We start from the raw sequence: 1,081,745 nt of genomic DNA, 5'->3' as shown, positions 1-1,081,745 counted from the left end.
ATTTGAACCCGAAATAAAGGGCGGAAGGGAACAGTTTTCGTATTTTCAACACAATGGTTGGTCAAAGGAGTGATTGCGCCCAGATACGAACCATAGGAATATAGATACAACGCCATCTATGAGCGGAAATAGGAACCGCTTAGTCTCGCCTTGATTGAAGCCTCGTATCCCGCTGCAACGAAATTGCACTTTTGGCTTTTGATTATTTTTATTTTGCTGTTGCAGAGTATTTATGTGTTCATAGCCAGTTGGAAGTATCGGTAAACGATAGGATTATACTGCGGTTACTCTCAATGGGCGGTGCTTAGGTAATTGAATTGAGTCCGTGCATACACGGGTTAACTTACTTTGGGCTTGACTTTACTTAGTTGAGGAATAGTTGAACATTTGAAAACATTTGCTATGTTTTTTTAGTAACGCGTAATGTAATACTACTCATAAACTATACAGAATAACTTTTTCACTATTAAAAAATCTAACCTGTTATAGTGTTGAGATAAAAATAGTATCCTTTAATATTTTGTGTTACAATTGTTACAGTTATTATTTTTTTAAATTAAAAAAAACAATTAAAAACTGTAGGTTATTTCTAAAACGACCACACTGATTCTCACAGTTAGAAAGCCAGATAAATACACAACAATACCAGATCACGTAAAACATCCTACGTCACGAAAATCCCAGTAAAATCCTGTATTTTATAGACAAACAAACAGGTGAGGAGTTACAGGAGCACACCTGCGACAACTTGGTCCACTATTTAATTAGTTATGGAAATGCAGCGGCCGCCGCCATGTAAATTGTTTTCGGACTTGTTAGTCCGCCAAGTGGATCCCGGGGCTCAAGATATAGATAGCGGTTTTGGTTTTAATACTTGCTTGTATTATGAATATGCTGTGGTTTTAAATATGCTTTTTTATTTAGCAATTTTGAATTACGATTAAAAAGTCCATTAGAAATCATTATCAGAGGCAAGATGATATAATATTTATTATATTATTTAGAAATTGAAGTTTTGTAGCAAGATTCTCTACAGTCGATATTAGCGGATATCGAGAATTTTGACATTTAAAACGCATAGAACTATTAGTTCATGTTGCACTCGCTAGAGGCGCTTATCAGGTCTTCATACAAAATTTTATCTTTTGCTAGTCGCATGTGGATGGTCGATAGTTGTAGAGAGTCGCCCCTCTGATCGGACGCTATTTTTAATGTAAAGACAAAATAACTAATTCTATGTCTTTTTAAATTTCGTTGTATTAATATATTTTTTCTTTTGCACTAAACGACCCTTATTTACTCAACTTATAAACGACTGGTAACAATTCCACTAATCAAAATACTAACAAACTCCACATTAATACACAAAAATTGCCCAACATTACGAGTACCATCTTAATTTCACACATAAAACCATTGTCACTAAACATTTAACATTAAAAATGTTTAATTTGTATGAACTCTTTATAAACCAGTTAAACATTTTATCTCTGTGAGCACAAATCTCTAGTTTATAAGTTGTAGTTACTTGTAGCATGTAACGTGGAGCTTGGAGCTTGTTATACTGCGCGTCTGGGGAGATGTTAGCCGACCCCGTGTTGTCCTACATGACTCACGATTCATGCTCACATGGCTATGTTTTTAAACGATTGCATGAGTTATAAAAATAAAGATACTATATTCTACAAGGAGGAACAGTGAACAAGCATTTTAAGATACGATAATGAATGCAATATGTCGATCTAAGTATATAGTAGTGGCTTGATTTTAAAAAGTAATCCACACTAACTGTACGCAACAATCGACTGAGGGGACTGGAAATTTGAGAGACAGAGGACTACAGGCTAGATAAAAACCAAATCTCTTGTCAGTGCTTTACGGTACTTCTTAAGCCTGTCCTTTAATGACTGCTAGCTATCGACCAATATTCGATAAAAACCTGCTCAGCGCCCCTAGGGACTGTCACTGGAACTAATTTTACTTTCGATAGTTCTTAGTACCAATAAAAAATCGTGATTCTAAAAGGTGATATATTATGTGTTTGCATAACTGCATACTTGATAATTCTGTGTTTACAATATTTCACGTTAACAATTGAAGCAAACACAAACCACGTTATATTAATTTTACATTGCCTCATATCTCAGCAGTGACATACATCCTAAAGTTAAAACGTCCTCAACTGTCCTGTTTATTTTCAAGTAAACAAGTTAAGTACATAGGCGAGTGTTTGTAACAGTAAAAATCGCTGGGGACCTCTCGGACAATCTGTTATGTAAATGTGACTCACAATTGTCTTCCTCTTTGTAATGTTTATGATATGATAGAAAATATTTTATAACAATATATTCAACTTTTTATCGCCTTTTGAAACGATATTTGAGTATTTATATTTATTATAACATCACTGATGCCCGGTTTCTGAGTACAAATGACGGTAGTTTATTTACTCAATAGAGTTTTTTGATAGAAGTTTTGTCGCTATTGAATAGATAAACTACAGCTAAATGTACCTTAGAAACCGGGGGTTAGACATTTAAGGTAATTTATGCGACTGCTTATCACCGCTTAGTACATCTGTTTGTAAGTGCGGTTTCGTTTTTTTTTTCACTTTCTGTTATAATATTAATTGCCTATATAAATATTCTTATTTATTGCCCTTAGTACAGTAACGTGACCCATCTATGAAAAATAACCCACCCTCTATTACACGGGACTAAAATAGAATAGGTGAAATTTGTCTTCCGATTACACGTTTGTCGATAACTAAAGAATTAGTCAGACATGAAGAACACCCTTTTGCATTTTATTTTATTTGAATGGTAATTGAAAACACAATAACTAGTACATTAATTTGAAAAGCAACACGTTGACCGCTACACATAGAGTCAGTCGGTAAGCCTTTCATCCCAACAATGATCACTGAACTAAATATTTTGAGTGGCTCTTACTTGCGGTAGTTTCGTTTTATTTGCGCTATCGTATCGAACCTGCACTCGATACAGCCTCATTACTGAAACGATTCAATTTCGCCCGATCACCGGCGGCGTTAGCGTAATGATAATGCCTTCATTGGTGCATTTTAAATGAAAATCAATTTGATTACTATCTAGTTTGTGTTTATTTATATGGGGACATAAAACTGGGTTGATTGTATTTTGTTGTTATATCAACACATCACGAATTTTCACTATATAATTATAATTGTTAAATGAAATTACCCAATACCCAATATATACTTCATGTACTTACAACCTGTCAGTTTGCCATTTACAATGTGGCCTGTGTAAAATAATACTATTGACATATTTGGGGCTCGTTGATATGCTTATCTACTTCTAACCCAGCAACATATCACTTCGTCAGTTTTGAGAATGGAGCCCTGCCTTGTGATCAGCTTGTACCCTTTCGCTGGCATCTAAAGACAGACACTAACCCCCGGTTTCAGAGCACATTTAACGGTAGTTTATCTAGTCAATAATGTTTTTTATTTGAGTTTAAACGCTATTGAATAGATAAACTACCGCTAAATGTACCTCAGAAACCAGGGGTTAATCTTTCAATTACAATAAAGTAGCAGGTAATATCGTAAAAAAATCCTAGACATTTTCATTAACCAAACCATTGACCACCAAATCTTTTACGAAACAATTTAAAAGTGAAACTAAGTTTCTTCCATTTAAAGTTGTATAGAAAGTAAATAAACTAAGTACTTTGTGCACAAAAGCTAGGATTCAGGTGAATCTGAATGGTACAAAGTAGTTGATAGAACTAGTCCATGTGAAACGATCCCTTGATACTAAAATTTTACGAGTCGCGAGTTCAGTGCTTGTTTGTTTACAAATTCTATAGGACAACTAGATGTTTTAGAGATTTGTGTTTAGTATTTAGTAGCCTAATGTTACATGACTATGAATTATTAAGTTAAAATCTGTATACGTTAAAAGAATAAACCATTTTCATGATATAAAATGCTGAAGGTGGCCTGAAAAGCGATGAAGGAATGGTTTGGATAACTTCTCAATACCTATTATTCTTAACCTTTAAAACGTGTAACTATGTATGAGCTGCATTGTTGCTACAACAAACAACTGAGATTGGTGTGAGGTTCCGGGTAGAGTCCATCAGTGGGATAGTGAATAATGCTTTCAAAACAATTCTATTTTTCAGCTAAGAAATCTATCACGGTAAACGATATATTCTGTTGCACAGTGACTTAAGAAATTCAACATGAAATTATTGACCACTAACTTTCTAACTATTCCAAAACTACATGAAAATTCCCCTTTTCACCATCAATAAAAGCACCACAGAGTATCTAATAACTCTTTATAAAACCTACAAATGTACTAGAACATTCTTACGTTGGAAACACAGACACTATCACTAAAGAGGGTGCCTTATTAATGGCGTTTCAGTTACATTAAAATACAAATAAAATAGGGGAGCACCAACTAGAAGCTATATTTTTTAATATATTATCAAACCATGTGTAAAAATAAATGTGATTCATGATTTTATTATTTTGCTAAGTTTGTTTTTTAATGTTTTTGTAATAGTGATAGATAGTGGTTTTAAGTGTAAATTTGTTATTTATGATACAAGAATATGTATGACCGATTTGTTGACAGGAACGACAAGATTTCAAGTTCGATTCTTGGGTCGGGTAAACTGTTATTCCGCTTTTGTAATTTCGAAATTTTTTTTTTAAAAAGGAGCTTATTCGTTCCGAATGTTATAATAATTATTTTCGCCGCTAATTACATACGTTTACCTTTTAAATTGATGAGACCTGAATGTATTTTATGCACTTCTGCCTGCATCTTCAGACAAACAGACAGGCGTCAAGTTATAGATAATAAAAAAAACATGTACTTAACTTAATTTTTTTTATAATAATCCGCCTGTAATACCAATAAGTGTAAGTAAAATAACCGACAAAGGTATTACACAAAATATAGTATTGTAATGAGAAACATAAAAACCTATAGTGCGTAGACAAAAGCCATTGAGCTAATGAAACACCATGAAACACCGTGGCTCTATGGAGCTCCGTTAATGAGGCATACAGGATACATTCGTATAACCAACTATAACAAGGGGGATGACAATAAGTCGCCGGTTAGTGGCCGTTTCAATACTAATGTTAGATTTGTTGAGTGGATATCAAATGAATAATAGATCCATAAATATGTTGTTATAGACAGATTTGTTATTTTTTAAATAAAATATTTAATGTCTTCTAGGAAAATTAAAAAATCCGGAAGTTCTTTATATAGTTTTTGTTGAACTTTAACATTTTTTAAGTTCTTAAACTGAATTTTACCAGCATGGTAGATTTAAGATCCTCTATCGTTTTAGAAGATTCTTTCTCAGCAGAAGAACACTAAAGGGGTTACAACCTTCCGGCTTATCACCGTATATGGCGCACGTGGTGGATTTTTGCAGTTATTCGGTCTTTTACGCACATCTTCAATTCCTGTAGGGTATGAATTAAATAAATAGTAAATTATCACCAAAAATAATATTATATTGTAATACATGTAACTTGTAACTCTCGTAGCACATGTATCGTAGCACCGTAGCACCGTAGCACTCGTAGCCCTTCAATTTGTTATGTAAATGCATCTTTTGTCCGTCTGTCCGTCGAGCGCTTCACTCTATTTTGTTCGAATACCGTCGGGTGTGGGCATTTGCAGCAATTTTGTGCAATTGCCGTCTACTCTGTAGCTGTAATGGTCCTTGGCCAGTTAGTTGTCAAGGTTACGACGTAGGGACGATCGTATTGAACAGACAAAGGGAACTTAGAACTTGCATTCTGATTATGTGATAGTAACAGGCTACTTAGAATAGTAACTAGTGTAAAAGAAAAGGGTAAATAATTTATATAATACTAAAAAAACTCTCTATTTTAAGAGTTTTCGAGTTTTGTATAATTTCCATGCGATCTCAAGACAAACATAATTTAGAATCACTCTGAAAAAATTACACGTAGCATGTATTTATTGCATTGTATATTTATAACTGCTCTTGTGAGACAAGAATTATTCGTAGTCCAATAATTTATTTGTAGAAATTATTCAATTCAATTCAATTCAAATCAGTTCAATTCAATTTAATAGCATATATATATCTGTATATTAATGATTTCATCAAAATAACCATACATATGTCGTTATATTACTCACAAATATTTATAACACAGCCTACTTCAATAGCGAGTCGGTTTCCATTCAGTTACATTACCATCCAGTTTCCTCATCCCACGAGATGAACTGAATCATACCCAGCATCCACTAACGAAGAGCTGATAACAGCCACGCAGCGGCTCAAGGGAACAATATCCTTATCTGTTTGAAAATCAACCGTATTATCTAATAACTGGTAAATTATGGAGCTTAGTTGATGACGTACTGCTTTGGGAATTAAGGTGTTAGGCCGTGCATTACATGATACTATTCAAAAATAAAATAGCATGTAAAGTGCGTAAGCATTTTGTATTTGTATAACCAGTTTAGGATAAAAGTTATTAAACATTTATTCAGAAAGAGACGTAAAATCATTGTTCACCTTGAATACCATTGAGGTTCTGAAAGTTGCCTTGCTTCCATTGCCAAAATATACATAAAAAATGAAATCGCGTTCTATGAGAAACGCAAGCTAAAGCCTAAAAAATTAAAAACAATCTATCCACTACCACACTATTATTATAATTGCAATTTTTATATTGACAAAAGTTCAATAAATCGTTTAATATAGTACAATCTAATGTTCTCTAAGAAAGGGATGTAATTGGACAGCGAGAACCTTTTAAAATCATTTGAAATAACGTTAAAATTAGTGAGATACAAACATAAAACCACGCTTTCTTCCCATACGCGTAGGCAGAGACCATTACATGAAATTATTCAAAGTTTAATTTCTAAAAATATATTTGAATAGTACTTTATTTAACCCCAAAATTTCCCCAGTAATAAGTCTATCATAAGTCACATTCAATCACAACATTCACTTATAACACACCTTAATGGAGGAGCAATCATCAAATCATTGAGTCTGTCATCGAATCATCGCACATTGTGCCGCATGCGAAGCCTTCAATATGCAAATTGTTCCGCTGCCGAAGCCTAACTGGCCATTGTTAGAATGGCCTGTATCGCTTTAAACGGCTTAGGCTAGTGCTATGCTATGTATGGCGGGCCTTTAATTACTTACAGATATACATATGTTATATTATGTGGTGCGAAATGGTTTGGAGATAGAGGTTTTGAAAGGAGACAGGATGCCTTTACTTTGCAGTGGAACGTATTATAAAGGCTTTATTGAAATAAAGACATGTTTGCAATTTGCAAGATTTTTGATTAACTGCCTATGTAACTTTTACAAAACGAAAATGTTGTAAAAATATATTATGATTAGGTGTGTACTTTAACATGTCCTATATATACTCTTAGTAAATAAAGCTCAAAAACCTGAAATACGATGGATAGATAAAAAAACCTGAGTAATTTTTAAAGATACAGACAATTTCTTTCAAGTTAAACCACTACTGAACCATTAATAGGTAAAGCACAATATTAAAAAAAACCCTTAACACATAACACATTTATCATTAAAAATAATATCAGCAATGCAGAAATACTTCCTCAGCTCTACATAGAGAAACGTAGAGTCATATTGAAAGCCGAAATCGCGGCGTAGCACCGGATATTGACATTGCCGCTATTTCCGGCCGACAGCACATGTATGGGAATAAATACTGCACGTGAATTAGGGTGGCGACACCAATTTACACATGTTACTTTTGGAATTCATATTTTTTTATACATTTTTGTGTTGAAATAATAGTTCAGTCAGATTTTGTATTGTTGAATGAAACTGAAGGCAAAAAAATGTTGCAAACTAAAGAAAGCTCTCGGAACTGACTAACTCTTATCTACAGCTTTATTACAAAAACATGATAAGAAATTTGTATTTAAATTACCTAAGTGTGAAGATATTGCATTTCTTATTTTGCTTTCGATACATTTAAATGTACCCAGTGCACTAATGTTGAAAATATCTTTATTTATTTTAAAAAGTATCGTAGTATGCAGTCACAACACAAAAGCTTAAGCCTTTTAATTTTTTATTTAATTCGTATCGAATAAAAAATATAATTTAAGGTCTTGTAACTTTTAAACCTATATGCCGATAACAAGTCTTTCCACCCTACTACATGGACCTGACGTGGAAGGAAAGTGTTTTGCTTACAGTTTTCATTTCCAACTACTGCTTTTAAAATAATTGCGAACTAGTTTTATATAAAATGGATTTTGAATAAACACAAAAAGTAAATGCAGACGTAGATCAAAATAAATTTTACAATTTGAATTACGCAAAGGGTATAGATTGTTTTTTTATACTTTATACAAAATCTTGATTTGAATGAGGCAAAGGATGTTCGTAAGGATTGCACCAAGTGGCGTTCTTTGGTCTCTGCCTAACCCTATGCGAAAAGGGCTTGTCATTATGTATGTATGTAAAATCTTAATTTCAACCTTAAATTTCTGTTAGAAAAAAAGTTAACGGTAGGTAAATAAATCTTAAGCTACTGCGGACTATGTCATTATGACCAAAATAACCATTGTCCAGTTACTTAATAACTTTTAACCATCTGCATAATGGCAACGGATTTTTGATGGTACAATTATAAAATCTTCTTTAAATTATATATCGCAATATAAAAATAAATTCAAAACCTAAAGAAACTGAACACAAAATAAAAGCCATCAGCAAACACAATCACTGATATCGCGATAAATCTCAATTCCCAAGACATTTGAAATTAAAACGCAGAAACCGAAAGAAAAAATCTTTACAACTTTTAAAAGCATTCTTCGGTTTATTTGCGCAATGATTATTCATCATGTAAATTGTTACTAACTTGTTAAATCGAAACGTAAGTCTTATTCCACAAAAGTATGAAAAAAAGCCTTATTTCTTGAATATTTCCGTTTAATACTTCATAAACTTCACGATTAAGACGACTTTGGTTTCAAAATTTACTTTTCCATTTATCTTTTCGTTTCTTTTTACATATTAAACAGGTTCGCTTTAATAAGTATTAATATTTATAAGTCCAAGCATTTGAGTTTTGTGTAGTGTATAATTAATTAGGAGAATTGAAACAAGGCGTATTTGCATTGGGTATCTTTTTGAAATTACTTTTTTTCGTTTGGAAATTGTAGTTGATAGCAATACAATTTTATAGCGATCGTTTTAGCACGTTTAAAACACGAATGAAATAAAACTCAGGTTAGGGAATATTGTAACCAAAATCTAAAGGTAAAAATAATTTGTTTATTCTTATCACCTTTGAGAATGTTAAATTCACCAATTCTAAACAGAACAGAAAATGTTACCAAAAAAATCTGTTCTATTGCAATTCTTACTGAGTCAGCTATTGTTATAAAACTTTAGTAATTCTCTTCATCATTCAGACGATCTTAATCCAAAAACATTTACCTCCCTTATAAATTCACAACTGTATAAAAATCTCATATATTACTATCCCCTAGGTTCAAAGCAATATAATGATGGACATAATACGTGTGCAATGAATGGCTATGGTCATCAATGGGGAGTGAAACGCCGACTAATGGTAATAGCTGATACAAAATGCCACTTGCAGTTAAACGAGAGAGCTCAATGAAAAGATGCGTGGGTTAGTGCAGGGAAATTTATGTTGCTAAATGTACTTTTGTTAGAAAAAATACTGACTAAGTATTATCTTTTCTACTATAGCGTTTATATACTTTTTTATATCATTTATTTAATTTCAACAATAAAAATTGCATATTCACAAGAATCGCCAAACTGCATAACAGTTTATTGGTGTCTATTTCAAAGTGACTAAGTGTGACCGCATAGTGGAATTTAAACAGGGCGTTTCCGTGCTTCGGGAGGCTCGTAAAAAAGCCGGTTCTAGTTGTTGTCTATTAAGATAGCAATCGATAAGCCACGTTAAAGGCCTACGGACTGAAACAACTTTCACACTAGGTTGACCACTAACTATACGACAAGAAGAAAAAGACAATAAGTGTATGATACTATATATTTATTTACGATGGGATTGAACACATGGCTGTTGTGCGTAACGGCACGGTAGCTGTGTTTCGACTATTGACCTCGATACTCACGTCCTCGAAGTCTTAAAAATAAATTTCAAAGAATTCTGGCAACGCAAATCAAGGGTTAAAAATCCCTGTATCCTAATTTGAAAGTGAAATAACGATTTTAAAATGAATTTCAGAAAACTAGTCAGTAAAATTGTTTAGCAAGGCATGCAATTCATCATACAATAAATACATGTACCTATAAATAAAACATTCAAAAATAACAAAATAAAGTACCCATCCCACGCACGTTCACAAATTTAATATATTTCATAATTTTTCATGATCCCTACAAATGAATACGTAATCTGCCTTGATATAAGATGAAATCTTTTTCTCATTCGGGATTGAGGAGATTACTCAGTGCAATTGAGTGATATTTCAACTTAAGAGGTCACCAATCTCCGTAATAATATCGTTTCGAATGAGAATTGAATTATTTTAGTCTGAATATTATGATGCTGGTTGATTTAATTGTATTTATCATTTTTGATTCAGTGAGTTTTATGCACAAGTGGTTTTGAAATAGATTCATATGTTACTTTTAATATATTTTACTTGTGACTTTTATTTACATAAATTTCGAATGGCATATTAAAATTTAGGGATTAGGAAAAAATTAGAATTACCAAGTTAACTTCTAGAGTACCTATCTACGAAATATTTTTCAAAAACGATTGCACTGAAAGCAATTTCCAGCATTGATGACTAATAAAACAGTACTATTTTCGCCAAGAAATATTAATTGTGAAAATCACGAGATAGGTTTTAAACTTTCATTTTTCATTTTGTATAAAGTTTTAACAAAAAGATATAACCTACTTATTAATTATCAAAATTGTGGTCATTTTTTAGGCGAGATTATATGGTTTTTTAAGAGTGAGTAAATGAGTACAAATTTTAATAACAGTTAAACTTTTATTGTATACGTTATAATAAAAGTCAGGTCCAAAAACCTCGAACCCTACAAGATTTGTAAAAAGCTACATTTTCCTTCCAAAGCCCTTCCTCGATAACGCCAATCTTGCCCATACATCCACGTATGTGTTTATTCAAATAACAACACTCAAAAGCCGAGGATGCTCAGAAATCCGCTTATCTTTAGTCTCATTGATATACTGTAGCAATAGCAGCCAATAGCAGCCAATAGCAGCCAGGTCCAGGCAGGTCCAGTAGCCTGTGGACTTTGCATTATCAAGCTGTGTTCAGTATCATTTGAATTTCAATACTGGCCGAACTGGGGGACTGTGGGGTAAAGGTGCGGGTATTATAATGGATAGGCAGTTGAAGATTTCACTCGTAATTTTAGGTAAATGATAAATACCTATATTATGTGTAAATAAATAGGCAGATATGATAAGAGCCAAAAAAATATTAGAATCCCCTTATCAGAATTTTTTTTTACTTGAAAAATAAATAATACAAAAAGTACCTTTTTGTATTATTTATCGTTTTTTTAATAAACGTTGAGAAAACAGGGATCGTTAAAGCTAGGTTTTGTCACTTAAATTTAAATTATCTATAAGTCAGGACAACGCAGCACTGATAAACTAATCACAGATGAAGCGATATTTATAACAAACGCAGCTATATTTGACAACTAATTCCAACTTAAATTATATGGTGTCATATCAATGTGATTCGTCAAAATGATGGTATCTAAAGATACAAAAAAAAAATAGCTTTTATGTACAGCAACGCTGCTACATACAGTAACTTCTACAAAACCACAATATCCTTTCCACTACTACATTCATCTCATACTAAACCCAGCCATCAAACCTCGATACTCAACATGACAATCGACTGCCTATACCAGTATATAATACACAGTTGTCCGCTCAACGTACTTAAACAATAAATCTAGTATGTCCGAAAGGGGCTTAGCCGTCCCCTCGGCGGCTCTTTGTAAATTCCCCGTCCGTATCTTTTCGCTTGGGCAGTGACTTTATCTTAGACTGTATTGGCTTCGATGCGAAATGTTGTGTTGTAGTTTTGGAGGTTGTGGTATATGATTGAGAATTTAAATGGTCTATTGTGGAGTTTAATGTCACTACTATTTAATCGCTATGGCTAATCAAGTGTAACTTTATGATAAACATAAATAATATGTTATAAGGTACATAAGGGATTTGGATTTATTTATTTGGATATGGGCTTAAAAAAATTAATGGTTGATAAAAAAAGTGGACAAGAGTTTCTTGCCAGGGACTTTTATTGGATTAACCTTGTGAACAGGGATCTTGAAAGTATCTTTGAAAACCATAATGTTTAGTTCCTGAAAATTGTATAAAAGAATAAATCGAATATATAAAATTCTCGCGTCACAGTCTTCGTTGCCATACTCTCTAGACCGATTCTCATGAAATTTTGTGAGCATATTGACTAGATCTGAGAATCGGCCAACATCTTTTTTTTCATACACCTAAGTGACACATTTTTGTTTTATATGGCAAAGCAACGTTTGCCGGGTCAGCTAGTATAAAATTAAATTATTTATATATTTACAACATATTATTGCAACAGATACTAATACTAACCACACCGATGAAAAACGTATAGACAAAACATCAAATAATTACATTATCCTTTGAATGCATAATGATTTTAATACTACTAGCAAAGTCAACGAAATTAGATTTTAGAACGTCGCTCTTTCCACGAACTCGCACTAACATATTCGAAGGTGAATATTACAATAGAATCTATATTTACATAGAAAATTAATAGCAAAGCAAACACGTCTGCCACTCTGACATCTCAACACTTTAAACTAACAAGAACGGACTTGAATTGAACAAATATTTTCATAATGAATAAGTGAAGGCAAAGACCGAACGATTGAAGGGTAAGCTCTGCAAGTAAGGGCAATATTATGGATAGGTAACCGTCAGGATCATTTGCTACAGCCTGTTTTGTGTAGTAGGAAACTATTGGTCCAGGTCTTGAATTTTATGTTTGGCAGTAATTTCCGTAAAGAGCGTTTTTAAAAACACATATATGTTTTTGAAAATCACTTCACAGTTAGGGGAAAAAAATGATCATATTAAAAAAAATGTTTTTAATGGAATCCAAAATATCATTCTAATTTTTATGTTTGTTTAAAGTTTGGAAAGCAGGCCTTAGTTTAGAATAATGCAGGCAAGCACACGTTCTTTTTTTATTTTCTATTAGAATTTACCCTAAACCATAAGTTTCTTAATATTCTAATAATTACAGACAATTTCTAACATCCAATCTGGATCTCGGTCACCCACCCAAAGATTAACGCATATTTAGTTGCTTATCTCACCAATCTAAATCTGCAACATACTTATAAACATCTCATACAATATAACAAAGTACTATTTAAAGCATAACCCACAGGAGTTTCATCAGGAAACCAAGCTACCATATAATTGAATGAATATTCACGTTTCTTAATCAATAGACGCATTACTACCGAGCTCCTATAGAAGCATCCACCAGCCTGTGAAATTGGACTAGTATAGACAAGGACAGAGATACACAAAAGATGTAAGTGCGAAAGAGAGGTGCATAAAGCAGCGAGCTTTTATAAATCATTTTTCCTGGCACGGAAGAGATTTAGGCCGGTTGCATGCTGTAGATTTTTGCTTTATGCTTATTTGATATAAAGTTTTTGGTAGTAAAGGCTTGTTAATTTGCTGCGAATTTTATCGTGTTGAAAACTTTGAGGAGATTTGGTTTGCTTTTTTTTATTTGTTTTTACTTTACGTGTCTTTTGTGATGGATTGGGGGCTTTGAAATGGGTTGTTTTATGAAATAAAGAATACATAATGGTATCCTGTAACGCAATCGAGTGAGAGAATCAACGACCGGCTAGCTATAGAAAAATGTTGTATGCTGTAATTTTCGCATTTATTAGACAACGTACCTTTCCTCTTATAGCGAAGTTGCGCAATCGATTTAGATAAAATTTAGCAGAATGACAGATCATAATGTTTTCAAAAAGACACAGCTTTTTCTTGAACTATCATGAAGACCGGATAAACGCCAACACTCATATTGCCTACATCTATTTTTGCCCAATCTTTCTCAACTCACTCTTCTTCCTCTTTTAAACACCTTCACAATAAACTCTTCATCACTCCAAGGTAGACTGTCAGAAAATGCCCCTGGCATTAAGTCCGCCTTTTTACAGCCCTCAATAAATGTATTAACAAATTTTAGGCACGCAAGATTTCCTCACGATGTCTTCCTTCACCGTTAGAGCAAATTATAATTATTTCTAATACACACATAACTGCGAAAAGTCATTGGTGTGATGCCTCGGGTTCGAACCTGCAACCACTTGCGTGGGAGGTACTAACTTATACCACTCGGCTATCACAGGCCTTAAGAATAAGTTTAAAAAAAATAAAGCATATTAACTTTTTTTTTTCAATTTACAAACCGGAACGCGACATTACATGACAAAGTCGCGCCTGTATCAGCCGCCTTAGTTGATAAAACGCTGAATCGCGATTATTTCTCTTTGCGTTTAGTTAATCAATTATTCTAATGTTGTTGGTGGAGACGTGTTCACGTTTGCGGCTCACATTTTTACGTAACAAGCACAAATCCTATTATCATTTGCACAGATATTCTAAGGGAATTAACATGTTGACTGTACTTTTTGAGGGAATTAAAAATAACGATTAATTGTAAGATTGTAATCAGTGGGAGAGACTGTGCTTTCATGTTTTTTTTTTTACCTTTTGCTGTGGAGTAGATGCTAAACAATTATTTATGTTGAAAGAATGATGTGTTGTAGATACTTAACAACAAAATGTTAACAACAAATGTTTAACATTCGGATAAAGATTTTTTACCAGGATGTTATTGCCCGAGAAAAAGCATGCGTCTTCCACTATACAATTGTTGTTGCGTACCCGACCCGCACTTGGCCAGCGTGGTGGAATCAAGGCCTGACCCCTTCCTAGTACGGAAGGAGACCCTTGCCCTGCAGTGGGATAGTAAAGGGTTAACAAAAAATAATAAAAAATCCTGAATTTTTCATAATTTCACGAAAATTCAAGTAAACGGGTCTATGTCAGTAAATGGCAGTAATGCTTTGCGGAACCCGGAAATCAAATCCAAGATGTAGTGTTTGGCAGTTGTTTACACTTATACTCAGACTCAAAAGTAAAGCTAGCATGTTCCATTGAAGTAGCTGCTGGTTGTGACGATTTACGTGACAAAATAGCATAACCAAATTAAATCTAAATCAAAAAACAAAACAAATAATTCAATTAAGAAACAAACATCATCAAAACAAACCGAAAAGGTCCTTCATTAAAAATTCGCAATCGTTTAAGCAAAAAAACCGCGGGTTGACGTATAAAATGAGTCACGGGGCCAACGGCCAATCGTGATCGTCCAATCAATCTCGTCGGAACGATCACTTGAAAAAAGAACAAGATGGACGATAACCTAACGGCCAGTGCTAATAAGTTTGCGCGCTCTTCCATAGCAGAACGGAATCGGAGCAATTCCCTTTTAAATTTCGCAATTGGAACGAAGGCACGATTTTTAGCTGTATCACCGTTATCTGTATGTTAGATCTTCTGTTGTTGTACACTTTAAGGTTAAGAAAACCTTTGTGGAAGAATGTTCCACTTTAGAGAACCAACATAGAGAATAGGAATAGTATTGATGAGTGAGAGCATGAGATGATAAGAACGGGTTACCAAAGTCCTTTGATTAAAGTCTGCTTGGATCATACAGGCTATGGTCGAAACCATGGCCTGTATGATTCAAACAGATGGCTAGGTAAAAATAATAAGGATACGTTAACGGCAGTACTCACATTTCCTTTAAAAAAATTGATAACTTAGTAACAGATGCCCATGGAGTTTGAATTTCCTAGTAGGAGTTTGGTTAAGAGTTCAGATGAACTTTTTAAAAAAAAGTAAATGTGTAATAATAAATTAACTTCAATTAGCCTATATAAAACTGGGTTGAGGAGGTCAGACAGGCGGTCGCTCGATGTAAAATTCTGGTATTTAGCGGCATCCGGTGAAATTGGAAGCCAACTCCAACATAGTTGAAAGAAGAGTAGATTGATTCACTTTAAATAGCTCCTAAAGCACTAGACCAAAAACCAAACATTAAAAATTGCGACTGCCAGTATTTTCATGAACAAACATCAAAAACAATAGCAGTGATTACATTCAACTTTCATTACGTCTGTTCCCAATATACAAACAAAAAATATTCATGGCAGTTGCGAATAAAGATTTCCTTGAGCAATATGTAAGGAAGGAGCGGAGGTTTCTCCACAATCTATCGTGGGTATAATGGAGCTGTTAAAGACAATATGCTAGGAAACATATTGGATGCAGCTCGACGAATGTGTAAGCGAGCGAGCGGAGACGCGGCGGCGTGAGCCTGGAGTGCACTGGGTACACAAATATTATTGCGGAAGATTTTCTTTTTTTTTGATGGTACATCTTTTGTTAGTGTTTTGTGCTTTTGCAAAGGTTGTTAAGGTTTTAATATAAAGATGAATTCACAAGTAGATAAGGCTTGATTTAGTATATACTTCTTTGGTTTTTGCCAGCAATGGCAAAAAAGTGTGATTTCAAATATGAAACAATGAATTTATAGGATATCTTCATTGCAGCCTACAAAATTGCTATATGAGAATAAAAAAAAGCTATAACTTCTACTGCTGGGCTAGGTTTCTCTCGGAATAAGGATAGCCCTAGTGTAATTTTTTTTAGTATCTTTAAATTTAATAGCAGTTTATTTATAACGTTGCAAATCGATGGATGAAATATAGCAGATAAAATTTGAATAATTCAGCATTAAAATTAATTCTTATTAAAAAATCGTTAAAAAGAATTCACATATTTTAAGATACACAAAAACAATATTAATTTTTGCTACACCTTCCACTCACTGTACCACAGAGTTTAGCAAGCGATAAATCCGTAGCTACATCTGGGCAGGCGCTCCGTTCAATTTTATTACTATTCTCTCCGCCGACGACTTATTTGATTCAGCCGTCAAAGCGGTCCGTCCTTCAGTAGCGCCGCGTCGGTTACATTATCCACCCTTTAGACGCTTCTTACCAGCTTACAGTCCCGCTTTGAATAGCACGGTAGCGGGTTCAATATGATTTGCTTTGTTATGCAATTAGGGTCTTACTTAGGTCTCTAGCTTTACCGGGCTTAGTAATGTAGGCCATCTCTGAATCTACTATCATCGTCATTATATCAGGTTTTGTCTTTAAAGCAATAGAATAGACAATAACAGTTTATATAATAGACTTGTTCCTAGGAAAAGGCTGGATCATTTTGACATAACACAAACAGTAACAGGAAATCTGCATAAGCTACCTAATGACCTTCATTAAACTTGTTATTTCACTGTAGAATTCGACTACACAATATTTCCTCTACTCACGTTTATTCATTGAATCTCACTTCAATCAGTACAATCATTGTACAAAGTCATAAAAACCAACAGCATTAATAATTTTAATAGCATTTACAGTTAACGATTACATACCAAGAGTTATGTTACGTGGATTTTGTAATTTTCAAAATGTATTTATTTTTATTTCACTGTTAGTGTCAAGGACAAGTGCTGATTTGAGGTTCAATAATTTACGAGATAAAATGGATCTGGTATTTAAAATCCTTTTTTTTCTGTTTTGGTTCCAAACAGTGTGACCTTGAGTTTGACTTTGTTGTGTGATTTCCTATCTCTTAAGAAATTAGACTTTGGTGATTAAATTAACTAATTGTCTGAGTTGCCATAATTTACCTTTCCCCAATTATTTAGGAAGCAACTCACAAATTAAAATACACCTAAAAATAAAAACGAAGATAATTCAATGCCTAAGGCTTTATGTTCAAATTTGTTACGGTGATTTCATTTAAAAACACGTGTTATGGTAACCAGAACTATATTCATTTCAACATGAATCCCTTTGCAGCAAAGCACTAAAGACAATTATTATCAAATCCCTGTTCATAACGACTTATTTGCTCAATATATGGATTCAAAACTGTTTCTTCTTCTAGGAGCTGCTAAAACTAATGTCCAACCAGAACACGGTGTCATCAGCGCTGATGATGCGCTTCCCTCTCTGTAAAATAGCGTCAGTGGCCGATGGAGAAGCGCTGGAAGAACTAAGGATTGTGTTAGGTGTAAACAATATTGATGATGTAAGCCGTTTTATATTTATAATTTTCTTAGGTGATCATAGGAAATTCATTTCGATCGTGATCTGAGGTAAAGGAGGTTTTTACCAGCTACAACTAATTTGTTATAAATGTAAGCAGTGCCTACTATCTAATAGCTTCACACAATAAAATTGCGGTGACTTCAACAAAATGCAAGAATAAAAGTATTTATAATACCACTACTAACTAAGGCTCCAAAAGCTTTAAAATTGATTGTTGAAAAAAATCCTATGCTTGATCCCAAATCTTTTATATTCATGATTTAAAAATCGGTACAGCGCTTTAATCGTAAAAGAATAACAGACCGACTTTTGCATTTATAACATTAGTAACATGACAGTTTTTCTTTTTATTTTTTAGTTTAACACCTGCTACTCAAGTATAAGCAAGAGCATACAAGAATGGGCGGTAGCAGACCTCACATATGTGAACGCAATCTATGTGAACTACACAGATGACATCGATCCTGCCTTCATTGTTGATTCCGAAAGTAAATTTGGAGTAAGAGTGGCTAAAGTTGGATTTCATTATCCTAAAGCTGCTGTACAGTTTATAAATCGAATTGTAAGGAATATTAAAAATGTTCTTATTTTCTTCAACCTCCAAAATTAGTATGATAACTGACGTTTTGATGCAGTGGTACTGAGTGATACCAATGTCTAAAATTCGAATCTCCGATAAGACTTAGAGTTAATTGCATGTCAATCGTAGAGAAATTCCAGAAATCGTCATCATTACTCTCGCATAAATCACACCTGTATATTTAATTTCCTTAACTAATCAGCAGCTGTTGCCTTGTATATTAGCAGCTCGCTCAGTCCATGTTATACTGTTTTTGCATACGTTAAATGAAAGGATACTTTCAGATTGGAACAGCCACATTTCGAAGAATAGTGGACGTAATGGATGTTGACGATATAGACAAAAACACCACTATGGTTATAGTGAATGCTATTTACTTTAAAGTAAGTATTGGTAAGATAAGATAAGATGGATGGCCTTGGCTAATATATTTAAATACGATGGTGATAGACATAACCAGAGTGATTATTCACGGAAGTGAAATACACGGACGTTCTTGATCTAACGTAACAAGGGGCAAGCCTATTGCTATAATAATATATCTGGCACTTTTTATTACGGTTATTATTAAGAGGTATTATTATTCCACAAAAATAGATAGAAGCAGGCCTTTTGTCTGACACGGTAATTATTATACTATCGCCCAACCTACATATAAAAACTCATATTAAAGTGAACGTATTTGCAGGCAAACTGGGAGTTTCCGTTTAACATCAAGAAAACCAAAGGTTACAATTTCCACCACAGTAATGGTAAAGTCTCCAGGGTTATGATGATGAAGAAATTTAGCACTTACTACTATATTGATGCTGGAGAATTTCAGGTAATGGAATAGGAATTTGAAATATAGGTAATCAATTTTAAGATAATAATATCTTCTTAAAGATGAGTTTTATAATTGAGCCTTACATCTGTAAAAAATATTAGTATTTTAATAATTTTTTTATTTTTTATTTTTTAATTTAATACATCCCAGTATTTTTTGTGGGAGACAACAGTTACTAATCAGGGATTATATTCCGAACCAATTTTCAAAATATATTAAGATAGAAAATATTAACGTTTTTAAAATAATTTTAATTTGAGAAATATAATAATATATATTTAATGTGAGATGATAAATACCAGATGACACTTTTTTTAAACTATATTTTAATAGTCCTCATTTATTTTTTCATATTCTGTTCTATTGAAGGCGATTCAAATAAAACTCAGCGGTGAGTCAACGTCCATGACATTCATCCTACCGGCTCAGACCAGCAGTCTACCGAGCCTCATCAGCAAGGCTCACAGCGACCCGGACTACTTCAGGCCTTTCTTGAGCCGAATGGCGCCTGAGACCAGACTGGTCATGATTCCTAGGTTCGATATCAAGACCTATGTGGATTGGACAGGGTTTTTAAAACAGGTAATCTTTTTTGATGGAACTTTTTCGATACTGAGATTTTTTTTTGTCAATACTTTTCCAACAAAACTGTCACCGTCCCACCGTTTAGTATAAAATACAAAATTTGTAATGTATTTTTGTACTGTGCACGAATGGGCAGAAAGTTAACTTTGTGTTTAGTAATTGAGCATCTTTTCAAGAACAGAAAACTTCACTTAATGACCTCCATGAGATTGTGACCGTAGAAAATTCCGTGTAGTTAAGATATCAAATCCAATGGCGCCAAAATAATTTGCAATGAAGAACTGGGTGTTCGTGCACTCCTTAAAGCCTAAATCCCACCTCTATGATTATTGACAAAAAGACTCGGTCCCAATCTAAAGTATCTTCAAACCACGTCCTGAACCCACAACAGTCACTGCTGTTCCTAAAAATTGCTTGACTATGTGAAGCCTATTTTCAACAATTATGAATGTACTTATACATTTTCAGATGGGATTGTATGGGATATTCGACTGTACAGTGCCAAACTTATCTGCCATACTGAGAGAAGAATTGTATGATAAACCTTATTGTTTAAACAAAGCTAAATCAAAGTTGTTCTTTCAATTGGATGAAATGGGCGTCCACCGGACTATTTATTCACTTCGTGAGAATCTTTTAAACTCTTTTAAGTAATAAATAAAAATAACGCTGCCTTTGTGCTGTAGTCGGCAGTGTATACGACTGCGATGTACGTCCTTGATTCGAAGTCCGGGTTGGACCAAAAAATTTACCCTGAGCTTCAGACAAGAGATTTTGAGTGTTTGCACTGAGTTAAGAAGTTGTGGTCCTAGACCTCTGCCATAAAGAGCACGTAAAGCCGTAAGTCCTGCGCCTAACCTCTCGCTGATCATGGCGGTTAGCCGTTTCACCGAACTATGAGATAACTATAAACAAACTCTTGCACAGTTTTTCAGTAAAACTGGCCGCCGTGTTATAGACTTGAAGGACATTAATATTTTTATAGTCTTCCTATAGTGACCATTTTCTTGTTTTAGGTGAAGAACGTGGCACGTTTATGGATCAAGGGCCAGATGTAGAAAAAGGAGAGTACAAAGATTTCGTCCTAGACAGACCGTTCCTGTTTACAGTCAATATTGACTTTCACAGTGAAAACCGTCAAGTGCTCATGATGGGAGCTTTTTATGGACCTGAGAAATAGTATACAATATGGAATTAAAAGGACATTTTTATAGTATTATTGTAAAAGTTTGTTGCAGAAGCCATTTTATGAGATTAATCTTAAATTAATCTTAATCTGAAACTAAGCTGATCTAATATTGTTTGTGAATGAAAAACGTTTCAATGGGTTGCATTGATCAGTGCTCAGTCAAAATATAGTTGTGATTTGCTATTTATAAAAGAATTAAGTAAATTATAAATTACGTGATGTTACTAAATTTTAATGTGGCATTTTCTTGTAAAAACCATAAAAATAGTTTCTAAAATTCTAATACTGTTGAACATACATATTGTTAATTATTTTTATGGGTCACAAAATTCACCCTCATCTGAAATTTGTTTTTATATGAAATTCAAAATAGTCGAGATAAATAACAATATTTTTTTTGTTAAGACATTAAAATCGATTTACTTTTACACACATTCGTAACAATAGTTGAAAAGACAATAAAAAGCTAATCCTAACTTAACTTCCACCCTTTTCATTTTCAACAAAACAATACCAACTGTCCAATGACCTTTTCATCGCGTCAATCATTCAATTTGCCGTCATTATCAATAATATTGTCAATTACTGTTCGTTTAATGTAACCCCTTCGCAATTAAACGACTTGTTCGTGATTAGGGGGTGGACACACGTGGCGACACGTGCTTGTAGAGTTATATGAAATTGTTTATTAGATGAATGTTAAAAAAAAATACATATATATATTTTGTTTTTTGAGTGAGCTGGTTAAAAATCTTGATATATTTGAACTCTTTACGTAAAAGAAAAAAATATATAACCAAAACCAAAGGTTAATAATGTGTTTTTTTTTTCATAATTTCATATTTTTGTTTTAAAAATACTTGTGACTTTTTTATTTTTTTGGTCAAGTATGAGTCGTTTTTTTGTATTATTGCTCTCTGACTCAGATTTTATCATTTTTAATTTTGTAACAAATAAAAACACCGGGATTTAAAGCATCAAAATAAATCCAAAATAACGCCATCCTACTAAAGAATACATATTTTAGTACAGTATTAAGAAAATTTAATAAAAAAAACATTCTATAGTTATTTAGCCACTAAAATAACATTTTTTAACGTCTCCTCTGAACCGAGGCGAGGGAGGGGTTACCATTAATATCAAAAAATATCAAACGCATGAACATAAAAACAAATAACATAATAACAAACTAGACCGTCTTCTTAACAACTGCATTCGATTCATCTTCAACCTCCGCAAGTATGATCATATATCTACTTATCGCTCCCAACTTAGGTGGCTGCCTATTCGTGAGCGTCGTCACTTACGTGCACTCACGACTCTCTTCTCTTTTCTCTCTTCTTCTACTCCCCCAGCCTACCTAACTCCCTACTTTCAATATCTGTGCGACAATCACAACCGTAACCTCCGTTCCTCAAACAATCTTCTTCTTCTATGTCCATCTCACACTTCTGGGTTTGTCAACTCTTCCTTTCCTGTCCAATCGGTTTTATTATGGAATGCGCTCCCTCTTGAAATCAGGATGTCCACTAACCGTCATACGTTTAAGAGCAAAGTGCGGAATCTCTTGTTAAAACAAGTAGCAGAATCGTCACACTCGTCTTAGTTTTTATTTATGTATATTTATTATTCATAATATATATATCGTATAATTCAGTATATAGTTTATTTTATTATTTATTTATGTATATGGGTATATATATGTATTTAATATTTCTTATTTGTTAATCATTATGTATGTATAAACCTATCTATATTTAAGTACACGTACATACATGACCTTATTTTTATTTATTGGTAAACCTGGTTCTTAACGTCCTTTATTTTTTATTTTTTTAAACACCTACTTCTTTCAATCTCTGCATCACCCTAAGGTAGACTGGTAGATAATGCCTTTGGCATTAAGTCCGCCTATATACACATGTATATGAAGTTTAAAATAAATAAATAAATAAATAACATATTATTTACATAAGAAACACTTTCCAAAATGTATAATTATGCACCCACATCAAACTACACTTGCACGGAAAGCCTAACGAATGCTAATGTCGTCCATTTTGTATGCATGACAGAACACGTGGCTGTATTCACATCTATCTCAAGCAATTTATTGTGCAAGAATGTAATGTTGTTGATTGAAGATTAAATGGTGGTTTAAGTCTTAGAAACATACAGAAGATAAAATGTTTATAGTATTTTCTTCATAAAGATAAGCAGAGACTAAAGCACGCCACTCACTGAAAACCACCAACTTACCTTCTTTTTTAAATACATAATTATAGAACTAAATGACTAGGAAATGATTGAGTTTTTTTTTTGATAATTTAACTAAATTCTGGAGTCCAAAAAAGAGAATTCCGCTTGGGATAGTGACATTAAAAAATCTTGTTATTTTTATTAATATTTAAAAATGTATTTATATAATTACAGCTATGATTGTTTAGCAATTGAAACAGGTTTACAATGTGTATAAAGTCTAATTATTTTGATTTTATTGTACCACTTTTTTATATTTAACATATAATTTGGACAGAAATTAATATTTTTCTCTTTCTTGCATATCTTGTCCCACGATCAATCTTTTACCAATACTAGAAAGCCTAGCCGAAACACTCTCCCTACCAACGACTAATTCGACTACTATTTACTCTAGCATTGTTATAACCTCACTCCGACCCAATTAACCAATGAAAAACAAACTACGAACTGTCAGAATCCTTTTAATCCTTATGAAGTCTTTGTCAATAAATCAGTGATTGGTTTAGCGAAAGCCTTGGGTCCTAATCTGACAGCGCAACGGGAAGTAGCCGGTATAAACCGGATTCCGGACCGGGAAATCGGATTTGTCCGGATCGAAACACTGTATAAACTTCAGGTGCCAACTGCTAAATAATATTAGATGAACAATGTTTCTGCTTTGTTTTAAATGGCTGTTGAATTGAACTTAGGATTTGATAGTTTTAAATTAAAATATGACATTTTTATGCCGTTGAAGTATTTTTTGGAAACTAACTTTTAGTAGACGCTGTAATAAAGTTAGGTAGCCGCTAAAATAGCGTAAATAAACTGTTTACTGAATACCTACTACCTTACTAAGACTTTTATCAAAGGCTAAGGCTATCATTTTTCTTCTTGTTAAGAAAATGCCAAAATTTTGATATAAAATTTGCTGTATTTTTTACACAAAAGATACAATAATCTTTCAAAATACACTAACAACTTATATAGAAACCAGACTTAGATTTTTAAGCAACTTCTAATCGAAAGCGACACTATCACCATCTAGCGGCCAACCGCAAAACTAAACTGCAAAAAAATTGATAAACAATTTTCGTAACAGCAACACAACAGCTCAATCATACCAACATAAACACTATAAACCGAACATTAATTCAGTAGTACCAACATTGCAGACGGTACAGTGCTACCAACCGCACCTACATCAAGCCGTTAGGTACGGTGCGCAGAAAAATTGTGCGCCGCGCGAACAATGACAGCGGGTCATTTGTTAATTCGTTGAAATATGGTGGCAGGCGACGGCTATTCATTATAAGGCCGGCTCGTTTACGCCACACGTGGGGGCTGGGAGCGTCAGCAGAATAGTGCAGTCAATTTAAATGAGAGTTTATATTGCAACACTTGATGTAAAAAATATGTAGAGTAGTAAGAGTTGGTAGCATTATTATGGAATAAAACCGAGATCAAAATGATTTTTGATCTGTTAAGAGGAAACAGACTTAAGATTGACCTAAATACTCGCTGTTTGAGACAATCATCAGTCTATTTTATAATATAACACACAAAAGTAAGTAGGTAGGTAATTTTATTTGCCTAATACCTATTTAACAAACTAGCAAATTGTATGGTACCACCTGCAGTAAGTAGCGATAATCTACTATCATCATTAAGAAAGCACAAAGAACAAAACAATTAAAAAATGCATAAACAAGCATAAAACATTAAAAATGAAAGAAAAAACAATAATTTTAAGTAAGTACACAAAGTTTTACGATAAATTAGTACAACACAAACTTTTGCCATTCATTAACTGTTTTCTTTGTTGACTGTACGCAGCCGGTGCATTCGCTCGTGCAATGGAACGGGATTGCGTTCAATATGTGCATCTCGCTCTAACGTTACAAAGTCATATATGTTTCTCTCTGTCTCTCACACGTTAGCTCCGTAGTATTTCAGGCCTATGGCGGAACTGTAAAAATTGAAAAGTTCAGGTATGTAACATAATTATGTTGAAAAGTGACTTAGTTTTCTTTACATTACATATATTTTAAGTGTTGCTTGTTGGTTGTGTGGGACCGGGTTCTATTCCCGGGTATAATATTAACTTTTTCTTCTGTGATAGATTATGCGATTACTGCTAATCTCAGTGTACGGTCAATCTAAGGTCACAGATTCGATTCCTGAGTCGAACAAAATACTTTATTTTCATTTATGTTCAAGTGTTCTCAATAGTATATTTGTCATGTGCCTGATTTAATAGCCTTCTACTACAATAAACTAACATGACGACACGATATGAAGTTGTGTTTTGTACACCTCTACCTGTACCTTAAGGTACCCAAGAGCCATGCTTGGCTGCAATGAATCACGGAATTATAAGAACCTATCACTTTTTATATCCATAAAACATAATAATTTTATTCCCGTTTTTTCCTATCTTCAAATATCATAATATTATCCAACATAATATAAAGTTCCACTACGATCTGAATACGCGATGACCCCCGGGTATCAACACGTACAAGAGTACATTTATAACACGTCGCATTAATTAATTATCTTAAGTAATCACGTTAACCTGCCTCCGATCATTTATTAAGTTTACACCTCAACCTGATACGGGATAATATTGTTATGTGTAGTAGAAATATACTGTAGTTATCTTTAGTTAAATGTACAAAAAAGCTATTTATTAGTATTTATCGTAGAAATTAAACTAGTTTCAAAGTGCACCCAAAGGATTTTTACCCAAAAACAAAGAGAATATAGTAATTGGTAATATTGATATGACTAAAACATATATTTTAAATACAAGGGAAGGCCAATAACCAATTTTTTACTTTGTATCGTATAAGTTAAACTAGTGTCAAAGAGGTTCCAGCAGCGAAATAGCTTTTGACAATATTGGCATGGGCAAAATGACTGTTATTTCGATGACAGTTACGACAGAATAACTAGGATTGACTTTTAAAATGCCCTCTAAGAAACGGGCACATTATCAGTACCCCTTAGTGGTCACCTATCCTTGGATAGTCCTTGGCATAGGTTACTTAACCTACTGATTATTTACCCACTCTTACTTGCTATCAGCGTCAATACAACTTTTTTTAACCCATAAGTCATAACTGTCCCACTGCTGGGCAAAAACCTCCTCCCGCATGAAAAAGAGGAGTCAGGTGATACAGCAAAAAATATATAAAACTAAAATTCAGAACTCTCTAGCGAGAACTAACCTGCCATGATCTCTAATTTCTCAAATAAAAACCAACAAATCCACGTATTAATACAAACCAATAACCACAAACTAAACTTTGAAAAGTGGAGTTTGTACGAAATTCCGAACGTTAATCGAATCTTGTCGGCCGGCCGCGGATTAGTAACTTTTATCGCGTAGCATGGCTCTCATACTCTCATATTTGTTGAGTATACTTTCATTGAGCGTTTCAACTAATCTACTAAAGTGGATTTAGAATGTATTAGTACGAGTTTTGAGTGCACTACCGTCATCGCTTTATGATCAAAATATGCTCCAGTTTTGGAAGTTTTCAGCGGTGTGGAATTTTGCCAATCATATTTGTTTTTTTATATTTATAGCGGCTTGTTTTGTGTTCGCTAGCTTGGGTAATCTGCACAGAAATACGTATGTGGCCTACGACCATATCTTATTGTGTACTTTAAAGAATTATTAAAGAGTACATAGGTACAGTGGTTTAAATATTCATTAATTCACGACGATTTTCTTTATTACTTTAAGATGTCAACTCTCCACACCATTTACTATTTTTCTATAAACCCGAGAAGTAAGAGTCATCTTCACAATCAGATTAATAAAAAGCAATATTTAATGCATTACTACAAAGAATTAAAACGAAAAAAATTAAAGAGCTTTAAAAAAACAAGTAGAAAGTATTTTAAATCAGAGAACATGACACATATAAATCTACCATATTATCAATGCGTATTTCCTTTAATCAGTACCCAAATCTATTAGTTTAAAAATACCCAAAACGCTCGTGAAACTTTCAACCGCATTCGCACTACGTACTGAAACACTGACTAACTAGTAAATCGGCATTAATTAAATCGAGTGCATGAAGCCAGCCGTCTGCATAGTTGGTGTTTGCTAACACTGTGGCCATCTTTTGTGGAATACCTTGTAGAACAGGTGACGGGAATGTTATGGGAGTTTATTTGAAACGAAAACAAATTAAGATGAAATTTTTCATTCTTTAAAAAATATCGTAGTATTTTAGTCCATAAGAATAGTTAGTCCTAATTTCCGAGACATTGTACTTCTTTTTCTGTAACTTTAGAAATGTATATATATTTTGATGTATTTCTTCAAGCTACACAGTTAATTTAAAGGCAATTTCAATTGACAATAACTAGGGTTAAACAACAGTTATTTTTTTTCTAGACTAATGGTGTAGCACGAACATAAATGAATACAAAAGCATTGAAATTACTATTTTGATAGGGCAACTGTAAAAAGTTCATAATGTTTTACCATCATAAATAAAACTGATGTGATATCGAAAAAAATATCAATTAAAAATTGCTGGAAAAACAAAGTGAGGTTAATATGCTCCAGTACTACGTAAATGCTATCGAACTTAATCAATAAAAGTAAAAAATATAACATTTTAAAAGTTAACAATACGCTATAACAATAACAGCAGTTCATTGGATTTCGTTCATTTATTCGTTCCTACGAACTGGCCTGAATAACTGAGTAACGACTTAACAAAGTTAACTTTTGCGCAGTACTGGACAATTGGGCACAGAGGGAAATATCTTTAAAAGTTTTTAATAACAATACAAAAAAAACATGAAAAACGATATTTTCAATGTTTACCGGAATAATAAAAACCTTAAATTGCGAGTGAATACTAATGCTATGAAAACCTGTGCAAGCATTTTGAGAACGACTACCGTCAGAAATATGTATTTACAAAGATAATAGAACACAATCAATAGATAGGTAAAATTATCATTAGACTAGACTAACCCCTGTAAACAGAAGAAATTAGGTAGCCAAGTTTGAATTTGTAACAACCGTTACGACCTCACAGGATCGGTAAGTACAGAATTTTCTCACTAAAAACACACACAGCATATAAAAAACTACTGATCTGTTCCTCCTCCTACTATAAAGCCATCCCACTGACTCATAACATTCACCCTTCTATCTAAATTAAATTAAAAACAATAGCCCCAACTAAAAAAGTGCTTACGTTAAAAAATCAACCGTCATGGGTGTGCCCTTTAATTTTTTCACATGGGTCTTCCGCTGACCCGTGTAGGGTCCCCTAAGTCCCCGCTCACTACGTCACCGGACCATTATACGCGTCACTACACTTATTACAAGGGTTTTCTGATTGCCCACACGCTTCTCTACAGACAGGATATTTTATTTAGTTATTAGGCTTCCATTTGACTGGTGAAGGGGTGAAATTTAATGAATTGAGAATAAAAATGGTAATTGGTGATGATTTTAGCTTTAAATTTGAAAAATACTGAAGTAACGGTCTTCCCAAAAATAAATTGCTGTAACTGCAAATTGTGCCCTAGGAAAGAAAACATACTGATGAACCTACTGGTAATTGGTGACTGTCCTAAAAATAAAAGCTAGAAAAAGAGTTTTTTAATCTGACTGTATTAAAAAAACTCTTACTAAGCAGTACGAGTCGCTAGCTTGACGATATCTTTCTATGATAATGCATTAACCTACAAATTAATCCTAGTTAAACTATCAATATGTCCACAATAACGATCATCCCTTTGCCTCTATCGGATTTACATGAAACAGTTCAATTTTCGCGAAATATTCTCGAATCATGACCAACATACTGTTAGCTCAAAGCTAGTTCTAGGAACCAAAGATGACCTGCAAATGAATTTCGTAGATATACCAATATTTGCACAGGTCTATTGACAACAAAATCGCTTTACGTAGCTAACATATTGCGATAGATGCAGAATATCAGATTTCATTAATTACTACTGTTTGCAACTGACCTTATAGCAATTTAGAACGACTAATTTAATTTTGTCGATTTGAAAATGATATTTCAATTGAGAATTAAATCGTGTCTATAATGAACATTGTAACGGCTAAAGAGCATTCATATTTTGTTTTTGGAGACAAGATCCAGCCAGATTTACCAATGTTTAAATGGATTTTTTATTGTAAGAAAAAGATAGAATACACTCTTTTTATACCTCCTCATAATAAGCACTTGGTCTAACAAATCAGATATCTTGTAGAATCATGTCTAACAATAGTCATATTTCTTTTAAACCTATACAAAAAGCACTTTATACAATTTATTCTGCTACCTAAATGTATCAAACAGTCCATTTTCCTACAACAAGCGAACCATAAACCCACAACTTTCCTCACGAATAGTTTTTAAAGGAACAAAAGAGTTTCTTTTTAAATTGTCCTATAACTAGGTTCGCTTCTGTCGACCGTAACGATTCAGTTATCAATTCCCTATATCGAGAGATGAGTTTCCATAATGATGGCAATAGGGAGCTCCCCATGTATCTACTCGGAGATAGTATGGTGGAAGGTAGAAGCTGATGACTAAAAGTTGAACAGGAAGTTTAGTTTACTAAAGACTACTCCGCGAACACAAATATTGTTGTTGAGCTTTAATTTGTAAATTTCGATTTGATGTATTTTTTAAACGTTGTATGTATCTATGTGTTGTGCGGCCACAATAGGACCTATAGGATTTAGAACAAAAACCGAACCTGCGATGTCTATCAAAGCGACGAATGTTATTGAGTTTCGAAAAGTCAAAGTTGTATTATTGTCTAAAGTAGATTCTTGTATTCATAGTTCTTCTTTGACTCAAATATGATACCCAGCCACTAATTTCAACGGTAATAATCAATAATGCAAAAAATAAAACCGGTCACGCTGGGATTAATATAATAAACAACACAACCTACCAAAATAATAACGTCAAAAATCTATTGAAAATGATAAGTATAGAACTTTAGTCGCCCGCTTTGACTTATAACTTGTACCTATCAGAGTCTTAAGACGGTCATTTGGCCGTAATAATCGTCCGGCGTGCACGTGAAAGAAACGGACAGGGTGTCCACCCTTTATTATCTGTGTTCGAGTAATTGGACACGACGCGACGAGACGCCTCTCTGTAGAGCTAAAACAAGGGACACGGCTTCAAAAGATTTTCAAAAATATGTCTTTGCACATCGCTATTATAGTTTAAGGGAAAAAATATGTAAGATAATCGAATAAACAAATTATATTTCCAAGTGTGTTTTTAATGTTATATGTTACTTATAGATATGCAAAAGAAAGTATTTAAAGCAATGCATTGCGCTGTCGAGTATAATATACAATATGTACAATATAAGTAAAAATCCTGTTATATCCGAAACAGGTTTATCAACTTGGCAAATACCTGGTAATTAAGAGCTTATTCTGATTTTTAAATAAAGTATCTACAAGCGAAGCCGTGGGACAGCAAGGCTTTATATAAATTAAGTTATTACTAACAAATAGCACCTAACTTAATCAAAACTATTTCTGGGATACACAAACACTTGGATACACAAACTCTTTACAGGCGTTCCTTAATTCACTTACACTATATGTATATTATTTAGATCACTCTTGTTTGTATATTTCATTATTTGAGGGATCAATAAACATACAATATACTAAGACAAACTATAAATAAACGCGAAATATCTCCTTGTTTAACACCAAAGAGATTTTTCAAGATTTATAAACTTACTGATACTGTTAACAATTTCACGAAAAATTCTTCATAGCTATGGTTACCTCATACAAAAATATTATGTCTAACCAAACAAGTTCAATCAAATAAAAAACCTCTTTAACTCATACATTGGTATAAAAACGATAAGCCAGAATTGGCAATATTCTCTCAAATCACCTTATATTTTAATACTCGAAAGACAACTATTTTACAATTGAATTAAACTTATAACATATGCAAAGAAACCCCTTCACACGTTGAACTCCAAAACTCTATGTTCAAACATTGGAGCCGAGGCCTAGACTGTTTGCGTCACTTCGTCTCGTACTTACCGCGGCTTAGATTGAATTAAACATGACTACTGATTGATATAGATGTAATACTAAGAGACTGGTTTCTGGGAGGTACTTATTGATGGTGGGGTAGTTGTGAAGGTTTTGCGGCAAATAATTGTATATTTTGAGTCTATATTCCCATAAGGTAACTGTAGAAAATAAGTTTTAATGTACGTCTGATTCGAATACACAAATATCTATAAAGCAGGAAACACTGCGTCGCTACTTTTGTTTAGGAAAAAAATGAAAATCACTAACTCGATCGTTAGTGTTATCACTTACTCGAGTAAACGATCGAGTTAGTGATTTTCAATTTTTATTATCAAAATCCGTACTAAAATTATAAATTCAAAAGTCTGTGTAAATTTTTAGCATGCAGATAGTTGATAAATCGACGTTAAACTAAGGTACTTTTTCTAAAATACAAGCGCGGGAGGAGCCAAGGGCGTAAGCGTATGTTTTTAAGTACTGTACTTAATAACATTTTATCATTTTTTCCTCTACTTTGTTTAAATACTAATTTCGGAGTATTCGAATGGTAAATTTGATAACACACGAAAAAATAAAAATAGTACAGTTTTTATCCAACTATTCCGCAAACTGAAATAAAAAATATTTAATTGAAACTTCAGATTACATGTTATTCTTTTATCTGACTATTTAATATTGTTTGCTGTGTAAAAAAGCTGTTATTGATACTGTAGCTATCATGATGCAAGTATATTTAATCCGTTACGAGGGGGGCAGAGCCGCGTGAGAAATAGAGGGCTGGGCCAAGCTTTATTTAAATAGCATTTGTTAATATTTAATTTTGTTTTTTTATGAATGTTTACATATTTTTTTACATTAAAAAGACGAAAAATGTTACACACTGAAAGAAGGCGAGAAGCGGTGGACTCAAAAAAAAAATATCGAATAAAGTTTGATAATCGAAAAATATGCATTTCGTATAGAAAGCTAAGAAATTGTTTTATCCAAAACAATAAACATTTTAAAGGTTCACATTAAGCAGCTTAAGTTTAAAAATATATTTAAACATCCAACTTTCATCGACCCAATTATCGAATAAAGTTTTATAATCGAAAAACATAATATAAAAACAAAAAAAAATAAGGGAGTAGTATTATTTTACGTAACTGAATGTTGAACAAAGGGATAAAGTTACCTCCATCGGTCTATATCATATGTTTCTGGGCAGAAAATAATATTGTTTTACACTAATATTATGCCCAATAGTGGGAAATCAGTAAAAGTAGTGGTTAATGTTGTATTTCTAATAATTCATTTAGTTAATTTAAAATAGTAGTCAACAAAATGTCTGCAATTAATACTTCATAATATTCAATAACAGTAGATAAATATTAAGGTAGGTGAATTTAAATAGGTCAATATTTAAAATGAAAGTACAGTAACGAACAATAATATGTAATTATACCTCTCATATAAAAATTACACACGGTAAAGTGACGCTTTCATTATTTATTTTTAATCGTGATCAAAAATTATAGCGAAGCATAGTGTTGAAAAGCCACATTACGTCACAGTATTGCTTATAATTAGTTATAATAATATTATTGCTCCCTATACTGGTCACATCACTGGTAAAATCACTGGTCCCTATAATTCCCTATCACATCTATTTTTTGTCACGTTCATCGATTAAAAAAAAAATCTGTCGCTCAATGTAAAACACTGGTATTCAGCTGTATCCGGTGAGACTGGAAGCCGACTCCAACACAGTTTGGAAGAAAGGTTAGCCTTTCTTCCAAACTGTGTTGGAATCGGCTGCAATGATGATTTATTGAAAAAAAAATGAACGTGTCCAATAATCATTTTCCATTATCCAACTGAACAACTAATTTGGCTGATGTTTCATAAACACTATTTTACTGCTATTTTCGAAACATGCGTAAGTTTGAACAGCGGCAAAGCCTACATATTTACTCCAGCGACTATACAACAGTTATTTCGTGGAAATATTGTCAGTGGTGTTAACGAGATGTATTGCAAATCAAACAAAATGGAGCTGATTGCACGCGTACACTCTGAATATTATGTTTGCGGTCGTTAACTACGGACGTCCCACTGATTATCACCGTCTGTGTTAACAATGATTGCTGGCTGCAAATCAAGGGTATTCTTGAATTGTATTATGGATTACTGTTTAAGTTGGAAAATTGTCACTAAAGGTATTTGAATATGAAGCAATCTAGGTCCGACCTGCCAAATCAAATCACTCTAACTCTTGAGCCAATTTTGAGATAATTGACAAAATGTGTTCCTTCTTTACCATATTTTAAGCCTAATACTGTACTCCTTTATTTGCCCTATTACATTAAATAGTATTAAACTGACTTAAAGAAATGATTGGGCTCTGTTCAGCAAAAACGTTTATATGTCGACTTTGCAGTATTTTGGATTGGCAGCACTTATGACGTAATATTAAAACGTCCCAAAATTTTGGAATATGTATATTTTAATGCAGTTCATAGCATGATGTACGTAAAAATGACAAACAAAATTATTCGTTAACTGAAATTAAGTTAATTTTTAAATATGAAAGTCTCTTTCTGCCATAAACGGTACAAAACCTAATACATTTCTGTGACCTGTATTTACAGTAGGCGTGATGGTTAACACTATAAATAGCCAGCGGTATCAATTGAAACCAGTAATACCTTATTCAAAGGGCACTATTATTTTAATATTCAACATAAAATAACGGCCCTACCCTCCTGTTTATACACAGATCAATGTCTCTAAGATCTCAGCTGCAAATAATGCACTGAGAGACTTTAAGATACAAAATACGGGATTATGTTAATTTTAAGCTACTTGAACATTCAAATCCGATCTCGGGGTGTCTCTGGATTGGGTGGAGAATTCGTGAGTTTCAGTACCTGGCCCCGTTACTGTACTTAAGTATTGTATCGACTGTTTATTCTACTTAAGATGGTGCTGTAACTTACTTTGAATTGTGATTTTGCTGAAATTAAAGAGACATTTCTTGCTTATTTTAAACAGTTACAAAAACCATCATATATATATATATATATATATATATATATGTATATTCTTGGCATTATACATTGTTTATGAAGCAAGAGAGAAATATCATGTAGTATTTTGCAAAATGATTTGACGAATATAAAATAACTGGCCAAAAACAATATGGGCTGAAAACCATCCAGTGCTTAACGAATATTATATACGCGTATTTTCTTACAACAATTTGAGTAAAAACGCTTGTGCCTTTATGCATTTATGTGTCTTTGATATTGACTTATAACAGCTAAAACTGTGATGAAAAAAAAGCCTATAATGTTGATCTACGTAAAATCGACCTCTAAATTGTCATTTTGCGTACACCAACTTACTTAAAATAACTTAAAATATACTCAAAAACATACAAAACAATTCTAAAATCTAAAGAACCCCTCACATGCAAATAAGTAGTTAAAGACAAACTATCTAGCCGACGCCGCCCTAGGCTGTATGCAAATACCAGTGCCTACTTGCCTACCATTGTGACGACAACTTGTATCATTACACCGGTTTGCTTTGTCTCTGCTCGAATCAAAATCAAAATTATGCATGTCGTGTGATTGTTGGAAAATTATACGAGTAATGTTGTGCTTGATTTTACGTGGTTTTGTTGTGTGTAGAGTTGGGAATTATGTTGTAATTGAAACTAGTACAGAGATATGCCTAAAGGTTAATACTTATGCTTGGTGTCTGAGGTACGTTTAGCGGTAGTTTATCTATTTAATAGCGTTTAAGATCATATAAAAATAACAGTTTGAATAGATGGACTACCGCTAAATGTGCCTCAGAAACCGGGCATTGTATAGGTTTTTTTTATTAAGAAATGGTAGCGAAGACTTCAAATCAGGATCATGATTCTCTACACTAGCTGGCTATGGTAAAGTTCTCGAGAAATTTTATATTAAAAATTGATAAGCAAATTGATTGGCACCCCAAAGGTATTTTATAGGTTTTCACATCAATTAATTTCAAACGCAAATTCTCGATATAGTACCGAGTGTAGGATATACCACTAATATGTGAAGTTCAAGAATTCAAGATAAAAAAGTCTTACCACGACCAGATAAGTAAGTCCTACCACAACAAGAATTTCCAAATAAAAACCGAGAATATCATATATCGTTTCATCATAACAAACAAAAAATTTAAAGGTTCACATTAAGTAGCTTAAGTTTAAATATATTTAAACATGCAACTCCAACATAATTCACCAGTGAATAAGCTCAACAATAAAAGCATTTACGTGGAAAATAATAAAAGCATGGTTACACTGAATCACCGTACATTATTTACTCATGTTTATAAATTCAAGTCGCGAGCGTCGGCGGCCGTCCAGCGAATTAATAACGATTTAATTTGTCAATAACTCAATACTGCGTGCCAATGAAAATGTCCAAGTATTGTGGCAGGGGAAATACACTGTTATTCAATTATTTTTGTTCTCTTTATTCTGTTAAAGGATGGTTTTTCGCTGGTTAATTTTACGTGAACGTAAACGTTACGGTGTAAGTTATTGATACATTTATGTTGTCTACGAAAATGTCACGATTACCGCCTGATATTTAAAGATAAAACTATACTGTTAAAGAGAAAATGAGACGAAATTATGAGAGTTATTCAAGCTACTGAAGCCGCAGAAATCTAAAACTTGAACTCCAAACTCTGGCAACTAATAAATTTGAAAAAAATCTTACACATAATCGGCATAGCAAAGATAAGTTTATCTATGCTCTAATACAAAAATAAAGCCGCGACTGCTACGCAATAATCACGTAGGCACAGAAAGTCAGAAATAAGATTAATTTATCTACTTCAACAAGAAAATAACAAAAACATTCGCACCATTTCTTAATCAGGCAATTCTAACAGCAAAACAAACGGGTGACCTCAATAAGAGCGAAAAGTATCAAATCCGCGTTACAGATTACAGTACGTACGAAACGGCAATAAATTACGTCGCGAAACGCAGCGATACGCCGCGAAACGAATTAGTACGCTACTTCGCTTATAGATAATGACCTTTAAGGAAAGCGCTGCGTAAATGCTGGCACGTTAACAGTTTTGGCTTATTTGAAATTACTTGCTGAAAGTGGTGTAAACGCCATTTAGAGTTTAAAAAACGACATTTTACATACAAATTAATGAAATTTACCTGCTTTATTTTATTTGTAGTTACTAAATAATGTTTATGGTACATGTTTAAGAAACTAATATAGTAAGGACGAGGTAGTGCGTAGGACGCAGCTCATATCGCACTAATGTCAAACTGTGTCGAGCATGTTTGACAGATGTGCGATATAAACTCGATACTGTCTCAATTATGCTTGAATGGCAAAATCGTGATAGCAGAGCATATTCACTATAAGATACTCGTAAAAGGCTATGATATTTTTTCTAAATAATGTTAAAATTATAATTATAAGACTAAAACATTTTATTACGCAGTAATTTGATGCCAACGAAAATACCAAACTGTGACGTCACTTCTCTGTATTTCTGTACTTACTGTTTTTGTCATTTCACAAAGAGTAGCTGACTTGCCTAGTTGTCAAGTACAATCATGAAACACGAAATTTGAGTTGGGAAGTAATTTTTCACCAAACATTTGTCTATAAACACACGAGTATGTAAATAAGATATAGGTGGTAGAAGCTGACTGCGCACCGGTTCGTTGGACGACATTGTTTGACAACCCGTCGGACACCGGCCAGGACAATCTGATTTGTAACGTTTGATTGAATATAAAATTTCAAAGTAAACGCTCCGATTCTGTCAATGTTTGCATTATTACAGTTGATTTGGTTAAATTTATTGTTACTGATATTAAAATACTGGTGTATTCCGCTTCAGTATTTTTTTTATCAAATTCATAAAATATTTCGGTTAAGTTAGATCTTCAAACATTTTTAGTAACATGTTCGCCTCGGAGTACATTATATTATACACTTCTCTTTAAAAAACGATCCACGCGTATAAATAAAGTGTTTTTATCGAAAAAAAAAAATTTTTGCTCTGCAACAGAAGCAAAAGTTGGAAGAAGGGTTGAGAGTTTGTTATCCTGCACTCAAAGACAATATGATGAACGATGCTGACTATATTGAATATCAGATCTTTCACTAAAACCGAATCCTAAAATTAAAAATAACACTAACGTACAGTCAAAACGCACTTTGTCAGCACAAAACATTTGCAAGCTCCGAAAATTCCTGCCTCATATTTTTACCCATTTCTTCCAGAAATTTGAAACCAAAACAAATTTTGATTTATGTCAAATGGCTAGAGAATCCCAAGTATAGGCATTAACGTCCAGTGCGCGACAAACAAAGGGTGGCGTACAAAAAGTTTGACGGCTCGTTACGGCCGAGGGCCACTAATTGGCTGGCAAGGGGACGCTGGACTATCGCTGATACGCTGTTTGTTTATAAAGCTAGTGACTGTGACTTGGATGTGGAGAATACGAAAAAATATTTGCTGCCATGAGATGGTTACGTGACATTGATAAAAGAATGAGTGAAATCTTTCCTGAAAAAGGTTGGTAAAAAACAACTTCGTTTGTTGATTCACCAACTGTCGGATACATAGTATTTCTGGTCTGTTATCAAAAACTTTACCTAGATTTTCAATATATCTTGAACACATGACAACAACAGTGAAATAAAAACGTTGAAATTAAATATAGCAAAAAAAACAGATCCGAGCAAGACAATCCGCATTGCAACATATTAAAAGTTTTTAAAAGGTTTGCCTACCTTATTAGAATGCAACTGAAATACTCAAAAATACATACACAGACTACCTTATACTACACTTAATCTAGATTGAAAAGCCAAGTACGAGAATTACCGTAAAATACCGAACAACCCCTTTCCCATTCATCTAAACATCCAACCACACCATCCAATATTCTTTATGGAAACCACGAATACATAAAAAGCCCTCTCAAAAGCGCTCGTATAACCACATTTCATCATTAAAATGGCTCTCGTATTAAGAATATACCTATTTAATCTTCGTAATTGACCCGAAAGCTCATCAAAATTAAGTTTTAGAGGCTCTGGTAGCGACTTTTGATGACATAATCTATCAGTAAGGTAGACAAACCATCTTTCGCCCAGACACTTGATAGATGGGTAGCCGCTGGTTTTAATGGACTACGCTTTAAGTTTTTAGTAAATTATTGAAACTATATTTGGGTAGATAAACTAAATGATAAAAATACGTGGAGATTATATAAATTCAAAAATTGGCTTTACGACTGTTATATTAATTGACAACAGCCGGGACCGTCTTTTTACATGCCCTCCGAAGCACGGAGACGGTCAGTTCAAATACCACTTATGCTCTTACCCATCTATAACCGCGCCAACGATTGCTTAACTCACATAGTAAGTGGGTAGAACTGGCTATGAGCACCTCATTGTTTTATTGAATAAAAATAATTATCCTTACAAAATTATTTTCACAAAAGTACAAACCACTCATAAAACCTACCTTCCACATTTCATGACTAAACCAGGCTACATTAAGATACGCCGTCACCGGTAGCTATTTAATCTCAGTAATTGCCCGAAAGCTTATCAAACTTGCTTCAAAGTTTGCTTATTACGATTCAACGTGCGAGTTCGGTAGGCCACTCATGAAATTAAATTACATTGAACGTTCGCTGCTGGGTATAAAACTCGGCACTTTTTAAAAGTGCTTCGAGAGTATTGGGTTCGTTTCTGCCTATTTGCTTTTTGACTCAGTAAGAGTGTAATTGTTACGTAAACTTTTATTGATAATTGTGGAATAGAATAAGTATTTTTTATGTTTGAGCGGTATGATAGACGTCAACACTTTCATTTTATAGATTTTAGCAAAATTTATGACACCTTTATTAGTACAGGTATTTGCTTATAAGTACGTTTATTAATAATTTAAGTACACATAATTTTTCTAGTATTTACGATAAAAAAAAGTAAAAAACGAAGTCAATATATTTTTCTTCTTTTTAAAATCCCATCATTTGATTAAATACATTGGATCCTAGAAGTAAGAATTACCTAACATTGACGATAATACTCGTAAAAAGTAAAATCGAGCATATATTACACCAATGCAAATTACTAAATGATGAAATATAAATATCATAATTATTTACAAGATACCTATGCATCTTACATTACATTAAGAAATAAAAAAAAATAAATAAACCGTATCTTTACTCCATAATCTTTGACAATATAGGTAATACATACCGCGATATTGCCAAGAAAGGCAAAGTTTTGCATGCACCGCGACTGCGTCTACGTCGGACTTACGTCGTTTTACAAATAAACACGCGATTCTGAAGGGCATATCAACATTTAATGGCTACAAGTTTTTAAACGAAAAAATGTTTTAAAACTTACTTGAATACTGAATTAAATTATGCAACATTGAAACGTAAAGCTCTGATGTTTATGCATGACGACTTATTTTTGTAGAAATATTGAGCTAATATGCACGCGTTTGCAGTTGTTTTTTTCTTAAAATGAGTAACTGATTAACACTCTTCATTTTTTGACAACAGACTTTTGTGACACTAATTTTGTTATTCGCCAAATGTTTGCAGCTTTTTATCGATTCTTTGAAGAACGTGGATATCTATCATCCGAGTGGTCTCATTCACAATTATCATATATGCTCCATTCGGCACTTTCATTCGATGTATTCAGATAACGAGGAAACATTTGAACTAACCACCATAAAAATATTCAAGACCAAACACGAAGTCCATTTGTACACAAGAGCAATACAAATAAATATTTACACCAAATCACGAAATACAATAATACTTGACCAAAAAGGTCCATGTAAACTTTTCGCTGGCTGAACGCGCCCGTTTCCAGACGAAAGCGCGCGTTCAATAACAGTCGCCAATCATGCGGTGTTCGAAATTCAAAAAAAGCAAAATGGCCGATCACAACCGTCACTAATTTGACACGTGACATCACATTTGTTCTGTGGTTGTGGAGTCAGTCGGACGTGCCGCTGAAAAATTAATTGGCCGTTTTAATATAATGGGCTTGATTGGATTTAGCTCAGGTAAATGAAAATTAACCGTTTTAGTATCGGTTTCAGATTTGGATACGAATTGACCTACCTAATTAAATAACTTTAATTTTTTAATGAAACCAAAATAGTATAATCATACGTTTTTAAAAAGTCTTTAACAAAAATCTAGAATCCCTTTAAACCAATGCCTATTTCGAACTACAATAGAAATGAAATCCCAGTAAGAGAAAAAGCATCGATTAGGCCATTAAAACTCGTGTAATAGTCACTAACCCAACTGGACCAATATGAAAAGTCAATAGGGTTACCAATTATTACCAGTTCAATCGAAAGTGCTTAATGGAATTTTAAATGCTAGCTTCCGTAGCACAATGGCACGGTGGGAACCCTAATTGGGGATTTTTTTTAAGTTTTTTTATTGTCACTTAAAGTGTCAAATTGGCTATTGTGAACCATTCATGTGGATAGCGAGTGATTCTATTTTTTCGTAGTGAGTGAACGGAATTTTTGCTTTGTACGATTCTTTGATTAACTATTTGACAAAATTGGGCGGCAACTGTGTGTCGTTTAGCAATTTCCCTGTGAAATTGAACTGGGCTTTATTTAGAGGCGTACAGCGGAAGATTTTGAAATAGTTTGTTAATTTTATTGAAAAGCGAGCGTTGGGTTACAACTATTTTGTTGATACAAAAGGGTATAGAAAATAGAATATTTAGAGCAGACAGACAAGCCATACTAGTTTAGAACTATACCATGTAAAATACCAAATTATAATTACTGTTGGGTAATAATATTGTATTTCGTTTCGTTTATTTCGATTACATAGCCTTATGAGGCAAATTACATTGGAGTAAAGTATTGCTAGCTCCTTACATAATGAAGTGTAGTAGAACATTGAAAAAATAAAGACGTGCCCAAGAGTTTCTTGCCAGCTCTTCTCTTTGGCCCTGCCTTCCGAATAGTAAATTCGCCCACTGTATTTTTGACAATCATAAATATCTGTATTTGACCAAAATTAATGCATAATAAATATTTTTTTAAATATTTCGTAACTACTTGTAAATTTTGCAATTGTAAATTACATTTTGAAAAACGTTTATTTATTGTAGCTACATTATTTAATATTAAGATTACGATACATGAACAATTATTATCGTAAAGCGATAACTTTCTGATTGACAGTTTCATTAAAACTAACACTGGATTATCCGAATATCTATAATATAATCTTATAGGAAACAACTGGGGATGAAGGCAGATTAAAATTATCAACAGATTTATATTAGAGGGGTGACTTTTTCTATCAACAATTTTTTTTTTCTATAGAAAATTCACGCTAAAGTTGATTTCAAATATATTTTGTATCGATATATTGATGGCGCGGTATTATAGAGTATGTATTGATTTATGCCGATCTAAAAAGAGTAGCCAACTTTATGAAAAGTGGTTATTTAAAATATTGTTGCTTATAATAAAAAAATAATAGCCGCTAAACATATTTTCTTATTTTTAAAAAAGAAGTCCGTTTTTAACAAGTTTATTTTTATTTTGTGCAAGAATAAATAGGCCCTGTATGCGTATTACGTATCTTAGTTGACAACCACTGTACGTCAAATTGATGGTCAGTCTTCAGTACATTGCTGCTTTGACGTAACGTCTTAAACAGTATAATCCATGGGAAAAAACAATGAACATCATATTTACTTTCAAATAGTTGTTAACTTACGTGTTAGCCTCCCTGGTCTACGAGACTAATTAAATGCAAGTTAAGGATTTGATTTTATTAGCGAATATTGTAAAAGAAACAGACCTATTAAATAGTATTCAACCGCCAATGATCAAAGAGCAGTTATAAAGTCAATTCAAATCCTAGAACACAATTTCCTGCTAAAATTTAAATCGTTTTAATCACCACCAAATTCACACTCGATTCTCAAAACAGTAGAACCACATTCATAACACATATAAAGGCGTTCCCGTCTCGTATAAACGAAGGAGTACAAACACTCGTCTGAGCTTTGAGGTTGGTAATACAATTTGCGGCAGACGCCTCCGTTACAATTAACGCGACGTACAAAAACTACCGGTTAAATTATACGTGTTTAACTTACTAGTTAAATTAGCTGATTGGCTTTAATGTTGAGAGATTTAAGCGTTGATTTGTTTAAAGGTGTAGTGATGTTTTCCTTTGATTAACCATCAAATGATTCGATTTTTCTTTCTTTTTTCGTCTAAAGATCTAAGCTATGTGCACCTGTTTGTAATATGCTGCGATAAAGTTGGTTCAAAAACTCCGAATATACTGTATAGCCATTTAAAAATGATGACCACTCGCTCAATAGTTAATCACAAATGATGTGATAATTTTTTTTAACAAGAATTTTGAAACCGACGAAACAACACTATTGATATTACTTAGCAATCATCGTGCTTGTTCCACAATACATAAACAATGTAGTTTAGGACAAACATTGTTAAAAGCGAAACGCAACGACGAAAAAAGCCTTCGAGTATAACAGGCATGATATTATGTATATATGTATGAAGGTATGTTTACTTATAGAGTTTAAAGAATAAATAAGAATCTTCTTTCTAAATTGTATATAAAATTAAGGGAAGTAAAAAGTTGTTCATTATTCGTTACAAAATCACCATAACTCAAAAATAACGTCCCAACACAATTATAAGTCATTATTATTCACATAACGCAAACGATTTGCCGGCGTCACGTATGCGCCAATTATCGGCGATGCTCCCGTTCATTATAATTAGCTCACATTATGTGTAAATGCACATTTCATATTGCAGGCTTACTGAATACGTAACGAGAGGTGGGACATTACTGCCTATACGAAGCTATTGGTATTTGATTGTTGATAACTTACTGGTTATTACGCAGTATATTTTTTCCTAATTCACGATTTGTGAAGTCTTTTAATTATGATTATATTGATCTCTGATACTACAAAATTATATATCGGTGTTTAAAAATCAATAAAAAAAGTGTTGGGTGACCAGCAAGATGGGTTGACTTAGTACAGGTCATCGTAAAGGTGCGTGAGAGGTAAAGGGCATGTATGATTGGCGTAAACGCGAGTTTTCAACAGTAAGTTAATACAAACAGTGCATGACGATAATAATTGATGCAACACATTAAAGTAATTATAAATGACTTTGTGATCTAGTCTACAATTTGAGTTCTGAATTTTATTGCTTTATTTCATCTCAATCGTTTATTTCACTCGATTCTATGGTTTCTCTCATAGCTAGTTAATTATAATCAGTTATAGTTAGTTAACTGTGAAAAAACAAAGGAAATGTTAATGAATAAGCAAAGCAATGAAATGAGTATCCAAATGAATAACCGCTTAATACATAAGTCAAGAGACTCCAAAAAAAAGTAACCTAAACAAAAAAGTCCTTACTTCAACAAAAATCGTTTGAACGTTTCGTTTAGATAAACCGGCAAGACGCAGCTATCTGTAAGGTCACGGATTTCATTAACAGTATCAATAGATGCCCGAGGGACGACCTTCCCTGCCCTCCCTTTATGTGCACATACCAGCGTAACATGGCCTCTTTAACCTATGCCTCTTGTATTTTTATTACTAGGTAGATTTTTAAAACTAATTTACTAATGCGATAGTATGTTTTGTAGTTCTTTCATGTCAAAATATAATTTTGTCTCATTATTATGAACATATAGTAGCGGAACTACAAAAAATATTAGAATCTAGAGCAGTAGAGTAATCTTTGTATTGTTGAAAATTCTGAACTTTTGAGAGGTTTAAACAAAGTACTTTTCTCTGTTTGAATTCATATGGCAATTGATTCATTTTTAATGGCAAATATTACAGCAGTCCTGTACTATTATGTTGGCTAATAAAACAAACGTACATTAAAAGATTTGCTCCTGATTTTGAACAATGTGTGGTAAGTCTCATACTTGGTAATTATTTTGGTATTAAACGAAAGTTTAAAAGCCATATTTGAACATAACAATTTCACCACCACTTAATAAAACAAACAAAGCACCCTCAAACATTTAAACTCAATAAATAAATAAGTAAACAAAACCGTCCGTTACATTTGATTTCAAAATAAACGGGTCCAGTAACAGTGGCTTGAGTCGGCTTTTGTCGGAGGTCCAAGGGCTTATCAATACGTAAATAAATGGACCCTACCGGAGGTCCATGTTGACGGACATTTGCTCTTTTCCACCCTTCATTTTACCCCGTTTAAATAAAATTGGATCCAGTCAAGACTCGTGATAAGTTAATCGAAGAAATATCTGGTTTATTTGCTTACAAGAATGCGAGAGGAAGTTGTTTTAGGGTCGGGTAAATGTTATTATGTTGTACTGAATAGATATTTAGAATTGAACATTACATTGAATGGTATAATTGAAAGGTCTGATTCTTAAATATGGAAAATTAAATGATTGTAACTCAAATTCTAGTTCTTAGTTCTAGTAGATAATTTTAAAACAGTAAACCACAATATGACGTCATTTGACTGCTTGTGTTTTCTATGAGTTATTAGGTTGGAGAAAAAGTCTTTTCGTCATTATAACATGTATGAACTTGTAATAAAATCTCTTTGACTTCCCCCAAATGAGTACACGGTTCATTAGATTTCTTTCAGTAAGCTCGTGAGGTACCCAAATATCGAGCTTAATTGTGTAAATAAATTTTATTACAAGTTCATACAAAGTATGATGCGAAAAGACTTTTCCCCGACCTAATACATAACAAAGCATTGATAACCTTAGCTTAACTAAGTACCCATCGCCCATCTTTGAACTGGTCACTACAATTTGCTTTTGCACTCATATAACTAAGTTTTAAAAGAGTACACCTCATTGTTGTAAAGCAAAAACAGGTAAACACAATCCGCGTCTTTCATTTTGTCTACGAAAACAAACATTTCTCTCTCCCTTTAAAAAATCCCTGTCAGCCATCAGTGTAGTGTCTGAAATTCGACACAGATCAGCTTATCCCTTATTGCATATAATTGGCAGGGGGTCCCGGCGATGTGACCAATCAGCGCTCGGCGACACGTGTCATTTCGCACCCCTTTTACACATATTCCTTTGATTTGTATGGTACAGACCGACGGGTTGATGACGAGTTTTTGTTCAAATTTAGTAGCATAAAATTGGAATCAACTTTCTAAAATGTCAAGTTGTGTTTGTAATTATTTAAAATTATTTTTATTACCTTTTCCCAGCAATGATTTTTCTAAAAGATCTACTAACGTGCTGATAAAGATTATGGCCAGGTCGGTCGTCTCGTTGCATTATAGGATAAACAATTTTTTTTTGCTTTCTTTTCTTTTACATTATCTGTCATAGAAAAAGAACAGATTTTGAATTAAAAGTAGTACTAGTTCTAGAAATAAACTGTATGATTCTATATCAAAAAAAGGTTTCTTGCTACAATATCTCATGCAGTGGTATGTCGGTCTTCCTAAATTTGCTCCAATTTGCACTCAGTATAAACTTTTACTTCTTTATCATAATCACATAAAAAAAACCTACATTGCAAGACAGCCTAATAAACAATAACCTTAATAAATAATATTAAATACCTAACAACATTACTGCAATCTCTTCAAAAACATAGCAAAAAAAAAACGCCGCGTTTGAATCACTCGTCTACCAGCCCCGATAAATCCCGTGGGACGCGACACCGACACATTGCATGTGACGGATTAACATTATCATTTGACACTGCATTTATTTAACAGTAGCAGCTAGCAGCTAGCAGTAGCAGTAGGTACATCACTAGCGCTCGTTATTGTTTATGTGTTTGTAAGCTGGATTATATAGTATGGGAATATTTGATGGCAGTTTGATTGAGTAGGAGGGAAACTGGTGAAAAAATCTTTGTGAATATTCTTTTCGATACAAGCATTGAAAAACATTATGTACCTAAACATCAAAAAAGGTGTACTTACTGTTTTTTTTTTGGAAAAGTTATATGTTTTCAATATTATATAATGTGCTGAACTGGCTAAATTCGCAAGAATAGTCAATGTACAGAAACAAAAACTAACGAAATTAATATAAAATACAGCCATTAATTACAAAGATTTCAGAAAACGAGACAGAGTACACGCTCATTTTTTATTACCAATAATACCCATATCTTTTACCTAAGCTCATTGGTGTAATTTTGCAGAGAACCGTAGAAACCGTAGTAAGTAACACTAAGTTTGACAATCAGAAACTTCGCAATCCATAGTCATCACGCACCGCACATACTCTACATAGTGCAGTCAATTAAGCTTAAATTAGGTAAGAATCTCGGAATTCGAGATACCCAGCTGTAAGTCTGTAAATACTTGTATATTGACACCCTAAAAGTTGTCTCAAAACCTACATATGGTAGGGTGTACGCAACTATAAAATTTTAAGGTCCAAAGTCCCAAAAACCGGTTTTTTGAGCTTTTTTTGTAAATATCTCATTTCCTATGGAATTTTTGCATTCGTATTCATTACCAATATTGTACAGTATAAAATTCTCTACAAATTTTGTTTGAATTTTTTTTTTACGGTGAACCGTTTTCGAGATAGAGGGGGGAGAGCGCGCGGTCACAGGATCATTTCAAGTCAACCGGTGCCTCCGGTCGAAGATGCGCCATATATATTATAGTTGATGAACTATCGATAAATCAATGATTAATAAATATTTGTCAATTTCTATTAACTATTACATTATTTTTTATCATTTTTTTCATAACCTATCCACTTTTTATTCAGTATTAATTAACTTATCAACACTTACCTGCCCATGTAATTGCAGAATTTTTCATGAAAATATAGGCACTATATTTTACTTACATGATGAAAAAAAAACAAATAAATCAGTATTATTGAAAAGATATAGATTTAATATAATTATGAAGAAAATGATGACACCAATGACTTTTCGAAGTTATGTGTGTATTAGAAATAATTGTCACATGCTCCAACGGTGAAGGAAAACATCGTGAGGAAACCTTGCATGAATAAAATTTGTTAAATACATTTATTGAGGGCATGCAAAGTCCCCAACCCGCACTTGGCCAGCGTGGTGGACTCAAGGCCTAACCCCTCCCTCATTACGGGAGAAGACCCTTGCTTTAATGGGTTAAATTTATTTATTATTATAATCATTGATTTATCGATAGTTCCTCAACTATATATGGCGCATCTTCGACCGGAGGCACCGGTTGACTTGAAATGATCCTGTGACCGCGCGCTCTCCGCCCTCTATCTCGAAAACGGTTCACCGTAAAAAAAAAAATTCAAACAAAATTTGTAGAGAATTTTATACTGTACAATATTGGTAATGAATACGAATGCAAAAATTCCATAGGAAATGAGATATTTACAAAAAAAGCTCAAAGAACCGGTTTTTGGGTCTTTGGACCTTGAAATTTTATAGTTGCGTACACCCTACCATATGTAGGTTTTGAGACAACTTTTAGGGTGTCAATATACAAGTATTTACAGACTTACAGCTGGGTATCTCGAATTCCGAGGTGAACTTACTATAATGACTGGACTAACAGCTCTTTCACTATCTTAAGTAGTTATCAATATTCAATGACTAACTTCCAAAAACGATAAAAAATGTACTCTAATGTAGAACTTTATCATACTCTTCACAATAAAGAATATAATCACGTCCATTTAACAACGAACAACTCCATACGAGACAACGGAACGAACACAAAATTAAAACGAATACTGTAAAATGCACGAAAATTTCAAATTAACGAACTAAAATATAACATTAACTGCGGCTACTGTCCCGTGGCGGAAGCGGTGAGAAACCTTAAAACCTGGAGTTATTACCAGTTGGTAATTGTACCGAGAGTTGAGGCAAACTCTACATTATTTCGGCTTAGTGGACATTTTGTTTGGTAGTTTAATTAAAAGGGTGGAAGGATTATTGAAGAATAAAATACTTTGATAAGTCATCAGAAAAAAATGTGTACTGCAGTTAAATTATGCCCTTAGTATGCAGTAAATAATTAATTAGGTTACTACATTACTCTAAAGATTAATTTAATAAAATTAACAAAAATCAGAGAAAGGATGGCGATCTTATTTTAATTCGTATTTTGTATATTTGCAGGTAATGACAAACCTTAACTATTTCGTGAAAAAGCTGCAAGAAATCGAGGCTTGACGTAACTATCCCCGTATTAGCCATAATTTCAACTTTAGTGCTGAAAATCTCTACCTGTTAAATACTAAAATCTCCGAACTTCAACTCAAAAATCACTAGCTAAAGTTATGCATATCATATTCTACAATACACTTTAAACAGTACCAAACGGATTACCATAAGAAATAACGCATACAAACGCAGACAAATATATGATTGTTGCGACTGAAGCGCCCTCTCTCAATAAATCATGGCAGTAGGGGTGATACGGTTCCGCTAAAGTTTCCCAGACACAATGTTCCGATCGCGGATCACGCGCGGAGAAATTTCACACGCCGATGCGCATGAGTTGTATAACACAAATCATTCGTTGTGAAATATTGAAGTTCAAATATCATAGCACTTTGAATTTTCGAGGGTTTACTTTTTTTGAAAGATTGTGTCATTTTTTCTAAGGAAAAGTAATGTGAAACGGTTTGAGGGTATGACTATTTGTTACGTATGTAGTTTTTTGTACTGTAAAAGAAAAGTAAATTATGTAAAATGTAACAAGTATGTTTGTTTTGTTAATGCCCTCATGAAACAGCGAGTCAAACTTAATTCCTCAACAATAAAATAAACGAACCAAGAAGCTAGAAAAAAATACAGTTTATCGTTTATTTTCAGCAAGATGGTTTTTTTCTCTTTTTGCAGGAACATCAGCAATTTCAAACTAACATATTTACAAATGTACATCTACGGCTTTACTAAAAAAAAAACTAAAGTCGATTTATTTTACGATAAAAGAGTCATACGCTATATATACACAATACCTAAAGAGGCACAGCGACAGCTTAAATCACGGGCACTCACGGCTTACACCAACTAGCCAGAAATTTAATTTAATTGTCTAAATCAGAACACCCGAGTCACAAGCCCAACGAAGAGTGAAAACGTAGACACCCGTACCCGGGTACACCCGGGTAAACCGGTTATACCCGGCTGTACCGGCCTGTCCGGGTGTCTCAATTCCCATGATGAAACCACCCGGCCGGGTAATTGGACCTGCGAAGCGGATAAAAATTAACGAGCATTATCATATTCAAACTGAAAGGCTTTATTTAATTGAATGTGTAGGAGATGAATTATTTATTTTTGGTGCCGCGTCTTAATTTTAGGTGAAAATGTTGTAGCGGGAACTTAATTTAATACGATGGTAACGTTTAAGGTAAAATGTAATTGAAAACTGGAGGTTGTGGGGAGCAAATTGAGGCATCCAAATATTGTTTTCAGCAGTGGCCGATTATTATTATTTTGCTAGATGTCTTGATACTTGTTTGACATTTTAACCACATGCCGACAAAAAGAAAAGCGATAAAAATTTGTACACTATCTAGTCTAGACTTCTTATTTTTACATTAAATACGTTTTGTGTTATATTTAATCACAAATTATAACCAAAAACTTTTGTATATACTATCCGATGGTTGTGTTTATACACGACAATACGTTTTTACTTTGACTTTCGTGACATTCTGGCTATAGCGTAACTTGGTAAACACACTATCACATAGATTCCCGTAGGTGTAACATCAATTTTAATTTCAGTAAGTAGGTTGTGTTTATTTTAACTAAATGTCAGGTGAAAACATTTTATAGTGTATTTTGTACAAATTACAAGATTGAACATGGTGCAATTATCGTGTTGGTGTGACGTGGGAGCTCTCGCGCGGTTGCGTGTGCGCTGACGCTGCAAATTTGATCGCGCGGTTTCAGCTTAACGGATACGTTTAGTTATTGTTCTACAGGGTGGGCTGTGTTGTTACGGATGTGTGAAAATCGTTTTAATGCTTTATTTTGTGTGTTGTTAGGAGGGCAGGGTATTTGAATAACATTTAGTGTTGTTTTTAATCTATAGTAGTGGTATATAGGGAACTTTGTTTACAAAAAATGGACATTTGCGAAATGGTCGATACTTACGTATACTTAAAGTAACATATATTTTTTTTATTACTCTTACAATTTTCAAAATAAAACTTTAATGCGTAATCATTTCTCGTACAATATCAAAATAATCATGTTGAAATGCTAGTCTTGAAAGATGGAAAAAATAGAGGTGTAGTAAAAATATAAGTTATTCCATCTAGAGATGTCTCTTTTGAAAAGAAATAAAATCACGAATATAACAACGATTGTTGCACTATACACTTCTTCCTCTTAAAGACTATTCACTTGCTATATTGAAACTATTATATCACACCAACATGTCTAAATACAAAAACAACGCCAGTCCGAGCTACCACCCGCTGTATAAGCGCGGTGGATCGCTGCGATTCGCGGCCAAAGAACCGTGAAATTGGTTTATTCGCCGAAGCCAATGAATAATTAATATTGTAACGTGCTTCTAGCCTACCACGCCGTCCCTAGATTGAACGAGAACGCATCTGCATATATAAACCCTGTGGGAAACTCCACACCTATTGTCGATATTAAAATCTGTTGTTTCTTTTTGAAAATGAAAGAGATTTTCCGACAATTTTCGCTGAACAGCAAATGCTGATGCGTGCAAATGTTGATGTGTTTTATTTTCATTGTTAGTTAATAGAATGTTTGTAAACTTGTTCTAAATCTGTAAAATATCTTGGCTTGTTTTAAATCTGTAAAATACGTGTAGGATAGTTAAAATTTAACCTGTATTTCGAAATGTTTTCATAAGTACCTACATTATTAGAAGAAGCTTAAGCAAAAGTGACATAGCCGAGTAGTAAATGCCTGTATGATAGCAAAATTCAATCCCACGTTTAGTGTTGAGTTTAAAATACCATATAAGTCATGGTTTTAAAAAAATATGTCAAGTTGTTAAAGTCTAAGTACCATGTCGGTGTCAATAAGTATAGCTTATCAGATGATATTTTGACTACTGTTTAATATACAGGGTGTAAATGACAGCTTACCGAAAACTTTACTGGTAAGTTTGTGACACTGTATGCGCGAAATTTACTCCAACGATATTTCTCGGAAATGATTGGTTCCCGAGTTAGTCATTTTTGAGCGTTCAATGTATAGTGAACAACGCGATGTATCTCCGCGCATGCCTACGTGACTTCTGGCGGCGGCGGCGCGCTGAGCGACGACATGTCGCGACGCGTCGTAGGTACATACGCGTACCACCACGTCTATGCGCTCACTAGTATGCAACGCTATCATTAGATAACAATCTTATGTATCGTTTATGGTATCGTAAGTAGGCCCGTATGTTACAATAGCTCATAGTAAAATTGTAAGTAGGTAGGTACCTACTTGGCTTACGTGAAATCAAACAATAATAGCAAAACGTAACCAATAATAAGGAAGTGCTAAAACAAATTGTTATCAATGTCTATCAACACGCAAATACCTGGTGTATGGCGAGAGTTTGAGTACCTTTGGATCCGGACGTACAGGTGCAGAGCACGCCGTGCACTTCCACGTGCTTCACCATACATAACACATCAACATTTCTTCCTATTTACGAACACAACTGCACTTTGAAAACAATAACAACAAAAATAATAACAATAAAAACACTAACAACTCAAAACCGGAACAGTAACATGTAATAATAAACAGCAGTTCACACACGACACGACGAATAGGACATAACGAACGACACCGGTGAAGAGCTTCCGTCTTCCGCGAGCGAATTGCTCGAACTATCGATCGATCAAAGAGAGCCGCCGGCGCGGGCGCCTCTCCGCTCACTCGCGCCGCCCCTCGCCCGCGCCACCCGCTCCCTCCGCGCCGTCCGTGCGCGCGCCGCCGATTTGGTGACGAGCGACGAGTTAGGATCCCAGCGAGAGATTAGATTCAATAAAATATTGATGTGGCATTACTATTTTTACTTGTCACAGTTGTTACTGGTTGCATTGTAGTTTTATTCAAATACCAAATAACATTACAAACATTATTGATGTAAGTTTAAAAAACTTTGATATTTATAACATAAAATCAGCTTAAAGTAAATAAAATAAACACGAAACGTTTATTTAATTAAACCATAAAAAATGTAGGTACATAACAATGATAACAATCAATATCCATTAATATTCTTATCAGAGAAACTAACTTATCATAATTCATAATCCCCGGAGAATTACTTAGCATCCATTTTGCCGCATCCCATCTATGTAACATCCACGCGCGGTCGCGGCGTCACGCGTCACTACGGCCATCCACTTTTCGAGTCGCACCGCGCTTGTATGAAGTATGAATGAGCGTGTAAATATCGAATAGAATTTTGCAAGAACAAATGGAACAAAGCGACAATACATGTTAAATTGTTTATTAGAGATTTTTATAGCGCTAAAGAATATCAATAGGATTTTTTGTTGTTCTGTATGTATTTGTACGTGTAATAATAAGATATCACACATTTTAAATCTTATGAATTTACCTTTTATCGGAGAGCGGGATAATTATGTAATTTTCATTTTTAACATAGAACAAATACTAAGTAACGCTGCATACTAGTGAGTGTGAGTTTGACAGCTGTGTGCGTAATCGTGTCTGTGTGGCGCGCGTAGGTACGCGGCGTGACGTCGACCGTCGCGGCCGGCCGCCGCCGCCGCCGGCGCGGTGTCGTTGGCCGAACAGCTGATAGCGAATTTATACGTTGTTTTAATCCATTGCTGTTTTTTGTGAAAAACAGTAATATGACGGTTTTTTTTTCATATTCATGTTGCATTGTGTAGTATTAACGAAATAATACCAGAAAAAATAAAAAAAAACGCATAAAAAATCGGAAAAATCAAGAAAAAACCGATGAAAATTTTCAACGCCATAAGCACCAGAATCGTGTCTAAAGTCATTTTTTTTCGTTTTCGGTAGGCTGTCGTTTACACCCTGTATTTGCTATCTAATCGTACACAATCCATAAGTGTTGAAACTGGCTATAAAGGCTCATATTTTGGGTAAAGAAACTTTTTTAAATATTGGTCTATAAGATCTAAACACAATATCAATATAAATTAAGATGTAAATTAAACATTTCGACAGCACATAAGGTAATATATAGTTAATTCAGCGGTGGCCAGCTCCCGGCATAGATTAACGACGCGATATGTCACCTGGGTCGCGTATTATACAGTTAATCTACCTTCGGCACCGACTAATGTGGCCTCGTACTGAATTAACGCGACCCATTCACAGTGTTCGTGGAAAAAATTGGATCCATTTATGAGATTATGATGCTGATTATTGTTTTGTATTGATTTTGGTGATGAAAGAGATGTTTAGTTTATGATACGTTTATTGAATGTGTGGCCTGTTTAAGCATAAGTTAGGCCTAGTTTCACGACTTTTAAATATATATTAGATACTATGTTAAATGCAATTTTGCAAGTTGTTTTCATGTTTTGGTGTCATGTGATTTAGCAGGTAGGTTATCTGAAACGTGTTAGTCCCGGTTTCCTCTCTTAAATATCTATTAGATAGAATTTCGACAATTGTTGTCATAAACTTGCTAAATTAAGCAGATAGGTTATCTGACACTTAACTACAAACTGTGAGACTGGCCTTAAGTCTATTATCTTCTAATTATTAATTCAAAAGGAAAAGGTAAGTCTTTGAACTTTAAAATAAACCTTAACATTTTAAAAAATCTAAGTAATAAATACTTACATAGAATCATCATGTATACTCATGGTTGCAGAGAGTACTAAGACTTATCCAAAAAACACCACTTGTATCACCAATATTTCACAATAATCCACATTTACATCGGGTACCGCATTATTCGACAAACTTAAATATCAAAACGTATTTAAATATTAATCACATACTATTTTTTACACAGAATACATACAAACAGTTACATATTTTTATAAAACATAAAATAATATTTGACAAGTTTATAACCTCAAAACTGTCATTGAAAAAAAAAACACATTCGAACATAGAATTCCTGTTTAAAGTCGGTAAAAACATAAACCGTTTTACGAAAACACAAATAACTTGTAACATTAACTCCCAATTAACCTATCGAATGGTAAAGCAAACAATACAATTAAAAGCAATACAACCGAGAATAATCAACAAAGAGCTGTAAAGAAATATCTAAATACCCTCAAAATGAATTAATAACTCGTCAAGATACACTTCAGATTAGGGTTGCCAGTTTACCTTGGGTTGAGAATAGTTTTATCTAAAAATATTTTTTTATTTATTTAATTTAATATAAAAATATTAGTAGTTTTGTAAACTAAATTAAAAGTACAAAAAATATTGAATACCGATAGAAAATAAACTTTTAAATATAGATTTTTATAACATGGATGCAATTTTTTTTACACTCATTCTGATTCATTCGAACTTTTTCGATTTTTTTATTACCTGTCTTTACTATCTTTATTTTCCGTGTAGATATTTTATCACAGATATTTAGGTAGTCAGGTATTTTTTTTATTGTTAATTCACAAAGACAAAAATAAAGAATCAACTGATATTACTACTGGTATTCAAAAATTAAATAGTTGTGTATTCTTCAGTTACATGTTTGAATTATGAGGAGGTATATGTAATATATACGGCTGGCAACCCTGCTAGAGATAGAGGCAAGTTCCCGTTCTCGCCTCTGATTGGCTCGCTAAATTTTAATTAACTTGTAAGAAAACTCAACGTAGCAACTTGAATATCGTCGGCAATACTGAATTGATTAAATGAAATTAGGCGATTTGCGTTTTCATATTGTAATTTGAGTTCTGATGAGGTGATATTTTAATGAAGTTTGGTTTATTGGATGGCGATATTGTTATCAAAGAGATGTTATTATACCTATGAATGTCTTTCACATTACAAAACTGAATGGATATTTGAAAAGTGGCAAAGGTTATAGAGAGTTAGTACAAGTAAAATATTCCTTTTAATTTAGTATCAATAAATTTACAGTATATTTTATCTTCAAATACTCACCAAAATATAATTATTTTTTCGTTCTTTTTAACGTGACAAGTTATATTCCTATACGAAATTAATAGAAAATTAGAGCATTATTTGGACATACAATTGTGAATAATGGAAATTTAGAATAACACAAAACTGAGATTGAAAGACTATTAAATTAAATAACTGTCATTTATACTTAGCACTGTAATAGTAAATCAAATCAAATCATTTATTCATTTAGGTCAAATATTGACACTTATGATAGTCGTTACAATTACTGAATATACCACTAGCTCGGAAAGGGGGTAGAGCCTTATGAGAAGAGCTAGCAAGAAACTCACGGCAAATATCTAAATATTAAAGCATATAGACCTATAAACATTCTCTCCAATACTTTTAAAACAGATATCGGAAAGGGAATTACAATAGCAAAGCCGGGACCCGCGATAAGTAAGAGGGTATCTTTCGTCTATTCAAATCGCATTTTTCGATTCAAAAGATCTACAAAGGACGTATGAAAGTCAACTAGCTACAAACTAATACAGTCTGGTGACAATATTATTGGACCTAAAATTGGGACCTTCCCGCATTTATTAAAGAGAAAACCAGCAACAAAGGGATGATATTGAATTGTAAGGAACGGGGGCTGTGATTTGAGATTTTTTGGATGAGGTATAAATGTTTCCGCCTGGCATCGAACCGGAGACTCTATGCGTGTGAATCACATGTGAAAAGTAAGCTTCCGTAGCTTTGGTAACTTCAGTTAAAATAAGTGATTAGGATAATATTGTATATCAGAAGAAACATGAATGCATGTAAGCACCTACAACTCTTGTACTCTTTTTGCCCTATTACGAACAGGATCTTTTTTCTGTATCATCATTTTAAAACACATAAGAAAGCTAGTTAGATATTCAAATATTCAAGTCAATATTCAAGTTCAAGTCATTAGATTTCAAATAGCATTATTGCTGATAGACAACAATTTAAGTTCGAGTACTTGTTTAAAAATATTTCAATTTTACATAGTTACCTTGTGTGTGTTACAGTCCGATTGTCACACAAAAAATACCCATTAAAATATTTGCCAATCCAAAATATAACTAAAAAAACAATAATGTCCACAATAAATGGTTTTATTTCTGAATAATCTTAAAAACCTTTAATAATGGTTGTCATGGAACATCCTCAGCTCCCGATTGCGTATATCTTCCCAACTCCACGTTCGATATCACCGCAGTCCGGGTCGGGCGGGTGACACGCACAAAGAACCTCCAACTTCTTTCATTGTAGATTAAATTCTTTGATTCCCGCTCATCTAGCCGTGCTCCAGTGACAGCTAAGCTACTCCAAGCTACAGAGCTTGCAAGGGCGATTTTTGGGTTGCATTCCATATTTTTACCAACTATTCACCTTGAGCAGTACATTGCTATGCATTGCTGTTTCGACGTAAGGTAATTTAAGGAAAAAATATGGGTACAGTATAGTGGCTTTGGAATAGTTGACAAATGATAATTATACTGCCTCTGGTAGTGGTTAGATAGTCGTAGAACTGACAAAAAAATAAATTGCTTTATACTTTATTTAGGTATCTAGTTACTTCGCTAAATCTACAGTACTAAGAATTAATCGTGAGTAACTGGGGTTTCAATGCAACTGCTTTGAAGACCAAGGATATGCGTTTGATTAGAATCTGCAAAAGGCTTTTTTACATTTGTAACGAATTTAACAAAGGTCCTTAATACCTTTTAACCAATTTAAAGTGGGAGAGTTTGCTATCGTTTAAAAAAACCAGTAGATTTACTATGTGTTTCCGGTAGGAAACAACCCAATGCAATGAGTATTAGTGCAATATATTTCTCAACATCAAATATCTCTTTATAGCTTTAACTGGTCGGTACTCTTCGTTAATATCAGATCTTGCCGTCAGAAGCTTAATCTCAGCGGTCGTGGTTTAATACATATTTCATTTGAGTACTCCGCAGACTCTCAATTCACACCGGTTGTTTGTCAAATACCTGTTTATTATGCCTTTGTGTGATACGTATTGTTTTATTTGCGATGTAAACATGGGAAATGTGGATTAATTTTAGAACTGAATTACAAAAAAGATGGAATATAGGTACGGAGTTTTTACGTATCATGTCCCTAATTTTGTGTAAGTACTAAAAAAATTAAAAAAAACAATAGAAGGCATGGGCAGAGACCAATGTACTTGGTACGATCCTTACTTCATTAATTTTGAATGAAACAAAAAAATATTTTTACATTCTTTGGTCTCTACCTACCCCTATGGGAAACCAGCATAATGTATGTATGAATGTATAAAAAACAAGCTGACTTCAAACAGAAGGCAGTTTTCTTAATCATGTCAACATCAACTATATATACCTACAGTAAATATTTTTTACTAAGTATCGCAAATAAAGATAAAACTATAATAACAAAATCGCAATTTTAAAAACAAATACATATTTTAATCTTATTCACAAACTATATTTATCTGTGCTACATATTTGTCAAATACAATTTAATATAAACATACTATAAACAGCAAATGTATTAATAACCTAACTATAGTAATACGTTCTTATCGACCTTTACAAAATGTCACAGACACACAATAGATATAAATACTCAACACACAAGGTTCTCAAACAGCTATTATCTAGATTATTCCCAATCGCAGATCATGTAAGATCTAACATTCATGATACATGACAACTCCAGACAATGTGAATAATTAATATTTAACCCACAGTCCCTCCTACAAGGTGACCTCGTTTCACAAGTGCAGGATTTTGCATCCCTAAAACTGTTAGAATTGAAATTATTCCACCATTCTATATTCATCTTTAAAAAATAGTAAGTAGCTAGAATTTAGTCCTCTACACTTAGCCCATACTATTTGGAAGTCATTGGTACCCTTCCAGATTTGGTAAAGGGTGAACTGGGTAGCTTTAGCTACCACCAACAACTCTGGCTAATAATAATAGTGGACTTGAGTTCAGGTTTTTCCAATAACCTAAAAAGATATTCAGTCTTATTCTATGCTAGCGTGTCCTTAGGTCATGTGTAGAGGACTTGTATGTATGTATCCTGAGTCTATTTTTCCTATATTTTATTGGTTTCTTCTCCATGTTTTCCTTCATTAAAGCATGTGATAACCAGACATAATGAATAAACAATTACACGAAAACAATTCACCAAAATTGTCGTACAAAGCCTTAAATAAGGAAACTTGGTTGGTTTATCGTAGTTGTGTTAATTCACAGGGTGTGGAGGCGGTGAGGGGGGTAAGGGGAGGGGGTCATAAACACAATTGTTGCGACTTTAAATCAAACAGTTCGCGAGAGACATTAGGTACACGTGGTGCGTCGGCGCGCTACGGGAGGTAGCGGGTCCAATGTAGCACGACAAGAGATTTCATTACAGTTATTGTAATAAAACAATAATCTAATTTTCTAAGATACACTTGTAGGTCACTATCAGCTTAGCTTACGAGAAAAAAAATAACAAATCAATATATTTTTAGCGCAGTAACCACCTTTCAGGCCTGTTACATAGGTACACGAAATTAGTAAAAAAACATGAAATAGCTGAAACATTCGACATCCCTTCTTGTAGGTTCAATATGCCTGTAATTCTATCAATAAATTACAAAAGTCCCTTGTATTAGTGTTGATTGAGTTGCTAAAGTGAGCTTGTCAGCCTGTCAGGCCATAGAAGCAGAACTGTTCCCCCTGATTTTAAAGAGAAAAAGCTTGCGTCAAGTAAATTATTACGCATTGTTATGACCAAATAACTTGTCCAATGGAAACGCACACCAAGAATAATGAAAGTACAAGTGAATGGACACGCCAGTGTTGTAATTATCCGACAAAGTTTGTTGTGCTCTTAATTTATCGCCCTGTATCATACCCCTGTACTGGGAACTTTCGCCGATGCTAAACAGATACACACTGTATTCAACTTTTGCTTTGTTTTGTCGCAAATTATATGAACAAACGTATTGTTCAAGTTTACAGTGTGTGTTCAAGTTGGACTTGATAAAGTGAAGATGAGAACTGAGGTGAAACGACTGCGGTATATAATATAAGTACGTGTTGTTTAAAATATAGGCGTATCTTTAATGGCAATAAGAATTCGAACGTAAAATTTAAGGCTTCAAGCTCAGAGGCCCTAATATGTTATTGTGCTACTCCGCCTTACACCGTATAAGATCACGTTATCAACCTCTAGATTAAGGTTACCTATTGTTTTGACTGTATATAAATCGAAGAGATTCAATTAACAAATTTTTTTTTAATCAGCAACTCCCGCACTTTTGTCTCGTGTGGGCATCGAACCCACGGCCTTCCGACGCAGTGGTCGCGGCGTGGCGACCTAAACCACGGCGCCACGGAGGCAGTCGATGCCAATATTATGCTATTAATATTCTGCTATCTTCATTACGGTTGGCGTTCTTCTCTTCTGAATTTTGTTTTTGTAGTGCTGACAGGACTATTGTGAGCATAGTACAATATGCTATTACCTTATCAAGTCCTGTGTGTGTTTCACATACAAAATTCTGTATTTTAATGAGATAGTTAAAGAAGTAGATAATTCTGTAAAATCGTTTATTTTTATTGACCTTCACACCAAAACTTCACACAAAATAAACTCTATTGTTACCACAGCCACCCAGAACGAACCCTACAATGAGAGTACCATAATCATAAAACGTTCACAAAAAGCGTAAACTAACCCTAAGTCTGTCGGTGGTACGGTGGTCCGTCGCAAATCGTGTTCAATGCAGCGTGTCGCCTCGTCACGGCTCCTAACCTATCTGATGTCCTCCACAACGCCCTATGGTCATTACGAGAGGGGTACTAAATCATTTGATTTTCGTAAATTGTGAAAGAAAGGGTTAATTTTGTATGTAATTGTGTATTGATACATTTTGTGAAGTACGTATAGGTGTATCAATCAATACACCTTTGATTTGATATGCATATACATACGGGTAGAAAGCATACTTGTGTCAAGTGAAAGTAAAGGTATTTCATACTTGGGGCTTCTACTGCAGTTTTCCCTACCTGGAAAATTAACCCAGGACCTAGTGCCCGGAAGTTTATACTTGTGTGCTATTACCAAAACAGTCACTTGGTCAAGTCAAAAGCTTTGAGTCGGCATATTAAGACAGTTTTAGCGTTAAATATGTAAGTGGAAATCAGCAAGTTTTCATTTACAGAGTAGTTTATATTTCCCGCTATTCTTCCTCTGCTAAGAGTATTTCTTAAGCCTGTGGACTTTACAATTTGTTACTGACATTGATACTTATTTGTTCTAATACGTCAAAAAGGCTTCAGATTCCAGACCAATAACATAATACTTTAAAATAAAAATATTTTTACTATTTGCGTTAAAGTCGACACGGCTAAGACAAACAAGCCCTCACTATGATCGGAAACATGACACAATCGCCTATTGTTTATTCTACCAAACACATCCTTAAAACCATACACACAAAGTCTAAATTCCTTTAAACGAACAGCAGACACAAATTGCCTTTGCCATGACTTACAAAGATTAATTCTGCAGTTGGGTTAGACCTTAGTACGTTGTGTTAAGGGTGGTTTTCGTTTGTATTTTTGGGATGTTTTATTGGTTTCGCAAGCAGCGGGGTTTCGTATAAGCTGCACTGGACACCAATGGATTTATCGTTGGAGGTTTAGACAAGAAAAGCAGCTTTGTCTTTGAGACACAAACGGACGCCAACCGCGATGTCACGGAGGGGGCGATAAGAAATAAATAAAGATATTGATTCTAACAAATACTAGGGACTGTCATAAATTGGACAGTTCTTTTCTATTTTTACCCGTGAAAATGTTTGTGCGATTCTTTTTTTAGAACGACTGTCATTATAAGGTCTGTTAACTGTTTTAGTCTGTTTTTAGTTTTACTTTTCTTAGGTTTAAGATATCTTTAGATTTGTATTGTAACAAGTGTTATGTAAACAACTTGTTTTATATGAAATCGCTCTAGATCTGTGGATATAATTACTAGCTAAGCAATGAATTATTAAGTTTTCGGTGGTTACAAACATACAGGACTATAATTACCATCATATGCTCACTATAAGTGTGTTTTATGTATAGATACCCTACCATTAAGTTTTTGGAAAATACAGCATTACAAAAGTACGAAGAAGTCTCTATGAGAGAACCTATAGAGGGTTACAGCACTGTCCATTGCTCACGATCCAAATAGAGCATTTACTACCATTTCTAACTCCATATGGTACTATTTAATTAACCCCACCAAACCTGTTCATCTAAACAATTATCAACACCATTGAAAGGGCCAATATGACAAAAAGGGAAGGTCAACAGTCAACAAACGGAGTTATTTAATAACAAAAATCAATAATATAGTTGGAACAAACGAGATTACAAGGGGCGACAATCAAAGGGAACTGGACAATGTCGAGTTGGCAATAATAACATTATTATAAATTACCAATGCAAATAAATCTAGTGATGGTTCGGTTGCAAAGATTATTTGAGTAGATGGGGCAGATAAAGTAATTTTTTGTAGAGGAATTGTGATTTGTTTTCTAATTACCTGTTCAAATATTTTAGGCAACACACCCATGACTTTTCGAAATTATGCGTGGTGGACCCAAGACCTAACCCCTCCCTCGTTTGGGAGGAGACTTCAGGAGACCTTTGCCCCGCAGTGGCACAGTAATGGGTTAAAAATGTTTAGATTCATTTTCATTTTTAAAATAACAACTCCTGCACTAAGAATTCCAGTTATGCCGCGGAGACATACAAACAATGGACATAAAGTACAACTAGACCCGAAACAACTACTTGTGAATCGCACAAATAATTAATAATTTAACTTAATTGATTCCGTTTGTCACTTCTATTGCAATTACTGTAAAATGTTTATATTTCTGCTCAAAACTTAATGCCTGTGATTTGGAGATATTTAGATTAAGATCTCATTTACCGTAACTTGGTAAAACTAAGTGTTAGTATATGAGCTACTTTTATTCATAAATTATTTGTAAACTATTCGTTTCAACAAAAAAATCGTAGTTTTACAATTTTCGTTGCCTCTCTTCTCATTCATTTGCTTCTAAATAGCCATCTCTATCCTGCAGTAAAGGTAAACTACACCGTTCTTACCTACGTCTTAATCTATGCATCGTATACGTCACAGTAGCGAAACGAGGCATTTGGCCAGTCTTGTCCGGCCGTGATTGCTTGTGTGTTCATTCAATAAAGCGTCCCTTCACGGCTTATCACTCAAGCCCGTAGCAGACACTCTCCCGTCAATATTTGACTTGCTCTCCGAAGATTAAACTAAGTAATGAATGACTTAACTTAGATTTTATTGTGATATATTTTGGTTGTAAATTTTCATTAGTTTTAGAGAAAGTTTGTTTGTTGTCGTATTTTTGAAGTGTTGTTACATTAACAGTGGTTAATTAATATATGATACTGGAGTTAATTGTTGTAAATACGATAGCCACAGTGTCTTTCTACTGCTTGGGTTAAGTGTAACTTACAATTTAGTACGGTAATGCTCATTTTATTTGCTGAACACATTGTCATCAGTTGATAAAAACCAGTTTGAAGTAGATTTAAAAAGTCAGTAATATAAAAATAAATCAATTTAAAGATGAATTAATTGCAGTGCTTATCTATACTAAAATTTTAAGTCTCTTTTTGTTTGAACACGCACGTTTTTGGTTGTTGAAACTGTAAAATAGAATAGTTACAGCCATGAAAATGGAAAACAACCAAACCGCGGGTAAGATTACAGGGCAGCCAATTTTACTAATGTCTTTTTCAGTACGTCAAAAAATAATAAAACCTATACAGTTGACGTTTAATTTTATCGTTAGTATTCTATAATTAACTAATACAACTAGGTATAAAACTAGACTCAACGAAGTATTAGTAAGTATGAGAGGCGTCGTTTGTCAAAGCTCTTGTGACTGAAAGTTTAGCGATCATCTGACGTATCGGCTTTACTTAACTTTAACTTAACTCTTAGTTAGCGAGACGGGCCGTAATTGATGCGCTTAACTTGCGTTTCGCGTTATTCCTTAATTAAATATTGATGATCGCTTTAACGGGAATTATCGGGAATTCTGTGTCGATGAGAAACTTTAGTATCATTTTTTTGTTTGAGAGAAAATTTCTTATTTCTTGGTAATAATATTTAAATATTGCATAGAGGACTCTTATTACGAGAGTAGTAGGTTGGAGTTGGTTTTATACTTTCTCTTTTTGTACGGTTTATATAACTAAATATACAGTAAAGTCACTAAATAAGTGTCTTTAAGAAAACTAGTTTGATTCTATGTTAGTGACATAACTAAATTAGTCGACTTATTACGTCTAGAGTTAACTTACCAGTCGTCTGCTTTACTAATGAAAGGTGTGCCATTTAATACACCCTACGATTGGTAAGCAGCTACAACAAAAAACAAAATATTATATAGAGACATTACACCTGAATATCTCCACAAGAAAATTCCAATAATTGCACAACGACATACCTGAATAATTCTCACACTTATCGGTTCACCCCTAACATTAAAAAAGAAAGATACCGATATAAAATTAAGTCAACAAGATCCTTCGAAAAATTATTCATAGAAAAGATCGTAAGGTGCAAAGTGGGAGGGGGTAAGGGATAAAGTAAAGGGAAAAACTTGGATAACAGTCTTCATGAATTGGAAATGTAATTTGGTCGGGTACTTGTGTGTGTGTGTGTGGCAATTGTTTTCATCTATAGTCGGATTACGACGTTTCTGATTGACGATGTGTGAAGTCTCTGTGGAAGGTTTTTTAGGGTATGCGTTGTTTATTCGGTAGTGTTATAGTATGGATAGTGGTGTGCGTTTAGATTTTCAGGCGGGGAATTGGTTTTGGAATTTTGTTACTAAAGTTTTAGGTTGTTGATGTTTAAACAAAGTGTATTGAAACTTTTCCTATGCGAAAAAGATAAAAACATGTTTAAAGTGTTATAAAAAATGCCAAATATTAGTTATTAAATAGAACTTAAGAACGAAAGTGTTAATGTTATAGTAAGAAGTGAAATAGCCACAAGCAATAATATCTACCATACGTCTCAGGAGTAAAGAACATTCGACCAGTTAAAAAAACTCTTTACATTTCAAACCTACCAGACAAATACAATTACAATTCACATAAAAGATACCTACCATTTCAAAAATCTACCATAAACACAATTCCGTAAATAGCAGCCATCATCCAAATAGAACCTTCTCCAGACGAAGAAACAAGGGCCACTGCCTTACACATAAAGCACAAGTTTTACTCTCATATTATACGACATTCTGTAAAGACCTTCTAAAGGGAATCTAAATTGACGTAAATTTTACGACGACTATTTCAAGTGAGATGTAATTTTGTTGAAGCTGATGGTAGATTTTTTGGCGTACGTGAGACGGTGATAAAATGTTTTTTGTAGGAGTTTAGCTGTTGCTAGAGTGATAAACAGGTTTGAAGTTTTGTTCAGGTGTTCAGACAGTTTTAATTAGGGTGAAAAAAGTTTTAGGTTTACTTTAAAGGTAAAAGTTTAAGACCTAAGTCTGACGGCAACTTAAAGAAACTTAGGCTAATTATATTGAGATAATATAGTTACCAGTAGATGAATGTCTATTGTGTAAAATATTGACTGACAATGTAGACGTCTGTTATCACGTTATTGGTTGTTGAAATAGGCTATGAACTTTTGTTTCGACATGGTTGTATCCATAAAGTATTATTAATTAATTGACAAAACTTGGCTTAAAAAAAGGATTGACATCAATCTAAACCAAAAATGGGCTATTTGAGTTTTGAAATGGAGACTAGCATTGCACATGCAGGAATAAAAAATAACCGATATCATTATTACTAAATTATCTAATACACAGCCAATCCATCTGAAATCTGGCAATCGGAAATAAAAGAAAATACTAAGCCAATAATTCTATATGGTAACAACCAACCATCCCAATTCTTAATAAAAAACAAACGACAGACTATTTTAAACTATACCTAGGTCTAAAAATATGCCTAGCTGTACACTACGTGGTACACAGAGCTTGCTTCCAATCGTGTCATCTATCTTAGGTAGCGCCTAACTAAGACAGATGGATAGTGGCCTGCTAGCCGACATGAAAGGTTACCTACCTCGTAATGATACAAGTTATATGAATGTCAGCTATTTTTAGACCATTTGTGGCTTTGAAGTTTAAGTTAGAGAAGGTTTATTACTAACTAGTTGTGCTATTTAGTCACTCTTTTACAGTGATGACTATTTTTTAAGTCGTATGGATTTAATTTGTATACCACTGACACTGTTAGCTGAATTTATTATTTCAATTAGCAATGGGTACCTATTATTTGATGATTATAGATGATAAGGAAGTTAACTAATAAAATCACATACTTTTCAATAACTGTGACGACTACAAGTGTTCAATTCTCGTTAATAAAATGATTAAAATTTCGATACAATCTACTTTGAATTCCACAAAACGCCAAATATACATGTGAAAGTGTACGTTTTCAGTAGTGAAAAATACAATAATAGACTCTCAGGTCACTCCGTCCGGATTTTTAATGGCTCATTTTTATTTATATCGACTGTACTTCGGTCAAAAATACTGCAATTTTGGTTTACACCCTCCCAACCAATTCCCAGCACAAAAATACCCTTTAAACCGTACAATTACAGTGAAATAATGAGCAACCTATAAATGAAGCCACATAAATGATCAGTTCGGTCCCAGGAGAGGCAGCCGGCTGGTTGTGGCTGATAAAATGTGCCTCCCAGGACCCACACACAGTCGCATTTATTAGAGAAACGTTACATTTGTGGCCGGTAAAAGTATCAAGCTCTTTTTAAAATTATATTTTTAATCTACAACGGCATTCTACCGGCTTTATTACGTGTTGTGAAAACAGATCAAATTGTTTTTTCGTCTAGTGTTTTAAAGAGCTAACTATATTCCTATTCACATTACGCTGGGCACGTAATATGAGAAAAATCAGAGGATAAGTACTCTACACCACTCATCAAATGTGTAGATCGGGGGACTTTTAGATACGACTAGCTGACCCGCGCATCTTCGCTTGCGTCATAAGAGTGATTTTTTTCCCCGTTTTCGTAACATTTTTTATTGGTACTCTGCTCCTATTAGTCGAAGCGTGATGGTATATAGCCTATAACCTTCCTCGATAAATGGGCTATCTAACACTGAAAGAATTTTTCAAATCGGTCCAGTAGTTCCTGAGATTAGCGCGTTCAAACAATCAAACAAACAAACTCTTCAGCTTTATAATATTAGTATAGATTCTATACCAGCGTTAGATGTATGAGTTTGAATCCAAAACCTTTCTTCATTAAACTTTATGAAACTAAAACTCTCTAAAATTAAAGAATCTATTTTTATAAGCTTCATTTCTTCTTAGTTTTTGGAGGCATGGTGTATTTTTGTTTCGTTTAAATTCTAATGATCAAACAATGTACCAATAAATTGATCCTCAACTACAAATATCTGGATCCTATATTCTTAATTCTGTTTTTAATTAAAGTTCAAGTTGCCGTGAAAAAGTTTCCCGATGCAAATGAAGGAATTTACCTTACACGCCCTGTTTTATTCAGCTTCCTACAAACTTTACTTATTACTTACAAACAACTTATTAAGTACATCCTTGTTTGTTTATTCCTACTTTGTATTGCTTATCTTGGTTTTTTATTAGCTTCTGCTTGTGACTTTACGAACAAAAAAAGCTCGAATTCCAAATAAAACACAAACAGGTTTCTTTACCCCTAATTGTTAATAGCATTGTATACGCCACAATGGACCAGTGAAATTCAGTTTAAATTTTGTTAGACATAGTTCTATGAAAACCATTTTATTGGCTTTCGACCACATACACAAAGTAACTTATAATTTTCACTGAAAAAGTTAAGTTTAATATTATTATTACACAGCCTACTATGCACATAATGTTAAGTACAAAAAGACAAAAGAAGAGCTGCTACTAATTAGGTTTACTGATTGAAATCACAAACAGTCAATTTAATGTTACACACATAAGTAGATTACATTTACGACATTCATAATTTGGTTCAACGAACTCATCACCAAACACACAACTATCCTCGAAACTTACAAACCCAATACCCAACTGCAACAATCTTATTTACCAAAACAAACCGTGGTCCAAAGTAAACAGATAATTTCGTATATAAAGCAGGACATTCAAAGTTTAAAATCTAGTTGTCTGGAAACCATTGGGCTGTACCTGGCTTGGTCCTGGCTACCGCCTATGGTATGAGTCTGTAATCAGCCATTCCTATGCAAATTCGCTCGCTGAACCAACTATGGCTTTATATAAAGGGTTGGACTCGAGGTACGTAAGAAGAGTTCAATACTGAATGTATGCAGTTATTATGTAAGTCATAAATTATTTATTTTCTTTACTATTTATCAAAGATTTGTAGTATTTGATGTACCTGTGTTTATGGATATGTACAAAAACGAAAAGAAAGATATAGGAAAATATGACTAACTTTCAAAATTCTTCTTCTCGTTTTTCCACAACGTGTTTTAAAATATAATTTTAAATTTTTCATGACCTTTATGATTATATTATTTTAACAACCAACCTTCAAAAGACAAATTTTATTAAACACTAGAGGCCGCCCGCGACTTTGTCAACCCTTTCCATGTAAATCCTGATTCATCGGGAACACCGGGATAATAAGTTGCCTGTATGTTATTCAGGTCTTCAGCTACCTATATACCAAATTTCATCGTAATCGATTGAGTAATATTTGCATGAAAGAGTAACAAACATCTATTGTAAGTACATTACGACTAAAGTTTGATCCTACTTAAAATCTAAATTAGGAAGCATTTTTTCTAATATAGAGTCTGTTTACCATGTGTGTGATGTTGCCAAAAAAATACGATTACTGTTATTGTAGTTGAAAATCAAAGGTATCAAACCAATACTCCGCAATGAAACTCCATCCCCATCCCAATGTTTGGAGCCGCGTCCGCTATAGGGAGTAAGTGAATTTTCTCCTTTATGTAGCCACTTGACTCTGGCTACAGAAGGTTTTATCCTTTGATTACACTTGAAGAAAGTTGCAAAGGATCAGCTACTGGCCTAGATGGATGAGAATCGTTTGAAAACTTTTCTGTTTACATGTCAACTGTGAACTCAATATTGGATTCCTTTAAGATTTTGTGCAGTAATTAGTTTACTTTTGTGGTTTCAGATGAGTTTTAGTGTAAGTTGACACAAACGTCTAGGGAATGTGTGTGCTTAAGGATTTAATCTCATGCAGTTGTAGCACACAACTTAGGGAACTTAGACTTATACTCAGGTATAGTCCAATAAGGTTGCAGTTACTATCTATCTATCTATCTATCTATCTATCTATATATCTATCTATCTACATATCTATCGTATGGTATAGTGTTCAACCTAGTGTCAAAGTTGTTCAAGCCACCCGAAAGGCCTTTGACATGGATTAACGACTGTTATCTCAATTGACGACAACTGGGACCGACTTTTTACGTGCCCTCCGAAGCACGGAGACGCTCAGTTCAAATATCACTATGCGGTCACCCATTTATAGAATGACGGCGCCTAGGTTAGCTTAACCCATTGATCGTTTACCGACCGGTGAGCGCAACTGGCAATGGGCGCTTCCCCAAATCAAAAAAATAAATATTATTTTGACCAAATCAAAAATAATTTACAACATAACTTAAGAAACAACCAAGTTTCCCACTAAAACAAAGCTAGATCCATCTCGAATCCGCTCACGTCTTGCAAGCAAAAATTGCGCGCAGTCGAGACTGGTACAGCGGTGCCAAGCGACTTCGTTAACAAAAACTTGCATCGGCTTCCACTAGGCTTTACTTGCCAAAATAAACACTTCGGCTGTCTTACCGTTGGTTTTGAGACTAATTTTGAGACTAAATAGTGGTAGTGTTGATACTTTTGAGTCCTGGGTGTTTAATTTAATCACTAAGAAGTCTTAAGTTCGCTAATTTTAAAATTAGTCTACCTTAATCAGCTAAAACATAGGTAAACAGTGATAAGTTAATTATAACGTTGTGTTATATAATTTGAATCACACGTTAACAATAGTATGGTTAATTACAACATTAAATTATGTATTTTTTTTGTTGTATTATGATCTAGTATCAAAATTATATAAAAAGTGGTTGTGCATATATTTACAATTTTTCTCCTATTTAAAGACTAACTTGACAGATTTTTATGTGCCTTTTGAAGCATGGAAACACTCAGTTGAAATAGATACTACGCGGTCACCCATCCATAGATTGCGAATATATACGAAATATTGCTTGACCCACTAATGGTTTATTGACTCGTAAGAACTACAAATTCCAAAAAATCCTTAACAGCATTCATCAAAATGTTGTTTTACACAAGTTCATTAACCTCTCTCTTTATTTCCTCGCAAAATAATAAAAATCGTTTTTAATTTATTGTTTCATGTTAACACAAATTAATATCATTAGCGTTATTTTTGTTCTCACAAACTTTTATCTTGAAAAGAAAATTACGAGGAAAATTGCTGGGAAATATTTTTTATGTCTTCAAACAGGAAGAACATTTACAACCATAATTTAATTAATGATCTTCTAAAAAACGTAAAAACTACATTATTTTGTTTTAGGGAGCGTTTTTGTTGGTGTAAGACAAAATACTGAGAAATGGGTGAATAGGAATTATTACCATTTAAGAGTGATCAAAGTACTTGCTGTTAAGATTTGGGTATGACTAATATGTAACAAATTACCTGTTTGTATTAATAGTCAAAAAAGTATGCGATCTATGTATTTTACGTTTCAGCATGTAACATATTATACAAATGAGAAGCGACACTTAAAAAGTTACAGACTTTACAGTATTTTCAAAATAAAACTATCTGACGTTTTTTAAGTTAACAGATAATTTTATAGTTAGACATAGGGTACATCATTATATAAAATATTATTTACACGTTGACTATATCAACAAATACTTCTGTAGTATGAGTGATTTTCAATAAAAAATAAAATGCCTACCGCATATACACCGCAATACATTCTCCCACCTTACCTTAACTCCAAAATCTTCAACATTTCCCTACAAAAATATTACCATATCATGAAATATAAACATGTCGATACTAGTGAATTTTCCAGGCAATTACGCGTGGTCCCGGGTTCGTAACCCGTGCACTTGAGATTTTCTCCCTAACTGCCTGCCAGCATGTATTTCTTTAGTAAATATGGCGAGTTTCTGCAACCTGCCTGTTTGCAGTTTGTTTATTCTTTCATGTTGGTGTTATAGGATAAAACTACTAGTGGAACTTGAGCTTTAATAAAAATGGGTGTACAATATTGACATATTTATTGCCTCCATAACTTTTAAACTCTCGCGTTGCATGTTCATGTTTAATGTATAATAGAATACGGGAATTAACGCGAACACGCATTTTACCTTAAAATGCCTAACGTTTCAGTCAGCCTGCGACCACGGCGAGTGCAACCTGCGCCGAAACGTTAGGCATTTTAAGGTAAAATGCGTGTTCGCGTTAATTCCCGTATTCTATTATATATTTATTGCCTTTCTGAAATTATGGTTAAACATAATTTATTTTTCTAAAATTCTGATTTTTACTTTCTTGTAGAGAGGTTTTAAATAGACATAAGGAATAACGGCGTATAATCACCTCAGGATACTTAAGTACCTACATAATTGACATTGCCTTACAGAAGGAAGTAGATTTTTTTTCAAGCTTAATAGTAAAAGCAACACTTTACATGTTCCTTGTATGATTTTCAGGATTCGACATTATATATTTATTAAAAAAAGCTTTAAATAGACTCAATAATTGATACCTATTTTCTCTATTGTTTTCGTTTACCATATAAATATCCTTATGTATCTCAAGACAAAATTATAGCCACTAATTAATTCAAAGACACCATATTCATGAAGGTTCTAACCGTCGTAAACACAAACCTAAATACAGCTGTAACTGGAAGCGCCAACAGAAGTCAGGCCAGCAGTTCAGAGACATGTTGACTGAACAAGCGTGGTGCAGGTAAACCCGATTATTTAAATTTATTTATGTCACCTACGCTCTGCCGTTTCACTGAATAATAACAGCCGTGTGATTTTGTTAGGCTAAACTGCTAAGCTATGTTAGTAAGACTTTGGAAATGATAAACTACAGTGCATCGAAAAGTTAGAAAAAAGTATTTTGTAACAATATGAAGCAGTTATAAAAAATCTATTCTATCGATGTAAATCCGAGAATAATATTACATACATAGTTTGGCTTTGCTTGTATTAATATGATATATATTTTCTATCTTCACTAACTAGATATTAATAACAATAATTTCTTAGATAATGTTCTTTTACTTACTTTGAGGTATACTTTTATCTTTCATGCGACACAACCCAAAAAAAAACTCTAGAAACTTTTAAGTGTTTTAACAAAATAACCGCAATTTACCTTTCATTTATTGTTAAAACCAGGGCCAAATATCTTTTAAAATAGGCTTATGTATAAATCGTTATGTAATATTAGTAGTGAATCATGCAACATTCAAGTGTACAAGTAATTAAATGACTACCTACTAAGTTGATAAACCTTAAAAATACTTTTTCAAAAGTAAAATATACCTCCCAAAAAGAGCAATAAAAAACTACATTATAATGAATTGAGCAATTCACGGCTTTCGATACACGAAACAATTGGACATTAATTAACCGAATTAAAATAAGCTTAAACGGTATTACTGAGGCACATGGCAAATGAGGTGTGGAGTTTAATCCTCCAATCGTATTTACCGGTTGATGCTTAATCGCTACGCTGGATTACATATTAAAATGGCTGGACACTATTGTAGTAATGGATTGACTGTTTTTTCTGTAGATTTTTTAATGTTATAGTTATTCTTTACTGTAGTTAATTTTTTTAACTATATGTATCCCACTGTTAGGCAAGGGTCTCCTCCTGAAATAGGAAGGGGTTGCTATAGTTAAAGAACCTGTTTGTTGTGTATATTATTATGTGGTAGTGGTACAGAAAATTAATCTATTATTTATAATCTTCGTTTGAAAGAAAGTTTGGTTTAATGCTCAGTAGTAAGAAATTACAATCTTATAGTGCTATACAAACATTATAATTATTTGGTCAGTTTATTAAATTAGGCATAAAATGTTTTTGATTTAGGTACTATTTGCCCAATGATAACTTAACTTTAGAGGACCCGAAATTATATTTTAAAATGGCTTTCATTCCGTAGTATCGCATTCCTTAAAGATAGTAATCAGTATTTAAAGGCTTATATCCACTTATACGCCTAGAAAACTTAGTTATTAGCGGCTGAATGTTATTAAACTTGCTCTATAAACTCGTAAACGTACTGCATTACCGTTTCGTCCTGTGGGAATCGTAAAATTGACTGCATTACGCAACCACATACGAATGCGTATACCTCACATATTTACCTAGTTAAAGTTACTTACTAACATAAGACAAAGTGGCAGTTTTAACTAGGTATCTGACAAGTTTTCTGGATTTACTGAGGCTATGATTAGACCTGCAATAATTATGCGCAATAAGGTTGTAAAATTAAGTGCGCAATTAAATTGAATTTCGAAAAATACGAACTCTTCTCTCGCACTATATCCAGTTTTGTTCACAGGCAGGTAAAGCCCTAGCGAGGTTATTTCATAGATTGGTGACCGCCTGTCCGTATCCGTGCTTCGGATGGTACGTTAAAAGTCGGTCCCGGTTGTTAGCAATTAAAATTGCCGATTGCCGTTAAGCTATTAAGTCAAAGGCGTTTCGGGTGTCTTGAACCACTTTAGCTATAGATTGACAACTAACCATACGGTAAAAATTAAACTTATATCGGTCAATAATATTGTGCAATACCGCATATTATGCAAGCCGAATTAGGGGCGGCTTACCACAACTACTCCTTGTCTAAATACCAAAAGTATTTGAAAAACATCTGTTAAACTTTAATAAAACTCCCTTATTAAACAATGAACAATCTTAAATCAAAATACTCCCTTTTCAGTGCTTAGCACTAAATCACCGAGATCTTATAATTCTGAAATCCTGTCAACAATTAGCGGCTTAGAAGTAAGCCGGGTTATATCAGGTGTGAGGAACAAGACGTAGGGACTTTACGTGGGACTTTACTTGGGACTTTATATAGGATTGTATGTATGTGTGTCAACGCTATTACACGCGACGCTGGGCACGGTACTCTGAAACGCTTTGTTGCGTCTACAAGAGGTATTGAAGGGTTAATAATTGGTAGTATTGTTGGTGTATTCATGTAATTAGTAGAAAATAATTGAAAAATGTACAAATTAAGTGATATTTTCATTCATTTATATTGACTTGTACATATATTTCAACCAATGTTACCGTGAAAGAGTAGGAAATTACTGGAGTTCCGTGTAATAGTTATTTCAGGAAAAACCATCAAAAGTAATAAAATAATAAAATGTAAACTCCACATTTCGGCTTATAAAAAATTCAGAGAAATTTGCTTTATAGCACCACGAATTTCTTATTTTTCATTTGAATTCAATTTGACTTAAAACAGATAAACAAATTACACTGTCGAATCAAAATAGTATATAGAAATACATACATAGTATCACACCTTTTTCCTATAGGGGTAGGCAAGACCACACTGGTGAAGTTTTTTAGGGCCCAGGGCTTTTCCATCTCCGCACCAGAAGTTCGGCTACCGGGGTGGTTTTTTAGTGGTATCACCACATGACCCGAGATTCCCTCCCCAGGAAAATTGGGTATTCGAAGGGATTTTTCCCCCCGCAAAAAAAAATGGGTAGGCAGAGACCAAAGAACGAAATAGTTATGAAAAAGTTTTCGAAAAAAATACATTGTTAAACCTTAAAAGTAGGTATATAACATAATAAATTGTAAAACTTAAAACATATTCAAATGAACTGCCGAAACACATAAAACGTGTCGAAATCTTTAGGGTCACATCCGCGCCGGCCCTAAGGGATCGAAAATATCATCGTTGACATTACCATATGAATTCTGAGAGAGTAATAAAGGAATAATATGCAAATAAAGCTCTGAGTTAGTGGAATGCCGCGGAGCAGTAAAACTCGTGTTGTGGACGCGTTATTATGAAGCCGTGTTCATATAAATCTAAAACCGTTTATTGGCGCGAAGGGTGCACTGGTACTTCATTATAATTTCATAACTGATTTGTTATTCTAGTTTTGTGGACTGTTTTGTTAACTGAGCTCTGAAGGGCAATTATATGTTACTAGTTGCTTCTATTTATCAGTTGGTGATAGCAATAAATAATAACTGAATATAATGTATGGTGAACTATAGACCTAACCTCTACCTCAATACGGTAGGAGACCCTTGTCCAGCAGTAGAACAGGAATACGTTAAGAAAAACTCTTCTATTCCACTGCTGGGCGACAGTCTCTGCCCAGAATGAAGAATTGGTTAGGCCATAAGACCTAGAGGTAGTCTTATGGCCTAACCAATTCTTCATTCTCCTACTGCTAAGTGTGGGTTGAAAACTTTACGTCACTTACAATCTACAAAAGTCGAGAATTTCAAGGCAAGGTTTCATCTCGATGTTTTCTTTCAACGTTTAAACAAGTGATAGTTATTTCAATCTAGTTATATCGATCTAGTAAAAAAAGGTCCTATCGTATTCTGAAGTAACCCTTTAATAAGTTAATGGAATATTTTTACGCCAATCGCGTCTTGGTTCAGTCGTGAAGTTTGTTCGTTTGCATATTTATTACTTTTTAATTTATTGAAGACATGAAACTTGGTATCTATTAATTAAAGCATGATTTCATTATTTCATAGACAGGTTGCGTAAAAAAACAAAAAAATGTGGTTTAAATTAAAAACACGAAAATTCTGAAACTTATATTCTGAAAACATATAATCTCAAACAAAGTTTTGAGTTATTGATCCCATGTAACTTATTTTTTCTTTCACCGTTTACGATCCGAGAATCGAACCCATAACGTTATAATCAGCTTGGTCCACCCAAGATCATTATTACCACAGTATATTAGGCTATGTGTCCAAGCTGAAAACTGAATTCTAAAACTGTGTGTACCTGTAATAGGCATTCTTTCTTTTTTCTTTAAAAAGACAACTCCCGCACTAAGAATTGCTCTTGTGTCGCGGGGACTTTTACAAACATACAAACAACGGACACAAAGCACAACCAGACCCGAAACAATTATTTGTGGATCGCACAAATAATTGCTCCGTGTGGGAATCGAACCCACGACCTCCCGATGCAGTGGTATCGGCGTGGTGACCTAAACCACTGCGCCACGGAGGCAGTCATTCATAGCAGAATTGTATATTATTGCATGTTATCTAGTAATGTTGTATATGTTTGCTGTTAGTATACCAATAAATAAATAAATTCTCCAAAAAGGCCTTTCCCAAACAAATTCCTAGTGAACCACAGCTCACCTATAGTCATAAATAGTCCACATAATCAATCAAAACATTTTTAATATAAACTTTAAACTACAAATCACCAACCAAATCCCTAGTTACTAAGAACTAATTTGTCGGTAAATACGAAATGTTCATCAATGTCTTGAAGAGCTCTTCACCCTTTAAACTGCAGGCGTGAGGATATTAGTCTTGATTACGTATCGCGAAGGTGTAAGGCTCTCCATTTGTCTTTACTCCTTAACTTGTATTTACAGTTTACGATCTACTGATACACGGTTTAGAGCAGGGGCTCTCAACCTTTTCTTAGTCCGGGACCACTTTTATATCATTCTTGTTAGCAGGGGCCACCATGTAAGTAAATTACAAATAAAGTGTAATAATCAACCTGAAAATTTTAAATTTTTAAATCATTCGCGGACCATAATTTGACTTCCGCGGCCCACTGGTTTGGAACCACTGGTTTAGAGTAAACCTTTAAGGTCTTTAAATGTAAGGAAAAGTTTCTAAGTTTACAAGCAGCTTGATTTTTTCCGTTATTTACGGTGTAAAGTAGTTATGATAAGATGTATGGATGTGAATAAAGCAAGGGTCGTTAGTAAGGATCGTTTCAAGTTTATTTAGCAAGCATATTACTCCTAGTACAATTAGTTACCTACAGTCTGATCATCTATATATATAAAAAAGTGGTGTTATTTACACCATTTATAACTCAAGAAGTGCTGAACAGATTGGGTTGAAAATTGGTGGATTGATAGCTTAGATCCGGGAGTCGGACATAGGATACCCCGCTCGACCGTGTTTGTACCTTGTGGAAGAACGACACCAAGTAGTCATGATCTCCTGGTAGCTGTGAAAAGGTTTTTATAGGGAGAAAAAAACCTGAGCGGAGCTGCGCGGGTCAGCCAGTATAAAAATAAAAAATATAAAACTTCTCTCCTCCCATTCAGAAAACAGAGAAACCATTCATTAACCCACTTCACAACAAACTCTATGTGGAACCCCTTAAACAAACGAACTGCCCTCAGTATAAAGTTCAGATCAAAATTGGCATATGACTCGACAATAGCTGTGCAATCACAAATGCATTAGCCCACTAGACTCCAAGTCACTCGGGCACGCCAGTATGCAAACCTACTCTACTCGGTAATCGAACCGGCGGCCGTCTCAAGTGATTCTATGTACTCGTATTTACTAACTGCGCCATGTCTCATGTTCAAATGGAGTTTGGTTTCTAGGTATGTATATGGGATAGTAAACAAAAAAATATTTTAATGCCACTTTTACAGCTTATTTATAAGTGTCGGATACCCTATCTGTTACATAAAGTGCTAGCGAATGTATAAACTCAACTTAAATTTTACCTGATAAACTGCTATAATTAAACTAAAACTAAACTTTAACTTATTATATTAGAATTGTCGTCGACTTATAGGCTGCTAGATGTATATACATACATTATGTCACGCCTTGATTAAATAGAGGTAGGATAAGTAGAGACCAAATAACGCCACTAGATACGATCATTACAAACTTTCCTTGCCATGCCCATATATCTTGGCATAAAGACATGAAATCATAAACATATTTTTTCAGCAATGTCACACAATAAATAACCAAACAATCTAAACACCAAATCAAAAACAAAACAAAACTCGAAAAACAAATATCAACGAACATAAATCGTCAATTCATTTGCACAGCTAATACAAGGAGACAATTCTTTAAAAACTCGCGCTTAACAAGATAATTCCAAGTTTTGACTTGTAACGTTAACTTGTTAATCGATAGACAACGTCCTTCTTATTGAAGTCGGTTAAAATAGAAGACAAGAGAATTTCAACACTCTATCCTTTTTATAAGAGAACTAATTTATCCTATGGCACTCCACATAAGGAGATACAAACAAACATACATACATACATAAAATCACGCTTTATACCCAAAGGCATAGACAGAGACCAAAAAACGCCACTTGGTACAATCATTACAAAATTCCTTTGCTATACATCTTGTCATAATAGAAGTGACATCAAAAACATAATTTTCCAGCAATACTACACAATATAAACACGAAATCAAAAACAAAACAAATATCAACGAACATAAATCGTCAATTCATTCCTACATCTAATACAAGGAGACAATTCTTTAAAAACTCGCGCTTAACAAGATAATTCCAAGTTTCGACATGTAACATTACCTTGTTAATCGATTGACAACGTCCTTCTTATCGAAATCGGTTAAAATAAAAGACACTAGAATTTCAACACTCTATCCTTTTTATAAGAGAACTAATTTATTCTATGGCACTCCACATAAGGAGATACAAACAAACATACATACATAAAATCACGCGTTATTCCCAAAGGGGTAGACATGGACCAAAGACCACCACTTGGTACGATCATTACAAACTTCCCTTGTCATACATTTTGTCATAAAGAGGTGACATCAAAAACATAATTCTAGAGCAATACCATACAATAAATAACCAAACAATCTAAACACAAAATCAAGAACAAAACAAATATCAACGAACATAAATCGTCAATTCATTTCTAAAGCTAATACAAGGAGACAATTCTTTAAAAACTCGCTCTTAACAAGATAATTCCAAGTTTTGGCTTGTAACGTTCCTTGTTATTGCGTTGTGGTGGCTCTAATCAAGTTCTAACGAGGTGGCCTACCGAAGGGAGACTGTAGACTGCCTTGTATTTGCGACCCGATTGTCTCATTTGAATTGGTAGGCTGTTATGTCATTTTGGTGTTGAAATTTATATAAGATATAACGAACTTGTTTAGCTATTGTTCAATTGATGTCTTAACACAAATATTATGACAAATTGCAATAAAAAAACTCAAAGTAAAGAATACAAAAATAAATTACTATGATTAATTTTAGAGCCAGTGATTGAGAGTTCCTTAAATTCATTGGAGAGGCCCTTGCCCAGCAGTGGAAAATTAAAAAACCATTAAAAACTATCATACATTAAAAAAATATAATTTTACCTTGTTTGGTTCTAAATAACCGTAATAGGAAATAAATGAAAGTGCAGAGTAGTTTTTTTTTTGGACAAAACCCTTCATCTGAACACTGATTAAATAAAAAACAGTATAGCAAGCAAACAACTTAGCGGGCTTTTCAATCTACAAAAACATGAATCTCAATTCAAAGCCCTGCTTTATAAAAATACAATAGTTTTATCAACAAATTACCTTGCGATTATTCATGTATGTAACCCCCTTAACAATAAACCCCCGTAATCAAGTCTTGATGGAGAATACGAATGATCCATGGCTGAAGGTTTGATACCAACGGTTCGCGAAATGTGCCACAATTCAAATTGTCTCGTATTACAAGTTACGACTTGTTCACAAAGTTATTTATGTGTCTGGCTTTATTTCACAATTATTGTATGATTTGTTTTTGGATTTTATTGTGATAAGAAAAATGGGAGGGAAGTTTTGAGTTTAAGTGGTCTGGCTAAATGAAGGAAAGGCTGACGTCACTTGAAATACAGACAAAATTTTTGAAAACAACAAATTATAACATGTTTGTTTAATTTTCCGGTATTAATTGCTTTTATACCACCATTTGAGTACCAATTGAATCGAAGTTTTGACTTCAGAAAATAAATATGACCTAATTTTGAAAGACCACGAAATCTGTTGTTACCTAAGAAAACAATGCTAAGCTCTTTTTCTTGGTATTTTTTATTCTATCACACTATCATCTGTGTATCTATGTATGTATGTATTTCACCCATAAAAATCAACTTTATCTTCTCCATTAAACGCAGACCTAACATCAAACTTAAAGCAAACTGCAATGCATCTCTACCCAATAAATGACATAAAGAGTGAACTCGCCTTCACAATAAACTAGACAGCAAATCATCAAATAAAATTCCCAGTATTGTGATCACAAAATACCTTAAGCACCTCAAGTGCCTTTAATAGTAGACAGAATAGATTCGCCGATAAAAATGGCGGATCTCTCTAGCAATGAAATTGCGTATCGGGGCTCAGACAGGGTGTAATCTGCCTACAGAACCCGACCGCTCCCCAGAGTTCTGTGCCGGGCTGCACTTGGTGCAAAGAACAGGTGACTTGAGTACTATGGTGCCTATGGTACTAAAAGGTAAGGCTACAGTTAGGCCTTAAGGTCTGTAGCATGTTATAGGGCCCTGACTTGAAGAAAATTTGAAAAATTGCATGATTCGAGGTTCGAATCATGCAATTTTTCAAATTTTCAAATAGGAATTTATCGGTAAGTACAATTTCAGCCCGAAGACTGAAATAGATAAATAACGGACAAATTATTGATTGTTCGAAGAGATTTCGAGAAACACCTACATTATTGGTAGTTACCCAAGAAGGAATCGAATCAAGTTTATTTGTTTTGTTGCAGGGAAACAAAGAAACGGAAACGGGACTATGTTTATTGAAAAACATACTTATAATCGTAAAATGTATAGTTTTATCTCTAGTAACATCGTATCGTTAAAAGGTATAACTATTAAAAAAAAACAAGAAAACTTCAGTTCTCACTCGATCTTAATTTTGAACTTCAAAATATTCGGCAAAGCATCTGCGTGAAAATATTTAGATAGTTCAAGTTCTTTGCCCTAACCTTGAACACTTCATAGAAATTAATTACGTAAATAAACCTTAGGTAGACAGTTATCCGTAAATTAACATTTAATTCCCTAAAATATCTTCAAAGAGGCAATTTTCTTTAGTTCTAATTTTCTTTGAAAATATTAGATGCTTTAAATAACAGTGAAATGTGGTCACAGTATTCGCAAAACTGATGAAAATCACTAAGAAATGCTGTGTTCTAAGAAAACTTAATAAATGTTCTTTTATGAGGCATTTAGTGTTACTACAATCTCTTATTTGCTTATTAATTTTATTATTTCTTCAATTTGACAGTACGGGCAATTATTAAGCCATAGAGAATATAAGAAGACTGTCTTTACTTCATCAATTATTTGTCGCTAAGTGAAAATGTCCTCACTCATGACAGTTTATTCTACCGTCTTGGTAACTATTGGGACAATAAATAAAAATATTATCCTACTAATATTATGAATACGATAGTTTGTGAGAATGTATGGATGCCTGTTACTCTTTCACGCAAATACTACTGAACCAATTACTATGAAATTTGGTATATAGGTAGCTGAAGACCCAGTATAACACATAGGCAAATTTTTATCCCGGAGTTCTCGACGGATAGGGATTTCGGACGGGAAGGTTTTCCACGCGGACTAAGTCTATTCTAAATTAATACTCAAATGAAATAAAGCGGACACAAATAATAACACAAACGCCAAAACGTCAGGCACTTCAATGTAAAATACTTGTTCGCGTCAATTCTTGTATTGCATTATACAAACTAAACCGACACAGTTTTCGCAAATCAAAACAGTAGCTCCAAGTTGGAATCGAACCCACACCCGTATTAACAACACCACGAAGATGATCATTATCGACATAGTAACGAAATAAAAAAGGACACAAGACTTAAAAATAAACTGCTAAAACACGTAAGTCAAACGACACTAAAAAAAACTCTTTGACAGTTTCATAGGCACATAACCTCAAAATCCCACACGTCGCGTCTCTCCCAGCTGCTCTATCTACTCTATGTCCAGCACATGGAATCGCGCCAGAACTAAATGAAATTGAAATTAGCTTTCTCTCCCTAGAGCCACTCGCGGAATTCACCAAAATAAAAGCGTATTATATTTTAAAATACGATTCTAGTCGCTCTCGTAAATGGAAAAGTCAAGGGAACTTAGTGCCCCTCGCGATGAACTAAAAACGTTGCAATTTTGTAGTGTAGCTTTATTTAGACCTTAGAAATTGGGTTGAATTGTTAAAAATAGTTACTGTCATTCAATTTTGAATACTTTAGAGCTCTCAATCTTGAGTAGTGCTTTACGAGTAAAGTTTAAAAGATACTTAATAATATTCTATCGTTGCAATACACGCGAAGGCAAATAGCAAAATATATTTTTCGCTGTCTATACTCGTACAATCGGTTTTATATAATTAGGAGCGATTCTACAACCAAATGATTAAACCAAACTCAAAATAAGTTCAATTTCAAAACTCTGATATAACTACTTACGAGAATACAAAAAAATGCACAGTTGCTCGAGTCCAGAATCGAAGCCGCAACGTGATCTGATCGGATTGACTGACACGCAGCACTATAACTCATAATAATATTTTAATTAAACCTTTTGAAAATTCAACAAAGAGGAAATGCGAATAATTAAATATGCAGGTATTTATTTTCATTATTATTCACAATAATAAGCTTTGAGCAGTATTTTGGAAATTCTTTTGAACAATAGGTTTTATAAAACGCGAAAAGGCTTTACGTTCATTCGGAGGTGCATTCTTAATGAACTGTGTGGGAAACTGACAGGCGTTCAGTTTACAGCGATTGTCGCTGAAATACAGCGATATTCGTGCGTTAAAATGTTATTTTCAGTTTTGGGATTTAAATGTGTGAAAGTTTAATTGTATTAGGTACGTTTTGTTCAGGTAAATTAAACATAAAATGATACTGGAGTAAAAAGGGTAGTAATGGTTCCGATATTTCTGAAGTTATCTAGCTAGGTGTTATTTTCAGCAAATGAAAGTTATATGTATAAGTATGTAAACTATGTACAATGAGGTACACTTACCCACTCAAAAGATTATAAGGGATAAAGCAGCACTGTAACAAAATTAAATATTGGTACGAATAAAAGACGCTGGAGTAGCTGTCGATATGGTTTAATAAATTTGACTTAGGAGTCTACTCACATGCTAAGAATCTCACACATGAGTGAGTTAACTACGGACCTTTATTTTCAATGGAAGTTTCACTCGGTGAATGTTTATCTGTTTTTAAAATTATTATTAATTTCAATAACTTTGTTAAAGGAGATAGAGAAAAGTACGCAACAAAAGATATTTAAATTTTAATTGTATTGAATAATGTCATTGGCTCTTAAAAAAAATCTTAGATACTTCTTCACACATTTACTGCACTAATCTAACGTTTAAACAAAACATCAAAAATCTTTAACATTCGGATTCTTCGCAGCGTTTATCATCCAAACCAGTCCTCATTATCTATTAACAAATATTCATACAGCCACAGTTGGCAAGTTGCATGACAAAAGCTACTGTAACGCGACAATTTTACTGTTGGCCGACTTCTGACGCGAGATGTGTTGATGCCCGACCGTTGTACAGTCACCTCCAAAAGTAGCTGATCATACTCAATCTTTTGAAACCCTATATACTGAAGGGAAAAACATTAAAATTTGCCATTGATTGAAATGTTTAATTCTTACTCATTCTACCTGATTTTGATCAGTTATTTATTAAAGTTACGAAACACAGAGGTTTTGAAAATATGAAGTTGTTGAGCTACTTTTGGAGCTGACTGTACGATGAAATATTACTGGTTGGTATAGTTTTAAATGTTGTTGTGTAGTTGCGATTATGTTTATATAGTGGTGATGGATGTAATCGTGTAAAAATGGAATAGCTTCTTGTATTTGTTAAAACATCATTCGCAAATAATTGTTTCGGGTCGGGGGTACCTACTTTGTGTCCATTATTTGTATGTTTGTAAAATTCCCGCGACACAAGAGCACTTCTAAGTGTGGGAGATATCTTTTATATAAAAAAAAATCGTTCCAAAATTCAAGATCTGTGTTCGTACATTTCCCAAACGATTGATGTTAGATAGATAACATTGCAATGATTTCAAATAAATGAAACAGTTTATGTACTAAAGAATGAAACTTATTTGTAGGCTTCAACCCCATTGCATTACATAATAATATTATTATGCAATATGAAGGTCTACGAGTGCTACGTACGAAGGTCTACGAGTTCGTAGCCGCGTAGAATAGCAAGCTATGTGAGCCGTAAGTATCTGATGCTTTAGTAACATGATATCATAATATATACATAACTCAAAGGTGACTGACTGACATAGTGATCTAGTAGTGAGTATCTTGGCATGCAGGCAGATGTTATGACGTAGGCATCCGCTAAGAAAGGATCCTCAAGGTGATGAAAGTTTGTATTCTGTCCTAAGTTACAAAACACGTGGACGAAGTCGTTAGTTAGTGATAAACGTAATAAACTAAGTAAGGAAAAATATTAAGAGTAAAATAATTAAAACTAAACATTAAATTAATACATTAAATAATAATTTTATATGTATGTTACCCGAGGACGGCGATGCGGAGATATTTTATGATGCCTTATTTTAATTTTATTTATGTTTAATTCCTTTATTATATTTTTTTTCGTTTGTACATATAAAATTATTATTTAATGTATTAATTTAGTGTTTAGTTTTAATTATTATTGTTAAAATAGATTATATATAGTTACCTAATAAATAAAAAAAAAGAGTAAAATTATATTCATAAAACTTCCCAACTCTCAAAATAAAAATGCAGTTTTTATATACTATGTCTTAGGTACGTATACTCCTCATATAATCATAGTTCTACTCTACTATTCTACTCGAGACAGTAGAATGTTTGCTCCCCTAAGACTGTACGGTGTGGATGTTCTTTATCCTAAACAGCGGCATAACGCACGGACGAACAAAAAGCCCGCCCCGGAGCAAACATACGCCGGTTACTGACCATACGTGCATCAATTACATCGAGGAGAGAAGAACTGGGGAGGAGATGGGGAGCCGCTCAGTTGCTTTCAAAAAAAAATGTTAGCAAAGTACGGATGCAATGTTAATGTATAATAGAATACGGGTATTAACGCGAACACGCATTTAACTCAAAATGCCAAACGTTTCGGCACAGGTGCACTCGCCGTGGTCGCAGGCTGACTGCAACTGTGCTGCAGGTAAAATGCGTGTTCGCGTTAATTCCCGTATTCTATTATACATTAAACATGCAACGCGAGTGTTTAAAAGTTATGGATGCAAAGTTATTAGTTACTTGTGAAAAAAAATGTTGCTGCGCGCTGATAGAGTAGTTTTTTTTATATATTAAGTTTAATTTTCTAACGTGTCTGCGTCCAGGTAAAATCGAAAGATTGCAAAATAAAAAAATTGAGAAGAAAACTTTCATCACATGTAGTCCGTTTACAAAAAGTTCTCTATGAATGTGAGAATAAACAAATATAAATTTTTGAAGCAAACCGAATTTACGCATCTTTAATTGAGTTTAATTACAATTACAATTATGTAGTTCTCTCGGATATATAACAATAATGTTGTAGCTATATACTAATACCTACTTCTAAATGCCGCATCCATCTCACCGCACATCGGCACAGCCTCACATCCCACCTCGATACAAGTCACGAGTTAAATTAGTTACATTTTCTGTATTCAGTGCGCGCCGTGTTGGTTTTTTCGCTCCCGATGTGCGCGCTCGTGCGTGCGCGCTGCTGTATTCAATGTACTGCAGTATATATAACGAAATAGACAAAATTCTACGAAAAATGCTCCGACATGAAACGTATCCAGCAAGTTACAGCATAGATCTTCCCATATAATATATATTTTAATGTACAGATAGTGACGTAGCTAAAGAACCAACAATATAATTACTCGTACTCAACGCACGCTGTCTAGAAAAAAAATACTTGTATTGATTATTTTGTATCTGGACTAGGTATTGTACGTGTTGGATACTTTATATTATATTGCGGTCTTCAACAGGACAGAAACAGTAATTCTTAGGGTAGTGTTGCGTTAGAATGGCTAAACAATTAAGCCACCCTCATGCATTTATCGTTACGGATGCAAATATGTTAAACAAAAATCTGCTACGTAAGACAAAGCCTAGGCAAGTGCTACGAATTCGTAGTAGACAACCGTTATAAAGAAAATTTTGTTTTTATTTGTTTATTGAGGTCGTAGTTCATTTTCCTCATATTCGTTCTTCTTATCACAATATCTGCTATCATTATTCGATAATTGTTAGTAGTAGTATCCAGTGAGGCTGCCTGTCCACCGAAGCCTCGCTCCGCTTCGGTGGACAGGCAGCCTTATTCTCAAGTCACGCTAAGGTGCAGCGCAGACGACAGACTATCCGTGACGCACTTTTTAGTCTGTGAAAATAGAACTTATGTCATTATTATGCAGTAACGCACACAACGCGCAAAAAGTCCGGCGCGTTACTAAGTACATATAATTGCGTGAGTTCTATTTTCACAGACTAAAAAGTGTGTCAAGGATAGTCTGTCGTCTGCGTTGCACCTATGTTTCATGAAATCATTTCCACAGACTAATTCCCTCGTATCGAAATTCGGAACGGAATTAATTATTAAAATTTGTAATTCCTAAATGGGTTCAAAACGCAGAAATAAACAAAGTAGTAAGGCAAATAAAAACTTTTTTAGTTTTTTAACAATTTTATTAACAGTAACAAAATTCAAATTATGTACAGTCACATTTTAAGTAATAAATATACAGATCTACTCATATACACAATAACATCAAATAAAACAATCATTATTTATTTATCTATTGTTCAAATAAGCCATATAGCTTGAAAGTCTGACAACCAGTCTAACCGAAGGGTATCGTGTTATATCCCAGGTAACTGGATTGTGGAGGTCAGATAGGCTGTCGCTCCATGTTAAACACTGGTATTCAGCTGCGTTTGGTCAGACTGGAAGAGGACTCCAACATAGCTTGGAAGAAAGGCCAAGCTGATATATTATTCAAATAATGTTACAAATGGGGCATTTACACACGGAACGTAATTTCAGTGCGTATCTTTTTCCTTTTCAAAAACAAACGTACACGTAACGTGAACCGAAAATACGTCCAGTGTGGAACTTATCTAAGTGTATGTGTTCTAAATGCTCAAACGTGCCTTATGTCATCATCAACTAGGTGTCCAAGGACAAAATTGTGAAATAAATAAGTTAAAATTATTAGACAGCCAAAGTTGTGTACATCAAATTGTTTAATCTCTAGTTTGTGTTATTATTTTTTTTAATACGTACCACTCCCAATAGCAACGACAGTAAAAGATAAGCCCACAACTTAGGTACTACATATTTTGAATAAATTACTATACTAACTCTTGCCTAGTTAGTAAACTACAGTCAACTTACTCTATACTGACGATAGACTATCGAAACCGGGACGAATATACAAATTACAAAGCGCTCTTTTATTAAGGATTCAATATTAAACATTACATTTTTAATCAATTCTACATTATCAACATACAAAAATAGCCATTTATTATCACATCGAATCGACTAACAAAAAATCGACTAACGAAAATCGAATAAATAAAAATCGACTACTCGGGTCATTGACTCTTTGCCTTCCTGTCTTTCAATAGACTAGTGATAAAGAACTCCCCAGCTCTGTATGAGGACCTAACTAGGGGTCCACTAGCGGTGTAAAGGAAACCTAGTTCGTTGCCCCGGTCCTCCCATTGCTTGAATTTGGTCGGTGTGACGTATTCAAATACTTTGAGATGTCGTTTCGTTGGCTGCATGTATTGGCCCAGGGTTACACAGTCGACGCCGGCTTCACGTAAATCTGTGAAATTAGAGAAATGTTAGTTTTTGTACTAGTTCTTTATTATATAAATGCGAATGTCTGTCTACCTTTGAACAGTCTCGCGTATAGAGATATTTGAAATCTCGGGATCAAACAGACCACTATTTTAAATCAGCCTCTAAAAGGCTTAATTACAGGATTATACATTTAAATGCAAGCAAAGGTGATCCCCTATAATTCTTTATAAAAGAAGTAATAAGGTATACATTTTTTTTATAAAGAGTTAGTATGTAAAAGTTAACTACGAACTTCACTTCTGTAGTTTTTCTTTTTTTAGGCGAAATCATTTTGTTTTGGTTTTTCTAGTCATGTTAAAATACCATAAGTTGAGTTACTAGAATTAGTTATGCTAGCAGTAATAACTGAGACTTTTATATGGCTTGTCCATAAGCTTACCTTTCATAGTCTGTTCTACTTGTTCATCAGTTTCACCAAGTCCCAACATGATTGATGACTTTGTGATCAAGTCCGGATTGATTTCCTTTGCAGTTTGCAGCACTTTCAGTGTTTGACGGTATCTGAAACACAATAAAAAAAATATTAACTGCATACGAGGTGTGTTTGTGTGTCAACAATGACGATCCACTGTAACATAGGTCCAGACACTCGCTCCCCGATCCCACCGCGTATTTTCGCATTCGTACACGGTCTGTGGGTGCGCCATAAGCGCTACAAAATTGACTTATTTATTTTTGTTCTAAGTATACTTTTAATTATTTAATTTTTATGTCGATTTTTTGTTAATAATGCGGTTATATATTCCATTTTCGCCATCTGTGTAAGTGTTGTTTTGTGATTTTTTTGCTCAAAATATATTATGACACAAGATATTTATTTTTTGGATTCATTCGCCTGTAATCATCTATTGCAAATGATTTATGCGTATTCAATTCATGTGTATTAAGTGGTTAAATAATACTACAATTTGTGGTCTAATATGCTCTAAAACTTAGTAACTATATACAATATATATATATTAATAAATCTTACTGTGCTCTAGGGTCCCTGACGAACGGCGTGAGTCGCTCCACAGTCTCGATGTTGTGCGCGAACACGTCGAGGCCGCTCAGCGCGATGTCCGAGATGCTCGCGCGGTTGCCGCGGAAGTCGGGCACTAGGCATTCTACTAGGATCTCTTTGTTCCTAGAAAATACAAAATATATTTAAAGTGATTGGGTGATTTCGAAGAAAAGGGCTTTGCTCAGGAGTGGTCACTGAACTATGCTGAAAAAAAATATTGAAGTGGAAGGTGGAAGGGGAAATGGGGAAGGAGATCTCTAGTTTTAATATTTATCAATGTGTAGCCCAGTTAACAAGCGTGTTTTTTAAATTGCAAAGGAAATTCTTTTGTAAATATCATGCAAAATTTTATTAATAACATTTTTATCTAAAAATGCTGTAAAAAATTTAATGCTGGATTGTTTTGTTACATAATTAGAAATCTGTTAAAAAGTTGTACTTACTGTCTTTTAATTTCCCTAACAGTTTCCGCAATATGTGATGAGCCACCATCAGGTAAATCTGTAAGAAAACCGAATAAACGATCAGAAACATAAACCCTCAATATTTTTAGAAAAATACATCTATAAGTTAATCTTACGGTCTGCCAAGTGGTTTAAAAATTCACATAATAATCACAAATAAAACATTTGTACTAAGTATACTTGATTCAATACAAATATTTTATCCATGCGGAAATAAAATAAAATGTTATTGACAAAATTGATTGACGTGATTTTCTAGCAATGCCATTAACTTATTATATTATACTAGCTGACCCGGCAAACGCTGCTTTGCCATATAAAAAAAAATGTTAGGTGTATGAAAAATAGATGTTGGCCGATTCTCAGACCTAGTCAATATACTCACAAAATTTAATGAGGATCGGTCAAGCCATTTCGGAGGAGTATGACAACGAAAACTGTGACTCGAGAATTTTATATATTAGATAACTTCATTAAAATCATCTTAAAACAATACAAACCATCTCTATCGACAGAAGTGAGCACGATATATCCCAAGCCCCACTGGTTGATGGCGTGCGCGGTGTTCCTCGGTTCATCGGGGTCTAGCGGTGGCGGGTTGCGGGACGTCTTCACTGAACAGAACATACAGCCGCGAGTGCATGTGTCACCCATTAACTGAAAAAGAACACCAATTACTGAATAACTATTTACTTTAAGTAAGTGTTAGATTGTGTTGTGGCCGAAATGATCATGGTGCATGCTGAGGCTGTCGTGAGTCGTGACCTTATAAACCACAGCAACAAAGCTGGTTAAGGTGGTCACAATATTGCATACTACCGTTTAAGTAAAATTTTCATTAGGAAGCTATTAGAACGGGGGCCACAAATAGTTACTTTAGAATGTTTCAGTCTTGACTGTTCCTTCATAGTGACAAGGTTTCTAAGCTCTATTCAGTTATGTAAATTATCAACAATGGCACAATCAAATTCAAGTAATGGTTTGAAGTTCTTATAAAACAGCAGTTAAATCAGTTTAAGGTACAACAAAGTTGGTGAATGCGTACCATAATAGTAGCAGTAGAAGTGCCATGTTTTCCTCCACTCCAGCACTCTCCGATATTTGGACATCTTGCCTCCTCACACACTGTGCTTAACTTCAAACCTCTGAGCTGCTGCTTGAGTTCACTGAACTTTGACCCTGCAATACATTAACAAGAATTAATTAGAATCAACTAGTTCAAATCAGACTGATACAACTTGGTAAATGACAAAAAATAGATATAAAATGTTTAAATAAATAATAATAAATAAATTTAACCCATTAATGTCCCACTGCTGGGCAAGGGTCTCCTCCCGTAATGAGGGAGGGGTTAGGCCTTGAGTCCAGTATTCTAGAATTGAAGTGTTTTATCTAGTTGTGGAACCATAGGATGGTTATGTAGAAATGCATCTGAACTATTTTTCTTTACTAGTATTAAAAATGAGCCCTCAAAATGTATGTAAGTTAAGTGAGGTTTCTGATAAAGTCTATATTCTTTACATATATAATGGCTCCAATCTTAGTGTAAATATTTATACTTAAATAATAATGACAAGGCCACACATTAAGTAATTGATAACTTCACTGATAAAAACATTTAACATTTGTTGATTTCTTATTTCAATATGTTGCATCACTGACCCTTATACAATAAATAGCTTTTAGCTTAAAACAACATAGTTTAGTTCGTCATTCCATTCACTTTTACATAAATCACATGATCAAATTTGCTATATACAGCTTTTTAAAAATACTATCTTGTTATTATTCAAAAGTAGCAACATTATCACAAAATCTAAGATTTGAAATTATACATTTCCTGATAATATTTTGCATATACATACAGTATGTCACACAAATTTGTAAAAATGACAGAATGTTTTTTGTTTAAAATAATAAACACACATAGTTTCATGTGTATACATTAAATAGGTTTTGAGTTGTGAAGAGGTCAAAAGTGGCACCAAATGGTTCATGTAATATTACACTTAGCGCTTGTCAACCAGTTCCTTTGCTATAGAACTTGGCTTGACAGGCCGCCTTGTGTCTGGATTCATAATCAATTCAAATATGCTAATTGCAATATGCACTCATAATTTTCATACATGTAAAATTAAAAACCACAAAACGAATGTTATAGTTAAGAGAACTTAAATACCTGTTGGTATAGAGGTCTTCAACCAAGGAGGTAGCCTTAACCTCTCCGCTTCACCTTTCTCTCTCTTCAGCTTGCCTTCATACTCATCCCAGTCCTTAGGACGATCCTCAGAGACAAAATCTGCTAGACTAGGACCTTCACGCAGTTTCTCTCTGATCGCATCGAGCTTACTTGTGTGTTTACATCTTTGGAATTGCAGCTAAAAATTGAAGAATAATTTTGTTCAGAGTAAAATTAATACAAGCAATGTTTTGAGCGTATTTTAGTGAAATAATAAAGGAATTTGACTTCTTCGGATTGCTTCGGCTTGTGTAGTAATACTACTAGTCATTGAAGGAAGCTTTGACCTTCATATTAGTAGAAAAACACTGAAAATAAACTAATAAAATTTTTATCACATAGGTTATTTCATAACTTACGTCATGAGCTCTGCATATAACAACACTTTTTATCTTATTGCGAAACATTTTCGGTAATTAATGAATGTTTAATTGCACATTAATTATAATTACGCACCACCCACAATGTATACATTGGAATTTATTTTACTTTTCAATTTCTTTCGACTTTTTCGAATCAAAATGTCAAGTGTCAACGCTTAGTGTTGTCACGTGTGATTTATTGTCAAGCTCTTAATCAATCCTAGTCGATTATAATAGAAAATTACCTACATTATGTACTTGTTACAAAAAAGTACGTTTTGCTTAAATGTTTGCTCACATAATGAATGCTTATCAAATATGGTTATCATAATGTAATTTAAGTACCTACTCAATAGACGGAATTTGGTTTTTAAAACAGATTCTTACCTGACCTGTAATATAACCAAGAAGTTACAGGTAACTTAGTTTAATAGTATTTATGAATAAGTACATAAAATTGGAAGCTTAAATTAGCATGTGTCTCAATTTGTGGTTAGTCGAATACAATACATTATTAGTTTAGTCGTTATGGTAAGCATTACGCAATTTTTTGTCCAATTGTCGACTTTACGTTCTATGGCTAATAGGGTAGGGCTTTTGTTTGTAAAGTGTATTTTATGATAAAGTCAAATGTCTTTTCTTTAACCTGGTAAAATGGATTTGATTAAAATAGGGTTTTGAGTTATAACTTTAAAAATAACTAGATTAAGTGATGTATAAATGTAAATATAGGAAGAATAAATAAATAACTTGTGACCTTGAGCGTAAGCAATACAGCTGTCAAATAACCTAACCAAGATTTTTACAGAGGATGAAATAAACAAGTTTCTTTTGTGATATCAATTTTATTTGTTTGTAACGTAGATAAAAATATTACGAATGTGAAAATGGACGAAGCAGTGACGCATTATATAAATTCACACCAAACAGACGAGGTAAGCAAGTGTAAAATAATAAATTACGTCGATTTGTCGTCATCGTTTATCTAGCATTGTGTTCTTTTTTTTCTGCGATCGCTTTTTTATTTGATAAAGTAAGAATGCTATTTACCTTAGTTATAAATAAATATTTTATTAATTGCTTTAGAAAATATAACATACCAAAAATAATGTGCTAGTATAAAAGTATAACAAAGCCAAATTTATTTTTTTGGGCTAATTAGCATTATCATTAATTGGGTGCTACATCATGAGGCCGCCTCTAACTCGGCTATTTCTATATTTCTTATCATCATGACCTAAACAGCTGATTTCAGCTCTAGAAACATCAGGCACAATGGCAATTTAAAACTTTCTTACATAGAATCAGTTCCACAAGACTGCTTATTTATTTTTATACCAGATTACACATTGGTTTTCACACAAATATAATTTATTTACATACCTATTAAATGGTACAAGTTATGAGCATTTAAGTAAAATGTACCAATAAGACTATTAAGTAATGATATCAAATAATCTTGGAGCTATAAAAGTACTCCTAAATAATCTAGAAATTTGTTTTGTCAGCCAAAGTAGTTTTGTAAGACAAACTTCACTGATAATTTAAAGTTTCAATAAACCAAAATATTTTTACAGTTAAACCTTACAGTGTTTTTAGGGCAGCAATGCCTACTCATTCATTTATGTCTGAGCTCTGTCTACTCATTCATTTCTGTCTGAGGGCTCAGCTAATCTATAATTAGCTGAGCCCTTTTACTTACAAAAAGGTTGTATAATTTTTTCTCTACTTTTATCACAGGGTGTGCATGTAGATGCCAATACCTTGGCACTGAATGTCCAAGATGATGGAGGTGGCAGAGTGGCCATCATGCATTCTCAGACTTATTCCACATCATTATGCAGGTAAGACTGTAGTTTAAGCTATTTAAAATTGAAACTATTTAACTGTATTCAAGAGTAATTCTGGCAGCATACAGGTGTAAAATGCTTATTGATAAATACTCATAAGGAAATTAATGTCATGGTGTAATTAAAAAGAATTGGAAACCTTAAATTGATTATTATAATAGTATATAATTTGATTATATCCTTGTTTTCAAAGCTATTGTCAATATCTTGTATGGTAAGCGAAAACCTATGATAAATCCTAAATTAAATTTCCTTCATATTCACCAGGCAAGTATCAGTGGGAGAAGTGAGTGAAGGACAATGGGGTGAGGAGCTGATGGACCCTGACTGCCGGCTGGCGGCACTCATGGCACACATCACCCAGCAGAGCAGAGGACAGCTGCAGCAACCACATCATAAGGTAATTAAATCATTACACCACTTCATGAAGGAACAAGTCTAATTTATTATTTGGTAGTCCCGATATATTTGCTTTAAACACCTCATCAGATAGTCTGTGAGAGGAGGAGGGTTAATTTGTGTGTTTGGTGGTAATAACTAAAAAGAGTAATAGACCTAGAGCCTTTTCTGTTGTCTCAAAGATTGTTTAGTCACACAGTAAATTTGACAACTTTGACAATTATGAAATCACAACAATCTTAGTTTTATTCTGATTCCCATGCATGCCAAGAACTATATAAAGTGTTTAGCTATCAATTACTAGGAGGCATCTCTTATATTAATCTAATATTATGATTTTGCTTTCAGATACAGACAGTAAGAGGTGATGTGGATACCTCTGTTATTCTGGACAACTCTATGAGACTCTTTAGTAACCAGGCTTTAGTAAGTTTTCATTTTAACATTGATAGTCTGCATTTTTTTATACATGCCAGACATTAAAGAAAAAAAAAGCAAAATAACTTTTGGCTATAGGAAATAAACATCAAAAGGAACCTGACTTTTGATTTTTTTTCCTTCAAAGTTTGACTTGTTATAGTAGCTTGTAACCCTATGTTTAGGAATAAAAGGCTATTATTTATATAAGTTGTAAGTAAATAAGAAGTTCAAACGAAATAATACCACTAAAAATATTATGTTTGTTATTTCTTGTAGGATCAATCTCAAGAGCCTATAGTAGTGCAAGTGCCCGCATTACCGCCGATGCCGCCGCTACAACAGATGAAGAGATGTCAAGAAGATTGGTTCAATAACAAACCTAAGACTAATTTAAAAGTAAGTTTACAATTTATATGCTTGGTTTTCGATCAACTTTGATGACTATCGCGGCTCATTTCGCGTCCTAAGTTTAATTTCCTATTTTTGTCGCTTAAGGATATTTTTTTCAGAAAATATCTAGTCCAGGTTTAGTAGGTCTTCAACTATAACTGTACGACATTTAATTAAAATCGGTTCAACTTTTTATCCGTGAGGTCGTAACATATAAATCTACGAATTTTCGCATTTACACATTTAGTATGGATTACCAACCCTTACATTACCATTTCACGGGTAGAGTCGTGGGCATAAGTAAGTAATTAAAATCTTTTTTTTTATCCCAGGATGAATCGACAATGGTGACAGAATCCAACAGTCCGGTGTTAGAACTGAACCCTGGCTCGTCTCCAGCACAGAAGCAGCAGAGCAAGAAGAGTCTGCCCCACAAGAAGAGAATATCTAGAAAGTTAAAGAAGAATAACGGAAGTAGTACTCCGCAACAGGTAACTTCGTATAATGTAAGGCAACACTTTTTATTACTTATTTACTATTAATCTTTTACTAACGGGCCCTTAAAATTAGTTTCTTTCTAAAATAAAGTTTAAAATAGGTGTTACATTCAATGAAAACGTTTACTTGAGCTTCGATTTTTTCTCGATGTTTCGGTCAAATTCCCCGATGTCTGTTTGCAAAGATTTTCAGTAAATACTATATCTGACATTTCTAATATTAAACTTAATATATCACAGATAATGTTTACCTAGGCTTTTAATTTATTGAGTATTACTTAGTTTACATACCCTTACTATTACTGTCACATAGACATCTTATTTACGTATACGCACTTAACGTACACGTATATGTACGTATACGCTCTTTTTAATTAAATACAACAATCACTATATAGCTTGTTATTATAGGTATCATACGACATTTCGAAAAAGCACAGACAATACAATATCAGTCAAAGACACTTGAAATAGCGTTTAATAAAAGCTTTTTATTTCAGGATATAGTAGTAATCAACTGTGCTGAAGATGTTCAACAAGAGGAGATCTTGCCAGATAACTTCGTGACTGCTGTACAGCATCAGGACTTGAGACCTGAAGACACGCACGACATCGCTCATGAAGTTGTGAGTAGTATGGTACTATAGTCCAACAACTTAGTAGAGAGCCTGGCTTGCAAGGTTCTTAGCTAGCGTAGGTATACAAAAGGCTTATTCAGCTGACGGAAGCTGGTTAGATACAGCTGCTTTGGAAACAGATGGGATTGTTAATTATAGTTTACATAAATCGTGCCTGCCAAGGCTTTCTCCTTAGTTGTCGGACTATAGAAGCACATATTAATATTATTGTAACATCTAATTACATACCAGACCACATACAGGTGTAAAAGGGGTGTTAGCATACATTCTTTTGTACTCGTTTGCCCCGGAATTAATTATCTATTTACCGAAAACTCCAAGGTTGGGTTAAAGTTTGTCATATTATTCCTAATCGCATTTGGTATTTTACAATAATTGAACTTATTCACAAACAGCATTGTTATGTTTATATTTTGCAATTGAAAATTTAATAAGATTATTTATTTACTCTGTTCCTATTATTGCGCAGGTTCGTCCAATCTTCATTTGTCAAATATGTGGAGAATTCTACGGCGAAGAGCAGTTGAAGTTCTTCCAACATTTGAAACATCACTATGAGCCGCACAACACTATTATTATTGAAAATCCTGTGACTGATCTAGGAATTGACAAGGTATGCTACATCATTATTTAATTTTATTATTTCCGTACGTCATAATTACGTTAATGGTGGCCGACTATGTCAAAATGTTTGACTGACTTATTTTTTAAATGATTGCCTTCGTGGCGCAGTGATTTAGGTCGCCACGCCGCTACCATTGCGTCGGAAGGTTGTGGGTTCGATTCCCACAATTTCTAAATTACTATTACCGTAAGTGAACATTTAAAATATTATGAATCAATTTTCTGTATTTCAAAGCATAACTATCACTAACATATTTATTTATTTTCAGATGACCAGTTCCTGCATAGTAGACAACGTAGCGATCCTCCCAGATTCAATAGTCGAACTATCTCTCGAAAACTCCGTACCTAAGACCATCAACCAAACGATAGATAAACACGTACTATACACTACAAGCGACAAAACACTTAACTACACTACAAATAAGGTGCAATATTCCATGGCTAGTATGGATAAAGAACCGACAGTCGCTACGGAGGTCGAGAAAGCAGATTTGTACGATACGTTAGATAAATTAGAACTGTATAGTTGTGTGAAATGTAGCAAGACTTTTAGGAAACAGAAGCAGTGTGAAGCGCATATGAAGGAGGCTCATTCGAAGGTAATCATTTTTATATTTGTACTAATTGATGGATTTGGTGATGAAAATTGTTGTTTGTTTTTCTGAAAGTTCGTCTCGTTAGCTTGCCTTTTACGCAATCTAATTTTGTTTCGTAACCCTGGTTTCAAGACCGTACGAAGTAAACGTATACGGGCTTATAGAATTACTTAAATACATTAAAACTTGCTAGAATTTCAAGTCTAATTAAATCGGTAGATGCGTAGATCATTAGCTAGCTCTGAATATGTTTTTATACTTAACTAGATTCTGCCCACTTCGTCGTCTGCGAAATCCCGCAGAAAGATTTCCTAGGATTAAAAGTATAAACATCTAAGCTATAAACTACCAAGGTACCTACTAAATTTCTCCAGAATCCGTTCAGTAGTTATTGCGTGGTTGAGCGACAAGCATCCATCCGAACAATCAACTTTTCGCATCTAATATATTAGTATGATAATCCGAAGAACCTAGTTTTTGTATTTTGGCTTTTTTAATCATGTTTAAACAACTCTCCTAACAAAACAACGGTGCGTGACTTATAAATCGCGCAGTACAATTTGCAGTTAGAAGACATGGGCGAGTTCAGTGAGCCTGAGGACCTGATGGAGGGCATCCACGTGGCGGTGGACGAGGGGGGGGAGCACTACGAACAGTCGCTACTGCCACACCTTACTGTGGAGAATGGACATGCTCATCAGGAGAATACTAGGCATTGGTGAGTTGAAGAAGGGAATATGTGGTGTTAGTGGTAGAGCGGTTAGGTCGTTTTGGAATTGAACATCCTTAGTGAAGATTTTGGTAAAAGAATGGTTCTTAACTAGTGGAGATTGCAGTTGTTTTATGTTTTTAGGCTCAAGCGCCTGTATTTTTTTTATCTAGGACTAGCTCTAGGTGGCATGAAGCGATATTCTTTTACAGCATGGTGAAAGAATTTCTTGAGTTTTTATTTTGTTATACAAATAACATTTTTATGAAGAAACAATTGAAGTTTAATTCGTCGACACTGAATGTTTACACAAGAATAGCGTTTAGGCCGTCCGCACATTGTCACTAGGCGCGTCGACAAGTTTTGGACGAGGTATTTCGAACATTTTGTATAGCATCGGCGCAAACCAAAAGTTCGAGTGTCCGCGCTTTAGCTACAAGCTGCGGCAGTCGCTCGATCTTGCTATTTACGACTAGGTAGCCGGCTATATAGCCTGCTTCTTCCCGGCCCCCTGTTGGGCTAAATAGCGGTGACTGGTGGCCGCCACTAAACCACTAATAGCTGCAATTGGTGGCCAAGTCAAGTGTTTTGATTGGCCGATGTTTAGTAACTGTTTTTTCTCTGTGTTAGATAAACTAACATGTTAATGTGTTACACAGGTACGGTCGCAGCAGCAGCCAGTGCTCGAGCGCGGCGTACTGCGGCGTGTGCGCCGACCACGCACACACACACGCACACACGCACGCACACTCACACTCACACACACAAACGCACACGCACACGCACCCCACGCACACACACGCGCCCGCACACACACACGCACAGACGCAAGCGAGAGAACGACCGCATTCGCCGCAGCAGCTTAAGGTTCTTAAAGGTTAGTAACATACTCATTACTTTTATCTCTCTACTTTAAATTGTTTTTCCTATATTCTTGAATCTCGCTAAAATGGTTTTGTCTTTGAATTTAGTCTCAGATGACTATTAGGATATAACTAATTTCTCACGGATATTCTCAAGAATGTTTTCAGTTTGCAGTTTTGCCATTAATTCGGCTCTTTTATCAAACTTCACTGTACTTTGAAATATTAAAACTACATCGATAAATATAGTAAAAAATACTAGTCTACAATGATTACCAAGTCTTAATGTATCAGTAATCCACCTTACTGGTGATAAATGAAATAATGTAATTGCAACTTTTCATAATCCTTACTCTTAATATTTTACTAGAGTAATCATTATTTTGTAAATTTCTGAATCTATTACCATATCATATAATAAGGTACGGAAACTTAAAGTTATCATATAACCATTTCTTAAACCACCACCACATATCAAAAACACACCTTAACTTTCAGAGGAAGTCCTTCAAAGAATCTTAGAAACGGACGTGGCGAACGACAACGCCAATTTCTCCGAGAACATTATAAACGACCTCCGAGAACCCATACCTATTCGTGCTGCCTCCCCCAGAGACGAAGACTCCAACTCAAAGGATGCTACTGAAACTAAGAAGAAGGGCCAGAAAAGATTCGAATGTCCCCAATGTGGACGTGTGTTTCATCATAGAAATAGTCTGTTGTACCATATATTGTCTCATGGAGGGAAACAGCAAGTTTGCAGGGATTGTGGCAAAGCATTTTATACTGTTACTGCGCTTAAGGTAAAATAAAATATATTTCACTTTTTTATTAGTTTACAGCTTTAAAGTCCCTGGCCAGTGTGGTGGACTCAAGGCCTAATCCCCCCTCCCTCATTTGGGAGGAGAACGTTGCCCAGCAGTAATGGTTGTTACAAACTTACAATGTTGGGCAAGGGAATGAGGGAGGGGTTAGACTTTGTGTCTATATGCTGGCCAAGTTCGGGTTTGAGGATTTTGCTCTCCGTCAAGAACTATGTTAAAGAAATCTTGGACTTGTAAGGTTTCATCAGTTTTGTTGTTTTGTTTGTTTTGTTGTTTTGTTTTCCTTTACCGTTAGAACAAGTGATTTTCTAATACACACGTCTTGACTGTTTTGAGTCTTGGTCACTGTCCGTCACTTAATTGCTTTCTGCATAGCTTCAAAACTTTAACTAAAGTATCCCAGGCTTCCTAACTTGCAAAACATTGTTTTTTTTTTCACGTTACGGACGTTACAATATCGAGAAACATTATGTTGTGTTCAGCTCGAACCTTCGACCGCTTTTGTGCGAGAGGAATGTTTTGACAACTCTGCTATAGCCGGGCCTGAGCGAGCAGCCTCGCGAGACAATATCTAGGTCTCTTTTCTTTCAGACCGAAATAAGCGGGACTGAGATATTGCCGGGACCCGGCTAATCACAAACAAATAAAAAAATTAGGTTTAAACTAGAAGCCTATCTCATAATAGTTCGTTACAATCGTTATTTATTGTAGTGTTTTGTGTTTAGATTCACAGGCGAGTGCATAATGGTGACCGGCCATATAAGTGTGAAGTGTGCGGCCGAGACTTTAGACAATGGAGTGATCTCAAATATCACAAAGCATCTATACATTCCAATCAGGTAAGTTAACTAAACTGCGTTATTATAAACTAGCTTTTACCCGCGACTTCGTCCGCCACCTGAATTTTCCCATGGGAATGCGTCATTTTTCCGGGGTAAAAAGTAGCCTATGTCCTTTCTCGGGTATCAAACTATATCCATACCAATTTTCATGCAAATTGGTTCTATAGTTTAGGCGTGATTGAGTAACAGACAGACAGACAGACAGACAGTTACTTTCGCATTTATAATATTATTATGGATTATGGATTAAATGCATTATTACGGATGTTCTACCACATAGATCAAATTCAATAACATTTATTTTGTTTTGTTTGACCATTGATATATACGGATATATCTTATAATAGCTGGTGATATTCTGGGAGGCTATACTGCCCATGCATAGAAATCACAAATCAACGAAAAATACATTTTTTGACAACTTTTTTTATACCTAATTAGATTAAAAATGAATTTCTATAATTCTCTCTTCGCACACATTGAAGCGACTCATCGTAATACGCGAGCGATGCCTGCCGCGGGCCCTTTTGGCTTAGTAATAATAGTAAATACAAGTTGATATAGATTCCCCATGATAGTTTCAGTTTTAGACTAGCTAGCAAAAACCTGATTAATGTTACTTAATTTACGTAACTGTTAAATTACTTGACTAGTGTAAGGTGAAGACGGCGACACTTACTTTCCGAGGTACGGAGGTCTACAACCTAAATTTCCTAACTCCGGGCAATCTATCGAAATTATTTGCATACTGTTTTCGTTTGAGTAAAACAAGAATGTGTTATGGTTATTGCAGAAGATGTTCAAGTGCGAGTTCTGCGACAAGGAGTTCGCGCGCAAGTACTCGCTGAGCGTGCACCGGCGCATCCACACGGGCGAGCGCAACTACAAGTGCGAGTACTGCAGCAAGACCTTCCGCGCCTCCTCCTACCGCCTCAGTCACATGCGGACGCACACTAGTATGTACCTGTAGCTGTTAGTTAACTCATACTACGGTGTATTTAGCTTACAGCTTGATTATTTTTACGTTGTTTTACATGCATTGGATTATTTTTAGGAAATGTTCTTCTTCCAATAATCTACTTATTTTTTTCACTTTTTAATGGTTATGGCCAATGTCGGTGTAACCGCAATTGGTCGGTAAATAATCGACAAGTGGACTGTATAAAATATATTTTAACAAAAGTAAATATGTGGTCAATGACCGCGCGCCCTGAAGTGTGGAAAAGATCCTATCCTAGTTATATTGAGTGTGCGTTTCGCATGAAAAATTTGCACATACTATCGCGCAACTACTATTTCACCATTGTTGCCAATGGTGCAAAAGTGATAAGTCAGTCGTTAGCGTACGAACGTACCTATATACACCAAAGTACCTAATTCACCTACAACATTGATTGAAACAGTCATTTTAATCATATTTTTTTCTCCTCAGGTGTAAAACCCCACAAATGTTCTCAATGCGAGAAATGTTTCCGAGTAGCGGCCGACCTCCGCCGGCACATGTTGATACACGACAAAGTGCGCAACAGACTCAACGAACAAAAAACCAAAGGGAAAGAGCCGAGAGACAGAAAACAAGATAAAATTGAAGATAAACCAATTAAAGTGGAAGTCACTAACAAAACTAAGAAGGTAGCTGTTGCTTCTACAACAAAAATGCCTAACAACGTCCCTTTGAATACTAAAAACTGTGTCAAAAAGCCTTCGAAACCAGTTAAGAAGAACCATAAGAAAGGAGCTCCTAACGTGACTATAGACCAATTAGACACAAACTACACGAACAACGTGGAAGTCTTCGACACAAGGCAAGAACCTCCGTACACTAAATTCAAGGAAGTGTACAACGAAACTGGTTATATCAAAGATGATTTAGACAACGCGTTTGATAAACAAGTTATATGTTACAAAGCGTTAACCGAAGACCGTGATTTTGCAATCTTACGACCTATGTACAGAAATAACGTGTTAATAGACAATGTGGAAGCAGAAAAAGGTGTTTTCAGAGAGAACACTGATGGCAAAATGCAAGTGTATACGCAGGTGGAGAAAAAGGACTTTAATAATCAATTACCTAGTTCCCAAGTGGCGTTGAGTGATATGAGACATTTGGAACGAGAAGTACGTAACGATATTCATGGGGAAACTATTGAGAATGGTTTTATAGAGAGGTTGACAGCGTTGTACAATATACCTGCTGTGTAAGACTGTGATAGTGTAAGGGGCACTTATTCGGGTATGCATTAGGGTGGGTTTTCTCTTAACCGGCGCGTGGAATGGACCGCGAATCGACCAATCACGGTGCTCGAAACTATGATAAATTTTCGGTTCCCATCTCTCTGCTTAAGTGGAAATATGCCCTTAACAAGTATATTCCTCATAAAACAATGCGGATATTTTATAAGATATGCAATTTAAATTAAATTGATTTGGATTTAATTCTGAATATTAGCGACCCGATAGTGTTATCTTACATTCAAAGGTTCTTAGATTAAATTTTGTCCAAATATTATTGATGATTTCTTGGTTACATGAAAGTCACTTTTGCCAATTTTAAAGTGATTTACGGCTATGTTCAATAAACTATCTTTAGTAAGAGATAGGCTTACTAGAGTTATGTTACGGTGTGTCGTTTATAATTCTAAAATAATTTATTCAAACCATATCTGCAGTAAGCCTATCTGAGACTGAAGTTAGCTTATTGAACTCGGCCGTGATTCTTGTAGCCAAGTAAATAAAGTTTCAAATACCAATTATATGCGAAGACTGTATCAAAATGTAATATATAATATTATAGTCGAAATATCACTCGTTTATTTGTTATTCACGTAATATTTATATGATCACAGTAGATGGTTTTAATTATATTTAATAAAAAAACGCTTAAAATGGTTTGTATGAAGTCTTTACAGCGCCATCTAGTAGCGCTGGGGTTAAGTTTTATAGGACCAAAATCGTGTGGAGTCTTTAAATTCCAGTGTCTTATATACATCACAAAAATAAACGGAAAAAGAAAATGTATGTTAATTTAAACATAACTAAATTATAACTTCATGACATGATGATGAGGGGGGGTTTCATGTCAGGAATGCTTTACTGCATGTCCCGCTCCAGGGAGGAAGCCGGGGTCTATCGGGCTCTCCCGCTGGCTAGGCGTTACATCTTTAAATTTGGGCATACCGACTATAAATCTGGCGGTGTTCATTCATCAGCCACCATAAAGTAGCCATGCGACCGTAACTTGTGTAACGTGCACTAAAATGTCAGACAATCCAAGGAAAAATTTCATTAGTTCCCGTAGAATATTAGATAAATACTAAACTAAAGCCGACTACTGATAAAGTTAAGAGACTTTTCTTCCGACCGCGTGCTTGGGTATATAAGACACTGGCGTTTTAAAGTGTTAAAATAATACGAGCTAGGAATGTTCTCGATTGCTTTCTTAGTGTATTAGGATTTTATATTCGGCACGGACTGTACAAATAACTAGCTTAAATTAATGAAATAATCTTCCTTCTTAATGAAATAAAAGAAAATATTCCAAAATATAACTTACTAGCTGACCCGCGCAACTTCGCTTGCGTCACCTAATAGAATGGGTCAAAATTTTCCCCGTTTTTGTAACGTTTTTCGTTGCTGCTCCGCTCTTAATGACCGTAGCGTGATGTTATATAGCCTATAGCCTTCCTCGATAAATGGGCTATCTAACACTGAAAGAATTTTTCAAATCGGACCAGTAGCTCTTGAGATTAGCGCGTTCAAACAAACAAACAAACAATCAAACAAACAAACTCTTCAGCTTTATAATATTAGTATAGATTTAACATTCAATTAAATCTGTAAAGCACTGTCCGCACAAATCAGTGTAGTATCAGGGAATGTATGAATTAACATTATATTTTGATTTATTATTTATTTATTCAAAACAATTTTTACATTGTGTTGAATGTTATGTACATTTACTTAATCAAGATAAAGAGAATATGTACAATAAATAGATTGAATTATAAGATGCAATAAATCATTAAATATTATATGCAAATAAAGCAACGAGCCACTGGTCCGAAGCATCGCAGTTTTTGACAAACGACCGGGAAAACTGTGATTATTCCGGGGATTTGATGCCTTACCCCGCACACCCAAACGACCAAGATTCTTTTTCTTATGTCTTCTTCTAAGGAGATTGACCAGCTGACATCCTTTCTTTCCTCTAGGATGAATTGCAAAACTTCAAATCCTAGTATCCAATATCGTAAGCTTCCTCTAGGATGGATTGAAGGGTTTAAAATCCTAGTATCAAGTAGTTTTGTTCCGTCTGATTCACTGATGTGTGCGGATGGACCTTAAGCAATAGTAGGAACAAATTCTTAAATATCTTTGTTCAATTTCATAATAAGTATTAACATGTAACATCTATAATGTAAATATTTCTTATCGATACTAGGCGGAAAACTTGACTTTATAGAAGAGTCCTACAAACTGCATTTCAACTGCAAGCTTAACTGCAAAATTTGCAGTTCCGATGCAGTCGAGGCAATAGCTAAAAACTCTAGTCTATCAGAAATTAATCTAAAATACATTAATATATTTCGATAAAGACAGCCGCATCGAAACTTCAATGGTGCAGTTAGTTAGCAGTTCAAATGCAGTTTGTTAAAAATAACCTAATGGGTAGTAAAAAATCATGCATAAAAAGTTTTTTTATGGTTGGCGTATGGCCCTCGGGGAAATACCCGAAATGAAGCGTACGGGTAAAGTTTACTCGAAGTCCAAATTCTGCCTAGTATTGAATACTTAGTCCCGGTTACGCCACTCCTGATTAAGTCTTGGTTAGCTTATCCAGTGGAATGTGGCCATTGTTTTCATATTAATATATGGAACTGTCACTATCCATCGGATAAGTTATACAACACTTACCCATGAGCTGCGAAACTGGCCCTTGTGCTGAAATAAAGACTGAATTAATCTTCTTTGCGATTTGTAAGTATACAATAATAACTTAAGCGTAATATTTTTACTTAATTACTTGTAGTTAATAGCTAAATTTTAATAATGAAATAAAATATTTAGTAAATTATGAATTACGTGTTGTATTTTTTTACCCATTCTATTAGCCATTTCGTAAAAACATTCGTACTTTGTCTGAAGGTTTATTCGCCTTCAACCAAATATTGTGTATGAAAGAGCCCTAAAACCATTTTCCCTTAAAAATCACCCTCTTATTCATAAATATATGTGAAGTTATGAAAGGCTTATAACGTGTTTTGTTTCTTTCACTCCATAGCGAAATGAATAAGAGAAAACATATTGTAGTAGCGTTTTAACTAAAATAGGTTTATACTGTGTTTATGAATAAGAGAGTTAGTATGTAAATCGTATATTGTCAGCTGATCCCCGTATAACCGCGGACAGAAACGTTTTGCTCGCTTTATAGAATATCAAAAAGAGTTGTAGTGCGATTCCTTCATACTTCGACGAGTTGTATTTAGCCATCAGTGGCATGAAGGGAGTACCTCTGAAAAGTTTTCGTTTAATACCTACTTAGTTTAGTCAAACGCTAGATATTTATTTACGTTGATAACACAAGCACTACGCTTTATATTTTTATACACATTAGGTACAATTTTACCCATAAATATATGGGTCGCCATCTACGAGTACTGGGTCGCCATCTACGAGTACCTACATAATATATTATTATAAGTAACTTCTTTTGATAAATAAGCACTCGCCTACATAAGCACATACCCACAATTTAAAAACGCTCACAAAAAAAATTTGCTAGTTTAAATTAACTAGGCGTTGATACATTTTCAAAAGATCTACCACAAACGCTATACTAAAAATACAAATAAACAAACAAAGACAATCAAAACATTTCTCCGTAATTAGATAGTTATTTATCACGGAAACCCGTAAAACTTTCAATTGAAGCCGCGATGATGTGTTCTGCAAGATCTCGAGCAATCCGAGCCGGCTTCCGTTTGAATGGCTGCCAACTATGCCGATTATTTCCCTTGTTTAGAATTTACACGGATTATTTAGTGCTTCAGTCACTGTCATGCCTTTTCAGTAAGATGTTTCAGCGCTTTGATCTAGATATTTTAGTTTAAGTGCCTTTGTTTATTCTAAAAAGATAAGGTTTGTAGAGTTTCATCTCTGAAAGTACTGATACTTTTCTACAGTATTTTAGATACTAAGAATACTTGAAATCACAGACTAATCCCTTCCTTGCCCAGCAGTGGGACAGTAATGGTAAAACAACACAATATTTAATTAAAGAAAGCTAGGTTTACCTAGGTGTAACGGTCATAAAATATCATATTGATCTCTATCGCGAATGAAAATAGTCGAAAGATCCCGAAAACTGACCAATTTATGAGAGCTGAATAAATGACCTAGGCAGCTAGGTACCAAAGTTTTTTCAGCATAGTTTCGTAACGACAATAAATTAATCAAACATCAAATAAAAGTGAGCGAACTAGATTCCAGTTTATTATCCACATCAAAGAATCACAGTATCTTGCAACAACAACGGACTTCCGTAGAACGACAATGATACACATTACTTGTTTTCCCAATCTTTACGGTTTCATTAGCCCATTTCTCATTTAAAAATACCCTGTTATTTTCTACCAACAAAGAAATATTCTTGTTTTGATCGACCCCGCGGCCCAACAGCTATGCGAGGTGGGCGTCAAGTAAAATTAATATGTATTTACATGTACCTGAAGGAATTTGTTTCTGGTATACTGAGTAATAACATAGGTATGTATCGTGCGGCCAAATTCGCACCTTCGTGTGCAACTTTGCGGTGATTTTCCATGGTGGCCGGGAATTAGAACACCATTGATCACATTCGAAATAGCCCCGTTTAAACATCCTCCCAAAAGTCTGTCAAGGTTTCGTCTGTTCTATATAGATTTTCCCGTTCTAAATATACGCAAACCGGACTAAAATAAGCTCAAATACATAATTATATCATGGACCTGACAATAATGAGGCCAATCGACTCGGATTCAATGAAAAAATTCCGCACAAAGTCGTTAATTCGTCAGCAAAAATATACGGATAAACGCTTTCTATGTTTATTATTGGATTCTAAAAGAGTTAAGATATTCGCCAAACATCAATGCTCGGGCCGATTATCCCCATTTTGCCAATACCGCGGGCTATTTCAGCGTACGAATAAAAATATCGCGCAAATTAAATGAAGCCAAGTGCAAATGGGTATAACTCTGTAAACATAATGGCACGTGAATACAAACTAATAGGTTAAAAATGTACAAAATAACGAGTGTGTCTATCAGCGGTTGTAGTGAATTTTCGATAAATTGAATGTTTCAAAATAAACATGTTGAGATTCGGTGCGCAATACAAAAACAAACTTTGCGCGCATCAATCTGCCAGTTGCCCACGCGCGTGCGTAACCGTTCAACTGTACCTAATTAAAGCCTAATGTTTACACTTTTAGGTGCTATAACGGTAGTTTGAACTAAATCTGAAGCTGCAATATAAAAATAGAATCACGTACGCCGCGTTAACGCAATGACCCGGACAACGATTTACCATTTTTGGTCATTCCTGAGCTTAGCGATGTTTATTATTATCACAATGTTTTTGCCTCGAGCCTGCCTCAACTTGTTTACACTTAATCATCATATTGATTTAGTTTCAATGCATAAGTTTGTAACATTTTCACACCATAGCCACTAAACCAGACTTCATCAATTTTGCCATACTTAATTAAAGAGGGGTCAAACAAATAGTTAATTTATCAAGTTCATGCGAAGTCTCCGGCATAAATAGTTCATAAATAAAACGTCATATTTACAGTGCTTTGTTACTAGCACCCAAATAAGATCTTCCGAGTGGAATGCACTGGTTGTTTCCTCGGTCTTGGCTCGGGGTGGACTGACCTTACCCATGAGGTCGCGATGTACGTAGTTACACCACGGTAGAACGCGTGATGTACGGAATCGGAGCACATGATTCATGGCGCGGGGTGCCTCAACTCTGATACTCTTTGATCTTGTGAGATGAGCCGGAATACTATGGGTGTTTTTGTTCGTAATTAAGGTTCTATTTCCTTCGATCTAAAAACTACCATGAAGAGTTAACTTTTCGTCAATTTGGCAAACAATAGCTTTCTATGGTTAATTAAAAATGATTTGCAAATTGCAAGTTTGTTTTAATAAGGGGTTCAAACGGATTCGTTAAAAATTGGGAAATAATAAGATTTTACGATGGCTGGTAGTGGGTTATATTCTCGTATGTCCTTATAAGTAGTACCATAATAATCCTAAGGTGATTGGAGAAAGTCGATATACCGCAATAAATGACCTAAACTTTGGAGGAATTATCATAGTCGTGATAAAGACAAATTTGACATCTCTACCTACATCTTCTACGTATTGTGGAACAATTCCTTAAAATAGTGGGTGTGTAACAATCAAACAAGTAACGGATATTACTACAAACTTCTAGGAACATTCCGTCTGTGTCGTCATAGCGTGTCACACGTCAAAATTTTGGCAAACAGTGTTATGACGTCACGGCTACGTCACAATGCAGTAACATGTGTTGAATGTACTGTTTTAACAAACATTGACTCATTACTGCGATTATTGTATCATATGACGTGGTACGGCCGTTACCCTTTTACGGGCATAATCTGGAGTAATCTGATTGTGTTATCTGTGGTATTAGTTTATAATCTGTGTATGTTATCTATTTGAAGCGCTCGTTGACTTTTACCGGTAGGTCAACTATTGAAGTGAAGTGTAATTTAAAGGTGATCAGTCTCTATATTGTTATTAAATTTCAAATAGGTATATGTTTTTTCAAGCGAGAAAAAAAAGTTTGCATTAATTTGTTCAAGCGTCTAGTGCTGTAAAAGTTCTGCTTTATCTTGCTTTTGGTATCACGTAAAATGGTTTTGATTCCTGTCATAATCGAATGATTATTAGGATTGAATGAGACAGATCTCTAATATAAAAAAATGAATCCTATTATTGTCCAACTTTTGGGCAGGGGTGTCTTTTTCTAATGAAAGACCTCTAAAAGTTCTGTACCATTATCAAATGTATGAAATTAAAAAAGTAGTTTAGTTCTCATTAACAATTAGATTCACTACTTCTGGGTAACTAGATAGCTTACGAGGTGTTATTTGGAAAATTGATTTCCATACATTTATCATTTTACCCAGCAGAAACGCTATCTAAAACTTATAAAACTATTAACTACTTATATTGTAAACCGTGAAACTAACTCTTAACGCCATTATAAAGACAGTTTTTCCAAACCAAGTTAACGACCTTCGTACACAATTTAAACACAGTTAATCTCTCGCTACACAAATAACTACTGCAAGACATAAGATCTAATTATAACGAAACGCTTGTTATTTATTTAATCTATGTCTCATTGATAAATGCTCAGCCGTGTGTGTCATCATCTCGTGATGAATTTGGCATGTGATCGGTGTTCCCCATCATGTAGCGTGATAGTGGAGTGACTGTTACGCAAGGGTTAATAGTCACTTTTATTTAGTTTTTATACTTGCGAAATCAGTAGCGCGATACTACACAGTCGGTACTTTCGAGTATCGAGCGTTTGACATTTAAAATGACGTATTAAGTTGGTCAAAACACATATTTGTTTAGTACACATTAATGAAAACATCTGTTTAATTATGTATTACACTATTGTAAGATATAAAAGAGCGGCACCTATACCATATTATGCCGACGCCACCGACTATAAATATAACATTGTATAATCGTTTAATAACGAAATAAAAAAATGTTGTCATATTTTTTAAACTAACTTCAAAAATAGTTTCTGCTACGCCCACTAGAGGCGCTGAACCGATTTTCTTGAAATTTATCTCGACTGCCGATTACGGATTAGAGAAAATTGTGCAGTGAACATTATTTTAGTCCAGAAAATTCGTATTGTTCAGCCCTTGTCATAATTAATTCTTCTTGCAGAGTGTCAGATAAAAATATGGTAAATAATTAGTGTAATGCCTCTATTGGGGTGTTTCCCCACAGGGATTCAGTCAAAACGTTACTTTTTGTTACTCGCAAGCGTCAGTAATTGACCTAAACTAATTGATTTTCATTGTAATTTATCTCTTTGATCCGTAACTTTAGGCGATTCACTCTTGCTCAACCTATTTTTCACATAAAAGTATGTTATTTAAAAAGTGAATCGTGAGTTTTCCATAAATAGATTGCCCGTTAAAAGAAATTGAATCGGAATCAAATTAATTTAGTAAATATGCTTTGTCATGCAAAAACGAAACAATTAGCGTATGTAATGATGTAAAAAGTATCGTATTTGTAACTTTTTTGTTGAATGAACAACGGAAGTGCAGCCGGTAAACCCGTTGAATGGCCTTGTCAAGTTTTTGTTAGTAACTGCTTAACCAGTAAGTAAGCAGTTCCTGTCGAACTAATGACGCAAAAACTATATCAGTAGGTTTAGTAGTAAGCGCCCATAGCCAGTTGCGCTCACCGATCGGTAAACGATCTGTGGGTTAAGCAAACCTTGAGGCGATCATTCAATAGATGGGTGACCGCATAGTGGTATTTGAACTGGGCGTCTCCGTGCTTCGGAGTCGGTAAGCCACATCAAAAGCCTTCGTGCGGCTTGAACAACTTTGACACTAGGTTAACCACTAACCATACGATAAGAAGAAGAAGAAATAGGTTTAGAAAAATGTATTGGAGGTAAGTGGAGTAACTAGGTCTCTACATCTAAACTTAAAAATGCAATCAAAAATTGGGTTGTTAATCAGGGTCCAGCGACCCGGGTTTGAGGGAAAAATAATGTCTTTTTTGAGAAATATTGCGAAAATTCTGGAAGGGGTAGATGGTGACAATAAAATATGTAAATAAAAATGGCCAAATTATTATCGTTATGATAAAACGATTCGTTGTCACGATTCGACTTAATTACGATACCGGTAGGACTTTTAAAATTATTGACTAAAAATGACATTTAAAATGTACTGCCAAAATAGTTTCTACGACGTCCGCTAGAGGCGATGATCAGATTGTTTGATGTTTGTTTGACAGAAATTTTCGATGGCTAGCCGGTTGTCGGTGGTCGATAATGGTAGGGAATCGCGGTACTGTAAATAGCGCGCATATTCTTCTAGATATACCAAGATAGAAAAATAACAACATTGTTCAGTTTTATATTTGTGAAGAAAATCACCCACTCCCATACAAACTAGTTTTAAGTAAAACACAGTAATTAAGACATCAAAAGAGTAATTATCGGTGGGAATTACTCAGTTCTTGTATGTAATTATAACGGCACGCGATTGATTAGGGGTCAAGACAGACATTTGCGGTTGCACCATATTACATAGGTTTGATTCCTAGAAATGTAATTACTAAGCGCATTAGATAATTAGTTAAGATTTATGGATTAGTTAGACACTTAATTAGTGGTGAAATGTATTGTCATTTATAAATTTATGCAAATTATATAATGCGCATTTGGGTTTTTTTAGTCCAATTAGTGTAGTCTGCTACTGTGTAGAAATAATTAGAAATTACTAATACATAATGGACGTCTAATCTACTGGAAGTTATAATAGATAGTAATTTAATATATATTATTGTTTTCTAATACTTTGATTATAATGAAGTAGTACTTGTCGTCAACTAGATTTCTTGCAAGAAAATAAGGTAAAACTCAGATGATAATTTTACCGTTTTAAAAATTTGCATTTTTCCAATACTATTTCAAACGAAACAAACATAATATGAACATGTCGCACTAATAATACAATATTGCTGCAACTCAAATTACAACTTTTATCAGAATCGACGAATAACATGTTTATCATCACTCTCTATTATGGGTACAAAAAACGATGTCCTCTTTGTTACCAATAAATGTAAAAAATATGTTATTGTTATAGTGTAATTAATGTCTAGTTGAAGTTGTGGCGATGTATTCTGTATTATAGTGCTATTCTGTGCTATGTACATAAATATTCTGTTTGCAGAAGCAACATTTATAAATGCTTTTAGGCAGTCGTTTTCCAAATATTGCAACTTATTTATAAAGCTATCTTGATTATAACAAAATGTAAGCTTGCAAAAGTCTCAAAGTATTTTTGTAATTCGATTGAAGTGTAAAATGAGACGTCTACAAGCTACGCTTCGTAGCGACGCGTAGCTGTTCGTAGCGGTCTGAATGTAATTTTGTATTAACGAATACTGTAGAAACATTCAATTTATAACAAAAGTTGTAGAGAATTAAATAAAGGTTGTATAAAACTTATATCGACTTACTTTTATCGTGTTAATAGTTAAGAAATTAATGTTACCTAAAGGGATTAAAAAAATAACAGTAGCTCGATTTTCTACCACTATCGACTACTGACAACCGGCTAGTCATCGAGAAATGTTGCATGAAAATTTGATCATCGCGTGAAAATTTCGATATCCGACGGTACCGACTGTAGAGAATCGCGTTACAGTACTTTAAAATATCTCAGAAATAGTTTTTGAATAATATTATACAGGGTGTCCCAAAACTCAACGATAATCCGAGACAGGATGAAAGGCCAGGTCATACCGGCTATAGGAAAAATAAAAAAAAATTCCATATCTCTTAGTTCAGCAATAATAGACACTTTTCAAAAAAGTTGAAAATCCACACCCTTGGTCGCATTTTCAAGTCCTGTGATCACCAATGTCACAATTTCGCTGTGTTTTTTTGATTTTCGTGATCTTAATTAAATATGCTATTAATCGTATAGCAAATTAATGCACAAAACATTGTTAATTTAATAAAAAAAGTTAAGTTTTAGTGAGTCATCTTTCTCAAAAATATCGTTAGTCAACTTTGACGCTTCATACTGAAAAAAAAATGTACTACACTACCCCTGGCAAGTTATTTCAAAAGTTGGCGCATTTAATCAAGATTTCAAAATAGTATAACACTTGCCACTTTTCTTGCCATTAAAAATGTTATTTTTAATTGAACGAAGAGTATCCTCGCAAATGGATCGGACGCAGTGGTACAATTTTATGGCATCCTCGTTCCCCCGATCTAAATCCAGTAGATATTTTTTACTGGGAATGCATAAAGTAAAAGTTTATTCGAAATCAATACAAAATCTATCATAGCTTAGCCAGAAAATTGACACAGCGTCAGAAGAAATAAATGCAAGGAATTTTGGTTGACCGGTGCAAAGGTCTTTTGTAAGGCGTTGCAGAGCCTGAATTCATGCTAGAGGAAAACAATTCGGAATTATTTTGTTTAAGGAGAATAATTAAATAAGATCGATGGTTCGTTCATTGTTTTTTTTTTAATTTCATTATAACCTATTATGTTTATTACATTAAATATTTGTTATGGACTGACTCAATTACATCTTTACTAAAAATAATTGCTTTCCTCTGGCACGAATACAGGCTCTGCAACGACGTACAAAAGATTTTTTCACCAGTCAAGCAAAATTCCTTGCATTTATTTCTTCTGACGCTGTGTCAATTTTCTGGCGAAGTTCTGATAGATTTTGTATTGATTTAGAATAAACTTTTTCTTTTATGCATTCCCAGTAAAAAATATCTACTAGATTTAGATCGGGGGAACGAGGATGCCATAAAATTGTACCACTGCGTCCGATCCATTTGCGAGGATACTCTTCGTTCAATTAAAAATAACATTTTTAATGGCAAGAAAAGTGGCAAGTGTTATACTATTTTGAAATCTTGATTAAATGCGCCAACTTTTGAAATAACTTGCCAGGGGTAATGTAGTACATTTTTTTTTCAGTATGAAGCGTCAAAGTTGACTAACGATATTTTTGAGAAAGATGACTCACTAAAACTTAACTTTTTTTATTAAATTAACAATGTTTTGTGCATTAATTTGCTATACGATTAATAGCATATTTAATTAAGATCACGAAATTAAAAAAAACACAGCGAGATTGTGACATTGGTGATCACAGGACTTGAAAATGCGACCAAGGGTGTGGATTTTCAACTTTTTTGAAAAGTGTCTATTATTGCTGAACTAAGTGATATGGAATTTTTTTTTTGTTTTTCCTATAGCCAGTATGACCTGGCCTTTCATCCTGTCTCGGATTATCGTTGAGTTTTGGGACACCCTGTATATTAGGTCGGGGAAAAAGTCTTTTCGCATTATATTATAGTATGTTTGAACTTGTAATAAAATCTCTTAGGCTTCAAGATTCACAAATGAGTACACGGTTCATTAGGTTTCTTTCAGTGAGCTCGTGAGGCACCCAAATATCGAGCTTTTTTGTGTAGAGAAAAGATTTTATTACAAGTTCATACATACTTTAATGCGAAAAGACTTTTTCACCGACCTAATATATTATACAGCCAACTACACCATTTTCGACGCCATTTGCTTTTAGTTATCAATTCTACTGAGCAATAAAATAATCAAATCCTGAATAGGGTCACAGGTAAATGACTTGTATACAGACTAAACTATACTCGTATGAACAATAACTATGTAATTCCCCAATTTATCAATGTTTACATGAATAAGAATATCCGTCATATCGATATTAAGAGTCGTTGATCTCATTTGTCATAGGTCTGCAATCCAGTGCGGATTAAACTTATAATATAAATGTGTTAATATGTAGAGTAAACATCTACTTTACTATGCAAAACTTGATGGTGATGATATTCAAAATATAATTTTTACCACAGAATAACTTTAGACGTAGTATTTCTCGGACGCATTTAATATTTATTGTAAGTCTGAGAAAGACTTTCACGCCAATTACAAACACGAAATATTTGTAGATCCTATTTCAGGAAGACTCAAGACTGATGTCTATTTACCTGAGCTTGTCTTGAAGACAGGCTAAGGAGGTACGGTCTAGTACGGGGGCAGTCCTAAAGCCATATGAAAACCTTTCAGGCACCTTAAATCACTAGTATTCGGTCTACTACTAACCTTTGTTCAAAAAGAAAGTACATATCTTATTTCATCTTGTAATTATTACACACCTTTTTACTCTCAGTGAGAGTATTCTTATCTAATCAGTGACAATCAGAGATAACAACATGAAAGTCACCGAGCGGAAAGCACATACGTCTGCCTAATACAATAATTCCTACAACTCACTTACGCAAATGTTATCAGAGAAATTCATAGAAACTGATAACTGAAACTAGTTATGTTTATGAGAACCGGTTATAACCGGGTATTTGTTTTTGTCCTAGATTATATTGATAAAAATGCTATGTATTGTCAAAAAGGTTTAGGAGTAAAAATGAGATACTGTTTATTACGTTTGTGTAGGCATACAGCCAGGCGACCTTATTTAACGAATATGAAACTACGCAAATAAAAATCAGTTGATTCTTACAATGATTTCATTAATCCCTGTTTAAATTAAATTTCAACCTTCTAAACTTACTATATATAATTTGCGAAAGTGCGAAACCCAAACTCTATTTCAACACATGGTAGCTACCGAGCATTGAAATTGTAACGAAACTTTGGATGCACGAAATTACCGTATTTCTAGCATCAGTTTTCGCTACAGGTACTGCAGAATAGGATCATGAAAGGCTGTGTCTATATTGTTAAGATTTCCCTTAAAAAGTAATAACAGACTTCGCTTTGCTAGTATATTATAGAATTAAGATTCTAGCATTTTACTGAATGAATACATCTGTCACAATAGTGTTATTGCATGATTTATATTGTAATCAGCCTATAATAGACGTTTAATAATGTAATAGGTATAATGATAATGGTTATCTTAACGTAGGTTATATTATTTATAATATAGGCAACTTATGCTATTAATTTCTGATTATTATTGAAATGCATTTGCAAATTAGGTAAAATAACACATTTTACTAATTAAGCAATTAATATCCAACCGCAAACCAACTGAAAGTATAATTTATGTCTTAAATAAAAAAGTGTGTCAACTAGACAACTAATAATTGCTCGACTTGCGGGGGCACTTCCGTGCCCCCAGATTATATTTTATGATCGTTATTTCCTCGTATAATCATCATTTCGCTTCACATAGCAATATCATTGGATAAGGGGCATCCCGCTGTTGACGCCAAACCTGCTCCATTAATCTCTAATAGCTCATCAATACCAGTTTTTAATTACTAAGTTATAGCTAAGAAATATAATTTATAACTAAATTATTAAAAGAATAAGAGATCTCCCTATTTACGAATAAAAAAGAAAACTGCGGCGGTGGTTTACTAAATACTGGTCCAATTTTGATAAGAATGCTGCGAATTATCGCCTGTGTTAAAAACAGATTTACATAAAAAGGTTTAAAGATCTATTTACTTAATTGTTTTCACATATTAAAAATGTATGTCTGCTTGCTAACACAGTTAACTGCAGAACAGATAGTGATGATATTTAGATACCTAAAGATCCGGGACTAAATCAAAAAAATAATCTCTAGTTTGCAGTAATTTTAAACGCTCGCAAAGAAAGTTACGTGAATCAGTAAGACCTTATTTGATTAGGAACAAAACATACCAATTCTGTCCCAAATATAATCAAATTGTTTGGGAGAAATCTGGCCAGTCATTTTGATTAACCAATAAATTATTGTCGGTATTATCATGTTACTGAAACGAGGAAACTGGTATAGCACTAGTAGATAAACTTATGATCTATAAATATCCATGAATGAACTAATTACTTCCACCTCTTTGCAAAATCTTATCAATTATGTGTACATTTTCCTCTTCATTCAGTGATATAGTCTTATGTATTATTACATAGCAGTTTTGTAAACTTATGTAGAGATCTGTTCAAATACTTTTGGTGTTCATCTATACTAATATTATAAAGCTGAAGAGTTTGTTTGTTTGTTTGTTTGTTTGAACGCGCTAATCGCAGGAACCACTGGTCCGATTTGAGTTTTAGAATTCTTTCAGTGTTAGATAGCCCATTAATCGAGGAAGGCTTTAGGCTATATATCATCACGCTACGACCAATAGGAGCAGAGTTACAGTATAAAATGTTACAAAAACGGGGAAAATTATGAACTATTCTCTCTTATATATTGCAAGCGAAATTGCGCGGGTCAGCTAGTTATAAATAATGACAAATATCTACTTTAAAATTATCAAAGTTAAAGATTAGTAAATAAATAGTTTCATAAATGTTTCTAGTGACAAATAGTTTAATATCAATACGATTAAATTGTCAGCCTCACATGACAAAGTTAGTATTGTATCCGAAACAATAATAATAATATAATCTACTAAGTATAGTATTCGAAATTCTGCAGACTGTCTGCATTTAGCATAGTAGGTGGGTGATTCAGTCGATTTTCGAAAGCTACATGATGCAACCACGCATCGCTTCATGTATTTGGTCGGGGAAAAAGTCTTTTCGCATTATAGTATGTATAACTTGTAATAAAATCTTTTCTCCACACAAAACAGCTCGATATTTCGGTACCTCACGAACTCTCTGAAAGAAACATAATGAACCGTGTACTCATTTGCGATTCTTGAAGCCAAAGAGATTGTATTACTAGTTCATACATACTATAACGCGAAAAGACTTTTTCCCCGACCTAATATACTAGCTAGGCCAAAAGAACCGATGTAAAATCGTCCGTAAAATATTAAAAATATTCTTTGTTATTAAACTTTTAAGTCTATACAAGACAATTATTTTCTAATCGTTTACATTTTATCCAAACACGTCACAAATTCTTTAGCCAGGTGTTCGATAAATATCAGACAATTGAAAAAATTGTCATCACTTATTTACTATTAGTAGATTTATATATATAGATACTACATAAATAAAAGCCAATGAAATATTATCTATAACCGACTTTGTATTCGCTTATTTCGTGTGCAATATGGAATAATTGAACTTTGTTATTACTCACCATATCTAACTACATTTTCATACCTAAATGCATTGTAACTTGAAAAGAGTCTACTCTTTTATTGTCAGAGCGCTCTTAAGTACGTCTATAACAATGCTGTGCTTGTAAGGCTGCTGACTGCTGCAAGGCTGCTTGATCAGAGTAATATTAAAGACTAGCTGACCCGCGCAACTTCGCTTGCGTCATATAAGAGAGAATTGGTTGAAATTTTCCCCGTTTTTGTAACATATTTTATTGCTACTCTGCTCCTTTTGGTCGTAGCGTGATGATATATAGCTTATAGCCTTCCTCGATAAATGGGCTATCTATCACTGAAAGAATTTTCCAAATCGGATCAGTAGTTCCTGAGGTAAGCGCGTTCAAACAAACAAACAAACAAGCTCTTCAGCTTTATAATATTAGTATAGATTAGTATAGTTATACTAATATTAGTATAGATTAGTATAGTTATACTAAACACACAACTGCTCAAAATGCGGTTTGGTCGGAGTTCTAGAGCCTGCTTGAAACTACGACCAAAGCAACCAATGTCAAGCTTTCAAATAATACATGGTCGTAACTTCTAGAGCTTTCGCGTTGCATATTTATTACACGCCTAATAGAATACGGGAATTAACGCGAACATCCAAAAACCTTGCGTAAAATGCGTGTTCGCGTTGATTACCGTCTTCTTTTTTGTAATAATACATGGTTGCTATAATTCTAATGAAATATTTCACTATATTAATTGTAAAGACTATTATTAATACAATTCCTAAAAAAAGAAATTTGCAATCCAAAACTCAACCTTGGAAAAGAGAATTATCTGGAATTATTCAGCGATACTATGTACATATATAGGTACACGTAATATCAGATGGTGGCACACGCCAATCACGGCAGCTAACAGATTATTAATGAATCACTCGCCCAATAATAAGATAATGTTACAGTTATTATATTTGTTTTATGTGTCATAGATTTATGCAACATTATGACATATTGCTATGTAATAAAATGTGAGATTCATCTTGATGTCGTCACTAACGTATCAAAGCGGTAGATACTGGAGTAAGTATCTCCTATGTTTTCTGTTTGGAATATAATAAGTTGTTAAATGTTTTGATACAAAAACTTCAGTTACTATGAATGGGTTACAGTAGCTCAATTTTCTATTACTATCGACTACCAACAACCGACCTGTCATCGAGAAATTTTGTATGAAAATCTGTTCAGCGCCTCTGACGGATGTCGTGGGAAATATTTTGGCAGTACATTCTAAACGACAAAATATCGATAGCTAGCCGGTTGTCGGTAGTTGATAGTGGTACAGAATCGAGGTACTGTTCTGTAGCTTGAATCTACCACTATCGACTATCAGCTACCTATCCATCAAGAAATTTTGTATGAAAATCGAATAAGCGGAGGTGGGGTCTGCAATACATTTTAAATGTCAAACTCTCGATAGTATCAACTGTAGAGAGAGGCGCTACTGTTATCAAGGTTTCCCATGAAACAAAGCCGGAGCTCACGAATACAGTGGCCATATGAGAACTTACATTATCATTTAAGAACTCATGCCTCTTTACGATGTTTTATATTAACAGAAGACACACTAAACTATATACAAATGAATTAAGAGAGGTACTATACCTTAAGTTTGAAGTTAAACTTCTTAACTACCTACATTTAAGGGCAACGACCTCACAATGTTACTTTTGCTGAACTATCATGCTGAAAACCGAGAATACTAATTTACTGATTTTTTACAACAGCAAATAAGTTTCAAGATGTACTAATGTGAACATATTGCGTTGCTTGTGAAAATTTCTTGAATATTTCGCAAAGTAGATAGGTGTGTGTGTATGATTCACTTTTATATTGGGCCTCAATTCTGGTTGGACGATGTTGGCTCAATGGGATGAGATCTACAGAGGGGCGTGGCTAAGAGAGTAAACATCATGTTAGTTATAACATGTTTAATGGAAAATTAGGCATTTTCAGGAGATTTTTCAATCATTGTGTTAAGAATTTTAGACATTTTCTCGAGTTTTCTTCTGTAACTTGTAATATAACTTGCTTGAGGTTGTTTATGCCCGTTCATCTTAAAGTTTAGGTACCTAACTTTGCTGATACATCTATCTATGTTGAGTTATAAGCCCAGCATTAATAATTTAAAGAATTCTATAAATGAAAAGTAGTTATGAGGATAGGTTTCACTGTAGTCAAACTAAATGTTTTGAGTTTGATACCCATATAGAGCAAATATTTGTGTGATCCACAGATATAGTGGGTATCAGATCTGATATTACTAAGTGTCCATGATTTGCACATTTTAAAATAAAGAGGAAGGAAAAATAATATAGTTAGAAAGCTTAGACTTTTAACATAGAAATCAATTTTAGGCATTTTTAAAAAAAATATGTATTCCAATAAAAAGTTCCATTATATTATGGAAACTAATTTTTTCATGTGTATGGGGGTCAATTGAAGCTTAAGATCAAGTTTGTGTGTTGCCACACTTATTTCCCGGTTCCGACCCATTTTTCCAAGATGGCGGCCTTGGGACAAGATTAGCAACTTAATGCCTAAACTTTTTTCATATCAATAGACTACAAACTACAAAGAATAAAAGACACTAGACAGTAGGTATTAGGTATTTACAAAGACAGTCTATTCATTATTACAGTCCATTAATTGAGGTTAAAGAGATTATTCCTACGAACGTGCGTATTTGTATTTATGTTTAGTATTTTGTATCGTCACCTTGACAATGCGAAAAAAAGATCGGCTGCACACGCTAAACTTAATTACTGACAATATTTTAATTAAAATTGTGTAATTAATTTATTATAATTACTTTTATTTATAAGTAATAGTCGTGCAACGGATTTTTTTCGAAGTAATTTGACTAGCGTAGTGTTATTTGTAGAGTCAGCTTTAAAAACCCACTCTAAAATTAAAGTACTTAACCAGAGTACAGAAAACAGCGTAGGTATGTACTTAATACATGCTTTAGTTAATCCTCAAATTATATCGAGTACTAGGATTAACGGAAATATCAAATCAATCGATCATTATAATTTGCGAAAATTCAAAGTTATGATGGCTAGCTATTATTCTGATTACGAACTAAAATAATAGGTAAGTATAGCCAAAATCCTACTAGGTACGTATTATAAACGTATGACTCTTTAAGAAGGTATGAGAATTTGTTTCCAACTCTTTTAATCAAAAACAACTGAACAGATTTTGACACAAATTGGCTTTCAGATAGTTTGGCAGCATGGATTTATAAATAGGATACTTTTTAAACCAAAGACGAGAGGCTTGTGTAATATTCATAACATATTTAGTGTATGCGTAATATTCAATGTAATGATTGCTTGTGAAAATATTGTAGACATTTCAGTAGAAACAAATGGTTTATCGCTTTGATTGATCGATACAAATCATGTAAAATGCATACACTACACCACACCTATTATCCACTTTTGTACGATGAACTTATGTCCTCGTAATTTCAAATTACTCGGCTCTAAGTAATGCTTCTATTTTCTACGTAAAAAGCCATAATAATGTGAATAAGATATAATGTTGCATTCATTTTTTACCTCTATATGTAACAGGTTCTGACGCTTATATTAAAAAACGGAAAATACATTTAAAAAATGTTTATTTGTCAGCTTATAAACTAAAAAAATACAAAAAAAAATCTTAATACTAATCATGTCCGTCGCTTAGCTTTTAAAGCTCGAGTACCTCCGTTCAGATAATTAAAATAAATAATACAATTAAATAAGCAAACCTATGAGATTCTATGCCTTTGGCACAATCGAAGACTAGGTCCCTACGTCCCTACAGGAGGCCCTTGAAAATCGTTAAAAAAACCTATCATATAAATAAAAAAGAGAGCAGATTCTAAAAATACGATTTCAAAGAAATTAACTTGACTAGAAAGCGAATACTTTAAAATCTAATTACAATTAAGTACAAAACACTTAACAATAAAATTAATCTATCAGAAATGGAATAACTATTATCACAATTTAGGAATTGCGCAAAACATTTGCGCTTTTAACACTAAAACATATAAAAATACTGAACTGTGATGTCGCGTTGTTGCGAAAGAAATGCATATTTACAAACTAAATAATACGTATTTGAGTTACAATTAAGTACAAGTTAAACCAAAAAGTCATGGAATAAATTAACGAAGTCTACTCACAGCACCTTTTGGCCCCATTTTCTTACGAGCTAAGAAATAAATTACTTATTAATATAATACTGTTAAATCATTAAGATTAAAGGACACTTAAGTCAGTCGTGTACGTAACGTATACTGATTATAAATGATTACGAGAAACTTCAGTTTTTTCACGCGTGACTTGTGACGTCGTCATCCGAATTTACTTTGAGTCACTCGAATTGTCGTCACGACGCGTGTCACCGCACTGTATACACTAATCACAACGAGTTTGTTCTATTGTCTCTATAGTTCATACATTTATCACTTCATTTTAGTCTGTACGATATGTCACTATTCACAAGTTTCTTCTCCTCCTTTCGCAAGTGCATTTAGACCGATTCCACCTCATATTCTGGTTCCTCTGTAACAAAAAGAAAATAAATTGTAAATATTGTTCTGGAAACTAGAGTTAGTGTTATAGAGAGTGCAAAAGTCATGGTGACGGTAAATCCGTATTTACTGTAATTCAACAATACTTGTTTAATTTTAAATGACGTTGCAAAGAAAACTGGTAAATATTTGCAGTCAGTACAACTTGGTTCTAAAGTCTTAATGTTGCAATAATACTTTTACTACTGAATGAATTGGGAAGTATATAAATCAATGATAAAGCAAATGGAATAAAAACAATGTGCGCACATAAAAAAGCAGAAGATTGAAAGACAATGGATGTCAGTACAAACGGTTCGACACAAATCAGGCGTCAGACGTAAACCAAATATGTTTGCGGTTACTTAAAACATAGGCCGATGTTGATTTGACCTCATTCTAAATACAAACACATCAAACAAAGCTTCAACTACGAAGATAACAACATCGAGGGAAGAAATAAAATAAGAAGCGTGTTAACAGAGCAGTAGAGGAGAGTGCTGACGCTTGCTCGGCTAGGCATGCTCGTGCGCCGTTTGCGTTAGTGTTCACAGACATCCATTATCTTACGAACCTTTCTGATGCAATCGCGGCGTTCCTCCATGTTTGGACATTGGCAGGAGCACTTACGAGGATTGAACACTCTGGGAGCGGCGCACTCCTCGGGAGACAGAGCGCAACACCCACAGCTCACGTGCTCCACGATGGGGTACGTCGCGCACGTCTCCTTGTTCGTCTTCACGTTGTATATTCGTATCTGTTGACAACCAAACAACCATTAACACTCATTCTTATAATAGTATCGATTTCAAACACCTACTGAGTCATCAACCTGTGAATGTTATGTCATTATAATCATTAAGGACAATGATCGTTGCACAACTGATGGTACTCTCAGATAAATATAGTAAGCGGGTCAAGGATGGACCAGAATAGAATGTAGATAAAGAGATAATGTTTTACGAGAGGTGTATTTATGTACTTACAGGTATGTGTCTGGTGACGGTCTCTGTGGCGACGCAGGTGCCTTCGCCGTCGTACTCGCAGAGGCCAACACACCTCTTGACCCAGACGGCTCGAGGACTCACCTGGGGAAATACAGAACGTCAGTCGCGTACAATATACAACGTTGCGGATTTTCTCACGCGACGCTAATCATTCTATGTTTTGTGACCACCGACCGTCGCGGATGTGAATCGCCAACAAATAATTATCAAATATTTGACTCTATGTAATACGACACTTCATTCAAAATATTAATTGATCCACAGATTAGTCTGGAAATATGAGACGAAGTCTACAGGTAAATATTTGATAAGTGAGGATTTCAATTTTACCGATATATTGTGAAATATGTTGAATGTCGTTAGCTTTTAATTATCAAGTTGCGCGATACACGAACTATGCGAGCTAATAAGGTCATAAGATAATGAGTTGTAATGACAAGTCAAACTGACGGAGGATCATTTAATAGTTCTATGATCTCCTAATAAGAGCACTGTTAATAAATTATAATTTCTATAAAATTGTGTTAAATGGTATTTACCTGTTCATGTGGTGCGTTCATTTTCAAATATTCGAAGACCTCTTTAGGTTCTCCGCATTTTGACTTTTCAATAATATTATCGCGTTCACGAGCATTTTCACCGGAACATGCAACTGAGAACAAAAAATTCAAACATTAAAATTTTAATTTTTAAACAGTTGCTATTTAAAAATTTGACCTGAATTGTTCAACTGTAGAACAAGTTGCATCACTGTCACCAAAACAAATAGAGTATTCACCTTTCCTAGGCACCGGTATGATATAATCCTCAGCATTTTTGGGGAACTTGGGGTGGTGTTTATGTCCAGCGACCACCACAATAAGCACAAAACACAACAAAAATCTGGCCATTGTAACTTTCACTATTATCACTTGAAATCACGATCACTGTTATCTTTCGATCACGTGGTAGTGTTGAGTGTGTGTGTGTTGATACGTGTTGCTGCTTCCACTGCTTGTTGAAGTATGAAGGTTGGCGGCGCGGTTTTGTGTTATAAAGGCATAAACCTGAGTCAACGTGTGGGACCGACCGGCCGGTAGGTGGGTCCGTGCCGCGTCACGCGAACCACGACGCTGCATATTTGCACAGCTGATTGTATACGTCATGACTGACACCCGAAATGCTTTCAGGAATTTTTACCGGATCTTATGAGCTTCCGCCTTTTCCTTTTGATTGGTTTTATTAATGGTTATAGGTCACGTTTGTAGAAAGTGTTATAGTAGAGTAACTATTATTTATTTTTAATGGCTTTTCACACACGAATAAGAGATTTTTTAAAAAATATTTTAAACTTAACGACAGTTTTTTTTAACTTTTCGCACAAACGTAACACACACAAAATTTATTTTTTTACACTGAATTTGAACACTATTAATTAACTTTATAATAATAGACACATTGATCCGTATTGCGTGTTCCGGGACAACTGAATTGTCTGAACGACGGAGCGTAAAACAACAACTTAAATAAATTGCTGATAAAATTATCTTAACTGTCTTAAGTGTAAGGTTTAATTACGAATTTATTGTTTTAAGTTATCAGTCTATTATATTTAAATAAATTTTAGTTTTTAATATATTCTGAATAATTTTTCCAAGCTCAAAAATTACCAGTCATTCTCAAGGTGAAAAAAAATGAAAACTCGATTTTTTTTTTCTTTTTTCGGGTTATGCAACGCCCTAAGTCTTTCATTTAACTGTCACTAAAGAAAGTTTTTAATATTATAAATAATATTTAATATGTAGCCTGTCTTGGCTTTCAACCCATTCATAAATGTTGCCTACCTCAATAATAGTTGACGTTACTACAAAAACCAGTTTTCCATTTCCTAGACTTCATTTTATAGTAAATTAAACACAACAATATAAATATTAATACATAATCAATAACATGTAATAACTAACGGATATAATTTACGTCATTATTCTTCTTGCAATAGTTACGGAACAAACTTGGTGATGACGTCACGGCCGGCCATTTTCCTGCACTCGTGCGCCGGGGGTAAGGTACTGTACTAGTAAAAACCTTCTTTATGATGCAAGTGCACGGAATTCCCTTGCAGTTAAGCCTTCGGGGTTTTACGTAAAGAAAGCTTACTTTTTACAGCCTTCAGTCAACCTTGACTTCTGAGAAAAGCCTTAATGAGTCTTTAATTGCCTTGTCTCTTTAATATACTTTGCATTGATCAATTAATTTGTTACTATAAACTTTAAATTTATGTTGAAAATGTATCATTGTACAATTTTCTTTGGAAAGTACCTTTTTGTAATTGTCGTCGCCACGTGCTTTTAGTAAAAAGGGTTATAGATTTGAATACTCGTTAATAAGATTTAATTGCTACTATTAAAATGCAATGTAGATAAAATTTGGTAATTAGGATTAATTTCTGTATGTATTAAATAGTCTATTAGTAGGTACGGATCATCTTGTAGAACTAATGACGGATTCTAATGGGACAAGACGTGCTATACGGTACAATTAGCACCAAATTAAAACATCTAATATTTTTACTACACTTTAAATTAGGTAATAAATGCACCAGAAAAGGGGTAATTACTGAACTGTTAATTAAACCATTGTTAGGAAACGAGTTACCTCCCGGAATGAGAGAGGGAATAGCCCTACATTACGAACGAAACGTGCTTGACAATACTCATTAGTTTTTCTATATTATACTTACACTATTTTCTAGGGTCATTAAACACCTAAATCTGTAGTAGCTAAATCAAAATATTATTCATTTAGCTACTGAAATAGTTACCCAAAATATCGTCATACATTTTCCAAGAAACAAATCATCGAAATGTAGGTGTGTAACCTTTACAAACAGTTTGCGACATTCTGTCAGCGGGAGAAAGTACTACTCTCTGCTCTGGTATCCGTCTAGTGTAATAGTAGTAAAATGTTGCATGTATGTACACGCCTACGTATCGTAACCTAGATTATTGTTGACTTTATCTATTTACATATTATCTACAGCCAAGTCACGGTTTTATATACTTGTTACTACATGTCTGTCATATGTATTAGACGAATAACTATTAAAATTCAAAAAAAAACATCGTCTCTTTTCATTTATATTTCTTTAATTTTTGGTCTTCTTCATTAACTCTCTTAACGAACGAAATACTTACTTGAAGTATGACATTTTCTACCCTTTCGCGGGATTAAAAAAAATGCAATAATTTCTTTCGCGGCATTAATTCATATTCCTTTAATAAGCCTTAATATTAGAATATTTTATATATTCCGAGCCATTCTTGATAATATTTTACAAAAGTTACATTATTGTAACTAAATGTTATTAAGGTCAAATATTAAGCCTCAACTAAAAGAGAATTTATAATCAGTTATTAAACAGGTAGAGCCATTCTTTAAATTACTTTAGTAAAATATAAGTCGTTCTTTTAGTTCCGATCCAAATTTTTAGGAATTCCATCTTGTATATTCTAACATAACGGATTGATCGTCAAAAGAAATATCTGTTCAAATCAAACACACTATTGCTTTTTAAAATATTTTAAAATGATTACAAACCAATTTGCCACAACTAGATTACACTAGATACTATTTAATATTAATCATTTTGATAAAAATCTGATGTTCTTTTACTGAAGGAATGTGGTTTTTTGGGTTTTCCAATATTATTGATAATCATTTATCAAATTGATTATTTTATTGGCGGAAAGTTCCTCAACTGATTGCTATATACCAAATATTATGAAATAAAATCAATGATAATCTATACTAATATTATAAAGCTGAAGAGTTTGTTTGTTTGATTGTTTGTTTGAACGCGCTAATCTCGGAAACTACTGGTCCGATTTGAAAAATTCTTTCAGTGTTAGATAGCCCATTTATTGAGGAAGGCTATAGGCTATATATCATGGGCTTACTGGCGACGCTACAACCAAAAGGAGCGAAGTAGCAACGAGAAATGTTACAAAAACGGGGAAAATTATGACGCATTCTCTGTTATGTGACGCAAGCGAAGTTGCGCGTAAACCTGTGTTGTAGTAAATTGCAAACGATTTACGCTTCAATTTTATCGGAGCTATGAATAAATTAAAAACATCTACTATAGCGACGGCTACCAAAAATCATTTAAGGAAATTATTATGAGATCAAGAACCAGAATCTGATCATAATTTTAAATATTTTTTACAGGAATCGAACCCATGACTACTTACTATCATTCATCACTCAAGCTGGTATTAAGCCTTAATCTTGAACGATTTTTGGAATAACCGTCAGCTAGTATTACAACATTTTCCTAACATCACAATATGAATCATTAATTAACATACCAAAATTGGACAATTATCATAATAACTATATGACATCATCTTATTTCCTAAACATTACAAAAATTGAGTCTTTTTATCGAGTGTCAAATTTCGCTGTTTCACTGTGACATAGATATGAGTCTCAATAATCTTACTAGAGATAGGGCCGGTGATCTAACGCGGTATGTGCACGCGCAGGGAAGTTAGGCGCCGCGGTATTGTGCGGACGCCGCGCCGGTTACGATAGCGTTATCTGCGATTAAGCCTTATTACTAGACTGTTACTGTTATTTAATTGAGCTAAGATTTGTTGTTTTAGAATGAAGTATATAGCATGTTTTTGTCCTGTACCCATGAGATTATAGGTTTTTGTTGCCTTTGAAAAAAAATATTAGAAGTTCAGGAATTAGGATCTATTCTGACGTTTAGGAATCATAAGAAGGCGTGTTATGCCTCGCGACTTAAACTTGCTCCGCTATCTTTTCAAGAAATAGAAAATTACAGTTTCCCTCCTAAGATTATGAAACTAAATGTGTTATTTTTCCGATTTAGACAATGCATCAAATAGTAACCGAAAGTCTTTATTCAGAACTTACAATGTAAAACTGTCATACTACGTAAAATAAAAATAAAGCAAACTGGCTTAACATTTTCATTATAAACGACAAGTTTTCTTTCCTACGCAACATTTTACATAAAGCTTCACAATATCAATATGTTAATAAGCCTGCTTCACTCGCACAAAACTAATTACAGAGCACGCCTTCGTTAACCCATATTCATTTCATTGTAACAGTTTAATCAAGTTTTCCTAGTTTTAGGACAATAATACGTTTCTTGTTAACTTAGGCATATTTCAATGAAAAGGCTCAATTATAATTCATCTATAATTATTAGTCGGAATCTGTGTGTTTGTTACGCTTTCAGAGCGAACCCACTGAAACGATTTTGCTGAGACTTGATTTGGAGATAGTTAAATTGCTGAAATCAAAACAGCTGCTGATGTATTGTAAAAAGCTTTCTGCAAGAGCAGAACTCAGCAGAAGCGTACGGCCAGTCTTATACTTATTATTCTGTGCTAATATTATGAATGTGAATTTTGTGGACATGTAAGTACTAATACTTTATTTTCTTTTAAACAAAGTCTTCTGGATTCATTTTGATAAAATTTAGTCACACGTCGTTATTTTTTTTAGTTTATAAGCTTTTGAAGCTTCCAGCCCCTGAAAATTTTCCACGCAGACAAAGTCGCGAATAAAAGCAAGTAAAATTATAATTGTGAAAATATAAGTCTAATTTTTCAAAGAACACGCGTTAACACGTCATAGTTTTACTGTTAAATGACGTCACGGTGACTGGTCAAATGTCGGAACACCCCTGACAGTGGTTGGTTCAAGCTCGGGCGCTGGTCGTGGTGCAATTCAGAAGTGGTCGAGTTTTAGGGTTGGGGTCATTCACCTTTGTGTGTAGAAAAGTGAGAACTAGATCAATGTAATTTAACCCAATTTTAAAAAAGAAGATTTTGTATTTGTTCCTTACTCAGGCACGGTCTTCTTTTTTTGTCCTTATCCCATGTTACGTGGGGTCGCCACAACATATTTTTAAAAAACGTGCTGTAAAATAAATTTGGCTAATGTTTTTATAACCGGCCGCGTGTCTGAGGTATTTATGTTTATTTGTCTGAGGTGGCTCCTAATTAGTTTTTTTTTAATAGCAGGAAAGACACTTTGATATTTCGTAACGCATGCTTTCAATTTCATAGAGTATTTCAAGTCAATAACTTCCAGAAAATTATATTTACACGGCCAAAACTCAAAACAACGGCTTGAGATTCACACACATTAATCAACATTATCAAAGCCAAATCCGAATCATACAAGTTGATTAGACTAACTTCCTACAAACGTAAACGTTAATCCAGTTTTAATCCCCAGCTCCGCTATGAGTAAGTTTACTAACAATAAGTCTTTCCAGCAATATTTCAGAATAATCTCTGACTAGACCATTACAATGAGACAAATCGTATGTACAATGCTATTACGAATATGATTCACACTGAAAATGTTACTTTTCGTATGATTCATTGTTTTTGAAAAGAAAATCATTGCTGTCATAGGTGTGAAAACATCCTTTCCAAATCTTATTTGACTAATGTGCATTCACCTCCCAAGTCATTGAGTGATTGAACTTAAATCGAAACAAGTAGGTACATTTTTTGAAGTTAAGTCTCTAACCCCCCTTTTCAGGTCAGTTTTCGTCAGTTTCTGACGAATCCATTTTTATGGAAATTCAAGCATTCAGTTGGCGCTTCCAAGTCTTATGTACGGTTTCTGAGTACATTAAGAGGGAATTTATCTATTCAATAACGTTTTTTTATACGAGTTTAAACGCTATTGAAAAGATAAACTACTGCTAAATGTACTCAGAAACCGCACATGAGACTCGCCATCTTCAAAATGGAATCCCAAATTATGCAGTTTGCGTTTGCAAGTTTAACGAAGTCATTAATCGGTCCGTTCTGCTCGTGGTGTAAACCGGGTTTTGTAAATAAATAAATAAATATGTATACTGTTCAGCATGTGATTAAAGGTTATTCATGGCGACCTTTGCCCATCAGTGGGACAGTCATTAAATATTTAATTATTTACTTTAATCACTGGTTAAATAATCATAAGTTTAATGTAAATGGCATTCAACTTTATGCATACATGGCGTCATATTGCGCAATGTCACATATAGTCCGTTTATGGTCAAACAACGGTCTAGGTAAATAATGCTAAATAGTCTCATGAAACTAGTTTGGTTTCAAATATGTCGTCACAGTTGTGAAATTGCCAACAGTGTGGTAATTTCTATAAATAAAGGTGAACTTGAACTTTTTGACACTTTTTCTTCGCCTTTTTTTGGAGGAAAGACTTTCCAACTGCGTCATTAGAATATTTGTACCGAGATGGCAGGAGCCAAAAAAACTAGACAGCGTTGTTTTCCCTATAGAATAAAAGCCCGTTAACGATTGACTTTCCTCAGTACGATTAGTCCTCTTATCGCGTCTGTCTGTCTGTTTTTCTGCGATAAACTCGAAATCTAATAAACCGATTTTAAAATTTTCACAAGTAGATGGAGCCATTTTAAGCTACGTTATGTTCCCAACACAGGCAAAAATGAGGCTACTTAGGTCATCGTGTTTTGGGCAGCTATAGTCTTTGTTCAAGGAATTTCAGGGGCTTGATTATTAGAACAACAGTTTTAGTACTTCCTTTAGAAACCTCTGCAACATTTATGGGTATTTGACGCTACTAGACAAGTAGCATTAACACTCCCAATGATATATTTTAACAATAAAATTCATTTTTCTTGTATCAGTAGACGTCACAGCTACAAAATCATTTACCAAAAAAGCTATCACTCATACAAAAAAAACTCCAGACTTTGCCCCATACTGACGTTCATTACTTTTTTCTATTTTTCCCGTTGCCCTACATAACGGTACTTTACAAAGTCACTTGACATATTGCCAGATGTCAATCATAAGCTGTCAGCATCGTCTGGAGCATAATTTGTTTTCTTGCCAATGTTTCAGCCTTGACTTTTTGTATGCATGTTTGTTTAGGGGATCCCCGAAGATAACTGTTATCAAAACGGCTGGAGATTAAGGCTGATGATTGTATTATCGGTTACGAAGAAATACGGCGAATTGGTGTTATACAATACAATATACTTAATCCTTTTGTATACCTGCAGAAGTAATTTCCTACGTTGTGTAATTTTACGAATAGTCTGCGTTAGAAATTTCCCATTATTTTCCTAATATTTATGGGAATATCTTTGCTAACTGCCCGTAAAGGACGACTACCTCCAGCTTTCAACTAAATTCCGATACATACTCGTATTTAGTATTTTTTAAGGTCATCTGGAGTGAAAATATAGGACGTCCGACACATCAAGAAATCGGCAGATGGGTAGCCAGGAAGACAGACTTCTTTTTCGATTGAAAGAATCTGTTCGATAGTAACAAGACAACTAAAAAACACTTGTATGCTTCCAAATACATCCATTTTTATAAGCATAAAGACCAAGAACTCATGTCATATTTGTTGGTTTTGTGTGAAACGTAAAATTTCAATTTCTGAATGCACTATTTGTAAAAAAGTAGGTGCAAAATGTTCCTAGTCCCGCTATCGCTTATATTTCAGGCACACTTCTGAAACCTTGACACGTGAAAACAGCCGACTCACGAACTATGACGTAGCTGGCCGTAGTGCCATGTGCCAGCCACGTACGGACACTACATACCATCAATGAAATACAATGAACACAACATTGACTACAAAAAAATATTGTGTCCCCTTTTTCACCAAGAAATAGTTTACAATCGAATGATGATGATCATGATCAACATGATTGATGAAATGAGAAAAAGTGGGTTTTTTTTTATGTTCCTGTAAAACTAACTAAAATTGACAAAATGTATATTTATTAAGTTTTTTGTCTGTTATGGTGGGCTGAAGTGTGTGGGCGGTACGTCAGAGTCTCAAAGGGTTAATAAATACACCCACGTTTTAATTAAACAAGTTCATTTCCACGGAATACTAACTAAACTTTTCGGTAATACATAAAAAAATATAAGATATTGTTTATTAATATTACTGATGACGACAGACAAATTTGGATTAAAGGAACACTTTTTCATTAGGAAATCGAATTTCAGACTCAAAAAATTTGAAAATTACATTAAGTATTTCTGTAAATAACACTGTAATTACGTATACAACGTAAATTAAATACCATTTTCAAATTACCGAAAATATATGGACTGTAATTCGAATTCAAATCTTTCGGAAAGTGTATGGTTTATGCTATAATACCATAATCTATCACAACAAAGTACTCGTTGTTTATAAATGACATAAATATAGGCTAATTGTTACAAGTCACGAATATTTTAACTGGACTAATTGACTCAATGATTGTATCGTTGTGAACTAAATTTAATGCTTTAACTACTGATTGATGGCATAGTTAGAATTTCACTAGCTACGAACCACGAGATCGCCTGCATTGAAAAAAAATCGGGCATTTCAATTTCTTTCTCTTTTTTCCGACTAACTTAGACTAACGATTTTATTTGTTTATATTAATTTAAATCTTATATACACTAGTGGAATTAATGCAACAAGGGATTGTATACCGGTCAACCAGTTTTGTCTGGTAACTTAAATACGTTTTAGGACAGTAAAGTTATTTTGTTGCTTATCTTAGTGTTAAAGGAGAATGGGCAAAATAGTATGGAACCTGGGCGATCCGCGGCCAAACTTGATTTTGTTTTTTTTTAATGTAGTTTGGTCCTATAATTACTGTGTAGAAGTTTTATTGCCGCGACGCACTTATATGATGAATAAAATACATTTTTGTTTTTGAGCACATTTAGTAGTAATAAAAACATATTTTGGCTTATATTCAGAGATTAAATAAAAATAAATATTTCTTATATTGCATACAAATATAGACATTATTAATATTCGAACAATCATAACAAGTAAATATATAAATATCGAAAGAAGTAAACATCTTGCTCTTCTATAACATATTCACTGAGATGACTTATCTGTTGTTCATGACCTTCTTCTTATTAGAAGAAGCCTGTCATGAATGCTCAGCTCAATAACGAGGCGTTCATAGCCAGTTGCGCTTACTGGTCGGTATACGATCTGTGGGTTAAGCAGCCGTTGGCGCGGTCATTCTATAGATAGGTGACCGCATAGTGGTATTTGAACTGAGCGTCTACGTGCTTCGGAGGGCAGGTAAAAAGTCGGTCCCGGTTGTTGTCAAGTAAGATAACAGTCGTTAAGCCATGTCAAAGGCCTTTCGGGTGGCTTGAACAACTTTGACACTAGGTTAACCATATAATAGATAGATAGATAGCATACTAACTACGAGCTTACTTCACTTCATACATCATCATCATCTTCTGACAGATTAGGAAAATCGTCGAAAAAAGGCTGATCGCCGGTGATACGTTGGAATGCTGCTCTTTGTCTATTAATATTGTTACGGTTGTTGTTTATGTTGATGGCATTGCAATCGTTATAAGAAGATGTAACGTAATTACACAACGTTAAATGCATTACAGACACGAAATAAACGTTATTATGTTCTATGATATTCTATTATATTTACATGTAAATATATTGTTCCCTAAAAGGATTGCAGCGAAACGTTCTTAGTAAAACTTGTTCCTAGTTATCATTACTTTAATTTGACACTACTTTCATTAATGGCCGCCGACCGCCCAGAAGTGCCCATTCTCCTTTAACGAAAGTGTCATGCAAAGTATCCTTCCTATAAGAACTGAAAGTTTTTACTCTAACGTCTTTGGCGTCTCGCACATACAATACGGTGAAGGTTTTCTGATAAACGAAGAGAGTTATTTGTCAGATTGTTATGAGCCTATATTGTACTGCTGGGCAAAAGGCCCCCACTCCCCCATGGCTTTCCACTGCAAACGATATCCGGCGGTCTGCATCCATCATTTGTCAGATACATACAAATATTATTTTCTATAATGTAATAATATTTGTATGTATCTGACAAGACGCAACAATCGACCGAGGGGACTGGAAACTCAGGGGAGAGGCCTTTGCTCAGCAGTGGGACATAGAAACAGGCTAAATAAATAAATAAATAATAAATGTAATAATATCATTGTAATCGACAAATCGTAATAATTCGTAAAGTCGGTATAGGCATCTGAAAACCGGCAAATCTGCATTCAAAAACAAATGCAGTCACGTTGTCTCCAAAACGATTTGCTTATCTAAATTTGACATATTATTATTATTATAATTACCTCTATATAATTTACGCAGTGTCTCAAAAGTAGCCGATAAAGGGCCAGTACCTTAGTACTTGATTACCTACATAATATTGATAGTAATATCTTCTAGATAAATTTGATCTTTACGACATGTTATTTACAAACAAATGTTTATCAAAAACAATGTCAACAAGTTCGTGTATTATATTGTCAGTTATTTTTTGACATTACTTCGTAGTAACTTGTTATAGTTTATTTTTTAATTAGACCTTATTTTGACATTGTATTGCGTATAAATTGTACACTGCGGCTCCTTCAGAATTACTATTTATTCAAAATTTAAGCCAGGATAGGGCTCAATCTTATTGAATCTTTACTTTGAAGTTTCGCGTTGTCTGTTTAATATACATGAATTATTAGTAGTATTAAACAATAATTTTACCTTAAAAATCCAGACATTTCAATTATTAGCCGGCAAGCTGTCAGCGCAAACTCCGCCGAAACGTCAGGCATTTTAAGGTATTATGCGTGATTCCATTGCTTCGGTTGAGTAGTTAACGGGTTGACAAAAAATCGTACAGTTTCTTCTGAGATTTAATCATAATAATATAAAAAAGTGTTTTCATCACTTGCTCTTCATAAATGTCGATAAAAAACACCAAAATTGCATAAGCCGACAATCATACCACACTGACTATCTAAATACAAATGTTTTCAAACGAATTATAAATACACAATTCTATAAATAGCTTAACTTTATGTCCAAAGTCCATAATAATATAAAAGTATAAAATCTTAACAAATATTGACTCTGATAAGAGCTTGGACTGAAACAGGTTCTTTCATGAAAATTTCAGCGTCTAATTTCATACTGTGATGAAATATTTTCACCACGGTGTAGAAAAGTCATGCATATGCAAGCAAATTTATCTGATTTATTCATAATGATATAGCACTTTTTATACAAAACAAGCACAAGTGAAAGTTAGTATATAAATGAATGATAAGTGTAATGGAATCCGAACCAAATAGGTAACAAGGTAGATCTACTAAGTTGTTGGACTATAACAAAAGTGGTATTAAATAAATTCTGACTATTGTCATCATGGCTTAGCCTTTCTTCCAAACTATATTGGAGTCGGCTTCCAGCCTCACCGGTTGCAGCTGAATACCAGTGTTTTACATGGAGCGACTGCCTATCTGATCTCCACAACCCAGTTACCTGGGTTATAACACGATACCCTTCGGTAAGACTGGTTGTCAGACTTTCAAGCTTCTGACTACTGTTAACGACTGCCAAAGATCTTCGAAATTGACAGCCGGGACCCACAATTTAACGTGCCTTTCGAAACACGGAGGAACCCGATATGTATAAGATGGTCACCCATCCACAGAACAACCTCGGCAAGCGTAGCTTAACCTCAGATCGATCCACGCGGCTGTTGTTAACTAAGCCACGAGCTCCTCCTCCAGAAATTCAGACTATTGTAAAATTAATAAGCTCAATTTTTCTCCTGCAAGCCTATACGCTCAAAAAAATCTTTCGCCAATTAGCCCATATTTGAAGTAGGCTTTACCTCGCTACCTGTAAAGCCTATAAAAGGTAGCCGCTAGTCATGGGGAATCTAGATATCTCAATCGGCTTACAACTGGAAAAACCGTCGGAAAAATAAAACGGGTACTTTCAACTTGCCCATGCGTTTACATACTGGTTTTTCTACAATAACTTTTTATGATATCCTTATATTATCACCTAGTTATCAATATTTAACCTAAGATTACGTCACGGTGAAAATTACGTCACACATTTTGGTAGTATATTATGAATGGATATTTGGAGAAGTACTACTTTACTATTATTTTTATGTCTTTTCTAGTCTATTTTTTGGGTTCATTCTTGAAAGTTACTTATTCAAATATTTATTTAAGATATACAAGCAAATATTGCTTATTCATATTTTTTAACTACAGTGAATATATTTTGTCATTCCCACATAATAATATGTACTTTATCGTCATGAAACGTGTTCATAAAGATTATAATTATTTGAGACACTAATTAATTAATAAAGATATTTCTCCGGTCTCTGCCTACCACTATGGGAAAACACCGATTGATTATAAATATGTACGTATCAACGATTATCTCAGGCTCAATATTTTTGAAGGAAAAAACTGCAATTCGTTGAACTCATTCAATTTGCCATTCAACTTAACGGAAAGCCACGTAAAAACTGTAAGTGCTTAAACTATAAGTACTTAAACTAACACAACCTTCAATTTCATTCAGTAAAATCCATTTACGATAGCCATTTCAAACTAAAACGTAGTGACGTCACAATTTCAAGAGTTATTCAAACTTTTGTCATTTCAATGACGTCATTTATTTTAGACCGTTGTATGAGCTTGTATGTAAAAATTCAAGTCACGATTTGACGTTTCTTATTTACTTTTTAATTTGTATCATTTGAATTACAGCCTTGGGTTTCGTTTTCTAGGTGTGACGTAGTAGTGGTTGTCCATTGACAAAAGCTGTTGCGGTTATATAATGTACAAATAACTTTACAAATAAAAGAAAACGCATCCCACGCCAGTGGTCGAGGATTCGTACCCGAGGCAACACACCAATGACTTTTCCAAGTTATGTGTGTATTAGAAATAACTATCACTTGCTCCAACGGTGAAAGAAAACATCGTGATGCAAGCCTGCCTGCTTCATAAAACCTTAGAACAGTTCTTGAAAGTATGCTAAGTCCCACACTTGGCCAGTGTGGTGGACTCGAGGCTTGTTCCCTCCTTCATTCCGGCAGGAGACCCAGCAGTGGGACGTTAATAGGCTAAAATTTGTTTATTCTTTTTGAATAGTTTATTTTTCATGAAAGGGCTCTTCATCATAAGTTTTAAACTTTCGCGCAGCATATTTACTATCTAATATTTTATGGGAACTAACGCGAACATACTATTTACCTCATATTGCTGGACGTTTCGGCGCAGGTTACACATACTCAGATCTAAAGTAAAATGATAGTAGAAAGTAAAAGGCATGTTTGGGTCTCATTATCAGTAAACATAGACCGTAGCGTCACTTTACTCTAATATTTTATTACTATCAACTTATTTCTACCTTGATTTTAAGTAGAGCATTTGAATTCTGAGCATTAGACTTATAGACGAGCTCTATTTGCAATTCATTCTACTCACAAACTTACAGGATACTCTAAACCAAAGCCGCTTTTTATAGCCATATTTTGTATATAGTATTTGTTACACTAAATTATGTTAAACATCAACTTTAATTATAGTTTTGGTTTCGTGGGATCAGAGAAGCTTGCAAGGAGTACATTATTTATTTTTATTATTTGTTACAGTATTTATTAATGAACAAACTGATTGCAAGAATTAATCAAATTTTTCTATTTGACGTCACACGTTTACGCAGACGGTACAATCTTTTTGATATCTCTATATACTAGCGACCGCTCGCGACTTCGACCGCATGGATTTAAATGAGTAATTTTCCAGTTTTTGCAACATTTTTAATTGCTGTTCCTGTCTTGTTGGTCCTACTAATTGGCACATTTTTTTTTAATTGGGACCTTCACTCCATGTACTTTAGTTTAGAAATTTTCTCATTTGCCTATTTTTATTGCAGATCTGCTCCTTTTAGCCAAATGGTATATAGCCTAAAGCGTTCCTCAATGAATGGACCTTTTAACACAAAAATAATTTCTAAACAGAACGTTCAAATAAAATTCGTTCGTTTGAACGCACTAATCTCAAAAACTACTGGTTTGAGCCAGTAGTTTCTGAGATTAGTGCGTTCAAACAAACGAATTTTTTGGCTTTATATTATAGCATAGCTAATCTAGTCGTATATTTCGATTGGAATTTTTCACTATCGCGTAAGTGCCGCGTATCCTCTCACCTGTTCATGACTTATTGAAATTCAAGACAATTGCCATACGATAATTGGTTGAATTTCGTATGATTGATTGTCAAATTAGTTGGAAAGATTTTATCTCTGTCACCTGCAGGGCCACCTGCGGTAATAAGTAAATAGATATATGTGAAAGTAGTGCCTATACTGATCGATTTTTATCAGTTTTGATTGAGCATTAGTAGTAATACCCTTCGGTAAAACTAGCTGTCAGACTTTCAAGCTTCTGACTACTGTTAACGACTGTCAAACATCTCTGAAACGACCCACAATGAACGTGCCTTCCGAAACACGGAAAAACTCGATATGTATAAGATGGTCACCCATCTACTGCAGAGATCGATCCACGCGGTCGTTGTAACTCAATATACCTTTTTAAATAACCTAAATCTAAACACACAGCTGGGTAAAGACCCCTTTAAGTTACAGTCTGGCTATCAACCTAGGAAGCAATAACCTAGGCACGCGTCTAGGTCATCCCGCATTCTTCGTTTAGGCCTTTCCCACCGCCGACCATATTATGTTCCTGACAAAAAAAAAATGTGGTCCATAAATAGCTGGGTCTAAATACACTACGGGTCGGTTTTACCAAGACTAGAAACCTGCATAGATTACACTTATTAAGTTATACGATAGTTAGCGACATGGTGGAACTGGTCGTAAATAAACTATAAAACTTAGTTCGTAAAAACCCTTAGAGTACTAACTAAGTTTTATCTATGGTAGAGTGAATGCACTAGAATGAATGGCATTCTATAATAAATATTCTAAATATTGATAATTGTTTCCGATATTCATCGTAGAAATAAAACTCATTGTATTCTGTATGGTAAGGTGAAAGTGTCTTCGTTTTCTGACACAGTAACAACTAAATGGAGTTGTTTACTACAATAGTGAACTAAAGTAGTGCACTTTAACTATAACTAGTTTATACTTAATATAATAATCTAAGTATTACTACAAAAATACACATATTATTATTAAATTACGGAGAAAAATCTTGTTACGTTAATGAACTCGTATGCCGATTTCATGAATTGTAGCGCGAAGCTTCAGCACAAGATATTAAGTAGACGAGAAAAATGTTAGTTAGTCTGTTTTTAGTTTAATGTTAGATTTTATGTAAAAAGGCAGTCATTGAAAATCATTAAATTTATCAATAAAATTGCTGACTAAAACAAATGTCATGTCAATATTTGACCCAAATTAAATCATATATTCTGCAGTGTCACTACATCTGCGATCATCATATTTGTTCTATGTCATCATTATTTAAAGTTCATACGTCTTATAAATTAAAAGTATTTACAAACGGGTCTTAAAAATAGGATTAAAATCTAATTCTGTCAACTATATTTTTATTTTGTATTGCGTCGCACAAAACGGTGGTCGTGGGCGCTCATCGTAAAAATATAACTCTTAAATATTAATTCGGCATGAAGAAAGTCACACGATTAGTGTAAACATGTTTTTTTAGTTATTTTTAGATGTTATACAATTCAATTCTAACTCCCTCCCTAACTCTTGCTAAGGAATTGAATGTCACAGACTTTACTAGGATATAGACGGATTTGCATTGCAAGTACAACATTAAACAATTCAAAAAGTATGGATTGCCCAAACTGAAAATTGCATTAAAACAGTGTACATTTGTTATAATGGCAGCAACCTCTTCTTGTTGGTTAGATTTCCCTATAATATATCCAAACAGCAGATTCATATTTTAAGACGTAGGTTCAATCGATTGCCTTTATCTATTGCAGCAGCGACTACAACTGCTGAGCAAAGATTTGGATTCGAAACAGAGGTCGATAACTCATGGTTTTTTCATCAGCTGCTACAACGCGGAATAAGTTTATGGATTGTGGATTATGCGTAAGCTATAATCAATTAAAAACAAAATACTAATAATTTCGTAGGTACCAAAAAACCCCGTGTCATTTCCGACCTGATTATCAAAACATACGATCACTCGATCAGCAATCACTGGAATGACCGGTGTAATTATACAAATCTGTTAAGATTAGGTGTTAAAAATAAATTACGATATACAAGTTTTAATTAACATTGCATGTTTTGGAATTCCCTAAAATTAAAATGACACTAAAAGATAAAAACACGGTAATATTTTATCTAAAAAATGTAAATTCCTAAGGCTGCTTTATTTTTGTTTGTGAATTTATAAATATTTTAATCAGGTAGCTAAAAATATCGGTGGCCTAATTAATTTGTATTTTCTGTTGTATGCAGTTTGAGGTCCAATTTTATAAACGGTCTTTAAATTTTTGTTGATCATCAGTAAGTTTTCTGGTCAGTTCGCAGTATAAAGCTTTCTTCCTTTAAAACTGCAATGTTTGGTAGGGAGCAGTGGTTCCATGTATCTAAGCTTAGTATCTTTTAGGATTGCAAATTTTCAGGTTCAGGCTGTTATCGATGAAAGTATCTGTCTTTATGCTATGCTAACAGGTGGACGGGCCGCGTCAAAACACTGGATTTTTCTGTAGAAGACTAAAAAGATCTTTAATCCAAAAGACAGAAATAGAATCAGAACTTATACTTACGTGACGAAGTGTGCAACCTGCGCCCAATTTTTAGACATTTCAAGGTAAGATGCATGTTCGAGTTAATTCATATACCTATTATCCTATTTTATATAAGTCATGCAACGCGAAAGTTTCAAAGTTGTCACAAAAATCATGACAAGTTTTTTATATATATTTGCACACGATGTCGCCGACCTCTTCAAACGTACAAACTACACATCACTCAGGTTCAAAGTACATACGGATTTATTTTCATAGTTAATATTACTGAATTTATTCGTGAATTGTGACAAATGAACTGTAAGATTGTAACATATTCGCTGGGGGCGGTAATCTCGTGTCAGAGGTCAAAAGAGATAAAACTTGACCAACTTATTCTCAATGTATTTGTGGAACGACATCAAATTTGGAAGAAAAGTTATGATTATCAACTAATATAACACGTGATGTACGCGATCAAGCATACTCATTTGATTTTTGCTTCACGTCTGGGTGCAAAGTTTATTAGTAGCAATTTATTCAATTTATATACTTAATTAACAAGCCAAAAAAGAGAAAGGCTATAATTTCACTTCAAGAGTGGGATTTAAGCAAGTCGATGTTGTTTCTATGTGACTATAAGCATTACTCTGATGCACATAGGCACTACACTACCGTTAAGTTCAATCAGAGTTAGTTTTCACAAATTTGTAAGTAAAGAGGGTACTCTTTACTTACATAGGCTTACGCGAATGGATGTATATTTGGCAAAACATACATCCATTCGCGTAAACCTTTGCATTTATTACAGTAACGGTTCTCTACAGGCAGAACTAAGGACTAATATAAGGACTAGCGATATTTGTCAATTTGCTGGTAGTAGACAGTACCCACTGTATACAATCGCGCTACTGTAGACTAAGACACCGCTATCAATCTGTCGTCACATTGCATTATAACATATTTAATTGTATATTAATTAGCACATCTAATTCTATCAAACAGATGTCCAGCTACGCACTAGTCTGTTCGTTTGAACTACTTATAATGTCTACTAGATAACCCGGGTCATTTCCGCATGCGTGTAATTGTCAATGATCTTATAATCTACGCGTTATATTGTTAATATATCATTCATTAATTGCAAATACGATGGATACAATGATTTGCATGTTCTATTCCTTTTGTATTTTACCGTCACTCGGTAGTGTAACACAGACGTAAAACTGACAGTAGACTCATTAGGTATGAAATTGAAATGAAATTTGTTTATTTGCTTAAAATATGGTAATATACCCCAACTAGCACACAAGCGCTATAACAAGCTGCACAATGGCCGGTTAAAAGATTTTTATAACCGCTTTGGCTCCTTTAGTAAGAAGTATAGTGGTTCTATAAGCGACTACAGATCTCTTGTAGCGTCAAATAAGCCCATACTGTCCAGCTTGTAGCTCTACATTGGATCTACAATACTACTGTATCACTACAGAGTAAAAGTTCCAGAATAGGGGTTTGGGGCGTGGGTTCACCATGCTAGTCTAGCGGGTTGGGGGTTTTTACATGCCTTCAAAAACCTCTGACAGATACAGACTTTTTTTAACCAACTCGGAAATCAAAGAGATATAGATATCATTGGAATTACGAGTTTGCAACTCCTGGTTTCTGGATCATTTAGCGGTAGTTTATTTATTCAATAGTGTTATTGTGCTATTGAATAGATAAACTGTCGCTAAATGTACCTCAGAAACCGGGGTAAGAAATGTTTTATTTGTGATTTTTTCAGGTGCTGTTTTAGGTATTTAATTATACCTACTAGTTAATGATATACCTAATAATTTTCACGCATATTTTCCGAGCCGTGAGGTAAGCTTAACTTAATAAAATACTCGTAAAGAAAATAAAATAATCATCAAGAATTCTTGTGTACAAAATAGTAAATTTTTACTTTGATGCAAAGAGTGTAAGTGACGATTATTCAAAGTTATTCGAGCATTTTATTTCGCCGTGGGTTTGCAAAAACGTAGGTAGTGGATAAATAGAAATAGGTATGCCGTTTTTAACGAGAGTAAGTACCTAATACACGTGGTCGCTTGAAGAAAAACCGCACATACGTGCATTAAAACTCTCGCTTTTTTCTATGGGTGTAACCGAAACCAAAGAACGCCACTTGCTACAATCTCTACGAAATTCCATACACTTTAAACGGGGATGTAACGTAAAATTTGGCTTTGGCTTGAAATAGACTTTTCTTATTAACTGGTTTCCTTTTGAACCCACTAACAATAATGTTGTGTAATCAGAACTCACCCTTTAATTTAGTGCTAGAAATTGTCCTTCATCTGGGTGATAATTATAAAATTGGGTATTTGTATCGCTCAAAGCCATAATTACCCAAAGCCCATATTTTGACTATGATATTGTATATAAATCACTAACAAAACTGTCAAAAATATTTATTTTCATGAAATCATTTTTGAATAAAGTATGAACACTTTCAGCACCTACAGTTTCAGCACTTTAAGCTATATGAAGATATAGTTTACATGCGTTACCTTAAGTGCCTGCAAAATAGGTACTGAACGAAGAAAAAACGGTCGTAAACTGTCAATAAAATTCTGGAGTACATCAAATTTCCCCAAACCATCAGGAATATTGTGGAATACGCCACATTGTGCAATACTATTAAATAATTACTGTAACCATTTTCTTTGACGATGAACTCACTCTCTTAATCAATGCTTTACGCGTTTCTCGCCCACAATTTATTAACCAATTTACCACGTGTTCTAATGAGGAGCTCGTGGCTTAGTTAACAACAGCCGCAAGGATCGATCTCTAAGACAAAGCTACGCTTGCCGAGGCTGTTCTGTAGATGGGTGACCATCTTATACATTCCGAGCTCCTCCATGCTTCAGAAGTCACGTTAAATTGTAGGTCCCAGCTGTCATTTTCAAAGATCTTTGACAGTTGTTAACAGGAGTCAGAAGCTTGATAGTCTGACAACTAGTCTTGCCAAAGGGTATTATGTTATAACCTAGGTTACTGGCCTGTAAAGGTCCGATAGACTGTTGCTCCATGTAAAATATTTATAATTCAGCTGCATCCGGTGAGACGGGAAGCCGTCTCCAACATAGTTGGAAGAAAGGTTAAGCTGATGACTTACTTCAATTATTTCTTTGGCGATGAAGTCACTTTCTTTATCGGCTGATCGAAGTTTCACGCATGAACCACCCACAATTCATTAACCTACCACGTGCCCTAATGAATAATATAATATTCGATCGGCGTGACTAACGCGTATTTGAAATACTTGAACAGTTACGGGCGTTTTAATATAGTTCTATAATATAAACATACTGTACAGAGAATTCCCCAAGCGAAGGAATGTTATGAGATAATTGAAAAAGTGTTTAATGAATCAGTTGTATGTGTTTGATAGAAATGCAGTGTTTTTGCACTTCTTGGTATTGTTTTTCAAAGTAAGATGTTTTAGTTTAGAATAATGTATGCACGTGCTTGTGTATGCGGTGAAAGAATTCGTATGATCATCCGATTGATTTTTGGTATTAAAGTAGTAAAATATGAGTTCTTTGATAAGTATCTTTTTAGATATATTAGCTTTGCCCACGACTACGTCCATGTGAGAAGATTTTCCGGGGTACAAAGTATCTTAAGTTTTAATCCAAGTTATAAACTATCAGTGTATATGTTACTGCAAAAGCCCGGACTGTGGTAAATCCTAAGATTTTCCGGTAAAACCTAACATTTACCAACTCTCAATGGTAAAAGTCCGAACAATTCTTTTATTTCGAACTTTTACCTCTATTCACTTGGTAAATCTTAGGATATACCTCAAGGGCAGGTAAATGTAGCTAATATAAAATAATTTAATAGTTACAAAGAAGGAGTTTTGGGCAAACCGACATGGGTAGGTTAGGTAAGCGTTTGTGGTAATTTTTTTTTAAACCACCCAGAACGAAGAACGTTCGGACTTTTACCATTGAGAGTTTTTAAATCTTAGGTTTTACCGGAAAATCTTAGGATTTACCACAGTTCGGGCTTTTACAGTAACATATACAATTTTAACTAAATCCGTCCGATAGTTTTTTCTTGAAAGAGTAACAAACATACATCGATCCTCACAAACTTTAGCATTTATAAAATAAGAAGGATTCATTAAATACTTCAGCGTGTAAAATTATTTTTTATTAATCGGGTTAAAATGTATCTGTGTGACAAACATAAAAATCCATTCAGTAGGTTTTGCTCGAAAGAGTAACAAAACTTAAAATCTTTCGCATCTACATTATGAACAGGATATGAATGGAAGGCAATGCTTATTCCTTCCCCAATATTTTTTTCTGAGTCAGGTTCCTAATATAAAAATACAAATCAGGTAAATAAAACAAAACATCGCATTTCCACTTAAATTCATCGCTGGCGCCACAAAACAAACGTTAGCGATTTCAATCATCAAAGCATTCTTTAACTCTTTATCATATTACAAGTAAATGCTATCGCCTTTTAATCAAATCAATGGAAGCAATACATAGCTGTGGTACTAAATAATGCCGACCAAAATAGCCTTTAGTCCACACTCGTGCGTTTTTCATATTTAATTTGAATTTTTACGTGTTGAGCCGTCTTGTGCACATTTGACGATCCCGCAAAGGCAAGGTAACTTTAGCCTAAATAGATTTGGTACTAGTCGAATAATATAGATTACACAATAGTGCATGCAGTTTACCGTTAACACCAACAGATTTTGGGCAAATATCATGTGCTAGATGCAATATAAGACAAGCACTTTTGTAAAACTACTCTCACACGTGCGCTATAGCGGGTTCGGTCATGTTTAAAAAGAAGATGTAGGATGAATATCAAAACGCACTGATGTGAGCAATGACACAATGTTGAGACAATGTTTGAGGAAAAACTACCAATTTTTTCAACATCTATTATAGGAATTATGATAATATATGACAGATATTATCAGTTATTCAAATTCGCACCTGTCAACGATTGTACCGGCAAGTCGCCGCCGGCGATGAGTAAGCCGTTTTTGTAATAGGTCTATTCATTTTGCAAAGTTGCATGTAAGTTGCTCAAGCTTGCCTGTGCAAAAAATGCAAAAATTACAAAGGGCACTGGTGTGGACATTCTACAATCTTTATTTACAATTTAATTGGTAGTACATGACATCCTTTATATTAAAATTGCAATAGTCGCTATATTTATTTCGCCTTCATCGTCTAAAGAACTGAACTATATTTCGTGAAATTTCCCTGATTGCAAAGATAGTTGAAAATCCTGCAAAAAGCGATTTTCTATTTAAATGATCGCTACTTAGTATAAAGCAAAGTTGCTTCCCGCGTCTGTCCCGATGTCTGTATGTGTGCTTAGATCTTTGAGACTACGCAACGGATTTTAATGCGTTTTTTAATAGATAGCGCTATTCAAGAAGAACGTTTATCTGTAAAAGTTATAAAGGTTTTTTTTGTAAAATAACTGTTTAAACCGGGCGAGATTTTGTACTCTAGTAAAGATAATTTCTTCAAATTCGCTTCTGTTGTAGCTCGTACCGGCGCGGCATGCGGCATCGCGACGCCGGCGACGATGAGTAAGCAGTATTTGACAAGAGGGTCATTCATTTGACGAAGTTATGTGTTGATGACGAAATGTTTCGTAACACTGTTGCGTGTTATCAGTGTCGTATCTCTTTCCTGTGTCGCGGATGTTAAGGTGTGTCTGTTTTATGAGAGGAAGTAGAGTATATGATGCGCAACAATTTTAGAGAACTATTTGGGGAGCTGTGTAGTAATGAAGTTTCTTCTTCTTATTGGTTGCTATAAATCTAGTAAACTGCATTTAAGCTGTTAGTTAGTTTGGTATTTTGAATAGTGCTACGAAGAAGATGAATGACATTGCAAGACTTACGCATTCCTAAGTAAAATTAATGTAAATTGGTAGTAATTTCAACTCTGTTTTGATAACGTTTATTTCTTATTTCACCCTTTTCTTAAATCTTTATTTCAACAGTTATTGTGCGCCATACGGAGTACGCATGCACTATGTAACGCATGCCGCAAGCATGCAGGTATAGTTGAAATATAATTTGTTCAGATTATGAAATCAGATGATTCAATACAAGTATTTTTATCGTCAAATTAACCTAAATATCCTCAAACACAATTATATCGGAATGCGTACTACGAATCGTGATAATAATCGCCACGTAAAGAAAACCCCAATCAATCAATGAACATAACCTAACTCATACAAATATGTTATCAAATATGTTATGTTATTTCTTATCACACGTACATTTTTCGCCAGCTCATTAAACTCTCAGATCAGATAAGTAATATTTGAAACGATGACGACAAATGAAGCAATAGTATGGAAATTACGAAAATTTCGGATTTTCCTTTTTTTCACACGGTTAGTGGTTAGGATTAGCTGAAAAGAATCAATATCGTCTAAAGAAATCGTTAAAATATCAATCGAGGCTATCTCTCGATAGCCATCCTACAACTACCTCAAGCAACCTTTTACCGGACAGCCCATAGATGGGTGATCACTGGAAGAAAGTATGTATATGCGCTCAGTCTACTATATCTACAGTACATATATTAAGATTACAGTCGTTAAGCCACGTCAAAGGCCTTAGAGCGGCTGACTAGCAAAGCATGTTGCACAATATTCAAAACTTAGGTTTATGCTTTGCAAATTAATTATTGAGCAACTCATGCGTTGCAAAGTGTGGAGTCACCTTAAATCAAAATTCTCTAAGTGAGTCGAAAACCTAAATTTTATGGCAATAGGACCACTACACTTTACGTTATCCATACTCCATACTAATATTATAAATACGAAAGTAACTCTGTCTGTCTGTCTGCTACTCAATCACGCCTAAACTGCTGAACCAATTTGCAGGAAATTTGGTATGGAGATATTTTGATACCCGAGAAAGGACATAGGCTATTTTATCATCACGCTAAGACCAAAAGGAGCAGAGTACCAGTAAAAAATGTTACAAAACCGGGGAAAAAATTCACCCATTCTCTTTGGACGCAAGCGAAGTTGCGCGGGTCAGCTAGTGAAGAATAAATAATTACCCCATAGCTAGCGAATATCAGTTTAAACAACCGCCAAATCGCCCGATATGACGTATTCTCAAAAATAAATTGCATCAGATATTTACATAACGATAAAGATAGCAAGTTTGTCAGCAATGTACCGCAATAACAATCTTAAAATAGACTGCCGTGCCTCCAATACGTCATGTGATTCTTCTGACTAACACCCTTAAGTACACATCCTTAGTAACAGTGCACTGCACTGCAGTAGTGCCGAAAATTGGTATCATTTTATTTCAATGTATCACACATTGAATGAATGTTGAAAAAAATTGCGAAACAATACTAATAGCTACTTTTTAGCCGTAACTTCGATTGCATGGACAGTTTTTAAGACGACAAGCTATATGCTATCCGTATGCTAAATTTTATAAAAAATCACTGAGTCGTTTTGACGTAAGAAACATACGCTCATCTTCACAAACTTTCGCATTCAGAACATCACACATGCAGTGAAAAAATTACTCTATTTAACCAACATCAAGTTGCTTACGCCTTTATTCAGCTAAATATGCTATATTAGTTGTATTTTCACAGCAAAATACTACCAGCACTCACGTGTCCGTCTAGGCTTTGAATCTGTCTCGTATAAAGGTGCATTGCGTTTACACGCTGTACGCATGCGTGAGGCATAATGTGCATGCGCCCTTGTGATGCTACTACTCGTGCGGTCGTTGCGTGGAGACATAATAATATGAGTCTTCTTATGTGTTGCCGTCTGCGTGGCCTATACGTGACACTGAAACCAGAGATTTGCCAGCAGAAGGATGAAAGTTGGCTTGTTATCTTTTGATTACTAGTCGCTGTAAAACGGTGGCTAGTATGCAGTCAGACCAATTTAGACCATGTTATTCTGCTATCCAATAATGAAAAATGAAGTTGAGTCAAAATTATATGTTCAGTCTTTAATTTTATTGTCCTGCATAGTACTTATTTCAGAAGCGTGATTCTCTATGACTATTGACTATCGACGACCGGCTAGTTATCCAGAAATTTCGAATGAAAATCTGATCAGCGCCTCTAGCTGTCTAGCGAGCGGCGTAGAAACCATTTTTGCATTTTTGGATTCGATAATACCGACTGCACTGAATACTTACTTTACTTCTTTTACTTTTCCAAATGTTCAATATACGACACAGTATCTGTCTGTACAATATTATATTTAATAAATACTAACACTAAGAAATTCCAACACATTCTTCCGACCTTCTATTGTCGGTGAGTCACAAGGTTTCTATCGATCAGGAATTATTGAGAAATGATCAGCTAATATCCTGGTCACACCTCAGTTGGGAATCCCTTGCACGTAACTCACGATGATATTTTGATAGCAGATAAAGATAACACTTGAATTGGTCATAGATCAATGCTATTGTTTAAAAAGTCGCTCTTTGAATAGTTTTATTGATGAAATGCCTACAAGCAACACAAAAGCGCTGGCTTTATTAAGAATTACTTTTGCTGTTGTTATTATCATGGTATGATGAAAGACCCCTAATTTTATTAAGTTGGCACTGAACGGTTTATGGGAAAGATTGATATCTTGTCGACTTTTTCAGTATTTAAAATTACATTAACAATAAACACTACACTAATTCTTATTATCTTTTACATTTACATATAAATTACAAAGTTATAGTTTTTTCAGATGTGATACGTTGTTAATTATAAAATGAATCTTCTTAAAGGGCATTCCTTATTCTATATTTCAACAGGACGATTCTGCACCTGTCATTGCTTATTAAAAAGCTAAAGAAAAGGAGTTCATAATTTTCCTCTAAAAGACTATCGTACAAGTGTATTAGGCAACATTTCACCTATGTATTTCATAACGAATCTACACCAAATAATCTAAGTTTGATGAGTCAGTTTCTCCGAAAGCTAACGTAGTGAGTTACATCAACACTCAAGTTCACTCATTGAGTCACGGCTGAAAGACCGTTTACCTTTCATGATAGACTAATGTACTGTACGCACGCAGAAACAGTTAGTTCGAAGAAAAGTTCCTGAACCCGATTAGTAATAGGATTAGTAAGTTTTGTGCTATGTGGGCCTTTGTAGTTCAAAGAAAGCTAGTTCTTTAAAAAAAATGAGACTACATTTTACAGTCCTCGAACTTTCTCATTAATAATTCATGATATATGGTACTGGAATGGAAATACATGGATATTCTCAAAGTGACTAAGTATTTCAGGATGTCAATTTTAAAGTATAATTTTCTAAATCGAACTAACAAAGCCGGAAAAGCTATTAGTGACATAACAGCCATCTTAATTAATGCGCTTCGTATGCCTTCATCGTTTAAAATATCCAACTTGCTTTGTCTAAAGCTTCAATAGTCGGCTCTCTTGCTTTTCTCACTAAAGAATATCCTCCTAATACCTGGCATATCTTAGAGTTTAAACAGTTACTAAAAAATGCATAGTTCTCATTACAATATGACCATCGTAGTGGACTTTAGACCTAACTCTTTTCTCATTCTGGAAGGAGACAAATGCTAAACCGCATTAGGTTCCATTTAACGATCATAAATTCATAAACCTCCATTTAAGGTTTTAGCGCAGGTTGCCTGCGACCACGGCGAGTGCAACCTGCGCCGAAACGTTAGGCATTTTAGGGTAAAATGCGCGTTTGCCTTAATTCCCGTATTGTATAATATATTAAACATGCAACGCGAGAGTTTAAAAGTATGTATAGGTTCCATTGAGCTTTTGTATGAAGACCTTAAATCACATCTTACTAATCTATACAATCAAAACTACAAAACGTATTAATTTGTTTTTGTTTCTAAACCAATCATTGGTCATTATCGACCTAAATATTATCTCAAATAACAAGAGATTTAGATCTCATACTTATCCGATTCTAAAGCATTCCTAACACTATCTTATCAGGTATCTAAGGCAGGTTTTCCCTAAACAATTGAGTGTGACCAATTGGCGTAAAATTAGTCAATTTGTACACTTTATTTGTGTAACGTAATTTACGTCCGTACGTTTCTTGGTTTTTTATTTTAGTCATGAAGGTAAAGATTGTGTTTGTTGTACAGTCAGGTGTAGATTATGAGATATGTTTGTTGATCAGCTGACTAAATTAAATAAGGTGAATTAATTTTGACAATCGTAACGACAATATTAATCTCAATTTGCCACCATTGTATTTTAGAAGTACATAAATAAGTGCGTTATACATTTGTTCGGCTACTATAGTACAAGCTCTGCTTAGTTCGGGATCAGATGACTGAGTGTGAGTTGTAGAAAAATATTTATTTATATGAATACTATAAGTACAAGTAGAATTGACCTAATCGTTACCTCTTATTCATTGAAGTAATCACGTGCGAGAGTCTTAAGAAAACTAAATTAGTTATAATTTTTTGGTACTGAAATGTAGGATTTTCTATTGTATTAACTTCTCTAACTGCGATTTATCTCTCGTTTCAGAAGCTAATTTACAGGCAAAATATACGTCATAATTGTAAGTGCCTGAAACATGAATCAGAGCTCTAAAGCTGTAAGTACACAACACATGTTAGTAATAAACCTTTATGGTTTGTTATTATATTTATATTACACGTCTTGTCGCACAATACTGAGCCATATTTGGGCATACTCGTGAAAGACTGACGTATTTTTAAGACAATAAATGCCGGATGTTGTTTAGGATGCTTTGTATATTTTTCGTTGGATATGACGATGATGTTTGAGGTTTTATACGTAATTGCAGTAGTAAGCAATAGGACTATACTTTTCTGTCGCTACACAAAGATTCTAAGGCTTATTCGAATAATGGCCGATTCTTAACGGCATGCTTTTAATGCTTTCTTATATTATAAGCCGTCTATTCTTTCGTTAGTTAATCTGTGGACTGAAATCATTGACACTAACTCTAGCACTGTGAACACATCGCGAGGAAACTTGACATGATTGAGAGTTCTTAAATGCAGAATGTAGAGCATTATACCAATTATAGTCACTGATCTAGGGATGGGTCGTCTTATAATAAATATTTTTTATTTTCGTTAATCTACAGATTTTTAGTTATTTTATTTTAGTTTAACACCTGTGTGTCTCATTGTCATATAAAAACAGTTCTTCCACGAAGAAACAAGGCTGTTTTCGAAGAAAATTAAAGGTTGGACATTTCCACGAAAATCATTAACGAAATATTGGTAATTATCTGAAAGAGTTACCTGATGGCTAACTCCCGAGACTCGAATTTGAATTCAATCGAGCTGGATTCGACCTAATTTCAAATACATACTCTTAAATTAATAACAAACGCATAATAGGACGTTGGATTAAAATGGATACTTTCTTTTACATTATTTTTATTGTAAACAGCGTTACTTTCAATTAATTTGTAATTTAAGAAAAATCTAAAATCAAATCATATCATTCATGGTCAAATGTTGACACTGATCATAATAGATAAGTGTACAATTTTACAACATCTTGAATCTGACTCGATCGAAAATGAGTATGCCACCTGTCTTTTTACAAATCACGGCCACAATAACTCAACGCATGTATTATTAGTCGTTACCTTGGCAATGTAAGTGTCTGATGCAAACTATCTAACCATTGCGATGGATAACCGGTCGGTATAGTTTAGTAAAAGTCGTACGTGCAGGAATGTAGAGAATGTAACATGTGATTGTATTGTGTTTCTGTATTTTGTATTGTTATCGAGTTCTGTTGAATTCCTTCGCTTTTTTGTGATATCGCGCGTTTTATGCCCAATGGTGTTGATAAAGGAGAAATTTTGTAAGTTTTACTTTGACAGTCGTGAGTGTCAATATTTGACCTAAATAAATAGATGTTTGATTTTAACATATATGAAGTACGCCCCGCGTCACTGTTTATAATGTAATAAGATGCGAAGTAATTTGTCCAATATCATGAGAAAATGTCAACAGATATTAGAAAACCCAAGATCACTTTTGGGTAACTCGAGCATCGAACCCAAGACCACGTGGACTACTCCGCATACTACCCGACCTAGATACCGGACCTAGTTATAGGTATTATCATATTTGCATGAAATTCGAAAAAAACAGGCTCAAAAAATGTCAAAAAAATTCTTCAAGATTTTCTCTCAAAATTTTGTCAATTAAACAACAATATAAGATTACACAAAATAACTCATTACACTATCAGTAACGTAACTATTACTCGAACTATCGCCTTATCATTAGTTTATCATTACGCTACGCATACTACGACCTTGCTGGCACGTTTATGAATGAAACGACACCACCCTATATCAAAACATCTTAAATCCAAAATATGCCAACGAAAAACGAACGATGCTTCACTGGCATAAAGTCGAAATTCAAATGCCAATGTGACTGTAGAACTTTATACAAGTTTCAATTAAATTTGAGCTCTATTTTTGTGCGCAAAAGGTTGGGTTTTGTTTGTAGGTGTATGTAGTCAACTCGGCCTCATTTAGTCACGTGGTGGCAGCGTGGTTCGCCAGACAGACGTGTCGCGTGCGCATCAATTGTTGGGTTTTTTATTAGAAAAAATAGTAAAAGGGTTTTTAGCAGTATTATTAGATGGTGACCAGGTGGTAACAATTATGGTATGATAATGAAATCGATACGTTATAAAAACTTTTTTGTAGTTATACTAGATAGACATTTGAACTGAAAACTTTTAGTAAGGATTTTGTTTTTCAGTAATTTTTAAGTTCTTGATAGAATGAAATAAGTGGGGATTATACATATTTTGTAAGATCTAAATATAAAGGTTCTTGTACCGAGGGCTCCATACCCAATTTAATTTTCATCAAAATCAGTTCAGCAGTTGAGACACAAAAGTAAAAAAAATAAAGTAAAATAGCACTTTCACATTTATATTAAGAATCGCAAAAAGTTTGATAAACGCAAAATAATAAAAACCTCAACAGATGAATAAACAATTTTACGGTACCGCGGCCTTTGGGTTTACTAATAAAATGAACAAAAGAAAATAACCCATTTTTTATACAAATCTTATACATTATGGTGTAATTCATAGCTATTAAATTTGTACTCTGAACCCAACACTGGACATTGAACTGTCAACTTATTAGATTAAGTACTAGTTTACACTAATTGTATATTTCTTGTAGCAATTTAATTAAATTATAGGTTTCAATGCAATCTGGTCGGACAAAGTCCTAAAGCTAATGGGAATACCGTTTCAATTAGAAAACCCGTAGAAACATCATTTGTAAGTCACGTGCCATATAAAAGACATAATGAGTAAATTAATGCCTATTACATTGTTTTTAAAGCTTTGCAAATCTTAAGCTTAGTAACGAAACTTAAATGCTATAACCACCGATGTAACTTTTCAATGCCATTTATGAACAGGTTACATAATAACCAATCTACATATATGCCTTATAGGTATGAGAAAGGGGCTCTTTTAAAGCAACAAAAGGTATAAGATTAGTCTCCACTGAAGCAGAAATGAAATTTGATTTCATGTAATGAAGGCAAAAATTCTTCCCCAAACTCCATATTTTTTTTGGGTATAAAATATTATAACACACCAGAATATGGATAAATTGTACTAATTTTCAAACATATTATACCTGCTTCAAACCTCGGACTTTGGTCTAACTGAACACATTGTTACTTGTACATTTGGGGAATCCCGTTAATATAATTTTATAGCATTTTTTATCATTCGTACAGATATAATATCCACTTGAGTTTTATGAATAATTGACTATTATTACTGCTGTTGAGATTATTTTGTGTAAACACTTGTATGAAGACCGCGTTTTATTCTCTTACTCATATATATTAAAACTTTAATATTTCACTTTAATTTAAAAAAAAAATGAATTTTGATTCTTGTCACTGCGATTACATTTTTTTTATTATTATGATGATACTCTGTAGCGGTGATCCAACGATATTTATGGGTCTATCCTGGTGGAATGTGGATGATTTAAAAGGATAAGCCTTGCCCAGTAGTGGGACACATAAAGGGGCTACTATAAACTCAATTTTGTTTAAGATTAAAGAAAAGAGAGGATGTATGTCCAGCAGTGGGACATATAAAGGGCAACTAAAGTAAATATAAAGATTAAATATAGTGATTGATGGCCAAATGGTTCGTCAAAAGGTTAGTTTTTATTTCCTCTTCAAATAAACCTTTACAGCATCCGACTTTTATTCTTAATCAGACCAATTACAACAGTATTACATAAACTGCACATTGCAACGTGCACGTGACATATTAAACTCAGCATCCAATGATTAAACAACGGTAACAGTTACGTCACTCGGTGAAAGCGTTTCTAAGAAGAATTCAGTCGCTACCTACAGCCTTGAGTGATATAAGGAAACGACGAGGAAAATATCGCTTTAAAATAAGCACGTGCCTTTGTGATTTATAGCGGGCGCCCTGCGCCTTTAGCCGGACATTTCCAGGAAAAGAAGTATGCTATGGCTTGGTCCAGGTGGTTTATGTATCAAATTTGATATAAATCCACTCAGTAGTTTTTGTTTTCTTAAAGCCATAGGCAGTTGCGCTCACGGGTCGGTAAACAATCTGTGGGTTAAGCAAACCTTGGCGCGGCCATTTCATAGATGGGTGACCGCATAGTGGTATTTGAGCTGGGCGTCTCCGTGCTTCGGAGAGTCCGTAAAAAGTCGGTCCCGGTTGTTGGTAATTAAGATAACAGTCGTTAAGCCACGTCAAAGGCCTTTAGGCGGCTTGAACAACTTTGACACTAGTATGACCACTAACCATACGATAAGAAAGAAAGAAGAAGAAAAAAGAAGGACTGGTAAAAAATGATATTTTTCCTGATTCGCGTTCAAACAAGTAAAGTCTTTTTTCTTTATTATATTGGTATAGATTAATATAGATGTTGGAATTTGACACGGTTTATTGAACTTTAATGACGTATTTAAAAAAACTAAGCACGCGTCAATCGACTGGTAATATTATATTTTTGTGTGTTTTCCCGGAGATGAAGTTTTGCGGTTTTACTTATTAGAATCTTGATTAAAAAATTTTGATGTGTAATATATCCAGTGAAGTTTTTCCCCCAATTGCCAAAATCCATTTTCCAATAATTTATCAATACTGTACGTGTTTTTTATCGAATTTGGAAACTTACCTATTATAAGTGTAACTTCTGTTCTAATCTGTTCTAAACGCCTATACAATTTAATCTCAGATTAATATAACATTCCTTTTACGATACCAATTTCAGTCCATCTGTCATGACTTTCAATATTTTGTTGCTAACCGAAACACAATATTATATTATTTAATTACCACATATTTTACACATCTCTGTGGCGCGGTCGGTAATGTATCGAACTGCTAACGATAAAGCCATTCCGATTCCCAGTTATTAATTGGTCTTTTCTAATTTAGGTTTCACTCAATAGTAGCCTGGAGTATACAACGTGCCTGGAAAATGGCAATAGGTTCTCGATATTACACAATATTAGTCCCATTTAACAGGTACATGGAACTCATATTGTTAATGGCGAAACCCGGGTGTATTTCATTTAGCACCTCTGACAGCACCTTCGGGTAGAGCAGGTGTAATATTATATACGTGTTCGTACGTAAGTACTTCAGTACCTAAATATTAAATGCCTGAATCACTACTCAAGTATGTTATAAACCAATAATCCTATTAGCCGATAAATAAAGTGTGTCCAGTTTAACCTATCATGTTCCGATTAATCGTGATAGGTATGAAATACCGCTTCTATGAAATTTGATAATATTTGGACTTTATTCCTGGTGTATTGTGAATCAAATTGTAGTAACAGATAATTTTGAGAAAACATGCAACTTTTAAAAGTTGTATTTTTTTATCGGTCGTACTACTAATCTGCCGGAACTTGAGACTCGGTGGTGTGCAAAGTAGTCATTAATAAATTGATTGAAATACATGCGATGACTTACGAAAAGTGCCCAGTCCCAGTGGCTACAAGCCAGCGGTTTCCAACGGAAAAAAAGCAAAATAAGTTAATTTTGGTCTCTGTTTGCCCCTGTAGGAAACAGTCGTAACGTACGGATGTAAACTAAAACCATTATATTATAAACTAATAGAAAAATAATAAATAATAAAAACACAAACCACCCGAATTCAGAAGTTTCCTCCTGTTAAAGTCGCTAAAAAAACTTAAATATAAATAGGTAGATATCTCAAATGACTATTATCGTATGTAACCCCGATGCCTTTTAGCCATAAAGCTGCCAATCACCTACTGTTATTAGGGTTTTACGTTAAACGGGAAGGAAAATACCATTTATTTTATGTTCAAAAGTGACAGGTACCTACGTTTCTTAGCGTTTATCCCCATTAGGCAATGATTAATGGTATACACCCATAGGGGCGATTACGAAATACTATCTGCTCTGTAAGCAGTGGATATTTGTACGGAAAACTTAGGTATCTCGTATTAGTCATCCATAAGTTTACTGGAATTGCCTCTTTGATGCGTACGATTGTGTATACGACTGCTAATCATTAGGTCTTAAGTTTGATTCTCGGGTAATTTTTTTCAAAAAATTACTGACTGCTGGCATTTTCTACTTATATTAGATTATTCTCAAGCAGTCCAAAGTTAGGTAATGTGCCTGGTAGTATGCTCCTTAGGATAGCTCTTTTAACATAGCATTTATAAATTGCAAAATCACTTTTCCATACATATGTATAACAAGCGTGATGGTATGTACCTATGTAGGTTTGTATGTAAGTTTACTTAAACTTTACGACATAAATCTAATCCGATTTCCACTGTGTACCTGGTTTTTCCGATACACTTTATTGAGTCATTGACCCATCATACCCTGGTCTACAAAGACTACAAACGGAATATGTTGGAACAAGTTGGAAACTTGTGCAATGTTGTGCATATTGCATCTTTATACAAAAAAGAAAAGTTAAATACTTACTACTAAACCTTTTTAGAGCAAGAGACATTGTAGGTCTTAGTACATTTTCTATCCTTAATTTACAGAGAGTCTTCTTCTTTTTCTTAGTTACTTACCTGCTGACTTCAATTCAAAATAAACATATTCTCAACACAAGTTACAAATTAATTTACCGAAAATTTTTCGATTACATACAAATCTAAAATTTCAGTTCGTGTATTATTCTATTGTCTAACAACCATTGCTATATATACTCCCAGTTGCTATTTCGTATTTTTAATAGTGTAATGTATTAATTTGTAGCATGATGTAACAATCATGTGAGATTGTCGTCTGTAAATATCACTGCGCCCACGGCGTCTCGGTCCACGCCCTTGCATCGACATTCCTAACACTAATTAGATCGAGATATTTCAAGAATTTCAACAGAAAGACCGTTTTATTTTGATAAACACGTGGTGACATTTTCTACCCGGTTATTAGTAGTTTATTTGTAAAACAATCATAACTGTTTTCTATTGTCAGACGGAAACGGGAACTGTGAGAAACCGATTTTCTTTGGTTATCTTTTCTATGGATACGAACTACCGTAGATCGTTTACAGTGGAAAGACATGGTCAAGCTTTTGCCCAATAGCTGGACAATTTATGGTCATAATTGCTTTTTTGAGCTCGTGGTTCATTGAGGAGTTGGCTTAGTTAACAACAGCTGCGTGGATCGATCACTGACGTAAAGCCATGCAAACATGAGAACTTTGAAAGTCTGACCACCAGTCTTACTGAGGGGTATCGTGCTATATCCTTGGTAATAGAGTAGTAGATATCGAAGCTCCATGTAAAATACTGATATTCAGCTGCATCAGGTGAGACTGGAAGCCTAATCCAACATAAACGAAAAAGGCTAAGCGAAGAGAGAGGTAAACGGCGGCGTGTAGTTGATTTTCTTTTCTCCCATTTTCATTTGATCACTCATTCATTTGACAACATGAGTTCGCTCTTTTTCAAGACGCGACGTGTCTTTTAAACTAAGTTCTTACAGTTCAAAGTACACTACATTCACGGTTAGATAACGTATGAGCTCAGAGTTCCTCGCAAGTGACACTCGGTGACAAATCACCGGAAACTCAACGGTATTGCCAAAATCGTCGCGAATTATTAAATAAATATACTTTAGTTACGTTTCACTACGTAATTTGTACGTGTGAAATGACGATCAAGAATTTAGGTAAATTTTTGGGTAATTCATAAAATCTAATCATTTCACATCACGATGATATACTAATTACTACTACTGATTGTGGATACAAACTAAAATTTTAAACAATTCTTTAATTAATCAGATCTTATATACAATTTTTTAACCATCACTGTCCCAACTGCTGGGCAAGACTCTCCTCTCTAATTGGGGAGGAGTTAGACCTATATTTGATCATGCAAAGTTTAATCACGATATTTTCTCTCACATTTGGAGCAAGTAATCTTTATACAAATGACATTACTTTAATTTTTTTTTTTTTTTTTTTTCTTTTAAAGACAACTCCCGCACTAAGAATTGCTCTTGTGTCGCGAGGACTTTTACAAACATACAAACAACGGACACAAAGCACAACCAGACCCGAAACAATTATTTGTGAATCGCACAAATAATTGCTCCGTGTGGGAATCGAACCCACGACCTCCCGATGCAGTGGTATCGGCGTGGTGACCTAAACCACTGCGCCACGGAGGTAGTCAAAATATGGGTTGGTTTAAACTAAATAAACTGTTAGTATATAGTATACTATTAGTATACAATAACTAAAAAATAGTCAATTGGGAAGAGAGCGTGAAGGTACCGAATTGTACCAACGCTGGAACTAGAATTCACATTACGTAAAAAGTTTCTTCTATAGTTTGTTCAGTATGTAACAGTAAAAGCATAAAAATGCACAATCTTGGAGCCAGCCGATACTACCGATTACTAAGCTGTCCAAAATATGCTACTACAGGTCGTAACAGTAGCAGGATATTGCATGGTGTCTGGAGATATGAAGACACGTGTATTATAAGTAAATATTATATTGATATTGATACATACTTTGACGTGTCAGTACATGATCCCATATAACTGGAAGGCTATCCGTTTATGTAGGGATTACGAAACATTATCATGATATTGACTGTCTACCGATTAGCGCGTTACTATCGTATTGAACTGTAAATCTTTTGTAACACGTCCGCTTTATGTACCTTCTAGGGTGTATGAAACATACCTATATATTTAGATGTATTTCGTTCCATGCTATAATGGGCTTATTCCGGGCACTAGAACTTACATTCCTTGGGTAATCAGCAATTAAAAATAAACACAATTAAACTAACCAAAAAAAAAACAGATCTCTTAATATTTATTATAATCAAGTAAACATCAAACTCGGAATCTAGCGATCAGAAGCCGCAAAGACTACAACTCAAGCCACAGACACGGCCATAGAATTGGAAGCAAAGTGTAATGGACCACAAAAAAGAGCGAAATTCTGCCAAGTTTCCGAGATAACGTTTTAAAAGACGTAAGTTCTTACGATTCTTTACAAAAAATTGAGGAAAATGTCGCTCTTTTTAAAAATTAAACGTCTCTTTCACTGACGAATATCCGGTCGGACGTTCTTTGCGATGTTTCCAAGTAGGACACAGAAACGACATAGCTTTACCATGAACAGTCCCACGTAAAACACCGCTATATACTATTTCGATCCCTATAATAATGTACCTGCCGATCCGGCTACGGCGGTCAGTTTCATTGAAACTGGCCAACGATGCAGGAGTTTGTTTGTGAACGAAGGTCTTCGACCTCAACTTCCTTGCTCAGGGCAATTCCTTAATCATTCTTAACAGAAAATCTCAGAAAATACTTTTTTGGCCCGACCCAAGATTCGAACCCGAGACCTATTGCACGACAGTCGCATACACTTCCGACCGCACTACAGAGGACTTTGAATTTTCAAAACCGAAAGATACAAAAATTAGAGCATTGACTTTTTGTGACCTTGAGATATTGACCTCAACCTGACCCTGACCTTCGTGACCTTAGCTTCTACAACATCTAGGTCAGTATGAATAACCTATTACAAAATCAGACTAAGAATACGTAGAACGATTTCCTAATAACTGTCGCGTTAGATTTTCGAAAGACCCTGAACGCAATGAGAGTATGGACCCGTGTGTCTGCTCACGTATTGCGGATATATTAAACGTCATACATTTTCCGTTAAAGATACTACGTAAGTTTCAAGACCTTGTTGGGTTCTGTGGAAAGACCCAGGAAGTGGAAACCTATTTCCGACTAAGTAAAGAGTTTATAAATAGTAATAGTGTAAGAATAGGCTAGGAAGTAATGCACATGATCTAATTGGAAATAATAAAGTGTTAAGTCTACGTCAAACCATAAGAATGTATTGAATTTTTTGTTACTATTGCAAAAGATGCTGTTGTCTGCAATCCATAAGAATAACATCGCATTTGGATCCTTTATCGACAAAGAATAAGAAAGAGCAAGTTTCGTTTAAGCATACAATCTATATCGATATAAAACACACCATCGCACAAAACTATTTAATGTTCAAGATTCCTTCTCATCGCAACAATCGGAATTATATATTTCCAATCTCTATTTCCAATTCTGTACATATGGTATAGAACCTGCTATCAACAAAAAGATACAATCTAGGATCCAAAGTACACCGCAGAATAAAAATTATCGTCTCATCTCACGAGGAATCAAATCACGGTTTTCACAAGTTAATTATCCGTTTATACCATTCGCTATAGTCCAACAACTTAGTAGAGAGAGTTATAGGCGAGGCGAAGTTTTACAAAACTCAGAATTTTGAACATGAGTGACACGTGGACAGAGGAACATTTGAGGAAGTGGAGGTAGAGTGTAAGAAAGGCTGACCCCACCACCAAGTAGGAAGAATAGCCAGAAAGAGAAAGAGTGACGCTCAGACTTATGCAGCTGACAGTGACTAGTTTGATACAGCTACCTTATACTGGAAATACGCAGATTTATTAATTATATTTTAAATAAATCATGCATACTATTTGCTAACATTACTTTTAAACTTTCGCGTTTCGTGTTCAATATACAATAGGATGCGGGAATCAACGGAAACACGCATTTTACCTTGGAATGCCTTACGTTTTGGCGCAAATTACACTTGCCGTGGACGCCAAATTTGTCTTTGATTTGTTAAGCCAGTCGCTAAGTGGTCAGACTATAATAAACTAACGTTAAACGGAACTATAAAACAATGTACATCGTGACTTTCATAACGTGCTTGGTGGTATTTCCATGGGTGGATATACCCACTGATCGAAGGTTAAGACCTTGAACGGCTGAGAAACGGCAGGTGGGTATGTGGGTCAAATCTAGTTGTCTAGTGTAATTTTGTCTAAGAGTTGTTTAAATCGATTTAATTTTGTGTGACTATGCAAATACATAATGTCCCAGCTGTTATTTGCAAAGACCTTTGGCAGTCGTTAACAGAAGTCAAAAGCTTGAAAGTCTGACAAGCAGTCTTACAAAAGGATACCGTGTTATAACCCAGGTTTCTGGGTTGTGGCGGTCCGATGGGCACCACGTAAAATACTGGTATTCCTGTCTCCGGTGAGACTAGAAGCCGACTCCAACATACATACATATATTATGTATATAGTTGGAAGAAAGGCTACACTGATGATAGAGACTATTACTTTATCTGTTGGATAGTTTATCCAACGTCACAAATTGTGATACTGGCTCTTAGAGAGATTATCTGTGTATTTCATTGTCATCTGTAAGTGAAAAAGACAAAACACTGCATAACTAATTCGAGCAACAAACAACTTCAATCAATAAGTCATTTAATTCCAATGTCTACAAATTAATATCCTATTTGATTACTAAACAATTAATTCAACATCATCACTAAACAGTCTATTTATTCAATTTAACTACCGTTTCAAATCCTGTTAGCTTAAAAAACGGCGCCACTAATACATAATGTAAATACATAAACAAGTACATTACGAATAAGTACTTTGAAAGCAAAAAATCATAATTCGGCCTGTTTTTTGTTCACCGCAAACAGTTCGTGTATTAAATTATTTCATCGTGAAATCATCGCATTGGACAATGAGGTATCATTGATGTGTAATTGTAGAAAAAAACGTGTTGGTTTAATTTAATAGAGGCAATAGAATATTTTTGTAATAAAAGTATTTTTTCACTTTCTATTGAGAAAGAAAGTAAGTATATTTTTTTGTTGGAAAGTGAACATTAAAGTGTAAGTTTCATATTGAAAAGCGGATTGAGTTGCAGTATAACCAGACGACTGCTACCTGGATGAAAAAAAGGTCATCCTTTTAATTTTTAATGTAAGATGGCTAATTATTAAGCAAGAACCTGGTTTCGGTTTTTGTCTGACTTTTTGGTGCATATTGTACTGACCGTAAGTTAAGTAGTTTAAAACTAATTACATGTTAAACTAGCCAAAGGTGTGAAAAACTTCTTTAACGGAGAGAAAATAAAGAATTTAGAGCCAATCTATTCATACATACTATATCAGCTTACCCTTTCTTCCAAGCTATGTTGGAGTCGGTTTCCAGTCTTACCGGATGCAGCTGAATACCAGTGTTTTAGATGGAGCGACTGCCTATCTGACCTCCACAACACAGTTCTCAGACTTTCAAGCTTCTGACTACTATTTAACGTGCCTTGCGAAACATGTATTCATACATACTATGAGTATAAACTAACTAGAATTATTAATCTATGGAAAAATAGCGAAGGCAATAAAATTTCCCTTTCATTAGTTTTATAAAGTTCAGTCACCTTTACGGACACTGCAATGATTTGAACAAGTCATTCAACAAAAATGTGATCTGGTTTGAGCCTCGTGTAATCTTTGTACGTGTCTGTACGCGTATAAAATACTACAAACGATAGTGGAAAAGTAGACATTATCTATTTGATTATTATAATATCTGCTTATCTTTATATTATGATATAACGTTTCGCTTGCAGACAAAGTGACTGTAAAAAATCCTTTTTGTAATAGAAAGTACTTAAGAAGTTATTGGTATTGTATAATGCTGGGAATCCCCTTATTTTTTATTGATAGGTTTGAGTTGGTAAAGGTATTCAATGTAAATGAATCATTGACCAATTGATATCGAGCCCTTCAATCCCTGGCCGATTAGGGAAATCTTTTTAATACTGGTTAATTTAAGTGTGAAAGATTCGGAACAGGTTCCACACAATCCACACTAAACATTGCGAGAGTTAGTGCTGTTTACCCTAAATTCTCGTTTCTCTCATAAAAGTATACCTAAATAAAAACCTCTCTTAACCCATAGGCTTCTTAAAGTACTTTAATAGTAACACACGACCTTAAAACTTTCCGAAGTACCGAATTACTATGAAAGATCGTTTATAACCATTTGTAACATTGTCATGCAAAATACCCACTTTGCTATGTTTAGTGAATGGAATTCAAAGTGATAATGAACCCTCTTGACATATGAGTAACCTAAACTTTATGAATCATCTAATTTCCATTAATTTTTTGCTCATAATCAGCAATTATTATGCAATTTGGCCTTTCTTTTCCCGTTTTTTTGTGCCTCCGTCATTAATGTGGCGTAACGAATGATCTCAGGCCAACGATGACGAGATTGGCTATCCGTTTGAACATCCGTGATCATGACGTCATCAAATTAAATTACCAAAATTAAGGAGGAAAACCAAGGCACGTGGTGACCGTCACAATTGCGATTTGACCGCGAAAATGGGGCGGCACGTGACTATTGTAACTTAGAGACAAGTAATGAAGAAATTCCACTTTAGCTGGGCAATTCCCATCACTACTGACTATGTGGACCACTATCGTGTTGTCGGAAACTTTCCATAAATCCTATTGGTGATAATGGCAGGTTGTGGGATTGTTTCAGTGGTCTAAATAAACGACTAGTTACAAAGTTCAGATTCCCGATATGAGTGAAGAGTTACTGGACATTTTGAGAGACGGTGTCCAGTTTGTAATGTCATTAATTTAATTAAGAACTCTAGATCTTGTAAACAGTGTTTTGTGCTGGAGAGTAACTATATACACAGTAGGTATTGGTAAGAGCGTACGATACTTCTTCCGTCCCATCTTTAAATTATGAATAGCAAAGACATCGCGTCGTCGAGAATGACAGCACACATAACTAATGCGGATGCAACACTCAACAAAAAAAGTAATAAACGCAAATTATTACAATTAATCTCAATAAATAATCCATTAGCTATTCTTGCGACAATTCAAAGAACAAGCGATAGTTTATCTATCTACCGGTTACGTTTCAAAGTAATCTCAGTTACATTCCAACGTGACCTTAGCTGACCTCACGTGACCTCGCCAATAAGAAGAGAGAAGTACCCTGTTATCTTGTGCCTATACAATCACGTAGTTGATAAGGAAAATTTTCAATTACTCATGTGACCTCTGTAATTACGAGAAGATTCGTCAATTGAATTAAATATATTTTTATTGAATAATAGTTTTGATAAAAATAAGTCTATTTTTGTATCGAATTGGATACTACTTTTCTTGTATATCTGGTATATTTCTTCATACTTCCTTGCTTGTTTAATTTATGCTTTGATACTTACTTTAATTAATCACTTTTACCTATTACAAAAATCCTTCATTTTAGCAACAGAATTTCTGATATAGACTGCCTACAGTTTGAATGAAAGATTAGTTAGAACACGATTTTGTTTCGTGGAAAAAGTCCTTAATTGTGAAACTTTCTTCCTGATATACCCACGAGATACTGTTAGTTTATTTGAACTTATTTAGTTCAAATTTCCAAAAAAACTGCTACGAAAGACGTCATAGGAAAGAATAGATGACCGTTAAACGAATCACGGTAGAAGTCACCAACCACGCTTTGAACATGTGGAAACCTCGTGTTTGAAAAATCCGAAAATTGCCTACCAAGAAGTAGATCAAGTTACTTAGCAACATATTTATTATTTCCTACCATAAGGGTCAATGACCATTAGTGGACCGTAATGAACTGATTAAAAATGACCATGAATTTGAACTTATGTAATAAAGTCATACGGAATTTGAAAATATTCCCAAAGATAACGGTCAGATTATTGAAATATGCCTTGCCTTTTGTTATTACAATTTCTGATATCAAATCAAAATATGATGAAACGATTGACGCACGACAATATGTATTTGTACCCAAATAAAAAGATAGTACCGTACAAGAGCACCCATTTCTTGTTGACACTAGTTTAAAGAGTGTGCTGCAAACCGGTCACAATTTTATCAAATTACGTCAAGAGCATATAAAGTTGGACATTCTTAATCAATGATACTATTTTTCCACATTGCACAATATTAAAACACACACAAGAATGTAGGCACCTAGATTTTTTGCCTACAACATTCTCCCACGGAGATACGATCACTGAATCACCAATCTGGGGGCACGGAAGTGCCCCCGCAAGTCGAGCAAAAAAAAAGCGGCACGGCCGTAACATCCTTTTCTCGAAGCAATTCGGGCTACTTTTGACACCCCTATAATTTCGTTGTGGATAAAACAAGAAGCCTGGATTTTCAGCAACTAATCAGTCATTGTATAAACACGGTATATTTAAAATTTCAGCTAATTTGAACCAGTAGTTTAAGAATGACAACTTGTTAAAATTTTGAATTTTGTCACTCACTGATTCACTGACTCACTGACTCACCGATCATCAAAAGTCTAAGGTACTTCTAGCAGACTTAGAAGCTTAAAATTTAGAATACAAATAGGGTTTAGTGTTTTAGTCATGGGAAAATTTTAATATTTTCTAATTTCGGTCCAGTTTTCTAAATACACCAACTGCAACAATAACTTTGTAATCCCATATAAATGTATAAGATTACAAGGTTACATTTGCAGTTAATGAATTATTATTACTGTAGAAAATAAAATAAATAGGTGTAAATAGGTACCTACTATATGAGGCATAACCGGAGGGGGTATAGGGTGGGTAAGGGTGTTTGCCCCATGAAACCGAACAACATTCCCATAGGAAATATGTTGAATTATGAAAAAAAAAAACGTCTTTCCATACAAATTGGACTTAGTTCGCTCTACAAAAAGAAGTGAGATGCCATCAAAAACATTCTGTAAAAACCTCAAGTCTCGCCGTAAAAAGTTGTGAGATCTTTATAATACCAAGTCGATTAATCTATTTAGTCTCTACTTAAAGGACCTTCTGTCTTAAGTTATTACGTATGTTATTATCATGCCAATTTAAAAAAAAAACCTTTAAAACAAATAGATCGACTTGGTCATCGCAAGAAAACACAAATTCGCCATTAACATTTCAAGAGCATTAACTAATCAAATCATGCGATGGCCAGGTCGGTCTATTTGTTTTAAAGGTTTTTTTTTTAAATTGGCATGATAATAACATACGTAATAACTTAAGACAGAAGGTCCTTTAAGTAGAGACTAAATAGATTAATCGACTTGGTATTATAAAGATCTCACAACTTTTTACGGCGAGACTTGAGGTTTTTACAGAATGTTTTTGATGGCATAAATATTGCTTAACAATAATTTGGCTGCTCCGTATAAGTCTATAAGACGAATTCGACAACTCATCACTAAAATAACTCCTGAAATATTTTCATAATGCGTGGGACAAAGTGACATTGTATCTGTTTTTACACCCTGACATTCCAGCCTGAAATAAAGCCAGGAAGAAAACAAACTTAGACACATTTTGGGTCAAAAATTATGAGCTATGTAAACGGAAGTGGCGTGGAAAAATTAGTTTACCCACACAAATATGTGTTAATACCAGCATCAGTAAATCAATGGTGGAATGTACATAAAACATTTAACAAACGAGATAACAGTTTACAAATATTTGTGGAATACCGTCATAGTTTTAAATACTCTCAAATTTCTATTTTACGGTAGACCACGTGTTGTGATTCACGGCGACCATGACCCAGATTTGATGAGGAAATCTAGATAACGCCTTAGGAACAGTGTGTACACTTGTTAAGTAAGAATATGTCTACGGAATATTAATGCCTTTTAAGGATATAGGGTAATCCCTAGTTCCAAGACGTGGCGATGGTTTTTGTTGAATGTGCTTGATCTTGGCCGACGAGGAATGCATTTGAATGAACTACATTTTTTACGTCAAACATTTCAATTATCAATTTCCATACCGTAAGAATGAATAAGTTAATTGTAAGTTTTGGCTGCTTTACCACGCTCATATCTTACATCTTTATAGTAAGGGTTTCTTTCCGTTTCTATACAATCATTAATGTTTGGAATACCAACTTTAGGAGTTCTAGCTCATCTTGCTTATTTCGTCAACCATTCGCTTAGCTTTATAAGTAGCCACCGGCGACCTAAAAGGGCGAGTTAAGTGTTTCGTCCCACAACTGTTTCGTCCCACTGGGATTTGACACAAAAATTTTATAATATTTTTTATTTCGTTCAGTGTTTCGTCTCATTGATTTAATATCATCAATCACTGTAGCCCCTAAAAGTACCTGACGTACCTAGCGTACCTTATCTCAATTTTTCCCCATCAGCACAAAATTCTATAAATTCATAGAATTGAATCAAATCAAAAGATCAAAATCTTCGGTGACGTATTGCCCAGTTAACAGTTACATCACATGAGACATGTTCCAACAAGTCTGTGATATCTCGCACGTGCGTATGTACACGTTAGCAACAACGGCACGAGCTACTGTACTGCGAGTGACGAACACGATAGTGGCGTTCAAGGGTAGGTCAATCGCTTTGGGAAGGAGGAAGATACATTTTGAATGTTTGAAGGTGTTTGATAAGTTGGTTGTGAGTAAAATGTCTGGTGGGATTTTTATAGTTAGATACGTACAAACCCCAAATATTATTTGTTTGTGTAATTCAACAGACATACCGAAAATCACACCTGTTTCCCAAAGGGGTAGGAAAAGACCAAAGTACACCATTTAATAGGATCCTTACAAACTTCTCTTGTCTCATTCACTTCCATACATCTTATTGGTGAGAAAGTTTTAAAATCAGACCCAAGCTTTCCGAGGCAAAATTAGGATCAACTTTCGAGTTTTCAGGACCATATTTAATTATCCATTACCTTGTTTGCAAACTATTTTTTTTAATTTGCTTTTACTACAAAAGAAAATTTTTACTACCTAGTTAATTTAAGTCATATTATTTGGGGAATTATTTAATCTACATTTCAGACACCTCGTGTATTTTCTTAGGTACTACCTATTGCCTTAATTTAAGCAAATATACCAAAGGTGAACGTGCAATCTAATATAGGAAAAAAGTTTGATAACAGCACGCACAATAAACTATACAACGGAGTTTTCCACAACTTTTACAGATTGCACAGATTTTATCTTTTACAGATAATCGTAGTTAATAGTTCATAACATTCAGTTCTTTATAAACATTAGCAACACACGTGGGGTCTGCTTTTCAAAGGCACGTGGTCACTAAAAGTTATTCTTTTTAAGATAAGACAAACGTGTCAAGATTGAGCTATCCACACGTTTCTATGAGATAATATAATAAAGAAATATTATTTATAAATTATTAGAAGCAATCTATCCTAGGGGTATCGTGTTATTACCCAGGTAACCGGGTTGTGAAAGTTCGATAGGTAGTCGCTTCATGTAAAATGCTGGTATTCAGCTGCATCCAGTGAGACTTGAAGCCGAATCTAACATAATTGGAAGAAAGGCTAGGCTGATATTAGATAGTAATGCTAAAATGATTAGCTAGTGATGATAAAAGATATTAGAATAGTAGGAGTTAGCGGTATGAATCAAGATCACGAAAACGCGGATGTGAGATTTTAGCACAACCCGTAGGAAATTTACAGGTCCTGGAAATTCGGGTTGAGTTTCATGAAATATTTTTTTCAGTACGGTGAGCAACGTTCAATACAAGAAAGGTTTTATATATTGTAAGTCAATATTCAGCTGGGGACTCGCTATAGTGAGATAATACAAGGCAATAAGAATCCAAACGTGATGATACAGAAAGGTGAAAGATTATCATCGATTCACACAAAATTTGCCTTCTATAATTAAGTTGACACGGAAATTATGTGTATCGAAATTAAATTCTACAGATAATTCCCTTAGCAACAGTCAATAATCTTGTTACTATGTAATTATTAAAGTTTAATTAATTATTTTAATGTGATGACGTAACAGTTGCTTGAGAGTAAAGAACTGATAACGGTATATTATTATACCTTTGAACCGATTTCACAATTTTATTGTAATACATTTAGTTTTTTCATTGGTACTTTTCCAATAATCATTGTTATTGGTGCAAAGTATAATTGGAAACTTTTATGTATTACGCAAATAGGTAATAATTTGATTCTTAAAGAAATTGACACTGTTTAAAAAATTGACGTGAAAATAAGGTATTTTCAACCTTAAAAATATTAAAACGCTAAGCTCACCTAATAATTACACCTAATGGTTTAAAAACGTTCTCTTAAGTTATGGCTCACGTAGGAAGCTCCTTTGTCTGAAGGCTAAATTATATTTAGTGCTAGGTTATAGGCTTTATGTCACCTTAATAATAATAAATAATAAAAAAATCTTAACCTAAAAAACCTTAATAATGTGCTCTTCAACTAAACAAACATTACTTTGATGTAGTCGATTGAGATACTTTTCACCTAAAGTACCTATCACATGACTAATGAGAGAGACGACTTTCTAAAATTGGGCATCAGACACACAATTACGTAGTAAAAATATTTTTTGTTCACTATCGGCCAGACAGGGCGGTGCCAATAGAATCCTATTTATAACTTCATTACTAACAATGTAGTCTTCATACAAAATAGTTTACGACCCATAAAATATTGCAATGATTGACATTCCTCAACGAAAATAATTCGATGTGTCAAGACACTGGACAAAATACCACTTCCTAATTCTTGAGGCGAAACCGTGTGCAAAAGTAGTCTGTATGCTATTATTAAAATAATCGAACTGAGAGTTAAGTATGTATTTTTAACTCAATGCTATTTTTGTTAGTTGGAGCCTTTTTATCACGAAACAAGGTTTATTTTTTGAGCTGTGTTAAATGTCGAAAAGTTTTTGTACTATATCCACTGATTATGGTTAAGTGGTGGGTAGCTTATCGCATGGAGAAAGTAACAAATAAATGTATGAACAATTGTCAAAACTCAATTTTACTAATTACCTGAATAAAGACAAATCTAGAAGTAGAGAGACCGGCCTTTATCTAAAATAAGGCATTCAGTTTATATTATTTCTGTAATGGAAATGATAAAGACACCTTTTTCAAACATTATGCGCGAAGAGTTTTTCCATATTGTCCATTTCCGCAACTGTCGAATTTTAGTGGGATTCATAATAGAGCAACGCAACTTGAAACGTCTACCAAAAAAAGTTGTAATGTCAAGTAATGTGTTAGCGTTGCAGTTTGTAACACACTTAGATAAACACACTAAGGATGCTGAAACTGGCACTTTTTTTCGACCTTTTATGACGAAAAATTCATAATTTATATACTACTAATTTTGTAACAGCTAATTTAGGCGCAATTACTATTTTGATTAGTCTGTCTACTTACTTTTGTACCAGAAACAAACAGTTTATTAGATTTTCGAATAGTGTTAGAATCGTAGATATTTCAAGAACATTACAAACCAATATCTAAGGATTGTGTTATAATTGTATACAATTGTTATACTATACAATTATAACATAATATCTCGTGACTCATCGTTATCTCAATTGCGTAATGAAACGCCTTAAAATAGCACTTATCGTTTAAAAACCGATCTTATTTGTTTATTGAGACCATGATGTAATTTATTTTGTAATCTTTATATATATTAAATAACTTGGAAATACAGTAACTATTACATTTAAGCTATCCCACTACATTCTCAGACAGACCATGTATTGTCTTCATTTGTCTTCTAGAACGTAGGCAAGAGAAAGGGTAAAACGCTACATAATATTATTTAAGGAACCTTGTCTTTTTTTACTTATAACTATGTATAATTTGGTTCAAAAGGACATTCATGAGAAACTTGTTAACAAATCTCAGAGAGGTCTTGAATACTTAGAAAACCCTTTGACTATGCACTGGTTTTCAATGTAGAGACATAATAGTATTTCTCGAATTTAACTATAAAGTAGATAATGATGGATAAACTCTACTTTTTTTGTAAATTCCTGCCCAGATGCGCGCTTAAAACAAGATCTTTACATTGGAAAAAAATTGCTAGAGTAGCTAGTAGCTAAAATAGGTTATTTAGAGTACCTGTCGTAATTTCCAACATTCTGTAACGACATACATATTACAGTCATTTATAAAATCACCATATAACAGTAAGTATATCAATTAAAAGTTAATTGACATGGATTTTCTTTTATTATATACAATATCCATCCATAATATCTTATATCATAGATAATGCACTTATTACATTTGTACTTCCCCCAACAATAATTTACGTCTGAAATAATAATCAATTTAAGAAACCACTCCTTAAACACGTATGTTTAGGACACAGACTACACTACTATAGTCTTAAAAAATAGTAAGGAACTTAGGAGTGAATAATTATATATTAAGATATACATAAATCTATGTATTTCCTTCCGGACAGGGAAAGGTTAGACCTTGAGTCTATCACGCTGACCGTGAGTGGGTTAGACCCTAGCCCAGCAGTGGGACAGTGTTGGTTAAAAAAAGGTTTTCTGACATAAAGAAACTTTATTAAACAGGTCATCATCAACTGTATAAGCTTGCGGGTCACTGATGTTCTAACTTCAGAATTATCGTACTCCTGCGCTAGCTGCAAACCTTGTATGCAAGGTTCTCTACTAAATTGTGGGACTATAAAGTACATAAGCGTTGATATTGATAGTGCAATAACTTGGATATGAACCCATTACTTTCCGACGCAAGTCTAATGCTTCTGCTGAGATAGTCTTGCATCAAAACAAATAGTGAATCAATGTCATTGACCTAAAGAATTAATTAACTGTTTAGTCTAGAACTTAAAAACACCTGATTAAGTACTAGGTCAAGTTAAAGCATTTTGTTTTGGTAGGAAACTTTCACAAACTTCTCAAATAAACTTGAACTTTGATAACCTATAAACTCGTTCTCCTTAATTGAATTATTCTCTGTTACCGTGTTGTTTTAGGAGATGAAAGTTTGGCTGAATATTGTCATTTAGTTGCAGGATTATCAAGATAAAACAAAAGACGTACGTATTGACTATTGTAAAATTTGGATTTTGATCGAGAAATTCCGATAACCAATTTCTTTGTAGTGGAAAACACAATGTTCTTAGTTAATGTAAAGTACATCGATGGTTCAAAGTAATTAACTGCGAATGACTGGATCTCTCCATAGATAGAAAATAGAAGATTCTGTAGCTCGATTCTCTACTACTATCGACTACCGACAACGAACTTTGTATGATAATCTGATCAGAGCCTCTGACGGGCGTTGTAGGAATTATTTTGGCAGTACATTCTAAATGCCAAACTTTCGATACTCGACAGTACTGACTGAACACAATCGCGTTACTGATCTATGGATGGAAGTAGATAATTTACTTTTATTTCTTAATTTTCTAATACTGTTCAAAGACAAACAAAAATGAACCCACATACTTAAGCACACTATATTTTTTCAAATACACGTAATTATATAGCTATATAACAGCCTGACATGGTCCGTCGCACGCCTGGGTATTCCCCATATACGTACCACACATATCAACAGAACATCTTAATATCTTACTAAGAATTGCACGCTGCAATACGTCAATCATTCGACTGAGAAATGGATAATTTAGTTGTCACTATAGCAACAAGGTTTAAGGAAAATGTAGTGGGTTTTTTATTTACTGATTTGGTATAGACGTAAGTGGTCGGTGGGTGATTGAACTAGAGATCTTAAAAGGTTTGTTGGTAAATCACTGGAGGTGCATAAATTCACAACGAATCTATGTGATTCACAATTTATTGTATTTGGTTCCTTATACTTAGTATGAACAAGAATATTAGGCTACCTTAAGAAAGATGCTCAATAGATATAACTTAAACTTCCGCGTTGCATGTTTGTTATTTAAAATACGGATTTAACGCAAACAAAACATTCTAAGGTAAAGTGTGTATTAATTTCCGCACTCTAATATAATAATGAATTATGCATAACAATTGTTATCATAAAAAAAATGAAAAGGTGAGTGACACATTAATCTTGTACCAGACCATCTCTCTAAATTCTATCTTGTCTGAAACAAAGAGTAACATATTTTAATATCATTAGCTATAAAAGTTAAGAATAGCGAGCTATAAATAGCTGCAAGAGATAATAATGACGAAATGTGGACGAATATAACTTATCTTGTGATCCAACATTAAATAGTAATAATATTTTGTTTGTGAGTAACGGAAAATTTTCTCTTATATTAGTCAAGACAAGGCTAAAAAATTGCGAATATGAAAAATAAGGAAAGTATGTTTTAGTTTTATGACAACTAATGTTATGGGATCATTTACGACCACCATCACGATTCTTCACAACTGTTGAATTCCGTCAATTGGCAAGCGATCGAAAAATGTTGTATGACAATTCAGAGCCTCTAGCGGGCGTCGTAGGAACTGTTTTTGCAGTTTATTTTAAATGTCAAACTATTGGTACTTGAAAGTAATTACCGACTGTACAGAATCGCGCTACAGTAGCTCTATTCTCTACTACTATCGACTACCGACAACCGGCTTGTCATCGAGAAATGTACGAAAATCTGATCAGCGCCTCTGACGGGCGTCGTAAGAACTATTTTGGCAGTACATTCTAAATGTCAAACTATCGATACTTGACAGTACCTACCGACTGTACAGAATCACGTTATAGGTGACATCGCCCATCCTATATCCCGTAGCGACAAGCGAAGCATGGCATGTCTCACTACTTTACCCGCCAAGTGCCGTACTACATTTTGTTCCCTAATACGATATCTTTTGCCTACATTTGCTCAGTCTTTCTGCATCATCAATTTTCCACATAGTTAAGTCGTATCACGACCTAACTAACCTTCTTAAAAAATAAAACTACGCATTTCGCAGTATTACTCATAATTAAATTGCACAATCTCTAGCTTTAAAAGTTGATTTACAAGCAGGTAATCTAAACAGCCACCTTCAGTTTCAGGTATTACGCCACGAATGACGTCATTTAGGGGTGTGTGGGCTAACATAAACATGAAATCACATGAGTAACAAACTTATAGGAAATTATTAACAATTCCTTTACAATTACGAACTGACGTGTTTCTGGAAATAAGCGTATTTTCATTGTAGTTATAATGGTTGAACGATTAAACAGCGGTTTTCTTTTACATGTGAAAAAAGTGATTAGGTTTGTATGTTTCCTGAGTTTTCTTGAGAAAGCTTACATCATGTTTTATACCTCGAAGGGTTATGGCTCATTTTTGATTAATACAATCAACAATGTAATGTTAATTGCTTGCAATATTGTATGGTACTATTTATTCTGCAACCCGTAAAACTGCAGTCTTTTTACCCGAACAAATGGATAGACTCGTTTAATGAGACGTTGATCTTAATAAAATGATATAAGATCGAATGTGAGTAACGACTTAAAATTTTACATTTTTTGGTAACTCGCTCTCCTCCTTCTTTTATACACCTACAGCGTCGAATCTCTGCATCACCCCAAGGTAGACTGGGAGAAAATGCTTTTAGCATTAATTCCGCTAATAATATAAAGTATTAATAAATAAATAAAATGCTTTAAATAGAAAAACAATATATGTTTCTATTTAAATGTGTTTTAAGGCCGTACCCGACCCGACTAGTCTTACCTTCTTCCAGAGTTAAGCAGTGCATAGACAGGTTATCTTCGTTATTTGTTTATTTACAAATATAAAGATTACAAACGTTCTGTTCGCATTAAAAGCAGAAGTCATTTAAATACTAAATCCTTTAATTGTTGTTATAAAGTAGGAGAGATCAGATTAGCATAACAGTTAAGATAATTAAGTAAAAAAAGACAATATCTTTGCGGAAAGCCCCAACTGTTTGGTGTAGGGTAACCATCAATTAGCAATCATAAAGTTTCAATTTATAATCGATTAAAAGTGTGACTTTCTGACCATAGATATAAAACTTAGAGTTCTTCTGGTGATAAGATTAATTAAGGTTTTTCTTTGTTTTTGCCGTGAAAGAATCGACGAGTAAAAGTAGTTTGTACGTTCCTTCCAATGCTGGAGTTACTAAAGACCTCATATTTGTGGGCCGACAGTGTTTGTGTTCGTGACATCCAATATATTTTCAACAACAACATTGACAACGATAGAAGAAAATTCTCTCAATTGAAAACATTGAAAATACACATTCGCGACAAGAGTCAATCGCGCGCGTCATATCCTTTGAAATAGACTATCATTTTCATTACCAAAATAAGTTGATTCTGCCTTCCAGTCTGATCATAATGGTCACCCCACTCGGAGATTTCGATGATAGCATTAAAACCGTCGATGAATGTTGCCTCTCGTTCTAATTGTAAATTAGACTATGTCCGTCTGTGCATCCGTCTTGCTATAACAACTATAAAAACTGTAGCTTTACGCTCCACCGCTATGGACTTACGATCTGGTTTCATTGAGCCTTTTAATTGGATAATGAAAGTAGTTTAGTATATTTAATTAAATAGAAGGATATTTTTGGGCTAGTGTGTCGTAAATGGTAAAAGTAAAGTTTGTTTTTGGTCTTAATATGTATCACAATGGCATAGTGTCGAACTTATTGTTGTCTGAAGCGCCTTTGTTTTGGTTTGAATTGTATAAGGTACACTTTTGTGTTACTAATGTGCGGTTAGTCTTACTTAGTCCCCAATTTAAACTACATTAGACGGCTGTCTCTTTTTTTTTACTTTGGTACCCTTAGAAGATTTGAGCCTAGGATCTAATTTGCTTAAGACTGGTTCAGACCACAGTACCTTACGAAGTAGGAAGACATTCATCGAATCATTTTCTATTTAATAGACCAGTCAATGGTGAAATCAAAGCTTGCTTGCATTGTTGATCATTTGCGGAATATTGATCGCCACATAAATTTACGAGATAAAGAGATCTTTTCTAGAAGAATAAGCAAAAACATTTTGTCACAAAACCTATAAGGATAATCTTCTGCAGAATTAAAAAAAAATAACTGCAACCTTTCCAGGGATCGTAAACGTTTCTTAAAATTGTAATTAAGTGACAGGCAAATATTTAAGGATAGCATAAAGCGTGAATGATGAATGGCGTATGAGACATATTTCGCGCTAACCCCGAAATTAATGATCGAATATTATGACTACCGAACGTTTAGTAAAAAGTAAAGTACCAATGCCTATTATAATCTGATTCTTAAAAAGACAAACACCCAAACTGAAAATAAGGAACGTCGAGGCGAAGGGTTTTTATTAATATACGTAAAGTGTATGCAACCAAAGTAAAAAACAACTGCACAGGTATCGGTGAACACACATACATAAACTCACGCTTTTTTCCGAACGGACAGGCAGTGACTAGATATCATTGAAATCACACGAATATTTATTATTTAATTTTGTTTCAATTATTATGTCAGCAAACCTTTAACTTAATAGCGATATGATCAACAACTCCCGGGTCAGTAACGTAGCATTTTTTAGAAGATCCTCTTACATAGTAAGTAGCCGTGGTTGACGAGCATTGGCTGTTAATGCTGCCACAAAAGCCTATAACTATGCTAATTACCTACTTAAAATTTCCCAAATTACCTCTCGAAAACTCATAAAATCGTGTGAAAATGTTCACAAAAATATATTTAGAAAACAAATACATTGGTTTTCCCCTTCATAAAGACTTAATCTCTCACAAACTTCATGAAGCTATTATGCATTAAAATATTTAAAATATAAACAATAACAGCCGAATAATTGGTGTCTATAAATCAAGTAGGTATTTAGTTATCATTAGTCTAGCCTTTATCCCACTATGTTGGAGTCGGCTTTCAGTCTCCCCGGATGCAGCTAAATAGTAGTAATTTACAAGGAGCGACTGCCCGGACGGATCGGACCTCCACAACCCAGTTATCTAGGTTTTAACACGATGTCCCTCGGTAAGACTGGTTGTCAAACATTCAAGCTTCTGACTACTGTACCTCGATTCTCTACCACTATCGACTACCGACAACCGGCTAGCTATCGAAATTTTGACATTTAGAATGTACTGCCAAAATGTTTCCTATGACACCCGTCAGAGGCGCTGATCAGATTTTCATACAAAACTTCTCGATGACAGTAGCACTACCATGAGTTGGTAACTATAGTCTCCCGGAGACACTGTAGTTCTCGTAAAACTCGAACAGCGCCTCTAGCGGATAGTTAAGGTACCAAAATTGCTACCATGGGTTGCCATATTTAATAACGTGTAGTTAAATTAAACAACAGTGAATGTAGATTGGCTTTGTCGTTCATTCTTTCCCTATTTGAGCCCACTGTTGCAGTTGCGTTCTCACGTTAACTACTCTAGTTTTTAACTACGCCAACTCATGGTAGGGCTACTGTTCGGTTGTCGGTAGTCGATAGTAGTAGAGAATCGAGGCACTGTATAACTTCTTAGATCTATGGAAACGAGTATTTAGTACGCGCGCCAATTTTAGTCATACTCCAGAGAGTACGTTCCCGCGTTTCTAAAAGCTACGTTCATTATGATCATGATTCATAATCTACATCACAAATACCACAGAATGATGTACGATCTAAATATTACACGGTACACGTTAAAAATAAGCCATCATTCAAAATATGAAAGCTATAAATAAAGAGATTTTCATGAAATTAGCTATGTGAATCATGTTTTGCGATACAAAACAATGTTAGAGTTTGATCTGTGCCCGCTTTCCAGATGTTTTGCGGTTTTAGTGCTCGTAAAATTAGTTTAGAGCTTATAAATAGTTTATGAGATGAACTCTCTTGTGTATTTACTCTGAATAATGAATTTTAAGCTTTATTTGGCCAAACGTCATAATGAAAATAACTAGTTTAATTTTTGCAAGGTCGTTTAACTGTTGTTTTGTATGCTTCGAGAATTTTCTAATGGAGTTCAAAGTTCAATGTTAAAAGTAAACAAATAGAAAAGTGCACTATCATAATGACAGTTTTTTTATTGCTTCTTATTTTCGTAAGTTCTCATGAGTTGTATTATTTTATCAAAAGTTGAAGTAAGTGTAAATATTTTCAACCATAAAGTGAAATCTACGCACAATGTCTGCGCATCATAATTTTAGGCAATGGCTTATCTAAAAATAACTAAGTAAAACGTATAATCGTATAAAAGAGGAATTAAATTAAATAATTTCTTGTCTGCCTCTTGTCTATGTCAGAGTGTCGTAACCAAAGATTAGGGTGTTATCTCACAGATCGTTACATATTTGCACGCAATAGATGAATCAGCAAGAGACTCAAGGTTTTTTTTACTAAATATTTCCATAAATTGTATAATATTACGTGTCTCGGGGATTTTTAAACGGCTCTTGAAGGAGTTCAGTGTTTTAACCCCCATTCGACATCGTCAAAGGTTTTCTCATTTCGGGAAATGACTGTACGGTCCATTCCATATTTTTACGCCTTTTGAGGATATTATAAAAACATAACTCGATGGTAAATAAGATTTTTTGGTTATTATAGTTATTCATAAAAATGCCTATTACGTGCGTTCTATATTTTGTCCAAAATTTCCAAATTCCCAGAAAATGTGAGCCACACTTATTTTTCTCAAACTTCTTTGAAAACCTCATTTGTCTTGTCTGTTAAGAATGCTTAACATAAATATAGGCTAATAACAAGATTGATTAAAGAATCTAGCCTACGTCTATGTAAACCTATCCTATACTAATTTTAGCGGAATTTCCACAACCGGTTAATTTTCACTGAAACTGATTTGAGATCAGGAATTTCGAAGATCTTTGAAAGTCGTTATCAGTAGTCAGAAACTTGAAAGTCTGACAACCAGTCTTACCGAAGGGTACCTATATAACCCAGGTAATTCACCCAAACAATTCTATCCTCTATTTTTATTTCTCTCATTAGTCATAATGCTAAAACCAACGTCATGGGTTTGTAAATCTGTGATTTATCTCGCGCAAATCACGACTTCTTATCAAATGTACGAGATCGCTCGATCACATTTTGTCGCGCACGCAGAGGTTTATAAGGCGGAGGTGGGGCCGTGACGCGCGACTACGTCATGTGACGTCGGCTCAAATACGTCGACGCGAGATTTTAGCACTGTGGTAAATTATGGGGAAATTTTCTTTGAGTTTGGGTTTATGATTTTGTCTTTTTAAGGAAAGTGGTGAAGCAGCAATATTGGCATTCAAAGTCAGGCCAAAATTTCCCTAAAATGTTACTTATTTATCTTAACTATTTTAATAAGAACATTGTCTAGCTCTATTGCTGTAAATTTATCATTTCATTTTAATATTTATGATCATATTTCATTCATTTCAAAATTGATAAAACACTTCGATCAAAACACTTTAATGTTGCCGGTCACATTGAAGTCATCAGTGTAACTTGTAGCGCCATCTATTGACAACGGCGGTGAATATAAGCTTATGTTACATTCTTACGGCTTTCTGTTTTTGCTAGAGCTTGCATCCTGGAAATAATAAGAGATGTGGCAGATCTAAGTAGTAAGTAGCTTTGGTCCTGCACGTCTTAAAATACAGAAAGGCTATATAGAAGCGCTGTTATCAAAGTAGGTAACGAATTTGATCGAAGTTTAATGAGAAACCACCAATTTTATTGAGCAGCCAGCATAATAATAAGAAATCACATAAAAAGAGCAGGAAAGCTGATCCCACTACCATATGGAATTCATAGCATGGAAGAGAGAAAGAGATAGAGAAATCACATAAAAAGTCTACAACTTTAAGCTAATAACGAAACGGCTGGAAGTCCATTACATACGGATCGTATCGACACCTCCATATAGGTACCTATATTCAGAACTAGCGGACTTTTAGCCTTCTTGGCAATAAAAACATCTTTTAGGTAGGTACCTACAGGTAAAATCTACAAGGGGTTTTAGTGATTCCCTCACACAGTCCTTCGATCTTTCATACGACAGGAAAAGTGATTATCCTGTACCAATTTCTTGAAAAACCAAACATTATACAAGACAAAACATTGCATTACGACTGGCGGAAACAATTACATAGTTAAGTACCTACTTTTGTACATTATAACACAGACGCAAGCATTTGGAAAACCCCTAGCAAGTAAATTTAAACATGCGTCAGATAATATCTGTTTGAGTTCGTCATAAAGCATTCTACTTTTTTTAGAAATAAATCTTAAAAATATCTAATTATGGCGGCGTCTAATGTGGTTAAAATTATTCCGTTTTTTTGCTTCAAATCCTGGTTGTAAGGTTATGATATTGTGATTATGAATAATGTTAGTGTTTTGATTTAAATAGCGGATAGAATTAAATAAGCTACTATTACACGTATTTAAGGTAAGGTACACTACACACTGAGGACATGTTTTGGATCGGTTTCTTCTGGTGTAACTAAGACCTATGTACCTATCTACTACCTACTTGGTTCTCTATCATGAGTATTCTGCGCTTCTTAATAGAAGGGAAATTAAGTCCCAAGTTGCTTTCACTAAGGTCATGGATAGATTTTTGGACTAGAATCATCGCAAAAAAGACTCGTTTGACTCAAACGAGATATTGTGCCTCGTCAGTCAAAAACGTATTAGCAAATAAGTACCAGGTTCGATTTAGAAAAAGATACACTAAAAGTAACTGGTTTTCGGTTGAAAGAATGATCGGTTCAGTTAATATTTAGAAAACTATGGTAAAGACTGGCTATCATTTAGTTTCTCTAGACGACATAATACATAAGCCGTTGATTTGGAAATTGATTTTTAATTATGTTTACATAGCAAGCTTGTGTATTACAAGTTGCTCAAATATTTCATGTAGGCGCTATAGCTAATTAATCTGTAATCTCGCGTATAAATATTGCCAATCGATTACAACTATTGATTTAATTCCAAGTATACTTTTATTATTTGGAGTCTTTATGTAAATGAGTAAAAAATAATAACAACGTTAATATTTTTCACTTAATAATTTCTGTTTTCAGAATAGTATTATTGCCAGGTGCATAAATAAAACGAAAATGGCAAGTAACCAAAATGTAAATTTTGTTCCCTTTTTCTATTTATTTTTATTTACATATTCTTTCTACTAATAAAATATAAATTATGGATACCTACAACATCTTACGTATTTTTTCAATCATGATGTGGTTTATAGTTTTTTCTAATCTGGCAATAACATATGAGTGCTTGCTTACACGTCAAATGATTTGCTGGGTTTTACGATAAAATGTCTTTATTTATCGCTAAAAGTGATTGAATAAGTAATTTGAAAGTGTAGATAGTAAAAATAAAAACATTGGAAACATTTGATGCGCAGACACAATACATAATCATTCCTTAGACGTAACAACTAATGCATTAAAATAGGCTAAGCTTATCAGAAAATGGGTAAGTGATTGAATTGTCATAAAAATGTGTAATATCGGTACTTTATGGTGGTTTATTGGTGTTATCGTGATGGTTAATTTCAGGTGGTCTATTTAGTTACTTCAGAGGGTTGTTAGGGGCTCGAGAAATGAGGATTTTGATCCTCGGATTGGACGGTGCCGGGAAGACTACGATATTGTACAAATTGCAAGTTGGTGAAGTGGTTACGACTATACCAACGATTGGTTTTAACGTAGAACAAGTAACGTACAAAAACCTTAAATTTCAAGTATGGGATCTTGGTGGACAGACCAGTATTAGGTGAGTAACAGTCATGTTTTTTCTGATATAGGTTATGTTCATCCTCAGTTTATGCCTCTATTGTTTTTTTTTTCAAAGTGATTATTGCTATTGTTATGCCTAGTTACATGATATTTGTTTTATTGTAACACTGTGTTGTTAACAATGTGTATAATTGTGTTTTGTGTGTAATTGTATTATTTGATATATTACAGGCCTTACTGGCGATGTTACTATGGAAACACAGATGCAATAATATATGTAGTAGATTCAGCAGATCGAGATCGAATAGGAATATCTAAAGATGAATTGGTTCATATGTTGAGGGTAAGTGTACACACTACACACTATGGAATTTGGTATTTAGTCTTTTTGTAAAAAATGATAACAATACAAGCTATATTTTGATTACTATACATTCTCAGACATCTGTCAAAAATGTCTATTCTCTCCTCCTAAAGCATTGTTCTCTATCAACTCCACTCGATTCTGAATATCTCTATCTATGTCTAAATTAGCCAAATATTATTAGTCTAGTCCATCGTGCATTAGAAATACTTTCTTGATCTATCAATTCTGCAGTATCATATAACCTACCTAGATGTTCAAGCAAGCTTGTAAATAGTCATTGATGCATGTTAAAAAACAGTTAAGAGTTATGTACTTACTATAAACTGCCATTCAGGTCTAATTTCACTATAAGACAGTAAGACAGTGGTATGAGTTAAGTGTTGAGTCTAAATACTGCTTATAAGTTAGGATATTAAATTACATAAATATGAGAATTTACACTTTGAGTGTTAATGAAACTAATGTCTTATGTTTTGAATGAGTTGTGCAGCGTGGATGTGGGCCTGTACTATGAGAAATTAATATAGATATTGCTTATTGCAACAATAAACAAAATTGCTAAACAGATGAAACAAGGTTGCTGAACACATAAAATGATTCACTCATGTGTCAAACTAATTAATATTTGTGCCTGCCTTTCCAGACTAAATTAATATTCTACCACTTAAAATTAAATTAAATTTCATGTAGGGTTTCCCTTTTAGTTTTATGAAGTAAATCTGAATGAAAACCTTTATTTAGCACCATAATTTGTTACAAAGATATTTTTTCTTCTATTTCTGTAAGTGTTATGTTAATCTAATAAAATAAAACTGGTTCCGAACAACAATTAAAATGTAGATTTAGAAGTATAATAGTTACTTTGATAAAGACTAATTTTAACTTCAGTAACCAGTATGTTTGTACTTAGTAATTACTTAATATTAATTCCACACTTATAATAGAGGTAAAGCTCATAATAATTGGGTACTTAACACTTCCTGTTGATTTTAAAGCAACCATTAATACTATGACAAACATCTTTAAATGTATTTAGTAACTGAATGTTGGGAAATGTTTTCATTGTAAATGTTTGGTAAAATCTTATCTTTTTATTATTTTTAACTGAGTTCTAATGTTCCTTTTTATTTTCTAAAGGCTTACTTCCATCTGTAAAATCAATCACTGTTTTCGATTTATTGATTTTCTATATTTAATTCACGGTTGTTCAATATGGTTTTCTAAGCCCATTATTAGTAGTGAATCTTTAACTTCTAGGAAAACCATCAACGCCATAACTACCAATAATGTACAGCTTAAAAGTCTAAGGGAATCTATACCTAGTTGTACACTAACATAGTAAAGAAACTATCCAAAACTTAAAGAAGTCATCTCCACTAATTGCAGTATGAAACCATTAGCGGAACCATGTAGATTGTAAGATAAACCGGTGTGTTTGATACTCAATAAAGATAAACAAAGAGATCCTAATCAGATATACATGGTTTAATAGTTATTTGTAGTCATGTGAGCATTTCCTCATTGACGATGATTTTTTGTTTTGTTTTATCATTGTTTAACGGCTTTTTTGTATGACCTAGTTTGTTTATGAATGAGTTATGTATGTTGTCACAATGTAATGGCTAGATATAAAAATATCCTTAGAATTCCGTGTTATTTGATACATCAGAAACTTACTGAATTACACAGTCAGTAGGTCTACCAGACCTAAAACAAGTGTCTGAATGTGTATTTGTTTTACATAGGAATTAAACCACATGACCTACCATAATTTGCACTGGGCTCTTTTCATATCATCTCTTTACTCTAGCAAAACCTGTAATTATTTTTAGAAAAGGCAAGAAATAGAATAACTTTCCTCTATTGATTGTCTAAAACTGAGTAGCTCTATAGAAATTTTGTGTGAAACACTGACAGGCGCCACTCTGTGTTCCCTGTTCCGGCATATTGTACTATGACATTATCAAACTGTCGCTCGTACACATGGTTTCTACTAAACGATCAAAAATCTCTAAGTATCAAAAAACTATTGTAAAGTTAAACAAAATTGTCCAAATTTTCAGGAAGAAGAGTTAGCCAACGCGATTCTAGTAGTGTTAGCGAACAAGCAAGACATGGCGGGGTGTCTGACGGTGGCCGAGGTGCACCAGGCGCTGGGGCTGGACGCGCTGCGCGACCGCACCTTCCAGATCTTCAAGACTTCGGCCGTGCGCGGGGAGGGGCTCGACCAGGCGATGGACTGGCTCTCTAACGCGCTGCAGGCTAGGAAATAACATCTGACGGGTGAGACACTTATTTACACACTAGCTGACCCGCGCAACTTCGCTTCCGTCACATTGGAGAGAAAGAGTGATTTTTTCCCCCGTTTTTGAATTTTCCCATGGAAATGCGTCATTTTCCCGGGTAAAAAGTAGCCTATGTCCTTTGATCACGTATATCAAAAAATCTCCATACCAAATTTCATGCAAATTGGTTCAGTAGTTTAGGCGTGCGTAGTAAATTGCTACGATTGAAATTATATTTCTTGATATGCCTTTAAATTGGATCGATGTTTCAATAATTTGAGGAAGTAACGAAAAAGTAGACATTATTAATTACAGAAAATAGATTTCGTTCATAGATTCAAAGCATGTGTTTCATCAAAGTTACCATGATATTATGACCAAAACGTACAAATAATATTCAGTTGGGCTCATTTAAATTTTATTGTCGTATTTTTAAATTACCACACTTGATTAAAAAGAGAAGTATTGTATAAGACTGTAAAACTATTTATTAAGTATCTGCCTACCCCTTTGGGAGAAAGGTGCAATATTATGTACTTATTTATGTATATCGTATAGAACGATTTACTTACGTTTCGTCCTGTCTGCTACCACATAATAGTTTATAGATTCAAGTCAAAAGCCAAAAGTAAACATTAATGTAATTTCAATTACTAATGACTCAAGGAAAGACTCCCTAACAGATATCTTTACATTTCAGATTGCGAGTGAAGAGGACAAGTGATAAGGAAAGCTTGATTGTGCGTGTGCGATGGACAAACATACGATAGTCACATGTAACGCCATTAGTTCTAGCATTTTACGTCGTCGCCCAAATAATAAGCCGTATTAATATTCTGGTACACACTGGTTTTATATTTGCATCTCTTTCTTAAAGAGAAGAGTCTCTTTCTAATGGATGTGGAAAAATTACAGGACTTTTTTGTATTGTTGAAAGTACATACTTAGTAAGGTTAGTTTTGCCGTTGGATAGATCTAAACGGTTTGTTTGTTTGTCGTATGGTTAGTGGTCAACCTAGTGTCAAAGTTGTTCAAGCCGCCCGAGAGGCCTTTGACGTGGCTTAACGACTGTTATCTTAGTAAACAACAATCGGGGCCGACTTTTAACGTGCCCTCCGAAGCACGGAGACGCCCAGTTCAAATACCACTATGCGGTCACCCATCTATGGTATGACCGCGCCAATCGTTGCTTAACCCACAGATCGTTTACCGACCGGTGAGCGCAACTGGCTATGGGCGATCTAAATGGAAGAGTTAAAGGAAATGTATGGGAATTAATATTGTCTGTAACTGGGAAATATTGTATAATGTAGTAGTGTACTGAGAACTATTCATATATGGCATTAAGGTCAAATATTGACACTTATGATAGTCGTTACAATGACTGAATCTACCACTAGCTCGGAAAGGGTGCAGAGCCTTATGAGAAGAGCTAGCAAGAAACTCACGGCCACTCTTTTCAATTGCCAAAAGTTGATACATTGATCATGCATTTACTGGCTTCCGGAGAAACGTCGGATTGTCTATCTGTTAAATAAAGTGATGGTTAAAGTATGAGAAAGGGTATAAAGTTATGGCTGCACATTTAGGTGGCCTGAAATACTTAGACCAATTATCTATAAGGGAAGTAAAACCTATGAATAAATAGCACAAATTCTCTACCTTTCTAACTATTACAAAAATTTCCTGTCCTTTTCCAATGCCTTGTAAGTGAAAGAGATGCAATTAATTAGTGTAATATAAACAGAATAGACATTAGAATCTTAATTTTTAAAAGTAAATGATCTTTAACAATGCAATTTGTAACTAATGCTTGCAGCTAGTGATAGCAAATTGATAATAATTATGAATTTTTATATGAAAAATTATGTGTGGCCTAAGATAATGCTCTCTTAATTCAGGAGTATAGAAAACGCTACCGAAGTTGGTAAATATGAATAAAAAATATTATTTTATGCAAATATGAAACGAAATTAAGCAGTCACAATTATTTAGATTTTGATTTATATAAAATTAAATGCATGTGAACAAAAATTTATCAATGTAACTTTGGCGAAGGCACTACCGTGCGTCTTATTCAATAAATATTTTGGAATTATCTATAAATCGATTGGTAAATATCTATAAAGATTGCTTTTTGTCCAAAAAGTGAAAAAAAATGCCAAGTATTTTCGAAACGCTTTAAAATTTGCGGCGACGATGAATTTTATGTAATAAAACAAATTGTTTGGTAGTAGGTGCGCAAGTGGCGACGGATGTACCTATACATAAGTTATTATTAATTAATATTATTATATATTTTGTATCAGTGACGTTCACCAAGCTATTATTTATAATTATTACGCGGTAAGAGAGAATTGTTCCAAATACAATATCATGTATTATTATGAATATGTTTTTATTTTTGTGTAATAAACTTATAACTAAAACTTTTATTCAGCGTATACGCTCGTATACGTTATGGGTGTACGCTAAAATTCGTTTGAGTGCACGTTTGTATGACTATATTCAAAGATACTACAAGCAACCCTGGCAGACGTGTTACAACATAAATCCTTACTTTTAAACTCACTTTTCATGTTCAATATATAATAGGATACCGGAATTAACGCGAACACTCTTTTGAAACGCATTTCAAGGTGCGTGTTCGCATTATTTAGCGTATGGGAGCTACCTATTTGCCACTCCGATCGGTGGAAAACTGCACCTGAGGTGTTACGATTTAATATACCTAATTATGTAATCAAAGAGAAATAAAACAAACAGATTAATTTAAAATAGTTTTGTATTATGTATTCTTTATTTTAGCGCGAGGAACTAAAGGTATTGTCACAACTACTTCCGCCATTCACCGAAACTTATACTTTTAAGTTAATCTCAAAACAAAATTTATGTACGAAAATGTTTGTATTATTTTTATACTGATACCGTTTTTTGAGATAACAAAACAAAACTTTTAGCCGAAAGTAGTTGTTACTTAATACTACTTTTGAAAAGAAATGTACACATGTACTGAATTCTTCAGTCAAATGGGGTTGCACAAATGTGCTGGATTCTTCAGAGTCCGCCTACGACATGGTTCTAAAAGACTATGGCCTACGGCTAATGGATAAGTGTTATGTTTAAGTGTAATAGTGTAAAAGACCACCGAAGAATTTCGGCCTGTGGAAAGTGACGGTAAGTATCTATTTATTTACATATTGCACATAACAGATGTTAGTCTGCGACGAAGACCGATGAGACTTGGGTGGAAACGTCCAATAGTAATTTTGCATTGGAGTATTATACTGTTCACGGCGCAGTCTTATAAAAGCTTAAAGCCCAATTTTCCACCTTACGAGCAAGTGTCGGATAACCTATCCGACAGATAAAGTGACAGCAAATGTATGAAAACAACTGTCGACATTCTACCTTTCTCCGTCTACTTATTCAGAAGTGGTGATACTGGGGCGGTGTTACACGAATGTTTGACAAAAAGAATAGTATTCGGGCTTTAAGACTCTCAACTGTGCTGTCTTCATTTTGGAGTTCTTACATTTCTTCTCTGGAGGTTCTACTGATATACCAAAGGTAGGTTCCTTTTTCTTCTTATTCTTATCTTTGGGTGCCTTATCTTCTTTGCGATCTTCTTTATGGCGTATCTTTCCTGGCATTATCTTGAGACATCGGCCGTCGTCTGGTTCTTTTTTGTTGTAGAAGAATTTCAGGTATATGCCAACGAGTCCTGTGACGACTGCGAGCCCACCGACGACCAACAGCCATGGGGGGACACGATCGTTATCTGAAAATAGCGTATTAGAAATATTTTATCAATTTTGTAATACTTGTTCCACAAAAAACTGGAGTTTTGTATTCAAGTTAGGAATCAAACCTAGCAGGTATATCTGATCATTTCAGGAAGGGACCCTCGCCCGGCGGCCGGACGTTAATAGATTAGGTTGAATTAAACAATTTATTTATGTCTGTTGAGCTGCTAAACGCAGAATATAGATGACTGACATGACCGTATGACTCATAATACCTAAGTCAATCGCCTACTTATCTTCATTCTTCTTGCATTTCAGAAGAACAGTGTAAAGCAATAAATTACCCAAATGTTAAAGGTTTTAGTCTTACCTCTACGACTCATAGTCTTGTACTATGTTTTTGTAATAAGGGTTTTATCCCATGTTTGTAACGCCATGATTATGTACAATGCGTTTATACTAGTTATTTAGAATTTGTAAAAGCCATCGTGGTTATGTTTGGCTGTGAATAGAGTACTTGTTTGACAGCTGTCTGAATGACAACTGTCACTCAAGAACTTCTTTTATTTTCTTCTCCATTCTGTCACAACTAAAAAGTTCTGAGGTCTTACTTTTGGTTAATCAAGTTCTCATCAATCAACTGATAGCCGAGTGGAATAAGTTGGCACCTCCCACGAAAGGGGTCGACGGTTCGAACCCTTTCGTGTGTGTATTGGTAATAATTTTATTATCACTTGCTCTAACGGTGAAGGAAAACATCGTGACGAAACCTTGCGGCCTAAAATTTTGTTTAATACATTTATTATGTGTGCAAAGTCCCCAACCCGCCCTCTGTCAACATGGTGGATTCAAGACCCAACCCATATCTCGTTTGGGGAGAGACCTTGCCTATCCCAGCAGTGGGAACGTAATGGGATAAAAAAAAACGATTTGCCAGCAGCGGCTAAGTGGTGAAGTACCTACCTAATACACTAAATTGAGACAGTGAAATCGTTCAAAGTAGGGAAATGCGGCTTGCCCGATTCTTCTGCTTCAAACGTTACAGAACCTACAATGGTGATATATCTACTCTATAGACTATACTTATGTTCTACCATAAACATAATTTGACATTGACACAAGAATATCTGCTGTCATCCTAATCTAAAGGATTAAATATTATTTTTTGTATGAAACAATAAAATGTACTCATGAAGGAACAGGATGGGCGATCGTAGAGATGATGGGATAGTTGCGTGGATACCATACATAGGTTCGTTTAGCTATAAATCTATTTTTATAAACCACCCTTTATCAGGTCTTAGGTTCCATTTGAAACTCCACTTTGTTCTCTCTTGGAAGACCCTGGATTCTCACTGTTACAGTATCTTTTACTTCTATTTATGAGGGGATTTTATACTAACAATTTTGCATTAATCAAGCCTGCGTCATGCTCTCAGGTACGACTCCTCATAATGGCTTTACCACACCTTTAGGCAACTTTACTAAAGCATTGAATTTCGTCCACGAACTATCTATCCAAGGTATGAATGAAAAATCTCATTGTCTTAAATATTAAGTTCTCACCTTTTTTACAGGAGGTTTAGCAGTAGGGGCTGGCATCTTGGCTCTGCTGTACAAAATGTTCGGGTCAAAGCCTTGCCTGTCGAGCCCCAAACAGACCTGGTCATGCAAGAGAATTAAACCCACGCCGCCGTTGCCAGTGAAGAAGTAGCATCTTCCAAATATATTTATGTAGTGCTGAATAAAAACCTGTTTTATTTTTAAATTAGTTTAAGAACCACATGATTGGCTTCAGATGGTGGGGTATCTGGTATTTACAGAGCTGCCGTGTCATATCGCACCTCCGCTCAAATAGCGTCATAAGTCCAAAAAACAAATTGTCGAGTAAAATGGGTTTAAAGTTGCTCCTGCCTATTTTTTTTGCTTTTCGGGCCATAACTTAAAAAATAAATTTTTTTGAGTTGCAACACTATTTGAGCGGAGGTGCGATATTAGGAAGTAGGCTTATACTTTGTTAGCGATGGGTAGAACTGGACTAAATAGATTGATAGTTATAACGTAGGACTTCTAGTCCTGACAAAATAGTGGACCTTTAATAACTGTTTACAACTCAAAATCAAAGATTTAGGGTTTCTTATTCTTGTTCTACGACTTAAGAAATTTATTTGCGATAAATATTCATACTGAAAGTCTTTGCAACGGTCAGATCTTTTTAATCTGATTATTAAATAGAGAAAGAATTGGTATTGCATTCTCGACACGCAGAAGGTAGCTAATTAAGGTAGAATTTAATATTTTCTTTTCCATTTACGTACTGGAAACTAGGAATATATGTACCTAGATAACTCCTTTACCCCGACGACCTTTACGGTATTAAAAAATACAATTTTACTTACGTACTTATTGCCTTTCCGATGAGGATATACGCCGTGCTCAACAAAGTGGCTATGAATATCAAGTACACTGATATTGCTTGGACGAACAGAATTAACATGCTTGAACTATTTGGCGACGAGTCAACTGGACCTTAAAAAAGGGAGATTTAGATCGCTTCATTATTGTGTACGTTCTACAGTTGAATCAAATATTAAGTTGGTAGGTACGGTAGGTGTGCTTTGGCCGCCACGGTCGGCTATACTCGACAAATCTATAATATCTATACTAATATTATAAAGCTGAAGAGTTTGTTTGTTTGATTGTTTGTTTGTTTGTTTGTTTGAACGCGCTAATCTCGGGAACTACTGGTCCGATTTGAAAAATTATTTCAGTGTTAGATAACATCACGCTACGGTCATTAGGAGCGGAGTAGCAACGAAAAATGTTACAAAAACGGGGAAAATTTTGAGCCATTCTCTCTTATGTGACGCAAACGAAGTTGCGTGGGTCAGCTAGTTCGGCGATAAAGGGTTAATAAGATTGATAGCAATAACCACATTAATCTCCTTTGCGTAGCGCAGTCGGGAAAAAAGGTCTGTTAGATACCTGTCTATTAGAGAGAAGTGGAGTAAAGCTGTGTCAATAGTACGTAGTTTGGTTCCTATCCCTACCTAGTCAAATGGTGCAGAAAATTTAGATCATAAGCAGTTCTGTGAACTTCTAAGGCACAGTATCTTTTCTATCAGCTTCTGTGGAGAGTTAGCTTCTAACCAGACCAGTATTTACGCTTGCTAAAGGGAGACTTTACCTTTACTTACGATTTATAGCGGAGTCTGCTTTCTTACCAATATGAGAGAATATCTATTATATGAATATTCTTCTAGGTCTGGTTTTGTTTGGGGTCAGTTGATTTGGAGGCAACCAAAGTTAAAATTGAGGAATTGTTACTACGGTGTGTGTTTACAAACGTATATGTGTTATCTTACTATTGTTATTGTTACATAAGTCAGATTTTTAGTCACATTTTGTACAGAAATGTAATTAAATCATTTTGTTTTATTTATCATATCGTTTACGTTTACGTGCAAGTTTATGGTAGTTTGACAGAAGTTCAATGACTATATCTAGAAGTAAACAATGAAAAAAGAGTACCTATCTATTAGACAAAACTAAAGTCGTGAGAGGAGATAGATTTGCTATAAAACCAGGCGAAGATCTCTTTGGAGACAAAAAAATTACTAAACCTAAGTACTTATTACTGCCATTACCGTTGTAAGGCAAAGACTTAGCTTTTAAGAACTTCGTTTCTTGATATCTCTCAATTTCTTTTCCATATATTTTCTATAGACTTCCTTTTAAAACCTTGGCCTCGAAAACGCACGCTGTCGTAACTATCGAACCAGCTAGATGCCTCCAGAACAGGTATCAAACAATTTTCTGTAAAATAAACACGGAATTTTACCACTTTGGGTTCTTGCTGAGTAAAAACTTTGCAGTAAAAACCATAAAGCTTTTATACTCCCATCAAAATGACAGACAAAGACCACAAACATCCATAAAAAATGGGAAAGTGAGCAGCCGGTAAAATTAACCCAGGATTTTCAGCAGTACAATAGAATGAGCCAGCTCCCCCCTCCCCCCGCCGCGCCTGCACCTGCAGCACCCTCGGCCCCTCCACCAGCTGCAGCCAAGCCTCCGCCAGCCCCGCCCCCGCCACCCCCGCCAGCTTCAGGAGGTGGAGGTGCTGCCACTAATCCTGAAGGTGGATCTAATAAGAGAAATAAGATCCTTCAAATCGTTGGTAAGATTTTCATAAGTTAATGTTAAAATGGAAAACGGGTCTCACACGCAGTGAGAGTCGTGAAGGCTACGATAGGTATAGCTTATTCCTTAACCCGACGTTTCGACCAACTTACATCGGCCTTGGTCGCGGGCGGACTGATAAGCCACTAATAGTTCAGGTAGTTTTGAATAAGTGTTAAACTAGTCCGCTGTTTTCTACTGTTTTCTATTTGTAAGAGTACCTAATTGGGTAAAATACAGACCCCATACCATTTAAGATGAGTAGGTAATAGGGATCATTGCTCTGGAAACACTCATCTCGGTTGAAGATCCTCAAGATCTGAAATGGGGTCAGCAAATAAGCAAACGTTCAAAATAAACCAGGTTATTGGTAAACCTCTGCAAAAAGATTCTTCTAACTAAGCATTTTTTCGCAGGAGGCCTGTTACTGGGCTACGGTCTACTCTCACTGCTGTACAACTTTCTCTTCGGAGATAAAGTGCAAGTAATAGAAGTGGTAAAAGATGAAGCACTCTGGCCCTGTCCACGCGAAGAACCTGAGCCGTGTGATGGTAGAGAAATAAAGGAAGACTCCGAGTTGACAACTATGATGCGAAATGACATCAAACAACAATTTAATATGATTTGGGAAAGCGTCAGGTGTTTACACAGGGCCTAATAATAACATTTTTCCACGGTACTTGGGGGAAGCCTAACGTATAAAAACTACCACAAGCTCCCTTCAGACACCTCAAGCCGAAAAAAATCCAATATGGACGCAAAATTTTAATAGAAACGAGCCCTGAAAATGCGAATGTAATTTTACATGAAAACATGAAATACAAAGGATGTAGGTGCCATGCCTTAAAATATACAAATGTAACATGTAATATTACATCAAATAAGTTGGGATAGGAAGAAAAAAATACGCTTTAATTTTCATTCATACCAAAATAAACTTATGTGGCAACCGAGCTTAGTTTTTATTGAAAACTGAAAACTGCCTCTGGCTAAGTGCATTTAAAACATCATCATCATCATCACACATAAGTATTCCACCTATTTCGTGCCAATGCCTTCCTATCCATAAGTTCATAGGGCGTCGAGGGCTTACACAACTGGCTTTAGTAACTTTGACATTAGTTTGACCTATTGACCAAAACAATACGAAAGATGTTAAGGTTTAAAAAAAGCGTATAATTGCGATTTTGATTCTCACACGAAGGGTGCCGTATTACAACTAAACATTAGCTAGATACCAATTTTTTTTCTATATGCAAAGAAAAAATAAAGGTTTTGGTCGGAGTGGAGGTCTGGAATATTATATTCCTAAAGCTACGTTGTATATTCTTGTGATAATCAATGGTCTACCTTATAACAAGCTTCGGCAGCAAAACCTTTGTACTATAATTTGGCACTATCCCGGACCCCTTTTGGGCGCTTAGAAAGAAATGTACCATGTTTCCTGTTTAACTCAGTCTTCAGTGCTTTTAATGTTTTTAAGAAAGCTTTGGCTTTCCCAATATTCCCTCTCCATATCGCTCTATCTAGGTCATCATAAAAGTCCAGTCACTTTACAAAAAAGTGAAAATTTTCACACGATAGATACTCTATCTATACTTAATATTATAAAGCTGAAGAGTTTGTTTGTTTGTTTGTTTGTTTGTTTGTTTGAACGCGCTAATCTCAGGAACTACTGGTCCGATTTGAAAAATTCTTTCAGTGTATGATAGTCCATTTATCGAGGAAGGCTATATAACATCACGCTACAGTCATTAGGAGCGGAGTAGCAATGAAAAATGTTACAAAACGGGGAAAATTTTGACCCATTATCTTAGGTTACGCAAGCGAAGTTGCGCGGGTCAGCTAGTCAAATAATAAATATAATATATTCTATAATGTTCGATCAGCGGTTACCTGCACTATGGTTTATCGACACTAATGCCGTCAATATATTTTATAGACTTAAGTCCCTACCAGTTCCTAACGGTAGCATAAGTGACGACGTTTTAAATATCAAGCTTTGGTGTTAAGTTTATTTGAAATATTGTAATGATCGAACATGGAGTGAGGTGTCGTGATTCATTAATATTGTAATTCACACCTACATTTTGAGTATGTTTTATTTGGTTTTAGCTGCTTCCTTTGTCGTATTATTGTCGCCATATTGTCGGTAGAACACTTGTTATGTAATTCAGAAGCCTTTTGGGATTGATCTTATATCCCAGTATTATTTCTGCATACTGTGTTGTTATTTCGATCCTGCAAAAGCAAAACTTTATCTGTTATATGACTTAAATGTCTAAAGCACTAACTTTAACTTACTTTTTTGCGGAACTTTCCATGATTTTTGGGATACTGCTACTAAACTTTGAAAGTTGTAAAACGAATTAGGTTCAAACTTATATTATTTTAGTTGTGCTTCAGGTATGTTAATGATTTTTGCCTGAGTTGGAATTGTCAGTAACTATACAAAAAGAACTGCGGTAGACTTCTTCAAGAGTTCAAACAAATTACTAAATTAACTGCTGTCGATCCAGCGGTCAAAGGCTCATTGCGAGCGGAATGTAGATGCGAGTTACATTCTTTGCATTTTTAGTAAGAACACTAACTAAATGCCTTCAAGATATCTTGCAAAATAAGTGTAATATTCTTCAATTATTATAACGCAATATAATAAGAGTACAAATCGATTTTTAATACACATAATTTATTTTAAAAGCAAGTATTATTTAGCTGCAATGATACACATACCGCGGCACATATTTGGCCTAGATGTAGCACAGACGTTCACGTGCTATCAAAACAGTGGTTAAAACAAACCCGTCAATATTGTTGTAAGTGCAATTATTGTGACCGGTGTCTCGGCAGGTGCAGTGTACAACCTGTGCGCCCGAGTTCGGTCTTATAGCCCCCTAAATACGGTCCACTGCCGGCCAAGTTTGGACAAATATGTAGAGAACCCTGTATGGCATGTCTTGTACAAAATAGCAGAGGTATTTCAATCCAATAATAAAAAGTGTTAAGTGAGCTGGTAACGCGAGTAAATTTGAGCCTTATTGTGTTAAGTTTGGTTGTATTTTCGTGTGTATGATTAAAAGTTTGGGACAAGTGTGCGGGAGGGGGTGAGCATGCGGTCCGACTGGTTGCTCGAACGACGACCGGAGGCTGCGCGCGCGCCGCAAGTACAATCCTGTGCTTAATTTTATAATTAAAGCCCACGTGGTCGCTTTAGATTATATCTTGACGCGAAAATATGCAGTTTAAAATCTGTGTTATCTCACACCACGGGTGTTTCCTTGCTTTAACTTTGATATAAGAATTTGGAGGTTTTGATCTAAACGATTTATTGTTGGTTATTTACTTTATTTTTCCCTTATAATCTCACTATTTGACGTTACAATACTTATTTGATTCTCACACGTACTACATTGGTGAGATATTCTTTCAACATTAAAAAACATTTTCTTGCTTTCAATAGCAAACTACTTAAGCATTTTTCAAAAACGTTATACCTATTCTAAAAAGCTCTACAACTAACACAAAATCGAACACACATCATCAAAACCGGGTACAGAACTTGTAAAGCTGTTGTAAGTAAGGGCGAGCACACATGAGTGCCTGACTGTACAGGGCCAAGCTCTGGCACGAGTCGTGTAAAGAATTTATAGGAGAGACGGGCGCGGGTGGCGGCAGTGTGTTGCGCGGCTCCCAAGCGCCCGCGCATCGTGCACTGCGCATGCGCGAACAAACTAAACCGGGAAAAAGTAAAAGTTTTCAGTGCAGTGTTGGACGTGACTTCTTATAGTGTAGTGAACAAGACTTTACAGTTCAATGGATGGCTAGGTAACAGTGCATTTTACAGGAAAAAATACACTCTCACGCTTGTGGGAAATTGTCTATTGTTCAAGCGAAAGTGCTGTTTATATAGCCTTGAGTTGAGCTCCAGCTTTAAGTAGTGGAAATAATTTTTGTTGGCGGCTCTTGATTTGTATGAAGCGCGAAGTATGGACGTTTTTTGTGGGAATGTCGATATTTGAATACTGAATAGACTAGTTAACGGATAATATTGAGTCGTTTATGAACTTTGCATACGTATTTTATTAAAGGTTATGAATTACAAATAAGAGTGATGGGCATTTAAAATTTGGGAAAGATTTTTGCGAGTTTCTTTTTAACAGTTGAGTGCTTAATACTGCTTTTAGACTTCTTACTAATGAGTACCTATAAAATATTTTACTACTAAATTATCTATTTCTTATTTTATTTAACGAACTTTTATTCACTTCGGGAGATTTTTTCACATATTTTAAGTCGTTATCTTATCTTATCTTTACACTGACGAAGACATTATATTATTACTTAGGTACTTATTTGGTTTTAGCAAAAACTTATGACTTGGGAAACACCGTGACCTTTGATCAGTAACTGCCTATTACAAAACATACACACGCATACACTAATATAATAGTCGTTAATCTATTACAAATAGGTTTGACAAGAACGAAGCACATTGACCTCAAACCTCTTTAAAGAACTGTTGAAATAACGTACCTACTAAAAAATATAAATTTAAGCCACTAATGTCCCACTGCTGGGCAATGGTATTCCTCCGTAATGAGTGATGGGTTAGGCCTAGAGTCCACCACGCTGGCTAACTGCGGGCTGGGGACTTTGTAAAAAGACAAGTAATTCGATCTGTATGTTACGCTTTCACGGGTTAACTGCTGAACCGAATTTATGAAATGCGATATGATGATAGATTTTAGCCATGGCTTAGTTGTAAGTTTTTTCAAGTAGTTACAGCCGAGATACGTGTATAAGGGTTTTATTTATAACTATAGTCCTTTTTGTGGAAAAGGGAATCATCATGATGAAAACATTGAATGCCTCAGAGTTGTTAAAACAGTTCCAAAAAGATGCAATGTTAAACCAACCCGCATTGGCCTATGAGGCCGACTCGAAACCTAGCTAGCTTCTCTCTCCGGGAGGGGTAAGGCTTTTCTTAAAGGTACCCATTCCCAGTAGTGGCACAGTGATGGGTTAAAATTGTGTTAAAGATGAACATTGTAAAACTTGTAAACAAATTACTGCAAGGAAACGGTCCTTTACAACTAAAAATATATCTTTTCTATCATAAGATTCTTCAAACTAAAACAAAACTGGGGATATATTATAATATAAATAAAAAAAACATTTGTTTAAAGACCGAAAAATAAACAATTTTTGATAATAGGATTGATTTTTATCAATAAAATATTCAACAATAAGTAGGTAGTTGTTTCGAATGAAATCACAGAAATTAGGCGTAGTACCTACTCATAGTTAAACAGTACAGTGCGCGTCGGAAACATATTTTTTCTTTGCTATTTTTGATAAATTGAATATGAAAAAAAGGGAATCGATTTCCAATTCATGGTTTCGTCCTAAATTATGGCTCTACAATTTTCGGGAGACGACCAAGAACTTAATAGACAAGTCCACCAGGTAAATGCTTTTAGCTACATTAATGTTTTATTTTAAATGCATTGCATACATTATATAAAGGCCCCCTTTACGTTTGTTGGTCATTTCAGTGAGCCAGAAACCATTTCTAGGTACCTATATCTTCTCTTATTTATACATAGTATTACATAGGAGTGTATTAACGGTACATTTCATACCTAGGTAATTAACCATTGTTAGTTTGGAACGGGTGTGAGGGTAGTTTGAATTTTGTATCGATTTAGGCTGTAGGAATAATAGGGTAAAAATATAGTATAGTATAAACTAATGCAGGGCAGCGGGATCCCTTTTTCCATAAACTGTCACGGTGGGAGTCAGGCTCTCAACGTGATCCTAAAGCGATAAGAAAGTAGCTTTTTTTATAAAACTCAATAAGAAAAAATATTGTATCGCACATATTCTACAAATCCCGCATACTATATATTTACTTCTATCTACCGAGCACATTACCAAAAACAACTTACTGTTGAGAAATTCTAATATAAATTAGGAAAGACCAATATCACGTTCATCAGAATCCAAGAATAAATTTGTCTCAGTACACAAATTCTAATGACATCACAGTTTAATATTCAAGTAGTAACGGTGTTATAATAACAGATTACGGTACAGTTATGTTAATAACAAGTTATGTTATAAAACAAATTGTAACATTAATCTGTTCACCCACATCACACATCACTGTATGTCATTTATACTTACTGTACATAATCTAAGTTTTTAGCTTATTATTTTTATTTTATTTGAGCTACTAATTATCTAGTTTTTAGCTTCGGAGCTTCGCTTTACAGGTTTCGTTACCTTCTGCCCGTGACTTCGCCCGCATGGAAACATGTCTCTAGTAAAAATCTTATAAATACATTAATCTATGTGCCAACTTGCATCAAAATCCGTTTCGCAGTTCTTGCGTACTTTTTTTTATAACCCATTGCTGTCCCACTGCAGGGCAAGCGTATAAGTGTGAAAAATATTACATCTGTCCTCGCAATCTATCACATTTATGTAGGTACAAAAGTGTAATACTTTAGAGTTTATGATAAAAAATAATCTATGTTTGACTATTGACAAACTATCATCATGGAACGATTTATACGAATTAAATCATGATGCATTTTACCTTCTTTTGCTTGACGTTCCGGCGCAGTTTACACTAAAGCTACGGCACTGTCGGTTACGAGCCTAGGAAGTCATAATTCTTACGTCACGTTATGCTTACTCCTTGTATTACTGAACAGTTATCTATTAGCTATTTATAGGTTTATAGTTTAACTAGAGATTACGGCTTTATAACTCCTCGTTGAGCAAGCGATCATGTGCATGAATAACATCTATTGCATCACTACCTATTATAAATATCTACTTAGTTACTTGATTATTTTTTCATTACATGAAAAATATCCTTTTAAAAAAAAGAGTCTACGTTTAATACTAGGTTTGGAACTGCCTCCGTGCTCCGTTTCATCCAAATCGGTAAAGTATTTTAACTGTAAATGCGATACAGATAAACTCGCGTTTCTAATATAAGTATGGAGACCTCATCTACCTTATCTATGAAACTAACTAGAGTTCGATTCCCTTAAGGTCAAGTTAACAAGCAAACATTCATTTTTTTTAAATTACACCTTAATGTTTTTGAAAGTATTTGTATTAGACTTTAGTCAAGGTATTAGAGTACCTCAAAGTACCTTACAGGACTAGCCTTCGTTAAATCAATGAAAAACAGCGTAAATTCTCATTTTTTTGTCCTAAAACGAATCTAACAATATCTATCTACATATACATAGTTGTTTATACAATGTTGATGTCATCCAAACTAATGACAACACCGGTTTCTTGAGTTTTAGTTCAACGTAATTAGCGACCGACACGGCTGGTTTTGATACTTTTCATCTAACACCTAACGCTGTGGGTGTTCTTTTTGTTTATTAATTGAATTATAAAGAAATATTCGTCGAAATATGACATTCCTTGATCATAATTTTGTTCTCTTAAGAGTTATTTTAGTTTTCTATAACTTACTCCATATAAACCTATGTTTTTTGGAATGTAAATTAAGCATCTAACTCCCAATTTCAGAACAAAATTTTACGTTACCTTAGAACAGGTCGAGATATATTCTGCTTTGTTTAATCGTTTTCGCATTTATGTAGTTATTTAGCAACGAAAGTACCTACATAAACCTGCTCTGTGATAAACCAATGATTATTCACTCTGCTTATAATATAACTGCGTAAGGAAAAATATACTCCGTTTTACTTATAAAGTCTTCTTTAACTGTTACAATTGTAAAGTATCAGAACACTTTTCTTTCCCATACAATTATGCTCAAACGTGTAAAATTTCCCAATTTGAAGGGAAACTAACGAAGTGTCGGAAGCTAACCACGCCCTACCGTTTACTTAAATACCAAGATCATTCGAGATTGTGAAGGAATTCCGCTCTCAATTAACAACAGACCGCTCAGATTTATTCAAAATAGCCTAGAATGGGCTATTTTGAATAAATCTTCGGAATTCCTTCACAATCTCGAATGATCTTGGTATTTAAGTAAACGGTAGGGCGTGGTTAGCTTCCGACACTTCGTTAGTTTCCCTTCAAATTGGGAAATTTTACACGTTTGAGCATAATTGTATGGGAAAGAAAAGTGTTCTGATACTTTACAATTGTAACAGTTAAAGAAGATTGTTTTTAGTGAAATAATTATTGAATGCTATGTAGGTCGATGTTTATGGTCGTAAAATTGTATTTTGAAAGAAAATGTTCGGTCTTTTTCGTGTTAATCCCGTTTTAGGTGATTAGAATCACAACAGCTAATGAATTAATTGCTTCAACACGTTGTTTTCGGTTTTAAAATATAGCTTTTGATCTAGAAATGATATTTTTATAGAACATATCATGCGTTTAAGTCTGAATAACTATAGTGTTCTTATCTACAGTTATCTAAGTATCGTGTGAGGCATTTCAGACATATGTTTTGACTAAGAAATAGCTGAGTTGACTCTTAATAAAGCGAAATAAAGTACCTTATTACAGTTTCATAGTCATTACAGTCACGATACAAATATAAAATAACTTGCACCTGTTCTAATTGAATTTCAGAATAACTTAATTAACCCATTATTATACCGCTGCCTAGCAAAGGTTTAATCCCGTAATGAGGGATGGCCTTTTTGATTAAACTCTTTAATTACGATATTATTGGAACTATTTTAAAAATATACAAGAAAAATAATAATATGAATTGCATAAATACTTTACTGTTTTAAAGAGTCGGCAAAGTTGAAAAAGGTACGCGTTCGATAATACTTTTTACATGGTATCTAAATATACGAGTCTATATCTCATAGGTGACTGACTAAGGAATCTATCAACGCACAACCCAAACAACTGGACTTTGATTAATCTACCCCCAAGGGGATATAATAGGGGATGAAAGTTTGTATAAAATATTTTTGTCTTAAGTCACAAACCACGCCCACGAAGTCGTGGGAAAGAGCTAGTCTATACTTACTTATAATAAACTAGCGGACCCGACAGACGTCGTCCTGTCTAATAAATTAAAAAATAATTAAAAAAACATTGTCCAGCGGACAAAATTGTGAATCTAAACCATTCTCAGATCTCATTGAACACACACAAAAAATTTCATCAAAATCGGTCCAGTCGTTTAAGAGAAGTTCAGTGACATACACATTTACAGAAGAATTATATATATAAAGATATTGTATAAAATATTAAACCGATACTTACTAGAAAGCTAATTTAAGCAAAAACACATAAACCCAATTGCTTTGGCAATCAGAAGTCATAATGCAACATCCTGGTGCAGTGAAATGATAGCGGTTTATCGTAAAATTAGCATAAGTGCTCAAAACACTACTTATGAGAATGATACGCTTGATGTTTGATGCACACTGAGAGCGTTTAGAGTGACGTATAAAATTTTAAAATAAATTTAAATAAAAGAGAAGAAAATATAAATATATAATGCTTCATTTTACTTGGTACTTTACTTTTTAAAAACCTGTAATTTAAAATGGGCTTTGAACCGGAAATCGTGAATTATAAATCAAAAATCTAAGTCAAAAAATTTATTTAGGTTAAATACTGATAATTTTTATAGAGCAAATACTTAGGATTTTTGGCTTGACCTCTATGAATTCTATTGTAAGTAGTCTAACTTGATTGCTTTAATTTGAGCGGTAGTGTAAGTGATGAGGAAGACGACCTCGATTCTGGATCAGTCAAAGAGCTATTGGGTTTTCAAAATTTCTGTTAAAACACTCTTTTTATAGGGACGTTCTTTATTGCATAGAAAATATGTACAATATTAAGGCGGGCGCATCTCTACCTACACCTCCAGATACTATACAACAGTCTTGATATTATTATCGAATCATGTGCTGTAATTTCCTTGCATGTTTGCAAGGTTTAAAATCTGCACTCGATGTGTGGCTACCTTTAATACAAATAAGTTTCAAGTGCTTTTTGATGCGTGCCTTAATCGTTTTAACTTTGACATGACGTTATCCGTAAGCTCTTGAAATGCAATAACTAATTGTAGGTACTGCTTTCCAATTTGGATGAAGTGAACCACTTTGGTGGCTTTCAGTTATTACCGTCTTTATGTCTTGAAAATTGGCAATTGACCTATGTTTTTACTAAAGTCCGTTTTACTAGACTGGGGTAAACACGGTTTTTAAAACCTATATTTGTATGTCAAACGGGTAGCTATATGTATACCCAACTAGCACACAAGCTGCTTATACAGTCGTTATACAGCCTGATAGTTGCATAAGAGTCGTACAAATGCTGTACAATTCTCTATAAGTTGTATACTAGCTATTTAAAAAACCCTTTAACAGCTAGGCGGGACAGTAGCCGTTTAGTAGGAAACTAATGACTTATAGTGATATATAAGCATGTAATTGCATCGCTAGACAGCCTAGGGAAGTATAACTGAGTTAATGGAATCTTCTATAACACCGTTAACTGTATAAGGGGACTTTAGGAGATAAAGGAGTTTAAACGGAGTTATGCGTTGCGCTTATAGCGCTCAAGAGCGTAAATAAGCTTTTTGTAATGCCTTAGGTTCTATAACAGATTTTTTTAGGGCTAGTGTATTACTCATCTATAAAAGAGTTGCGTAGGTCTTTAATAGCGCCTTGAGCGTTATATCAGATATTTATATGGCTTCTGTACGGCAAATATATCAGTATCATTCGAAACATTTTTACAGCCATGGGGATTACAGAATTATGTTAAGCACCTAAAGCGCTATAACCTCTCGAGCGCCCCAACGTCAAAATTCAAATATACCGTTAAGCGTCCGGGCCAAAAATGGCGCGCGTAATTGAATTGGCGGTTGGCGTTTAAGCGCCGATTCCGTCATATTTTAATACTAACACCCTAGTCATACCTTATATATTTGGAATCTACATAAAATTTGCTATAGATTAAAAAAATAAACCACAAATAATATTTGATAGTGGTAGTACAATAGACCGTTAAATCTGTATATTTTGTGCTTTAGGCATGTGTTTGAAGAAAGTCTAATAAATATTTTTAGGCAAAAAAAATAATATGACGAAAGGTCTTATCGTGTAGTTAATGAAAAATGACATTAAAATCCAACTGTAAAATATACTCAAATCTTTAAAATTAGTTAAAAAAAGGATTTACAATATTGGTCATAAAGGAACATGTCGTTGGGTCAGATGTTGTTTAAGGTGCTCTCTGGCCTATATTAACCACTTATTCAAGTGTGTGCATTAGATCGTCGTCTCGTTTTATCAGCTTCAATGTCAAATATGTTTGAAACAGATAAACATAGTTTTAGCATTTCGTTTCTACGTTTTTTCAATGTAAGATCGTTTTGCCGTACCACGGTGGCGGGACGCTTGACGGGGGTAGAACATTCAATTCAAAATAAATAAAATAAATAAAATAAACAAAATAAACAAAATAAACAAAATAAACAAAATAAACAAAATAAACAAAATAAACAAAATAAACAAAATAAACAAAATAAACAAAATAAACAAAATAAACAAAATAAACAAAATAAACAAAATAAACAAAATAAACAAAATAAACAAAATAAACAAAATAAACAAAATAAACAAAATAAACAAAATAAACAAAATAAACAAAATAAACAAAATAAACAAAATAAATAAAATAAATAAAATAAATAAAATAAATAAAATAAATAAAATAAATAAAATAAATAAAATAAATAAAATAAATAAAATAGATAAAATAAATAAAATAAATAAAATAAATAAAATAAATAAAATAAATAAAATAAATAAAATAAATAAAATAAATAAAATAAATAAAATAAATAAAATAAATAAAATAAATATAAATAAAAAAAAAATGATTTTCAAACTATTTTAATATTGAACGACTGACCCCTAAAAGTACGAGTAAAATGCTGGTGTGCGACCAAAACAATTATATTGAAGCACTCCTATGCCACAACTGCAGAACCTTGAGGTCTACAACAGCAAACACTAGAGCCTTTGTACAGCTTAAGCCGCTAGAGCAGATGTAACCAACTCTGAGAGGTGCTTGATCGAGACGCCATTACAGCATTTGGTAAACATATTTTTTGAGGTTATTACGATCTTTTGAAGATCATATAAATCTATAGCCTGGTAACGTTAACATAATTAAAATCATTTTTTATTACCTATAACCCTAATTAAACTATCTGTAACCCTCAAAGTCTTATTTATGTTCAAAATACAATTTCCAAATCCACATATCTATATAATTTTTGCATTTAAAACTGAATATTTTGAGGGCGCATGAAAATATTGACGATAATATACATATATATTGACAGCAAACTGGCACTCGCACTTTCATATCACGTACACAAAGAAATAAAAGCGATAGACTACTTGTTATTTTCATAATCCAATCCGTAAAAATAAAATGTCTCCTCATTTGTCACTGATGATTCATTTTAATACAATATATTTAGTTTACACCATAATAAACCGACCATATTACTAATTTAGAGCGTTAGCATTTATAACCGTTACACAGTAGCGCTAAAATAAGGTAAAGGTGGTATAATCGCGCTGCAAGAGCTTTTTCGAACGCTCGTGGCGCTAACCACCTCTGTACAACAGCTGGTAAGCGCCACGAAGCTGCGAAAAAGCTCTTGTAGCGCGATTATACCACCTTCATCTTATTTTAGCGCTCCTGTATTACTACTATACTACGTACTATTATAATTACTATTTACGACCACTGTAGATCCAATGTCGAGCTATAAGCTGGACAGTATGGGCCTATTTGACGCTACAAGAGATCTGTAGCCGCTTATAGAACCACTATACTTCTTACTAAGGAGCCTAAGGCGTTATAAAAATCCTTTAACCGGCCATTGTGCAGCTTGTTATAGCGCTTGTGTGCTAGTTGGGTAGTGATCCCCTCAGCGTTCCCCGCCTTGACAACACGGAATTTTTTCCCGGTTTGCCCGGTTGACAAATTTTGCCAACTAAACTTGGCACAAATTAAACTTTTCCAGTTCAGTTAAACTTTTCCCAATTTATTGTCACCTGTGACAACGGAAGAAATTACAATGTCTATGAAAACCTTCTAATTGTTCACTCTGGACATTTTAGAGTACCTCAAATACTATCAAACAGTCAGCCATCTATGGACCTAGCTATATGTTGTTGAACTTGTAGATCGTTTAAATACCATTGCGTGCAACTTATGAGCACTTCTTAATAAAAACAAAGTGATCTAGTGTCCAAGCTTCTCATGTCACTCGGCTTTTGTCTATAACTATAATGACGGATGTATTTATATAAAAACATAGTTTAAAATACCTTCTGAAGGATAAAGATACTCTCCAAATCATTATCTACATGCAACCCATATTATTTAGATTTGGGTAAAGAAAAATAAATAAAAACGTACTTAGCTATATTTTTCTACTAGCATGGAAATGAGGATTATTATAATTATGGAATACCTTTGTATCCACATAGTTTTTGATCGTATAATTCTTTTTAAAGAAGGAAATTTCCGGTTCCAACCTACTAGAACATAATTTGTATTACAGCGAACTTGTGAAGAACTTGTTAAATGTATGACTGTTTGTTTTTTCTAAATAAATAAATAATCTTTACATTCATAAAACTAATGAGTGTAATGACTTTTAAATAAATAATATCATTGGACAACTCACACACGGTTATTTGATTCCAAACTAAGCAGAGCTTGTACTATGGAAATCAAATAACTGATAAACATACTTATATTCTTATAAATACATACTTATATAGATAAATTAACAACCAGGCTCACACAAAGATTTGTCCCGGGTGGGATTCGAACCCGTCACACGCGGCGCTGCAGCTATTGCGGCGAGGTGACCACTTTAACCACTGCGCCAAACGTGCAGTTATGACTGGACGAAATCGTTACAAACACCGAAATCAATTTATATCCGTGTTAAAATCGAACCTACCGCTACCTCCTAGTGCAATAGTAACAATCATTGTAATTCGATACCTCGTCATACCTTTATTAAAGCCTGTTTCTAGCACTCAACAGTTCAAGACAACAAGACATAATTTGCAATCATTTACTATTCAAGTAAAATTTAACATAAACACGTAAACAGCATATTTGTTATTTTATAAGGCAAATGGTTCCGTGAGGGTTCCTGCGACCGAATTCCGAGCAAACCAGCCGGACAAACTAGTTTACATACTTACCATCACGCCTGTTGTACACGAAGGTATAGCATAAGTGCCAGAAATTATATTTATAACGGACTTCTGCCCGCGTCTTTGACCGCGTGAAAAAATTGCCCGGGGTAAAAAATCCTATGTGTGAATCCAGTAGTGTAAATACTAAATTACATTAAAATCTGTAGTATGTATTTTCATGATAGAGTAACGAACATTCCTCAACCGTGACAAAATTTCGCATTAAAATATTAGTAGGACTTGGGCAAGGCTCTATTATATTCAGCCCGACCCGAGATTCGAACGCGGGACCGAGACAGGATCGAGATCTTTTACAAGACGCAAACACTACCAATCGCGCAATAGAGGTAGTCCTTTAAATTAAATACACTGTCTTTATGAGACAGAAACAGGGAGAGAGTAGCTTCACCTACATTTAACACTAGCTGACCCGCGCAACTTCGCTTGCGTCACATAGGAGAGAATGGGTCAAAATGTTCCCCGTTTTTTAACCTTTTTTACTGGTACTCTGCTCCTATTGGTCGTAGCGTGATGATATATAGCCTATAACCTTCCTCAATGGGCTATCTAACACTGAAAGATTTTTTTAAATCGGACCAGAACTACCTGAGATTAGCGCGTTCAAACAAACAAACAAACAAACTCTTCAGCTTTAGAATATTAGTATAGATTACGTTCATAAATAGACGGTCATAAAACCAGAACCAAAATAAAAAGCAATATCTATTAAATAACCCGGAAACAATATACCACATCACAAAGAGGAATACAGGATGACCAACACGCCCAACACGATAGATCCGGAACTACACAATTTTATCAACAGTCACGGTAGTCTCACTACAAAAGGTTTAGTAATCGCTTATCTGTGCAACGCATATGGATGATATATTGTAAACAATAATGACAGATAGTCCTATAATATATGTATAGCTATCGGACTAAGGAACTACAAGTATAGTTTCTTAGTCCGATAGCTAGTTTGTTGGTAGCAAAGGTCCCTTTGCCGCAAAAGGTCCTGATGTGAGATGTTATACAATAAAATTAATCAAATAATATACATGGGTTAAAAACTTATGTACGAACTAAAGCTTAACATTTTTGGAAATCGTTAATTTGGAGAAGATTGTTGAATAAACTTACTTACGCAATTTAGTGTTATATTCGCTGTAGGACATTAATAAGTAATAATGTTGTTTTAACTATTTATTAGTTTATATTTCAACTAGCTGACCCGCGCAACTTTGCTTGCGTCCAATAAGAGAGAATGGGTGAAATTTTTCCCCGTTTTTGTAACATTCATTACTGTTACTCTGCTCCTTTTGCTCATAGCGTGATGATATATAGCCTATGTCCTTTCTCGGGTATCAAAATATCTCCATACCAAATTTCATGAAAATTGGTTCAGTAGTTTAGGTGTGATTGAGTAGCAGACAGACCGACAGACAGACAGACAGAGTTACTTTCGCATTTATAATATTAGTATGGATTAGTATTGATAGGCCTCCTATTACACGGGACTTACATAGTTTGTTAATCCTCGTACACCCGTGCAGACATTTTCAGGTTTATATACATGTATGTTACTCACAAATTAGGAATTCTTGTATTTCATACAAAGTTTCTATCGGTATCTATTTACTTGGCTTAAGCTGAAGACCCTAAGTATTAATGTAGGTGAGTAGGTACCTACAAAAGGTTTTACTCTTCAGAGTATAATATCTTCAGTATAAAATCTGTTCAAAACCTATGTACCTACCTAAGGCAGTGAAAAACACGAGAAAAGCCCTATTATTGTTGTAATAACGCGTGCAAATAGTCACAATGCGCGATTATGCAGCGGCAAATCTCGCGTCACGTGAAGTTTTTTAGAAAATATAGCCAATTATATTTTCACATGAGAATCCCATGTAATGCAAAAAGCATGGGAACTGTGGAGAGTGAACACTGAGTGAAAGTCTGTGCATGTTTGAACCATCTGTGATTATTACTTTGTTCGATGGAGGTGTAACTATGAACACAGCTAGCGCGCACTTTCGATATCTTTGCATCCAGCATTTTACATTATAACGAAATAGAGGCCGCCCGCGACTTCGTCCACTTGGAAACCCTTCCCGTGTAATTCCCGATCCCTCGGGAACTCCGGGATAAAAAGCCTATGTGTTATTCTGGATCTTCAGCTACCTTCATATACCAAATTTCATCGTAATCGGTTCAGTAGTATTTGCTTAAAAGAGTAACAAACTTCCATACATACGTACATTCTCACCAACTTTCGCATTTATAATATTAGTAGGATAGCTTATCGATATTGTTTAAAAAAAGTTTTATTGAAATCTTTGACCAGTTACTATCGCAGGATAAGTATTAGTTAACTTACAAATTTTATAAGATCTTACTTTATCCATCGGTTAGTCTACCTATTCATAATTTATGAAATCGCATTTAAAACTACCTAAAATAGTTGTTTTGAAATATGTTAAAGGTGCTGAACAATTGTCTATGTTATTCAATAGGGAATTGGCGATAGCTAGTTTGATAGTACTCGTATTTCTCAATGACCCCTCTGCACAATGGTGTTGAGTCAATATTTATGAAGTTTGATGCACGTGTTCATGCTTGTACATCAGTAATTATGTACCTGATCGTAATTAGTGAGGCATGGAGAGTGTCTTACTAGTATAGTACTTATCATCTAATACATAAAATTCTCACGTCACAGTTTTCGTTGCCATACTCCTCCGAAACGGCTTGACCGATTCTCATGAAATTTTGTGAGCATATTGATTAGGTCTGAGAATCGGCCAACATCTATTTTTTATACGCCTAAGTGACACTTTTTTTTTATGGCAAACAACGTTTGCCGGGTTAGCTAGATAACATATAAAAATCGCTAATTAGGCAAGCGAAAAGTTATAAACGGTAAAAACGACGCCAGACATAACCGTTTGACACAACAAGCCCTTTTACCAACAGTTAACGCTATGCTAACAATCGCTCTAAGTAAGGAAGTTACTTAACGCACCGCGACCAAATACGTGTGCAAACATTTCTCTTAGAAGATCAAGTTAAGGCAGTATACCTGTTGTTCTACCGAGTCATTCATCTTAGCAACAGTAAAATATCTCACTTCATTCACACATCTCGTTACAAACTTACATAACCAGTAATTAAATAAGTACACTAGCGCCCTCTACAGCTAATTCATTGGGGTCAACGACCAACTATTCGGTAGCTCGGAAACTTGACATTTAAGAGAGGATTTGATGACATCAAAATATACAGTATGCGGAATACCGGCCGCGGGGCATAAGCCCAGGCATGCCAGGTATTTCAAAGGGAACATAAATCCTCCATCGGACAGTTTTTGTCCGTTTTTGGATGCCATTGTGTCAGGTATACGGTAGGATCGCCAACCTCCCTCGCTTTCTCGGAGACACGATCAAAATGCTGTCTGTATCCAAAATAATTTGCAGTATTCCGAGGTGAGATAAAACTCCCGCTGCGTGTAAAATGTACCGTGTAAAAAATATTTACGTTTCAAACTTTCGGTCGCGACAGCTATATTTTTTTTTTGTCGCGGAATAAAAAATAATTTATGCATACTTTATTTGATTGCACGGAGAAATTTTATTTGATTGAAATAAGTTTAAAAAGCAATAAAAATTAAGTTATTCATCGACATTTTTATGTGTTTCTCACTGGCGCGGATTAGATAAGGAATGCAGTTGTGGCTTATTATTAAAAATGGTTTTGAGAATCTCCTTGTTGGTCGGAACAGGGACACCCTTGTGTTGAACATCTGCTGTGTTATCGGGTTATAGTTAATTGATTCCCGATGTTACTGATCGCATTTAGATTGCCTGCTCATTCGATTTAATGAGCACATAAAGGGATTTTAGAAGTAATTTTTTTTAGTATAATCTAAGAATCACATACTTATTTGGGATATCGTTAAAGAAATTCTTGTTCCGTAGTTTTATTGATGTTGAATTTTATTGTTGTCAAATTAACGAGAAGATTATAAACAGATAAAATTCTAAACAAATGTAATAAATATGTACCGTATCTTTGAGAATAAATTGTTAAATACTGCAGTTAGGTATTTGAATGGCCGAAAAATTAGCAGCGTATGATGTATGGAATAAATTAATTAATGTATATTTTCATCAAACAATCCGATGGGACATTCCACTAGTTTTTATGGTACAATATTATATTTCTTTAATGATAGGCTAATTAAAATTTATTCAGCGTTGATTGGCGAAGTCGTGGGTGTAGCCAACACGATGACATGATTTTATGGGTTTTTAATACCAGTAGTTTTCAATAGAGTCCTTTTATGATAATTATCTTGTTTATAAAATATTGTGGGGTAATCCGGCAATAAAACTTCTCGCCTAAAATGAGGTTTAAGATTTCAAGCCTTAGGCAACATATTAATGGCTAAACATATTTATATGTCTTAAATAATGATTACTTCCTAAACGTCGAAAAAATCGTGTTTGAATCGCTTTAAATTTTTTTATATATTTGAGGATTATTATTTAATCATCAGCTACAGTCTTAACGCTCTCCCATTCTGAAAGGAGACTCAGCCTATAAACGAGAAAGTAATAGATTTTCCGGGACTATAAAACTAAAATTCCCAAATCCCAGATACATTTTTTATACTTAGTTTTTTTAACCAATTTCTGTCGTACTCCGGACAAGGGCCAGAGTTCACTAAGCTGTTTTTAACTAAGATATGGAAAAGCATTTAATCCCGCATTGGTCCAACCCTCGTTTCTTAGGTGTTCAATCTTCCAATCTCATAAAAACCGAGTTACCATATAAGTCGGTTTATTCAAACTAACGAAACAAATTCCACACAATGGATAAAACAAAATGTGTTAGAAGTTGTGACATTCTCTCATCGTTAGTCTTATTTTATTTTATTCCTCTATTTTATTGCTATTACGGCAGTTATTGCTTCTTTATTCTTACTTAATTGTGTATTATGCAAAGATGTATCTAGTTGAATCCGTGTGTAGATACTGTTCAGGGGACAGGCAGATGCTAAGTTATGTAAGGCTTTAAATAAAAATATTTTTTTAAATAAAATATAAAGGAAATAATATTGACAAATATAATAAATTGTACAAATTCACATAATATTGACAAATAGGCAATAATTCACCCAAAAATTTAATCAATGAAAAGTTTTATGAAATCTTAATAAATGCAAAGTTTGTAATACACAAATGTTTTCAATGAGGTTTTATTGCAATACCACTCAAAATCAGCATTTATACTATACGTTATATCAAAGATATATTAACATATTACATAAAAACAAAAAGACATAAATAGAATAAATCTAAGTAACAATATAAACAGTAGCGTGAGATGAACACACTCAACTACCGTGACTACATTAAACAGCTACCGGACACTCTGTACAAATACTCTCGGTATGTTAATGTTTCGATTTAATGTGAATGCAGATGCGTGTGCGTTGCGTGTGCGTTGCGTGTGCGTAATATGTGCGTGTATGCAATGATTTTTGTGTAAGAGATTTTAGAAATAATATACATTAGATTAACCCATTACTATTTCGTTGCTGGGCAAAGGGTCTCTTCTCGGGGAAGATGTCATTGTTAGGCCTTTAGTCCATCACGATACATAGATATTCGTATTTATTGTTTTTATTTCTTTAACAACAGCCGCGCGGATCGATCTCTGAGGTTAAGCCATGCTTGCCGAGGTTGATTTGTGGATGGGTGACCATCTTATACATATCGAGTTCCTCCGTGTTTCGGAAGGCACGTTAAATTGTGGGTCCCGGCTGTTATTTTCGAAGATCTTTGACAGTCGTTAACAGTAGTCAGAAGCTTGAAAGTCTGACAACCAGTCTTACCGAAGGATATCGTGTTATCCCAGGTAACTGGGTTGCGGAGGTCAGATAGGCAGTCGCTCCATGTAAAACACTGGTATTCAGCTGCATCCGGTGAGACTGGAAGCCGACTCCAACATAGCTTGGAAGAATGGCTAAGCTGATATATTTCTATCAATGTTTTGGTACGACAAGCTGTTGGACTAAGAATAATGTTTAGAAAATACTACTCCATGAAATGTCTTTCTCACAATCACAGGACTTCTCTTATAATGGAGAGTAAGTGAATTGGATTGCTAGTTGCTAAATGCTATTGCGTTCCAAAACAAAGAAAAGAATGTTCAAGACCATCTTACAATCTTTGCAATCACCAACAAAAAATAATAAACAAGCCTATTTTGCAGTATACAGAATACAGATTTTTGCTAATTTAAGGCAACCTACGACGTTAGGTAAAGATCACTTGCATCAAGTAAGTTTCATCACATCATTATCAAAATGGCGTCTGTGTCGTTTATAGTGATATCAATCATTTATACGTCTAATAAATTAAACTACAAATAGCCCGCATCTATTATTATACTAGAGATAATGTAAGTTTGTATGTCTGTCTCCTCCAGAACTGATAGTCCGAGTGTGAGAATCTTTGTTCAATAATTTGGTCTTTCTGGAATGTTGTTTTGTTGCCTCGTGGCTCCGGCAGATTTTTTTTTAATATCTCCCTTTGAGAGATAATTTAAAAATTTTCTTAGTCGACATTTTAACTTGATTTGATGACAGAATTGTTATGATAAGTTTTCTACAAATTTTCTGCCAAGCGTTTGTTTTCTCTTCGAATAAAGTTATGCCTGTTAAATAAATCTATAATAATACTAGGGCCTCAATAATATTATACTTTACACTACAAAGGAACTCCTAAGTGTGGGCGAAGTCGCGTGCAAAAGTTAGTATATTAAACATGATATCAAATAATTAATTTTAACTGGACATTGACTCCGTCTTGACATAATATTGGCATTCTCTCATTTATACTCCTTATTATCTTTTCTAAGAACAACGATTTAATGTGACTTGTTATTATTTATAGTCAAATAAATCAATATTTTGACAATTATTACTATATAAATGTGATTAATTTTGTTATAAATTATTATAATATAAAATCGACGATGTAGGTAAAGATTGTAGAATACTCGCTTATGCTCGCTACTGAAAAGAGCAGTCAATGTCCCCCGTGATTATAATCTATCACCTTGCCAAAATTCATCTAAATAGTTTCAGTCATTTCGTGTAAAAGTAAGACAGACTACCTATTATACATTTAAAATAAAACATATCTGGGCCTGTAATTATCACCAATGTTTATTTCATTTGTAATATAATATTTGAACTCCGGTCTACAACTGTCTGCAAAAGATTATAAAAAACCGTTTAGTAGATAGTTTTCGTGTGGAAGAATAATAAACACACACATGTACGTATTTGTGTGTATCATCCTCAAACGTTTCCTTATTTATAACTAGCTGACCCGCGCAACTTCGCTTGCGTCCAATAAGAGAGAATAGGTGAAATTTTTCCCCGTTTTTGTAACATTTTTTACTGGTACTCTGCTCCTTTTGGTTGTAGCGTGATGATATATAGCCTATATCCTTTCTCGGGTATCAAAATATCTCCATACCAAATTTCATGCAAATTGGTTCAGTAGTTTAGGCGTGATTGAGTAGCAGACAGACAGACAGAGTTACTTTCACATTTATAATATTAGTATGGATATCAGTAGAATATATGTATAAGCTTATCAAAAGAACTGTCCTCAACCACTACAAACGCTTATCTTTACAATAATTTACTCTTTCCTTTCCCACTGTATGCCCCACTGTCCACATGTCCAGTAGCCGAGAAGGTTCAGTAATTCAAACATCCTGCCATTCGGCCGAGGGTCCGACGTTTGATTGATGACCGCGAGTCGAGAACCGAATTAACTCGCACCCGGCCCGAATTATTAAGAAACAAAATTACTGTAGGTAGTCTGATTTGAAGGTTTAAATCTGAGGTAGTGTTTTGAGTTTTAGCTTAAAGTAGTAGTAGTTTATAAAATGTGCGTCTGTAAAACTTTCGTTTTGTAAACATAATCAGATACCTGTTTCAGTGTAATTACAAATTTGTTGTGGAATTATGGGCACATTTTCATTATCGACATTTTAGAGTAGATACAGTGTCGTCACAATGTCGTTGTAATAAAATAAGTGCCAAAAGTAACGGTTTAGTCTGAAAACATTTTAGTTACTAAGTAATATATTTACGAAAAAAAATAACATAAGTTTAAAATTTTCGCTGATTTAGTCAAATACCCTATTATTTTACGGTTAGTAAAGTAACAGAATTACTATTATTTTAGATGGTCTTGTTGTATAGTAACGTGTCTTTGCAATACCATAACTACAGTTACAAGATTTATGCGACAAGAAAATAATAATGATAGAGTTCCTCTAAGAATAGTTAAGGCCAAAAATTTACAAACAACCAAAATCGATATTAAAATATCGTAACCAAAACACCTTTCCAAATAATAGCATATACACTATATACAGTAGCCCGCAGTTTGAACCGAATGTGTAATACATTCTTACTCATACTGTAATCATCTCAACATTTTTTACTCTCAAATTCGTAATATCTTCCGTTGAGATTCAGGTTTTTACAAATAAATCGACAGTACATATTTGTGAAATAATGAACGCGATCCTTCGCACTGATTGTGGGGCAATTTGACTGAAATTAGTGCGTGCCAAAGTTTTGAGAATTACATTAAAGGTAGTGGTAAGATGAGTGTGTGATTAAGAACAAAATATAATCTTACTAATATTATAAATGCGAGTTTGTGAGGATGTATGTGTTTGGTACTCTATCACGAAAAAACTACTGATCAGATTCTAATGAAAGAAGATACACAGATAGCTTATAAACTAGTTCTTTTTTAATTTTAAATGTGTTATATATATATATGTTTTCAATTTTTTTAACCCTTTATTTCACAGACGAGACCCTTGCCCAGCAGTGGGACAGCCCAGCAAGGGTCTCGTCTGGAACGAGGGAGGCATTAGGCTTGGAGTCGAGTCGAGTTTGATAACGTGCCTGGTAAATGGCAATTAGCTCGCTCGTATTAAGTACATGAGACTAACATTGACAACGCGAAACGTGAGTGCATTTTATGCACTAAACCTTTAGGTATAGATTCGGTTAGACAGGCTCGGTTTATATATTTATTATATATAATGTATGGTTTATGTACATAATAATTATAAAATGCTCTGATGAATCAATACCTGTCGCCGCCAACATGTTATCGCCAGAAGCAAGATCAGTCGATGAATTACAATAAATAAATGCACAAATTACAGACCTGCGATACACAAATATGGAGTCGATATAAAATGGCTCTACGCCCCCTTTTCCAAATAACTTTATGGTTGTTCAATCGATACGAGAAGAAAAAAATTATAAAAATAATATCGCTGGAATATTCCCTACTAATTTAAGTCTCTGCCTACCCCTATGGGAGGAAGGCGTTATTTTATGTCTGTATGTCATATATGAAAAAGTCTTACTATTCTTATAGAAATACCATTTCAGAAAAAATAATTTGGATGTGTGATTAAGCTTGTTGAGTTTTAATCACAGAAATAAGGATATTCCTAAAGCTATGGTTAAGTTAAAATACTTAACCTATCAACTAATACACGAACCAATCATACACACATACAATAGGGCAGGTTTCGAAGCATACATAATAATATAAATAAGTGTCGTATAACCTTTCTGTTATATAAAATGACTGAAGCGGTATGAAAAAACTGTCAAAATTTCTCCTGATGGGATATCTAACAGTTAACTAGAAGTGGCGAAAATAGCAGTTACTCTTTTAAATACTTTGATTCAAACATCCTTTAGCATAAAGACACTCGTCAAGTTTTTATCCTCTCAAGCATAGAGCGAATGCAACTTATTTCAACGATGTAGTTAATTAAGTATTTAACTAGGTACTAACATTAATTCAGACATGTAGATACCTAGGTTAGCTATCTGCAATGCTAATCGGATGATGACACAGAAACAATTTGCCTTGAGCCGTAAATAGTGACACGCCTTACGACTTGATCAGTTGGATCTTAGAAGTATCTAGAATGATTATCTTAGAGTTGAAGAGAAACATTACGTAGAAACCTTGTATACCTCAGAGTTCTTTACACAGTTTTTAAAGGAATGCTTGGTGATCTGCTTGCACTTGGCAAGAGTAATGTGGTGAATTCAGACCAGCAGTATGCAATTTTTGTAAAGCTAACTTTTGCACTAAATACTGCTCTTATGTCTCGGGGTCTTTTATAAACATACGAAAACTTGTTGTCTGTAGTCCTATTTCAAAAATATTTGTAGTTGTATTAGACATATAATCTAGATTAACACAATATGTAACTCATACCATTTTCATCTTTGGAATAGCCGAAAAAGCGTAGGAAAATAAATACTATAGAAAGGGTCAGTTTAACCGTCTATATTATGTGTCGGTTAACCTATCTGCTGAATAAAGTAACAGAAAAAACATGAAATTTAATCTGATAAACTATCCAAAATATGTTTAGAAAAATCTTGGTGAAACCAGGCCCTAACGTACTAAAGTAGTAGACTTTAAATCGCTACATTATAGACTCTCTCGTACATCAACAGTTCATACACAACCGTGACTATAATTTCCAATCGTCGATCAATGACTCACTTTCCTTCACCAAGAGTTTATGGCCGTCGACCGTGGTGCCATGATGGAAGGTTACCAGGAAAGGAAGCCGCGCCTACTTGCGTAGCGGCCCGTGGACACAATGGGCAGGGTTCGTGCCATTTCACTGGGCCCTTGCTCGCTGGACCAGTTCATATGTTATAGAAATCATTGTATTGTAAATATAAGTTTAAAGTTTGATTTAAAGTAGGGATCTTCTCTTTGTCTTCACAAAATAATGGGCTTTGGTCTTCCATGAAAATAAAAACGACATAAACTGAGTTTGTCTGTATATAGACGATCAATTATTAATTGTGATTCACAATGTAATTCAATTCATTCTTGAAAATATGAGCGTATGACATAAGTTAGAACAGATTTAATAGATTTGGAAAGTGCTCTATATCTGCGATGCTTCAAGTTTTGTAAAATACGTTGAATCTGAGAATATCTACTAATGGGCGATGTAAAAAACTCTAACTTAAACTTAATATTAGTAAATAATACTGGTATTTAAAATGGCAGCTAATGTAAAAAGGACATGAACAATCTTTGGGAACCGAATACATTATACAAAAGTAGCTTTATTTGAAGAATGTTGTAGATAATACCCATCGTAAATATTCTTTAAATAAAAATGTATTACTTGTTAAACATAACAATTTTAAACCTTATTTTTTCTTGGAATTCACTGAAAAACGTTACAACAAAACGTTCTAGAAACTAGCTATAAGAATTCTTCATACAAGCTCTCCAGCTGTAACCAACAAGACATTCGACTCGACATTCCAGCTACTATTTAGTGCAAATACCAACCGGTAAAAGTGAATCCCCGGAGGTGAGCACACGCCGGCACAGTTTACTGCCACAGGGGACTCTTTGTATCAGAACAGTCGACCCTTGTACGCTGTAAGTCGGCTCTGGACGTGATTATACGCACATTGGTAGGGTGTGGTACACTTGTGGGCAAAACGACTTGTTTATTTTTGTAGTCATGTGGTAATATTTTGTTGATAAGTTTGTTTGACTTTACATTTTTCTATTGGCAGTGGTTAAATGTAGTTCAGAAACTTTATGACCTATCACATAGAAGCATTACACACGCAAATATTATGTGTCTATTGAGTTGATGACAAGATGCTTTGGTGTGCGGTTGCAGTTTGCGATTTACATATTACATAAGTAGTATTGCTTACGACGTACTTAGTTATATCTTGATATCAAATTAAACCAACTAACTTGCTATCTTAAGCACGGCGGCGCATTGCTGGATTATCACTAAGCTGCAATTAGACTATTCAATTTCCGAGTCTCAGTTGCGCTACTGGCTATGATTGTCTCGCTTATAGCCTGTTAAATGTCGATAAAACAAATAATAAGTTTACGTACCTACATGATATTTATGGTATAACTAGCTGACCCGCGCAACTTCGCTTGCGTTACATGAGCGTTAAAAATTTTCCCCGTTTTTGTAACATTTTTCACTGGTGCTCTGCTCTTATTGGTAGTAGCGTGATGATATATAGCCTATAACCTTCCTCTGTAGATGGACTATCTAACACTGAAAGAATTTTTCAAATCGGACCAGTAGACTTAAGATTAGCGCGTTCAAACAAACAAACAATCAAACAAACAAACTCTTCAGCTTTATAATATTAGTATAGATTAGTATAGATGTCTAAACGTTTACACACCTATAATAAATTACTTAAAGAGGAATGTATGAGAAGCTATGGAAGTATCGGAGTGGTTTTAAACAAAGGGTTATGATACGCTTCATCGCATGAGAATAGACAAAGCAAATGAACGAAAAGTACCTACTTATACTTTTTTAAATATCTAAGTAGGTTTGGAATTATTAAAAAGGGTGCGGAAGATTTTAAATTTATTTATTGTATTTGCCTTTTTTTATTATAATATATTATTCGATTGAAATGATCATTGACAACCTTATCTAGTTCTTTTTACATATAATATGTATTGCGAATGGAGGTATTAACGAATTAACAACTTGCTCTTGAGTGTTTAATGCAGAGTGTAGACTGTATAGTGCCTGTAGGGTATAATATTTATTTACGGAACTCTACGTAAAATATTCGAAAAATTGTTCCTTTAATGCATTGCTCGCTAATGCACATTTTGGAACTTAACTTCCAAATTCCTTACTTGAAAGCTAAGTAGTTTAGCCTGTTGGTTGTCTGTCATTAGTCAGGTAACAGTTTACCAAACGTATATTTTTGTTTTCAGTGAGGATGCGTGCACGCCGCGAGCGGAGGCGGCGCCGCTGAGCGGTGGCGGGAGCGGGAGCGAGCCGCGTGGCGAGCGCCCGTGCGCATGCGCCGCCTGGACGCCGCGCCGCCAGCCACAGCCACACGAAATCCTGCGACCTAAGCCTAGAAGGTACAATTTACTAACCACTACAAAAAATCATACCTTTAAAAAAAGCTATGACCCTGATATAAGATTCTGTCGGACACCTCTATTTTCGTATAATGTAAAATCGGTATTTAAGGTCTACTTGGCTGAGAAGTATTAAAAAGAAAACTCGAAAATAGTAGCGGCCCTAATATTGGACCCTGTAGGATACCACATATCTTTTACTTTGTATACAGTATATGTAAATATAACAGTTTTTCTTTCCTCAATTAGACTTAAGAAACAAATTACTCAAAACAAATATTACATTTGCTTAGGGACGAGTATTTATTGTTACATGCAATCAAAGGTTCCTGTAAAAAAATACCTTGTCAAAGGCCTACCACTCTTGCGTATTGCGATAAGACCAATTTTCAATTACAATAAATAAATCATTTGAAATAATACCTATTGCAACATATTATAACCGAAACGAATAGTTTTAAGAAACACCCAGGGGCAGGAAGTTGCATATAAAACTGTGTGACAGAGTTGCGTTGTGCTAACTTGAACAGTTGATCGTTTGAACATTTCCTGCCCTTTGTTTAAGTTCTATATTATTATTAAATTGCTTAAGTATTTTAAAAGTGATTTGAATTGTGCTGATAAATCGATGACGAGATTGGGTCATAAAATTTTGGATTTGTTCCGCATTCGACCCGCGATGTTTTGCCCCACATGAAAAAATCCGTATTTGCCCTACATTTTATTCCTGTTTTGCCCCGAATGCCATATTTATTCTTAATTCAAAATCAAAATCAAAATCAAATCATTTATTCATTTAGGTCAAGTGCTGACACTTATGATAGTCAATGATACAGAGAGTGAATTTACCGCCAGTTCGGAAGGTAGGGCCAATGAGAAGAGCTGGCAAGAAACTCCTGGCCACTCTTTTTAATCGCCAAATGATTTTAACAATATTTATGCTGGTATAAAACATTGATGATGTAAGTAGCTGCTACCTACCAACACTACCGAACACACTTTGGTCATAAATTAAATCAAATCAATATATTAAGGTGCTAAAAAACAAGATATAAATAGTATTGGAAGCATGATGGGAGCATCTACCCACATAGTAATATAAGTAATGAAATCATAAGAGGCATTTCAAGAGCATACTGTGGTAAAGGAAGTACAGTTATTGAAACGTAGTTACTTTAAAATTATGGCAGTCACCACACCCAGGACGACCAGTCACCCCAAGCAGCACCCGTTCACGAGTATGACGCGTGGACCAGCCATCACCCCCTTCGCACATATTAGAGGGAAGGGGGTGACCCGGCACACGACGCCGCCGCAAGCAATGACATTTTAGTGAGCATGACGAACCTTAGCATGGGAGCCCACCATTTCAATGAAAAAAAAAGATAATGATTACCACTGAGACTCGTGCAATACCTCTCTAATTTAAGCTTTTATTCCTGTTTTGCCTCATTTTTCGTTCTTGATTCGCCTCGAATATTTATGAGTTCAGATTTGTACTGTTTTAGTACAGACAGCCTAAAAAATCATAAATATTCATTGATATTTTATTACAGCTCTTTGCACACAAACTTATGAGCAGGTACAAAATAAGACAATAGATCGGATCGCAACCCTTTTTTTCAAGACCAGTCAAATGTGGTCAGCCAATCAGGGACATTATCAGTAAGGGTCGGGCGACACATAGCAAAATGTAGGTAATTAGAATTAGTACTCATTCGTTGTTTGTGTGTTTGAGATAAAGTGCAAAGAGGTGTTTAATTCAAATTGAATTTAGTTAACGTTCATTATTTTATTTTAAGTATTAATTGAAAATGGAAGAACCTTTTCAATCTACATCCCTTACAAACCTATCGTTTATTAAATCAATACGGGGCGACCCTATGCTTCTGTTCGACGGATATGAACACGTAAAAAGGAGATATAATAAAAATGGTACTATTTCGTCGAGATGTATAAATAGAAAATGTAAAGGTGGAGTAGTTACCATTTACAATCATGTTAATAGAATATTGCAACACAATTTTTGCAAACCTAATGTGGCAAAAAATTTGATCAAAGAAGAATTGTTTCGTTATAAACAATAAGCTGCATTTGCGGATGGTAAACCCATCACATCAATTTATAATGAATGCTTAATAAGGATGAAAAACAGAGGTACAGATCTAGTTGAAGTTTTACCAGAATTATCGAAAATTAAAATTGGTCTCTACAATGCGAGAAACAAATCTCAAAATTTTAAAAAGTCAACGTTTAACGCCTCTGAGGTTCAAATACCTAAGGCTTATGAAGACTTTTTACTTTTTGACTACGGGTATAATAAAACAAGAATATTGGCATTTACGGATCAAGAAATCAGAAAATATATACAAAATATAGAACATTATCGGAGATGGCACTTTTAAATGTACTGTTAAACCATTCAAGCAGTTATATATCATTTATGGAGACCTCGGCAGCACTCGGGAGAACATACATGTTGTATCATTAATTTACATCCTATTAATGGATAAAAAAGAAACAACATACCTACACAATGGAGAATGTTAACAAATTTGGATTATTAGCTCTCCATATTCTCTGTTAAAATTAAAAAATACTAGTGAAAGAATTACTTTGATACGTCATTTAGTTTCCGATTTATAAGTAAAACAAGTAGTAACCGCGCGAATCGGTGTGACGTCATTGTACATTACGCTAAGTCTAGCTCACATAGTCTTTTTTAATAATATTTACTATTATTACACTTTAAATGTAATAAGCAGACGAAAACACAACAAAATACTGCATAAGCTATTACATCTACGGTTGTAGACTTGATATTAAGCGGGACGCGGCCCGCGCGGCTTGGTGTACTATGACGTCACGCTGTTAGCGGGACTCGATATTTTTTGAAACTTTGAATGCTTGTAAAATCAAAACTACTTGGTATTTTTGACTAAAACAAAAACTAGTTTTCATGTACATGTACAGGCTTTACTGAGTCAAAATTTCAAGCGATTTGGCATACCTAGTAACATTCTCCATTCCTTGATATTATTGATAAATTAAACCCAGACATAACAAACTGTCGCATTAGCCATAAGACAATTAGGTAGAATCAATTTGTGTGCCTACCATACTCTTTTCAAGTGGGGCAAAACAAGAATCAAATTTAACATGGGACGAAACAGGATTTTTTTGGAATGTGAGGCGAACGAGTGAGGCGAATGCGGAACAAATCAAATTTTGCTTAGAATAGATTTATGCAAATAGTAGAAATTCTGATACTAGAATATTTTAGCTTACGATTGTTTGTGATAGTCAGAAATAGGTCACAGTTGACTAAAACGGTTATTTTTAAACTAAAATTAGTATGTTTGAAATGCTTTCCAATTCTATTGGGGTACAACTTGGTATATAAGCAACTTATATACATACAATTACAAAAAAAGGATATAAGTAACATGACTAATTAACTCTGGCGATTAAAGTTAAATTAATAGTAAAATACTCGATATTTTGACTTCAGTCTATAACCCGGCTTAGTGTCATTCGGTCTTGACTTAAACTTTAACTAAGGAACTATATCGCCAAAACTAAAGCTCGAACTAATATATATAAAGCAATTAGTATTACATAAGGCGATATAATTTATAACACTCATTTATTTATCTACATACTATACATGTCGTAAATGAATTATAATTTCCCTTGTCATGTACATAGTTCAGCAGAATGACATTACGCAACGATACGGGTGTTCATCAAGTAAATTTTCCTGCATCCCAACTTCCTACATGACATATTAAACAAAGCATTTCTTTTAAACGGAAACTACTTTCTTTCTTACATTTATTCTGCTCATTTAATGCGGTGCGGATTAAGAGATTGAAGATTTGAAACAAGAACCTAATTTTATTGAATGTTTCGTTTGATTGTTAGTTGTAAAGAAGTTGCTGTACAATTACTATTAGTGTCATTATCAATTACACTGCTTGTTACTTTTTATGTTATTTCAATATTACAAATGCATCTGGTAAATTGATTTTAGGCTCAAATTGAGGGATTATGGGACTTCGTACGGTGCTTTTTTTTTTAAATCTTATCAATTTGAAATACTTTAGTAAAGTTTTATTTTATTTTAAAAACCTGAATTCTTGATCCCGACTCTAATTGGTTACTGCAAATAATTATAATATTGTCTTACTAAAAATTAAACATTTCGGTAGCACAGTCGGACACGGATCTCGTTTTCAAATGACTGGCCCTAGTTTCTAGGTACATTTAGCTGTAGTTTATCTATTCAATAGCGTTTAAGCTCATACAAATATGACAGTTTGAATAGATAAACTACCGCTAAATGTGCCTCAGAATCTGGGCATAGATGGTGTGACCTTTCGTCATATTTACTTGACTAGGAAATAAAAATATTGATACCTCTTAATGTGCCTCAGAAACTGGGCATAGTTGGTCTGTCCTTGCGTCAAATTTACTTGACTATGAAATAAAATCATAATTTAACAATATCCAATGAAAATGCATCACATTGAAAGATAATTCAAATGAAAAGTGTCTAATAGTAAATCATGTCACCATGATCGGTTATGGCCGCAAGTGGTCGGAGTTGCGTGAGCCCTCTAACTGGGGCAGGCGGTATCGTAAGTTATCCACGGGCCGCGGCTCGTGCCGTTAGCCTGCACGTGTTTCAAGCGACGACAGAAGGCGCGCCAATATCGTAAAGCTGTAGGTTCACCAGGGTTTAACGAAGATCACGGATAGATCATCGCCAGATCGCTATGTTATAACTGAGGAATAACTCTGCCATTTAGACGAATGGTTCAATAACTAGAAATGAGAGATGACATGATTTTTGTATATTATTCCGCAGTGGAAAACCAATATTTTTTTTAAGAAATTATATTATTAGATGCTGATAGTATTTATTATTATTAAAAAAAAGAAAAAGTTATCTACAATGTCACCCATGTAATAGATATTTTTAGGTAAAAATGACAAGTGGCAGGTAAACAGGAAGGAAAACTGGTAAAAATGTTGCTGTAAACTGTTAAAATAGAGGAAATTACAGCACACAATAATTTTAAAGGAGAATGACATAAAGCGCTGAAAATTAATCAAAATAAACCTAGTGTACCTGGACTCCCTATTTCCCACACCGCGTCCGCATTTACCCAGAATAATTCCAAGCATCTGATGTATTAGACTGTTTGATATCAGATATGCTAACGGACTTGGACATTTGTTTGTTTGTTTATGGGTTGCTATCTGCGAAACGCGAACGGTATCATATTGTTTCGAAGCTGGAATCTTTGCTCCGTGTTGTGGAGCTATGGTTCAAGTTTCCCGTTCGACGCGTGATGGTATTCCTTTTGTTTGTATTTCTAGATAATTCTATCATTCTGATTGGTAATCGTTATTTTTCTTGACACTATTTTTTCTTAAGTTAATTACTATTTACTTTGCGCATTACCAAACTTTGCTTAGATGACAAGAAAATACGTTGACATTTCTTATGTATTTCCGAATAATGTAATAAAATTATAATTCATATGTTGCATGTAACTTTGAAGAAGCTTTCCAGTTTAGGCACAAGTGTCAAATAACTTATCTGCTAGATAAAGCGACAATATATGAAAAACAAACGTCAAAATGTCATTTAAAAAGGTACCTGAAAGTTATCCAAAAGTTTTGGAACCGAGCCTATATAGTTTCTGTCGACAGTCGACGTAAACGTTAACTTAAGTACATGATTATTCGATACCAAAGACTTTAGTGTGGTCGGTTTTTCTTTTTACTACTCTTTTTCGTAATCTTAAAATTATCAGATTCCCTACCAAAGATACGCCTAAAAATAACCCTGGCGCGCCTATAAAAACAATTATTCCACGACGTCTCCTCCCATTAATTTACATATTAACAAGCTCCATTTCCTCAGTAATCTAGTATCCGTATCATCTTTACTTATAAGAGCAATTAGCGCTCATTTGTCTGTGCCTCACGATGCTTGGGCGATAGTCGGCAATACATGGGCAATACACTGGCGATACGCTGCCGGACCGGACGTTGGTCACATTCCGAGGTTGAGATAAAGCCTGTTTCTCAATCTGTGTATTTTTTAAGCCCTCCCCAGCACTCCCGACTCAGGAATGATCAATTGAATTTTTATGATTAAGTAATTTTTATTTGAATGGGCGGACGTTTTTGCTGCTACAGTTAAGTTCTTTGCGAATTTTTTTTGTAAATATAAAGTAATATTATGCACTGCTTCGTATGATATTTTTTTGTAAAAATTATTTTATTGGGGAAAAGAATTTGATAATTTAAAAAACCAACGAATTATAACGAAAATCTTAACAAAGAAGGTCGTAATTCAATTAATTGTGTCAATTTTCTAGACAATAATGAGTAAGCCGTTGCCTGTTATGTTCAGATGGTACTGCTTTCTTGTAAGCGTAAAAGATTCCCAGGGAGTAATCCCAGGATCGTGTTTTCTCAAGGAAGTGTATAGTATCTTTTTACGGGAAAAACCTCTAGTTGACAGCAAAAGATAGAAGAATCCAACATTGTCTGTAAATGGATTCCAAGGTTTTATGTATATTAAAATCCATACTAATCTCAGATATGCGGAAGTCTGTCTATCTGCCATTTTGTCTATTAGACTTTCGCGGCTATGGCACTTAACAGACTTATTTATGTAATACATGGAGGCAGTTATTAGACCCGAAACTCCAAATAAGACAATTTTATCCCACTACTGTTCCACAAGTGGGTAAAGGTCTCCTCCCGTAATGAGGGAGAGGTTAGGCCCTGCATACACCTTTTGGCTTAGTGCTATTAAAAAAAATAACCCATAAAAGGTTTGCGTAAACGTACAATATAAGTAATCCTCTTCAAAATATCCATAACGGCTTAGCCAAATATTTTTGTATTTCATCGGTCAAATAAACTAATATTTCTGAATCAAATGTTCTTTGAACAGAAACCCTCACATAAAGATTGACAGCACAATAGTTGAGTGTTCTTCGAGACTGTAATGTAATGTAGACGGTTAATGACTCAGCATTAGGAGATATCCTTTCATAGACTTTATAATACTTTAATACGAGAGCATTAGAACAAGAATCTACATATCATGGTGGTAAAAAAAAGCATTTGAATATTGCTTCTGGGGAATATTTCCATCGCCATATTCAAGGAATTAATTTATATTAAAAAATATGTAGACTAGGTATTAAAAAAAAACGTATAAAAGTACATATTGATGTAACCCTGAAATACCCATTCAGTGTAAAGTTTGTCTTTATTCCTTGTGTACAACAGAGTAGTTAGATAAAATATTCTTACTTAACACTGAGCGCCTAGATATTTCGTATTTAAAGTGGCAGTGATCGCAAGATGTAACTTTGCTCTTAGGTAAGTTCATGACATTCTTATGCTGCTCTTCAATTGTTAGCTTGCTTATTAAGTGGAAAACTGACGAAAAAGAGACCCTTGCCCAGCAGTGGACAGCCATTGGTTAAGGAAAAATTATACACACTTTAATTGTTATATATATTGGTTATCTGGGAGTTGTAAAACTGACCCCTAATATCGTCTCACTATCAAGTGTCTATTACTAAATACAATCCAAAGACCTTATGATCTGCAAAATGACTTTTCCTTCACTAAACCTCTAGACAAAACTAGAGAAAAACGATTAAATGTTCCGACTGTAAAATCTAATAACATGTATCACTTACATAAACCCGCCACTAGATGGCAGCACCTATGAATAACTAACACACGCTTCGAGCGCAAACCTGTAATTAACAGTAGCCCATAGTTCATGTAAATAATTCCATACAGTTATATAAATTGTAACGAACTAGTCTGTTGCTTGGAAAAAAGATTCTACTGATAGTTGATGGAATCGTACCACGGTTTCCTAAACTAATGTTGAGTACCCAATGTCAAATAGCAAGCGTTTGATCAAAATAACTTGACAATAATAGTTCTTGCGGAAAGCGCTTGGGCGATAATATTTTTTTTCTCATTAAATATTTATCGATATAACTTCGGTTTATTAATATGATACGAAGTCCGATGTCCTAATTTAGATTTTTGAGCCTTTTCCAGAATCACAATTAATAACGTATCTAGAGAAAATATACCAAACGAGCACGTTTTTTACAACTTAATAAAATTCAACACAATTGGTTACTGATAAACTTTAGAATATATTTTGTTATACGAAAATGTATCGCCAAAGTAATGTTTCACCAATTCAACTCATTGTTTTTGTACAATTGTCTTCTGTCAAGACACGGAAAAGGTTTTAAAAAAATACAAATATATTCGTCAGCTAGTTCTTAGTTCCATATAAAGACGCTATTATTAATATTTTTACACTCAAAATAAATAAGACCGGAGCATATTTAAACAAACATTGTTGATAATACATACTCCGCTACACTCTATGTAAAACATCAATGAACCAACTTTCGTTCTCTACAGTCTAATATATTATTATATGATTTATGAGAAGCCATTGTCTATGTACCTTATGTAGTGGCGTTATGAATGAATTATGTATTGTTACTGTGAGATCTACTTAATGGTTAAATCGAGTTTTCCTTTTATTATACTTGTTTAGAGAAATCTCTCGTTTTAATTAGTGTTTTTAATTACAGTAATTGTTGTAGAATTGGAAGACTTTTCTGCCATGGGTAGCTTTAGTTTGATGGTCAAGGAAAATCAGATGATGTGGTATATTTGACGACAGCAATGAAGCGGCTCCAGTCTTACTAAGACTAACGAATTGTGGTAGTTTGCTTTTAGTAGCCTACATGAGGCGCCCATAGCCAGTAGCGCTCACCGGTCGGTAAACGATCTGTGGGTTAAGCACACCTTGGCGCGGTCATTTCATAGATGGGTGACCGCATAGTGGTATTTGAACTGGGCGTCTCCATGCTTCGGAGATAGGTAAAAAGTCGGTCCCGGTTGTTGTCAGTTAAGATAACAGTCGTTAAGCCACGTCAAAGGCCCTACGGGCGGCTTGAACGACTTTGACACTAGGTTGACCATTAACCATACGATAAGAAGAAGAAGAAGAAGCAGCCTACATTACCATTACCTCACCGGAACTAGCAAGTACTATTTACTGCAAAAATAGTACCCACGGTGCCCGCTAGAGATGCCATAACTAGCCAGTTGTCATAAGTGGGAGAGAATCGCGCTACGAGTGTATTCTCAACAAACGGCCGAACTGACAACAACCTAAGGCTTTTGGAGTGTTCGCTGAGGTATGGAAACCTTGCTGAAATGGTACCATAGCTCGAAATCCAAGTTGGCTATCACTGCGTTGAGTTCTAGACACTAAAGATATACAGAAATATAATATACACAAATAGCCAAGACAAAACTTAGGTATTTCCTTATTTAACTAAATAACTATGAGCACTTAAAGTGTCATAAAGTTTAATGCAAACGTTCTAAGTGCGCTTGCAGTCGCGCAACAATATCATGCAAGCACATGCGCGCAATAAAAATTAAAATAGAACTAAAGGTCTATAAATAAAGTATTTTACTGTTGTCTATATTGTAACTGAAAGTGTGTTTGTTTGTCTGTCCTTCTCTCACTTGAAAACGGATAAACCGTATTTAATGAAATTCGGCAAGGTGACAGATTAGATCCGAGGTAGGTAATGGATGGGTTGGGTACCATTTTCCGCAAAAAAGTTTTGCAATCAGAACTGTAGGCATAAAATAGTTCGTATATTACTGTTTGTCTCTTTTCACGGCAAAATTGCTAAAGAATATAGTTGCAGGCTTGTGATTAAACAAAAGCTACCATAAGCTTAAGCACTAAAGCGGAATGAACAGCCGGCATGTGCTAGTATTTCGATACATTTTATAGAATGTCGTAAAAATACTGTTGATTTTAATTTTATAATGTTTTGACGACTTCCGTTCATTTGTATTTGGTTTATAGATCATAGACATTTGCCTTATTGTTTATGGTAGAGTAATTTCCGGATAAGAGTAGAACTAGTCTACTTTTTACAACATTGTAATAACTTAATAAACTTGCTATTTTATTACATAACTGTATCTCGCGTAATTAACTATTGATTGTCTGGTTTTGGGTTGCGTCGTTTTCAAATGGATATCTGCTGCGTGGATACATTGGCATGATGGCTTAACGACTGGTACTTTAATCGGCAACAACCGATTTTTTTTTGTCCTTTGAAGCTTAGAAACGCCCAGTTCAGCTCAGTTCAGATACCACTATGTAGCCACCTATCTATTGAAAAACCGCGACAAGCGATGCTACCCACAGATCATTTACCAACCGGTAAGCACAACTGATACCTCGCTATAATAGTAGGAGACGAAATCTCCAAAAAGTGCATATATTGCAGTGGCTCTATACGATTCGGGTTAAGGTTTATTATGTTTATTATGCAGGGTTAGATTTGTTTTGACATATAGCATCATCGCTAGATTATAACGCAAATATTTATGTTACTGTAAGCATGAAGTCGTTGTTGTTTGTTTATTTTGTGCGTTTATACTTACAGTTCACTGACCTATCCCGATCGACTGACCTGTAACAAGTTACGTTATGTAGCATTTTTTTGCATTGGGATAGGCCATTTAAAAGGCCAAAAATATTTTAATTGCATTTAAGTCATTTAAAAAGAGACCCATATTGGTTTCAACCATATGTATTCTAGCGTTATATAAAACCACTTTGTTATTACATTGAAGAAAAACATCTTGATAAAACCTTGCAAGCCTAAAAGTTAATTAGCACATTTCTTGAGGACGTACAAAGCCCCAAACTTGCATTTGTTTAATGCGGTTTACTAAGGCTTAACCGCTGCCTCTATAGACAGGAGACCCTTGCCCAGCAGTGGCAGCATCACTGTCGCACAATTGGGCAAGGATCTCTTCCCAAACGAGCGAGGGGTTAGGCCTTGAGTACGTGACAGCCACGGGGAAAAATATCGCTATTATCACTATCGACTATTCTGCCTAATTAATATAACACGAGCCTTAACACGGTCACGCATCACTAACACTCTTTTGCTTGACGTTTCGGCCGAACAATACTGCACTGTTCATAGACATTTTTTTCGTTAATATATCATGATTATGAAAACGAAACTTAGCAATGAAACCGTAGTTTTTACAACACCGTCTACAACAAACAAACAAAGATTTTCCATGTGAAAACCGTCCGAGAACAATGAAAAATAAACTTTATATAAAGCAAAGGACTTTCTCCAATGAGCTGGGAATTATCGTGTTATTATGAATACGAACAATACTTCTCTTTATGTAATGAAAGTAATTGTTGAATATTTTCACTTAACGTAACTTTTATTTTGTGAATTAAGTAACCTTTTTTGAACGGATTTTGTATTGAGAACAGTGGTTGAAAATGTTGGTCTGACTTTCAAATTGTAAGGTCATTTTGGATAGTATGAGGTGAAGACTGAAGATGGGTATACTAAAAAGAAGATTTCGTAGTAAACAGCCAGTAATAAAAAGTTTCAGATTGGTTCATAGTTGATAGATAAACAAAAATTTCCGCCGTCCGCAAAATTCAGTGCATTCTCTCTTACTTAATAGGTCAAATAAAACAAAAAAGCTAGAAATTCGCCTAAAGGGTACTTAATAATAATTTAAGAGGTGAACGACCTCATACAGTTAGCCATAGCCAATTACATGGTCCAAAATAAACCACATACTTTTGGGTATTACCTACTTAAGAAAACATCATACTTTTGGGTAGGTAATACCCAAGAGTATTTTACTTATGTCAAGACGAAAGTAAGCAATATACAATAGTCTGAACCTACCCCATAACTTTATAAAAGGAAACCAAATACGCGTATACTAATATTTTGACAGCCAACGCAAAATAAATCACCCCACGCAAATATATTTCATATAATTTTATCTTTCATTGGTACCACAAAATACCGCCCACGTGTCGCCCGTACAACTTACGAGGCATATTATAATAATATCACATAACTTGTCCGTCCGTCCGTTATTTATAATTGCTCTAATTGTGTTGATACCGTGGCGGAAACGTTTTATATGCGTATGAATTGGTATCTTATTGTGGGAGGCTATTCGAGTGTTGGTCGATATATTTGCGAGTACTTTGAATGTGGTGATGTTTTGATTTTGTTGACTTGTGCGTTTGATACTTAAAATAACTTAGATATACTATGGTTGGTTTAGTAAACTGATTTTTTTTTTCAAATGATGAACATTTTTGTTTCTTTACGTTAATCATACGAATTATCTACTACTCTAATTTATAAATTGATTGATTAAAGGAAACTTTTTCATCTCCTAATTAGGTTTTTATTTTATAACTACAGATTGATAATATTAGATGTACAAATGTAATTTCAATACAATTGAGACACTTTAAACTAATTAAAATTCAGCTCTTCTGGGTTATTGCTCCAAATGTTTCTTACTTCATTTCAATGTAATAAGACTACAAATGCTCTTACACGATCATTACACGATAAAAACGCATTCCAAAATCTTCAGAAACAATATGGCTGTTACAAATAAACCTGTTATTACATCGCAAAATTCTCAAACGTAAGAAAGTTTGTAATTTTATTGTATTTAGATAAAGCCTTTGTTGCGTCTCAATTAATAATGCCACTGATCACTACGTTTTTGTTCCGCACGTTAATGAATTTACCGCGGTTTTCACTTTCTTTAATATCATTTGTTTAACAATCGACTTTATTAGATCTACTGAAGCAAGTATTTTTATTACACACCTACATTACATAACTATACTTTAATTCACATAACATTAAAGAATTTCGAATTCAATACCTTCTTTATCGATCCGGAAAAAATGGTGAATCAATTGCGCAATATAGTCCCATATTAAATATCGCAGGAAACAAACTACAGTGGACGATTCATGCGGCCCCGGTGTATCATTACACCGGCGAGTGATTCAGTAATAACCCCTCTGTTTCAAGTGTGCTCTATATTTAGCTTACACAACTTATGGTTTCGTTCACCTCGCATTGAATATAGACGAGTTTCATATGCAAGTGTAACCACCTCGAAGCAACACCCGCACGGTACCTGCCCACCGCCTGCGCCTGCGCCGCTGATCAACTGCACCACTCGTAACAACATCACATGCAAATCGATTATATTAAGAGATCTTATTCGAGCGATCATCGCTGGAGCTATTAAAAATTCCCAAGCTCGGGCACGACTCGAGCTTTCATCAAAACGGTAACATTAATCCATGAATAACACGTGTGTCGGCAATTACTGCAGCGCGAGACTTTGTAGCGGGGCGACGGCAACAATGCTTCTTGGAGGGCTAACGGGCCGCGGCGGCGACGGCGCGCGCGCTCAGTGCGGCCGGCACGTCCGCGCAGACATGCTGTGCCCCGCGCGTTGCTCGTGCTTCCTCTGCCGCGAGCTGCAGTCCTGCCGCGCCGCCGACGCCAGGAAACCTAACGCGAAACATAACATGTGCGACAACTTCATACTCAAGAAGGCCGAAGCATGGGAACCTATGAAGTTCATCCGCGGAGCCGCCAGGCTATCAGTCAGACACTGGCAAAGCCGGGAGCCATTGACGTCTGCCAAGACTAGAGTCACTACTCACAAGTCTACCAGCTATGAGCAGCTATACCCGCATCCGTCCGAGGACGAGGCTGGACCCTTTGGGATGCGTCGTGCTCCGAGCACCGACAGAGTGAAGCCGCAGTCAGAACACAAGCCACTGTTCAAGCTGCTCGGCAACTCTAGATCAAAGAAACTCAACAGCAGTGATGCGTCCGAGTCTAAAGTACGTCGAAGTGTGCTGAATTTCAGAAAGAATGATGCCGCTAATTCCAAGAACGTTCATGAAAAGTACATTCCTTTGCCGCAGGTGTCGTCTCCAGTGGAACACATATACAGTGAACCTAGACAGTCCATAAGGAGCCCGCAGCCGTCTCAGTACGACGAATGTTGTCGACCACCTGTGTACCAGAGCGTGGAGAAGAGGAAGGAAGAACTAAACAAATGTTCTGCTGATAAAAAGATATACAGCAACCGTCTTCCGTGCTACGAGGAATTAGCGCAGAGACTTTCCCAGGAGAAAACCAAGAAAGCGAACTTGCCACTAACAGAAGGTGGTCTTGCGAACAAGATCACACAGAATAATAACAAAGTGGTGATTTATTTTGGTGACTCGATAATACGTAAACACAATGAACAGAAGAAAGATGAATGTAGACAGAAAGAGGATCCTAAGGAAGAAGTTATTTATGCTAATCGATTGTTGGATGAAACTGGCAACTTGGGACTTAGTCGAGACGGTGATAAGGGTGGAGGTACACAGATGGTATCTGAAGTTCAAGTTCCAGAGGCTATCTACTCTGAGATCAAGACTGAAGGGAGTAAAGACAACTCTGACGTCGTGACGATAAACGATGCGACGTATAAGAAAGAAGTATTTGAGACGATGAGTTCTGACGGGTTCCTTGTGGTGGAGTTTGAGGGTAACTTTGAGAGGGCTCTGCAGTTAGTGGAGCTAGTGCATGGAGGTGCGGGATTGGATCATCACGAGGCCACGGTACTCGACGAGGATGATCACTGCGACTGGAGTTTCGTCCAAGACTGGAGGAAGCGGTAAGATTCAAAGATGCTGTTATGATTGCTCTAGCCGAGATGACCTGGATCCCATCTGCTTTGTTTTATAATCGCAATATTCATAATTTAACGGTTACTGTGCGACCTGAGAGCGGAGGTAATTGTTAATTGTGTAGGAAGCAGGCCAGGCTCACTGGTGTGGTGTTATCACACTTTTTTGGATCATAATCTGTGTCATTTGTTATGATCTCGATTCTTAGAGATAATGCGTAATTGACATAATTATATTAAGTACGTTGAACGTAGAGAACGGATAGGCTTCATGTCTCTACGTAATTAAATGTGCAAATGCGTATTTCTCACGAGTAGTTAATTAGTGACTCGTAAAATCCCGTCAGATCCGTCGGCGTTGTGTCAAACGGTAGCAATTGCCTATAAGTTGTCGTTCATTTCTCCTCGTACATAGAGAAAGCGTATCTTAAATCAAGTGATTTCCGACGTCGTCATGTAATTATTTATATTATTCTCACATTTCCTTACATAACGGATATACGCTATATTTCTTGCTGCGTGTTCGGGAAGACGTTCGCGCTAATTGCGTAGCGATTCCTCCGATAACAATCGTGTGTTGTTGAACCCGTGCGAGCTTCTGCTTCTTTGTCACGATACTGATCATCAGGCTCACTCGTCACTCCAATCTCGACCTTATTGACTTACGCAATATCAGGATTATATTCACCATGTCTCCTTTCAATAAACAAGAGCTTATTTCGCTTAACACTTGTGACGATCTTTTGTTGAGCCTCCGTATGCCTGAGCTGTCAGTTTTTGTCTATCGTCGCTTACTTCCCTGAGAATTGAACGCAATTAGCATTAAACCGGTGTTTACAATTCAATTAAGAACAGTGATATTCTTAAAACTGTATGCAGGTGTTTCGTAATATTTTGTTGAGATCATTTATCTTGGTGCTAATTATTATTACGCTCTTATTCGAGCCGAGTTTGTTATATTTTTTCCACGAATCTGTTTATTTCAAGAGAAAGTTTGTGAGCATAAACATTTGAATGGGTTCGAGGAATTAAGACTTCAGTTTCATATATTAGGATATTAATGTTAATAATTACGTTTTATAATTGGAAATTCTTAATAGGCTTATCTTGATTGTAATCGGTGTAATACTTGTTGCATGGTCAATGTAATGAGTAGGTAATAGACGTAAGTAAGCCAGGCACTTGTATGTCTAAACTTCTGAAACAATTTTGATGACTGTCTATATTTCAATAAAGTTTGAATTACGTCTGAAATTATGGAAGAACTCAGAGAAAATATCAACTTTTCCTCATATTAAAGATATATTAACGCCAAATAATTGCTTCTGTGGCGCAGTCATGGTACTGTATCCGACTGCAGATGATAAGGTCACGGGTTCGATTCCCGGGTTGGGCAAAGTACTATTGGTATTTTCTATTAGAATATTCTCAATAGTAGCCCGGAGTTTGGAAAATAGCAATTGGCTCGTCCCTTGTTACATAGAATTAACATTTTCAACGGCGAAACGTGGGTAATATGGGTATGTTTCATACAACTCCTGCCTACACTTTGGGGTATAACTGGTATGACAGTATGTATGTATCTTGATAAATATATCTACAAATGTCTAAAATTGCATAATTTCAGTAAACGATTAACGTAAAATAAGCACTTTATTTACATTTACCATTGTTTACCTGACATTTCGACCAGATTTCCCAACAGTTCTCGTTGCGTGAACCGAAGTCATAATTACAACGGCTTGTCGCGACTTTATTAACTGTTTAGTACTTAGTTCATGTTGCTCAATGTGTTCTAGCCCTAACTTGTTTTTAAATAGGGCGTGGACACAAGATTTAGTTTACTCGGAACGAGTAACTTTGCACCTGCGTTAGAGCTGTATATTATCACTTTATTGGTTACTGTTTACCGACAATGGATAACTTACGATCTATACCTCGTTGAAGGAATATTCATATATACGTAGCATTAGCCTGTTATACTTTAGGTAGGTTTTTTTCATGCCTCTACCAATGGTACCAATGGTAGAGGTATTAAAAAAACCTATGTTTCATCTTTACCAATGTAAGTCCCATGTAACAGGGGGCGAGACTACTGCCATTTACCGAGTACGTTACGAAACTCCGGGCTGATTTAGAGAAAAAAAAAATTTTATGTACCTAAACTAGAAAAAACAAATGACACTTTTCCTAACCGGGGAATCGAAACAAGCTTGATCAGCAGTCTAATACACTACCGACCGTGCCACAAAAGCATTATCTATCCGATTTAATATAAAAAATGATAATAACCTAATTTGAACTCACTTGCCAAGTAATTTAAACTGTCAAACAAAAGCCTTTAAACCGTTCTACATCGTGTCCAACTCATATACAGTTACAAGACTTACTTAACACTACAAAAAGCATCATAACATCATCACGAAGTTTACAAAACAGCAATAACCCGTTCAGCACGAAGATTGTCACCTGTTTCCCTCAATCGATCGTGGTGAATGACGAGTTGATGCACTCCGTGCCCTACTTACTGACAACCATGAAGACTTTGAATACAGCTATGTATTGTTAAGTGGTTTGCAAGTCTTGTAGAGTAGGTTTGAAAGCTATTCTTGAGGTAGACGCTAAACTTGGTTAGATTTATAGATAGATTAGCAGCCCGGCAAACACCCGGTTACAACTTTTACACTTAAACCTTACTCTTGAATCACTCTGTTTATTATTATTATTAAAATTCGTACTTTTAAAGACCTCAGCATACATACAGGCATAGGAACAGCGACATTGCTCCATGCTATGTAGTGATTAACCCATTATGAGGAAATGAGGGAAGGGCCTTGAGTTGGTCAGATCAGGTCGATAGATGTTAAAACTTGAGTTCTCTTTCACGTCATGCTCATGACATAAGAGTAAATACCTAAATACGGTAGATTTACGAATACGCAACCAATAATTTATGAAGTAAGTAATTTTTTTTGCAATTCTTGCAAATATTTAAGTCCCGTTCAGTATTAAGTGGAAATTTTTTAAGCCAAATTTTTTTTTTCCCATTTATAAAGAATTATTTTGTTTACAAGATATTTTGAACTAACAGACAGAAAAACTTAAGTAAACTTCAAGTGCCGGTACTTTTATCTCTTCGGTCACAATTTTCTTATAAAAACATAATCAGAATAGATCTAGATCCTGATATTCTGCTGTTACATAACGAATGCAATCAAGCCATTAGCTACAATCATCCAGTTGCCTTGCACACCCTCAGGATGCGTCCAATTGCTCCACACCAGTCCAAGGTCATCAGAAAACTGCTGCTCATACGCAATACAAAATCACACTGACATTTGAAGCATCAAAACACACTTAATGTCCATGAAGGGTGACCAAGGACACCATAAAAATTGTGAAGCAATTTTCCAGTTGCTGCGTACATTTAGTAAGGACATAAGGTCGAAAATCGCGTGTTTGCCGCTGTTGTGTTGGGAACATTGTGTTCATGCATGGGCGACAATTACTGCTTGTGACGTAAACATCAATTCTGAATGGATCGTGGATACAGTCAGCTGATGAAAACATGCAAGTAATTCACCATTCAGTTGAGAGCTCCTACTGTTACACTTACTCGATTTTTTTGCTGATCATTCAACTAAGCCGTTAGAAGTTTTCTTCGTTTAGAGAACTGATAAAAGTAAATAATATTTTTCGCTTCTTTAATAAACATTATCCATACATAGCTATGATTAGATGATTGCTAATAACAGAGAGGTCTTAATTTTACATGAGAATAAATTTACTGCTGTTGAATTTAAACAGGGAAGTTGAAAATTCGCGATGTTATAGTATTAGGAGTCCTCAAAATTTTAGACCACAATTATGACATATTACAATAAAATCAATTGATGCAAAATCAAATGACTCGTAATAACGGCAGCACTGCAAGGTCCGCTAGAACTCTATCTGTGTCTGTCCAAGTGTTTGTTCCAAGTTTCTGTTTCTAGGCTTATATATTACATTTACTGTACACGTACCTCCTATGGGGTTCAAACTGCCATAAATAACTTGTCCATGTTCATAACGGGGAACTTCCTGGCGGCTGAACTCCTTGGAGATCTCCTCCATAAAGCACGGACCGTTATTTGTTATTCATATTTAATTAACGTGGAAAACTAAGTAGTTACACTTCGTTTTACGACATTGATTAAAGTGGGATCTAAAGATGAAACTATAATCCGTCTGTGTATCTCACCTCTGTTAAAATTAGTAAGAAAGGTTGTCTACCTTTTGTTCTGGGTTTGGTTTTTTATCCATACAGGCAAGACTTCGTTAAGTACATGCAAATATGAAGCTTTTTCACAGATTTTTTTTTAATGAATACCCAATAATGCCCCTTTAGAGAGGTCCGCAAATTTTCCATAATTATTTGAAATAGGCACGTCAATACCATATAATTCACCCTTTTTAAAACAGGTATTTTTTCTTTCTAATTTTTATCCGCTCTTGGCTAGTGTGGGGACAGCAAAGAGATGAGATACACTGTCTTCGTACTTCATTGACATTTATAACAATTAAACAAATGATTTATTCTGACCTCTTAAAAACACAGCTTCCATGAATATGTGTGAATGTATCAAAATATATAAAATTCTCGCGTCCCAGTTTTCGTTGCCATACTCCTCCGAAACGGCTTGACCGATTCTCACGAAATTTTGTGAGCATATTAAGTATGTCTGAGAATCGGCCAACATCAATTTTTATACCCCTCAGTGAAACTTTTTTTTATTTATAATGGCAAAACAACGTTTGCCGGATCAGCTAGTAATATTATAACAATATTTTAGTCAGATAAGTAACCACAGAAACCCATATTTTCCACCACCAACGCACTCGTTAGTATTTATCGTTGGTGCGTGATACACAAAACTTTCGCACTTAACTTCCGCGTGCCGTTTATTATCTCTCTTATCGACATTTTCATCTGTGAGGTTTTCTTCACCGGCTACAGTTAATGTTCTTGTGAAATGTCCTAGTTTTGTTTGTACAACTATTTGTGGTTTTAAGATTATATTCAGACATATGAATACATATATAAACTAGTTACTATATTAAGGTAAATTGTATAAGTACAATAAATAAATAAAAATAAAATATATTATGAATACTATGTTGACTCGTAGAGCGCTTCGAAATAATCTTGTGAGGAAATGATTTGCGTATCACAATGTTCATCTTCTTTTTCTTACACCTACTGGTTTTTGAACTTTTGGAATATATTGATTTTATGTTTGGTCGATCATCGAGCACAAAGGAGAATGCTCAAAAAAAAACCCAGGCTGTACACAAAAGTTATGTAACTCAAAAAAATTAGTTATACTGTGTAATTGAATTCCCAATGTTTACCTCTATCAAATTCGATGGCTGAACATACTATTTTGCTATAACTTTTCAGTTGGGGTTTTCAATATATTTTTATATTTTTGAAATAAGTTACCTATATAAATGTTTAATCTTTTTTGAGTCACACATTTTTAATATAGGTATGTAACTGAGTTACAAATTAAAAATTATAAAAAATATATTTTTGAAAAATGAGTCATCATCACCGGGTCATATATGTCCCCACCGAGAGGCACAAGCCTCCCCTCTTAACAAAGAGGGGGATCGGGCCTTAGTCCACCACACTGGTCTAATGCGGGTTGGCAGACAATGGAGAATGTTAACAAATTTGGATTATTAGCTCTCCATATTCTCTGTAAAAAATAAAAAATACTAGTGAAAGAATTACTTTGATACGTCAATTAGTTTCCGATTTATAAGTAAAGCAAGTTGTAACCGCGCGAGTCGGTGTGACGTCATTGTACATTACTCTAAGTCTGGCTCACATAGTCTTTTTTAATAATATTTACTATTATTACAATTTAAATGTAATAAGCAGACGAAAACATAACAAAATACTGCATAAGCTATTACATCTACGGCTGGAGACTTGATATTAAGCGGGACGCGGCCCGCGCGGCATGGTGTACTATGACGTCACGCTGTTAGCGGGACTCGATATTTTTTGAAAGTTTGAAATCTTGTAAAATCAAAACTACTTGGTATTTTTGACTAAAACAAAAACTAGTTTTCATGTACATGTACAGGCTTTACTGAGTCAAAATTTCAAGCGATTTGACATACCTAGTAACATTCTCCATTGGAGGGCTATTATAAGGTAGAAAAGTGTTGTCATGGTGGTAGATTGCTAGCCTATAGCCTATGAAGCACCAAACCCTTCCATCCCTCTACTGACTTTTGCATTATGCACGGGAAGAAATGCAGCTGGCACCTTCTATGTACTATGTAGTGATAGAATATAATTATTTTATTGTTAATTATTTTTTAAAAATCACAGTTCCATTAAAATTAATTATTTATTAGTATTAGATATTTACTTATACAATTATATTATTCAAAAAATAATCATTGTGATGAATGTTTGAAAAATATTTATTTTTTAAATTCACCTTTTAAATAGTAGATAATAGCAAAAAATAGTATTTAGCCATCGAATTTGATAGAGGCGAATATCTGGAATTGAATCACTCAGTATCACTAAAATTCTGAGCTACACACCGTTTGTGTATGGCCTGGGTTTTTATCCCATACATTTTGAGCATTCTCCTTTATTTTATTTACCCGTAAACAAGCATTGAGAGTTACATTATCTTATTGCTATTGCAACGCATCTGAAACGTAGAAACAGCTACAGAATTTTTAACATCTTGAGATGACCTAGGAATCTTCAAAACTGTAATTTTCATACCGCAATAAGAGTATTTCCCTAAGCTCCGCACCATCACTTGCCAATCTCTAATTCATATTTTCAAACCCTTTTTTATATTGAGAAACCATAACACCACTTCATTCTCAACTATAACAGTACAAAGATTGGTAACAGCAGAGTACAGCAGACACGGTCACGCACACCTTACCGTCATCCCTTCGTGACCGTTACTGATAGACACGAAGCCCTTCAACTGATCATTGTTTTGGTTTAAGAAGTGGGTTGAGGAAGTGTTACAGGTGTGATATTGCACCAGTGACTGTAGTTGTTTGTTTTTATGAAAGTTTTGCTAAGTATTTCTGATTGTTTTAAACACATATATGATATGATTAATATCGTGCATAACATTTACACTGATATTTTAATGCGAAATCTACTTTTTTTAAAACAAAATCAAAGTTTAACTATTTTAATGCTTGCCAGGTAAATGAAATATGTCGTATAAAAATCATTGTATACTGTTATTAAATCGAGAAACAACTACCTAGATGAAGGAATAGAACACTCGAGAAAAAATCAAGTATAAAATACTTTACTAGCATGAAAAAGATGGAATACAGACTGACAAAGAGAATTTTTATTATGTATTAGGTACATTATTTTTCTGAATATTAGATCATTAAAAGGCGCCTATCAGAGGCTCTTCTTCAGTCTTCCAACTTTTACATAAAGGAACAGTTTCAGTCATTTTTATATCGCAGTCTAACTTCAAAGCCAAGTACTCAATAAGATTTTCATGCAATAGTTAAAATCATACAATAAACAAGCTGCCAACTGAAGCATGAACAGCACCAGCTAAAGACTAGTTCCACTGACACCACACTCCGTTACACGAAGGTCACAGGTTGCAAGACTGAGTGCATCTAATCAAGCACTTTTTACTGGCCACAGTTACTTCCACGAGGGCAATGAACTCACCTCACAATGGATTTACTCGGAAAGTGAATTTTGTTTTAGAATTTTTGGCGGAAATCGCCGTCGCCGTCGCATTTACTTACAGTCTGGTATACCTGTTGCAAAATTAACAAGATGTTGTTGTCGCCAGGCCATCAAGCGGCTGCCGTCCGTCAGAGGAGGGCGCGTGGTGCGGCGGCGTGTCGGGCGCGCGTGCTCTGCGCGTGCGCGTGGGGGGCGGCGCCGCGCCCGCGCACGCGCGCCGCCTGTCGCCGCCGCCGCACGCGCACCGCGCCACCACGCCGCCCAGGCCTACCTCGCCGGGGAACAAGCGTAAGTACTCCAATACAACTCTATAAGGTCAAAGGTACTATAGCCATTGAATAGTAAGTACTATAGCTATTTGCAGCTAGGTAGAAATAATACCAAAATATTTGTCTTTCTTACTAATAGAATTAAACAGAGGGATCGCGGACAGCAAACACTTCCGTACTATATTTTTTGTAGAGTTTACCTACACATTCTATACAACCTAGACAATAATTCAAATTAATATTACAAGGAGTCCTGTGACAGTTTGTCTGTAGCCAAGTTGCCTCTGTTCGAATGTAAAGCTTTGACCAGATTGAACCAGATGCTGGTAGAAAACCACCATATCTACCATAACTAAGTAGGTTACAAGAAAATAGCCATGTTTTCTTTCCAAAAGCAAACATTTCAGAAAGACAAACAATCAATTAGGCGCCATTAATTACCCCAGTAGTCTTCCATTCACGACTTAAAACCATCTTAACCTCACTTCCTTTCTACCGTAATATAAACACAAATTTTGTGTTTAATTACCCGTATAATTCGTCGAATATTTGCTGTATTTTTACGAATAGTAAACATTTTACGACGTAATAATTTCAGTGATTCTTTATCGTTATGCGTTTCCATAAAATTTTGAACATAATATTAGGTGTTGTAAAATTAGCATAAGCATAACATTGACTGCTTGCTATCTAATACATAAAAAATATTTAGGCCAAGTCTCTCTTAAAGTTTAGTTTTTAGTTAAACTTGTTTTGTAAATTTAGGTCTCACAACTGTTTAATGAGCCTTTAAGTACAGTAGACATTAAAATAGCCAAGGTTAGAACTCCCAAATGGTTAAGATTTTCAAGAAATCTGCGAAATGTGAATGTAATTTGGGCATCATCTTCTCACTTTACTAACCTAAATCACACCTTTTTCCCATAGCGGTAGGCAGAGACCAGAGATCGCCGCTTGGTACCATCCTTACAGATTGACTTTCACATACATCTTGTCATACAGGGCCGCCGGTTACGATTACTATGATACAAGTACATCTTCTAGGAAGAATAAAATAATACAACATTTTTTAACGTTGTGAAACATACAAAAACATTATGGACTTAGACTAAAGAAGAAGATAATCAGCAATCTTTCTCATCACAATCCTATCAAAACCCGTGAAGAAAAAGAAAACCTTTACCTAATTAATTATTCCTTTACAGCAAACCTCGAAGAAGCCCCCCAGCCCCCCACCGAAGGTCCAAGCTGTGCGCAGCTGAAGGCAGTCAGCGCGGTATCACAGCTGACTGTCGCCAGTGCCCCCGTGAGGAGTGCGCCGGCACAGAACAGCTACGCGCTTGAACGCAGACCGCCTAAACATGACCATCATCATCGGCCTGTGGAGACCGCGCCGCCTGTACAGGTACAAATCTTTATAATTTTAGCAGGGAACCCTTCTCTTATAATACACGACCAAATTAAATAAGGTGACCAATAAAATTAACCTTAAGGAGTTTTCAATCCCTTAACTATTTTAAAAACTCTAAGGAATTCTTCTTCATTATGTTGCTTTCCACTGATAAAGCAAACCATTTCTGATGCTCTTACATAAAAATAGTTTCTCCGATTTCCAACTAGCAGTTAGCGAGCAGCAATTTTTTTATTTTCATTCTATATCTATAATATTATAATGCAACGGGTCTTAAACTTTGAAAATTAAAGGATTTTATACCTTATTTGTTAACCCGACGTTTCGACCAACTTGTGTCGGCCGTGGTCAGGAGCTAACTGGTGATGTTTAAGACCCGTTGCATGTGTACAAGTCGCAAGAATTTAATGTTTAATTTTCATACCATTTAAAATTATGTTCACCATGTTAATATAATTAGTTAACCTGGCTAAACAGTTATCCGATTAAAATATAAGAAGCTTTGAGTACCAAGTAACTGTGCTACTATAATTATATAGACCACAAATAGGCCATAGTGTTTACATACACGGTTCAAACTGTCTATTGGATGTAACCACAGGTTGAGGTCTAGTCTATAATCTGTAATAGTGTGGTTTGAAGAGATTGTGTTGTGGTACAACTTATTAGTTTAGCGGTAAGACTACCAGGTAAATGGTCGTTTTAAAAATACCTTAGTTTAATAGTTTTTTTTTATTATTAGCTTAGGTAAACAGTAATTCGTTTGATCGCTGAAGCGACTTTGATAGTCGTTGATATTATCTGTGGAACTAGGCTAGGGTTTTGTAAAGTTTTCAGATATTATTATGATACCTAATTATCATTTAAATGCATTAACGTGACAGTTTATAAAAAAAAGGCGGTTTGAAAGTGACTTACTTATACTCTTTTCTTTTTTATACACCTATTTCAATCTCTGCATCACCCTTCACTCAAAGCGATCTGTTTCGTTGACACCCTATTATAATTATCCTACATATTACTTTCTACTTAATGTAAAGAAAAAAATACTTATATTTTTCTAGAAGAACATAAATGCTTTTTTTAAAACTTAGGTACCTACATTATTATCAGCTTAAGTAATTTTACTTAATATCTATTTGTAGATAAAGCCACTGTCTAGACATAATGATAACCTCACACCTACCTCATAATAATATAAGCTTTATTAATATCAATAAATGTTTTATTGGTTTTTAAATGCTTTGCGGAAAGTCGAATCATTAAAATTTTATTATACTTATGTTTTATTTGTCTTCGAACCAATAAAAATAGTTGTTGCTATTATAATTTACTAGCTGACACGCGCAACGTCGCTTGCGTCACATAAGATAGAATGGGTAAACATTTTCCCCGTTTTTGTAACATTTTTTATTGCTACTCTGCTCCTATTGGTCGTAGCGTGATGATATATAGCCTATACCCTTCCTCGATAAATGGACTATGTAACACTGAAAGATGATTGATTTTTCAAGTCGGACCAGTAGTTCCTGAGATTAGCGCGTTCAAACAAACAAACAAACAAACGAACTCTTCAGCTTTATAATATTAGTATAGATTACGAACACCGACACTTTTAATCTAGTATATTAATAGTTAATACCTGTCTAAGGCGTGAATTTTATTATTTACCTACTGGTAATAAATATATAATAACCCGTAGACTCCACTAACCACGTTTCATCTTCTGTGTGTAGCCGCTCAAGGACTAATATTTGTTTTTTTATTTATTTTTTTAAGACAACTCCCGCACTAGGAATTGCTTTTGTATCGCGGGGACTTTTACAAACATATAAACAACCAGACTCAAAACAATTATTTGTGGATCGCACAAATATAAGTAATTTGAAATACGCCACAAATAGGTTTATTATAAAAAAACAAATTATTAAAATTTCATTATTCTACAATCGTCGACTAATAATCAAATTATAATTCCAATTAATTGTTGCATAATTAATGTCTGTTTTATTACGGAATCGTCTGCAATGAACGTAACAATGTCCGTAATAGTTCTGACACCATTAGGCATTGTATTAACGTGGGTTATTAACACCAATCATGAAAGTAATGACGCCACAGCTGGCTTGGAGCAAAAGTCTTAAGTATTGGGAGATGTTTCGTCTCAGTGGCGCAGTCGTTGTGCGTCGAGCAGTCGTGGGTTCCATTCCCACACGGAATAATTATTTGTGCGATCCACAAATAGTTGTTTCGAGTCTGGTTGTACTTTGTGTCCGTTGTTTGTATGTTCGTAAAAGTCCTCGCGACACAAGAGCAATTCTTAGAGTGGGAGTTGTTTTTTCAAGATCAAGAAGATCAATTTTATTTTGTCAGCTCCAACAATTAAACATTTTGATGGAGCCATATTAAAAAACGGCATTTTAATTAAAGTTACTCTTAATTCTGCTGATAGTTTGTGATCTTTGCCTTCAACTAAGAAGTGGACGAACCTTAAAATCTATGCTTTTCTGTCAAGACATTATCAGTATTGCCTTAGTTGCAGACTTCCATACGTTGCAAACACATACTTACCTCGTTCTCCTGTGCTTGATCTCTTAGCTCTCGTGACCGTAATAAGAGTAATATAAATTGTTGTGATGGTAATACAAATTGTAACTTATTGAATACATACCTAACTACAATTAGCAAACTCCTCCAGTTGCAATGAAATCGCCGGCCAAACTTAATATCGGTCACGAGGACATTAACATTCCGATTAAAATTTCCAAAATCATGAAGATTGCATCGATTGCATCGAAATACACTGTCCCAATTATGTGAGGAATGTCCGGGTCTCCCTGATTATACCGTTAGAATATATGGCGACTGGTGACTCATATTATAAACATTCCAGAAAGTGTAACGTCCTATTGAATACGGATTACAACTTTTCATGAATTTAATAAGTCTGATTACCTCGATTCTCTACCACTATCGACTAGCGACAACCGGCTAGCTATCGAAATTTTAACATTCAGAATGTGCTGCCAAAAAAGTTTCTACGACGCCCGTCAGAGGCGCTGATCAGATTTTCATACAAAATTTCTCGATGACAGGTCGGTTGTCGATAGTAATTGAGAATTGTGCTACAGTGGGGCTCTGCTTGTTTACAAAGTTTCATCCCTTATTTCATCTGGGTGAAGATGACTTTTGAAAAATACGGATCTTTGGCTAATTGCTTCAGTCGTGAAAGCACTACATGTGGCATTACAGACTCATGTTCCCTCGGTGTTAAAACACTTAACATTTCTTACAGTAATGTCATCAGGTCGTCATGAGCAATGACCAGTTAACTGCTCACCACACGCTAAACCTACATTAAAGTTACGGTATCCAGATATTAGACCAATTGAAAATCTATGTTACGTGCGTGGAAATCGATTCGTACCAAAACAATAATAAAATGAATTGAGAGGTGCTCAAATCACGCAACTACAAACTAAGGCTTTTTAATCCTGTTTTATGTACGAAAGTTTGGGAGAATGAACGTATGTTTATCATTCTTTCTACAATTTTTGATGGAATGCAAACTCTACAAGCCGCTGTTGGTCAGTGTGTTGTTGCGGCTTTTGTCTCGTTTTATAAACTCGTAATCATTGTAATCGTCTGACTTACTTAACACTATGGTACTGAATTATTTTGGTGGTTTTATAAATTAGAACAAAAAAATATTCGGGAACTGTGCTATGTATAGTTTCGTTAGTTTATTTATATTCATAAGACGTCCAGTGTCAATACAGTAGAGTATATTTTGGAATATAAAATGAATAGTTTTTCATTACATTTTTAGTAATTAGTCGCGATCACATCGCGGTAACCATTACCCACAATAATTACCCTCGCAGGCGTTACGCGGCGAAAGTGTTGCCGCCAGAAAAAAATAAATTACCATTGTTTTTAAAATTATCCCACGATCTCTTGATAGGGAAAAGCGTAATCGGTGGGAAGCTTTAAATATTGTTGAAAGCGAAAGCACCTGCGACAATGGCAGCCATCTTGGATGCGTTTCATAAGAGTGATGAGATCTCGTTATCTTAATGGTGACGTATGATTACATTTTTGTTGGCTTTTAACAGTTTCAACTGGTTCCGGTGTGAACGTAAAGCACCTTAATCTCTGATAATGTCTACCGGTATTTTTGTCGGAAACATTCGTCATTTTGATGGGTTTCCTGAGAAATTTACCGCTCGACAATTTAGATAGTAGGTACATTCCAATTCGGTAAATTAGAAGTTTAGGCCACTGGATAAAAAGCAAGAGACAAACATAATAAACAAGTAACTGAGCTCTAAATAATCTCATGCTAAATTAGCGATATGGCGTCAGCTCTAAGCATCATAATCATTACAATTTCTATACCTACGCGTTCCCTCTAAACATGTTGCAGTAAAATTGATGGTAAAACATAATTTTCAATCGACTTCAGAACGTTCAACATTTTTCATGCTACGAGTTCATACAAACCACTTCAATGCATGTGCCCAGTTATTGTGACCATTAATTACACAGTACACAGTGTACCCGCTGCTGCAATAAAGCCTTATGCAGACAAACACAATGGCAGGATGTTACAGCTACTTTCAAAAACGTTGACTTTAATTTTGTTTGATATTGTCTTTGAGTTCCTTCCTCTTTCCACATCTACGTATAAATTACATTATAATGAAGACATTTACAGATAATTAGGTATCATTAGTCTATTTTCATCGTATTAAACAAAAGCAATCAACGTAAGCGCAACTCCAGGTCAATATTTTGGAATCAAAAAGCTGTAAGTGCACAAGCCAATACTCGACGATTTTAGACTTCAAGTGACGTCGTATTAAGCCAGTCTTGGTGTTATGTACGAACCTCAATGGATTTCGCTTGTGATGTTGAGTACGAAGGGCCTTGCAGTTATTCGCTTTTTCGATATTCTTTGAGGCAGCCCCGAGTTACTCTCCTAGAAATTAGTTATTAATTTAGTAATCTAAACTTGGGGCTAGGTGGTCGAATTTGGGGAATAGAAGTGGTAGAGTCATCTTTGATGAGCCTCTGGTTTCAATAAGTAACGTGAACTGAAGAGCGCGTGAATGAAGTAGCCTTCTTCAGCCTAAAATCGTAGGGGAAACTATATTTTAACCTATAATACATATAGCGCTAGTCTTTACCACACAGTTAAACGAAATTCCCCTTCAACAGAATGGCGTCCGCGACTGCAACAGCAGTTCAGATGAGAACAGGTCTTCGGGTCACGCGTCCATGTCGGACAGCGGGGGCGGCGGGGAGGCGGGGAGAGAGGAACCCCGGAGGACACGGCAGCCGCCACATGCCAGGACTAAACATCGTCCTCATAATAAGGTGAGCTGAACTGAACTACTTTTTCCTTTCTTTCTAGAAAATTGGATCGTTGTCAATTATTTTAGTGGTTTTCCTCTAGTATAGGTAAAGAACCTGGCTGCTTAAGTCTTCGCTTGCCAGGCTTAAAGTTCTTCAAATTAAGGGTCTACGACATATGACAAAGTATCCTTTTTTATCATCTTCTTTGCTAGCGGGTCCGACTTAAGTCGATGTTTTACTGTATAGTCACAATTGGCCCCGGTAATTTGCATTGCATTTGTTTAAATACATTATTGACTCAAAAAATACTTAGTAGTTCAAGCCCTTAAAGCGAATCCTAGTACTTCAAGAAAAATAACCTCAAATGCTCTTAAACTAAACCCTGGATCCGCCAATGATGAATAGTCACTGACAGCACTAGAAACCGTGTCCTAGTGCTAGTTTCTAAACATAGGCTTGTCGACACAGTACTAACTCCTTTTACACACTCTTCGATTAAGATGTATGATGAGAAATAGCTTTTTTCTTCATCTGTGTATCCTGGTGTAAATCATTTCATTATAAAACCTTGTGATTTGTATGCAAGCCTTGTAAATAGTTGCTATAAAAGGATATACATGTTGATCTTAGATGTCCCTTCATGTTGGTAGGGACTGCATTCTCTGGGCTTGTTCAGTTATTATTCCATGGGTAGCGGATATGTTTGTAGGTTAATTAAAGAACTAAGAAACTAGTTCTTTGTATGCTTGTTTTAATTAATTAAACGTATACCTAACCAAGTCTTTCATTATGAGTAATCTTCTCAATTGATTTTTTATACTGATAAAGAGGGGGCTAACATACATATATGTTTGTTAAGCAATAATCAAGAAACTTTTGGTCGTCTAACTTCCTTCAAACCTTAAAATTCTTCTTCAAATAGTTGGACTTAGTTGTCTCTTGTCTAATAGTAGACAAGAGACAACTGAGTCCCTGTATAATACACAAATGTCATTGTTTAAAGAAACCCGACCTTCAATGTGGAGAAATAATTTTATTATTCATCCGTTTCAGCTGACACCGTTGTTTTTATTATTATTGGTCTTATTGATGGGCCTGAGTGTTTAGTGGCTCTCTTATATTTCCATACTATAATAATATCTACTCCGTGATAAGAAGTAGGTAATATATTATACGGTGTACAGTTGCAGTCACCATGGCCGGGAGGTGGTGGACTGGAAGACATCAGATCAGCCATCAAGCAGCTGACGCTAAGATCCCGAGACAGCAGCAGTACAGCCACCAGTGGGGCTTCCAGCGCTGGAGGTGGAAGTAATAATGGAGCACCAGGTAATTTGACAAAATTTACTGTTTTGGCAGTATTTTTAGTAAATTACTTTCACTTAATTTAAGTTAGATCTATTACGTGACTCCTATCAAGGTTTAATGCCTAAAATCAACATGTCATATTGCAGCCTCGTAACACATTTGTTGACACAGGAGATACATAGTGGACCAAGATCCCAGAGCTGCCAGACCTACGTCATTTTAGCAAAGCTGAAATTTTGAGGATTGTTAGTATAAAGGGTCTGTTAAGAGGTATGCACATCCACTACCTTGAAAGCGGGGCCGTTTCTGAGGTAGCGCGGAGTGAAGGTGCGTAAAAAACGACCCAACCTACGTTATAGTAGCAAAGTTGGTTTTCAGATATGTTATTAATGATATTATGTAGAATTAAAATTGACTATTGCCAGACCGTTTCCCGGGGCCATTACTTCTGCCAGACGCCTTAAATGTTGTTAAAAAATGAGGTCAACTACGTCATAGTAGCAAGCCTAAATTTTATATATGTTATTAAAGGTACAATTTTAAGACCCCCTGTATGCGGACAGACCATTCCGCAGGGCCCTTCGTCCCCTAGACGCCATTAAACTTTCCCTATGAGTGCGAGAGTAAGAGCATTATTCATACGCATAAATGAAAAACAATTGAATTAAAAAAATAAAAATTGAAAAATTATTGAATACTAACTGACCCGCGCATCTTTGCTTGCGTCACTTAAGAGAGATAGGTCAAAATGTTACATAAACGGGTTATGTAACATTTTTCACTGGTTGTCTGCTCCTATTGGTCGTAGCGTGATGATATATAGCTTATAGCTTTTCTCAATAAATAGGCTATCCAACAGTTAAATATTTTTTTATTCGCACCAGTAGTTCCTGAGATTAGCGCGTTCACACAAACAAACAAACTTCTCAGCTTTATAAAATTAGTATAGATTAAAAGTACTTGGAATGCTTAGGAAGATAAGTAACATTATTTTGGGAATTATTTTAAAAATAGATATGGTTTACACTATTCACAAAAATTATGAAAAAAAAATTGTAGTCATTCATCATCATCATCATTATCTGAGCTCTTACTTCCCTCATCAAATTGAATATTTAATTTAAATCATCTCCACCATCGTCTTCATTGTTACTTGAATTCTCTGTAAAAAAAAATGTAGGAAATGATGTTGAAAACAGTTACGAGTAGATATATTGAAATAATTTATAGTTAAAATAAAATACCTAATTCGTTTTCAAGTGATTCGCTTACGAAACTTGGCAATTGGTCACCATCAAACCACTTAAAATGATAATGGTTATCATTTAGCACCCACCCTTTATTTGCTGGGCTTAAAATGCTAGGACGCTTTATATGAGCATTACTCCAGACACCCGCAATATAATTTGCTCGTCGAAATTGTTGAAGCAATTCAGATTTACAAGGAGGTAAATTACTTGCGTCGAATTTTTTTACATTTTGCCGGTGGAATTTCTCATTCACATCGCCGACTGTATACGTGTTAATGAAAAGTTGTAGCCGTGCAGCATCTACATCAATTCAGCTCAGACCATTTAAAATTTTAAAGAAATCGCCAGAATATCAAGAAGCTTTTGTTCAATTCGGAGAAGTTGAATTATCTATTGATAAAGCGAAGGAACAAAATATATTTGATGTAATTCAAAAATTTATCTGCGAGTTATATAATGTTCCCGGATTAATTGATGTAGATGCTGCACGACTACAACTTTTCATTCTTCAACAATGAAGACGATGGTGGAGATGATTTAAATATTCAATTTGATGAGGGAAGTAAGAGCTCAGATAATGATGATGACGATGAATGACTACAATGTTTTTTTCATAATTTTTGTGAATAGTGTAAACCATATCTATTTTTAAAATAATTCCCAAAATAATGTTACTTATCTTCCTAAGCATTCCAAGTACTTTTAATCTGGGGGCACGGAAGTGCCCCCGCAAGTCGAGCAAAAAAGCAGCACGGCCGTAACATCCTTTTCTCGAAGCAATTCGGGCTATTTTTGACACCCCTATAATTTCGTTGTGGATAAAACAAGAAGCCTGGATTTTCAGCAACTAATCAGTCATTGTATAAACTAGAGATGAAACGGATATCCGGTAACTATCCGGTATCCGGCCTATCCGGCGGTCTTAATACTATCCGGCCGAATACCGGATAACTACTATTCGGCCGGATAGACATCCGGCCGAATAGTAGATCGATAGTTTTAATGTTATGGAGCTTCAAACTTTATGTGCAATGACCTTCACTATACAAAGATTCTGCAGCGTAGTATGGATATATGTAGGTCATTCATACAACTTTTGAAGGCTTATAAAAATAAAACTGCCGATTCGAAAACAAAAATTTTCAAAATAGTTTCTTAAAATTTCCTAAAGATTGGATTACACAAATAACGGACATTCGAAAAAAAACGTTACATACCGAATTACCTGTATTAATTAAAACAAAATTTAGTAGGTAGGTAGTAATTGTTTTATTATACTCAAAAAATAAATTAAGGACTTTTAGAAAAAAATCGAAATCGTAATCAGGCGTTGTGATTGAACTTAATTCAGTAACAATTGAAGATTGGGAATCATCTTGCTGCATCAGTTCTTGAGGCTTAACTTGATTTTCATAGGGCATTTTTTAAAAGAACGCAGGTAGACGGCACACAATTTACAGAAAACAGGCAATACGTCCGGCAGCGTCAACACGCACCAACTGGCGTGGATGACCGCTCTTTCTTACACCGGACCGGTGTCCGTCGCGCCGAGGGGAGGCGGTGGTGTATCCGGCGTAAATTGTTCGCCGGACCGATGTCCGGTGCGTGTACACATACTCATTATAAACCCTACGCCACCGCTTATCCGGCAAAAAACACGGTCCGTTCTCCGGTGAAAAAAACGGATGTCTACAAGCGCTATAAGTTCTGCCGAATATTCGGCGGCCGGATATCCGGCTATCCGGCCAGGTGGTAGGCCGAATATCCGGTATCCGGTATCCGGCCAAACTGCTATCCGTTTCATCTCTAGTATAAACACGGTATATTTAAAATTTCAGTCAATTTGAACCAGTCGTTTAAGAATGACAACTTGTTGAAATTTTCAATTTTGTCACTCACTGATTCACTGACTCACTGACTCACCGATCATCAAAAGTCTAAGGTACTTCTAGCAGACTTAGAAGCTTAAAATTTAGAATACAAATAGGGTTTAGTGTCTTAATCATGGGAAAAATTTAATATTTTCTAATTTCGGTCCAGTTTTCTAAATACACCAACTGCAACAATAACTTTGTAATCCCATATAAATGTATAAGATTACAAGGTTACATTTGCAGTTATTGAATTATTATTACTGTAGAAAATAAAATAAATAGGTGTAAATAGGTACCTACTATATGAGGCATAACGGGAGGGGGTAAAGGGTGGGTAAGGGTGTTTAGCCCATGAAACTTAACAACATTCCCATAGGAAAATATGTTGATGAATTATGAAAAAAAAAAAGTCTTTCCATACAAATTGGACTTATGTTCGCTCTACAAAAAGAAGTGAGATGCCATCAAAAACATTCTGTAAAAACCTCAAGTCTCGCCGTAAAAAGTTGTGAGATCTATATAATACCAAGTCGATTAATCTATTTAGTCTCTACTTAAAGGACCTTCTGTCTTATGTTATTACGTATGTTATTATCATGCCAATTTAAAAAAAAATACCTTTAAAACAAATAGATCGACTTGGTCATCGCAAGAAAACACAAATTCGCCATTAACGTTTCAGGAGCATTAACTTCTCGTCGTGCTGTGTAGTGTGATACATACTAATAATCAAATGACGCGATGGCCAGGTCGGTCTATTTCTTTTAGAGGTATTTTCTTTAAATTGGCATGATAATAACATACGTAATAACTTAAGACAGAAGGTCCTTTAAGTAGAGACTAAATAGATTAATCGACTTGGTATTATATAGATCTCACAACTTTTTACGGCGAGACTTGAGGTTTTTACAGAATGTTTTTGATGGCATCTATACTAATTTTATAAAGCTGAGAAGTTTGTTTGTTTGTGTGAACGCGCTAATCTCAGGAACTACTGGTGCGAATAAAAAAATATTTTACTGTTGGATAGCCTATTTATTGAGAAAAGCTATAAGCTATATATCATCACGCTACGACCAATAGGAGCAGACAACCAGTGAAAAATGTTACATAACCCGTTTATGTAACATTTTGACCTATCTCTCTTAAGTGACGCAAGCAAAGATGCGCGGGTCAGTTAGTATTCAATAATTTTTCAATTTTTATTTTTTTAATTCAATTGTTTTTCATTTATGCGTATGAATAATGCTCTTACTCTCGCACTCATAGGGAAAGTTTAATGGCGTCTAGGGGACGAAGGGCCCTGCGGAATGGTCTGTCCGCATACAGGGGGTCTTAAAATTGTACCTTTAATAACATATATAAAATTTAAGCTTGCTACTATGACGTAGTTGACCTCATTTTTTAACAACATTTAAGGCGTCTGGCAGAAGTAATGGCCCCGGGAAACGGTCTGGCAATAGTCAATTTTAATTCTACATAATATCATTAATAACATATCTGAAAACCAACTTTGCTACTATAACGTGGGTTGGGTCGTTTTTTACGCACCTTCACTCCGCGCTACCTCAGAAACGGCCCCGCTTTCAAGGTAGTGGATGTGCATACCTCTTAACAGACCCTTTATACTAACAATCCTCAAAGTTTCAGCTTTGCTAAAATGACGTAGGTCTGGCAGCTCTGGGATCTTACGATGATGACTTACCTACATATATCGATGAAGCTTAGCTCATTCCATTTAACAAGTAACAAACCAAACAAGCATTAATTAATTAATGCTTGTTGAACAAAAACAAAGAATTAATTATCGACTCTAGAACGACTACACTTATTGCTAATTGACTTGAAAACTTGCAATTTAAATGTTTCAGAGAGCGGCAGTGCAGCAGAGGCTCGCAGAAGACGAGCGCCATTAGTCCGTCAACCATCTTTAGATACCGTCTGCACGAACGTTACCAGTGCTGATGAATTCGTGTGGGTTGATTCACATAACAGGTAGGAATTTTGTTACCAGCTTTCACCGCAACATACTATTCTACTCGTCTTATTGTACTCGTCAGTCACTTTAGTCCCATGGTGTTGTTCCATGATGGGAAAACTGACACCTTTTCGTCTCAGGAGTCCCATATTATGACCCTTGAGGAAAGACCCTTCATAGAGTTTTTAAAAAGAAGTATACCTATAGGACCAATTCTTGGGCATAAATTCAATGTTAGATACGGCTAGTCACCGTTCATCTTGACGGATTTCAGCTGCCATAGCCAGATACGCTCACCGGTCGGTAAACGATCTTTGGGTAAGCAACCCTTGGCGCGGTCATTCCAAACGTGGGTGACCGCATAGTGGTATTTGAGCTGGGGGTCTCCGTGCTTTGGAGGGCACGTAAAGGTTGGTTTGGTTGTTGTTTACTAAGATAACAGTCGTTAAGCCATGCCGTTCAGGCGGCTTGAACAACTTTGGACAACAACCCTAACCATACGACAAACAAGAAACAATAATAGCTGCTTTTCTGGTACATTGTATCGTTATCTAATATTCACTCTTGAATGATACAAAATTTCTCCTCTCATTCCAGGCTAGTGGAACTTCGTTGCGTGCCGTGGACAGCAAGTGAAGTCAGTCGGGCACTGCAAGCAGGACGATGCAGGGATATCGCGCCGAGGATGGCTCCAGATACACCTTCCAGACTTGCTTACTTACTGCAAAGGTATAACATTCATTCTTGATTTAAAATTTTCCATTACGGTTGTAGAATTTCTAACAACTGTTCGTCTGCATATACATATATATTTTTCAGTCACGGAAAGCGCGAAAAGAGAAACTTTCAATTTAAGGTCAATGACGACCAGATACGAGCAAATACGACAAGATATTTAATACTTCTGGTTTCTAGTACCCAAGAAAGTTATTTCGATTTGCAGAGCACTAGTGAGAATATCACGCGAGGCACAACGGCTCTCCCAAAACTTCGGTTTCTGCTCGAAGCATGAAGTAGCTGGTGCATTCAGGATTGTGCTAAGCACGCCGCTAGCTGACGCGTGTATCAAGGTAACAGTATATTGACCTCACTTGAACGGATGTCGGTTCACTATTCTGAGGGATAACTTGAAGATCTCATCAAATCTCGATTCCATAGGCTTAAGTTTTTTTGCTAAAGTAATTTTGTCTGACCCATGCGTTGTTTAAATCTTTAAAGTCGCGTAATCTATACCTATTTCTTTAGAATGTATCTACAAATCCACTTAGTTACAATAGACTAGGGGTGCCATAAATATCTTTAAGACGATTGACACTGAAGTAACGCTTTGAATTCATTTTCCAGGGTTGTCAGCGTGCAGCAACTATGTACGCAACATCAGGCAGTGCCGCACGGAGGCTAGGATCTGCGGCACGAGCTCGCACCAGCCTCGCGCCGGGACGGTTCCAGAGGTGGATGCTGGATGTCCGCGTTGCATCTTTTGTACACGAGTAAGAATTATTCTTAGTTTGTAAACGAGTGGCACGTCACTCAGACACCACTAAAGAATACTTTGAATGGATTAGTCCAGTGTACCTCGTGCATTTTGTTGCGAATTCAGCACTGAAAATAGTTTATTTTATGGTAAACATTTTGAGATAACTTTTTTGGAGTACGCTAGTTACTAGTGACGATTTAAACGGAGTAACATTCTTAAGAAAACCAAGACCTCAAATTAAACACATCAAACTCTTGAAAATGGTAAGTACAATGAAAACGGGCCTTATCTATCCAGATCAAACTCCGTCTGCTTGAATTTTACGACGCTTATTTTAAATTTCTTTCACATAGATATGCTGCGATATACCTCTGCGCTGGCATGGAGACACTTCTTGAAGAAATAGCGCTGATAGCCGGCAGCAGCGCGTCTAACGCTTCCATCACTCCGGCTATCGTAGACCACGCTGTTGCTAACTGCGCCGACCTCTGGGGACTGTTGCAGCCTTATAGCCATTTGAATGCTGGGAGAGTGGCTTCAGGTATTCATTTTATTCTCTAATCATTAAACCGGAAAAAGCACACAAGAAAAAAGAAAGGGAAATGTGTCACATAAGAGTTGGCAGTCTTCCTTGCAGTTTGTTGGGTTACAAACAGAACAGTTTTGGACTAATCTTGATTTAAACTAAGTACCTAACTAACTACTAATTTCATGACCAAATTTTCTCTACAGGGGCACTCTCGCTATCACGATGGGAATCCATGAGCTCTTTGGGATCCGGCTCATCGTCAGGAGTATCTCGGCCAGAACACAGGCAGTTGGGTCTCAGTCACGATTCCGGCATCACTACAAATGGTTCTGGTAAGGCACTGCTGGTTGCACTCTTACTAATAAAACGACGAGAACTGAAGTGAACCACAATCACTTGTATCATCTGCAGCATAGTTATAAAGTAAATGGTATGAGAACCTTCGAGTTCGTCTCGTCCAACTGTAAATGATTTGATTGAACTTAACAAAAAGAGTTCTCGGAAAAAGGTAATTCGACATCTTGTCAGTGCTACTATTCAATGAAAATATTTGTACTATATTTTATTTACCCATAAGAAAAATAAAAGTACTCAAGCTCATTAAATTCCTCTTAACACTCTCAGGTGGTTCAGGCACATCAGCAGGCTCTAACAACAGTTCAGGAGGTTCCACGGCTTCAGTTCTGTTGACGACCTGTGCTGGCTCTGCGACAGAACTAAGAGCTGTTCTTCGAAGAGTTCACCCTCGGCTACCACCACTGTCTCCAGCGGCTGAACGGGCGCTTTATTACTTTATGAGGTGTTCACAGGTAAGAATTCATCTACGTATTAAAACTAGTTAAAAAACTGCTTTTTAGATATTTGTCATTACCTGTCTTCGATGAACATAATATAATATATGATACAATATGATATTTGGCATAGTATGTAACAATCACGCTGAAAGACCCAGCGGAAACTTATGAAAAACACTGGAAACAGTGTCTAGAGGAAAATATTCAAAAACGAAATTATTACTCCCTGAACTTGTACACATTGCTACGTTTTAAAATGGCAGGTATGGATAATTTTTTAATCGTTACACTTGGCTTTATTCTTTGCCGAAAAACAAAATATGAAGGTTAAATGTTCCTAAATTGCTACATGATAAATAAATTTTTATTTCTAGTTGGAGCATTCAAGCACAAGTGGCGGTAGTTGTGGTGGCGCTGGTCTCTGGGGCGAGCGTGGGGCCGGAGCCTTACCTCCTCTCGGCGAGTGGGTGAGGGTCATACGAGCTCATGCAGCCCTCAGACCACCGCCAGGAGTGCCTGATGCTGATGACGTCATGCAAGCTGCTAGATTGTTGCTGCCACATGCCGACTGCCCACCTAGACCTATCACGTAAGATTTGAATGATATTACTGATACTTTTAATCTAAATAGTACTTTAATCGATATAGTAAAGGTACACTTCAGAAAATTTTGATTAATTGGTACGAATGTGAATTGAAAAGTCTGGCAAAAATGCAACGAAAGATGACATCCACGGTATAGTTGTCAAGGTGTTCTACACGTTGTTACGTAAGCCCGTGAGTTATAGGTTCGATTACCACTGGTAGCAATTATTTCTTTAATTTTCTCTCTCAAGTAGTTGTTTTTTTTTCTCCATCGTGTATAAAATCCCGCGACACAAGACCAATTCATAGGGTCTGAATGTTAAAAAACATATGATCGACTTCATTCTATAAGATGTCGTTTTTCCAACAGTTTAGAAGAAGCCATAGAGCCAGTATGGTCTCGCTGTGCCAGGACTCCGGACGAGCTGACCCGAGCAGCAGTGGGGGTCGCTCAACGTGCCTTACTTAGTGGTAGGGCAGAACTGGTGGGGGGCGTGAGGGCACTCCTGCCTCCTGCTGGCATTGATGCTCCGGACGCTTCAGGACTTACTGCCCTGATGAAGGCGGCGCTGGCTGGTGATGAACAGATTGTTGCGGTAGGTAACGTAATATGTAGAACTATATACATGTATGTGACGTTTAAGAAATATAACTCTTATATTAAATGTAGATTATAAAATGTGGCTTCTATGATCTAAGGTTAAACTTCCTTTTATATGTTTCAAAAATAAAACTGTTCCAAAGATAGTTTATTTTTATTATAAGGTTTTGATTTCCTCCTATTCGCTTGTGTGAAAATTAGGAGTAAAGGTTGAATAAATTACTCCCATATACAAGGTAGATTAAGCTATATTGCCAACGTAGATTTGATATATTATGTAACTCTCCAATTGTCATTCCAGATGTTATTAGAAGCAGGAGCCGATCCAAACATAGAGACAGGCGGCGCATGCGCTGCTCACTGTGCATTACCGTTATCTCCGAGATCACCTTCTACACAACAGAACACGCCTACATACACGCCACCTACTGCAGGTTTGTTACGACCACTATATTTAGTAGGTACCGGCCATGTCACCATCCACGTCGAAACAATAAGTGGCAAATAAAAACTTTTGAACAACTAAACTAAATTGCATTTTTTAATAGATATGCTTTTAACTGTCAGGACTAGGTTTGTATGGGATTAAATTCCCACGGGAGTGAATGCAACGGGATAAAAGTGTACTATACCTGACTGAAGTCGGGTCAGTCCGCTAGTTCAGATAAGTATAAAAGTGCACATATCAATCAGTAATTTGCGCAAACATCATTTAATGATCAATTCTCAGCACCCACAGAAGACTCTACAAAACAAATTCAATCATAAAAGAGCATAATGCGGAGACATTTTTTTTAACAAAAATGAACCATTTTATTAGCCTTCTACATTCTTGGGCCTTAATACTTTTCTTCGTAATGGTATGCTTGTATATTCTGAAGTTATACTAAAGCATATTATTCTGTGCAGGATGGACAGCACTAGTCTACGCTTGTAGCGGGGCTGGTGGTGGAGTAGGAGCAACCGGTGCCGTCGAGTGTGCTCGACGACTACTGGCAGCTGGAGCCAGGGTCGATGGTGCACCGGCGAGAGGAGATGATGTCTGCACCTTGACTCCTTTGCAGGTAAGTCATTATGACAATTATGTATATTAATGCAAACGCGAATGTGCAGCGAGAATATGAAAGTTAATTAAGAATTAAAGTGACCTTTGTGGAGTGGTAATTTCTTTCGTTTAAATAGTTTTAGTAAGCAAAGTTTCGAAGTTATTCTTAGTTGCGGTTTGAATAATCAAACAACTTTATAGACGGTATTGCAATCTACGATACTTTTTTATATTATCTCAGTCTTTATAATGTTCTTTCATTTCCAGGTGGCTTGTGGAGTTGGCAATCTGGAGCTGGTGCAGCTGCTATTGTCGAATGGTGCTGATCCTTTCCTTTCTACACAACTCAACGATGCGCTCTGTTATTCTGCTGCCGCGCAATATGGATGTTACAGGTATTTGTCTCACCTCTATCTAAGTATTTCAAAGACTAGAACTGAAACTGACAGTTTAGTTATTAGACTTTCGTCTACTTAAAAGATTATACTCTACTGTGTGTTGTACCAAGCTAAGAGAGCCTTGGTGAAATTCCCGTCAAAATTGTATTTCGAACAAAAAAAGCATGCAAACAGAAAATTTATTTAAAAAGTAATATCGACGCTATGTTTTAACTAATTTTCGTTTATTCCGCGATGTACTAATCAATCAATCAATCTGATTTATTTCCTAGTGCTGTAGCAGTCTGCTGCACACACGGCCGGCGAGCCTGCCTCCGAGCCGCGGTGCGAGGCGGCGCGAGAGGCGGCGGCGCCGGGGCTGTGCTATCTCTAGAAGAAGTGCTTGCGGAAGGAGCTGCGGCGCCGCCCGCACGCGCTCCCACCTTCACCAAACAACAGCAGAGGGCGCTGCACGATGCCATGTATTGTGCCGCCGAGACTGACCACTTAGGTAACAAATGAAATAATTATGTAGATATCAAAGATCAGACATTCCTTTATTTTTTTAACAATTCGCATTCGTTTAATGCTGCATGTTAAGCTCCATTTGACCATCGACTTATCAACCCCAGGCAATTTTGTTTACCTATAGGTAATGTGATGTTGATGTTGCCAGCCCGAACTATCTAAAGGCTAACAGCTAAGATAACAGTCACATCTGTTATTGATTTTTTGAGAATGCCATAGAATCTTAAAATCTTAAATACTGAAAAATAATAATGGCTTTGAAAGTAACAGTAATAAATAGTACAGCTTTGCCTTATTTTTTCTAGACATAACACTAGAACTACACGCGCTAGGCGTACCTTGGTCATTACACGCGTGGACTCTGTCCCTCGCCGCCGCCGCAGACGCAGCCCTTGACAACGTCATCGACCAGCTCTTGCAAGACTTTTTACAGGTAACGCCATACATGAGCTATTTTACCCTCCTATGATACGATGAAAACGGCCGAATACTTATGACGTAGATGTTTTTTTTTAACATGTTTTTTGTTTCTAGGTGTGCCCATCGGACGACAGTCACTACAGTAAACAGTTTATTTACGAGTGCCTCCCCCTGCTGTTCAATATCTTACGATACAGCAAGGTAAAGTATCCTAGCTATAAACATATTACACACTAGCTGACCCGCGCAACTTCGCTTGCGTCACATAAGAGAGAATGGGTCATAATTTTCCCTGTTTTTGTAACATTTTTCACTGGCACTCTGCTCCTATTGGTAGTAGCGTGATGATATATAGCCTATAACCTTGCTCGATAAATGGACTATCTAACACTGAAAGAATTTTTCAAATCGGACCAGTAGTTCCTGAGATTAGCGCGTTCAAACAAACAAACAAACAAACAAACAAACAATCAAACAAACAAACAAACTCTTCAGCTTTATAATATTAGTATAGATAATATCTAAAATTTATTGTGAAACCTCATCGCTAATAGAAATAAAAATATCTTGTCAGAAAAAGTCAGGAAGAAAGCTTTTACAAAGAGCATTTAGTGACTCTTTAGGATAAATTTACACTGGCAACACCAACTATTAGTGTTGCCCTACCAAAATATTATAACAAGTTCTTAGCTTCTTGCTCTTCCCTATGTTACTCTTCTGTTTCCATAACTAAACGATCCCCGTATGTTCAGAAGGAGGGCACAGTACTGTTGCTAGCCGACATATTGTGCGCGTGTTATGGACGTGAGCCCGTGCCCGGAGTAGCGCAGCCGCCGCCGCCGCAAGCGCCCCCACCGGCCAGAGTCGACCCTTCTTATGTCAATAATCCTTCGCTTGCTGATGTCACGTTTAGGTAAGTCTATAAGGACGTCTAATGAGATCATAAACCCTCCAACTAGATAACTGGAATCATACATTTTATTCGGGACATATCAAGAAAATGCACTATACCTCGAATTGCTTGACGTTTCGGCTCAGGTTACTATGAACCTGGACACACACTGCGAAATTTTTGTGTCTAAAAAGTCCTGGGTAGATAATTTGGACTCCAAAAAGTACTTCGGTAGGATGGCTAACTAAAGACTACGACTGTTTCAATACCCACAAAAGTTGTTGACAGTTCATGTACAGTAAATGATGTAGGTACCTAAATTGCCAATAAATCATATATTTATTATTTCTCTTTTCAGGGTTGAAGGTCGATTATTTTACGGACACAAAATAGTGCTGGTATCAGAATCCGCTCGTCTACGAGCGATGCTAGCGCCACCTAGGTCTTCCAGTGAAGCACTACCGCCGGCGAACGCCACGCCACCGCTTGTCCAAATCAATGATATACGATATCATATATTTGAGGTACGTATTTAATATAATTAAGCAAAAATATGTATTCAATGGAACCCATGGGTTCGTGTGATGAATGTGTACGAGTTCAATGGCGATGGCCATCTTTTGAAAAATCATAGAACTAAACGAGTATTTTTTATTGTTTGTGTCCCTTTTGATATATAATTATAAAACAAAATAAAATAAGCCGACCCGATTAAAGGCATAGCTTACTCTTTTCAGATATTCAACAAGGCTATGATAAGTGTTGCCATCACACATGCGTATAAATTCCTTAATTAGGTACAACCGATTTCATAAGAAATTAATCTATTAGTAATAATAAACTGAACCATTTTTATTACAGCAAGTGATGAAATATCTATACTCTGGTGGTTGTACCGGTTTAGACATTCCCGAGACGGATGTTCTGGAAGTGCTGGCTGCTGCATCATTCTTCCAGCTGTTGCCGCTGCAGAGGCATTGCGAGGCGAGGGCGGCGAAGTCCGTCGACTTACACAATCTTGTCTCAGTTTATATTCATGCTAAGGTTCGTTAAAACAGTAAAAAATACCTTCTTTATTGTTATTATCTACTTTATAACATTAAAATGCCACTGCTTTTCAGATAATATACCTGCAGCAAACTTTACTTTTTATAGAACTTTTGCTTTATTTGTTCTTTTAATCGCAAATCTCAAATGAGATCAAAATTCTTCGAAAACTGATACAACAAACTTGTTTCTTTTTAGGTTTACGGTGCTACTCAACTTTTGGAATACTGCCAAGGATTTCTACTTCAAAATATGGTAGCTCTTCTCACGTACGACGACTCGGTAAAGCGTTTGCTCTTCGGAAAACGACTGCCTGGTCATAATGTTTTAGGTGCTCTCTTAGTTACTCTACAAAAAAGGATCGAAGCAAGAAAAAGTCAAGCGAAAAATAGATAACACAGTTACAAATAAATATTATTTACTTTTTGCAATATTTATCAATAAGAATTACTTGTAATTTAACCCGACAAACGTTGTTAAATCTCTAAACTATATTATTCTACTCTGTATAATAATGTCGTTACATTATTGGCTAATAAAATAAAATATTTTCCCCAAATATTTTTATAAGGCTTTAATTTAGAAATGCTGAAAATACCTTTATGTAACGAATATAATATTATTTTATCTAATGTAAGTACTAAATTAACTTTATGTAGATAAGTATAAATAACAAGTACAACTGAGGTATAAATGTTTTTTAATAAAATGTATTTTATCTTCATTTTGTAATTTCTTCAGTAATTCTCATTTATAATTTGTGACTGGAAAGTATTATAACTTTGTAATGATAAAAGTGTAATGTAATTATTGTTGAAATAAAGCTTTGTGTTGTACAATGTTTCATTCCTTTTGATTTTATACCCTTACGAACATTAAAGTACCTATCCAACTGTGCTGCCAGCGGCCGATTTAGAAAAATATTTAGGTAAGCTTAATAGTTTAAGACGGTTTGTTTTGCTCCTAGAACCGAAAGGTACCTAATTTTCTAATCATATATATCAACGTGTACAAATAAATAAAACAGGATGTTATATGCGCCGGTGATAGGCTTACCTGATTCCTAATAATTATCTATCTATATACAGCTATTTTTTATCAATAAATATAAACAGTACACGATGAGAACTTTAAAACAAGCATATCAGGTTTCTTTGGTCTTTTGAAGTACACATGACTAAGTAGGTAGCTTTATTTCTGATATAGTTATTTTTAAATGGTTGCTAACTATAGTTATTTTAGTTTTACTGTTTTGTTTAGCCTTACTTTATTTAATCTTGTTTTAATCTAATTAATTTTGTAATATTTGATAATATTTGTCTTCCCATTATGTGAGGAAAATCTTCTTCTTCAAAATAAGATCACCTGTTTATTCAACACGCGTCAAGTACCAACTAATTATTACATGGCAACATTTATTTTGTACGTCAAAAACTTGTCTATGATGTACGCGTGGCTGGATGACAGATCATCGTACGAGTGTCAAATCCAAAGTGACAGATTGTTTATGGTATCACGAACGGTGTGATGTGAGTGTGATTCGCACTGCGAATTTGCGAATTTAATCTCGTGAAAATAGTTTTATAGTGGAATTTTATCGTGTAGTGTAATGTCGTGACAGTGAAATAAAAATGCAGTTCTACAAGGAGAGAATACTGAACGCTGCACAGTTAAAAAGACTAAGTGAACATAAATATTCTTGTACGAGTGCTAGTATATTGGATGCATGGCTTCAACCTTGGTGGTGCTGGCTTGTGTCTAAGACGCCGTTATGGCTCGCGCCGAATCTCATCACAATATTAGGTTTAATAGTAAATATAGTGACAACACTTATTCTAGTTTGGTGAGTACATGAAGGTTATATGAGTGGTGTTAGAGAAGTGTGTCACAGATCTCGATGAACCGTAACGGCTTTCGTTTTCTCTGCTAAAGTGACTTTCTAACGGCGTGTAGCTGAAGTCCTACGTGTAGTTTATGTAATCATTCATTAATAAGTTCATATTTAATTGAGTATTTATTCGTTGCTGTCTGTTTACATGTATAATCGCGAAATGAAACCGTTGTGCTATTGGTCCGTGCGTTGTCGCGCCACTGCCTCGATAAGATACAAGGCATTCCGTTATAAACTGTCTGTCAGTCTGTTATCAGAGAAAACATGCTATAAACTATCATTAATTGCTGAGATTGATATGTTCTGATTTTGATAGATCCAAGTTCAAAGCCAGGTTATTCATCATACTACTGTTAGAAAATATTAATAACCAGCTGTGTCAAGTAGTTTAGTTTACATTTACTCTGATTATTCCACTATTACAAGCCATAGTGTAAGGTTAGATTGCCACTAGCCTTCCTTTCCAATGTAGCTCTCATGTACTAAAATATTTCTCAATTCAGACTAATAATTCCATTGATTCATACATTCAAACCATAACAAAAAGAAGCTTTAAGAAGAATTAGTTTATTAGGTGTATTAGTGAATTACTCACACTTTCACCTCTACAGGAGCCCTATTGTAGTTTAAATTAATTGCTTAGTGAAATATGTTAGTATTTGAGGTAGGGTCTGCTTCGTCAGCTACCGTTGCAATAACTTCCTATATTAGATAAGATATTAAAGATAAAGTACTCCAATTATTGCAATATCATGCTTGTCATACAATATTTAACTACAAAGTCAAGTGCATGATCATAAGTACTGATAAAAAGTTCCAATTAGATATGTATTAGATTCTAAAATAAAATACATATATATACATATTCAGTTTGCTCACTGGTTGGTAAATGATCTGTGGATTAAACTACCCTTGGAGCATTCATTCAATAGATGGGTGACTGCATAGTGGTAATTTAACTGAGCATCGGTTTTTGTTAACCAGGCCGTTGGCCCTTCCGGCAGCTGGAACAATTTGAGAGATAAATGACCACTACCTGTACAATAAAAGAAAAACCCTGTGATACCTCAAGGTGCAAACATTGGTGTATAAAATACACCCACGTTTTGCCATTAACAATGTTAGTCCCATATAATAAGGGAGTGAGTCTAATACCATTCTAATTAAACTGTAGGTATAAATACCTATGTGAGTAGGTACTGACCATTTAAAAGGTCATCTATAAACAGAAATAAAATGCTGTGAAACCCTTTTATGAATAAGCTAGCATTTGTCCATGTCCATGCTTGGATGTATTTCTTTTTTAAAAAAATGGCTAGAATTTTTTTTTTTAATGGAAATTCCAATTGGACTAGTAGATAAATAAATAAGCCTAGCAGATAAGAGTTATTTTTCCTCTTGTTATAAGTCAGTAGCATGTATGTATACATAAAGAACCTAAGTACTTTTTTTTTCTAACAAATACTGAAAAATCTACACCAAAAAATAATATAATAACTGAAAAAACAAACTGTTGAGTGCACACATATTTTTATGTGGAACATGTGGGAATATGAACACCCTTGGCAATAGTAATGACAATTCAAAGTATTGATTATTTTTACCATTCATAAAAACAGAAGAAAATCAACTAATATACTTACCTAGTTTATTTTATACCATGCTACTTAATACCTACTTGCAAAACATCAAAAAGAAAGCTTACCTGAGAGTTCTCTAAACAAATAACTAACAATTTCTGAGGTAAATTAAGTGGTAGTTTATCTATTCAATACCATTCTTTTTATATTATTATGATTTTTGACTGCCTCCGTGGCGCAGTGGTTTAGTTCGCCACGCCGATACCACTGCATCGGGAGGTCGTGGGCTCGATCCCCACACGGAGCAATTATTTGTGCGATCTACAAATAATTGTTTCAGGTCTGGTTGTGCTTTGTGTCCGTTGTTTGCATGTTTGTAAAAGTTCCCACAACACAAGAGCAATTCCTAGTGCAGGAGTTGTAAAATAAAAAAAGAAAACCATATAAAAAATACTGTCTGGATACTTTACTAAATTAAAGTGGTAGACTCAATTCCCTATACCCAGTAGATACTATCATACAGTAATATGTTCAATTTTCTTAGCTTTTAACTACACAGTCTAGTCAATATTGATTTTTTATTTCAAACTATCACAATGTGCAAAAGGAATGTAAAACCATAGATTTCACTGAATTAAAAACCTGTTTCATAGTTATGTTAATTAGGCTTCACCTGTTTTAAAAAACCATTAGAGAAATTCATCAGTAAATGTATTTGAATAATTTATGGATAGGTTTTTATTTGTAGAGTAATTTAGAGTGATGTGAATGTTTGCAAAAACATATATTTAGGCAGTATAAGTAGGTAAAGGGTTTAAGACTTTTATAATTTAATTTATTGTGGTAACTATACTTCATTTATGTGCTCTCACTGCTGTACTGACGAAAAAATAGCAAAATTGTTTTTTTAAAGTCATACCCATCTAGGTAAGAAATTTAAATGGGCATAGGAACATTAGGAATCTAGGTAGAGCTTTGTAAATAAAAAAACAATGTCATTAAATTACACAAGCACAGGACTGTATAAAGTGGAGTGCTTAGGGGAACCTATACTCAACAATGTCTGGAAAAAGGCTGATTAGATAGATAGTTATTGAATTATAATCCATGCATAAAATTAGATACAAATGACATGATTTCATTTTCTATGGCATAAAATAAATATTGAAATATAGCTCTATTCTTTCCTTTGGACATGTTAATTAACATAATTATTACCTTCTGAGGAGTTTTATAAATATAGAACTCATTTACAATAGATAAATTATTTTATGCCTAGCTAATTAATTAATAACACTTCAATGATTGTCTGTTATCATACAGGTGGACTATTGTATTGTTTTTATACAGTCTTATAGGCACTATTCTAACCTCTTATAAATTATCAGTCACTTGTAAGAATTATTTATTAATCAAACCCTTCTGATTTTATCTTTACTTACTCAAGATTTTTGCATTTTTTCATACCCATATTCTCTATACATACATACATAAAAGCTCGCCTTCTTTTTATGCAGATAGGAAGAGACCAGAAAACCCCACTTGGTATGATCCTTTAAAACGTCATTTGCTTCATTCACAACCATACATCTTGTCATACAGAGTATTCTAGTTCTTCATTATTCTAGCTCTTCATTTACAACCATACATCTTGTCACACAAGACAGCCGGTTTCGACTTCTGCGTATATCACAATACAGTTGAAATTACAGTACAATTCGCATTAGTATAATCTAGGTAATTGATTGAAAGGAGACTAGTGACCACTTCTTCCAAGCACTAGTAAAGCCGCCATATTTAAAACTAGCAGTACAAAATGCTAATGACAATTTTACTTACAGGTATAGCCCAGACGCGCGGCAAGACCCGCCGCGATGGTCGTGCGCATTATGCGCCCTTGGCGTGTTCATCTACCAGAGCCTGGACGCGATAGACGGCAAGCAGGCTCGGCGGACGGGCAGCCAGTCGCCGCTCGGAGAACTCTTCGACCACGGCTGTGACAGCATATCAACTGTGTTCATTGCGTTGGGCGCGTGTATTGCTGTCAAGTTGGGGGAGTACCCTACGTGGATGTTCTTCCAGGTAACTGGTTTATTTTCGTATTTGTATATAAGGTCCTATTAGGTTACATACTGTAATTGTCATATCAGCCTTAAAAGACGTTAATTAGCTAGTGAACTAAAGCCTCTCTCAAAGAATTTCACAATTCTGGGCCACCCTAATATAGGTCCTCAACTACTATTTCAAGGTACGCCGGAATAGTAGGTCTGTTTAATGATTTTCTAAAGGTCTCCATCATGGATTGGTATGATCTTTGGATAGAGATTCTAAGCTCTGGTCATTCTTAATACAAGTACGTTTAACTATAAGCTCTTAGATAAATTTTATATAATAAATCGTATCTTCATTGGACAAGTAGGTACACGATGATATCATAACTTATACACCTCTTACTGAAGGTGCGAAACGCAAAAATTGGTCAGCCAGGGTCATTGACCTGGACAAAAAAATGAATCAACACGCGTACTATTATGAACCTACTGTCTGGCTACTTAAAGTAGGGTACTCAACTAGCTGTTACCGTAACTGTTGCGAGGAACTGTTACCAAAAATGTTTGTACCTAATAGAATGTTGAGAACCGGCAGTGCAATTTAGATTTTGCCCTGATTCATAGTCTGCTGATGGCTAATTAGCTGGCTTTTATAATAGTCCATAGTGAAAAGTTACATGTAGGGTTGCGTTTTTTCAGTGCAACGTATTTTTTAATGACGAATGAAGCGGTTGTCAACTGTGTGTCAAGTTTTTGGGATCGCCACCCTTGTCCCCTGCTGCCATCTCGATAAAAAGGGGTAAAGTTAAGGCCTAAGAAATTTCACAGGGTGGATAGTTGGTGGATAGTCTGGGGATGGGAACTTCTAGTCCATATTTACAATATTTAGTCAGTTCACTACTACTAACTTAGTAGTGAATTGATGCTTACTGCAAAGTGCAAACATTCTTTATATGAGCATACATTCATATATGATCTAGAATATCCGATTAAAACGAATTAGGTAACATCCTAGTCGCCGGCCTTCAATTGCACGTTAGAAATATGATTTCACTGCCCCACTGAGCGCACGGTAGGTCAGACATATATAGAAAATAGGTTATAAAATGTTAGTCAATCGATTAAAAGGTTTCTTTATTCACCAGGTGACTTTATTTTAGAAATAATGATAGCGAATTTGATTGATTCTTATTACATTGTCAAATGCTACGTTTTCACAACTTTCAGGGCTTAACCGCTAGACTGTTTTTTGTAATATTTAGCATAGAGATAGGTAGTTAAAGATTCTGAATCAAGTATAGTCAACCCCCTTGTATCTAAATAGGGGATAAAAAAGGTACTCGAGCGGAACCGCGCGGTTCACCTAGTTGTTTATAGGTCAAGAAAATATTTTAATAGATACTTTTGCTGCTTTAAATGGTATGACTGTCTGAAATAGGGGATAAAATGTACGCCAGTGGAACTGCGCGGTTCACCTAGTTTTATAGGTCAAAAATATTCCTAAAACAGTACCTAGGTATCTCCTGAAGATAAAAATGTCTTTTAAATAATTCCGTTGCTACCTACTCAAGTTTTAACCTTAAATGTATTTTTCTCTCCATATTAACAGCTCCATACAAATACAATTATCACGCTATTTACGGAAGCCAGTTTCACAGTGACAATATAATACACGGGTCGTTGATTCAATTACGATACGAATACGAAATACATTGTTTGTTTCGATAAAACATTACGTAAGAAAGCTTTTGCGTGACGCGCAATGGAAATGTATTTACACGATTTGACGTAAAACGTGTTGGATAAATTTGGATTTACTGGAATATGGATATTTTTTGAACTTGTGACAATCAAATAGGATTGTCGTGTTTGTGCGATTTCAGGCTGAATTTTCTGAATACGGAAGTCGTTGCTATGCTGAAAGACTGAAATAATGATAATTTATTTAAGAGCGAGAAATATTAATGATATGGGCTATTTTAAATACGAAGTAGTGGTACTTCCTTTCTAATTAAATCGTAAGTAATTATACTTAAGCAAATACGGTACTATGAGTCGGCTCCTCACGGTACCTATTTGCTTAAGTAAGACCCAGTTACTTTCATAAATAATTACTTTGAAATAAAAACTGTTCTCTGCACATATCTAGTACATATTGAATGATCTTTAGATATTTTGTTTAGGAAAATTTAACATCTTGAAGCAAACAGCGCTTCGTAATTACACTGTAGGTCGGTCCTATTTACTTAGTTTATATCAAAATAAGGGCCCTATTTTATTATAGCACCATGGTGGTGCCATCATATTCAATAATATTTATACCAAGATAGTTGGTTTGATACCTTTCATAAAACAGTACAATTTTTTTGGTTTCTTAGTAAAAATGGGGCCCTAAATTGTAACCGATATATTATTTTTCTTGGATCATTTATTCCTTTAACTGCCAGTGTCAATAACTGCCTACCTTAACATGTAAATCACAAATCAAAGTAAGCAGAATTGATACTAATAAAATTACCTTATCATCTTAACGCGTTATCGCAAGTACTTATTAGTCACGCAGTCATAATAATAGCGCGTCATTATACGGAAATAATAACAAATTATTATGACCATCACATATCATATACTGTTACATAATATTATTATTATCTCGGAAATAAAAAGTCTATTAATATAACAACCGATACTATACACTGAAGATGTAACTAATAAAACCAAGTACCTAATTACTTTTTTTGAAAGCATCCTAGTGCTTATGCTTTAACTGAAAGCCGAACTCTAAAATTCAGATTTTCTAAAATGACAAGGGCATGAAAAATGCCATTTCGTCGTTTAAGTTCTATAACCACGTAAGTAATTTTTAGCAACTTTTCAGGAGAGGCAATTTCGCCTTTCAATTCTCTAGTCAAATGACATCAAATTGTCCAAACTGACAAAAAATTACACGAGGTGATAGAACTTAAACGTTGATTTTTCATTTCTGTACATAGATTTCTGAAGTTCATGCAAAATGGATGAAATCGTGGATTAGCTTCATTAATATCTAGTTTATTAATTAGTTGTATGGATTATGATAAGATAACGTACCTAATGTTTATTTACCACCTCAACCTTGCATGGTTATATAGTAGAAACATGATGTTTTGAGCAAATCTATATGTAATTTCTATCAATCGTTTATCTATAGTGGAAATGCAATTCATTCATTGGTTAGTAGTCAACCTAGTGTCGAAGATATTCACTCCGCCCGAGGGCATGTAACATGGCTTCACGATTACAACCGGGATTTACATTTTACGTGTCCTTCGAACCACGGAGACGCTCAGTTCAAATACCACTATGCGGTCACCCATCCATGGAAAAGCCGCGCCCAGATGGCTTATAAAAGCAATGTAATGTAGGTACGTATTTCGTAGAGAAGTATAATCATTGACGCACTTTGTCTTATCGAGAGCATCAAAACCAGCACAGAATTCCAATTAAGGGCAATCAATTTAATTTGGCGTTTAGTCATCAATTCGCTAGTGCCTTAACGAGCCTAAACGTAGTGTTTCGCAGTCATTCACGGATACGTAAACTAGGACTAAATTGTATTCAACATAGGTATCATGATCATGGAGTAGAGAGTTTTGCATGAGGGCCTTTCAAATCTACCGAGTTGCTCCTCGCTCCATTATAGAAGAATATGACTTGAGACTGAGATCTCAGTATCAACTGTCTTACGATTTGGGATATTCCAAAAAAACTGTTTCTGTTTTATTTAAAAATCTAGTTTTTTACCAACTATTTTATCCTCTTCGTGTTAAAGGATTACTAATTTGGCAAGAATTGTGTCATCTCAAAAGCATTTTGTGGTATAGTGGTCATCCCTTTTGGTAACGGCACAAAGGTTCCAACTAACATGTCTTTGGTTGGTCTAAAGGATTGAGGGTCAAGTTAAAGGTCACTTTGGAACTACAAAATTGTCCTCTAACCACATATATGAAGAACATAGTTCATATGTATTTGAAGGTCAGGCTCAAAGCCAAGGCGAATACTATTATCAATAAAAAAGTTAGTTAAGTCCCATTATCTCTTGTCTCCCAAGGGAAAAAGACAGACTTGTAGAAAAAAACTATCAATTAAATTGACATGAGTCCAGTTTTACTTCGAGGTACCACTACTTTATAGCTTATCGAATGGAAATTTGACAGCTGTTTTATACGTTTGCTGTTATCTGACACTTATTAATGCGTTAGAAACTCGCCCTTGAACTTGGTTTAGCAAAAATCCCGTAATACACTATACAGGAGTTTCAAAATTTACTAAAAATTTGCGAAGTCACGTCCGTCCATATTCTTTAAAATCATATTTTCTAACAAATCTAAAATTACAAAAATACCACACGCGAATATTATTTTCTTACTCAACAAAAACACATGGTAACAAAATGTACTTACTACGGTGTATCATAAAATTATGACATTGAGTACTCATATCAGATGACATACATTTTTCACGCGTTTGATAAAGAAATGCGCAGTCTTGTGACTCAAGGTCATTGCTAAAATATTTTCTACTACGTTTACATTTTACTTGTATTGAAATGAACATTTCTGTAATGAATTATTCATGATTTTATTCATTGCTAATAAGGTTGAAGTGGTTGTTTGTGCGGTGTACTGATTTTCTACTAAGGGTCTGCGCAAACGGGCCACCGACCACAGCCACTGGTGGCCAGCGACACCCACTTAACACGTATTTTCATATATTTTGTATAGACACACCGCACACGTGTAGCCGGTGGCGGCCACTCGCTACAGGATACAAAATATATGGAAAAACGTGTTAAGTGGGTGTCGCTGGCCACCAGTGGCTGTGGTCGGTGGCCCGTTTACGCCGATCCTATAGTGTACTCTAGTGGTTGATAGACACTAGCATGCTTAAAGCTACTCATGATGGACTGTGCTGCCTGCATTTATGACTTAAGTTAAACTAGATTTTTTTATTATGTCGTTGCAATTCGAAAATTATTTTTGTAAATCTGCTTTGAGTGTCATTCAGGGCAGATCCCTCATGAACAAGTAACTTCCTGATAACTTAAATCTATCTTGCATTATCCCTCAAAATATTACCAATCAAGAATAATGGTCACAGAGTAAACTGATAATAATTCAGCGTATGGCTTATAACATAAAATTCTCTTACAGATTTTCAGGAATTTACGACTAAATTTTAAATTGTCTGTGTCGTATACTAGTGGTACTAAGCTCACACACTGTGTATGCTGTGATAACAATACCGATATTGAGGTTCGTATAGTTAAAGTCGCGAGTTCGCTCACCGCAAACCTCCAATATTTGTGTGACCTAGAAGTTGATTGGTACGTTGACTTTTACCAAATCACCTGACAACTAACAGTTATTGATTCGCGAATAGAAATACTATTCACGTTATAAAAGCCGAATTTTGATAGAATTCTTATATACTAACATTTTTAAGCGGTAATTGCGATGCCCTTATCTTTTGCGAGGTAGATGCTTTCAATATGCATTACGTTTTGCTAAAATAACTAATTACTAAAGAAGCCTTTAGTTTTCCAGAATTGTAAGAGTTTGAAAAATAATAATAATTATTGCCAAAGCCTGGAGAATTATTAGATTATAGATTTCATTAAATTTCATTCCATATTCTCTATACTCCAACACTTTGATTTAGTAGCTAGAAAGATCAGCTTAGTAACTAGGTAGACTACCGTAAATCTCTTTAATGACGCGTATTGACTAACTAAACTGGTACAGGTTAGATTAGGTTATATCTAGCCATCACACAAATTCAAAATGCCCGGCATCCCAAGAGTCAGCAGACACGTAGGCACCACAAAACAATGCCATTCTCACTCATGATCCATAACGCGAGTGCACTAGTATCGGGATTACGTCGCCCGCAACAGCTCGTTATCTCAGCATGTTCCCGCTTGGGGTGCTGCCAAACCCCTCACACCGCCTCACTACACTCGCTACTGGACCCGAGCCAATCAATGTGAATCACTATTTAAAGTTTTACCTAAATTTGGCGGACTGTATCTAACAGATAGCCGCTTGATTGGCTCTCTGATACGTTTGGTAGGAGGTAAATATTTACCTTCGTTTCGTCACAATTTGGCTGTGGGTTGCAGTCAATATTTTTGTTTAAAGATTGCGTTTAGATTTTATGGCGTAAATACTCTGTTGAATATGGTTTAAGGAAGTGTAAAATAAGAATTTCTTAAGTATATAGCTCGTTATTAGCCCTCCAAGGAGATTTTCCCTTTCACTCCAAGACACTTTTGTCACAACGACGTTGTAATTTTCAGCGGAAAAGTTTCCGGTTTGTTCTTAAGCATAATTAAGCTGTAAAAAGAATAAAATACTATGATAACGATGTAAATATCCTCACTACAGTACAGACTTTCAGTAGTAACATACACTAGATAAAAATAGTTGTATACAAATGACAAAATTATACCAAAAACTAACTGGAACTGACGACGTGCTTTGAGTAGTCTCGATAAAATACTGGAAAACCCAATGAGTAACAAATAAATGACAATAGTAAAATATGAATTGTCACGGTACCTAACAAGGTGTGATCTAAAACGTCAGTTGGACGTGATAGATCTAAGATGGAGACTCACCGTAGTCGGCTTTTTATACGAAGAAAAGTCGGCGCAGACGAAAACAACGAACAAACACAAAAATGCCCCGTCTGGACCTTACTCCTAGGATCCAAATTGTTGATTTTGTAACAGAATTTCACTTCATTATAGCATTATTGATGGTTGGCAAAATTCTTAATCTTCTAAATTCTGTTACCTATTTAAAGTATAATTTTGGTCAGAAAAATTTCATAAACCAAGCGATTGGAAGATTAACGTTCTTTAGACGGATTGCCATGGGCTTATTCAAGCTTGTGTAAAGTAATTATGCAATCATAATTAATTACTCGTTGTCAATAAGATACAATTTGCATTTACACACGAACGGTTCTAATGACTGATCAGTGATCATCTATAATAGTTCGTGTAAATGTTTAGTTTGGTCGTACCATTAGGTATAATCACCAAATGATTATTTTTCAACATTTCTAACTGATTTTTGTGTTTCTTTACAGTGCTTTAGCGCAATGACACTATTCTACTGCGCACATTGGCAGGCCTACGTCACAGGGACACTCAAAATGGGTCGGATAGACGTCACGGAGGCCCAATACTCTATCATGGGTATACACCTCGTGTCTGCTATCCTAGGACCTAGCTTCTGGGCCACTCAGGTAATGTGCTCTAATAGATTCTGCACCAAGTACCTACAAGGCAAAGAAAATAACGACCTAGCAACAATATTTACTAACAAATTGTATTTTAAAATAGTACCTTTTGGATATGGACTTTGTATTTAAAGATGCTAATGTTTACTTTTTATATCACTCCATCATTTTTCGCTGATAAAAAATGTTGACAAAAAACTGCCAAGTCGTTACCTTCTGAAGCCTATTGAAACTCACAGTATTATAGTTATCTTAGTAAAGTGACGTCCATTTTGTTTTTATATAAAAGTAACTATTTTAATACAAGTCTGGTTTTTTATACGCCATAATGATTTAGTAGTACAAATATTTATGTCTGTGTGCGCACATACAAGAAATACAACGCAAAGTCTTCGTGAAATTTAGATTTTTCTTTTATGTGTTTCACTGAGAGTAAAATACCAGTCAGGCACCAGATTTTGAAGGGAAAAGAAGCAGTGATGAATGATATATGATGATGTTTAAAAACCCACATGAGCGCTACTCACGAGTCGATATATAGTCATGTATATCAGGTGTAATGTGACCCACCTGAGCCGATTCTCACCACAGCCTTTGTGCAGTCCGAACATGCACTTATCTATGCCAAGTTCTGTACGATAGAATTTATATAATAAAGTCAATATTAATATTTTCAATTGTATTGATACTTATGTAGTCTGGAAACTTAGCAAAGAGCCTTGTAAAACACAATTTATCTACATTATAATTAATAATTTTGTGGCTTTCAAAAATATACTTTGAATGTGACAGAGTTGAGGACGTACACCATATATTGGTGGAATGTGTGCGGAACGAGGTCTTCAGAAGACATGTTGTGGCTTCTGAAAACATAGAACACCTTAACGTTGGCTGGTGTAATAGTATTTTAGCTTTTCCCCTCTCCAAGGGGGCCAAATTACTTTGTAAATTGACCCAAATTGGGGTCAAAAATAGGGCAATTTAATTGTTATTTTTTTGTTGTTAATGTTTTTGTTACTTTTGTTGGAACTATGGGGGTTACATGTTCAAATTTGAACCATCTCCCTTTAAATAAAGATTTAATAAAAAAAAAATATATATATATATATATGTTACTGTAAAAGCCCGAACTGTGGCAAATCCTAAGATTTTCCGGTAAAACCTAAGATTTACCAACTCTCAATGGTAAAAGTCCGAACAAGCCGGAGTTTAAAAACTATGTTACGGTATATAAAAAAATCCTCCTTCATAACTATGTTTATAACTATTTCACGGTATAATTATATACTGTGACATAGTTATAAAGAAGGAGTTTTGGGCACAGCGACATGGGTAGGTTAGGTTAGAAGGCTAGGTTACCTTAGCCTTCGTGGTTATTTTTTTTTAACCACCCAGAAGGAGGAGCCCCGCGAAGCGGGGCTCCGGCGACATCTCGACATCATCAAGTGAATATAGGTAGAAGTTAGAAATAAAAGTATTGTTCGGACTTTTACCATCGCGAGTTGGTAAATCTTAGGTTATACCGGAAAATCTTAGGATTTACCACCGTTCGGGCTTTTACAGTAACATATATACTTTATCAAACAGGCTGTTGTTCTGAATTCTGTATTTTATATACCTTTGCCAGCGGTGAACTTTGCATAATAGGCTCTCTACTAAGTTGTCGGACTTTAGTAAAAGTTTCAAAATGTAAAACTGTTTGAACGTCGTGCAAAGTTTTTCAACTGCATCCAAACTTTCTCCTCAATAAAATAATAGTGAATGTACTTTGTCATTGAGGTTTATTTTTATTGTTTCAAACACTTTCTAACGTGCAGAACGTAACTAAATTGTTAGTTAGATGGTGCAATTTTTTAAGTAAAAGCACAAATCGCATTAGGTGGGTGGTGGGTTCGAGCTCCGATACTCGCTGGCGTTGGTCGCAGTAGCTGGCGTGTTTATAACTGGAGGCGCCTTGTCTGCCGCCATCGTCACCGGCGGAGTGGGCAAGAACGGCTCCACAGTCGCTGTGAGACATTTTTACAGTCCCCTAAACACTCGCTTAGTGTGGGAGAATATTTAACTTGGCCGGGTGCACTACCATGCAACCGTATTTGGTCTTGAGTAATGGTAACAGTAGTTTGTTCTGTATATTTAGAAACGTTCAGTATATAATTAACTTGCCCGAATAAGATTTTTTTGTTTATATTTATTCTTTAATAAGGATGATGACTACTCTTTTGTCCGCCTGGTAGATTGTAGATAAATTATCATACATGTATTTTTTCACTTTGTTCAAAACAAATAATTTTGGCGGTACATTGAAAATGCGCATAACGTCACGTTATAGTAGAAAATGAACTAAAACGTGACGTCATTAGCCTCCACTCCGTAACTTGAATTCTTAACTAAGCCTCTTAATATTGTTCTCAGAAGAAAAAAATGTATATGATATTATTTTACGATCTACCAGCCGGACAAAATATAGTCGTTATCCCTTTTATACGAATAGCACCACAATTTCTAGTAACTGAATATTTTCTTTACTTTCTCGGCACCGGGTTTGGTGTTTCTTTCTTTGAGTCTTGTTTCTGAGTAGTGTTGTCCCTCTCCCACACGGGCGACGTTGATTGGACTAATGAATTGGGTACTCGATTGTAACGTTTTGCGAAACCATTGTCGATTGACGTTTGTATGTAATATATCGCGATAGTTTCGCCTTCAGATTGGCAATTAGTTACGTATGGTACTTACACGGTATAAATATTTCTTAGTTACCACGCACTATGAAAAGTAGTTGTATGCGAAATGAATTAGTTCGGTGCAAATATTGAATGATATTCTGATCATTTGCACAGTATATTAATTTGTTTTTAAGCGTTGCTGCTGTATATTTACGCGGTAGTATATTTTTATTTGTCATTATGTTTCTATCCAATTAGGATAAAAAAACGAGTAATTTCCATTGAGTAATCTTCGCCTTAACGATTACAAAACGGGTTATATTTTTGAAGTATATTTTAGACAACTTGGCGTATATTTTCGTGTGCGATTTTTCAGTTTCGTCTCAATATTTATTATATTTATGTGTATTCGTGTAAGTACCTCGTGAGCTAAGCTTGAATCTTTGTACTGATTATTTTGGTTCCATCGCTTATTATCATGTGGGTTTTTTTAATAGCATGTACTGATTTATTAATGTTACCCCTACTGATTGTGTTCCGAACTGACACTTGAAATAACACTGTTTGTAAAATATTCAATAGTTTAGCACCAAGTGCACTCTTACTAAACGCACTTAGAATACTATAGAAATAAAAAAAAATATCCAAAAAATATATTGACACAAAAACATGTACCGGGGACAAGCTTATATCAACGCGTAATCGAGACAAATAAAAATATGAAACTACTTTGAATACCTTTTACTTAAAATAAGAACGTCAAAATGTAAGAGAGACTTGATTTTTAATCTACTTTTTTTGTTTTTAAATTCTCAGTTTTCAGCGCGGAACACTTTCATAAAAAAAGTATAATTTAAGAATGTTGTTATCCGTGTAGGTTGTATACTTGTATCTTGTGTTTAATTGTTATTTACTACTGTGGCTGGTGCGTCCCTTTTATTTAGTTCCATGTGGGTCTTCACTCATTGCTGAATATATGAAGACCGGCTGTGTTGGTATTTTGTGAGAATTAACTATGTAGGGATAAATAAATGAAAGATTAAGGTGTCGGAATTTTCAAAGTTTATTTCAAACAAGAATTAACTAATGGCAAAGAGATTTTTTCCTGAAATCTCTTCGTATGTAGTAGTAACTATTCGTCGTGCGGAATCAAGTTTAGAAATTTAATACGCAGAGTTTTTGACGAACATACAATGCTTGTTTCGTATGAATACTGGGTGAGTGTTTATTCGAATCGAGCAATGTATTAGGCTCTGAGATACTATTATTGTTCGCAGCATAATCAAATAGGAAATATGAAAGTTTAGAACAATGAACATATGAAAAAAATACGTGATGAATGGTTAAAAACCGTCTTAAAAATATGATGTTTTTCCTTACGATTTTTAGCACTGACGTCTTTACAAACGGCTTATATTTTTGTTTATTTTATATACAAGTATATGATGTCCAATGCAGATGCCAGTCGTGGGCCTGCCCTGGTGGGTGATAGTCCTGCTCGGCTGCAACACTGCCTTTGTACTATTTTGCATCGACTTTTTCCCAACGTTCCGCAATAGGGGATGCGGCAAAAACGGATCTACCGTCGCTGTAAGGTTACATTTTATTGTACGGGTTGGTGGATGTGGCTATTCAGTCAAATTGTGAAGGACTCGAGCACACCGCCTTTGATGTTGTTTTTTATCCCATTCGATGTGAATTGTCCGTTTTGATAGTCCAAGCTTCATTCAAAGATACACAGAGTCGATTTATACTAGGGAAGCTGTGAACAAACGATCTTAATTGAGACGAAAGATTTCATAAACCTGTCGACATAAAAAGCACTGATACTGGTAGTAATCTGAATAATATGCTCGCGAATGTTACAGCCTATTATTCTAAATCGAAACGGCGAAGTTTGAGGCTTGGACTTTGTACAATAATTTTGAATTTTTAACAAAAATATTTACATTCCACCTTGTAAAACAATAAACGTAGACCTTTTGACTAAAAAAAATCTCCCTTAAGTTAGTTTTTTTACTTCGTTTTGAGTATGATATATGTTTCATAATATATTTATCTGTTTTTTTATTAAGATGTCCTGAAAATATATAGTTTTAATGACTGAATCGTCACATATTAAACGTTTTAACCGAATGCATGGGACGTCATGTAAATAACGCACTACAAGCGAACCATAGTCGAACTAAATGTTATTACTCATAATACGGTTTACAAGTGGTGTCCAAACTAATATCGGTTTACTCTTTTTAATAACGGTGGTAGGACAAGGATAGATATGTTTTTAGAACTGTCAAATTATTGAGTACTTTTTCTAATATATACATTTTTGTGCGAATGACACTAGGATTACTAATTACATTGACACCGAGTGTCGTGAGCTAGATCCTCATATATGGATAAAAAAAAATGTTACGTGATACTGGTTTCGAGTCTACAAACAATCTTATACAAGTATTTTCATAACATAATCTTAACAATTGTTAAACGCAATGTTTTTTTAAACTAGAATTTTTATTAGATAAAGTCAGCTCAAAAGTCACCCTTATTTTGACAAACAAATTATTGATATTTTCCGAATTATTTGAAAACAAAGCGCTTCACATATTTGATTTATTGATTTATGTACTTGACAGTTCTAAAATATTTTTATAAAAAAAAATCGAATTCATAATTAATAATCGACTCCGGGCGTACTAATTTAAGTAAAATAGTTTTATGGTGGTTTAGCTTTACACCGGTTGTGGTTTTATAACTGGTTTTAGCACAGCTTTATATCTCATTCGGGTTAAATTAACATAACAAACACGCGAATTAGTTAACGGTACAAAATAATTATTTTATTATCATCTATAACCGACGGTTAAGTTTTTTTTTGTGCCTCCGTGGCGATCATTGTGCCGGGAGGTCATGGGTTCGATTCCCACGAGGAACTAATATTTGCGCGGTCTACAGACAGTTGTTTCTGGTCTGATTTTATACTCAATGCTTGTGTTCTAGCGACACAGGAGCAATTTTATTCTTAGTGCGAAAGTTAACTTCTTAAGAAAAAATAATATTACAACAATAGTACCTATATCCAAGTCACCAAAAGTACCATTTTTAAATACAGTTAATACTATATCCACTCGTTCGAGCCGATTTTCTTTTTAAATTATTTTTCAAACTTATAATACGGGAAGCTTTATATTCTCTGAATGTACTTAGTAAAGCGATTCTTATTAAAACATCTATGAATACACTAGCTACTTTTATCCGGGAAATAATCTTACGATCATAGGAAGTGATTCAAGGCGCTTGAAGTCGAGAACATTCCCTTTATAGGTATAGTTTCCGTAGAAGTCATTTCCGCGTTAATAGAAATTGCGAATCGATTGACAATTACTGGTTCTACGCTTAGCCATTTCATGATATTTATTTATAATGTTTATAAAGAAATTCTCATTCAGTCACACTCATCATCAGGTTGTCTCGTTTTCACCCAATAGTTTAGTATAGCGAGTGAGTGAGAGGCAACGACAGCGACTCGTTTTTGACAGCTGGTAACTTTGGCCCAGAAGGAAAGGTTAGTAGATGCTTAACTAAAGTCTCTTAATTTACTAATCGTAGGTAGTATTGTTTGTAAAAAATACATCATTTGTGAAAATTTCAGTTGTCTAACCATAACGGTTCATGAGATAAACTCAGACAGACAAACAGCTAAGTCTCAGTAATAGGGGTACTGTCTTTACCCTTTGGGTATGGAACCCTAAAGACAAGACAATTTGTATTTCACTTTTGGGTTCGAATTCCAGTGGGCTAAACCTGCAAATCCGAATTTTCTATTGGGTGAAAATGAAGTGATATCTCCTAGTGATGTGTGTGATTGTTTAGAATTCAGCTCTAATCCTGGCGCTTCCGCCTACATTACATCGTCTCATTTACTTAAAATATACGTCGAAAATATGTTATTAACCCTATGTACGTCTATGTAATTTTATTGCCGACATCTACATACTCTACATCTTCGAAAGACAGACATTTTAGTTCCAAAATACCTGATTGTAACCCACCGACCTAAACCAGTTGGTTGACAACGCGTTGCAGACTAGCCGCAATTGCGTCGCAGTCGATAAGTTGCGTCACAGTTGAGTACTGGTTTCGGTTATTTCATAAACACATACCTACCTTATTCTTTAGAATCTTTTATTCTGGATATGGTCCTTTCATGGGAGCACTATCACCTATACAAATGAGTGAAGACAGCACATACAGTAAACACTGAAACCTCCGCTTCCTCCCGACAGTTTTAGTTCCAAGTTCATTGATATTAATGGCATGTATGTGTTTTTTTTTCTGTTATGGCCGCCGTCGCGCGTCGTCCGTTTGTCCGGCGCCACTCCGCGGGACCTAACCGCATGACGATCATCCTGTGATCATCACTCGCCATCATCGCATATCACGGTCTAACACTACAGTTACCGACTATAAACGTCAGTTTGAATCTGATATCCAACTACGTGGTTGTATTGCTGACCATGTACCTTGTGGCCGGTTACGTAACCGTCATTATGAAAGGCGGAGTGGGAAAAAACGGCTCCACAGTTGCAGTAAGAGTTTTTCAATTAGCATTGTGCCGTATGAATAACACTTAACAAGATAAGCGCTGCACAGAGTGTACTAACGTCCACCGCGCCCCGCGCTCACGCCACCTGGCGGCCGGCCGAACGATGCTCGATGACTGACTACATTTGTGCTGTCCTACCCTGTAGTGTTGTGCTGTGTCTATCACGCATGTTCGCATTTCACTCATAATGCATCACGACGCTTATATTGCAACACTAAACTTTAACCAACTGTCATATCTAAACGACCAATCATAATACTCTATTCAAATTCTCTAACGGTTGTTTCTGTTTTGAAATATAAGCGCCGTTATGATCAGCTTGGATTTTAGCATGGTTTTTGTTGCTTGGTATAATAGCATGTTAGTTGTAAGTAGTATAGTCTGCCTACCCCCCTACTTCAGTAAGCACGATATAGTTGATTGTGCTTTGCTTGTTGTAATCACTACAAGTGTTGACTTGCTTGTATGCAAGGATGGATTCAGAAAACATTAGTTACGACAGACTAACGAGTTCTTAAAGAAGATGAAGGTGCATACTTTTACTGGATCAACTTAGATTTTCAACAAAGTAAGGCTAACGAGGTATGACTCAAAATTAAAAACAGCAGATATGTTCTTCTATAAGACCAAAATACATAACTGTGGCAGAAATTGCTGGCTCACTTTTATCTAGTTTTATATACCAGAATGAGAAATATCTGCAAATATACTGTCAGCATTTCGCGAAAAGTCAGATTTACTTACCTCGAGGTTATTTCCTATTCATACTGAAGACAGACAGCATCAAATCAGAAAGCAAAATATCAAAAATAATTTTCTGGATTCATCCTCGCAGTACCTCTCTCCAAAGACCAAGGTACACCGTGAACTTTCCCCAGGGCACGAGCATCCTGTCCCCGGTGATTCCGTTCTCGCTGGTCGTGGTACCGGCGTTCATCATCTTCCAGAAGAGCGAGTCTAACGTGTACCAACATCACCCGTCGTTGTACATCATGGCGTTCGGTATGGTCGCTGCTAAAGTCACCAATAGACTTGTGGTAAGTTGTTTATTTATTTTATGATTATTTTTTTAAAAAGAAATATTTTGTGCCAATTTTTAATAGAGAGTATGGTAGGTAAACTACCTCTGTAGGTTATTGAGGTAACCTACAGAGATAAAATGTTGTTCTTTACCAAGATACAAAAGAGATGAGTAGTAAGATGTACGTCATACATCACCTTCACAAGAACGGACTAAGAGACTTCTTTTTTTGAATTTGGACGAGAGACAAATCAATACCCGATAGGCAGATGCAATAGAAACAATTAAAAAAAAAACAATATTATTCCCACTTACTTATCCGTATGATAGCTCTTAAAAAAGTTCTTAATAAGCTGCTCCGGTAACACTTCGATGAGCCTGCTGCATCCGCGTGGTTTTCAGTTTTTCAGCATGGGTCTTGAAACTCGAAGATAATAGGACTTGTATTGAAAATCCTAAATCCTTCATTTAAAATATTACACTTATTATAGAGATTTTATGGGGATATTACAGGTGGCTCATATGACAAAGAGCGAGATGGACTACTACGACTGGTCGCTACTGGGCCCAGCGATGCTGTTCCTCAACCAATACTTCAATAACGCGTTGCCGGAGTACTATGTGCTGTGGCTTTGTACGGTAAGTAGAAGACAAACGGTGGGAGCCTTTACTGGCGCTATAAAGTAGAGATGGGTTATGAGATAAAATGATGTTGTAGCACAATCTATAATGGAATTCTCGGCAACCCGTGCACCAAAAGTGCAATTTTCCTTTAGGAAAACATCCTCAAATCTTGTACTACACTTTTGTTCAGATCTTACACATGGAACAAGAACTGCAATTTTACTTTTTCTTTACTTTAATAAATGTATTTTTTGTTTCCTAAATAAACATCGTTAACAAGTATTTAACCCTTCTGAATAGAAGCATAAGTCTCTGCATAGGATTTGAGATAATGACCTAGTTCTCAATACACTTTCTATAACCGTTGTTTGTAACTTTAAACCATACCTTTTCCAGCTATGGGTGTGCTCCGACCTAATAAGATACTGCGGCCAGATCTGCCTAGAGATCTGCGACCACCTGAAGATCCAGTTGTTCCGCATCAGTCCTCTGGCCAGCGAGCGGCCGGAGCGGGCCGAGCGGCCGGAGCGGCCCGACCGCAACGGTACGCGCCGCGGGAGCACCCGACACGCGAAGCGACAACACTCTTCGCACTCTTGAACATAGCCCTTACACCACACGCACTCTACGTATACCGTTCAGTATTGAACGTGCACGCACACGTATACGTATTCACAGGGTTAATACATTCTAAATTCGTCAGGCAGATACTTAGACAAATAGCCACGTTATTTTTATTTTACGGGACAAAATTTTAATAATGAATTGGGGAAGAATTATATGATGTTGTAATAAAATGTGCCAATCGGTGACGTCATGTAAATTCGACTTCAATCAATGAAATCGACTCAATTTACGACTGTAACTACTTATTTGGTTATAAAATGCGTGCCCAATATTATATAATCTACTTGACGAACAAAAAACTTGCCAATACCCCTATAAAGTTAAAAAAAAAACTTTCTAATTGTTGCTCTATGCACGTATACGCTTATATACGTATTTACAATTCCTATCCTCGTGTATGTGTGCGTGTTTACAAACATACAAGCAAACATATTTATTTATACTTAAAATATAGGATTGACATTATATATTGATTGTAAATGAGTATGTCTGTCTGTATGTTTGGTCTAATACTGAACGTTGTACGTAGAGTTTTATAGTCTGTGGTCTATCGGTATGAGCGCTACTCTTGCTCAGCTAGTTTCATTGAGTTTGTAGTTAATTTAAAAATGTATTTGATACTCTTTATCGTTCAGTAGTCAGAAATAAGGAAATATCGAATAAATAATTCAAAGGTCGTCCAATCAAAGAAGTAGAAATACAACACTTAGGAATATTTTTTGTTTCGAATCTGAAATTACTAAAATTCTTATTACTAAAAAGTAAATATCAATTCAACGCATGCTTTATCGTGTTCTCAATAAATAAATATAAAAAGATGCATTGAATTGATGACCAACTTTTCTTAACAACGCTTCCATACTTTAAAACGTAAAAAAATGTACATAAAAATACTTTATTTATTTTTCACGTAAAATAGCAATTTAAAGCGTTTAGTCCGAAATAAAATAACGATCAATAAGTAGCGCTCAAACCTAATAAATTAGTTAATATTAAATAAAGGCTCGGTGTATAGAAGTTATGGGAGTTAGGGACGCAGTTTCTCACGTTTAAACTATTCTAGCGCGATTATCTACTGCTCGATACTGTCGAGTATCGACCGCCAATAGTTCGATACTATCGAGTAACTGTCGTTTGAAAAAATCGTTCTTGTGGAATACGCTAGGGGCGCTGATGTTTAAACATTTCTCGATAGTTATTCGGTTGTCGATATTCGATAGTGGTAGGTAATTGCTACTCTGTTTATTAGCTATATTTGGCGTTCTTGCGCTGACACAGACGTGACAAGACAATATCGACCTTACGTTAATTGAAATAAGGTTGAAAATTAATTATACATGAAACATGTTGAAATTGCTTGATAATGTTTGCTATTTTTGGACTTTATTCGAATGAGTGTAAGGTTGAATATGTCTTGACAAATGTCTGTGTCGGTTTTAAAGACTTTGGCTACGCGGCTAAGATTTTAACTGACTGATGATTACAATGCTTTTTTTTTCACCTCGCGTTGATATTTCTACAGCTGTATATAAACTTGATAAAGAAACCATTTTTGAACTCATACGATTCATTTAAATTACATTAAATTATTTGCTACAGTATCGCATTGTAGAGCCAATTTGATAGAGATCTGACTCTTGACCACTCTAATTACAAAAGTTTATATTGTTGATCTTAAAATCTTCATAATACAATCGAATTTGGGAATTAACGCTATTACGCATTTAACCTTAGAATGCCTGACATTTCGGCGCAGGTTACACTGGCCGTGGCCGCAGGCTGAAAACACATAAATACATACTATATATAATATCACGCCTTTTCTCCATATGGGTAGGCAGAGACCAAAGCAAGCTAAAAATCTGTTCTTAAAATTATAAAGCAATATATTTTTATGTTTTAGTTAATTCTTAGTCGCGTAGCTAAGTCTATATCTTCCACTTATCTCTTATATACTAACTGTGCGATCGCACTTAGAACGTCCATACACAAGAAATTACGTAGCTATATTAAGTATAAGGCGGTGACACATCATTGATATTAGACGTAGTTGACAAGCGTTGTGTTGTTTGTGATAGTGTGTACTGGCTTTATGTTATAGTTCCACTTCTGTTATTAAACTTATGAAATATATAAGCTAGTTTTTAATGAGTATTCGTTTGTGCCAACTACCCACAATTTTTTATAAAAAATGAAACAACGTCATGAAGTATTGCATTCTGTGCCGTGGTTTGCAGTAAAACTGATTTTAAAAAATAATAATCTTTTGTAAGATACTTCACAATTTTGGATACCGAGCTGATTAAATTGTTATTGAATATTGATACATTTTGATGTAGAGTATATTTAAAAGTAAATTCTATGATAACCAAAACGCTATGTGCTTCAAAACATATCAGCCTAGCCTTTCTTCCAACTATGTTGGAGTCAGCTTCCAGTCTTACCGGATGCAGCTGATGCAAAAAACTCACTTTATTTGTAAAATCTCTAAATATGTGTATTTCAAAGTTTTGTAATAAAAGTAACTATAGCATAAAGACTTTTAGTCGATGTTGTATTATTGGATAGACACATGAATAATTTGTACAGAGTCCAAGCTTATATTTGTGTTACAATCGAAACACTACTTTACCAAAACATGCTTGCTTTATTGACTTAAGTGTACAAATAAAAATAAAACACCTTTTTGTATCTACCAAATCTACACAGTCATAAAATTAAATTAAATTAAGATACTTAAAGATTATAAAATAAAATATTTTCAATAAAATACGGTGTTTGGCTGCTTCAACAAAATTAAAATACATTTATTACTTAAATATTTTTTTTAATAAATACATTTTCATTCTAGGTTCCGATGTAGCACAAATATAATCAAGCAAATCTGTACAATTATTCATGTAAAAACGAGCGCACATAATTTATTTATTAATGATATTAACTGCGGTCGGTCGCAGTTTTGTTATGACACATGCAATAACCTTCTCTATTACACTCGAATAGATAACAATATCGTTTAACTAAAACCATTTGTTACTATACCATTCGGTCGATAATTATGGCATCGACAGTACTATTCGTCAATCGCTCGATGACTATCGGATATCTCTCAATGCAATTTGACTATCAACCGATGACTTTCGACTAATTGCTCGATGTCAATTGACTATCGATGGATTACTTCGACTATCGCCCGATGACATTTGACTATCGCTCGATGTCATTCGACTATCGACCGATTGGTTTAGTTATACTTTTGGTAATTAACCTTTTGAGTGACGCATTATAAGTAGCTATACGTATTTGTCTCGCGTTCCTTATCATAAGAAAAAAGCGGGTTAAAATTATTCTAGGGAATGAAACAGCTTTGACACAAAATTTACTTTCATCGGAAAGTCTAAATTAAGTTTCATGATGTTAAAAGATAAAATTAACATCTATTGGTTGTCTTTCGCGCCTCTTCACAATTTGTCCGTCTTGTTTTGTATTTTTAACACATTAACTATCCGCATAAAGCTCGGTACATATTTACAGACAAAAAGCGTGACTAGTTCGGAAAAAAGCTATTCAAACCGTATTGAATGACTTCAAAAGCTATATGGTCCTAAGTACCTTATTTTGAGCCAAGAGTAACATACTTCAGAAATGAATGAAACTAACAGTTAACTTTACGCTCAATGTCTGTGGATATGAGGCCATTTTCAATGTTCTATCTAAGATTACGGATAGATTGCTATCTTGGACAACATTTTCTATCATTACACTTATCCACGAATGAGTTGAAAGAGAGAATACGATAAAATGATAAATACTACTTGTCTTAGATAAGTAATTAGTGGAAAAATAAGACATTGAAAACGGCCAATAAACAGAGCATAACTATTGTAAAATAAGCTACTGTGAATGTGTTAAATTAGGTTGTTTCTTCGCTTGGGTGACCGGTGGTTGGGTACTAATAACAGTCAGTAACATCAGTCAATTGTTGTAGATGAGGCGCGCTCGGACAAAAGTTATCACGTATTCATAGGGAGCTGCGACCAGTAAGTCAAGGCAATACAAGTGTGTTCGTACAACTATCTGTATCTTTCTATCATTCTGGTAATTCGCGATGTTGGCTAAGACAGTATTCACGTTTGACTTGAGGTTTGATGTGAAAATGTAGTTTTCAAGGTGAAGATTCTAAAATGTGAAGAAAAGAAAGCTTTCCGCTTTTAGCGCTCCTACTGCCATCTTTTGACGAAATTTTTCAACTTTGAACCAAAGGTCATTTAATGTCAGAGTTGTACTTAATAACAACTGGGCATTTTATTCAGTTTGTGAAAAAATAAGTAGAAATTTAAGTTTCTTCTTTATACAGGGCGCATAAGAGCGAACATCTTTTATAAAAAAGACGTTATAATTTTAGACCACAAATATAACGTATTTAGAAAGTTTAACGTCCAGTATGGCCCTTCAAAAATATATTTAAATCTTTGTGTTGCCAACATCGCGAATTACAAATCAAGGTAAAACCACGCGAGGTTGCTAGTTCGCTTGCGCTGTCTATCATTAAATAAGGTGAAAGGTTATAATAGAATATACGCAGTATTTTTACACAGCCCGTACATGACTTGTAATACATAGGATGCGTTCTGTTACAGACAAAGTTTAGATGACAATAAATATTCTATTATTTTCTAAATTTATTATATTTTGGATACCAAATTGACCAGTTTTTAAGCGGGTTAAGAATTTGTCGTGGTTATGACACATATCATCTTAGTTTCGCCCGTAATTGTTATTAAGGGAAGAATTTCGTTCGTTCTGATGTCAAAATTATTCTACTACGATAACAATATTATGTAGAGTATGGAGATCTTTTCTAAAGAGATAAAAGTTTATTTTTTTTATCACTAAAACATGAACAGAATGCATCCTAATTCATAATTATATTACCAATAATGTAACTACAGTTATATTTTTATCACGGCTAGATTTATATCAAATAGATGACAGCTAGTACGAATAAAATAGATAGTTATTATATAAAGGGTTTTAAAAAATACCTGGAATTTTAAGACGTAGATGTGATTGGGAAGAGTTCAAAAGTGTGCTCAAACGTTACTCAAAGTTACTCAAATGTACCACTCAAAAGTATTTTTGTTGATACAATACATATTAAAGTGACAAATACAAAATGAGGCTTAAGTGCTATTTAAATTTGAGTAAGGTTTCAATATTTGAGTTCATCATTTGTCCCACTTACTAACTATTTTTAAATTGTGGGTATTTTGAAAAACCCTCATACCTAGATTTATGTAAATAGCTATTATTCATAATTATACAAGTGCAAAGTATTGTTAAACGAATAAATATAGATATTTTATTACAAATTCTGTTATCTGAAATAGAACGAATATAGATAAATGAATAAAAAAAAATGTTTTAGTAAATGTTAGAAATGAGCGCTTGTATTTGTTTAATATTTGTGTCGTAGTACTGTTTTGAAAACTAGGTATAACTATAAACAAAATGTGTTATTAGTTTAATGAAAAGAGACAAAAAATATGTGACTTCTCAATTCTACCGAGCCTCTTCGGACATTGAACTTATACGCAAATTCGAAAAGGGCATAACTGACAGTAAAAAAGGTTTGTTTTTACCTTTTTCGAAATTGTATATTCTACAGTCTAAATTCCCTATTGATAAGTTTTGAATCTATGCGTCTATCCATTTTCTTCTAACTTATTAACTATTTTAAGTGAACGGAGTCGGTGATGGCTGCCATTAATTCCCTTTTTATGACTCGTAGCACTATTTAATATATCTTCCTATATGTATGTGCTATACTATGAGACGATGCTAGGACCGCTTGCAACTTGCTAATATTGTGAGAATTATGTTCTATTTACTCTTCTAGTCTAGATCTGAGTTATTACGTAGTTTAGTACCGATAGAAATTAATGTCAAAATTCGTTATTACATTTGACGTAAGTCAAACTTCAACTTGATAATATCAACTGCCAATATTTACTGATTTTTCGATTTCGCTTAATTTTGCATGTTAATCAATATGAAATAGTTTTGACATGACTTAAATCAAATATCAAAAGTCTTAACCCTTTTTGACACTACACAAGTCTAATATCTAAATTACTGATATTAGACTTCGCCTATCGTTACCAATCTACGTAATAAACTTAGATAATTTAATTGGTTAGTTCGGAACAAAAGCAACACTGCTCAAAAAACGTTGAATATGAATAAAACAGTAGCATAACAGACGGCTTACTCTTGACAGAATAGAATTTGAAATCGATTGAAACAAATTCGAAGTAATGTCAACTCGAACCTTTTGATTGCAAACTAGCAAATGATTGAACGCTGGTTTAAAGTGACACTTCTGCTTCTTCTAATCGTATGGTTTGTGGTCAACCTAGTGTCAAAGTTGTTCTAGCCGCCCGAAGGCCTCAGACGTGGGTAACCCCCGGTTTCTAAGATACATTTAGCGGTAAACTTACTAAATAGATAACCTACCGCTAATAGTACTCAGAAACCGGGTATTAACGACTTATCTTAGTTGACAACAACTGGAACCGACTTTTGACGGGCCTGCCGAAGTGAAACTAATTAGATTGTTTCATTTGAAACTAGTGTTTTATCACGTGCTAGTCTGAAATTTAAAAGTACGATTTGACATAAGCTTGAATTTGATTAAATGGTATTAGAGTTCGATTCTGTTTGGAGTAGGCCCACAGAACGTAGTGCTAAGTGTATATATTATTATAATGTTAATATTGTTACACATCGCAAGCCCGCTGTACCATACTGTTACATGTATTTTTTATGTGAAATATAACAAATGTACATTTTGATATAATTTGTTTTATTAGGGCGGTTTTGTTAAGAAGCGGAATTTTGCGCTGTACTATGTATTTTCATTTCGGAGATGTGTTACGATTTCAATGAAATTTGGACACAAAGAAGTATTCAATTGAGTAGTAAATTTCAATCTGCCTAAGTAAAAATGTTGATACATTACATTATTGACTAAACGGTCAATCTAGTGTCAAAGTTTGTAATTACAGAGTGTTAGTAAATAATTAAGTAAGGATTTATCGTTAGGAAATAGATCATATATTATGCTTATTATGACTGAAAGTTTGGATATATAGAGATCAGCTAATTTTATAAACATTAGTAATAGTCTAGGTGTAATAGAACCTTCTGACAAATGTTTTAGTTGCGCAAAATTCCGCGTCACGATAAAATCGCCTTTTAAACCTCTAATTTTAATTAAACAAGAATGTACATTTCAAAAGAATATAACAAAGTATTCTTTGTCATACAGTGTTGCATGATTTTAGGTAAAATTGAATCAAAATCAAGAATTTTAGTTTTTGAAAGAAAGAAAGACTTCTAGGAAACTAAGGTCAGTGGAGCTTGTGTATTCATTTGTGTAAAATTTAGTATTTTTTTGGAAAATTAGTTGCAAGTTTTTTTTATTGCTTAGTAGATTATTTTCTTATTAATTACTACTAATAATGATAGAAATAACTGCATGTTTTATTTTGTTTCACAGTGTTATATAACATGTTAGAAATTGTTATAAAACATTATGTAACTTAGTGCTTTTACTGACATACCGACCCATTAGGGATAATTTTTTCTTAATTTTGTGACGTCATTTTTCGAAAATTACGAAAAAACATAGTTTTTCCTATGCGTGGTTTATTACAAAAAAATATAGGGTGTTTCTTGTGTGTTGTTGGGCTGTTTTTTGTTTTTCTTTGCTTTTTTAAATATATTTTTATTTTGTGTGTATTTTAAAGTGTTGTCCTTTTTTACAGTGACGAGTGAGAGCGAGAGGTCCGACGCAGAGGACACACAACCATTAATTAACGAGAACAGTATTAGTTGAATTAGTATTATATTTGTAAACAGCTAGAACTAATGTATTAACGAACAACTGTGGTAAAAGGTATTTCAGACACATTGTGAATTTGTTATTAAAAACTTGCATTTAAAATGTTTATTTTTTTCCTACATCTCACAAAATATATTTCTTGAAAAACTACATTAAAATAACTAAAATATGAATAAACACCAAATGTTTGTATTGAAACTAAAAAATATTTTTGGACACTTGAATGAACTTGAAAATTATAGTAAATTAATATTGCAGACAAATAATTGTCATCAGTCACTTCCGTAAAAAAAGAACAAGCCTGGTAATGAACTGTCTAAAACAAACTTTCAAATTAGAACGCATATTACACAAAAAGAAACAAATATTTAAAAAAGAGTCGTGTAGTAGTCAGTATTCATTCTGCCTTTCATCTCAACTCCCGAAATTTCCTAGAAACTTCAATTTCAAAGCAAAACAAAATATAGAACATCGAAATATTCCGACTACCCTCACTCGAGCTCAAATTTAAATTGCCTCTACTCAACTACCATCATTGAAACGCGACAAATTTAAATAAAGAATTCGTAGAACGCGTCATTTTATTCAAAGTTAAATTTTCATCGAACATACCGACATTTGCAAAAATATTAAAAGTTAAAACAGCAACTTGTAACTGTATTCAGACACATCAAATTGCGCCGAAACATCAAGCCAAGTGAACCATAAAACATAATTCCCGTATAATATTTAAATAGCAATAATTTCAAGAGTGTTTTAAAGATAAACATATTCTACGCTTCATTTGACAGTTGTAGTCTCGTAGTGAATTCGAACGCATCGTAATTGATAATAATATGACATCAGTGTACGCCCCGTTCGTCCGGTGTTATCATTAGTTTGTTTGTTTATAATGTGTTATTGTGCAATAGTGTTTAATTCGTGACCATGACAGTGAACGGAGAAAGGAGGCAGAGGGATTATGAAAGTTTTGAAACAGGTAAGAAGTGCTCCACAGCTATAACAAAACAATACTTAGTTTTAAATTTCGAGGAGTTGTATTGACGGTACCGAAATAAAACCATAAGCACTATAAATTGATGTCTACAGTCCTACTATGTACCCATAAGTACCTTCTACATACTGATTTCATACTATTGTGTAGATTTCAATGAAATTGCAAACACTGATAGATTATATCCTGAATGAAATCTGGAATTTTACCGTTTGAACGAGGTCACCGTTTGTTGCTGGTATCATTGTACGTATAGAGAGTTAGTTCATTATTTCAATACCTATATAACTACAATTGCAATAGGTATATAGATTGTCCTTATCTACATAATGAGTAGAATACTCAATTAGCATAATTAGTAGGTAAATCTTAACGTTATCGTAAAGAGTCATTTGTTGACATCGATGTAAGTCAAGTTCTACTATTTATAGAAACCGCAGTTTCTGTAGCTAGTTATCCTGTTACACGAAGGTATTTGGTTTTAACTAGCAGGTATGCACAGAATTATCTGCTAAGTAATTAACACCTACGTGAAAATGTAGGATTTCTATACGTAATGGTAGCCACTTAGGTAATTGTTTGTTTATGCAAGTAAGTAGGTATTTGGAACTAGGTAGGTACTTGATTTTTATTACTACGTATAGAAGGGTTTCAAATCATTTTACATTCTTACTCAATTTCGGCAAATTAATGACGGAATTTGATGATAGGTATCCGAATCCCGTAAATCCCAACTTCGCTACCTACCGAATTGAAACCTAAACTCCATTCTTAAGTAGGTAACTAGTAGTAACTTATCAGCCGTATTGAAATCAGTTCAGTACTTTTAAATTTATTATCTTTACAGTATTCTTTTCTACAACATAATAATATTACAAAACTAAATGATAACTAACTACTTTCGAGATCCATTTCCCGCGCTTCAACTTGAAATTATCTGTCATAATCAAATAGATAGCAGATAAACGTTTCGAATAGGACAGGCAGCCGTGTTAAAGTAATAAATTGATAGTTTATCACACGATTAGCTGTCCGGTAGTGCTGGATGATATCAGCTTAGTGTGTATCACTGACTTTTATCTGTGTGTCATATCAGTGACAGTAGGTAGATAGGTACATCCAAATAGGGTGCGTTTATACACACATCGACAAAGTTTAAGTTAGACCCATATTTTTGATGGCTGTTTAAAATACTGACAAAGTAAGACTCATATTTTTGATGGTTGTTTAAAATACTGAAGACTATTTTAATAGCCTATGTTTGTCATTAGTAACCGTGCAGTTTGGCTGGTTTCTGAATTAAAATAAAACTAGTGTTGCCAAAAAGATAAAGCACTTAAGAAAGACGAACATTGTGAAAGTCATTATACGGAGGAAGGATTTGTCTGTTCGTTAATTAATTTTCTAAACAAGGTCTCTAAATTCGAAATTACGTAGGCCATAACTTACTAATAAAGTATGTAGGGAGCGGAAGATAGGCCTAAATTAAAATAAAAGGTAGGACCTTCTATCTACCTTTACACTTGACTACCTTTATATTAAGCTATATTTAAATAAACCTTAATACCTACTTTTATCAAATTAACCAACAAATAAGTGGCACTAAAACTAAATAGACGGCACCATGCGTGTACGTGAATAGTTAAAGAGCCATTACAGTGTAATTACTGCAATAACATTTACCGTCCAAGCACTTGTAGTTACCGGCGAATAGACTCGTTTGAACGGGAAATAGTCAAAGATGGCTAATGATTGGAATGCGAACGTTTTGGTGTGGTGTTTTGCTTAGTTTTTGGATATTTTAAACTGATTTAGTGTCCCAGTTAGGCGTATAGATCTCTTCTTTATTACTAAGTGAGTAACAACAAGAGGTACGTGAACTAACTAGGTACCTATCTGAAAAACGGCTGACTGGGTCATCACAAGAACAGTGGCTCCTTATTGAACCTCGGACCTGGCGCAGCAATTCAGTGTGGTTTATACACTGAATCGGTGCGGCAAGGTTTCCGTCACATAGTAGGTATCTGGTTCTTACAATACAGGACGATGTAATAATTTCAAAAAGAGTCTTGGTATCTATTGATAGTCGTTTGATCACTCGCCTCTTGTCGAGGGTCCGCACTTCAGGCAACGTATAATAATGTCCTCCTAGCCGGTATACGGCTACGGCGGTCAGTTTCATTGAAACTGGCCATCTGTGCAGGACTTTGTTTATAGTGTCCAAGTGTGTGCACAATACACAGGTACACTCTCTATTCCATCACTCTCATAGTCCGGTGGGACGGATAACCGACACGACCAGAGAGAGGTCAGGCGCAGGACCGACGGCTTTACGTGCTCTCCGAGGCACGGAGGTCTTCGACCTCAACTTCCCAACTCCGGGCAATCTCTAAGAAATTCTTAACAGAAAATCTCAGAAAAGACTTTTTGGCCCGACCCAGGATTCGAACCCGAGACCTCTCGCACGGCAGTAACATACACTACCGACCGCGCCACGTGCTAACGTGCTAATATATGATACGAGACGAGTACTAATGACTTTTCGAAGTTACGTTTTCATGAAGTACTTATCACTAGTTCTAACGGTAAAGAAGTTATCGTGATAAAATCTTGCGGGTACCTAAGAGTTGATAAAAACATTTCTTGCCCGAATGCATATTATTATAGACCCTTACCCGTACTTGGCCAGCGTGTTAATAAAGTCATAGCCTAACCTCTACCTCATTTCGAAAGACAGTAATGGGTTAAAAGTATAATAATTATCACAAAAAATGTACCTAATTCAATGAAATATATTACTATTTTTCAGAAACTTGCACCCAATCATGGCAGCGCTGGACAGAAACCAACATCAGATCATTATACAGAACGGCGCAAGGCTGGCTTCGCTACGTACAACGTTTTACACACCCCTGGGATTTCCTACGTAAGTTGTTAAATTTTATCGACACTTTACACTAGAATATAAGCCTCTATTGTAACAATGACGGTCTATTTTATAGCTAAGATGTAGCGGTTTTAATATTCTTATGCCTGTTTTTATATTTTAAGTGCTTCTACCAGTTCTATGGCACCAAATATGAAGAGTATCGCGATTAGTGACTTTGAGCATTCCTTGAAATGTATTTACCGTATTATATAATAGTCGGATTGACAGGATTATGGTTTTTATTTAACGGCATAAAATGTAAGTTGTTTGTTGTGGGTTCATAGTTTTACAAAAATATAAATTATTCTTATCTTGCGATTCTGTAATATCTGCCCAAATATTACGTTCTTTTACAAGGTAAACGACCGATGCCTTACGACGAACTTTTAATTTCGTAAACCAAAAATGGAACATGACATACGACTATTGTCTTTCGAAAATTGGACTTTTAGTCTACCTACACTTTAACGATAGTTATATAGGCCAGCCAAAACTTCATAAAAATAGTCCCGAGGTTAACCGGCCGCTGACCAACCATTAATCAGAGGCGCTCCCTTTACTTTACAAAGCTTCATCAAATTTCGTTCCGCCATCTATTTTCACATGCTTTTTTGCCGCAAACAATACGCTCGTGGGGTTATATTGTGATTTATTGAGTTTGCTGTCTGTTTGTTTATTTTTTACGATAGAACGACTATTTTTTGGGCATGAGAGAGGGTTATTGGTATGCTTTTTTGTCATACAACATTTAGTCGCTGTGTGGCTATTGGTACGGCATTTTACGGAACAAAATATATGTGAGAGTTGTGAGACTTACATTTTCATCCCTCGGAATTAATCTTAAGAATCCGCACTTATTTCCGCTAAAAATCAATGAATTCAACATGATGTATTCGCGTCGTTCACAATACATTGCGCGCTGAACTTCTCAAGCGTGATTATTAAAAATCACGCTTGAGATCAATTTGTCTATAGTGGTAGATAATCACTGATTATTAAGTACGATATATTAATTGATTTTCACGAAAATCTGATCAGCGCCTCTAACGGGCGCCGTAGAAACAATTTTTTAAATACATTTTATGATAAATGACAAACTCTCGATACTCAATAGAATTCGTCTGAAGGGAATCGCGCCTCTGATGTATGGACCAAAATTTTTATTCTTGCAATTTATTTAGAGATCTAAAGTGCAGCATTTCTATTACTGAAGCAAATATGCTGTATTTTGCACCTGTTTTCCTGAAAATTAATCTCTCATACAATGTACGAATAATATTGCAAGAGTGTCATCCTTGACTACCATTACCCACTTCAGTTTACATTTTAATTTTAATCTGTCTCCCGAGGGAGCTGGTGTCAGATAGTGGTGTTCACGGTGGACCTGTGTCATGTAGTAGGGGGCGCAATAGGGGGTGGGTAGGGGGTGAAGGCGGGGCTGCCACTGACCGCTGTTGACAGTAGCGCAGGAAGCTTTTAGTTTTTGACAGTGTAGGGTTGGACGTAAATTACCATTTGTTTGATAAACACAATATTTTTTCGTAAAAAAAACCTCTTTATTTTTTAACTATCAGACCTTGGAATGAGGTTCTAATTAGAGCGTTCAACAAAGTCTGGCATTTGAGACCCGAAACCCGTTCCATATGAGTAATTAAACCCAAGCAGTCTCCATCCCATCCCTTTTTCTAGTACCAACGAAAAGTTCTCTTGTGCTCTAACCTCCTCTTTAGGCAACGTATATTAAAATATTAAATAAATAAATTTAATGGCTTAAATACGTAATTATCCCGAACAAAGTGGAATCCATACTAATATTATAAATGCGAAAGTAACTCTGTCTGTCTGTCTGTCTGTCTGTCTGTCTGTCTGTCTGTCTGTCTGTCTGCTACTCAATCACGTCTAAACTACTGAACCAATTTGCATGAAATTTGGTATGGAGATATTTTGATACCCGAGAAAGGACATAGGCTACTTTTTACCCCGGGAAAATTACACATTTCCCGGGAAAATTCTGAAAATTCAACGAAGTCGCGAAAAATCAATATTATAATGACATTGAATTAACAAAATTCCGTTGCCATGGCAACTGTTTTAATCTGTCTCCCGGGGGAGCTGGTGTCAGATAGTGGTGTTCACGGTGGACCTGTGTCATGTAGTAGGGGGCGCAATAGGGGGTGGGTAGGGGGTGAAGGCGGGGCTGCCACTGACCGCTGTTGACAGTAGCGCAGGAAGCTTTTAGTTTTTGATAGTGTAGGGTTGGACGTAAATTACCATTTGTTTGATAAACACAATATTTTTTCGTAAAAAAAACCTCTTTATTTTTTAACTGTCAGACCTTGGAATCAGGTTCTAATTAGAGCGTTCAACAAAGTCTTGCATTTGAGATCCGAAACCCGTCCCAATTAAACCCAAGCAGTGTCGCAATCCCACCCCTTTTTCTAGTACCAACGAAAAGTTCCCTTTGCTCTAACCTCCTCTTTAGGCAAAGTATATTATGTAAACTATATTTCATACTTGTATAATTTTGGCAGAACAAGAGACGCAATAAATTACTTCACTTTCGCAATCATTTCCTGATAAACTATTAATATGTTTAATTACTACTGGCAACCCTACACCGTCATTGTTATTAGTTTGGATTTAAAAGCTGTCCACATTATGGTATTGTATTAAACACAATTATCGTTAATGGTTTAAATACGTAATTACGCGTTACACAGTGAAATAAAATATACGCTTGTATTACATTGTTAATTGTGACGGAACAAAGTGGTGAATTTTCTGTACGAGGTATATCGTGGATTCGATTCCTGAATGGTTTGATTGCCTCTTGGGCGCAGTGATTAAGGTCGCCACGCCGCTACCATTGCGCTGGAGGGACGTTGGTTGGTTGGACGATTCATACACGAAATAATTCCTTTGTTGTTTGTTTGTTTGTAAAAGTTCCCGTAACACAAGAGCAATTATTAGTGTGGGAAAATGTTCTAAAAACATACTTTTGGAAACCTTTTTGGTCCTGCGTTTTGTGTTTCAGTAGAATGCTCGAATATATAAGAGGTAGTTTTAATATCAAAACTCGTTTAATGGTTTAGCCGCGAAAATTAAATAGATAATGGATCGCCGTGCCTAGTAGTTTAATTTGCATTTTAAACAATCGGAACGCGATGTTAGATAACCTTTAGTTTTCCTCACGAATGTTGCTATCATTCAATTAAAGATTTTTCCAAATAAGACTAGATTTGTAGAGATTAACGTGTTCAAACTAACATTCTAAATAAAGACAAATCACACGTCATGTTCATCTGATTTTAAATTATGCGCTGTGTTTACTATAAACTATTCTTAACTTTACTTATATAAGTACCTATAAAAATAAAGATAAATATAGTAATTTAAATATTTAATCTATACAAATAAGTATGTATAGATTTACATCCAGATGCCATACTAAAAAAAGACACATGTATGCTTATGACACAAATATTTGTCGGAATCGAACCCACAACACGCGGCGTTATACTTATTGTCGCAAGCTGCCATGTTAACCACTGCGCCAACCGTGCAGTTGAATTATGCGTCAGTATATTGCTAAAAATGCCAACAACACGAAACTTTTTGATTCAAAGCTTGCAATTCAGTGGTTCTGTGAATTTCCAATCAAACTTTTATTGCTAGGACGAGCCTATAGAGTATAGACTGAATATTGAACTGACCGGGACCGCGTCAACTGACTTAATTAATGTATTTCACTGTACTGGTAAAAGCAAAAATATGTGTAGGTATAGTGTCACGTTTGCAACAGCATTGTGAAACAATGAAAATAGTCAGTCACATCACTACTGGTTATTATCGTCGTACTAATATTACAATCGCTGTGTATTTTTTTTGAAGTAAATATTGATAAAGGCATTGTCTCGCATCCCACCTAATGGTAAGTGACGATGAAGGCCAGAATGTTACATGCCGATATTTATTGTATACTTACAGTGTAACAACTTAATTGATATTTTCAAACAGAGGATGACGATTGTAAAAGTAACAGTGAATGCATATTTTGGCTGGTTACTGGATATATACTGCAGATAGTTTAATTAAAACTACAGTTGCATTCGTTGGTGGTTAAACTGTATAAAGTATGTAGTTATTGGGACAACCGATGACCTAATTTATTATAGGGTTGCCTAGAATATACTTAAATTACATGGGTCTTGGTCGCGAGAGGGTCTCCAGGTCTATATCTTGGTTTCATGTCATGTCGTTCAAGACCCAACGGAAACTTGTAGAGAAAGTAAGAGGCTTCATTATCTCTGTACTTTGTACCTACCCATAAACAAAATTTTTCATAACCGATTTCACAATAGAAGGAAATTCTCAATTCGTCCTGGTTTTCATTTGGTATTCATTGATTCGTTCGTAGTTAGTTAATAAAACGGGTCTTAGCTGTGTCAATATTAAAAATAACTAACTTTATCCACCAATTACATTAAAAAGGCATTGTAATTGGCAAAAATATCTTAATTTCCTCACAAAAGTAACCTTCTTTAGCTAAACATCATAAATCCTACTTCCTGGTACACGCAAATGCGTGTGATGCGTGTTATCGTGTGATGGGTGTGCATACTGCTCCTGTGTGATTAGGACATAGCGTGATGAACACGCCACTCCTAGCATTATGCTAATGTACCAGTTATTACTTTAAATATTATTTATGTTTATGTTTCTGCTGTGATTGTTTTTGTTCGTTTGTTTGTATGTTTGTGATTACTGAGTAAGATTTTATTTAGTTCTTTCATGAATTCTAACATCTTTCATAGTTATAATTCCAATATATAACAACTTACTTTTCGATTGATGGGTAAGGAGCTCTATCCAGAAAAAGGGAGGTGTTAGGCGTTTAGACCACTATGTTCCAATATTGTGGTATACAAGGATTTTTTTTCCAGTTTTATTAAGCTCAGAGGTTTGTGTCTTATTATTTCGTGAGTGAGGTATTAATTTGGGACATTTCGACTGAAAAATTAACTTTGAGCTTCTTCGGAAAATTTCGACGATGCATCGTTTACCTCAACGTTGTATTACGCAAGGGATATCCCTTTTTGGACTAGATCTAACCTCCCGGTATGAAGAGCTTATTGAGTCCACCACAGCCTTGAGTACCGCCACGCTCGCGCTGGCAAGTAGTCCAAAAGATACTAAAATACGTGGCCACGTGGTTACTAACAGTATAGCTAAACGTGTTAGGGATGTTGGCCTTTAGCAACATAATAAAAATGTCGCCCCGCCCTTGATGTTCACTGACATTTCAAAAAATACCCGCGTTACCATTTACCAAACATCTTTGTTGCGATATTGTTTATTATTTGTGCAAAATTATGTTTGTTCGAAGGTTTGCGAAAGTGTATTTGTACACTTTGTTGTTAAGAGATCCATTTATTTTATTAAAGCTTTATTTGAGCGACCGCCCGCGACTTGGTTTGCATAAAAAGTTTTCCGTGCACTTTCCAATTGCTTTCTGTATGTTTTTTTAAACTTCTCTGATCAAAATGCAGTCTCCTAAATACATGTGTATTCTGTAGTTTATACTCAAGGATAAGGTAAACTTTAGGCTTTACTTTGCAGGTAAATTATCTCTAATAACTTATTTTTTTCTAATATTGGTAAATCTACTAAATATTATGACCATCCCGAAATTTTACCATTCTTAATTCTCATAGAATTGGCAGAAACATGTCTGTGTTGTGGACACGTATGCGGAGAATCTAAGTATCTTGTTGAAGTTACGATTATAAAGCTATTCACTATTTCGAAGTGCATTAAATAAAACAAAGAATTGTCTTGATACCTCCGGAACCCTAAACTTTACAGTAGTTAAACATAGCATGTCAGAAAAGACAGTAACATATGCAAATATAAACCAGTGACCTCCAAATGGACGATACTTCATTTAAATTTGTCTAAAACTGATTAATTTAATGGTTTCGTCTGTCTGTCACGCGAGTTTCTACGAAAAAGCTCGGACATTTATGTTTATGACTGAGTCACGCTGTGTTTAGACACGCTGTTGTCCCTAGAGAGATATTAGTGATACCTGCTGGTTTTATTTATAGTCAAGGACTTGGCTGTTTTGTTTTATGGCTATTAAGTTACACTTTAATGGCATAGGTTACAGCTTTATTTATTACCTTGAGAGTGTCAAAAGTGTAAATTTTTTACTTAATTTCAATGAATAATTTAATTTTTCAATTGGAGAGGCCTATTTGATATGGCCAAAAGAGTGATGATAACGATGACTTAAATCTATTAACTTCTGAGCAAAACATATATTATTAGATTCAGATTCCAGATAGGTTGCAAAATTGCGACTCAAGACGATTGGCAGTAGTTTTTGCAATTGTTGAAGTGTTTGAAAGAACAGAAGTAATAATTATATTAAGTTAAATTAAATACCGTTATTAAATAAGGCTTGGTCTTAAAATAACTTTGTTAAGCAGTTGGCTACAGACAGAAATAGAAAGAACGATAGAGGAAATAGGTGAATTTAGTAATCAATTCCAACCACAGATTGCCAGAATACAGACGACTAGGCTACGCCCGTGACTTCAACGTAAACATATGTATAAGAGCTAGCTACCGATAAGTCTGTGATCTTTCAAGAAAGTTTTTATATCAAGGAAGGCAAGGATCTCCACCCGAAGCAAGGAATGGATGAGTGCGGGATGGGGATTTATATAGAAATTCTACACATTTCCATCCTGAAACTTCTTTATTCACAAGCAAAATTTCATTAAAATGTCCAGAAGATCAAGTTAAACAAACAATCTTTATATATTTATATCTGTTGTATGCTTTAGATTGTTTTCTAACAAACAGAAGAAAACAAAAATCTCAAACTTTCAGAGAACGCCACTTGACACTATCCTTACAAGGTTCTCTTGGTTCATTCACATTCATACATCTGGTCATACAGGACCGCTGGTTACGAATGCGCATTTGATCTTTTAGCAAGACATTTTAGCAAGACCGTTTAATATTAGGCAAAAATTAAGTTACAAAATAGACAGACAGACACTATTCTTTCAGCTATATCCAAAAACAATCTAGGGTGAAGTTTAGCGAACATTTTAGTGTGGGCAAACAAAGTATCTAGGTTTATGTGTAGTTAAACTAAGGTCATGGGAGTGGCCGGTCGCGTGCGGTCGCCTCACGCTCGAAGACCACCGTTGCTACCGACCGTATATTATGTGTTATCTTACTGCGACGATTTCTGGGATAGCCGGGTTATGAGGTTATTTTGGGAATTCGATATTGGTATAGGATTTTGCTGGTGTTAGCTAGAAAGTAGAGTAGTACGGTTGTTAAGAAATAGGCTGGTATGTGCATGATGATTTAAAAGTATCAATAGACTTTCAAGGTAGTTTTCTTATAAAGTTTAAATTTAACCTGATTTATGGAGAGCTTAGGCAAATCTGATCTGTCGCGATGGGATGAGATCTCAGTGATATTTTTGTTGACTGTCCAACTGTTGGTCAAGGTCTCCTCCCATTTGGAACGAACAGGGCAGTGGTTAGGTCTTCGATCCACCACCCTAGTACGGGTTGTGGACTAGGTTAATTAATAACATGATTTTTTTATGCGCATTCTACTCTAATAATAAAACAAAGCCTAATTGTCAAAATATAATAGGATTAAACTCAGGTGTACTTTTAGCAAAATGTAGCTCCGGATGTACAGTATAATAAATCTTTTGTACAACTACACGATATTTCGATTGTTCTCGAAAATCTATTGTTGGTCAAATTTATTAGTACTTTGTTTTAATATGATCTGACTTTTGGCTACCGGATAGGTGCTAATTACAGTGATTAATATTTCATTATATTGAAGCACATTCATAACACATATTTATATAACTAATTCTATAGGTATTCTTATTAACTTAACGATACTTATGATCAAGTTACGTATTTAAATGTTGTAGAGCCTGCGTAGAGCTTTCGTAGACGTTCGTAGCTCGTTGCTACGATAATGACGGCTGGTGCCAAAACGTAAAGATTCTGAGACGTTTGTTTTGATAAAACACCTATCTATTGTCTATCATACATGTTTGGATGTTTAATTATCTATTAGATAGTCTATCTAACGATTAATAACGGAAAAGTCTTAATGTTGCTGAAGTGAAATGGATGTTTATTGAACTGTAGATTTGCCAATTAGTGCCTTAGAGGAAACCTTTACGACGTCTATGGTAATAATGCCTCTTTGGGAATCGTAGTTGAGACCTCATGATCGGCAGTCACATACATTTACCGACCGCGCCACAGAATAACAAATGCAACATAATCAAAGCTAACATTATCCACAAGGAAACTTAGACTTAATTCTAACATTACATATACTGATCTTATATTGCGTAAATTCCGTGAGAAGTAACACCTGACGTTCAGTGTTGCCACTAACAATAATTATGTTATTTTTGCTTCAGGTAACACAAAATAAATCATGTGTTATTTTGTTTGATATTAATCATTACACGTATTTTTCAATGGGCAACGCAATTTGAGGATATTTGCCAGATAATTATACTTTTTTGGAATCAAACCAGCACAATATTTTGAACAGTTATAACACACTGTTTAGACTGAGGTGTGTGTGAGCCGAGTGTGAAATACAACAATTTTTGCAATTAACAATGTTAGTTCCATGTAATAGGGGCGAGCCTATTGCCATTTACTAGGCACGTCACCAAACTCCGGGTTACTATTGAGAAACATTCTAATATAAATTAGAAAAGACCAATAGCACTTTGCCCGAACCAGGTATCAAACTTAGGTCCTCGTGTTTAGCAGTCGGTTACCGACTGCGCCACTTTTTTTTATTGTAACGATGAACGTTTTATCGTTAACGTTATCTCTAGGAATTACTTAATTAGTGATCGATTTTAAGTAAAATTGAAATGTATTCAATATTAATAATTGGGCATACTTACCAGTTTTAGTTTAAAAACCATTCAATTCTTCATTAAAAACCGTAACAAATTACAAAAAAAGCTGTTAATTGTAAACCATTAGCGTATACACAAAGGCAACAAAGTGTGTCGTCCGTCGGAAGCGGGCACCGGGGGCGCGGCGCTTCCGCCCTAACACCCGGACAGCCGCCCGCCCAGCACCACGTCATCGCTGAACGAATTATTAAATTTTTTACTGTTTCCCGGATATTGGTTAGACTATAACTGTAAATACTAGATACTTTTTGTTACGATAAATTAGGATTAGTAAAGTGAAAGAAGAATAGTGTAATTATACAGCCCGAATGCGATCGTTTATCAGGTTTCGAGTTCGATTCCTGAGTCAATAAAGATTATTTTTGGGTGTTGTTATGTGATTCCTTTTAACAGATCTGTGTTTAAATCCGTGATTTCAACGTGTAGGAAAAGACGACAAAAGGATTGTCAATAAAAATATTATGTGGTTAAAGTTTGTGTGTAATTATTGGCTCCGTTTGGTAATCGAACTTATGACACTCTCTAGCGGACTCGGCATTCAAATATCGAGCGTCTTAAATACTACGTCATCCTTGCATTTTTCCTTTAGGTTGAATAATCTGATTTCCCTTTTGAGTTTTCTTGATTTCGAGTAAAAAGCCAGTGAAAGGAAGGTAGGGTTTAAAATAATATTAAACTCAATCTGCAACCAGTTATTTTTAGAAACGAAGGAATCTTCATGATTTTATCAAACACTTTGCTGAAAGTCGTTATCTTAGCCGACTGGCATCAATCTGGGTTTATTCTTAATAGAACTGCGCAAAGAAAGCTTTCTGTGCAAATATTATACTGTAATTGTGTAGTCCCACTGCTGGACATAGGTGACCTTTCAGAAAAATCATTTAGTACACGCCAGACTAGTAGGCTAGGAACTTAGTATCCCTTCAATCAATATAGTACAAATTTTCAGGCATGCAATATTTTTCAAAACAGTGCTTGAGCTTTTAGGTTTCACTTAGTATGTTTCTTCATAAAAAACATATTTGGTTTGGTATTGCTGTAGTGAGAAACCACCAAAGTCGCTGACATATCGGCTCATTATTTCAAAAGTATCTTTATATATTAAATAAAGACACTTGGTTGATTGAATTAAAGGAGACTTCGTTCGTTTAGAACCTTCAACCACTTGCATCGAAAGCAAACGCTTAGTCCACGAGTCCACTAGGAAGTACGGAAACTAAATAAACAATTAAAACAGAAATGGAAACTTTAAACATGTATAGAGGTTGTAGTTCACGGCCATTTATTTTAGCCGTTATTAATGCGTACAAGTTTGATTCTATCGATTGGTTTAAACAAAGGACAGGGCCTTGAACACGTGTTTATTGTTTTGTTCGCTATCGGCCATTGTGTGGCTGCCCCGGCTGCGTTGAAGCCTATATGGTTCGTAATGTGGCTTATTATTGTATATTAAAGTTAAATATATATGTAATCACGCTTTGTACTAGGTTTAGATACAGATCAAATGCCCGTTGCTAAATTTTCTGCAATGCGCTTTTGGTTCATCCACAGTCCATATGCACAGAGCTTTTGATGATAAAACATAATTATCGTAGTGTTGCTGTTAGCTAAAATAATTTATTGGATGAAGTCCTATAGACGTAACGAAATATGTTAACGTTAACAGTCTTAAAAATGCGATCGGATCCAAAAAATCGTTGCAGGTTGCATTTCTTATAGCATCAAACTACAACAAAATCAGTAGCATGATTCTATACTATTGGAACCATCGGTTATCGAGAGTTTGTCATTTAAAATGTACTGCCAAAATAGGTTCTACGCTTCTCGCTAGAGGCGATGAACTGCAACATTTTTTGATAGCTGGCCGGTTGTCGGTAGGCGATAATGGTAAAGAATCACAGTACTGAAGAGAGTTTTGTGCAATAATTACTGAAAATATGCCAAATATATGGCTCTTATGTGGCATATTGATATTAATCATTTCACAAAATTAGCGTATAACATAACCATAACCCACATCCTTTCTTACTCAAAAATACTTACCTTTTAAATACGCGAGTGTTTCTTAAACTAAAATAATATATATACATTATTATACATATTATATTCTTTTCTATTTATACATCAATTCAAAAAGGCTAAAAGTAAGTAGAAACAAAAAGCATCGAATGCGTAGATCCTTTGAATAAGTAATGTCGTCAAGAGGCCGTATTGTGCCCGTTTTACATTGATTCATTAAACTTTTATGCTCGGGAGACAAATATAGGATGTTCTAACGTATGTATATTGATGGCTATGTCAATGACCGATCTTGTCAACTTTTAATAGAAATTATGTGTAACTTTTCTGTTATTGTTGGTAGGATATTTAAGTTTAATAGGTAAATAAGGTTACTTATTTATTTAGTGGCATCGTAATAATTTTGTAGCTTTTGTCGAACAAATCTAATAAAAATGTTTAGGCTATTCTTTTTATACCTGTACAAATATTTAATTAAGTAATTAACTTCAATTCCTGATAACGTTTTCTTACGTCATTTTGACACGGAAAACGCTTTGGCCAAAAAATGTCCGGGAACGTTTTTATTAATTATTGTTTATGGTCTTTCTAGGTAGATTAATTTAAAAAAGACTAAAAGGTATTGTAATGTCAAACTCACACTTGAATGAATATAACTTAACACTATTAACTTTATTACCGAAAATCGCGATAGTCTTATTTTAATATTAATACAAACACTGTCTACCATTCTTAACTACATTTACATTTATTAAATACATTGAGGCGCCCATAGCCAGTTGCGCTCACTGGTCAGTAAATGATCTGTGGGTTAAGTAATCTTTGGCGCGGTCATTCGATAGATGGGTGACCGCCTAGTGGTATTTGAACTAAGCGTCTCCGTGCTTCGGAGGGCACGTAAAAAGTCGGTCCCGGTTGTTGTCAATTACGATAACAGTCGTTAAGCCACGTCGAAGGCCTTTGGGCGGCTTGAACAACTTTGACACTAGGTTGACCACTAACCATACGATAAGAAAGAAAGAAAGAACTACACTTGTCAGTACCATAATGTTAAATAATAATTGCCAGTTAACAATGCCATCGAGAATTAATTCTGAACATTCGAAGAAATGTAGCCTGTTTCATTCACGTTCAAAGCGGAAACTTATTTGAAGGTTGTTTCATACAAATTCTCTTTCATAAAAACGGTTTGTTTACTTTTGTGTTGACGTAAATACATATTTACAAATGAAAGTGCTTTGCGCTTTTTTATGTAAACAATTGACTTGTGAAAACCGCATAGCAAAATTGTCTATTGAATTTTTCAAAATTATTATGCTTAGTAGTTTGTTTGTCTGTCTGGCGCGGTCGGTATTGTAACTGACTGCTGAATCAAGGTCCCGGGTTCGATTCCCAGGTCAGAGTACTATTGGTAATTTCAAAATTACATCAGAATATTTCTCAATAGTAGCTTGGAGTTCCGTAACGTGCCCGATATATGGCAATATAATTGCATGGGATTTATATTGTTAATGACGAAACGTGGGTGTACTTCATACACTTTTGCCTACACCAACGGGTACAAGAGGCTTCATATTATAAATATATGTATGCCCAACGTATATTTCCATGAAACAATACATTAATACAGTCCTACATTGACACAATCATTTAAAACTGTAAGTACTTTGTATTTGTATGTTTGTAAAGTTTTCCCTCGTTATCTATAAGTGCCAATAAAATCTGTTACCAATGGCCTGTGGTACCGTCCCGGGGGACTGACCCGGTCCAAGTATGAAGCAATAATGTTTATCGAGTTAACTTTAAAACTCTCGATGGACACTTTATATACTTTTACTAAGTATTATAATATCGCACTACATACATTTTTATAAGTTTGCTAAATAATAAAATGAGAAAACTCAAGCGAAGATTTTTCAGGAAACCATTTAACATTATTTACCAAAAACAAATTTTCTGTGACTTTATACGATTGCTGACCACGATGATAATTTTATCAATTTCTGGTAGTAGGATTTTATAGGTAGACCGGAGTTCAGTTACGTGAACAGTAACTGCATAATTTTTTACACTTTTGCAGCCCTGCCTACATCTTTGGCTATGGCTTGAAATTATTACGTCGGAGGAAAAGTCTTTCGCATTATAGTATCTCTATAACTTGTAATAAAATCTCTTCTCTACACAAAAACGCTCGATATTTGGGTACCTCACGAGCTCACTGAAAGAAACCTAATGAACCGTGTACTCATTTGTGATTCTTGAAGCCAAAGAGATTTTATTACAAGTTCATACATACTACATATAATGCGAGAAGACTTATTCCCCGACCTAATATAAATTAAAATATTGTTATAACAATAAATCTCGTTTTGTTACGGTCCTTCATTTCATTACCTTCACACAGAAGAGTAAATATTTTCCCTACTACAATACATTTCCTTTGTAAATCAGTCAGTAGTGAGTTTCAGCTGAGCTCTCAATTATCGCACAGACGCTAGACGCTCCGGGCTTACGCAATCAGAACTAAGACTTTATTAATGTGGTCGCAGCTCGACTTGCATTACTTTACATTCTTGTATTCTTTATTATAGAACTAGGTAGGTATATAAGTATAAGTGCTAACTACATACATAATGTAATGCTTTTTAAGTAAGTATTAGTAAAAATTATTAAAGGGAAAATTTCAGCCACGTTTTGCTGTTGATATCGCACAAGGGGGTCTTTTCGCCGTTTCTAAATGCGTTTCTATGAAAACTTACCGTCGTGTTATTATGTAGAAATATAAAAATAACCAATTTAATTTTGAAAATAACGCTACTGGACCGGGAAATCCAACTGAAACTTCTTGACCAATTGCCGCTAGGATCATAGAACTCGTCATTCAGCAAGAATATGTAAGTGTTTATACTTAAACTAGCTGACCCGCGCAACTTCGCTTGCGTCACCGAAGAGAGAATGGGTCATAATTTTCCCCGTTTTTGTAACATTTTTCATTGCTACTCCTCTCCGTTATGTTATATAGCCTATAGCCTTCCTGGCCTATCTAACACCGAAAGAATTTTTCAAATCGGACCAGTAGTTCCTGAGATTAGCGCGTTCAAACAAACTCTTCAGCTTTATAATATTAGTATAGATGAAGGAAAAAAAATCTGTTACAATGTTTATCTTTTTATCTGTTTATTGCATAAAAACAGAAGGTTTTCTATGGTTTGTCGAATAGGTCCATAAAATGGTAATTTTGATGTTATGCGTAGGCGCATAAAGACGTCGTTAAACATGCGAAAACACGGTTTTTCATATTTATTAGTAATGCTATAAAACACGATCGATATTTTAACGCGAGAGGTAAAGGAGTCGATCACTATATAGTCGCTTTCCGGAAATTCGTGTAATGTAGACTGGCTGACGAGACGTGAACGAGTGCGCCTTTACAGAATATTTGTACTCGGCCCGTGCTCCGCTCGTGCTCGGCTCGTCTGGCCTGGACACACCTTTAAACTATCATAAGAAAACAATAGGTCTACTGTCTTAATTCAATAGGTGTCTCACACACGCTCTTTCGCGCGTAAACCCCAAAGGAAAGAGCGCGCGCCGCGCTCATCTGTCAAGCCCGCGAACGTTTTCTTCAAGAGCATGTGTGTAAAGGCACCTAATGTCTATCTATTTATTAATTTGACATAAAATAAATTAACAAAACATTCATTTGACATAAATAAATGTACCAGTGGAAGCTCATAGTGCAAGTGTGGTTTGACTGCCAGGGGGCCACAACTTGCATCAAAGCTAGTGCCGAATTAAACCGCACAATACGTGTTCGAGTTAAACCACAGTTGACCACATACCATTGGGAATATAATAGCGTGATGTTTAATTTAATTTTGGAAATTGCGTGTTTATTATAACGCTTATATAGCTGGCCTGTTCGCATACTAATTTCATCTCTTAGTTTTTTTTTTTAACTCTCGCGTTGCATGTTTATTGTATAGAATACGGGAATTAACGCGAATACACATTTTACCCTAAAATGGCCGTGGTCGCAGGCTGACTGGATATACAATCTCTTAGTAAAGCTGTGTAAGTTTTTTGTAAGATTAAATAATATGTAACATATTTAAATCTCCTTTGGCACCAGGGCTTAATATCTTAATGCAAAATTTCGTCAATAACCTTGTAGTGGTCGAGATACTGAAAAACTAAACCATTACTCGATTTTAATAAAATTTCGGACGATGTGGAACATATACGATAACAACATGACTAATTTACTTTACTAATATTAAATAACTAATACACTTAATTATACTACCTATTTATTATAATCCAAATAAATTAACTGTTAAATAATTAATGATGATTTGATACAAATTGATTTGAATATTTAATGAGTTATGAAACGTGAGTGTGTGTTAATTGATTCCGCACGTGTTTTTCATTTGAAAACGAATTATGAAAATATCCTTTTTACCTATATTTGCGTGGATCGATCTGGTATCGATCCACTAGGATCGATATTATACATTGCGTGGATCGATGGGTGACTATCTTATACATATGGAGTTCCTCCGTGTCTCGGAAGGCACGTTAAAATGTGGATCTAGGCTGTCATTTTCAAAGATCTTCGACATTTGTTAACAGTAGTCAGAAGCTTGAAAGTCTGACATCCAGTCTTACCGAAAGGTATCGTGTTACAACCCAAGTAACTGGGTTGTGGAGATCAGATAGGCAGTCGCTCCATCTAAAATACTGGTATCTAGCTGCATCCGGTGAGACTGGAAGCCGAGTGCCGACTTATATATTGGGTTAAACCTGTATTTGAATCCTAATTCTATGTCTGCAACAATAGTATAAAGTCAGAGCATGTATTTTAGAAACGTATATAGCCTTCTAGAAAAAGAGGTATGAGTATATTAGACAAACTTTTATTCCCAATGGAGACTGAAATCCGTTGGAAATTAAATTCTCAGCGACGCGACATCAAAAAATATTCCTAGAACCGGAATTGCTTTTTGAAAACCAAAACTCGTAACTTTACATTCAATATTATTTAAAAACGAAGCTGAATTTCAGTTTTATGGAAGTGGACAGACATACGTGAGTATTTTACGAATATATGCCTTGAATATGTAAACGTTGGAGCACGACGCACGAGTTTTATTCAAAGTTCAGATTAAATATTTTGTTTACGCGAAGCGAAATGAAAAACATTATTTTATACCGAATTTCTAGTTAAATTGTGTGAAGAGACTGTTGATTTAAAATTAAAAATTTCTCATATTTTGTGTGCAAGCGTAACTATCAAGGATGTATTACGCTACGGTGTAAGCAGAAATGTGCACATGTCTTAACAATATTCTCCAGTTATTGAAATTAATATTTTTAAATCACAATGCTTTTGATATTAGTAGGGTCTTAAGGTGTCTTGAACAACTATGCCACCAGGTTTACCAATCCATTTTTTTACCCATTACTGTCCCACTCAAGGCAAGGGTCTCCTCCCAAACGAAAGGTTAGACCTTGAGTCCACCACGGCGGCCAAGTGCGGGTTGGAGACTACCAAAGTGAATCTGTCTTGGTTACGGCTAAACTATTCAACTGATTATTATGAAATATACCATGAAAATAGTTGAAGAACCAATAACAAATATTTTATCTACAATCTACCCCTAAACTCCTGAAATAATGTATGAAATTGAACGTGAACGAAGTGAGTTGGATCGGTAAATAACTAACGAATATAAAAGCGATCCCTTGACCCTTTCAAGCATAAAATTGTTAATATCACATGCGTATAAATATCCACAACTTAAACATTAAGAAATATGACATGGTAGCTTTTTTAAAGTATTTATGTAAGCCTAACTCAAGCGAAGCAAAACTAATATTTGAAATGGTAAAGGTATCGTTTTCTTTATAATATACCATTAAATATTGGTGTTTTAAAAAAATAAGGCTAGGGATATACATGTTACTCAGAGTTTAGTTATAAGTTTAGGTTACGATGACGCTGACATACCTTTGTAAGGTAAAAGCCTCTAATTAAAAAGAGAATAAAAAAAAAAAAAAAAATGTGTATAAATAAGGATAATATCGTATGTTTGTGTAAGATACGATCGATGCGGGGCAAGTTGAAGGTCACTGACGGTCACTACCGATGGTGCAATTCGCACAGTACTACACGATTAGTAGGCAGTGGCTCTTACATAAATTATTATGTGTCGTCACGTAAAATGATACACGTAGAAAATATAGGAAAGGTAGCTGAATTATTGGGTTGAATGATGTTTGTTTTTGTTGTAGGGTATGTTAAGGCTATAATTTTTGTTGCATGGATGGTTGTGTGAAATATTATGTAAACTTTTCGGTGATGGTCTGCCGCAGAGAGCAAATTCTACTGATACATAATTATACAGATATCTCTTGTCCGAAATAATATAATACCATGTCGAAATTTAGCACTATCGGACAATACAGTAAAAAATGTTTAATCATTTCTTCTTAAAAAATACGTTTGTAGAGTTAATATAATATTCTTGTGGTTAAAGCAATATATCCATTCCCTTGGTACAACCCGTTAAAAAACTTTAGACTTTATATCATTTTCCCTGACCCGAAAGTCAAATCTGTGACCTTATGATCAGTAATCACAAACTCTACGACCATTAGATTACAGAGCTAGCAATAAGGACATAAGAAGGTAGATTATCGAAACTATTATTGGTATTTGGTATGGTTAGTGGTAAATCCAGGATCATAATTCTATAACAGGCATTGTAATGTACGTTTAATCCGTATAAACCAAGCCATTCTAGATAATGCAGCATTTTGCTCTTGCCACGATAAAAGAAACAAAGCTCATAATCCTACATTTTAGTCAAGCATACTTAGTACACTATCTAGAACATTTCGGCGAAACTCCGTAACGTTTAAACTTAGTGTTGCAATGTAGTTGCAACTACGTTAAAGTCAAATGTAGCTTGCATGCTGTGATAAGGAAAACTGTTTCATATTGTATGCTAAAACCAGGTACATCAGGGACTCTTAACTTTAAATAAGACCTTAGTATATTATTTTGGCATCACTTACCCCCTGTTTCTGAGGTGCAATTAGCGGTAGTTTATCTATTCAATAGCGTTACGACTTATACAATAAAACGCCTTTTACACTCAAAACACGACCCAGAAAGAGCCCAGAGAGAACCCACTTTTGAGCGGCTCATCTCCCAATACTTCTACTTATTGTCAATCATACTAATCTTTCTCGTAGATTCTTAACCAAAGTTATTTTTAAAACTGACATTGCCCGGTGTATTAAAGCAACATCTCATTATACTCTTTAAAAATTAGTTTCAGTGTGGTTTGAAAATACATTAATAAAAATATGTATTTTTTTTACAATTCAATTTGTAGACACATATATTTCTATTCGGTACCCTAGACGTAGTTTATCGTCGACGCGTACTCCTCTGAGAGGTAGTGAGATGGCTCACAATTTCCCAATAATGTATAGCACTCCCGGGAACTATTGGGAACTATTTAGTCTAGGCAACGTTCATTTGTTTTTAGACTGACAGACAGATAGAAAATCGATATATGTGTCTTTAGAAACCATTTTTTAATTTGCTTTCAGTGCACAAATAACGATTTTTATTTCGCTACATGTAGATTAAAACACGAAATTTTGTATCGTACCACAATTCCATCATTTTCAAAATGTAGATCAAAGGTGTGTACCTACTGTGGTTCAATTACTACTACTCAGTGTGAATATAAAATATGGTATAGTAATAAATTATTATTTTACTCAATTTCTTTTCATAGAATAATGATAGACCTATGGATATACAACGCAGAAATAATGGTGATGATTGAATTAAAAGTGTCGATTTCCAGCAGTAAACCTCTTTCTCTCAAGGACCTACTGAAGACCAGCGAGTAGTATCCATAATACACAAACTCAAGATACCCTTCTTTTGTTTAAAAGTAGGTCACAAGATCTACAAGTAAAACTTAATATCTGACGACAAAGTTAAAATGAAAAAAGAAAGTTCAAGTTTAGAATCAAAGTTAGTAAGATCTTTAAAGCAAGTGACAAATTTTTAGTACGGATTTTATCTTTTAACGTTAACTATTTGGGACCGTAATAAGTTATGGTTATGATATTTTTAACCCTGGCATTTATTGTCTATCAACGTTGAGTTATGGTCTATTCATAGACCATTATCGGATATAACATACTTCTGTATCGTACTTCTGTATTAGCATATGAGGCAAGTTTTTTACCGATAATCCTACGAATAGTATAAATACGAAAGTTTGTGAGTATGTATGTATGTATGGATGCTTGTTACTCTTTCACGCAAATACTACTGAACCGGTACCTATAAAATTTGGTATGTAGGTAGCTGATCACCCAGAATAACATATAGGCTACTTTATACCCCAGAGTTTCCGAGGGATCGGGATTAACACGGGAACAACGTAAGGGTTTCCACGCGAACGAAGTCACGGGCAGCCTCTAGTTTCAAATAGTATTTACCGACAGAATATTAACTGTAACTGTCAATTCGCTATCAGACACTTATCCGAGAGCTGTAGAACTAGCCCTAAAAAACGCTATCATAATACTTCCGCATCATAAATTGCATTTCTTTTTATACTTGTTCGAAGCTTTTTGGCTACTGCCCGCTTTCACCGGTCATAATTTACCTTTCCCTACAAATGTAACCCGACCTTTCTAAAGAGTTTTACCACAGAAATTCAGGTAAAAAGATACGGTTTCTATAGTGTTTTTACTTTATAGTGTCGTTTGTGATCAACCTACAGTCAAAATTGTTCAAGTCACTCGAAAGGCCTTTGACATATCTTAACGACTGCTTAAATAAAATCTTAATTGACAACAACAGTACCAGCTTTTAGCGTGCCCTCCAAAGCACGGAGACGCTCAGCTCACATACCACTATACCGTCACCCATCTATGAAATGATTTGCTTAACCGTCATATCGTTTACCGACCGGTGTCGGCAACTGGCTATGAGCGCCTACTTCTATTGTATTCTGTTAAAACAGCAATCAGTGCCTCTATTCTCTACTACTATCGACTACCGACAACCGAACTGTCATCGAGAAATTTCGTATGAAAATCTGATCAGCGCCTCTGACGGGTGTCGTAGGAAACATTTAGGCAGTACATTCTAAATGTCAAAATGTCGATAGCTAGCCGGTTGTCGGTAGTCGATAGTGGTAGAGAATCGAGGTACAGATGTAATATGTCTATTGTTCTTTCATAAAAGCTAAAACGTTTTATACAATAGTTATTTTTACACAAACACGCACGTTTATTCTCTAGGGTAGTAGTTATTTCAGTAGTATTTTGAAATAGGTTCATCAGTACTTTCATAAATTTCTACGTAACTTTAATACGCAATGCTATTCATGTAATAGTCGTGTAGTTACTCACACTGACTTTGCCATATGGCTAGCCCACGCATTTAGATAAAGCAACCTCTATCAATCCATATTGTCGTTATATTTTTAAGATAATATATACATTTACATTTGACTGTGTCCAACATAATACGCTCCTTAGGAAACTAAACCACTACGGAATTAGGGATACAGCGCTCGATTTACTTGCGTCATATTTGAGTAATAGGATTCAACGAGTAGATATCAATGGTGTAAGGTCTTCAGGTTCAGCTGTTTCTCTCGGCGTGCCTCAGGGTTCGATACTCGGTCCGTTTCTTTTTCTCGTATATATAAACGATCTCCCCTTTCAGGTGCAGGACTTATGTGATATTATATTATTTGCAGATGACACTTCACTCATTTTTAAAGTAGATCGTTCGAAGTCTTGTTTTATTGATATCAATAGTATTCTTGAACAGGTCCACAACTGGTTCACTTGTAATAATCTGTTATTAAATTCTGACAAAACTAAGTGCATTAGGTTCACTATGCCCAACGCGAGGAATTTAGGTACTAACATAGTCGTAAATGGGCAAACTATCGATTTGGTAGATTCGGCAACTTTTTTAGGTATCAGTCTGGATAGCAAGCTCCAATGGGGCACTCAAATAGCGCATCTCTCGGGGAGACTCAGCTCCGCCGCGTACGCAATCAGAAAAGTAAGACAGTTTGCTGGTGTTGATGCGGCAAAACTTTAGTTATTTTCACAGCGTCATGTCTTACGGTATATTACTGTGGGGTAAGGCTGCTGATATAGATGTTATTTTTGTCCTTCAAAAAAGAGCTATCCGTGCAATTTATAGTTTAGGAGCGCGAGACTCCTTGAGAGAGCTTTTTGGGCAGATAGGGATACTGACGGTGTCATCACAGTATGTGCTTGCAAACTTGTTGTATATAAAACAAAATTTAGGGACTTTCGCAACAAATAGCGATAGACACAATTACAACACTAGAAACAGACACAAATTAGTAGGTCCCCATCATCGTTTACACAAGGTGCACAATTCGTTTGTAGGTCTCGGCATTCGTTTCTTCAACAAGCTTCCAAAGCACATCATGGATTTACCCCTGCCAAAATTCAAAGTTGCTGTTAAGGAACATCTCGTTAGGAAAGCTTATTACAGAATTGATGAGTATCTAAACGACAATAGCTCTTGGGATTAGTCGCTCGCTTGATTAGGATTCTTTGAAATTAGGGAACTTTGCTATAAATTGTATAAACTCAGTAGCAGTAGGTCTAAATATTGTAAAATATGGGCAATTAATGATGCAAATAGGTGATGTTACGTACAATTTGATGTTATTCATAAAACTGTCACTTTTTTCTTTTATAATGTTCACAACCAGTGTGCTCACTTGCTGCCCATATTCTTATTATCACATGCTAGTAGGTGCTCCCAACATACGGTATGATCAGAGACTAATAAATAACCTAGCTATGTTCATTTAACTTAATTGACGTTTAGTCTATATCGCTGATTGTTGGCAGCTCCTCGCATGATCAATTATTGTATCAACCACATTGTAAAACTTTTTGGCGATTGAAAAGAGTGGCCGTGAGTTTCTCGCTAGCTCTTCTCATAAGGCTCTACCCCCTTTCCGAGCTAGTGGTAGATTCAGTAATTGTAACGACTATCATAAGTGTCAATATTTGACCTAAATGAATAAATGATTTGATTTTGAGGTGTTTGTAATTTGCCTATTTACAAATGCCTTATCAATAAACCACAGGGCGTAAAGCTTAATTCACACCTATGCTGTGTTCATTACACCTAGCGTCAGAAATATGACATCATATAGATAAATACCCTCTTTTAAGCGCTCCTGTAAATGAGTCCTAAGCTCCATGTTCAGTGTTTTTCACTAACAGGTAATTTAAAACTTGTTAAAGGAGATCGGCAGATTTCGTACAGCTTAAAGTTTGTGTTGTTTCGTAATAGAATTGGTACCACTTATTAAGGGGACTAAGTCACTTATTTTTATTTGGGAGTATTATTTTTAGAAGTCCGGATTAATAAGAAAGTATTTGTTTATTTAAATAATAATTTTTGGCCTATGGCTTATATTTGTTGACAACTAAAGAAAAAGAAAATCTCATGAGACGTCACTGTTAGTCTGACGTCTACGCATCCGCTAATTTGCTGTTGTTTTGGATTGTGGTTTTGACAGCATCTGAGCAATTTAGCGAACTATCGGGGCTTCTTAAAATGGACATAACTTTTACCTCCCAACTTTTAAAAATATAATAATTTTAAAATAAGCTTGTCTATTATATTAGCTACTAATTTAAACAAAAAGTAAACCTAAACATGACAATTTATAAGCTGTACGAATTCTTCATACAAACCTGCCGTTCGCCTTTGAAAATCACGTATCAAGAACGTAGTTTCTTCATAAAATTATAAAATTTTATTCAAATTTTCAAATCTAGAGTGACGAAGTTAAAAGTAGTTTAATTTTACAGTAATATTCCAAACAAATCGATACGAAACCCATTTCCAATCTCACAGTTAAATGTAGCGACTTCTAACTTCGCAGATCACGCGTTAACAAGCTTAAAGTTGTAGCGAACTTTACCGGAGCTAGGGCGGGCGGGCTTTCCCGTTGGGCGGGCAGTGTTCGCGGAGTTCCCGCGGCGGTCGCACGCCCCGCCCGCCCTACAAATATCACTCATACATATCGCTAGTGGATACAAACTTTGTTAAAGCGAAAAGTTATTGTTTTAGTTGTTTAGTGTATTTAAAAGTTAAGTGCGGTAAGTTGAGAAACGAGACATTGAAATACGTCTTTTGTTTATTGTATTTTTTGTTTTATATGGATATCGTCGCAGTGGGTCAAACGGTAGCAATATAAATGGACCTTATGATGTTCCGGGCTCCATTTCATTATCAAAATATAATTTCTATTTGTTTTTCTTATTGCTCGTGTTGAAATAAACTAGGAAATAGGAACGATCTATGTATACGGAAAATATTGTGATTATTTGTATATTTATTGTTTTGAACATAACAATTAAACAGAAATCATAATTAATAGTACGGTAATATCGTCAAAACTTTAAAATCAAACATTTTAAATGTGTTGGCATTTTAGAATATATCGGAGAGTAGATCAGTACCTAGAATTTAGCTGTGCATTAAGCACTGCACAGTTACTTATAATCCAACTTGTATGCCTACTGATATTTAAAAATAATGTTAAAGTGAGTTTCTTTGCTTTTTTGTCGAATAGAAGAAGGACTTACGCTACTTTCCCTTTCAAAATTCTACCGCTGAAGGTCTGAAATAAGAAAAACAACATAAAATAAAAGATTACGGCGAATGGAGAACCTGCTCCTCTTATAAAAGTCAGTTAAAAAACTGATTTCGTTGCAGACATTTGGATATGATTCGGAAAAACTAGTTCGTATGTATATAAACTGTTATATTCTCCAATACAATTTCGCGTAATGTCGTCGGTTAAAAGTTTCCTCAGCTTCCAAGTTTCGTGTACCTTCCCTCTGGGACACGTTGAGTTGTCGTTGATTTATTACTTCGCAAATGTGAATGGAGTATTAAGTTTATTTTATTGTGTAGTTACGTTTTATTTAAGTGTTTTATTGATACTACGAGACCGTTCGTAATTTTCTAAGATCTTTGACAGTCGTTGACAGTAGTCAGGAGCTTAAAAGTCTGACAACCAGTCTTACCGAGGGTATCGTGTTATAACCCAGGTAACTGGGTTGTGTAGGTCCGATAGGCAGTCGCTCTGCATAAAATACTAGTATTCAATTTCTTAACAGTTTAACAAATTCAGTTCAACACATGGTTTATCCCGACACTATATACCTAATTGGAACGCTGTCTCATCTCAATTACACAATATTCAGAATCAGATTATATATTTAGAAAAATCGCATCGTCGGAAATAAATGGCCGCGTAACGCATGTTACGTTAACACGCGCTCCCGCCAACAATAACGTGGAGAAAACCTATTTATGTTTATTTTATTAATGCAGAACAGTGTTTGTTTAATACCAGCTTTTGCCCGCGACTTCTTTCGCTTGGTTTGTGACTTAGGACAGAATTTTCATACAAAATTTTATTTCTATTTCATTTTATTCCTTTGGGGGTAGAATTGATCAAAATCCTTTTCTAGTGGATGCCTACGTCATAGCATCTACCTGCATGAAAATTTTTAGCCCGATCCGTCCAGTGGTTTGGGCAGTGCGTTGATAGATCACTATGTCAGTCAGTCACCATTGAGTTTTATATATGTACATAGATAGATAGTTAGTTGCTACAGTAATATCAACTTTAAGTATTGCTAGAAAAATATCACGTCTTATTGATTATTGAGGTGCTGATTACTGTTTGCACACAACTGTGTCCGCATCAAGAGATTTGCTGAGAAAAAAAAAATATTGTACATTTAGGTAAGGTAAGTCGGTGTGCCAAATTAAAGTAATATTTTGAAGGAGGAAACTCAATTCACAAAATTTGGTATTTAGCATTCGCAAGAAGAAGAGGAAAAAGGATTAGATAAATAACAGGATAATTTATTTAATGGCGAGCTTAATATGTTTCGACACAAATGTTTTCCTATATTTTTGCATTTACTATATTCCAGACAAGCTATTAAGTAGGTATTCGTTAGACGTGAAAGCTAGGTTTTTATTAAAAGCATAGTCCCATTTTAAAAGCATTAACACAGTTCTATAAAAATATTCAGTTAAAATTAGACAACGACAATAGCTGCCGTAAAATTTTTTGCGACATTCCGTATGATTTTAACACGTGTAATAAACCTATTTCTGCATCGGGACGCCTATAACAGTTACCGCATGCGTAAAGCCTATTGTGAAATCTATACTAAATATAATACAATTATAGAGTTTGTTTGTTCGAACAAGCGAATCTCAGGAACTGCTGGTGCGTTATTTTCTGTTGGATAGCCTGTTTAATCAGGAAGGCTATAGGCTATATAACATTAAGCTACAAACATTAGGAGTGGAGTAGCAACGAAAAATGTTTAAAGAACGGGGAAAATGAGGACCCCTTCTTGCTTATGTGACGTAAGCGAAATTGCGCTGGTCAACTAGTTTAATAATCACCGTTTCGTGTACATCGTAGTCGGTCTAATCACAGGCATGTCTAGTGAGAAGATCAACAGAAATTGAGTAGTTGACTGGGTTAACGAAAAATTATTAAACTTTACACTCGTAGAAGGCTCATCTAAATACTCAGGCTATTTTTTTCGTAAATAATGTTGAAATTGTAATTAATACAGACGAAAACATTTTATTAGAAAGTCTTTTGGTACCAACGAAAATACGAGACTACGACGTCACTGCATCGTATTTCGTAAATGGGTTTTTGACATTTCATAAAGAATAACTGATTTGTTTGTTGTCAAGTACCCTATTGTACTTGCCGTAATTAATGAACCAGCATTAGATATAGTATCAATATTATGTGTTTATTTAAGAAACTTTTATATGACTAATTGCTGCAATAAATATTTATAGCGAATTTTATCGTCTGCGTCGAAGCTACGTCGCAATCACCACGTTCCATTGCAGAATTTAAATCGCGCGTTTCAGCATTTTCATGATTGTAATAACTTTGAATTCGATTCGCCGTACGATGTGCGCATAAAGTGTTTAAGATTCAGCATTTTAATGAAAGTATGTGAGATAGCTGTGCATTTTACAAGCCGATTGCAAAAGCTTTTAAACCAATGAAAATAGTTATTGCATATCCGGTATTGGAACTATGCGTCTCCGTTCTTCGGAGGGCACGTAAAAAATCGGTCCCGGTTGTTGCTAATGAAACAACGCCATTTCAGGTGCCTTTCAGACAGCTCGAAGAACTTTGACACTAGGTTGACCAGTAACAACTAACCATACTATAAAAAAAAGTAGTAAACTATAGTGTTATGACCAATTTACTACCCCTAACTATACTTTGAACCAGCGGATAACAAACACGCCTTTTTTCGCCAGCGACTATACAACAAAAGAAAAGAATAGCAAATACACCCCGTGACTCGATTAGCTGAAGACCGCTTCGAGCCGAGGTTTGCGACGCACTGATTCGATTTGTACGGAGTTCGTTTACGTTGGGAAATTGGTACAGCACTTATAATACAACTCGTTTTCATCTCTTTATCTCGGTCAAGGTCAGCGCGATCTTTTCTAAACTCGGGTAAACGGAGACGGAGGAACGATGTGATTTGTTTGTACGATAATCGTATTTTTTGTTTACCAAATTGCTTTGCAGTATCATTAAGAGGAAGAGCTACTTTTAAGCTTTGAAATTGTAGGATTATATATACAAAACGTCAAGCTAGTAAGCAGCAAAGTAAATGCATGATTTTGTATTATACAAATATCTGCATCGTTGGCTGATTTTAATTAAACTGCCTGACGTGGCCGAATATTGGTTAGGAGGTCAATTTAATAAATTATGAGCATGAGTTTATTTGAAAAATTTAAAAAGAAATGTTTATGACAATGCAAAATACAAAAAAAATACAAACAATAATATAAAGACATCATAAATAATTATAAATTGTAAATTTTGAGTATAAGATTGCAGTTACCGGATGTGCTCTAAAACGGCTGAACATTTGGATAAAATTTAACAATGACAGTGCCAAATACTTTTTTATACGAGCGGAGCAGATTGTACAATCTAATATTGAAATTTAAAAAATCCTTTTGCAATTTGCGAGTGTACCAAACTTTAGAGTGTTGCTGCAAGAAATTTTAACAATCGTTTCTAAACTGTATAGTAGAGTGACGCTATTCCAGAGTGAGATTTTGTTTTTTTTAGATCATGAATTTAATGAAGCATGGTGTGTAAAAATCGACCGGAACGGACTTTTATATTTTGTTTTTGTATACAAGTGTGAATCCTTTTGAATATTTTGATACAGAACTATAAAGGTTAGGTGCGTACATTGTGTATATCATAATTATAAAACTGCAACAGCATCTAACAGCTATAAAATTTAAAAGCTCAAATAAAATATAATGACATATATTAGCTGCCTATGAGTTCTAAGCTAAGAATTCTAAACGCAAAGTCCCAGGTTTGAATAATTCGACTTGTGTCCCTAATATTCATATGAACACAATTTCAAAACCAAGCATATTATAGGTTCCTATATGTCTTGTGAGACAATCTCACCTGTAGTGTAATAAGCTTACACACAAGCACGTTTTCTCACGTGTACACAAACACTCGCTATAACTACACTCAAAAACCTTGACCTAATTCTGAGTGAGTACTCTAAAGTATAAAACTGTGAGGCGCCCATAGCCAGTTGTGCTCAACACTCGGTAAACGATCTGTGGGTTAAGCAAACCTTGGCGCGGTCATTCCATAGATGGGTGACCACATAGTGGTATTTGAATTGGGCGTCTCCGTGCTTCGGATGGCACGTAAAAAGTCGGTCCGACTAAGATAACAGTCGTTAAGCCATGTGAAAGGCCTTCGGGCGGCTTGACCAACTTTGACAATAGGTTGACCACTAACCATACGATAGTAAGAAGAAGAAGAAGTATAAGACTCTAAAAACAATATGTTTCTTTACAAAATATTGCACTGCGGGCAAGAATCACAAAGCTCGCATAACATGGAGCTTATAAATAATGGATGTGTTGTGCATCGTAACAATAACAGAGCAGAGCTGAAACAGGTGGGAATAACATCCACGTGGTTTGTAGTGCCATGGTGCATATGCCGCGTCTTAGAAAATAAAGTTTGGAAGATAAGGAAGTAGTTTTAGTTGAAACAGGCGATATTTTACGTTTTCTAAATGCGAGTATATTACTATATGCGAAAAGACTTTTTCCCCGACCTAATATATAACTCAAAGGTGATTGACCGGCATAGTGATCTATCAACGCACAGCCACAAGACGGATCTGGCTGAAATTTGGCATGCAGGTAGATGATGCGTAAATGTTTTAATTGTTATTATTACAGACTAAAACATTTTATTAGACACTCATTTAATATCAACGAAAATACAAACTGTGACGTCACTACACCGTATTTCTACAATTAAATCTGTTTTTGTCATAATGGCATAAAAAGTAGCTGATTTGATGGGTAGTCAAGTATCGAATTAGCTACAGTTATTGAAGTTAGTAACAAACAATTAAATAAAGGTTAAACATTTAATAACTAAAGTTATTTCATATATGTACCTAACTAAATATACTTACCTATATAATAGGTAGGTAGTTAGTTGTATTTCTAACTGGAGCCACGTGTAACAGAAACAATACACAAAACTTTACTGTTCTTCAAGAGACAAAGTTTTTCTTTTGTCCTCCTTTATTACAAGTACTTTGTCTCAAAGACCTAATACTTTATTTATTAAATACCTTTTAAGTACTAAATATAAACTTGATATTATAAAAAGTGTATGAAATTGAGATTTGAACTACGTTTTTTAAAAAGTATGTCCTTACCGTAACGTGATTGTAGCAAGTGGCAGTATTTTATTTATTTAATGTATTATGCTAAAGTTTTACCTTGCAGTTATTTTCAATAGGTTTCTAAGTAATTTTAGTAGTGATTTAGTCCAGCATGCGCTTGATGGTTTTAAAGAGTTTTTGTTTGTTATAATTGTACGAAAAGAGACCATATTTCATATATTTTTTTGATATCATCTTTAATCTTAGAGTAGTTATACAAAGGGAGTAATTTAAACGCAAATATCTCTTTGCGTCGAATTGCTGTCTGCTTCTATGAATTTTTGAAGATAAAGCTTAACTCAAGGTATACATCAGTAATACATTTCTACCTCTATAATAAGAAACATATTAGGTCGGGGGAAAAGTCTTTTCGCATTATAGTATCTATGAACTTGTAATAAAATCTTTTCTCCACACAAAAAGCTCGATATTTGGGTACCTCACGAGTTCACTGAAAGAAACCTAATGTATCGTGTGCTCATTTGTGATTTTTGAAGCCAAAGAGATTTTATTACAAGTTCATACATTTTCATAGAAAAGACTTTTTCCCCGACCTAATATAACAGAAAATTGCAGACTACATTGCTAAAATAAGCAAACTATTACTGAAAGTTAGCCATACGCATACAAAACTAGCATATACATACCTACGTTGTCCTATATAATCGGCAGCTACACAGTACACAGTAAGCAATATGATACAGACACAGATGCAATCACACTCGATTGAGATGCATTCAGCGAAGCGCGCACACTTCTCATTATCTATCATGCATACTGAACATCTACAGCCCATATCCAGGTAAGATATTGATACAAACTACTGTTATATAATCTTCAATTGTAGTTTATAATTCGGTTAGTATATTTTGATGTAGGTTCAATCCAAGATTGCTCAACACAATTCTCTACCACTATCGACAATCGGCAACCGACTAGCTATCGAGAATTTTCGTATAAAATTCTGATCAGCGCCTCTAGCGGGCGCCATATGAACTAATTTTGCTGTACATTTTCAATGTCAAACTCTCAGTCAGATTCTCGATAGTAAAGACTGTTGCGCTACGTATTAACTGGGGAGGCTTAAAAACCCTATTTTAGACTTTGAAATTGAAAAAAACTGCTTTTAGGTTGCTATCAGCCTTTTTGTACAGTACATAAGTAAATTATACAATATGAAAAATCGAACATAAGGCTCTTCCGTGGAGTGGTAGTATTGTGTGCTTGTATTGTACTTCATATTATAAATGAGTGTCCGTCTTATAGAGGTATATACTTTCAAGACTGCATCGCTAATTCGATTTTAATAGAATCAAGCATAAAGACAGTGGGCATATAAAATCAAATATGAAAATCAGGTGAACCTCAGTGTTGGAATATCGAGAGCATTGAAAAAACCAGGAACAGAGCTAGATTTCTAAAGATTATAATATGAAACTAATAAAATATCCGGGTTCAGAACAGCCGGTAATATCCGACCACTCCACGCGCTTTGCAGATATTTTATGGGTTTTATACTGAACCTGCTATTGTTTCTAGATTTGCCGTGAACTTTCGATATTCTAAAGGGATAAAATACTCGTTTACGACCTATAAAGATAAGAAAATCGATTTCTAATGCCATCGTAAAACCGTAATGATCACTCTTAACCATTTAATAATTCTTAAAAGATTAAGTACATGTAAGCTGCAGAGATGCGTAAATACAATATTTTTTATAAAAAAATTGGTAGCATGGACTTTTTACAATTCAAAACTAAGAAAGAAGTCTCAAAATAGGTAATTGTGAACGGGGCACACGATTTTCGTTGTATAATAGAATATTAACGGGAGCACGCAATTGCCTTGGGATGTCTGAAGACACAGGTTACACTGGTCGTGGCCACAGGTTGACTGAATCATGTATTTGAGCCGGCCGAATGTGGTGCATTCACCCTCATATGAACTGAACCCCAACCAAACAATAGTATAGTCCCATACCTTCTTTCGTAAACACATCAAAACACGAATCCTTAAAGGACATAAATCCAAAGTCCCCATCAACAAAATCATCCCAACTTAATTGTACGTATAATCCGGCAATATCCGGGAGGCCACCTGCCAGTTGGCGAGCCTCCAGCGTGAGGACGTCCGTAGTTAACCGGCTATGAGTTAGTGGCGGATATTACCCCCACTCTTCACAATGTAAGCTTGCAGAACAACTTGTTTGGGAATTTATTCAATTAATTTGAACTTCTATTTGGCTGTAGTTTGTTTGTTTGGAGTACGTGTTTCAGTTGTAAGGTATGCTTTTGAGCGGTGCTATCGTATTGTAGAGATATTCAAATTCCTTATGAGATTTAAGATTTTTTAAACACAATCTTTACCGGCTGCCTCTGTGATTAGGACGGTAGTGGATAAGACTCAATCTCAGGTCCGATTCAGATCTGGATTGTCGGTTATTTAGCAATAGGCTCGTCTACTATTACATGAGACATTGTAAACGCCCATTGATTCTTGCCCGCTCTTCCGACTGGTTCTACCTCCCGAACTGGTGGTTGACAGTTCAGATATTAATGTATAAAATATTGTTATTAAATTTATTTGTCTTTATTGTAGAAGTGTAATCACCTAATGTTTAAGGAGCTCGTGGCTTAGTTGACAACAGCCGCGCAGATCGATCTCTGAGGTTAAGCTATGCTTGCCGAGGTTGTTCTGTGGATGGGTGACAATCTTATACATATCGAGTTTCTCCGTGTTTCGGAAGGCACGTTAAATTGTGGGTCCCGGCTGTCATTTTCGAAGATCTTTGACAGTCGTTAACAGTAGTCAGAAGCTTGAAAGTCTGACAACCAGTCTTACCGAAGGTATCGTGTTATAACCCAGATATTGGGTTGTGGAGGTCAGATAGGCAGTCGCTCCATGTAAAACAATGGTATCCAGCTGCATCCGGTGAGACTGGAAGCCGACTCCAACATAGTTTGGAACAAAGGCTAAGCAAATATAATCACCTAATGTTTTCATGTCTCGGACTTCAATCCTCGACCGGTAATTATTTATAAGCTGTGTAAATAAATAAAGCATTACTGTTCTATTTCTGGACATGGATCATTTCCCTTAATGAAAGAGGAATTAGGCTTAAGCTGGCTTTACTCTTAAGTTCGCCAATCTGGCCAAATGCCAATCTGTTTAAAAATATTTTAAATTAAAATGTAGTCTATTACTAAAAGTCTCATACTTTTACACTCTATGGCACAGTGGTTTAGATTAGGTTAAGTTAGCTGCTACCATTGCCTCGAAAGGCTCGTGGGTTCGATCCCGCGCGGAACAATTATTTGTGCGATCCAGAAATAATTGTTTCGGGTCTGGTTGTATTTTGTGTCTGTTGTTTGTATGTTTGTAAAATTTCGTACAAGAGTAATTCTGAGTGCGAGAGATATCTTTAAAAAAATGTTTCTAGCATACAAAGCTTTAGAATCGATACACTTTCTTTAATGAAAAAATACTCAATAAAAAAACATATTTGGACAATCGTATTTGTTTAGGACTGTTCGTTTAGGGGATTATATCGAATGTTTAACTTTTAAAACGGTTCAATATTTGGATCGAATATTGTGTAACCGTGGCACAAATAAACAATATCATTTTACTGCGTACAGATTTGAATATTTGTAATCTGATAGCGTATATAGGATTATCTGTAGAATATTGTGAAATGTTTATGTTTTAGTTTTGTTTTGTAAACAAAGCTGTACTGTGTACCTATCTAAATTTGAGAGCTTTTATAAAAATTGATAGTTAAAAACGAGTCAAATCTTTTGGAGTGCATAATAGAATATTATACCTAATCACAATTAGACCCGATTTATTTATGAACACATAACATACAAAATTTTCCTGAAAACCTTATTCCTTATTAGAAAGGGTAAGATAAGGGTTTCTAATTCATACCAATTTCATGGAAATATCTTATATCCATAAATTAGAAACCCTCATTCTTTGGCACCAATATAAATCATAATATTGGCATAATATGTAATACAGGCAAAATTTGTCGATAGAAATTTATATCTAATTTACTCGTTTCCTACCTCTTTCAGGTAAATGATGATAAGTTTATCCAAAAGATTGCAAATCCCTTTAGAGTTTCATATTTATCAGTTTACTATGTCAGAATTCTTATCCCAATCTCAAAAAAATAGTGCCGCAGACTTCTTTATTAATCTGTTTATCAAAGCCTTACCTGTAGTCCTCATAACTGTCGCCATAAGGGTTGCGGGTCACCTAATTTAATCACGGGCAAGTCAAGGCAGCACTCGTAAAAGTTGGGAGTGACCAGCTCGTGAGCCTTCGTGTTACACCCCTTTGTGTAAGGTGACCATGGGTTTGGGACAGTTTTGTTGAATTTTTTTATAAGAGTGTTTTGTGTGAACTAAATGTGACATGAGCTGTAGCGCGATTCTGTACAGTCGGTACTGTCGAGTATCGAAAGTTTGACAGATTTAATGTACTGCCAAAATAGTTCCTACGACACCCGTCAGAGGCGCTGATCAGGTTTTCATACAATATTTCTCGATGACAGGCCAGATGTCGGTAGTCGATAGTAGTAGAGTAGCTACTGAAATCGAATAAAGTGCAGGCTGTTTTATGAGTTAGATTGGAATTCTAAAAGTCGCGGGTTCGTAACCCATTCATTGCTTTAAGGGTGTGAACTTTAGCTGAAAGGCTAACTGAATTGATCTAGTGCACAGTCATTATCTATACTAATATTATAAAGCTGAAGAGTATGTTTGTTTGTGTGTTTGTTTGTTTGTTTATACTGGTCCGATTTGAAAAATTATTTCAGTGTTAGATAGTCCATTTATCGAGGAAGGTTATAGGCTATATCATCACGCTAGGAGCAGAGTACCAGTAAAAAAATGTTGAATCATTCTCTCTTATGTGACGCAAGCAAAGTTGCGCGGGTCAGCTAGTCAAGAAATAAAATTGTTGAGCATTTTTTATTTTGCAAACATGAGGATGATATACCTTGATTTTGGAAAGTATAGAGTTGATCGAGTATCAAATACAATTTCTTCTACATTTTTCATAAAAAATTGCTCAAAATATTTTACTGTTAGTTCACTGAGAATGTAATCACAAAGTGCTAAACACATAATCGGATCTCAAGCTTCAGTCTTCTCAGTAAAAGTAATTATTCTGAACAATTTCAGTAAATACTAGAGTTTAATGAATATTTTAGCGATTCTCTTTCAGTAATGATACAAAAATAGACAAGTAATTTAGATGCTTTGTGAGAACAATCTTAATTTATTATTGATTATGTCTGAAATGTAATAGTTGTTCTATTTGAGTGATTGTATTTGGAGGCTTAATAGATTATTACTTATGAATAAACTATAGGTTTATTTTATACCTAAAATAATTATGAAACGGAACTTTAACGTAAAAAATTTTAAGTTTACAATACTATATTTCTCGTCGTTTCGACCAAATTTCGTTGGCATTGGTCACGGATGTCAATAATGTTGGAAATTCTACGTTCAGTATAGATACTGATTCATTGTCTAACTTCTGTATTCTCAACGCTATAGGCGCCTACCTATCGCGCCTAACTTGTCTATATTTTTCCACATATATTGTCTGGAAAGCTCGTCGCGGTACTGAGTTATTGCAGTCAGTATACATATTTAAAGCCGAAAGGAGTTTTATTTCAATTACCAAGACCCAGTATAGCGAACAAAACTTTCAACCTAGAGGTTGAAAGTTTCATCAAAATTAACTTAGAATTTTAACAGTAATATAGTAGCACCACCGTCCGACACCGACCACCGAATTATAGAGTCATCTACACGTATTTTGGTAGAATATACTCGTCTTCTTCTTCTTATCGTATGGTTAGTGGTCGACCTAGTGTCAAAGTTGTTCAAGCCGCCCAAAGGCCTTTGACGTGGCTTAACGACTGTTATCTTAACTGACAACAACCGGGACCGACTTTTTTACGTGCCCTCCGAAGCACGGAGACGCCCTGTTCAAATACCACTATGCGGTCACCCATCTATGGAATGACCGCGCCAAGGTTTGCTTAACCCACAGATCGTTTACCGACCGGTGAGCGCAACTGGCTACGGGCGCCTCCGTAGCCAGTTGCGCTCAGCTCATATACTCGTAGGTATGGATAACTAAACTACATACTTACTAAAAAAAACCTAACCCTTCGGCAAAACACATCAATCTCAATAAAATATCCGCATCGCACAGCCGCGTGGTGACTCGCTTTAAAGATTTACGTTTTAATTCCGGCCACACATGACATCATGGGAGATTACCACATAGATTTCTTCTTTTTTTCCTAATATTCCCTAGGGATCGGGATTTACCTGGAAAGGGTTTCCACACGGAGAAGTCGCGAGCGGCCTCTAGTGTATAATAGTACGGATACCTAAACTACTTTCGAAAAAAACTAACCCTTCGGCTAAACACATCAATCCCAATAAAAATCCGCATCGCACAACCGCGTGGTGACTCGCTATAATCGTTTACGTTTTAATTCCGTCCACACATGACATCATGGGAGATTAGGACGCGCCCCGCCGCGCCTACGACTGTATTGATCAACTGATTGACGGATATGATGCGATGTGATTTATGTGTGTAGGGTTATGTGATGATTTTGGTAATGGTTTGGTAGGTAAATTAGTGGAGAAAGGTGTATTGGTAAAGGAAAGTAAAGGTGTGATTTGATGTGTAGTAAAACGCGGTAGAAGCTGTTTTTTTTTTAAATTTCAATTTAGCAGTATTCGCGCTAACATGACAAGATTTCCTCCCACGCAAGTGGTCGACGGTTCGAACCCGAGGCAACACACTAATGACTTTTCGTAGTTATTTGTGTATTATAAATTATTATCGCTTGCCCTAACAGTGAAGGAAAACATCATGATAAAACCTTCCATGCCTAAGATTTGTTTAATTAAAAACTTTTTATGGCATGCAAAGTCCCCAACCCGCACCAGGCCAGCGTGGTGGACTCAAGGCCAATATTTGATTATACATTGTATATTTCAAATGTTATAAAGAAATAACAATATTTGAAAACAAAATAAACGCCTCATAATAACATTGTAGGAAATGGAAAACGTCAAGCGCACAAAGTCTCTTGACTTGCAAAGTGCGGTCACTTGCAAAATGCAATGTGATTACTCATGTTAAAGAGATTTCAGAGACTCTGAATCTAAACCTGTGCCGTTGTTACAACTATTCCAATATTCCAAGCGGTCTTGAAATATAAAATAGAGATTTGGGTCTCCAGTCCACCGTTGTGGTCAAGTACAGGTTGGGGACTTTCTTTCACTTTAGGAACTGTTTCAAAGATCTCTCAAAGCATGCAAGGTTTCATCACGATGTTTGCCTTAATCGATGGAATAGTTATTATCACTTTTAATTTAAAAGTTATGGGTTCAAACCTTCAAACACTTGCGTGGGAGGTATTTGCGTATACTACTCGGCTATGACTGCTTTCAAAGTATTACATAAATTATATTATAGCGTACTTAGGTAAGCACCCTTTAGGTAATAGATACATACCTACATTATACCACGCCTGTAACACCTAAAGGTGTAGGCAGAGGTGAATGAAATTGTAGATGTATTTCATGCACTCGCGTTTCGTTATTAACAATGTTAGTCTCATGTGATAAATAGGGTGCGAGCCTATCGCCATTATACTGGGAAACTATGGATAGTTATCTAAAATAATTTAAAATCAATTAGAAAAAAGATCAATAGCTCTTTGCCCGACCGGGGAAACAACCCTGGGAGAGTCGTGGTCAGTCGGATACTCTACCAACTGCGCCACAGAACTTGCGTGAAAGAAATGCGTTTACTACTTCCATACAATATAATGATATTTATATATTACTTATCTAATATCTGCACATAAGCGCTTCGAGTGGCGCATGCTTTACCTAATCAAGCGTGACTGTTTAATCAACGTTGCAATCGATTAATATGATGTAATGTGCATAATATGTAGGTTGTTAGATAGATTGCGATGTATTTTCATTATGATCTAGTAACTAATATTCGAATATGCCTATAATATCCGCACTTCCGCACGGATCGATCTCTGTGGTTAAACTCCGCTTGTTGACGTTTCTCTGTGGATGGGTGATCATATTATGCATACCGAATTCCTTCATGTTTCGGAAAGCACGTTAACTTGTTAATCCCGGCCGTAATTTTCAAAGCACTTGAAGAAGCTTGAAAGTCTGACAACCAGTCTTACCGGGGGGTATTTTGTTGTAGTAACTGGTTTGTGCAGGTCCGATAGGCAGTCGTTTCATGTAAAACACTGATATTCAGCTCCATCCGGTGAGACTGGAAGCCGACTCCAACATAGCTGGAAGAAAGGCCTAACTGGTTAGCCTATGGTCCGAGTGGTCGTGTACGAAATTTCGGGTTTCTTGCCCAAATTAGGCAAGTAATAACGATCTCACATCATGTATGAGAGAATTGTTCTAATACGCATTTGTATAATAAACTGCAATGTTGTTGAATATAGGCAGATTGTATTTCTTTCAAATACTTCTAGAAAATTCCATTAAATTCTTTAGTATGACTACTTTATAACGTGTAACGCTTAGTCATATAACAAACAGTGTTTACGTCTGTTTGTAAGATAAATACGTTAAAGTGAAACTTGTTGAAAGCGTTCTAATATTCATCATGTTTAGAATAACCTTGTTACGTAAATGAACGTTACTGTAGAGGCTACGGTGTAGAAAGTAGCGGAAAGCGAGTGAAAATAGCACTTTTTAGATACACCTGGGCTTGCTAATAAATGTGCCATAGAACGACGGCCTCTGTCGCGTAGTTGTTAAGTTGGTTGACACTACCACTGCGTCGAGAGGGGTTAAAAATATTGAATATGAAATATTCTACACGCAAAACTCTTAAGACTTGTCCAAAAGTAAAGTAATTGTTGCGCGGATCGCAGAAAAAAATCAAAAGCATTTTAACATTTAATTTTGCAGAGATAGATCATGGAAAATAAAACACTTTTGAAGATTCTTTAAAAACAACATTTTGAGAAAGCCTTTTTTTTTAAGCACAAGTTAATTTACATTTATGCCCCCTTTAAACTCTGCCATAGTAATTTGACATAATTTATCTAGTCGTTTAATGAAGCAAAACAATGAAGTTCTACGCGCCGTCTTGTAAATAGAAACAAAGCGAAACTTAACTATATTTCAAACAGAATAATTTGTTTTCTAACAAAGGATGTTATTATTGATTACGATCTTCTCTCTCATTCACTCTTGGAAATATTTCTAATTTTACTGCCGCTTTTGAGTCAGGTCATATCTCTCTACACTTTTCGTAGAAGAATAAATGATATTCCAACGTATTGACCGCTGTTAGGATATTCAAAGATATTTTCTAAACTACTTATTACTGTCCTACTACTGGGCCCTTGCTCAGAAATAGGACAGTGATGTTAATAATTAAGGATGTATAAGTAAAAAAATCTCCAGCTGTATTGAGGAAGGAGTTAGGTCTTGAGACCAAGTTGAACATATTGCTCATTTTTTACTCAACTGGATGACGTAAAGAAGGGTTATGTGTTTGTGATAAATCTGATTCCTAATTTTTTTTACTGAATTCTTATTAATGTGATCTCCGAGATACAGTAAGGAACGAAACTATTCAAAGTGCGTTTAGGTACAGCGTTAAATTACTGAATTTTGGTAAGAAGATGTGATATCCCGTGAAACGTATTATCAAAGAGCACTATTATTCATTTACAAAAAAATATAACGACAATACCTTTTAAAACTGAAACGACTTTATTAAAAGGTGAAAATGTAATAAAAAACATTAATATTCTTTAAAGTATTATCTCCGAAGTATTCTCGCTTTTGCTGAAAATTCGTGAAAGCAAATTACAATGTTCGGCTCGTTTGGCTTCATGTCCGTTCCGATATTCTGACAAACGTATCTGCGAGTTTTGAAAGGCTTTTGCTGCCTTTTGAAGGCTGTTGTTTGTATTTTATCATTGCAGTTTGAATGGGGATATAAATGTTAATACGTATTTACTGTAAAATATTTGATAAATTGTAGATTTTTGCTACATTTTTGTCTTATTTCTTTATTACTCGGGTCAGATTATTTTTGTCGTAGAAGACTGTGATGGACACAAATTACGTTCCAATTAGTCCATATAATAAAAAAAAATCATGATTGATTAATTATCATTATGACTTAAATTGGGACCAAGCGCACAAATTACAATATTATGATAATACAAGTGACAATGACTTTTCGAATTTATGTGTGTATTTGAAATATTATTATCACCCGGTTTAACAGCGTCGGGAAATCCTGGTGGCCTAAAAATTATTTAACACATTTCTTGTAGGCATGCAACAAAACTTCCCAACCTACACATCGAAAGCACGGTGAACTCAGTCTTATCCGTCCTTCTATCGGGAGTAGACCCTTGCCTAGAAGTGGGACAGTCACGGGTTAAAATAAAATTGGAGACAACGAATTATATTTTAATTGTAATATCTAAACCACTATAAGAATGATGGCATATTTTTCAAAACCGCAGATAATAGCGCAAGTTTTCTTCTATCAAAAATAAAACGTGCAAACTTCTGTAAGTTATTTAAGTTGGTAGACAAAGTTTTGCTACTCGTATAATCCTGATTGTGTAAGGACTCTTTCTGAATCTAAGGTATTTTATGTTAAAGGCTACCTCGGTTATTCTTTTCCAAAAGATTAGCACTAATATTATTGTAATAGAACTTCATGTCTTCATATAAAAAAACTAGCTGACTCGCGCAACTTCGCTTGCGTAACATAAGAGTATAAAAAAAAAATCCCCGTTTTTGTAACATTTTTTACTGGTACTCTGCTCCTATTGGTCGTAGCGTGATGATATATAGCCTATAGCCTTCCTCGACAAATGGTCTATCTAACACTGAATAATAATAATTTTTCAAATCGGCCTAATAGTTCCTGAGATTAGCGCGTTCAAACAAACAAACTATTCAGCTTTATAATATTAGTATAGATAGTATAGATAATCCATTACGGTGGCATTACTGGCCGAATTTATAATGGCTATTTCAAATACTTGTAAAATGTTTATAAAATAGAGCATATTAAACTTTAACTTTAAGGCTATTAATGCTGTACTATATAGCTAACAACCTTTATTACTATAACAGATACCAACCTACATACATGTCTACTATAGCTAACAAAACAATAGTTGTTCAACCACGTACAAATCGGTTCGCAGTTATAACATAATGACGAATCTCATTAAAATTATTACGCATTCGCTTTATTGGTTTCGACCACAAATTGCATCCACTCAATTGCATACATAATTATGTATAGTTAGTATTAATTACCTTAACTACGAATGACTATAGAACTACAAAAGGCTTAGTGTAACGACACACCTGCCAAAACTTCGGTGTCGAACGTTCGGCAACGGAAGGATCGGCACTACGCTGACCGTAGTTTTAGATGTTCCTGTGACTTAAATAACTCAGCGAGCTGTCCAAGCGAAAGTACAGCGCCGAACGTTGCGCAGGTGTGTCGTTATATTTACGCAAGAATGTTTATGAATCAGTTCCGATATATTAATATCGATTTCCTAATGTCTAAACGTTTCGTATTTGTAACTATATGTCGTTTTCGCCGTCAAAGAGGCGCTAAAGGCTCAAGCGTCAAAAATCAACAAGATTTCATCACTTTAGCACGATATCTGGGTCAAGTCCTAAACACTTGAAGCCACTCTAACGGTGGTATCATTGCTTTGCCTTTCCTTATAATGAAAGCCTAAATTCCAGACATTAAAATATAGCAACAACCATACTAATAATATAAATTCCAGTGCAATTTTTTCTAACTGTCTGGTTCGTTTTCATGACTAAATCGCTATACCAATTTCGATGAAATTGTACGAGGATAAACTCAGACTGGGATTTAATATATGTTAGATTAAACATCTTTTTTTATTGAAATAAAAAAATGAAAATTTCTACAACAAGCTGTTTACGAGTGATACTAAAAAAGTCGTTTTCTATTGGCACTTAATGTGGGGCAATTAATGTCCCACCTGTTTAATTACTTGATAGGTAATACTTGATAGCGAATAGTTTCGGTATCATCACTGTACAGAGAGACAATTCCGATACTATCAACTATCGACAGCCGGCTAACTATCAATAAATTGTATATTAAAACCCGATTCCTTACAATTGGAACTATCAAGCATCGAGAGTTTGACATTTAAAATGTACTGCCAAACTAGTATCTACGACGTCCGCTAGAGGCGCTGAATCGATTATCATACATTTTTTTTTAGATAGCTAGCCGGTTGTCGGTATTCGTAGAGAATCGCGGTTGGAAATAATTAGACTGTACATTATAAATGTCAGTTTCTCGATACTCGTTAGTACTGTAAAGAGTTGCGTTATTGGTCAATGGTTTCGGTATCTACACTATACTGTCAACTGTATCTTATCAGATATCGGTATTGGTTATCAATTGAGACGTCTTCGGAATAACTCAGTTCAGTTGTTAGTTTCTGACGAGTAGTGTGGTGATACAGGTTTTTGTGCCGTTAAAAGTTTTGAATTATTGATGTTATTGTTTTGTGATTGATTTGAATTGTAGTGAAGTGATAAAAAAATTGGTGTAAATTTGAATTTTTCATCTCCAATTTTAAGGTAAATGATGTGAAAAGTTTATCTTTTGTGAGAAATAACAAACAACGTTTATTTGATTTGTTCTTAATAACTTAAGAAATATTTTCTGGTTATTAGACGCATCACGATCTTTCATATTCATGGACGCAGATTTTTGAGCAATCAAATAAATAACTTATCGTATCACTGGGACAAATTTTGATCGTATTTGTTAAATCTAAGATGGTTGCTTGGTTAAACAGTTTTAGCCGTTTAGTAATTAATTCTGCGAGTGACTGAACAATTCATTGGTAAATTCCGGCTACTCTACAAGTATTACCAATTCAGGAATACTTAAAAAAATCAACTATATAAATACACTTGTTCAATAAACTTGCAAAAGCGTTAAAGTAGTTCAATTTCAAGGTTAGTCTGAACTTTATAGGTACAGTTTTTAGTTTTAAATTTTTAATTGAACGTTCGTGTTAGTCGCTGTAATGAATTGGTAAAGGTCTAGGAGGAATCAAACTGACAAATTGAATTGTTACCTCTTTTGTTTAGTTTTGGTCCCACTTTTAGTAACACCAATGACTTTTAAAAGTTATGTGTGTATAAGAAATAATTATCACATGCTCCAACGGTGAAGGAAAACATCTTGAGGAAACCTTGCATGCCTAAAATTTGTTTCATACATTTATTGAGGGCCTGCAAAGTCCCCAACCCGCACTTGGCCAGCGTGGTGGACTCAAGGCCTAACCACTCCCACATTACGGGAGGAGACCCTTGCCCAGCAGTGGGACATTAACGGGTTAAATTATTTTTTTTAATTAGTATGATTCTCAATAGTAAAGTTTGGTAACGTGCCTGCATTTAACAATAGGCTCATCCCACATTACATGGGACTAATATTGTAAATGACGAAATGCGGGTGTATTTCAAACACCTATATACACCTTTAGGTATAAAATGCATGATATTATACATATATGCATGGCAGTACATAACAAACTTCTAGTCAAGGCTTACTACTAATAAGTAGTGCAAGATGTAGAACAAACTAGAGCTTTTAACTTCAAGCACTAACTTAAAGCTAAGCTCCGTATAAGCTTCGAACAACTTCATTTAGTTCGATGCAATTTTCACAACTTACTGAGTATGTTATGAGATCTTTTAGCCGCGAGTTTGTTTATGTGGAAATATTCGTAAATGAAGCCAAATATTAATATGTAATTATACAATGTTTAAGGAAGTAAAAGTGGGAATACTATTGCATAGGTATTTCTTACAAATAATAAGTTTTTGGATACAAAAAGCACAATTTAGAATTTGCAGAGGAAATTATGACATGAATAATTTCAATATAAGTATGTATTTAGAAGTATTTAAGTATGTTTATCAGTTATTTGGTTAGCATAGTACACTGTATTCTGCTTAGCTTGGAATCGTGATGACCGTGTGTGAGTTGTCCAATGATATTTATTTAGTAGACTATATTATTTTATTTTAAAAATAAAAATAAAAATAAACTTTTATTTATAGAAAGTTTATTCAAACAGCCCTATTAGATTAGATCAAGATATTTGTATTTATTTCTTTAATGGTTTGGTCCGAATTTTTGGGGCTCTGTAAACGAAACCGAACGAAAAGAGACATTCAACACATATTTTTGATTAAGTAATATTTTATTATTAACACTCGTATAGATAACGTCACACTTTGCGTTACATCTGAAGCGGCATACAAACATACTTAACACACTTACACTTCATGAAAGTAGAGATAACAACGTTAGTGATTAAACTAGGGCAGTATTTTACTATACTATTAACCAACTTCAAGAAAAGGAAGAAGTTCCTAAACCGACTGCACTTTTAATATCCTCATAACTTTTACTTGGTCGATAGATTTTGATCGTCCTTTTTTGTTTGATAGCTGCTGGTGCGTTCTATGTGATTCCAAGCTTACACATTATTAACTACTAGAGGCCGCCCGCGACTTCGTCCGCCTGGAAATCCTTCCTGTGTAAATTCCAATTCCTCCTTAACTCCAAAATAAAAAGTAGCCTATGTGTTATTCTTGGTCTTCAGCTACCTACATACCAAATTTCATCGTAGTCAATTCAATAGTATTTGCGTGAAAGAGTAACAAACATCCATACATAGGTACATACATTCTCACAAACTTTCGCATTTATTATATTAGAAGGATTAGGTATTAATTGACCACAAAAATATATTTTCTACTAGAATCAAACCCCGAGACTTATGCGATTACATTGATTCATGACTGTTCTATTTGCCACGGCCATTGTCAAGTTGAGAGCTTAGATTGAAAAACGAATGAATAAATAAGTGCATGACATAGGTAGTTGTATAAGTGTGGAACCTGCGTCACGTGTGTTCATATGGTTATTTAATACTAGCTGACCCGCGCAACTTCGCTTGCGTCACTTAAGATAATCATAATTTTCCCCGTTTTTGTAACATTTTTCACTGTTTCTCTGCTCCTATTGGTCGGACCAGTAGTTCCTGAGATTAGCGCGTTCAAACAAACAAACAAACAATCAAACAAACAAACAAACTCTTCAGCTTTATAATATTAGTATAGATGCGAAAGTCTGTGAGTATGTATGGATGCTAGTTACTCTTTCACGCAAATACTACTAAACCTATTATGATGAAATTTAGTATGCAGGTAGCTGAAGACGCAGAATAACACATAGGCTACTTTTGATCCCGGAATTTCTGAGGGATCAGGATTTATACGAGAAACCTCTAGTTTACTATAAACGTGAAGTTGATAGAACTATTTGTACTTTACAGTTGTAGTTTGCAGTTACAGAATGCTGTTTGTGCACTGAATCCATTTTTAGATAAGACTGCAAACGCGAGATCTCTTGCAGTATCAGTTAAAAATATTGTACAAGCACGTTTCGTCCAAACAAGAACAGTTACTTTTTATTGCTTCGTATAAGCCGTACAGTAATTTTTCAACCAAAATTCTTATATATTTTTCGGATAAACACTTAAATATTATTTATTTTCTAGAACATCATATCAACAGATTTTATTTCTACACATATTTATTTACAATTATTTACCAAATATACAATAAACTAAAAATATCAAAAAGTGAAACCCCGTAACGTGAAGGCTGGACATTGGTGCAAAGTGATTGTGTTCAAACTTCGGTATACACTGGTGGTTATACAAGTGCGTGTGTTTACGATGTCGGTGTTGAGCCAGTGATGTATTGTGTGCGTTACGATGGCGTGGCCTGGCGGGTCGGACGCCGTGGAACTGCCGGTTCATCACGAGAGTAACGATGTGGATAGACTTGCAGTGCCTAAAACTACAGTTGTTGATGGACAACAGAGAACAAGTAAGTTGTAGACATGTTATTTTATTTTTGGACAAAACATGTTCACTGATTTTTCGTAAGTTACCACAGCATCAGACGTACCATTGAGAAGTCGCGAGTTCGTATCTTTACATGATTTTTTACACAAACTTTCAAATTTAGTCGAAGGAGTATAGGGTCGTTACTTTTCCTAAACTTAAATATATATATTTTTTTGTAAACTACTAGCGGCTCGTCCCAGCTTCGCTTGATTGTAAAAGTTTTAAGAACTATATATTCAAAAAACGCATTGAGAGCCGTTGGGTAGCATAGTTTTAGAGATCGAGGTGTAGGTCTGTACATAGAGACAGACAGCGTAAGCGGCTTTGTTTTACGAAATTTGTTTACAAAAAATATTAATTTGATAAATTAATATTCTCTTTAATTCACCCAAAGTTATGACCCAGTTACCTAAAACAATGGAATTTAATGGGATTATTTATATCATTTTTATAGCTCATAAATAACTTTATATTACTTCGATAAAAAGACAAAAAACAAATAAGTACATAATCATCATGAATGAATGTATTTATCAATAACTACGCAAAAACTGATTAAATTGTGAAATTTACACACCTTTTTATTATCTCTGCTTCTATCTGTTGTATAAAATTATCAGATTTACAAATAAATGTTATCTTTGTGGCATCTTAAAACAATAACATATCTAGTTATTATTTCCTGTCCTTGATGATTAACATTAATTTGTAACTTGTAACTTCACTGTCATCATCATTATATTATATTATATTATATTCGTTATCTAAATATTAGGTCGAGGAAAAAGTCTTTTCGCATTATAGTATGAACTTGGAATAAAATCTCTTTGGCTTCAAGAATCACAAATGAGTACACGGTTCATTAGGTTTCTTTCAGTGAGCTCGTGAAGTACCCAAATATCGAGCTTTTTGTGTAAAGAAAAGATTTTATTACAAGTTCATATACATACTATAATGCGAAAAGACTTTTTCCCCGGCCTAATAAATAGACATACATGCCTGATATACCCGAAAGTGCAGGCAGAGGTGTATGAAAATACACCCGCGTATCGTCACAATGTAAGTCCCATGTAATAGGAGATGAGTCTAATATCATTTATTAATTATAGGGCACGTTACCAAACTCTGACTTCTATTTAGAATTATCTATCTGCTTCCTCCCCTCTTTTTTTTTACTTGTGTCTTTGTTCTGTTTCTCTCTTTTCTATGTATTTCCCAAAAATATTACAAAGTCATCAACACATCGACTTTACACGAGTTTTCATTTCATAGATAATTCGTTTGCGTAATTGTGTTTACAATCTGCCGCTAACGCTCACATGTAAACTCAAACATTAATTCCGCAATCTTTTTAGAAATCAATTCCTAGTGTAACACTTCTTTTCTTTTCCCCTATCATCCAATATGCGTGAGATTCGGAGTTATTGCGACGAGGTGACCACGTTAATCACTGCGCCAAACGTGCAGTTATTCGAGGAGCTACGTATTTTGTACAATAACGGGGAGGAATTTACTTAGTTAAATCATCTCGAGGTAAATGTGCATTGTTTGAATATTTCCTCACAATATTACACGATATTTTAGCATCGGCATTTTGTGATTTTGAAACTGCATCGTTGGCGCTTTAATGAAAGACTGCGTTTAACTGAAGAATGAAGATCGGATTCCTCAAAAGACTACTCCTATAGTTTAACAACTTAGTAGAGAGGATATATTATATGCAGGATTCGCGGCTAGTGGGGGAATACTAAATTCAGAATTTTTAACCTCAATGATCCGTAGACGTATGTAGCTGAATGTGCTCTTTTTGATACAGCTTCTTTATTTTTAAATGCATGCCAAGGCTCTACAAAGTTGTCGGGCTATAGCAGATTTGCAGAACGCATTTAGTGATTGGAGATTGGATTAAATTAAATAGAATCTTAGCGGTCGCTGATTACATAGAAGCTTCGCCAGATGGATTTCCGTTACCAGGAACTACTTAGCTACATTAATTCTAAAGGTCTATTCCTAAGTCCGGTCGACAATTCTAGGAAAATTTCACCAGCAAAACTTCCTTTCTGAGATATTATAATATAATTCTCTATAATTATAATCTCACCTGAACTCACGAACTAACTTGTTCAGTGTTAAACTTCTTCCTAACTATCTGAACATCCGAGAAATACATGACCGTAATCTTAGAGTAACTTCTATAGGCAAAATAGGCAGGAATATAAAGATAAGTGGTGCAGTGGTGACGGTCGCCACGCCACTGACATTACATCGGTAGTTCGGGTTCGATTCTCACACGAAACAATTATTGTGCGATCCACAAATAGTTGTTTTGAGTCTGCTTGTACTTTGTGTCCGTCTGTAATCCAGTCGTACATAATGGTCCGGATTCATGCCATGCAAGATAATAGATAATTTAATGTAAAAGCCCCTTCCTAACAATAAGTCAATTCGTATATACAAACTGTATGAGCAGTTTACAGGGCTTGATTTAACTATAGATACGTTTTTATACTCTCTCTCTCTATTCCATACTATAAATGGTGTAGTTGTGGGGTCAGCCTTCCTGATCTTTCTCTTCCACTTCACTCTGTCATAGACAGACTTTATACAAGTTACAAAGTTAAGAAGACACATTATTTGTTTATTGTTCTTTGCCAAAAGTCCTCCAACACAAATGATGCAATTAATCTTCTATTTTCCTAAAAAACTTGCCCTTCAATTCCCGTCTAGCCTCACCAACACACACACACAAGAAGATTACTAGTGACGTGTCAAACACGTATCGGATTACATCGCACATGATTTTGTAATTGGTATTTGTTATTCACCTTGCGGTCATATGGCTTCGTTCTTTCGTGAGACAGTCGGTCCTCGGCGGTGGAACACCATGCTTGTCCAGATACTCGTGTTCATGTACATAGCAACTTGCCTTCTGTTCTATGTGGCTCATGTTATTGACTATTATCTGTCAGTGCTGTGATGATGGGGGTTTTAATTTTTTTGAAGTAGGATGTGGAGGAGTGCGAAAGCTTTTTTCGTTTTTAAGAGGCTTGGTGAGTGATGTCTAATTATTTTGGTGTTATTTGTTAAATTAATGCAAGTTGTATGTCCGGAATTTTGTTAGAACGTTTTTTTTGGCATAGGGTGCTTCGAAGTCCTGAATATAATTTTTAGTCTTTTTAGATTTTTTGTTTAACTGTGTACTCAATGTCGTTACGAAAAATCAGGTAAATATTGTTGTCACGTATTTTGGTTTACTACTTGGAATATAATATTCGCTACGGGTGACAAAGACAATGAAATGACAAAGTTAAGGACGACAAAATAAATACGCAGTTAGGAATCGTTGCTCGCTTTCTTTAGTTTCTGCCTTAGACCGTAAATAAAGGATGTAATATTATTATTCTTTGTACGAAGGTTTACTTACTAGCTTTAAAATATATGAAAAATACAATTTAGTATACCAAGCCTTGTATAAGAGAAAGCAGATCAAACGATGTTGCGGTAACACGCCGTCTGGTTGCGTCTCGAGTGTGACCGCTAAGCGGAGTGTTTTCACTGAGTTTGTACCATTGCATTAGGGAACTGCGCAGATTTATGTAAGTTTTTACTTGAGTTAATAACTATATGAATCAATGAATTAAATGAAAACTCTGAACATAAAATCAACAAGAACAAAATAAAATATTTTTTTTTATGAACGTCCAATTGGCTATATGGTTGAAAAAAAGTTAAAATGTAAAAATAAAAGTAGATATGATTCAAAAGAAAGTAACTCTTGTTTAAAGTTTAGAGAATTTATCAAAAACTAAATTACAAACTCGTATAAATGTTTGATTATCTTTTCTTTCAATTTTCTTTAACATCAGCCGTTGCAACCCAAGCACAATGAAATAGGGAATTGGATATTCGTGTTACGGTATAAATCTGATCTATTATTATGTACAAAAAAAGCCAGATTGCTATCTACTATTAACTATCTACAACGCAGTAGCTACCTAAAAATTTGTTTAAAAAACTGATCTGTGCTTAAAGCATATTCCGCAACCATTCTTTTTTTTAAGTAATTTTAAATAACAAATTGCTACTTGTCACTACCGAACATATAAAATTCGCTACATCGGTCAAGTCACAACAAAAGCCTTCTGGCAAAATAACAAACTTTAAAACAAGTAAACCACACGCCAGAAAAGAAAGCTAAACAAGCAACTAGATTTATAGTGAGCAAACCTTTATAAACTAACTAGTTAAGTTGTGGTCGCAATTGCATTGTGGCGTCCATGCCGTCGGGGCTCGGGCGTAACTCTGATTGTTTGACCAACTTTCGTTGAGCGAGCTCTCGTTACACGAACTAACTTTTAACTATGTATAATTATAAGTATCTTTATACTTTTGTACCAATTAAAATTGATTTCCGTGAAGTGATTCAAAAATATTTTGATAAGTGTTATTTTATCTTTATAGTGGTTGTGAAATTTGTGAACAACATTTTCAAGGAACACTTACAAGTACTTTAAGTTCATTATTAATATTAAGGAGATACTGATAATACTGTGCTGTTAAAACTCCAGAGGAAAATCGTGAATTCAAAAAACATTATGACTATGAGAAAACCAATATCCAATCTTTTTTTTTTATATTCAAACCCTCACAAGGTTAAATAATATTGCCAGAAAAAGCTACCAAACTTTTATATATTTCGATTCCCGAAAAACTAAAGCTTTAAATACAGTTTGTAGTATCAGTTTGCACTTTATTCCATATTCGCATATCAAACGTACAATACAAACAGGCATAACGCATGATCATTATAACGTTTGCTTGGGAGTACTGAAATAACGTCGGCAATTCAAATGGAGCACACAGTCCGGTATCAATGCTCATATTTCAAAAGCCTATAAATGAGGTGCTATGTTAATATAGGTCTATACGGAACTATATAAAACGGAGTTGATCAGAGAGTTTAGCGATAGATAGTGGTCGGTTTCTATGTTATGTCTTTTAACTGTGCAGTTATAAAGAAACGGGAGTGTTTTTGTATTCCATACGATTTTTTGCAAACATTAATGAGATATTAATATAACTTTGAGAGTCAGGTATCGGACGGTTGAAGAATTCAAAATGCTATTATGCGACATTAAATTGATTCCTCCGAATAAATGCTATTTCTTATTATATTAGTTTCAGTTTCTTTAAACGAATTCTTTTTTTATAAGTATTATTATTATGTATGTCTGTTTAACATCTCGGGACTATAGAGTCCCGGACTTTTAGGAGGCGTGCGTGGGGCCGAAGCCAACACGTAGAAGCCCATTTAGACAGCTTTAATATGCAAAAAATATGTAAGGTGTCACAATCCGGTGATTATCCCTGTGAACACTATGAAATGGTCCCATGGACAATCGCCGGGCTGCGGGGAACTATGATATAACTACGGGAATAAACTACTAGGGCTATTGGATGGGGTGCTGATGGATTGAAAATATGGGAACTACGGGTGCTATGGCGCCTGCCGACGACAATGTTGAAAACACGTGAAAATGGCAGGCGGAGACTTGCCAACTCACAAACTGGGCCACCCTAAACAAGTCGCATCAATAGCAACAAGGGGGCAACAGGGACGTGAGCGGCTGAAGGACGGAGAGGCCTCGCTGGACGTTAAACTCAGATCACGCGCCTTTGCTAGGCTCAGGCATCACTGGCCCACTAGCCATCTTACGCTCAGCATCCGTCCTCCGAACAGAGTGGGAGCTCTGCTCTTGCGACTCCACTCTGGACGGCCAATGAAGGCAAGCCAGAGGCGGGGGACCGCTTCCTCGTCAGTTTTCACTCCGACCAGCCAACTAAGGCAAGCCGGAGATGAGGAAGGGTGACTTCCCCCTGGAGCACTCAGGTACCGCGGGGTCGCTACTCCCCGTCACCTCGCCTCAAGGTGCCCTGCGGGCGTATTATTATTATTATTATAAGCCCGTATCGTCCCACTGCTGGGCAAAGGCCTCCCCCAAAGATTTCCATTGTAGCCTATCTCCGGCGGTCTGATACCATTCTGGTGTGAAGGTGTCCAGCTCGTCTCTCCATCTTTTATGGGGTCTACCGCGTCGCCGTCTCCCAGTTGGCGGGGTCCACTTTGTCGCTTTTTATAAGTATGTAAGTATATATTTAGAGGTTGCGTGAAGACATTTGATTTTAGTTTTTGTATGTTGATGGCGACTATTGGCGTGTACTCAAGATATATTAACTGTTTCGATAAGTAATTCAAAAACATTATTGCTAAAACATATTATTCACGAATGCTTTATTAAATGATTAAGTTACATAAGATTGTTTACCCCGCAACAGAACAGAATAACGTGAAATCTAAAATACCAGCAAGTCCTTGGGGACGTCGGGAACAGAACCTGAGTACTTGTGCTTGTCAACTAACTTAACGAAGGTGAACTCACGATTAATAACGAAATGCGAGATCATTTACATCTATACTACGTTCTACCTGCGACTTCGCCTGCATAAAACAATTTCTTTAATACTCTTGATTTGTACTTTTTCAGATAAAAAATAAGCTATAATTAGAAAAATGTGAAATATTATGGGTGACAAAAATGTAGTATTATTTTTATTAGTAAAATATATTTCTTTCTTCTTAAATCGGTCGATTTCTTGGTTCGGTTTATGCGGTTATGCATGATAGTGAACAAAGAAAATAAAGTTTTTAAGAATCATAGCATGTAGCCTCATGTTGCAGCATAAAGTGATTTCATGTTGTAGCGTGTAGATATCTTTTTTAGTTTTATAGATGCCATTGAGAAGAAAATTAATGACTTTTAGGTAGGTTTAATATTTTGCAAAATTTCTCTACATTATCCCATCAGAAATTTGTAAAATTATAATCTACTTTAATGGGATAAGAAAATACTTTTTCAATTTAAATTTTGAGATTGAAAATACGTAATTAAGTTATGGTGAAGATTGATTGAATTACTCGTAGAACTTGACGTAGCTGTCTACGTCGTAGCTGCTACGAAATAATTAGTTGTTGATAAAAATTTTGTAAGTTAGACACTTGATTGATTCAGAACTTTTGTAGTGTGATGTTAGCATTGATAAGTTTTTTTCTAATTAAAGAATAGTACTAGAAGATATTCTAGTATAATATCAATTTCTCACATTCTGAAAAGCGATTCTCAGTGCAAATATTAAAAATAAAGACAAAAAAACTAATACGTCAATGGCTGTTATAGACAAACAAATTAGGTAAAAATTTCTATCCAAAATGTAGGATTAGCAGAAGTACAGGTCTAGACCTGTACTTCTGCTACTACTGTACTACTTCTAATTATAATTTCTTTACATGTACCTAAGCTAGCTTAGGTACATGTAAAGAAATTATAATTTATACGTAACTACAATACAACTATGGTTTTCAGCGTTTCTCTATTAATACAAATAAACCAAAACATACATAAAATGCTACAGTTTCAGTTATAGAACTTAAAACAGGCATAATAATATACCTCTACGTTTCAAAACCTCTGTTTATACAGCAACATCATTTCTGTACAAGATAACCAAAATACACAATACCCTAATAATATACCTTATGCAGTAATCACACGGAACGCTGAAATCATACTTTCTTAGCCGAGTAAGTGTACTCTGCTTATCCTATTAGCATAATCCTTTAGTCGCCTTAGCCGGAGCAAGTGTAAGCGGTCTATTCTCTCCGAAGGTCCCTCTGACGTCATGAGATTGCACTGATAGACTATAGTGCATTGAGGCATACTTATAATGTACTTTCGGGTAAATTATATACTTAAGTGTATATAACTATCTTGATTGTTTTGTATGAGTTAACTTACGCTATGCCAAAACCGTGCTTCCAAATTTATACCTGTATATTTATACTAAGAAAATTATTAACTATTACTTATTATGCTGCGTTCATTTAAAAACGGAGATCGTGAATTTTACATATTCTGTAAATAATTGATGCCATTTTTCTATCGCCTTACATTATTATTTCCATACATTATTCTCAGACTTCAGTCTCTAAATTTGATGACTCTAGGTGCGCCTAATGTTTATGTTTTTCTATTGTCATGGTACCCTTTTATAAGACTTGTTAACATGAACTCAAAAGTCTTTATGACGACACACATAAACATGGGCAAAGATTGAAAAAGCTTTCTTGTAAAAAAATGACCAGAGCATAAATATAAATATACAATAATATACAAATATAAAAAAATCTACCCATGTAACAGTGGTATCACCTTCCCAAACCCTTCCCTACACAAACCTTATTAAAATAAAACACAATCGATTATTCCGTTCGCCGGTATTTTTACCAGCGGCGCGTAGGATATTGAATTAATTTCAATATTCAATCAGTAAACTCAGGTTACTCTGTCAAAGGTTCCGCTTTGATCCACGATAACGCAATCACGTACTACCAGTTGCACTCAACGGACTGTAAGCTTGTGTCTGAGGTAAGTAATCTTTGATAGGGTCAGTTTATAGATGTATGTAATAGTTAAGCCTTCGGTAAATGTACTGAGCGTCTTTGTGATTCGAAAAACAATATGTAGGATAATTCCCGGTTGTTGCGAATTACTTACTATTGATTATTCTATTGGTAGTTTAGTAATAACGAATGGTATAGTCAAGAGATCAGTCTATAGGCGTTCGTGTAACTTTAGGTTTAAGCCTTCAGTAAATGTGCTAAGCGTCTCCGTGATAACGAAGACATGTGAAATAATTCCCGGTTGCTGTGACTTTTTTCTATTGATTGTTCTAGCAGCAGCTAATATGATGACGGATGATGATGTCACGACTTTGATTTCTATGTTAGACAACATTTGACAACGTTACAGTTACATGGAACAAAAATAACAAACAAATTATGAAACGCAGATTGTTCAATTCACTTATGTTTACACCTGGTTGAACGTTTATTTTTTTATTCACGTGTACGTACTACTAAGTAACGAGTCCATATTTCAAATCCTTGGTGTTAAAAATACTTTTTTTCAACCATAAATAAAATAGTCTACTACTAAAAGTATTTTTTTTTTATAAATGATAAACAAAACATCGTCTAATAAATAAGCTAAAGCCATTTAATAACGGTTTAAAGTTGTCAAAGGCACTGAACTGCGCGATAGTTATTACTTAATGCTCTAATAAGCTGGATGGTACCGGGAGCGCGGGATAAAAATGAGTAAAAAGATGAGTCTATCCCGATAATGCATACTGAGAATAATGTGGCTTAGTAAGTGACTTTTTTTATTTGCTCGCACTAGTTGCTTTAAAGAATAGATATTTACTACATATGATATGAATGACATGGTGGTTAATGAAACCTGTAGCGCTATTTCCTGTAATGCTAATAACTTAAGGAGAAAACATTTGAAAAAATCTTGAGAAAAGTGTGCTAGGTGTGGTGACAGGGCTGTCGGACATCGAGTTAAAAAAAAAATGTAATGGTAATGGTAGGTAAAGTGGTAAGTAAGGAAATTGCCATAAAGGATTTCTGGATTTTCAAACGCGAATAAGCATTTTACTTTAGAATGTTTCGGCGTTTTGGCGCAGGTTACACACGCTATGGTCGCAGGCTGACTGCCTGCTACGGCATTGTCACAGGAGACTTTAGACATTTAGATATCAAAAATTGCATTTGGGACCTCAAAATTTGTCATTCTAAAGTCAAATGCGTGTTTGCGTTCAATCCCGTATCCTATTATAAATTAAACATGCAACGCGAAAACTTAAAAGTTATCATTTTGGCTACATAGTGAGTATATTTTTTGAAACAGGTCTGAAATTTGTAATTAAATAATTAAACAAAACTGTCGTCATTAGTTTCTGTCTGCGCTCCTATTGATTCTATAAGCCTTTCCTTACTTATCTTTCTATAATTATTATTCCCTTTTTTTACGTCAACATTTCCCATCCATAAATATTGTCAACTTACCTTACCCTGTCTTTACAAAATCATTCACAAAATCACTATCCATAATCTCAAGATCATAATATTCTTTTTTACCACTACATAATATACATCTCGTAAAAGAATCCATCTTAAACTTGCATGTCATTAGTATGATATCTCAAAGGACATCAAAGAGGGAACCCTTTTAAGATCGTTCCCGAGTCTGAGGCACAATATTCTTGGAACCGAGTTACTTAGACGATATCTTTTGTGAAAGTACGTGCCTTTAACCGGGGTTAGTGGAGGAGATAATACGTGTAATTGAAAAAAGATAATATTATATCCCATGTACAGTATTGTCAATAAGATTGGTTTACTGGTTATGATTAGTTGATTATGATATAAGGTTTTTGAATAATTACCTGTAGGAAAAATATATATATCTTTAGAAAAAATCCCTCAGACGCAAATTTAAAAGTACGCTTGTCTATAATAATGGCTCTGCCGTTCGCTATAAATACCGCAAATAATAAAAGATACGAGATTCAAATGTCCTCCAAGTAGTACTGTAATTTGCAATAAATAATTTGTTATAAGAAACCAATTATTTTCTGACTTTTTTGCTTTATAAACCACTCCGGATTGTATGTATATCTTCGAGAACAAAAAAACAATTGATCTATTTTGACTGTTCAATATCGTAGAAATCCTTAAACACCACTACTTCCACAAACCTAAATAACATCTTAAAGTTGCTACAATTAAACTCATACAATAGTAATAAGGCCGTACACTTCACATAGAGGTCGCAGAGTCGTAGAGTCCCACATAAAACAAGATAACAGCCTCCGGCCCTGGACCAGCGGCTGTAAAGACCAAGTGCACTTAATTCTCCTTCGTTTTATACAAACGTTCCTACTTTTCGCTCTCTCGTTTGAGATAAAAGCTTTGTGCTACGTTTTAATAGATAAGTCATATCGGAATATGGTAAGAGAATTGGAGTAAAAATGATTTCTGTTTTCTATTTGTATGAATAATTATTTGTTGGTATCGTCAATTGAAGTGTCGTAACCGGGATTTGAACCTGGTGTATGCACTTTACATATGTATTTTCTGTAGTAAGATTCCTATGCCTGCCCTCTTTGCGTTATTTTGTTATAATATTTTCATTGCTAAAGCAGATTTTGATTGATATTAAGACCGTTAAACTAAATTAAATTCTCTCATATGCATGACGTCTCAACATTGTTCAAAGACAATCGCATACCACACTTCTCCTTAAATTGAAAAAAGCACTCTTTTATGAAATTTTCTTCGATGTTAAAACAAATATCGATTATATTATCTAATACATGTCTCTAGTCTCAAGTCTAAGCCTAGTAAATCTGATACCTTGTTTCTTATATTACTTAGCTAAATCCGCTTTTTAAACTAAGAGAATGTATGAAAAAGCCTAAAAATAAAAGCACTTTCTTTTTATCGCACGATTTGAAACCTACTAAGATAGGTAAAGAGATAGCGGTATTTCAGATACTCAGATAACACAGTTCTCATGGGAAATAACTTTATCTGAGCGATTTACTCTCCATGAGTGCTGCCTTATCTATAACATACTTGCCGATATGTTTACTTATATATTTAGGAGATGACATATTTATTTACGACTTTCGGACGTAAAAACAGTATTTTGTAATATTACTTTTCCCGCATAGAAAGTAGAGTTCTCAGTTCATCGGAAAAGTTTTAAGCTAATTTTTCTTTTTCTTTTATGTGTTTAAAAGATCAGTCCTATATCACTATTACTGGAGTTGAAGCTGCAAGAATCGAACCTTGGACCTCAAATTTATTAACTTTTAAACTCTCGTTCTTGTTTATTATGTAATAGGATACGGGAATTAACTCGAACACGTTTGTTTGTTTTGCGTCAATTCGTTAATTAACGTTATTTAACCCATTATTTTGAAAGTATTATTGCAACGTATTCCTTAAGAAATCATCTAACTTTATAGTCAACAGTCACTATTATAGTAAGTATATCCATGAAGCATTAAAAACTCACATAACCTTTTTAAGTATTACTACTACTCGAAAGCCGTCTATTTCATTTCTATTCGGAATACACAATACCGTCTTAACCTTATTCAGAGCCATATTTCTTTCAAACCATTACGATTCAAACGTTGGCTTAAAGAGTCCAATTTTGAAGCTTTTGTATGTTTACCTTGCATTTCCGTACCATGTGAAAAGTAAGCTAAGGAAATTGAAAAACAGGAAGTTTTAATTCCCTTACTCCTTTTATTCTGGTTTTAATCGCTTTTGAGGAAAATGTAAAGGTTCTTGAGTTCTAAATGTTTAATGAATAAAGTTGAATGAAAATCTTGGAGTATATTATTATATTATGTATATTTCTAAATACAGAGCAGTCGTTATAAATGTTAAGGCAAAATATTTTGCCAAGACACTCATAATATTCTATTTTATTAAAGTAATAGAAAGCCCTTTCCTACTAGAAAAAAAATCTATTTACAGGCTTATTTTCTTGGCTTGTTGTTAATATTCTTTTCATGGCAAAGATTTGTGATAATTATTTTAAGTCCCTCAAGAAATAAGATTAAATTTAGAATCATTAAGAACTAGCTTTTTCCCGCGACTTCGTCCGCATGGTTTAGGACTAGACTGAACTACGAATACTACGAACGACTAGACTAGGACAGAACTGCCATACAAACATTCATCCCCTCTTTTAACTCCTTCTCCCCCTTTCAGCACCGTAAGTGATTTAACTGCGAAAGCGTAACAGACAGACAGATAGAGTTACTTTCGCATTCAAATATGATATATGGAGAATATATAGGGATTAGAGGGTAGTAGGGATATTTCTTAATTGTAAAGGTGCCTGGTAAGCTCACCCCATATCATCATGCACGCATCCAAGCGTCTTGAAGCAAATAGTTCAATATTTTTAGTTTGCGAAAGACCCCGGGCTACTACCACCTACACTATTTTAAGAGTATCAATGTCCAATAAGTTAACCTTTAAAAAGAACAAATCTATCTTACGAAAATACCCCAGACATTTGTTCACAATCGTTTAATGTTTACGAAAATACCAACGTTTCCTTATAGACTGTCACAAGTACAGTCAGCTCCAAAAGTAGCTGATCATACTCAATCTTTTTTTACTGAAAAGTGCACATTATTCCATGGAAAAAACCATTTGCCATTGATTGAAATGTTTAATTCTAACTCATTCTAGATTTTGATCAGTTATTTATTAAAGTTACGTAACACAGAGGTTTTGAAAATATGAAGTTGTTCAGCTACTTTTGGAGCTGACTGTACAAGAGACGTGGGGGCGAGGAACTAAAAATATACCTACCGCTCTCTTCATTTCCGATGTTGGGAAATACTTCTAAATATCAATTAAACAAGTAACTGTCCTTTTTGAGGTTATTTTTAGGAAAGGTTCCATTTGCGATTAAAGTTAGACGAGAATAGAAGTGAAAATAGTGTTGGTTACTATTTTAAGGCTGTTTGTAATTAGTAGTTGTAAGTGGGAAGTAAGCTTTTGGGCAGTTGAAATTGCTTAGTTATTCCTATGTTTAGGAATATTTTATTGCTTGGTAAATACAAGTAAATCTCTGACTCGCTGAAAGAGTTTGTTCATTTATTTGTTTGTTTGGCGAAGACTGGGCGCAGATAATAACATTTTAATAAGTTTGATTATAGACTAGCCGATAAATTAGTAACATATTTTCAACCGTGAAAAATTGTTTGTTGGCTAACCCAATAGTAGTTCTCAAACTGGAGTCATCGAGGTAGCATTCCTGTCTTATTGTTTTATCATTTGATACATTGTCATAATAAACCAAAGTAATAAAAACCAGCAATCAACTTAAAGCACATTTAAAAAGAATAAGAGGAAAGTACTGAATGTCTAAAACGGGACAACAGACGAGTGCATAGCTCATCTAAAATGTATGGCTGAACGAAGCGAAGAAAACTTGTTAATTATTCAACACTAGTTTTTGTGTTTAAGCCATTTTAGATTAAAGTGGACTTCATTTTTGTTTGAGGAAATGGAAATTGTTTTAATCAAGACTATGAGCATTTTGAAGTTGTATTTTACATCAGATGACGTGTTTCCGTGGTGCAGTGGTTAAAGTATTCGCCGCGACACTATCAGTGGTCGGTAGTGGATTCAATTCATAAATAGTTGTTTCGGGTATGGTTATACTTTGTGTCCGTTATTTGTATGTTTGTAAAAGTCCCCGCGACACAAGAGCTTTTCAAAGTGAGGGATAGTCTTTATCAAAGCAACAAAAAAATAATAGGAAGAACGTCTCCATCTGCGTCCGCTAAAAAAGAAAAGCTTTCCGAGATTGTTATTCATGTATTTATAGAAACACAAAACAAAAAGAATACAAAACTGAATTCTGAATTGCTAGATAATATTGTTATTTTGACGTTCTTTGAAATGCAAAGTCACTTTTAATACTACTTCAGCTACTTATTGACAAAATATGAGCATACTATGTGCATCTTTAAGTTAGCTGAAGAGATAAACAACAGTATGGATCTACTTGCGTTTCTTTTTCAAATACCAATCGCTCGAATAAAATTGCCTTTTGCGCCATTTGGTAGGTTTCTCACGCGTCTATTTGATTCCGCTATGCATCAAACATCTGCAAAAGCGAGAAGCCAAAATGCGGACACATCTCTACCATAGTAACTAACTTTAAATAACTTTTACAAATATGACGCTCGGCTCTCCAAATTTGACAGTGTTTTGTTATTTTTCATTTTCTCTTTTTGCATTCTCTCTGTTTGAAGTTTATTATGTCAAACCCCACACGGTTCCATGCGTGCTAAGTAAATGCTGTAGAGATTTTTTGTTTCAAATTTTGTACTTATTTAAGCGATGATCATAGTCAAGTGTCTAATGTGAAACGTTGTATGACATACTCATCATGAATACGGAAATGTGTATGTTAGGCTGACTAGGCTTAACGTTAAGACAATTTTATTCTATTCCCAAATTTTTGACGGAAAATATTACGAAAGTTTATTGAATAAATATATAAAAATATATGAAATGTAATAGTCGAAGACCCGTCAACCAACATCAGCATTTTTTTAAACCATTAATGGAAAGGAGGGATAAAGAAGAACGATCAGTTTCTTTCAATACCTACATAAAAAGATAGGTACTTATTATATAAGTGAAGTATTCACATAGAATCGTCGCAGTTCACAAGCGGATTGTGTGTAATGAGATAAAGTGAGCGGCTCGTGGCCCTCTCGTCTTAACCTTGTGAAGCCTGACAATCGATCGCTCGAGCACGTGGACTGCGCACTTTTGGCGGTTTTCGGCGGACCAACACGCTTGCTGCGTTTTTTTAGGTTAGGTTTGCTTTAGAGCCGACAATGTGTAACTAAATAAACAGTGCAACACATTCAATTTGTGATGTATTAATTATTTACTTGTCGTTGTTTTGTGAAAAGAAAAATTTGTACGTCAAATGCAGAGTAACCTAGAAATAATATCTTCAACCTGTTACAAAATATAAGAATATTATATTACAATGCAACGGGTCTTAAACGGATTAAAAAGTTAAAGGTTTGGTATGCTAATTTATTTGTTTACCCGACGTTTCGATTGTATTGCATTGACCATGGTCACGGGTTGTCTGATAATACTGCAAAGCATAAACGTAAGAATAATATCCGTAATGCGTTTAACCGCAAAAGCATTCATTTCTGCGTATAGTAGTGGTCACAACTCTTGGAATTTTATAGGTTTTTGACAATACTAAATAAATGCGAAATTTAATCTTAAATTATATTGAATATGAGCCGAAAAATAATTTTATCAGAACTGCTCATGATTTAATTGGTAGCGCAGCGGCCGCCATTTTCCGAACGCATATTTTCGCGAATGAAAAATTGCATCATTGAAAATTCCGTTACGTGAAATATTTAATTAAAACTTCGTAATTAAAAGCACGTCAAAGTTCAACAAAACATTTATATAGCCTCATAGAAATCTCAATGAATACAGTAGACTTGCTATACCCGGAAATTTCACTAACGGTTTTGGTGTAGGGAAGTTTTTATCAAACAAAAGAATTTTCTATAGATCAATTTTAACATCTTACTTGACCTATAAATTTAATAATACGTAACTTTTACTTCCACGTTACAAATACGCCAAACAAGTGAACCATTTTTTACATAATTATGCACCATGATAGTTAAAGACAATTATAGGCTATTTTTTTTTAAACTTACGCCTTATTTTATAGTAAATAGGGCATGAAAATGTCTATGTAAGCGGTGTCGCACGGGTCAACTACTGCTCCACGACTACAGGAACCTTATAACTTAATTTGAAACTCTATTACCTGCATCATAACCACTAACCTAACCGCGTCAAAGACAGCTCAACTAACTTAAACGTTTATTCATTCATAAGTGCAACTAGTTTGAAGTACTTTCGTTTACTGGAACGATTTACACGACGCAAACAGATTCTCCAACCCACTGAGATATACCCAGTGGTCTACCAAAATTAGATTGCAATATCATTTATCAAAAATTCATGACCAATTTTATACCCATTTTGATAAAGTTTTAGCAGGAAACGTATTAAAAATTAACAATATGAAAGGTTTAATGGATGACTGAATTATTAATGATATATAAATATCATGAAAACGGTCGCGAGTCGCGGGAATATGTCATTTGTTGCCAGGTCGAAAAATTCATACAATTCTTTTTTTAGATAGCAACATTTTTGGATACAAAACAAAAGTTTTCTATATCAATCCTTGTATTTATTGCATCTATTATTTATAGAAAAGAAAATGAAAAAAGTAAATTATAGACGATTATTGACTACATGAGTGAAAACAACACGAAATTATACCACTAGGTCGTGTGTTCATTGAATTTGAATATTTTATTCAGAATGGGTTGGGTTTGAACCCGTCACGCTATTATTCAACAAGTTACACTCATTCTATTGTAGGGTTAAATAAATTATATTAAACATCATCCATCATGCTCGTATTTTCGTAGAGAACGCTCAAAATTATTGGTTTTGTTGAGTCATATTGTGGTACGTATGTTTGTAATCTTTAATTGTGTATTCATAATAGATATTGGGATAACCTTCGTAGTCTTCGTACATCCTTGGCTATTGGTTTACGTAAGATATAAATTAATAATTTCTTATTGAAACATAAAAGTAAGATTTGAACAATTGTTATTCTTTGGTCTCTGCCTAACTTACGGAAAGAGGGCGTGATTTTGTGTTTGTAATACTCGTAATGTTTTACCTGGATTGAAAAATAATTAATTACCTTGATTCATTTTATTACCTTATATTTCTTTGTCATACAGACCATACCTAATAATGCAGTAATGCAGCTCATAATAACGAGCAAGCTCAATCTTTAAAGAAACTAAAATCGTTTCTCGATTAAAATTTGTCCCTAAGATTTTTGGGCCTATTATCATAGTCTGAAGTAATAAGTAAAAGATTTATTCTAAGGATAAAAGGAAAGGACAATAAAAAAGCGTTACAATAAAGCGAATAAATAAATTAAACAACTAATTATAATCTGTCCAAAGTGCAATACTTGAAACCGCACACAATCAGTGAATGCTTTCCCGCCGTTACAATAGGTTCTTGTTCAAGTTAATTACATGTCCGACCAGTCGATATGCGACCGCACTGCTATTAATACTAAGTTTTAATTTCATCCTTCATTAGTTTGTTGGTTTATTTCCATTTAAAGTTAAATGTATTTTAAATAAGAACTCTCTCTTCTGTGACTTCTGAGTAAACGAAAATACATAATGCAGGCGAATTGAGAACCCACTCCTTTTTTTTTTGAAGTCGGTTAATATAATAGAACTTGAATGACACTTTAAAGTAAAACCACGTGAGAAACTTAATTATATGAATATTCTGCTATTGGCTATTGGTGAACTAGTCTAAAATTCGGCCAAATGCATATGTAGAGATCCGAATGTTCGACTAAAATGTACTGAGGCAAATATTTGGCCAAAGTGTATTCCAACACAAATGACTTGACGAAACATACCGATGCTCAAAGATACCAATATTTCATACTCAACACACATATTTTTAACATTAGTAATGTATTATCTATCTAGAAAAATCTGTTACTAAATAGAAAATTCAACCTATTAACAGGACGTTATTGAGTTCACGGAGTTCGATTGCTGGTCAATCCCAAGCAATAAATTAGCCAAAAATGAGGGCAAAGACCTGGGCTTCTTCAATACTAGCTAGCCTAGCCTCCTACAAAATTTCATTTAACAACACATATTTGGTAGCCTTCGGAATACTGACACTATCGACTATTGACAACGTAACTATGGACAAAATTTTGTATGAAAACCTGATCCAATTTTCATACAAAATTCCTCGATAGCTAGTCAGTTTTTGAGTTCATTCACGATCAGCTGTTTTCCTAGAGGTTAGTAACAATACAGGTATAATCACAATGTCAGACGATACTCGTAAAACCAATTAAGCCGTCGGTGTCAGCTCGGGGTCACACAGACTGATTTATTTAATTAGACCATTATTATTTATAACGGTTTTCATCGTCTTTATTTTTGCACTTTTGATATATGTAGTGGTTCATTTTGAACTGATATTTAAATTGATTTTAGTGTGAGGCTTAGCGAACTGATTACTTGCGATTAATTAAATTACTTTGTCTAAGTTTTGTTAAAGATTGGTACGCTTTGTATTTTAGTGTATTCTTAAAATCGGATCAAAGCAATCGAAAAATATTTGTGCCTAGTTTTTCTAAACACTTGTCAACCACTCTTCAGTATAATTAAAGAAGTAAGTACACACTTAAAATCGACAGCTACGGTTAATAGACGATAACTTTTGGACTAAGTTTTATATCGAAATTTTAGTTGTAGAAACTAGTTTCAATCTCGCTCTATTTGTGTACATTGCCATACTTGCAAACGGACGAATACTACACTATACAGGATTGCATTCGCTTTGATCACAAACGCAGAAGTTATTCGTAAATTAGAGTTCGGAATCACACCTGACAATATTGATAGGATTTTGACGACTGAAATTGTTATTTCGTTGAAATCTCTAGGTACCTATTATATACACAAATTTTAATTTAACCGGCAATCGGTTCTGCTTCAGATTCGTAGGTTACCTATTTATATACCTACCTAGCTTTTATATTTTCAATGCACTTTCTACCTTTTCGTTAAATTACAATTGTCGCTAGTGGAACTACTAATTCAAATTGTTGTCAGTCGTAAACGTTCTTTATTACACAATTAATAAATAAGCAACATGATTGAAGATAATCGTCATGAATTTCGACTAGGTTTTGTTACGTTTTAGATAGTTGAGTTTGTGTTCGTTGCAGGATCTAGGATATTTCTATCTATCTAACTATTTGTATCTTTGTGCATCTAAAAACGCGTTGGAATTTATGACTCCTGTGTTGTGTTATAATAAACCACCAACACTCAGAACGACGTCACAGGATTATAATGTCACAATGTCCAAACTTATGATTGAGACGGTTATCCTGCAAATGGTATTAAAATACTGAGAAACTGCTCCTCTAGATATAATAAAGTCATGTCTATGAATTGCTTTCTTCCTTTTTCTCTTCTTACAGTACGAATGTACGAAAGTAATTTATTTCAAGATAATAGCAACAAAACTAAACCGCGACTACTGGAGCGAAGCCCTTCTGAGAGCACATTGTTTGTTTGCAAACATAGGGCTGATAGATTCCAGATAGAGGCTTCTTTTATCTCAAAAAGTAGATAGTTATTCCTTGTATTATTCATTCCTCGTCCTAACATTTATTTATTGAATGTAAATAGAGATTTGTTGGTGGATATATTAGTATAAGTTAGTAGAAAAAGCACAAAAATGTGAAATGAGATTAACAATAAATTAATTAATTGTTAAAGGAATTGGAATTATTCAACTAGAGCTGAGTGATTTAATTAGATATGACTATAGGAAAAGGCATAATTTTATGTATTAATTTACGACTATGCGCCATCAACTTCTTTATATCCTACTGGCATCTGTAACGCAGCTTCGGCTAGCATAGACGTCAGGACAATGTATAAAAATGGTTACAATAAAATATTTTTGTTTTTTTTTATTTTGATATATTTCATGTTCCATTGAAGTTCGCGTACATTTTTGAGTTAATGACTTAATAAGTTTTATGTGAAACGAACAGCCCTTTTCTGTCATAGTACATTAGTAAATATAGTTATCTCGAGTTAAGACTTCGTATATGTCCTGATACAAACATGTATTTACATACGCCAACATATTCTGTTTGTCTGTCTCGAGGACATTCGCAGTAGAGCGCAGTTGCAGCTCTCCAGAAACAATAAAACAAAGTAGAAAGTTAGAAGTTGTATTCATTTCATATTTTGTTTCACAATTCACTGTTTTAATCAAAGCGGAATGTTTGTTCTGGAAGTCTTGTAGTTTGTACTTATTTTACCAACTTTGTACTTGTTTTACTTATATCAATCATTGAGTTATGAACTAAAATGCTTCCGTTGCTGCACCGCACGTTGGATATCTTTCAATGTTTGATACCGAACCTAGCCAACAGTAAGCCCACATTTATCGATATAGTACTTTATTATCTACTCTTATAATATTATCTCCATTTTAGTCGTTTCCATAAACAATAGGTACCACGATCCCCGATGGAACGTTCTTCAATGAACTTCTGAATCTTAATTAAGCTTAAGTAAATTATTCTAACCGAGGGATGCGTGGAAATCTAGATAGTAACGTATAGAGATATTTATCTTCATTAGAATGAGTGTTGAGACTAGACTAACGCTTTAATTAATGGCTGAGTGCTTTAGACTTCCACGAACTGAATACCAAAACTCAAAAGGATTTAACTAGAATTGTCAGAGAAGACTGTCGATTGTATTCGCGGTAAAACGGGATCAAAAGCGAAATGGTTCAAATAAGTATATTTTAGGGTTTGTTTTGGTAGCTAACATCGGTTGCAGCCTTAAAACTAACAGCTGTTTTAATTCGAATTGAACGAACCCGAAACTCCAGTATCCTATTTCTAACCTAAAAATACGCAGAAATTAAAATAGAACCGCAAAATTCGTAGGCTATAAGCTTGTGCTTTGACAGAAACTTTAGTAAAATTTCGAACGTATTAAATATTATGATTAACATATTGAAGATTTTATTATTTAAGTAAGCCTAGCTTTTAATTTAGCTCTTAAAGTCAAATAGATATCTAAGTTGTTGTCTACATTGTTTTATAAGACAACGAATAGCTAAACGCTTTTTCAATAATTAACAGTTGCAAAAAATGTTTCCGTTGAGTTCTAAAATTACCGAAATAAAGTACTTCTCCCATCCATTACCTTATCTACCGAAAGTTTTTATGCCCAAGCATTTTATAAACTTCATTTAGCCTATCCACTTAACCCTGAAACAAAATGACTAACATTAGCCAGTAACTAATGACTTGTGTCATTGTGAGAACATACATCTAGGCCTGTGCCTTTTCGTAAATCGTTTTGGCACCCACCGCGGGGCTGTAAAAGCCCCGAGCGCTCTACATTTTGTGTCCATGTAATTGCTATTGACGGCACATATGGCTCAATGGATAGCGTATACCTTTACGATGGTAAACGTGTGTTTACCTTTGTAAAGGTGAACGCAGAACTGTAACTCAAAATACAGTTCAAATTCCCTCTGTTTTTAATCAATGTATGAACGTAGATTATTAAGTTATGATTATTCTGAAGATTGTACCTACTGTTTCAGTAAGCGCAGAACAGCATCATTAAACCACCAAAATAAAAGTCATCAGAGACATTTAATGACGATTTGTGAGTAAGTTAATACAAAAGTGTAATGGCTCTACTTTCTTTTTCTTGTTTTGTAAAGTTAACTATAATTAAAAAGCCAATGAGTTTCGCTATTGAACTAACAGCAGCAGGTAACACAAAGCGCAAGAAAACCAAAAAAAAGCTTAAAGTGTCTCAGTATCGCTATCTACCAGATAAGATCTCGGTTAAATCTTGCAAATAACGTCTCTAAATATATCTACAAACATAGCAATAATATTTTTAACAATCTAAGCTATTGAAACTACAGCTACTGTCTGTTTCCGACTATAAAAGTTTTTAAATATCTAATCTCTCATGATTTATTAACTGTGAAAGTAAAACTACTGAAATCAGTTTATTTTAGGATGTTTCTCATTTGATTTCAAGGTTACAAAAACAGTAATATAAGTTTATATTAGGTATGCTAAATCAAAACATACACAATGTAAACAATGATATCATTTTCCCTGGCGATTTTAATGTTGTTATAACGCCTAGGGAGCTAGGTATTTTCCGTGATTATTAATATAAGCATAAACAGTAACCACGATTTATTATGGATTATTTTATAATATTTTATACTTCTAACGCGGTTCTTTCTTAAGGACGATGATCGATCTAACCTCCTTTTTCCGGGAAAATAGCCTCTGATTAGTGGCAGCACAGAAAGTTATTTTTATTCATGGCAATGTTTGGGCGTGCTGTCAAAACTGCAATGAACCAATGAACGCTCGCAAAACAGCGCAGCACTAGCGGGTCGATCTAAAGTTTTCCTAGATGGCAGTGTTCCTGTCATAATTGTAGTGATGTCGATATTCGATAATAATATTACACATTGTTGTTTAAATCTATTACTGTCGTTTATAACACTTAGGTAATGTCTCAATACATAACGTTACGGAAGTTTATTTAAATCGAATTATTGGAAAGAAAAACATAAGAGTCTATAGAATAAAAAATGAAAAATATTTGAGTATACATTTTAGTTAAATGTGTGCTTTTTTTTTAATAAATAGTTAATTGCACGACACAATTTTATAATTGCCCCATTATAATAGGTATTATACCAATTATACCTTTAAAAATTGAAATGAACCATCTTGTACAAAAATACTCTTGACTTATAATAAAACGTTTGTAGCTCTTTCTAATTCCCTTTAGCAGAGACTATTAACATAAATCTGAATAATAATTATTCAACTATGCTTTACTTGTTATCATAAATTTGTAACGGTCAAATAACAAATGAAAAAGTTTCTGCGAACTAATAAAAAAACGTAGAATCTCACGTAGAATCACTCTGCAAAAAAATTAGCAAATCGGCATATGCACTGTACACATTATCCTCAATAATCAATACGGATGCATTGCTCGCTGCCTACTATGGCATTGTCGAATCACATCTGCGATACGGAGTCATATTCTGGGCAAACTCGTCCGAAAAAGAAACTGCGTTCAAAGCACAGAAGAGATGTATAAGGAGCATGTTTCGTCTCAAGAGTAATGAAAGTTGTAAATCTCTGTTTCGGGAACATAAAATACTAACATTACCATGCTTATATATTTTAGAAGTGGCAATATTTGTAAAGACGTATCCTGATCGCTTTAAACGTCTAGCTGATGCAGTTCCTCGCAACAGGCGCGATAACAGTAGGTTGTGTCTGCATACAGCTAGTACAACACTTATGCGCAATAGTGTATACTGCATGGCCCCCAATATATATAATAAAATTCCAAAAGGTTGGAAGGATCTCAACATGTCCTTATTTAAAAAAAAATTACGAAACTTTTTAGCAGACAAAGCTTATTATAACATATCTGAGTTCTTAGCAGAAACGAAATTTGTTTAACGTCCTTAATTATTAAGCCTAACAACATTTTTATTACTGTTTTTGTTTTTGTTTCTAGATTTTTACTTATTGTTTTGAATTTCTGTAAATGTTTTATGTTTGTATAATTTTTGCATACCTCTAGGTTAAATATGGCTGAACAATGTTAAATTTAAGTACCTAACACCTGTAACATATTTTGTACCCATATTTGCAAAATAAAATATTATCTTATCTTATCTTAAAATAAAAACATGAAGTGTCCTGACATATACATCGATAAACTGTCGTAAAAAAACTTCGCATGGCACAACACTATTCGTGGGCGGCGGACTTGGACAGATCGATGGTAGACTTCGATTCACGAAGCGGCTGTTTATGATGTCAACATGTATTTCAAACATTTTAAATAATTTAAGTATAAAACCAGTGAATCAAGAAATGTGATTAATCTTAATTCAAGCTTATAAAATAATACGCTTAAAACTTGTACAAGAAACGAAAATGTCGATATTTAAACGTCGTTGAACGAAGTTGTTTTCATTCGTGTTTAGTTTTTATTTTCTTCGCGATACTGCGCGGTGATAATGAGTGTCAAATTTAGCGTTTTATTAGTGTATAAATAGTGTTGATCTGGTGTTTTACATAGGAAGTTGTTTGGAGACTCGCACAAATGGATTTCAGGGAGAATATTTTGCGTTTTGTCCACGCACGAAACGTGATGGCGCCCTTATCCCGGTTCTACAGGGCTATGGTCCTCAAAATGAACCAGCGTAAGTACTCCTAGGCTGTACTAAAACCTATCTCAACTTAACAACCTATAAACATTGAAAAATAATCATAATTTACACTGTGGCCCTCGTTTCTGTTCATGTGTGCTACTTTGTTTACACAGTTATAAAAGCTTAGTCATTGTTATATATTTTTTTTAAATGTTTTATTAAAAAAACAGAACATTTTATTTCTCAGATAACTAGTATTAAAACAGGTGGTAAAATGATGTAAAAGATGATAAAACAGTAGTAAAATGATGTCATCTGATTTTCTCATTTATATCTTGTTTCTCACAGTCCTCTGCCAATTTTTTTATTGTAAACAATGACTGTAGGTGTATGTGTTGAAAGAAAAAAATCAGCAGAGATACACAAAATTTGACAGTTTTATAGTGTGAGTTGGATTTTTCTGTGTTATTATCAATTTTAATTTGTGATTAGGTTAATGGGTTATAGATACTGCAGAAACCTTTTATCATAATGGTTTAAGAATTAACTGCTCATTCAAAGTTGTAAATTAATCTTAAATCCTAGGTAGGTTAGTAAATCATGTAATTTTACTCTTCCCTCCAATAATATTCTTTACAACTGATGAGGTAGGTATACGAGTATTGCTAAGTACTGTTACATAGTTCCCTGTTATCTTTTACAGTGCAGGGATTCACACAACCATACACCTAATTATTTCCAATTCAACAATACAGAAATCTTATTTTGCCTCAAGTGAATGCATTGGAAAAAGTAAGAGGATAAGTTTGATTAATTTTAAAACATCCTGTTATTTGACAATAACAATAAGGAGGTTGGAAAATGACATGATTCAGTGCAGTAATGCCCACTAGGGAGTATATTATTATGACCTAGTGCTATTTGAATAGATAACTAGCAGATTCTGGTGTGTAATGTCACCTATTAGATGATACAGTGTGTGCTGGGTTTCCCAGGTTTTATATTGATATAGTATGTGAGTGCTCTGCCATATGGGAATTACCTACGTATCATCTGGAGTCATATATCTTTCAAATAGATACTTATATGCTCCATTAGAAGAGATTCTTGTCCAGCTGATATTACAAGTGGCAAAGTTTTAAGTAAAGTGTTAAGTAGTTTGTTTGTTTGTCTGTCTTTCATGTGAATATGGCTTAATGGTTAAACCTTGGTTGATTAAATCTCAGGGTATCAGATAACATCTAGTTATCAGGGTTGTATGATAGTGGTGCAATATTTTCCAAAAAATGGTCTGTAATTCTAGAGAACACACACTAAATAATAATGAAGATACCATAAATTCTCATCGTAATAGTAACTAATTTAGGTAGATAATACATAATTAATTGAGTATTATAAATACAATTCTTAGATATCACCTATGCTGAGATTTATTATCAGATATTATTGTTATCAAATTGTTACTTGAATGCTTCTAAAAGTAAATCTACTGATAATAAACTTATCTTGACTAGATAGAGCTTCTTTATTAGATTGCCATCTGCACTTAACACTTTATCAAGAATATGTTTTGTTTTTGGTACATAATGTACTAGGTAAACACCAAGATATCATAAAACATACAGTTTACTACTTACACAGGCTCTGAAACTATCGAATGAATAATTCTTAATTTATGGAAAGATTTATAAATACTGACCAACTTGTTCGACAATTGTAACAATGGCTTTTTCAAGAGACTTCATTGCTTATATTGCACTGAATAATAAAAATTCATAGATATAATACCTACTTACCTAAAATAAGACAAAACGTAATAATAATATTTTTACCTACCTCATTAATATTGCTCAATGTTGGACAATTGTTACATTGCCTATTCCAGCAGAGTAATAAAGCACCAAAAAATAAAAATTCAAGAATACCTGGGATATACAGTGCCTAAAGTAGAACAAAACTTATTTTCCCTACTTGAACAAGGATAATATACCTGTACATACTTACCTACATGCTGAAACAATTCATTGGTATTTCCTATTTCCATCTACGTAGCTACCTGCCTACCTACTAAGCACAAATTAATAAATATAATTGGACAACTCACACACGGTCATTTGATTCCAAACTAAGCAGAGCTTCTACTATGGTAACCAAATAACTTAAACATACTTATATACTTCTAAATACATACTTATATAGATTATACATTAACATCAAGGCTCGGAACAAATATTCGTACTCATCACACAAACATTTGTCCTGGGTGGGATTCGAACCCATCACACGCGGCGCTATGGTTGTTGCGGCGAGATGACCGCTTAAACCACTGCGCCAAACGTGCAGCATTAAGCATATGTAGGTCTAATTAACAATGTTTTTAATTTTTCTATTGTTCATGAAATCATCTATGAAAATTACTCATGGTCATATTCTATTTGCTTTGTTGGTTTATCATTATCTAGTAGATAGCGTTTCTGTTTATTTAACTGAATAGTGTAGCAGGAAGTTAAATGGTTTTAAAATACATACATATACTATAAAATATTTTATTTTAATAACCATAAAAATTGTGTAATGTTGTTTCAGTATAATAAGAAATCTCAGTATTCAATCAGTCAGTTGGCTGGAAATTTCAATTTAATAAAAATTTGATCTACCAAGTACCTAAAAGTTCATCATTGAAGAATATTAGGTGCCAACCTAGGTACTTGAAAACAAATGCTGAGTTCCTTTATGTACATAAGGGAACTCAGCATTTGTTAAACTACTTAATATTTGCAATATTCTGAAGATACACACATAATATATTATGTTTAAAGTGGTATATGGTCAGATTGTTTACAATACTGGCCTATGGCCTAGTATTACAATGAAATGGTCCAAATTACACTACTGCGTATTCAAAAGCAGCACATCATATAAAAAACTAATCTTCTATTTAAATAATGGTATGGGCTCTATGGTAATGGAGCCTTATCCATATTTGCCTTGAGTCGTCTCAACCTCCACCTAGCCTTGGCCTTCATACACAACTTAGGCTCTGATTAACATCTAGCCACTTTATAAGTACTCTAGTACTAATAAATTAAGTGCTAGCTTTTCTAACACTACAGAGCTAGGAGTAATGGTGGTAGGAAAATTGACGATGTTTGATTGAAGCATCATAATGTTCTCCTGGCCTATATACAGCTATGGTGCCAGTTTCATTGAGGTTAGCCATCTGTGCAGAAACTTGTTTATAGTGTACAAGTGTGTGCACATTCACAGGTACACTCCATTCCCTTACACTCATAGCCCGGTAGATCATAGCCGATCAGTGAGAGATCACGTGCAAAACCGCCAGCTTTACGTACTCTCCGAGGCACGTAGGTCTATAACCTTAACTTCCTTACTAAATAACTCTATGCTAAATTCTTAGCTGAAAAACTCCGAAAACACTTTTTGGCCTGACCCAGGATTCGACCTGAGACGTCTATCGAATGTGCCATATAAGTAGTTTATTGAAGTATTACTAGAGCTCATACACGTGTCCACTCGTAAACGTACGGTGGCCGTATCGCCTTATGCGACGCCATCAATCAGGTGTCAATGAAACGTATGATTGACATCTTTGAAATGGTAAGCATTGTTTGTTAGGCAAGGCCACTCGTGCTCGTCAACTGCTGGCTGATGCCTTTAGCTGTAAACAAAAGGAAAGTACAGTAAAGTTGTGTATATGCTTTGGTAATCAGATTGTGACAATCTGATTACCAAAGCATATATCGAAGGATTTTAAAAAGTATACAGGCTGTCTGGGCGTGATTGTGGCGCGTCACGTTTTAAACAGTAGAAAAACCGTTGGGATAGAGAGCAGCTGAGAAATTAAGGGTCCGTTGGTGCATACGTCTTGCATACGATTCTGTTGCCTTCCATCAGTTCTGACTGCCGAAATTCTGCCCAGGTTTTATTTCTTTGGTTCATATTCTTATCCAAAGCAGCTACTACGCATTACTTTAACTCCATAACCTACATTGCGTGACCATTGTAATACTGACATAGGTATAGTACTTAGCTTGACATTGCACATCATGCAATGTCACGCGCAGGTCCTCGGTTCGTGCCGTATCGGGTCCAGTCGTCTGCGTGCCTTGCACCTGTCAATATGACACATCCATACCTACGACGTCTATGTTTCCATTCTATGTGAAGCATGCGATTTAGAATTGTGTTTTCTGCTTCATGTCGAGAACCTGCTCTTAACTGTCAATGATATAACCAGCATTGTTCAACAGTAGCAACATAATATTTCTAAGAAGACAGAAATATCTGATACCTTCAAGGAGGTTTTTTCCGCATTTGTAAGCTGCTTAAAATCTGCTTCGGCTGTAAGAATAAGGAATAGTTTAGGAATAGGCGCTGAAAACGGAATACTCCAAAAAACAAACAGCTAATACCAATTAACAAAGAAAAAAGCTTCTAAAACTTAACCAGCAAACATAGTGAAAAAGAGATTACTGAGTTTACAATCAGTTAGTGCGTAGGACCCACGCCATTAAACACACCATGAAACATAATTTACTTACAAACAAATTACTATCGGTCACGTGTGGTGTTAACTTTTTAACGGTCAGCCATCATTAGTGGCGACGTTTGAGGAAAACTATGGATCGTTAATCGGCTAATGGCCACTCTTTTTAAACGTACACTAGCGTTTTTACGCAGGAAATTGATTATAGTACTTCTTTTTTGGGAATAAATTGGATTCTTTAGTACGTTTTCAGTCTTAAAGTGTCTATAAATCGCAAGGTCTCAATCAGATCCGAATTGGGTAAAGTGTTATTGGATTCTCTCAATGTCTATTGGAATGTTCCCAATAGTAATCCCGAGTTTGGTTCTGTGCCCAGTATTTAACAATGGTTTGCTCGTCTATTGAATGTTACAAAATATTTGCGTGTTACATTATAAGTCTGAAAGTTTGTGAGTATGTATGGATGTTTGTTACTCATTCACGCAAATACTACAGAACCGATTACGATGAAATTTGGTATGTGGGTAGCTGTAGCTAAGACCGAGAATAATGCATAGGCTACTTTTTATCCCGGAGTTCCCGAGATATCGGGATTTACACGGGGAGGTTTCCACATGGACAAAGTCGCAAGCGGCCTGTGGGAAATTATAAACGACGGAAAAGTAGGTGTATTTCAATACAGCTTTGGCTGGAAAATAAAAAAAAATCTTAAGATAAAGTAGGCATACATTTGTGGTAATATTTCGATCACCATCTCCATCTGTTTGCTCTAAAAGCTACCCCTTTGTTTCCGACGGCGTTTTAAAAGCGACACAGCCCCAGATCTATGTGATAGCTACATCTATCGGTATAGATATTGACCTGTACGCACTAGGTCGTCCTGACGCTGCGTTCGATACTGCAGGCGGCAGTCGTTGCGGAATTGTTGCAAAGCACGTGCACTTTCTGTTCAAAACTCCAGAATTCCTGATCCTGTGAGGCTGATTCGGTAAAATTGCTTCCTAAATGTTGTTTAGTAGTTGTTTCTTAGTTCGTGATTGTAGTATGCATGTTATTAGACTGATTTCGGGTGTAGAACCTGTTTTAAAGAGTCGTGTCTGAATTGGGGCGTTAAAATGGCGACGTATCTCCTTTGGGGTGGTTTTAGATTATAATAAAGCCAATCTTGATGGTTAATGTTCAGTTTATGATTAACTTAATATCGTGCAAAGTCTCTGTCTATATTTTAGATCGCGTTTCTTAAGTTATTTCGTCAATTTGCGAGACAAAGAGTAGTCTTTGTTAATATAATATTTAGAGATATTGCTATACAAGCTGATACAGAAACTCATCTTATTCTTTTGCATGATTGTTCTACGGTATAACGTACCATGAGGTACCTGGGCATGTTTTAAAACAAACATATAGGTACCTATTACCTAAGTAGATGCATATATTACAGTGCGTGGCGTTTGCTCTAATTGCCGTAGCTGAAGCGGCAATACGTGCTATCGTTTAGTCCCCTGAATGAGGAACATCCTTATCTAATGCAGCAGTGACTAACTCAGTTCATTGTATTTGTCCCCGTTATCTAACGCTAGATTATAGTCATTTTACTGTAGTATTTCCGGCACTTATAATTAAGGCAATATCGTAAAATAATTTTGTTATAATCTTTTGAATTTGCGGGATATGGTTTGTGACAAAAACAGGGTGTCCATATGCCACGGAAATCGGTTACCATAAGGCGGACCGTGTGTTTGATAGCCACCAGAGTGGTATAAAACGTCCGTTTATTGTATGGGAACCCCCTTAATATTTTTATTTTTAACTAGCTGACCCGCGCAACTTCGCTTGCGTCACATAAGAGAGAATGGGTCAAAATTTTCCCTGTTTTTGTAACATTTTTCACTGGTACTCTGCTCCTATTGGTAGTAGCGTGATGATATATAGCCTATAACCTTCCTCGATAAATGGACATCAAACAAACAAACAAACAAACAAACAAAAAACTCTTCAGCTTTATAATATTAGTATAGATATTTGTTGTCGACAACGGAAATACATAATTTATGACAATTTCAGCTTTCAAGCTATCACGGTTTATGAGATATAGCCTGGAGATAGACAGACAGACAGCGGAGGCTTAGTAATGGGGTTCTGTTTTTACCTTATAGGTACGGAACCCTAAAAAGCAATGGTTCATTGAGTTCGTTATAAGTAAACCATCAAGTCCAAAAGAACTGTTAAAAAAATGTTTGCATATTTTTTCTACCATTTTTCTTTCAGTCGTAAAATTATCTGTACACGTGCTGCATTCTGCATGTGAAGTTATTAACATTGCATGAAACGTGTACTGAAGCAATTAGTTACATTCAAGCTTTATTTTATTTCTATTCTTGTATCGCGTCGTAATGTCTCAATTTCACACTTTTTTCTGTAGCAAAGTGAAAGTGAGAAATATTAATGATTTTGTTTCAACACTCAACACTATTATTCAACACAGACACTACTATTGTCTGTGTTAAATAAGACAAATAAGAATCAGGACTTTAAAAATATATATTTTGGGGCAATTTTTTTTGCTAGCGTAATCTGCCTGCTAAACTAAAATACCTCTTTTACCTAAGTTTACTGTCTAATAATCGTACCTAGTCTCTTTTTCGACGACATAATAGTTCAGGAATCGGTATTCCAACTGCTTTATTGTTCCCACTTCGACGATATTACTAAGAAGAGTAAGTGGGACCGTACTTCGTTTTTATTGTACACGAATGTGATGCTCGTCACGAGCGTTTTACTGTGCGGTTTCTCACAGAAATAAACTTTAATCCTCAACAGGCTTGCTACACACATGTTCGATGACTGAATGGAGACGGAATAACTTGGCATAGCCGTTCGGTACAATCGAATATGTGTAGATGAATGTTTGAGAAAAATGCCGCTTGAAATCGCCGCGCCTAAGTTAAAACTACCACCAGATCAGCACAAATCAAAATCAAATGTAAGAAGTAGTGGTTACGGGTCAAAATCAAATCAAATTATTTGCCGAGTCGAATGAATAGCCCGATCGGCACAAGCCGAGCAAATGTAAATATTGCCGAACCGAACGTGCCGACCGGAATATGCTTGTAGCAAACCTAACTTTACATTCTCCTAATCTCTATAGAGACATTTTGTCGTCATAAACAGACAGTAACTTAGTAATAAAGATTGTTTTCTTAGGTTTTTGGCAGGATATCTCTGAAGGTCAATGTCGTGACTTATGAGCAATTATGATAATGGCTTACTGGCGTGTAATAAAACATCAGCACAGACGACTCTATGCAGTTCTCAGAATTAATTAAAGTACCTTGAACTAGAATTGAAGATTTCTGAGATATGCAACTGTGAAGAGAATTTAATTATTTATTTTGAGTAGTTGCTAACTGTTATTTAAAGTGGTTAAAATGACTCAGAGGTCTATATATGAGGTCTTGTTTAAATCACGACACGCTAACCAATTTTGGGTGTGCCCTTCAAAAGGAGTACTCATTCTACCGATCTTTAGATTACTGCGTCATAAGTTGACATCACTGATCGTTTACCGACTTGTGAGTGCAGCTGGCTGTTAGCGCTCAGGTTTTCATTAGAAAGTTTAATGCAAAAAAAAACTAGCCGTCGCTTGTTGCTTATAATGATACTGACCTGGTTTACGTTCAAATGACAATGCTTAGGTGATTTTGTATGAACGTATTTGTGTACGCTTCGAGCATGACGGTGACTTATACCTTTATTTATACAACAAAGATTTAAATGTAGATGATCTCATCAGAGTTTATCGACGGCTAAATTATTTACGAGAAATCGCGAGAAACAGTCATGCATGATTAATGAGTCACACCAGCACATCAAAATATGACTATTAAACATACTGCATTTAATTTGTGTACTTATGCTGATAATAATAGTTTTTGTTTTATCAAAATCGGGTCAAAATTACCAAAGTTACAGCGTTATAAAGTTTCACTGCTTTTTTAAATTTGCGTTGCTTCGCGCGCTATGCGCTGACGTCACGACGCGACAGACACGCTTGTTCGACTGCTGGCGATGCGGAGTTTTGATTTTAAAAGTGATTTGCAATTAATATTTAAAGAGTCTGTGTATGTGTATGTGCTATAAATTTAATCATCGTGTTTTTGTAAAATAAGCCTCTACTAAGATATCCTCGATCTCGATCGCCACGCACATAATCATCAACTAGACCCAGGTAAAGAAAGTTGAACTCGTATACTACCGTAAAACGGGGTGAATAGAAACAATTTTCAACTTTGTCCTAAAAATTTGTAGCGAATAACTTGTTATTTTTATTGTCAGGTTGTTTTATATCATGTCCGGCGCCATGAAGAAAGAGTTAAAACCATATTTGTCCAAAAATATGCATAGTTTTACGATATTTCATTAAAAAAATGGTCAATTTCTATTCACCCAGCGATAGGGGTGAATCGAAACGACCAAAGGGGTGAATGGAAAAATTGTGTTTTAAAACGTTTTTTCAGTTAACAATATTGTATCTTTATAGATAAATATACACCTAAAGAGATAAACACTCCAAACAACTCATTAGAAAAGAAATTCCACTTTTAATCCAAAGTTTTGAAAAAAATGTATGGACCATTAAGGCATTCGAGGACGGTTGACTTTGAAGCAATTTTTTGGGTATAAATATCAATTTAAACATTTAAACAATTATGACACCGCAGAGAAGTAATATCGACGTGTAATCATTTCAAATTTGAACAAAATTCTTAAACGAGGAGTACTCAAACATTGGGCTTGAAAACTTTCCTGTTTTTTTTTCTATTCACCCCGCGAATTCTATTCACCCCGTTTTACGGTACTAATAATATTTTTGTGTGTAGTTAACAATAAAATTGAAAGTTTGTTACAACTGGCATTACAAATAACGAGTGTTACGTACCTACCAAGTGTAAATTTGGAAAACATAGTTTTAAAATAAAATTATAAAAAAAAATTGTCACCCCTGCCTCTGACTTTAGTCAAGTTGATGGCTATCATATGAATATGAACGCATGAATCTACTCTGTAGGTAGTCTTATATGATTGGGCGTGTAATGAGAACTTTTAATTATACTAACATTTTAATTTTGATATTATTAGATATAATAAACATGGGTTCTTTTTTCAAAACAAAAAACCAACGGCAACTCAACCGCCGCGCTCGGCTCGCCGCCGCCTGTGAGGTCATTGAACTGCTCATTAAATAGTATCAACTGTTTAGTAGAAGTTCATTGTTAGGTAGGTATGATGTATATGATATGGCATCTTGATCTTGAGGAAGTGTTCAAAAGGCAATAAACTTCTATTTAACATTTGCGTTTGACAGTATCTGAACCGGGCTTTAAGTTTTAGATTAGGTGTCTTTAGCAAAAATATAAAACAGTTTACATGGTACAGAAAAAAACAATTTTTGGGGTGTTTTTTCACTGGAGTTAGTACACATAGGAACTATACAATATTTTCTAACCATTTTGTTTGTCCAGTATAAGCAAAACAAATTATTTAAAGCGAAACCGCGAGAGCGCAATGAGCCTATGTAGGTATCGGCAAGTACTGACGAAATAGCAGTGTTGTGAGATGACGTCACACGTCCGTGCGGCCGCTTCGCCGGAGTTTGGCGCGAAGGCCATACTTTGACGTTTAATATCTCGGTCATTTTTGAAGATACGAAAAAAATAAAAACAGATTTTTTGTCCTTGAAGTACCTAGTTTTTAAATATGCTCATAACAAAAATCATTGGTGTGACTCATTGGTTACGGTAAAAAATACATGCGACGTTAATTCTATACAATGACAGATCGACAGTATTTATAAAATGCGATGACCTTTACCCCGTTCTGTCGGCCGTGTCCTGGGCTATTTTGAGACAAATTCTTCATTTTATTAGGACGGATGCCTGTGGCTCCACCCCCGCAGTTGTACATACTTTTCGTTGGCTTTACGCATGCCCAGGGTTGTTTGCGTTCCCTGGGAAATTGTTTTGTGCCACGGTGTAACTAGAATGTCATGTTTGAGAGCGCCTGCATGCTTTCGGAGAACTCGTAACGGTAGGAACACAATAATATATTGATGCAATTGCATTTAAATTGAGTGCTCTATTTCTAGGAAGTAGTTTTGCGAATGGTCTCGAGTTGGTGCACAATATTTTATTCACTTAGCAGTCGCGAGGAATAGAAATTGTTTTTAGTAGTGGTCTCGATGCCAAGTATTTAAATGCACTTAGTCATATTATAGTTGTTAAATCTCCTCTTTCTATTTGAGTATAGAAACATTTTTCTGTGTAAAATATCTTGGTAGTTTTAAAAAATGCACCAAAAATACACTCATTGCATTTCTTATTGCTACATTTTACACCCATAAGATTTTAGTATTTTCAAGGTTTTCAGTAAACGTATTCTTAGAAACACTTAATTATATGTATGGTGCCCGAAGGCTTACATTTCCAGCCTAAACGTAATCGAGAACACACAAATTAGACACCTGTTTGTATATTTATTATGTGTACTTATGAAAACTTTTTCTTGATAATGATAATGATTTTCCACAAGAAATGAATTTAGCTACGTAGAAAACTTTCTTTTTTAGCTAGCCACAATTTCGAGAAAAAAGACATTTATGGATAATCTGATTCGGGCAATTTCGTGAATAAGGCTTAAGTTTATTTGCTCACCCTCCAGGCGGAGAACAATGGATTTTTTTCATGGAATTTTAACTAGGGTAGTATTTACTTTATTTTATATTGGATCGTTCTTCTTACTTCAATAGTAGTAGGTACGCTACCAAGAACTTTTTATTCATTGTTAGTCTACCCTCAATATTTTTACAAGAATCTAAGTTGGTACCTACTTCTGCTTTAGGCATTCCATTTAAGGTTTTTGCCCTCTTAATCCTTCTGGGAAACGCTTCGAGCTTTATTCTCCGTTATTTCTTTCGCTTGAAAGTTGATTATTTTTCGCAGAATGGTTAACTGAGTTAGACGTAACATTTTTGAGAGCACTGACTTAGTTTCGTAGGGTATTTTAGAGACCTATTACTAAGTAAAGACTACATTTTTTTTGGACTATTAACTTGCCTCCTTACATAATTTTCTTTAAAAGATCCCGCATCCAAAACATAGCCTCTTTTGGTTAAAAATTACTCAATTTTCGATTGATTTCTAATTGGACCAACCGTTAAATATTACAACACACAAATTGGATCAATTGTAATCGATTTGCATATTTAATCGGTTCTTTGCCTGATGTAGGTGGATGTCGGTTCAACTCTGTATCGATTTTGTTACTCCTTCCACTTGAGTGGTGGGTGTGCACCCTATACAGTTAATTGTGTAGTATCTATTTCCTTTTACGATAAAGGCAAGCTTTTGATTGGGTGGAAGGAAAGTGCTTTTTCGGTTTCGATTACCTAGCCCGTAGTTTATTACAAAAAGTACTACCTACGTGTTTTCTAAAAATGTAAGATGAGATTTTTACGATGTTCTTTTGATCTAAGTTTACGTTAAACTCATTGCTGATATCCGTTGGAGAATTTCATCTATTTACTTTCGAAACTTGCTAGACTGATTAATCATTTGGTGTTTAAATAAATGAATGAAGCGCGTTCCTCAGTGTCTTGTCTAAAGATAACTTTCGCTCTTATTATGTGACGTGTATTTCGAACACATATCGCTTAGCTAAAAATGTAAAAATACAACTATATGTTGATGACGTGGAACAGAAAAACTCTCGGAATAATAATATTAGTTTGGACTGTCTTTTTTATTGTGTCTTTATACGCGTGGTCTGAACTTTCTGTAGATATATCAATCTCCGGACAAAACAATTGTTTTACTAACATGGAAATAAAAAAAATATTACGCGTTTTGTCTTTTGCTCTTCACAAAACTACAAATTACCACATCTATTTTTGAAACTTATCAATTGCCTATTATTTATGCCAGCATACACTTCTATACCAGTTGCACCATTTGTTTAAAACAACATATCTAAAGATATATTTCCTCTTGTCCACAGACGAGGATGAGGCGACGACATCGGGCCTGACGGACGGCGCGCCGGGCGAGCAGAACCGCATCATATTCGTGAACAGACCGCAACCTATCAAGTACCTCAACAATCGAATATCTACGGCGAAATACAGGTAACTAACAGTGTTATATTAAAGCTGGCGAGAGAAATGTATTTTTGTAGATATTCTTTTTTTTTGCGGAGATAAAGTTCTGCAGGAAAGGTTTTTCAAATTTTTCAGGATTAAAAAAAAAGAGATATTTAGCTTAAAACGTAGTTTTGATGTTTGCGGCAGATGCTTTACTTATGGGGTTGTTCGAAATATCGTTTTGTTTTTTTGTGGAATTGAAAGACAGATTCGAGCTTCGAGAATAATCCCAGGCCTAACCTAATATTATCTCTAAAGAAAATAGAAAGTCAGTTAAATGTCATAAAAATACCAAGTATAATTTAAAAATAAAATGAAAATTAAAGCTATCTATTTCCAATTGAACCCGAAACTCCCTGTTATTACTTGCCAATATCTATCCCGACTTGAATTCTATTAAAGCGATTGAATACCTGAAACGACTTTGGTCCAACTGGTACATTTAGTCCAAGTTAATTAGGGTATATTACAGCGAGAAGCTTAAAGAAAATTACCCGTTTGATTGACAGATTACAGTTTAATTACCTACGTCAGTAATTACTGGAGTTTGAGATTATTATGACGTCATTGCACCACTTACCAATTACCATAGGCCCATTAGGTTTTTGTAGGGTCTAGCCAAATTCCACAGATCGAATCTTATTAAAGTAGCAATGCTAGAATTGCTATTAAATTATAACAGCACAATATAAACAGTCTCGAAAAATCTATCTAAGAATAATGTTCTACAATAAAATTCATTTACGACGAATTTAAAAGTACATTATATTTTATTTACTCGGGAATGCGGATTTTTATTACCGTGAACGAGTAATTACTAAAATTGTATTAATAAAAGTATTATTTTGTATTCATAAGCACTTAATTTCATGAAGGAAAATAATTATAAATTGGCATTATGCAAGATGCGCATAACCAAACGGGAAGTTAAGCAACCTTCGTCACACGCGGGTTACGGATGGGTGACCGTGTAAGGTATAATGAACCGATAGTAAATGGTATATTATCTCAATGTCTCTACGCTTGAAGGGCATGTATTTGTTGGACAGACAATAGTCGTTAAGCTAAGTCATTGTACCCAAGGTGAAAATGGCGATTCATGGCAATTTCAGTTGTCCAAAACTGTGTTGAACACAATACAGAGTTTAAGGACGCTTAAAATATCAGTTTCATTGTCATTTCCAAAATAATTGTTAGTTTCATTATACTCTAGGTAAAGTCTAAGTTATTGTTTGTCCAGAATAGTACATTGTTCTTTTGCGGGCTATAATCTATCTTTAGCCTATTTGATTGTCCCACTACTGAGGGGCCTATTTACCCTCCTTTCCTTCCTTACCTCTGAAACGCGTCCAGGTCATCCTATCAACTCCGCTTGACCCTATCACCTATCAATGCAAATTGTTTCAACCTTTTTAACGTGGAGGTAGGATAAACAAACCACATACAGAAGTGTCTATAACTGACAACCTATACATATGGATGTATATGGCGGCTAGTTTTGAAACCAGATAAACGGATAGGACTTTCTTTATAGTGTCCAAGTGTGTGCACAATACAGGTACACTAATCCCTTACTATAATAGCCCGGTAGGACGTAACGTAAGATTCTATAGAATAAAAATAAAATAGCAAACTCAACGCACATTGTTCCATCAAATCAGAAACACGACAACGCCCTGATTTTTATTACTCGTATGTTTTCATAGCACATTCTCGTTATTTATTTTGGCTTTCGTCAAAGGAATATCCCATAAAGTGTATGTCACAATATATGCGTGTGTAAACATCTCAACGGCTCTGTATACAAGTATTGTTTACGCTGTCCGTTCAGTCACTTGGCAAGGTGCCCGTCCTCGTACTGATGTCATATGTGAATATACTCTATCACCCTGGTAACTGGAATATGGTTTATAGACTATAGCTCCATTGCCGCCTGTATGGAGATTGCAGGTACGACTGAGCTCTTGTTTGTTTCTGAATGCCGGCTTCCCTTTTGTAATCTGAGGTTTCTATGTTCATTGTGATTATTATGATGTGTGTTTATTTGTCTTTTTAATTGCTTTGTTATTCCAATTGGCTTCACATGCGACTATATATTTCATGTTTTCTGGTGGTCTTCTGATAGTAATTTGGAACAAAATGGGGCCCGTTATAATCTGGTGCAGATTTTTTTTATTATTAATAATCGTCTGCTCCGTAGTTTCGAAGATTCCCTGGTCCCCACAAAGTAAGGAAGTCTGTATCATTTGTATATCTATAAATAAATTGAGTATTTTGCAAGATCATAGTAGTCTTCAAGTCATAGTCATATTAATTCACAACTGTATGTCGAGTTCAATTAGCTTCGTCTGGTGATACGCAAAAAACTTTGCTTTTGCTAAAAAGATGTTGTTGTAAAAAAATTTCGTCTTCCCACGGGTAAATGAAACCGGTTCACAAAACAAGTGATCTGAACTCTCAGGCCTCCAAAACTAGTTACACCTTATAAATATATAATTAGGCTTACATTTTGTATAGTAGGTATCAAAGTAAATAAGTAGAAAGACACCTTAATTCCAATCTCCGTGTGGATTCCATTAGGCATGAGAAACAAATCATAGGGCTATTGTTAAACTACTTACTATAGAGCATTTTACACAAGGTTCGCGATTACAGGAAGTATACAAAATTATGTAACGTCAGCGACCCGTAAGCGTATACTGCTAATGATGGCCTGTTCGATACAGCTTCTAATTTGATTAATACACAAAACTATTCATACAATTTAGATAAATAGTGTAAGTCAAGGCTCTCAAAAAATTGTCGGATAGCTCTACCGCAAGATGACACCTATTTTCTTGGCTGTTCGTCTATCAGCAAGTTACGTCACAAACAATACCTAGCACATAATATACCTTAAGAACTTTCATGTACAACCAACTTCCAAGCAGAAGTCAGATCAGAATTTCCCTCCAACTTAGTAACATGTTCCCGTGAGCAGCTCCATGAAACTATTCTCCATTAACAAGTGACTTTAGTTCGAAGAAGGAACTGACTAACCGGCAAGGCTGCCAATGAATATTATATGGGTGCTAATTGAATGGTTTCCTTACTCGGATTACGGCGTAGTAATGTTATGCAAGGATGTTTCGTGACGGAAATGATTGTAGAACATGTTCTAGAACGGCTGGAGATTGTAAAATGCAAAGATGGAATGTGATGAAATGGTCTAGGCTTACGAAGATTAACTTGCAATATTGGTCAGGATAATTTATTAAACTGGTAGAGCTCTAGAGGGAAAATAAACTTTTCACGTATTATTATTAACGATTTCTCTAACAACTATGACTCTGGTTTGTCTCACTATCATTTCTTTAGGGACCATGGACTTCCTCTGGTTAATTCAAATTTTCAATTTTGTCCAAGTCCTGTAGCTCGAACTTGTCGGCAAGGGTTCGTAACACAAAATTGTTAGGGATACATCAAGGGAATGGCGTTCCGCAGTCGGCTTATTATTACAAAAACATTGAACTTGATATTATGAATGTATGACTTAATATTAGTATAGCCTATGGTGGCCATGAGTTTACGCGAATGACGTTCAGCGATCGATGGGGCTGATGACGTCACAGAATCGTAACACGTGGTTGAAACTGGACAGTGAGTGGGTGAATTAATCGTTTTGTCGTAAAACGATTTTTACTGCCGATTTCATTATTTTGATTAACCTGGTCAGCTATTATATTGACGAATCTTTCATACACTTTATCTAACTGGCACGTATTCGTAAGTCGTGAAACTGACTCTTATATATTTATATAAAATCACGCCTTTCTTCCCAGAAGGCTGAGCACCGCTAGCCTAGCTACACGATATCACGTTTGAAGGTGATAACATAATCAAAACATTGGTGAAAGTGGTGACAGGGCGTCAGCTGCAAAACACATCCCTTTCCTGACTTTTACAGGATGTATGTCGGAAAGAGAAGCAGTCGGAATTTTCTATGTTTTAAATAGTATCTAAAAATATGTTTCTTTTTAAACCTGCTAACGGTATAGGTGTTCAATAAACTTAGAGAAATCATGAATTGCATTTTATACAAAAACTGTGTGCAAAGATCTCAAGGTTAGGTATATTACAGCTTGCGATAATAGAGTACGGTATTGGGAGTCGATCGAGCATGCTAAGATGACGTGTACCATTACCAGTTTTCATAGACAGCTGTGCCCATTTGTAGGCCAACAATTTTTAAGGTAACCTTTCCCGCGACTAGTTCTACCGGCAGATAAGTAATGTTAGAGCTGAGTGCTTCTCTTTTTCAAAAGTGGCAAAAATAGTCTGTTACTCCAGGTTGCCGACAAAAGACGGCTTAAGGTTTCTGAGGAACATTAAGCGGTATTTTATCTATCCAATAGCGTTTAATAATAAACATGACAGTTTGAATAAATAAACTACTGTTAGATTTGCCTCAGAATCCGAGCACAAAACAACTTTTCCGCTAAGATCCAAAGTGGTGGAAGTGGTCTGCGGCACGTACTTGGTTATTGACATATTAGTCACTGAACCGGGTCTAATTTCAGTGTTCCACTCATTTCAGCGTAAAGAGAATGCGTCTCGCCTTTACATGTTGTTTCCTGTAATAATAATATGTTTTGGCATTGTTAATAATCATACGAAAATATTTCTTGAGTTTGTCATAACCGAAACGCTATGTTCACACTCTGTTGTTCTAAAAGAACTTGATTTTTGGTCCACTTAGGTAGATATATATTATATACTCTTAAACAGACTATACTCAATGAGATAGTATTGTGAGATACCTATGTTTCTGTCTATTCAGCCCAGTTTTACCCAATGTCGAGTGAAAAACCTCTCCCTTAGAACGCCATTTTTTACGATCGTGCGCTTGTTCAACAATCTATGTTTAAATGCATTTAAAATTGAGCTAGAAGTAAACGTAATGTGTCAAATAACAGAATTAAAACCAAACATTAATTAAACATCATCAAGTTCTCGTTAAAATCGAGTCATTAATTTCCTTTCATAACGGAATCATTAATTGTAACGTTCCAACATTTGTTCTGAACATGATATGATGTAATTAATATGGAGAGGTTAACAAGCAACCAGATAATACTGGTTTAATGGATTATTTTGACAGCTATTCAGCGTTAGAAATGCTAATAATAACTTGGTTATTTTGGGTGGTTTGTATATGTTTCATGGAAACAGCTGACATACAGGCAAAATGGTTGCATGCAAATGAAGCAAGATAAGTTTGTAATAGTCGTAGTCGTGGATTTATGAACGTTTTCTTTGTACATTCAGTTATTCTTGAAAGTCTTTTCGTTTATTTATTTTATAGGCTAACCGGGTAACTGGGTTGTGGAGGTTCGATAGGTATTGGTCCATGTAGAATACCGGTATAAAGCTGTTTCCGGTAAGACTGAAAGCCGACATAGTTGAAAGAAAGGCGAGGCTGATGATGACTGAACTGTCCCTATTGCGACAGACTTTTGTTACCCTCCTAATTTCGATCTTTTCAATTAAGATCCCGAAGAGTAAGTAAATAGATTTCTAACCATCCAGAAAAGTAACTGAACGTAACCATGCATATCGTAACGTATATTTTAATTATAATTAACTCCCTATTTTCTGAACCCGAGGGACCTAGCATTACTCGCGTAGCCAAGGAAGTAATTTTAACTTCAGAGTATAATGAGATGAATCTCTATGCTAATATAATGGAGGAAGCTTAAGACATGTAGGTCACAGCCTTGATCTTAATCCTGCCGTCGGAAGCTGTGAAATATTTCTGTAGTATTATAAAAAGAAAACTTAAGTAAGAATGATGAAGTATACTCAATTATCCGTACTTTATATTACAGATGGGTAAGTGTTTTTGTCTGTGACGCATTCTCTGTTAAAACGCTTACCCGATGTTGGTATAGCTTTTAGAGATATATTAATTTTGTACATATTATGACTAATCAAACATCAATCTAATTTATCAAAAATATATAGGGTCTTCTTATAAATAGCTGGGGATATTTTGGGAGGCGGTAATGCCTAGGTATCTAATTGCGATTACGCGAAAAGAATATATCTTTGTTGTAGGTAGTTATATTACCTTTCCTTCATTCGCATCCATAATCTTGTCATGCAAGACCGTTATCAAAAAAATATATAAGTTTGTAATAGAAAATGCAAGATTGTACGCAAGCCGAGCATATCAAATTGTTGCTTTTAAACAGCTTAATAAAGATGGATAGCTCTTACACTGCAACGATTCATCATGTCACTTCTTAATAACTTGTTCTACTTTGAGTAATGAAGTTTTATTCGTTGTCTATTATATCTTAAATGACACTCATCATTGAGAAACTTGGACAGCATGATTGTAGAATAATATGTATGAAGTAGAAGAAGAATTTGTATAGAAATCGAAAACTGATTTGTTCTGTTAAATACGTAGTGTCCCCGATGTTTAATATATTTGAGTAGTCTGAATTGAATACCTTTGACAAAATTCATGAGTTTAAAAATGAAATCTTTTATTCATGCAGGTTTATCAAATTCAGAGTCTCAATGATTGAATGAATGGATTCAGATCTTGATTGACTTTTATCTGGATCTTACTTTTAGTTCCGTTTACTTTCCAATAATCTTTTGCCCATTCTTCGGTTGAGACACCGCAGCAACGTTGTTTACCTTACTTATTTACCAACAACCCAACTGCATCAGAATAGTTCTTTACGACCAGGTCACCCATCGTAAGACTGACCGCTTGAACATTGCTTAGCATACCCGTTTATCAACTATCGAACTGTCTGTTTTGGTACTGAGTAATAACATTATACAACAATTTCAAATACATAAACGATCATGACGTAACAACAGTAATAATGTAACGTTGTGGGCATCGACCCTGTCATTATTTAGCTGATTGTGATCTTGGAGCCCTTACAAATTAGTATGTGACACGACAGTGTGTCGAATAAACACTATTACATACACAGTCAATAGTTATGACCGTGATTTTCTGGCTCTCCCTGACACTCACATGTAACAGCCGTAATAAAAAAATTGAAAGAAGAAGTGTTTTGAAGGACAAAAGAGCAAAACAGTGATTCCTTTCTTCTTTCGATTATAATTATCAACAACCAGTTAGCTATCGAGAAGATTTGTATGAAAATCTGATCTGCGCCCCTAGCGGGTGTCGTGGGAACTAATTGTTTAGTACATTTTAAATGTCAAATTCTCGTTACTCGTTAGTACCGACTGCAAATAATCATGCTTCTGATAACCAGATGCAGAAGTTCCAGATCACTTCATTGTTAAATTCAAGCTATGCTTCTTAGAATAGGAATCCCTTTTAATTTTTATGGTTCTTTGCTCATTCATACGATGACGCTTTGTGTGTATAGCGCCACCCATTAATGATGATGAACCAGTGGCTTATGCGAATGCAAACATTTCATATGCTTTGGGAGTATGAAAATCCTGCTCTGTGAAAGTAAAACTGACCAATAACTTAAATATTCAGCAGCTGTACAACCAAAACAATTCTTCTGTGAAATTCTTTCATTAAAAGCAATAAGCTCTGGTATTCACAAAAGAAAATTCTTTTGAATACTAATACCAATGCTAATACCTATCTCTGCAGTCAAAACATTTGTGTGTGTATCTGACATACCAACGAATTTGCTCTGGATTTTGCCGAAATGGTTTTCAGCCGGTCGCGCGTTGAATACTAACGAGCTCGCATTATTTTCTCTCATAATAAGTACGGATAGCCTTCTGAATTTGTGTTTTCGGTAACAAGCAGTTAGAAATTATGCAATCTTCAATATGCTTCAATCATATTTCGCTGAAAGCAGTGTTTTGACTAGAATTTAATTGCTAATTGAATTGTGAATGAACAAGGACTTATTCATTTGCATATGAGATTTGTGGAACTGCTTTGTGAAATAACAGTTTAACTGGGATCTTTCGGATTTACCACAAAGATAAGCATAGTTTTGTACCGTCTTAAATTAAAAGCATGTAAATTTTACGGCATTGTGATGATTACAATATCCAATTTATCGTGGTCATGACTACTAAAGGATCCCAAGAGAGTTTTATCAGTTATAAATCTTTGGTAAAAGTGATAAAGGAATTAAAAACAGTTACGACAAAATTAAAATGACTTGGAGTGTAATAAATAGTGAAACTGGTAGAGTAAAGGGCCCCGATCGTGAATTTAGTTTGAGTGTTGTTAACAAAAGCATTAGGGCAGATACCAACGTAGCTCGCTTATGAAAATTTTTTCACGGATATTCCAGTCTAGACTACAAAATCTTTGAACTCGTCACCTACTTTTTACTCTGTCCAGTATTGAAAGTTACGTTTGTCCCCAGCGTCCACTCGTTCATCCCGTTGTTCCTGTTCGAGCAGTTCCGCCGGTACTCGAACTGCTTCTTCCTGCTGATCGCGCTGCTGCAGCAGATCCCCGACGTGTCGCCCACCGGCCGCTGGACCACCCTCACGCCGCTCATACTCATACTCAGCGTCAGCGCCATCAAAGAGATTGTTGAAGACTTTGTGAGTATTACTTTTATTGGTTATTTCTTTCGTTAAAACAGACATAGGACCTTCTTAGTATACAATTTGGTTTATAATATGATGTCTTATTTTTGTATAAAAAAACAATTTTGTCATGGAGTTTATAAGATGAGTACGTGCCCGAGATTAAATAAGTGATTTGAAATTGTATTTATTTGGCGGCAGTCAAAAAAGGTATATTTTTTATGGTTTGGTTTTAAAAAGACAACTCCTGCTCTAAAAATTGCTCTTGAGTCGCGGGGACTTTTATAAACATACAGTTTAAGTTCTTTGGCACAGGTCGAAGATGGTATCAGTAAGTTTAAAATTTACCATATTTTGCCTCCAAGATATTTTGAATTGAACACGATATTGACCACTAACATACATATTTATACATCAACACCGAATAACACGTACACAAAAAATCATACATAGTGACAAACGATTTCCGTCACCGCGGTCCTAATAAAGTAGTTGTAAGGAAAAAATGCCGTACTGTCGTAATCCGCCCAATACGTGTAGAATATGCCAACATGAATCACGGCATCACGGCCGGCGTAATCTGCGCAGTGGAATTCCTTAACGCGTTGGGGAATGCCTACAGCCTGGGGACAAATGTCGGTATGCTTGGATGTTTGTCATCTCAGTATTTGGGCAGGATTTCTCGTATTTGAGCTTCTATAAATGAGTTTCTGTTTGCATGTTTATTTCTTTGTAGGAATAGATAGGGTGGTTTCTTTTGTTTGAATATTCTGTAGATATCTGGCTGTAGATTTATTTATTATAGGTACTTTCTACCAAAGGTGACGATGTTCGTAGCTTTATGTTTAAGGTGGTTTTGCTGTGCGCTAAGGTGTGATCTGAAAACATCTAGTTATTTAAAATTTATGTATGTTTTTATATTTATAAAAGTCCCGCAACACACGTTAAACACACGTTACACTGCCTCCGTGGCGCAGTGGTTTAGGTCACCACGCCGATACCACTGCATCGGGAGGTCGTGGGTTCGATTCCCACACGGAGCAATTATTTGTGCGATCCACAAATAATTGTTTCGGGTCTGGTTGTGCTTTGTGTCCGTTGTTTGTATGTTTGTAAAAGTCCCCGCGACACAAGAGCAATTCTTAGTGCGGGAGTTGTCTTTCTTAAACTATAAACTATCTTAAAAACTATATCACTAGATAGCAGTATATCACTAGATAGCAGTATAATTCTTAGTAGGGGACAAAGTAATCACTTTCGTTACGGTTAGTCACTTATGATAGGTTTTCCTTCCCATATTATTGTACCTCTAGTTTACATACAGCGAGCAGTAATGTCATTGCTATCTAAGTATTCTTGTTTATTTAACATTCACGTGAGCAATAAAATCTTGTTTTAACCACCGCAAGATTTCAGAGATGATAAATAATCGTGTTTACAGCGTAACACGTCATATTAAGATTTACAACATGGCCTGATAGTTTCACTCCATGATGATTCAGTGTCCATTGTTTTATGTCTAGTATTATCTAGTACATTGTTTTTATGTTCAGTGGTGTGTCGGTTCACCAATTGATTCGTTGACTACATGTGTGATACGAAGTTACCTAGCTGATACTTACATTTTTGGAATTATGTTAACAAGACGTATATGTTTTACCGCTTTAGTGTGATAGCCGAGTAGTAGTTATACGAACTCGTCTATCATGCAAGTGGTCGAGGGTTCGAAGGAAGAACCAATAACTTTCCGAAGTTACGTGCCTGGATAACATTGTAATCAATGTAGGTATGGCTGGGAGTTTATTAAACATTTCTTGAAAGTATGCAGTCTTCAACTCTCAATTAACCAGCATCGTAGACTCAACTCTCTATCACATTCTAGGATCCATGCACAGCAAAGAAACAATGATAGACTATATTAAATTAGTACAAGTAAACATGCCGTGATCCTGGCCTATTCTACTGCTTGTCATAGTAATATAAGTTGACACCATTATCTCGGTCTTTTCAAACCCGTCTTGTTACAGAAACGCCACAGAGCAGACGATGAGACGAACAGGCGTAAGGTGGACGTGCTACGAGACGGCCGATGGCAGACGGTCCGCTGGGAGGCGCTGCAGGTGGGCGACCTGTGCAAGGTCGTCAACAACCAGTTCTTCCCGGCGGATATCGTGCTGCTGGCTTCCAGGTAAGGATACGTTGAAATCTTGCTACTTGCTTAAGTTGGTAAGAGTGGTGGAGTGACTCTGGGAATCAATTGATACTTACTTAGGTCCGGCAAAATGCTGATCTCCATATACAAAAACATCAAAAAAATCAAGCAATCAAAAGCTGATCTCAATATAGAAGGTAGCAATGAATGCTAGGACAAAAAAATGCAGTGGATTATATCATCTCGTGATTATGTATTGTATAGATTGATGATTTCACGTCCTAGAGTCATAGATTCGTTATTTTGCAGTCATTATCTATTTACGGAATAAGGATTGAGTACACAAAAGTTACTCAACTCAACAACGTGGTCTCAACTGATTTGTCTGTATCTAGGTTTTGTAACTAACGAAATTGAAAGTGAAGAGGAAATATACACATATATTAGTCACTTTTAGTTATAATAGAGTGTAGATGTTTGCTAATTACGCAGAAAGTCCTACATAATTTTACCTTACCTAAAAATCAAACCCAAGAACTCGTTATCAGTCTCATTACCACCCTCGAATCAAAACGACAGTTTAACAAAACATAACAAGCTATCAAATGCCCAAAACATTAATATTCATAGTTACAGTAGCGTTAAATGTTCAAGTCACGTTCGGAAACAGTTAGTAAAATACTTCCTGTTTGAGGAAATTGCGTCACATTGTACGATACAGTTATTTTATTTATACTGACCTTTTATATACAAATAGTTTGTATCAGATAATGAAATATTTCAATATTTTTTTTTATTTGTTTCCTGTTTGCGAATTGTAAACTGAATGTGAACTGAAATTGTATCGAGGATATTAAAATTAAAAATACTGCGTTCGTAAATTTGACTTGTTATATCGCGATTACTTTATTTCTGTTGATGCCACTATATACTATGAATTTTGATTGACATTTTGAACTTATTTTATGACCACCAATTTTAAGATACTTATATTGAATATATAAAGTAATTAGGTAAATTTACTAAGAATCATAAGCCCTAAATTCGATAATTGTTGGTCGAGTTTATCAACCACTATAATTTGAAGCGGTTACTTGAAAGTAGCTGCATTAATTTTATAAAAACTGTAAGCTAAAGCTGCCATTCACACGGTATTAAAACTTTAAAATTTAAAAAAAAAAAGAAGAAAACTTAGGCAATTTTTATTCATAATTTTTGTTATCTCCAGCGAGCCTCAAGGCATATCATTCATCGAGACATCGAACCTGGACGGGGAGACGAACCTGAAGATCCGGCAAGCGAGCAGCGAGACGGCACGACTTGACAACACGGCTGAACTAGCCGGGTTCACCGCTACGATACAGTGCGAGCAGCCCAACAGACATCTTTATGAGTTCAATGGCATGCTTAAGGAGTCTAATGCCAAGTAAGTTAAACATATAACGGCGTTAAGATACATTTTCTTTACCATTACTCTCTCATTTGTGGTGAAGGCTCTCGCCCGAATTGAGGCAGGAGTTAGGCATTGGGTCCTGACAGTTGAATACTGGTGGAATATCTAGTAGTTATTAAGGCAGATGAGGCGCCCATAGCCAGTTGCGCTCACCGGTCGGTAAACGATCAGTGGGGTAAGCAACCATTGGCGCGGTCATTCTATAGATGGGTGACCGCATAGTGGTATTTGAACTGGGCGTCTCCGTGCTTCGGAGGGCACGTAAAATGTCAGTCCCGGTTGTTGTCTACTAAGATACCAGTCGTTAAGCCATGTCAAAGGCCTTTCGGGCGGCTTGAACAACTTTGACACTAGGTTGACCACTAACCATACGATAAGAAGAAGAATTAAGGCAAAAGTTGTCAAACCGGTCGTTAGAGATATAGCGGTGACGAGCGCTTGCAAAACATATAGTTAGCGTTAGACATACAGTTAAATGTAGGAATTATCTAGCAATTACTACTTAGAACTGTCTTTCACATTGGATAGTTAGTATTTATGTGGAAATGCTGCATTCCGTACATGGAAAAAGCATGCAAATTCAAGTGTGTTTATTCAAAATAATGGCGTGTGGCTAAATACATATATATTGCCCATGGAAGTTGTAGAAATGAAATACGGCAATTGGATTATTGCGTCTATGTAGTAAAACAGCTGTAAACACTGAATTCGTTGCCATCATAGTTGGTACTTAAAAGCCATCAAAAAGTATTTCGTCAATATAGCTTTGCTTATCTATACTAATATTATAAAGCTGAAGAGTTTGTTTGTTTATTTGTTTGTTTGTTTGTTTGTTTGTTTGAACGCGCTAATCTCGGGAACTACTGGTCCGATTTGAAAAATTATTTCAGTGTTAGATAGCCCATTTATCGAGGAAGGCTATAGGCTATATATCATCACGCTACGACCAATAGGAGCAGAGTACCAGTGAAAAATGTTACAAAAACGGGGAAAATTATGATTCTCTTATGTGACGCAAGCGAAGTTGCGCGGGTCAGCTAGTCTATACTAATATTATAAAGCTAAAGAGTTTGTTTGTTTGTTTGTTTTAACGCGCTAATCTCAGGCACTACTGGTCCGATTTGAAAAATTCTTTCAGTGTTGGATAGTCCATTTATCGAGGAAGGCTTTAGGCTATATATCATCACGCTACGACCACTAGGAGCAGAGTACCATTGAAAAATGTTACAAAACGGGGAAAATTTTGACCCATTCTCTCTTATATGACGCAAGCGAAGTTGCGTGGGTCAGCTAGTATACAATAATAATGTGTGATTTATGTTCTGCAGTCCGTTAAACATGACATTTGTTTTCAGAACGATAGCCTTGGGTCTGGACCAGATGTTGCTCCGCGGCGCGATGCTGCGCAACACCGCGTGGATCAACGGCGTCGTCGTCTACACCGGACACGAAACAAAACTCATGAAAAACTCCACTAAAGGTAAACTAATCTAACTTTTAAAGACATAAAAGAAAAAATACAAAATATAAAGTAATAAGGAGTGCACGTTCACGTGTACCTGCTTACGAGCACGTGTCATGTGCGTGTACGTGTACGTATTAATTACTATCAGAGATATGTGGTTTTGCGGAGGAGACTGATTTATTTTTGAAACGCCTTAGTTTTGTATAATTATCTTTCTACATTCTTTAATGCAAGTAATGACTCACGAGCTATTTTTAAAGTGTGTTTACTATCGTGTACGTAAATTACCCTACCTCACCTTAATTAAAACTAAATAAATACCTTTAGCCATTTTAAAAGCCACTACATTAAACAAATATAGACTATAAAATATGTAAAACATACATATTGTTAAACACATTCATTCTCCCACAGCCCCACTAAAACGTTCGTCGATCGACCGTCAGACGAACACTCACATACTGATGTTGTTCCTCATCCTGCTGACGCTGTCACTCCTCAGCGCTGGCTTCAACGAGCTATGGATGCGCACGCACTCCGACTGGTACATCGGGATTGATGGTAAGCATACACTGGCGATATAGTCTGCCGGGATTTAGAAAATAGTCAGCCATAGTTGACATCTGAGGGGCAAATCTACTATTTTTAGTATAACGTAATGTAACGCTGACTGGAATTATATATTGAACGATTTAATTATGAAAATGGTACTTCGAACTCTGTCATTTGACCTGAATCAAAAAGTTCTTTAATTCACTAGTAGTGTATTACACCTCCGTGCCTCGAAAAGCACGTAAAGCTGTCGGTCCTGCGCCTGACCTCTCTCTGGTCGTGTCGGTTTAGCCGTCCCACTAGACTATGAGAGTGAAGGAACAGAGAGTGTACCTGTGTATTGTGCACACACTTGGCCACTATAATCAAAGTCCTGCACAGTTGGCTGGTTTCAATGAAACTGGCTGCCGTAGCTGAAATCGGCCAGGACGACATCAGTGTAATAAAATTTCGTATTATTTATCTGCGTAATATAGACATGATTCATATGAAAATTCACATGTAGGGTACATAAACTATTTTTTTAATAACACTTAATTATTTTCTTTTTGTTTCAGAGGCGCAGAATTCAAATTTCGGATTTAACTTTTTGACATTTTTGATATTGTACAACAATCTTATACCTATATCGTTACAAGTTACTGCTGAGATAGTTAGGTTTTTTCAAGTAAGTACTCCTTTTATTTTGATCCAAGTTAAATAAAAACAAAAAATCTTTTATTATCTGCAATGATTCCTTAAAATGTCTAACCTAAAGTAAGTAGGTTGGTAATTTACATACCGCCTAAACAAGTATCTATGAATAGTTACTTGTATAAATAACTAGCCTATGTTTTTCTGTATACATTCTTTCACTCTCCTAATAGTAACAAAAAATCGGCTTAAGCACAATAATATACTAGCTGACCCGCGCAACTTTACTTGTTTCACATAAGAGAGAATTCCCGAGATGAACGTGTTCAAACAAACAAACTCTTTAGCTTTATAATATTAGTTTATATTAGTATAGATTTGATCAAAGGTGACCCTTAGAAAATTACTCCCTAAGTGAGCTGAGCTTATTAACCGTGTTTCTTCTTATTTTTAGGCAAAGTTCATAGCAATGGACAGTCAGATGTACCACGAAGAGACGAACACGCCCGCGATGGCCCGGACATCGAACCTCAACGAAGAGCTCGGCATGGTCAAGTACATCTTCAGCGATAAGACCGGCACGCTCACCTGTAATATTATGGAGTTTAAGAAGTGCTCTATTGCGGAGGTGAGATATCTTTCTATATAAATATAAATGTATAAATGTATCACCGAAATGTACGGATAACGCTTGAGCAACTAAACTGAATTGGATAATTCTTTTTTATATGTTTGTAACTGTCGGGTTTGTGTGGAAATAGACTGAAAAATAATAAAAGAGAACCAAATGAAATCTTTGCAAAGATCTTTTAACACTCGGCAATTGATCGCTAAAATAGCTCGTTACAATGACAAAATACAGTATACTTCTAATTTATAAATCACTAGCTGACCCGCGCAACTTCGCTTGCGTCACATAAGACAGAATGGGTCAGAATTTTCCACGTTTTTGTAACACTTTTTACTCTTACTCTGCTCCTATTGGTCGTAGCGTAATGATATAAAATATCTTTTTTTTTTCACGAAAAATATTCTCAAAATTATTTATATCTCTTAATATAACAAAATCGCGCTAAGGCATATCCGCCATTAAAACAGTTGCCATGACAACGGAATTTTGTTATTTCAATGTCATTATAATATTGACTATTCGCGACTTAGTTCGCCACTTGAATTTTCCCGGGAAATGCGTCATTTTCCCGGGGTAAAAAGTAGCCTATGTCCTTTCTCGGGTATCAAAATATCTCCATACCAAATTTCATGCAAATTGATTCAGTAGTTTAGGCGTGATTGAGTAGCAGACAGACAGACAGACAGACAGACAGACAGACAGACAGACAGACAGACAGACAGACAGACAGACAGAGTTACTTTCGCATTTATAATATTAGTATGGATGACATAATTATTATATTATTATTATAATTTTTATTATTCATAATTTTTGGCAAATATAAATTAATTTAAAGCGCAGGGCAATACGGGAACTTACGTGCGTATACGTGTACGTGACAAAACGATGTAACGTATCATCGATTCAAGCGCATGAAAACAATTTAAAATACAGCAATTATGAAAGTTTAAACTTCTTTATTAGTTGCCATATTCACAAATGTTTCCTTCGTAGATAATTTACAACCGTCCCGGTCCCAACGAGAAGCTGGAAGACACACTCCTGCATCAGAATCTACAGCGGAACCACCCCACGGCGCCGGTCATCCGCGAGTTCCTCACTATGCTGGCCATCTGTCACACTGTCATACCTGAACGAGTTAATGGGAAGGTCAACTACCATGCTGCTTCACCAGGTAATGAAATATTATGGATATTTTTTTGATTTTCAGACAGAAAAAAGTAATTAGATGATTCGTCCTTAACAAGTATGCAGCGTACTTGTTAAAACATTCATAAATATTCGCTGTGGGTTCTATAATAACAAAATTGGGTTCAAAGGCAACACAAAGTAAATTTTGCTCAAACTCTAGGATTTTTTAACGTGTTACAAAAATTTATTTGTCTATGGCCGTTTGTATGCTGTCATACGTTAACAAAATGTGACATTTCTATTCTATGCATTAAGTTACACATAATACGATTGATATTACTGTTTTCGTAAACACGAATATGTAATTTATTGTGCTTTCACTTAAAAAAAATAAACTTGCGCACAAAGTATCACGTCTGTTATACCCGAAAATTGTAGCGGTGGATGGATTTTTTAAATATACTTTCATTAAAGAATGTACTGAAAACACGAAAATATTGTAACTAGTGTAGCGGCTCGCTACATACAGCGACATCTACTGGGACCAGCGCGCAACCAACCACCACGCGCAGTGTGACTGACGTCACAAGTCCTAGATCGCGCTATCGAAGTTTGCACTGCAACTGACGATATATACAAGTTCCCGATTACAACAGTCGGGCAGCCTAGGCCCACCAGGCATGATCACCTCGCCTGGTCGGAGGATCCTCCCTTTGGTTGGAGGAACACGATCACCTCGTTCCTCTACACTAGCTTTTAGTAAAATATGTATTAACCTAGTATTTTGTTCCCCAGACGAGCGCGCGCTAGTACTAGGCGGCGCGATGTTCGGGTATGTGTTCGACACGCGCACTCCGCACACCGTGTCGTTACGAGCTGGTACTGAGCTGCAGGAGTATGTCGTGCTTAACGTCATAGACTTCACGTCGGCCAGGAAACGGATGTCTGTCATTGTGAAGACACCTTCAGGTAATTATATAAAGTTTTCTTCCTGAAATCTTATAACATCTCCCTGAAATGATATTATGACTCCCTGAAATTACATAATAATTTCCTGAAATCTTATAACATGTCCCTGAAATTACATAGAAACTTCCTGAAATCTGATAACATGTCCTTGAAATCATTTTATGACTCCTTTCTTTTCAGCTGATGTTCTGTCGCATACGTTGATTGAGTGTACGAATATACTCGATGTTCTATAGGACACTGCACAGTAATGTTGACGTGTGCGGCAGTTCTATTTGTGTAGTTTGTGATATACTGTGTCTGTTGGCCAACATTTTAGAAACGGAAAGGGGATCTTTAAACTTATTGTTAACGTTGTCAATTAAATTGGGTGGAAAAATAATCATTGATAAATTAGAGGGTAGTTTTCAGGGTTCAAAAAGGAAATTTTATGTATACTTCTATGTATGAGTCAGTAATTCAGTATCAATAATTTGTACTGCGTGCATGTGAGACAAAAAGCCTGACCTCCACTGAAAGCACTTTTTTCACATGTACGTTCAGGACAAGCTTATACGCTCGTATAAAACTAGACTGAAAGCACATGGCTTAGCCTTTCTTCCAAACTGCGTTGGAGTCGGCTTCCAGTCTCCCCGGATGCAGCTGAATACCAGTGTTTTACATGAAGCGACTGCCTATCTATCTGACCTCCACTGAAAGCACTTTTTGCAATACTGTAGCTAAACATGTAATTGTTCCCCCAGGTCAGATCAAGCTGTACTGCAAGGGCGCGGACTCGGTGATCTACCCGCGCCTGGCGGGCGGCCCGGAGCGCGCGCGCTACGCCGACGCCACGCTCACGCACCTGGAGCACTTCGCGGCCGACGGGCTGCGCACGCTCGTGTTCGCCGTGGCCGACATACCCGACCACGTCTACAAGGTACACGCATATAAACACTACTCTATACTAACGCACCTGGAGCACTTCGCGGCCGACGGGCTGCGCACGCTCGTGTTCGCCGTGGCCGACATACCCGACCACGTCTACAAGGTACACGCATATAAACACTACTCTATACTAACGCACCTGGAGCACTTCGCGGCCGACGGGCTGCGCACGCTCGTGTTCGCCGTGGCCGACATACCCGACCACGTCTACAAGGTACACGCATATAAACACTACTCTATACTAACGCACCTGGAGCACTTCGCGGCCGACGGGCTGCGCACGCTCGTGTTCGCCGTGGCCGACATACCCGACCACGTCTACAAGGTACACGCATATAAACACTACTCTATACTAACGCACCTGGAGCACTTCGCGGCCGACGGGCTGCGCACGCTCGTGTTCGCCGTGGCCGACATACCCGACCACGTCTACAAGGTACACGCATATAAACACTACTCTATACTAACGCACCTGGAGCACTTCGCGGCCGACGGGCTGCGCACGCTCGTGTTCGCCGTGGCCGACATACCCGACCACGTCTACAAGGTACACGCATATAAACACTACTCTATACTAACGCACCTGGAGCACTTCGCGGCCGACGGGCTGCGCACGCTCGTGTTCGCCGTGGCCGACATACCCGACCACGTCTACAAGGTACACGCATATAAACACTACTCTATACTAACGCACCTGGAGCACTTCGCGGCCGACGGGCTGCGCACGCTCGTGTTCGCCGTGGCCGACATACCCGACCACGTCTACAAGGTACACGCATATAAACACTACTCTATACTAACGCACCTGGAGCACTTCGCGGCCGACGGGCTGCGCACGCTCGTGTTCGCCGTGGCCGACATACCCGACCACGTCTACAAGGTACACGCATATAAACACTACTCTATACTAACGCACCTGGAGCACTTCGCGGCCGACGGGCTGCGCACGCTCGTGTTCGCCGTGGCCGACATACCCGACCACGTCTACAAGGTACACGCATATAAACACTACTCTATACTAACGCACCTGGAGCACTTCGCGGCCGACGGGCTGCGCACGCTCGTGTTCGCCGTGGCCGACATACCCGACCACGTCTACAAGGTACACGCATATAAACACTACTCTATACTAACGCACCTGGAGCACTTCGCGGCCGACGGGCTGCGCACGCTCGTGTTCGCCGTGGCCGACATACCCGACCACGTCTACAAGGTACACGCATATAAACACTACTCTATACTAACGCACCTGGAGCACTTCGCGGCCGACGGGCTGCGCACGCTCGTGTTCGCCGTGGCCGACATACCCGACCACGTCTACAAGGTACACGCATATAAACACTACTCTATACTAACGCACCTGGAGCACTTCGCGGCCGACGGGCTGCGCACGCTCGTGTTCGCCGTGGCCGACATACCCGACCACGTCTACAAGGTACACGCATATAAACACTACTCTATACTAACGCACCTGGAGCACTTCGCGGCCGACGGGCTGCGCACGCTCGTGTTCGCCGTGGCCGACATACCCGACCACGTCTACAAGGTACACGCATATAAACACTACTCTATACTAACGCACCTGGAGCACTTCGCGGCCGACGGGCTGCGCACGCTCGTGTTCGCCGTGGCCGACATACCCGACCACGTCTACAAGGTACACGCATATAAACACTACTCTATACTAACGCACCTGGAGCACTTCGCGGCCGACGGGCTGCGCACGCTCGTGTTCGCCGTGGCCGACATACCCGACCACGTCTACAAGGTACACGCATATAAACACTACTCTATACTAACGCACCTGGAGCACTTCGCGGCCGACGGGCTGCGCACGCTCGTGTTCGCCGTGGCCGACATACCCGACCACGTCTACAAGGTACACGCATATAAACACTACTCTATACTAACGCACCTGGAGCACTTCGCGGCCGACGGGCTGCGCACGCTCGTGTTCGCCGTGGCCGACATACCCGACCACGTCTACAAGGTACACGCATATAAACACTACTCTATACTAACGCACCTGGAGCACTTCGCGGCCGACGGGCTGCGCACGCTCGTGTTCGCCGTGGCCGACATACCCGACCACGTCTACAAGGTACACGCATATAAACACTACTCTATACTAACGCACCTGGAGCACTTCGCGGCCGACGGGCTGCGCACGCTCGTGTTCGCCGTGGCCGACATACCCGACCACGTCTACAAGGTACACGCATATAAACACTACTCTATACTAACGCACCTGGAGCACTTCGCGGCCGACGGGCTGCGCACGCTCGTGTTCGCCGTGGCCGACATACCCGACCACGTCTACAAGGTACACGCATATAAACACTACTCTATACTAACGCACCTGGAGCACTTCGCGGCCGACGGGCTGCGCACGCTCGTGTTCGCCGTGGCCGACATACCCGACCACGTCTACAAGGTACACACGGACACATTTCTATACTATTTTTACTGGCCTAAAAAACTTTGTACTTTGTTGGTTAGAAATTAAAATAATATTGTTGAGATTTGCAACCGGCGCCACACAATAACAACAGTCTGTATACTTAGTACCAGTAACAAATTTTGATCCTAATTGTAATCATATTAAAATTTTGCCCTTACTGTTGTCATTATTCGATCAACTGTTGTATCGATCCATGCCATTGATTGACTTATCGCACAATTGTATAATAACAACCGAACGATAATAAATGTTTTACTTAAGGTTTTTTTTTTGTGTAGGACTGGTCAAACACATACCACAAAGCAAGTATAGCGATACAGGATCGAGAACAGAAGATTGAAGAAGCCGCATTACTAATAGAAAACAACTTGCGGTTGCTTGGCGCTACAGCTATTGAAGACAAACTACAGGTACGGACCACTTAATTAAAATCTTTACCAGTGATATTGATTTTAAGGCCTATAATCTAAGATGATGTGGCTTCACTTAGTTAAAGAAAGCGTAGACGCAGTCTACCTACGTAGCAAGAAAAGCGTTGGTCATCGTGTCATTACGACTACGTCCTAGGGAAGGCATAGCCCTGTCGCGTATTTGTGGCCGTCGTAACGATAGTATTTGCACCTTATGTGACTGTCAGTGACGAGACGCGCTGTTTGTTATACATACATATATTACATGACTTAATATCGTATTGGGCCTCGAGCTCGACTTACTAGTCAAGCTGGCCATCTTCCCTTACGGCTGGTTACTACGAGCGAAACTGATACGCTGCGAATAACAGGCCATGAATTGTTTGTTATAAATGTAATTTGAATAATGTTGTGTGTTGGTCAGGACGGCGTGCCGGAGACGATCGCGGCGCTGCTGAAGGCCAACATCCACGTGTGGGTGCTGACGGGCGACAAGCAGGAGACGGCCATCAACATCGCGCACTCGGCGCGCCTCATACACACCGGCATGCCGCTCGTCATACTCAACGAGGACAGCCTCGATGTACGCGCACTGAACTACCAAACAATAGCTCTTTTCAACCTTCTAACATCCATGAATTTTTTTTTTACTATACAGGTGTCCCTTATTGTGGTTAATTTTATAATTTTTGTTCATTTAGGTTTAACCGTAGCCCTTTATAACATTTCTAGAATCACAGTCAACATTTACATTTGACCAATTTTCTAGGTTTTACCTTAAATGCCTTTACACAGTGTGTAGTGATAACCATGAGGTTTATCATAGCATGGGCGTTCCACGCAAGTGGTAGATGTTCCAAACCCGAGACACACACCTAGGAATTTTCGAAATTATTTGTGTATTAGGCAATAATATCACTTGTTCTAAAAGTGAAGGAAAACTTGCTAATCTATATATATTATATATAATATCTAAGAGTTCTTTAACATAGTTCTTGGAGTAATTCAGTCTCCATCTTGCGAGATGCTAATTTGATTCATTGCTGCACAGCAGTAATGCAGCAATGAATCAAATTTATTTTTTTAATACTTTACATATTGTTCCTATGTTCAGGGCACCCGTGAATCAATATCCCGTCACGCAGCGGAGTTCGGTGACAATCTACGCAAACAGAACGATGTGGCGCTCATCATTGATGGCAAGACGCTCAAGTACGCGATGGGATGTGATCTGAAAAAGGACTTTCTAGATCTTTGTATATCGTGCAAAGTGGTCGTGTGTTGTAGGGTCTCGCCTATACAGAAAGCTGAGGTTTGTACCGTATACATACATTAGTACTACTTTTTAGTTAAAATTTTTAACCTTTCGATTAACAGATTCACGAAATTGAGATATAATATTTATTTATATCCCCAAATGCAAATGTTTACCAACTTACAGTCGGTTTTGTCAGTAGTTTATCAACTTTAGGTAGAGGTTGTCCAAATAACGTCTATTTTTAGCTTAGTTAATCGAATGTAAATTTCTAGCAAATCTGATTTGAAATATTTCGCACTTCTTTAAAATTTGATTATGATAATATGTAACTTTACGACGTCTTTATTTATCAATATCTAACCTATTTATTCTAAATCCTAACGTTTCTATCTACAATGCTCCAATAAAGCTGAAAGAATTTGATGTTAAATTTATCAAAAAAATGTTAAAATGTATTCACTTTTTATTGTAGGTTGTGGAACTAGTAGCGACGGCAACAGGCGCGGTGACGTTAGCGATCGGCGACGGCGCCAACGACGTGGCCATGATACAGCGTGCGGCGGTCGGAGTCGGCATCTCGGGCGTGGAGGGACTGCAGGCTGTTTGCGCTTCGGATTATAGTATTGCACAGGTACATACACTAATATATACTTGTATGTTTCATATTTTGTTTTAGGTCAACTTCTTCAGCATTACTGAATACATAATAATATATGTCTGTAAATTTTTGTGTATTTGTGTTCATACTTGTCTGCATTACGCACTTGATTTAGAGCATAATTATTCTCCTCTTTAGGATATGGTGTCAATTGGTGTCTAACAGCTGAATAATATAGGGTGAAGTACATTTCACATTTCTCTCAAGTGATGAAAGAAATTAAAACTAATTGTCGTTTCGTCAATTGTATGTAATAATGATTGAAATTAATCTGTCTATGTGTTGTTCACTTGCAGTATTTTTCTTTACTGTGACATTTGATTTATATTCCCTTTTTGTTCAGTCCTAACCAACTTCAATTGGGCCCTCCTCCATCCTTACTATAGATCTTATTTTTCGGTTTTCATTTTAGTATATAATTTCCTATCTAAAACCAGAGTTTATAGCAACTGTGTATGACCTTTATTCCTAGGTACATTAAAGGTTGTACGTTCATATGTACGTGTCCGCGTACGTCTACGTCGCAGCAATAGTGCCGACAGGCGTTCCCGGCAGTTAACTGTGTTCGTCATCGCTTGGCTGCCGTGAACGCCTATTGGACTATTTGTAATCACTTCGGCGAACTTCGGTGGTGTTCGGCAAAGTTCGGCGACCTGCGACCACGTTGCGTAATGTTCATTGTGATAAATTGTAATTGTTGTTTTTTGTCTTTACTTTTGGTTATTTAGTTTTCTCTATTGTCGTTTGTTTTCTAAATCCTCGCAGATATATGATTTTCGGTCAGTTCTTTGATTTCGTTATTTTGTAGCTTATTTTATTCGATTACATATTGTTTTCTATTTATCATCGTTTTGCTTTTTTATAAAGCTTTGTTTTGTATAGGTTTTGGTTCGTTTTTTCTTTTTCATTATATGTCTCCATAAGTAAACAAATACCGATCAATATTAGGATGAATATAGTATTTTTATGTGTGTCTTAGCATTCTGATGCTAGTAAGTATGACTATGAATGTACTAACTTAAACATCTAATATAATAGTAGCGGAGCACGAAGCAAGTGACATATTATGCCTACATGAGTTCCTTGACATTTAATGAAGCCCTGAGCATCTTTTATAAACCTGTTACATGGAGTATAATAGGTTTAATAAAAGTACATTTTACCCTCTTATTTATAAAAATATATGAAGTTATGAAAGGCTTATAAAGTGTTTTGTTTCTTTCACTCCTTAGCCAAATGAAAAAGAGAAAACATATTTTAGTAGCTTTTTAACTAAAATAGGTTTATAGTGTGTTTATGAATAAGAGGGTTAGTCTTTTAACCGACATCGCCGAAAGATGTAAAAGCTCTTGATGTTTTTCTAATCATAATTGTGTTTTGTCCAGTTCCGCTACCTACTACGGTTGTTGCTGGTGCACGGCGCGTGGAACTACTCCCGCATCAGCAAGTTGATACTCTACTCGTTCTACAAGAACATCTGTCTATACGTCATTGAACTGTGGTTCGCGATATATTCAGCGTGGTGAGTTACTTACTTTCATTATGATTTTATTAAGAGTTTCTTTATTTTCTTATTTAGTATTAAGCGAAATAGTTGTGATGTATAAAAAATCTGTCAAAGTATTTCTCGAAGTAGCCCTTTAAATGCCAACATACCAGACGTTATATAGTAAATTGTTTCTCGTACTGGTCACGTCTTAGGCACTTGGAAGGTTAAGCTGTACTTTATCAAAGCAAATTTTAATACAATTAATTTTGTCATTGCGGTAGTAAATGTATAGTTATTTCATAAAATGGTTGCAGGTCTTTATTTATTCATCCTTCTTATATAATTAGTATAGAATAATCTATTGGTTTTTGTTCCAGGTCTGGACAGATATTATTCGAACGATGGACGATAGGTTTCTACAACGTTATATTCACGGCTCTGCCGCCATTCGCGATCGGACTCTTCGACAAACTGTGTTCACCTGAAATTATGCTAAGGGTACGTTTCAATCAACTTTTATATTCTAGCATTCATATTTAATTATTTGTTATACAGTTTATTACCTACTGATTTGCCATCAATTGTCATGACAGCTAATTAAGACAATTCAGGTATGGTGATTGCTATCTTCGTGAAGAACATAATAGATACATGTATTTAAGCATTATAGACTTTTGCTTGCGTGACGTTCTTGAAAAATCTTGAAAAACTATTTTCACTGACAGAAAGTCAGCTCAGGATCAAAAATGTCTGATAGTTACCAGTCAGATAACCTCTTACAATTTATACCAGGAACTATACTATTCTACTAACGTTATTAAATCTACGGCAGTTTATTATCCTTCACTTTTGTTGGAAGTTCGTCCTGCGCAACCTATTAGGAAAGTGGATGGGATAGCTACATAGCTGCATAGGAACAATCGCTAATACGTAAATATAACACACTTAGCTATAACTTAACATTAGCCTTATTATTTCTTCTTGTTGCAGCACCCAATCCTCTACATTCCATCGCAACAAGGGCTACTATTCAACGTGCGCGTGTTCTGGGTGTGGGCGGTGAACGCGCTGCTGCACTCCGTGCTGCTGTTCTGGCTGCCCATGCTGCTCACCAGCCACCACGTGCTGTGGCCCAGCGGGAAGGATGGCGGGTACCTGGTCATGGGCAACTTTGTTTATACCGTGAGTTTTGTTGATAGTCTTTGCAGTTTTGGGAGGAAAAATGTTGGTTGGGTATAAAAATTCTTTGTTTTTTAAGACAACTCCCGCATTTTTACTTGCTCTTGTGCCGCGGGAACTTGTACAAATATACAAAGAACGGACATTAAGTACAAACAGACCCGAAACAACTGTTTGTGGGTCGCACAAATATTTGCTTTACGTGGGAATCGAACCCACGATCTCCCGACGCACTGGTGTGGCCATCTTAATCACTGTGAACCGGAGGCCGCCATAATGCACAGATTGTAAAAGTAAACTTAAGTTAATATTAAAGATAATATTATTACAGCTAATTTAAATAAAATATCGATTAACATAGATGAAGTTCCACAACCAGAACAAAAATATAAGGTGACAGATAAATTTTAATACAGATAAAAACCCTTTAGCTTAGTAAACGATGTGTTGACATAATATTGGTGACGAAAAGATCTCCCTGAAGTACTCAAATGTGGTCTGTTAAAAAATACACGTTTATCTAAAACATTGTATTATTGTGCAGTACGTGGTGCTGACGGTGTGCCTGAAGGCGGGGCTGGCCACGCACTCCTGGACGTGGGTCACGCACGTCGCCATCTGGGGCTCTGTCGCCATGTGGTTCATCTTCATACTCGTCTACAGGTAACTCTTATACTCATATAATTTTCCTTATCACACGAATATACTTACTATATATTTTACTGTAAAGAGGAGTGTGTCTTATTACTATAGACAAACAAGTGGCTATTGAGCATTTATTATAAAAGCCTAGTCAGGTTTGAGATGCATACAGCGTGACTGTTTTTAGGTATGACTGGATGGTAAACTTCGATACTTTGAGAATAAAAATTAAATATTGTATGATTCATAAAGCTTAATTTTTTTTTCAGGCAGCTTAAGATTCTTGTTAAAATCTGAAACATGAATTTTCTAAAATCCTAATTGCAAGCGTGGAACTAAAAATATGATTTCCAATAAAGATAATAATTTTGATCCAATTTTCAAGAATAATATTCGTCCGTTCCACGTAACCCTGGTGTTAATAAGTACAAAAATAAAATGAAATTGTCCCATTAATGTCCCACTGCTGGGCAAGGGTCTCTCTCCCGTAATGAGGGAAGGGTTAGGCTTTATTAATAAGTAACTAAACTTAATTTATTCGTTCCCAGCAACCTGTACCCTCTCGTACTAATCGGCGCGGTGATGCGCGGCATGGACGGCATGCTGTTCAGCTCGCTGGTGTTCTGGCTGGGGCTCGTGCTCATACCCATCGCTACCCTCATACCGGACGTGCTAGTCACTGTGTGAGTATTACGTATACGTTATAAACAAAAAAACATATTTTGTGTACGTCAATCAATGTAGGTCAAATGTTCACACTTATGTTAAGTCACTGAATCTACCATTAGCTCGTAAGGGGTTGATGCGTTGTGAAAAGACTACACTCTATAGTTTTGCATATTTTTTTTTCTTTTCGCACGCACTTTTTGCGTACTCGTAATTTTGGTACGGGCGACAAAGTATACGTCCTACTTTGCAAGCTTGTTACTTCGATGCTCTTCATATTAAAGAACACGATGCACGATGCTATAACAATGTTTTACCCACGAATCCACGTTTTTAATCACAATAGTAGACAGCGGTCGTAGCAAAATTAGGATAAAATGATCGGCGCAGTTTCACGAAAGGTCGTGGCGTGCGGTGGGTCACGCGCCATATTCGCCGCACGCGCTAGGCGTGCAGCCCCCGCCGCCGCTGTTCCGCCGCGCCTCCCGCGACCGCCGCGATCCACGGCCGCGTGTCCGCCGCACGCTACGTGACCGCCGCGCCCGCCGGGAACGTCGCGACTGCTGGTGCTACTTCCACAAGCGCTCCTGTGCCTGCCCCGTGGCTCCTCGAGATGTCCCTTCACTCACTCCCAGTGTTATCGTTGCTCCTGTAATCCTTTCCTTTTATTTTACTTTCATTTGCACGTTTAGTACGCGCCAGTAAACATGGGTGAATATAGTAACAAACCACTACACACAACATCATGTGACTTGTTGCTATATTCAAAAGACACCAACTTACTCTTGACCTATGACACTTATTCATTCGCTTTCAGCGCAGTGACTCGTGGCTATATTCAGGGGATCAAAGTGAACTGGCGCTTACTATACGTGTACACGTACACGCAGAGTAGCATAGCGTGTATCTCATGTAATTTTTGTGATATAGAACAAATTTTTTTATTATTCCGGCGTCAGTACATTCGTTGTAGAAACTTATTAATCGCGTATTTTTCCAAACGTGTCGTACAAAAGATTGTCGTTTGTGTATTATGATAACATTTTTGATTTATTAAGTTACAGTATCGTAACCAACCAGTGGCGAAGGGTGAGTTTTGTTAAAAGGCAAGCCGGAGCTAAAACTGCTTAAGCTAAAGTTAAGCAACTCTTGGTGCGGTCATTCCATAGGTGGGTGACCGACGCGATGGCGGCTTGAACAAATTTGACACCAGGTTGACCACTAACCATACTTTAACGGAATAAATCGTTGTATTGCGATCCGATCTACCAAACTACTTTCATAGTAGGTAAGAACTAAGTACCTATGACCGAAATTATTAATGAGGAATGATTCTATCCTATTACTTCAAATTTCGTGTTTAATAGGTAAGTGTCTTACTTAGTATTTAAATACAACTTTGATTGACTCCAAATGCTATCTACTAGAAACAATCTGAGAAATAATAAAACACTTTACAGCTAGGTACCAATAAGCCATTGATAAATTTATAAAGTTATATCGTAGAGAATAACATAAGGGAATGTTTAAAATACTTATCATGTCCTTTGCATTCTGTATTATTTATTTTGGTAGATAAGTACGTACATGTTGGCAATAGGAGCATTTTGAAAACAATGTCTACACTCTACAACATTAATTTACTGATTCATAATTACTAATTTAACAATATTTATTGCTTCTACTTCTACCTACTTGTTGTCCATGATCGCAATACACAAACAATAACAATGAAAGTAATACTTAGGTACAAATACACGTAAGATACGACCAGTACATTCACACAATAACCACGATTTTACACAAAATAATAACATTCATCGATAATTTAACACAATTTAACTCATCCAAATATAATAAACAAAATAATCCAAAATAACCTAAAATAGCGCGCAAAATGAAAACAAAACTAAATCTAAAATCATAAATGTCATCACAACAATTGTATTCATTGTCTCTCTCATTAAATATCATTGCATCTCACTCACACATTCGCTAGTTGCCGCGCCGCCCGCGCCGCTGCGCCTGTCGTACGTCTACTAGTCGTCCAATAAGCCGATGAATTCCGGGTTACCTCGCCGGTAAAACGCGCCATAGAAAAGTACGTCCGCGTGACGTCATCGACATCTTTTTCCCTTTACGCGATTCCTGCGCGCGCCGTCGAGTTGTTTGACGGCAATTTTCGATAATGCAATGCAATGCTTTTGCTTTGACAAATAGAACAGGCGTTTATTCATTTATTTATTTTAAATTAGTCGTATTGAAAATATTATGAATGTCGTAATAAATATAGAATTTAATTTAAATAAACGATTTTTTTTTGAGAGTAATACACATTTATGTGACGCATTTTTAGGAGTGTTTCGAAGGTAAAGCCGGTAGGAATCGGGTTATAGGGAGCCTTCGCCACTGTAACCAACTGTAAAATAGTATACTAAATAGTATCTTATTTAAATGTAGCAAAGTACAATTTAGTTCAAAAGTACAGACATTAATATAACATTCTTCCTTCTAGATGTATTGATGACAAAATATATACTAATACCCCTTTAGAAGAATATTTACATAAGAACAATGTATCAATATTTTGATGATATGACGAAAGGTTAGCAGTTTTTGTTTATATTATTTTGTAGATAGCTCTTCTTTTTATTTTATTTTAGTGCAACATCTCCCGCTCCGGCAAAAATATATGACTCAAATAGGAATTTTTATGCATAAATCTACAATACTTAGGAAATATGACGTCCCGTCGTACTATATCCTACGTCATATGTCCGTCATACGTCATATATCCTTTTCCCCGTTTCCTTTTGACCACTTCTCTCTGAAAGAAAAACACATGTCCTTTGGTCAAACTAATAATAATAATTTAACATATTAATAACATATCTACTAATCTTATTCCAGCGTCCACAACTCAGCATTCAAGTCCATAACGGAAGCGGTACGAGAGAGCGAGATAAAACAACGCGACCCCGCCGCGCTCCTCGCACACCCACGGCACTCGTAAGTACCACACAGTACATTACACCTCCCTACCTATCCCTTACTATGGTTTGATAAACCATGCTAGAATATCAACACGAGATAGAGTACTTTATTCTTACAGTCAAAATGAATCATGTGTGTCAATTTGGTCTTTATTATTGTGAGGCTAAAGACCAATTTGGTGTGCATGAGTCGTTTTTGATATTGTGGATTTAGTACTTTTGTTAAGCTAGATTCTACGACGATTTTTGCGGGAATTCATTGTCTTTTTATTAGATTTTATTTTTGATAAATATTCTATGTATTATTTCAACGAAAAGTTTTTTTCGGATTTTATCGCTATACGTTTTAGTTAAGTTTACTTAAAATATATAGTGATGAAATCTGAAAACTGTTTATTTTAATGACCAACCTTTAGCTTAAAAACCATGTTATATGAATTGCGATAGTGAATTCCCGTAGAAACTAAATTAACAGACAAAATTCTCCATAGAATACCATCCATATAAATATATTGAGAACACACACAGTATAACAAAGTCACTATTAACTGTCATAGTTCAAATGTACAGATAAATATAATACTCATATTATTATAAAAACAATATATTGCACTTGCACCTTATCGGTTGTGGGACACTCTGGGTTGGTTCTATACTATATTTTCTACATATTTCACTTTTATAGGTACTTGAATAAGACGCTAGTCATTTTCCCTAGACGTATCCCACCAGGAATTCCAAATTTCCCTAAAATGTACGAAATCTCTCTCCTGGCTTTACGATAGGGAAATTTATTTTTGTCTCCTTCTTTACGAGTTCCTGATATATTATGTTATACTTATTTATTCTGCAAGATTGTTTGTTTTGACTATAACTGGTCTTGATTCTTGATCTATTCTATAATACGATAGATGTGACTTAAATGTTGTTTAAAATATACTGTGTGTGTTGTCAAAAGTTGCTCTGAATATGTTAATGAAAATTCAACCCTAATATTGACCAGTATTAGAGGCTGAAATCAAGTAAATTGTAGTTCTAACGTTACTGCAACTATGCTAATTTTAATTCTTTATAATAAGAATATATAAAAGTAAAATATAACAAAGTTCTGAAGCAGTTTTCTTTATTTATGAACAAATATTTTTTATTACGTAAAAAAAAGGTACAGTTCGACCAAATAAAATTGGTATCCTTGACGTTTCGGCACAATTTACTCTGGCCGCAAGCTCAATCAAATAAAAAGATGACGCGTTCATAAGGAATAATAAAATTAAATTTATTGTATTGGTTTATTGCTTGTAAGTAGAAACTTACTAAACAAAATGAACGACTTTAGAGGCATGTACAGTTTAGTAACCGGTACACTACTGATAGTTTAAGAGTTAAGTAGTTGTGAGTGCGCAAGTGAAAGAAACTTCTTCCCGTAGTAATTTATTATTCTAGTTACGTAAATACAGTTTTAGAGTTGAAAGGTGACTCTCACACACGTGCGGACGCTCGTTTGTTAAAATGCACACTAAATATAAATTAATTATAATTACAAAACAATCAGCCGATTTGTGTAAGATCAGCGGAATATCAACTAAGTGTACGTAAACCGTACATATTCCCAACCCGGAAGTAATAACAAAAAAAGTATTTATTAATTAATGAATGAGAATCACCCGTACAAAGAAGAAATTGTTGAAATGTATAAACTAAAAATTCATAACAAAAACATTGGTTAATAAGTTTAGGTATCTAAAATTTAAATTGGATATCCGAGGCAGACTTCGAACAGGCACATTCAGCATCGACCGACGCCTCCGCTCGCGGCTTTGGATGCGGGCGTATGCTCCTCGAACGGGAACCGAACAACGTCTTTATCCCAGTAGTTGGTGTTACAGTCTAACTTTTGATAGTTACAGGTTGACCTTTGAGTAATAGATCGTATTCTGAATTGAATTCAAGTCGTTGAATATTTCTTGTTATTATAGTCATTGCGTTCTCAAGTTCCAATTTTGTTAAACAATTATTGTGAAGCGTGTGCCGAGCAGCGTCAAATTTCTTGTTTGTTGTAATGTTATTCAGTGCATTTGTACTGAATCGTGTTATCCAAGCAATAATCCGCGTAACGTGACTCAACGTACTATGTTTATTTATCAAATCACTTACAATATTATTATTTTGTTGGGTTAAGGTTGAGACTTCACGTTTTTCGTCTTCCGTTGTTGTAAATACACAACGCAGTTTTTCGGGTTTGCTCGTAAATGTTTTTAGCATTTCAGGACCTGACCACCATAACTCAGTATTCACGAGTTGTTTAGGATATAAGCCTCTAGTTGCACAATCCGCGGGATTCCTTTTTGATTCTATGTAAAGCCAGTTGGATGCGGGTATAACCTGAGTTATTTTCACGACGCGGTTTTCCACATATTTTTCGTATTTGGACGCCTTTCCCTGTAGCCAAGCCAGGACCACTTTTGAGTCACACCAAGCCCACACAGTTATATTGTACCCCGAAAGGGATTCAGTTACCTTGTTAACCAATTGTGTTAATAGCAAGGCACCGCTCAGTTCAAGTCTCGGCAGCGATAATTTTTGTGCCAGTGGGGCAACCCTAGTTTTCGCTACCAGCAAGCTTACCACCGGCTGTCCGCGTTGATTAATTGTCCGTGTATAAATTACGCTTGAATAAGCTTTTTCACTTGCGTCGCTGAATGCTAATAATTCTATGTTGTTCTGAATGCTTCCAATCCAACGACTTATTTTCACAATTCTTAGTTCTTCAAGTTGATCTTTCGTTTTCAGCCACTCGTCTTGTATGTCTTTAGGCAATGCCTCATCCCAAGCAAGTTTTTTCGTCCAAACGCGTTGGAAAATAAGCTTAGCTTTTACAGTGACAGGGGAGAACCAGCCAAGGGGATCGTATAGTTGTGAAATTTCCGACAGTAGTGCGCGTTTAGTAAGTATTTTCTTTGAGTTTGGTTTTAAGTTCCAGCTAAATGTGAATATGTCTGATTTGGGATTCCAACCGAGGCCAAGTGTTTTCATTGAATCGTCTTGTTTGAAGTCGAACTTTGTTTGTGAAATTTGATCTTCGGTCAATTGTTCTAGTAGCTCGGTAGCATTACTTGACCACTTTCTTAGGTTCATACCCCCGCATTTTAATAATTTTATCAGATCTATTTGTAGTTTTTTAGCAGTTTCTAAACAGTTATTTCCGCTTATTAGATCGTCGACGTAGAAATCATGACGTAATAGGTTGGCTGCCTCGGGGTATAAGTGACCGTGGTCAGTTGCCAACTGTTGTAAAGTTCGCATTGCCAACCATGGCGCGCTTTTCGTACCATAAGTTACAGTACATAGCGCGTACTCGCTTAATTGATCGGTAGGCGAGTTTCTCCATATGATCTTTTGGAGCGATTTCTGCTCGTCTGCAATCCACAAGAAACGGTACATTTTTTCTATGTCAGCAGTAAATGCGTAACGGTACGTCCTCCACTTTAAAATGAGTGCTTGTATATCCTTTTGGAGATTGGGGCCTTTCTCCATCAGACTGTTCAAACTTCTGCCACTAGAAGTTTTTTGTGACGCGTTGAAGACAACCCTTAATTTTGTGGTGGTGGATTCTTCACGTAAGACGCCGTGGTGCGGTAAATAATATTCAGGTTGGTTAGATGTTATCTGAGTCGCCGGCTCCATATGTTTTAACGTCAAGTATTCATTCATAAAGTTTCTGTACATAGTCAACAGAGGTTTGTTTTTATGTAATCGTTTTTCTAGTTTGAGAAATTGTGCAATCGCAGTAGATTTCGAATGTCCAAGGTGTTGTTCATAACCCTGGATCATAGGCATTTTTACAATATATTGGCCTTCAGAACTTCTTTTTGTTGTTTGTTGGTAATAAGTTTCACATTGATCGTCTCGATGTATGTCTTGAGAGCTTGGTATAATATCTTCAATTTCCCAATACTTCGACAAATCAGATGTGATAGCTAAAGTTAGATGACAGTTAAAGATTCTTAGTTTCCCGCATAAGATCCACCCCAAACGAGTTTGCTGGGCGATGGGTGAATGCTGATCACCTTTCAACACTCCGTCCAAGATGATATCCGCGTAAACATCAGCTCCCAGAAGAAAATCTATTGAGCCAGACACATTATAGTTCGGATCGGCGAGTTTCAAGTTTTGAAGATGTGTCCAACCTGTGCTTTGGAAAGTGCTGCCAGGCAACTTATTGGTTAAGTTAGTCAGTATCAAAGCTTGTACATTGAATGTAAAATCTGAGTGTATCGACTTGCAGTGGAGCTGGAGAAGGCCCTTGCAGTTGCGTGACGTAGAACCAATGCCGGTTATAGCAGCGTCAAATTTGCTTCGAGGTAAGCGTAGCAGTTGCGCCGCATTTTCAGATATTAAGTTTGTCTGTGACCCTTGATCTAGGAGGCCTCGCAAAGTGACATAGTTTCCGTCGGCAGATTGCACCTTGATCTGAATGGTAGTTAATAAGACTTCTGTGCCATCGGTCGCTAAGTGGTGAGCGCCAGGTGTAGTTGATGTTGAAGGTCCTGGATTCGAATTCCGATCTTGATCCCTTCTAACATTTGAGTCATTATAGACAGGTTTATTGAAATGTAATAATGTATGATGTTTCAAATTACATTCGCGGCACGTTTTCTTCGAACTGCACGCGACATTGCCGTGGCTGTATAAGCAATTTTTGCAAACTTTGAGTTTTGCAACAGTTTTATTCCGTTGCGCAATGTCCATGTCGATGAACTTATCACACTGCATCAACACGTGATCTTTATAGCAAAGAGGACATTGTCCGTACGATGCATGAAAAATTTTAGAGTAGCCTAATTTTTTCATGTCTTGCTGCTTGTTAGGAAAATTATTGGGCTTATAGTTATTGTTCCATCCTCTATTGTTAGGCCTATGAATTTTGTTTTCAATGGTCTCTTTAGAGCAGCCCTTTGCAGTTTCGTAAGCGAGAAATTTGAGTTCTAGGAAACCGAGGAATTCCTCCAAATTCGGCAATTCTCTGTTGTTTTGAGTTTCTTTTGTGTATTCGTTAAGAGTAATCGAATCTAATTTTTGTGACATGTTGTAAACAATCATTGGTCCCCAATTTGACACCTCAACTCCCATGTTGCCAAGGCCATTCATACACTCTGTAATTACATCGTGCATGCGTTTCATGTTGTTGGCGTTAGGGTGTTGGATAGCTGGTATATTCTGCATGGTACTCATGAAAGATGTGAACTGTAGTCGACGGTTGTCATATCTGTGCGATAATATCTCCCAACATGAATCGTAATTATCCCCACTAATAGATAAGTGTTGGACGAGGCGCTCTGCTTCACCCTTAAGTTTTGTCTTCAAGTACTGCATTTTTTGTGCCTTAGAAATACTGGGGTTGTTGTGGATGGTTTCCATGAAGATGTCCTTGAACGTAATCCAGTGAACATAATTTCCAGAAAATTCCGGGATGTCGATTTTTGGTGCGGACCGCTGATAATGTACACTAGACCACATTTTACTATTTAAAGCCCGTTTTATGTTGTCATATTTCTGTTCAAGAGCTTCGTACTTTTGACTGTAGTCCATAATCAAATTGGACCCTTTTAGTTCGTCTTCCAACTCCCAATGAGTTTTGTCAATCAGCTCCCATTTTGACTTTAAAATGGTAATATGTTCTTCGAACTCCCACTTCTCAGTTATGCAATCAAGGTCAATCTTCGACATAGCTCTGTATAACGCCTTAAAATTTCGTTCTTGTTGTATGATTAGTTTTTGTTTTCCGTCGTCCATAGCGACGTCGTCCATCAGTCCGCTTAAGTCAAAATTCACGTTTATTTGTTGTTTTCGTTGAAAGGAAAGTAAATCCACCATATTCTTCTTAGTTGAGTCGTACAAAGTCTTAGTTTTCCCGTAAATATCGTCAGTGAAATATCCAATATTTTTATTTTCGACACCTTTCACTAATATCTGATGCTGTTGTTCAAAGTTTACCCATAGTTTTTCTAAGTTCTCCAAACGTTTTTCTAGATAGTCGATAGTTTTTCGAGAACTGCTGTCTTTCTTGTAATTGGTACATAAGGTTTTGATATCTTCAAAGATGCCGCCTTGTTTGGTTAGTTGTTGCTCCATGGTACCTTAAGTTAAGTTGTAGGTTCCAGGAAAGTTGTGTCCAGGATACGAAGAAGACTGTAGGTTCCGTAGTTCTACTGGTCTTCAATTTCCAGTGTTTCTTCGTAACTCGTCTTGTTCGCGAACCTCGTTGAAAGTTGAATGTTATTGATGCTAAGTTAATCTGCGTCCTTGTGATGACACACGACTCTCAATTTGGACCGGTGAGACCCGCTTGTGGGAGGCCGACCAAACCGATTCGCTATCACAGTTTATGAGACACAGAGATCCTCAGCATCCGGCTCGAAGGACCATTTAATGTACAGTTTAGTAACCGGTACACTACTGATAGTTTAAGAGTTAAGTAGTTGTGAGTGCGCAAGTGAAAGAAACTTCTTCCCGTAGTAATTTATTATTCTAGTTACGTAAATACAGTTTTAGAGTTGAAAGGTGACTCTCACACACGTGCGGACGCTCGTTTGTTAAAATGCACACTAAATATAAATTAATTATAATTACAAAACAATCAGCCGATTTGTGTAAGATCAGCGGAATATCAACTAAGTGTACGTAAACCGTACAGGCAAATAAAATCAAATTTACGATTAGCTTAGTACAGTACCGACGTACTGTAATCTTATAATAGATTTTAAAATCAAAATAACATATTCCGAGCAAATGAGAAACCAAAAACTATATCCTATAAGCCGTGTTGCCCTCCTGGGACATACATCGATGCGAGACGATCTGACTTTGACAAACGTATGCGTGTGTTGCCAGTGCATTATTTTGGAATGAACATACATAGATTGAGAATTGACATACTAATATATATATCAGTTTTACAGTTTGTATATGTGTATATATTGATTGTTATATTGTTATATATAATATATATAGAGAGTGGATGTATGTAGTGTCTGTTTATGGCAAATGGTTTCTTAAAAGTCATTTGATAAATAGATTTAGAATTAACTTGTTTTTATGTGCAATTTTTTCGGGACATTTTTGTCCGTAGTTATGTGTTTTTCGTGTAAAATCTTGTAGAAGGTGGACCACAAATGCCATCAATAGATACTACATAAGTGTATTAGTGTTTCCTGTATTCTATTTACCGAGTAATTATTGTCTTGTCGGTGTTAACACCCGTCTGGCATATAACAGTGTGTTGTAGTGTACTGTTATGTCTCGGCCGCGTGTTCGTGTTTGTCATATCACTCATATTTTCATACTTATGCATTATGTTACTGTGTACTCGTTGCCGGTTGATCACCACTACTTTTACTAGTACCTAGCTTTGTACTCTATTACACGTACTCGTAGCTCCTAGCGTAGATTTTATATCTATTCGTAGTGTGTAACGCAAAATTTAGTCCTACAAATCGTACTCTAGCAAATTCGATATTTTTTTCGTACAACATAGATCTCTCTATTCGTAAGTAGCGAGCTTCATCCGTAGCGTACTCTACCGTACACGTAACGTAGCCGTTTGGCGATCAGCCGGCAACTCTAGTCGGTCACTAGTATAGTTCGCACGCAACGTCAGTACGTACTCCTACGCGTTTAGTCCGCTTTGCATCGCCCCTCCCCGCACTCACACGTACGCTCGTGCCACGACCTCCCGCCCAGCGACCCCCTCCGCCCGGAGCCCGCGCGGGACCCGCCGCGGTCCGGACCGGCGCCGCGCCCGGCGGGCGTAGCGCGAGCGTACGGCGGCGCTCGATAACGTGTGTTGTGGCGGCAGCAAGCGGCGCGGCGAGCCGCTCGGCCTGCGCTGGCGCCGCGCCGCCGTCGCGCCCGCCGACCCGCCGACCCCCACCCCGGCGCCCGCGCAGCTCGCGGCCCGCGCCCCGCGCCGTGCCCGTCCCGGCCGCGCGCGTGACTCGCACGTTATCTGACGACAGGAGCGCGCGGGTCGACTGCCGCCCGTGGCGCCCGTCGCCGACGCGGTGCCGCGCGGGCCGGGCCGCGCCACCTAGGCGCCCGCCGGACTGCCCTGGGCGCCTCCCGACAACTTCCCCGCTATATTTGTAACGTTCGTAGTCTAGGTCGCCTAGCCTCGCCTCGTAACTAATAATTGTTGCGTTTGATTCGAGGTGGACGTACATCAAGTACGCGATAGGCAAGCGGAACGCCCTCAAATGGTAAATATGCACAGTATTATCGTAGCGCGACTGCCCGTCGGCGCTCCACCGAGTGATCGCTAGTTGTGTTCCGCACCCTTCCGCTCCTCGATCTTCGATACTATACGTAACTCCATCCTTAAGTTAAGTCTAATCGATAAACTTTTATTCCTAGAAGTTTCCATTGAGTGGCTCCGTTCCGGCTACCGGCTAAATTGATTCACTTTAACTTTGGCGGTAGCGATAAATACTTAAATTAACTATTTATTTATTAAACTACTTAGCGATTCCTATGGCTGCATTCCAGTATTTGTAGTTGTAACGTAAGCTATATATCATGTGTGCCACAATTTACGCGAGTTTTATACGTGTGTGTGTAACATACACCGTTGAAGAGAATTTATATTGTAGTAGAGGTACTCGGTCTTGAGAAGGCTAGATAGTAAATTATTTATGTAACAGATGTGATCGTTGTTGTAGAGTTTGTATTAGGTAGAGGGAGCCAAATTCTACGAATTAATAGATGTGGCGTGTGGTGCGTGCACCCAGCGAGTGTTGGAATACATACTGTGCTCAAACGTAATGTAGACTTATTTAGTGCTTGATATTTTTGTCAATTGCTAGCTTTTTCTATTAACTCTTAAGCCTAGTATAGATATTAATGTATCAGTATTCGCTATTTTCTTATTTCGATACGTACAAACAATAATGCATTTAGAAAGGTGACCAAGGCAATGATTGTCTCAAAGAGAATAGGATTTGTAATTGTAATAAAATACTATTTTTATATAAAGTTTTCGTAGATTTCTTGTGAACTTAGTTTTTACATAACTGCCTATTAGCAACGCGTAGAGTAGGGTATTCTTTTTAACAAATCAATAAGTTCCTAAAATCAAATTGATTTAGCCTCCATTTTTATAACATATACATACAACTCATAAAGTTAGTTTTGCTATTCTATTTTATAATTTTAGTATTGCTCACTCCTATAATTTTAAGATACTAAGGTGACCGTCCAATGTTACGAATTGTTGCCCCAAAAAGCCCCAATATACAACTGAACTCGTTTGGTGCACGTACCACAATATACGTACACGTATACGCACGTATACGTAGACAAACTTAGGCTAAAATAAATGTGAATATTTTTATAATTCCACATGTTTGGACGTTTTCTATAGATAGAAATGAGTTTCTTGAGCGTTGCTACGTTGTAAGTTAAATGTATATAATGTACTTATAAACGTTGTTTTTCTGTAGTATTTGACAATAATTTATTGTGTAAATATTGAGTGGCGTTATGTAACATTTTCATATTTTCGAGGGAAGGATATACTCAGAATTTGATTAGGCAGGATAACTTCAAACATTTGAGATTGGTGTCATCTTTTCTCATATTTTGTTAAGTATGATTGTAATAAAAATTGATTATGAATTTTAAATTATAATTGAATGAATGTGGCGTTTGAAATTCGCTTCTGAAATACGAGACAAGATGACTCAACTAAGTGTTTAGGTTAGAAATATCTACAACGAAAATAAATATAAATATTTAGGTTTATTTCCTTTGCTATAGCGTTACAGCTTAGGCCTATTTAACCTTCAGAAATATCCATCGTGTGATTTGCATTCCATTTTTACATTGTCATTTTGTTAACTAGTAGCTTAACACTGTCTGTCTAGTAAAATTTGAATAAGTGAATAATTCTGTATTCTATTTTGTTCATTTTTATTTTTTTTATTTTAGTACTTATTCGTGTAAATTATCTAAGTTATGATAATTCATATTAAAAAATTATACAAATCGCGATATGATTTGAAATAAATAAAAATTTAAAGCTATCGCTAATTCTTCTGTATAGTTAAAATCCTGCCCCAAGAATAAAAGAATTCAAAAGTTCTTTAACAAGTACTCATTTGAGTAACGCAAAATATTCAGTAAATCGAAAAATGAAAGGTACTTGTTTTAAGATCAAATTTTGCTAGACAGATTATAGAAATGATATTCTAACTCCTGTGATGTTGGGCTTCTCGAATAAATTAATAATAAAAATTGATACTTTCCATTACTCGTAGAATATTTATTAGAAAATAAAACCTTCGGGTCAATTTCTATGTGATACTAGAGCAATATAAAACGATATATTTTAATTAAAAACAACGTTTGTAAGATGAAATCGTTTGTTAAAGGATCAAATCTCATTGAATTGTTGATATATTTTGTCATATGTATGTATGTAACTAAGTGTGTAATAAATATGTTATTTGATACTTGTAGTTTGTAAATAGACATGTAAGTATGTACAGATCCCGCTATTTAATTTGCTTCGTTCTTTTGTTTAGTTTTTTTCGGTGTATATCACATGTGGAGATAGTTTTGAAAATGAAATATGAACTTATTGGTATTTTTTCACGCTTGGGCCTCAAGGCCTAACCCCTCTTCCATTTGGGAGGAAACCATTGCTCAGCAGTGGGCCAGTAATAAGTAAAAAAAAAACATGATTTTTAAACAATGTTGAAATTCTTTTGTAAAATTTGAACTATCGAATTTATAAATGCTAAATTGTAACTCCGGTGTAAAAAAATTACTCATCAAGTTAAATGTAACTATTAAATTATAATATAAATCTGAGCTGGCTATCAAATGTTTAACTGCTACGAATCTTAAGATTGCTCGCAAGTCTAAGATTGCAAACAAACAGAGATTGTTTATTAATAAAAAGATAGGACAAAAAATATACTTTTTACTGGTTTTAATAATTATTATCTTCTGCACATGTGATATGTACTAATATTTTTATTCTTGAATGTTCTTGTCTTGAAATCGGTTGGCGTTGCATGTTTAGTGAATGGCTCTTTGTAAATATTATCTGAATCGTGTCATTGACTTGCATTTTGTTAAGAATATTTTATTCCGCTTAGGTTTGCCTGTGAGTAGTGCATATAAGGCATCGTCATTTAGAATCTTTCTTCCATTAACTCGTAAAAAAAAATCAAGTATTTTTTAGGAAATGATACATTTTTAGGCCTCGTTTTAAATGTCACTTGTGGAATTTAAACTATTTAGTATAAATAAATATGGTTATTATTTTTTACTTAAACGACACTAAACTACAACTACTAACTAACAACGAAGGTGACGATAGTCGTGATGATTCCTGTAAATTTTTAGCATCACATGTATTTGATTTGAATCGTTTTCGCAGCAATTTAAATTATATACATATGACGTTTAGTTAGCAGTTTCGTGAGAAAAAGGATACGTGCGATGTTTCGATGAAATTTGTACTTTCAAAGAGTTTTCAACAAGGTAATATATATTTTTAGCAAGTTAAATTGATTCAAAAATCTCATAATAAGTTCCTATAACGTGCTCAAATAAATATCTCCTTAAATAGATTTCATTTCGATTACGTAATATCCAAATATTTCCTTTACAATTGCAACGCCAGCCGATTGAAATATTCTCACTTGTCTTCATCTTCATCCTTTTTAAAACTCTTCCCTTTTCAATATTCTTCACTTCTCTCCCCTAACGTGAAATTTCGCTACAGAATCAAATAATAATCTAAAAAAATGTTTAAGAAATGGACTACAAGGTTCCTTTGCAACAAAGTACTTCAAAACAAAGGAATCTTATAGTCATTTTATTTTTACGCGTATTTAATAGCATATAACATTTATTTTCAATTGGAAAAGTTATGTATTTGATATGATTATTGTAGCGAAATTTCAATACTTTCAATAGATACTGCAAAAATATAATTGTAAAAATATGATACCAGACAAATCAATGGCTATATCTCATTTTAAATCTCCCTTTTCTCAAATTGTAATAAAATAATGCTGCCCTCTTCTTTTTGAAAAATACAGTAGGAGACAGCATTATATTCTGGGAAACTTTAAAATCTCAATACAATAGCCATGAACCTAACCTAGCTCAATGACATAAGACATTATAAGGCCACACCTCTTATTCGTGCTATCACACTTAGTCGATAAGCACTAATAAGAGGTGCGGTCCATCATTTATAACATAAGCGCTAACTTGTTTGTTTGTTTACTATGTACATTACTCGTGTCATCGCATACCACTTGTAACTAATTGTACAAATGTATGTTTATATCTATGTTATAAATAAAACTGTTGAATTTCAAACGTGGTATCTATGTAGTGTTAAGTATGCCAAAATAATGCTTCTATCCCATGTATTTTAAAGCTCGGTATGCGATTTTTTTATCTTGATGTTAGATTTTGATGTTTATTTTAATGTGTTAGATGCTATAATCGTATACTGAGCAAGTTCACAGGTGAAGGTAAATATTATTGGATGGTTTTTGTTCAAAATTGTTTGTTACTAACACACCTCATACGTGGTGAACGCCTTTTGTACGCCTCAAAAATTCTTGGTAAAATTTTAATTTATTTGTGGGTCTATTTGTCTTGTTTCTTCGGGGCTTAAAATGTCAATAATACTAGTAATTAATTTTGTGATTGTCTGGCGTGTCACGTATGAGGCTTGTTCCCACTCTGTGGTCCATTGGCGTGACCGACTAACCCGGGTATGTGTGACTAACGTTGGTGGTTGTTCCCCGACACAGCGCGGCGGACACCCGGCACGCCCTGGTCAGGCTGGCTCAGTGTAAGTACCGGTGCCGTGGTCGCAACGATCACGGCATGCGCGCTTGCATGGCTTGTGCATCACGCTTTATAACACACCTTGTCGCTTCTGAAGACTTGCAAAATGTTCATTAAAAGTTACTTTCGTCTTCAGAAGTGACAATGATAAGACTATAAACAGCCGTACTACACCCCACGCTTATTTACTCTATCTATATTTCGATTGGTGATGGTCGTTATGGTAAAATTAGTCCCATGGTTACACGAAATTTTATGTCGGATCGGGAACAATAGCATTTACTATTGCAATATTGGACAAAAAAGTTCCCTTTTCGACGCGATTCGTCTGGGGGTCGCGATTAAGTGTTGTTGTCACGGCGCGCTCCTTGTGGCAGCCTCACGGAGACGGCGCGGCTGCTGCAGAACGTTCGCTCCGTGTTCAGTCGGCGCTCCGCCACGCGCGCCACCATGGAGCTCGAGCTGTCGCGTGAGTACACACACACCACCCCACCCCGCACTCACACACACTACTCCTACACGAACACACACAAGCGCACCGCTGATGCGTCGTAGACGCACCTCACACATAGACCCCACAATCTTATTTTATTTTCTAAGCTGAGCTATCGAGGATTAAAGGTACTCCATGATTTCGTTATTTTACTTTATCAGTTCCACACAGTTTGTGTTTTTATAGCACACGATTGTGTAGTGTCATCACGCTGATTCTATGAATCGTTGTGTTCATTTTTGCCGTTTTCATTTGACACGTTTGTTTGATGCATTTATATAGCTGTGTGTGTTATTGGCGTGGTACTCGAACTATGTTTATGTACGCAGATGGTTTCGCGTTCTCTCAAGAAGAAGGCGGCAGCGTTTCGCAGGCGGACGTGATCCGCGCCTACGACACGAGCCAGCCGCGAGCCGCGCGCTCCTGAGCTGACGGGCCGCGGCCGCGCCGTCGCTCCGCGCTCTTCACCGTCTGCTAGCGCCCGACTCGCGCCACACACACGCCTCCTCCGACCACCGACACCTGATCAGACACCTCACCCTCAAACTCGTATGTTCGGTTCCGATACCTCACTGTCGATTGTTTTAGCGAGACGCAACTGAACAGTATTGTTATGTAATTATTATTTATCGATCATGACAAATATTATAATGAATGTTAAGTGTTACTTACTGTACTTAATGTGTAGGTCCCGTGTGCGTGCACTCGTCGCACTCGTCTATATGTTAACTATATATAAATAATTATACATATGTATACAAGATATAGTATAATGACTGCGGATGATATACATCGTCTCCAGTTTTTCTATCTATTTTGAATATTTTACGACTTGCGGTCACAGGGAGATGATGATTTTTAAATCCTAGACCAAATATTAGATTAAAGTCTTTTTAAAATCTGTAATTTTAGTTGTTATTGAACGTTAAATTTGATATTTAATTTGGAATCGAGGACTGGAAGTGATTGTCAATGAGTTGTGGACTCGTACGTAATTATTTATCATATAAATCTTACGGAACAATCCAATGCCTTCTACTACTAAAAGACTAAACTACATTATTTCAAAGTAGTGCAGGAACTAAATTCCTAATAATTATATTTATTAAACAGTTTTGTTGGTATCTAGTTAACGGATATTTAATCGTTATGCAATGTTGTTTGCGCTTTTAATAGTTTTCAATATTAACATGTAATGTGGGGTCTTTCCACATTTGTATTCAAACCTGTGTCCGTTACTGAAGACTACAATAGAAATTATGTATATTTTTAACAGAAATCAAAGCTTTGTGAGTGCTCCGGCCATGGTTGAAAGTAAGTTAAGTTTTTATTACATAAGTATAAAGTGAATGTAGGAAGACCCTAACAGCATACGCTTTATTAATTTTACAAATATTTAATGAGTATTATTATATTTCAATCAGACATATAACAATGTTATGGCCTATTTTTTTATATTCCATACGTTTGCAGTAGGGATGTATACAGAAGCGCGGAGTGTACAACCGAGTGTGTACATATTATAATACTATATAAACTCGGTTGTTTTCGACAACCATTGAGTTTAGCACATATTCTGCTTGTCCGTGTGTGTACGTAAACACACACACACACACGTGCGTATAAAATGTGATGTCGCTTAATATGTAGATATATTTATATAATAAAAATTAAAACACCACATTGATTTTTCGATAACAAGTAGAATAAAAAGTAAAACTTTTTAAATTGTGAAAAAATTTATACTTAATTCGATAATATATAGAGCACATAAGTGAATCTCGAAGTTAGCACTCGATAATTTTCACCCACATTGGCACAAATTCATTGTTTTTGACATTCCTTGCAAATTTCTAGTCAGAAAGTTTTGGTCGTTGTTTTGAACAAATTATAATAATCATAGCAATTTTAATGTCCATATAACTATGTATAGTTGAATAATATCTTGTGTTTAACGCAGAGAATGAATTGAATTTGTATAATTGTTGAGTAATCTGTTTTTTCAAATATGTAATTGCTGCTACCATTCTCTAAATAACATAAATATAATTGTGAGCATACCAAGCCCCAATTAATTTAAGAATGCCTTGCTTATCAACGCTAACAGTCTTACGAGGTTTCACGCAATACAAATGTAATAATATTATAACAATCGTAAATATTTTAAAGCTCGATTCAGAATATTCAAGATAAATTATTGTTCTAAATATTACTTTGATTCTTGCCTACAAATAGAATTGTTTTAGGCTAGAAATTAAAGATTTATAAAATGCTACATAAATATATTATGTACTATAAATAATGAAAACAGAAAATTTGCTATTCCCCTGGCGTTTTACAAGCGTCGCGCTAACGCAGCGTTAACGTTGCGCGACCGCAGCGTCAACGTAGCGCCAACGCAACGTAATCGTCGCGTTTGTTTAGCAACAGGAACAATCACGCTATCTTGCTCCGTCAGTGCGCCTCAATTAGTTTCATGTGCGCGACCTGAAACGTCGGAGAAACGCTCGTAAAACGTCAGTGAAATAGTGACTTAAGAGTTGCTGTACATTGTCGGGTCTGTATAACCGGTAGATATAGTTTTTATTGTTCAAATATAAGTAGCTGAACCGAATGTACTAACCTGACTGTAGTTATAGCAACTATAAAACATTGAGACAAAGATTATAACAGTTTATGTATTATAAAAATAGATGAATATATCTTTAAATATATAACTTGAGCATTTTGTTACATATTACAATACAGCAATCAACGCGAGCACGCATTTTACCTCGAAATACCTGACGTTTCGGCGCAGGTTACACTCGCCGTGGTCGCAGGCTGACTGAGACCAGTGTAGTGGTGTAATAAAATGCCTGTTCGTCTTAATTCCCGTATTCTATTATAAAATAAGATGCAATGCGAAAGTTCAAAAGTTATAATGGTTTATCTATTTTTCTAATACATACAAAAAGCCACAGGAGTGACAATTTTCATGTAATATATGAGCTATTTTGTAACTTAAGTAGACATTGCGTTAGACACAAGTCCAACTATTATGTTTGTAAAATGATTAAAAGGTGTTAAGTAAATAAATGTGATATAATGAAGCTAACATTTTCAGACTCTTTACAATGATGCGCTAGAATATTTTGGATGATACTGGTATTTGTCACTACTCTAGTAACTGTTGTTGATTTATCAGTTGATTTTGTTGGCTAGGGAGACGTGGTGTTTGATAAGCTATAGTTATCTTACTAATATTAACGGCAATGTCCATTCTGTGGACATTTTTTAAATCAATCATAGTAAGGTGAATGGTACTTGACAAAATGTTAAACGAGACTGCCTATTTGGCGCAGTGGTTTAGGTCACCACGCCGCTACCATTTCGTGAGGTCGTGGGTTCGATTCCCACACGAGACAATTATTTGTGCGATCCACAAATAATTGTTTCGGGTCTGGTTGTACTTTATGTCTGTTGTTTGTGAAAGTCCCTGCGTTACTAGAGCAATTCTTAGTGCGGGAGTTGTCTTTTAATAACATAACATTTAATACAACAACTAGCTTGTGACTTAAGGCAGAATTTTCATACAAATTTTCATCCCCTATTTTATCCCCTCGGGAGTAGAATTGATCAAAATCCTTTCCTATTAGACTCCTACGTCATAGCATCTACCTGCAATCAGCAATCAAATTTGTTGCCACATTTTAAATGTTCATTAGTTTGCAAAGAAAAGAATTGTTAAAATTATTAACATTATTTGTCAAGTCTCTTTCATAATACGACAATTTATTGTTAGTCTTAGAAATTTATATACTCATTATATTATCATTGTTGTGTTTATAAATAAATCAAATATATTTAAATCTTTCTAGAAACAGCGGTAAGACTCTCGCTTTTCGAGTAACAATTAAAATACTAAACAAACAAAATTAAGTTATCGGAATTCTTTGAACTTTACTTTTAAAATTCCTTTGTAATTGACATTCTATTATAGTATTAATGATAATTCTTCAAGTTATTATGTCACAAATTCTACTCATGTTTATGTTAAAGTAATGTGGAATTACAGAAAAGATTTCAAAGAATTTTTCTTACAAACATACGTAAAATTACACCTTTTTCCTATAGAGGCAGGCAGAGACCAAAGAACACCATTAGGTACGATTCTTGCAAACTTCCCTTGCTTCATTTACATCCATACATATTATTTCGATATCATACAGGCCCGCTAGTTACGTGTAATTAAGATGATTAAAATTTTACCTTAAGTACAAAATAAAATTTTGATAATTTAACTCACGTTTAGTTTTCAATTGAGTCTTCGGTTGACCTCATTAATTGTTTCAAATCAAAAGGGCAAATGTCTTACGACTTCCTGATGTTACATATGCCCTTTTTCAAACGGTAGTCTTTTGTGTAATAAATTGTTTTAGATTAATAGGGCATATTTCTTATGCCTTCGTGATGTCACATATGTCCTTTTTCTAATGGTAAATTTTCCCTATTTTCTTAGCAAATGGCATGCAATATCTACCGCTGTATGTTAGTATTGTATAAAAAGCTTATATATTTAATATTATATTATGTAATGTGTTATATAGTTGACAAGGACCACGTCTCGTTCGTCACAACATTTTAATTAAGTGAACATGAATGTAACAGATATAAATTATATTATTTGTTCTCGTTCTTTATGAATGGCGTTTTATTTATACACCTTTACTGTTGCAATTTTCCTACGTTGTCATATTTATTTTAATTCGAAAACTGGTACCTACTCAATTAGCTTCTCAGAAATTATACAATCAGGTAATTTTTCATAAATCTAGGACTCAAATTCTTACCCCTCCCGCATTCCAGGAGACCCTTGCCATATCAATCACTCATTTGATTCCAACAATAATACTAAACTGTGACGTATAATGCAAGTACAATATACAAAAAAAAACGATCTTTGACATTTCGTAAATAGTAGCTAATTTGACTATTAGTCTAATTCCATCCTATTTAAAATTAATTACACTAGCGTCCTCTCCATAAGGTTATTTGTAATAAATAACGATTAAAGAAATCATTTTCCTTTTATGTTTATTTATAACAAAATGTTTTTTTTCTGCACTTAATTTATTATTTTTTAGAAGTACTCCCAAATTCAACTAAGACTACCTACAATAACCTAACACAATTTTGACAAACAGTTAGAACTCAACATGGATTGAAACGTCATCGATTGAATCACTTGAACGTGACCACAGGAATGTCCAGTGAGTAACATACTCTTTACGACATACACATTTGTATAGCTCCTTGTATCAGTGCATGTGAACTTGTAAGAACCGTTAGTGAATTGATGAGTGGAAATATATTTAAATGTCATTCTGTTGTAGAGGTATGTTTTGATTGGGTAATTGGGTATAGTTTTATTTGTTTTCTTTAGTTTTTTTTTTGGTGATGGTTTTGTGATAGTCAGAAGTCTGTTTAATTTGACGGTAGTGGTACCCTATAGTTTTATTAGACTTTTAAATAGTAACATAATTGGATTGTAGTTTGTAGTGGGTTCTTCGTGGACAATATGTTTGAGATTACGGTCGCTTTTACTAGCTGGTCTCTAGATGTAGACGCGTTGAAACAAAAATGCATAGGTAATATGTATTATTATAATATATAGGGCAGCAACTAGCTATGCCTTTGAAATCGACCTTTACTTACATCGGTAGGTAGGATATATAAACCTATTTTTATTAGTTTATAGGTACCTAATTGTGACTCTAATTAGCTAAACATACCGACTGAGTAGATAACAAGGACCAACAAGTCATATTTTCATTCAATTTTATTTACATTAGCATAACAATCAATTGAAGAAAGCCTACAATAACACTAGGTACTTTTCTTACTACCCACAACTTGAGAACTTACCCACTAACCTAAATTACATACAAATAACAATTCTTTGCTTCCAATATGACCGTAGTGAATTGATTCAGGTCGTAAAATGTAAGGAAATGATATGAAATCAATCATAATGATTACTTTACCTCCCCTTGCGCGAAGTGGGTCAAGTGAATAGTAATGAAATGACTTTTCACAGGCTTTTCCATTTATTTCGTTGACATCGTAAGTTTTGAACTTTCCCGTTGCATGTTTGTTATCAAATTTTATGCGGGAATCGACGTGAACATACATTTTTCCTTTGGATGTCAAACTTTTCATGTAAAGTCGGAAAGGGCGTTCAAAAAGAGTCACCAAATTTCACCAGGGTCTAATCACATGAATATTTTTTCATTCAATGCGCATTTTTTGCATCTGTAAATATGCGTTAGATCTCTTTTGGTTAAATATATATTCTGGCAATACAATAGAAGTAGGTATTTTAGATACCGTAATAGGTCGTATAATGTCATAATTCTTTATACCTGCGGGGATCAGTCTAAAATCTCTTCACATGTCGCGAGGAGGTAGGTTCAAATCACTATAAACATGATTGCTGCAACAACCCCTCAACTTGTATATATTTGTAGCTATCTACAATATCTTGTAAGGGAAGTAAACAGAGGGTACAACGATGAGATCATATTTATGTTAATGATTCTTGTAACACTCAAGTGTGATGTTTAGGTTTATGTTTTACTGTTATAATTTGAGTTTAACGACGTTGTTTGCTAAGAAAATAAAATTGTAGGTAGGTATTTTGAAAAACGGTTAGTTGGCCTGTCTAGTGTTACTATATTATTACCTGTATAATTAAGTGGTGTGTAGAATTAAGCGCTCCATTAGAACGTCTTCCCTTTATAAATATGCAGTTGTTAGGTACCTATTTCCCAGATAGTTTAATTCTTCAATCAGCCAACGTAATACGTTTCAATAGCCAAAATACGTTTCAAGCTTTTTATTAATATTTGGACATTTCAGAAATTAGGTCTTGAGACGGGTAAATGACGGTTTGATACTTAAGACTACCAATTTTAATAAGTCGGAAATTGAGCTGGAAACCTCTTGCTCCATACTTTACCACCTTCTTCAACCTATAGTACCTCTAAGACCAGTTTTAAACAATACTACGCATTGTGGTTTCCATTACTTCGATTATTGTGGTTAGCAAATATTTCCTTACTATGTCCTCTATTCGGTTAAATTATCCCACGCTTAATCATTCTTTGAGCAAGAATGAATGAGTAATATTCGGGAGTTTTCTACCTACTTGTTTGCGTAGTAGAATAATTTCTTGTTTCGTCATAAAGGCAGTAGGAGTATTCCTGCCGATTTGATGACAAACAATAATGTTCACTCTGTCTAATCCTACCAACTTTTACAGCACTGAAACTTCAACAATTATAGCAGGGGCTCCCAACCTTTTCTTAGTCCGGGACCACCTTTATATTATTCTTGTTTTGCAGGGACCACTATGTTAGTATATTAAAAATAAAGTGTAATAATCATCCTGAAAATTTTAAAATCATTTGCGGACCATATTTTGACTTGACGGAATGGTTTGAAACCACTGAATTATAGGTACAGCTACCCATAAAGATAGAGCTAGATCGGAATTAAAATTACGCTCTTCTACTTGTTAAAATAATGTTGCTAGAAAATGTAAGATCCAAAGTAATTACAATTTTAGAAGTATTTCTTAGCTGGACAAATGTGAATCAGATCGTGAAAATGGCAGCTTTGTACGTCTAATTAAATTATCTGATGAAGTTTTGTAGAAGGTCTAACCCCCGGTTTCTGAATATATTTAGCGGTAGTTTATCTATTCAATTGCGTTTTTGTATGAGTTTTAACGCTATTGAATAGGTAAACTACCGCTAAATGTACTTCAGAAACCGGGGGTAAATAATTTAGTTGAGGTCTGTTCTATGAGGTAATTGTTAAAAAGTACCACAGCGCCCTCTACCGAGAGTAGTGACCTTGTAGAACAAAGTTAGACGTTCTCTCAAATATTCCACGACGGGCGTAGATTAAGCTAATTGTGTTCGTGCAGGTATTCAACATTCGTTAACTGTTACTAATTCATAGCACTAACTAAATTACTTCATATTTCCACGGAAACTTTGCTTTAAGTACAACAAAGATCTGTTTGTTTGTTGCGTCATTGATACGTTTAATTTGCACGCTAATGTTCTATCGTAAACTGCTTTGTTAGCTTCTGTGAGGTTGAAAAAACGAATAAATAAATTAGTTAACTTTTTAAAATTATTCACCGGAGGAAATGTAGAGCTTGTACATATTTTTTAATTATTACAGGTTCTAATAAAAAAATACAAGGCTATTAGGTACTTTTTATTTTATTGGGGAAATGAGATATTAAAAAAAAAACACTTTTCTTCAAATAACATGAAACAATTATCTAGCTTTACCTCTTATCCTATTTTTAAAGGGAGGTAAAAAAAAATCATTGAATTCAATCAAAAACGTAATCCCGATCGCATCACAAATCAAAACAATCAACACATACAATACACTAACAAGCTATTGTAACGTAATTCCTTACATCTCAATAACGTAACTAACCGTAACATAACCGACATTATACACACTTTTCAATCATAATATCCGCTCACTAATCGGGAAGTGAAAGCTTCCCCGATGCCGAACAATAGCCGAGAAACGTTATCGTTATCAGTGACGTAACGCAGGTGTGGCCATGAAACAAGCGGGGAGAAAAAACCGCGGTTATAGTGGCCGCACACGGCACGCCATCGCGCGGCCGGCTGTACGCGCCACAACACTCAGTGCCTCGCAGTGCCTTCACCCAAACGCTCGTGCCTTACAAAAACATACCAGTTACAAACTTTTCTATACGATCACAATTACTTTGTGTGTGAAGTTTCGTGTTTTGTTTACAAACAGTGTGTGTGCTGTGTTGTGTGTGGGATGCGCTCTGATGTGCGGTGCGCGTTGTGAGCGTGGATGGTGTCAGCACGAGGAGCCTCTCCGTCGGGAGCCAGCAGCGACGGGAGCACCACCAGCGTCGCCAGCATGGCGCGCTCGCCGCGGAGGATATCCTCGCAGAGGAGGAGCCGCTCCCGGTCCAGAGAGCTGACCAGGCTCAGGACCCAACTTGGGAAAGGTACGTTTCATCAAACGTTCTTGTCATTATTTACAATGTAGATAAAACAATCAGTCTACCGTAACACTATCTTTATTGTTTATTTATTATAGTATCAGATACGACACGTAAATAAAGACAAATGGTTGTAAAAATGTATTTAGAAATGGTAGAGCATTAATAATTCAGTTCGAACATGATCGTAACACATTTGCGGTATCGGTACTGTTTATAACTGACGTGAAGTTGTTTGCGGACAACTTCACTGTTGTGGCTGCGTGAAGGAGAGCGTAAACTATCTTTGGTGTTGACAAACTTAGCTGTTAATGTCAACATTAAGATTATTAAAATGATAGAGGGTTTTTATGAGACTATTTTAATAACTAATCTTGACATCTATGAGATTTTTATAAGCCAAGATCAATGGCAATATCTCACTAAAGCTGTGAAACTAAATTTAAGTGAATAAATAACTGCCTCTCTAGGCATATTTTCTCTAAACCCATCAGTTTTTCTCATTTATATTTCGTGATAGAATCATCGTCATCGTATTGGTTACGGGAAATTTTACAAACATACTGATGACGGAAACAAGGACACCCAAAACCACAATAGTCTATCGGTTAATTACACATTAATTACGTGACTTAATGACTTCCTTAATCACTGCACTTATCTATCTAATGAGTTATTTTGTTTGGCTACTAGAATTCGGTGAGATTAAAATTTCAAACTAAAGATAAGTAGAGTATGATTGTGTGTATTTTTATTGCCTACGGTGAAATTGTTTTGCGGCTACCTACATCAATATAATTTATAGTAGGTAATCGCTCGTGTTATCGAATTTCAAAACAAAATATGAAAGAATCTGTTTTACGTTTAGACAAACTTAACAACAAACCGCATTTAAAATACAAATTCAGATGCGTTTCAAAACTAAGCATAATCACTGAAACTGGATTTAGACTTATTTTATGAAAGATAACCTCTAATTTAGCCACATTATTCATCATTAGAACGACAAATCGATTTACACATTAACAATAACAGGCACGAAATAAAACCGGACTCTAAAACCACAACACACAAATATCAACTGTAGAAATGAAATCAAATGCATCAATAAAACAAGCTAAATTCATTAAACATAGTGAGTTATATCTCCCTGGTCCCAGCAAACCGAATGAATATTGAACAAGACGTTCCCTGGGTTGATTCAATCTGCGCTAGTTAGTGAGGGACCACGTCGCGTGTTTTTTGCACAACAGGTCGGGCAGAACCGGTACTTGAGCACTATGTTCGGTGTAAGTTCTACTTTGTAGGGATATCCTGTCTTGTACAGGTTTCGATGTCAGTCGGCATGAGAAAATACGGGTAAAACCATATTGTACGCAACATTTTCTTGATATCTTTTTACGAATCTTTGTGTGGGTATATTAACAATTTAGTGTTCTCGTAAATTGTTTTGTTTTATGTGATCATCGCAAGGATATTTTGTTGCCGGAAAACGATTAAAATATATAATTTTATAAAATTATAAACCGTGTTATCTGAGAATAGATTTCTGTAGATAATTGATTACTTGTTAACGTTTTGCTAAAAGTACGTATACTTTCTCTTAAAAAAAAAATTATAAGATGTCTAGATTAACGTATTGTAGACGTTAGTCGCAAACTAAACGACATTTATTAATCCACGTTAAGTGATCTCTACCTACATCTGACAAAGCCCCTTATTATATGGAACTAACATTGTGGCAAAACGCGGGTGTATGTCATACACCTCTACCTTCACCTTCAGGTATAACAGGCGTGATAATATATTATGTACTAGCTTTTACCCACGACTTCGTCCGCCACCAGAATTTTCCCATGGGAATGCGTCATTTTCCCGGGGTAAAAAGTAACCTATGTCCTTTCTCGGGTATTAAAATATCTCCATAACAAATTTCATGAAAATTGGTTACGTAGGTAAGGCGTCATTGAGTAACAGACAGACAGAGTTACTTTCGCATTTATAATATTAGTGTGGATTATAAGTATGGATGTAACTTTTACCTACAAAACCTATTGGACAAACTCGATGTACAAGTTTTGCCTTAAGTGCATCAAACTAACATGTTACGTTAAACAAAGTTACGTAAAGGAAAGATGTCTTTGATGTCCACAACTTAGTTGAACTTAGTTTGTTCCTGTTTCTACTTTGTACGTATACATGAAAACACTCTGTAAAAAAGTTTTTTAAGTAAAATGTTAGTACAACTTTTCACAGTATTTGCTTTAAAACTTGTTTTTTTTGCATAGTACGTTCGATTCCTTTAAAAGTAATAAACAAATTGTTTAGCTTCATTCTACCTAAATATACCTCATAGCTAACCAAATTTGTACCAAAAGCAGGATTAATCATAGACAAAGTATGTACCTGAGTGTCTTCGTATTTTTTCAAGGTTTTATTTCGATACCTGAAATGATTTATTATTATGACATAATTCTTTATGATACATGGTACATATTGGGAAAACATGATAAAGGAAAATTGCAACACCTACACACATATTTGTTTGCTGATTATTATCATGCTGTTTTCCTAAAAGGATACACGAAGGTGTAATAATTCTTCTAAGTCTTATATTTTACCTTATTCCTTTTACATTTTATGTCCTGAAGTCATCCAATAACCCCTACGGTATTTTACCAATAAAAATAATACACTCTTTTAACTTATAATAGAGCATGCATGATTTATATAGACTACAATTAAAAATTATATGTGTTTCTAAAATAAAGTCTTCATATTAAACAGGCTACCGCGAGCTGCATAAGTCTGCAGGTCACTGATATTCTAAATTCTGAATTTTGTTTAACTCTCCTAACTTTATACCATGCATACCAAGGTATCTACTTAGTAAGTGGTTAGACTATGGCAACAAATAAAAAAAAATGTTGTGATAGTCCGAAATATCTCCGTACATTTCAGTTTCAAGTCCAAACAGTGCGATTGACCATAAATAGTCGTGTTTTACAAGACATTGACATACAAATAATTAAGCCGCATTAATTAATTACCACATACATTTGTAATAGATAAGTTTGCACACGATTCGTCGGCTATTTTTGATAAATTCTGAATGTCGTATAAAGTCTAATTATAGGTAGGAAAAAAGATATTTATCGAACTATCTCTGAAATCAAAGTCAGAATCAAGGCTAAATTATTTTGCATATTGTATTTAATGATATTACGAATAATTGGCGTTTATTAATTTACCTTTTTCAAAATAAAATTTAAGTGGTCAAAACCTAAATATATTATATACGTTTGAAGAATTTTGTAAAAAGTTGATTCAGTACAAACTTGGGCAGCACTTTGTATGTAATAATGATGTTTTTGTGCTTAATAAACATATAATGAAATCAATAAACGATGACGATTAACTGCAAACTAATGATCTTAAGTAATTACCACAAAAATCGTTTTAGTCGTTAATTTTATGAGAATACAAAACATGGGTGCAGCTGCACTTGAGAACGCAGAATTACTGTCAGGTGATACATAATTTAATACTTTAGTTAATCTTTTAAACAAACAACAACGAATGAGATGAATTATATTCGGCGATATCGAGATTTTATGATTTTTTTAAAAACTTACATAAATATACTTTTTATTTTTACTTTTTTGAAAAAAAATCGAAATTTACTTTTTTTTAAATATAGATATAATCTACCTAGTTGGAAATATTCACGTAATTTTTCGATACAATACCGCATAACCCCAATAATACGTTTGACATTAGCAAAGGGAAATGTGTCAAGGTTTGGGTGGACGCAGTGGCCATTAGACGAGCGAGTTCATCGCGATGTGGTCACGCGACTACAGTGTGGGGCCACGAAACACGCGGTGCGGGGACCCACCGTACTTGTCTCAAATTACTGTAGGAGTTATAGCTCGAAAGTACACTTTTATAATAGACTCAAGGCCTAGCTCTTTCTTTAATTCAGAAGGAGATTGTTGCCCAGTAGTGGGACAATAATAGCTTACAAAAACTAGTTTCATCAAATACGCCCAGGAAAAAAATACGTTCTAATTCAAAATAATAATTTAATACTTTTCGACGTTTAGCCTACTTTTATCAAATACAATAATATTTAAAACCATTACTATATACCATTTTGTTGCCTTACACAATTTATCCTTATTTAAAATATTGAAACAACATATTTTAAAAGAAATTCAAAATATATCTCGCGGAGGCCATTAGACGAGCGAGTTCATGTAGTCACGCAACCACGCCGTGGGGCCACGAAACACGCGGTGTGGGGACCCACCGTGCTTGCCTCAAATGACTGTAGGAATTAGGGCTCGAAAGTAAATCCACTTTCTATTTGCTTCTGAGGGCCAAGGTTATGTATTTTTGGGAGGTTTAAATCACTACTAAAGTGACTTGTTCGGTGTGTATAAGTTTAGTGAAAGATTTGATTCCTTGGTGTACTTCTGCTTAGTCTGTTTTATAAAACTTGGAATTATTTTTATCCTTAGTGAAATAGAAATAATCTAAGTGTTAAGTATGTCATTTTAAAATTTATTTTGATGCTGATGCTTAGTGATGTTAACTATGGCCGATATAAAATGAGACTTACAGTCATATTTTTTTGAGTTAATCATATCTACAACCATCAATTATTTATTCAGATAGTTACGTAGATACATAAAGGACAACATGTGATCTAAATTGTCTTCCAAACAGGTGCATCGCATCCATGTTTTCCAAAATACATTTAATATACTTATCAAATTTAATATTCTCATACAATATAGCTACATAATCACTATATATAAGGCGTATTTACGACTCAGAGTACAAGCGGCTGTGTAAACTCTACGCAATACGTAGAAAAACACAACAATGGAATGACATGACTCTATTGTAGAGATACGTGTAAATTAATAACTCTATATGCCTACTGAAAAGCTATCTTTCTAGATTATTCGTAATGCCTGCCTAGTCTGGCGAACATGCATTTTTACCTTGGATTTCTCGACGTTTCGGCGCATGTAACACTGGTCGTAGTTGCATTCTGAGTGATTTTCAAACTATCGTTATTTTGACGGCATGTTATATTACCCAATTGCGTAAAAGCGTTCACAATATCCATCAAAACTCACATTTGGTTTAAATTTTGAATGACTACCAAAAAGTAGGTAGGTCATTTATGAAAATTCATAATTCGTAATTTTATTATTTCACCACAAAACAAGCATAGCTCTATAAGTTCGGATGTGAAATAAATCAAGTAATTAAAAAATAAGTCCTAAAAAAGTCCTAGATTTTTTGGAATCTTGACACAGAATATTCTAATACGACTGAAAATGTGCATTTTTCTTCAACACCACACCATCTAATTAATATTATCTAATATAGTATACAAATATCTATACATATGTCCTTCAGGGAGTTATAATTCTAATGTAACGCTAGTACATTACCTAAATTATTTGATAATACCGTTCCAGACGGGAGCGCCTCTCCCCTGAGACTTTACTAACCTTGTAAGTTAAAACTACGACACCTACTTATTATGTTACGTTATATAGTACTAATTTAGTCATATAATAGTTTTGTTTCTATATTTATAAGCAGTTGAAATAATTATCACTTGTTCCAACTGTGAAGTAAAACATCGTGATGAAACCTTGCATGCCTGATACTTCTGTAAAACAGTTCTTGAAGATATGCAAAGTCCCCAATCTGCACTTGGCCAGCGTGGTCGACTCAAGGCCTAACCCCAACCTCATTACAGAGACCCTTGCCCAACAGTGGGACATTAATGCGTTAAAATTATTATAAACTAGCGACCCGCGCAACTTCGCTTGCGTCCGGTAAGAGAGAATGGGTGAAAATTTTCCCCGTTTTTATAACATTAATTACTGGTACTCTGCTCCTTTTGGTCGTAGCGTGATGATATATATCCTATGTCCTTTCTCCGGTATCAAAATATCTCCATACTAAATTTCATGCAAATTGGTTCAGTTGTTTAGGCGTGATTGAGTAGCAGACAGACAGAGTTACTTTCGCATTTATAATATAAGTAAGTATGGATGGATTAACCGTAAGAAATCGCGTTCTTTGGTCACTGCCTACCGTACCTATGGAGAGAAGGCATGATTATATGTATGGAACAACTCAGGTTTTACTATATTTATCGAATACTGATAACAACTATAAATAAATATTTTTTTAGTCAGTAAATGTCTGTATTATTTATGCGTAGATACCTACAGTCTTGTTGATCAAGGAAAAAGATGTTCCAATATTAAAATAGAACTGATTAATAATACATTCTGTTAATCAATTTCCCAGATTATCCGGAAGATAAACAATCCATATTTTCTAACATTTTTTAGTTTGTCATAGACCGATAATTAACGATTTTAAACTTTCGCAACTTGTAAGTACTCATAAAATTATTTAACGCAACCGGTCTAAAACGCGATTGAAAATTAAAGGTTAGGATACCTTATGTTTTCCCGACGTTTCGATCGAATTGCATGGACCGTGGTCACTCACCGCCTAAGACCCGTTGTATTATAATATTATAGAACAAAAAGTTTATTTTTTAAAGGTTTTATTTTTCACACAAACATCTTGTATACTTTCGTACCTATACAAAGAGAGAAGGGCTTTCCTAGTCCGAAATTCAGTCACGACATACAGACCGCAAGATATGGTTAATTTGACAGAACTTTGTTACTGAAATTTTATCTGCCCAATTCATTATAATTCATGTTAGTTAATACTATAGAAGGAAACGCAATTACGTGAGCTACCGGCCCGCATACCGCAGCAGTGACCGGCTGTTCCGCACACACAAATACTCCAGTTTCAATAGCTTTTTATGAATGAGTAGCATTTATAATAGTAACATAGACTTTGTAATAGTATGACATTTTTATGAATGCTATTTTGATAATACGAGGTTTTTTTTATTATAACATCTGGTAAAGCCAAAGGTGTATATAGAAGCGTACTCTAACCAAATTTTAGATTCCATGCTTTATTGCAATAAACATTGATAAATCTAATTAGCACTTTGCCCAACCGGGAACGAATCTGAAATCTTGCGATCAGTAGTCGTATAGGTAGTGTACTGCCCATAAATGAAGTCAAATGAGTCAATATTTTTTATAGGACTACCTCTAATCGCATAATACCTATATGTATAATAAACAATGGATTAAATGCCTAGCTCAATTCGGAGGGAGCTCCTAGCCCAACAGTTGGACAGTAATGGACTACGAAAATTTAGTTGAATCAACTACGCTTAGGATAAAAATACCTTCTTAATACTTATCGACGTTTAGCCTACCAACATACCAAATAATAAAATTATATAAAACCATTACCATATATCATTTTTTACCTTCTACAATTTATCCTTATTTGAAAGAATGAAAAAACACAGTTTTTAGAATAATGATTCAAAACATATCCCACTGTTGTATAAAAATCATGTAAAACAATGATTCCATCGTCTGTTCAAAATTCACAATAAATATTAATAGTGTAGAGTCACGTGTTTGTATCAAATTGAAAACGTTATCGAAATCACTTCGTGAGAGTTTTATAAAACATCGTTATGATCGAGACTAACTTAAATTAATTTAGTCTGATACTTACTACATTATGGAAAAGTTCTTTAACACATTTCTTCCATGCATCTAGCATGCAAAGTGCCCAATATTTGACCGTTGTGGTAGATTCAAAACCTTCCTCTTTCGATAGCAAAACTAAGTAGTGAGTCCAGTCATAAGTTTAAAAAGTTTAATTTTCTACCCATCGTCCTTCTATTTACTAAGCAGGCATATGTCTTTTATATACTAGTAACCACAAGAACTAATTCAATCAGTGGCATATCAAGCCTAAAGTCTTATAATTAAATTATTGTTCCACTTTAAAAAAACAAATCGGGAAACAAGTAGATGCAATGTTGAGCTCATTTATTAAATCTAAATAACCAGCAACGAACTGACTTAGAATCGAATTATACATTACATCATTATAACACTTTACAACATTCGTATATTCAAAACTACTATAACAAGCCGTAGCCGCCATTCCAGGGGTCAACGATGTCCGTCGACTGACCGCTATAAAACCACAGATTGTAAAGCATTATATAAAAAAGTGGAGAAATGCTTTCTCTACATGACGTTGATTCAAACGTGAGCGACTCGAACAGCGCGGAACTGTTCGCTTTCCAACGAGATGCGCGCGCGCACGCCACCAATAAAATCTTACGTATTGCTTTTACATCATATTCATTTCATATCGGTTAACTTATTAATACTGGTATTTATCTATCTATTATACACATTATATAAATTCGTATCATCGAAGTGTATGTATGCGTTAACGCGCATAACTCAGAGGTATACCTAATCGGATGTTTTAATTCTCAGATTTTTTCTGGATCGGTGGGATATAAATTCACTCGAGAATCAACAGTATAATTTGTATTTGTAAAGTTTATTTCATTACCTAATGTTTGTATGCATATAATATGCACTTTAAGGGACACCTAAGAACTAAAACTCTCAATGTTACGTGATCAGCGGGATTAAATTCGATAAAGTAACCTGACAAAGTTGTGATGTGATGCTAGTTAATAAATCTTAAATCAGTTTTATTTAGTCTTTAAAGTTCAATGATTTACATAAGTTCAATTTTTAATGCATTATGAGGTTATTAAATTGTACAATTATACATAATTAACAGCAAACAAAGATTGATTTAATAGTATTATTAGATTGCAGACTTTCGACGATATAATCGTACGATAAAATTCGATTAAGATGAATAATAAAAGTACTATCTTATTGGCTACCATTTAAAATAATCTTTTGTTATTTTTTGTGCTTTCGCTTTGAGATTGTTCGTTGGCTGTTGCCATGGCAACGCGTTCCGTTAACACAGATTCGTCATAAAACTAACGTTAAGTATTGATCATTTTCATGTTATGGTGTAGGTATAATACAAATATATTATGTGTGGTATTTATGTATTTGCTCGTCAAAAAGTCGCGGGTTCCATTCCCAGTTCGGAAAAAGCGTTATCGGGTGTTTTACTGAATTCTATTGGAATGTTTTTGTTAGCTCGAAGTTGGACAGTATGAATCGTAGAGATAAATAGTAAGTGACCAATACTTGTTTCCCATGACTGTTCCAAGGCAGAGGTCTTCTCACGAACGAGGGTGGAGTAAGGCTTTAAGTCCCATCCAATTCTATCCTTCTATAATATCATTACCTAAGTTTAATTTTCAAAATGTTAAAGTTATATAATTTAGCAATAAGAGAAATGATTTGTCATATAAGAATACAAAAAAGTCTTATGTAATAAACATCAATAACATCTAACAAAAAGCGTATTAACATCTTAAATACGTAATTTATAAGGAAATGTGTTAGGAAACTGTTTGTGAGTGTTATACGATCGTGATCAAAGGTGATCTTTGGTGACGATATTTCAAAAGAAACGTTCTTATAGAAGGAAACTGAAATACACGTGTAATTCAGACGTTGTGCGGTCAGAATTGAGGTGCTATCGCCAGGCATATTGGATTTTGTATTCATTTTTACAAATTATAGTGATAACTGTTTGATTTAAGTTGCATCTCCCACGCATAGGTACCCGGGGCAACGCAGCAATGACTTTAAAAATGTATGTGTGTACTAAAAATAATTATCACTTCTTGCAACGGTGAAGGAAAACATTGTGATGCAACCTTGCCTTGGAGTTCTTTAGAACAGTTTTTGAAGATACGCAAAATCCCCAACTCGCACTAAGCCAGCTAGTTACTTTAACTTAAAACAATTGTTATCTTTGATGCAGATGACGATCATTGTTTCATGCTAATGGCGCTATTACTTAAATCTATGTAATATCCGCTCAGCCCAAATACTACCACGCGGTCACCCATCTATAGAAAATCCTTGCTAAAGTAGTCTGTCATTTGCCCCTATATTTCACAACAACTTACATTATCAGCCGAACAACAACAATAGTTAACATTGTCGTGACTAAATATTTAACGCCGTATAGTTATTTATTTATGTTGAAATCGTGACACACGTTACTGAAACGATTGCACGATAATAACATTCACAATAACAAACGTTTATTCAGGATTTTTATTGTTAAGTTATTTTAAAGGCAATTTCCGCAATACATAGACGCGATTTCATAGCACTATGCTATATGCTAGGCATTCATCATAGACGCCTAGACTTAGACAGTTCGCGACAAGCAAAAACATGAAACAGCGCCCCTAGCGGAATAAGCTAGAACTATATCTTGCAAACCATGTTAAATGTCAAATGCGCTGTAACTGTCTTACTGCTGGGTAAGGGTCTTCTCCTAGACGAAGAAGTTGTTAGGCTCTTAGTCTATCGGCACTAAGCGGCGAGGAGGCAACACCTTAGTGGTTTAGTGAGTAGGCCTAGCCTTTCTGGTTCGGAGAGCCCCACATACCCCTGCGCTCCCCCGGGCGTAGGGGATGCAATTTCATGCATTAACCAAGTAAAAAAAAGGCTCTTAGTCCAAGTTTATGACCTTATTCTATAACTATTTTTCTATGGAGTACGCTGTATCTGATAAGCATAATATAAAAATTCTGAATTTTTCTGATAGAATTGTAATGAAAGCAAACAAAACGAATACTCGTTTTCCATTAATGATGGTAGGCATTTTGTATCATTTTAAAAGCCTAAAACATGCATACACAGTTCGTTGACTAACTATTTAACTCAAAAACAACGTGTACATTCTGTTGATCAGTTAATATTGCATTTACATCGTTATCTTATCACTCGTTTATTGAAGGCAGTGGCTCAAACACGAGCTGTTAATGTCACGAGGTAATCAATTTTACTACCTTTGATTAGCGATGTTTGTTCGAAGAAAATTGTGTTTTTCAATAATTTTTACATCTGACAGTCAACGAATACACCTGTTTTCTGTCAGTTACACTATAGATAGAGTTCGTTAATAGGTTCTTAAGAGCATGATTCCTTTTATCTATACTTCTATAATCTATACCTACTAAGAAAAAGTCTCGAAACGAGAATGAAATTTTGGGTAAGAGTTTATTAGATAGCACAGAGCCGCGATGAAAATGAATCGCCGAATTTGTTGCTAAGCGCTAAATACAAAAACTCCTCGACCAATTTGACTAATACTTCAAATATCAAAAGGGTCTTCCCTGTGCTTTTACACAGACGAAACTAACGAAACGACTATACATTTTGTAATGGTGAGAAAAACGGAAAAAATGCGAATACAGTAAATCACCCGAACAAATCAGTTTTCACGTAAACGACGCCGCTGGTTCGACTAGTGTGTATTATTCTCGTAAAGATCGCTTACCCAGCTTTCATATTTTGAGGTACATAATTTTCCAGCCTACCATACTCCTCAACCCAGTTAAAATCTATCGAATTTTCTCGTACTTTCCAGTTCAAAAGTTGCCATTGCCTCCCTCAATCGATGCAATGCGTCAATAGATCGCAGCTTACGTAAGTGTCTTTAGTACCTGTTGCTCAGAGGTTCAAAGATCTCTGACGCATGCGCCGGCGCAGCTGTGTACTATGGAACCTGTTTGTTACTATGATGTTACTACGAAAGGCGTGGGAGGGCTAGCAGAGCAAGTATTAGGCCGGGAAAAAGTCTTTTCGCATTATAGTATGTATGAACTTGTAATAAAATCTTTTCTCTACACAAAAAATCTCGATATTTAGGTACCTCACAAGCTCACTGAAAGAAACCTAATGAACCGTGTACTCATTTGTGATTCTTGAAACCAAAGAGATTTTATTACAAGTTTATACATATATACGACTATACGTACACAAGATCACGGCTGTTATAGCCGAAGGTGTAGGCCGAGGTATAGGAAATATATTTCCCTATTTACAACACAGTCTCATGTGGGAGCAAGCATAACATTTGTATATTATGATGTTCGAATAACAAAACTCTGGACTACTATTGAAAATATTCTTATATAAATAAAAAAGTCCAGTTTTACTTTTTCTGACCCAGGAATCAAACTAGGAAATATGTGTTCATCATTTTGAATCATTTCATTTTGAGATTTAACTTTAGGTTAAGTTGAAAACGGCGCAATTTGAAAACTATCACGAATATACTTTATGTTTGAGTACCTACTAAAAGCCGTGAGTTTCTTGCCGTTTCTTCTCATGAGCAACAGCTTTTCCGAAACTGTGTTAGACTTAAAATACTATAACGATTTCAAATTCTTGTCAAAAGTTTACGAAATAAAACATATATTTGACTTTGACTTTGAATGTGACTAGTTGGGAAAAAGGCGTAATAATTACGTGTTAGTTTATTAAAGAAAACAAAAAACAAAACGATTCTTTAGATTGTTATTTGATAGCTTTTGGTTACCGCGTCGGAATTGGTTGTAATTTACCTGTTACCATGGCAACGGATCATTCTAATACAGTCTGTTATAATTTAATTTACTTGTATATTAAAACAACGATGTGTAAGTAATCAAAAAACGTATTTATAGTTAGTTATAAGGTTATTTCAATAACAAGTCATACATACATACACATTTATGTATATAATATGACTGAATGTATGTACATTGCTACATAGTTATCACATATGTTAAACCCGAAGATAGGTAAACTGCTTCTGCCACGTGATCGGTAGTGAATACTAGGGTTCGAGTTCGATTCCTGGGTCGGACAAAGTGCTATTTCTAATATCTATCTAATCCGGAGTTTGGGATCCTTTTGCCATATACCGGGCACGTAATGCCCGGTATATGGCAAAAGGCTCGCCTATTACATGGGACCAACATTGTTAATAACAAAACGCAGGTGAATTTCATACACTTTTGTTTACAACAAAGAATATAACTGGCGTGATGTTATGTATGTATGTAACAAGGTTATATCAATATCAACAAGTTATCTTTCCAAAAATAGTATATAATCAATGCTTATGGATTACATAACCTAAAAACACAAAAACATACACACAGACACACAGACACACACACACACAGACACACACACACTCATTACGTGCCTTACTAATTGTAAACCTATCTTATTATCTTATCGCATACAAACAGAACTGTCTATCGGTCTGTTTGCCGCTTTCTCCGTAACTGATAGTCCGCGTATGAACAAATGCATCGATATCGTTATCGTGCATCTCTATCGGTTTCCTATTGTGAAATTTTTGAGTCAACATTTGTTTTTACCTTCGTTTTATATAACAACAAAAACGTAGATCGGTACTAAACATTCCATATTTTTTCCAATTAGACTTTTATTACTTTTTGTAATATAAAATTGGGGTTTTTGACTATAATTTATAAATAATGAATTGCTGATTAGATTGTTTCCAAATAATACTCTCCAAAAGACCCGGAAATAAAACCGAGGGTTGTTTTGATGATCATCACTATGCACAGATCAATTCTATGCATAGGCTAAAATAGGTATATTTCTTTGTGACTCCACAACAAGCTCAACAAGCTCAGTAATCCAAAAATAAAAAAATGTATACACTCCAATTTCTAGTTTTCATTACTTTGTCAATCTCTCTTTGCCTTCTATACATTCCTTTTCCTCTCATTTCTATCTCACCCTGGAATTGAACCAAAACACAAGTAAACACTAACACAAGAAATCATATCACAAATACATATGTAATACCACGCATGTTATACCCAATAGTGTAGGCAGACAGGTGTACGAATACACCCACGATTCGCCATTACCACAAAACCTTTGTTGTAAATTCTTTTCTCTCAAATTGTAATGGATTAAGGGCACCACGAAGGGCCCATATCATTAAGGCACTTTCAAACTATTCGTACAAGTAGGTTAGTGGAATTCACAAGACTGATTATAAACTTGTTTTTATTGAGTGAACATAATATTTACTCTTTATCTTTTGTTTGTTTGTATGACGGTGTAATGAGGTATTTTTCAATGGAGCTGTGATGCTGATGCAGCAAAAATATGACTGAGAAGTGTTTTAGCATTTTGGTTTAGTGTTACATTATAACTTATAATTACTTTAAAGATCCGTATTATTATGTACGCTATTTAAATTATCTGTGCAAAAGTCTACCTGTCTTGCGTTTTTATACATTAACAACCTTTGGGGTTGCTTTTTGAAAAACGGCTGATATAAGGTAATTAAAAACTTTGTATTCCAGCGAAGTCACGCATGTATAATATTACTATAAGTACAATATAACATTTCTCCGAATACGTTATTTTGGTTCTTTGGCCAAATAAACTGCACTATATGTGCGTTTACCGTCAAAATATGTATACTATTTTTCAATAAAAATTCAATTGATTATAGCTATTGGTCAACAAACAATATACAGCGATTGTAAAACTATTTTGAAGGATATATTTTAGTAATTTTACTATTTTTATTGATATAAATGCTGTTTGAAAGAGACCGTGTAGTGTAGGTATGACATATTTTTGCTTTGGACTGTACATCTAGCCTTAAACATCAGTCAGTTTCAGTCTATTTTCATCATGATTCACAAGAAATGGTAATCGATGAGCATGAAACATTCAGCGTGGGTAAACTCATAACGACTGCGGTTATCATACAACTGTATCAATATAACTTGCAAGCAATTTACTCAAACACATAGATTTTATTATACACCGTTTTTATGACACATAATTGGTTTTAGTTCACATTTTCCAGTTATTTACCTAGCTCGTTTTTACCTTCACGTTTCAAACTTAGCAATTTGACACTCCAAATACGAATAGCGAGACTAAACTCAGTTATTTGTAAGTTAATTCCTTCTCATCTCAAACCAATGAGTAACTTAAACAAAATAACGAATTAATCTTTAGGTCGCCACACCGCTCCATCGGGAGGACGTGGGTTCGATTCCCACACGGAACAATTATTTGTGCGATCCACGAATAATTGTTTCGTGTCTGGTTGTACTTTGTGTCCGTTGTTTGTATGTTTGTAAAAGTCACTGCGACAAGTGACCAATGCTAAGTGCGGGAGTTGTCTTTTACAAAAAAAAATTAACAAACACCGGACCAAACAACACACGCAATATTTTTCTCCTACAATAACCTTAGTAAATCTATAGTAACATAGTACACGAGCTATTTTCGGTTCACATTTTTGGCTCAAATGTATCAGGAATCATAAATTATAGTAAGATTGATAGCACGTTACACGGAACATGGTCCCGACATATCTCATACCTGCTTTTAATATTTTAACGTTAGCTTTATGTCTGGACCGTGATTCAGTCTATGAAGAATAGGTACGGCAGTATTTTGTGTTAGTATTTAAAATAGAAGTGATCAAAATTTAAAAAAAAGTGCGTTTTATTTCTCTTTAATTTGCACTTTTCAAATAAGATTGTTTTTGCACCAAGATGGTTTATTATTTAGTAAAATGGTTTTTTATTTTTATGAACACAAATTGCAATCAGACCCCATACATTTTCTACTTCTCATCCTCCCCCTACTATATCTATCCTACTTTCTTATTCATTAAAATATGTCCTGGATGATAGTCTACTCGCCTGCCGAGCACAATGTCTTGAGTTCGACTCCCGGGGTCGGGCAAAGTGCTAGTAGTTTTTTCTAGTTCATGTTAATTATATTTAATAGTAGAGTTTAGTGACTCGGTAAATAGCCTAGAACTATCACTGTGAACTTCGAAACGCGGGTGTATTTCATACACCTCTGCCTACACCTTTGGTTATAACTGGCATAAGCAAGTATTAAAATGTGCTAAGAATGTTATTAAAAATTTTACGAACATGTTATGTTAATTAGTTTCACCAGATATTTCTAATTTTATCGAACGCTGTTTATATCATCGTGTTTCTTTCATCTAAAACCGGTTGCCCGGAAGTAAAAACGATGCTGTCTGAATCAATTAAATAATTAATAAACACGTGACGTTGATACAAGATGTAACTGTATATTTAGTACCGATATTAGTAGTAGTACGATTTCTATACTACAGTTTAGTTGCTAGGCAACGCCTCTTATAAAAAATAGAGACTTTGTAATGCGATTTCTTAAACTTGATACGATCGAGGATCGAGTGATTGACATTTAGAATAACTTGGAAAATATAGTTTTTTAGTAGACCCTTGCCGTTAGTAAGTAGTTTCCCTTCTGAACAGTAAGTTTGCATGCGTCGCTGAAAAACAAGTGCAGTAGGCTTATTGGTGTTCTTCTGGCTTTCTCAAAACCATTACAATATTACTAATATTCAGTGATCAGCCAACCAATGATCTTTTTGATATCGCCTTTCATTGCGCTCACTTAATTGCATTCATATAATTTTTCATAAATTCTCTATTTTTTTTAACATTCCTTGTACCTAAAAGGCAACTGAAATCTGTAATATAAGTAATATAATATCAAGAAATGTCTAGCAAACACAAGTATATGAGTAATAGACGTAGAAAGCTCGACTCTACATCAAACGCTTTCTCATCGACATCGACATATGAAACATCTACCTGCTTACAATAATATTTATCTTATTAAACTTTCAACGTTTTTGTAAAAAGTGTTTGTAAAAATAATGGTTTTATGAACAAGTGGCGTAAGATTTTGTTAGTGAATACTACTGTACTAAAAGATAAATTGTAGTTTACTGTATTTTTGCAAATAAACACTTATGAAGATGCGTATTCTTTTATATTCTTTTTTTTTATTTCTATTTCTTCTTTATTTTTATTTGCGTTTTATATACTTTTTCAATTTTATGTTTTTTTTCGGTTTGTTAATATTTATGGTTAACAGATAAATGTGTATTTAAAATTGATATTTCTGACGATTTTAAAATTTCGCGACTTGTACACATGATCATAATATTATCCTTAAGTTAGATTTTGTAAAATTTCAAATCTTCAAACTAAGCTATACTAAAATTACTTTTTAATTAGTGTGGTCCCTTCAAATACCAATATCCGATCGGCGCTTTATTCGTCTTATTGATCTTAATTACTTTTTGATTGACTTCGCATATCTTGTAATTAGTTATCCCATCAAGTAAACGACAGGAGTACAATTTATACACATTCTTGTTCATGTAACAAACGTAGTTAATATTATTGGTTACAAGTACATTTGCCATAACCTATGCTAGGGCCGGGGCCAAAATGTCAAGACAAACAAGATTAAATGAATGATTCCCGAAAAATGACCATAAAACAAAGTGAACATTTTAAAGTTATGAGGCGAGTAATAAAATCTATTTGTACACCTCGAGTTTTATAGTACAATCTCTGCCTAGTTTGGAATTAGATGGCCATGTATGAGGTATCCAAAGATACTTTAAGGCCGTCTGTCTGAAATAGCTAAAGTATCATCGATGTATTTTATTGTGTATCTAGCATCCATATTGAATGTTAAAATAATATTTATCTTGTTCACTAACTCAGCCACTGCATCCATTCTGATTCATAAGCCAAATGAAACGTTCTCGGGGTTTTCTGAAATTATTATTAGTACCAACAAATGTCTTGGAAAAACCAACTCATAACTTGAAGTGATGATTACGTGGGATTATAATAAATGATAACTGGTGAGAAGCGCTTATGCTTATCTTAGACAGATAAGCTTATTATTATATTGCTTAGAGAAAAATTGACCTTATTATGTTTATTTTTTTTTAAGACAGGAATCTATACTTATATTATAAAGCTAAAGAGTTTGTTTGTTTGTTTGTTTGAACGCGCTAATCTCAGGAACAACTGGTCCGATTTGAAAATCAATAGGAGCAGAGTACCTACCAGTAAAAAATGTAACAAAAACGGGGAAAATTTTGACCCATTCTCTCCTATGTGACGCAAGCCAAGTTGCGCGGGTCAGCTAATCTTCCATATAAGGCGGTGAGAGTCCGGTTTTGTCGAATACTAACCGACTAAAACCATCCTCAGCTGCCAGAGGAAAAGTGACTTATGCTACACATAAAAGGAGTTAAGTGGTTTCTGAGCATGTAAAGGGCTTCGCTCCTAGCTTAAGATAAAGGGTTATATGATGAAGCCAGACAGCATGTCCTGTTTGCAAGATTATAGAGTTGATGTCATTCAGCAATTCTTGTAAATTGCCTTTAAGAATTGCTTAAAATTGATTTTCTGTTTAAATATGATGTTGAAATTGTATGTCCATTTACTCATATTTTATCCAGTGAGAGTCCTATCACGCAGGACATATAGAATGTAAATAGATATACGTACATGAATGTCCTAGCTTGGTTTGATTTCGCACAATTTCTACGTATATAAGTAGATAGAAGGGAGGTTATATTTTCTTAAGATTTGCAAATCACTGTCCTACATTTCCATATAACTTTAGTACCCTGTATCGCATAATAAAATACCCTATTATAAAAATATGACAGTCCAAATCTCTCTTAACTATGAATCATTTCATACCTGAACCAGATGTTCTAAAGAAACAAAGTGGTTTAATCCATGCATTGTCACTGGACTATGTGTGTCATGGCTGCGCACGCGCCGGTCACCGGTGTCTGCGAAGATACACCTGGCGGGAATACTTAGCTTTATGGATATTGCCTAATTCCCACTATTACCTATCTTCAAGGGAATTTAGTTTTAATGGGTTTTTAAATAGATTTTACTGTTTGTCAACACAGAATTAGCCATGCTATTATTAGCATAGCGTCAAGGGTCTAACAGGTATTTAGGTGTATTACCTCCCCACCATAAAGTCATTGATTAATCTCCATTTTTTATTATAACACATCTTATGGCTGAAAGTGTAGGCAGAGTCGAACATTTCGCCATTTAAAATCTTAGCCCCATGTAGTAGGGTGTGAGTATGTTACCATATCACTATTTGACTATCTGACACAATACCATTTGTCCAGGTAAAGTACTTTTAACTAATTAATTCTTCACTTTCCAAAGAACCGCGTATTTAAGAGAGTCTGGTAAATACATAACATTTCCTCGATTACACAATATAATAACATCAACAAACGCGAAATTTGATTGAATTGGAACACCTGACTCAATTCTTTTGAACAGAAACACCCATCGTGTTATGTTTTACAATCAATATTTAAAAAATGCTGACCATGAACGAAGAAAATAAACAATTGCACTTAAAATATTCGTGAATACGTACAAAAGAATTCTGTTTAAAGAAACAAATCTTGATTGAAAATATCATCCATCAGTAGTCAAGAATGAACGAAAAGGAATTTCAGATAAGCGTTTAATACACGAACTAAATAATGCTGTAGTTAGGTGGTCATTGACCCTGACGGTCATAGTATGACTCTTTCGACTATGAACTAAATCTGTCTATACACTAATAATTATTATTACAATAGAAAATCGTCCCTCTTGTTTGCCTATATGATTATTTTGACTTCTTTAAAATTAGTTCTCAGATTATATAATAATTTATTACGCAATTGATACGAATAAAATATGTACATAAGTTATTATTATATCCCATTACTATTATTAATGCGAAAGTTTGTGATTATGGAGGGATGTATGTATGTTTGCTTGATAAACTTTGACGAAAAATCTACTAAACGAATTTTAATGACATTTGGCAATCTGATATCTTATAAAGATACGAATAATTAACACTTTGCTCCGCGAAATCTTTTCATGCGGACGAAGTCGCGTGCAGAAGCTAGTAAAACATAATATATCGCCAATAGGCACGTACATAGTTTACTTTCATTCAAAATTTACTTAAAAATATTTGTTTGTTTCAGGTAAGCCTCATAACAACATTAATTGGCATAAAACTTCACATATTAACACCGTATCTTAAGGTAGTATCCAACGAATTACTTTCAAACTATTCAGACAAAACCACGGCAATAGTTTAGCACGTAATACTTCAACAAGCTGCCAATTCGGGCGAAGGCCGCCATGCATCCAGATTTAATCATGCGTGGCCCAGAGTACCTCCCAGGCGAACACCACATCTATAGCCCTATAAATAGAGTTCAGTTTTCAATGTCTGTATTTCGGTTTACAATACAGTCTGCTGGAATGTACTGTGTTCTAGAGAACAACGCAAATGTTCTCAATAAGTGGTTTTTATCTCTTTGATTTGGTATTAATTGGTTTCAAAAGCTTTTGTACGGCTGTAATAGTGATTGAGGGCACTCCTTTGAAAATTGTTCATTGACGCAGATTTCTGTCCAAACTACCAAATCAATTTTTTGCTGTTTTTATAAACAAATAGAGAAATTCATATCCATGGTTTTAGAAATTCATTCATTAAGGTTTAAAGTATAATCAATCTATATGTATATAGCTCTCCCGTTACTAAGTGGCTGACTGATACTGACGCACAGCCGAAACTACTAAGCGTAAAAAGTTAAAATTCCTTAAACAGTATCAAGGAACACTAAGTAAGGATTTTCGCGGTCAAAGCTAGTTTGATATATAATAATATACAGTTGCTAAATGAAAAACAATAAAAAATATTAGGTCGGGGAAAAAGTCCTTTCGCATTATAGTATGTATGAACTGGTAATAAAATCTCTTTGGCTTCAAGTATCACAAATGAGTACACGGTTCATTAGGTTTCTTTCAGGGAGCTCGAGAGGTACCCGAATATAGAGCTTTTTTGTGTAGAGAAAAGATTTTATTACAAGTTCATACATACTGTAATGCGAAAAGACTTTTTCACCGACCTAATATAAATTCCGTTGCAATCGGGTACTCAGTCTAGGCAGAAGGTTTGTCAGGTCAGGTTATCAGCCATCTTTGTCATGACTTTTACCACTGTTACTGTAAATTTAAATAATCGAGACATAGAAACAATTAGCTGAAATACTACTACTACTAAGCGGCTACTCATCAATGGAACGTCCATGACAGTATTTGTTTAACCGGACAGTCAAAATCCTTGAACATCCTAACGATGGAAAATTAAGCTCTACATTATATTATATGTTTCATTAGTTAATAATCTCCTTATGTATTGAGCCATTATTGTAGAACAACAAGCTATAATAAATCAGTAGCCGTCTGCAATAAATCTTAGAACTAAGTCTATAAATTTTAAAGTAAATTAAGAAGCTATTTTTTACAATAATGGTTCTAAACACTTAGTGTAATAGTAATTGGTTTAAACGAGGTGATTTATCACCATGTAATAAAAGCATAGTCCTATAGCCCTACTTTGTCTGCCTGTCTATCCCGAATTGTATGTACTCAAAAACACTCGGATAACTGTCCATTACCGTGATTCTCTCTACCACTATGAACTACCGACAGCCGAATAAAATAATCGAAATATATATAAGACAAAGGTGACAGACAGACTGACATAGTGATCTATCAACGTACAGCCCAAACCACTGGAACGGATCGGGCTGAAATTTGGCATGCAGGTAAATGTTAAGACTTAGGCATCAATAGGCAAGGGTAATTATTAGGTATAGGTATTAATAAAGTAGGCATAGGATTTTGATTAATTTTACCCACAAGGGGATAAAATAGGGAAAAAATTTGTATGAAAATCTGATCAGCACCTCTAGCGGGCACCATATTATTATTTATTCTTAAGCAGGATATACATAGTAATTAGTATGTCTAAGTATCTTGATACAGATCTTTATGATAAAGAACTAGTCTTAAAGGACATTTAAGTCAAATTGAACACATGTTTACATCATTTCGGAACTCAATAACATAATTATGATATAGGATCAGATAACATCAGATACAGATGATATCTTTATATGCGGATATTGTATAAAGTTTGTCTTATTCCGCATCAATGTTTTTAAAATTACATACATAATATCACGCCTGTTATACCTGAAGATGAAGGGAGAGGTTCATGAAATAAACCCACGTTTCGCCATTAACAATGTTAGGCCCATCTAATAGGAAGCGAGCATATTGCCATATACCGACCACGTTAACGAACTCCAGGCTACTATTGAGAAATATCATAACATAAATTAGAAAGACACTAGTATTTTTACTGACCCGGGCAAAGAACCTGAAACCTTTTGATCAGCAGTCGTATACCGACCGCGCCACAGAGGACATCCAAAATTTATAGAATATATCTTTTTTCAGCAACATTGTTTGACAAATCTTTTATTAGTAAAATATCGACGAGTTTGTGGTCACAGTCTACTGATTTATTGACCTATTATTTAACCGATTCAACCTCTGATTACCTATTGTATTAGAAAATGTCACTTTTTACACAAAAAATCACAACAAACAATGAATAATATTATCAACAAAGCCTTTATTTAGCTTAAATAAAACAGCATTTGCACAAATATTTTCATCACTTGACCTATGTGCTGCTCTGTAAGATTGATTTAATGAAAATGCGTTGATGATTAGGAATAGGAAGTATTCCTCTTGCAAGCAGCTGATTATACAAACAGTAAGCATTAAATACATTTCAACACCAACCACTTTTACATGTTTAATGTGTTATTTAACGAAGTTTTGGCACATATACAGTGAAAGAAAATTTAAGTGCGGATTTCCATACTATCTATTCTTAATATTAAAAATACGAAAGTTTGTTTGTCGCCTTTTAACTTCTGAACCGCTGAATTTAACTTAACGAAATCCACCGTGATGGCAGTTCGAACCCAAGATCAAACATTGATTAGTTTTTTTTCAGTAAAAATCAATGCCTAAGCGCGCTTTATAGAGTTCGTTATAAGCAAGCGAAGTCAGCTAGTCAAACTATATCTATGGCAAACAAATGACGTTCACCCTTTGATCTCGACGCCAGATATATGGACGTAAAGACGTAAACAATGAAGTATATTGGGATAAACAATAAACTACGCTGTCAATAACACGGTATTTAGGACGTCTGAAATACTGACGCGCTAGACGGGAGATATATGTACTAGTTCAATGGTTATTTTGATACTTAATAATTTATTTAAAGGTATTATTAAGATTATCTATATATTAATACGTGAAGCAAGAACTTAGGATCTCTTTTTACGAAAAATGTGCGGACGCAAAAGATATATTCAGATAGGAGACAAATTCATCTGCGAAGCCTTTCTTCCAACTATATTGGAGTCGGCTTCCAGTTTTATCAGATGTAGCTGAATGCTAGTATTTTACATGGAGCAACTGACTATCACACCTTCACAACTCAGTGACATGTTACAACATAATACCCTTCGGTAACACTGGCTGTCGAATTAAAGTGTCTGACTACTGGTAACGACTGTAACTCGAATTTTCCCCCAATAAAAGCCGGTTATCCGAAATAATTACTCCCACAAAAAAAGGTACCACAGAAATACTGGCAATACTCAAACCTGCGAAATCTCCAGCAAAAACACAACTGGTTCGAATTTGAAAAAAAAATTTGCGCTGACCAGCCATGGACAAATGGTTGTTAAAGGGGAATATTAAGTTCAATATCTTAGCCATGTTTTACAATCTAAGATAGTACTGAACGACAATGACATTGTTCCATTGCATTCCAAGTAATTTAACATTGAGAATAACGCAATTATACAGTTGATGCAACAGTCTAGTCGTCTCATACATCTAGTTAAAACAAATTACTTACAAACTAGTCTAGTATCAAGTGACGTAAACTTCGGCTAACTTCGGAGATCTTCGGAGAACTTCGGCAACTATCGGCTGCGACCGACAGTTGAGAATTCGCCTTGACATTTCACGAAAACGATAAAAGTGCTTCCTAATATTTTTTTTGTTATGTTTTATTGAAATACAACGTGCTCATGTGACGATTTAAATGTCAAATATTGTATGAAATTAATTGGCGCTTATAAGATAGTAATTATAAGCCCCGGTCTCACAACTACTGAATAATTGATACTTTACATGATGTAGCCTTTTTTAACACTTATTAGAGAAATGTTGAATTCCTTCAAGAACAGTCAGTTTGCCAGCATATCATACAACTAGTTCCCGTATAATCTGTACTAATCTTTACGTAACAATATAAAGCTGAATAGTGTCTGTCTGAACCCCCTAATCTCAGGAATGACTGGTACGAATTAAAAAAGAATATTTTGTGCTAAATAGTCTATTTATGAATGCTGTACAAATAGAAATAGGATAGGACGATAGGACTAATAGGAGTGAAATAGCAATGAAAAATGTTGTGAAATCGGGAACATTTCTAAAGTTCACGCGGACAGAGTAGCAGCGGCGGCTAGTATTAGATAATAGAAATGGAATGCATTTATAAGTGGCGCGTTAAACACATACTCAGCAGTGAAACAATAATTGGTGAAGTAAGATAAAGTATAAAACACTGCAGGCCCGGAGAATCTTCCAAAAATTCTGGAAAATGATGAATTTGCTTCGCTTGTATTTTAACTGCCCGCAACTTTGTCAGCTAGTTTTGCCGTTTTTACAATATTTTTAAATGCTGCTCCACTCCAATTAGTCAAACCGCGATGATATACATCAAAGCATAGCTTTGCCTAATAAAGAAACTATTCAACACATTTTTTTTTCTATCTGACACAGTAGTTTTTGAGATTAGCGCGTTCAAAGAACCAGACTCTTCAACTTTATATCACAGAGTCATATTTAGCAATATGCTATTACCATGTACAAAAATGGTTTGAATAGATGGGTAACGAGTACAAATGACAGTTGCTATAATTACTTGATTACAGTGTGTGAAGGTTGTATGAATGTATGTATTGCAACCAGCTGTCTCGCCGTCACCTTGATTACAAACACTTGTTAATGTAAATGGTACAAGTAAAAAAATACTGTTATTTTGATTATGGTACGAGATTTTTCTATAGTTTATTTTTGGGTTAATCTAACTGAACATTTGGCACAGTGGGTGACGTGTACACCTCGCCACAATAACCCTAGCACCGCGTATGGTGGGTTCAAATCCCTTACGATGAGATGAGCGCGAGTATCTGTTCTGAGCCCGGTTGTTAATTTATCTTTGGAAGCATGTATTTAGAAGTATATAAGTATGTTTAACTGTTATTCGGTTACCATAGCACAAGCTCTCCTTAGTTTGAAATCAGATGACCGTGTTTGAGTTGTCCAATAATGTTAAGTTATTTAGCTATCTAGTTAAACTATATTTCTGGTTGTCGCTTAACCAAGCAGAAGAGCGAGTAACCTTGTCAATGAGAATTATCTTTCACAATAAATCGTACAAAACATTAACTTCATCACACACAATTACACTTAACCTTTAAGTACCGACGTGTGGTCTGACAGACACTTTCGTAGGTCAGAAAGTCTAATTACATAGGTTATCGAATACGTATCCCCCCGTGCTTCTCTCTACCCCTCAGTAAGTCGCCCGGCAGCGTTCGTGGAGAGTTGCTGTGTCGGCGCTTGCGGTTCCGGTGAGCTATGGCTTTTATAAGATCGCGAGTGGTCTGTCAGACCACTCGTCTGTACTTGTGTAACTTTTTTTGAATATGACTTTTGTCAGATAATATAGGTTTTTTCTTATATTTACAGTTGCTTATAAAAATAGATAAGCCAGGTACTTCGGGTATAAAACGAGCAACCACTAGCGCAAATAAAACTGTTCCTCCCATGAAGAAAACTTACAAGTACAAGGCCTCAAAATAAAGACCATGAAGAAATTTTAACGGAATGGCTATATGAGAGTTTAGAATCCCACTGTGATGAAATTGACCCGAATTTTGTTGCCTTGGAAAGTGACTATAATTCTGTCACGTCTGTTCTTCAAAACTAAAGAAAGAACGTAAGAAACATGTGTGCCTAAAATGCAGCAAACCTGTTTGCAAAGAGTGTTTGTAAACTTTGATGGTTCCTACCATTTGGTGCCTTGTGATTTACAAGAAAATTGTCTTTAACCTATAATATTATTATTTTTTTGCTTATGTGATTATTTATCTTTGAGAAAAAAGGACATTTAAAATGTTTTTATAGTTTGTTGAAATATAATAATTAGTAAAATAAAAGTAACGTTTTTCGTCCAAAGAATTTGAGACTGTAATTTAGTTGTTAAATTATTAATTATAAATGGTTGTACTACTATTTTTTTTTTCATTAATTCAATAACTAAATACATATAGAATTCCTAGAAATATTTATTTACATATAATATTAATAAACATAAAAGATTTCTTTATTAAAGCTCTGGTGGTCTAGCAGACCTCACGTCGGTACTTAAGAAACTAAAATAGCACGTCGGTACTTAAAGGTTAAACGTTTACTTTACAAAACACTTATAATACAAAGTACTGTCATTAAAAGAGTTTTATAAATAATATCACTACTCACATGCTAACTAATCGGTGGTAATCATAATAAACGTCAAAATCACGAATATGTATGAAAAATCAATAGTCTGTGTTTGCCTTGGAGGTGCTGTAAGTTTTACACACACGATTTAAATTATATATGAGTAAAGTTTGGAGTTCACATGAATCTTTTTAGATTGAGAGATACAATTAGAGACTACACTTACCGGCTGGTAAACGATCAATGGGTCAAGCAGCCTTTTTATATAGATGAATGGCTGTCTGTCTGTGTTTCGGTGGTCTCGTAAGAGTCGACCAGTTCAGGACGGCAGTAAGCCAATGGTCAAAGGACCAGATTAGTGATCAAAAAGCCGTGAGTTCGCGTCCCATTATCTATTTTATTGCCGACGTGAATACATTCCTTACACAAGTCTTCAAGCTTAACTGGAAGGGTCTACCAATTTGCTTTTGTTTCAATCATATTTAGCATAGATATAGTGAAATACCCAGAACCAAACATGGGCTATGATTTTCCAAAACATATTAAGTCAATGCAGTTACAAATATCTACTTATACACCCTACTGTTACAACATAGCCTGTGATATATTTACAGGATTTTTAAATCAGCTTGAGCACGTTGTACACATAAAAACTCCAGTCTATTTGTCGCTAACGTATAATGTATATAACAAGCAAACACACAGGTTTTGTTCTCACCGGCCTTGTGTGAGACACGACAGTATACAATGGCTCTCATACGATCCGACCATTCGTTACACTAACACAATAGTTTTGGAACTAATAACGTCAATACATACTGTTTCCTATACTATGTACTCGTTTAAGTGTGGAGCTTAGGTAAATATGTTTTTAGATTTTTGGAACTATACGTTGTAATGTTAGTAATACCCAATGTTTTAAGTAAATATTGTCCTAAATATAATTCATCAATTACTTCAATTTATTATTAATTTTTTACTTCAATAACATATTAATTCAATTAAATATTTTCATCTGGCAGGCATAATTACTGTATGTATTTATTCTCAAACTAGCTTCAATCATTTTTCCAAGTCTGTCCTAAGTAAGAATTTCAGACTAATCATTCTTTAGTTCAGTTCAGATTTTTTTTACAAGATTTTTTTTCAATAATTTAGAACGTAGTATTGTTTACAAGTCTAGACTAACGTAGACATTGTTTCAGTAATTTGGAGGCTGCCCCTGCGCCCAGTCGTGTGTAGTCCGCTCGTAGTGCTTACGTTAATAAATTCAATACAAATATTCCCTATTGGTTGGTTGTGGTAAATTAAATTCTCGCTCTTCGTAGAACATTTTGTTAGTAAACTCACCGCCCCCTGAGCGGGATAGATACAAATTGATCAGTTACCATTGCCGAAGAACAAATCTCATTGGACTGTCACCTGGAATCGATCTGCCGCCCACCTGCACGACGCCGCTGACGCAACGCCTCAAGACACTCTACCACCGTGACAGTGCGTACAACTGCAAAATAAATAACCACATAATAATATCAGGTCTACACTGGACATAACTATTGCTGCCAACAGACTCAAAAATTCACCACGACTTGTACATGAATCGGTAGTCGACTTGGTAGAGTAACGGGGCTCAACAGCAAAAGTTCTACGTTCAAACCCTGAGACAATATCGACTTTTTGAAATTTTTCTGTATTTATTTCTTTGTGAAACGGAACGACTTTGCACATTTATTCGAAAATTATTACACAAAATTATTAGCAAAGTTCTGAGAGATAATAAGTAAAAATGCCGAGAGCAATACGCTCACCTCCGTCTACTCCTACCCCTGCTACAGAACGACGATTAGCGCTTTCTAGCCCTGATATATCAGAGCACTCTAACGTGACAGCGAGAAATAAACGACTGCGACCAGATTTTTCGCCCGAGACCGAATGGACCAAAGCGTTTGAAAACCGTATAATGAGTCTACTAAACTCATGGAGACAAGATCAGGATAGTGCTCTAAAAAAGTTGACATCAGATATCGCGGAGATCAAGCAGCAAAATATTGAGATAGAGAAGTCAATTGATTTTATTAACACTGGCTATGAAAGTATGAGGCAGTTGATAGAAAAGTTTGAGAAAGAGCGCAAGGATCAACGTGATTATATACTAACACTTGAAAAAAAGATCGAAGATTTACAGCATAGTTCGCGTTCCGCAACCATAGAAATACGCAATGTACCGCTTCGTGAAAATGAATCCTACAGTGAAATCACTTCTACAGTACTTCAAACATGCAAAGCCATCCAAACAACAGTAACAGCTACAGAATTGCGCGATGTTTACCGAATGCCGGGGAAAAAAGGCTCGACCAGGCCCATTATCTGTGAATTCACATCTGTAAACTTAAAGCACAAAGTGTTAGATGCTGTACGTACTTTTAATAGAAATAGACCTCTCAATGAAAAACTCAACACTGAGTTGATAGGAATAAGTGGGCCTCGAAACCCAATTTTTGTCGCCGAGCATCTCCCAGGAATACAGAGACAGTTGTTTTATGAAGCACGCAATTTTGCTAAGATGTATAATTATAAATACTGCTGGACACGCAATGGCCGGTTATTTCTGCGTGAGAAAGAGGGCGCTGAAGCTATCTCTATCAAGACATCGTCATGCCTTAAGAGATTACTCAAACCACAGCATTATTAATGCTTATCAAGTATCTTTGTATCTCTCTAATAACTACATTTTTATACTTACCTTTAAATTAGTTAGTTTACTTATTTTTTATACACCCACTAATCACATTACCCTAATACACCGCTATTACTGCAGATTAATTATAACATACAACACACCATATAATATGTATACATGTTACACAAACTCGTTTGACTTACACTACTCAGATATCGCTCAACTGACACACGTACAAGTATTACTACATAAACTCGCACAATACACAAAAATATACAAACAAAACACCAGCACATTATACAAATTCGTTTATTTAAGGACAACAAATACAATAATTGTTAAAAGGATCAGTAGTTTGGCCCATTCGCATCGCATCTTTATATTGTCACAATGGTTGATATAGATTCCTTATCAAATGAGTTAGATATTTTAGGCACAACGCAATCCTATGTGTGTAAAGTAGGACAATGTGCGGAACTCATAGGCAGTAACGACAGTTCTATTAAAATATTACATATAAACATACGCAGCGTCAATCAAAACTTTGACCAACTATTAGTCTTTCTCGATACGCTTTTAATACGCCCACAAATAATAGTTTTATCGGAATGCTGGCTCAGTAAGGTATCAAACGTTCCAACCATTGATGGATATGTAACATATAACACTCATAACAACCTTAATCAAAATTCTGGACTGATTCTCTATGTCGCCACATCTCTTGTACACAAAATCACCGAACCAGACGTCCATAGCTCAAATTGCTTAATTTGCAAAGTAGAATCAGCGAACCTTGTCATAGTTGCTTTGTATCGGTCTCCCAGCTTTCATAATATTGATAATTTCCTTAATGGACTAAACGACACTCTCACATCCGTATCTAGTTATAAGAATATTCTTCTTATAGGAGATATCAACATAAATATCATACCTACAAACCTTAACCAACATGCTACTGAATATCTCAATTTAACTGCTTCGCATGGTCTTCTACCAACGCATAACCTCCCCACTCGAGATAAAAATTGTCTAGACCACACTTTACTCAAATCACAATTAGAAAGCACAACTTTAATAGTTGATGCTAGTATAACGGATCACGCCCCAGTTCTTATTAAACTCACACTGAATACAAAACAACACAGAAGCCGCAACACTTATGTAAAAACTGATTTTACTGGTGTCTATGAGGTAATCTCGAATACTGACTTCACTTCGGTAAAGACAACCTTGGATCCCAACCTAGCGGCAGATAGATTCGTGTCCATTATAAAAGAAACTCTTGATTCACATTCTATAATAAGGCCTATTCCTTCTAATCGTAGAATTTTTAAGCCATGGATAACTAGCGGACTGTTGCGATGTATTCGCAATCGAGACTTTATGTTTCGACGGTCGAAAAATGATCCTGAAAATCTATGCCTTAAATTAACCTACCTCCGCTACCGCAACTTTTGCAATAAATTACTCAAGAGATTAAAACACACCCATGAGAAATGTGAATTTTTGAAAGCCCATAACAACCCTAAAGCAACTTGGAACGTGATTAAAACTATTACTAATTCTAATTCTGCAAAAAGCTCCGCAAAAGAACTACTTGGAGTTGAAGCCAGTGCGATGGCATCTGTGAACAAAGTAAATGAATATTTTTCTAGTATCGGGAGAGATTTAGCACTCAAAATTGGCCCTAGGCCATCCACTGATGTTCTGCTTACAGATGAATCTACTCCCGCTAACAGCTTTGTGCTTTTACCAACTGATGAGGCGGAAGTCGACCTGATATGATATGATATGTTATCTCGACAGATTACAACACTAATGTTTACAAATAAAAATAAATAAAATAAAATTATATCTCCTTGACATTGTTGGAAATAGAACAATGGTAGAAAATAATAGATATTTTGAACATCACACGACTGTCACTATTTGTTACTGTTAAACATTTTTTTGAACAACTAATGATGTTTCTTCTGACAAATAGACATCTTTTTCTTGTTTGGCTATAGCCCGACAACTTAGCAAAGAGTCTTGTATGCAATGTTTAGGTTCAGAAATACGCAATTTAGGACACCAGTGACCCGCAGACTTATGCCACTGACAACAACGTAGAATTCTTAGCTATTTTATATTTACGTTGTGCACGATATGGCTCTATACTAAGTTGTCGGGCTACAGCTCTACTGAATTTTTCATTTCATTTTAATTTAAACTGAAAATAACCGTGGACTTTAGGATCAAATTATAATCAAATTATTTATTTACAAACTCTGAAACGAACTTTTATAATGCGAGAGTCTGTGAACCCGTCTTTTACGCTTTTACTGCTAGCAGCTAAAGTATAAAAATATTGTATGGCATAGAGTACTATTTTACTATTCCAACGCGTCGAGAGGTCGTGGGTTCGATTACGACACGTAACAATTATTTGTAGTTTTACTTTGTTGCCATTGTTTGTATGTTTGTAAATACCCCGTGACACAAGAGCTGCCTTTAGAAAAAAAAGATAAATAATATATTATATTATTTATATAATATAATATATTATATAAATAATATATTATATTATTTATATAATATAATATATTATTATTAATATATTATATTATTTATATAATATAATATATTATTAATATACTCAATATTTGAGAAATTTACTTCGGATATATGATGTGTAGTCGATGGCACATGATTGGCACTCAATGTTACACACAATGTTAGGTGTTAGGTAACGTGAGCTCGTGTATTGTTTGTACAACCTTATTCGTCACTCTATGAAGGGTCAATATGAACGTAATGGCGCCCGAGCGAAGAAAGATAGGATGTCTTGTTTAATATCTTGAATATCCTTTTTTTAACGTTGCTAATGCATTGCAGACTTTGGGTGGAGTGCAGAGTTATGTGGAACTCTCCCGCCAGAAGGGTAGGCATATTATTTTTTAACAAAGCCTAGTAATTAGGAATGTTACATGCGCCTGATAACTTATTATCTCGGTGACTAAAATAGTACCTAACTAATATCATCCACACGCTGTGTCCAACCAAAGAGGATTCCTTTGCGGATTAACCAGGGGAGGTCAACAACATGTAATAGTTCAAAATAACTAGGGGTTCTGAATATGCAGTTCTCTGTAGCATAGTTACCTACAGTCGCTTGCGTCTGTCGACAGTACAAGTTCCTAAAGTCACATCAACAAGCAAACCATTTCGCGTACATTAAAATTTATTGAAGCCAATGTATTTCACGCTCGACATGTAACGATACAGTCGATGTACTGAGTCCGGAATAGAACTCCGCACGTTTCGTACAACGTGGAACAACTATACATAATATACTGAGTGATAGATTAGTTAGTAATGTGAATAGAAGTTGCATTCAATAGACGATTAGTGGGATAAACAAATGTATTTATGTGGATTATTGTGGATTTTGTGGTTTACCAAATTTATTTTTTGTATGGTGATATTTCCTGCTACAACTGACTGTCAACCCACAAGTGATCAGGATTTTTTTAAGAACTTATCAGCGGCCCCTTATGTCTTTGTAGACACATTTTCAAGAAAATCTTAAATATCTTAAGCTCTTTGCTCGAGTGAATCCATATTATTATATGTGTGGATATGTGGTCTCTGCTTCTTTTTTAAATTATGTGTTTATGAAAACAAAGTCTTTCCTTCGAGCCTCTAAAGTAGATGGAATCTTTAAATATATAATTCTTCTGTAAGTGTGTATGTCACCGAACTTCTCTTAAACGACTGGACCGATTTTGATGAAACTTTTGTTCAAGGGGATCTGAGAATGGTTTAGATTCACAATTTTGTCCGCTGGACAATGTTTTTTTAATTAATTTTTACAAATTAAAGACGTGTAGACAGGACAACGTCTGTCGGGTCCGCTAGTAGAATTGTATAATTTTAATATTTTTCTAGAAACGACAGAACTAACTTATTAAATGCGGGAAACACCCCCTAATTTATAAAGTATGTCACTAATACAGCGCAAGGGTGTGTTATATACATACAATGTAAATACAAGGTTACATACATAAGGAGTGGCGTTGCTACTGTCACACACAGTTATTACAGGAGTTTCAGAACTTAATCAGTCGTACTCAAATTACTGGTTGTTGCACGCGACTGAAAATTGTATGTAGTAGTAGTTTACGTGGAATTGAAATTTTGCATGTAATGGAAATTAATACAATGTGTATTTATTTACAAACTTTACGATTTCAGATTTTCATAGTGTATATGCAAATAATGTTTTTTTTTTTGCAATCGGTGATGTTGTAGAGACCACTGTTCCGAAACTTAAAACAGGTTTTTAACACACGTCATGTCATACATACTGAACTGAAGGGGCGTAAATTATCTATTTTACCTTAAAGTACTGAAAAATTGCGCGATATTCAAAGTGGTTTTGTTACAAAGAAGGAAGGAATAAGTTGCTATATTAAAATTATCTTGTGCTAGCGGTTTCGTCCGCATGGTCTTTGCATTGGTTAAAAAGTGTTGGTTGTATTTGATTTCGAGTCTCCAACTATCAACTCGGAAAATTTCACGACAATCCGTTCACTGGCGTAGGAAACAGACAAACAGGCCCACTAATATTTTTAATATAGGTATCACTCCTGCCAATATAAAGTACTAACAGGTAATTCTACCTTTTCCTTGCCAAGTAAGCGTAGTCAAGGTAACGGCGAGACAGCTGGCTGCAATACATACATTCATACAACCTTCACACACTGTAATCAAGTAATTATACTTACACTGTCGTTTGTACTCATTACTGAACTATAGGGGAGATGTTTTATAACAACTTCTTAATATAGCATTATCTTTGATTTTTATACATAATGTTTTTTCGTATAGACAGAATTGCAGGGACTTATCTGAGCCGGGAAAAAAATGCATTATTGTATTTCATTACCCTTGGTTTTTTGTCTGCATTTATCTCTTGGTAGACATCGTTTCTCAGTGAGCCATATTTTTTTAGACCAACAATTATAATCACCAGCTTACTTCAGTCAATTTCCCGTTCAGACATTTTGTCACGAACAGAGAGACAGACACTAACAAAGCTAACATTAGTCTGTAGTGAACCTCGTTTTTTGATATTATTATGAAGCCTATTACCTAATTCTGGTATTACCTAACATCAAAAGCGAATTCTCGCCGGGACCAAGTTCGTGCTAGGAGCAGCTCAGCGCGGCATGCGTCACAGCCGCGCCCTCTAGCGGCGAGTATCGCACTCATATTTCAGACGAAATACAGCGCGCTTTCACGCAACCGCCCGTTGTGTCACTGTTGAAAATATTCCTTAATTAATTGGATATTATTGACGCATAATATAAATTATATACTATGACAACCTCTGTTTTCGGGCGGTTAGTGTATTAGCGATCAAGGCCTCGGGTTCGATTCCCGTGTGGGGTAGAGGTTTCCCAGTCTTTACTAATTTATATTAGACAAGACGCTGGTGAAGGCAGCCAGCTGGCACTGCGACTTTGTCCTTATTACAAGATTTCCCGGAGTAAAAACTACCTTAAGTATTACCATAAAGTGTATGTGTACCAATTTCCATCAAAATTCGTTTAGTGGTTTTGGGTAAAAGAATAACAAACATACACAACACCATTCCTCAAAAACTATCGCAGTTGTAATGTTTGTAGGATTATCAATCTAGAGTTTGATAACGTGCCCAGTATATGACAATAGGTTCTCTCCCTTTTACATAGGACTAACATTGTATATGGCAAAACGCAGTATACAACATTCACATTCGAGTGAAGCAAAAAATAATTGTCTATCTCTCATAAATTAGTAGCAATATATTTAGTGGCGTTAATGTTTGACATTAATTATGTTATATTGTGATGATCTAACGATGTGAGGTCACCTTGGCTGCTAATTGCCTTGATTGAGCCTATCCTTAGCTATAAATCTCAGAACTGCGTGCCACTGATGGAAATTTACGATTTTATTGTTGCTATATTTCATTGGTTCTGTCAAATAAGTGTTCTAAGAAATATATAAAAGCAATTTTGAAAGAATTATTTTTATAACGCTATAGTTATTGTTTAATCACTAAAATCATAACATACTGGAAAAGAGAGGTGTTTTTGTAATCCCATATCAAGCCCGATACAACTGTAAACGGATATATTTGGTTTACGATAGATTTTCTTGCAGTTTAAACTGTGCAATTAAATCTTTCGATACCGCTGCATATTACGATTATTGCTAAATATATTTACGGATTACTTGATACAAAAACATCTTCACTTTAGAGGTGCGATTTGATAACACTATTGAGCGGTCAAAAAAGTATAATATGACTATTTTAAATGCTTGGTGCAAAGCTAATAAAATAAAGGATATTTTAAATTTAAATTTATTGTTTATCGACAACCGAATAGCTATCGAGATATTTTAACGAATGACTAATCAGCGCCCCTAGCGTGTTCGATAGGCACAATTTTTTGAAATGAATATTAAATAACAAACTTTTGATACTCTGTAGTACCGCGCATAAGTTATCTCGCGAAAGTATTAAATAACCTTTTGGAATCACTTTCTTCCTTTCAAATAAACCTTAGAAACCTTTTCAAAGATTCAAAAAATTCCTTCCAAAATGTTAACATCTCAATATAAGTATACAAATGATAGTACACAAGTTACAATGAACTGTACACAAGCTTAGCAGTCTGACCACGACGTGTGAATGCAGGTCAGACGGTTTACGACACAGCCTTATTGGAGCAGTCGTAGTGACTGGATAACTGTGCCGCTAATATAGGCTGTAGAGCAGACACCATTGTTGGAGATTAGGTCAATGGTTCAGGGATGAGTATTTAGTTTCGTCTAGCGGTTTGGGAAAGTCTGTTGATCTATGTATATGTTGGGTTCGAGTTTTGAATGTATAGGGCTTACTAGTTAACGTTCTTGTTTGATTTTTGGGATAAAAACTATCCTCTTTTCGGGATTTAAACTCTCTTTGTATAAATTTTATCAGATCGGTTCACTGGTTTAAGCACGTAGAAGAGGCGGACAGGGAGTATCGATAATAGAAATTAACATTACTTACAAAAATAATTCAATTTATTTACAATAACCAAATAAATTATTCATCGACACTAGAAATTGTATTTGTAGAAAGAGAGAAAAAAGGCAGGATAGCTACTGGTTCAAATATCGGTAGAAACAACAAAGTAGGTACCAACATATTTCGCAAATATATTTCTCGAATCTTGTAAAAAAAGACACAATGTTCTTTTTATAACAGTACGTTTATCAAAAGTAAAACCTTAAAATCGTGCCCGATACCTTGGACTTTGATCTATCACGATTTACTTTCACCCTACAGATCCACTTTTATTACAAGTAAAATCAGGCAATAAAACAGCAAAAGACTCATAAAAGACGAACCTAATTTATATCGACTGTGAAATTTTCGATTAAAAAATGATTACAATTTTTCGGAACGAATATTGTTAACGCAGCATCAATTTGTCGAAACAAACCTATAAGTCTTTAATATGGCATAATTACTGTTTATTAAATTGAGAATAACCGTCCATTTTGTACAGTCTGTACTAGTGAAAGACATTTAAAATTTACTACAAAAATAGTTCCATCGGCGTCCGCTAGAGGCGCTGATAAGATTTTAATACGAGATTTCTTGATAGCTAAAAGGCTGTTCACAGTCAATAGGGGTAGAATTGCGCTACCGTTTACCGTTTACACTAACGACCGAACTATATTCATCATATACGTATTTATAATTTCCATGTCACAATGTTAGTTACCGTACTCCTCCGAAATGGCTTGACCAATTCTAATGAAATTTTGTGAGCATATTGAGTAGCTCTAAGAATCGGCCAACATCAATTTTTCATACCCCTAAGTGACACTATTTTATTTTTATTTAAATGGCAATACAACATTTGCCGGGTCAGCTAGTCCAAATATAAAAATGTATCGTTTGTATTATCGTATTACAAACCTTCGTGTAAACTAATTACTTAAGATAGTAGAGATACAATCGGTATATTATATCTGTAGATGCATTAGCTGTATGTAAAGTGAGTTTTAACGAGCGCACGCGAGCTCGGGTCACTGCGCTCCGCTACCTCGGCTCAATTGTTCACTGTTCATAGGTACATATGTATATGTTTATATACTGTCTGTAGTGTGATGAATACTTTGATGAACTATGTGAGTCGTGTAATATGACGAGTAGCGGGACTATTTGATGATAAAGATTTACGATTACAAAACGTGACGATGACCAAAAAACAATCATTAGAAGTAATTTCAAATTCTTTCAGTTAGACAATAGAATAAAATTAAGTGAGGTTACTGACACTGCACCCTAGACTTTTTTAGATTTCTTTTTATTTTTAATTTGGTATTAAAAGGGACGATCGAGGGCCATCAAAAAACACTCGAATACATATGACGAATAATGAGGGATGAGGCTTAAAACTCATGTCATTTCAGTGTATGTTAGTCAGTCATGTTACTGGATTCAATTAGTGCCAGATTTGAATAACAGATTGAAAATCATGTCTTGGTTTTTCAAACAATTTTCGTAAAAGGCAAATACAGGTTTTCTTTATAATAGTATACTCTATGCGCTATTTTGATAGCTACAATCATTAAAATAGTCACTCGTTTTATTTGCAATCGCGAAGTCAATTCTCTCAAAAAATGACTTATACCAAGGTCTAACCCTCTCATTTCGAGAGGCAAAAGGTGCAATGATATTACGAAACCTAAACAAAGCTTACAACATAACACATTAAAAACTATTTAGTTAAACTCGTGTTAATGTTCATTATCATTAACTAAGTAGGTTGTAGCATGCAAAGGAGACATAAAAATATGACAAAAAGTTACTATAAAATTATAGTTCAGTCACATTTGATTATGATTATTACAATAATGATCTGTGTGGATTACTCACCGGCCTGTGATTTATTGGTAAGTTAAGTAACCTTGGGTGTAGACAATACACCGATGGAGACGATGGAGCTCCGCAGGACAGGATGATAGGGGTGCGAGTATGTGTCACCCTCTTAAAGAATTGTTGGGTATTTTGTTAACTCTCGCAAATATGTGCGTGATTTTTTATTTAAAAAGGTCGGTAGCATTCCGACCGTGAACTAGCTGAGCATTATATCACAGTGTTCGTGTAATACGTGTAAACAGTTGGCGTAGTCAGTTTCGTGTTAATATTTGTGACCACGGAACTGCCACGCCTATGTTTTAGCCAAATTACCTCGGTAACTGTTAGCTTGTAGAATACTGAAATATTAGCTAGTTATGTGAGTAAGCAAGTTTTGAACTTTTGGTAGCATTTCTGAATATGGACTGTTGATAAATGAACTATTTCAAGGTTTTTCCAATGTTTCTAACTTGCTATGTATTCTGAATAAGTCATGGAAGGTGGATTAAATGTTTACTTTGCTTTGCTTGATGTTCAGATTGTACTACTTGTAACTTCATAATGACGTCATGATTGTCAAAAATACCTGCTTTCAACATCATAACTACGTCATCAGACGTCTACAAAACCATTAAACATGGTTTCGAATTCCCGATTACAACATTTGTTTGTTTTCTTCTGGTTTCCCGCCCGTTGGGGATCGTACCTGAAACTTTTGCAGAGGCATTGATATTGTTTTGTCGAAGAGGAAGTTATTTTACAAGATCTCTACAAAAACTTTCTGCTGAAGATTTCAATCCTAGACTAACCTAGGTTGTTGTTGAGACGTTCAAAAGTAGCGATGTTGAAATCGTTTGTTTACCTACCATTCCTATAAAAGTTCAGTGTATTCCAATTCTCAATAAACTTTTAAATGAGAGGGTATTTGAATATTCAGTGTTCTGAGTGAAAGCTCTAGAGAAATCTCCAGTAATCGTGTTTGGACAACGTAGAGTTGAACCTCACTCAATTGTTTATTTTCAAACATTTCCAAAACAATAGTGATAAATGTGGAGTGTGTATAGTGCAGAAAAATACTGTAGTAAGGCTTAGTTACATCTAAGTAGTTTTTCAAATTTCATATATCTAATAATTTTATAAATGTGTGCAATTTATTAGACCTTACACAAGTTTCTTACCATCCGTCTTCAAAAATATCGTATTCTATACTATAATTAGTAAAATAGATTAATTTCGGAAAGGAATGTAGAAAGAAGCTTTTAAGAAGCGATTCAACAATTAAACACCATTTCAAACAATATAATCTATATTCCAACTACACCCAAACGTCATAATCGCTACGGCCTTAAAGAATTAGCGTCCCAACCCGTCAAATATTTGACGGCACTAATACCACGGCTGCAGAGATTATAACATCAGCGAAGGCTTCAGGAAGTGAGTGACAGTTCGCAAACAAAGCGAGGTGGCCGACAGAATAGCAGTTTGTACCTGTATTATGAAGCTGCTGATGAGAGGAAACAGTTTGGGACAGTTTAAATATTGTATTGGAACTGGTATGATAAAGATTTGTTTCTATATCTTAATTTATTTCATTATGTGTTGGTAAATCAGTATTTATACACAAAAATAAGTTGCAGCAATCTTTCTTTCTTGTGGATGATCAACCTGGAATATAAATTGTATAAGCTGCCCAAAGAGCGAAAATTAAGCGGCAAATGTGTGGAATGTGGAAGATTGCAATAAAAAAGTTGTCTGACTTTTTGCATGTCTAAGCAATAGATCTGACATTGGCTGGAATATCCAAAATTATCTGCCCCGTCTGCAGTCGTCTTTTCAGAACAAATTTTGGCTTCGTTAGTTCTCAAGCAAGGCAACCAACATAGCCTGGTTGATATCACAAAATACGGTATAGGGAACTATATATCAATACATAGGTGCCAAAACTTTATTCTTTCTGGGAATCCTTCAACAAAAAAAAATCTAAAACATAACCTAACAAAACATTTAATAACTTGTGCCCCTGTCTTTAACACTAAAACTCACTTCAAACTTATCCAATTTGATAAGCTACCCATTATTGTTATGAAAGAGTACATTTCAGCGTGTTGTGTTTGGCAACAACACACGGGTGCATTTAGAGGTGAGGTGCCGTATTTTATGACTAAATCGTGAGCGTTTTTTTTAATGTCGCTGAATTATTTGTGGACTTTTCAGTGACGTCCTTTAGCCAATGAGTGTTTTCTTCTTTTCTATTATGTACGTACTTATAACACTTCAAATATATTTAAAAGGCGATGGAAAATGACTGATGAATGATTAGAAAATTATTTTTACTAGCATATTATTATTGTGTTACTGTTGGATAAAAGCCTCTTTATAAATTTGTATGTGTGGTTTTTCTTCGGTTGTCTGTATCTACTCTGCGTTGCACCTGACAAGCATGTTTCTGTATCTATATCTTTTACGAAGTCTATTTCTCGGAATTAGAAAATAGTTACGATTAACTGTTTTTGTATCCACCATTAAAGCAATTTGTAGCGAAGTGAAGCGATTGTGAGGAACGTAGCAAGTGGCCTTATTGGGCTTTTGTCTACCGTTAAATTAGTAGGAGGACTACTAATTTAACGTGTGTACATTGTAACTAATTGATTATATTATAAAAGAAAAATGCTTTCTACATCTTAATTGTCGCTAGTGATACTCTCAGTTCATAACTAGGTTAATTAACTACAATACCTTTCAACCCTCATCTAATAAAGGTATCTAACAAAAGATACCTTTGTCAGGTATCAAGACAAAGTAGATAGGTGTACGAGAGCCCTCAGCGAGAACAGATCGGTGTCAAGGGGCCCGCGGTCCGGCGGGACACATTCACTCGCTGTTGCTGCCCAGTGTAACACCTTATATGGTCTGTTTTTATATTAGGACTTTGATATAGTATTGATTGACTATATTGTATAAATATATTTATAATTGGTCTGTTTCAACATTTTAATTAAATGGCTCATGCCTATGACTGGCAATTAAACGAGGGTAGCATTAGAACTTTGTGTCCCATACGTTCGAAAATTTGATGGTTACGGACATTAGATTTAAAAAATAATAATCTATAGAGATTAGCAACGCTTAGGTATAATTAAACCTTGACATTGTTATTATGAAAACAGAATTATGAAGTAAGAAAACTTATAAAAATAAGGAAAGGCAATATTTTCATCAACTAATACATTTTTCTTTTTGTTGCAGGTATGTCCGAGCATCAGTGCTGTACCAATATCAGGTATTTAATATAAGTAGATTATATTTAAATATAAGATTCCTCGTTTACTATTAATAACACAAATGTCGAAACGCTCGCTTGTTTAGCTTCGATAATATCAACTAACCAACATTTGATATTTAGAATTACTCGAAGGAAGTAGTTTTTGCAATACACCCTAGGCGGTACCTAATAAATTTATCGTATAAAATTAATGTCTCGGTAATGATAGGAAATAGCCGCAATATAATTATTTAAATTATGTATCTTACAAAGTAAATTAATTACAAATAAAGGTAATTAGTGCTTATCGCTGTCGAAAAGTCGAAAAATAATACGACCTGTGCCTCGATTCTCTACAACTATCGACTACCGACAGCCGAACTGTCATAGAGAAATTTTGTATGAAAATCTGATCAGCGCCTCTGACGGGTGTCGTAGGAAACATTTTGGCAGTACATTCTAAATGTCAAAATTTCGATGGCTAGCCGGTTGTCGGTAGTCGATAGTAGTAGAGAATCGGGTACTTTAAAGAAGGTGTTTAAACTTAGATAGTATCTATGGCCATCAAAATGACGTGGGTAAATGTCTTAGTACATTTTTCAAAAACTGTTTATTTTTCAAATTAAAAGGAAATGAATCCAATACTGAGGCAGCACATAATTAAATTATTATTTATACTCTATTTTATAATGAATAATTCAATTAAACAAAAATGGTAACACACCCCACCATACAGGCTTGCCTAGTGAGGAGACTACGGAATGTAACTAATAGTATTACCTCAGCAATACACCAAATGTTCTTAATAGTTGTAAGATAATAGTTATAAGTAATGTTTTCTTCATTTTTAATATAATATTGACTTTTCGACGATGGACCAAAGGAGTAGTTCATAAAAAACGGTAGCAACAATAGCAGCATAATATCACAACTAGTTATCTATATCTATACTAATCTATACTAATATTATAAAGCTGAAGAGTTTGTTTGTTTGAACGCGCTAATCTCAGGAACTACAAGTCCGATTTGAAACATTCTTTTAATGTTAGATAGCCTATTTATCGAGGAAGGCTATAGGCTATATAACATCACGCTACGGTCCTTAGGAACGGAGTAGCAACGAAAAATGTTACAAAAACGGGGAAAATAATTATGACCCATTCTCTTCTATGTGACGCAAGCAAAGTTATGCGGGTCAGCTAGTAACTTATGTTTTCTTCTTTTTTAATATAATATTGACTTTTCGGCGATGGACCAAAGGAGCAGTTCATAAAAAACGGTAGCAACAATAGAGCAGCATAATATCACAACTAGTTATTCGTTATAGTGAGTCACTAGGGCCTAGTACCGGTGGGACGAGTCGCGTCGTCGTGTGCTGCGCCGGCGCCGGTCGCGTCTCCGCCCACACTTTCGCCGCGCGGTCACGGTCAACGTGCGCGTGTTACGTCATCAACGCTACACTGATGATGCTTTTACTATATTATAGCTTTTGTTGTTTAGATTTCGATATATTCTGTATGACAAAATGTATTGGCGCAGAAAATATCTGTCGAATTCGATTTCTTTAGCCTCTGCCTGCACCCACGAGAACTTTTTTTCTAAATTATTCTGTTGTAAATTTCTATTTTCGAGTTGTTTTCTTTTCTTTCTTTAAAAAAGACAACTCCCGCACTATGAAATGCTCTTGTTTTGTTATTTAAGCTTTGAAATTCTCATGATTGCAATGAATGAGACTTTAAAACCTACATAGGCCTTGTTTATTTATATTGTAGATTATGTTGTATCTTGCCTTCACTATCTATAGTTTTTTGTGTTTGGCTGTTGTATAATCTCCTAGAGAAAGAGACAACTGTACAAAAAGGTCGCATCATAATTTTTCCTAAAACTTTATATAAAAATGTAAAAACACTTTCTTTCAAAATTATTTTACGATACACCATAACAAAATCCAATAGACATCAGTCTCGCTTTCGATAAACTAAAATAACATTCGTGTAACACTTCAATTTAACTAATTATAATTACGTTAATGAATCGTTATTAGTGACAGCTAGTGTTTGTTATTTTGTCATACATTTATCTAATAACAACGGTTATTTGGGTATGCGTTAATGACAACGCTATAACGTACATTTGATTAGAACAATTTATTAAATACTAGATTAAGGCTGTGACTTATCCTGTCTGCTTTTTTATCACAAAGTGTAACATAAGGTTGATCCTAAGTACTTTTTTGACATTAAATAGTTATTTATGGTTAATCCTAAGCCCTTTTAACTTTCCTTATGCTACATTCTATGAAATACAGTTTAGTGGTTTATTTATTTATATATTTATTGTTTGGGAAACGAACTGCTAATAAAAAAAAACAATATGGGTTAACTGCAATAATTGCAACTTAATCCAAAACTGTTTCCTCAAAGTGTTTAGCGTTTAAGGCTGACAAATAGGCTTTTGCATTAATTATATTTATGCGGATATCAAGGGAATAAAAAAGTCCTCATAGACATCAATTTTTATTTCTCGACAGTGCAATTAGTTAGGAACCTTTAATAATTTACATACTAAAATTATTTATGCTTTAAAATCCGTTTCAAAAACTAAAAACCCAATACAACTCTAGTTTTAGCTTTCGCATTTATAATTCATCGAAGTTATTTATAATAGATCGAATTAGTACAACTATTTATACATTTTTGTGTACGTTTGCAGAGTAGGTGGTATCCATGAAACATTAATGTATGCGTATCACGCGTGCGGCGTGTCGTGAGTGCTGTGACTATTTCGGTACATTCCAATGAATCGATAGTTTTTGACCTTATAAACAATGGAGTAACGTCCTGTGAATAACTTGTCGTACCGCTACCATTGCGTCGAGAGGTCGTGAGTTCGATTTATTTGATCGATCCACAGTTGTTTCTTGTTTGGTTTTTCGTTGTCTCCCTTGTTTGTATGTTTGTCAAAATCCCCGTGATACAAGAGCTATTCTTATTGCGGGAGCTATCTTTAAAAGAAACAAACACGTTATTGTTATTGTTGTGCGCGCGTTGATGTCCTTTTTAAGTAGTTTGTTTGCATTGTAATTACTATTAACTACATCACTTAGGTTTAGCTTAGGATATTGATTCAGTTGTGTGGTTAATCGACGTGCAGGTAGATGGTGTATGTGATATATAGATTAAAAAACAGCTATAACTTATGTCTGATAATACTAAATTACCAAACGGGTTTTAAACGCATTGAAAATCTTAAGGTTTCAATACCTTATTTTCTGGCCGATGTTTCACGGGCTGATACTTACTTTACTTTATATAATGTTGGACTCATGTAATAGGGGGCTAGCAAACTACTTGATTAGCGAGAACCTTAAGTGAAAGCTCAAAAGCACTATGCACGTCTTGAAAAGTGAACCTGAGACTAAGGCCATGGAAATTCATACTCTAGAGTCCATCTTTCTCATCATCCCGGATACCAAGATAAGGAGTGGCAATTTTGATCCTAGCGAGTCAAACAAAATGTCTAGTGTATTTGTACCGTACAAATGACCAATTGCCACCCGTAGTAAGAAGACATCTGTGCTTGATAAAGTGTTATATAGAGCCTTGGACTTTAATAATAAGTTATAGTTTAATGCCCATTGTAGTGCAGATCACGTCATGTCGTAGGAAATTCTTAACTGAGAGGTTAATGGGCGACTGAACAGAATTCTACGACTGTACAACTGCAGTGACCACACAAAATAGATGATACAGAAGTATTGTACGGATTTGTTTCGATTGAATTGACTCCATTGAGACCTTTGCTATTTTGTAATAACACATAATATATGTAGATATGTGAAAAACTATTGCTCTTTTGAAAACATCACAACTTAAGTTGTAAAGAAGTGCCACGCAGATTCGATTTTTAGCGCTTGCTCTAGTAAAATTATGGTTTTACGAATAAAACTTCAACATATCTTTAATTCCTTTTTAAATGTTGCTTAAACATTTAAATGTTTAAATATTTAATTCCAATAAGCTTAAACAATAGTCAAACTTAAAATCATATTTAGTTTACAAAACTTTTTAAATGGAACAACTCCTTATCCTGAATCGTCAACTATAAGTTCACCGTATAGACAAACTTCTGTACATAGATATTTCTTGCGTAGACTAGATGTCCTTGGCCGCGCCGCCCTCGGCTCGTATTGTTTACGTCCGGTACAACAGCACTCGCTGACACAACTGACGCACACGCTTTGCTTTACAATTACACTGATTTTACTGCCCTGTGCCCTATTTTGTAGAGTGTATTAGTGACACACTCATTCATACAAAGTCTGGTGTCCTATTTTAGCAGATTAAGGGTTGACTTTTGAAAACATTGTTTAATCGCGGGTGTTCAACTACCTTGTAACTGCCTCTGTGGCGCGGTCGGTAGTATATGCGACTGCCGTGCGAGAGGTCTCGTATTCGAATCCTGGGTCGGGCCAAAAAGTATTTTCTGAGATTTTCTGTTAAGAATTTCTTAGAGATTGCCCGGAGTTGGGAAGTTGAGGTTGAAGACCTCCGTGCCTCGGAGAGCACGTAAAGCCGTCGGTCCTGCGCCTGACCTTTCACTGGTCGTGTCGGTTATCCGTCCCACCAGACTATGAGAGTGATGGAATAGAGAGTGAACCTGTGTATTGTGCACACACTTGGACACTATAAACAAAGTCCTGCACAGATGGCCAGTTTCAATGAAACTGACCGCCGTAGCTGTATATCGGCTAGGAGGACATTATAACTGTCTAAATAAACCCTAAAGAATTCAATTAAACTCTACCTCTATTAGTAACTTTGGCGTAAGTGAGTTACCGACATATATAGATGATGAAACTCTCACATATATTATATCAGTAGGATTATATTCAGATAGTCAGAGACTGTCTTACCTTCTAATATTCGGTTTTGCTTGTGTTGAAACTTTAAAAAAATACAAATAAAAGACACAAAATACAACTAGAAACTATTACTTTAGGGAGCTGAGTGAAAATGTATTTTATCGAACCTTCACCACGCAGTGACAGTAGCACAAAACCACAGACTTACCGGCTTTCATTATGACTACTCCGCTACTATACGTCGTAGCGTGATTTTATTTTACAAAACATAATTTTACCTAATTCGATTGCTAGATTTCCAGCTATAAAGACTAGTTGCGACAGCGTGAGCTTTTCCGTCATCTTTTTATACAAGCTTGTAACCAATTGAACAAACAAACAACAAACTGCAAATTGCACAAATTGCACACAGCAATTATCACGAGCAGTTACAAAATTCACGCACCATTTTTCATACCCTCTAATAACCTCAATCAAATCTCAATTTACCAACGACTGCTCTATTTGACAAACAATATTCAGATGTACAAACACATCTTTTATAATACTCTTGCGCAGACGATATTGTAAAGCCTGTTGCAGACAGTTGACGTAACACACGCGCAAACGTTGCATCAATCCGTACTATGGGAAGTAAATATAGGTTTTGCACTCATTTTACTATGTTTGAATAGATAATTGCGTGGCACCTTTAAATTACAATTTGTTTTTGATTTTATGTTACCTTTTAAGAGGCTTCCATTACAACTGATTGCTTCGGGTCTGGTTGTACTTTGTCAAATAACGGTATTTGTATATTTGTAAAAGCTCCCGCGACATTTACAAAAGCAATTCTTAGTGCGGAAGTTGTCTTTAAAGAAATAAAATAACAATAAATAAATAAACTCTTGACTACTTTAATTTCAATAACTTTTTATTTCTATGGAAGTACGGATATTCGTTACTTCTTCTTCTTATCGTATGGTTAGAGGTCAACCTAGTGTCAAAGTTGTTCAAGCCGCCCAAAGGCCTTTGACGTGGCTTAACGACTGTTATCTTAATTGACAACAACCGGGACCGACTTTTTACATGCCCTCCGAAGCACGGAGACGCCCTGTTCAAATACCACTATGCGGTCACCCATCTACGGAATGACCGCGCCAAGGTTTGCTTAACTCACAGATCGTTTACCGACCGGTGAGCGCAACTGGCTACGGGTTTACTGACTTACTGACTTAACTTATTCGTTACTGACTTTTAGGTATAGACTGTCAGCATTCTTGCTACGAAATTTAACATGAAAGTAATAGAACATCGATAATCAAATAAACTATTTATATCTTTAAAAGTCATTCCTTAAAGTGCTGTAATTATACAAGCGAGTTAAATCTTGCCCATCAGTTATTTTTATGAAATGATGTAATAAAGCCTTCATGCCGCAAATGTAAAGTAATAACAAATATACAATACGTAAAAGGTTAGCACCTCATTCAATATACAACCCTTTACAATAACAAAGCCAGACAATAAACAGTTAGTGATAATCTCAACAATAGCGTTGAGATAAATCTCTCCTTATCTCGTTATCTCAAACTGATTTGTAGCGCAAATACTCGTTATCTGTGTGCATTCACATCACGGGATGTCATTCATGGAGGTATTAGAATATTTGTGGAAGATTTCTGTGTAATTATTTCGTAATACTGTGACAATATCACGTCTTATTGCGTTTACAATGGTTATTTTAAACTGAGGAATTTAATTAAGAGTATACAGATTTCATTCTCTGTATCAAGAAAAGACAACTGTGAACTGTATACAATAAGTAATTAGCTTATTTTTTAACTCGGATTTTTGAGTTAAATGTAATCTCAAAAGACTTCTAGCCGTGACGAAACAAACGGTTTTCTTCTTCTTCTTCTTCAACCTTTTTTTTTTTTTAATTTTTTTTTTTTCGTCAGGGAAACCAATCGGGGTCGCTGTAAGTCGACCCACCGGCTAGGTCCCCGTCGCACTGGGACTGCGCAAACGGGGTATGTGGTCCGCCGTAGAGCCCACTAAAAACCTGACGAGTGTCCAACCGCTTCCGCAAAGACGTGCGCTGGGATAACCGCAATAAGCTAGTACCGCAAGACGCACGCCATGCGCGGCTCGCCCCCCCTAGGGGGGCCCTACCTTGGGTGTCAACCTAGTGTCAAAGTTGTTCAATCCACCTCAAAGGCCTTTGACATGACTTTGCGACTGTTATCTTAGTTGACAACAACCGGTACCGACGTTTTATGTGCCCTCCGGAGCACGGAGACGCTTAATTCAAATACAACTATGCGGTTACCCATCTATAGAATGACCGCGCCAACGGTTGCTTAACCCCACAGATCGTTTACCGACGGGTGAGCAGTGAGCACAAATGGCTACGAGCGCCTGCTACCGCCCCTTACACTTCTATTACTCTGTCAACAGCTAAACTATAAAAGCACTTACTCGGTTCCTGTACAGTCATTACCCAGAAATTACCAAAGAATGTAGTTTACCTATATTGTATAAAATATTGCTTTATTTCGTAGTAACAACAGTGTAAGGCGAATTTGTATATATTTGACTCAACCTTGTAAATTGTAAACATGGACATAGTACGTTTGTTTTTGCTAATGGTGTTCAAATTATATATGTTTAGAGGCCAACAACAACCATACTATAGTCCCACAACTTGGAGGGGAGCCTTGGTATGCACGATTTATGTAGATTTTAGTAGAGAATTCAGTGTATTTCGAAAATAAAGTAGTAATAAGTTGGTATACCAAACAGTTCACTGTAAGCTGTATAAGCCCTGGGGACAATTATATTGCAAATTGTACATTTCGTGTACATTCGCCAGCAAAGAACTTTGCATACCAGACATTCTATTAAGTTGTCTTATTATAGTCGTGGTTTAACAAGGTTATAGACAAATATGGTTTGTAAAGAATAAAGATGAACATGAATTATTTACCAAAAACATGATTACCTTGCAATTGACAAGGAAAAACACCTTCCGATATAATTTTCTTAAGATATTCACTATTGTACTTAAAATGAAAAGACCCAAATTTTGACTAAAATATATATTTTTAATCTTTGGTATAAGCAAGTATTTCTGTGGGTAAACTACCAACAAAATTTTGTCTACAATACCTTCTAGATTAATCTCGCAAATTGCTTTTATTTCCAACCAGCAAAAAAATATATTCACATTACGATATCATGAAAAATCTGTTTTAAATCTACTCGCAAATGACAAATTACTACTAAACACACGCAATTTGCCAAAATACCTCATATTACTACAATCATATTTTTATCTTTATCATATAATATCCGAATTTAATGAAGCATATATCCGACATCCATTGTGTTTCCTATCTGAAGGTTATCGCTATCATTCGGATATCAGACGCTACACCAGCTAACCGTAAAATTAGATCATTTGGAACAAAATCATCAGTAATTCAGTAAGTATCTATGTTTAAAATCATTTTTTTATCCAACAATAGAATTCATAATAATATAATGATACTTTTTTCGTATAATAATTTTGACAAAAAATATGCCAGGAAGCGCAAAAGCCTTGATAGTAATCGTGAAAATTACTGGCCGTGTATATTCTTTCAGTGCGCAATTTACTTGAGTGACTGGCTTCTGGTATTTTGCTATTATTATTTCTGTGATTTAAGGCTTTGAATGAAAAAAAAAGATCAATTAACATCTGATTTAAGCCTTGTTTTTTCAGCTACGAATTCTAAACCATGCCTATGGGTTTTCTAAGGCGATGTTTGTTTTTTATTGTTGTTTCCAATCAAAGTAGATACCGAATTTATTTTTGGAGCTGGCCCAATTAATTTAAATTAGTCCTCGACTCTCAATTGGCCAGCATGGTGGACCCAAGGCCAACCCTTCCCTTATTACGGGAGATCCTTACTTTAGGATTTTTGGATTTATTATTTATTATCGCTTCAATGATTGTTTTTTTACAGACTTATAAACGATGATCATATTTTTTATCAGGTTTACAGTACATACTTATAAGCTATTACTTTTTCAACAAGTCACCTTAAAGCATGCATATTTTATGTACAACATTCAATAATGAAAAAGTCGATACGAAGGAATACTCGGTAATTAGAGGCTTCATAATTATATGCTTCTTCAGTGGAACCATGACTTCATACACTGAAGGTCAATGGTAGGCAATAAACTCCTTCGTAATTGTACTTTTTCTTCAATAACATTTTAGTACTTGACAATATTCACAAGACCCTTGCTTATACTCCTGAGAGAGAAATTGACTGATTAGTCATTGCATTTACTTCAAAGAAAAGTTTGTGGTAGTTTTTATCTACCATTCGCAAAAAGCTTGAAGAATATTGTTTGAAGCTTAGTGGTTCATCAGGGTTATGGGGTTGATTTTCTTAAGGAAAATCATTTGTATTGTATTTCGGGCAACACTTTGTGGCAGACATAGTAATTTAATTCTTAAAACAGAAGTTTTTAAGCCAAAGAAAACCAAAAGGAACGAGTTAGGGCAGACGTATACACTACTAAATGTGGCGTAAATAGTAGAAATCTTCAACCAAATTCATAAAATCTTTACTTTAACGGCTACTTGGTTTCTTAGCCATAATGTGGCTCGTAAAGCTCATAGAACTGTAGTACGTAAGCAAATGGAACCGATGCCAAATTCGATCATAAGTATTACGTATATTGAGAACAATAATACCACAGAGGACGGAGGGCAGCGTCTTGTATTTTAAAATTTAATGTACCTGCATAGTGCATACGTAAGAGTTCAATAGCGTGAAGTTATGTTTATACTACTAGTGGCCTGCCCTGGCTTCGCCTGTTTTAAAAAGTTATTTAACAAAAATAACCTTTTCATATTTCACACATACACCATCCTTATAAATCACCCTATACATTGTGTAGTTTTAAAGCATACATACATACAGACATAGGGACAGACGCGGGAAGCGATAGTAGATAGTGATAATGAAGAAACTCCTTAAGCAAATTAAAATTACTTTGCTATTTGAGATACATATGATCACAATATCATTTTATTATCCTACCTGTTATTAGAAACGAGATTTTTTTTGTCAAAGTTCTGTTACTCTTTCACACAAACTACTGAAATATTTTGATAAAATCTGAATTTCTACCTTTTTAATCTGGAATTTGTATCCAAGTAAACACAGTCACAAGCTAGTTCTACTCGTATATTAATATTGAATCAAATTCTTTGTTCCCTCTTCATCTGAGCGCTCGCGCTGTATCCTTGGTTTATTTTTCGCACTGATTGACTCAGAAACAATAAGGCTTTATAAAAACAGGCTTGCAATGACCTCCAGCTTACCTTCAACTTTAGTATTTATATTTAAAGCCTGTTGCTTTTGTAAATAAAGTTGTATTATACAGATTCTTATCATTCCCGCTGGAATAAATATGCTGGCGTGATGCCGGCCTTATGACGTATCTCAGTTGACAACTAGTGAACTTCAACCTAATAGCAACTATGCAATACATTGCTGCTTTGACGTAACATGTTAATCACTATAAAAAAAGAAAAAAAACAATGTATAGCATAGTGGCCTGAAAATGATTTAATAGTTGTCAACTGCATAATATTTCGAAGCTTATTGCAGTCAAGAGGAAGTAGCAAATAAGTATCCGTGTCTAAAGGAGCACCCAAAACGACAGTTCTGTGCTAAGTCTAGCCACTATTTTTAGTCTACTAAATTATGTGATTGTTGTAGCAGGGAGACTAACCTGTTAATTGATTAACCATTTTAAAGTACTTAATCGCAATTTTTGGTGAAACTGGTCAGGAAATTCAGTCAGGATAAAATAGTCCAATACTAACTCAGGGAACGGGAATTAACGCGAACGCAGTCGCAGGCAACCTGTGCCGAAACGTTAGGCATTTTAAGGTAAAATGCGTGTTCGCGTTAATTCCCGTATCCTGTTACATATTAAACATGCAACGCGAGAGTTTAAAAGTTATGATAACTCAGGGAAGTTTGTAAGGATCGTAGCTAGGCATTCTTTGGTCCGTACCTATCCTTATGGGGAAAACGCGTAAAATTACGTATGTGTGTATTATTTTAGTAAGATCCAAACTTAAGTTATGAGCTCACACATGTTACATGCGCGGAAGACAACACTTCCTAGACAGTCATCATGTAAACTACTTTATAAGTTTACGACTACGACACATAATACACGTGCTTGGCTGTAAAAAACAAAATGACAGCGATAAATTACGTCATGATACAACCAGTTACACCCACTCGTTAGGAAATGTGAGGTAAGCTATGTTTGGCGAGGATTGGCCATAGATGGATGGGCATTTGGACGTTGTGTTTGTGATTTTGGAAAGATATCAAGTTGGGTTTAGTCGGGACTCGGGGCCTGCTAAAAAGTAAACGGTAAAGTTAAAGTCTTGGAACTGCTTAAAACAACAGCTCTGACGGTAGTTCGACACTTGACAATTTTTGGAAGTGGGGTTAAGTCTTTCAAATTGCACTTGGTTCTTGCAGAGAGTTAGTGAGGGTTAAACAATTTATGTACAATTACAAAACAACACCTTTTAAAACTCCAATTTTCATACATCTTGACGGTAAATAGTTTTACATAAAATTATGTTCTTGGGTGTTATCTACGCGTCTATAATTATAAACGAAGTTTAGAATCTGTCTCATCAAGTGGAAATTATAACCAGAGCTACAGCCTTCCTAAAATATTTAGTGTTCAATTAAAATTTGATAAAAAATACTCCTTAAAAAGTCAAATCAAATAGTTTCTCGTGAGCAAGCATCATGTGTCAGGTCATAAATTGCGTCATACGTTTAATGTTCATTTTCAAATGTCCAGCAAGTCATGTGAAACTTGTTATTTCAAATTATTTCTACTTAAAACTGATTTCTCTTCCATTGACATCTTTGACTTGCTGCATAACAAAGCTTGTGACACTTTCATCTCTCTGCTTTCATATTCTATCTTTTTGTTTTTGAGTTCAGAATCGTATTTTGAAGGTTTTAGTTTCAGCTATCTTTTCATCGTTAATGATTTTTTCAAATAAAACTTTACAAGAAATTCGAAACTTTGAATTCCGGTTTTAATAGTTATATCAAAAAAATATTTAAGAACGTAGGGCCCGCCGGTCACTGAATCCCTTGAAGGTCTGCAGATTACTTGGTCCTTTGGTTTAATCTTCGGATTTAAGTGACCCTCACCTAATGCTACTATATTAACTAATATTACCTGATTTCTATTTAAAAGCGGTTTCATTTTTATTTCACAAAGGTTTTATTCTCATACTTATTATTGGTAGCAATAAAACGAAGAGGATATTTGTGTAAAAGGATGTGACAAAACTTAATTAAAACTTAAATTTATTAATCTGATATTATCTTTGCCTACCAATTTGGCTTTATTGCAGGTATTTTATGTCACGGCAATCAAAAGGTCATGTTCAAAGTCATAATAAAACGTCATAATTGTCGGTCGCCGGTCATTGCAGCGAACCACCTGTTATTGATTCCAAGCGATACTTATCTTTATCACGTAAGCACGAGAATCAACATAATAGAGGGTTTTATGAGTATGAAGCGCTTATAGCCAGGTGCGCTCACCTTGGCGCGGTCAATCTATAGATGGGTGACCGCATAGTGGTATCTGAACCGAGTGTCTCCGTGTTTCAGAGGGCACGTAAGTAGTCGGTCCCGGCGGTGGTCCACTAAGATAACAGTCGTTAAGCCATGTCAAAGGCCTTTCGGGCGGCTTGAACAACTTTGACACCAGGTAGACCACTAACCATACGACAGAACAGAACCAAGGCCAGTAAAGACTAAGTGATAATGTTATATCCGAAGCACAAAAGTCTGTAATTCCAATGGATTACAAAGAACTTCTGGGCAGAGGAACTCATGAACAACTTTTTTGTGTCTACCAAGGAATCGTACCCATTAACTTGGTAGCAGTAGGCAGAAAAAATATATTAAACAAGTTCATACATACTACTATAATGCGAAAAGACTTTTCCCTCCACCTCCTCCCCTTCCCTAACATAATTAACAATATTCTCGTTAGTTTACTATCTTTTCTTTACACGAGTGACTAAACTGAGACTGCCAAAGGGGAGGAAAATACAAAAGTTAGGCATGATGAAAATGATAAAAATTATTTTGAGTTACCTATTCAATAAATACCTCTATAAACAGTGATTTACCAAGTAATTGCTAACCGATGTTCAATACCTAGTTCTAACTAATCACGGGAAGTTGGCCATTAAACAAGATGATCTTGCGATACATTATAAAGTATAATACATCACGCGCCGGATACACAGACACTATTATATACGTGTTTACGTAAACATTGAATATTATAATACATTATAATTATGTATTCGTGCTATTTCCTTTTACAAGTAATTTAGCTATATATTTAGCTTTTTGAAATATATTTAAAATGGTTCGAAAATCGGCGGAAATTTCCAAAATTGGATTCAATTTAAAATTAATTATTTTACCCGTAGTAACTTTTGACAAAAGTTTCAAAACATGAAATAAATCTGATATTATTTTGTGATCATATTATCATAATATAGTTTCGTTATTCTGACATGAATACACTAGCAGACGCGCCAAACATTTTTCCACTGAAACTTGGGTGCAGCATGTTCCACATCTTTTACAATCGTTAAATTATTATATTTTAGTTAATTTACAAAATATGGAAAAAAAACTATTTTCTAAATCTTTGCTTAATTATCACTCCATCTATCAATAAAAAAAATCATAAAAATCCATTCAGTACTTTGTCCTAAACAGCCAAACAAAATCTGCTTGTTCTATAAATGTAGTATTATTGCCCATCACCCACTAAGGTCACAACGAATTTTTCCAGCCTATTGCTACTTTGACCCTATCAGTGCATTAAGTGCGTAATGACGTCACTGACAATGACCGTGACTGGCTCACGATGACGTCACGAACCACTGAGGAACTAGTATAGTGAACCAGTGTGTATGATAATTACCATAATTTGATTGTAACGGAATTCTTGAAGCAATTGAAGCTAAATATACGGATGTGTAATAGTCTAGGCCTACAGACAGTAGCCTTCGTATTTCTTAATTGTGTGATGAATAGACAGTCATCTTCCTTGTCAGGCACGGCAAGGTTGATTTCTGCAATCTGGTGCCATTGCTTGTATCTGAATGATTTCCCGTGATTCTTTAAAAAGTAATTATGAATTGGCGCATTTTATGGTACAGTTTACAATTGTTCTTTTTTCGTAATTCTCATAATTCCTTTTTTTTAAGCATAGGTTTAAAAAACTGCTCATAACTCTGAAAACGTATGTTGTAAATATGGCTCTATAATAATCTGATTAAATAAATCAATGTGTATTGGTAGTCGTTATCCCATTCCCATCCCTCTCATCCCTTTGTTTGGTTACATGGAAAGGAAATGTTTAAAAACGTATAAGTATCTACTTATTCAGTCCTTTAAGTACAGCGAAGCAATAGTTTTTCAGATTGCAACTAATTACGTTGTTATTAATTAAATCGTTCGCATTACAAATCACTGAAACAATCATCTATTGTATTGATAGTACGATTAGATCATAGCTTCCTACACACGCCTTGATTCCACAAGCTCATGGAAGTTTCCTCAAACAGTTTTAATTAGAAGGCCATACTTACTTCGTTAGTATATTTCCTTCTATCTTATAGGTCTTTTTATATTTATATTAACTTCTTGCACGTGATACCCGTAGATGAAGAACGATAGCAGTATGAAAATACACCCCCGTTTCGTGCATTACCATGTTAATCCCAGGTAAAATGGGGCAAACCAGCGAGTTTTTTTATTACACATCACCAAACTCCAGACTTCTACTGAAACGTACTCTATATTAATAGGACGAGACCAAGATAAAACACATGTTCCCCTTAATTCCCGTATCCTAATATATGTATGTAAAACATCCAACGCGAAGGATTTAAAGCTATGAAGAAGAGACACATATTACTTTAAAAGTCGATCTAGACCATGGAGACAGTCAAGCGTCAAATCATATCTTTTAAGCAAATCTTCATTTTATTAAGGTTTTACAAGGCTGTAGTCATTATTCTCCAACCTTCCTAGACTAGTATGACCCAGTGTCGCCACCTGTTTCGTATGCCACGTTGCTCTCGCCACTGTCTCAAGGTTCCATATACTTGGTCATTTATACCCTCTACTTGTTGGACACATGATATATGAAGGCCGTGAAGGTTCCCGCCATTTGAAATTATTTTTCCTGATCATGTTTCATTTTCTGTGAGTGCGTTTAGCAATAGTCTTGTACCAAGGAGAATAGAATTGATCATTACAGAAGCGTTTGCTACCACTTTCGCCTATTGACTATTGAGCAAATATTTTTGCGACTATCAAATATATTTTTTTATTTTTATATTCAATGACAAGATAGACAAAAAATCTTTGTAATTTTAAAAGACAAACACTCATTAGTCGTTTGTTAATATTACTGAATAACGGTCCCTGGTCGCTCAAGATGTTTTAGGAATGTACTGTCTGGTTTTTTTTTTCGAAAACGATTTGCTTTCAGTGACTGGATACTGTAAAGCCCGTGATGATAAGTTGACGTTAGTCTAAACACTGAAATCGTTCTTGATCATTGAAAACATAATTTCGTTTCAGGCTTTATTATTAAAATCGAAAATACTCTCATAGGAAACCCTAGCCTGCATTATTGCAGTCACAGTTTTACTACCTATAATAACAAAGTATCGTAGTTTTACTACTACATATTTGTTTCATAACGATACTATTGTTTATTTTGGACGATGTATCGCCATTACTTAGTTGTAAGTATGTCGGTCACGTCCATCCTCCGCACCGCAGCTGCATAGGTTTTTTTCCGCAATTCAGATTGCTTTTATAAACAATGATGCCATAAACCATTACTCATAGATAATTAAGAACTACGCCTTGAATTGCTTACTGATTTAAAATAATTACTATAAGTCCAAGTCAATAACAGTAAAAAACTGACTTCTAATAAATTACATCTGAAAAAAGTGCATTAAAAATGAAAAGTAATGGTATGCTATTGTGATAACACTACTAATTGAAAACCTTACCTTACCTTTTAAATTTGTTAAAAAATTGTGTCTGTAAATGAAAAAATCCTAGCACATAGACCCATAGACTTACAGAGAGCAGTATTTTTTTTCGCTTGTTATCTAGAGTTTATTCCGTCACACGATGAGTTTTCTCATGAGCGTTGAGGTATATATAGGTTTGGATTTTTCTTAAACCACTGTTCAGAGTCAGGATAAGCTCAACATCCTAACTACAAATCCTGGAATTCCTTATAGACTTGCCATTATACTTCCGTCAATCATATCTTCAATCTAGTTGAAATTCAAGCAAAAGAAAAGACACAGAAATGATGAAAAAAGCAGAAGAAAAGTCTTCCTTGAAAAATCCACGTAGTCCTAACCTTGTTAACACAATGAATGAGGTTGAGTTAATCAATCAATCGAAGAGCAATTATCAGTTAATGATGTGCCACCCTTCCCACAATACAATGACAATTGATAGATGATGTAGAAATAGTACACAAGATTAACCTTAGTCGGTGGATTTAATTTTATTAATGGGCAAATTTCCGGAGGCAGGAATTATAGATATATGTTACATAATAATTTAGTTCTAACTCAATTCTTCTAATTGCTTACATTTGGCAGCCAGGTTTATGTTATTTTTTAAACTTATCGCGCCGTCTCACAATCCGTAGATATCCGACACTTGAACGATTTTACATCACAACCAACTATCGAAACTATCAACAGATTTTGTAAGAATTATCAGCGAGTTTAAAGTATTCTAAAATACATTTTTTTTATCGTTTCCATACTTAGTACAGATTATAGGGAAACGCGTTGCAGGACGTGTCTATCAAGTTAGTATCAGGAAATTCTGACAGCGATCGGAAATTGCTTGTTATTATTAGTAGTCGTGGGACTACATTATGAGACAATCTTACACCACTTAGATCCACTTTTTGAAGATAATATATTTTTGTGAAAACCAATCTTTCCAAAAAGTCATATTGTACCTATTTACTTTTAAAAACATCAGTTTAAATGATTAGTGAAATAGAAATAGATTATTGGCAGCCCATACTAATATTACGTGATTATGACAAAGTGAAAATGTGTTTCATTCTTCTGCTGTTACGTGGAAACTGCTGAACCGATTCGAATAAAATTTGGTAGGTTGATAGCTTTCATTATTTAGCACAAATTATTCCGCGTACAGGTATGAACGTGTAAGTAATATTTTTTCTCAGAATCTTGACAAATTACCCATCGATTCAATAACAAGTTAGACTTTAACCTACATACTAAGGGTCAGAGTGTCTGTCCGTGTGTCACAGTTGCGGGAAGTTGGTTCAAGGGCTCGCGCTGAACGTTTTGATCGCTTTTATTGCGTTCAAACACGTCATCCGTGAGCTTGTATCGTTTATGATAGGTTGTGTTTGGACATATGAGGTAACTATGTAGAACATGTACAATATTGTTTTCTGAGTGCCTAATTCCTATTGGTATTATTTGTATTGGTCTTTTTAATAGTGACACTCTGCTTAAAATATTCATTGTTATAGTTAAACAAGAGGAATTTAAGAAGCTAGATAATATTTAAGGATTATGTGTGATATGTGTGGATGGTCAACGTGTTATAAGAATACGAGATTTTTCATTTGTAAAAATATATTTTTAGTCAGTGCTGCAAAATCGCTCAATTTGCAAATTATGTTTATTTATTAAAGCTGGCAAATAATCTTTTTACTTATTCGTTAAAAATATTCTATATATTTTACTCTGTAATAAAATCTTTCTAGGCGAACGAAGTCACGGGCAGAAGTCGTCAGCAGATTGTCATGTGATTCTTGTTTATGAAAAAATATCTTTACGTACATGTTTCATTATTTTATTAACGCACAGTAATCATTTACTTTACAATTTAATAGCGTACATCCATCTGTAGTAATATTACTTTTGGCAATCATCCAACACTTTTATTATAAACATACACTCTCTTTATAATATAATTAATTTAAGCCTGCGACTTCTCTCGCCTTCGTTATAGAAAATTATAACGTATGTCCTTTACCCAGATAAAATCCATTAAATGTCGCGATGTAATTTTTTCAAAACTGCTTAGTCGTTTTCACATAAAAGAAGGACATATATACCAATTCCCAACGGGTAGTAGAGTACGGTTAGAGACCAAAGAACTTAGTACGATACTTACAAACTTCCTTTGCCTTATTCACATACATACATTTTGTCATACAAACCAATATATTTGGTCTTAGCATCAACTTGCTTACGTATGTACAGTTTCATCTTCTATTTCAGCCGATTATGGGATTACATTAATGTAAAATTTTATTCAAACGGTTTAAACGTTCTTCACGATAAAAGTAAAAAACAAACACACATTTATAAATATATGATTTAAACTACAAAGTAACTTTCACATAAGTGTGTTTAAAACCTAACGACAAAGGTCTATGACCTTGAGATTTCATGTATCGATTTGAACTGAAAAGAAAAATGAAAAAGCGTTTTTCTTAGAAGCTTTTATTTAATAACTAAGTGCCTTCAGTTTCAGCGGTACACTACAATACAAAATGTGAAAAAGTAAATGCCTTAAAATGCTTTGATCGTTAAGTAGTTAGAGGCCCCACTTGATTGAAAAAGGTGACGTCGTTGAAGCGGTAACGAAAAGTGATGCGAAGGCGAATGTTTGCGAAGCGAAATAATTCGCTACGCTATCCTTACGCGTTGTTCTTGATATAGATATGGCTTTTGCGTATAGTTTTATGGATTTAATTCAATGTTCAGCCCTCGCTTCGCCTCTGCTTTTACCCACCTTTTCGATAACGAAGACTTCATTTGTAGACTTTGTATTATATAATATTAATAGCAAATGAGCTTTGTATTTACATCATCATATGCAATTCGTGCATAATACATATTATGATGGGTTATTTTACATGGTACTAGGATTAAATATCTGTAAATTCAATATAGATTTAAAATATTTGTAGTGTAGGCCTCTAATAAGTGCAACTAACTATACTATGGTGTAAAGCCTTAACACTTTCTGTAGCATCGGCGACGACGTGCGAGCGCGCGCGGACATGCCTGCCCTCCGGGACTGGGCTGTACCTGTGAAAAACAAACATATATTATTATTAATACCTTCTGAAATATATTATCGTTAAGAATCTGTACTCTTCTTAACTAATTGTGCTATTAAAAATTGTAGCTGCAGTTATTAACATAAAATAACAATATAGACGATGCTATACTAATAACATACAAAAATACATAGACAGAAAAAATACTGTGCAATAATAAATAGGTAGGTATGTGTCCAGCAAAATATTTTTTTGTTTGAGTGACCGAACTTTCGACGACAATTTGCAACGGTGGCAAAAACGCAAATATGACGTATATAGGGAAAGATATAATTCACAAATATCCATAAAAATATATTTGGAGATAGGCTACAGTGGAAATCTATGGGGGAAGCCTTTGCCCAGCAGTGGTACGACACAGGCTTATAATAATAAATATCCATAAAAAGCACTACAGCAAAATAAAAGTCTATCAAACAATATAGTAAACTAAGCCTTTCTGTCGTCTACTCCGCGTATTTCAAAGCCTCATAGCGTAACCTTGACCCATAGTTCAATACACAGCACAGCACCGCTCGACGATTAACATCTGAACTTGACATCACATTACCAGCTCTCAATAAATCTACTAATTGCTTTTATTAGACTATTTGTGGCCTCAGACAATCTGAGTAGCCTTTGACACTCATTTATTAAATTAAATGTGAATTGGACGTCTAGTACTCCTGATTTTGTCTACCCGTTGATGGTTCAAGGTTAATGTATCTTGGGCTGAAGTCTTTAATTGGCTTGACTATTCCCAGGAGTCCTCATTTTTAAAACGAAAAGAGAAGCCAGTCTTTTTTTCAAATCACGGTTTAATCATTTACATCTACATTCAAAGTTCCAAAATTCCAAAATTAAATCTGGTGTTTTTATAATTTTGTAATAACCTCTTTTGCGTCTTTGGCTAATAATAAAATATTATATGGCTATGGTTACACAAATCAGTTGCTAATTGATTTAATTTAAACGCTAAGACATTTAGGCTGAGATCGCTTAAACTGTAAAAATCTAAGCAGAAAATATTTAAATTTTCAGATCTAAGTAGTTTCTTTTTTAACTTTGAAGATACCTGAATCAAATGAAATCGATTTAACTATTATACATACAAGATTATCATAGATCATATTACGCAAGAAACCTCGTTATGTCAAAGTTAATCAAAATATAATAAAGTTTAATGAGCTAATTTATTTTTGTTCTGATCGCGTGCCTCCCGCCAAAATGGTCCGACTTCAATCAATTTCCCATCAAAGGGTCTAGAGATGTGGAAAATGATACGAAAATAACTTTGTTTTCATTTAGGAAAGGTCTCAAACCAGTTATAGAAAAGGTCTGGCTAAAAATGTACTTAAATCTAATTCAGTGAACACTTTGAAAGATAACTTGTATGTCTGAGAGTTCTTTAAACTGTGATTGGTTCTGATAGAGCTTCTGTTTGCGGGTTTCCCTAGTTTTTTGCCACCGATTCTTCAATTTAGAGACGGAATGTGGGCACTTATTAAGTCATAATAGTAAGGTTAAGTCGGACCGCCAAATAATTTGCTGATGTTTATACGAATTAAAACAATCAAGTGAATTTTGTGGAAAAGGTTAGAGAGAAATTTGCCGATGGGATAGTATAATCAAAAGCAAAAATATGTATACAAAACCACATTTTCACATTTAAGTAAAATTACTACTATTTACTAACTTCCATGTAATTTAACTATCAAACAAATGACGACGAAACGAAAGTCTGTCACGAGTTAAAATATGTATATATTGTATACATATTTTAACTCGTGACAGACTTTCACAATAACTAATGTAATTCCTAGTATTGAAAACAATTAAATGTCAATATGTGCGATTCTCACAAGGTGTCTTTTTGTTTCAGGTATGTATGGTGTGAATTCCCACGGTGTTTGTAAGTAGTTATGTACTTATGAATAATAAACAGGTTACAATTATCGACACATGTTACTTTGTACAACGATGGTGAAGGGCGGACGCCGCCCTGGGGCTTAGGGCGGGAACGTATTAGGCGGAATTTCAACACATTTTATTTTACTCTTTTAGAGAAAAAAGCCAGCGTATTTTTGTGTGATATTAGCGGTTTTTAATTGAGTTAAAGCTGATATAAATATCTATCTGCAACGGCTAGACTTGCTTTTTTCCATTCACCTACTTAGAATTGAAAGGCATTCGCATGCCATTTACTATGACAGGAATCAGAAGACCCTAATTGTTTCTTTTCTTATCGTTCGAGTATTCTGAATTAATTTAATCTATACTATATAATATTATAAAGCTGAAGAGTTTGTTTGTTTGTTTGTTTGTTTGTTTGAACGCGCTAATCTCAGGAACTACTGGTCCGATTTGAAAAATTCTTTCAGTTTTATATAGCCCATTTATCGAGGAAGGCTATAGGCTGTATAACATCACGCTACGGTCATTAGGAGCAGAGTAGCAACGAAAAATGTTACAAAAACGGGGAAAATTTTAACCCATTCTCTTAGGTGACGCAAGCGAAGTTGCCCGGGTCAGCTAGTATAAATATAATAATATAATTAAGCTCACACGGCGTTTCATACTAATCTGAATATAGTCTTGGATTCAATTAAAATGCGTATTTTTCAGTCAACTACCTTAGAAGTTTCAGTACATATCGTAGCCAAAAAGAAATTAAGACGGAAAAATTAATCAAAATGTATACAAGCCCTTACACCAGTATCGATTTAACTCCACTATCTACTCTGCATAGACTTAGATAATCGTTTTTTATTAAAAATGAATAACAACATAAACTTAGCTCTTTATGTTGGGCGCCGTTCAATTAAACTGTCAGTTTGCAAGCAAAGCTTCGTGAATTAATGAGCACCTCCCGTCTGGGTGAGTGCACTTTAAGACTGTGGCTGTAATTCTGTTATTTTAGATATTTTACTAGATTTTAGGCGTAAGTTGAGTTGTAGATTTGGAAAGTTAGTAATATTAAATATGATTTTTGTTATAATGATAGCTTATTTTAAGATTTTAAACCAATTAAGTGGACAACAATAAGATCAGATTTTGGAGAAAGAATTGCGAAAAAGTTAACGTTTTAATTAAGCTACAAAAAAAGTCAAATGATCACGTGGTTTGAAAGTATTTTATTGCAGATTAGTAAATAATAAAGTTCTTCAAAAGTTTTTAGATTGGCTAATGATTGCCATCTTAATTAAAAACAACAGTTTTAAGCGTCTCTGTGTACAGAGACGCTTAATACAATTTCACTGCACTAACCGCTTAGGGAGAAGAAATATTGGTAACCGTAATCATATAGCAATTTTTACTACAAAGAAATAGCAAACAAAAATAGAGTTTACTCAACCCGGAAACCGAACCTCGTGATCAGGAACCAGTAAACAAATTAACACAAGATTATTATCTCTTTGAAAACAAGATCTTTATGAAGATTTTATTTTAATTAGCTCATTAACTTTTCTTTGTTCAAACACGGTGCAAATGACCCGCTTTGTTTCATTAACAAAACAAGTTTATTACTGCATTACGCACGAATTAGGAAGTATCGTAAATGTGAGTTTATACAAATACGATACATTAAGACAAATTTTGTAGTAATGTAGTGCTTTATCTGTTTGTCCATTCATAGCGCGAAAACTGCGCAACGGATTTTGATGAGACTCAAATCGCCTTTCATTAAGTATTTTAGTTAGGCATAAGAGAATACCCTATTTCACATGGATAAAAAATAAATAGTATGTGCTATATACTTAAGGCAAAAATATATTAACGAATTTCATGAGGAATTTGTTAGCTTAGCAAAAATTACGAGTAATCAACGTGATAGAAGTTTATGTTGTGTAGTTAAACTCAAAGAAACCTGCTGCAAAACCAGTGAAAACAATTCTAAATCGCTTAGATCTTTATACGATATCAGATATAACTTTTTTTCTCATAATCGGTGATCCTGTATGAATGGAACAAGGGAAATTTGTAAGGATCGTAGCAAGTGGCGTTCTCTGGTCTCTACTTATCCCTACGGGAACAGGCGTGATTTTTACGTATGCACTATTCCATGAAACTAGATTTTAACTTTTTATACGTCCAATTTGTATCAGCTCTTACCCATCACGGCCGTTGTCTCACTAATTGACGTCTATTTTAGCTCAATAGGCTCTGTAACCGATCTATCTATAGATTACACGTTCATTCACCATTCACGCTAACGATCTGAAACGGCCAGTCACTTACAGACTATTTTTTTTGTGTATTTTAATACATATTTTAGTAGTTTTGGGTTTGATACACTCTCGATAGTACAAACGTGCTAATTTTTATTTGATGGTACTTGAAAATTTGATTTTTTTAAATTAAATTATGGTGCGTTTTTGTTAATAATCTGGCCTCCATTTTGTTTTTTTTTTTACTTTTACCGCTCTAAATATGTCTAGGATAAAATGCGACCCATGTGTATCTCTACACACTCTGTCCTCTCTCCAGTGACAGACACATTCAAATGTACGTTAACCACAACTACAAAAGGTTAAGACAGTTATTTTAGAGATAACTAAAAGATTAATGATAAACTATAAAGAAATGTTGGTTGTTTCTCATAAATAGCGCTACTTTTTGTAACAAAACAACTTTGTTTATTGCGTCAAAATACCTTTGCTACAAATATTTCGCGTTCAAAAAGGCAATTAATGCTATACTAACCAGGATAGTCCTGGTCCTCTCCTGGTAGCCAGTTCCGCAGGACACGGAGCACTTGCTCCACTCACTCCACGGGCTCACCTGACAGTCTCCATCACCGGCACCCGCTCCTGAATAAATAACATATAATTGAAGGACTAATATTAAAGTAGCTGGTAACTTTTAACCTCACGTTTAGCTACGTAAAGGCAGTTTTTCGAGTTCGATTCCCACACGGAAAAATTATTTGTGCGATCAACAAATATTTGTTTCGAATCTCGAATCCCCGTGTCTTAAGAGCAATTCTTAGTGCGGGAGTTGTCTTTTATTATAAAAAAAACTCCGGGCTAGATTTCCTCGAAATTTGTTCCATAGTTTGCCAGTAAAGAATACAAACAGACAGACATACGCATTTATAATACTGATGTTGATAGTGTGATTGTGGATATTAAACCTTATGAGGTTATTGACTCTGCTGTTGACACGATGGTTACTAAGCAATCCTATGGAATTTATTTGATTACCTTCTTTATAAAATAGCGCATGTTATACTCGAAAGCAAAACCTTGAAACCCTTTTGGAAGTACTTGAAAAGCCTAGGCTATAAATCCATGTTTGTTTAATAAGTATGTGTTGCTGGTTCTGTACGTATAAAAGGCATTTACCCTTTGCCATATATGGATACTTTGCAGTATTAAATAACTCAAACAGATATGTATATTAAAAAAACATTAAACACTATCTACAATACACACGCATATGGAACTATAATCGTAGCCACTATCGTACTCAAAATCTTCATATTTACTGTGCACACTACTGCCCATGGAAGCAATCTAAGCAAGCATTTGCAACTGGCAATCCATATTTTGAATGGCAAAATGTATCGTCATCGCCCCTAAATCAATGGTCATCCCTTAAAAATACACCTAGCAACCAAAACTACTTTTCAACAATATTCTAGAATTTTCAATTTTACGACATTTATGAAATAAGACGTAAGCGTCCATTGGGACAGCATTTACAAGATTATAAAATGTATGAACGACTGACACAGAGGTGCGAGCTATAAAATAAAAATATACGTGACTCGCACTTCAGATAGACTAATGTCATTGTCTTAAAATAAATACTAAAATACTAATATTTCGGTGTTTCTATTCAAGCATTTGATATCTGGGGCCGTATTTTGAGTACAAGTTCCGGCGTTAGAATAGCAAAACTGATTTTTAAAGCTTTTTTTCTAATCCGATAATTTACGTCGTTTTAGTATGTCAGAATAAAAACTTGAGACTTGAGAGACCAAAATGGCATTTAAGAAATAGTGTGTCTACCCCATATACTTATTTGGTGATGTCATATAATATAGACCAGTGGTTGGGATTACCTAGCTTATACTCAATGTAGTGACTGATTCGTTATCTAAACGGAACAAACATCTATGTAATTCTCGAACGATAATTTCGAAATAAACTGTATGTATATTTATGTATGTATAAATAAATATGTATATCGCACATATTAAAGATTTATTCTTAGTATAGGAGTTCATTTTTAGTAAACTCCTACGCTTTCCCATTCTTGGTAAATAAACATAAACGGTTTTCCTGTTACCTTCTGCTTTTATATGTATACGTAAAAATCTATCAAAATTACCAATTTTATAGCTTCCTACTATTTGTATAAAAGATGAAGTAAGAATTATAAGTTTGTTTTGATGAATCGATGTATGTATGTTTGCTACTCTTCCAAGCATGCTGCGTAGACTTTTATTATTTTAAGCGCCCAGCAAGTGCAACATATTATTACAAAATACTTTTTAACCCCAGATATTTTATTCACATTGAGTAAATCAAGGGCTGAAACAAGATTTATTCAATTGCAAGATTTTCTTTTTTTGCACATGCATAAATGCTTTGTATATATTCAGTAATCAGGCAACATAAATTGTAAGGAATGTAATACTACTTATTAAGCCTCTATTTTTCATTTCCTGTATAGGATGCTATTAAAGATTTGACCTTAACTATACACAAAGCAGGGATCTAATAACTAGGATAAAAAAAACGATCAAAGTATGCGTTTAGTGGCTCAAAAAAAGGTATAATTATTTATTATCATGTTTATTATCGTAAGTCAGAAATGCAGTAGTAAATTATGAAGTTATAACTTACCATTGACACTGTTGGACAGTCCTGGGAAGTTGACGTTCACTGCTGGTACCTGGTTGCCGGCGACAGCAGGAGGTGCTCCACCACCTGATTGAAAAACAAAATTGACATTAGCTTGATTTTGAGATGGTTTTGTTACTCCAGCTGGTAGTACATGTAATTGCAGACTGCTAAGATGTAAACGAGTGTTGAAAACATTTAGTTACGAAATGATCAAGCCGTTGTGCCCAAATAATGGCAGTTCAAAGGTTATTATAATATTATTATTGACTAGCTGCATATCAAATTCTGAAAAAGTTATAGTAAAGATTTTTACTTATTTATGTAAAATTCTGTAAAAATATGTAGTAAATACGATGTAAACTACCTATGAAATTTTTAATGCTGATTTCAATCATAACATTATGTAGGTAGCAAAATGCGAATATTTGCCTCTTTCACATATACGAAAACATAGTCTAATGATATGCACTACCAAAATAAAGACGTACAATATTATTCAGTAATTTGCAAATTCATGAAACATTGTTTAGTCTACCTCAGTGTAGAAGTGATTCGACACAGTCTCCGTGTTTTTCGAACAATGACATAATTATTGAAACTAACATGTCTGCCGTGTCTGTAATCTTGACAAACGTAACGAACGCTGCAAAAACATCTTTTGAAGTATTTTTTGCGTAGTTTTTTGGGTAAAGACTAGTTTAGAATGCGGTATTACGTTTTATGTAGAACTTGAACAATTTCACTTCATCATAATAAATGAGTTTTTGGTTAGCTTGGAAAGAATTGCAGGGCACGACGGCGAATTTTTTCGCACTTTTACTAAGCGGTTACTATTGAGTATCAAAACTTTGACATTAGTAGTATACTCAAGAATTAGTTCCAACAGGCCTCGCTAGTGGTTCAAATCCAGGTTACATAGAAGTTCGGTCGACAGATAGCTGGTTGTCAATAGTTAATAGTGGTAAAAAATCGTGGTACTTCGGTGTATGAACTAAAACTGACAATAATGGATCAGTTGTTTACAAATGAATTTAATAAAGAGAATATCAATAGAGTTTTACATCTAGTTATATCACAACAGTAAGATGCTTATCACTACTGCTTGTATCTAAACTAGCCTTTATTTTTACTTAGACGCCACATCACGTCATCGCTAATTTGATAAACAAAGAGACAAAACATAGTAACAAATAGACACATATTCATATGAATTTGAGACTGAATGTTTAAGTTTTCATAGTAACTAAGTTATGCTACAAAGGTAACATAAAAATAAATATCTTTAAGAAACTGATTTGCTTGAGGCTTTGCATCGGTGGCGCAGCGATAAACAGTGCCTCGAGTGGATGTTGATTAGATTCCCACATGGAACACATATTTGTGCAATCCTCATATAGTTGTTTCAGGTCTGGTTGCACTATATGTCTATGTTGGTATCCTTGTAGGAATTTAAAATATTAAATTAAAATAAAAGTGATTTCTGCGACATGATAAAAATTCTTGACGCGGAGGTTGTCTTTAAAAAAAAAACGTGTTAGTAAGAAAGTGGCAGTAGAAATCTAGTTATTACAACGTTAGTCTATTTGTATATAAAGTTAGTTTATTGTTGCTGTTAATAATATAAAATGTCATGACTGTTGTTGTTGTTGTCCTGAAACAAATATTGATACTGTGATCAAATTCAAATTCAAAATATCCTTTATTTCGTAAACTTCGTACAAAGTATTTGAAACAGTCATATTGTAATTTTATCAGGTTCGGGAAAGCTGTTTGCTCGTGGTGATCCACAACTACCTACTGATTACGTGCCAGGTTATATTCCAAGTCCTTTGTTTGTATGTACATAAAAGACACAATAACCAGTCGTAACAACAAGCCTACAATTTGGCTCGTGACGTCACAGTGACGTAATCGCTGACGTCACAATCTTGTCTGGGGTGTAACTGGGGTCAGGTACAAGCGGGCACGGCGACACACTGTCAGTCTGTATGTAGACACGGATTCGAGACTAATCATATGTTTACTATTTAAACAGTAATATTTTAGTATTTAGTGTTTGTGAATGTTAATTAAAGTTTTTAACGTTTGCATGCGATTTTGTGAATACTAATTGTATTTGTATTTGAGATTAAATATAGACATAGAAGGTTATTTATAACTGGTAGATCCGCGCGGCTCCATTCGCATGTGAATTAATATCTTGAAGAAGACATCTTTTCTTCGGCTACTGTCATACTTAATCTAATGAAAATTGTTTTAGCGGTTTAGTCCTGAAAGCGTTATAGAGGGACAGATAGACAATTTCGCGTTTAAAATATTAGTAAGTAGGTTTCTTAGGAACGGAAAGGAAAATAGAAACTCAATATTTTTTTTTATTTGAAGTCGGATAACTTTTCTGTTCAAACCTTGTTTAAATGTGTGTGTAGTGTTAATATATTTTGCGATAAAATTCTAACATTGAAATAACTTTTATGCCTATATTGTTATTTCTGTGATAAGTGTAGCGTTACCTGCGTGTATTGCTTATTGTGTTTCAATTTATTTCCTTTTTACAACTTCACGGTTATTTTCCACTGAGATGTATGAACGTGTTTATTTGTTGATAGTGAAAAATATGTATATTGATAGAAAATTTCATTACCTACGATCCTTTTGTAAGTTTAATGAATAATTTTGTCAATAGGTGCCTAAGTTGACTCCTTGAGTACTCTTCTGCTTTCAGCGTTATGGTTTGGTAGCATTGTTGTTAGAAAATCTCAGGTATAGAATAAGTAGAAATACCTATATATTGGGAAAGGCGCTCGTAGCTAGTTCGGCTCACCGGTCGGTAAACGATCAGCCTTAGCAATAATATTTCGTAGATGGCCGGCATGCAGAAGAGATATTTGAGTTAAACCTCTCCGTACTACGGAAGACATAATATATGTGTAAAAAGTCAGTCTTGGTTGTTGTCAATTAACATGATAGTCGTTAAGCCATGTCATAGGTCTTTGGGAGACTTAAACAAAATTTATACTAAGTTGACTGTTAACCACACGATAAAAATAAAATATTAAAATAATTTCCACGAAATCATGAATAACATAATAGTCATACCTAAGTAGGTATGCTTAGTATATAAAAGATTTCGCGAGTAAATACTTCAGTGGTTATTCACAAATGTATTCATAGATCTCAAGTCATAAAATCAACAAGTTAATTACACTGAAGCTTTTAGCGTTAAGATAATATATCAATGTGTACCGACAACATAACATGTTATTGTTATAAACACATAACAGTGTAAATTACAGGTTATGATTCATTTTACTAAAAGAATAAGAAGTTCGCTGTTTGTAGAAGATAAATCTAAAACCCGAGATGATAGATAGATTGAAAATTAATAGAGAAAAACTGAAAGAATTATTCTACTAATATACCTATCCGACCGTTTAACACGAGATTCGATTACCGAGTCGAGCAAAGTGCTATCGGTCTTTTCTAATTTAATTTAGACTATTTTGCAATAGTAGTCCGGGCTTGGTAACGTGTCTGGTATATGGCAATAGGCTCGCCGCTATTACATGGGCCTAACATTATAAATGGCAGAAGGTATGTTTCATGCACGTCTGCTGAAACATATGGATATAAGAGGCGTGATGTTATGTATATACGTTCTAGATTATTCCAGAGAGAAACTGTGCATTCATCAGTTATGTATGATGATGTAAAATTAAAGTGTGTTGTTGTTTTATCGTAATAATGTGGTGAGTTGGGGAGCACCTGCCGCCCGCGACCTTCCTCACCGTGAGTCACGGGTTCGATTCCTGGCGGCGCGCCAACAGCTGGGTGACGGCACGTCTCCATTGATCTATCACATCTGATGTATTTCATGTCGTAATGGCTCGTTTTGTCTCTTAAATGTTTGTTAACAAGTTAATGTTTTGAGAAGAAATTGTTTACTATTTACAAATAGTTTGAAGTGTAAATGCATTGCATCAATACAAATACTTCGCGGATCTTAAAAGCCATAAATTAAACAATTTAGCTACGTGAATTTAACAGCTGACCTGCGAAAAAAAAGGTTTAACTTTGAACCTAGGACTTGACTCTCTACAATTAATTTTATTAAAACCGGTTCCGATTGGTGCCGTGATAGATCTAAAAAAATCAACCGATAAACTCTTCTTTATCTCAACCAAATTCCAAGTGCTATAGCGCCCCTAGTCGAGAGAACTATTTTTTCAAGCCATTTTAAACGTCAAGCATTGGTTACTCGCTAGTATCGACTGTTACAAATCTTCTTAAAGCTCCCCTAGTGAATTCAGAGAAAACAATTTTTTTGAGTAATTTCAAACGTCAAACATTCGCAACTCGAGTGTAGGGAATCATCAATTAATTCCTTGATACGCAGGATCTTAAATCTCCAAAATAATACGCACATCTTTTCTTGTACCCAATAACAAAACAAATGTATCAAAACATAGTAATTAATACAAAACACACGACGGTCCACGCCTCGGCGTTCATTTTCCATCGTTATATCAGTTTACGAGCGACAATAACTTTCCTTCTCGTCACGATTTTTCTCGAAAACAACAAGCACTTGTTTTACGTTTAATTTTGTTTTTAAACCACTTGGAATAAAGGAAATAAAGACTTATAATTCTGACTAGGTTTTTCCTTCGTCTTAGCCCATAAACAATATGAAAATAAGGTATCGTAACTTTAAAACTCTCATAGCGTTCAAGACCTGTTTAACATTTTACTATTAAATAATCCTATGTCTTTCTTCAAAACTTTATATGTAACGTAGCCAAATTAAACCAAAATCGATTCAATCAACAAGACAGAATCCCTTTTGCTCTCATACTAAAAATACCTATAAATAAAATCAAATTATTTCAAAGTTATTCTATTACCCGGTCTACATACATTTTTCTAAAGTAAATAAAGGACATTTTAAACTCCCAATAACCAAACCCGAGAGCCCGATAACTATCCAAAACCTATCCATAAATATACAAAAGTTAGATGACAATATAACTACAGTATTATAACAGATAGACGAGTGGGAATAAGTCTAGTCATATACTGTGACCTTGTACCAGTCAGCTAGAACTGTGTTAATGAACACATTTCATCAAAATTGCTATTACTATATGTACCTACGTGTATCGCTGCTGTTTTGTTTTTATATTTCGCTAATGGCTACTATGCTTGTTTTGTTTTTATAAATGGAGTGGATGAAGTAGTGGAGTCCAGTATTATAGCTGGGATTGGATCGCAGAAGACGTTTTTATTTTTGAGATGACACACTGCCCATTGTACTCGTATACATTAATACCAACTCTTAAGGATATTTTTATCAACCTATTATTTCTCATCAAAGTATGGAACTTTTAAGAAAATTCGTTTTCTGTCTTAACTCAGTGGTGCTGGGTTCAAATATGATTGGCGAGAACCTTATGCAGAGCTTTCCAAAACTGAGAATTTCTTGCCAAAAATTAAGAAGATTTTTTTTTGGCCAGACTCGTGATTGATAAACCTTTACACAGCTGTTAAATACACTACCAATGCATAACAATACCAAAACATAAGTAAACAAACGTCAAAAAATAGCCAAATTCACTCTCTTGCGGTAAGAAAACCCTTCAGATACCAGATTTGTCACCCAGGTGCCAAGTGGGAAGAAAACTCCCAGTTCACCCTGGGGGACAATGCTAGAAAGGACAACTACCACAACAATATACTTACCGATTTTCCGGAAGACAAGTTGGCACTAATCACCACTCCGAAATGACACCACCGCGTGTGAGAAAAGCCTTATAATCTAAAGACTATCTAGTGCACCATAAAATGTCACCTGGCCTGACATCACGGCCCATGGTATGACGTCACCGGTCACTCGGTCAGCGTCGGCCCTACTGCGCCAAATTACACCCGTGCCCTACTTCCACTCAATGCCATGTTTTGTTTAGTTCCGATCAAATTAGCACTGATGAAAGATTAACGCGGTTCAGTCAAATGTCGATGATTAGTTTTTAAATGGTTATACATGTGTTGTTTTTTAAATGTTTCGTTTACGTAGAAGTTTCATACATACATAATATGACGACTGTTGGGTACCCGAAGTTGTGAAGAGAGAGATTCTCATGAAATTTTGTGACTATATTTTTTTTTTCATTTATATGGCAAAATGTTTGCCGGGTTGGCTAGTCTTATGTATAAAATTCTCGTGTCTCAATCTTTGTTACCGTACTCCGCCGTAACGGCTTGTCCGATTCTCAAGAAATTTTGTAAGCATATTTAGTAGGTCTAAAAATCGGAAAATATCTATTTTTCATACCCCTCAGTGATAAGGGTTGCCTACCCCTAACATTTAAAAAAGACTACCGGATAAGCTACATCTATACTACATATCTATACTAATATTATAAAGCTGAAGAGTTTGTTTGTTTGATTGTTTGTTTGTTTGTTTGAACGCGCTAATCTCAGGAACTACTGGTCCGATTTGAAAAAATCTTTCAGTGTTAGATAGTCCATTTATCGAGGAAGGTTATAGGCTATATATCATCACGCTACTACTAATAGGAGCAGAGTACCAGTGAAAAATGTTACAAAAACGGGGAAAATTTTGACCTATTCTCTCTTATGTGACGCAAGCGAAGTTGCGCGGGTCAGCTAGTCTGATATAAATTACAATAGACCAGTAGCACTTGGCCTGTCCTGGAAATCGAACCGCGAACCCACGCCACAGAGGCAGTCTATTTCTAATGGTTTTAACAATGTTTGTACAGCTAGGTATAAAAACTGTTATATACCTGCAATTCACTCATAAAATAATCAAACCAAACCATATCGTTTCTTTGAAACCATTTATTGGGTTATCGCGATAGCGTATTTCGAGTAGCTACTGAGAATTTTTCAACATAAACAATAATACTTTTTGGTTGTTTTAAATTTGGAGGTTTTCTGAGAAAATCAATATTTACTAGCTCTTTGTTTTGCATAAAAATTCTACATAAGGGGGTGTTAAAGACGCGATAAAGCCTTCGAAAAGGTTCTGCACCTTTTATATAGTTTTATAAAAGGTACATTATGTATATACTGAGATTGTACATAAGTTATTATATTGTAGGTACAACTGGTCCCTCGCGGCGTGTCAACGTTATTGTATGGTCAGCTTATCTATACTAATATTATAAAGCTGAAGAGTTGGTTTGTTTGTTTGTTTGAACGCGCTAATCTCAGGAACTACTGGTCCGATGTGAAAAAATCTTTCAGTGTTAGATAGCCCATTTATCGAGAAAGGCTATAGGCTATATATCATCACGCTACGACTAATAGGAGCAGAGTACCGGTAAAAAATGTTACAAAAACGGGGAAAATTTTGACCCATTCTCTTTTATGTGACGCAAGCGAAGTTGCGCGGGTCAGCTAGTAATTTAACTATGTTTACTTTCCACGTAGCTGCTCGGATTAAAAGCACTTTATTTTATGAAGCTCCGTGTTTTACTTGCTGTCAGTTACTGTAGATTTATGTTATGTCATACAAATATCGATCACGAGGGTTGAGCTACGCCTGCCGAGGTAGGTCAGGGGATGGGTGACCAGATTACACATAGTATTTAGGAAGGCACGTCAAATTGTGGGTCCCAGCTGTCATTTTCAAAGATCTTTGTTGTTACCAATAATTCAGAAGCTTGAAAGTCTTACGTACGTCTTGAAAGTAGTATGTGTTAAATCTTGGGTAATTGGTTTGTGGAGGTAGAATAACCAGTATTTTGTATGAAGCGCATACAAAATACTGGTGTTCACCTGCATCCGGTGAGACTGAAAGCTAACTTCAATTTCGTTCGAAGAAAGGCTAGGCTGTTTATCATCTACCTATACCTAGGTGTCCAAGCCAACTCAAGTTTTTTGACGGAAAACGTAATTAGTCCATTTATGGTTTATGACATAATGTTTCTGAAATTTCGATACTAAGGTCAAGTTTGTAGTACAAGTTTTCTATAAAATAGGTGCTCAATCGCGGTGGACTCAATGCCTAACCTCTCCATAATTACGTGATAAGACCCTAGCCCAGCAGTGGGACATTAATCGGTTAATTTACTTATATCTTATTATTTTATTTTAAAAGTGAAAATAACTTACCAAGTATAACACTGCAAGTGTTAGTACAGTCTTCCTGAGTGATGAAGTTGTTCTGGTTGCCGCGACAGCCTCCGTACGAGAACGGAATGCACATGCCCTTCATGGCCACGAACGTCCACCGCTGGTACACGCCGCGGCAAGGACCTGGGTCGGCTTCCTCCATGCAGATGCCTGAAATATAAGTTATTTTTAGAAGGGAAATCTTATTGAAATATTAGTTATTTAGGCAAAATTAGAACTTCATAAGATGAGTGTCTTAGTGTTAAAAGAACGTTATCTCCTAGAACACGGTAGTATAATATGTCGTTATAGTCGAATAATGAGTCTTTAACGTCACATCTAACACTAACCTATGTATTTATTGTTTACGTTTTTACTTAATTCACTTTAAAAGGTTTGTAGCACTGTTAATTTGTTAAGACCTTTGGTTTCAAATCATGCATGTCCTATACGAGGATTAGAAAGGTCCTCTTTCTTTTTTATTTATAACTATTGCACCTGATAACGCAACTTTTAGACACCAGGCTCACCATTGTGAGAGAGAGGAAGAAATTTAAATAAATGACTACCTGAACAACTTTAGCAGATGTTGAAACTAATTAAGTCTTAAAGTACAAAAAAATTTATTACTTGAGAGTATTAGAAAAAATTAGCTTTAGGGCCGTTGCTAAGCGTATTCTACCAGAAATAGCCGGCACGCATCAGCCCGTGTAAATAAACATTGCTACTAAAATCTGTGGTGTTGAAAGTGCGCGAAATAAATTTATTAGCACAAGGCCGCACATGAATGATGATTTATCATAAACACTGTATCTATTCGCAAATATACGCATTCAAGGGCTTATCTGTCAGTCTCTCGTGGCTTGATTATAATCGTACAGTTAGACATTATGTGTTAGCACAGATCAGTTAACCTGTTTTTCTATTAATCAATATTGTATGTTAGCTAGCGGCCCGCACCAGTTTCGCTCGGTTTTCATAAGATTAAGAATAATTTGTATTTTATGATTATAGCAGTGTGATCTAATCTGTAGAGCAAGTCTCTACCTCTATCGACTTTTGACAAGCGGCTAGCTATCGAGAAATGTTGTATAATAATGATGAATGAAAATGTGATTAGCGCCTCTAGCGGGCGTCGTGGGAACTATTTTTGCAGTACACTTTAAGCGTCAAACTCTCGGTACTCGATAGCCGACTGTAGAAAATCGCGCTACATAAACTTAAAAAAAAAAGTTGAAATAAGCATCTATTTCTGCATATAATTAGTAAAATAAACAATGTATTGTGCAATGATGTTATTACATTCCTTAATGAACATTCAGTGCGGATGTACGTAATACGTAACATGAGTTTTGGCCTTGCGTTCACAAATTATACGCTCGTTGAAATCTGAACACGTTTGTATATTAGGGAAGTTTGTGCCTTTAATGTGAGCATGGCTTTATACCCTAGGATCATTAATACTTTTTTCACGATCTTAACTTGATTTTGGTATCAGAATTCATTTAGAATTTCGAAAGGTATATAGGTAGGATTAAGTTTCTAACCCGGTCAGAAACATAAATGTTAAACTCTTAGCCAAGTTTGTTGGACAAAAGAATTGATATCAAAATGCGTGCTAAGTACAATGGACAGTCCAGAATATATTGACTGCAAGTAGATAACTTAGGATAAATGTACCGGAGTGTAAGGATTGGTTTTATATAGTAGACATGACGCCGCGATTGTATGGCGACCACGACACGACGTACAAGCATAATCTACTCACGTTTAGCAGTGATCATGTCGATGGCGCAGCTCTCTCGCTCCTGGCAGGACCTCTGCTGCATCAGCTCGACCTTGGTGGAGCAGTCCTGCTGCCTGTCGGCCGGCACCAGCAGGAGACGCGTGCGGAACATGACGCCGCGGCCGCATGACGCCGTGCATGGCGACCACGCTGACCAGTCAGTTGTCGGACATGACGGGTCTGATACTTCACGTTGTTCTTCGGTACATTGGGGCTCCATGCATTTGCGAGATTCCTCTGTATAAAACATAGAGATTTGAGCAAATATTGATCATGACTATGGTTGAATCGTTCATCAATCACACTGAAGCAATAACTTAAAAAAAATTATGGAACATTATCTGTCAAAGTAATTGTCGCTGAAAAGACAACATTCATCGTTGAATAAATTTTTTTTGGAAAGAAAAATGTACTTAGAAAACCGGATTCAAAAGGTTTTGTCTATACATTTAAAGATATATATATTCGCTTAGCCTTTGTTCCAAACTATGTTGGAGTCGGCTTCCAGTCTCACCGGATGCAGCTGGATACCAGTGTTTTACATGGAGCGACTGCCTGTCTGACCTCCACAACCCAGTTACTTAGGTATTAACACGATACCCTTCGGTAAGACTGGTTGTCAGACTTTCAAGCTTCTGACTACTGTTAACGACTGTCAAAGATCTTCGAAAATGACAGCCGGGACCCACAATTTAACGTGCCTTCCGAAACACGGATTTATCTTTAAATGTCTATACATTTAAAGATAAAAACCAAATAACAGTCCTATTGGCAAAATAATTTTACCCATCACAAACTATTATAAAATCTCTCACACTTACAAGTTATCCAACAGACCACTACAACAGTAGATATAGCAAAACAATCTCACCAATCTGTACAAGAGGGCACTTCTTGAGCCCCATATGGTTGAGGAACTGTCTCCTTCGCACGCTGACGCCCACGCCGCAGGTCACGGAGCATTCGCCCCATGGACCCCACTCCGTTGTCTGACAGAACTCGTTCGCCAGACCCGCGTCTACTGAGCCTACTTCACTTTCTTCTGCTGCGTTGTCGCCTCTATAACATTAATAATATGCACGATTGGTATTAAATAGTCTAAAACATTAACACATATATAACATCAGGCATCTTTTACGCGAAAGTTTGGGCAAAAGTGTATGGAATATGTATCTCCACGTTTCGCCATAAACAATGTTAGTCCCTTATGATAGGAGCAAACCTATTGCCATACACAGGGCGCATTACCAAACTCCGGGTGATTATTATGAAATATTCTAAACTAGTAGTAGATACTCTGCCCGGACCTGGAATCGAACTAGATATCTCATCACCGGTCGGATACACTAATGACCGCGCCACAGAGGCAGATCTCAATAGACGTAAATCATATATTATCTTTGAATGAACTGTAACCTTTAAATTCAGTTTACATGTGCACTATATAATTAGCATACAATGTCAGTAGCACGTTCAAATGCATTCTCGTATTAAATATTGACAACATTGTGTTAGTCAGTGAGTATGTTAGAAGTCGTAAAATAGTAACGTGTTTAGAATACTAACACTTCAACTAATATTATAAATGCGATAGCAATTTTGTCCGTCTCTTCTTAATGCCAACAATTTTGGATGTGTAATATACTAATAATACTTAGTTTGAGATCCGACAATGACATAGATTAGTTTTTTTTCCTAGAAATGCATTCCTTTTGCAGTAAAATTTAAATATCAAACTCTAGATTCTATATAGTACCAACTGGAGTAAATCACGCTACACTTCTTCTTCTCGTATGGTTAGTGGTCAACCTAGGGTCAAAGTTGTTCAAGCCGCCTGAAGGCCTTTGACATGGCTTAACGACTGTTATCTTAATTGACAACAACCGGGACCGACTTTTTACGTGCCCTCCAAAGCACGGAGACGCCCTGTTCAAATACCACTATGCGGTCACCTATCTATAGAATGACCACGCCAAGGTTTGCTTAACCCACAGATCGTTTACCGACCGATGAACGCAACTGGCTACGGGCGCCTCACGCTACAGAACTTATGTGAAGTTTGTTTGTAAAGCAGTATATACTCACTCGCACTCAGGCACTGGCGCGACACACATCTCTTTGGACACGAGCTGTCTGTCGCACGCGAACATCTGCGCCTTTTGCGGCATGCGGTACTCGCGCGTGCGCATGCGCAGCCCCTTGCCGCATGTCACCGAGCATGCCGACCATGTACTCCAGTCCGATACTGCGCACTCCGCTAATGATAAACAAATTAATTAATTATTAATCGGGGAAATAACTTTTTAGGAATTAATAGCCAACTAAGCCAGCATTGGAAACTAATTTCGTCACATCACATTTGTTTTTATCAAGCGATCTTCCGTGAGGTTGAACTAGAATTAATTTGATCACAAATACTGATTCTTTCAAGCCATGTTTGGCCGATTATACCGTTTTTCACTTGAATAAATTTTATGAGTAAAGCTGTTGATGCTACCGATCGGTTTGTTATATCGAATCGGTTTTTGTGTCTAAGGTTTTATACGAATTTACAGTTTTTTCTAAGATCGATTTAGTATCCTTTAAAAAAAAGTGAGTTGATAACTCTACCATTACATTTTTTATATATCATATACTAAAAAAATAAATAAATCAACTACTGAAAATTTCTTGAAAAAACAGCAATAAGTAATTTATTTTTGTAAAAAAAATCTGATATAAGCATTTAAAAAAATCTACTCACGTCTATTAACAGTCTGGGTATTCTCCTCCACTTCCACCACCTGGGCTAAAAGCGTCTCCTCATCACAAGAGCCTGGGATGAGCTTGTCCCTCGTGAGGTACAACCGCGCTAGAGGCGGGATCTCCTTCGCGCCAGGGTTGTAGAACGGCGCCCGAGGGTCTTCCGGGTACATGGGGGTGATGCGGTACATCTTCTCATGGGGTACTGTTTCGGCGTTCGGTGACTGGAAGATAAAATGTAATTATCATACTCTTTGTTAATTTATTTCATAAAAAAAAACCACTACCGCATGTGGTTCTGTCAGTTCGCGGAACTCACAAACACCCAAACCAAAAGAAGAACCATCAAATCGGGAACAACTGTTTACAAATCACTCCAATTTTTAATTGCGCCTTGTTATTAAACCTATAATACCTACCTCTAAACTAAGAATATCATCAAATATTTATGAATAAAAATGTATCTTTGCAATGAATTATTTCGGTATACTTGTTATAATTTTTATGATTTGTTTGTATTTATCAAGGCTAGATTTTTCGATGGAATCCAAATTCCTACGGGGATGTATCAACGGGGTAATTGAACTACATAACAGGTCAAAGTTGGGTCGCTAGTTATAACTCGTATCGTAAGCTAACAACATACCATGTATGAGATTCCACTGTCAGTGCCGGCGTCGTATGGGAACAGGTCGATCACTTTAGACTCGGCCCAAGTGCAGTCCTTCTGACAGAGGTTCAGACCACTTACACCAACCACCCAGTCGGGAGACGGTCCTGGAAGGCAATATTAAATTATAAAGTTTATAAAAAAGCACCCATAATATTACATCTGCTTTTTTAACCTGAGGGTGTAGTCGCTGTTTACAATGTTATGACCCATAAGATAAGTGCCAACCAAACGTTAATTCCACCCGTACTCCGGCCTATCATTGAGAATAATCAATAAAATAAAGAAAGTAATTAATAGAGCGTAAATTTGAAAAGGTCAATAATAAATTTGCACGAGCTTGGAATCAAGCCTAAAACCTTACGATTCCGCTACAAGGGCAGTCGATATTAGAAAAGAGAGTTTTCTCACCAAACATAGAAGCCAGTGAAACAAAATGCCTCCTTCTATCCACAGTGAAGTAGCCAGAAGTGTTGGTATTGACCTTAGGGTACCACAGACCCTGGGCCTTCACGATAGACCGTAGCTTCGAGCCCTGCTGGCGAAGTTCACGCTCCATGAGTCCTACCGCACCCCACTCGGCTAGAGACCTAAGAACGAGCAAAAGAGTATGATAGTTGATGTACAGTATTTGTCAAGTGCGGAAAACTATTATTATTCTACTAGCTTCTGTCCGTGGCTTTGACTACGTTAAAAGATTTACCGGAGTACTAATAAGGCCTTCCTAACTAATATCCAGCTACGGCGGCTAATTTCTTTGAAACCAGCCCACTGTGCTGGACTTTGTTTATAGTGTCCAAATATATGCACACAATACACAGGTACACTCTCTATTCCCTTACTCTCAAAGCTCGATGGGACGGCTAAACCGACACGACCAGTGAGGTCGATAAGATCAGGCGCAAGACCTTAACGTGCTCTCCGAGGGACGGAGGTCTACACCCTCAAATTCCTAACTCCGGGCAATCTGTGAGAATTTTTAAACAGAAACCTCGGAAAATACTTTTGGCCTGACCCGGTATTCGAACCCGAGACGTGTTGTGCGGCCGTCGCATACACTGCCGACCGCGTGAACTAGTAACAAACACACATACAACCGCCCTTACAAACTCCTCCATTTATAATAACAGTAGATAGGAGTAAAATATAGAGATACGTACCTAAATCCGTCAGAGGCAAGTTCACCCTCGCCCCAAAATTTGAAGTTCTTGGGGTGCGTGGCGCCGATGATGTCAGAGAAGTGAGTCAACCACGCTGTCTTAGTGGGGAAGTCCTTCGGGTGCGTCTGTGCTGACCATATGCCTTCGAACACCATCTACAAGAGAACATTGCCAGTTAGATAACTGTTTAGTTTCAAAAAGGAAGTTTAACATGAATACTTAGTACACATAAAAGATTTTGGTGATAACAGAAAATCCCTGCTGACACCACGATACTAAAGAAAACTTATGCTTATTGTGCTTCTTGCTTATTTTTTTATTGTTTCACAAATAAAAACACAGATTTTTTATTATATTATCATAAGCATGAAAGTTTTTTGACTGCAATGACTATCAATTCAAATGTGTTTGAACGTGGCTAAAGAAAGAGGTATTAAATTTTTTTGATATATTTCGGCAATATTATTTTAATCATGTCTATTTACCTTGTACTTGGCAGCATCGCAAGCGCAACAGTCGGTCGACAACAGCGAGGTATCTTCGCAGATTCGTTTCGTTAGTTGACCGTCTTCCGAGTACCAACGGCTCTCGTTCTCGTATACCATAGCTCTGTGGTCAACATTATGATAATATTAGCAAAACATCTTTTATACCCGAAGGAAGGCACAGATGTATGAAATATACCATCAATGTAGACACATGGACAAAGCGAGCATATTGCCTCTTATTGAGCAGACAACCAAACTCCTTGATAAATTGATAAATATCGCATTTTTCCCGACCCGGAAATCGAATCCGAGACTTCAATATCAGCAGTCAGTGTTGTACTGTACCGTCCACGCCGCAGCAATCCATTAGATATTAAAAAAAGGAATAAAACAAATAAAATTCTAAAATAAAGCTTACTTGAGTAGCACACATCCAGAACCACTGGGTGGAGCCTTCCACATGACCTGCACCTCAGTCTTCGGCAGGTCATCAGCTTCCACCACAGAGTTAGTGCACTCTTCATCAAACTTGGTTAGAGTATCAGCGAAGAGCTGGAACTGGCCCTGCTTGCTCGGTCTACGGTCAGCCGCAGGGTCGAGAGGATCCAGGATCATCTGGAACCGGGTGAACTGCTGCACCACATCGTGAGTGCGGGAACCCACGAGGGTCACTGGAAAAATAAAATAATACTTTTACATACTCAGGTGTCACTCACTATCGTGAAATTCGAAAAAGTAGATGTTATACATTTTTACGTGATTTTACTATCGGAAACGAAATATGGGATTTATTTACTTCGAATTATAAAATTAGAAGCAAGTATTCCTCTTTATTTTCTTTAGAAATAGCGATTCTATACCAACACTAATATATACATACATAACATCATGACTGTTATACTCGAAGCTGAAGGCAGAGGGGTATGAAACACATACACAAACACGATAAATCTATCATTTGTAGATAAAAAAGGCCGTTTTTACAGGATTCAGCATTGTTTTTATCCTTCTCTGAATGCGAACATCCTTCGGCTTTCTATATAAAAATGATAATGTGCGAATTTCAAGTACCTACTCGATATAAAAACGTCGTCCGGGATAAATAATATTATCACTTGTAGGAATTGGAGCGCGTCATATTATGATGTACGTTATCACTTCTCTTCGTATAATCATCGCTGAATTATGACCACTGAGGTTACTTGGTAACTACTGCTATAGTTTCCTTGTACCACTAGATTGAAAGCTTTGTGGGAAAAAAGGCAGCACTCACGGGCTCAATATAAATTTAGCCGAAACTGGTGTCTATAGATTGGGTGCATAATAATAAGGTTTCGAGAGGGAATCGGAATACACACGTTAGTTTTTTACCTAACTATTTATTTATAATAACAGTTAAGCAAAATTAACCACTGAATTGGACAATCAAGCAAAAAATCACGGTACACTTTGTAACTATGAAACTTTGTAACAGGTGAAAAGAAAATTAAAAAGGGTAGTGGCACACAAATCCATAAGTTAATTAACTATTAATGACTGAGAAAGCACAACGTGGTTCCAAAACAATTAAGTTTCATTGTCCCTAAAAATGATCGAGATCGGGGCTGTAGTTTCATCACGGCTGAATGAGAAGTAGTATCTCTTACTCACCAACATAGCGTTCTCCCGGCGCGTACCGCTCCACTTCGCCATTGATGATCAGGCGGTAGAAGTTGTCTCCCGGAGATTTGGGAGATACATTCCGACCTGGCGACAGCTGGCAGCACTGTGCCGCTGCTGCGAGGGCCACCAGCAGGACCCAACGCCACATCATACCTTGAAGATGAAGAATTGTTATAAACTAGATTTCACTTAAGGAATTGAACGACAAAATACTTCTAAATCGATATTGTTGAATTCAAAAAAACGGGCCTGTTCAAATTCATTGGGATGGCTTGGTCTTCTGAAATTTGAGTGTTACCATGCCCAGCATCGATTTGAGTGTAACGCTAATAAACAAAAATGCGCTCTCCAACGTTTCCGTTTTGTTGCACTCGGGTTCAAGATAGGCACGTGTAACTACTACACAACACTAGCTTAATGATTTGCTATAGGTACCTACAAATAAGAATTGAATCCATTAAAGCAGACTTCCGAAAAGTTCACAGTAGTAAGAACAAATATCCAAAACTATAAGAAAAATATTTGTAAATAAATAAAACTCACTTGCTCACTCTTTGTTACAAAAATGTCGATCAGCTAGAATATTCCGAGACACATGATCCGTGCAAGTTCGCGGCGGAGTGCGGCCGGTATCAGAGTGTCGACGCGAGATAAAGGGTCAAGCGTCTCCGACCCCGGCCCAAATGTCCTCGGGTTACTTGATTACGAAAAATATACGATGACACAAAATTGCAATGTCCTATTGCGGCCTACGAGTGGGTTATGCGCGATGAGCTTTCGTCGGAAGTCTACCATATCCTTGTTACATGCTTGTAAATCGCAGTTAAGTGTAATAGGCAAAGGAGTTTACTGCTTGAATTTATGTTTTACTATAAGATAAAGTAGTCGAGAGGTCAATATCCTAACTTGTTACAAACAATAACATCGAAAAATTTATTTTAGAAACTAACTTTAATGGAATATCACTCGTGAAAAGCTTTTTGTTTGAGCGTATCATTTCAGACCCTTCTCCCAAATCTTGGTAATGCACATTATCTGATAAAGTTGACCCTAATTCCCACCGTCTCGACAATATTGGTCAAGGTCCCAATAAGGCAGGTAGCCCTTCTATAGCTGACTCAACATAATCATATTCTCACGGTACGAATTACGAGCTGAAATCCGATCTAGCGCTTATCGTTAGACGGTAGATCGAATAGTTATAACTCAAGGTTCACTTACCTCTGCAGTGAAGCCGGAAATTGTTGGCTCGCGGTGACACTATCCGGTCACTCAATAGAGTCTTCCTGCGAACTTGTAAGGTACTTTCTTTGGTACTTTACTAGGAATAAAAACTACAGCACATATGCAGTTTCTAGTTCTTTTGATAAAGACTTGGTTGATGGATTTTTTTTTGTTGTTTCGATGGTGGTTTGTAAAGGCAGGTCGGGTCTGGTCGAGGTGCGTCAAGCCGGTCGCAGCACACTGAGCTGGCGCGTCAAGTGGCGTGTTCCGGGCGCGACACCGGGCCCATTACTCGCGCGTGCCGCATACTTCGCGGTCCGCGCCCACGCAAGCTTGATACATCTCAACACTCGAACATTACACACAGCCTATTATTGTCTTACATAATTAATTGAATGCTTCCGACGGGACACGTCCTTAGACTTCGAGGCGTCTATTTAGGGGAATTAGGACTAAGGACAGTATGATCTGCGGGCTTATCACGTATCTCGGTTGACAACTAGTGTACGTCACATTGATGGTCACTATTCAGTACATTGCTATTTTGATTTGACGTGTTAACCACCATAGTCTTGGGGAGAAAACAATGTACAGCATAGTGGCTTTCAAAAGTTGTTACTGAGAAATGTGATAGCCAATCTCCTTTTAAAGATCTTCTTTGGTTTAATTTTCTCAATGTGTGTTGTGCCGTTTTGTCATTGGGTTATATTATTGTTTGCAGTCATTACATCAGTTTTGATTGAAGAAACACTCAACGATGCGAAAACATTTTGATTAGTGGTAGGATTTGAGCATGACATCATGTTTTCATCTAATAGTTGTGAAGCTTCGAACATAATAGTATATAGTATCTTAGCACATGAATTAACCTTCATTATCAAAGTTAAATTCATTAAAGACAAAGCAGCTCGTGTAGAATTTGGATAAAATTAAACAGTTTTTGAAAAATACATAGCTTGCTAGATCCCTGGTTTAGAAGTGAATGCGTAACACATATATCATTAGTATGAATTGAATTGTTCAAGCCGTTTTCAGAAAGGCTGAGTGTAACTGCAATGCATGCTCTTGCGAGTGAAGCAAACCCTAAATATAGATTCACATGCATTTGAAGTTACTAAGACATTAGAACGTTGTCGTAAAGTTAAAGTGTGTCAGTTTGTCAATAACTCTAAAATAAACTAGAATAAGCATAGTTATATGTACCGTGTATTCCATTCGATTTATCGCTTGTGGATAATAACAGTACAAAACTTGCAAATATTAATAACTTATTTTTTTGTTTCAGGTAAATCACCTATAGAAGCTGAAAATTTTAAGGGTAAATTCAAGGCGATACTTTTGTTACTTGGTGAGGTTTCTCATTTACATTGTGTTACGATTCTAACACTTAGCTAAAAGGTATGAAATACGAGCGGTCACCATCATAGTTCCTTACATCATGGTAGAAAATCTTCAATCTTATAATTCTGTGTTGCTCTACTAAAGCCTTAATTATCTATGCAAAAAATTAAAAAAAAAGGTAACATAAAAAAAATTAAGCTAAATTATTGTCACGTGCAAAGCTCAAAAATGGCTCAACCAGTTTAGCAGTCAATTAAGCAATTTTTTACGTTAAGATACGAAGATGGTCCTTACGGAGAGAAAAGCGGCAAAATTGCGAAGAAACTAGCAAAAATCTTTTTTAGCTGGAGACGTGCGGGACAGATAGTATTAAATAAAATAATACAAACCATTTGCAATCATTTATTCAGTCGTATCATACAAATATACTATGCAAACATACTCTTGACTAGACTCTGGTCGAAACATATCGGATTAATAAATGCAATCATGTCTTGTGTGGGCCACGCAAAATGTTCATAATCACCAAAAAAAGGATTGGTAAAAATAAGTCAACAGGCAACCGCATAATACAGTATTTAGCTGCAAACTGCAATCTTTAACTGCAAACTGCAATCTTGAACTGTAAAAAGACCATAATAAGGTAGAACTAAAGTTTGCGGTTTTCCACATTCTATTTTTTTGTACCTTAATTACATAAATAACTTTCCCTTAACACATGATTGTCATAGAAAGCCATACTATAATATTCATACTAAAAAGCATTGCCTTCATACACACCCCAAAAAAAACCTTAACGTATACATTTTGATGGTCCCACACAAGTTACTCTCCTTCTGTATATAATATGGAATGATATCTCACTAATTCCCGGTTTCTGATTACATTTAGCGGTAGTTTATCTACTCAATAGCGTTTTTATATGAGTTCAAACGCTATTATATAGATAAACTACCGCTAAATGTGCCTCAGAAACCGAGACTTATAAGGCTAAATACAACGCATTACTGAATACATAATATTTGTTACAAAAATATCATATATCGCGCAAACTGTTCGTGTTAGTTCAAAGTTTATCGTTCGATTCAAATCCGTTCTATGTATATAGAGAATATAGATTATATTAAGAATATTTGGTAACATATTTGTGACGATTTTGTTTACATCTCTCTCTTTTGAAGGTAATAAGAAAAGGATAGAGCATTCTTTATATTGTTCGGTTGAGTAGAAGCTAAATCACTATGCCTTAGCTGCACTTTGCGACGATAAACAATTAAAATTGTTGACTTATTTGTTTTTGATTTAGAATTAATGTTCTACCTTTTTTCCATAGGCATGTATGCGTAATTTCAAGAAGTGTGGTGACTATCCTCCTGAAATAAGTATTTGGAATCACAGCTTATTTTTAGATGGTAGCAATTAGTCTCGAAATTATTTTGCGATTAGATTTTAAGTAGATATCACAATTTAATGCAAAATAAGAGGCTAGAAAGATAGTCGCCAAAACGAAATAAAATTATTGAACTAATAGTTGAACTCCTTGCAGTTACCTAAATGTAACTTAAAAGTAAAAACGCCAGTTATTCTATTTGTAGTAACAAAATCGACACAAATATCTTTAATTTCTGAGTATGTTATAAAAATATGATTTAACTTCAATTCACTACTGTATTACGTAAAATTAACTTAAAACTATCATAATGATAAAAGCAAAGGCTTGTCTTAAAATTAACAAATTAATACAAACTTATTAAATAAATTACTTTGGATAATATTTCAATAGTTGACTAGAATAATGATCCATCGAATGAGACATAGCAGTTAACCTCCCTCACAGATAGCTTGTGATATGACTAACAGTCGATTATTGAGACGCTACTTAATTGTAAACACGTTTTACTATTCAAATATAATTTATTAAACATACCAGACGTATTTTTCGGCACGAATATGGTATTTTTATGTATATATCTTTTTCTTTCTTTTTTAAAAGAGACACACAGACGCACTAACAATTGCTCTGGTGCCGCGGGGACTTTTACAAACATACAAACAACGGACACAAATTAACCAGACCCGAAACAATTATTTGTGGAACGCACAAATAATTGTCCGGCGTGCGAATCGAACCCACCTCCCGACCCAATGGTAGAGGCGTGGCGACCTAAACCACTGCGCCACGGAGGTAGTCAAATGTGATTGTGTTATGCGGGCACGTGGGTATCCGTACAATCAATATGAACGTATACGCTCGTGCCCGTCTTTCAAATATTGCCATCATAAAAAATACGCCTGTTATGCCCAAAATTATCATCATCCGGAACATTTTCACAAAACTGAGATTCTTCAATGATTTCCGTACAAAATGTTTGTCGTACTTAGGCCTAAGCGCTGTAATAATATTTAATAACTGGAGTATTTATTGACCTAGCGACTAATCTTCAAAATTCCATTCATAAATTAAATTTAATAATAATACATTATATCTTTGTGCACTTATAAAACTCCAATAAATTCACATCACAAATTAACTATTGCGTAAATACAACATAGACAATATTTTCGTTAGATTTTTTGACATTTAGATTGTATTATCTGTGGGCCTAGGGTCGGATAGCCTGATCGGTAGAGAATGCTGCCATCCTCTAACTATAATGCCGTTATCTACAAAAACAATGTTTCGAGATATTCGCGAAAAGGCGCAAGAAAGGAAATATGCAATGCTGTTTCCAGATGCTGCTAAAGATATTTCAAATCGCAGTTTCCAGATAGTTACGAAACAGCATTGCATATTTATTTTCTCGCGCCTTTTTATCGAATATCTCGAAACATTGTTTTTGTAGATAACGGCATCGTAGTAAGAGGACGGCAGAATGCCAACGTAATTAATCTATCATTTACAATTCAGGATGGGAAAAAAGGTTTGAACAAAATCTTAGGTAATTAAGAAAACTTCAATATTAAAAATAGTTTCGCTCCGTGACCCATATTTTGTTTTGCCCATACATTAATAATCGATATTAAATTACGGTGATGGAATGTAATACAATATTGAGATCAAAACTAAACGATAATAATGTAATTAATAAATATTTCTTAAATAAACATTATGATTAGTTTGCAATTACCACATTACGCGTACACTATTACATCATTTACACAACAATTTGTTAGTCTAGCTATCTTTGGAATGTTTTACATAAATTATATTATACGACACATTGAGATCGAAATATAGTAAATAATGGAAGAGAGAGGGTATCATTCTAATACATTTTTTTGGTTCATACAGTCTAAGAGACTTAGTACAGTGCTTTGTATGTTAGGTTTGTCAGGTTTTGAAATACATTATCTTTATTGCGATGTGCACTAAACAAATACATGTTTCATTTTTTCTTTATCAAACCATTTTACTGCTTGGAGACCATATCATTTTAAAGAAACGTTGAGTTTTATTGCAACGAAGTTTTAGTGGCAGTGAATAGAATTCCTGTTTATTAATATTTAAGTATATAAAATAATCATATTTGTGATGAAATAAGTAAATTTAAAATAAGGTTAAGTATACAGAAAAATAAACCTATTCAAGTCTGCTTCAATAAAACCGAGCACATTTATTTCTATAAATTGGGTAAAAGACCAAAATCTGTGTTGCAAATTTCGTTAAAGAAGTATTCAATGTGACACATTTACCCGGAGTTCATACCCGCCTTGAGTACGGAAGTTTACAACATTATAAAAAACTTAGTAACACCTGCTATTGTTATTTCAATACCGCTCTCGTGTCACGCGATACATATTATGTCTTATGTTCGTGTTCATAATACTAATACAATCCGTACTATTATTATAAATGCGAAACTAACTGTCTGTCTGTCTGTCTCTCCTTCATGATCACCACGGCACTGATTTGGATGAAATATTGAACAAAGATAGTTTGAAACCCGAGAATGAATATAGGCTATTTTTTATCCCGGATTTCTAATGGCAACAGGAACTATGAGAGTAATAACTAATATATGTAAGTACAGTCCACGCGGGCGAAGTCGCGGACAAGAGTAAACTCAGTAAAAAAACATTAAACTCAAGTACAGTGCGTATACGTGTTCAGCATTATACGCAAAATTATACGTTGATACTGAATTTTAAATTTAGAGGAATTTTAGAAATTGGATCGTAAACTTAGCTTTGCATGGAATATTAATGTATGCCTGATGCATCCGGGTCAGAAAAACATTGGCTTTTTTTAAATATATTGACATATCTTTTTCTTTGGTGTCTGTTTACCCCATATTTTATGATTTTATGTACGAATTTATACCTTATTATTTGACTCAAAAAAAACATGCAACGGACTACAAATGATAGTTCTCAATGCTTTAGTAATTTGTGTCCGTCATGTATGTTTGTATCTATTATCAATTTTAAAAAAGAAAATAAATATAAATTATATTCTCAAATGATCACAGGTATTTAGAAGTACAAAACAATACGAAACACACAGATTCACTCGCTAATAAGTTATACGCCACGACTTTAAGGCAATGTCAACACCCTCACGATTAATATAAAACTGTCGGTCGGAGAGCAGACGAAACATAAATAAATAAATTTAACCCATTATAATATCCCAGTGCTGGGCAAAGGTCTCCTCCCGTAATGAGGGAGGGGTTAGCCCTTGAGTCCACCGCGCTGGCTAAGTGCGGGATCGGGGTAGCTTTACCTAAAACAGTGTTTCCTAACTTATGGTTAGCGGTCTCACGTTCCGATTAATTAACTTTTTTCAGTTAGCTTTTAGCAGCAGAGAACTTTGTTTTCTTTTTTAAGGGGTCATGGAAATTGTTTGATTACTAGGTGTCCGCGGATGGGAGAGGGTTAAGAACTAACTCTAAGTTTTAATAACAAAAAACTAGTTATATGGGCAGCATTATAAAGATAAACATAACTTGAGTGTTTCGTAATGGTCAACCTAACCGAAACAAAATGAACAACACAATGGACCACATTTTACCAATTCGACATAATATACACAATTGCTTTTTCATTCATCTTGTTTGCGTATAAAAGTTAGTAATCGTTTCAAAAAATCTTTTCCGACAAAACATTTTCAGTAATCAAGTAATATCATAACCACGGTCAGCACTATTTGTTTGAATAATTAAAGCATTTTTTCTGTACACAGGTTTTGTAAAAGAAACGCTCAAAACCTGTAATCAATTAATAATACAAAATAATTTAGGCGTATAAAATAATAAAACCATTTCTTTTATTCACACTATTGCCATCTAACGCACAACATACGAATTAGGCGAGATGCTTGAACGAATTTGTTTTGGCCGGTTTAATCTAGATGGCGTTGGTAGTCTGATTGTATTTTTTGTTGTGTTCAAACAAAATGATTTCATATAATGCCTGAATAACACATAAATTAATTAAATACACATAAATCACTAAAAACATTAAGTACCACTTCACAATTAAGCTTAAAATTAACTCTTAGAAATGTCGTCAGATGTCGCTTGCATTCAATGGCAGTTTTCATACTTATTACTATTAAATGAATTAAAATATAAATGGCAGGGAAATATAATCAGCGAAAGTATTTGTGGTCTGTCATGACGTCATTGAGTGACACATATAGTTTAATGATAATTATATTATCTATTGAATCTTTTCTAGTTAATATTCTATGACGTCTAAGATTATATCGTTTAAGCGGATTATGGCGTATTGTTACGCATTTCTTTTCAATTTCTTAGTTCATAGTCATTTACATTTGGCCCAATTCGCACTCTGTAGTGTTTTCGCATCTGAAGTATTCAAGGATGATATCTTTGAAGGAAAGTGAAATATAATAAGTTGGAGACGCTCGTAGCTAGTGACACTTACTGGTCGGTAAAAGATCAGTGGGCTAGGCAATGGATGGGTGGCGGCATAGAGGTATTTGAACTGAACATCTCCGTGCTTCGGAGGGCAGATATAAAATCAGTCCCGGTTGTTATCAATTAGGGTGACAGTCGTTAAGCCATATTGAAGGTCTTCGAGTGACTTGAACCACTTTGTCAAATAATAAACTAAAATCAATAGACAACCACAAATAATTTTCGCTGAGACATTTAATAATAATATAATCTTTGGTGATTTGTGCATCTCTTAAACTAAATATCAATTTGATTGCTTACAAGACAGTAATATACAATCAAAAATCATATTTAAGTCCATGGCATTAGGATGAAAATTTAACTACTGCTCAATAGTTCCAGATATTACCCTCTATTTTTCTACAAACACAATAATTATTTCTTTATAATATAGGATATATATCTGCCTTGTAATCAACCAAAAGTCTTTAGTAAACAAGTCACATTAAGACAGAAGTAAGAGACTTTTTAAACTGAATAAGCACATCTTGCGTCCTTGTCTTAAGTACGTTATAACGGATACGTATACTGATGATAAGTCCACTTTCACAACGAATGAATAGAAAACTTATCTACTAAATAAAGTGTCAACAAATGAATGAAATAAACTGCTGAAATTCCATTTGATTATTTAGACGTTTTGAAACCGGGTCCAAGCTTCAAAGTCTCATTTGATCTTAAAATTATTCTCTGTCATAATGTTAATTGCCGCTTTTTGTAAATGTTAAAAGTGGTGCCATGACTAAAATATATTGTCTAATATTGTAAACTTTTAGTTTCAAAATAAGGAATTATTTGGTTTCAGCTAATGATGCTTATAGGGTCAAAACGGGCGCTTCCTTAAGTGTCTTAATTCAAGACACTTACTTAGTAGTCAAGCTTCAAGCTTTTGAAATTTCAAACAAATATGATAAACAAAACGACTTATGTATGCTATAAAATGCTATCACTTATTACCTTTTCCAATTGAACTCTTTTAGTAATGGCATCACTTTTAATAGTAACTTATATTTCTCTCAATGTCAATGGGAGGTATTGTTGTTGTGTGAGGGCGTACGGTCGAGTATGTTACAATGTATAGAAAACGTCCGGTAGACTAGCTTCAGAATGTCAGTACTGGTTCCTCGCGGTGGTCCAAGATATCTGGAACGGGATGAAGGAAAACTTTCTTACAACTATTTACAAGTCTTTGACTAGAATTCGATTGAGATAATAGTCCGGAGCATTCAATTCGAAGTTTAAAATGTAATATTTCTAATTTAATTTATTATGAAATGCCATAGGTCCTATAAATTATCGACAGATGGCGCTACCTGTAAGGGGTTCTCAAGTTATTTGTAAAAGTGTGCGTGTTACCTTTAGCGATGCTCCACCAGGGCAACGTGACGTATGTGAGGTAGGCGTTGAGCGGCGTGGACTGCTGCCGCTTGCCCTCCTTCCACAGGTGGAACGTCTGCGTGAACCCGCGCATCGCCCACAGAGGGTTGTACGCGCCGTCGTCCAACTCTGCAATGCACACGTACATACATCCGTTACCTACTAATAGTTTCTAACACTCGTTCGTGAACGTCGTGCAGTTGAAATTTCGTATCTACTATGAGCTCGCGATGAGTGAGGGTGAAGTGATGTTCCGCTATGCTACTCATCAATCTACTAGTGGTCAACCGAATAGAAATAACGTGGGTACACAGTTTCAGCGAGAGTGGGGTACACTAGGGGTTCGGTCGACCCGGTTCTAGGGCGGGTTTCGAACGGGTCCCGGCCGAAACCCGCGGAGCGTCGCGTACCGGAGGTGGGTCGGCGCGGCACGTCGCACCAGTAGTAGATGTCGGTGCCGTCGGGCGTGGTGCGGCGCGGCGGCAGCGCCGTGTCGCGGTACAGCGCGGCCGCCACGCCGCGGTGCTTGCGCGGCAGCGTGCAGTAGGCGCGCGCGCCGCGGTTGGGCCCCGCGCCCGCGCCGCCCGCCGCCTCCGCCGGCAGCTCCTCCTCACCGCACGCCGCCGGCTCCGCGCATCGCTCCGCACCCGCACCCGCACCCACACCTGCGCCCGCGCCCGTCGCGCCCGCAGCATCGGCGGCCCGGCGCGGCCCCGTGTCGTCGGCGAGCCCGTCAAACGCGGCGGCGTCAGCGGCTAGCTCACAGTCGTCGTCGCCGGCGGCCCGCGGGGCACGGGCGCGGCGCAGCGGCGGGGGTCCAGGTGCGGCGCGGGCGCTGCGGCGGCGCGGCGTGACGGTGTGCAGGCAGGCGGGCGAGCTGACGTCGGCGGGCGCCCGGCGGTACACGTCCCGCATGAGCGGCGCGGGGGCGGGCGCGGGCGCGCGGGGCGGCGCGGGGGCGGGCGGGGCCGCGGGGGGCGCGGGGCGGCGGCGCCGCGCGGAGGAAGCCTGTGTCGTCTGTGAGCGCCGCTCTACGGACAATACACCCGCCGTTAGCGACCCGCCCTACGCTGATCGCGCTACGGTGACCCAGTGTTACCGGAAGACGCGACCGCGTCTCGAACTTTGCGAGTACTGCGACGCATTTAATATAATTTTTCTGGAACCAGACTTTTGGAGAGCTTTGTCGGTTTTTCCCGATAATTACGTCTAGCTACCGATTCTGTCCAGAAAAATGAGAAACTTCTCCCTATTTTAAATCGGGTAACACTGGTCGAGCGATCAGTGAGTCTACAAGTCTACTGGCGACGATCAGTTACGAGTGTACGGGGCGTGCGACACCTGGCTTCCTCCGAGCGTCTACTCTAGCTACATGCGACACTAACGCTGTGAGGCTACACTAGCATGCAAGCGTGCGATATTACAACACCTACCGAAGGATCTCTGAACACGTTCAATAGATCAAACTCATTATTATTATCGCCTGAAGTCTAAAAGCATTAGAAGGATAAAGCTACATACACTTCGAGACAATATCAAAATGATTCAATTAATAAACGTACAGGTCTACGTCGAAACTACGTATACGTGTACGTTCGTACGTAAACGAATCGTACGTACATGATTATATTCTTACGTTTACCACATAAAAGACATACCAAAAATAACATATTATACTGTCTCGAAGTTACATTCAAACTAGCTTACATCGCTACTGAAACAAGCTAAAACATTCGTGTTCACAGATTTCCCTCCCCAACATGAGCAATGGTACATGATTGATACAAAACAATAAAGCTTAATAGAATACAATCAGTTGACGTGTCCATATCCACAAATGACAAACATATCGAGTCGTTGACCACGGAATTTCAATGTCAGAATAATTGATACAATCGAGGCAATAAGGCCCTGCTTCACGGACAGTTCGTTACTTATGTATGTATTTAGAGTGTGAGATAATAATAGGGTGTGTTGGACACGTAAACTTGTCGATATAACATCGGAGGGCTCGCATATGTTATTATTTATCGATCGGTTTTGTCGACTGGATAATAAGGTGTTGAAGTTGTCATGATAGTGGTCTACGTCCTTGTTCGAAACGAATTCAGCAACAGAATGTCTATCCCCAAACAAATTGGTTAGATTGTCCTCTAAGGCAACTACAATATCGGCGCCTTGTCTGTTTAGTCAATTATACATTATATTATATCATCGATTATTTCGTCCATCAAACAAACAGGTCGTGTATTCAACAAAGTTGCAAAATTAGCAAAAACTAGCTGCCCCGGCGATTTGCTATTTTTCCCTCCGTATAAACCACCCTCGTATTTCAAGGGATATTTTTAAAAAGAAGAATCAGCGAAATCGATTCAGCTGCTCTTGAGATTTGCGCTTAGCAACAAATTTTGCGATTCATTTTTATATTAAAGATAGACTTCAAGTATAGATGGACAGACTTTTTTCAAAAGCTATGATCGATTTTCTTCTCCGATCTATACAATATCATATGCCAGCCCTCTTAATCAAAGTAAATGTGGTAAATACTGACCATCGCGAAGATCCCCTGCTTCGACTTCAGCGACGCCGTTGACCAGTGAGTCCAGACCCTCGTTCTCGGAGCGAGACTTGTCCTTATTGTCGCGAGTACGCCACCCGCCGCGGACAAAGTTGTTGAGGTTCGCGCTTGGGTCACTGAGACGACGCTGGAAATAAGACTGTATGTTAGTAATTATATCCCTTCCTCATTCCCGAAGACGAGGCTCCTGCCTTGCTATTGGATAAAATAAATTTACTGTCGTTTCAACTTGGAGAATTAAGTATTTTTTATGTGTTTATGTATCAAGTCCCTTATTCTTACTAGTGTTGGTAGATTTGCCCATACTTGACCACAGGCTGACCACAAACCACACGATAGAAATGGTTGCCCAGTGCGCTAAATATGGAATTATAAAGTATTCTAGTACAACTGTTACGTAAATGGGGTAAAAAATTACATCTGTCATAAATTTTCTTCATATTTGCATGATTTACCTAGCGATTTAGACTTTATTGGGATATTTGGAGAGATATTACAAAAGATAATACCAGCATCTCATTTTTATATACTCATTTTATTTAGTGAATACTTACCTGATGTCTATAAACGAACATCTCTTCAGGATCTTCATCCCAGTCACTGTCCCACATATCAGTGGCTGACAGTCCTGGCTCCGAAGTAGGAGTATCCAGGCCGGCAGCACGAGGTCTTGACACTGCCATCTCTGCGTGACCCTTGCCACTAGGACCCTTCATGCGGACAAACTCACACCTCGCTGCTGCCTTCCCGCCCAGAAGACCAAACGACATGCGCTGCGCCACCTTCGTTGATAAAGATGTTTGCTGGAAGTAAATAAAAGTATAATGAGTTTCCTACTTTTAAAACGCCTATGGCTTCGTCTAAACGGATTTGAACCCCAGGACGTCGACCTACGAACAAAACTACATACAAAGAATGTATATTAAAAGGCGGCAAAATTGTTAAGGTTACCATTTTCCCACACAATCTAAAGAATCACGTTTCAAATTGTAAAGTATTCACCTGCCAAAGGGCACATACCTGTTTAGCACAATACGTACCAAACAAATAAACGATTCAGTGAATACGTCGCAAAATTCGACTCTCACTTAAACCATTTACAATCGGCTTTTGAGAAAGGAAACGTGGACAATGAACGGGGTTGGCTCCGCCCGCGCGCCCGCTGTGTGCGCGCCAACAATGCCCCTTTGTCACCTACAACCGCTTTGATATGAGAACTCGTGTTTATAAGCCGTAGTAAACAGAGCCTGCCTCAACGACACTATAATTATACAAACAGATCGTGAGCACGCGACGAATGAACAGGTGATACTCCACATAATGTAAATATTATAACTGATTACACTCTAAGTATAAACTTCACTTATAATTAATACACAACGGAACTAGGAAGTTCCGTGCAACTGTTATTGACGTGTTCCGATTGTAAAAACTACGATGTTTTCTAACTAGTTAAGTAGTTTGCTATCGGACAGGTTATAATGAAACCTGTTTAATAGGTTTTGTACCAAATTCTGTAGGCGGAGGCCTCACTGTTGTTGAAATATAAGATATTAAGAATGATGAAATTGAACGAATTATTGGGCCAGCGCCTTTGCCACAGGGTGAGTTTCATTACTCATTCACAAAAGAAAGTGGAGCAATAACAGCAGTTGGACTTCGCCCTTATAGTAATAATAGAGTAGTGCACGTATATGATTCATAGTCGATACTCAAGTCTGAGCCCTTAGTCAAACAAATGTAAGTCGGTCGTTGACCTGCGATTAGTTGCCAACTTGCCATTGTCCCGTCTAAACGCGTCATGGCTCATGATAATATCATAACAAAAATAAAGTATTTCGAGAAGAGAAACGAATGTTCCCGTTATTTTTAAAATATTCGTACATTCGGTCGTTGTATGTGACACCGGTAATGTCAAAACTGCGCGACTCACGCGCACTTTGTGTTGAAATAACAAAAACATTTTCGTGCGTCGATACTAAAAGCATACAAACGTCATCAATACAATTATTATCTTAGTCTTATTCTACGAAGCAATGAATTTGGCAAGGCGAGAGTAAATACTGTTTAATACAAGGAACTGACAACAAAGATGAGTGTGACATTATAGCTCAGACGAAAAAAAACTTATCAGAACAGTCACAACGCTAGTTCAAATTAAGCAAGCAATTAAACTATAATTACCACTTCGACGTAACTTCAAACTGTCTTCTACACGAAAAAGGGACTAGTTTTTATCACTCACATAAAAGTCAGTCATTAAGAGCTAAGTACAGAAACAATTAGCCTACTTCACCACCATTAGTATCGCATCGATTAATTTGGCACATTGGCACATGATTGGGCCAGCCCTGTGGGATATACAGTCGGCTCTGGTTACTATAAAGTGGGGCAGACGAAGGGCGGGAGGGGTGTCGCGCGACAACCCGACGCCACGTAGTGGAGTAAATCGCATTAGTATTGAATGACAGACATCAATATCATCCTGAGTGTTTTATGTTCTGTTCGATTGGAATGGCTATGGCCATTTTCATACAATGTTTCATGGCCAAAATATAGACATTAGACATCTATTTAGCTGCTTTGATAAACGACAATTTCAAGCATAGAATACTGCATGTAGAATACTGCATGTAGAATCGCATGTACGAGTATAAAAAATACCACTTTTTCAATACGAAAACATCGATATTTTGTTTTCTTTGGCAGTAATGCAGACTAGCTGTTCTATAATGACTGCCAGCTGAAAACTCTCACTCAAGTTTCAAACCGTCAAGGCCTAACTCCTCTTTCATTACGGGAGGAGACCCTTGCCCAGCAGTGGGACATTAATGTAGATAGTGGTAAATAGAAAGTAATATACAAAAACGATTGTACATAGCTCAGAAAATGTACAATTTCGTATGCAGCATTTAGACATAATAAATTCTGTATTAAGTCAGCTGAGCATTACGCATCTGACCTGTTTGACCGATAAGCAGTCTAGCGATAACAAACGGCCATTTATTTTCATACACATTTACACAATGAAAAAATCTAGTTCAGGGAATCTAGTGCAATACACAAAGGGTAAGGAAACAATACCTTTGTACTGAACTAAACTAAACTAGCTTAAACCTGCGACTTTACGCGGAAAGACTGGATAATATTACCACATGAGAAATCTCATGATAACTGTCGCGTGATTTAATATCTAATATAATACATTCTATGCATACATTTTGCTTGAGGTTTCGGCACAGTTATGCCATAGTCGCATACCATATTGTTCAGAACCAACGAAACCTATCTATTGGTAAAGTTTTATAAAAATTGGACCAATAGCTTTAGACAATCACCTCCAACAAATACATATTGATTATATTATAGATACTTGATCTAAAACTGACCTCACCTAATTACCCAAAGGTTTAATGTCCGGGGAGCCATAAAGGCGGGTCCACAGAGGGGTGGCAGCGAAAGTGTCTGGTTCATTGCTGTATACACGATGTATGCTGTGTGCATTGACGGCTACGAGTCACTGCCCGCCCTACTTCTGACAGACTGTACGTGACAACTGACACCCCTATTACGATAGGGCTGTGAGAAACGATATTGAAATAGAAGTGCTTATAATGACGCAAGGGACTTTTAAGACATAGCCGGGTATTAGAAACTAGTTTAGGAACGCGACTTCGAGTGCGTAAAAAGATTTCTAAAGTTATAGTATCTTAAGTGCCGAAAACTATGTGCTAAAAATTATAAGAATAATTGCAGCATTTTTCTTACTTTTTACTAGAAAGAGTACAAAACATTAATGTTTCAATATAAGCGTTTATGAAGTAGTCCGGTATCTTTCCCACACGACGCGCTTTTAAAGGCAAAACAACTTATTAATCAACCTTTTAAAAGGTAAAATTTGATATATGAACCAGTTTAAGGCAACAGGGCCCAAGCCGAGGTCAAGTCGTTCAAATCCTGAGTTATTTTTACAAAACCGGTTCCACGAACCTACGCGTAACTGTTATATAACATTGTGCAACACACCGTTTATTAATTTGTTTTTTTGTGGTCACATTCTTGAACAAAATCAATACGATTTGACATTTGAAATACGCAAAGCTTGAGCTGAATTTTGTCCACATGAAAAAAATAAATAAAAAAAAACACTAACCTAATCATATTGGTTGTTAGATAATCTTTATTTTTAACTCATTACTGTCCCACTGCTGGGCAAGGGTCTCTTCCCAAATGAGAACGTAAAAAGTATGTATTTAGAAGTACATTATTAAAGTATGTTTATCAATTATTCGATTACCATACTACAAGCTCTGCTAAGTTTGGAAAAAAAAATACCGTGTATGAGTTGTCCAACTATGACAACTATATCTATATTTAATCTTTTCTCTCTCCGGAAATGGAAAGAGAGAGAGGGAGAGAGATGTTTTACTCCAACATTATAGTAAGAGCAACATTATAGTAAGAGTCAGCCCTTACGTTTTTTATATTTATTCTTCTCTCTCTCCGGAAATCCGAACTATATCTATAACTAGCTGACTCGCGCAACTTCGCTTGTGTCACATAAGAGAGAATGGGTCTAGATGTTCCCCGTTTTTGTAACATTTTTTATATGATATATAGCCTATAGCTTTCCTCGATAAATGGGGTATCTGACACTGAAATAATTTTCAAATCGGACACACAGTCGAAAACAAACTAACTCGTCAACTTTATAATATTAGTATAGATATATTTATTCTTCTCTCTCTTCGGAAATGGAAAGAGAGAGAGGGAGAGAGATATTTTACTCCAACATTGTAGTAAGAGTCAGCCCTTACGCGGGGGCGTCGAGTCGCACCAATAACTCCAAGTTTAACGGCTGCGTGCTTAGTGTCGTGGGCGGCTCTGACGTCACCAGCAGTCATACATATATATACAGTTTGTACGGGAACACCGACAATTAGTCAATTAATCAGACCTTTGGACAACGCGCCTGTGTGATGTCACGGTTTTTAGGAAAATTTATGATTTGTTCTTTTTACAAGCTACATAAGCAGATACTGCCTCTTCCTGGCAACATTGCTACCGCTTATACGTCGCAGGCAACTGTGATTAGTTTATCCTATATTCTCAATAATTACTAAAAAATAAACATAGTGCTCTGTAAAGAAAGTGAAGTAAAAACTCACTAAAGTGCTTATTTTATACACTATATCTTCTCATATAAATCTGACCAAAGAACGCCACTTGGTACGATCCTTGCAAACTTCCCTTGCCTAATTAACATCCATACTTATCATACAAGATCGCTGGTTACGAATACTACGCAACTGAAAGATTATATTTTCAGTTTTTATTTAGCTTCACTATAAACCTGGTTGCCAGTTATTTTCTTTTCAAAACCGTATTAGTTTTATAACGTAGGAAATAACTTGACCCGGAACTATTTCCATGAGGTATTTAAATAATCCACGTGAGAATCATAGCATAGTAACTCGGTGACAAGTCAAGAGGTTAGCAACTGACGTGAAAGGAACTGTTTCCGGACTTTAATGTCATAACGGTTATCATAGCAATGAAGACATGACTCGAATGTCTAATGACAAAGAACTTGCTACTAACCTACACCCAGTAGAAGAGATTACTGGTTCAATTGTGTAAATAATTTTGGTTCTTTGACATTTTGAAAATTGGGTCTTTAGTATGAGCTAAATATATCGGTTCATATTTATCGAAAATTTGAGACAACACGCCTCAATTTAGGTAAAGATAAAGCACACGAATTCTGAAACAAATATCTAAGTTTACCGTTGAAAATCCAAAGATACGGTAACGTCTCTCTCTTCCTAGCTATTCGTTCCATCAGACAAATTTAACTTTATGAAAACTTGACTTACTTCTTCCCATAAGGGTAGTCAGAGACTAGAGTATAACAGGTAAGAAAAACACTTTAAATTCACAAAAACACTAAAACAAATGCACACACACCACAATCTGTCCAACTCTATGTCATGAGTCTATAGTAATCTTTATAGGAGAGTAAGACTGTTATCATAGATATAGTAGAGGGCCAAGGTCTCGGAGCGGCGGCGACGGCTCATAAAGTCCCGTCGTAAATTCATCCCTCGTACAGCGACAGATACGACACGTCATTCGCGACTCTACAGCTCTTTGTATTGACGTTCATTTTTTACTTCAGAATTCTGTGCTTCAGATATATACCTTTTACTGGAATTTTTCTACAGTTTTTGCCGCGTAAAATTCAACGTTCAAGTTAACGATTTTAAACTTTTGCCACTTGTACACATAATATTATAATGTAACAGTATTTGTTTACCCGACGTGTCGGAGATTGAGTTGCGCTTAAGACATTTTAAGATTAAATGTCTAAGTTCTTCTCAGGGATACAACATTCAGTAGTCTGAATATAAAAAAGTAAAATACTGGAAGACATAAATATGTATTAAAATAATAACTTTTGAGCTTTTGCGTTGCATATTACTCATATAATAATCAAACAAGAATCAACGCGAAAACGCGTGTACTAATTTAAAATGTGTTGAGTAACAAATATTTAGAACCAGGATATTACGAAAGCATCAAAATATCGTCCGATAGCAATGTTTCGATGACACATGCTGATGATTCAAGTATTGATACAGATAATATACATAATCTCATTAATATGTAACTTTAATTAAACAAAGATAAATGTAAACGTGACACGGAAATCGTTGAAATAGTTGATACAGGAAAATATTTATTAAAACATTCACTTTGTACACCTGTTATTGAAAACTTCCTTTTTAACTTAGCTTTTATAATTAGTTTGAAAGTCTCACCCGCGGTTTCTGAGGTACATTTAGAGGTAGTTTAACGATTCAATGTCGTTTAAACACATACAAGAAACAGTTTAAAAAGATAAGCTGCCGCTAAGGCTGCGTTTCCACCAGAGATGTGCGATGGAAATGTGTCGTGCGAGGATGTCTAGCTGTGCTGTGAAAATGTGTGGGTGTTTCCACCAAAGCTGTGCGATGAAAATGTGTCTACGAGGATGTGTAGCGGAGCTGTGAAAATGCGCATTATGTGTGGTGCTGATGCATTCTCTGTAGTGAGTGTCTTCCTTCATGATAATGTTCTCAATCAAATTGTGTAACTCATAAAAGTTACTTCTAGATACTCGATAAGAATTTTCGAATATTTCATCATCAGCCGTATAAAAAAAGGTAAAGAATTCTCCATGTAAACGATGATATTTAATATGGTTACGTATCCAAAACCTGTGTGTTCTTCTATTGTTTAAAATTATAGAACTAACAAACTCCGTATCTTCTGCTTCCATTTCTTCATCGCAAATTGTTAAATATAAAAGTATCTTCTTTTTCCAATTATCCATATCTATTTTACGCACTTCTACTTCCAACAAACTCCGTCTATGGACTGGCTGGTACAGTATGCGCAAACCTCGCAACACATCCTTCTCAACACATCCCTCGCACACATCCCTCGTACACATCCCTCGCATACATTCCTCGCTTGTTTTGTATGCGCAAAAATCTAGCTCCGCTGAGCCGTTTCCACCAGAGCTGTGCTGACCGAGGCGAGGTAAATGAAGCGATTCTATTGGTTCTTTACAAACACATCCCTCGCTACGCATCCTCGCACATCTCTGGTGGAAACGCAGCCTTAATGTGCTTCTGTCTGTGGCATCAGTCTGGTCTGTAGTAGTTCATTCTATATCTAGTATAAACCGGATAATCTATTCTATTAGATTAATAGATTTTCAGATAGAAAAATTACTATCAAAATTATGATACCTAAGTTACCGACTCTTTCCTGAAGATGATGAAATCGGTTGCAAGACTGAAATAAGCTTTTGGAACGTCCAAGTTTCACGTTTACAAAATTCTGGTAAAAGCCTTCTTAGCGCTTCAAACCGAAGGAGCTAACTAGAAAAATTAGTAAAAAAATGTCTAGCATTCATTTATAAATTAGTATTGGTGTGAATGATTGTGAGAGAGTGAAGATGCCGAGTGATTATTTTACAGGATATTCATAATTATTGATTTAAATAACTCAGCTAGTAGGTCACTAACACAAACCAAGTATCCGAATGTGAGTAGTCCCTTGAAAGTTCCAAGATCCCCTATCAGCTGTTCGGGGTGTAGGCACGTTAGATAGTTACTGATCGATACGAGACAAGGCCACGCTTGTTTTTGCATGCCCCGCACATCCGACTAGCTGTGACGTCCAAGGGGTGGACTGGGGTAAGTTATACTAGGTATTGTTAGGTTGTTGCTAGGCAATAGAAGTGATGATACTTTAACATAACTTATGAGATAATCTAAGATATAAGACGTAGGTGAACTTAGCTGTCGATAGATGATGCATTTAACAACAGTGCACCGTGTTTTTGCAAACTTATAATATAAGACTTAATAAGGAAACGCGTATTTACCTGCACTTGGAGTATAACTTTCAAAACTAGGAAAAGAAATACTACGGTTTGTGAGCTACAGCCTGATGACAGACGGACAGATAGACCTATTTCAAAAATAAGTTGGTATCAAATGTGATTTCTGACAAGACTATTCAAGACAAAATATTCTATTTTGTGATTTTGGACTCATAATGTTGCCCGCTAAGTGTTAAGATCAGTGAACACCGTTTGTGATTTGAAGGTCAATAATATCAAGCAAATAGGGATAAATAATGGATGACAATATTTATCCCTATATAATTATAGATTGTTTGTATGAAATCACTTTCAAATTACGGATAACCGTCACCTGTTATGCATTAATCAGTATTTGGTACAGACTAGTGATAATCGATGTAGGAAAATCAAAGAACTAGATATATATAAGATGGTCACCCATCCACAGAACAACCTTGGCAACTGTAGCTTAACTTCGAAATCGATCCGCGCGGCTGTTGTTTCCTACTACTTACACATTTTTCAATCCTCAGTGAATTTAATTATATCATCATCATAGAGTATAGCAACAGTGTCAGTAACTAAGTAACAAGGGAACTATAAACAGCATTTGTCCCCAAAATTACAAACGGTTACATCTCAATTCCTTGTACGACTCCACCCATAATTTCCTACTACTTACACATTTTCAGTCTTCAGTGCAATTTATTCTTTCATTATTATTAAGTACAGCAACAGTGTCAGTTACTAAGTAACAAGGGAACTATAAACAGCATTTGACCCCAAAATTACAAACGGTTACATCTCAATTCCTTGTACGACTCCATCCATAATTTCCTGCTACTAACATATTCTTCAATCCTCAGTGCAATCAATACTATCATCATCAAAAAGTATAGCAACAGTGTCAATAACTAAGTAACAAGAGATAAAAATGCGTCCCAGATAAATTAGGAAAGGTTACACTTCAATTCCTTGAACGACTCCAAATCTATACTAATATTATAAAGCTGAAGAGTTTGTTTGTTTGTTTGTTTGTTTGTTTGTTTGTTTGAACGCGCTAATCTCAGGAACTACTGGTCCGATTTGAAAAATTCTTTCAGTGTTAGATAGTCCATTTATCGAGGAAGGTTATAGGCTATATATCATCACGCTACTACCAATAGGAGCAGAGTACGGGTGAAAAATGTTACAAAAACGAGGAAAATTTTGACCCATTCTCTCTTATGTGACGCAAGCGAAGTTGCGCGGGTCAGCTAGTCAATTCTATAATCATCATAAAGTATAGCAACTGTGTCAGTTACTAAGTAACAAGGGAGCTATGAACAACATAAACACGCCTGACCTCGCTCGGCAGTCATTCGTACGCAAATTACAATTAAATCGTCCAGTACAAACTGTTGCGTACTTCAATCAACAAGTTCAAACCAATTTATGCTCATTTAAGTGTTAAAAATAACACGGATTCGAAAGGCTAAGAATGTGAGTTCGTGTATTACTGATCAAGAAACAATTTAACTGCTGTTATTTAAAAAAACACACCTAAGGGATGTTGGTATTTTTTTGTCTGATCTAGATTGTTGGTTGACCCTAGAAACATCTTTTTTAAAAATAAATCAGGTAAGTGGCTGTAGTAAATCCTCAAAGACCTGTATTTTGATAGACTCCAAAAGATGACAATGTCAAAAGGCTGTAAAGACAGGAAAGACGTATTATAAAAAAGTCCTCTCTCTGCGTCTGTCTGCCTGTTCGCAATTAACTCAAAATGAACTGTCACGCGGTTTTTACCTACAGATAGAGGTCCCTCAAGGAAGGTTTAAGTGCACAATTAGATAGTTAAAGTTAACCCGCTGCAAACCGGGCCAAGTCAAGAAAAGAAGAAAACGCTTAAACATAATGTCTCACTCAAAATAATAATCAGTTAAATTACGACTTTCTTATTAACACATTCGATTCGACAAAACGCGTATTTTTACCGAATTGTTGTATTATTGAACAATTAGCACTTCACATTGATAAGGCATTGTTCGTACATTTTATATAACTTGTAAACTTGTCAGTGTGTTGAGAACATGGTTTGACTTCTAACGTGGATCGTGACAGTGATACCAATATTGTTTTAATATTAATAATAACTTTACAGACATATGGCGCAATTTATATACGCAGGACTATTACCAAAGTCAGTAGGATCGGAATTTATTTCATATTAAAAGTCTTTAAAACATGATAGAGTAAAACTTTCAATTAAAGTTGATCTTATGCATTTATTTCTGCTACAAAATGTGTATTTCTAAAACTTCCATGACTAGGTCTGTATTCTACTACTTTCGCGGTTTCGCATATTGAGGACGAATGTAGATCAGTATTATCTATTTTTCAGGAAATAAATTAAATGATTTTGGTTACGTACAAAAACTAATGGCTTATTACAGGACACTTAATAATTGGTAATAGACGAAGATAGAGACAAAAGTGGAATAAATACAAGAGTTTCTATTACAGGTGATTTTCAGGTTACAATCACTTCAACAGTTTTTATAAATAGATGAACATTCTAGAAGTTACTGTACAGACAGTGAAGGATTCAGATTGTATGTAGATACGTAGGTATGTAATATATGTATACAGCATACATTTCAAGGTATTTTCTCGATAAGAGGTATTTTGACACGTTTCTTTATATCTGTACAAATTATATTCAGGACGTCACTGATGACATTGGTGTTATTCATTTTTATCGCTATGTTTGTGTTTTATGCTTGCTAAAGGTGAATATGTATTAGAGCATTGACTTTCAACGTACAAATGTCCGACACAATACTTATGCATAGACTGTAACCTGTCCTTCTCTATCGATATACTTTCAAGTCTTCGCTAAATAGAAGTTAAATTAATTAATTACTTTAAATACTTCAGTCAGTAGTTTAAATAAAGGTGTAAACTTGAACCACAGTAGCCCAACTTAATTGAGAGAGAAAAAATCTCCCCAGATCCAGCAAATTGTTTTGTATTCAATATTTTGTCTAATATACGTAGGAAGCCTTCAAAGACTTGTTTTCTTGAACAACTTCAAGTTAGGAGGACAACTCGAACTAAGAAAATCGAGTCTAAGCGGCCTATTATTGTATTAAAAATCTGGTCTAATATGTATTCACCATAACAGGTAGCATTACAAGTTAGTTTGAGCAAGATAATTATTTCCTTAATCAGTAAACTCAGGCTAGCGTGCAAATTCTTTCTGTGTATCAAGTATGAACGAAAAAACTAAACAAAAAAGCATTAATTTTGTATTACGCAAGATTTAGAATGGTAGAGAAAAACTTCAAACGACTATACTTTATCGATTATACATTTTTCCTGTGTAAAGATCTGCTTACCAATATAGGGAAGAGTCGTGATTTTATGTATGTACATATGTATGTTTGTCAATTGTTTTTAAGTTTGACTACATATTGCTGTCTTCAGTGCGATTCTCGACAGGCGGAACCATCGAGAGTTTGACATTTAAAATGTACTAGAATGGTTCCTATGGCGCCTGCTAGTGGCGCTGATCAGATTTTCATGCAAGATTTCTCGACAGTTATAGTCGATAGTACCACAGAATCTCACTACAGAACAGTTCACATAGATTGTTTCTATTTATTCAGCCTTCTTCTACTACAGTTGATTAAATGCCTTGCAAAGATCTCCTTACTTTAAAACGTAGATCAATACTAAGTATAAGTCATTTAAACGTCAAAAAACGTTTAAACATTGAACCAGATACTTTATTGAAAATATTTTGCTTTTGGGTCATTACGAGGGCCTCGGTACGAGTAAAAGTACATTATGGTTTCCTTGAGTTGATAAGAGCGCCAAAATAGTTGATAACATTGTAAATACGCAGATAGTGAATTGATATGAAATAATAAACTAGTTCACATAATTTGGTCGGAGAACTCGTTTTCATACAGCAATGATATCATGATAGCCTATTTAAGAAATGTTTACGATTGTTTTGAATATACGAACTTAATTGGGCGTACAAGGACATACGATTAAATCTAGTCAGACCACTAGGTAAAAACCTAGGCCTGAATGATGTATTTGGTAGATATAATTGTATTGTAATTTTTGACAAGAATAACTCTTGCTCTGAATATAACTAAGGGCGGCTGTCGTTTTAATAGAAATGTTTCATAATATGGAATGATAACTAAAAATTCCGTGTATGTTATGTAGCCATAGGAAAGGGCAGACAATCAGGCAACCGTCTGCTGCATTCTTGAAAAGGATAAAGACAAAAGAAACTAATTTTATTCTTTCAAAAGCTTCAGCCCGCAGATCGAGTGCAAGAAGGGACTTAGCCAAGATAAAAAATTCTAATTTAGTTTTATCAAAATCCGTTCAGTAATTTTGGCGTGACTAAATAACAAACAACTATCCAAAAAACTAAACCTTTGCATTTATAATATGAAGCACAGAAGACGATTTGGACTCTTTCTAAAAGGGCTTTGCTTATTGTCTGAGAAATTAAAATAAAATACATCAATATACATATTTACCTAAACCATTTACATGACATATCTACCTTCCCTTGTTTCATTCCATCAAAGTTATGAGTCATCAATCAACATACAATTGAATGACCAAAACAACAGAACGGTCACAATGATAACAGACTAACTGATAAGAGTCTAATGTACGTGTATTCGAATCCGGTTTAAGGATAAACGTTTTTATAAAACAAAGAGACTATTTTATATAATGTAGACGGACGGAAAAAGATATAAACGATTCGGTAGTATTTGTATTAAGGTATTTGGTAATTATATTTTATGATAATTGTTTTATGTTTTTATAGATACAAATTCCGCACTAAAAACAGCTTTTGCGGCGCAGGGACTTTTAAAACCATACAAACAACGAACACAATAAAACCAGACCCAAAACAACTATTTGTAGATCACACAAATATTTATTCCGTGTGGGAATCGAACCTACGACCTCTCGACTGGTAGTGGCTTGGCAACCACCTTATAGATGGGCACTTATAGATACTGAAAGAACTTGACAAGTCCACTAGACATAGGGAAGTTGGATTCTCAAAATCATCAACACAGGCTACCAACAGATTTCCATGTCATCATGTTCGACGTAGTGACATCATGACGTCACATGATAACGCCTCCAGTTCATCACAGAACGATAGTAGCGATTGGCAACAAGCCCCGAATTCGCCGTAATGTTAATATTACGTAATTTTAAACGTTGGCAACAATACCAAGTTAGGAGACACTGGCTGTACAACTTAGTGACCTTTGCTTCAGTGGATAAAAACTCGTTGGCTATGGAATTTGCTAGTCATACTATACTAATTTATTTAATTAATATTTATACAAAACAAAAGCTGTACTTTTCCATACTAATATATTTTTAACTGGCTTAAATAAAAGGAGGTTCTCAATTCGGCATGATTTTTTTATTAACTTAACTGTTTCTTTGTTATTATTGTTTGATGTTTATTAGTTAAATAGCTTAACTAATAAACATCAAACAATAAATAAATATTTTAAATTAAATAGCTTAACTAATATTTATAAAAAACCGGATGTTCTATTTATTTTCCGGGATCTACTTTATATTTCGAAAATAAAATACACATCACCACAGATTGTAAATATCCAAGCTGAGCCGTGGGAAAAAAACTAATATATTGTAATTCATGAACTTAATCTAACAACCCACATTAAAATTCAGGATGTGACGAAACTATCAGTATATTATGTACTAAACAAGGGCATTTTATCTTATCAATAATTTCAATGTTTAAAATACTTTTATCAATTATTATCCTGATTATCAATTCCGTACATTCTAGTGCAATGTTAATTATCTATACTAATATTATAAAGCTGAAGAGTTTGTTTGTTTGTTTGTTTGAACGCGCTAATCTCAGGAACTACTAGTCCGATTTGAAAAATTCTTTCAGTGTTAGATAGCCCATTTATTGAGGAAGGCTAAAGGCTATATATCATCACGCTACGACCAATAGGAGCAGAGTACCAGTAGAAAACATTACAAAAACGGGGAAAATCTGGATTCTCTCTTATGTGACGCAAGCTAAGTTGCGCGGGTCAGCTAGTTTACGATAAAAGACGGAAGTATTTTATTCGCAATAAACATTTTATCGAACATAAAAAACGCATGAATCCATAATGAATCGTTTTAAGCTCCATAATTATGAGATTTTATTGCATTATGCAATTAATTTCAATAAATTAATTACCACGATAGTATATAAGGACTAAGTATACTAATTTACTGTTATAACTTAATACTAAACATTTTGCTGTAGACAATCTATCTCATTGATATTGTAGATAATTTTTCATTGACTTAAAATTTTATTTTATATGAGCAACAAGTAATATGTATTACTTTAATTTAAATACTCACTCAATTGGAATTACACTTAAACGTTTGTTTTTTTTATTTGACAATCGATTTGAATTTTTAGCTTAGTTTGTAACAAAGACTTTTACATAATACTCGAAGTCCATAATCGGAAATATTTAAAACAAAACAGGTGATCACTTTTCGATAGTAAAACTACTCATCAATTTAAATATCGACGTTTCATCAATCAATCTCTTATTTTATTGAAACGGTTGTCTTCATTAACTCAGTAGCCCTACCATGAGTTGGCGTAGTTAAAAACTAGAGTAGTTAACGTGAGAACGCAACTACAACAGTGGGCTCAAATAGGGAAAGAATGAACGACAAAGCCAATCTACATTCACTGTTGTTTAATTTAACTACACGTTATTAAATATGGCGACCCAGGGTAGCAATTTTGATACCTTAACTATCCGCTAGAGGCGCTGTTCGAGTTTTACGAGAACTACAGTGTCTCCGGGAGACTATAGTTACCAACTCATGGTAGCGCTACAGATAGCGGTAACTATGACCGATAGTATCGATAGGCCTAACCTTATCGATATTCACTTAAAAACTGTTCAACATTATATCTAGTTGTAAAATCAAGTGCATTAAGTATTAGTTGCACTTAGAATAGTACTTCATTGTGAATTAATTTATAGGTTTATGATGATGTTGTGATACCTAATTTTTTTTTTACACCAGATGTTTTATCGTTTCTAATTAGATTTAAAACTGTATAAAAGTGTAAAATGACAAAACCCTATGCCATCAAAAACATCCTGTAAAAAACCCCAAGTCTCGCAGCTCAGTCTCTCTGCCGTAAAAAGTTATGAGATCTATGTAATACCAAGTCGATTAATCTATTTAGTCTCTACTTAAAGGACCTTCTGTCTTAAGTTATTATCATGCCAATATTAAAAATATTTAACGGTTGAAACAAATAGATCAATCTGGCCATCGTCAGTTTTATTTTTGTATCCTATAGACAGTTACGTTCAGTAGGGCATGAAATTTTTTTTGAAAAACAAAAATTGATGCAGTTTATGTCATAATAACACTGTCTGCATCGTGTACTAACAATCTCGTTATTTATGAAAACTTTTTTCAAATGCCTGTGATTGATTTATACCACTAAAGTTGTTATTTTTGAAGTACCACTTATAATTATCTAGTTTTTTTTAATAAGTGTCACTTAAATTTATCTATGTAGTGTTCTTCCACTACAAATGTATTAAGTATTCGCAAGTACTACGCACAAAATTGAGTATTTGGTTATTATATAATATTTTCGCAATGTCTACCAAAAATTCTTTGCAAATCCGTCGTATCCTTTTATGTCGCGATAAAAAGATTTATCGAACAAAACATAAATTAACTCTTACCGATAAATGTACATTATCCATTAGATTACATTTTAGACACGATACAATATATTGTTTAATTTCCTGTAATGATTATAAGACAAAACGGATTTTGCTTTATAATTTCAAACTTAACGTTATATAACAAAAAATAATAGGCGATTTTTAAGAAGTTACCATGAATAAAAACAAAAAAATATCAGCAATTTTGAAGTTTAAAGAAGTAACGAATATTTACGTCTAGTACAATGTATTCGAATTTGTACCATACGGATTTTTACTCCAATACCATTATAGCTACATACAGAATTGTCACATAATTTTAAGAGACCCTTAAAAAATCACTAACGTTTTACCCTCTTTATAAACACATTAAAAACTTATTTAAGTTAAAAAACTACCAAAATATGTTTTCTCTTTTTCATTTCGCTAAGAAGTGTAAGAAACAAAACTCTTTCTTAGCCTTTCATAACTTCATATATTTTTATGTATGAGAGGGTTAATGTATATCGTAGCTACAAACATAATTTGACGTAGTTAAAGAATCAATGCATCTATAACCACTAGATGTCATACGTACAGTTGTAAATAAAAGTTAAATAAGAGGCAATCCCACCTCCGCGTGCTGTAGTTTGTGAACAAAAACTCAGCGTGCTGAGCTGTGACTGCTGAGTGCTCACAGTATTTACTCGAATATCATTATGGTATACAGAATAACTATAAAATACATACAGAATCCTGAGAGAAGAGACCCTAAAACAATCACTAACATTACTACTTATATCGTTGCTACAGACATCATTTTACCTAATTAAAGTTAACATTTTCAGTTCTAACTCCAAAAACAGCCAATGTCATACTTCAAATTGTAAATAAAAGTCAAATAAGAGGCCACCCCACCGTGTGTTGTAGTGTGTGAACAAAAACTCAGCGTGCTGAGCTCTGTCTGCCGAGTGCTCATACATCCATTGTCCAACGCGTCGACGCTAAGCGCTCTTTGTGTCACGTATCAAACCATTTGTTGGAGTCTACTTCACTATTTTTAAACTGAAGAACTGTGGAGGAATTTCTAGTTCTTTTTTGTACTTGAGATTCGCAAAACACTGTCTTTTTGTATATCGATGATCAATATAGGAGTTGAATACTTTTTTCACGTCGTTGTCATAGGTGGTCCCACAGCTATCCTGGAGCCTATACCGGTGGCTTATTAGTAGCCTTATTTGTCATAACAGACAAATTTCAGTTAGTCATACATCTATTTAAATAAAAACTACAGATGTTGCCTTTTGCGGAGCAACAAAAGGTAACACGATAACATTAGCTAACAACATTCTCTAACTTATACCACTTGTTGCTATGTGTTAAATGTTGCTCATTGCATTCATGCCCTTAAACGTCATAGGACCTATCAACGGCACAGTAAATTGTTATATTGCCTAGAAATACTTGAGAAAGATGCTCAAAAAGTAACAACTACGCAAATGTACTAAAGTCAAAGAAAAAGTGCATAAAAAATCTTTGCAAACAGTTTTGAAACACAAACATCGTGTTAGGTGGTACGCCTAATAAAATGGTAATAGGATTAGTCGGAGCTCGGCCGGAGCTCTGACAAGAGCTTGTACTAAATGACCCGTATCCGGCAATTAGCGACAAGACACTTGTTGCTATAGCGAGGCTTGCACGCGATACACTGCTCAAATACACATCACATTTGCATGTTTTTATTGTTATATGAATTTAAATACGACGGAAATCTGCATTTTTTTATGTGTCTTCGCACTTCGCAGCCTTTTGACGATTAAATCTGAACAACTGAATGCATATTCATTTTGTATTACCAACTGACACTCTTAAGTTTACTTTAAAATAATTATAATTGGGATTGATATATGATGATGACTATAAACGCGCCATTTCAAACGTGCAAACTGAGTCCTGTCATTTTATCGGAGTCTCTCACTCGCACTTACATATGTCACATACCTGAGTATAGATATAATTGGACTTAGTTATAATATTTAAAAACCAATCGCCACGAAGAAAAGAAAAGGAAGAGATTCCCCTCTTGGCAACGAAATTAGAATCCGCTACAATATTGGACGCTTATTTAAAGCATTGGTTCCCAACCAGTGGTCCGCGGAAGTCAAAATATGGTCAGCGAGTGATTTTCAAATTTTAAATTTTCAGGATGATTAATACACTTTATTTTGAATATACTTACATAGTGGTCCCTGCTAACAAGAATAAAATAAAAGTGGTCCCGGACTAAGAAAAGGTTGGGAACCCCTGATTTAAAGTAACATGTTAATCAGTTGTTAGTAACTTACCCTGGAGTCATAAACCCTGGTGAGTATGTCGTATCGTATGGAGCCGAGGAAGATGACGGCCTGGGCGGCACACCCGCGCCCTCTGGCGACCAGCTCCACGCACACCATCTCTCCGTCACGTACTACTATGTCGCAGAATACCTGCATATAAGAAAATAATACAATTAAGTGAGATATACGAAGTAAAATTACGACGTTTTGCTTGCATTTATGTCAAGCCAAAACCATAACACTGTTTTAATAGCATCGTTTGAAAATCTTTTCTACTTTCGCCAGGTTATGTTTTCGGCAGCGTTTTACACCCTGTATACTTAAGCTATGTTACATTTTTTTAAACCCATTACTGTCCCACTGCTGGGCAAGTGTCTCCTACCAAACGAGGAAGGTGCTAGGCCTTAAATCCACCACGCCGGCCAATTGCGGGTGGATTTTCCATGCCCTCAAGAAATTGTTCGATTACTTAAACAATTATGAACAACAACAAACCTTGCGGAACATAATATATGTATGTATGTTAATATTTATCATAAATATTGAGATAGCAAACAAAATTATTATTTGCAAGTTAATTTCTAAGTATTTTGCGTCACAAACGTGAACGTAAAAACCACAATCTATTACGTCATTTCAAACTTAAACTACTATTTATATGCATATACGAGGACGGAAGAATGGCGAAGAATTCAGAGAAAACGCTAGCTCTTCTCAATGACTCTTCTTTCTGAACTGACGGGAAATTCATTTACAATATGATTGATACTAGGGCTATTTTTTATAACAAGGGTGATATAGTCGCAGGACCTTATTTAATGGCATACAGTAACTCAACAACGAGAAGAAATTTTCTCAATAGATTGATCTTTGACAATCATAAGCGTGAATATTGAAACTAATTGAATAAATAATTTGACTTTGATAAATTACAATAATTAGTAATGAAACGGCCTGCACATTGAAGTATTATATTCATAGGACTAAAAAAATACGAGCCTATTTTGAGAACTTTAAGAACACACTATTCTTCCGTGAGTCAATCAAACGTAAGAAAAACATTTGAAAAGACGTATTAGAACATTGCGTACCTAATTAGCATTGAAGCAACGTAATAACATTTACGACTGAATCTAAAAACAATATGATTCATTGGCATTTAAAAATAACACTGTTTCTAGATCGACTTTAGTGTGTCGAATGACCTATGTTTAAAACTGTATTTCTTTATATACTAGCTAAATAGCACAGCTCTTTACACAAAGTTTCATCTGTTATCTCAATTGGTAAGCAGTTGAAAAAAAAACTAAGGATATATTTGGTCCTAAGTCGTCAACAATGTCCAAATTTCAACAAAATCCGTGCAGTGGCGTTATAGTCAGTTAAGGATATATGTAACGCATGAAAAGAGTGCGTAAACGCAGACACTAGTGGTAAAAACTATAAGGAAGTTTACTTCTGCCTGCATGAACTAAATTACAAGAGTAAAACATTTTTTTATTTCGTACAACATATCCTATATGAGGCTATGAGTTACTTAAACTATCAGTGTACTAAAGTCCTGTTCAGCTCAGTCTGTAGTCCACCCTTCCATCCTAAATTCCTAACACCCAATTTTTCGCAACTATAACAGTATTCATAGTATAATAGGTATAGAAGTAAAGATGACTTTGTCCGCACATTAGTGTCTGTTACGAACAGTCGTGTACATACATATGAACGAAGCATACTACATTGAGTCAATACGCAATAATACTTATGGAACGATTGTTGTATAAAGTACAATGACTTTATAGTTCGCATACGTTCTTATCCAATCTATTTCATTTCACGCTTTTCCTTTACTTTCAGTCGACTGTTAAGTGTCTGAGTGGAAAAACGTCATAAGTGATCAAACGATGTGCTTATTTTATTTTCTTTTGAGACGGACGCAAGATAATCTTAGAGACCTATAGGAAATAAGATGCTGAAAGAGTAATGCTTCGATTTTAAAATACGCCATATCTATTAGCTATTTAATTAGTTTGCAAAATACTACGAAGAGATATTTCTTTTTTAATGTCTACCGCCTCATTAAATTTGAATTGTAAATTCCTAACATCCTGCAAGATTCGCTGAATCACGCGCCTTAGGCCGTAACATTATAAATGGTTATAATTTATAATAATATGTATGTAGATAATAATATATGTAAGTACTTCCTTGCACACCTGTTCTATGTTAGGTACAACTTCCTTGGACGTTTAGTAAAGGTATTGAATTCTTTATTTATAAGTTATCATAAGCTATTAATAGTTCACTAATAAATAAAGTCTTTTTACAACAAATTCCACTCCCAAAAAAAACCTCACAATAAATTCTTGCGAAGAAGCGGAATCTTTCTAAGTGGTTAATTACTTCGGCTATGAGCAGCGCAGCACTTAAATAGAACTTATTTTATTAGACATGTGTACTTTAGGATGAGGGGAGAGTACAGACCTTCCATTAATTAATTTTAATTTTGTTGGGCTACATCAATATCCCCCGGTTTCTGAGGTACATTTAGCGGTAGTTAATCTATTCAATAGCGTATAAACTCATATAAAAAAACGCTGTGAATAGATAAACTACCGCTAAATGTACCTCAGAAACCGGGTGAAAGTAGACAAGCTACCATCTCTCTATCAAGAAGTCACACAGCATACATCGGAATTTTTCCATACCTTCGATATTGGTACTAGTTTTTTTATTACCTGCGAACATGGCAACTGACAATACCATACGAATGTACCAACAAAAAAACTGCTAAAGTTAATATCGTCAATAGTGATTCTGTCCAATGACTATGTACGTGCGACCTTGCCTTGACAAGTGTAGTTAAACTTTGTACTAAATGTATATATGTATAGGTATATAAGTATTATGCATTGATGACAAACGCTGAATACAATAATGTATTTTTACAAAATTGGTAAGAATATTGTGGAAAAAGAGTCACTGAAATGCAATAGCTAGATTGTTATATTTTAACATTAGGTATCTCGCAGGTGTTTAAAACTGGTTTTTCAAAATGCATAGAAAATGAAAGTTGTATCTTCGCGAAACGAAAAAGTACAAAGGATTTTCCAATTTTATTGGTTAGAAAAAAAAACAATTTATGCACTATCGAGAAACTTCTAACCTTGTATTCTACGAAATCCATAATCAGTATAATAGAACAATTATGTATATACTTATTATAGTTTCGAATTTATTTATACGAATTTTTACAGTATGTGAATGCATGTGCCGTGTGTAGAATATACAATCAATTAGAAACTTAAAAATTTAAAAGTATTCAATTTCTTAAGTCACTGACAGTACATAAAACTGCAAAATCCCACAATCATCAGCGTGACGAGACCCGTCTTAGCGGTGATAAGACGAGGCTTAGATAACGCGCGCGATAAGGATTTACATTCGCACGGACTATTGACACAGCCAGGTGGAACAATCTAGTACGACATCGTCGTAGCTTTGTTTTATACAACTTAGCATAACAACTACAAATGTCGCTAGTTTTTATTATTGACGTAAATATTAATAGACGAAAGTGCATTTCAAATTCTTTCATAAATGTTCTCTTATAGGTCTAATATTGCGTTTTTGAATAAGAAGGTTAACTAGGATATTTTATGATCTCTTTAAGAGATCAGGATATTATATTATGGTCATAGGATATAGGATATATTATTAAATTTACGTTCTTTTAATCTTCTTAAGATACTCCCTTTGAAAACTGTTTTACTTAAATGTATGTAATTCAATAGACTAGAGGAATGTTGATATATATTTTTCTACTATTATCTAGTTATCTTGTTATGTTATCTGTTAGTAGCGAAATATAACATATCATTCATCTATATTTTGATAGCCTCACATGCAAAAATGGTAGTCACCATATAAACTTATTTACTAATAACGATTTCTTTTGAATATTGTAAAAGAAGGATATTGCAATAAAATCTTACACTCTTATTCATAAAAATATATGAAGTTATGAAAAGATTATAAAGTGTTTTGTTTCTTTCACTCTTTAGAGAAATGATAAAGAGAAAACATATTATACTTAGTAGTTATTTAACTAAAATAGGTTTATAGTGCGTTTGAATAAGAGGGTTAGTATTTTTCGATAGAATTATAACCTATACGTTACATAAGCGTTTATCGTTAGTTCATAACGTTCCATCATGATAAACGAGAAGTGAGTATATATCGTGAATTACTGACCCGATTACAACGATTATTACGATTACCAATATTACATGTTTACTCCTGGATTTAGGATAAAAAGTATTCAAGTGTGTTGTGTTTTTGTTCATATAATAGATGATAAAGTTTTCCTTGTAGTTTTTGTACTTGTGAATAGTAAAAAATTACGTAATTGACGCATTGTTTTGAAGTAGTTTTATATAAATTGTGCACATTTGACAAACAAAATAGATAATTTCGTGATACTTTAGCTGTTTTAGGTATGCTTTGTTTCTGTTCTATGATCGTTTCGAAAGCAATAATAGGCTAAATTAAGTCAGGACTGTCCCACTGCTGGACATAGGTCTCTTGCAAGAACGACAAAAAGGTAAGTCAGAATCATTGACCCAATACACAGGCATTTCATTCCTTCAACAAATGTTTCAAGAACTCTCAGATACTCGGAATATTTCTAACGATGATTTCCTGACAGTTATTTTTAAGTCTTTTTAATACATAAAATGATTATCAATCTAATGGAACCCGTTCTCTTTAAACTCAATCCCAGTAAAAGTTTATATCTTAACGATCAATATTAGCATTTGTGCGGCTTCCTCTTTGATTGCGTTGCGGTTGCACAATATTTCCAACGCTTTCTGCCAATCTCTTTATAATAGTGACTTGATATCATTTCCGTTAGTTAGCTCGTTTACATTAAATTATAAAAAACTGCTCGAGCTGATAAAAACCTGTCTTGAAATAGGTATATTTTTGTGGCAATGAAAGTAAATAGCTATACATATATTGAAAGGAAAACTGACTCTCTCTTTAAAACTAACGTTAAATACATCAAACCCACTTTAAAACCATTGCACTTGAAAAATAGCTACAATGTTCGTATACGCTAATACCCTATTTACCATAGGTCTTAATAGGAAAGATCTAGAAGAATACATAAAACACCAAGCGAAATAAATACCGGTATGCAAATTAGTGACAGCTATGCAGTCTTTATTTTCAGTCCATTTTTCGTCATTTTTTCTATACTTATCAGTAGCTTGCACCAAAGCATACCATTGGCACAAAAAGACCGGCATAATACTCTCGGCCTTGAAAACTAACTCTTCATGGTGTATCACAACATCCTGTATTAACTAGATTATATATAATTATCACTTAGATAGCGCTCATCTCTTTACTAATCCTCACTAGATTACGAGTGACAGATAAGTCACCGTGACAAGCCACTCGTACGCATAGAACCGAACAATGTCAATATAGTAATGTACAGGTACATAGGAATGTATGAGACGAGTAAATAATAGTGAAAATGATATGTATTTTTGGCGCGCTTTGGTCTCTTTCGACCCACATTGCAAAAAGGCTCGATTTTATGTATTAGGTCGGGGAAAAAGTCTTTTCGCATTATAGTATGTATGAACTTGTAATAAAATCTCTTTGGCTTCAAGAATCACAAATGAGTACACGGTTCATTAAGTTTCTTTCTGTGAGCTCGTGAGGTACCCGAATATCGAGCTTTTTTGTGTAGAGTAGAGATTTTATTACAAGTTCATACATACTACAATGCGAAAAGACTTTTTCCCCGACATAATATATTAAGAAAGTATAGCTCCGTCAAATACATTTTGTACTGCTTGTTTTAGATTAGGCAAGGATTTGGTAGAGCTTATAATAACAAACATATTATTAGTTATTTTTTTAATCATGATTTTCATTTGTTCCTTATTATCTTCCTATTAATTGTTAACATTTCAATTAACATTACCACGGAAGTTGTATGAATAAAATAATTTTAAAAACTAATGATCATACAATACAAAATTAAAGGATAATTGTATTAATATTAAACCACCAACAATTAAATAGCTGAGGTTTAATTAAAGTTATTGTTAATTAGGATAGATTATGGCAATTATTATAGTTCACTTCATAATATGATTACCAGTCCATTGCAAAAACTGCTTCAGAAGTCTACAGCGCGAAATGAATCCGCATATTTTTGCGAAAGTAAGAACATTTCACTTTCTTTCTTTGCGTCACGATTACGTTTTACACTTTTAAAATGGATAGATAGTTCGAAAATTATATATTTACTTAAAATTATCGAATTACAAGCGAAATAAAACTAATCTAAACTTGTTAACGCAAGTATTTGAATAGAAATGGTCATTTATAACGAGCACATTATTATTATTATGACATGCGAGAATAGTAGAGGGATCCTTTAAAACGAACACCAATAGATACGAATAATATAATCATAGGTAACATAAACCTAGTCTTAAACCGCGAAAAAGTTACAGCAAAGGTCCTAATGTTATTATCACCATCTTACTAAAATGTTGATAATATGGAAAGCGATCACATGACATGTTGTATATTTTGCGAATTGCTAATAATTTGTTTAGAAATCCTTGTCTGTTATCCATACTAGAATTATGGTCAGTTAGTGGGCACATTAATCATTCTAGACAAATATTTAGCAAAGAAAATTATAAGGCTTATTATTTAGCTTCATTACTGCCTCACTGCTAGGCAAGGGTCTTCTCCAGAATTTAGGCCTTGAGTCCATCACGCTGGCTAAGTGCGGGTTGGGCTCAAAAATGCCAACAATCAATTTTTTTTGACATGAAAGGTTTCATTACGATGATTTCCTTTCCTTCACCATTAAAGCAAGTGATAATTAATTATTTCTACATTTAAGTACCCATAAAAAATCTAACCGTCACATTATTATATAACATCAAACCCCAAGAACTTGCGATCGCGTAAATAAATATTAATCAGCTGTATGTAGGTCGGGGGATAAGCTAATGGCAATTGACAATATGATAAAGCCATTGTCTCTTCAAGGGTATGCAGTGGAGTGAATCACTGGGCTCGGAGGCTGCGGCCAGTCGATAGTGTGATCTCAACGACACTTGACGCTTGTGTATTTATGCAATTGAATCTACTTTAAGATATTGGTCACGAGTTATATTGTTGATATGAAATCTATACTAATATTATAAAGCTGAAGAGTTTGTTTGTTTGAACGCGCTAATCTCAGGAACTACTGGCCGGATTTGAAAAAATATTTATGTATTTCTGTGTTAGATAGCCCATTTATCTAGGAAGGCTGTAAGCTATATATCACCACGCTACGACCAAAAGGAGCAGAGTACCAGTAAAAAATGTTAAAAAACGGGGAAATTAAAAAAGTTCGTACACCTGTGTGCATGATCTTTTGTGTTAAAGGATATTATGCGGATAAATTAAATGCGGTATATTTGTCTTTCAATATAAGGGAAAAAGAATTGCGTCTCATTTTAGTGACTACAGCAATCTCAATTATAAAAACATGTACATAGATAAAACAAAACACGACTGATAACGGTAAATATTCAACTAATTATGTTATTTTGATTGATATTACACGCTACAGATAATAATTTGTATTGAAATAAGATGACTGCCTTAGTGGAGCAGTGGTTTAGGTCACCACACCGCTACCATTGCGTTGAGGGGTCGTGGGTTTGATGCCCGGGCGGAATGATTATTATTTATGCCATCCACAAACAATTGTTTCGGGTTTGGTTGTGCTTTGTGTCCGTTTTTTGTATGTTTGTAAAAGTCTTCGACACAAGAGCAATTCTTAGTGCGGGAGTTGCTCACTTTAGCGATTGTTTATGAACTTACAAGTAGGTATGCTAGTGCTTAGGTGTCCAAGTACACTCGCACCGCAATAGTTCTCATAGTTCAGTTCGAGGTGTAATGTAGGCAAGACTCGCGTTACTGCATAAATGCGCATTAGGAGCCGTTTGCGAGGTTGTTATGCAACTAGTTGGATAAACATCACGATCTACTGACACGACTGTGCTTGAATTGTTTACTGAGATTTTACTGACTGCTATTTACGCTTAATAATATATTAAAAATCTAGTTATAAATGTTTATGAGTTACAACCTGGAGACACGGATTTCCGTTGCCGCAATAACAACAAATACAAAAAATTCCAAAAAATATTAAGGGGGTCCCCAAACAATAAGCTTGCTTCTTTCGTACTTTTTTGATACGGAACACTCGCAAAAATAAACACGAAACACTCGAAGTTTAACTCACACTTGGCTGGTTTTTTTTTCTAACTGAAAAACTAGTAATAGCTAATATCTATTAGGACTGTTACTTGACCTTGATGCAAAATAAGTTTCAATGTTAACTTCAGTAAACGGTAGTGTAGACACATTTAAATAATCGGTTCCTTATTTAGCAGTTCAATTACTGTTTCTTATTATCCCACTCTTTTCCGTTGTAATAGTAACATTTACTACTACCTAATATGAGAACCTAACTTATATGTTTTTAAACATTGTCACGAACATTTTATAGATGGGTGGCTGTTTAGTGGTACTGAGTGCTTTGGAGGGCACGTCAAAAGTCTCGAATGTTTTCCCTAATAAAAGTCGTTAAGTCAGTCCTTTCGGGCGGCTTCAAAAACTACTAGGTTGACCACTAATGATACGATAAAAATACAAGTTTAATACAACAAAACATCTCCCATAATAAATGCAATTTCAAATCTTGTGCAACGTCAATAACAATAATAATTCTTGTGTTCGTTTGTCTGTAGTCACAACCGACAGCTGCAAGGAAGCCGATCGTTATCTATTAACGTACGAGACCCTTGGGAATACGTCCCCACGGACTGTGACACCTTATAAGAGGGAGAGCACCCGGCACTAAGAATCGCCTTTTAGAAGGCTATTGAGTGCTAAGTTATAGATAATTTTGAAGGGTATGAATGAAGAAATAAAGCTGTGTTTTACAAAAATAACTAATTTATAACAAGATAATAATTTTTCGCCGTTTAATGAACTTTAGTTCTGTATTCTTTGAAAGAAGGAATAAAATATGTATTGTTACACAGTCCAATCTTAATGTACCAATTGATGTAGTCAGTATTAAATGCAATGCCCTCCACGGGACACATACCACAGATGAAAGTTATTTTGTAAATAGCTTTAGCGTATTACAAAAACTACAATTAAAACATATTCACAAGCGACTTTGATAATCCGTGTCGTGGATGGGGACCTGAGGAGCTATCGTATGTTGTCGACAACAATTTAGAAGTCACTGCTGTACATTGATTTCTCCCTTTAATTATAGTGATTAACATGTTACGTCAAAGCGGCAATGTACTGAATAGTGACCATCAATTTGACGTACACAAGTTGTCAACGGAGACGAGTTACGCATACAGACCAGGCTAAAGATTACTTATACCTTTCATAAGGGGAGCCCAATGAAGCACAGAACGTTAATTAATCTATTATAAATGCATAGAATCATTCACATAGCTCTTAAACAATGTATTGTTATTTATACATTAAATACTGGGTCAAATAAAGCTTAATGACCGACCTAGATCTGCAATTAAGTCCAGCCTAAATGAGGGCAGGCAGTATCGGATGAGGATTTATATTATTGTAAACTGGTTCAAACTAAATTCGGGAACAAATGATATTGCGGAGTGGGAAAGCGAATTTTTCCAGTAATGAGACACTATAAAATTTAAAATAAAGTAAAATCGTCGTTATATTATAAATGCAATAGTTAAACTGAGTGAAATTTCGTACACTAGTACTTTTTAATCTGGATTAACACATAAGATACTAATTTAAACCGCTGAAAATATTTACACACGGACCAAGTTGTAGGCAGAAAAAAATATTATTTGTGGAATTAGAGTATTTTTCTGTACTTTATCCCAAGAAGTATTTTTTCGTTCTTTTCTAATCCCAAGACAAAGGAAGAAGACTTGAATTTGATTGGTAGTATTTATTTTATTTTATTTGAGTAGACCTACGTTACTTCATATAAAAAACGTCCATACTCAAACCTCGCGTGTAAGTTTAGCATGCAATTTAAAATTAACCACCCCAGACTACCCTATCTCCGTTTATTTAATACTTAATACATTTACGACATACTTAGCTACAGTAGCTACCAAACGATTGTATCGAACGCAAACGGTTTCATTGGACATACAATATGCATTTCTTTGTATCGGAAAATTGAGGGTATTTCGATAAAAAAATGTTTCGTGTGTAGTAAAATTTTATAATATTTTCCTCTGTTTGTATTAGTTATCCCGGTCCTATGCTTATTTTGATTATAAAGGTTTTTTTTTTATATTGCGCCTGCTTTTCCAGATTGGAACTAAAAGATTTCGCTAAGAATTACATTATTAAGTAGAATTATGTAATTCTTTTGGGCATATCCGCTGTGTATAATAAGTGTAATTAATTCTAAAAACATCTTGGTTTCAATTTCTAATTAAAAATCTAATAAGGTGGGTTTACACGAAATATAAAGATTTTTCCAAGAACTTCTGCTGTCTTCAACCCATTCATTGATGTTTCATTAGTAAAAAGCAATTAGTATCTTCGTTAAAGTACTAAGAATAGAGTTAATTATGTGTCTTTATCAGTAAAAGGTCGTGCGGTTCCGTAATGGCTTCAACAATTAGTTTCAGATTAGTATTACATCATAATAAAAAATATAATATCAGGTGACATTAGAGAGATAATGATTATAAAGGGAAAAAAGTTTTGGTAAAAAAGACCAGACTAATCTGGTCTTTTCCTGAACTTCCAAGTAAGAGCTGGTCACCAATGAAAGGATTTTTTATTTATTTTACACATACTTATATGGGTGCTATTCAATATCCTTCTGGTAAAATGGGGAGGCACATTGCATTGCATTGCACATTAATTTAACGCAACACTAAACACAGTCTATCCTTGCCAGATTTATAAATAAATATTTTGATAATGTTCCTTCGGATATTCTCCAGCAGTGCTGAGGAAATTTACACAAAACAGTACAAGAAACGATTAATATTAAATGCAAAATTATAAATTAACATCTTTGCAATAGACACATATTTCGAAACTTCATAAAGTCGTCCCACAGAACTCTAAAAACCCATATGCTTTCACCATAGAACTTTTTAAGTAAACCGAAGATATCTGAGAGTACCTACGACTTATCTCCATTTCCAAAGCATAATATAATTAGACTGTCTTTTCTCCAACTTTAGAAAACTTTTATACTCATCACAGGTTTTGAATTTTTTAAGTATATTTTTTATTCAGTATATTCATTAGTAAGTCTCCGACCCACACAAGACCAGCATGATGGACTTAAGATCTACCCTCATTTTGTAAGAAGACCCATGCATAGCAATGGAACATTATTCTGTGTCCTATCAAAACGGAAAACATGTGACTCCTTTTACAATTCTATTACAGAGTATTGTAACAAAGTTATACGTAGTACTCAAATATCAGTATCTAGGTACATGTAGCCAGTAGATAAATGGCTACCACTACATGATCGATAGCGCGGCGCACTGTATTTAATTACCGCTCGGCCCGCTCGCTCTCGGCACGGATTGGATTTTATACATCACGAGATATCGGCCTGATAGATTTAAGGATAAGAGCCTGAAGTGTTGGAGTATAGAAATATCTGTTTTAGGACATGAATGGGCAATTGGGCGTTTAAGGGCCAAATAATATGGGTCCCTTTGGATGATTGTAAAGGGCCTGAAATTCAAATTTGCTTTTTTTTATATAATTAATAAAAGGTTTCCGAAGTGACTGTTACCTTTACGTGTTTGCGGGAATGAGCAGAGCGTCATGTCTGTCTGTCATAAGACACATTTTTCTTCTCTTTTCGACTCTCATATCTGAAGCGCTTAATCTTCCAGTAGTGTGATACAACGAGACATTGTTTTGAGATAAATTTTTGATAAAAAAAATACAGGAAGTCATCACTCTACTATCATTTTTGAACATACAATTACAACGCACAATAAAATTTGCACGTAAATATATTCTAGGCATTATTTATTTAATTTAGCTACTCATTAACAGATAATAATTATATTCATGAATAATGTAATGTATTTTTCCGTTTAGTCTCATATGTCTTTGTACTTCATACATTTTAAAGCGCTAGAAATATTTCGAAATCCGCTTTTATTATTCGTTTTTTAATGATTTATCTGACAGATGAGATACCCAAAGCCTATCCGCAAGACGTTAAATCTACCTTAAGCGTAAATATTTATATTAAGGAAGTACGATTTCTTCCACTAGCGCTATCGTATGATTTGAAAGCTCTTATTAGTCGTCTATTGCATACAGGTGCACTCTACATACAGAGTAGTATAAGTTGATTAATTAATAGAGGAACCTACATGAAATTGCATCCTGTGTCAGCCATATCAAAGTATAAAGTCACTTCGGTTTAATGGAGTAGAATAACATTATTTCCTGTCAATCGCGCGACTAGTAGTTTGAGTGAGATAACACAACTAAAATGCAGATTTAATTCAGTTAACTTTAGTATTCTGAAACAGTTTAAAAACTGCAGAAGTATTAGCGATGCAATTACAAAAGATTGACAGAATATTTAGTTAACAATCAGTCAGACAACTTAGCTTAATTCGTCCATAATGTTTTTAAAGACAAACCTTACATAAAGAGGCCTACAATATCACTTAAACTATACTTAATCTAGATGGCAACACACACAACAAACGTAAATACGGTATACGAAAAAGAGTGACAAAGAAAACACGAAAAGCGTCACTTAAATTCGAATGACGTCATCGTTTAGCCTTAAAGCAGACAAGAAAAATCCTCCCCCAACTTTTATTATTCATATTCCAACGATTGTAGCACATAATATCACACGATGACACACTAAGCGCATCGTAGGAGATCGTGTGTGACGTCACTATGAGTCATTCGTAAACAGTCGCCGTTTCCCGATAAACCGTCTTATTAGCGAAGATGACTGAACACTGAATCAATGTTTTGTATACGATATGTAAATAGAACTATAGTCATGTTTACTTCAATGACAGTATTCATGTTCCGGTAGGTTCTTGTAACCTTTGGACTAAGATAAGTTTAATTATGAGTATAGGAATGATTAATCTGTGGATGTGTGCGGCCAATATGCTCATTAACAATTGGGTCTGTGATCAAACTCTTTAAGATAAATACACCCACATATCTCAATATTTTTGGTGAATGGAAAGCTAAATTTTTAATATTAAATAATCATTTTTTAACCCGTGACTGTCTCACTGCTGGGCAAAGGTCGAACGAGGAAGGGTAGGCCTTGAGTCCACCACGCTGGCCAAGTGCGGGTTGGGGAAAAAGGTTCCTGATTAAAATAGCTGACTTTTTTATACATTTACAAAGAATTGATCAGGAAAGCTTATTTTCTATTTAAAAATTAATTTATTCAAACAAATACTTCCCACTTCCATTATTTACACATACAAAACCATTATCCGTCATCATTCATACAAGAATAGAGTAAAGGCTAATTTTATCCCTAATGGTTTGAACAAACGACTACTATTTTAATATTGGAGTAGAAAAAATACATTTGACCTTTAACCCCTGAGTTCAATTGACAACCGCGCGCTTCGATCGATGAAAGTTTTTCACTACGTTCCTATATTTATCAAACTAAACTGTTGATGCAATAATTCAGAGGATAACTTTTACTTTTCTAATCTAAAAATATCTCAAAGTTTCGTATTTTACATTTTTCTGCCAAAAGACGTCATCAGGTGCATTTAGGTACTATTTATTTGGCTTACAAATACACGTAGAAAAATATAGCTTTAGATAGATATTTACCTTTATTTCAAGACCGAACTACATAGGTAACTTATTTCCATATAATTATAGACTAACACAACCTTAGAATACTAAATATTTCCTTGCTCTAAGCAAAGAATTATAGCATATAACAGGCCCCTAGATCGCGGAACAAACGAAAAAAAAACTGGTTAAATCAACGAATGTCAAATTAATTGCCACCATAAACATATGACGTCACTACTTCGGTGCACGTGTACTTCCGTACACAACGGATCAAGGCTGGCCAGTTTAGGTGCGACTGATAGTTCGTGACAAGAGTCGATATTTATAAAGCAACGAGTCTGTTTTTAAAACTATCGGATATCCGAATAAATTTAGAATTATCCGAAACACATATCGTATGTAAATATGTAACGAATGGGGTGAAGAGAGAGTCGGCCGCTTGTAGAGATAAGAGAAAGAAATGCAGACTCCACTTAGCGTAGGATAAAATCAAATTTACCCTAACAAAGTATCCAGAAACCGTACACCTGAGGAAATCTACCCGACAATCTGAAATGACTTCGTTTCGGACATGAACCTAAAAAATAATATTTTTATATCAACATCCTAAAATTTCATGTTCGTGACATCCCTAGTTCGTGACGAACAACAATGCAAGTAGGGCGGCTGGAGAGATTCCAAGCGATTCGATTTTGTGGAGCCGAGAGAGCCGATACTCGCCTCGGTATAGTCGTATAAGTAAGTGGACAGCGCCAAACCTACTGCCAGAGACAGATTATTTACCCAATATTTGTTGTAGAAGAAACTACGAATAAAGATTGCTGGTCAAAAGTATTTTTGAAACTTGGGTCATCTTTGCCCACAAGGTCTAAATAACTGGGTTCCTGGGTCAACCTAGGGATTGAGTTTTCCCCACAACGCATGGGACCACAGTCAATGTCAATCACACTTTACAGGCTAAAACGTAAGTTTGGATAGATTTAGATGTGTCTGCCCACACCTCACACAACATTATTTGGTTATGAAGGCGGCGGTTTTGAATATAAATACAAATATTAAACGACTACTTATATAATATTTAAATGTGTTGAAGAACGAGTTAAGTTTAATATATTATTATTGCTTTGTACTGACTACGCACCCGACCGCTTTGAAGGACATCTACGATAAGATCTTTTAACACGACGATGTCCATTTATTTTTTTACTTAGATTATGTCGATTCCTTCTCATAGTAACATGAAACTAAAGCATTTGCTTAATCTATAATAGGGAAATCGTATTAAGGCTCTAGAATTATGCAATTTTTACAACCAAACCACACCACAATTGATCCATCATTAATAACTTTAACACAAATTGGACCTAGTAAGCTGCCTAAAAATATGCGACTCAATTGGCATGAGATCACATTAACCTATAGTACCCTTCAAAAGACATGATTATCACAACACAACATTTCCTATAACCATTTAATATAGCCGCACAAATACGAACCAACCTTTCCGAAAGAAAAACGGCAAAAACCATTTGTCTTTCAGCACCAAAGAATCATAACACTTTCCCGTCGTCAAATAAATATTATGAAAGCGAGAAAAACATTTGTCCTGCAATAAAGGCGGGGTTGTTGCACATACACATGTATCGGGAGAGAAGTAGGCCACAGTAGACCGCGCTATCTATGTGCTTATGTGCTAGCACTGACCCAATAACACAATGTTCTCACGTTCGACACGCCCGTGTTAACACTGCTCTCTGAAAACAGTGTGATAAAAGAACGATTTTAAATGCTGTTTTGTGACTAGATTTAATTCTAGTGTGAATTTCCTCCTTGCTGCATATTTCGTACGCTTTGATGCACGTTTGAAATAAACGAAATCTTTCTATATTTTTTTTTTTTTTTTTTTTTACCTATTTATTACTTAACATTTGATTGATTCTTATTATAGGTATATAATTGGTACACGTATCAAATCTAACATCCCTATTTCCAAAATTAACTAAATCTAACAAGCATTTTGTACAAAGAAATAGTTTTATCTGCTATCCTTTTGTTGAAGCATCTATAAGAATAAGAAAGAGACAATAAGATATAAATATACAAACCAATCAGGCTACAATAGTATGGTACATTCCATGACATGTATCAGTGAGACCTCGTGTGCGGGCACATGGCGGGCCATGTGACGGAGCTGCTACAGACCACAGAGGCACAATGGTGACTGTGCACATGACAAGTATACTGTAGCACAAGTTTATGCTATCGGTGTACAAGACCTCGGCGCACAGATTTATTGCACTGACGTTACTGTGCTATTGTGTGCAGATAGTGGACTGTTGTGCATTGTACGGATTAATCGGATGATATAATTGGGTTTTCGGATATTGGATATGCTTTGACTAAAACGGCGGCAGAAACTGGACTATATTGGAATAGATTAAACTACAACTTAGAATCCAAAAGGATTATACAATTAGTAGTAAAATGACATAGGCTAACGAGAGGAGATATTAAAATTGATGTTGACGTTGTTGATGTTGTTGAATTTATATGACAGCGTATTTTTACCTTCAAAATATTCCACTCATACCTATTCAAAATGTATCCAAATGTATATATTTGCCTGCGGTTGATGAGAAACCACAATATAATAATATATTATAAATTTTATTAATAATAATATGAAATCATCCACTTAGTTATTAAAGGAATCACTGAGTCATATTAATACCGCAACGATTCCACTTAACATTTACGAGAAGTATACTACACCTCGGAAATTTCTACAGAACATGTTTGTAAACTAACTTATACGTATCATCTTTATAAAAACAACACTTTCTCAGACAAAAATAACTTCAGACTAGATAACGCGAGTCGTGATGATAACCGTGATCTGAGACGGGCAGTAACGATAAGAACGCGACTACTAGACGAATACTTACATACTTTTTGGATGAATCCTAAAAATATTTCTATTGCTGCAACTCACGTTACAAGTAGCAGACCAACAGTAATTTGAATATAACGTAGAAATGAGTAACCGTTTCAGTTACATCCGTCAGAATACTTGCCACAGTCATCATAATTTTCAAACTCTCGCGTTGTATGTTTGGGAGGAACACAGGAATAAAAACGAACATGCATTTTACTTGGAACTAGAATAGACTTAGCCGCGGCCACAAACTGACTACCACAGTCAATCCTTTAGGGAGACAGAAATGCAGAACTCCAGTAAATCTAGAGTCTTCTATACTAAGTCTGTCTTTTCATTGTTCGATCGTTCAGTCAAAAGATTTCTTTCTAAAACTTGAACTACATTGACCCCAAAAACTTTTACTTAAAGCCTACGCAATATTAGATGTCGTTGACCGACCAATAAAGTATTAAATGAATTTGTCACAATCCAAAATGTCAAATGTATTAAATTCATTATGCATTCAATTGCCACTGCGTTGCAAGATAACATTGCAGAATGATGCCAACTATAGAACGAGCATGATAGGAATATCTTCGTGAAAAGATGAATTTCGAAAGGGACTGTTTTATCATTACTGCAACAGATATAGCAATGACTGACGAGCTAATGAAAAAGAAAGTTTAAAGCTTTCTTTTCTTTTCTTTGAAAAAAAAAATTATAATAAAATCTAAGCCTTGTTCGGATATCTTAATATTTAAATCAAAGGTGACCGAGTAACTGACTGAGATAGTGATCTGACATAGTGAAATTTGGCATGCAGTTTTTGATCAATACTACCCCCAAAGAGATAAAATAAGGACTGAAAGTTGGTTTAAATAATAGAAGTTAAAAATAATAAAAGTACGTCGTATGTCATCAAACGGCTTTGAACATCTTTGACGCTTGCCTGAAGGAAAAGACCATTTGATTCTCCGAAACCATAATAATATCACAACCTTCGTTCCGAACTAAACTTTGGTTCACGAAGGTCACCCAAGGAGTTCATGTAAAGGACCATGACCTAACGCAACAGGCTTCATCACAAGTTGAGGTTAAAACAACCAACTGTAGGAAAACGGTTTACTCTTATCAGAACATTGCATTGACTTTCCTCATTGCTCCAATTAATTATTTGCGTCAATATTTTATTTAATAGTACTATTTTAATATTATAGAATTATTTCTTTATCCTTGTTCTAATATAATTATAGTATTAATAGTCTTCTAGTTTTCCCACGCGTTAATTTAGTTCATTACTCATTTGTCGGCGACCAACAACTAAACGTAAATGAACGGAATGCCCCAAATTCAGTTCACAGCAAGTTTATAAACAATTTACAGCGACGAGTAGCCGTGAATTTTAATGTAACTTTCAGAAATAACACCGAACACGAAATGGAGTGTGCGAAATTTACCATTTTAAAAATATTATGATTAGTCCACCGATTCTAATGTGAAGCTATGAAAACGTCACCGGGTTTTTATACCAGTGAATATTTTTAAATTGTGAGATGTTAGATATAAGCGTCAATAAAAATACGATGCACTTTCAAATGACTTTGAGCGCGATGATTATTAGGCGAAGATTAAATATAGTTTTGGAGTCGGTAATCGGTCGTTGAGGAACGGTCGATGGCTCAGTAGACGCAAGGTCGCGGCCGACATCTCGCCAGTGATAGCGGCCTCCCACGCGCCTTCAACCGAACATTCCTTATATCGGTCAACTGTTTCACGAACCTTTTAAACATTGTATGACAACTACATCTTACTTTCAGTTCCTATTTATTTTGTACGTAACATCAGTTGCCAAGACAAGAACATTTATTAGCGGCAATAAAAACAGTATTTTAGACTCAAGCTTAGTTTTATTGTTGGCATGTAACAGTTGTTTGTTCCCACAACTGCAGTCATTGTTATTAAACAATAATAGAAGAGATTATCATCGGCTAGTGTAGTAAAACAGAAATAAACAATGTCGTTAACGTTTCAAACGGCTTAGATTGGTCGTTCGCAATCGATTGCTCAACTCCAGCCAATTGCACATCATTTCTCGGCAAGCTCGTTGATGAAACAATTGCTTGGCCACCTTGTAGCTCGTTTATAATGGATATTGATTTCGTTTTAGTTCGCATCTCGGCTTGTTAATCTTGAAACGAGTCGTGTTTTAAATTCACAATTGCTATCCACAAATAATTGTTTTGGGTCTGGTTGCACTTTGTGTCCGTTGTTTATATATTTGTAAAAGTCCCCGCGACACAAGAGCAAATCTTAGTGCGGGAGTTGTCTTAAAAAAATCATCGTCTATTTCTATAGGGCTTTCTACCTTCTGGGTAGCTCACATTTATGTTGAACGATATCTCACTTTTAGTACTACCAAATAGTTTCAAAGTACTCTAGTTGCCACATCAACGGGTGCACATTGACACAGCTATGCAAATGAAACCAGCTTCATCTGAATGGACGGTCCACTACAAACATTCCTCTACTTGTATTAAAAACCGGTAGAAACGAGCGTATCCTGTTTGATAAATATAGTGCGATAAACACGAAGGTCGTCGAGGTTGATCACACCCATACTGTAGAACATTCCAGTAAACAAAACGTACTCTTCACTTTCATCACGACTGTTATACCCAAAGTAGTCGGGCAGAGGCCTTGCTGTACAAAAATGATCTAACGTAAATTTGAAAACACCATTAGCTTATAGCCCGCCCCAGGAACCGAACCCGAGACCTAGTGTCACTTAGACCACGAAGGCAGTTTTCTTCACCGTCATATTGTTACATAAAACACAGCAACAACTACATTATTTTCTAATATTTTTGTTGCTACTTAAATAAATAAGTACGTATTAATGTGTTTACTAGGATACATCGAAATTAAAGGCCAAGGTCAAGATTTTTTTAAACCTGGGACCGAATCGACTCCTGCGGCTTGTAATCAATTAGGAACTTTAAAGGAGGTCATAAACATACTGCCGTGCATGCTTTTAGAAAGATACTCCGCACGCAATCCAGACGATTAGCTAAAATATTTCAGAAACCTTTCGCATTACACCAAAGTATATTTGCGATATTTATAAAACTAACTAATTATATCTACCAAAATTCATTATCATATCGTTCAAACGTTATATAAGTATACCTACCGTTAGATACTGATGACACCTATCTATCTTTGAATCAAGGGCTTATCTACCGATATAAATACACAATCGATGAGTAACTATTATCTTTGGATAACCTTGGAATATTCGGTAAAACATTCGCATTGATAATTTCTGTAACCAAACAATACCACAAGGTGAATATTAAATGTAAAGTCATTTCCTTGAACCATGCGCTTGCGCAGAGTACATAACAATGTAAAAACAAAAAAGAATGATATTTTTTTAGCTACTGTGCCACTGTTAAACAGAAGACTGTCTGCTTTTTTCATTTTTTTTGCGACCTGTTGCTGTCAAATGCATTCATAGCTAAAGTCCAACAACTTAGTAGACAATTTTGGCTGGTATGATTCAGCAAGGTTATTGCAGTTACGCGTATTTTCAAAAAAAATAGCTGTATCAAACAGGCCACTATCAGCTGCCTCAGCCAGCCTGTATACCTCAGCCAGCATACAAGGCTCTCTAATAAGTTGTTGGACTACACACTGATTTTATTTTTCTTACAAATGTTTTATTTTTCTAGAATAATCGAATTAGGAATGTAACACTTTATTTAAAACTCGCCTAATGGCGTACAAACTTGGCAGGTTGGAAACATTCTATACGGTTTCTACGAACAATATTAAAAACTAGCTGCTACTGCGACTTCGTCCACTTGAAAACAACCAGGTTATAAGCCATCAGTGTACCAAATTTCATGCAAATTCGTCCTGCAGTTTTTCTCGTGAAAGAGGAATTCATCATTCATCAATACTTACAAACTTTCGCATTAATAATATTAGTATTATTGGGAATCACACCACTTATTACTAGCGATATATAAATAGATGCAACGTGTAACTAAACAAGTGCACCGCCAAGTCTAAATATATCATCAGACGGACTAAGACGACAGCCAATGAGATGACCTGCCATGTGCTAGACGGGGTTAATGCGACACAATACACAATGTTTTCGATAGTTCGATAAGCATATTGAATACATATGTATATAAAAAGATTTAAATGAGAAGCATTTTGAAAGGTATCTTAATATACATCGGTCATAGGTTAATTGTAACAGACATCGTAATTTATAGACAACTCACTGCAACTCCAAAACATTTGTCCATTTCTAAGTAACGGTTATACTTCAGATTTTGAATGTAGCTTAAAGTTGAATGATATTTAAAGACAATTCTTCGAATGAATAAACAACCCCGCGTTGCAGATACTAACACTCTACATGTAAGTAAAGATATACATAAAATTGATTCCATGGGTGTTGACTAAGACCAAAAACACCACTTGCTACGATTCCTACAAAATTATTTTGCTTCATAAGTCGTCACTCATGCCATAACACCACGCACCGTAAACTCAACCCACAAATATTTGCGTGTAAAATTGGATTTCCGAAATTCGATGCAACGATGACGTACAGTACCGTGCAGTCAAAACAGTCAATATCATCCATCGACCTGTCTGATGTCTCTGTTTAGTGCGACTGTGTGACCCTTATCTCAACATGTTCGTTATTAATACTCTGTATCTGGGACACCGCGCATATTTACACCTAATTATATAAGTATTATATATTTATTATGTACATGGCCTGTCATTATCGACTGGTATGCTATTTGGGGTCAGCGCCTCTTCCGTTCAGTTTGATTGGCCGTGTGTGCCCTCTTCTAAGAGTTATTTCATGTGTGTGTTTTTGTGTATTGATGACAACTAGAGAACTAATACACCATTTAGCGAATATGTGCCAAATTTCAAAATTCTCGGCTGAATATAATCACTATATAGTATAAAGCAAAATCGTTCCCCGCGTCTGCCCTTATGTCTGTATGTCTGTATGCTTCGATCTTTAAAACTACTGGGCGGGCTCCTAATTTGACATAATTCGATGTGGGGATTCTATCGAATAGATAGATGAACCATATAATCGACATTTTAACGGTTTTTTGTCAGACCCCTCATACCCAGACACCATTGTTTATTCTGTAAAAACCTTTCGATGAGGAAAACGACTGTTCAAGTGTACACACCGAAAATGTTTTCGAACATCGTACACATTATAAAAACAAACAATCACACTTAAATACACGTACATACTCGAGTAAAACCTGTTCCTTAATGATGTTATTACCTTTTAAATCGTCTGTACTGAACAAATAAAAGAAAAACAGAGAATCCTTGAGACGTGTGCAAGTAGTCTGTAAAGACACTGTGACAAACGTACCGTGGGACAATACAGTGCTTATAACTAGTGATAAATGTTCCACAATTGTTTTAAAACTTGCCTTTACTAAGTACGGAAGACATAACGACCTTCAAATGTTATTTAGTTACTTGGTTCATTGCGAGTGTAGGTCTTCTTAAGGTCGAAGCGAGGCGTTAAAAAACCGCTGGAGTTTTTTGGTCATAGATATTTGGGGCGAAACTAATGAAGAATTGCGGATTTGTGATCAGTTTGTAGTTTGAAATTGTACTTGAAATAAAATCCTTAGAAATGTAATAACTGTCATCAAGACAGATCTAAAATCAAGAGGCGGTTAAGGATCTTTTAAAATTGAATCAAAAAGAAAACTAAACCGAATATATACGTCTAAATCGAAAGTATATCCTAATATTTCAAAACAGCTGTACTTAAATTTCACTTTTAGAATAATATTATAAATAAACATTTGCTACAGCAGGTGATAAAAAGAACCGAATTGCCTTCAATACATAATAATGAAGGAGCATAATAGTCTAATTAGTGACAATAACGTGACATACCGTGCAGTTTGTGTAAACAAAATTAAGTACACGTGTACTCATCAACACATAACAGGTAGGGTTTTCGGGAAAATCGATTTAACCCGCACAGTTTTGGTAATTACGTTACATCAGAGAATGACGCATAGAACCTTAAAAGAAAACCGCAACTTAAGTATACACCACTAATGTTCTGTACAAAAATGCTATAGTTACACCCGATCCCATAAAACGCCGTCATATTTCTTCCACTAGACTTAGACATTTAAAAGTTACAACCAATTTTTCCATCTTCCGGAAACTTTATTCGAAGAATTATCGAAGTGTTTGCAAGAATTTTTACCGAATACGATAATGATGTAAAGTAAAATTGAAACAGACTGAAAAGCAGACAATATAGAAAATATCATAGAATTCCAACTCAAGCACAAGGTTTGCCGATACCATTGTTTCGTGGGTCATTTTTGGCACGAACTGGAAAGGGGACAACTGGGAAAATTTGTCTGCCGGGTGACGAGTGAGAAAAAAATCCCAGTTGTATTTTCGGGGGACAGTGCTAGAGGTGATAACTGGGAATTTACCGTTTCGGAAGCCTTGTGACACTATCCTATATTTAAAAAGCAAAATCATATACAGCAAAGCTGCGCAAGAGTTTAATAAGCTTTTAACTTCAAATTCAAAAGACTTAAATTGTTTTTTTACTATAAATAGGTTCACCAAAAAAAACTACTACTATTTTCTATAAAGAGAGTTACAAAATAATACTTCAGTTGTACTAACCTCGTCAAAATTGTCCACCATGAAGCATATGTGAGGATAGGTCATCTCCTCTCCTTCTCCCTTCGTGTCCATCTTGCGTCGACTCGGTGACGCGTACACCTACGTCACAGTTGTATTAGACACAAAATAATATGAGTCATTTGTTTTGTTTGGATTTCATTGAAGATTATCTAGTGCGTGTGGTGATGTAATGTGATACTGATAGGCCATTTGTTATCGAGTATTTGTTATTGTTCAGTGGGACCATGTTTTAATGGGAAGATTAGCAAATGAGCATGTTTTGGAAGTTAATTTTCTAATTTACAAACTCCATTTGTGTCTCGATTTTAAGACCTATTTTGCTAATTACAAATAAGTTCTACAAAGTTAATTCTTTTTACAAAGTGCGATAAAAATTATTGTTTTTTTTTTCAGTTATCTTCTTATCGACACGTTGGGAAGTTCCCAATAGAACACAAAAATCATGCTTATAGGTAACCACTTGACCATTTCTTCCTAAAATATATACAATACAACAGTAAAATATAATTCAAAATAATTTTAAATACATACTTTTCAACAAACATCCGGAAGAGCTGTACCAAAGTTGACCAACATTTTCCATTAACCAGCTGGCTCTTAATAAATGTAATGATTACTCACCGTTACGCAGTATCTATATGACTCATCATCCAGATTAATAACCTCAGGAATTTGTACTCCCGACCCTCGCTATATCGAAAACCTCTTTGTCATAATGATGACTAATTACCGTACTTCTAGCCGACATTATAAATAAACACTGCATTCACTAATGAGCCGATTTAATTGCTTTACAATCTTAACAAGGAATTAAATGCGACATTATTGCTTGAACTTTATAAACATAGAAAGATATAATGAACAACACAACCAACTATCCTAACTGAAAATTATCGACAATATAGTGGGTAGTAGCAGAATAACTTCCAGGCTCTAGTGCCGGAATCATAGACAACAGGTGGGCTATACCTTCTCCTTATTATCTATGGTAATTAGCAGAACATCCGGAGAAAAATCACGTAGCGTCTGTCACTAATTCACAATACTTGCCTAACTAAGCGAGCATAAATTGACACTAGATCAAAACTAGATCGACATCCAATCGAAATTTAGACCATTTTAATTCCGAGACGCTCATCTATAGGTACAGAAACTCGTACGAGACGTCTATCTACAACATATACATATTATACATACTTATCAACATATTAATCCACAGTAAGATCAACTCCAGTTACAATTTTAGATGCGACAGAATAACGGGACTATAGACGAAGTACCTACAGATAGTGAGAATTAAAACCTGTAGTTACCAACTCAAGATTTCGACACCTTTGGTTCAAGACAGATGAACGACCGACGAACGAATATCATCCAATATAATACAAGTACAAAAGACTATGAAGAGAAGGGTAGCTGGAAATAATGAGAAACTATAGATTTACCATATACTTTCCTTGATCAAAATACAATAGTTTTAAAACCTATTTGTTCAATAAATAAAGGACCATAGCATGTGGCATAAAAATGGATTTCAGTAAAAAATTTGTCGAATTAAAAATGCTTTTGCCGATGTTAGTTGTCCGAAAATCATGTTAAGGAGCCAAAATTCTAGTAATTCAAAAAATATAAAACCTTTCTCGATGTATATTAAGTTTCCAGGAATATATTTTGTCATAGTATGGCTTACTAGCTGACCCGCGCAACTTCGCTTGCGTCACATAAGAGAGAATGGGTAAAATTTTACTCCGTTTTGTAACATTTCCTATTGTTACTCTGCTCTAATTGGTCGTAGCGTGATGATATATACATAACCTATAGCCTTCTTCGATAAATGGACTATCGAACACTTAAAGAATTTTTCAAATCGGACCCGTAGTTCCTGAGATTAGCGCGTTCAAACAAAAAAACAAACAAACTCTTCAGCTTTATAATATTAGTATAGATTCAGCAAAGATCCAAAACTAATATATCATAATATATATTTACTGGTGTTATCATTTCAGCTCCTCGCCACATGTTTTATCTCTCTATCAGTTTTTACCTCATCAGATCAAGATTCGGTCAAGCTGATATGCAAGCCATGACATTATTTATTTTTCAGTTACTCGTTTTCCAGCCATTTGTACTACAACAATCTTTTAGAATGTTATTTCTTGGTGCTGTTTCTGCTCTGTTACCATAAATTTAATTATTATTTTAGTCACTTCCCACGAGAGTCTAATTACCTATACTAAGTATTTTGTTTTGCATTTGACTAATTATTAGCCTCTTCAGAATCCCCTTAGTATTTTCTATTCTACATGTTTTGTTCAACCATACAACACGTAAATCCTTCTCCATTATAAGCAAGTCGGCGACAAAACGAACATAAATCGCCGGCAATTATCTCAAAGACGTCAATAGCACGACGAACCACCTTCAAAGAGGGTATTATTACAAAACTGCTAATCTATACTTATATTATAAAAATGTAAAGTTGGTTTGTTTGTTTGTTTAAACGCGCTAATCTCAGGAACTGCTGGTGCGAATTGAAAAAATATTTTACTGTTGGATAGCCTGTTTATTGAGGAAGGTTATAGGCTAAATAACATTACGCTACAAACATTAGGAGCGGAGGATCAACAAAAAATGTTTCAAAATCGGCGAAAATTATGACCCATTCTCGCTTATGTGACGCAAACGTAGTTGCGCTGATCAGCTAGTATTAAAGACGGCTTTAAAGAAACAATATTGTGATCTGGAGACAATGCCTTGGGGCACGAATAGTACCACTCGTTATAATAATGGCTATTCGGAAGGCTTTGGCAATTGTTTGATGGTAGACTCTGTAATTTTTTTATTGACTTCTTAACATTGGAGTGTGGGAAAGTAAGACTTGATTATTTTATGAGCAAAGACAGACAGGGATAGACGACTAAACTGTTGTTCTATCACGTTCTTTTCGGGACAATTGTCAACTTAACGGTCCGTCAAAAAAAAATGGGAATAGTGTACAGATTGTTCCAGAAGCTTTCTGAAAGAGTTCTTTAAATAACGATTTTAAACTCTCGCGACGTCTTAACACGTTCGCTGCCCCCGACGCGTATGTGCGTTTCGTAAAACGCACATATCGGGGGCAGCGAACGTGTTAAGCGCGATTGAAAATTAAAGGTTAGAATACCTTATTTGTTATAACTAAGCAGCCACATCAGTCAGCCCGTGACCACGTTTGATGTAATTGATTAGATTATTATCGGTGATCGATGATCAGAGTTCTTCAAGTAAGATTTTAAGAGCCCTGCCTCATTAGGACGCCATAGCGGCATCGCTGGCTACTTATCCAAGCAGCTAGTATTGACATGTCACGTTGCCACACCGTCGCCACGTGAGTTAGGTGACATACATTTCAATATTAACTGCTTGGATACCAAGCCAGTGACGCCGCCATGGCGTCCTAGTGAGGCAGGGCTCTTATGTTCTAAAGATTCATGTACCTAAGAATAACGCACTAGTTTCTGATCCTGTCCAAGTGGCTCACCTTGACCCAACTACACGCGTGAGATTTGCATACAAATCGTATTGTTACGGGCTTACGGCCCAAGTATTTGCAAGTTTGTTTATTTGTCAGTGAATGTATGGTGAATGTTGTTGTTTTCAATATTTGCACAAGTGGGAGGAATTTCCACGAAAAATATTGCTCGGTTGTTTTTTGATTTATGTTCTTCGTGACAGAAATGTTATGTTTAAAGAATAGTTTTGTACTATTTACGTAAAATTTTGGTGAGTTATGGACAAAATACTGTTATTGGGTAGTCTTGGACAAATAAAGACTGTATATACCTGTACTTAAACTTTACTTATCTCCAAAGATTCTTAGCTTCTTAGGTGCAAGTATAAATAATAGGGAGATCTTCATCCAGAAAATGCATATTTTTCTATGAGGATCAAAAATGTATTCATTTATAGTTTATTATCAAAGGCCACCCATGGATATGTCCCTTGTAACCCTCAATTAATATCTGTCTTTACTAATCAATTCGACGTACCCGCATAATATACCACGAGATGTCCACTCAATAAGAGGTACTAATCTAATAAATTACTTGCACGATTTGTATCGGACTTTAGACTATTGGTCATAAATGGAGGACTATGGGAAAATATAGGACTGAGAAAAGAAGAATGTTTGTACATCTGTTACAAGTCTCTACATAAATACTCTTTCTTCTTAATATGTTCTTGCGTCATATAATATAGTTTTAAGTTAATTCTATGTATAATAAAAAGATCTTAAGCAAGGTTGCTCTACCTTCGACGCAGAAACCCACACATTACCAGTATCTACATATTATTAACATTCCGATCTGTGTATATTTGTATGGAAAATTATTACGCCATCACTAACTAGCCGTGAACCAACAACCGGCCTACCTTTTATGACTTCTACATATTTAACCGAGAATTCATCATGATATTACAACGTATTACATAGCTATCTGTATTTTTCAAACAAAAAACGGATGTGCCAATCATATCTCTGTAGCTGTACAGTTCAATGTGAGGGCCCAAATTGTGATTCATAAATATACAGTCCTCCTAAAATATGATCTTTATAATTCAACAGTTGAATCTGTGCCAAAAAGGTCAGTATTCGATACAGGGACTCAAACTAACAAATCTTTATTTTCTCATATAAGCGTATGTACAAATGCGAGAGGCTACCTTTTGCATTATGTAATCCCTTCATGTATATGCACGAGAAGTGTTATATCTATTCGGAATAAGATCGTAAATGTTTCATTCACGATGAACCTCCGCGCCTCCGGTGGGCGCGGGGCGGACGGGCGACCGCGGCCGGCTCGTTCCGCGCACATCGCGCCGAGTGCAGCCGCACCGAGCGGAGACTGGAACGACTCGCTGTGACGTCACCGCGCGCGTAATTACTTCCATTGAGCCGAGCGTGCGCGAACGTTGCCGACGAAACCCGAGCGGCGCCGGACCGAAGCCAACCAGTGCTACTTTTCTAGTACGCGGTCGCCACTTAGCACGCACGCTCGCAGCGACATTTCTCCGACGTTGAATAAAATATTATTTGTGTTATCGCGGCCGAGGCCTCTGTGTAGTGTAGTGAACATCGGTGTGAACACGAGATCGTTTTTAGAAGCGACAATAAGTTGCGCCCCCCTAGTGAGTGCGATTCCGTTACCCGTGCAGTGAAGTGTGTATGCATATCGTTTTCCATTTCGACCTCGTTTACGTGCCTGTGATTTAACTGGATGCAAGCCCGGTTTTCCGGCTTTCTATCTGTCTCATATAATAGACGGGACAACGAATCGATGTGTCCCCACGATCCCGCTGAATGACAGCTCGTACATTGATCAGGTAAGTCGAAATACGGTGCGAGACGGCCGCTATCGATGAGCTTTCTATACGCGCAAAGACAACAACTCGCGGAACGTGTAGCGAAAGAGAAATCTGTCGTCGGGGGCGATCTATAATTATTGTCTCGTGGTTGTACGGCAAACTGCAATGTTTTGTGTGGCGCGAGCAGCGGAACGGAGCTGCTCGTCCGGCGCTACTCGGTGCACAACAAACATCGGCGGCTAATTATTATCATCTGACAATAACGAGCGGGAGGGGCGCCGGTGCCGGCTCGCCGCCGCCGCCACCGCCGCGCGCCTCCATGTCGCGCAATCAAAACCCTCGGTCTTTGAACCGTGCCTCCGCTGCCATTGTTACTTGTTTATGTTATGAATATTCTAGAAAACACTAAATACTTGTGCGACAACTATCACTCATCGAGACAAACCAACAAAAATAACCGAGTTTAACAAACAGAGCTCGATAAACATGCAGGTAGGGTGACCGCTCGTAACAACGTAAACAAACCATATTTGTACACCTCATGACTAAAGCAATAACGATCGGATAACCTCAAACAATTCTATACATTGGAATATAGATGCTAAGTGATACTTTTTAGCAGTAAAAGTTAGTGTTAACTTAACAGATGTCAATTACGCAGTTAATCAATCAAGCTGACCTATTAAGAACTGTCAAAACATCGTTAGACTTCAACTAACATAAGCTTTATCTCAATTTCAGGTTCGTTCCAGCCAAATGGTGATTGGATGACGATCTCTGTGCGCTCCCCAGACAAGGAGCCTTCACCACCTAAGCAGATCAACTTCGCGGAACCTCTGGTCGAGTCGGTGCGCGTGTACCTCGCCAATGAGCTGCCCTCCAAGCAGCTAGCGCTGGTCCCGCGCGCGCCTGAGCCGCCAGAACCCGCCGCATCGCCACCCGCCACGCCGCCGCTCTGCGATGTCGACATAGCAGCGCACACCGCTCACGACGAAATCAAAGGCATTAACTTCGAAGCGCGCCTCAAGCGCAATGACCTAAACAACAACGCGTCGCGACATCAGAACGACAGTCGACTCAACGGCCACATGCCCAGCCAGGCGGAGCTGATGCAGCGACAACCGCTGCTGGCGCGCACCGTGAAAACGGACGCGCCGCAACCCACCACGGACGAGTCGGATCCCGACCAGGACCATTCGCCGCAACGCACACATGCCGGGGACTTCATTGTCGAAATCCCTCCCGGCACCGTCAGAGAAGAACGATATCCCAAAGAAATATGGAAGACAATCCTATCGTTTTTCTTCCTATTTTGTTGTGTCTGTATAAACATGATGTCGCTGTCGTTAGTACACGAACGACTGCCGGACAGAAATACGACACCGCCGCTCAACGATATCGTACTAGATAACGTTGCCGCCCGAGACTGGGGGCTGGCCGTATCCGAGTACCTGATCATGATATCGACGACGGTCGCCATGCTGGTAGTCGTCTTCCACAAACATCGCTTCATCGTCGCGCGGCGATTGTTCATGATCATCGGCCTACTGTACCTGTACCGGTCGGTCACCATGTTCGTGACCGTTCTTCCGGTGTCCAGCACCACATACTACTGCAGCCCGAAGAGCAACAACACTACGCCCCTGCTAGTGATCAAGAGAATGTTCTACTTAATATCGGGCTTCGGTCTGTCCATCAACGGCAAGCACACGTACTGCGGCGACTTCATCTACTCGGGGCACACGATGGTGCTGGTGCTGTCGTACCTCATCGTGGCGGAGTACTCGCCCAAGAAGCTGTGGCCGGTGCACTGGGCCATGTGGGGCTCGGCGGCGCTGGGCGTGTCGTTCGTGCTGCTGGCGCACGGGCACTACACGGTGGACGTGGTGATCGCGTACTACGTGACCACGCGCCTGTACTGGACGTACCACGCGCTGCTGGTGACGCCGCACCGCGCCGGCTCGGGCTACAACCACTACATGATCCAGCGCGAGTGGTGGTACGCGCTGTTCTCGTACCTGGAGCGCAACGTGCGGGGCCCGGTGCCGCGGCGCTACGACTGGCCGCTGCCGTGGCCGCGCAGCAAGCTGTTCAGCCGCCTCAGCTAGTGACGCGCGCGCGCTGCGCTGCCGCCGCCCGAACGCGTATGACGCTCACCTTTTGCGAGTGCCGCTTGAGGACCTGCAGCTCCTTGGGGCTGGTCCGCGTGCAGATGGCCAGCGTTAGCGTGTAGTCGAACTGATGCACGATGAGATTGAGGTAGACCGTCTCCTCCCAGTCGATCTCCGGGTCGCCGATGGGCAGCTTCTTGGAGTCCTTGCGGAACACCTCGACGTCGGTCTGCGAACATCGCATCGATGAGTGGCCGCGGCGACGTCGGGGACGTCGAGGGGACGCGGTGTTTGGCTGTGCTTAGCGATCGCGTACACGAACCGTGTGGAACATTGAGCGACCGTTGCGTGTCGAATGTGATAATTCGCAAATTGAGCATAATATTATTTATTTCCTCACGACACATCCGATGCTAACCGTTCATTAGATAGTGACGACTTACTTTATCTTAAAGCTTTTATTGTTGAACATAATTGTAAGATTTGATTTATTTGACAAAGAACAATAATCGATCAAATAAGTACCAATGGACTGTTGATACAATTTTGGTTTGTGTAAATTGTATAGTATATGTATAAGCGGTATGAACAATCTCGAATCAGATGAAATGAAGCAAACTTAGTATTTATTATAAAAAACAATGTACTGTGATGAATGTAATGTCGCGCGTCGACAGAGCGAGCGTGTGAGTGCTACAACTGCAGTGCGAGTGCGGGGGTGAGGGTGGGGGTGTGTGCGGAGAGTGCGGTGAGTGCGGTGACGGGCTGCGTTGTACATACATACTTGTTGTATAAGACATCATATTTTTATATTGTTTAAAATAAAGTACATACTTAACTGTTGTTAATGCATACTTTTTGTTTCCTAATTCGGTAGAAAGTAACTTGATGGAACGGTGCTAAATGATAAAGCAACAGAGTGAGTGCGCTACCGCGGGCCACATGACTCACGCCAACATTCCACGCGTATTTAATGAAACAACAAACGATACGCACCACGTTGTTTAACACCACTAATTAATGCATGTTATCTATCAACAATCACAAGCAATAACTTGATGATATTATGCACAAAACTTCATCACTACTATGTACATTTACATAGTCCATACATCTCTTTAATTTAGCAGTATCTCAATTTTTTACAGACCCATTTGGGTATTTATTGTTGCCAAAGTAAAAATTAATGCTAATTGACAGACAACTAATAAAATCTTATCGGTTGGCAACCTTTGTCATACGTGTAACTGTAATAAATCAATTTATCCACATCTGATATGGAAAGCCTTCAGAAGATAAAAACAATCATGTAAAATACAGATAAGCCGCGCCCGGTGGCACAAAGACTGAACAACTCAAACCATTGTATAATCGTAATTCATTTCACGCCGATGTTATACACAAAATGTATGTTAGACTGCCATAATGTCCAAGTTATCTGATAGTAGGGCTCGAAACTGTCATTGTGTGATACTCAGTAGTAAGGCTATTGTAAGACTTACCTCATACTTAGGCAGGTAGCGCGAGGATCCCTTCACGTGACGCTTCCTCACGAAGAACAATAGGTCGTCGCAGTCTATCGACTGTTCCTCTTGAAACAGAAAGTGCCGCACAAACAGATCTGTCCAGTATGTCGTTCCTTGTAAGATTACGAAACCAGACTCTGGAAAATTGTTAACAAAATGTATTTACGTTGCACAAAATCTGTTCATAGTTTTTGTATTTAGTTTATATTTGTATCAATGCTGGAGTATCTGAATGAAATGTCTTGTAAATTGCAAAGTGCCTTTAAAATGTTACGAAAATCATGTCATGTATTCTATTTATTGTTGAAATATGATTTATCTTGTTCGATTGATATTGTATGAAATGAACACGTTCAGGTCATCGTCATCCACGCATCTTATCACATCGAGCATTGTGTGACAGATAAGTGAACAATACACACAAAGCACATGGAATTATTATATAAATCATTTGTAAATTGATAGTAAAAATCGGTCGAGATAACTAAGGAATTCTCTAACGTATAATAATTAATGTTGAACTATAAGCTTTTACTGAAATCATTCCTGAAACACTATAATTATAAATTAACCATGACGTTTGTAAATTACTTTCCGTAATCCTTGTGTAATGAGATCTTTGTATGTAGTTATTGGTAATACATGTCGGATACATTGCTGCATACACATGATTCAATGAATTAGTTCAGTGAGTACGACAGGACATGTATGATGTATACAGTGTAATCGTCATTACCGAGTAGTAGGGCAGGTACTAAGTCTCTCGGACAGCTGTATTTTTGGCTTTTGTGTACACATCGCCTTAAACTAAACTATGTAAATGAACTGTCTGATTGATGGAATTTTATAAAATGCTAAATAATATTTTTTTAAAGTGTTTAGAATACAATGATACTTATATACAATTTGTATGTTCTCGTTCTGTAACTTGTAAATATTTATTGTAAATGAAGAGCCACATTAAAAAACTTAGAGGGAATTATCTATATGTATTTATATGTAGAGTTAAAGTTACCTGCTTATGTAATATATTATTTAGTCGGGGATGTGTGAAAGACCGGTAGCGTGGCTAGGGTCTGCTATATGGCAAGTTAGCTTACCCTTCAACCGTCTTAATTTAAATACCCTATTAAGATTTTAGGGCATTTAAAACAAGATAGCAAACATACCTCTTAAAAAATAGTTTTAATAAAGACTGGGCCTATTAATAAAACTTGTCGTATAGCGACATCTAGCGACGAACTATGGGTAAACAAAGTACAGTCAACAAGACAATACACCGTTTCCATTGTAGTTATCGTTTCCAAGTTTATTACTGAGGCTATTCAAGTTCAAATGTTGTGGGAGGCCACATTCCGAGTTCACAAAGTGTTCCCTTAGTGATACGTCAACATAATATATGTACGGAACGTGCAACTGTTTATACCAACGCTGTTGTAAGTTATTAAATGTTTTTTCTTAATTCATTTGTTTTATATTATATCCCTAAACACCCCAAGATGTTAAGTCAATATCCCAGAACACTCTGCAACTAATATTATTTTATTATATAATATACAGATAAGTGAAGGTATAGGCATAACACTGTACCTACTTTTGTTGAAATAAATACCTAAATTGTTGTAATAAATAAATATACCCAATAACAAAATGAAAATATCTAACAGGGTGGGGATACATACCATTAAAAACAATGGTAATCAGGGGGGTAGGGTCAACACTCTCTCAATGTCCATAACATTTTACTTCGGGAATCGAACCCGAATCAACATTCAACAGACTTACTGGTACGATTGTACCGGAACAGCTAGCTTGCTGTCTATAACATAGAACCAGCTTTATTTTTAGAAAACTCAGCCTGAGGCTAGAATCATGGTATAACAGCAATTGAATGTTACCTAGATCAAATTATAACAAATTAAAATATTTATTTCTCACTTATTGCGACACTAACGCCATCTAGTCTTAAAACTATTAACTAAGGCATATGTAAAACCAAATGTTGGAAAATAACGTATCTTTACTAGCAAGATTTAAAGATATTAAAATACCTACAGACATAAAATACAAAAAAATTGTAGCTACCTTTTGTAGTAGAGAAAATACTTAAGATGTCTAGGAGTTTCAACAAATAAACAAAGGTGGCTAGACATACTGAATACTGACATCACAGTAAGTATCAAAATAACTTAAATAATCATATGCCTGTAAAACAGAATCACATAAAAGTGTATAATACTAGTCGTAACATGAGGTTAGCTGAGCCTTCAATTATTCGCAAGGATACGCAAAAGAGGCGCGTTTAAAAATGCATACTTTTCGGTCTGTACACGGGACTGCTAGCCGACTGTTTGCCCGAACCATATGGGTAAAAGGATGAAAATAGACCCTTTGGCTACATGGTACATAAGTCATAAGCGACCACTTTGTTGGTAAATGAACCAAACATGTGTAGGCAGAGGTAGTACACCAGTAGCGCCATTAACATTGTTAGTCTCATGTAATAGGGGGCGAGTCTATTGCCATATATACCGGGCAGGTGACCAAACTATGGGCTACTAAGCTATAAGTAGGTATTCTAGAATGAATTAAGCCCGTCGTTCACTAGCCTAAGCAAATCTCCGGTACTCAACGATTTTAGTTTCCAAGCGACTACTGCCATACATATCTATTAAGGTTCCTACACGAGTCGCGTCGCCTAATTACTCCCACAGCTGGGACTGGCTTAGAAAAGACCAGTAATACTCTTCCCGACTGAGACGAAATGGAGAAATTATATTATCAGGATAGGACTATTATGCAAAAGATTTGCAAGTTATAGACTTCCAGCACTGAAAGGATTCCAGAAATAAATGTTACAAAAAGGTATTGAATTTACAAACAAAATGGATGATGTGCGAAGCTGGAGCACGCTACGTGCATGTCACGTTGCTTTGCTTAGAAAGTTATTTAAGCTGCGCTGTAAGTTGCATACGTGCAAGAATCCTACCGTTCAGACGTATTGTACGAGGGCTTACAAAACCGGCCAAGTGCGAGTTGGATTCGCTCACTAAGGGTTCCGCACCATTTTAAAACCAGCAAAAAGATTATGTATATTTAAATATTTATTTGCTTTATTTTATTTTTAGTACCTATTTGTTGTTGAAGCGGCAGCTGAAATACATCATATTATTATGTGACAATTGATTGCGTCTAACTAGCACGGTTCAAGAGACAGACTGACAGCGAAGTCTTAGCAAGAGGGTACCGTTTTTACCCTTTGGGTACGAAACCCTAAAAACTATTAAGATACTTAAAAAGAATGAAATATTAAGTTTTGTCTAAAGAGACGAAGGACTGAGTAGTTTTGCAATTCTGCTAAGCTTTTCATGAAAACAATGCTATAATAATGCGTATCAATAGTACTGAGTTAATCGCTGTTTCTAAATACATCGCGGTATTTCTGCTATGACCTAGTTTTGTTCAGTGTTCTGACCATTAACCTCATCACAGGTATTTCACCTATTTGCAATTAAAACTAACAGCCAGTTAGTTCTATTTTCTAAACACGATACATGGTTGATGTACTTAGAACATTATTTGCAGCACAATGCTAGTTTGGTTGAAGAAACGAATTTGGTTGTACGGAGTAGGTATAGAAAAAGACTAGAAAGCTCATACATACATACATCATAAAATCACGGCTTTTTCCTAAGGGGTAGGCAGAGACCAGAGAAAGCTTATATGACACGAACATTTCGTTAACTTTATACACATCGCACAGCTTAAGTATGATCTAGGAGGTTCAAATTTTATTTAGGAATACTAAAACAATCGAAACAAAGTAGGTATAGCAAATATCTGCAGGAATATTAAGAAAAAAATTAAACACGAAAACAGTCAAAAATTACGTAGGTAGTAACTATTTATTAATCTATAACTTAAGCGTAAAGTGCCCAATAGGATTCATCATCAAAATCTATAAAAATATCAGTCTCAATTAACGTACGAAAAGTAAAATTTCAATAACAACATTCGAGCAGTCCCATATGGATAACCGCTACCCTATACCAACAACGTAACAGCTGGCAGAATGGTTCCGGTTTTTACACACAATTATTAAGGGACCCCTAGGGTACGGCGGCAAAAAATCGACCACCCTCCAAAACTGGCGGTCGGGTGACACGCACCGAACGATCTCGCCAAATAATACAGTTACCCTCAATATGAGTCATCGCTTGCCTTGTCAACGCGAATGTTCGATCGCAATTAGGGCACGGGTCAATGACCAGCAAAAGGTGAAATGGCAGAGAGATAGATAAAATGTAGTTTCAAAATATATACCTTTAATAAGATAAAGGTGTAGCTGGTCTACGAAATAAAGCACGAGTGTTTGACTAGGAAAAAGGACACTGATCATCTACTAAAGAAAGAGATCTGATGAATGACGTGAAATGAGGATCAATGACGGAGTCACGGATAGACGGGCAGAGGGACGTGACTAAGATGTAGCTTAACAGTTAAATTCCTCCTAATATTACCACTGCCAAGGAAGCTCTGTCTACCTGAGTATGTCTTCCTATGCCTAAACCACTATAACAATTTGGGTGACATTTTGTAAATAGTTTAGGCTCAAGAAAGTAGTTTTGTACAGTTGTTTTTATAGAGGAAATCTCACAGGATTATGCAGCAAATAAGCTTTATAAACACAATACACACTGTACAAGCACACAGGCTCATGGGTAAGAGTTAGGTAGTACCTATTTAATACATAAACAGACAGCAAATGCTAAACTTGCCATTAATTTAGTTCCCAATCCACACTCAGCCGGCATAGTGGACTCAAGGCCTTACCTTTCCCTTGTTTGGGAGGAGACCCTTGCCCAGCAGTGGGTCAGTTATGGGTTTAAAAAAAATATTCATATGACTTGATAAACTATTTTTGCCTTCATAAATATCTAAGACACCATGAACATAAATCAGCTAGGAAACAAAAGAATGGCATCTTCATAAAACAGATAAGAAATACTGGATGCTGTTATACTTTTTACAGGTCATTGGGTAAAAGTTTAAAGGTGGAGAAAATGTATTAAACAAAAGTTTAGAAATAATGTGATCTCCACTAATAACAGATTTAATTTGACTGGCAGGTGGAGATTGACTACTTTTATTACAGTTCAAGTGCATGTAAATATTGTAACCAGAAAATATCTTACTATACACTTACATATAGTAAGATATTTTCTGAGTTCACCTAAGTCATTAATTTACAGCCTCATGTCAACAATAGGCCAAGCAAACTACTAAAAACATAAAGTTAAGTAGGTATATTTTCTTTCGTCCACTAGAAGTAATTCTGAAAAACATGAGCTGCAAAATACAGAATCTTTCAGGTTTTATGGTATAAGTTCCAGCAACCTCAAAAGAATAAACTGCCCAAATCAGCTAAAAAAAAAGAAAAACAAAAGAAGACAACAAGAACTGATAACGGAATAGGTACCTAGTAGCAGTACCAGCAGTAGCATAGACACAATATTTTATCATATAAGAATAGTTCAGTTATAAAAAGCAATTTTAATCATGATTGATTCAAATTTTATTTTAATTAGTTTATAAGGAAAATTCTTAACACACACCCTCTTCTTTAAGCTCAGGAACCACTGTATATTATTTATACCTAATAGGGATATAATGTTTACAGCTTTATTGTTAATTATGAGACCATGTAGGGTAGTAAACTGATTAACATGATAATTGAGGAAATTTTAAATGAAATAGGTAAAATCTACGTCATAGAATCTGGCGCTAACTGAGATAATATCCAGAAAAAGCAAATAGACCGTTTAACATACAGTAAGTAATAATAAACAATAAAAATATCGTAATGTAGAGCACTCACCATCTTTCATCAGCTGACGCATTTCCTTGGTTCTTTGGAAGTTGATCTCCTCCAACAATTGCTCCAACATCGTAGCGCTCTTCAGGTACGTGGAACCTCCCAAAGCCATCTCTCAAAGAGCGAAAATTAAATGCTTTTTCCAAACAAACACTTTCAAGTGTCAACACATTCCAACAGGAACCAATTTCGATATATTTATTAATGCTGCGAGCTCCAAGGCACATATTATCCAGCACAGCGCCCAGTAATTACACCTTTTGTTATAGGTACATTATTTTTAAAATTGCTAAACACTTCATTTTCATTGAAAATACTGTAGGTAGATCACCATCTAGCATGAAATTCAGGAATCATTGACAGCAGCGTTCAAGAATTTTAATGTGGTCGTCTAAAAATACTATCGTCAAGTTTTAGAACGATAGTTTATTTGAATTTGTTTTACAAACGTAACAAAACGTATTAAAATAGTAGCTTACACGTAGATATAATTTAATACTGTTGATTAAGTTAATGCAATCAACCTATTTCTTTATTTAATCATATTTGCATTAAATAAAATAGTTTTGTTTCAATGTAAATATATTTATAGCTGGCAACACTAAAAAAATGTCATTTATTTTGACAGCTGACAAAACAGACAGGCTGAAATTGGAAAATGATGGAAAAACACAGAAAAGCGACCTAAACTTAAAATGTACAAACAAAACATAACTAGTAATGATGCTGCAGTTGCGTAACTCATTAGATAATTATCTTACCGAAATATTGGATTATAAAAACAATCTATCAACTAAACTGCAGTAAGAATTTTAAGATGTCAATATTTCGGCGATCAGTCAAGTATGTTTTGGTGCTGAGGAGGTCAGCGCGTCTGGCTGGTGTTGTGGCACGGCGTGTACATGGCATGGGTGCAGGGGGTGACCCGGGCAGTGAATATCGGACTAAAGCCAGAAGGTTGATGCTCGGGGCAGGCTCCTTGGGACTGGCACTGCTTGCTGCTGATTTAGCTTTCAATGGTAGGGGCTATCAGACTTCATTAGAATAGTATCAAACATAGCTATTTCTAGGATAAGTTACCACTCCTTGTAAGATGCTGAAACTGACCCTGATATAGCACAATATGAGGTATATGTATACTATTGTATACGTTACAAGAATGACAACAATATTAGAACCTAATATTGATGACCAGGTACTAGGTGCATATTTTTCACTTTTATTCATTAGTTGGCTAGCAATAAGTACATGGTCAAAGTCCAATTCTAATTATACACTGACAATTTAAACCAGTTAGTTATAATTATTTCATCTGATTGCATCATTTTACAAGGTATCAAAATCCAGCTCATTGTTATCAAATTTAATTACTCCAGATGATTCTGACTTTCTTTGCAATGATACTAAATTCAAACATTAGTTGCAAACTAGAGATAGATATGCCAAGTCCATTAAAGAGGGGTAGATTGACACAACCGCAACATGCACAATGTTGTTGTTTTTTGGCTTAGCAAAATTATAGTATATTTTCCAAGGTATATTTCCTATAATCTGTATCTTGTTACAGAAAAACGATTCTTCAAAGCTGCTAAAATTGGAAATGTGGATGAGATACGGGCGTAAGTCCCTTTTTTGCACTTTCATTATTATTTTTACTTCAGATTTATACAAACCCATTACTAAAATAAATATAACCCATTACTATGGGTAGTAATTAATATAATGTTTTATATTATTGGTGTATTGTCACAAGTTTGCATTCTGGCAAGAGATGTGAATGTTTATTAATATGCTTATGTAATTTTTTAAACAAAATTTTACAGACAAATTGAAGCATCAGCTGGTAAAGGCGAGTTGGACGCTGAGAACACTTCAGTTAACCGACGCCATGCACTGGGATGGACTGCGCTCATGATAGCGGCGGCTAATGACCAGCCTAGTGCTGTCCGCGAACTGCTCCGTCTGGGCGCACGACATGATGTCCAAGAGCGCTACGCAGGTGCCTCGGCATCAGCCAGCAGCGCCGGCTTACACCCGCTCGAGGTGCTACAGAGGCGAGAGGACGAGTTCTGTCCCACCATGAACGCGCGCGCCTCTTTCCTCGGCTGGACAGCGCTGCACTATGCAGCGTTAGCCGATTCCGCCGGTTCAGCGAAAGCACTGCTCGAGTCAGGCGCCGATCCAACAGCGCGTGACCACGCAGGACGTCGTGCATTGCACTACGCGCGTGATCCGTCCCCCACACGAGACCTTATCATCACCCACACGCGGCGCTGGGAGGAAGCCGCTGCCGCCGCAGCTGCAGAAGAACGACGTCGTTTCCCGCTAGAGCAACGTCTTAAACAGTACATAGTAGGGCAACAGGCCGCAATAGAAGCCGTCGCTGCCGCTGTCCGCCGTAAAGAAAACGGATGGGCGGACGACGAACATCCACTCGTATTTCTGTTCCTTGGAAGCTCAGGTATCGGCAAGACTGAACTGGCTAAGCAATTAGCGAGGTATATGCATCGGGACGATCCAGCGGCCTTCATTCGGCTGGATATGTCGGAATACCAGGAAAAGCATGAGGTGGCTAAGCTGATCGGTGCACCGCCAGGATACGTGGGACATGAGGAAGGTGGACAACTGACGCGGGCGCTAGCACGACGCGCCGACGCCGTTGTGTTATTCGATGAAGTAGATAAAGCCCACCCAGACGTGCTTACAGTGCTGCTTCAGCTGTTCGACGAGGTTTGTATAACTTTTATTGTATAATATTGTATAGAATTACCTTTTGAGAAACTTTAATTCGTACGTAATTATTACAGGGCCGGCTTACGGATGGTAAAGGCAAGTTAATAGAATGCAAGAACGCGATCTTCGTGATGACGTCAAATTTGGCGGCGGACGAGATCGCGCAGTACGGGCTCAAACTGCGACGTGAAGCAGAGACACGGTCCGCACAACGTGTCGGTCTCGTACCACCTACCAGTGCCGCCAGCGGGGACGATGGTACGTCTTCAAATTCTAATGAAACAGTATACTTTCAGTCGTTCACGTATTATTTTCTATAGTCTTAGTACTCTTAGTGCCTCACAATCATGTTATAACATAGGTAAATGTCTTATGGAGATCCGATACACAATGGCTCCATGTAAACTACTGGTTTCCCAGTAGCATCTGATTAGACAGGAAACCAACTTTCTGCATGGTTGGAAGAAAGGCTAGGCTGATCTTGGAGCCTCACTGCGCACTCACGATGCTTTTGTCAGTACTGTAGAAGGGTTATAAATTGCAATTCTACGCTTATGATTTCTACATATCGCAAGTACTACTTTAACATACAAATAAACTTTGGGTAATGAAAAATCCTCTCCTTGATTTCAGCAGCACAGACACCTGAAGCAGAGGAATCTCTAGAAGTATCACGTCTATTCAAAGACACTGTAGTTCGGCCGATTCTCAAACGGCACTTCGGCCGGGACGAGTTTCTAGGCCGTATCAACGAGATAGTGTACTTCTTGCCGTTCTCGAGGCAGGAGTTGCTGACGTTAGTTAACTTGGAGCTCAAACGCTGGGCTGACAAGGCTTTCGCAAGACATTCTGTTGAACTCCGCTGGGAAGGTGGAGTTCTTGGCGCTTTAGCTGATGGGTAAGTAATCTCTTACTTTTAATGTTGTATTACTACATCAACTATTTCTATTTAAGTTGCACGTTTAGTATTGTAGTTTGTATAGAAAAGACAAGACAGTATTTTTTTATTGAACCACTAGAGTACTCTGATTTTGAATTTAAAAGATACCGGCACGGTTCGTGTATACCCACCATGTTTGCACCAAATAGTCAGCCACTAGGCCCAGTAACTACTAATATCCAAACCACCACCAATTAGTAACAAAGTTAATTACGCAATACAACCCATCATTATAAATTTCCCAAGAAAGAATAGAAGTAATAGCGTATCTGTTGTCAGGTACGACGTGCACTACGGCGCCCGGTCCATCAAGCACGAGGTGGAGCGGCGCGTCGTCAACCAGATCGCGCTGGCGGCCGAGCGCGGCGCGCTGGCGCGGGGCTGCGGCGTGCTGCTGTCCGAGCGCGGCGGCCGCGTCACGCTGGCCGTGCGCCGCCCGCCCTCCGCCGACTACACGCCGCTCGACCTCGCCGCCGCGTAGACCACAGCCTTACTATACTAGTTACAAAAATATACGTTACCATTATTTTTAGTTCGTTTGCCCTTTTTATTTTACCCCTTCGATTGTAGAAAAGTAGACTGAATACGCTTTTGAATTACAGGGAAAATAGCTTTTAATTTATTGGTAAGGCTTTCGACTCGGTAACGCATTAGATATTTTGTGTAAATGTTGTTCAACTTACTTACTAACTATACTCTTTAAAATATAGCTTGATTAAAATGACAGTTCTAAGCAAAACAGATGACACAACTTTGTAGCGACGTCTAACGAGTATTACAAATTGAAACACGAAAAATCTGTCTTGTCTAGCATTATAACTATTTTTTAAATACAGATCCTCAATAAGAAATCAGAATAATTCAATACAATCAGCCTTTAAACTAAAAATCAGTACTATTTTCTTAAGTCTTAAAAATAAACCTAATAATTTTCAACCTCTCTACAAGGCTACGTCATGTTGCAAAAATTTTAGTGAGGAGACACAAATGATAAGAGTAAATCGATTGCTTAATCGTTAATCGCGAAGCACACTATGATACTATTTGTGACCAAGAATTAATAATGAATCTCCAAGATTGTTCCAGCGATTCTGATGATAGCGATGAGGATTATACTGATTTAGGATGCGCACCATTAACTGCGCATCTTATATTACTATCATCCTCATCCCTATCATCAGAATTGCACCATTAACTGAATAATTTAATTTTATTTAACCGTTTTCATTGTTTTATTTAATTGATCCTAATTAATACTAAACTAGGAGAGGTCTCCATGCGGTGTTAAAAGTAGGGCTGATCGTCCTATACGAAATTTCTTAAACAATAAGATTCACAACAACAATTCGTAAAAAGCAAATTCAAAAATAATTTAATCGAATATAATTATTTTAGATTCGATTTTTTCGCTATCGATTTTGATCAATACTTCTACAACCCTAGTCAAAACAGTTTGACATCTGTCATTCTAATCAAGCTATATTTTAAAGAGTATAGTAAAGAATTTTGCTGTTGAACTTTCCTGTATTCCAATTTTACCTTCTATTTATTCATAATTTCATTATTACTGTTGCCTGATAAAGCTAGCTAAATGTTGTTCAACTTACTTACTAACTAGTAAAGAATTTTGCTGTTGACTTTCCTGTATTCCAATTTTACCTTCTATTTATTCATAATTTCATTATTACTGTTGCCTGATAAAGCTAGCCGGAGTTCCACAGGGACCGCAATGAGGGCCTAAACTGTTTCAAACAGACCATTGTTAAAAGTGATTAGGAAATAAAACCACTGAGTGAATAGTGCTTATTTTATTAAACTTCGCACCGTTATATACAAATATAATGTATAAATAAATAACAATTCTTTACAAAATATAATCGATTATGTGCCGGCACCGCGGCCGCCGCGAGCGTGCCGGGCGCGGCGAACAACTAAACACGTGTGAAGGCCTCTGGTCGTGGGGACACGCCGGTGCATGTCCGCCACTCAATCATCAATTATAAGATAAACAATATACACATTAGCAGGCGTACACATTGAACGACGATATGTGCTGTGGCGTGACGGCGTGACGACAGCGTGACGGCGACGTGACAGACCATCACTTACATCTACATACTCGTGTACGTGGACGAACACACGCTAATGAACGACCGCCTACAGATACACTTCAGTCATGATCTCAAGGATACTCCGACGAAGTATACTATGATTGATGGGAAGAAGGCAGGGAATGATTGGAGTGGTAATAAGCGTATATCACTTCTTATATAACTGATGTTATTTGCTTAGGACGATGATGATGATCAAGCAGGTCAAGGAGTGAGATCAGTGGCCATACATTAGCGTAATGTCCAAAACTCGGCGGACAGTCATTCGCGACATCGCATCTACTACTATAACCTGATTGTTCCGTAATGATCCTCGACTGAACAAATGAATGAACTAAAATGTTCTAAATCATGTCGGTACTTCGCCGTGACCGTTCCGAACGTGTGAATAGAATAGAACCGATACTGCGACACCTGTGTATTATCTACTACTCGCCTATCGACTACTTAAGCTAGCGTGTCTTACAAAACGTCAGGGGTATTACATACCGGCATCGGATATTTAGGTAAGTAGGTATAACATGTTTCATTAAAAATCCCTGTTTTATATTGTTCATCCTTACTTAGTATAATAGTAGCACTATTTCACTGTGCGCCGATCGAGTAACTTATAATTGGAAAACTTTCTGGAACACATTATGATTATATTTAGTAACTTATTGGCTATTAGTACATACCTTATGTGGCTAGCTTCTCGTTCTTTACATACCGCAGATTGACTCGAACGTTGGACTAACTAGCGCGGTGGTTGACGCTTTGTCTATGTTATGGTCATATCATTTCCTATCTTGTATCTATCTATGCAAAAATTATATGTATGTGTGCTATTTATGCACAATTTTATAACTAGGTATTGATGAGGCCGGTAAGTTTTGGTTCTATATTTGTAACTATAGCAATATATAAAATGATTTCATTCAAGTCAATCCGCCGCTCACAATTTATTCTTAAATTGTATATAAAATAATTTCTTACATACCTACCGAGTATAACTATAATATACTTATCGCTAATTTAAAATATTTTGTAGCTACTTAACTAATTGGTGTTTGATAAAATATGTCTTCGTTAAAATATTATAGGAAGATTTATTCACTAAGTATTGATAATTATGTCGTGTGTATACATAATGCTAGTACTATATCAATAAGTAGAGTGTCGAGTGCATGCTACCGTTTGTTTCTGTCGTCTCCAAAACACCGATTAATCAATAATAAACTCCCACTTCGCAATAACGAATTATCTACATATTTGTGCGACCGACGACGCTCGGTGACGAGGCGAGCAGGACCCGGCGGAGCGACGGGCGACGACACTGCAGTCTACTGGACAGACGGGGGCGAGCCTACAGCCAGCCGGCGGAGTGGTGCGGCGCGTGGCCGTGCAGCGGCGTGACGCCGGCGAGCCGCGCCAGCGCCGCGCAGCGGGCGCACGGCAGCCCCGCGCCCCCCGCGCCCGGCGCCTCGCCCTCGCCCGCCTCCGTGCCGGCGCCCGCCTCGTACCCGCAGCGCCCGCACGCCTCCTGGGAATCGTCGACACGCATCTCAGCACCGCCCGCCGCCGAGCGCCGCGCTCGCTCGGCCGCGGGGCGCGGGCCCACCTTGTGTGCGTCGTCGTCCAGGCTCGCCAGCAGCGGCTCCCGGCTGCCGCCGCGCCCCGCCACGCTCTCCGTCGTGGTGGACGGCGACACGGCGGGCGGCGGCATCGTGGGCCGCGCCGCCACCGCCGACACGGGCGGGGCGCGCGCCGGCACCGAGCTGGCGCGCTGCAGCGCCGCGTCGGTCGCCGCGGCGGCCCGCGTCTCGGCGCCGGGCCGCCTCGAGTCCGAGAACTTCTTCCGCTTGCGCTTGAGCGCCGCCAGTGCTGATAGCGGATGCAATGGACCGCTGCGTGTCGTTCGTTCCGGGCTACGCTGCGAATCGCTCCCGGAATCCGAGCGATCGCTGCCGCTGGTAAAATCATAATGCAATTAAAACCATATGTCGAAAGAATTAACACCCTCGGGTAAAAAATAGTTATGTATCGGCAACCTCACGTCATCGATGGCGGCGAAAGTTCGTCCGCCGTCCACCGGCGACGACTTACCTGGCTGACTGTCGCGCGTGATCGCAAACGGAGTCCTCTGACCTGGACCGGCCGATGAGGCGCGAGACGCGAGCGGCCCGCGCCGCCTCGATGATGGTGCCCCAGCGACGCTTGTGTGAGGCGGGCTTACGACGCGCGGCAGCGAGGCCCCCGCCCACTGCGCTGGCACCGCCGTCTGACAGACTGGACTGGCTGGTCCGCAGGCGGCCACCCAGCAGAGCGGACAGTGAGGCATGGTGCGCCGCACCGTGTGCTCCACCGTGCTCGTGGTGTAGCGACGCCAAGAACTCGTCCACAGGTGCCAGCGACCCGCCCGGTGCGATGTTAAACCCTTTCATCAATCGACGCTCCTTCTGGCGATTCTTTTTGCCGCCTCCACCGCCTGCTTAATATGAAAGAAATCGTATAGACCTTCGAAAGAGCAAGTAATTAGGATCATCTGGTACGAGTGGTCACCTGGCGCTCCGGCGTTAACAGTGCTGGTGTTCATGCCGGAGTTGCGCAGGATCTCGACGAGCTCGCAGCGGAAGGCGCTGACGTCCTGCTTGATCTCGTTGACGTCGTCCTCGGTGACGCCGCCGCACTCGGCGCGCCGCTGCTGCACCGTCACGTACCGACGCACCAGGTTGCGCATTATTGCCTGACGACGTACACCAATGGACACACGTTACGCTTTGTATGTACAGTGGACCGACAGACAACACAAAGTGCCGGTCCCGTGCTAGAAAGCTGAGTTATCATTAATTTATTGTTACAAAATAACAAACCTGGTAGCGGAAGTCTCTTTCGTTGGCTTGTTTGGCTTTTCTCTGTGGACAAAGATAGGTATTTCATGATTAACAGTTCAAATTATGATCAGCCCTGCACGAAATCCAAAAAGGGAGTTCAAAGGAGGTACCCTGATGGTCCGCATGTGTTCTCTCTTGGCACGCGCATGGCCACACATCCTACGCTGCAGCCACCGCCACGCATACAGCAGGCTCTTGGGCGAGGGCACCACGTTGAAGGGCGGTGGCGCCGTACCTCCTTCCTCAAAGTAACTAATCCAAAGTTTACTACGCGCGAATTTCCACTCCACATCTGCGCGTTCCTGTAATGTTAATATAGTTATCTATTAGAAAATTTACTAAGAAACATACCTATGACTCGTTTATACCGTCTCATGGACTCTTAAACAGTTTATAAATAGTTATATTTAATGTCTAGGAAAACGTCAGAGTGTAAAGAAAATGGTTTGCTGCATAAACCGTTAAAGTAAAGCATTAAATAAAAAAAAAATAAAGAACGAAATGTTTCAAAAAAACTTGATTGAAAATAAGACTCACAGAAATAAGTTGGTAAGAGTGATTCATCATGGCGATGAGCAGGTTGAGGAGTACGATGACGTTGATGACAGCATAGGTGCCGAACATCAGCATGCCCCAGAACCTCGTGAAGATCTTGATGCCGTCCAGCTCAAAGGAATCCAGGTCCACGAGGCCGAACGCCGCCCAGAACAACGTCTGCATCGTCTCGAACAAACTATAAAGAGCGGGGTAAATGAGTATAAGAGTGTGATGTATGTACACACGAAATGCATTGTTCCATAGATATTTTAACAAGAGAATCTAATTGGTGATATATTATTTCAGACTAGGGAACGTTACTCATATTTTTATTTACTACTGGTAGTTTAATTTCCATTCTAAGAAACGTTACTAACTTTTTTGCAAGCTTGTCTACCTACCAGAGGTCCCGACTCGTAATAATCTACTTTGATGTAATCTGTCAATGATATTTTACAACTTCCAAATGGAAGCAAACTTACATTATTGTGTAACTAATAGAAAAAGGAAACAAAAGTCTCGTCATCTGATTCAATTTTATCTTCTTATCAAAAGCTTATAGCGAAACTATGTGATAAGTGCCGTCATTACTCATCGGGCAAGCTTCCAGCCTCCATATAAACACAATATTACAATCCATACATTTTCCTTGTAGCACGAGACAAATAAATGGAGCTGATTATGTCCTTATCATAATCTGCAAGTGTAATACGAATAAAGAAGACGTATAACGTATGGAAATAGCCTATACACTCTGTGAATTGGAGGTCAAAGGATAATAAAGCAAGTGCCAGTGAAACTGTATATAACTGAATGGCTTGGAGCCAAATTACTGGGTATTATAATAACAAGCACCATAAAAAGATATAGTAATATAATATTCAGTTCGCGTGATGAGTTTGTCGATTGGTGTGAGTTTACACACGGATATAATATAGAATGTCTTTCCAGACTACAATTACGTTTGTCACAATGTGAAGAATTTGCCATACAATTAGAGTTGAAATCCTGTAAAAACTAGTCTTCACAAATACTCCACACATATTCCGATGTTGACCTATTTGATTCAAAAGATCACATAAAAGGAATTGAATATTTTGATCGACTTAAAAAAAAAAAACAGAGGACTGGTAAGGCGAAATAAAAACGCTGTTACTCCGATAGATTCGCAATCTTCATGGTTGAAGATAATCTTGGCCATAGAATTATAATAGGAACAAAATCTTTACTTGGCAAATCTTCTCCAAACGATGCACGCGTCAGGGTCTGGTAGAGTGCCGTTGGCTGAGAGTGATGTACCTCCCGTTGTACATCTCTTCTTCTCCATGTCCGCGTAGTACCATAGCAACTGGTTAAGACCTGACGGAAATAAGAAGTCAATACATACTTCATGATGATGTAGTCTCAAAACTACCGAATACTGCAGGATGAGATATATAGAAACAAATAGTCAGAGACAATGAAGAGTTGATTGCTTGTACTTAACAATTTTCATGAGAGTCTGCCTAAACAATTTAAAAGTTGAATTTCATATTAACGACAGCAATATGTTTTGGCCGGGTAATGAATACTTTTTAGTACTTAATTCAGCCGTTGTCAAACATAATAATATGTATTTAAACGGAGCATTACTGAGTACAAAATTACAGTAAATCTTTTATCAATATTGAACCATAACATTAAAAACTACTCACCACAGGAGAAAGCAAAGATGACCAATATATCCAAAACAAAGAACTTAAGTATATCGAGCACCATCCGGCTGAGGGAGACTTGTAGCGGTCCGAGGTGAGGGTTCACACTAAAGATGTACACCAGCTTGAGGCTGCTGAAGATGTTAGCGGCTGAGAACAGACCCTCGGACAAAAGCATCGGGTCCCACGCGTCCCATTTCTCACGGGGCTGGTTCCATTGTAGACCCATCGCCATTTCGCGACGCACCTAGAAGATATCGTTTTGGTTATAAACCTTACCCTTTTTTCGAGATGTAGGTACGTATAGTAAGTTAATAGGAAATTCTAATAATCCTTTCTTGCATAACACTTTTTATGTGAACAGACTGTTGAACTAGTGTGAGCAGTGCTTTGTATGTTATATCTGTTATTGATAATGAACTTTTCAATGATAAAAACATTTTTCGAAGTGATATCAATTTTAGGACACATCGCTCACTTGCGACGACAATGTAATAATTCGAAAAATTCAAATTTTTTATTTTTAGCTCTTTATTCTACAAAAACGCGATATTTTTTACTCGCAGTGTAGCACTAGCAACGATCAAAAGTTTAAAAATGGTAGACATACTGTAAGATTGAGGTTTTCTAAATGTCACATTATTGTCGCAAGTGAGCGACATGATACTCACCTACAGTGGTACTCGGACGTGGGCAACTCAAATAAGACGGTGAAATGAGCTGGATTTATTCTAAAATGGTTGATCAGAGAGAGCAAGGAACCAAAAACTCAAGGAAATAATTATAAATCTTACTACACACCTGACAATGTGAGACGATTCGTAACGCGACAGTGGCGACGTACAGCGAGTTGGTGACGAAGTCTATCACGTTCCACATGTCGTGTACGTACTCTCGCAGCCCCATGTCCCATAGCTGCTTCACCTCGCTCCAGATTAGACCTGCACACCATAAACAACAATCACAATCAACGAATATATCAGCCAGGACTTTTATAACATTAAGTTAAAAAAAAAAAGCTTCGCAGAAAATACCGCCAAAAGAACTTAAAGGATTTTTAACAGATGGACTCGAAAATATTTTACGATATACCGATGTTATATTTAGCATCTATTAAAGCCTGTTTTTTCATTAATTTGCCCTTAATGTCGATCCCATTAAACTTTATGCATTTACTCTGTTACTATTAAACGTACGTGTAAACTATGATTGGTTATACAGTATTTTGTCTTTTAAACTCGAGTAGTGCATTTTCAACGTTGATTAAAAGGGACAAAACACTAAATAACTAACCCCGGTTTCTAAATACATTTAGCGGTAGTTTATCTATTCATTTTTTATATGAGTTAAAACGATAAACCGGGGGTAAGATAGTTTAAATACAGTTTATAATTTCTATATAGGCTCAAATCGAAACTACCAACTTGTATCTACAGTAAACTATTTCCCAAATACCGTAATAGAAAAGCGAGAAAAACAGCTGAATATCACACAAAATCAATAAACTATTCTCGTTGAACTATTTAGGTATCATATTATATAACACACAATCGAGGTAGCAGCTATTGTTGCCAGCTGCAGGCCGCACTAGATAGTCCAGATGAATTTAATGGATTTGGTTTGTTTTACTCGCATGCATTTAGTAAGCAATTTCGACCTTTTCAGGCGTTTTATTGCTGAAAATTACATAACAGCTATCTTTACTTTTATTATTTAGACTTTAAAAAGATAAGTAATATTTTTGTTTATGTATTTACCAGGACAATGTGTATATATAATATGAAAAGTTTATTAAAAAAAACTCTTTTGAGTTTTGATCAAAATGTTCTAGTTTGATCAAATTTTATCATGATGTTAAAACTTTAAATTACTTCGTGTTTCAGTTCCCCACTTTCTATTTCGTAACATAAACTATAAGTTTCAATTTGGTACAAGACCAGACATGGCTGAATATGGGCTCGTAGCCAAGTCGCTACGCCGTAGACAATTCGTAGCAAGCCCCAAAGTAAACACTCTACTGCACTTGTTTGTCATAACTTTATAATAGGGTGTTAGAATTTTGAAATATTATACAGGGTGTTTTCAAAACAGCACTGAGCTATAATACAATACAGAGATTGTCAAATTTATCTTTCTTGTCTTCATATGCGTATATGTGAAATAAATATTACGTAATTTAATACATATTTCTTTTTGTATTATAATTTGGTTTAGTTATCATCGACTACGACTTAAACCCAATTAACGAAACTAACTTCCTATTTCACGAAAATTAACGGATTGTAAAGTGTGCCGAAACGTCAAGCAAAAGCTAGATCAATTTACCGAAGAAGATACCGATGTATGTATCAAAATAATTTGTTTAAAAGTAGTGCTATACAGACCGCTGACCCAGGCGAGGATGAGCCACTCGACGAGCGAGGGCGGAGCCCCGCGCCGCGACAGGGGCTCCCCATGAGGCGTGCCCCATAGCAGCCCTCCCGCCGCCGTCTCGATGCGTTGTGATGCCAAAATTAGAAGAACTGTGAACATTTACACATGTTAATATAACACTCATTACTTCTTTATAATTTCCAGCTGTTTTCTTTTCTTTTTTTCTTTCTTCAAAAGACAACTGCCTCCCTAAGAATTTCTTTTGTGTTCCGGGGACTTTTACAAACATACAAACAAAGGACACAAAGTACAGTAAGACCCAAAACAATTATTTGCGGATCGCACAAATAATTCCGCGTGGGTATCGAAACCGCGACCTCCCGACGCAATGGTAGCGGCGTGGTGACCTAAGCCACTGCGCCACGGAGGCAGTCTGAATTTCCAGTAGTAAATTTTTATTGAGCCTCTCTTTTAGGGACTCCAGATTACAGACCCCGCTGGCCGCTACACATATCAATTTGCTGAATCTGACACATTCAAAACGCGCATCTATATGTCGCATCGATATGCAAGCTTTAGATCAAGCCCACGGGATTGCAAGATCTGCGTGATTTTAATTTTGGATTCGATATTTTATGCTACCGTGTTATCTATCCATACTATCTGTCTGCTACTCAATCACGCCTAAACTACTGAACTAATTTGCATGAAATTTGGTATGGAGATATTTTGATACCCGAGAAAGGACATAGGCTATATATCATCACGCTACGACCAAAAGGAGCAGAGTACCAGTAAAAAATGTTACAAAAACGGGGAAAAATTTCACCCATTCTCTCTTATTGGAGGCAAGCGAAGTTACGCGGGTCAGCTAGTTTGTCTATAAAATCTAAACACAGTACGTAAAATTTATTAATTTACTTCATTTTTATACATAATACGGTTGATGAATAACACCGATCTATCAGATTGAAGTTAATGTAATAGCCGTGTTAGATATTCCATACACGTATTGGTACTGAAATTTTTAACTGTATAAATCTGGGAACAGACCGCTGACAGATACTGCGGCATATGTACATAATATGTATACGTTATTCAAATATTTACCTACAATAAATATTTTATGTTATATCGCCTCCCACAGTAATACGTTGAAATAACGTACGACATTGAAGAACACAAAGGAATTACAAATACAATTAGTCATCATGTTTTTGATCTTGAATGAATCAAATTTTAACGTTGCGTTAACCATTAACAGTCGCTAAACACACGAAATATCCGCTATAAAATCAAATGCCGTGATGGATATCAATTTTTAGCGACAGTCAGCGTGATTCCGAATTAAGAGAGATGACAAAATAAATACTTTAAAACAAAACGCTCCCGCTTAAAAATACTGATAAGTACTCGAGATCGCTTTGATGACTAAATACTAACAAATATACAGACTTGTTACAGGACAGAGGAACAAAGATAACAGTGAAATAGCAAGTGGTTACTACTCACATAGGAACATAAAGTAGCTCGCCGAGTGGCACAGGAACTTGATGAAGGGCTTGCGCAGCGTGCGGCCGGCGGTGGAGTGCGGCGCCACGATGTACGCCAGCGAGTACAGCGGGAACATGGCGCCGATGCGGACCATCTCCGCCGCCTGCAGCAGCATGTTCTTGCGCCGGAAGCCCGGCACGCTCTCGTACCAGATGGACGCCAATAGTTGCTGCACGTTCGGATGTGCCACGAACTGGAATTACAACGATAGGCATTATATTATTTTGATAACATTATTCAATCTGCAATTTGTAATGTATCGATGTTATCTTACCTTCTTTTGTCTTAATTTAATAGCTAGCTTTAATCTAGAGAGTCTCATGCGCTCGGGCGCGCCAGGCTCAGGCAGTGGAACCTGCGGCGAGCCTGTCTCGTGGTTGAGCAGCACCTGCAGCTCGTGCGACGTGCGCGTGTGGTCCAGCAGCGCCGTCGCGAACTCCTGGCACTGCGCGCGCAGCTCCTGGTACTCCGTCTTGAACTCATGCTCCAGCGCCGACAGCCGCCGGAGCTCCCACGATAGTTCGAATGCTGTCAAGATCGGGTCTTTGGACGAGAGCGCTATAAGAGAGGGCGAGGCGAGCGCTCGATATGCGTTGATCCTGGAGCGCGAGTGTCGCAGCGAATCTTCGCGGCGCGAGCGCACGCACTCGTCGCAGCCGCACCGCACGTCGTGCGGCACGGGCAGCGCAGCACCGCGATCCAGCAGCAGCTTGATGATCTCGTAGCTGTCGCGGTGCGCCGCCAGAATCAGCGGCGTGATGTCCGCCGTGAACGTCGCCGTCTCTGGTGGCAGCGCCTCCCAGCTCTGCAACATATTAATAACTGTCGTAGGCCCGCGGCGCGCCGACTGTACTCTACGCCGGAGTAAACAATGCTCACGTTAGGCTCGCCCGGCTTGCGCGTGCGCTCCTCGTGGTCGAGCAGCGCCTCGACGGCCTCGACGAACTCCTCGGAGATGGCGTGCAGCAGCGCGTCACGCGTCTCCACGCCGAACTCGAGCAGCAGCTCCACCATCTCGAGGTTCTCGTTGTCGATGGCCATGAGCAGCGCGCTGCGGCCGAGCGGGTCCACGCAGTCGACGTTGATGTGTCCGGTGTCGCGCGCGCGCTGCAGCACGCGCCGCGTGCCCGCCACGTCGCCGCGCTCCACGCCCAGCAGGTACTTCTTCTCCTCGAGGGAGAGCACTGCCATCTCCTGGTGCGGCCGCACCACGTTCTCCTCCTCCGTCATACCATGTATGCTGTGGCGCTATGAACGACAGCGGACATCATCAACTACGTGCGCGTCCTCGTACTACGACGTAGGAGACGCGTCACGCCCGCGAGCGGCACGTGTACACACGTGTGTATAGCTAGTCGCCGAGCGCGCACCTACCGGACACCTGGTCGGTGCCCACGTCCGCTCCCTAATACAATTTTTTACCTCGTTAAACAAATCAAGTTACGAGCTCTTGCCGACGGTGGCCGAATCGAAACAGCTATAAATTGTCCACGTCGCATTGTGTGCGGTACACCACACCTTTCTATTCGTGATCGTAATAACCAAAGCGAAGTAAATAATTTCATCGAACTCGCTCTGGGAGTTCCTCGAGTGGATAAAGCTAATGAATTGAGTCGTGTGACGCTCGCCGCGTCTATATATACGAGTATACCTACGTTTAGATCGTGATGGACATTAACATAACAGTATCGACCTTCCATAACATTGTAATCGACAGGCTGCAGCCGACACATACAGCCTTTAAATCAACGACGAGTCATTCGAAAGACATCGTTAAAATATTGTGCACATCATGTATGTTCTGATAATGTGAAATAAAGCCCACGGCTTATTTCTGTCGGTACGTGTTCGATCTTAATAGAATGTTCACGTGCGAGTGTTAGAGCATAACATCATATATTACTAGAGCGGGGAACATCGCGCTGCCGGGACGTATCGAGGGCGCGTGCGGTGCGGCGACGTGACGGCGACGTGACGCGGCCGCAGCACGTGACACGTGCGGTACGCGCGGCGGCGGTGGCGGTGAGCGTTGGAGCCGGTGCCGGCCACTCATTATGCAAATGGGTCGCGTGGGGGAGGAGGGCGGCGGCACCCGCACGCCTCTTCATAACCTACACTATCTTCGGCCGAACGACTTCATCGTTCGTGAAAGTCGTCGTCGTGACCCTCGCGTAAGTGGAGCGGACCTCTGAGGGCGAGGGCGAACTGTTAACTCGCGTCTATTGTAAACTCGTAAAAGCTCGAGTGAGACGCGCCGGCGACCAGACGTGTCCAGTCGATGAATAGTTTCTTGTGTAAATATTTACACGTTTGAGCTCTAATTCCGAGCGCGCGAAGCTTCGGTTCAGTAGATACTTAAATAAAACTTTTTATTGTTTCATTGATAGGTGAGGCGCTCGTACGCCACTTGCGAATGAACTGCTCCGGCTACAGATTGTAAAGAGCTCGAAGACAACAAGAAATCAATACGTACATCGTTATATGTAGCACGTATGTGAAGCGCTCGAAGCCGACCGCTCTTATAATGGCATCGCAGCCTTATTGCTAAACTTTGAGACGCGAAAAGATTCTAAATAGGGCGTGAACACGACGTTTGTGCACAACTTTGAGATTTAGAGATAGAGCACAATCGTACACTCTTATTACATACAGTTAAGTGTGAAAGCTTCCTACTATCTACGTGTGTAGAGAAAACAATCATTCTTTAGAAACATGACAAAAAGTGATAAAATTGAAATAACTCGTAACTGAATTTGAGAAAACACTTGAACCGAGTGTGTTTTTTACATCGACCCCCGCCCACGCGCACGGCTACAATGTTTATTTATGTTCCTAAATAAGGGAAGCGGTTTTAAGCGAATTAAGCTTCTAAAGTTGGTACAATGAAAACCATTGATGTTTTCATGACAATTTCGCAAAGGGGAATTGTGGTTGCAGATAGCTACCTACTCAATATTAAGCTCTTTTTACGAAGTAACTTAATTTTCCAATACTTTTATGAAGCTTTTGTACCAGCATAAAATACTGTAAGGAAATTTTCCAATGTTTGTCTACGTGTTATCGTATCGCAAGCGGCGGCCTCTCAAGGAGCAAGTCAATACATATTGAGAACTCATTCACCGCACCTATTCGTTGTACGAGAACAGAATTACTAAGTTGTAGAGCGCAGAACTGACCTGTAGCTGTCACTACTACAGACTCGTTACTATGATATCCTTTATCCTGTATAACCTGTATACTATGGAATGTGTTCTAGTTGCTTGTGATTTGGTTCGTTTAGCAACAGAACCGCACAGCTTGCTCGACAAACAATGATACCATACAGTAGTGACACAGTGATGTACCTGACGAGCACTGCGCGCCGGCGACTCATCGTCCGCGTCCCGCGACTTGCTTCAAGCGATACCAACACAACCACTCGAAGCCACATCAACAATACGGTATTTGGCTCGAAGCGATACAAAGTGCGAGAGTTATGACAAAATACTATATCATCGACCGACAGCTACCCTCCTCCTTACTGACTACACCTAGATGGGAAGATAAACAAACAAAGCACATGATTTAATTATGTTCCGTTCTCTAGAGATGAACACGGCTAATGTCGGGCCAAAAGAAAATAAAACGGATGTTCGCCTATCACATACACACACTAGACGGTACTATAGCAAAGGTAGTTTTTATTTCCATGCTGACCTGGAAACGAAAAGATACAGAAGCACTCTCCGCTACGTACGTAGGTATGCAATACTGCACTGCTAAGCTATAAATACTACATGCTATACGTCACTCCAGGTGGCACCTGCACACCTTTTCGTACCGCTTGCAGTCCTGGCTCTTCTGCAAGGGAAAACGAACACTAACAATACTTAGTGGCTAGGGGTCAGTCATCAGAGCGGGAGAGGGGAGAGGAGCCAGCGACCGCAACGTCGGCGGCGGGCCCGCGGGCGGGCGTCCGCGGAGGAGGGCGTACCTTGACCTTGTTATCTAGCGGGCGCGGCTCCGGCGCCAGCAGCGCGCCCAGCTCCACGCGGCACGTGGAGGGGCGCCGGTCGCCGCCGCTGCCGCCCGACATCTCGGAGCCGCCGCTCTCTGCGCACACACACTACCGTCAGCGGCGGCCGCGCCCTACGCCGCGAGCGCAGCCGCCTCGCCTCGAGCGACTCACGGCCGCGCAATGCGCCGGATATATTTAGCGAGGGCGCTACAACTCACCCGCCGTGTCTCCGCCGCGCGCGCCATCCCGCGCCCGCTCCGAGAACTGAAACAGAGCCGCGAGTCAGTGCCGCCGCCGCCCGCCCGGTGGCGCTGCGGGGCGGGCGGGGCGGCACCTGCACGCGGCGCTCGCGGCCGTCGCGGCGCGCGGCGATCTGCCGCGAGTGGCGGCGCAGCGCCTCCAGCGTGGTGGCGCGCGTGCTCTGCAACAACCGAGGCACGGTTCAAAGTTCCTTGTTTATTGTTATTGCATCGTAAAAATATTTTTGTGTACACGTTGCCGTGTCGTAAAAGTTACGAGTTAATTTTGCGTTTCTTATCGCAGTTATAGCGACTAAATACGATCATTGTAGAGTCGTTACATGATCACTGTTCACCGGTGCACAACTATCTCTAATGTGTATAATAAATACTTTAACTTGTTTGTATAAAAATGTACAAGTAAACCAACACCAAATAAGTTCAATAAACTAAGCTAGCTGTATAAAAGTTACGTTAAATATGTAGATCAGGCAGCAAAAATATGTAAAGCAGAAGATGACTTGGAAGTTCATTAAGTCTCAACCCGAAGAGTAAATTGTCGAACATAAAAGAGCGCCTATTATAAGTGGATATTGATTTTATTCTGTTATTCAAAAATGCGATGTCATGCAAACTTGAAGACTTCGCTAGACAAAGACTAATAAAGTCTTCAAATCTTTTCAGAGTCGCAGAGAATTTTAAGTAAACCGTTTCCAATTTAGTTGTAAGACTTAAGTAGGAAATGTTTTTGTTCGTTTCTTTATTCTGAGGGAAAAAATGTTGTTAACCAACTTTTACTTAGGAGTGAATCTCATTCTTACCAACTTAGAACGACAATTGTCACCTTAAGTTAAACAACAGATTTTTAGACCAAAACTAAACTTTCTAAATCGGACCTACAGTTTAGAAAAAACTACACGAAAACTTCGAAACTTGACTATTCTAGATCGCAATTTCATGTAAACAGACGTATTGATAACCTTCTTTTATCTAGTTCTAAAGTAATGTTAACGAAGATACCTACTATAGGTTCATTAAGTCGTGCCACAGGTAGTATTACGTATCAAGTCTTTAAACTGGCCCTGCAAATTCTATTCGTCATTTATGCTCATATATTCAGCATGAAGTATAGTATAAAGTGCCACGATATTTCAAGCTTCATAATATGTGAAATTGAGGACGTGTCATACAAAGGCTGCCAGACGCGTTTATGCAACGTTGTAGGCTAATCTGTGAAAATAAAATGGGTTCCATGCATTCCACTCCATTCATTTCAATGCGACATGTTGCATTCAGATCCGAACGAAAAAACTATGTCAAAGCGTCATCGTTTGTGTGACGTACTCGGTACTAATGCTATACAAGCTACAGTTTGTCTGTCAGTCTTTACGTTTTGTGTTATTTTATTATTTAGTATCTATATAATTATAAACGACTACCTGACCCGCGCAGCTCAGCTTACGCTTTCTTGTTTTTATTTAATACCGCGCAATTTCAAATTTATTCACCTTTTATAAATAATTCAAAATTAGACCAAAATTAGCCAAATCGATCCAGCCGTTCACGAGTTTTAGCAAGACTAACGAACAGCAATTCATTTATATACAGATATATGGATATTTACTTCTTACTTCATTATCTTATTGCTAGTGTTGAAGACCTGTAATTGGCCATCTGTGTGCGATACAATTTCTATATTTAAGATTTTGTGCTGTTGGTATAGCTAACAAATTAAATAATTTAAAATAAAATAAAATAACAAAACGACTGATTCAAGTTCATGGACAAGACATTTATTTGACAAGATTTAGTTACATAATATGTTGTACAATTACATAGGCTTTCTTTCTAAAAAAAAGTTTTCGCAATCTGAGACTGTCGAAGTTAAAACTAATTATTCCAAAACGCTTAGTAACAAGTTAGTTTGACGAAGTTAGAACTAACTATTCTAAAACAGTAATTTAAGATTCCTACAAGCGAATAACTCAATAATGATATCGTAGTGCTTAGGTGTTAAACTAAAGTAAACTTAAAGTTTACTTTAGTTTAACACCTAAGCACACCTTTAGAATGCAATGACATTAGTAAACTTCTGGAATACGATTTTAATAGAGACTTTTGTTTTAACATGGATGCTTGGCAGTCGAAAAATAGGACATAACATTATATTGATATGTTTTATTTAATACTGTTATTGACGGACTAATGTTGATGACTACCAGTCAAATCAACTTCTCGGAATACGAAATAGTAACGTCACAGTTTCGTATTTCGTTGGTATCAAATAAGTGCCTAATAAAATGTTTCAGTCCGTAGTAATTAAAATTTCAACACTATTTACCAGCAAAATGACCTAGCCTGGGCATTTTTATATGAACTTTTTACCAATACAAGTTTAATAATTATTTGTTAACCCAGTCAACTACCTAATTAGGCATAAAGTCAGGATCGCCAATCAGCTAAAGAAAAATAGGATTTCAAACTCAAATCACGCCTGCCTCTTATCTCCAGTGATAAAACAACTAGGTAATAGTTTCTGTCACTATTGTTGCCAGTATTTCATACGAACGATCGATGATTCGTACAAAAGACACGATTAATGTTCTCCCGCCCTCTTACTGTCGATGAACGCTTGGGTACGGCATCTCATGCTAATCCTGCGATATACTGCCGACCGCTATCACACTGAACATTTATTAAAGTCAATACAACTTTATGGAATCCTAAATTCCTACGTCTATACTACAGTTATCTTACAGCCACGAATAACTTTCCGCTGTATCATATAATTCATATAGTATCGTTAGTCTTTACATATGGTAGCAGAAATGGAGCTTGTTTTTAGGCCTTGGGTTGTTTTTGAGCGAGAACTTTTAAATGCTGCGGGTTTCATTCAAACAGCTTGTAAATGTAACGTGAAGCTGATGTTTCTGTGGGCTGCTTTTCAGTGGTGCCACTATTGCATTCAAATGTCATCCGTAGTTAAACGTTACTATTAAATGTATCTATGTAATTTAAGTTTATAAGGAACGTACCAAATAGCGTATTCAGGTATCTGTCTTCCGCTATAGGAAGAAGGCGTGATTTTATGTAGGTATATTATTATGTGCATCAAATGCATCATATCCGTATTTTCTAAAATTTTTAATCTGGATAATCTGAATACACTACTATAACACCAAAAACTCTTTGGAAACGAGACACCATCTAATTTTTCTTCAAGGAAAAATCATTATGTCAATAACCGTAATAAATAAATGATATGATTTCCAGATCGTACCACGCAAATCGGGGAATCAAGCTTAAATAGCATGTAAATGTTCATTGACGTATACATTACACGTGACATCGTATAGTGAACTACGTCGGCTGTAGTTCACGGTTCGTTTGTCACGGGCCGACGCGCCTCGTCTCCGGCGCGGCGTGAAGCACACGTTCCGCTAAGTTCTACGACAAAACGCGCTCTTTCATGCACGTTCCACTATATTCCCACGTTTTCCATCAAAATTCAAACTAGCTGCCTATATGCCGTACTAGCTTTTGCCCGCAACTATAACTTTAATAACACAAGACAGTTTTAAATGTGTATATACCTCTGATATAACATGAGAGGATCAAAGGTATCAACATGGTAACATTGTTAAGGCACTTTTGACACCACAGTAAGGTTCCGAATTCATTAATGGCCGGTTTCTGAGTACATTTAGCGGTAGTTTATCTATTCAATTGCATTTTTTTATATGGGTTTATATGCAAGTGAATAGATAAACTACCGCTAAATGTATCTCAGAAACCAGGGGTTAGTCCGCGTGGTGTCTGACATAGGACAAAACTTTCATCCCCTATTTTATCCTCTTTGGGGTAGTAGTATTTTATATCTTTCTTAGCGGATGCCATCGTCATAACATCTACCTGCATGTCAAATTTCAGCCCGATCCGTCCAGTGGTTTGGGCTGTACGTTGATAGATCACTATGTCAGTCAGTTACCTTTGAGTTATAACTATATTTAGATTGGTAGTCTAGATTGCAGTACAGAGGTCTACTATTTGAATCCCGGGAAGACCCCAAAGTAGCTTCTGGGTTAAAAGCACGTAAAATTTACGACCCTGTCTCTCGTCTTTCAGGTCGACTACCCACTCCTATCGGGATATGAGCGTGATGGAATAGAGATGGTACCTGTGTATTGTGCATAAACTTACACCGTAAAAAACAAACTCCTGTAGCTCGATTCTGAACTACTATCGACTACCGGCTATGGAAAAAAATTACACGAAATTCTGTGTAGCGCCTCTACCGGGCTCCGTAGGCACTATTTTGGAAGGACATTTTAAATGACAAACTTGCAATACTCGACAGTACCGACTGTGGAGAATCGAGCTACCGCTAACTAGCTTCTATAAAGCGCAGTAGTCAACTGTAATTACGATAGCCTAATATCGGCTAGAAGATCTGTATTACGCTTTCCACCACGCTCATTCGTTATCGTTCGTTTCTCCACACTCTACAAATACTACGACAACACCCAAAACAGCCTCCATACTGCGGTTTAATATCAACAGCGGTTAACGCTCGTATTTTATAGTTCCGCTTTCATTGCTGCTAATATGCGAGACAGCGCTAACCCGTTTCTTCCACGATGTTCATTGAAGCGTGATAATCGTTTAAAAGCTTTTGAAACTATGTAATTATTTAATGTTAAAGATTTTCTTGTTTATGTGTAACTAATGATATACGTTTATATGCTTTATAATGGTAGCTTTGTTTGTTTACTGTCCTTGATTTAAAATCACTTTCTTTTCCCGGGAAACCGCCGGAAGATCACAGGATGTCTTTCATCGAAGGAAAATGCAATCTTGCTACGCAGCAAAACAAAGACTACTCTATTATTAAAGTTGTGAAAATAAAAGGATCTATCTAGTCTCACATTCAAACGTATATCGAATGTTATCAAATATATCGATAGACATGAAACACATTGCATTTAAATGATCAGATTATACTATCTCCCATCTGTCTGGAACATAGATTAATGTATTTCGTGCGTAAATCACAGAAACTCACTGAGTTATTACCACCATGTGTACGTTTTCCCAGCGGAATAGAGTGGGACGAAAAATGTACACGACTGTAAGATAACAATCATGTGTAATGAACATGTTCAGACCTCCCACTCACCGTCGGGACATACAACATCAACCCCGCAAATTGTACCTAAGTATACACCATTTAACTAACGCTACAACTTTCATAATAAGCCCAATGAAAATATCCCACTCCTCGGGCACAAAGTACACGGTTTTAAATCTATTTACTTCCTCAGAAAGTTCAAAGTCACTCGTCGACCTATGAAACCAGCTTTACTCCAAGTTTTCAAACAAATTCAGAATTTGAATTTGCGTAAAGGAAACAATTTGCCGATATTACTCAAAGTTCTGAACAATTTGATCCGCCTGTGCCGTGGCGTTGTGTAGACAGAGTCCGGAGCGCCGCGAGCCAAACGTGCCAGTTCCTTACTACAACGAACACAGAAGAAAGTTTGTAGGATTACAACTTACAACTAAGTCTGTAGCACCTCGTACAGACTCCTAGAGTTTACAAGTGGTTCAGGCTCTACAGAGTGAATGCTTCGCTGAAACTTCATTATACGCCGCCAGTGGCGCAAGAGGCCGGCAAATTTGAAGAATTTCCTGCTTGGTAAGCGCTCCCGTCTCTAATAAATCACGTTAAACGTGGTGGACACTCGCTTCCGCTGACTTTATCTAATAATTCGTAGCTCGACGTGAAGCACTAAAAATTTTACTATCAAGACAATATCCATGCGATCCTAACGTTTGCTTCGTCGACTGAATAATTGGCTAATTCTGAATACGCGTTATTGTTTGTTTTAATATCGAATCGAATATTCAATATCGATCTCCGCAAATATAACCAATTGTTATGTAAATGTACACGTTCCAGTACAACATGTTCTGAATAGTGAGATGTAATAATTACAAGGATTTAGAAATGTGCTCCTGAATTACTGTAGTGTGTAATGTGCTCATTCTGCATGATATCGCGCCCATTGTGAGAACATATCTCAGTCCTGCATCCCTTCCTTTCTACGCACGATTATATAGTAAGTACTGCTTTACATTTTCCACGACATCCACTTAGAGCAGGGTATACCCACCGAGGTGAACCCATTATAATTACATACAACGCATACCCACAAAAGGTACAGTCTCCGATCTACAAGCGACGCGTTTCACCCACCCGCCGACGAATTTTAATGAAATTGTTGCTGATGAGAAAAAGGGGATTGAGATATTATACCCACGTTTTATAACGTTGTTCGAATTCTACATGCTCCGCGCGTCTAAACTTCCGCCCCGAACTGAAACGATGTCATTTGCGTATCTATATTGTGCGAGGAAATACAATTTGATCCCGTTAAAGCCGTTAAAGGTCGTCTATACTTAAGTAATTTCATTTGGGTTATAAAAGAATCGTTCGGGTCGCGTTAAGCCGTTGAGGGCGCGTTGATAGGCCACCACAAACAAGAGACGCCGCCGGGCCGCTTGCGTAACGCACCCGCGCCGCCGCGGAGCCGGAGGCTGACGGGCGCGCCGCACTACATCCGAGCATCTCCGCTACAAATATTAATGTTGACGCCATCACGCCAACACGCCAACACGCCATCGCACCCCGATGGCGGTGAAAAATAATAAAATTGATTAGCTTTTTCGCGGAAAACGCTACTGTCTCTATTTTTTATAAATGTTCGTAATTTTTATCAAAAAATAGGGACCTTCCTCGAAGAATAAAGATAAATTGTTTTCGGGAAGCTCGTATAATATTCTTGAGAAAATTGATTTCGACATAGACGCGCCGTGTAAATAGCTGTCCTTTTTTTACTAAAATATGTATTTCTCAATATTATGAGTGTGAAAAATATTCATTGATAGGAAAAATGATCTCGCCTGGGGGCACCGACACGACGAAGCGACGTGACGACTTAAGTGCCTACAACATAAATAAACTAAGTAACACTGACACGTAATATTGTTGACGTGCTGTTAGTTAATTAATTAAACCATAACAATGGTTAACCTAATATTGTAGCGAATAATAAAAACATATGACGCAATTTGTAAACTACCGAATCATTACCGAAATACGCAGTTATTGGATTGGTCAGTTATTTTACAAACTGTAAACTCACGACGGCAGTATTGGCAGCGGCCAATATTTATTACTCTTTATGTGAATGGTTGCGACGTCGGAAATATTTTTTCCGATTAATGGATGTTATTGATGCAATAGAGATGATTCTTACGTAGAACCAATAACAGCGCAGTACTGACAGTTATTGGTAATTCCGTCAGCTGTTTAATGTTCTCTACTTATTACAGAATTAATTAAACTGCTATGATAATAGGTTTTGCCTATTTTCTGCGTTTTGCTGTGCACACACTTTCTCGTAGTAAAACAGCTGCGGATCTACGAAAACTATAATTCTCCGTATCTGTATCTATACTTCTAAAGATATTATACCTATAATAATGTGAAAAGGAAGGATTTAAATGTAAGTATGTTTGTTTCTCTTTCCCGCAAAAACTACAGAACGGATTTTCTTGAAATTCAATACTCAAATAGTTTATAACCTACAATGGATAATTTTTATTCACAGCGACTAATGCCCGGTTTCTGAGTAAATTTAGCGGCAGTTCATTTATTCAATAGCGTTTTTTTATATGAGTTTTAACGCTATTGAATGGATAAACTACCGCTAAATGTACCTCAGAAATCGGGGGTAAGTCGCGGGCAGAAGCTAGTTAATCATAATCTAAACAACACCACAAACACTATAAAAGTAATGAAACTAAAAATGAAACGTTCACTCCAATAAATCAAAATTAATATAGTTTTAAAACTTAAGAGCTCATTTGTATTTTACACTCGTTAACCTCAGGTAAGTTCTACTATACTTCTATAGGTCCAAATGTGTTTGGGTTCGAATTAAATGAAAAGTAAAGTTTTGCTCAACAGGATGGGGCCGGACCGCAAAAATCTGTGCGGCTTTTGTTAACGAAATTCTATGTACATAAGAGTGGACAAATTTATGTAAACAATTTATACAGGCGGTTTTAGAACGAACGGTCCACAGACAAAAAACTCAAAATATATTATTACAACGGACTCCGTGGCGCGTTGTATGTTTGTAAAAGTCCCCGCGACACAAGAGCAATTCTTAGTGCGGGAGTTATCTTTCAATATATATATATATATGTATATACTGAGCCCAAAAAGTAAATATATCATCTAGACTTTATCATACTCTCATGATATCACGCCTGTTATACCCAAAGTTATTGGCAGAAGTATGAAAAACACCTACGTTTCGTCATCAACAACGCTAGTCGAATGCAATAGTTTATTGCCATTTACGTACTGTATCGTGTACAAAAAAAATCTAGCTTTTGCTAGGCTCTGCACCCAGTGAAAAATTTCATCGTGAAAAATGTCATTTAACGTATAACCTTGCCAAGTTTCAGGTCTATAAGCTTCGTAGTATAGGTTCTGGTATATAACTTTGGCATCCTATTGTGCAAATACGACTGTAGTATTTGCACTCGAAATTCTAAATAGACTTACAATACATTCTTGTTTGTATCTTTCTTTCACAAGTTTTTCTAAAAAAAATCAAAGAAATTTCGCATTTGGTTAGTTTATTTATACTTACTAATTAGGGTAACAAAATATACTTTTTAAAACAAGAATTATTTTCTAACGAACGAATTCGCAGGCCGAACTTAGTCTTAAGAAGACAGTAAAATTTCCTCTTATTTATACTTAATGGCATGCAAGTATCTACCTATCTCAAACTGTAAGATCCTAGTTAAATTTGTGGTAAGTGGTCACCTCGCCACGTAGTTGAGTACCGTCTAGGAGCACTGGTCGAAACACCACTTAGTACGATCCACTAAGTGCTGTTTCAAGCACACTTTTAGAGTAGTTGTTATTTCTGACTGTAGACCGTATATTTTTCAAATTTAAGCGAAAACAACCATATTATTCCAACGTTAGGGTGTCATTTTAACTAAAAAATGTTGCCACGCAGAACAAAGGATTTTAGAAAATTGAATACGACGCGGGACTTTTCTTACTGAAAAACGTACATCTCGGTTTTAGAGACATCCGAAACATTATTCAAATAAGGCTCTTCAACATCTATCATCAATTAAGGATTACATTGCAGACTTCAGTTTATTCAGAAATGTGAAACCAACTCAATAAATATTACTTTCAAAATTACCTTTCTCGAATGAAGCTATTTTGCTAAAAGTAGACAAATAAAAGCGTACGTTTTCTACAGCAATCTCACGTACAACGTACTACTTAACGTGTTTGCATCTCGCCTCTCGAGATAACTCAGTTGATTTTCATGCACGCCGTGCTCGAAGCGACGCAAGCGAGCCCCGCGACACCTTGTTAAATTCAATTTGCTACTCCATGGGGAGTCGCTGCAAAGTTGTCAATATATTGCGCTTTTCGTCAGCCATGCAATGTAGAATTTTCTGAAAATACGCGCCCAGGGAGCCGTGATCAAGTGGCGGACAATGAACGACAAAGGACCGTGGGACGTTAACTGTAGCCGCGAGAGGTCGATGACACCACAAATTATGAGTTTTTTAACGGCGAAAGTTGCTTTATACTTTGAATAAGACTAATAACTGGCTTTATGTTTGATGTAACTTCACAATAATGTACAAATCATATAATCAATCATCAGATTTTCGTACTTGTAAAGGTGTTTAGCATAATGACAGTTGACGTGTTACACTTGACTTAACAAAACAACATCTCTAATCCCGTAGCCATCCACCTGTAAATTTTCAAATCAATATTTATTGGACATTATGTTGGAGGTATATTAAGAGGCCGTCACCGGCGGCGGCTCCTCGTGACGAGGGTCCATCCCGGCGGAGGCAGCGTAATGAACACGCCCGGCGGGCACATTCGCCGGCGACCCGCGCCCACCCGCCTCTAACGATCAACAGTATGCACCACTCCATCGCTATCTCTACATTTGTCACGACCCAACATTACGGATCTTCTTCTTATCGTATGGTTAGTGGTCAACCTAGTGTCAAAGTTATTCAAGCCGCCCGAAGTCCTTTAGCGTGGCTTAACGACTGTTTTCGTAGATAACAACCGGGACCGACTTTTAACGTGCCCTCCGAAGCATGGAGACGCCCAGTTCAAATACCACTATGCGGTAACCCATCTATGGAGTTACCGCGCCAAGGGTTGCTTAACCCAGAGATCGTTTACCGACCGGTGAGCGCAACAATACGGATAAAACAACCCTTAGTAATTCAGTCATGTCGAACATAAAAACGCATGTAAAGAGCTAGTGTAAGTACACCATTTAGTGTACGTGGGTCAAATGTCTGAGACACGGAAACGTCCCGGCACCCTCCCGGGTACTATTAACTTGGATGATAATGTAAAAATGTTCAAGACCCTAATTAAGGTGATTACGGTTATATTTATTTCGGGGACTTAGATTTCGTTTTAATTTCAATTTAGAGTTAATCTGCCTCCGGCGCGGAGCAATTAGCTCGTAAAATTGTATTTACTTTATTTTACCGTATTAGCTTATTATTTAGGTTCAAGTCATCTTACAGGTCTTTGTTAACTAATATTCAAAGGAAATAAATCCTTTCAATTCAAAATAAGTGCCGTGTAATAGAATGAATTATTAAAACTAGTTAGAATAGCTGTTACAGCATGTTTTTATACAATTTGTTCCCGTGTATCTGTGGTGGCAGGTCAGCCTCGTTACGAATTCAGCTCAGTGTCCTCTAAAAACACGCACAATTTAACATCAAAAAACATTCATGCATCTGACCCATATACGGAGGAAAAATAACAGCTCGTTATACAATTGTACCCTTTTGGCTATTACTGTAAACGCCGGTGTTATCTCTTCAGGAACAACGTTAGGTATCCCAATACTTATCGTTCATTACACAGAAGCGTTTGGGGGAACATTTCCAAAATTAGGTTAATTACGTCCTGATTTTTTTACTCTACTTTGTCGAAAGCTTTTTTCATCTAAATACCTTTAAAACAAAACTTCGTACGCTATCGATTTAACGAGCCCCGACAACAGTAGTTGGAGAATCAAGTTATGTTAGAGGCAGTAACGTGGACAAATATACGAGGAAGGGAAAGAAAACTTTGCGAAAGTAAACTAGTGTTGTCGGCAGAATACTTGTATCACAAGTTATTAAGAGTGTTAGTGGTGGGAAGCTCTCCGTTCGCTGTTTACAAGTCGTGTTATAAAGCTGTTCGGAGCACTTATATATCACCAAGGTCCGAGACGGCGACGTGACGTGAACGACTTGATCGATATGTCCACCTACGCCTGTTTGTTCCTGCCATTAGCGGACAGGATGAAACTTGTCAATTTACTCAGACGAGTGAATAAATGTTCAAGATAAATAATGTTTTAATGGCAGATTGTTATCAGTAGGTTCAGACGTTGACCTCTCTTTGTAGAGTTCGTTTTAGATCTTGTTGCTATGAATCTTTTTGAATTTACTTTAAAGCTCTCTATGGTTATAATAAACAAGTAGGTATTTATGTTAATACATATGAGTGATGTTTATTATTTATAAAATGGTAAATACAATTTTTTTTTACTTATTTAGGTACTCGCTGAGCTCATTCGCTTGTCGGTGAGAACTTTAATTTAATTCTGTGCAGACTTTATAATTTGTAACGTGTATCAGTTTGTCTTTGGCATTTCGAGTAAAAACCTTTCTTTCTGCCCTGCATATGCAATGTAGTCCAAAGCATAAGACATTTTTTCGTTGTTTAGCCAATTCGGTAACAAATTAACAACGACATGCAACAGCATGGTACGACTATACTCTGTAACCGTCTTGCGGATCCGTGGAATAACCTGGATAATATCTAAATTAAACAGTTTTTCGGAACCTTTTGTTATTTTAGTTAAACCTCACAGATGTTATTTTAATTTAAGTACAACTATGATTGACTCACAGATTATACGCTTATATAGTTAAAATCCTTTATTTGTTTAGGTCGAATACTGATACTTTTCATTATATTCATTGAATTGATTTTCCGCCAGTTCAGAAAGTAGAGTCAACGGAAAGGCGACACAGGCGATTTAGACAATCAGTTGTAAAGCTTATTTTCAAGTTTTTATTTAGGAAGATATTCAAAGTAACTAATAGTGTAACGCTGTGGCAAAAAAAACAATAACGTTAAGCTCAAAACAATGATTAAAAGTATTAAAACAAGCCATTTGATTCAACAACAATAGTTTCAAGGACTCGTAAGATTAGGAGCCTGCTTTTCTTGTAACATTTGGCAAAGATTGCCCTTAATTTAAATCTACCTAGCATTCCAGTAAACTGGTTGTTAATACCGTTATATATTAACCAATACCGCAACAGATAGTCGCGCACCCAAGCTCTGAATATCGCTCGGTATGCCGTACTAATGGATAATAAATGATATAGCGGTGTTCCACTATTGTCTCGTATTCCATTTATTGTTTTAGATGAAGCTCGTAAGCCGGTGTAAGTCGCTTACGTCGACTGTACGCTACGGATTATAGAAATTCGATGTTCTTTCCTTTATTAAGTGTGTAACAACATGGTTACGTTTGGGAAACGTATTTATGACTGTATCTGTGGTTCAGTCGGTCGTGCACGCGACTGCTGCGCATAGGTCTTGAATTCGAAACCTGATTCGGGCTAAAAAGTATTTTTGTAAAGAAAATTTCGGTTAAGAATTTCTTAGATATTGCAGGGAGTTAGGAAGTTGAGGTTGTAGTCCTTGATGCCTCGGAAAGCACGTAAAGCTGCCGGACCTGCGCCTGATCTTTCACTCTCACTGGTCGTGTCGGTTATCCGTACCACCGGGCTATAAGAGTGACGGAATACCGAGTAGGAAGGAATAGAGAGGGTACCAGTGTATTGTGCACACACTTGGACACTATAAACAAAGTCCTGCACCGTTGGCCGATTTCAATGAAGTTGGCCGCCGTAACCGTCTATCGTCTAGAAGAAAGAAGGTTTTTTTTATTCATAAGGTTATAAGTTATATTTGTTAAAAAAAATATAACTAATAATCTTTTGAATAAAATACGAACACGTAATTTCGTTACATTATTTCGTTTAATTTGAGTACCATTTTATTTTCCCTAATTCTAAACGTATAATAAATTATTATTCCAACGTATTTTCCTTGTAAACCGTCAAAAAAAATATATGACGAGTTAATATGAAATATAACGTAATCATTTTTAATATGAATAAAACATGTACTTATAGTAGGTTTCTTACAAATCCACCCACTTGTTTCGGCGCGAAGGCGTGCGACGGAGACGCGTTCATCAAAATATTTTTTATTCTTGAGCTTTCGCAGGCAGTGTTAAGACTCGCCTCTTGAACCCGCCGGCTTACGTTTCTCTTAATTTGGTTTTGATGACGACGTTTCCACAAGTCTGATTTATTAAACGAATAAAATATTCGTTTCTGTGTCGTAAATCACTGGATTTCAACTGTGAAGCTGAGGGTTCGATATAATTGAGTGTTGTCACGGAATTTATGAATGAACACGTCGTTTGTTACTTTGATAGACTTACAGCCGTTTTCATAAACCTATCTATCCATTATTTAATCATTAAAGACAAGCAATATCTCATATTTTACCAGTATTTCGCTTTCTATTAATCTAATTATATAAAGTCAGTACCGAAATCAGTTAATAATAGATTCTTACGTCATAATCTGAACTAGTAATCTATCTTCAATTTTGACTCAATTCAAATTGGTCATTTTAGAATCAACAAAATCCACGATAACTCTTTATGCTAATATACTAATGGAAAAACGTATAAAATTAAATAGAACACGAGAAAAGTAGGATTTTCAGTTAGCAAGTAGCATTGTAGAGATAAATCCAATAATCCGTGCAGCGGGGCCCGGCTCGGACGAACGCAAACAGCTTACACTTAAAATATCAACTTATAGCGCTTGTAAGGACTTGAGCTAAAAGCTGGTGACTCCCTCTGGCTTGTTAACGATTACTTAGACAAGGGACCTTTGTGCTTTAGTTTATTTTCGGCGCTAAAACACAAAATTAGTTATGCAACTTTCGCGTCGCATGACAAAGCGACCGCGGCCCGTAAAGACTACGTCAAGCAAAATAAGCAAAAATCGGTAAAATGCAGTCTTTCTCGTAAGTTATGTAGTAAAATATGAGGGCAAATTGTATCAACCATATCTTTTGGCGATTGAAAAGAGTGGCCGTGAGTTTCTTGCTAGCTCTTCTCAGAAGACTCTACTCCCTTTCCGAGTGATAGAATCAGTAATTGTAACGACTATCATAAGTGTCAACATTAGACCTAAAAGAATAAATAATTTTGATTATGATTTTGATCTCGTGTTATTATTAGATTTAAAATATTTATACCGTTTTTTTACATTTATCTTTAGGGACGACAGAGAGTGTAATACATTGAAGCTTCGACAATGTTGGTCCTTTGTGTCACATTCGCCTTTGTTACTTTATATGCTTGTGGGCACTACGGTTCGTTATGCTCCTCGATGGAAACTATAATCAATGATTATTAACAGCTCCTTACATAATTAATAATTTATATCACCTGTACAAACATTTTCAAAACCAAGTTTGTTTAAGTTAGTTAATAACTCTATCTTTCGAACGATTGGTAAATTGACTGTAGACAATTATGTGTAGCAATCATTGGCCTAAAATAATTGACCTAAAAAGACTGATGTTTTTGATTCTGTCTTTGTTATCATTTTAGATACAGTTTATGTATATTTTATCAAAACAATTGTATATTCTTTCTTTTAACAAAATATCTCGTTGTCTAAAAAAGTCGTAACGATGTCAATCACGGCCGTTTTTAATTAAGACAAGAGTTTGAGTTAAAGCCGTTTGGGTGAATTGAACAGATCACTTTGATTGTACCTTCACGACTAATCACTCAGAAAAATAAAGGGAAAGACGCTGTTGATCGGAGAAGAGGAACTTTCTAGAAACATCAAAAAAAAAATAATTTAAGTGTCTATTTCTAATGTTATAATAGCAACATTTTTTCAAATGGATATGCATTGAAAAAATAAGTATTTTTTTGGCTGTCTATATGTTTATGTACCTATTGGCAATTCGTATTTATGTCTGAAATGGCGGTATAAATTTTGACGGGATATTAAAAGGAATAACAGAAACTAAAGCAATTATACATACTACGATATAGTAACACCAATGAGCCAGTAATATATGTACATGTATGCATAAAATCAAGCCTTCTTCCCGTAGTTGTAGGCAAAGACCAGAAAATGCCACTTGAAACTAGTTTCTAAATAAATATATTATTTACAAAAGAACACGTATGAATGAGTTTCATTGTTTGAAATACTTCTAATTGTGTATTTAAAATACTTTCGTGTTCCAAATTCATAATTAACTCATTCCTTTGGGACTTTAATAAATTAAAAGTTAATTTCCTAATATTGGAACTTATCGATCTATGAAACAAATGACATCATCCTACATTCATGCTGAATGGGTGACATTTTTATTAATTGAAATTAATAATATTAGTTTTCATTATTACCTCAGTTGTGATACAATATATGAATAAGACTGTAGTAAATCAAATTGTAAAGCAATCGGTATGTTTGCTTTCCCCAACGTGTATTTGCCAGGCGTGTGTGTTCAGTACAAACTGACCTGCACAACATGCGTTCATAGCTTCACTCGGTATTTCCATCACTAAATGTCTTTCACTATGTCAAAAATAAGTTCACTTGTTTAACATTTATAATGAAACTATCATAAAATCACGCTTGTTATTCCAGAAGATTTAGGCAAAGGTGTTTTAAATATTAATACATCGACGTTTCGCCTTTAGAAGTAAAAATGTGTAAAAGGACATGTAGCAAACTTCGGGCTAATATTGAGAAATATTTGAATATAAATTAGAAATCCGGAATCGAAACCCATAGGTACCTCATGATCGGCAGGATACAGCTACTAACTGCATCACACAGCGGCAGTTTAATAAATATTACTACGGATATAAATCTTGTAAATGTGATATGTTTGTAGTAGCCCCCGATGAGCAATTGTAAGTATGGGAGTAGTCTTTTTCAGAAACATAATATAATAACTTTTTCCTCGTGTCAATCAATGGTTTTTTAAAGTTAACTACCACCAGTGTTGTATAAAGAATAAACTATAACAAAATAAAAACATTCTAAACATAGGTAATAGCTTCTGCAACGGTACACAAAGTAAACATTGTGATATATCAATAATACGGTTACCGCAGCTGAAACAATACACATTTCACTTTAAAATATTAACGCAATTCAAAGCCATTGCCTTTAATATTTATTTACAGGATATTCTGTTATATTCGTCGTTTTCTGATATCGTCAGTGGCGCGTGAAAGCTCGATTTCGTGCGCTTGTATGAGGGACATGATTCGATTAAAAGATCGTATCGGTATATTCCCAGTATACTAAACGCTGAATAATACGGCGTTTTAAGAGCTACGAAATATGAGCCGTAAATGATGCCGGTTGTAAATCTTTATTAATATACTATTAATTTTTATTCGAAAGTCTTTAAATCTACCTGTTACGCTTTCACAGTTATCGCTGAACTGATTTCGAATAATGTCGTTAAAGAATTAAGACTTTAGACTCCTTTTTTAAAAATCTTCTATGGCACTGAATTAGAGAATAAAATTTTGAATTCATCTCAGTTCATGAAACAAATTTATTTTTAGTAAGAGATTTAAAAGTGGCTAAAGTGATTAAGTGAAAAAAATCTAAAAAGTGGCTAAATTAAAGTATAGTAAGGGAACCTGTTGTACCTAGGCCGGTTTTTTAGAAATATATTTTTTATTGTGATTTGACGTGCAGCACACAAATCATATTTGCATATTTTGAAATGTCAATTATTTGGGTACTCACCAAAAAAATATCAGAAATGTATATTTAATACTTACATAATATTTTTAAATTTAGAAAAAAATGGGAAATGTGGCCAAGGTACAACATACCCTATGTACCTAGGCCAGTAGTACGTTGTACCTAGGACACATTGAAATTTGGGGGTAATTTAAGCAAATTATCAAGTTTTGTTAACTAAAATCATTTTATTTGATTTATTACAGTACACAGTATTATTACAGTATACAGTATTTAACAAAACATTTTAAAAATTCTCAAATGATCAACATTTAGAAATGATCAAAATTAAAATAATATTCATAGCTATTTTTATGCTTTTCAAACAAAATATTTAAACAAAAACAACTAACTTTTTGCCACCGTTTCGTTACATCACATCGCTGCGCCTACCAAAGTCCATATGTGTATTTTGATGTTAAAAAAAAAATGAATCTTGTGTCCCAAATCAAAGAAAAAGTTTTCCAAAATCTCACAAAAGACACATGTGGAACTTGGCAGGCGCAGCGACGATATCACATAATATAATATAACAAATCAATATACCTATATAGCATAGCAAATGGAAAACAAAATATTGAAACAATTATCTTTACCTATATACAAATTATTATTTCTCTCTTAAATTTTAATCAGTCATTTGGACTAGCTATTATAAAAACACTATCAATAATCTATACTAATATTATAAAGCTGAAGAGTTTGTTTGTTTGTTTGAACGCGCTATTCTAAGAAACTGCTCGTCTGATTTGAAAAAATATTTCAGTTTTAGATAACCAATAGGAGCAGAGCAGCAGAAAAAAATGTTATAAAAACGGGGAAAATTTTGACCCATTCTCTCTTATGTGACGCAAGCGAAGTTGCGCGGGTCAGCTAGTGTAGATATATTATTCAGCCTTAAGCATTTAGTAGAAATCCCAGTACTTCTGTATCTCTGGAACAATAAATTTCTCTGTTCTTGTTAACTTTTTGCGGGGTTTTAATTTTTTCGACAACGTCACTCATCGGGTACAGATTTAAATCCTCTTTTGCAGGCCATTTCCAGTTTTTAAGTGATTTTTGCATCAATTTCTGAAATAATAAAGATATTTTATTAGGAATATTATTACATAAATGTGAAATAATTTAATAAAACATTCTCCTGGCCAAAGTACAACATCCAGGTTGTACCTTGGCCACTGGCCAAGGTACAGCTGATCGACAGTGGCCGAGGTACAACACTACTCCAACTTCACTAAAACGGTGGATTTTATATAGTTTAGAGTTAAGTATCTCGTAAGTATTTTATTGTGTTGAGACTTGTAAAATCAAAGAACCGATAGCATATAACAGTTAAGTGACTATTAGAAAACTTTTAAAACTATTAGACTACAAAATTTATTAGAAATACTTACTTTTTCACACAAAAAAGTTTCAGCGTCGATAACACCAAACACCGGCTTAATGGCGGTATGCGACTAACTACACATTGAATAGTCTGTAGTGACGTATCGAATACCATGAACAGTAGAATTTAGTATCGCGCGAATATATGAAAACGAGCCCAGTGGCCTAGGTACACATAGTGCCAAGGTACAACAGGTTCCCCTACTTTAATTTAGCCACTTTTTAGATTCCATTTATTTATTTTAATTAGGAAACTTCTACTTTTTGTTTACTCACTGGATCGAAATTATATGAAAACACGAACACAAAAGTCATGATCGAACACACTATAAATAAGGTTTTTCGTCTTAAACGAATAATTTAGCCGTAAATTTGCCACCAGGTTGACAAAGAACTAAAGTAGAGAAAACTCAATTATAGTTTCAGTAGTTAATCCGTTAAGAATTCAAATTCACTTGCACATAAATTATGAAACAGTAAGTTATAGAAACTTTCATATTAAGCATGAATGAAAACAGTTTGTAGTATGAATTTGTAGTTAAAATTTTGATAAAATACTTCTCAAATTGAGGATTTAGTTGGCTATAGTATACAACTACACAACAGTTCACAATTAGTACTACTAGACTAATATTATAGAGAGTCTCGTACATAAAGCTTTCATCTTTTAAGCCTTCAGGTAGTCTATCCGGCACTTATTCGTAAGCCGTAAATCCAAAACTAAAACTTGGTTCTCACGGTATTTTACATTTTGTACAAGATAATTCTAATGACATAAATTGCAGCGCATTATTTCTAACTTAATTGTTCATCTATACTAATATTATAAAGCTGAAGAGTTTGTTTGTTTGTTTGAACGCGCTAATCTCAGGAACTACTGGTCCGATTTGAAAAAATCTTTCGGTGTTAGATAGTCCATTTATCGAGGAAGGCTATAAGCTATATATCATCACGATACGACCAATAGGAGCTGAGTACCAGTAAAAAATGTTTCAAAAACGGGGAAAAATATGACCCATTCTCTCTTATGTGACGCAAGCGAAGTTGCGCGGGTCAGCTAGTCCTTAAATAATAAGAATGGCAAAGTTTTTTGATAAAACCCAGCTGCTGAGCCCTAAGCGGCTGAGAAAGAGCTTTAAACTTTGTACACGAACATTAAAGATATAGTCAGAATTAAGTATATTTTTCAAGAAACCTTCAAGCCCTGTGTTGACAATGTTACAAATGACGGACAATCAAGGCGGTCATTCACTGCGATCATCCGAGTGTAACGTAACAACGCGAGATTGGACGCACTAACGAATACTCACACACTGATTACACTCAAATCTGGACTGTTTTCACATGCGAATGCTTCTCAATGACAATCTTTTCAGGCAGATTCGAAACAATCCCTTGTGAATCACACAAAGTGCTATCTCGAGCGGCAATCAAACCTTATACGGTTATATGAGGGCCTCATTTAAGGATTAATTTGATCTTAAAGCTTGAAGCACACATAACTGCGAAATGGAGAGTCACCGTTCATTCTTGCCGGCAGTAGAATAGTCGTCAAAATTCAAAACTGATTACAAAAGATGCTGAATCTGCACAATCGCTTGTTAATATTATTATCTGACAACTAGTGGTTCACAAGATTAGACGGTACTACTAATGCGCTTACACTCCAAGTCGCCTAAAGACCGACCTGTGTCAGCAACTTTTTGTTGATGCTGGATGTCAGGAATTGGCGACTTAAAATGCGAGTTGGATCATAAAATGACGGACGAAAATTCCAACCAGTTATTGCAATGTTAATTAATTTACATACGCGAATTGATATATGCGTTTTGTTCTTTATATCAGCAGTATACATTGATACTCTATTTACATTAAGCTCCTCACTTATACACTACACACCTTTTAACTTTCTGTACCTGAGTAAAGCAACAAGTTGTTTTACAGAAATCGAAGACTAAATATAGAATCAAATTCACGCTCAGATGACGACGCGATGGTACGGAGATGATCGGCTTACGATTTAATATACATAATATGTGCTTCACTTTTTTTTTAATGTACTTACGCCCTAAGAATTGCTTTCGTGTCTTTTATTTTTATACTTTTACAAACATACAAACAACGGAGACAAAGTACAACCAGACCCGAAACAACTATGTGTGGATCGAACCAATTGTCCAGTGTGGGAATCGAGCCCACGACCTCCCGACGCAATGGTAACGGCGTGGTGACCTAAACTGCGCCACGGAGACAGTCAAATTCATTAATTTCATTCTTTATCCGCTTACGACTTAATATGTGTGCTCCAATCTTTATCCGTATATGATCTTCTTAATATAAGGTTTGAAGGTCATAGAACCTCGATCCTTTTCCAGCGATGACGTAGTCAACTAATTAAATGGACATGGCCATGTGCGACTGGTTTATAGCCAGTCTATGGGGAATTTAACCAATATGTAACCTTTCAACTTAGTACTAAGAATTACTTTAGATATTAATACGGTAATAGAAGTATACCTGATATTGGTTACCGATAGCCTTTAGGCCTTAAATGTTGGTGATATAAATAGAATTTAATACATGTAAGTGAGATGAGTTATTATAACGTTAATAAGGTAATTTATTAGGTAAGGTTACTTCGCCAAATTCTAATGTGTGTGGAGTAAATGAAAGTATTTACCATTTTCTAAATTAGTGTAGCTGTGGATAGTCGCAGACGCAATAGTTTTGAGGGCGAAGTTCTAATTTTTGTTCTTATGTTTGTATCTCGGTTTCTCCTTCGTCCAATGAGACAGAAACGAGGTTCCTTTAATTGAAAAAATTTAGAATAGTTACGTTTGTTTTTTTCTTTTTAACTTGTATCAATCATTGGGGCTACATCACTTATAGAAAAGCCACCTTTTTAAAAGAAAAGATTTAAATAATTGATAGATCACATGAAAATCTTTTGACTATTTCACATTTCAATGGAGTACTAATGTTTCTAAAATTATACGTAGTTAACACGCTCATGCTCATAAATGAAGTCATTCATTAAAGCCAGTGAGCAGAGCTAAACCAAAGATAACGAGAAACTCTTGCCCAACCTTTTACATCGCCAAGTGATTCGTACAATTGACTCATATAGTTTTTGGTCCAATAATAAAAAAAAAATATTGACAATCTATTTCTTGGTTTGCTCGGCGTTTTAGTCAGGTTTCCATTACTCAAAAAAAACTCTATTACCAGTAAAAGTTTATATTACAGATGAAATTCAATCACCTTGGTGTTTGAATTTCTGTGAAACACGCTACCGCTGGCGGACAGATAATACTTATATATCAAAATCATCTATAACCTAGCCGTTCTTCCACGGAGGACCTCGATATGTATAATATGGTCACCCATCCGCTGACCAACCGGCAAGCATAACTACCTGAGAAATCGATCCTTGGCTGTTGTAACTTGGCCACGGCCTCTGAAATATATATCAAAATGTATTTACAAATATAAAGATACACAAAGTATTGTCAAAAGATTCGTTCAGTACACACACTATACCCCTCCATTATCCCAGCAAGTCAGATTGAGGTGAGACATATTTAATTCAATACGAAACTCGATCTTCTAAAGATTCTACTTCGGAGTTCGTCGAGGTTTGTGCCGCGAATCAATTAAAATTATATTACTCTCCGGATTTCAGGCCAGTTAACTTTTGTTTTACGATAGTTTTGTCTACATTTATTTCACGTTTTACACGTTTTGAACGTGATAATATACACCTTAATATATTTTATTATAGTTATGATGGAGCGTGAAATGGAATTATGGATATCCTACTATCCTACTAATATTATAAATGCGAAAGTTTGTTACTCTTTCTCGCAAATACTACTGAACCAAATACGATGAAATTTGATATATAGGTAGCTGAAGACCCAGAATAACATATAGGCTTATCCTGGAGTTCCCGAGGGATCGGGATTTACACGGGAAGGATTTCCACTTAGACGAAGTCGCGGCCGGCCTCAAGTTCTACATAATATTGCCGAGTATGTTCTGTGCGCTTCTCTCTCCTTATTTTAAGCTTCCCATGTTAACTTCTTGGAATAAACCGTATCTCCTAGGTATTCTAGGATATTATGGTCAATATGTGGTATTGTGTATCGATTGTGTTGTTGGAATTGTTTTTTAGGTAAATGGCTATTTCCAAGAAACAGCAATACGAGGACTTTATAAACACGTAAATCACGGATTCAAAATACGCCCACATCCGTAACATCTATGCGCATAAATATTTGTTTCTTGTGAATCGAATTCGCCACAACAACGGGACTACCTTAAATATTACATTAGGCGCGGTGTTCGATTTGGAAAACGAATGATTCTGTGCAAACTTACGAGATATACTATTTAACCACCGTGAGAAAAAAATTACGATATGTTCCTATGATTGCTAGAAGTAAAACTTTTCTTAATTGGTCATAATATAACTTATATTTAAAAAGCCTTAGCTTTAAAAATGGACAGACAAACTACCCTTTCTTTCAATATTAATATGTATATAGATAGACGAGTACATTCCTTTGTTGAAAAGCCGATGGCCGCTCGAAGCAGGCACCAATAGTACAGCCTAGAGCTGAATTCAAATCCGCTTTACATTCAGGCATACCTTCAGCACAGAATATAATAGTTCCACGTACCTCACAAACTATAAATAGCAGTAGATAATTCATCGACTATTGATATTTGATAAACAGTTTTATATCGATTGATTGCGAACAAAGTGTGGTTCGAGACAGGAATACACCGCAGCGTTCAGTGAACGTCGTAAAATTGTAAGTAGATCGTATTATATATCGTTATTGGTAGTTTAAAAGCGATCAGTTGCAGTAGCCGGAAAATCAGTGAGGTAAGATATCTTTGTGGGAAAATGTTCAGAAGGTAGGCTATGGTAGCCGGTAGGCATTTCGAAAAATCTCGATAATACGTGAAGCAGAAAAACCCTCGTCTGTAGTCGATGAAAAACCTGACTTGAATTTAAGACTACTCGAGAATTTGTTCACACAAAAACTAGTTCAGTGTGATTCTAGGTCTGTAGTTTGGACTCTCAAGTAGCGTGAAATTTTTCGGAGAACTCCTTTTTTCCGTACAATTATTTAAGTGTTACTTTGATGAAAAAAACTATAGATTAAACGCTTTACCTTTTCAAATATAATATTTTACTAGTAAAAAACTCAAGAAACTAAGTTTTAAATACCTTCAACTTGAAACTTCAAACTCAAAAAAAACCTCAACTGCATCCAAGATTAAAAAAATATAAAATTAAAATCAAGTTTTCATCTAGCTTGAAATGAAGTGGTGTTCAAGAGAGATGAGCTCGTTTGTTTTAAGTAGGTAAGATGTAAGACTAAGTGCGAACACAGGGTTGCATCAACATTGTAGCAGAAACAGTTGCAGAAGATTTACACCCCTTAGGGGAGTTCGATTTGATTGCTCCATGTGGGATAACTATGCCTAGAGATTCATAGTTGCGAAATGTGTTTAGGTCATTGCAATTCTCTTGCGGCTTTTGTCACATTGGTTGAATTTACATGAATTTGGTAGTTAACCTTCTGATTTAGAGTTTTAGTGTCGTGATTGCAGATACCAACGTATTTTTACAGAGAGTTTAAAATAAATGAATCTAGTTCCTATAAGATAATTTTTTTAAGGTCTGTGCATGTTTTTCAAATTACGGCATTTTTGTGCAGCTTTTAAACGGTTATCCGAATTTCATAATAAAATTATATGGCGTAGGTAAAAATCGGCTTGAAAACTGCAACATTTTAAGTAAAGAAAGCTTTTAGACAAAACGTTGGCTCAAAGCTACACCAACAATGTACAGAGCAGTAGCAGTTTCATTGGATTCGCACCCCGCACGGGAATTCAATTTGACACAACTGCATACGGGCTAAAATATCCGCGCGAATTCTTAGTAGCAGCTTCTATTAACGAAGTCATTTAGCTAATGGAAATAAGCTCAGTTACATAGAATATTTTTTACATGCACAATATCACGCTTTTAATCCTCGAAGGTTTAGGCAGCGTGTATGAAACACCCCAACGTTTCGCTATGTAAAATGTTGGTCTATAACCGTATACGCTTATATCGGTATTATTTGCCAAATATGCGGTCGCAGTTGTCACTTCCGCATGGGCCTTTTAAGTCACGAACGAAGATGTTCCCTTATTACAAATATTCCTCTATATGACGCCACCTGAATCATCTGCAATAGATGGACACAGGCCAATGATAATGATGGTATTATTTATTTTGCCGACAAGGAATCGAACCCGAGACTCACGAATAGCACTCGCTTACACTTCCGACAGCGCCACAGAGACTTTTTTTTCTTATGGGGTAAATAAGGGTAGAAAAAATAGGGGTAAGTGAAAAACAGCGAAAAGTCAAGAGGGGGTGGGCCGGCCATATTTTGCGCCTGCATTCTGATAGATGGCCAAAAAAAGTGACAGATTGGACATCAAGTAATGGACGTCGTTGTCGAGGCCGGCTTTCGCAGATGGCAGCACATGGAAGTTGGAAAGGAAAGAGATGTCTAAGCCTAGCTATGCTCTATCCCTGTAACCGGGCAATAAATAGATCTGTCAAATACTATTATAAAAAATATGTATTGTTAATAAGACTTTTTCTACTGCTGATCCTAAGTTGTCGGGTTCGATTCCCGGGTTGGGCAAAGAACTATTGGCGTTTTCTAATTTATATTAAAATTTGAACTTATCTAATTTGTATTAGTATAATTCTCATTAGGAGCTCCGTGGCGCAGTGGTTTAGGTCACCACGCCGATACCACTGCATCGGGAGGTCGTGGGTTCGATTCCCACACGGAGCAATTATTTGTGCGATCCACAAATAATTGTTTCGGGTCTGGTTGTGCTTTGTGTCCGTTGTTTGTATGTTTGTAAAAGTCCCCGCGACACAAGAGCAATTCTTAGTGCGGGAGTTGTCTTTTACAAAAAAAAAAAAAAAAAAGTTTGGTAACATGCCATGAGTACAGCAATAGACACACCCCCTAAACATGGGACTAACAGCATAAATGGCGAAACGTGCACCTGCATGTATTTCATACAACTCTGGCTACACTTACGAGAATAGCAGGCGTGTTATAAATGTATTATGTAAACCGCTTTACAACGGTCCTTATACAAAATAAAACTAGTATTTTTATAAACCATTACAAAAAACGCGAGCTCAGAGGCTTAGTACTGGCTGCACCAACAGGTTTGCTAGTGAAATAACAGCATCAACGGATTTACATACATCGCTGGGCTGCAACCAGACGCATACGGCTTAATAATATCCACCCGGTGCATCTGAATTAATATGTTCCGCTTGAAATTGTATAAAGTTAATGCATTTTATTTACTATTGGAAACTCATAGCCAGTTGCTTTCTCCGGTTGGTAAACGATCTGTGAGTTAAACAACCCTTGGCGCGGTCATTATATAGATGGGTGACAAAAAAGTGGTATTTAAACTGAGCGATAATAGCGCAAAAAAAACATAATACTTAAACTTTAAGTTATAACAATTTTGATATGAAATTATGAAGCAAAACCTACGGTTTTTGTTTTTGGAAATTCCAAACACATTTTTAGATACTGGCACCAATGTAGAATACTATCAAATGCTTGTTTTTTATGCTTGCACAACTATTGGTAAGATTTATACGAAGTCTGGTACTGAAAGCGTAAAATAAGCATATTTTTCATCTTAAAAAATCGAAGCCGCAGTTTAAGGGTCATAACAGTAAATAGTGAAATAGGATGTGTATAATAAAATAGGATTATTTCGATAAAAATATGCTATATTATATAGCACGAAACCTGAACAAACACATGTCTATTTTTATCCGAGAAAATCTTTCTGCAACAAATGAAAATCTTTAACTATCTTTAAAAAAGAAGAAAGTTCTATTTTCCAATCCTTATTTTATAAGTAGGTATCTAGTTTCTGCTGCAACTATGTCCGTGTAAAAAGATTATAAGCTATCCTTGTATTAAATTTATTTTAAAGTCGTCTATTAGTTGTTTTATGGAAGAGTATCAAACATACATCCACACAAATTTTCGCATTAATAATATTAGTAGGATATGTAAACATTGTGTAAACTATCAGGTGTACCTATATGCTGTTACTGTAATATACGTGAAAACGTTCCATATAGTTGCTAAGTGGTAAGTGACACATAGGGTTGCCAACCGTCCGTATAAAGCTTGACGTTGTCAGGCTTTTCGATTGCATGTCTAGCCAAAATTCACGGTATCCGGCCAGTCTAGCTTCTGTAAGGGATTTTATACTTCGAATTTGCGCGGATCGAGACTCACGTTGTGTATGTTAATATCGTCAAAAATGCTTTGTTTTGGATTCATATTTCACACTAAGACATAAAATTCTCAACAATGCAAGTTGTCCGGTCTTTCTACCTAAATGTTAGGCTAAAAAAGTTTGTAAGATCGTATCAAGTGGCGTTCTCTGGTCTCTGCCTACTTTCGGAACGAGGCGTGATTTTATGTAGACCGCTGTATGTTAGGCCAAACTCGCTGGGCTGCCCGGCCTTTTGGTATAGCGACCACTCTCTGTATCATTGACTATCATAAGTGTCAGCACTTGACCTAAATGAATAAATGATTTGATTTTGATTTTGACCTGTAGCACTATTTGATTCTACACAATCGGAACCATCGAGAGTTCGATATTTATAATTTACTGCCAAAATAGTTTCTTTGAGAATATTTTTCGATGACTAGGCGGTTGTTGGTAGTCGATAGTAGTAGAGAATCGCACTACTATAGCACGATTCTATACAATTGGAACCATTGAGTACCGAGACTTTGACATTTCAAATGTACGGTAAAAATAGTTTCTACAATGCCCGCTAGAGGCGCTGAACTGGTTGTCACACAACTCGATGGCTAGCCGGTTGTTGGTAGTGGCAACCCTAGTGACACATATACGCGGCCCACGGTGTTTACTCTGTGACACATCGATACTTTGAGTACTCTTCATTTGTACACCACTAGCGTTTTATATATAAAGATAACGTGTTCAATTGACGTGTAATAATCTATCTTGTGTAAACATGTGGCGCTTAAAATAATAACTATGTATATCATACATTGATAAAGCCCGAATTTACCACTCTAGATAACTATCGCATGAATTCAAATCGGCTAGCCTTTCTTCCAGCTATATCAGAATTGGTTTCTGACTGCCTACCGGCCCTCCATAATCCAGGTACCTGAGTTATAACACGAAACCCCGCGGTGAGACTGGTTGTCAAACTTTCAAGTTTTAGACTTCTCGTAACGACTAATCAAATGACAGCCGGTCCCCAAAATTGACGGGCCTTTCGAAACATGGATGAAATTGGTATGTATAATATGGTCACCCATCCACAGACTAACCTCGGCAAGCGTAGCTTAACTTGAGAGACCGGTCTTTGCGGTTGTTGTTACTTAGCCACGAACTTAACAACTATCAGAGATCTATCAGATGAAATGTTGACAGTTCTTTTCATACATCGGTTGCCACTATATCTAGTAGATAGGTTATCTGACGCTTATTTCTTAACTGTGAAGCTAGCCCTGAGAGAACTTTGTATGTTTTAATGGGCCAAATGTCTGCGACTTTGAATTTAGAGATCGCCGGATCTAGCTAAGTTTTAATTGTTATACGTTGGCTCTAAGAGAACTATCTAGAAGTCTGTCTTAACCAGAAGTTTAGTAGCGTGCCCAGTAAAGAAATGTTCTTAATGAAATATCGACTTGCCTCTTTATGAAAAATAAATTAAGAAGGAATGTAATCTGCTTAATGCTAGAGAACAATAAAACAAAACAGGCATTCAACAGCGGCAGATACAAACAGCACGGTCTTGTTGTACACCCGACAACGCCGCTATAAGCTCTCTCCTTCCAGTTTTGTTGCCAACTATAAAAACGGGAAACTGCGAATTCTTTTACATTCAAATGTATTACCGGAAAAAGTTCGTAAAAGTAACATAAAGGCTTAAAGTTCGCTATTTTAGTATTCATCAATCTAGCGTATTCAAATGAGATGTTAAATAAATTCTAATTAAATTATTAATTCACGCCGGCACAAAACATGCTCTGAATATTTATTCCAAACGAGTATTCAATGCGATCAGTCATTGAAAGAAAACAACAGCAAAACACAACAAAGCTAAAACAAAAATGAACAGAACATTAAATTCATAAAGTGCCAACCGAGCGTTTGTTTCCCCCGTGACACAGGGATGAAAAGAAAAAAAATCGGTTGGTATCGTTCACCCCCGCCCCTCAGGCCGCGCCCGCCCTCGTCCGCGTCGCTCGCAAGTGACAGGGCGGAACAACGGCGCTCTGCTTTGTTCCAGTGTCGCGACTTGGCGCTACCTCCAACTATTCCAATACACCAACTTAACACGGAACAGTTGCATGTCATTAAGGCGCCGTACACATCGGCGACTGCACGCACGTCGTGCCTCGACACCCAATAGTGGATCATACGACGCGAACGTGCTAAGAGCCAGCTCGCTCTGGTGAGTGTACAATATAGTGGTGTACCAGTCCTAAACAAACACAGTGAGGTGAGCTCAGCGCACACCGCACAGACAAACTGAACTCAAGCTCAAGTCGAGGCTCGTGGTCCCTCCTTTGATCTAAATCACGTTTTAATTACTATGAAGTTTCACCATAATTCCGTATTTACCGCAAGAGGGGAAATTAAATGTTGTACTTATAGGGGTTCCCTAGGGGTGGTGGGGGGAGGCCCAGCGTCTGGCTAACTGTTACGTAATTAGTTGTTTAATTTTAATGAGTTCAGATACATCTCAGCCGACGTTGTATAATTAAAAACCAAGAAGGGTACCAATTAAAATATTGTCGACCGCAAGACAAACAAAACGCCGCCCCTAGTTCTATCAAAGAATAATAACAACAGTTAATTAAATACAAAACCTTCCAACTTGTAATTGTAGAGCACGAGAAATGAAAAGGTTCACGTTACTTGTATTCAAGTGCTCCGAGCTGACGTAATCGTTATACTCACAATAACTTTTATAAAACTAATTTAATCATACAACCGAGTTTTGGTAGGTAAAGTTTTCTGTTGAATAAGTAGAAAATGTGCAAAGAATAAAGTGGCGTGGGCGTGAGGGACCCTGAAGTAATAAATATAATCTCACGTACAAGGAAAGCGAATAAATCGTGGAACAGAAGGCAACTGTCGGAACCGCGACAATACAAAATCACACATTTTGTCGATGTCAGGCCGCGTGACAACACTCGACCGGTTGCCATTCACCGGAGATTTTTTGACCGAATCACAATGCAAATTGAAAACCCCAATTACCTTTTATCCTTCCGAGATCAAACAAAAAGAATATTATGAATTGCTGCTGTTCGATATGTACTTTTTGCCTTTTGGGTTGTTATAGAAAAGGTTACCTTGTATTGTTCTGATAAGATAATAAAAGGAAGGTAATGATAGTAATTTTTGTTCTTGAAAGGAGGTAGAGTGAGTCGGTACCTTTGTGTCCTCGCGACCTGATAAGGACTATTGTGACGCCTGTGTAGTTTTTACAGGACTTTCCTGAGTCGTGTGCTAATTAGTTACGAAGTTGACTAGTTGTCGAGTCAGGAAATGTTCTGTGAAAGTTGGACACTTGCCTACAAGATAGTTTCTGCGCTATAATTGATACAAGAACCATATTTCGTGAAATGTTTTAATGAGCGTTCTATCTTTAGATCGTTTTTTTTTTACCTTCCAGACAAACAATTGTATTTGTCACGGGAACTTTTACAAATATACGAATAACGGACACCCACATGTGGTGAAAACATTTTTTTGGGTTTCAAACAACAGTTCAGTGTTATATAATGCTCTGCAAATGTCGTTCTATAATTGCGGCTTCGTATATTCGTGGCAATATGGACGACGGTATAACGCTTTACGGATTGAACGACGATTTTCCGACCAATTCTCGCTATCTCTAAAAGTAGCTTTAATTAATATCAAAGATAATGAAGCCATTAATAAATGATTTTGAATCAATTCGATTGCTTTAGGCAGAGGTAATCTCTTTATATAATTTTAGCATAAATTTCTAAACTTTATGTGGGAATAGAATTTATTTGGAACCATTTATTTGGATAAAGATATGTCTATAAATCTATCCCGGGACTAAAACCGCACATCTATCTTAATGCCTGTTTAGCTTTGAAACTTATTTTTGTGAAAATCAATCTTAGTCTTGAAAGTCAATGAATTTAACATTGGTGTCGCTATATTGAAAAGTTTACCTAACCTTATGTTTAAATGATTTAAACTATATCTAACTTGATAAAGCCTTTACTACAAAACAATGTCCAACGATATACTTTTAGACACTACTTGTCGTTATAAATTGATCTGAATCGGCTCAGGAATCAGAAATTAAGTAGATTATATAAAGTCTAAAAATATGTATAGGACATAAAATGTTAAAAAAAGAGAACTCCAAAGCAGAATATCAATTTAGTAGCAACTCGAGCAAACACGACTATCATCAATCTATTACATTACTATACAAATGGACTACCGGTTTGGATCAAATTTAAATGAGACTGCATGGGAAGCACCACTTATTAACCAAAAATATCGACCCATCCATTAGATAAGGTAATAATAAAACCAATGTAAAGACAGACGACTTGCAAATCTCCTCCCTTTTTTAAGTCGGACAACTATTCGCATTTCCAAATACGTAATAGACGAGAATCAACACTACCAAAATACGGTAGGTTATCGCCTTGCTGTCTATTTAAACCTTATTTTGTGCTTAACCCCGAGAATCCTGAAAAGATCTGAAGAAACAAATAGTCAACAAACAACAAAGTAGGGAACAAATTCAAATTTTCAGACCCCGACCCTAGACGCTGTAACTATAATTATGTAGCTGAAGAAAAAGTTGTGTTTCACAGAAAATCTTTTACGCTTATATGTGTTTTAGAAAAGGCTTCGCAAAGTCTTAGAAAATGGAGGTAAGGTGTAGAAAAAGATTTCCTTTTGTACGTAATGCAGTTCTAAGGTGTTAGGTGTTAAGTTGTCTAGTCTTTAGATTAAAACACCTGCATCCAAGCATTTAAGGTGACGTATTTGTTTTTTCTACAAAAAAATACATTAGATCACGCCTGTTATTTCTTATACCAGAGAGTGTGGGACGAGGTGTATGAATTAGAATCACGTTTTACCATGTTATAATGTTAGTCCAATGCAATTAGGGGGGAACCTATTGCTGTATACCGAGCGTTACCAAACTCTGGACTACTGTTGAAAATATTGTAACATAAATTATAAATAACCAATAGCATTTTGTCCAATCCGGGAACCGAACCCAAGCTTCGTGTTCAACATATCGCATACACTACTAGACTACAGAGAGAGTAAAAAACAATAGTCCACAAAGAAATGTTATTGAACCCGTATCAATAATTGCTATGCTGCATAGCCATTAGCGATGTACTAGATACCGCGTTGCTCCCGGATACATATTTCACCAATAAGATGACTTTATTCTCATAGCCTCGCGTGGCACAGTAATGGGGAATTTATTTTCTTGCTTATAACACTGATATTACAATGCGAAAGTCGAATTGTCTGTTATTTTGGCTATTGTTTTAAACCGATTTTCAAGACATTTTTGTTTATATAGTTTCAAATTCTAATGTGATTTCACAAATTCAAAACGAAACCTTTTTTGAATTATAATTTTATTAAAAGTGTTCATAGCCAGTTACGATTACCGGTTGGTAAACGATCTGTGGGTTAGGTATCCCTTGGCGCGGTTCCATACATGGGTGAACGCATTTGAATTGAGCGTCTCCGTGCTTTGTAGGGCACGGAAAAATCGGTCCCGGTTTTTGACAAAAATGATAAGTCTTTAAGCCATGTCAAACGGCATTCGAGCGTCTTAGACAACTTTGACTCTAGGTTAACTACTAACAATAAGATAAATTAAAATAAAATATTTTTATTTCTATTTTACCCTTGGAGACCCTCGAGACCCTTGCCCAGCAGTGGAACAGTTACGGGTTACAAAAAAAATACTTTAGTGATCTTCTGAAACTATTACATTTTTTTTTTAATTCTACGTATTTGGGTAAATACTACTGTACCACATTGGTCAGTATAATATAAAAGCAGCCTTATTCACTTAAGTGTCAGTTATTTGTTCCATGTGGCAGCTAGTAATGTAACAAACTCCAATGTGATTAAAAACTAAGTAATGAACAGTTCACACTTGGCCACTTTACTTTAATTGAATGTCATGGTGATAGAACGTTTTCAAGTTATTTTAAAGCTATGGTTTAATTTATTTAAACTTTAATGAACTTTGATCGTGAATTTTTGCTGTCAAACTTAGTTTTATGTGGTTTTTGAAATGTTGATAATGAGTAAGTATTTGAAGTTTGTTAAAATTATGTCTTGAAATTTATCTTGTACTACTTTGATTAAGTTTTGAAATCTTAAAGAATTTATTGTACCTATTTATTGTACAATATTTCTTCTGCAAATAAAAATAAATTGAATTTGAGTTATTTTTAAATCGTTTGTAAGAATACGCTTACCTACATTATGAATTTTTAATAAACTTAATGCAATTTGAAGAAAATAATCCTGTAAAAGGTTCCGCAGACGCTAACAATCGCACAAGGCACAAAATCGTATTGAACGTCTGAATCTTAATTTTCTATTTGTCTATAGAACTATCGAGAAAGTAGCGTAAGTCAAACTTAAGCAATTAGTGTTACGTACTTTTTGACCAACAGATTAGGAATATTGAAGGTTATGCCGTATTTGCGAGAGTTATTACAAGTCAATATATATTTATTGGTTGGTTAGCCTTCAAGAGAATTAAGAGGAATCACTCGGTTTATTTTTCAATTATTGCTAAAGAAAACAAGTCTTTGTCCTTCTAATATTGTAATTGCGATTATAAGCATGGATGCATGTACTCTGTGTTTGTTACTCTTTCACGACAAAACTACTAAAGTAATCAAAATTTGGTGCAATCATAATAATTAATTGGAATCCTGGATTAACACATGACTTTCGAACCCGGGAAATCCATTCACGCGGACGAAGCGCCGGGCAGAACCTAGTATTCCATACCTTTAGATTCGTTTATAGACAATTATTGTGTTGCTAGACATAAGTGTATTAAAATAAGCTTATAAAATTTAATAGCTAGTAAGCTTTCAAGAAAATTTGGTAAAGAAATTCGGTATTAAAGGTTCATACACTTGGCTTCGTTCTCCAATTATTGCTTAACATGAATGCATTGAAATATCTTTCATTTCAAATTATACCACAAAACTAAAAATAAAAGCATAATTCTGTAGATTTCGAGTGCCGTCTCTAAGTTATGCACCGACTGAAGCCTGTACAAGATTCAAAAGCATTCATCCCTTTGATAATATAAAGCGCTTGATCATTTTTACATTCTCCTATTGAAGTAGTAATATTAAATAAAGTTTATTTTTTCTTAACGTAACTCCAAATAAACCAAATTTAATTTCTTATCTATACTAATATTATAAAGCTGAAGAGTTTTTTTGTTTGAACGCGCTAATCTCAGGAACTACTGGTCCGATTTGAAAAATTCTGTCAGTGTTAGATAGCTTATTTATCGAGGAAGGCTTTAGGTTATATATCATCACGCTACAACCAATAGGAGCAGAGTACCAGTAAAAAATGTTACAAAAACGGGGAAAATTATGGCCCATTCTTTCTTATGTGACGCAAGCAAAGTTGCGCGGGTCAGCTAGTATTTAATATATCAAGTTGCTTCCGAGAACACATCACACTTAATCACGCGATGGAGAGATCAATGAACAACGAAATTAAATTACCTTATTGATACAAGAACCGATTTCTTCATCATCAAATATTGGCATAAGGTTCTGAAAAATAATATCGAAAAAAGACGTATTTATTCTTGAAATAAAGCTCTGACGGTGAAAAAGCCGACCCCTGGTTAAATATTGACACTTGAGATTTTCAAAGTTGAAATTAATGAATTTACAAACAGTTAGGAAAAGGTACAGCCACTAAGTAGAACTGGCAACAAACTCACGAACTCTTTTTATGTAATCTTCGACATCTATTACTGCTCTTTCAGAAAGTTTTGCTTCGGGCGTAAAAACTTGAAAAGTACTAAAACTATCAGTATTAAGGTTAAGCTTTGTTCGCGTCTTAACAACTATTTAAGTGTTTTAAAAGTGTACTATAAACTCGCGTCGGTGTCTTATAAGCACCGAATTTTATAGCGAACAATTACCAATTTCCTTTAGATAAAAACTTAATGCAACAGAGAGTAATTTTCCTGCGATATTGGCACGCAAATATAAAATACACCAAGTAAGTATGTTTTATAAAACTGTTTACTATTTACTTTCCACTTTTAAATCATTGTTCATTCTCAAAGGGGCTACGCTGAACATGACACCACATTTCGGTTTTTATCTCACTTTAATATACTTAACAAAAGTTTAAGTAAAGGTAAATGATACTGAAAAGTTTTAACAATGGTAACATAAAGAATTTCCGCGAAATCTTTGAGGAAAATTCGGGCGACATCATCATAAGTTTCGGGGTAGTTGCACAAGTGAACAGTTGATAAATTACCGTCATTAGATAAAGTACTAGAGTTACGAGTGTATGTCGCGTATGTTTGACACTTCACGCGGTTTTAAATCTATTTCAAAGTGTGTCGTGCGACCGGCGACAGTGGTGTTTGACGATACATCAGGTGCTGAAACAACAACGCTTAAGTGACGTGCGGTACCTATTAGTTAGGAGAGTGTGCTGAGTGTGCGCTGGGCCCGGCGTCGGGTCCGGCGCTGGCGGTGCAGGCTCGCGTCGCTCGGTATCGCGCGCTGCGCGGGCGGCGGGGCAGGTGCGGGCACGTGGCGCGGCCGGTGCGGCGCGCTGCTGCGGGCGGGAGCTCGGCACCCGCGCGCGCCGCGCACTGCCGCCGCCGCGCTATCGACGCCGCCCGCGCGCCGCCGCCCGCCGCCGCCCGCCCTGCACTAGCCCGCCGCGCGGCACCCGACGTGTGCTCCTCGTACCGACTGATCGCTAATTACCACACTATCCTGACGTATTGCACTCGCGACGTCTTCCTGTCGAATATCGTTTCGTTTGATGATCGAATTAGCGGAATCAAAAGCTTTTGGTAGTAAAACTGAAAAAGTTCCACGCCGAAGATCCCTACCATTTTTAAAGTTTAGAATAAATTAATTTGAACTCTCTAACTGTTAGTAATAAAACGAGTTTATTTGATAAACATTCCGGCGCTTTGTTTCATCGGTCTATTATAAGCGCGATATCAAAGATAGATTCTGGAAAATCCTTGCGCGTTGCCTCGCTACTTCCTGTTTCATATGAGTCTTATAAAATATTTCCATTCGTATAAAATACGTTTAAAGTGATCGGAACCGTGTGGTGCGGAATAATTGCACTTGTGCTTTTGAGTCGGTCTGCGCCGCTGTTAATGAAGAATCGATAGAATTAGATATAATAAGCACGAAAACAAGTAGTATTAGAGTATCAGTGGGTCGCGGCGGCGGCGGCTTCCTTGTGGAGGAAGCGAGGCGGACGACGCTCGAATTGAGGTCAACCTCCGATCGTTTGCCATAAATTGACCTAACATCGCCCATACTAATAGTAAAAATATTACCAACGTTTCCACATCATTTGAACAGCTTATTGTTATGATTTTTACAACAACGTACCGCCTCAGTGAAGTAGACCGCTGGGTTTTGTTTTTTCAGATCACGTCGGGATAATAAACTGCTATTTTGTTACGAAAGAACAAAAAGAATCTCGGAATAAAATGATTGAATGACAACAGAAGTCGTGGAGGTGGTGACAGTAGTGACGGGAGTGACGGCGAGAGCGTCAGTAAAAGCTAGCAAACAGAATTATGTACATATAATATATGTGGTATCTACTTATTTTTTTTATTTTTATTTATTTATTTATTTATTCATTTATTTCAGGCAACTGAGGCCCATAGAAAATACAATAAACAAATTACAAATTAAAAATATAAATATACTAATACATACATAATTAATATAACTTATAATTATACACGATTACTACTATTGTGCAGCGTCGGCGTCGTGTATCGCGCAGTATCGGGTATCCGGCCACGGAATCGCCGGAAAACAACACCTTTCGGCCAAAATTCTGGCTCCATGAACTTTGTGAGATGCTCAGTTGGCACTCCCACCACGAAGGCATTAAAACCCACATTGTGACGTGATTCCAACCTCTGAACTCTCAAAGTCCACTTCGTTTTCGTCTGTATGTACTCTACAATCTCTTCAACCTTTGTAGAGTAATGCAGTCTGGATACGTACAGCGGCGTCACTGGTACAGCGGGACGCAGCAAGAAATTCGGTCCGGTCGGTCCAGTGCCGCACTTGTTTTGGTTCGGCTTCTTTAACGCGTAATGTATGTACCACGCCGGCTGAGGCGCGGGTGTGAGCTGACATTATGTTAATGTTGAGCTTTTTCTAAACATTCATACAAAGTGAATATTTTCGTCTGTTTTATTTGAGGGAATAATTTTCTAGACTCGTGCGCTTTGTGTACTTAAAGAACACGGAGCTCGATCTACCTGACTCTAATAACAATTTGTGGGTAAAATATTCTTTTTCCTCGTCAACGGTTCTGTCGTGTCGGCGGGAGATATAGAGCGCAATTTCCGTCACGGCTCGTTTGAAGTGCTCCTGATTGGCTATTGTATGTTAATTGCAATATTGTCGACTTTATTAATTACGAAAGCAAATTACTGCGTGTTGATTGTGTGAGCTTATTGATACACTGATTAGGCTGTCGATAGAAACAGGTGAACACACTCGTACGTGTTAACAACTAGTCCGGCGGACTGAGACTTACTGAAGAACTTAGTTAAGCCGGGCGGCGTCCACTCAGCATACAAACGTTGTGGAACAATTTTCCGTGAGTAGTGAATTCTCTGTTTACTCAATACTACGGTTAGGAGCGTATCGCCAGTCTGCACTCAGTAAGCCTACGTGCGCCGCTTACCAACTGCGATGGAATCACGAACACTCCCCCGGGGTCACCACTCTACCTCTACAACCATTTAATGTAACCGACTCTTTGTTATCATACTTAATTAATTACTTTTCTCTCTGATATTGTCCGTCATAATTAAAACCCGTGACTTACCTCTAGTAATCTCGCTACAGGTCTATAAAGTACGGTCTCCACATGTTATTGCCTAAGAGCATGTACACAATATTTTTACGAGTACCGTCCGTAAACGTTATGTCTCAATTCTACACAATAAGTAGTCATAACTTACCCGAGCTCAGGCTTACTGCATAAAACAACCATAATGGCCAATTCATAAAATACTCTTCAACTAAAAGATGATAAAACACGCGTCTACATAATAAAGATCATTCTATTAGAATGTGTGAGACACTGCCTTCGAAGAATTTCCTTCAACATTAATTTATTTTCGTTTTAGAAGGCAAAAAACTTTAATTAGAATTCTGTAATCAAATTCCTGATCAAATCGATGAGTTTCTCAAGTTTTTGCTCGATTTTTCGATTCAAGTGACTACACGTGACCGAGTTTGAGCTTGTCAAAGCTTATAGCCTTTTCCTTGAAAAGAAAGGATAAAAAGATTGAGGCAATATCAAGCGTCCGCGGCACTCGGCTCAAGGAGCCCATGTTTCACTGGACAGTTACCGAATGACAGAGATGAATGGATGCTCTTGCAAATTACATTTTCTATCCGGCGTAATGCCACATAGCGGCCAATTGAAAAGAAAAATCTACTACACTAAATAAAACGTCTTAAATTCCGATTGGCCTCTCGATTTTATGAAATCAATTACTTTGACGGCGTTTTTATGAGATCGTTAACGTGTGTGGATAGACGAGAAAAATGAAGACAGCTTCCCGCACATTAAACAGTAAAATACAGTTGGAGTGCGGCCACAGTTCACTGTTCAGTGTTCACCGCCGCTGAGCGCCGTGTGGTTCACGGAATTACTTTACGATTGACGAGTGTTACTCCGGTACACATTTATATATAAAAGCTTGTAATAAAACAAGGAGGTGCGCGTCGTGAGGTCACGTTTTTCTGAAACAAACGTTTTATCCGCGCGGCTCTACGGCAACGCTTATAAAGTTATTCACGTCGGCTATGAGAAGAATCTCGAGAGTCGTATATTACACTAGACGTCCTTATAACATCCGCGTTCACTTCAGAGAAAGGCCAAAAGAAAGTAGGTAATAATGTGAAGTGGGAAGGGTGCCATTTGAACAGTTAAACCTGTCTGATTCGCGTTAGAATCACGGGGCTATTATAAAGAGGAATGTTATCTCCCCCGCGGGAATCCGCTCAGCCTCTCACGGGATTCCAGACGTGATTGTTATGTTTATTTGTGAGGCCTCACTCAAAACGACTTTGTAAAAATATTTAAAATGTAACACAAAACCTTCTGTGAATACATTTAGTAGTGCTGAGACTGAGAGGTTATCATACTCTTTGTCAAGATAGAATAATTGTGTCATGTCTTTGTACAAAAGAAGATAAAGATTTGCACTCTACAAAACGTTATGAGTACTCTAAATGTTTTTCATTCGAATTATATCGATTCGAGTCCACGAAAACGGCTCTTCGCATTTTTATTGCTGACGATCAGTATTTCAAAGCAATAAAAATTGCTTCTAATACACAATAGAGAAACCGTAACGAGCGAGGCAGGTTATAATTACTGCTAAAATCTTTATCGAGTTTCAAAGTAAAAATGAGTTAGAGGGTTGCGAAATTAAGCTAATTACGTTCTCTGCGGGTACGGAACCCTTAGTCTGAAGAGCGACTCGCTCTTAGCAATTTTATTATAAGACTCAAGTTTAATGCTGAACTTAATAAATAAATAAGCAACCGTCCTGTCGTGTAATCTGCGGGAGCGCTGGAAACATGCGCCGATCACGGGCTTAGCCTCTAATATAATAAAGAGGACGCGCCGAAAATTTTGTCGAGCACGGCTCTACTCGGGATTTTTGTAATAAAAAACCGATTATTCCTTAATCAACCGGTCCCGATCCAGGAGCTTTGAGATATTAGCGATATGGGGCGCCCGGCAACAACCTAGTTGTCATAGCAAAATGGCTATTGCAAAATTATTGGACGGCGTTAACTCCAAGCACGGGGTGGCTCGTAAAACTGAAATGGGTCAGCCAGCCTGTTATTAGCGACGTGGTAGTGTGTCTACACCGGACGTGTCGTCGCTCCACAGACGGATCGAGCCTTAATCGTTCGGATAACGTCTGTAGCGACTTGACCACAAATAGTTGGGCGGGACTAATCGCTCACCCGCCGCTACGCTGTCACATAAAACTCTTTTCATTAACTGGCGCTGAAATGTCCACAGTTCAGAGCGCGGGATGCGATGTAATGGATCGCATCTCGATACGTTGACAGCGAGCTTGCAAAACGATGACACACAAAGATAGATAGTGTTTAAACAAAGTGAGAAATGTCGCATTGTTGTGCTGTGGGGCGTAGCAATCAAATGATTTTCCATTGTTAGTGTAGAATGAGCGGAGTAGTGTGATGTGTGTGTGGGTGACGTGTGGCGCCATTAACAAGGGCGGCGTGTGGGCCGAGGCTCCCGCCGCGTCGCACAACTGACCGGTTGTCCTTCTATCAGCTGGAACTAGTTAGTTAACTGCAAGAAAAACACGCGTCAACTCGACGTGTCCGACGTGCTCCATATTAGTCCATATACACGCAATATAATGTGTACAAGTTGTGTGGAAGTTTAATTGAGCGTTACGATGTTTGACGAGATAACAGCGTCGCATCGCTCCCAACACGTGAATGATCTTGCAGAGTTCGGGAAACGCTTACTTACTTTATAACGACGTTTGTTTTGTTGTTTATTAAGCCGTTATATTCATGAACTTTTCGTCTTCTTCGATACACAATTAGGCATGTTTAAAGTATTATATATCCCCATATATGTTTTGCGATACATGATACTTTACAAAAGTTGCTTGTATTAAAAGATGAAAGGAACTCGAAGCGTTATTTGAAGACATTCCTATCGAATCTATCTTATTCAAATTTGCGAGAAATTCTTTAACTGTTTCCTCAACATAAGCCAGCAAGTCGATATTTTATCCCGTATACGATTTTGAATTTATATGTGTGTATGATAAAACATAGAAGCTAGATTCGTAGTAGAAGTCCGTGGGTCCCATGAGAAAGAAGCCTGAGAGCTCTCTCCGTTGAAAGAACAACTCGTAAAATGTAATATTCCATAAAATGCACTTTTAGCTTTCAGAACAGTTTTTATACTAGATATACTCATGTAATATCAGTTCTCTGCAGTATACAATGTCGTCAAGTCTGCGTCCATACAGTTTTTAAGTAGTTTCATAAACTTGGTTCGGCTCTACCTACCGTACGTACATACCTCTACTTAATAGTTATATGATACACAGGTACGTACAAAGTTTTGACTTAGTAGTTGTTTTGTTTGCGGCGGCCTCAATATTGCAGTTATGTAATTCACGGAACACCCTCTGGGTTTGTGGGGAATTTATGAGTAAGTTGTGATGTGATTGTGACATCAAACGATGAAGCCCGACTAACTCAGTTACGTGTTGTGCACACAGCGTTAATAGCTGCTAATAAGTGCCTTCTTGCCGCTACTTACATTGGGCTCGACAAATCGTCGCAAATGTGTTTAGTATAACGTGTATCGACCGGTCGGCATGGTGTGGAGGCGATTTTAGAGCGAACAGGGGGAACGTTGCAAATGACTCCCACCGCCGCCGTCGACTCGCTATCTACCTCCAATAACATTGTTTTATTCCAACTGAGCTTTTATACTTAAGGTGAACCTAAGTAAATTGACGCATTATTAAACTCGTTCGCCGACTCCATCAATGTTGGAACACTGAAAGACACTCGATTTATTTTAAACTCGTCGCCGAACAAAGCTCGCTCGATATCCGATACGAACTTAATAAATGTGCGTATTTGTTCCTAAGAAAGTTAAAGCGAATCTGTTCCGAATAAGAAATGGGTGAGTCCCGGGGTGGCGCGGCGTCGTAAGTTAGCGGAACATGGGATAAGTCGCGTTCGGAGCGGCTGGCGCGGTGGTGGTGGTGGGTACGTACCGGCGGCCGCGCGGTGGAGGTGCACGGCGGCGGCGTGCTCGCGGGGCGCGGTGCAGTGTTCTGTTGACCTACTTCGGCGACGTTAATCGTATCACGTGAAAAAGCTTGCGTGTGCCGGTCGTTCACCCGCAGCACCGGCCCTTCAACCGGCGCTCGGCTCCCTCCGCGCTGGAAGGCCACTCGATGGCCTCCGCCTGCCGAGTGTCCTGTGCACGGGCGGCTCCTTTGTGCCGCGGCGCCTGGCGCTCGTCACGCGCGCCGCCTCTGTCGCCGCCGCACACGCCGCCACACAGTACACCGAACACCACACACCACGCATCCGTGATACTGTGCAGAGATACACGCACAGATATTTATAATTTATCACGAGTGTTCAGGGACGCTTGTACTCATAATCTTGTCAGAATTTGGTTTGCACTACACAATTCCGTTTTTATGTATTATTTGATGTATTAACTGTGGAGCGGCTCCGGCGGCATGATGCGTATTAAAAATACTTGTAGGAACACATGAGAACAGTTGCGTGCCGGCGAACCGTAAACATGTGACGTCATAATAATAAACAACGCCAAATTACTAATATTTCGGATGATTTATGACGGCTCCTTCCAAAAGCTGGAGCGTGTTGAGTTGGGCGGTGTGCGCGTGCAGACGACGACTCGGCGCGCTCGCCACTCGGCCTGACGACATCACATGGAGCGATCATCTGACGTGGGCATTGTTTAAGTTATCGCATTGATGGGCGAGTCGCGCCGCCTCCCGCCGTCTCCCGCCGCCAGGTGCCGCCTGTTCCTACTATCAACACTCCGCTAATAGCCGACTGCACCGTGTCTTGTACTAACTGAACATAATATCAACAACGCTACATTTTACGCTAACATTCCGATGTCATTCCATCGCCTACTCAACACAAAAGTCTAATAATACCTCGAGTCTATGAAGTAATTATCGTACTGTTTTTTGCTTAATTTCGACGCACCATTCGGCTTTAATATGGGTCGGAAGTCGAAAGTATTAAAGTGAGGGAGTAACCCCAAATAATTTTATGATGTGGGGACAATCCTATAAGTTATCCTCATAACTGTAAAAGGCAAAGCCATTTCGTAATGGGTAGTCATAACAACTAAGAACATTCCGTAATCATAAAATCTTAAAATTGTCAGCGTTTATTGCCCTAATCATTTCAGTGGTACGTTACTTGTGTTACGACGTACAACGTACGGTGGCATTATTGTAGAACACGTAGTACGTCGCGGCGACAGGTGAGCGACGATAAAACTGTCATTAGGGACTGAAACGACACATCGTAATGTCACGAGTTCGTTTTGCGAACACTACGAAACGTCTTTATTTTATTACGGCCGACGGTAACCGTGTACCTTGAGGAAACTCCCTCATGATAAATAATTTACACAAACAATTCAATAGCGGGTAGCTTCTCATCGGTCCTCCGGGGAAGATGGATATCAATCTGATGTTAATGTTTGTACGCTATCTGTGATCTCGTGTATTGTGCGCTGTACAAAACCTCGCCGTGCCTCTATCATCGCACGCGAGTCGTAAAAGCCGATCGAAAAAGGGTAACTGTTGTATAGTCTGCATCGAATTAGTCTATAAAAACGTAAACTATGTTCAGCTACTGTTTTCGCTGAATAAAGCAGGTTTACGGAAGTTTTCGTGAAATACCGAACACGCACGGAACAGGTAATACTGTGTCGCCTGCATAAACACAGTGTGTTCGCGACACTGTTTAGTCAATATTGTGTCACACCAGTTCGTGTCTGTGAGCTTTTTACGACTATTTGATGCTTCAAGAAAGAAATAGCTTTATGAATAAGTATCACAAACATCCGGCTATAATAATAGCAGTGTACATTATAATATATGAGATAAACATTTTTATAACTGGAATGTTCTTTTATTATAAGGGCTGTCGTAATTTCTAAACATATTACAAGCACTGATGGATAGCTGTCGTCCCTCGGGTCCAAACCTATGCTCAAATTGCGTAAACTAATGTCTATTACATCGGCTTGAATAACTAAATTCCAAAGTTTCCCATAGACCGCTAACAACCAACAAAGTTTACCGCATTTGCGACAACAATGAGGTGTTGGAAGTTCGCTCCTTACAATCCTTACATTCATACAGCCACAATGGCCTAACATTCGTGTGATACCAACTATACGTGTGAAAACTTTTTAGATCATCCGCCTTTTGTACACATGTCTATTGACAACAACACCACATAATATTTTGTAATGAACTCGTTTTGTCAAAATTGCTCAGTACGTGGTCATAGAAATCCGTAACTATACTTTTAATGTATTCCGAGGTTTACGCCACCAAAAAATAAAATGGTATAACGTCGACAAACGTATAAAACTCATTTATTTTTTGTGAAAGCTTCGTGGGCAGAGATAAGTAAAGGCTAAGCACCGGCGATCCTATCAGGACTCAAGTAGATTTGTGTGGTGCTCCTCATAGTGTCGAGCCGACGGATCGATTCTGACAAATGACTTGTCTATCGATTGCTTAGATGTGCGTGTTTAATAAACACCAGGTCTGTGCCACCGGCGCCTTGAATACACACTTCGTTTATACCGCGGTGATTAACTCGAGGGTGGGCTTTAGCTTGAATTATCGCCGATATCTTCGGGCGATTTAGTTTTATCCGCTTCAGAATTTATATTCTCTTTGTTTGAAACATTTTATCAGATATCTAGTTCAATAGTATACGTGTTGGTTACAGTAGTATCGTCGCTTTGTTATTATAATATGCAACGTGCAGCGCTGCATCTGATTCCCACACATTCCCGGTAGAAGGTGCCACTCGTGTCCTGTATTTCAATTTGAGTAAACCTCTCGGCAACATTCGGTTACAGAGAAGTGAACAAAGGAGGAATGCTATGTATTTGTTGAGCGTATTGTTACTTTAGTCACACTTAATTAAGTCCAGCATTTCCATACGCAATTTGCAATCAGTGTTGGTATTTTATTATAAAAGTAGAATAAAACAAAAACGTGATTGTGTTTGTTTCTAAAACAACGGTAACCTAATAATAAATGTAATGGACTATGTGCTCGAACATGAGGTTTTAATAAAAATAAAATTTCGTGATTCTCTCGAAAGCATGACATTGCTATTATATTAAAGAATAGTTCCTCATAATTTTGACACCTTTGATTATAATAATATGTATCTTCCACACTTGGTCTGTACTTGTAAGATCGAGCGTATACGTTCATATAAACCAAAAAAAGATAGTTTCAAAATAGCTTATAATCACTGAGTCGAAGCCGGCTATATTATTAATAGTAGTACTTAATTTAGTCCTACGTTTAAAGGCTCTACGCGCGTAGAGGTCTACGATATTACGACCGTAGACCACTACGCGCGTGCCTCATTGAAGCACGTGGCGCTCTCAGGCACGTGACGCGGCAAGTACCTTCGGCGTGTTATAAAACTTTCCAATAAATTATATTGAACATTAAACTGGCGTATTTGTAGCCAATTTTATTAAAATATTCCCTGTTCTTTAAAATACGCTTCAACAAAGTTTTGTCAAAAAAAGGTTTGTGCTGCTTGTCAAAAAATATCACAAATGACAGATGACAGTGGTTGTCACGGCTCGACCGTGCGACCTGCGACAGTGCAATAATTAACTCTCTGAGACCGTGATTTCAAGATGTCCGGGCTGCGAGTCGCCTGAACGGGCGCCGCGCGGGGCATGGGGCGGTGCAAGCCCGAGGCGAGCGCGGCGTCGTTTGCGGCGGGCGCCGTGGTGCGCGTGATCATCATATACGTGTGCATACTCACCGTGCACTCTCTGATGTACTACAGCCGCCGCTACCTGCGCGCTCAAGCCCAGCACTGACACACATGCCGCGGCACATCATCATCCCGCCTCCAGGCTTCGCTTACGCTGTGACGGTCAACGCGTCGTGGCTCGCCTTCTTCTACCTCATCCTGATAATGCTGTTCGACTTGATAGAGTACCTTCGACCGAAACGTACGACGGTTGTCAGCTACACGTCAGAGGTCAGACCCTACCTGTGCAAGTGTAGCATCTGTTGTAACTGTCCGCATACAAGACCCAGAAATTTTTGACACTCACACCATTCACGAAAATGTTTTTGAAATAAAATTAACAAACTAACCTGCAAATGTTTATTTTAATAAAACGATTTTAAACTATCACGACTTGCACACATTTTAACAGTAAATGAGTTTTATATGCGATTGATATGTAAAGGTTTACGGAACCTTATTTGTTGCCCGACGTTTCGACCGAGTGACACCGGTCCTAGTCACGGATGAACTGATGTAGCTGCTAAGCGTCGTCTCCTTATAGCGCGATTTTTTACGCCTACCCTCAGTTGATGTTATTTTTACTAAATTGTCGGTACTTCGACCCACAACATTAACGTCATCACAATGGTATTGTCCCAACCTTATTCGATACTTCTTTTATGTACCTACGGTATTACTCTTTTAACTTATTTTTAAACAGGAGCGAACATTTTACTTCCACCTACGTATATTTGCGTCTCAAAGCGCCATACGCGTCACTACACCACTATTTCGCCAATTAAGTTTAGTTGCCACGTAATAGGGGGAAAACCTATTGCCGTTTCCCGGGCACATTGCTAAGCGCCGAAATTTCTTGACGATGGAACCCAATTACAGTTTGAGCGACCCGAGAATTGAAATCGGGATGATTAAAGCCAGATCGCCGGTGCCGACACATTACAAAATTGCTATATCTATATAAATTAAAAGGACGAGTCAACGCATTGTTGGGTTGCTGAAAGGGGTTTTTACGCAAAGATGCATCATACCTTCATAGGTTTTTATAATTTTTATCCCGGGAAAATCGCAGGTATCCAAAATATACTTGAAATCATAGAAAACTGAATACATAATTACGGCTTCCAGTCTCACCGGATGCAGATGAACATTAGTATTTTACGTGTTGCGACTGCGAAGCATTCACAATCAATATTGATCTTAACATTAACTTAAATTAATTTATATTAAGTACTTAACTTAATTAAAATTGATATCAATATGACAAACATAGACGTTAATAGCCATATGAAAAAGCTTGTTATACACTCAGCGGCAGAAAAAGTGGCCCAAGCGCTTATCGTGAATTTGTAAACAAATTAAGTTATATATGAAAGATATATTGTTGTAAGTAGTTGCGAAGTGATCTGTTTAGTGTTATGAAGTGTTGAATTTCAGATTAATTTAAGTGACGGATGACTTTTTCTAACAATGTGTGTTAGAACGAGAGGTCAGTTGAATTCTGTATTTTGAAATATTGCTGCACGGAAACGATTTTCTTTATGATTTTTATTGATTATTGGTCTATTTAGATTTTAGAAAAGATTTGAAGATGCCACTTACTGCTGAACAAGTGGCTAAGGTGGTCTTGTTGTTCGATCAGGGCCATTACCATTGAGAGGTGGCTGCATTTTTCAATGTATCGCGTACCACTTTAAGGTCTGCGATTAGGAGGTATCGTGAGACTGGTCTCTATACGCGGCGACCAGGAATTGGACGAACACGATGTACATCCGCAAGAGATGACCGATTTGTTAACCTCGAGGTGCTGAGAAACCGCTTTCTGACAGCGTTTGAGATTCACTAGAGGCTTCAAGCGGCACGCGGAGTCATTCTTAGTGAACGGAACATGAGGCGAAGGATAAAAGAACGTAATTTACGGGCAGGAAGACCAACCCGAGTACCAGAACTCGAGAGACACCATCGAGTTGCGCGATTACGATTTGCTCGTAAACGTGTGAATTGGCTATCGACCAATGGAGCAAGTTCTTGTTAACCGATGAGTGCTGAGTAGCATTAAGAGCACCAAATGGTCGTGAGAGAGTGTAAAGACGCCATTAAGGACGGTTTTTTCCCAACACAACACGTCAGACGGTCAGTTACAAAGGTAGGTCTGTTATGGTATGGAGAGGTGTATGTTTGGAGGCACGTACGGAGCTTGTCATCGTAGATCAGCGCCTAACAGCAGCCGGGTACATTGAAGAAATCTTCCAAGACCATTTTGTACCACTTATGGATTTCATTGGTCGGGAGGATTAACTCTAATGCAGTTTAATGCGCGCGCTCATAGCGCCCGCGTTGTGGAATCGCACCTTGCTGATATCGGGATTCAAAAACTGGCTTAGCCTGCTCGCAGTCCAGACATCAACCCCATAGAACATGTCTGGCACATGCTAAAAAACAGTGTATGTGCACTGCCCAACCCAACAGAATCACTTGGTGAGCGAAGAACCGCTCTAGTCAGAGTGTGGGATAAAGTTCTTCAAGAAGTAATTAAAACATCCTCCAAAGCATGCCAGAATGCATGCAGGTCACCATAAATGCTAGAGGAGTTAACACGCGCTATAAACTAGATTTTTCTTTGGTGCAGAATTAGTTTTTTGCAAAATCTTTCAATAAGTGATTTCGACAAAAGCTGTATTTTTTAATTTTTCCCATTTTTGATTAAAAAATTACGACTATTTAGTGTAAATTGTAACTAAACTTGTGTATAAACTGTTTAACTAATAGTTATAGCCAAAATAATAACCATATATTGATATTCTAAAAAGTTTTATCGTAGTTTTGCTTTGGGCCACTTTTTCTGCCGCTGAGTGTATTTAATTAACATTACCTATAACAATTTTATATTTCCAATCAACGCGATCAGATTAATACATTGATAACTGTAATTGAATCGGAAATGATCGCGTATTGCAATAATAATTAGTTTTAAACAGATCAATGGAACTAGATAATGATATATGATGAAAGATATTGATGTGTTTCACTGTTTCATCCTTGATATTACGAGAATCAATAGTTAATAGATATGTTTATTATTATTGCATTCATTGAAAGGCCATACACAGGACGTCTACCTACGACCTGGTTCAATATTGATACACTTTTAGATTGTTCATAAAGACAGCAAGGATCATTTGGTTACTGGTAATATTACTATTATTCCTAACTCGTAAGGCATATTAAAACATATTCGAGGATATTTAGAGCCAGCCGCTGTGACTTTAGAAGCTGATTTCGCATCCACGAACGATTTATGCCCAATTTTACCCAAGATATTTTACTTTTTATGGAGTTACTAGCTGACCCGGCAGACGTTGTTCTGCCATATAAAAAAAAAGTGTCACTTAGGGGTATAAAAAATAGATGTTGGCCCATTCTCAGGCTTAGTCAATATGCTCACAAAATTTCATGAGAATCGGTCAAGCCGTTTCGGAGGAGTATGGCAACGAAAACTGTGACGCGAGAATTTTATACATTAGATAGACGTTTTTCTTAATAATTGTCGCTCAATGTAAACAGTATTATGTTACGGCAAACTACGATTGTAAGCTAAATGAGTCCTTAGAACTGTCTCATACATGAAACCATTCCGTAACTGACTATTAAGTAGGAGCGTGGGAGTAAGCATTCAAATGAAGGAGACTCGCCCTATATTTAGCTTATGGACTCCTCGACGCGCCTAAGAGCCTTGCAGCATGCATCTAAGACAATGACAGCCGGGACCAACACGTGCCTTCCGAAAGACTAAGGAACTCGATATGGTTAAAATGGTCACCCATCCATAGAACAACCTCGGCTAGCGTAGCTGTTGTTAACTAAGCCACGAGCTCCTCTAGTCTAAGAGGATCAAAACTGAGATTTTATAGAATGAAGTATATTTATTTTAATTAAGTTACGCCTAGGAAATAATTATGATATAAAACTATGCAAAAGTCTAAGTGTCGCTTTCACGACTGAATAGTAAAACCGATTTTAATACTATTTTCTATCGACTCTTTCAAACGATAAACATAGGTTACTTTCTTTTTCCAAACTCCCTGTACTGCAGAAATTGGCGACGAAACATTGTTTTCAAGCTGAGCCGCGCTAGTTAGTTAAGATATAAAAGTGTGAAAATAACTTTGCATAATACTTTCTTTTGATTTTATTTTGCGAAATGTATGTATAGTGCTCCTGTGGGGCACTAAAGAAGTTTATACGAAATATATTTTATTCTTGCTCCCAACGCACAGACACAGTTAAAAATAAAATATCTCAACGAAATTTAATTATTCAATTAGTCTCGTGGTATCTCGCTACTGAACAAATCTCTCATTCTGTGCATGCATAAAATTTTGATTTGAATTCGGGAATATTATTCATGATGCGCAACGTTGCCGCGTTGCCTGAGTGTGGAGCGCCACCTAGAAACGAAAACTTCAAACATAATAACGCGTAATGCCATCTAGGATTACTAAAGGAAAACATTTTGATGTGTGTTAGCCAAATTGTCGTGTACTAACGCCATCTTGTTGTCAAGGTAAAGTGTATTTCTAGTTAACTTGTAGCCACGATTGGAAGCTGTCCTATCTAAATATTATTGTAACCCAAAAACCTAAAACTTTTAGGCGACATTAGTGCGACCGCGATTTCGTCTAAAATAAATAACCTCTAAAAGTTCGACTAAAAGTCTAGGAAATAATTATGATATAAAACTATGCAAAAGTCTAAGTGTCGCTTTCACGACTGAATAGTAAAACCGATTTTAATACTATTTTCTATCGACTCTTTCAAACGATAAACATAGGTTACTTTCTTTTTCCAAACTCCCTGTACTGCAGAAATTGGCGACGAAACATTGTTTTCAAGCTGAGCCGCGCTAGTTAGTTAAGATATAAAAGTGTGAAAATAACTTTGCATAATACTTTCTTTTGATTTTATTTTGCGAAATGTATGTATAGTGCTCCTGTGGGGCACTAAAGAAGTTTATACGAAATATATTTTATTCTTGCTCCCAACGCACAGACACAGTTAAAAATAAAATATCTCAACGAAATTTAATTATTCAATTAGTCTCGTGGTATCTCGCTACTGAACAAATCTCTCATTCTGTGCATGCATAAAATTTTGATTTGAATTCGGGAATATTATTCATGATGCGCAACGTTGCCGCGTTGCCTGAGTGTGGAGCGCCACCTAGAAACGAAAACTTCAAACATAATAACGCGTAATGCCATCTAGGATTACTAAAGGAAAACATTTTGATGTGTGTTAGCCAAATTGTCGTGTACTAACGCCATCTTGTTGTCAAGGTAAAGTGTATTTCTAGTTAACTTGTAGCCACGATTGGAAGCTGTCCTATCTAAATATTATTGTAACCCAAAAACCTAAAACTTTTAGGCGACATTAGTGCGACCGCGATTTCGTCTAAAATAAATAACCTCTAAAAGTTCGACTAAAAGAAACTAGGTAGTTTGTTTAATGTGTCAAAGCGAAAATATTGCTTTTAAAAAACTATTAGGTATATCGCGAACGGCCAAATATTTGATCCATACCTGTCCCACTGATGAGGGAGGGATTAGGTTTGAGGCCATCGTAATGGTATTGAGAGTGTCTGCAAATATTATAGCAAAATCAATTAGAGTACAAAAACACTTTTTTTTATTATACCGACACAAATATAATTAATTCACTACAAGGTAAAATAAAACAATACATTATAAAAAAATAGACTATATTTCATTAATCTGTTACGTTATATTGCATCCATTACGTAATGTAACAGTGGTTTGCATTTAGAATGCTTCAGTGAACACGCATTGTACATTAACTGTTCGCTATGAGGAATGTTCGCTAAGTACCCTCTACCGCAGTCCCGCGCGCACTTTGTACGTGCTCCTGTATCTCGGAGTTTATACGTTAAAACGTATACACACTGGATCAATTTTGCGATACAAATAAAACTCTTTATACCTGCTACACTGCCGAAGTTACTATAACATTTTTGAAGACAAATGTAAATGTTTTTTTATGATAAAGCTTTTAAATCTTCTAATCTTGTAATTATTAATCAATTATTTCATTTTGCTTATTTAAAGCATAAACTACAATGACGATAAACACTTGACTGTATTGTAGACGGTAACAATCTTTCAAATAAAGTATATTAAAGTATTAAAGTTAAGGTAAGATGTAATGCCGCGTCATAATACAGATTCTAGTCTAGTCTCTAGTCTATGTACGTACACGTATGTATACGTTTATAACAAAATACGATCAAAGAAGCTAATATGCGTTAAAATGCATCCAGTGTGTAAACGTTTTAAACAATTCACACGTCGCGTTATATATTTTTTTGGCACAAGAATAAAACGTTATAAGTACATTATTTTAAAATTTATTACAAAAATATAGTCAAAATTGTTTTAAAACCAGCGTTAGTTCGTAGATATCGCGCGTGTAGAACATTTTACATACACATATAACGCCACGTGTCACCGTCTGTTAAAAGTTATACTTTAACAACAGGTGACTCGACCACAAATATTCACAAATATGTAATTGAGCAGACAATACGTCCATAATAATTAAGTACAATTTTGAGATTCGGAGGTGATCAATACTTACAGTTAAAATATGTAAAAACAATATTATTTATAAAACTTTTAACATGGATATCAAAATACATTATAAATATAAACATATACAGCACATCGCACCGAGGCGTCTGCGACAGCCGGTAAGTCCCAGTAAGTCCCCGGCCGCTCGCCGCACTATACGTACGGCGTCGCCACAATTTCATCGTAAAAAAAATAACAAACTATTTATATATTTACCTTAGTCTATATACAATTCAACGATTGGTCCATTCTATTCATGTACATTTTTATAAAAATATTTTAGTAAAAAACTTAACACTACTGTATACAAGCGATCTCATCGAGAAGTTAAATATAAATTAAGTACACACGACGTCGGCGAGCGCGTGCACGTGGCGGGCTCGTGGCGGGCTCGTCACGGGCTCGTCGCGGTCACGTGGCGGTCACGCGCACGTGCTCGGGGCGGACGGACGAAGTTCATTCTCGGCGATGGCGGGCGGCTCACATGCCCGACTCCGCGATGCCCTCGTCATCTGCAACACAGTGAGGTCAGCTGACGTCACGAGCACACAGAAGAACACACACACACACACACAGTTAGTGGGTCCGCTGGAAGGTGAGGCAAGCGAGAGCGAGCGCGGGGGGGGGGGGCATGCGACGCGACAGGCGATAGACACAAGCGAGTGCTCACGTGACTCCCTCCACCTAGCGGCGACCGAACACGCACGAACAAGCACGAACATGTCCGAGCACGTCCGATCTCCGCTACTACAAGTACTACAGTATGTTGGAGCGACTACTCGCTCCCGGCGGTTCGCTATGAAATCGACTTATTGAGTTCCTGCTCTTCGATTAGTGTGAATAATTTCTGTACTGCAACAAAATAACTACATAACGCACCTATTGGTTAAGACGAATGCCGAAACCATTTAAGGTAACAATAAATTTTACTTACAAAACTGTTTATAGTCATCAAAACATTTATTTTACTTTAAAAATGAATTACGAAACATTTTAGTTTATCATAAAACAGAATTCTTAAGGATATTTTTTTTACTTTATCCCTATAGCCAAAATCCATTGGTAAAAAGCAATTTTACGAGCAAAATGCCTCCCCTTTTCGAACAAAATTATTAACTATTAGCTTAGCAGACTAAAACTGTTTAAACCACCTTCATTATATACACAAATCAGCCCCAACACCGAATAGCACATAAAATAAAGCTTAAATAAGTGGTGTACCTTCGAAGGCAGCATTGAGATGGTGGTTGTGGTTGTTGTGGGGGGGCGCGGCCAGGTCCTGCCCCTCCAGCACGGCCACGAGGCACTGGTGGATGCAGATGTACTGCTGCTCCGTCTGCACCATCCACACGCGCTCGCGCCGCATGGCGTACACCATGCCGAATATGTCGATGTACTCCGCGTGGTTCGACAACTGGCGGAAAAAATATTGTATATTATTTGTAGTTCCAGATCTCGTTAGGTAGTTGAGAACTCAAGGCTTCAGTTTCTTAAGTGATCATGAATCTCAAATGAATAAAGCTTTTTTTGAACTATAGCGTATAATAAAACGTCGTTCTTTATGTCTTTTTTAAAATATAATATTTAATTTTCAATTGTATTGATCAATAACAACACCAACAATCCGACAAAGCAAAGAAAGTACATATAAATTCCATCCCTTTTGTATTGGCATCTTGAATATTTGTGATCGATATTTGATTATTTTTCCACATTTATAACAGTTTTGAAATAGGCTATACATATAATAGTGCTATATTTTATTATTTCATGTATCTAGATGAAATAATAAAACTAAACTCTTAATAAATCTGATTGAAATGTAGTAAGTACCTGTTGCAGCGCAGTGTCGAGCGTGATGAATGTGCCGGAGCGGCCCACGCCGGCGCTGCAGTGCACGATGACAGGCCGCGAGTCCGGCGGACAGCGCTCGCGGAATGCACGCACGAACCTACGGACAAACATTATTACATTTAAATAACTATTATAGAGCACCCAACCCGCAATTGGCCAGCGTGGTGGACTCAAAGCCTAACACCTCCCTCATTACGGGAGGAGACGATGGTTAAATTTATATAATTGATAAGGCTGTAAACTTACCTACTATTTCAAACCAAGATTTTGTTTCGAATACCAAAAATTTCCGTTGATGCGGTCGAAGATCACCTAGCTACTTTTACATTGAGTTATATGTTTGCAAATTCCGAAAACCTTTCATTTTCACAAGAAATTAATATTTTTTTATGTTATTTAAGTTTCGGGTGGTTTGATAAATTATATTTTACCAACTTTTCAAAAAAGCAGTTGAGTTTTTAGAAAATAAGGTATAAAAAATTTGTTAACAAACCTAGCAAGCGTAGTAGGCGGATCAGGCACGCCGAAGTCCGGCCAAGTAGTGAAATGGAAGTGTTTAATCACTCGTTGTTCAGCGCCACGACACAGCATCAGTTCCGTCACCGTCCAGTCAGGATACCGGCTCTCATTCAACGCGGTCACCGCTATATCACCGTAATACACCGGCCGGGTGTCATACGGCCAATAACGGTCGCATTTCTCCCTCCCTTTCTCTACACATCGAGTCAACATGACGATAGCTCTTGAACCTGATTCCCAACACATTCTCCAGAAGTCATCTCTTGTACAATGTAACGGTCCTTGAGTTACGATGAACTCTCTAGGGGAGTTGTGTCCCGGTACGTAGTTAGCGTTGATGTAGTCTGAGCCTTCTTCGTCGTCGACTGGCTGTAGTTTGTACCGCGAGTGGTCGTAGGGAAGGATGTTCGTGAAACGGTTCTTAGGTCTGTTCACTGGGAGGTCAGCTGCCGTGCACGCTTGCTCGCGTCCCACGTGTTTCAGTTCTTCGAATTCTTCGCTGAATCTGTAATTATGTAGATCGTGTTATAAGTTTGTATGTAGGCTATAGTATAACAAACTTTAGTTGTCACACAAGTTAGCATGTACGTAAATATTTGCGGGTGTAAGTACACGTCTGTAATAACAGTAAAATAATGCGTGTTAAGAGCGTGAAGGTTCATGAATTCAACCTATTAAAAAATTCTAAGAATTAAAGTTTAGTATCCAATGTTAGTCAGTTATAATTTTTTATAGTATTTAGCATTTGAATCCAATGTACCAAACCACAATCCAATAAAAACGAGTTTGACTCAATTTCTTACTCATAGTGATATGAATAAATGCAATGTGTAAGACTCACGCTATAGTAGGCACTGACCTGAAGTCGGAATCAGCGGCCATGAGCCTGTAGTGGTCGATGAAGTCCGTGACCCGCACGGGGCGCGACGAGCGGACGGCGGGCGGCGCGGGCGGCGCGGGGGCCGCGCGGCGCCGGCGGCGGCGGACCGCGGCCAGCGCGCCCGCGCCACCCGCCAGGAGCGCACAGCCCACGCAAGCGCCGATGATCCATGCTGTGTTGTCTACCTCTGTATATGACAATGAAAATTTATCAATGGAATTTGTAATTTATATTAGTGGTATAAAGACGAGAATAGCACTGTCTGTCTGTCTACGCTTTAATATCTAAATAGCTGAACCGTGAATTATGCTAGATAGTTGACTATCCTAAGAAAAGACAATTTATAGACACAAGCTTTGCGTCTACAACTGTTAAAAAAACTTGTTTTCTTTTTAATACGTCATTAGTGTATCGTGTTAGGTCGCCTATAACAATATTTCGGAGAGATACGTAAATAAACAAATACCGCTGTGACTCAGAAACGATGAACATCCGATTATGATTCATTGATATCAATAACAATAAATACTTTACAATAATTATGAATATTAAGTTGAATGAATCATGATTAAGAATTTATTCACCAAAGTTTTTAAATACAAACAGCACATTGGAATCATTTGTATAGTTTTTAATTCTCTTTAATAAATTTAACACGCGGACACGTATACGTCTACACATTTTAACAAGTATCGCAACAATCGAATATTAACGTTTTTCATTAATAGCTATAAGTCCAAGATGTACTTTATTTCCGTTGTATGAAAATCATGGGACAAAATTGTCTTCTTTAATAAAAAAAAAAGGAAACGTAGATCAAGCAGTTTACACACCAAAATTATCGAACGGTCGACACAATATGGCAACTATTTCATGTCGCCGGGTCTATTTCAAAAGAATCACTTCTGCAACTCATTAAATGCCTTTAAGGGTGGGTTCACATTTGAAGGAGGATGCGTCGGGCGTAGTTTAATTAGTATAGGCTTCACTGTTCTTGCGTTACGCGACCAATAATACGCGACGTTTAATGTATAATAGAATACGGGAATTAACGCGAACACGCATTTTACCTTAAAATGCCTAAGGTTTCGGCGCAGGTTGCACTCGCCGTGGTCGCAGGCTGACTGCAGTCAGGCATTTTCAGATAAAATGCGTGTTCGCGTTAATTCCCGTATTCTATTATACATTAAACATGCAACGCGAGAGTTTAAAAGTTATAAATACGCGACGTATTATCGGCCGCGTATTATGGCCGAAGTGTCTGATTCACAAAACCCATTATACTTCAAACAGGAATTAAAACGCCGCGCCGTGATTACTACAATCAGTTCTATTTAACCACCACTTAAACACTTCTAACAAATCTACATAATCGTTTAGATAATCAACATTGATCGGGGAAAGAATTTTTCCATAATTACTACTGCAAATAGATGACTGAATATCCATACTTATATCATAAATTCACAAGTCACTCTTTTTGCTTTCACGACTAAATTAATGATCCGATATTATGAAATTTTGCATGAAGATAGTGACTGAAACATAAGCCAAACACTAGGCAATGAAACTAAGGCTGAGAGCTTAGCCAGTTTAGTTACATTATGCTGAAATTAAGCTATGTAAATTTACATAAATGTTTGTACTGACTGTACAGCTAAACTGTACAGATGGGTATAGACATTCAGGATTCCATACTCAAAGGATAAAACTGGAACCCAATTATTAATATACTCCGCTGTCCGTCGGTCAGTCTGTCAGTCACTACGCTGTATCTCATGAACCGCGAAAGTGAGACAGCCTATCCTACTAATATTATAAAGTTTGTGAGAATGTATGTATGTCTGTATGGATATTTGCTTCTCTTTCACGCAAATACTACTGAACCTACGGACCTACCTACATAGGTAGCTGAAGACCCAGAATAACACATAGGCTACTTTTTATCCCGGAGTTCCCAAGGGATTAGGATTTACACGGGAAGGGTTTCCACGTGGACGAAGTCGCGGACGGCCTCTAGCTATTATAATAATCTGCTGTTTGTTGGCAAGCCGATTTGAACATACAACCGGCTTAATAAACAATGACTTCCAAGATCTTAACATGCCAAAAAACAAAAAAAAAGTACTAAAAAAATAACGCCATTAAAAATATTATAATAATACCTTCAACTTCATCAATGACCTCATCCATAATGTTTCAATGATTGCTCTAATTACCACTGATAGTGTTATCACGACCGCGCGCGCCGCTAACTGTACACTCACTGGCGTTATCAACACTTATCACTGCTATCTACATATAAGATACAATAAGCATCACTATCAAGATACTGGGTGATAACTACTTATTAAATATACGTCATTGTGTTCGATTGTTAGCTGACCTGTAGTATCGTGTGAAATTATAAGTTTAGAAATAATAGTTTTGATATAGTCAAATACTTAGTAGCACGCATGATTTATCTATACTAATATTACAAAGCTCAAGAGTTTGTTTGTTTGTTTGTTCGTTTGTTTGAACGCGCTAATCTCAGGGAATACTGATCCGATTTGAAAAATTCTTTCAGTGTTTGTATTCTTTACGCTGCGACCAATAGGGGCAGAGTAGCAATAAAAAATGTTACAAAATCGGGGAAAATGTGGACCCATTCTCTCTTATGTGACGCAAGCGAAGTTGCGCGGGTCTGCTAGACTAAATTATAATTAAGAATTATGTCTATTTCCAAAATAAAGTAGCTGTATCTAACAGGGCAAAGAATAAAGATCACAAATTTTCTAAATTCTGAATTTTGTATGCCGCTGGCAGTCGTGAACTTTACATGCAAATGTTTCAACTAAGTTGTTAGAATGTAGTGATAGATTTTTTCAAATCGGTTTAGCTGTCTCTGAGATTAGAACACTCAAACTATCTCTAGTTCTATAGCATTCATTATCATTATCATGTTTTTCTATATTCTAAGGATGATTTCGAGATTAGGAATTTCTGTGCAAATGGGCATAAAATGTCCATAGTCTAGCGGTCAAACTTTGAAATCATATCATACAGATTATTATAATTTAATAAATATGTACAAGTTTATAATTGAGTAGTGGATATCTTATTAATTAAAGGATATGATTAATCACACTTTTATCAAGTCACGATAAAAATATATTCATATTAATTTAAAAACGCGTTACCATGGCATTTTCATATTAAAGAAAGGGGATCTTTTACTACACCTGAAAAATCCATAATAAAAAGAATAAATAAATTTCCACTCAAACTCAGAACAGGTACTCGTGCTCATCACACGTATATCTTACCCGATAGGATTCGAACCCGCCACACCCGTGTGTTAATGTCCCTCCGTGTTTTAGAAGACATGTTAAATTGTGAGTCCCGGCTGCCATTTTCCAAAATCTTTGACAGTCGTTACCAGTAGTCAACTTGAAAGTCTGACAACCAGTCTTACCGAAGGGTATTGCGTTGTGGAGCTCCGATAGGCAGTCCCTCCATGTAAAAGCTATAGGTATTTAGCTGCACTCGGTGAGACTGGAAGCCGACTCCAACATAGTTGGAAGAAAGAAGAAAGGCTAGGCTAATGATGTAAACAAGTTAATTACCTGTATAAACGACATTGTACTCAGTGTCCGTGTACTTGTCCGTAGCGGTGTACGCTCGCAGTTTGACGTAGTACCGCGTGCCCGGCTTGAGAGGGCCGTTGCAGTAGTTGCGACCGCCCGCGTCGCACCGCTCTGAACCGATCGTGAACTCCTCTATGGGCGAGCCGTGGAATGGATAGTAGGGCTCTGTCACCTGTAATTAATTAATATTTTTTTTATATTAGAACTTTTTCTTTAGTAACTTTAGTGCAAAAAGACATAAGTGAATGTGAGATTTCCGAATACGATGTCCAGAGCCAAGTGGAGTAGAAAGATCAGGAAGGCAGACCCCACTATCATATGGGATTTATAGCATGAAAGAAAGACAGAGAGCGAAAATCTTGTATAGAGCAAATAAAATAAAAATCTATTACTGTGGGTAATGAATGAGTCGATTAAGAGTACATTTTTAGATTATGTTTGCTTTAAAAACACCCAGGGTGAGCATTTAACGCTGACGATTTCTAAAACGTAGCATTATCTTATTATAAAAACAATGACGGTACAGCATGCATCAAGCACTATAAATTTTAATTTCTAGTAATTTTATTGACACGAGTACGGCTTGAATCACCTAAATGTAAAAAGTTACTTTACCTATACAACAAGTAAAAACGGTAGCGGACGCCGAGTAGCAGGTATGTACCTGCCGGTGATTAAGGGCCGATTTTTCTGCCGTCAGATGGATGCATTTAGACGTTTTTAATAAACAAACATTAATATCTCTTTGTCTATGAGCAAATTGCAACTAAATGCTGTAAATCATATCAAAGCTACTACTAACCTGGTAAGGTGGCCAGGTGGGTAGCGAGTGCACCTCGCGCCAGGACGGCAGGCGCTCGGGCGTGTCGTTGCGCGGCTCCTCGCCCAGCACCAGCGTGTAGGCCGTCACGTTGCCGTTGGCGGCCGAGAAGTAGTCCGCGCGGAAACGAACCGCCACCGTCGATGATGTGCGACGGACCTGCAAGTATATAGCCATACATTACTAACTGATCCGGCAAACGTTGTCATATAATTTAAAATTAGAGGTGGGCAACCCTTGTCACTTACGGGTACGAAAAATATATAGTAGCCGATTCTCAGGCTTATTAAATATGCATATAAATTTGGGTAACAATCGGTAAAGCCATTTGAGGAGGAAAAGTAAGGTGATTAACATTCTGACGACACGAGAACTTTATATGTTAGATGTCACGCCTCAATCCTACAATATTCTTGGTAAATTTAATCAAGTGATATAATCAATTCGATATCTTCCAAGTTAGAAATGGCTGTCTGATCAGCAAAAAAGAGAGTCAACCGGCTTACTGACACATTTTTCAGACACTTAATGGTTTTCTTTTTACCCTCTAAATTCAAGCTATAATTTCTTCACGATTTGACAATAATTGCTAGATAAGATGTTTGAATAATACAGCAGGCTGTGTACCTCGGTGGGGCGGGAGTGCGCGGCGGGGCGGGGCGGCGCGCCGATGCTCATGAGCTGCGTCCAGCTGGCGGCGGGCCCCGCGCCCGCGCCCGTCTCGCCGCGCACGCGGAACGTGTACGTGCCGCCCGGCGCCAGCCCCGACACCGTGCCCGACCGCGCTGCACACACAACATAGCATTGACTACAGTAACCAACACATATGTAACTAAATATGGCGTCGAAATTTGTAAATATTTTGTAAGCATTTTTAACATTTTGTTGTTGCAATGGGCAGCAGCTTAGTGATATTTTAGTGTGCCTTTGGCCTTCGGAAGGCAAACAAAAGTTTAATACTGACAAGGTTAAAGTTAACTGCTGCTAAGCCACGTTAAAATGCTTGGCTTCGAACAATTCTGACACGACACGACGACTAACCTTGATAATAAGAAATGAAGTTTCACTTAAAACATATTTAAAAAATGCAATGTCATAATATATATACATAAAACTATTAAATTTAAATAGATCGCTATTTTAAACTCACCTTCAGGCGGGAAGTCGAGCTTAGTAATTTTATCGGGCTCCTCTTGAGACGCGTAGTCGAGAATGAACCGACGCAGCACGCCGTTAGCGTCGGCCGACGATAGACTCCACGCGAACTTCAACTGGGACGGCGTGGCGTCCACGGGGCGGAAGTCGCCCGGCGCGGGGGGCGGGGCCTCCAGCGTGCTGAACTCGGCCGACAGCGCGGGGGACAGAGTGCGCAGTGACGGGAGTCTGCCCGCACAGACCCGCACGGTGAAGGTGTAGGCGCGGTGCGGGCGCAGCGCCGTGACCCGCAGGCGGGTGGCGTCGGTGTAGTGCTCCCGCAGCTGGTCGAGCGAGTGCGCGGCGCCGCGCTCGCTGTCGGCGAGGTACTCCACCTGGAAGTCCGTGACGTCACCGCCCGGCCGGTCCCACACCAGCGTGATCTCGCGCGCGCCGATCTCCGTCGCCTTCAGCTCCGTGATCGGACGGGGGTCTGCAACGTTATTCACCGTCTTATACTTTTGAAAGACGTCAAACAATCGCATTAGAAATTAATCAACTATAATAGCGAAAACGTCCGAAATATCATTTCTGTTTTATAATATACCTACACCATTCTAACACTAAATCCGAAGAGCGCAAAACCTACTGTGATATAGATTCACCACCACCAAATTAGGTACATTTAAACTCTTTTATAAGCAAATCTTTTTACACTAGTTTCAAATTGAACGCCTGAAATACAGTGCCAAGAGACTGAGAGATTTCAGAAAAAAACTTCTCATTGGTTACAATACACTACCAGACATTTATGAGGGTTCTGGAATAAGAAGTGTACCTGGATAATGTATACACTCTTGGACACTTATGTATGGAAACTCCTGCACAATTGGCATTTTCATTAAACTGAATATCGGCTAGCAAGATATTTATTTATAAGGAAATACATCATTAACATTTTAGATTTTTACTTTTATTATATTGTAATTTACTCCATAGTTTCTATACTCTACTACTCCACTTCATTACCACATACCTTTATGTTTGTCAGGGATCGATATGGTATCGATTTGATTATTAAAATCAATGAAATAAATATGAAAACGTGTATATGAAATTGTAATGAAGGAAGAAATAATAAACCACATTTTTATCCTATATATAAACATTTATTGTTAGTGCCACTTCCTGAACTACACGAGTATTAGTGTGTTTGGGTACCTGAATACCTGAATACCTGAATGCCCGAGTACCTGAATACCTGTGTGCCTAAGTACCTGAGAAGGTACTCATTTTCCTGTATACTAAAGTGCAAGTGTATAATACCGGATGCCATTTATATTTTAGGAAAATAAAAAGTTATATTGTGTGTAGGTGATAAAATTATGGGAAACACTGAATAATTCTAGCTATAATTTTTTAATCCATTACTGTCTCACTGCTGGACAAGAGTCGCCCCCCAGTTCCAGGGTTTAGGCCATAATTCCACCACGCTGGTCAAGCGCGGGTATTAATTTTTAGCAAATAAATGTCATCCAATATTTTAAAGTTAAGCTGCCTTATAAATAATTTGTTCAAACAATTATCGATTATTACAAAAATATATTATATAAATATTAAAAAACAAACAATTAATTAGATTAGTTTGTTTAGCGAACACTATAACATCACTCAATGTTATGTAACACTCAAATTATTTCGCTTCATTACAGAAATTATTTTGAGCGTCACTCACTATTCGTTACAGTATTCAACCCCTTTACACATATTGACGTGCAAAGCAATATAAAATATAGCTGTTACATAATATAAATTTGTTAATATAGTTGCCATGTGCTTACTACAATCGTTTATATACAAATATATGGAAAGTATTAAATGCTTGCGCGTGTCGAAATAAAACGGCGTTGAATTCTACGATTTCCAGTTCAACTATCAGAATACACTATTTTTAATTAATTTTTACGTAAAACATGCCTATTCAGACGTTATTTTTTGTGTTCTATATCACACCAAATTGTTAACTTGACTTCCTTCAATGAGTAGTCATCAAATCTTTATTAAGTAAATTACTTTATTAGTCCAAAAGCCAAAAGTCTCGTCTACTGATACTTTCACCAAAGCATATTATTAACAGCGCTTTAGTTAGTGACCGCTAGAGGGCGTGTGCAATTACAAATTGTAGTATTTACTGAGTCGCGACTGTCGCTGCACTGGGTGTGACGTCACGTTCCCGGACACGGTCCACATGGTGACGTTGTACAGGCGGCCCGGGACCAGCGAGTCGAACACCACGGTCTGTCCCGGGGAGTCCCGCGCCCGGGTCACGGACCGAGGGGGGGAGCCCTCCCCGTCCAGCCGGAAGCGGTACGAGTCGAACTCTGTCGCCATCTCGGGGGTGCGGGTGTATACTACTTTCTGTACACAAAAAAAGAAATATAACGTACAAACATTATCGAAATTCTTTTATACTTTTGACTGGTAGGTGTAGCTTTTAAAAAATATTTAAGTCGTACTGAAGCATTTGATTTGGCTTAACGACTAATATCTTAAGTAATATTAGCAATGGTTTGTTTTTCAGAGCGCAGAAGCTCTGCTATGTGGCTAAACGGCGACGTTATAATGCAATTTCCAAGACAAACTGTTCAACAATAAAAATATCATATTGTATTAATAAAAGTCCTTATAAATATATGATTAATTATGTGCATTGAACTTACAAGTGTAGTCGATAGTGTATCGTTTTCGTCTCCTTCTCCCGTCTCGTTTACGATCGTCATTTCTGATTGAATCAATGGCCCTGGAAAATAACACATTATTTAAGAACACAACTTTATAATTAAAAGAGGCATAGTAATGTTATTCAAGTACATACTAAAACAACAAGGGGGTAATTCAAATAATGTTTGGACAAATTGGGGTTAAGAAGACTCTCGGAAATCAACACTGGGGTCCATCTCACCGCCGCAGGAAGAACTTTCTTTAAGTACGGAGGAATCTAGCAATAAGAATACATAAAACGGACACTCGGCTCGTGTACGTACGTGTGCGCGTCTCCATGATGAAGACGTCGCTGGTCTGGTTGTAGGAGTGCGCGGTGATGGACACGTTGTAGGCGCGGCCCGGCTCCAGCCCCCCCAGCAGGGCCCGCACGGGCCCGGCGCGCGGCTGCACGTCCAGGCGGCGCGGCGGGCCGGCGCGCGCCCAGCAGCGCAGCGAGTAGCTCTCCACGCGCCCGCCCGGCACCGGCCACTCCAGCGTCATGTTGCGCGTGTCCACCAGCTGCGCCACGTTCGACACCGGGTTCGGACCTAACACACGGACATTATACTATATGCATATCTAAAACGTCGAAGTTGCAACTAGTCCGTGCATTGTAGTAACATCTGTTTACGAGTATAGTAGTGGGAATTCGGTGCTGCTTGGAAAAGGAAATAATCATCCCGGTTATGATGTGGTTGTCAAAACGAGACGTATCCTTTTTTCAATTTTAGACGGAAAAAATTTTAAGCAGCAACCCGTCCCGACTCGAATGCAAATCATAAATCTCACAGTTTTCAGTTATCTCTACACAACAGAAGCTGTAAAAATTAAAATTGTATTTAACTTATTTAAAAGTAGCCGCATGAAGGTACATGTGTAAGTGATACTCACGGACAGTATGGTATGTAGTAAGCGGTTCTCCACTCTCAACGGGCTTCTTGCCCTGCACTTCTTCGCTAAGAGTGTCCAAACGAATGATGTAGCGTTCGCCGTGAGTCATGTTTGTAATCTGTACAAAAATACACAAATATATTTCAATTTAACTAAATAAATAGCTAACGAACATTGAAATCAGCACGGTATTCACGATGCATGATGGTAGACCAGTACCGCCTAGCTTGACATCTGTCAATTCTTAACGTGTAATTGAACGTCAAAATTTAGTTATGTCAAAATGTAACATCTGTAATCTCATTTCGATCTATCTAGCAGTCTCGACCTACTCCGCACACAGCGTATACGTAAGTTACTCTATTCTGAACACTAGATGGCGCTTTCAGTCTTATTATAGTATCACTTACCTCAGCAGTAGTATGCGAAGCCGGTAAAGGGTCTAACGCGCTCCACTTCTCAGCTGTAAGTGTCTTATAACTCAGCAAGTATCCGCCCAGCGCGCTGGTGTTGGCCTCGGGCCCGCTCCACGTCACGCCCACGCTGTTCGACGTGGTGCGCGACACGTTCAACCACTGCGCCGGTAGTGGACCTGTGTACAAAAAGTACATTTATAAATGTCTCTTTACATGTTGCATGGAATTTACATGTAAATACTTAGTAGTAGTATTTTTTTTCTTTAACAACTGTAACATTTATGGATTTTTACCCGTCCAGCTAAGCTCAAAGGCTTTTGTGACGATTAGACACAAGACTTCTTTCTATATCGCAAATACTGGATTTTGACCTTGGTCGGTCAATGGGATCACAGCTTCAATCGAAAACGAGTTACAGTTTGAAAACTCCAACCGTACTTGGCCAGCGTGGTGTACTCAAGGCGAGAGGAGGAGACCCAGTTGCCCAGTAGGGCGACAAATATGGGTTAAAAAAAATTACATTGAATAAAGCGATAGAAAACTGTAAACCCACATTACCGTCATAAATCTGTTTTAAAAGAACGAACGCTTACAGTTAACTGTAAATAATGATGGTAGTATCTAGTGTATTGTACTCACGGACTTGCATGGCGAGCTCAGAGCTCTCGCTCATCAGGTTAAAGCTCACTGCCGCTACTTCTATTATGTACACAGCACCAGGGTACAGGTCTTCTAGCGTCGCATTCGTCGCGTTCGTCTCCACCTAGGACATTATGATTGAAAATTAATTAACAATTATTTCTCAAAGGAACCTACGACAGAAGAATCTTTGACATATACATATATAGATGAAAGTTGTTCAATTGAGTAAAGAACAAAGTGGAATATGCATTGCTCATGTGTCTTTCACAGACACACGAGCAATAGTAAAATTATAGCGGCCTTACTTATGAACGTCTCGTATGTAAGATCTGAACGTTTTGAATTCCCATATAAATAGGAATAGAATAATATGCTAAGAAACTTAATGGCATGTGCCCTTAAAATCCTCAACCACATCGAGCGCAAGTTTCATGTGTTAACAACATCCTATATTGATTTAAATGTATCTCACAACAAAATACACTCAATACTTACTTTATTAAAATGTTCACTATCAGCGGAACGTCTTCTATAGCGCAGTTCATAGGAGTCCTGGCGGGAATTAACATCGGAGTGCCAAGCCAGGCGCAGTTGCCGGGGTCCGGCCGGCACGGGCACCACCACGGGCGCGAGCGGGCGCGTTTGTACGTTGAACACGCTCTCGTTTGACTCCACCCCGCGGGACACAGCTGACACCTACACATATTATAGAACAATTGACTAAAAATATGTAAAACTTTTCGTTAGTCTTTCCGTCAGATTACCGGATAAAGGATTCTTTACAAACTAGTGACTTGGATTGCCAGGGGCTTTTTAAATTTTTTTAGCATAATAATTTATTTCTTGAACATACTGCTAACCACATGAGCTATCGAAAATAATCCTTTAAACCTTAGAAACGTATGTGACTCAACATTGATAACACTTTTAACGTAGTATTACATCTATAAATTATAAAACCTATTTGTTTTAAATAACTATACAAAGAACTAATATGTAAACACGTTATTTCGAAGCGGAAAACCGCCTAAAGTTGAATAAGAAGGAAAATATATTATTTTTATACAATGTTTAAGTTCAACTATCCTCTATGCACTGACGAGAGCATGAACAATTATATCCACACCACTTAGCAACGCGCAAAAAGCAGAACAATTTGTTTCCAAATAAAGCACTATTCCAATCAAATTAAGGTTCACTTTTGAATACCACATTCAAATACAAATTCAAATGTCTTTATTGCGGTACATAGGCTATAAATGGGTTTAAACTAATTAGGTTCAGCTATGACCAGCCATGTTGACATACACATAATTTTAATAGTGTTTCTAGACTAATATCTACCAATTCGAGCGCGTGAAAGATTTCCCGGGGCAAAAAGTATCCTACGTGCTTCCCTAGATTAAAAACTATCTATGAAACAAAACTCCATCATAACCCGTTCACTATTTTTAGCGTGATTTAGTAAATATTCACAATTTAGCATTATAAATTCACACTTTCAAAAGTGAACCTCAATTTAATTTAGTTTAGGACTTTATTACGAATACCGCAGTTGCTCTCTACGTTTATGACACTTACAGTAGCAAAAGTCAGCAAAGGAGCCAATACTTCTATATAAGTCAGAATGAAGTCTAAATCATGACTTATTCTGTCCGTCACATTCTTCGTTGTCACGTCGACCACCTCTGTATCGTTAGATTTCGTTGTCACGTTACTTTGTAATACATCGTTATGATTCGTTGTATTTTTCAAGTTATTATGATCCATTGTTATATTGTTTAATGCTGTTTCATCAAGCACTGTATTGTTAGTTTTTGATATAATATTAAGGTTATTGTTGTTAAAATCTGTTAATAAATCTTGTTGTGTTTGGTTTTTAGTTCCTCCTTCTGTGTCATGTATTGTAATGTTAGTTTCCGTTATGAAAGGCACTGTAGCGTTAGTGTCTCCTTTTATATCATGCTCTGTATTATTAAACTTTAGGAATACACCATGATCGGTCTGGTTAGTTTGTATCGTTAGATATTTCTTATTAGATTGATCTGTATTATTAGTTTCTTCTCTCATATCATTAAGTGTAGAGTTCGTTTCTCCTACATCATGTGCCGTCTTGTTAGACTCTGCTATTATATCAAACTTATGTTTGTTAGAATCTTTTAATAAATTTTGCTGTGTTTGGTTGTTAGTTCCTGCTTCTATGTCAGGCACCTTACTGTTAGTCCCTTTTTCTATATCGTGTGCGGTGTAATTGGTCTTTATGAGAACATCATGACCTGTCTGGTTAATTTCTATAGTTAGGTCCTTCACTGTGTTATTATTTTCAATTGGTATACCATTGACAGTAGTGTTAGTTCTTCTTGTTATATCATGGTTAGTTGTTGATGTCATATTATTTACTTTTTGATTAGTTTGATCATTCACTGTAGTGTTAGTCTCTCCTACTATACTATTCACTGTGTCGTTAGTACCGACAGATATATCATTCACTGTAGTGTTAGTCTCTCGTACTATACTTTTCACCGTGTCGTTAGTGCCGACAGTTATAACATTCACTGTAGTGTTAGTCTCTCCTACTATACTATTCTCTGTATCATTAGTACCGTCTGTTATATCATTCACTGTAGTGTTAGTATCTCCTACTATACTATTTACTGTCTCGTTAGTAGCGACTGTTATAACATTCACTGTAGTGTTAGTCTCTCCTACTATACTATTCTCTGTATCATTAGTACCGTCTGCTATATCATTCACTGTAGTGTTAGTATCTCCTACTATACTATTTACAGTTTCGTTAGTGCCGACAGTTATATCATTCACTGTAGTGTTAGTATCTCCTACTATACTATTCACTGTATCATTAGTAGCGACAGTTATATCATTCACTGTAGTGTTAGTATCTCCTACTATACTATTCACTGTGTCGTTAGTGCCGACAGTTATATCATTCACTGTAGTGTTAGTATCTCCTACTATACTATTCTCTGTATCATTAGTAGCGACAGTTATATCATTCACTGTAGTGTTAGTATCTCCTACTATACTATTCTCTGTATCATTAGTAGCGACAGTTATATCATTCACTGTAGTGTTAGTATTTACTACTATACTATTCTCTGTATCATTAGTAGCGACAGTTATATCATTCACTGTAGTGTTAGTCTCTCCTACTATACTATTCAGTGTGTCGTTAGTACTGACAGTTACATCATTCACTGTAGTGTTAGTCTCTCCTACTATACTATTCAGTGTCTCGTTAGTACCGACAGTTATATCATTCACTGCAGTGATAGTATCTTCTACTATACTATCTTCTGTAGTGTTAGTCTCTCCTATTATACTTTTCACTGTATTGTTAGTACCAATAGTTATATCAGTCACTGTAATGTTAGTCTCTTCTTTATCACGCACTTTATCGTTAGTACCGACAGTTATATTATTCAATGTAATGTTAGTCTTTGGTGTTATTTCACGCACTGTGTTGTTAGTTTCAGCTGTTATATCAGTGTCATTAGACTCTACGGTTAGATCATTAACTGTAGTGTTAGTCTTTCCTTCTTTATCACGCACTTTATCGTTAGTACCGTCAGTTATATTATTCAATGTAATGTTAGTCTTTGGTGTTATATCACGCACTGTGTTGTTAGTTCCAACTGTTATATCAGTGTCATTAGACTCTACTGTAAGATCATTAACTGTAGCGTTAGTCTTCCCTTCTTTATCACGCACTGTGTCGTTAGTACCGACTATTATATTATTCAATGTAATGTTAGTCTTTGGTGCTATATCACGCACTGAGTTGTTAGTTTCAGCTGTTACATCAGCAACTGTGTTATTAGATTCTACTGTCAAATCATTTACTGTAGTGTTAGTCTTTTCTTTATCATGAACTATATCATGCAGTGTAGTGTTCGCCTTTGGTGTTATATCACGCTCTGAGTTGTTAGTTGTAGCAGTTATATCAGCAACTGTGTAATTAGACTCTACGGTTAGATCATTTACTGCAGTGTTAGTTCCTCCTTCTTTGTCATACAGTGTGTTGTTAGTCCCGTCTGTTAAATTATGTACTCTATTAAGTATATCATGAGCTGTTGTTTTGTTAGTTTCCACTGTTATATTATGTACTGCGCTATTAGACTCGTCTGTATCACTATTTGTGATGTTGTTTGACTTTAATGTTACATAATCTTCAGTTTTGTTAGTCCCCGTTATTATACCAGGGTCTGTCTTGTTAGTCTCGGGTGTTATATTATCCGCTATATCGTTTGTCTTCGCTGATATATCAACTTCTGTTGTAATGTTAGTTTTCGTCGTGAATTCAGAACTTAGTGTTGTGTTAGCGTCGGTTTTTATGTCATTTAATAATGTACTTAGCACTGATGTGTTAGTCCCCGTTTGTATTTCAAGCTCTGTTAAATTAGTCCCCGTTGTTATATTATAATGTTTCGTTTCGTTAGTCTTCAGTTTTATATCATGTACTATTGCTATATTAGTTTTCTTCGATAATTCATAGCTTAGTGTGGTATTATCTTCTTCTTTTAAGCCATTTTCTGCTTTATTAGTTTCTGTTATATTAAGCGCTGTGTTAATCCCCTTTGTTTCCAGCACTTCTTTGTCATCAGGGGTTAATGCAGTGTTAGTCTTCGTTTTCGTATCGAATACCTCTGTAATGTTGGGTACCGCCGTCACGTTGACTACAGTCGTCACGTCATCCACTCCTAAAACTTTTGGTTCATCTAACACGTTTATAGCCGTCACATTCGGAATTACCGTCACTTTGTCCCCTGCATTCGCTTTCGGAATTTTAGTCACATTATTATCTACAGTTATATTTGGTGATACTGTCACGTCATCTACTTTTAACACGTTTGGTTCATGTAACACGCTGTCTACCACTGTCGTATTTGGAGTTACCGTCACTTCGTCCGCTTTAGTCATATTATTGGTTGCAGTTATATTAGGCGATATTGTCACGTCATCCACCCCTAACACTTTTGGTACATTTAACACGATGTCTAGCACTGTTGTATTTGGAGTTACCGTCGCTTCGTCGCCTGCACTCACATTATTGTCCGCAGTTATATTAGGCGACACTGTCACGTCATCTGATTCTAACACGTTGTCTATTTCAGCCACATTTGTAACAGTCCTGTCTTCCAATACGGTCCCATTACGAATATCAGACACATTTTTTACTACTTTACTATTTGGTTCGACAGTTTCACCATCAACTGTCGAAATGTTTTTATCTCTTAACGCACTATCTACCCCCGTTACATTAGTAGTTACTGTCCTGTTATCCACTATAGTCATATCTTGATCAATCACATCTACTAATGTATTATTTGGTAGTACATTTCTATCATCAATTGCTGTAATATTCGATGACACTTCCAAATCATTGTCTCCTTTTACACTTGCAATTACTGGTACATGATCTACTGAAGTTTCATTTCGTACTTCAGGCAAACTATCCACAGTTTTATGTGCCTCTGACCCTTTGTCCACTCCTATGTCATTCACTCTCGTTTTATTCCCTGTTTCATAGTCCAACGTTATCACTTTAGGTATAACACCAAGCACAGCCGTATCATTCCCCACTAAATCAAAATCAGGTTCAACTTTACTATTAATATCAGTCACATTAGTAATAGCAGTTATACTAGCTATATAAATTAACAGTAAAAACGGTAACGCCGCCACACCCGACATGGTGTTTGTCCCGCGACATAGAAACACTGTGACAATAAGAAGGAAAATCAAACGTTTATTCCCTTCCCCTCTATGTGCCTCTTCCTCCTAAAACCGCAATTATAGAGTGGAGCTATTAGCTTTAATTCCGATAATTGGGATTTCTAATTGTTGCTACAAATCTATCTGAGTCTCTGTAATGTTTTACCGAAGTGTTAGTAAGACGACTAAGATGTCGGATACCGTCCTACCGGCCTGTGAGTGATGGAATAGAGAGTGTACTTAAGTATTGTTACTACTAGTACATACTAGGAGACTATAAGCAGACTCCTGTCTAGACGACTGGTTTCTATGAAGTTTGCAGCCGTAGCTGATTATCAGCAAACATTACATATTATAGAGTTACGAAATTATCTTCTTTCTTTTACCTCCAACTGAATGTTAGAATACAAAATCAGAATTATTAAGTTAGTAAGTTAAGTAGTCTTGCCCGACTCCGAATGTGACTCCGGTTCCAATAAACGTGTAGCATCCCTAGTGTAGAGCCTAACACACACACAGTGATGGCAATAAATGGCTGTATGCATTTTATAACACTGTTATTTGCTGTCCTTGTTGCTCTTCTAGCTAGTGGCAATATATCTATCATATTATAATTTGAACTGTCTATGTGGTCATTGCTGTGATAAATATTTTTTTATTATACATTTTAATATTAAATATCCATTTTGAATATATATAAAATATTAAAGTGCTTAAATTAAAGCAAGATAGGGAATTAATAGTTATACATATATTCCACAATGTTGTGACACTATTTTCTTTTCTTTCAACAAGTTTAGTTAATAACTTTTGGACCGTAGAATTTCATAAGAACCATTTCCAATTAATAAACTTTAACGTACATAGACAATGCTGAGAAATTCTTTCAAACACGATCAAGTCGATTAATAATTCCGGGGATTACCCCTGCATAATTAGTATTGCAATTTTTTTAATGGTGTACTACGGATTGCAATAAGGAAGAAATCTCGTTCAACTAATATAAATGTTATTTAATTAAACAATACGAGTGTATAGGAAAAAAATAAATAAAATTGCTAATAATGATTTTTATAATCGTTTTCCTCCAGTGTCGTCTATTAATACTGGTTTCGCCTGCGGCTTTACACGCGGAAAATCCGAAGACTAAATAAGTGTAGCTGTTTTGATGTAAAAGGAGGCAAAGAATCACTCTTAAATCCATACTAATGCTGCAAATGAGATATCTGTCTCGTTTTTTACGCTTTCACAACCAAAGAACGATTGTTACGAAATTTTGCATGAAGAGACCCGTGGTCAAACATTAGTATTTCTTTGGTAATAACATGTTAGTGCAATTCGAGCGGAGCCGCACGGATCAGCTACCTTATTACTATTGTTAATGAGCTGGTATTTCAAATTTCTCAACGGAAATATGACATGCCATAGGACGATATTAAAAATAACATTAGAAAATGTTTAAAATAAATGAAGTCTATTCAATTAAATATTAGTGTACTCACAGTGACGGTATAATTCCTTCCAGGCAGTAGAGTCTTGAGCGGCACTCTCGTGTCCGGTGTCGTCAACGTGTTGCTATCGTCCCGTGTCGGGCCCGCCTCGTGGTATGACACCTGGGAAAATACAACATAGTTAATGAATTGGTGAAATTAAATAAATAAATAATATTACGTCATGTGTACTCTATATTACAGGTATGTAGTAGGTATTGCCGAGCACAAATGGACCCAAAATAATAGTACGTAGTTTACACACAAATATTGTTTTATATCCAAACTACCGACTTTCCAGCGTTATATCCGACTTGAAGTAAAACCTATAGTCTTGATTTGTAAAACCAAACCGTTTTTAAACATAGCTTCTTTGGAAAACCACTTCGGTAATAACAGGTCAACTTCTAATGCTGTTAATATATAGATAATATGTGTTACCTTATACTCATCCTGGGTACTGTCTTCGGAAGGTGTCCACCACACTATAACTCCTCCATCAGGTCCATCCGCGTACTGCCATTTCAAGTTCTTCACCGGCAGCGGCTCTGTACCACAAAGATACAATTATCAATACATTACTTGAAGGCAAGGGAAAATATGTTTTATGCGGAGTTCCCATCGTAGAAGGCAAAGACAATAGTACGCTATTGATTGCTATGTCATCATACTTCATTTAAATACGCGGAATTAGCTAGTAGGCTCAAGTTTAAAAAATAATAAAAAACCCTATACAATTTTGATCATATCGAATCCGAGACTTCATGATCGGCAATCACAAATACACGCCACTCGGACCATTATCGCATTATTAGACAGCTGTTACCTAGTACTCCAAATACATATCATAGGCATCAATTTCATTCAATTGTATTTATTTGTAACAAAAATAACCGATGCATTTGAACACTAAGACCCTGAAATACGCACCCGAAGTGATAAATAAAAACAATTAAAATTTTAATTTCTCATGGTCATTTTAATACCGTCCTGCAGTTTAATAAATTGTAAACACATGTCGAAATAATTGTGTTAAATAAAGTAAAAATTGATTTTTTTATAAAAACAAAGGGTAATTATATTATTTTCTTAAAAAGAAACTACGGTTTAAATATGCACCTACTTTAATCCGCAAATCAACTACAGTAGTAAAGAATCTGGAACCTAGGGGCTGTAACAAGCTCTCAGGCCCATAAAAACCCAGTCTTGAACTGTCTTAGATCATCCCAACAATAGGTTTCAACGAATTATATATTATTATAATGTACTAGCTATCCGCTCGCGGGATTGCCCGGGTGTAATTTCACACCCTTCGGGAGAATATTTCCGAAAATCCTCTCTCCTCCTTTACACTTCCTAAGGAATCTTCATACCAAATTTTTACTTTCTACGCGGGTTGTCAATCAGTCTGTCACTTAGTAACGAAAGATTTTTTTTATAAATAGATTATATGCAATGATATCCCTGCTAGTGCCTCGCATTGAAACAAGAAGGCAATAAAACAATAAATTTGTGAGCCATTTATAAATTAATTAACTTTACAAAATAAATTAATTATGAATTTATTTTTAAATTAATATTTAACCTAAAGTAACACAATTATTTACACAATTACGTCACTCGGTGTTACTCATAAATGTATTGTTACATATTTGGTAATTTAAGCACTTATATTTTGAAAATACGCAAATACTAATTATTATTTTATGTGTACCTAAGACTAAGAATACACAAACAACAGTAAATTAATAATATTCATTTATTGCTTTGCATAGAACCTTTAGATTTTTGATAAATTAATATTAACTAGGACTTATAAAATAAGCAACTTATTCTTTTGTAAAATACTTCAGATACTGCAACACACTCACTGCACTATTTAGCACAGATAATTTACAACCTGTCCTTATAATCCGTCTATCCAACCAAAGGACACTTACGGAGCTTGAGAGACTTTTAAAAAATAGTAGTAAACGTTTGACTAACCTATCTATATCCATCAAAACTTCGTACAAATTAGTTTTTCGGTTAAGCCGTGGAACATACATACATAGAGAGATTTTTCCAGACTATTTTGCTTCCAAGAAATATTTTTCTGTGTTATCGAAATCTGTGCTGCCGGCAAAGGGAGTCATATTTTTTGTACATATTATATGTACAGTATGTACACATGTCGACGCGTTAGTACATAATCACATAATGATTAATGTCGTAACACTACTGATTGATACCACACTATCCGGTGTCATTACGTAAAGACAATTCTATAATAACTACAGTTACGTTGTGATCGCGACAATTGAAGCGTACGGTTCAAATTGAACTATTATATTATTATAAAGGCATTTCCGTTATCTATTGTTTTTAGTTATTTTCAAATTAAAGTTATGCAAAGGTGAGCCTTTGCATAACTTTCATTTCTTACATATAAGAGGGTTAAAATACAACTTTGACCTTAAAAAACGACGTGCGCGTTTTAACGTGCGCGTCATAAAATAATTGTCACAATACATAATAGTGTATGTATTAATGGAGAAAACCGTATAGTCTTTTAAAATAAAATATGAATACTTTAAAATCATGAGTAACTATTTAACCATTTTTTTGCTTTCACTGCATGCAATCAATTTTAGTAAGCATATTTTTTTGACGTTTCAACCAGTGTAACTTGCGCCGCGAGCTTTAAGAATATGGTGAATTCTTAATTAACAGGAACTCGATTTGCATCTCGACAATTAATATCTGGTGTCAACATAACTTTACAATGTCTACTTACTGAGCGTAAGTTCAGTGGTGGCAGGCCAAGACGTGACCTTCCCGGACATGGTCTTGACAGTGACGGTGTAGGGCGCGCCGGGCTCGAGCCCGTCGAACCACGTGGCGGGCGTGTCGTTGCGTGCACGCACTACGGGCGCGCGCCGCCCGCCGCCGCCCGCGCCCGCGCCTGATACAGACACTTGGTACTTCTCGAACTCGCTGGAAAGAATATTAATGATATTTTGTTTAAGACTCAAATAATATACCAGTATACTATGGTTAAGGGATCATGAGAATATTGAATGAGTTTATTCTTACTTGTACACAGTTCCTGATGCGTACAGAAATTAATAAGGATTCGAATCGATTAATTGAACGGACTAAATCGTGACTTAAAAGATGCATAATTTAAAATCAAGCAAATTTTACCTATTATTCCTATTAAGCAACATTATATTATAAAGGGTTTATATTTTTCGTTCCTGAATTTTACAGACGTATTTAACAAACAATCAAACACCATATAAAAGTGTAACTATTTTGAAGTACCGTGGCACTAAGCCAAGAGATAAGCAAGTTGACTTAGTTACATTTTTCCTGTTAGTACTTTTGTTTATAAATCAGATCACGAATAAACGCTATATCAGCATCCTATTTAAGAACATTTACCTCTCCTCCAACGGTGGCAGCCATGTCACTCTAAAGGAAGTCTCCCTCAGATCAGCTAGCGGTGCGGTAACGTTGCGTGGACGCAGCGGCACCGTACGGTACTGTGCAGTGGTTGGCGCTGATATCTCTGGCTCTGATACTGTTTGCACGCTGATGTTATAAGCTCTCCCCGGTACTAGGCCTTTGAAAGCCGCCTGCGCTGGACCTGGTGGTTCTCCTTCCTTTTCTACGTAAAGCTCTGAGTCACGGGCGTCTGGTGGCACTATGGATACCTGGGATGGTACAACACAAGTCAAATTAATTCGGCAATTGTAATGAAAATATTCCCACAAAACTTTAAACGAAACGATGCGTGAAAGACCAGAGCTTGAATGATAGTCGGTTTTCATCTTAAACGTCATATAATAACTGGATCATTGCTTTAGGTTTTTTACGAAATATAACCCCGCTGAGGATGATACCATTCCGTTAATTTGACAAACTGCAGGTAGTCAGGTACAACTGTCTTGCCAACGTAAACTGTTACATTATCTTAGTTCTTTTTGGACTACACTATTGTGACAAAGATAAACGTAGACGATCTGCGACGATCTTAGTCACCTGCATTCAATAACGGAGGCTTCTTGGCATGGCATAAACTAAGAACGATTGCTTGAACCCCTTACCTTGTAATGCGTGTACGCGCCGGGCGGATAAGGCGGCTGCCACAGCACCAGCAGCGTGGTCTCGTTGCGGAACCACACGATGAACTTGCCCGGCGTGTTGGGCTCTGCGACAAGCGAGCACGTCACCACACGAACACACACACGCACACGTCACACGTGGACATCGAAGCGAACACACACGATCGAAATTAGACGCTCTACTTGTTACACACTATTTATTTTACGGTAGAAACTAATACACTATCCTCAGTAACAGCTAATTATCGTCATTACTGAACATCTAGTAAGTTTTTCAGACAATTTACTTCTATACCACGCAATACATACATTTTTCCTTCTAAATTCATGCAACGCAAATGTCTAAAATTTATTTTATTTTAGTGTTTCTCTGCTTCTATGACATCGATTACCAGACAAAACTTTCTTTCAATCATATAAATGGCCAATACAGTCATGCAATAAGCCTATCGATCATCGAAATAACTAAATCAGAATCGGTAATTCTAACTAACTAAATAACTTGAGATTAGTTGCATATTTGTTAATACGGTCACTATTCAATCGCTTTAGCAATTTTAGTCATTGAGGTAATCAACAAATCTGACAAACGATACTTAGTAAGCCTATTTCTAATTGCCAATTACCTACTTATTGAAATCGTAAATGGAATAGTACTCCCTATCCCATACCGACGATTATTTATTGAAACCGGAGAAGTACTCTTAGCAACTAAACTATAGTTAAGACTAAGTTTGAATTACTGGCCGTCATTGTAAAAATCGACCTTGGGTAGTTGAATGTCATGGTTACGTTAGCATGGCTTTTGAATCAAATCACTAATTTAACGGATAATTTAATTTTAATTTAATTATCTCGTAATTTCAATTGAATTGACTGCCAAGTTCATTATCGTTTAAAGATGACACATCAGTTTAATTAAGCAAGAAAAAATTAAAGTTGGTATTACCAACATACAAAATGCAACATGCGTGTTACGTGTAATAAAAATTGTAAAATATTTAATTGGAAACGAAAGTAAAGGCCTGTCACTGACAGCAAAACAGATTACAAATATAAATGACTTTACTCCCTATTTTTTCAGTGTCGTATTAATATTTATCTATTCATATCACCCGAATATCACTTGAATATAAAAAGGGAGCATCTGTTTCGGTAGATTGTTAAAATAAAAAATTAGTTTCTTGTTTCAAAATGAAGTTTAAAAATCTTTTGAACTGTAGTGTTGTGAATGGATTCTAAAGATACAAATATAAGATTCTAAATTTTATTATTCTACCGAAATTAACCCCTCCCTCATTCCGGGAAGAGACCCTTGCCCAGCATGGGACATTAATAGGTTACTTACTGGTTATTTTTTCTACCGTAAAATATATTTTACTTCAAACTATACATTTCTAGGACAGTAGTAGTTCCTAGGTACATCAAACGCCTAATTTCGATCGGCCGTCCACAAGTGAGGCATGAACAGAATGTCGACACAACGCATAATTATGATAATACCAACATCAATACATATAGTAAGTACATTAAGCAAATAAAATAAAAAAAAACATATGAACATGACTTTAGTCGATACTTAAAAAAACATATTGGGTACAGTCGGCAACAAAAATCTTTCAACAAGCGTAAAAAAACTTAAGCTAGAATAAAGACAAGTAAGGCAAATTTGCTGATTGTATGTATGTAATGGTGTAAAATTTAAAAAAATATATATTTTTGTATCTGACTGTACCTGGGCATTACACTCGCGACCTTCCTCATATAGGTAAGGCAACCCCAGACCGGTTCATTTATATATTCATATTTATAGATGAATGGACACAAGGAAAATAATAACTCATTTATTCTTTTATATATTCCCCTTGAGTCATCTGCCTTGTTTTTAAAAGACAACTCCCGCACTTCGAATTACTCTTGTGTCGCAGGGCCTTTTTAAAAACATACAAACAACGGACACAAAGTGCAACCAGACCCGAAACAACAATTTGTGGATCGCACAAATATTTGTTCCGTGTGGGAATCGAACCCACGACCTCCCGACGCAATAGCAAAAACCAATGCGCAACGGAGGAGTCTTAATAACTAATTACTTTTTAAATATATCTATTCCCCTTGAGTCATCAGCTTTGTTCTCATCGTCTATGTAATATTTAAATCCGGGAGCATGAAAATAAAACGTACAATTGATCCAATGTTTGTACAAGACGTATGCCAACGATGATGCGTGGTGTAAAATTATAAACGTAACAAATGTTCGCAGTAATCAACCTTGATACACATAAAATGTTGGCAATGTTGGCCGTGTTGGCCACACACACGAAGTGGCGCGCTATGACAAATATGTATAATGTTCACCAAACCATGCGTAAACACAAGTAAAGCATGCGACATACTAAGCAGCTCTCACTACACGACTTATGTGCTGTTTGTTACATTATACGAGGAAACTCTATGTAAATGACGCTAGGAGACTCGCCGGAGCCGTTACGAATATTTAATGGAAGATGTTGACGCATTCCATGGTTTTTACCGAACGCACTATCTCTTGTAAGTCAGGCTTGACATGTATAGATATTTTAATCGGTTACCCGTCTGACAATGTCAACGCTAAACCCTAGTAGATAACTACGTAAACAAGGATAAATCCGCTAAACCAGAAGGACAAGAATACAACTCCCGCAATAAGAATTGCCGTTCTTGTGCCGCGGGGACTTTTACAAACATATAACGTCGGACACAAAGTACAATCAGACCCGAAACAACTATTCGCAGATCGCGCAAATATTTGTTACGTGTGGGAATCGATTGGCATCAGAATTAACATTAAATTCTAAGAAGCCTAATAAAGAAACAATAATAGGTTCACATAACAGAAAGATAAATATAGGCCTAACGCTTCTCTGAGTCTCAAGCAGACTGAAAACGACTGCAGATGCAACTCTGCCTAAACCAAGCAAACCATGGACCCTACAAAGTTTGTGACGAACGGTGAACGCCGTAGAGATATTATATGACTGGCTTTTGCCCGTAGCTTAGGATTTAGGATAGAATTTTCATACAAATTTCATCCTCTATTTTATCCCCTTGGGGGCAGAATTGAACAAAATCCTTCCCTTCTTAGATGCCTACGTCATAACATCTACCTGCATGCCAAATTTCAGCCTGATCCGCCCAGTGGATTGGGCTGTGCGTTGAAAAATCACAAATCTCCGGCTTCGGAGTACATTCAGCGGTAGTTTATCTATTCAATTGCGTTTTTTTATATGAGTTCAAGCACTATTGAATAGATAAACTACCACTAAATGTACTCAGAAAGCTTTGAGTTTTATATATTTAGATAACAAAGGGAAAGTCAACAGCACTAATAAGCAGTCTCAAAGATCAAAAAACTACATCCGATAGTTCCCATATGCATCAGATGCATCCACATCTGCCATTGTTGACGTCACGACAAGAACGATGACGTCAAAGGGCCTGCTCCCGTCACCACGTATGTTAGAACCGTGTGACAATGCTATTTCCCATATACTTTTTACCCTTATATAACACATGAACTGACTTAGTTCTCGGATGTGTTCCGTGTGAATTGTTAACACTTCTCTTATTGAGGGGCCTGAGATCACGGCTATATTTACTTGCAGTACATCAATTGGCATTAACTGTTTCTTTTAAATCTATCTTTTAAGCCAAACTATAGGCAAGGAAAGCGGGATTTAGGATGATGCCAAACTAAGATAACTTTACCAAAATACAAGGTAGTCCAATATAACAACAGGAATGGAAAAAATCGAAATTCTTGATTAATAGTTCAAGAGTCAGTGCCGTTGTATTAACACATACATAAAAAACGAAAAAGGAAGGAAAATCTAAAAAAGAGAACTATGGTATACGAAGATTACGATAGCAAAGGTATTTTGAATTTGAATATGCACAAAACTGGGATGCTTCAATCGAAGAAAAATGTAAACCCAATCCGATATGACGTATTAAATTGATGTAATGGCTAGAAACCACTGAGATGACAACAAGAAAAGATACATTAGGGAGAAATTACACATATCACTATAATACATTATTTCTAACAGTTTTTTAACTCAATTACAGCACATAAGTCTAAGTAGAGCTAACATTCAAAAGATTAAACATGCCGTCTGCTCACCACTGTCCTGCGAGTCCTGCGAGTTGCGACAAAAGAAAAGCATATTATATCGTGTTGTCTCACTCCCACTCGCTAGTTGTTAATAGGAAGGTAACGTTAGAGGGAGATGGATGACTTTATTATTAACATTTAACATAAAAATGTGCAATACATGTCATTTTCTTATGACTGTTATCAGAGAGACACTGAACTAAGACTTTGTCATTATTTCTAGGATTTAAAGATCTGTCAAAATACTCCAGTCTCTCAAGGTCTATTAATTTTTAACCTATGTCAATAAAATAATGGAAATACATTTTCCTTTACTACACTATCCCGTAGTAATTGTAGCAAGTAGTGTATAATAGTGAAGGGGATTTTAAAACTTTAAGGATCATGTTAGAATAAGGGAATTTTGATGACTATCCATAATTATAAGGCCGACTCTCTGCCTACTTTACGAATATTTTCAAATTAAATTAGCAAATAACTACTAAACTACATTTACTAAATGTCATTGTCGTTCAAAACTAACACAGATTGAATCACATAAATACACGTTAACTTATACATTCTTACATTCTTTGCGCCTTATGTAACTAAAGCTAAATATAATATAATAGTGGTATTTCCTCAAACGATTCTAAATAATTAAGTCATCCATCTTCAACAATGTGATTTCGAAAAGGTCATATGTCTCATGTGATTGCAATGCGAAATATCCTTTTCGAAACTACATTCTTTATTAGTAAGATTACATATAAAATTCACAATTCCTGTTAAAACTTAAGGAAAAATTAACAGATGTTCGCTGTAAAATATTTTTATCTAAGGAGAATAAAACATCGTTTTATTACACATATACATTACCAGTCTTTTCCCGCGACTACGTCCGCGTGAAAAAGACTTCCCGGAGTAAAAGGTATCAGGTATATAAAGGTATGTCCATTTTACATAAGAATAAAATGGACATAGCGGAGCAATTTTGGTTAAATCTTTTACAATTTAACTTATAAAATACAAGTTTAATAATTTTTCCTAAACCCAATCACCTTCATTATAAAGAGTGTTGTATATTGTAAATCAATATCATATGTTAATAAGTCAAATTAGTTATTTAATATATATCATAGGATTTAACAAACATACAAATCACAGATCCAAATAGGCATTTCATTTGACTTGATAAATAAACTAGGTATTCAAAGGAATAATCGAATGGTCGACCGTTTCCAGCCATTATTGTAATAATTGTGTTGGGTCATCGGGACAATGGGACTGTGTATAAACCACATACAATAAAACATTTATAAATATATACCTACTGGTAATACAGGCTGGAAATAATTACATGACTCATGTTGCAGATGTCTGCCATAACCATTGATGGAAAAAGGAAAAATACATAAAGAAAGTGTGTTAAACTCTATTTAAGTTATTACTAGTCAGTCAGGCATTCTCCGTCTACGCCTCGGTTATATAGGGTTAATCTAATACAATTATGCTAAAACTTTCGAAAATCTGCCTACTATTAGTGAAAACCGCATGAAAATCCGTTAAAAAGATTTTGAGTTTATCCCGAACAGACCGTCTCGACTCCATTTTATAGTATTATGTAGATAGTAAAGTTATGCATTTGTTTAGTATAAGGATAACAAAATATTTATAGAATAGGCCTAACATTCTATTATGTAAGTACTAACTAGTACCTACGTATATTGTTCCAAATTAACAGGAGTCGTTCCTGAGATTAACGCGTTTAATCGCGTTAATCTCAGGAACGACTCCTGTTAATTATATAACAGGTAGTATATATATAATAAGTAGTAAAACCAAATAAAAAAAAAATATCTAAAAGGAAAATAATTACACATTTGTATTTTCCGTGTACACTGCCGACATAAGCTTTGAACTCACACTTCTAGGAACATTTGTACATAATTACTGTAATTATTATTAAAGTGGTACTTCCAAACTATCAACGTTGCTCCTCACTATATTACTAACAGCATAAATGCGAAAGCCTGTCTGTTACGCTTTCAAATCTGAAACGCTGAACCGCATGATGGAGATAGTTGAAGAGCTAGGATCCAATTATAGGCCATTTCTATTCGACTTTTGTAAACTAAAAACAACTATTCGTGGCACTGAACTATGAAGTCTTACTAAAGCAAAAACCATGGCAGAATATCCTCAAGTGCAATGTAAAGTTAATACTACAAAGAAGGTTTACAATTTTGCATGTAAAATGCCGAAAACTGAACAATAGTATCTGTGGACAATACACGGCTGTGACATACACATTGTATGACAACGTCACTCCCCCCCCCCCCGCGAGCCTCCCGCGACCTTCGCCGTGGTCACGTGGAGTACCGGCCACTAGGCGCAAGTGCACCTCACCTGTACCCCGCCTACAGTTTCAGTGAAAGCAGAACATGAAGGTGACTACACATTCGAGCAAACGCTTGTTACGTCATAAGCTCGTAACAGACTTTACTTCTGGCCGTTTCTGGCGAATGCTCGACGCTTTTTTGAAGCGGTGCGCAGACTCATTTACGTCGAAAATTCCTTTATTTATATTTAAGATTCCAAATTGATGTTTCTTTTTTTATGTTCCAGTCGCTTATTGGTATGAGTTAGAACAAAATCGTCGTTATTATTTACATATTTATATTAGCTAATATTGCTGGAGCTCATTAATTACAAAATTAGATGTATATGACCCAAAACTGTCCCACTGCTAGGCAAGGGTCTCCTCCCGTAATGAGGGTGTGGATAGGCCTTGATTGTTTTAAGTTATTGCTCGAATACGCATCCACCTTTAACGCCCACGCCTTCATGCTCAAGACAGTGTTGTACATTCATCAAGGCTCGTAAACCTCGCTGTCCCACTTGATACAAGATTGTGATATAATGCGTCACGAACAATAACACCATGTCGCAATTTTCTCCACGATACCATTTACCGAGAGTTACGATATTACGCTCATATTTCGTGTGACTAAACGATATATTTTAACACGTTATGACTAATACCAAATATCCTTAAATGGCTCAATAACAGTTACTAAAACAAAGAGTTTAAATATATTGTTTGAAATTGACGTCATTTTAAATAGTTTGGATCATATTTGTTGCATCTGAAGGTCGAGGCGTTAACAACCGACGCTTGGATTGCAAGCAGCACAATGTTAGCGCATTGCAATTCCGTGCGGTGTGCCTTCACAAATCTGTGCCTCTAGTGAAAAAGAGTATAAAGCCGATTTTGTCGAAATTAGTTAAGTAATTAGAGTGAATTTATATCCCACCTTTGCAATATTTTCGTGAAATTAACCCCCTTTGCACACTGCTAACCTTTTCATTTGTAAAGATAAACAATTATATGTTTACACATCGATAGAGCATTTTTTTTCTAAACATTTTAGTATACTTAACTCATCAACTACAAAATCGGAGTTAAACACTTTTTCACTAGAGGCACAGAAATGTGGTGTAACGGCGTTTGCACACACACAAGTGCAAACGATGTGAACACAATGTGATGTCCATGGTGTGACGTCACACTTCCTACCGCCAATGCGTCACTCGATCAACTACTAAATGTCAAGGCGATCGTTTCACAACACATCAAAATTGTCGCTCGCAAAATCCTAGGCTTATTGAATATTTATAAATAATCAACATATTAATTGCCTAACTCGTAAAATCCAACGGGGGATTCGTCATTTTGAGATATGTTTTTCCCTGTAGTGCAATGTTTATACACTGCTGTCTTTGTATCGTTGTATTCAGTCAGCAAAATAAGATTACTACTTGAATTGTATAATCGGCATGACTCTTTACAATGTAAATGTTACGGTATTACTATAAAATCTGAGTTTAGATGAACTTCCTAGGAGAAAAGATAACATCTTGTTTGTCACAATTACTACAAGATTTTTTTAAACCCTTTTCCTTTAGTACAGTTATTGTTAAGTGTAGTTTGTCTATAATATGAATCTACAATCTTAGTTTGATAGAGCCTTTCTAAGCACATAAAAACCTGAGTAATTTATCTATCTGTTACGATCAGAATTTACAAATTAATATCATTTTTATGTTAAAACAAGTTGTATTTGGAGCAAGTGATATTTAACTAGAATTATGCTGAGTCAGCGATTTGTTTGTGGCGTAGAATTTGTTTCTTTCTGTTTGTTATGACACCTATAAAGTACTCCTAGCCGTAATCTATAATATGAGTTGTCAAGTGGCAAATACTAGTAAAGATGATCATTGAGATAATCGTTGTATGGAAGCGATGACGTCATAGTGACGTGATTGGTTACAACTTTCTTTTGCATATTTTATTACTCATCGTATAAAAAAGCCATTAAGCTTTTGACTACTTTTGAATCAGAATCATTTAAGCCTGAGGGCTAATTGAACATTCACATCATTTATCTAGATAGGTATACTTCGCTGCCTCTGTACCGTGGTCGGTAATGTACTCGTATATGAATTCAACGCGAGAGGTCCTGCGTTCGAATCATTTCCTGACTTTTTCTGATAAGAATTTCTCAGAGACTGCCCGGAGTTATGAAGTTGAATTCAATCTCTGTGCGTCGGAGAGCACGTTAAGCCGTCGATCCTGCGTCTGACCTCTCACTGGACGTGACGGTTTAGCCGGCCCACCGGATTATGAGAGTGAGGAAAAAGAGAGTGTACCCTTGTATTGTGCACACGCTAGGCCACAAGAAACAAAGTTCTGCACAGTTGACCACTTTTAATGAACTACTAATCTAGATATTTGTTCAAAATCCCAATTTCACGATAACCCGCAGCATTTTATAGGGAAGTAATATCAGTTATAGTGTGAAGCGTCGCCTCGCCCATTAGAGTTATAGACCATTGTCTCGACATCAACACGCCATAGGTTTTACACACGTATCTATCGTGAACAATTATAATCTATGCATTTACTACTGACGCGGCTGTTTTTTTGCAAAACAAGTTGAGGAAGATGATGTTGTAAATGGAGAGATTTCGAATACAGACATATACTTGACTACTATAAAATCAATATCTGACTATCTGTTCGTGGGTAACTCATAAACTACTAAACGGAATTTTGGGCGCTTCACACCATACGACGGTTTAACATTCATTTGTTATCTCTAAAATAGGTACTCATTAAATGCAAAAATCGATATTGTGGTATATAAATTCTACAATATCGATATTATTCCTACAAAGAAATACAAAAGGGATGGACTTATTATGAGTTAAAACAGTAGTAATCAATTGAATAAGTTTCTTAAATCATATACTTTACTAGTTTAGTTAATTAATTAAGTATTATTTTATAGCGAACATCTCTTACAAATAAAAAAGTTAACAGGTTAGTGTTGTCAGTGTAAAATTATCCAAACATCCCGCCTTTCAGGGATGTGACCACGCAGCTGAAAAAGATTTGATGGAGTATCTCCCTCAAATAGGGACATTTCCCTAAAAAATCTTGCTGTTAGAGTATTAGTTGCATTGCAAAATAGTCGCATTTAGTAATATACCGACATCTGTAATATTAAAAGGTTGCTTCAGATCTTTATAAAAGCGTATTTGTGAAGAACTGGACCGAGGTAAGTGTCTTAGATACGAGTAAATGAAACTAATGACACGGTGGAAGATACGCCGATTGTATTAGATACGTAGACAGACATATCATCGAAAAAGCTGCTGATCACGAAGTCCGAAAGTCCAGGAGTAGAGTTTCGATTTTAGGTATCAGGCCGAGCAATAAAAAAGAGATTAGTGTCTTTAGAAAAGTTTTGGTAAAAGTCTTTAAACCTGCTTAACAGTAATATCTTTACAACCTTTTACGATAAAGATGTCAATGTTCCTAACAACCGAATGCAGGAAGATCAATTTCAAATATTCAGAATTTCTGTCTCTACGGCACACCTCAAAGTGACAAAGACAGCTTGATACTGAAGAAATTGAAGGACATTTCAGCATTCGGCTATCTTATTCTATATCAAACTCACTGGTGGTAAAGTTCCTGGATGCGTAGGCTGCTGACTCCTTGTCATGCAGTAGCGTGAAGGCATGGAGCTGGTAGGTAGCGCCAGGGGACAGGTCTCGGAGCTGATAGGTCCAGTTGCCAGAACCTTCTATCGTGATGTTTCGCGCACCGCCTTCGGCCCGCTCCGTTAGAGGAATCACCTGTACATATGACATTGTTACCATACCTGGACTGGAAGCCTTATTGTATACAACGTGTCCCAAAACTCAACGTCAAAACGAAAACCTGAGCTAGGCCGAGTTGTGTTGGCTCTCAAAAAATAATTAAAAAAAATCTATCTCGTGTAGTTTAAAAATGACAACCATTTTTGTAAAATTGCCACCCTCTGATGAGTTTAGTCTACTGTGGCAACAAATGACTTCTTTTCTAGTTCTTTTTTTATGTGGAGTATTCTTAAGTAACGCTCCCACAAAATTCAATTCATTATTTGCACACAACTTCATTGGAATATCAGAAAATATCCCTTTTATGGCGAATTACGCCGTGAAAATAATTTCATCACTCAACTTTGACAGTCTGTCCTGAAAAATAATTGTACTACGCTTTATCGGCATGTACCTTCAAAAGTTGGCGCATTTAATGAGCTTTCGAAAATGGTATAACACTTACTAAATTATTTTATAGACGATGAGAAAATAAAAAAAATCTTAAGATAGTCGGTATTTAACGTATTATTAGTTCGTCATAAAACTTCCTCAAAATTATTCTAATGTCATCTAAGCGTTCTGTGATGATGTTGTCCTGGTAGATTTCGGATACGGCGGTCAGTTTCATTGAAACCAGCCAACAGTTCAGGTTTTTGTTTATAGTGGCCAAGTGTGTGCACAATACACAGGTACACTCTCATAGTCTGGTGGGACGGCTAAACCGTCACGACCAGAGAGAGGTCAGGCGCAGGACCGACGGCTTTACGTGCTCTCCGAGGCACGGAGGTCCCTTACCTCAACTTCCTACCTGCGGGCAGTCTCTGAGAATTTTTTAACAGAAAATCTCTAAAATTACTTTTTGGCTCGACCCAGGATTCGAACCCGAGACCTCTTGGGCGGCAGTCACATAAAGCGACGAAGAAATTTAAGAGTGGGACGGATAGTGACGCTACATTCATGGTGTTAGTGACATTTATTGTGTTTGGGATTGTTTAAATAAAGATCAATTTTTATTAAAAATCTAATGATTATTTAAATGAACCTTTACTTAATCGTCAATAATTAAACATTACTTCTCTTTAATTACACCTCACAGAACGCCTAGATGACATTAGAATAATTTGAGAAAGTTTTATGACGAACTAATAATACGTTAAATACCGACTATCTTAAGATTTTTTTTATTCTCTCATCGTCTATAAAATAATTTAGTAAGTGTTATACCATTTTCGAAAGCTCATTAAATGCGCCAACTTTTGAAGGTATATGCCGAAAAAGCGTAGTACAATTATTTTTCAGGACAGACTGTCAAAGTTGAGTGATGAAATTATTTTCACGGCATAATTCGCCATAAAAGGGATATTTTCTGATATTCCAATGAAGTTGTGTGCAAATAATGAATTGAATTTTGTAGGAGCGTTACTTAGGAATACTTCACATAAAAAAGAACTAGAAAAGAAGTCATTTGTTGCCACAGTAGACAAAACTCATCAGAGGGTGGCAATTTTACAAAAATGGTTGTCATTTTTAAACTACACAAGATAGATTTTTTTAAATTATTTTTTGAGAGCCAACACAACTCGGCCTAGCTCAGGTTTTCGTTTTGACGTTGAGTTTTGGGACACGTTGTATATTAATCAGTTATAGGTGCTGCAAAACTACTTGAACTATTTTGATAAACCATAATGAACGATTTTTAGAGCCGCTTGGATAGAATTGCTGGGCGTGATAGCGAGAGCAATAGCGCTTCGATCACCCGATTTGTAGAACATTTAACTAAGGGTCCTGCTCCGTCTGAGAGAGCAGCAGAGGTGCAGAGTCGTCTGCACTGGGTCCTCGTTTAGTTTGCTTTCTAAAACACCGACGTGTGTTCATTTTGTTTGACGACACCCTTACGTGTGATACAATTATATTATTATTAAATCCAACTTCAACTGTTGGATAAAAGGTTTTGTAATTGTAATAAGATTTCTCCAGAACACCTGTATTTGTTATCTTTTTGTAAATAGTAAACCTTTTGTCAGTTATCATTCGTTTCCCTAACATCTAAATTGTAAGGTCTACATAATAAGACCAATTTGCGATCATAAAGTGATCAATCACGAATGCAATAAAACCCATTTATTACTACAAATACAGCAGAAAGCCTTGAAAAAACACGCTTAAAATATATATTTAGATACGTTTACACAATCTGAATATTAAAGTAACAAGTAAAGAAAATAAGATGTTTGTCGGCGTGTACGTCAGAGGTAAGTTGGAAGTCGCTGCGCGTATGAATGATGGTGAAAAATTAGCATAGTGTACAGTGTCGGAGTTTGTACTATTGTTCGAACACAATACGTTATATCGGCGGAACCGACTGTCTTGTCACACACAAACTTACACCTCACACAAGTACTCGGTTGACTATTTTTAAACACTTTGTACTGAAGAGGTTTCAAGTAACGTCTAATTTTTTTAAGCGATCTCTCGTACTAAGAATTGCTCTCACGTCGCAGGGATTTTTACAAACAACGGACACAAAGTACAACAAAACCCGAAACAACTATTTGTGGATCGCACAAATAATCGTCTCGCGTGGGAATCAAACCCACGACCTCCCGAAGTACTGGTAGAGGAGTGGTGACCACCTTAACCTAACCTAAACCAAAATTCTATAATGTTAAGTCGAAGTTACCTTAAACAGATAACTTCGAAATCAGTTCGATGTATGCCCTAAGGCGGCTGTGCCTTTTTCGAGTTTGTCAAGCGTTTTTGATCTCTAAATTATATCGCTAAAGTTTAAAATTATTTTTTATCTGAAAATGTGTAAATTGAGCCGTACTGACTCAGTTCAACAATAAATATGACCGTTTGCTATTTCTACAATCTCGTATATATTTTTTTAACCCGTTACTGTCCCATTGCTGGGCAAAGGTCTCTTTCCAAACGTGGAAGGAGTTAGGCCTTGAGTCTGCCACGCTGGCATATAATATGGTTCAATATTTTTCAGCTTGTTTTAGTGGCCGAAGTTCTTATAAATGCGAATTCTTAAAAAACGAAACCTCACAAAAGCCTCTGTAAAATTGTTTGTTTTCAAAACTAAATTCGTTACAGAAACGCTTCATGCCTGAATTTATGCGAGTTGTTTTACAATGTTAAATACTTCGCATATTTTAATACGATATACCTATAAACTTAGGTTATAGATATGGAATATTGGTGTGTTTTATACTTAGAAAGGCTAATTGATTCTTTCAAAGTATACTTAGGTTACTATTTTTTAATAAGACGTATTCCCGTTACGCTATCCCTGTGTAACATGGCCGAATTATTTCCCCCACACCAAGATTTCACATCAACTGCCTTTCAGTTTTATTGGTAGCAAAGGACCAAACACACAATGATGCGCGGTCTAGGACTCAAGAGAACAAAACTAGTATAAAAGTTCAAGTTTATAAAAATCCTTGCAATTGCATCGCCATCAAACTACTGACTACAAAACTAGCCATATAGGAATGCAAGTTAGACAATAAGGACGCAAAGCAAGGACAGAGCGCAGTCTTTAAATAATATAATTTGTTTTTTACGCCCACTCTTCTTTTCATAAGAATACATACATACATACTACTCCTCTGTCCTCAAGAACATTACTTATCATAGCCTATTGTGCTCACCGGTCGGTAAACGATCTGTATTTTTAGCGACCCTTGACGCAGTCATTCCATGCAGTGGCTAAGTGGGATGTGAACTAAGCGTCTGACCTCCGATACTTCCTAGGACACTTAAAAAATCAGTCCCTGTTGTCAATTAAGATGACAGTTGTCAAGCATTTCAGGTATTTGTAGGCTTTTCGGACAGCTTCAACAACTTTGACACCATGTAAACCACAAACTATATATTACGATAAATAAAAACGAATTGTAAATAAGGTACATTACCTTAAACCTGAAGCCGGAGTACTCTCCATGCGTGGGCGGGGACCATGAGATGGTGGCTTGTTTGTTGCGGCCCAGCGTTACCGTCAAATTCGTTGGCGGCTCCGGAGCTGTCGTCAAAATAATCATGTTCATATGGTTTCATAGGTCTAAAGTTTCCAAAGTTTTCTAATATTCTTGGTCTTTCTGTACTAATGTTATCGCACAGCCAAAAGGGCCTTTCAAATACGACAACAAGAACATACCTACAAATTCAAGAACTCACGATAAAATTAGACGAGAAACAACAAATAACACGAGACTAAACAAATATTGCATAATGCTGTTATGAACAGTTATCAAATAAAAATGGATATTGCGCAGCCCCCAGCGGTGATACGTGGGAAATTCCCCCATCTACTGACAGAATATTTATTTTATTCCAATTGTTACCTACATCACATTAGAAAATACAAATTGCAGGGGCCGAAACAGGTTCCATGGTCGAAAATACTGATTTTACTGACCAAAAATTCAAAAATACTGACCAATTACTGACCATTTCCAAACCGTTTTTTGTGTGAATCGTGTGAAATATAAAGCATATTTTCAGTTATTGGCCTCCACCATCCATACGAATTTCGGTCTTACGAATTTTCGATCAGGTCTTACGAATCTTCGATCAGGTCTTACGAATTTTCGATCAGGTCTTACGAATTTTCGATCAGGTCTCACGAATTTTCGACCAGTTCTTACGAATTTTCGATCAGGTCTCACGAATTTTCGATCAGGTCTCACGAATTTTCGATCAGGTCTCACGAATTTTCGACCAGTTCTTACGAATTTTCGATCAGGTCTTACGAATTTTGACGCGAGTTGAAAAGTTTTTACCCATTCCAAAAAAAAGTGAGCAGCGCCGCTAAAGAAGTTTTCTGATTTATGATATACTGATTTCAAAAAAATTTATGACACTAGAGTAATTTTGAGAAAGTTTTATGACGAACTAATAATAAGTTAAATATCGACTATCTTAAGATTTTTTTTAATTTTTTCGTCGTCTATGGAATAATTTAGTAAGCGTTATGCCATTTTCGAAAGCCCATTAAATGCGCCAACTTTTAAGGGTACATGCCGAAAAAGCGTAGTACAATTATTTTTCAGGACAGACTGTCAAAGTTGAGTGATGAAATATTTTCAAGGCATAGTTCGCCATAAAAGGGATATTTTCAGAAATTCCAATGAAGTTGTGTGCAAAATAATGAATTGAAATTTGTAGGAACGTTACTTAGGCATACTCCACACAAAAAAAGAACTAGAAAAGAAGTCATTTTAGCCACAGTAGACGTAACGACTCATCAGAGGGTGGCAATTTTACAAAAATGGTTGCCATTTTGAAACTACATGAGATAGATTTTTTTTAAATATTTTTTGAGAGCCAACACAACTCGGCCTAGCTCAGGTTTCGTTTTGACGTTAAGATTTGGGATACGTTGTATAGAGAATCCAAAGCAGCCCTCAGATATCATTACTGGGCAGATCGAGAATGTTTGATTGGCCAACAGCAAAGGAAAACAAAAAAAAAATATTGAGTTTGGAAAAATACTGACAATACTGACCGATTTTCAAAAATACTGACTTTTACTGACCAGGTCCAAAAATACTGACTTCTACTGACTTTACTGACCTGTTTCGGCCCCTGAAATTGTATAATGCTTAGAATCTGCATACAATTTTCCACTGCTCTAGGAGCTAAGCTAAGACCATTCAAAACCACTTAGTAGTGAGCCTTGTACATAAGTCTTGCGGCTGGCGAAAGCAATACGAAATTCAGAATAATCATTTAGAATATCTGTGATCTGCACGGGTCTGATGGTGGTCTGTTTGATACAGCTACTTTATCTTGGAAATTCACTGTATTGTTAATTATAATCTAGACAAATCGTGCGGTCTCTACTAAGTTGTCCGACTATAAAAAGAAAGTACGCAATATTAAACAGATAACATAAGAAACATAACTAACCAGTAGTGATGGTTTGATTCCACGTCAGAAGGTCCGGAAACGTCGAATTGGAGTAATAAAGCATGAAGTGGTATTTAGTGCCGGGGAGACCCTGGAACTTGATGGTAGAAGCACCAGCGGCTACGGTGTAGTTGGGAGAAGGGTCTCCTTGCGCGGGCCAGTAGTCCAGGCGGTAGTGGCCGCCGTCCTGAGGCTCTGCATCACCGCCGCCAGACCCTGGGATCTCGATGACCAGGTCTGCGCAATCGACGCCTCGCCATGTACTCTACACATACATGCTAATGTCACTCGACTGTTTATGCTATACATACATCAAATCAGTCCTTATATTTAGAGGCGTAGGCAGAGAACCAAAGAATAAACAAAGACTGTTTACAACATGTCTAAACTATTTGTGCCTTTTAATGACATCCTGAGGTAAGTTCTGTATCAGGAGTGAATACTTTTTGTGTCAGCTGGTTCACATTTGATTAGCATACCTATATAAATGTCATTGTAAATCATATTGTCCACATAATTTTACGACTAAAACCAAAATTCATTCGTCAATAATAATACTTACTAAAGAGACAACTAAACTTTTTTGATGAAGTATTTTACATAACATTTATGTTGGAAAAACTGTGTGGATGTAAACATAAGCTCCAAAAGGGGAAGTCCTAGAAAGACATACAAGGATCATAACCGTGATGTCTTACAAAAAGGTCAAACATGTAGTACTTGTAAACAGCAATCCTGTATGGCAAGATCTATGGATGTGAATGGTCAAAATAAGTTAGTAGGGATTGTTACAAATGGCTTTCATTAGCCTCTGCCTAACTGCTGATCATCCATATAATCATGTTATACAAGTCTAATGGGTTTATGCAATAAACTTACAGCACAAATTATAATTGATGCTAGATTAATTTTGACAGCACAGGAAGAAATATGTGTTTAACATGCAAGAATCTTATACCACTCTTGGTTTTCTTTTATGTTCCTGTCATAATACAGGTGTAGGACAAATAGTACGTTTTAAACATCCCATGCACCAATAAGAAAAATTTTACAAAGAATAATATGGTTTGATACTGCTTGTATCCTCTTTTATCATGGTTCTTTATTGGGGCACTTCTTTTTTTTTAATACTTTTGAGGCACCAGGTTTTCAAAGCCAGTTGTCACTGGCTGGTGATCAATCTGTGGGTTAAGCGACACTGTCATTTAATAGATGTGTAGCTGCCTAGTGGTGTTTGAGGTAGATCTCTGTGAGTGAGTGTCTCTGTTTGTTGTTATCAAATGGAATAATGGCTGTTAAGTCATGCCTAAGGCCCTTCGGGAGGCTTGAACAATTTTGACACTAGGTTGACCACTAACCAAAGAATGGAATAAGAACTATTAGCAGGACAGAAGCAATACAATTTAATCATCTGTAATATTAAACAATCAAAACAAGGATAACTGGAGTCTTACAACCAGTAATTGTGGTTAAAACCTTTTAGATATTTTAGAATTTTAAGGTTTAGAATTTTTTTTTTATCCATAAATATCCCACTGCTGGGAAATGGTCTCCTCCCAAATGGGGGAGCGATAAGGCTGCCTCATGCTGGCCAAGTGCAGGTTTAGGCCATTAGTGTTTTAAAAAAAACATATATGTCGACGCATCGTGTTGACTAATTATTCGCAAAGAATAACTAATTAAATAATTCGTATTTATCAAATCAAACTGAACATCAATATAAGCTTTTGGTGTCTTGCCTAAATATTATTATTCATTTATTTGATTTTGTAACTTTAAAATGAAAGTATTTGATGGTTGGATTGTACCCATCAAATACAAACAAATTGTTATTAGTTTTAAGTGCAAAGATTTATTACCTAAACAATATTGTTAATTAATATTAGGATTTATTAGCATCAATCGATGTGTTTTTATCAACCTTTAATGATATCTAGCTAAAACAACATTGAAACGGATTTTATTACCATTGAGGTCTTTATTCAATTGACGCCCTTATTCAATTGACGCCCTTATTAATATTTGATAAAAACACATCCGATTTGGATAATAATTAATAAATTAAATGCAAAAAAATTAATGTAAAGGCTTTAAAATTACTAATTAATTAGATTAGAATTTTTGATGTAAAAAGTTTATGGTTTTAACACGTTGTTGTATTTTAAAACATTTTTAATTATACGTGTTCCGCTTATGAAGCACGCCATGTTGCAATTCATTCTTAGCGGTAACGAGGACATGTGAGGACCTGTGCTGTCTGTGCTGTCTGAGAATTCTGAGACTGTAAGTTTTTGATTGTATAATTACTAAAAGTGTCGATTAGGAGAAAAGTTATAATTAAGTAATGTCTGCAAATAAAAGTGGGATGGGTGACGCCAGCGATGCTGACGTCACTCATTCTAATACTGTAAATGGGTTTTCTTCGTCGTTATCAGAAGTGGGATATCCACCCGCTTCTGCCGGACATTCTGTTCAAAGTAATGAAAATGTTTCTGCTTCTGTTAGCGGCGTACCCACGGAATTTTTCTCGCAGATGTTACAGGTTATGAAAGGCATGTCGGATCGTTTTTCTAAACAATCGGATAAAGTTAAAATTAGTGACGTATTTTTGCCATCTTACGATCCGGACGCCAATATAGGAATACGTGAATGGTGCCAACACGTGAGTACAGCCATGGAAAACTACAGCCTGGCTGATTACGACGTTAGGATGAAAGTTGGAAGTTTGCTCAAGGGTCGTGCTAGGCTGTGGGTAGACAATTGGTTAGTCTCGACATCCACGTGGGAAGAATTGTGCAATTTGTTAATAACTACTTTCGAGCCGGAAAATAGGTATTCTAGAGACATTTTTAGATTCCGTGAACACACTTATGACAGTAGTAAAGATATCGCGCAATTTATTTCTCAAGCTTGGGTACTTTGGCGTCGTATCACGAAAGATAAATTAAGTGATGAGGACGCGGTTGAGGCAGTTATTGGATGCATTGGGGATGATCGACTGAGAATCGAGTTATTAAATGCACGTGCGTCATCGGTTCCGGAACTTATTTCGGTAGCATCGTCTATACGCCACATTAAAAGACCAAACCCGAGTCAATCTAATACTCAGTTAGTTATCAACAAACGTCCACGGTTTTCGGAAAAACAATCGTCTTGCCAAGTATGTAAAAGATCGGGTCATGAAACACGTGACTGTCGTTTCTATAAGAAATCTGAGGGCACTCAGCCACGTTCTCTAGAAAACAAACCAGTGACTCCTCAGTCTTTTGGTTCCGAGACAGATAAGCCAATGTGTACATTTTGCTCAAAAGTGGGTCATACATTTGATAAATGTTTTAAACGTGAACGCGCCGTATTATCTAACATAGAATCTATCTAACATAGAACAAATATTAATTTCCTTACAAAGGACTGGTTTCTCAATTAATATTGAGAAAACTGTTTTTTTTTTAAAAAAGATCTGTTGAATATTTAGGCAATATAATCTCTGATGGACAGGGGTCCAAGTCCAAAGAAAGTAGAGGCTTTAGTTAAGGCACCAGTGCCAACTACAACTAAACAAGTCAGGCAATTTAATGGCCTGGCCAGTTATTTCCGTCGTTTCATTCCCAACTTTTCCCAAATTATGCTACCACTTTATGAGTTAACTAAGAAAGACACTAAGTGGGAATGGAATAATAGACTTGACGAGGCCCGCAACAAAATCATCCAATACTTGTGTACTGCCCCTACCTTATCTCTATTTCAGGAAGAAGCACCAATTGAGCTTTACACTGATGCCAGCAGACTGGGCTATGGAGCTGTACTGGTTCAAGTAATTGAGGGACGCCACCATCCTGTTGCTTATATGAGTCTACGTACTACTGACACAGAAAGCCGCTATCACTCATATGAACTGGAAACACTGGCAGTGGTGCGAGCAATCAAACATTTCAAACAGTATTTGTATGGCCGAAAGTTCAAGGTAATCACGGACTGTAATGCTCTCAAAGCATCAAGGCACAAGAAAGACCTTCTACCCAGAGTTCATCGTTGGTGGGCCTTTCTACAAAATTATGATTTTGAGGTAGAATATAGAAAGGGTGAAAGGCTTCAACATGCAGATTTCTTCAGTAGAAATCCCTCCGGTGAGTTCTCCATGAAAATATTAACAACTGATATGAAATGGTGAAGAAGATGTACTAAAAAAGTCCTTCACAGATAATGTACATGGTACATATAAGGTTACAGTAGTCCCGAAAGCATTCCAGTGGAGTCTAATTAATTCATATCACACATCATTACAACATCCAGGATGGGAAAAAACTCTACAGAAAATTAAGCAATCTTACTGGTTTGATAAGATGAGCACAGTGGTAAGGAACTTTGTTGATAATTGTGTCATATGCAGAATCTCTAAAAGCGCTTCTGGTGCAGTACAGGCACAACTTCATCCCATCCAAAAGCCCACTGCACCATTTCAAGTGATTCATATGGACATCACAGGCAAACTAGGCAGCAAGGACTCTGAAGGACGTGATGAGTATGTAATTGCAATGAATTTAAAGTATATTGTGACCGTATTGGTATTGATATCCACTCAATAGTGCCAGGAGTTAGCCGAGCAAATGGTCAGGTGAAGCAAGTGATGGGTACATTAAAAAATGCTCTGACCATGATCAAAAATTATGACACAGATAAATGGCAAGTTGCATTAGAAGCACTACAACTTGCATTCAATTGCACTGCTCATCGTGTGACCGGCGTTGCACCCCTCACTCTTCTAACACGACGTGAACATTGTGGTGCACCAGAGCTCCTGAGATTAGTGAATATTGAAAACGAGTCAATGGATTTTGATTTGTTGGAACAACATGTACAGGAGAAGATGGCGACAGCAGCACAATATGAAAAACAACGTTTTGACAAGAATAAAGCCAAGCTCAAACCGTTTCAGAGGGGAGACTATGTTTTAATCAAGAACAACCCACGTAACCAAACTTCTCTTGATTTAAAATACAGTGAACCTTTTGAGATTTACAGAATCCTAGACAATGATCGCTACATGGTCAAACGAGTAACAGGAAGAGGACGACGCAAGGTGGCTCATGATCAACTCCGTAGAGCCCCTCAGCCAGGTGATCAGGCAGCCGTGTCGACGGACTCTGACAAGGATGATCTGCAACAACTGGAAACATCTGGTCGGCTTACACCAACACCTGAGCCTCATTTGTTGCAGTCACACATACCTACAGATGGCATACTGGAAGATGCCTAAGTCCCGGTGAGTTCTATCTGTTATTGTGAATGGCTAGTTGATGACTATGTCTATCACCTACAAATAGGAAATAAAATCAGATTAATATTAAACATATTAATCTATTTAACATAACTAACATATTCATAGAATAAATATTTAGCATAGACATTTTATTCATGTCTAATTTATGATAATTATTTACCATGTCTTTCAAATGTAATGTATGAGATGTGGCAGAAACTTAAAAAGTATTACTATTGTTATAACAACTCTTACTTTTATAAAAGTTCATAAAGTAAACTTTAAAAGTGATTGTTACACTTAAAGTACCATACATGTTTCATGTTTCTTTGAAATCCCGTGTGGACCACGATCATACTAAATGATCTAGACCACACCATCGACCTAGACCTATTTCCTTTAGAGCCTCTGTGGACCACGGTGCACAAGACCACCCAGACCACAGCATCATCACATTGCTCCTGTGTGGACCACGATCATACTAAATGATCTAGACCACACCATCGACCTAGACCTATTTCCTTTAGAGCCTCTGTGGACCACGGTGCACAAGACCACCCAGACCACAGCATCATCACATTGCTCCTGTGTGGACCACGATCATACTGAATGATCTAGACCACACCATCGACCTAGACCTACTTCCTTTAGAGCTTCTGTGGACCACGGTGCACAAGACCACCCAGACCACAGCATCACTCTTATATACTAAAACATAAAGGATGCAGATTTACGTGGAGTAACTGTATTCAAAATAAAATCATAAGCAGTGACATGATGCACTGAGCATATTAACAATAAAACATAAAGGATGCAGATTTACGTGGAGTAACTGTATTCAAAATAAAATCATAAGCAGTGACATGATGCGCTGAGCATATTAACAATTCATTTTGTTATAATTTACCAACATGTTTATGTACCTACATTGAATTATTCATAGCTGATGACTTGGTGAAGTTGATTAGCTAAATATTTGGCAGCATTAAATGTACCAAACCAAATCATTAGTTAGCGTTCCTGTGTATAGGCGCTAGACTAAAATTAATAAACTTAATATTTCAGAATAATTGCCTTGGACTGGTGCAGAGCGCGCCCCACCTCGCAGAATGGCCGTGTCGACGCATCGTGTTGACTAATTATTCGCAAAGAATAACTAATTAAATAATTCGTATTTATCAAATCAAACTGAACATCAATATAAGCTTTTGGTGTCTTGCCTAAATATTATTATTCATTTATTTGATTTTGTAACTTTAAAATGAAAGTATTTGATGGTTGGATTGTACCCATCAAATACAAACAAATTGTTATTAGTTTTAAGTGCAAAGATTTATTACCTAAACAATATTGTTAATTAATATTAGGATTTATTAGCATCAATCGATGTGTTTTTATCAACCTTTAATGATATCTAGCTAAAACAACATTGAAACGGATTTTATTACCATTGAGGTCTTTATTCAATTGACGCCCTTATTCAATTGACGCCCTTATTAATATTTGATAAAAACACATCCGATTTGGATAATAATTAATAAATTAAATGCAAAAAAATTAATGTAAAGGCTTTAAAATTACTAATTAATTAGATTAGAATTTTTGATGTAAAAAGTTTATGGTTTTAACACGTTGTTGTATTTTAAAACATTTTTAATTATACGTGTTCCGCTTATGAAGCACGCCATGTTGCAATTCATTCTTAGCGGTAACGAGGACATGTGAGGACCTGTGCTGTCTGTGCTGTCTGAGAATTCTGAGACTGTAAGTTTTTGATTGTATAATTACTAAAAGTGTCGATTAGGAGAAAAGTTATAATTAAGTAATGTCTGCAAATAAAAGTGGGATGGGTGACGCCAGCGATGCTGACGTCACTCATTCTAATACTGTAAATGGGTTTTCTTCGTCGTTATATATATTTTAAATATAACCAACTGACATTGATTACAGGACCTCTAGAATTGATATTGTTATTTAATGAATCTGTACAAGGTTCAGTGCAGTTTATACTCAGTTCAACATACTTTTATTTGTCGGCATACTTTGTATATCTATGTGTATTAACCAACTTGGCACAACTTAACTAACTTTTTGAGGTTTTAAGATTTGGCAATAGGCTCAAATTTATTTATATTAAGCAACTGAAAATAATGTGGAAAACAGTAGTTCAAGTTACCATTTAAGTTTTAAATCACACACTATAACTTTATAAAATAAACAAATATGTTTACAAATAAATGTTTTATTGTTATCAATGGAACACTTAGAAGACTATTTCCTTCAATAATTAATTTGAGGCAAATTATAACCATTTGACATGCACCCAGTTTTCCTCAAGTTGGAATTTCCTTATATTATGTATGTATGTACACTCAATTAGGCACTACAATCAGATGTTAAATGTAAGGAAACTAGTTATTAATTAATAAGATTTCACATGAGCTTATCAACACAGGATATGTATAAAAAGTTTTGAAATATTACCCATGATTTGTGCTGTCTTTAGACATCTACCACTATCTTATCAGTTCCTCAGAATTTGACAAGAAAATTGGTTTCCTTGTATGTTTAACACATGTTGCACAAGTTATTAGAACACTGTTTTCAAAACACCACCAAATATCACTAGCTACTTACTATATTGCAATAATAATCGAATGGGAATGAGGAACCAGTAAAAGTTCACAAGAGAACAATCTGTGAATTTAGTTGACAAGTTTACATGTATTGTATACAAACAATAACAAAGGAAGCCGACGGTGGCGCGAGGAGCCCGAGCTCGCGCGCTCGGCGGCAGGCCCGCGCCCCCGGGGGCACACTCACCGCGCACACGGCGAGCAGCAGCGCCAGGGCCGCGGCGCCGCGCGACCACTCAGCCGTCGCTTGCACAATCGACCTCTTCCACATCATTGAAGGCGACGACTGCTCGATTTCACGACACTTTCTCTTCAACACAACACTGTTTTCCGTATCGTTAAGATGGAAGCATGATTCACTTAAAAACCTGTGCTCGATAGTCATGTCATCACGTTAGACTACGATTATAAAATATAAGTTACAGCGCGAATAAATTGCTATATTACATTGCTTTCGTCTCGCAACCTTTCTTGTCGGACTTGTCAAATAGGGCTAGGCTAACCACTGATTCCTTCAGATTTTATCGATAAGAAACATGTTTATCGATAAGTAGATTGATGTCGATACAGAATGTCAAGTTTTTTTATCAATTTATTAAAAAGTAACATAACAGAACTAACGTTCGTAAAAACTTATCATCACGATGTGCCTTAGAAATGCCAACAAGTAAATACCTACTACCTACTTCTAACTGCTTTTCACTATACTCATAATCACATTGGTACCTATTTTCAACCAAAACTTAGGACCTATGTGAAATTCAAAGCATGTAAATTTTCCTTTTTAGAATCTTTCTTCAAAACCAAAATTTGAAAACATTTTTGAATAGACTTCTTTTAGAAACGCTATACATTTTATTATATTGTTATGTCATTTAATCTGTCGAACGATTAGGTATATTAAGAAAAGGTGTTAAATACCATTTTTGTCTGAATTCGTATTTTACAAGTCAAACCAACTTTATAACATTAGTAAACTTTTTGATAATAAGAACTTAGGAATCAGGCGCAGAACAGACAGCTTTACGTGCTCTCCGAGGCACGGAGGTAGTAGTATGACCTCAACTTCTTTACTCCAGGCAATCTCTGAAAAATTATTAACAGAAAATCTCAAAATAATATTTTTGGCCCGACACAGGATTCGAACCCGAGACCTCTTGCACGCCGTCGCATATACTATCGACCGCGCCACAGAGGCACTCTTGAATACACGAGAACGGACTAGATATAAAAAAAAACTAAAAACTGACGCATTTTTATGAACACACTTTAAATTAATGTTTGGTTAAGAAACTCCAACAATAATTCAAAGCTCGAAATAATATAAAATGACGAAAATTTTCAAACTTATTCTTTTTCTAAATTACTTGCCCGGCAATGTAATGTAATAATAATAATATTTAATTCAATGACACTCTCATGTGTGCCGCTTCAAGCAGCACACATGAGACTAGCATAGTTGATGGCGAAACGTATGTCGTACACCTTTGCTCGCACTTTTGGGTATAACTATCGTCAACGTCTTATTATGTACGTATCGTTCTCGATTAAATATCATTATGAAAATCGATTAAATATCTGTTATGTAGGTACTTCACTAGAACTGTCAACGCACACTGTATCTGTCTCTTTGACAACAAAAAGTGTTGCATTTAAAATTGCATGTAAAGTAGCAAAATACGATATCTCTCATTTTTGGAAATCGATTTTTTCAAAAATTTTATGCTAGCTCAAAGTATTTTTTTTTATGTTATCCGTAAATGATGAAGATTAAATTAATACTGAAAGTTATTGACGTTGGCAGCACTATCTGCACTATACAAACTTCTTGAATGGGATGTCAATTGTCATAAATGTCAAACTTACAACTTTGCAAGTGTCAAACTGGCTTTGGCTTATTGTTATTGGCGGTTAATTGAAAGACAATTATTAAAACTCTTGCAATAAAAAGTGTCTAGAAGTACTTGTTTCGCAAGTGCATAAACATGGTGGCGGAAAGTGAACCCGGTGCATGGTCCTCAGAAGATACTCTCAGAGTTCTGATAGCTTCCGACATTCATTTAGGTTACTTGGAAAAGGATGCTGTCAGAGGAGAAGATAGTTTCATAGCATTTGAGGAGGTTTTGTCGCAGGCTGTCCAGTACGATGTGGACCTTGTGTTGCTCGGAGGAGACTTGTTTCACGAAGCTAAGCCGTCGCCGAGTTGTATGTTCAAATGCACTGAGATCGTACGAAAATACTGTTTCGGTGATAAGCCGGTAAGCGTCGAGCTTCTGTCTGACCAATTAACAAATTTCTCGCGAACCGTCAATTATGAAGATCCAAACTTGAACGTGTCCTATCCCATTCTATCTATTCATGGTAATCACGATGATCCTGTGGGGCAAGATGGAATAAGTTCTCTTGATATTCTGTCAACAGGAGGTCTTGTTAACTATTTTGGTAAATGGACAGATTACACGCATGTTCGCATTTCACCTGTGCTCTTACAGAAAGGTGAAACTAAGCTTGCACTCTATGGTTTGAGTCATTTGAAAGATCAACGCCTTTCAAGACTTTTTCAGGAGAAAAAGGTGGAAATGTTACGTGATGAGCAACATGACTGGTTCAATCTGCTTGTGTTGCATCAGAACAGAGCTGAAGACAGAGGAGTTGGAAACTATATTAAAGAGGAAGATTTGCCTAAATTTCTGGATTTAATTTTGTGGGGCCATGAACATGATTGTGAACTAATAGAAATGAAAGGTAAACAGGATAAGGAACATTTCCGTGTAGTACAGCCAGGCAGTACAGTGGCTACTTCTTTAGCAGCAGGTGAATCTCGTCCCAAACATAGTGCTTTGCTGCAAATACACAAAAATAATTTTATACTCACACCTCTGGCCTTAAAAACTGTTCGGCCTTTTATATTTAAGACTATTGTATTATCTGATGAAGACCTTGGAGAAAAGAACTTTGAAGGGGTTAATGAAAGTGAGAAGGTTCAAGAATTTCTAAAGCAAAAGGTGCATGATGCTATAGCAGAAGCCGAAAGTCAACGGAGTGGTGATCCTAAGCAGCCATTACTTCCTCTAGTTAGATTAAGTGTCTTTTATGAAAGAGAAGATCAAACTTTTAACAGAATAAGATTTGGTCAGAATTTCCATGGTGTAGTTGCTAATTCAAATGATATTCTTTTATTGAAAAAAGAAAGAAAGGCAAGAGAACGCCGTGAAAAAGGTGTTAAAATTGAAATGACTGTAGCTGATGTTACTGAAGATGTGGCTGATGTTGAAGCTCTGTTACGTGCTTATTATGAAGGACTGCCGGCGGAACGTCAGCTGTCTTCTCTTCCTGTACGCTTTATGACTGAAGCAGTTCGTGATTTCACAGTAAAACAAAATGGAGAGATTTTATCAAATGCTTTGGAGGCACACAGAAGGCGTTGCATTGCGACATTGTTAGAGTCCAACACTGAGACAGAAATTGAAGCGATTACGGATCGTCTTGCCGCATTACGTGATGAGGTAGATGCCGCTGATGATGCACAACTGGCTGCTATGCGAGCAGCGCCTGCACCTGACCAAGATATAACTGAGCTCTCCAGTGAAGATGAAGCATTGCGAGTACCGGATGTAGAAGTAACACGTGGAAGAGGGCGAGGCTCACGCGGCGGTAGAGGTTCACGAGGCCGTGGCCGTGGACGAGGTCGTGGCAAGGTAGAGCTGGACCCAGTGGTGGTGATCACGCCGGTGTCCACGCCTGTGGTTACGCCGGAGCGCCGCACACCGCGACGCACGGCCGCTCAGAAGACTAACACCTGGCTGCAGAGCATAGCAGCCAAGCGCCGTCGCCGGGACTCTTCTGACATTGATGACTCGGATTAAACCATGTTGTAGCATTACTACACGGTTGGCCCTCAGTTAACTGTAACCCCTGTGGCATCAGTACAGCCACATGATTTGTAATACATCCATTCCTTGTTGGATTTGTATATTATTGTTAGAAAAATGAAAACTTTTCTGTAATTGGTTTATCATTACTTTATTAAACATTTTAATATTTTTTCACAAAACTTTTTCTCAGTCAACCTTGCAAAATATACTTACTAACTAAATGTGAAAGCCAAATCAAATAATACAGTCATATTAAAAATGGTGGATTATTACATTATATGTAAGTAGTCCTTTAACATTAGACTTTAATAAATTGCACTTACAGTCTCAGTTCTACATACAAAATACATATAGAATAATATCCTATGAGTAAATAAAGATAAATATTTACAGAGCTACACAACATTAACAAAATGTTTTTAAACATAGACAGTAGAATAAAATGGCTCTTTGTATTCCTCCATCATTCCTTTCAAATAAAAAATCACAAGCATACATACAGTCAACTTGGGTAACTGAATAATTTGGGTAACTTGAACGGGGGAATTTGAACTAGTTTCGATTATTTTTTCATATGAAACCAACACAATTGATAAAGATTTATTTCAGTTTTGCAAACTTTTATCAATTGTGTTGGTTTCATATGAAAAAATAATCGAAACTAGTTCAAATTCCCCCATTCAAAGTTACCCAAGTTGACTGTACATAAACTAACATGCATAACATAACTATGCTTAGCAATTATCGTTAATTTTATTACAGAATGAATATCCAGTAGAAAAGTAATAGAATCAAAGCAAAATATTATGATACATTTTAGAAATTTAAGCATTTTTTTTTCTTATTTTAGTAAGCCTGGACCTTGGTATGACCACTATAGACTTATGACCTTCTTCAATGCCCTACCTTTCTTCTTACTTACTAAAAACTACTGCTATTTCTACACTTCCTATAAAAATGCCTACTGAAACCACCAAGTAATAGATTATTTAGATGCATTCATCTAAGATAGCATACTGTAATATTTGGCAACACAATGAAAAAGGCCGATAGACATTATTAAAAAAAAATTACAGTGTTCACTGGTTCAATCGCTAACAGGCTGGCTACTGCACTTCGATTTAAGTCCGAGCGCGGGATCAGTATACGGCTCTGGGTCAATTTGGGTGTCGAACGCCAGCCGTACGTAGCCGAGCGCGGTGCGGGCGGCGGCCGGCCGGTTGGTAGCGGCGAAGGCGAGTTCTGGCGCGCAGCCCGACAGCTCCAGCACGCTGAGTGGAGTACCCTCCCGCCGCTCCAACTCGCTGAACTCCATGTCGATACGCAGCATCTTCGCCACCTCGCCAAGAACGCGCTCGGGAGAGTGCGGCTCGCGCTCACGCTCCAAATTCAGCAATGACACGACGCGCTCATGCACCTCCTTATCTGAAACGTAAAACGTCAACATCAACATGGAACGAGGAGTTGCGATCGATCTCGCTTAGATTGATATAAAGGTGGAGTCATACCAAGTCGCGCGACGAGGCCGAGGTGGTAGTTCGCGACCTGCTGGCCCAGATCGGGGCGGCGCTGGATCTCCTCGTTGGGCTCTTGATACCGCTCCATAGCCTTCTCATGGGCCCTCATCAATGCATCTTGCTGCACAATTAATAAACTTTAAATTATTATTACTGTCATCGAGTTACAAACAGACCATATAGGTGGAGTGTTTATACCCGACCTCATCAAAGTCCTTCGTGACCCGGGCGAGGTTCGCTCGTAGGTAGGTGTATAATTGTTCTGCGGCGAGCTGTCGCGCGTTCTTCTTGGTGGTGGACGTGGCGAGACGCTCATGCTTGCCGATGCGCGCCCTGACGGTGAAGTGTCGCAGGTGCGGTGGCCCCGTGTCGCCCACCAGCTCGTACTCCACCGCCGTCAGCCGGTACTCTTCGCACAGTTCCTTCAGCAGCGCCACGTAGCTGCGCGTATCCGCCGGTGAGCTAGGTGTAATCTGTCGTAATTAAATGTTTGATCATTATATTAAAAGCTGCCAATGCTTATATTTACGAAATGCTTTACAACAAAGCTCAGTGCCTTAATCATATGACTGTCATTAACAAATAGCAGAAATAATATATTATTTTTAACATAACATAATATATAAAAAAAAAATATGTTGATTCTTTGTTTGATGTTACCTCATCCTCCAGCATTGAGGAAGTCGCCATGGGTACACATCCATAGGGTGATGGTACTGAATGTCCTTTAGCTGACAGTTTCTGCAGCATCACACGAGCCACCTCTTGTTTGGCTTCTTTCTTGGAGCGGGCAGCTGCCTGCGCCACCTCGCCAAGTACCATACATCGGTACTCAAATAAAGACTGATGCTGGGGACCTGTCTGAAAATTATATTAGTTTGAATATTTAGACTCATGTAATACTAGCTTATGCCTACGTAGAATATTGTTCACTCTGTGAAAGTTAGAAAGTATGCCTATCATTTCAATAGCTTTGATGTAAAGCAAGGACAAACATACACAATGCCATTTCATATAAGTATGGATAACACTATTTTATATTGGATACAACAATCTAATAGTAGATCTTAGCCAAAGCTTTTATTTATAAATCTGTTTATTATAATTATGTGTCACATTTTTTAACACTGAATAATCTTGCAATAAAATATGAGAGTTCAACCCCTGGAACACTGAATCTAACTTAATGCTACTATAGAGTTAAGATTTAATATCCCAACTTCAGTAAAACAGATTAGTAAGTATCTGGACAGGAACTATTACAATGAAATAAAAATAAAAGTAATAGTTCAATTTATGTGGACACTAATACTGAAAAGAAACTGTTAAGTAAGTTATGTTTGTATAGTAATATAGTCATTCAAGCACAAGTATCTGTTCTGAGCCTGATTGTTAATTTACCTATAAAAGTATGTATTTAGAAATATACAAGTATGTTCATCAGCTGTTTGATTACCATAGTATGTGAGTTGTCCAATGATTTTTATTTATTTATGTGTACATAAACTGCTTTTATTCATATTTTCAATTACAAATCAGGTATACACAGATTTTCTACTATCTCAGTGTCTTTCAACATTCAGCAGACGATTCTATGCTTAATATGGCTATTACTAGGTACTAATAAAATACCTGAGATATGCATTCATACTGCGGCATGTAGCCCTCCTTCACCATCATCTCCTGAAGCACAGTGACAGCTGTTTTCATTATGATCTTCTTATCTGAAAGAACACCATTTTCAGTTTATCTATTGCTGTCATTGTTCTATAGCATGGTAATAAAAGATTTAAATCGTTTCTGTTATCAACTATTCGAAAATAATCCTACCTATCTATAAACAGCAAGTTTATTTTATTTACATTCAATTAGCAGCCGGCGTGAAAATAGTTTGGATGCCTTCGAAGACCGGCACCACTTGTTTAAGCAGATTCAGTGACTATATATTTATAATAAATTGTGCAGTAAAATTTAGTGTGCACTAATTTTCACGAAATCAAAACAAAATTTTGACACCTCATGTTTTTTTTTGGCAATTTGATGAAAGTTCGGTCTTTTGTTACCAGTTCTAAATTTTATTTTATTTTGGAAAGAAGATTTCAGAGCTTTAAAACAATATTGCAATAGTTACATTTTATTTTAAGTCACAAAAACTTGAGTAAGGAATTTAAGTAAAATGTCGCAAATGGATATGGCCAAATGGGTATATGATCAGGTAATATAAAAACATTGTCCAGGATACAAACAACTTTTATGTTTACATATTTTTACTAAACACTTTTACTTTAAACATTTATTTTATTGTATTATATTTGGTTAAATTTATATGTAATCATATAGATACAATGTAACCCGGCAGTAATTTTATTTTGTTATTTATGAACGTAACAGAAAAGAGGAAGCAGAATTTCGATTATTCTAAGGGTGGCAACTCTTATTCCTGTTTATCGAAGTTACTACTTTTAATTGTAAATACGTTAAAAATAGGCAATTTACATAAAACAAAAGACATAACTTACTGTAATAATTTATTTATTAAATATTTTATTTTTTAAAAACTCTATTTCTTCAACGATTTTGTAAATAGAATAATAAATCTCTGTGTTGGTCTTAGAAGTAAGCAGGTTGTAAGAGTAACTGTCATTTTATATGTGTGAGTTAGTCAGTTATATGTGTGCAAAAGAACACGCTAGTCGTGTTGCGGTACGTGTGCTTTCTACGAAATTGACTTTCATCGCCTCGTAAGTTTGTGAATTTTATTTATTATGGTGTATTTAGTGTATTTATTGTTTCAACAAAGTCATGTGAGTGTTAGAATGATATTATGTTAGCAGGATAAAGCTAGAGATCAGCTAAGATCATTCGATCGGATCGTGTCGATGCGTCACCTTTGTGAGCCATTTTATTCAAGTTCCACATTATTATAGTTGTACCATGAGACACATCTCGTATGATCTGGCGTGACCTCGTGTAAGGTCGAGGGTAACGTTGAAATGTTAACATTAATTGTTCGACGAGGTAACGTAAAGTGCATTCTAACCTAGCCGCTAGGATTTTGTATCGGAGGTCTGCGTTAGCGGGCCACGGCCGCCCGCGATCGGTCGCGTCTCCGATTTACCTCCGTACGTGCCTGTTTCACGCGCCTTCGTTTCGACTTCTTATGTGCTTGTCCCGTTAACTCTCGGCAATTTTTATGGTTGATGCCTTATTTTATGAATAGTGCAAAAGTTTGTACTTTATTGAAAAAAAAATCGCGACCAATCAGTTTGCTTCCTTATTTCAAGATTCCTTTGTTTGATAAGGAGATGACTAGCAATTTATTAAATGCTTCATCATTGTTCTTCTAACTTTTTTTTATAATTTTTAGCAACAAGTAAACTCTTATTGTGAAGTAAATAACTGAATATTATTCATAGGTTGATAACATATTTCTTAGTATTATTGATGTGTAACAATATTTTCAGTGAATAGTTTACACAAATACATGATGTAAACATTCTATTTGACCTTCATGTTATTTTTGGTTTTGTTGTGTTTTGTTTTATCTTTAGTCTTTATTGCATATTTATTGAGTTTGAAAACTTGTATGAAACTTTCCACTTTATCCACTATATTATTATATACTATTTAACTGATCTTAAATAGTCCAAATATAACGGTCACATACTCATTACAAGTAACATAGTTCAGCGTAAAAATAGATTCAAGATTTAGTCTATGCGGTGCCTATGTCCTTTATGCACTAAAGGTGTACCTTTACTCAGTACATCCTCAACACATGAGTAGTTTTTTCATTCAAACACATTTCACGAATAGAATATTTTGACATTCATCTCTTAAGCATCTGTAAGCCAAAACAAACATACATGCTTGGTTTACACCAATGCAGATAGCAAAATGACTCAGTCTGTGTTGTTTTTATATAAGATAACTTGATGAACTTGTAAAGTATTTTAGTAAGTCATCGTTCAATTAAACTGTGACAATCTTGTCAAATTTTATAATGTATTGAATATAAAACGAGTTTGTTGTATCACATCAGATACATCCCAGTCCAAATATCCAATATGAATTGTTATAAATTTAATTAGCAAACTTGACAGATTTTTTCGAAGTAACTGTTGCTTTATTAGTTTATTCTGTTACTTACATTACTTGTTATTAACAAGAATTTTTTACTTATTATTATTTAGTTGACAGACAGAAAACAACACATACATATAGAAGTTCTAAGTATTAAAGTTACTGCTCATGTCCAACAAATTTTGAACAGGAGCAAAATAAATTTTACATCCCTGTCTTTTGTAGATGCAATTCCTCTGCATAAAAGACTACTTTTTTTGTACATGACAAAGAGTCACCTGTAGCAAGGAATCTACCTGCCATAAGTGGTCAGTGCAGTTTTACAAGTAGTTATTACAATAGATGAATGGACAAGCACCCCTGCCATGGGCCTTTTATACAATCATGACGCTCGTCCAATGTCCGCGGTATATTCGGCCATTGTGTTAATACCCTAAAAAACCAGTACAATTTGCGAGGCCTCACTTAGTTATATCTGAAAGAACTCGCAAAAATTCGGACACGCTTGATAGGACACGTCACAAAGCAGTGGTTAGTTCTCGTACTCCTTGAAACGAATATTGTTTTCACTGTTATTTTTATGCGTATTTTATTGCTATGTAATTAGTACTCTTCGCTAAATAGCCGGCAACATCTCGGTAATAATGTTCAAGTTATCAACAGCGCCTTTTTGCTAAACATTTATGTATAAGTCCTCTAAAGCATATTTTAGTCGCCGAAGTAACAAGCACCAATATCAGTTTCAATATGAACATTCCAAACCCTTGGTAACAAAATGGTACGTTTTAATATTATCTACGTCAGTTCGGCTTGCAATTTTATTGATTGCACAACGCCGTCCGATCGTTTATTACGATAGTTCGTTCCGCACTCGCAGTTATTGTTCTAATTAGACCGAATTAATAATTCTGCAACAATAAACACAATAAACCCTTTTAAAACTTATATTTCCCTGGCAAATATGCATGCGGAAGACATGGTGGAGCGAGCCGCTGCATACTAAGTGCATCAAGTCCATTTCCGTAATGGTGTAGCGCGACCTTTCTGCTAATCGAGCGGAATTACGTGGATGTCCGAGTAGCGAGGCGCAGGCGGCTCCACACCGCATTGTCGCATCTACTATCCACATTGATTTTATTCACAACAATTGGGTCACCGCGTATACGAACGAAAGTGAATATCTGCATATAGCTTTTTTGGCGCGATACATATTTTGTGCCATTCACATCCTCGATTTACAACCATGGTTAACGATTTGCGTATTATACATCGATTCAACCACTTACCACTTGATTTATATCAACACACAATAGATTATCATCAACAATTAAATCATGACACGTGCGTTAGAATAGATAATATATATTATGTACGAATCCTGAATACTTTTCCTGAGTCTTAATCATATATTTTTACTTATTGATTAGCAGCAAAAGTTTCATGAGTTTGAAACTTGTAGTCTGTCATCTCGTCTGTTATTCCATTAGGCGTAGCGAATGTTTTGCTATTGTATTGTGATCGGTTTAAATGTATTGTGGTGGCAGTGGCGAAGTTTCGAATGAATATGACGTTATTGGGCAGACAGGAAGGTTTAGTAGGTCAGGTAGGCGGCACCGGGTCAGGCCGGGGCCTTCGCGAGGCGGTGCGCGGGCGCGGGGTCGATCCGCGAATCTGGGTCAATGGTAGCGGAGTGGCACGCGGCGCCCACCGCTCGCACCACTCCGGGCGCAGCGCTCCATCGAGCGCTCGCCCCCCGTCGCAACTGGGTCGCACCACTCGCCACTCCGCCACAATCACACCCTCCACCACGTTCTGATCTGTATCTGAACAATACCTGGTGCTTGCAAACGGCGAATTCTCAGTATTCACTGCCATTTATTGACGTTTGTCCAATACCAGTAGAGCCATTTAGTATCCACGAGCGAAGGCCGACGAGAAATACACTGAAGGCCTCCCTGTTCTAGTGATGCCATCGATCGAACTGAAATGCATTCACTAATACTCGGACAAATGACGCCAGTGCAGCTACGCCTAAGCACTGTTTGAATAATTCGTTGGTGAATAATGAGAAATTCTTGCCATTTTTGGCATTTACTGATGGACCCTTGTAGCGGAAAAAATTAATGACTAAATCTAATAATATAATGGAAATACGGATATGGTTTTTTAGATACTCTGATCTGATATAAAGAATTGGATTTGTGATGGAACCCATAAACCATTTCATGTCTCAATCTTAACTCGTACATACATAGTCGCACTCATCTGCTTCCTATATCGTTTTTGATCAAAGTGTAAAACAAGGCTTTGCGTTTATGTGGCTTATATTTTCGATTATCTAAAGACACCTGGTCATTGCAGCAAAATAAACTTATTCCTTATCGAGGTATTTTATCCCTTACTCCACGAATTAAGTTCTAAAGATGTTGTTGCTCAGTTTGTAGGATGACTCACGAGTAGCTTAAATGGTTTCGTAACTTTCTTTTGACTGTACGGAATCCATATAAATGGACAATTTTGAAATTAAACGCGCAACAGGAAAATAATTTACTTCAAAAAGGTAAAATGTTGCCAAATATTGCTGTGGTTTTTTACCTCGTTGTTTGTTACCGCAATATACATGCCTACCTACTAAAACCAGAAAACGAACACAGCTCCAGACGACTAATCATCGTCTAAATTCACCAAAAATTATTACTCATTAGCATTTTTCAGTAGCAGATATTCACTTGCACTTCTCTACTCGTAAACGGTGAATGCGTGTAGGTGTCCTTACGTGAGCAGAAGTGTTTTGAATCATATTAATGAGTCTTGAAAGTCATTTAGGATTTTTGTCATCGACAGATATTGGTCATTGTTTGTACACGACTCAAATTTGGCACTGAATTCAGCATTCACCGAGTCAAACTTACATAACCAAATTGTTCATAGTTAGCTAACATTACAAAACATAACAATTATAAAATCAAGCCCCTAAATTTGATGGGTAGATGTTTGACTCATTTCCATTTGATGTCCATGCAGAAAAATATTCTTCGGTTATGGACTGGAGTATTGAATATTTGAATTAGAACAGGCCCGATCATGGATGTTGAAACAGCCGCGGCAGGTGATGTTGGGGGAGCGGCGGCACGTGAGCGACCGCGCGTTATCCGCTTATGTGCTGACTACTCACGGATACCACTTCCCCTTATTTCTGTTCTATGAACATTACATGTATGTGATGTTTAATGCAACAGCCACGCTTGGATTTCATGTAAACGTAGATGATTATCTTCTTTATTACCTTTAAAAGCTTTATTCATCATAGATAGGTCTTGCATGATATTTCACTAGATTTTCCTCGAAATGCGCGTTCAATATTCTGATGAATCACTTAACCTTTTGGCAATGCAAACTATTTCTGGAAATGAAAATAGTTCTTACTTCTGTATTCTACTAACTAGTACAATGCATGCAAGAAACCTGTTAAAAGTGAAGGCGACTTTGTCCATTCGCAGTTTGTAAATGAAATTGTAATAACCAGCGCCATTGTACTGTACGCTTTAAAAGTTTTTATGTTCTTATTCCAGCCTGAAAGTCTATTTAACGTCATTTTGAATCCTTTGCTGTAAACTCGTTTTATCTTTTGCTTAAAGATAATCATATGTTAACTTATTAGTGCAATGAACCGAAAACATGAATCGTTCGAGCCGTCAGATTAAATTAAGCACGGAAGTCGACCTCCCACTCGCCCTCAATACCACTAGGCTGTACTCTAGTCAGGCTATATTTAACTTGTTGAAGGCTTAATAACATTACATGGGTTTAAATCACTGTCTACCTACACGCCCTGGATTGCTTTGTTCATAGCGAAACTGTGCTTTGCAGAATGGTTACTTTGTACTTGGGCCAAATGTTAAGAAAGACTTATAGAGGTGATCTTGGAGTAGACAATCAGTTAAGTGAGCATTGATAGAGAAGGGCAACAAGGGCGCACAGGGGTAGCGGCGCGCTCCGGGGCGCGGCGGGGCGCGGGCTGCAGGCCGGGTCGATGACCGCGGGGACGCGCTGTGCTGCCCGCGCCTGGGGATGCTCTGCGCCCTGCGTCATCGCTCCCTCGCCTCGTTACCACTGCTTTCGTTAAGCGCATACCGTGCTCTCTTGGGGTTGTATTTATACATTAACTCGGAACGCATAACAACGTAGTCTTGCCATCTTATCGATTCGACTGATTTCATTGCGACGTACGTAAGCGTGACTACGAAATTCAGAGGTTAATGAACTTACAAATGTGAGTGAACTGCGCATTAATATGCAACATAAATATAGCTTTAATGTCGATTTAGGAGTTTAGTATTACTATGTATTTTGCGAATGAAGATAATTTATATAGGTATACGACATATCGCGGATGTAAACTAGGTTCGAAGTACACATATTGAGAAGTCGGGGTCGGGTGGGCGACAGCTGGCGACCGGCGGCGGCGACCTTGCAGCGACAGCGCCAAGGTTCCGCCGGGCGTCGACCTCGCGCCGCGACGCTATCGACCGCCATCGCCACGTCGCCGCCGATCCGCCGCTCGTATCTGCTCACGACTCCACCGACTCGCCGCCGACGAGATCGGGGGATTCACGAATTATTCGATACCGAAAAGGCGCGCAACGTGACCGGTCGCTCGCAGGACGGCTAGAGGTGCGCGAGGACGTCCGCGCGGGGGGCGGGGGCGGCGCGGGGTCGGCGGCCGGCGCGGGCGCGGCCGACGACACCCGCCTCACCTGCCGAGCGCTGCTCCCGCGATCAGCGAGCGCCGCTGCCACTGCGACGCACAATATCACATACCTACATATTGCTAATACGACGTGCCGTCTATTATGTACAGATTATACTTTTTGTTGCAACCGGTCGCATTCGTGCCATTGTCGAGACTCGATCGTACATAAACATTCGTCACGTTAAAACTACGTAGGTGATTATGTATTTAAAGTAATGTGCAATCTGTTGGTTTTCTAGCTAGTAAATGATTTGGTTTACTAACCAGCTAGTGGAATTTTAGCAAATTTAAAATCGTGATGTTTCCTGATATCATATTGGATAATTAATATATTTAGTACGTCACGTGCATGACGCAGATACAATTCAATATGGCCGACATTGATAGTCGGTGCATGTTGTTTGTAAACATAATAAATGACGTACGCAGGAAGATTCGCTTTCATATATTTATTTCAATTTCCTAAGTAAACTAGCGCTTAGTTCAAAGACTCATTGCTCCTTGGTTTATAGGAAAAGACGGATGGCAGAGATCATTTAATCATTTCTTGTCATACGCCAATGATATTCCGATTTATTCACATAGTTGAAATAAAATTGCCGTAATGGATCTCATATTTTAGTAACAACAATTATGATAATTGTTTAGTCCATATTGAAGAAAGCCTGTTTGTTTTCAACTGTACCACACATTTTGTTAGTTTAATATCTGGCTAATGGATTTTTTTTACACGAATATCACTCTCAGCGTCAAGATGATGATAAGGAAATTTATGAATTTTGGAACGTTTTGTCATAGAACCATCCAGAGAACGTTTCACTCGGTAATATTGAGTCGGTACCTGCCGTGAATAGTTCTCAAATAAACATTAATATGACGAAATGTATCTTATCTCGCCGAGACAATACTCGGTCGACAATACTGATTCAATTGATACGTGATTTCTACGCATTTGCTTGTCTGAGAGAGACGCTACGCTCATTGATATAAAACAATCAAAACTGACATCTTTTACTTGATAGACTGTTTATGTAAAAGAATCATACAAAACTTGATGTCATATAAAACAAAAATATTTAGATTATGACTAGTCATTCTGCGATAGCAATGAACGCACGCAGGAAGTAATCAGTTAATGAACCGCCGAATTCTTTATGGCGAAGGTGTTATTATCTCTTGCGATTACGAACCTACGACACGTAGATCATTCGTAAAGCAGGAAACCTAGAACTCATAATGTAAAGAATGATATATGTAGTTGTAAGAAAACGCAGAACAAGGGATTAAAGATTAAGGTGTTCTCGACAGGGCAAGACGCGGAGGCGTTAGCACGCACGCACAGTGCTGCAGCGTGTGGTGTCGTAGACACGAGCGCGCGGAGCACACGCGAGCAGAGCGCGGCGTGCGCGGGAGACAGCACCGGCGACAAGACGGACAGCGCGCGGCAGTCGGGGCCCGCGCCGCGCGCCTCGGGGCGGACGCCCGTCCCCCCGCCGAGGCGACGCTGGGTCCCGCCCTCTTCCCTGCGACACCACGATGTGCCTGACGGAGATGCCAAACACGACATCATATTCCGAAAGGTGAGTGAAGCTTCGTCTACGTGCCGGTAGCCGTGCCCATTATGTTGCCCGTTCTCACCTTTCCGTCCTTATCTTTCGCAGGTTCGCGGTATCCTCAACAAACTCACGCCGGAGAAGTTCCAGAAGCTGAGCGATGATTTGCTCGGTTTGGAGCTCGACTCCGACAAGGTGCTGAAAGGAGTGATCCTTCTCATCTTCGAGAAGGCACTCGATGAGCCCAAGTACTCATCGATGTATGCACAGCTGTGCAAGCGGCTCAGCGAGGAGGCTCCCAACTTCGAGCCGCCCGGTCAGCCGTGCACATTCAAGCTGTTGCTCCTGAACAAATGCCGCACCGAGTTCGAGAACCGCGCTCAGGTACCGCTTCGAATTTATCTTCCGTTACGTATCGAAAGTATCGCGTTACGTTCTATCTGTACTCATTTTTACGTATTTCGTTTCGCCAGGCGTTCGCCGCGTTCGAGGACAAGGCGCTATCGCCGGACGAGGAGGAGAAACGACATCTCGCAAAATGCAAGATGTTGGGAAATATCAAATTCATCGGGGAGCTCGGCAAACTGGAGATCCTCGCCGAGTCGATCCTCCACCGATGCATACAGAACCTGCTGGCGCGGCGCGCGGCCGCCGAGCACCACGAGGACCTGGAGTGCCTGGCGCAGCTGGTGCGGACGTGCGGCCGCGTGCTGGACTCGGAGCGCGGGCGCGGGCTCATGGACCAGTACTTCGCGCGCATCGAGACGCTGTCGGCGTCCCGCGAGCTGGCGCCGCGCATCCGCTTCATGCTGCGCGACGTGGTGGAGCTGCGGCGCGGGGGCTGGGTGCCGCGCGCCGCCGTCACGGCCGAGGGGCCCGTGCCCATCCACCAGCTGCGCCACGACGACGAGCCCATGCCGCGGCGCGAGCGCGAGCGCGACCGCGAGCGGGACCGCGAGCGCGACTCGCTGTTCCGCGGCGGCCTGCGCTCGCGGCCGCTGGACGACGTGCTGGCGGGGCTGAGCCTGCAGCCCGCCGCCGCGCTCGTGCCGCCGCCCGACAAGCTGTTCGGTAACGGCTTCGGCGCCTCGCGCGACGGCTTCCGCCAGCGCTCGGCGCCCGGCTACTACCCGCGCCAGTCCAACAACATGCACTACAACAAGCACTCGCAGACCAACGCGCAGGGCAACGGCTCCAAGGTACGTCCTACATCCCTTCGCACATACGCGACACACATACACGATATTATAATTTTGACCTAGTAGCGTACTTTTACGAACGATTTCTAATCTTGACAATCTGAAGATCTGGGTGCCAGATTCGATTTTATGTCAAACTTTTTCAGAAGACTAGTCAGATAGTTTATTTGTGATTATGATGATCTTTTCATGTGGTTTAATAGGACTACGTAAAATCGTACGTATACGTCTATCGTGTGCTGCGCACATTGTATGTTTAACATTTTTATGCTATCAATAACTATATGTATTATTGTGAGCAGATAGTAAGTACGAGTACTATATTATTTAAGTTATAAATTGATTCATAAAACAATTTGCTTTGTTTAATAGTTGACTATAGAGTAACATAATTTGTTGTTTCTGAAGCTATCTAAAGAAATAAGAAATATTGTTTCACATTACAGAAATGTCAAAAGTCCTCAGCAGGCGGCCCTAAATATGTAAAAGGAGGGAAACCTGCCATATCATTACAGACGCCACGCCAGCAAACATTAGAATCGTCTAAACATCTTCGTACAATAAATAATGAAAGAGATCTTTGTAAAAATGACTCCATTTCGAGAGTAGTACAACGTTTAGAAAATGTATCCAACACTTTAAACATGGTGCAACTTGATGAATTCCATTTATTTGCTCTGAATGTAGCGGCACAGTTACGACGGTTGCCCGAGTCTGACGCCGTCGAGGTGCAGCATCAAATACAAAATATATTAGCAAGTGCTAGAACTATGGACATTATGTTAAAATCGTGGCATAATAATGACAACGTGTTTTATAATGAACCAATTCATTATGTTCCTTCCTTACCTCCAAGAAATGGTTTCTTTCATTATTTTAAGAAAATTGTTTTGGTCTTACTATTCGTGCTATCATTATTCTATTTGTTTAAGCGTGGATGAATCTCACATATAATTAAATTTGTTTAAAAAATGTGTTTTTTATTTAGAAATCCTTAAATATTTCGGGTGTTTCTTGATTGAATAACGAAAGTGTAATATAACATGAATACAAAGCCGTTTGTGATAGAAATAAAGGTCACAGATGTTCAAGATTAGAATATAGTGCCGTTGATATATTAAAACAAAATGTGATGGAGATACATGGTCTACGTTAGGATTATTATCATCGTTAACCGTCGACCCTAATCATAAATTGTATGCTCGCTTGTGCAGGAGTCCGGATCCCGCGCGGCTAAGTCCCGCGTGTACGCGGCGGGCGCGCTGCAGGACGTGCAGATGCGACCGGCCGCCAACTCGCTCATGTTCACCGCCAACAAGCTGTCCAAGCCGCAGCCCCAGCTGCCGCTCGCGCCAGTACAGCAGAGTACGTACACTTCACGAATCGCAAATCGCTCGCCGCGCGACGGACGCGACCGTTACGAAATAATTCATCGTCGATCTATCTTTCAGACGTCCTAACGCCGGCTTTCGCCTCGACGCCGCCCATGATGAAGGAGTCCGCGATCACCATCAAACCGGCCACCGACAAGAAGGACAAACCGAAGAAGGACAAGGTGAGTCGAAGGATCGGTCGCGACCCCGTCGCCCCCGACCCCCCGCGGCGCTCGTTCGGTCCCCGCCGGGGACCGAATGAGCGCCGCGCCCTGATACGCCTCGACGTCGCAGGGCGCCGCGAAGGAGGAGGCGTGCCGGCTCGCCATCGAAGCGGCCGAGGCGGCGGCCGACGAGGAGCCCGGCGCCGCGCTCGACGACGCCGCGCCCGGCGCCGCCGCCGCCGCGCTGCGCCGCCTGCGGGCCCTGCAGGCGCCCGACAAGGTGCTGCGGCGCTGCGTGGGCGCCGTGCTGGAGCGCGCGCTGCAGGGGCCGCGCGGCGACGCGGCGGCGCTGGGCGGCGCGTGCCGCGTGGCGCGCGCGCTCAAGCGCCAGGCCGCGCCCGACGCGCTGCGCGCGCTCGTGCTGAGCGCGCACCCGCACGCGCGCCTGGCGCGCCTCGTGGCGCACGCGCTGGAGCACAAGCTGGCCACGCTGGCCGAGCTGGGCGCCTGGTGCGAGGCGGCCGCGCTGCACGCGCTGATGCTGGAGGCGCTGCAGGAGCTACTGGAGCTGGTGGGCGCCGAGCGCCTGCGCGCGCTGTACGACGAGAGCAAGCTCAACCTGTGCGCCTACGTGAGCGGCGGCGCGGGCGGCGCGCTGGAGGCGCTGGAGGCGCGCGGGCTGGCCGGGCTCGTGCCGCAGCTGCGGGTGCAGGCGCAGCTGGCGCGCCAGCTGGCCGCCGAGCCCGCGCCGCACGCGCTCTACCGCTGGATCAAGGTGGGTTCGGCGACCGACGACGTCGGCGGCGCGAGTCTGTGCCGGACGACGCTGACGACGATTGTCTGTGCAGGCGAACGTGGAGCCGGCGGTGCGGCAGAACGGCGCCTTCGTGTCGGCGCTGGTGGCGCTGGTGGCGGAGCACGTGACGGAGGCGGCGGGCTCGGGCGCGGCGGGCGCCGACAAGGCGGCGCTGGAGCGGGAGAAGGGGCTGGTGGAGGCCTACGCGCCGCTGCTGACGGCGCTGCTGGAGGGTCAGCCGGACCTGCAGCTGGCCGCCGTGTACGCCGTGCAGGTGCACGCGCACCACCACCGGTACCCCAAAGGTACGCGCCGCCCAGAGTGTGCTGACACTTCTATGCGATATCGTTTTATGAAATGTATTTATTAAAATAACACTCACGTGTAAGAATGTAATATATTATTATAAATGCATGAAAGTTAAGAAACAGTCAATGGAGCTTTAAAATCTATCATAAAATGTCCCTGAATTAAAATTCACCTTTAACACTCATTCCCGTGTGTGTATGTATGAATTTGCAAATACATGGTTAAGATAACACATAACTAAATTACATCTTTTTAAAACCCTGTATCTATTACATAGCAGGTTAGTCAGCGAGGAATTTCGGGCGTGTACCTCGACGCAAAGACCGAGCGAGCGATACGGGCGACCGCTAGCCTACTAATTTGTGACATAGCAGTAGGCTATATCCCCTCTCACATTAATACAGTCTTAATTTAATTACAATTAAACATATTAAATCGACAGCAGCTAATTATACTATACTAACTCGTAAAACTGAACTTTACAAGATTACAAAATTGTAATGAAAAGTAAGTTTAGTTTATGCCATATAAACTAAACAACACATTTTAAGTAATTTGGCACAAAGAAACAAATTTACCACAATTTGAGTTAGCGTAGTATAAATAGCTGCTGTCAAAATATTATTGCACTAATAGTAACAATAAAATATTTAAAAAACATTGTTAGAAAAAGTTGTCATTGCTAAAATTTTAATCAAAATGCAATCTCATCTCACACTAAAGACCAGAATTTAGTTGTAACGGAAATGTATGATGACATAAGATAATAATAATGTTGAGTGAGTGTGATGATGAGCGTGGTGGTGTCGTGGTGTTGCAGGCATGTTGCTGCGCTGGTTCATGTACCTGTACAACCTGGAGGTGTGCGAGGAGGACGCCTTCCTGCGCTGGCGGGAGGACGTCACCGACGCCTACCCCGGCAAGGGCGAGGCGCTGTTCCAGGTAACAAGCCACTTATTATATACAGCCTGCTTTATGATTGCTGCCAACCAAATTGTCAACGTTATCAACAGACATTTGAAGTGTAGCGTTATTGACGAAATGTCACTCATGTGTTACGTTGTAATGCAGGTAAACACGTGGCTGACGTGGCTGCAGCAGCAGGAGTCTGAGGACGAGGAGGCCGAGGACTAGGCTGCCGCAGCCGGCCCACCCCCACTCGACGCCGACACTCTCTGGCGCCACTCTCCGGCCGTCACGGAGCCGCACCGCTTTTGTTTCGCGCTCATCTCATTTATATAAATATAATTAAGCCAAATAGTTGAAATACCTACGTTTGTTACCCTTTAGCACTAGACGCGCCGCGCGCCGCCGGCTCGCGGCGGTTCCAGTGTTAAATAGGACAATTTTTAGGTTATTACGTAAACGAATATTAGTATCTCGAGATAATTTTTTGTAGGCCTTTTACTCGATTTTGATACTTTTTACAAATGTATACAATGTATAGTGTTCGTTTGGACGTATGATTGCACCCCGATCTGCCCCTCTCTGCAGTGAGCGTGTTTTAGTTGAAATTGTAAAAAAATATATATATGAAGAACTTAAATCAATTTTTATTATTAATATCATGATCATTTATTTTCAATGCTAAATGGACTTAGTGATAACTGTAAGAATGCTTAAATTTCATTGTATTATCAAATTTTAGAATTTTGTAACTAGATAAATAAAAAAATAAAAAAAATACTGTGCCCTCTGGCATAAGATGTATGTTGAGTGAGTTGTAATAAAGTTGTGAACTGATGCAAATGCAAACATTAAATAAGTAACATTGGTCAATATGTATTCAGGATGAAAAATAAACTTCAGTGTAATTTATTACAAAAACAATATATCGTTTTATTACAATATCATAATTTCATATATTTATTTGCGACTGAATCATCTTAAACAGTTAGGTAATAGTTGGTAGTGGGTAAGTTGCATACGTTACATGAGTACTCTATCATGATATATGGATTTAATTGAAAATACGAATAGAAGTATTTTGAATCCTTGCAATAGTGTGATAAAGGGTTTTACGTTTTGAAAGTGCTGTATGTAGTAGCAGATAGTGTTTATTTTGTTGCTGCCTGCATGTGTACATTGCGTGCTATAGTTTTAATAAAACCACTGTTATCAGTAGTATCTCAAAGTAGTTATGATTGATACAACTTATAGTTGGCGGGTATTTTACGAGTGTGTATGAGGTCGGTGAACGGTTGATTAGCTGGTGTGGTAAGGCAGGAGTTAATAATGTTAAAGTATGAAGCGAATACAAAGTTGTCAAGTGCTATAGCTGTTGCCAGGGGGTGCGTACCGCGTGCATCTAACTAATTGATTAAACTACAGAATGAATGTGATACATAATAAACTTGTGAGAAACGATATTGTTAGTTTGATTCCTGCACTGCAGGGTAACTTTGATTATACTTGAAACCATTGCGATATTTGCGTTACTTGAAAGATCTCTTAAAGTTAATCAAAGCGCTGTATAGATGGCGCTAGCTACGGAAAGTACCTTGCGGTGTTCAACAGATGGAGTTGATTGTGTGTTATACTTTTTTTAACCGGTGGTACGGTATGTCATAATATCTGCTGTTAGGTGCTCTTTCAATACATCCTTGGAATGGTAATGCTCCCCACCTGTCCTGTCTGGCCTGAGCAAGTTCTGAGTAGAACATCATTTCAGGCAGTCTTTTGTCATCCATACAATGCACATGACTATCTAAAATGGATCTTCATTATAATATTTTCTCCATTCATATCACTGCTGTTTCCTGAAGTATCTCTGTAATTGGCGCACTGTCCTGCCAATATGCCATCCCAGGTAACAACCATAGCAACACTATCATGATATATGGTGAGAAAAAAGTTTATATCACTACTACTACTCAATCCATAAGTTCTAAGTTACTTACTAATTGTAGAGTTATATATTTTGTAGACTATTTGTATTGAAGCTTTATATAAAAAGTATATACATGTGTTAATTCCTAATCAAAACATTGAACAGTGATTTGGTTAGACATAAACTGATTGTAGGACAAAAGAGTATGTACAGACTTCAGCTATAGAATAGGGATATACAATAAAATCACAGTAGAATTTTAATTAACTAAAATTTATTGAATAGATAGTAACAATCTAATATTCATGACTCGAGTCTCAGTCAAACTGCTGACCGATATCCAGCTCATTAGGATCAACTTTACATAACTGATGCAGCGCGAGTGTTGCCATTACGGTTGGAAGCCACTGTGTTCAAGGATCAATGGAGCTGTAAAAAAAAATACACCATTTTAGATATAAAGACTGTTTGTAGTTAACTACAACAACTTAAGTAAAGACAAACCTGTATTATAAAACTTGTATTTTTGTAATTATTTTTTTCGGCCACAAGGATCACATCTATTAGAAGCAGTCATCACTTTAACCAATTCGTAACCGAAAGCCACTGAAGTTAAAACTGATATTAAAGGAAATGTCTGTAGCTAATTACTTCAGAATATACGATTATACAACTGTATAATGTGAAATATACAAGTTACAACCTATAAATGTATACATGCTACATGCATGGTGATTACTAAATAATTATACCTCCTAGAACTTATAACCTTAATGATTACATATTTTAGCATTACTTACCCACTCTAATAGCAGCACAAAGTACGCAGAAAGTGATCACGCTGCTTATTGTGTTTTCACGCGCCTGGCGCTTCTCCTCCATGGGGTCAACTCTTTCACCGTAAGGTAGACGGAACATTGTGAAAATATAGGATTTAGTTAAGAAATTAATGAAGTATGTTTATATCAATGCGTTTTTTTAACGTGAAGAAAGATCGACACAAAATTTGACATTAATGACAGCGCGACATAGACGTCCGGAAAAATATACCATGTGCTTTTAAAAACAGTGTTACTATACTTATACATACTTCTATTGTTTACATTGCAATGGATAACTCAGTATCTGCCGAACTACGCCCCGATTAATTAATAAAGATACTGATAATGTTTTTTGAAGTAACTTTTAACAAGGTTAAAAAAAAACCACCTAGGCATTTTCTTTCAACACAAACTAATTAACTTTTATCTACCTACTTTCACTCGAGAATAAAATGATCACATCCCAAATGACAGTAAATGCAGTGTTGCCGTTTATAAAATGATGTCGACCAAAATTACACAAATGAAATGTTGTTTCTGTTTGTTCGCTATCTGGCATTTTTCAATAGGAAGTGTTTAAGTTTGTGAGATAAATAGTTTATAGTTTAACTAGTTTATATGACTCTTTCACTGTGTAATTGTACACATTAAGCGTTTGGCAAGCTCATTTTTTTCTAAAAATAAAATATTTCAGTTGCGCAACATGGCGATTATAGCTCAGCTGCTTAGATCGTTGTAGTGAAAATTTTCAATGATAGGGTTTTGTGACGACGACACGCTCTACTTCACACCAGATTTTCAACTCGTTAAAGAGTACAGTTAGCCGCAATCTGTCGGTTATCTCCGCGAAGTGTGATGAGACAGTTGATGATTGTGTGCGGCTGAGGCGCGGACTTATCGGGACAATTGCGCTAAAGTGCTGTTATTTTTGGTTGAGAAGCGAGTCGGAGGAAATCCGTCAAGCTGGAGCGACTACCGGAGTACCTGCGCGACACCGTCGACTGGTTCATGGGGTGAGTGGCCGCACGCCATTGTTCACACGACACAACGCAACTTGTTGTTCACTGCACGCTCCTTTCACAACGTTCTCACTCGTCTCGTCGTCCAAACTTGTGTCGTATGCCTCTACACTTGACACACATCGCTCAAACACTGCAGTGTCTCTCATACTAAAGTTGTTCCTTCACTGTAAAGCATCCCTAGGTAGTTGAAAGTAAAGGAAAACTTTTCTGATTAAACCCACCATTTAGTTATGACACTACTTTTGTCCCTGTAATCCCTCCTATTCTTATTCATAACTGGACACATAAAATTTCTGTATTTCACCTGTTTACAACATATTAAATAGCTAGATAAAAGTATGTCAACTAGACCAAAACTTACTGTTTTAGCAAATACAACTTATCACTAAGTACTACACACTCTAGACTTACACTATTAGTCTAGTAAGAATACCATATGACTATCCTAGATGGGATACTTTCTGACTGACACCAGGCACTAAAAAATGCTGTTGCATCACCCTTTAGGTTTAAATTATAACCAATCAATTTGTTTCTTATCTTAAATATTAATGCAAAATAATTTTAATCATTTAACACCAATGCGTACAATGTTTACATTGTAAACACTATAAGTTGAAAAATGTATTATTTAATAACAAAAAACATGCCTGTCAGAACTTGGTTGAAAATTGTAGTAACTGTATTGTATACAAGTGTTGTCATAGATAAGGCAAAACATAAACAAACTCAGCTGATTGTTATCCACCACATGTGGTGACATCACATTGTCATCTTCAATTAGCTAATTATATACGCATCATTTTTTCAACAATGTTTTTCACTTATCTATGTATAGTAGGATATGTATGTTAATTCATCTGCGATGTCATAAATATGTCTGTGTTTTTTACTATTTGAATATTATGTTTTAATAATAATAACACACACCTCTCTGGAGGACTGATGTAAGATGGGTCGATGACCTTTTCCCAACAAAGGGTAAATATATTGTCATAAAAAAATTTGCACACATAAATATCAATAAAATAAATTGTATTTCTTTTTAATTATGAGGCAAAGAATTTTCTAGAAACCGACCAATGCAGGGTATGAATAAGTAACTTTTTTTGGTGAAAAATGTGGTTTGTTCTTAACCTATTTACCCAGTTCTCGCAATCTGATATTAATTTGAAAGAGAATTCCATTTGTTTTGGAACTGAAACAATGACTCAGCTAAAACAGTTATTATGGTATTTATTTTTATTAATTGTTTTACTGTGGCTTTACTTATGAGTTTTGTATAAATCTGAACATAAGTAGAACAGTTGTGGGTGAATGAATGGACGTTGAAATTATATTTACTCCGGACAATGAATAAGTTTATAAACAACTTATGGTATGGTAGTTTATAATAATATGATGAAATATCAAAGCTTACTCCACATGCTAAGATTAGTAAAACTAACCATTATTTGTGATAGCCGATTAGCCGAGTGGTATAAGTTGACACCTCCCACTCAAGTGGTCGCAGGTTCGAACCCGAGGCAACATATCTATGACTTTTCGAAGTTATTATCCAATGATGAAGGAAAACATCGAGAGGAAACCTTGCATGCTTACAAATTTGTTTAAAACATTTATTGAGGGCATGCATGGTCCCCAACCCGCACTTGGCCAGCGTGGTGGACTCAAGGCCTAACCTCTCCCTCATTACGGGAGGAGACCATTGCCCAGCAGTGGGAAATAAATGGGTTAAATTTATTTATTTATTATGTCTTTGTGTCCCAGGTACTATTGTATGAAACAGTGACTTAGCCTAAAGCCCTATTTTGTTTATTTAAATATTCATCCATTTCTCTACTTCAGCTAAAGCTTGAGGAAGGGATAGTGTGAGATATCATGTACGGACTAAGTACCTCTTTTGGGAAAAGGTGTTGTTTATCCATTTGTGGTCATAGAACAGCAGAAGTTGTTCAAAAAATTAAATCAAATCATTTATTAATTTTGGTCAAATGCTGACACTTTTGATAGACAATGGTAGTGAATTTACCTATTTTAGTTTATTTAGACAATGATAGTGAATTTACCTATTTTAGTTTTTGTTTATTTGTTAATACCTGTATAATTTCAATACTAGTGTCAAAAATGCTACATATTAATATTATTGCTTAGTCAATTAATGCATTTTTAGATTTACAATAATCTGTCATAGGTCAGCCATGTTTTCATATTATATTAGTTTTATATATTTTCCGTCATTAAATCCAGATAACTACTTTATAGGGCCAGTATCGCTAATGAATATGGTTAAGGTATTTCATAACAAAAATAACAGGAAATGAATTAAATAATATTTCTGCTTTTTATTATATTCTTAGTTTCGCAGTCGGGTTTTTTTTAACAGTTTGTGAATAGAATTACGTACATCGATAACTAGTTCTCTACGATTAGTTATGACGGAGTTTCCGTTATTTCCTTATGTTGTTGCTATGAAGGATAAACCACAAATTTAATGACGTTATCACAAAATTGCCTGCAGCCGATACACGAATATAAAAAAAAATATTTTGACACTATTGACTATTCGTAGTTAAAATATTTCTACTACCGATATAAAAACAAACAAACATGGTTTGAAATCATCTTAACAGGTCAAGAACATTACTTTCTCTGCTACAGTACTTAATACTAAATTCGATTGAGTTCCACCTGTAAAACTCAATTTGAGGCTTCGCTGGAGCCCTAACCGTTTAAGCGGAAACATCGTCGGGGGGAAAGAAATCAGGTCGTAATAAACAGCCAATATGATTTCGTCACTTTCCGGCCTCCTCCACTGCGCCAGTTGGATTTTGTAGAAAAGCGCTAGAAAGTGTTATAAAAAACGTGTTTGAAATGTTACATACATTTTTGAATACTTTATTTACTAAAGAAAAAATGTGTGCCACCAAATACTTATTAAGAAAAAAGCAAGAGAGGAAACTGGAAACCAAGATCTTCAGCTGCCTTTGGATGAAGGAGAAAGAATTGACATTTTAAGTTATTCAAATCGGTGCTTATCTCGCATATTTTGGAAAAATAAACAGTAACCTGCATGATTTACTATTCAAAATTAAACAAAAACAAGTCTTGCCTTTGTCAGATCGCAAGTTATTAAAAAATAGCTGGAGCGTATATCTGATGACCGATACTATCTGATCTTTAAGCCTTTGATACGTAGCCGGCTTCACAAAGTATCGATAAATTGCTTTCATCACTATGAGTATGTCCTGGTATGTAGCCCAATGTCTGATTTATCTCGCTACACACGTTCATCGTCAAAAGCAACAAAAGAAATTGAAAGTATGTTTAAACGGAGGAAATAATGTCCTGCGTAATGGTTGCCCATGAAAATCGAATAAAAAAATTCTGATTCATTTTCCAAATTTGGCCACTTATATCGAACATTTGTTTCGCTTTTTTTTTGTAGTAGGACTCCTTATTTCGGATAAAGAATAGCGTTTAGTCCGAAAAGGCCGTCGAATAAACTAAACCGCTACCAGCGAGGCACGGTCGTTCTTCAGAGCTTGTGTAGGTAGCACGGGGCGGCACGGAGCGTGCTTCACATAGTGTTCCCGAGGCCTATAGGCTTTTAGGCTTTTTTTTAAGACTAGCCTATGCATGTGGGGCTACAGCGGAATAAAAGCCTAAAAAGTCTTTTAGGCCTTTAGGCTAGGCCTTTTTCATAGCCTTTTTTTGTCCACCCGATGACTATAGGCTTTTAGCCTTTTTATAGGCTAGGCGCATATTAAAAAGGCTTGAAAGGCCTGAAACCTATATTGATTTTTCGTCCTTTAGGCTAGGTCTATTTTATTTATTATTCGAGTATAAAGTATAATAATCGTAAACTTAATGTTACGATTTAAAACATAAGCGTTTACTTTGAGTGTCTGAGTATTAACCGTACATTGGGCCAGCGCGTATTTGATCTTACTCAAGCAAAGTTTGAATGTCGCACTGTCGCAAATAATGTATAACAAGTAGATACTTATTATTTCCAATTTCATTTTTCATTTTTCATTTCAGTTTTCATTTAATTTGAAAATAAATACAATACAAAAATACTTGTTTAATTCATACTAAGCCATAACCTGAACAATACCTATAGCCTTATAATAAGCCTACTACTCGAAAAACACTTCAGTCGGAAATAAAGCCTAAATGGCTATTTAGGCTTTTTTAAACCTATAGGCTTTTTAATATGAGTAGCCTTTTAAACACCTAGTAGGCTTTTTAAAATGAGTGGCCTTTTAAAAGCCTAGTAGTCTATCATGGCCATAAAAAAGAACTAATAGGCTTAATTTTAGGCCTAAAAGCCTATAGGCCTCGGGAACACTAGCTTCACAGCCATATCGCTAGACGATCGAATCCACTACGATAAGAGCACGAGTGCGTGTAGACTGTAGCCTCGTGTGCCATGACAAATGTAGGTGGCCACCGTTGGCGAACACCACTGCAATGCTATACCAAGGGCGACCATTAATTTTATAGAAAATCCTTATCAATATAGGGCGCATATCGACCATCGAACTGTCTTGGATGATCATTAGAAGTAAAAAGGATATTTAACATCTTAAGTGGCAAGAAGCTGAAGAGTGTTCAGTGAAGACAATAAACTCAAAGAGATTATTATTTTGCGTGAAAACTCGACGACGCGACGCTTATACGTGGTGAGTGGTGACAAAGGAAATGTGCTCGAACATGAGCCGTTTGGGTTGTCACAACACGGCATGCGGCAGCGGTAGGTTGTTTATACTTGCAAGTGGATCGCGGGTCGTAAACACGGTTGTGTGGCGGTGGCGGTGGTGTAGCGGTGCCGGCGTCGCGGCAGTCGCGGCACAGGTGTGCTGATAACGCGTGATGTCACCGCGCACGGCGGCCGGCGCCGGCGCGTCCTCTCGGCCTCTCGCCGCCGCCGTCAGTCGCCCGCGGCGCGCAAACGTGAGCGCCGTTTTTTTCGCGACAGAGTGGTTCGTAGCGCTTCCCCGTCGGCTCGCGTAGCGTCGGCCGCGGCGGTGGTTTCGTGTCGGTGTCCCGAGTGCAGTGCAAGGTGTCGTGCATGGTGGTGAAGGCGTGGGTGCGCAGGATGAGCGAGTCCGGCGGCGGCGAGGAGAGCTCCGGGCGGCGCTGGCCGGTGGGCATCCTGCGCAGGAGCGGCGCCCGCGCGGCGCGCCGGGTGCTGCACGTCAAGTACCGCAGCGTGCCACCCTCGCCCGCACCCTCCCCGACGCCGCACGCGCTCCCTCTCGACCTCGACGACACTGTCTCATGCTTCTGCAGGTCCGTTCCTATTATATTGTTGCCGAAAACCATCATTTTACTATAGGAAAACCTGTCCCGCTGCAGTTGCATACACAGTTTTATGTTTACTGTCACGTATCTGTGTGCGTTTTACCAAAACATTGTATGATAACTTGTGGAAATTCTGATTTAGATTCAACTTGTGCGAAGGTTGTTGGAAGGCTCCGCGTGAATGTTTACAATAATTAGCATATATCACAATATAACTATATTGTGCTGCTTAGTAACAAACACTAGATCGGTTGTACACAAATATTGTAAAAACAAACGGTGCGCGTTGCGAGTGGGCGCCATATTTCTCTCTTATGTAAGTGATTAATGTTCAAATGACTAACTATACCGGTTTGTAGTCGTTTGTTGTTTCCGTGTGTTGACGTGTGTGGCGATTACTTCGGCCTACTTGAGCGCGCTGTGAGAGGTGCGCGCTTATCGCGTGTTATCACTACACCTGTGTGACGTCACAGCAGCACGCCACGCCGCCGCGCCGCAACGCACCCGCTACAATTGAACATCTTATTTTATAATAATGAACCTAGTCTCGTTACTTAAAACCTTTGGACCTTCAAATTTTATCCGAAATCTGAGGACAGGTTGTCTCCCGCGCCAACATCTAATTACCTATCTTAACTTTTCCTTCAAGCAGTCTTTAGTAAAACCTACGCAAAACTACAATAATCTGAATCTGAAAAGGCTCTATTGTCCTTTTACGATAAAAATTCACTGCGAAAAGTATATAAAAGGCCTTTGCATGCTTTATTTTAAATTAGGCTTTTGTCCTAACAGGTTTTCCGCTCATCTAATCTGAAACTCTTAACTCGAAGCAATAATTTTTTATTTTCCCAAACTTTTACGTCCTGAAATTTCTTCACCTTCTGTTATAATTATAAACCGTCTAATACTTGTTAGTCGTCGGGCTCAGTTTAATAAAGAACATATCCCGTCGTCTATATGTGAAGTAACAAAGGTCCAAAGTATATTTACGTAACACTTAGGTACTTGTAAGTTCTTTTGTTTGTACAAACTTAGTCAAGAGCAGCAGGTCTACCGTCTGGGTTGCGACACGTGCGCTGATTAATGTTTCTGCTACAACTTGTTAAAACAATCTGTGTTGTGTTCATAATATCACGTCTTGCTCATATAGGGATATGTAGACTACAACGCCCCTTATAACGCCCGTTCTCTTTAAATTTGTTTATTGATTTATACATGTCTTTCCCGAGCGTTATAATGGTCTATTTGTAAGGATATCGTGAACTGGACCTTCTATTGAGATTCACCCACTAGATCATGAGATGCTTTGCCTCCATTTGTACATGTAGTTTCGTCAGATTGTAAACATCCATTTGTAAGAATATCTTCAGATCTGTTACCCTTCCTGAGATCTACCTACTAGATCATGAGACAAACAACTCTTCGGATGTAGTATATTGTCCAGCTGTTGAACACAAAGCTGAAGCGAGTGGTACTCTCTGGAGAGTGGCTCGGCCAGATTGAGAGTGAGGCGTGAACCAGTGTGCACTGATTGGTGCCACTTGACTCCGCCGCGCCGCTAATTGTCACACTTGCGTCTCGACGTTCAGCTCTATCTGAACACAATACGACGCTCAGACGACACGTGGACACTGCGAACAGGTTATCTTTATCTGAATGACAAATTAGAGGTCAATATAAAACTTTAATTTCTTAAAATTGTGTAATCTATGAGACATTTTGTAAGAATAAAAATGCATCAGGGCAGATCAGTGATGCCCGAGTGGTATAAGTTAGAACCTCCCACGCAAGTGGTAGCAGGTTCGAAGTGTTCGAACTCAAGGCAACACACCAATGGCTTTTCCCAGTTATGTGAATATGTTTTAGAGAAATAGTCACTTGTTCCAACGATGAAGGAAAACATCGTGATGCAACCTTGCATGCCTTAGACTTCTTTAGAAACTTCTTGAGCGTATGCAAAGTCCCCAACTCACAGTTGGCTAGCTTGGTGGACTCAAGACCTAACTCCTCCCTCAAAGAGGGAGGAGACCCTTAATGAGGGAGAGGTAGTGCCCAGCAGTGGGACACTGTTTGGGTTAATTTATTATTTATTCTTATTTACATCAGAGCAGGTAACTAACAATAATCTAGCTAGACTTATCTGATCAAGCTCATTGACAGTGTCTGAGTAGGTACATAAGATCCACTGTTGAATTAATGCAACATACTAAGCCTTTGTCTTATCTCTTGGGAAAATACAGACATGATGTTATGTTGATAGAATTGCATGTTCTTATGTTAATGAGCCGTATTAGATGGTTTATGTTGTCGTATACCCATGTTTGACTCACAACGTTCATGTCCCTCATATCAAATATGTTTTGTCGGTTCAAAGCGAGGTGTTTTACTCCATCACATCTTTGGTTCCCCTTCCCTGTTGGTACTGGATTTTCGTATTGCTGAGGTTTTTTCAGACAATTTGTATGTCAGTAGGTATGATAACCAGAGCCGAAATATTTTTTTTATTGGTCACGAAAAGTGTTGAGTCATGCCGTTGTTAAATGGCGAAATATTTGTTAATTAGCTACAGGAGACACCCAGTAAAACCAATACTGTCTTCTGGGACCATTTCGTGAAGGCCCCTAGACATGAGCTTGAAGAAAAAATCGATCGATCTCTGAGGTTAAGCTACGCTTACCGCGATTGTTCTGTGGATGGGTGACCATCTTATAAATATCGAGTTCCTCCGTGTTTCGGAAGGCGCGTTAAGTTGTGGGTCCCGGCTGTCATTTTCAAAGATCTTTGACAGTAGTCAGAAGCTTGAAAGTCTGACAACCAGTCTTACCAAAGGATATCGTTTTAGGACCCTGGTAACTAGGTTGTGGAGGTCCGATAGACAGTCGCTCTATGTAAAATACTGATATTCAGCTGCGTCCGGTGAGACTTGAGGCCGACTCCAATATAGTTGAAAGAAAGGCTAGCCTGATATATTGCAGTAACTGTCAACGGGCTAGTATAAAATGCTTGCGTGAAAGTAGAAGTAGTTTGTTATGTACACTGTTGGGCAACAGCTCCTGTCTGCTTATCGCACAAGGTGTGTGACTTAACTGTGCCACTGGAGCAACGGGTACGCCACAGATAATACACCATAGTAATAGTCCATTGAAATGTTACAATTTGAGGGCCGAATATTGCATTTCTTAGAGGACGCAATTTTATTTTTGGGACATGTAGGGGGGGTCAATAGAAGCTTAACTTGAAGTTTGTGGGGTCGCCACCCTTGTCCCCCGGCCGCCATCTTGGAAAAGGGGTGGAAACACTTTTTTCGCTATATCTTGGAAACTATGCGTCTTACAATAAAATTGTAAAAGCATAATTTGTAGCAAATTATTTTGTCTACAAATATATTGAATAACTTTTTGTCCTAAATTAACAATTAAAGAAGTTATAAGCAAAATAGTGATTTTTTTTTACAAAAATTTTCTTTCCGAATCCGGTCTATTTCGGAGCGCTGTTACTGAGTTTCTAATTAATGAAATAAAAAAAAATATGGGGCTAAATTTTCCTCGCAAAATTATCTACAAGATTGGTCCGAGTTAATTTTTTTAAATATATTCATATCAGTTTAGCCTTTTTTCCAAACTATGTTGGAGTCGGCTTCCAGTTTCACCAGATGCAGCTGAATACCAGTGTTTTACTTGGAGTGACTGCCTGTCTGACCTCCACAACCCATTTACCTGGGATATAAAACGATACCCCTCGTTAAGACTGGTTGCCAGACTTTCAAGCTTCTGAGTACTGTTAACGACTGTCAAATATCTTCGAAAATGACAGCTGGGACCCACAATTTAACGTCCCTTCCGAAATAGGGAGGAACTCAATATGTGTAAGATGGTCACCCATCCACCAAACAACCTCGGCAAGCGTAGCTTAACCTCAGAGACCCATCCGCGCGGCTGTCGCTAAAAAAAGTTATAGAGCAATAAAGAAAATAACTATAAAAAAAATTGCACTTTTCGGCTTATAACTTCTTTAATTGTTAATTTAGGACAAAAAGTTATGCAACATATTTGTAGACAAAATAATTTGCTACAAATTATGCTTTTACAATTTTATTGTAAGACGCATAGTTTCCGAGATATAGCGAAAAAAGCGTTTCCACCCCCTTTTCCAAGATGGCGGCCGGGGGACAAGGGTGGCGACCCCACAAACTTCAAGTTAAGCTTCTATTGACCTCCCCTACATGTTCCAAAAATAAAATTGCGTCCTCTAATAAATGTAAATCTCATGTAACATTTCAATGGACTATAAATTAAGTATATCAAGGATATAGTAGAGCATTTTGTGTGCTATTTAAAACTTTTTCCTTAGTTCGTCTAACCTTGACAAGTAGATGTATTAAATAATTTAATTTGTTTGGAAGCTATGATTTTAAGCGTCTGTTGAATTAACTAAAACCTGTTAAGTTAAACAGTTTTCTTCTTGGAAAACATACACGTAAAATGGATTTTCTAATACCGTCAGTTCGTCTTCTATTCGATTCAATTGTAATTTAGGTCTTCGGTCTTTTTAAATTTTATCGTTAGTGCTATAATGCTATAAGTGATATAAGTGTTACAGAAAATAATTATCCTTCAGATTATTTTCATCGCATTAATATGTATACTCGATTAAGATTGTGGTGTCTGAAATAATCCATTTTTTGCTTCCGTGCCGTCGGCTATTGAAGAAAAATTATCATAATGCAATTTTTATTTTTACGTTGTAATAATAGCTCAATAACCTTGACGTTCATATAAATGGCGATTAGGCCATGAGTCTTGCTATAGCAAAAACAATAGGATGTTATACACACATGTAGGTACACGGTACATGATATCATTTGTTTTATATTTGTAGGTTTCCTGCTTTGACCGCTAAAATTGACAACATTGTGTTTGGACACGATTGTTGGTGTCAAACGTGACACTCGGTGATTTGATAGCACTATGTGAAGTCAGTGCCGCGGTGCGATTAGCATCGCGCGATGGAGTTATTAGCAACAATGGCGAGTTCCTACCGAGGAAAAACCCAAGCTGAGTACATAATGAGTGTGTTTTTACGGCAATGTGTGACGCAGGCCTGCGCCGGCGCAAGAGCTAACTGCGAGGTGCTCGAGGCCGCCTCTCTTATATTTTTTATGGTAAACATGTTTACTGTCCGAGAGATGCTAAATGATCGATCTATCTATTCAATTATTCCATCAACCCGCCGTACACAAAATGAATGTATAATACTGAGTAATTTATAGACAAATATAATCTTTCTAGTCCGTATGGCTGTAATTCTTGGCAACGTAGTATTAAATTGTTGACATTTAAAAAGGGAAAGGGTTCTTTACCTTGCTTAGTATTCGAAACTGGATTCGTCCATCGCAAAATGGGGTTAATTAAATATGTAGCCGTTTGTTTGTCATTAATTGTCTCACAATGTTTGTGATAGGCTCGGAGGAGCAGGCGACTGCAAACACGTCAGCATGTTGTGTAGTGTTTGTATGTCGCGCGGCTCGGCGGCACACGGCTCGCAGCCTTCTCTTGTTTGCGGAACTGTTGTCAGGGTACACTTGACTATCGCCGGCAGACGCCAGCCTCGCATGTCAACACCTTTGTCACCCTTAAAAAATATCATCACTTGCATTCTGTAAGCGTTTCTTCTCCAACAATTATGCTTTAGATTGCAAAAAGCTCCACTGAATTAAAAATAATTCAACAGGAGACAACGTTTGCACTTTCCATCCAATGATTTATTCAATGGGCATATAATTTTACTTAATAAATCTTGAATCACTACTGACTAAGAGCATTTCGAAATTTACAATAAACAGTTATCTATGAAGTTAGTTGCCAACACATACATTCCTGGACGTTTTACGAGTGAATTGTTAAAGATAGGTATAGAATATTGATCGGTGGATATCTTATCAAAAATCTTTTCTATCACTAGGCCAGGTGACTAATCCTTGAAATTAAGTTGAATGGAGATAAGACGTGTGGTGGTGGCAGACTGTACCATCGTTTGATGTCCTTTGTCTCGACAGATAGAGGGAATTGATCAGTGAGCTGTTTGTCCAATCGACGCTAAGCAACAAGAGGGTAACGTTGGTAACGTTGTTTTGTTTGTTGCAGGTGAGTCGCATGCTCGCTCGCTCACCACTGTACGTAAGTGACCACACATGTAGCTACCGCCTCTTACCGCGCTTGCACCCCTCACCCCTTACCATACTGACTACTGACCATCACTATCACACCACTCATTAACGTACTTACCCTTTCTTTCTTATCTATAGCACTACCTACTTAAAATAAGTGTTTATGAAATCTTATACCCTATTGTGCAATCACATTGGTTGGCAATAATGGCAATGATATTGAAATTTTTATTTCTCTTTCGTTTTGCCCTTTTATGTCTGCATGGACATTAAATACTTGTTTATATTCTAACTAAGGTATTATGCATTTAACATGTGAAACTAAGTTCAGAAACAATTAAATATGAAAAGACTTGCAGCTGTGGGAACGTGTTAGTAAGTAGTGTCGCATGTTCGATGCTGACGAGGCTAGTAGGTAGATATTAATAGCGTGGCTGAATTAATGATTACTTCACGTAATGTAATCCTATGTATGGTCTCTAGGGGAATCATTGTTTAGAAGTTTGTCGTAGTCCAGCGTCAAGGTTTTAAACAGAAGACGGTCTTGGACCGCTTGCTGCTCTGTTATTGAGTCGCTTGAAAGTGGGTCAACGCGTAGTGCTTCTTATGGGAACTATTATTTTCGAACAAGTCCACGTGTCAAACACTCAACACAAAGGAACACTGTGGTACTGAAAGTTAATAATCTCTCAAGTAGTTTATAGTAATCACAGCTAATAGGTTTTACTGCAAAATGTACACATTTCGCAGAAGAGGCAGGATTCAATCTAATTCTAATGTGGTGTATTTCTCCGTCGCGCGAGCTATTAGCACATAATATCTAATGCCTCGATCACGTCGCAAACATTGCGTAACACTAGTAATTAGCTAGCTGCGGAAAGGTTGTTTATCAGACAAAGTCGCCAAGTACCTACTTCGAAGTTGAGAGTGCAATTATGTCTCCCAGGAACAGTAGTTGGGAGTTAATGGATGTTTAAAGAAAATGTATGTACTGAAAAGGTTCCTTTTCATTGCTATTGGTTCGACAAAAATGCATAGAAACTGCGTGAGTGTGCATGTTGTTATGGCGTATTTATTCCACATTATAGAGATGACTAACGTTAGGTGTCTACATTATCTTAAAGTATCAATTATTTATAAGGATTGCTCATTTCTAAGATGGTTTGCGTACACACGTTCAAATATTTATTCTAGCATTTAGCGCTTCGAATATTTTTTCATATCTGTGTAGGAGGAAAACGTATTCTATATCCTGTTGTATAAAAACTATAGGCAACATTTTATCATACTACACGAGATTATGAGCGATAAGTTGCGGTTATGCTTTTGACATTTAGTGATGGCGATTGTGTGACATGAAGGGAATCGTTGAACGTAGTGTAGTGTTGGCGGAAGATATGAAATATCATTGAGATGACGATGTGCCTGTGGAGTGATACGTGGAGTCATTGTCCTGGCTACTGTTAGGTGCGTTCACCGAGCTGGCGACAGCAGCACAATGTCGCTGCGGAATGCACCCGCCGCGGTGCACTGTGGCTCTGAGTCACGCGAGGGCGGCCCGCGCCTGTTCCTGCGCACATTACATGCCCACGACATACACCTTACTTATGTTATTCGGTGTTCGTACTTTCTTATGGAGGTATGTCACCACATCCACCCCCGATAGATAGGTTCTGTAAGGAATGAGAAATACAAGAGATACTCTTTTTCTTTTGAGTTGTTAAGCAGTTTTACCTTAAAATGTCTGAAAAGAAACTGGGAATAATCAGAAAGTTCCAAAAGCAAATAGTTAAATATTTATTTGCATTGTCAGTGTTAAAGTCTGGGTAGTTTATTGTGTCATCGTGGTATTTTTTTTTGGTATGGGTCCATTTAAAAACATTCGTTAGATTAAAGCCAATAATATATGTTTGCATAACGCGATACTTTCCATTGTTTTCTTGTTCCATAGCCGATGATAATAGAGTTCCGTAAAAGGTCTTATTTGGTGAACAGTCGCGTCACTGCTCCCAGTTCGGCGCTATTGTGACTGAACATAATGTGGATGTTGTCATCCGATAGGTCAACAGCCGCAGATAAAAGCATCAATCAGAGTGCACCAGCAAATATTTACGGGACAGTAGTTGGCTGAGATTGGATCTTCAATGTCGATAGGGATTGATTGATGTTCAGTTATTCACGTCCTTAGATTTTTATTTCATACTAGCTGACCCGCGCAACTTCGCTTGCGTCCAATAAGAGAGAATGGGTGAAATTTTTCCCTGTTTATGTAACATTTTTTACTAGTACTCTGCTCCTTTTGATCGTAGCGTGATGATATATAGCCTATGTCCTTTCCCGGGTATCAAAGTATCTTCATACCAAATTTCATGCAAATTGGTTCAGTAGTTTAAGCGTGATTGAGTAGCAGACAGACAGACAGACAGACAGACAGAGTTACTTTCGCATTTATAATATTAGTATGGATATGGATATGGGTAGTCCATTCAAATGTGTAAATTAAAGGTCTTTTTACTGACGCGGTAAAAGCGATTTCAAGGATATTTGGGGTCTTGATGATATTCTTGTCACTCCTCCTCATTGTTCTTATTAAGAAGGTAACTAATTAGCAGTAACCAGTAGATCCTTTTAATTATGAATAATAAATAAGCACGTTTGAAATATTAATTAAAAAGCTGATGCAAAAACGGTGCAACTTTCACGCATTGTTAAGAGGGAAGTAAGAACAAAACGGGCCTCTTCGTTATTGTAACGCATTAAAGCAATTAATTCCCATTGAGTGCAGATATTAGCGAGGAGTGTCTAGTTACATAATCAGTGTCTCAAGGTCAGCATTCGTATAAATATCGCTTGAATATGTCACCGGCGTCGCGCTGTGTCGGCGCTATTCGACTCCCCGTGCATTCTGCAAGACAAGGTCTCTGCTGAAAGCTGTATAACTCGACTATTGTGCATCGATTGGTCATCGTTAGATATATCGCTTGTATGACGGAGGCCTCCTATTTTTTATCTAGCCTGTTTCTGTGTCCCACTGCTGAACAAAAGCTTATCCCTTGGATTTCCTGTCCCCTCGGTCTTTTGCTGCATCCGGCCATCCGTCCAGAAAAGCATCTAAGTCGGCTTACTACGACGGGGCCTCCTACTAATGGCAAATTTTGTGATGACGCTAGCAGCAATAATGACATTGTTCGCGCACGCGTTCAGATTTCACGGATAACACCGCGCTGTCGACGAGTCACCGCTCAGCGACAAATGAACCGGTGATGATGTGATCCTCACATAACGTGTCATCGCTTTATTTACTTCAGAATATGTTCTTTGATCTAAAAATTTTTCCAATAAACCGGAATTCATGTTTCGTGATTGTTTTTTTTGCATCCGATCGTTTGTTTGACAAGCGTCAGTCATGTTCATGTCTAAATGGCAATTTGAATAATTTTCCTACTTCAGAAGGTGTAACTAATTTACAATACTTGGCTTATGGCGTGATTTGGAAATGACGCAGACAGCTGCTCTTCAATGGAGTCCATTATCATGTCAAAAAAGCAAACCAAATATGGAGTGTTTTCTACATGAAAAGGATTTTTCCTACTAGTATGCCATAAATCACAATCAGTAGTTGCCATTGAGTACACAGTTAAAGTTAACGACACTTCGTGCTCTGCTTGTCCTTAAGCAAGCATACTGTGACAACACGTAGTGCGCTGAAGTGAATCACGCTCCATGAGTCATTTTATTTAGGTATCGCAAACCCCTTGGGTACATAAAGCATACGGACTGTAGGGAGTGATTGTTGTGCAAGTATTCGCTACAGTCGCTCTCTTGTTGAGTTTCTGCGACAGACGGCTTTGTTTTCTTTACAATCACGTATTGGTCGATAAGTCCGCCGACGTTTTGTCGCCTAATCTTCCGTCTCGCCTTCACGTACTGCATCCAGATACGTGTTGAAAGTGAGGCGACATTGTGCCAATTGTGCATTTTAACTTATTAACATAGTAACATATCAAATAAACAGCACATATAGTGTTACTGCTGACACTTGATTGTTTGACACATACAAGGTGGATATCAGAATACAGTTGCAGTGACAATGGCAACACGTATTAACTTGTGTCATACGAGTACGACTCATGGACTCGGAACAAGTTAACATTACATGAAAGTGTAATACAATATCAATATCCTATACCTACTATATCTATCATCATAATAATATGTATCTTTGCAGCTTACGTAGCAGGTACGTGATTAGCGTCACTGCCTAGAAATAAAGCATCTAAATTTAGTAAAACAAATTTTATCCCTAACAGACAGACACGACTGGTATTCCCTCGGGTTACAAACCTTCCCTGTGTAGCGCGCCCTTCGCCCAGCCATCCGAATTTTCCACTCTGAAATTTTTATTAAAAACACTGCGGCGTACCTGTGTACTATGTTATATGCATATCAATGTTATGGCTTTCGTCATTGTATCGATGAAATTAATGAAGTTTGGCATCGTGAAACGCCATCTAATACAATTATACGCAAATGACGCCGCAACAATGGAAATTACATAGAGTCCTTCGAGCGAGCGTGCGTTGTGTAAGCGGCGAGTAGCACTCGAGTATCCGCCAGAGCCTCGTATATTATATAGCCGACAGGGGTAGTTAAGTGTGCCGCTCCCCAAACAATCACGCCACGACAGACCTTGACCCACTGCGAGAGGTTCCTTCATGCGTACACGAGACCCGCCGCCGAAAACATAACTAACTATATTATACAGAACGGGAACGTTCTATTCCAGGTTATTTATGAACGTAATTATCTTATACCTTCTTATTTTTAGCTTTATTATTCTTAGACATATTGTACTCGATATTTTATCGAAATAGATCCTTTTGCTCATAAGGTTTTCTAAGTGTTTCCTCTTATTTTGATAAGTAATAAAATTATTTTTTTTAGAGTTTGGAATAGTTTTTCGTTAAGTGAACATTCGAAGATGTATCAAAAAGGAGATATTTAAGGTTTTTTAAGGACAGTGGCGACTATGCAGATCATTATTTCGACTGTCATTATGTAGCTAGTTATTTATTGTTAGTAAGAAGCTTCAAAAGACTGGTCGATGATCGATTATTTTTTTAAATAACATGATATTTACTTGGTTTGTTTAATAAAATAAAAATAGCTAGCTAAAGTAAACTTGATGAATGTACCTACCTCTATTTTTGGAGTAAATAGGAAAGGCAAGCACATAACGTGAATAAGTTTATTGGTACTAGTATTACAAGTAGCGACACGGGCCCTTAAAGTAGATTCAGTATTATGTTCCGCATCGAATGCCTAAAGGTTACGATCGCCCCACCTCTACGTTTAGGTTACTAAACTGGGACGAGGGCGAGCTAACTACCTACCAGCCCTACTGCTCCGATTCCGTTAGATTGCACACGATTTTCCTATTGTACTTAATCAATGTTGGTATATTCCACTGGGGTTTTTTTTCGATTGTTTTCAGTCTTGTAACTGTCGTACAGAAACCCATATTTTCCTAATAACGTCGGGTGATATCACTTGTGTAAACTTCCAGTTATTGTACGTTACGTAAACGCGATTAGTGTTACTTTATCATCATTAATATTATCAGCGGAGTGTTTAGGTAGTTCCAATGTTAGAATATCTATTTCATTCAAGATAGGTGTGTATTAACACATTTGTAATTAGCCACGTAGTCGTGTAGAGTCACTAGTGAATTATGTTCTTGCTCTGACATAAAACACCACAAAAGATGAATAAGTTTCGGTCATATCTACGTACGTGTGGGTATTTGGACATGGTGATTGTAGTTCAAGCACCTGCAGTGTGTCACTCGACATAGTAGTAGCAATGAGTGTGACGGTACCTTCACAAGCTGCTATCGCCGTATTCTCACACACCGTTAGCGGCGGTGTTTGTCTTAGTACAATAGCTACCCGACACCTCGCACGAAACTGATGCCATTGTACTGAGTACGCCACTCTCCGATTCTTATACTATTTCCTGCGTTTTATGTGCTCTCCTTCTCAGAACTAATATACCTACACGTTATAGTTATTGTATACAATAGTCAGACTAAACATTAAATAGATGACTATCGTCATGTTGTACAGTGGCGCCTTTGTTGGACGTGTAATCAAATTTCAAACAAGCGAAAGCAATTGACGCAGGGAGAATAAAACAACTACGTCATTTGGCTATTTCAAAGACAATGTACAGAACAATCGATACGGAAATTGGTTGATGATTTGTTGTATCGTATATTTATGTTTGCCAAAATGGTTGGTAAGAAACTAAGAGTTTGCTTGTAACAGCTGTGTGGTGTACACAATGAACTATTAAGCTGTCATTATCTGAAGTAGTTGCGTAGTGCGTGCACGTGGCGTAAACGATAACAACGTAATTAGTCCAGCTGGGGGAGCATTGACGCCAAGCGCTGTACTGCGTAGGGATGGAACTATAACTAAATGAACTAAATGTTCGTATAGGGCTAGTACCAGCTCGGTGTGTTGAGTAAACAGATGCTTCTTTTGGCTAACGCTGGCAAGGTAATCGGACGGATATGGAAGACAAACACGATCAAATTAACCAAGAATAGGTGAATTTTTGTCTCACTACTCCCCAACCGTGCAAAAATACAAGTTCTCTTGAAATACTCTGAAATTATATTCAATTTTATAATGTCTAGTTTAATTAAGGTATGATCATAAATACAATCAAATTATAAATCTGTATCAATATCTCGGATCATGAATAATAGCACCCCTGGCTACATATTAAACGATTCACTCTGTCCTTCATTACTTTTTGTACAAACAAACAATTTCAGAAAAATATGTTTTTCCAAGCGCACGCACCTATCATAACGCAGTTGAGGTTATTTTGCAACCCTCGTCGAAGGTCAGCTTGTCACGTGACCGCTCCTAATGTTGTTTGTGCACAGTCATCACAACATGCCAAGTTCAATATTGTGATTCCATTTTCGTAGAAGAAAAGTTTAGTAGCTTTCACTTGCCTTATTCGAATCAGCCTTTTATTGTCTTTACGACTCTTAAGTAAAAAACAGAGTTATAGTAAAAAAGTGTACTCATTTGTGTATAACAATACTTAATGCAAAGCTGATAGGATCGTCGACAAAAACGCAAATTAATTTTGTCAGTCACTACACGAGAGCTTGTAATTGCTTCTTATACCGTTAGACTATTTATGTAATCAGCTTATATCTCACACTGTGGCAATTCCGACGCAAACGAGAAAATATTACGTGATTAATCTCCGAGAGATCAGATCATACGACATGTTAATTACACATAACACTTTATTATTATACTTAATCTGAACGCTGACAAACATTGACATTGTCGTTTCACTGTTTGTGTTACATAATGACGGTTCTTTTAGTTAGCATAACAACGTGCGAGGTTCGTCGTTCACTTGCTCGTAACGCTCGTCTCATCCGCCAATAATAAGCATAATGACGTCACCCTTAGGACACATTATGATGCAACAGTGCACTTAGGTCCAGTGTCGCTAAGCTTACGTCACCTGTCATAAAACTCCCGATTAGATCTGTGTACTTGAGCGGCGGGCTTTGAGGATACAGCGTCAAGGTGACTGCGTTTAGTCAGTGCTCGCGACCGGCTCACGTAGCGCACTAATTGCTGCCTGATTATCGACAATTAACGCAATTATGCAGCCTCTGCCACGGCCGACGTTTATTTGTTTGTTTCGTGTCGGCTGGAGTCGTGAGCGTCACCTGTTAGCGCGGGGTGTGCGCCGTCATCTGGATGTATAAATCACGAACGTACAATTTCCGAAGTCGATTAATATTGATGAATTGCTTCCCCATAATATTTTCACGCAGCTATGCTGACTTTGTTTTATATCTGCAAATTCTGTGTATTTATTTTGACGCATGATGGTAAATATTTGTGCAAGTATGTGTCCTGGCAGTATAATGCACCCATTTTGAGTTCTTTCTTAACCAAGATTCCAATTTACTCAAAAGATCTAAACAGAAAGGGAGGAGTAAACACAAACAATAAGGCACGCGAACTTTCTTATTATTTTCATTCAATTCATTCGGCTATAAGGAAAACCGATTATGAGATCGCTAGGTGGAGCGTGTCCAATTATTATTGAAAGTATTATTTGTCAGCTGCTACACATTCTTTTCCATAAAAAGTGTGTGTTGAGCGGAAGTGGGATGAAGGATGCAGTTCCGCTCGAGCCCTCCGCTCGTGATGTCGTGGCGCCGCTTCCTTCCGCACTCAGAGCTCTTCACAACCCACGTGCTTATTGCACTGTCTCAACATTTTTTAGGTTTCTGATGCGAGCCAAATATTTTTAGCTTTTAGCAGCTGGACACTAAAATATTTTCAGCGATATCAATTTACTGTTCTATGAGACTATTTTTTCTCCGAGTATATAAAATTGCTATTGGTGCACTGAATGTTTTCTCAGTAACGCGCCTGTATAAACTGTATGTGTTAGTGCTTCATTCAATTCAAAGATTTATGGTCGCACGTACAACATATAGGATTTGCGAGTTTTTCTTGGCCAGTGCACATAGGCATTGGTTATTTAAAGACGCCAACTATTTTTGCAGTGGAAGGTTTATTTTAGTATTTCTACTAAATACATGTAATGTTTTCAGGCAATTCGGCCAGATGGCTTCAGTCGTTGACTGGACGTGACGCAATGCACTATTAATGAAACTTTTATACGCTGTGTCCAATGTGTAATGTGTATTCTACAGAATCACGCGAATAACGATTTATGTATTTATCGTGCTGCGGCGTGCCTCTGTCTACCGGCACACGCAACAATGACACAAACTGTAGAAATGGTGTGAAGGATAATGGTTCATGGTGAGCGTTTCACCAATTATCCATATTTGTAAATGTGAACAATACCAAGTGCTGCGACGAAACTGAAAGGATATATTGCTGTAGTATTTGACACACTAACGCCTTATCTTATCACTGAAATTGAAGCAACAAGTTCGCTCGCTGGAAGTTAGATAGAGCCTTGACGTTGCATGGTAACAAACAGACTGTAATACAATATATCCATACAATTACACGTAATATCATTTTAATATGATATTCTACAATAAATATCGTTGTTACCTAATGTTGACGCGCTTCAGTAACGCTTCCGCGTGCATGTTTAATTCAACAATACGTTTTAGTTCCTTCGTAGCGTACTAGATGGCGTTACTGGTTCTATCGCTGCATGAAACTGACATTTTCAATATTTTTTACTAACCACTTTTTATACTTTGTTTTGATTTATATTACGATTACATAATTTATTTCACTGAATTAGAACTAGGTTACTTTGCATTTATTATTGGATTATTCTAGTTGTTTCGATTTTACTGTAAGTACTTACTCCAAAATTGAATGTTTTTAAATATTTAAATGTTCTCACGGATTCATGTGTCCCAGTCGATATACAGTTACTATATAATGTTATGTTATGAGATCTGTCGAGTCCACCTGTGTCGTGGGATCGACGGTGCGGGCTTATAATCCCACGATGCGGTTTTCTCCTTCCTGTTGCATTACAGGGAAGACGATTATTTGTTAATGATGTCGCTTCCTCTACGAATGCGTCAACACATTGATACTTGATAGGTAACATGTTTTGCACATATTAGAATAAATGCTTGAACATGGATTCCAATATCCGGGTGCTGAATAAAAGTGTTGTCTCTGTTGTTATTTTGTGTGTCAATATTTTATGCAGATTGATCGTTTTTGTTTGATGAATTTGACTTTATCTATGTTATTTCCTTTGAGAAAATCAATCGAATATCTGGTTTTTAACAGCCCCAAGGTATGCAACTATAAAGACATGAGAAATAAGCACACGACTAGGAAACAAATACTCAGAAGTATACGTTAATGATTTATTCTGCTATAACTTCTACTGTAGTCTTTATTTTACCGCAGATTCTGCTGTTTTGTATTGATATTTATCTGAGTGTTGTGTTGTTGCAGGTGAGTGCGGCCCCGTGGGCGCCACGTGCATGTCTCTATCATGCTGGACTGCCTCTGGTAAGTCCCGTACCCCTCCTCACGCCAACCCACTGTCCACAGACAAACTTACCCACCAACTAACAACCCAAACTCACATAACACTCTCAATTCTCCCAAATGTCACATGAAATGTGCACTTCAAAATTTGTTACTATAAGTCAGCCCGTGACCACGGTCGATGTAATTCGATCAAAACATCGGGTAAACAAATAAGGTATCCTAACCTTTAATTTTCAATCGTGTAAGCCCCGTTATATTATAATATTATATGTACAATGGCGAGAGTTTTAAATCGTTAATTAAATACTATAAAATATTTTTTTGTATCGTTAGTGGTTAACCTGTAATTAAAGTTGTTCAGGCCGCTTGAAAATATTTAACCAGCAACAACCGGGACTGATTTGGTCACCCATCCGCGCTAACGATTGCTTAACCGCGCTTAGCTACTTCTATAGCCTATTTAGAAAAAAAAAACTGCCTCCGTAGTCGAACCTTGAATGTCATCACATTGGTGACTCAAGTAGAATTAAAATACATTTATTACTTACTTTTAATGGATATTTCCTTTATAAGTACGAGTAAAATAAAGAAGCATTATTAGAACAATTAAATAAATCAAAAGTTCTGTTATTTCCACGAGGAGCTTTAAGGATATTAGTCAATATTGCGACCACTTGGTAGGAATGTAAGTAAATTTCCATACTCGAACGTTGCCGGGAATTGCCGCGGGGAAATCCATCTGCGCAGGGTTTTAATGACCGCATTTCGTTTGAATTGAAGCATTTCGTCTCTTTTTATCGTTCTTCTCTCGTCTTTTTTGAACCGAGGTTATCTCTTGTTATGACATCTTTGATATGCTGAGCTACGATGTATGGTTTGCAAGACAGAAAAATATCGCCACTATACAAGCATTGCTTCCGTAGCTCGATTGTCTTCTACCGGCAACCGTCTAGCTATCGAGAAATTTTACATGAAATTCTGTTTAGCGCCTCTACCGGGCTCTGTAAGAACTACTTTGGCAGTATATTTTAGATTTTCTGCGGGTGCATAGTCTATCACCTGTATCTCTGAACAATTTTTCTTGAGAACCGTAATTTTCAATTGGTACTGTTAGCTGCGTACTTATATCATAATATTTTTTATAGCGAAAACTGTACGGGTCGGGTACGTAATAATTGTTTTCGATTTAGTGACGTCCGTCGATAAAATAACTCGTGGAGCTGCACTTAGGAAATTAAATCCTACTGGAATTGAGAGAGCGCTAAGTAATCAGCTACCACTTAGTTTATTTAAATTGGCGTGCACGTGTTTAATTGTGATAGGCACATTTCACCTAACAATGTTGATTAATTTCCACTAATAAGGAAATGTTTATCGTAATTTTGATAACGGTAACAGGAAATTGAATTATCGAAATATTTATAATACTCGGGTTTTTACTTGGAAAGAATTATTGTAATAGGTAGCCGAATTACAAGAATTTTGTTGCTTTGCTGTTTTTGAGGAACGCTTAAATATGCGACGCCTAAGTAACTCTTGTAAACAAATAACCGAACTACTATAACGGCTTAGATAAAGGATATTGGATAAAAATGGCCGTTACGAAGATCAAAGTGGTTATCATCGAGTTCCTCTTAATTTTTAATTATAATTGATACGCGGTGTCAATGTTTGACCTGAATGAATAAAATATTCAATTTGGGTGCGAGGTGTTATGTAAACATTGAGTGGTGTGAGTATCACAGATGCGAGTGATGTAACTGCGGGGTCCGTGGCGGTAATGTCAAGGGCGCGCCGCACCGCACCGCACCGCGCCGCACCGAGCGTGGGTGCCGGCTGGCACCCTGCACGATGCCCAATCAAACCGCAACATAACGCCCACGCGTTTGCTTTATACAGAGGTACTTTTGCCAACATTTTACCGCTCAGACCATGAAGCCTAAATATTAATTTCGCTGGCATGTACTGCATAAAAAAGGTACATTTGAGATGGTTTTTGCAAAACGGAAATGCGTTTATACAGAGAGCAATTCCTGATTTTTTGGAATTAAATGTGTGTTTTATTGGTCTCAAGTTTGTTGTTGGAGTTTCAAGAGTTGTGTTGATACTCTCAGCCGAACTATGGGACAGATGCGGCTAAAGTAAACAGTAAAGAAATACTGAAAATCTTAGTGAGGCGATGACAAATACGACAAAGTGGAGGTCACCGTATGTTAACTAATGCTACGTCGTAATGTTTGTATTGGCCCGCAATGCTACAAACTAATGCAAATATCGCCGGCGCCCCCACAACTTAGTCGTCGCAATTTTTTCAGGATTCCGCACCGTAATTTGTGAAAGGAATCCGTAAAGCTGGCATATTACACTACGAAAATGGAAATTTACTTGATACAGCAGAACTTGTGAGAACTCGAGAAAAACAAAAGTTTGTTTACACAGTTTATAATTAATAATGACGCTGTGAAAGGTTTCAGTTGCTGAAAGTTTCATTGTTTACGACACACTGCACAGGTCGATAACATTTGTAAGTTTTCCTTTGAACAAATTATTTTTAAATTGCTCTTATCATTAATGGCAGGTGACAGTGGCATTAAATACAGATTAACTAATGGCTCCTAACGTAATTGGTAGTGTTATCGTTTTTCGAGGCCTCTAGTTGCGCTCTATCATTATCTAATACAGTTGCCTAAATACTATTGTGCAAATTATCAAAGCTATATATGGATTAATTAAAAACCTATAATCATTACGCTTTACCAGATTACTCGTTGCACGTGGCAATATATTGTAACAAATTATAATTGAAGGGTAATTTTAGATTTAGAACTTTTCATAAACGTGTTTGACTGAAATTTCAAACTGACGGACGCCGTACAAAACTTCTGAATATGAACCACGACCAAAAATCAAGCATGCTCTACTTTTTTATTAAATTGATTTAATGAACACTCTGAAAAAAATGGCCGCGCCAGTTTCGACCATAATTGGCTAAAGTGACATGGCATATTATTATGTAATGTTTATTGATATGATATCTTGTAACCTTGGTTATCAATCAGCCGTATTTTAAATAATAAAAAAATATACGTTGAGCAACCAAATGAAGCAAAGCACAAAAAATAATATTGAGAGAATTTTTGCGCTCGTTTTCATCAAAATGTAAAGTAACTTCTCTCTGCCGAGATCTAGAATATTCCATGTGCGCAATGCAGTTAAAATAGTGCTTATTGCGTTTTGAGAACTTAGTAACGAAACTTTGGTTTAAGTTTGCTAGTTAGGAATAAGGTGGTACGGGTATTTAAATAATAAAATAATAATTCATAGAGTGAATTTGGTCTCACTATAACATTAAAATGAGTCACTGTAGGCACTGGAATAAAAAATCTTTCGTTTACTTAGCTAATTTTATAATTTCTTGTGCATATTTTGTATGATGCTCCAAGCATCCGCGAATAATGTGTTATTCCAGAGATAAATTCATTCGTTTTGTTTGAATATAAGTCTTGGAATAAAAGAAGTTAGGCATAGAAACGAAGGTGATGGCCAAGTGTGAATTAGAAAACCCCAAACCCTTCAAGAACCTTTTTCTTTAATAAGTAAATTTAATTGAAATAAGTACCAACAACTTTAAGTTATTTGAAGTTAACACAATAAAAATAAGAAACCTCAGCAAAGAATAGATAGTCGTTCAATATTCATGTAGTGTCATCTGAGTGGAGTACCGGTGTGGTTGGCAGTGAGCGCGCATACAATGCGGCTCCGACCAGATCTGCGGCCCGGCGCGCATTCCGTCCCATGCACCTGTGACACTGGCACCCGGGCTACATCACAATGTTGATACATTGTCTTTAAACTCTTGTTAGCTTGTCGCTTATCCCTTTAAGTCCACCCTGATCTGGTTACACTCGAAGACTGAAAAGAAAATACATTCTATTTCAAGATTTGATTGAAACTATAGTAGTTGTAAACTACTACCTGCAAGTCTACCTATAGTAGCTTACAGCTTCTTTTATCTGAAACCATTTTCTAAATGTTATTTCTAGTCCCAATGTCATAAATCAATATTTGGTCCAATCTGTTATTGGTAATGTAGCATCCAGAATCAGATAGTACATTGTCTTTAAACTCTTGTTAGCTTGTCGCTTATCTCATTGGGTTAGGTGCCGTTACGTTCATAAATTCATTGAAGTCCAGCAAGATCTGGTTCAACGAAGATTAAGAACTGAAAATGAGGGTCATTTCAACATTTTATTAAAAGTGGCAAGGTACTTCAAGAGAATCCATTTTCATCATCTAGTTGTTATTTATAGTCCCAATGTCATTAATAAATATTTGGTCCAATCTGTTATTGGTAAGGTGGCATCCAGAATCAGATAGTAGATTTGAAAGCATCTTACCATTCATCATCGTGCAGTACCACAAAATAAAGGGTATTTGGTTCGTTAAAAAAAAAACTGTCAGTGTAAAATGTTTTGTTTATATTATAGTACCTATGCATAAAATGGAAGTAGCCGATCTGAATTTGCTAAAAATACTCGGAACGAACATCTAACTGGAGGCTGGTGTAGTGCGAGTGTCGATTGATAAATTGTTACGGCCTCCGCCACTCGATTGGTCAACAATCGTCACGGTTCGTCTCGCATTCAGATTGATTCCTTGTTTTAATCGAATCTCGTGACTATCGGACCGTGCCAGTTGTTGCTCACAACACTATTCGAATTGTTTATAGTTTTTGCTCTGATTCAAGTTTTTAGACAACTACTATACCATTTATTTCCAAAAACAAAGGCAAAACATAGCGCACTGTAATCCAACGGTCGTATTTAACATACAATCGCGAGGTTGTGACACACGTAGAATTTTAAACAATGAAAAGAGTTAAAATTAAAAGTAACCGAAACGCGTACGGTTGCAAAACGATTTCTTTGTCCCGTTTCGGAAATACGATCCTCTACAAGTTTCTGGCTTTGTTATTTATCATAATAACAAAACCCGAAACTTTTATAAGGTTTTTTTTAACGTATTGGTTAATACAACACGAAGTTTCGTGAAGCTTCTAGAAGCTTTCATATAAAGAACGAAAAATTCGGTTCACAATGTATATACAAATAAACCATGAACGCCATTGATTTCACCATGCCTCCCCCCTCGTCGCGTCGTCTGTATACGTTGTTCTCCGTTAAATCAGCTGATCGCGACCCACTACTGCGCCACTTCCTTGTGACTTTGTTGTGCCACTTTGTACCATTGCCGCCTGCTCTGACATCCTATTCATCTACGTTTGAAAACGAACAATGAGTTTTCTTTTGAAATTCTCGATAGTTCAGTGAAATGCAGAAACATAAAATACATTGCACTATCATTCGGCACACTGCATCGCTCAGCTGGCAAAGTGTAGTGATTAAGATAATAAAGGATCTCTCGTAACGGGGCTTGCGTCAAGCAAAAAGTTATTTCTACCTGAGGACTCTCACGAGACGAAACGGAATGGAAAATAACAACACATTGTTCATTCATCTTGAAACAATAGCTCTGGAGTGGTGACTAAACTTGAAACTTGTTTTACAATACAGACCTTCACTTTTAAGAGGATATACAAAAAAAAGTGTTGTTACCGTAAAAACAAAAAAGGAAAAATGAATCAATAGAACGTTGTTTCAAAGTCACGTCAGACAGTTTAGGAGTGGGGTAGGGCGGCGAGGAGGGTGTGTGGGGCGCGCGGCGGCGGCTCTCCGACTCTCCGGACAGTCCCGCGCAGGCCGCGTGCCACACCACATGTGTTGCGATGCTCGGTGGCGTCGACACGCTCTCAGCTGTTGTTTGTCGCGCACTCGCGCCCGGCTAGTGTTGTGTTAAGTTCGGCCCGTGGAGTAGGCCGAGAGAGTGAGTGTCGCAGGGCATGTGACGTGATGTTGCGTTCAGCCACAACCGGCGGCATGGTGGGTCTGCCTCCACCGCCGCATGCGAGGCTCTCGCTCTTCGATTCGTGCCACCGGAAGATCAGACTCATAGGCGGTGGACCCGTTGCTTTCCTCGGAGGACTTGTCGCGTGAGTTGCACATTATCCCGACTAATGGCCAAAAGCTTTCAACGATGTTCTAAATAGGAAACAGTAGCGATCACGGAGCGCGGAGGTTACAACATATGGTGTCACAACACTCACAACTGCACACGACATATAAGCAACGTTGCAAAGTAGTTTTAACTGTAATTACCACAGGGTGCAGATAAAAACGTCGTCATTACGTTCAGTAGAAATGGTGTAAGTTATGTGTGAACGTTGATCTTCGCTGTCGATTGTTGATGTTTTGTGAGGTAGAGTGTTTGTGTAGTTGGATGAATGGTGATGCTGTGTTTATTGACGCTTGCATCTTTATCGCTTCTGTCTTTCACAAACGCACATTTCGGAAGGATTTTCAATATCAGCTGTGTTAACAGATGCACTTTTACAATATCCTTTTTCACGCTGCACCGTCGGAAAAAAATATTTACCTCCGATATGATCAATAACTTTTTTTATTAAGTCTTTAATTCTGTTCTCACAGAAATCGCAATCGCAATAACGGAGAAAAATATTAGAACCATCAGCATTTTATTAGTGTCCGATTTCGTTATAGAGGTCAAGGTTGCTTTTAACTCAGACTCGACATAAGGCAGTCTAGTTTTATGAGTGACGATTAAATTCTTGGATCTAGAAAGTACTACAAATGAATCAAATTGTTACCGGCTTCTACCGACTCAACCCAGCTGACCTAACTGCTACACATTCATTGTTGTCACATGTGCTCTTTGTAGATGCAATTGAAATATCAATTTAGCTTCGTACGACCAGACAAATATGTTTATACCTTATATTTTGTTAAAAGCTTATGCTAAAGTGCGGGTTATATTTTTTTTTACCAATTTCTGTCCCACTGCTGGGCAATGGTCAGCTGTCGAACGACGGAAGGTTTAGGTCTTGAGTCCACCACGCTGGCCATGAATATATTATTTAGGTAATTTTAAAACTGCCACTTGAAAACTCGTAGATATTCCGCCGAATGTCAGTCCCAGACATTTATCTTAAAGACTGTTAGGTAGAAAGTTAAAATTCGATACGGTCGTAGGAAGTAGCTGGCTAATTGACGAGTCATGCAAAAACTTGAATATAAATAGATATATTAGAAAACAGTGTTTTTCTTTATTCCCTCCATTAACCCTTCTATCTTCCAATTCAACAACTTAAAGAACATATTTATTTACCAGATGTAATTTGAATGATTTATTACAAAAATAAATGCCGGAATTACTACAACTACAAACGGACTTTGCCTTGAGTCATCTTTACATTTATCAATCGTAACGCTTGTAAAGAAACAAGTAAACAAATAAATAAAAAAATGCTTTAGTTGTTAGCATTGATATTTTTATTACTACTGGCAACACCCATTGTTTTCATCCTTCCGGATTTATGCAAGTAATAAGAAGAGGTTAAGATCTAGAATATACGATGTCGTATAAGATATAAATTTTATTATCTTCCCCAGTATTCTATGAATTGGTATGGAAAATAATGAGACAACATTTTTCCATTGTTATGTACATATTTAATGGCTAGTTTATTTATTTTATTATTGTTTCCTTTTCTATTATTATATACACTTATGAAATATTGCCCCATTGAATTCACTTCTGGAGAATGTAGATCAATATAATTATTATGAGGGATCTTTACCAACTTTAACATGTACATGTTTAATACAGATGTTAAGAATTATTTCTTGCCTTGCTTCAGAATCTATGGATAAGAAGACCAATATAAATGTTGCCGGCCCAGAGATATTTCCTAATAAATGAGTTTTATACAGCATGCTTTTCGTAAATGAGAGGTATTGTATGTTTATGATTGACAATATCATCACCATATTCTTTACAAACACCACACTAAGAACCGACAATTGATGGTACTAATTGATTCAGTGAATCTGAATACGAGCTAATTGTGTAAATAATATGCTAATTCTTGTTTTTGTTTCGTAAAACAATAACCGAAACACTGGAAGTGTTCGCAATAAGTTTGGAGGCTCGTCGCTAAGAGCCTCCATTCATATTATAATTAGGTGTTACACGAACACTTTAGCAAATGTCCGGCCGAAGCGCAACCGACACTGGACCAATACATTGCGATGATTGATGACAGTTTCGACACAATGTTACGCGCGTCACACGGAACAACATGCCCGTGTTATTGGTCTTCATTAACAAGTGCTGTCGCAGTTCATTGTTCAATTGGACAGTGTTCGATCACGTTGTGATCACGTGTGCAAGGTCTAGCATCCTCTGGTCAGATGGCAGTCGTAGGGTCGTGCCGCGAACAGCCGGTCGCTATGCGGCAGTCGACAGTATCGCGCGTATCGATCACCGCGAGACGTACACTACCCACCACCACGCCGCACCACACCTCTTCACCCAGCAATTTGCACCACAACAATACATTGCATGTACTGTTCACAACATCAACTTTGCCACTGTGCCAAACGCTCGAACACTGCAATGCAGACATTAACTAAAAGGCCTCACATTTTGTCTTTTAGGCAAAGAAACGAGATATAATGCGAGGATATTATTTGCTGTAAAGGTTTAGCTACTCGTATTTAGAAATTAAATTACCAAACTTATCACTTAACGATCTTGCGTCGTATCGGCTCGTCTTTCTCCATAATCTTGTTTGGAATCTCGCGGCTGTAAATATTTTGCAACACAGGCAGTGGTTTCCACATCGTAGATCGGCAGGCTTCAGTGAACGCTGGCAACAGTGAGGAGCTCATTACTATACTAATTAAGAGCTCACCTTGAGCGAGTGTGAAGCAATTTATTGCTGGTCATGGAGCGATTACTATAGAAGTATCGGTAGGTCGAGCGTCGACACTGTACGAGACACGCGTACCTCAATCGCGGCAGCTACTGCTACGATACGCACCTGCCACTGTCGTGTGACGTAATTGTCCTCCGGTTCATTCGAGCGTGAGAATCTGACAAGCCTGGCTAGGCATCTCTCCGAATTAACGTGTAGTAAATATCTTGCAAACTGTCTGTTCTTGGCGTTACCGATTCACTTCCTGCTATCATCATTACACAGTAGTTAGGTGTCTTTAGACACGCCAGCTCTTGTCGCGATGTGCCTCGACTTGGCTGTTACTTACATGTAAGTAGATCACTTCTTACTATTATTGCGCTCGTGTATGTCTAACTATTCATTATACCATTACCTTACCGTGTTCGAGAAGGTTCTATCGTAGATTATCGTTAAAATGGCTCCAAGACATGTTAACGATAAGGAACGAACTTATCGCTCTCATCTTTTAACCTTGTGTTTTAATTACTTAATTCCATCTTACCATCGTTATGGAGGTCATTACAAACAGTAACAGCCTCTTAATAAGATGTCATTATCATAATGTGTCGAAGGTATCGAAGCGGCGACCAACATTTGACACGAAAACATATCTTAAATATGGTGATATTATGAGCATAGTTTTAAATAAATATACTAGAAGAAGACCATAATTTGGACAGTCAGCGGGGAGTAGGAACTAGATGATAACGATGATGTTGCATTCATAACTAGTCAAAGTAAATAAAAACGAGAACATACAAGTTTGATGAGATACCGGTCTCAGCTGTGGCTAGAAAGCAGTATTCATGTGAAGTTGTTTAAACAACACACATATTAATGTATTTGGCACTATGGAGATTTTTAATTTTATTTATCGGTTTCATAGACAGGAAGTTCCTTTTCGAGTTTGAGGCGTGACAACCTGATCCTCGTTAAGACGAATTTGTTGTATTTAAAACTATCATTATCAGACCACTTTAGTTCTTAACTAAACATAGACTACATTGGTCTAGCACTGAATTTTAATGACTGGTTATTTTTGCTTTAAACTAATTATTATGCTGATGCTGACATTATAGAAAATACTCAAGTCACGTGCCCTCCGACCATGTATATTTTTTTAAACAAACGTAGAAGAGTAGATAAACTTGCAAAATTAAATGTCAACGCAGGTATATAAATGTACAAAAGTGAACTGTATCTTACAAGTTACAATACTTCTCAGTAATAGTATAGCTTCTATCACCTCATTTTCCACTTAAACTTCTTCATTTTGGACTTATTCTTTAGGTATAAATTATTAACAACGCAATCAATTTAATACGTAACTTGACGAATAAGGACTTGAGATCGAATGTAAATAAGTTGTTTATAACATCCAAAACAGAATTCTTATGGAATATTATGCAAAATATCAAAGTTTGCACATTTAGTGACCTTGTGCTAAATGATTGACTAACTATCTAAATTAGCAGGGCTGACGAGTAAGGTGTTAATATCATCTAAATAGAACTTCTACAGTGTCTACCAGTAGTTTTTCCTTTGAAATTATCTAATGATATCGTTTTCATCTTTAGTCTAGTTACGATAATGTAATCTGATAAACTTATGGCGTGATCGTGGAAACGTCATCGATATTTTGCAGAAAAATAACTTCTTATTTAACAGTCATTCATCTCGTTTGGTAAATTGATTCAATGCTACTAGTTCAGCACCACATTGATCTAGACATTTGCAGTATCATCCGTCTGCACTGGAAAGATCATGTTTCCTTTGATTTCTGCTTCCAATTCTTCCTGAAGCTTCTGTCTAATCTAATAACGACCTAATTTGTATTTGTAATTTAATGATTGATATATTTACTGGAAACATAATCTTTATCAATCTGTAATTAAAATAACGGAATTTGAGTCCACTTTAAAAATTACTCGGTGTTAAACACATGATGAGGTAGGTATAGTTAGAAGTGTCGCCAAGTGAGATAGTGCGTTATTGTGTGGTGTGCAAGCGGGTGCATGTGCGGCGACACGGAGAGCCGCGGTACAGTTGTAACGGGACCGCCGCCGGCCCCGATACGCGACGTGCGCCTCTCTTCCCGACCGCAGCTTCGAATATCACTCACCACCGCGCTTCAACATTGCCGACACACCATTGTTCACATACGCACTCCACATAAAACCGCGAGGTCAAACAGACAATGAAACTAAGAGCTGCGACGCTGTTTCACTCCCTGCATAATTATGATAACTGTATGTTACGTGTGACTTTGTTGTCTTTGACCTAACCCGAGTACGTACCTACATGTTTAAAACTTGAAATCACTGTACCGTACATGTGCTCTTTATTTTTGATCTAAATTGCTAACATTTAACTGTCTTTGTTTGAAAAGGACGCTGACCCTAAGAGCCTTCGTGCCTATGCTAAGTTCAGGTTGCACGATTTCAGATTCACGTTCCTTCTACAAATCAAACAAGTATAGATTGTGTTTAGACTAATCGTACAAAGTCTGCACTGCGCTTATAAAAGAGCCGCTATCGAATAACATTTCTGTGTTGTAATCCTACAGGTTATTGCTCTCACATACAGTTTCTGCTTGTCTAAGAAAAGTAACTTGATGGAATAAAATGGTGGATGATTTTGATAAATATGCGTTATGTCGGATGGCGGATTTGTTCAGGTAAGTCGCGTGCCGCTCAGCGTGGCGAAACGGTCTGCCGGAGCGAGAGCGCATACCTGGCCGTCACTCGACCGCCCCCCGGCACCGCCCGCATACGTTGCTTCTACTAAACGCATTGTGCCATCACATGAGCCATTATTATACTCAATAGTTGCATCTACGGAGCTACTTACTAGCCCACTCATTCAAGCAATTCTATGAGCTGCCATTTATCTATTGAATTGATGTTTGTACAATTTCCTATTATCTTCTAAAAACACGTCAAAATTTTTCTTCGGTTATATGGTCCGATAAAAACTGTTCAGTTTTAATTTGGTTTTATTATAGAGTGACTATGACATCGTGTGGTTAGGTCCAGTTATTAATTTTCTACAATTTCCTCATGCCTACAGTCCTTAGTGTTCCTGAAAATGTTATACCTAGGTGCTAAGCAGGAAAACTGAAGGTTTAATTACTAACAAGGGAACTAATTAAACGACACTTAATTTATCATTGAATTAACATAAGCAACATTATATTATATTCTTAGTAACACATTTATAGAAATTACGGAATTCATTTCTGTTCAGAATTTCTAGGAGTTTTAAAAGTCTAGAAATGTGCAGTGAATATTGGCCTTAACTGTACGTTTACAAGATATACAACAGTCAGTCACAAGCTAGTTAGTAATTTGTTTCGAATAGGTTTTACCTTCGCTTGAAGGTTTGGAGTCATTTATAATATATGTTCATGCACATGCGTGTCGTTGCACAATATTATAAACGTTAACGAATTGACGCGGCGACCGGTGTAGTATAGGGCTGCCAGGGATTCTACAGTGGGATTCTATAACAAGTACCATCGTGTACCTATAGATAGTTTGGCATTTGAGATGCATTGCAAAGATAGTTTCTAAGGCACCCGTTAGAGGCACTGATCAGATTTTCATACAAAATTTCTCGATAGCTAGCCGATTGTCATTAGTCGATAATGGTACAACCTAGGTTATGATCAGATCCAGCCAGATCAGATGATGGCGTCTTGTTACCCTTGTCTAGCCTAATTCGATATTTTACGGTCTGTTGGCTTTTGTTTAGTCAGGCTTTCCACTTTAGCGCTAAGTGCTTTTCAATTTCTTCACTAAAATCTCTGTACAGGTAATTTAAACTCAAATTATTATTAAGGAGACTAACCCTCGGTATCAAATGTGCGTGTGCTCTGAGGGCCACTCTCTCGAATTTCTTTGAAAACATGTTCAGGATTTAGTGAACATTCCCAAAGAATTGTGAAAGTTGGAACCAGATTTTGTGAAAATCAAATAAGGGAATTATGGGCTTTAAAGTTGGACCCTCAATCCGCACATAGAGGATTGAGGGTCCACTTGTACCGGATAAACTAAGGGCACTAAAGAAAAAGTCTTTACGCCAAAATGTAAGATAATGCCAAGCAAAAATTGCGGACACAAGAAATTACAAGAAAAACATTGTATTATTTTCCATACCTGCGTTCAAAATGGACCCTCACGTGGAAAGATTATTACGCTTATAATAACAAAACCATTAACTTTTGGCTACTCTTTGAAACCCTATATTATAGTATATAAATTGTGACATTTTGTGAAAGAAATAACAGATCACGATATCATGTTGGTTAAAAATTATCACCTAGTTAAAATTTGGACCCTCAGTCGTCCACTTTTTGGTTTTCGTTTTGTTTCGCTTAACGTATGATAGCTAACAAAAACACAAAATTGTCTCCTTTTGTGGAAAAAAATGTGCAACAAATTGATATAATTTGTTAATAATAATAATTACGTTAAAACAACAAATTTTAATTTACACTGAATTGACTATTAATGTATGTGGGTAGGGTGACATTAATTTTGTTTTTGCCCACCTTTAATTTTTAATGTAGTGTTAATTCTGAGTGATGTTTTTGTGTTGCACAATAGTGTAGGGTTCTTGTGTTCAGAAGTAAAACACTGTATCTCACTTTATCACAAATATTTATTTAATGAAAATTTAGTAGCACTAACACACACTTAGTCCTTGCTGCTTGACTGCCAACGAACGAATGCCCGGTCAACTGCCGATAGCTCCCCACCACATCTCGGTTACTTTCACTAACGTAGTGGTGGGAGCGTTCAAGTCAATTGACAAACTGTACTCATGACTACTTTTGACATCCGGAAATAGTTTAATTATTTATAAGTACTAGAAAATTAACACTCTTTAATTAGTTAAGTTATTTATAAAATATGAACTAACAAATTATATAAACCAATCAATGCGTTAGTACTATAATACAAACTAATAAATTATACAAGCTTACAACTCGGCCATCCTGTTTTTAGCGAGACCCATCGCTATTACCTAGCTCAATTCTAGAGTGAGGTCCTTTACCACCATCAACTATCGCCAACCGGTTAGTTATTAAGTGTTTTGTATGATAATCTGTATAATGCCATAGTAATTATTTTTGCAGTACGTTATAAAACGTCACACTCGATATTCGATAGCACTGGCAGTAAAGAATCTCATTACAGGTTACCCATTTGTTTTATTTATAAAGTATTTATGTACGGAGACATAATTGAATTTATATTAATTAAATCATTAAAACTTAACAAAATATGCAAATAATGAAAGAAATAGGCCCATGCAATACCATAATAACACAAGTATAAATATATAATTAACAATTCAAATGTGGTAAAGAAACAGTTGCAAAATTAAACAGTTTTACACTTAATTGTGAGTACATCTTAATCACTAGACATGTTGTTATCGGTATCGCTATCAAGGTCTCTATTAAAGGTCAGCCATGGCTGAATTTTATCCAAAGCCACAACGTTTTCGTAACGACGGTTTTGCTTACGAGTTAACGGAGTGTCTTCTATGAGATATCGGTCATTTGGTAGCATTTTTACTATGCGGTAAGGTCCCTGATATTTGTTTACGAGTTTTTGCGATTTACCATCGTGTGGTACTTGTCTCTCGACACGTACTAAGTCACCCTCTTTGTAAATAGTACCCGGTTTTCGAGTTTTGTTAAATCTTTGCGCGTCTTTTATTTGTTGGTCTTTGATTTTTTCACTAGCCTGCTCTCGTATATTGTTCAAACTATCTGAGTCTACCACGTTGAGTGTATCATTTATTACGGGATTTAATATACCCTGGGAATGGCTGGTGATATTGAAACCGAAAAGTAACTCTGATGGAGATTTTTGTGTTGTTTTGTTTGTAGTAGTGTTAAGCCCTAATTGGATGTCTACAATGTATTCATCCCAGTTCTTTTCGTCCTGACCATGAGAGGATGTAGATAGCGCCGTGAGAATTGTCCTATTAAACCTTTCCACCTGACCGTTGGCACGAGGGGTGGAAACTGCATTTTCAATATGCTTGATACCGTACGATTCGATAAATTGTTTAAAGGTTTTGCTTGTAAAACTAGTACCTTTATCCGTTATAAGTCGGGTGGGGACACCAAAGTAACTAATATGCTCTTTGAGAACCTTAACTGATGTTGTCGATTTAGTATTTCTAACAGGCGTTATATTCACGTATTTTGTGAAACCGTCAACAATTACTAAAATGTAACAATTACTTTTCTTACTTTTAATGAAAGGACCTAAATGATCGGCGTGAATGGTGTGAAAAGGGGTGCTAACCTTAGTAATGGGATGGAGTACGCCTTCACGTTTGCCACCCGGTGTTTTATGATGTGCACATTCGAGACAGGATGAAACGTATTTTTTTACAAAGCGGCGCATTTTCGCGAACCAATAATGTTTCTGGATTCTTTGCAAAGTCTTATCAAATCCACAATGACCGACGTCATCGTGGTTTTTTTGAACTATTTGCCAACGGACACCCTTAGGTACCAGCCACTTAAGTTCATCATTAACGACTCTGTAAACGCGACCGTTTTTAATTTTATAATTTTTCCAAATATCAGAAACTTGCTCAGAGTCGGGATTACTAAGGATTTCTTTTATTTTATGTATATCGTCATCTGCACATTGGACAGTAGTTATCCAATCCTGGTCCACTTCTACAGTTAATACGTCAAGAACATGGGACTCGGTTGTATCTTCCTCAACAGGATTTCTACTTAAGGCATCCGCGTGTAACATACGCGAACCAGGTCGATAGTCTACACAGCAGTCGTATTCTTGTATTTGTACCCACCAACGTGCAACCCGTGGGATTATATCGCGTTTGATCAACGTATATCTAAGAGCGTTACAATCAGTCAAAATCTTAAACGATATACCAACTAGATACACCCTAAAACGATTCAAAGACGCTACTACCGCAAGAGTCTCTAACTCATATGAATGAAATTTTCTTTCATCTGGCGTAGTTTTGCGACTAAAATAGGATACTGGGTGAAAAATTCCGTTATTTGCTTGAAGAAGTATTCCTGCAATTCCATCTTTACAAGCATCCGTGTGTAATTGGGTTTCGGCATTTGGATCGTATAATGCTAAAAGTGGTCTTTGTGTTAAAAACATTTTAACATTGTCAAAAGCCTGTTGTTGGGGTTCTTGCCATGTCCATAGAGCATCTTTTCGTAACAGATCAGTTAGTGGAGAAGTTATAAGAGCGTAGCCTTTAATAAAGCGTCTGAAGAAACCTGAGAGCCCAAGAAACTGCCTAACTTCGTGTTGGTTACTTGGGGTGGGAAATTTAGCAACTGCATCAGTTTTTCTAGTTCCCGGACGTATGCCTTTAGCACTAACCTCAAACCCAAGGAAGTCTATCTGGTTCTGGAAAAAGTTACATTTACTCAGTTTGAGTGTGAGACCTCCTTGTCTCAGGATCTGCAAAACCTCTTCTAGCCTTTGTAACCCCTCATTGACGTTTTTCGCTGGAATTAAGATGTCATCCATATAGACTATTGCATACTTAATTTTGACTTCCGACAGGATTTTGTTAATCGTTCTTTGAAAGACCGATGGTGCGTTTACTAAGCCAAACGGCATCCGGTTATATTCATATTGCCCATCAGGGGTTACAAAGGCTGTTAGTGGACGTGACTTTTCAGAAATGGGTATTTGATAATATCCAGATGCTAAATCTAAAGAGGTGAACAAAGTATTGCCTGAAAGTTGGTCTAACTGATCTTCAACTCGGGGAAGCGGATAGTGGTCCTTTTTAGTTTTGCGATTTAATGCCCTATAATCTACGCATAGTCGTTTCTCGCCCGTCTTTTTCTGAACTAATACTATCGGACTAGCGTACGGGGAGGAAGATTCTCGTATAATATCATTGTCCAGCATTTCTTGAACCATATTTCTCACAAGCAATCTTTCTGTATAAGACATGCGGTATGGACGATATACTACGGGGTGTGAGTCTTCAAGTTCAATAACCATTTCCGTAATTTTAGTGAATCCGAGATCATGAAGTCCTTGTGAAAAACAATCACTGTATTTTGATAAGAGTTTTTGAAGATTTATACGTTCTTTTACGCTTATCTCTTCCCCGCAGTTAACATTATTATCAACCTCATTTTCGCAGAATTCTACACTACAACAATCAAGTTCCGAATTATCTCCTTGTTTAAAAGCAGCACGCGTCAAAAGAATGCCTTTTTCTATGATTATGGTCTCTAAGGATATATTTAATACAAGCAAAGTACTACAGCCGCGATTGATGTTATACAAACCAGGGAAAAGATAATACTCCTTCCCTTCTGAGCCTCGAAGTGAACCGTTGACGTGAAGAGTGCCAGTAACGGGAGACGTAGATTCGACTGGGACAGGTGTTAAAACATTGTGATCTAATTTCATTTGTTGCTTGGTATTTAGATGTACTTTTTCACCGAGATTTATTTTAATGATCAGCTCTTTTGGGGTTTTAGTTATAATAATATTTGGTTTTTCTGTAAAAGAGTGACCTATTAATACTGGGTGACGAATTACAAAATCTTCGACTACATACAAGTTAATGGTTTCGCGTATGCCTTGGATTTCAACAGCACAATTGACGATACCTATAGGTAGTACTGTATTTCCCCCTATCCCTCTCAACGTAGGTAAATCGTCAGACTGCTCAACTTCCAGATTTAATTCCCTGGCTGTAGTTTTTCTTATCAACGAACATTGACTACCTAGATCAATGTGGCATTTGATTGAAGAATTATTAACTTTAATGGGCAATATATATTTATTATTAGCATCATTCATATGTAATTCAGCTACTTGTTTTTCATGGCGCTCTTTAAGTTGTGTCTCTGTTCTATCTTGTGTTTTATTTAATTTCTTAAAACAATGATCTACCAAGTGCCCCATTTTATCACAATAAGTACACTTTACGCTTGGTTTGTCGCATTTAGAGATGCGATGACCAATTTCATTGCAATTGTAACACTTGATGTTTGCGTTAACAATCTCTCTAGAATTGTTATGGGTGCGCGAAGGGTACTGTTTACGATCATAAGTACGAGACTTTTGAGACAGATCCTGGCAATCTTTATTTTGGCCTACCTTCACCGTCCTAAAGTATCTTAATACGTGTTCGGGTTCGGGAAATTGGGCCGCTTGAGCACCTACCCTTACCGCACGATCTTCTATACCATAGAGAATACAATCTACGGCTCGTTTGCCGTATATCTGACATCTATTTAATAAATTTATTTTCGCGTAGTAATAATGCTCCAATGATTCACCGTAACGTACTTTTTTTGACAGCATTTCAGTAAGCAATTCCGCGTAATCCTCACGACAAGGAAACGATTCAATAAGCTTTTTCTTCCACTCAGGCCATGTAAGTAAAACAGTTGATAAACCCTGATACCAGGTCTTTGCAACACCCGTTAGTTTAGGAAGGGCATAATGAATAGTTTCCCTGTCATCCCATTGATAAATGGTTGAACATTCTTCAACTTTAGTAAGCCACATTAATACATTTTGTTCCTTAGACATGGGGTCAAATTCGGGTATAAAATTGTTATTAAAATTCAGTTTGGGCTTGTCGGAACTTTTGACACGATTTAAAATATCAATAAACTTATCGAGTATGTCTGAATCACGATCCTTACTCTTAGAACTAGATAGTTTCGAACGTTTATTTCGGTAATAATATCGCTCACCAGAATCTTCTGATGAAGAGCTGCTTCGGCGTCTGCGACTTCCAATTCGTCGATTTTCAGGTTGCGAGTATTGTCCACTGTTGAAATGATGTCTCTTGGTACTGCGAGCAACTGCCGAGTTACTGCGGTTACCAAGTTTATTTTTGCAACCTCCTGGTCTGCTGCGTACGTCTATCTCATCATAATTTTGACGTTGACCCTGTGAACTGGACGTTTCTGGATAATAACTGTTAAAATCCCGACCCTGTGACCTGGGTGCTCTTGGGTTATCATCCTCAAAATCCTGACCCTGTGACCTGGGTACTCCTGGATTGTCATCATCAAAATCCTGACCCTGTGACCTGGGTACTCCTGGATTGTCATCATCAAAATCCTGACCCTGTGTCCTGGGTACTCCTGGATTGTCATCATCAAGATCCTGACCCTGTGACCTGGGTACTCCTGGATCATTATGAACGTCCTGACCCTGTGACCTGGGCTCTCCTGGACTATACATATTATTTTGACTGTATACCCTTAGCCTGGGTTCTTCAAGGTCACTTGACGCCATATTATCTAAAACTTGTAAATATTAAGCTGAGAATCACACAAAAAAACATCGAGGCAGTCAGTTCCCTTTCGAAATATCTATTCATAACTAATGTATTTCTGGTATACCATCATCAAAGTTGTACATAAGAAAAGAAAGAAAAAAAAATATGTTTTTCTTTTTGTTTTAATTTTTAATAAATTCATAACTTCAGAAACGTAGTTGGAAAATCATGATATAATATAAATGATTTGAAATGGTACTTACGTTCGCAAGGCGTGGCAAAAATCCTATTGATTTTTGTTTTATCCCACTTCTGAAACTGTAGGGTTCTTGTGTTCAGAAGTAAAACACTGTATCTCACTTTATCACAAATATTTATTTAATGAAAATTTAGTAGCACTAACACACACTTAGTCCTTGCTGCTTGACTGCCAACGAACGAATGCCCGGTCAACTGCCGATAGCTCCCCACCACATCTCGGTTACTTTCACTAACGTAGTGGTGGGAGCGTTCAAGTCAATTGACAAACTGTACTCATGACTACTTTTGACATCCGGAAATAGTTTAATTATTTATAAGTACTAGAAAATTAACACTCTTTAATTAGTTAAGTTATTTATAAAATATGAACTAACAAATTATATAAACCAATCAATGCGTTAGTACTATAATACAAACTAATAAATTATACAAGCTTACAATAGTCGCTATTAGTTTAGTAAGCAATATCGTTTATGTGAGTGCATCGGAAGTGATTGGTGATAAGGATTTGTTGCGAGTTCTATGTAACAGTGATAATTACGTTAATGCATTTATAAATATTTAATGTGCAATCAGTGGCGGATTTGCAGTCCTAGCCGCTATAGGCCCCATGCCCTGTGCCGCCCCTTTTTCAGAACCCATCATACATGTAGACTGGACACATAGTTCTTTATTGACAATAAAGAATTGACTAACTATATCCAGTCTTTTAATTGTTTAAACAAATTAATTAATGTTAACTATAAGCTGCTAGTTTATAATAAGTATTTTCCGAGGTTTTAGGGATGATTAGATACTTACATCAATAAAACATTTGAAAAGGTCATTAGGATTTAATACTTAATTGTTTACTTAGTTGTATTACGTAATGTTACACAACTCGTCTGCACTTAAGCGCAGCAAAATTATTTATCAAATCTTCGCAATCTAATTTGGTTAAAAAATCAGCTTCTATGTTAAGCAGGGCAAGATCGTTTAACCTCTGCTCCGTCATTGTGGTGCGTAAATAGTTTTTGACTCTGCGCAAACAAGAAAACGATCTTTTTCCTGTACAGTTACTGGCAGGTGTACACACACACATACGAAGAGCAACGTCCACGTTTGGGTAAATGATTTCAAGACCTTCAGTTCGTAACCATTTCAATAAACTGACTGCACGCTTTCGCTCCTCATTTTTTATGCTGCAGTGAGAACGAAAATGAAGACATTCTTCTGTAAAATTTTCTTCTAAGTTAGTAGGATAAATTATTTTCAATGCTTTGGCCTTCTCTTCGACTTCTGAGATGCTTAGATTCGTCAGGTTAATAATAAAGTAAAATTTATCATAGAGCAGTTTATATGCATCCCGGCGCGTTTTTAGTTCTTCTGACAATGTGTCAATTATTACCAAAAAGGTATTTATTCTAAAATTTTCTCGGCCACTTTTGTGTTCCGTCTCTTCACCTGTATTTATTTCACCAGGAAGCAGCTTACGCTTTCGAACGCGTCGAAAATCTTTTTCATATTCCTGCACGAAGGACAGTTTACTGGCTTTTAACTCGAAATAATCGAATTTTTCTCTTGTTTCTCCAACAAAATGTACAGTTCTATGACAATGGTAATGTCAATATCCACACTCTGAAGTTTTTTACTTGTGGCGTTAATGCGATCCAGTAAAAATCCCCAAAAAACAACCATGAGGGCCGTTTCGTTGTGTGTTGTCCGCCTGTCGGAATTGCCTCAATGCTCTATACATTATTTCTAAATCTGGTGGGCTTCTACGTTTCTCCGAACCCATCGTGCGCGAGTCCGACTCGCAGTTGCCCGATTGTTTGTCACGAAGTGCCGCCCTAGGCCTGGGCCTACTGGGCCTTAGGGCAAATCCGCCACTGTGTGCAATCGTATCTTTGTACAAGCAAGACACTCGCGTTCAAGGAAATCAAACTCAAAATAAATGAAAATGAAGTCCAACGCTGCTTCCATTACAAATTTTAGACATTTAAGAAAAAACATTCTGAAAAAGCTATTTTTAGTAATAATTTTTAGTAAGTTATGCAAAATGTTGTCACCCTATTTCATTATTTTCATACTAAATTAAAATTGATTTTCTTATACAATAAAAGATGTTTTTATTTACCAATGGTACTGTATTTGTTGCACATTTTTTTCTCTACAAAAGGAGATAATTTTGTGTTTTTGTTAGCTATCATACGTTAAGCGAAACAAAACGAAAACCAAAAAGTGGACGACTGAGGGTCCGAATTTTAACTAGGTGATAATTTTTAACCAACATGATATCGTGATCTGTTATTTCTTTCACAAAATGTCACAATTTATATACTATAATATAGGGTTTCAAAGAGTAGCCAAAAGTTAATGGTTTTGTTATTATAAGCGTAATAATCTTTCCACGTGAGGGTCCATTTTGAACGCAGGTATGGAAAATAATACAATGTTTTTCTTGTAATTTCTTGTGTCCGCAATTTTTGCTTGGCATTATCTTACATTTTGGCGTAAAGACTTTTTCTTTAGTGCCCTTAGTTTATCCGGTACAAGTGGACCCTCAATCCTCTATGTGCGGATTGAGGGTCCAACTTTAAAGCCCATAATTCCCTTATTTGATTTTCACAAAATCTGGTTCCAACTTTCACAATTCTTTGGGAATGTTCACTAAATCCTGAACATGTTTTCAAAGAAATTCGAGAGAGTGGCCCTCAGAGCACACGCACATGGTATCAACATTGGATTTCTGACAACGTTAGAACCGTTTTACGTGTATGAAAATACTACTTTTCAATTTATAGGCTGACAACCCTATAGTCGGCGGTACAGTGTAGGAGCATGTTACGAGTGTTCGCGCTCTACATACGACACGTCCGCGCTTCCTGCCTCTCGTTTCTGTCTTATACCTTTTTTTAATGCTGCAACATTTGTTTCGTCAACTATTACACAATACAAATAAATATAAATAACTATTAAGGCTAATTTGCTTAATTTCTGTTGTCTGGCCGCTGTGACGCCATTAAGGTACACTCGTGAAACCACATCATTTAAACGGCCACTTAAGTTTGTGGCGCAAACTACTATAGCCAAGCCATTTGCATGGTAAATTGTCTACCACAGATTTTATTATTCCATATTTATAATACCGACCTGCGTTTTATATTTTCTTAATAATTAATAAGGAATAGATATTGCACACTGGTTTCATCACGTAATTGTGAAATGAACGCATTTTAACTACATTTGCAATTATATTTTGCTGTATTTCGCCTAGTTACACTATCTGTTACAAGGACGATTAAATAAATATGTATCTACGTAGTTTTTAGAAGCGCTACTTCTAAACACATTGTTTAAGTAATTCATCGTACATCGCAATCCAGGATTCGATAACAATCTATGCTCCAATTTTTGATCGTAAGTTTGATGCAATTTATTTTAACAACTCTCGACGGTTCTTGTTTTATAAGTAGTAGGGTTTACACATTATTTTGAAGTGCCACACTTATCATTTTAACCTTTTCTTTCACCAAATATTTTTTCTGATCTTCTAGTAAAATGTCGTTTAGCTTATTATATGAATTTAAATGCGACAGACCGCTAATACGGGTCCACCATTATTAGAATGCTACATTCTAGAGTTATTGTAATATAAGGCTAATGAGCCTTTAAACTAGGCCAGATATTGCGGCCTAATTTCGTTTAATTATTATAGCATTTCGACTAAGCCGGTAAATAATTACCTGGTAATGCGTGCAAAAGTGGCTTGTACAAAACTGTATTTCGATGGTAGGCTTAAACGGTTTTGTAGATTTTGAAATTTTGGTCAGTGAGAAGAATCGGACGTCATTCGTGACATCGTTTAGATACGCTCCGAATAGCTTTTTTTATAATATTTTCGTGACCGGCTGTTCGTTCTAAACTAAATTGTAACCGAATCAAATAGCTGCGCTTTATTTAGAATAATATTGATGTTTAAAACAGTAATTGTGTTCTAGTTTAGCTGAGATGTAACAGTAAAACAATGTGGATATCTACGTATTCAATAAAGAAGTAAGTTCTGTTAAATTAATTAAAAAGTCGCGGCATAAGGCATTTTTATTGCATAGGCTAGTGCTATGGTATTGATTGGCTGCAGTGTGTCCTGTAAGGTAATATTATGCGAGACTTGTTTGTCGTGTACAACTGTTGGCTCACGGCACTCGGCAGGGTGGCGGTGTTCCCACCACTCGACGCACGGCGCGGAGGTCGCGGCACCGCGCCACGCCGCGTGGGACCCACTTAGTGTCCCAGTCATTGTTATAAAATGGCCTCGATTATACCGACATTTGGACCACGCGATACTAATATTTAGTTTTCAATAGTCAGCTCACACCTCGTTACTTTGCACGGTCATTTCCGTGTCGTGACACCTTTAATTGGCAATTACTAGAAATAATATGTACTGTGTTATTCACGTGTAGGTTCTGCCATGTGGAAAGATAAACCATATTGGCTTGTCGCTCAGTTACAACAGGAAAACGTGTATGAAGCACCGGTGTCACACGCTCACACGCCGGGCTAATGTAATAAGCCACTCGACGTTACTAATGTCTACTTGCTTATTATGAGTATAATAATGCTTGCTTTACGACCTGAGTAACTGTTGTTGTTGCCGCACATTGTGCTAAGGTTAGATACTTAATCAACAGAAAGATGGAGAATTTCATGTTTATGTGAGTCCCCTTGAAGTTGGTAATTATCTTATTGTCTTGTGAATATATAAATAAACGTAACCATATCTTTAGACATGTTTTATAAAGGTATTCAAATAGGATTTTAACATGAATTAACTTTGTAATTTGTTGTCCGGAGTCCGGGGTGGTATCTATACTGGCTTTTGAATCTCCTTGGGAGTCAGTCGTAAAACGCAGTGTCGTGACTGGTTGACCCGAGCGCACGACTGCGGCGAGGCGGTACTAGCGGGCGGGCGGGGGGAGAGGGCACCGACAAGTGAAAGTACGCTCGAGCACAATCACAATAACAACGGTAACGACCCAGCGTGCACTAACCATTGACAATACTAACAACACACACATGCAGATCACAATCAATTTCTATGTAAAATGATTATTTCTAACTCACCTTTAAGGCCCATTTAGACGAGGAGAGTTTCTCGTCTCGAAGATACGATTATCGAAAGAATATAAAACATTTTTTTCGTCTAAACATTCGCTCTCCTCGCTCGTTGCTTTGGGCGAGAATTGCCTTGCAATGGAATATTATTATGTCCGTGTAAACATAATTTCAAAGCAATTATCGTATTTCGAGATTTTATGCCATTTCCTACCTTGGGTTAAAATGGATAGTTAGAAGAAATGATTTGGGAGCATCTAACATGTTGTGCCTTGAATTACAATTGGACGATGAAAAGACATTCAAAAATATCTTTCGGGTTACGAAAACTCAACTCATAATTATATTTACTTCAAGAAATTGGACCATCTATACAAAAAAGTAATACAAATATGCGTCAAGCTATACCCGCTCGTACAAAATTGGAAATAACTTTAAAATATTTGGCTACAAGAGAATCATTTCAAACATTATCAGAAATATTTAGAGAAGGGACCTAGGTGTACCATAAGTTACTTTTTGGTAAAAGTTCTGCAAGCTATTTACACAGCATTGGAGGATTTCATTAAAGTATGAATAAAACAGGATAAATTTCAAAATCACTTAACTATCAATAGATTATCTAAGTATTTATTCAAAATCAGTCTTACTTTAATAAGGTAGATTACAAAACAAATAAATGGCAATTAGCTTATAATAAATCAACTTCATATAGAGATATTTGGAAAAAAAAAAATTATTGTGCATTCGTTGAATCATTTGGAAAGTCATTTTGCATGCTTGAATTCCACCACTGTTGAATTCCATCAGTTCTCGAAAATGGAGAATCGGGCATCGGAGTTCACATCGGAGTTCATCGGATCACTAAACTCGAATGACAAATCTCGCACTAAAATCGATTCAAACTGATTTGTACGATACTCGTATCAACTTGAAAATATACAAGTTGAGATTCTCGTAAGCAACAATCTGCTTACTATACCTTCGTTGTGTAAACGAACATAGGCAATAATCGCCTAGCGATAAGTCATAAGCGAATCTCGTATGACATAATCGTAGGCGAGATTTTAGTTCTTGCTTGTGTGTAAACATTTTGATACGATTATGTTATGGCGATTATTGCTTGTGATAGTAGCGTATAGTTTCTCGCTCGGAACCGTACGAGAAACTCTCCCCGTCTAAATGGGCCTTTACTTTTATGTACCGTAGCTAAATCAATTGGTTGCAGATATTCACTTCATATTACGTATTGTGAGATAGGCTGCCCTAAGATGTGATCAAAAGCGTGTATGTGTGCTTGCAGTCTTGCACAAAGATCTCTTTGTTCGCAATCCAAACAATAGGTATTCTCAATTAAGTACCGACAACATTGGCTTATGTTTGGTCAAGGATGTATGAGTGCTGCAGAAATATATTATACAGTGCCATGTGATTTATTATTGTGTAGGTAAAATTAATTATATTGTCATTTATCCTGTTTGTTACCACCTCATAATATTAATAAGTAAATTATTACCGCAATTTATCGAAAAGGTCATTTAATTGGCTTAAAAATGTTTTACACAAGTTGACCGCGAGTTGTAAAGTGTATACGAGAAAAGGTTTCATTCTGGAACAAGGACTCGTGTTGGTTCAAAGGGTTTCGGTACTTGTAAAGGTAGCAACAAGGATAGGTGTTTGTGCGAGTAAGTGCTATTGACACAGTTGTGGTGCACGCGAGTGGTCGGTGGCCACACAATGTGGTGTTACGCGTTAGAAAGCTGCGCGGAACTGCTCGGTGGCGGCATTGTGCGCCCCGCGTCTGCACTTGACATACTGTTACACTTTGTATTACCACACATACTATGTTAACTTGTTCATCCACAAATTAACATCACAAAACACGGGCATGGTCAAGCCGAAATGTGACGCAATGACCGCTAGCTTCTCTTCAGTCCATTTCCTCTGCGCCGTGAAACTACGATAAACAATCTTGCGAGCCCTATAACTTTAAGTGGTATTTACTGCTTTAAAGGTTATCAATCATTCAGCTCGGGAAAGCCCCTTGCTATTTGTAGATTATTTACAGTTCGGAACCGTATTTGTTGACAGGTCTTGTCGCCAAGTACTCTACAATATCACAAAGTCAATTGTACAAAATTGACACGGAACACTGATGATTGGCGTTAACTTAAGAAGGCTCTTTGGAATGCGCACTCAAAATTAAAATAGAGTTGTTATAGAATATTATAAATCTGTAATCTTAGAGGTCAGAATCATTTTCCAATAATTAAATATCTACTATGTTTATCATGGACACAATGTCCTCAAATAAGGTCGATTATTGAATAAACATAGATATGCCAATTAGTAAATCGGAACTCGGCCCCGACCGACAAGATTCGGCGGAACTAGCCACCACTCACGTGAACTTGGCTATTTTTACGTCCTTGTCTGCATCCAACTTAGTTTGTTAGTGTATAAATTAAAATTCTTTTAAATACCGTATTTACAAATTAGAATTGATTTAAATTGTCTATTTTTAGCCCTCTTTTGTGACCCACTGCTGGGCCAAAGCCTTATGTTTTTCCTTCTAAAATTCCCTATCAGGGAAATGTGTGTGTTATATGTTTGGAAGTGACGCAACTGTTGATTAATTACATTATTTATTATCGAGTTGTCGCAAATCGAGTGTTTTTCCTCTAACAAAGCAAACATAAACGTGTTGATGTTTGTTGATACATACGTATGTGTGTGTGTGGGTGTGTAGGCGGTGGTCACACAGTGGTTCACAGTGTCGGCGGGACGTGAGAGCGATGTAGCCCGGCCGCCGCCAATATCGCCACTGATATCAGTTCCGCGAATTGCGACAACGCGCAACTGTCAGCTTGAACACCATTAAACATATAACTTCATTTGTACATACATAAAATCACGCCTTGTTCTCATAGAGACTGACAGAGACCAAAGACTACATTTATAAAAAAAACGTGTAATTTAATAGGATTAGACGGGGACCTACAATATCGCCAAAGAAGAAAATGCCTGCATCCATGTTTGGGTACTAAAAGACTTTCATGATTATCATACGTAAGCAAAAGTTATAAACATGAACGGTGTCTTGCAAGCTTTTGCAATTTAGGATATTTGACGTACATAAATATGCCATTTATAATTATGCCTTTCTTGAAAATAACTTTTCGTTAGATATGATTTTATAATTTAAATTGGAACAATTAAATATAAAAATCTGATTTAATTTATGTAATGTATTCCCAGAATGCATTCCGGTCAAATTCTAACCACCTCATCTGGTCGTACTATGTCGAACTTAGACGAGTGTGACATGCATGCGCATTTTTCGGTGTCGTCGACCCAACATGACAGGACGCTGCACTGTCTCTTAATAACTTATAAAAACAACTTTCGTGTGGAATTATAATAATGAAGTAGTTCTCAGAAATCAATACAGTTAATAAGATAAACTTGTTTTCTGTATGTAAATGTACATTGTAACTTACATCGCTGACGTGCCTCTATATTGATTTCTTTAGTTCAGCTTTCATTGCATTGTTTATTGAAAATAGGGTTATGGATTATATCGAGCTCTTTGTTAATAATGACATCCAAAGATAACTCTGTAGAATATACATTAGGTGCTCTAAATACCGGGACTAATGAAATTCTAATTCAAAATGATGAAATTTTTAAACTCACAGAATACGCGTACTGCGGACCTATTTTGTTTGTTATTAAATAATAACACATGATTACTTTTGGTCAGGGTCATATTATTGACAATATTATGATAGTGACAATATCGTTGTGGGTGACGTGTGATAATAAATCGGCGCGTGAGGCGCGACCTTCGGCGAGGATCGCGCGATGTGACGCGTCGTTGGACGACGTCGGGTGATCGGCCACGCGCGTGGGACTGTGTGTGTGTTTGTTGTGTACACACACAACCTGTTCCACCACTGATGTGCACTTTTAACTCGGATTATTTACTCAGCACAAAAATTACCAATGTTAACTTCAACTTGTACTCATAGAATGAGTTGCTTGTGGTTTTCTACGTGAGTAAGTAAGGTATTGGGGGTTTTATGCGGTGCAGGGGTTTCACTTGAGTCACGTAAACAAACAACGTTTCAACTGAAAACAGTTCCCTGTGATGACATTCCCTAGGAGTACGTGGGGTTTGAACCGGTTAACCTTTGGTACTTAATAATTTTTCGTGCGTCATTATTGTTTGTTCTGATATCAATTTTTAAATCAAGTTCTTGTATTTTAACGTTCAATGGCAATTGTTTTGATTACTTATTTAATACACCACCAATGAGATGTCACAAAGTAAATAAAATATTAAACGTAGTCTTGTATCTGACCAATCTCGAGTCGCAAAATTCAATTGAAGGAAGCTCGTCGGGCGGCGCGCTCTGGGGTCAATGAATTCATTAACTGCACTCGAGGCTCGTGATCCAGTAATGTCCGTATAATTGAGTATCTCAAGTTGGGGAATACCGTTTAGGTTTTACCGTGATGACGGAGCGACGGTATTGGGTAGCGGTACTCGAGCCAGGCGCCGGCCGACTCCAGCCGCTGACCACACTACGTCGATGGTAAAAGTGCTCCGACCACTTCACGACTCGCTTTTACGTTATTGTGTCAATCGCTCCTATAACAGCCGCTCTCGCAGTATCATACATTATTCATTTGTACCTTATTCATATTTTATTGGAGAACCATATTAGAAGCAACTGTATCGTGTGTATGGCGATTACGAGTTTTCTTACAAATTATAGAAACTTCAGAGTGTAGCTGTCCTGTTAGAATGATTGCTGTTGAATAATTCTGTTAAAGAAACCTAGGTATAATAGTTATAGGAGGTACAAATAGATGGTGGCAATAGTATGGGCAGAGAGAGAGGGGACGGTGCTTTTGATCTTATTAGGAGTATAGTTGAGAAAAAAATACATAGACTGTAGACGATGAAATAGTCAATGAAAAACTTCATATCAAATTGACGATTGAAATTAGCGGATTTACCTAATTTACGGTGCTGACCTTATTCGACATGGAAATAACTAGAATCTAGAATAATACTAAATTACCATGAACCCACGAGTGTGTTCGGAACTAGTAACTAAGTGCTTTAGGTTTCTGGCACACAACGACGAGTAATTCTGGTGCATTGACGCACACACATCCACGTGAGAACCGTTGTCAGCCTGTGTGCACCCGCCCGCGCTAACATAATAATATGTACGATCACGCTCTAATTCATGCAACGAATATTCCATCGCTCAGTATTTATTTATATTTAGCCAACAGCTTAGGAGGGATATCAACCCAACTGTCGCAGATTCTTTAGTTGTAACGTTGACTACCGTAAGTGTCGACATGACCTAAATGAATAAACGATTTGACTTGCATGGCTATTCAGCTCAAATCGAGCGTTTTATTCGAGAGGTAAATTACCCACTACGAAGTGTAGTACATTGCACATGCTGCCATTACTAATATTAACATTTGATAGGAGCGTGTTAGGTAGCCGTTCGAGACACGTGCAGTGTAATGCAACTGTTTCCTGTTTTGCAACTGCTTCGTACGTTATTTAATTTAGTTCGTTACTTAACTCGTTTTTTTTCTCTTTGCAGGTAAGTTGCCGATCCTCGAGCATTTCTCAACAGCGGCTCTCGTGCGCTACGGTTTTGTAAGTCACGAACGAATAATCTACCGTTTAACGTTCCAATACTGCGGCAAATATGTTCGGTATCGGGTGCTTATGTTAGTGGAGCACAAACAGGTCGCCGCAGCGTGCTGTGTGAAGTAACGCGGTGCAATCCTTGCTGGATTGTTTTGAAAGCAGACCGTGGGCCGTGCCGCCTCTGCAATCAACACTTGCACACGTGTGTTGGGCAACCACTCGTGGTCATTATTTAGCGCTGGATTTTTCGCCATTGGTTTCATCACTGCATTTTGTCATAAACGTGTTGGTTTTACTTTACCACTTCATTCTTGTGCAGGCTGGACACTCCCTTTAATATTAGTCAATACATAGTAAAGCTTGCCACAGTTGCTGTTTGACATGTTAGCATTGTCAACATGCTTTGTTTCAAATTTGTCATTAATATCTATCATTAATTTGTCATTAATATCTATTTAATAACTTGGACGAATCTTAGACTCAATTTTTTCAAATATTCTGTCTCGTAATAGTAAACACTTGTTGTGTAACGTGTAAAGCGGTTGGTACGAGCAGTTTGTACGTTTCACCTGTGACATTATCGCCCTGATGAATTGTTTACGTTAATGTCGAGGGTCGTGGCGTGCAATTACTGGAATTGATCGTACACGCGCGCCGGCCACTCGCTACGATACAATTTAACCGTGTATCGCGTACGATACAAATGTCGGTTACGATCGGGCATTATACAACGCGATACTTTTATTGAGGTCCGCACTTTATTTCAGCACCAACCTCGCTCCCACCGGGGAGACATTATGTTCGTTCTGCGTGATTACAGGCTATAGTGTTCGAGATGCGGTTGAGTAAAAAGAAGTCCGCATAGTTTGACGTGTTCAATAAATGCCTCCATGTCAGATTTCACTCATGTTTTCTGTGGTTGTTCAATAATGACTGCTTACCGAGTTTCTACCTAAATTGTGCGCGTTTACGAAGTGAACATGCACAAAGACTAAACTAGATTTGGTCGAAAATATTACTACTTAGCCACTTAGTTAATTTGGTGTTCCAGCTATGTAGAATTTAACGTTTCTCCAGCTGACTATTGATAACAAATACTTATAATAAAATATGTACATAAAGTGTTGTTTACTGGGTCATCGACATCGGTCATGTGTCACGGACCACGGCGGGCACGTGATAAGTATGCCAACAAGCTTGTTGTTAATGAGCTAGTAAATAAACCGCAACCGTTTAATTAATATTCTTGACGTGTCGGCCCCGCGCACTGACTCCGATGAACGGCTCAACACACCACGCCATGGGTCACTGGACTCGCGTACCACCTGAACGTTGACGAAGAAGACCTTTACGAAATATTCCATACACTTGACATGTGTTTTTCTATCTAAACAAAAAGCAGTGTTTAGGAGGCTTCGTTCCACGCTACTTACTTCATAAAATCTACGTTATTATACTAATGAGCTAGTAGTAACTACGAGAACTCGTTGAATTCTTATCTTGGAATTACCATACTACCGACATATACGGCTCGATTTTTTATTAAAGTAAGCAAGTCCAAGTAAATGCAGAATATATGCTACCTGCGTGTTCAGTTATAATGAACATTTTATACATAAAAATAGCAGAACTATGACCTACGGGAATTTAAAAAGGTCAACTCCGACCGTTACTTAGTCCATTGTTTCAAACCGTTCAACACCTTGACAATGTTTAAATGGATACATTGTGTTAACTCGAATACTTTTCATTTTCTTAATACGTACTTCAGGCCCATCAAAACATAAAAAATCCTTCTATTTTAATAATAATCTTATGAGATTTATATTATCCCTCGTGTAAAATAGGTCAAATTGTTATTAATATCCAAAACAACACTTTAATCGTTCCTGCCATCACAAATTGAGCCAAACCGCACAATAATTTTAATGGAAATGTATCGACAAGCATATAATTAACTGCTTAATGTATATTGAAAAACAACCTACGTGTTTATTACTTACATATTTTTATGTATATATAGACGATAATATAAACCATAGCAATAAAAAATATTCTGCGCAGCAACTACTACCTGATTTATAAATCCAAACAAATCAAATTGCAGAAGTGTTAAATTACTTGGAGCTGAAATTGAAAAATCATAACCTTCCACTTTGACATTGTATTGTAGATTTTTTTACATCTTTCTCTCTTTGATCGTTTTTCCCATTTCTAAGGATGCCGACTCCTTTTTCATGGTGATTCTGTCAACTAGTTGAATCCATTGATCGTGGTCCGTTGCTTAGTTGCACTACTCCGAGTCACCAGTTGCTTAAATATCTGGTCTTTATTATGGTTTATTCAGAACTGTTTCAAGTCGGTACATCAAGCTTGTTAACCTGCTTATAAGATAAGAATGCCTGCGTTTTGTTTTAACCAACAAAAGAAAAGCTTTTAATCTGCTACAATTTTAACAGCATCTTATGTCTTTGTGCGTTTGCCGCTATGTAGAATACGATTGTCAGGGTGAGATTAACTCGCTATGTGTTACTTGCCCTATAGTTATGCTTTAATACCACGCCTACGCTTTCTATTTACATTTTAATGAAGATATAAGTCTGTACCCTTCCAACCTTGCAACATACTCTTATCAGATCAAAAGTACAGACGCAGTAATGTATTTCAATTGGATATTTCTTATTCAATAAATTAAAGCAGTTGCACAGTTGAGCTTAATTGTTTGATTGCGCAATGTGCGCGTGCGCCGGTAGTAAGACGGCGCCGATATTGCGATCGACTACCATACATTAAAGACTTGATATATGACTACTGCTTGCACTATCGCGAGTCTAATGCACCTTCTAATTTTTGTTAATGCATATAATATGATGTCTATTAATCAGGAGCACATAAAAAAGCATTAAAAGCCAGGTATCTCATATACGCTGAGTGCATATATTTTCTAACTAGCTCCTACCTATGGCTTCGGTCGCATGGTTTATAAATGTTACATTTGTCATTATAGCAGTGTAAGTTCCGTATAAAAAGAATAGATCACGATAAATTAGAACAACAGATACCTACTAACAAAATAAGAACGAGCCAGAATCATATAAAGACTCAATTAGATTACTTAGTCGGGCTTTGAGATTTCACGAATATTTTTATTTGATTGTAAAAAAAACAAACAGTTTTGTGCAAATGTAACTATCGACCTTCGTTTCGAAGTTGCGGTGTAGAGGCCCACAAACAGAACATGTTTCGCCACAAGCTCAGGCGAAGTGTTGGGCAACCGGCGCGTGCGCAGCGAGACCACGCGCGAGACGCCACCAATCAAAACATAGCGTATATCACGACGAGATTGCTCTGTGTTAGATAATGATGTATGACTATAATGAAATCTTGATTAGCAGTTGTTAGCGCACAGTTACATTACATAGCTTATAGATAGATATTACAAAAATCATTGTTGAAACGATTATTATGACGAGAGCAGCAAACGAACGAATTCAATTACTGTTTGCACGAGTTTCAAGTGGCCTTTTAAAATTGAAACACATGATAAAACTGGATAGCCGGACAAATGTGCAGAGCTGCACGATAAGCGCATGATGATAACTGACCTCGGCAACTGTTATCAGTATCAGTGTTGGTGATTTGAAGCCACTACTTGGCAGCTATCAGCGGTTGGTGGTGTTATGGTATATAGTGGTAGCGAGTTTGATACGGGCCGCGGGTCACATACATATACGAGTGTGTGGGAAGTGGGTCGCGAGTGTTGTGCAAGCGCCATCGGCGTAGTCGCGCCGCCTCCACGATACCGGCGCACGTATCCACGTTGTTATGTATCATGACAACGCTTGTTTCTCTCTGCATGTATTCATAACTATCTAGATTGACCACTTTGATAACCAATGACTTTATTATCCTCCTACACAAGTAAACAACTTTGTGTTGGTTGGTCATAGAATTTAAAGTTTTAGCTATGTTTAACGTATCTTGTTCTCCCAGATACTTAATTTAACTAAGCATTATAATATGTTTGTCGTTAGGCCAATGCTTAATTATTTTCTTTGAAAGAATAGGTAATTCCTGATTAATTAATAGGAATAACCATTCGTTTCCACGTAAGTTATTCCAAGAACGATATGAGTCACACCAATGATTTTTGTTATGAGCATATTTAAAAACTAGGTACTTCAAGGATAAAAAATCTGTTTTTATTTTTTTCGTATCTTCAAAAATGACCGAGATATTAAACGTCAAAGTATGGCCTTCGCGCCAAACTCCGGCGAAGCGGCCGCACGGACGTGTGACGTCATCTCGCGACACTGCTATTTCGTCAGTACTTGCCGATACCTACATAGGCTCGTTGCGCTCTCGCGGTTTCGCTTTAAATAATTTGTTTTGCTTATAGTGGAGAAACAAAATGTTTAGAAAATATTGTATTGTTCCTATGTGTACTAACTCCAGTGAAAAAACACCCCAAAAATAGTGTTTTTCTGTACCATGTAAACTGTTTTATATTTTTGCAAAAGACACCTAGTCTAAAACTTAAAGCCCGGTTCAGATACTGTCAAGCGCAAATGTTAAATAGAAGTTTATTGCCTTTTGAACACTTCCTCAAGATCAAGATGCCATATCATGTTCATACCTACGTAGCAATGAACTTCTACTAAACAGTTGATCATACTATTTAATGAGCAGTTCAATGACCTCACAGGCGGCGGCGAGCCGAGTGCGGCGGTTGAGTTGGCGTTGGTTTTTTGTTTTGAAAAAAGAACCCATGTTTATTAAATCTAATAATATCAAAAATAAAATGTTAGTTTAATTAAAAGATCTCATTACACACCCAATCATATAAGACTACCTACAGAGTAAATTCATGCGTTCATATGATAGCCATCAACCCGACTAAAGTCAGAGGCAGGGGTGACAATTTTTTTTTTATAATATTATTTTAAAACTATTTTTTCCAAATTTACACTTGGTAGGTACGTAACACGCATTATTTGTAATGCCAGTTGTTGTGCAGTTAACTACACACAAAAATATTATTAGTAGTATACGAGTTCAACTTTCTTTACCTGGATCTAGTTGATGATTGTGTGCGTGGCGATCGAGATCGAGGATATCTTAGTGGAGACTTATTTTACAAAAAACACGATGATTAAATTTATAACACATACACATACACAGACTTTAAATATTAAATGCAAATCACTTTTAAAATCAAAACTCCGCATCACTCGCAGTCGAACAAGCGTGTCTGTCGCGACGTGACGTCAGCGCATAGCGCGCGAAGCAAAGCAAATTTAAAAAAGCAGTGAAACTTTATAACGCTGTAACTTCGGTAATTTTGACCCGATTTTGACAAAACAAAAACTATTATTATCAGCATAATTACACAAATTAAATGCAGTATGTTTAATAGTCATATTTTGATGAGCTGGTGTGACTCATTGTTAAATGCATTAACATGTTAATTAATTGAATAAGTCTTAAGTGGGTGACCAACTTGCTAGCAAATAATTAAGTACAGAGTAGATAAGTACCGTGCCTAAGTACAAGTAAAGTGAGACAGTTTTTGTCGCGCTTACAACTTTTTTGCTACTTTGTTTTTTGATGGAGAACCTTCGAGATAAAAGTATGGGTTTTTGTCGAAAGCAAGTTCCTACTATGAGTTTATTTGACATTTAAACCATAATACACCAAATCTCATGCTGACTGAGAGTCAAACCAAAGTGAATTGCAAAAATGCATGTTGACATGCATTTTTCCGTTTTATGTAATTTGTAATGTTCGATCATAAATCAAAGAAATTAGAAAAGTCGTGTTAGTATTTGAGACAAGGTAATAGACCCAAGAATACTACGTAGATACGTCAACAGTCTATGACAAAAAAATAAATGACTAACTGTGATATAGACTGACTATTTTAGGCTTCGTAGAACGTAACAGGAAGTACATTTGCAAACTAGTTTGGATTATTTTTATGCCACACCGACAGCGGAGATAAAACTATTCATTAAAGTTATATACGCACCAAACAGGTTGCTGCTTTTGATTTCATTTGATTGCCCGACTACTCACCGTTTCTGTTCACTTTTGTCACTGGAGTTCAGAGAGTATGGAAATAAAAGCTGTGTACTTATGTATGTTCAATGAGTCGTGAATATGTTGATCGTTTTAGTAGACGATCTCGCTCTATTTGTGGTGGTAATTACTAGGGCGTGTGACGTCACACGATCCTCTCGCCCCTCCACCGTGGCGCCCATGAGGCGAGCTCGGGGAGCAACAGGTGACCGTCAGCCTGCTTCCCCCGCTTATTCCGCACCCCGCACACCCACGCAATGACGTCACTATCTTCAATGTCTACCTCGCTCCAACGAGATATTGATGTTTTTAACAATTTGTTTACATTACAATTTAATAGCGTCATTTGTTTATAGATGATTTTGTTATGGTATTACGTCACGCTAGTCGATTTCTTGACTAATCTACGTATTACCATTTTCTGTTTAAAATTATACACAGGTGTCGAAGGTCAATTGCTCATTTGACAGAGAACCTTGAAAATTACATCAATAATATTAATAGACGTAGCGCTGACAATAAATCAAATTGTAAAGAATATTATCGATCAAAGTTCTATGTATGTACTACCTACGCGGTACTTCAATCGGGGAATCCTTGATGAACATAACGAACTGTGTAAACTGAACATTACTGATACATTATGGCCGCTTTGTTAAACAAACAATCTCTGACCTAATACTCGAGGTTTGTGATCTATGATAGATGTTTTAAGGGGATTATAATGACACTGGCCGTGTAGTTGATGTACGTCAGGGTCCCGGGCCAATCGACTTGATACGGCTCAGTGGATATGAGCATATGAGGGGAGCTAACAATCCCAGCGTCATTGATAATAGAGATGAACCTGCCTACTACTAGGTACACTAGTAATATGTTTTTCTAGGCCATATTTGTTACTGCTTTTCAACGTTAGGTATATTCGTGAAAACATTCATATCGTGATTGAGTTGTTTTTTCGTCTTGATAAAGACTCATAGTTGTTTTGACACGAATGCTTCATTTTTTGCTTCCGCGTTTCGTTTTTGGATTCATACAAGCCTATTTGGACATACGCAACTTTAGTTGATTCGCGGAAAGCGATACTTAATGAAATAACTATTAGTTAATCGCTTCCTTGACGTCGTTATGTGATCATTAAAACCTTCGTGTCTTTATGTGGATGTCATTTGACGTGTTAAGTCATGCAACATCATGTCATACGCATTAACTTGATATGTGGCTTCAATGCGTGGTGTTTGCGTGAATATTGTCTTATCTGATATTTTTACAGGTGATTTTAAAACACACTTGAAAATGAAATCATGAAATATTTTACCTTATATATTTTGCTTCTCACAGTTTGCTGGTATCAGGGAAATTAGCAATACACATTAATTTCTGTGATGTTGTTCGTGATCAAGCTCTTCACACTTGTGTGTACAATATTCAATGTTCCATTCCAGTTTCCAAATACATTATCTCACTTTATTACAGAGCAGACCGCTTTAGGCAATCCCGCTTATTTCTAGTTCAAGGGTGACAAAATCTATCTATCTATTGTTCCTGTCTTACCATTGTTCGGTTTGAACAGGAAATCTCTTCTGTTGTATTATACATTGAAGGGCTCAAGGAGACGCGGACAATGTATTTCGTAAGCAGCGATGGAGCCGCACGGTTAGTTCCTGTCACCTTGACTCTGATAGCTTTTCATTTGGCAGTGGGTAATGCAGGTGTTAGTCTAAGAGCATTATTTACTACGGCATCATAATATTTGTGTGTAAAAGACGTGGGGCTTTATATCTGCGGGTAATACGTTGTCGGCTTTTTAGTTATATTTAGTTTCCTTTGAGGTATAATACATCTTTGTTGTATACCCAAGTAAGGATACGCTTCATATAGCAGTCACGTAAGCCGCATTAGGATAATGCGACTTATATGAGTGTAAACGCTCATAAGTAGCGACTGACGACACTCGATATAAGTAGATATACGACGCAAGTAACGCTGTCACGTGTTGTTTGTGTGCTGAGGGGTGAAAGTACAGTTTCTGCGCCCAACGTCACTGTCAGCGTCCCGAATAATATGTTCAAGAGAAGATTAGGTATAGCAAAACAACAAATAGGACAGTTTTAACTCGGTTTCTATTCTTTCATTTACATAATAATTCCATATAAATTTCTGTATATGGTAATATTGTATATTTATGCTTTGTTTACATGTTTTGTATTTAAGGAGTTTAATTCAGGCAAAGTAAACAATGATCACGACCAAACAAATGCATCGTGACAGTCTGAAGAACACGTCTTATTCTTATTGTAATATCCGCCATGCCATACCATGGCTTGTTCTGCATGCACGCGTTCGTTTCATTTTTAGCACTCATATCATTCGTGCTAGTACCAATTACCAACATTTGTGTTATATTGATTTAAATGTTATTAGTATTCGTAAAAAATGGTAGTAGAACGACTTGACGTTCAGTCATTCTTATTGATAGCGATGGTGTTACTGCCGGATTAAAATTATTAGAAGTTGTCTATGTTTTTTTTAATATAAATTCCCCATTACCTTGAAACACGTAAAGCGTGCACGTCGTCGTATACCCAAGAAAACATAAACAGATCGTCGACCTTGAGGCGCTTGAGGCGCACATCGTACAGCGCTGCAGCAATTTAGCGCTGACACACAGATCGATACCACTATTCGTTCACAGCCCGAGCAGTCTACAATTCTTCCCTTCTTATCTTTCCCTTTTTTGAGATACTACCTCTCGAAGCTTTTTTAAGTGAGTGACGTGAACTACAGCTTGACTAGTCTAATGGTATAGTGTCGAGCGTCTTTTTCAAGAGCATTTGAAATGATTAGCTGATACTTCTAAAACTTGACAGTCAATGGATATAGTTTCTTTGGGCAATTTTGAGAACTTTCCATGAGGCAGGTAATGTTAGTTTTTTGACTCAGGGTATATTTTTCTGGCGTCTGTAGCACTCTTATCGAGAGACATTGTTATGAGTGTAGTACAAGGTTGACGTGGTGGTTTCACTGAGGCGGCGCGAGGCGTGCAGCCTAAATCGCGGTGGCAGTTCCGTGTGGAAAGTGTGTTGAGCTTGTGAACCGAGCTCGCGCGCTGCTGACGCATTCGCTTACTGTGCACTGATTTTACTTGTTCCTACTAATTCTTTAACAAGCCCAACCAACAGTTCTGGATGTTAATGCCATACCATCATATTCTTTAAGTGAAAGAATATCATCTCCAAACAGAGATTCAGTGTCAAAATATCGTGATCTAACACAAAAAATGTTAGCTACTAGCACACATTTTGTCAAGAAATAGAGCGAGTCATGCAAATATTTTCGCAAGCAATAGAGGACAGTTGTTTTTCGGTCATTAATAATATTCAACGCGTTATCTCGTCTTCACTTCTTACCTGCCGGAAATAGACTTCGGTATAATCTGGGCCGTAGAACGGCACGCAAAATGTGATAAAACCTAATCAATATATTGAGTGATCTATCCGTATCTTTCTTTAGAATGATTGTCTCTGTCAAATCAGTAAGTTTGGTAGTGAAGATATACACAGTAGAAGTGTTTTGATGTTGTTATGGAGCACCGCTGGCACGGCGCCCGCGCGCTTTTGCCGCGAGTGCGCGCGCGCCGGGTTAACGATCCCCACCGTGACACTTTTACTCTTCCACAGTGTTCCCGACTGCATCGTGTGCCAATTCCGATCATCATGCCGGCGGTACTTATTATACTCCACCTTATTTTCTTGCTGTTATAAAGTTTGACCATAATCATTTATTCCGTCTGTATTTGAAACTGGTTTAAACTTAAATCGTTTTTTGTGGAGTATTATCTACTTCTTAAGTAACTTGCCTCTGCCTCTAATTATTAAGGAATGCCTTAAAACACATAATTTTTAAGTATTTTCATTTTGTTTTCTTTAATATTATACTCCATGAAACAAAACAAAACTACTTTCTTTATTAACGACTCTTGAGAAAATCATTAGAAAATCTACTGACATTCGTCCTACAAACTTTTCCGGGTGAAAGACGAAAAGTGTGTTCATTAACGTTTTTGTCAGGTTTTAATGAATGTTTTATAATTGTTGGCCTTGAACTTATCAGATCTCTGCTAACTGTTGATTTATTGTACGACACTGATCTCGTACTTGCGTAACTGATTCTTGGAAATATCATTACTACTTCGTCCTACCAATAACATGCGACTTGCGGTAATTTGATAAGTAAAATGAACATACAAAATTATTTAAAATAAGTCAAATTAGATTTTTAAAGAGCCAAATTAATGCCGGTTGCCTCGAAATGAAAAAGAAACATATCTGATTTTGGCTTTTGCATTGCATTGTCGATCCGTTTTGGACTATGATGGCGTATGACCTAGTTGTGGCTAGCTGAGTGGTTACAAGTTCCTCTGTTTCTTCCTTGGTCACCTTTGTCGGGTGCGTGGGATGCGATAACTTTTTGTTTATACGCGATAGAGATAGAAAAGATATTTTGAATAATATTCTGTCTCTGTCTGACGGTAGAGCGCGCGGTGCGGGGCAAGGGGCGAGCGCGCGCGCAGCGATTCGTAGCGAATAGCGATCAGTCATCGACGTGATGTGCCACGCTGTAGTGCTCGGAGTTCTGTTCTCATTGCCGTCGTACCTGTACTCGGCCGTCCCATTCAGGTGAGCATCACGTCGCTGCCGCTTGCCGGATACTCGCACAGTCGTACAACCTGTGCTGGAACGACGACGTCTCACTGTGCTAGTGCCGCCTCGCGACTGTTCCGTGCCGAGTGTGTGTCTGTGTGTGCTCCCCGATATGTATATCAAAATATTTATTGTTTAGATAGTTCGAAATCGTTCGTAATCAAGTACTCGTCGATATCGAGTGAGTCGAAGTGCGGAATGATGTGGCACAGATAACCCTTAGGATCGGTCTGCATTTATTCATTGTTATTCACCACTTTCGCGGCGGCATTAATCGTTTTATAATGAATCTGTCGACACGAAACGCATACGAATCGACGCATTAAATATTGGTGTCACGAGCGATGGCCACGGCACCGCAGTGGGCCCCGACATTGAACCCGCTGCTATCCACCTGTGCGCGCGCGCGGCGGCGCGGCTGCGGTGCGCCCGCGCCGCGCCACCCGGCGCCCGAGCCCGCATAGCTCGCAGCGCGAGGGTTACGTAATACGCGACATGGACACTTGCCTGGAGGTGCTCATGCTGTGGCTCTCCGTGTTCGTCGACACCATCCTCGGGAAGTTAGTATCTTCACTGACAAACATTCTATCTGCTATCCATACTACTTTCTATTGGCAATTGAAATAGATATGATTCTTTATCATAATAATGCAGCAATACTTCCAGTTTGATATTCCTTCAATGGCCACTACAAGTCTTGTTTTCACTTCAACGTTGGCTTAGGCAATCTACAAGATATTGTAAATGATTATTGGTAGATAATGCTGACTGCATAATCATTATTTGTTTACATATATTATTTAAAAGAGATGGAAGTCTATACCAGTGTTATGTGACTTCTGAAGTAATGTTATTTCACTGTCAAGTTCACAGTATATTATCTTTTTGACTTGAAGTTTTAAGTAGCGTGATAAGTTTAAGTGTATACAAAACCAGTATCTGGTACACGTTACTGACTTGTGAATATGAATGTTTAACTTGACTTTTTGATACCACAATATGGAACTTTACAAACATCACACATCATCGGTGATTTAAATGTTTCTGTGCCAGTGAGCAAAGAACCGATTTATTGTATGCATCAATCCCAACCATTCCTAGTTTTCTTAAACATCTTATTATTTAAAAAAAAAATGCTGATCATTTCACCTATTATTACCTACTCTAAAATATGGGTCGATAACAGTCAGACATGTATTCAATAGTCAACAAGCTCTTGGACGTCTCTGACATCATAGGTCACACCTACGAAGAGTCAATCCGTAGTACGAAACATGAATAACAACTATTATTATAGCATAATTAGAACACTTTGTTTGTTGTGATCTTGAAATCCGGTTCTAATGGTCTATCGTGTTATGGGCTACGTCATTGTACGCGTAGAATGTTTCGCTTTCTGATCAGCACTGCAATGATTGACATTTACGTTTATAAAGCGTTTACATCTAACGTTAAAATAGCTCTTATAGTTAATTTGACCTTTGAGATTGACTTGTTCAGCTCGCTTTAACTTAACTGGATGTTATATTTTTTGGTGTCTATACTATCTATAATTAAAATATATAGGTAATGTTAGGATTTTGATGTTAACCGTATTTATTTAAGTTGTACAAAATGTGTGTGTGCAGACAGTAGGGCTCGGTTTGCACACAATAGTGCGCTGGTTCACGCGCGCGGAACACTTCCACTGACCTCTCACGTTTACTGTATGCTCTTGCGATGCGAAACGTGTAATGTTCCATTTCAATTCGTATATTAAATTAGCCATTATGTTATAAACTAATATGATTAAGCATCCAATCCCAATTTATTATTCTACGACTAATGTTCAATTAGAAATGTCACTATACTCGTAAAATAAATTAATATGAAACTCTCGTGAGTTTCATTCACGACCGCAATATATTGCGCCAATTTGTGCACGATTGTTGTATTTTTTTATTTTTGCGTTATATCATTTGTCTTATCTGCAAAGTAAAACAGCTTTTTCTATCTGTAAGCAACGTATGAATTACGACAGAACTGATGTTATTAAATTGAAATATTTGTAAATAGATTAGCAAATATGAAAGAACTTGAATGCTATTGTTTGTTTAGTTTTAATCGTTATACACTACCGGTAGTGTGTACAATAGAGTACACGCGTGACATACAATCCTTCAAAAATATCTACAATGTCGTCATTGTTGATATGACGGTACTTGACATTTACGCTATAGTGAAGACTAGCGCAAATTTCTAGTCCGTTTAGACAGTGTTTGTGCGACTTGATAAAGCCTATAAATAACAGGGCTTTCTCAATACTAGGTTGAAATAAGACATTTTAATAGGTTTTCTTGCCGTCTGAAAAATGTTTTACTTGGCAATGAACTCATCGCCTGAATTATTTTCCATGAAGCACTTCTAATCAATATTTTTCAAGGACCGTCCTCTATCCAATAATAGTATTATATGAATGACTTAGTTCGATGTAACCCGTTTAATCCGTATAAATAATGTTATTGATGACCGTGAGTGACTGGCGGGCGAGTTCCCGCACCACGCGGCACCACGGCTCCGGCGACCTCGCACTGCAGATCCGTTCTCTTTCCATATCGCTTACATCGACCACGCGTTCTACTACTGTGCGTGCAAAAGGCCGCCAACCAACCATATATTTTTAATTTACTGCATAAAAAAATATGCGCCACGAACGATCGATATCCATTTGATAAAGAAACGACACTGTTATTGTCCGCTTATTTCTCTTCAAGCATTTGTATACTGGAATATAGATAGTAGACTTCCTGATATTCAAAGTCCTTGTAAAAGTGTTCCGTGGGGCATGAGTGTAATTTTAAATTTGCAAACGTGCACTTACAATAATCCATCTTCCTAAATGATTAATATTTGTAATCTTATCAGATACAGTTTTATCACTTGTATTAAAAAAGTAGCTTCCTACCACTTCGCCCGTCTATCAGCGCGAAAACGATTTATTCAATGAACTGTTTAAAATTTTTTTTCACACCGAGTATCAGCTTGTATTCCCTGATCTTTTGTGACGCGAAGTAGGTAACATTAAAAGCAAGCGCCAAATCATGTTTGTCCTACCTTATGAACAGTTTTTCCGTAACCGTCAAACTACTGAATTGTTTACTGATTGATTATGAAACAGATTTAAACACGTAATTATATCGTTCATGTTGTGATGTTTCAGGAAGGCGCGTCGCAAGGAGCGCGAAGGAGAGGCAACTGGCGACCCCAAGCTGTACCTGCAAGAGGCTCTGCTCGAGCGAAAATTACCAGAACTCGACATGCGCCAACTCGTCGACCTACCCGACGGACTCGACTACAACGAGTGGCTCGCCTCACACAGTTAGTATAAATATAATCATTATTATTATAATTAAGGTTGCCCGTAGTCCACAAAAATGCCGTATCCAGATTTTTATACATTTCCGCAAAACGAGGGCATTCTACTACTGACGACAATTCACTTACCTATAAGCCATTGCAGTAGTAGAAATACTATGCAGTACTCGGCTAAGTCGTATGATTCACGTTGCGAGTCGACGCCCACGCGCACTGCGTTCTTTAAGTGCTGCGTGCGGTATGACACACCGCTCGTATCATATAATATCCCTCGATAATAATTGTATAAAAAGTACCTGAACAATATCTTCGTGGTAGCACATAGATATCAAGTTGAAAGTTACGACTAAATCACTAAAATAAAATTATCTTTTATTACCTCCAATACATTCCTGAAACTATAAACACCCCATGTGACAAAGCTTATGTAAAAATATTACCAATATTTAACTATTATTATAGTTTTAATTCTACGTCCTTAGTAGATATTTTGAGGCATTTAGAGCGAGTTGCGCATTTGGAAACGCCGCGCCCACCGCACTACGTATTTATTACATCGTGAGGACAGTTTCTAATCCTCATTCACTTTCACATAATCGAAAAAGCAGAATGATGAAATTAACTATAATATTGTTTATTTACGAAAACATGAACCGGTATTAATTATTAATGCTACACAGATAAGATTATGTAATGCACCATAATCTAAATATAATATGAGATAATAATAACAAAATATTGAAAACAAAATATTTGCAGTCAACAAAGAAAAATTCGAATATGAAAAAGTACAATTTAAATGCGAGCTGGCTAGGCGGATAGTGACGTCAAAAATGTAACGTCAGCTGAGGTCCGACTCGGAGCGCGTCCTTGGTCGCGGCCGTGAAAGTGACTCGCTTGCTCGATCATAGCTGCGTTTATTTATTAGTTTTATAAAATGTACAAGTATCACATCCATATGCATTAGAGCGACGTTTAATTATGCATGCGCGGTGAATTCAATCAACTGTATTAATATACGTTGACCTGGTTAGTCGATGATCCCGGCCCAGATTGTTAAGTTTTTCTCACAGTTTCCAACCGGGATACCTTATTTTGTTTAGTTTCATAGGTATAATAAAGCAGTATCATTACGTTTAAAAATGACAAATTTATGTGATATAGTTAAAGTTTGAGAACAAAGCAGTATACCTTAGCTAGTGACGTGCGAGTGGCGAGGATTTGTTGTGTGCGACCGGTTTCTGCTCGTTTATTTTATCCAGCGTTCGGATCACAGGCTGACACCTGACCTTCGCGCTGTCTCTCTGCTCTTACTTTGTATTCACTTTATAATCTGATTATAATAACTGTTTCAACACTTTCCATTCCTTTGTAATAAGATTATAGTATTATCATGACTCGGATCTGTTCATCTCTTCCTCTATAGTACTGAGTCGAGTCATTGGTAGAGGTAGAGGCTGGGTGTTTTGCCTTGTACTCAAGCGAGTTTGTACCATTGTAGTGAAAGGATTAGTCAGCTTAGGCTGCAAACTTAGCTGATTCCAGGGTGCGCCGCGATAGGCTCCAGCAATGCAAAAATGTTTTGACATATAATAGTAAAGTTTTGTAATTTTGTCCCACAGCGCTGGCGCTATTCGACCACGTGAATCTGTTGTACGGCACGGTATCAGAATTCTGCACGGCAGCGACGTGCCCAGACATGACGGGCCCGGGCGGCCGCACTTACGCGTGGTACGACGAGCGAGGGAAGAAGTCGCGCGTCGCCGCGCCACAATACGTCGACTATGTTATGACATTCACGCAGAAAACTGTCAACGATGAAACAGTGTTCCCTACAAAATATGGTGAGCAACACATGCACTATTACACAAACTTAAAGGCTAATTCTAAACCGATATCTATGTATAACATCGTTAAGGATGATCGTTACTTCATTACTCTGCATGACGAATACAGTTTCTAGTCTATCAGTTATCAGCATATTATTTCTTATTAAAACAGCTTAATCAGATAATTACAATACGATTCGCTAATGCTGCTTGCTGCCTTCCATCGTAAGTACAGAATAATAAGTAATATAATAATAAACAAAGATCATAATTATCAAAACGATTGACTGATACTTCAACCACAATCTCAGTCTGTTATTGCCTATGAAGAAATATGGCATAACAGATTGCATTCGGTGGTGGGCATAAGCAAAGCTGTTTTCATGCAATAAATCTAGAAAGAAACTGCTACACTTCTGGGCCACAACTTATAAAATGAATGTTGTCCATGGAATTTAATATTATACTCTGGATTTTGGGTATCCTTTCTTCCTATTCACGTCTGCCTCACAAGTGATGACGATCCCTTGGTCGTATCAACTTTTTTGTAGTTCAACTGATTGTTTTATAATGCTATTAATGATCGGTTGTATAATTGAAGCGTATGTGTTGTTTCAGCGAACGAGTTCCCGGCGCAGTTCGAGGTGACGGTGCGGCGCGTGGTGCGGCTGCTGTTCCACGTGGTGGCGCACATGTACGCGGCGCACTTCCGCCAGCTCGCGCTGCTGCGCCTGCACGCGCACCTGCACCTCACCTTCGCGCACCTCACCGCGCTCGACCGACGCTTCTCCTTGCTTGACCATAAGGAAACTGAGGTGAATTCACACTACGATATCTTATTCTGATGTTTGTTCTTCATGCAGTTCATGATTGGTTAATCAGCTTAACGTAGTCATTCGCCAAGATGCCTTCATAGTGCTATAACTTCGCAGTTCGAAGGAGTCAGAATCAGTCAACTTGTGATTGACACGGTAGTTATCATAAATTGCGAAATGTTTAATCAATCAGTGCTGATGTTTATAACTGCAATATGCTTTACGAAAACATGAACAACCATCCATCCAGCATTTATCTTCAGTAACAAGATATGTAACGTGTTGCATGTTGTTGCAGGTGCTACGCGACCTGGAAGTGGCCCTGCGGCTGACGGAGGGCGCGGCGGCGGCGGGCGCGGCGGGCGCGGGGGAGGCGGCGGGGGCGGCGGACGAGGCGTCGCCGCGGCGGCGCTCGCCCGTGGTGACGCAGCCGCTGGCCACGGCGTGAGGCGCCGGAGCCGAGGCGGGCCGCGCCCCCCTCCTGTACTTAACGTGCCGCGCGCCGCGCCCCGCGGTCGCGCGCCCGCTGTGTCCGCACCGCGCGAGTTGAAGAATTGTTAATTCTATTGTAAATATTTCGATCTGTTAAGTAGTTTTAGGTGATTACGATTAGTTTTACTTATAATTTGTGATCGCTTTGGTTGTAAATAAAAGTGATATTTGTTTAACTAATAAATTGAAAGCTTTATGAGAATCATGTTTTATTCATTACCCTATTTAGATTGTATTTCGTGAATACTGTATTGACTGCTTCTAATAATGTTAAATAAAATGATGACATAATACTTCAAATCTATATTAGCTTAGTATTATTCATGCACTAAAACAAGAAAGCAAGTGCTGCACTCCTGGGAGAGGAAGCTGGGTACAACCTAATCGGCAAATCTAGAGCAATACCATTTGAGCACAAAAACTCAACAGCTTTACTATATTAGGGACTCTCGAAATCTCTCGAAATTGGTTGCTATAGGTCAGCCTAGTTATCAGACAGGTCTGTCTAGGTAACAAAACATAAATAATGGATGTTGCATATTGTCCAAATTATCTCAATCCTAAACTGAAGGTACAATATAAATTATCACTCTTACAATAAAAAAGAATAATGTGCGTCGAGTTGTAAAGGAGTTGTGATCTGCATCAGCACAATTCTCAAGAACTTATTTTTCAGGCTCGGCAATATGTGATTGATAAAATATAAAATTGAATTTAAAACTTCTTTACGCTTCTGTATCCACAAAACTAAATGCATGGTTCTGGAACTTTCATTGTCACATAAGCCCAAATTTTGTCTAGATCCGTGAATGCTTTTGAAGGCTAATTGGAATACTGTAAGATTATAAACTTTAAATAGGTATATTATATCAAATGACTAAATTTCCAATACAGGTAATGTGCAACAAAGGAACAGTAAGTAATTGAAGTAGACTCACTTAAACTTGAAAAATAGAACAAAGTCTTTAGCTGAATACCTAAATATTAACATATAGGTGTTTACTATGAAATTTAACTTACAATTTAATATAGGTATGAATCACAAGCTGTAAAAAATTTAAGCTTAAGGGCATCCTACAGCACGTAGATCATATGCAAAATAAGCATCCATCTATTGAAAATTACTAGTATGAGAAAACAAAGTTTTCGACAATAAAAGCAGATTTACAAAGCAAAAGAGAAAAGCACAAACATATTATAACAAGTCAATATTTAGTCTTTAGCCACAGTTACACACACAATGTGCGCGGTTCAGCATAATGTGTAGGAAATCATGAGAACTATGGGCAGGTTGGGTATTTTACAATTACTAAATCATCTTACTTAATATTCACATTAGGGTAATAATATTTACTCATCAGACATACCGTAAAAAACAACTGACCGCGACGTCTGCCCCTCGGTCGAAGTGGTCACCGGCTAATCCCCAGATACCCGGTATCTGTTATTTAACTAATAAGATTTACCAATTAGTCAGACAAAACTTACCAGCGACTAGGAAAATACTGTGGCGTATTTCTCGCACCTCACACAACAATGGAAAAATCAAGAAATAGTTTATTTTAGATTAATTTTCACACACACGTTTGTTTAGTTAAATACAATTGATTTGCGATTTTCCTTTTATTAACTCATTTAAGAACACTGACAATGAAAAGGAAATAATATTATATCAATAATAGAACTGAAAAATCTTTCGCGCCAATGCCACCACCACTCACCAGCAAAAAAAAAAAGAGACTGTGACATGACATTATCTGTATGAGTATTGCAATACAAAAAATATATCGTACCTATATAATGTAGGCACTGAATTATATTATGTGTTGTATTTACTGTATTGTGCGTTAGTTATTTTTATTTGATATCAGCTATGAATAAAATATCTGAATTTCACCCAGGCAAAACCCACGCTCTAATAAAAATACTTTAGGTAGGTACTACTCAAATTAAGTAGGTATTAAGAAACACATTTCAGAAAATTTAATCCGATCATTATTCGTTTTAAATTAAATCCGACAGTTAAACAATTTTGAATAGTAGATGAACTATTAACCTACCTTGTATGTTACCTAGGTTAGTACTGCGAAGGAATGGTCGTGAATATCTGGCTTTAGATTTTTATTTTTTTATATGGAAATCTCTGATTTTTGCGTCCTGCAACACTAAAACAAAGAAATGTCAATAACTCTGTGTTTGGTATGGCTATAGTATTTTTGGTATCTGTCGTATCAATAAAAACGTAATAAATCAGGTGTATATTGAATCAGTGCATTAGAACTTTCCTGTCAAATGGTGACTGTGATGATCACATTGTCAGACCAATTCTAGAAGCATGTACGACAGTACATGCGGAGCCGCTGCCAGCGGGCAATGCGGCAAGTCGCAGCCCGACGGCGATGGGCCGCCGCCGCGCGAGCCTCCGCAGGCGCCCCTTGAGCGCGATTACAGCGGCTTCGACATCGTCAAGGCCACCCAGTACGGTGCCTTCGGTCGCGTCAAAGAGTTAGTCGAAGCTGGTTGGGATGTGAATCAGCCGGATCACGAGACCGTGACGCTCCTGCATTGGGCGGCGATCAACAACCGCCGCGAGATCATCCAATACCTGCTGACGAAAGGTGCCACGGTCGACGCGATCGGCGGCGAGCTACAGTCGACACCGTTGCACTGGGCTACACGTCAGGGTCACCTGGAGGCCACGGTGCTGTTGCTGCGTGCCGGTGCAGACCCTACGTTGAGGGATGCAGAGGGTTGCGCATGCCTTCACTTGGCGGCGCAGTTTGGGCATACGGCGGTGGTCGCGTACCTAGTGGCGCGTGGAGTGGCTCCTGACGACCCGGATGCGGCGGGCATGACGCCGCTTATGTGGGCGTGCTGGAAGGTATCGGCCGTGGACCCGGCGCGGCTGCTGCTCACGCTGGGCGCCTCGCCGCGACCCACCGACCGCTCGCACGGCAACACGGCGCTGCACTGGGCGATCCTCGCGCGCAACACCACTGCCATATCCACACTTATCTTATATGTCAGTACATTTCTAATTTGTTGTTCATGCTCACTGTAAACCTGACTAAATTTTACTATATGTGTAATGGTCTTCTATGTATATTCAGGGTGATGCAAGCCTGGATGTGCCTAACCTGAGAGGAGTGACCCCACTGGCCATGCTGCAAGCAAATGCTGACTCACTGTGGGTTGGGGCTAAAGTATCAGACAAAATAAAGGAGCATTCACTAGCTGCAAATAAAAAGAACATATTTAGAAGGATAACTTATGATAAGGTAAGATAATAATGAAATGTTCAAGGTCTGCAATGTTGACATTACTCTCTATATACTTTAAATGACTGACATATGAATAAGATTGTACAGTAAATTTATGTATCATGTACTTATACATATTGTACACAACCTGCCTATAATAGACATACTGATGATTCTATTACCTACCTAATACATTAAAACTAGAAATAACTAGTGAAACATCACACACATCATGTTAATGATATTACCTAATACATTAGAATGAGAAATAAGTTTGTATTAAGTAAATATATGTACATTGTTAAAACAAATGTTTATTCTAGCTTACACTGACTAAACAATACACTTTGCAATCAACAAATAGCTGTAGTTATAAATAACACAATTGAAGTAGCAAGTTTGTTTTACATTCTAGAAAACTCCTGAATTACTGTCAATTGAAACTATCCATAAAAGATGAGTAAACAGTTATTTTCGTTACTTATTACATTACTAGTTAATCCCTGTGAACATATTTAATATGATAACAGTATTTGATTTCTATAATCTTTCTATCTTTTTCCTCAAATTGCCTCCTATGATAAACTTATGAAAAAAAGTCCTTGTATGCTTTTTTTTTCGTGTATGTAACCAAGCTGGCTCATTTTATAATAGATACTTTGTTATATTATCCTTGAGCAACTTAAATACCTATTGAAGAACCTTTTATATTAATTCAAGATATAACAGATATTTCCCATCTTAATAGATAATTAGTATTAGTTGTAGATATTATGAAGGTTAATAATCACAAATATAATATTAAGGCCCTGCTAGTAGGTAGCCTTTTATAACAAAGGAGAGTGAGATAATTCCATAATTAATCCAAGAATTTTCCTGCCTATTTTTCTATAACTTTTGTTAAAGAGAAGGAAATGTTCATCCATTTACACAAGCCAGCAAATTTCCCTGTTTTTATGTACCTTTTTATAGTTTTAGTATGGAACTCATGTTAATTTTTTGTTGCAGAAGTTCAGATGGTGGTGTGTGGTGGTGATGCCATTCGTGGCGTTCTACTTGACGGGGCTGGTACTGGAGATGGACGCGCCGTACCTGGTCAAAGCATTCCTTCTTGTCTGCTTCTATGCACTGCTCCACTTTGTCAGCAACCTGCTGTTCGATGATGACCTCAAGAATATATTCCCTCTCAGTGTCTATCTTGCTACAAAGGTTTGTATTTGATACTAGACTGAAAGTTTCTACAGAGAATAAGTTAGGATGGAACCTTACTAAATTACTAATTATACATAAATTTTACATTGCATGTAAAAAAGGATAAGATAATGGGTAGGCCCTGTAATGACTGCATAGCCATTGGATTTTGACACTGGGTACTACATACAATGTAAATCTACTAGAACAAACATTACTTGTTGAATTGTGACTCTGCAGTTTGTCTGATTTCTTTCTCCAACTTAGTTAAGGCATACCATTTTATTAAATGTTATTACATTACTTAACTGTTCCATTATGTGTACTGTATTACTATAACTTGTTATCTTTAGATCTGGTTCTACATAACGTGGGTGGTGTTCGTGATGGCCGCGGTGGGGCCGGGCGCGACGCTCATGTTCGGGCTGTGCTCGGCCGCGCTCTGGTACACATTCCTACGCTCGTGGCGCAGCGACCCCGGCGTCATCACCGCCTCGCGACAGGACAAGTTCCGGGTATGATATTATTTATAACATCTTTATAACATTTCGATGCAAGAGGTGCCGAATGGATGAGCTGGGCTTCCATAAAAATGCACTCTTAAATATCGAAACGTGTCGCGTTATAACAGAGTACTAAGTGAAATTTGCGTCGACTGGTTCCTTAAACTCTTTTTGTGTTATATTTCAGACAATAATCGAGTTGTCAGAGTCATCCCGCGGCGGGTTTGAACCAGCACGCTTTTGCTCGGCATGTCTAGTACGACGCCCGCTGCGCTCCAAGCATTGCTCTGTATGCAACCGTTGCGTCGCCAAGTTCGACCACCATTGCCCCTGGGTCGGCAACTGTATTGGTATGTATCAATTCCGTGATTTCATGGTTTGTGGTTGGTTTTACTATCGCAAGCCTTTGCTTATTATTATGTATGGTCATTACTTCCAGGCGCAAAGAATCACTTGTACTTCATCGGGTTCCTGGCGAGTCTACTGATGATGTGCCTGTGGATGTTGTGGGGCGGCGCGCAGTACTTCCTGGCGGAGTGCGGTGTGCCCGACGGAGCCAGCGTCGCTGATATCCTGCTGTCGTGGGCGCAGTGCAACGCATGGCTCGCCTGGGTCATGCTCAACGCTGCCTTCCATCTCTTCTGGGTTACCGTGCTCACTTGCTGCCAGATGTACTTGGTAAGTTCAAAAACGACGCATGCGAACGAAGTACGTGTCACAATGGGAACTAATGTTCATTATTCTCGCAGGTGGTGTGCCTCGGCATGACAACGAACGAGCAGTTAAATCGAAGCCGATACCGACACTTCGTGGCACGCGGTGGTCGCTCGCCCTTCACGCGCGGGCCGCTCAACAATTGCGCCGACTTCTTCGGGTGCCGGTTCTGTGGTCTGGTGAGCCCGCGGCCGCGGGACTGGGCCGACCCCACGCTGGACGAGCCCGACACCGAGCCCATGCTGCCGCGGGAGCCCCACCACTACGTGTGAGTGCGGCCCCACGCTAGTGACGGGGACTTCGTGTAGTGCCCTTCCCCCGCCGGCACGCGCCGCGCCTCCGAGCCGGGAGCGCCAGCAGCCTCCTGCAGTGTGACGTGGTGTAGTGCAGTGCGAGTGCAGTGCCAGTGTAGTGCGAGACAGTGCAGTGGAGTGCAGGGGGCGGCGGGCGGCGGCGCGTGACGTCACTAGTGTGCTCTCGGACTGAAAGACTCCCGGACGCGACCCGGCGCGCGACCCCGCGACGTCTACACCTCACCCGGATATACTTCACCGACATGTTTCATCTACGAGCACGATTCTACTTTATTCAGTAGTATACATAATTTAATTTAGATATAATAATTAATTTATTTGCTTCGTGGCTGCGAGAGACCGAGTCTTGTGATAAACGTTTAGTATTTTAATGTCACAATTGATATTGTTAATTCACCTCCATTTACAAAAATGTGTTTGTGAAGCTTTCCGCTAGATATTACTGTTCTTCATGTTTGAATTTGTTGTGTAAAGTCATGTAACAGCTTGTAAAACACAGAGAGAAATGTGGTTTGGAATTATGTACTATATTGCTTAGGTCATAAGAAGGCATGATTTAAGCAAAGTAGTTCAGGTTTGGATAAGATAGTTGAAGGTCCCTGTGTTTCTCCAATAGTCTTGAGTGCAATGGTGTGAATGGTGTATGCTCTTCTTCCACAGTTTATTTACAAGATAGAATGTGTACTTTATATTTGTATATAGTGAGAAGCACATTCACTCTCGCGGCCATGACGGGCGTGACATACTTGACTGGCTGTGGCACATGACTTGTAGATATCTGGCCACTATGGGATCAAAACACATTGTTAGCTCATACAAGTGTAGTGCTTTGAGTCAGGCTTGTACTAATATAGCACGATATATACAGAATACCAGATAGCTGCTAGTAAAGAATTACGAAATACTTGGAGAATTTTATTTTCAGATAGTGTTGTGTATTTTTGCATACATCTCGTGATATTAACAAGCTTACTCACTGATACTATGCTGTGTTTGACAAGTTTAAGACAACGAAAGTGGCGATATAATATAGTTTTATCAAATGATGATACAGAGAGATGTAGATAAGTATCGTAGTTACCGCCGCGACGGTCAGCGTGTCATGTCTGTGCGCCCGTCGCCCGCGTGCCGCGTGCTGCGTGCCGCGTGCCACGGGCGACGTCACGTCGAGTAGTATGTGTATGTATGTACCGACGAACAAATACCTGACTGTATATTCATTTAGTACAATTTATCGCGTTCAGTGAGATACTTATACGATATACTAAATTTAAGGTTAGCAATAATAATAATTAAGAAACGAAGCTTCCTTCTTCTATGATCGTCCAGTTTTTAACTTTTTTAAATTTCAATATTCATATACTTACAACATGTATTTACCATCAACGGAGATATAGTTATCCTACTGATAATGTAGTTACTATAATTTATTGTCAATTGCTTGTGTTAAATGGATGTATAATTCGTAGTTGTGGATAGAGCAGGGCGTCATCTGTGATGCGCCCGCGCAAAATTTGCACCCGTTACTGTAGGCTGATATTATAGTCGTTCTAGGAGCTGCGTGTGCGCTGTGAGGTCAATAAAGGGATGTATTGCAATTATGTCAGCTTTGAGACGCACTTATCCTTAAGGCTCGTAAGTGCGATTATAAAAGCAGCCTTATTACAATAGTATAGTTAGTGACGCGCACGCTTATACAGCTGTAAGACAGAAATACATGAAATATCATACTTGGAAATATCATTATCACATTATCTGTGTGGTTGGGCCTATTGGGCAAATTGTGTTGTGTTTTAAGTGGTGTTTTAAAAATTGGTTGAGCCATGACTCATACGATTTATGTATGTTATCGATTTAAATTAATTTTTTGTGGAGGTAACATATAAACAGTAGTCATTTTTATTTACTTAACTTCGTATTTTTTTTTACAAATAAGAGATGTATTTTATTTTAGTTTTTTATAATATTTTCTATGAATTTGTATTCATTGCCAGCACTTCTTAATGGTGCAGAAAGGATACATTACGAGTTATTTGAGCTTTCACGAAATCTATCGTGTCTTCCAGAAAACAAGGAAAGGACGTCTGTCGCGTACATTGCTAGTGCTGTTCCTCAATTTCTCCCTGAAAAAAGGTGTAATATTTTTGTAATATAATGTATTCAATCATGCGACCGCACGTACAATTGCGTATTTCTGTCCGACGCCTGTGTGCGCCACCCCATGCGTCAGTAGACCAATAAAGACACTATATTTTATAACAGTATTAAAATATTTTACCGCTCATAGACATTGTTGAGTTACAATTTATTTGAATGTTTTAAAATTATAAATGACAGATGTATCGATCAGACTTCTATGAACACTTTACGCGTTAGTGTGTACGCTTCGTTAAACTTTAATGTATAATATAAATAAATTATTTTGTAACACTCACTCTATAAATAAATACTATCTTTATCTACATAATTATATGATATCAAATATAAGAGCTTACAATAATATCAATGTTTCCGTAAGACGCTTATATAAATGTATAAAGAGTTGTGGGGATGGAGCGAAGTGGCACGCGGTTGTCACGCCACTGCGTGACACGGTGCCGGTGTCGGTGCTCGGCGGCCGAGTGTACACACTACACACAGTACACTCGCAGCGTGACGTAGTTATACAGCGTAGCGTGTTCGGACTGGTTTAACAACTTTGTGTATTTTCACAGATCTTCCACTTAGTTATTTGATGGACTCTTTACCTTATCCCTTTTGACGAACAAGCATTGCATCGTTTTCGTTCTTATTTATACAGTAGCTGTCAAACCAGTCGAATACAGATACGATTAGTTCGCGTGCGTAATGAAAATGTAGCAGATATGAATAGCGTAGCATTACATCTGCTACGCAATCTGTAGCGTGATATTCGTAGCACAGCGTGAATGTATCGCTACGTAGCACGCGCGTTTCGTAGCTGTATTGTGTACACGCGGCCGTGAGCACTTGAAAACCAGGAAAGGGTTTTATTCGCCTCTTCTAATTAGATGTTAACGTGTATAGAACTATACTATTGTATTATACAAAAACGAAACCAAAACGCATTTAATGTCAATAAATACATAATAAAGTTATTTGTTTGTTTTCTTTTTAAGACCTAACGATATTTCAGTGTACAACCAGGTGTTATCAAGCTTTTGAACTTGAATAAATCCTTGATTATGGCTAGGATAATGTTCTAGCTCGGTTAAAATTACCAATCAAACGCAATCATTTGTGGAGGATATTCCATGAAAGGTTGTTGACCAAATAGACTATAATATAAGAAGGAATGTCTCAAACAATATTTAGAGGTTTGTTGTATTCTTAGGCACTCTTATCTCTTACTTATCATTATAATAATTTATTGTGTCTCTATTATCTTAAGCTCTGTCAAGATTCTCACGCGACATTCAAAGAGTCTTAGATTAGCTAAGAGTACAAATCACACAGATAAAGTATTTTAAAGTGTTATTGATTAAATATAAGAGAGCTTTTTGATGGTCAAGGCCAGTAATTAGCATATACAGTACTAAAAAGAGTTGTACGTGCTTTATGAGCGTACAAATATAAACCTAACTTACTCTGAAAATAAGACCTGATATAACTTTATACACCCTTGTTTCTCTATTTACATTTTTACTGCTACGACTTTAAGAAAGGCGCTATCGGTATCAAATTCCGGTCTTTTCAAATACATATTCAAATAGGAAACCCTATAACAAATTTGTTTGACCCGAAAATCGTTCGCAAAACCGCGTGACCAGCAATGATATCGCAATAAGGCAACAGTAGCAATATATTGAAATAATTCGTTAGTGTCGCGTGCAAATTAAGAAACGTTTGCACGCGGCACTAATTTTATTGGTTATCGTTAAGGAGTTATCAATTATCTTTGATTCGAAGCAGAACGAAGTGTAGCGACGCAAAGCCGCGACACGTTATCGTCGCGGTCATAGACTTTACAAATACAAGATACTTCAGGATGTGACGTGAATTCCTGTTCCCAATTTGATTATCCAGTTAATATAGGTAGGTATATATTTAATCTAAATTCTTGATCTAACTATTACATTTTATGCTTTTTAATAAGTGCCTAAGTTTGGTGGGCGGACAGGTTTGAACTTAGACCCGAGTCTAGTGCAATGGCACGCCTCTATCATTGTGTTATGGGTTGATTTATCATGCAGATAAAGTGTTTTGTGTTCCGTAGTTATATTGTAGCGGGTTCGTGCAATAAATCTACAGGAACCGAATTGTGTCAATGTCTATGCTATTTTTCGTTAGCTAGATAAATAGTTTCAGCTTTAAACCAATTTCTATCGTTTTCGATATTATTTTGACCACAAGTGTTAAGATGTGGAAATTTTAATAGTTTATCTATATCTTGGATTAATATTATAATAAACCCTAACTAAGGTCTAGAACGTGAAGCATTTATTTATATTTCAAAATATTAAAGTTGTCTCAGCAACAAACGGCGAACGTGAAGCTATCATCAACGGCGGGATAATCTTTTTAAATCTATATCTACTTAATTATGAATAATGTAATCTTTACTGAGTGAACGATAACGATACTTGGATTTACACTTATTAATTGATGTTCGTTATCAATTTAAATTATGCGCGTAGGTCAAGAAAGTACAAGGCTTGTACTGGCTTAAAAGTTGTGAATATTTTACCTAGATAAAGATATTAATTCTATGATGCTAATTTATCTACCGTTGAGTAAAAAAAACATAATTTCTCAATCGTCAGACAACAATTCTATGAACCGATTTCTGACGAAACTTGAAATTACATGTTGTGCAATACATAATGTCACGTATACTATGCTTGAAGGTGTAGACAGATGTGTATGAAATACATACAATGTTGTGCCATTTACAATGTCAGTCTTATGGAACAGGTGGCGACCCTTATTGCCTTATACTGGAAAGACTTCCAAACTTTGGGCAACTATTGAGAAATGTACTAATATGAATTTAAAAAAGACTTGTACTTTTACTTTTCGTAATACATAATGTACCTAGTACACATTATGTTTTACGAAAATATACTGCCTGTGTAATACGCACTTAGCTTGACTTGATAACCAGTATCTATACATATAAATGAATGCAATACAGTGATATTGATAATAATATGCACATATATTTAAAGTCATATTTATCCGACATTCATGCGCACGAAATGGTACTTTGATCTGGTTACGTAACCGCTACACGCGTAGCAGCGCTTGCTACGAGTGTACTACGGAACTACGGAGCTACGAAACACGTCAATTTTAAATACTTGAAATAGTTTAAGTACATTGGTTACTTATTGTATTGCACCTATTTAGATTATGTTGATAATGTTATCCCAATTTATTTGGATACTTAGCTTAAACATTATAACAAAAACAGAATGGGTTTTTAGCATTCTCTCGACCATGTTTCATAACGCCTAACTATCAATTTAGATCGTTAAAACCTATTCTTCTGTTTGTATCATGAACCGAAACTTGTGGTACAAGTTGATACCATTACGGTTGTTATGATTTAGAATACCTTTATAATCGGAACAACTAATTATTATACATAAAAATGTCCGTACGATACTATTGTTTTTATATTTCACAGCATACCAGTGCTTGTGTAAGTTTGTTTAACTTAGACACGCTGAACGATAACATAATATTAGGTAATAAAATGTTAAATAACTGCAGTTATTAGTTAGTTATGTCAGTCTGTTGGGGCTTGATGTAGTGTTCGTAAATTAGTTGAGTTCTTTGCACGGGTTGACTTGTGTTGTTAGTTTATATCTGATTATAATATAAATTGATTGGAGGAGTTGTACCACAAATTGCGGGTTTAAATAACCGGTAACAACTAGTGTTGTGTAGATATTTTTTATGATCAAAGCGATCTGATCTGCACGGTTGTAGAATCTTCGAAAAATTACGTCTAAGTATTCTGAAATTATACTATCGTAAGTTCTTGCGTGATAGTTTTGTTTGTCGTGATTAATTCGTAGGGATTATAAATCATAGTTATAAATCATTATCTTAGATATAAAAAAATATGTCATTATTTAACTGAGTGTCAAAATTGAAAAAACACTCGAAGTCATAACTACAAGTCATGACAATTGAAATACATTTATTTTTCATAGAGCGGGGCGCCCTCTTTACCTAATTGTAAATACTTTATTAAACTTTTTTTTTAATTAACTTAAATATACCCTTCAACCGGGCATAAGTCTTATGCCCGGTTTCTAAAGCACATTATGCGGTAGTAAACTGTTATGTTTATATGATCTTAAACGCTATTGAATAGATAAACTACAGCTAAATGTTCCTCAGAAACTGGATGTTAGTCTATTAACTATTTCATTTCATAAAGCCAAAAGTCCCGCATAAGCAGACCATCATCAAACGTGGACAAGTACGAATAACGTTCAGATTAGCTTCACGGCTCATTAACAGAGATACCGATACGTTGTATAAAAGCACTTGTATATCAACGAGTCACACACATTATCACACGCCACTGTGCCCGTGGACTGTGGAACTTGTCATCAAATACACAACAACAGGTAAGTGATAGAGTGATAAGTCTTCATTAACATTTACGATTCCTCCGACAAAAAAGCATATGTCACGAAATAGCAATATTCGTTTTTTTCTTTTCGTTTATGAGACACACACTCGTATTATAATTTTTAAGCGTGCAAAACTTTTTGATTTTAAATAATATTTAAGTTTTCGTTGGCGGGGTGTGGCTTACGATAATTAACCTAGGAGGCATCGCTTTGTTTGTCAGATATGGCACTTTATTTGTAGAAACTTTGGTAAAGTCTTGTATGGAAAACGATGTATAGTGATTTTGTTTACGTACAATAAATAATGTACAGGTAGGAAGCTATGTTATTATAAGTATCAAGTCAAAGCTCTAATGTTTACATATATTTCATAAGGCAGACAGAGCCTTTGGAAACAAAGCTAAGAATCTCGAAGTGTTTATATTTACTGAATGTTACGATCAATAATATGGTGTAAGAAGCTGTTATCAGTAACCATTAGACAACGTTATAAATACTTAATTACACCATAAATTATTTTTTTACACGTTTATTATCTTGGTTGACTATAAATTCGATTGTGGTCCCCCGATTTCTAGTTGTAGTCAATTTACGTATAAATTTTCGTGTAGCAGCCAGTGTGTAAGTTTTAAGACTAAGGTCATTTTGTTGCCTAGTAACCCGTGTGGGGTTGTCTGATAACAATCTTATGTCTGAGTAATAGTAATATAACAATTAGCGACAATTGATTTAACGCAGTTATCTTAACTCCAGTGTTTAAAATTGCGGATGTTCCGATAACGATTTCACACTTCCATCTAGTTCTTATATTACTTACTAGACCCGCCCCAACTTCGCTCGGTTTAATAAACATTTTACAAAAATATTTTCAGTTTTAACACATAAACCTTGCTCTTGAATCACTCTATCTTTAATAAAATCTGCATGAAATTCGTAGCCTAGTTTTTTAGATCTAAGCATACAAAAGGACAGACAGCGGAGAGCGACTTTGTTATGTACTATGTAGTGATTAATTATTTAGAGACACAATCTACTATAAATTCTTCTTAATGAATTATTCAGAAAACATATTGTATTTTCAATCTGTTGTGTTAGTTATTGACCTCTTCTCAAAAACGTTATGAACTCCTTAAAGTTTACTTGCGCTACAACACAATCTTTCAACTAACTAACTAACTAACCATCAACAACATTTCCCTTACTCGTATAGTCCGACAACTTAGTACAAACCTTGATGTGCACGATGTATTAAGATTACAATACTTATATGATTAGTAATTCGGTTTATTTGCAATATAAACTAGCTGTATTTTAAAGGTAACCGTTGGCTTCATAAGTATGTTGGTCACTTGTGTTAAATTCAAAATGTTGTATAATTTCGCCACTCAATTTTTGTTGGACAGTTTAGGCTTACTTTTATTTCATCAGTTATTCAAAATACTTATAATTTTAGGTACAGATTGTTTTTTCTATTTGAAAAGATCTAAAGATTACTAATAATTGTATTTACCGATAAGTATAGTCATCTATTGTCTTTTCTGTTTACATATTTTCATTATAATTCGGGGATTTTTTAGGTCAAGTAATGTCATGTCCTTGAGTGTTGTGAAATTTACAACAAAGGGTAATTACTCAATTAATGCCTATTGATAATAATAATATTATGATTGCGGTACTATCTACCTGTCTGATAACTTGGGACATAAATAAATAGTTAAAGAATTCTTCGGCTGATATTTATTTAGGTATATTTTTAACTGAACGGTAACTAAGTGGTTCTTTTTTGTCGGTTATTTTCGCCTATGAGGAACATTTATCCTTAGTCTAAAAAAAAAAACACTTTTTAACAGTTATTGCTTGTTCACATTGAATACATACATGGCGCTTACGACACTCGATTGGGGGGAGAAAATTGTTCTTTTTAAGCAATCTAGCAATATACATTTTGATAGTATTTATGCTATAAACGGACTATGTTTAATCGATGCACTAATTTGTGACACATTTCTTGTGCGGTATAGCGTCTTTATCCGTGTCCAATTTTTTTTAATGCAAAATAAACTACTTCTAATATTTTGATATGTCTCTAATATTTTCTTCGAGAGCACACTGTACAAAAGGGTAAATAACAAGCTATATTTATTCTGTCTGCAGTCTGGTTCGTGGTAGGAACAACTATAACTAATTACTTTTCCTGTCAGTAAGATAACACGCAATACATGCTCATTGCTCATCCTATTCTCATTAGTTATTGAAACGCTCGCATTCTCGGTTGCTTTTAACTTAAAACTTATTAGTAGGGAGTAAAAAAGGGAACTTTACTTACATTTTTGAAAGTGTATAGTGTATGAAAAGGACTTGAGGAGGTATGTTTATTTACTTGTTTGTAAATAAATGTGTGTTGTTATTGTTATTATTTAGACACAAAATCACAGCTTCGTGTAACAACTAAGTATCTGGTGCATTGTTTGTTTCATTATGCGCATATTATATGCACATATATGATAAGTAACCAATCAGAAACCGAGTCTACTTTTTACTTTTTCTATATTATGAGAAATTACGACACTAATGAAAAATGAAATTTATAGCAAAACTAGTTCGCAGCTTTGCCTGCGTGGAATTTCACTCCCATCGGAGTGAAATTTCCAAAAAATATTTCTTAGTGGGCCTCTATATTTCCTAAGGAATATTCCTACAAATTTCAACTTTCTACGCTAAATAGTGTAGTGTAGTAACCCCTGGTTTCTGAAGTACATTTAGCAGTAGTTTATCTATTCAATAGCGTTTATTGAATAGTAAAACTACCGCTAAATGTACTCCAAAACCGGTCAAAGTCACTCAATAACAAAGAGTTTTTCTAAATATAGATTATGGCATGTTTAAGAGATGACTGTTACAATCTGATGTGGTGTTTAAACCAAACTACAGAACCAATATATGAATATAATCATTAGTTCTTCTAATGAACATTGATAACGACTCTTGCCATGTACAACATTCAATATACACCAATGATTACATTCCATTTTGTGCACATAGCAATAGTGGCACTAAGCCGGTTGATAAGAGATTTGGACAGTTAGTAGCTTTATACAGTTTATCAGTGTGTGGCAAGCGTGTCCCTATCTTTATACCAAGTATTAGCCGAGGACGGCTATCGTGATACGGCAAATTTTTGGTGGTTTATTGAACAAATTTTAATTTTTTTTAGGAATAAAATAGTTTAGTGTTAAGGTAAGTGGGTTTTGAAGTTGTTCACCCTTGTGTCTATAGGCTTAATAGAATTGATTGTTGTGGTTTTAGACCGTATTTTGCTTTGTTCGGTGATTAATTACGTATTTCTGGTAAATATTTTATTGTTTAATTTGCTAGCTATCCTGGCTTAAAGCCAAATTCCGCGAGTTGCATAGTATTATTAAAATACTTAATTGGAAAAAAAATGTACAGTTGAATTATTTTGACGGCTAAACGACCATGTCGAAACAAATCTCTCTAGTTGCTACGAACCAGCTGCTCAAGCACAATGTATTTGCTATTGAAGAGGTCCGTTTTATTACAGTAGCAAGCATTTATCAAACTCTACATAGAGAATTTAGGTCATCGTTCGTTGGGTCTCGTATGTCTATTGAACAGTCGTGAAATTGTGTACGATATAAAGCGCGTATATTTTTTGGAATATTCAATTACAGTTTTCGAAACACGGTATTTAAACGACAGAAACAATACACAAATTCCTTATCTCTTATCTGCAGAACTGTCAGTGCAAGTGATAACAAACTGGGTGATTATACGTAGTGTTTGAGTGAACAATAACAAATTAGGTAGCAATGTTATGGACTGAGTGGCGTCGGTGCTTGCGTGGTATTTGTACATGGCCTCGTTTGAGTAGAAGATGTCGTGGGAAATTCTTGATTCCACTGTTTATACTAGTTCTAGTGTGTTTGTAAGAAATAACTCTAAGTATAATATTTTAATTGAATGTTAGCATAGATCTGTTTCATAACCTATTCATTCGCAGCTGTTTTGTTTGACGAAAAGTAGCACAGATACATTTGTCACCTGTTAATTTTCTAATAGTAACTACACGAAGCTCTGAATGTAATACAACAGAAATACAACAGCATTATCCCAACCTTACTTCTGCTGCTAGAGCCACAGACCATGTTTTATTTACAATAGTTTACTTCAAGTTTTGACTAGATTGAATTTATAAAAGAGTACATACATATTTACCACAAGATAGGTCTCAATTTGTAATGTGTGACAGATAATAGTACGAAGAAAGTTATATCAGGGATCAGGCGAGATCGATCGAGAAACCTACTCTAAACTCTGCCCTGTTCATAAAGTTACTGTATATGGACTAGCACTTAAACATTACGCATATATATGTATCTATGTTTGATAGTATGTTCAACAGTTCTATTTTGTTTCCAGAGTCAAAATGTGGGGAGTAGAGCGACACCACCACGACGATGACGACCCATGCGGTGGTCACGACCACGCTATGGTGGTAAGTATTTTAAAATATTAATTTAATAAGGAGATTTAAATTATATAGTTAAACGTTACTAAAGTCAACAGTTAACGGATCGTACCTTTTATCAATGTCTAAGTTATTTTAAGCTTACTCTTGTTTCTTATTGTTATTGGCAAGGGAATTATGCTCAGCATAAAAAACAGCACTTTCAAGGCGTAGCCCAAAGAAAGATACTGAAAAAAAAGGCTTATTCTTATGGCATTATCAAAATTTAACTAAGTGAGTTCATATACTACTGTACATTTCAGTTCCACTCATGCGTTTGCGCCGAGATCCTGTTCAATGGGTGGGCGACGACGAACGCAGTGCAGCTGTTCGGCTCGTCGGTGGCCATCTTTGTGGCGGCCGTGCTGTACGAGGCCTTCAAGTGCTTCCGCGAGGAGCTGACGCGCAAGCCTGGCGCGGCTGTCGGCGACTCACAGCTGCATATCGCCAAGACTGAGGGAGGTGCCACTGGACCTACCACTGCTAAGTGAGTTTTTTTTCTAGCTTAAGCACTTTGTTATAGTGAATTTAAGGCTAGTGGTAAAGATTCCTGCCCGTGATTTGAATGTATGTGGCAAAGTTACTTGATTAAAAAATAATTGAGTTGGCTGTACTTTTATACTATTTGGGTGATGTTTGTACAACCAACCGCCTGCTTGATATCAACCTTCCTTGAATGTTCTTACAGCCCCATGTCAAAAAAACGATATTGAAAGAAACTTAATTCACATCAGTAGCCCTACCATGAGTTGGCGTAGTTAAAAACTAGAGTAGTTAACCTGAGAATGCAACTACAACAGTGGGCTCAAATAGGGAAAGAATGAACGACAAAGCCAATCTACATTCACTGTTGTTTAATTTAACTACACGTTATTAAATATGGTAGCAATTTTGGTACCTTAACTATCCGCTAGAGGCGCTGTTCGAGTTTTACGAGAACTACAGTGTCTCCGGGAGACTGTAGTTACCAACTCATGGTAGCGCTACAGCAAGAGGAGTTTCTTATGCATGTAACCATTGTACAGCGCACGATCAAACCAGAAACTAAGTTCACACAAATAAATTTTTGTTCTTGAAATGGTTCATGATACTTAATTATGTTTTCATATTTTCCAGGGCATCGTTACTGAACACGGGCCACGTGATACAAACACTGATGCACTTCATCCAGTCGACTCTCTCCTATATGCTGATGTTGATCTTCATGACGTATAACGTGTGGCTGTGCTTAGCGCTGGTCCTCGGCCTTACATTCGGCTACTTCTTGTTCGGCTGGAGGCGAGGAGCCGGCGCCCTCGGCGATGCCAACGAACATTGTCAGTGATCAACTTCACATCACTCGAGTAGCATCGATTACAATCGAGTCGAAATCGTATCGAGTGTTTGACATTTGGACTTAAAAATAAATTGTTTTCTTGACATACGTCAAAACTGGTGACACAGTAACGTCATATTTTGATTATTTTATTGATAAATGAATGAAAATAATTAGATTTTGCGATAATGTTAGTGTTATTTACACATTTTCAAGACTACTAGCGTAATAACTATTCAAGTGTACTACTAAATACTTATATTGTGATTATAACTCTTTACAATACTGATACATACGCGAAATGTGATGGTGTCGTTTACTTTTTATTTAAGCCATGACGTAATTAATTTAATAGCCAATCTTAGATAATAAGTTATGTATACACAGGGTATTCTTATTAAATAATTATAAATAAAACAATTAAGAATTTTATTTATGTACGTGAGCAATAACTAATTGCTGGTTCAACGGTTAATCGGTTAACTGAGTTTGGGACGAAATAAATATTAATTATTAGAAGTTTTAAACCATTATCCCACCAGTATCGACCCACTATGACTACAAATTATTACTTACGCGTGTGTTGGAGCAGCAGCAGCAACTGAGCTAAACTTGCGTCTCGATCCTGTCACGACACTGACACTTCGTGAGGCGTACGCATTACCTGCCCACTTACGAGTTATTATCACTTAGGTGTTGTTGCTTATTAACCATCACTAATAATTTCCAGTGCTTATCTTGGAAAAGCAATGCATAATGTTTAAATTTTGACGTGTCGTGATCGCCATTTCGATGGACATAAAGTTCTAATGGGTGATGTATATTAGCTCACACTCTTGCCAATAACAAATTCTCAGCCGAGTCCTAGGAACGTATACACCGCGAAAACAACACAAACACTCACCCCTAATAATCATAATTTGATTTTGAATTTGTTTACACTTAAAACTAAAACAAAAACAATAAATTCAATTCAATTCAATTCAATTCAATTCAATCATTTATTTTGCGAATATGGGTACATGTTATCAGATGTTACAAGTATAAGGAATCACCATAATCAGCTTTTAGCATGCAAAATTATACATTTCAAATAAATACAAATTCATTAAATTAAAATTAATACCAAAAAAAAAAAAAATTAATACCTAATGTCAGTGAGGAATAAACGAATATAAAATGTCATAATAATTACAAATATTAATAATTAACAATTATGTCCATTAAATACAATTTGAATTAATAAAATCTTGGTCATGTCAACTTATCACCTAGGTATTCACTGACGGTGTAGTATGCTTTTGCCAGCAGTAATTTTTTAACTTTATTTTTAAAAATACTAAAATTTAAGGTTTCCAGTATTGAGGCTGGTAAATGATTATAAATCCGCGGTATCATACAGAATACACTATTGTTGTATATTGCGGTCTTGTTAGGTGGAAACCTTATTTTTAAATTATGCCTTCGACTACTCAATCTCTCAAACATAGCGACGTTCTTTCTTACAAATAGGACCACTTCGAGTATGTAGATGCAGGGTAGAGTAAGCAGATTGAGATTAATGAAGTGTAGCCTGCAGCTATCGGTCTGTTTCAGTCTACAAATCGTTCTTATGCACTTTTTTTGTGCTATGAACGCCATTTCCTTACATGAGGAGTTACCCCAAAAGATAATCCCATACCTCAGTAGAGGTGTAACATATCCATGATAAGCAGTGAGTGTTGTTGATGTGTTAACTGTTTTGGATAGTTTGTAAAGAGCATATGAAAATTGGTAAATAATCGTCCTTTTTGGGTAAGATTAACTTAAATTCAAGTTTTTAGCGTGCGGATACTTCCGATAAGTGCGTCTAGGGCACAGTTTCGGGCGGCACTGACAGGTGGTCCGTTAGCCAGTTGCGGGGTAGTTTAAAAACTAAATAATAGAAGAGAAGGTACTGTTTTCCTATTGGTAGGTGACTTATTGTAAAAGCATGTTTTAAAAATCATAAGACTCGTGAGCCCGGAATAAATCTTCTATTTCACATTACTAAAGACTCTAGCATTACCCACACCTTGAAGAAAACAAGCCATGATAGCGACTTGTTGTAGAATTAAACTTTTAATGTAAACACAAAATCGAAGCGAATATTTTTATTAATGAGCGTACAGATCGCAGTTAAAGCACTCCAAAAATTACGGAACTCTTTGGGTCGTAGAGGGCGCATGCGTGGTGACGGGAGGCGCGCGAGTCGTGGTTGTGCGGCGTCTGCGTCTGCGCCGCCTGCGTCCGCCCGGACCTCGGGATCCTGGCTTGCTGTGCTGACCTGAATATATCCACACATTCATAGATTACGATACTTCTGTGGAGAGTGAGTATAAGACTATTATACTCGTATTATATTATGATTATCTATACTAATATTATAAAGCTGAAGAGTTTGTTTGTTTGTTTGATTGTTTGTTTGTTTGAACGCGCTAATCTCTGGAACTACTGGTCCGATTTGAAAAATTATTTCAGTGTTAGATAGCCCATTTATCGAGGAAGGCTATAGGCTATATAACATCACGCTACGGTCATTAGGAGCGGAGTAGCAACGAAAAATGTTACAAAAACGGGGAAAATTTTGACCCATTCTCTTAGGTGACGCAAGCGAAGTTGCGCGGGTCAGCTAGTATTATATATTATGTAAGTCTCTTCCACATCTCGGGACTATGGAGTCCCGGATTTTTGAAAGGCGTGCGTGGGGCCGAAGCCAACACGTAGAGGCCGTTTTAGCCCCCTTTTTATATATTATTTATTATATTGGTAAACTAGACAAAGTGTTCATTATAGATAGATGAGTCGAATAGGAAAACCCTGCGTACGACAAGTTGTTGTCATCTTTGGCAACCATAAACTTTCTACCAAGAGAAAGATGACTTCGCCTTTAACTACAAATTGCTTACTAATTTTTGTCTTAATCACTAATCGAATCAGCTATAATAATTATAAAATTATTTGAAGTAAGCAAACCGAAAATAACTTTATGAAAACACTTACCGCGTCCTCTACGTCTTCTGTGTCGCTTTCCACCTGAAACGAACGAGCGAGCTTTTAGCTATGTTAGTTAATACTGAACCTATTTTATAATTATTAACCCATTACTATCCCACTGCTAATGTTGGGCAGGTCTAACCTTTCTTAGTGCCTAATACCTGTTCATTTATGTAAGAGAGAATAGGCCTAAGAAATACGTCGGTCAAGTTCTTAACAGAAGAATTGATTGAACCATCGGACGATGTAATTTCTTTTTCTTTATGTCAATGGTTGGTATGTAACAATTGAAATAAGTATGAGGTCTTTCCTTGCAATAAAATAACATGAACTGCGGAAGCGATCACGTTTGTAGAAATATATTGTAAGAATATTTTTTTAATAAAACTGCGCGGTAAAGTTGTGCACATTAACGGTTGGATCAGTAAACAGTTACTGTTTAAATACCTATTCAAATAACAAATTAAATACATTTATTTTACTGTCAGTGCACCATTGTTTGCTGAAAAAGTGAATTTGTACAAGTGCTTATGATTCTGCAATTTTCAGCAGTCTCTGCAGATGGGAAACAAAGAATATGTAAACATATAAACTTATGAGTCTCTTATTTTGTGCAGGTGATTTTAAATGTAACGAATTTTTGATTCCCACTTTTTCCTACTATTATTTCAAGTAGATATTCAGCGTTTGATAGAAATGAAATGAAATGAAAAATCTCTGTATTGTAGGTACACTGTATATGGTGCACTTATTACATAGAATATATTTTTTTGGGTTATCATCATTGAGAGAAGACAGTAAACCCGAGCAGAAGGAATGTAATGGGTTTGTTACATAATATTGTACTTACAACGATGGGGTCGATTTCCACTAGTTGTTGCAGCTGTAAAATTACAATTATGAATTACTTATTTTGACAACTCACACACAGTCATCTGATCTCAAAGCAAGCAGAGCTGGTACTATGGTAACCAGACAAGGAATAAACATTCTAATGTACTGATAAAACATATAGTAAAGTATATAATATATGTGAATGTAAAAGTTTGTGTATACTGCTATCGGCATACTAGGTTCAAGACAAGCAAAGATTTTCAATTCCCGACAAAGAAAATTATTAAGGGCAATGTAGTTTTCAGTAAAATAATATAAAAAGAAAACTCACCAGTGTTATTTTTGTTAGTGTTGTTTAGCTGTGGTGATGACGTCACTGTTTCGTACTTCGCCGTTGATCGTTCTGACCGCGTGGAAGTGCGAACAGTTGTTGTGTCTGCTCCCGTTGATGACGAAACAGAATAATTATCTGTTGATGAGTTCTGCGATTGGTCAGTTGTTGAGCTTTGTTCAGTTGATGATGTTGTAAAATATTCTGTTGATGAACTTTGCGCTTGGCTTCTGGTTGAATCTGGCGCAGCTGATGACGTTAAAGGATAATCTGTAGCTGTATTCTGCGATTGGTTATTTGATACTTCCTGTTCAGTTGATGACGTTGCAGTATATTCAGTTGTTGAGCTTTGATATTGGTCAGTTATTGAATCTTGGGAACTCGGTCCTGTCACCGCATAAACCGTTGTTGCTGATTGTTGGTTTGTCACTGCCTCGGCAGTTGAAGACGTCACAAAATATTCAGTTGTTGAGCTTTGAGATTGGCCAGTTGTTGTTACTTGTTCATTTGACGACGGATAAGGGTAATCTGATGATGATTTTTGTGATTGGTTGAATGTAGAATATTCCGCAGTTGGTGATGACACAGTATAATCTGTTGATGGACTTTGAGATAGTCTAGTTGTTGAACCTTGCGCTGTTGGTCCCGTTTCAAAATAATCTGCCATGCTCTCCGATTGATCTGTTGTTGAATATTCTTCCTCTGGTGATAATTCGGAATAGTATGTAGATAAATCTTGTTCTTGTTCTGTGGTAGACTCTTGTGCGTCTGGTGTCGCCACTGTAGTCGTCTGTGAGTGGTCTACAAAAGTATTTTGTGTAGTTGTAGATGCCTTAGGTATATCTGTTGTTGCGTTTTGAGTTTGATCTGTTGATTCATCTTGTGCGGTTGATAATGTCACTGAGTAATCTTTTGTAGACCGCTGTGATTCGTTTGTTGATAGATCTTGTGTTGTTGATGAAGATGTAGGGACGTTAGTAGTTGTGCTTTGTGATTGTTCTGTGGTTGACGTTGAAGGATAAGCCGTTTCCTCTTGTTCGGTCGATGGTGTTCTTGCGAAGTTCGTTGTTGACTGCAAATGATCCGTTGATGAATGTTGTTCAGCCGGTGACGTCACTGAATAATCTGAGGATGAATTTTTAAATTGATCTGATGACTCATCTTGTGGTGATGTTACTTCATAGTTTTCAGTTGTACTTTGTGATTGATCCGTAAATATATCTCGTATTGTTGTTGAAGACGTGGGGATATTAGTAGTTGTGCTTTTGGTCTGTTCTGTGGTGGAATCAGGTTCAGTAGACGATGTCAAAGGATAATCCGTTGTTATGATTTGAGATTGGTCTGTTGATTCATCTTGTTCAGTTGATGGCGTTCTTGAGGAATTGGTTGTTGTGCTCTTCAATTGACTTGTGGATGAATATCGTCCCTCTGATGATACCTTGGAATAATCTGTTGAAGAATTCTGTGGTTGTTGTATTGGTTTATCTCGAGCTGTAGATGAAAATGCAGGAATACTCGTTGTTGCATCCTGCAATTGCTTTGTTGATGTGTCTTGTGCGATCGATGATGTCGAGAGATAATCTGTTGTTGTATACTGTGGCTGATCAGTTGGTCCTTCTTTTGCGGGTGTTAACGTCGTTAAATAACTTTCTGTCGTGCCTTGTGATTGGTCCGTTGATGATTCTTGTGTAGTTGATGTTAAAGTATAATCTGTTGTAGTGTAAAGAGTTTGGTCTATAGTTGTGTCTTGAGCCGAAGACGACGATAGAAAATTCTCTGTTGAAGAATCCTGAGTGGGCGTTGTCATAGGAGAGTCTGTTGTTTTATTATCAGTTGAATCTAATGCAGTCGTTGTGTCAATTGATCCGCTTGTTGTTATATCACGTGATGTGGCTGATGACTTGCTATTGTCCTGTGTTGCATCTTCTATTAACGACGCTGTCGTTAAAGAGTCCGTTGTTGGATTCTGCGAATTATTTGTTTGTTCATCTTGCTCGACTTTTGTTGTTATAATGTCATTCGGTTGGTGTTCTGTTGTCTCTTGCGGTGATGAAGATGTAATTGCAACAATAGTTGTATACTGTGAATAATTTGTTGTTTCATCTTGCTCAGCTGTTGATGTTATAATTTCTCCTGCAGGTGAAGTTATTTGTTCAGGCAAATAAGTATTTGGTGAGTGTGACGTCACTTCATGTTCATGTGCGTCTAGTGGTGAGTGTGACGTCACTTCATGTTCATGTGCGTCTAGTGGTGAGTGTGACGTCACTTCATGTTCATGAGCGGCTAGTGGTGAGAGTGACGTCACTTCATGTTCATGTGCGTATAGCGGTGAGTGTGACGTCACTTCATGTTCATGTGCGTCTAGTGAGGAGTGTGACGTCACTTCATGTTCATGTGCGTATAGCGGTGAGTGTGACGTCACTTCATGTTCATGTGCGTCTAGTGAGGAGTGTGACGTCACTTCATGTTCATGTGCGTATAGCGGTGAGTGTGACGTCACTTCATGTTCATGAGCGGCTAGTGGTGAGAGTGACGTCACTTCATGTTCATGTGCGTATAGCGGTGAGTGTGACGTCACTTCATGTTCATGTGCGGCTAGCGGTGAGTGTGACGTCACTTCATGTTCATGAGCGGCTAGTGGTGAGAGTGACGTCACTTCATGTTCATGTGCGTCTAGAGGTGAGTGTGACGTCACTTTATGTTCATGAGCGTCTAGTGGTGAGTGTGACGTCACTTCATGTTCATGTGCGTCTAGTGGTGAGTGTGACGTCACTTCATGTTCATGAGCGTCTAGTGGTGAGTGTGACGTCACTTCATGTTCATGTGCGTCTAGTGGTGAGTGTGACGTCACTTCATGTTCATGAGCGTCTAGTGAGGAATGTGACGTTACTTCATGTTCATTAGCGGCTGAAGGTGAGTGCGACGTCACTATATCATCTGCTAAAGTTGGCGTTGGTCCAGTATTTGAATTTTCTGGCCAGGGCGAAGAGGGATGATCTGTGAAAGTATTATCCGGCCAGGGTGAAGATGGATAAGCAGTAGTTGCAATATAAGAATCTGGTGAAGACGGATATGTTGGATTTATATCCGGTCCAGGTGAAGATGGGTGTATAGTGACAATATTATCCGGCCCGTATGTTGATGATGGTTGAATAGTGACTGGATTATCCGGGGTGGATGAGGTGGGGTATAAGGTAATGATAATATCCGGCCCCGGCGTAACCGGATGTAAAGTGATTACGTTCGGCAAGTCTGGTCTTGGGCGAGGCTTTTCTCCTTTTTCTTTTTTTGCTGCTTTTGGTTTGGGATGTTCTGGTTTATCTGCAAAGAGACATGCTTATATTAAATGTTATTTACAAAGTCGAATATGCAGAGAAAACGTGTTTCTAATTCGTATCATTTTGTGTTACCTATTGTAAGTTCTGCAGAACTTAGGCATTTTATTTAAATAGCTATTAAAGTTTTTTTGCCTTTTCTATTAAAATATTTTACTTTATAGCTTACCTTTTTTATCGTGTGCAGGCGGAGGCTTAGGTACAGTCACCTCTTGAGGTGGTTTTGGATCAGAAGCCACTAAATGAGGCTCTACGTGACCACGTTGAATTTCAGGGTGTTGTTTCGGCATTTCAATAGCATTTGGTTTTGAACTGACAGGGGTTTGAGGTGAAGGGTGGTAATGATCAGGTATCGGCTGATGAGGAATAGGATTGTACGGTACAGGTGATTGTTGCTGTAGTACTGGGTAAGGATACGCGTTTGGAGGAGGCTGTGAGACAGGCTGTAGTGGTCCATAGCCCGGATGCTGTGCCTCAGGCTGCACTGGTCGATAGTCTGGTTGCTGCACTGCAGGTTGCAATGGGCGGTAGTCGGGATAGTGCACTTCAGGTTGCACTGGATGATAGTCGGGATGGTGCACTTCAGGTGTCACTGGTCTATAGTCTGGGCGGTGCAATTCAGGCTGCACTGGCCGATAGTCTGGGCGCTGTATCTGAGGCTGCACTAGTGGGTAGACTGGGTTGTGCACTTCAGGGGGAACTGGCCGATAGTCGGGACGTTGGACTGCGGGTTGCACTGGTGGATAGTCGGGACGCTGCAGTGCTGGTTGTACTGGTGGATAGTCGGGACGTTGGACTGCGGGTTGCACTGGTGGATAGTCGGGACGCTGCAGTGCTGGTTGTACTGGTGGATAGTCGGGACGTTGGACTGCCGGTTGCACTGGTTGATAGTCGGGAGGTTGCACTGGTGGATAGTTGGGACGCTGCAGTGCAGGTAGCACTGGTCGGTAGTCTGGATGGTTTTGTGGCGGCACCTCAGGGTATTGAGGTCTCGCATCGTATGGTGGATTGTAATGAGGGGGTTGTAGCAGTGGTCCAGGAGGTGCTTGAGGGTCTGGAGGTAATAGGCGTCGTGGTGGCGGTTGCGGCGGAGGTCGGTGTCGCGCGAGAGCGATCAGCTCCGCCAGGTTCGGTATAGGGAGCTTCAAGTTGTCCAAGTTCGCGGCATTGACGCGCGTCACGTGCACCGGGTGAACTAGGGGAATTATTATACTTTTACCGCCGATTTTGAATTCTGAAAAATTTTAAGTAAATAAGGGTACATAACTTTAACACTTTATTGGTTCAGATAAATCATAATAACATTAGATTGTTTGGCGTTTTCGTAGAAATAGGCATGGCTTATAGTAAGTTATCGGAGCTGCCTAATATTAAACTATGTAAATTATTTTCTTGGCTCCATTTCGGATTATTTGCATCTTTATACTTTGCAATAATGCCCCAGATACTATATTAAATATAGTCAATTCCAAGTATCACAAAGTCGATGTCACGCGTTCTAACATACGTCCGCGTCGTTAAACAACACGCACACACTTTAACAACTTACGCAAATCATATGTTTCAAAAGGGCAGTGACGTAGATAAAAGTACAAATGTTCAAAATTCTGTTCTTACCGACAGATTCCAAGTTTCCACCTCGAGCCAGCGCCTGCAACGTAAACGAGACGTGTCCGACATTACTTATAGTTTATAGTTTGCGCATGTGCATAACTAAAACAATTACGTATCGCTATGTACTTATGTTGTGAAACAATGAATTTATAGATTTTGAATAGGTCAAACAACTTTTGTGTGATTCATAGCATTTTGTTCGATATTGTCGGAGTTAAATGAGATTTTAGAGTTAGATTAACAGAGCACTACAGTTACACTATAGGTACACTACAGTTACTTATTAACCTCAGTCGACCAAATCAGTGGGTAAATAGACAATTACAGACGGTGTTTTATATATATAAGATGAATCCATCATTTGTTATGTGCCTAAGTGACAAGACACCCAGGTCATACGCAATTAATAGTAGTTACCAATTTTTAGCAAAATGTTGAAAAAGTAAAGTACTGACACACTGTCGACACACAACAATCACACTTATAAACACACACGCACACACATGTATTGACACTCTCACACTTATGTAAACACATGATAAGATCTCTGAGTGACAACTGACCAGGATTATAAGAATAGTCGCTATGAACTTGCTGGGCCCCATGTTGAGTCGGTCGGAGCGTGCACGCCACACTCGCGAGCCACGATTATTTGGTCACCGAAAATGTTTTTAAGCTTAACATGGTATTGCGGTAATACACATATTATCTTCGTAAACATCATTTATTTTGTCAGGTGCTAATTAAATTAGACACGGTCGATGTTGGCGACAGTGTTTACCGTGTCGTCGCACCTGCGCTTGCGCCGCTTCGCCGTCGACTACGTGTCGCTATCGTTACTGCATCGCCGTCGTGTCGTCTCCGATTACTGCCACCATTGCGCCTGGATACTTAACGTCAAAATTAAGATTCCAATGACTTTATTTTGTAGATGGTTAAACAAATACAAACGTTCAAATTGTTGAGAACAATTGCTAATTGACGTAATGGACATGTGTTTCACAAATACAATAGAAGTAGGTACTCATTAATGATAGTATTATGTATCGTATGAAATATCTGCTCATTGGCTTTCAGTAAGATTATTGATGAATTATCAACGGGTGAATTTTCAAGGTTGGAGTATTAAGGCGATATTTCTGGTTCTATAAAAAAACAATCACGTAAAAAAATATAATAGTGAAATAATCTGTTTAAATTATATTTTTCAATTCTATAAAATATTTGATAACAATTACTGCTATTTTTTCCTGTTAACAGCATCGTTGCACAGGTGGACTAAATAGTATGTCTGCAGAGAACAGATTGCGATAATTAAATAGTTGATTATTTATAGACATAATATCTGTGAAGGATAGTCGGTGCAATGCGTAAAATTTTATTTGCAGCAGCACCTAAAATGTAGTTAAAAATGTAATAAGTAATTTAGACCCTAGGCTGAAATTCATGTGTTCATTGTGTACCTTCCTCAATAAGATTCAATTGATTCAGTCTGCACTAATACGGTGCGTTTTAATTAACCGCGACATATTATTGATACATAAATACATATTAACATATATATGTTCTATACCATTGTCCCACGCTAGGTGGGGTCGGCACAACATGTTTTCCTCTTCCACTCATCCCTTTCAGCCGTCAACTCTGTATTCACCCCTTTCTTGTTAATATCCTTTTTCACACAATCCATCCATCTCTTTTTTGGTCTTCCTCTACTTACATGTCCGCTTACATTCATATTCATCACTCGTCTCGTAACATGGCTTTCTTCTCTTCTCATGACATGTCCATACCATGATAGCCTCCTACTCTCTAGCTTTTCTGTGACTGCCGCAACTTTTAAACTTCCTCGAATGTACTCATTCCTTATCCTATCCACTCTTGTCACACCGCACATCCACCTTAGCATTCTCATTTCATTTGTTTGCATCTTTCTTTCATTCCTCTTTTTCATTGCCCAACACTCAGATCCGTACATGACAACAGGTCTGATGACCATTTTGTAGATTTTCCCCTTGAGCTTAAGAGGCATTTTGGGGTCACACGTTGTACCAGAGACCTGTCGCCATTTCATCCAGCCAGCATTTATCCTATTATTCACGTCTCGGTCAATTTCGCCGTCGCTCTGAATGAGGGAGCCAAGGTACTTAGAATCGGAGCATACTGGCAGGGAAACGCCATTTAGAGCAATGGGGGAGAAGTTTGAGTGACCACCAAAGTCGCAGTAGAGGTGCTCGGTCTTAGTTCGGCTGATCTTTAGTCCAACCTTCTCCAACCTCTCCCGCCATTGCTCGAGTCTGCTCTGTACTCCGGCTGCATCTTCTCCAACAAGTACAATGTCGTCGGCGAACAACATGCACCAAGGTGCCTCTCCTTGGATTTCGGCGGTTAAAGCGTCCAAGACAAGAAGAAACAGAAATGGGCTTAAAGCCGACCCTTGGTGCAAGCCTACAGCCACACTGAACCAGTCAGTTAACCCCGCTTCGGACCGGACGTGAGTACTAGCACTTTCATACATCGAACATACAATCCTTACATACTTCTCAGGCAGATTCTTCTTTCTCAAAGCCCACCACAAAACTTTACGAGGCACTCGGTCATAGGCTTTTTCAAGGTCGATGAAGACCATGTGCAGGTTTTTATGCGCATGTTTAAATTTTTCGCACAACTGGCGTAATGCGAATATTGCGTCTGTTGTGCCCCGTCCTGGCATAAAACCAAATTGGTTTTGGGTTACCTCGCACTCTTCTCTTATTCTTCTTTCTATCACTTTCTCCCAAATTTTCATACTATGTGACATGAGCTTTATTCCTCGGTAGTTGTTACATTCTTGTGCATCCCCTTTGTTTTTGTAAATAGGCACCAGTGTACTGTTGCACCACTCATCCGGTATAATCTCTTCCTGTAACAACTTGTTGAAGAATAAAGTCAGCCACTTACATCCATCCTCTTTCAGAAACTTCCATACTTCAGATGGTATGCCATCTGGACCAACTGCTCTGCCGTTTTTCGTGCTCATTACAGCCTTTCTTACTTCATCTATACTTACTTCCCTTATCATTCCTAAGTTCCTCGGTACTTCTTCTATTTCCTTGCTCCAATCATTCTCTTCATTCATTAACTTTTCAAAATACATTTTCCAGCGTCCTTTTATATCCTCATCGGCAGTTAAAACTTTTCCACTCTCATCTTTTATGCATTTTATTTTCGTAATGTCCCTTCCATTCATTTCTCTAGCTTTAGGTAACCGGTATAATTGCTTTTGTCCTTGGGGAGTTTCTAAGGATTTATATAGGTTGTCTTGGACTTTGCCCCTTGCAATAGCCACAGCTTTCTTAGCTTGTTTCTTACTTTCATTATACACCTTGCGTTTTTCCTCTCTCATAATGGGGTTACATATGTCCACACTTTTGCAGTCTTTAAATGCATCCTTCTTCTCTTTCAGTGCCCTTTGTACCTCTTCATTCCACCACCATGTATCTTTATCAATCATTCTTTTCCCTTTGCTCTCACCAAAAACATTCTTCGCCACACTCCTTACACAAGAAGCCATTTCATTCCAGCATTCATTAGCGGATTTCTTCCGTATACCATCTTCCATGCCTATCATCTTTTCTGTCACTCTCTTCTGGAATTCATCCGCACATTCTTTCTTTTCTAACATAAACCATTTCGTTTTCGGTAGAGGTTTTGGTCTACTTTTCGGTGTTTTCAGTTTTATACATACCTTTAGGAGCATTAACCTATGTTGGGACACAAGTGGCTCCCCAGGTATGACTTTGCAGTCCTTGGCCGTGCTGAAGCTATTCCTTCTGAGCAAGAAGTAGTCGATCTGGGTGCTATGCCGACCACTTTTGTAAGTTATAAGATGTTGGTCCAATTTTTGAAAAAAGGTGTTTGCTATGGCCAGATCAAAAGCAGAAGCAGCTTCTAGCAGTGTTTCCCCTTCACGGTTCCGTTGACCAAAACCCCACCCCCCATGTATTCTTTCATACCCTACATTCGCTCTCCCTACATGTCCATTAAAATCACCTCCTATGTAGATTTCTTCACTCTGTGGGATACTCATTACTACCATATCAAATTCCTGCCAAAACTTATCTTTCACTACTTCATCACATCCCACTTGAGGCGCATATACACTCATAACATTTAGCACTACATATTTTATCATAACTTTAACTAACATTATTCGATCATTCACTCTCTTTACATCCGTCACGCATTCTTTCAGTTTTCTATCTAACACCACACCCACTCCATTCCTTTTACCATCACTTCCAGTATAATAAAATTTATATCCTTCTCCAATCTCTCTAGCTTTCGTGCCTTTCCACTTCGTCTCTTGCAAACACGCTACATTTATTCGCCTCCTGTTTAAAACATCGGCAAGCTCTCTACCTCTTCCAGTCATCGTTCCTACATTCCAACTCGCAATCCTCATTCTTACATCGCCACGGACTCGCTTCTTACGTTGCATCCGTCCCTGATGCAACAACCCTCGTCCATTTCTCGCAGGCGCCGGGTGCTGCGCTTGCGCGTCGCCTCGGGGGAACGCCCTAGTCTTATCGCATCTATCATACATTGAATCCATGTTGAAGGGATTTGGCTGATATTTTTATAACCGGCCGCCTGCCTGACGTCAACCCTCCTTGGGAATCCTACGGTACAACGGGAGTATGGGAGGGAAATTGAGGTAGTGGTGAAGGATGCGGGGTAATGGCTGAGGAATATGGGATGAAGGTAGGGGGGGGGGGACTGGACACTGCAGCTGCGGAGGGGAGAATGGGTAGGAGCTGCAGTGGCTCGGGTAGGACGGGATCGCATGCCCGTATGCCTCTTTCCTATGGTCGGACAGATCCATAGGTCGAGGCACCCCTGGCCAAAATAAAACATATTTACATGTATACATATAATAATTATGTATGACACTGACGTATTAAAAAAATATCTACGTAAGTATGTATGTGTATGTTTAATGAGTCAAATATACAAAGAGTTATTTCGAGGAAAAGTAGAATTAATTATAAAAATGTATCGATAAAATTATGCATATTTATGAATTCGAAGTAATTTTATTCTTTTGTATAAAATGTGCTGTCGTGCTGTGTGTATGAAAACGCATATATTGTATAATAGAGCGCAACCTTGTACTATTTGATGAAGCAGATTAGAAAATGTGCGTTATCTCCAGTGAAAACTCTAGTTCAAATCTCAGGTACATTTTGTATACAAGTTAATCTCTGTGCATACCAATATTTTAGTTTTAAAGTAAACAATGAATACAACTGTTATTAAGTTTAAAACGAAAGAAGATAATTGAAATCCATTTTTTTGTAAAATTAATTTATTAGGCTATTTCATGCTCGGTTCGTCTAGCGTAGACGCTGCTTAACATTACCATCGACCAAATCTAGACTTACATTCCCGTCTATTTGCGTCATTCGCGGCGAATAGTAGGTATTTAGCCGCTGTACTAGGTATTACTATTGTGAAGGTGCCGCGGAAGGGCAGTCGACAGCAGCTTCGTCCTCTCTCGTCTCCTTCAACTGCTTGTAGTTGATCGGCCGAGTCGACGAAAGCATCGTGTTTCGCCGCTGTTCACACAAATAATACAATTATTACAAAATATTCTTTAAAAAATATATAGACTCAATATTAAACAGGTGGCGGCCGGTTTAATTAAAATTGCCCTGCGTGAAATTCCTAGCGTTCGTGTGTGAGTACAATACACACGATGGTACGGTACCTGCTTTTCAGGAATAGAAAACTACGATTTTAACTAGCAATCACTAATAATTTCTTTATAGAAATTAGGAGTAGGGTTTTTTAAGTTGACAGTAGCATAAAACAAGTTGATCATAAGATACTTACAACAGACTGTCGCTGCACTTTTTGCTTCAAGTCATCCAACTCTTTCTTACCTTTTCGTTGCAGGAACCCACACTGTAACGAGTATAACAAAATAAGTGAAAAAGTACAATAATCTTAAGCCAAATGAAAAAGAGAATATTAATTTGATGTGGTTCTAAAGTATATCTGTCGCTACACAACTCACATAGACAGCATGATACCTAAGAGTTGCTTAAAGTTTAGGGACGTTATTCCATTTGGCTGTCAATGTATTTGCCACGGATTTTCTATTAAATAAGTAACTCAGTGAAACTTGAAGGTTCAGACATATTTTAGAAGACCCTTTAAATAAAAAGTCTGTTTGAACTTACCTCATAAAGAGCAAATCCGAGTAATAATAAAATAAACAGTCCCAATAAAACAGCTAAAATTATTATCCACAAAGGTATTGAAGCACTTCGAAGTTGTATTATGGTCGATACGCTGGAAAAACAAAAAAACCTTAATCTATAAGTAACGTAAAATAATATATAACACGTTCAATATTTGAGTTCTGAATGTATTTAGACCTCTGAGAGCACTAAAATATTTCTAAAAACAAAAACATACCTTTCTGATATTTTGAAATGGTCAATTTTAAGATGTATATTGGAGTTAACTGTCTCATTTTTCTTTTCAAGTTGATTGGTATCTGCAATAGATATTACTTGTTAAAAACCAATATTATACAAGGACTAATGTGATCATGGATTTTTTGTCTTAATTTCGCTTGATGTTTCGGCCAGGTTACTGTGCTCGTACTGCTTGAAATATGACGTCACGTAAAATTAAGGTGAATATACAAATAACCATAATGCGTTAATATTAGGTATCGCTGAATAGGGTACTTAAATACTATTTAAAGTAACTCTTTACGAAATGTCAAAAACGTTTTAGTCTAAAAAATCTTGTATAATACATGACGTCGCTACCAATATTCAAATTAAGTAGCTGTTCAAACCAGCTAATAATATTTTTTGTATTTGTAATATCAAGTTTCAACTTTAGAATTTTGGATGTGTATTTTACTTGTAAAAGGTTTTACATGTTTCGTTAACCAAGACAAGTAAGTACCCTATTACAGTTTACATACGTTATATAACGCCTTTTTCCCATAGGGGTAGACAGAGTAAAGAACGCCACTTGGTATAATTATAACAGTTTGATGAGTATTCATTAAAGTTGTACTCACTCAGGGTGTCAGCAAGTACTTGGACTGGTATCACAATTTTCACAACACCGTATTTCGGTAACTCTTCAATATTACAATGGAATTCCATTCGTTTATAATCTGTTACGAAATTGTGACAATCTTCTCGTTTTGAATGTCCTGTTAGTGTAAACACCTAGAAAAAGAAATACTATTAGAAACTAGCTGACCCCCGTATTGTCTTACAGACGATTCTTTATTTTAAAAAGTTAATATTTTTTTGCAGTTTCTTAGTCTCTCCGTAAGAACCATCCTCGTCCTTCAAAATTAAAAACAAAGAATTAGTGAAATCGGTTCAACTGCTCCCGAGATTTGCGCTTACGAATCGAGTCTATGAATCGAAGTATTCTTTACAACAGTAAAAGAATACTTCGATTACTGTTGTTGTTAAGTTGTTTCATTTGGAAACGATAAGTCAAGGATTGCTATATCGTGATATTTACAGACTGAGGCTCTGTTAAACTTTAAAAGTAAGTAGATACTTGTGTATTATAAATGATAAAAATAATATATTTGTTATAGCTAACTAAATTTAACCTATTACCACCCTTCTGTTGGACAAGGGTCTCGTACTAGAATATGGGTTAGGCCTTGAGTCCACCACGCTGGCCAAGTGGTTAGTTACTTGGGGCCTTTGCGTTTCTTCAAGAACTGTGTTAAAGAACTATTGTATATTGTACTTACGGATTCCGCTGACATAAATGGCCTTTTCTCGATCGTAACATCAGTAGTCAGGCCTTTGAAGGAAGTAGGTCCATTGTTCCTGATCTATAAATAATTACAATCATTTAATGTACCTAAAATATATATTTAAAATGTGAAAGTTTCGATGTTTGTCACTCAATCGCGTAACGCCAGCTGTAGTATGCAGTTTTAAAGCCAACAGAAATAAAGAAAAACAAATCAATAAAAAAATAGATTGAATTCCTTGTTTGACTCACACTCTATTTTTGGTTTTAAATCAAAATAGGGATAATATTCCGGAAAAAAACAGTCTTACCTGGACAATATTGTAGTAAAATATAAATAATTACCTCGTATATATGTTCAAATTGCATTCCCTGCGCGATATCCGCTTTTGTTACTTTGACAACGTTTCCCGCACTCGTTTTCCTGTAAACAAGTGAACATACTGATGATGTCATAATAACATACCTAAGTTATTATTTCCATCATAGTACCTATCGTAAAACTTGGAATAGCATGGAATAGATGTCTATGAACCCAAAAAAACTTAATGCTGAAAGTTGAAAAACCTGAGATGCTATTATACAACGTGGCAATGTTGCCAACATTCTTAGGAACTTTCCCGATGGACAGCGAAGTAAAAGACTACTTCCGATTCTCCCACTTCTTTAAATGATGTATATTGTTTACTGACATATGGCAACAGACTCGCCCCCTAATACATGAAGCAAACGTTGTTAATGGCAAAATGCGGGTGTATTTTATACATAACTACCTACCTACCTTCCTTCCTACCTACGTTCGGGTATAACAGGCATGATAATAAATTATGTATGTGTATTTTTTTGTATGGTTTACCGTACACTGAACTGTACCTCTTACTAAGTTTTATATTTTTGATGATTTTTTATGTGTAACAAAAATAAAAGGTTTAAATGGTTTTTTTATACCAAAATGACCAATGGGTTTTCATTTTCGTATATAGTATAATATAATGAGTATACAAACTGCGATAGTTTAGAAAAATTTGCGAGTTAAGTTAGTTTTCTTCCATAGCTAGGTACCCGTAAATATCCGTGCACATTAAAATCATAGTGTAAAGTATATTTGCAGATTGACTCACCCATCTATCTGTATGCCGCTCGGGTCGCTCCTGAGCATCACGACGAGGGAGTCGCGGTGTGAGTTGTTGTAGTTCCCGCAACGATCCAGCAACGTCACGTCAAACGTCACTTTGTCGTCCTTGTTCGTTAATGCACTCAGGTCCAGCTGGATCTCGTTGACGTGCTAGTGTTACAAATTGTTAGATTATTTTTATCAGTCCTTGTTTATAATATGTCAAGCCGTACCCTTAAATTCCGAAGTAATGCACGATTAAACTATTTAAAATCGACACGACTAGTGACTGCTCGGGCACAGATCCGACGGCTTTACGTGCTCTGCGATGCACTAAGGTCGACAACCTCAATATCCTAACTAAATCTCTGATAAATTCTTAACAGTAAAATTCAGAAAGTACTAGCTAGACAAATGAAAAAATATTGTATATTACCCAGTGATCGTTAGTTCTCAATGGTTTGAGTGAGGTACACTCCAGCTTGTTGCCAGGTTTCCGCAGACAGCCCATGGGAGCCTTGTAGACGGCGGCGCGGGACAGGCTCACGTGCACGCACGGGTCGTAGGCCACGTCGCCAGAGTTGTGCACCGATATGTTGAACGTGCCCACGTCTCTAGAGCCCGTTGTGAACACCTCTCTGGAGAAAATATAGTGTTATAATAATACATACACTAAATGAACCAAACCAGTTACAGAATGGCAGCCATATAATGGGCGAAGAGCCATGTCAAAGGCCTTCCGGGCGGCTTGAACAACTTTGACACTAGGTTGACCATTAACCATACGATAGATAGATAGACAGGGAAAACCCCCAACTATGTAGATAGTCGAAAAAAATATGAAGAGTGAAGACTGAAAGAGTTTGCTTTTCGTCAAACGGTTTACTTAACCATATGAAATACTTATTATAAATTAAACTTGAGGAAGAAATTATATTTGCATCGTTTTCAGACTGCCTACTACTACCATTTTCGTTTCCAGCATATCCCTTTGTGTAAAAGTACTAATAAAAATGAATGTAGTTACCCCATATCAGAAGCGATGGCCATAGTAAGTTTGGAGATGCAGGCTCTGTTCCCGGAGCACTCTGCGGCCCACAGCGAGTCGGTGTGCGTGACCCGGCCCTCAGTGAGCACGACGAGGCCGCGCTCCAACACGTCCTGCTCGGCGGGGTTCTTCAGCAGACTCGTCGTGATGCTGTAGCGCACGTCTGTCTCATAGTCACCGTCCTTCAAACACAAAGTAATAATAATAGCCGAATCCTAAACGACCAAATAAAATTATCCCAAAATAGTATTATGATAGCCGTCCGGTATGAGTTGGCACCACACAAGTGGCGGCAGGTTCAAACCCGAAGCAATATACCAATGACTTTTCAAAGTTGTATTTGTAATAGAAATTATTATCACCTGCTCTAATTAACGGTGAAGAAAAACATCGTGATTAAAACTTGCATCCCTTTTTGTATGCATAACCCGCACTTGGCCAGCGTGGTAAACTCAAGGCCTAACCCCTCCCTTGTTCGGAAGGAAACCCTTGCCCGGCAACTCACAGCCCTAACCACTAGACGGATCGGGCTGAATTTTAGCATGCAGGTAGATGTTGTGACGTAGGCATCCGCTAAGAAATTATTTTGATCAATTCTACCCCCAAGATGATGAAATAGGGGATGTTTTGTATGAAAATGTTGTCCTAAGTCATAAACCACGCGGACGAAGTCGTGGGCAAAAGCTAGTATTATGTATTACTAGTACAAAATTGTATTCTCGAAATAGTACCTGTGGTAAGGTAAACTGCACAGCTTGGCAGAGTGGCTGTTGCCTGTTTTTCACTGATGTTTGGAACACGAATTTTTCGCCCTTGTTCGGCTTCAGTAACTTGGCATGAGGGTGTTCCATTTCTACTTCAGTTACTAAGCCTGAAATACAGTATATTGGTTTATTAGACTGCAGAAAAGGTTCGTTTTTATGACATTACGTCTGTTATAATCTAAAGTGTAATAGTCTGTTATAATAGGGGTCAAGTCTATTGTCATGTATCACGCTACAAAACTTTGGGCTTTGGCACTTTGCCTGACAGCAGTAGTAGTTGTCTCTGTAGCCTGAGCAACCGAGGTGTATCTAATCTTAACTAAGTTTAATTAATAAAATATTTAAAGAAATTTGCTATGCTTAAGACTATAGAAAAGTTGTTAAAACTTACTTGTACTTATATATTTTGCTTTTGGTGGATATTTAATATTCATGCACACTTCGAAAGCAAAGTCGGTTTTACCTAATTTTGTACGACCCTGAAAAATAACCAAAATACATAATACGCCAAAACCAGTAAATAATACTTTTGTATTTAATAATAAATATTTTTATCCATATACGAAAAATAGTGTCAGAAGGGAGGATATTAGCAATACTCTATTACTTCCTTTTCTCTCTCCGTAAACATATTTTTGTGAACATTTTACCTGTATATTCGGAAATTTAGTATACAATCTAGTAATACTGATCGCGGGGATGCACTTGTATAACATGACTTTGTCTTCGAACGGAGCACCGACCACCAACTCTGTGGACATAATTATAACAATTTGTATAATTATAACTGCTGCTCCGGCCGCATGGATCATAGCGAGATGTTATAGCCTTCCTTAATATATTGACTATTTAACACATAAATATTTTTTATTTTTACTCTGCCATGTAAACTTTACCAACTGAAAAATATAGGTAAATATTTTCATTGGTATTTATATTTAGAAAGACAACTCCCGCACAAAGACCTGCTCTTGTGTCGCGGGGACTTTTACCAACACAAACAACGGCCGCAAAGTACAACCAGACCCGAAACTATTATTTGTGGATCCGACAAATAATTGTTCCATGTGGAAATCGAACCCACGAACTCCCGACGCAGTGGTATCGGTGTGGCGACCTAAACCACTGCGCCACGTAGGCAGTCTTTTGTAATTTGTATTTCATAAATGTATAATTCAACATATTTCTTTATGAAAGTTGTGGTTTAGTAGCACTTTATCATTAAACTTAAACATAATATTTGTAATTAAATAATGTATGGGTAAAGTTACCATTACAAAGTAAAGACGCTACAGTTTGCTAGAACAGAGATTAGCGTGTTCAAACAAACTAATCACTTTTGGATTACTAATACAGTAGCTCAATTCTCTACTACTATCGACTACCGACTTGTCATTGAGAAAATTTGTACGAAAATCAGCGCCTCTGACGGACGTCGTAGTAACTATTTTGGCAGTATATTCTAAATGTCAAACTTTCAATTCTCAACAGTACGGTACCGACTGTACAGAATCGCGCTACAGAAAAGGTAAGCTAAAGCAACTTACCATTGCATCCATTATCGTTGTAATCCGTGAGAGTGGTGAGACTCAAGCCAAAGGAGCGATGTTGTCCTTGAGGCTGGATCCTCTGCAGCCACGTGAATGTCTGGTCGCCGGCCAGCGCCTCGCCGCTGTACAGATACACCGCGCCGCGACCCTCGTCCTCATACGGAGCAGCTATTGCCACTTCTAAATAATACATAAATATGTAAATTCTTAGAGCAGTGAGAGCCGAGCGGTTCATGTTGGCAAGTCTTACACAAGTTGTAGATAGTTCGAACCCGAGGCACCAATTATATTTCGAAGTTATTTCTAACTAGAGGCCGTCCGCAACTTCGTCCGCGTGGAAACCGTTTCCGTGTAAATCTCTCTCTCTGGGATAAAAAGTAGCTTATGTGTTATTCTGGGTCTTCAGCTACCTATATACCAAATTACATCGTAATCGGATCCGTAGTATTTGCGTGAAAGAGTAACAAACATCCATACATACAAACATACACACTCACAAACTTTCGCATCTATACTAATATTATAAAGCTGAAGAGTTTGTTTGTTTGTTTGTTTGAACGCGCTAATCTCAGGAACTACTGGTCCGATTTGAAAAATTCTTTCAGTGTTAGATAGCCCATTTATCGAGGAAGGCTTTAGGCTATATATCATTACGCTACGACCAATAGAAGCAGAGTAGCAATAAAAAATGTTACAAAAACGGGGAAAATTTTGACCCATTCTATTTTATGTGACGCAAGCGAAGTTGCGCGGGTCAGCTAGTTTATAATATTAGTAGGATATGCGTGCGGAAGGTGCAAGCTTAGACCTCTCGGCTCTCACTGTTTCTACTTTTACTCTGTTAATGTAAATTTTTAACTGTTAAAGGTATTACAAGTGTTTCTTACCGTCTCTCCCATCACCGTTCAAATCGCCAACGGATAAGATAGCACTGCCGAAACGTGAACCGGCTTTCTGCCCCGTTATTTTCTTTTTGTATCGTAGTTTTACATCGGTACTGACCTGTATTAAAATGTACATTTTACTATTTAAAATATTACAGGTATAGTGAATACAATTAAGTAAAACGAGCTAAACGCTTTCTACCTACGGCAATGATTCTGCGAAGGCGAACGTTCGTCGTACGTCGGTCTAACGCACCGATGTAATACGATACGACGCTGACGTTTGTAACCGATTCAGCGTAGCGAGAGATTCTTACATCGCGTCGCTTCGTCTTCATCGCTCAAGTACAAAGCTCCAGAAGTCGCTAAATTTTATTGTGTACAGGTTTTTTGTGAATTCGATCTGTTCAGCGACTTTTAGAGCCGACTGTACACAGACGAAAAAAACAAGATTTAACATAGACTTACAAACGCGTTGTATATGTACACATAGACGGCCCCCACGTCGTGTCCGTCCCGCGCGGCGTGTGTGGGCGCGCCCACGAGCAGGTCGGTGGCGGCGCCGGAGAGCCGCGCCGCGCACAGCGCCGCGCCGAACGACGACCCCACCTCCGATATATCCGCGCCTTTCTCCAACTTATCTTTACTAATTTTATAACTCTTTAACGAGGTAATGAATACCTGAAATAATATTTGATAATATTAAAAACGTGTTATTGTATAACGAAATTCGTAGCAAATTATTATCCTCCCCCTTAATCGAGTTGGTTAAAATAAAAAACGGTCTCATGAGCTCGTACGACCAAAACTTGCAAATTTTTACGTCCAATTTATCACGAATTCTTACGTCCTATGTGTTCTCTGTTCGGGGGACTCTTTGAAAGCAATTAAGAGTTGGAACGATGTATGGAAAACGTTTAAGTAAATACAAGTTTACTGCATCGCCTTAACGAAACGGTTTTCTGCTATAAATACGACCGGCACGATTACGAATGATTTTCTTATTTTATGTCTTATTTCACATAATATTAAATGCTACCACTGTATAACTACTGTCTGTCACTTATTACGACCCAAATGATAACGCTTTAAAGTTCAATTACACGTTTTCTCTTTAAAAAAATATTTAGGAGATGACATCGAAATAAAAGCTGCTCGATATATTCAAATATTTGCTCCTAGGCAAGTTATTAGCCATACTTATAGGTTATGTTCACTTACACCTCCGGTACCTCCCTGGTCGTAGACCGCGCCCACGGCGTATGATACAATATTTGGTGTGCTCGTAAAATATCCCGCAGCTACGCTATAGCCTGTAACAATCAACATTAATTAGTAATTTTTACGTGTTGCTACGCCGTGGTGGACTGTGAAATAATTGGTCGTAGTTAAGCAGAAAGGACCCAATCCGCACTTTGACTTTACTCTGGATCTTTTCTTTGGATTCTCCTGAGGGCAAATTTTGACAATCTTGATACTGTGGGTTGAGTCGAGGTAGTAGGAAAAGTAGATTTCATGTACATTTTAAAAATAGGGATTTCACTACATCATAGATTTGACCCTCAGGAGAATGATTGCATACTAAACTCCATTGTGGTCAAAGTGTGGATTGAGTTTTTTCTGCTTTACTACGTCCAATTGTTTTCGATTAAATCACTAACATCAGTAACTTACCATACTTTTGTGTTTTGCCTCCCACATCAGTCATGTCCTGATTTTGTGGATTTAAAATCCATACAAGTCCTGAAAATAAAGAATACCGTTCATGACCTTAAAATTGATTAAGTAAATCAGAAAAGCCTATACGCCTCATAATATTATATCGGAAATAAGCGACGATGAGTCTACTATAGACTATTAGATACAGTCAGCTGTAGCATCTTTATTTGGCCATGTTAACTTTACCAACTGAAAAATATAGAATTAATTTCACTGTTATTTGCGTTTGGTAACTGTATTATTCAACATAAGTCACATTTTTTTAAAGTCTTGGTTTAATAGCACTGCATCATTAAACTTAAACATATTTGTAGTTAAATAATGTTTAGGTTAAATTATCATGACTAAGTAAAGATGCCACAGTTGACCTGTACACTATGTAGTGTTCAATATGTAGGTAAACCATAAGTGGGTTCAGCCACTTTTGATGCTGATATTCTGTAGAAGAGTGGTGTTTTGTGGTATTTTAAATCTCTCCATCTACGTATTAAAGAGGGTACGATAAACGTCAAATTTTATAGCTTATATGATAGTAGTTGTCAAACAAAGGCCTTCGGTAGCTCGATTCTCCTAATATCGACTACCGACAACCGGCTAGCTATCGAGAAATCTTACATGAAAACCTAAAAATAGCGTATCTAGCGGGCACCGATAAAACTATTTTTGCAGTATATTTTTTGGTGTCAAACACTCGATACTCGACAGAACAGACTATACAGAATTGCGCTATAGACGTTATGAATTATCTTGTCTCTATGTCGATCAGCAAACACAAATGAAAAAAATATTTGTAACATTAATACCTTCGTTATTCATGATTGGAGAACCTCCAGCTATGACGGAATCATCAGGGCCAATATCTAAGCTCCAGCCCATTGTGTTCCTTATATCTGTCCCTGCAAATTATTTGTTAAATGAATTCTTAACTGTATAATACTTATTCATAATTAACTGATTTGTATCACTTACGCCAATATGTATAGGCAATAGTTAGACTATATAGTTCCATCTATTACATCTTCGGAAATTATAAATAAATATAAATGTAATCAAATGACCGTGTGTGAATAACACACGGTCATTTGATTCCAAACTAAGCAGAACTTGGACTATGGTAACCAACATACAACATACGTCGTATATACTACCAAATAAATACTTATATTATTACATAGATATTGACAAACAGGTTCAGAACAGGTACTCGTGCTCATCACACAATTATTTGTCCTGAGTGGGATTCGAATTCATTCGAATCCACCACACGCTGTGCTACGGTTATTGCGGTGAGGTGACCACGTTAACCACTGCGCCAAACGTGCAGTTATGTTATGCAGTTAACAAATGTTTGATTAAACGCCCGGAATATCGTAACAGATTCGGGAGTGGAGAGACGTGGTTGTATATTGTGTTCTAACTTCTGCCTAGAACTTTGAAACAGTATGTTTTTATCGCTATGTATTTTACTTACTGCCCAAGTTTGCAGAAGAACCTTGATATTCAAAGTCCTTTTGTCCATTCATACGTTTGAAACATTTTCCAAGTGGAATGTCAAGTATGTCTCCATCTGAAAAATGAATTCTGTGGGCTATGCACCCACGATTGTTTAGCACCAAATATAATAATAGATTATAAAACATAATAATATGTACGATTAATTTTTGAGGCCTTTTTTTAAATACTGTAAAGATTTCTAAACGCACTAAATGAATGGAAAATACCATTGTTTTACCAACCCAAGTTTTCTTGCGCGATCCCAACATTTTCTATATACAACTACTACTACATACTATAGTTTACAAGTAACTGCAGTTTGTACAGTGTAGAGTACGTTGAATCATATTGTGTCGATAGTGTATGCGACTGCCACGCAAGAGGTCTCGGGTTCGTTAAAAATGTCTCAGAAAATGCCCGGAAATAGCAAGCTGAGCTTCATGCCTCGGACAGCAAGTAAGGCTTGCCCTCTGGACGTGTCGGTTTAGCCGTCCCACTGGGCTACGAGTGTAAAGCAATAGAGAGTCTGCCTGTATTGTGCTCACACTTGGATATTATAAACAAAGGCCTGAACAGTTGGCTGGTTTCAATGAAACTGGCCAGCCGTATACCGGCCAGGATGACATTATCATTACAAGTAGTTATAACTACACTTACTGATTGTTAAAGAAGGTGCACACGCCTGAAACAAGTGGAAATTTATTTACTAGGTGTATTGAGTTGTCGCATTCATTTATGTAAATGTTATAGCAAAAAACAGTTCGAACAAATATGTTTTGGCTTTACCCTATGGTTATTAATGATTGAATAACTACATACATTTGGCCTCAGCCTACCCTTGCGGAAAAATGCGTGATATTTGGTGGCCATGTCAACCACTGCGCCAAACGTACAGTTAAATTTAATGTTAATCTAAATGTATTCTTTTAATTCATTCACCTAATTATAAACTTGGTAACATCAAACATTGATATATTAAAGAACTGAATTAAAAATAAGCTCACCATTAAAAATTTGGAACCGGCCTTCACGGTTGCCCCAAACCAATAGTCATTATGTAAATTGTCAACATCTGAAAAAGGAAAGAAAAAATTTAAGTCGATGTTGGCAATATTTCAACGGCCTTTCGGTTGGAAATAAGGTTAGTTATTATCTGCGTCTAATCGCATAATTTTTTGACTGCTACGGTTATTGCAGCGAGGTAACCACGTTAACCACTACGCCAAACATGTAGTTAAGTCGCACGCAATTTATTTTTCCTGTAATAATTATCATCATATCTTTTTCTTATTTAGGGATATACAACATAAAATATTCAATTTAAAATGTACAAAGATGTATCACAAATTAAGCTTAGAACCATTCATATTTAAATAAACCCATTGTTTGATTATGCGAGGATATTTTGTAGCATCTATTTTTGAAGAGGAAATATTCATCTAATAAATAAATAACTATTTAATATAATGGTTATTTAAAGCTTAGAAATAGATAACGCTTATATAGTAAATGCCTATCGGGCTATAATGTGATACTATTGTACTTGTTGTTGCAGTAATTATTCTCGCTTTCGCTCAAATATTATGTAATTTTTCATCTCTAAATGTTCCAGGATTAATCATGCCTTTCAGCAGTTTTTAAAGGGTTTTACAGAGAACATTTAAAGCTAAAATAAATAATGTAAAAATAAATTTAGATAAACAATTTTTTCTTGATTATGGAACAAATTCAAATGTTGTAAATACTTACTTCTGGATATATGATGAGGAATTCTGGAGCAGTCATGAGTGGTCACGTTGCATTGATATACTACCCCTATGTTGTTTTCTCTTGGCGCTGTGACGATCAGCCTGTGAAAAACATTGGGCATATTTAGATCCTAATAGAAAATATACGTTAGAACATGGTGATTTTCGAAATTAGAGGCTTAAAATTGTACCAGAAGGTCAATTACACTATTTTGTATTAAACTAAACGTATTTTTTATGTTTGCCACCTCATTGTTTCGCATTGGGTGAACTGATTTTGATTGATTCTTTATCTTATGTGGGTCTATTTAAATTGTATCTAGATTTAATGATATTTATTTATTTATTATTTAACGTAGTTTTTGAGATATCTTGAAAAAATACTTTATTTTGTCTAGATTGACGATAGTAATAATAAAATGTGTTATGGTGTTAAAAGCTAAATGCGACATATGCTGCCAGTACTTAAAAAAGGGTTAGCTTTTTAAGGTATAGGATGTGTTGTAAATATCTACATATTATTATATACTATAGAATGACGTCTTTTTCTTATCGGGGAAGGTTGAGACCGAAGTGTGTTGCAAAGCAAATGATAACTTACTTTTTGTTGTATCCATCGTAAGTGGTGCTGTAGCCAAAGTAAGCGTTCCTGCGTAGAGCAGTCGCCGGCAGGATCTGTTCCATTGATCGTTCATGGTAGTAGGAGATGTCTGACCGCACTGCTTGTGTCCCCAATAGTAAAATTAACCCTAAAACAAAATATATATACTAAACAAAATGACACAAATTGTCTACTAAGATACATAGTACGTGCTTGCAGAACGGGGTAAAGCACTTTAATTTCTCAGTACCTAATTAATAAGTCACAGAAAGAGGAATAATGTACTGTTTTTGTTCATCCTTGTTTAAGGTAATCCAATCAACTACTATTAATTAACATTGTCGTCCTTGTTACGACAGAATCTTGATTAACAACTAAACATTATAGTAATTTTTGTTGTTTTTGCTTTAGGTAAAGTTAAGTCATGGCTATCTGTTATTTTTCTGATTTAAGTGTACCTGCGTGCACTTAAATCAGAAAATGTGGCTGTCAAACTCAATCTTTTAAGTCGCTGATTAAATTAAATCTTTCAGAAACCCTTTATTCTGAAGTATGATTTACTTTACTTGATCTAGTTGAGATAATTTATTTATATTTGTCAAGTTCTGATCAAAAATGTTATATGATGTCATGGTAAGTTGTTGACATGACAGAAGAAGATTAAAATTTCAAAGCAGAGATGTGTCGGAAATATTAAATTTTTAAACGAATTTTGTAGCTGAAGTTATGATCCTAACTTTTAAGAAAATTTGAATTTATGTATAAGTTACGTACACGGTGCAGGGCACAGAACACTTGCCCCATGGGCTAGGAAAAGAGGCCTAAAAAAAATCTGCTTTCATAAAATTTTTAAACGACAACCAAAAATTGGTGACAAACTTGTGTGAAATGCACATGTATACTTTTTAAACAGATGACGTAAATAAACTAGTGTAAAAAGCAAGTAAATTTATAATAATAAACAGGAAATCACTCACAGATCATGCTGGCGACCAGCAGTTACCGCGGTTTGAAACTATATGACACATCTATACATACATACATTTGTTCAATACCAGTTACATATATGCCTAACATCACAAAACCCTTGTACTGTATTTAATGTTAACGTTTCTAACACAATGACAATAACAAAATACAGTATGGTATTTATTGATCGTAACTGCAGTGTAGTATAAGTGACTAATAATCACGAGCTTTTGGGTTCGATCGGTTAGGAAAATGCCACTGGTCCTTTTTTTTACTCATATTAGCATATTTGTCAACAGTAGCCCGAAGTTTGGTAACGTGTTGCAGTGTATATGGTAATAGGCTCGTCTCCTATTACTTAGGACCATCAGTAATACTCGAAGGTGTAGGCAGACATATGTGAAATACACCTCACCAGGTTTGGCTCTTAAATATTATTCCAGTTACTAAACTCTTTTTACTGTTGCTTTACACGTGGTTAAATACTGACAGAAATATCCATTTATTATGCATCCTGTATAAAGTAATACCATAAAGGAAAACCAGTGTTATAACGTAAGTTTATATTTATATACGCACAATATGCACTGGTTAAAATAACTACCATTTTGAGTAATGAGGATGTCATTTAATTGTAAATTATTCACTGAACTAATTGCTAAATCGACGTTCGAATATGTACGTACAGGAATTTAATTCACTCAAAAGTCTTCTGACTTTTCCATACGAATTCGTAATCTCTTTTAACACCCAGTGGTACCCTAAAAATATACAGCAAATTGGTGGATAGCAATTTTTTTTTGTGTATTTGTTAACGAAGCTTCGGTTATACCCGAAGATGGTAAAAGGATAAAGGATTTCGTTCGTCATACGAAATCCTTTGAGAATGGTTTAACATTAATTAAAAACACCCAATGGCTCTTTGAACGATCCGTTTGCCTGAATCGAAGTTGAGCCTTTGTAATCAGTAATCGCATACGATGCGATTACTGATTCCGTTCAGTCAATAGAGGCAACAATTATTTATCCACGGTTAAATAGTTTATCGAAATAATCGTACTATTAGATATGATTAAAATTACATGATAACATCAGCTATTGGAGTATTTCCGCCGCTATGTCAAACATCATGATTTCATCTTGTTAAATCTGCCTAAACCCTTAATTTAGTGTACAATTTAGTCTGAAACACTGTTGAGCTCCCTGGGTATAATTTGCTTTTAATACGATGCAAGCGATGCACGTAAGATTTATGTTGTTATGTGCATTGATATATTTATATTCTGAAATGGACCAATGTAAGTCTGCCAGTGTAAGTATAACAACCTATTAAATGTTAACTCTTTTGTTGAAATAAAATGAGTGCCACATTGTGCATTTGATTCATCAAGATATTTTTGCCACGCAACCTTTTATTTTGGTAGTATTATTTTTATGTTATCGATGTCAGTGAGGTATGATATAGAACTTGTATAATTGATTGAAAATGAATATAATTTTATTGTAGATATCGTACATAAGCACCGAACGTCCAGTGGTCTCGTTCGTGAATAGTTCGTTCTTTCAGCACATGTTAGTGAGGGGGCGGCGAGTGAGTCGTGAGGATCCACGACATTATCTTGACTTGTTCGCCAGATCTCTGAAGACTTATGGCAACAACGTGAGGGTAAGGTCTTTCACTCGTTGCAGGAAACGAGCAAATATCTTTAGGTAAAAAAATCGCTTCGATGATCGTCATCATTCATTCATCCATAATGCTATAAAACAGTTACCCAATTTCGCTAACGCGCTCGTGTTATGCTTGCTATTTAGCAAGACATTTTATGAGCATGTGTAAGTTTAGCATAAAAATAAATTAATATTCCAGTTGGATTTCTACTTCTATCAATTATTAACGAACAGATATCGACCAAGCTTTGTTGAAATGCATTTCGGTTTTTGTGATATGATCGAAAAGGACACAGTTTTCGGAGCGCAACTCAAAAGACATATGAAGGAATGGAATCGCACATGTCCTTACCCTCCCGTAAGTGTGAGCATGTTGTATCAGAATCAGTTACCGTATAAAACTAATTTGAATAATGCCAGTTGTATTGACGACGCTTAACGCGACCTATTTACCCACTATCTTGTACAGCATCGGGAAAGCACCACAATACATTTTCCTCATACAAATGACTGCCTCCGTGGCGCAGTGGTTTAGGTCGCCACGCCGATACCACTGGAACGGGAGGTCGTGGGTTCGATTCCCACACGGAGCAATTATTTGTGCGATCCACAAATAATTGTTTCGGGTCTGGTTGTGCTTTGTGTCCGTTGTTTGTATGCTTGTAAAAGTCCCCGCGACACAAGAGCAATTCTTAGGGCGGGAGTTGTCTTTAAAAAAAAAAAAAAAAAATGGTGATTAATAAAATGGCGGACATTAGTTACCAACTCTAGGTTGTCATATACTAGTAAATATTAAGTTAACTGTTAGATAAGTTAACTGTTGGCAACTCTTTGTTCACTGCTAGTGTACGTCAATAGACACTACCTTTGCCAAGTACTCAAAACCGCCACAAAAATTAAAAAAAGAGGGAGCAATATTATGATTAAGATTCATTCGTTCTCGTAGAAGAAGCACACTGATACTCTATCGCTTACATGTACATTTGATTGTAAAATTTAATTCAGGTGGCATCTAAATATATAGGTATTACTCAAAGCTATTTTGTATGAAAATATAATTGTTGTGAATGAAACTTTGTATGAAAATTCTGTCCTAAGTCACGCAGACAAAGTCGCGAGCAAAAGCTAGTAATATTATATAAGTAAGTATAGTAAAAGGCTAGAGCGATTTACGATTTATATTATTTTTTCCAATTACAGGGTGACTATAACTACACAGATATGGTGATACCGTTTGTACCAAAGAACTTCCCTTTTAGGCAAGGTCGTATCTACTGCAATATGACTTATCCTATAAAGGGTGTACACATCGCAATTGCTAGTGGTTATATTGACATGGAGATAAAACAATTCACTCCTAAGAATAATAAAAATACGTAGCAATAAGTTCTAATAAAACAGTTTTGAGTAAAACATATTTTATTGGTTTTAATAATGTTTTCCCTAAATCGAAACTGAAAGATGATTTTGTAAGCTGACGACCACTTCGCCAGAAATGCATGACTAATAAGAGGAAGGAATATATATGTATATAAGTAAATATAAAATATAATCGCTTCCTTTAAATATTGATGATGACAGAAGCTTCATGTTTTTTTAACCTAGGTCTGTCCCATTGCTGGACAAGGGTCTTCTCCGGGAATTAAGAAAAGTTGAGGCCAAGAGTTAAAGAAATCTCGGGTAGTCGAAGTTGCATGATAATGTATTTCTTTACCGGTAGACCAAGCCGTCATTATTTCTGATTGACAAATAACTTCAAAACGATCAAAAAACTGTAGGCAGAGGTAGAAAACTATCGTTGTCAATTTAAGTGTTTGCTTCCATTTTATTTAAATGAGTTCACGTACAATTCACACACGGTCATTTGATACCAAACTATATATACCTATATACTAGTTGACCCGGCAAATGTTGTTATACTATATACCTATAAATTAAAAAAATATATAGTTTCACTTAGGGCTATGAAAAATAGATGTTGGCCGATTCTCAGACCTACTCAATACGCTCACAAAATTTCATGAGAATCGATCAAGCTGTTTCGGAGGAGTGCAGTAACTAACATTGTGACATGGAATTTTTTTATATAAGATTAAAGGTGTATTCATTAGCATATACCTATACACATATACGATTAATTGAGGGTTCCAGCGACTGGGACGGCAATTAACTGAACCTATGGGCCTAGTAGCCGAATTTATAATATTTTTTTAATTTACTGGGACCAACTCAAAATTTCTATAGAAAATCTTGTAATCAAGCTTACAACAGTACAGTTACCAAAAAATGCTCTAGTTTTATTTATTTACTCTACCTAAACATGAATTTACTCCACAGGCTAAGTGATAGATTTAATTAACCCAGTGCTGCGTGTAATCATTGACTGTGATTATTGTATAATTAAGTACGTTAATTCACACACACTTAAAATAGACATTGAATCATTATTATTATTATTGACCATAAGTGACTTGTCCAAAAATATTTATTATTATTTATTTATTTATCTCTGAAGTGTCTGTACTGATTTTGATAAGGTTGTACTGAAGAATACAAAAGGTTCTGAAGTAACATTCAAGCTACTTTTTATTTCAGAATTTTCGTGGGATCAGGATTTACCAAGGAAAAACGCGATTACTTGAATAAATTCCACAACAACGAAGTTGCGGGCATCAGGTTGTTGTTTAATAAAATAACAATTTTTATTTTATGTTTTGTAAATTTATTTTGAATGAAAGTATCTTCTGTCTAAATAACACTTGTTTGGGCCGTCACTAGTAACATGAGGTCGTGGACATACGGAAAATAATAAAATTAATTTGTCAACTGTACTGTTTTTTGTTGTGGTTCCAATAAACGAGAACAAAAATAAAAATGTTAATCGATCTGGCTACTAGGCCCATAGGTCCAGTTAATTGCGGTCCCTGAAACCCTCGTAATTTACTTGTAATATAACATTGATTATTATCTCTATCTATACTAATATTATAAAGGTGAAGAGTTTGTTTGTTTGTTTGAACGCGCTAATTTCAGGAACTACTGTTTTGATTTGAAAAATTCTTTCAGTATTAGATAGCCCATTAATCGAGGAAGGCTATAGGCTATATATCATCACGCTACGACCAATAGGAGCAGAGTTACAGTAAAAAATGATACAAAAATGGGGAAAAATTTAACCCATTCTCTCTTATGTGACGCAAGCGAAGTTGCGCGGGTCAGCTAGTATATAATAACAACATACTTACATAATATACTTTTAAGTAATACAGTACTTAAAAACAAATCAAGTACACATTTTACTAAATTATATTATATAGTACTATAGCTATGTATAATTTTCTTTTCTACTTTCATACATCACGCGTGCTTAGCGGCGACGATGAACACTATAATATTTTTAGGTTTTTTCGTTTGTTTATATTACCAACTGGAACAATGCCAATCTGATCATGTAAGTATCCATTATACTAAAAAGTCTTATATACCTTTTACTTTCAAGAATGGTCGAAGTTACGACTACGTGAATATGTAAACCAGTGAGTGAGTGTGTAGTAGAGTTGGACCAGAACGGCCAGTAAAGAGTTTAATTGAAAATCGTATTGTCTGAAGCTATAAATGATATGCTTAGACATTGTTACAAAGGAAATAGCATATTAAGATTTTAAATTGTCTTGCGCTAAACCCCCTCTATTCATTTCAGTTTCAAAATCTTTCTGTAGAATATCCGCGCTCAGGTGATTACCCACTGATTGTTTACCGTCCAATGTGTGCTACCAGATATCAACGCTCGTCCTGTTCTTATTTCGAATCGACACCTTTTACTATCCATATTTCAGCCAATTATCTCGAAACTAATGAATTATACAATAAAATCTTCCTCATATGTATTGATATAAATCTAGTAATAATTACAGGTATATTACATGAGCACGGAACGCCCAGTGGTCACGTTTGTAAATCACAAGTACGCAAAATATGTGATACTGAAAAGTAGTCGAGTTGGACGACAGGATCCCAGACATTATGTTAGTTTATACTTTGAAGCGCTCGTTGAAATCAATAATGACGTAAAGGTAAGTTTTTAAACATTTTTGAGAGTGAAAAAAGATTCATATTTTAAACGTCGGTTTTCTCTTAGGAACACAGCACACTAGCTTCTTTTAACATCGGCGATCGGCGTTTTAGTCGCTTTTCGGGAGCTAAACGCATTAATTAGTCGGCCATTACCGACAAAATAAATGTATATATTTACCTAAAATAACATGAAACTGTAAAATAAGTTGAAAAAGCATATTGATTGTTTTCTTCAATGAGCGCTTGTATAATTTCACACACGCATGTAAGTTTACTGTTGCTATTACTTATTTTACTTTTTTTAACTTTACAGTTGCACTTCTATTTCTATGAATTGTTAACGAATAGATACAAACCAAGTTTTATTGAATTGCATCTGGGGTTTTGTGACATGGTGGAAAGGGAACCACTATTCGGTGCTCAGTTTAAACAACGGCTAGAAGCTCTGAATTTAACATGTCCTTATCCAGCGGTGAGTATCCACTTGTAATATCCTGATGACTATTATTGAGGATAAGATAAAAGATTAATTAAATACAATTCTTATAAGAAAGGTGAATATTTCCTTGCTAATTAACCAAATTTTAAAACCGAGAGCAATATCTCTTTGTCTGTTTAGGTGTTGATGTTAATAGTTTACGTCTCAAAAAACATATATTACTTGTTAAAAAAAATGCGAAATATGCTAATTGTTTTGTTGTTACTACGTTTTTAAAAAAGGCGCCGTTTTAAAGTAAATTTGGCAAAGGTTACAAAGAAAAAATCAAATTACAGGTGCAGTACAACTTGACGGGGATGCAAATTCCATTCGTTCCGAAGAATTTTCCTTTTAGACAAGGGCGTATATATTGTAACATAACTTTAAACATCGTACCCGGTGTGTCCGTCTTCGTTGGTCGGGGACATATAGATTTGGAAATAAAGCAAATCATTTTAAACAAGAATAAAATGTAATAGCAATAAGGTACTTAATTATATGTTTTTTTATTACACCTTGGATATCGAAAGGAATGGACCAAATCTTAATTCAAACCTGTTGTGGTACGTTAATGTTGTAATCATGATAAGCTCGTTCTGTTCGATTCGACTTTGCAATAGCAATGAGGCGGTCAGAAGTTCGAGAGTTTGTGGCTCCTACATCTACTGGCTTAGCAATCGATGAGAATATAATAAATGTACCCGTTGACAAGTAACCTTTGGCCTTGGTCCCAGCCTGGTACCTAGGTGTCGCAATCGCTACCTCTGGTGCTTTAATGAGGTAATTAAACAAAGAACAGTCTCAAAAAAATCTCGAATATAAGAACACAGCTGACTTCGCGAGGCCTTGATATAAGCGCCTGAAAAATAAACTGTACGTGCGTCGTGCATGAATGGTATACAGTTAAACCGGTACATAATTTATAAACTAAATAAGTATTAGAAACATCTGATGTAAAGTATTACGATACAGACCAGACAACAATATATGCGAGTAGCAAACCGCCAGCTCAGACAAACGTAACGTACGACGCAACTTTCATCGTTCGACCATTTAAGACATATTTGCTGATAGCAATGCGAGAATGATCTCATATATCTATAATATGTTTAACTAAAAATGTACTATAAGTTATGATAGTATATCTTCAACAATAATATCATATAAGTAAGTTATTGTGTGTGTATTGTTGCTATGATAGAATTTGATTGGTCAAACTTGTTATTTTTAAACTAGCTGACCCGCGCATCTTCGTTTGCGTCACATAAGAGAATCATAATTTTCCCCGTATTTGTAACATTTTTCACTGGTACTCTGCTGCTATTGGTCGTAGCGTGATGATAGATAGCCTATAGCCTTCCTCGATAAATGGGCTATCTAACACTGAAATAATTTTTCAAATCGGACCCGTAGTTCCCGAGATTAGCGCGTTCAAACAAACAAACAAACAAACAAACAATCTCTTCAACTTTATAATATTACTAGCTGACCCGCGCAACTTCGCTTGCGTCACATAAGAGAATGGGTCAAAATTTTCCCCGTTTTTGTAACATTTTTTGTTGCTACTCTGCTCCTATTGATCGTACCGTGATGATATATAGCCTATAACCTTCCTCGATAAATGGTCTATCTAACACTGAAAGAATTTTTCAAATCGGACCAGTAGTTCCTGAGATTAGCGCGTTCAAACAAACAAACAAACAAACAAACAAACAAGCTCTTCAGCTTTATAATATAAGTATAGATATAGATTATAGATTAGTATAGATTTGTGATTGTTTGTGCTACTTAGTACAGTATATTATAAAATATTGTATGTAACCTAGAATAACATATAAGTGCTTTGGTGAACACTGTATGCATGTAAAGTTAAAACAAATAAATATATAAGACCATATAAGTCGCAACGAAATTGCAACTTAAATAGCCGCTATTTTCTAAATCGTACAACTACATAGCCTTAGACAGAACATAGCCGTTGTTTACAAGACTACGAGGTACTGACGAATAACACTCCTACACTATTTGCCCAATATCCTGGACATCATCGGGAAAGTAATCAGCTACATGTTATTTCCTCATACGATGGTGATCGTTCGATCACCGATCGATTAATACGTTAGATGAAAACAGAAAATTACTACTGAGTGGCTAATGGCTATCAAATCAGCCTCCACGAGTTGTCAACTGTAGTTTTTTGTACACTAGCAAACGTTAAGTAGCTCGATTCTCTCCTACTATCGACTACCGACTAGCTATCGAGAAATTTTACATGAATAAGTGCCTCTACCGAGCTCCGTGAAAACTTTTTTTGCAGTACATTTTAAATGTCAAATGCTCGATACTCGACGAAATAGACTACACAGAATTGCGCTAAAGTTAACTGTTGTCAACTTTTTGTTCACTGCTAGTAGCTAGTGGCAATAGACACTACTCATGCTGAGCACTCAAATATTCATTAGCATATAAGTATACATACCTACACATATAATATAAATTTACCTATACCCAATCTACATGTCATTTACTGAATCGCAATTAAGTTACTTCCGTTAACATAGCATTGATTATAATAATAACATACTTAATATACTTTTAAGTAAAACAGTACTTAAAAACTAATCAAGTATTATATTTTATTATGATATAATTCTATAACTATGTATAATTTTAGTTTCTACTTTCATAGATCACGCGTGTGTAGTGGCAACGATGAACACTATAATATTGTTAGGTTTTTTCGTTTATTTGTATTACCAAATGTAACAATGTAATACTGATCATGTAAGTATCCGTTATATTATTAAGTCGGGGAAAAAGTCTTTTCGCATTAAAGTACTTGTAAAAAAATCTTTTCTCTACACAAAAAGCTCGATGCTTGGGTACCTCACGAGCTCACTGAAAGAAACCTAATGAACCGTGTACTCATTAGTGATTCTCGAAGCCAAAGATATTTTATTACAAGTTCATACATACTATAATGCGAAAAGACTTTTTCCCCGACCTAATACTAAAAAATCTTTTGACATCCGCGCTCACTCGACACCTTCGACTATCGACTATCTTCCTCATATGTATTGATATAAATCTAGTAACAATTACAGGTATATTACATGAGCACGGAACGCCCAGTGGTCACGTATGTAAATCACAAGTACGCAAAATATGTGATACTGAAAAGTAGTCGAGTTGGACGACAGGATCCCAGACATTATGTTAGTTTATACTTTGAAGCGCTCGTTGAAATCAATAATGATGTAAAGGTAAGTTTTTAAACATTTTTGAGAGTGAAAAAAGATTCATATTTTAAACGTCGGTTTTCTCTTAGGAACACAGCACACTAGCTTTTTTTAACATCGGCGATCGGCGTTTTAGTCGCTTTTCGGAAGCTAGATGCATAAATTAGTCGGCCATTACCGACAAAATAAGTGTATATATTTACCTAAAATAACATGAAAATGTAAAATAAGTTAAAAAGCATATTGATTGTTTTCTTCAATGAGCGCTTGTATAATTTCACACACGCATGTAAGTTTACTGTTGCTATTACTTATTTTACTTTTTTTAACTTTACAGTTGCATTTCTATTTCTATGAATTGTTAACGAATAGATACAAACCAAGTTTTATTGAATTGCATCTGGGGTTTTGTGACATGGTGGAAAGGGAACCACTATTCGGTGGTCAGTTTAAACAACGGCTAGAAGCTCTGAATTTCAACTGAGTCAACTGAGAGACCTCGGCACTGCCTGAATTTAAGTTTAATTTGCTTCCTTAAACATCTACTTATGATTTAAGTTGTTTGTCTACACTGTGCTGGCTACGTTTTTTTTAAGACTTTTTGCACTCGATAATATAGTTGTGGTGACTTTTACAAACATACAAACTCTGGACATTGGGCAGGGCTTGGTAAGGTAACAATCTTCATTTCTAATATTAAAATAAAGATTTGTTAGGCAATACAATTAACAGTTAATTGAATGTTTGCAAAAATATTTAACAAATTAACTGCGTTAATCTTTTTAACTAACACGTCTTGTTTGACGTCATAGTGCAATAAATAGATAACGGCGCTTATCGCATTAGAATAAAGATACTATTAGATTTAGATAACCCTGCGGTACAGACAAAATATTGAGAAACCAACACGACACGGATAGAAAGCGATAAAGTAATTAGCATTTACATTTGCGCAGAATAACTAACTTGTAAACTACATTATATTTAGAAATACATTATTTCGATTGCCTATTTTCGTTTTATCCAAACCTGTTCATTCAGTCAGTGTTACGGAATTAGCTACAAACATACAAACTACAAACGACGCGACATAGTGAACGCGATGAGAATTTTAAGGTTACGATACCTTATTTGTTGCCCGATGTTTCAATTTAATTACATCGAACATGGGCCACAGAATGGTTAAACTTTCTATTACAAAAAATAATAGCAAATGTAAATAAAAACACGCTTGAGTAAATTATGCTTCTAGTCCACTTAAAAAAGCAGGTGTAGAGTGCGTGAGTGGGATCCTGAGCAATTTCTTCAGAAATTGGTTCGAGATGCTTAGAGAGTAATCATGCTAAAAATCCCCGCCTCTGGGAGGGGGTTAAAGTTCCAATTCTTTGGTTTTTCACTAATATCTTTGAAACGGTTCGTCGTAGAGAAAAAGTGTCTTCTACATAATGAAAGATAATAAAATTGTCTACAACTTTTGTTACGCACGCTTTATTGAAATTCTCATCAGTTTTCGAGCATCACGCTACGAAATAGTGAAAATGAATGTTTTTCAGCGTGTAATGCCCGATTACGTATTGTTGATACCTATAAATTAGATATTTTATTGCTAGCATAAGCTGGGAGTACCTCCAAGCTTAAACGAAGAATTTTTTAGGTTGTTTCACGTAGTCAAAAACCTGCAACACCTGCTTTTGGAGTATTATTTGAGCAAACTATTCTAAAGCGTACAAACTCGATAGGATTATCATTAGGCATCCTAGGGCCTTGTCTTCGTATTTTGGGCTATATCACCAGACCATCTCAACAATTACACTTGCACGGGTACCTTTTTACTCTATTATCACCTGATAGGTACAGGTGAAATTAAATTAAATTTGGTTTCATATTTCGTTCGTTACTGAGTTACAGTCATGTTAACTTATTATTATTGTTCATGGCGAAACGCATACATGATATCACGCTTGTTATATGAAGCTGTAGCAAGCGTGATATGGTGTATATACGTTTATGTAAAAGTCAGGCCTACATCAGATCAATCTTATTTTACATTGATTATAAAATAAATAAATAGAAGCTTAAGTTCAAGTTTGTAGGGTCGCCAACTTAGTCCCCCGGCTCCTACCCCTTTTTTAAGATGGCGGCCGGGGGTCTGAAGATAAGGCACCGCACAATAAAAAATAAAATTGCCTCCTCTGCAAAACGCAACTAAACTCTAGTACTAACTAACTAACTCGAGTACTTTTTAATAAACTAAACAGGAAAAAAAATAACAAAAAGAAAACAATTTAAAAAGATTAAACTAAGTAAATATTATCTCTTACATACTTAACAAATTAAAGTATTCATGTAAGTAATGATGCTCAAATGCTTAGATCACATGTAATTATCGGTTTGTTTGCGAAATTTTACGCACTACTATCTAGTTTTACTGGTCTATTCGCGTGCGCTAGGTAAACTAATTTCATAATTAAACAATAAGAGAAGAGATCGTAAAATGAAATTTCAACTGCTTTAAGATTTTTCTTAGCATTATTGTTTATGAAACATATGTGTTAGATAATGTTTCATAAACAACCACTAAAATATTAAAAGAGATTGTATAGTCATCATATAAAATAAAGCATTTCTCATCAATAATCTTCGACCAAACTTGTCGTACATACTAGGTACTTACTGACTTATATTAAAATCGCCTAGATATACTAAACTATATATACATATATTGGCTAAACCTTTGTTCCAAACTATGTTGGAGTCGGCTTCCAGTCTGACCGGATGCAGCTGGATACCATTGTTTTACATAGAGCGACTGCCTATCTGACCTCCACAACCCAATACCTGGGTTATAACACGATACCCTTCGGTAAGACTGGTTGTCAGACTTTCAAGCTTCTGACTACTGTTAACGACTGTCAAAGATCTTCGAAAATGACAGCCGGGACCCACAATTTAACGTGCCTTCCGAAACACGGAGGAACTCGATATGTATAAGATGGTCACCCATCCACAGAACAACCTCGACAAGCATAGCTTAACCTCAGAGATCGATCCGCGCGGCTGTTGTTAACTAAGCCACGAGCTCCTCTCTAAACTGATAATTATAAGTAAAGAAATAAATCAGTAAAGAGCAACTGGAGCAAATTATATAGTTATATTTTTTTTATAATTTTACAATGTTCCTGGATGAAATCGAGCTGCGACGCTAGAAGTATTTTGCAATTTGTTAGTTATAGGCCTAGGTTTAGATTATTGGTTTAATTCGCCAAAACTAGCGCATTGATAATCGTTTTTACAATTGCGGCTTTATATGTACATTTCGCGTCAAAAAAAGCGAAACACTCGAAAATTTCTGGTATCTTTCTTTTTTAACTATTTTTATGTCTAACTAAAACGTTTATACGACCCCTAAACATATAAAGCAATTGTGAATAAAGATGGTCCAAAAATATATTTTGTCAGAAGAAAACCGCGTCTTTTCTGGCAACCAATAGCAACCCTAATCTATAACTACTAAAATATCCATAAATAGAAGAGGTGTTTAATTTTTTTGTCGCGAAGTGTATTTACGCAATGTACATATTAGTATAAGTTTTTATTTAGCGATTAGTATTTCAGTTAGCGAGTATATAAGTGTGACTGACAACGGTATCAGTACTTCATTCCATTTCTCCACCTTCCTTCATACTCGTTAGAATTATGAAGACAATCACTACTATTCTAAGTGTCATAATACTCTTGTGAGTATATCCAAACATTAAATTACATCTCGTTTGTTACTTTAAAATAACGTGAGGGAATTAACGCGAACATCCATTTTATCGAATACTTAAAGGTTTAAGGCACAGGTTACATTGGCCATTGGATGTAGTCGTAAGCTGATTCGCTGAGCTTGAACTTTTTTCTTAGTTTTTTTTGTATTTATACATGTGTCAGTGTTATTAATAATTTTTGTGGAGTGAATTTGTAAAAGGTTATTTCTACCTACAGTGCTGCACAATGTAGTGCAACGAAAACAGCACAAGTGCAAGTACAGCAAGGCGCTTTAGCTGGGGAGCTGTTAGAACTGGTCACTGGCGACGGACAGTACTACAGCTTCAAAGGCATTCCCTACGCACAACCACCCGTCGGAGAATTGAGGTTTAAGGTTAGTGTACCTATAATATTATCTTACAAAAAATAATTCCTTTACTTAATTAAAAAATATTTTTTGTCATTACCGGATATTATTACATAGAGTTGTTCCTATTACAATTTACTTTTTTTTAACTTTCAGGCGCCTTTGCCCGCCTCATCATGGGATGGAGTGAGAGATGCAACACAGCACGGTTCAATGTGTCCGCATATAAATATTGTTACAAATGAATTTGTCTCGGGTGACGAAGACTGTTTGTTCCTCAATGTGTACTCACCAAACTTAACGCCTGAAAGCCCGCTGTCAGTAATATTTTTCATTCATGGAGGTGGATACATAAGCGGCTCAGGCAACGTTGACAAATTAGGACCTGACTTTCTAATGAGACAAAACATTGTGTTGGTCACTTTCAATTACCGATTAGCCGCTTTAGGCTTTCTAAGTCTCGGCACAGAGGAAGTGCCAGGAAATGCAGCACTAAAGGATCAAGTTCTAGCTTTGAAATGGGTAAATGACAACATTCAATTCTTTGGAGGCGATCCCAAGAAAATTACAATCATGGGTCAAAGTGCTGGAGGAGCTGCAGTTGGTTTTCACCTGGCTTCACCGATGTCAAAAGGGTTATTCCACAGAGCGATAGCATTGAGTGGTTCTCCTTATTGCGACTGGGCTATGGCTTATCAACCTGAAAGACGAGCTTTCAAGCTGGGAAAGCAACTGGGCTTTGAGACTCGAGACCCAGCCGCCCTCCACTCTTTTCTGCTGAACGTTAGTTCTGATGCAATTGTGAATCACACAAATCCTGATGTTTTGGCAGCAGAAGAAATTATCGTACCATCTATTATATGCAAGCAGTACCAATTTGCACCCGTCATAGAAAAATTCCATGGGGAAAACAATTTTTTGTCTGAAAATTTATTTAACAGTACCTTCCAGCACGCCAGTGAAGTAGATATCCTGTTTGGTCATACAAACGAAGAGGGTCTTGGTGCATTTAGTTTACCAAATGATGTTCTTTTTGAGCCTTACGACGAATTTGTAGAAATGTTTACTCCGCGCAAAATTCTGGACAGTTATGAGCCCAATGTAGTCTTGGAGGTGGGCAGTAGAATACGAGATCATTATTTTGGTAGCAAAAGCATTAATGAGAACGCCATGCGACAGTTTGTTAGCTTTGCAGGAGATGCATATATTAATTACGACGTTGTCAAGTACTTCGCTCTATTCCCGAATAAAGCAAAGAAATACATGTACAAGTTTTCCGGCGAATCAAGCAGAAATGTATACGGCCAACAGGGTATTCCGTACGGTATCTTTGGAGTGGGTCACAATGACGATGTCAGCAGTTTGTTTGACGAGAAAGCGAGAAATCTTTCAAAACCAATTGGAAAAGACTTGCAGATTATCGACAACTTTACGACTGCTATTAAGAATTTCGTTGAGAATGGGTAAGACATATATAACATCTGTAGTAATAATATAAGATGCACCAATTATGCTAATAACTAGGTTTTGTTATAGCAACTTTGCTTTGAGCACTTTTAAAACACGTTACAGGGGCAGGCAGTAAGATCAAGCATTAAATTACAATTTTGTAATTCGTTGTTATCTTTACAGGAACCCTGGATTATCGCTGAATGTGAACTGGCCCGAGTTCAATCTAGCCTCTATGAAGTACGGAGACATTAGTACTACAGTATGTGTGTCAAGTCTGAAAGAAGAAAAACTTATACCTTTCTGGGAGACTTTGTACCTACAACTCTGCTGGATATAACTGTTTTACCACTTTAATAAGTATTTTTGTACAACAATTTTAATAAGATTAAAGAAATATTTGGAGTATTTTTCCTGAAGCTCTGTATTTAATAAGTTAAGTACTTCAAAGTTTTTTTTTGTGTTATCTTTTACTTTGTGTTAACTTTCTGCTGTCGATGAATTCATTTTTGTGTATTTTATAAACTACAATAAAAGGTGTGTTACTGTGTTGACCTGCCGTTTTAAGTACACACTTTGATTTTGAATTTATTTTCTTTGTTTATAAATTAACAAAAAACATCAAGCATTGAATAAAGTAGTCAATTCAATAGGTAATTAATTCAAAATAAGAATCCAATTTTAAAATATTTCCCAACCTGCACTTTGGTTTCCAACATAGTGGACTCGAGGCCTAACTCCTTCCTCATTTCCCATTGCTCAGTGGGACATTAATGGGTTAAAATTATTTATTTATTAACATTCTTTTTTATCTACCTTTTTTCTGTGTCCCACTGCTGAGCAAATGCCTCTCCCCTAGACTTCCAGTCCCCTCGATCGTTTGCTACGTCCGGCATTTTAATATTGTAGTGATTAAATATCGTCCATTTTATTTTATTACTAGCTGACCCGCGCAACTTCGCTTGCGTCACATAAGAAAGAATGAAAAAAAAAATCCCGTTTTTGTAACATTTTTCGTTACTACTCCGATCCTAATGGCCGTAGCGTGATGTTATATAGCCTAAAGCCTTCCTCGATAAATGGTCTATCTAACACTGAAAGAATTTTTCAAATCGCACCTGTAGTTCCTGAGATTAGCGCGTTCAAACAAACAAACAAACAATCAAACAAACAAACAAACTCTTCAGCTTTATAATATTAGTATAGATTAGTATAGATTATAATATTAGTATAGATTTATTGCAATAGGTCGGTAGATAGCTCATACCAGACACGTGTGATAGACATAGGATTGTGACACATAGAGGTAGCCAAATAACATTATGGTAGAGATTTCAATAAATAAAAATTATTTTACATATTAACACGCGAAACAAAGTTAGTGTTACGTAACTCAAGTTGTACTCTAATATAACCCTGATGATTTTGTTATTTGTATACGCAGCAGATTGACGATCTCCTTTGCCTCATTTTAAACAGTAGAATAAAATTAAACACCTAATTACGTACATATTTCCACATTGTGCTGTCTTTATAATATTATTGACACAACAAACAATGAATTCGTTTATGAATTTGGAACAATAAGAATAAAAATATATAAAACATGGGCTCCGGATTTATTATTTCATTGCCAAGTCATTCTTACCCGCAGAATGGAAATTCCGAATATCATTATTGTTATATCGCTCCTGTAAGTATATTTTTAACTGGATTTAATTGTTAATTGTATATTACTACATTTATTTTACCTTATGTATATAAATACATTACGTTTATTATTTCTTACAAAACATGTTTTCTACAGTGCAGTACAATGTATTGCAACAGACACAGTACAAGTGCAAGTACAGCAAGGTGCTTTAGCTGGGGAACTGTTAGAACTGGTCACTGGTGAAGGACAGTACTACAGCTTCAAAGGCATTCCCTACGCACAACCGCCTGTCGGAGAATTGAGGTTTAAGGTAAGTCCATATTATTTCGTTCGAATTCGGTTTCTTTAAAACTAGTACTTAAACACAGTTAAACATACGTAATATCTTACATGTAATTACTTTCAGGCGCCCCAGCCTGCGTCATCATGGGAAGGAGTCAGAAATGCGAGTGAGCATGGATCCGTGTGTCCCCAAAAAGATATTCTAACGGAAGTGTTTATCCCAGGTGATGAAGACTGCTTGTTCCTCAATGTGTATTCACCAAATGTGACATCTGACGCTTGCTTGCCAGTCTTGTTCTTCATTCATGGAGGTGGCTTCAAGAGCGGCTCCGGTAATGTTGATAGTTTTGGACCTGACTTCTTTATAAGGAAAGACATTGTGTTGGTCACTATCAATTACAGATTAGATGCGTTAGGCTTTCTTAGTCTCGGAACTGAAGAAGTACCGGGAAATGCAGGATTAAAGGATCAAGTACTAGCATTGAAATGGGTACAACAGAACATTAAATACTTTGGAGGTGATCCGACTAAAGTGACCATCATGGGACAAAGTGCAGGCGGAGCTTCTGTTGGTTTTCACTTGGCTTCACCAATGTCGACAGGTTTGTTTCATAGAGCGATAGCATTGAGCGGTTCGCCGTACTGTGATTGGGCGTTATCTTATCATCCTGAAACGCGAGCGTTCAAACTTGGAAAACAGTTTGGGTATGAAACTCAAAACACAAGTGCACTCCTCTCATTTCTACAAACTGTTGGCTCAGATCAATTTGTGAACTATACGAATCCGAATGTGTTAGCATCTGAAGAAATAACATCTGTAATAACAAAAGAGTATCAGTTTCCACCTGTAGTGGAACAGTTCTTCGGAGAAAATAATTTTATATCAGAGAACTTGTTAAGTACGAATTTTAGTCACGTTAATAAAGCAGATGTGCTGTTTGGTTACACCAACCAAGAGGGCGTTACTGCGCTCGCAATAATAAAAAGTGTGCTTTTAGCTAGGTATGACGCGTTTATAGAAAACTTTGCATCAAGAAAAGTTGCTAATCACTATGCGCCAGACATAGTACTGAAAGTTGGTGCTAAAGTGCGTGATCACTATTTTGGAAATGAAAGTATAAGCGAGAAACTTGTCAAGGAATTTGTTAGTTATGTCAATGAAGCGAATTTTGATTATGACATCGTAAGATATTTTTCTCAGTTTCCTAATGAAGGTAGGAAATACATGTACCAGTTCTCTAGTGAGTCGAGCAGGAATGAGTATGGCAGTCAAGGTGCTCAGTACGGTATCTTCGGCGCGGGACATATTGATGACTTGAGCAACATGTTCGACCCCAAATCACGTAATTTGACCCTAGACATGAACAGCAACGAGTTCAAAATTATTGACAGATTTACTACACTAATCGCGAACTTCGTGAAATGCGGGTAAGTTTTCCTTGAGCTACTACGATAAAACGTATTCAATTGAACCGCGTGTAAAATATTTATTGCTATATTTTTTGTTTAAGGAACCCGACTCCGGACTCATCGTTCAATGTGACTTGGCCTGAGTTTGACTCCACTTCAATGAATTACATGGATATAGGCACCTATAATTTGACAGTTTCAAGTCTTACAGACGAGTCTTATTACAACTTCTTTGAGACGCTCTTTGAATCCGTTGGATTGATTTATTGATTTAGCTGTTTACTTTGTATAATAACTTTGTTCATTAAAATGTAAATTATTGTAACGCTACATAAACACTTTTAAGAGGATATTAATATAAAGTATTAATAAGCAATGACACAGACGCTGATATGGTTGTTTAAGGAGGCTCTTAAGGTGTACGCATGCCATCTATCAAAATCCGTTGAGTTATTTATCCGTAAAAGCGTTATAAAGATTTTATCTCCCGAAGAATTTTACATGAGTCTGTATAAACAATCGTTAATTATTATGTATAATAATAAACTTGACAGTTCGAATGTATGTGTACTCAATCAAATTATATTAGATAATATGCCATAATTCAAAAAGTCCAGGCGGACAGTTTCGTTTGCAAGAACTAGTACCTTTGTAATAAAATACATATATTGTATGTATGTCGTACACGTGGCATGAAACAATTGATTTGCGGTCTATCTCTGAGTGTATTTATTTGTATTAAGTAATGATCATATTGTTATTTTGTTATTTAGGCTTAGTATTTTATTTAGCATTTTTTATTTTATCTACTTACAAGTAAGTTCTATTAGTATAATGAGTACATACATCTGTAATATACCAATTGTCTGAATCATAATTCTTCCTTTTTACATTTATAAAAACCCGCCACCATGCCAGAAATACAATAAAAAGATACCATACAAAACCCATTCCCAACCCAACAGCAACTCTTGGTTCAATTTGGCCCTTATTATGATACGCTAATGTCATTTATATCAACAGTCCAATACAATAATTAGGTAGGATGTTAGCAATCGCACGCAATACTTTCGTTTTCACAAAATGTGAGAACAACAGTGGACGGGAGTCAATGGCCCTCTATCGTCTCTAACGTGCAAAAACTATATCAAAGAGCAGTTAATTGGACTTTATCAACGAAATAACTCTTTAACCACTTATCAGGCACAAAAATAAAAGTGGTATATTATTTACTCTTCAAACATTTTCCATTCTACTAAATGAGTGCAGTGTTATCCCGGACACACCACATTTGCGTTTGATACAATTATAAAATAATCAAAATGAAAGTTATAAATTGCGTCATATCAGTTTTATTGTAAGTACATTATTCTTTAAAATAATATGAAAACGTCAACGATTCTTCAACTAACAGTAATATTTGCAGAACATAGTGCTTTTTTAATTAAATTAATGTGATAATATATAAAATATAAAATCAAATGCGCGCGAAGCAATGATACGCTTGACGCCATCCATTCAGCCGTTGCTATTAGTGAGTAGTGATACTACTTTAACTGAAGAAATAGACTATGACACGACGTATATGTGGTTTATAAAGGATACAAAATTGAAGAGGCCGATACCAAATTGCTTACTGCGACTACCACATACCGATTCAATTTTAGGTTTACAGTCTGACTTTCTGTAGAAACTTAACCGACTGGGAAAAAGTGATGCGTTCGCGCAATGTTTGGGTTACGAGTATTATGTTCTTGACAACCATTAGTTAATTAAAATAACGTAAAATACAATTGAGACATGATTTTACGTCTAAAGTCCTAGTACAATTTGATAAAATGTAAATATTTTAAGGTTGAAATCATACCAAACAATGAACATCAACGCAGAAGTTGCAACGTATGTCCAAGTGAAACAAGGCCTACTAGCTGGTCAAATATTAGACCTCGTCACCGGTGAAGGACAGTATCACAGTTTCAAAGGTATTCCCTACGCGCAACCACCCGTGGGAGAGCTGAGGTTCAAAGTAAGTATTTTTAAGTATTCATTATTCATACAAAAAATTCAGGTGTGCTTATTGCTCGAACATAAATATCAAAAAATATATAAACTGATAAGTAGCTAAAATAAAAAATTGTATTTAATAATAAGCCAAAATTTTTTTTATTCGTAATCGCTCCTGTATAATGTAATTAGGTGAATAATTTGTTTCGTTACAGGCTCCCGTAGCTGCGTCAGCCTGGGACGGTGTCCGTGATGCAAAAGAACATGCCTCAGTGTGCCCTCAAAACGAAGTTCCAAGTATGGTAATCCCAGGTGATGAAGACTGCTTGTTCCTCAATGTATATTCACCAAATGTGATATCTAACGCTTGCTTGCCAGTCTTATTCTTCATTCATGGAGGTGGCTTCAAGAGCGGCTCCGGTAATGTTGATAGTTTTGGACCCGACTTCTTTATGAGAAAAAGCATTGTGTTGGTCACTATCAATTACAGATTAGATGCGTTAGGCTTTCTTAGTCTCGGAACTGAAGAAGTGCCAGGAAATGCTGGATTAAAGGATCAAGTTCTAGCATTGAAATGGGTGCAACAGAACATTAAATACTTTGGAGGTGATCCGACTAAAGTGACCATCATGGGACAAAGTGCAGGCGGAGCTTCTGTTGGTTTTCACTTGGCTTCACCAATGTCGACAGGTTTGTTTCATAGAGCGATAGCATTGAGCGGTTCGCCGTACTGTGATTGGGTTTTGCCTTATCATCCTAAAAGGCGGGCGTTCAAACTAGGAAAGCAATTTGGCTATGAAACCCAAAATACAAATGCATTTCTTTCATTCCTACAGACAGTTAGCTCTGATCAATTTGTGAACTATACGAATCCGTACGTATTAGCATCCGAAGTAATAACATCCGTACTAATAAAACAATATCAGTTTCCACCTGTAGAAGAAAAATTCGGCGGAGAGAATAATTTCATGTCAGAAAACTTGTTGAATACGAACTTTCGTTACGTTAATAAAGCAGACCTACTATTTGGTTACACTAATCAAGAGGCTGTTACTCTTTTAGCCTATATAAAAAGTGTTCTTTTACCAAGGTATGATGCGTTTAACGAAATGTTTGCATCCAGAAAAGTCGCTGACAACTATGCGCCAGATATAGTACTAAAAGTTGGTGCTAAAGTACGTGATCATTATTTTGAAAATAAGAATATAAGCGTGGAAAACATAATGGAATTTCTCGACTACGTCAGCGACGCTTCTATTAAATACGATACTGTTAGATATTATTCTCAATTTCCGAATAAAGGTAGGAAATACATGTACCAGTTCTCTAGTGAGTCGAGCAGGAATGAGTATGGCAGTCAAGGTGCTCAGTACGGTATCTTTGGTGCGGGACATACTGATGACTTGAGCAACTTGTTTGACCCCAAATCACGTAATCTGACTCTAGACATGAACAGCAACGAGTTCCAAATTATCGACAGATTTACTACACTGATTGCGAACTTCATCAAATGCGGGTAAGATAAAACTAGAAAACAAATAAAAAGGATCTAATTCATCTTTCAAAATAATCAAGTATTAAAATGAACAGTTTATAACGAGCAATTTTTTTTTCAGGAATCCTACCCCCGACTCTTCATTCAAAGTGTCTTGGCCTGAATTCAACGCCAGGTCGATGAAGTATATGGATATTGGTACAAACAAACTATCAATTTTAAGTCTTCGAAATGAAACATTTTATAAATTCTGGTTAAAACTTCATCAATCGGTCGGAGTATTTTATTAGTTACACACGCCGATTACATGGTATGTGTATGATATTTGAAACAAATACATAATGAATATATATTTTGTGTTAATGAAAATAATAAAGTAAAAGGGCGTTATTATATGTTTGTCATACACAATTATGTGAAACTTTTTGAATACATTGGTACAATCGATACGATTGTTAACTCTACCGACTCGCTGTTCAACGCCTGAATTCGACGAATATGAATCTATAAATACTATGCTTCAATAAAGTTAGTACTTTTATGTACATATAGCTAAATAAACTTATTGAATATTTTTGTTAAACCGTATTACGGATGATTACCATCTTGATTTTGATTGTATTAATCCAGGCACGAGATTTCCCTTATACAGGGTGGGCCGCGGAGGTTTGCGAATTTGAAAAATTCATAAAAAAAACCAAAAGTAATATTAAAACCAATTTATTTTTAAATTGAAGTTAACATTTGGGAAAATCATTTCTTAAACATAACACCATCTAGATGCGCACCATCTCGCTGCAAACATTCTTCGAATCTCGACTTCAAATTGACATAAACTCGTTCGCACATGGCGCGCGGAATAGCGGCCATTTCTTCGCGGATATTGGCCTTCAACTTTGCAATCGTGGTCGGATTATTATTGTAGACTCTACTTTTCATGTAGCCCCACAGGAAAAAATCTGGTGGAGTTAAATCCGGACTCCTCGGTGGCCATGGAAAGTCACCTCGGCGCGAAATGAGTTTTCCAGCAAACATCTCCTTTACTACTGCCAAACTCTCGTTAGAGGTATGGCAAGTGGCGTCATCTTGTTGAAACCATGTCGCACTATTGTACCCTCGAAATTCTGACAGTTGCGGGAAAAATAAATTGCATAACAAGGCTGTGAATCGCTCAGTATTTACTGTCACAGAATTCCCTCGCTGGTCTGTACGGAAGCTCCGACTTTGTGTATGTTTTCATTTGTCCTTTTCGTTCTTTCAGGCCCCTTAGGTTTCTGATTAAGGGTCGAACCGGTAGCCTCGAACTTTCTGACTCACGCCCTAATCAAACTTTCACTCGGACACTGTTTTAAATCATGCATCCATAGTGAGAGCGAAATGAACGTCGAAAAGTAACGCACAAATCAGCATTTTTGTAATATTTTTTTACACAGAACACAGCTGTTCACCCGTGAAGTGCTCCATTGTGACTAAATTTCCGAAGCCCGAGTTATAGTCCGTAAGCCAGTGACAGATTTTCACGACCAATTTCCTCTCAGTCGATAATTCGTAAAATGCCTCAGAGAGTCGCATTATGACGCGTTGTAAACGTCAGCTGCGGCTCCGAGGGTGGGTTGAGCAGTGGCAGCCGCTCAAACACGTAAAAAAAATAAAATTTTTTAGTCATTTCCTCCCGATTAAAAACTTGATCAAATTAAAGTTAAACCAATATTTCGAAGACATAAAATCGTCAGCTGGTTATACAGTGGTGGATTATACGTCAGCTGGTCACGCAAAGATGTAAAAAAAATTAAAAAGTTTAGTGATTTCCTCTCAAACGAAAATTTATCAGATGATAGTTTATGTATTGTTTTTAATAAATAAATTAGTCAGCTGGCTGTATGTAGGTGGAATGTTTGTCAGCTGATGACCTTAAGGTGTAACGTAGGAGCAAAGTAAATGTATCAGCTGACGTGTTTTCCCCCAACATACTGCCAGCTGATTGTTTTAATTACTTACAGGATCATGTCAACAATCAGTACAACTATTTTCTTTCGGGAGGAAATGACGTACTTAAAGTTATTCAACATTATAGTCCGTAAGCCAGGCGCAAATTTTCGTCAGTTATTTCCTCTCAGTCGATAATTCGTAAAATGCCAGAGAGTCGCATTATGACGCGTTGTAAACGTCAGCTGCGGCTCCGAGTGTGGATTGAGCAGTGGCAGCCCCCCACGCACGTAATAAAAAAAAATATTTTTAGTCATTTCTTCCCGATTAAAAACTTGATCAAATTAAAGTTAAACCAATATTTCGAAGAAATAAAATCGTCAGCTGGTTATACAGTGGTGGATTATACGTCAGCTGGTCACGCAAAGGTGAAAAAAAAAAAGTTTAGTGATTTCCTCTCAAAAGAAAATTTATCAGATGATAGTTTTTGTATTGTTTTTAATAAATAAATAAGTCAGCTGGCTGTATGTAGGTGGAATGTTTGTCAGCTGATGACCTTAAGGTGTAACGTAGGAGCAAAGTAAATGTATCAGCTGACGTGTTTTCCCCCAACATACTGCCAGCTGATTGTTTTAATTACTTACAGGATCATGTCAACAATTAGTACAACTATTTTTTTCGGGAGGAAATGACGTACATAAAGTTATTCAACATTATATTTAATGTGCAAACTAAAATGTAAGATTTTCTGGCAATGTTTCGATTGAATATTAAGCTGCGTTAAGACGTGTATAGTATATTGTATCTGATATTGTTTTTATTTTCTCTCTCACGTAAGTAAGTGATACTTATCTTAGTCTTACTCATGGCGTAAACGGAAACTTTAAGTAAATAACACAATCAAACAAATAAGCATTAACAAAAAAAATATTCTAAGATCGTCAGATCATAAAATAATACAGCCACTCACGAAGGACTTTTAAAAAAAAACAAATGTGTTGAACTGTATGTCATATGTGAAGTTATGGATAAATCCTCAAATTTTATTTCGGTAATTCATATTTTTCGTTCTCGCTTTAGCCCATGTTACTCGCATGCAGTGTGGCCAGATCGTGGGATATTTTTCCCTCCACTTTGCCGTTTTTAGTGTACTTAGATGAGAGTGTGTCAAAAAGTGAGGTAAAAATATCCCACAATGTGGCCACACTTCTCTCGTGTCTTTTAGATTTATTGTCTGTCCCCAAATATCCCTCCATCGCCCCTTACGGTGGTAACTCGTATATTATTCTAGTTGTACCAGTTCGGGCATATCTATTCTCACCCAAGGCTAGGTATAGTTCTGGGTTTTGAAGTATTATACGTGCTAGTAAATAAAAGAGAGGAAAGTGAGATGAGCAGAAGCGAAAATGAAAATGATTAAATTATCAAACATAATTAAATAACTTTTTGAATTAAATCTTAAGCATTATTAATATAAATATTGAAAAATTATAAATTAATTGATTAGCTCAGCAAAGTATTTATTTATTTCTATTCTTAAAAATCGTAGTTCCCATAAAAAAAAATATTTAATCGAAACATTGCCAGAAAATCTTACATTTTAATTTGCACATTAAATGTAATGTTGAATAACTTTATGTACGTCATTTCCTCCCGAAAAAAAATAGTTGTACTAATTGTTGACATGATCCTGTAAGTAATTAAAACAATCAGCTGGCAGTATGTTGGGGGAAAACACGTCAGCTGATACATTTACTTTGCTCCTACGTTACACCTTAAGGTCATCAGCTGACAAACATTCCACCTACATACAGCCAGCTGACTTATTTATTTATTAAAAACAATACATAAACTATCATCTGATAAATTTTCGTTTGAGAGGAAATCACTAAACTTTTTAATTTTTTTTACATCTTTGCGTGACCAGCTGACGTATAATCCACCACTGTATAACCAGCTGACGATTTTATGTCTTCGAAATATTGGTTTAACTTTAATTTGATCAAGTTTTTAATCGGGAGGAAATGACTAAAAATTTTTATTTTTTTTACGTGTTTGGGCGGCTGCCACTGCTCAACCCACCCTCGGAGCCGCAGCTGACGTTTACAACGCGTCATAATGCGACTCTCTGAGGCATTTTACGAATTATCGACTGAGAGGAAATGACTGACGAAAATTAGCGCCTGGCTTACGGACTATTACAGATCCCCACCTTCCGCGCTCCGCTCCCGTCCCCCGTTCCAACGCTATGGCGATTTTGAATTCGTAAAACTCCGTGGCCCACCCTGTAGTATTGCTCGTGTCCATAATAGAAGAAATTTTCAATAAATCACGATGATATTTGTAACTTCTGCTGTATGAAACTTATACTAATTAATGAGGTCGACTAAATCAAATTCCTATTAAATTATTTTATAGTAATCTAATTTGAAGTTTCTCCTGCAGGTCTCTTATTCTACGATCTATTGCCCTTAACAATGAACTTATACTGTACTTTATTAAATCAAATAAATTAGTAGCGATTGTAAACCGCAGTCATGTATGACAAGGTATGTATGAATGTGGTTGACGCAAGTTTATAGTAGTACATAAATCGTAACAAAATAATCTTCAGTCTCTATACCTGCACCGAAGAGAGGAAGGTGTGATTGTATGTAATAAATGTATGTATTACGTACCTCATACGTCATAACGTCGCACGGATCAAGATACCAAGAATGATAAAAGTATAACTAACACTTTCTACTCTTTTCCTCTTTTTTCCTCTTAAATCCTACAAAGCTTGTCTCGTGGCCCTGGAATTTTCAACTGTATATATTATTACTGAAATAAAAAGTATGTAAGTATTTTAAATTTAATATTCAGTGACATGAAATGAGTGAATGAACAACTGAGGTACTAGTCTGTGTCCGACAAAAGTTGCAATTTTGTCGTACAATTAAAGGATTTATTTCTGGTTATAAACTGTTTATCTTTATCTTATCTTATCCTGTAGGTGACATATTATAAGAATGATTTAATGCATCTAAAACTATAAAAATATAAATGTAGAAAACATGGGTCACGGCGCGTTGGATTGATTTATTGATTTAGCTGTTTACTGTGCATCATAACATACCACTTCTTTCAATTGTAAATACCTTTAAGACGGTAAAAGTATAACGTTTTAATTAGCGATACGTATACGAATATAATATGTAACATTTTATTTTTTCCTAAAATCGTATAACGAATGCAGACGCTGACGTGGTTGTTTAGGGAGGCTCTTAGGAGGATTTTATTTTTAATTGTATTTCATCTAAGTCTACATCAAAATCTTTAATTACTAATATTAATAGTTTGAATACATATATACAACTCAATAACAAATTAATTAGCTTTGACAATGAATATGCCATATAACTACATAAGTCAACGCAGACAGAGTCGCGGGCAAGAATTAGTTTCGTTCGTAGACATGTGTTTACTGTTGATTTTAATCTGAAACAATTAATCTATATATTAATACGTGAAGCAAAAACTTTGGACCCCTTTTTAAGAAAAACGTGCGGACGCAGAAGTCTGAAATTTGGCACACTTACAGTTTATGTGTAGGAGGAGTGCAGAACGCTAATATTTTTATAATGCTATAATAGTAGAGTATACACTACCACGCATTTGACATTTGTCTGTATACATAGAGCACCCACATAGACATTTGAGTACTGTTTTATATGTTTTCTGAGGTCTTACTAACAACTTATAATTTAAATTCATTATAGTCGAATTTCGACTACTGCTGCGCGAGCACTAGTTTTAACAAATGTAACAAATACTCATTATTAGACTTATTCATTATTTATATACTTTTTGAAGGAGGTTTACTTTGTATTTCAATATATTTTTTTCTCTTTCAATATTTCTCATTGAAATATTGAAACAAAAAATTCATAATTTTATTTAGACCATACGTACAGTTTGTAGGTAATATTTTTTTCAGATAATTCAACCAATTCAGACTTGCACTACTTATGTCACAAGTATAATTCACGTCATTGCTATGCACATTGGCAATTTTAGGTGCAATCGACGTTTTTATTAGTCTGTTTCGGAGGTTTGCTTATAGTGTTATGGTTTAGAATTTTTAAATTCTGGCCAATTATGAGTTCTACCAGTGCTAACAGCCAAAGTGATTCGGAATTTGATAAATTAGGTAACTGTTTGTGCTCTTGGAATATAAAAACACAGGTTTCGTTATTTAGTGTTTTTTAACTATTAGCATAATAATTACATCGGTAATATAACAATACCCTGAATCATAATTCTTCCTTTTTTCATTTATTATTGTGTTCCGTCACCAGAAATACAATAAAAAGATACCATACAAAACATATCCTTAACCCAACAACAACCTTCGGTTCAGTTTGGTCGTTATATCATATCATATACCCTAATATAATTTATATCAAGAGTCGAATGCAATAATTACGTTTGACGTTAGCAATCGCACGTAAAAAAATTGACAAAATGTGCGTACAATAGTGGACGGGAGTCAATGGCCCTCTATCGCCATATAAACGCGCTAAAACTAAATCAATCAGCAGTAATTGGAGTTTATCAACGAAATAACTCTTTAACCAAATATCAAGCATATCAGCTGGTATATTATATAATTAACTCTTCAAACATTTTCCATTATACTAAGTGAGTGCAGTGTAATCCCAGACACACTACATATGCGTTTATTGCAATAATAAAATAATAAAAATGAAATTTATAAATTGTATTATATCAGTTTTATTGTAAGTACATTATTATTTAAAATAATATTAAAAAGGCAAACATTAACGACTCTTCAACTAACAGCATTTTCAGAACACAGTGCTTTGGCAATAAAATTAATGTGATAATATAAAATCGAATGCGCGCAAAGAAATGATACTCTGGGCGCCATCCATATATCCATCGTTATTATTGAGTAATGATACTACTTTAAACTGAAGGAATAGACTATGAAAAGCCTAGTGTCCCATAAATTACCGATATGATACTGTGTGTGAATCAGTCATTATCAGTCAACGAAATTTTTTGAGCCTTTATGGTCATATATGGCTCCTTTTGAAGAAGCGTTAGAAAAACAAACAAATCCAGAATATGTGCTTTATTAACAATACCAAATTGGAGGCTGATACCAAATTGGTTACTACGACTACCACATACGGGTTTAACTTTAGGGTGACGGTCTGACTTTCTGTAGAAACTTAACCGTCTGGGAAATCGACTTCAAATCGAAAAAATAATGCGTTCGCGCTATGTTTGGGATACGAGTATAATATTCTTGACAACCATTAATTAAGATAACATAAAATATAATTGAGTCATGATTTTATGTCTAAAATTCCCGAACAATTTGACAAAATGTAAATATTTTAAGGTTGAAATCATACCAAACAATGAACAGCAACGCAAAGGTTGCAACGTATGTCCAAGTGAAACAAGGCCTACTAGCTGGTCAAATATTAGACCTCGTCACCGGTGAAGGACAGTATCACAGTTTCAAAGGTATTCCCTACGCGCAACCACCCGTGGGGGAGTTGAGGTTCAAAGTAAGTATTTTTTGCTTATTATTCATACAAAAACATTATTGAAATCAAGCTAAAAAAAACTTTAATTGTAATCGCTGTAATGGCAACCATAAAATATACCTAAAAGTCATGTGGTTAACAGCTCTTACGAGTAAGTCATATAGAAACTAAATTTGTTTCGTTACAGGCTCCCGTAGCTGCGTCAGCCTGGGACGGTGTCCGTGATGCGACGGAACATGGCTCAGTGTGCCCTCAAAACGAGATTCTCACAAATATATTAATCCCAGGTGATGAAGACTGCTTGTTCCTCAACGTGTATTCACCAAATGTGACCTCTCACGCTTGCTTGCCAGTCGTGTTCTTCATTCATGGAGGTGGCTTCAAGAGCGGCTCCGGTAATGTTGATAGTTTTGGACCTGACTTCTTTATGAGGAAATACATTGTGTTGGTCACTATCAATTACAGATTAGATGCGTTGGGCTTTCTTAGTCTCGGAACTAAAGAAGTGCCAGGAAATGCAGGATTAAAGGATCAGGTTCTAGCATTGAAATGGGTGCAACAGAACATTAAATACTTTGGAGGTGATCCGACTAAAGTGACCATCATGGGGCAAAGTGCAGGCGGAGCTTCTGTAGGTTTTCACTTGGCTTCACCAATGTCGACAGGTTTGTTTCATAGAGCGATAGCGTTGAGCGGTTCGCCGTACTGTGATTGGGTTTTGCCTTATCATCCTAAAACGCGGGCGTTCAAACTAGGAAAGCAATTTGGCTATGAAACCCAAAATACAAATGCACTCCTCTCATTCCTACAGACAGTTAGCTCTGATCAATTTGTGAATTATGCGAATCCGTACGTATTAGCATCCGAAGAAATAACATCCGTACTAATAAAACTATATCAGTTTCCACCTGTAGAAGAAAAATTCGGCGGAGAGAATAATTTCATGTCAGAAAACTTGTTGAATACGAACTTTCGTTACGTTAATAAAGCAGACCTACTATTTGGTTACACTAATCAAGAGGCTGTTACTCTTTTAGCCTATATAAAAAGTGTTCTTTTGCCAAGGTATGATGCGTTTTACGAAATGTTTGCATCTAGAAAAGTCGCTGACAACTATGCGCCAGATATAGTACTAAAAGTTGGTGCCAAAGTACGGGATCATTATTTTGAAAATAAGAATATAAGCGTGGAAAACATAATGGAATTTCTCGATTACGTCAACGACGCTACTTTTAAATACGATATTGTTAGATATTTTTCTAAATTTCCGAATAATGGTAAGAAATACATGTACCAGTTCTCTAGCGAGTCGAGCAGGAATGAGTATGGCAGTCAAGGTGCTCAGTACGGTATCTTTGGCGCGGGACATATTGATGACTTGAGCAACCTGTTCGACCCCAAATCACGTAATCTAACTCTAGACATGAACAGCAACGAGTTTCAAATTATTGATAAGTTTACTACCCTGATGGCGAATTTCATCAAATGCGGGTAAGGTATAACTGAAATTATAAATATTATATATTATATATCTATGAATATAATTGTAACTTTTCCTTCAAGATAATACAAGTTTATTAAATACATATATTAATTGAACAAAGAGTTGTAAGTACTCAAGTACTTTAGAAAACATCGCATTTTATACAAAAATCCTTTTTAAGCATGATTTTTTCAGGAATCCTACCCCCGAATCTTCATTCAAAGTGTCTTGGCCTGAATTCAACGCCAGGTCGATGAAGTACATGGATATTGGTACAAACAAACTATCAATTTTAAGTCTTTGAAATGAAACATTTTATAAATTCTGGTTGAAACTTCATCAATCGGTCGGAGTATTTTATTAGTTACAAACGCCGATTACATGGTCTGTATGTATATGGCATTTGAAATAAATACTTAACGAACAGATATGTTGTGTAAATTAAAATAATACAGAAAAAAGGGAGTTATTTTATGTATGTCATACATCGTTATGTGAAACTTTTTAAATACATAGGTACAATAGATACGATTGTTAACTCTACCGACTCGCTGTTCTGTTCTGAATTCGAGTCTACTTCTATTAATTAAACGATTATAAGTACTAATGACGAGATTATTGAAAGCATTTCCTGTCCCATTACCGGCTCGGTGTCCTCCCTGAATTAGTGAGGGATGGAGACATGACTCCATAAATACAACGCTTCAATACAATTAGTACTGTTATGTACATATAGATAGCTAAACAAACTTAATAAATATTTTATGACACGGTTATACCAATATGGTTACCAAGCGGTAGAGAATTACTAGTATAAAAGTATGAGTGAGTATAAGGGTTTCTAGTTTCTCGACCTATTAATCCAAACTAAAACAAATTCCTGTTTAATTATTTTATTGTAATCTAATTTGAAGTTTCTCCTGCAGGTCTCTTCTTCTACGATCTATTGCCCTTAACAATGAAACGACCACTTGGGCGACCACTTGCGTGGGAGGTATCAACTTATACCACTCTCAAATTGTAGGAACAGAGTCTTCAGTCTCTATACCTGCACCGAAGGGAGGAAGGCTTGACTGTATGTAATAAATGTATGTATTACGTACCTCATACGTCATATCGACGCACGGATCAAGATACCAAGAATGATAAAAGTATTACTAACACTTTCTACTCTTTTCCTCTTTAATTCTACAAAGTTTGTCTCGTAGCCCTGGAATCTTGAACTATACCTACATATTTATACAGAAATGAAAGCTAAGTATTTTTAATTTAAGATTCAGTGACCTGCAATGAGTGAATGTATAAATAAGTTACCTAGGTACTCTGTGTCTATAGTCCAACGAAAGTTGCAATTTTGTTGTAAAATGATTACTTTCTGGTTATAAGCTGTTTATCTTTATCTTATCTTATCCAATTACATATTATAATAATAGTTTTAGTATCGGGAGAATAAAGATACAAATATATAAAACATAATGGCCCACGGCTTTTCGGTATTTCATTAGTACAGTCACTTTGAACTATTCAACCATTAGAATGGATATAACAATTACACTTATTATTATTTTTGCCTTGTAAGTACATATTTAATTTGTTTTATAAAAGGTTCATTCCACGTATCCTTATTATATAAGCGCAATTATTATCACCAGTGCAGCGCAATGTAGTGCAGTTGACTCAATACAATTGCAAGTACCGCAAGGTACTTTAGCTGGAGAGCTGTTAGAACTGCTCACTGGCGACGGACACTACTACAGCTTCAAAGGCATTCCCTACGCACAACCACCCGTGGGAGAACTGAGGTTTAAGGTTAGTCCATTACTTCACCTTTGTTGTGATTCGAAGGTTTCTTTAAGACTAATGTTAGTGTTACCAAATATTACATTCATTCATTTTTAATTATTCAATATTATACATTCTTAGGTACTTAAAGATTCAGTTTCTTTTATTATTTTTTACTTTTGACAGGGAAATTAAGTTCTAGTGTCGGGGTATTTAAACTTTTCCAATAAAAACAGTTAAACATACGTAATATCTTGCATGTAATTACTTTCAGGCGCCCCGACCTGCAGTATCATGGGAAGGAGTCAGAAATGCGAGTCAGCATGGATCAGTGTGTCCCCAACAGGATATTCTAACAGAAGTATTTATCCCGGGTGATGAAGACTGCTTGTTCCTCAATGTGTATTCACCAAATGTGACATCTGAAGCTCGCCTGCCAGTCTTATTCTTCATTCATGGAGGTGGCTTCAAAAGCGGCTCCGGTAATGTTGATAGTTTTGGACCTGACTTCTTTATGAGGAAAGACATTGTGTTGGTCACTATCAATTACAGATTAGATGCTTTAGGCTTTCTTAGTCTCGGAACTGAAGAAGTGCCAGGAAATGCAGGATTAAAGGATCAAGTTCTAGCGTTGAAATGGGTACAACAGAACATTAAATACTTTGGAGGTGATCCGACTAAAGTGACCATCATGGGACAAAGTGCAGGCGGAGCTTCTGTTGGTTTTCACTTGGCTTCACCAATGTCGACAGGTTTGTTTCATAGAGCGATAGCACTGAGCGGTTCGCCGTACTGTGATTGGGCAATATCCTATCGTCCTGAAACGCGAGCGTTCAAACTCGGAAAACAGTTGGGTTATGAAACTAAAAACACAAGTGCACTCCTCTCATTTCTTCAAACTTTGAGCTCAGATAAATTTGTGAACTACACGGATCCGAATGTGTTAGCATCTGAAGAATTAACATCGGTAACAACAAAACAGTCTCAGTTTCTACCAGTAATAGAACAGTTTTTTGGCGAGAATAATTTTATATCAGAGAACTTGTTAAATACAAACTTTAGTCATGTTAATAATGTTGACTTGCTGTTTAGTTATACTAACCAAGAGGGCATTACACTACTAGCATATATTAAAAGTGTCCTTTTAGCAAGATATGACGCGTTTATAGAAATGTTTTCACCTAGAAAAGTTGCCAATAACTACGCCCCAGACGTAGTACTAAAAGTTGGAGCCAAAATACGTGATCATTATTTTGGGAATAAAAGTATAAGCGAGGAAACCATGAAGGAATTTGTCAATTATGTCAGTGAAACTAGTTTTAAATACGATATTCTACGATATTACTCTAAGATTCCGAATGATAGGAAGAAATACATGTTCTTGTTTTCTAGTGAGTCAAGCAGGAATGAATATGGTAGTCAAGGTGCTCCGTACGGTATCTTTGGTGCGGGACATCTTGATGATTTGAGCTACTTATTTGACCCGAAATCACGTAATTTAACCTTAGACATGACCAGCAACGAGTTCCAAGTTATTGACACATTCACTACGCTGATCGCGAATTTTATCAAATGCGGGTAAGATTTTATTGAACTATTTTTATTTACAAGATTATATGTATGTATCCGATTAGATTAGGTTTTTAAATATGAATGCAATTTTCTTTGTTTAAGGAACCCGACTCCGGACTCATCGTTCAATGTGACTTGGCCTGAGTTTGACTCCACTTCAATGAATTACATGGATATAGGCACCAATGATATGACAGTTTCAAGTCTTACAGACGAGTCATATTACAAATTCTTTGAGACACTCTTTGAATCCCTAGGATTGATTTACTGATTTAGTTGTTTACTTTGCAGTTGTTAATATCACGCGCTTCGCAATAGGGGTAGACTGAGAACAAAGAACGACCAGACCATCCTAACAAACCTCCCTTGCCTCATAATATTGTAATGTAACGGGTCTTAAACGCACCAAACTTTACAATAAGGTATCTCTACCTTTAATTTTCAATAGGATTTAAGTCTCGTTACATTATAATATTTATTATGACAATGTGTAGTGTGTAGGTACAAGTCGCGAAAGTTTCAAATCGTTAATTTCTTTGCCTCATTCAACATCCATACGTCTTGTCATACAGGACCGGTAAACTTTATAGATGCATATAAATACTTATATTATTAAGAATGTTCTTCATAATAAGTACAATTTATTATATTATATTTCTAAATATATACTAAACTTACCTACCTATGTATATATTTTTCCTAAAATCGTGTTTCTAATGTTGACCTTTTAAAACATTATTAAGGTATGAAAATGAAAATGTATGAAAATTTTACGATAATAATAGTTAGTCTGACATATTACTTAATTTAATTTTAAATAAGTATGTTTTGTGGTTTTGGTGATTACCGTACGTAATGTATAATCCGCGTTCTTTCTTAGTATTATACCTAGGTAGATAGATATTTTCAACAAACAAGTGTTTTGGTGCCGTATTATTGTAAGTATCTGACAAAAAGCGATAACTTTAATCGTTTCAATGTTAATTCCAATAAGCTAACAAGTGGTCTAAAGCTAAAAATGGTATTATTATATATATATATATATATATATATATATATATATATATATATATATATATATATATATATATATATATATATATATATATATATATATATATATATATATATATATATATATATATGGAATTTTATAGAAATAAGCACCGTCCTATAACTAGGCGACCGTCGGATGCTTCAAGTCTACCTACTTCCATTGTTTATTTTTAATCAATAAAACAAAGTTAATTATAAGACACTACCTACTTAATTCAATAAATAATATGGTGTAGTCCTTAATTTTATATTTCATAAATAACTTAACAAACAAACAATTTCATAATTAGCATAATTACTAAATTCAGGTATAATTAACACCCAAAATAATCCTTTTTTCAGTTTACTAAATGTATCGTAAACATACCTTAATTATTTTCTCGGTATTCGAACCCACAAAAATACAAAGTAGTCGCAATTACAGTCAAGCTATTTAAATGTAAGAATTATGTTTTGTTAATACGAGTAGACACACACAAGTCTTTCCTTATTCCACATTATGTGAGGTCGAAACAGTATGTTTTCTCTCAAAATCGTATTTCTCAAATAAGTAGATTATATAGGTTTGTACAAGAGTTGAAAAACTCGTTCTTCCAAGTCATGAAATGTTTTCAGTAGAATGTATGCTATTAAAAAATACGAGAAAGTCATTAAAATTAGTATGGAGTTGTAATAAATTGTACCTAAGAACTTACTTGAATATCCTGGTTATCACGGATCAGTCCTCTCGCGAACTGAACTTGGACAGTATACCCATCACCAACTATTAATGTATAGAAATTCATCACAATAACACAATTTAACGTAATTACTACATAAAACAAATTAATAATCAATCATTTCATTATCAACCTTCAACTAATTCTGAACGCTTCTGCCGCCAAAAAAACAATTGACAATCTATTAAATTTTTTTGAAAATAGAATACAGAACATGAGTTTTGATTAAAAAGTATTTATTACTTAGGTATCCACTTTTTGTTTTTTTTTTCAGTATTACTAAAAGTTTATTATTAAGTTATTTTAAACTCTAGCTATTATTTTCAATTTGAGTTCACATAATATTATTATAGGTATTATGTTTTTGGAAACACGTAATATGCAATTAGTGAATCGACGTCAAACATGTTTGGTTAAGCCGGGTGTTTTTGGGTAATATTTTTATTTAATAACTTAAACTACGTGTAAATAGCGGACTTCATATTTAATTTTAACTGTTTGGAGGTTTCGGGATTTGACATGCGATGCGTCAATACAAGTTTGGAGGACTTAAAGAGGAAAACTCTTCAACTACGTACTAAGTATAAAAAATTAAGAACCGGTTTATTAAATAATACGTTATATAAACATCTGCCTTTCTACCACGTGAAGTTGTTCATTAAAAGTCGAGCAACACAGTGTACTGATAGCTCAACATGAATACACAATTGTTTGTAACAATCGTAAAATAGTCAAAATGATAGTTGTAAATGCCGTGATATCATTTTTATTGTAAGTACTTATATTTTTATTTGTTATGTTGTAGATTATATCATTTTACTGTAATAATTGTTAAAAAAAATATGTATAAATAATAATGCGGTAACTGGCAGTTTAGATATTAACAACCTTTCTTTAGGTTAAAATAAAAAAAACTTTTTTTTAATTTCTTTTAACTCTCAAGCACTCTCAAGCTGTATATATTATACGGTTTACAAGGAGGTTTCGACACGTGAAAACTCTTTCTTGTCAAATATTACAATAGGTAATTCATTGATAACACTCAATTAATTTGCATTGTTTTTCAAACGAAACCTTAGAACCTATCATTACATAATTAATAGTCCTAAAACTACAAACTGCTTATTAACAGAACATTAATAATGATAACAATACTCTTTTATGAAAAACATTAGTTATAAATGAAGTTATTTTTGATGCCCATAGTGTAGCTAAGAGCATCGCAGGTGATTCAACATACGTCCAAGTGGAACAAGGCCTACTAGCTGGTCAAATATTAGACCTCGTCACTGGTGAAGGACAGTATCACAGTTTCAAAGGTATTCCCTACGCGCAACCACCCGAGGGGGAGCTGAGGTTCAAAGTAAGTTTTATATAAAAAATAAAAATAACTAGCCCACTCTTAAACTTTAACAATTGTATCAATTCCCATATCTATACTAATATTATATTAATAATAAGAAGTAAAAGAGATAATTTATTTTTACTTTTGTAGCCTTCCAGATAAAATAAAGAAATTAGGAATCTTACTGAAAATCTACAAACGTTCGACAAATTCATTCATTTGTTTTGTTACAGGCTCCCATAGCTGCGTCAGCCTGGGACGGTGTTCGTAATGCAAAAGAACATGGCTCAGTGTGCCCTCAGAAAGACATTCTTACAAATGTATTTATCCCAGGTGATGAAGACTGCTTGTTTCTCAATGTGTATTCACCAAATGTGACATCTGACGCTTGCTTGCCAGTCTTGTTCTTCATTCATGGAGGTGGCTTCAAGAGCGGCTCCGGTAATGTTGATAGTTTTGGACCTGACTTCTTTATGAGGAAATACATTGTGTTGGTCACTATCAATTACAGATTAGATGCGTTAGGCTTTCTTAGTCTCGGAACTGAAGAAGTGCCAGGAAATGCAGGATTAAAGGATCAAGTTCTAGCATTGAAATGGGTGCAACAGAACATTAAATACTTTGGAGGTGATCCGACTAAAGTGACCATCATGGGACAAAGTGCAGGCGGAGCTTCTGTTGGTTTTCACTTGGCTTCACCAATGTCGACAGGTTTGTTTCATAGAGCGATAGCACTGAGCGGTTCGCCGTACTGTGATTGGGCAATATCCTATCGTCCTGAAATGCGTGCGTTTAAACTCGGAAAACAGTTGGGCTTTGAGACTCGAGATAAAGATGCGCTACTGACATTTCTTCAAAGCGTAACTTCAGATAAATTGGTATTATACACAAATCCACATGTGTTAGCTTCTGAAGAAATAACAAGTGTGGTAACAAAAAGTTATATTTTCTCGCCACTAGTGGAAGAGTACTGCGGTGAGAATAGTTTCATGACAAAAAATTTGTTCGACAATTATCATGATCTGAATGAAGCAGATATTTTATTTGGCTACACTAATGAAGAAGGTACTACAGCAATTTCACTAATAGCGCATTTGCTTATGCCTCGGTATGACGCATACGTGGAAAACTTTGCTTCACGTAAAGTTTCGGAAAAATTCGAGCCAGATATAGTCTTGGATGTAGGTTCCAAAATACGAGATCACTACTTTGGTAATAAGAGTATTAATATGGATGCGATGAAGGAATTTATTACCTATATAAATGACGCCAGTTTTAAATACGATATTGTTAGATTTTACCTACAGATTCCAAATAATGGTAAGAAATACATGTACCAGTTCTCTAGTGAGTCGAGCAGGAATGAGTATGGCAGTCAAGGTGCTCAGTACGGTATCTTCGGTGCGGGACATATTGATGACTTGAGCAACTTGTTTGACCCGAAATCACGTAATTTGACCCTAGACATGAACAGCAACGAGTTTCAAATTATCGACAGATTTACTACACTGATCGCGAACTTCGTCAAATTCGGGTAAGATAAAAGGACCTAGTAAATTAATTAAAAAAATCTAAATCGTCTTTCAAAATAATCATGTTTTAAAATGCATAATTTTTTTTCAGGAATCCTACTCCCAACTCTTCATTCAAAGTGTCTTGGCCTGAATTCAACGCCAGGTCGATGAAGTACATGGATATTGGTACAAACAAACTATCAATTTTAAGTCTTCGAAATGAAACATTTTATAAATTCTGGTTGAAACTTCATGAATCTGTCGGAGTATTTTATTAGTTACACGTTATGTCCGTTACATCGTATGTAAATGATACTTCAAGTGCCATTCAAATCAAGTAGGAAAAATTACAATGTATTTTTTTATGTTACTGCTAATTTCATGTGAACTAAAACAATATACAATAGATAATAAAGACTTTTGTTAACATGTATTTTTTGTTAATAACAGCACGTTTTGATGTTTAGTTAATTGTATCAAAAGACACGCACACATTGATCTTGAACTTTGAACTAACAATACGATAGTGAGAGTCAGATAAATTGTAGAAAACACAATTAAATGTTTGCGAAACTTTTGAAACTAAGACTTTATTTACAAACTAGCTGACCCGCGCAACTTCGCTTGCGTCAAATAACGTGAGAGAATGGGTCAAATTTTTCCCCGTTTCTGGAACATTTTTTACTGGTACTCTGCTCCTATTGGTCGTAGCGTGATGATATATAGCCTATAACCTTCCTCGATAAATGGGCTATCTAATACTGAAAGAATTTTTCAAATCGGACCCGTAGTTCCTGAGATTAGCGCGTTCAAACAAACAAACAAACAAACAAACAAACAAACAAACAAACAAACAAACAAACTCTTCCGCTTTATAATATTAGTATAGATTAGGATTGATAAATCAATATAAAATTGTACTTACTTTAATGTAAGAATACCTGTGTTGGTCAGGGTTTCTCTGGTTCGTATATGAACTGAACTGAATTCCGCCAATAGCGGCTTAGCTGTGAAAGCGAAGCAGGGCCTACTATGGTTGGTATCAACGAAATTTCGTCAAATGAAAAGGTTTGTTTATGACTTAGGTACCTATATCTATTGTTTTTTGACATGGAGTAGAAAGTATCGGATGAACATGCCTTATATATTCTTGTACCATATTCGGTCAACATTGTGTAACGAATAAAATTTTGATAAGAAACAAAATTTACTCTCGCATTTTCGTAAAATAATATGTAAATATTATTTGCATGAAAAAGAACTTCTCTCAAGGTTCATCGTTTGTATTGTTTTTGCCGTTGTACATACAGCTGTTCATTAAACTTCTGATTATATTTAATTGTACGTCAAATGTTCCAAGTCTGTGTACACACCCATCTGCAATAATAATTATGTCAATTCATCTGTTGCAGAAATGCAGACAGAAGCGCCATAAATTATTATTATTCTTTGGTGTCACTTTCATTGAAACCAACCAACTGTGCTAAGTCTGTATTTGTTGTGTCAAAGTGTGCGTATACATATATTCTCTAACCCATAGTACGCGGGACAGTATCCTATAATATTTCTGACCGACAGCTAAAGCTTCTCTTCAAAGCACGGCAGTTTTCGAAACAATAAAAAAAAATGCATATAAGAAAATCTCAAAAAACACATTTAGGTTACTGAATGAACTCTCCGCAGCATACATGCTTCAAATATGCTAAAAGTTATCAAGCAATGGCTTCAAGGCAGCTTAATATTTTCTATTCCCAGGTTATGAAACTCCTTAATATACAAAAAGCTGTCGTAGGTTTACCTTAATAAAACAATTGATTGTTTATTACATTACATAATTTTAATTAGGTACTACAACTTGATACGGGAAATAAACTGTTCATTGTTGAAAAAGAGTCGATAAAAAATTGGATTGCAGTCATCTCAATTTAATTTGGCACATTTTAATAACTGTCTACAATTTGATGAATGGAATTGACAAGGAATTACTTCAAGTTTAATAGAAATATTGATGATCAAGTTTCATGTTTTAATAAGTTACATTATAATACGCGTAGAATGCGTATTTTAAAAATATTCTTCATCTTCTTCTCAGGGATTTCATCCTGGGCTGTTCAACCTGCAGGCAATAAAAAAACATAGTTGTATTATTTATATACTTTCTTCATTTATATTTCATGTTGCTGAAACTTGTTAATTCAGTGTTAAATATGTTCACATCGCTGTCATCCGGTAACAAACTCAAAAGTCTGGCGGCATTGCCACGTCGAATTAATATAGTTATAATTATAATCTGATAATATCAGGTAGTATTTAGATTTTCGGGCTACCGTTTTTTTATACAAACACCTCTGCTTTGTGCTTTCACGGACTGTTGAACACAGACTTAGAATGAATACAATAAATTACCGAATATTGTTGTTTTTTATTGGCTTACTTGTGCAAGTTAAGCCGTAAACATAAGAAAAAATAACTAAACCAATTTCGGTCACACATTTAATTGTTGGAATCTAGAAAATCTTTTAACGTAAGATTTCTTCATTTAGAAGTAAATATATAATACACATATAACTCACCATGTTCTAGAAGAAATAAACAAAAGATAAAATACATGCTAACACAATGATGCAGACGATTACAAGTGAAATCCACGCTAGTTTCGACATTTTAGTTAAATTAGCAAACGCGTCCCGTTACGTTATGATGAAACACTCTTCTGACCCTTAAATATATAGGGACCGCGGATGTGTTGTTTTTAACTAATTATTTGGTTTATCAGGTCATGGCTCACACACACAGACGCGGCAATAAAACAACTCTAGTTATCGTTTTTTCGCAAATTACAGAAATAAGGCAGTTTTAGGGACTTCTTAATACGGGTCTAGCAATTAGTATATTTACCTAAGTCCTAGTAAGCTCTAAAATACTCTAACCCCCTGTTTCTGAGTACATTTAGCGGTAGTTTATTTATTCAATAGCGATTTTTTAGTATGAGTTTAAATGCTATTGAACAGAATAAATAAACTATCGCTAAATGTACCTCAGAAACCGGGGGTAGATCTCTTTAAATAAAGACCATATTTGGATCTGTAGAACCCTTGACTAGATTATTATTACGTAGTGTATTTTCACTACCAGCGATAACCAATGTGTGTGACTGAGGTTGACCCTCTTATCCGTTACGTATTTAGCTAAAAATCTCATCGTAAGTGGGTAATAAAACTATACCAAAAGATTAGAATATAAAGAGGTCAAATCAATAGTCAGTTATTTAATTCCAGTTTGCTTTCGACGAAAAAAATAGAAGCTTTTCACAGACAACTGTTGAAAGAAAATGCCGGGTTCTATGTGCCAGTATCGTATCAGGACGCACAGTCAACGCAAACTATAGGGGGATGTAGCAAAAGCTTTGACATTAGTTTACACCACACTGCATGAATAAGTTAAGTAAAAGAAGTAGAGACTTAGCGGTGCATATCACACAATGAAAATGCTTGATTTTTGAGCATATTATTATCTGCGTGCTCATCTATTCAAGTCATTTACGTGAAGGCGAAGAAGATTTTTAGTCCTTATCTGCTTATTTTGATAGTTAAAAAAAAAACAGTAAAAAATTTACATGACATCGCATTGAAGGGTCAAACCAGTTTTTAGACTCCACATTTAATTGATGTCAGACGTCGGAGCATCGGCAACAGTGTGTGACCACAATAAGAGTCAAAGAGTACGTTGTAATTTTTATCTGATGGGAAAATACACAATTTTGTAACGTTTAATTATAATTATTTATGGCAGTCTTTAACATACCTGTTCGAAAAATAAATGTGAGTAAACTCAAGTATAAAATTCTTACAAACTTTATTTATCTTAAGTTTTTCTACATTTGGTACCTTCCACGCAAGTGGTCGATGGTTCAAACTCGAGGCAGCACACTAATGACTTTTCGAAGTTATGTGTGTATTAGAAATAATTATCACTTGTTCCAACGGTGAAGGAAAATATTGTGATGCGGCCTTGATTGTCTAAGAGTAATTAAAAGTAGTAAAAAAAATACCTCAACAAAGAGTTTAGTTATATTAGGTATATTTATAGGTACTCAGGTAGCTATTTAATATCATAACGTAAAAATCTGTAAGAAAAACTTGTTTGAAAGGATACTTCGAATAATAAGGTACTTACGTAAGGCATTGCCGAATGACGCCAGGTATTATATACCAGGCGTTATTTAGCAATCCCATAAGGCATAGGTGCGTATTATTATCGGCTTCTCTGTGATAAAAGTCGATGTAGATAACTTACTTAACATCTAAAAAGTATATTAAGGTCATGATTATTATGGTTCAAATGGTCAACAAGATGCGTATCTCCTTTTTTCGTTGTTGAGCTTAGAATTTTGTGGATCATTCCAGATCGCTTTATTCTTAAAATAACAATGGTGTAATATCAACAGCGCGTAATAAGATAATTACGCTCAGGAAATTACATTTAAGTATGCTCGCATAACTTCCTGTTTTTCATACGTGAATTAAATAAAACACAACAAACTTTGTGTACGGGGATGACACACACTACAGTTATATGCTCAGGGGTTATTTTTTAAACTCTGTGCTCATTTGGTTGCGTTCCAATTTTATAAACAATTTATTATTAATCAAAACTAACTTCGTATCTACTTCAAAGTTACCGCTACTTTTTCTGTTTACGCTACGCGCTACGGAAATTGATTTCTTGTGGCAACATTGAAATAAAAGTGTTACAAATGACAAAATGAACACTAATTTATAATTTATTAAAAATCAATATTTTGTTCAAATGGTTTTAATTCGTTTAATTTGGTTGTTGTATTTAATGTTTACGAAATGTAAGATTTTAAGATATTAGTCGATTAATAAAATACCATAGTCTAAATCTTTGCTATATTTTACTCTGGTATCTTATTCTATACCATAGATTCACATAACCTCTTTCTCTATCCGTCAAGCTTTGTAACAAGGTGATTATTGAGTAAAATCGTTTTTAAAATAGTAAAGTACGATAAAAGTTGAAAAATATTATAGCATTGCACGTTTTGAATTTGTATTAGTGTGTACAATAATAGTTTTCCCCTGAATTGGCTTTTGTTAATTGGAAATATAACTCCACGTGTTGTGTCTCGCTGTCGGTGACCGTAGGCTGGTCTTGTTTCAGGCACAAAAATGACGAACTCCAAGGGTTACCGTCGCGGCACCAGGGACTTGTTCGCCCGCAGGTTCCGCACACATGGAACTATCCCACTTTCGACGTACATGAAAGTATACAAAGTCGGCGACATCGTTGACATCAGGGTGAGTTTATAGTTTTATCTGACGCTTGGCGTGGTGCTAAATTTAGATGTATCCAGGTTATATAGCCGTAATGTAGGGTTGTTTTCACGTCCATTTTAGTGAACCAAGTCGAGCATCATAAATAATTGTTTACTGTTCATCATGACATGTCATCCTCGATAGTAATTTTCAGCAGTAGGTTATGTTATGTATTGAGATTTGTTTACTGTGATTGTACTGACACTGAAAACGAATTCTCGACATTGTATTGTTTCTACTGCATTGTATTGAAAGTATGAGATACGATTATTATGATTCAGTTCTCCCCATAAATTCAATATTTTTGTTAATACTTCTTGACCCGCCATAACAAATGCTACTGATTTAAAATACATCACTACTGCTCTTCATCATACTGATATTTTATTTTTACTTTCCAGGGTAATGGTGCAGTCCAGAAGGGTATGCCACACAAAGTGTACCACGGAAAGACTGGCCGTGTATACAACGTGACACAGCACGCTCTCGGCGTGATCGTCAACAAGCGCGTCCGTGGCAGAATCCTACCCAAGCGCATCAACATCCGCATTGAGCACGTCAAGCACTCCAAGTGCAGACAGGACTTCCTCACCAGGGTGAAGCAGAATGAGAAGCTCCTGAAGGAAGCCAAGGCCTCCGGCACAATCGCTCACCTTAAGAGACAACCTGAGGGACCCAAGCCCGCTCACATTGTCAGTGGTACTGAGAAACCTGTGTTATTGGCTCCCATCCCCTATGAGTTTGTAGCCTAAGAAGGGAATAAAGTATTTTTAAGGATCCTTGCCTTTTTTTTATGTCATCCTGCTTTCAAACACCATAATGTGCTTGTAATAAGACCAATTTTTTATTTTATTTGAACACATTTATATCTGAAGTATTTAATACGCCTCTGCCTACATATTCAGGTTAAAAGTCATGATAATAATGTATGTATTTTTATTCATTGGCTTGAACGAAAGTAACTGAAGAGGCAACAATGAATGTTTAAATCGATATACTTGTTCACTATATACTTTAACGTTTTTATTATTAAAGATTAACAGTAACTGATCTCCATTGTCAACAATGTAAAACATACAATAGCCATTATATTGTTTTAATTAAATTTATTATGTATAAAATGTAGCCAAACAATACTAGTGCAAAATTATCCCAATCTTACTGAGGTGGATCTTTGTAGGAGATATACTCCACAGTAAATCCATACCTATTTAATCGGCAATATAGCTAAGGACTTTCAAGCTTACTTTCGCCTACATAGCGTAATAAAAATACAGTTCACGCGGAGAAAGATCACAACGTTATATTTTGAAATGAAATATATTTACAACTGTATGACAATTAAAAGAGATGAATAATATATAATCAATGATTGGAATTAAACAATTTTTTAATAATTATATGCCTTTTCAACTTTAACAAATGTGGCATAATAACATGGTTCTTTATAATCACTATCTTAAATAATTTAAATTACTAAAATCAATTGAATAAACTTAACAACTAGCATCTCTAGATTGATAAAATAATATATATCCTGTCTCAGACGATTTCTGTATATCAGAAGTTAGGCCGTAGAAGTCTTCTATAGCGGACGCATCTATTTTCTGAAACAAAATAAAACAAAACGTTAACATAACCATTCGAAATCATAGTAGCGTACAGTAATGGTTCACAAAAATTGTCCTCAGTAAAAGTCCCTGCAATTCAAAACATTTAATTTAATGGGAGAGTTGTTGTCATATATATTAAATATGTGACCATTAATATAGCCAGGTGTTGTGGAGGTCCGACAGGCTGTCGCTCCATCGGACGTGGTGGTATTCAGCTGCATCTGGTGAGGCTAGAAGCCGACTCCAACATAGTTGGAAGAAAGGCTAGGCTGATTGATAGACTGTAACCAGCCAGCTGTTGTTTAGTTTACGAAAAAAGAGTAGAAACCCTTTACTTACATCTACCATATCATCATCGAATAGCAGCCAAAACCCGTGACTCTTGACAATACTGATGTAGTGTCCGCGGTTGGGTCCGGAGCCGCAGTGCACCACCACGGCGACCAGGTCGTACAGCCGGTCCGGGTTCACCGCGTCGTCCGACTGCAAGTTACACTGATCATGTTAATGATATTATTGTAATACTCACCACTAAATCAAATACAAATATTGTTTTTTTTTTTTTTTTTTTTTAAAAAGACAACTCACGCACTAAGAATTGCTCTTGTGTCGCGGGGACTTTTACAAACATACAAACAACGGACACAAAGCACAACCAGACCAGCAAATATGTACCAGCTTTTCACTTTTCCTATAATATCTGCCATTTAATTTTGTGTGGACATAGCAGCAAGACACTATAGTTAGGCCGTTACAAACCTGCGAATAACTTTGTAATCAAAAGAATCATAGGAATGTGACAATGCGTAAGTGCGAGGAAGTGACTCCGATAAAATGACATGACTTAGTTCGCACGTTTGTAATGGCCCGCGTATCTCCTACACGCGGGTCATTAAAAACGTGCGAACCAACATATGGATTATTAAGATTTATAAACGTTTCCGTACCTAATAGGTAAAAACGGGACCCTACTGCTGAGACTTGACTGTCGGTCTGTTACCAAGCTGTATCTCATGACCCGTGATAGTTAGACAGTAGACATTGTTACAGATGATGGTACGGAGTCCTATATGCACGAGTCTAACTCACACTTGGCTGGTTTTTATTATATTTAACCTTATCATTATCACTAGCGACTAGCTGCTATATTCAGGGTATTCAATTTCGCGTACCTAATAAAATATCCCGGTGTCTATGACAGTATATCAGTGATTTTTGAGTGGTTAATTAGCCGACTTCAAAAAAGGAGGAGGTTCTCAATTCGTCGCATTATATTTTTTTTAACTATCGAATATCCTTCCATACTGACAAACTTTGCCCCTTATGTAGTAGGATGATAAATTGATGACGCGCGAATTAATAACAGTTAAAGTGCTCGTCACGCACAACTCTCACGCCGGTAGCACAGGCACTATTCCAGCATGGAACTAAATATGTAAGTTTTACAACCAACAGTATTATATTAGGAATCATGCTTGACATAAAAATCTTATGTGAGAAAAAAAAGAATATCCAGATCGAACAATAGTTACGTTCTTTCTAAATCTACCGTTAGCTAACAGCACTTCCTATACGAGGATATATCCGATACGATAGATACGAGAATAATCCTTTGAAAAGTTACATTTAGGGTTGCGTTTTTCAGAGGACGCAATTAATTTTTTTTATGAGTAGGGAGAGGGGGTCATTCGAATCTTAATTCAAAAGTCGGAGCCGGGGACAAGTGTGGCGACCCACCAAACTTCAAAAAATTGCGTCCTCTAAAAACGCAAGGTAAAGCCTTAAAAAAAATAACATTTCAATGCACTATAAGAGTCCTAGAAAGTAGCTCGCAGAATCAGTTAAAAAAAATGTTCCAATATACTAAGAAATGCTTGGCAAATATTTCATACAAAGCTTACCGTATTAAACAACCTTAGTTCCAAAGGGAACACGACTCGATGCGACACCTTGATATGCCTGTTATATTGCTCCATATACTTGAACCGTTTCAAGTGCAGTGCCAGTATGAGGGGGAGTTTCTTCACGCGCATACGCTTCTGCGCCTCTTGGTAGCTGCTACAGTTGTCACATTTGAATTTGTTATCGTTGCAAAGCGTTTCTGTGTCGCTGAAGCACTTTAGACAGTGGGTTATGCTTGTGTTCTGGCCGACGTCCACCTGATTGAAATTAAAAAAAAAAACTTGATTTCCGAGTAGTCTTTATCTCTGTAATGTGACATCGAATGGCAGGCCGAGGTGTCCCACATAGACCGTTTCGCCTTTTATTGTTGCTTAGATGCGATCCCAAGCTAAGGGTTACTATGGAGAAAATACTTTGCCCGACTCTGGAATGAAACCTAAGCTGACGGGATTCGGACAGGGCAGTGGTCCTCTGTGTTGTACAACTAGTTGGACCATGGGGTCTGTTAGGGGCAGGCTCTGGTAATATAAACCACAAGGACCAGATATAAATCTTTAAATTGTTCCCACCTGTAAATCAAAAAAGTGTTCATCCTTGCTGCTAACGGTCTCACAGTTGAGACACCTTGTCTCGCTAGTGAGCGTGCCCTGGAAGATCTCGTGCACCCACGTGGGCTCGGCGCTCGGCGCTCCCGTCCCGTTGCACGTGACACCCTCGCCGTGCGCATTCTTTTGTACTTTTAACGTGCTCTGGTTGCGTTCAGCTGAAAATGACATAGAGCTTAATATATGGAGTCGGAATCTCCAGGATTTATGAGGCGCCTGTTGTATATCAAAGAAACAAGTAATTACATCATCGACTTATAGTTTTGTGAAGTTTGTACTGATTCAAAGTGCAGTATTTATCACCAAACTGCCTAAATATGAACATAATTTAGCACTATATGAGTGCTAACCACAATGCTAGACACAATCAACACAAAAGCTAGAATTACATTATAATCTATATCATGTGAACACATAAGTTTTGATAAGAATGAATACCACATGTTTAAATATGGTTTCTCTATTTTATTGTATGGTTAGTGGTCAAACTAGTGGGCCAAGCCGCACAAAGACCTGTGTCGTGGGTGTTATGCTAATAGACACCAACCGGGACTTCTTCTACTTCGAAGCACAGAGGCGCTCAGTTCAGTGAATAGTTATATGTTTTTTCTCCTATTGAAAACCAATTGGAAAACAATAAGCGTAATTTCAGTGATGTTATATAAAACTTACCTAAAATAATTTCATTTATGTGATTAATCAGAAAATTAAGGAATTCATGGGCATCTTGTTGCATATAATTATCAAACTCCTCTGTAAAAGAAAAACAACATTTTTAATAACAAAAAAAAAACAACATAATAAAAAGTAGTGGCCAGTTATCTTGGTATGTCTGAGAGTGAAATCCAGGACAATCAAAGTTATGCAAAAATATATTACTGTTGTTGTGATGCACATCAAAGGGACAAAATTAAATATAGCATGATATCTAGATGTTTCTTAAATTTGGCCATTAATGTAACAACAACATTAACGTAACAACAAGCTACAGGTCAGTTGCAGGCAAGATGTGCAAGATAGTGATGGGTGGAGGGACTCCTTATAATAGACACACAATGTTTCTTTAGCCTTTAAAAATTACTTACCTTTTTCTTTTCTCAACCTAGCAATAAACTTCTTAGGCGCTATAGAACCAACTTTCTTCTTCTGTGTTGCAATGCTATAAAATAGGTCTGCGAGGCATGTCAGTAGGGTCTCTTTTGTTCTCTTGTTCTTTGCTTTATACTCTAATACCTTCTCTCTAAATGGGCGGCAAAAATACAATGCTTGCAACACTGAGTTACTATAACATGTATTGCCAAACTGGAAAAATAAAATATATAACAATTTTTATGGAACGCAATTATTATTAAGAATTGAGTGCATAAAACCATCTTATATGCTTGTCGTTTAAGATAGATAATCAAGGTGGTGTCAGGTAAAGTACATTTGAAGCCTAATTCACAGTAGTACTGACAATAATAGAACACTTTATACACAGTCTAGGGACCATGTTATCCAAAGTTTTAAGTAATCATAATGTGCAATTTGTAACTTCTAATGTCTTGATCTCATTCATAATAAATTTGATATATTTAGTATTAAAATTATAATTTTAATTTAACATTTTTTCAATTAATAAAACTGTATTAAGTCCAGTCTAGATTAGGTCACTGAAAAACATCTAATTAGATTACACAAAATATAAAACTAGAAGCTATAAGTCTGTGCTCCAGACTTAAAGCTAATACAAGTTTCTTTTATACAACTAAGTATCAATAACAATCTTGACATCTAGATAAGTTTTCTAAAAAGTAAAATGTGTTTGATAACACATCTGTAAGCACTTCAGCATCTATGATTAGTTATCATTATCATAAAGATATATCGTCCAAATGATATGATACATATTTAATACAGCATTGATAACATTCACATCTCAATAAATACAATATTGAATGTGAAACTATGTGTTTTTCAAACTATCCATCTATTTAGAGAGTTCTTTACTTTTTGCTATTAGATTTAATATTTAAAAAAATACAGACATATTTTCTACACTTGAATCAGATGCTTGTTATTCAGTATAACTATCATATTAACTTGCACTTGTGAATTAAAAAAATCGTTTTTTTAGCCCTATCAAGTAATATGCTGTATTGGTGTATGTCATTTAAAAAAATATGTTGTCTGCTTAGACTGAAATACTTGTTTTTATCTTTACTCAATTATTAGATTCTAAATGATGTAGAAATTTCCAATAAGTCTCAGTATTAAATAATACATGTCATGTTGCTTGTAAATTAACTAAATAAAGCTTGTTAAAATTATCTTATTCATAAAAAATACACTACACATCGAATCATAATCATCAATACTACTTTTTGATACCCATATTGTGTATGGTTGTCAAAAACTCATACCCATGATCCAAACCAAATATTCATAAAATTATGGTTGCTAATTTTATTATGAACCTTGATAGTCATAGTATAAACAGACAATAAATTTCTAAATCAAAGTTATCTCTAAATATGTAATTATTTATCTTTATTATCATAATTTGTGACTGTCACTTCTTCCTACTTCTGGTATTAAGATAAGGCATATATTTAATCTCAAAGAGAAAACAATGTCACTGATTTTTTTAAACATGATGATTTTAAGAAAATTATTGTAAGAGAAGAAACAACCTACTTCAATTCTGCCGTACCATTTTAATCGCTTGCTTTCCAATCAGAAGAATGCGAAAAATAATAATAATAAAAACAATCATCACTTACATTAACTAAACCAAAATAATGCTCATTCGGTGGGAACTGCTCTGACCCGATATCTCTTTCTAGTTGTGATATATTTGCGCCCTGAAATATACACAAATGCAATAAATCAATCGTACTCAACACACAAAAATGCCGACATAATTCGGTTAAAGAGATAGTTGCAAATTTTCTTCCGTAATTGCGTAACTAGAGTGCACATCCTGCACACAGCACCTTAACCTATTCCCTGACTTTTAATTAGAATTAGCTGATTAATTATCATATAATTAAACATGCATTTCTCTCACCATTCTATGTTGGAAATTAAGGCCGAGATCCTGACATATTGACATTTGCAATTCTGTTTTAGCAACTTATCGTTTGAATACGCGGTTGTCACAGCCAAATAATGTTATTTCACAGATGTACTGCACTTATTTCTAGAAACATAATTGGAATTTCTTTTGGAAATGGGCAAAATAAGCACAACAGTTACCTACGATTATGACATAACCACAGACAACCAAATTGAAGTAACCAAAGATGTAGAACATGGCAGCCAAAGACAATATTGCTAGACTAATATTTTTCTTAAAAAGTCTACGTTTTTTAACCAGCTAAACGTAGGAGGAAAGCATTTTAATAATATTTATTAACATTGGCTATAAAATTAAATGGATGCCAAGCAGATAACTAATATTTTACTATTACTGTTTCGGCCAAACGAATGGCCAATACCGTTATAATCACGCTAGCAACATCAAATATTGTGTGTCAATAATAAAGAAGCGTTCGGAAACATAAAATGAAATAAAATAAATCTCTATTCTCCACAGTCAACGTATTCAATTTGATATTTGCACTTATAAAGTCACTTTCATGTCAAAATCAAAACTTTTAGTCGCAATATCCCATGGGAATCATTTCATTTATAAATCTTGTTCATAGATCAACCCGGCCGGTAGTATCGTGCCCACTTTTGGTCTTTGCATGCATTTGACGTTAGTGGCACTTTGAGGCGTTTTTTTTTTGTTATGTTGTCACATTTGACAGGCACCCACTTTGTCAGTTGCTGGCTTCTCGTTTTTAATCACACAAGTTCAACTTCAACATTCGATTCATTGTTTTGAACATTAAACTTTTCTGTAGGGTTAAATTCGTTTGAATTTAATCATATTATATACAGCATGAAGTACTACGTCTTTTTATTGGCTTTTACATTGTTCGTTAACGACTGTAAGTATACTTAACATGCATAATTCTTTATTTTACTGAATTGTATGGGTGTGGTTTATCGTTTTGAATAGTCTTCGTAGCCGGCTATTGTATTCATTAGATTGAAGTATAATGTATTTAAGGTATAAAAATATGGCTGCAGTTTCCACCTGACCAGTGTATTGTTGTGTTTAAGTTCGAAAGTAGTTAAAATTCGTCAGTTTTCATTGATGTTTTGGTATTGCAGGTTTAGCATTATGGTGCTATCAGTGTACGGCTGCTACACCGGGATGTACGGAACCGTTTAATTGGCGAGGAATAGGCTACCTTGGCAACCCTTGTCCTTATGATGAAGACATTTGTGTCAAATTGATTGAGAGAAAAGGAGGTGAGAAAAATGTAGAACTTTTCAATAACTACTTAGGTACCTAGTTAAACTAAGTTTTAGTTAGTATGAGTTAAATTGTTTCTAAGTAAATAACCTAATATTTGCAATTTATTAGCACAATTATATCAGTACAATTTCAGGAGTTTGATTTCAACATATTATCAAAAAAAGTGGTGTAATTTATGAAGTGGGAATTTTAACTTTGCCTTATCTGTTTAAAAGCTTGACCCTCTGAACTATGGTATTGCATCATTAGTTTTAGTTAGAATCTGATTCATATTAAAAAACATGATCCATTCTTAATTTCTTTACAAGGTTTAATTATTTTTTTTAACCCATTAGTGTTGCACTGCCTTGTGGTCTCCTCCCACACGAGGGAGGGGTTAGGCCTGGAGTCCATCACACTGGCCGAGTGTGGGTTCAATAAATTTATTCAAAATTGTAATTTTATTTTCATTTTATTTATTACAGCCCAAGAAGTAATAACAAGGGATTGTTTGAGCAACTTCAGAGCTTTCCGCACAGACATTCCTGCAGACACTTATGAAGGCTGTCGTCCTGCTGCCAAAGACTTGAACCTGGCTAATTATGTCAATAATACTATCAAGGAACTTGATACCAAAAGGTAAAATGAAAGTTATTTATAGAGAGCAGCATCTTATATCCTTCAATGTATGTAGTTGTTATGTCTTTCACATAACACTTTTGAACTGCAGCTATGGGAGCCCATATAGTAGTTGCACTGGACATAACAGCAATGCCATTTGTAACTGGTGGCCCTGTATGAAAGGATGTATGTATTTATGATTCATAACTTTTAATTGAAGGTATCATAATGTTTAAATTGCATTAAGACCAGTTGAATTATAATAATATTAGGAAGATAGAAGATGAAGGTTCGAAAGGGTAGGGTATACCAAGTGGAGTTCCCTGTTTACTTACGCATATGAAAAATGCATAATTTTATGTATGTTTATGTGCATTTTGTTCCCAGGAACTGGTATGACGAAACAACATGGTGTTTCTGCTTCCTCGACCACAGATGTAACGGCGCATCAAGCATATCAACCACAATGGCGTTACTAATCCCGTCATCTATGGTGTTCCTATTCACTAAACTAATGTTCTGATGCCTTTACCATTATCGGTAATTTAAAATTTACCAAAAAACTTAAGTAGGTAAGTTTTTTAAAATTAAGGACAAAACAAAAAGAAATTGTTGGAGATAAAAAGTTTAGATTAATAGTCTATGGAAATGATAGCAGCTTACATTTTGTAGTATTTTTAATTTTTAATACAAGTGCCTTTTGTACACAATATAAATACTAAGGGCTAGTACCACTGTTTCTGAATCCATACTAATATTATAAATGCGAAAGTAACTCTGTCTGTCTGTCTGTCTGTCTGTCTGTCTGTCTGTCTGTCTGTCTGTCTGTCTGTCTGCTACTCAATCACGTCTAAACTACTGAACCAATTTGCATGAAATTTGGTATGGAGATATTTTGATACCCGAGAAAGGACATAGGCTACTTTTTACCCCGGGAAAATGACGCATTTCCCGGGAAAATTCAGAAAATTCAACGAAGTCGCGAAAAATCAATATTATAATGACATTGAATTAACAAAAACCGTTGCCATGGCAACTGTTTTAATGGCGGATATGTCATAGCGCGACTTCGATAAACTAAGAGATTATATAAATAATTTTGAGAATATTTTTGGTGAAAAAAAGAGCATATTTTATATCATCACGCTACGACCAATAGGAGCAGAGTAGGTAACAGTAAAAAGTGTTACAAAAACATGGAAAATTCTGACCCATTCTCTCTTTGTGACGCAAGCGAAGTTGCGCGGGTCAGCTAGTAAGTGTAATATAACTATTATCTAAGAGATTAAGTGACAGCAATAACCAGGCAAAGTAGCAAATAAGTATAAGATAAAACATGATGCACTTATTGTAACTATTGTTTATATTTTAATCAAAAGTGCAATATTCCCATTCCCGTGGGAATTTGGACCCCGTCAATCCCGTCCAAACATTGTCTTGACAATTACAAACACATTAAAGAAAGAATTATGCAACTTAGTGCAGATGTTGAAAATTATGTGCATACATACATGCATATCTATGATTCATTTTTATTTATATAGATGAGATCTGAATTTAAGTATAAGTAGTTTTTTACAAATCATGACTATATTATTAAACCTCATTTTACAAAGTTTACTTTATGATGATATAAAAGGTAAGTTACAAGTATAGAAGACTATAATACAATTGTGAATCTCTCCGTCCAGTTTCTTAATATTTAGTTTTAGTTAATAAGTATCTGTTTTATGTTTAGTAGTGTGTATAAAATGTTCCGACACAAGACTGTAGTTTTTTACATGTTTTATATGTTTATCTGATATTTATATTTTACATTTTCATTCCATAGTTATACTGGTTATACGTGATATTGTGCTTATAATAAAGTATTTATATGAAATTGGTGTCTTATTATTAAAACAGCCTTAGGTCTTTACCCAGTTGTTTTTTTTATTTCCATAAACACGACATTAGCATGTATGATGAATACAAGCGAGTGGCGACAGCTTGAACCGATGTGTGCAAAGCGATTTGACGCTATGCGCAGACGCAACCGTCTCCGCGATCAAAAGAAATTACCTTACATACACACAAAGTACAAACAGATACGAAATAACCATTTGAGGATCATACAAGTATTAGTTCCTAGGAATTGAACCCAGGCCCCCTCCAGCATTGATAATGGCATGGCGACCACCTAAACCACTGCGTCTCGGCGTAGATTACTAATGTTATTTAGATTTACAAGAACACAAATTGCAACTGTGTCAGTATCAAACTAGTGACTAACATGAACATTTGCAGTAACACATTAGCGTCTAACTCCCACATCTCATAGACGGAGAGTCGCGGAGGTGTCTCTTCAATCAGTTTCAACATCCTTTTCGATTTATCTCGCAGACGGCCTGAAATAAGACCAAATATATTACCTAGGAAAGTTCAAGCGCCTGTGTTTACTGCCTGGACCAAATTCAAAGATTTCATTAATAAAATAATACTAGAAACGATTATCTTTAGGTAATAGAACGCGGTAACAGTCGTAACATTACCTACTTCGCTCAGTATCATAGATTCAATTTCTTAACGATATAAATATTTGTGTTACTCTTGTACTTGTATCTAAGTGTCCGATGAGAAAGAGTGAGTTTGTAAAAGTCGTCGCGTCACAATATTAACGCGGGAGCATTTTAAAGAAAGCAAATGTTCGAAGTAAGTTTTCAGAAGCTTTTACCTTCAAAATGTAGAGACATGACCTTGATGGCCAATCGTTTAGTTCCCTTCACCTCTCTGAGGAACAGTTCACATCGCACCACCAGGATCAAAGCTACTACTATATCGATCAGTGTGAATACGGCCGGTGTCAGGCTGTCTGTCAAGTCCGCATTCTACGAAAATTAAGGATCACTTTAGGAAAAAACCTCGAAAACATCTTTAAAGGCGAATGCTCAAAAAAAACCCAGGCTGTACACAAAAGTTATGTAACTCAAAAAATTAGTTATACTGTGTAATTGAATTCCCAATGTTTACCTCTATCAATTTCGATGGCTGAACATACTATTTTGCTATAACTTTTCAGTAGGGGTTTTCAATATATTTTTATATTTTTTAAATAAGTTACCTATATAAATGTTTAATCTTTTTTGAGTCACACATTTTAATATAGGTATGTAACTGAGTTACAAATTAAAATTATTAAAAAATATATTTTTCGAATAAATGAGTCATCATCACCAGGTCATATATGTCCCCACCGAGGGGCACGAGCCTCCCCTCTTAACAAAGAGGGGGATCAGGCCTTAGTCCACCACAGTGGTCTAATGCGGGTTGGCAGACAATTGGAGGGCTATTATAAGGTAGAAAAGTGTTGTCATGGTGGTAGATTACTAGCCTATAGCCTATGAAGCACCAAACCCTTCCATCCCTCTACTGACTTTTGCAGTATGCACGGGAAGAAATGCAGCTGGCACCTTCTATGTACTATGTAGTGACAGAATATAATTATTTTATTGTTATTTTTTTTTTCAAATCACAGTTCCATTAAAATTAATTATTTATTAGTATTAGATATTTACTTATACAATTATATTATTCAAAAAATAATTATTGTGATGAACGTTTGAAAAATATTTAGTTTTTAAATTCACCTTTTAAATAGTAGATAATAGCAAAAAATAGTATTTAGCCATCGAATTTGATAGAGGCGAATATCTGGAATTGAATCACTCAGTATCACTAAAATTCTGAGTTACACACCGTTTGTGTACGGCCTGGGTTTTTTTCCCATACATTTTGAGCATTCTCCTACTACTGGACAGGACTACTGTTTTGGACTACAGTACTACTACAGGACTACTGTTTCGCACTAAAATTGTAGACTAACATTAAGAAATATTTAAATCATGCAACTCAAAATCAAAATCAAATTGACAGCCCCTGCTGGAGCAATATTAGACAGGTTCCTGCATCCACTTGAACAACTGCGCTATAAAGACAAGCATAAATATGTAAATTAATCAGGCTTACTTCGTTTTGGGCTGCAAACAGCACGAATTCAAATGTTAGCAGACTCGACGCTACTAATTTGCAGCTAAATACGAAAATCTGCAAAAAAATATTTTTATTGTTTATATTTTTGGTTAATTTATAACCACATATCCATAGGTTTAGGTAGACTTACCTGAAATTTATAGATGGCTTGAAATTTCGAGAACCCATCTAATATCTCTTTCATATAAACATCTGTCTCGCTGGACGTAAAGCTATGCGACTCCGCAGCCAGTTGCCTCAATACCTTTTTCGTAGGAAATATTGACGCAAACGCATTTCTCTTTGATGTCGAAATATAGTCAACTTTCGTATTATTTATATAGTTAAACAAAATGCTATTTATAAAACGGGTGCGTATATAAAAATGCGTGAAAATGTTAGAACACGAAACTATTTCTATGACAAAATTTACTTGAGTGTAGACAATACCCAAGAGAGCTAAAAAAGATATGTTATGTTTTATACTTGATGCTGCTAGTAAACAGCTGAAGATTGCCATAACCCACGTTATAGAGAACACATTGCCTCTATAAGTCATTGCAGCTAAAGCTTTGTTCCTATCCAATTTCATACATCGATCAATTTGTTGGAGTTTAACAAAGAACTCGGCGTTTTCATCTCCATTTACAAATCGGACATGAATCACATTGCAAAAAAACGTTAAAGTTTGTAACGCAGTAACACACGTGCTAAGATTATAAATAGTGGAATTATCTAACATAATTAGGCTATATTTCATAATAGTTAAGTAGTCTAAGCCTAAGATACCGATAATACTAAGGATTGTGTGGCATCTTTGGAAAAACGACGGAGAAGTTACGAACCAGTGTTTTACGTTGACGCGACAAGAAGCGATTAGCAATTGGAAACGATACATAGGCCGGAAAGATTTAATAAATTCTTCGTCAAGAATATCTTTGGAGAGGTATTCAATGTTTTTTTCTTTTTTTAATGCCTTCATTGCTTCAATATACCGGTTATTTAACTAAGTATTTATAGTAAAGCCAACTGCAGCAATACGATAGTATAACTGGCTGTAATGGCTAGGAGATGTAGCGGCAGTCGAGTGCCTAATGTAAAAATATTGTAGATAGACACACTACTCCTTCCTTCCACCATTAGTATGATTTGCTTGGCTTGTTTTCGGGGTTTGCCTGTTGATAAAAATATATATAAGATCTAGATTCGATCGATAAAGAGCAGAAGAATAGAAAAAGGTTAAAAAACTAGTGGGTAGGATCGATTAGCCATGCAATACAGTAAGGGAGGGACCCATTTCCTATAAATTGTGTGTGTTTTACAAGGACAGTCAATGTAACATTTGTGTATGAGTAGCTAAATTTTTAGATCCATTTAATTGTCTGTTAATTGCTAACGAATAGTTAATACCCCAGAAACACTCGAAATAATTGTGTAATTTTATAGCAACTATTACCCTCTAATACTGTCTGGGTAGGAACCTATTATTAGATTAAATCTATCGAATACTTTACTTACTTAATTGGGGAATTAGAACATGAAACTTACATAGCCGATACCCAACACCCAAAGGCACGAGGTTAATGCAAAATATCATTTCGCAAATTCGGAATCGAACGCGGGTCGTCGCACTCGCATGCACTACTAATTTACTTTTTATTGATTAAAACCAGCAAGAAACACTATGTTGTAGATTATAGAACTTCTGAAATTGTTATAAAAAGTTACTAGTATAATACCTTCGTTATGTATAGACATGAGGTCAATACATAGTTTTCTTGTCTTCTCCATCTTTGTCGACAACGTCTGTGCTTTGTAACACATCGCTAGCATGATCACCATCATGAACATCAGTATAGGAGTTACACACATTATTAAACTGATATCTACCGTTGTCTGAAAAAAGAATAAGTATAAACCTTCGCATCTGTAACCCAGTCCAAATAAAAAAGAAGTTTACGGGTCGGGTCTACGACAGTATTGTCTTCGACTACTGTTTTAACAAAAAAAAGATCCGTAACTTAAATAAGACTTTTAAACCAGAGGAGAATTAAGTACAGAAAACGATTACCAGATCATACGATGTACTGAAATACTTACTAACCTATTACGTGGCGCATTAAAACTAATTAAAAGGGGATAAGTATATCTAATCCCGTAACTGAAGTAGCTATATGCGTAAATAAATGATAATAGGTTTGTAAGGAGTTAAGGACTATTGATTAAATCTATACTAATATTATAAAGCTGAAGAGTTTGTTTGTTTGTTTGAACGTGCTAATCTCAGGAATTACTGGTCCGATTTGAAAAATTCTTTCAGTGTTAGATAGTCCATTTATCGAGGAAGGTTATAGGCTATATATCATCACGCTACTACCAATAGGAGCAGAGTACGGGTGAAAAATGTTACAAAAACGGGGACAATTTTGACCCATTCTCTCTTATGTGACGCAAGCGAAGTTGCGCGGGTCAGCTAGTACTTATATAATTATTTCAAGTAAGTACGTATGAGAACTGGCACTCACCTGTTCTTTCATAGAAATTACCAAGTTTTGTATCGCTATTAAGTTCCAAGCCAACATTTGGCATGTGAATGAGAATATCTGTTGAAAATACGTTGTATTAGTTGCTCAGATACGTGACCATCCATCATTAAAACATTTTGTAGTAAAGCGACTTACCGGGAACTGGAAAAGCTTCGTAAAGTCCAACATGACATCTAAAATACAATGGACTCCACACACCACTTCAAACGACGGTATATCATTACAAATTTCACCATAATTAGCCAACGACGATATCTTCAGATTGTCTACAGTTTTCAGTGGCGATTTCTCGAAAACTGCAGCTCTCGGCCTCAGCAAATTGTTGATATAATCCACTCTCATTATAATAAAACTTAGAATAATGTATATCTGTGCTATTTCCATGTAAATACCCATACTAGTGAACAGTGTGATCGTTGACGCAGGGCAGAATCTCTTCATAAAATACATATTAAATAACACTAACCATACCAAGTATATACCACACGCGGTCCCTGTTAATGCCATAGAAAAGCTCGAAAGAAATTGATTACTACGATTAATATTTCTCATGTTGAGAAAGCGTTCAATTTTCTGTAATTTGACATACAATTGACTTAAATTATTCCGCCTGTTTATACTATTCCGGCATACAATAATGAAACCATTTGCGCCGTTCATAATGACACCAAATTTTAGGGTTGAATCGACATATTTGGAGTCGTAGTTGTTTTTGCAGTTATCGTTTAACACAAAGTCGATGATACAAACGGTGTTGACAATCCAAAGTGCGTAGCTGTAGTAGTAATATGAGGTAGAAGGGGCTGTGGGATATCTGTACTTAATGTTAACGCGAAGCAAGCCTAGACAACGTTGAATGAGGAAAATCGGTTGGAAAATTTGGATGAAGTCGTCGTTTAGAATATCTGCTGGGAGCGTCTCTATGTTATTTGTTCTGAACATTGTAATATTATTTTGTATCTAAGAATTTAACTTATCATTACTCAGGAACTGACACGCACGAAGTAGATTTATTCAATGGTTTTTATTTGAGTATGATGGGTCAAAAAATTGGAACGAATACATTCTCGTGAGTTTGTAATGAAAGTCTAACGATACTCAAGGGAGAAATTCAATCATTGTTCAAAGTGTTTTAAAGCCTGTCGGCATATTTATTTTTTGTTACAGGTTCCGTACTAATTTCAATTTCCCTATTTTCTTAATGGAATTAAATTTTTGGATGAGTAAGTTAATGATGTTATTATGAGGTCTATTAATTCCGGCATTATGGTATAATTTTAGTGATGGAAAACATTACAGCAAAGCACCTTTAATTTCTTATCCACCACGCTTTTAATTTAATTTTGAAATAGTTCTTGCCACAAAATTCGGGTATCTGCAAGTTTAAGTCGCATCTTTGAATGTGAAATTTCAGTATGCATTTTCCCCGGAAGAATTTACTAGACGATAGTTTTGTGAAGTGTTTCGCCCCTATCCACGTGTTGCAAGCATTTCTCGGGTCATCGCGAATAAACATCAAGAACAACTCAGTCACTTACATAACGCTAGAACAAAAGCTTTACACATTCATTTGGATCATTGGCTTCTCTGTATCATTTGCGTACTTTGTGCTACATTTCTACAAAATATATTATGATAAAGACACCATACTTCAAGTCACTCACATAATCGGGGCATTCATACAATATGCTTCATATTTATGCAACATCATTCATGTACGGTTTTTCGAAAACGTATCGTCTAATCAAATTTATCACACGATACAAAGAATTGACGACATTCTCCTATTAAAGCATTATAAAAGTCTAAGTCAGAGGCAATTTTATTGGAACATAATTTATTTAATAACAATAATATTTCCTTTCGAATGTGGATTTGCGCTTTACGTCGTCATGATTGTTGAGTATCCGTTGTTGACTATATTCTGGGCTATGGGTTTGCTGATAACGTATATAGAATTGCTACTTATTGGAAGCCTGATCTATTACTTAACATTACGGTTGAAATACTTGAATAAAATCATTGAGGAGAATGTTGCGGCAAAGTGTTATAACTACGTGCCTGAGGAAGCGCCTCCAAATGCAGATGTAACTATTTCGGTGGACGGAGGAGCGAATCTTGTGGATTTAGACAAGTTCCTTCTAAGTTTGAAGGAAATTCTAAAGTCTTATAAAATGATCACGGACGTTTTCAGTTTTACGGTAAGCTATAATTTATTAAGAGGCGTGCTTATAATTTTTGGGGGTTCTAAACAATGATTGTTTTTGTAGGTGTTCAACGTAGCTGCTACAACGTTTACGTGGACTCTAGTCATAATCGAAGCGATTGCTGAAAGCTTAAAATGCTCAGAGGTCAGAGTTTCAGTTTACATTCTTTGAGTTCTCATACTATCATTTCGAATTATTTGCATTTAGACCACAATTACCTGCTTGATTACTGTTCTGTACTGTCTCTTGGTCGCCCGTCGTAATAAGAAATACTAGATCTAGGCCTCTATTTTACATTTACATTTTGTCACAATTTGCGATACGCATTGTCGTCCCTTAAAAAATGCATTACTGTATGTTCCGCTCCAGGGAGGTAGCGGGGGTCTGTCGGGCTCTCCCGCCGGCTAGGCATTCATTAGGCATCCGGCATTTAAACTTGGGCATACCGACTAAAAACCTGACGGTGTTCCTTCAACAGTCACCATAAAGTGGCCAGGACGCGGTACCTCCAATTGGATACTTCGCGTCCCAGCCGGTGACGGCCCGCTTTGGATGCGGGCCCATCTTCGAGCGGGGGCGGGCATGAAAATTTCCCCCCCCCCCCCCTAGCTCTCCACTTCAAGGGGGTATGCCAGGAACACACAGCACACCCCCACCTCTCGGACCTGTTCCCTGTTCAGGCGACGGAGCGTTCCGCCTCCGCCGCCCACAGGTCGCGCATTGTCGTCCCTAAGCATTATAATTGATTTTGTTCTGTGTGGGTATTAATCTATCGACCATCTTCACGCTTATACCACAGAAACTGTCAATGGAAATGATTCAGTTTTTTTTTTCAGATTCGCTCCGACATAACGATCATTACCATCAGTCTCTGGATAGTATACTACTTCGTATTACTGACTGCACTCGCTCTAACTAGCGACACTTTCATTGAAGAAGTGAGGACAACCAAGATGTACTGTATTCAAGTTCTATCGTATAGATTTGAAGGTAAGGAACAATCTGGTCGTCATAAGTTCATGGCTTAACGACTGTAGCGCAATTTTCTATAGTCGGAACTATTAAGTATCCAGAGTTGGACATTTAAAATGAATGCAAAAATAGTACCTACGGCGCCCATCAGACAGGCGTGCATCAGATTTTATACAAAATTTCGTGATAAGTTGCTGGTTGTTGATACTCGATAGTAGTAGAGAATCGCGCTACTGTACCCAAACTGAACTTTTTGAGTTAAAAATTGTAGGCGCGGAGAAATTGGAGTCATAGGTGTGTCATTATATCCCGGAGAAGAAATCCCATTCTATAATGATCCACTCAGGCCCCATTCCATTTTATAATAGCCTCTACCAAACGGTGCCTGTTATTAATGAGAAAAACTACTAAGTATCTATTAGGTCGTATTAAAATCTTTTCTCTACACAAAAAAGCTCGATATTTGGATACCTCACGAGCTCACTGAAAGAAACCTAATGTACCGTGTACTCATTTGTGATTCTTGCAGCCAAAGAGATTTTATTACAAGTTCATACATACTATAATACGAAAAGAATTTTGCCCCGACCTAATATTTACTTGTTCCATGTAGGAATTGAATCCGAGAACGCTTTACGCAGTGGTGGAGGTTTGATACCTATATGTTATTATTTCATTATCTATTATTTTTACGTATTTCAGGGCCTATACATAAAGGAGCGAACGAAATACTCCGTACGATACAATTCAAGCAGCCAGAGTTCTCAGTGTACGGCATCTTCGTATTGAACAAATGTCTACCTTTGAAACTTATAGGAATTATTACTACTAATGTTGTTGTTCTGATACAGTTTACTATGTGAATCTATTTCAATCTATCTAGTTTTGGTAACACCCACACCTTCAGCCTTAGATTAAGTTTAGAATATATTTATGCTTAGCCAGCAGAATGCTGACAATTCTTAGAAATAAGATAAGCCGGGCCCAACGGATGTGTCTCTCCGGAGGGTCTAATGGTCCTAAACAACCCAGAATTAAAACAGCCTCCGAATCGGCTACACATGTATTTTTGTGTTTAATTTCTCACATTAATTTTAATTAAATTAGTTTAAAAAAATTGTTTCCTCGCTCCGGAAACAAGAGTATCTATACGCTATTTTTTGTTAAATATACACGATGCAGTACTATTGAGTACGGAGTGCCACTAAAATTGTACAGCAAAAATAGTTCCTATGGCCTCCGCTAGAGGCGCTGATCCCAGTGTTATAGTTCTGTAGTTCTACCGCACGAATAATATTTGCATAGGTAGTTGTTAGAAAGCACTAATATTTCTTGGATGCGTTAATAAGTTTAAAAATCGTTTCTAAAACCTAATTTGTTTATAAATGAGTTTAAAAATAGTATAAGTATGAGGGTAAAGTTTCCAATTTTAGCTTAAGTGGTGAAATTTATGAAACTTCTGGTTTGGTCTGGTAAAAAATCCTATTCTTTCGACAATGTAGTGAGAGTAATCTAGTGTAAGACAAAAACAACCTTTAAAATAAGTAATATATTTTTAATTGTTTTGTATTAATTAAAATTGTACCGCACTACAAATACACCAACTACGCACTAAATATCTGTACAAACATTTTAATCAAATAAACTAATTTAAAATAAAACAGAATTATTTTAAGTGTAAGTAAATTATAAAAAACCTTCGATATAATAATATTAAATGCAAATCATTGTAACAAAAATATTGAATTTATAAATTAAAAACCATTTAAATTATGTAAAATATTTTTTACGAAACATATTGTCTATGAAATAGAGTTAAACGTCGAGATGTCTATGGAATTATGACAATAACCGTATTTGTACATTCAAAAATAATATTAAGTAGTGTTTACAATGTAGCTATACAGTAGGTACTATTGAATATCAAAAGTTGGTCATTTGAAATGTACAGCAAAACTAGTTTCTACTGCGCCCGGTAGAGGCGCTGATATTCATATAAATTTTGTCGACAGCTAGTCGGTTTTCGATAGTCGATAGTAGTAGGAAGTCTTGTGTAATTTGTTTTACTAAAATATTATACAAATTTCTACTGTCATTTACTAAAAAGCATTTACAGACATCTAAAGCTATCAACATTCCAAAAATACAACAATAAGGGCCAGTTCCACAGCTTACGGTTAAGTGTCGATTAACTTACCTAGTAGATAACATGACGTCTTGAATACAGCTGTCAAAACCACCAGATAAAGCTAACCGCTACTTATTCAGCAGTTGTGTAACTAAACTAAACTAATCACATGTTCCCGTTAAATAAGTTTGTTATAAATAAATATTCTGTGCTTTCATGTTTTGAGTCATCAAAACGAGAATATCTACAGACTAAAAGAAATGTATGATGAATGCAATCGTTAGTAAGAGACCTTTATTTTTTATATAAAAATATAAATCGACATATTGGTCTTAAGAACTTACGTCTGCTACAATTATGTCACATAGAAAAGACTTGACACGGCGAAACTTTAACAAGTCAAAGATAATAAATATCGTAAAGGAACTTTTTGGTGTTATAGTATTAAAAAAATTGCAGTCACAAATATATAACTGCCATTTTCATTAACTAAGCTTCAGCAAGGACATATCGAAAAAAATACATATAAAAAAAAACAATTTAATGCCTAATTCCATAATAACCTAACTACAAAAGGCTCCCTTACTAAAGCTTGGTTATGGAAATCGGCGGTTAATCTATCTCTTACTAACGATAGCTTATATAGCAGTTTCATTAGTACTAACGTTTAGTAAGCGAAACGCTGTTGTTCTTTAAAGCCTAGTTTCTCTAACGCAGGGGTGCAGGCGAAGTTGATCATAGGTGGCGGTCCGCACATAAGGACCAGGCAGTCGTCTGTAGCTGGGAACAGGTGCTCACGAATCATCTCGTCGTTGATGAAGCCTTTGCTGTATTTCCATTCTGGAAACAAAACATGTCATTGAAAATTTGGCCAATAAATAATATAATTTTGGGTAAAAGTACAGGTAGAAGTCGCATGTTGTCATCTGATTCGAGCTGAAGAGGCTGTGACAACTACTGACGTGAACCTGTGTAACTATTCAGCCCATTTCTACCCTCTGTTGAGTATAGGTCTCCCCCTCAGTACGCCAATTTTTACAATCCTGCGCTTGTCTTATCCGTTGCAGTGCTACACACACCTAACTATCTAAAAGCGAGCTTAGCGGAAGGGCTGCTATAATGGCTATGATGCTGTTAATCCTAAGCTTTAAAAGCGGAAGCATTATTCGTTTCTTAACTCGCTAATATGTGGTAAACGACAGCGCGGAAGGCCTAGATGGAGATGAATTGTACTCTCATAATAAAGACTGGCATCAAATAGCCTTATCCAGCGATAAGTGAAAATAGAGAAGGGAGGCCTTTACCCCGTAGTGGGACAATATGGGCTGAAAATACAAATAATATGTGGTACAGTTACACGTGGATAAATAATTCCTATAAAATAATCACATACACGAAAAAGTAAAACCTAACGTTAGATTTTCAAAATCGTAATGAAGGAATGTCAAAATCCATTCATATCTTATATAGGTATTTATTTATTACCTATAAGTGTGACTATTGAAAATAATAAAGTCGTCATGATTTATCGAATTACGTGACCGATATCTATCTAAATAATACGATTATCAATGAATTAATTTGTATCCTTGCGTAGTTTATTGTAAACATTATTTATATTTATTTTATGATAGCAGTAAAATAAAGTTCTTTAAATAAAATGGAAAGAACAAAAGAATTGAATGCATATAAACTTAATAAAGTCAGAAACACCGTAACAAATATGTAGGTACCTACTGAAATTTTAAATGCTAATGCTATATGTAAACTGCTTAACCGGTAGGAATGGATTTGGTAATACAAAAGACTACAGGTATTCTGATATTATATTGCGATGAAGACCAAAAAAAGACTTATGAAATTCGCACCAAAACTAACGTCACAGAATAATAAGTACTATAGTCTAACGTTTCTTGTGACGCCGTACTATTAAATAAAAGGCGAATTGTGGGCGAACAAATTTCAAACATTTCTACCGACACCCGACATGATCTATAGTAGTAGGAAACAGCTTTTTAACATAGGTAGATACTTCTATTTTGTTATGTCCTTACCTTCATTAGGTCTGTCCAGTGTGTACCACAACTTGAACTTATCAGGGTACTCAGTCTGGTACTTCTCCAGTTCATTCCTCAGTAGGATATCTTCTTCAGTCTGGTTGGCGAAGAGCAGACGCATCTCGGTGGGGTCATTGGCATCAGAACAGATGTGCCTGACGAGTTGTAGCATTGGAGTGATGCCAGTGCCACCTGTCGAGACAATTTGTGATTAATTGGTGAAAACTATTCTTACCTGCGCCTTGAAAGTGTGAGTCAATTTGTATTTGTCTTCAGATGTAGAAGGGTGAAGTCATATTTCATTGGGGTTATGAATTTATGATATTCTTTTGGCTATTATTTCATGTTTAATACAGGGGGGTTATGTTTTGTAAATCTAAAGTTTCGTTACAATTTCGATGTCCGATAACTATCATGCGTCTTGATCGATTTTTGGTTTCCTACTTTCACGAATTAGGTTTAGAAGAATCAAATTTCACTCAAAAGAAGCTTGGAAATGAATGAAATCATGGTAAAAATCTGTGCGAAATTAAGAAGGAGTTACGAATATTTTCTCGAGGATGGGAACGAGCGAAGGATTGGTTAGGGCTTGAGTCGACTACGCCGACCAAATGCGGTTTGGGCAATCCTTTAATATCTATATGTGATAAAGAACTCTTAGGCATACAAGATTTTATCACAATGTTTTCCTTTATCGTTGGAACTGATATTTTTTTATTTTTTGTTTAACCCATTACTGTAAATGAGAGAGGGGTTAAGCCTAAGATCATAATTATATTATATCAGTTTAATTTATATCACCCTGTAAATACTGTTCATATTGTCAAGCCAAAATCATTTTAATTTAAATGAACTGTATATTAGATCGATAACAATTTCATTTAAAGCCAACATTAAATGTTTCGTTTATTTCGAGCGTCCATTTCATTGGAGCGCGTTGTCTAATGACAGTAATGGGCCTATTATATTGTCGTTGGAGATTAGAGATACAATAATTATATTGTAATCAAATTATTTAGGTCAATGTTGTAATATATCTGTATTAATTTAATAAGTTGAAGACTTTTGTTTTCACAATAACTAAAATTAGAATAAATTTAACCCATTACTATCCCATTACTGGCCAAAGGTTAGCTACCTTCCAGATTGAGGAAGGGGTTGGGACTTGAGCCCACCTGTCCAAATGCAAGTTCGGGACATTGCCTAGCTTCGAGATCTTCTCCCCTTATTTTGGTAGTAGACCTTTGCCAAAGCAGTAGGACAGTAAGGTTGAAATATACATTTTTTTATTATATTTATTTTTTTACTCAATATTCGTAGAATTTATATGGTTAACTAATAAATTGAACACAAGACAGAACTCTTAAGAAAGCTATGTTCAGTATAGCTAGCTGCTAAGTCTGACATTTCTTTACCACCTACATTTGTGGAATAATCACCATATAACATTGAACGAGACTGTAAAGTACAGCTAATCTATTCGCCTATTTATAACTACAGTAAAATGTTATTGGAATTCGCCAAATTGTTATTTGGCAAGGTGGTTACACAGTGTCAGTGTCAACTGCTATCTTATTTACTGCCTGAGCGTGACTAACCGTTGTAAAATTATCTCTCAGATGACTTTGTTTCTATTTCTATTATACAATATATTGTTATTAGTCCTTTTATAACAAATCTTTGTATAACTGGTCTCCGAAATTACGTTTAAGAATCTAGACATTTGGTTAATTGTCTAATCATCTTAATCGACAAAATACACGATTCATCTTTGTATAGGAAAAAGTTCTCCCAGTGAAAGGTGTTGGAAGAAGTTATTAAAAGAAATTACTAGCTGTGCCTGACTTATATCTTCAAAGAAATGGGTAAACATGGGTATTTCAGGCCTTATAAAAATACAAAGCTAAAAATCTGAAGGCACTTTTCATTTGTTTGTTCTACTTTGTTTTATTTTTATAAGTATGCGACTTAGCCACTAAGAAATACCCCCTTTTACAAAGGATCCTATGGCATGCTTTTGATCAATGTATAAGAAATAATGCCGCGAATACTAGCTTAGTTTACTTTCTCCATAGTCTCGTAAGTAATGTCATTTCAATGTCCAGATAAACATTATGATATAACTATGTTTATCAGCACGTATTTGCTCAACATAGCGTGTGGAGGAGCACGCAAATATACGTTTTGATATTGATTCTACTTATCAGTCAATAGTCTTGATAGGAAGGTAGGTACCTAATAAAATCGTAATTCATTTTTTCAAAATGGATATCCAATCTTATTTATTATGTTTTAGTGGTACAAAAGAATGCGTTTTTTACGGTAATCTCAAAAATAAATCGAAAAATAAGATTAAATCTTAAGCTGCAGGAAATAATGCAAAGATGCTAATCAATAATTACAAAATACAATTTGATTTTTCTAACATGAATACGCGCTCGATTTTTTATCACAGAAGAACGCGACGCTCCATGATGTAATATGAGAATGTTACGCTGCAGTTACAATACTTACAATGTATGCGATTCTGAGAAACGAACCCATTCATGGTTCCTTAGTAACTAATAACTACAGTTATAAATAAATGTGAAAGACTGACTGTATGTATGTGTCTGACTGAACCTACTTGAATTAATTTTAGCATAAATGTATTAAAGACCCAGAGTAAAGGATTATTTTTGGCAAAGTCAACACTCGCTAAAGTGAAAAGGAGATGGAAAATTCCCGACGTTCCAAACGGAGCCGTGCAGGTCAATCAATAGCCACTATTACACACACTCTATTACGCGCGGGAAAGCAGCGTGGTATTCGCTCGCGATTTTCTTCGCGGGCTTGACAGATGAGTGCGGCGCGTGGTCTTTTCTTTCCCTTAACGCGCGCGCTCTTTCATGTGCGATTGTTGTTTCATGCGCGATAGAGTGTGTGTGTAAAGGTGGCTAATCAATAGTGACATTTTAAATACTACTATTCTAAAAAATATGTCATCGTGGCTTTAGCGAATGCTGTGTTCACCTGTCACAGATATACATATTAGTACTGATTTAAATTTTCCTGTACCTATTAATATAATCCATACTAATATTATAAATGCGAAAGTAACTCTGTCTGTCTGTCTGTCTGTCTGCTACTCAATCACGCCTAAACTACTGAACCAATTTGCATGAAATTTGGTATGGAGATATTTTGATACCCGAGAAAGGACATAGGCTACTTTTTACCCCGGGAAAATCACGCATTTCCCGGGAAAATTCAGGTGGCGAACGAAGTCGCGAATATTCAATATTATAATGACACTGAATTAACAAAATTCCGTTGTCATGGCAACTGTTTTAATGGCGGATATGCCTTAGCGCGATTTCGTTGATATAAATAATTTTGAGAATATTTTTCGTGAAAAAAAAGCATATTTTATACCATCACGCTACGACCAATAGGAGCAGAGTAACAGTAAAAAGTGTTACAAAAACGTAGAAAATTCTGACCCATTCTCTCTTATGTGACGCAAGCGAAGTTGCGCGGGTCAGCTAGTTAATAATAATATGTCTACTGTCGCTGATAGCATAAATAAATATTTTCAATTCTTACCAGCAATCATATTGAGTTTCCTGGCCAAGATCTGAACAGGCGGGTCTTTCCTCATCTTCTTGATTAGGAAGACGCCGTTGCCAGCGTACTGCAGTCTGCCGGAGGGGCCGCGGACGTCGATCGTGTCGTTTATCTTCATGTTCTCCAGGTATTGGGACATCTTGCCACCCTCCGGGAATTTAGGGTGCACATTCTTGAAGTACACCTGCAAATTTTAAACTAGTTAGAATTTAGGCTAACTTAACAATATGGCTTATAATTATTATGGTGAGTTTGATGACAACATTTATTTCGTTTTTCGATTTCATGATACCTTAATGTGTGACCACAATGAGAAAGGAAAAATCGACTTTAATTATCTTTGGCAAATTATTTGTAGACAGGTTACGACTTTCACGTAGAACACACGTACCTATACGTTTAATGTGATCGTCAGTATTTTGTCAAAATACATATTTCCAAGAGCCGAAAAGGAAGTTTCTCACGGGTATTGAAATGCAAATCTTATAAAACAGGAAAAAGGCTGTTTCCGTTCATTTGTGACCTACTTGTGAACTTAATTCACATGTTGAATTATAATCAATATCAAGGTGAGCAATCACGGTTGCAGAGGGTAAATTTCTATGGCACTATTTCAGAGGTATACGGTACTGTTTCGGATCTCATTCTGAACAATATTATTAGGTAATCAAATCAAAACAATCTGGTACTACGATTTGAATTATCATGCACTGTTTATACTAAAATAAACCTGTTTCTATTTGATAGTGGCATCGTCATACAAATTATTGCTTACATCATGCTCACTATAACAACAAGTTTTTTAGTAACTCAAGGCCATTCAAATCATCATGAATGGTCAGCTTTGTATACAAAATTACACATAGTTTATCTTCAACAACTTAGTAGAGCCTTGTGGGCTAGATTAGCGGTTGTATACAATACTAGCTGACCCGCGCAACTTCGCTTGCGTCACATAAGAGGGAATGGGTCAAAATTTTCCCCGTTTTGTAACATTTTTCAATGCTACTCTGCTCCTATTGGTCGTAGCGTGATGATATATAGCCTATAGCCTTCCTCGATAAATGGACTATCTAACACTGAAATAATTTTTCAAATCGGACCAGTAGTTCCTGAGATTAGCGCGTTCAAACAAACAAACAAACAATCAAACAAACTCTTCAGCTTTATTATATTAGTATAGATTTAGAACATCAATAACCTACTGACTTAGGACACTGACAGTGACCTGTTTACGCAGAATTTTCAATTCTAATATTGATAAACCGTTGGTGTCAAGGCTCACTATAAATTGGCCGGACTAGTATTTTTAAAATTAATGTCATCAGCGATGCATGCAAAAAGTATCTGCGCCGTAATAAAATACCTATACACTGTGACCATATTTTAAAATATTATGATTGAGTACCATTAAATGATGAAAATATGAAATACAAACAGAATCCAAAAACTTTTTCGTGAATCGTAAAAATATTTGTTAAGTCGATATAGAAATCACGAACTACCCGGTATAATGATATGAGTGAGGTTAGACTTCGAACTTTGGACTAGAGGCAGTTACCACGAACTAAACCACTACTAAAGAATCTTTCGGAAATGCTGCTACCGTAAGGTTAAAGGTCAGTATTAACATTTTGTAAATTGTGAGGAAAATGTTAATAAGTATCTATACTTAATATTATAAAGAGAAAAGATTTGTATGTTTGTAACGAATTAGCTCAAAAACTCCTGGGCGGATTTTAATGAAATTTGATACATAACCTAGATTAACATATAGGAACTTTTTACGCCGGGAAATCTATTCTCGCGGGAAGTCACGGTCAGAAGCTGTGTATAAGAGAGAGTAACTTAGTTGGCCCTTATAGCTGTATTTCAAAATGAAGCTACAATTATAAAGATAGGTCTAATTATACCTACAGATTCGGAATATGAAAAAAAGGCATGACAAAAATAGTAGTGCCTTTATTCCTAAGAAAACACATAAGTAAAAATTACTGTTGTTATAACATTTCTTACCTTAACCACGAGGTCCACGTAACCCTTGTCATCGTCGCTGGACACAGGGGTGTACGATCTGATGACGAGGTCATCATCAATCTTGGCTGTCAGGTGAATGTGCTGACCGATGGGGAGACCTGCAACAAGAAGACAAGGAATAACATTTTAATTCCAAGAAATAGTAAACAAGACTGTCTGTGATGGATCCAGAACCTTAGTTTCAGAGGGGTGCTAATTAATTGTGTTTATTTGCCTGGCCTTCCTCTGAGCGGCTTGCTGCTACATTCAGACACACAAAGTTACTTGGCGCGTGTTAGAGTTACTTGGGACTTGCCCTGAAAGATTGACGAACTCAGATAGTTTCGGGAGGGGATACACCAAATCTGCTAATAATCTAGTGCTATTAAACAGATTAGGTGCAAGGTACTCGTGAATATTTGTGGAGCTAGAAAAGTACGCATGTCACATGTCGCTTTCTTTCGTCTTTATCTATCCTCGTAGGTATAAGGCCTGATATTATGTTTATTCATTAGTATTGACACCTAAGTAGTTTCAAATATCAATAGGCTCTCTAGTTTCTATTACATAGAACAGAAGAAACTAATAATGTAATATGAGCGTAATGTAATACTTCTCTGCTTCCAGTTCTTGGTTAATAAGGCACGTGATAAAAAATATATTTGCATACATTTATAAATACTGTTATAAATTAAATCATTGTTCGAAAAAGATGTTGTTTTTGTAAAGGAAATATGCAAAGTTGTGACCTTAATGTTAATTTATAAAATAATCACTAGTTGATTAGATGTAATGATACAAGAGCTAGCAAGTCACGTATATTTTTTTGTAAGTCTGCGTTTTTAGATATACGGCTTAAAACCGGCTAACATTTATGTTTAGGGTCAGTTAAACGAAGTCTAAGTACTAAGGGAAACCTTAGGTTTATATATTTTTTTCATTTTATTTATCAGGTAGATTACCTGTCATTTATACATAAGCTGTAAAGCTAGCTAATAGTATAAAGGCTATTTTTATGGGGAATAATACCTAATGTTTTACCTAATTTCTGTGTCCCAATTCTTTTAGCATTCAGTACTCTGTTGAGTTAATATATTTTTTTTCTGTTATAATAGTCCAGTTTCTACTGGCATTCAGTCTAATGAACTAATAAAATAATTTTCAGTAAGCAGGCTTGTTTCTGTGTATTCTTCATCCATATTCAACAACAACAAAAACAGCTAGCTCTCATACTACAAGTATCTAGTTGACTAGATAAAGGTATTATTGATAATATATAATTGAATGTCTTACAGCTGATAAATAAAATAATAATTGATTTGCCTCTTCCTTATTTTAATAGTAAAATATATTGTAAAATTATCACTTCCACTTCTATTGTCTTTGTTTATAGAAACTATTTTCATTTATTCAGTTTGTAAATTCTTATGTTTTCAATATAATGACCACAGTAATATTTACTACCAATATGATTTTCTTAATCTCGGCTATTCTGCAAGTGTGTTTACATTTGTTATTTATCCATTTTTTTATTCTCATTGCATTTAAGACCGGTAAAGCAATAAAGTAATATATTTATACAAAATTCTGCTCAAAAATATTAAATTTGATTACACCTCAATCATATTCTAGTCAATATTTCAAAACAAACAACTGATGGTTCAAGTGAGAGTTAAAGCCAAATGTACATATTAAATAATAGCTAAAAATAGAATATGAAGTAGAATCTAGAATTTATTTTATGCTGGTACAGAATACAGATACATCAAACATAAATTGTTTTATTTGTTCATTGTAATGCAAACTATGTAGTATGTACAATATGAGTGATCATCATTGCAGTTTATACACATGAAACCACAGGCATTATTATATTGCATCAGTTATACAATCATACTCCTAATGTAGTGTTGTCAGGCAGACAACCGGTTGAAAAAATAACATCAGCCATATCCCCTTTTAAGCATGTTTTTGAATGTTAACATGTACTGACACTACGTAACATGGGATGAAGACAAGAAAAAGAAAATACACTATGAATTAGGACAGTAGTGAATCTATCAACAAAACTCACCCAACACATGTTCCGATGATGGCAGTCCAAACCGGAACCTCCTCGTGTCATGACTGATCTCTTCCCGCTCAATGAGTGGCAGTGCATACTTAGTATTAGGGTCTACTAGAGCCACTAGCTTTGAACTCTTCTTAGGACCTTCATCTTTCTTTTCCTTCTTGCCCCAGATCCAGTTCGCAAGAACTGTTACTAGGACTACTGCGGAACCTACTCCAACTAGTATTGGGAATACCTGTGGACAAAGAAAACATTAGTGATGTTTATTTTATTAATGCTTAGCATTAAATAATGACGGGTAATAAAATTATAAGTTTATGGTTAAGAGACTTCACAGCTGTATATGAAAAAGGTCTTGAGACTATTGATGATGGTCATTAGTGATGTTGTTTATATTTATTTACCATACAAATGTGGAACTTTTTAGCCATTATTTCACACTTATATGAACACAATTAACACAAGTAAGCACACAATTTTAATATTTTAACAAAGCACACACAATTATTTGTTTTATAAAACTATAAATTCTATAAAAACCAAACTCAAGGGAGTTAAAATAAGATGTGAACTGAAATAGAGTTACAATAAAATTTTATCCTCTACAAAATGTAAAAATAGGCATGAATTCCGTTCCCCGGGTGCCAAATTAATGGCACATATTTTATAAAGATTAAACTTACTCAAAATTATATAACAAACTATTATTTTCATTAACAAGTATATTTTATCACAACTTGTTATCATGTTTTAATAACTTATTGACTCCCAATAGGAAACTAACAGGTTTTTGTAATCTAATTGACTTTTTGAAACAGAACAAGTTCAAAAGTATAGTACTTATCAATGTTGTAAAGTGCCTATTAAAAAAAACTTTATACATACTTGGAAATTTTCAAAAAAGTCTGTCACAGCCGCTTGTAAGTTACTCATAGTGATAGCCTGTTTACATTAGTTCACACCAAATGTATAAAGAACTTTTTTTAGTTGTTTTTGGTATTATTCACAAATGAAACACATGCATACAGACAAATCTTACTGAGGAAGGTACAATTTGTGTTTATACGTCAAGACGAATACGATTCCGAGTGTACACTGCTAGTTGGTAAGTGTTTAGACCTTGAACCCTCTTATCTCGAGAGAAAAACGATTAATTATTTATTTCAGGATGACTGTGGAAAACGAGTTAGCGAACGACGTCCACACAATCACAGACAATCACAGATTACTAAATGATAATGATTGGCATAGTTTGACACTTGTTTGTTACACTAGAATTACGACACGCGAGCCATTCATACTAACCAAACTCATGATGCTCTCCGCCAGCTAATACTACACCAATGGAGTTTCTTACAAAGGAATACGAATATGCCATTATCAATACTTTATTATATAGATTTTATATCTCGACGATAAGATGATTGACCAAGCTATCAAACGATTTGCGATATAACCTCAAAAGTAAATAAAGATAAATGTAAGAGTACAAGTAGGTACTTACGAGTTTCGAGTTATCGGAAAGCGTCATTTTTCCTATAATTGTGAGAATGTGTGAGCTGAATGATTAGTGATATTATCTCGGTAATCAAGACAATGTTATTGCATAATAGTGTTATGTCTTGCGCGCCGCTCTGGTTACTGGCGAAAATCTATCTATTGCATTGCGGCTGGTGAGAGGGATTTGTTTTAGCTCAAGTTTATGATTTGTTGGTTGTTACCTTTCGCTGTTCTCGGAGATGACAATTGATCCTAAAATAGTTTGCGTAGTTTAGTTACAATATAACTATGTATATGCTACATATTGACTATGATCTACGATAAATACAATGAAACGTTACTGTTGCCTTGTGTTTCTTCGTCCTTTCATACATGTGAAAGTAACAATATAAACTTTAGTATAACTATTAGTTCAGTATTTATCAGTTTAAATCAGTAACTAGAACTAAAGTGTTATATTTTGAATATTCTGATGATAGATAAGCCATAAGGGTTTTTTAATTTTGGCGCCTCGCTTTCATTTAACTGTCAAAATCATAACGTAGCGTATTGTGTGACCATTCGAAAAAAATATTCTGATATGTACTATGAAAATAATAATATACAACGTGTCCCAAAACTCAACGTCAAAACGAAAACCTGAGCTAGGCCGAGTTGTGTTGGCTCTCAAAAAATAATTTTAAAAAATCTATCTCGTGTAGTTTAAAAATGACAACCATTTTTGTAAAATTGCCACCCTCTGATGAGTTTAGTCTACTGTGGCAACAAATGACTTCTTTTCTAGTTCTTTTTTTATGTGGAGTATTCTTAAGTAACGCTCCCACAATATTCAATTCATTATTTGCACACAACTTCATTGGAATATCAGAAAATATCCCTTTTATGGCGAATTATGCCGTGAAAATAATTTCATCACTCAACTTTGACAGTCTGTCCTGAAAAATAATTGTACTACGCTTTTTCAGCATGTACCTTCAAAAATTGGCGCATTTAATGAGCTTTCGAAAATGGTATAACACTTACTAAATTATTTCATAGGCGATGAGAAAATAAAAAAAATCTTAAGATAGTCGATATTTAACGTATTATTATTTCGTCATAAAACTTTCTCAAAATTATTCTTACGTCATCTAGGCGTTCTGTGAGGTGTACTTAAAGAGAAGTAATGTTTAATTATTGACAATTAAGAAAAGGTTCATTTAAATAATCATCAGAGTTTAATAATAATTGATCTTTATTTAAACAATCCCAAATACAATAAATGTCACTAACACCATGAATGTAGCGTCACTATCCGTCCCACTCTTAAATTTTTTTCGTCGCTTTATGCGACTGCCGCCCAAGAGGTCTCGGGTTCGAATCCTGGGTCGAGCCAAAAAGTAATTTTAGAGATTTTCTGTTAAAAAAATTCTCAGAGATTGCCCGCAGGTAGAAAGTTGAGGTAAGGGACCTCCGTGCTTTGAGCACGTAAAGCCGTCGGTCCTGCGCCTGACCTCTCTCTGGTCGTGACGGTTTAGCCGTCCCACCAGACTATGAGAGTGTACCTACCTGTGTATTGTGCACACATGCCCAATAAAAACAAAAACCTGCACTGTTGGCTGGTTTCAATGAAACTGACCGCCGTATCCGAAATCTACCAGGACAACATCATCACAGAACGCTTAGATGACATTAGAATAATTTTGAGAAAGTTTTATGACGAACTAATAATACGTTAAATACCGACTATCTTAAGATTTTTTTTTATTTTCTCATCGTCTATGAAATAATTTAGTAAGTGTTATACCATTTTCGAAAGCCTATTAAATGCGCCAACTTTTGAAGGTGCATGCCGAAAAAGCGTAGTACAATTATTTTTCAGGACAGACTGTCAAAGTTGAGTGACGAAATTATTTTCACGGCATAATTCGACATAAAAGGGATATTTTCTGATATTCCAATGAAGTTGTGTGCAAATAATGAATTGAATATTGTGGGAGCGTTACTTAAGAATACTCCACATAAAAAAAGAACTAGAAAAGAAGTCATTTGTTGCCACAGTAGACTAAACTCATCAGAGGGTGGCAATTTTACAAAAATGGTTGTCATTTTTAAACTACACGAGATAGATTTTTTAAAATTATTTTTTGAGAGCCAACACAACTCGGCCTAGCTCAGGTTTTCGTTTTGACGTTGAGTTTTGGGACACGTTGTATATAACATTGTAGTAATTATTTATGTACCTATCTACTTTTTAATATAATTTTGAGTAGATACATAATATTGCGTAATTTGAAAGAAGTAGCATAATACATTTTCATGTATTTTGGGATATTTAAAACTGTCTCTGTAAACGCCAGACCGCGGGAATAATGTGTAGGTACTGTGAAAATTAGAGTTGGTAAATAGTCTACGATACATAGCTTCACAAAAAACCAACAGCTGAAAACAGACCTTTGGGAAATATTTAGTCGTGGCAGGAACAAAAACTGGAATTATCACATTTCCATTTTTTTCATAGGATCTAATTTGTGCTATCAGGGTGATTCAAAAGATCTTATTTCAACAGGAAAATCTCTAAAATAAAGAAAGAAAAACAAAATCATTCACAAAATATTTTATTATTTTAAAGTAGGTTATAAAATTTTAACGTGTGTTTAACACAACCGCAAACAACCTGAAAATATAATACCTAAATGTTCATATATATAACATTGAACACTCAGTTTTATTTACAATAATTTATTAATACTTATTTCATAGTTTACCTAACTATATTTACAAAGTAATCTAAAATATAAAATATTGCTCACAATATCACAATTTTTACTTATAAACTAGTTAGTCCTAATAATTTCTCTAATACTTTGTGTAACTCCGGCAACAAGCACAAATGTTCCGAACACTATGAGAGTGATGTCTTTGACGAGAATCCAGTTGAATTTGCCAAGGCCCCTCTCCCAGTGGAAGATGAGGTCCATGATGGAAGGTGCGATGAGGCCAAGGAAGGAGTAGAAGAAGGCTCCTTCTAGGCCGATAACTTGTTCCAGGCTGGGTAAAGTTGCCGCTGCTATCACTGTAAGAAAAAAGTGAAGACTTTAGCTAAGAGCATAGAGTGAAAAAAGGATAATAGGTACGATATTATTAAGCGGAAATTAGACAGATTTTGACAAACTGCAAGCTACGTTGTTTCTGTTCGAAATACTTTTCTTGGTCTTTAGGTTTGTGTCTGTGATTTCAGGTACCGTAACCTTAATTTTCTATCGTGTTTATAACCCGTTGCTTTATGATATTCTCTGTGATCTTGTTAGCACATAACTTTAGTATATGCCAACGAGTAAATACATAGTTGGTCTGACCACAAAGTGCAACTAGGTGTAAATTTAAAGGGTAGTAAATGGTACAAACCAGTAAGAATAGCGAACACAGCTCGCATGATGCCTTGCGCGAGGGTGTGGTACTTTTGCGCGACATGTTCCTTGGTATTCCGCCATACGATCTCCATGGGCACGTAGAACTGCAGCGTGTAGGTGAAGAAAATTGCCAGTACGATGAAACCCTTAGCAGCTAGTGCGGGGCTGGAAATAAATAAGAAATTAGATTTTCTTTTCTCTAACTCTACTGTAACTAAAAAAAAGTATAAACAGGTGATTCAATCAGAAACGGGCGTAATTTCCTAGGTTTTCTTCTGACTTTACTTTCCGAACAGGTGGTAATTTGTTACCCGGTAAACTTTGAATTATTACTTATCCGTACAATAATTATATTACTTATTTGTTCTAGATATTTTTTTATATATTTATAGCTTTGTGGTTTGTGTAGTCATTTCTCCTAAAGAAAGGATAGAGACTCGGATAATAATATTTTAAATACGGAGTGATAGTATAGAGTTATAGTCTATGTATATTCTTAAGCCAGGTAATTGCCAAATAGCTCTATATGTTATAATATTTCTAACTCATAACATAAAGGTATTTGAACCGTCTTGTTTGTTACCTACATGTATTAATAGCGTACCTATCCATCGATTGGCAGGCGTATCTATTACAACATTGTGATTGTTTGTAAACAATATTGCGCCTATTCGTGATGTTGTCAAGTACAGTGCCAGATATAAAAATAAACATGAAAACGCCGCATCTCTATTGAATAGAATCATAGAGCGATGATCATGTCAATTTAAAAATAAATGTATTGGTGTTCGACTTTTGGAATCAAGACACGTGACAATATCGTGAACGTTTAAAAAAATACATGCACCAATAATAAAGACGAACGGCAGGTTTGTATGAAGAATTCGTACAGCTTATCAAATGTCATGTTTAGGTTTACTTTTTGTTTTAATTGGTAGCTAATATGATAGACAAGCTTATTTTAAAATTCTTATATTTTTTAAAGTTGGGAGGTAAAAGTTATGTCCATTTTTAGAAGCCCCGATAGTTCGCTAAATTGCTCAGATGCTGTCAAAACCACAATCCAAAACAACGACAAATTAGCGGATGCGTAGACGTCAGACTAACAGTGACGTCTCATGAGATTTTCTTTTTCTTTAGTTGTCAACAAATATAAGCCATAGACCAAAAATTATTATTTAAATAAACAAATACTTTCTAATTAATCCGGACTTCTAAAAATAATACTCCCAAATATAAATAAGTGACTTAGTCCCCTTAATAAGTGGTACAAATTCTGTTACGAAACAACACAAACTTTAAGCTGTACGAAATCTGCCGATCTCTTTTATACCCTATGATGTTTTTGGTACTGGCTGAAAATTGGTGTGTCATTTTTAAATACTGTTAGGTTTTTTCTTAACTTCATAGAGCACTTGAGTATTTTTTATTCTTAACTTAACAAAATTAAATTAGTTTTCATAGATTACTACACATAGTTGATTACTCAATACTTACTATTCAAGAGTAGGCAGGTTCAAAGTAATACTGCCCAAAGCTTTATCTCCGTATCGTACATATCCGAGGAAGCCCATGAACATGTACAGCAGGACCACTACCGACATAGTGATGTTGAGTACTCCAGGGCAGCCGAGGAAGTGCTGCGGCTTGGCCATCGTGTTCTCAACCGGCAGGACCACGCCGATACCCTCCATCGCGAATATAACTGTACTGGAATTAAATGTATACAAATTAAAGTTCTGCTTTTTGACAGCTGCTTTGAATGAGCCTATTGATTTTCTATGTTTAAAGAGAGTACACGAAAGGAAGATATTTTGATGTAATAATGTATTTTTTAAGTTGCACATTGTTTAAAATTTAAACAATAATGTAATGGTAGAAAGAAGATAGCTCAAATTTTCGGCAGGTAAAGAAGGCTGGAATTTTCTATAGTAAGTATTTTGACATAGAGCTTCTCATAAAAAAGCAAAACACAGCTTTTCCATCCGTGGCGCCCCCTTAATATAATTTTAATTTTATGATAACGTAATTTGTGATCGCGTTGATTGCCTCTCTTTTCTTTACAGGAGTTTTATCTTTTATCGTTTAGGTAGAAATCATCTACAATCATATAATTAGTCATAAAAACTTGCTTACCCAATAAAAAGAGGTAGTTTTCCGATATCAACCGACATCGGTTGGCTGTCAACAGGCTGGAAGTCCGAGAAGATGTAGTAGAGACAAATAAGGAATGTAAGAACTAAGAGTACGTTGGCGAACCCAGAGAACGGCGCTAGGTATTTCAAGTTCTTGATCTGAGTGAATATCAGAATAGGGACGCAGAACATTAGGCAGTACATTGTCTCGCTGATTCCGTTGTCCGCGTAATAGTCGTCTACGATCTGAAATAGAAAAGAATACATATACATTCTTGTCTTCGGTCTTTATTCTAGTGTAACAAATATAGATCATTAGGTTGGGCTTTGCTTTGCTTTGATTTGTAGAAAATTATTTCAGAATGCGATTTTTACCAAAGATTAAGATTTTCAAAAAGGATCATAAGAATTCATAAGTTTAATGAGTTAGCAATTTTAGATTAATGGAGGCGGTTGGCGCTGAAATTAAACTTCTTGTTTATGACTATTGTTGAGCAAACGTAGCCATTTAAATAAAATATAAAAGAAAATTCACAGTTGACATTCACAAAGCGATGATGCAAAATAAAATCTAGTTTGCAGCAGAAAACATCTAAATAAATATAATAAGTTGTCAGCCGTCCAAAATACCTGTTTGACGGATTCCACGAGTAAGATGACATACACTGCACAGGCGCCAAGAATGGTGAAAGCCATAGCCCAGTCTATAAATATCCTGAAATAAGAAAATTATCATTGTCATACAACGTCTGTCTTAGATCAAAATAAAGTAAAGCAACTACAAGTCTACACAACGGTTTTAGAACTTTTGGACTTCCGCGACTAATACAGAAAATAATGCAACGATTCTTAATATCGATTAACAAAATTTGGTATCGTAAACAAAACTTTCGTCGCTTTCAACTCCCATAGTATTGTATTTTAAACTATGACCTATATGTCTTTAAAATCAATTCAAATGGCTTTTTGATTTCTTGGAACTAAATTAGACGTAACCAGCGTAAAATATCAACCAATTTATTAATTGCTGCCGGTTTGTTCAACATAATAATATGATTAAAGAATGAAAGCCATATTCATGAAGGAAGTCTTTCTCGCAATTCATAACAGAAGGCCATATATCTCGCTTACTACAATCTACGCTAGTAGCCACCATGCGAATAAATAATTAAAAAACCTTATCAGTAATCGATTGAGTGAGAGCGTCAAGCAACCATAGACTAAATAAACGTGATTCAGTATCCACGTGTCCGCCATTAATGAATCGGCAGATGATATTATGTAGTAACCTTTAAATAAAGGTTACTATTACTGAACGTATTCTTTATTGGTCTAATTACAACATAATTTTATCACACTGGAACATCGTGATATGGTATTTTAAGACCACGAATCGGCTTTTTAATTGTCAGTTATTAAAGATGGTGGCCGAATAGGCTGTTAGAGAAAAAAGTTAATTGTATCTTGATGGGCGATATTACGATTTGGGCAGGCGCCTCTGCTATCATCGCACGGGTTAACGTGGGTTCGATTTCCAAATGTTACAAAAACAAAATCTTGGCTATACGTTGTGTCCGTCACATGAATAAGAAATCTTGTAGGGTTTGACTAATGAAATAAGACAAATGCTCGCTTTCACTAAATATATTTAGAACTTGTCCTTTCAAATACTTTATGCATCTAGCCTCGCTGAACATATTCAATCTTTCAAAGCTCTATATTATGAAGCATTCAAATTATTCCATTGAAAAAAAAAAATTACATAGATTGTAATGTTTAATTCCAATTGATTATGTTCAAGTACTCATAAAAATTTCGTAATAAAGAGGGCAGGCAAATTATGAAGTTGTTAAGCGATTTTTGTAGCTGACCAAACCTATTTGTAATAGACATACTCATTATACATACTAAGGGTTCGTATATTATTGCAAGCATTCTTATTGTTACACATGCTGGGTGTACCAATAAACAAATAAGCAATTCTGACATTGAAATTATGTAGTGATCAAATCGTTTAGAGCCTATTTGTATAACCATTGTTAGGAACAGTAAACAGTATTGTCAGTCTATTGTGATTATTTTGCGACTCGGCTTAGAAAGAATAACTTTGTATGAGATAATCAGATATTGTACAATGTACAACAATGTAGGTTCAACACGTGCATCGTGATACAGTATCGGAAAAAACTGTATTTGTGATATAGCCTTCAGCTTTATAAACATGTATTATTTATAGCCGACCCGCGCAACTTCGCTTGCGTCACATAAGAGAGAATGGGTCAAAATTTTCCCCGTTTTTGTAACATTTCTTACTGCTGCTCTGCTCCTATTGGTCGTAGCGTGATGATATATAGCCTATAACCTTCCTCGATAAATGGGTTATCTAACACTGAAAGAAGTTTTCGAATCGGACCCGTAGTTCCTGAGATTAGCGCGTTCAAACAAACAAACAAACAAACAAACTCTTCAGCTTTATAATATTAGTATAGATGACACTCTTTAACACATCATGTTTTCGCGGTTTTTGTATTGCATAAATTTTCATTTGTGTAATAAGGGTAGACCTTTTGTCAAAAACTAGTCTATTCTGATTAGATTTATATTATTAAATTGGGAAAATACTTAATGATTTCCTGAAAAATTTGTCCATCTCGAAAACAGAACTAAGCTTAGTATATCATCTATGTTATAAAATCAAGATAAAAATTACGACTTTATTACTTGCACTATGTAATTATTACTGCAATTAAGAGAGGGTGTGTTACCCGAGAGTAAAAATAAGCAGCGATGGATAGAGTACAAATAAATACGTACCGTGATGCTTTAGACATTTTCCTTAATGGTTGAGGTCCTGTAGCAAATACAGCTTCGACGGTTTCAGCGTAACCTAGTGCAGGAACTTTAGTCACTCTTGATACCTCTTGCGATGTTTTCACCTGAAAATATACGTAGATTTTACAGATAAAGTAATGTGACGCGTCTGAGGGCCGGTTTTAATAACATTTTCCTATTTTTTTCCGTCAAAATCAGAAATGTATTCTGGACTAGCTGACCCGCGCAACTTCGCTTGCGTCACATAAGAGAGAATGGGTCAAAATTGTCCCCGTTTTTGTAACATTTTTCACCCGTACTCTGCTCCTATTGGTAGTTGCGTGATGATATATAGCCTATAACCTTCCTCGATTAATGGACTATCTAACACTGACAGAATTTTTCAAATCGGACCAGTAGTTCCTGAGATTAGCGCGTTCAAACAAACAAACAAACAAACAAACTCTTCAGCTTTATAATATTAGTATAGATTAAAGTAGTTAGTAGTAAGTAGTAAAGTAGTTTTAGCTCAATCACGCAATTTCACTCGCGCACTTTCTTTAATCAATTCATCCCTATCCTTATCTAATTAGCTGCGAAAGCTTATCAGTTACGCATTCGTATTTATAATACAGCAAGGAATGTGCATTTTGCTTGTAAAAAATATTGTTTTTTTTTGCGTCCTGTTGTTGGACAAAAGTTTCCCCACTTTCCTTCCTGCGACTGTTTACTTCTTACCTAATTAAATTTAGGTATCAAATGCTACCTACACTCGATGCACAGGATATTCCGCATAACTGGCACATGACCAATATTTCAAATGAGCTAAATAATATTAAAATTAGTGATAGAGATACGACCCGTGTGCTCTGCTCGCGCGAAATTAGAATAGAATGAAATATAGCTTAATTATTTTAAAAAGGACCTTGTTTGATAACTGTAGAGTTTTATCATAATCCGTTCAGTAGTTATTGCGTAAAAGAGTTTTACATTATATGGTCTCTGCCTATTCCTATGATAAAAAGGTGTGATTTTGTGATAGTATTAATTCGTTTTTACAATTATTATAATTAAAAGGACTTACCAATAAATAAACGCAATGTGTACAAATGTAGCCCAATATTATGGTACCGATGATGCCGACTACTGTGCCCGCATTCTTGAACGCAGCAGGCATTGCTAGGATACCGGAGCCAAGAGAGGATTTCAGGAGATTCGCGAATGACCTCACGTCACTGCAAAAACAAGATTTTATTCAGTTAGTAACTTATACTACTGCTGTCACCATTATTTTAGAACATAAGCTAGCTTTTTCAGATAGGTAGACTAGGTTGTGAACATTACCTACGAGTAGGCCTATAGCTAATATTTACAACCTACCCAGCATGGATTCAGTCATTTTGACGTGACGGCAATAGAGTTTTGGAATGTTATTGCAATGTAGATGTTTCTATAATTAATACAGCAGCAGTAAAAACCTCTATCATGTGAGTTTGCACACAATTAAAATATTGTAACGAATTCACGTTATATGTTATGTATTTATATAGCTTTGCACTTGGCAAGTACAGGGAATACTTATGAATGAATAACCGCAGAAATATTTTATCAGTACATCGTTAATTATAAAAATAAGTACCTAGTAGCATTTCCTGACTGAATATTTGTTCTTATAATGCTTGCCAATAACTATCAGTATTTGTATTCAATAAAATCTCATAACGAATTGATTTTTGCAGAACGCAAACATTAATATGACGCGACGTTTAAACCATTTTCATATTTATTATGGTCGCTCAGTGTCCAAAAACCAGCAGTCATTCTTTTTTTTCATTGTGCTCTCTCTATATGATCTCTCTTAAATATTATACCAAATCGATTGCTCCTCATTTCTTAGGTTGCGTTTCCACTAATTAAATACGAGGCGGTGCTCAAGAAATATAAATCTCTGCCATTAGGATTACCCGTGCTTAGCACCTCTAAGCAGTACCTAGCAGCAGCTACCTCGCACATTTCTTGATAAAATACAGCCTAAAAAACAAAACGTTTTCCTTCATTATATTAATTTATAGGTACTTACGAGTTTGCATGTTCCAATTTTCTGTTCTGAAACGGATCATACGCGTTCATCTCCAAATCATTCTCTTTACATTTCGTGTTGATTGTGTTAATGGATATCGTCGATGGATAGATTCCATTTTCCGTTATGATGGCTCTGGAAAAGACAAACAGTTTGAAATGTAGCAATGTATAGGTCACTCAGCGATTACGTAGATTGTGTGCAATAATAGATGTTGCGGTTATTTGCGGTTTATAGCATTTGCTATTATTTGATTTGTAGTGTATATGTGTAATTAATAGTTGTAATAGTGTTTGAATAGTTTATTTATCGTAGAATATCAATATTGTCAGGCGCTGTTATTTTTGCCAATTTTAGTGTCGCTATGTGTGAGGTTTAGAGTCTAGTATCCATATTAAATAAATATTTGTATGACTTTTACATAGTCGGAACAGATTGATATTTGCTAAGATACGTTAGTTTATGTCGAGTACGTTTTAACGCGTAGATTATACGTTCTATAAAAATAGCAGATTTTTTTATCGAAATAATTTATTTCTAGTCTCCGTCTCCTAGATATCTTTAATTTGACATTTCTATTTCATTGTCGTCTGGTTAGAAATACAGAGGGCAACAACGAAGTGTATTTATATAGTTTGTCACGTCTGGAGTTAAAGAATGCATGTATTTCGTGAATAAAGTGTGGTGCAGACTCGCGAAACATTTTGACGCCAACACGTTTTATTTTCGGATTGAGCATGTATCTAATGGCATATTATCTGTATAACGGTCTTGTAAATCATGCAGTATTGAGCACACGAATTTATTCAAAATTTTTGTAAGATTTTTTTCAAAGTATGTCAATGTTAGGCCGATTTTACCTCTCATGAATTAAGAGTAGAATAGTTTTACTTATTGATAAAGTGACAGTTTTTTTAGATGTTCAGTCTTAATCTGCGAATATTTTCTTTCCACCAAAGTGCTTCTTAAAATAATCTTTTTATAATCGAACTAAAAGAATACTTAGTATCCATAGCAGTACAATAATTTTGAATCTTGATTCTACAAGCCTTATAAGCTTATACTTAAGTGGTCGTGGAAGACACTATCTGTACCGAAAATACAACCTCATGACATAATCGTGTTTATTTCCTCAACTTTAAAATACATCATTATTTGTTGTGGTTGCTCTCATTAACAATTTCGTATAAAACTACTTCAAAGAGGAAAATTGTTGGTTTCCCTATTTTTCCTTTTTCAGTTCATATTTATGTTTTGCAAAGTCATTGCAAGGCAAAACCTATAATTCCTTTTCTATTAGACAATCGAGGTTGCGGTTTTCCTACACCGCAGCACTAGTTATTTATTATTTAACGCCAAGTTGTGCAAGATTTTCCGATTCTTACTGACATTTAAAGGTCCTTCTATTGTCTTACGGCTAACGTTAACCAAAAAAAAAAGATTTCCTTTATAACATCAACGTGAATTGTTTTTGACTTAGATAAGATATTTAACCAACAAAATATTTTACAGATATCAGTTGAGGTATGTAAGAAACTTTGCATAAAATAGAATGTTTTCTATGTTATTCATTATTTCCTAAACTCAAACAATTTCATCATCATCATTAGCCTAGCCTTTCTTCCTATTGGCGCCGGCTTTCTTTCTCATTGGATGCGGCATTTAATTTTACATGAATCAACTATCTATCGGACCTCCACAACGGTTGTCAGACTGACTCGTACAATTTCATAATATCAATATTAGCTTCGCACAATCAAGACAAGTCATAGACTGCTTACTATTCCGAAGTCAATAAAATTATATAGTTTTAGTGAATTCCATTTCAGTATGCCTAAAATACATGAACTGAATAAATGTAAACACTTAAAGATTGACAGTGTTTGATTTCAACATCAATCAATGCTGCCTCCGGATTTACTATGTTTAATTCAAATGTTGAAAGATATTTAGCGATTTAGCTGAATCATGTTTATATGAATTTATTTACTTGTTATATGATTTGCAGATTATAAAATCACCAAATAGAGCAACTGGTATTGCTATTTTCGTCTCCCACGTAGTTTATTATGCTTTAGTCACATTCCTTTTAGTTCGAAGTTAATTGGTGTCAATAGAAATGTGTATAGATGAAGGAAAACCTTGTGAGGAAAATGTCGTGGGGAAATTCTGGATGCCAATGAGTTAATTGAAAAAATGTCGCGGGAATAACAAGCTAAATAGCGTTTGGTTAGCGTTATGGACCTAGATATTGTTTCTAGTCATTCTTGATCAAAAGTTAGACGTTATTTAATCAAAACCGACATCCATTTACCTATTTTACTTGTCATGTTTAAAGGGTTAAAACAAGGCTCTCTACTAAGTTGTGTGACTATAGCGAAAAACATTAGACTTTATATCTTCTGACTTCTTTAATAAATGGTGAAATACTACGCAACTCATCTAAATCAGAATAGTAATAAAATAGTACCATATGTCGCGTGGCATTATGCTGATATTCCTACATACACATAAGCCTACTTAATCCTTTCAAAGTACACTCATATTATACTGCATAGTTTAATTAAAGGCTTTAGAGATACGACAATGACAGTTATCACTGCAATCTTAGTATATGTGTCTACAATTTATACATATACTACTTGTTTGAAGTTTACTTAGTATGTGATCACGTTTTTTATGAATGGGATAAATTGTCATCTTGGTAATACGTTTATTGAAGCGAACTTGATCTATTTGCGATATAATCTAGATTAAAGTAGTGATAGGTACCTATTCGAGGTTTAAGGAAAATTTGTGACGTAGATGGTTTTATGCCGGAAGGTAATCAGATTACATAGTCATACTTTTAAGATGTCTTTATTAGTTATCGTAATTTTTGGTTGTTAATTTATCTATATAACTATGTATTTAGAAGTAGGTATATAAGTATGTTTAACAGTTATTTGGTTACCGTAGTACAAGCGCATAGTTTGGAATCAAATGACCGAGTTGTATAGTTATGTTTATTTATTTATATTTTATCCATCATCATCAGCTTGGCTTTCCAACGATGTAAGAGTCTTCCAGTCTTAACGAATGCAGCTGTATACAAGTATTTAACAATTATTACATTTTATCCATTATCTATTTACGTAAAATGTATTATGTCTGCCTGACCTTCCTCTATTCACGAAAATCGCATGAAAATTCATACAGCACTTTTCTATGGGGATTTTCTATGGGGGGGAGGGGATGTGGAAGATTTTGTTTATTACTTGTAGTGTTTATGTTGCTACAGGAAGTAAACAACAACAGGAGAACATTTCCGAGCCTATTATTCACGCATTATACTATGAAAAATTACCTTATGTAATGTGTTGATGGCTTGATGCACATGTTCAGTGCAACAACACGTGATTATTTAAACGTGATTGTGATATTTTGGACTTATGCCATCATTGTCGCCATAGGCTATGTTTGTTGCTAATTTATGACGCTTCTTGATGTATTAATTTAGAGAAATAATCACTGACTTACTGAATTTGAAGCCTGTATTCAATAGTATAATTTATTGGACAGTACATGATGAAAATCCATTTTTAAGGTTCAAAGGCTCTTGTATAATATGAGGTCGAAAATTTTGCGAAAAAATATTTTAAGTTAGTTTTGAATGAACGGCCCTTATGGGCCCTTCCATTATTTTTAAGCTGTAACTACTTAAAATTTAATTCCTATAGCGAAAGCCTAAACCTTTTCTCTCTTTTTGTAATTTAAACTCTTTTTTAGACTAGACATAACATCAATGACGGACCATTGGTGTTCTGTGTAGTCTGTTTAGTCCTATGAATAAAACCAATCGGTCCCTACAATGGCCCACTAAATAAAACAAATTAATGGTAAATGTATATACGTTTTTTCATCGTTTCAAGGTTACAAGTTAAATGATAATCACTCAAAACGGAATGAACGCAAATTGGCAATAATCAATGAATGAATGAAGCTTGGCTGACCGATTGGTTTCAACATTTTTAGGGTTCCGTACCCAAAGGGTAAAACGGGAGGGTCCCGCTTCGGGCTCACGCACGAAGGGTTGTATCCAAAAAAATACGAAAAATCACGTTTATTGTATGGGGAACTCCCATAATATAAAAAAAAATGTATTTGTTGTTAAAGCGGCAACGAAAATACCTATATCATTTGTGAAAATTTCAGCTTTCTAGCTATCACGGTTTATGAGATACAGCCTGGAGACAGATAGACAGACTGACAGACAGCGGAGGCTTAGCAATCCCTATTAGTCCGACTCGCGCTTGGCCGGTATTTTTATAAACTTAAAATGGTTATGATTGTTTCATATAAAAGAAGTATTGTATTATCATAGACTATTATGAGAAGAAATAATGTGGATATAATGATTTTCTAAAGTATGAGATCATTTGATTAGTGCATCTTGTCATAATAACGTACAATTTCTTAGATTGTTTCATTTCAATTATTTGTGAAACTACTGAATTGATTTGAAAACATCTATCAGAACAAGATAATAATATGTAGCTTCTTCAGACCCTAACATCAAGTTGTTTAGTAGCTATATAGCATTACGAAAATCAAAAAGATCGAATTTGCGAGCCGTAGTTTGTTCGCGCATGTTTGTATTCTTGTGATGAAAATACTATCTAATGTCACTTATAATTTGATAGCCAAAGTTCAGCTGAATCTAAACTAAACGTGCACATTATAGGTATATCTCGCGGAAGGAAATATTTACCGAAAAACACACCACGAGTTGATGAAACGTAGGCAAAATTTAGTGAAGCAATAACTACAGTTACGTTGGCAACTGCACGAAATATAGAGTTGGCAGACGTTTGTTTCCTACTGCTCTTAGAAGCTGAAACCTATAAAGAGAGTCTTTAAGGAAATTATAACTGCTAATATGAAAAATATATTAGCAAATATGATAGCCGAGTGAAGCTTTGGCCTTCTAAAGACACGAGGCCTTAAACCTAGGCAACACATCAAGGACAATTCAAATTGAGGCGTGTGTTAGAAAGTATTATCACTTGCTTTAACAGTGAAAGAAAAGAATGTGATAAATGTATCTTATCATATTCTCGTCACATTTTTTTCTTTTACTGTTAAAGCTTAACCTGAGTTCTTTGAGTGTTTTCTGGGGAGATACAAAGTCTCGCACTTGGTCAGCGTGATGGGCTTTTCTCTGTAAACTCTCTCATTAAATAAAGAGACTCATGTAACGCAGTTATTCGTTTTTATGACAGCTAAATGTGTGGACGACTTGTTAACTGAAAGGTGTAAACACTTGTAAACAAACAAATCCGCGTGGGCAGGTTGTTTTCATTGAAACTTGCTCTATTTATAACGTACAAAATATTTTTTGACAAAATTATTGCTTGACATTGAATTCTGTTGACTGAAATGTCTGCTGGAAGACATTTGCGCATCATTTAGTTTGAAGACATACTTTGTAGGTCGAGAAACTGATGTTCTCCTTCTCTTGAATGGCAAACAGGTGAAAGACTGCAGCAACTTTATCGATTGGCTTTTATTTTAGAAGATCAAACCAAACGAGTAAGGATTGAGATAGAATAAATTATTTAGAAGTTATCAAAGCATATTACCTAAAAAGAGTTTTAGACAGAGTTTAAGGAACAAGTAAACACGTAACGTAACGTACGTAAACACTTTGACAACTTATTAAATTTTAAAAGACAGTACCTGCTCTAAGAATCGTACTTGTATCGTGGAAACTTTTAGGAACCACCAACCAAGCATACCATACGATTCGAGGATAGATGAATTAGATTATGAGCCACTTTTGTTCGTATCTCCTGTCAAAGCTAGGAATATTTTCGCGGTAACTTCTTTTTTTATAGCTACCGGCTATCTCCTATTTTGGTTGCTTTACGACGTGCTCAACTAACGAACAAAACGTTACGTCATTTTGAAACCGGTTACGACGGTCATTTGCTTGGTCATTATAAAAAAATCGTAGGTATACCATAGCAAATGCTAGCAGGTATATGTTAAAGCAACATGCGATATATACGCGCAGACCCACACGAAACATATAAAGAAGGAAACTTTGTATGTTTTTTGGAGCTAACTCCAAAACTACTCAACCGAAAGTAACAGTTCTTTATCACTTTATCACCAAAATGTAGTCTTGAAACTGTTTAAAAATTGAATGTGAACAGGAAAGTCTTATATTCAAACGAAGACGCCAGCAGAAACGAGTATATTGTACGCAGTTTTTATTCATAAAATCAATCAATGAATTAAATAAAAAAAAAGACACGTGACACAAATTAATATTGACAGGACAGTAAAGAAAGAAAATCGTTATTAAACTTGATTGTAAATGAACGTGAATACGAATTCGAATCAATTGCGTCTTAGTAGTAGTTATTACATCGTTCTACATAATAATATCAAGCGAGACGTATTTAAATCGATTTAATATACTAAAGTTGATAATATTAGTAAAATGTTTGATGAAGTTGAAGTTAGTGCGAGTTTTGTGCAACAATGAATTACACAAGTTTGGCGCCAATTTGTACTACTTTGTAGTGTTTAGTGTCTAAATTATGTGGTTTATTAATAGTTTTATTTATTGCTTAAATGTCAATGACAATCTTGTCGTAGAAATAGATATCAAAGAAAAAAAAATATTTTGTTAAAAAGCAGATCTTTTTATTTACCATAAATAATTTATGCAAAAACACAGTTATCTATTCGGTATCTTATACAAAAAAATCAATTATTTATCCATTTATTAACAATTTATTATTATGTGTTTTTAACAAATAAGAAATAATAAAAAACTTACGTCGAACTGAACTCCTTCATATTATAACTATTAGACATGATCACTGATTTTAATTAACTTATTTTAAAACAAAAAAAAAATCCAAAGATGGCACTTATTTTTTTTTAAATTACTTGTTTATGTATACGTATTTTTTAATCGGATGCATTTTCGCGCGAGCGACATATTGTGTGAACAGCGGTACAGTCAATGGTCGTACGCGTAGTGCGCTATGAACGTATTTATAAAATTAAATATAAAACACGCGTGACCGTTTCAGGGACCTTCTTGGCACATACATTTAGCTCAAGGGCCAGTGGAATCTGGAATTCTGGACCGATATTCTCCTATTGTCACTTATAATAGACCGTGATATAATTGGAAATGTTTTTTTATTATTTCAATCTTATTTTCTGGTAACATTTTTACTTTATTTTCAAAATTTGTGTTTAAATACTTTAATTGTAGACAGACTTTGTTTGTGTTACATTTTTCTTAAGTTCCGTGCATTTAAAATTTTTGATTTATTATTTTATAAACGAAATTGTGAATGTTTGTTCATAGATTTAAAAAGATTTTTGTAGACGTGACTTTTTCTGTTCTATACACCTACTTAATTGCCGTGGGAGAACAGCGTTGTAACTGAAATATTTTGTGACAATCCGAGAACAGTCTTTAATTTGAAATGTAAAGTACTTGTGTAAATGTTGAAAACAATATTAACGTTTGAAAAGGTAATTAAAGAGAAGCAGGAAGAGGCGACACCAGGAAGAACATTCATATATACATAGGTCAAGTCTGTTTTATTTTAGTTTCAAGGATGGAAAGAGTCGTACAACTCAATTTTCTATTTTCCGTTTGACATTTTTGAAATATTGACAACGCAGTCGTTGGTGGCGCTGTTTTGAAGATAGTCATCACACTACCACTCCTTGCGAGGGTCATAGATACAACTCCACCAGAAATAAACATGTTAATTACTTTAAAACAAGTGATTATAAAGTGTGCGTGTCGCGTTTTAATAACTGAGATTTTAAAGAGTTTCTAAAATTTGCCAATTATTTTATTACAATGTAATGCAAAATAAATGCAATGCTAATTATACTTTAATTATAATTTTGATTAAGTAATTATAATAGACAGGTAATATTAAATCTTTATTTTTATGACTAACTTACAAGTAATTTATCTAATTTAATGTTTTCTAGTTATATAATTCCTTGTTAACCCGACTTCAAAAAAGGAGGAGGTTCTCAATTTGACTGTATGCTTTTATTTTTTTTTGGGTTTATTACCTAATAACTTTTTACTGGGTGGACCAATTTTAATGATTCTTGTTTTGTATAAAATGATTATATTTAGTATACCAGTATACCTATAAAGAATTACACAAATGCATCGAAATTTGTTACGTGAAAGTGATTCATGTAGTACATATGCGTGTTTATTTAGTCCCCGCGACACAAGAGCAACTCATAGCGGGGGTTTGTTTTAAAGAAAAAGTATGTAAAGGCAGAAATTTGCAATGGGGAAGTATGTGCATTTTCAAGACTACGCTGGCGCTCTTGCATTGGTGATCTTATGGTAACGTCATTTACTTTATGGTAACGTTATAGAAACGCAAAAAAAATAGTTGTCTCTTGTTTTTCTACTATTTGTGTAGTACTGAAGTCGAACAACTTAGCAGAGAGTCTCGTATGAAAAGTTCGCGGCTGGCGGAGGAATACTAAGTTCAGAATTTGGACAATCAATGACTGGCTTATGCAGCTGACGGTGTTTGATATAGCTACTTTATTTTGTAAAATACTCAGAATAATTGATTATAGTCTGATAAATCGTGCATGTTAAGGCTCTATAATAAGTTGATGGACTATACAAACCTGAGATTATTCGAAGGCATCGTAATTTGTGACGTCTCTTTGATTGGATGCTATTTTTATATTTGATAGATCGTTTGTTCTTGTCAGAATAGATCGCGACAGTCGCTAACGACTGCGTTACGAATTATTTCGTAATGACATCACGTCCATTGAAACGAGTCTCTTAGTGAGAAATGAATGTGAAATGTGTAACAATATTTTAGTAGCATTTGGCACTATCGATCAGACTAGTCATTCTTTCAACTATGTTGGAGTCGGCTTCAAGTCTCACCCGATACAGCTGAATACCAGTATATACATGGAGCGACTGTCTATCGGACCTCCACAACCAAGTTAACCCTCGGTAAGCCTGACTTTCAAGCTTCTGACTACTGGTAACGACTGTGGAATATCTTTGAAAATGACAGCCGGGACGCACAATTTAACGTGCCGAAACATGGAGGGACTCGGTCACCCATCCACAGAACAACCTCGGCATGCGTAGCTTAACCTCAGATACCGATTCGCGCGGCTGTTGTTACTTAGCCACAAGCTCCATTTGGCACACAATGTACTATTTTTAATTTATACTAATGCGCCACTTTTACAAACACTTTTTGGCAGATGAGTACTATGGGACTTAACATGAGAAAACTATAAGAGTTTTCACACCTTGACGTGTATTTATACCTGCTGTCAAGGTGAATGTGAACATCTTTGTTGTATTGCCGTGTAACACAATGTTTGTGAACTTACACACGTCAAAAATTATAAAAATATGCAACTCTTTTACGCCTGTGGCTCCATCTATGATGATGTTTTCGCATCAATATTTTACTCAAGCATTCTCCGGGATATTATATAATGTCTCGAAAATTTGTGTCTAATACAGTTTACTTATTTTGACGTGTAAGATAGACAAACAAACGCACATGATAGTGAGTTTAAATGTATATTTATTTTTGTTTTTCAATACCATTTAAGTCCATGAAAGCATCGAAGTATGCGTTGTCTTGACGCAAATAATCTCGACACTTACGTTGCAATTGCTTATTATTCTAGCCAATAATTCAGTCCGCGGCTTTATTTTTCACTAAAATCATTAAGAATGTGGGGTAACGACCGTTTTATTGAGCAGTGGAAAAAATAAATGTTAGTTTGAACTTTGTAACCACTGTCGTTGGGAGAGGGAACAAATAGAATTCTTAGAGGAAAATAATAGAATCTAATATTTTAGTTACCATTGCGATTCGAACAGGTGGCAGCAGGCGTGCAGTGAGTGCAGATAGTGCATATCAAATCTACTTCTAGGACAAAAGATGATACTCGTTATAACCGGATACTGTTTGGATTGTCGACAGTTTGATTAAAATATATTGTTATGTCTACTATAGTTTAAACGTAAGTTCGTCCTTCTTTTTTAGTCAAATTAAGGCAGACGTGATTATTCATTTCAAAATTGTTAGAAGGCTGGAGACAAAGGTAAGAAGGTATCTATAAATTTCGATGATAATGATCCGTCCCGATATTATGCGATTTGTCAAATTTGGTCATAAGAAATAATAATGTACCAATACTAAAGGAACATAAGAAGTACCTACCACGTCCATTTTTTAGTATATTCCCCATCTTATATTAACAAAACCCACTTGAAAGTTGGCTCGACAGTAGCTCATACCTTTCAAGAGGGAAAATCAGTAACATTGTAATAATACTCTCATAATAAGTAGGCTTTAAGTTAATCCGATAAATGTCTAGTTACGTATCGCTGAAGCACATTTTCTTTGACGTTTACCCGGCGATTGATACTTGATCGTTATCATGGAACGCGCCTTATGCTACCGAAGTGATAAATAGTATTTGAGGGCCTGATTAATACAATTTTCTTAGTTAGCACGTTTTTATCGAGAAAGATAAGTAACTAAATGACAGTTATCGGTAACTACCACAGTTGTAGTCGTGAACACTTCGAAAACAATCAAACTTAAAGCCAATTTTTTGTCACAGAAAGACTTGAATACAGTAAATTGAAGAAAGCAGCAGTCGTTGCATAGTGACGAATTTAACTATTGCAATGCAGACGCCATTAAATTAATATGAATGTATTTCTAAAATGATCGGTATTTCTATCTCGGTGCAATTTCAGCTAGACTTACGGCAGTGAAAATTGGCAGACACCTACTGAAACACGAGTATATATCTGTAGAGAGATAAAGGTCGTCACGCGGAGAGGAAGTGTCGCCGTAAGCGCCGCTCTGGAATGTAAAGAGGTTTTTACACAGGTGACATTTTCACGGCAATATGTGGACGGCAAATCTGCTGCAACTTTTTCAGAAATGCTCACATAATCCGTAATTGGCTTTAACTGACAAGATTATCACTATACGTTTTGATTTCCGAAACTAAAGAGGTGACTTCCTACCACTATCTGCGACTATCGACAACCATCTACCTACCAACAAACTGTGAAATAAATTCGTATCAGCGCCTCTAGCGGGAGTTGTAGGAACTATTTTGCAGTACATTTCAAAATGTCAACATTCGATACTCGATATTACTGACTGTAGAGAGTTACGCTGTTGTCTATCACGTATAACGATTAAATAAACTGCAAAAGACTTAGAATAGGCATGACATGCAGTGTATTGTTTCCTGTCATTGTCAGCCGGCAGAAATATTTTTCATTACTAGTCCTCTTAATGATTTTCCTTTAACTAATTACTGGAATATTCTAACACCTCCTACACCTGTAACGGTCCTTTGTTTTTGCCAAATAAATAATAAACAGCTTTTTTACCGCGCTCTGCGAACATGCGACACAAATAAACCGTTATTAAATATTTTTACGTGCGTTTTTCGTGTTCTCTGAAAATAGATTAAAACTGTTTTGAGTGAAACGTTTTAGTAAAATTACATCATACAGGGCTTTTAGAATAAAGAATAAAAACAAACGCAAAATAATGTCAATTGTTCTTTTTTATTATATATTTTGGTATCTCAGTGGTTTAATGAAAAGTGAAGAGTTTATAATAATTTAGCAAAAATAATTTACCTGAATGAATTTTATTATTTTTTTTATTTATGTCAATTTTAATCAGTCAATTATAAAATAAGCCACGTGTCCTACATTTCAAATTGGTCAAGGTTAATGTGACAAGCGTTTTAGTATGTTATGTCTGTCCTCCTGAAATATTGTGAAATTACTTACTTATTATATTTAAAAAAAACTAACTATCTCACACAGCGTCATAAAAAGCGAATTCTTTATAATATGGGATACGATTAAAAGAAAATTGTTTGATTGTTGTTAGCACAGGTTATCAATAATATTTAATAAGATAAAAAAAAGTGTTGAAGCTTCTCTCTTCTTCTTCTTCTTTCGATACTGAAAAACTGACGTCAAATATGTATTCGTTCCTTTCAAACGAGGGTCTATATTTCTTTCAGATAAAATGGTTTTTACAACATGTTTCACATTAGTTTTCATCAGTTTACTATCAATTAATCATTCGTTAGATCTATCCATTAATAGATGTTTAATTTGGCGCGATGGTCGAGGAAATGGGTAAAGACTGCAACATAATAACGACAGCGGTCTACGCATTTGGCTCTAAGGCGCAGAATTATATTTACGCTAGTTTTGGAAGGCGACAATTTGCCACGTGGACAATTACATAGTACTAATATAATTTATTATGTCAGTCATTCTTAATTTCTTTGTCGCACGTGGATGAGCGTGAAAGTTCCTGAGGTCACTGAACTCTGATGCACACGAGCTGAAAAAATTGTAATCAAAATTGGAGAATATAATTTTATACGAAAGTAATTAACGAAATTGTTTTCATAAATTACTGCATCGTAAAAATTTTATATTTGTAATGGTTAGGTTTTTAAATTGATTATGATCGTATGTTCCTGAAGGGGACTCTTAATTTTTTACCTTTTCTCTTTAATATCGGCCAGTTCTTCATCAAAAGTAACAGCCAAAGTATAGGGGTAAAGTAAAAATGACTCATAGTTTTATTTATGAAGAAACAGATTTTCCTTTATTAATCAAATGTCAAGAAAAAGTCAATGGCGGCTACTTTTGATATTGAAGAAACTGGCCGTTAATAATGCAATCACTTTGAGCAGTCTGTAGAAAATCATCAATAAGGATTGTTTAAAAGTATTACATGTCTTTCAGTGAAAGAGTCGCCTCGTAATTTAACAGACAGGGCGAAATAAAGGAAGGGTAAGTACAGTCAATATGTTAGTAATTGTCAATTGATTTTTTTGACCGAATTACCTCTTGAACGAAATGTAACCAATATATGAAACATTGCGCCAAATATAAGGTCAATGACTACGACAATCAATGTCAATTTGTCCGTATACCGACCAGACAGACTTAGCTTCTTGTGGACATCTCGCAATGTTGTGACGGACGATACATTTTATAGATATTATTATTTCTTTGTTTATGAATTCAGCCATAGTTATCTATGGATGTTTAGAGACATGTGACCTCAATTAAATTGAATATGGGTGACTGGATGATTTTCCAGCAGCATTCTTATACACTTGGTATAATTTTAAGCTAGGTGTTGTTATTTAACTTCATAATATAACTACAAAGAAGTTAACTATTAAATATAAAAAAATGCTGCTCACTCGACGTATGCTTAATTTCTTAATTTGAGTGTATAGTATAGGTAGCTGTGCTGTTGCCGGCGGCCAAATTTTAGGGCCTATTTATTTGGGAGCTGGACTTTTCGCCTGATATTTATTCTGGCTACTCCAATGGAATTAGAAAATACCTCAAGATAAAATATATAGGTACAGTAAACTAGAGATGAATGTAGTGTTTAGAAATAGATTCATTAACTGCTTTTGGCTGCGTCGTGTTGCTGTTGACCAACACGCTATATATTTAGATGTACAGTTTTGCAATCTTTCAGCTGATTCGGTTGATTTGCTCGCGTTAAAGAGGCGACTAATATAAATTATCGAAACAGCTGCAGACACGTGTACGAAAACTTTTACATGGAAAATAAATCAGTAAGAATTTTCCATTTTCAATGTTTTAACGTATTCTCAATAAAACGGCGACCTGAATTAGTAGCTCGACTCTCTACAGGCGGTATAATCGACAACCAAAAACTTTTTAAACATTTAAAATTACTTGAAGAAAATGGTACTCACAAAATACGCTAGAGGCGTTGATCTCTTTTTCATGCATTTATCAAAACGCAGCTGAAAGCTTTACAGCGCTGTTGAGCTACATCATATGCATCGTAAGAATGTTTTATGGTACATATATTAAAACAATCCATAATTTAAAACTTGCATTATTTAATTTAATGATAAACATAGCTTAATAACTAAACTTAATTATTATGATAAGTTATACAAATCACAGATATGTTCGTCGGAATCGGTACATAAATAGTGATGGCACTTCACAAGGACATAGAATTAACTAATTTACATAAAGATGCACTGGGGTAATACGAGAATAATAAAATAATAGGGATATGATAATTTAAGTCCTGATAATTACAGTTGATTTTTGACGTTTTTCTTCTAGAGCTATTTAATGATTTTCCATATTCACCAAAAATCCGGAATAACTTTCAGTATACTTCGTTTTTTTTACATTCACACATGTTGTAACTTTAAATCGCCTCTTTTTATCTGTTACAATGTCTAATACTTTAATACAGAAGATTTTGTTCTCACACGGTGTGTGATAGAGTAACAGAATTATAGTTTTAAAGCTTGTTTCGACTATTTCAACAGTGTACAGGACATTTTCAATTTCGCAAGAATACAAATCTAAAATAATAATTTACTATCACTTGTAGAAATTATACAGTTTCACCCGAGGCAAGTTTGATGATGTCCATAATAGCGACTGCGGAACCACTAACAAGACACAGCATGCCGAAGAACACGATCAGAATGTTTTTATACAGGATCCAGTTGTATCTGCCCAGGTTGTCCCAGTGGAAGACCGTCTCCATGATGCCGGGGAGAATGAGCCCCAAGATCGAGTAGAATAACGCTCCTACTAGGTCTATGATTTGTTCTAGATATGGTAGTGCTACTCCGACTCCACCTGAAAACACAGAAAACAGAATAGAAACCCAGAATAAAATTTATTTAAATACTAGCTGACCCGCGCAACTTCCCCGGGTCAATGGGTCAAACTACAATGGGTCCCTGTTTTTGTAACATTTTTACTGGTACTCTGCTCCTATTGTTCATAGCGTGATGATATATAGACTATAGCTTTCCTCGATTAATCGGCTATCTAACCCTAAAAGAATTTTTCTAATCGGAATCGTAGTTCCTGAGATTAGCACATTCAAACAAACAAACACTTCAGCTTTATAATATTAGTAAGTATATATGAGATATTTTTTTGTGGATAGATAATTATAATAATACTGCAAATATATTACGTTAAAGTCATAAATAGTATAACGCTGGTTTAAGGCAATTTTATCGCCTACTGACAAGACGTGCATTGCTAGTCTAATTTTAATAGGCGCTATGAACTGTTTTATTTTATTTGTTAGTTTTATTAAGAGTGCAACCCGGCACATCGAGCCAATATATACATAATAATGTGATAGTAACTATCGCATTCCAGCAGTTGAGTACTCATAAAACTTAGGTTTATATATTTACTAGCTGACCCGGCAAACGTTGCTTTGCCATGTAAATAAAAAAAATAGTGTCACTTACGGATATGAAAAATAGATGTTGGCCGATTCTCAGACCTACTCAATATGCTCACAAAATTTCATGAGAATCGGTCAAGCCGTTTCGGAGGAGTATTCCAACGAAAACTGTGACGCTAGAATTTTATATATTACATTTTCAAGAAAACAAAGTCACTTATCAATTATGTCATCACTTTCTAAGAATTTGCTAAGATCGTCAAATAAACCGTCATATTCTTTATTCTTTGGATAAATATGTATGACGAGTACATACAGTTATGTACTATGTATACAATATGTTTACAAAATTGTCACAACGTATCATCAAGATTTACTTGTTGGATGAACCAACTTGAAATGTTATTTTTCCTATATTTATTAAGTAGGTTCTTGGTACTGAAAACTGGTTTGTTTATTATGTCAACGACATTCCTCAGTTCGCTATCTACAAGGTAATTTCCAGGTAAATTTTACTTTGTTACACACCTCTTATGGTTTAGTTAAGATGATAAGAGATCACAGTCAGTTTGTAACACTACAGTGAACTTACTATCCTTTTTATAATTACAAATATTCATTTGGATCAACATGGATTATTCACGACAATCTGCGACTGACAATGATACAATAAGTACGCTAATTTCCTTGCGCCCCTCCTCTCATCCCTTTTTAGAAACATTCTTGGTTTATTCTAAAGTATATTCTCCAAAGTATTTCTTTTCTTTTTTTATTAATACCATTCTCGTTTATTGTAGAAAAATCTGGCAAATCATTAACTAGAAATAAACTAGAATAACTCTTCAGAAAGACGGATGAACTTACCACAAAAGCAAACAATAAAAGCCCTGACTGCAATTTGAGTGATGTTCTTATACTGTTCCTTGACATGTGGCTCTGCGTACCTCGTGAAGATGTCGATCACGACGAAGAAGTGCAGGGGATACGTGAACAGGATTGATATTGATATGAAGATCTTTGCGCAGATTGCTGGCCTGAAACAGATTAAAAAATAAGGAAGGTGTCACTCAGGGAAGGATTTTGGGTCCAACTCTTATTAGTAGATCTCACAATTTGTGACACAGAAACTGGTAAAACTTTATTTCCTCTAACATTTGTGAACATATATTAAGGAAATTAGTATGTTTAAAAGTAGAACCACTACACACATTGTAGGTATGCTCGTGATGAACTCCTTGTAATTGTACTTGGTCCGAATGATTACATACTTACCTTTTTTTGAACAATAAGGAGATTCGTCTCGGATAGTGACACAATAACTATCTGAGTATCGAAACGCATTAACTCCCAAGTGATAATTGAATAACTGCATAGAGTGTTACAAAATAAAAAATGTTAAATGTCAGTACCAGTCATCGATTGGCAGATTCAAAGTGATAGTTCCTCTCAATTCGTCTCCATATCTGAAGTAGCCGAAGAGTCCGAGGATGCTGTACAGCACCAGCACGGTTGTCATGGCAACCACCAACACGCTGGGACAACCGAGGAAGTGCTGGGGTTTCTTCATCGTGTTCTCTACGGGCATTACTACTCCGATACCTTCCATTGCGAAGATGACAGTTCTGGAAAAAAACGTTTTAAAACTCCGTAAAATGATACTGAAGAGTATTTAAGGTTGTAGTTTAAACCCAAAGTAAGCGTTCTTTAACTTTTAGTAGGTTTTTCCAATACACTTTTGAACTCTTAAGAAAATTGTTTCAACAGGCGACGCTTTTAAAGACTATTTTAAAAGTGTGTTTGTAGTGTTTTCATTCATACTAGGTGGCTTACAGGCATTCTTTATCAATAAAGATTTTTATATAATTTATATCTCATAATAACATTCCATAAAAACAATCACATGAAAGAAAAATACTCACGACAAAAACGCAGGAAGCCTTGCTATATGCCCAACAGGATTCTTATCAGCAATAGTAATTTTATCTCCAAATATATAGTACAGGCAGATAGCGAAGGTTGCGAAGAGCATGATGTTGGCCATCAGAGAGAACGGAGCCAGGAACTTCAGATGTCTGATCTGAACCATGAGGCAGAGAGGCACGATGAGGATTAGGCAGTAATATTCTATGGATAGAATGAAACTTGCTACGTAGGCATCCAAGAGCTGCAAGCAAGGAATTAAAACTTTAGCAGGTACAACTAATATTAACTAAGTATCTTAGTATTGAGTATTATCTTAAGTAAGTAGTATTTATCTAGATATTTTATAAATAAATAAACAAGTAAGTATCGAATTCCGAAAAGGACACATTCCACTTCACAAAGAAAGATCATGTGACTTTTTTTTAATTGTACATTGTAAATTCAATTGGCTGTAGTTTAAACTATACCAGAGAGTTAAAATTTTATTGAGCGTATGTTTGTATAAAATCGGTAAATTGAAATTAATTTATTTTGAGTAAAAAGGAAAAAGTTTTTCATATTGATGTAGCTACCCTATTCCTGTACAATTTAGCGTTCAGTGCATCATGTGCCGTTACGTTTAGTATATGAATGTAATATGGACGATCGCATAAATCATTTTATAATATTAGTCATGCAACGTGAAAGTCTATAATACATGAATTAAATTAGCAGGTATATTTAATTAGCGAAGGATTACAAAAACAAGCGTGACTTTTATCAGTCATTTGAAAGGTTGCCGTAATCAGTCAATTCTAAATTACTATACGATGTCAAACAAGAAGTAGTTAGCTCTAAAATAAATACAATTTCTTTAAATAAAAATGACTGGTTACTATGGAAATAGACCAGGTAAATAAGATAATACACACTTTAGCTACAGTTTTGGTACATAATTAGTAAGACAAAAGCTAAAAAGTAAATTTGATGTTAAAGGTAATTTTAACGTTGTTTCCATGCCACTATAACCGTGTTAGGTGCTACTTTTCACCGTATACCAACTATTGAAGTATAATAGAACGATTTTTTTATATTACAACTCCCGCACTAAGAATCTCTCGTGTGTCCGAACCCGATCCCCGAAACAACTATTTGTACGTCACACAAATATTTATTCCGTGTGGGAATTGAACCCACGACCTCTCGATATTCTAGTAGTGGTATGGCAACTACCTTAACCACTACGTCACGGAAGCCGTTATAAAAAAACATAGAATGACTTATTTTTCTTTCTTTGTGAGGTATGTTTTCAGAGCTGCTACTGGGCAGATAAGGATCTATCTAAATATAGCGAACGGGGTGCTTGTGTATTGGAAACGAGTAGCGTGTTCGCAAGGTTTGGTTAGAACAAAACTTTGTACGGTGTTATCGATGTTTTTTTCCAAAAAAACCCTATAACGTTTGATCCTGCCTCTCAAAATTGGGCCCGGGGAAATACACATATCTTGCTGCTGGAACTTTAATGTTATGATGAATGAACAAGTACCAATAACATATACTAACCTGTTTAATAGATGTAGCTATTAGCACAGTAAATATACAGCACACGCCGACATACGTGAAGAATAAGGAAAATTCTGCAAATAATCTGGAAATAAAAACACTATTTTGTACACTATAACATTATAGCCCTGTTAATCCAATAAATTTAATGAAAACTACTGATAATTTTACACAAGTACAGAATGAAGAAAGTCCTTAACGTAAACGTAGAAACCATTTGAAGAAGAATTAGGAATAATTATCACTTGTTCCAACGGTGAAGGAAAACATCATGAATCAACCTTGCATGCCTGAGAGTTCTTAAAAACAGTTGTTGAAGGTATGTAAAGTTCCCAACACGTAACCCATCCCCTTCCTCATTACGGTAGGAGGCTCTTGCCCAGCAGTGGGACATTAATGAGTGACATTTATTTATGAATTTTTAACATAATTTGACACAATTAAAACACGACGCCTTTACAACAGTGCACCATATTTTGACAATGAGATCATTTCACTCATAGATTTTGTTCGCAAGTCACTAGAATCATGTTTAGCTTCTGTCAATATAAAGAGTCAAGGTCACGTCCCGGCCTTGAATTTACAATCGGTTATTTGTTTGATCATCTGTGTCTGCAATATGCAAAACGATATATAAAAAGTGAAATGACATTTTACAAACTGGTCTAATTTTGAATAGCTCCTAAATATTATGAGTAAGTTAATATAAGAAGTTAGAAGTCAAATATGTGACCTCAAATTCCCAAATAAATTTGGATATTTAGTTAGCTGTTTTAACCCTCTACCACATGTGTGCCCATATACGGTATTGCAAAAAAAGGGTTAATCGTAACGTTATACTTTGTATAGAAATAATACCTACGACATCAAGAGTGCAATACCATATATGGCTAATGTAGTTAAAGTCTCTTATCTCCGTAGCACGATGTTAATTCGAAATTTTATCTAAGATGATTGCGGAGTTTTCACCAAAAAAGCATCTTATTGCGATATACATAATAATATAATATTGGAAGTGTCTTTATTTATTGTATACTCACTTTGCAAACATAGCGTATGGCCGAAGGAACTTCGGACCATTTGAAAACGTAGCGTAGCATGTCTCTGAATAACTGAGCAAAGGCTTTCGTTCTAATCGGCAGCAGCCTTGTGATGTCTTTACCTGAAATAAATGGATAAATATAAACAACTAAATACAATTTTGTTTCGTTCTTTAGAACAGTTTTTGAAGGTATTCAAAGTCTCCAACCCATACTTGGCTAGCGTGGTGAACTTTGGGCCTAAACACTCCCTCATTACGGGAGGAGACCCTAGACCAGCAGTGGGACATTATCGGGACTTTTTTTTTATCTCATTGATTCGTTTCATGTGAGAATTTTGGTTCCATCGATCCCACACACAACTTGTCCCTGCCAGTTACAAATGTATTTAAGAAAATTATCTTATTTAGTTTAGTTGTTCAGAAGTCATACGCGTACATACATTTAGATGATTCATTACTATTTACATAAATAAGCCTCTTTTTGCACTTTCATTGCCTTGTCTTTTTGCTATTCTGCTGATTTCGAATAATAACCAAAAAATGATTCCTTCAGTACACAAAAATAAAAAGTATGACATTTTAAAATAGATAAAAAAGATGTTTTAGGTATGTGATATAGCAAGATGACTTACCATTTTAGTATTGAAATGTACTAAAATGGTCATTTTTGATAAGCAATAATAGATAAACAGTTAAAATCTGCTTGTTTCGGTTCATGAATGGATAATCAGTTCGAAATAACTCGACTTCCGATGGACTAATTTGTCCCGCGTCTGTGCCTATGTCTGTATGTACTAGGGAATGCAATCCCGACTCGAGATCGTCAACTCGAGATCCCTCGCGATCAGAAATATCAATCCCGCGGGATCCCGAGATTTTCGGGATCCCGTCTAGTTAGTAAAAATAATACAATTCGAACGGCTTGTTTAAAGTAATATGTGTGTGATAGTGTGGTGAATGCAATAAATTATTATTTTAAAGAAAATAAAAGCCTTTATTTTTCAATATTACTAACAACGTAACATAATTAACAGGTGTAATAACATGAACATAATCAAAAAAGTAGGTGTAGCTCCAAGAGATCAAAATAAAAAGTAATCACATGGCATTTTGAAAGTAGCCTCTTAAAATACAAAGTGTATCAATAGTACGAGCTTAGGAAAAGCTAGAGAGTAGGAGGCTATCATGGTATGGACATGTCATGAGAAGAGAAGTAAGCCATGTTACGAGACGAGTGATGAATATGAATGTAAGCGGACATGTAAGTAGAGGAAGACCAAAAAAGAGATGGATGGATTGTGTGAAAGAGGATATGAACAAGAAAGGGGTGAATACAGAGTTGACGGCTGAAAGGGATGAGTGGAAGAGGAAAACATGTTGTGCCGACCTCACCTAGCGTGGGACAATGGTATAGAACATATATATATATCAATAGTACGAGCTTCTAATCGGCATCTTAAGTCTATTGCAGTGTAGCCAGCTGCTGAAAATGCCCTCTCCGACAATCCCGAACGGGATCTCGTCATATTATGCTTCGGGATTGATCCCGAAAAAATACACGGGATCTCGCGAGATCGGGATCCCGCGAGATCGGGATCCCGCGAGATCGGGATTACATTCACTAGTATGTACATATGGATGCTTAGATCTTTAAAACTACGCAACGGATGTTGATGCAGTTTTTTTTAATAGATAGGGTGCTTTGAGAGGAAGGTTTATGTGTAAAGTTTACTCACAAATATATGTACGCAGTGTCCGCAAATGAAAGCGATGACAATCGTCCCAATAATGCCCACTAACCATCCAGAATTTGAGAAAGCTAATGGCATAGCAAGCAACCCCGAGCCTAGCGAAGCCTTTAACAGATTCGCTAGCGACCTTATATCTCTGAAAATAAAATAAACACGATTTTATAAAACGTAGTCATACCTGGTATAATACCTAGTACATAGAATTAGGTCTTATTATTGTATCGAGCGTCAATTGGTCTACAAATATTAGTATTGATTCATTGAGTTGATATGAACAGGAAGATTGATAACAGTTATGAAATACTTTATTATTGAGGACACTGTTTATATCCTGAAAGTACTATATACAGTGAATTGAAATGGTTCGTTGCTGATGGCGTTCTTTTATCTATGCCTACCTATATGAGAAAAAGTCGTGATATAATGTATCATAACTAATTTTGTAACTAATTTCACGATAGTCAAATAATTTAGTAGAAACCCTTGTATGTAAGTCAGTCAGTCAGTCAACCGCAGAATACATCGGATGGTAGCCTGTTCGATACAGCTACTTTAGTTTGGAAATACACTATAGTTTGTAATTTATAATAGCTAAATCGTGCATATCAAGGCTTTAGGCATATTAAGTTGTCGGATTGTATGTCTTGCTTAAATAATTTGAATGTTACTTACGAGTTAGGTTTAACAACTTGTCGATGTTCAAACGGGTTGTACTCCTCGATCCCCAGATCCTTCTTCTCTTTGATAACCATGATTGTATACAAATGTCCACTTTACACAGCCACAACAAACAATACTCGCGTACGTTTTAGTCAGTCGTAACGTTCTAAATAGATCCAATGTGCTATTTTATTGGAGTAATTGTTTCAAGATAGTTTATTATAAAAGCACTTTATTTTAAGTGTCGATGTTCACTATTATTTCCTTACTCCGAGATAACACATGATGATTTTTATTCATCAAGTTTTCAACTCATATTTGTACTGCGTAAAGGCCGTAATAATTGTTTTATGGTGAGCATTAGTTATCTACCGAGATAAATCCTTGAAGAAATAACGCATCTTTATCTCAGTTTTGTTATTGAGACTGTAAAAAAATTAACGACTTACACTTTCTCAATATTTACTGTGTTACGTGCGAATACTTAAAATGTATCAAGAAATTGACGTTACAGATAGTCGAATCCAGACTGAAATTTTATGCAATTTAAACAAAAATTTAAATATAGTTCTAATCGAGACCGTAGCTAAATGAAGGAGCTATTTAATTATCGTCACTGCACTCCCGATTTATTTAGCGTGTGCGCAATAAACATTATATTTATTGTCAAACTAAAGTCGTTCGTTCGCAGCGGAGTGAGTAAACACGCCAACTACACTAGCAGGACGAGACTGTATCTATTCAGGCCGACTTACAAACTACACGTGATAAAACCTGTACAATGAAACTGAAGTGTGACTTTTGAAGCTTCAAATGCACTATAGTACTTGGACTGATTCAAAGATACTAACTAATTTTATAAATTTAAAAGTTTGTCTGTTTATGGCGTCAAAACGACTGAATCGATTTGGTTAAAACTTGATAATATTAAAGGTTATATACCGTGGAAGAACATAGACTCTTAATATAAGCGGTAAAAGCGGGTAAAACCATGGGCACAAGCATGATATATTGTAAATATTAAAAGCGCTTGTCACACGTGTAGATTTCAAGGTTTACCATTACTGAATATTGTTGATATGGATCTTATTCATATAACTATAAGGTTCAAACTTGAAGTTTCGAATAATTAATGATCATGCATGAGGATGCAGCTTAAGCTATTGTCTCGACCTCTCGAAGAAATGATTCAGACTACTACTTATTAATCTTTCTACATTTTAAGCCCATTTGAAGATTCAATCACGCCTAGACTGGAAAGTGATTTTCGAAATAACCGGTATGTTCTGGATAAAAGATAAAGTATTGATAAGAAATACTTGTAAGGTATTAAGATAGAATGTACTAAGCTACCTCTTTCTTTCGTCTGAGTATGTACAATTGAAATATTTTAGAATAAACGTGGCTTCTATGATACGCGTGTTTTGGGCACGGGACTTTCACATGATTTCACGAAATAATTTAATGAAAAAAAATACTTTTTTTTTTTTTTTTTATCTAGCCTATTTCTGTGTCCCACTGCTGAGCAAAGGCCTCTCCCCTAGACTTCCAGACCCCTCGGTCGCTTGCTGCTTCCGGCCAATCTTCCAGGAACGCGTCTATGTCGTCCCGCCATCTCCGTTTGGGCCTTCCCCGTTGCCGCCGACCATCTTGTGGCACCCACTTCGTGGCTATATTAGCCCATCTCTCAGGGTGCATCCGGTGAACATGTCCGGCCCAATTCCACTTTAGCCTGGCGGTTTGTTTGCCCACATCGGTAATACGCGTTTTGGAGCGTAGTGAAGAGTTCCGGACGCGATCCGTCCTCTTTACTCCAAGAATGCTACGCTCCATAGCTCTCTGGCAAACCTTCAATTTGGACTTCTGAATCTCAGTCAGGGACCATGTTTGGGCACCGTAGGTTAGGATGGGCAGTATACACATGTCGACGAGTTTCCGCTTTAAGGTGATTGGAAGGTTGCCCTTCATTAGATGCTTCATGGACCAGAAGCTCTTCCAGGCGTTCTCGATGCGTCTTTCAATCTCTTTGTTTTGCCTGTTGCTGAACGAGACTATCTGGCCCAAGTAGACATATTCGTCGACATAGTGTATGCCATGCCCATCTACCTCGATCCTACGCGTCGTGCTATTGTTCATGACCTGAGTCTTTGTCCGATTCATATGAAGTCCAACTTGAAGGCTTGCTGTACTGAGATCTTGAAGCATCAGCTGGAGCTCTGATGCCGATGTTGAAAAAAGGACAATGTCGTCGGCAAACCGGAGATTTGTCAATCTTTTTTCGCCGACAACAATGCCCTTCGTCTGCCACGCAACCGCCAGGCTACGGAATACTTCCTCTAAGGTACTTGTAAATAATTTCGGGGACAGCGGGTCACCCTGTTTGACGCCTTTTTCTATTGGGAAGGATTGACCAGAAGACTGAACCTCTGCCGTGCTGTTGTTGTATATATTTTTTATGATTCTGATATAAGTAGGGTCTATGTTCTGATTTATGAGGGCTGTTTCTATTGCAGAATGTGTAATGCTATCAAAGGCTTTCGAATAGTCTACAAATGCTAAATACAATGGTTTATTAAATTCACAGAACTTTTCAATAATCTGATTTAGGGTATGGAGGTGGTCAGTGGTGGAGAAGCCGGGACGGAACGCGGCTTGCTCGGATGGCTGGTGTTGGTCTAATTCACCATTTATGCGATTATCTATAATTTTCATAAAGGCTTTGTAAAGATGAGAACTAAGACTTATAGGTCGATAATTAGTTATTTCGCTTTTATCGCCTTTTTTATGTAGCAAAATGATGTTAGAGTGGCAAAATTTTGTTGGAACTTGAGAAGTCTGGAGTACGGAATTAAACAATTTTGTGATATGGGGTAGAAGTGTGGGTTTTCCAAATATTAGAGCTTCAGTGGTGATTCCATCAGGACCTGGGCTTCTGTCAAATTTCATGCTTTGTAATACTTTGTTCACCTCTTCCCCAGTTATCGGAGCGGCATTGTTGGTTAATTGGGACTGAATGTTTTTAATCTTTGTAGGATCTGAATACAACGAGTGAAAGAATTTAGTGCTAATATTAACGATTTGCTCTCGGTTGCTTTGCTTCTTACCTGTATCGTCTTTTAGACAGGTAATCCAAGATTTTCCTTTGTTGATTCCTTGTCTTGCTACTCGTAACGACCGGTTTCTTATAAGGGCTGATTGAACAAGGTTGGTGTTATAATTCCGAATGTCACTCCTAATGCTACGTTTTACTAATTTATCTATGCACCGATACTCTAAAGAACCAAACTTTAGGGCTATTCTTTTATCAATTAACATTTTTGTTTGTGGTGATAGTTTGCTACGGTTGTTCTGTTTTTGTGGAAGTTTTCTACATGCTTGTGTAATGCTATTTACTAAGTTACTGTATTGTATCTCTACATCTTCGACGTCCGTGTTTAAAAGTGAAAATTGGTTTTGGAGTTCTAAGTTATACTCATCAAAATAAGAAGCAAATATGGCGTTATCTATATTATGAAACTGCTTTTTGAAACGTGTTTTTCGAAGAATTTTAAAATCAAATTTTAGTTTTGCTCTTACAGGTCTATGATCGGAGCTAAATTTAATTTGATTAATAATGCCTATGTCGTTAATTATTGCGTTATCTTTAGTGAGGACAAAATCAATTTCATTGGTGGTGTTTGCGTCTGGAGATATCCAGGTCCAGCGCCTCTGATTTGTTTTTGGAAAGTAACTATTACAGACCTTTAGGCTTTGACCAAACGCAAACTGGAGTAGGCGAGTTCCACGTGAATTGCGGTTTCCCAAAAAAATACTATAGCACTTTTTTAAAGAGAGAGACAGGAATTGATTTTCAGTACGCTGTAGGAATTATTTATTTAAATTGTATTGTTTATATTTCCTAGGCCATTTTATTATTATTTTATTTGATTTTATAATTAATCATTATATTGCATAATCAGTTCGTTTGACCACTTTTTTAAGGGAGAAATAGTAAACAAGGGTAAATAACAAGTAACGCAGACATATAATATTTAAGCACTACTTAGAATACATTTATTTTAAATAACGGCACCACTTATTTATAAAACAAGCAATTAATAACTAAAGTATAAATTAAAATCTCTACAGGGCTTTGATTTATTGATAAAATAAACTTCTAAATTATAAACTAAGCTATATTATAAAGGCTAAAATTTATCTATTCAGTTTTCTCTTGAAATTTCTTGATAATGTCCATAATAGTGACGGTACAGCCAGATATTAAACAAGTGAGGCCAAACGCGAAGATGAGAAGGTTTTTCCAGAATCTCCACTTGAATTTGCCAAGGTTCTCCCACTGGAACACCGTCTCGATGACTGCAGGGATCATGAGCCCGAGGATGGAGTAGAATAGAGCTCCAACGATGTTGATGATTTGCTCCAACATTGGCAATGCGATGCCAATACCCACTGAAAATGTATCAATATTTGTTTTAAGTATTCTTCAATAATGTGTTATCTATTTTTGGAACGACATCAAGAGGAGGATCACGTGGGGATGTGATGATACTGTGATAACATAAAAGGAAGAGTAAAAGAATCTTATCTAAAAAGGATGATTCCGGTACATATAGGCTAAGAGCAGAAGAAAATATTTCTGGTTTCCCGCCTGAATAGAGATTGTGAACCAATCCTTTTGATTTTTTTAGGATTGTATTCGAGTGCGTCGTCGTTAGTTTACTAAACCGCTAGTTACCACTTCAAATTATTGATTTTCTTACTCAATCGATTTGATTTTCTACTAGATTTACCATTGCTAAGCCATTTTAGAGTCCATTTATGTAATCAAAAATAGTTACGAAAAATGATTCCACGTGCTCGGAGTTGCAGGCACAAGTACATTCCTACGGTTTTTCTCGAGTACATCGATTAAAGTACAACAAACTACAATGTAAAATACCAATTAATATGAACACGTGAGACAATTATTATAATTTCTATAATGCAACAAAGTAAACATATTTTTGTACCGTCACGGTAGTAGATAACGTTATCTTATGGATCAAATAACTCTTCAATATAATTCTACTACAGAAATTTCAAGAGCCTCATGTCATTGAAGGAATAATCCTTTCTAGGTAAGCAAAAGAACATGTATACATTTTCACGTTCGCCCTTACATGTAGTTATGCCAAATCATGTTGTTTTGTCATGTCAGTATGCTCGGCCATAATATATTTGAAGTTGGAAACCACTTTTCCCGCAAGAGCTTGAACGCTACCTGTACATCATTTGCTTTACGAAAAACATAGCCAAGAAATCTTGCCAACTTGAGAGTTCTTTCCTAGATTTTCAAGGAATGCAAAGTCCCCGACAACTAAATTAGCAATGTGGAATCAAGATGTAGAACTCTCATTTGGGAGGAGACTTTGCTTACAAGTAACAGGAAAGAGGTCTTTTATACTTACCACAGAATATAACACCACAAGTCCTAGCACTGACTTGCGTGATCTGTTTGTAATTACTCTTGATACGTGGCAGAGTGTATCTGTTAAATATGTCGATCACCACGAAGAACTGCAGCGGATACGTGAAGAAAATGGACAGTGCGATACATACTTTTGCACATATCGCTGGCCTGAAACAAAAGGTAATTATGTTGAGCTATAGACGTTTTTATATTGGCGTTTTATTAACTTAAGGACCTCTATTCATGACTTTTAGAATGAATAAGTATAACTATGAGGAAATATACCTTTCATAAGTTTTAAACTTTCAAATTCCATGTTTATTAAAATATTATACGTTAATCAACGCAAACTGAAATAAATTTATAGTGAAACCTGCACCGAAACACAAAGTTACAACACGTGTTCGTGTTAATTCCTGTATTCCATATATTTCAAAAATATAAAAGTAAACATCCAAAAGAAAATTACAAATAAATTTTTATTGATTGTAAAAATAAGATAATTGTACAATATTATCGTACTATAAATTGCATGAATTGTTAAATCATTAATGATGAGATTGTATCAATGATGACAGTAATTAGTTTCAAGAATGTCACATTATTACCGGCCTTAGTTAAGATGGAACAATGCTAATATTGATCTATGGATCAACACTATAGATTGCTTTAATCTTAGATTAAGGAAAATAGCGAGGTTAACTGCGTATAAAATCTTGTAAAGCAAGAATTTATTATTTAATAATATTGTATAGCAGAAATATGTTTATGATTTAAATAAACATGTGTGCTATAATATATTGGGAGTTCTTCAATTCTTCGTCTTTTTTAAAGTTCCATACCTAAAAGGTAAAAATAGGACCTTATTACTGAGCCTACTCTGTCTGTCCGTCCGTCTGTCTGTACGTCTGTCACCAGGCTATATCTCATAAACCCCATACGGCCCCATCCGCTCGTAGGGTGGTCTCAAGGCCTAACCCTTTCCACATTATGGGAAGGGCTTCCCATGCCCAGCAGTGGGATAGTAATGAGTAAAGAAACAGTAATACATTTCGAGTGAGTCAGAGCTTTGTCAACAATATTTATTTACTTACACAGTTGATATTAAAGAACAATGCCTGCTATTATTTTCTATAGTCATAATTTTAAATAATGTTGTAATTACTGTCAAATAATTCATTATGACGTGAATGGTGGAGTTTGTTGAGTTTGTTTTGAATGTACCTATTTAAGAGAAAACTGAGTTTTAAAATACCTATTTTATAAAACCTTATGGTATATCAGTGTGCTTTAAAATGATTTTGAAAAATCTCTTACTAGAGATTGAATAAAAATAATGTTATTGTTTTTTTGCTTTTAAAGTATGTACTTGGTAAGCCTTTACATCAAGTACGTTAGCTCTGGGTAGCTCATGAGAATACTACTAACAGAAATGGAAAGACACATTGACACACAACTAAGTAATTAATATTACGGTGAAAAAAGCGGGTTATCTAAGAGACGAAGATGCATCTAGCGTAGATTATTTACTATGGTTTTCGCATCAATGCATCATCGCTTAAATGGGTAAAAGTAAACGTGTTTTAATATATCTTTCTCTATTCTAACGATACGCGACCGATAATACGCGATACATCTTCCTTCCAATGTGTTCAGACCTCAAACCTTTGTCCTCATTTTCGACAGTCGATACAGCATGAACTGTCCCAAAAAAAATCAAACTATGATAGTAATCTTACCACTCATCAGTAGGTAGATTAAGAGTGATAGATCCTTCAAGCACATCTCCGTATCGTAAGTATCCAAACAGGCCGAGGGTGCTGTAGAGGAACACTATTACTGTCATGGCCGCCATCAGCACGCTGGGGAAGCCGAGGAAGTGCTGCGGCTTCTTCATCGAGTTCTCCACAGGCATCACCACTCCTATGCCTTCCATGGCGAAGATTACGGTCCTGGAATATTGGAACTATTTTAATATACTATATTTTATGCTACACTACTACATTATATAAAATGTTATTCGAAATGCTATAAGATTTTGAGGCTTTTCTAAGCACATCGTAAAATAAGTCTTTTAGAAGACACAAGGGTGCAACGCAACACATACTTACAAATTACATATAGTGAACTACAAATATTTGTCAAATGGATTCTGAATCACTTTAACTATTGGTTAATTTGTTCAAATAATGGAACTGAGCTATAGAAAGGTTTATATACAATATATTCTTAACTTTGATATTCAAATTCCGTTGAAAGTAAAATACAGGGTTGGATTTTTCTTCTACAACTTGACTTTGTAGTTCAAAATAAGTGGAAAAATATATTATCTTGATCAAATAACAAAAATAATCAAATAAGGTACTTAATTTTTTACCAATAATTATTGATACTTACGATAAGAATGCAGGATATCTAGCCGGATTGCCAGCGACTTGCTTGTCTTCAATAGTCAGTTTACTTCCAAAGATATAGTACAAGCATACCAGATACACGGCGAACAGTAAAATATTAGCCAACACTGCCAAAATAGCTAGGAACTTTAGATATCGGATCTGACAGAGAATGCACAGAGGTATAAGGAATATAAGTCCGTAGTATTCCACTGGCAAAATCATTGTAGGAGCGAATTTGTCGACCAACTGAAAACAAAGAACTAATTAGCTTTAGTTGCATTTTTGTAGTTAAAATATAGGGTAAGGCAAGGATCAATATTATATCTTTCAAGGTTCGAAAGTAAATAATGATACATAAATATCATTGGACAATAATTCACACATGGTAATTTTATTACAAACGCAGTAAAGCTTGTAAATGGAAAACAAATAACTAATAGACTAATATACTTCATACATTTTCAATTAGGTTCAAAATACACACTCGTGTTCATCTCAAAATATTTGTCCCGGTGGGTTTGGGACCCACCACACACGGCGCTACGATTATTGCAGCTAGGCAACGTTAACTACTGCGCGAAACGTGCAAATAAATAAAATAAATTGAACTACAGATTTAAAAATTGGTTCGTTATATCTAAAGCCAATATTGGGGCATATAGGACCTATTAACAAAACGTGACTACAACAGTTTGTTGCTATTGGATCCGAGTGACCCTAATTCGCTATAATGTTTAACCTTGAAGCCGAATTCTAAGGCAAGAAGACCCAATCAATCTGGTATTACTAGTACGGTTTCAGTGTATAGAGAATAAATTGAAGAAGTTAAAATATATAACAAAGCATTTACAATGTTCATTCATATTTTTGTGGGTTAATATCCTCGAAAACCCAAATATTTTGCTGATTTTATATTAATATTCAAATCTTTAATACCTAATGGTAGATTTTTTTGTAGTTGAGGAATGCATTAGTCTAAGATATAAGGAAAATGGCCACAAACCTGTTTGACAGAGTCTGATATAAGGACTGTGTATATGCAGCATACTCCCAAATACGTGAATACTAACGAAAACTCCGCTATTATACTGAAAAAATTAAATAAATTAGTTTATCATTATTTATCTTCGTTAAATTTCCTGAAAATTGGATTACTAGTTTCAATAAAAAGCGTAACTTATACAGTTATATACCTCTATAATTATTATGATTGATTTCTTATTGTCTGCACCTATAGGGGTGCTCGGAACCAACTAATCACACGTTGGTAAACGCTCAAAAAAATTCTGTTTAATGTCTGAAGTGATATTTTGAAAACCTTTATAAATTACCTTGAACAGTCTTTGTTTAATAACAACTTTTAAACCCTAACTTTAACCTATACTTAACTCTCTATTAACTAGACAATGAGGTGCTCTTAGTAAATCTTTACAATGTATTGACACAACTAGTCACAAGTTAAACGATACTTATCTGTTTCATAGAAGTACCTAATCATTACAAATAGTAATTGTAGTACTCTCATTTCTCAGTATTTTATCTATTTACTGCTTAAAGAAACGCGTGTGCATACTAATGCCTATCTAAAAAGTAAATATATCTAAGTTTTTCTAGGTGTATATGTAACAGGCGCGAGTGTAATGATGTTAAGTTTATGCCATCAAATACATTCTGTAAAAACCCCAAGTCTCGAAGCAGAGTCTCTCTGCCGTAAAAACTTATGAGATCTATATAATACCAAGTCGATTAATCTATTTAGTCTCTACTTAAAGGACCTTCTGTCCTAAGTTGTTACATATGTCATTATCATGCCAGATGTCTAGCATTATTTTTACGTTAGTGTAAATTTACTAACCTCAGGTTTCTGAGGTACACTTAGCGGTAGTTTATCTATTCAATAGTTTTTTTTATATGAGCCTAAACGCTATTGAATAGATAAACTACCGCTAATTGTACTCAGAAACCGGGGGCATAAGTTTGACACACTAACATACATAAAGCTCCATATAAAGGCACTGTTACTGCCTTCAATACACCCCTGGATATACCGATCAAGACTTCACAGTAGTCTTCAAATGAACTAGCTTTAAAATGTTAACTATCGAAATAATATTTACTATAACATATTCGGGGTCGGGGTCGGGGAAAAAGTCTTTTCGCATTATAGTATGTATGAACTTGTTATAAAATCTTTTTGGCTTCAATAATCACAAGTGAGTACACGGTTCATTAGGTTTCTTTCAGTGAGCTCGTGAGGTACCCAAATATTGAGCTTTTTTGTGTAGAGAAAAGATTTTTTTCAGAATGAAGTGTTTATTTACCTTGCTACATTGGCAAGTTTTCTCAAAGGTTTTGGTCCATTGTTGAAAGCTGATTTACACGTTTCTGCGTAATTTAAAGATGGTTTATTATCTATTACGCAACATTGTCGTGATGTCTTCACCTGAAATGCAAAACTCATATTAGAAATACTCTATTACCTATCTCTCATGATAACATCATCTGTCAAGTAGAAAATCATTATAGAACAAGTAGAAAAAAGAAAATTTATTAACATGGATGCTTAGCAGTAGAAAATACGCGACATTAAAAAAAATTGGTATATTATATTTAATTCTGTGTTGTTGGCGCAATTAGACATAAGCCCAGGATCGCCTCGAAGTTAAACAAAAAAGAAGAAAAACGTGGTTAGTCGAAAATCTGCCCTGAATAAAAGCAGGCGTTATTTCATTCGGAGACCGATCTCTCACGTTGAGGAATTTAACTATTACAATGATACTCGTCAAACATTTGTTGACCATTCAAAGATAACATACAATGAAACCTCGCAAAAATAACATTCTTATCAAACCGTGACCATGAGACTAAACAATTAAAATTTCCATTGAAATTGTAATAAACGTAAACAAGTTAAATAAGTGTTTATCTAATTAAGGTCTTTAGTAAAAGAAAGGACATATATATGAATAATAAAACACTACAAGAGTATTAGTTTGAATGTTTTTCAGTGATAATTGTACCGACAGAAGGAATAAGTGGTTCAAATAACTAGTAGCAAACACTTTTGCTTCCGATAAAATTGCAAGTGTCGTATTAGTTTTGAGTACTTCACTACAATTAAATACTTCTTTCTAGAACTGTTTTAGTTTTTATTAATTATGTATGAAGGTTAGCATTAATAATTTGCTTCTTAAACCAAAATTTTCAAGGAATTAGTTTGTAATCGAGCCTTATTTCAACGACTACATTAGGTTTAGAATATACTTTTTTATAACGTGCCAGGAACACGTGGATGGTTACATCGGATCATTGGCATGCAATAGAGCCTTATTCCAATGGGTATATATTAGGGTTAGAATCTCGTCTTTTATAACGTGCCCGATACACGTGGCCAAAAAAGTTGCAAGTAGCGAAAAGTGATCATTATTTTGATACCTACTCTTCTATCTATACTTTTGAGTAGGTACAAAATGTGCGAACTCAGTAACAATAGAATAGGATACCTAAATAAGCTGGTTGGATAGGCAAATGTCGAAGGTCCTTACACAAATTTTGTCACGGTGGAATTAAAATCATTTTTTCATACTGAGCTTATCCAGGTAGGGGGGCAGTAATTGGTTTACAAACATACATATATACACAAAATTACACCTTCTTCCCAAAGAAGTAGAAAGTAGTAGCTCAATTCTCTACTGCTTTCGACTACCGACAATCGGCGAGCTATCGAGAAATTTTACACAAAAATCTGTTTCGAACCTCCACCGGGTTCCGTAAGAACTGTTTTGGCAGTACATTTAAAATGTCAAACTCTCGATGCTCGACAGTACCGACCGTAGAGAATTGTGCTACGGAGAATACCGCTTGGTATCCATAATAATAATCGATAATTCGTTTACTTGTGCACTCACCAATATATGAATACAGTGTCCACAGATCAGTCCCACCAGCATAGTCCCAAACAGTCCGATAGCCCATCCTGCGTTAGAGAAGGCGAGGGGTCCGGCGAGCAGGCCCGAGCCCAACGATGACTTGATGATATTTGCTGTGGCTCGAATATCACTGTAATAATGGAAAAACATTAAGAAAACTTATTTTAGCATTGATTATGTCTCGTCACATTAAAATTTAACGCCTAGCCATGTGATATTTTTGAAAAAGTGCAGAGCAATCTTTCATCCCTTATTTCGAGTGCGTTTTAATAGATATAGGAATAAAGCTTAAAGCGGGGATTATAGTTTCTAAGAATGTAAAATATTTTCTTTCTTTTCTTTTATTTATCCGCATTTTTATTCGTTTATTGAGTATAATGAACTAAATAAGAAATAATGTAAGGACCATTTAAGACTATTATAAAATTTTAAGTAAAGAATGTAGATGCTTTTAACACTGACAACTTATATCACGTGCTATTATATGTAAGATTTTAATAAACAAAATAAAAGTAGTCAACTTACGAAATAGGCTTCTCAACAACTCGATGCTCAAAAGGATTGTAATCCTTCTTCAGTTCAGCTTTCCCGTTCGAAGATTCCACGCTCATGATGACACAGGTTATAGTCAGTTATGTTCAAATCACGATACACATTCAACAAATTTAAATAATTGATAGCTTAAATTGTATAGACATTTTAATCACTGTGTATTAATCCAGATATAGTTGTACCTAAAAATAATAAAATATATAAAATGACTAGTTTTTTCGTAATGTACGGTACAAGCTAGAAAGATAATATAACGACGTTCAAGCCTGTAAGAGCATGCACGTTCTCAGTAAATTATTTTATGAGATGATTACAGTTTTAATTAGTTTACTTATTAAAGAACTTGAGTGTTGTATTTAGATAAGAACTAGATATGTGATAAGCCACCTCCCGTAAGATTTCATCTCGTCAACGACAACTGTTTTTATGTATAGGCTTATGACGTTAGAAATTCGAGGTTGTTTAAAACCATCATAAAGTTAAAAACACATAGATTATTTTGTTACGTAATTGCTCACGTGAAATGCGCTAAATTCAGAAGTTGTCGTAAGTAACGGTAGCTATAGTACATCAACTTAGTAGCAAGCCTTGAAGTAGAATTCAGAATTGAGAACATCAAAGAATCGGAGGCTTATACAGCTAACGGTGGCCTGTGGGATGGACTTGTTCATGAGTGTTTCATCCCACTGGCACTAGGACGAAACACAGAAATTCAAAAATATTTTTATTTTCATTCAGTATTTCGTCCCATCGATATCATATTTCCGACTTTAATATAAAAAATGTAATATTTTTTATATAATATAATATAACTGATTACACATGCGTATGGGTGGATGGATGGGTCTGTTAGTGTATGTAAACACGAAATAATATAATTTCCAAGGCAGTCAGTCACGCATTTGAACTAGATATTTTGAAAAATAATTAAAATTGTTATACAAGTATTTTATTGTTTTACGCATGCTTTAAAAGATTAATAAATAAAGGCAAGGTTGGTTTTTATAACCGTATTACAAAAATATGGAGATTTCGGTTTCCGTGGCCGTGGTCGACGGCTGTATTTAGTTTAAACCTTTAAAAGTATTGAATTTCGCTATCGTATAATTATTCGACCAACAATTTGAAAGTAGTGAGATCATTATGAGGAAATGTGTTATGTTTGGACAATTACCTAACAAAATTAACTGCCGATATGACGGTACACAGTAACATCAAATTATCGTCGCGAAATTTTCATTGTCATTAGCCGGTCTAATAATATTGTCAAATGTTCAATATCAAACATAATTATATTTTAATCCCACATATTGAACTTGCTTAGAATTATTTTTATGTTTCGAAAAAGTTAACAGACTTACAAATAAGAGAGAAGAAAGTCCGTTAAACTAATCAGAATAAGCTTGTTAAGCGTCCTGATATACAAAAGCACGATAACTGCATAAAATAATGAGGCCATGTCTATAACTAAGTACTACTTTAGTTTTTAGAACTACGTATTATTAAACAACAAAGTATCTCGCTGCGCCTGTCTGTCGGTTTGTTCACTATATACTAAATATATAATAACGAAGTGTATGTAAAACGTCTAAATGTTTTTTTACGAATAGACAAAAGTTATGGGATCTTTCCATTAAAAAAAAATACTAATTGTTTTTAACTTTTAGTCCGACCGTTAGTCTACGCCCGCGGCCAGTGTAACCTGCGTGGAAGGGCTAAGCTATTCTAAATAAAGTGTCTTCATTAATTTCAATTAATATAATATAAAATATAACATTATTAGATACTACAACTATGTCAAAAAATCTAAATTACGAAAATTTTATAAGTAAAATAGTCAAGTAAATATGAATTTAAACGTGCATTTGGTAAAGTTCGTAGTCCTTTTACGTGAAAGAGATTTAGAGGCACGCTTTACCCACAAAATCAAAATCAAATATTAAACAAATACATAAATTATAACCTTATAAAATCCGAGCAAAGCCATGTACAAAAGCTACTGAACAAAGCACGAGTCTTTCATTAGTTTACACCACTAGATATCACTTTCAATATCACATTAACAATAAACAATAAACTGTTCGTCCGTGAGCCTACTTCGACAAACAATTCAGAGCATATCATAAACACCCCTATATAATGCGGAATACTCGAGATAACAGATAAATACTATCAATCTGAACAGGGGATTAATTCGAGAGCAATGTCAATGTTCAATTTGTTATTGTTGGCATATTATTACTGGAATATCAGGCCGAAACTATAATATTATATTGTTATGTAATTCATACCAGTTAGCCCTTATCATGTATATAATTATATCATGTAATACGTACGGTAGTGCGACTTTCAACATTTAAAATGTACCCAAACATTAGTTCCTGCTGCCCCCGGTAGAGGCGCTGATCAGATTTTCATACAAAAATTGCCGAAAGCTAGCCGGTTGTCTATAGCAGCAAGTATTCGTCTCTCAGCATCTTGTACATAATGTATTATGTTCTGATAAAAGATGTTTTTGATATCATGACAAATATTTTTGCACATTCAAGAGTTACCTCGGAGAAGAGATTACCTTGACTAAATATCTCATGTGAGATTAGTTTTATATCTATGTTTACTAAGGTATATAATTACTTTGTATTTTTAACGTGTTAAGCTACTTAATTCGACTACTCACTTTAAGTTGTAACTCGGCAAAGATTAAACTCATGATGATTAACAATTTGCAAGAGTCATATATGTTACTTTAAAAACTTTAAAAACATGTTAGTTCTAGACTTGATTTTAGTACACTGGAATCTAGACATATTATTAACGTATGAAAATAAGGTAAATAATAAGAACACCGTTTAATAAGCAATCATTTAATTTATAAATAAAAAAATTCACTCTCTACAAAATTCGACAATATTCTCATTACATTTTGACATACAGAAAAAATAGCAAAATAACAACGCCTGGCAGAAATGCATCTAGCTATTAAAACAATAGTTAATGCTCTGCTACATGATTAGACTGCAAATATGGAGACGTATATTGAAATACATTCACATATTGTCTATAGAATAAAAGTAAGCCTCGCTGGGTAAAGCCTTAACTCAATAATATGCTAAAAGCTAAGCTAACAACAACTTATTTACTATTTCATTATCGATTAAGGAACTTATTCCTATCGTTCAAACGTTTTCAGCGTTCGTATACCTGGTAGGTACCCTTCTGGTACCACCATCGCCCGCGGTTGCTCACCGCAGGCTTCGTGAGTCGACTGGACCCGTAGGTCACAGACGTCTGCTTAGGTATGTTGATGTAGCTCGGTGTCGTTGATACTACATTATTCCTTTGCGCTGGACTATAACCAGCAATCAGTCGCGGCACTGTAGCAGGAGTTGAGAAAGGCGCGAACACCGCGTAAGTTTCAGGATTAGCTGTCACGCTAAGTCCTGCAGGGTATTCGTAATAAGCAACAGGGGTTTCTGGAACCACCTTGTTTACTTGTGGGAACTGCTTCATCGCGTGAACGAATTGTGGAGGAGGCTGGCACACGGTCTGCTCAGCTAACAAGTCCACAGGAGCGGTGTACACTCTGAAGTTGATGTCACTGTAGTCGAGCGTAGACTCGAGGAACACAGGCATACGGTCCGACATCACCCACACATTACGTCCGGCATCGATTTTGATATCGCTGGGGAATATAAGACCTACATCGTCCTTGTCAACCACTCCGATATTCTGTGGCTTGTAAGGAACGCCTTCACGCCAACATCCGATCGCGTTCTGATCGATTAAATTGAACAGTTCAATGCCAGTAAGCTCATCTATTACTTTAGACGTAGTGTGTCCGTTGTCTCCACGCACTCCTACGACTCTGAAGTCGCGGTATGAGCCCTCAACCTTTGATTCATCTCGCAATATACGGGTGGAGACAGCAAACTGGGTGTGACTGGCCAGAGGACTGAAGTAAAGTGTTCTATATCCATCGACGCCTACAGGGGAAGTTGTAATTCCGAAGATACCTTCAGCGCTCCATTGGAAGTTGAGGCCTCCGATGTTGAAGTCTCCAACGAGAGGGTCGGGCATGAAGTAGCCGTGGTTGAATCTCCAGGACTTGTTCTGTTCCCACGAGTAAGCGATCAGACCGTATCCAAGTTCGTCAGATAAGTAGGCGAAAGTGTCGTCACAGGTCTTTCCTTCGTCCAAAGCGATGTTGGCGATGAAAGTTGATGGGACGATGTCTTCGGGGCGGAACACGTATCTACGGATGCGCTGGTCAGTGTGCAGGTCGTAGACATTCAGCGAGTATGGGCAAAGATTGGTCACGTTGGGAGCTGTAATGAGACGATAAATGGTTTGAAATGCCATGTCATTAGTCATAATTATGATTAGAGAAACTCGTCAAGACCTTCCACTTCGGGTTATCGTGTTCCGTTTCAGTTTAGACATTATGCCTAACGTCTAATTGATTCATATGCATATACATTAGCAACTCGTAACATAATTGGCCATGTGTCAAGTCATGCAACATGCAGGTTCCTTAAACTGTAGTGCGATCACGAACTTTTAGTTAATTACTATTAAGTTGGTTTTGACCAGATGTCAAATGTTTGAAGTATTTGCAATACTTATATAAATGTAGATATTGATATATTAAATAAGTTGCGGTAAGAGTAAATTGTACTTAATTGACGATGGTACGGGAATGCTATTCTCTTTCTAACTATTCATGCAACGTTGTCTAGTTGTCTTTTATATTGCGAAAGGATCAATTACTAAACTTTTATAGATTCTATATACTTAATCTTTTAAAGATTCTATTTAAAAAAACACAATAGAAAGAAAAACATATTAAAATAAAGTAAGTAATACCAGAAATTAAAATAACCAAATCAAGATTTATCCATCGTTAAACATTTTGACATGAGATTCTGATATTAAAATTGGCAGGCTTATAAAAGGTCATAAGAGTCTTATTTCTTAATAACAGTAAAGTTTCGCTTCTACACTTACCAAATCCATATGTACCAACATCTAGGACCCATAGTCGATCGCATTTGTCTGCCTTGATCCTGTACACAGTGTTGAGACCAGTCTGGCAGTTACCCAACTCGTTGCCGGCGAAACTTGGGTAGGGGTTGAGTTTGGGTGACGGAGTGTATGGCTCATCCAGTGGTATGTAGTTCAATGTCGCTGGAATACCTGGGAATAAGAAATAGGTTTTTTTCTTAGAGATAATGTCATGAATGTAAATGTAGATACAACAAATGGTATTTTAGAATGGCTCACGATTGCGACCGATAATTGAATGAAAAAGTACTTAGTTGAAAGTTGTTTCCATAGTTTAAGAGTTAGGTTTAGCATATTTTAGTATTTTAATATATTAAGGTAATACGTTAAGGGTCTATTGAGGGTCCTTACCATTAATAGACCCAAAACCGGATATATTGTACAAAAGGAAAGAAGGTTATATACTGCTTGTATCTTTAGTAAGGTCTTTTCATACATACTAAACAGACAAACGGAAGCAATTACACAAGGAATGCGAACAATTATTGTTGGGTACAACCTGACTATTAAGGATTGCTTCAATCTTAGATTCTCGGAAGCGAATCTTTATAACAAATTTGCATAATTTAGTTAATAATTACCGACATTTCTACCACTGGTATGGGACTAAAACTGCACGCGACAGTTTCTCAAGTAAAGAAACGCAATGGCTTCGCGTCTGTTTAACTGTCGTAATAATGTAAGTACACTAAAGGCATCGAGGCTCATATTCAAGTGAACTACGCCACATAGAAGCTACAATTGTTTTAAATAGCTTAACAATCTTTTAGCAACCGTAATTTCTTTATAATTTCCCCTATGAACAACAGAAATGCTCAGTTCGAAAGACAATAATGCTCTCCGACCGATATAAACCATGACAATTACTTCGATCCCTAAAATAAATTGACGCTGATGCATGCAGGTGATTTTGTCGCTCATATATTAAACGGTAAAAAATCTTGAAATGCTCGCATCAAATGTTGCTTAAGCCGTTGATCGTGTCCCGACCGGTGGGTACAATGGAGTATGGGGAAGCGTTTTCAAAGGTAGCAGAGAAGCTAAGCGGCGTAAAAAGAAAAAATCTGCAATAGGACTGCTTTAAAGCATGGTGGTGGTGTCTTGTACTACTTGTTACATCTCTTGTTTTATTTCTCTGTCGAAACGCAACCTTTGTAACCGTTGCAACAGCAGCTGTGGTGTAGATGCACCATTAAACCTCATCTAACTAATATTAAGTAATAGTAAAAACGAAAGTTAAAACAGAGGGAAACATACGTCGTGGTCACAAATACTGGGTCAATATCATAATTTAAATTCATGGTGTTTACGTCATCAGTGGCCCACATTTTAATGGCTTTGTCACTATATTTTTTAATCCAATGTGACTAGTGAAGCTAATTATGTTATGAATATTACTACCATTCTTGTTTATAACATTAATAATAAAGCCTATCTACCTGTCCGTAATGATTTCACGCATGAATCTCTGATTTAATTTGTTTATATTAAGCATAGATGTACATAATTCGAATAAGCTCTCTATGCAACTTCAATTCGGGAGGGTACTTTGTACATGCGAGACTGCAGTCAATTAAAAAGTAATTAGTCCGTTTGTGGAAATATCTTAGTTCTTTTTATAATGAAGGAAAAAGGCGTACCCACGACGTAGTAATTTTAAATGTGTGGTGTTTTTTACGTGACCCTATCCTATGAAATGAACTGACTACTTTACAATTCGTAAGATGGTAACAAAAACTTTAAGAAAATGTAGGTTGTCCTTTTTTCATACCAGAAAAGCTTGATTTTGGTGATAGTGTGTCTAAGAGGTCCCTAAAACCGTGGTTTAAAGCTGAAACCAATCTATTAATACAGACCTACGTTTTTGATGAAATCGTTAGTTAACGTCGAATTACTACTGCATGTATATGAGCTAATACTATATTGATACGATCACTACTGAGGTTTTCTAACCAAGATACTATTATAGATGAAGTCGCGGGAAAATGCTTTAAATGAACAAAACTAATTCTAGCGCTAATCTGTTTTTGTCAAAAAATCTTAGTACAATACGCGCCTAAACTATTTCTAATAACTAACCCGTTACCTCTGGGCATTTTTTGAGCATATTTTTTTCAAACTTTGCTTGTATTACGACTTACCCTCCTTCCATCTAGGTACGCTTACAAAGAGTTTGTTTCTCCATCTCTCAATACCGACTGGGAGGGCGTTCTCAGGCATCAGAGCTCCTGACTGGATGGCCTGCTGGCGCGAGTAGGGGTCGGGGTAGTTCCAGTCCAGGACATTCCACGAGAACATCTCTTGAAGCTTCACCGTCGCCGTCGCGGCAGACACCAAGGCAAAAAGTACCAGTATTTTCATTGCCATTTTGATAATCTGGAAAAAATAAAAAAGAGCTATTTAAGGAACTTTCGATCCCATTAATTTGACACACTACATCACTAGCAATAGCTATTTAAAGAACTTTTGACAAAGTTTATTAATTATTACACCAAATTACAAGCGTAGTCTTGTTTATTGTAATTATAAATTGCCTAAATTAAGTATCTTGGGAATTTTTATAATACGAGCGAAAAGAGCTATTCAAAGATTTTTTGGTAAAGTTTATTTTACACACTTCCTCACTAGCGTATTCTCGGGAATCCTTATAATACGAACGAATACCTGGCGAAGCTTGTGACCTAATTTGAATTAAATATTATCCTAATTGTAAAAGTCTATAATGTTTAACACATTTTTTCAGGGCATGCAAAGTCCCTATCGTATTAAAAAACCGTGGTGGAATCAAGGCCTAACTCCTTTCTTATTTTTGGAGGAAACCGTTGTCTAGTGGATCAGAAAATTGTAACACAAGAAAAGTTATGTTGTCGCTCATAATTTCGTTTTAAGTTAAGGATTTTTTTATCTCTAACAAATTACTTCCGTTTTATAATTTCGGCTTAGTCCTAAAAGAATTGATCACAATAAATTATATCATAGTAATAAATGCTAAAAATATGTAAATTTTTGCTTTCCTTAATAGTTTCAATGGGTCATAATGAATAGGCCTTTACATATTCATATATTATAAAAATATTATAATATTTATTCAACACCAAAAAAACATGTATAAAAACACTTTAAAAATCCATTTTTTGGATTTTATCGCAATAAATTTTAGATATGATTTCATATTATTAAGTTGTAGAAATATAGTTTAATATTTTACAATAGTATTTACATATTAGTTTGACGTTGATGACTATGATGATTATAATGTGTTAAAATTATGATTTGCGATATATATCTTCAACGATTTTATAATATAATTAGTAGAAAAATGTTATATTTTTTGATGTTATTGAATTTTCTTAAAGAATATTATAGTATTATTTACTTTACTCAATATTGCGAAAAGACAGTTTAATGCCATCAAAAACATTCTGTAAAAACCTCAAGTCTCGCCGTAAAAAGTTGTGAGATCTATATAATACCAAGTCGATTAATCTATTTAGTGTCTACTTAAAGGACCTTCTGTCTTAAGTTATTACGTATGTTATTATCATGCCAATTTAAAAAAAATACCTCTAAAACAAATAGACCGACCTGGCCATCGCATGATTTGATTATTAGTATGTATCACACTACACAGCACGACGAGAAGTTAATGCTCCTGAAATGTTAATGGCGAATTTGTGTTTTCTTGCGATGACCAAGTCGATCTATTTGTTTTAAAGGTATTTTTTTAAAAATTGGCATGATAATAACATACGTAATAACTTAAGACAGAAGGTCCTTTAAGTAGAGACTAAATAGATTAATCGACTTGGTATTATATAGATCTCACAACTTTTTACGGCGAGACTTGAGGTTTTTACAGAATGTTTTTGATGGCATCTCACTTCTTTTTGTAGAGCGAATAGAGCTAACATAAGTCCAATTTGTATGGAAAGCCGTATTTTTTTCATAATTCAACATATTTTCCTATGGGAATGTTGTTCAGTTTCATGGGCTAAACACCCTTACCCACCCTATACCCCCTCCCGTTATGTCTCATATAGTAGATACATATTTACACCTATTTATTTTATTTTCTACAGAAATAATAATTTAATTCATTAACTGCAAATGTAACCTTGTAATCTTATACATTTATATGGGATTACAAAGTTATTGTTGCAGTTAATGTATTTAGAAAACTTGACCGAAATTAGAAAATATTGAATTTTTCCCATGATTAAGACACTAAACCCTATTTGTATTCTAAATATTAAGCTTCTAAGTCTGCTAGAAGTACCTTAGACTTTTGATGATCGGTGAGTCAGTGAGTCAGTGAATCAGTGAGTGACAAAATTCAAAATTTTAACAAGTTGTCATTATTAAACTACTGGTTCAAATTGACTGAAATTTTAAATATACCGTGTTTATACAATGACTGATTAGTTGCTGAAAATCCAGGCTTCTTGTTTTATCCACTACGAAATTATAGGGGTGTCAAAAATAGCCCGAATTGCTTCGAGAAAAGGATGTTACGGCCGTGCCGCTTTTTTTTGCTCGACTTGCGGGGGCACTTCCGTGCCCCCAGATAATCTTGATCTAGCTAAAGAAATATAACACAGTGATTTTTTTTTACTTTCTCTAGTTACTGCCAAAGTCCGAATTTTGTATTTATTTTCAGTTTTGAATCGGTGCATAATTCACGTAGCGTATTGATTGATTTATTTGTACGCAGTGATTCCTTTTATAAGCTTGAAGTTTTCAAGCAAAAATAAGTATTACTCATTGAATATTGATAAAGACAAAATAATATTTCGTGTGAGTACAGATAATCAATGTATGTAATTATCTTTGATTATTATTTAAGTGCTGTTATTTATATTCAAGAATTATAAACCGTTTACTATGATAATTTTGGGCAATGATACTAATAATTAAGTTTTACGTAAATAACGTACAATTACTCGTGAATTAAGAAGATTTTTTTACCAATTTTGTATATGTTTTTAGTTAACGCGGCAGTTAATTAGAGCGTAAAAAAATAAGAAAATTATTTTTCACCGGGCCGTATTTAGCTTGGTATGATGGGCTGAAATTAGCGCTAAAGTGATTCTTCTAATCATTTTCTTATTTCTTATCTAGAGAAAAATTAAATGAAAATTATTATTGTCAGACTAAATTCCCGAACTTAGCTGTGAGACAGATACGTGTAAAATCAACAAAAATACTAAATATAACTGTTATAACAATTAATTAACTTAAATGCTGTATTTACGTTTGGCAAATTTACGCATTGTGATATACATAAAAACGCATGTTTAGGTCTTTTTTCAATTTGAAAACATTTTGACCGTGTTTAACGCGGCAGAAAATCAGCGTTGTCAAATCATTTTAGAAACTCCGAATCAATTAGGTACTAAACACATCAATTGAAATTTGACATCGATCTGTTTATAGCAATAAGGTTTAATGAGTTCGAAAATTGTGCAGCGCTAATGATAATGATTAGCACGATTACAGCCTTATGACTTTGTAATTGCAACTATTACATAAACATGCACATAAGTGATATTTTTTATTTTGACTGCACTTCTGAAGGCCGCCTTAAATGACAATTAACACTTTTGACATTTACAATTTGACATAAGTCATTAATCCATAGAGTAAATTTAGATGCACTTTTCATGTCGTTTTTTGTGGGAGTTTTATAGATAAGTATTTTTAATGTTAGCACTTGATATTAACGGTGTAATTAGTCACTGTAAAGTTCACTTAATTGTGTCTGTTTTTTTTGCCGCGGTGTAGTTTTTGTTGATAGTTTTTCGTATCATTTGCGTGGTTTTATGCGAGATGAGTGATTTAAATGAGCGTTTTTTTGTGAGATTTATTAACTGTTATGCTTTTTTTTAAACTTTGTGTTTTGTAAAGATTAGAGTTTAACAAAAATCCAAATTGGAATGAACCGAATATAGCGTAGTATTTTTACACAGCTTTAAGTGCCTTAACATCGAAACCGAACGCCAGCGAAACTTAAAAATATTTTGACAAAAATCTTTCTACAAAAACCTTTTCTTACAATAAACAAACATACACTTTTAAAAAATCACAATCCGTAATTACTAAACGTTTGATTTCAAACCGCCAAACATTTGAAATCAACCGTCACTTCACGAAAAACGATTTTGTGCACGCAACTTGTAACTAATAAAGACGAACCAAGCACAACCAAGCACACCTACATGGGTTTCGGAAAGTGCCCAATGACCGCGACAGTTGGTATTCGACTGAAACGGATCATGCCACCCCTACTTTATAATAGTTAGTCGGTGTCCGTCCTACCAACGGCGCGCGAATTACCGTAGAGTTATGAACCCAAAAAGCTACGATCACATGACGTCATGACCTACTTTACATGCAAATAGGATAGAAAGGAGTTGAAGTCTGTCATTAATATTTAGTATACGCGTTATTTGTCTTCTTTACGATTATTAGATACAAATTCGACATTGGATTAAGAAATGGCCGTTTTAAGGTTAAATCTTTACGCTTGTATAATTAATACGAAGTACAATGTAAGTTAACCGATGTAGAGGAAGTTTATCTACGTAATCGATCAATATTGTACTTGAACTGTTAAGTAAAGAATTTTTTATAGTTTTAGCGGAAATTCTGCGAATTGAGACTGTCTGCTGTTAATGTTTACTTCCAATATGTCCGCAATAAATATGGTTATGTAATTTTAAGAGTTGTCTAGTAAATAACATTGTTGAAATAAATAAATACTTTAACTCTTATTTGCATGTTATAAGATTGATGAACGATTTATATTTTAATTGATGTAAATTTTGAATGATCTTTTTATTGATATCATAAAATCGAAAATTGGATCATAAAAATATAATTATATTAAGGAGAGATTTTATAAAAATTATATAAAAAAAAGTTGATAATGTCGTGAAATTGATTTGGACGACAGATATTTTGAGGATTATGTTCTAATATGGCCCTTTAACAAGTAAAATATATGTAATATGGTCCCATCTCTCATTACGAGAGAAGACTCAATCAGTGAGACAGTAATGAGTAGTTTAACTGATTATATTAATAATAATTGTTTATATAAATATCTATTTTACTTTTTTCTTATTTTCTGTTACACCTGAAAATGGTAGCAGAAGTACAAGTAAAAGTAAAATTACATCCACTTTTCGCAATTGGATGTTATAGTTGTTTGTTATCTTGTGCTTTCTTGTTTTTTACAGGCAAATAAAGTAACATTTTTGGACCTTTTTGGATATAATGTTGCCTTATAATTTCATAGATTGTCTGTTCTATAAGTTTATACAGTCATCGAACAGTTCGTGCATTGAGTTGGTCGTGCGCGCTGCATCAAAATTGCTTGACCCATAACATTTTGCGCATACATTTTGACACAGGAATAACGCGTGATAAAACATTAAATTTCCTTTCAACCATGCTTATAATTTACGCGTGTTTAACTAATAAGATCATGTCCTATTAGATCGCAATTTTAAGGAAAAAATCTTTGGACCATTTTGATTTCGTAAATAATATTTTAAAATAACTGTCTCTGTTCCGAAGATCGGTTGATCATCTATTAGTTCTAAAGCCTTGAGTAATTTTTTTAGACTTTTAATAATTCGGAAATATTTAAACATGGATATATTAGGAGGCCTAAAGGTTTAGGGAATAAGAGTCAGTTTCCTCATTTATGAATACCGGATAGCTTAATTTCCAGATTAAGTGACAATTTATGATAAGTACTATCAAAATGTTCATCATCTAATGAGACAGATAAAGTCCCGTGCTAGACGTAGACCTCCCGAAATCCCACCACGCCCGACCATGGGCTATCTAACTGTCAAAATAGTTCCATTTTAATTAACTTATTAAACAGTTGCGCGATTCTCTACAGCCAGTACTATTGAGTATCGAGAGTTTGACATTTAAAATGTACTGCAAAAATAGTTCTAACACTGCCCGCTAGAGGCGCTGACCAAAATTTTTATACAAAATTTCTCGATTTCACGGTGGTCGATAGTCGATAGTGGTAGAGAATAACGCTACAGGTGTGATGAAACAGGCTGTAAGTGCAAGTTCGCGTGTGTTATTGACTTTGCTACGTACTCCCTGTTATTTGTAGCAGTTTCGACTCTGTAATTACATCCTTCCACTGGTTCATTTTACATATTTGTATGGGTGGGGTTATACGAATGTTGATCATGAAAACGTGCAGTTTTCCGAGGCGTAGTGCGTATCTGTACGTAAATGTGCAAAGTTTATGACAATAGTCGTTTTAGGGAGAAGAAATAATGCACTCTTACTTTTAACCTAGGGAAAAGACAGAAGTAATTCGTTTTATAATAATTTTGCCAAAAAAAAGTATCATTGCAAAAAGTTATACTTCTATCCATTCAAAATCTTTGTTGTTAAAACGCGGGAGTAAGGTCCTTTAACAAACTCACCTAGAAATATTGTAATAATGTCTTTTCTCTATTCTACAAAATTTGTCTATTTACATTACATTTATGAGGCATAAAAGCCTAATTAAGACTTTAAATGATTGCACCACATGATGCCATATAACAGAAAACATTTTGAACTCAAAATCCACTAGGCCTATCAACGTAATAAGTACGGCACGTTTTTTAACTAGTTTGTACGCGTGCTCATACCTCACATGACCTTAGACAATAAACTGAACGTTAAATTCAACATAAAAACCTTACGTAGGTACTTATTTGCATATTCCGTTAGTCAAACTACGTAACGATAGTATTTTTACATTTACAACTCCAATCAAAAAGTTCTTAAATCTGTGCCTCTGGTGAAAAAGGGGATAAGTCCGATTTTGTCGAAAATGAGTTTTCTTCTTGTATGGTTAGTGGTCAAAGTTGTTCAAGCCGCCCGAAGGAAAATGAGTTAAGCAATTATAGTGCATTTGCAACTTTGCAATATTTTTAGTGCAAGTTTATCTCTTTGGCACATTGCTAACTTTCTCAATTTTAAAGATAAACAGATCTGTTTACATTAATCGAGGGAGCATTTTATTCTAAACAATTTGGAATACTTAATAAAACTCATTTTCGACAAAAAAGGGACTTATACCCTTTTTAATAGAGGCATAAAAATACGACGAGAATTTTAAGGTTTACGATACTTCAAGCCCGTGACCACGGTCGATGCAATTCGATCGAAACGTCGGGTAGCAAATAAGGTATCGTAAACCGTTTAAGACCCGTTAGCAATTTTGTAGTATGTGTAACAGCGATAGTTTTAAAACTTTAATTAAAAAGTTATTTATTTGCTTGCTATTGATATAATTATTTCTACAATTACTGGTTGTAATTTAGTTGTTGATGTTAAAGACTGTGTTAGGAAGCATGTAATATTTAAAAAACCGAACTACGCACTTTTACGTAGAGTTCTAGGACTCTTAATTAATACTTAAATAAATAAAAAACATTAAGATATAAGAATTTGGAACATTTCTCAACTCAATAATGATTTCAAATATTCAAATAATTACTTTATTTTGTCACAGTCGGTCAAAAACAGGGTTAATCTGTTGGCTATTTAGACAGGGGTTTATAATACATGGCCTTAAGGCTATATGAAATTGACGAAAATTTTCATCAACAGTTGAAAATTGTATAATTAGATAAAAAAATTTAACAACGGCTGTCTGCTCACAAAGTTATGCGGCGCGTAACATAAAAATATAATGTCTACCCTTTTAAAGGAAAACGTCATGTCATTAAATGCAATAATCAGTTCATCACTATCTGCAATCTTAATGTATTTGTTTTTGTAAAAGATGTAACAAAAGGATCTCTTAAGCTTTGCATTATAACATTTATATTATTATTAGTCTTGGAAAATCCAAGTATTTTTTGTTGTAATTTGCAAGTAATAGGAAAATTAATTTTGCGGTCGTAAGTCAAATTAAGTATTTCTTTTGTTGGCAGTAAATTATTGACCGAGGGTTTTGTTCAGTGTTGGAAACATGCTAAGGGTCCACGAGTTTGTTATCAAAGTTCATCAATTGTGTATTTATGGCTTTCAAATTACTTCAAAAATATATTATATAAGGTAAACGAGTTAAGTAGAAATCACTTTTTTTTGTTTTTTATTTCTGTTATTTATAAGTACCTACTATTTGTTATACGTCTCAAAATATGTGTTGTGTATTTAAATGCGACTTATTTAATACTAATTAATTATTATTTTTACGTAAAACTGTAGGTAAGATAGACGCAAAGCTATTACCATTAACTTAACATTTAAGTTTAAAACTTTCCAAGATTAAATGTCGCCATTTTATTATAATATTTAACTGAGAGTTCTAGACTTGTTTCGAAATTGCTGTTTAATTTATAGATCCACATGCCATTAAAATTATACATTTACAAACTGTATGATCTAGTTCTAAATATTACGTGCATTGCTAAATATATGCGGCACGTGTAAACTGTAAATATAAACTCGTCTTTGGTCTTAACTGTGGACAGTCTGAAACAGTACTGACTTCAAGGAATGCTTAGGTACGGGAGACTGTTTAGGTATCTTATTTATTTATTTATTATGGATCTCCGAGAAATACACTTTACAAAAACAGAATTACGTTCAAGGTAAAAGTTATGTGCTTTCTCAATTATAGGAGATCACAGCATTCAAACCTAATACTTAATAAATTACAAAAATATTTAATAAAAAGATAAATAGACTATACAGAGTAACAACAACATTAAATTATTATAATGCAACGTGTCTTAAATGCGATTGAAAATTAAGGGTTAGGATACCTTATTTGTACGATGTACATAATTCGATCAAAACGTCGGGCGAATAAAATAAGGTATCCTAACCTTTAATTTTCAATCGCGTTTAAAACCCGTTGCATTATAATATTGTGTGTACAAGTCGCGAGAGTTTAAAAACGTTAACATTCAATTAAGTAATGTAAGAAGTAAAATTACAAAGGTTTTGTTGTTGTTTGTAATATTCATATAACTTTGCGTCTGTCACACCCATGTGGTGTATGGAATACTGCCTTTTGTCAATTACAATGTTATATAGTCCCGCGTAATAGGGGATAATTACTAAACTCCAGACTGTATATATGTTACTGTAAAAGCCCGAAATGTGGAAAATCCTAAGATTTTCCGGTAAAACCTAAGATTTACCAACTCTCAATGGTAAAAGTCCGAACAAGCCAGAGTTTAAAAACTATGTTACGATATATAAAAAAATCCTCCTTCATAATTATGTTTATAACTATTTCACGGTATAATTATATACTGTGACATAGTTATAAAGAAGGAGTTTTGGGCAAAGCGACATGGGTAGGTTAGGTTAGAAGGCTAAGGTGGGAGCTTCGCTTCGCTCGCTCCCACCTTAGCCTTCGTGGTTATTTTTTTTTAACCACCCAGAAGGAGGAGCCCCGCGAAGCGGGGCTCCGGCGACATCTCGACATCATCAAGTGAATATAGGTAAAAGTTCGAAATAAAATAATTGTTCGGACTTTTACCATTGCGAGTTGGTAAATCTTAGGTTATACCGGAAAATCTTAGGATTTACCACCGTTCGGGCTTTTACAGTAACATATACAGGCAGTAAAGAAAAATTCTAATATACATTAACCACAACCCACTCTGACTGATCAGAGACTCAAACCGGACACCCTATAATACGCAATACACACATAACTTCTAAGTCGTCTATGCCTCGGCACTCTCGATAACTTGCGTGGGAGCCAAAGGAAGACATCAATCAGTAATACCACATTACAGGCTAAGCCTTCTTTGTTTCATTACCATACGGTATGTTAATGAATCAATGACCGCTGAAATTTCCGCAACTGATTATATTTAGAAAATGTGTGTATCGGTTATACAATCCTGTAAGTGTTACATCAGAATATAATTGAGGCAATAGGCGGGGCCGGATGATTGTAAGGCTACCACTTTTACTGAGTCGACGAACCGAGACTTGTGCGTGAATTATTATCATTCTAATCACAATATACAAATGTATTGTATAATTAAAAGCAAGCTGGAATTTACCCGTCTACAATGTAAAACACAGTAATGTGTTTACATAAAAATATGCTCCAATATTTAAGGATATTTTTATGACGTCGGTGACGCAGTAGTTAAGGTATATATCGCAATATTGCACAGGTCGTAGGTTCGGTTCTTGTACGCAACAAATATTTTCGCGATTCACAAATACGTGTTTCATATTTCATATTATATTGTTTGTAGAAGTTCCGCATATAGGTATGTTTTGTACGTGAATTGTGTCTATGATAGTAGTTATAAATAGTTATCGTGCATCGTTGTGAAGACCCTAACTAATTGATCACGGCACATTCCGTTTAATTGTGCTAATGTAATGCTTTATTAAGCGTAATCTAAGTACCAATTAGCGATGCCTCGAAATCTAAAAAGATACTTTAGACATACCTGTCTTAGGGTACCCCCTTTTTTGGTAGCCAAGTAATAAATCATTAAAAAAAAAGATAAATTGGTTTCACACTTCGGTTGTAGGATATACATATAAATATATTATTGTTTCGAAAAGTAAAATGTTTATATATTTTTGATGCCTATAGTTTTCATATGATTTATTGAGATGTAACAAATTAGCGGTAAATTATCTTATTAGTATTAGTAGTTGAAACATGTGTGTCATTGGGTGTGTTACATTATTATGTATTGAAAAACGTAGAGATTTCGTTTATCAATTGCAGACGTTCTTCATCTATTGTACCTTTGTTTCAGCCCTAAGGGAATAAAGATAGATGATGCTTCAGTAAGAAGAGTACTTCAGTAGAGAGTAAAGCCACTTTCAATGTTTTTTGTAAGACTTTAGTATTAAAAACTGTGTGCAAACTATTCTTAGTAAAGCACTGTAAATTGCATCACAAATATTCATATTGAGTCAAAAATTATGCGTCGAAGTGATTTAAACACTATATATGTCTAATTATAGCAAATAATATTCATTTATTCCTTATTTTGCATACTGCTATCTTAAATTATAAAACAATGAACTAAATAATTATAAAAAAACATCAAACGGCTCTTGGAAAGGATTATGTCGGATTTGATTTCAAATTTCGAACACTAGCAGCCATGTTAGAATTCTAGTTTCGCGCGTTAATGTTCTAAAAAATATAATAAAAAAAAAACATCATCATTGAATTATTTTCCATAATTCCATAGTTAAAATGAAATAAATGTGAAAGCATGTTTGTCTTTGGTATTGATATGTCGTGAACTGATTTAAATTATAATATTAATAGACTGTCTTTATTATTTGCTATAATAAAATACTACCTACGTTTAATATTGCAAACACTTTTGTTTTGGTGTTTTTGCTTTCTTATTTTATACAGATATTTTTTTAACTTCACGCTTTTTAGAACTCATTACAGCCTTAAGAAGTCACCTTCTACTAAACATAATAGTAACAACCTTATGATTACGTATATGCACTCAAAGATGACAGTCATGCGTCCTGCCCCCGTGGCGCACTGTTTTAGGTCACTACGCCGCTACCATTGGCAGGTCGTGGGTTCCATTCCCACATGGGACAATTATTCGTGCGATCCACAAATAATTGTTTCGAGTCTGGTTGTATTTCATGTCCGTTGTTTGTATGTTTGTTAAAGTCCCCGCGACACAAGAGAAAATTTTAATGCGGGATTTGTCTTTTTTAATTAATAAATAAATGCAACACGAATTTTTAAAGGACCACAGATTTTTTTTACTAGATAAGTCTTTAAGCAATTCGAGATAAGATTCGCTATTAGTCTAGCTAAAAAGTATTTACTCATCGAGGCAAAGTCTAGACTTAAATGTAGTCGTTGGAATTTACAGAGACGAAATGCTGTCTAAAAATAAAGTTCAATGACCGAAGATGCGTCATTGATAGCTGAATATAACGAGTATTAAATAAATAGACACACATATGCATTTAAAAGTGTTAATTAATTATCTAGTGAAAGTTGAGTCGTCTGAGACAAATTGTTTTAAAAAATTAAGATTGATAAAAGATGTATCCATACATTTTTATTAGTACATACATAATCTCACGCCTGTTATACTCGAAGCTGTATGAAATACCCCCGCGTTTCACTATTAATGATGTTTGTCCCATGTAGTTTGCCAAACTCTGGACCACTATTGAGAATAATGTTATATGAATTAGAAAAAGACCAATAGCACTTTGTCCTATCTAGGAGTTGAACCCAGAATCTAACAGTTTGGAGCTGGATACACTGAGTCTAAAGAAAATTTACCGCCTCGCAAGCAATAACTCTATTCCCATCTTTTTCGAGTTTGCAACCGGGTTGATGGCGGTTTAGATAACGCTAAACATTAATAGTATCATGTTTCGATAAAAAGGGCTTAGCGTGCTTCATACTTGCTAAACGTGAACTAAAGGCTGCGTGTTACCTTCATTTTAAGATTACCATTTAGGTATGAAGCTAGCGTAAAGTTGAGCTAATCTTGCTTTAAACGTTCATCACCTGACATCTATGTTTCACATTTGAGCGCATTCCGTCGAACATGCTTCGAGCATTTGCAAGATCGTTTCTTACAGGTGAGTGTTCAAGTTAGTACATACCTTTGTAAAGAGTTTGTGTTTTATAGTACTTAAATACATAGACTGTATGACATCTTTATGCAAGTGTTATTTAATAAAGTCTGGATGTCAATAATGATGTTTAGTACAGCTACATTAGAGGTATAATGTCTTGGTAATAAGTTGTTGCATTTATTGATGTGACATTTTGGCAGTTACGCATTCCAACTTGTTCTTTTATTTAATCAACTAGCTGACCCGCGCAACTTCGCTTGCGTCACTGAAAAGAGAATGGGTCAAAATTTTCCCCGTTTTCGTAACCTTTTTTCGTTATTCTCCGCTCCTAATAACCGTAGCGTGATGTTATATAGCCTATAGCATTCCTCGCTAAATAGGCTATCTAACACTGAAAGAATTTTTCAAATCGGACCAGTAGTTCCTGAGATTAGCGCGTTCAAACAAACAAACAAACAAACTCTATTAGTATAGATAACAACCATGCAATTAGGTACTTAAAAGCTAAATATCAGAATGCAGTTTAAGACTATTCGAATTATTTAAAAGCTTAAGTTTCTTGTCAGGTTTTCGAATGACTCTCATTTTTGAAAAAGTGGTACATGTTGTGCCTTAATCAATAACTATGATGTGTAAAATAATTTTCATACATAAACTTAGATATGTCATAAGAAGATTTCGTAAAAGTTTAAATTTATAAGTTTACTCCCACATTTTCTTATAAAGTACTTAATGAAAACAGTAATCCGATATCTACATATGCTAGAACTACTGTTAAAGTACAGTTATGTCGTCAAAACAAACATATGCAAAAAACTTGTCTAGTTTACATCCCATAGACATAAAATAAAGGTCTTTCTACAGTAATTACCCATGTACGTACAATGACGTATATACAACGTAAATGAATCAGCACATTTATGAATGGAAACTCCCCAAATTGAACCCATTTCGAAAAGCTATTCAAAGCTAACGGCCATATTCGTTATGATAAGGTCAATATGATAATTCTAACTTGGCCTAGTTATCTCTGACGTCAAACCTGCAATGGTTTCCTGTCTACACAAGATATTTATATGATAACTAAGTAACTCGTATCATTAACCATTAGAATTGCCTAATTGTCACAAAACAAATTTACATACGCAATGGTGTTTCGAAAATATCGCTAATCTTTCCCTTGAAAATACAATCAATATTGGCACTGGGTTGTGAAGGTCTGCGCTGTCACTTTACTGTTAGAAATTAGAGGGGCATTTCCTGTTCCCAAGAATACCGACAAAGTTTTGACATTAAAAATGACAGCTAACCTAAAATAAGATTGATACGCGCACGACAATTTTTCGAAAAAGCTTAAGGTCTTTGCAGCTTTGACAGTCATTTTCATAAATTTGCTAATATTTTATTAAAGCTGATAGCTTATCTGGCCTATTCATAATATTATTGATCTAAGTTGAAATTCGGCTAAAAGCACATCAAAATCTATTAAGTAATTTATTTTCTAAACTCTCGTAAGTATAACTTAAGGTTACCAAATGATTGCCTACTATTGCGCACATATGTATGTAGGTATAGTTGAAAATAAGGTTTCGAAACTCCTCAACCTTTTTTAAACCGGTCGCTACTCCATCAATTGTATTATGTTATCTTAGCTGCCATTATTTGACGTCAAAGAATTAATAATTTCATTACCTGACATAGAAATTCGTACGAGAGAAAACACGATATGGTATAACACTGGAAATCTTTTAAGGTAGCCAAATTTTATGATTGTGTAATATTTGAAAATCACGTGGCAAAGTAAAAGGCGATAGAAACCTTTGTGCGTAGTGACAAAATACCCGTGTGTTTATGCCCTAGATTATGCGAAGAATTTGTAGAGAAGTGGTCGTTATCTTACAACGCCCGATTTTAAAAACATAGTAGCGCGTTGATTCGAAAAAAAGCCTTTGATATAGGTGTATTTTGTCCCCAGGTATATTTTCTTTTTAACTAGACTTTATAATTACTTTTCTACTTTTGGGAAAGAGTAAGATAGGGGTTCATCTTGCTAACTTAGGTATGACGCTTTTAGAGATAAAATGAAGCCCTTAAGGGAGAGTTTTATATCTGACGGAAGACGAAAATGACAGTCCTGACAGTAACTTAATTTGTATGGGCTTCGCACCGACGAGTGTTTCTCTATAAATTTGTCTGTTCTGGCGTTGCGCGAGCGATAATTAATAAGCGACGTATGTTTCGTCAGATATGAGCCTTCCCGAAGTATGCCAGGGCGTAGTTACTGGCAGTGTGCTTGCACGTAGAGACGCCGAAAGATTCCTTCTTTTGCCGATGCGATAATGCTCGGGCCTTAAGTGTAGTATGGGGACATAATATTATATATCTATTGGTAATAAATTTGCTGGTCATAAAACAGTTATGAATGAACTTTTTATTATAATTAGTGTCATAATAATGTAAAGCAGACAATATAACGATGTCTGGGTCAGGCACGTGTAAAATACTGTCACAATTTATTTGAAACTTTTCAGTAACTATTAGAAAGCAGACAGCGGTTTACGTAAACGCAGTTAAAGAAATACTAACAAAATATTAGCGAAATATATTTTAATTTGACTTGTCGACAGGTTTGAAGATTTTATAAATAAATAACTAACTCAACACATAGTTGCGAAAAAATAACACCTAATTTATTAATCTAAAAAACTTTATCTGGCGTTTGATCGCTAATTATGAGGTCTTAATACAATCTAATTTATGTAGAATTACTTAATTTACGGCCTGTTTCCTTTGATAAAACGTGGCTAACTATATTTAATACTAGTGTAATTACTTTAGGCTTTGTAAACAAAGGCGTTGCGGTAGGCGTGGCGAAGCGTAGGCGAACTCCGCTACGCGATTTTCTGGATCTAGATCACGCACCATACATTTAATTTATACAAAAAGCTTTCGTTTCGCGTAGTTAACATTTTGGTTTTAATTCCATGAAGCATACTCATAACCTAATTTAAAGTAGTTATAACGTTTCATAAACGTAAATAGAATATACAACTCCATCTAATTCTACAAAAAGACAACTTAGACCTTCGATTACAAAGTTATGTTCTAAAATAATGGACGTAAGCAGCTAGGCAGTAAGAGTTGTCAAACTGTGATATTGCGTGACATATCGATTTAATTATAATTATTGTCTAAAGTCAAAGTTAAAAACTACTTCTTATTTAATTTACAACACACATTCGTACTTACTACTTATGTAGTTTCCAACACGCACATAAACATAATTCTTTATGGTTATGGTTAAGTTGCAACAACAATAAATAACTACAATTAACCAGTTATCTATAGTTACCTAATGATTTAAACGAAATTATGGTAATGGGGCAATAAGAACCAACCTTGAAGGGCTGAGGTCACCCAGGATACACGCATTATTGCTCAAACGGAAATCGAACGTTGTACCAAAACAAATCGTAGAGATAAAATTCATTTATTAAGTCGATAGTTTATAATTAATGGCTCAATTTGTTATAAAATCTACATAATATCAGGATTTAAGATCATTGAGATAAGATCGGCGTTTTATCAATGAATGTCTAAATATTAGGTATCGTAAATTACTAATGGCGGCTGATAAGGATCTATTGAATAGTTATACTAGAATTCATTGTGAAGATGAGTACTACTTGCAAAAAAATACAGTTGAATTATATTTACTTTAAAATGTTTGTTTATATAAAGAATTTGCTGTACTTAGTATTTTTTTTGGATTTTCCCAAGTCGTATTTTGTGGTCACAGGCTGACACTGTGAGTGCATCCTCGAAACGTCAAGCATTCTATGGTAAAATGCTTTTTGCAGTAATTCTAATATAATAAACATGCGACGTAGAGTTGAAAAGTTATAATTTTTTTCTGTTTAAATTAATTTAATGTTAGTGTTAAAACGCTACAATCTTGCTCTAGTTATACTTGTTTGCTATAGAAAACGTTAAATGCGTGGGTGAACTTAAATAATGTTAAACATAATGGTGAATTAAATCAACACGTAATGCGATCAAATTTCGAAAAACCATGTCCAATGTTAATTTGTACTTTACATAAATATCAGGAACTACTTTAAAATGGACAACATTTTAGCAAAAATGTGAAAGCCTATCAACTACAAACACAAATTCTATTATAATAATGATTTAATAACAACAACAGGTGAATAACCTTTAATTTATGTAATTTAAAGTTATACTTTTTGAAAAATATGTATTTTATAATGTTTCCTCAGAATAATGTAAAAGATTTTTTCATTATAATTAATTTTTCGATAAGTTTTAAGTAGGTAAAGAAGAAATGAACATCACACCTCTTTTATTTAACTGTGTAAATGAATTAGTTATTTACATCTGAATGTGTAATATTTCACCTATCCTTTTAGGTCAGTACTAAATAAATGGCAAAAAAACTGTCCCATACTTATGCAATTCAATTGTTGTTAATTATATAAATATAATATTTTTAGAGCTTCTACTATGATACTATGTTAAGCAATATTCTGTAAGGACGAGTTAATTTTCATTATTCAGAACATAGAGTTTCTGATGTTAAATATCTGTTAATTGTAATGGACAAGCTACTATCGAGAAAGGTTCTAATATTAATTAGAAAATATCAATCGTACTTTGCCGGACCCAGATATCGAACCCAAGACTTATGATCAGCAGTCGGTTACACTACCAACCGCACCACAGCTAGTTTAATAATATACTATAGTACTAATCACACATACGATAATAACTATAAGCCACTCATTAATGTCCCGCGCTGATTTGATGACGCGAACAAAAAACAACAAAAACGGGACGTCTACGTCAAGTTAACTATAATTAACTGACTATTACAAATAGTATTACCACTAAACTACGCTGTATCGGTAAACTTAGTAGCGTGTGAACCAGTAATAGGTATAATGCTATAAATTATTTATATTGACTGCCTCCGTAGTCTTAACTATCGACTCTATCGACCGAGTAACTATTAAACAAAAATTATATGAAATCAGCGCCCCTAGCGTGTTCCGCAGGAACTATTTTTTCAAGTCGATTTTGTATGTCAAACTCAGGAAATCGTGGTACATATCACGAAGTCTCCTGAGTCACGAATTTTGGAGTGATTATCCAATTGTTGTTGGATTATTGTCAATAGTAGTTCGTACGCGATAAATGGCAGTAGGCTCGATTCCTATGCAGTTGTTCGGAAGAAATATGATTGTCTTCAGAACACTACTGCCTAGGTACGCCTTTGGCTAAAACACTACTTGGGAATTGCTCTTCGTTTGATATGAAAAATACCTTTAAACAAGCTTGCATGTAGAAAGTTATTACTAATACTACAACAAAATTGCCCAATTGCCTCTGTAATTTATTACCTTAAGATCTATTTAGGAGTATTTACATCAACTAATTGTTTTATAATTAACTAAAAACATTCGACCTCCTTGCAATATTTCAAATCACTGAGTACGAGTGCATCTACTGTAGTATATAATTGGCTAAAACATTTCGGCCTTCTTGCAACTGTATAAGTTGGGTGTGTAGGTTTCTCCGCCCCGTCCTTTAGCCGCAGGTACAACATTCGCGTGTGTCAATTGCGTATTAGATATACAACATACACATTATGTATGTAAGCATGCATGTACCTATGCATGAGAGGCCAGAAAACGCCGCCGTACGATCCTTATAAACTTCCATTGCTTTATTCTCATTCATTCTTTTTGTATACAGGACCGCTGGTTACGTGTATCTAACCTTATGTGCAAGACATCTATCGATCGATAATGAACCGTGTATGTCTTTCTTTCCAGGGCGTTCCCTCTAGGCGTTATATACTACATATTTTAACAATTATTTTTGGCGATGAAAATGTAACGAGCCTTTGCTATTGAAAGTTATGCTGCCTTCAGAAAGTGAATTACGTGAGATCATATCAAACGATCTACAATAAAAATATTACAGTAAAGGGATATAATGTGGATTAATTTTATGTTCAGCGTTTCAAAATCATAAGAATGGAACTTAAATTTGTTGTTTAAAACCTAGTTTCTATTCAATTTCAAACCCATAAATCATAACTTTTGTTTAATTTGTGCCTTTTTAACTATCGATACATCAGAAAAATATAGAAAAATCTCCAAGATATTTTGCTAACCATACAAAAATTCGCGAACCTTATCGCTTCATCTTTATTATCAAAAACACGATTCTTATCAGCTCATTATGTCAGTCTCACATCTCCACTTACATCTAAACGATTTAACAAATTATGTTTAACACGTTGTTACAAATTAATTCATAACTTTGCATGTCTATAACAAGCCGTGTGATTTATGTAAAACGTAACGTTACCGTTTTCAATAACTAGTTGAGTAACAGATAACTATTAACTGATTTGATAACAGCTATTAATTCGTTTATTAGGTGATAACATAAATTAAACACTACTTCGGACGTATCTATTTTTACAATTTTATGGCACCTGCTTACGTCACAGTGTGTCATTTGCGTAGATCAGTAAAGTTTCACTTTCCGTTTCTCAACTGTTTTTATTTAATTTAAATTGCTTGTTAAAGATCTTCTAGAGAGTTCATGTTACGATGGAATGCACCCATTTGATTAAGTCGTGAACTATTGGGACACTCATTTGAATTAGTAAGTAGCTTAATTATTATGGAAATTATAACACTTTCTTTTAAGGTATGTTAGGATGTAACACAAAAGTTACTTTTCATCGACTATGTCGTCCATCACCATATATTAAAGGTAGTACCCATCACTAAGCCTTATCTTATCTTATGTTCTCACTTGTGGTGAACCTAAACTCCACCTAAACTCCTTCTACTCTATGGTAGATGCCATATATTAATCATATAACGATTTGGCATTCTCTGTCAATAAATATATCAAACACGTAATGCTCGTATAATATTAATACATAATATTGGCGACGAGGAAAAACTGAACCTAAATGGAAAAGCTACGTAAAAAACGGAGCACCCTACGTGGGATGCTCACCAGACTCGATACCTACATCGAGCAGAGGGCGACGATGTCTGACGAGGACATCACCGCTCGCTCCGCAGCCTTGAAGGACACCATAACAGCACTGCGAGAGTTACAAGAGAAGATAGAAAACAAAACCATAGATGATAACGATGAAACAGCGTATTTACACGAACAAAATTACGGCTACGAATTCGAAGAACTTCACACTATTTTAGTATCAAAACTTTTAACAAAAAAAACCATTATTCAAGGTCAGCGACAGGAAGACCAACATAGAATATACCAATACCATAAGATTATACCAAAAATACAATTTAATCCTTTACATGAATCAGAAACGTTCAATAACTTTAAAAAACGTCTGGAAGTGTACTTTAGACTTAATGAAATTACTGAGCCCCACATGAAGACAAATATTCTTCTGTCTACATTATCACCAGAACTCCATGAAAAATTATGTGATTTAATAGCACCAGACGAACCATTGAATAAGACATTTAACGAAATTACTGAAACACTTGACGACTACTTAGACCCAAAACCTAGCAAATGGGTTCTACAACATAAATTTATATCGAGAACTCAAAAATCGGATGAAACAGTAGCGCAATACGCCGCAGATTTAAAAAAGCTCACTACCAACTGCGAATTTAAATGTCAACACTGCCAGAAAAACATTTCAGAAAGCTTTTTATCTCTTCAACTCATAAGAGGATTGAAAGATAGCGACGCACGTACAAAAATTTTACAAGACCGAACAGTATGTACATTTAAACACCTGACACAGATTGCAACATCTATTGAAATGAGTAAAGCAGAAAATACATCAATGCTTCCGAATGAACAACCAAGTAGTGACAATATCAATAAAATTTCCACTGATTCCTACAATAATTCAAAAAAATCTCCTTTTAGAGGAATCACACCAAGAGATTTAAAAGGGAAATGTTTCCGCTGTGGTTTAAATCACGAAACCAAGAAATGTAGCGCTATAAACATAACATGCTATAAATGCAAGAAGGTCGGACACTTAGCTAGTGTGTGTCTACAACGGCGCTCAGATGCGAAGCCCAGTAAGACTACACCGGATATAAATCAATTAAACGACTCAGCGATAAGCGATGATGATGAATGGAATGATATTAATGTTATATCTGGTGAAACATCCGAAAAATACATGATAACGGTACACATTGAACATGCTAAGATAAAAATGGAATTTGACACTGGAGCCACACTTACTTCTATGTCATTACGAGACTACAGAAAATTGAAAATCGGCAAAAGAATCTTTAAAACTAATATAAGACTCAAAACATATACCGGCGAAGTAATCGAACCTGCAGGTGTTGCATACGTTCAATGCAGATGCCAAGGAAAAGAATTCCACGGTAAATTATACCTCATCAACAACAACGTTGACCCCGTTTTTGGCCGGAGTTGGATGAAAGAACTCGAAACTCTAAATTTAGCAGATATAAAAACTTTACAGCAATCAGAAAATCTAGAATTAGACCAGCTTTTGGAACTTTACAAGACATCAGTATTTCGATCCGACTTAGGCGAAATACCCAATTACAGAGAATGCCAAATCGTTATATGATTAATATATGGCATCTACCATAGAGTAGAAGGAGTTTAGGTGGAGTTTAGGTTCACCACATTTCTCCCCTCCTAACCTCTTAGCTGTTCTGAATATAAGATGCAGCCAACACCTGGTTGAGGTGTCGGCGCCAGACATCGCCGTTGTCGGTGCGGATCTCGTAATGAAGTCGGCCTAGACGTCTTGGGGGAGAAATGTGGTGAACCTAAACTCCACCTAAACTCCTTCTACTCTATGGTAGATGCCATATATTAATCATATAACGATTTGGCATTCTCTGTCAATAAATATATCAAACACGTAATGCTCGTATAATATTAATACATAATATCACTATTATCAATTTGACCACTTTTGGCCTTTTGTACCTCCTCCATTGCTACTTTGCAGAGCAATCAGTTTTCTATGCTCCCCATCGGAAGCAACCTTACGTTAAGGCTATCCGTATCCTAGAAAATCCATTATCAAACTACGTCAATGGCGTAATGACGTACATACGTTTAGCTACATAATCAGGCTCTACTTGCTACAAAGGTCAAACAGAAGACTTTATCAATCAGAATCGTGCTTCAAATCCAGTTTTACTCGGACCACAGGGGCGGACAACAATTAATTCATAAAAATGATTTATTTGACAAGCCGTGATAGCATATGATTTATTTTATATCAGAAGTCACGTGCGTAAAACCCTCTCATGAATATTTATGACAATTATACAATGGTTTTATATAGTTGTACTACAGGGCCACACCCTGTATAATTATTGCTATAAATATAAAAGTGTTTATCTATTACGCTTTTAAAGTTATAGAACAGATTGTCATAAAATCTATGTAAATAAAAATAAATCATATGCGCATAACTTTTGAACAGGTATAACTAAATTGGATCATTATTTTTATATGTTTTCAACTATCGGGACACGGTTTGTATGGAATCGAGGGGATCAAAATATCTATTAGAAAGGAATCAACGGGATAAAATTGTACTATGCATGGACGTATTGGGGCCAGTCTGTTAGTATAGCAGAGATATAGTTGTAGCCCTGTGATACATAAGCCAATATTTTCAGCAAAAAACAAACGGGTGGAGTCGCAAGCGAGCTAGTTATACAATAGTTTCATACTGTACTACAGGGTGTGTCAATCAACATTTTAACATAATTGTGAAAAAATAACTAGGGCTTGTATTACGAAGTTAATGAAGATTTCGTAAATATAAACTTCCGCGTAACGTTTTGTTGCTAAATGTTTATAAATTCATATTTAATTCATGAAGGGCCGTAGATTAATTTTTGTCAACGCGATGGTTTTCACTTCTATACATTATAACAGATGTTATGATTTTGTATGTATGTCGAGAATGTTTCTTCTTAGTCATAGTAGGAAATATTTATATGAAAGATTATGTAAACGATTATTCAAATTAATTTACTAGTTTATTCAGTGTTGGGTCGTGGAATACGTAATGTGTTTAATTATTTATTTGTGAATAATATTTATATTGCAAAAATGCTCCACGTGTAGACGATAGGGTAAGGGGTCAACGGGTCATTGATACCAAAATGTGTATTACTGTTTTTTTTCTTTTCTTGCAATTTCTGGGATAATTAGTAAGTAGCTGTAGATCTAGTTTAATTGCAGACATTGCAATCATAGTAAGGTGCCTGGGTCAAATATGGTCAGCCGATAAATTTGGGCACATACGACTATTGCAAGCGTAATTTTTATTGAAAAGATAATTGGTAATAGTCTCGCCCCCGTATATCGGGATACACATTGATAATGGCGAAATGTAAGTGTATTTCATACACCTCTGCTTACACCTCCGAGTATAAAAGGAGAGATCGTATGTATACGTAATGTATGTCTGTTTAGGGTTAATATTGTGCGATATAATATATTTAATATGTTGTTTTAAACAGTATACGTGGCAGGTGACATTCAATTGTTTACTTGTGCAATATAATTCTTTTTTCGGCAATAGAGAATGTTGCAGTTCATTATCTGGTGTTGGCTAAGATAGAAGTATTGAAATTGTATTGTTATAGAGATGTTCCGCACTGTATGATAAGGAATAATCATGCCGATATAACGTGTTGCATGTTATCGCGAGCGAGTTTGGTTACACCCTCGTCTAGGCGTGGTTGCATCCTCACTGATAGCAAGTTGCGATCATTTGGGTACCGCTTCATAAGAACCTTCAACAAATAGTCTACTTATTCAAAGTACCATACAATCTTTTTCTTGTTCTTCTACACTCTCTGTAAAGTGAGTGAAATTAATAATTTTATTTTGGATATTTATTTGGATCCCACTAGAAATATAGATATAAACAAAAAAGAAGGAATAAAAGTATCGTATAACATGATACTTTGAGACAAAATATTTTTTTATATTTACTTGTATTTTGTTTAGAGTATCATTTCTACAAACTGTCGCAAATGATTTTTTTTCTCTATCCTAAGTTATATAAAGGTTTCTATTAAGATTTTTGGATGTGTTTCTCAAATAAATATACACACTAAACTAATATATCACCATCGGGTGACTAGGCTTGTTTATCAATGAACTGGATATTTTGTAGAAAGTTTGGGCCTCCAAGGGCGTCTAGTAAATTTTTGACATTTTGTCGATATGATCTCGATAATATCGCACAAACGTCACTGATCTACAGAACCTTCTGATAACGTATGCTAAATAATCACGGCTGCTCCGGTATATTTCTGCAATAATTGAACCGAAGCCTAAGCAGCGGGAAAGTGGGTCTATCGTACACGCGTTGTTTACTCGTTTACAAATACGATAAATCATTGTAATAGGTACCTGTTATTACACAGACAAACAAACATACTATAGTAATGTGATAGTTATTTTTTATAGAATTAATTTGTATTATAAGACTGCCTCTGTGGCGCAGTTAGTAGTGTATCCGCTATCCAACTGTGAATCATAAGGTCTTGGGTTCGATTCCCGGATCGGGCACAGTATTAGAAAGATTCTCAATAGTAACCCAGAGTTTGGTAACGTGCCTGGTATATGGCAATAAGCTCGCCCCCTATTACATAGGACTTATATAGTTAATAGCGAATCGTGGGTGTATTCCTCTGCCTACTCTTTTGGTTATAACTGTCGTGATATCTATGTATGAATTCGTTTTCTTTATTTGGAACAGCACGTGGGCGGATCGGCTACCGCGGGCATTGTATAGCCAATGCGGTCAAGCAACGTAGTCGAGGCCATGTTCTTGAGTGGTGGGCACTTGATCGAGTATGTGACCTAAGTAAAGTTAATCTTAGCTTTTAATTTAATGACACTTTTGAATGTACAGGAACATTTTGAGAGTATAATAATATCTGATATCAATGGTTTCTTCTTAATAGTACGTCTATCAAATTTATAAAGTATTATTATAATAATTGATAGTAATAATAATGTTGTATATATCAATTACTTTATATTTTCCATTCTTATGACCGTGTAAAGTAGTGTAAGGCAATTATGTACTCACATTGTTGTTGTAGTTATGTAAAGGTTTAGGTCAAGTGCGAGTAGTACATACCTGTAATTTCGTTCGTTTCATGGTCATTCTAATTTCTTGTTTTTTTTTGGTTGAGGTATGAGTAATCTGTGTTATTTTATTGACTTAAGTGAATAAGTATTATGCAAACTATGCTGTATGAGAAAGTTTGATTGTTTGTTTATTAGTTCTTCTTTTACGTAAAAACGGCAAGACAGATTTAGGTTAAATTCATTAATAAAATTTAGGTAACATATTACATCCTAGTCAAGAACGTATTATTCTTGCTTCGCGGGCAAAACCCTGGGTATAGGCTAGTATGTTAAAAAAAAACTAAAGTCCCGGTAAATGATACTCTCGGCTCGACCCCTTTTACATGGGATTCACATTGTTAATCGTGAAACATGGGTGTATTTCCTACAACTCTGCACCTCCCATTATAACAGTAATTTTATGTGTGTGTGTGTGTGTGTGTGTGTTAACGCATTGTAGCAATCCTTGTCTTCTACCTTTATTAGTCCATCGTAGGCGTTAAAATACCTCGAAAGTATCATAGTTAAGGAAATTACACTTACTTTAATAGTGTTGTGTCATTCCTATCGCTAGTCTACACTAACATTATAAAGCTAAAGAGTTTGTTTGTTTGAACGCGCTAATCTCAAGAACTACGGCTCCAATTTGAAAAATTCTTTCAGCGTTAGATAACCCATTTGTCGAGGAAGGCTATAAGTTATATATCATCACGCTACAACCAATAGGAGCAGAGTACCAGTAAAAAATGTCACAAAAACGGGGAAAAATTTCACTCATTCTCTCTGATGTGACGCAATCGAAGTTGCGCGGGACAGCTAGTCTGTAATAATCTAGTTGATTCCTCCTACATGATATTATTCAAGTAAATTAGGCCGATTACACACATTCTCCACGGTATATGGGTGTAGCTGGAAATCTATGTGGTTTCCATACAAATTGGTGTTGGTCAGACGGTAATCTAATGTTTATTATGAAACGATTAAGTGTGTTCACGCGGAAGATGGTCATTTGTAGTCGAAGTGTCGATCGCTAGCGGTCGTGTTGGATAACAGGAGTATTTACATAATACGGACTTCCATACCAATTTTCAATGTACACATACATATTTTGTATTTTTTAAGAAAGTAAAGTATTAGCTAATACTCTACAATATGGGATAGAGATCGTTCTTGAGTATAGTAAACACATTTGAACACTAAACAAAGTCCTGCAAAGTTGGTAGTTTTCAATGAATCCGGTCATTGTAAATACGCTAATATGACATTATTGATCCTTTAAAAGTAACTTGACTTAAATCAGTGTGTAGTGCCCTGATTTGCCTGTATATCTTAAAAATATGAATACAAAAATCGAATTATATCCTACAACCATCACTATTAATTACTCTGTTCTAGAGAAAGTGTAACTACATAAGATCCGTTCTTGCATTTTTTTAGTTTGTCGTGAATAAAGAGATAGATGCGGGGAAAATAGTTTCACTAATGTTGTAACACAAGTAATTACTCTCATTATCTGTACGCTATATTTTTTAATTATTTTTATTACTAGGCCTAACGCCAATTATAATTAATAATAATATATAGTACGTATATGTTTTTTGCTATTGCAAATGTATGTATGTGTTTGCAATTTCCTTTATGTACTAGTTTCTCAAAAATATTACAACAATATTTTGACTTTGTTTGACCCACTTATGTTTGTTATTTTGAGATATATGTATTGAGATAACCTCGAAATAATTGTATTATGGCTTACGGATTTACCGTACTTTGTACACACTTACGACGTCGTTTGGAGGCAATGACACTAGACATCCCTGAGAAACTTAAATCTCTGCTTTAACATTGACCACATTCTTGATTAGGCCCCGGTTTCTGAGGAACATTTAGCGATAGTTTATCTATTCATTAGCGTTTGAGCTCATATGAAAATGACAGTTTGAATAGATAAACTACCGCTTTATGTACCTCAGAAACCGGGCATTAGTCTGGTACATTTTTGTTAACTGTTTACTTCAATACATCCATACGTGTTGTTCCTGTGAGGTACGAACAGGGTACACCACCACTACGATAATATTTTAATTATAAATACTTATTACCTATTTATTTCACAGGCAACTCGTATACAAACTATGTTTTCACTCAACTACCACTGATTTAAAACGTACTTGACACCTTATTTTATAAAGTCATCAAAGTGTCATATAAATAATTAATTCTATAGTAACACTAGGTAATATCACGTAAAAAAACTGTTATAAAACACTAACACGATAAATACTCGATAACTATAAATCGATACTAAATACAATTGGTTAGTGTTTTAGTTAGGAATCGTACGAATAATAATGAAAACATCTCATTAAACGTTCACGCAAGTAGTTACATAAAATCAATCGATCAAGACGATAGATATGAATATTTTCTTAACCCGTTAGATTATGAATGAAGGCGTGGTTGAACTATTGCTATTTTACTTGTAATTGTAACATGAAATGCATACATCATTTGATAGGCGAAAGATTGTCTGTCTTTTACGCTTTTCTGTCTTTCCCAACTAAATATCAGAGCCTATTTAGATCAAATATTGCACAATGAACACGTGGGTCAGTTGTAAGTTTCCAATTAAAATGGAATCTATATCGTTTAGGAAAGTTAACGAGCAGACTCGCACTACACGTGTTTAGATACTAATCTTCTAAGATTCGCTATTTTTATTGACAAAGATCTAAATGTTTGTGAATAATCTGATTATTATACCAAAAAATATCTGCCAAAATCTTCCTTGAAATTACCGAAGATTTTCAGCTTTCGGAAAATTGTTCCCTACGTATTATATTGTAACCTTAACTTGCTATTTTAAGACATTTCTACCCTATACAAATGTCCGTACCTAAGGTCGTATAGCCCATCTAAAATTAACACTAATTAGTACGACCATCTGCTTTCTAATCAACGAATACTGAATGTTTTGCGATCATTCGATTTAATCAACCATTAGAAATCGCAAGAACAAATTAACTCTCAATGAATAAAAACTGTGAATGAATCGAAGGACCTTGCAATTTTACAATACGGCGCCGCCTGTGTTTATTTTATGGAAAATAAAAGTCTATGCCTTCGGGCATGATCAATCACTTTGACAAAATTTGTTCAAATTGTTTCAGCTGTGTGATGTGTTACAGAATGAATAAACAGACAGACTATGTATCAGTTTTATCATATTAGTATTATCTTTTACAATATCAATATAAGTCAACCTAGTTACTGATTTGTTTAAGCCGCTCGAACGGCCTTTAACTTAACGGCTTTCGGCTTAACGATTGTTATCTTAATTGACGAAAACCGAGGCTCAAATACCACTAATCGCTCACCCATCTATAAGATCTCCTAGGCAAGGGTTGCTTAACCCAGAGTTCATAGTTAGGCCCATAGACATCGTTTATAGTCCAGTGAGAGCTAATGAAAATATGAGTATGGTTTAAACTATGGATGGATGCATACAATGTTAAAGTTTGAGGAAGCTTCTAATTAAAAGTAATTATTCATTAAGGATGGGCGTGTTCAGTTAAGTAGCGAGGGTCCAGTCCTTGATGGGTTGCCGTTTTCCAATAGTCTTATTAATATTCTAATTACCTAGTAATGTTCCTGTAGTGTATGCAACCGCGGCACGCGAGTCCTCGAGTTTGAATCTCGGGTCAGTTCTTTTGCTAGAGGTTTTGGTAGAGATTTTTTATACTTTTGATATTCTCAAAGGTATAAGCAGGGGTTATTTGTTAAAACTGTGTGTCAAAGTCCGAGCATTCCAAAAGGCCTAGCTTAACTATTATCTTAATTGACATCACCCGGGACGGTCTTTGCATCTATTGAAAATAATAAACCTACCACAAGTTTATAAGGCTACCACTGATATTGCAACCGAAATTTGAATACCCTGACTTTGCCCAACTTTAGAATCGAACTCGACACCTTGTGTTTGACAGTATACACTACTGCTTGGACCACATAGTCTGTCAATGAGATAACCTCAAGATAAAATCGATTATCGATAGAATACTATCGATTGATCATAAGAAATATTAATCAGTGCGTTCATCGTCACAAACGTATCTCGATCATCACCATTGTTAAAATTTTATCGTTTTGAGTTTTACATTTTAATGTCTTGCATTTGCAATTAAAAATATGATATATCGTGATATGATCTAAGGTTTGATGGGAAAAAAATATGATCTTTCTGATAATATTTCAGGGACGTTTTATATTAATTTATCTATCTAATAATCAAATCATTATAAATTTGACAGCCTATAGCTATACAGTAAGTGACTGTTGGTTTCAGAATCGGATATTAAGATAAACCACAGTTCCCGGGTGTGGTATCAAAATAGAAGAAGACACTAAAGTAGGGAATCTTCTTTCTTACTTTTTCTAGCGCCATGGAAGATTGGATAACTATTTTATTTAACCCACAAACGAGGCCGAATGAGTTCACCACGCTGGACAAGTGCTACTGAAGACTTTTCATGCCCCCAAGAAATGTGTTTAATGACGTTTAGACATGCAAGTTCTAATTATCTTTAATACATTTAAAACATAAAAAAGTCATTGGTGTGTGGCCTCGGGTTCGAACCGTTGACCATAAATCATAGATATGTCTAACTTATTTTACAGGAATGAAAAAGGTCAGAAAAAGCGGCCCTTTTTGCGAATTACGGTAACACAAATCCCGAATACAGTTCTATTAATAAACACGCTTAAAATAGGTATTTCAACGCATAACATACATGTTGTAACATATTACAATAACATATTATTAATTCAAGGTACTCAATAGAATATGTAGAGCAACTCGTTAGAGTTGACGTAACTCACTGACGTCATTATATTAGGTCATAATTTTGGTATCTTTATATACATTTCGTAATGATTACATAAAGTGCCGAAGTTTGAGTAAATAATGAATTTAACTTGCTTCGTTACCCTAAATATAGAACATCTGTAATATAAGTTTAACTACTAATTAGTTTAACAACGATTTTTAATAAAATCTTTGATTAGTTGCAGTAACTAGAATATTAGTAATGAAAGAAGAAATTCCTCGTTCAGGCGAAGACCCTTGGGCAGCAGAAGTTAAAAAAAGAAGCAGAAATCGATAGCGTCTGTTTGTCTGTAAGACTTTTTCACCTAAATGGCTAAATCGTATTATTCATATGTCGTATATTATAACGTAGTTTATATTTTCGTTGTTGTTCATAACCTTATTAATGTCACCTTCTTGTTTAAGTTTATTCTGTATACATATTCTAACTAAAAATATAGTACGAGTAAAGTTACCGTTATAAAGTGAAAAAGTAATTACTCGTAACTATCACTCTGTTAGGCAAATCTTCTAGAATGAGGAAAAATATATATTGAAAGGACTTTGCATTCGTCCAAGCATGATTTAAAGAACTCCTAGGCACGGCAGCATCCTCACGATGTATTTTACTGGTAAAGCATTTTCTATTACGAACATTCATACCCGATAATAATTTTTATTACGAACACTAATCCAAAAACTCATCGATGCGTTGCCTTAGAATAATTGAAGAAAATTAATAAGTCATAAATAAAATAACAATCAATCGAATCGATTTCAAGAACTTGTTTCATTTCACGTTAACAAATTGGTGCCTGTGAAATTACAACAATTAATCATTTTCATACAATTATGTATAAAATCTAATTGTTCGCATGTTTACAGGCCGTATTTGATGAAGCGTTAAATAAATATTATTTTCATTATTTTTTAAATTTATATTGAAGCTAGCTATCACGCGCGGCTTCACATACATTCAAACTTTGATCCCCTACATTGGCAGTTTAGCGACTGATTTTTGAAAAATTCATTAAACGCGTATATCAAACCCGCGTCATCAATCTCCATGCGAAATTTCATTAAAATCTGCACAGTAGTTAAGCTGTTTGACCGCTGTTTTATGTTATCGTATGGTTAGTGGTCATCCTAACGTCGAAATTGTTCAAGCCGCAAGGCCTTTGACATGGATTAACGACTGTTATCTTCGGTAGATAAAATCGGAACCGTCTTTTTACATGCCTTCCGAAGCACCGAGACGCTCAGATCAAATATCACTATGCGGTTACCCATCTTTTAATTGATCACGCCTCGAGTTAAGAAGAGTTTAGCCTAACATACAGACGGACGTTCGCATTTATTTTATGACTATAGATTGATTGCACTTTAAGTCCATGTCGCAGTGTCTCTACCCCACCTCTTTCATGTAGTTATAATATATTAATTTATGAGCATTTATTTTCTGTAGGGTGATATACAGTAGTATTGAACTAAAACAAGAATAGATTAAATTTTTCATCTAAGGGAGTCTGCATGCTACCCGGCTTAAACCCGGCTTCCAAAAATTGCAACGATAAGCAATCTTCAGCGCGAATATTACATAGATGGGTGGTACAGGCATGTATTAGAGTAGCGCGTTTCTGTACTTCGGAGGGCACGTAAAATGTCAGTACCAGTAAGTCGATTCTCTGCCACTATCGACTACCGTCAACCGGCTAGCTATCGAGAAATTTTGCACGAACATCTAATGAGCGCCTTTTAGGCAGTACATTTTAAATGTCAAACTTTCAATACTCGACAGTACCGACTGAAGAGAACTGCGCTATAGTTGTTGTCAATTAAGGTAATAGTCGTTAAGCCATATCAAAGGCTTTCGGGCTTGAACAACTATGGCACTAGGTTGACCGCTTCATCATCTCAGCCGGGAATCGTCCACTGCTGGACAAAGGCCTCCCCCATCGAGCGCCAATAGGACCGGTCCTGAGCCGCCCTCATCCATCGGACTCCGGCAACCCTTACCAGGTCGTCGGTCCATCTTGTGGGGAGCCTGCCAACACTACAAAATGTTGACCGCTTACCATACGATAAATAAATAACTACTTTACCACTGCGCCATTAAGATGCGTCCCAGAATTCATTGCAGAATACAATGGATCTACTAAATAACTGAATTGCAAACAATACTTGTTTGGTAAGTGAAGACGTAGCGTAGTTGTGAAGTGATAATAAATAACCGGCGACCTTTCAATTGTAAACTACATCTTTGTTACGGCTTGATTACTTACTCCTAAATTATGTTTCGCCTTCGTGTGTGGAATTGCTAGGCTGTAAAGTTATGTGCTTGAAGTTTCACGTAGTTATAGATATTTTTCCAAAATAACTCAGCTTTTTGTTTCAGTCATCGACTACTACCTAGCTATAGAACATTTTGTAATAAAAATCTAATTAGCACCTCTAGCGGGCGCCGTAGGAACTATTTTTGTAAGTACTCGTTAGTACGAACGGTGAAAAATCGCGCTTCTGGTCTAACTTTTAGTTTATTTGTCACAACTAGAACTAAATATTATCTTGAACACCTACTATAATAGCTTCAATTGAATAAAAAACAAACAAAAAGCCGGCAGTATGCAAACAGGTTGTCTTAAGTACTACTCAAACTAAGTCTAACTTAGTAAAGTATTAATTGTCAAGTCTGAGTACGTATCATGCTAATGTAAGTTTCGTTACATTTTATTTTCAATCCAGCATTCTTGAGTAAGTCCTATTTAGGAAACCCGTCAATGTTTCCAGTCTTGAACCCTGGTGTCGCGTGCCTAGGAGTCCTGTGACCAGAATTTGGTATTTATTGAGACATTCTTTAAGTTATTAAATTGTTAACTGCTTCTGGGGTTCGGTCGGTAATGTATCTGACTGCTGATCAATGATGGTGGGCAAAAGAAGGACTTTTCTAATTAAGTTTAGAAAAAATCTTAATAGGAGTCCGGATTTTAGCAAAACGTTCGATAGGTGGCAATAGATTCGCCCATTCAAATGGATCATCGGTTAGTTTGAAGTTTTAAGAGTACAGTCAAAGGTTTTAATTTGTATTTCTATGTTCTAACGCGACCGATAACAGGCGGCGAATTTACGTCAAATATGAACAGACCTTGAAATAGTACAATCTCAAATTTGACCAGCGTGGTCGCATAGTCTTAATCCCACTTGCATTACGAAAAGAGACCCCTGACTAGTGATTGGAGGTACAATATTAAGTATATTTAAAATTACATGCTAAAATGTCATTTTATATAAATACACCAGTGCAATGTAGCAGTTTCAGATAATAACACTTAATTATTATAAACATCTTTTTACATTAAAATTCATTTTATAATTAAATTCCAAGCAAACATAATAATTATCTTGATAATTTCGAACCCTGATTATAACTTCGGGCTGGTCCTTTGAATTAATATGCAAAGATAACGCGTTTTGACAACAGGCAGCCAGCTCACTGAGGATTTTGAATGATACTACCTTTTAAAGCTTCGTTTCCTCCTACTTTGAACCAGACATCAGTCATAATAAGACTAGATTTATATGCCAGGTTCTGCGCGCAACTTCGCTCGCATGAAAAAGATCAGAGATTGAAAGTATTCAATATTAATTCAGATTCAAAGATATCAGTATACCGAATATTATTCAAATGCGTCGAGTAGATTTTTCGTGAAAGAGTAACAAAAACTCAAACAACCTTCTATACTTACAAAATATCATATTTACAAATAATATTAGTAGGAAGTAGGATTTACTGATACACTACCGACATCGGCGTAGAAAGAAATCGAACCTTAAATTTGAAATAACTACGATGGCAAAGCCCTAATTTGAAATAGCTACGATGGCAAAGCCGCGGGATACTACTTGAAAAATATACAAATTGTGGTCATACTAATGATGTTTTATGGTCACCACACTAAAAGAATCTATTAAAACACTTGTCTAAAAATAGATGTCGCCATTGTAGACATCCAGCATTTTGATCACGATAGTTGATTTTTAATGCTTATCTAAATACACAGGTGTACCTTATACAAGTGATAACGATCCGTTTTTATTATTTATTGAAACTACAATGTCATTTGTTTTCAAAGAACCATTGCTAAATTTATGGTGGAATTTCCCATTGTCAGATTCTCACTTGATTCTAGGAACTAGCTGACCTCACGCGTGTAATCTAAGTGAAAAAAGAGTTTTGAAAGGTCTCCAACTATCTGTTATATCCGAAATTAGTTAATAAGTTTTGCTGTGCAAGCAATACATAATTATTATAAAAGCATCACCGCCACGCGGCCAGTAGTCAGTTGTTGTTAGCAGTTAGCATCACTCAGTAATTCCATTAACATCTCCCGGGTGCAACGGTTTGAGTTCGTGTAGTAGTGTAATTTTGGGTCTCTTAATAAATATATTTCGGGTTTTAATAAATAGTTTTTTTTTAAAAACTCGCTAAGGACTTCGCGCAAAACATTTGGTGTCAGAAGTGGGATGCTGTTGGCTTTCTGGACCCGTGTTCAGACCACAGCATTCGGACAGTTCTTAGTGAGTGTGTACTAGCAGCGCAAGGTCGACGGTAAGCCTCCGCTCTTGCAGCGTGAGCCCGCATCACGTCAGATCGACGATAAGTCTTCGCCCCACGCAGCGTGAGCCCGCATCAGACACGCAAGTACACCCCTTAGCCGACTGTCAGCCTCCGCTTTGTAGCGTGAGCCAGCGCTAGCCCGTCAACCAAATTCTAGTCTTGACCTTGACTAGACTGCAGCCGACCTTCAGCCTCCGCTAGTAAGCGTGAGCCGGCGCCGCAGCAATCGAGACCAATTACCTACGTCTTCAATCTGAATTTTTTATACTCAAATTCCACTGAGCCTATAAAACCCTCTGGGTGTAAAGCAGCTCCGTGTTGTCAACGTCTTCAACTGTTGCCAGTTCCCATGATGCAGCTAACTCACCTGATCCTCTTCGCCTTCATCTGGAACACGAAATCATCATCAACGTAAGTCTTAACTTTCTGTGTTGTGTGTGCAGTGAAATTTTGTGATAAAAGTATTCGAAATAATTTGTGCATCGTTCTGCAACTCTGAAAAGAAAATCTTATTATAAGACTTTATTTTAAATTAGCCGTGTAACAACAAATAATCTGTATATCTAAATCTTATATTCTAATTATTATATTAGAAATTTATATCTAAACATATACCTATTATTATTATTGTTGATTATCAATGACGGATTCCGAACTTTCAGTAAAATCTGAAAAGGAAAATAAAAATCCTACAAAAATGTCCAATGCTATAACTCTTAATTTCCTTACCAAATTTATTAAACCATATGATGGTAAAAGGGAAACGCTCCCCGCTTTTCTTACAAACTGTGACAATGCCATTTCACTTGCCTCCGTTGAACAACAAACTATCTTATGTAAATTTATTATTTCCCAATTGGAAGGTAAGGCACAAGTAGCATGTTCTTTAAAAACTTTTAGTAAGTGGTCAGAACTCAAGGATTTCTTAAAACAGAACTTTAGTGAGAAGAAACATTCATCACATCTTTTGTCCGACTTACAAAATTGCAAACAAAACTTGCCGTCGGAGACAGTCACGCAATTTTCCTTGAGAATAGAATCATGTCTTACGCGGTTGTTAGCAGATGTGCATTTCTCATGTGATAAAAAGGACGAATTAGTCGGTAGAGTCGCCGGTATTGAAGATTTAGCACTCAATACCTTCCTTATGGGTCTAAATCCGAGTTTTTCGCATATAGTTCGATGTCGTAACCCTAAAACACTAAACGAGGCGGTCACACATGCTATCGAAGAAGAAAAATTATTTAACGCTACCAAACTTTCTTCTAAATCACCGAAGACATGTTCGACGTGTAACAAACAAGGTCACTTGTCTTCAGAATGCTATCGAAATAAGAACAAAAATGTAAAATCTTATAATACAAATTTTTCTAATTCAAATCTTTCAAATCAAAATCGTTTTCCCATGCAAATTCAATCGTCACAAATTCCTAATAATTTCCCACGTAAAAGTTGCGCATATTGCAAAAGACCCGGTCATTTGATAACCGAGTGTCGCAAGCGGCAGTACAATAATCAACACCGTAATAATACTCATGCACAGAGTAGTGATGTACATAGAGGCAACGCAAATGTAAATTTTTGCCATACGAATGATACGGCCATGAACCATTCAAGCGTTAATGAAACATTAATTCCCGAACCTTTAAACTAAATCGGATTCCGAATGCGTGTCGATCGGAATCCATAGGATTAAAAAATGACACAATTATTTCTAAATCTTATACAAAATCATATGATAATCCTAAATCTTATACTAAATCGTATGATAATCCTAAATCTTATACTAAATCGTATGATAATCCTAAATCTTATACAAAATCATATGATAATCCTAAATCTTATACTAGATCGTATGATAATCCTAAATCTTATACTAAATCGTATGATAATCCTAAATCTTATACTAAATCGTATGATAATCCTAAATCTTATACTAAATCTTATACTACATCTTATGATTATCTTAAATCCTATACTAAATCTTACGATAATTCTAAATCTTATGATAATACTAAATCTTATGATAAATCTAAATCTTATAATAACTCTCTTAAGTACTACACAAACGACTTACCTTGTAAGGAAAATGATGATAATTCAGCAGGCAAACTTACCTCTTTTCCGTCGGATGATTTGTCCCAGTCCTTAAAATGTCCCAAATCTCATCAAAATAATATACCAGTTTACGAAACGAGTTCGTTTAATAAAAAGGTAACACTTCCGCATGTTTTCTTATTAACTAAGCATACTAACCGGTCACTCGTTCTACTAATCGACACCGGATCTAGCGTTTCTTTAGTAAAAGAAGAAAGTCTTTATCAAAAACCTAATCTATCTCCAGAAATAGTGAGACTTAAAGGAATCAATGATAGCGGTACATATTGCCAAACATTAGGTACTTTTCAAATGCAATTCTATTTATCTTCAGACGTGTTTTCTTATAAGTTTCATGTTGTTAATAATGTTCATCTTGAATATGATGGCATAATCGGTACTGATTGTCTAGGTTATCTTAAAGCTGTCATAGATTATGATAAGCAATGTTTAATAATGCAAAATCATACTTTACCTTTACGTTTCAAACTGCCAATTTATAAAATCCCTGCTCGTTCCGAAGCTGTAATCGAATGTGGAGTGTCAAACAGTGCAGATGAGTTACCTCTTCTTAAAGAAGCCTTAGTTCTTGATCATAAAATATCTGAAGGAGTATATGTCGCGAATTGTGTTGTCACCTTAAAGCCAAATCGTAGAGTAAATGTTTCAATTCTAAATACAACTGAATCTGAAATTGAAGTTAATAATTATTCCGTTAATCTCACACCTGTGGATAATAGCCTCACAGAGTGTCTGCCAATTTCAAATATCGAAACTGTAAATAAAACTTCTCTTTCTCTTACTGATAGACAAAATCTAGTTCTAAATCAAATACGAACCTCTCACTTAAATCCTGAAGAAAAAGCAGCTTTGTTAGACTGTTGTTCTCAATTCACAGATATTTTCCATCTCGAAGGTGAACCCCTCACCTATACAAGCACTATCGATCATTCTATAAATACGGGAAATGCCGCTCCAATTCACGTAAAATCTTACCGCTTCCCGGAATGCCACAAGGAAGAAGTGGACAATCAAATAACTAAAATGCTGAAACAAAATATCATACGCCCCTCTCAATCACCATGGAGTGCCCCTGTATGGGTGGTCCCAAAGAAGGCAGATGCCTCAGGTAAACGTAAATGGCGTATCGTCATAGATTATCGTCGTCTTAACGATGTCACGGTGTCCGAAATTTATCCTATACCTCTGATAACAGATATTCTTGACCAATTAGGGCATTCTAAATATTTTACAACCTTAGACCTTGTAAGTGGATTTCACCAAATTTTATTAAATCCTGCTGACGCAGCAAAAACAGGATTCACAATTGTTGGCACAAATGAAACATCTGGTCACTATGAGTTCAACAGAATGCCTTTTGGGCTTAAAAATGCCCCTAGCACCTTTCAGCGTCTTATGAATACAGTACTATCTGGTCTTCAAGGATTACACTGTTACGTCTACTTAGATGACTGTATTTTGTACTCTCCAGATCTTCCTAGTCACCTCGATAAGCTAAAATTAGTCCTTGAAAGATTTCGGCAACATAATTTAAAACTACAACCAGACAAGTGCGAGTTCTTACGCCGAGAAGTGACTTATCTCGGTCACGTAATCACTGATAAAGGTGTCTCACCTAACCCCGACAAAATAAAAGCCATCGAAGGTCTTCCATCTCCCAAAAACACCAAGGATATAAAATCATTTCTAGGCTTAGTCGGATACTACCGCAGATTTATCGAAAACTTTTCAAAGATTACTAAACCTCTTACTTCTCTTTTAAAGAAGGACGTTAATTTCCATTGGACGCAAGAACAAGAACTTGCTTTCCAAACGTTAAAAAATAAACTAATCTCAGCACCTTTGTTACAATATCCTGATTATTCAAAGCCATTCATTCTTACCACTGACGCATCTAATTATGCCATTGGAGCCATTCTTTCCCAAGGTGAAATCGGCAAGGATAAACCGATAGCCTATGCGTCAAGGACCTTGAACAAAGCAGAAGGAAACTATTCCACAACGGAAAAAGAACTTTTAGCTATTCTTTTCGGTGTGAAAACGTTCCGCCCCTATTTATATGGCTACCAATTCAAAATCGTTACGGATCACAGACCTTTAGTTTGGTTGTTGAATGTCAAAGATCCAGGTAGTCGTCTTATACGATGGCGACTCAAACTAGAGGAATATAATTACGAAATCGTCTATAAACAAGGTAGACTAAATTCTAATGTCGATACTTTATCTAGATATCCCGTAAACGCCTTAACTTCTAACTCAAATTTAAATAAATCAACTTATGAACAATACTTCAAAAAGCAATTTTTAAAAACCGCATCAAACAACGATACTGTCATAGAAGAGCATAGTCAATCCCTTCATTTAGCCAAACAAAAATGTATAGCATGCCCGATGTCTCTGGACCTTGATTACTCTATGCCACATTGTGAGCAGTTGTTATCACTCGTAGAAAATGCTGACGAGTTACGCGCTCGTGAACGTGAACTTGAAACCGTTCACACTGTAGATTCTAATAATAGAACGTTTTATTTTCTTTATACTAAAATACATCATTACGACGAAACAAGTTATAAAATAATATATAAATTACTTATGGAATTACGGAACAAAATTATTTCTAACGAAAATTATGAAGAAGAATTAGCTATATCCGATTTTTCAGAGCCTTTTACAAAATTAGTGTATGTTAAAATTTATAATATGATATCGTATATTTTCCATGGCACTCAAATTAAAGTGCATATCTATAAAAATAAAATCATATATCCTACTCCCGCTGAGGTCCCGAATATTTTAAAAGAAAATCATGGTACCACTATTGCTGGTCACCCAGGCGTAAAAAGGATGTACAATAGGATAAAAGCATCCTATTACTGGAAATCTATGCGTTCAGATATTGAACGATTTGTAAAAGATTGTAGGCTATGTCAAATAAACAAACCTATGCGCTCTTCAAACAAAGCACCAATGGTCATTACCTCCTCCAGTACCAAACCGTTTGAGAGATTAGCTCTCGACATTGTCGGTACTCTGCCCGAAGCTGGCCTTCAAAAATTCAGGTATATACTAACGCTTCAGGACGATTTGACCAAGTTTTCTTCCGCTTATCCTATGATAACATGTTCGACTGACGAAGTAGCACGAAATCTAATTCATTTCTTTTCTCTATTCGGTTTTCCAAAAATGATTCTTACTGATCAAGGTACCTGTTTTACCTCCGATCTCTTCAAACAATTAACAGAAATTCTTAAAATTAAAAATCTATTTTCAACCCCGTATCACCCTCAAACTAATGGCGCTCTAGAAAGGAGCCACGCCACTCTCAAGGAGTATCTAAAGTCGTTCGTAAACGAAAATCACGACGACTGGCATTGCTATTTAGCGACTGCCATCTTGTCCTATAATACAACGCCTCATTGTACAACAGAATATACTCCCTTTGAGTTATTATTTGGCCACAAACCTTCCATACCCAGTAGTTTATATGAATCAAATGATAGCACTACCTATCACGACTATATTCGCGCCTTACAATACAGGATGCGTTTTGCTCGCGAAAGGGCCTTAGAAAATATAACTAAAAGTAAAGAAGCATCAAAGAAATATTATGATACAAATTCCTCATCTAAAACTTACAAAGTCGGCGATATGGTCTATTTAAAACATCATCATAGGTTAAGGAAAGCCTTATCTCCAATTTGGAAAGGTCCCTATAAAATAGTAAAAATTCATGGTAAAAACAATGTTTCTTTAAGCATAAATAGAAAACATGTCAAATATCATGTTAACGAAATTAAACCAGCGTGATTTGCCATTGTTACAGATTGGTTTTGGCTGACCCCATCGAATATATCTCTCATAGTCCGGGTATATACTTTGACCCGTCATCAATTGCATATTTTTACAACGACTTCTGGAATGTGATTACTCACGTCGAAGTCGCCCCTATCAAACCTTATTTAGATAAAATCCAAAAATCTATTTTAAGTGTATCTGCTTTCTGTGAAAAAGCAAAGAATTTAGCTATAATTTCGTTAGATTGTAAAAATGCGATTGACCCTTTAGAAATATTAATTAATGCTAATTTTCTTAAGTATAACTCTTTATCTCACCTTATCTCCGAAAGATTCAATGATCGTTCTAAAAGGTCACTCGAATTAGGTGGCGAAATATTAAAGTTCTTTTTCGGTACTCTAGACGCAGATGACGCTAGAAAATACGATGAAGCTATTACATCTTGTCAAGAAAATGAAAATCAAATATTTTCCCTCATGAAGGACAACATACACGTCGTTCAGTCCACCATCAATAACTTTAATATTTGCATACACAAATTAAATGAAAATGAAATTAAATTAGATAAGCAAATACAAAAACTTAATTACATATTTACTGAAAATCATAAAACAAATACTAATTTAATGAATATTGAGAAAATTAATTCCCTATTTAATGTCTTAGAAGGATCATTATTGTCAATCTCTAATATTCTTGATACAATTTTAAATTCTATTTTATTTGCAAAGGCAAATATTTTACACCCCTATGTCCTATCTCCTACAAAATTATATAACGAACTTTCAAATAGTAAACAATTTAAATCGAATGTTGAATTTCCTGTTACCTTATCTTTACAAAATATACATAATATTATAGATCTGTCACAATTAATTGCGTATTATTATAATAATAAGATTATGTTTGTAATCCAAATTCCTCTGATTAACCCTATGAGGTTCAATGTGTACAAAAACCTACCGTTACCTACTCCTCAAGAAGGTAATAACTTTTTAACATATGTATTGATTCACCCATCTAAACTCTATATAGCAATAACTGATGATAGATTAAACTACGCAATGTTAGATGATATAACTAGTTGTAAGAGTGTCAATACAAATTATATGATATGTCCTTTACCTTCTATTCTGTCAACGATCAATAATCCTTCCTGTGAGTCAAAACTGTTAACGGAAGTAACCTTGTCACTTCCTGATATTTGTCACAATAAGCTTATTTATGGTAACATTAATATTTGGCAAAAACTAAATAATGGAAAATACATATTTGTCCAATCCAAACCTAATAAGTTAACATTAAAATGTAATCATAATATTAAAGATTATTCTCTGCAAGGCACTGGCCTGTTATCTTTGGAAAATGATTGTATTGCGTATTTCCAAACCTTGCAATTCTATCCATCACATACTTATAAAAGAATTTTACCGAGTCAATTGTCAATCAATTATGACATAACAGAAGATGATTGTTGCAAATTTAATATACTAAATGACAGTTTACACGAAATTTCTCCTATTTCATTGACAAACATAGATTTAGAATCATTTAAATTAGCTTCGCATAAATTAGACAGTTTAGAAAACCAGATAAATAATGTAAAGAATCGATCTCACATTATTAAATATGGTCATTACTATTCAACATTAACTTATGTAATAGTTGGTATAATTGTCATTTACTCACTATATAAATTATATAAAAAATGTTTTGCTAAATGCATTAACCCATCCTGTTGTATACAGATATATAACCATTGTTATAATGATAGTAAAAGTAGTAATGAAACTTCAATAAATCACTCTATGGAATTAACTAATGTATCCGAAAACTCTGAAGGATTTGACAGAAGGTCAATTCAAAGCTTACCTGAAATTGAAATAAATAAAATGAATAAGAATGTAAAATTTAGACCTTTTGAAAAATCTAATCGCAACCTAAGCATTTATTAGGTAACTACTTATAATTACTATCTCTAATCTATATTCTAGAAGTAAAATTTACTTTTCTATTTTGTTTCATGATTTATCTTAAGTTTCATTATATAAAGTGATCTTTTATATATATCACTATGATTTTAATATAAAACTAATGTTTTCTATTTCTTAGTAATAACTTTAATGTTTATATGATTGTAAAACTCAAGCTCTTGCACGCTGTTTAGTTTTTAAAACTTCGCGTTCTTCTTATTTAAGATGAAGCTCCGTTTTCAAGGGGGGACGTGTTATATCCGAAATTAGTTAATAAGTTTTGCTGTGCAAGCAATACATAATTATTATAAAAGCATCACCGCCACGCGGCCAGTACTCAGTTGTTGTTAGCAGTTAGCATCACTCAGTAATTCCATTAACATCTCCCGGGTGCAACGGTTTGAGTTCGTGTAGTAGTGTAATTTTGGGTCTCTTAATAAATATATTTCGGGTTTTAATAAATAGTTTTTTTTTAAAAACTCGCTAAGGACTTCGCGCAAAACATCCCTGTGATTACATGATCGACATACTTCCATTTACGCGTTTTTTGATTTACAATATCAAATCAAAGCTTTTTACACTATACTGTAAGCAAACAGGTACATATGTGATTTAACTTATTAACTAAAGAAATATTCCCCTTTTGCCACTTTTTGACACAAATAAATCGTTTGTATTGATGAGCGTAGTAATTCTAAATTCTTTAAATGAATGCGAATAATAATAACCACCTAAACAACACGAAAAAATAAATGTATAGAAAATATCATCTATTAAATAAAGAAAATCTTACTTATAACTAATATCATAATATATTTCTATTGAAATACCCAGTCCGTAAAAATATGATTTTAATTAAACAAGCTTCAACGTTTGGAATGTTCATAGCAACAAACGTAAAGCACTCGTTGCTCAGTAAATTTTTGTAGGCGTTAGGCAAATATTTTTTCATTTGGTATGGTGGCAGTGAATTTTTGCAGGCGCTTTTACATACATACTTTTACATAGAAATATAAAGTATTTACTTATTGTAAGTAAGTAATAAAATGTCAATCATTTAAAACACAAATATTAATCTACTTACTCTATTATAATTTGATTTATTTTTATTTATGAACGAAGTGTGTTAATTTGTCAAGAGTATAACTCTATAAATGTCAAAACACAACTCAAATAAGTTGTTCAAATTACAGTATTATCTATAATTAATGTTACCAATAAATTCGTCATTGCAAATCGCCTAGGAATTCTTTCAACAGCGCTCCCTAGAAAGGGCATCTGAGACATCGTTGTCACATAAAAAGGAGGAAAAAATACAAAGTACGAATACATCAACCATATTGAGTATTTTGAACGAATTGTTCTTAACTTACATCCCGCAGTGTTGTATTTCGTTATCACAATCGTAAACATACTAATATTACAGACACAAAAGCCTGTCTGTCTGTTACATTTTTATAGCTAAACTGTTGTAACCTGCTGCCAAGTAAACCGATTTTGATACTAGTTAGGAGATAGTTAAAGATCCAAGATCAAATGAACTCAAATGTGTGCTACGTTTTTACAATGACATGCTTTGAGGGCCGAATAATTCAATGATACTCAGTTATAATAAATAATTTCGAGTATTACCGATTTTTTTCCTTGTAGCTAACAAAACACTCGAAATTTTGTCAAATTATTAGTGTCCGAAGTTCTATTTTCGGCCGAAGCCGAAAGCGATTAATCGGCAATCGCACAACCTTCGGCCGAAGCCGGAGTCGAAGCCGAAGGTTTTGCCGAAGATGCCTTTTTTGGGCCGGCAGAAGCCGAAGCTGAAGTTTCGGTCGGACACTGCAAATTATCTAACACTTAGAACATTAAACTAAAGTTAATATACGGCGAGAAGCAGCTGATATATGGGAAGAAGTTTTTAACGCAAGCGGAGTAGGGTGTGTGAAGTAGTTTCGTATAAATCACATGAATTTTTCATAGGCGATCCATTTTCGAAGAGTTTTGTTTATGGTTAGCAATGTTGTATGCATTTAAATTGGAGTTTAACTGTTGATAACTGTATAGAGTTGTTTTACGCTGTTTATTGCGTACTAGTTTACAAGTGATTGATAATACGATAGCTAGTTATAATATTAGCCTAAATGCTAAGGAAAACCGCCTGAATTGTTTTAATGTAATAAAAAGAACTGAAAAATACAGTTTTGAAATGTGATTTTACTAATTTCAGTAACGATGTTTTTCAGTCTATACAATTAGGTTAGGTAAAAAAAGAATCACATTAGACGTCATTGCGTTTATTATGACAATATTATTCTTGTATTTGAATATGATTTGAAATAAGATATAAGTAATAGAAAAATGCCCTAACTAGAAATCATTTCATGATCCTCATCATCCGCATTCCTAAAGACACGCTTTTCTTTCTTCCACAAATATAAATATTATGCCCCTACTTATTCTTTTCAAGACGAGAGACAAATAACATATAGTTAATTCTTTATATGTCGATAACATCGTATCATATCGCATCGAAGACAGTAGCAAGCGCTACCAGAATTACAAAAAGTGAATAGGTATCATGTTTCAGCCGGTATTACTTATTTTAACAGGTCCAAGAGATTTTATACGCCTTTATAGCAATTATCTTATACTACTTATATTATAAATGTGAAATTGTGATGTTTGTTATTCAGTAACGCCAAAACTACTAAACCGATGATGAAAATTCTTGGATAGTTTATTACTTAGATTAATACTTAGGATACTGTTTTTCAGCGGAAAATCTTCTCATGCAAACGTGATGCCCGCAAATCCAGTCAAGCAACCAAGATCTATAAAAAACGAAAAAAAACGGGTGTCGCCTCAAATGTAAGTTTTATTCAATTTCTTTTATAATTGTACATAAGTCGAAATATTTTAAATTTCTCTAGGATAATATCGATTAAAATACATACTTTCCCAAAGATGGACGATATATGTAATTTAGTCTGGATTAACATATGCTAATTTATGTTAAAAGTGCTATCATGATGTCATCAGTCAATTGAGCATTGAGAATTAATGGATAGGTTATAGGATCTGCATAGGATACATCCTACGCAGACAAAGAATGGACACTGTTCATAAACCTTTGTTTTTGTCACCACCCTGTTATCAGCTACGCTTTTGTTTGAAAATGATCATAATGGCTTATTTCCTCACATATAAGTGTATTATTTGCTATTTATGATATAATATTTTTGTGATTTTACCGATAAAAAGTAGTTTTTTTTCTGTTTATTTATGTTTAAAGAATATCATTATTACTAAAATATGCATTTCAACTCGGAATCCTTACAAATATTTTTCAACCAATAAATAATTAATTAAGCGATAATAATCGAACCTATCAAACTACCCTCTAATCTACATAACCATTAGAAAAAAACTACATAAATTAATTATTACAGGATTTCTTAACTTTTTCCTGCGAATGGAAGTCGTAGAGGTCGGTTTTATAGGGTTGAGCCACGTGCCTGTCTGTGGGGAAGCAGATGTCCCATGACACCTGCCCTTGCCACCTCACCCATCACTCTCTGACCCGCACCACTGACCATATACCCGTCTCACTCTAACTGTGCTTATTTTTATATAATTTATACAAAGTGACGGTAACTAGAATGGACCCGAAGCGGTTATAATGACCAGTACCTCAGCTGTTATTAATTGCGTGCTTAAATACTTGAAGGAGTCGCTTCTCGATGGAACTTTGTCGTCAGGTCTGATTAAATTATAATTACTGTGTCCTGTTGACCAATATTCGAGCACGGTGGCCAGTTTCATTACATTTGGCCAACTGCGAAGGATTTGCATATTGGGTGAATGAGTGCAGAATACGCACAGCGTAGATTACTCTACAAATCTCTCTCAGAGAGGTTCTGTTTATGCATTATACCAGTAGTTACGACGATTGCTTTCTTTTACAATAAATTTGCGATAAGAGTGATATAATTTAATGTTCGTTAACAAGGTTGTATTTTTTATTTGAAATTTAATATTTGGAAATTTAACCTTTCAAAATTTGAACCTCAAAACTTTTGTAATCGTTCTCGCTTCCGTTATTTTCAGTAAATAGGTCATCAAAGGGTGAGTTGGAACAAGCCTTTATGCGAGTAGGATGTGCTATCACTAGCTCTCGTTGACCTTTAGACGTAGAGTCTGCGTTTTAACCGTTAAGCGCTAACTTTAAACACTGTCTAGTTGGTATTTCTATATAAAAATGTAATTTGAGTATTTTTTTGTTACAATTTTTAAGACAAGTCCCGCACTAAGAATTGCTCTCGTGTCGCGGGGACTTATTCAAACATACAAATAACGGTCACAAAGTACAACTACACCCGAAACAACTATTTGTAGATTGCATAAATATTTGTTCCGTGTGGGAATCGCACCCATACCTCCCGACGCAATGGTAGCGGCATGGCGACCCAAACCACTGCGCCACGGAGGCAGTCACTATAATCCTCGTTAATACTTTAACATGCCAATATACTTACAGCACATAATACTAGCTACGATTACATTACAAAGTACAGGTGCATAGACGTGTAGTCTGTTCTTTAATACTGGACAAAGAAAACTTAGTTATGCTGAATATTAACTAAGCAACGTAGAAATACTATAGATACTAGGCTATAAAATATACTTAGTGTCGAAGGAATAATGATATTTTTTGCTAATATTAGTTTACTTTAGAAAAATATATAACACAAGCCAATGCCATTTTTTTAAATACATACATACCTATATTGTAGTTTTATTACGTCATCATCAGACCAATGACGTAAAAATTTTGCTCAATAATTGCATTGTAATTCAGTTCTTTTTTATGAAAAACACAAATGTAAATAGAATTAACAAAAATTGCAATTTTTTCTGCTGCATAGTTTTCCAAAGGGGGCGAAACCGCCTCATAATGGGCGCTGTAGATTTTGTTGAGGGAGAAAGGTAAGAGGTCCAATCATAAATATGAAGACGTAGAGGGGGAGCTGGACGTTTTTGTTATTGTAAAGGGGCGGACCACTAAACATTGGGAACATATGATGCAGAGTAAATAATAGGAAGTTTTCTAGCATTATCTAGTTAGAAAATAGGGAAAGAGAAAGTATACTTTAATAAGTAAGCTTTTTAAAGAGAAAGGAACTAATATGTACGGAATCGACATAATCCATACGCAGAAAAATCTTCAATGGGCTAAACACGTGACATTGAATTACACTTGTCCTAAAAACCCTCAATCTCCAATCAGAAGCGCATCAACACGAATGATCGACATTGTAGCCTGTTGTAATTAACTTTTAATTAGATACACTTAACAGATTCATTCGAAGTGATCGACTCGCAAACCGCAGGTGCAACTTTATTCCATTAAAATTTTAATACAGATGTCGCGTGCGGCGTTTTTTATTTCACAACGCTCCATTATAATTAAAGAATATTATTTTGTCGTAAAACTGTGGTTGAGACCGCCACGCGCCGCAAACTGTATTGAAATCAACGGTACTCTGAGATGTTACGATATTATTTATTTATAGTTTTAATAAGACATTTAACATGCAGAAGCTTAAGATAATTTACGTTAAGCATTAGTATCTTTGTTTCTTATTGAGTCAAGATAGTTGAAGTTTTTGAAGCGACTTTTAAACCTCTGACATGCATTAACGAGTGTTTATTTTAATTAGTTTAACCAGCGACTGCTTGTGTCTTTTTCTCGTGGACTTTGGTTTTCCAGTTTCCACAACCTTTTTTATTGTTCCTCTACTACTATGAATCATAGCTTGATGTAAGCCTATAGCGTTCATCAATAAATGGTTTATTGAATTAAAAAAAACACTTAATTCGAACCAGTAGTTCCTGAGATTAGCATTAATTTATAAGCATACTTAAGCAGGATCATATTCTTCTTTGAGTAAGAAGTCACTCAGGTCAAATAACAAAACAGTCGCCCATCTATGGACCGATGGCAAAGGTAGTTTCACCCACTGATCGTTTACCGACCGGTAAGTACAACTGGATATGAGCCTCCAAGCATCAGTAATGAGTACTCTGTCGATCCACAACCTTTTCATCCGATTATTTTTAAAGATGGGGTAATATGTATCAAGTATTAAGAAATAAATATGTTGCGATTTCAATTTCAGATAATTGTGTACTCTTAACAAAGAATGTACAATTTTGTAGAGTAGCTAAAGGCTTAAGCTTAATTATTGAAAGTAATGTTAACAAGAAACCATTATTATTAATCGTGTCGAGTATAAAAATGGAAAGTGCGGTTTAAGGTTTTTTTTATAAGCACAATGATTACAATGTTTCAGGGGATTTTCGTTAAATGACTGTGCACTCGATTAGGTCTTTTTTCCATACAGAACAAAAATTTATTTAAGCTAGCTACCCGAGACCCCACTTTGGCCGAGTAACCATTAGATAATTTCATTTTTGTACTATATGACTCACATCTTTATAGTATGATTTGTCTAATTTATTTCAAATGTGTAATCTGTCTTATTTTATTTCAAATACCTACAGTGGATTTTAAGATTAGACCCGACATACACTACTCGTTTTTTCTATGTAGATAGTGAAGATAGTTTTTGATATCTCATTTTGTTGCCACAGGAGTTGATTACTATTTTACCTGAGATAAAAAAATGTCTGTAAAACGCGAGTATTGAGATCACCACAGCGTTTATTATATACTTAATTTTGTTCGGAATATCTTTATCTTTAATAAAACCAAATTATAGTATTAAAAGTGTTCAAAGTAACCGATCGAATTAAAAGGTAATAAAGTCGCTTTAATTTAGTCATTTATGAAATTGACTACGTACAGCCGGCTTTTGACAGAATTGAATTCGATTGAATCAGACTCGAGGTAATAGTGAAACTCATTGGATTGTTTGATTGAGATTGTTTTTACTTTAAACCAGTGTTTGAAATATATTTTTATTTTTGTTGTTTGAAATTTAGAAGTACGATTTTACGTAAGTTCGAGTCTGGTTCACTCGAATTTGAATTCGATTCCATCGGAAAAGAACAGTTCGGTTTTAGGAAAAATAGCTCGACTTCTCTAGCATGCTTTCAGCTAGTCAAGCAAATTACGGAGGGATTAAATGAGAAGTCTAAAATTGGCTGTGTATTTCTGGACATGACCAAGGCATTCGACTTTGTCTGTCATAAAAAACTGTTATCGAAGTTGTCTTCTTACGGTATACGGGGAATCGCAAATGATTGGGTAAAAAATTACTTAGAAGTTAGACAGCAATGCGTTGAAGTAACTAGAACTAATAACTTTCAACAAACCAACTCAAGATCTGACTTTAAAGTAAATAAATTTGGCACCCCACAAGGTAGTATATATTATTAGCTCCGCTTCTTTTTCTTATATACATAAATGACCTTCCCGATGCAATAAATCAAAATTGTATATTATTTGCTGACGATACAACCCTAATAATTAAAAGTAACAACAAAGAAAATCTAGAAACCGAAATGAATAACGCTATAAGTAATGCTATAAAATGGTTAGAACAGAATAATTTAAAAATAAACATAACAAAAACTAATGCAATACAATTTCAAACACATAACTCACCTACATTAGATTTAGACATCCATCACAACAATGAGCAGCTCCCTATCACTAATAATTGTGTATTTCTAGGTATAACTATAGACCAATACTGCAGTTGGAAGCCACATATAGAGAAAATTGTCAACAAAATAGATCGGTTTATTTATGTACTAAATAGAATAAGACAGACAGTAAACCAAGAGGCCGCAATGTCTGCCTACCATGCCTATGTATCCTCTATCCTCAGATACGGAATAATAATTTGGGGTAACTCCGTAGATATAGATAGAGCTTTTAAAGTCCAAAAAAAATGCATACGAGCTATATGTAATTTAAACTTTTTAGATACTTGTAAACCGCACTTTATAAATCTGAAAATACTTCCACTGCCTTCTCTAAATATATATGAAATATGTATATTTGTAAAAAAACATAATTATTTATTCGAAAGTTTTGAAGATAAATATAATAGTAGATCTAGATATAAGGATAGATTATGCTTACCACAAATAAGACTAGAATTATATAGAAGAAACGTTTATTGTATGTGTATTCGAATATTTAATAAGTTACCACAGAGTCTAATAGAGTTAGAAGTTTATAATGTTTAAAAAACGTCTATTTAAATTGTTATTATGTAAGTGTTATTATAGTATTAAGGACTTTTTAGAGGATAAGATAGAAATATTATAAACAAGTACTTTGTTATTAAATTTGTTAATATTTGCACGCCACATGTGGCAGAATATGCGCTCTTTCACCTGTATTATCATCTTTAAACACCATGTTTGAGCAAATAAATTATTTGATTTGATTTGATTTGATTCGGGAGTAAAGCCCTTATGTTATTTTAAATAATTAAGATATAACTCATGTACATAAGCTTAAGCAGATGAGAGTGAAACATGAATGGGGGAGAACGGAAATTCACTTGTTTCCATTCAAGTCGTTTGTAGCAAGTTCAAACGGATAGTTCACGGCGACTGTCATTGATTTAAATGTGGAACAGTGAGGCGCACGATTTCCCGCGCTGCGCAGGCGCCTGCGGCCGCGCCCCGCCTCCCATTGTACCCCCACAATGCGTCGTACCTCACGCTAACGAGCGCTCCAAGCAAACCAGACACATTTGTAAAAACCGCAATAAGCGTTCCATTTCGGCATATTGTTTTGACATATAATAAATATTTGTAAGATTACACCGCGCAGAGATTGCGGGGCTGATTTTAAAATCGATTGCTTGTTTCGTTTTGTTCGGGCTATTGTTTCTGTGTTGGTGTCTGTGCGTCCGGTGGACGTGGGAGCGCAGGGAGCCGGCGAGCCGCTCTCCACTGGACTGAATTACACACGGTTGCGCTCGGCAGCCGCACTACACGCCTTTGTATCGAGATTTTATCAGCTATCGGTTGTTCTACAAACCGAGAGCCGTGTTTTCTTACCTGTTCCAATGATGTGTCTATTTAAGACTTTACTATAAAACATTTCATTAGTACTATTAGGTCAAGTGGAATTTCTCTATATGTTGCGACTGCTGATTAAAAAGTCTCCGGTTCAATTTCCGGGTCGAGAAATTTGTTATTTATATTGCAACAGTATTAACAGTCGTATACCAGAGTTTGGTAACAAGCTCGATAAATATGAAGGCTAACATTGTAATCTTCTCTATAGTGTATATCATCACCATTTCTACGTACATCTTCGAGTAAATCATCGCCAACGTTAATAAATACATGTTATATTAATTTAATATACGTTAGTTTTAGCTCCACCCCTTTGTTAAATGTAATTTATTTTATAGCTCGCAAATATAACTCTTTCGATAAAGTTTCCAGTAGTTGGTACTCAGTTTAATTGCCTAAGTTGTAGCCGATATAAGGCACTATAAATGATACGATTACGGCTTGTATTAATCAGTATTTATTATGTTTTTATGTAGCATATCTTGTCATTTAAATATAAAATGAAATATATATATTTTTACTGCCATGTCACTATTATTCCGACAGTTAAAGATATAACGCTTGTAATAAATAAAGTTCTTATTGAAATTGCGGTTAAATGTATGATAAAATAGACTTTTGTATGTAGTTAACTGTAAGATACAGAAATACCAACGTATATCAAAACGAGATAATTTAAATTACTAGCTGGGTAAGGCTTGCTACACATAAATATATTCGTACGGCATAAATCTGAGCGGTAACCTTTGGGTGGATGAATGTTCGGGAATCACAAACCACTTGGTAGCCGTTTACAATCATTCGGCTTTTTAGTTACTAACTTATATCTAATGGTTTTTGTTGTTTGTAGTGCTAACACCTAAAAATCGGTACAAGCTAAATGCCGACCTAGTGCCTAATACATTGCATTGCTTCAGTTTAACAATTGCTGCCGATTTGACAATGCCGGCTCGACTATGTGTGTAGCCACCTTTAAAAATACAGCATGTGTAAAAAAGAACCCATATTCTTTATTAAAGGTCAAGTATAACTTGGACTCTACAAAAATGATAAACAGCGCGGCAGCGGCTTTACAAAGCACCCTGTATCGCCATATTCTTCGCACTTTCTTGACAGATGAGGTGTAAACACTTACGCGAAACAAAACAGCATCATGCAATAATATAATGAGTGTTAGATCTTTATGGGCGTAAATTAAAGGAAACCAGTGCTTGGGTGCAGTGGTTGTAAACCTTTTTGTAACGAGCAAGCTTATTTTGTAAACAAAAGAAATTAGTGAAACGTCACTTGATTTTAAGACTTTCAACTGATAGTACCATCAAAACTAATATATAACCCAAAAAAGTCACGTTTTAATTTCGTCCTATTTGTATTTGCATTCTTAAATATATTGACAGTATAAGTGTTATCTCATTGAATTATCATCAATTATCTGCAAGCCTGTAAAAAAATTATTACGAAGCAAAATTTGTAAGAGAAGAAAATGTTTCCTACTCCAACTGTGCGGTGACCCGCTGTTTGAATCTTTACACTCCGGTATAACATTGACCAATATTCGACATTTCTAACGTTCCAATACTTTCCAGGTTAAGAACCACTGGTGGCGAGGCTTGTCGGTCGCCGGCAGCGTCCACACCAGCCTCGCTGCACGTCGGCTGAAATTGCAGGGTTCCATCCAGTTAGCGCCTCGGAGGTGTCAAGATTGCCATAATTTGCGTCCACGGTCTCGCCTGCAGCGTCTGTCGTCACGTCTCACTATCTATATACTTTTATTACTACAATGTACAGATTTGCATTACAATAAAAACGTTACGCCCCAAACGCCGAGATTCCCAGTATGAAATTATCGCTTTATTTATTGCATTCGAATGTAAAAGATTGGCTCTTAAATACTGGTAATGAGATTCAGATACGTGGAATAATGAATATCTTTATTCATTTACAGATTAAATGGACGTATTAATTTTTGGATTGATTCTAAAGTACTCATTCGAGCGAATTAATTCGCAGCACTTAATATAAATATTACTTAATTCATCAGTAATCTTTCATTCTTATAAATGCTGATTGATCAATTGTTTTCATAAGCAAAATCCTGATTTATGTTGTGTTGAAATAAATACACGAATTGTTCAACATTTGATTGATATATTTATCGTCATAACTAAGAACATGCTTTAGTAAATTATTCAACGATTAGGAATTCGTTAAGGGAGCCGGGGATTTCTGTTTGTACGGGAAAACAGATTAAATCTTATTCAATCATGGAACGTGCTTTGAAAGCGAATGTCTCCTTGATTTTAAGCAGATTAAAGTCAACTTTGAGACTTCTTCAATAGCCCCGCGCCACTCAAACCACTCCTCATTTATATTAAGCATTTTTTAAGCCCGAAACTGTGTTTGTGAATAGTATCTTTTTGCTTACTCTCGAACGAACATTAGATAAGATTATTAAAATTATGACTTATGTTTTTGAGATTCACATTCAATTGTATTCTTCGATGGAAACAAAATATTTTACTAACGAGCCCCCGCGGCTTTCATAAAAATATGTCACATGCGACCGATTTCCAGAGGAGGTGAGTTTCTTCACACATTAATAAGCCGTTTTGACTTTGTGATTCGTCTAAGCATCGGCTATAAATTTTGGATACATCAATATTGTATGACGAGATTAATGCCCATGTTCGGACGACCATTAGGCCTGCATAATCCCATTGTGGTTTTTTATCAGCTTTGAATCCGAGCTCGGAGCCGCCAAATTGACGTCAACCGCTCACAAGAAATGATTAAAGAGTGATGAATTTATTTATAATAAGTCTGGTTCGTTTACATTCATTATACAATACCTCTAAGTCATCCGACTAACTTTATAATCCCCAACGGTATCGAAGCTTTGTAGTTGCTGAATGTAATTCACACTCGGTGGAGAATAAAATAGTTATTGAAATGAGTTATCATGGTCAGTTTATCAGTGCAATGTATTATATTATTTATTTTATTTAGTGACATCAATACTCGAGTCAGTGGTATCAGCGGCTTTCATATTTCAATTCATATATCGGCGGTTGTCAAAACGTCGCGTTTAAGGCTGCGGTTGAGATGCGGCGGGAGCGAGGGCCGAGAGCTGGGGCCATCCCTCATATCGGTCCATTGAAGGCGAGCGGGGCGTCCGACGACACTCGGACGACTTCGCTTAGATTTATGCACCGGTAATATGGCGGCTTCTGTAAATGGTCGAGTTCTCACCACACCGCCGAGTCAATCCTTTGAATTTATTAGTTTGCCCGCGGAAACCCAACTGACTTATGTAAGTTCCTTTACCGTACCGAGGTCATTGTTTGATTATTGATTTATGTAATATCTTCTGATTTGTAATGTTCGTTATCGTTTTGTGGATGTGATAAATTAATATTTTATTGTCACTGATCATGAGATCGGTCCCCTACTTGACATTCAATTTAGAAATTATTGTATACTTAAGTTATAAAAAAATGTACTAAATTTTTTTTACTCTATGTGTTGTATCTTAAACTTAAGTTAAACTGCTAGAATGAAACGGATTCGAAGCCCTCTAGCAATTTTATAGTAACCTATTCTGAATGAGGATATTTTTTCTTAATATTGCCAAATATTAACCCCAACCCGCACTTGGCCAGCGTGGTGGACTCAAGGCCTAAACCCTCCCTCATTACGGGAGGAGACCCTTGCCCAGCAGTGGGACAGTAATGGGTTAAATTTATTTATTTATTTATATTGCCAAATAAAACAATTTCTCAAGTCGATTCTTTAAAGTAACTTTAATATTTATTTGTAACACACACATAAACTTTAAAATTTATCGTTTTTAGAAACGTAAACTTTTATATCATTACGATAGATTAAAACATTATCAAAATATTCGACATAAATTACGTGTCGGTGTGGACAGCTAGCCATGTTAATAGATTCCTTGGCTCTGATCAAGTGCGTAACTGTCACAGCTCCCTTTATCATTACGTGAATAACGACCCACCTTATATTTTATTAAGTCGTAATTTTCGGGCGGAACGAAAATACCCTTCGTTTTTTAAGAATCTCAAACATATTTCAATAAAAAATTTACTGTAGTCCGCGTCATTGTACATAATTATTGGATACCAAAATTTACATAATTATTTGTATGACAAGTATAATAATGCCGTAGCATTATCGAGCTATTACATCGGTTACTTAATTTTTGGTCGTGTGTTTCATCGTAAGTTCAATTTGTTGTCATTTTACAAGTTTTACATGACGTAGAGTCGCGAGTATGAATATTTTGAACGCATACATTATTGTAATGCAAACTGTCAATTAAAACATTAACTAGTAGCTCATGACAATACCGTCATTTTGCTAATTTTAGCCTGTAATACAGCCCTGAGGGGTTATCATTCATTGTATTTCAGTTGACAACTATTTGAAAGCCACTATGCTGTACATTGTATTCTCCATCAGATTATAGTGATTAACACGTCACTTCAAAGCAGCAATGCAATGAATAGTGACCATCAATTTGACGTACACAAGTAATCATCTGAGATATGTGATAAGCCCGCTGGGCTATTATAGACACAGTCATATCAATGTCAAATATATATTTCCTGAAAACCTATATTTACCTTACAAAAATCATCGATTTAAAAATGTGTTGTAAAAATATATTGCTAGTTATAAACTACAATCTCTCCCACGTCGCCAGAACTCAGCCGTCTAAACTTCAGCACATTGTATAAATAGCTGTCGCTTTAAGAATTTCACAAACATCGTAAACAGTGACATCGGAACGTAACATCCAAGTTGAACGTACACCCTGACAAATGCACCTACATGTAGACAAATAGCCCTAGTCGTAACAAATTACAGCAATACGCCATTCCCTTATTCCACCCATTTCTCTTAGTAAAAAATGCAAATCTATCCAATGAATATTAAACGTTTTAAAATTAAAACCCTATATAAATACGTATTCTGAAGTCATTTATATAAATATAAATCATGTTAATAGACTACTCATATACTAATATAATAAATGCGAAAGTAAATCGGTCTGGCCGCAATTTCTTCATGATAAAACCAGTAAATCGATTTGGAAGAAATTTTGAACAAAGATAGTTTGCTATAGAAAAAAAAACAGTATAGTATCTATTCATCTCAAAAATCTGACGCGAACGGGAACTATACGGGTAATAAGCCATATAGCTATATAATAGTTCACGCGAACGAAGTCGCGAGCAAGAGCTAGTAAAATATAAAACTTATTCAATATGTTTATGACGATCTGAAAAGAGTTCGTTTAAGAACCAATAACATTTTATGATGCATAAAAAACGTTAATATTGTCACACCATTTGTAAATAGGTCAAGAATTCAGGATAGGATAGTAAAATTGGTTTTAAAAACACATACCTATCGTCTCAAATATTCTTCATGATTTCCCGACCATTTGATTAATGGGACCTTTTCTATTCTGTTCTATTGTATGGTTATCAATCAATCTAGTGTCAAAGTTGTTCGAACCACCCGAAGGGCCCTTGACCAATCTTAACGACTATAATCTTAATTGGCAACAACCGGGACCGTTTTTAACGTGTACTCCGAAGCACGGATCTCTAATCATATACCACATTGTGGTCATCCATCTATAGAATGACCGCACGAACGTTGCTTAACCTGCAGATTGTTTATGACAACCGGTTAAGAGCGCCTCAGGAACGCATAGGAGGAGGAATATATTTGCCATTCGTGATATCAGTCGCATGTAATAGGGGGCAAGTTTAATGCCATATACCGGGCCCGTTACATAACTCCGGACTATTTATTAAACATTCTAATAATAGTTAGTAAAGCTCAATATTACTTTGCCCGACCAAGCGTTATAAACCCAGGACATCATGATCGGCAGTCGGATAATAATATACTACAGCCCAAACGCAGAGGCAGTCATTACTGTAAGAAAAAACAGGCTCAAAAACTCTCACCCATCAAAAACCTGACGCTGCGTAATGGAATAATGTACAAACAATTGGTAAATAAATAATAAAGGTAGTGAGTGAATGACACTCGGTGGTGCGTTCGTGCGATATGCCGATGACAGGCTTACGGTGCCGGCGGCGTGACGTTCGCATGAAGGTTTATTTAATCAAGATGAGGTACCAACCCCTAAGGCTGCAGTGCAATACTCCTGCCGTCTCAATCCCGATTGCCTCCGTACACAATTGAAGGTTGTTACACAAAAAAGAACCAATATCAGTCAAAGTAAATAGAAACTCTTTTAAATTGTGTGTAACTTCAAGCGACAATTCCTTTTTTTTTAGGCTATCTTGTAGATCGTCAAGTTGAAGAGTTACTTGAGGTCACTTCGTTGTACAGCAATCAAAACCTTGGGGAGAGGGATCATCCTGACTGATGCTTTATATTTTGCTGTATATTTTCATTAAAAAATTAAGACTACAGTTTTAATTCTAAAAATAGTAAAATTGTATACTGTAGTTCTAATTTTTAGTATTTTTCTGTTTTGTGTCTTACGTTAATTACAATTTAATTTCTCATGACCATAGAAACGTTCTTTAACATATTCCTTAACATACAGAGCATAAAGTATGTCAGTAATTCTCAAAAAAGTCCAAATTTTCCGCAAGCATTAGGTTGATATGCGCTGATTCGAATCCACTTCAGGCTTGTCATTTTTCCACAACGCTCTGTAAACCTGTTAAAAGTGTACGTGTTTTCTGTACTTTTCTGTACGGGTTGGTTTCTTACTGCATAAGCTCATTCATTATCGTCCCGGGGTGATAGAGAATTTAATGAAATTTCTTCACGGCTTTCATCGGATTATAACATTGCACTGATCGGTAGTTGTGTGCACTTGTTCTTAACAAAACATTTGTAGTTTATTTTATTGCTTTGTTTCTGTGAATGTAACGCAATCTGATTTGATTTGATGTTTGCTATTTGCAGTTGAGACTGTGATTTCTAATAATGTATAGGATTATTTAGTTTTAAATTGCTTCTTAAATACCTAGCTACTAACTAACCTAATACTAGTACCGACGTAGTGACTTAGTAGTCTAATTAGAATATTAATTTGACTCTTATTCTTTCTTATATACATATGCACGTACACTTATATAGAGTTTCAAAAACATCATGGAGTTATGGGAGTAGAAAGAAGCCGAAAAATGCTCTCCTAGTTCAAGGGCAATAACAAACGCAAGAGTTATACTTTTTAGAATGTTTAGTGACGTAGAGCAAATCAGAATGAGCCTTACAGTTTTAATAACTCCACTGGAGTTACTGCCCGATTTCTACTATTGCTGAAAAACAACAAAAACTATAAAACTAAGTAAAAATAATAATAGAATCCTATTTTATCATAATCCTCAAACCTCACATTTCAAAATACCCAACCGAGATTCCTTTGACGTAGCGAATTTTTCTGTGAGAGCCGAGATTTTAGCTCGGAGGGTAGTATAAAATTTGTATAACAAATGAGGGGCGGGGTCGGGATCCGTCACAGTGGCGGAGAGTGCGGACACGCCGCGTGGGGCACAAGATGGGTGGCCGCTGACGTGTATGGAAAGAATAGTACTATGTTTATGAAATCATATTAAGCTGTTGGGATAACTGTCGAGTCAGGGTGTAATGGCATGCGGATGTTGTTGCTAAAGGTTTGAAAATATTGAGTTGCTTTTGCGGATTATCGAAGTTGAGTTTCTTAGTAGTGATCTATATTATCAAAATAAAATGTCTGTTGAATGGGATAATAAAAATAACGGTAAACAAAAACGTTGTTAGAAAAATTGGCTTGTAAAACTTTGTTAATTCAAGCTTTTGTTTCTTTAAACTAACTTGTTTGAATAAGATGATGATGAGAAAGTAGTGTTGAATAACAGTAATGTAAATGAATCTAAAGTGTTCATTCTTGAGTGCAAAGAACCAAAACTCATACTAAGATAACGTGACAGAGAGACTCCATTTTACGGGAATCTAGCCAACCCGCTAATTTAAAGAATCTATCTAGACCTGAGACAGTAATAAACAGGATTACCTTTAATCATTTTTGTACGTTGCAGCTTCAAACCTTTATCGAGGGAGCCGTCTGTAAACATAGTAAAAGCAATACAAACTCATTGTTCCAGTCTGTTGTTTGGTTGTTTCCTTAATAACATGTATTTGGTTAAACGAGAGCCCTCCAAAGCGGCGCTGGAGCCGAGAAACCAGCCACCTTCGCCGACACAACGTGGTATTAAGCTATTACTTATCCTACCAACTTGCTTGTTTTCGGCAAACCAAATAACTGGGGATTAACTGAAACTACGGATTACTTATTTTGATACTTCAGTATTATTTAACAGGATAATCTCAAAAATACCTTTAAGGTCGTGGATAACTTGTTTACTTTTAGCAATGTTATTATTTTTTTATTGTAACAGTTTAGGTAGAATTGTAGAAATAATAGAAAGTGGCGTTCTTTTAGCTTCCGTCCAACCCTATGGTAAAAAGCGTGATTTTGGGTATTAATTTATATTATTTTATATCTATTGAATGACGATAGAAGATAGATTATAAAAGTAAAAAGTATATCTTTGTTGGCATAAAAGGGAAAAAAAGAGCGCTTGAAATCGATGCTGCTGTTGCCTTTGTGTTGTGTGTTTGATATTTAAGCGTAATTGAAGATACTTGTTAATTTGATATAATTACTCGAGGTACTAAGTATCAATTAATTTGTGAATTTTCCTTTCGCGACACCAAATTCTAAATATACTATCTTGTGTTACAAAAGTATCAAGACTAATTTCACACGTACATATCGGAGAAAATCAAGTGAATGCATCATCCCAATATTTAAATATCTGTTTGTTTTATCAAAGTAAAAGAGTATTAATTTAGTATCGGCTATCTGAGAGATGATCGCACCCGAAATGGATACATCATTTGCTATTCAAATAGCCTGCAGCGAAGGCTGTAGATAAAATCCACCGCGGTTTGAACCTTATCCTTCAAATGTATAATATAAGAGGTAGTATCTTAAATGTATGTGGGAACTAGCTACTATGTTTCGTTGTTTAGAAAATTAGGTATACAGTGAGTAGGTACACACACTAAACACTCATGCTTGTTATATAATATAAAAATGAATCGCCAAATGTGTTTCTAAGCGCCAATTTCGAGTGCTCCGATTTCACTAATTCTTTTTTATAATATTCCTTGAAGTATGAAGATCGTTCTAGCGGAGAAAAAAAATGCAAACAACAAAAAAATATAACGCGGTACGAAGTTCGCTGGGGCAGCTAGTAGATATAAGTGTATGTAGGTATAAATGAAAAAGTAGTGTTGATCCAGGTGGTTACCGGCCTTAAAACTAAACATAGTAGGCCTTAAGTAGAATGTTGCTAAATATAAAACTACTGAAATTAACCATGACTCTTGAAATTGCTGAACAGTCCTTGATATTTATAAATCTGATTCAGTTTAACACAGTTCCACTTTATGGCATCGCGGCAAGATAAAAAGCATTTAATAAAATTCCCGTGCAAACAAACAAAGGGTACCATGCACTTTAAAACGAATAAACAGCAGAACGATGTAATAACAAAAGATATGAAAGCGAATTATTTCGTTATAATCTGCGTTAAGATTAACTCGTAACAGGAGGAAAATGTACCATAACTTAAGCAATTTTGATATTTCAAGGCAAGGTTTGAATACCGAGGTAATTAGTTCAACTCGTATTCATAACCATTGCATGGCTTGCATGAGGCCGTTTTAATTAACGTTAAAACAAACAGTTCCTTTGATTTATTTCTGTTCTCATAATTGGCGGCTACACCACTACCTAACTGAAGAATATCAAAATATTATTTGTACTATACAAAAAAGGTCAATTGCGAATAGGACTCGTGAATAAAAGGTTCCGTAACGTTATTTAAAAAAGCGACAAAAAACATGTTTGTTTTACAAGACCCGTCGTATCGTTCATCGTTATATATTTAGAATATTTACTTTACTCTATTTTTAGTTAGTTTTGTTAGATGAGTTAGATTTGTTGTTATGGCACCAATGAAATACAAAGACTGAAAATTTCAAACGTCTAACTATCACGGTTTATGAGATTGCAGCTTGGCAATAGACAGACAGATAGACAGTTAAGTTTCAGTATGAGGTTCCGTTTTTATCCTTTGTTTATATAACCCTAAAAAAGTAGTTTCGCTAATTAGTAACTGGTTTTCGTCAGTCTGTAATTTAAATTGAAGCTTCCGACTTAATGGTGGAATGGAAAGAATTCCTGTTCGTCGGAAGTCTTGTTTGTTTATTCAGTAGTCAATGATTAAAATTCATTAGGCGATAGGTAAACCTAAAAGCGATCATTAGTCTTTAAATGAATGCTCATTTGCGATAAAAGTTTTTCCCTCAATTGCATAATATCCTCAACAGAATGCGTGTAAAAGCACAAATATTTAAATTGGCTAAGTGGCTAACGTTGCCAGGATTCTTTACATACAATTTCGTTTTCCATATTGATGAGTTCAATTAAAGTAATTTTGAAACACCAGTATTAATTTACGTTTAGTCAAATTTAATTTGCCGGTTTGAACTTATACGTGTTACAATAGCTTGCAGGTTTGTAAAGTCAGAGAAATGTAAGTAAGTCACCTGTATTGCAAGTTTTATCTCACTCATTTTTTTATGCGAAATAAAAAAAAAACTTTGTTCTATTATGATACATAGTATCGTACTAAATGGATTTATTCAGTCGCTGCCCAAAGGACATGCATTGGACAAAGGCGTGATTTAATGTAAGTATTTATGATTTACTAGGCAAATAAAACTTTAAACTTAACAATCTAACAACATTGACGTTTTAATCATGTAAAGTTATGGAAATTTAAAATGTGCATTCGCGTTTGCTTGACCTTTCAGCTTGTGACCACCGCTAGTGTACCCCGCACCGAGACTGCAGACAATCCAAGACACATGCGATAATCGCCTTTTTACCAGTACAAAACAAACATGCAACGCGAAAGTTTTCACGACAGAAGTAGCGCGAAAAAACCGCTTTTGTACTCTTTTAATTTCATACATTGTTCCGCCATTTCACCCAGTTATTATTTCAAACGATGTTGTTATAACAGCACCCAATGATTGGTAGATACAAGTGATTTACAAGAGTATCGGTATCCATTTAACGCGTAAGTGGTGTGAAAACATGGACGAGTGTGAATTTTGACGGGTTAATCACGTTTTGTTTGATTTACGAAGAGTTTTGAATGCAACTACAATCTCGTGTGGCTTGTTGATATTGTAATTATTGACCAGTATCGGGGAGAAGTTAATTGTATTTGTTTTGAAGTCAAAGTGAGATGATACCTTGTACAGTGTGATAAATTGGTTTTATAAATACGAATCAATTGATTTCTTTGCAGTCAACAAGTGAATTTTGCGAGTTCAAAATAAAAGTTAATATTAGTATCGTATTTAATAACAAGTTATCAGGTGTATTTCTTAGAACTAGAAAACTTTAATATCCCACGAATAACCTTATAATGCATAGATTTATATACGTCGGCTCAGTATCTGAACCGTGAAAGCGTATAAGTAATATATTTGCAAGACTGTGTTAAAATTGTGCATTTCCATTCCACACTATTTAAAAACAGCAAAACCTCAACTTTACAGCCGAGGTGATATTATTTTATTCCACTATCAAATAAAATGAAGAATTTAAAACCTATCTCAAAACATAACTGCATAAAACGACTACACGAACTTGAATAAGTCATCCCAACTTATTCCCCCGCACCCAAAGTTATTGAATAGTATTAAGTGTCACATAAGAGCATTTAACGTCTTTATAAAGAGACCTTTTTATAAAAAGTGAGAACATCGTGTCGGATAACATCAAGGGGACACCTAGTGAACTGTTCAAGTGAACTTATTAAACAATCGAATGAGCTTCAAACTTTTGCGTTGAGTGAGAACTGTCTAATATTGTGTCGTGGTTATCATGTTTATACATTAATTACGTTAGTTGGAATTGCATTTTGTTGAGTTGTATGCGAGCTTTAACTGCAATTATAAACTAAATGATAGCAATTACGAGCAGTGATAGCCGAGTGGTTTAAGTTGGCACCTCCCACGCAAGTGGTCGCAGGTTCGAATCCGAGGCCACACACCAATGACTTTTCGAAGTTATGTGTGTATTAGAAATAATTTATCACATGCTCCAACGGTGAAGGAAAACATTGTGAGGAAACCTTGCATGCCTAAAAACTTTGTTTAACAAATACATTTATTGAGGGCATGCAAAGTCCCCAACCCGCACTTGGCCAGCGTGGTGGACTCAAGGCCTAACCTCTCCCTCATTACGGGAGGAGACCCTTGCCCAGCAGTGGGACAGTAATGGGTTAAATTTAATTTTTTTGAAATAAGCTAAATGTAGTAAATAATGAGTTATTTTCTACTCAATTGTCGCAAATTTTATTGTTTATCAAGTTTTTGATTTAGTAATTATTTGGTAAATTCTATTAGTTTAGTTACTAACGGTAACACCCTTATAAACCTTTAATATGAGCACAGATTTTTTGTTACCTTTGCGGTGGAACGAAGAAACACTGCCGTTTTAACTCCTACTAGATAACTAACTAGTGCTCATAGTAAAAGTCAACTTACAACAGTAACCAAAGATCACAAGTTACCTTAGTCTGGACTCAGGAGGTCTGTACCGTTTTTCTTTAAATTTTAAACGTTTTAAGTAATTTACAGCCGATCGTTTAAGTCCAAAAATTATGGGTTTGGGTAAAATTCATATTCGTGTTATTTTAACGCCTAGTAAGGTTAATAACGAACTAATTACGTAAGTAATTATTACAATTTATGAACCTCTTTGAGTTGTGGGAGGCGAAATTTTCATTACAGTAATTATTATGTGGATACTTAGGTATATTGCTGTATTTATGTGTATTACTTTAGTGTACACGGTTTAAGGCCAATTTTACTCTCGTGGGAATATGGGTATATTATTTTACTGTATTCCAATTGTTTAATCTCAATTTACATTAATTATTTGATACTCTTTCTTATTTAGTTCGCCGACCAGTCCGATTTGTCTAATAAGTAGTTACAATACCCCATTTTCCTTATATAATACGACTTAAAATAAATATAAAGTAGAAAACTCTTTAATGGTTTCAACAAAAAACTACGAAACCTTAATTTTTCCCTGTTTCGGGTAGATACTTTTAAATAACAAAGTTATTTCTGGAATCCACCTGTCAGTATATCAAAAACGCATAAAAATAAGGTGCTCCAGAAATCATAATCACGATATAAATATGATTTCACGTTCTCCAACTCCCACGACTTCACACCCAAGGTCTAAAATATGACAACAAATTAGTAATAAATTTTCACGGTACATCATCGATTATTATGCTCCTACTGTTCAGTAGAACTGACCTTAACGATAGCAATTTTGAATGGTTCATCTTAAAAGTTTTGAATAAGTGGGACCACCCCGACTGTATTCTCTAACATCACTAATATGTAAAGTGGTGTTCATATGATTTGAATTAATAACGCGTTACGATCAATTAGGTAATGAGCACCGGTATCTTTACCCGATGAGGAACGAGTGTTTTCATCACATAGAATTATTTCCCCGCACCGGTGGTCCACCCATTCTTATTTCTCTTATTCATCCACTGATTACGTTTTATAGTTGTACCGCTTGTTGTGTCATATAATTAATTTAATTACTCCATAATGTCCGACTTCCATTTATACTTGTGTAATTGGTAAATATAAAATTCAATTACAATATTTTTGTGGCGTACGTCTCATTTTTTGGCGGCGACATCAAATCTATACAATTCCTGTGAATTGCGTTATTACAACTTTCTGCCAAATAGTATTGGTTGAAAGGTTAATTAAAATATTTGTAATAATCGTTAAAGTTTTAATGCCTGCAGTGATACGCAGCGCTAGTAATTTAAGGCTCTCACCGTAAGTCTCGAGTGTTCGCTGTAATAACTGGTGATAATTTCGCACCGTTCGTAAGTAAATATTAATATCTTGAAACGATTACCTAGTTCAGTGTAGGGGCACTATAAACGTCAACCGTTACTCACCGCGAACATAATGCGAACGAACATAATTGGCATCTAAAATAAAAATACGGCTGACTCCATGATTGCCTTTCTATAAAACCCAACCTTTATCGACAGTTGCAATTAAATTATATTTATCTGTGGCGACCCGTGCCCAGCAGTACGACAGTAATGGTTTAATTATTTATAGTTCAATAATTAAAATTAATAAACAATGCACTAGTTTAATGTAGTATGTTTCTGTAGCCCCATTCTCTACTACTATCGAGTATCGACAGCTATCGAAAAGGGTTGTATGAAAATCTGATAAGCGCCTCTAGCGGACGTCGTAGAAAATATTTTTGCAGTACATTTTAAAATTTCAAACTTCTTACAAACTACTACTAAATACTCGATAATTCTTATTACGCTGTGATCTTCATACAAATACGTATATTTAAAGTCTATTTTATTTACATGGCATCTATTAAAAAAACCCGTTAAAATTAGGCAGAGCGAGGGAGGGTATACTAATATTTCAAAGCCGTCACTCCATCAAAACAAATGAACTCTCTTAGTGATACAAAGCTCACTCCGGCGACTAAGTTAATGGCTCTAAACGGCGTGATCCCGCGGTTCACCTCTAATGATCCTCCCTAACAATGAATTATGTTTAAAGTTTTAATATTCTATTAAAATAATAATTAAGCTGTTGGTACGCAATCATAACTAGCTCTGTGAGTACAAATATTTACGATTATTGTTCTCTAATTGAATTTAAATTTGCGTCTCTCTGCGGGAAGCGCCGCGGATCGTGGGGATTTGATAATGGCCATTTATACCACATTAAAAACTTTCTAATTCAATTTTGGAACACACAGCAAGAATTCCGAAAATAGTTGAAAAAAAATATGCTAAAGGAGGCTTTATATTGTCCACGTGTGGGTTACTGTAAACATGTGTACACAATGGTTGAAGACGCCACTAAAAAGCTAATATGTCAATGGGACACGCAGTGTTGTGCAACAATGTGCTATTGAGTGCGCACTGTCATGCGTATAACTTTATTAAAGACGTGCCCCCGTGGAGGATCGATAGGTATGTCACTATTGACGTCTTAATGTGGGTCGGATTTGCGGTTTTTACGGCTAATGCAACGAAAAAAACATGCGGGCCTTAATAATAGGTAACTTACTTGAAGACATTAGCTAATACTCTATTTTTTCTATTCGAAACTTAGATTTAGTTTTAATAGTGTAAATATGAGTTAGCACAAACGTTTGTCTCTGTATTTCGCAACACATAAGTCATAGAGACGGCTACATCCGCTGTCGATGCACATCCGGAAAGGTGGCATCTCGAATAAAAGCTCAGACATAATTCGTCATATTATTCATATAAAAATCAGTGCAAGATCGGCAGATGCGAAAGGATTGCACACATGCTCGCAAGGTGCGCTCTCTATATGGCTTGTGCCTAACACTTATCTCAGCAAACAATTCTCTATAATATTAGGTTGGGCATCTGTACACCCATTCCTCTATGTATTGCTCAAAGGGTCAAAACCCTTTCATATATCATCACAAAATAATATTTTATAATTAGCGGACTGTGTCTCTTGTTAAACTATTTTTTATGATAAATGCATGTTCGTGATCGCTAACAACGCTCACTGAATTGTACCGCCTTCAAGAAGAGGAATATCGTCCATTACAGAACAAATTGAGAGTAATCTTCGCCTCTTTATACAGTAATAAAAGTTATAACATACACAAGATTTTAATGCAATAAAAATTGCGAATGTGAATTGGACATGTAGTTATTTTTGCTGCAGCTTTAGCGAGGAGTCGGATTCTGTGGAGGTCCTCGACGCGTGGCGCGGTCCCTTTTAAAGCGAGCTACGGTTCCAGTTTAGTAATTAAAGTTACAACTTTATCGATCAAAGACTTTCCAATACACGATGGACCACCGGGCCGCGTATCTGCATCGCCGGGACTCAACGGTATATAAATATTAGCTAGACTCCGGCCACGTAATGGAACTGTCACTCGATCGCTCCTTGTCTACCAATAATCCTTCGAATGAGTTTATTACTCGAGTGCTGCCCACATAGTCGTGTCCTCACTTTCCACGCCGCATGGCGGACGAATAAGGATAACAGCCCATTAATTTTGCAAGTTAAACACGACTTCACTTTTTGTTCGCCACCGAGACATGCGCTTGTATATTTTTTCTACAGTTTATCTTCAATGCATATACGCGGTGATAAACAAGTGGACGAGTTTATCAAGTGACTCGGAACTCTCGGCTCACTGTTGCTACGAGTATTTAGAGACGCTCAATCAAAATGTATTTCCATTGCAATTTTCACAATGGGCTCCTTTCAGTTCATTGTTAGTTTCGTTTTTAAACCTCGAGATATGAATGATACAAAGACTGTAATTATCGGTTATGGTTCCGTTTGCTCATTCGATGTTCATTGTGTAGGAGATGTCTCTATTTTGCGAATTTCTAAGGTGTGGGCTGGCTAAATGTTATTTGACGATAGTATTGTGAGCACGCCCGCGGTGCCATTGTGAGTGCACTTTGTGTCTCGAGGTATCACTCCCACAATTTCATTATATTTTGCGAATTCACTTGCAGGAAGGACCGAGCCGTATGATGGATGGTCTTAATATTCGTTTTGGGATTTGATTGTTCATATGTGAGAAGTTATACGACTCTGGGGAGTGTGCGGAATAAATTGATTCGTATGACGACTTACTGTAACACGGCATTTAAGCTGAATATAACATTTTGTAAAATAAAAAATATAGAAATATTTTAAACCATACTTTCCTCGATTCACAGATTTCTTATCATTGATCAACTACTTTTATATTGATAGGTATATTGGTATCCATTTATAAACACCACATTTATTTCGACAAACCATCATATAATAATAGACCAGAAACCCTTAAACCGTAAACCTAGTTAAATAACAAATTATACAACCAAATTTTATGATGCACTTGCAATATTCAAAACAAAGATAATATGAAGTCCGAACCAAAAAAAAAGACAACAGCCATGAATTGTTTCTCGGAGGCGACACCGAGTCTATTAAAATCACTTTAGCGCACTCTTCAATGGATGATTGAAAGGCTCTAAACAATTCATTCTCTCTTGTCAATGGTCCACATTCCTTGTGTAATCTTTTTATAATACAATAGATGTGACAATGGCGAAGTCCTTCACTATTCAAGAGCGTGTAAAATACTGACGCTTCGTTCTAAATTAAGGTAACCTTTTTCAGTTATTCACTGAAGGTAATGCCGCCCAGAGCGCGGGTTGCAACGTCTTTGATAGCCTCAAACATTTACAACTACACCTAAAATTAAGTTCTAGGTTGTTAAGTTTAAGGTGTATTTTCCTTTGTTGTGTTTCCCCGCAAAGTTTTGTTGTAGGTATTTCTATTGGCTACGGTCTCTTGTATTACTCTAAATACAATGAAACTTGTTTAAATTTTTATTTTAGTGACCGTAATAAATTTTGTCGAGAGCCTCAGACCGCATGGTTTCCACTTGACTTTAACTTGAGTTTAATGAAAGTTACATTGTTTACGTAACAGTGAAAATAACAGCTGATTCCAGGCGCCATGTTCTTTGTTACAAAGAGATACTCGACTATTTTTAGTGCTAGCTAACAAAGTTCTACATTGTTAGATGCAATATTAGTTTACTTAAGATGAAGATAAGTTCTAACTACTCATTTTATGGGAGCATGTGGTCACTAGAAATGCTTATTTTTATCGTTTATTGCGCATAATGCAGATTATATCGTGTAATTTTCGATTAAAGTTTACTACATAGATGTTTTGCTAATGTCCTGCACATATCTGCGTTATTTATTCGGTCGATATGAATCGTAAAATACTGGGATCTATATCATTTTAACAATGTATTTTAAGAATATGTCAACACAAACACGTCATGAATTGAATATAAAATGTAATAATTATATTAGAACTAAACATAAACAACGTATTCAATAAATCAAAAGCGCGCATAATATCTCGATCGAAATATTCAAATTCTATGGCACGTGTACAGGTCCATATTGTAAGTACACCTTCGAATATTCCAGGTAACAAACCCAAAAAAATGATTAAGAGTAGGGAGTGAGGGTCCCAATCCATTTTTTTTGGTAAACTGGCGGCCTTATAACGCGGAGCATCGGCCCGTAGACCTCATTCACTAGTTTGGTGTCGAGAACGTCGAAGCTCCCAAAAGCTCCTCTATTAATATTACCTGCCGTGCGCATACAACCGCTCTTTCTAACGTCGAAAATGCTTCAAGGAATTCAACACAAGCCGTCCGGCTATCACATCGCTTACATCAAAAGCGATGTTCCAAAAATGGTGCCAATTGCTCCCGCTCCTGATAGAAAATACTTAACACTGGATTTGCAAGCTGATAAGAAGAAATATACCTACAAGAACACAGCGTACTCGGGCGCTCAAGCCGCGTCGATTGCGAGAAGGAATGCTCGCGAAAGGAACCGTGTGAAACAAGTGAACGATGGATTCAATGCTTTGAGGAAGAGGTTGCCGGCCGCTGTTGTTGCTGCATTATCTGGTGGCGCTCGTCGAGGCTCCGGGAAGAAGTTAAGCAAAGTAGATACCTTAAGAATGGTAGTCGAATACATCAAATACCTACAAAACCTCATCGACGAAAGCGACGCGGCTCTCGGAATCACAAAGCCTGTTCAGACCGAGTCTTCAATGCCATACGAAGTCGATGAAGGTATTTTTGGTGACAGTTCCCCGTATTCTGAATCAGTGCCTTCTCCAGTTGGGTCTGATTGTTCGTCAGGAGTGTCTTCAGCGTATTCTGGTGGCTACGTCCCAAATTATCAGACGCAAGAGCAAGTAAGTGCTATGGACGAAGATGACTTACTTGATGCGATCTCCTGGTGGCAACAAAAGTAGATGAATAATGCATTTGATTTGCGTGTTTCCTAGTCATTGTATAAAGTTCTAATTTATTTCGACTGATGTATAAAGTGCATAAATGATGTATTAAATTATTGTTACGGCTGTGACTGTATTGTAAATATGTGAAGGAGAAATATAAGTGAAAATATATGATTTTAATTGAAACATATTTTGTGGTTTGAATCCCTTTCCCGTTTTAAGCAGATATTAACTGGTTGCACAATGCACATATTTGTCTACTCATTTAGAAAACACGCACAACACTTACACTTTACTTCAACATAATATTTAAAAACCTTTTAAAGTATGTAAAGTCCGTAGAGCTTATAGTTGAACATAAAAACGTAATCAAAAGTAGGAATCTAAAATCACCGATGTCTAGTCTTTGATAAGATAAAGTTTATAATACGTTATGTAGATACATACCTTTATTTCATGTGTTACCTCAATTAGATTCTTATGCATGAAAAAACCTTAATAAACGTAATATCTGCTAAATTGGGAGCTAGCTGTAAAGTTACTTTTTTTTTCCTCTTAAAAGTCAAATGACTCTCATAAGGCTAGCTTCGATAGACGATTACTCCGCTCTTGGGTATGGTAGGTAATCTACATACATAATGTCACGCCCTTTTCCCATAGGGATATAGAACGCCACTAATATGTACGATCCTATAACCTATATTATTATCTTGTCATAATCTACAATCTTCTGTATAAATACGGATTATGTCTGTTTATTCGCGATAATCTCAAAATCATACAGAAAAGGTTTATGCAATTTTCAGTAATAGAAAGACCAGTTCCCGAGTATAGTTTGAGTTTCAAATTTTGTTACAGTTTTGGGTAAAATGACCTTATAAGCCGGGTGATACCGGGGCTGCTAGTTTTAAATAAAAGAAACCAACACCCACAACTTAATTGTAATCAGGGCACAACGGTAAAAAAGATACGCACTCAGCAGATAGCGTGGAAAACTTATCTATACAGATTAAAAAGTGCGTACTGATACGGCAACCGTTGATTAAGCCATTGAAGCTCGCTCACTGCTCCGGTACATTGTTATACAAGATTAATGATGTTCAATAAGATAAGGGTTGGGAGTTAAATGCATTTACATGTGCGAATAAAAAGACACTGATAAAGGGACAAAGAAGCTCGCAACGAATAAAAATGGTACCATTTATATTTGACACACAGTGCGAGCAAGAATGTCTCGCATGCTGCGATGGTATTTATTTGATACAGTTACGATTTTATGTGCTAAAATCTCGGTTTTGAAATTAATTTGTTTGAAATACATACTTTACATTTCTCGATAAAATTATGTGTCGTATTCATTGTGCTGGCACTGTAAGGTTTGGTGTGCTAAGGAACTTTTTTGTAGCCTGTACAATATTACTACTGACAAGGGTACGCCCTCAGTTTTGCGGAGAAAAAAGATATTCTTTCAGTTTTGTAATTAAATGCGGGGTCTGTTAGTATTTGTCCCGTAATAACTTCTAGTGGTATAAAAACCCTGAGCTACAAAAAATACCTACTGGTAACATAAATCCAAAAGAAATTTGTGTGACTTGATTATGAGTTGACTAGCCCGAATACCCGATCCAGGCTATAAAGTCAACTTATCAAATCTGATAAAAAGGTGTACTTAACAAATTATAATATGATTGCACAGTAGGCAGTGTAGATTAGTCGCGCGGCTTAGAAATACGCACCACTTAACAAATAAAATAAAATGACACAAATTCTCTTTAAGCCTTTAATAGGACAGGTATTCTGCTATCGCTTTTCTAGTCTGGGATTCCATTACAGTTTCTATAACTACATATTACGTTGATATTTTATCTTTTTAAAAGATAAACAGTGAAATGTAATTATTACTAGTCTTTATTTATGTTTGAACACCAAGCGCATGTGAATGTTATAGAACTTGTATATAACGATATCTAATCTTTAATAGGTCTACATACAAATAGGAGACACTCAGTTAAAACTTGCATTATATAAATAATTTCTTAGATGCTCTATATACTGCTAGTTTAAGCGCGCGGCTGCGTCTGTGGATTGAAAAATTCGCCTGTCTTTCTTAGGAATATAATCTGCCAACATGCCAAAGTATTAATATGTGAAAGATGCATTAATAATTTTTTTCGTTTATAAGACATATATCTAAATCCAATAGTATCTAAATCCTATAGTGATAATCAAGAAAGATGATCTTGATACTTATAATCAGGCTTGGTACTTATAATGTTTAAATATCTTTAAAGTTTAAGTTAATCTTTGCTGGAATTGGCATTAGGAAACATTTTTAATTGGGGACCTAGGGACCTTTAACCGTATTTCAAGTAGTCATCCACATAAATTCACATTAGGTTTAATAAAATGTTTAATAGCTCACGTGTCGCGGCGGCCGTGTGTAAAACAAACAGATTTATATGCACTTGCAGATTGTGGTTTACGATTATGGAAAGTACTGATAGAAGAGGAAGCTAACGAGTAATTAAACTAATGCCGACTGCCGACATTACTCACGTGATTGCGATTAATAATTTTAAGATTGTAGGATCATCTTACTAGCCATTGGTTGAATGCTTTTGAAGCCAGTAAGGGCGAGGTCACTACACTGCAATATTGTCATATTGACATATTCATTCAGCTATATATTTGGTACACAAGCGTCGTAAATAGTGAGCCGTCGACGCAACGCAGTGTTATGTCTTCGCTCTAACTGTCTCAACAGTATCATTGAGTAAACAGTCTTCAGAGGGGTAAATAGTTGCTGATCGCTTTGGTGTTTTGGGCGGTAATTAGGCGGAATGGATGCTTTGGAAGGTTTTTCAGTTTGTCTAGGTAGCAGTCAAATTATAACAGAAGTCAAGCAATGCGAAAAAAAATGGGAGGTTGTTAACTTATAGTGTAAGACTGTCTAAAATTTATCAGTTCCAGAATATGTATCGCTTTTTATGCCTCATAATAACATGAAAGATACATTATTTGCCATAAGAAACAAATGTTAATGGCTATATTTTGATATTAGACGTTTATAGCTCATAATAATTGAACTAGGTTCTAAAAGGTAGAGCAAGTCGGCACGTGGGAAAGTCATCAGTACCACAAAGACTTCGTGTTCCTTCATTCACTACAAAAGATTAGCTTTAAAAACGTACAGTTTACTTTACATTGCCTTTATTTGCTTCCGTTTTCTATAAAAAGTTAACAAAAGAATCGAATGATTTTGGCGAATTCCGGAAACTATTAAATCGATTTGTATCGGTCTTTGTATCGATAATCTTATTACAGAGCACGTGAGCTTTGTTGTGTTCGTGATATTTGCGAATACTTGACGATAAACGAGAGTAATAGGGTACTTTTGTAAGTTCTGGTTTTACTTTTAAAGGAAACAAATAAGGATGGAAACACGCAAGAAACACACTATTCAAATGATAGTAGGTATAGGAATAGGTAGCTAGTAAATAGGATACTTTTGTAACTTTTGGTTTTAAAAGACACAAATAAGGATGAAAACGCGCAAGAAACATACTATTCAAATTATAGTAGATATAGGTATAGGTAGCTATACGTCATAATTGGAGATGATAACTTTGGATTTCACATTTTTGCAATGATACTTCATAGCGAATCTCAAAAGAAATTTGACTGTTTGATTTTCTAATCTGAAAAATATATTCTTTACGAAAGAAAACTATACATTTGAAGCCGAGAAAGAAAGCTAGTTACACATAAACAGTGGCAAAAATAATTTAAAGTATGTATGATATGAAAAAAGATAATAATCAGTACTTTATATTTTGCTTAACAGTAACAACAATAATCTCTTGTTTTCGCTAAACTTTCTTTTGAAAGCAAAACTGTTAACCGTTTGTTTGTACACTCACTTAAATCTCTTTATCTCGGCAAATCAACAGTATTTGTAGATACTATCTTTTTGTTATTTCCATTCTGCAACCGCCATTGTTTGTAATTCGTTTAAGTTTAGTACAAAACGGACTAGAGATATTGTTATAATCTCTTTCATAATATTCAATAGAATCTTTGTTATATTTTTAATTAATCGTTCACTTTCACTGCCTTTTGTATTGTTAATTAATAGTTTTGGATTAATCGATGAAATTAATTTCGTATTCGTCGTTATTAATATTACTTGTGGCGGTCACTACGCTGTTTAAGAGAGAGAAACTTCACTGAACTGTGGGTTAAAGTTCGAAGAAAGAGGTCAGTAGTCCATGATAGAGTTAGTCATTAGTATTATTTTGATGAGAAAGCAATATTTTTATCATTGTTAAATACTGAGAGGTACTTTACAGGCTTTTTAACTATATAAAGGGACCACATGCAAGAAGTCTTGAGGACGGCCCTAACTAGAAAAGGGATGCTGTTTCAGAGATAAAGAGAAGAGGTTGACTCGAAAAACAGTTACTAAAATTTATCAAGTACACAGAGCCCGTTTTATGGTGTAAATTGTAGAAATGTCATATAATTTCTGCTTACGATATATTTAGACCTTAGTATTAAAGACCTATGGGCCAAGCAATATATTCAACAGAGAATAAGTACCTGTGACAAAAAAAAACTGCAAAGAAAAAAAACGACCTTTAATATTTTACCGCGTAATTAGTAAATTGCAACAAGTAAATAAATAATGATATAATTTCTCAAAGCTACGGCGGTTACAGACATAATTGGTACAATGATATGTACGAAGTAAGAGCCATCGGTTATGCAAATGGTTTACGACCCGCGCCGACTTCAACTTGATTTATTACGAATCGATACATTATGTACCAATAAACGTGTACAATCACGAACATTAATATGTGTACATTCATTATTCAGCATGTTTTTATGAATGAAATTGCAAATAAGTAAAGTAAATGTGTTATTGTAACTTAAAGTTAATCTAACAGATCACTGTGTTTCCACAATTATTGATTCTATGATAAAAACCACTTTAGACTTCAGATGATTTTATTAATGAAAATTACAAATAAGTAAAGTCAATTTGTTTTTGTTACTTAAAGTTAACCTAACAGATCACTGTGTTTCCACAATTATTGATCCTTTATTAACATCGCTCTAGACTTCTTGTTAATAAAAATATGTGGATTTACGTGCCTTTATATCAAACGATTGCTGGGTCTGCGAAGTAAATTTTAGTCATTATTGTTCCACGGCAACAATTGTTGACTTGGCAAGAGTTTCAGAATGAAAAATAATTCCGGCTTTGTTGACGGCGCAGACTGAAAACATAGTGAAACTTTGCACCCTTTCTAGTGTAAGTATTCATTATTTTGAGCATACAATTATCATCTCATGCTCATGACTGTACCTGTACCTGTATCGCATACGCCAGTGTTTTGATGTTCAAAGCTTAAAGCGTTATTTATCGCTTTACAGCTCATAATGATCATGTCATTAGATTACTTATTTATTATACATATAATTAGATAATAAATGCATCATTTCAGGTGATAATTAACATTATAGTCTGACAACTGAGTGGAGAGCTCGGTATGCAAGGTTCGCGGCTTGTGGAAGTATACAAAGTTGAGAATTTAGAACATTAGTGACCTGTAGTACAATTCTCTACAGGTACAAATAGTATCGAGAGTTTGACATTTAAAACGTACTGTCGAAATAGTTCTTACGAAGCCTGCTAGAGGCTCCGATCAGACTTTCGTTTAAATTTTGTCCGGTTGTCGGTAGTCGATAGAAGTAAAGAATCGAGCTACTGCAAGCTTACTTAGCTGACGGTGGCCTGTTTGATACAGCAATTTTATTTTGTAAGTAATGCAAAGCAGTGTTAATGATAATCTATGTAAACCATGTATGCCAAGGTTCTCTACTAAGTTGTCGAACTATAGGATGTATCACGAGTTTTCGGTAACGCACGTTGTGACGTCACTGTGATAGATGGGAACTTTTTGATATCTTTTAACTTAATTTATGGATGAAAGGCACGATTTATAGGTAAATTATGTTTTAGTTTGCATATTAATGTTAACTGTTTGTGCTGAATAATGTGAAGGGTAAGTTAATACTACTCGGCGTTTAGAAATGATGATTCTAATTGTTGATTTCAGTAGTAAGTACGGTTGGACAAAAAAACTATTTTTTCGTTTCAGTAGTGACACGGCACTCGTAATCGGATTCTTGGTTAAATGAACAGTCAATTAACTATAACTCGGTCACATTTACATTCATCGAAAATCTTTGATAAAAAAATATTCTTTTAATAGGATAATTTGGCAGCGGAAAAATTTGCTTATTTAAAATTAGCCAATATTTAACATCATTTGTAACTTACAATGTTAAATAATCCAACTTAATTAAATAGGATTTCAAAATTTTATATCCACCTAAAATAAAATTAATTACATTGTAAACAAATAAAACACAGAAACATTGCTCTCAATCAATCTGTAAGATTTTACCAATAGCGTAGTTGTACACTGTCGGACAGAAATAAGGCTAGCGGCAGACAGGCACATAAATAATTGTCGGATATCGGCTTCCTCTCGCGCTGGGAACTAACTGATCGACGCTACGGGTCACATATTGCGGGGATACTAACTATTATTATAAATGCAAAAGTCTGTCTGTGTTGCGGCTAAACTGCTGAATAGATTTTGATGCTTTTGATGCATGGAGATAGTTAGAGATGTTAGTTACACAGTTTTGTTTTAATAATCGATTTAATGCTTTTCACGAAGAGTGCGGTAGTGAAATTAGTGCCCGTTTTTACTATATGTTGCCGTAACTGGCTTCCAATTTTTTTTATTATGGTTTTAATATAGTCAAAAAAATACCCTAAAAGTAATAATATTCTAATTAAATAAATAAGCAATATATTTATCTTGTGTATTGTGTCTTGTCTATTTTTGACGTGAAATATTCCAGACAATTACTAAATATATTGTGTTACCACAAAAGAAACTAGTTCGTAACTTTGTTGTTTAATTTGTAGAAATATGTTAATTCGTATTGAACTAAAGGTAAAATATTCGATTTATATGCACTGATGGTTGCCAAGATAAATATTTAATAAATTTATCGCTTAATAAATGTGTGTTTCTCATTAAAACGGCTACTTGATAAATGTATGAAACTCTATTTATAGAATGTATTGAACATTGTATGAAATTAAAATATGTACTATGGTAATGCAATTATTAAAAAGTAAATACAAAAACTGTATTATGTCTAGATATATTTATGTAAATTTGTTGAATCAGCCCCTGTTCACACCAGGGTAGACACAGAACCGCTACCATTATTCAAACCTTTTTACTCCATTCACAATCATTCATTTAATTCCTAATTTTAGATCCGCCAATGAGTGATACAAGCATACAAATCTCAAACGAACAGACAGTTCATAATGACAAAATATTGTGTGTTGAAAGAAAAATATCGAATTTGTACTCCAATGGCCATGGCAATTACCTAAACCAAATCACTACAATACGCAATTTACTAAGAATTATTAAACCTCATTTGAAAAACCATCTGTCGACCAGCAGCGAATTCTAAAGAAAGCAATTAAAAGTAATATTATCTGTATCATATTTAAAAACTGGCCACTTGACCGCGAAATATGAAGTTTCAAATTTCAAATTGCGTTATCCGATAGTGTTTTAAACGAAACACATTGCAATTTTTGAATGAAGAACGATTGCTTATCTTTGTTTCTCACTATGGCACGCTCTATGGAAGAAAAAAATAAAAAAGCATGCCAGCATCTTCCTCGTTCGAAAACGGAAGGTAGACTTTTGGGATGTGCAATTTGAGAATGATTTCCGCACGAAATACGTCAAATAAGTAAACTTATGTTGCGCTTTTTTTTACGTTTCCTCCGTCTTTTTAAACTTTCAAGTGCGGTTTAAGTTATATTTAAGTTTCGGATTTTATATTGTAATTTTTTTGAGTACTTCAAATTGTGCAATATTACCACGTATTTTTGTGGCTTTAATTTTACGATTGCAATAAAAAATACTTTCAAACTGCCGACTAGTTTATTGTAAAGTATTTAATAGTTGTAACTACCGAAATCGTATTTTTATTAGATTTTGAAACTTCAAGTGCCCGAGTACCGGCTACCGGGATGTCTAATAAATATTATTAGAACCATAAGGCTTTCTTGTCTATCTGGGGGCACGGAAGTGCCCCCGCAAGTCGAGCAAAAAAAAGCGGCACGGCCGTAACATCCTTTTCTCGAAGCAATTCGGGCTATTTTTGACACCCCTATAATTTCGTTGTGGACAAAACAAGAAGCCTGGATTTTCAGCAACTAATCAGTCATTGTATAAACACGGTATATTTAAAATTTCAGTCAATTTGAACCAGTAGTTTAAGAATGACAACTTGTTAAAATTTTAAATTTTGTCACTCACTGATTCACTGACTCACTGACTCACCGATCATCAAAAGTCTAAGGTACTTCTAGCAGACTTAGAGGCTTAAAATTTAGAATACAAATAGGGTTTAGTGTTTTAATCATGGGAAAAATCTAATATTTTCTAATTTCGGTCCAGTTTTCTAAATACACCAACTGCAACAATAACTTTGTAATCCCATATAAATGTATAAGATTACAAGGTTACATTTGCAGTTAATTAATTATTATTACTGTAGAAAATAAAATAAATAGGTGTCAATAGGTACCTACTATATGAGGCATAATGGGAGGGGGTATAGGGTGGGTAAGGGTGTTTAGCCCATGAAACTGAACAACATTCCCATAGGAAAATATGTTGAATTATGAAAAAAAAAACGTCTTTCCATACGAATTGGACTTATGTTCGCTCTACAAAAAGAAGTGAGATGCCATCAAAAACATTATGTAAAAACCTCAAGTCTCGCCGTAAAAAGTTGTGAGATCTATATAAGACCAAGTCGATTAATATATTTAGTCTCTACTTGAAGGACCTTCTCTCTTAAGTTATTACGTAGGTATGTTATTATCATGCCAATTTAAAAAAAATACCTTTAAAACAAATAGATCGACTTGGTCATCGCAAGAAAACACAAATTCGCCATTAACATTTCAGGAGCATTAAGTTCTCGTCGTGCTGTGTAGTGTGATACATACTAATAATCAAATCATGCGATGCGATGGCCAGGTCGGTCTATTTGTTTTAGAGGTATTTTTTTTAAATTGGCATGATAATAACATACGTAATAACTTAAGACAGAAGGTCCTTCAAGTAGAGACTAAATATATTAATCGACTTGGTCTTATATAGATCTCACAACTTTTTACGGCGAGACTTGAGGTTTTTACATAATGTTTTTGATGGCATCGTATTTTATGGAAGAATACATTTAAAGGCGGTAACATTCGTAAATATGTCGTTCTATGTGTTTATGTGAATATCAGCTAGTGTTGGGATACAATCGATTTTTGAACAATCGAGATAGATATTTTGGTTTTTTGCTTTAAAGATTTTCCTTTTTTCAACTTAAGGTGAAACGTATTCTAGATTAAACAAGCATATTTAGTACATCCTAGGAACCAAAAAAATCACAGTTTCATTTACTTAAATTTTTGATACATCGGAGGTGTTGTATGACCAACCAAGATCTACGAATGAAAAAGTGTATTACTAAGATTCATTATGTATTTATAACCTTAAAATAAAAAATCGAAATACCTTTACATAACACAAGTCAAACAAAAGACATCAACGCGCTCGATTCAATTCTCGATACTTATTTTGCATAGAAAATCGAATGAAGTAAACCCATCATTACCATAGACAGGAATGAAGACGTTGGCTTAGGACAGTGGCAGTACAGTGATTTACACAGAACACCGCTGCGCCCAGCGTGACCTTACAGTAATAACTTACTATACGAATTATTGATTTTATTGTACTTTGAATTTCTATCGATAGTATTGTAGAAAAGATGATATGTGGAAATGATGCTTTGTAGTCTGTGTGTTGGAACCGTTTAAATGAATATGTAACTGAATTTAACTGTATTTGTGGTGCGTTGGGAAACTGATAACCTTTTCTCCTTAAAGGTAAGCTTGTACTGTCTCTATACTAAGACTTAATAATCCTTAACTTAGTGATGAGTTATTTTCAGACTTATAGTGAGGGTACTTATGTAAATAAGTGACTTGTCTGATAAAAATGTTTATGAGTAACTGATAACAGTTAATCCATACTAATTGTTTCTGCTCAGCCGATATCGTGGTTTAATTATGAATTTTAGGACAATATATGTACTTTTGTTTAGGACTTATTTCCCGAAATCATGAGCAGGAACAAAAAAAAAATTTTAGAGTTTAATAGAAAAGGGGTAAAAACCAAAACTCCTAAAATTTCCATAGTTATTATTTTAGAAGTATACAATTACATGATTACTCGTCACCCTCGCGTCACGGAAATGACAGGTCGTGATAATTTGACTGCCTTCATTGGTGTCACAACAGCGGATACTGCCCACTTAAGCTTATTCCACTTAATTGAATCCTAGAGCATTAAAACCTTCGAAACTATAATCCCTTTTATGAGATTCACGCCGACATTTTAAAGAACTGTCCCCTTGTGGTTTTTTGTTTACTAAATCTAGCAAGGTGCGTCTTATTTTAATAATTGAATACGTAAATCGATCTTTGGTTTTGATTGACTTTATTTAAACAGTAGGTAGTGGGTTTTGTAAGTCCGAAATGAAATGTAAATAATGCATACGACTATAAATTATTAGCAAAGGTAGATAATATATTACAGAGCAGCAATATGCAGCTTCGAAGTCCCTCAAAATATACTTCTCTTGTCGGTGGCTGTGCTCGACACGTGACCAGAGGGCTAGCCTTTCCTTAGGACAAAGAATAAGCATTGTCATTCAGCCTGGCAGTACTGCCAGCCTTCTGGGTACTTTACCTGTTACAACGAATATTTTTGGTACTGGTTCCAGGGCCGCAGGGTCGAATCTACTCATTGCGCGATTTTTAGATTATTCTTTCGGGTTCTCGTACTTTTGATTTAATGTAGGAATATATGTTGTTCCCTCAGAATTCTTCAGCATGTACGTGAATCGTCTTTGTGTAGATTGATCCAATGAATAACAAAATGGAATGAATTAAAAGTTTGGTTCTCACAAGATTGTTTCTGTGCTATTATTCTTGATACGGGTATGCAGGTACTGCATACTTTTATTAAGAAGCATAAGTTCTCATTATAAGTGCCTAATTTTATAATATCCATGTTTTTATTGCGGGTGTTTAATATAATAATAACCCTTATTACGATTATGTAAATGAAGGAATATTGAAGAATGAAATTGAATTATTTATATTCGATACGTTGGCAATGATATTCATTTGATGTAAAGGTTTGTTATGGCCGTACGCACTTGAGTCAATTTTTAAAGCTTGTCATAGTTTTTGCTTTTGATAAAATCCACTGTTTAAATAACTTTGATTAAAAAGAAATGATTTACGTGTATTGCAATTACGCATTTGTGACGTCAACTAAAGTCATGCTTTGAAATTATTGCGTAAGTGTGACTCTGATGATTGAATTTGTGAAATTAGAGTCTTTTGCGGGATATAATACATTCTTTTAGTAAGTTTGAACCAAATTGGATTATTGATTAACATATTGTTAACATCCTTGTGATTTAATCATACTCATTTCTTTACGTATTGTAAATAGCTAATATAAGGATCCAGAACAAAGCATAGGCATTTACACAAACCAATACGTTTATCTCTTGTTGTTTAAGAGTCAAGTGTAAGTAACAGATAGCGCTATCAGAAGCATTGACGCGTGTTACGAACCATGCGGGCGATATCACATCACTCTTATGTTTTCAGCCATAAGGTTCAAATTCAAATGGCAACATTGTCTACTTGTTATTCTCGCATGTTCATTGTTAGTAGTATTCAGTACGTGACGGACAGTTAGTGCAGGCGGCGTCGGGGTGCAAACTTGATAAGTGTATTGGCATGTAGCCTTCAGTTAAGCTTTAAAATACTTGTTTAATGTAACTTTGTAAGCATGATTTTAATGCAAACCCAGTTTAAAATTATACAACTCTAGTGCTACTTTACAAAGATGTTTTGTTTCAACACGTCTGGACAAGCAATGATTGAGTGAATTTAGTCAGTTTTTTTTTGGACATTTGCTGTTGTTTTATCTACCAGATATGCTGTCAGACAATTATCTGTAAGGCGTGAAACTGTTCCACAAACATAAAATTCTAAAAACTAAATGTAAGATATATCAGTGTATCACTACAAGCATAAACCTTACATTGTATAGGAATCTATTACTCTGAGAAAGTAAAGCCATTTAACTGTACCTACTCTTAACTACATTTTAATACTTTCTACAATAAAAAATATAATAAAAGTCAGGTATGCAGCAAGTGTCGCTACCAAAAGTTCCCACAAACATCAAACAGTATTCACACGCATTTTACTATTCACTAGAAAAAGGTAGAATCAAAAGGACAAACTTTGGAAAAATCATGTTCCCACGTAGTGCGAATAACTTCCGTATCAGGTGCAGAACTAAAGGGTTCAATGTTCGCTCTCAAAGGGTTCCCAATGCTCCCAATGTTCCCATTATTGTTATTCTGATTGACAATCCCTCTCAAGTGTCGAGGATTTTTTCTGGCAGATATAAAACTAATATTGGTAGGTCCCATCCTCTTCCGTTCAGTTTTTGTACTGCATTTAGTTTTGGGAAAAAAGTTACTTTATTTGAATTGCTTTTAGTCTTTTTATGACGTTGTATATCAAGTTTATTGAAAGTCTTCTATTACACGTTCATGTGACTCTATGAGTATGTTCTGGGACATTTTGTTGAAAAAATCTACTTGTGTAGGGTGAGGTATGTGTTAATACATGCTTTAAAAAACTGATTTAAGATAGTGTGTTGAAAATAGAGCATTAAATTATCCAAAACACAATAAATTTTCCACTAAACCAAAACAGTGATAAGAATATTGAAAGGATTACCACCCAAAGGCGAGAATGGAATTTTATTTAATTACACTATCTAATTAGATACGGCGTACACAATAATGCTTGCATCTGCGTTTAGTTCCTTAAATTAACTGACGGAGGGAATACAAACAAATACTGGTTGTATTACAACAAGTTAGAGTTGTGTTTTGGTTGTTTTGAGCTTCATTCTCAAGTGTCACCTCCACGCGAGAAGTGTCGCTCCCGTGATGAATGGCCACGCGTTGATTTAAAGGGGTACATTTGAATGAAAGCCTGATATTCTGTATCTCTGTACCCTATGCAATAAAACTATAAAGTAACCTTAACATACGAGCACTCATTTTGAATAAAAAATACAGATTTGTAAAGTAAAAAATCAGATAAAAGATACCAACAGTAATTGACACGAGGTGCGAAAAAACTATATTCAGTATTAAGATCGAATCGAAAGTTGTAAGACAAATCGCTTCCAACAATGTCACCGGTTGGGTGCTCAAACAACGTTCGGACCCATTCATCCATTTTTTAGTTCAAGAGGTACAATTAACAATGACAGCGGTCAGGTTGCGTATAAAAAATTACCATCGAACAAGTTTTTCCGAAATGTAGAGCGGAGTTTTTTTTAATCCGTATGAATGAAGGTTGAAGAGTTTTATTGCATTTAGTATTTTGTTCATATCTATATTTTATGGCTTTGCATCGAAACCTAGCGGCGTATAAAAGGCAAGATTTACATCGGCCTCCTTTGTCTGTTCTGTGTGTGATCTCTTTAACAAAAGTGTTAACATATACAACCATAAAATATTTTGACTTCTCTTTTAATGGACATAAGCGGACAGGTTACGTTTTTTAATAAGGTCAGGTGGATTTGTTTGTTGAGGCAAGTGGCATTTTACTACGACCAACATGATGATAATGAAGACATAAAAATGTGATAACAAATAAAATAAAAAAATTATAATAACGATAATATTATTATTATTGAAAGTTTATTTAAAATACGACGAAATTCCTTTTTAATGCAACACCTGAAGCACGTTGAAAAAGTCATTACACGTACATATTTTACCGTTAAGTGCCTTAATTTCGAACAAAGTAAACATCTGTTAATATATCATAAGGGCAGGCTTCTGATCAATAAACATTATTTAACCCAATTCCGCGAGACATGTTCGTACAACGTCCAGTTCAGAACAGCCAGAGGCGAAATGTATAATGTCATAAGTACATTCCGTACGTGTCATTTCACATTACAGTCGGAATTTAATTGCCGTTTTAAAGTTACAGCCCGAAGGCTCAAGCACATGATAAAAGGGTTGGTACCAACCCCTAAATTCCACGGAAATATTCATTAGAACCCCAAACTTCAAAGTGGTTTAATTATCAGTTGTCTAATGTTCGTCAAAAGACGGTTATTAAAAACTATTAGAATATTTCTTAATTGTAGTTATATACCCTTTCTACTTTGACAGGTCCAAGCTCTAATTTAGCTAAAAGTATGATTACTGGTTATTCGCTAGAATTAAATTAATTATAAAATACATCCCTTTACATTTAAATACTTTCTTATTAGTCGTTTTTCAAAAAGATTAATTATGGTCAGATGAAATCACAGTTCGTATGAATGCCAGTGGATTATTTTTCAATGATATCACTGTTTTCAATTCACAATCGACGAACGATAGCATCGATGCGTGGACGGCTGTCAAAAGTTATATTTATTTTCTTTACAAATTCATAGAATCCGTGCGAATTCACGGTGGAGATGTTTGCGGGTATCGACGCATTATGCGCGGGCGCATCGTTTGTGCGCACAAAGAGTTGCAACCCTTTGGCGACACAATGCGCGTCACTAATCTAGATCATGTGCGCTATTGTGTGTCATTGTTGGTCCTCGGCCCGCGCCCGCGCACCGGCCGCTCGCAGCGGGGAAAGAAGCTCGGCCGTGGATATCTCACTCGATGTCGATTTATAAGAAATTACTGCGCCGCGGGTGCCAGGTAGTCGCTCCCACGGATGCGTATACAATGCAAAAACTTTGCTCTCCAAAATTTTAGTTGCAAACAGGAAATGAAAATATTATTTCTTCCTATTGCCACTTTGTGTACTTACTATTATGTGTATAGATTAAAATATTTCATAAATGGCTTCCGTATTTTTTCATTGTGTGTACTCTCTCCGCGATCGTAAATTACGTTTGATCGGCGTCGTTCAAGGAAGATACTCGATGATTAGAGTGCGTGGAGCTTATCATTAACGTATGTGCAACGATTTCGTTAATAATTATGTAAAAATATTGGAAGCGGTTTCATGTGTGTTTAAGTGCTTATTACTTTGTGTCCTGAGGCTCGGACTAACGGACCTATAACTTATACGTGTGTTAGAGTCGAATGATTTTATATTAAGTGCGTGGGGGTCGAACCCATTTACTGAATGAACGCAATGTGATAATAAATTAATGTTTGATATATTGCAAGTTTAATATGATAACTACGTTGAGTTTAATATGTATAAAGGTATTTTTTTCTTCCACGAGTAATCGGATGGATTCTTAAAAATATACGATATTGATTTAGATTTAAGTAAGACGCTTCTCGTTTCGTTAAATTTAAAACCTATTACAATAAGAATCTATAGGTTTCGACCTAATTATGTCAGAGCTCAAATATAAAGAAGTACGCAAACAGAAAAGCGACAACCACGTTGACTTTAATATCTAGGACATAATCCACATTGGCAAATAGCACGTTAGAGCATGTTTTTGGAAGACGCTAAGTTTTATCAAAATAACTATAGAAAAGATATCAGATTTGAAGGTAGCAGTTTGTCGTCTCCACAGAGTCGTTGTTCGTGCTCGGCGTGTGCCCAAAGCACAGGGCACGATGGCGGTGTCATCCCGCACTTAATTGGCTCAGACAATTTTGTCGTCCGACGCACGCCGTACGTAAACTACCGCCAAATATAACAGCGCACTTTGATTCAAGGTGGATATTACCTGTAATATCATTATTTTATTTACATAATAGTGGTGTTATACTTGTAGGTTTTTAATTTTTGTAAAAGAAAAGAATGACAAATCCAGTATATATGGATGCAAAGGTCTGTACGTCTAATAGCCTTTTACGACTTGGGATATTAGATATGTTGTTAACAACATAGTGTTCTTTTTTTCAGAATGAAATTTTATTTAATTTTAAGTCAAGTTCTGTCCTAAAAGAAATAAAGATAATTAGACTACATAATATAAGAGAATTACATTGATGTTGTGATGTAATTAATTTCATAAGCAATACTACTAAAATAGTTCTTCAGTATAACAAGGTGAATAAAAAAATTATAAAGAAGACTATCTTACAAACATATCTTGTATGAGAATAAAGAGAATCGCTAGTTCATGATCGTGCTTAGATTGTTCTTTATCTTGTATCTACTTCACGTGTAGTACAAGTTACTATGTATTATTTTATATTTAGTCCAAGACAACGTTTTTCAGAGACAACCATTTCTTAATTTTGTTTTTTTTTAAACAGAGTTTTGTCACATGAGGTAATTACGACGGCTCAAACATCCCCTTATAGAAACACTAACTCCCAGTTTCTAAGTTCATTTAGCGGTAGTTTATCTATTCAATAGCGTTAAAATTTATACAAAAAAAGCGCTATCGAATAGATAAACTACTACTACTACCGCTAAATGTTATCACTTTTAGAGCAAATATTTATTCGATGTTTAACCCAATTTCGCTGTAATATTACAAAGTAAAGGTTTTTCATTATATAAAATACATTGTTGTTAATACATGGGACGGTTTTTTTTTTATAATTTTGTAAGTAGGTTCTTAATTTTTATTTTTACAGTTTGTAGGAAGCATCATATTATTTTCAAGCACCTTTAAAGACAGGAGTTAAGTTTTAAACCTTACGGTAATATATTTTTTTGGAAGAAACACCTACTTAACGGTAAAATCATGGCGAAAAGCCTATTACTTGAGTATTTTGTCGAACGAAAGCTTGTTTTATTTTAATATTTTTTTATATACTTAGGGTGTTAATTACTTACCAATTAAAAATTACTGCAAATTATTTTCGTTTTGTAAAATATTCGGCGCTTTTTTAACTGTTGTAATTTTTTCAGTCACTTTAAGAAGAAGGCATAGATTACCTGAATAGAATAAAAACGTGAGTACTTTTATTTCTCATCTCAATTAAGCATTGCTTTAGTTGTAATCGTTCGAAAAGAAATCCTTCGATACTAAGCTACCAAATTAATTTCGAAGAATCCCGCAATACCTAAATTAGGAAATTAGTTTGCTATCGACCAAATGTCAAACACTACCTAACGTTTGACATTTGAACACATCGAGTTCGATACTATCGAAACTAATCGAAAGTTTTCAATCAGGTCTGTTTTCAAACTGTGTTGTTGGTCTCTCAAGTAAAGGTTAAAGGTGTGAAGTAACATGGCGGAATGATCGTTATCTGTTTTGTAAGACAAGTATGTTCCAACTTCACCGTTGACACTGAACATCGGACACTGGTCTATTTTATAAGATTTATATTGTCTTAGTTAATTGGACTCAGTTTTGGACAGAAGTTTACAATGTTTTCGGAAATCTAGTACCTAGTACCAGGTGTTTTATGTGAGAAAAAACTAAAGAATGTGCGTTTTTACGCAACGTAACGTATGGTTAATATATTAGGTACCTTACCTATAAATATATTTAAGTTCAGGTTTTCATAATTAGTATTAAAAAAGGGTTTAAAGAACAAATTTAGGAAAGAACGGATATATACGGAAGGTAAGTACAAATTTAAATAGTTTAGTGTTTAGTTTCATCTACATTGATACCCACTACAACCGCTAGACAATCATTTACACGTTATCCTTTGTTAGCAAAACAAGATTCAGTCACTTTTCATACCGGGTGTTTTCGGCACGACAACATATCTTTCACGGCTACATTGTCTGTTCATCTTACCACTTACAGTTTACTCGCATCTTAGTCAAGCATACACTGTACAAACCCGCAATCTGTACATCATGAATAGATTTTTACATTCGTTACGTATTGCGATATTTTTTCTCATTTCCCATGAAGCCATAAGGCACGTGTATAAATCCTGCGCCTGCGCATTGCCTAGGGGGCGAACGCTTCCCTTTTACTTCACCTTTGTTACGCTTGCCAGGGAATTTATTTCTTATTCGCGCGTTGAGTTGCGCTTCCTGGGCGGTTGACTGCACCCTACGGCGGTGGGCTAACTGACTTACAGCTCCCAAGACTGTACGACTAAGGTCAAGTGTCAGATACGTTCAATGTTTACGGTTTTCTAGATTTAGTGTTGTGTTTAAAACTTGAGTATTTGTTACTCGTTAACCAGTAATGATTGTAAACTAATGTCGATTTAGTACTATGTCGTGAATATTTTATTACGAATGCTAGCGACAAATCGGGATTTAAGATTAACAATCCTTATAAGATTGTTACAATATCTTTAAATTACAAAAATAATTTTCAAAACCGTAGTTCTTACTAAAATTAGATTTGATGGTACGTCAAAATTACATCTTATCCTTGTAACATTCTTATAAGAGCATTAGATTGTTCTAGGTGAGTTTTAACGAAGGTTTTTTTTCGGCTTTCTATAGACAAGTATTATCTATTAATAAGAGTTGACCCGTACCTCAAATCTCTACCACTATCGACAACCAATAACCGGATAGTTATCGCAAAAAAAATGTATGACAATCAGGGCAGCGCCTCTAGCGGACGTCGTAAAAAATATTTTTGCAATACATTTTTAAATATCAAACTCCCGATATAAGAAAGTACCGACTGTACAGAATCGTACTAGTTTCTGTTGTCCAAACAAATTGTTCGTACGTACAGTCGTGTCGGCAGCGGGAGCATTCGTTAATCCGCGGATGACTGAGAATTCTTTATTCTTTAGTGTTTTAAGTGTACATATACATACGTACCTATGCCTATATGTATGTGCGACCATATGCTTGTGTGTGAACAATTTTAAACTCTTTTGTTTTCTCTTTTGGAAATATGATTGTTTTGTTTACTACAAATTATGTACAGTAAACAAGGCTAAAATATTAACCTAATTCGCAAAAGAATACATACTCTATTCAGATGTCTGCCATATAACTAAGTATATCTTTTTTTTTAAAGACATCTCCCGCACTAATAGCTTTTTTGTCACAGGGACTTTTACAAACATACAAACATCGGACACAAAGTACAACTAGAACTGAAACAGTTATTTGTGGATCGGACAATTCATTGTTCCACGCGGGAATTGAACCCACTGCCTACGCAAGATCTGGAATTTTGGATACAGACAATAGAACAATTATATAAATTCTAAATGTGTGATTTTGTTACTAGTATGTCGGAACGGTCATAGTTATTCAAGCAGTTCGTGGGCCTTTGCAATGGCTAAACAATTTTCATATAAATCGTTTACATGCACGACCTTGTCTCTCTAAAACCCCGCTTAGCGGTCACCCATCCATTGTATGTCCTCGCCAAATGTTGCTTAACCTATTAATCGTTTACAACAAGCTATATTTTTCATAATTAAAATCCAATTACATTATTAAACATCAATATTTAGTTATAAAGTATAAGATATCGTCTATTTTCAGTATATACCGTGGGAGCGAACCTCGCCTTGGCTGTATCCGTTCGCCTCGATTTCTTTTGGACCATTTTTATTCAGATTAATGCAAATGGCTGCGATACCTACTGTTCGATATTGGCTTAATTGCATGCGAACTGAATGGAAAGTAAGGTGACAAATATAAAGGATAATAAAGTGATAAGTTTTGTATGAATTGGATTTTAATTTTAATGATATAATTTTCAGTTATTTTTTTATCGGATAGTTACATTTACAAATCAAAACAAATCTAATAACTCTAAAGTTATTAGATTTGTTTTGATTTGTGACATGACAGATTGGATTGGATTTCACCACCTTAGTAGAGCGACTTGTATGCAAAGTTCTTGGCTGGCAGAAGTACCAAGCTGGCAAGTCAATTTGAATTTACTGCATCAGTGACTCGCAGGCTTATGCTAAGACGGTTTGTTTGATACTATTACTGTATTTTGAAAGTACACAGATTGGTAATTATAATTTTTATAAACCATGTTTGCCAAGGCTCGGTATTAAGTTGTCGGACTAGGTACGTAGTAGATAACGTTAAATTTAGTTGTTCAATGTTGTTTATTTTTGATATATAAATGTTACTAGATGTGATTAAAACCGAATTTGTTTTATGATATTATTATTTATGAATGGTGGTCTTTTAATCATAATGTGCTAATAAAAATTTTTTTTCGTTTAGGTAAAATGTTTCACCGTAATTAATGCAGTAATCATCATTATTATTATTAGTAGTAAAATTGAATTATAATTTCGGTATTACTGTAACAGATTTACGACTTACAATTTTATCAAATAATATTTAAGCCCATCCGTATCTAACCGATTATATTAAGCTTCTCAAATTGAGCGCTTACAGCGATCGATCTTCATAAAAAACGACCATAAATGTTCCGATACGGTAGATCACCTATAACGAAATTCTAATGCTACTAATTGGATGCAAATCTAAGCTGAATACTAACAAGCGGTGTTTAACCGTCAGATGTTATAAATCACGACGACCAGATTTCATGGATAACATCGTTCCTTCATAAAATGTAGCAAAAAATATCCAAATGTGCTTCATACAGTGGCCCTCCTCAACGCACCCGTAGGCGTAAGGATTTTCGTCTTTATTTATTTTTTCTTTTCCCCTTTCTATAATTGCCTCAATATTTCAAAGGTAATAACCCATGTGATATATTGCTGCCGAAAGTGATATTTAAAAATTCGTAAAAAACAACCTAATTATTGTATTTTAGGGGTTAATATTTAGTGATAGATACGTCGTTGGTGCAGTTAATTAAAACCTTTTTAACGTTAAGAAGGCAGTTTTATGGTAACATTATTCCTATAAATTGTAACTAATAATTATTTTAAATCACTAGTGGTATAAAATTTGCGTTTAAACGTAATTATTGAAGAAAAAAGACGAGTGTTTAATGTAATTTTTCCATTTACTGAGTTCATTGAAATCTGCTTGAGATAAGAGTACAGCTATAGTCTGATAGTGGGAGGACTAATTGATTATGTTTATTATAATTTAAATGGTATGATATCGTTTGTATAAATAGGTGTTAATGCAACACCTTTGGTTAATTATGAGAAGCATTACGTGTGCAGTCGACAAGCATGTGTTGTACAGTCACCAGCACGAATATGTACGTATACACAGTTATATTTTCAGTGCAGTTTTATTATTAAAAACAGAATAGTGTTGTGTTTATTTTGTAAATACACTGCCGTAAGAAGATGTACTGATATCGAACTTAATCCATTTATTTTATTTTTTAGGTTTAGTCCCATTAAAATCCTAGTTTTACGCCGAATTCCACCAATAACAGAAATTAATATTATAATTTTTTAAGGTTATTATTTCGACTGCCAAACCATGTTGAACGATAGATACATATACATTTTTAATTATTCTAAGAAAAAAGAGTTTTGCATTGAAAATTATTGCAGGAAAGTAATAAAAATGTATCAAATTAATTAACCCTATAGAGTTCTAATTTCAACGCCATATGTGTCTATACATATTTGTGCCGATAACTGTATGCACTGAAATGATTCAGATATAATTGCTATTATCCGTTTAGTGAGTATAAATCTTGTTGTTTGTGATTTATGGCAGATTGTACGTCTTGTACGAGCGCTGCCGTAGGACCCTTTCCCACGTCCGTGGTCGGTATCTGTCAGTAATTATTGTTGAACGTTTATTTCGGCATGGTTTTCGATGTAGTGGACTGATTTCTGTGCTATAGTTAGCAATATATTTAAGTATTTAAAGTAAACTATTCCGAAATATATTTAAATTAAGATGTTTTATGGTTTGATATTTTTTTGGTTATAAAATTAATCTATTTATCTGTTCGCATTGTGAATGGTTATTAAAAAAAGTATTTTATTATTTTATAAAATTAATTATAACTATTTTACAATACATATTTTTATTCCACTCCCTCACTCCGGAAGGAGACCTTTGCTCAGTAGTAGGACATTATTGGGTTACATTTTATTTAAATTACTTATAAGTACATTAATAATTATTTACAATGCTGATTATACTTGTTTATTCATTAATATAATCGTGTGGCATAATTTTTTCATTGATGATAATGTGAGAGGTTTCAAGCAAAAAAATATCTTAAGTATCGTCTGATTTACGTCTTAATCGTGTCCTTGACATTGTTAAAAACTTATCTCAATGATAACGAAAACTTCTCAAATAAAACGTATAAAAATTTGCACAATCCTTCGGGTGGTCCATCTAATACATTCCAAAAACCATTAATTGTTGAAAAAGCTTAGATTTTTTGCACATTATAACTTGGTACCATAGATACACCAGGAGACTGATAAAGTTGTCGGGACTCTTATCAAGGGGTGGAGTCTTTTAGTATTGGCGCCAAACAGATTAAGATACCAGCCCTTAAAGTGTTAATTAAAAAAAACTACTTTTCCTTTTTTCCACCCGTTATCTACCACTTAAGTAAATGATAGGATGGAATTATCGCAGTTTTAACACATCTCAGAGCGTAAAATGTAATCAACACGATATGTAATATGTCAGAACTCAAATAATTCATTAACGGAATCTGAAGGCGTTAATTGGCATTTAAAATAATTAATATGATCATTAAATAATTAAAATGATTGCGAGATCGAGTTGTACGTGTTTTATTGTAGCTTTGGAAGAAGAAAGTCGTATGGAGGAATAAATCAAATGGTTCTTATGTCTTTCTTTATCTAAGCAACGAGATGAGCGATCAAAGCCAGAATTAGAGCAACTTTTATAATCAGAAATATCTGTTACTGGTTTAGTAACTTTAAATTGTATATGGATCAAAGACTAAGCTACGATTTCATAGAATAGATATTGTTGAGTATTAGAGTATGACATTAAAAACCGCTAGAGATTTTCATACAAAATTTCTTATTAGCTAGCCGATTGTCGATATTCGATAGTAGTAGAGAATCGCGTTACTGCTAGATAATCGGATGGTATCCACATAATATAAATCTGCAATGGATAACATTAGCCCAAGATCGTGTTAGGTGGTTTGATGAGGGTTCAGAGTCTATAAGAATTACTGGGAAGAGATGAATGGAACTAAAAAATCTAAAAATATCGTGGGAATTCAACCATCAATGAAAGTACTGTCGTAACTACGGAAATATTAAAAACCAGAAGTAACAACAACTAAATCATGGAACAAACAACAAGATTTTCCAATACACATAACGTTTTATTACTCAATAAACATATTTTACTAATACACAATATTTATACGTGTCCATTGTGATACCTACTGGCTTCTCCAAGATTTATGTGTCCACACAATACGTTTTATAGAAGGATAGGCTCGTTAACACCAATGTAAACGTCACCGGGTGAAATATCTTACTTAGTTTTACACATCTATACTTATTTATATATAAAAACTCTTCCGTTATTGTGTGACTGACTGATGGACAACGCACAGCAAAAACTATTGAACGCAAGAAGCTGGAATTTTGCTTGAATGTTCCTCGGAGAGTGTAAGGGAGCATTAAAGAGATATTTTGGAAATTCTACACCAAAGAGGTGAAAGGAGTGAAACCTTTTATATTAATTACTAGCTGACCCGCGCAACTTCGCTTGCGTCACATAAGAGAGAATGGGTCAAAAATGTTCCCCGTTTTTGTAACATTTTTTACTGGCACTCTGCTGCTATTGGTCATAGCGTGATGATATATAGCCTATAGCCTTCCTCGATAAATGGGCTATCTAACACTGAAAGAATTTTTCAAATCGGACCAGTAGTTTCTGAGATTAGCGCGTTCAAACAAACAAACAAACAAACAAACAAACTCTTCAGCTTTATAATATTAGTATAGATCAGGAATAAAAAATATTGTGAAAAAGGGAAAACTAAAGAACAAGCAGGCGAAGTCGTTTGTTTTTTGTTTGATTGCGCTAATCTTCTCACTCTGGAACTACTTGTCGAAATAAATGACTCTTATTGTTTTAAACAGTTCATTTTTTGAGCCAGGCAGCAATATTTTTTTCGATAATAGTTATACGTAAGTTTAGACGGACCAAGACGCGCGATCCTGCTAGTGTTGTTTACAATGCCTCAGCTTCATTGACATTTAAATTTTGACGAATTAATAGCCTTCGTGTTATAACTAGCCGTCATATTTTGAAGAATGGTAGCTGTTTATAGCCGATTATAAAACAGAGTGTTTGTTTATCGGTTGAAGAAACGTTAGTTTTAATACATTCATAAGTGCTCAAGTTTAATATTCTATGTAGCTCGTTTATAATGTGCCTGGCGATAACAATTATGCGAAGTTCGTAATGACATTTTATTACACTTTTGCGCGATCACTTACAAATTGTGACATTCCCATGATTATTCTGATTATGACGTAGTTCGCACGTTTGTGGTTAAAGTATATATTAATTTTGGAGTAGCAGTGAAACTTTTGATTTAATAGGTAACATTCACCCAGACTAAATGATTATTATACAATAATTCGTCGACTGCAAAAAAATATATACTTCTGTTCAAAATTTGGAAGGTGTGTTATGATAAAGCTCTTATATTGACCAGAACGTCTTTTTTCTACTCAAAATAAAAATGTGCGTAAGAGCAATGTGTACCTTAAACATGGTCCAAATGTGTGACCAACAGACAATATGAAATCAATACTGTAGATCAAATTTTATAAATTCGCCATAGACCTCAATCAATCAAAATATGCGTATTGCGTAATACACATTGCATATGAAACACCTTGTACACATTTTCTTTTGAAAGTAGAAGAAGCGTGCCAATAGATACATCTGACCGAATCTGACGCAAATCTATTCTAATTCACATCTGTGGTAGCATGTGCCAAACATTTGTCCAATATTGGCCGAAGGGTTGCACAAACATCACAAAGAAAGGGGTACTTCAAATAGAAAGTTTTTGCGCAAATATCATCGGGACGTTTGGAGAAATTTCATCTGGCACATCTTGCAAAACTGTCCAAGGTGTACACCTTGGACAGTTTTGCAAGAGTTGCATCTGCTTGTACCGTAAGTCGAATGTGATGCGTAATTTGATAAAGATGTTAATGGTGATAAACTTTCGCGTTGCCTGTTTATTTTAATGCGATCATTTTATCGCGGTTAGCTTGAAGTTTTGGCGTAGGTTACTCTAGTTGCGGTCGCAAATGTACCGCCTTTATTACGGTACAATCTATACTAATATTTGTTTGTTTGATTGTTTGTTTGTTTGAACGCGCTAATCTCGGGAACTACTGGTTCGATTTGAAATATTATTTCAGTGTTAGATAGCACATTTATCGAGGATGGCTATAGGCTATACATCACCACGCTTTGACCAATAGGAGCAGAGTACCAGTGAAAAATGTTACAAAAACGGGGAAAATTATGATTCTCTTATGTGACGCAAGCGAAGTTGCCCGGGTCAGCTAATATTAGATAAATGAATTGGCACTATGTTACTGAGATCAGTTACAGGTCATTTTTGATTTAATGATCCTGTCATTTGTAGCATTTTTTCATCTCTAGGCGTTAGGTACTTAAAATAAACTGCCTGAAAAACATAAATCTCAATGTAGTTTTTTTGAGAAAATATGAGAAGAAACTTAATTTAAGGAAGGAAATATAGAAATTATAATTGTCCTGCGCCACTTTCGCGTATTCCTCATTTATATTAAGGCGGATGTTGAAAAAATTACTACAATCAACGCGACGTACAGTCGCGCACAAAAGTCGTTTATACAATGTAGATATGTGGAAGCTGAAAGTTTTACTTTATATAATTATATTTAATCCTTTTTACATTTATATCGTACGAAAATATTTTTAGATTAAAATTGTGTAATAAATACCTCTTTTCTTTCTTGTATCTTCCGTATTTTAAAACAAACATACGACAGCAAAACGTCTGTAGCGAAAACGATCTTTTCAAAGTTTGTTTTATGTAGACACATTTATTATAATTTTTCACGAGTGTTATAAACAGCTAAACAATATTTTGGCACACAGTCAAGAAATTTCTAACGATTTCTTTATAAAACTCACAAAACTAATGATAAAATATTAGGTCGGGGGAAAAGTCTTTTCGCATTATAGTATGTATGAACTTGTAATAAAATATTTTCTCTACCCAAAAAAGCTCGATATTTGGGTACCTCACGAGCTCACTGAAAGGAACCTTATGAACTGTGTACTCATTTGTGATTCTTGAAGCCAAAGAGATTTTATTACAAGTTCATACATACTATAATGGGAAAATACTTTTTTTCCAACCTAATATTTTTATATACGTAGGAATAAAACGCTTTTTCATTCATCAGTACATGGATGACAAAGCGGTGGCTTGCGCCGTCGGCACCTGAGCGACGGACACCTTGCTTCAGCCGTCACATCTGCCCCTCGTGCCACTTTATACACTACACTAGCCCGCACTAAACCTATGCTCGTAAACACCGAGTTACTTATTAACCTGGCTTACGATAAATTAGCTAATCTATGCATTTTCAATTATATCGCCCCTGTTATGCGCGCTTTTGCCAGTTACTATGTTAGTTTCATGAACAGAGACGGGACTATAATTGTCGTATACCTACAGGGCAGGATACTAAAATGATTGACTCCGTGGTGCAGTAGTTTAGGTCGCCGTGAGGTGGCGGGTTCAATTCTCGCACGGAACAATTAATTTTGTGCGACCTACAAATAATCGTTTCGGGACTAGTTGTACTTTGTGTCCGTTGTTTGTATGATTTTAAAAGTCCCCGCGAGACAAGAGCAATTCGTAGTGCGAGAGCTGTCTTTTTTAAGAAAAATAAACGATTTAGCTTAGACTTAGAGCTTCTAAATAATACGTTTACAATATTCTAGCATAAATAAGAAAATCCCAATAGCACTTTGACCTATCTGGAAATGACCTATCTGGAAATCGAAATCCAAAACTAAATATAGATTCAGTCACTAGTGTATGTTTTATCTCTTTCATTCTAGTTTTGAAATAACCAGTGAGTGACAGAGACGAAACACTGTAAGCAGCTAGTTATTATCGCCACTAAAACTTTCACTCTTCAAAGGATATTGTTTTAGGGCTTAATGTTTACTTGCGGTATACATTCAGGTTATATTGCGGGCTATTTAAAATTTGCTTTGAATTCTCTTGGTTTTTCATGATAAATTGTTAAATAGATGTGAATTGGTTTCAGGAAAGTCTATATTATGTATGAATTGGAAATGGTGGCAATGCAAATGAACCCTTAAAACCACAGAGGAAGTAATATCATGCTACTTGCCAGTTACACATAATTAGGTAATTAACTATTGGAATTTTAAGTGAATCTTCTGCACTAACAATAAACTATTTAATATAATATAAGAAAAAGTTATAAGGTTACTTTCATAATAATTATACAAATAATATAAATTTAAATCTAAAAAGCAGATTATGGTACCTGGTTTCAAAATTCTAGGTAGCAATATCAATTACACAGTACAATTCCATTATTATAATAATTCTTCTTGAATGACATGTTTTGTAAACATATTACCGAAGTTTCAAACCAAACTTATTCGCTGAAGCACGAGTTCTGATCTTATCAGCAACCTTTGTGGTTAAGTTAACCAGTAAAGGTTTATTTTGGTTACAAATTGCTTGTTTGAAGGTGTTATAGTGAATTGCGCGGGGACTGTGAAATTGTTTTCTTTTGTTTAGATATGTTTTGTTGAAATGTGTTAAGTTCCTTTGCGAAGGAAATCATGCACGAGTTATCCTAGAAATTGTGGTGTATGAAATCCTAAAGGACGTTTACTTTGAATTATATTATATTATGTAAAAATTATTTTATTTTATTAAAGTATCAAATAAAATAAAGTTTAGATCAGAATAGGTTAAAATTAAATTGGCATGTGATTTTTTTTTCTGTTAATAAACAAAGATAATAGCAAAATAAAAGCTTTTTATGGCGTGGGCAATAAGGACTTTTTGTTATTGTATGTATTTTGATAGCCAAAAATGATAAATATTATCATATTATAGATTCAAAATCTAGATCAGATCGTATCTCCTATTATTATTTGTGTCCCAACAAAAAAAAATCACAAATGATGAATGGAAATCTGTCAAAGTTATATTTATTTTCTTTACAAATTCATAGAATTGCGAATTCATTCGGCGGAGATGTTTGCGGGTATCGACGCATTATGCGCGGGCGCATCGTTTGTGCGCACAAAGAGTTGCAACCCTTTGGCGACACAATGCGCGTCACTAATCTAGATCATGTGCGCTATTGTTGAATGAACACAATACATTTTGGACGTCTCATTCGATGTCGATGTGAATGACATTACTGTCTCCGTTGTCGATGCGACTGTATATAGTATAGTTTTGAATATGAATATGCTTGATATTCCAGACATTATATTATTATATCTATACTAATATAATAAAGCTGAAGAGTTTGTTTGTTTGATTGTTTGTTTGTTTGTTTGTTTGAACGCGCTAATCTCAGGAACTACTGATCCGATTTAAAAAATTCTTTCAGTGTTAGATAGACCATTTATCGAGGAAGGTTATAGGCTATATACCATCACGCTACGACCAAAAGGAGCAGAGCAGGAGTAAAAAATGTTACAAAAACGGGGAAAATTTTGACCCAATCTCTCTTACGTGACGCAAGCGAAGTTGCGCGGGTCAGCTAGTTATTAAAATAAAATCTCAATGTATCCAAATACTGTATTTTATTTTAAACTGATTTAAAAGTCGCTATATACTCTAGTATGAAATCATAAACACTAAATGCAGTGGTTTTGAATATGAAGTAAATGTTTTATAAGAAACTAGCTGACCCGCGCAACTTCGCTTGCGTTACATAAGCGTTAAAATTTTTCCCCGTTTTTGTAACATTTTTCACTGGTACTCTGCTCCTATTGGTAGTAGTGTGATGATATACAGCCTATAACCTTCCTCGATAAATGGACTATCTAACACTGAAAGAATTTTTCTAATCGGACCGGTAGTTCCGGAGATTAGCGCGTTCAAACAAACAAACAAACAAACAAACTCTTCAGCTTTATAATATTAAGTATAGATATTAATGACATATAAAGTGGTAAAGGAAATAGGAAAAATTGTACAATCGAGTACATCGTAGAAGGTTGTGGGCTTACGGTACCTAATATTTTCGGGATAACGTGAACACTACAACGCGATTATATCATTTACGCTTGTGACTGTACTACTACTAAAACCCAATATCGTTCTTCTGGAAACTGGAACAAATTAATATTTTCTATTATGAAGTCTGACCATACGTCGACAATCGTTATCCTAAACATGCTTATTTATAATCGTAGCATCGAGAGCCCGAGGCACGCGGCGTCCGATCCTTTGAGCGGACTCATACATCACGAGCCCTAAGTAGACAGTATATCAACCGATACTCAGAGGTCCAGAGTAATTAGCCCTTTGGCGACGGACCCCCTCGATTTATAGTATAAGGGCGGTAATGTGCCCGACAGCCGTAATACCGCCTTTTGTTCTCCCAAAAAATATTCAATTGGGTTATTATTCTTTAAGTAGATATGTCGGAAACCGTTCAAGAAGCTCCTTATGGCTATTATTAAGTAGTGTTAAGAGTTAATATGAGCTTACTGTGTGATAACATCGTATACGCTACCTTTTATAAAGTTTCGTGTTACATAACGGGTTAAAATTTGATCGTCGATATCAACTTTGTACTGTGTACTTAATTCAAACAACTAACACTTAAAGTTTTTAATGGTTGTCTTTGAATGAATGTAAGTAAATAGCTACTGATTTTTTATTGATGAACGGTTATCTAAGTAGCGGTTTTACCAAAGAATCATAAAGTTGCGGTACAAGTGAACCCCATTTCATTATCACATAGATAACTCGTCCAACAAAAGAGTTGGGTGTTGCACAAAAAGGCTCTAATCAGCTCTCCGCTACCGCAATCCGTCAATTAATTAAGTTGCCTTAGTCTCAGATATGAGAGGCGACAAAGAGACAGCCGACGGGAAAAATGCTACCATCTTTTGTATATCACGACATTTTATCATGAAATAGAACCTTATAATCTTCGCCATAGAGGAGATTTTGTTAGATATACCCCGTGCATTAGCTACCGTAGGCGACGGCGTGCGATAACGCCGAGTGCTGCAACATCGTAAAACATCATTAGCAAGATAAACACCCTAAAAGTAACTTTTATTGAACCGAGAACGCAGGAAGCTACATAGATATGTGCAACTTGATTAATGTACGCACTGATCGATACATTCATGAATAAAAAATCAAATTACGTTAAAAAATACAGGCGCCATCATCGTTTCATTTTGCGGTTTGCATTATGTTGCTAAATTACAGTCCGACGGTCTTTAAATTAGTGAAAAATGTATCGAAAACAGTAATTTTATCGTAGTTAAATCGTTAATAGAACAAACAAAGTTATTGTGTTGTGACATGAAAAAAGAAACGGACAAAGGACGGTTGAGTTAGAAAACTTAATTTCACACCCGAATCAAAAGTTCGTGTTGTATTGTTGTTGGTTGGTGCTAACAAATTCTCTTTTGTTACGTCCCCGCCCACGCTTATTATCAGATGTTTGTGTGGCATGTCATTTTTTATCAAAACAATAACGTTTTTATAGAAACAGAGGTAACACGGTCTCACACGTGAACTTACAACTGAATTTGTCAAAGGTCTAACAAAGAAGTTAGACATAATTTACGTACACGTATAAATTACATCCTAGTCGATTGTATTCTTAGAAAAATATAAAAAAGCTGTACAAGGAGGAACAATTTTTCTTTTTCCTTTAAACTAATTGGTGTTTCTATACTTTCGCAATTTATAAATGAATAGTTAGATTATTTATATTATCCGTGTCCACAATCAGCATCGCCACGCGCAAGGGATACAAGCCCTCATATTTATTCGATATCTTAATAAAAACACAACAAAATTACAGTTATTCGCGTCCACGTTCCGCGACCTTTAAAAAAATAATGCCAGCATATCCACCCACATTGGTTATAAATTAATAGAATCTCCCTCATCGTTGTGTCATATAATAATGGTTGATTGGGCTCGTGTGAGGTATTTTTTATTATTTTTAGGAAATATCTCGATCGTGTCCCGCTAATTCTCTCCATCTGGGCAACGATGATTTATGATATCTAAAGGGTATTACCAGGATTGACATCGTAGGAACGTTTGTTTGGTTATAAAGACGATGGGACATTTTTATTGTGGAATGGCAAAAAACAAACAGGAAATACCATAGAATGATTATTGGTATTTATTTTAGGTAATAAAATGCTTTAAGTTATTTTGGGGATAGATGTAATTTTGCAAATAAACTTTAATCAGTATCTACTATTTTTGATAGGTAGGTTTGTGATGCCAATTTCGACGTATAATCGGGGTTTGACAAAAATATGAACTCGTTTGTTAGAATTTGTTGAATAAATCCGTACATGTGCTTTGAAACTCTTAAAGTTAAAGAATAGGAATATGAACACATAGTCTGATTCAAATTTGGGTAAATACTAAAATACTTTGTTTTGCGCAACTGGGCTTACACATGAGTTACTGAAACCAGCCCTGAACGAAAACGAATCGTAAAGTTTTAAGATTGCTTTGACTGAGGCATACAAAACTCAGAATTAAGAAATTCAACGACCTTCAGCTGACGGCAGCATGTTTGTTACAGCTACTATCTTTTGGAAACACACAGAACTCCTTAATATAATTAGAAAGCCACGTGACTATAAAGACTAGTCAAAGCTATTTTAATTTTAATCTAGATAAATCACGCAATATTCTCAGGTCTCTGCCTATCTGGGACTTTTAGGAGAAAAAGTTGTATAAATCGAGCACGCCACAGTTTCCTACTAAGTTGCCCAACAATACAAATCTTGTATAAGTATATAGATAATCCTTATACTTACTATACAAGAAGCCGCATAGTAAAAGGGTGTTTGACAGTGATATGTTCATTATGCAAATACTCGCTGTTTTGGAAGTCGCTTCCCGCTGTTAGGATGACAGCTTTGGCTTAGTTTTAGTTATAAAATATTTGTTTCATTGTGTGTACAATCATGAGTGCACAGATATTATTTGGGACTACTTATTTAATGTGTTCATTGTTCTTAGGGATAAGATTGATAATTTAAAGTTTAGCGTGAAAAATCTTAGGTAAACTCCTCACCTAATTAATATTATTGTTTATCATCATTTGTGAATGTGCATACATATTTATATAAGTGAATGGATAGGAGTTAAAAGTGAACCAAAGCTTTTCGTTTATGTATTTGATGTCAAAAGATACTATGTAAAACAAATAATTAATTTTCAAACTATGTTAATTATAATTAATTGTAAGTAGAGGTGTGTAAGACACTGTGTGTATTGTGTATGTGTGTGTGAAATGACAAAGAAACAAAGAGTTTGAAATGAAAAGTTTGATGAGCTGTAATTAATTATTTTGTTAATACTTTCTGCAAGTGTTGTTCAGTTTAAATTTTTGTGTATGTGTGTGTATGTAATTAGGGATTAGATAATCAGTTTATGAGTTAAATTAGGGATTTCGTCAGAAAAAGAATGTTTAAATTCAATAAATAGTTTTAATTTCTTAACGTACTTACAACTAGTTAAGGTATATTTACACAATATCATCGACTGGGCCGATTATAAATACTCTTATTACATCGAGTAATAAAAGCCAAAGGTAACACGTACAATCATTGTTTACAACTGTAAGATACACTTACAGCAGCCCAGTAACACTTATAGCTCGATATACACAAAGTAAACAGCTAAAAAGGTAAAATAACTGAAATTCAGTACAAAAATTGCTTATTCAATTACCCCACTGTAAAACTTAAAATCTAGGTAAAGGCACTACCGGTTTGACTAGATATCCAAGAGTCTTTTCGTATAAACGACAAATGCACTATAAATAAATAATGTGATCGTTCTCGGCGGGTTTCGTCCACTGTCACTGCAATGTTTCATCTGTGAACAAAAAAAAGTGCTGGTCAGTTACATTGTTGCGCATCATAACTTTGACTTCTTATTAGAAAAACTTGTTGATAGAATCTTCACGATAAATTATTAAGTAGTATTCGAGACAATAACAATGAAAGAAAAAGGAACTCTAACAAAAAATACCATTTAACAAAAAAGAAAGAAAGAAAAAGTTCAATAAAACTTACGTGATATTTATTTTTGCTGCCACCACGAGATGACGTCTAGTAATTCGTCTTCATCCATTGACCCCAGCTGCTGTTGTGTTGTGTTGACCTCGTACCGATCAGCTGAGTACGCCGACGACACGCCCGACGAACATTCAGACGGCGCAGGAGAGTCTGGCTTTTCAGAGCAAGGAGATCCACTTCCATAGAAAAATCCATCATCCATGTCCATCGATGTCAACGGCTGCAATGTGTTTCCATTTGGAATATTTTCTCTATTTTCCTGATCACGGGTAATTCCCAATGCTGCGTCACTTTCTTCCAATAGTTGCTGTAGATATCTAATGTATTCGACGACCATCCTCAGTGTGTCCACTTTGCTAAGTTTTTTCCCGGAGCCCCGTCTCGCACCACCTGATAAGGCAGCGACGACGGACGCGGGCAGGTGACGGCGCAGCGCGTTGAATCCATCATTCACTTGCTTGACACGATTACGTTCCCGAGCGTTACGTCTCGCGATCGAAGCGGCCTGAGGTCCGGTGTAAGGGTTCGTCTTGAAATGCACCTTCTTCCTGTACTGTAGATTCGGTGGAGTGTCATGTG

General features: G+C 35.9%; 42 protein-coding genes and 3 long non-coding RNA genes across 91 annotated transcripts in view; 24 read left to right on the top strand and 21 right to left on the bottom strand.

The window, feature by feature from the left end:
- Window positions 1–17,615: 17,615 nt before the first annotated feature.
- LOC142974167 (serine protease inhibitor 3/4-like) lies at window positions 17,616–22,239 on the top strand. The gene is made up of 8 exons (XM_076116331.1): window positions 17,616–17,791; window positions 18,191–18,334; window positions 18,713–18,916; window positions 19,219–19,317; window positions 19,623–19,757; window positions 20,130–20,342; window positions 20,814–20,970; window positions 21,362–22,239. The coding sequence occupies exons 1-8, from the start codon at window positions 17,681–17,683 to the stop codon at window positions 21,523–21,525; spliced, it is 1,227 nt and encodes a 408-aa protein (XP_075972446.1). The 5' UTR covers window positions 17,616–17,680; the 3' UTR covers window positions 21,526–22,239.
- A 64,749-nt stretch (window positions 22,240–86,988) lies between these two features.
- Las (lipoyl synthase, mitochondrial) lies at window positions 86,989–92,441 on the bottom strand. Its single transcript, XM_076116235.1, has 8 exons — window positions 92,254–92,441; window positions 91,835–92,033; window positions 90,701–90,834; window positions 90,156–90,312; window positions 89,635–89,692; window positions 89,162–89,314; window positions 88,568–88,689; window positions 86,989–88,150 (listed from the first exon to the last, which is right to left on the bottom strand). The coding sequence occupies exons 1-8, from the start codon at window positions 92,299–92,301 to the stop codon at window positions 87,915–87,917; spliced, it is 1,107 nt and encodes a 368-aa protein (XP_075972350.1). The 5' UTR covers window positions 92,302–92,441; the 3' UTR covers window positions 86,989–87,914.
- A 387-nt stretch (window positions 92,442–92,828) lies between these two features.
- LOC142974083 (uncharacterized) lies at window positions 92,829–103,976 on the top strand. 4 transcript variants are annotated; one of them, XM_076116233.1, is made up of 15 exons: window positions 92,829–93,191; window positions 93,997–94,100; window positions 94,374–94,506; window positions 94,854–94,931; window positions 95,202–95,321; window positions 95,648–95,806; window positions 96,313–96,438; window positions 96,920–97,063; window positions 97,344–97,676; window positions 98,240–98,391; window positions 99,042–99,259; window positions 99,744–100,048; window positions 100,795–100,908; window positions 101,705–101,867; window positions 102,344–103,976. In XM_076116233.1, the coding sequence occupies exons 1-15, from the start codon at window positions 93,144–93,146 to the stop codon at window positions 103,111–103,113; spliced, it is 2,967 nt and encodes a 988-aa protein (XP_075972348.1). In that variant the 5' UTR covers window positions 92,829–93,143; the 3' UTR covers window positions 103,114–103,976. The 4 variants fall into 4 exon arrangements, with proteins under 4 accessions (XP_075972348.1, XP_075972347.1, XP_075972346.1 ...); XM_076116232.1 differs by having other exon boundaries at window positions 98,228–98,391; XM_076116231.1 differs by having other exon boundaries at window positions 95,648–95,821.
- An 18,487-nt stretch (window positions 103,977–122,463) lies between these two features.
- On the bottom strand, window positions 122,464–125,446 carry LOC142974082 (uncharacterized). Of its 2 annotated transcripts, none has more exons than XM_076116228.1 (5): window positions 125,208–125,446; window positions 124,969–125,081; window positions 124,409–124,510; window positions 123,997–124,179; window positions 122,464–123,414 (listed from the first exon to the last, which is right to left on the bottom strand). In XM_076116228.1, exons 1-5 carry the CDS (start codon window positions 125,317–125,319, stop codon window positions 123,349–123,351), a joined length of 576 nt encoding a protein of 191 aa, XP_075972343.1. In that variant the 5' UTR covers window positions 125,320–125,446; the 3' UTR covers window positions 122,464–123,348. The 2 variants fall into 2 exon arrangements, with proteins under 2 accessions (XP_075972343.1, XP_075972344.1); XM_076116229.1 differs by having other exon boundaries at window positions 124,053–124,179; window positions 125,208–125,442.
- Window positions 125,447–183,556: 58,110 nt separating this feature from the next.
- Window positions 183,557–189,071, top strand: Arl1 (ADP ribosylation factor-like 1). The gene is made up of 5 exons (XM_076116225.1): window positions 183,557–183,765; window positions 183,849–184,065; window positions 184,260–184,371; window positions 186,459–186,678; window positions 187,381–189,071. Exons 1-4 carry the CDS (start codon window positions 183,762–183,764, stop codon window positions 186,666–186,668), a joined length of 543 nt encoding a protein of 180 aa, XP_075972340.1. The 5' UTR covers window positions 183,557–183,761; the 3' UTR covers window positions 186,669–186,678; window positions 187,381–189,071.
- A 138-nt stretch (window positions 189,072–189,209) lies between these two features.
- LOC142974081 (uncharacterized) lies at window positions 189,210–190,933 on the bottom strand. The gene is made up of 2 exons (XM_076116227.1): window positions 190,797–190,933; window positions 189,210–190,461 (listed from the first exon to the last, which is right to left on the bottom strand). The coding sequence occupies exons 1-2, from the start codon at window positions 190,807–190,809 to the stop codon at window positions 190,136–190,138; spliced, it is 339 nt and encodes a 112-aa protein (XP_075972342.1). The 5' UTR covers window positions 190,810–190,933; the 3' UTR covers window positions 189,210–190,135.
- A 3,075-nt stretch (window positions 190,934–194,008) lies between these two features.
- Window positions 194,009–195,561, top strand: LOC142974187 (uncharacterized). Its single transcript, XM_076116351.1, has 2 exons — window positions 194,009–194,606; window positions 195,025–195,561. Exons 1-2 carry the CDS (start codon window positions 194,423–194,425, stop codon window positions 195,264–195,266), a joined length of 426 nt encoding a protein of 141 aa, XP_075972466.1. The 5' UTR covers window positions 194,009–194,422; the 3' UTR covers window positions 195,267–195,561.
- A 2,708-nt stretch (window positions 195,562–198,269) lies between these two features.
- LOC142974078 (ankyrin repeat and BTB/POZ domain-containing protein 2) lies at window positions 198,270–266,898 on the top strand. Of its 4 annotated transcripts, none has more exons than XM_076116224.1 (25): window positions 198,270–198,433; window positions 221,727–221,879; window positions 244,421–244,602; window positions 245,789–245,988; window positions 251,215–251,373; window positions 252,537–252,681; window positions 257,656–257,779; window positions 258,360–258,491; window positions 258,706–258,832; window positions 259,107–259,252; window positions 259,593–259,780; window positions 259,972–260,100; window positions 260,393–260,577; window positions 260,937–261,151; window positions 261,518–261,743; window positions 262,050–262,182; window positions 262,658–262,812; window positions 263,061–263,188; window positions 263,464–263,681; window positions 264,004–264,131; window positions 264,233–264,319; window positions 264,871–265,031; window positions 265,369–265,534; window positions 265,872–266,054; window positions 266,256–266,898. In XM_076116224.1, exons 1-25 carry the CDS (start codon window positions 198,426–198,428, stop codon window positions 266,451–266,453), a joined length of 3,876 nt encoding a protein of 1,291 aa, XP_075972339.1. In that variant the 5' UTR covers window positions 198,270–198,425; the 3' UTR covers window positions 266,454–266,898. The 4 variants fall into 4 exon arrangements, with proteins under 4 accessions (XP_075972339.1, XP_075972338.1, XP_075972337.1 ...); XM_076116223.1 differs by lacking the exons at window positions 198,270–198,433; window positions 221,727–221,879 and adding exons at window positions 235,216–235,719; window positions 235,804–236,546; XM_076116222.1 differs by lacking the exons at window positions 198,270–198,433; window positions 221,727–221,879 and adding an exon at window positions 235,216–236,546 and having other exon boundaries at window positions 264,874–265,031.
- A 639-nt stretch (window positions 266,899–267,537) lies between these two features.
- On the top strand, window positions 267,538–296,409 carry bbc (choline/ethanolaminephosphotransferase 1 bbc). Of its 7 annotated transcripts, XR_012959543.1 has the most exons (11): window positions 267,538–267,900; window positions 271,370–271,610; window positions 278,714–278,872; window positions 280,746–280,874; window positions 285,987–286,118; window positions 287,014–287,172; window positions 287,670–287,795; window positions 288,177–288,324; window positions 292,396–292,447; window positions 295,754–295,818; window positions 296,237–296,388. XR_012959543.1 is itself a non-coding variant. In XM_076116217.1 (10 exons), exons 1-10 carry the CDS (start codon window positions 267,689–267,691, stop codon window positions 296,244–296,246), a joined length of 1,368 nt encoding a protein of 455 aa, XP_075972332.1. In that variant the 5' UTR covers window positions 267,538–267,688; the 3' UTR covers window positions 296,247–296,393. The 7 variants fall into 7 exon arrangements, 6 of the variants coding, with proteins under 6 accessions (XP_075972332.1, XP_075972330.1, XP_075972331.1 ...); XM_076116217.1 differs by lacking the exon at window positions 295,754–295,818 and having other exon boundaries at window positions 296,237–296,393; XM_076116215.1 differs by lacking the exons at window positions 292,396–292,447; window positions 295,754–295,818 and having other exon boundaries at window positions 296,237–296,409.
- A 582-nt stretch (window positions 296,410–296,991) lies between these two features.
- Window positions 296,992–430,654, top strand: ATP8A (ATPase phospholipid transporting 8A1). Of its 9 annotated transcripts, XM_076116205.1 has the most exons (26): window positions 296,994–297,292; window positions 300,117–300,233; window positions 382,243–382,369; window positions 390,766–390,949; window positions 392,962–393,122; window positions 394,315–394,512; window positions 395,895–396,019; window positions 396,419–396,565; window positions 397,114–397,223; window positions 397,644–397,817; window positions 398,817–398,997; window positions 399,750–399,923; window positions 400,667–400,842; window positions 403,590–403,721; window positions 404,146–404,304; window positions 404,836–405,033; window positions 405,452–405,610; window positions 407,023–407,159; window positions 407,504–407,624; window positions 408,117–408,308; window positions 408,850–408,968; window positions 409,496–409,630; window positions 412,524–412,622; window positions 420,814–420,861; window positions 425,857–425,948; window positions 426,302–430,654. In XM_076116205.1, the coding sequence occupies exons 1-26, from the start codon at window positions 297,241–297,243 to the stop codon at window positions 426,397–426,399; spliced, it is 3,615 nt and encodes a 1,204-aa protein (XP_075972320.1). In that variant the 5' UTR covers window positions 296,994–297,240; the 3' UTR covers window positions 426,400–430,654. The 9 variants fall into 9 exon arrangements, with proteins under 9 accessions (XP_075972324.1, XP_075972326.1, XP_075972325.1 ...); XM_076116210.1 differs by lacking the exons at window positions 420,814–420,861; window positions 425,857–425,948 and adding an exon at window positions 425,443–425,483 and having other exon boundaries at window positions 296,993–297,292; XM_076116206.1 differs by lacking the exon at window positions 420,814–420,861.
- A 4,015-nt stretch (window positions 430,655–434,669) lies between these two features.
- Window positions 434,670–583,827, top strand: LOC142974073 (phosphatidylcholine:ceramide cholinephosphotransferase 2-like). 2 transcript variants are annotated; one of them, XM_076116202.1, is made up of 2 exons: window positions 434,670–435,033; window positions 579,470–583,827. In XM_076116202.1, exons 1-2 carry the CDS (start codon window positions 434,874–434,876, stop codon window positions 580,834–580,836), a joined length of 1,527 nt encoding a protein of 508 aa, XP_075972317.1. In that variant the 5' UTR covers window positions 434,670–434,873; the 3' UTR covers window positions 580,837–583,827. The 2 variants fall into 2 exon arrangements, with proteins under 2 accessions (XP_075972317.1, XP_075972318.1); XM_076116203.1 differs by lacking the exon at window positions 434,670–435,033 and adding an exon at window positions 578,338–578,746.
- On the bottom strand, window positions 494,730–520,333 carry fat-spondin (extracellular matrix protein f-spondin). 2 transcript variants are annotated; one of them, XM_076116199.1, is made up of 15 exons: window positions 520,067–520,333; window positions 518,834–518,998; window positions 517,602–517,854; window positions 517,181–517,304; window positions 516,696–516,850; window positions 515,947–516,125; window positions 515,512–515,642; window positions 514,867–515,089; window positions 514,209–514,380; window positions 512,995–513,182; window positions 512,106–512,360; window positions 510,338–510,508; window positions 502,202–502,285; window positions 500,052–500,158; window positions 494,730–495,336 (listed from the first exon to the last, which is right to left on the bottom strand). In XM_076116199.1, the coding sequence occupies exons 2-15, from the start codon at window positions 518,994–518,996 to the stop codon at window positions 495,262–495,264; spliced, it is 2,280 nt and encodes a 759-aa protein (XP_075972314.1). In that variant the 5' UTR covers window positions 518,997–518,998; window positions 520,067–520,333; the 3' UTR covers window positions 494,730–495,261. The 2 variants fall into 2 exon arrangements, with proteins under 2 accessions (XP_075972314.1, XP_075972312.1); XM_076116197.1 differs by lacking the exon at window positions 520,067–520,333 and adding an exon at window positions 519,389–519,542.
- On the bottom strand, window positions 521,411–588,583 carry LOC142974074 (uncharacterized protein KIAA0930 homolog). Its single transcript, XM_076116204.1, has 9 exons — window positions 588,244–588,583; window positions 582,342–582,502; window positions 580,886–581,068; window positions 573,362–573,460; window positions 549,817–549,957; window positions 531,841–532,089; window positions 531,260–531,413; window positions 528,688–528,837; window positions 521,411–528,474 (listed from the first exon to the last, which is right to left on the bottom strand). Exons 1-9 carry the CDS (start codon window positions 588,350–588,352, stop codon window positions 528,434–528,436), a joined length of 1,287 nt encoding a protein of 428 aa, XP_075972319.1. The 5' UTR covers window positions 588,353–588,583; the 3' UTR covers window positions 521,411–528,433.
- A 285-nt stretch (window positions 588,584–588,868) lies between these two features.
- Window positions 588,869–592,445, top strand: LOC142974072 (mitochondrial disaggregase-like). 2 transcript variants are annotated; one of them, XM_076116201.1, is made up of 6 exons: window positions 588,869–589,259; window positions 589,808–589,859; window positions 590,064–590,970; window positions 591,048–591,231; window positions 591,610–591,871; window positions 592,193–592,445. In XM_076116201.1, the coding sequence occupies exons 1-6, from the start codon at window positions 589,058–589,060 to the stop codon at window positions 592,392–592,394; spliced, it is 1,809 nt and encodes a 602-aa protein (XP_075972316.1). In that variant the 5' UTR covers window positions 588,869–589,057; the 3' UTR covers window positions 592,395–592,445. The 2 variants fall into 2 exon arrangements, with proteins under 2 accessions (XP_075972316.1, XP_075972315.1); XM_076116200.1 differs by having other exon boundaries at window positions 591,607–591,871.
- Window positions 592,446–593,706: 1,261 nt separating this feature from the next.
- On the bottom strand, window positions 593,707–642,749 carry Trpgamma (Transient receptor potential cation channel gamma). 5 transcript variants are annotated; one of them, XM_076116193.1, is made up of 17 exons: window positions 642,582–642,749; window positions 607,387–607,473; window positions 607,271–607,316; window positions 607,029–607,147; window positions 603,935–604,303; window positions 603,330–603,860; window positions 603,014–603,248; window positions 601,513–601,650; window positions 599,930–600,069; window positions 599,129–599,375; window positions 598,664–598,793; window positions 597,435–597,630; window positions 597,008–597,199; window positions 596,877–596,918; window positions 596,566–596,749; window positions 596,110–596,494; window positions 593,707–595,973 (listed from the first exon to the last, which is right to left on the bottom strand). In XM_076116193.1, exons 4-17 carry the CDS (start codon window positions 607,128–607,130, stop codon window positions 595,370–595,372), a joined length of 3,495 nt encoding a protein of 1,164 aa, XP_075972308.1. In that variant the 5' UTR covers window positions 607,131–607,147; window positions 607,271–607,316; window positions 607,387–607,473; window positions 642,582–642,749; the 3' UTR covers window positions 593,707–595,369. The 5 variants fall into 5 exon arrangements, with proteins under 5 accessions (XP_075972308.1, XP_075972311.1, XP_075972310.1 ...); XM_076116196.1 differs by lacking the exon at window positions 642,582–642,749 and having other exon boundaries at window positions 596,110–596,491; window positions 607,387–607,465; XM_076116195.1 differs by lacking the exons at window positions 607,271–607,316; window positions 607,387–607,473; window positions 642,582–642,749 and having other exon boundaries at window positions 593,707–595,546; window positions 595,625–595,973; window positions 607,029–607,243.
- Window positions 642,750–658,533: 15,784 nt separating this feature from the next.
- Window positions 658,534–708,975, bottom strand: Ptp10D (Protein tyrosine phosphatase 10D). Of its 4 annotated transcripts, none has more exons than XR_012959542.1 (27): window positions 708,660–708,975; window positions 700,577–700,841; window positions 698,581–698,687; window positions 694,474–694,651; window positions 684,295–684,398; window positions 683,630–683,901; window positions 682,980–683,179; window positions 680,645–680,751; window positions 680,216–680,326; window positions 673,476–673,676; window positions 672,978–673,101; window positions 672,333–672,514; window positions 671,923–672,040; window positions 671,313–671,579; window positions 670,989–671,068; window positions 670,461–670,686; window positions 668,285–668,761; window positions 667,762–667,919; window positions 667,117–667,293; window positions 666,294–666,486; window positions 662,828–662,872; window positions 662,665–662,749; window positions 661,780–662,310; window positions 661,266–661,383; window positions 660,654–660,846; window positions 660,103–660,284; window positions 658,534–659,944 (listed from the first exon to the last, which is right to left on the bottom strand). XR_012959542.1 is itself a non-coding variant. In XM_076116190.1 (25 exons), the coding sequence occupies exons 1-25, from the start codon at window positions 708,855–708,857 to the stop codon at window positions 659,913–659,915; spliced, it is 4,827 nt and encodes a 1,608-aa protein (XP_075972305.1). In that variant the 5' UTR covers window positions 708,858–708,974; the 3' UTR covers window positions 658,534–659,912. The 4 variants fall into 4 exon arrangements, 1 of the variants encoding a protein (XP_075972305.1); XR_012959541.1 differs by having other exon boundaries at window positions 662,665–662,753; window positions 662,829–662,872; XR_012959540.1 differs by having other exon boundaries at window positions 662,665–662,872.
- LOC142974068 (uncharacterized) lies at window positions 702,210–707,729 on the top strand. The gene is made up of 3 exons (XM_076116191.1): window positions 702,210–702,859; window positions 704,325–705,839; window positions 706,902–707,729. Exon 2 carries the CDS (start codon window positions 705,204–705,206, stop codon window positions 705,831–705,833), a length of 630 nt encoding a protein of 209 aa, XP_075972306.1. The 5' UTR covers window positions 702,210–702,859; window positions 704,325–705,203; the 3' UTR covers window positions 705,834–705,839; window positions 706,902–707,729.
- Window positions 708,976–710,343: 1,368 nt separating the features above from the next.
- mre11 (double strand break repair nuclease mre11) lies at window positions 710,344–712,526 on the top strand. The gene has a single exon (XM_076116187.1). The coding sequence runs from the start codon at window positions 710,458–710,460 to the stop codon at window positions 712,336–712,338; it is 1,881 nt and encodes a 626-aa protein (XP_075972302.1). The 5' UTR covers window positions 710,344–710,457; the 3' UTR covers window positions 712,339–712,526.
- A 103-nt stretch (window positions 712,527–712,629) lies between these two features.
- LOC142974066 (protein Loquacious-like) lies at window positions 712,630–715,905 on the bottom strand. 2 transcript variants are annotated; one of them, XM_076116188.1, is made up of 6 exons: window positions 715,695–715,905; window positions 715,497–715,588; window positions 714,525–714,725; window positions 714,068–714,337; window positions 713,856–713,985; window positions 712,630–713,772 (listed from the first exon to the last, which is right to left on the bottom strand). In XM_076116188.1, the coding sequence occupies exons 2-6, from the start codon at window positions 715,572–715,574 to the stop codon at window positions 713,435–713,437; spliced, it is 1,017 nt and encodes a 338-aa protein (XP_075972303.1). In that variant the 5' UTR covers window positions 715,575–715,588; window positions 715,695–715,905; the 3' UTR covers window positions 712,630–713,434. The 2 variants fall into 2 exon arrangements, with proteins under 2 accessions (XP_075972303.1, XP_075972304.1); XM_076116189.1 differs by having other exon boundaries at window positions 715,727–715,905.
- Window positions 715,906–724,012: 8,107 nt separating this feature from the next.
- On the top strand, window positions 724,013–730,461 carry NAT1 (N-acetyltransferase 1). Of its 2 annotated transcripts, XM_076116185.1 has the most exons (9): window positions 724,013–724,280; window positions 724,362–724,637; window positions 724,727–725,452; window positions 726,667–726,817; window positions 726,904–727,007; window positions 727,120–727,764; window positions 727,838–728,090; window positions 728,915–729,036; window positions 729,166–730,461. In XM_076116185.1, the coding sequence occupies exons 2-9, from the start codon at window positions 724,512–724,514 to the stop codon at window positions 729,226–729,228; spliced, it is 2,190 nt and encodes a 729-aa protein (XP_075972300.1). In that variant the 5' UTR covers window positions 724,013–724,280; window positions 724,362–724,511; the 3' UTR covers window positions 729,229–730,461. The 2 variants fall into 2 exon arrangements, with proteins under 2 accessions (XP_075972300.1, XP_075972299.1); XM_076116184.1 differs by lacking the exon at window positions 724,013–724,280 and having other exon boundaries at window positions 724,368–724,637; window positions 727,132–727,764.
- Window positions 730,462–731,181: 720 nt separating this feature from the next.
- On the bottom strand, window positions 731,182–732,205 carry LOC142974063 (uncharacterized). Its single transcript, XR_012959539.1, has 2 exons — window positions 731,725–732,205; window positions 731,182–731,353 (listed from the first exon to the last, which is right to left on the bottom strand). It is a non-coding gene; the product is annotated as an uncharacterized LOC142974063 (long non-coding RNA).
- Window positions 732,206–732,400: 195 nt separating this feature from the next.
- Mob2 (MOB kinase activator 2) lies at window positions 732,401–801,980 on the top strand. Of its 6 annotated transcripts, XM_076116182.1 has the most exons (7): window positions 732,401–732,758; window positions 744,221–744,253; window positions 754,263–754,319; window positions 798,488–798,645; window positions 800,265–800,486; window positions 801,090–801,286; window positions 801,585–801,980. In XM_076116182.1, the coding sequence occupies exons 3-7, from the start codon at window positions 754,303–754,305 to the stop codon at window positions 801,732–801,734; spliced, it is 744 nt and encodes a 247-aa protein (XP_075972297.1). In that variant the 5' UTR covers window positions 732,401–732,758; window positions 744,221–744,253; window positions 754,263–754,302; the 3' UTR covers window positions 801,735–801,980. The 6 variants fall into 6 exon arrangements, with proteins under 6 accessions (XP_075972297.1, XP_075972298.1, XP_075972293.1 ...); XM_076116183.1 differs by lacking the exons at window positions 744,221–744,253; window positions 754,263–754,319; XM_076116178.1 differs by lacking the exons at window positions 732,401–732,758; window positions 744,221–744,253; window positions 754,263–754,319 and adding an exon at window positions 737,694–738,065.
- Window positions 762,625–773,528, bottom strand: LOC142974176 (uncharacterized). The gene is made up of 2 exons (XM_076116338.1): window positions 770,386–773,528; window positions 762,625–762,808 (listed from the first exon to the last, which is right to left on the bottom strand). The coding sequence occupies exons 1-2, from the start codon at window positions 773,478–773,480 to the stop codon at window positions 762,625–762,627; spliced, it is 3,279 nt and encodes a 1,092-aa protein (XP_075972453.1). The 5' UTR covers window positions 773,481–773,528.
- Window positions 801,981–803,959: 1,979 nt separating the features above from the next.
- On the top strand, window positions 803,960–810,876 carry Hip14 (palmitoyltransferase Hip14). Its single transcript, XM_076116176.1, has 7 exons — window positions 803,960–804,800; window positions 804,889–805,056; window positions 806,047–806,247; window positions 806,583–806,744; window positions 806,920–807,082; window positions 807,172–807,410; window positions 807,482–810,876. The coding sequence occupies exons 1-7, from the start codon at window positions 804,114–804,116 to the stop codon at window positions 807,716–807,718; spliced, it is 1,857 nt and encodes a 618-aa protein (XP_075972291.1). The 5' UTR covers window positions 803,960–804,113; the 3' UTR covers window positions 807,719–810,876.
- A 7,414-nt stretch (window positions 810,877–818,290) lies between these two features.
- Window positions 818,291–820,623, top strand: LOC142974060 (high affinity copper uptake protein 1-like). Its single transcript, XM_076116175.1, has 4 exons — window positions 818,291–818,314; window positions 818,809–818,884; window positions 819,160–819,383; window positions 820,013–820,623. Exons 2-4 carry the CDS (start codon window positions 818,816–818,818, stop codon window positions 820,218–820,220), a joined length of 501 nt encoding a protein of 166 aa, XP_075972290.1. The 5' UTR covers window positions 818,291–818,314; window positions 818,809–818,815; the 3' UTR covers window positions 820,221–820,623.
- A 570-nt stretch (window positions 820,624–821,193) lies between these two features.
- On the bottom strand, window positions 821,194–830,022 carry LOC142974059 (uncharacterized). Of its 2 annotated transcripts, none has more exons than XM_076116173.1 (7): window positions 829,904–830,022; window positions 829,344–829,377; window positions 827,896–828,960; window positions 824,392–827,712; window positions 824,077–824,109; window positions 823,233–823,283; window positions 821,194–822,516 (listed from the first exon to the last, which is right to left on the bottom strand). In XM_076116173.1, the coding sequence occupies exons 1-7, from the start codon at window positions 829,943–829,945 to the stop codon at window positions 822,386–822,388; spliced, it is 4,677 nt and encodes a 1,558-aa protein (XP_075972288.1). In that variant the 5' UTR covers window positions 829,946–830,022; the 3' UTR covers window positions 821,194–822,385. The 2 variants fall into 2 exon arrangements, with proteins under 2 accessions (XP_075972288.1, XP_075972289.1); XM_076116174.1 differs by having other exon boundaries at window positions 823,233–823,265.
- Window positions 830,023–834,448: 4,426 nt separating this feature from the next.
- LOC142974166 (integrin alpha-8-like) lies at window positions 834,449–849,168 on the bottom strand. The gene is made up of 25 exons (XM_076116329.1): window positions 849,031–849,168; window positions 848,054–848,201; window positions 847,454–847,554; window positions 846,709–846,776; window positions 846,362–846,386; window positions 845,682–845,798; window positions 845,014–845,106; window positions 844,166–844,234; window positions 843,713–843,804; window positions 842,960–843,172; window positions 842,495–842,609; window positions 841,605–841,787; window positions 840,708–840,808; window positions 840,449–840,536; window positions 840,025–840,164; window positions 839,273–839,475; window positions 838,682–838,883; window positions 838,253–838,416; window positions 837,477–837,555; window positions 837,127–837,210; window positions 836,425–836,578; window positions 835,803–835,884; window positions 835,565–835,676; window positions 835,215–835,286; window positions 834,449–834,937 (listed from the first exon to the last, which is right to left on the bottom strand). The coding sequence occupies exons 1-25, from the start codon at window positions 849,035–849,037 to the stop codon at window positions 834,827–834,829; spliced, it is 2,823 nt and encodes a 940-aa protein (XP_075972444.1). The 5' UTR covers window positions 849,038–849,168; the 3' UTR covers window positions 834,449–834,826.
- Window positions 849,169–854,651: 5,483 nt separating this feature from the next.
- Window positions 854,652–855,681, top strand: LOC142974108 (uncharacterized). Its single transcript, XR_012959546.1, has 3 exons — window positions 854,652–854,763; window positions 855,078–855,236; window positions 855,539–855,681. It is a non-coding gene; the product is annotated as an uncharacterized LOC142974108 (long non-coding RNA).
- Window positions 855,682–862,125: 6,444 nt separating this feature from the next.
- On the top strand, window positions 862,126–868,194 carry LOC142974214 (uncharacterized). Its single transcript, XM_076116380.1, has 9 exons — window positions 862,126–862,218; window positions 862,469–862,625; window positions 862,755–864,061; window positions 864,231–864,376; window positions 864,907–864,925; window positions 865,636–865,740; window positions 865,855–866,011; window positions 866,108–867,411; window positions 867,495–868,194. The coding sequence occupies exons 1-9, from the start codon at window positions 862,178–862,180 to the stop codon at window positions 867,661–867,663; spliced, it is 3,405 nt and encodes a 1,134-aa protein (XP_075972495.1). The 5' UTR covers window positions 862,126–862,177; the 3' UTR covers window positions 867,664–868,194.
- Window positions 868,195–869,266: 1,072 nt separating this feature from the next.
- Window positions 869,267–871,182, top strand: LOC142974213 (esterase B1-like). The gene is made up of 3 exons (XM_076116379.1): window positions 869,267–869,419; window positions 869,613–870,913; window positions 871,014–871,182. Exons 1-3 carry the CDS (start codon window positions 869,267–869,269, stop codon window positions 871,180–871,182), a joined length of 1,623 nt encoding a protein of 540 aa, XP_075972494.1.
- A 7,068-nt stretch (window positions 871,183–878,250) lies between these two features.
- On the top strand, window positions 878,251–883,594 carry LOC142974212 (uncharacterized). Its single transcript, XM_076116378.1, has 7 exons — window positions 878,251–878,403; window positions 878,570–879,873; window positions 880,792–880,940; window positions 881,343–881,439; window positions 881,518–881,674; window positions 881,922–883,225; window positions 883,322–883,594. Exons 1-7 carry the CDS (start codon window positions 878,251–878,253, stop codon window positions 883,488–883,490), a joined length of 3,333 nt encoding a protein of 1,110 aa, XP_075972493.1. The 3' UTR covers window positions 883,491–883,594.
- A 2,034-nt stretch (window positions 883,595–885,628) lies between these two features.
- LOC142974057 (esterase B1-like) lies at window positions 885,629–888,265 on the top strand. The gene is made up of 4 exons (XM_076116172.1): window positions 885,629–885,765; window positions 886,201–886,357; window positions 886,573–887,873; window positions 887,963–888,265. The coding sequence occupies exons 1-4, from the start codon at window positions 885,731–885,733 to the stop codon at window positions 888,129–888,131; spliced, it is 1,662 nt and encodes a 553-aa protein (XP_075972287.1). The 5' UTR covers window positions 885,629–885,730; the 3' UTR covers window positions 888,132–888,265.
- A 1,403-nt stretch (window positions 888,266–889,668) lies between these two features.
- Window positions 889,669–890,622, bottom strand: LOC142974058 (uncharacterized). Its single transcript, XR_012959538.1, has 2 exons — window positions 890,427–890,622; window positions 889,669–889,969 (listed from the first exon to the last, which is right to left on the bottom strand). It is a non-coding gene; the product is annotated as an uncharacterized LOC142974058 (long non-coding RNA).
- A 2,081-nt stretch (window positions 890,623–892,703) lies between these two features.
- On the top strand, window positions 892,704–893,969 carry RpL21 (ribosomal protein L21). Its single transcript, XM_076116171.1, has 3 exons — window positions 892,704–892,843; window positions 893,038–893,174; window positions 893,594–893,969. Exons 2-3 carry the CDS (start codon window positions 893,046–893,048, stop codon window positions 893,942–893,944), a joined length of 480 nt encoding a protein of 159 aa, XP_075972286.1. The 5' UTR covers window positions 892,704–892,843; window positions 893,038–893,045; the 3' UTR covers window positions 893,945–893,969.
- A 487-nt stretch (window positions 893,970–894,456) lies between these two features.
- Window positions 894,457–900,583, bottom strand: Usp12-46 (Ubiquitin-specific protease 12/46). Of its 2 annotated transcripts, none has more exons than XM_076116168.1 (8): window positions 900,362–900,583; window positions 900,075–900,155; window positions 898,398–898,614; window positions 897,985–898,065; window positions 897,277–897,470; window positions 896,707–896,964; window positions 895,145–895,300; window positions 894,457–894,799 (listed from the first exon to the last, which is right to left on the bottom strand). In XM_076116168.1, the coding sequence occupies exons 1-8, from the start codon at window positions 900,404–900,406 to the stop codon at window positions 894,689–894,691; spliced, it is 1,143 nt and encodes a 380-aa protein (XP_075972283.1). In that variant the 5' UTR covers window positions 900,407–900,583; the 3' UTR covers window positions 894,457–894,688. The 2 variants fall into 2 exon arrangements, with proteins under 2 accessions (XP_075972283.1, XP_075972284.1); XM_076116169.1 differs by having other exon boundaries at window positions 894,459–894,799; window positions 895,145–895,288.
- Window positions 900,584–901,101: 518 nt separating this feature from the next.
- Window positions 901,102–904,145, top strand: crim (QVR superfamily protein crim). The gene is made up of 4 exons (XM_076116167.1): window positions 901,102–901,289; window positions 901,516–901,656; window positions 902,128–902,281; window positions 902,651–904,145. Exons 1-4 carry the CDS (start codon window positions 901,241–901,243, stop codon window positions 902,784–902,786), a joined length of 480 nt encoding a protein of 159 aa, XP_075972282.1. The 5' UTR covers window positions 901,102–901,240; the 3' UTR covers window positions 902,787–904,145.
- A 63-nt stretch (window positions 904,146–904,208) lies between these two features.
- Window positions 904,209–909,159, bottom strand: LOC142974211 (uncharacterized). The gene is made up of 8 exons (XM_076116377.1): window positions 908,953–909,159; window positions 908,797–908,874; window positions 908,011–908,167; window positions 907,313–907,446; window positions 906,423–907,247; window positions 906,269–906,346; window positions 904,977–905,130; window positions 904,209–904,650 (listed from the first exon to the last, which is right to left on the bottom strand). Exons 1-8 carry the CDS (start codon window positions 909,157–909,159, stop codon window positions 904,487–904,489), a joined length of 1,797 nt encoding a protein of 598 aa, XP_075972492.1. The 3' UTR covers window positions 904,209–904,486.
- Window positions 909,160–910,232: 1,073 nt separating this feature from the next.
- LOC142974210 (uncharacterized) lies at window positions 910,233–912,859 on the top strand. The gene is made up of 5 exons (XM_076116375.1): window positions 910,233–910,863; window positions 910,930–911,018; window positions 911,088–911,168; window positions 911,861–912,014; window positions 912,699–912,859. The coding sequence occupies exons 1-5, from the start codon at window positions 910,233–910,235 to the stop codon at window positions 912,857–912,859; spliced, it is 1,116 nt and encodes a 371-aa protein (XP_075972490.1).
- A 671-nt stretch (window positions 912,860–913,530) lies between these two features.
- LOC142974053 (NADH-cytochrome b5 reductase 2) lies at window positions 913,531–925,606 on the bottom strand. 4 transcript variants are annotated; one of them, XM_076116164.1, is made up of 6 exons: window positions 925,379–925,606; window positions 923,878–924,109; window positions 921,804–921,922; window positions 919,767–919,971; window positions 916,179–916,373; window positions 913,531–914,964 (listed from the first exon to the last, which is right to left on the bottom strand). In XM_076116164.1, the coding sequence occupies exons 1-6, from the start codon at window positions 925,403–925,405 to the stop codon at window positions 914,792–914,794; spliced, it is 951 nt and encodes a 316-aa protein (XP_075972279.1). In that variant the 5' UTR covers window positions 925,406–925,606; the 3' UTR covers window positions 913,531–914,791. The 4 variants fall into 4 exon arrangements, with proteins under 4 accessions (XP_075972279.1, XP_075972281.1, XP_075972278.1 ...); XM_076116166.1 differs by lacking the exon at window positions 925,379–925,606 and adding an exon at window positions 925,180–925,325; XM_076116163.1 differs by lacking the exon at window positions 925,379–925,606 and adding an exon at window positions 924,760–925,099.
- Window positions 925,607–927,957: 2,351 nt separating this feature from the next.
- On the bottom strand, window positions 927,958–945,068 carry LOC142974052 (proton-coupled amino acid transporter-like protein pathetic). 2 transcript variants are annotated; one of them, XM_076116162.1, is made up of 9 exons: window positions 944,481–945,068; window positions 935,793–935,927; window positions 934,797–934,947; window positions 933,716–933,837; window positions 931,532–931,616; window positions 930,903–931,147; window positions 930,264–930,476; window positions 928,762–928,931; window positions 927,958–928,429 (listed from the first exon to the last, which is right to left on the bottom strand). In XM_076116162.1, the coding sequence occupies exons 1-9, from the start codon at window positions 944,498–944,500 to the stop codon at window positions 928,191–928,193; spliced, it is 1,380 nt and encodes a 459-aa protein (XP_075972277.1). In that variant the 5' UTR covers window positions 944,501–945,068; the 3' UTR covers window positions 927,958–928,190. The 2 variants fall into 2 exon arrangements, with proteins under 2 accessions (XP_075972277.1, XP_075972275.1); XM_076116160.1 differs by lacking the exon at window positions 944,481–945,068 and adding an exon at window positions 942,622–942,827.
- A 4,714-nt stretch (window positions 945,069–949,782) lies between these two features.
- LOC142974051 (proton-coupled amino acid transporter-like protein pathetic) lies at window positions 949,783–958,813 on the bottom strand. The gene is made up of 8 exons (XM_076116159.1): window positions 958,058–958,813; window positions 957,371–957,521; window positions 955,633–955,754; window positions 954,593–954,677; window positions 953,047–953,291; window positions 952,537–952,749; window positions 951,992–952,161; window positions 949,783–950,559 (listed from the first exon to the last, which is right to left on the bottom strand). The coding sequence occupies exons 1-8, from the start codon at window positions 958,135–958,137 to the stop codon at window positions 950,309–950,311; spliced, it is 1,317 nt and encodes a 438-aa protein (XP_075972274.1). The 5' UTR covers window positions 958,138–958,813; the 3' UTR covers window positions 949,783–950,308.
- A 3,262-nt stretch (window positions 958,814–962,075) lies between these two features.
- LOC142974050 (proton-coupled amino acid transporter-like protein pathetic) lies at window positions 962,076–972,471 on the bottom strand. 2 transcript variants are annotated; one of them, XM_076116157.1, is made up of 9 exons: window positions 972,335–972,471; window positions 970,345–970,553; window positions 969,799–969,949; window positions 968,212–968,333; window positions 966,894–966,978; window positions 965,892–966,136; window positions 965,234–965,446; window positions 963,493–963,662; window positions 962,076–962,494 (listed from the first exon to the last, which is right to left on the bottom strand). In XM_076116157.1, exons 2-9 carry the CDS (start codon window positions 970,428–970,430, stop codon window positions 962,244–962,246), a joined length of 1,323 nt encoding a protein of 440 aa, XP_075972272.1. In that variant the 5' UTR covers window positions 970,431–970,553; window positions 972,335–972,471; the 3' UTR covers window positions 962,076–962,243. The 2 variants fall into 2 exon arrangements, with proteins under 2 accessions (XP_075972272.1, XP_075972273.1); XM_076116158.1 differs by lacking the exon at window positions 972,335–972,471 and having other exon boundaries at window positions 970,345–970,664.
- A 748-nt stretch (window positions 972,472–973,219) lies between these two features.
- Window positions 973,220–981,772, bottom strand: LOC142974048 (protein yellow-like). Of its 2 annotated transcripts, none has more exons than XM_076116155.1 (4): window positions 981,648–981,772; window positions 977,574–977,808; window positions 975,376–975,564; window positions 973,220–974,696 (listed from the first exon to the last, which is right to left on the bottom strand). In XM_076116155.1, the coding sequence occupies exons 2-4, from the start codon at window positions 977,797–977,799 to the stop codon at window positions 973,558–973,560; spliced, it is 1,554 nt and encodes a 517-aa protein (XP_075972270.1). In that variant the 5' UTR covers window positions 977,800–977,808; window positions 981,648–981,772; the 3' UTR covers window positions 973,220–973,557. The 2 variants fall into 2 exon arrangements, with proteins under 2 accessions (XP_075972270.1, XP_075972271.1); XM_076116156.1 differs by having other exon boundaries at window positions 981,625–981,711.
- Window positions 981,773–1,031,773: 50,001 nt separating this feature from the next.
- LOC142974209 (uncharacterized) lies at window positions 1,031,774–1,047,857 on the top strand. Its single transcript, XM_076116374.1, has 2 exons — window positions 1,031,774–1,031,883; window positions 1,047,022–1,047,857. Exons 1-2 carry the CDS (start codon window positions 1,031,774–1,031,776, stop codon window positions 1,047,749–1,047,751), a joined length of 840 nt encoding a protein of 279 aa, XP_075972489.1. The 3' UTR covers window positions 1,047,752–1,047,857.
- A 32,701-nt stretch (window positions 1,047,858–1,080,558) lies between these two features.
- Window positions 1,080,559–1,081,745, bottom strand: part of LOC142974165 (achaete-scute complex protein T3-like) — a 1,468-nt gene continuing 281 nt past the window's right edge. Inside the window, exons 1-2 of the mRNA XM_076116328.1 lie at window positions 1,081,164–1,081,745; window positions 1,080,559–1,080,963 (exon numbers count right to left, since the gene is read on the bottom strand). The exon at window positions 1,081,164–1,081,745 is cut by the window's right edge and continues 281 nt beyond it. Coding sequence (XP_075972443.1) covers window positions 1,081,171–1,081,745 — 575 coding nt within the window. The 3' untranslated portion in view covers window positions 1,080,559–1,080,963; window positions 1,081,164–1,081,170. The remainder of the gene's footprint in view (window positions 1,080,964–1,081,163) is intronic.

The sequence above is a fragment of the Anticarsia gemmatalis genome, chromosome 7 (assembly GCF_050436995.1).
Source record: "Anticarsia gemmatalis isolate Benzon Research Colony breed Stoneville strain chromosome 7, ilAntGemm2 primary, whole genome shotgun sequence".
NCBI classification, from domain to species: Eukaryota; Metazoa; Arthropoda; class Insecta; order Lepidoptera; family Erebidae; genus Anticarsia; species Anticarsia gemmatalis.
The sequence above is the reverse complement of the archived record's forward strand: the minus strand, read 5'-3'. Positions and strand labels throughout refer to the sequence as shown.

Coding starts and splice junctions, on each gene's coding strand:
- LOC142974167 (XM_076116331.1), top strand. CDS start 17,681: ATGTTACGTGGATTTTGTAATTTTCAAAATGTATTTATTTTTATTTCA. Junction 17,792..18,190: donor TACGAGATAAAATGGATCTG/GTATTTAAAATC, acceptor TTCTTCTTCTAG/GAGCTGCTAAAACTAATGTC. Junction 20,343..20,813: donor GGACAGGGTTTTTAAAACAG/GTAATCTTTTTT, acceptor ATACATTTTCAG/ATGGGATTGTATGGGATATT.
- Las (XM_076116235.1), bottom strand. CDS start 92,301: ATGTTTCGCAATAAGATAAAAAGTGTTGTTATATGCAGAGCTCATGAC. Junction 90,313..90,700: donor CTTCTACTGCTACTATTATG/GTACGCATTCAC, acceptor GTTCTTTTTCAG/TTAATGGGTGACACATGCAC. Junction 89,693..90,155: donor CACTTCTGTCGATAGAGATG/GTTTGTATTGTT, acceptor GTTTTCTTACAG/ATTTACCTGATGGTGGCTCA.
- LOC142974083 (XM_076116230.1), top strand. CDS start 93,144: ATGGACGAAGCAGTGACGCATTATATAAATTCACACCAAACAGACGAG. Junction 94,932..95,201: donor TCTTTAGTAACCAGGCTTTA/GTAAGTTTTCAT, acceptor TATTTCTTGTAG/GATCAATCTCAAGAGCCTAT. Junction 95,322..95,647: donor AACCTAAGACTAATTTAAAA/GTAAGTTTACAA, acceptor TTTTTATCCCAG/GATGAATCGACAATGGTGAC.
- LOC142974082 (XM_076116228.1), bottom strand. CDS start 125,319: ATGGCCAGATTTTTGTTGTGTTTTGTGCTTATTGTGGTGGTCGCTGGA. Junction 125,082..125,207: donor CATACCGGTGCCTAGGAAAG/GTGAATACTCTA, acceptor TTTTGTTCTCAG/TTGCATGTTCCGGTGAAAAT. Junction 124,511..124,968: donor TGAACGCACCACATGAACAG/GTAAATACCATT, acceptor GTATTTCCCCAG/GTGAGTCCTCGAGCCGTCTG.
- Arl1 (XM_076116225.1), top strand. Junction 184,066..184,259: donor GGTGGACAGACCAGTATTAG/GTGAGTAACAGT, acceptor GATATATTACAG/GCCTTACTGGCGATGTTACT. Junction 184,372..186,458: donor AATTGGTTCATATGTTGAGG/GTAAGTGTACAC, acceptor CCAAATTTTCAG/GAAGAAGAGTTAGCCAACGC.
- LOC142974187 (XM_076116351.1), top strand. CDS start 194,423: ATGAGCCAGCTCCCCCCTCCCCCCGCCGCGCCTGCACCTGCAGCACCC. Junction 194,607..195,024: donor TAAGATCCTTCAAATCGTTG/GTAAGATTTTCA, acceptor ATTTTTTCGCAG/GAGGCCTGTTACTGGGCTAC.
- LOC142974078 (XM_076116221.1), top strand. CDS start 235,231: ATGCTTCTTGGAGGGCTAACGGGCCGCGGCGGCGACGGCGCGCGCGCT. Junction 262,813..263,060: donor GCACCTTGACTCCTTTGCAG/GTAAGTCATTAT, acceptor TTTCATTTCCAG/GTGGCTTGTGGAGTTGGCAA. Junction 263,189..263,463: donor GCGCAATATGGATGTTACAG/GTATTTGTCTCA, acceptor TTTATTTCCTAG/TGCTGTAGCAGTCTGCTGCA.
- bbc (XM_076116215.1), top strand. CDS start 267,689: ATGCAGTTCTACAAGGAGAGAATACTGAACGCTGCACAGTTAAAAAGA. Junction 287,796..288,176: donor ATGTGCTGTGGCTTTGTACG/GTAAGTAGAAGA, acceptor TACCTTTTCCAG/CTATGGGTGTGCTCCGACCT. Junction 288,325..296,236: donor GGAGCGGCCCGACCGCAACG/GTACGCGCCGCG, acceptor CCTTTTTTACAG/TGACGAGTGAGAGCGAGAGG.
- ATP8A (XM_076116205.1), top strand. CDS start 297,241: ATGACAGTGAACGGAGAAAGGAGGCAGAGGGATTATGAAAGTTTTGAA. Junction 396,566..397,113: donor CTGGTACATCGGGATTGATG/GTAAGCATACAC, acceptor TTTTTGTTTCAG/AGGCGCAGAATTCAAATTTC. Junction 405,034..405,451: donor CGCCTATACAGAAAGCTGAG/GTTTGTACCGTA, acceptor TTTTTATTGTAG/GTTGTGGAACTAGTAGCGAC.
- LOC142974073 (XM_076116202.1), top strand. CDS start 434,874: ATGGTGTCAGCACGAGGAGCCTCTCCGTCGGGAGCCAGCAGCGACGGG. Junction 435,034..579,469: donor CAGGACCCAACTTGGGAAAG/GTACGTTTCATC, acceptor TCTCAATTTCAG/GTTCGTTCCAGCCAAATGGT.
- fat-spondin (XM_076116199.1), bottom strand. CDS start 518,996: ATGATGTGGCGTTGGGTCCTGCTGGTGGCCCTCGCAGCAGCGGCACAG. Junction 512,361..512,994: donor GTGCCCTCTTGTACAGATTG/GTGAGATTGTTT, acceptor TGTTTTATACAG/AGGAATCTCGCAAATGCATG. Junction 502,286..510,337: donor CACTTGCAGTGTTATACTTG/GTAAGTTATTTT, acceptor TTTTTCAATCAG/GTGGTGGAGCACCTCCTGCT.
- LOC142974074 (XM_076116204.1), bottom strand. CDS start 588,352: ATGGCTTTGGGAGGTTCCACGTACCTGAAGAGCGCTACGATGTTGGAG. Junction 581,069..582,341: donor GCTACCTGCCTAAGTATGAG/GTAAGTCTTACA, acceptor CGATGTTCGCAG/ACCGACGTCGAGGTGTTCCG. Junction 531,414..531,840: donor TGTTCGTTTATAGACATCAG/GTAAGTATTCAC, acceptor TCTTATTTCCAG/CGTCGTCTCAGTGACCCAAG.
- LOC142974072 (XM_076116200.1), top strand. CDS start 589,058: ATGTCAATATTTCGGCGATCAGTCAAGTATGTTTTGGTGCTGAGGAGG. Junction 590,971..591,047: donor TGCTTCAGCTGTTCGACGAG/GTTTGTATAACT, acceptor TAATTATTACAG/GGCCGGCTTACGGATGGTAA. Junction 591,232..591,606: donor TGCCGCCAGCGGGGACGATG/GTACGTCTTCAA, acceptor CCTTGATTTCAG/CAGCACAGACACCTGAAGCA.
- Trpgamma (XM_076116193.1), bottom strand. CDS start 607,130: ATGTCGGGCGGCAGCGGCGGCGACCGGCGCCCCTCCACGTGCCGCGTG. Junction 597,631..598,663: donor GTTTGGAGAAGATTTGCCAA/GTAAAGATTTTG, acceptor CGCTCTTTATAG/TTTGTTCGAGACGATGCAGA. Junction 595,974..596,109: donor CACGCGCGACAGTCAGCCAG/GTAAGTCGTCGC, acceptor TGATTTTACCAG/CGGCAGCGATCGCTCGGATT.
- LOC142974068 (XM_076116191.1), top strand. CDS start 705,204: ATGGGTACATTAAAAAATGCTCTGACCATGATCAAAAATTATGACACA.
- Ptp10D (XM_076116190.1), bottom strand. CDS start 708,857: ATGACTATCGAGCACAGGTTTTTAAGTGAATCATGCTTCCATCTTAAC. Junction 698,688..700,576: donor GAATCAAACCATCACTACTG/GTTAGTTATGTT, acceptor TTTTGACGACAG/CTCCGGAGCCGCCAACGAAT. Junction 673,677..680,215: donor GAAGGAATTATACCGTCACT/GTGAGTACACTA, acceptor TAATATGTGTAG/GTGTCAGCTGTGTCCCGCGG.
- mre11 (XM_076116187.1), top strand. CDS start 710,458: ATGGTGGCGGAAAGTGAACCCGGTGCATGGTCCTCAGAAGATACTCTC.
- LOC142974066 (XM_076116188.1), bottom strand. CDS start 715,574: ATGAAAACAGCTGTCACTGTGCTTCAGGAGATGATGGTGAAGGAGGGC. Junction 714,726..715,496: donor AGTATGAATGCATATCTCAG/GTATTTTATTAG, acceptor TATAATTTTCAG/ACAGGTCCCCAGCATCAGTC. Junction 713,986..714,067: donor TCACGAAGGACTTTGATGAG/GTCGGGTATAAA, acceptor TTAATTGTGCAG/CAAGATGCATTGATGAGGGC.
- NAT1 (XM_076116185.1), top strand. CDS start 724,512: ATGTATGCACAGCTGTGCAAGCGGCTCAGCGAGGAGGCTCCCAACTTC. Junction 725,453..726,666: donor CGCAGGGCAACGGCTCCAAG/GTACGTCCTACA, acceptor TCGCTTGTGCAG/GAGTCCGGATCCCGCGCGGC. Junction 727,765..727,837: donor CGCTCTACCGCTGGATCAAG/GTGGGTTCGGCG, acceptor TTGTCTGTGCAG/GCGAACGTGGAGCCGGCGGT.
- Mob2 (XM_076116178.1), top strand. CDS start 737,845: ATGGTGGTGAAGGCGTGGGTGCGCAGGATGAGCGAGTCCGGCGGCGGC. Junction 800,487..801,089: donor AGTGTTCCCTACAAAATATG/GTGAGCAACACA, acceptor GTGTTGTTTCAG/CGAACGAGTTCCCGGCGCAG. Junction 801,287..801,584: donor TTGACCATAAGGAAACTGAG/GTGAATTCACAC, acceptor ATGTTGTTGCAG/GTGCTACGCGACCTGGAAGT.
- LOC142974176 (XM_076116338.1), bottom strand. CDS start 773,480: ATGGCGTCAAGTGACCTTGAAGAACCCAGGCTAAGGGTATACAGTCAA. Junction 762,809..770,385: donor AAAGATGCTCTATGGACATG/GCAAGAACCCCA, acceptor CGTTTGGCACAG/TGGCAAAGTTGATGTTGTGA.
- Hip14 (XM_076116176.1), top strand. CDS start 804,114: ATGTACGACAGTACATGCGGAGCCGCTGCCAGCGGGCAATGCGGCAAG. Junction 806,745..806,919: donor CGCGACAGGACAAGTTCCGG/GTATGATATTAT, acceptor GTTATATTTCAG/ACAATAATCGAGTTGTCAGA. Junction 807,411..807,481: donor CTTGCTGCCAGATGTACTTG/GTAAGTTCAAAA, acceptor TTATTCTCGCAG/GTGGTGTGCCTCGGCATGAC.
- LOC142974060 (XM_076116175.1), top strand. CDS start 818,816: ATGTGGGGAGTAGAGCGACACCACCACGACGATGACGACCCATGCGGT. Junction 818,885..819,159: donor GTCACGACCACGCTATGGTG/GTAAGTATTTTA, acceptor TGTACATTTCAG/TTCCACTCATGCGTTTGCGC. Junction 819,384..820,012: donor ACTGGACCTACCACTGCTAA/GTGAGTTTTTTT, acceptor CATATTTTCCAG/GGCATCGTTACTGAACACGG.
- LOC142974059 (XM_076116173.1), bottom strand. CDS start 829,945: ATGGGGCCCAGCAAGTTCATAGCGACTATTCTTATAATCCTG. Junction 823,284..824,076: donor TGGAAATCGACCCCATCGTT/GTAAGTACAATA, acceptor CATAGCTAAAAG/CTCGCTCGTTCGTTTCAGGT. Junction 822,517..823,232: donor CAGAAGACGTAGAGGACGCG/GTAAGTGTTTTC, acceptor GGATATATTCAG/GTCAGCACAGCAAGCCAGGA.
- LOC142974166 (XM_076116329.1), bottom strand. Junction 841,788..842,494: donor GAACGGTGATGGGAGAGACG/GTAAGAAACACT, acceptor TGTATTATTTAG/AAGTGGCAATAGCTGCTCCG. Junction 836,579..837,126: donor CATTTATGTCAGCGGAATCC/GTAAGTACAATA, acceptor TTCTTTTTCTAG/GTGTTTACACTAACAGGACA.
- LOC142974214 (XM_076116380.1), top strand. CDS start 862,178: ATGAAGACAATCACTACTATTCTAAGTGTCATAATACTCTT. Junction 864,062..864,230: donor AAGAATTTCGTTGAGAATGG/GTAAGACATATA, acceptor TTATCTTTACAG/GAACCCTGGATTATCGCTGA. Junction 865,741..865,854: donor ATTATTGTTATATCGCTCCT/GTAAGTATATTT, acceptor TGTTTTCTACAG/TGCAGTACAATGTATTGCAA.
- LOC142974213 (XM_076116379.1), top strand. CDS start 869,267: ATGAACATCAACGCAGAAGTTGCAACGTATGTCCAAGTGAAACAAGGC. Junction 869,420..869,612: donor TGGGAGAGCTGAGGTTCAAA/GTAAGTATTTTT, acceptor GTTTCGTTACAG/GCTCCCGTAGCTGCGTCAGC. Junction 870,914..871,013: donor GCGAACTTCATCAAATGCGG/GTAAGATAAAAC, acceptor TTTTTTTTTCAG/GAATCCTACCCCCGACTCTT.
- LOC142974212 (XM_076116378.1), top strand. CDS start 878,251: ATGAACAGCAACGCAAAGGTTGCAACGTATGTCCAAGTGAAACAAGGC. Junction 880,941..881,342: donor GAAGGGAGGAAGGCTTGACT/GTATGTAATAAA, acceptor ATAAAACATAAT/GGCCCACGGCTTTTCGGTAT. Junction 881,675..881,921: donor TGGGAGAACTGAGGTTTAAG/GTTAGTCCATTA, acceptor AATTACTTTCAG/GCGCCCCGACCTGCAGTATC.
- LOC142974057 (XM_076116172.1), top strand. CDS start 885,731: ATGATAGTTGTAAATGCCGTGATATCATTTTTATT. Junction 885,766..886,200: donor GCCGTGATATCATTTTTATT/GTAAGTACTTAT, acceptor TGATGCCCATAG/TGTAGCTAAGAGCATCGCAG. Junction 887,874..887,962: donor GCGAACTTCGTCAAATTCGG/GTAAGATAAAAG, acceptor ATTTTTTTTCAG/GAATCCTACTCCCAACTCTT.
- RpL21 (XM_076116171.1), top strand. CDS start 893,046: ATGACGAACTCCAAGGGTTACCGTCGCGGCACCAGGGACTTGTTCGCC. Junction 893,175..893,593: donor GCGACATCGTTGACATCAGG/GTGAGTTTATAG, acceptor TTTACTTTCCAG/GGTAATGGTGCAGTCCAGAA.
- Usp12-46 (XM_076116168.1), bottom strand. CDS start 900,406: ATGTCAATATGTCAGGATCTCGGCCTTAATTTCCAACATAGAATG. Junction 900,156..900,361: donor TTAATTTCCAACATAGAATG/GTGAGAGAAATG, acceptor TGTATATTTCAG/GGCGCAAATATATCACAACT. Junction 898,066..898,397: donor TAGGTTGAGAAAAGAAAAAG/GTAAGTAATTTT, acceptor TTTCTTTTACAG/AGGAGTTTGATAATTATATG.
- crim (XM_076116167.1), top strand. CDS start 901,241: ATGAAGTACTACGTCTTTTTATTGGCTTTTACATTGTTCGTTAACGAC. Junction 901,290..901,515: donor TACATTGTTCGTTAACGACT/GTAAGTATACTT, acceptor TTGGTATTGCAG/GTTTAGCATTATGGTGCTAT. Junction 902,282..902,650: donor AAGGAACTTGATACCAAAAG/GTAAAATGAAAG, acceptor TTTTGTTCCCAG/GAACTGGTATGACGAAACAA.
- LOC142974211 (XM_076116377.1), bottom strand. CDS start 909,159: ATGAGAGTGGATTATATCAACAATTTGCTGAGGCCGAGAGCTGCAGTT. Junction 906,347..906,422: donor AAGCCATCTATAAATTTCAG/GTAAGTCTACCT, acceptor ATTTTTTTGCAG/ATTTTCGTATTTAGCTGCAA. Junction 905,131..906,268: donor TGTTTGCAGCCCAAAACGAA/GTAAGCCTGATT, acceptor TAATTTTCGTAG/AATGCGGACTTGACAGACAG.
- LOC142974210 (XM_076116375.1), top strand. CDS start 910,233: ATGCATTTTCCCCGGAAGAATTTACTAGACGATAGTTTTGTGAAGTGT. Junction 910,864..910,929: donor GGAGAATGTTGCGGCAAAGT/GTTATAACTACG, acceptor TGGACGGAGGAG/CGAATCTTGTGGATTTAGAC. Junction 911,019..911,087: donor CGGACGTTTTCAGTTTTACG/GTAAGCTATAAT, acceptor TTGTTTTTGTAG/GTGTTCAACGTAGCTGCTAC.
- LOC142974053 (XM_076116163.1), bottom strand. CDS start 924,807: ATGAGTAACTTACAAGCGGCTGTGACAGACTTTTTTGAAAATTTCCAA. Junction 919,972..921,803: donor ACGTGGACCTCGTGGTTAAG/GTAAGAAATGTT, acceptor TAAAATTTGCAG/GTGTACTTCAAGAATGTGCA. Junction 914,965..916,178: donor ACTGGACAGACCTAATGAAG/GTAAGGACATAA, acceptor TTTTGTTTCCAG/AATGGAAATACAGCAAAGGC.
- LOC142974052 (XM_076116160.1), bottom strand. CDS start 942,659: ATGTCTAATAGTTATAATATGAAGGAGTTCAGTTCGAC. Junction 935,928..942,621: donor ATGAAGGAGTTCAGTTCGAC/GTAAGTTTTTTA, acceptor TGTCTTTTCCAG/AGCCATCATAACGGAAAATG. Junction 933,838..934,796: donor CACATTGCGTTTATTTATTG/GTAAGTCCTTTT, acceptor GTATATTTTCAG/GTGAAAACATCGCAAGAGGT.
- LOC142974051 (XM_076116159.1), bottom strand. CDS start 958,137: ATGGTTATCAAAGAGAAGAAGGATCTGGGGATCGAGGAGTACAACCCG. Junction 953,292..954,592: donor TAGCTACATCTATTAAACAG/GTTAGTATATGT, acceptor CCTTGCTTGCAG/CTCTTGGATGCCTACGTAGC. Junction 950,560..951,991: donor TTTTATTGTTTGCTTTTGTG/GTAAGTTCATCC, acceptor CTGTGTTTTCAG/GTGGAGTCGGAGTAGCACTA.
- LOC142974050 (XM_076116157.1), bottom strand. CDS start 970,430: ATGAGCGTGGAATCTTCGAACGGGAAAGCTGAACTGAAGAAGGATTAC. Junction 968,334..969,798: donor GACACTGTATTCATATATTG/GTGAGTGCACAA, acceptor TTTGCATTTCAG/GTGAAGACATCACGACAATG. Junction 963,663..965,233: donor AATCTACCTACTGATGAGTG/GTAAGATTACTA, acceptor CTTTTGTTTCAG/GCCAGCGATATGTGCAAAAG.
- LOC142974048 (XM_076116155.1), bottom strand. CDS start 977,799: ATGGCAATGAAAATACTGGTACTTTTTGCCTTGGTGTCTGCCGCGACG. Junction 975,565..977,573: donor CGTACCTAGATGGAAGGAGG/GTAAGTCGTAAT, acceptor TCTTATTCCCAG/GTATTCCAGCGACATTGAAC. Junction 974,697..975,375: donor TGTTGGTACATATGGATTTG/GTAAGTGTAGAA, acceptor GTCTCATTACAG/CTCCCAACGTGACCAATCTT.
- LOC142974209 (XM_076116374.1), top strand. CDS start 1,031,774: ATGCGGCGGGAGCGAGGGCCGAGAGCTGGGGCCATCCCTCATATCGGT. Junction 1,031,884..1,047,021: donor TCGCTTAGATTTATGCACCG/GTAATATGGCGG, acceptor CTCATTCACTAG/TTTGGTGTCGAGAACGTCGA.